The sequence below is a fragment of the Camelus dromedarius genome, chromosome 10 (assembly GCF_036321535.1).
Source record: "Camelus dromedarius isolate mCamDro1 chromosome 10, mCamDro1.pat, whole genome shotgun sequence".
Classification (NCBI taxonomy): domain Eukaryota; kingdom Metazoa; phylum Chordata; class Mammalia; order Artiodactyla; family Camelidae; genus Camelus; species Camelus dromedarius.
In genome coordinates, this window is record NC_087445.1 from 12722768 (window position 1) to 13786740 (window position 1063973).

The 1063973-nt window shown below is 35.7% G+C and overlaps 2 long non-coding RNA genes, 1 other non-coding gene and 2 pseudogenes across 7 annotated transcripts; 3 read left to right on the forward strand and 2 right to left on the reverse strand.

Annotated features, from left to right (window-relative positions):
* Window positions 1-283673: 283673 nt before the first annotated feature.
* LOC135322252 (uncharacterized) lies at window positions 283674-318812 on the reverse strand. 4 transcript variants are annotated; one of them, XR_010382616.1, is made up of 5 exons: window positions 318732-318812; window positions 288372-288511; window positions 287833-288023; window positions 287638-287753; window positions 283674-287072 (listed from the first exon to the last, which is right to left on the reverse strand). It is a non-coding gene; the product is annotated as an uncharacterized LOC135322252 (long non-coding RNA). The 4 variants fall into 4 exon arrangements; XR_010382617.1 differs by lacking the exon at window positions 318732-318812 and adding an exon at window positions 295329-295578; XR_010382615.1 differs by lacking the exon at window positions 318732-318812 and having other exon boundaries at window positions 287833-288188; window positions 288372-289337.
* On the reverse strand, window positions 301034-305744 carry LOC135322326 (tigger transposable element-derived protein 1-like; annotated as a pseudogene).
* A 13165-nt stretch (window positions 318813-331977) lies between the features above and the next one.
* On the forward strand, window positions 331978-332489 carry LOC105093618 (14-3-3 protein zeta/delta-like; annotated as a pseudogene).
* A 51073-nt stretch (window positions 332490-383562) lies between these two features.
* LOC116152585 (uncharacterized) lies at window positions 383563-974339 on the forward strand. 2 transcript variants are annotated; one of them, XR_010382861.1, is made up of 4 exons: window positions 383563-384433; window positions 599998-600094; window positions 835690-835770; window positions 974255-974339. It is a non-coding gene; the product is annotated as an uncharacterized LOC116152585 (long non-coding RNA). The 2 variants fall into 2 exon arrangements; XR_010382862.1 differs by lacking the exon at window positions 383563-384433 and adding an exon at window positions 385151-385287.
* On the forward strand, window positions 844573-844645 carry TRNAA-CGC (transfer RNA alanine (anticodon CGC)). Its single transcript has one exon. It is a non-coding gene; the product is annotated as a tRNA-Ala (tRNA).
* Window positions 974340-1063973: the final 89634 nt, after the last annotated feature.

Below are 1063973 nucleotides of genomic sequence, written 5' to 3' on the forward strand. Positions count from 1 at the left end.
GTTTTTTGTGTACAGATCTTTCCTCCCTCCTTCACTAAATTCATTCCTAATATTTTACTTTTTTGATGCAACTACATATGGGAGTATTATTTAATTTTGTGATAGTTCCTTGTTAGTGTATAAAAATGCAACTGATTTTTGTAGATTGATTTTTGTGTCTTGCAACATTGCTGATTTTATTTATTCATTCTAACAGTTTTGAGTGGAGTCTTTAGGGTTTTCTATATATATTATCATGCCATTTGCAAATAGAGCTTTGTATCTTCCTTTATGATTTGCATGCCTTTTTTCTTGCATAACTGTCAGCTAGCAATTCCAGTATTATGTTGAATAAAATTGGTGAGAATAGGCATCCTTGTCCTGTTCCTGATTTTAGATGAAATGTTTTCAGTTTATCACCTTTCAGTATAATTTTAGCTGTGGGCTTGTTATATCTGGTGTTTATTATGTTCCTTCTATACCTAATATTTTAGGAGTTATTATCATGAATGGATATTGAATTTTGTCAAGTGCTTGTTCTGCATCATTTGAGATAATCATACTGCTTTTTCATTCATTTTGTTGATGTGGTGTATCACATTGACTGACTTCAGAATGTTGATACATCCCTTTGTCACTGGTATTAATCGTACTTAATCATGGTATATGTTTCTTTTAATATATTGTTCAATTTGCTTTGCCAATACTTTGAGGACTTTTGCATCTGTATTCATCAAATATGTTGGGCTGTAATTTTCATGCAGTGACATTGTCTGATTTTGCAATCAGGTATGTTGGCCTTGTACAGTGAGTTTGGAATTATTCTTAACTAATTTTGGAAGAGCTTTGTGAAGTATTAGGATTAATTGTTCTTTAAATTTTTTCTAGAATTCATCATTGAAGCCATCTGTAGACTTTTCTTTGGTGGGGGGTTGATTACTTATTCAGTCTCCCTACTATTAGTATGTATGTTCACATTTTCTGTTTCATGATTTATTCTTTGTAGATTGTGAGTTTCTAGAAATTTATCCATTTCTACCAGATTGTACAATTTGTTGTTGTATAATTTTTTAATGTAGTATCTTAAGATCCTTTTTTTTGGTGTGGTATCTGTTGTAATGTCTTCTCTGTCAATTATAATTTTGAGAACCTTTTTTTAAAGTTATATTTTGTTTATCTTCTTAAAAAAATACCTCTAATTGATTTTTTCTATTGTCTTTTTAGTCTCTATTTCTCCTCTTTTTATTTCCTTTCTTCTCCTCATTTTGGGCTTAATCTGTTATTCTTTTTATAGTTCCTTGAAGTGTGAATTTAGGTTGCTTAGATCTTTCTATTTTTCCTGTAGGCATTTATCACTGTATGACAAACTACCTTTGCTGAATCCCATAAATTTTGGTATATTATATGTCCATTTTCAAAGCTTTCTATTTTGTTCCATTGGTAAATTTATCTGTTTTTACCAATAACATACTGTTTTAATTATTATGGCTTTTTAGTATACTGTTGACTGTTGAACAACATGAGTTTGAACTGTATAGGCCCACCTATATGTGGATTTTTTCCAATAAATATGTATTACAGTATTACATGATCCACAGTTGGTTGACTTTGCAGATGTAGAGCCATGGGTACAGAGGGCCAATTATATAGTTGTATGTGGTTTTTTGACTGCACGGTGGAGTTGTTGTCACTAACCCCCATGTTGTTCAAAGGTCAGCTGTAGTTCGAAATTAGGAAGTGTGATCTCTCTGGCTTTGTTCATCTTCCTCTAGATTGCTTTGGCTCTTCAGAGTCTTTTGTGGTCCTATACAAGTTTTAGATTGTTTTTCTATTTCTGTGAGAAATGCTGTTGGAATTTTTATAGAGGTATTAAATCTATAGATGGTTTTGGGTAGTTTGGACATTTTAACAATACTAATTCTTCAGAACCTTGAACAGGATTAACTTTCCATTTGTTGGTGTCTTCTTCAATTTCTTTCATTATAGTCTTGTAGTTTTCATTGTATGCATCTTTTACTTCCTTGGTTAAATTTATTCCTAAGTATTTTGTGCTTTGATGTTATTGTGAATGTGATAGTTCTATTTTCTTCCAGTGTTTCATTTTAGTGTATAGAAATGCCACTGATTTCTGATGTTGATTTTATATCCTGCAATATTATTGAATTCATTGATTAATTCCAGCAGGGTTTTTTTTGTTGAGTCTTCAGGATTTTCTATATATAAGATCATATCATTTGCAAATAATGGCAGTTTTACTTCTTTCTGATTTGGATCCTGTATTACAAACTTCAAAGTTGCTAAGAAACTATGTCTTAATTTTTCCTACCACAAAAAAGAAATGATGATTATGTGACAGAGGTGTTAGCTTAAAGTATAGTGGTAATTGTATTGCAGTATATAAATGTATAAATCAGCATGCTGTACACCTTAAGCTTACACATTGTTATTACACTTCATTTTAAAAAAACAGAAATCAATGGAACCAGTCCAGTATAGGTCTACACTTGCATAGTCAATTAATTTTTATTGTTTGAGGCTGTTTCTAAGAAATTCAGTAGGCAAAAACTTTTTTTAACAAATTATATTGGAATAGCTGGATAATTTATAGTGAACAAACATACCACAAACCATATCTCACAAGGTACATGAATACTAACTTATTTTAGACATTAATCATAATTTTAAATGTAAGATCTATAAAACTTCTGAAATAAAACATAGGAAAGTTATTTTTGACTAGATAGGAAACATACAACAATGATATGATGATAAATTGAAATCTTTTTTTAATTAAAATATATTGACATACATTACTAGTTTTAGATGTACAACATAATGAATTGATATATGCATTTACTGAGAAATGATCACCACAGTAAGTCTAGTTAAAACCCATCACCACGCATAGTTACAAATTTTTGTCCTGGTGGTAGAACTTTTAAGATCTACCCTCTTAGCAACATTCAAATGTACATAATGTTATTATTAACTACAGGCACCATTCTGTACATTATATCTCCAGGATTTAAGTTTATAACTGGAAATTTGTGCCTTGTGACCTTCATTCATTTTTCTCCCCCTTCTGTCTATTCTCTGTATCTGTAAGTTAATTGTGTGTGTGTTTTAGATTTCACTTATAAGTGAGATTATACAGTATTTGTATTTCTCTTGTTGTCTTATCTCATTTAGCATAATGCATTCCCCATCCATCTATGTTGTTGCAAAAGGCAGAATTTTCTTCTTTGAATAAAATTAAATGAATATAGAATGAAATAAATAATATTTCATTGTGTTTGTGTATGTAGGTGTATATATTATATATATTATATTATATATATATTACACATATATATTATATATATACAGATGTAAATAAATATATACATATATATACACACTATATTTTTTTTGTCCATTCATTTATCCATGGACACAGATTGTTTTCATGTGTTGGCTATTGCAAATAATGGTGCAGTGAACACTGGGGTGCAGATATCTCTTTGAGTTAGAGTTTCTGTTTCCTTTGGATAAAATCTCAGAAGTAGAATTGTTGTAACATATGGTAGTTCTATTTTTAATCTATTTTGTAAAGATCCTCCATGTGATTTTTCCTTAGTGTTTGCACCAATTTACATTCCCATTGGCAGTGTACAAGAATTCCCTTTTCATAAGAAACAACCAAAGAACCCAATTCAAAAATGGTCAAAAGACCTAAACAAGCAATTCTCCAAGGAAGACATACAAATGATCAATAGGCACATGAAAAAATGCTCGGTATCACTAATTATCAGAGAAGTGCAAATCAAAACTACAATGAGATATCATTTCACATCAGTCAGAATGGCCATCATTCAAAAATCCACAAATGACAAATGCTGGAGAGGCTGAGGAGAAAGGGAAACCCTCCTACACTGTTGGGGGGAATGCAATTTGGTGCAGCCACCGTGGAAAACAGTATGGAGATTCCTCAAAAGACTATGAATAGACTTACTGTATGACCTAGGAATCCCGCTCCTGGTCATATATCCAGAAGGAACCCTGCTTCAGGATGACACCTGCACCGCAATGTTCATAGCAGAAGTATTTACAAGAGCCAAGGCATGGAGACAGCCTGAATGTCCATCAACAGGTGACTGGATAAAGAAGAAGTGGTATATTTACACAATGGAATACTACTCAGCCATAAAAACCAACAACATAATGCCATTTGCAGCAACATGGATGCTCCTAGAGAATGTCATTCTAAGTGAAGTAAGCCAGAAAGAGAAAGAAAAATGCCATATGAGATCACTCATATGAGGAATCTAAAAAAAAAAAAAATGAATACAAAACAGAAACAGACTCATAGATATACAATACAAACTTGTGGTTGCCAAGGGGGTGGGAGGTGGGAAGGGACAGACTGGGATTTTAAAATGCACAATAGATAAACAAGATTATACTGTATAGCACAGGGAAATATATACAAATCTTGTGGTAGCTCATAGTGGAAAATAAATGTGACAATGAATATATATATATGTTCATGTATAGCTGAAAAATCGTGCTCTACACTGGAATTTGGCACAACATTGTAAAATGATTATAAATCAATAAAAAATGTTAAAAAAAGAAAAAAAAAGAATTCCCTTTCTCCACATCCTTACCAACACTTTCTGTTATCTTTTTGATAACAGCCATTAGATGGGAGGTGATAGTCCATTGTAGTTTTGGTTTGCATTTCCCTGATGGTTAGTAATGGTGAGAATCTTTTAATATACCTGTTGGCCATTATATGTCTTTTAAATTATAATCTCAAAAGAAACAATTAAGAAAATGCAATCTACAAAGTATTTGTATCATGTATTAATAATAACACTTCTAACTCCATAATAAATGACAAATAATCCATTAAAATAAGACAAATACTTAGAACAAAAATATACTAATTAAGTTATTTAAATGGCCAATAAGCATATGAAAAGTTGCATAACATCATTAATCATTAGGGTGGTCAAATTTAAGCCACAAGGTGTCACTTCACATACATTTAAAATACTGAACCATACCATGTATAAGGATGTGTAGCAACTGGATCTCTCATGAATTGCTAGTGGAATTGTGTAACATCAGGACCACTTAGGAAAGGCACTTGGCAACTTCTTAAAAACTGAAGCATATACTATATAAAATATGTGGAGAAATAGTAAAGTGAGAATAAAGAATGGTTTCTTTTCATCAGAAGTGAGGAAGTTCTCATAAAGTCAGTCATCTGAGAATTTTCTTTCTCTGAAGATTAAATTCTTCATTATAAAATGTTTTTTTAATACTGAGCAAAGATTTATTAAATGTGTACTGTAGGAGACACTACTCCACTCATAATCTCATTTAATTCTTGTACTCTTTCTAAGAATTAGTTATTATATCACTCTTTAAAGCAAATGGAAAGCTGATTTCAGGGTCAAATAAGAGGGTCAAAAAAATAGTCCAGATTTGGCAAGTGGTTGATTACAAGACCAGTCATGATTCTACCACCTCCTAGGCCATGTGCAATTCAATGTTGTAAAAGAATGTGGTCTTCCATTTTGACCCACAGAAGCTCTCTATGTTTCATGTCAGCTAGCTGGTTCTTGCTTATAAGAGGAAAGGAACCAGAATCAAACTTTTATGAAGTGACTTGGAGATGTGAATTTAAAGTCTGTTACACATTTTTTCAATGCTTTAACAATGAGGAAGGTTTATATCATATTATTTGTGAATCATAATACAGGATTTTTTCCACAATGAACCAACCTAGAGTTTCCTTCCAAATTCCAGCTCAAATATTACTGACTTCTCTTTAACCATTAGCATAAAAAGTAGAGGCTAAGTCATACTAAATTATTGAGTACCTACTGTGAATTCCTCACCAGAATATAGCCTAATCATCACTCTAGCTTTTATTCATTCTGTATAGCACTCTGCACTCTTGGGTATGCCTAATATATGTTAAAGAATAAAAATAATATACACGGAAGAAGAGCAATTCATGCTTTGTTGTATCTTCTCTCTGAAGTGCTTATTAATAAACCATTAAAAGCAAGGTACAGGGCACAGTTCATTTTAATGCTCTTATAAATACGGATTTTCTCTTTAATTTTTTAAAACAACATTTTAACTTTCAGATACCAGTGTCTTACCAATATGAAAAATAACCCAAATAGAAGAGCAGATGCATTAAATAAATGTAATGTTTTTAAAATTCTGAGTCTGTTTACATAGTGCTTTCCATTTTTTCTAAGTTCTGATGAAAATTTAAATTTTATAGGTTTTTAAGGTGTTTTTATTGTTTTTGTTATATTTATTATTATTATTATCATTATTGATTACCCCTACGTCAGAGTGTGGAGTCTTAAAAAGGGGAGATTCATCCTTATCTAAAATTTTTCTTACCAAAAGAAGCTCAGCAATAGTATAGAAAATTCAAAACAATACAGTTAAAAATGGAAAGCTTCATTTGTAGATCAACCATTTCCATAAATATGCATGTAGTATTAAACATAATGATGATCTCTTCTTTGACTATTTAGGCAAGGACCTGTAATGAAAGGTCTTGCTGTAGCCCACACAACCAAGCAGTACCATGAAGAAGCCTCTTGGAATGTAATACATTCCTCTAAGTTCCATTTAGTTTTCCTAGAATGTTTAGACGTGTGGTTGAAGAAATCCAAGTCAGACAAAATAATAGAAAACAAACAACCAAGAATAACAGAGTTACTGATGTTAAGTAAATGCTAGCATCCACTGAAATAAGTCAAAATATATGGGATTCAAATTCTGGCTTTGTCACTCACTAGCTGCTGGACGCTGGTTAGTTACGTTAACCTGTCTGAACTGTTCTTTCACCATCCAAAACAGACGAGCAATTTGCAACCCATGACAAGGGCTGTTTAGAGAATTAAATAAGGTGATATTTTAAAACATCTATGAAAGCATCAGAATATCATAAGGCAAAAGGCATTTAATGTGAAATTGAATTAAGTATTTAATTCAGTGTTTCTGTCATTCATTTTCTGTTTACTTATGTGAACTGCTCTGCTGTAACAGGATCTGGTTTTTCTTTGCATAAGAATTCTTTCATCTACGTGTCTACACATGTCCTGTTCACTACCCTTTGAGTAACTTCTCCTCCTTTCTTTACCTATTTCAATCTCAACCTGTTGGCAAAAGTGTACCTCAGTATATACTCCTGCACAAAGCCATCGAAGTCCATGGAAACCCATAGTGGTGTATCTGTTTTCTAAATTAATAGCACTTATTTGAGCCCCTTCATTTAACTCTTACAAGATATAGCCATGCCTTTTTCTTCTAAATAGTTAACCCTTACAGACATGACTCCAGTTAGACCTAAAATAGTAATTTATCATATGAAATGTGTTATTGGCCAACTCTAGTATATCATCTTCTCATATGATTTTGTCCCATGATCACTAATGAATAGGTAGTGGACCACATGGCACTAGGCTCTGACACAAGCAATGAGGAAGGACTGGGGTAGAAGATAGTTCCAAGTGAGCCAATCAGGAATCCTTACATTCAAGTGGACCACATAAAGTAATCTTGAGAGGAAAAGAATGAAATGACATACAAAAATAACAAAAGAAAAAATTAAAACTGCCATCAAGAGGAAGAATGGGGGAAAGGGAGGGATTACTGTTTTGGGGAAGTGTTCTGTGCAATCCTTATTCGTACATTCAATATACTCTCCCATATGCTTTCAACATACCCCTCCGATATTGCTCACTTAGTTTAATTGCCCAGAGCCAAATAACGCATATCTAAGACACTTATGAAATGCATTCTTTAAGTAAACTAAGTGTGTAAATGCGTATCTCAGACAGCGTTCATTATTTTGTCAAAGAGTATCAAGGAAGAAAAGTAGTATCTGAGGTATGGCTGTCAATCATAATTTGTTCATTTATTCTTCCTTAAAAAAATAGGTACATGCCCAAGTATGTTCCCAGCCTCCTTTGTCATCAGGTGTGACAAAAAGGTTAAGTGATAAAGTTTTGGGAGGTGGAATATGAACAGAAGCACTGAGTACCATTTCTCTGTCAGCACTTTAAACAGTGAACACCCTTTTCCTGCTCATCCCACTCCCAGAAGCTGATACATAGAGATGCCCAGGATACAGCTTCAGTCACACAGACAAGTATGATTCCTCAGGGGTTGACAGAGAAGTCAGATGGAAGGAACCCAAAGCCTAAATGATGTGAGGGACGGAGCCATCCAGACTCGGAAGGCTCACTTCGCTCTTTTAGATCTTACTGTCTTGTTCATAGGCAGCCAAGTTGTCCTCTACTAATACAAAAATCATGGTGTTACTGCCATGGAAATATGATGGTTTTCATAAATTCACAGCATTCCTTCTAAAAAGTCTATCATAGTAGGAGGCAACATGCAAGATGTAGAGGGATTGATGCTGGAGGCATGCGCCATGATGGAACAAAGCCCCAATAGTTGAGGGGCTGCCAAGGATCAGAACTTCCCCTCCCCCAGTTTCCTGCATATGTTACCAAGTTCTGTTACGCCAGCCTCACCCAGACGTTCTGATTGCTTCCTCTCCCCAGCTAAAGAGTTTATGAACAATTTCATAGACATTAACCCATTTGTTCCTCATATTAATCTCTTAAGTTGCTCTGAATACAGGATATGTTGGCTCTTCTCTATTCTTCCTTCCTCTGATCCATTCTTGACCTCTCTTTGTGTTCTGGAAGCCAAAGGGAAGCAATAGCAAGAGCTTGGTTCAGGGGAAAAAGGTAGCAGTCAGGATACTTTTTTTTTTTTCCAAGTCCATTCCTGCTTAGCCATTGTATCTCTTAGATGCATCGTTCCTTAAAACCAGCTTCTGCTTCATGACCCAAATTTATCGTTCCATTTTCACTGGTCTCTAACTATATCATTTGTCTCCCTTGTCCCTTCAGTCATAGTGATGGTAACAGCTTTGCTCTGTGGTTGTTTTTTTGTGCCTCACAATCTCATTTTTGTGTTTTTCTTTTAACCCTAAATATACCTCTGCAAATAGCCCCTTTGCTAATGTCACTTTAGCTGAATCTTCTGTTTCTAGCTGCTATAATATATTGCCCCCATTTTACAGATGAGAAAACATAAGGGCAGAAAGATCCACATCCCAAGTTTACTTAATAAATGATGTAATAAGGTTTAGAAACCAGGCAGTGTGAGGTAGTGTGTGTGTGTGAACCTGAATGCTAGGCTACAGTGTATGTATCAGTGCATGGAGATGGCATAAATTGCTCAGAAAGACCTTAGAAATGAAATAAATATATGACATTCTGAGAGTTAAACTTTAAATCATCACCAAGTGAGTCAGAAAAAGAGTTTGGAACATTTTAAATGACCAGATACAATGTTCTGATTTTAACTGGAAACTAATATAAACAATCTTTTAAAAATACCAAAGAAAAAAAAATCTAAAGTAGGATGTGTACTCTACCTAGGAGAAAAGAAAAGGAAGTTAAATAAAGGAAATGATGACAGTGTCCACTCCTGCTTGTTCAGAGTATTTTAAAATGTAGCCCCATTGTTAAGGTCATTCCAGATGTGCAGGTCAAAAGAGGCTACCCTTATTCTGGTGCCACTAAACATTTAATACACCGCATAAAACCTTTTATCCTTATTATATGCTCATCCAACAGCTTTATGGTTCTGATTTGTGTTTGTTATCCTGTGTATAGGAGAGGAATGTATTAGTTTGTGCATACTAAATGCATGTTATTCCTGTAGACATATTTGCATTTTAAAGTGCAAATAATATTCTGAATGATACGTCAGTCCTCTGAGTTGGTTAACGGTTATTTTGCCCTGCATGGTGGAGCTGCTTTCAAGGAACTAAGGGAATTTTATTTTTAAACCTGTAAGACAGAATGACAATTATTTCATTTGAGAGAACAAATCTGTTTTTCAGTTTGAAGGGAAGGAGTAATAGAAAGGCAGTTTTCTCAACAATTAGCTAAGAATCACGTAAAAATAAGAAATACTTCTTAGGAAATATCAGTTATCAGCACCATCTCAAAAAAGCACTTGCGGTGCAACTATCTGTTTACCAGTGTCTTCTAGTCACTTAAGTTAACAAACAGTTCTCAAAGGATTCAGAGTTTATAGCCTACCATAGAATTTGTCATAAAAAATATACACAAACAAACAAACATGAGTATTGAAACCAGCTTGACAGTAATATTTCTCAGGGTGAAATCGTAAATAGTCATTCTGTTCTATAACCAAGTCTCTTGTGAGTTTTATTTTATCAAATCATCCCTGAGGGAGCTGACTTGATCCACGTTTTTCCTAGTCCTAAAAAGCTGAAACCCAGATCTTCTTGGACCCAATAAGGCATAGATTCCCAGAGAGAATCAATGCAGCTTCTTCAGTTCACATGACTCTGATGCCAGGGACTTGCAAGTAGTTCTTAAGAGCCCAGACTTTGTAAATCAGACCAACCTGGGTTTGACTTTGAGTCTTGTCACTTTCCCCCTGTGTGATACTGGGGATGTCTTAGTATGTAAAAGGGGGATGCTAATGTCTGTACATAAGGGTTGTGTTAAAGGTGAGACAAAATGGTATGAACCTGAATTGTGAACCACACATAGGAGCTATTATTATTATGGCCACTAGAACTCTGATAAACACAATTTAAGCCTGTCTTTGATTCTCAGAAGTTACTTCAGAATCTTGTAGAGTCTTGAGTTAGCACTGCAGATACTAATCATTATTTTACTACAGATGAGTAAATGAACTGCATGGAGAGCTACATTCATAAATACTAGGAAAAGCAGCTTTTACAAGATAGATTTCCATGCCTTTATGAAACCTAGACTGGTGAGATAATTGTTACTAATATATTTTAATCACCAGATAATGGACAGATACTCAAATTAAATGCATAGTTAAAAAATATTTCAATTTGAAAGTAGGTCTAAGATCTGAGTCAGGAAAATTTCTTAAAACGATAGCAGACATATTTGAGCTATTTTGATTGCAAAGAGTTAGATTTTAGTAGGAGATTTGTAAGAAGACATTTTCTTATTGAAAGAATATGTTGTTGTTATTAGATACTAAATTACATCTAGATATGGGTGCAGAGATGAATATGAGAAAAAGTATCTATTTTTAAGGAGCTTACATTGAAGTACATTTAATCTGTAACATTGGTTATTTCCTTGAATTACTATGGATAATTTATGCATAATTACTCATATAAAATTAAATGGGGAAAGCCAATTTTAAACAAGTAGAGATTTAATTACAAGGGCAGTGATATATTTATTTATCAATGTACTTATGTTTCTATTCTAACCTATTATAATAATGCAAGAAAATCACATAAATAACTCTGCTAAAATGATTTACTAGAGGTGGATGTGAATTGCACAGGCAGTGTGCTCGTGATAAGTGAGGGAAGGAGGGCAAAAAAGATTGCATGTGAGGTAAAACGCTGGGCCTAGAGAACGCATGGCCTATTTGAAGGATTGAAAGATATATTGGACACAAAATAACAGTGTGTAACCTGAATCTGAGGACATGGGTGGGGTTGATCATAGGTACTATAATGAAGAATAGGCTCAATGAGACAAGACTTGCTGTGGGAAGGCAAGGTCATGGTCTAGGCAGGCTTCTGATGATGGCCTGATGCAATGTGTTAAAGAACTTATATGAATGAATTTGAGAATACAGAAAGGGGACAGATTTGAGGAATAAAATATTTTTCATTGGAAACCATGTTTATTAATGCTTCTGACTTACAGATGAGATTTTTTATAACATTTTTTATTGATTTATAATCATTTTACAATGTTGTGTCAAATTCCAGTGTTCAGCACAATTTTTTCAGTTATTCATGGACATATACACACTCATTGTCACATTTTTTTCTCTGTGATTTATCATAACATTTTGTGTATATTTCCCTGTGCTATACAGTGTAGTCTATTCTACAATTTTGAAATCCCAGTCTATCCCTTCCCACCCTCCACCCCCCTGGTAACCACAAGTCTGTATTCTGTCTGTGAGTCTATTTATGTCCTGTATTTATGCTTTGTTTTTGTTTGTTTGTTTTTGTTTTTGTTTTTTAGATTCCACATATGAGCGATCTCATATGGTATTTTTCTTTCTCTTTCTGGCTTACTTCACTTAGAATGACATTCTCCAGGAGCATCCATGTTGCTGCAAATGGCATTATGTTGTCGGTTTTTATGGCTGAGTAGTATTCCATTGTATAAATATACCACTTCTTCTTTATCCAGTCACCTGTTGATGGACATTTAGGCTGTTTCCATGTTTTGGCTATTGTAAGTAGTGCTGCTATGAACATTGGGGTGCAGGTGTCATCCTTAAGTAGATTTCCTTCTGGATACAAGCCCAGGAGTGGGATTCCTGGGTCATATGGTAAGTCTATTCCTAGTCTTTTGAGGAATCTCCACACTGTTTTCCATAGTGGCTGCACCAAAGTGCATTCCCCCCAGCAGTGTAGGAGGGTTCCCCTTTCTCCACAGCCTCTCCAGCATTTGTCATTTGTGGATTTTTGAATGACGGCCATTCTGACTGGTGTGAGGTGATACCTCATTGTAGTTTTGATTTGCATTTCTCTGATAATTAGTGATATTGAGCCCAGCTCTCACTCATGTAAATTGTAAAAACAAAAATCAAAGACATTTATTTATTGATCTCTTGGGAAACACCAAGTCTTTAGAGCACATGGTTGAGTTGGTATATTTGAAAATACTACAAAAAAAAAAAAAAAGGAAAAGAAAATCCTGAAAATGTAGGGAAGAGTGTCACCAAAAATCATCCTTTGCAGGAACCAGAGGAAGAGCACATAGAAGCATTTGGCATCTTTAGTAGAATTTAAGAAGACAGTGGCTCTATGTAACAGGTTAGGAACCATTCTAAGAGGGCAGTCATGGGAGAAACTGGAGGATGGATGAAGACATGTCAGTTGCATGTCCCTCTAAGACTAAAGTAAAGTTGACAGTAGGAAAAAATGAAAATGGGAATTGATGGTGCCAAACACTGAATTGGAAATATGTCTCAGTGACTTACAGATTTGATGAAAAATCTATATTTGTTTATTAAATTATAAGTATGAGTGGAAGTGCAATAAACCATAGTGCCCCTATATTCTTGCAAAGAGAGAAATCCCAGTATGACCTTCACAACCAGCCTCCAACTAAAGTAGAGCTTTATTCTGGTAATCAGCACCATCTTACTTTTCCTATTGTAAGAAAGACAAAAGTCTCTTCAGTTATCCAATATTTTAACAGTCCATATAAATGACTTGATTATATGTCTTATAAATGCTAACATATGTCTTGAATTGGACTTAATCTTCAAACCTACCAGACAGGCTATCACAGATTTTGAATGTTTGCAAATGCTAGTAATTGACATTTTATAGAACTTACAAAGTCTTTTACTACAAGGGAGGAAAACCGGTCCAGAGTAGTTCTCTAAAAATGAGTGCTCTGGTTCACTCACTCACAGTAAACCCTAAATGGCCACGGTCCAAACATCATCTGAGAAAAGTTAAGTTTGCCTGTAATGACACAGCTACATCAAACTATATGAATCTACCTTTAAAGTGATTGACCACTAAAGAGATCAATGAGTTTAGTCAATAATTAAGTGTTTAAATCACATACCCACAGATACAATATACATTGATTTGGGTATACACATGGTAACTAAATGTGTTTAGAGAAAATTCTCAGAAATGATCACAAGATTATCTGAAGTGAAAACCCCCAGCAGTCCCTGAATTATTAGAAATCACAAGAAAATGTGTTTAAGATCTTTTTAAAGTAATTCATAGTATCTTTGAAGTAAAAATCTGCTATTGAAATTCAGATGAATAATCATCTATGGCCTTGACTCACATCGTGTTCAGCAGAGTGCCATGACAGCCATAAAGTCTCCTAATTAGTTACATGTGAGACCAGTCTCTCCATTTTCTTACTTCAGGACCTGAATGCTCCAAACTGCTTGGAACATAGATGATCTGAAATAAAGAGAGAGAGACAAAGAGAGACAGACAGAGAATATAGCATCAAGAGTACATCTTCTAACATATGTAGTGAAGAAGAGCGTATGAAGGACATTTCAAATCCCCCATACCACCATTTCTCCACCACCATACCTTCTTCCTTTGAGCAACTAACTTTGATCAATTTGGACTTTCAGGTCCTATGATGCTTCCTTCCATGTTGCTAAATATTTTGAAATCTTAGACATTAACTGTTTTCTTCCTAATTCAAAAGAAGTTAACTTTTACTGCTTTGTTCTTCAGTCATCTCTCTTTCATCACGATTCTAATAGTTATTCTTTTGAGCCATTCTTTGGACTATAATTTTCATGTGAGATGATATTCTTAAAGTATCCACTTTTCACAGGGACAAGGCAGCATCCTTGAGCTGACTGTCTACTCCCTCACCTAAACCGTGGGAACAAAAACAAGTCCCCAGTGATTTATTCCATGAGTAAGATGGAGGCAGGGATTTCCAGAAAATTCCCAGTTAAGATGTAAGTGACCAGGAAGAGAGGGCCCTCCAAACCTCTGAGAATTCTGCCAGTAGCTGTGGTGGTGCGGCAGGTACCACGAGGGGCCTGGCAGGGCTCAAGTATTCCTAGAGAGCCCAGCACGGATAGGAATCCCACCCCCTCAGGGTGGGAGCCCCCCAACCTGTCCCCAGGAGAAGCTGATGTAATCATCTCTGAGGCCAGCAAGTAGCAAAGGAGTTCCTGAAAATGGCTAAAGGGAAGAAGTGTGATAAGTTGCAGAAAAACACGTGAGAACGTTGTGTTAAAGAAACTGCATGTCATGTGAGCAACTGAAGAAGTTCTTGCTCTGTTTAAACTTCTCCCCTTCTCCTCCAGAGGGTCCGGGAAAGTCCCAAACATGTCAATTGAATTATTTAAATATGAATACAGATTTAAAACACATCCATGATCACAGAAGGATATTTTTTAAAGATTAAAAATAAATTTGGAGAATTTCAGCAAGAAGAAAAAAAAAACCAACAGAAAAGAACCAAACCAAAGCAGAAAAAATAACATACCAAGTTTAATTTAAATATGTATGTGTTGAAACTGTGAAAGAATAACAGGAAACTAACACAAAGGAATTCAGAGAAGAACTCAGACACCCAGAATGTCCATTTTTTAACATACTCTTTGTTTATGTGACAAAGGTATTTTCAGTAAATAGTAATAAAAATAATGCTCAGAAAAGAAATTCAAGCAGAATTTTTGAAGTTCACATGATCATGCTAGTAAAAAATAAAAATATAAAATATTAAAAGTAATGAATTAGTTCTAAAATACAGTAATGAATTTATCTTGATTAAAAAGTAAAAAACATATTTTGATCTGTCACAGTATCGTGACATAATTCCTGTTTTCAGGTCTCAACTTCTGTAAATTTTTCAATGATCTTCACATATTCATGTTTATTAGAAAATATAGTTTACATGTTATTCCATCTTCACTCATAGTTTATCAAAGAACAATTTGAAATAATTTTTACTATTGAATTTTTGATGTAAAGCAACAGATAAGCAAGTAAATAGGAAAATAATATATAAATGAGTTTGGTAGAAATCGTTTAAATTTCCATTTCATAATAAGTTCTAGAAATTGCTAGCAATAGTCATGTCTTGGTCTCAGTTGCTGTCTTTGCTTCTTCTGGATTGATTCTCTTGGTTTTTATATATCCTCATAGTCCAACATATTCTATTGTAATATCTCAAAAATTTAAAAAAAATTTTTTGAAACTGTTCTTTCTCTGGGAAAAAAAAGGCCAGAGGGAATGACTAAATGATAGTAAATGTTGAGATCACTTGATTTGTTGCTTTAAAATGAATATCTAGTTCTGGAAGTTTACGACAAGCTTCTTTCCTAGATTCTCTGGTATCCTTATTGGAAATTTGACTCTTCCTTTGTATATGTAAATGTCACTTTCTCTGTGATGTGGTTATTGTTACTGAAAAATTAATGGTCTTCTACACAATTTCTGCTTTTCAGTCTTCAAGGAGCAACTTTAAAACTTGACATTTTACTTTAAAAGACTCATTTGACTCCTTGCAAATGTTATAAAACTCTACCCCAGGAGAAAATAGTAACTCAGAAAAGCAAAATGACATATAGCAAATAGAAAAATCGGAGCAGATTCTTTCATATCCATATATTCTTCTGGGTAACGCAGGACTTCAGAGGTTGAGATGAACTTCCCCAGACTTCTCTTTACTGCATTCACAGCTTGACAGTGAGCAACACATCAGCTTTTATGGGGAAGTCTTTTTCCTTTGACACCAGTCGTCCACAACACGCTCACACTGCAGAACAGAACTGGAGTATTTCATGTTGTGCATCTTTGGCTTCACGATCGCTGCACTCATTGCTCACCTTGGTTTGTTGTTTACAGAAAAGGATGTGTGGTACCACCGAGATTAGAGACACAGACTGAATCAGAGGACAGTGGAATGATTTTGAAATATTACAGGGTTACTCTCGAAAGGATCGCATGTAGCTGAGCCTGCACATTTCCAGGCTAGCTGTATAACAGAGTAACTTCCAAGTATAAAACATTTACTAAAGATGAGTAATATATTTGCTGCTGTGAAGCATGTTTATCTGTGTGCAGTGAAAACAATATGGTAATTGGTTAGAAAGTTAGAAAAAGAAAAGGTATGGGATAATTAAACTCTTGCTAGCAATATTGAAATTGCTGGCACCTCATGATAACAAAAGGTAGACTAAGTGTTAGTAAAGTAAATGTTGTTGTTGATTTAAAATCCTCAAAAGAGCATCCCTTTATTGCCTACACCCAGATTTGACTACTTCTACCACACTGCCCTTGGAATTTGAATGAGTGGAATAGATTCTAGGACATAAAAGAACATAGAGAAATTTTAAACTTCACTTGGTACATTTGTTGTTTGTAATGATGTAAGTATTTTTATTTTAAAAGTGTTTTTATGAGGGAGAATAAAGCAATTATTTTAATTATGTTATGAATAAGTCGATTCAATGTAAAAGAGATGCAATTATAAAATCAAGTAGATTAAGTGAAAATACCATAATGTTAAAATTAAACTGAAAACATTATGAAATATTGATCTCTGTGTACTAAACATATATACTCTTACAGGAATTTCTGCTCAGTGACAGTAAACACTGCTAGCCATACCATATTTAAGTCTTTATGAGAGTTGTCCTCTAAATGGAAGCTGGACTTCTTAGAAATGCCTGATTTGATTCCAGATCCTGATACAAGCCTGAATAGCAGAAAGAGGGAAGCATTAAAAAGTAATAAGATCATGAAAAAAAGTCACAGATATAAGCTTGAATTCATGCCTACTAACCAAAATTATGACAGTGTCAACAGTAGAAAAGAAATAATATTTCAATAATTCCAACCCATGTAATCAATGAAAATAAAGGAGTATGAAGTATATTTATCTAAGAAAGCAAGCCAGAAGAAAATTCTTTGTAAGCATTGGGGGGCTCAATTGAACCCATTACTTTTTGAAATTTGAAAGACAAACACATACCGAGCTTTTTCTGACAGAAGAAAGTGATCCAAGTTTACTCTAAAATAATCAATTCAAATAGAACGTTACTTTTTTTTGCCACCAGTTGGTTGGAATTATTTAGGCAAAGGTTACCAGGTGGTGTTAAGAGCATTAGACAGACGGTGAAAGGAAAGAGACGTTCACATGATACCAAAATAATGCTATATAAATTGTAGAAATTCTTTTCAGTCATAAATTACAAAATAAAACTAATGAAGGGATTAGAATCTCATAATTACAATACAATGACCTGTTTCAGCATCATTAACAAATGGTCAGCCAAACAATCGTGTCTCATGCCATGATGCAGTTTGAACTATAAAACAGCCCTAATTGCACACTAAGACTTATAAGACATTTGAGCCATATTTAATATATGGACACATCAAACTTTTACAACAATTTCTAGTATACATGAGAAGAAGGAAATACAGATAAAGCTGTATCCCACCATAATATTTTCTTCTGTAACATTCATCACACTTTAAAGTTATCTCTCTCCAGTTTTCTCCAGTAGATGACCCAATTCATAAAAAGCAGTTATGTGTTTGTTTTATTCAGTTTCTGACCCCCAGAAATCACAAGTCTAGCCTATAGTAAATTCTCAACACTTAGCGATGATGTGGATAAAATCCTTAACCTATATACATGCTTTTCATGTTTGAGAGAGAAATGTGCAAAACAAGTATTCTCATAAAGGAAATTCTTCATAGGAGTAATCCTTTACAAGGGATGGACGGATGATACCAAGTTCAAGTGCAAAAAGCATAATCTTAATTTGAATATTGTAACCTCTGCTTATTTTGTCTGCAAGCAAATCACTCATCATTACTCACTGGCAAACAGATAATAATGATACTTTATTTCACAAGATTTTGGGAACATCACAGGCCAAATACAATGTCTGGCTTATCTGTCAGGCACATTCTAACTCTTATTCACTCAACCATACCTGCAAAGCTCTAGAATTTTGAAGCAAGTTCTCTCAGAATTTACAACCATTCTAAACAAAAATGTGGATTATCCACAAGCTATCTCCATCTGTGGATGATCTCAATTTAATCTACTATTACAACCAGTGATAGATTTTATGTTTGGCCAACATTCTAGTTAAAATTATCATCAAGTTGTGATGATAAGAGTAAGTCACTTGGAAAAGTGCAGCCTGACCATAGTCAGAAAAATATGCACACAAATTTAAATATTTATAGTTAGAATTTAAAAGATACAAACTAAGCATTCATTTCAGCAAAATATAAAAATTAACAAATAAATGGAAAGAAAGATATGAGCAGATGAGAAAAAAATGCTGACAGTGTTAAAATAAAGAACTAACTTTTAGAAGCAAAAACATAAGTTCTGTGGTGAACAGGATCAACAAAACACAAGCACATCGCTTATTAGCCAATACAAAGGAAGAGTAGAGCTGGCAACATTTGCAAATCATATAATTCATCTATATAGAAAAATAGAATCAAGAAAAGCACTTTATAACTAATAATATAGTTTACACATGTTGAAAAATCACTAGGTATTTTGAATATCCGTAATAAACAGCTAGAAATTTGCATTTAACAGAACCTGAGGGATGTCTGCAAGTTGGTGGAATAAGATGTCTCCAGGCCTTAAACCCCTACAAAAGCAATGGCTTGGCAGTCATTCATGGACAAAGACTCCAGGGTACTTCACAAATGAGAGATAAAAACTTAACCAGACATAGAATTGAGGGATTTCCTGGCCACTAAACCCACCTTATAAGAAGTGCTAAAAGGAGTTCTTCAAATTGAAACAAAAAGACAGTATACAGAAGCACAGAATCTTATCAAAAGTATAAATCCACTGCTAATGTAAATACATTAAAGACAGAATATTATCATTCATAATAGTGGCATAAAGTCACTTTTAACACTAGCATATAAGTTAAAAGACAGAAGCAGTAAGAATAACTATAATCACAGAATTTGTTGATGGAAACACAATATAGAAGTAAAATCTGTCATCAGTTACATAAAATATGTACAGGGAGGTGCAAAGTATAGAGTCTGCATATTACCAAAGTTATCAGTTTAAAAGAGGTTGCAATAACTATGAAATGTTCAATGTAAATCCCTGGTAACTACAATAACAAATACATTAAATACACAAAAAAATAAAGAGAGAAATCAAAACTCATACCTACAAAATAAATGAAGCCACAAAGACAGCAGTTAGAGAACTACAAAACAAACACGTAACAGTGAACATATGGCAACAGTAAGTCCTTATCTATAAAAAAATAATTTAAATGTAAACGGACTTGAGAAGGGATAAATAGGAATATGGTGATACTACCAAGAGATTTTTTTTTTAATCATGAATTGGTGTTGAATTTTATCACATGCTTTTTCTGCATTGTTTTATGCAATCATGTGAGTTTTGTTCTTCAGCATGCTAAAGATATGTACATTGAATTACATTTTTTGATTTTAAAATATTGAATGAAACTTGCTTCCCTGGAATTCATCCCCACTTGGCCATGGTGTATAATTATTTTCATGTATTGCTGAATTCTATTTGATAATATTTTATTAAGAAATTTTGCTTCTGTACTCATTAGGGACATTGGTCTATAATTTTATTTTTTTGCAAGTGCTTGAGATTTTGTATCAGGGAAATATTAATTTTGGACGATTAATTGGGGGTCGTTCCTGTATCTCATATTTTTCAGAAGAGATTGTGTAGAATTGGTGTTAATTCTTCTGTATGTTTGGCAGAATTCTACAGCAAAACCATGTGGACCTTCAGATTTCTTCACTGGGCATTTTAAAAGCATGCATTCAATGCCCTTAATTGTTATAAGTTATAAAACAATTCAAATTATCTATTTTGTACTCCATGAGTTGTGGTAGTTGGTGTTTTTTGAGGAATAGGTCTATTTCATGTAAATTTTCAAATTTGATGCATTTAGAGTTGTTCATAATATTCTCTTTTTACTCTTCAGATGTCTACAAAATGCAGGGCAATAGCTAATCTTTCATTCCTAACAATCATATTTGTGTCATTTTTTTTCTTTTTGTTAGTCTTGCCAGAGCTTTGTCAATTGTATTGATATTTTTCAAACAGCATTTTGTTTCTGTTGTTGTTGCAATAGTTATCTCTGTTGCTTTTTTTTGTTTTTGATGTTGCTGACTTCTGCTCTTACCTCCATTATTTCCTTTCCTCTACTGTGTGGAAGTCCTTTTGTTCTTCATTTCCTAAATTCTCAATGTGGAAGCTATTCTGTTGAGTTCTTTCATATTTGTACTGATTCTCCGTCTACTTGGTCTGTCAGTTGCTGAGAGAGAAGTGTTATACAGTCTTTAGCTGTAATGGTGGGTTGGTTTATTTCTCAGTTATTCATTTATTTGTTGGCACTTCCAAGTTGTCAGCTTCCTCAGGTCCAAGTCTAAGTTATATGTGGCAAAAACAGAACCTAAGGAACTCATTATTATTTTATTTCCTGGAACCTGTTGACCCAAGTCAATCTTCTTTTCTCCACCTTTCAGAGACTTCTTATGTTTGTCTTATATATTATGGACAAAATAGGAAAAAATATGTCTATGTCATCTTCCTGGAAGTGGTAGTCCATCATTTAATTTTTACTTTAAAGCTCTGATGCACAACAATCCCATTAAAAAAAAAGAACAACAACAAAAAAACACTTCCCTGTCATTTTAAAGTAGCACTTCTCAACTTGGGGACAAGTTAGAATTATGTGAAAATCTTAAAGCTTTGGTAATATCTTGATAATACGTCTAAATATTCTGCTTTATAGTTCTGAGTCATTGCCTGAATATTGGGATGTATAAAAGTTCTCCCTATAACTCAAATGGGAAAGAAAGGTGGAGGGTCATTATTTTAAATAATTTGTGAAGCATAGAAATGTTAATAACCTAACATGATCCAACCAGCTGAATCTCTCTCTTCCATAAGATTCTAGGTCAGGAGCTTGAACCCCCAGAATATCACTACTCAGTGGCCTGAGCCACTGAGACATGGGTACATGTTGGTATTACTGTATATCATTTTCCCTCCTAATTAAAAAAATATATATATTTTTATAAAAATCCGTACTAGAAACATCAGTAAGATGGTAGAATGAGAAACTACTGACTTTCCCTGCTCCATGGACACACCAGATATACAGCTACTCGTAGATCACTACCTCTGTGAGAAAGCCAGAAACTAGTTTTGTGAATCCTAAACAGAGGGAAACTGAGAAAATACTCACATCAAAATGGGCAGGAAAAGCTTAGACACACTCAGGCCATAAATGCCACCCCAGGACAGTGCCTGACAGTCAGGAGGGCATCTCTAACCCTCAGCATCTCTGACACATCTAGCCCCTGACTTTGAAGACTGCCACCCAAGGGACTGGCTCCTGAATGCCTCATCATGAAGACCCAGTGGAGCTTGGCATTTATGAATCCCTAAGGACCACGGAAAACAAATAGGCTCTTTTTGAACAGTGATTTTTTTTCAAAGAATTCACAAAATTTCCAACAGTTTTATGAAAAGATGTTCAACATCATTAATCACCAGGGAAACATAAATCAAAAGCAAAATGGGGACTCTCCTCATACCTGTTAAGATGGCTATTATCAACAGGCAAGAGATAATAAATGTTGATAAGGGTATGGATCAAATGGAATCCTGATGTACTATTAACAGGAATGTAAGTTGGTGCAACCATTATGGAAAAGTGTATGGAGGTTTCTCAAGAAACTGAAAATAGAATTACCATACGATCCAGCAGTTTCATTTCTGGGTGTATATCCAAAGGAAGTGAAAATGCTGACTTGAAGATATATCTGTACCTCCACGTTCTTTGCAGCCTTATTCACAGTAGCCAAGATATAGTAACATCCTAATGTCCTTTGATGAATGAATGGGTAAACAAAATGGTATATATATTGGAATATTATTCAACTTTTAAAAAGATGCAAATCCTGCCATTTCCAGCAACGTGGATGAACGGGAGGATATTATGCTAAGTGAAATAAGCTAGACACAGATAAATTTGCATAATCATACAGATGTGTGGAATATTAAAAAATTAAGTACAGTAAAGTCAAAATCACAGTAACAGAGCAGAATAGTGATTACCAGAAGCTTGAGTATAGAATTAAGAAGAGATTTTAAAAAATAGTAAGAAAGAAAGAAAGAAAGCAGAATGGTGTTTGCCACGGCTGGGAGGAGGAAGCCATGGGAATTTATTTATTGTTTTGGAGTTACTGTTTTGCAAGATGAATATAGTTCTGAAGAAGGATGATGGTGATCCTGGTTAATAGTTGCACAACAATGCAGATATCCTCAATACCACTGAACTCTACACTTAAAAATGGTTCAGATAGTAAGTTGTATGTTTTACGTATTATATCACAATAGTACATATAAATACACACATATTTCTTTATTATTATTTGATACTTAGTTTGGTAACTATGATTCTCAACATGTATCATAATTGCATTTAATTGGGGGAGTTAAATCAATAAATTTCTGACAATATGGGCTATTTAAAAACGTAAAATATCAATCAAATGAAAACTTCTGTGTTTCAGTCATCTCTCTCTTTCACGTATCTGCTCAGTGGCTAAATATTCACTGCTCCTGACACTCCCATGCCTTTGGTTACCCAAAGGTCTTTTGAAGGTAAAATTTTAGCAGCGAGACTTTGATCCTATAATCAGGGGGGAAGTGTCACATAAATGTAATGCTCCTGGGTGCTGAGCTTTGGCATGTATAATGTAAATCAGCGGGTAATCTTTTCTCCTGAATTATGTTTTGCTGATATTTGTGCAGAAAGAGGCAACACAGTGAATACCTTCCTCTTTACAGTGAATGCCTAGTCTACCTTTGTATAAGCTGTCCATATGGCTAAACTAAGTTTTTTCTCTTCCTTTCTAACTGGAGAACAATCAGTAACATTTATTAATCAGATCCTTATCAGTTAAGCTAAAGCTAATAATGTAACAGATAAACTTTGAAAGCAGTGCTTTACAAAGAAATTGAAGTTTATTTCTCCCCCAGTAAAGTTTCCATTTTTGACTCTGATTAAGGCAATCATTCAGGCACCTAACCTGACAAGAGATTTGCCACTTTCAACAAGGTTTCACTGCACCAGTTGAAAGGAGAGGAAAAAGTAGAGAATTATGCCAGAAATTTTGTTTAATGAGCTGAATTTAGGAGAGTGTACATTTCCCAAGCACATCCCATTCCTTCAAAATCCTAATTACATGTCCACACCTAAGTAAAAGAAATGCATTAATTTGCAGCTAGCCAGTCTGTATCTTCCCTTGTCCTGTTACATATATTCTCTAATTTATATTTACAACAATCCGATAAAATTAAATTTTATAGATGAGAAAACTGAGGCTTTAAGAGATTTAGCAGATACTCTAAGGTCATCAAACAAGTAAATGGTAGTTAGAAATGGGAGCCCCGGATTTTCTAACTTTAAAACTCATACCATTGCGGATACAAAATGAAATTCCATTTACTAAGCACTTTACCCCTAGAAAAATGAGGAGAGCTGAAAGAAGCTGTGCTCCTTTGTGTGTGTGTGTGATAGGGGAGCAGGGGCGGGGGGCAAGAATTCATGTCATATTTTAAGGCCTTTTAGTTTAATCAGTCTGCTCAGGATTAAACATTGAGCTGAGGTGAAATGATATTGATAAGAGAGTGAAGGGAAGAAGAACAAATAAAATATATATCAGTAAAGAACTTCATTTCCATAGTACTCTCAGTGGAAAATGAGGCCAAGCCAAGATCTTACTGCTTTTCACAGGAAAGGAAAGAAGTTATGTAGTCTGAACCTTAGCCGTCTTTTTAGAATTCTCATTTGCAAGGAAGGTCCTTACATTGCACATACTCCGTAACTTGCACAATGTCTTGATTAATGTGCATATTGAAATTTTCAGAAGTGAAACATCATAACAATACCTTATAAAAGAATCCTTCTTCATGCATGGATAAATAGTTTGAGATCAGTGGTAGAAAGGAGGCTAGGTCACATTTTAGCAAAGACAACCATAACCTAATTCTCAACTAGTATTACAGCTAGCACAAATTCAAATGCCTCCTTGTGGCTCCTAGATTGAAGAAGACTAAAATTTTAAATATTTATTTAAAAGGGAAAAATGAATATGTGTCTGCCAGTTTATTTTCTTTGACTCTTGTTATTCTTGAAGATGCTTTTACTCTCATATGAAATAAGTTTTTAAGAAAGATATGGAAAGCATGCATGTTACCACAGAGACGAGCTTGGCCATTATTCTCACTGTTCTCTTATCACTAATCTATTCAGTAAATAATGTTTCAAGGCACACTTTGACCCAGTTGTCTTAAGTCAAAGCCATGTCAAAGTTTTTCAAACTGACTATATTAAAAATAATTAAGTGCTCCAAAGTTCTAAACTGGCTTTGAAAGTGCTAATGTTTCAATGATCTATTTTGGAACTGGGGCTCTAATATACTTACAGATTTGTTAACCAGATATTTACTTAACTTCCCTGATTCCCAGGATGTTTGATTATTTTTAATAGTCTAATTGATAAATACAATTGAAAGGTTGACCAATTGAGTTAATCAAACAATTAAACTGGCTGGGGTACATACATATAATTTTTCCAAAAATATCAAATGAGTATTATGTACTCTCATATATATGTTGCTAGGATTCATTTCAGACAGCAGTCATTTTAAACACAAGGAGCAGCACATTATTTCTCTATTATTTATTATGGTATTGTGAAATAATAGTAACTGTTAATTAAAATTATAATTGAATGCAAATATATGGAAATCTTAGGAGAATTTTAGAAAAAATATGTTTCCAAAATAAAAAATGCAATATATATAGAATATTAACAATGAAAAAACTTAAAATTATCTAAGATAATTTTGATATTAACAATGATAAACCTATTAAAATTAGCAGAGATTTTCCCAAAGAGAATAAATGGGTACCAGCATTTCATCACTGATAGAAATTTAATAGTCTGACCTCCAAATATCAAATCTCATGCCCTTTGCATCAAGAAAAAAGTGAACCTCTGGGACATGTTGAAAACAGAATATTGCTTCATAATTAGTACCAAAAACCCCAAGCAATTGTTTAGGGTAATATAGTTGCTATCTCAATTGTACCAATAAAGTATCACTCCATTAATTTTTTTCACCTTTTGCATAAATAATAAATTTAGAATCACTTTCCTTGGAATATTCATTTTCATATTTCTAAGTTGCTTAACTTTCTAGGATTATGTGGCTTTTAACTTCAATTTTAACTAATTTTGAATGACTCAGAACATTTCTTAGATACTATGAAAGTTGTCTAGCTATGGTCTTAAAACCAAGAGCAAAGTGAAAGTAGGATGAATTTTTTAAAGTTACATAAAACCAACAAAAACAAAGGAATACATGAAGGTGCCTACTATAGCAAAACATAATTGTTGTGAGTCGAATTTCTCTCCAGCTTCAAAAATAGGAGTTACATGCTGCAGTGGGTAATTGACACCATTTTAAGACTAAAGAAGATGAAGTACATTTGCAACCAATAAAGTAAATATTTTTTAAAAAACACAGTAATACTATATTTGAAAATAACTGAATCACCAATCATAACTGCAAGGAAACGACATGATTATTAATATGGCTTCGTGGTGAAAGTGGCAACTGCTGCATCAGGAAGAATGACAAACAGCACGTCAGCCGTTTAAGCAATTTGGCTAATTTATAGGAACACCGAGTAATAGCTGAGCCACCTGTAGATGGAGAAGTTTTTGTTTTTTTAAGTGCATTCTGACAACACTAACTGAATGTGAAGCAAAATGGCCACCCACCACTCTATCGTATCACCTCATCTATGCCGTGTATTCATCTGTCCTTGTTACTTCCTTGACTTTATCAATATGCAGTTTACAGTGAAAACAATAGTAAGGACCCCTTAAAGGTGGGAAAAAGAGTTATTTACATTTTATCCTTTACTCATTGTTACATTTTCTAAAAGATTCATATGTTCTCACTGTAATCAGAAAAATAAAAACTTCACATCTTATTTCTAAAACTGTAAGAGGAAAAAAGTCCCTTGAGTACTAAAAAAAACTTGTAGCAGAGTGGACTGTGATGTAGTTTCACCTTCCTGGGCCTTTTCCCAAGATGGGAATCTTAACCACGCATGACCACGCTGAAGTTGAAATAATAAAAAAAGTAATCTTTGCTTCCTATACTACTCTCTGTAGAGCAGTGATACATATGTGAAAAGCAAATAAAAGGGATAAACAAAGGTTCTGGTTTGAGCAGACATGTGTCAGAAAGATGTTAGAAGCTTTTGTTTCTACTCTAAGAAATCTCTCTGATTAATAAGATCAGTACAACAACAACTGAAACACATTTCAGTGTTTAGAAGATAAATAAGAGGTGAGACTCCACATTACCCTTTTCAGTTATAAGAACAAGTTTAGCCATGTTAGCTGTTAATATCAAATAGAATTAATTATCGAGGAGAGAGTTCTGGAAGCCCAGTTATTTCATGCTTTAAGTACCAATTTTGTGATCCCTAATCAGACCCTTTTAGTTGCTGAAAATAATTATTTCCCTCTAAGACTATTATTTAAATTTTTTCTCATTCCAATATGCAAAATTTCTCCCATAGAGCTTATAGAGATATAAAATATATGGAATTATATTGGAGTCCCGTTAACTAATTTTAGTCAGATAGTATCTACATGTATATAAGAGGTATTTGAAATGCAATCTGTTTCTTTTTAAAATTTATTTATGTCATAAAAATATATTGACAATATTTTAATATTAAGGAAACATCAACATAAAATTTTATTAGTTTTAGATGTGTCCTAATGACTTGATATGTGTAAACACTGCAAAATGATTACCAGAATAAGTTAACATCCATTACTACACAGTTATAATTCTTTTTTCTTGTGATGAGAACGTTTAGATCTACTCTCTGAGGGACTTTCATATTTGCAATATGTTATTAACTATAACCACTGTGCTGTCCATTACATCCCTAGGACTTATTTATCTTATGAGGAAGTTTATAACTTTTGGCCACCTTCCTCCATTCCTGGCCTCTGTTCTGGCAACCACAGTGTGTTATCTGCATCTATGAGTTTGGCGTTTTTAAAAGAGTTGATATATGAGTTAGATCATACAGTATTTGTGTTTATCTGTCTGCCTTATTTCATAAAGCATGATATCCTCAAGACTGACCCATGTCCTTGCTAATGACAGAATTTTCTTCTTTTTATAGCTGATTAATATCCCATTGTATATGTATGACACTTTTCTTCATTCTCTGCTGATGGACACTTAGATTTCTATGTCTTGACTTTTCTAAATAACGCCATAGTGAACAAAGAGATGCAAGACACTGCTTCAACATAGTGATTTTGTTTCCTTCAGATAAATACCTGGAAATGGAATTGCTGGATCATATGATAGTTATACTTTTAATTTTTTGAGGGCCCTCCATACTGCTTTCCATAGTAGGCACAACTAATTTGCATTCCCACCAACAGTGCGTGAGGGTTCTCTTTCCTTCATCTCCTGCCCAATACATGCTATTTCTTGTCTTCTGAATAATAGCCATTCTAACAGGTGTGAGGTTATATCTCATTGTGGTTTTGATTTGTTTCCCTGATCATTAGTGATGTTTAGCACCTTTTCATGACCAAATCAGATAAATGATTTGTAACTGTTGTCTCCTATTCTTTAGGTTTCATTTTCATTTTCTTGAGGTTTGCTTCACCGGACAGAAACTTTTTATTTGATATAGTTCCACTTGTTTATTTTTGTTTTTATTGTCTTTGATTTTGGTCAAATCCAAAAACAAACCAAAAAAAATGAGTGCCTGTATCTCCCTGATTGATTTGAGAATGTTGAACCACCCTGCATCCCTGAAATAAATCCCTCTTCATTATGGTGTATGATTTTTTAAATGCAGTTTTGAATTCAATTTGCTAATATTTTGTGAAAGATCTTTGCATCTATGTTCTTCAGGGATATTGGTCTGTAATTTCCTTTCTTGTGGCATCCTTGTCTGGTTTTGGTATCAGATAATGGTGACCTTCTAAAATGTGTCCTGAAGTGTTACCTCTCCTTTTATTTGTTGGAGGAATTTGAGAAGGATTGGTATTAGTTCTTCTTTAAATGTTTGGTAGAATTCACCGGTAAGGCCATCTGGTCCTGGAATTTCAGTCTCCTTACTAGTCATAGATCTTTTCACGTAGTTTGTATTTCTTTATGATTCAGTTTTGATAAGTTGTTTTTTTTCTGGCAAATGATCCACTTCTTCTAATTGTCCAATTTGGTGTATATTTTTTATAGTATTTTATGATGACTTGTATATCTGGGGTATTGGCTTTAATATCTTCTCTTTCATTTCTAATTTTATTTATTTGATTTCTCTGTCTTCTTGATGATCTAAAGTTTTGTTTATTTTGTTTATCTTGTCAAAACACCAGCTCTTATTTTCATTGGTGGTGGTGGTTTGTTTGTTTGTTTGTTTTACCATATTTCTATCCCTATTTTACTTATTTCTGCTCTGATCTTTATTTCCTTCCATCTACTGGCTTTGAGCTTAATTTTTTTTTCCAGTTCCTTAAGGTTTAAAATTAGGTTGCCTGAGATATTTCTTTTTCTTAATGTTGGCTTTTATGGCTGTGGACTTCCTTCTTAGAACTTCTTTGGCTGCATCCCATAAGTTTTGATACTGTGTGTTTCCATTTTCATTTATCTCTTGATAATTTTTTATTACTCTTTTGAGTTCTCATTCAACACATTGGTTGTTCAGTAGCATGTTGTATAATCTTCACATATTTGTGAATTTTCCACTTTTCTTCTTGTACTTGGTTTCTAGTTTCTCATCATTGTGGTTGGGAAAGAAGATTGATATGATTTCAGTTTAAGTTTATTAAGACTTCCTTTGTGGCTTAACATATCTATCCTAGAGAATGTTATGTTTGCTTGAGAAGAATGTGTAGTCTGCTGTTTTAGGATGGAATTTTCTATAAATAACTGTTAATTTCATCTGTTCTAACATGTAATTTAAGACAATGTTTCCTTATTGATTTCTGTCTGGATGATCTATCGATGAAACTATGGTATTGGATTCCCCCACCATTATCACATTGATGTCTATTTTTCCCCTTTGGTCTGTTAATATCACCTTTATATATTTAGGTGATCCTTTGTTGGGTGCATAAACGTGTGCAACGTATAGTCCCTTGTTGGATAGACTCCTTTATCCTTATTTACAGACATAATTTTGTTTCTTGTTGCAGTCTTGGGTTTAAACCCTACTTTTTTCCTGCATAGCTACCTGGATTCACTTTGTCTTCTATTTACATGCAATGTCTGTTTCTACCCCCTCTCTGTCAGTCTGTGTGCATCCTTAGAGCTGAAGTGAGTCTCTTGTAGGCAGCATATACTTAGATCTTGAATGTTTAAAAAATTTAGTGAGCCACTCTCTCTCTTTAGATTGGAGAACTTAGTTAATTTAAATTTGAAGTAATCATTGGTAGGTAGGGACTTTCTGCCATTTTAGAAACATTGTTTTCTGGCTATTTTTCTAATTCTTTTGTTTCCTTCTTATTCCTGTTCTCTTTCACTGTGATTTGGTAACTTTTAATGTAATATCTTTAGATTCCTTTCTCTTTATCTTTAATATATCTACTATATGTTTTTGCTTTGTGATTTCATTAGGCTTGCATAAAACAGAGCTATAACAGTCTGTTTTAAGCTGTTAAAAACTTAAGTGTGTATGCATTCTAAAGCTCTATAATTTTAGTCCCTCTTCATGTTTTATGTTTTTGATGTCACAATTTACATCTTTTTATTTTGTGTATTCATTAAAAAGTTTTTGTATTATACTCATTTTACTACTTTTGTCTTTTAACTTTTATACTAGATTTATAAATGAGTCATCCATCACCATTATAATAGTAGATCATTCTGAGTTTAACAGTACACTTGACTTTTGAACAACACAAGGGCTGGAGGCTTTACCCTCCTCACAGTCTAAAATCTGTATAAAATTTTATAGCTAGACCTCCATCTCTGCAGTTTGGTGTACATGGATTCGGCCAACCACAGATCATGCAGTACTGTAGCACGTATGTTTTTTAAAAAGAATGTATAAGTCAGTGTACAGAGTTCAAACCCATGTTCATAGGTCAACTGTATATTTATATTTTCTACTGATACTTATACTGTTTTGCTATTACTAATTAGCACCCTTTCTTTTCAATGTAAGGAAGTCCCTTTAACATTTTTTTTTGTATGGCTGATCTAATGATGAATTACTTGAGCTTTTAGTTGTCTGGAAAACTCTGATCTCTCCGTCAACGCTGAAGGACAGCTTTGCTGGGTAAAGTACTCTTAGCTGGCAGGGTTTGGGGTTGGTTCCCTTCTTCCTTCCTCCCTCCCTCCCTTCCTTCCTCCCCCCCACCTCAGGACTTTGAATATACTATGCCACTTCTTTCTGGCCTGCTAGAAAAACCTGCAGATAGCCATCTGGGGGTTTACAAGTATATAACAATTAGTTTTTGTCTTTCTGCTTTTAAGAGTCTCTCCTTGTCTTTAACTTCTGACACTTTAATGATCGTGTGTTTTGCTGTGAGTCTCATTGGTTTTACCTTCTTTGGAATCTAGGGGCTTCCTGGTTTTGGAATTCTGTTTCTCTTCCCAGGTTCAGAAAGTTTTCAGACAAAACTTTCTGAAACAAAATTAAAAGTATTTCTTTTAATAAGTTCTCTACCTCTTTCTCCCTCTCTTCATCTTCTAGAATTCCCATAATGGGAATATCTTCCATATGTCTATGTCCCGTAAGTCCCTTAAGCTGTCTTTGCCTTCCTTTAATCTTTTTTTTTTTTTTTTTTTTTTTTTTTTGCTCTTCTGTATGAATTCCAATGTCCTATCTTTGAACTTTGGATCCTTTCTTCTACTTCACCTCGTCTTTTGTTCAGCTCTTTTATTGAATTTTTCAGTTTTGTTACTCCATTTTTGATCTTTTTGATTTTTGTTTGGTACATTCTTATAATTTCTGTCCCTTTGTTGAAATTCTTTGTTCATACATTGTTCTCAGGAGAAAGTAAGAATTTGTGGACATTTTTATGACCATATTCTGAACATTTTTTCAGGTAAATCATTTATCCCCATTTCATTAAGGTCTTTTTCTGTGATTTTATTTTATTTTTTAGTTGGAAACATATTCCTCTCTTCCTTCATTTTCTTTGATCCTTGCTGTGTTTGTTTTCTATAGATAAAACCACCACTTCTAGGCTTGAAGGAGTGGTCTTGGATAGGAGATGAAACTTGCCATCCAGCCCTGCCCTAGCTCTTGCTCGTCTCTCAAACTTTTGTGAATGTCCAAGCAGCCTTCTCTGTCCTTAGTGGTACCCAGTAGTTGAGGATGTGCCAAGACCACTCAGTGTGCCACACGGGAGGATCTCTGTCAGCCCCTAGATGGAGGCTGATTGGAAGCTGGACCCTCAGGTAGCAGCTTTAAAGTGTGTAAATATACCTCTTTCTGGGTGTTCCTGTCTGATCCCTCTGTACTTAGCCAGTTAAGAACTATTTCTGGGTGAGGGATTAGCTCAGTGGCAGAGCACATGCTTAGCATGCAAGAGGTCTTGGGTTCAATCCCCAGTACCTCCATTAACAAAAAAATAAAGAAATAAAAGGAGGAGGGGAGAAGAACTGTTTTGTTGCCTCTGTCCTGTTAATCCTGTGAACACAAGCCCTTCTAGCAATGGAGCCAGGCTGTCAAGGGATGTGTCCTTGGTATGGGATGCGTGTACAAGCATCTTTCTTGTACCAGTGACCGGGTGCAGGGCAGAGAAAGAGCAGAAAGGCAGCACCCACTGGCCTGCCTGGTGTTTGGAGAGAATGCAGTTGGATCTTAGCTGTGTGTTAAATTGGAAGTCTGATCCTCAGTGTACAGTTTTTAAGTTAAGCAAATAGGTCTCTTTCATGGAACTACTGGGCAGGTTTGTCTGCTGCCTCTGTACTGGGCTTGTGGGGATAGCCCCAGTGAGTCCTCACATGCCCCTTGAGACTTTCTCAGTCTGCTATACCCTTGTGAGTCTCATGGAGGCAATTCCCACTGGCCTTCAGAGCTAGATGTTTTGGGGACCCATCTGTCAGGTGAAAGTCTTAAAAGTTGGGTTGTCAGATGTGGAGTCCAAACCTTCTGCTCCTCAGGGAGAATCTGGAGTTGTGAGTTCCCTCCTGATGGTGTGTTACCATGCCGGGGGTGTAGTGACGACAAGATTGTGTCTCACCCTCTACTACACTTTACGATGTGGCGATTTTCTTATCGTTCCATTGTGCAGGCATCACTGAGCTACTTTCTGAGTTCTTTTTCAGAGGGAATTGTTCCATGTGCAGCCATAGATTCATTGTGCCCATGGGAGCAGGGGAGCTTGGGAGACTTCTATGTCACCATCTTCTATTCCTTTTTATTTGATGACTTATGTCAAGAACTGCCTAAATTGTAGCACATGTGTAAGTTTTAGACTATCTTATGACAGAATTCAGAAATGCTGAGTAATCCCTCTTGTTTTTATCTGGTATCTCTTCCTGGAATGTTCCATAAACAAATAAAAATAGAAACATACATACACACAGTGGGAAGAGTTGGAACGGAAAGACTGATTCATACGTCTGTACTTGCGTATAGACGTAATTGCCTCTGACTTGATGGGAAGGAACATGGAGCCTTCATTGAGTTAATTGAACCCTAGCTTTTGGGCTCCCATCTCTCAGAAGATACTGTTTTCAAAGTCAATATGCTATTGTACTTTCGGGAAGTAATGACTTTTCTTCATACAAGTTTTTCTCTTTTTTCTTTTGGTTTTCAACTTTTGGGAAAAGTGAAGTGGTGAGTTGGATTTTAAAGATTTAGTATGTAAGGGAGCAGTGGTAGTTTAATCATTCTGTGTAGAAAATCAATCTCAATATTGGTAGGCTCCAACCTTGCTAATCCTATTGGTTTTGTGCTTACTCTGATTTCCTCCGACAATGTCATCATTATGTGATTGTATGGAAAACACCAAATGTTTAAAGTTATATGTGCTCCATAAAAGCACCTCAGTTTTTATTTCTAAGGTGAAATGTTCAAACCATCCAGCTTTTCATCCCAGCTATTATTCTGTCTGTTTCTGTAATGAGGCATTGAAAGAAATAAAACTGTGCCAACTGAATGAAGTGCAAACCCAGGGTACCTCAAGGACCCTGTGAGGCTGGAGCTGTGACTATTGGGAAAGGTGAGCGTGGGGTTCATCCAGAAGGTACTGCTGCCGTGTTGGGTGCTCCGTCCACATCTGGTGGTGACATCGATGCATGGCATTTCATTTAGGTTCAAATGTTATATTTACACTTGATTCCTTGTTTGGTCCTATGAAGAGGTGAAATTATAAAAAATAAAGTATGAAGAATTTTTTTTTCTAAAATGATTATTGAAATCAGTAATGATTCCCTCAGCCTCTATAGAAGGCACGTGAAATCAGTTTAAAATGTGCTGCTGAAAAAATTCCTCTTTTAAAAATCATCCTTCTCCTGAGGAAGATGTTAAATAATTTTCTTGACATGTCACATCTTCTCTTTTCATTCTGTCTGATATCGGATTCTTCATACTCATCCCCTCCGAGGTCTACTCAACTCTTCATATTTCTCACTCATTTTTTCCTTTTTTCATGAGTTTAGGAATTAGGTTCCTATTAAGAATTGACTCAAACTTATAAATCTTTTCTTTCATATCTTTGTATTCTTTACTCCTGCCCATTTTATTTGACATCTTTTTGATGACATTTCCACACTCAAGATAATTCCCCAGTTTGTCTATGTCACGGTGAACCACCATCTATTTTCTATGGTAGTTTTGCTTATTCTGAAGTGATCTCATTCTTATTGCCTTGACACTGCTTTATTTAAACTTGTTCAGAATCATAGGTTCTTGTTTTTACCCCCCTTTTCCGATTCTTTTTGACTGCTCCCTAATTGTTCTCTGGACTGCTATTTCCTGGGACTGTTTCTCTTTATTTTTCTCTTTCCCATTGAGATGATGTCTGTTTACAAGTAGGTGAAAGCATAAGCTTTAGTAAGAGTTGTAGTTTCAAATCTGGTACAATTGGATGTCAGCTTCCACCAAACTCTATTTTGGGAAACTAATATAATAGAATATAGGGTCAGTTCTAGAACATGGTCAGTTACTGGTCAAGTATTGTGACTAAGTTTGTTAGATCTTCAAAATCAGAGTAAAGTATCTGAAAAGAACAGTCAGTTACAGGATATTCCTGAATCTCTTGCTCCATTCTTTAAGTCATCAGTAATCCCTCATCACTTTTATTCCTCAATATGGAAATACCCACTGACAGAGAAAAACAGCTGTTAGATATGCAGCAGTTCAGTGTTGAAAGAAATCATGCTCGGTGTCATCTTCATACAGACTCCAGAATACTTGTGGTGGCTGCATGGATCATGTTAGGAGGGAGTCTGAAGTCAGAGTTAGTATCAGCCCAAAAGACTACTGAGATTAATCAGTGATACCAGTGGTACTTGCCTCAGTCCTGGGGACTGAGACTGATACTGAGACTGTCTTCATCATCCTTCATCCAAGAAGAAAACAACTGAGGTCTTTGTTAGGGGAAACTGTGAATAATGGCACATATGAATGAAATTGTCAGTGATGTGGAAAATTACTTGGAAAGAGAGTTTTGAAGGCAGATAGCAGGGAACTAGTAATGAGTCTGTTGCCATAGGGAAAACCTAAAAAGAAAGCATAAATTAAAATGATCAGTGGAGATGAAGAGGGAATGATGGTTCAGAGAGTTTACTCACTATTAGAATGGGTTTGAATTAATCCTAGATTAGATGTGGAGGATGAAGAAGAAAGGAGTTAAGGAAGACACTTAGATTTATTGCTAAAATGATAGTGTGGACTGTTATATCACTGGGAATATATATGAAAACAAAGGGCCTTTAGAGATAAGGCAGATACTCTGTTCTGAATATCCCTACTCCACATTTTGGTTGTTGTTCATTATACTTTATTATTTTTACTACTTTTTAATGACACCAATACACACAGACTCTTTGTTAAAAAAATAAAATTAAATAATGACTAAAGTCCCTTTAATCATTTGTTGTATATATATATATTTATTGAAGTATAGTCAGTTTGCAGTGTGTCAATTTCTGGTGTACAGCTTAATGCTTCAGTCATACATGAACATACATATATTCATTTTCATATTCTTTTTAACCATAAGTTACTAAAAGATATTGAATATAGTTTCCTGTGCTATACAGTATGAACTTGTTGTCAATTCTATATGTAGTAGTTAGTATCTGCAAATCTCAATCTCTCAGTTTATCCCTTCCCACTCCCTGGTAACCATAAATTTGTTTTCTATGTCTGTGACTCTATTTTGTAGATAAGTTTTTCTTTCCTTTTTTTTTTTCTTTTTGATTCCCCATAGAACTGATATCATATGGTATTTTTCTTTCTCTTTCTGGCTTACTTACCTTAGAATGACAATCTCCAGGTCCAACCACATTGCTGCAAATGGCATTATTCTGTTCTTTTTTATGGCTGAGTAGTATTCCATTGTATAAATATACCACAACTTCTTTATCCAGTCATTTGTTGATGGACATTTAGGTTGTTTCTATGTCTTGGCTATTGTATTATAGTGCTGCTATGAACATTGGAGTACATGTATCTTTTTGAATTAAGATTCCCTCCAGATATATGCCCAGGAGTGGGATTGCTGGATCATATGGTAAGTCTAATTTTAGTTTTTTGTGGAATCTCCATACTGTTTTCCATAATGGTTGCACCAAGCTACATTCCCACCAACAGTGTAGGAGGATTCTCTTTTCTCCATAGCCTCTCCAACATTTATTCTTTGTGGACTTTTGAATGATGGCCATTCTGAGTGGTGTGAGGTGATACCTCATTGTAGTTTTGATTTTCATTTCTTTGATAGTGATAATGAACATATTTACATGTGCCTATTGGCCATTAGTATGTCTTCATTGGAGAATTGTTGGTTTAGGTATTCTGCCCATTGTTGGATTGGGTTGGTTGTTTTTTTCTTTTTAAGTTATATGAGCTGTTTATATATTCTGGAGATTAAGCCCTTGTCAGTCTCATGTTTTGCAAATATTTTCTCCCATCCTGCAGGTTGTCTTTTTGTTTTGTTTATGGTTTCCTTTCCTGTGCAAATGCTTATAAGTTTAATTAGGTCTTATGTATATTTTTAATTTTTTTGCATTTTTATTGAGTTATTTTACAAAGTTGTGTCAAATTCCAGTGTAGAGCACAATTTTTCGGTTATAATGAACATACATATATTCATTGTCACATTTTTTTCACTGTGAGCTATATAAAAAATATACATATATATATATATATATTTCCCTGTGTTATACAGTATAATCTTGTTTATCTACTTGTTTATTTTTGCTTTTATTTCTATTGCCTGGGTAGATAGCCCTAAGACAACATTGCTGAGATTTATGTTGGGTAATGTTTTGCCTGTTTTCTTCTAAGAGGTTTATAGTGTCTTGTATTATGTTTCAGTCTTTAAGCCATTTTGAATTTATTTTTATGTATAGTGTGAGCATTCTAACTTCACTGATTTACATGCTGCTGTCCAGTTTTCCCAATGCCATTTGCTAAAGAGACTTGGACTTTACTCCATTTTATGTTCTTGCCTCCTTTGTCAAATATTAACTAACCAAAAGTCTGTGGGTTTATTTCTGGACTCTATTCTGCTCCATGGATCCACATGTCTGTTTTTGTACCAATAGCAAGCTGTTTTGATTACTGTAGCTCTGTAGTATTGTCTGAAGTCTGGGAGGGTTATTCCTCCAGCTTCATTCTTTTTCTTCAGTAATGCTTTGGCAATTCTCGGTCTTCTGTGATTCCATATAAACTTTAGGATTATTTGTTCTAATTCTGTGAAAAACATCCTGGTTAATTTGATAGAGATTACGTTAAATCTGTAGATTGCTTTGGGTAGTATGGTCATTTTAATAATATTAATTCTTCCAATCCAAGAACATGGGTTATCTTTCCATTTCTTTATGTCATCTTTAATTTCCTTAGTTAGTGCTTTGTAGTTCTCTGCATATAAGTCTTTCACTTCCTTGGTTAGATTTATTCCTAAGTATTTTATTTTTTTGGATGCAATTTTAAAAGGTATGTTTTTCTTTGCTTTTCTTTCCTGATATTTCATTGTTTGTGTAAAGAAATGCCACTGTCATTAATCATCATTCTTAAATCGAGTCCTTTTCTCTCATCCCCAGAGATAATTATAGTTATGAACTACTCATCTTTCATGTATTCACATAAACTAGGGTTTCTTAATTCCATCACTATTGATATCTGTTGTTGGAGGCTGTGCTGTGCATTGTAAGATATTTATCAGCATGCTTTGCCTCTGCTGCCTAGGTATCAGTTCTGAACCCCCAGAGATACAGTCAAAGATGATGTGTGTCCAAATGTCCCCAAGGGGCAAAAGTACCCCCAGTTGAGGAGAATTACACATATGAATATACACATTTGAATCCATAGAAAAGGGATCTTAAGGGAATTTCAGTTAAACACAAACATGAAAGATATTTTATAAAAGCTCACTCAACTCCAGCCCAATTCCCTTTTAATGTTCCTTACTGCATGTTAGTGCATGGAAACCTAAAACCCGTATTTCCAAGACTCATTACAGTTCAGATTCTGCAAGTTATCTACATTAAACCAAGCCAAGGCAGCAACATTTGATAGTAAAGGCAAAGAAAATATCAAGCAGATATGTAACTCCTCTGGCAAGCATGATTATAATGATATTTGGGGTGTGTGTGTGTGTGTTTATGAGTGTGAGCTGCATCAGAAATCCAAAGTCAGGAGCTTAGTCTCCTGGCTATGGAGAGACATGGGGCAAAGATCTTTTGACCCAGTTCATGGCAGACATAGCATGGCTCTGGAGTCAGCAATAATGATGGTCGTTTCTTAATTCTGTAGCATCCCAAACATCACAGAGTCAGTGGCTGCCTTAGTGGTCTAGTTCAGCAGTGTTGTTCAGGGAATTTTTCAAGAGATGCTTATCTGGCCTCTTCAGTGATTTTGTGAGAAGCATAATAATGAATGATAAATAACAAATCCTCCTCTTGTCACACTATCCAAGGGGCAACAGCTAAATCCAGACTCATTCTCTGCTGCCTTCTGAAACTTTAAGAAAAAACAAAAGACATTAGTTGTACACTATGATTACAAAGAGAACAGGAGTGGGGACTACAGTGAGTAAAAGATGTTAACAAATTTTTAATGAAGGGATGTGGATGAAGCATTAGCAGATTCAGAAGGTTGTTGTCAGTTCCTGGCAGAAGACATTGCCAATGGAAAGCCCAGTGATTCATCCTGCAGAGCCCTGAGTAGACCTGGGAATCAGAGGCACTGATGTTATTGGGTGAGATGACGAGTGGGAGTGAGGCCTGTGTATTACATGTATGGCTAAGATCAGGGAAATCGGTAAAAAGCACAATATGGAACAGTTACCTGCCCCAGGTAACTTTATTATTTCATGCATCCTAGTGACTGCTTGTCCCCAACACTGCAAAATGGTACTAGAGAAGCATCAGACTCAGGGACATGTGTCACTGTAGACTGACAGAGAGCTGCCTTCCAAAAACCAGAAGTGTTAAGGGAAATCCAGCACATGGAGTGGTGGGACTTCCTGTCCTCTGATAGATAATTAAACTTCTTAGAATGCTGATAGCCAGATCTACACACTCCAGGTATGAGCTGAGCAAATCCTCCTACAGAGACACTGAATAAACCAACAGAACAGATTTTTAGATACTGATACTTTGGAGTCTGACTGCTAAATGTATGGTTGCCCAGCCTGTCCATCTGGTATTTCTATTAGGAAAATCAGAAGTTGACAGTTTTCTCCCTCCACCCAACATAGAGCATCTATCAGTATTTGAGTGTCCCAAACTTAAACATGAATGATAACATAAAATATCAGATATGAGTGTGTGTGTGTGTGTATGAGTGTTGTAGTGAAGGAGGGCAGATTTGAGAGTATCCAACAACATGAAAGAGAGTAAAAAATAATTAGAGGAAAAAGGAACTCCAAGAGAAAATAGAGTGTGTGTATATACGTATGTCTGTCTGTCTATGGAGACAGAGGAATGTTATCAGTGTGTATAAACATATGATATTTAAATAAATAACACACACACACACACACACATGCACAGAAGCTCTCCAAATGAGCCAGCCCAAGTTCTCCCCTTTTAGAACTTGCCTGCCTGCTTTTATGACCCATGGGCTTGCTTTGCCCCTTTAACAACCTCACGTAACAGGATGTGTGACCCACAGCAAATCTTTGAAACTCCATGGACCTCAGTTGTTTCATTAGTAAAAAGGAAGAGCTTGAACTTGATCTCTGAAGATCTTTCAAGCACTAACATTAAATTTTTTTTTCTCTCTTTTGATCTCTTTTTCCTATTAATATATTTACTTGCAGGGGCATATAAACAGTAATTTTGCAAAACACTTCCTTTTTGTTTCCAAAAGACATTAATTAAACCCACATAAAGCAGCAGGTGTACAGTCATTTCTGTGCCTTTTAGTCTTCACTTGTTGAGAAAGCAAGCCTTTAGGTGAGCAATGATGCCCCCATTGGCGGGGCAGGGGTGGGGGTTTGCAGTGACTTGGCATCTTCTGGCACATTTTTGCCTTAGAATAAGTTAAGGTGCCAAGCCTAAAACAATATTCCTTTGCAAGATTTAGCATGGAAGGGATTATTGAAACCACAGGGTAGAAATTAATGATTAGCTTGAGGTGCTATTAGCATATCAGGAGAAAGGACTAAATGAGCTATGATCTGAATTAAAATATGTCATCCTGGAAATTGCAAGTGATAGGATGGAGAAACAGTACTGGGTAATAGGGGAGAAGGAATGAGCTATTAGACTGAGAAGCAAGGAGACAAGCATTTAAATTAAGAGGACAGGACAATGAGACAGCGTGCGTTAACGTGCACACTCCCAGACTGAAAGACACTGTGGTTAGTCTTTGTAGACAGGAAGCGATCCATCAGCTGGGCTAGAATGCAGCTCTAAGGGGACCAGGCAAGGAAAAGGATGCAAAGTACTTTTCTGCTTGGATAAAGCAAGCAGACATAAATTCATCCCAAGCACTTCTCCCTTAAGCGACATCATTAAGTGCTGCCATGAGCAAAAGGCTCACTAATCAGAAAGTTACTGAGGGGGAAAAAAAAAAACAGGGTGAGGAGCTATAAAAAGCCTGATGAGTCAATGTTTGAGAAAAAATACAATGAAAAGTGAGTCACTTTGCACTGTTTTGGCAAATGTGGGCATCAAAATACAATATTTATATTTGTAATTATATTTAAGAGGTAAGGGAGAGAGAGAGACAGGCTGAGAGAACAAGAGAGAGGAAACTAATAAAATCACTTCCCCATTGGAATGAGCCGTCTGTTATAAATCTCTCCACGCTTGTGCTTACTGACAGATCACCTCATCAAGAGCTGGTTTCTTTGTTTGGGAAAGTCAGGTGTGAGTTTGCCATGTAGCATTGTTACTTTCAGCATGGTGTGCAAGCTTTGCTTCTAGAGTGTCGGTCCACCCAGTGTGTCTGGCTCGAGGAAATCTGAGTAGGGCAGAGACAGAAATATCATGAGCCTGTAGCAGCTGCACTACAAACAGGCCAGCAGAAGTGATTATAAGGTTGTTTTTTTAATATTTTGTTTGATTGAGAATAATTAATGAAACTAGGTAAGACATTAGATTAGCCCCTTTGAACACCAGGAAGCATTTTTGCCCTGCTGTCAAACACAAAGCTATAGGCATGGATAAGGAACCATTATTTAAGAACCCATAAATTTCCAGGTTCAAAGTTCAGTGACTGATTTTGGCAAGCCCTATTTAATAAACACCAACCCTAAACCCAAAAAATCAGAATTGTAATCTCAGCATCTCTGTTTCCAGATAGTTGTTTTTTTAACTGAAGTTTATTTTTGCTGTGTGCTTAAAAGTTGAGAATAACAGTTTTATGTATAGCTTTTCATTGTAAGCAAAAAGGAATGAAAGCCTTCATAAAATTATCATGTTATGATTTTTTAAAGCAAGTTCTCATCTTGTCAATAGCATTTCCAAACCTTTTTTTTTTCTTTAATTTCCAGTTTCTTTTTTTTAAGTTTTATTTCTGGGGACTAGTGCTACATAGGTGAGGGGGATGCATTCTATTTCCTCACATGATAACAGTCTACTATGGAAGTCAGCATTTTACAGTGAATTAGCTGAGTGAGAAAATGCTGCAGTATCAATTCATATTACAAACCATGAGGAGGCTAAGGTGGCATTATCAGCTTTCTTACATGATAGAACAGTTCTTCACATAGAAGATGCTTGAGCTGGAATCAGAATGAGAAAGGTTTGCCAATTTGTTATCATCTGGGGCTGACATTAGCAGCTATATGGGCTTGTTAGTGGATAAGGGAACTGTTAATTTTTCTATATGGCTGGGGTTTAAGGAGTGAAGAAATGGGTCAGTGAGTGGTAGGTAAGGGTTTAAGCAATATTATAATAGTTGAACAACATCAAGATAAAATACTATTACCTGCCCTGCTGAATTCACCATCAGATTAATACTATGAGTTGGAGCTTTATTGTATCATAAGACTTTGTGACTTGCTTGTTCTGCCTGATTTGATCTTGGTGATCAATAACAATATACACTGCTGTCAAGCAAGTCAAATTTGTCATCACAGACTAGTTTCATCTATTGATTTGTTTTTTACCAATTCAGCTAGTTCCACTGAATGATGCAGAAAGGGCAACAGAAGTAGATACTATTTCGTATTCAACAGAGATGTCTAGAAATGGTTTCAGTTTATAATTGGGCAAATCATAGTTCTTTTCTCCTTCCTGTTTTTAGAATTAACAAGTTTCTCAGCCTTTCAAATGCCTTCTTCATTAATTGGTGAAAATAATGATTCAGACAGATGGCTTCTTTAAGGGAAGTAGTTACTATTATATCCCTTGGGGAAGAGCCATCTGCTCCTATGTGGGTGGGGGGCTTCCAGATGTTGCCATTTCCCTATCACCTGTGGGGTCTTTGTAACCCACTATTTCAACTATGATACAGGACTCTTTAAGGAGTAACAGTGTTTACATGATCATTTCCATTAACACATGTGAAATATCTAGGTATAGCCAAGTGTATTGGATTGAGGCCAGAGTCCTTTCTCACATCTCTTCTGTCCCTTCTCCAGCTTCATATTTTAATTCAAAGTTTAAATCTTCCATTATTAAAACTATTGTAAAGGGGGGAAATCCTAATTAGAATGGGCAAAGTATCTTGATTGGGCAGATACTTTTCCAAAGAAGATATGCAAGTGGCTGATAACCACATGAAAAGTTACTCAGCATCACTAATAATTAGGGGCATGCAAATCAAAACCACAGTGAGATACTGTCTCACACCCATAAAGATGGCTAGTGTTAAAACAAATGAACAGAAAATAACAATTGTGGGATATTGGCAAGAAACACGCAGAAAATAATGAGTGTTAGATATTGGCAAAATTATATATCCAAAAGAAATAAAAGCAGGGTCTGCGATATCTGTACACACATGTTCACAGCAGCATTATTCACATTAGCTAAAAGGTAGAAGCAACTCAAGTGTCCCTATATGGATGAACAGATAAGCAAAATGTGGTATACATTCAATGAAATATTTAGCCTTAAAAAGGAAGGAAGTTCTGACACATGCTGTAACATGAATGAATTTTGAAAACATGCTAAGGGAGATAAGCCAATAATCAAAAGAAAAATATTTTACTATTCTAGGCACCTAGAGTAATCAAATTAATAGAAAATAAATGATGGTTGCCAGAGGCTGCAATCGGAAGGCTGGGAGCAGGGAAGACTGGGAGGTATAGTTTAATGGATAGAATTACAATTTGGGAAAATCAACAGTCCTGGAGATAGATGGTGGCAACATTTGCATGATAATGAATGTATTTAGTGCCACTGAAGTGTACCCTTAAATATTTTAAATCGGAACTTTCATGTCATGTATATTTTGACATGATCACAATAACACTGTGGAATTAGTTTGGTTTTTTTCTGTTTCAAAACTAGCAGCATGTGTTCTAACTTAGAGGTTGTGCTTCACTCTTCCTTCCCAGCTTGGGGAAATTGCAGAGAAAGCCCATAGCATCTCCTCTAATTTCTTAACCTTTCATCTTTTCTCTTTCTAAGAAATTGATAACTATGTTATTCTCCAATACAAGCAACATATCTAATTCTTATACCCATAGACTAAATTTTCCCTCCTGGATCAAGGATGGCAACATGTTATAATAGCTGAACAAGAAAACAAGACATGAGAGCAGGCTACAAAGTAAGGACACTAATGGGGTCACAATGAACCTGAGATCACAAAAGTAAGCAAAGTTCAGGGAACATAAAATTGCAGTTTAGAGTATAGTGAGAGGTCTGTGTGGATACTCAAAAGCCAGAAACCTGCACAGCCTCAGGATCAAGATGAATGGCCCGGGCAAAGCAGTCACTGGTCAAATTCCAAAGAACTCATAGAAAATTTGCATTGTGCTAACCCTGGAAAATGATGGACAATGTGATAGGCTTTTCCACATAACGTAAAAGATCTCATCTGCTCTGTATTCTTACGCACCATCACCAGTGGCAACCTACACTAAAGGAGGCTAATAGAATGATAGTAAAATCTCTGGCAAAGTTACTTTTTCCCTATAGTATCATGCCAGAATGAATAACTAATAATGAAAAGTAACATTTACATAGCACTTGTCATGCTTCATATAACTAAACAGTGGTGGTTATACATGGTCTGCACCAGGTTTGTAATCCTGTACCGGAAGGAAGGATCATGCCAATAACCTTGCTTTGTCTCGCACTGACGAGAGAGTACTTCTGATAATAACATCAAGAAAATCAAGTGCTTTAAGATACATATATTCAGATATCTAAAAAGTAGCAGGTAAAAATAATAAAAATCTAGAAAGAGGGTCAATTTTTAACTATTGAGTTTACAAAAAAAAACTACAGACATTGATACAGAATTCTTTATAAAAGGAATAATCCAAGTTAAGGAAAAAAGCAATGCAAACAATGCAACACACATGGCTTACAATAGTTAAAAAAAAAGGGAATAAACTAAAATGCTCCAATGAGGAGAGGTAATTATCATTTTAAGTATATTGTACCAACATGAAAAAGCCATAAACAGTAATGTGCGAAAATGGAAAATAAAAATGATACACTAAGATCACAACCATGTTAAAATATATAACCATAAAACTTAAAATGATCACACATACCTTATGGTAAATTAAAATGGATGTGATTTTTCTCTTCTTTTAAACTTTATGTAGTGATACAATGATAAGAAATGTATGGCTTTCAAGAGACATGAGATTAATAGCTCTTATTTGTAGTGTTTACATGACTTCAGTAATATCTTGAGAAATCTACAAGGTAAGTATTATTGCCACTAAAAAAGGAGGAGGAGAATTAGCGGTAGTAGTGATAATGGTGGTGGTGGTGGTAGTTGTAGTAATGGTAGTAGTGGTAGTAGTAGTGGTAGAGGTAGTAATGGTAGTGATAGTGGTAGTGGAAGTAATGGTAGTAGTGATGGTAGTAGTACTGGTAGTGATAGTAGTGATGGTAGTAGTGATAGCAGTGGTAGTAATGGTAGTAATAGTAGTAGTGGTAGTGGTAGTATTAGTACTGGTAGTGGTGACAGTATTCATGGTAGCCATGGTAGTTGTGGTAGTAGTAGTACTGGCCATGGTGGTAGTCGTAACTTATGGTTAAACTGGTCACACAGTTACCAGGTAGAATATTCAGGACTTGACAGATGATTGCTCTGCCTCTGAAACTTACGGTCTTTAACATATGCTCTCTCTGTGTTTGACCCCATGCTGACTCCGTGTAATTGCTGTGGAAAAACGTGTTACAACTCAGTTGTGACAGCAACCTGGATCCGGGCGAGAGACCAAGTAGCACTTAGAGAGTTGGAGAACTCAGGTTTATTATGCCAGCGGGCCAGAGGAGTTAACACTTCAAGCTCTGGACCCCATCTGTAGGTTTACACAAGTCTTTTATAGGCTGCCAGTCTTACACTTTGCAACATCATATGCAAATAAAGTACAACAGAAGTTGACCAACCAGGAACAAGCTTTGTAGAAATAGACCAATCAGGAGTGAGCTCCATGCAAATGAAGTACTACAAATGGACCAATCAGAAGTTAGGGAGGTGGACCAATCAGAAGTGAGAAAAATAACCAATCAGAAGCGAGAGTAATAACCAATCAGGAGTGAAGGAAATAACCAATCAGAAGTGAGATCAGGGCACCAATAGAACTCTAGATGTAAGTTAGCCACTTTAGAGGCAAAAAGTGAGATAGAGCCTCTGGGCCAGGGAACCAGTCGTTGCTGGGAGGAGAGCAGCAGCCCTGCCTAGGAGGTCCTGCCGCTCTTTCTATGGGGCTTCCCACCTCATTCCCCTCTTTTAATGCTCTCTTTAACATCTGTAGGGAGCATCAACCTTAGAGTGGTGTCCCTTATTCATCATTGGTTCTTCCTGGTCCAGGGGCCTGTACTGAGTAATTACTAGCTGTAGTCTCAGTGACTCTATTCGTGAGGTAATGAAATGGGTAATGAGATTAAGGATGCAGGGACCAAACAACAGTGCTTGAAGGATCACAAGGAGGGGGCCTGCTAGGGGAAGGAGACAGGAGGCCCAACTCCAGAGGTTATTCCATTGTGCCCAGGAGTTTGCTAATTCCTGGTTTTTGCGTTCAGCTTGATCTCATAATTTTTGGACCATGTTTCTGACAATTCCTGATTGATTTACATAGAAACAGCATTCTTCATTTAGGAAGAGACAGAGTCCCCCCTTTTCGGCGGTGAGCAAGTCTAAATGCCTCCTGTTCTGTATGACTACTGCTGCTAGGAACCCCACCTTCCATTTCTGAGGAAGAATGATAAGTAGACATATCCTTGAATGAAAAACCCTCAAACCTTCCCATTTGTTTCCTCACCCACTCTCCTTGTAGGCCTCATTTTCTTTCTCATGGAAACATGTGTATTTCCTGATAGAATTAAAGAGCAGCCTCCAAATCTAGTCTTTTTCTGTCAGTGAAATTTTAAAAGTTCGATGGAGAAAGTGTATTCCCTCACACTCTGCCTTTTCTTCTCAAATGATTAAAAATTTTTTTTTTATTTTGAAATGTTAGACATACAAGTGGCAGAGATTCCTGTATCTATCCCATCAGCTTCTGCAAAGGTAAGTATCTGACATAGCATGGTAAAATTGTCAATACTAGCAAACCAACATTGTTATAATATTATTTATTAAACTGCAGACCATATTCAGATTTCACCAGTTTTTTCCACTAATGTCCTCTTTTTGTTTCAGGATCCAGTTCTGGATCTGACATTGCACTTTTTTTTCCCTAAGTCTCTTTCAATTTGCAACAGTTCTTTAGTCTTTCCTTATTTTTTTTTTTTTTTATGATCTTGACACTTCTGAATAGTATAATTGATTAATTATATTCCAGAATGTCCTTCAATTTGAATTTTTCTGATGTTTCCTCATGATTGGTCTAAGGTTAAGAATATGTCCTTCTTCAACACTTGGTATCAAAAACAATGTCAATATATTTTACCGCTGATGCTAACTGTGATTACTTGGTTAAATAGTGTTTGCTGTGTTACTATCTTTCCATTTATAGTTAATATATATCTTGGGGTAGATATTTTGAAAGTATGATAATATCTTGTTTCTTCTGAAAGTTTCACCTGCTACTCAGTAACCTCTTGTGGGCCTTGTCTAGAACAATAATGTCTGTGGTGTTTGCTTACTGCTGGTTTTCTACTGAAGTGTAATTGGAATCTGTAGCAAGTACAGAGCACATACATGGCACAAGAAACAAGTTTTTTCCTTCCTCAGGTCCTCAATATAACCTGGAGGATGTGAAAATATATCTCTTAATATTGTCTTTTCCCTTAATCAGTACTGGATTCCATGGAAAATTCTACTTACCTTCAGTTAATAATGGTGTGTCATTGTTCTCAGTCACCTAATTTACTTTGGAACTAGAGTAGAAAGAGTGAAAAATAAGATTCCACTGTACCGTATGATGATATGAGTCTACTTCCTGCATAAATTCCAATGATAGGGGAAAACGTTGGCAGTATTCCTTTCAATATGAAAGATGTCAACAACCAAAGAAACCTCATTGACTTTATTAGGTATCCCCTAGTTTGTGCCTTTAATGAAACAGATTTAATGACATGTAAGAAAATATCTCTTCAGGTTCCATTTGTTTCAGTATTGTCTAGCCCTTCTGAGCCTAAGTTGTTTTTCAAAGGAATCATATAATAGACTGACATATCATATTTCCATAACACTAAAGGAAAAGTTTCCCTCAAGGAAAACGTGGAAAATTAAGTGACTCGAAGATCTCCCATCTTCCCATTCCATTCAGACAAGGGACTCAGAGAAGTGACTTAAGAAGCAGGCTTGGTTGTGTCTGTATGTGTATATGTGTCCCAGGACAAGTCTTCCTTTGATTTCAGTTTCTCTGAAACTAAAGACAGACAAGTGCTAAGATCTCACATTTCATGGAAAATTTAAAATACTATTTAATCAAACTGAATAGGCAGAGCGTAAATTAGACAGTTAAGTAACAGCATGGTTTTCCTGAATATACTTTTATGCATTTTATTTATGAATAATGCTACTTGTTATTCCACTTGCCTCCTTGTTGCAAATTAACTCTGACAAGTAAGACATAGGTTAAAAACATTAATCCTTATAGTGTATATATGAATAGGTTTATTTCTATCATTTGTATATTACTTGAAATATGCAGTATTTTATAGATTATATCAAGACATGAAAAGAAACATGTTCATTATTTTCTCTTATATATAGAGTATTCATAATGAATGTTTTTCAACTTTAATCACTAGAAGTTGTGTTTTGTTTTTTTATTATTTTTTTACAGTTTTTAAAAATTGAATGAAAGAGTGTTTAAATTCTACAGTGCTTTACAATTTTCAAGAGTTTCACACACATGATTTCATATAATCCCTTAATAATCCCTATTTTTTTATCCTCTTACTCCTATGTTGCCCCTTCCCCATTCCCTCTCCCCACTGGTAACCACTAATTTGTTTTCTATATCTGTGAATCGGCTTCTTTTTTTGTTTTGTTTTGTTTTACTCACCAAAATAAAATTAAAACTTTTTCGATTCCACATGTAAGTGATATCATACAGTATTTGTCTTTCTCTGACTTGTTTCATTTAGCATAAGGCCCTCTAAACCTCTAATTTTGCAGATGGCAAAATTTCATTCTTTTTATGGCTGAGTAGTATTCCACTGTGTGTGTATCACACCTTCTTTAACCATTTATCTGTTGATGGACACTTAGGTTGCTTTCATACCTTGGCAATTGTAAATAACATGGCTGTGAACATTGGGGTGCATGTATCTTTTTGAATTTCTGTTTTTTTCAGATATATATCCAGGAGTGGGATTGCTGGATCATATGGTAAGTCTATTTTTAGTGTTTTGAGAAATCTCCATACTGTTTTCCACAGTGGCTGCACCACACTACATTCCCACCAACGGTGTACAAGGGTTCCCTTTTCTTCATGTCCTCGCCAACATTTGTTATTTGTGTTCTTTCTGATGATAGACATTCAGACAGTGTGAATTGGTATCTCATTGTGGTTTTGATTTGCATTTCCATGATCATTAGCAATGTTGAGCATCTTTTCGTGTGTCTGTTGGCCATCTGCCTTTCCTCTTTGGAAAAATGGCTATTCGGTTCTTCTGCTAATTTACATGTTTGTCAGTTTACCTATACCAGTACAATCTTAGGCAAAACGGAATGGCAAGTAAATTTAGTCTTTGCTTTCACTGATTTTCCTTCTTACTAAATTCGGCATACAAAAGTGTGAATCCGTTGAAAATAGGATCTTTGTCTTAGCCATTTCTGTATTTTCATTGCTTTAATAGTACTCTCACGTTATAGACATTCAGAGTACATTTTGCTGAATTCAATGGAATTGATTGAAATGGAAAGGAATTCAAGATTATCTCTGGTTAAGAATGAGAGATCTGAATATGGAGATAGAGAATCTGAAGGTTAAATTACAGCTCTGTCATTCAGAAACTATGACATAGAGACATTTAGTTTCTTGGCTGATTTTTTAAAATTTCCTTATAGAGTTGCTGTGCAGATTAACTGATGAATGGCATCCTGAATTTCCACTCCTATGATAGAACACATCTCCATAATATGAAGAGGTGCCACTAGTGAGCCAAAAAATTAAAGAATTCCTGGGATATAGAAGGCAAATGAGATTAGATCGAAAGCAGAGTAAAAGAATCAGAGCCCCCACACATACAACACAAGGTGGAGCACATGTCAGCAAGAGGAAAAGAAATTTTCAGACATACCAAGTTCTAAGTAAAAAATATCCTTTTTCCTAAAAGCTCCATCTAATTTACTATCCCATGAACATTGTCTTTCTAAAGCGAGCCTCAGTTCTGACCAGAAGAAGGGCCCATGTGTAGGTATTAGGATTTGAGGGAAAAGTAAGCATAGCTGGGCTTTCTAAATAATGAAAAAGAGAACAAAAAGGTTCTACACATGAAATGATTTTAACTTCTTATTTTGGAGATTGGTGGGTGCCTAGTTTTTCTGCTACATAACATGCTAGAGCAAAACCTGTCAGTCGGCATGTATGGCAAACTTAACACAAACCAGTTTAATAAAGTCTGCTGTTTATGCTCGTCCAGGGGAGGGAAATAATGGAGAAAAAGGCCTACATACCTGCAGAGAAAACACCTACCAGGTATCTATTAAGCAGCCTGATTTCCCACTTAAAAACATGACAAGCCATCCCAAACACCTGCAATTTAGGGAAAGAAAAAAAAAAACTATTTGGAAAAAAGAGCTAAATATGCAAATAGAGAAACAGACCCAGGGGACATAAAATAAAAATTTAAAAAAACTCTAGTCATATTCTTAGAAAGACGTGAATAGTCATTATCTCTAGGAAATAAGTAGTAAAGAAGCACAACAAAAATGTATTGAGAATGTAAAATAAAATTACAAAATACAACTTTATTAGAATAGGTAAACAATAGGATGGATGCAGGTATCTACCTATTTAGTAATCACAGATTTTTTTTGGAGGGGAGGAGGAAATCCTGAGTCCAAGATAAGAAGACAATGGAAAATAGGAAAACACTAAGAGACGTGGAGTATTAATCCACATACTGGGAGGGCTGAAAGGAGACAATGAAGCATTTATTAACAATGTGATGATGGGCGGGTATAACTCAAGTGGTAGAGCACAATTTAGTTTACAAAAGGTCCTGGGTTCAATCCCAGAACCTCCTCTAAAAATGAATAAACAAATCTAACTACGTCCCCCACCAGTAAAAATAAATCAATAAAAATATATAAAAGAAATTTTTTAAAAATTTAAAACATGCTAGAGGAGAATTTTTCTGATCTAAAACATCTTAGTAATTTTAGGCTTTCAAAATGAAAATGAGTTCGCTTCATTATAAACAGAAGGAATGTTAAATAATAGGTACCTATATATTTCACAACTCCATTGATGATGATATTACCTTCAGGAAGATGAAATTTGTTACCTACAAATGAATGCAAGCCATTGGCATAACTTCTATCAGTAATACATGACGATAGAAAATAGTGTTAAATTTCCATTAAAATTCTGAGAAAATTAATTCATTCTGAGAATTCTATATCTAGCCAAACCAACAATCAGAAATTGTATATATACAGGCACACATGTGTGCTCAGATAAGTGAATCCATACATATTGTCTGTATTTGAAAAAATTGCAGAAGATCATACGGTGAACAACTGGAAAAGCAAAAGAAAGAAAAAGGCTGACCTGAAATATTACAGGAAAAATTTAGAGTTGAGTCTGGCTCATGAGACAGCAATAAATCATGGAAGGGATTACAGGAAATTTCATTTCACCTTAAAGATTAGAAAATTATCCTTCAAACAGCGTATGTTTACTTACTTTTCTAAAGATAAAAGCACACTGCTTGTTCTGCATTTCTATTTACATGATGCGTTAAAACTGTCTTATAAACTCGATGTCTGTATGAAACATTGCCAGCAATCTGGATTATGTATAAATTCTGTAACTGTTTCAAATTTACTTGTTAATTCTGCCTGTTTAGTTACTTCAGAACAATTAAGTTTGCAACAGTGAAACCCTACCCTCCATAAGCATTCTCCCCAACACCCCCTAAAATGTGACATTGTTCTTTCTGGAGAACAGCTCTGTCAGCATTTTCACAGTGTAAGTGTTTTTCAGTCAAATCAGATGAGATCAAAGAAGTGGTTTCTTTTGAATTCAGTGAAAAGAAAAAAAATTTATAATTACAGTCAATAAAGTACCTGTTATTATGAAAAGTAAAAGCTAAAGCCATCCATGCTCCATATAAAAAGAAAAATATAAAATAATCAAAGTGAATACAAATTCCTTGTCGTACAAAGAAGCACCCCAAATTTCATGGGAATAATTTAGATCAAAAGTGAAAAGGAACATTTGTAACATATATATGTCAGGTTTCAATTTAGGATTATATATATATATAAACATTAATTTACAATTTCATAAATCTTGATTTTTTTTGGATTCCAACAACTATTATAGAGAAGATATTTCAAAGGAGACACCATATTGACTCCTAAATCTTCATTAGCACATTTCAATTGCCATACTTAAGCCTTTAATTCCTCTCATTGGTGTCCCAAATACTATACTGGGTGATAGTTATAAATGTTGTATTATCTTTCTTGTTGCTATAAAAATTATACAAAATTCATTGTTTAAAAGAATGCAAATTTATTATCCTACAGTTCTGTAGGTGAGAAGTTCTACACGGGTGTCAGTGGGCTAAAATCAGTGTGGGAGACAAAATTTAAAAAAAAATAAAAAATTAAAAAAAAATCAGTGTGGGAGGAAGGCTGTGTTTCTTCCTGGAGGCACTAGCAAAGAATCCATTTTCTTCTCTTTCTTAGCTTCCAGTGGCCACATACATTCCCTGGCTCTGTGCCCATTTCCTTCCTGGCCTTGCATCTCTCTACCATTCTTTTGACATCGACTCTCTCTCTGAGCCTGACCTCAGCCAGGAAAGTTTCTTTTATGGGCTGATATGATTAGATTGGACCTCTTTAGATAATCTAATCTAGGATAATCTCCCATCTCAAGATCCTTAACCTTAATTATATCTGCAGAATCCATTTATCCATGTGAGATAACATGATTACACATTCCAGTGATAAGGATGTGGACTTATGTAGGGGGTCATTATTCTGTCTACATTACATGTTTATATTCCCATATAAAAAGTATATTCAACTCATCACAACAGTATAAAAAGTCTCAAGACTTTAAGTCTCATCTAAATCTCATTAGCCCAAAAGCCTAAAATCTCATTGCCTAAATCATCTAAATGAGACATGGGAGCTTCCCTGGTAACAATCCCTGCTGGGCATCCTCTCCATCTATGGACTCATGGAACTTGAGAAGCAAGTTACCTGTTCCTAAAGCACTAAGGTGAGACAGGCACAGGATAACAGTTCCCAGAATTCGGGCTCAAGATAGTCAAAGATGGAAGGAGGACGAGTTACTGGTCCCAGGCAAATTCAAAGTCTAGGCAGGGAAGCTCTGTTTTAAGCGCTGGGAGTAACCCTAAGGGGCTCAGTTATCTGGGCTCGTAGCTCCGCCCTGGTCAGCAGCCTCCATTTTTAATAAATGGTGGTGCATGCTTTGCAGCTAGATAGTTGTAGCGGCCTGTTTCCTGCCTGTAGAAATGGGTGGTTCCGCCAGCCTTCGTTAATTTTTTACTCTCCCTACCCCTTTCATTCCCAGCTAGCAGTGTTTCTGTTGGCTGGAATTCTGGAGACTCTTGGGGCTCTCCCGTGTATTCATGGTGTCCCCTCCATTGGACAAGATCTTTCCTAGAGTACCCAGCTTCTGTGTTTGGTTTTTGTTGGGATGGCTGAGAGCTCATGCCGTATGGTTTCCCAAGATGCCAGTTAGATTAAAGTGATCTGTTAGAATTTAATCTCCTCCAAGAGCCATATGTGCAAAGGAACATTATGATCTTTTGATTCTTCTGAGGTATTAGCAAGAAGGAGTGTAGCCTCATACTTGACTTTTCCTCTAGATCATGATTTCCAGGTGGTGAACCTCTCCATTATAGTGATTTTTTCCCCCACAATCTGAATAGGCTGACAACTTGCAAAATCATGCAGTAATGGGGTGTTTTTTGCTTTTTTTTTTTTAACTCACTTTTGTGTTATTTTAACAGTTCTTCTGCAGTTAATCTCCTTCCTCTAACATTTTACTATAAGCAGCAAGAAGAAACCAGGCTGCACCTTCAACACTCTGCTTAGAAGTCTCCCCAGGAAATGTACAGCTTTGTCCTTCGCCAGTTCTGCTCTCCACGTAACTGAAGGACACGATTCTGCTGCGCATTCCACCGCTATGCAGCAACGATGTTATTTCCTCTCATTTCCAATAAAGTGTTCTTCATTTCCTTCTCAGCTTTTACCAGCTATTCTTTTAAGGTCCATATTTTCCTAACAAACAGTCTGCTCACAGTGATTTTGGATTCTGTGAGATGATTTATGTTTTCTCAGTCCTGCTTCACGCTTCTTTCTGAGTCCTTATGAAGAATAGTTCCCATCAATAGTTCAACTAACAGTTTCCCCAAGGACATCTAGTTGTTTCTTTTTTTTTAACAAACATGCTCTACAAAATTCTTCCAGTCTCTGCCTGTTGCCCAATTCCAAAGCCATTTATACATTTTTAGGTATTTGTTATAGCAGCACGTCACCCCTGATACCAAGTATAGATTAGTTTACTATTGGTGCTGTAACAAATAGTCCAAAGAAGTATTTTAAACAATGCAAATATATTATCTTATAGGTCTGTATGTTTGAATTGAAGAAAAAAAAAAAGCCTTATTGGGCTAAAATTAAGATACCAATAGTCTTTATATTTTGGGGGTTTTTTGTGTGTGTTTTGTTGTCGTTGTTTTGTGTGGAGTCTCTAGGGCAGAATGTTTCCTTGCCTTTCCCAGCTTTTAATGGTAGCCATATTTCTTGGCTTTTGCCCCTGTTCCTTTACCTTAAATCCAGTGACACTGCATCTCTTTGACCATTCTCACAACTCCTTTTCTGACGACAGTTAAGAAAGGCTTTCTGCATTTAAGGATGTCTATGATTAGACTGGGCTCCCTGGGTATCCAGCACTGTCTCCCCATTTCAAGATCCTTAACATTAATCACACTGGCAAAGTCCCTTTTGTGGTGTAAGATAACATACTCATTGGCTGTGGAAATTATGATGTGGACAACTTTGGGAGCCATTTTTCTTCCTACTTGGCCTCATCCGAACAGACTCAGCCACTGTCCAGGGTGTCCCCTTTCCTTTTTCCTTCTTTGAGTACTTTCTGTCCCACATCTGTGTGTTTTTAACCTTTTGAATGAGTGTGACCATTTGCCTCATCATTTGATCAGCATTGCTTCCTCAAGGAGCCCTTGGTGTCTGACAGTGGATATGGACTCAGGTTATTGTAGGCCTCCTCGAAGCTTGGGTTCCCCAGAAAACAGAGTGTGAGCTGGAGCATATATTTTAGGGACTTGGTAAGAGAGGATTTTGGAGATCATCACTGTAGAAGAGGAAGGACAAAGCAGCAGGGTTGGGCAGAGGGAAAGCTCTGGATGCAAGGTTGTCTCAAAGAACACTTCAGGTGACCAGACATTAAGGAAGGAATTTCTGAAGCCAGATGGACCCCTTAGATTATTCTGTGTTACAGTGAGAGAACCAGGTCTTTATGCTATGGAAGCTACCAACCATCGAACATAGGCTGCCCACAGAGAGAGAAGTAAGGCAGTCCCTCCAACCCAGGACAGCTTCCAGGGAGGGCTGGCAGTTGAGAGCCATCAGCCAGCAACAGCCACAGCAGATGGGAAAGCAGCTCTTCAGTCTTGAAGGGGCATCTGGAAAGCGCATCACAGCATCAGCTACTCCTGCAGATTCTGATTTCTTAACTTAGATCTGATCTTTGCTAAAATATGTGTGTTATCTGTTTCTCTGTTGATGGTGTCTGCCCAAGGCACACATACTGCCATCACCCAAAACTGGCATAAAAACTGAACATTTGCCTGTTTGTTTATATATACCTTTTCCAACTCCATTCAGTTCCTCCTGCTGCTAAATCATTCCTTTCTCATTTGAGGCCCCAGTGTAATAGAATGAATTGGGTGGAACTAAAGAATGTAATATCCCTTGTGCACGGCTGGTTGTTTTCCACAATAATTCAACTTCCAGTTTAGTCTATAGAATTGGATAGTGTGAAGGTGTAAAATACTGACTTCTCTTTTACCTAAGTTACCTGCAGATGAGAACTAGAATTGAGAATTCCTGCCCCCTCCTTCAGTATTCTGTGCAGTGTGACATGGGTGGACTTGGAGTCAGAGCTGTGATAAACTTCATGACCCACCACTTACTGGCTTTGTGACCTATGGCAAACAAAAACAAAAACCTTCACTACATTGATCCTTGGTTTCCTCATTTGCAAATTTTAAATAATATTATCCACATCAGAGTGTTGCCTATGTGCTGAACATACTGATATAAAACCTCTAGCATGGTAGGTGGTGTAAATTATTGTTCAGAATGCATTTGCTTCTTCTTTTAGCTCATTTTTAGATCTTTAATAAAATAACCTTTCATCTCTTCCCCTCACCTGCAACTTTCCACAGGCCACCATCCTCATTATGTACTTAGTATATTGTATGTCTATTATCACAAGCCTAGAAATATAGTATTTAGATAAATTGAATTCATGACATGCTGTTGTTTTATGAAGATGTAAACTATTTTAGGCAAACTGAAATGTAGAATAAGCTTTATTCACACCTTTATAAGTGTAAATATACTTTCATTTTTAGGAACATAAATTTTGTATGTAACCTGATTAGAACTTAAATTTAAGTTGGGAACACAGAAGCAATTATTTTTGGTATATCTATTTGTGGAATAGAGAGATATATAAACTTATATTTGTTAATTTCAAATTTCAAAGTGTACCTGTTCTAAAGCTATGCCTATAATAATTAAATTTGTTCTAGGATAAGTATGTCTCTGGAGCATTTTGAAAAATATACTTTCATAAAAAGATGAATACCAAAATACGTTTCCCCAGAAAATGTGCATACAGAGAGAATTTTGAAGACCATTTTTAGGGCACATGAAACAAGGGAAGTAGAATCATAAATTATCACACTGCAGCTATCAAAATTTTACATACCCGTGCATAGTATAAATACGGTTTAACAACTTTGCACATGCACGCTCTTGTGTGCCAAAGGGAATAAAACATTCATGAGACAACATCTTATACTATATATATACTTTCAGCTCTGCACTCCTCTGATTTTTTACTGTTTTGTTATATCCTATCCTATTTTATTTAAAAAATTGTTGCCTCACCCCTAACTTGATCTCATGACCCACTATTCCATCATAATCCATAAGTAGGTCAAGTCACAGTTTGAAAAATACTGCTGTAAGGCTCCTAGGATTCCATATTAATAAGTAATGCTTGGAGGTTTAGGTAAAAATACATCCAGAAGCTTCTGTGAAAGAAAGAATTAGATAGATCTTGGTTGTGTTCAGTTTATAATTCCTAAAAAACATGGGGGAAAAGTAGAAACCATCACCATTAAACAGAAGTCAATCAGATAGTCCATTGACATGTCTGTCTGTCTATCTATATGGAGAGAATTATATTTACCAAGTTTGAGAAAATTCTGAAAGCATTTTGGGATATGGTGTATTAAAAACACCCAAGGGATACATATTTTTGAAGTAGAAGGTCATCTGAGTTCAGTTGCTGAGCTATTCTGTTATCATATATTTATTTTGAGGGCTTAAATTATCTTCTCAGGCTTAAAAAGAATTAAAAAACATGTATGAATTAAAACCAATTTATTTGTACCCGTAGTTTCTTAATTTTATGTTTCAAAACACAGCAGTTTCATTCCCTTGCTTCATAACAGAAGGAATGAAAGGCGTGTAAGAGGCAGCGTCAGCATTCCTCTTGCTGCCGGGCATCAGGACATCTGTGTGTCACAGAACTGCTGATGGCATTTCTAGCTCACACCTGAAAGAGGTTGCAGATATGGGTCCTTGGGAAGTGACTTTATATAACCCAGTGCAGGGATACTGTTAGTGTCATAATTAAATCTCAAGCCATAAGATTCAAAACAAGGCTAATACCACTCACCTTTCACGTGTCTTCCTCTCCGTTAGACTCCAGGTGTAAGCAGCACGTTAACTAAGGCTCAACTGTGTTACTTCTGTGTTCTAACACCGTGTTCTATTTTAAGCAGAAATGTACAATGTATTTTTTTCTAAATTAATATGCACACTTAGAAAGGGCTAGCACATCAATGGATATATAATTCAGATCAATAATTACATAAATATTCCAAATGTAGAGAGTTTTATCATTTCTGGAATGACCATTTAAAAAGCTCAGTAATTAATGACTATTTGTAGGGGCAAGTTCCAAGCAGAGCCGTCACTCAGAGTTACCCATTTCTTTCAGAGCATCCACTTGTGTTTTGCCCCCTGTAAACTGTTACTAGAAAAGTTACTTAATAGATTATATTTATCTCAGTTGTGAGGGATTGATGCCATGTTAATGTTTGCTCCACCTTTTAGAGGTTTATAGATTTAAAAAAAAAGTATATCCGAATACAGCAACTTTAAATATGCATACTTTGTCTCTATTATTACTGTGGCATGTTCACTCACTATGAGTTTGCAATCCTACCTCTTGCAATATATCATGGTCCATTCTAAGTAGTAGTAGTTCTTCTTCCTCTCCTTCCTCCCCTTCCTCTCCCTTCTCTTCTTCTTATTCATCATCATCATCAAGCATATGCATAACAGCCCTAGAAGGTCAGCACTGTGATTATTAGTCACCTGTCCGATGTCATATGGCAATTAAACAGCCAAGCCTGATGCAGCGTGTGGCAGTTTTTGCCAGCAGGCAGTCTTAGACATAAATCGGCATCAGTTTTAGCAGCTGAACATTCCTAGCTCTGACGTGTCAGTCTGTGGAATTCTTCCTTTCTCAGAAACACAGACACCAACCAAAAAATAATTATAAATTTTTTTGTATGTTGTGGCTTAGACAATCAAAACCACTGTTGGTTAAGGATATCAGTGGCCCAGTTTTTATCAAAGGTGAGTCTTTCAGGGCTTGAGATAACTCTTTAGGAGTATCTGAGTCCATACAAGTAATGAAGATAAATATTTGTAGTGAGTGACCCATTTGCTGAATAACAAGATATGAGTGTGGACATATCCAGATTTGACCACATACAGGATGGGAATGTGGAGCATTTCATCATGCCCTGTCCTGGCCATAGCTGGTGGAATTATAGCAAGTTTTTTTTCCCCTCTTCACTATTCATCTACTACTCCAGACACTCCACTTTTCTAATTTTTCTAAGGAAAATGATGTGGCTGAAGTTACTCTGCAGGATCCTTGTGAAGCCGTTCACAACTCCATGAATTCTCTTCCAAGAGATAACAAAATTCCCAAGGAATGTGGTTTCTCTGGTTGCTAGGAACAGTCATTATTCTCACATTACATGCAACAAAACGTATGGCAGAAAATACTTTAAACCAGGAACTCCAAAAATAAGAGCCTGGTCAAATAAAAGCCTGAAACATGTTGCATGCTAAAACTCCTGAGTAATAATAATATTCCAAGATTCTAAAAACTCCTGCAATCAATATCACTAATTCAGCAATTCTGGAAACATTTGACTATAAAATCTCCCTCTAGTTTTGGTAATAGCTCAATTAATATCATATACATATTACTTAAAACTAGAAATGTAATCATTAATGTTTGAAGCGTCCGTGATTTTTAGTAAGTTTAACATCCTCGTTAAGTAAAAGTTTTCACACAGTTACTTGATAGTGATGATTAAACAGGAGCACCTCTGTAAAGTGCTCGGCAGGAAGTCCTTCATGCCAAAGCGGGTGGCCTACAGATACTATTTTGTACCTGAAGTCAGATGGCTTGATATCATCATCTTCCCTAATTACTAGGTGTACTAACTTAGGGTTTGGGATATAGCATCATTAAGGGTAAGTTTCCTTTTATGAAACTGTGGTTATTAACAGCACCTATCTCAGAGAATTATCGTGAATATCTAATGATATTATTCATGGAAAGCACTGAGAAGTTTGCCAGCACAAAGTACATGTTCAATTAATGTTAGCTATCCTAATTGTTCTTTCCTTGCCCCTACCTCTTTCCTCCTCCTTCCAAGGCGGTTCCAGAGGTGAAGTATGCAGATGTGTACCCCAAAGAATGACAGAATAACATTTAATCTTACCTGCTTTCTTTCACATTTTACATCCAATTCTGTCAGCTCCCCTTTCAGAATACGTCCAGAATCTGAGCATCCTGGTTCAGAAGGGTTATCGCGATGACCTTATGACTGTTGTCCACGCCCCCGCCCCTGTCCCACTGCCGTGGGTGCGCAAAGCCTGCAGCTAGGGGGTCCTCACACCCGTTCCTTGGGGGCCTCACTGACTCAGCTCTTACTTCCCTCCCCGCTGCCACTGAGGCTCATTATCCTTTGAGCACGACAAGAATATAATATTTGGCACAGGATTTACATTTGCTGTTACTTCTGCCTGCAAATTTCTTTACTCAGGGTTCACAAACTCTGTTTTCATGTCAATGCTAAATACGGTTTTATCAGAAGAGTCTTCCCCAAGAATACAATCAAAATATAGTATCATTCTCTCTTCTCATTACCTACCTTGTTTTTCTTCTTCAAACTTACCACATCTGATCATTTCAGTTTCATCTCCCTAAAATGTAAGTTCCATGAAGAAAGTCGGTTATCTCTTTTTTTCTCCCATGGATGCATTCTTAGAACCTGTAAAAGTATTTGACACACATTGCTGCTTCATCAATATTTGATGAATGGATTACTTTGTTGAATAATAAATGCTTAGGTCTCACCAGTTTTCATCAACGGAAGAAGTTAGTGTGATATTTCTTGAAGCTTTTAACTACCTTGCAACAAAAGAGCACAGATGGGGAGAAAAACTTAGTAAATACACTGTTACAGGCACAGAAGAAGTCACGAGATCTACTGAAGATAACACAGATGGAAAGGAAGAACGAATGTTCTTTTATTCAGAGTAGCCTATTTTTGTTTTATGAATGTGAACTTTTCTTGAATTTTTGACAATATAAGCTAGATACTTTTTTTCCATTTTCTATTTTCTTGAAAGTTGGTTTCTTTGTTTATTTGACTGTTTTCTCTAGTTTCCCTGTCTTCATTGTCCTCACATGTCTACTGAGAATTCATTGTCCATTCATATAAAGCATAGGGATCAGTAATAATGAGTGGTAATAAATGATCAGTATTCAAAACTAATGAGTTTCCTTATAGAGATCGCTGTTCTGTAGCAGGAAATGCAAGTGTGAATCGAAAAGCCCTCACTGTGATAAAAGGGTAAGGTTATCCTCAGTCTGTGAGCTGTATACACCATGTGGGAAAGACTAAAGTGACCCCAAATACTGTCTTGGGTATCTTGGTAGCCCTACCATACTTTCTAGGGAAGTACATACACTAATTCTACATTTTGCTTGGAGAGCTGGTCTTTCTAACTATATTGAACCTACGAACAAACCACAGATACTGCTGTTTTGGTATGGACGGGAGAGGACTGGCCAGTGACTTATCCTTTAGGACACGATACAGCAGATTCCAGCCAATGGCTTGTAGGAGTTGCCCAGGGCAACTGTTACACATTTCTTCCGTAGTTCTTCTCTGTCTGCATGCTAATTCCTCTGGCTGTATTTAGTTGTGTTGTCGATTTGAACAAAAGAGCTCCTTAATTTCCATAATCCTTCAATGTAACTGGTTGACTTTTCTAGTTATTTGAGAAGCTATATATTTATTTAAATTTCATCTTTGTAGTGTATCTTCTCATGACAATTCACGCATTGCATTGCACCCAATCCTTTCAATCACTTATGTCAAATACGTGTTGGGTGTTGAGTGGTTTCTTTGCATGTACATGAATACAAGTAAAGGGTTCATGGGCCAGGTTGGCCCAGCGGAGGAGACAGAAGAGATAACAGATAACGTAGTGGACTGAGTGCCATCGAAGCGGTAAACTTGAGATAACATATGTCACAAACACAAGGAGTTTGGGACTGTTTATAGAAGAGCTGATACTTACGCTGCGTACTGACGAATAGGACTTAAACAGGCAAAGCGGGCTAGGGGAACAAAGCCCAGAAACGGAAGCTTTGGAAAGAATATTCTAGGTGGAGAAGCTATAACTGGATATGATATAACATAATACAATGTAATAAAAAGTAACCTATAAATAATTTTCATCTTCAACACTTCATTGCTACAACTAGAATAAAATATTTATTGGCAGAAGGAAACGGAGGTTTATAAACTGGTCTCCAGACGTTCTTTCTTTCTTTCTCAATATTGTTTTTCATAATAAAATATCTTTTTTAAAGAAGCCAAGTTGTTAAGTCAGAGCGATGCTGTGATGTATCTAAAACATCGCAATGTCAGTGTCCAGATAAGCACAGAGCCCCTGTGCTTTTGAAAGTCATTCAGCCTTATGATGAAAACTCACAATTAATTTTTTGTACTTATGTTTTTCATTTTATGACACTCAAGATAATTCCTTTTCCTTTGTTGAAACACTATACACACTGCAAACCATAAACATACTGGTTTCCCAGTGTGCAATTAAAACTGCTCAAACTCTAGTAACCAGGAGCAATATTTGACCTTGTGTGGGCTATAGTTATAATATTAACCAACCAAATTACAATAAAACAAATAAGAGGTTAATGAAATTGCTTTGCTTCTTTTAAATTCACAACAAAACATAGTGCTAATTAAAATGTTTATTTCTACTTCTTTCTGTCTTTCCCATTCTGTTTCCATTTTGCCCTACATTTACATAGTCCTTTTAAAGCTTGATCCAAAAATTTTCAATTCCTTTGGATTATTTACTTCCGTGTGTGTGTGTGTGTGTGTGTGTGTGTGTGTGTGTGTGTGTGTTTATTCTGATAGAAAACTATCATGTTCTCTAGTTTTTCACCAATGTATATTTAACACTAATAACATTACTAGGACCTTGCATGCCAAGATTAGGTCTGAATAATCTTTCTTAAGTATCATTTTTAAATAGTTTTGACATAGGTTGCACACATTTAAAGCATATAATTTTATAGGTTTTGATACATGCATGTGCCCAAGATGCTGTTGCCAAAATCTTTATAAATGTATTTATCATTATTAAAAATGTGTACATGTTCCTTTGTAATCTCTCTCTCTCCCTCCCCTTTATGACCAATTAACTTCCTTCCCCCATCCCCAGAGAAACCATAGATGAGTTGTCTACAATCTTTCCATAGATTCATTTGCATTTTCTAACTCTACTACTTTATATAAATGAAATCATAAATTGTACACTTAATCCACTTAACCATAATTATTTTAAAATTCACCCATGTAGGGATAAGTACCAATAGTTTCTTCATTGTTGTTGTTAAATAGTATTCAACTATATACATATAACTTATTTGTTTACAAGTTTATTCATTGATTAATATTTGGGTTGCATCCAACATCCAGCCATTACAATGAAAGTTGTTATGAGCACTTATGTACAGGTCTTAATATATGAATGTGTGTGCTCCCATTTATCTTGAGTAAGTCTTAGGAGTGGGAAGTCTAGATCATGAAGAAGGTGTCCAGTTAACTTTAAAAGAAACGGCCACATCTTTTCCAAAGTGACTGTATAATTTTACATTCCTGCCATCAGTGTATGAGAAGTACAGTTCCACCTTATCCTTGCCAAAATTTTAATAGTCAATCTCTTTAATTCCTGCCATTCTAATAAATGTGAAATGGAATCTCATTGTGGTTACACTTTTCATTTTCTAATGATTATTCATGTTGAGTATCTTTTCATATGCTTAATGACTCATCATCTTTGGTAAAGGATTTTTTCATAAATTTTGCCCATTTGTTTTAAACTGGGTAATTTTGAGAGTTCTAGGTACAAGTCCTTTATAAGAAATATGGTTTATATATATTTTCTTCCAGTCTGTAACTGTTTTGTTGATTCTTTTTACATTGACTTTCAAAGGAAAGAAGCTTTTAATTTTAATGAAGTCCAATATATTGGTTTGTTCTTTTATGGGCTTTGTTTTTGGTATCAAATCGTAAAATGTGCTTGTATAAACACAAGGTCATATGCATTTTTCCTATGCATTTTAATTGAATTTTATCACTGTAAGTGTTACATTTGAGTTAATTGTTGTACATGGTATGAATCTAAGGGGTTTATTTTTGTTTGTTTTGCATAAGGTTATCAATTGTTCCACCTACTGAAGTGCTATTTTCCCCTTTTTGTTAAAAATGAGTTGCCCATGTTCTTTTTCATTATGCTGATCTATTGTTTTTGGTCTGCATGTCAATTATACACAGCCTTGATTACTGCACCATTATAATAATTATTGAAATCAGGTAGTTTTGTTCATCTTTGACAAAATGTTTTGGCTATTCTAGGTTCTTTACATCTCTAAGTATATGACTGGGAAAGAGAAGCAAGATGGTGGAGTAGAAGGACGCTTGTAGCTCACGGTCTCCCACATAGGCACCAAAACTCACATCTATGGACCCACTCAGCCACCCAGAGCACCTGCTGAACTCTGACAGAACATCGCCGCCTTCAAAAGACAAAGGTGCCAAAAATCTGGTAGGAGAAAAGGAAAAAAGAAAGAAGAAAAAGCAAAACAGTGCGGGACCAATCCCACAGGGAGGAGTGGCAAAGGAGGACTGGTGCTCATTTGCTGGGTCCCCCCCTCCAATGGAGAGGCCAGTGGGACAGAAGGGGAGCCTCCGAGGTTTAGATCTGCCCTGAGAACCCCTTGACCGACAGAACTGAGTTAAATGGGCACAAAGAGTCCCCGTGACACCCAGCCTGAGACGCAAGCCAGCAGCTGGGGCTGGGACAGGCCTCCTGAGTCGGGCGGAGGATGGGGGCGGCTGCACTGAGGCAGCCCCAGGGGACTGCAGGGGGTTGTGAGCCATGGCTGGGAAGGTGTACAGAGCAGAACCTCAGTCCCCTATAAATTGTGAAAAAAGCAAAGCAACACAGCTGGTGTGTCCTGGGGGAAGGGGCGCCATAGCCTTTGTCTCCTCAGACCTGCACTGCCATTACTGATGCTTCTCGCGAGAAGAGAGGCAGAGCGCAGCCACAGACGCCATCTCCTCCTGTGCGCAGCGCCCGGGTTGGGGAGGGGCCGAGACCTGACTCCACACCCCGGGGCTCCACAACCTCATAGGCAGGACTGAGACTTGTCTACAGCCCGAAGCAGATAGGATCTTTCTGCCCTGGCACCTCAGAGTACTCATGCCACCAAGACAAATAAGGAGCTGAGATTTGGCATGGAGCAGGGGAGCCATTTTGCGGTCTTCCCCAAGCCCACCTTCAGAGCGCCGACCCGAAGTGGAGCGGGCAGCTGCACAGAGCAGCGGAGCGACCGGTGCTGGGAGAGGGCAGGCGGCTACCACTGTTCCTGGCAGGAATGCAGCACCTGACCACAGAGCCGGGAGGGGGCACGATCCACCCACCTGCCTCACCCTACAGCAGCAGCTGAGTGCGGCTTCTGGAAGGGGAGTGATCCTCCTGCCCACTGAGTAAAAGCTCAGCACCTGACCCAGTGTTGGGAGGGGGCACATTCTGCTAGCTACAGTCGAGCGCTGCGTGCACAGATGAGGGCACCAACAGAGGGCCTGTGGAAACAACAAGCTGAGTTCACAAAACAGGGTGAAGACACAAAGACCTCTCGATAAAATCATTAAGAGCACACCATCTCCAGGAGAACTAGATAACTGATACTCCTTAAGCCACCGTGCCAGAGAGATATGAGCAATATGAAGAAGCAGAGGAACCACTCCCAATTAAAAGATCAAGAGAAATCCCCTGAAAGCACAATCAAGGAAATAATAGACACTGATGGCCTACTAGATCAAGATTTCAAAAAAAGAGTGAAAGTACTGAAGGAACTAAAAGAAATAGTGTTTAGAGATATAAAATATGTCAAAAATGAAATAGAAGGTATAAAGAAGAACCAAGTAGAATTAGTAAACTCATTTGCTGAGATGAGAGCTGACCTAAAGGCTGTACAAAGCAGGCTAGATAATGCAGAGGAACGAATAAGTGACCTAGAAGACAGGGCAACAGAAAGCACCCAATCAGAAGAGCTGAGAGAAAAACAAATAAAAAACAACAAAAACAATATTAGGGACCTATGGGATAATATAAAGCATACCAATCTACGCATATTATGGGTTCCAGAAGGGGAAGAAAGAACAAAGGGGATTGAAAATGTATTTGAAGAAATCATGACTGAAAACTTCCCAAACCTAAAGGAATCAGATATCCAAGTAAGGAGGCTCAGAGGGTCCCAAACAGGAAGAACCCAGACAGACCCACACTAAGACATATCATAGTCAAGATGGCCAGAGTCAAGGATAAAGAAATGATTCTAAAGGCAGCAAGAGAAAAGCAAAGAGTGAGTTACAAGGGAACCCCCATAAGGCTCTCAGCTGATTTCTCTACACAAACACTACAGGCCAGAAGGGAGTGGGCAAGATATATGCAAAGTCCTGAATGAAAAAAGGATGCAGCCAAGGATACGCTATCCAGCAAGGTTATCCTTTAGAATAGAGGGAGAGATAAAGAACTTGATAGACAAGCAAAATCTAAAAAAGAGTTTAGCAACACTAATCCATGCTAAAAGAAATATTCACAGGTCTACTCTAAATAGAAAAGAAGCAGGATGCTACAAAAATGAGAAACTCATAACTGGAAAGGAGATAACTGCCATGAATTACAAAAAGAATAAACACAAATTTGTAAAAGAAGACATCTAAATCATTAAGAGTGGGAGAGGGAAGCAAGGAAAGCCACTGTGGAAAACAGCATGGATAGTCCTCAAAAGACTAGGAATAGACTTACCATGTGACCCAGGAATCCTGCTTCTGGGCATCTATCCAGAAGGAACCCTACTTCAAAATGACACCTGCACCCCAATGTTCATAGCAGCACTATTTACAATAGACAAGACATGGAAGCAGACTAGATGTCCAACAGATGACTGACGAAAGAAGCTGTGGTATATTTATACAATGGAACACTATTCAGCCACAAAAACCAACAACATAACGCCATTTGCAGCAACATGGATGTCCCTGGAGAATGTCATTCTAAGTGAAGTAAGCCAGAAAGAGAAAGAAAAATACCTTATGAGATCACTTATCTAAATCTAAACAAACAAACAAACAAACATATATACAAAACAGAAACAAACTCATAGACATAGAATACAAACTTGTGGTTGCCAAGGGGGCAGGGGGAGGGAAGGGACAGACTGGGATTTTAAAATGCAGAATAGATAAGCAAGATTATATTGTATAGCACAGGGAAATATAAACAAGATCTTGTGGTAGCTCATAGCGAAAAAAAATGTGACAATGAACATATACATGTTCACGTATGAGTGAAAAATTGTTCTCTACAGTAGAATTTGACACATTGTAAAATAAAAATGTAAAAAATATTTAAAAAATATGATTAATTTTTAAATTAATAATGAGTGAAGATGAACTATGCATAATATTCATCTAATTACCCAGGAACATTCTAAGTAAATAATAAAATGTAAACATAGGGGATCATCTACCTTATGCCTTTTCTTTGACTTGATTAAAATATTTCAAATTAGTTACAGCTGGTAAGTTGATACAGTAAACATTAAATTGGCTCCTTGTATCTAAAATGTACATGTACTTTAATTAATCTAATCTAAAATGAAGATTTTTCCCTTCTAGAGAGTTGTAACATCTCAGACCTTGGAAGAATGATCTAGTTCAACTGTCTCCTGGGGCTCACAGAAGGCAAGAGTTTGTAGAAGATTAAAACACTACCATTTATAATAGGTGAAGTTAAGACTCATAGCAGGTGGGCCCTGGCCAGTATATTTTACATTATACTCATCTCTGTCTTCAAGCTTCACTTAGTAATATTGGCTGGACTCCTGGGAGCGGTCCTCTCAGAGCTACTGAGAGTCTGTTTGCTGGGCTATCATCGTCAGTAAACAAACTCACAAATAGGTAGGTAGACAGATCAATCTTCATTTCTAAGGAAATAAACAAGCTATCACTACTGGTATAGTTTACTTTACACAGTGTAAATATATCCATATCTTTGCTGTTACTATATAATGGAAAGCCAGTGTGCTTTATCTTCTTCGATAATGTGCATATTTCTTTATCATCCACATCATCTTAATGAACTTAATTTTACCTTAAAATTCTGATAGATTTTTCTCAATGTCCCTTGCTAGACTCTGTCCAAGTCTGTGAATGTGCCCAAATGATTTTAGTAAGGATATCTTAATTTCCCTATCATCTAAAAGTGACAGCTTTAGATATGAAGGTACATATGAGGACCCCCCCCAGCTGTTAAACTGTAGTATCTATTGGATATTTGAAAGCAATGGATGTGTAGGGTCAGTCAGCATGTTAACAAATAGATATACTGAAGACACAGAAACTCTGGCTCAGAAATAATTCAGGAATGGCTGTGCAAATGGAAGAGTGGCTGTTATCAAGGTGAGTGAGACTAGCACTTACCCCTGAAGTACCTGTAATTCCTGTTTCAAGTTCTACATGCCAGAGAATAATAGAGATATTGCTATTGAGACTTCTTCTGCATTAGAAACAAAATTCCCAACCTAGGATGCAAGCAATCAACCACAGAAAGGACTGATTAAAGTACACTTGCTCTGAGATTAAGACCTCATTCTCATTCACCAGTAGTTTGTTAACGAACTGTAGACTCCATTTTTCATTCATTTGTATTTATTAATCTTCATACAAGGCCATTGCTTCTTTAAAGAGTATTTCAAGTGTCCTATGAAAATGATACTTTAAAAAGTAAGCATCCACTTTATACTATCTGACTATGCTACTAACATTGGCAGGAGGTTAATGACATTCACTTCAACCTCCAAGAATCCTTAATCATTAACTCAGTAGTGATAGACATTGTCTCTGGTCCAAAGCTACTCTCCTGTTATCTATGAGCGTTCCTCCTAAAGCCCTTCAAATGACCTTCAGGAGTCCTGTTACAGCACTTCCCAATTTATTCTCTAATTTATGATATCTAGGGGGCATTTGTCACATTCCTGAGAAATTTGGTAGCAAGAAGTATATTGTTCTGAGTAGTAAGCTCAGTAAGACTAAAATGGTAACAGAATAGCAATGCTTCCATCTCTAGATGGTCATGTTTCTATTAACATGAGGAAGAGTTCACTGTTTGCGAAATATTGTGATAAAATTCTATGTTTTCATTGATGTCACATAAATTAATAAAAATAATATATATGATAGATTTAATTGCTGAACAATGGCTTTCCAACTTGTAAATGGATAATAGCTCAAAATGTAAAAAAAAAAAAAAATTATATTCCTGAGCAACTTTTTTTTTAACTGTCTTTATAATTAATTAGGCTATTTTAAAAAGTTCTCAATTCCTCAGACGAATAAGCCAGGGCAATAACATAGCTTTCTTCAAAATGTTAGAATTCTTTACATATTGAAGCACAAAATGGATTGCCCATATTGCAGCAATTCTTAAAATATGTTTTTCACCCTTAGGCTGTTACAACTTTGTGACTAGCATCAAGGAGCCTTTTAAAGACACAGGTAAACCTAAATCATCCAGAGACCTCAGACTCATGCGTCGCCCGCAAAACATACTCACACTTAGAATAAAGCCTTGCTATCTGAAGCAAATAAAGGTGCAATTGTGTTGTCTCTTGATTTTTCCCCAAAATTATATTGTAAAGAGAAAAATTCTGAAAATTTTCACTTCCCACAAGTATGCTAAATAGATTGGACTCTGTAACTATCTTTATATGAGTAAATATTTGAAGCACGTAATTAAATCTTTCATAAGAAAATGTATAGTCATTTTATTCTTAAAATTCCAGTATTTAAGAGTAAAATATTGTAGTGTTACTTTAAATTGACAAGGCCTTATTAGCTTTTTAAGTTTCTGGGAAGAAAAATAATTCCATTGAAACTTCAGGGAGGAAAGTAGGTGGGCAGAGATAATGAGAGCTGGAATGTCTCCAGAACACTGGGGCTAACACCCTGATTATTAAAGCAGCATCTTTCACAGCCACAAATTATTTCAGATGAACCTAATCTATCAGTTCCTACTTCCCTGAAAGGCCTCTTCTAATTCCTGCTGGAGCAATGGCCACCTGGAGAGAAAGGTGATACATTTTCTTTTCGGTACACTTCAGATTCGAAAATCTCCATGAAGCTGTTTCTCTGAATGCTTAGGCATTCTAAAATCGTTGCCAATATGAGAATATTCGATCCTGGTTTCCGAGGACTGCCCAGGACCGTTACCCACACCCAGAAGGTAACGGTCCTAGGCTGTGCATTCATTTAGCTTTTGTTTATTGAATTGTGCCTTTACTATGTCAAAGCTGCCATTAGTGTAGGCATTAAAATGTGTGAACCTGGAAGACAGAATGAAGGAACTATTGAAACAAGAGGCATAAAAGCATCTGTAGACCACTCCCCAGCATGTTATAAAGCGATCACTAAGAATTTAGGGGGATGAATCCTATGAATTGAACTGTGACATGGGAATCTTAGTTTTCAGGACGTTATGCTAGTATACAGTTCTTTCAGAGAGACAGAATACAGACATTAAGGATCACTGAAGTTGTTGGAATATTACTAAGTTTCATAGAGAAGTTTAGGTAAAAATATGAGAATACGTCATCAGGTTATTTGCCTAATTTGTAAACATTTAGAGCTGAGTGATCAGAATGATTACATGTAACAATTAGGAGGACTTGGTAAAAGGGGTCAACGACTTCACATTGACAACATGAATGAATGAGTGAATCATGTCTAGATATACCTGATCTACCTGTAAAGGAATAATGTCCCCCCAAATATCTACTCCTCTCAGATTCCTGCCTGGAAGATGACAGATTTAACAGAGTTTCCAAAAATCACTTCATCCTCAAAAGCAAGAAAGAAAGGGTGCGTTTTCCAATTTACACTTGTCTTACTAAATTGTTTTTTTCTTGTTAGTTCTGAATACATCAGATGGATTCTTTCCTCAGACAAGTCAGTCAGCCACAAGGGACACCACTTCACTTTTACCTATGTGTGAAGGAGAAATGTAAAGGAGCTGATATAAAATTATAACAAATATGTACATCCAAGCAACCATACAGTTGCAAATGATTATAGGACTTCACCAGGAAAGACTGATTGGCATTAGTATAGACTGTTCAAATTTCAAAGCATGTATCTTTATTTCATGAAACCAGAAATCTGCTGGTGCCATGTAGCTTACCAAGAACATTTGACATCAAACAGAACTCTTGTATTTAATCCCAGGTCTATCACTTGTGTAAAAAAAATCAAAAACAAAAACAAAAAAAAAACTTCCTATGCCAGAAAAGTTTTTATTAACTTTCTCTGGTATTTCATTTCATTTCATTTCATTATTTTATTTTATTTATTCTATTTTAACCTAAATAATACAGGATGAGTTTTGTAATGAGAAACAGGGAAAATATCAAAACTTGGGGTTGTTAGGAAAATTGTACAACATAATGAAATAATACAGCAGAATTAAATAGAATAGATAAATATTCAGACATGAATTCCTACATCATTATGACCTTTGCCTCACCAGTACCAGCTTTAGTAATATCAAGAATTCAAAAATATGTATTTCTAGAAATTAATGTAATAATATGCAATTAAAAACTGGAGGCTGGAGTCCCTCCCACCCAATAGCTTATCTGGGAAGTCAATCTAAGGAATACAATGAGGAAAAAGAATGTAGGATCTACTTTTTATTAAAGATTGCCAGGTTATAGATTAACCTTTTAGAATTAACTGACTATACCTCTTTGTGTCCTTGAGTTCCATTTTCAACAAAGATTAGAAAAGGAACCATCAAAAGCGACATATTAATCAAAAAAATTAAAGGGTTGTAGTGTTCCTTTTTTCTACTTTTCTCAAGCAGTATTTCACAAGAGATCATGTAGGTGATAACCGGGTTGTCTTTGAATTAACTGCCATAGTGTTTCAGTATACTATTATTTCCAAGTGATGAATTTAGTATCCAGGACTGGAATAAGACCAAAGAGTAATCATCATAAAAGCAAGAGGTTTCCTTTTCTTATAACATTTACCATACTTTAAGTACTTGTGCAGTGGTCTTTTTTTTCTGGGTAGTTTTAAAATATTTTTGAGGTTAGGAACCAGAGTTTTCTATTCACACTACTTATTTTTGTGCCTAGTACAATGACATGTAGAAAACACAAGAACAATACATTAAATTGAATTGAAAGGTTAAAAATGAACGTAAGAGGACATAGAGGAGGCTGACTGTCTCCCTCACAGCAAATTAGCTGAATTCAGATCCATTTGGCTTATGGTTGTAGAATTTGGAGGGCTTGTCTGAAGTACAAGCTAATAAATTACCCTAAAAGATGATACACGGTGACCATGCTACACAAGTAATACAGTATAGCCTCATGGCCTTGTTTAATAAAGAATCTTCTAGAGTTCTTACTGCTTGAAATGGGTGAAAATGAGAAAACTATTTCTCCATTTGACATGGCTTTGGAACAAAAACTAAAATGATGAAATATTGTAATAACAGCTATGCTTCAGCGTTTCCAACTTTGATAGAAACACAGAGTGAAGATACTTTGCAGTCTTTGTCTTGGATGTATTTGAGATACAACAGATTTTAGTGTTTGGTTAAAAAACCCAAGTTTTTATGATTATCAACATGGAATATCGTAATATTTTACGGGCACTCAACAGTATAAAGGAAAAAGGTGAGAAAACCACATGGCCACCTAATGATGACTAAGTACCTCATTCTATGAGTAGAATGCTTTTTTATTCCCTCCAGTTTTATTGAGATATAATGGACATTCAAAACTGTGTAATTTTGTGGTATAGAGCATAGTGGCATCACATATGTATTGTGAAAGGATTACCACAATAAGTGTAGTTGACATCCATCACCTCATATAGTTACAAAAAGGGCCTTTTTTCCCATAAAGAGAACTTTTAGGATCTACTTTCTTACCCACTTTTGAATGTACCACAGAGCAGTGTTAACCATCATCATGTCATACATTACATCCCCTAGTACTTAGTTCCCTTATAACAGGAAGTTTGTGCCTTTGACCACCTTCACCCAATTCCCTGACTCCTCATCCATTGATCAACTCAGGAAATGAAATCTGAACTTTTTTTCTATGAGTTAGATTTCTTTAGATTCCACATCTAAGTGAGATCATACCGTATTTGCCTTCCTTACATAATGCCCTCAAGGTCCACCCATGTTGTCACAAGTAACATGATTTCCCTGTTTTTTTATGGCTTAATGGTATTCAATTGTGTGTATATATAGATAGACACACACACACACACACACACACACAATTTTCTATATATACAATTTTCTTCTCCTTCCATCTGTCCGTGGACACTTAGGGTGCTTCCATGTCTTGGCTATTGTGATCAATGCTGCAATGAGCATGGAAATGCAGATGTCTCTATGACATACTGATTTCAATTTCTTTGGCCATATATCCAGAAGTGGAATTGCTGGATCATATGGTAGTTCCATTTTTAATTTCTTGAGGAACCTCCATACTGTTTTCCATAATGGTTGTACCAACTAACGTTCTCATCAACAGTGCCCAAGAATTCCCTTTTCTCTACATCCTCACCAGCATTTGTAATCTCTTGTGTCTTACTGACAGCCATTCTAACAGGCATGAACTAATGTCTCATTATGTTTTTCATTTGTATGTTACTAATGATCAGTGATGTTGAGTACCTTTTTCATGTTCCTGTTGGCCATTTTTATGTCTTCTTTGGAAAAATATCTATTTAGGTCCTTTGCTCATTTTTTGATTATTATTTTTTTGCCATTCATTTTTATGAGTCTTATAATATAGTTTGGATATCAATCCACTACCAGGTATGATTTGTACATATTTTCTCTGATTTCATAAGCTCCTTTTCCATTGTGTTGTTTCTTTTATTTTGCTGGGCAGAATCATTTTAGTTTGATACATCCCCATTTGTTGATTTTAGATTTTGCTGCTTGGGTTTTAGGTGTTATATTAAAAAATTGTTGCCAAGAACTCTGTCAAGGAACTTTTCCTCTATATTTTCTTCTAGGAGTCTTATGGTTTTGGTCTTACATTTAAATCTTTAATCCATTTTGAGTTAATTTTTGTGAGTGAGGAAAGATAGCAGTCTAGTTTCATTTTTTTACAAGTGAATATCCAGGTTTACCAGCACAGTTTATAGAAGACATTGTCATTTCTCATTGGGTATTCTTGGCTCCCTTGTCAAATGTTAGTTGACTGTATGTGCATGGGTTTATTTCTGGGCTCTTGATTCTGCTTCATTGAGGTAGGTGTCTTTATTTTTATGCAACACTATATTGTTTGGATTGTTACAGCATTGTAATATAATTTGAAATCAGGAAGTCTAATACTGCTTGATTCTTCTTTTTCAGGGTTACTTTGGCTATTTGAAGTGTTTTATGATTTCATGTGACTTTTAGGACTTTTTTTTCTACTTGTGTAAAAAAAATGCCACTGGAATTTTGATACAGATTATAGCAAATTTATGGTTGGCTTTAGGTGATACAGGCCCTTTAACAATATTAACTCTCCCAATCTATGACTACAAGATATCTTTCCATTTTTGTGTTCTTCAGTGTCTTTTATCAATGTCATAGTTTTCAGTGTAGAGGTCTTTCATTTCCTTGGTTGAATTTACTTCTAACTATTCTCTTGATGCTGTTGTAAATGAGGTACTTTTCTTTACTTCTTGTAGAGATCATTTGTGTTTGTGTATAGAAATGCTATTGATTTTTGTATGTTGCTTTTATGTGCTGCAACTGTACTAAATTTGTTTAATAGTTCCAGCAGTTTCTTTTTTTATTTTGTGGTGGAGCCTTTAGAAGTGTCCATATATAAAATCATGTCATCTGCAGATAGAGACATTTTTACTTCCTTCTCTCAAATTCTAAAGTCTTCTATTTCCTTTTTCTTGCCTGATTTTTCTGACATGACTTCCATACTGAATTGAATCAGAGTGGTAAGAGTAGACACTTTTAACACCAGAAATTGACACAACATTGTCATCTGACAATAACTCACTAAAAAAAAAAAAAAAAAAAAAAGAGTAGACACATTTATCTTGTTCTTGATCTTAAAGACTTTCAAACTTTTCCCACTGAGTAGGATGTTAGCTGTGGGCTTGAATTTTATGGCCATTTTTATGTTGAGGTACCTTTCTTCTGTATCTAATTGGTTGAGAGTTTTTATTATGAATGGGTATTGAATTTTATGAAATATTTTGTATACATTGAGATGAACATATGAATGTTATATTTCTTTCTGTCAGTATGTTGTATCACATTCATTGACTTGCTTCTGTTGAATCATCCTTGCATCCCAAGATTGAATCCCACTTGAATGATTCCTTTCCTGTGTATGATTCCTTTCATGTGCTGCTGAATTCAGTATGCTAATATTTTGTAGAAAAGTTTTGCATCTATCTTTATTAAGAATATTGGCCTTAGTTTTCTTTTCTTGTGATGTCTTATTTGGCATTTGTATCAGGGTATTTCACATTATTATTATAGTTTACATATTTTTACATTATGTATACAATAATACATTATTGCAGTTATAATTATTGCAATATGCTTGTTTTTTTCAACTTTTAACCCAGAGTTATGTGTATTATGCATCACCATTACTGTATTAGAAACCTTAATTTATTTCATTACCAGTGAGTTTTATTCTATCTACATAGGTTTTTATAATGTTAACTGACCTCCTCTTAGTTCCACTTGAATAACTCCCTTTAGCATTTTCTGCAAGACAGATCTAGTGTTGATAGCCTCACTCAGCTTTTGTTTGTTAGGGAAAGTCTTATCTTTCCTTCATTTCTGAAGAACAGCTTGGCTGGGTATAGTATTCCTGGTTGACATTTTTGTTTCTTTCAGTAATTTGAATATACCATTCATTTCTCTCCTGGACTAGTTCATTGCCCAAGCAAGGCTGCAGGCTAGCCTCCACAGTTGCCTGGATTCTCTGGTCAGCTTTCCTAAATGGTCAAGACTGGGTACTGTCCTCACCAGAAGAGGAAGCTATGAATTAGCTTCCCTGTCCTAGCAGGGCTACAGAATGTGCCCCAGGGTGGCCAGCATGGCTCATGGCTTAGGGTCCTGATTCACACAAGACTGTGCACTGAATCCTCTGGCCAGAAGGGGACCCCTGGTTTTGATGTGTCGTCTGGTCAAATGCCACTGTAAGTGGGGCTATAGGCTGGTCTGTGCACCTGCCAACATGCTCTGGTTAGGTTCATTGATTGGGTGGCTGAAGGCCACACTCAGGAGTGGGCAGGGGTACAGATGAGCTTCCCTACATGGCCAGAGTGGTTAGCACTCTGGGGACTTGCAGACACCTAAAAGTTCTCTTCACAGAAAAACAAAAGCCCTTTTTTGTAACTGTATGGGGTGATGGATCTACATCGGGCAGATTCCTTGATGCAGGAGGTGTTTCCCTTCACCCCCGTGTTTTTAGATTTTCACAATGGTGTCTTGCAGATGAATAGTTGTTAGTAGGCCTTCTTGTGAGGGGGAGCGCAGTCGGGAATGTCTTGCTACCATTTTAGTGATGTCACGCCACAGTGTTAAAGTTTATTTTAATAAGTGAATTTTTTTAAATGCATCTTACAGTTAACTGTTGAAGGATGGGATTCAGAATTTTTATTTATGTATATTTTGAATATGATATTGTAGGCAGATGCTGAAGTAAGGATACATAGGTACCTGTGTATGGGCAATTGTCTGTGTATGTTTGTGTACCTGTCTGTAACAGCCACATGGATGAAATCTTAATCTAAAATTTCCATTCCAGTCCTTCATTTTCCTTATGATGTTTATCTGTTTAAGATATTAGGCCATTTATTCTAGAATTTCTCAGAGTCTGGATTTTGCTCATTTTATAGTCATGGTGCATGGCAGCAATTTAGTCCCTCCTCTGTAATTACTGCAAATTGGCCTCTGGATGCCAAGGCACGATCGGAATCAGGCACAGTCCCTTTGGCAATGGTATAGATTCACGTGTGTTCCTGCCTTAGGAGGAGGCATATGTTTAGGTTTTCAGTCTCTTTTGATGTTAAAATACATAGGGGCTCAATGCCTAGACCCACTAACTCAGGGAGTTTTCAAGATGGCTCTAGTTTCATCCTGTTATTTTGTAATGATTCACTATAATGCTTTGAATACAGTGATATTCTTCCTCAATTATAATTTGAGTATCCACCAGATGGAAAAAAGCCACATAAAAATGTTTGATTTTTACATCCTGTGTACCTGCTGTATGTAAAAATTAATTTCTGCCATCCTCAAAAGATGACCAATTATGATTTTTAAGTACAGTTACAAAGAGATGTAAACACTTTATGGGGTGCCATCCATGGCCATTCTTATCATTCATGAAGTGTAACATGTCCCCTCTTTGGACAGTGGTAGGTTTCCCAAATCACTTCCTGTGTCCTTTTGGTTCTTTGGACATGGTGTTAATATTTGTTGATAGGTAACTTACAACTTGGTATGACAAGTTGATCTGGGCTCATCTTACACAAGGAATCAGCCCATTCTGTATGAGCCCTGGATTCCTTCAAAGAGGAATGGTAATTGAAGAAAACAATATGGATGCTCATTGCTACTAAGTTTAAAGATAGTTTATAGAATATATATCTATAGAGAATATATATGTATACACAGTCATCAGAAAATGTGATATGTATCGCCTATATGTGGAGGAGAGGAAAAGGCAGGGAGAAGCGGACCATAAAAAGGTGTATACATGTAGGTGAAAGGAACAGGAAACTTTATGAGCGCCTACTCAAACCATGTTATGGAGTCCAAATTCATCGTGCTTGCCATACAACAGGATGATAAATCAAGAAACGAGGTACTGGCATGAGGAACAGCATGGATATTCAGAGAGCCAGAAGACTGAGAAGATGGGGAACTAATGACCATCTTCCTCAAGCGAGAATTCAGGTTCTTTTATAGTAAGAAGGGGACAGGGTGCGGTTGGTTGTTGCAAACTTCTTGGTGTCAGAATCCTTTGTTCTCGCAACTGTTCGCTTAGGACAGAGCACGATGTTCCTGTAAACCCCCGACAAGACAAATGTTACTCTCTGTTCTGCAACGTTTATGTTTACATGAATGGGAAAGTGGTTACAACTGTAAAGGTCAGAGCCTTGAGAACGGGCTAACGTGCATTTCAGGCTGTGGGCAACATTCGTTTACAAAACATGCAGAACCAGCGTGACTGAGAACAGGAAACAGCACAGTGTTAGAGCTGCAGGCGCAGATCTAAGATGGACTGAGGTCTGTCCTTCCTTGTTAAAGCTGCTAATACTCCTGGTTCTAATGTGTAAGTAGTTCTAGGGGGCTTTCATTTAATCTAGTCTATATTATATTTGCATTGTCTCTGTAGATACCTTCTTTCTTCCTCATGAAGATCTTGGTTCTAAAGAACACAGAAGGTGGTACGATTACACTAGTCCATGGTTACTCAGTTTGCTATATAGCATAGCACACACGAACAGAACCAGAATAACACAATGGGAATAGTGTCCAAATCAATTATGGTGACTGAAAAGAGTTTAATTATTTTTTTTTTTTTGCATACAATTTCTCCACACCCTCTCCAAACTTTCATGTTTACACTAGTCTGCAATGGCAGATAACACAGCCGTTACATGCTATAAGTTTTAGATCTCAATTTAGTTTCATAGGTAAGTATGTGTATCACTGCTATCAGCAGTCCTTAAGTCACTATATTTCTAGTCTTTGATTGCCTGAACCATTTTCACAGGGAGACAACTGAGTAAAGTCTCATGGGAACAATCTTATTAATATTGATAAATTAATAACAATTGATAGTCTGTAGAAATAAAGCTCAATTTTGCTGAGCAGGAAATCCTTGGCTCACATTTTCTATTCTTGGGTACCTGAAATGTTACCTCATTTTACTGTAGCTGAAGGTGTAGCAGTTAAGCAGCTCCTGATAATCTATTTGCTTTCTTACATAAATCTCATACTCTTTGGCATGAATGGCTAAATTTTTTACTTAAGTTCAACCATTTTACTAGAACGTGTTGTCATTCTGGATTAAAAGTGTCAGGTATTTTGTTTTCTGTTTTTAAAAGGACATTGGGAAATTTCTTACTGTAGTTCTTTGAATTACGGTGTTCACATTATTATTAATGTATTCCATCTCCTGGATCAGATGTTCATCTTCAGGTATTAGTTTTATCCATACATTTTCTTTACTTGTGCCAGCCCTCAATAACTGCTACTTTCCCCAATGTTTTCTGTCTTTTTTAATGTATAAAATTTCCTCAGTTTGTATCATCAGCTGCTATTATGGTATTATTTGCATATTTATTTGTTGCTGTACAACTTCTAAAATATTAAGATTTTTTAAAAAGTGTATAATTCTTAACTTCTGTCATCCCATTTTTGCATTTTTATTTATGATGCTATTTCATGCCTTGCATAAGTATCTAATATACTGAGCTTACTTTGAAATGTGCCTTCTTGTTTTCTGGCATGCATACTATTTCTGAAAGAAAACTCTGCTTTTTAGTCCATTTTTTAAAATTTTCTTCTAACTTATATGGGTATCTGGCCTTAATAGTTTCTGTGTTGCCCATTTTTACATGAATGGAATTTCCTTTTACAAGAAAGTACATTTTATAGTAGCCTGTGCAACTTTAGAAGGCTCCCATTTCTGTTGTTTTTGTGCTTTGTGTAAAAATATGGCATCTACCTTGATTTTGGAGATTGACTGGCTTTCTTTTCCCTTCCACTTTCATCTAGAATTTTCCTCTGTATTGTCTCTGTCCTAGACAATTTGGGTTCCATTCCCCGAAATGCCGCCTCAGAGTGGAGCTCTCCCTGAAGAGACATCCTCGTGGGTAACTAGGGAAATTTCAAATGGACTTGGATTTTCCAGCCTGATGAAGACATCCAGTGCACTGAGAAACGCAGTCGGGAAAGCCGCCACCGCCTTGTTTTTCTATGTAGGAACCATAAGGAAAGCCGAAAGTGTTTTACACTGAGTATGATGTTTTCTGTTGATTTTTAGGGTGCTTTTTTTACATAGTGAACTAGATCAGAGTTGCACAGGATTTCAGGAGTTGTTCTAGACCATTGTTTTCATGGCCCTACACTTCTTTGGCATAAGTTTGTATGGAATCAATGTATCTTCTTTGCCCAGGTGACCATTCAGATGTTTCCGATTTGGAATCAGGAAAATGGAATTTATATTGTTTATATTTTTTGAGATTAATTTTTGAGACAGGTATTATCAACTCTTTCAATTCCAAATAGGCTTAAGTGTGAATGGACAGCTGGACAGGGAAGATACAGAGAAACCATACGAAATTATTCCAAGGACAGGGAAGGCCTGATTCCCCCATCTTTGACTGAGTTGAGCCATCTAGATACACTGTGGTTTGGTTCCACACAAAACCTAGGTCGACTGGCTCGTTATCTGTGAATAATGTATTGAGGTTCAGGTAGGGACTAAGTTACAGTGTTTGGGCAGAATGAATGTTTTAACCATTGTCATTCTTTGATGCCATGAGGACATGAAATTTGCATCTATGTTTTTGTCCTTTTAAATGGATTATCTAGATGTGCAAGATTTCAGTGTGCATGTGTTCCACTCTCCTGTGTATACAGATTCCTTCCTAATTTTTTACTTTGCCTGTAATTGTACATAGGATGGCTTTTTTTTCCTTCTGTATTTCTTGTTTATTTCTTTCCTTCTGTCTCTTTCTCGCTTTCTTCTTTCTGTCACTGTTGATTGTTGTTGATGTTCATCTGCAGTGTTAAAAATGCAATTGATGTTTGTGTATTTATTGTGCAACTATTCAGCATTCATTTGTAATGTTATCTACAGTTTTGTTGGAAAATTATGGAAAAGTGAATTTCTAAATATGGCACTATTGTTACCACACCAAGTCGTCATCTGCATCAAATAAAATGGCTCATGATTATAATCCTTCCAATGTGTCTCTCCAGTTTTTGTGGGGAGGAGTGGGAACTTGTTGGGGCTTGGGCATTACGTGCACTTGTTTATTAAATCATTCCACTTCTGACACAGTATTGACAAAGCATTTTAAAAAGGAATTTATTTTCTATTCAGTTGAGTCATACAATAAGCTTTACCTCCATAAAAATTATTGCATCTTGCTGTCATATGTTCCTGGGGAGTAATGTTGATGTTAGTGGAACTGCAATGGCTTTCATTAATTCATTGACAGAGATTTGATTATATATATATGTGTGAAAACAAAATGAATTTTCATGAAACATTGTTCTGTACCATAAATTTGCAGCATTTGCCGAGCAGAGCAAATAATATTATTTGATTAGTAATAGTTTCACATACAAGCAAACATACTTTGAATTCTGTCAATAGACACCATTTTCATGTCTCAGATGGAAAGTGGATTCCTCTTATTTCTTGCCTGAAGTCTGTGCAGGGAAATTCCTGTCTACTGTTGGGGCACAGAAGGGCAGACCAAGTTGCCTTCTTTTTATGTTTAGAGATTATTAGTAAATCTGAGATTGTTTTATGTCGAGAAGAATGTTTCATGACTTTGTGAGTGGAGTACAGTCTTTATTCAGTCTACAGGTGGCAAATTCTGTGTGTTTCTTTGAAAATGTCTCTATTTTGCCTTTATTCTAAAATTAATTTTCCAAAGAAGATAAAGGCAAACAACGCAATCCAGAAATGGGCAGAAGACCTAAGCAAGCTATTCTCCAACGATGACATACACATGGCCGATAGGGCCATGAAGAACTGCTCAATATAACTAATTGTCAGACAAATGAAAATCAAAACTACAATGAGATGTCACCTCATGCTCCTCAGAATGGCCGTCAATCAGATGTCCACAAAGGATCAGTGCTGGAGAGGGTGTGAAGGAAAGGGAACCCTCCTGCACTCTTGGTTGGAATGTATTTAGGTGCACCCGTTATGGAAAACAGCAGGGCATTTCCTCAGAAGTCTAATCGTGGACTTACTGACACTGTGATCCACCAGTCCCACTCCTGGTCATGTATCCAGATGGAACTTTAATTAAAAAAGACACATGCACCCCAGTGTTCACAGTGGCACTGTTTCCAGGAGACAAGACATGGAAATAACTTCACCCACGAATTGACAGAGGACTGTTTAAAGAAGCTACGGTACATTTAGAGAACAGAATACAATGCAGCCATAAAAAATAATGAAATAATGCCATTTGCTTGCAGCGACATGGATGGACCTGGAGAATGTCATTTAAGGCAAATAAGCCAGAACGGGAAGGAAAATACCATATGAAATCACTTATATGTGGAACAAAAAAAGAAAAACAAGACACCAAGTTGTTTCCAAACCAGAAAGAGACTCATAGACAGAGGAAACAAACTTATGGTTACTCGACCCAGGGTAGGGTGGGCAAAACAAACTTATGGTTACTCGACCCAGGGTAGGGTGGGCAGGGGTTAGGAAGGGATAGATTGGCAGTTTGAGATTTACAGATAGATACCAACTCATGTCATTGTAAAGGAGATAAACAGCAAGTTTATACTGTATACCACAGGTAAGTCTATATCCAATAGCTAGAATTAAATTATGATGAAAATATTATGAAAATGAATATGTATGCTTCAAGATGCCTGAAGCTGTGTGTTGCTGACCAGAAATTGTCACAAGTTTGTAAACTGAGTATATTTAATGAAAATATAGAAAATTAAATAAACGAATAAAGGAATTTATTTTCCTAAGTATATATAGAATATATATATCATATATACATATATCCTATATATATCACATATATAGCTATGATACGGTTCAAGGTATCTTAGCTAGTGGGTTTTTTTCTTTTTTTCTAATACATCTTATTTGTGGATTTGGGGCTTGTTCTTGCAGTCATTGTTAGATAGTTTAGCAGGACCCAAAAATTTGCAGTGTAAGTTGTTTCCTCAGGGCCTTGTGGCACTTAGTCCATTGTCTTCTATGTCTGTTTTTGCCAATCACAATATCTGCTCGGGTAAACAAGACATGGATGCAAAGACAGAATCTTAAAAGCCACTGGGGAGCATTTAGATGGAGAAGGGAAGTACAGGGGGCATGTGAAGAGGTTTTGTGCCAGACTTGAAATAATTAAACTTATGATAGGGACAACCCTTAATAGTCAAGAAGGAAGAAGTCAAGTCAGCATCAGTCATACCTCTGCTTCCATGTGCTGATGATAACAAGGGTCTGTTGACTCTGTGGCCTACCACTTCTGATAAATGGAACAAATCCAAAGGATGAGTGTATCCAGTTCAAAGAAACCTGTTGAGGAAATGAGAGTCCTAAATCAGACAGTTTGGGAAATTTCAGTAGTATAGGTAGCAAACGACACAGAAATGTATGCAGGCATCTAAGGATATTAGCACTAAATTTGATTATTTTTTTTTTGGAGGAACCTGGAAACCAGCATACTGGCTGAATTGAAGAGATAAAGGTGAGTATGGAGGTAAGTCAGGTAGCTAGAGAGAGGCTGTAGGGTAGTGGTAGAGCATAGAGCTAGCAGGCAGGAGGTTGTAGGTTCGATTCCAGTAGGAGAGAGTAGGAGAGAGTAGGAGAGAGTAGGAGAGAGTAGGAGAGAGTAGGAGAGAGTAGGAGAGAGTAGGAGAGAGTAGGAGAGAGTAGGAGAGAGTAGGAGAGAGTAGGAGAGAGTAGGAGAGAGTAGGAGAGAGTAGGAGAGAGTAGGAGAGAGTAGGAGAGAGTAGGAGAGAGTAGGAGAGAGTAGGAGAGAGTAGGAGAGAGTAGGAGAGAGTAGGAGAGAGTAGGAGAGAGTAGGAGAGAGTAGGAGAGAGTAGGAGAGAGTAGGAGAGAGTAGGAGAGAGTAGGAGAGAGTAGGAGAGAGTAGGAGAGAGTAGGAGAGAGTAGGAGAGAGTAGGAGAGAGTAGGAGAGAGTAGGAGAGAGTAGGAGAGAGTAGGAGAGAGTAGGAGAGAGTAGGAGAGAGTAGGAGAGAGTAGGAGAGAGTAGGAGAGAGTAGGAGAGAGTAGGAGAGAGTAGGAGAGAGTAGGAGAGAGTAGGAGAGAGTAGGAGAGAGTAGGAGAGAGTAGGAGAGAGTAGGAGAGAGTAGGAGAGAGTAGGAGAGAGTAGGAGAGAGTAGGAGAGAGTAGGAGAGAGTAGGAGAGAGTAGGAGAGAGTAGGAGAGAGTAGGAGAGAGTAGGAGAGAGTAGGAGAGAGTAGGAGAGAGTAGGAGAGAGTAGGAGAGAGTAGGAGAGAGTAGGAGAGAGTAGGAGAGAGTAGGAGAGAGTAGGAGAGAGTAGGAGAGAGTAGGAGAGAGTAGGAGAGAGTAGGAGAGAGTAGGAGAGAGTAGGAGAGAGTAGGAGAGAGTAGGAGAGAGTAGGAGAGAGTAGGAGAGAGTAGGAGAGAGTAGGAGAGAGTAGGAGAGAGTAGGAGAGAGTAGGAGAGAGTAGGAGAGAGTAGGAGAGAGTAGGAGAGAGTAGGAGAGAGTAGGAGAGAGTAGGAGAGAGTAGGAGAGAGTAGGAGAGAGTAGGAGAGAGTAGGAGAGAGTAGGAGAGAGTAGGAGAGAGTAGGAGAGAGTAGGAGAGAGTAGGAGAGAGTAGGAGAGAGTAGGAGAGAGTAGGAGAGAGTAGGAGAGAGTAGGAGAGAGTAGGAGAGAGTAGGAGAGAGTAGGAGAGAGTAGGAGAGAGTAGGAGAGAGTAGGAGAGAGTAGGAGAGAGTAGGAGAGAGTAGGAGAGAGTAGGAGAGAGTAGGAGAGAGTAGGAGAGAGTAGGAGAGAGTAGGAGAGAGTAGGAGAGAGTAGGAGAGAGTAGGAGAGAGTAGGAGAGAGTAGGAGAGAGTAGGAGAGAGTAGGAGAGAGTAGGAGAGAGTAGGAGAGAGTAGGAGAGAGTAGGAGAGAGTAGGAGAGAGTAGGAGAGAGTAGGAGAGAGTAGGAGAGAGTAGGAGAGAGTAGGAGAGAGTAGGAGAGAGTAGGAGAGAGTAGGAGAGAGTAGGAGAGAGTAGGAGAGAGTAGGAGAGAGTAGGAGAGAGTAGGAGAGAGTAGGAGAGAGTAGGAGAGAGTAGGAGAGAGTAGGAGAGAGTAGGAGAGAGTAGGAGAGAGTAGGAGAGAGTAGGAGAGAGTAGGAGAGAGTAGGAGAGAGTAGGAGAGAGTAGGAGAGAGTAGGAGAGAGTAGGAGAGAGTAGGAGAGAGTAGGAGAGAGTAGGAGAGAGTAGGAGAGAGTAGGAGAGAGTAGGAGAGAGTAGGAGAGAGTAGGAGAGAGTAGGAGAGAGTAGGAGAGAGTAGGAGAGAGTAGGAGAGAGTAGGAGAGAGTAGGAGAGAGTAGGAGAGAGTAGGAGAGAGTAGGAGAGAGTAGGAGAGAGTAGGAGAGAGTAGGAGAGAGTAGGAGAGAGTAGGAGAGAGTAGGAGAGAGTAGGAGAGAGTAGGAGAGAGTAGGAGAGAGTAGGAGAGAGTAGGAGAGAGTAGGAGAGAGTAGGAGAGAGTAGGAGAGAGTAGGAGAGAGTAGGAGAGAGTAGGAGAGAGTAGGAGAGAGTAGGAGAGAGTAGGAGAGAGTAGGAGAGAGTAGGAGAGAGTAGGAGAGAGTAGGAGAGAGTAGGAGAGAGTAGGAGAGAGTAGGAGAGAGTAGGAGAGAGTAGGAGAGAGTAGGAGAGAGTAGGAGAGAGTAGGAGAGAGTAGGAGAGAGTAGGAGAGAGTAGGAGAGAGTAGGAGAGAGTAGGAGAGAGTAGGAGAGAGTAGGAGAGAGTAGGAGAGAGTAGGAGAGAGTAGGAGAGAGTAGGAGAGAGTAGGAGAGAGTAGGAGAGAGTAGGAGAGAGTAGGAGAGAGTAGGAGAGAGTAGGAGAGAGTAGGAGAGAGTAGGAGAGAGTAGGAGAGAGTAGGAGAGAGTAGGAGAGAGTAGGAGAGAGTAGGAGAGAGTAGGAGAGAGTAGGAGAGAGTAGGAGAGAGTAGGAGAGAGTAGGAGAGAGTAGGAGAGAGTAGGAGAGAGTAGGAGAGAGTAGGAGAGAGTAGGAGAGAGTAGGAGAGAGTAGGAGAGAGTAGGAGAGAGTAGGAGAGAGTAGGAGAGAGTAGGAGAGAGTAGGAGAGAGTAGGAGAGAGTAGGAGAGAGTAGGAGAGAGTAGGAGAGAGTAGGAGAGAGTAGGAGAGAGTAGGAGAGAGTAGGAGAGAGTAGGAGAGAGTAGGAGAGAGTAGGAGAGAGTAGGAGAGAGTAGGAGAGAGTAGGAGAGAGTAGGAGAGAGTAGGAGAGAGTAGGAGAGAGTAGGAGAGAGTAGGAGAGAGTAGGAGAGAGTAGGAGAGAGTAGGAGAGAGTAGGAGAGAGTAGGAGAGAGTAGGAGAGAGTAGGAGAGAGTAGGAGAGAGTAGGAGAGAGTAGGAGAGAGTAGGAGAGAGTAGGAGAGAGTAGGAGAGAGTAGGAGAGAGTAGGAGAGAGTAGGAGAGAGTAGGAGAGAGTAGGAGAGAGTAGGAGAGAGTAGGAGAGAGTAGGAGAGAGTAGGAGAGAGTAGGAGAGAGTAGGAGAGAGTAGGAGAGAGTAGGAGAGAGTAGGAGAGAGTAGGAGAGAGTAGGAGAGAGTAGGAGAGAGTAGGAGAGAGTAGGAGAGAGTAGGAGAGAGTAGGAGAGAGTAGGAGAGAGTAGGAGAGAGTAGGAGAGAGTAGGAGAGAGTAGGAGAGAGTAGGAGAGAGTAGGAGAGAGTAGGAGAGAGTAGGAGAGAGTAGGAGAGAGTAGGAGAGAGTAGGAGAGAGTAGGAGAGAGTAGGAGAGAGTAGGAGAGAGTAGGAGAGAGTAGGAGAGAGTAGGAGAGAGTAGGAGAGAGTAGGAGAGAGTAGGAGAGAGTAGGAGAGAGTAGGAGAGAGTAGGAGAGAGTAGGAGAGAGTAGGAGAGAGTAGGAGAGAGTAGGAGAGAGTAGGAGAGAGTAGGAGAGAGTAGGAGAGAGTAGGAGAGAGTAGGAGAGAGTAGGAGAGAGTAGGAGAGAGTAGGAGAGAGTAGGAGAGAGTAGGAGAGAGTAGGAGAGAGTAGGAGAGAGTAGGAGAGAGTAGGAGAGAGTAGGAGAGAGTAGGAGAGAGTAGGAGAGAGTAGGAGAGAGTAGGAGAGAGTAGGAGAGAGTAGGAGAGAGTAGGAGAGAGTAGGAGAGAGTAGGAGAGAGTAGGAGAGAGTAGGAGAGAGTAGGAGAGAGTAGGAGAGAGTAGGAGAGAGTAGGAGAGAGTAGGAGAGAGTAGGAGAGAGTAGGGTTCTTTCTTTCTTTCTTTCTTCTTTTTTCTTTCTTTCTTTCTTTCTTTCTCTTTCTTTATTTCTTTTGTAGGAGATTAGGAGAGGTCTTTCTTTCTTTCTTTCTTTCTTTCTTTCGTTCTTTGTTTCTTTCGTTCTTTCTTTCTTTCTTTTGTAGGAGAGATCTTTCTTTCTGTCTTTTCTTTCTTTCTTTCTTTCTGTTTCTTTCTTTCTTTCTTTCTTTCTTTTTCTTTGTCTTTTTTTCTTTCTTTGTTTCTTTCTTTTTCTTTCTCTTTTTTTCTTTCTTTGTTTCTTTCTTTCTTTCCTTTCTCTCTCTCTTTCTCTCTTCTCTCCTCTCCTTCCTGTCCTTACTTTGTTACTTCTTTAGTGGATTCTTTTTTGCCCCATCCTTGGTCTAATATCTACCAGCCCAGCAGCCATGCCTGTTTTCATGCCTCTTATAAATTACTAGATGGTGTCTGAGCTGGAACTATAGTCATCAGTGTATGCCTTTTGCAATTGAGCGGCCTTAAAATCATTTCAAGGCACCTTGCAACCCTCATTTATGCCACTTTATGTGCTTCCTGGGAGGGACACATGTGACCACACTGGGAATCTCTCTAGCTCCTCGTTTCCACCTCTGTACAGAACCTTCTGACAACAGAAATAGGAAAGTGGTGTCGGGGAGTTATGTATTGTCTCATAGGGTAGTGGGTTTTCAGTGACTGCTCCTTATACTCTTGGGTAAAGTCTATATTTAAATACTAAACTGCCACTTAGGAAACTTGGTTCTATCTGATACACGGATGAACCATGTATTTCAGATATCAAATAGAATGTCTACGATTACGACTCACTTCAGAGATCAAACCTACAGCTCCCTTTGGTTACCAAGTTCAGAGAAATAAAGAAAAAGAAACAGTATCCACCTTGTATGGAGGTATCAGAATGTGATGTGTGATAGCAACCATGATATCTGAGCTGACTGGGACCGGTCATGAAAAGAACCAAATGGCAAATATGCCTGACGTCTTTTTACTTAAAATACAGGTAAAAATCATTTCCTGTTGGACAGACCACAGAGGTATAAAGAGATAGTGAGGTCACTAGCTAAGGCAAGGCTTGACCTACATATTTGATAGGTATTTATTTGTTTGTTTTCTCTTTAAGCGAGTCCTTTTTGGGAGATGGCGCAACATTTTCCTTCTCATGTAGTAATGACTTTCTTAATGCGAAAATCTACAAATTCTGTTACATTCCTTTCCCTTGGGTGAAAATTTGTCAGCAGAACGGTTGGCACGACTAATGTATTGATTCTGCCTTTTCTCACACAGTAGCAACAAGCATCACTGACACATGGAGGAGTTAGGAAGAAGGGGCCACCCACATATCTTACGTGAGGCAGTGGATTCACCAATGAACATGATGGCATTGTCCAGTGCAAAGAATATGAACTTGCAATCAGAAGGCGGAGTTTAAATTATACTTCTAACAATCACTAGTTTAGTAACATTTGTCCAGATACTTAAACCCTTCTCCACACCTGGTAAAGTGGTAGGGCTAAACATAATCAGGTGTTTTTCCCTTTTTTGTTTTCAACTCTTGAAGTAGAAATTACACAGCTTTTCCTAAAATTAGACATGAAAAGCCAAAATTCCTTCAAATGAGCTATAGCACTGAAATGTAACACATTATTCCACAACATCATCACACACCCTTATAAGAGTAAAAACCAACAAATGTTTAGTAAGTGCCTAATCTGTACCAAGAACTAGGTACACTCTTATTTTCATTTTTATCAACTTTATCTGACAATCAAGTTAGAGAATGATCAATATCCACGTCTCAAGTATAAGAAACCTAAAGAAAAGAGCATTTAAATAATTTTCTCAGTCATATAAATATTTAAGAAGAACATAGTAGTTTACACTTTTGAGTATTTCAGTGTACCAACCACTGAGTTTCCACAATCTATTGCAAAGAACCAGCCTAGCCTTGGTGAATTGTCAGTTTTACATTTCCATATTCCTCTGGTCTCTTCACCTCTCCTCTGCCTATACCTTTGTATAATTTGTGACTTGAATTCCTTTGATCTCCATGAGGAGATCAAATTCAAGTCATTCCCATCAAGATAACTACAATAGACAACAAAGTTCAGGATTAAGCATTTAGCCAATCAAGTTATTTTTGCTTCAGCAGAATACAGCATGTTGCTCAGCCTCCTGCATGTTACGGCCATTTCATAATGATTCTTGCCTGTTTGCAGACATAAGTACAGTAGGATGCAGTTAAAGTCCTCATTGATACACTTCATTATTCTTTGACTACACTGAAACCTAAAGTCAGTCCTAGTATGAACCATTTAAGTCTGTGTCTATAATACATAATTAAGAGTGCTTAGAAGACGGAACACTTCCAAAGTTACCCAGACTACTCATCAGAAATAAACCTAGTTCTTTAAAAAAGCAGCCAACCCTACATTTCTATAATTGGAAGATTTGTCTTTTTTATTTTTAATAAATTATCTAGATAACTGCTTCAACATTATTTTTTCTTTCTTCATAAAGATGCAAACTAAATGAAAGTCTGACTCACCACTCCCATTTGTGGTTATCCTGCATATTTCTAGACATTCTTCCTAATTGTCACCTTAAAAGACTACGCATATGTTACTATAATTTTGAAAGCTATATTGTGTAATTATGACATTGCATTGGACAGAAAATCTATCTAGTTGGATTCACATAATATTCTTTACATTGAGAAAAAATATATCTAGATTTTTTGAGGTTTTAAGGTTTTTCATCATTTCCTATAGTTTTCAATAGTGCTTTATTTTATTCTTCACTATATTTCTCCTTATTTTCCGTGATTCTGACCTCAGAGACCAAGAATGAGAGTATATTATATTATAAATACAAGACTATCACAAAAGACTTTGTTGGAACTTGGTTTGGATCAAGGCTAAGCAGCCCAAAACAGAATTCATGATGTTACAGATTTGTCCAATCACATTATTTCACATTTTCAATAATTACAATTTGAGGCTACAATAAAGGAAAATATCTCTGCAAATATAAATATGTTTAAATATTTATATTCATGTACTCAGTGATGAATTCTTGACCATTAACAGCCTGCCATCTCCATCAAAACAGGGACATAGGAGAACCCAGCCTCTATCCCCCTACAAAACTCAAGAATACCCAGCAAAGCTATCCATTATTGCCTAACAAACAACAGCCAAGGGAGTTCACCACCACTAAATGTACCTTATAAGAAATTCTGAAAGGAGTGTGTCAAGGGGAAATGACCGCAGAAGATAATAAGTACATGAAAACATATGAAAAGACCCCATACACTGGTAAAGGTAAGCATACAGTCAGATTCACAATACACTAATACTGTGATGCAGGCTTGTGTTAACTACCTCAGTACAAATGTTACAGAAATGTATAACATATAGCTATAGCTACAGTAATTTGTTAAGGGCTACACAATATTAAAAGATGTGAATTGTGACACCAAAAATATAAAAGGGAGGAAGTAAAAGAGGAGATTCACAAAAGATGAAGAGGAGGCAATCAAAGCAAATCATAACAAAAAAAAAATCAATCCACAAAGGAAGGCATCAAGAGAAAAAGGAAGGAACAAAGGAACTCTAAAGCCAGGACACAGGTCATAATATGGCAGTCATAAGTCCTTACCAACTAGTAATTACTCCAAGGGTATGCAGATTGAATTATCTAATCAAAAGATATACAGTGGTTAGATACGTTAAAAAAAAATGAACCAACTATATACTGTCTACAACAGATTCACTTAAGCTTTAAGGATACATGTTGGTGCAAAGTGAAGAGATGGAACAAAGATACACCGTGAAAGTAGGAACCAAACTTCTATCAAGAAAAAATTGGACTGTAAACCTAAAAAATATAACAGGAGACAAAGAAAGCTATTATAAAATGATGTGAAGGTCAATCTATCAAGAAGAACAATACTCATAAACATATATGCACCCAATATTGGAGCACCTAAGTATGTTAGGCAAATACTAACATCTAAAGGGAGAAGCAGACAATAAAACAGTAGTAGGAAACTTCAATACCCTACTTTCAACAGTGAAGAGATCATCCAAACAAGAAATCAACACACTTTAGATCAAACGGACCTAACACAAAAACAGAGCATTCCATTCGACAGCAACAGAATACACATTCTTTCAAGTGCACACAAAATATTCTCCAGGATAGATCATATGACAGGTCACAAAACAGGGCTTCACAAAATCATAAAACATATCATCTCCAATCGCGATGGTATGAAACTAGAAATCATTTACAGAAAGAAAGCTGGAAAACTCACAAATATGTGAAAATCAACCAACATGCTCTTGAATAAGCAGTGAATCAAAAGTGAGATAAAGATACGAAATAAAAATGGAAGCACAATGTATCCAAATCGATGGAGTGATGCAAAAATAGTTCTAAGGGAAAAGTTTGTAGTGATAATTACATGAGGAAAAAAAGAAAGATCTTAAAAACAACCTAACTTTATACCTCAAAGACCTAGGAAAAAATGAACAAACTAAACCCATAGCTAGTAGAAGGAAGGAAATAAAAAAGATTAGAACAGAAATAGAGACCAAAAAAATGGAAATAGTCAATAAAACTCAGAATTTTGAAAAGATTAAATTAACAACCCTTTAGAAATAGAGACCAAAAAAATGGAAATAGTCAATAAAACTCAGAATTTTGAAAAGATTAAATTAACAACCCTTTAGCTAAACCCTTTAGCTAAATAAAAGAGAAAACATTATAACTGATACCACAGAAATATACAGGCTACAATGAACTACTCTATGCCACTAAATTGGATAACTTAGAAAAATTGACAAATCCCTAGAAACATAGAACTTATTAAGACTGAACCATGAAAAAAAAAAAAAACAGAAAATCTGAATAGATCAATAGTGAATAAAGAGAATGAAACTGTCATCAAAAACCTCCCAACCAGAAAAGCTCAGGACCGGATGGTTTCACTGGTGAATTCTAAGAAAATTTAAGAGGAATTAATGCTAGCCCTTAAAAAATTGGGAGGTGGGAATATGGCAAAGCTCTTTGTATGAGGCCAGCATTACCCTAATACCAAAGCCAAATAAGGAACCTGCAAGAGAACTACCGATCAGTATCCGTGATGCCTGATAAACATAGATGGAAAAATCTCAACAAACTATTAGATATCAAATTTAACATCACATTAACAGTATAATATACCATAATCTAGTGATGATACTTATGGTTTTAGTTAGTGAGTAGTCACTGCTGTACAATTTTAAAAGTCAGAGGAGATGAATAAATCAAGCCACTTTTGAAATCTTTACAACACAAGGTGTATTTTACCTACATTTAAAATTAACTTAAAATACCTTGTGGGTCCTTTTGCTATGGTATTTGTGCTTAGACATTTTCAACCTATTCTGATCTCTTCATTCTGTATGTCTGACCCATTTTACTAGGAAAGCTAGCAAAAAAAAAAAAAAAAGGATAAATGAGTATTAAAATGTTTTCTACCTAGGTTATTTTTAAAGTCAAGCACTTTATGTGAGTGTGGGAAAATCTCATCTAGCTTGAATGTTCCAGGAAATGAATGTTCACTTTAATATGACTATCTGGAGAAGAACATGCATTTGTTAACGAAGTTATGCAAAAAAAAACACTTTAAAAATAAATGCAGAAAAACTTTCTAAAATATAAGAGTCACCAGTACTTGTCTGCATTTTGGAATGTATTCATATTTGAAATGTATTTTCATACTACCTGCATAACTCTGTGTGGTGACTGCCTTTAGAAGCATCATTCTCCCCGCTAGCTCTCATTCTAGAGAAAGTCAGTTTCAGGCAGTGTAATAGACAAGAGTGAAGGAGCGAAAATTCCCGGTTGTTCCCTAGGGGATGCCTAACATACCTTAAATTCCCTATAGTAGTGTGCTGTTGCATGACTTCCCTATTTTTTCCAAAGTGAAAGAATATTTTTATTGTATATAAATTTTATAATAAATCAAATACCATATAATGTTCACATATTTCTTTTATTTTAAATATTCTATATCAGATAAAAATTTATAACATTTGCATGAATTTTCCATAATTTCTTAGATCCTAATTGTACTTCTTTAGTTGATGATAACACATTAATTTTATCTAAATATTAAATCTAGAAATAATCCTAAATATTATTTCTATGATCTATTTTTAGATGAGGGCTAGGAATCAGGCAGTGTGTCTCCTGAGTATAAGATCAGTACACTTTTCATAAAGCTTTACTGCGTCTACTACCTTAACTGATTCAGAAATAATAACCTACTAAGAATATTTGAGGCAAGGAATAAAAGTGTCTTTGGTAAGTTTTGTTGTTTATGTACACAGCATGAAATTAGAAAAATAAAGAAGAGTATAAAGACACAACATACACAGAAATTTCTCAAGGGCCCACCCTCCAGAGATAACCACTCACAGCCTCTTGGGAGTATTTCTTTCCATTGTTTTTTTTTCTGCATGTATATATATATATCTATACCTTTATAATGAAGATCATGTTGCTGGTAAAACTGATTTTACTCATATTATATTCACTATAGATCAGAATTTCACTCAGTTTTGTATCATGTTTATTGCTTTATGATATGAGCATTTCTTGAAGATGACTGCATTCATAGCTATGTAATATTCTACATACAGATGTATCATAATTCACTTAAATAGTTCTATAATAAGAAACATTTATGTTTCAAATTTTTCTATTAAATTTAATGACAGAATAGAACAAAGTATAGTATAGCCTTTTTATTAGCTTTTATTTGTAATGATACATTTTAATAGAGATTTGAATTAAAATTTATTTTAGAAGCATTAAAAGCTTCCCATAGATTGTAAAGGAGTTGCCATTAAGAAGGTGTAATTGATTGTTTCATATCGAAAATTAAATATATATCTTGTCTCAGAAGATAAATTATATACATGATTATCTTTCGGGGAGTTTAGATAAAAGGAAGGAAAATTTAACAAGCTCATATATAATTGATTAGCCTGCCATAGTGAATTTATCTGTGTGACTCTATACAAGTTATTTAACCTGTCAACGCTTCCCTTTCTTCATCACTTAATGGAGCTAATAATAGCACACATTCATAGAGCTGTGTATGGCACAAAATGAGTGATAGCTAGAAAGACAGATAGATAGATAGACAGAGAAAAAGAAAGACATTTAGTTATTGCTATCAAAGTTGCTTGAGGTATTGTTGTACATTATGTTTTGATGAAAGAAAAATACCATGTCACATATTGTCTTCACCAATTGTAAGAATTATAGAGAACAAGTTAAACAAGAATAATATTTTTAAAGCCATGAAAAGTATTTTTAAAGGACAGTTCTTCCTAAGAACTTTTGCTTTGTTTGAGGCCTACGATCCCCAGGATTGTAAGAGAAGTGAATGGTTCCCTCTTAGCAAATACACAGCATTTATGGTTTCTACTCAAGGGCTTCCCCAGTTGTCTTCTTTCTGCCGATGTCTAATAAAATTGACGGAACAAATCTCTCTCTAATGCTGAGCCTGAGATAAATGCTTTATAGCTCTCAGTTTGAACAGCAGATAGAATACATGCTCTGGCATTTCCTTTATTAGCACAATAATAAGATATAAATGCCTTTTGCACTGAGGGCCTTCCTTGAGGGAACAAAAGAATGGTCAAGGAAATGGAATCTTCCTTCCTTTTCGGACTCTGTGATTTTTAACTATAGCAGTCCTCCCTTATCCGTGGTTTCACTTTCTGTGGTTTCAATTACCTGTGGCCAACCGCAGTCCAAAAACAGTACATGGAAAATTCTAGAATTCAACAATGCCTAAGTTTTACATTGGGCGCCATTCTGAGTAGCGTGGTGAAGTCTCACGCGGTACTGCTCTGCCCCTTTCAGAACACGAACCGTCCCTTTGCTCAGCATATCCCACTCATTATTCGCTTAGTGTAGCCCTCTCTGTCATCAGATCGACTGTGAAGTTATTAAAGTGCTTGTGTTCAAAGAACCCTCAGTTTACTTAACGATGGCCCCAAAGTGCAAGGGTAGTGGTGTTGGCAATTTAGATACTCTCTTACTGTATGATTTATAAATTAAACTTCATCACAGGTATGTATGTATAGGAGAAAACCTAGTACACGTACGGATCGATACTATCTACACTTTCAAGCATTCACGGGGATCCTGAGCATGCCCCCTGCAGATAAGGGGGAGCTACTACTTATATAATAAGCCTGACTACACGAAAGCACACATTGTTCCAAGATACTGTTACCTCAACACACCCAAAAGCCTGGTTCTTACAGTAATAAAATGTTGCAGCTGCCAGTATTTTCACTTGCCCAATTATTTGCTTAGAAAAAGCATCTTACTCTGTCCACCATCAAGATACACTACACTTACTGTGAAGACCTCCTAAGGCAAAACTGGGAAAACACAGAAGAAAAGAGTAAATGAGAATGATGCTTTGGGGTTCTAGATAGAAAGCTCTCTTAATTTGAAGGCCAAAGCATTGGATTCTGCCACCATACTGCTAGCTACAGAATCTGTGACAAGCTACTGGAGATTCATCTGGTATGTATGCAGGCATACCTCATTTACTGTGCTTTGCAGATACTGCATTTTGTACAAATCGAAGGTTTCTGGCAACCCTACATGAAGCAAGTCTAATGCCACCATTTTTCCAACAGCATTTGCTCACTTCATCTCTCTGTGTCACATTTTGCTAATTTGTGTGGCATTTCAAACTTCTCCAATATTATTATACTTGTTATGTTGCTCTGTAATCGGTGATTTTTTCCTGTTACTGTTGCAAAAATGTTACAACTTACCGAAGTCTCAGATTTTGCTTAGATTTTTTTTAGTAATAAAGCACTTTTTAATTAAGATATGCACATTACCTTTTAGACATAATGCTACAGCACACTTGGTAGACTACAGCATGATGTGCACGTAACTTTTACATGTACTAGGAAGCCAAAAATTCCATGTGACTCGCTTTAGTGTGATATTCACTTTATTGCAGTGGTCCTGAACTGAACTTGCAGCATCTCCAAAATATGCCTGTAATCCCAGTAATATGAAAGAGGCCACCGTGACAGAAGTGGAAGCAAAAGAGTTGTGAAAAGTGTATCTTTCAGAAATTATCCTGGGGGATTAACACTGAACATGGTAACCACAATCATGACACACACTGCGAAAGTTGACACTGGTGACCACCTGAACTTATCTCCCTCTCTTGACTTCTTTGATGGTCTTTCCCCATCTGTCTAATGTGCTTTGTGTACTTCTTTTGTTCATCTCCCCCCACGTTTTAGTAAGGGAACTTATAAGTTATCTCATTCAACCTCCTCCTCATCAGAGCTCGACCCATCAAGGTGATCACCAAGCGAAATGAACATAAAAGCTCTGAAGGAAACACCAAAAAGGCTATTTTAATATGCTAAGGCATGTGTCTAGAAGAGTAATGACAAGAAAATCAGAAACATAGATTTGAGTTCCAGACCACTTTTAGAAACAATTAAATTATATAAGGAGATTTGGAGTTAAGACATAGAGACACATGGCAAATTCTGACAATATTCTTCTGAGGACGAGCTACTGTCATGAGAGAAAAGTGATATTCAATAATTTAATCAACATGGAAATGATTACTTGCTTGGCAATTCAAATTATTAAATATAAGGATTTATTTGTTTTATTTATGTCAATTTTGTATATTGATCATAACCACAGATACGCTTGGTAATTACATTAAATCTTCCAAAGAAAGCTTGTGATTTATTTTGCAGTGTCAAAAATATATTCAATTTAGGGTTTTAAATATATGACCTAATTAGATTACTGAACAGTTGCCTAAGACTGTCAATAGCATACGCTTTCATAACCAGACTACCAAAACAACAAATCAGTTGTGGTTATCTCAATGAATACATTAGTAAAAAATTAATGGTTATACTTATGTAACAACTACCTATTAAAGAACCCACAGGGGGGAAAAATAATTCTCAGAGAACAAATAGTTGAATTATATTAAACTATAATATTTCAATTTCAATATGCCCCACTGATGAAATCAGAAGAAAAAAAAAAAGAAAGCATTTGTTCATAGAAAATTTACCTATAGTATTACCAAATTACTACCAGATAATGCCAAATTTCCATTTGGCTCTTTCTAATGCAGAGTCATTCATGACACACCTATGGGGCCCTTGGAATTTAAACAGAATATCAAAATTTCAGATAATTGGGTTTAACAGAAAACACTAAAATACAAAATCATTCACTATGTAAAAAAGGCCGTCTAAAAAGTGCCTGTAAATGTAGGACTCATTATTTGAGTGGAAATCAGTTTACTGCCATCTCCACTTCCATATTGGTTGCAAGATCAATAAATAATCCTGAATTTTGGAAAGATTTATTAATATATTTGGCTGAACATGACAAAGAACAGTTGGAGAAAGAGATTAAAGCGAGTGATTTACTATAATTCCAGATGTAAAATCTCTAGAATTTCAACAATGGGAACAACTAGATAACTTGTGACTAACAGTATTTTGTTGTCATTGTCTGATCATTATTCTGAGAGTTAAGTAAGTACAGTTGAACCCTGAACAACATGGGTTTGAACTGAGGGGGTCCACTTATACTTAAATTTTTTTCAGTAAATGTGATCTATAGTATTACAAGGCCTGTGGCTGGTTAAATCCATAGATGTAGAACCACAGATACCGAGGGCCAACAGGAAAGTTGTACACATATATGCAGAGTTTTGTTTGAGCAGAAGCTCAGTGTCTCAAACCACTAGCATTGTTCAAAGGTTGACTGTATATTCCAAACTGCTCTTTGCAGCACACTTACTGGAAACATTATTGTGTTGTTCCTTAAAAAAAAAAAGACCAAAAATATTTTGGAATTATCCATGCTATGCAAACTAGCAATGTATATTAACATACTGAAGACTGAGTTGTTCTACAGTGGGGAAATCTTCAAACTGGTAACTCAACCATTCTCTAATGTGATGATTGATTCCATGTTTCAGCTGACAGGGTGCCCAGGACTTGGGTCAAAGGTTAATCTGGATGTGTATGTACCGGTGTTCTGGATGACATGATGACATTAACATCTGAATAGGTAGACCGAGTAAAGCTGATTTCCCTCAGAACAGTGAGTGGCTCCCATGCAGCTGGTGGAAGGCCTGCGAGAAACAACAAAGCTGACCCGCCAGTAAGTGTGAGGAAACTCCTCCTGCCCGACTGCCTTGAGTAAAGGTGCCAGTGTTTCCTGCCTTCAGATTTGCCCTGAAACATCAGGTCCTCCTGGGTCTTGAGGCCACCAGGCTTCCAAATGGAGCAACACTATGACTCTCCTGGGTCTGCAGCCTGCCAACTGCAGCTCTGGGGACTTATAAAACTCCCTAATCACCAATTCCATATAATAAATCTTTCTCTCTAGAGTGAGAGACAAAGAGAGACAGAGATCCTATTGGTTTCATTTCTCTGGAAATCCTGACTAATAATCCTCGTAATAAAAAAATAATTTGACACACAGTTTTCCTTTTCCTTTGGGAGAACACTAATAACATCCTGCAGAGGAAAAACATTTAAAAATATAGTGATGGGAAAAACAAGTTAAACAACATTCAACAATTTGCTACAGATATTAAATTTTTAAAGTATGATTTTTTAAAATTTTTCTTTACTGACAAAGCTTTCTAAGGAGTTTGAAAACTACATTTCAGCCTTTTGTGATATGCTTACATGTATCCAAAATGCATAGAAAAAAATCAAACTGTATTTTAATAAATATCATCCTGTAATGTTCTTTTAAAATTCTGATACTTAGACTTGGAATAGAAAGGTTTTATAAATGATATTGATGAAAATTTTTTATCAATCTGATTAAGGAACAGAATTAAAACAAAAGCAAACATAAAAAAAACTAAGTATACATGAACTAACAAAGGTAGATTATGACACTGATGATCTTGCAAGTAATCATTTCATTTTATAAGAGAGGCAATGCACATGCACCAAATATATCTCAGATTTGTGTGAGTTTTTATTTATATTTTTAATTTAGCTTATACATTCTGTACAAGTGCTATGGGAAAGAAATAAAATTAAAAATTAAAACCTGAGGCACTAGTATAATGAAGTATACAGTATACTTGTTGACTGATCCTATTAATGTTGCATATATATAAACGTATTTGTCAATGAAGAGCTCGAATTTTAATTTTTTATTCTAAAATCCTAAATCATGCAGGAAAAATTTACAAAAATTGAAACATAAGGGAAAGAGCAAACATTGTTTGAAATATGTAAAATTGTCAGCCTATAAGCTCTAAAAGGACTAGTTCAATGAATACGATGGTGGACTAAACTGTCTGAATAGTGAGGAGAGATCAAGATGGCAGAGTAGGAGGATACAGAGCTCACCTCTACCTGTGAACACATTAAAAACACATCCATGTGTGGAGCATTCCTCACTAGAAACAAACTGGACCCTGTCAGAAAGACTCGTCTACAGCCAAGGCTGTAATAAATATACACACAAGATCAAGTAGGAAGGCAAGAGAAGTCAGGTCAGGACCTGTGCCTCTAGGAGGGGACACAGAAGAGGAGAGGGATTACATGGGTTTGGTGACCCTCCTTGGGGAGTGAGCAGTTTGAACCCCATATTGGGCACCCCAGCACTGTGGTTCGACACCAGGAGGATGGGTCCCCTTAGCTGGTTTGAAAATCAGTGGGACTGACAGTGGGGCTGTAAGAAACCTAGACTTCACTCATGAGGAGTGCAAACATGCTTGCTTACTCCTGAAAAAAGGTGGAGAAAGAAGATTGAAACTGCCTGGGATTCTGGCCAGTTTCCCATGAACACAGCAGCCTGAGCCAAGCACCCACTCCTACCCGTCTTGCTCAGCAGGGCAGCTCTACGCTAGGTCAAAGAATGCCATGACCAAGGAGAGTGCACAGTTGGGGATCAGAGCAGGATCAGATGTGGCAAAGTATCTGAAGAGAGCAAGAGCAGCCATCACTGGTGCTCACAGAGGTGGCAGAGCAGAAGCAGTCCAGAACTCTGACTGCTGTCCCAGGACCACCCCAGCCAGCACCCCAGCCCACACAGGAGGCCTGCTTCAGCTCCTCTTGCTCCAGCACTATTCCCATCTGGGGTGAACACACACTTAGAGGGAACTGAACCAGCTCAGACCCAAACTTCAGGGCTTCTGCTCCAGCAACTTGGGACACACTCCCACCTCTGATAGGGTGGTATCGGCCACCGAGCAGGGAAAAGGCACTGGCTCACACCTGACTCAGCCTCTAGCCAATCCATCTCCAGCCCCAACTCCAACCAAGTTGACAGCTGCCAGCACACCCTGAGAAAAGATGTGACTCATGCTCGTGTCAGATCCAGCTCTCTCACCAAGGCCACTGGGCACATGCACACTGTATAGGGATGTTTCCACACAAAGATAACTCTTCAAAACTAGGATACATAACTGTTTCAACTAATTTCACAGAGAGAGAAAGTTAAGCAAATGAGAAGACAAAGGATTTTTTTTCAAATGAAAGAAAAAGAAAAAAAACTCTGAAAAAATTCTAATGAAACAGAGATAATTTACCAAATAAAGAAGTTCAAAGCTTAGTAATAAGAATAATAAGAATGCTAAATTAACTAGGGAAAAGAATAATGAACAGAGTGAAATTTTTAACGAGAAACTAAAAAATATAAGAACCAAGCGGAACTGGTGAATGCAATAACTGAAATGAAAAACACACTAGAAAAAATTAATAACAAACTAGGTGATACAGAAGAATCCATAAGTGATCAGAAAGATAGAAAACTGGAAATCACCTAATCAGAAAAGAAAAAAGAAAAAAAAATTTAAATGAGAACAGTTTAAGAGACTCTAGGATAATACCAAGTGTGCTAACATTCACATTATAGGGGTTGCAGAAGGAGAAGAGAGAGAGAAAAGGGTTGAACATGTATTTGATAAAATTATAGCTGAAAAATTCTTGAACCTGAGGAAGGAAACAGATATCCAGGTACAGAAAGCACAAGAGAGTTCTAGAGAAGCCAATCAAAGAGACCCACACCAAGACATATCATAATGAAAAATGGCAAAAGTTACAAAGAGAATTCTAAATGCAGCAAGAGAAAAACAAAGAATCATATAAAAGCCAACCTCCATAATAGTATCAGCTAATTTTTCGGCCAAAACTTTGCAGGCCATAAGAAAGTGGCATGATATTTTGAAGTCCTGAAAGGGAACAACCTACAAACTCAGGAGGATTATCATTCAGAATTGAAGCAGAGAAAAAGAACTTCTCAGACAAGCAAAAAAAAAAAAAAAAATTAAAAAAAAAAAGAGTTCATCATTTCTAATCTGACCCTAAAAGAAAAATTGAAAGGTCTTTGCTAAATGGAAAACAAATACCTATAACAAGAAGAAAGAAGCTATTGGAAAGCAAAAAAACCCACTAGTAAAGGCAAATATATAGTAAAAGCTGTGGGTCAGCTACTTAAATGAGCTAGTATTATGCCTGAGAGACAAAAATTGTAAAATCTACTATAACTACAATAAACAGTTAAGGGATAGACAAAGATGTAAAATTAGACACTATAACTACATAACATAGATTAAGAAAATATCGATCTTTTAGAATGTGCTTTGAGCCTCAATGACTACCAGTTTAAAACAAGTAAATATAGTTATAAGTCAAATTATGAACATCATGCTAACTACAGATGAAAAATCTACACAAAAGCTAGGGACAGAAACACAAGATACCACTAAAGGAAATCATAAAATCATAAGAGAAGAAACTAAAAGGAGAAAAGAACAAAGAACTATAAAAACAAAAATAAAATAAAACAAAACAGAAGTAACAAAATTGCCAGTAAGCACATACCTATTTATAATTACTTTAAATGTTAATTGACTAAGTCTTCCAGTCAAAAGACATAGGGTGGCTGATTGGATTAAAAAAAATACCCACCTATGGGCTGTTTACAAGAGACTTACCTCAGAACTATAGACACACACACAGACTGAAAGTGAGGAGATGGAAAAAAGATATTTCATGCAAATAGAAACAACAAGAAAGTGAGGGTAGTGATAATCATATCAGACAAAATAGGCTTTAAAATAAAGTTCTATAACAAAAGACAAAGACAGGCATTATATAATAAAGTGATCAGTACAAGAATAGGATACAACATTAGTTAACATATTTGCAACTCATACACGAGTTTTATATATTTAGTTAAATATATAAAGCAAACATTAACAGACATAAAGGGAGAAATAGACAACAATATAAAATGATAGAAGGGGATTTTAACACCCCACTTACATCAAAGGACACATCATCCAGAAAGAAAATGAATATCTTTACTCTTAACAGTAATCTTAAATCACACATTAGACCAGTTCTCCTTAATAGATACCTACAGGACATTCCACTCTAAAGCAGCAGCATGTACATTCTTTTGAAGTGTACATGAAAAATTGTCCAGGATAGATCACATGCTAGGCCATACAACAAGTCTCAACAAATTTAAGAGGATAAAAATTATATCAAGCATTTTTATCTGATCACAACGGTATGAAACTAGAAATCAATTACATTTAGAAAAATGGGGGAAAAAAACACATGCTACTGAAAAAACACAGGGTCAATGGAGAAATCAAAAAGAAAACCAGAAAATACCTTGAGACAAATGAAAATTAAAACATAGCTCTTAAAAATCTGTAAGATATAGCAAAATAGTTCTAAGAGAGAAGTTTATAGTAATACAGAACTAAGTCAGAAAATCAGAGAAAGCTCAAACAATCTATTACCTAAAGGATTAAGGAAAGGAATAAACAAAGCCCAAAGTCAGCAGAAGGAAGGAAATAATAAAGATCAGAGAAGAAATAAATAAAATGCAGGCCAAAAAAAGAAAAAATAGAAAAGATCTGTAAAACCAAGAGCTGGTTTTTTAAAAGGATTAACCAAATTGACAAGCCTCTAGCTAGGCACATCATGAAAAAAGAGAGAGGACCCAAATAAAATAAGAAAAGAAGAGAAATTACAACCAATAACACAGACATATAAAAAACCATAAAAGAATACTATAAACAGGTACACTAACAATTTTGACCACCTAGAATAAATGGATAAATTCCTAGAAACCTACAATCTTGTGCTCGCTTTGGCAACACATATAGTAAAACAGAAACCTACAATCTTCTGTGAGTGACTCAGGAAGAAGGATAGAATCAGGACGGATATATAATTGGAATAGACTGATCACTAGTAGTGACACTGAATCTGTACTAAAACAATTTTTAAAAAATTCCCAGCAAACAAAAATCCAGGATCAGAAGGCATCACAGAGAAATTCTCTGAAACATAAAATAAATTATATCTATCTTTCTTAATCTATTCTAAAAAACTGAAGAGGACAGAATACTCCTAAATTCTTTCTACAAAGTCATCATTACCCTGACACCAAAACCAGACAAAGGTGCTACAAAAGAAAGAAAATACAGGCCAATATCCTTGATGAATATACATGCAAAAATCCTCAACAAAATATTGGTGAACTGAATCCAATAATGTATAAAAAGGATCATACACTATGATCACGTTTGATTTATTCTAGGGTCACAAAGATGATTCAACATATGCAAATCAGTCAATGAGATACAATCACTTAATGAAAAGAAAGACAAAAACCACACAATCATCTCAATAGATGCAATAAAAGCATCTGACACAATTCCATGTTTATTCACAATAAAAATTCTCATCAAAGTGTGCATAGAGGGAATATAGCTTAACATAATTAAGGGCATTTATGATAAACCAACAGCTATCATACTTAACAGTGAAAAGCTAACCGTTTTTTCTCTAAAATCAGGAACAAGACAAGGATGCCCACTCTTATCTCTGCTATTTAATATAGTACTGGAAGTTCCAGTCACAGCTATCAGACAAGGAAAACAAAAGGCAGACAAGGAAAACAAATAAAAGGCAACCAAGTTTGAAGTGAAGAGGTAAAGCTGTCACTGTTTATGGATGAGATGCTAACTATATATTAAAAAAAAAACCCTAAAGTTTCAATCAAAACTATTACAATTAATAAATTAATTCAGTAAAGTTGCAGGATAGAATATTAATATGTAGAATTCTGTTGCTTTTCTACACACTAATAATGAACTATCAGAAACAGAAAGCAAGAGAACAATTCTGTTTAAAGTTGCATCTAAAAGAATAAAATACCTAGGAACAAACTTAACCAAGGGGGTGAGAGACCTGTCCTCAGAAATCTATAAAACACTGATAAAGGAAATTGAAGATGATACAACAAATGGAAAGATACCCTGTGTTCATGGATTGGTAGAATTAATATTTTTAAATGACCCTACTACCCAAAGGAATGTATAGATTTAATTCAATCCTCATTATAAGAATATTCATGACATTTTTCACAAAACTAGAACAAATAATCCTAAATTTTATATGAACCCACACACAAAAAATATTGAATAGCTAAAGCAATCTGAAGGGGAAAAAAAAAATAAGCTGGAGGTGTCACACTCCCTGAATTCATACTATACTACAAATCTACAGTTACCAAAACAGTAAGGTATTGGCCTAAAAACAAAAACAGATCAATGAGCAAATGTAGCTCGACACATTCCATTTAAAAGGCATTTGAGAATATGAAAATAATTGAGAGTGATAAAAACAGAAAGGATTGTTTTTCTTGGTGGGGTTTGGGGATGGCTTTGAATCAACTGGAAGTGAACTAGTGTGATATTTCTGGGTAACAGATATATTCTATGTGTTTATTAGCATGGTGGTCGCAAGGGATCAATTGTTAGAACACGTCAAGTTGAATGCTTAAGTGTGCATTTTATCACATGTAAATAATTTCTCAATAAAAAATAAGGTTAATAGGTAAAAAGCTCTCCTAGGATATCATTCGTAACAATGCTTGGAAAAGATGGAGACTATCGGTAGATGACGCATCAAGGCAGCAGTGGCAGCCATGTGCTCCATCAAGAAGGAATGTTGTATCACTAATACTGTTTAGAATTATTGGTGTATGGTCATTTAAAAAAAGGCAAATTGACTACTAGTTAATTCTATTGTCGTTGTATCTATACAGACAATGCCCCCTTTTATTTCCTGTACCTGGGTTCAAGTACAATACAGATTGGAACTTGCTAACTATTTAGAGCATAAGACTCAAGCTTGAGTGAAAATGGTTACAGTAGAGCAGAAGCTAAGTCAAAATGTACAAGACCAGAAGAGAGATGCCCAAAAAACCAACAGAGTCTAAAAATCCAAACTGGTGTTTACTGAAAAAGTCTATCAAGTTCTATCATTGCTTGAGTGGCAGAAACACCGGCCAACCAGTGGTAGTAACTGAGTCAAGCAAGTAAGAAAACAGAAATGTTTGGAGCACCATTTACCATAAATACCAGATACACTCCAAGAAGATGGATTATCAAACATTTCCAGAAATTTTTCCTTTATACCCAAACCTGTTTTAAGGCCAATAGACTTTGGTGACATTTTATTCTCCCTAACAAAGGCACACCAACATTAATTACAGCTCCTAGGAGTGGTCTTGAATTCTGGCTGCTCTAAGTGGAAAGGGAAATTACTGAAGTACAGACTTGGTTCCGCTACTTAGAGAGCTTTCAGGATTTCCTTTCTTCTTATACGTACTTATTAAGTCCCTTTCATCTTTGGTTTTCTGACTGATTTCTCTTTCCTTGCAACTTGAAAGGGCCTAAGAAAAATCTAATTACTAGGCTTCGGAGGATGGGAATTGACATATAGCGTAGGAGAGCAGGAGACAGTTCAGGAATATGCTTTTCTTATTGTCGCAAGTTTACATCTATTTTGCCAAGTCTGAGAAAATACAGACCTGTCCAAAACACTTCTCCATAAGCCCCATTTTCTTTCAGGGAATTTCTCTTCCTAGCAGCTCTTCTTGTGCTCTTAGGTATTTTTAACCAGAACATAAGCTGCTTGTTGGAATGGGATCAATTTTACTTCTCTTTTGCTTATCCTTCCACAAGCTTCGCATCTCAATCAAAATTTGGAAAAAAACAAAAGGAAAAACAACTGTAAAAGACTGTGGAAAGAGAAGATAGGAGAATGGAGGCTAACAGATCCCAGATTCATTGTTCTCCTCAGGAGAAATAAAGCAGTTGAGTTTTCAAAAAGGGGAAATGAAACACCCCAGGAATTCTGAACCTAATCAATGCCTATTACTACATTTTTTCTAAAAACAGAATACAGTTTCCACAACAGGGGACAAAAAAAAAATTTACTCCAAATATTTATTATTTTCCTAAACACGCAAAAAATTACAGATTCATTCCACCATCTTATTCTAAACAAATCTTATTTTTTCCTGCTGTTAAAGACTGAATAATTATCAATAATGTTGTATCATTTTATGGAAGCTTTTGTAATAAATTACCACAAACATAAATTTATTCTCTCATGTTATGGAGGCCAGATGTCTAAATTCAATTTCACTGGACCAAAGTCAAGATGTTGACCAACTCATACTCCCTCTGGAAGCTCTAGGGGAGAATGCCTTTCTCACCTCTTCCAGCTTTCCTTTGTCACGATGACTTCTGTCTGTGTCAAATCACTGTGTCCCCTCTTATAAAGATACTTGTGATTGCAATTAGGGTCCATCTGGATAAATTAAAGTAATCTTCCCATCTCAAGATCCTTCACTCAATTGCATCTTTTACCATATAAGTTAAATATTCATGGGTTACAGAAATTAGGACATGAACATCCCTTGGGGAGTTATTATTCAGCCTAGCACAACCTCTTTTTTAATGTTCACATTGATAAAAACAAGTTGTAGTAAAGGAGACAAATGGATTCAAGTACAATGAATGATATTTTAGCCCCAAAATTGAACTACTCAAATACCTAAAAAGAAAATAGTACATCTTGTTTTCTCTTGAATGAATTATTTTAAGGAATAAAAGTGATTAAAACTTTCCCCCTCTTTGTTTAATGATAAATGTAGAATTTTAGCTAATTAATAACATCATATTCAAAATCTTCACTCTGAAAATAAGCGTTATTAATTTCAAATTGAGAATTAGAAGTTTATCAGGAAAATCTGTTAGATATAATTTTGTTTTAACAATTCAGCCCAACAATCTGTAAATAATTAAAATTACATCAATCCAGTCTTCAGCTAAAAATATAGCAACACTGCTTTTTTTTTTTTTTTTGGTAAAAGCTTTAGTATAAAAATTACTCAGTGTGGATTAGACTGAGAATATACTGCAACCTTGAATCTGGATGGAGCATCATACCTAAATACCGGCAATATCCCCAATCCATTTAAAAGAGATTTTCAAGTAGCCCGTAGGCTATAATGTTCACCTCAGGGGAAATACTTTCTTCCTATTTTTTAATTTTAGATTTTTGTAAAGTAAAATAGTCAGAAATATTATGTACCATTTTAGAATATAATGTGGGGTTTTACATCTTAAAACTCACTAAGGTTTCTTTGTATCATATTTTATAGGCCTGTTGGAGTCATCATTTTCCATTTCTAGTGAATACTAAGGGAAGGTAATGGATGAGGGTTATAGTCTGCCTATGTAATCACTATATTTTATAGTTAAATGGTAAAGGAAAAGCTGCTAGAAATTAGCTACTTTGGATAGGTTTTATTTAAAAGCTCACTTTGTTAGCAATTTTTTTCTGTATCATATATTTAGAATTGGATAAAATCCATACTCTTAGACCCTTATGAGGTTTAGAACCAGAAACTAGATTTTTTTTTCCTTTAAAAAACACATTTCTCAAAGGCAGTTTTATTTTAAAGTTAGGTATAAAGTTTCTAGTATCAGCTTTTTCACTGTTGAAAATGGCAACTAATTAGATTTAAATGTATATTATACGTTAAGAATTTTTAAAGAGACAAACATGGAAATCAACCAATTATCTTACTGGAAGTTATAGCATAGTTAACTTAAAAGAATGGATGTATATTCATAATATCCAAGTTTAAGAGATACCATTTCCTTTTAAACAGAAGATGAGCAACTTCTATATCCAAAAGCTAGACATTTTTCTTTACCTTTTTTTTTTTTAACACATACTGATTGGTTGCTGCTGGAAATACAAAACTCTGCATAACCACTGCCTTCAAAAAGTTGATGGAATACAGAGAAGGTAAACACAAAGCATCAGCAGGTAGCTACAATACAAAGTAACTGTGATGATTCTGAATGGAGATCATTCTTTCAGAGTTAGAAGAAGGTAGGAATTTTATTGGTCAAGGAAAAGCAAAGGTTTATTCTATTTTGGGCTCTTATATCTCCTTGTGATTATTTTTAGCATTTTTTACAACTCTTCCTTTCTGTAGCTCCCACCTTTCTGCTCCACAAATCCCAGCCTCTTCAGCCATTCTCTCTCTCTTCACTTCAGTGATACCATGATGCTTTGCTTGATTTGCTCTTCCCTTAACCAGGCAGAAAGGTGGGTGATCAGAAGGTCTCACTCCCAATTGTAAACTGTAGCCATTTAGGAGATAAACAGAGTAATTAATGAACCTTGTTGCTTTGACTAGTGAGATTTCACTTAGAGATTTTCAACTGTTAGCTGCCTATGATAGCGTATGGTACAAGAGAGATGAATTAAAGAAGAAATTGATTGGTCTTTAAGAAGACTAAAGCAAACATAAAGAAAAAGAATAGATCACAGTAAAAGGGATCAGAAAGGATAGCAATGAGGTGGTGAAACAGAGGTAGAGGGCATGGGTTACACAATTAATTAGAGGAGTTAAGGAAAATCTATCTGAGAAGGTGAGAACTGAGCAAAGCTTGAAGATAGTTAGAGATTCAGCCAAGAACATATCTGGGGAAAAGGGACTACAGACACAAGCCTGAAGCAACGTCACTGGGGCAAGTGTGTACTTGGAGTGTTAGAGAATCCTCTACCATCAGAGTTAAGTGAACATGGTAAAGGGTGGAAGATGATGCCTAGAGGTAATGAGAGAAGGCCATGCAATTCCTTCTTGATGATGTAAGGATTCTGGCTTTACTGTGAATGAAATGGAGAGCCGCTGAATATGGTGTTTTGATCAGATTTGAGTGGCATGGTCTAAATTATGTCTTAAAATATTTTCTCTAGCTGCTCCTATGTAACGATAGCAGAGAATAGAATTTCAAAGTAAATAGAGGGTGAAGGTTAAAAACAAGAAAACTACCTATGAGGTTTTTGCAATAGTTTAGAAGAAAGTTGATGGTAGCTCTGATCTGGCAGCAGTAAATAGTGAAAATTCAGGTTGGCAACATATTTTTAAAATAAAGTAACCATAATTTCCTGAAGGCATGGATGATGAGTGTGAGAGAGAGAAGAATGAAGGTCAAGTCCAGGTGATGCAGCCTTACAACCAGAAGGATGGAATTGTCTTTAACTGAGATGGAGAAGGTGGTGGATGGTGCATGTAGAGGTTAGCAGGGTAATGTCAATAGGAGGAGTGCAGATTTGAAAATATCAATTTTGAGATGACTATTAGAATTTCAAGTGAGTATTTTAATATATGACGATCCATAACAGTGATTGATTATCTACTGCAGCACCTAATCACTAGATTGTGTGTTGCTTATAAAGGGACCAGGGCATGTTCATTTTTAATTTTCCATGGCACCTAGCACAGGGAAGAATGTATTACCAAATCCAATGCCTCCTATTCTAATTATTCACTGCATTCCTAGGGTAGTCTAGCAAATGACTGTAGTTTTAAACAAGTCACAAGGATTTTTTTAAGTGCCTATAATATACATTGTTAAAAAAATAGAAAAAACATCCTGAAAGCACACAACACATAAGAAAATATACAGCAGGCGTGTCTATGAATAAGTGGCTATATTCACTGTATTTTACTGAATTAAGGCATCTTTGTAGCAATACAAAAACACACCTCTTTTGAAGCTTTCTGCTTTCTGAAGTTTCTTCTCTATCCTTTGTTGTTTTAAATATAGCTCTGTAACCATGTCACAGAATATTTTCTCTTGAATTTCTCAGAATCTATAGGCTATATATTACTGAAGCATATTCACATGGGGACTGAGGAAGGAGATAAAGCATATTTCTATGTAAATTACATTAGTAGTTTTGTTTCCCTTCATGTGGCTCATGGTGTGGACACTGTAATCCTGAATATGGAAATGGAGTGTTCAGACCATTCATGAACAAGGAATCAGTGGGAACTGCAGTGTGGAGTAAATGTTAACTTTTTTTAAATATGAGCCTTTATGTGTTTATCAAAATCCTCCCTAGTAATTTTTTCTCACTAGGATTCTTTCTCACTCACAGAGAAATTCTATCACAATATATATTATTCTCTTCTGATTACACTGTCTCTTGGCTTGAAATTTTAAAAGTCCTGAGGCAAAAATGACAACAATTTTTAAATCAATGTGATCAAGTGTTGATTAAAAATATTGTTTTGTCACAGTAATAAAACTATAATTTGCTCTTAATAATGCAGATTTAAAATCAATTATCTATAATGATGCCTATATCAAATAATAGTATATATGTTTTTGAAGGGAGATTTCATATATATATATATAGCTATCAGAATTTCACACTTAGACTTTTCTATTTAATAGCTCTTTTCTATACAACTCACATTATAGGAACCAACTTGAGTGACATCTTCTATGGTTCTACATTAGAAGATAAGTCTTGTCAATGCCTGTCTATGTTTTTTACTGAATAAGACTCAATAATTTCAGTCATTTATTCCTAATTTATAACAATACTTAGCCTAACTTATGGGATGACTTTAGTTTAACTATGAAATATTGATAAGATAATATTGGGGGAGAAAAGGGACCACATCAACAAAGAATTTTCCTAAGTTACATTACTTTTTTATATACAGTCAAAAATAGATATTTGTAAAAAAAAAAAATAAAAAGGAATTCACATTCATACTATGTAGTGATTAAAAACTTATGATTTGGGAATTTCAAAATAAGTGAAAAGAAAAGCAAGACAAAAGATCTGAAGTGACATCTCACCGAAGGAGATGTATAGATGATGATTAAGTATATGCAAAGGTGCTTGAAATCAGACGTCATTAAAGGATTTCAAATTAAATCGAGATACTACTACGCATCTGTTAGACTGGCTAAAATCCAAAATACTGACAACACCAAAACCAAATGAGATGAGGAGTAAGACTGAGTCTTATTCATGTTGACAGGAATACAAAATAGTGCATCCACTTTGGAAGACACCACGATTTGACCCAGCAGCAATCATGCTCATAGGCATTTGCCAAAAGGAGTTGAAAACTATGAACGTGTAAAATCCTGCATGTGGATATTTGGAGGAGCTTTATTTATAATTACCAAAACTTCGAAGCAACCAAAGATGTCCTGCAATAAGTTAACGGACATACAAACTGTGGCTCATCCAGAGAGTGTAATAATATTCAGCAATAAAAAGAAATGAGCTAGCAAGTCACAGAAGACAATGGAGGAATCTTACATGTTTATTAATAAGTGAAAGAAGCAAGTCTGAAAAGGCTGCATACCATATGATTCCAATTATATGACAGCTGAAAAAGGCAGGACTAGAGAGACAGGAAAAAGATCAGCAGTGGCCAGGGGTTGGAGCACAGAATTTTAAAGCAGTGAAACTATTCTGTATGATAATATAATTGTGGATACATTACACTATATATTTGTCAAACCCAAAGAAATGTAATACACCAAGAATGACCCCTGATAAAAACTGTGGACTTCAGTTAATAATAATCTATCAATATTGGTTTATTAATTTTAATAAATGTACTAAACCAGTGAAAGATGTTAATAATAGACAAAGACTTGGTGGATGAAATATGGGAGTGGGCTGAGGGGCAGGGATGAGGACCCGTACTTTGTGCAAACTTAATGCTGCTCTAAGAAGTGAGTCGATTAATTAAAAACTAAATAAAAACAAATTTTACAATACAATCATCCTGTTTTTATTGAGAAAAAAGTATACTTTGTACATAAGAAAATGAAAATTCTACAAGAAATGTCAGCAAATGTATTTTCTCTGAGCTGTAGGCTTTTGGGTGACATTAGTACTTATTTATTTGTACTTATTTATATTTTATTTTATACCATATTAATTTTATAATTGAAAATAAAAATGAGGAAATTACATGTAGCCAAATTAATTCATGTTTTCACGCATATCTACATACCTAATATTCTGAAACAAAACGAAAGTATATGCTAATTCCTAAAATAAATTGTTTTCTGTGTCACAATTAAGTGTCAGTCACTGCACCAACATATACATATAAACAGTAATAAGAGCTCACAAGACCAAACTCACACTCTCCCTGTGAAACAAGACCTCTGAACTCACTTAACACAATATCACAGAAGACTGTTGGGGGCAGGGTTAGATGCAGCGTAGCACTGATGAGACAGGGTTATTTAATTCTGGTCAGTGACACGGAGGAGTCTTTTGACATGTGATTTTGTGCAAGAGTGATTCACAGCATTCTAGCTGAAGGACCTACAGAGACCGTGGGAAATAAGTACTATCTATGGGAATGTTGAGATGTTTAATGTGATTAGACTTCAACATCAGAGTAATTTTTTAAATGCAGATTCCTGGGGCCATTCAAGAACAAATAAATCGAATTTCATAGATAGGTTTTGGGAATCTGCATTCTAATGAAATCTGCAGTAATTCACTCAGTATACAAGTATCATGGAACCATCAAAGTTTTAATCAAAAAGCACCAGAATCCTGTCCTTATACATGTTAAAGGTGGCTCTCCGACCTTGGTAGACTAGTAATCAAACCAAAACCTAAGCCAGAATTAATGTCTCCAATCCAAGAAAATGAGACTTAAGAACAGCCGATCACAAACAGCCAACTAAGCTTTCTCAAATAAGGCAAGTGCTTAAGTGATAGCTGATAAAATAACATCCTTGCTTTACTTCCAAGTCTTCTCTACAAAAAACCTTCTCCCCTAGCTCTTATTGGTGGAACATTTTTAATGTTCTCTTGAAAGTTTTAATGTGCCTCAGTTTATCTTTTAACTAAATATGTATGTATGTATGTGTGCATACGTATATGTGTAGTGTGTATGTATGACATTTAAATAAATGTCAGGTGAATTCAAAAACAATATGACAAGGAAAGATTGGAGTTTGGAATTCCAGTTAAGTATCTTCAAAATAGTCTGGGTAAGCATTAATGAGAATCAGCATTGGACTGGCAAACACACTCGCCACATCACAATTTCTGAGAGCTATGCTAAACCCTGTTCTGATGAGGTAACATTTGAGTCCAATAAAATACAAGCATATACTGTGTAATAAAATATCAGCATTTCTTTTTGATTTTTCTCAAATGTAAAACCAAGGATGCACTGCTTACATTAAGAACAGTGGGGGGAAAAGTGAGTTAATAAATAAAGAAGGATGGAAGGGAGCAAAGAAGAGAGGAAGGGAAGGAAAGACAGAAAAACAGAAAATGGAAGGAAGGAAGCAAAGAATAAGTAAATCAATAAAAAAGCAACATGATAGAGAAGAAAACAAGCTGGATTAAGCAGTATTCATTGAAAGTAAGGGTATTTCCCCAAAATATAGGACCTCAGTTGATAGTATTTGAGCTCAAAGCACTGTCTACATATCCAGGCCACTTAGAACTCGGCAAGTGGTATATTGTCTTTCCTTATATTTGCCTATTCTCTCTCTCTCTCTCACACACACACACACACACACACACATACACACATACCCCTAGCTCTCTTTCTCTCACTTCCTCTCTCCCCTGGTTCCCAAAAGCACACCAAGTCCCATCTTGGAGCAGGTCCAATATATTGACTCAAAACTCTTCCCCTTTTTCTCTCCTGTCTCCACCCCTCCCTGCACACACAATAGTGTTCCATCCAAACAGAAATAGGGAGGAAAAAGATTGATGTGGAAGCAATGGAGTCATAGTAGAGGTAAAAGGAAGCCATGAGTAATTTAACAGACTTTGGCAAGGAGATGGGGAAACACTGTTAATAAAATATGTATCAGCAGATGCAGTTGAGCACTGCATGTGTAATGAGCAGGGAGACACACTGAGCCTTTAAGTACTCTCTGAAGTGCTTTCAAGAGCTTGGGAAAACTTGTATTTTATGCAAATCAAAGCTGTCGATTTAAAATGCATCACCCTCTTAATTTTCACAAATATTAAAGCAAAAGTCATAGTGAAGAAAGTACATTGTCTCTAGGGGAAAAGGGGAGGAACAGTAATAATAGCGTCCTAGTTTATTTTAGGTACAAATGACTTTATAAGGTTCTTCATGTTGGTTTTTGAGAAAAGGGGTGGCCATAAGTATAATGCATATAAAGGTGAAAATCAGTCTGAAGGAACTGAATAGCTTGCCTATTTCTCTAAAGAGAATTAAGCTGCATTTATTTAGTGGGTAAACATGGATACTTTTTTGCAGGTGACTGCTTCTTTCCAAATGTACAAGGCTTCCCAGGGGCCTTTATGTGAGAACAGAGAAATCCGCTTTAAAATTCCCTTACAAAAGTTTGAAAAGGAGTATCTGACAACACATATAGCAAATAAATGTACATGTATATCTAGTGCTATTCATGCTAAAAAGCAACAGATTATTTAATGTCAAATCTGTACAGGTTCTCACTAGTTTAATGAGTCTAACTCACTGAGTCATGCATGCATGTACTCATCTATCCATTTATCCATTTATTCATCCATCCATCCATCCATCTATCCATCAATCTATTCAACATTTGTTAAATGCCTGTTATTTCCAGGTCCTACAGAAATGCATCTCAATGCCAAAGACAGAAATGATTAAACTATTTCAGCAGATACTATACAGCGCCATTTTGAAATGCAATATTATCCTCAATCAGTAATACATATATATTTATATATATTTTTATTAGCAAAATGTATATCAAGTCCATCCACTTATTTCCATTCCTACTATGACTACTCTAGGTAAAATTACCAACAGCTCTTTCGTATAATAGCCTGACAACTTGTCTATGAATCTTTTTCAGGCTTCTCCCTCCACATCCATCCAGTCACTACATTTTTAAACTAACTCTCTGCAAAGCAGCCAGAGCAATAAACATAAGATCTAATTCTGATCATGTCACTTCTCGATGTAAAGCCATTCACTTTCTTCCTATTGTATGTTTTTTGTACTTAAAACACCCATAATACAATCTTCTCTTGTCAAACTCTCATGATTAGGAACTTACAAACTTTATGAAGGTAACAACTTCTACTTGCTTGGTCATCTCATCTAGGTCCTTGATTAGTGTTATATTTATTTTAAATAATTAGTCCATATGTTTTGACTGAATGAATGGAATATGTAAGAGCAATATTATTATTTTCAATTCAAGATGCTAAAAACGTATGCCTGCAGAAAGATAATGGCAGAGTGAGGATTAAAAATCCAAAGTTTATGGGTTGACTAAGAGGGTGGGTTGAAAAGGAAAGAAGACATAAAGGATATGATAAGATGGTAGCACCATTCAGTCAATGTGGAAGATTAGAAGAAAAAAATGGGCGGAACTAAAATTAAAAGTTCAGGTTTATATGTTTGTAAGATATTTAAGTGAAGATGTCAAGTAGTTTCTTGAATGCACAAACAAAGCTGGTAAGAGAGATCTCCGCCATATATATATAAAACACAAAGATCCATACTAATGTTATTTGACATCATCAAAGTATAGGAGGGAGTTTGCCTAGGAATAAAATACAGAAAAAGAAGGAAGGAGACCTAAACCCAAAACTACACAACTACACCATATAGACGTTAGTGAGAAATGGAGGAGTTATAGTGAAGATTTAGTACAAGTGTTCAGAAAAATAAGAAGGAAATCTAACAGAAAGAAGTAGTAGGAGGAGAGTTTAGAGAATAGTCAATTATGTCCAGTGTTGATGAATATCATTCAGATAACACAACATGTCTCTTAATGATCTGACAAAATGAAGTTATCAATGGTCTTAACCTGAACAGCTTCATTAGTTAGAAGGAGGAAAACATCCTTGTTTAAATGAAAGATATAATGGCTTGTGATTTGGAGTGGTGTGAATGAAGCAGAGAGATTACTGATGCCATAGAGTTGAAGTAACCAAAGAATGAAGCCCTTTGGTAATAAAGATTAGATGTAAGTGCATTGGCTAGAATAAACCAGATGCTCAATGTATGATAGCTCTCAATCTTGTTATCAGAATGGATAAATATTATTGCAGTAAGTGTTAAATGTGTATTGTTGTTGGTAAAATGAAATACTCTTTTCATTATGTTTTTGCTTACCCAAATCATAAGAAAATACATGTGACCACTGAATCTCAGATCATGATAGTTGAAAAATAAAATACCATTTCACTGACACTCTCCCAACATTTCTAACCAGAGTCTGTTCTGCTACATGTTTCTCCTAAATTGTTCTAGAAATCACAGACAGATTCTTCATGAGAGGTCCAAGGACTAACTAATTGTCTTGGATATCAGATGGTGTCTATTTTTCTTCTCTGCTATTTCAGAGGTGTCTCTAATCAACACTACATCCAAAATAGTGAACCGTGTGGCCAAAGTTGCCACCTACTGAGAGCACCACTAACACCCCAGAAGCAATGACCAGAGAGTGTTAATCTCTGGTCCCAGTGCCTAACACTGAACACAATCAGGGGGGCACAGCTGGTATACCTAAAATTGCCAACTACCACTGTAATCACTGCATCCATCATTGCTCATCTCGATACCATACTTGCCAGTGCCTTTTCCAATAACCCCAGTAATATTCCCAATGTGCCTTGCACTCAGTGTCTGAGGATTGTTGTAGAGAAGCATTTATCCAGCTTCTATTTGTCCTTTCATTAACAACTTCTTGCTCTAGTATTCAATTTTGAGTTCAGTGACGCTGGTGCTAGTGATGCTGACAATGTCCCATTCTCACAAGTATCAATCTTTTCCAAGTGCTCACTTTCTATCACTTACTTTTACTCATTTTTTTTTTTTTTTTTTTTGGTTGGGGGCACTGGAGATGATCACTTTGTGATACAAATGAGTTTGTTTCTAGACTAAACCATTCTTATCAGGATTTTCCTAGCATGGGCACAAAATGGGGCCTTGACATACTAATTTATTTTGCAAAACCATCTGGTGGCAAGGCTAGACTTCTCACATATAATTTAAGGGAAAGGGGGAGGGATCACATATCCTTTCTGTATACAAATATAAAATATCACTACATTAAATTATACAAGCTACCCAGAGTCTAAGTCTATTTCTAAAATAACCCATGAAATCCTAATAAAGCTTCCCCCAAGTCCAAGGTCAGAAAAGCAGTATGAAATTCAGGTATGCCCTGACTCACATTTCCTAATTTACTCAATTTTTAAGGTGTTTCCTCTGTTTTGGTCCTTCTTTGAAGTCATGCTGGAGTGTTAGCACAGGCCTAGTAATCATAGATAGTCAAGTACTTACTTTCCAAAGAGATTGTTTTGACATTTCAGTTGGCAAAGATCCCACATAACGGTGATGACCAGGATAATGTTGCTGCACCTAGCACATATTAGGAGCTGCATGTTTAGGAATTGGTATGTGAATGAATGATAATCATTTACATTTGTGTGGAGTACTACAAAGGGTTCTATTATATATTAACTGGTTTGATTCATAAAACAATCCTGTGAAATGAGTAGGAATTATCAATCCCATTTAATGATGAAGCCTAGAGTGGTTAAAGAATTTTCTCAATGACCCACAACTAACAAAATGATTAAACTTGACACTTTCTGGCCCTTTCTCTTTGCCTTTCTATTATCTAATTCTTTCCTAAAGCAGTTTTTACCTTTTTATTATTTAAATGTATATTTTTTAAGATAACTTTTGTAGCTTTCCCATTAGACTTCGGTGACCCATCCCCGTCAATTCTGACTTAAAGCTCTCCTCGCTTGACTACCCAGACTCTTCTCAAGATGTACTTGCCCTTCAGAAACTGGTCAACTAAAGTGAATCTGGATTTCTTTCCCAAGAGGATTTTTTCAGTGTTTTGACTGACAAGTATCAACTTTGCTACTTTGACAAGTACCACTCTTGACAAACCAGTTCTTCTTAAACTGTTGTTTACTGTCAACAGGTTGTTTCAATAGGTAGTTTTTATTGCACTAAAAAAGAACAGAGGGGAAAAGCTCAGTGCATGTAAGACTATTAGGAAACAGTGGTTAAATCTATTTTTTCATGCACAGAAAACCAAAGATCCCTGGCGCATATAATATACTTGGTGAATATGTCACTTAGACATAAACTTCTAAAAAAATCTTCACCTCAATCACAGGAAGAAGCATGGTAGTTTTCTTAAAACACCAGTCAGTAAGAATGAAAATGTATTTGGTGCTTCAAGTCAAAGACAGGATATACCAAAAAATGCAAGGAATATATTATCCTCACTAAGGGACCTTGTTAAAATGCAGAATCTCAGGTATCACAATTAAATCTCTTCCATTAGAATCTGTATTTTAACAAGACTCCCCATGCAATTTTGCACAACAATGTGAGAAATAAGAATCTGGATTCCAGATTCTGGGAAGAAATCTCAGAAATCATCAGTAGGTAATCCATTCTTTGTAACACAAGGTTTTAAAATCAATTATTCATTTTATTAATTTATCCTTTCAAATATATTTCAGTTCTTATTTATGCTGATTACAAACGTTTATAGTCATACTCTTACTGAACTTTCAAAAAAATGGGGTACACAGAACTTGAAGAAAAAAATAAATAAATGTTTCAAAGAGAAAATACAGCAAGCTATGAAAGTTATAAAATTGCACTAGAGAAGTGATTCTGAAATTTGATCATATCTACTAGTCACCCAGAGAGCTTATTAAAGCACAGATTTACATGCTTCAGCCCCATCCCCCAACACTCACAGACCTTGTGATTCAGCACATCTAGGTTACTGTCTAAGAATTTGCATTTCTATCAAGCTTATCAGTAATGCAGCTGCTGCCAATCCAATGACAATGCTTTGCATATAAGGGATAAGGAGTATAACAGTCATTGTTACTAAAGTAAACCTTGAGTGGATGGGAAGCTAAGAAAGTAACTAGGTGAATAGTGTAGTAATGAGAAGCGGAGAGATTTAACAAACCTGAGGACTCTGAGGTAAAAGAGGCAAGGGAAAGAAAAAGTAAGAAGAAACTATTAAAGAGAGAAGTAGGGAGGAGTAAGAAAGCCTGATGTAAGAAAGTAAAATGAGGCAATTGCACGTGGAATATAGAGACCTAAAGAAAGAGATTTAACAAGTTGCAGCAGACAGGAACTCAATCAGGAAGGGTCTTGTAATCTATTGGGCTGAATTTGGTCTTTAGTATAAGGGCCTGTGTGAAACTCTAACGTGTTCTAAGCATAACAATTAAAGAATCAAGTTTGTAGGTTTTAGTCTTTAGACACTCCTGGTGGAGAATGCATTGACCGGAGCCAAATATGCATACGAGATGACCTATAAAGGGAACATGGCTGTCTCCCGGGAAGAGGTAAGAGTCCTCTAGTTTAAAGTGGTGGTGGCCCTGACGAGAAACCGCTGAAACTCAGTTGCAGAGCTTTGTGTAGTTTCAGTTTACCCTTATCACACACCCCTCCCAGGTACATGGCAGTCCTGAAGACAGTGGTCTGAATCTCTGGTGTGGGTTCTTGGTTCTGGGGGAAGCAAAGTAGACCTTATGCCACAGTAATTGTGTTTGTCTGCTCTGATCTGCCTGGGGACTCCCTGAAAGGTTGACGACAAGGAGCTTGGCTTTGTTTTGCCTAAAAGGGAACTCTTTTAGGGAGGAAAAGCAACTTTAGGGAGGAAGTACTTCAAAACAATTCAAAGGCAAGCCTCTGCCACCTGGGGAAAGAGATAAAAGTTGGAACAAATAATAGGAAGGCTGAAAACCTTGGAGGAAATACTGAGGAGTAAAATATTTTGCAGAATAAGAGCTCTGCAAAGTTCCTGGATATACCAGGAAATGTGGGGTGTCACACACATGCATAGAGTAGAATGTATGTTCACCAAAGACCTGAAAGATCATAATGTTTCAACTGAAATTTAGTTTTAGCACAAGCAGGAAGTAAAAAGGCTGAGGCAGAGTTACAAATGACCCAGCTTAGCATTGGAGCAGTGTCCCCAAATAGAGCCAGTTAGCAAAGACACATTTTTGTTTCTTGGGTCTAGAAGTTTAAGAAGACCTTTTAAACATGCACTAAAACTGTGACCACTAGCTAAGTTAACCAAAACTTCTGCAATCACACAACAAGTAATATAGTCTTTACAAAAGTAGTTTAGAAAACAAAAACAACCCAGGAAAAATAATAGCACCTGGGTGGAGAGAGAGTCTGATTTCCATAGATACCACATCATACTATCAAAGATATCCAATTTCAACAAAAAATTATGAAGTATTCAAGAAACAAGAAACTATGGGCCTTTTCAAAGGGAAAAAGAGGGATAAAGATGTAAAGGAGTAGATTTTTTCTCTGTTTTTTAAGTGAGGTTGGTATCAATACAAAATACATTATTGTAAGTTTATGAGGTGAATTGTAGCCTGCAAGATAATCAAGAAGAAAATAAATTTTTAATGTACAGAAAAGAAAATGATAAGGGTATTAAAACTGTACACTATCAAAAATCAATTAAAAACAGAGTAGTGAAAGCATTAAGGAACTAAAAAGATGTATGACATATAAAAACAGTAAAATGGCAGAAGTAAATTATTTCTTATTTGTAATTACTTTAAATATAAATGTACTAAAATCTCTCATTAAAATACACAGATTGGCAGAATAGAAAAATTATAGGATCCATATACACATGTTTGCCAAGAGACTCATGTTTTACTCAGAGACACAAAAATTCTGACATAGAAGGATGAAAAAGGTATTCCATGAAAATAGTAACCAAAAGAAAGCTTAGATGACTATATTAATATCAGGTCTATGAGAATTTAGGTTGATTATTGCTCAAAGTCAAAGAAGGACATTGTAATTGCAAAAAAGTCAGTCCATTCCAAATATATAACAACTATGAATGTATACCAGCCTAACACACAATCCATTTTGCCTAAGCAAAAATGGATAGAATTGAAGGAAGAAACAGACAGTTCAACAATAATGGTTGGTGACTTCAATAGCCCATTTTCAATAACTGACAGAACAACTAGAGGGAAGAATAACAAGGAAATGGAGATTTGCACACTATAAACCAATTAGAATTAACAAATAGATACAGAAAACTCCACCCAAACACAAAAGAATACATGTTCTTATCAAGTGCGTGTGGAACTTTCCCCAGGAAGGACCATACGTTAGGGCACATAAGTGTCAATAAAATTAAATAGATAGAAATCATACAAAGTATCTTTTCTGACTAGAGTGAAACGAAACTGGAAATTTCCAAAGTGTAGAAATTAAGCAACACTCTTAAATAATAAATGGGTCAAACAAGAAATTACAAGAGATATTAGAAAATATTTTGAAATGAATGAAAAGTAATAAATAATATACCAATATGCACAGGTTAGCATGAAAACCATTCTCAGGGGGAAATTTATAGTTGCATATGCCTACATGAAAAAAATAAGTCAAATCAATAACATACATTACATATTAATGAAGTAGAAAATGAAGAGCAAACTATACCCAAAGCTAGAGGAAGAAAGAACATTTGACCTCCAAACAACATGAAAGTTAGGACACTCACTCGGTGCAGTCCAAATTCTGCATATAATTGTACAGTCAGCCCTTCACATCTGCAGATTTAACCAACCATGGATCACGTAACACGGCAGTATGTATTTAGAGAAAGAAACCCACATATCAGTGGGTCGATGCAGTTCAAACTAGTGTTCAAGAATCCACTGTAAATTATCAAGATTAGAGTGGGACCAAATGAAACAGAGAATATAAATACAATAGAGAATGTCAATAAAACCAAAAGTTGATTCTTTGAAAGAGGTGAATGTACTGACAAATCATCATCTACATTGACTAAGAAAAAAGGAGAGAATAATCAAATTACTAAAATTATAAATAAATATATGTATATTGCTACCAAATATGCACACAAAAAAGAATTAAGGGAATATTTTGAACAATTATACAACAACAAAATTGATAACCTATAGAAATGAACAAATTCCTAGAAACATACAAAGTACCTAAGCTTTGAATCAAAAAGAATTAAAATATATAAAGAGACTTAAAACAAGTAAAGAGAATAGATCCATAATAAAAACACTTCCAACAAGAAAATTCCAGGATCAAATGGCTTAACTGGTAAATTCTATAAAACATTTAAAGAAAATTAAACCAGTTTTTCCCAAACCCTTTTTTAAAAGTAGAAATTGGCACCCTTTCTAATTCATTCTATAATGCTAGAAATACCCTGATACCATAGCCAGACAATATCACAGGAAAACTATAGATCCACTACCTTATGTGTATAGATGCAAAAATTCTCAACAAAATACTACTGAAACAAATCTAGCAACATATAACAATATTTATAAATCATAACTAAATGAGATTCATACAAAAATGCAAGAATGGTTCAACATATGAAAATCAAGGGCACATACCACATGTATAGAAAAATAGCTAATTATTAATATTAATTATTAATCAGCTAGTAATAGCTGATTATTTCAAGTGGTACAGAAAGTATTTGACAAAATTTAAAACTGTTTCCTCATTTAAAAATAAATCAATTAGTAATACAAGGGAATCATGTCATCTTGATTAAGGGCTTAAAAAAATGCATAGCTAACATCATCCTCAATGGTTAAAGACTGGAGGCTTTCAGCCTAAAATAACTAGTAAGACATGACGCCTTTTGCCACTGCTATTACATATTTTAAGTCTCAGCCAGAGGAGTTATACAAAATAAGATATAAAAGTCAATACAAATTGGTAGGGAAAAAGTAAAACTTTGTCTATTCATAGATGGTAGGTAGTACAATCTTATATAGATCTTATATAAATTATTTCTTGGCCTTTGGCTAAGATCAAGTGTAGAAAATCCTAAAGAATGCACACACATAAAAAGAATAGACCTAATAAATATTTCTTCAAATTTGCAAGATATAGTAAAAATACACAAAAAGCAGTTATGTTTCTCTACATTAACAATAAACAATTTGAAGAGGAAATTAACTGGACAGATCCAACAGATGGAAAATCAGTAAGAACACAGTAGAACTCAGTAACATCATCAATCTGCTAGATTTAATTGACACCTATGGACTGCTTCTTCGACAATAGCAGAATAAACAGTCTCCTCAAACTCATTTGGAACATTCACCAATATAGGCCACATTCTGAGCCATAAAATAGTACCTTAACAAATTACTCATTCTGTTGGGGGATGCTGATAATGGTAGAGGCTATGCATGTGTGTGGCAAGGACGTTTATAGGAAATCTCTGTACCTTTTCCTCAATTTTGTTGTGGACCTAAAACTGCTCTAAAAATTTAAGGCTTCATAAAGTAAAAATTGATTAAGGAAATTAAGAAATTATTCCATTTGCAATAGCATCAAAAATAAAAGCACTTAGAAATATGTTCAGCTAAGGAAGTGCAGGACTTTTATGCTGAAAACTACAAACCATTGCAGAAAGAAATTAAAGAAGCTCTAAGTAAATGGTAAGACATCACATGTTCATGCATTGGATGGCTTAAAATTGTTAAGACCTCAATACTCCCCCAAAGTAATGTAAAAATTCAATGCAACTCTTATCAAAACCCCAATGGCCTATTTTGGTATTTAACTATTCTAAAACTTACTGCAAAGTTATCATGATCAAAACTGTGTGGTGCTGTCCTAAGTATGAACAAAGAGACTAGCGGAATGAAATTGAGATTCCAGAAATAAACTATACATCTATGGTCTACTGATTTTCAACAAAGGTACCAAGGCTGTTTAATAGGGAAGGAATATCATCTTCAACAAATAATGCTTGGACAAATAGACATCCACATGCAAAAGAATAAATTTGGACCCTCAGCTCACACTATTTACAAAAATGAACTCAAAATAAATCAAAGATCTAAATATAAGAACTAAACCCATGAAACTCTTTGGTGAAAACAATGGACATTTTTGATAGTCTTTCATTTGATAGTGGTTTCCTAGATATGACACCAAACACATGAACAACAAATAAAAAACAAAATGGACTTTATCAAAATTAAAATTTTGTATCTCAAAGGACACTATAAAAAGAGTTAAGAAAAAAAAAAACTACCCAAAGAATGGAAGAACATATTTTCAAATCATGTTTCCTAGTGTGCTCTGATACATTTGGCTTCAAAAAAGCCTAATCTCTAAAATATATTAAAAACTCTTAGAACTCAATAAAATGTTACATTTGAAATTTTAAGATTGAGACATTTATAAAACAAAGTACACATGACAAGTAAGTATTTGGACATGAAGATTTGCAGCTGAGGTGGCAGATCATCTGAGGACCAGAAATGGTAAATGAAGACGTAAGAGTGGATGAGAGCATTGAGAAATTACAGAGCCCTAAGAACTTCATCATTTAAGTATTAGAGGAGAATACACGACAGAATTATTTGTGCAGACATACCTACTGCAAAGGAAAATGAGGAGCTTAATTTAAGCTTGACTTCAAGGAGAGACAGTAATTCGATGAAAGAGAATAGTCAAAAGTATTGACTGCTGATTAGATCTCAGATACGGCCTAAGAAGTGCATCGTGCCTTCTGGATTTAGAAATATGGAGTTACTGTTGATCTACTTTTGAAAGAGAGCAGGGATTAGAAATCTGACTAAAATGGCTTTAAATGATATGTTGAGTTTAGAGCAAAATATGGAGATAGCTGCAATGCACAACTCAACTGGGAACTTCCGTTAAGATAGATAGGTGAGATTACAACTGCAACTGTGGTATACAAATTTGAACTTTCTTAGGGTTTCTTTGTTTGTTTTTGAATGGAGATGATTAAATATATTAAAAAAAATTAATCAGCTGATCTTCATTGAAAAAAATTGTCATGAAGTTAATGCCTCTTAGATGTTGGCATGTGAAGACAGAGGGATTGTATGAAACACACTAAAAGGGCTATAGACCAATATCTCAATAGTCTTATGAACTTACTATTTCAGGAACACAAAGTTATTCTTCTGGGAATACAAAATGTACTATTTCATAATCATATAACAGCTAGCAGAGGTCTCATATTATATATTGAATTAGAATGACCTCATTTCACTGATGGAAAAATCATAAATCTGTTAACTCTCCACTTTCTTTTCCTCCCTAGAAAGAATCATTGGTATTAATAAATGTATCAGCATCTACTTACATTCACTTTTCAGAAAACAGTAACTATGTTCATTGCCTTTTTACTCAAATCACTCTGTGCTCAGAGACATCATCTAAAATCCTTTTTCTGAAACCTAAACTGTAGCAATGCTTATGAAGTATATTACTGCTGATGTGTTTCATGAATATTTTGATTTTATGGTGCTAAACTTGGAATTTTTATATTAAACATGATCATCTATGTGTTTCAGGTATTATGAATGAGAAGGAAAAATAACAAAGCATAACAAAAAGGAAGTAACTGCGCTGCTTAAGCTATAGTTTGGGTACATAATTAAAAATAAAAACACAACCATGAGGTTAATTTGACGCATAATGTGATGCCATCTGCGAGAAAGACAGCAAAGGATGATTAGCATGCATTCTTCACTGCCACGAGGGCTCTGTTTCCTAGTGCGCTCTGATACATTTGGCTTCATAAAATGTTTAAAACACTTTATAAATGCTTAAACATTAGATCCACTGAATTAAATTCTACATTAGATGTCATTTTTTTACTAGGTGAAGTTAAAGAATAACTAGTTTTCAAACCACCAAAATATATTAAATTAGTTTATATGTTTTTCAAGATTAAGTATTCTGAAGAAGAAATAAACTGTGTACTCCAAGACGATTTAACCTTCTTTAGGTGCCAGGACAGAGCTGTAAAATGCAGTGGTTCACAGCATAGTCACACAGACCCAAGCTCAGGCTCATGGCTCTACACACTAAATGGTTGACATTGGGGAAGTAATATCACCACTTAAATCCCTTTCCTCATCTATAAAATGGGTCAGTAATAATAGTACCTACTTTACTCGTTTCCTTGAGAATGATAGAGATAAATATTTAACATGGTGCATAGAAAATTAAAAGTTGTACTTTGTTATTTTTTATCAGAATACTCAGTGTTTGCCTATAATTAGATACTTCTGTTATTTTAAAGACAACAGCACATAAACTGGTAGGAAAAAATCGAGAAAGAAAATTATCGGTGGTAATCACCACAGAATAAGTCCCATATGCAGAAAGATGGAAAGTAAAAATGACCCATTCAGCTATTCCTTCTAACACACCCAACAGTAAGGATGATAATTACACTGGCTTTCTTCAGACCTCCTTGCCTTCATTTGCTGTCAGCCAAACTATAGATATTTATGTAACTAACCAGAAACTCAGAATGCAGTATGTTCCCTTCTCCCTTCTTTGCCTATTATTTGTATTATTTTAAATAAATACTTCAGAGTAATATACTTTTTCCTAAAAGTTAAATATCTCTACTGCAACTCTCTTGCCTAAAATTTGTCAAATTTTTCCCCGTTGTGTGTATGATGCATAAGAACCTAGCAGGGGTGGGTATAGCTCAGTGGTAGAGAGTGTGCATACCATGCACAGGGTTCTGGGTTCAATCCCCAGTACCTCAATCAAAAAAAAGAAACAAAAAGAAAAAACTTTGCAGGACAAGGTCAAGTTTGGGGACCTGTGTCTCTGTAAAACCTCCCACATCCCACTGCATCCCACTTATCCTTAAATCCAGCCAGGCTAAATTCTTATTTAACACAGTGTTTTACCCTTTCTCTCTCTCTGTTTTTACAAATGTCACAGGGATTGGTGTACAAATGTATTAAAAAAAAATTCTTTTAATGAATTTTGAAGTGACAGCAGAAGACTAATATAAAAAGGCAAATATAAACAACAGTGATAGAAATGGCACTGTAAAGGAAAGAATAAGTTTGAGATACTGCTAAATAATTATGTGAGATGTGAGGGAGAAAGGATAGTAATAACTCAAATATTCAAGCTTGAATTACTGAAATAACCAGGATAAAATATAATTATTTACTATGACATAGTGAGCTCATCATGACAGGCTTGTCTATAGATTCATTTCTGCTCACTGCCCAGCATGAACTTACTGGCTCAGTCACAGCGAACCATTTGCAGGTCAGAATACGCCATCATATCAGCTACATGTAGCTTAAAAGATTCCTCAAAACACTCCTAAAAGGCCCTTTCTCATTCTCATGCACGACTTTTACATCCAACAATGTTTATTACACATCCGATATGCTCTAGGTCCCTTGCTAGATATTGTGGGATAAAATACAACATGATAACAGACCAAATCTTTGCTTCAATTAACTATTCCAGATTGTATAATTACAAATATATGTGTTGAGGCAAAGGCTATGATAAAGCGACATGAAGCATTGGGAGCTTTGAAAAGAGAAACTACTTCCCTCAATGAGAAATGACTAAGAAAAGATCTGCAGGACGAACGTAAGTTCACTAAAAGATGTGGTGGCGCAACGGCAGGTATCTCCTGGCCAGAAGGAAAAACATATAAAATGACCCTACGGAGGTGAGTTAAAGGCAATCTTGGGCTATGGAAGGAGTGCCAACATGGCTAAAGAAGAGAGAATAATGAGGTGAGAGGAAGAACTTATGACAGGACAAGCCTGTGGAGACCAGATCAGGCAGAGCACTGAAGGCCAGCTAGAGAATTTTGTTCTTTACCCAAAAATAAGTTGGGAATAGCTGAAAATCAATTAGTGCAATACAAGAGAATAAAAGACAAAAACCACATGATCATCTCAAAAGACTCTATGAAAGCATTTGACAAATAACAACACTTATTCATGACAAAGACTACTGATAAACTAGAAATGAAAGAAACTTCTGCAACAATAACAAAAAACCTATGACCACCACCATATTTAATGTTGAAAGACAGAATGGTCCTCCTATCTCAAGATCAGGAACAAATCAAGGATGTCCACTCTCACCAATGCTCTTCAACTTTATCCTGGAGGTCCTGGCAATTTAATAAAGTAAGAAAATGAATTAAAATGCATTGTGTTTATAAAAGAAGAAGTAAACTTTTATTGACAGTATGATTTTGTATATAAAAATGTTTACAGAATTTACAAGGCCACAGTGTCTCAGAGCACAATATCAATTTTTAAAATGTGTTTCTGTATATGAACAATGAACAAAACACAACTGAAATGATTTCCATAACATTAGTATTAAAAGAATGAAGCATCTAGGAATAAATTTAACAAAGAATTTTAAGAGTTAAACATAAATGTCTATAAAGCATTGCTGAAAGAAATTATGAAATGCTAAATAAACAAAGAAATACGTTCCTGGATTGGAGGATTCAATATTCGAGGTGAGATACTGACTCCACAAATTTATCTATTGATTCAGCACAATTCCTACCAAAATCCCAAAGCTGCTCTGAAATTCATACAAAATTCCAAAGGATCCCAAATAGCAAACACAATCTAGAAAAAGAATAAATCTGGAAAATTATACTATCCAATTTCAAAAATGTATACATTGCAATAATCAAGTATAATGCTGGCACTAGTATAAATGCATATTAATGCTACAGAATTGGATTCCAGAAATAAACAAATCTATGGTCAATTTACTTTGCCAAAGGTGCCAAGGCAATTTATAGGGAAGGATTGTATCTTCAACAAATGTTTCTGAAACAGTTGGATATCCATATGCAACAAGATTAATTTAGAACCCTACCTCACACCATGCCCCAAAATGAACTCAAAATGGATACTGTACAGAAAAATATTAACACAGCCGGCCGGAGGCTGCTATCATTAGAAAGGCATGCATGCAAGATGGACCCTTGACTGGTGTCTGGGAAGGGATTTCAGGATGATTCTCACCATTCCCAAAATGATAAGGGTGTCTTAACATGCCTACATGATATACACAAATGTTATAGCTTATGCGGAATACTTGCACTCCTTCTGGCAGTCTGGAGTTTTGTACATGTTAAGCAGAAGTTGCCTACATGACTAGCCCCCAGTAAAAAATCATGGTCAATTAATCTCTAATGAGCTCCCCTAATAAACAATGTCTTGCATGTCTTGCAGCAATTAGGTACTGGAGGAATTGACTGTCTAGAGAAATGGACCAATTCCTTAGAAGACACAAGCTGCCAAAACACACAGGAGAAGAAATAAATGATCTGAATAGGGCTATATCTATTAAAGAAATACAACCAATAATTATCTCCTCTCTTTGTGTGTGTACTTGAAGATTTCATTTCATTTATAATATAACTAGCTTATCACAGTCACATTCAAGCCACTCCACATAGACCATAAGCACTTTAAAACATCACACTTAGATTTCTTTCCTCTTGAACTTTGTCCTGTATGGTCAATGATTTTAGGTTTACATATGTTAGTAATCACACACTACATTATTACTTTTATTGAAACTATTCTTTTAAAAATTTACTTAAGAATGTAGAGCTCAACTCTACCTGCTTTAGGATCTCTCGACTCTAATATCTTTACCCTCAATCTACTTCATTTCCTGGGTCCTGCATCCTTGTACCAGACCATGGCACCTCTCAGTAGGCACTCAGTGGGGTAACAGTAGGCTCAAATGATTTGTTTCCCTTTTCTCAGCGATCATTGTCCTCCACTGTCTGATGTACAATGTTTTCTGAACTATAGTTGTATATATTTTGTCCTGTTTATTTCTCCCCCACTCCTTGTCTTTTTCTTGACTTGGAAGGATAAATTTAGTCCCTGTTACTTTTTCATGTGTGCCAGAAACAGAAGTCCACCAAATGTCAAGCTTTTGAAATTTCCTTATTGAAAGACTTTAGTTGACAGTCTGTTAGTCTCTATTAGTCTCTTTTTCTTTCTTTTCCTATTTATTTTGTATTATTTGACTATAGTAATGGCTGAATTTTATGTCCACAATTACCTTATTCAGTCAAACACTGATTTTTTTTTTTTTAGTGTTGCTCTAATGAAGTTCTGTCCAATGGAAATAAAATGGATCCTGATAGACAATTTTTAATACTCTGATATTTACACTAAAAATAATAAAAAGAAAGATGTGAAATTAATTTTAATAATATATTTTATGTAACTCAGTCAAGATATCTTTTCAAATCATTTAAACACTTTTCAATCACTTCAATCCACATAAAATCATTAATAAGATTTTCATAATTTTCATTCTAAGTCATTGAAATGTGGTGTCAATTTTACCCCTATGGCACATCTCTATTTGAACGCTGAAATGTAATTGCAAATGCACTGTTCGTATTTCTATTTCATAACATTTTCAGTTGAAATGTAGCTGAACAGAACCAAGCTTTTCTAAATACATGTAAAGATTCTTGAATAACTGAACTGAATACAAAAAGTATTTTCCTTTAATACCCACATCCATATACATAAAACTAGTTTATCTAATTTTATAAGAATTGACTTGACTTTGTAGAAGAGCACAGGAGCTTGAAAATATGACTGTACAAGCTAAATAAATTCATTAATTTTCATGTCAACTCGGTATTGCTATCATATTTAAAGAAGTATTGGCATATATTAAAAAAGTCTGAATCTATCATAACCAAAAATTCTTCATTTTGTAGATTTTGCACCATATGCACATGTGTGGTTAACACTGTAAATTGCAACTAAAATCATCAGTATGTTGATTCATATTAGAAAATTATGATTCATTCTCATTTTGAAAAGTTTAAATACCAACATACATTCCATATCTGTCTACTTAGATAACAAATAAGCTTCTTTCTTTCCTTGAGCTTCAAATTGAGCTTATTTATATGCAGTGTGATATTCTGTGAGAAAACATAAATCACACTGCCATTTTTTTGTCTTTGATTATTAAATTTTTGGCAGACATTCCTCTGTTTAAAGAAAATCTGAAATTGGAATTAACAGTACAATAAATCTTTAAAAAAAAAAAAAAAGAAATACTCTTCCCTGTTGAACCAGAGTAAATTGGCACAAACACAAGATAATTCAACTCATTGTCTTCTATTTCTTCTGCAAACTCCATAAAGAGTTAATGATTCATAGCATATGTCATACAGACTGAACAATTTTCACAACAGTATCCATGACAATTTTAGTAGCCTGCTTCAGAAACCAAGCAGGACTATTTTCATTATGTATAAAACAGTGGAATAAATAAGAAAAACATATAATTCCCTTTTATTAACAGTCTAATAATTGTTTCTATTTTTTGACCTAATATGTCTGTAGCAACATTTGTCAAGATAAAACTAACCCTCTCATATCTAGCTCAAATTCTATTGAACAGAAGCGAAAGTGTAAAAGCTAATTTAATTCTTTAGACTGCAAAGTGACAACAATTCCTTCTGTGTTGGAAGTCCTTTGATGAAAAATTTCCTCATAAGGATGGTTCACAGTGTCTATTACATTACCTAGTTCATCGAAAGCTATAGAAAGTATCTACTTTTTCATTTTGAATCTTTTCACCTTTAGCTCTTTTTACAAAGGACTTGTATTCTATGCATAACAATTTGGTGGCAAAGATCAATCACTTATTTGTAAAGTTTCTCTTTAGTATTTCCTCATAATTTTCTAGCAAAATTTAAATAACTGAAATAATAACTTATTTTATTTTTCCTGTAAGAATATTAGACATTTTATGCCTCACTGGAAGGGGGATCTCAGCAGACATGGAATCTGCAGGCCCCTTGATCTTGCTTTCAGAAATGTGAGAAAAAAAGTTTGTTATTTAAGTCACCTGGTCTAAGGTATCCTGTCACAGTGGTCCAGACTTTGACAATTTCAATTTATTTCAATTCTAGGAACACCATAATCAACTAGCCAACATCATAGGTCTGCGTGAGTTAGACTGTTCCAATTGTTGCCTTGACTCTGTTGTCTGTTGTGGAAACCATACCCACCTTGCTCTTGGCAGTTGAGTATAGCCACTTGGCCCCTGCCACCCTGAGCTCTAATTACTCTCATTGTATTTAGATTTTCCAGTTCAGTGACTGTGGTTCCCACTGTAAGGTCTAGCCTACAGAAAAGAACAATCACAGAGTTCTTCAAGGATGCTGGAGCTCCATTCACAAATTTATTTTTCACAGTAGTGGTTAAAAGGATGTCTTCTGGACCCTTTCAATATGGAAAACCCACTGTGACTTTCCAGCCTCCAAAGCACTCAAACCATTGTTTCTACATCTAACCAAGGCAGATCCAGTATTTCCAGTTACCACACTGTGTGGGCCACCTTTTGCTCCGTGTTTCAGTTAACCAACTAATCAAACTGTTAAAGCCTTTCCAAAGTCCCCAAGCTATGACAGTGAATCCAGCATTTCTGCTAACTGAGCCCCTATCAACAAAATTGACCTAATCCAGCTTTATGTTCCTTCCATCATTAACCCATGCTCTTAAGAGCTATCTTCACACATATCCCCCTACATTTCTGTTTGGATAAATTAGAAAATTCAAGTAGTTCTTTTGGAATGTAACAGGCTTCCTCATGGATCACACTTTGTACCTCACCTTTAGGGACCTGCTGTGACTTGAACCTGGTTATAATTCTAGAAACAAAGAACGGTGGTATGTGTGGGTCCTGAGGAGAATCAGCATTGTGTTCATGGCAACTGTCTTGGGGGAGGCCATTACAGTGTTCTCAGGCAACGAGAGTTAAACCGCTTAGATGGAGGTGGAGAGGATGGAAGCGGGGAAGCCACGGCCCCCGGGAATGAGGAGTGTACACGTGCTTGGGGTGGGAAGACCTCTTCCACTGGCAAAGCTGTCTCATCAGACGTTGGCGGCTCAACATCTCCAGCCTCACCAGCATTTTCCCACGTGAACTTATTTCACTTACAAGATCCCATTCTTTCCCAATAGACGCCCTCACTTTAACAGTAGACGCCATGGGAGGCTTAGAGTTTCAACTTGCATTGTTATTCAGGTAGCCATGGAATAAGATTCTGCATATGGTTTTCAGCACTGTCAGCCCTGGGGCTACCAGAGATACAGGGCCCACTTCAGGATACAGTGGAAAACTCTGAGGTTATTCATGTCATTCCTGAGCTGGGAATTTGAATCACTGAGCACATCATGTACCACCATGTCCAGAGACATTAGGAGCAATGAGCCAATCTCATTATATTTGTTAGTTTTCCAAAAATGCATGAAAGACATATACACAGTCACCCAGCTCCATACTTCTCCAAATTGGTTGATGAGGAATATACAATTGTGATATTTTATGTATCTCTATTGCCAGATCACACCATGAACTATCACTGTTCTTGCCTCTGCTGGAAATAGAGTCATTATCATCTTTAATCAAATTAGAGATTCAATTCCAGAAACTCCAGAACCAATTCAGAAAGCTCATCATTATTCTGTTCCTCTACAAACCCTCTCAATACCAAAATCTCTGCTAGCCAGGGTATCTCTCTACCTATCTACTGAAGAAGGAATTGACTCATGTGATTATACAAGCTGCAAATTACAGAGATCTGCCACTTAAAGGACTGAGAAACAGAACAGCCTGCTTTTTCTTCCAGATTTTTTTCTCCCATCTGTTTTTGTTTCTGGAAAAATATTAATAGTCATATAAGTTCCCCCTGTGTGTAAGGTGTCTTTTTTTCCCTCTGGATGCTTTTAAGTTCTGCCCATTTCTATCTATTTGATTATAACTAGATTTTTTAAATTGTAAAATACTTTGTGCCTAGTGATCTGTTGGTTGATGCCATTCATCCACTGGAAACCTCTCTGCCACCATATTATCAAATATTTTATATACCCCATTTTCTTTCTCTATTCTCCTTGGAGTTTAATGATAAGTGTATTAAGTCACTTTGTATTCTCCAAAAGACTTCTGATGCTTTGTTCTTTTTAAAACCAATTTCCCTCCTTGTACTTCAATTTTATCATTTTCTATTGACCTGCATTTAGCCTTCTATTAAGCCCATTATTTTCACTATTGTATTATAATATTGAGCAATTTCTTTAGGATATTTGTCTTCATCTATATGTCTACTTGAATACACTCTCTTTAATCCACATTGCTGATGCAGTGCACTAGATTTCTTAACATTTCACCCTGGGTGTTTTTAAGTCTATGACTGATAACGCTGACATCTAGAATTGCTTTGTGTTTACTTCTACTGACTACTTCCTTTCTCAGAGGCTTCACAAGTTCTTGATTTTTCATGGGTTTTTATTTTGTGCCATGCATTTCTATAAAAGCCCAATAGAGTCTGAATTGAGTTATATTTATCTCCAGAAATAGGTACACTCCTATTCCTGTCACTGCCTCATTAGAGAGCCTGGAATCCCTGGAGAGTTTCTCTCACTTTTTCTTCCCTGTTTCTGATTTTATGGTACAACCCCCAGCACTCTGTAGAGGCTGGTGGGAAATAGCTTTAAAGTAGCGCAGTTTTGCTCTGTGTCAGGGGATCCTCTGACCCTAATCTGTCATGTCAGCTAACACATGAAAAATAAAAGCTTTTTTGAAAATTAGGCTGATTTTCCTTATCCTGATTTATTGCAAATATCCTATCTTCTCTGTTTCAGTCACAGACGAGAACATCCAGGGATCCTTTCGTTCTTCACGCTCTGGAGTTCATTTAGTTCAACTTATATTTACTTATATCCTCTATGATGGGGAGAAAATAATAACAATTTGAGTATGTGGTTGATCTGGCTTGCTTTTGTTGTTAGGATAAGAGCAACATTCTTGTACAAATTTCTACTTTGAACCAGAAGCATACACATTTCCTATTTAATTTCGATTCTCATTTCCAAACTTGCATTTTGAAAAGTTCCGTATTATTATGTTTAAAATATCCCTACTCATTTTTAGTCTTGTGTTGCTCATTCATTGTGCTATTCTGTTGATCCTAATATGTTGAAATCTTGAGAGTCGAAATTGTGGCTTGTTCCTACAGAGATAATTTAGTTTGCTCTCCAAAAGGGGCTGGAGGGCACTATTTACCCCTTTTAATATTTTGGCTAAATTTCAGAATTTTATGTTCCTTCTCCTACCTTACAGTTGATACAAAGCTCAGTCTTTTAATTCTCGACTGGACACTGGTGTTTCTACCTAGGACAACCCAAGTTTTCTTTCTGTTTATGCCTCACATGTTCGTTCTGAAGTAGCCATTTTCTCTTTATTATGCTTTTACTTTTTTGTCTCTTAGAAAAGTCCTCTAGCCACTTGAACGTCCATATATGTAATTCAAATAAATTTTGTGACAATTTAGTCAGAAGCTTGTTATTTTATAGCACCTGTAATAAAATGTTTAGTCATTGCTGATTCATAGAATTGGTCACTGAGTTTCTTGACACACAGAATCACATTCAGAACACATTCAAAAGTGCTAACTGAATTGAAGAGTTAACATACGCATTAAGTAGCATATGTGCCTAAGGGGAAAATATGAATGACTAGATCTATGATAATCACTTGCACAGAAATGTCATTAGATAAATTAGATTTCAATAAAACTTCATTTCTAGGTGTATTTTGATTCATGATATATAGCAGGGAAGCAAAAAGGAAATAATGAACAAGTCGTTTGAATAAATTGGATGGAACTTGGTAGAAAAAGCATGATTAATAGTAAAGATTCCTGGATCAATGAATGCATTATCAAATCTGTGAGAAGGGCTATGCTTTCCAAGATAGATTAGTGATTTCAGGTCCTTAATAAATGTTAAATACTGAGGCCAAAATACCAAAAGAGAGGGGTGCAAGGAAGGTCAGGCCAGGAGGGTGTCACAGAAGACAAAGAAAAAGGCATTTACTTACAGCCGCCGTGCTTGTAACTTTGAAACATCATGACACTTATTCGAGCTGTTCTTCCCTTTATAAGTTCAACTGTTCTTTTAAGTGAGTTCATTATCTTTAACAAACTATTTTGATATAATGATGCCATCTGCCCCATTTTAGCCTTCTCTCAAATCACAGCAAAGCAATCAGAGTTAATAGAACTTTAAATTATGAATGACCAAGTTCATCCACAATTTGGAAGAGCTATTCCATTCCATTTGGGATGGAAATGTAGATTGTTGATCAACAATGCCATTCTTAAAATGTTAAACTGAGCTGTTTAGTATTATTATTACATTCTATAGGGAAAATGATTTTAACATTTTGAACAAAAGTGTAGCTTCTTGCTTTATATCCATGAGTAAAACCTCAGAAATGGAAAGATTTGCATTATAAGCACAAGAAGAGCAAATATAAAAATCAATCCCCTTTGCAAAAAAGCTCTTTCTTTGGCTCTTAGGGAGAAACTGGCTTTATTTCTGGAGGCTTGAAAACATTCTTAAAACAGTATTCATCCCCAGTCATAGTAAACTTCCCTCCTTGCCCATTAGGACTTTCTCGGAGAATAATCTGAGATGAAAATATAGGGCGCAACTTGTTTTCATTATCTTCTCTCTTATCTGTGCCTCACTTCTGAAATGCTATGGAAGCCTTAACGTCTTCCCTCCTACCTATCAGGAACCTGCCACGGGGAACAGAATTTGAAAGACTGAGGAGGCAGCCCTTGTAGATGTGAATACACAACAAAAGGCTTGTCTCTTTCCAGAACGCAATAAGAGCTGACCCATTTGGGGTTTTCAGCTCGAATATATTGGCTCCCAAACTAATAGTTCAATTCAGTAGATCAGTCTTAATGCAGATATGGTAAAGGGTTCGGTCCTTTATAATAGGTGATTAACTGCCACGGCCGTTTGGATCTCAGACAGCAATAAGTACTCAGTGACTGAGCTGGAAACGTCTCATCTAAAAGAAAAATCAAGCCATTCATTAATTTATGCCCTTTTAAACCCACAAATGTTTTGTAATTTCTAGATTTTAGGGAAGTTTTAAAAGTCTGGTCTAAAATGCCACAGGCGCATTAGCAGCAACATTTAAAGCTGTTAGAGGCTTCCAGCAGATTGTATTATTTATCATGTGCGGGCTCTAGTGGCTAAGAGCAGCTGAAAGGATGGCAGTGCCAACAGCTGAGAATGAAGATTCTCTAAATAAAGGGCCAGTTGCCATTTAGCCTGATGTGTAAAGAACTGAAAATGTAGTGGGACTCCTGCGAAAACAGAAATGAGTCCTTCTATCCTTGTGTAACTGAAAGTAGAAATGTTTGTACATTATTTCATCAAAGGGTATAATTAAAAATAGATGCTTTCCTCTCCTCAGGAATAAAAAAAAAAAAACTGATGAACAAATAAGGAACTGAAGAAATATGAAAGCACATTTTAGATTACAGAGCATTCTGCAAAATGTAGGTTTTTATTATCATTATTAATAACATCATATAAAATAAATGACATTCATATTTATTGAGTGCCAATGAATTCCATAAATTTTTAGCAAGTATCTAGACTTATTTATTTTCAAAGATGGAAAACTGTTTTTAGTTTCTGTAAACCCTTACTTCACTCTGAGGTATGAAGCAGTGTGTTGAGTATTATGGCACAAAGGCGCATGAAAGAAATAACGAAAATATGGTTCCCAGTTAGCACAATGCTGTTTGTCTAGACACACATGTAAAAGTTGGGAAATATGAGTTGTTGACCTGCACTGACACTTTTCCACCAATATGATTACATTTGGTGAACCAGAGGAATAAAATGAATTAAAACCATGAAAAGGCTTATTTTCCATCTCTCCTTTTCCGTCTCTGGAGGATGGCCCTGACACACTTGTTCTCTGTGAATTTACATTTTCCAGTGTAACTTTAATAACAAATGTCTAGATTTACAATTAGGGTATAGATAAGACCCACATGTCTGAATGCCCCACCTTTTCAGGTGAACGGAAAGTGTAATCTAGCTCCACTGCCTTTGGGAATTCGTATGGTCTTGAAAGTGGGTGTGCAATTGGGTGTGTGCTGGTCGGTGGGTGTCTGGAGAGGAAAGGTGGGTATTCCAGCTGGGCAGGAAGACAGGGAAGGGGGTCAGGGTGGCTGGCAGGAGCAATCCTACTTATTCCAGAATATCTGTGAAAGTAGACCTCAGATGAATGCCACGTGAGCTTCGAACACGCCACAGCTGCTGTCTTCTGAGGGTGCCAGTGTGGCCACTCTGTGAAGCGAGTCTGGAAGGACAATTTTCTTCCTTCTCCTCCCCGGTTTTCAGGGGATTCTTTAAGGGAGAACCAACACACCACCCAGTGTAGCATCAAGTCAAGGGAGTTCCACGGCCACTAGGATCTGAGTTCTGTGTATGGTTATGGACTTTGATTCCCACTGCAGCGCTGGAATGATGAAGAACTGGGGAATTTTCCAACAAGATATTAGCACTTACGCTTCACTAACTTAACACAGGTTTCTGGGTTTGAGGATGCTTCTATTTTTTTTTTAATCTTTTTTTTAAATTTTAATTACTCTTGTCACTTTCTTGAAATATTTACTTATACATACTTGATATTCCATTCCTTACAGGGGATCACCAAAATGGGAGTAATATTATCTTTAAATAGAGGGAGTGATCAAAGGCAATAAAGACAAACTGCACTCTCTCAGAAGGATATGACTGCTCATGTGCCTGGGGCTAAATCCCTCATTCCTGTGCTTTGTCTCCTACCTAGTTGCTCCGCAGACTCCTGCCTCAGCCATAAATTTTCTTCAAGGAGCAGAAATTAATACTTTGTTTGCTCAGTAATAAGAACTCCATGAGACATTGGCCGAGGCCACATTCAGATTCAATCACACAACCTCTACTAGGATATTTGATCAAATTTCACCCATCTTTGTAAATCCTGGATTACTGGTCTCTTTTTAGTTTTAAGTTTGGGGGGGTTGTTTGTTTTTTTCTTTTGTTTGTTTGTTTGTTTCTGGCTGTGTCCTGGGGTTTCCTGGAAGGATGCCTTCAGAGATGAAAATGCACAGTACATTTCAAAGTACAGACTGAATGTCCAGGGAAACCAGGTCTGCCCCAGAGACCTGGTTTCCCCCAAATTACAAAAGTTTGTCTGATTATATGAATGTAACAACACTCCAAGCAGAGGCAAGGAAGTAATTCTGGAAACTATTACTTAACTGTTCATCAAAAGCACAGGGTTTCCTAAAGGAACACAGTCTAAATTTCTCAGATTAAACCCAGTCAGCCAAAAGACATAGGCTGGACCACCAAGCATTGGTCCCTGGTGGAACCGCAGTCATGTAACTGTGCTGTGGGGTGTGAGGAATAAGATAAGGAATATTGCCAATAGGATGGCTATTGTTGGGGATGTTGTTCATTGATTAAAGTTGGATATTCTTCCTGAGGACAACAGGGAAAAACTCTTCCTAGTCTTATTATGAGCCATAGTGTGACTCCTTAGAAATAAACTGTTAATTTCTATCACATGAATTAGTAAGTAACATGAAAGACCATTTTGCTCTGTTTGTAGTAACTCCCACTAGGAGGCAAATTCACTGCTCACTCTCACAGGATATACTTGGTATTTCATAACGGGAATTTGTGTACTGATTCTATTCTTGTATCCATTTGTTTTCACTTTGTGTCTTCATTCTTAATTTTTTAAAATGTTGTCTTATTTCTTGTAAGCCAGAGTAAAGACATTTTGAGAAAAAGGAAAGTTAGAAATAAATATATCCACTTACATTCCAAAATAAACAAGTAACAGTATAGTATGAAGAAAGCTATACAAAGTCCTAAGCAAGATAAAACAGGACAATGACCCACAGAGGACACGGCCAAATAGAGAGGAAATAAAATGTGTGCCTGGTCTAAAGGTTTATTTATGTAGCACTTTATAAGCAATAATCTTTTGGCTCTAATAAAGAATATAATAGCAGTGTAATCTAGATGGAAAAGTAAGACATATGCACATTAAGAGTACACCACCCAATGAAGGATTAAAGCCATAAGGTTTTAACTAGGCTAATATAAGTTACTCTGGAAAAGTAAATTTATATCATAGATTTTTCAAAAGAAATGAAAAGACAGTATCTGATTTCCTCTTTATTTGATAATGGTTTGTCCTATTTATTGGTCATACACAATATACCAAGTATTTTGGAGGTCACCCTGGGGCAGTGATGAGCCGAATACACACGACCCTTGTCCTCATGGAGTTTGAAGCACAGAGAGACAGAGAGTGAGACAGAAAGATCAGATAATCACACAGATTCATCAGTGTGCCTTAACTCTGCAAGGGGTGGCTTCTAAGTCCTGGTTACTAAGTGTAAATTCTGGGGATGCAGTAATGAACAAGAGACACGATATCCTGTTCTCAAGGGGCTCACATTGTAATGGGACAGGTAGGAAATACACACATTTGATAGGGAATAAATAAGTACAATAAAGAAACTGAATCAAAATTAGAGGAAAGAGAAGACAGGGGAGGACATTCTATCTTAGATATGATCATGAAAGAATATCTATTTCCTCTACTAGTTTAGAAATTTCTTGATCTTAGCCTATTTACTGACTTCCTTTAGCACACTGTATCATGAATGAATGAATCCTACTGCTGAACTGAGGCAAGATGGGTGTGAGAAATGGACTGGAATTGCTGATTTTCATTTAAATTTTTAGAAAGTATAATTTGAGTCATCTTCATAAAAATAGCATTTATAGATATGTCGGTAGAGATAATTATAAATATTTTAAGGATTTAAAACAAAATGCTGATAGAGATTATTCTTACAAAATTTTGAATCCAATATAGTTACAAACATGGAGTCTCGCACATAGAAGATAGAGAACAAAATGTATTGAATAAACTAAGAACTAAGAATTGGCACTTTCATAATACTGCAATTTTTAAATTGTTTTAATAGACCTCACCTCTGGAGAACTGGATTATTCATAATATTTGCCTTTACCATTATCATCATTGATCTGAGAACAGCCCTCTTTTAGTCAGTTTTATAATTTGCCTAGCTAGCTATAGTTAACAAAATCACATGTACAATTTCAAACTAACTTTTTGAGAAACACTTATTATTTCTAATAGCAGACATAATAATAGACTTCAATGCACCAACTGAATAAAGCTGCCCAGCTAGGAAATGCCACAGCCTGGTCCATTTCTAACACCTGTGTTCCTTCTACAACATTACAATGCCTTTCATAGTCCATTCCCAGGTTTTAGAGAGATGCTGGGAGGTGACTGATGTGTACTGAATATTGTGAGCAATGCAACTGTAATCCATGTTTAGATAGGTTGCCAGAAGAGATTATAAAACCAGAAAGTAAAAATGGTGACAGGCTGAAGAAAACAAAGTAAAATACAGACATGTAAGGGGAGAAAGTGTATAGAGCTGGAAAGAGAGATTTGGAGAGAATGGGCAGATGGGAGATGGGGACGCTGGTGGGTAACTAGAGGATGGCAGTGAAGCTCTCTCAGAAACAGCACCTGAAAGCCTGGAGCAGACAGCTTCCCCCAGCCCAGGGGGCAGAGGTGGCCTCTGGGAGAAGGTCAGGATTCAGCTAAGGTGAAGAGCTGGAAAGTACAGGAGAGCAAATGATGAGCATAGGCAAGAATGTCAACCACAGAATTTCTTTAAGACTTGTGAATCTGGCAAACATCTAAACTTCAGGAATTCCGTGGTACTTCAAAAGAAAGTTGGCTTTAAGTGGATGCTACCAAGCTGAATCGTTTTCATGCAAGATGAAATGAAGTCAATAAATTCAAGGAGATAGCTCTAAGGATAAAAAAACTTTGAAATAATCTTGGTACCCATAACATAGGTACCCAGCAGAAGAGCAAGTGAAATGGAACTGACCTGTTTCTTACCTGGAGAAAAATCACAGCTGGTTATGGACCTAAATGAAAGTAGGCATCAAATGAATCCAAAATATCCCTTTCTGGCTGTCCATACTGATCTTTTGAATGAAAATATTTCCTGAATAGGAATGCTAATATTGGAGTTCTATCTCTATTTCAACTTCATTGCTTTCCTAAGCTTTCCTGTGTGGTACAGAAACACTGTAGTCAGAGAATATGTTTTCTTTTTTCAAATCTTTATATCTCTTTTACATATAATGCCTTCAGGAAGAGAAAAAAATGGGAAATTTTCATTCACTGGACAATCTCTAGAAGTCCATGGCATAGACATTATTTCATTCATATATTAAAAAATTCAAACTTTAGTCTTCTCGATTATAAAACATAAACAATAAACTATATTGAATCCATAATGTTACTGTGGTGATCACATAAAATAACATGTGTAAAATAATTAAATAAATGTCTGATGCCAGAACTTAACCATGTACATTTTTAATGAAATTCATTTAATATTATGCCTTATAGCACAGACTCTGGAAACTGGTGGCCCAGGTTCAAATCCTTGCTCTGTCATTTACTGGCTGTGTGGTACCTGGCACATTACTAAGCCTCTGTGACTCAATTCTCTCATCCATAAAGTGGAAATAAAATTAGAGCCTATTTTCTAAGACTGTTGAGACTATTAAATCTGTTATCATACATAGAGAACTTAAACCAGTATTTAGTACAAATTAAGTGCCCAATAAATGTCAACTCTTATTATTAGCCGTCTGAAAGATAATGCTGATTGCAGACAGAAGCATTGATTTTTTCTTTTTTTTATTAACAGACTTTATTTTTTTAGAGAAGTTTCAGGTTCACAGCAGAACTGAGCAGAAAATACAGAGAGTTCACACATAGTCCTCCCCACTCACACATATATACTCCCCTACCCTCAACATCCCCCATCAGTGTGGCGTAATTGGTACAACTGATGAACCAACATGGAACATTGTTATCAACCAGTGTCCATAGTTTACATTAGGGTTCAGTCTTGATGTCGTATATTCTATGGGTTTTGACAAATGCATAATGACATGTAGTCACCACTGTTGTATCATACAGAACTATTTCATTGCCCTTAAAATCTCTTGAGAAGCACTGATTCTTAATTTCTTGTTTGCTATAAAATGTCCTCTGCTAAGCTGACAAACTCTAGGAATCCTTTCCCAGGAAACAGGAAAATAATAGAAATTATATTTATAAGTAGATTCACACAAAAACTGTCATGTAATTTAAGCAGTCATGAGCCCTTTGGAACCCATCTGTGGCCTGCAGGTTGGGAACCCCAGCATAAGACTTGGCATAAACTATTCCATAAATGCAGGAATAAAAAGAGCAAGTATGTTTTACTTATACTATATATCATAGAATATGGAAATATTTTACTTGCTTTTTAAGACATATATTTGGGGTGCAAAAATAAATATATGATCATCTGGAAAGGTTTGCAATTGATAATACTTACAAAAAAATCTCTCAGAAGTTCTCAGTTGCTATGTTTTTTGAACTTAGTTTTGCTGAGGAAAAGAACAGAATGGCTCAGCATGACTAAAATAATACACAAACTCTATTCCTCAAAACATTCAGTACCTGCCAAAGAAAGCAACATACATACTGGGAGTTTGCCAGCATTACATTGTTTATAATGGTGCACAATTCTCTATAAGGGTCCCCTAATATTTAGGGAGGAGAATTTAAACATCAATATTACATTGAAGAACACTTTTTATCTCCTTTCCAGAGAAATAAGGATTAAATTTATTTTCAATGTTATCATGTGAACAAGTAACTGTCATTTATTTCATTATTTAAAACCTCAATACATTATGATTTGGTTATAGTTCAAAATACACATTATAATTTGCACCTTAAATTGAACTCTGTTTTTGAAAACGGTGTGAATTCTGGAGAAGACAATGAAATTTCCAGTTAGTTTTTAATGCTGACACTTACTTACATAAGTTACACAGTAAATAGAAAACATAGTTCTCTTTTGACAAGTGAGAAACCAAAATATTTGCTCTATGAAAACCTTCCTAGCGAGTGAGAATCACCTCTGAAATCAAGGGGGATGCTGACTCTGGATCTGTTGAAGGTCACATCTTGACACATTCGGGCTTGAAATTAACTTGTAATTAAAACTAAATTGTGAGGGCAGTTGAAATGGTTCTAGACTCATGAAAAAGGGATGTTTGTTTTCCTGTGTTATCAATCTCTCATTTCTGGTTCCCTCATCCTCCATGTGGAAGCCCTTCTGTATCTGAGACATAATTCAATCCCCTGCTCCCAGCAGCACTGCTCCCAGTCCTCTGTTGGCCAGGAATTCCCATCTTCCCTGAGATTATTCTGTACTTGGCAAAATACTCAACTATCTTTGGTACTTAATCTAATTCTTATTAAATTACTAATAGGCGACAGCATTATTAATTACTACTCTCACAAACCTACTAAAAAGTAAATAATTTTGTGTATATATTGACGTATAGTTAAGATAGTACTAAATTACCTTGCAGAGTTATTTTTGTAAATTAGTTACTATACTTACAACACTTAGAACAAAGAAGAGATTCTCAGTAAGTATTAGCCATTATCATTATTGTATATAATGGATGCTATGGAAGAAAGTCATGGAGGCCATGGTTTAAAAGCTCCCTCTAATCAGGGTAGAATAAGTTATATTTCAAACTGATGATAGCCTCAGTATCTCATCCATTGATCCTTATTATATTCATTCGTACCACCTTGGTTATATATGACCATAAGCAATGAAACATAATCAAGTGCTAATCATCTAATATGCCCTATGTTTAGAAAAGTAATGATAGAGAGAAAATTTTTGATTGAAAAATACTTGGCATTTTAACAGTCTGTGTTGTGTGAAAGTAAAATGAACTGCTGATGATGCAGGAGGGCCCTATCTGTAAAGATAGGCAAGCAGAAGTTAGATAATAGGTTGTAAATGACAGTAGACTACCTCTAAACTTTTCTCCTGCTGTATGTCTAACATGCACTTATATCTGAAACATATATCATCAATTGGATCAATAGATACTTATCGGGGGTCTCCTGCATGCCAGGCACCGGGCAGGACAATGGGGGTTGAAATGATGAGCCAAACTGGTTGGTTCCATGTCTCATATGGCACTAAGTTATAAAATCATAACTTAATTTGTTAAGTGTATACATTTATTAAATTATTATAATTCTGCAATGCACTAAACCAGGTTTAGAAGATGGCATTCCAGGAAGGCAGTCTACAAGCTGGATAGCATTAGCCTTTGAAAGACAAAATTGGAATTGGAGACAGTCTTGTTTCACAGGAAACTGTGCAAAGCCCTGGAGTAAAAAGAAACCAGGGTTTCCTAAGAATTGTTAGTGAGGTGGGGGGTCTCTAGCAAAAGGTAGAACTGAGAAGGTTGGGGAAAAAAGAGACTGAAAGAGGCAGGCACTGTGATCTGATCATAGAGAACTGTACAGCCATGTGATCAACTTCATGTGTCAGAGAACTAAGCCATGGAAGACCATCACAAGAGAATAATGTAGTAAGATGTGCATTTTTGACATAGTCTTTATATAGGAAGATCTCATGGATTTAAATGTTTTAATGTATAGAAAACATCTATGATTCCTATCAACCTGCAGTATGTCAAAGTGGAAACAGGATTAAGTAAAAGTTAGATCACGTATCAAAAGGATTCAAGCTTTTCTGATTGGAGAATGCACCTTAGTTTTAGAATAGGTCTCTTAGCTAATAAAATATTAAATTATTCCTATTAGGCCAACTTAGATGTACAGAAACCAAAAGAATTGTATCGTAACTTGGAAGGCAACAAAACATTTGGAGGGGCTGAAAAGAGGGCCAAGTCAAAGAAAAAAGTATACATTGAAAATATAGTTCAAAAATTACAATGGTGGTGGGGATGCCTCATGTAAGTCTCTAATAAATTCTTCTGACACTTCAATAAAGAAAGACCACACCCTTTCTCCATAGCACCTCTCTGCTCCTTTCTCACACACACACACAAGCAGATACATTCTGATAAATTTATCCCAAGAAACTAAAGTCAAAGCCTGTAAGAGTCATTATCTTAAGGTGACTTCTTGCATAATGACCATAAGGAAAACCCACAGGATAACAATAAAAGAGCTTTAGAGCAAATGAGGTACATTAGCTGAATTCTCAAAATTGTTGATAAAACATGACATTTTCAAGTTAGAAACCAATTGGTGATACAAACCATGTTCTAAGACATGACCTTGCCTTTGTCTCCTTTTTTTGAAGTTTAATATATTTGTTTCCAATTACATGTGGATGAAAAATGTAACCAAGCTTCCAAAAATTGACTTTTGGCCTTTATCTATTTATTTTTGGTTTCTATACCCAAAATGCTCAATAAATTAGAAATAAAATAATCCAATTACCATTTCTTGGATTTTGCAATATTAAATTCCTTTTAATTCAAGATTTCAAAGGACATTTAAAACATTAATTAAGCTTCAGATCATTCAGTATCTCTACAACACACATTTCACAGACAGTTTAGCCATATTACTGAGATGTTAAAAGAGTTTTGGAAGGAGTCTGTAAATTGCAAAAGTAGAAAAAAATTCTAATTTGTGTATATACTAACTGCTCACACTCTGAAAAGTAGCCATACAAGTCAAAAACGATTTGCTTTTTTTTCATTTCTTTGTGGCATAACTTGAGGTATTATTTTATGCCTGGGAGAGAACTTGGGGAATAGGGTTAATATCACATCTACTGACCATAAACACAATAAAATAACTACTTTATAAATAAATATTAAAATCATTTCTACATATTGACTACTGAAGATATTACAGAAAAATCACAGTATTTTTTTTTTTTTTTTGGTTCTAATAGGAAGAGAATGATATTGGTTTCCCTTAGCATGTTCCAAATTGGTAAAATACAGTACACAGTGTTTGGTTTGTTGAACATTTGCCAAAGATAATTGTAAGAGAGGAATTTCATAGAATTCCACAATTTGAAAAAGCATATGTCCTACACCTGTATCAGTTAAAAATGATGTAGATCTCTTTTAAATCTGAAAATAGGGTATCATTGTAAACTGATTACAGTTGTTTAGAGACAATTTTAAATCTTCTAACAGAAAATAAGTAATTGAACTAATGGGCAAATCAGCAAAGGAAAATGCAAATGGCCAATAAGCACATGAAAAAATGATAATTCAAAGTAAGACAGTAGTGAGATTCATTTTGCCTATTAAGTTAATGAAATAAATATCTATGTATCATTGTGTATATATAGAATATAACTTTTATCAAAAAATATACATCTTAACACTCATAATGTCCAGTGTTTTTGAATATCTGAGTATGTATGTGCGACAATTTATATATTCCTGGTGGGACTATAAATAGGTACAAAGACTTGAGAGCAATTTTGCAAGGTACTTCCAAAAAACATTAGAAATATGCCCAAGTTTTTACCCAGAATTTCTATGTCTTGAAGTGTATCCTAGTAAATAATATGGGTTTATGTAAAGAAAATTCTGAATGCTTATTACACCTCTGCTTGTCATATTAAAAATAGAAACCTAATTAAATATCCAACAATAATTTATTTAGAAGTTATGAAGTTTCCACATATTTTCCTTTTACATAAACATTTTAAAGGACATTGTGGAAGTCTATTTAATGATATGGTAAAATGCTCACAATGTAATATTTTTAAAAGCATATTACAAAACAGTATTTATTACATTCAAGAAAAGAAAGAAAAATGTGTACTAGATATTAAGAGCAGCTAACCCTATGTGAGAATTTATCACACTTTTTGTATCTTTGGGGATTTTGTTTTCTTAATTCTCTACAATGTTCTTATGTGACTTTTTAAAAGTTTTTAATAAGCCATATTTATTATTTTTCTTTAATATTATTTTTCAGAATTGAAGCACATTCTCAGGAAACCCTGAACTTTGTTCATTTTCACATTTTTTCAACTTTATCTCTTGAAATTATTATATGTACTCATCTTTCTGTGTGTGTGTAGCTCTATACAATTTTATCACATTGGATTTTGCATAATTACAACCACTAATAAGATACGTAACTGTACCACCACCACAATTCACGCTACTCTTTTACAACCACACAACACCCCTGTCCCCATCACTTGGCAATTACTCATCAGTATCCATTTATACACTTACACTATTTGACAAATACAGTATATATACCTTTGAGACTAACATTTTTCACTCAATTTCTTCAATGTTCATCCAAGTCGTTGCATGTTATCAACAGTTCATACTGTTGTATTGCTGAGTAGTGTTTGTGGATACACCACAGTTTGTTTGGCCACTGAAGGACAGATGAATAACTACCAGTTTAAGGCTATTACAAATAAAACGGCTCTGAATATGTGTTTAAGTTTCTGGATGATACTAAGGTTTCACTTCTCTGGGGTAAATGTCTCACAATTGCTAGATTTTATGCCACACTATTAGCTCTGGTGCTTATATCGTTGAACATCCCTCCTCATCCCCTGGCAAAGTATGACCATTAAAGTTTCTCCAACTTTAAAAAAAAGAACAAAGTTGGAGGACTTAAAAATATCTGATTTCAAAACTCACTTTAAAATTACAGTAGTCAAGACATTATGGAATAGCATAAGGACAGGCATAAAGATCAATGGAAAAAAAAAACCTGATAGTTCAGAAATTAAACCTTACATTTTTGGTCATTTGGTTTTCAACAAAAATACCAAGGTATTTCATAGGTAAAGGATAGTCCTTTCGCTAAATAGTTCCAAGACAACCGAACAGCCAAATTAAAACAAGAATAACAGGCTCTTTATTCATACCACACACAAAATGTACCCAAAATAGATCATAAACATAAATGTAAGAACTAAAACTATAAAACTTCTGAACAACAACAACTAAAAGTGAAAGTCTTCATTACCTTGAGTTAGACAAAGAATTCTCTTACAGAACTACTAAAGCATTACTCATTTTAAAAATGGAAATTTGGACTTTCCTAGAATTATAAACATTTTATTTCAAAATACACCATTTAACCTAAAACTACAGTCCACAGGCTAGATGATCACGTTTGCAAATAATATATAAAAATATTTAAAGAATAAGACAAACAACTCAAAAAAGAAAATGGACAAAAGACATGAATAGGCATTTCACCAAAGAACACATATAAATAGCCGATAAGCATATGAAGAAAAGTGCTCTATATTATTTTTCAGTAGGGAAATACAAATTAAACCACAATGTGATAATAGAATGTTTGTAATCAAAAGACCATCCATACCAAGTACTGGCAAGAATGTGAAGAAATCGGAGCCTTTATACATTGCAGGGAGGAAAATAAGACTGTTTAGTTACTTTGGAAAACGTTTTGTCTGTTACTCAAAAAGTTAAACATAAAGCTACCATATGATCCAGCAATTCCACTCCTAGGATTCTATCCAAGAGAAGTGAAAACATCTGTCCACACAAGACTTGTATGTAAATATTCTCAGCAGCATCATTGATGATAGCCCAAATTTGGAAAAAATCCAAATGTCTATCAGTTGATGAATGCAAAAACCAACTGTTGTATGATATACGACAGGATACTCTTCAGCAATAAAAAGGATGAAGCACTGAGTAATATATGCTAAATATGTATGAGCATCAAAAATATGCTAGATGCAAAATATTTTATATTGTATGATTCCAATTATATAGAACATGAGAAAAGGCAGATTGTTTATATTATATTATTTACAAAGACTGGAAAGCAGATCAGAACAGCCTGAGGCTAGGGGAGAATTAGGAGCTAATTACAAATGTGCTCAAGAGAATTTTTTTCAAAGTGATGGACATACTCAAAAGCTGGATTGTGGTGATGATGGTACAATTTTACTAAAATTATCAAATTGGACAGATACACTGGTTGAATCTTATGCTATGTAAACTATACCTCTTTAGAGATATCATTTTTAATTTTTAAAAGTGTTTTGTGTTATTTCATGCCAGGAACTATCATCGGGAGGAAGAAAGCACTGAAATGGTCGAATATGAGGCTGGAGGGACAGGTCAGAGATAGATTTTTAATGCCGAGGTACTATCTTTTAAAAATTCTGAATGCTATAGGAGATACTTAAAAATTAAAGGGTAATAAATAGCATGATCAGGTTTGTGTTGTAGGAAGCTCTTTCAGTGATATGGAGAATGAACAAGGCTTGGCCTACGAAACGCAGTGAGGAAAGTGTAGCGACATCAAAGTTAGAAATAATGAGAATCTGACATAAGGGGGAAATGTGGGCACATTCGCAAGAAAGCATAAGCAACAGGCCTAGGTGAGTAACTCAATACCAAAGAATGGAGACCAGCATCGAGGAACATTACCACTCGCTTAGGAAACTAAGTGGGTGGTCGTAATATTAGGTAACACCGGGTATAGAGGTATCACTTGGATAGAGATATTTAAAGGAAAAGGAGCTACCTGAACACCCTCTAAATGGAAACTTTTTCTAGGTAGTTATATCAATGAGTTGGTACTCACCACATATTTGAAGAAAGAGGTTAATGTGTTATCAACTTATGCGTGGGAGCAGATTCTCTAAGGAGATCCAGGAAAATGAATAGAATAGGGACAGAAGGCCAAGGAAAGAGCCCTCAGCTACACAGAAGACCAAACAGAAATGGCTAGAAAGGAGGACAGCAGTGCCTGGAAATGAACCGCTTTGTGGGCTACAGGTTTTTAGTAACGTATCGGAGAAGGGCCTTCTGGATTTGGGCAAGTAGTCATTTCTGAAGCAGTTTGCTTTGAAGGAATTTTTGAGATCTTCAAAGGTCTTTATTGCTTACTTATCATCTTATTTATAAAATAAAATGAAATTTGAGGCCCGGAGATCTTAACAGGGACCCATAAGTCTAGTTTTGTAGCTACTTAGCTAAGGTCACTCTCTGCTTCATTTTTTTTCTCACAAAATCAAATGTATCTCCTATTTAAATAAAACGTCATTTATTTTTATTTACCCATGTTATACACTCCATGGGAAAAAAGAAAAACAATAAAAAGTTCAGATGAAACAAAGGATTTCTTGACACAACCCTATTCCCTCCCCTAGGATAAACACTACTGGAACACTATTATGCATCTGGTATGTTTATAAGCATGTATAGTATAAATATATAAATAACATGTGAGTTTTCTTCTGTAAAGATGGTATCACAAATTAAGTATCACTCTACAATTGGCTTTTTTGTTTTTTTGGCTGATGGGTAGTCATTAAAATTTTTCCCATGTCCATACACTGAGAACTTCCCTATTTTTTTCACTGCTACATATAATCACACTATTGAAAAAAATAACTGTGAATTAACTTAAAAAATGTTGTATGCCTCCCTCAACTCCATTCTAGCCTCCTATTTTGCAATTCTTGTTTCATTTGTTTTGAGAAGTAAAATTTATTTACTGCTGAGATCACTTGTGAATATCTCTGAGGTCCCAGTCTCTTCCACAGAGGTACCCACTCTCCAAATTTGCTATTCAATTGTCAATGCAGGTTTTTGTCCTTCTATTATATGTGTAAATATTTAAATAAATACACATCTATAAAATTATTCTTCCTGTTTACACACTTGATATGTCTCATACAGTAGGTTCATTCTGAAATGGTTTTTTGTTATTGTGAAAATTTTGCCTTTAGAATTTATTCATGTTACTGCTGAAGCTCCTGTTCCTGCATTTTAGCAAGAACATTTCAAAGTACAGATACGGCATCCTTTATTTTTCATTGGTACATATTTATGTTGATTTCAGGATTCCATGACCACAAAAATGCTGTTATAAATTTTGTAACATTTTCTTTAAGAATGTCTATGATTTTTATATGGTAAAAAAGTGGAATTTCTGAGTCAAACACTGCATTGTTTGTCATTTGCTTTGCAACAAACCATAATATTTGGGTTGTTTTGTTTTCTTAGTGTAGAGTTCATAAAGCCTGTGTCAGATATTTGCTTTGCAAACATTTTATCCCAGTCGGTGGCTTGTCTTTTCATTCTCTTACCAGTGTCTTTTGAAGATGCCAGTTTTTAATTTTAGTGATGTTCCACTTATTTTTCTTCTTCTTTCATGGATGATGTTTCTGAAATTATATATAAAAACTCATTACTAAATCCAAGATCATTGAGATTTTGTCCTAAGTAATCTAGAAGTTTAGTTTGACAGTTTTACACTTGACATTTAGGTCTATCAATGATTTTGAGTTAATTTTTTAAAAACTTGTCATGTATCTAGATTCACCTCCACACATGTGGAGGTCCAATTGTTTCAACACCACCTGTTGGAAAGACTCATCTTTTTCCCTGCTGCCTTTGCTCCTTTGTCAGGAAATAGTTGACTATCTGTGTTGGTCTGTTTCTGGACTCTCTGTGCTGTTCCATTTATTTGTCTGTTCTTTCACAAATACCACACTCTCTTGATAAATGTAGTTTTATAGTATGTCTTTCTGGAAAGATTTTTTTCCTTTTTTAGTTTTTTTTGGGGGGGTAGGGATTAGGTTTATTTATTTATTTTTAGGGGAGGGACTGGGGACTGAACCCAGGACCTCCTGTTTGCTAAGCATGCACTCTACCACTTGAGCTATACCCTCCCACCCTTACAGTATGTCTTGAAATCAGGTAGTTATCAGTCTTCTTTTTTCCCTTAAGTATTGTGTTAGCTATTGTGGGTCTTTTGCCTTTCCATGTGAACTTCAGAATTAGTGTTTCCATATCCCCCCAAATTTGGTTCAAACTGCACTGAATCTATAAATCAAGTTGGGAAGAACTGGCATCTTAACAACAGTGAATCTTCTGATTGTGAACATGGAATATTTCCCCAATTTATTTAGCTCTCCCCTCACCACAGCTGTGTAGTATTTCTCATATAGATCTTATACATATTTTGTTAGATTTATAGTTAAGTATTTCTTTTGTTCTCTTGGGTGCTAATGTAAATGATGTTGTGCTTTTAATTTACAGTCCTAATTGTTTATTGCTGGTACAGAGGAAAGCAAATGACTTTTTAAAATCACCCTGTATCCTGTAAATTTACTCTGATCACTTATTAGTTCCAGAAGACTTTTTGTTGTTCTAGATTCTTTGGGAAAATCATGTCACCTGCTAACAGTTTCTTTTTTTTCCCTTTCCCATGGTATACCTTTATTTCCTATTTTAGTCATTATATTAACTAGGATTTCCAGTATGCTGTTGTTGTAAAGGAGTGGTGAGAGGGTACATTTTTTTCCTTGTTTCCAATCTAGGATGAAAGCATTTCATTTCTCACCATTCAGTATTCTCTACAGGTTTTTCAAAGACAGTCTTAATCAAGTTGAGAAAGTTCCCCTGTATTCTTCGTTTGCAGGAAGTTTTACTGTAAATGGGTATTAGATTTTGGCAAATGCTCTTTATGTGTCTATTGGTATCATTTGACTTCTTCAGCCTACTGATGAAAAGGATGACATCAACTGATTCTTTTAGGGGGGGAGGCAATTAGGTTTACATATTTATTTATTTTCTTTAGAGGAGGTACTGGGGATTGAAGTCAGGACTTTGTGCATGCTAAATATGCACTCTATCAGTTGAGTTATACCCTCCCAACTACATCAATTGATTTTTGAATGTTGAACCAGACTGGGAATTTATATCCTACTGACGGTGATTATATAAATGCTTTTATACATTACTGGATTTGATTTTATAAATATTCTGTTGAGGATTTTCATCTATTATGATGAATATTAGACTATAGTTTCCCTTCTTGTAATGTCTTTGTTCAGATTTTGTATTAGCATAACACTGGCCTCACAGAATGAATTAGAAAATATTCTCTCTGCTTTTATTTTCTGGAAGAGTTTATAGTGAATTGGTGTCATATATTCCTTAAATGGTTCATGAGTGAAACCATCTTGGCCTGGTGCTTTCTGCTTCAGAAGGTTATTAGTTATTGAATCACTATGTTGTATGCCTGAAACTAATACAATATTGTAAATCAACTATACTTCAATTTTAAACGTTAAAAATTTTTCAATTAATTTCTGTAATAGATAATGACCTATTCAGACTGTTTTTTCATGTGTGAGATTGGGCAGATGTGTCTTTCAAGAAATTGGTCTATTTCATCTAAGTTATCAAATTCATGGGCAGAGATTTTATAATGTTATTTATTGTTATTTAATGTTTAAATAATCAGTAATGATGGGTTCTCATTTATTATTTTAGTAATTTATTCTGTTTTTTCCCTTAGTTGATTTTATTTTTAAAACAACTATTTACCATTGTGTATTTACTTCAAAGTTCTATATAGCTTTATCTGCAAATTTTCAATATAGAATATCAGCTCTAAATACACTGGTATTTGCATGTAACATTAACTCTAAGGGGTTTTCTTTCACTTTAAATTGTGAGGCAAAACATGTATGTACAATATATAAGTGTAAAGCCAAATTAATTATCAAAATGGGCAAGATATACAACACAACTTATAATTCATATAATTTATAGTCTGTGATTTATCTCATCAATAGTTGAAGGATTTGAGGGTTATTTCAAGTTTGGTCTATTCGGAATAATGCTATTCTAAACATCCTCATACATGCCTCTTGATGTACATGTAGACATTTTTCTGCCTTGTGTACACGTTTAGGAATCTTGATAATTTTTGTATATATTGTAATGTAGGAGTCAAATTTCTACTATTACTATATGGACATCCAATTAACCCAGTATCCACTGAAAATATTATTGTCCTATTTTCTGAAGTATCACCTTTGTCATAACTCAAATGCTTGTATATATTTGACCGGTGTTCTGGGCATTCTATTCCTTTTTGTTGTTGTTGTTCTCTTTGTCTATCATTACACCAATATCATATTTTCTTAATTACTGTATCTTTAAATACACAATTGTATTTGATAGTGTAGATATTTCCATCTTGTTCTTTTTTAATAGTGTCTGGGATATTTTTGTTCCTCTAGATTTACATGTAAAATGTGGGATTTGCTTTTTAAATTCCACTAAAAAAAATCCTGTTATTATTTTTATTGAAATTACTTTGAATCTCTAAAGCAATATGGGCAAACTGACCTTATAACAGTACTGCATCTTACATGAATGTGGCTTATCCCTTCAGTTTATTTAAGTCATCTCTAACTTCCTCCAATTGTGTCTTATATGGCACAGACTTCTGGAACATTGTTTTTTTACATCTATTCCTTTTTTTTTTTTTAATGTTTTAAAGCTTTTATAAATTGTAATTTTTTTAAATAAATTGTAACAGTTTGCTGTTGATATTTAAAAATACAGCCAGATTTGTCTGTTTCTTCCAAATGTTTAACTTACTGGTACTTTTTATATTTACTTCTGATTTTTCTTGCCTTCAAGTTCTGCAGTGATAGTCTTTTTTTTCTTCTTAAAAGTTTGCACAGAGGCTTATCAATTTTATTAGCCTTTTCAAGGCAAAACTTCTACCTCAGTAATCCTCTATGTTGTGTATGTTCTCTATTTTATTAACTTTTACAGTTAAGTCTTCATTATTTCATTCACTTTTTTGAGTTCTATTTTTTCCTTTTTAAATAACTTTTTGGGCTGGGTGTCTACATTATTAACTTTCAGGTCATTCTTTAAACACATATATGTGTATCATTTCTCCCAAGCAGAAAGTTAGCTTTACTTTACAAGCTGTGATATGTCACAATTTAGTAATAATTCAGTCCCAAATACTCTAAAATTTACAATGTGAACTCCTATTGACCCATAAGTTACTTAAAATTATGCTTTCTAACATTTAAACATACAGGCATTTTCTACTTATCTTCCTGGAATTTAGCCTCCAGCTTATTTTTACACTGTAGTTGGAGAACATACTCATATGATTCCAACCTCTGAAACATCTTCAGATTTACTTTATGCCCCAGCATATTGTTCATGTTTGGAAATGTTCTAGGTGCACTTGAAAATGTGAAAAGGAACTCAGAGATTTAGGCACAGTGTTCTTTATCTGCCATAAAGCTTAATTTAGGTAACCATAATGTTCCTTGTGTTTAAAAATATTCTATAGAAAAAAAAGCAAATTAAAGCAAAACCAAACACTGTGACTCTCCAACTATATTTAACCTCTAGCTAGCCTCTGCCTAGAATGCCTTATTCTACCCACATTTATTGACATTCTCCTAATTTTTACAGGCCTAACTCATACACCATCTTCTCTAGAAGGCTTTTTTGTTTGTTTAACCAAAGGATTTTTTTCATTTTCTAAAATCTGTAGTGTTTAATTGCTATCATTATCTAATATTGCAAACATCTCTGTATATTTTATCCACCTATCAGGTTATTGATTTCTGGAAATCTGGAGTGAGTGGAATTCATGTTTAAGTCCCAGAAATCTTTATCTTGAGTTTGCCTCAGAAAGCTTTCTATGGTTGAGGGAATGAATAAAATAACAAAGGCTCAAGGACTAAAATGAAGATCCGTGATACTACTTGTAAGTTTTAGCTTATTTTTATAGTCTATTCTTTTTCTTATTACTTCTTTTCTTTTTTTATTGAAGCATAGTCAGTTTACAATATTGTGTCAATTTCTGGTGTGCAGCATAATGTTTTAGTCATACATATACATACATTTATTTGTTTTCTTATTCTTTTTCATCACAGGTTACAAGATACTGAAAATAGTTCCCTGCACTATACAGCAGAAACTTACTGTTTTTCTATTTTATATACACTAGTTAGTACCTGTAAATCTCAAATTTCTGATTTATCCCCTCCCATGCCCTTCCACCCCTGGTAATGTTTGCAAGTCTGTTTCTGTTTTGTAAATAAGTTCCTTGGTCTTTTTTTTTTTTTTTTTTTTAGATTCCACATATAAATGATATCATATGGTATTTTTCTTTCTCTTTCTGGCTTACTTCACTTAGAATGACAATAGGTGAAGGACACACACAGACTGAAAGTGAGAGGATAGATAAAGATATTCCATGCAAATAGAAATGACAAGAAAGCAGGAGTAGCAATACTCAGACAAGATAGAATTTAAGACAAAGGCCATAAAGAAAGATAAAGAAGGACACTATATAACGATCAAAGGAGCAATACAAGATGAGGATATTACACTCTTTAACACATATGTACCCAATACAGGTGCATCTAAATATATAAAACAAATACTAACAGACATAAAGGGAGAAATTGATGGGAATACAATAATCATGAGACTTTAACACCCCACTAAGATCACTGGACAGGTCTTCCAGACAGAAAATAATTAAGGCAATGGAAATACTAAATGACACTATAAGAACAGTTGGACTTGACTGATATTTTTAGAACATTACATCCCCCAAAGAGAATATGCATTCTTTTCAAGTGCTCATGGAACATTCTCTAGGATAGACCATGTATTCAGGCACAGAAGAAGCCTCAACAAATTTAAGAGGATAGAAATTACTTCAAGCATCTTTCCTGACCACAATGGCATGAAGTAGAAACCAACCACAGAAAAACAAATGAGAAAAAAAAAAATGACTGCATGGAGACTAAACAACATACTACTTCTTATCTTGAACAATTTTTTATCTTTATCATTTAGGAACTAGACTTATTCTTTAAATTTCTCTCCTGCCTTAATAAAACCATGTGTGTATAACTCAAAACCTGAAGCTACAAGATTCTTTCAAAACCATTCTGTGTATAACAAAGAATTGCCACCAAAATGAACTGAAGAATACTGAAAAGGTCACTCAGCTTTAGCATATAAACATCATGAAGGAAAGCTCTCAATACTCTAGTATTTTATTACTTAATTTAAAGATCTAGTGAAAAATGAACAAAAGAATGTATTACCATGATGAAGTTTGTGAATGCAATAGAGATCTGTGGAGCAGAGGGAGATAGCTTAATAATGGGAATTCACACCTGAGATTTTGATTTAAGAAATATTTTAGATGAAAAGCCTCACTATCTACAATTAGATAAAACCAGTGCTTGAAAAATAGAACATATTAGTAAAAATGCTAACATTGAAATCTGCCCTTTTCAAGTTTTTTGAATCACTGAGAAATACTAAATGAAAATTGTTCTGCATGTAAGTAAAGTGCACATTAACTCAATAATTCATTTCATAATTAACTTACTGAAGTAGTTAGGAACAAAGTTCTTATTTCATTCCATTATTCTTTCACATCTCCTAGAATTTCAATAGGTACAGTAAAATGTTGAATTCCACACAACTTTCTGGCTAGAAGTGTTATAAACTGTGTTCAGGGCTCCAATTATGCATTGGAATTTTTATAGCACTACACACCATATTCTGTCATTAACTCTGTGTGGTATAAAAGTACAACCTACGGTGCTTTTTAACTGTGAAAAGTGTAGAAGAGCAAAGTTGTAGCCAACCCAGATTTAACCTTGCCTCACCAAAGCACAACTCCATTGGAGTTGAACAAAGGAAAACTTTAGTCAAGGTTGAGATGTTAACATTTCAGTGTCCCAAGTCTGAGAATTTAAATGAGAAAACCTGCAGAATAAAGTTGATCAAACAAAAGATAACAATGAGAAATGAATAGCTTAAGAAAGATAGCAGTAGATGGGGACAGACTGTTACTCCAGGACACAATGAATCAAATGCATATAAATAGGCACTGCTTCTCCAAAAACCCAAATTAACAAGTGGAGAAGAGGAAAATGTCATATAAGTTAACCAACTGCATCAATTGTTGAAAAGAGTAAAAGTAAAGCTCAGTATATGTGTGTGTGTTGTGCAAATCAAAAATGACCTGTTTTCCTTAAAGTAAGTAATAACATTAGTTATTACGTGTACTGACCAGTGATGAGCAAATGTTTCACTCATTTACTCAACCAGAAAATATTAAAATTTATTTAATACTTATTATGTATCTGATATTGCCCTTGTTTCTGTAACTGGATATTAAAAAAGTTTAAAATATAGGCTGTCTTTTAGTATTGTGAAAAACAGGTATTTTAACAGAGAACTATAATACTATAATGTGGACACTTTAAATTCTTTTTTAAAAAAAAATGGTTCTGGATCTACATGCTTATCTATGTGTAAATTATTTTTTGTTTGTTTAATTGCACAATGATGGTGTCTTCTGGGTTATCAAGTACAGAATCTACAAGAAAGAATTATATAAAAATAATCAGTATACTTTTTCAAAATATTTGCTTCCAGTCTATGACTGACATTCTCCTATCACTACCTTTGTGAACAATATCACATGAGAAATTTATTTTTTAACCACATGCTTCAAAAATATTTTCTCAATAATTATATTCACCTCATTGCTTTGTCTAAGGGAAAACTATGGGCTCAGTTAGAGTCTCGACCATCCAAATTACCGTCTCAGCTGGAGTTTTCTCCTTATCAGAGTTTTTTTCTTCATATTAATGACTTTCACCTTTGCTTTAGGATATCTTCAAATCTGTTAAAATTCATCTCATTTTGTGAAACAAGATAGGCAACTATTTAGAAAATTAAAAAGTAACTGAAAGGTGTGAAAGGGGTGGTGTGAGAGCCTGGAACCCCGTGATGCCCCTTCCCTCCCAGCTGACAAGGATCTGGAAATACTATAATGTATTTAGGTAAGTGAGTAATTGGGCAAGAGCTTTAAAAGGTAAGAGTAGAAATGGAAGATGTTCTCAGAATCACTGTTATGAATGCTAAGAAAATTATGTAAAAGCAATAGTCTGCCTTTAGATGAAAGGTAAAAGATGATGTGATACTAATTAATGCACATGTGGGGACATTTCAAATTGAACAGTGCAGCAGAGATACCCTACAGTTTCAGGGCCATATCCAAAAATGAAAAAAAAGTGGAATATTTGATGTTTTTCATAATTTATTTTAATAAATCAAGATTATGTTTAATTTATAAAAATGCATTCTATGATTTATAACATCATTACTAATAATAAAGTTTTAAAATTTTATTATTTCACCCCACACCAAATAAATATTCCATTTGTATTGTGTGTTGGATTATTAAATTATGGAAACCCTACTTATTTAAGTTTGTCATAAGTTTTTAGCTAATTAAAACAAGGCAGCTATAGTTGTCATCACTAGTCAACAGAGTGGCAATTGAATGCTTTAATAATGGTTAAATGACTTCTGTCATATCTGAACCAAGTTTGTGATAGTTAACAGCTAATTAAAACAATGCAGCTATAATTGTCATTACTAATCAACAAAGTAGAAACCAAATGCTTTAATGATGGTTAAGTGATTTCTGTCTTATATGAGAACCTAGCCAAAATCTGTTTGCTGCAAATTTGAATAAGATATAGTATTTATTATCCTTCCTCCCATAGTTGAATTTGTATATAATGAGCAATGTGAGTAAAAACTCCATCATTCAAAATTCATATAATCAGAAAACTCAAACCCTTTAAAAGATTGACAGATACAATTGATTCAGGTGTAGATCCATAAGATAATGTTAAGGCCATATTATTGATTTCTTAGAAAATTTGCACACTAATCTAAAGATAGGCATATGCTGACTCACACCAAAAGTGATGACCAATGTTCACATCAGTACACTTGCTCTCAAAGATCCTTCTGAATCATCACAGCAGTCTAGAATTATTTTAGGATGCTGCAGTGCAGAAGGATGAATATAAGTCTTCAGTTGATTGTTTGAGTTGAGACCACACCACTGGCTCTATATCTTGGTATAATTGTTCATCCTTCTAAATCTCAGTTTTACATTTATAAAACCAGAATAACAAATTAGAGAAAATTAACATAAAATATTTGGCACAGAACACTCTATTATTAATAAATTTTACTTTTATATTTAATATTGTATTGTATACTAATTTTAATGGATAAACAAAATTCAGTTAAACATATTCAAAATATGCTAAAACATGTTCAAATATATTAAAAAATGTATTATTTAATATAAGATAGCTAAAGGAACAGATAAACTATTTTCTTAAGTCATGAGCTTTGGAAATTTATTTCTTGCTCAGAAAAATTCAGAGTATTCATGACCGGTAGGTGACTCTCTTCCTCGGAAATACCCATGGACTCAGCATCCCTACATTTTATGGCTTTGCCAGTCTCTAAGATTGTTGGAAGTAAAAAAAGAGTGTGAAGGCCTGAAAGCAGACAACTTCATTTCACTTTCCATTGAGTAAAATATGGTTATATGACCCTACCTAACTGCAAGAAAATCTGAAAAAACTGGGAAAATTTACCTGGCCCAGGAAGAAGTAGAAAATGACTTAGCAAAAAGCTACCATATGCTACTAAATTACTGAATATCTAATAGATACATTTTAGGCATTTGCTAACAATGAAGTTGTGAAAATCAGTGAAATTGTCCTATGCTAAAGTTGGTTGGAAAAGAATGACATACAATGAGACAGGTACCTACTGGTGTATAAATTTAGTTATACAGCACACAGAAAGGACTCACTAAATCCAAGTAGAGATTTTTACACTATGAATGAAGCAATCATTATAACTGATTTTTAAAGCTTAAAAATGATTTACAAATAGCCAAATATAAAGAGAAGAAGAAGATATTTTGGGAATACATCAGGTTCAAAACCATTGGGTACTTTTGAGTACAACTTTTGGCATAAACTAATTTCCAAATTTGAAAGAAGTAAAGGACAAGGAATAGATCATGATGGCTCATTCTTGCTATGATAATGGGATTTTACTTTATACTATGAGTAATGCAGCTCAATGAATTTCAAGAAGAAAGGGACATGATCAAGAGTCTCAGAAACACATTTCAGCAGTCATCAGAGGAAATTTAGAGCAGTTGGACAAATTAAAAGTCACACAAGTGGTTGACTTGTCAGGGAATAGGGCCTAAATTATGTGACTGACAGTAGAAGTAAAATCAAAAGGAGGGTTCAAGATACAGTAAAGTGTTAAAATGAACAGTTTTAGTGTTAAAAGGGGGATTATTGAGGAAATTTCCCAGACAACTTTCAGTTGATCAAATTGGTTAACTTATGAAAAAAGCACCTTCCTTAACTAGTGTGGACAAAGGAAAATTACTATTTATCTTTTCAAATAACTCATACTTTATGTTATTGACTCTTCCTTTGATTCATTATGAAACTTATGTTGCTTTTACAAGCTATTTGTTAAGTCTTAGACTTAGAGTTAACATGTTTCCCTGAAAATATAAAGGTAATTTTTAGTTCTATCTTTTATTCTTTGCTAGAAGTACATTTTTCAGATAAGTCAGATTTAATACTGAAATAACTGTCTCTTTTGTAGTATCAAAACATAAACATAAAATTTTCTTTAAAAATATTACTTTTATTGTAGGATTTTAAGCATCTAGTTTTTTTTTATCACTACATAATTCCCTATTTTACTGAATTTGCTATATGGTAACAACATGAATAAATATATAGTTTGTTTTTAAGAGTTCAGTCTGGAATTGCATTTCCTTTTTTGAATTTTTTGTTGTTATGCTGATACTTTAAAATACTAGTTCACACTCTTCTTTTGTACCAAGAAATCAGAAGCCAAGGAACAAGCTTAAACAAGCTGAGGAATTGGTTTCAGATAAGACATTTTCTATAAACATCACATGTTTATATTTACCTAAACTACTAATGGTCTAATTTTATAACATGTGAGCAAAAACTTAATAAATAGACCTGAATGATAATATTTTAAAATCTAGAATATTGAGTCATACCCATCCACCAACACATCACCTCTGAATGAGAAGGAAACTGGATTTTCCCCAACAACAGCATGCCTCAGTCCTTGGGTGACTGCTGTAGGGTTTTTCAATTGATTCCTGGTTACATATGATTGAGAAATGCTAGCTACTATGATCGCTTCATATTAGCAATATAGCTCATTCTTCCAGAATCTCTAAGGAGTCACTTAGTTTTGTTTTACCATAAATTTCTAAACATAAATGACTATATACTTGGTTTAATGCAAAACACATAAAGAATACTCTGGGAAACACTGACATAGCAAGCTACAAATGTTTAGTTTAATTTATACAAGGAACTTGTTCTGACTCTTCTTTTGTAATCTCTAATTCTACTCTGACATTTCAATGTCTGAACTCACTACAACTTTATCCTTTTTTCTCACCTTTTCTATTCTTTTTCCAACACACATCTGATTTAATAGCTTACAGTTAGGGTAAAGTAGGAAACACTTTCCTGTGCATTAAGTTTTCTATATTTATTTATTCATTTAGTCAGAAAAAGGGAAAAGAAGGACAGAAGGAGGAGGAAGACAAGGAGGAGAAGGAAGAGGAGAAAAGGAAAGGGAGAGAAGTGGAGAGAGTAGGAAAGAGAAAAAAGAGGAGGAGGAGGAGGAAGAAAAGGAAGAATTTGAAAGTATTCAAAGAAACAGGCACTATCAAAAGTGAAGAAAAGCAAATCCCTAATTTTGAGAATAATGTGATCACAAGGAGACATAAAAATACGTGCTAGCTATAATAGATATGAAGAGAGACATCAGGTTATGGTAAAGCCAGGGGGAGGACCTGAAAGACTGATGGTTTCTCATGTGATAAAAGAAAAGTATTATGGAAGGATGTAAAATAATTGCAGATGCTATGTCAATAAACAAATGCTACAGGACTTAGCAGTTTGATTCTCAGAAGGTCACTAAATACTTTGGTAAGAACAGTTCCAGTAAAAAAATACCCACAATACAAATGCAGAAATATAATTATATAAAAAGAAGTATGTAACACAGTAAAGTAGGACTTATCCAAGGAATACAAGGTTGGTTTAACAGCCAGAAGTCAGTAAATGTAATGCATAATAGCAGTAGATTAAAGGATAAAAAACCATAATCATGTCAATAGATAAAGAAAAGATGTTTTAGATAATTCAAGACTACTTTATGATTTAAAACAAAAAAAATATCAAAAAATGAGAATAAAAGAGAATCTCTTCAACCTTATAAAGGGCATCTATGAAAACTCACTTTGCTGTAAAAGACTATATATTTAACCTTAAAGTAAGAGCAAGACAAGGATGTCTGCTACTGCTGGTTCTACACAACATTTTACTGGAGGTTCTAGTCAAAGCAGTTGGCAAGAAAATTAAAAGGCATCTAGATTGGAAATAAAGGGGTATAATTTTCTCTAATGGTAAATTACATGATCTTGCACATAGAAAATCCTAAGAAATGTGCACACACAAAGATTAGAATGAACAATTTCAACAAGTTAGCAGGACACAAAGTCAATATGTCAGATCCTTGTATCTAGAATGTATAAAGGGCTTTCAATGCTCAACAATTAAAAACAATCCAATTAGAAAATGGACAGAGACATGAAGAGAAAGTCCACTGAATTATGTATGTAGATGGCAAAAAGGCACCTGAAAAGATATTCTATATTATTAGCCTTCAGAGGATACTATTCAGCCATAAAGAAGGAAATACTCCCCTTTGCTCTAACATGGATGAACTTTGAGGGCATTATGCTAAGTTAAATAAGTCAGAGAAAGACAAATACTATATGTTGTCACATATGGAAAATCTAAAAAAAGAAACAAACTCATAGAACAAAAGATCCTATTTGTGGTTACCAAAGGCAGGGGATAGAGTGTGAGGGAATTGGATGAAGGTAGTCAAAAGGTAAAAACTTCTAATTATAAGATAAATAAATACTAGGGATACAATGTACAACATGATGACTATAGTTAACACTGCGCTCATTTTGTATTTGTATGTTGCCAAGAGACTAAATCCTAAAAGTTCTTATCACATGATGAAAAATTATAACCAACATATATATAAGTAAATAAATGCACCTTCCTCTATAGAACATCTTTCTGCCCATCAACAGAGTCAAATACAACTTGCCTTCGTAGCAGTACAGATTAACGAAGAGCAAGGACCTGTAGTGAGCCAGGCCTGGGTACCAGCCCTAGCTCCATCTCTGATTATTTGGATAAGACAATCACCCTGAGTTGCAAATTCTTCATCTATAATAATGGAGATAATGACTGCTTTTCATTCTTAGGGTTATTGAAAAGACTAAACTAAGGTAAATTATATAAATTGCTGAGAAAAATGCCTGACAAACAGCACTTATTGATCATAACTATTTTTTATCACAGATAAAGCTCTGGCAAATGCATACATTGAACCCTTGTAGACCCACATTTAGGTTTATGACAATAAAGCCGTATGTCATACTGGAGAGTACTGAAAATCTGGTTTCAGGTAAAAGGGCATACATCTAATTCACTCAAAAACATCACTGCATTTTTTTAAATAAAAGGTGCAGAATGCACACTTGCTTTTTGTTATCTGATGTCTAATAACTACTCTTTACAGACCTGACTGAAATCGTTTTTAGCATGCAGATTAGATGACACAATCTTTGCCTAGTGTTTCAAAATGCCATATACTCTTTACAACCTGTTATCTGATCAAAGCTACTATAGATGACTCCACTCCAGGTCTACAACTCCTCTCATTAAACGGTACTTTCCACTATTTCACACAGTGAAAAGCAGGATGACGGCAAAGACTAACAGCTTTCATATCATGGGCTTTTTGGCTTTGTTTTGGCAAATTTCTCTTCTTGCCTTCCAGATAGCCCAGTAACTGTTGGAACACATGCAGTTTTCACATGGTTTTTCCCCAACCAGTGCTAAAAAAGCTTTTACATCTCTTTTACCAAACAGAAGCAGTCAGGGTGCCTAACAAATAAATCCATTCTGTATAGATCTCTTCACCACCTTGATATGTCAACAGAATTGGAGTAGATCAAGTGAACCACAAAAAGTTGTGAATTCTTTGCCTGATCCAGCTATACCCCCAGATGTTCCCAGTGATCACCCCTAGGCTCAGTCCTCCTTGGCTGTGGAGTGGGTGATAGTCTGCAGACCTCCCTGCTATCAGGGACATCTGGTAATCTTCTAGTCAATAACTGCCTGGTAGAAGTTTCCGATAGATAATTTTAGGTAAACAAAGCCAAGGCATTATATTTTATTATCCAGTCTCAATATCAATCTTTCATATAATGCCATAGCCCCCACCTTTCAGACTGTATCAAGAGGGTTCCTAGATTTACTAATAGCCCCTGGCCTCAATACTCACCCACCCCTACCTGTCCACCAATAAGGAAAGAACTCGGAGCCCTCATTCTAACTCAGGTTTCTCTGCTTTATATTGTCAGAAATATTTTTAGATTTCAGATACATGTTTTAAGGATAAGACTTGTATTGCTGCTTGGTTATTGTACACATTTATTTATATCACTGATACCAATTCCCCCAGAAAGCTTCACTCCTAGTTTCATAGTAAATGACATTCAATTCCTTTTAGTACTTAATTAATTTTGTCAATATTAGATACAGAGTTTATTTTTACATTACTCATTTTCTTTTTCTTATTGATATGCTGCAACTATTCGGAATGCTGTTCAATATCTGAAAAAAAATAGTTCTTCTGTAAGAACTTACAACTCTGGAAGTTATTAATATTCAGAGACATGATGTTTCTTTCTCTTTGGTTTTTGGGATATTTTCAAGAGTGATAATTCTTCATAAGGGGACTATTATGCTTTTTCATATTGTGAAACTGCTAAGATTCTCAGCATCTTAAAAAGACACTGCAGTCTGGGAATAAATAGACATTTAAACAAAAGAATGTTTATTGCACTGTCATGTGGCCACTGGATACTCATTAAATATTAGTTCATGTTCAAAAAATTAAGTAGGATGTAATTACTCACTGCATAAGAAACTGCAGAGAAGTTCAGCCATGCTTGAAACTAAAAGAGGAAATTTCAAAAATGAAGAAAAAAGGCCTTCCTCATAACATTTAAACTGGTATCCTGTGATACCATAAAACACCATAGAGTGTAATTATGATTGTGGCACAATATCAAAATATTTTATATAGAAAATGGATGACAAATAGAGGACTTGTTCCAAACTAGAAATTATTTATAATATTCTTATGACTCAATTTTATAATAATTATTTGGGTTAGGGGTAAGATTACCAATAATTACTGATCTATATAGATTCTGCAAAATTATGTTAGCAAGTTTTTACTGTAGTTAATCTTAGTTCCAGAGAGACAGTTAAAGTGACTTGTTTCTGTCATGATTTATCTCAGAGACTGATCATTGAAACTTACTAATCATTGGGACGACGGTCATGCCCTCATTTTTTCCAAGAAATATGGTAACTACCATAATATACACTGATTACATATAAAGTACAATTATATCTATCTATATACTATTGATACTTACATAACTATTAGTCTAATGTAATGTATCCCCATGGAGTACTAGGAATTGTTTGACATCTGTTATTCCACTTGGTATTTACAAGGAAAGGAGTACCTGGAAATGACTCTAAGAATTAAGAGAGGCAGCCACAGATCTGCAAACATTGCACATTTTTGTGATGAATGGGTATTTTCTCCCTGTTGGTTATGATGTTCTATATTTGCTACTTACATCACACTTGTTAGCTGTGTTGTATGAACCGTCTATATCCTTCCTAATTTTAGTGGTGTGTGTTATAGTACTGTTGATGGTACTCTGGACACATCTTCTTGATCTACTATTGGTTTATGTTCACTTTTCAAGCCTTATTGTCCAGATAGCCTCCCAGTTTTCTCTACTGCTTGCAACTGAGATGATTTCTCATGATTTCCAATATGAACCTGTCTGTTTCAGCCTTTGGAATATTGTAGACAGGAGAGTTGGATTAAAATGAATTAAAATATGTGTTTGATTATCTGCTTCTACTGCTAACTGCAATGAAAATCCCATTATCATTAATGGATGGACATCTGGTTGGCCCACAATAGTTATGTATTAACAAATTAAATTGTTCCCTATGATAACCATGATTACAGAGCTGATTATAAGCAAGTCTGGGAGATCCTTGCTCTTCCAATCACATGATGGGCAAAAGTAATTCAAGAAATGCAGCACAGGGGAACTTTTTCTAAGGGCAGTAGATAATTTAAAGGAAAAGAATGATACAGTCAAATCCTTAAAATTGTTTTTATTTCATTTCTTGAAACAAGGGACACTACATTCCTTTAAAAAAAATCTCTTATTTTCAGCAACATCAGTGATAGGGCAGCTAATAATTAACACAAAAGTTTATTTTATAGGTTGCCAAACTGCAGTGACAATTTAATTCATTGACTCTCCAGGTCCCTTATGTGAAAGTCAGCAGGTGGATTGTATGAGTAAGGGCTCTGCAGAGTGAAACACAGGTATATGGGGAATTTCAAAACTCACAATTCCCTTCAAAACTCAGCCCTCCCTGAGCTTCCCCTGCCAACTGAAGTGGCCTCTTCTTCATCTATTTGCTGTTTCTTTTTTCCTTCTCTTTAATGCTTCACAGCACACTCAAGTGAAGTACTTACCTTTTAAGATAAAGCCAATTCTTTCATACTCAACTGCCCAATAACAGAATCATAATAAATGAATATTCTACCTTGTGCCACAGATAAATTATAAAGTAAAGCCTGGGAAGAGAGGCTTAAATTTTTTTTTTAAAAAACACAACTTTGAAAATCATATCAACATAACAAGCATAAACCCGTGGAAGGTATGTGGCTGTGGATTTGAGAGTGATTTTTTTAAAAACAAAAACCTAATATTAGGTAAGGCTGAATATGTCAATCGTCAACATATCAATGTTCATTCACATATTCTGGATATAATGTGGTACCTCGAGCAGCTAAGGTCAGTTTTAATCACATAGTTATTTAAAAAAAAAAAAACTATAATGGCTGGTGGGTCTTCTTTTTGAAACTAAGATGTCAAAATTTTCATACAAATGCTTTAAATATTTCAAGAGATGGAAATTCAGGCATGTCTCTGACTACAAACCACAAGACAGCTGAGATTATCTCTCCTTCAACAAGTCTTTGAAATACAGAGGGGAGAGGTACATTAGTATTTCTGGAAAGTTCCTCTGAGGCCGTTCACTTTAGGGCAAGTCATGCTGTGGTCAGGAGACACTGCAAGTGAAGTCAGGGTGGGCGTATAATAGGTGGACCTAAACAAGTAATGCTCCTTAAGTTACAGAAATAAGAGCAAGGCCGGCTTGGCTGACACAACAGGGTGCAGGGACAAGCACATTGCACAGTGTAATATGAGTCTTGAGAAATAACCTCTTTATTGAGTATTATTTATTCAAGGGACACCCAAGACTAACTATGTATGTATCTCATTGATGTTCTGTATTCCAATTCCCAGACCTGAGTCAATTCTATAGTGATTATATATACATACACATGTATATAAATCTATAGCCCCCTTGAACAAAGCAGAAGTTTGATATACTTAAGGAAAAACTCATAGCATCCATATTATGTGTATTTTTATCCTAGTCTTTACCAAAGATATTTGCAGCCATCTTTTAAGGTACTTACACATTAGATTATCAGATGCTTGCCAAAGTAAACATTATGAACTGGGCACCTACATTCCCTATTATTCACTGGTGCGTAATAGAATTTAAGTAGATCAGGTGATCAACAGAAACTTGACATGAATCTACTTCACCATGCCTGTAGTGGAACATCCAAAATATCAACCATTTATTGATATTTGCAGCATATACTAAAATAGCAATCATTAGCAGCTGAGAACATCATCACATTGGCTTCTAATACTTGGAACAGTGGTTTACTATGGTAGGAAAGGTCACGTAGTAATCTTTGGCTCTCCTCTTCCCTAACCCTTCCCTAGTACATCAAAAGCTAACCCATAACTAGGAGAGAATTTAAGAAATTAATGCCATGACCAAAGACTTGAAATGTACATGGAAAAGTGCTGTAATGTTATCTACCATTTCCCATTCTACCCACCATCTTATTGGAGACTGAAAACATATCATATGTAGCTATTGATCTGGGGAATATTTTTTCACCTATTCCAACAGAAAACACAGGGGCTGTTTCATTTAATTGAGCAGAAGATGTGAAAAGATATTTACCATCTTGCTTCTAGGCTATGTCTGTTCTCTATCTTTGTGCCATACTGTAGACTAAGGGGCCCTGACTGTCTTACTATCCAAGGAACATTATGCTAGTCTTCTAGATTGATGACCTCATGCTAAGAAGTCTGAAGGCTAAATACTCTAGATGTCTTGATCAGACATATGTCTACTGAAGATGGGGAGACACAGCTTTCAAAACCAATGAGGCATTTGGGTAACAAAAGACATAATGAGAAGAATATATTATAGGTCTTAGAACAAAACAAGAATTCATGAGTCCAAACAGATATAAGTGGTGGAGAAGGGAAACTTCTTTCTTACCACAGATTCCAAAGTAATGCAAAAAGGGAAATGATGGAATTAGAATACCACCATTTGGCACCCATCTTATTATTTCAGGGAAGAATAACCATAAACTAAAATTAGTAGGCAAAAATATGATGAGAAGCAAAATGTTTATAAAATATCTCCATCAGACACTTAAGGATTACCATGGGAAATACAGTAGAGAAACCTGGCCAACAACATTACAATCTAGTGATCAAAATATGATCACAATTAATGGGAAAAGTTGACATCAGGTGCCTCCTATAATGATTTCTACTAAAATGCACACCTAGATTCTAATCATGATAAAAATTGGGCAAACACAGATTAAGGAATAGTTTAGAAAATGAATAGCCAGAACTCTTCAAAAATGTTAGTATCATAGAAAACAAAGAATTTAAAGAACTAAGTTCATCATGTAACCCTGGATTGGATCCCGGAAAAGAATTTTTTATGTGTGTGAAAATAAACAATTAATGAGACAATAGGAAAATTTTGCATAAATTCTGAAGTTTTAATAATAATCATTAGCATTAATTCCCCAATTTTGATAATCTTACTTTGACTATGTAAGTAAATATCCTTATTTTTAGGCAATATACTCTGAAGTATGTAGGGGTAAATTTACTTCCAATTTACTGTTTTTACTGCTATATATAAGTAAACATAAATTTATGTCAAATTTGTATATCTGCAAATTTACTTCAAACTTTTGAAAGAAAAATCTATAGACAATATGTACTCCTATGGTTTCAGTATGTGTGTGTGTGTGTTTAAATATGTTTAGAGAGAGAAACAAAGAAAGGAAGGGAAGAATAAAAATTGTATGAAAAATATATTAACGTTCAGGGAATTTGGGTAAAAGTTTAAGAGAATTTATTGTACTATTGTGTGCAACTTTATAATTCTCAAATAATCTCATAATAAAAAGTAAAAAAAACCAAAAAACAAAAAACAACCAGGTGGACTGCAATCTCATGAAACATTAAGAAATCCAATGCTTCATTCTAAAGAGTTCACACTTAAAAGACAATTTACTGAACATTATCACTAACAAAGAAGCACGTTTGTTTCTGATTGCTTGAAATTAAGGATACCAACAGATACAGCAATCTAGAGAAAACAACTAAAGACCAGATGCGACTAGAAAAAGAAGCAACAAAGAAAACCAGTCAGCAAAATAGTGGTCTCCTGCAGATGCCTTTAGAGAACGTCTACAAATACCACCGGCTGTATACCAGTATAATCTCAAATTATTACCCTTCATGGAACTCTGAAATCTTATTCATTTGGATTTATTATACAACTAATATGTGCCAATCACTGTATTAAGTCTTAACATACCCATGAACAAAGGAGAATACTTCTTGCTATAAATACATAGTCTCATGGGGAACACTAACAATAAATAAATAATTATAGAAATGATTATTTAATATTGCTGTGATGAATACTATGAAGTAGATGAAAAGACACAGGATAGTGAGAGGGTTTAGTAGAGGAATATGTTATCTCAGGAGACAGAAGATTTTAGTGAGAAAGTGACTTCAATTTGAGACTTGATAAATAAAGCTAGTCTTTTTGCAGACTCTATTCTGATGCATTATTCTATTTGATTACCCTTTCACCAACACCACATTCACTTGATTACTAGAGCTTTAAAGTGTCTTGAAATCAAGTAATATAAATCCCTCAACTTTTGTTCTTTTAGAATGCCTTAGTGATTTTCAGATTTTGCATTTCTGCATAAATTTTAGAATCAGATTTTCAATTCTTACCACAACATCTTTGAAACAGACTAGCAGACATAGTAAACAATTTTATGGTTACTGGGGGAAAGGGGGTGGGAAGGGATAAATTTGGGAGTTTGAGATTTGCAAAGGTTAACCACTATATATAAAAATAGATAAAAAAACAAATTTCTTCTGTATAGCACAGAAAACTATATTTAATATCTTGTAATAACCTTTAATGAAAAAGAATATGAAAATGAATATATGTATTATATATATATGTAAGACTGCGACATTAGCTGTACACCAGAAGTTGACACATTGTAACTGACTATACTTCAATTAAAAATAAATCTCTAGAATTTGGTTTGGGATTGCATTTGGATCACATTGCAGAGTGGAAATTCTACAAATATTGAGCTTTCAAAAAAGAAAGATGGTGTATCTAGCAATCTGTTTGTGTATTCTTTAATTTCTCTCAGCAATATTTTGTTTTCATTGTAAAGCTAGTATATATTTTGTTAAATCTATCCCCCACAGATCATAATGTGAGACTACTATTGATGACTGTTTATTAATTTTCATTTTCCAGTGATCAGTTATTATTATTTAAAAACACAATTAATTAGACTTCCACTTCTGCTTAAGATGTAGAAAATTTCAGAAACATATCAATTCCACCATAATGATGAGATCAAGTCCTGGAGTGTACAAAATCATAATTTTTTAGGTTATCAAAGAATTGACATTGCAAAGTACCTGGCAAACTGAAATCCAAAGGGTTCAAATTCTCTCCAAAGAGAGACAGGAAGATAAATTATTTCACTTACTGCAAAACAGTAGGTAAACTAGGTCATCACCACAAAAGTAGGTAAGAAGAAAACAGCTGAAATTAAAATGAATTCTTCAAGGCCAAATGGGCTACTATGCCAATTTAGAATCCCAGGGAGCCCAGATACAGTGAGAGTTTGCACCATTTATCAAATCTCACATTTCTGGGCATAAATACTATTTACTTTAGTCTCTGGTGTTTTGTGAAAAATTTCTGACTTTCAACAAAAATTACAAAGTGCAGAAACAATCAGGTAAACATCATACATTACCAAAAGATAAACAAGTCATCAGAAAAAATTCAGATGTGGCAGAGATACTGGAATTATCAGATGAGGACTTTAAAATGATCAGATAGGGACGTTGCATGGTTATAATATTAAATATAGGTAACATGATGAACAGATGGACAATTTCAACAGAGAAATGAACTATAAAAAAGAGCCTAAAAGAAATAATAGGAAAAAAATGAGATAAGGCTTTTAAAAGACATCAGAACAAACTCAACTGGGGAAAGGATCAGATAAACAGAAGGCACTCCAATAGAAATTAACCAAATAATATTGGAAATAGTGAAAAAACTGAGTAAATATCTGACATCTATGGGACAATATGAAACAATATGCCTGCAAGCTGAATTTCTGATGAAGAGGAAAAAGAATGGATAAGAAGTATGCTTAAATTGGTAATGGCAATAATTTTTCTTAAAAATGACTGACCAACACAAATCCACATATCCTAGAAGTTCACAGAGAACCCCACACAAAACAAATAAAAAGAAAAACCCCAAGCAGAATAAAACAAAGTAAAACAAAACATAGGTACATGTTAGTCAATGTGCTAAAAATCAAAAATTAAACAAGAATCCTGGAGGCAACTAGTGAAACAAGAAACTTAACATACAGGTAAATACTAATAATAAGTACATCTTACTTTCTTTGAAAAAGAATGGGAGTCAGAGTCAACTGAATGGCATATTTTGAAGTGTTGAAAGACAAGGTACACTTGGTCAAAGCATCCTTTAAAAATAAAGGTGAGGTCCTTTCTGTCTTCTGTTTAGGATGTTAGAAAGCTGGAAAGAGCATTACTCCCACGTATCTAACAGCAACAACACAGAAACTTAATGCATTACCTGCAAAGTCACAGCTTTACTTGAGCCCATCAGAGTTGTGGTTGCAGTACAGCCAACTACCCCAAAATCTAAGGGAGACAAGTACAGCCAAGGAGAGGTGAGACCTACGTGGTTGTGTCTCTGGGGCAGATGACAGATTGCATACAAACTTCTAAGAATTCAAGTAAATGTTTACTAAATTGCTAAAGGCTGAGTATGAGCTAATAAGGAAAGAGAACCCCTAGGACCCACAGACACAAGGGATATTCTCAGTCATTTGCAGAATCTTCTTCACAGACCTCACCCAACACTCAAAAGGAAGATCAGAGCCAGGATGAGAGATCCGAGAAAGCCCCCCTTGTGGGGCAGGATTCTGGGCCAGGAACAGCAACCACAACTGGAAAGACACAACACCTCACCTGAATCTGTCTCTCCATCTCTCCAGAAAATAAAAGGCTTAAGGTCCTGGGGGGAATATATAAAGTAAAATGAAATAAAATAAAATTACCTCTATTTCCCCAGAGGTACAAATGAAGACCCATAAAAACTGGGAACAACCAGTATGTCCCTCAACTGGGTAATGGATAAACTGCAGTAAAGGCGTATAATGGCATATTCTTCTGCATTAAAGAGGAACCAAGAATTGATATGGTAACAATGTGAATAAATCTGAAATGCATTATGCTAAGTGACACAAGCCAGACTTAAAAAGCCACATACTGCATGATTCAATGTACTTGACATTCTTAAAAAGGCAAAGCAATAGAACAGAAAAAGTGGTTACCAGAGACTGTGGGGGGCAGGACAGGTGACCACAATTGGGCACAGGGTAATTTTGCAGGGTGATGAAATGGTTCTGTATCTTGAATGTGGTGGTGGTGGTTATAGAACTGTAAGCATTTGTCAAAAATACAGAACTACGTAATGAATAGGGTGAATTTTGTTTATACAAATTATGCTATATTGTAAGAGCAGAAAAAAGAAAGTATTAAATGGTAAAGGTAAAATGAATACTTTTTAGATAGGAGAAAAGTAAAATAATTCATCTTGTCAATCTGCACTAAAAGAAATGATAAAACAAATTCTGTAGGTTAAAGGGATATATAACTTTTTATTTGTCTATTTTGTTTTGTTTTTTTGTGTGTATTGATGAGGAATCCTTTAACTTGGCTAAATTCACTTAACTAATTCTAGCAATTTTATTTTTGTAGAATGCTGAAAATTTCTTATATGAACAAGCCCATCAAAAGTAAATATGAACAGAGCCTTTTAATTTTCTTAGGGATATTAAATTAACACCTAGAATGAGTGCTAGCATCCACTAGGCTTTAAAAATCATTTTGAGAATTAAGAGAAATAAAAATTATTATTCTGAAGTGAACAGCGTCACACTTCTCAAGTTGTAGTACCATTTTGTAAATCAAATTAGCATTATCTAAGTGAAGTAAGCCAAAAATAGAAAGAAAAATACCATATGATATCACCTATATGTGTAATCTAAAAAAGAAGACAAATGAACTTATTTACAAAAGAGAAACAGACTCACAGACATAGAAAACAAACTTATGGTTACCAGAGGGAGAAATGGGGTGGGAAGGGATAAACTGGGAGTTCGAGATTTGCAGATACTAATACATATAAAATAATAACAGCTTTCTCCTGTATAGCCCAGGGAACTATATTCAAAACCTTGTAAGAACTTATGGTGAAAAAGAATATGAAAACGAATATATGTATATTCATGTATGACTGAAGCACTGTGCTGTACACCAGAAACTGACACAACATTGTAAACTGACTATACTTCAATTTAAAAAAATACAGCTGCATTTAACTGAGCTCTGTTGCTGTGAATACAGCTCACACACAGGTGTGGATGAACAATTTATACATTTTAAGTATTCACTAAGTACTATCTTATATACACATATACACTAAACTTAAAAAAAATTTTCAAATTTAAAAAGATGATCCCCAGATATACTTCACTTTTGGTGATCTTTTGGAAGAGGTCATCTAAAGAGAAGAACGTATGGTTCTAACTCATGAATCATGTGATGAACCCAGCCTAGACTCTGTTGGACACCAAGACTCCTCTACTCCTCTTCAGACATCAGATAGGTCTTGGGTACTTGTTAGGAAAGTACTAAACATACTGACAGACACACTAACTGAACAAAGAAAGGATGTCACTGATTAGGCCTAGTGACTTTTTCATTTTGCTTTCTGTCTTTTAACCAAAGCCATGGTACTCCCCATTCAGTTAATATTTGTATATATTAGAAATTCTAAGGATCAACCTCAGCCCTTTTCCAAATCCCTGTCTCTCACATAAAGTCTATGGTTGTTACTTACACTTTAAAATAATATGTTGTGTAATTAAGGACAAATTCACAATTTTCATTCTCAACAGCTTGATTCCAAAGCTAGTTACCCACTTTCAATGGGTAACCTCAGCTTTTTACCTCTTGTTGCTCACAGGATAAAAATGTTAGATTCAGTTTATAATGGGATAGAATTATCTGAAAGGAAAAATGGTGATGTTAAAAGCGGGTCTGGGATGGGAAACTTGGGGGCCTCCCACCAACACACACAGAGTTCTCTCACCAAGGCCACCAAGAATCCCAAGCATGGTCCCAGGCAACTTCATCCTGCCCTCACTCTGCTCATGTTCTGGCTTTCACGACTGAGCACTGATAAAGACCCCACATGACACAAGGTACCTGGAACATGAAACTTTATAAATGAAACCTCCACTCTAATATCAGTAATTCATTAATAAACATGAGAAAAATGTAAGGGGGAGGGAGGGAGAGATGACAAAGTAGAATTAATTCTCTGGAGTCATTAGGATGAATCAATGGTAGTGTAGCTCCAATAACAGCCCCCTAGAACCCTCGGGTCCTAAATGTTCTTCCTGCCCCCATGCCTTCAGAGAAACACTCTTGAGAAGATATCTAAGCTCTGTTGCTGTTAATCTTGCTATAAATTTTCCGATACAATTTTCATCTGGTTGACAATGTCTGAATAGTTTCAATGTCTCCTTAGTGTCTTACTATTAATGCTCCCAGAAAACATGCAAAGATCTCATAGGATAAGTTTTCATGGTTTTTTTTTTTAAGAATAAGTTTGTTTTCAGTATTTCATTATCCACATACAAATTTAGGCTTAATTTTCCATAAAGTTGTTCATTATACTGGGGCATCTGTTGTCAGGTAAGAAATAGTCCATCTTGAGGAAATGTTCTAACTTATTAGGGCCCCTTATTATCTTTCTACTAAAGCATTATAATTAAAATAATAAAAAACAAAGCTAGCTTTTATGCAACTATTGCATCTCTCCTCAGAGGGCACTTAAAGTAACAGGCTGAGCTGCTTCCTCAGCCCTCTTCTCACACACTGGACTGGTCCGGAAACTCCAAGGCTCCCAGGGAACACAGTAACTTCATAAGGAGTCAAATGTGTTGTTACATTAGCAGTCCTATCCAACTTTCCATCTTTCTCTTCACCCTCTAATAGAAGATCTGAGAATTGGATCTGGAAAATTGTCCACTCCACATCTCCTCTGTCCACCATCTTTGCTCTAGAGCAGGGTGGCAAGTTCTGCAGTCTATAGGCCAAATCCAGCCATCACCTTGATTCACCGAAAAAAAAAAATCTGAACATGATCTCTCCCGTTCACATATGTACTGTCTGTGGCTGCTTTCTCAATAAAAGGAGAGAGTTGAATGGTTGTGACAGTGACCACGTGGTCTGCAAACCTGAAATACTTACTATCTGGCCCTTTAAAGAAAAGGTCTATGATCCCTGGCCTAGAGGCTTTCTGAAGAATTTTACATCTTTTTCCTCATCATATTGATTTCCAGACAACATGGTACTTCTCACTGTCCAGGCTGACAAAGCTTTCTCTGCTCACAGATTGCTCCAGAGATCCAGCCAACTTGTGTTTTTTGACCTCTGGAATCTAACCAGTTGCCATGAGCAGGAACTACTCACATTCTAATATGTCAGTCTTATTAAAGGAATCTCAAATAATAACATCAATCAGTCTACTATGTATCCTCAAATCCTTTAGATCTCTGGTTTTCTCGTATTTCATATCGCTTAGAAATACCAAGATATCATGTCCTCGTTCAGATTTCTCTGACATACTTTAAACATTATGCTTCTCAAAACAGGTTTATTGAGATAAAATTCACAGGCCAAAAAAATTTACTCATGTAAAGCTAACAATTCAATGATGTTTAGCACATTCCCAGATCTGTACATCATTGCAATCTAATTTAACAACATTCTCACCATCCCTGAAAAGAAATGCTACACCCATTAGCAGTTGCTCCCAAACACCTCACACCACCTTAAGCCCTAGGCAAACACCAATCTACTCTCTGTCTCTAATGATGGCCTATTCTGGAGCTTTCATATTATGGTAATCACACAATTGAGGTCTTTCATGACTACATTTGTTCACTTAACGTAATATTTTCATCATTCATCCATGTTGTTGCATGCACTGTACTTCTTTCCTTTTTATGGATGGCTGAGAAAATGTTTCACTGTAGGGATTTCTACATTTTTAAATCCATCCTTCAGTTAGTGGGCATTTGGGTTGTTTCCCCTTATAAATAATGATGCAATGAACATCCATGTACAAACTTTGATGTGCACATAAATTTTCAGTTTTCGTGTGACTATACCCAGAAGGAGAATTGCTAGGTCATCCAGTAATATTATAATTAACATTTGGAGGAACAGCCAAACTGGTTTCCAAGGCCACTAAACCGTTTTACATTCCCATTAGCAACGCAGGAAGGTTCCAGGTTCTCCACACCCTCGCCAACACTCACTGTCTTTCCCATTTCAGCCTTTTACTGATGTAAAGCGGCACTCCGTTGTGCTTTGGATTTTTATTTCTAATGATTAATGGTGCTGAGTATGTTCGTTCTGTGCTTACTGAGCATTTGTTTTTCTTCTCTAGAGAAATATCTATTGAGGTCATTTGCCTATTTTTAGTTGGGTTATCTTATTACGGGATTATAAGGGTTCTTTTCTTATGATACAAATCCATCAACAGATATATGATTTACAAATATTTTCTTTCATTTCGTTAATTGTCTTTCCACTTTCTTGATGGTATCGTCCTCTGAGGGTACAAAGCTTTAAATTTTTTTAACTTTTTTTTATTGATTTATAGTCATTTTACAATATTGTGTCAATTTCCAGTGCAGAGCACAATATTTCAGTTAGACATGAACATACATATATTCATTGTCACATTTTTTTGCTGTGAGCTACCACAAGATCTTGTAAATATTTCCCTGTGCTATACAGTATAGTCTTGTTTATCTGTTCTACATATGCCTGTCAGTATCTACAAATTTTGAACTCCCAGTCTGTGCCTTCCCACCCCTCTCTCCCTTGGCAACCACGTTTGCTTTCTATGTCTATGAGTCTGTTTCTGTTTTGTATTTATGTTCTTTTGTAGTTGTTGTTGTTAGATCCCACATATGTGCATTCTCATGTGATATTTTTTCTTTCTCTTTCTGGCTTACTTCACTTAGAATGACATTCTCCAGGGACATCCATGTTGCTGAAAATGGTGTTATGTTGTCATTTTTATGGCTGTATAGTATTATATTGTATAAATATACCACTTCTTCTTTATCCAGTCATCTGTTGATGGACATTTAGGCTGTTTCCATGCCTTGGCTATTGTAAATAGTGCTTCTATGAACAATGGAGTGCAGGTGTCTTTTTGAAGTAGGGTTCCTTCTGGATGTATGCCCAAGAGCAGGATTCCTGGGTCATATGGTAAGTCTATTCCTAGTCTTTTGAGGAATCTCCATATTATTTTCCACAGTGGCTGCACTGAACTGCATTCCCACCAGCAGTGTAGGAGGGTTCCCTTTTCTCCACAGCCCCTCCAGCATTTGTCACTTGTGGATTTCTGAATGATGGCCAATCTGACTGGTGTGAGGTGATACCTCATTGTAGTTTTGATTTGCACTTCTCTGATAATTAGTGATACTGAACATTTTTTCAAGTGCCTATTGATCATTTGTATTTCTTCCTTGGAGAAATGCTAGTTTAGGTCTTCTGACAATTTTTGGATTGGGTTGTTTGTTTTTTCCTTATTAAGTTGTATGAGCTGCTTATGTATTCTGGAGATCAAGCTTTTGTCAATTTCATCTTTTGCAAACATTTTCTCCCATTCCATAGGTTGTCTTTTTGTTTTGCTTATGGTTTCTTTTGCTGTGTAAAAGCTTATAAGATTCATTAGGTCCCATTTGTTTATTGTTTTATTTCTATTACTTGGGTAGACTGCACTAGGAGAACATTTTTGAGATGTATGTGAGATAATGTTTAGCCTATATTTTCTTCTAGGAGGTTTATTATATTTGTCTTATGTTTAAATCTTTAAATTTTGATAATGTCAATTTATCTATTTTTCTTTGGTTGTTTGTGTTTCGGTATCATGTCTAAGGAATCACTGCCTCACCCAAGGTGGTGAAGATTCACTTCTATATTCTCTTTTAAAAGTTTAATATTTTTTATTGAAGTATAGTCCATTTACAATGCTGTGTTAATTTCTGTTGTACAGCATAGTGATTCAGTTACTTTGATTCTTTTTCATGCTCTTTTTAGATTATTACAAGGTATCCAATATATTCCTGTGTTGAGTTTAATATTTTCAACTCATATTTAGGTATTCGATCTATTTTGAGGTAACTTTTGTGTATGGTGTGAGTTAAGGTTACAACTTGATTCTTTTATATATGGATATCTATTTGTGACAGCACCATTTGTGGAAAAGACTACTTCTCAATCAAATTATCTTGGTACTCTTTTTCATAATACATTGATCTGAAATGTAAAGGTTATTTCTGGACACTAAATTCTATTTCATTTGTCCATAGTATGTCTGGGGTATAAATCCTCCAACTTTATTCTTTTTCAAGATGGTTTGGCTATTCCACATTCTGTGTATTTCCATATGAATTTTTGAATCAGCTTATCAATTTCTGCAAAAGGACCAGCTTGGATTTGATAGCTGAACATTCCTTTATATGTTCTCTATGAAACTTGAGATAACCTGCTGACATCATAAATATCATAGACTGGATCACCGATGGGGATCAGCTCCAGTAAGCAGAAAATATTATTTGGAGAAAGAAATTTGGGAAGGGAAACTCAGAAGCTTCTGAGCACTGCAGAGACTTTATTGCCACCTAAACTGCCAGGGAATATAACTCTGGCATCACTCCATTATTCTAGGAAAATCTCATTTCAACCTGATCAATTTCTCATGAGGAGTTCCTCTATTCTCTCCCCAGCATCTCACATCGTTAATCCACTGCATTGCAGTACAACCAATGTCATCAGTTACCATGTGTAGTGACAATTGTTTCTCAAAATACGTCATTAACAAAACTTATTTAATGCTGACAACCAACTTAACAGGCAAATAATATTTGTTTTATTGTACAGATGAAGACTCAAAGGGTGAGTGGATAACCGCTTTGTATGTTTAGGTAGAAAATGCTAGAGATGGGATTTGGACTAAATCCATGTCATGTTTAAACTTTTATTAATCAGTATTTAAAATTCCTTCCTGTAAAGTATCCAATTAATAAATGTCCTTGGAATCAGTTAATTATTGAAAACCATATCAAACTTCAGCAGGGCCAACCATTTGTACCACCTTCCTAAGCATTTTGAGTGAGCATGAAACAGACTGTAAATCCTAGACTTTCATGTAGAGACTTAAAGAAGCCCACCTACCACTTTAGAGAAGGCTGCCTCTCATTTTACAAGAGCACCTGGCAGGCTTTGCTACAGTGAAATTACAGGATGTCTCAGTTGTGCTTCGAAATAATTTACAGAGAGTGAAATGGAGAAAGGATGTTGATAAAAAAAAAAGTATGTTGAAAATTGTGGAAGATAGTGATTGATATACCAGGTCTATTGTCCTATTCTACCTGCTTTTGAAAACCACGATCATGTCCACAATAAAAGTTTGTTTTTTTAAGGAGCAGTTTTGTAAGTTTTTATCCCAACTGTATTTGGTTCATAATGTCTCTTTAACAGAATCAGTAACCCTCAGGAAAAAATAAGATAAAACAGGATAAAATAATACATGAAGCAAGGTAAATACATAAATAAACAATAACTACATAACAGCAACAAAATTATTTCTTTGAGAACATTTTAAAATTGATGGTTCTAGCATTCCGGTCATGTGAAAGGCTCCAGTGTTCTCCGTTCTCCCTGTGTCTGGGTCACGACTGCCCCTGGGCTACCTGACCAGTACAAAACTGCCTCGGTCATGCCCAAGATTTGGATTTATTTGCCTCTGCTGTTCTCCCAAGATACTCAACAACCTCTGGATGATATAATTACTTTATTGGCCAGACACAACTTGTGTGGCTCAAGCTGCAGTTTTTTTCCCGACACTTCCTTCACCCATGTTCTGACAAACTCCTTTACTTCCTCTGAACTACAAAATTGACCTCAGAGTATTTCTTGTAGACTTTCAACTGCAGGGAACATATTGGATCCAGAATCCCAGGTCCTGTGCTCTGAAATCTATTCTTTTTTTTTTTTTGAAGCATAGTCAGTTTACAATGTTGTGTCAATTTCTTGTGTACAGCGTAATAGTTGTCATAAATATACATACATATATTCATTGTCATATTCTTTTTCAGTATAGGTTACTACAAGATATTGAATAGAGTTCCCTGTGCTATACAGTATAAACATGTTGTTTATCTATTTTATATACAGTAGTTAGTATCTGCAAATCTCTAACTCCCAATGTATATGGTATTTAATGTTTATCTCTTCCCTTCCCCCAGATGTCTGCCAGAGAAACTGGAAGAGTGAGGTGTTGGACCTCTATTCTTAGGATGCTTTTAGAGCCCCTTTTTAGTGTTGCCCTTTCTTTGACTAAATATTGACTATAGCTCAATGTTCTCTGTGTTACAAATGTGGATTAGGTACTGGTGGGCTCCTTGAAGGACTTCATCAGAGACACCCCCCACTCCTACCTGTGGTGGGAAGGGAGATCTAGTCCCAATTTAATTACTTTCCACTCTTTGCACAGCTTGAGCCTCTGTTAGCAGAACTATTCACACAGAAAGCAACCTTCTTGAGTGGGGTCCCTACAGGGCAGCTCAAGCCCACCTCCTTCCAAGTGTCTGAGAGACCCACAAACCCCCACACATCCCTGATACACCATGAGGGTGGGAGGCTGACTGCTACCTGGCTGCTCTCTTTCCTCCCCCAGCCCTTTCTCCACACTGTCCTCCTTTTCCAATTACCTTACTGATCTACTCAAAAAGGCACCAATATCGTATCAGCAAATCATTTCATAAGAACACTTCCAGAAGGGAAATGAAATCCCAGAATCTTCTTCTCTCCCAGACATCCCTCGTCTCACAAATTATTCTCTTTGAACCACATTCACTCAGATTGTGGCTTAGGGACACGCACCTGTTACTCGGCAGGAAAGGGCTGCATAAGCTGTGTCATTCTCTTCTAGGCTTTTGCATAGGACTTCAGAGTTCTTTGAAATATCTACCCTTCCTGTAGTGGTGTTACATAAATGGAACAGAGGAAAGGGGTGGACAGCTTGAGTAGTAGAACTCATTGAACCATGACTGACAAAGTCTTAGGAAGATGTTGGACCCCAATTATTCTGTACTTCCTTTAGGATATAAGGAGGTTGAAAGGTTTGAAATGTTTTTGTCATCAGTTTAAGGTTCCCCGAATCAATTCCAGTTCATAGGGAAGTTTCATGGAATATTCTGTGATAATAATTTTCTCTCAAATAAAACCCAGATTCAACCCTCTCAGATACTGCACTTCCTTGTGCTACTGTGGACACGTAGCCCTATTATCTCTAGCTTTTAATTCACCTAGGTGCAGTTCACTGGGGTCATCTTTAATCGTGTGTTTTCTGGACCTGCCACCTGTCTAGTTGAACCTAGTAAGTGGATGGAGAAAACTTAGATAATTGCCTGCATGAACATACCCCCCCTTTTTTAAAATGAGATTTGAGTGATTATTAGTTTATCATCTTCTAACCATCATCTTTGCCTTGTATTTCATCAAAGTTTGACAGCAGAAAGGTCACCAAATTCAGACATCTGTGCCTTTTGAAACTCTTAATATATCTTAAAACATCAGTTCCAGTAGCTTAACTAGTGGTTTTGTATTCTGAGTTATTCTGGGTGCCCCAAGTACTGCTTTGGGACTATTTTCTTGGTGGAGAAGCTATCTTCCAAGTTGCATGATTCTAGTATTAAAGGATGCTTCCCTCTCCTTTTCCTAAGCACCATGTCTCAATCATCAACATTTTCTGAAAGATTTCTGTGTCTGCTGTGTCTGGGGTGTTTGCTTCAAGGGCCCAACGTACACACAACAGATGAAGCAAAAGGCCTCGCTATGCCTCACTGTTTATCAAGACCCACTACACAGGGCTCCAGGGATTCCTGATTCCCTTTATATTCCATGTGGCCTCAAATATATCCTCCATATTGCTGGTCTTTCTCAAATGAGTCATTATTTTGCCTTTGTATGATTATTCAGAAATAGTAGAATCCAAGAACCTACAAATTTACTTTTACTCTTCCAAACCTGGATTCCTAACCTGTATATAAAATATTACAGGACAGCTGGAAGTCTTAAAGAGGAAATGGAGAGACAGACTTTCCAGTACAGTTAAAGAGCACCATTCTTGCCACTCATTGGTCATTCCATTTTTGTCATCATTCCCATTTCAAGATATTTTCTTCCGATTGAACTCACAAGCACCCCATATAAGCCCAACTTAGATATTAAGCCTCATAGAGAGTAATTTTCACAAGTAGAAAACTCTAAATAAAAGAGGAAGACATTTCATAGCTGCAGATTCAATAGTGATACTCGTGGTTTTATGAACATTTGAAAATAGAAATGTTAGTTCCTTAGTCCAAAATTCTATCTCAATAAAAACCTTAGGATAATTTTCAGTTACCAGATTTAGTCCCTGACTGATAATTTTCTTTCTTTCTAATGCAATCTTGACAGGTGGCATTTGGAGTCTCATTCATGGTTGATGCATGAAAATATTCACACCACAGGTTTATTCTTTTTACTGATTCTCTGACATGTCCTGCAAGACCATACTGGTGGCCCCACCTATTTGCCCCTGTGACACAGCTCATTCTAGATCAGCCTTTTTCCTTTCTGGCACATTCCATGTAAAGGACCCCACCTATTTGCCCCTATGACACAGCTCATTCAGAATCAGACTTTTTCCTTTCTGGCACATTCCACGTAAAGGACCAGAAGTTGACTTTAATGCTGTAGTATTCCTTAGTCACCAATATGTCTATTTCTCTCCACAGGCATTCTGGAGACTTTATTAAATTCTCCTTCATGTACCACCTGCCATTACTTAATTTTCATCATTAAAAGAATACAAGCTGGGGATGAATGAAAAACATAAACTTATTTTTAAAAACACACAGAAAAAGATTAATCAGAGAAAAAGAAAGTAGGAGGGGGAGAAAGAGAAAGAGCTAAGAGAAAGATAAAGGACATGTAGAGACATTCAGTTACAACGATGAAAAAAACTGCAGAGCTGGAGCAGTAAATAACCAGTCTGATCTAGGAAGAGACCCACTCTCCCTTTTGATGCTCTGGAGACAGTGGTGCCGGGACATCCATCACAGTATGTTCGGCCCAGGAGCCTCATGTTGGTGACAGTACACCTGCAACTTGACTTAAGTTTCATCCCTCTTTCTCTCAATAGCCACATTTCTGTGCACGCTGGGAGTGAAGGGGAAGGTTACCAGCTCAATATTCCCAGAATAAGCTACAATCCACTTACTATGAGAAAGTACTGCCCTTTCACACGGACTTGAAATATAATGACCGGTTTCTACTTGCCTAATTGGCTCAATGTCAACACAGTATTTATTGTATTTTTTTCTAGCACATCATTTTAGGAATCATGTGTACTAAATATGGCACAGCGCAATTTTCTTCATATTTCACTTCTGACAGGAGAACTTAATTTTCAATGGAAAGGATCTTATTCTCGGAAAGAGTTTATGAGTTTCATATTTCACTCACTCATGAGGAACTCCTCTGCATCTCCCCAGGATCTCTGCTCTCTTTATGGAGTAGAATAAAAAATGACTACAGCTACATCTATTGAGCCCATGCTGAGTCACAGGTACTCTAAGTAGTTTACAAGCATCATCTCTTTCAACCTGCAAAGTAACTTTATGAAGGAGATAGGTCATTACATTTCAGAGATTGCAAAACCAAAGCCCAGTTTAAAAAAAAGTTACAAAGCTATAACTTTTCAGTTTCCTACGTTTTTTCTTAATTCTCCATTTATTTTTTTAATTCATAAACTTACTCCTAAAAGCCATTTCCCTAAATTTGTCTTTCCTTTCTTTAGAAGATGTCAAAAAGTTCACCTAACCTTAAACATATTCCCCAAATATCTGGTCTAACTCATATTAGGCTACTTTTGTTCTTCTGTGAGCTAAGAAATTCTAAAGTGTAGTAAAGTGCCTATGCACATTTATCATGTCCACATCTTGAGGATTTCACTTGAAATCTTGTCCCCTAAATGGATGTCCCCATCTTCAAAACTCAAAATCACTAATGGCCACAGCACACAGCACCAAGTATTGGTACAGGCAACGGACAGGGTCATCTATTTCCATCAATGTGGAAATAAGAGCAGGTCAGAGGACAGAGGAGACCTCCATTCCAGTACAGGGTCATCTCTGGTCGCCCAACCCACAGACGGATTGGAATCTGGCTGTTTCCCAGTCCCTTTCTTTCTGTTCTCTCCCTATGTCAAATCCTGAAATTCCTGATTAATCCCAATAATAACTCTACCAAACACACTTTAATCATAATTATACAGTCATTTGGAGTTATCATGCAACTACCATAAATTGAACAAGGACAGTTATCACAAATATGGAAAAATGTAAGAGCAAGAGCGAAAAATATAAAGAATACACAAATGATTAATACTGAAAGCAGTTCTTGTCCTAAACAGAAAAAGAAAAACAGCAGAACCGTGATCTAATTTCTGAACTACATTCTTCCCTGTTCCTTTCAGGAAGAAACATGTCGGGGTGTAAAACACGGCTCAGTTGCATTGAGACAAGCACCTTCTGTTTACCACCAGAAAATATATTCCTGTGGACACCTCCTACCCACCCCCCAATAAGGCTTCTACGCATCTCAGATCTTTCTGCAACATCTTGCCATTTCTTACTAGGTATGTTTTCTCTTAGAGGATGCCTATAATGAAAATCCATTACTATAAGTCTATTAATATTTTATAACACAGTGGAAAAGTTTGTGCCCATCATTCAAAATAATATGACACAATAGAGTGGGATGGAAAAAATAGTCACACATCAACTCTCCTTTCTGTGCTCCCCTTTCTCTGGCCTGTATTATAAGTTAAAGTTTTCTGCCAGGGCCAAGACATACAGCTCTAGCAGGAGGCTAGGCTGCATTCCTCTGTCTCTTTAACAAATGAGTCTGCATATCTGTATGATGAGCTGTAGATGGGTTTCCCGGTTTCCATACTTAACAAGTATTTGTCTTCTTTCCACGATGTCCCTCAAATGTACAGAGTTCAAAATTGCTATTAATATTTGCTTAGAAAGACTGAAGTTTGAAATCTCAGAAATGTATTGTTCTCTCCAACAAAACTTAAACATCTTTTTTGCTCCGGAATAAGGCTTATTAATAAAATACCTCTTAATGCTCAAATTCACAATGCAGAGCTTAAGACCAGAAGAGGGGTCCAATACTCATATGTAGAAAACAATAGAACAAAACATCTACAGAGGATAGTGGAGAGATTATCTGTACATCAGAGAAAAATTCTTGCACACAGGTCTCTAGAGGATACTCCCAGCTGAGGCTGAAAAGCAGTTACTAAGCTTCCTTCCCACACTCCTAACCCACAGAGCATTCTTTCAGAATAATTCCTGGTGACTCTTAGACAATGGAAAATCTAAGCAGGAAGCCAGGATACTCAAACACACTATTTTCAAAATCAACATAATTAGAAAACAATGGAGAGATTAACAGAGACAAGTAAACAAGTTAGCGCTGCTGTTCTCAGGAGCTGTTGCCAACATAGCCTCGTCCAGGGATCTCTTGCTTTGCAGAATAGACTCCACTGATTATTGCTACTGGAATATACCCATTAATAGTTCATAAGGATTTTGTATCATTTTGAAAAGCCACTTCCTCTTTTCTGGCATTTCATGCCAGTTTACCAGATCTAATATTTCTGGGCCTCATATAGAATAGAGTCACTGCAGCTGACTAAAATCCATGAAGAAGGCAGGTCTCTGAACATCATGATGCTAAAGCACACTCAGGTTGACGTGAGGGTTTATGACTCCTAGCTGCCTTACCCACGAGGCTTCTCCAGAGAGAAAATATGTGTGGCTATGTGTGCTATGTTGGGGAAGCAGGGCGGTGGGGGTAGGGATAGTGGAGGGAGAAAGAGGGGGAGAGAGGGAGAGGGAGGGAGGGAGATTATGTTGGTTGAGTGTCAACTCAAGCCCTCTCTGCTCAGCCTACGCACACTTAAATAAGTATAGTGTCATCTTCTTCAACTATTTGCTAGCATCACAACATTTTGCTCTTTATTTTCTAGCTTCTTTGGATGGAAACATAGCATCGACTTTGAAAGCTGTCTTCTTTTCCAATATACAGATTTTAAGCCATGCATTTCTCTTGCTTAGCAGTATCCCACAAATGTCATGTTTTTAAAAATCATCATTAATTTGAAACACACTCTAAACCTCCTTGTCACTTCATTGACATAGTGGTTATTTCGGATATGTTGTCTCCTTTCCAAACATTTGGGGATTTTTCAGAATATCTGAATGTTACTAATTTTTAAATTCATTTCATTGTGGTCAGAAAGCATACTCCGGGATTTCAGTCCTTTGCCATTTTATGGCTCAGCATAGTGTCTATCTTAATTAATATTCTATTTGCATTTGAAAAGAATATGATTCTAACTTTGTTGGGCTTACATCCCCACAATGTCTAACAGATCATGTTGGTTGACAGTGTTACTCAAACCTTTCATGCTCTTACTACTATTTTTGCTATTCTTTCAATTACTGGGTAGGAATGTTAAAATCTCCAAATATAATTGTAGTTATATCTATTCCTTCTCTTATACCTTTTATGCACTTAGAATTTCTGTTATAAGGTGCGTAACATTTAGGATTCCTCTGTCTTAACAAAATATCCCTTTTACCACTATGGAGTATTGATTCCTCCAGCAATGTGCTATTACCTGAAGTACGCTGTCTCTGATGTTAATACAGCAAAATTATCATGAGTATTATGTTCATGGTTTATACATTTCATCTTTCTACTTTTAAGGTATTTGTCCTTTTAAAAAGCATTTTGCCCCAGTGGCATATAGCAGTATATTGCTTTGTATCCAGTCTGACAACCTCTGCCTTTTAATATGATTAATTAGGTCATTTTTGTTTAATGAAACTATTGGTACCAGTGGGTTTAAGTCAGCCACTTTCCTAATTGATTTCTATTTGTCCTATTCATTCTACTTTTAATTTCACTGCATGATATTCCTTATTTTTACTTAAATTTTTCCCTATAACATTTTAACATAGTTAAAATGTTTGTTTTAAAGGCCTTTGTATGTTGGATCCAATAATTGATTATACCTGGGGAGCCTTCTAATAACTGGATTTTCTGTTGATCTGGGGGGTCATACTTTTCTGTTTATCTACACTGTTTAGATTAGTGTAGACATTATTGTAAAATTCTAGAGATAGAAGTATAATAATATTTTGTTTTGCCATTTATTACAAGACAATCCATGTCCCACTGAGGTTCTTCCTTCCATCAAGTTGAGTGACATCTGGACCAGTTTTAAATTAGGCTGAATTCACCTGTGATTAGCTCAAGCCAAAATCTCCTCTAACTGTGCTTTTCATTGATCTTGTCATTATTTTAACTGGGAGGGGATGGGCTGACAATTCATATAATTTGAGATCATGCTTAGATTTAACTCAGGCACAGCCCCATAATCTAAGTACCATGAGAAATCTCAAGAACACATTATTTCTTTCCATTCTCCAGTCTCTTCACTGCTGCTCCCTGTACAAGTCAGAAGTGAAGGTGCCCTGAGAATGATTAAGCCCAGTCATTTTCTTTTACATTTGGGGATCTTCAGGATTTCAACATTATCCATCTAAATCACAAGTCATTCAATACTCAGCTTATACTGTCTTGTCCCTCTCAATTCTGTCCTTCTGTGGCAAGCCCATGTCTCCCTCTGCTCATTTCTAGAAACAGCACTGCAACTCTGCTGCCCTATGAAGGGTTCTGCTTTCCTCCAGAATTCAGTTCATCAAGGCTTCCTTGGAGTCACTGTTCTTCTTTAGCCCTATAGATAAATCATCATTTTTTTCCAGTTTTTTTTCTTGCTTTTACCAAGCGAATGAGAATATTGTGAATTTTTTAACACACTAAACTAAAACAGAAGTTCTCTGTCAACATCCTTTCAAAATTTATTTTAATCATTTCTCACTGTTTCATAGTCATTCCATCAATTTTAGCTTCCTCATTGATTTTAGCATCAGAGCTTTCTGATGCTCAAAAATACCTGCCATGGAACGAATATAGAATTATAATAAACAGATTTGATGACAATGTTTCAAGCTCTACAAAAAACTTCACATTTTTATCATCATTAATGTAAAACATTATTTGATATATTCTAATCAGTCTCGAGCATATCTCCAATTCCCTGGGTTTCCTTCAATTAATAAGGCCCTCAACCTCTATTCATATGAACTTAGAAATTCTAGAATTTAATAGACACTCTTAAATAAATCTTGATAGATTTCTTTTTTTGGATTTTCTTTCTGGATTGCAGTTATTCAGAAAATAGCCTCTCTTCTATGGTTCGAGTATTCCATACAAAGGACAAATATATTAGTCTGAATAAGGCTATCTGATGGTAAAAAATTTCCTGGTGTGAGAGTATTTGTGCAGTAAGGGTATTCATGGAGTTCCCTGTCCACTGAAGACAGCAATCCAGTCCCTCAGGTCATGTTTAACCTTTCTAAATCTTCCACAGATGCCATCTTGCTGCCCTCACCCTTACTCCATGAATATTCTCTCTGGTCAATTCTTACTGGTGGCATCCATGCTCAGGCTCAGCTTACATACACTAACGGTGGGATGAGCATGTGCCTGATATGCATGGCTGAATGGAAAACGCAAACAATGAGAAGAATGAGGTAGAAAAGTCGCAGATAGCCTCAAGTTAAATCTTAATAATGGTCATGTTAAGAGCCTTTCACCACTAAACAACCACTAAATGCCACAGGCACTCAGTGGGTATTTACACACCACAGGCTTTTTCTCCTGATTTGCATTTTTCCTGCTCTGAACATTTCATTTAATAACCTAAGACCATTCCTTGGGTTTTTTATTAGAAGAGTCTTTTTTTTTAAAATAATTTCAACTGGGATGTTGACTATCTCCAAATTTAAAGAGTGCCTTTAACTCACTCCCCATGCCCATGCCCCTTGCCTGAGTCCTGTGGCCTGGCATGAATCTCATCATGTTTAGCACCTGTTGGCAGTGACACCTCTACTCACACTATGCGCTTCTCCAAGATATCAATAGTCCTTCTTATAACTAGATTGCTAAGTACAAACTCATCATGGTTTGAGTTTGGAGATTTCCTGATCATCAGTGTTCCTCCAGAGTCCTGTTGAAGAGGAAATATTGTTCACTTATTACTAAGCACTCAGACAGATTGGGGATGACACCTGTGAGCTCCCTAGCTTCCTCGAACTCCCTGCATTCCTATTTCAGATGTGATCCTTCTTGAACAATCCCACGTGATACACAAAACACACGGGCAGCAAAATAAAGAGAAAAAGAACCAGTGGTCATGAGCAGAAAGAGAAGAAACAATGAGGGGCAGTGGGGAGTAACTAGAGACATGTCAGGACTAGGGGTAGCGGATTTCTAAGAGCGTCTCTATCCATATTCATGTATTCAAAGATCGACAGTCTGAAAACATGACTATCCGTTCTTGGCTACATTCTCTCACACCAACTGAGATATTCCACTGAGTAGTTCTAGACAGTTAGATTTAAAAAACACTCCAAACACACCAACAGCAACTTCCAGAGAATAAGCAAACAAGAAATAGTTTAATAGAAATAAACAGAGGTAGAATGAGACTGGAGAATAATTTCATAGCCTTAGAGTCAACAGTGTTATTTTTGACATTTTAAAAATTTTGCCACAGTAATTTCTGTTACCCCAAATCTTTTACTCTTATGAGATACATTAAGAACATTCACAACAGTGAGGTTTGTGACCTTGACCTGTGACGTCCCTATTCGCAGTCACCCTAGATGACACATGCCTTGTAACAGACTTCCAGTGTTGAAGAGCAGATTTTATTACTATTGACCTCTGCCTTGTTCTTTGTTGTTTTCATCTAAGTTGTTTAAAAAATGTGCAGCAAACGTGGCCCCTAGCAATACATAATCTTTTCTTTCAATACTGTGGCTAGTGGTCCTCCATAATTGAGGACTGGACGGCTAACCACATTCAAACCAAGCTGTGATGGGTAAGCTCTCCTCTAGTATGGCCCTAAAGGGAATTAAGTAGAGCTATGTTAGAAATCTAAATGCCAATTAAAGGCATTTTGGCAAGATTGCAGGACTCTGACTTCATGGGGTTTGCCTTTTTGTTTTGTTTTTAGGTGTGGGAATCAGCCTAATCTCTAATACCTTGAATTCCACCCATAAGTTATCCTTTTTTTTTTTTCAAATATTTATCCTTGACTCAATTAATATTCCAAAAATTCACCTGTCTGTAGAATCAGCCACCAAATCAGTAGTAATGAAAAAATAAAGAGGGAGACAGAGAGTGAGATCTAGAGACAGACAGGCAGACAGCCACAGAGAATGCACAGCCCAGAGCAGGAATGGCCACCTGGCACAAGAGAAACACACTTTTTGCTGATTCATAGTCTTGCTGTGGTGACCAGCTAACACGTGACTCCACGCGTGAATGATCCCTTCCTCGCCCTTCCCTGTGGTGACTTTCAAGAGAAAGGTTTCAGTTCATGCTATCCAATGTGACCACACAGCTTATCCAGCCAAGATTTCCCTTAACTGCACAGACTTCCAAAACACTCACTTTTTCTTCTCCATGTTGATTTAACTGCCACATGACATATTCACATAATCCTTTGTATTGAATATGTGTTCTTTTCACCTTGCATGGTTTAATAGTTCACATTCAACTTGAAGATTTAGGCTTAACTCTCACTGGACGCAATAGTCTTTGGAGATATTTTTGAGCCCCAACTATGGCTACTCCAAGAGTAGTCCTCTGGTCTCCCCCGAACATCCCTACTCTCTTAGTGGTGACAGAAAATACTGCTACATATTCTGAGCTCACTTTGTGCCAGAAACCTTTCTCAGCTGATATACAATGTGTCCCCTAAGCCCCTCAACATGATATGTGAGAGCTATGATTCACTCCTTTTTATGGATGTTGAAACTGAGATGCAGGAGTTAACTGGTCCGAGTTTTTTGAAGATGAACTAAGTGTAAGAGTCATGATTTGAAGCCAGCTTTGTCAGACTTCAAAATTGAGGATCTTAAGCATGACACACTCCTGATAGGCCCAGAGCAGGTTGCCAATTAATGTCTGTTCGTTGAATGAATGGCTCCATCAATCAATCAAACAATGAGTCTCCCAGAAAGAGTGACCTGAGCATCCTCTCCAGTCACATCAATGGCTCCACAACAAAGAAGTTTCTCTTTACCAGCTTGGCCATGTGAAAATTTCACAGCAGGAAGCTGTATGCAAATAGGTTTTCCCCCCTAGAAAGCAGGTTGCACAAATTACTCCAAATGGGCCATCACACACTGGTAAATACTTCCAATTTTGAAAAGCTCTTACTTCATTACTAATGGCCTGTCCTCATCACCTGGTATGTCCTGCAACTGCTCCCCTTGTCAATCAGTCCTGGAATACTTGCCACAGAGCTGGCTCTTTTGCTGAAGCAGCCTGGTTATCAATAAGCTTGTTAATATACATTCTGGGCTGTCAATCACAGATGTTTCAACTGGAGACTGGGTGTTTCCTACATACTATACCAAGCAGTGCATGATAAATGCATAAGTTTGTATATATTTTCATTTCAAGTGTCAATTCAAGCCAGGTGACCTACTGGCTAATACAAAAACCTCAATGATTCTCACCAAAGCTCTCCCTCACATTATCATCAATATGTCTCTTCATTTTGGAGTTTGCCTTTTCTGTTAGGCAGGTTCATATGTGCTAGATTGTTAGTTACTCCCTGCTCAGCCTAGGCAGTTCAAATTTCTCTGGATAATCTAGGATTCTCAGTGGCATCTCCCGGTTACCAAGCTCAGCCACATTCCCTGGCTATCCTGAATAAAAAGTCCACAACTCTCCCTGTATCCTTCCCATGTCTCTAACCTAGTCATTGTGCCTACTACTCTCCAGTGGCTCTCCAGAAGCCTTTCGGTGCTTTCTCCTCACCACAATGTAATTTTTCATTTATTCTACAAATGTTAAGCATTTACTTTGTGCCAAGTATTCTTTTTATTGAGGTATAGTCAATTTATAATTTTGTGTCAATTTGTGGTGTACAGCACAATTCTTCAGTCATACATGAATATACATATATTCATTTTCATATTCTTTTTCACCATGAGCTACTTCAAGATATTAAATATATTTCCATGTGCTATACAGTATAAACTTGTTTATCTGTTTTATATATACCAGTCAGTATCTGCAAATCTCAAACTCCCAGTTTATCTTTAGTTGTGGAGAAGGCAGCCTTGAACAAAAGAGAATCATATCACCATCCTCATAGGGGCTGATGTTTCAAGGAGTAAGAGGAGACTTGGGATAATAAGATAATAAAGTAAAATATCCATCCTAGTAGACAGTGATAAGTGATAGGGAAAAATAAAACAGACAAGGGGGACAGAAGTGCATGGGTGCAGGAATACATTGTAATTTTAAATAGTGTGGCTGGGGAAGACCTTATTATTAAAAAGCAAACATTTTAAGAAATTACTGATGGAGAAATGAGAGTGAGTCATGAGGGTACCTATGGAAAAGCAGATTCCAGGCAGAGAGGACGAGATTCTTTTGCCTCAGACCTTTAACTCGATACCTATGCTTTTTATAAGTTTAAGTAAATTTGTTTTTGAAGTACACGATGGAATATGTTAAATTTTTATAACATATAATGAGAGATAACTATTACTGGAATAACAATAACTTTACTTATCTGAGGATTTTATCTATTCCACTTTGAAAAATACGGTATAACAAAATGTATTCTACTCACATTTAAACAATGACTTTCACATTCTACACTGTTGACATTTGCGGGGCTTGGGGGGTGGAAGTGGGGCCCATTCACTAGTAAGAGGCTTAGCAGCATCCCTGACCTCCCCTCCTAGATGCCAGTAGCGTTCATGTCCACATTTATGACAAGAAAAATATCTCCAGATACTGACAAACGTTCCCAGGGGAGCGAGGACTGCCCTCCCCATAAGGAATAACTGGGTTAAATGGACAAGAATCAATAGCCCTACCACTGCTGTTGTTCAGAATTCAATATCAGTATTGCAATAAGATACAAACTTCACCCTTAGAGGGAAAAAAAAAAACATATATAAACAGGCACAATCAGTAAGCTGCATGGTTTAGAGTGGCTTGAAAAGTCATCAAAGGAGACTTCCCCCAAATCATTGCTTACACGTTATCCCCTCATCACTAAGAGGATTCTACCCCGCCCAGGCAGTGCAACAGTGTAAGCTCTGAGATAAGTGAGGTGGGGTGGGGGTGGCGCCTTTATGGTTAAATGTACAAAAAGGGCTGGTGTGAATGCAAGCAAGTTCTAAGGGAGTTTTATTAAAAAACAGTGTAATGATAGTGGAGAATTTGGAAAGGGATTCCCTCAGAACTGTCCATGTTGCAGATCCCACGTTTATCCTCTGATCTATTTTCTGATAGCTTTATTTTCCTTGACAGGTGCTTCTTCAGTCATTTCAAAACCCTTCTTCCTATCAGTGTCGTCCAGGCAAGCTAACCCTTGACTCAAACTGGACCATGAGAGCTTTTTATGGATTGGATTCATTACCTCCCACAGAGTTCTTCCACAGGTTCCTGGGACTCATTGTCTTCGATGGCATGCCAGCCTCAGACAGCCCTTGAACTAGGATTTCTCAAAAGTATTCCTTCTGAGCTTGGGAGTTCTTTTGAAACTATTGTCTCTGCTGACTGTGTCAAACATTTCTCAAATTTCTGATTTTTCTCAAATTCATAAAGACTCGCAGCTTTGTTTTCCTTCCATCAGATCTTAGAATTCAACTTTAGGCATCCGTTTCAATTCAGTATCCTCAGCTCCCTGGAACTTCACATAAAAGATACACATCAACTCCCCCACAAAAAAGGGCACCCAGCATACAGCAGAAGAAGAGACCCGTCAAACACCCCATGGGTAGAACATACTGGTGCTGGAGGATAGGTTGTGTGAGGCACCAAAGCCCAGGCACCAGAGGAGCTGTGTCCACAGCCACACTCCACACACTAATTTCCAGTCGCACAGGGTTTTGCTTCCTCACCAATAGGATCTAACCCAACTGTGACCAACCTTGGGAATTTCCTACTTCATTTGTACTCAACAGAGAAAAATGTTACACATATTAAGGCAAGAAAATCAGAAATAGGGCATAGAGGGGACAGGGTGAGAGAGGGAGGGAAGAGAGAAAAAGTGAACATCCTGAACCTCAGAGGACGAGCGGTCAAGCACGTGAACCAAAGGCCTCCATTTACAGTTCCATGTATTCTAGTCAGCGTTTCCACATGACACCCCACTGGGCGCTGTCTAAGCTGTAACTTGTTTCGGGAATTCCTGTCTCTGCTTCAAACCAACAGAAGCATCTATGAAAGAAGGGCTGAAGTCAGTTTGTTCACAGCCCATCCCCCTTGGCCAAGTCCCCCAAAGATCTCTCTGCTTCCAGCCTGAAAAGGTCCCACTGCAGCACCTTCCTCTCTCACTGGCTCCTTCTCCCCCTAGTTTTCTTCTAACATTTTTTCATTATCTATTTCTAAATGTCAAGTCTTCATAATCTTCAAATTACTCAATTCAAAGACTTCAGAGTCTTGGGAAAGTCCATTTTATCTTTCCAGTGCCCGTGTTTGTGACATTTGTATGGGAACATGCCTCATCCTTATGGGCCTCAGCCAGGACCCATATTCTGAGCCAGGTGTCACTGCTCATCTCACTCTCTGCTTCCTTTCATCCCGGATCAGAGGACTGTAGCCCTACATATTAGAGTCTGCTCTGGGAAATGGAACGGTTTTCTGTCTCTGGTACTGACTCGGAGCTCCTACCCTAGATCATGCTCATTTTGATGATATGCTTTCTGCCTGTCTCCGGAAAACCCAGTACCCTGTCAAAACTGCTGACCGAACAGACCATCCCTTTAACTAAATCCTCTTATTTAGCTCCACCCTCAGACACTAGAATGCAGATTTTTACATGCATCATCACTCAACATATTATTCTCTTAATTACTTCTTGGATCATCCCTTAAGCTACAGGACTTACCAGTTTCTCTCTCTACAGGCATGCACACTGCCTTGATAGTCGTGGCATTATTCAATCTTCAAAGCCTAAAAAGTTGGCCTAAATGGCTAAAACTCTGCCTCACCTTCATTTACACTCACTGGGCTTGTTCTGTGACTTGCAAATTACCTGTCATGAGTCTGTCTCCATCCCATACACATTGCACTTCATTTCTTTCCCTAAAGAACAAATTCTAAACATTCTGCGAGGAACCACGGTAGATTCAAAAATGTTTTCAACTCAGAAAATGGGCCTTTCTTACACTCAAAATCTGTCCTCTGTTCTTCGGTGAGGTCTTCGGGAACACCATGTATGTGACGCCTGGGACACGGACATCAAGGATAAACATCCTCCACCATCAGCAGATGGAGGTGCTTTGCAGTGTCCTGATTATCTGTGTACAAAACTGGCTCCTAACCCTCACCATACAGGCATGGGAATTCAAATAAGCAGCCTCTTTTTGTGACATTTGTATATGTTACCCAGGTGCTGTCTATGGATTTCTAGGTTTTCAGAATCTATTCACATTTTCCTACTTCTGAGGTCAAAGATGGTTGGTATTTGTAAACAATGGGTCTCTTCACCTTCACTGCCTTTCCTGCTAAATATATCCTTCCCACAGCAGTAGAAGTGAACTAAATAATGGATGGGGCCATATGACTGAGTGTAAAAGTCTGGTTTGGGGAAACAAATCTAGGAAGAGAAGGAAGCTCTAGAAAACCTGTCAGTCTGTTGTGAACCAGAGCCATGGAAAAACAGCACTCACTCTGGCCTCTCTTCAGATGTCTCCTCCCTGCTTGCTTTATGTCCTGGCCACACACAACGCCACTACTGATGGCTACTTTTACACTTGCAGCCAATAGTTAATTTCATCAAACACATTTACAGTGGCATTTACAAAACAAGTAAAGCAAAATACAGAGCTTGCAAAATTAAAAGAACAGAGATTTTAGAGCCTAGACAGAGAATGGTTGTTCCTGACATTGGAGAACCTCCCGTAATGCCCTAGACAGCAACCGTGGACCACATTACGGACCCTCAAGGACAGCTTTCCATTGACCCCTGAAAGGCAATGTCATTTATGAAAGTGCTTTTCTTCCGGCTCTCTCTGATACTGACATGGATTGGGGGGCAAGGGACGGACAGGAAACTAACCTCTGTCACTTTCTCCCTCCTTCCTGGAAACTTCAGACTTCCACTACTGCTTCTCTCTATACAAGCCCTGAGTATGCTCAGCATCCTTCCAGCATCCTGTTATACCTTCACTTTGCAAGCCTCTTTCAAGAATCCCACAGAGGGAAGATTCTGAATATTTCATAGCATAGGGGAGAATTTAGGCTGAACTCTACTCAGACATATCCATTACTTAAGGGTAATCTGGTATGTGCCCAAACCATAATCACTGGTGGAGAGCTTCTGTATGCTTTCCTTGTGTCCCTTATTGAACAATAAATATTCAGAATTGGTTATGTGTCCTAAGCAAGTGGCCTGTATTCATATGGCCTCTTGTTCACCAGATTATGCCAATATAAATGGAGAAGCTCCATTTTTTTTACATCTCTGTCTGGGAAAAACTTAGGCTGTAAGAGATGACCAGTTAAATAAATTATTGAACAATTGTAAAGTAGAATAACATGGAGTCATTTCTGGAATTTTATTTTTCCTATGTTTTTATTTTTATGAAGATACAATTGAGATAACATTGTCTAAGTTTAAGGTGTACAATGTGTTGATTTAACATATTTATGTATTACAAGATGATACTAATATAGAATCAGCTAACACCTCCATCATATATAATTATCATTTCCTTTTTGTGGTGGCAACATTTAATCTAATCTAATCTAATCTAGATATTAAATGTTGCCACCACAAAAAAAGAAATAATAATTACATGATGTGATGGAGGTGTTAGCTGATGCTACAGTAGTATCATCCTGTAATAAATATTAATTCAAATGTTAAATCAACACATTGTACACCTTAAACTTAGACAATGTTACGTCAATTGTATCTTCATAAAAACATAAGAAAAATAAAATTTAAAAATGACTCCATGTTTCCATGTCTTGGCTATTGTAAATAGTGCTGCTATGAACACAGGTGTCATCCTGAAGTAGGGTTCCTTCTGGATAGATGCCCAGGAGTGGGATTCCTGGGTCATATGGTAAGTCTATTCCTAGTCTTTTGAGGAATCTCCATACTGTTTTCCACAGTGGCTGCACCAATCTGCATCACCACCAGCAGTGTAGGAGGGTTCCCTTTTCTCCACAGCCTCTCCAGCATTTGTCACTTGTGGATTTTTGAAAGATGGCCATTCTGACTGGTGTGCGATGATACCTCATTGTAGTTTTGATTTGCATTTCTCTGATGATTAGTGATACTGAGCATTTTATGTCCATAAACAGATTACTGGATAAAGAAGATGTGGTATATTTATACAATTGAATACTACTCAGCCATAAAAACTGACAACATAACGCCATTTGCAGCCACATGGATGCTCCTGGAGAATGTCATTCTAAGTGAAGTAAGACAGAAAGAGAAAGAAAAATACCATATGAGATCACTCACATGTGGAATCTAAAAAAAAAAAAAATGTATAAATACAGAACAGAAATAGACTCATAGATATAGAATACAAACTTGTGGTTGCCAAGGGGGCAGAGGGTGGGAAGGGATAGATGGGATTTCAAAATTGTAGAATAGATAAAAAAGATTATACTGTATAGCAAAGGGAAATATACACAAGATCTTATTGTAGCTCACAGAGGAAAAAATGTGACAATGAATATATATATGTTCACGTATAACTAAAAAACTGTGGTCTACACTGGAATTTGACACAACATTGTAAAATGATTGTGAATCAATAACAAATGTTAAAAAAAAATGACTCCATGTTACTCTATTTTACAATAGAAAACCCTAAAGTCTCCACACAAAAACTACTAGACCTGATACAAGAATTCAGGAAGGTAGCAGGATACAAGATTAACACAAAGAAATCAATTGAATTTTTTATACTAACAATGAAATATAACAAAAGGAAAGTAAAGAAACAATCCCATTTAAAATTGCATCCAACTGATGAAAATATTTAGGAATAAATCTGATGAAGGAAGTGAAAGAATTATATGCAGAGAACTACAAAACATTGACTAAGGAAATTAAAGATGACATAAATAAATGGGAAGATACCCCATGTTTTGGATTGCAAGAAATAATATTGTTATAATGGCCATACTACCCAAAGCAATGTACAAATTTTATACAAACACTATCAAATTACCCAGGACATTTTTCACAGAACTAGAAAAAAAAATCCTAAAATTTATATGGAATCAAAACAGAACCAGAATTGCCAAAGCAATACTGAAGAAAAAGAATTAAGCTGGAGGAATAACCCTCCCAGATTTCAGACAATACTACAGAGCTACTGTAATCAAAACTGCATGATACTGGTACAAAAACAGACATATGATCAATGGAACATAAGAGAGAGCACAAATAAATCCACAAACTTTTGGTCAATTAATCTTTGACAAAGGAGACGAGTACATACAATGGAGCAAAGACAGTCTCTTCAGCAAATGGTGTTGGGATAACTGGACAGCTGCATGTAAATCACTGAAATTAGAATACTCCCTCACCCCATACACAAAAATAAACTCAAAATGCCTCAGAGACTTAAGCATAAGACAAGACACTGTAAACCTCTTAGAAGAAATATAGGCAAAACATTATCCAACATAAATCTCAGCAATGTTCTCCTAGGGCAGTCTACCCAGACAATAGAAATAAAAGCAAAAATAAACAAATGGGGCCTAACTAAACTTGTAAGCTTTTGCACAGCAAAGGAAAACATAAGCAAAAAGACAACTTATGGAATGGGAGAAAATATTTGCAAAAGATGAGACTGAAAAGGGCTTAATTTCCAGAATATATAAACAGCTCATACAACTTAATAATAAAAAAAACAAACAACCCAATTCAAAAATGGGCAGAAGTCCTAAACAAGCAATTCTCCAATGAAGACATACTAATAGCCAATAGGCATGTGAAAAAATGCTCAATATCGCTAATAATCAGAGAAATGCAAATCAAAACTACAATGAAGTATCACCTCTCACCAGTCTGAATGGCCATCACTCAAAAGTTCACAAACAATAAATGCTGGAGAAGGTGTGGAGAAAAGGGAACCCTCCTACACTGTTGGTGGGAATATAATTTGGTGCAGCCATTATGGAAAACAGTATGGATATTCTTCAAAAGACTAAAAATAGACTTGTCATATGATCCAGCAATCCCACTCTTGGGCATATATCCAAAGGGAAACTTAATTCAAAAAGATACATGCACCCCAATGTTCATAGTGGCCCTATTTACAATAGCCAAGACATGGAAGCAACCTAAATGTCCATTGACAGATGACTGGATAAAGAAGCTGTGGTGTATTTATACAATGGAATACTACTCAGCCATAAAAAAAGAATAGAATAATGCCATTTGCAGCAATGCAGTTGGATCTGGAGATTGTCATTCTAAGGTAAGTAAGCCAAAAAGAGAAAGAAAAATACTGTATCATATGACTTATATGTGGCATCTAACAAAGAGACAAATGAACATTATTGAAACAGAAAAACAGTCATAGACATAGAAAACAAACTTTTGATTACCAGGGGGAAAGGGAGTGGGAAGGGATAAATTGGGACTTTGAGATTTGCAGGTACTAATATATATAAAATAGATAAACAACAAGTTCATACTGTACGGCACAGGGAACTGTATTCAATATCTTGTAGTAACTTACAGTGAAAAAGAATATGGAAATGAATGTATGTATGTTCATGTATGGCTGAAGCATTATGCTGTACACCAGAAACTGACACAACATTGCAAACTGACTATACTTCAATTAAAAAAAAATACATATTTTAAAAATCTAGTCTATTAGCAACTTCAAAGTATGTAATACCGTATCATTGGTTGTAATCACAATGCCATGTATTAGGTCTCCAGAACTTATTCATCTTCTAGTTTGTATCCTTTAACCAACATCTCTCTTACTGTCCCACCATCCAGCCCCTTCATAATCACCATCCTACTCTCTATTTCTACAACTTTGGCTTTCTTAGATTCCACATATAATTGATACCATACAATGTTAGTCTTCCTCTATCTGACTCACATTGTTTAGTATAATGCCCTCAAGATCCATCCATGTTTTCCCAAATGGCAGTATTTCCTTCTTTCTCAATATACAATAATATTCCATTCTATATATCACATCTTTACCAATTCAACTGTTGAGAGTTTGTCATATCTTAACTACTGTGAATAATGCTGCAATGAACATAAAAGTGCAGGTATCTTTTTGAGATCCTCTTTTCATGTCCTTTGGATGTGTCCCCAGAAGTGGGATTGATAGATTATATGGTAGTTCTATTTTTAAATTTTTTGAGGAACCTCCATCTGTTTTCCACAGTGGCTGTACCAGTTTATATTTCCACCAGCAATGCACAAATGTTCCCTGTTCTCCACATCCTAACCAACATTGATCTTCTCTCGTCTTATTTATCAGAGTCATTCTAACAGGTGTGAGGTGATACTGTGATTTTGACTTGCATTTTCTTGATGATTAGTGATGCTGAGCATCCTTTTCATTTAACTATTAGCCATTTGTATGTCTTCTTTGGAAAAATGTCTGTTCAGTTCCTCTGTCCATTTTTAAACAGATTGATTAAAAATCAATAGATTGCCTTTTCAGTTTAATTGTTGTTTTTTCCTCTGTGTAAGCTTTTTAGTTTGATTTAGTCCCAACGGTTCATATTTGCTTTTGATGCATGTGCTTTTGGTGTCATATCCAAAAATATTGTTGCCAAGACTAATGTCAAAGGTGTTTTTCTACATTTTTTTTTTCTGGGAGTCTTATGAGTTCAGTTCCAATGTTTAAATTAAGTTTTAATCCACTTTGAGCTAATTTTAATGAGTACTGTAAGATAGGAATCTAATTTCATTTTTCTGTGTGTGGTCATTTAGTTATCCCATAATTTCTTAAAGAGACCATCCTTTCCCCACTGAATATTCTTGCTTCCCTTGTTAAATATTAGTTGACCATATATACAAGAGTTTATCTGGGCTCTCTATTTGGTTCCATTGTTCTGTGTATCTATGCTTATAACCCATTTTCTTTAAAAAAAAAGACTACATAATATCTATATGTACAATTATATCAAGTATTTTATCAAGTCAAAAAGCAAGGTGCAGGAAATGTCTGTTTAAATGTGTGTGTGTGTCTGTCTGCATGTTTGTATGTGTGTATATACACTTAAAGAGAAAACAGATTACAGATTAAAAGAGGATGAGCTGGGAAAGTTAGTAGACACAAGAATATAAAGACCCTTGTATGCTCCCATAAGGAGATTGTACTTGATTCTACAGGTATACTATAGGGGACCAGAACTGAACAGCAGTGGGAAGAAAACAATTTCATTGCTGTCTTCTCAGCATTCAATTATTTTTCAATGCATGTACACTTGTGCAAACAATAAAGAAATTAAGTTCAGAAGTACTATATGACAATTGGGTTAACATTCTGTTTTCTAAAAGTACTGATTTTTACAAACTCATCTGTAGTAACAGCTTTTAGAATTAACAGCCATCTATTATATATGTAAGTAATTAAACTGAGAATAGTACCTTTAATTTGGGCATAATATGCCCATTGTTTATTGATCTGGGTCATATGTACAAAATAATCTCTTTATAATTGACTACAAGAAAAAAATGTATATATTAACATATCCTTTAATTCTTATCTTCTGTATTATGTTTATTTTTAGAGTCAGGAATGGTTTCAAAGCCATCCAGACAACTACCTTAATTTTAGGTTTTTCATCTTACTTTAAAGTCAGACATAGATGAAACATTCTTATTATCCTTTTAACCACACATAGATAATGGTCACTTCTGAATGCCTACCCAAACTCTTACTATAATTTAAGGTTTTTCCTATCCTGTCTCCTCAAGAAGGAAAAAAAACTAATCATCACCTTTAGAAATAGCTGCAGAGGGTTAACACCATTCTCATCTCTAAACTGATCCATACAAACTCATTTTCTCTTTCCTCATAATAATCTAGCTATTAGCCCTTTAAGTACTTTGGCCATGCTTTCTGATGTATTCAAAACTTTCATAAAAATCAATTATCAAAATTGCAAACCTAGGTTGATCGTTGCACTCATATAAGACTCAAATCCAACTCTGTTGATGAAACAAATGTCAAGATGATTTTAAATTATTTCATGTTGGAGCCATATTATATAATCCCAACTCTGTGATGGGATCAATCAATATTTCTTTATCCAATCAACATGTACTCAATGTCTACTGTGTGCCAAACAACATAAATGTAAAGTTCTATTTAAGAGTTTAAGAGACACTGATGTAAAGAGTTATACACAGCATGAGAAGCACTTCCGTACAGGAGTACACGTGAGGCCATAAGCAGTAAAAGGACAAAACATCTCATTTTCTCAACAGGTGGAGAGAGAGAGGTGGAAGAGGGTCCCAGAGGAAACACCACTTTGGTTTGATAATTTGAAAGACAAAGAAAATGTCAGCTAGGTGATAAGAAAGAAAGGCATTCAAAAGTAAGGGCTTGTCAAATTTTAAAAGACAAATTTAAGTAGCCACAAATAAAGGCAGTATGTATGGGGCTACATCAATGCTGGAACATTATGGCTGGAAGGAAGCAAGAGACTAGACTGCAATGAATTGCTGAATGAAATCAGCAGGCATAGAGCTATGACGTCCAATAGATTTAAAAATTATGTGCGCAGCAGACTCAACAGGATTAGCTAATTGTTTTTGACTGAGGTGGAAAAAATACACATAAACACAGAGAAAAGTTAAATAATTGGTGTGGTTTTTAAACTACTTTATTAAGGTGTGATTGACATACAGAAAGCAGTACATATTTAATGTACACAACTTGATGAGTTTGGAGCTAAATATGAACCTGTGAAACCAACACCACAGTCTATGTCATAAACATATCGACCATCTCTGTTCATAACAGCACTATTTATGTAGCCAGGACATGGAAACAACCCAAATGTCCATCAACAGATGACGGGATAAAGAAGATGTGGTACATATATACAATGGAACACTACTCAGCCATAAAAAGAATAAAATAATGTCATTTGCAGCAATATGGATGGACCTGAACATTCTTATTCTAAATGAAATGGGCTGGAAAGAGAAAGAAAAATGCCATATGATATCATTTATATGAGGAATCTAAAAAACAATAACTTAAAGACACAAATGAACTAATTAATATTTTAATTTCTTGAATATATGTAAGCACATTTGACTGTCTTTATGGATTGGATTACCACATTCTGTTGATTCTTATTTTGTAGTTGGCTTTATTCCTTTGATAACTATGTAAGTTTAAAAAGCTAAAGATCTAATCTGTTCTTAGAAACAATTAGTACATATAAGTAATGTAAAATAAGTGTAGTATACTGTATATATTTATTTACATGCAATATAATGTGTATGTGCAGTCAAAGTATTAAAAAAAAAAAAAAAGGAAAGAAAAATCCCTTCCCCTCAACCCATTCATGATAGAGGATATTTTGCTGGAGGGCTAAAATGTTCTTTTGTGGGTGGAAAGTTTGAGGGTTACTCCTACTTTACTTTATCTTGAATCATTCATGCCAATAGCTATTATCACATAACTTGTAATAACCAGGGGACCATATGTAAAAAGGAAGAATGTTTGGGGGAAGGCATAAAGACTTGGGACAAATTTGATTCTGGAATCCAGCATTTAATGTTAGGACTCTTCTTATAGGAAAAAAAAAATATTTGTGGTCTGTGGACCCAACCTCCTATCATGTACCCAAGTGATCAAATAAACTTTGGAAAGAAAAAAAAAAAAGAATACAACATAAGACTTACCATCTTAGCAAAATTTTAATTGTACAATACAGTATTGTTAACTCTAGGCACTATGCCATACAGTAGACCTCTAGCATTTATTCTTCTGATGTAACTGAAACTTTACACATTTTGACTAATACTTTCCCATATCCTCCTCCCCAATTCCTGAAAGCCACAAATCTACTTTGTTTCCATGAGTTTGACTGTTTTATATTCCTCATGTATGTGACACCATTGGTGCAACTGCTGTGGAAATATCCAAGGCATGAATAAAGAAAATGTGGTATATACATAAAATGGAATACTGTTCAGCCATAAAAAGAGGGAAATCTTGTAATCTGTACCTGGATGGACCTGGATAACATTATGCTAAGTGAAATAAGCCAGACACTGAAGGGTTAAGTTTCTACAGTTTTAAAACTGGTAATATCAGAGCTGAAATCTGAATGTCTATCTAATTTAAAGTATGCTTTATGGCTTATAACAAGCTGCCACTGATCCTAACTGCATATGGATCCTCCCCACTTTATTATAATCTTACTTTAAGATTTCTATTTCCTTAAGACCATTTTAAACTCACCTTGTCTTTGCTGTACCATTTCCAATTATTTCTGTTACCTACAGAATAAAGTGCACCACAGAATGAATTCATAGCCTGCTATCCATGACTCTCCATAATCTATCCAAAAAGTCGTACTACTAATATTTTACTTCATTGTTGATATAATCAAATTTGTCTTTGTAGCTAACCTGCTCCAAAAGTTCCTTCCCATCTCCATGCCCTTTTATTAATGCTGTCCTTTCTACTCTGAATGTCCTGACTTTTATCAATGCCTATTAGAAATCCTTCCCAGTTACCAAGGACTTCAACTCTAAAGCACCCATTTTTATTAAATCTTTCTGATTAAATTTATTTAAAGTGACCTACTCCATGCCTTTGTGTGTGTGTACATACGCATTATATATTAATGAAAATACACTGTGTTTTTAAATGAATAAACTATATTTTTAATTACATCAAATTATTTTCTAATGTCCAGGACTTTCTAAATTCCATTGCTTTTTATTTATGTTTTTTTAATTTTAGGAAACTATACTACAATAAGCCCATCTTTTTTTTTTTGTTACATTGGTAATAGAACAGAAAATTTGTTCTGAAAGAACGCATTCCCTAAACAACCAGCTATAAGAAAGTGATTCAGAAATGACAGAGTAACGACTATTTTTGCATTTTTGGAAGATTCAAACAGAACTGTTTCTTAATGCTCCAAAAATGGATAATGGTAAATTTAAAAACTATGTATTTGCAGATATGTATTAGAAATTGACCACTAACACGTTAGTAGATAAATTGAAAATATCTTTAAAAATGCAGCCTTTTTGTTAATCATTTGACAACTACTAGTTGCTAAGGTTTATACCACCCATATGGAAAACTGTAATATAATATGAATGATGAATTATTGAGGAAGTTCCTTATATTCATTGATAAAGAGTAGCTTTCCACATGTGAGAATTTAACCATAGTAGATATAATTGGATGCTTATCCTCAAGGGTTTATGAAATCTTCTGTGCTGTCTAAATCTTAAAATTTTCTGTATCTCTCCAATGTGACTTGGATAAATACTGATTTGCCTAAGCCTGTGTTTCAGTTCCTTTCCCAGTGACTGAATCACAGAAAACCACGGGACCTTCCAGAGGGCTTCCAAGATAGGTTCCTTCATGCTATAAACACACTAAAAAACTGCTTTTCCATTCTTGTTTCTGCACTTTGGTGTAGAAGGATATGATATTTAAGGTGCCATTTCATGATGAGGAATATTCTCATGCAATAAACCAAGTATAGCTGAGGAAATACACTGATGACAGCAGAGGAAAATATGGAGGGACAACTCTGCAACTTGATGACTTGTTACAGCACTTAATTGCCTAATTTTTGATCCATCGATCTTTGAGACTTTTCATTTAAGTCATTTCCATTTGGGCTTTCTGTGTCTTATAGCAAAAGTTTCCCTCTTGACAACAGAATCTGCTTTTAACATGTGTGCAGTGCAGGACATTTGATTCTACACACTTCTGCTTCCTCCAAATGAAAAAGAAAAACAAAAGACAGGGAGAAAGATGGGGAGAGGAGAGAGAGTGAAATAACAGAGTGGGGAGTTCTGCCTGTTATTTCCCTGTTATGGCCTGGAATGAGTCTGAAATGAGAGATATGAATCCATTTTTCTTTCCATTAGGTCTCAGTGTTTTTGTGTCAGTTTTCCTGTTGGCAGCCAGCTCCTCTGAATGTGATTTTAATGTCTGGGGCTTATTTTTTCATACTGCAGGGCCCTTAAGTATAAGTCAACCACTTCATTTGGTGTTTCTGAAATAAAACAGTTTTCTCCAACACTGGAGAAAAACTTGGCTTCCCTGGACTTACTGAAATACACACTCTCCCCTTCCACCTAGGGAAGTGCTCTGACTGGTCTAAGTCTGATACAACTGTGTGTTGGCTTATCTACAAAGCTTCCCACTGTGTTCAGAGGATTGCTGACGGCAGAGAGTCATTGTTGTTACAAAATTCTTGCAGCACAAATATATGACCAGCACTGTGCTAACTGCTTTACTTAGATCATCCCATTTAAGTTTCACAGCCATCCTAGGGGGTGTAGTTAGTAACCCAGACTTATAAATGGAGTGACCAGCTAAACTGAAGAGTCTGAATTTCCGAGAGACTAGCCAATGTGTTGAGGTTTGCATAGTTACTAAGTAGTTAGCTATAAGCAAGGATACAACTTACATTTCTCAATAGTTAGGGATAAAAGTTGAAGAAAGCCAACCATTGACTGGCTTTCAGATAGGATTGTTTTCTGCAGTTCAACTTTGCTTTCATTCAGCTGATTTTATGTCATCCTAAAACCAGAGAGGCAAAAGGAGAAACATACTCTGATGTTGGGCTATTGTTATCATGGCCTTAAACCTAATATTTCACTGGCCGTTAGACAATAATACGCTTAACCTGTCATTATTATAAATATCAAATTATTAAGGCAAAAATGTAGATATGCAAAAATAGGCACTGGAAAGACAAATAGCAAATTTTGTGTGCCTGTGTAGGTATATATGTCCACTTATATATGTGCTGACTGTATTAATATTTACAATATTTTTAGATGATTACTACAGATCCCCAATATTTTCCACTACAAAACAAAATTTTACATGAAAAAGGACATTTTGCTTCCCTAGGCTGTACCTACAAAAAACCAACATATTGGCTGCTATTGCCAGATTTTTTTTGGGTATCTCAAATGGCACAATCAATCAAATTGACTATACAATGATCCATCCAGAACAGCCATTAAGAAACAACCTTGAGGTGAAATGCTTTGACCTTTATGAAACTTTAAAGATTGGCTTCCCTAAGGATCAATTTCTGACCCTACATTTTACCATTGAAAGTTGACCCCCCGAGGTGCTCTATCAATGTAAAATTTCATTGAGGAATTTCAGTGGAAAATCACCTCACTCCAAACATCCTTGAAATCTATGAGAATTAATTCCACTATAATTCAATTTACAAAAAAAAAAAAATTGGGTAAAAGATATGCATTTAGAGTTTTTAAAACAAAGAACAACATGGCAGCTCTCCCTTAGCTAATATCATTCATAAGCATAACTCTTATTTCAGGCAAAAACAAACTGCATTAGACTTGAAGAATAACATTAGAACACAAACAAATGCTTAATACCCATGCACAATTGGAGCAAACTGGTTACTCACTTTTCTTTGGAAACTGTAATAAACACATGATGTTGCTATATAAAAGAGATCATTCTCCATGGCCCTGTAAGAATATCACCAGAGGACTGAGGTTGCAAAGAGCAGACATTGATTCTGAATAGGCCCAAGAGAAATCAGTTGTAAAGGACTCTGGTAGATTACAGAATTCAGAGAAAATCTACAAAATCAACCTGTGTCAGGATCCAAAAAGTGCTAGTCTCCATCAGTCTGCTGCCCAGGAGCAATCTCAAGGTGCTGCCCCTGCCGACACCGTGTCCATCACTGGTCATATCTGGAACCAGTGTAGACACTATGTACTCTCAGTACTTTTAAAGGCACATGTAGACTCTCCACTCAGCTACAACCATAGACAAAATCACAATCTGAGTCTGAACTTTGTTTCACCCCCTCAAGAAGTAAAATACAGGACATATGAATCCCATTCACCATGTCTGGATCATGTACCAGGTGCTAGATCAAAGAGGGAGAGGAAAGGGAATATATAAGACATAAACCTGGATCCTACGGTGGAAGGGGCTACTAAGATTACTTGGGTTCATTAAAGCCAAAACTGAGGTAAAGATATACCCCATATGGTTATTTACAAACTAAGTTAAAGTAAATGGAATGGTACAAGTCAACAACAGACATTTTTCACAAGGGCCCAGAGTAAAGATTCCGTTTGAGCTGGGAGATGGATAAAAAGATATATTAGATGGTATTAGGTATTAACTTTGAAGAATTTTAATTCAAACATTAAATAAAAAATAATACCAGTCAAATATTTTCAGGAAATAGAGAACACCCTTCAATCTGTTCTGCGAGGCAAGTATAAGCCTCTCACCAAAACATTATGAATGTACTAAAAGCAAAAATTAGAGGCTAATATTCCTTGAGAGTATAATCACAAAAAAAATCATTAATAAAATATTAATAAATTTAACCTAACAATATAAAATTATGCTACATCATGACCAGTTGGATCTCCTCTCCAGAATACGAGGTTAGTTTAGCAGTTGAAAAGCAAGCAAAGGAATTCATGGCATTAACAGAGTAAAGGGATAAAAACCATATGCTCACCTCAACAGATACATAAAAAGCATTTGACAAATTCAATGCGCATTGATGGTTTTAAAGAAAATATTCTCAGAAAACTAAGATATAAGAGAATCTCCCCAGTCTGGTAAATATCAGTAACAAAACAGCAACAAGTAATATATACTTACTGGTGAAACACTGAACACTTTCCCAAAGATCAAAATCAAGCCAAGGATATCAGTTACTTACCCCTATTTAACACTGGACTACAAGATAATTAACTGAAAGGCATAGAGATTAAAAGGAAAAGTCAAACTATGCCTATGTGCAAATGACGTTGTGTAAAAGAAAAGGATATTCAAACTACAAAACATATGATAGAAATAATTAGGTCAATATGCAAAAACTCAATTGTTTTTCTATATATTAGATGAGACAAGTAGAAATGAAATAGAGCAATATCACTTATAAAATTATCAAATAACATCAAATATCTAAGAATAAATCTAACAAAAATTATTGCAAAATACCAAAATACAAACCTTGATATGAGACCTTAAAGAAGACTTAAGAAAAAGATAAGACATGTTAATGTGTTGGAAGACAAATATTAAGATATCCATTCTCCCCAGATTGACCTATACTAGATTCAATGTAGTTTTGCTCAAAATCACAGAATATAGTATGGAAATCAACACGCTGATTTTGTATTACAGGCATACAAAAATTAAAGTTGCCTAAGTCGTCTTGATAAACAGGAGCAATGTTAGAGAACTTGAACTGCCTGATTTTGAGACATACTGTAAAGCTACAGTCATCAAGACAGTGCCATATGGGTCTAAAAACTGAATAATTCAACAGATGAGTGGTCACATATAGATTCACACGTACATGTGTAATTTTCAACTAAGGTGGCAAGTTAATTCAGTGGGTAAAGTATTTTCGTATTACAAAATATTGAAATTTAAATGAGAAGGAAAAAGAACCTCAACCAGTCACTCCATATAAATGTTAAGGGCACATCACAGACCTAAACATTAAATCTTGAACCATAACATTCCTGGAAGATGACATAGGGCAATGAATTTACAATACTGAAGTCAAATCATCCTCAGAGAGTTAAGAATTTATGAGCATCATTAGAGACTTGAAAGATATGTACATGTGGGATATACAGAAAATGAATAATATTTACCTATTATGTCAACAAATATTGTTAAGAATCTAGTTATGTGCTAAGTGTCTAGAATGGAGCACTGAAGAATGCAGACGAGATCACTGCTCTCACTGCACTGGAAGAAAGGAAGAAAGAAGGGAGGGAGGAGGAATAGAATAAGAAAGAAATTGGCAAGTATTACAGATAAAGAGACATCAGTTATAAGTGTTTAATTTCTTAAAACTCTCCCTGGAAATAGTACAGGAGCTGGAATGAAAAAAAAAAAACTAGATAATGATAGGAGAGTGACATCACTCAAATGGCAGTGTACAACACCCTGTCTGTCCTCCCAAGAGAGCAACAATTAGGCAGCTATCCACAAACAAAAATAGCTCTGGGAGAGCTCTGGAATACTTGAGAAATTTCGGCAACACAGTGGAACTAAAAAACCTGAGAATAACTGCATAACACGCAAGACAGCTTCATTGAGCCTGCCTCGCTCCATCCCCCAAGCCGGCACTGCTGTGCGGAGGGAACGCCCCAGCGAGGATGAGCGCCCCTCACTAGGAAAGGAAGAGCGAGGTGAGCAAGCAGCCTCCTCCGCCTTCTGGGGCATCGTAAGAAAGTCCTGCTTCAGTTTCACTTCACCCGGAGAGGCAAAGCTGAGGGGGCTAGAAAAAAGGAAGAGAAGCAGGGGCTACCCATGGTGGCCCCATGGCAGGAGCAGCTACAGTTCACAGTGACCTGTTCTGCAGACAAACACAGCAGCTTTCACCACCGAATAAACCAAAGGCCAGCACAGTGTCTCTGGATCCTGCACATTTTACCAGCTTTCGCCCCGCAGATATTTGTGTTCACTGCCAGCGTGCCTGCGGTGTGCTCCAGCCCTTGCTGCCTGCCCTGCCCCTGCCACTACGTGTGTGTAAGTCTGTAACCAGCCCCTGCTACTACACAGGGCACGTGCACGGCGGTGGCTCCGGCCACCACCGTTCTGTGCCCTGGTCCCTAGCCACTGGACCTGGAAGTGCCATGGGGAAACCAACAGCCCTTGCAGTCAGTATGGATGCCCAGACGCTCTCCAAGACCCACACAGTTGTCAGTGCCATGGAGCCCAGTGACCTGAGCCAGAAGACGTAATGCTTCCCTGGACCTGATGTCACCACAGGCCTATACACTTGTACCCTACATGACTAGACAGGATGATGAAACATTAGGTCAATATTCCTTATGAATTGAGATGTAAAAATTCTCAAGAAAATATTAGCAAATCAAATTCAACAGCATATTAAAAGAATCATAATCATGGCCAAACTGGATTTATTCCTAGGAGGTAAGACTGGTTTAACATATGTAAATCAATAAATAAGATATGCCACATTAACATAATGAAAAATGAACTCACATGATAAACTCAAAACCAGAAAAAGCTTATGACAAAATTCAACACCTTTTCATGATGAAAATTCTCAAAAAATTAGGTATAAAAGGAATGAACATCAACATAATAGCAGCTGTGTATGAAAAGTGCATAGATAGGAAGGAAGAAAGGAAAGAAGGGAGGAAGCAGGTAGGGAGGGAGGGAAGGAAGAAAAAAGAAAAGCCATCCCCAATGGAAGGAAGAAGTAAAATCGCCATTTTTCAGACTATATGATCTTAATACGTAATAACTCTTAAGAGACTGCACCACAATTAATGTTAGAATTAATCAACAAGTTTAGTAAAGTTGCTGGATACAAAGTCAACATTCATATTAGTTGTGTTTCTGTACAATAACAATGAAATATCTGGAAAAAATTTGAAACAATCTCATTCACAATGGCAGTGAAAAGAATTAAATTCTTAGGAATAAATCTAACCAAGGAGATGAAAGATCTGTATGCTGAAAAGTACAAGACTCTGATAAAAACAAAATTGAAGAGGCCACAAACAAATTGAAAGTTTTCCATGTTCATGAGTCAGAAGCATTAATATTGTTAAAATGTCTGTACTAATCAAAGTGATCTATAAATTCAATACAATTCCTATGAAAATTCCAGTTACAGAAAAAGAAAAAGAACAATCCTAATATTGGCATTGAAATGCAAAGACCATGAACAATCAAAGTCATCCTGAGAGAAAAGAACAAGGCTGGAGGTATCATTTGAAATTAAACTACAAAGTTATAGTAATCAAAACAGGATGGCTAGCACAGGGAAATAGATACAAGATCTTGCCATAGCTCACAGAGAGAAGGTGACAGTGAATATATGTATGTTTATATATAACTGAATAATTGTGCGCTACACTGGAATTTGACACAACATTGTAAAATGACTATAACTCAATAAAAAAATAGGATGGCACTGGCATAAAAAGAGGCACAGGCACACAGAAGATAATAAAAATAAACTGGCATATGTGTTCAACTAATATTTGAACAGGGAGGCAAAATACTCAATGAAGAAAGGACAATCTCTTCGGTAAATGGTGCTCAGAAAACTGAATGGCTACATGCAGAAAAATGAAATTAGACCCCTATCACACAACACACAAAAATTAACTCAATGTGGATTAAAGACTTAAACACTGTAACTAAAACCTTAAAACTCCCAGAAGAAAACAGGACAACACTACCTGACACTGATCTTGGCAACAATTTTTCTGGATATGACACCAAAAGTACAGGCAACAAAAGCAAAAATCAACCAGTGGACCTACGTCAAACTAAAAGTCTTTTACTCCACAAAGGAAACAAACAACAAAGTGAAAAGCCAACCTCCAAGATGGGAGAAAATATCTGCAAAACATATCTAATAGAGGACTAATATTCAAAATATTTTTTAATTCAAACAACTCAATAATAAAAAATCCAATTAAAGAATTGGCAGAGGAACTGAATAGATATCTTTCCAAGAAAGACATATAAATGGCCAACAGCATATGAAAAAGTATTCAAAAAAAAAAAAAGAAAAAGTATTCAACCTCATTAATCATAAAAAAAAAAAGCACAATGAGATATCACCTATTAGACTAGCAAAGATCAAAAAGAGACAAGTGTTAGTAAGGACATGGAGAAAAAGGAATCCCTGGGCATTGTTGGTGGGAACGTAAGTCGGTACAGCAACTATGGAAAACAGTATGGAAATTCCTTAATAATTAAAACAGAACTACCATACGATGCAGCAAGCCCACTTCTTTGTATACAAAGGAAATGAAAATGGGATATTGAAAAGGTATCTGCAATCCCATGTTCACTGCAACATTATGCACAATAGCCAGGATATGGAATCAAACTATGTGATTATCAATGGGTATATGGACAAAGATGTGGTGTGTGTGTGTGTGTATTCCACATAATGGAATATTATTAATCTGTAAACAAGGAGGAAATTCTGCTATTATTTTTAAAAAATTTATAGTGTTAATGAGTTGAAACACCAAAAATTTTATTTCCTACATGTTAGCATATTTTGACACGATGATGTAGTACATTTGAATGACTACAGAATTTGGAATTCAACTCCTAGTTCCCTGACTAATTATACATTGTTGAGTAGCTCACTTAATCTCCCCAAATCTGTTTATAAGAAAGGATATAAAAAACATATTTCTTATTGCAAAGGATTATTTTGGAGATTAAGATAATGAACCAAAAAAATCGTATTATCTGCAATACAATTCAATAGAATTAACGGGCATGGAGGAGATATTTGGAAGCCCTGTGACAGGTATCAGATTCCACGGCATAAATGTGTTCCTCATCGCTTTGGTGTCTTTTACCTGAGCTTTCACAGCATTTGAAAAACTTCAGGAACATCAAGAGCTCTGTGTGCACTTTGGTACAAGCTATACTTTACAAAGGACACAATTTATGGGCTAATTTAAAAAAAAAAAAGGAAAGAGAAGACCGAACTATGAAAGGCCAAGATTATCCTAGCTTTGCTGTTCACACTCGTTCATACATTTTACCCATAGTTAGTCAATGTCCATTTTATGTCAGTCACTAATCTAGCTGCTCCTGTTTAAGAATTGAATTGTTAAAGGAAAGAATAAAATCAGTTTTCAGAGAGGAAAAAAAGATACATGTAGATACATAACACACATTAACACGTATATGTACAACGTGTATATAAAATAGGTGTATATAATGTGTGTATATAAACATGTGTATGTTCATATTTCTGAAAGTTTAGGAAATTCTGAGTTTTATAAAGAAAACATGGTAGAAAAGAGGATAGGGAATGATATGTGTTGAGGAGAAATCTGGCTCTTTTCAACAAGGGGGCCAGGAAAACAGTCTTTGTGAAAGCGAGACTTACGCTCACACGTAAGCGAGGCGAGAACCCTTGGGACAAACAGGTAGAAGAGCTTTCCAGTCGGAGGACCGGGAGAGTGAGGGAACTGTCCCTGGGATACAGTGGAACCCTTTGAGGAATGGTCAGAAAAGAGACTTAAAAAAGTCCAACAGGCAAGAAGGGTCCAGACTGTGAAGGCTTCACCTATGCCTGGAAGCTAACAGAAGATTTTAAGAAGTTTCATTGTTCAAAGACAGCTCTGCAAGATTTATGGAGAAACCAATTCCTATGAAATGTTTCAAGCTAACACCACACAAGCCTTGAAAGAGAAAGTTGGCTGTGGCATTGAGGCATCAAATGGAGTGGCAGAGGGAGAGATGAGGAGTGTTCACAGTCAGGATTCATTCTGAGTGTAGATACTACAAGCTTGGATGTGGGTGGTGAAAGAGAGAGATTAAGGGCAGCTTCCAGATTGTTGTATTTTAATTTTTTTTGAGCTGTCTTATAGATTTTGCACATTTTAAAAATTCCTTTTTTGTCTTTTTTTGGGGGGAGGAGGAGGTAATTAGGCTTATTGATTTCTGATGGCAGTGTTGGGGATTAAGCCCAGGACTTTGTGCATGCTGAGCAGGGTTCTGCCACTGAACTCCACCCTCCCCCTTTCAGTAGGTTGTATTTTAATGAGATAGGCAAAAGAGAGACAATGGAGTTAGAACCATCGTGTAACCCAAGAGTCAGAGGGTATGTGTCTTCTACCCTGTTTGTATTTTATCCTAAATTTTTTAGCTTATCCCAAAGCTTTCTTTTGGTTCTCACAGTGTATTTTATATTAATTTAATAAACCAAATGCCTAAAGCATTTTAAGTTGGCCTTTGAGCATTTCACTTCTATGACCTCTGGGAGAGCTTGCCTAGTGGTGTCCTTGGAAGCTACCATTGCCTCCAGGTAATTTCCCATATGATAGAGGAACAGAGAAATGAGCCAAGAGCTAGAGGGACTTGGGGATTTTAAAGAGGACGTTTGAGAAGAGAATATAGAAATATTATTTACTATTGGCAATGACTCATTAATAGGTGAAATTATGGTACAAGTTAGAGAGGAACTTATGTTCACATCAGAACCTTACAGAGATAATTATAGCAACTTTATTCATAATAGCCCCAAACTAGAACCAACCTAAATGTCTATTAAAGAGTGAATAGTTAAACTATGTTATATATATATATATATATATATATATATATATATATATATATATATATACCTTAGAATATTTATCAACCAAAAAAGGGAACAGGTTATTGATACATCCAACAACTTGTATCAAAAGAAATATGCTTAATGAGAAAAAGTCAATTCCAGAAGGTAACTTATTGTATGATTCCACTGATACAACATTCTGGAAATGACAAACTGGTAACAGGGAGGACAGATTAGTGGTTTTCAGGGGTTAAGGAAGAAGGAAAAGAGGCAGCTGTTTCCATAAAAGGGTAGCATGAGGGATGATGGAACCATTCTGTGCCTTCACTGTGGTTGTCTCCACATGCATCTACACATGTCATGTGAGTGCACAGAACTACATATATGTGACCCTTGAACAATGTGGGTTTAAACAGCGCAAGTCCGTTTATTCTTGAATTTTTTGTAATAGTAAGCACTACAGTACCATACCATCTGAGGTTGGTTGAAACTGTGAATGAGGAACTAAGGATTCTGAGGGCCAACTATAAGTTATACTTTGATTTTTGATGAAGCAGAGGGTTGCTTCCTCTAACCCCTATGCTGTTCAATGGTCAACTATACACATATACACACAATGAGTTCATGAAAGAATTTATAAAATCTGAATAAGATCAGTGATTGTAACAATCTCAATTTCTTGGTTGCAACATTATAATACAGTTTTACAAGGTATTGCCATTAAAGTGAATGAAGGATATACAGGATCTTTCTGCATTATCCCTTACAACCTCTTGTGAATGTACATTTATCTTAAAATTTTACTTTTTAAATATTTCATTTATAAGTTTATGTTTAAAGTCTTATAATTTAAATATAAATTTGTAATTATACATAAATCAAGAGCAAATGGAACAGGTAAGTATAGTCCAATGTCTATTTGAAAATATTTAATCAGTAAATGAAAACTTTCCCTCAAAGAAAGCTCAAAACTTGGATGACTTCAGAGAATTTTCCCAGCCACTTACGAAGGAAGAACAACAATCTGTAATCTTCTCCTCCAGAGAAAAAAAAGGAAACCTCTTATCACACATATGCTGAAGTACCTACGGTGAAGTATACTGATGATTGCAACTTAACTCAAAATGCCTCATATAAAAGACAAACAGAAAGATTAACTCAGAGACAAGATAGATATGGTAAAGAAAAGATAGTAAAAGACTAACTGAATAAACTAGATTATGTGTACACATTATTTCACTGTACAGTCCTTTCAAACTCTCTCTGTGCTTGAATATTTTCTTTAAAAAATGTTGATAAATGGAAAGGAAAAAAAATCAGAGGCCATGAATAGAGACACCATCTAGTCAGAATTTTGCCACAAAGGGGTCTTGAGCAGGCAAGGGAGGGTAGTTTCAGAAACTGGCTTTAGATGACAATATAGATAGTTTATATACGATGCTAGGTGTGAAAACAGGGCATCAAAAAGTAGTCAATACAATTCAGAACATTAGGAAACAATGAAAAGTTATAATTATCTGATTATTTTTAAAGTTTTTTTTTTTTTTTTTGCAAGGGAGGTAATTAGGTTTATTTGTTAATTTGCTTGTTTAATGGAGGTACTGGGGATTGAACCCAGGACCTCGTGCATGCTAAGCACACACTCTACCCCTGAGCCATACCCTCCCTCCAATTATCTTATTAAATGCAGAAAAATCATTTGATAAATATGAACAATCCTTCATTGTTAAAACACTTAGCAAAGTAGGAATAAGGGAACTACATCAACTACCTCAATTCTAACAAATAGATTTACAGAACATTGACTGCTAACAACTTACTTAATGATGAAATATTGAATATTCTTCCCTGAGGTTGGGAGTAAGATAAAGATGATCCAGTATCATTTTTTTTCTATTGATCATTGGACCAGAAGACTTAGCTAGTACATTAGGGTATATATATACTTTTTTCTTTAACAATGATTCAGGCACTTCTTATTCAATAAAAAAAAATACTTCTGTTTAGCTTACAATAAATGTTATTATACACAAATATATTAATTTAAGCTGTGTACTTTACAAAACTAAATAAAAATATACTTAATATATTATATATTAATTATGTTATTATTAATATTACTTGCATATTATTGATTATATATGATAATTTACATTAAGCCAGTGTAAAAGTATAAAAATGCAAATTATTTTTTCAATCTTTATCCACATTTACAATATGGTGAAGATCTGATGATCCTTTACTAGATACTCAGATCTGGATATATATCATTAAATTGGTAAGCAATTGAAATCACAGACAAGCCAGCACCAAGTAAATGCTATAAATAGCTAACAATTTTCCTCATCATTAGAAAGCTGACAGACATCCCCTGAATTCTTCTCTTTCCTGGCAAACCAAAAGTTAAAAGCAAATCAGAGAAGTCAGCTTGACTTCCATGAAGCCTCACAGATTAAGATCAAGTCAGCTCAGACTCCAGTCCTTATTCAGGATGATAATATCTAACCTTCCCATAAATACAAACTGTGGAAATTTGACATATTGCAACTATAAAAGAGTCTCCTGGAACCCGGCCAAGTATGCTACAGCCTGGAAGTGATGCTCATTATAAATGTCTGGACAATTTAAAGGACTCATTGTCAGTAGGAGATCCTAGCCGCTGCTGATTAGTGGTTCAGATCTCCGGCACTGCAAGTGAACATCATATAAGGACGTGCTAGAGACCAACAGAAAAGCTTTATGGAATTACTGACATTTAGGGCTAAAAAGGATCCTAGAAGTCAGTACATTTTTCTTTTTATTGAACAGATGAAGTCCAAGATGGGGCACATTTCTTGCAGAGTCAGAAATAAAGGGATAACTGAGGCAAAATCAGGTTTTCTCAAGCCCAGTTCAAATTTCTGCCCTCAAAAGCACAGTACCAACAACTATCTTGCAGAAATCCATGCAGAGGTGTCTATCAATATATCAGAAAGTATTCTGGCACGTGCAAGTGGTAGTTACTGTGTCTTCATTCATGAGTTTTCTGTTTCATAAAATATTGAAGAGGGACCAGGTGCTGCATTCAGATAAAGATTTGAGCAACATACTGTGGCAGAATCACATCATTACAGACCATCCAGTCTGGAAGGGTAAAGAGGAAAACTCGTGCTGTCTTGAATGAGTAACTGACTGATGACACAGGACCACACAGAATGGCAACTGTCACCAGAATGCAGCAAAGAACAGTGTTTGGCCTCCAATGGAAACATATGGGGCATAGTCACATCATAGCTGCCACTTCAGCTTGAAGGAAATTAGAACTCATTCAATGAATGATTGATAAATTGGCTGAAATTTATTTTTGGAATGTCCAGAATCTAAAAAGCCTCATATTAAACCATTGCAGACAATGTATTTTTTTCTCTCCCCACCTCTTTTATTATGTTTATAGACTGAAGTGAGCAGGGACATGTTAAGACTTTCACGGGCCCAATGTACTTCTGCCTTCATAGGACCTTTTCTCCATAAAAATATTAAAATTACATTTGTCAAGTGCATTGGTATAAAATACACTTTCATTACATACTAAAACATTTTATTTCACCTAAAATTTTTTCCTAATGAAATTTTTAAAAATTAGAACATTTTAGTGAGCCCCTAAAATGATTTTGAATGTGAGGCACTGCGTCTACTGTGTTTAACAGGTAACTTGGCCCTTAGATATCAGACACCTTTCCTCAGAAGTTACAGAAATCCCTTGCATTTCACAAGTCACCAAAGTCAGAAATGCCAGCACTTGCTTAAATGTCTTCAATTTGTCATCAGTAGGAACAGGTGACTCATTTTAAAGGCCATTTTTCATCCCAAAGTGGATTCTTAATCACTTTACTATATTCAGAGCTTAGAAATGACTGAAGAAAACAGAGGGGTTAGGTCTGTAGTTAGATGTCCTTCCACAGAAAGTCACACTCACGTTCATTAGCTCTTGGCATAATGGTTTCCCTCTTTTTCTCAGTAAAGTCCCACCTTATTTTGAGCATGAGAAAACAGTTGAAACCACCAAAGTTAGATTTAAGCAGTAACAAAATCCACAGTCCTCTGAAATAAACATGCTAATATATGTTTTAAACATTATCTTGCCTCTAATGGTGACATTTTATTTTATTCCATGGTACTCATGGAGGCAGGAAAGAAAAATACTCTTCACGTGAGGGTTTGGAAAGAGAGTTAAACTGGTTTTGTGTCCCTAGAGCATCCATTAGCCACGTACTTTGAGCAATTCTTTGGTCATGTCAAGATTAACTGCTATAGAAATTAGATCTTAGTAGACTAAAGGAGAAACATGGAAGATACAGAAGAGTGATGTGATGTCCTTGTTGTCTGTAATTGTTGGTGCTTGATATTAATAACTGAGGCTCACATTTGACTGTCCTTTATGATTGGATTATTGCATTCTGTTGATTCTTATTTTGTAGTTGGCTTTATTCCTTTGATAACTATGTAAGTTTAAAAAAACTAAAGGTCTAATCTGTTCTTAGAAACAATAATCAGTACATATATGTAAACTTTTTAAAAGTACAGTATACTGTATATATGGATTTACATGCAATATAATGTGTATGTGCAATCGAACTGTAATAATTCTACCTAATAAAACTGAAAAAGGAAAAAATATAAAGACAGGAAACATTAAAAATAATAACTGAGGGTCTTATTGTGTTCATTTATGTGAATTTTTCAGTTTCATTTATCTCTGAAAATAATAAATATCAAAAATCACTCCTTGAATATGTTCAGATACTAACAGGTATGCATGTGAAGTATAGAAAAATTTGCCTAAGTTGTTTTTCTTCTGTCATTAGATTTCCCTGTGTCTGAGGATGGTCACACAACTAAAATATAATATGGCAGTAACTGTTTGCTTTCATTTTTCTATTATTATTTTCTAGATTACAATATTTTTATAGTCCTTGATAGCATTTTCAGTTGTACAGGGTGACATGATGTTGCATAAAATAATCTCTGGAGGTGTTCTGGCTTTTACTCTTATGATAGTGGCTTCAAATTTCCCCAGTGGTGGGTCTCATAAAAAATTTAACTGGAATCAGGTGCAGTAATAAGTTGAACTTCTGGCTTAATGACACACAGTGATTCAATACAGAATCAAATCATACTCAATTCATTAAACCAGAGAATGCTTTTTCATCTCTCAAGTCCATAATATAAATCCAGAGGGCAGACACTCTAAACTCAGCTGTTTCTTTGACCTTATCTTGTTTGTCTGTTTTAAGACTCAGTCTGATTGGTTTATATGTGATAATGTCCCATTTTGGCAATAGACTAATGGAAAACAGGCCAGCAAGTGAAGAATAAAATTCAAGTAGGGAATTTTGGAATAAAGTAAGTAAAAATTCCATCTCTCTCTGATGAAACACCATTTAACACAATTCAAAAACTTCTAATTTGCTTTGTTTTCCCATCCCTTGGGTGTAATGTTTCCAATATCATTACAATATAGCTCTTATTAAGAAGACAGGCTTTGCTTCCCATTACTTCATCCATGACAAATATTTTTGTATACAATTTTGAAATTCCAATTCTGTGAAAAGTACAATTCCATGCCATGCTTGCAACATGAGGTAGCTTTTCACCATCATCACCATGTATCATGCAAGCAGAGTAATTGAATAGCTTTGGCCTTTAAGTTACAGTGTGTGTGTATAAAATGTATGCTATTAGGAGGAAAAGAGAAATGATAATTATTTAAAATAAAAGATGACAGAAAAATATTAGTCCTGCCACCATGTCAGGTTAAATTTGTATGTCCGATCTTCTTATGGAGAGGGAAAATGTGAATTCTTACTCAGTGCTAAATATTCCTCACTTGTTCTAGGGGTGCTTTCCCTCTGACTTAGTCCACAGTAAACTTGGTTTTCATCAACAGATACCTATTCTATCCCTAAAGTTTTTTTTTATTTTTCTTTGTTCTAATTTTCCAGTTTGTGCCCCTAAAAAGAAATGGGGAGGGGGTTCATCCTCAGAATCTGGACTCTGAAAGCAACAGGAAAGTACGTACAATCTCATGGGAACAGCAAAATGCCTACTGGATTTCTTTTCCATTGCTCATCTCCTCAGAGAATAGCTACAGTCATTTCTTAGATTGCCTTTCTCTGGGTTTGAAGTCAATTACCAGTGTTAAGCTGAGGAACTCCTTGAATATTATCCTCCAGAGTAATGGTGGGCTTGAATAGCTGACATTCCCCCCAAAAAGACTGTGTTTGCATTGTTTTTTGGAGCATATATCCTTACATTTCTATTTAGTTTTGATACTCTGCTTCTGATTAGAATTAGGATGGACTATTTCTGTGTCTCAAATTTTCACACTGGCCAAATTAGACCCAATTGGATAATCCTAGATATTGCAGCCATATGGTCCAGTTTACTGCCATGAGTCAACACTGCTGTCACTACCCAGTCAGTAAGTATACAGGCTCTGCTTGTGTATTCACCCTGACAATGAGCACAGTTCCATCTTAATGGTTGAACACGAACACCTCGGTGATAAGAGCTAGGTAGATGCCTAACTACCCACTCTTCTTCCATCACTGCCACTGCGGAATATCCAAAAGACTGAAGTTGAGGCTTTCAAATGATAGAGAAAGAGACAGGAAAAAACGAGAAAGAATTTTTTTTTTTTTAAAAAAGCTATACTGTCTTCTCTCTCTCTGGAAAGACAGGGAATATACTTTAGAAAGGGATACTGAAGGATATAAATATTCCTATATGAGGTGAGCATATGTATACATAAGGCCCAAACTAAGAGCAGGTCTCAGGAATGAAATGAGAATTTGATGTATTTTAAGTGCCTTAATACAAAAAAGTATTCATTACAGAAAATGGAGAAAAAAAGTAGTATTAAACAGTGGAAGAAGAGGACTATTAGACTGCACAGAACTGGGTAATTTCAAAAATTATAAAAAGAGGACACAGACAAATGATGTACCCCAAAGTCTAAGATGATTAACTTGAACATCAAAATTGGAATTTTTTTGTATATTATATATAAAATATATATATTATATGTAATATATGTATCATATATATTTTTATTGAAGTATAGTCAGTTTACAATGTTGTGCCAATTTCTGGTATACAGCATAATGTTTCAGTCATGACATAGAAGCAAACTAAATGTCCATCGACAGATGACTGGATAAAGAAGTTGTGGTATATTTATACAATGAAATACTACTCAGCCAGAAAAAAATAATAAAATAATGCCATTTGCAGCAACATAGATGGACCTGGAGAATGTCATTCTAACTGAAGTAAGCCAGAAAGAGAAAGAAAAGTACCATATGATACCACTTATATATGGAATAAAAAAAAAGATAAATGAACTTATTTACAAAACAGAAAGGCTCATAGACCAAACTGGAATTTAATATCAGCCTAAGTTTAGTATTTAGTAACTAATATTAGTATTTGTGTTCACATACTGTGTATGTACATGCATGATATGTTTGTATGTTTAAACTTAAAGAAACTCTAGAAATGTCACGTCTTATTCATTGAAATATTTTATTAAACAGTTTGTTGTATTTTTAGATTTCTGAGATAAATATCCAATTTTGGAGCTCTCTGATCTGGACAGTCCTCAACTGACACTTCGGTCAAAATTCTGGTACTCTGAGTCCATATCACTCAAAGAGCGCCCCTTCAAAACAATATGTCTTACTACAGCTATGTCCTTCCTTGAATTTTTAAAGGGATTAGGAAACTTATTGCCCCTGTGGTACCCCTCCCACGTTGGATAGACTCTCACTGATATCTACATTTCACTAAAATTCAAGGACTAGGCAAAACTATCAGAGAGCAACTTCTGAGAATAAGGGGCAAATTCAGGACATTCTCCCAGAACAACAACAACAACAAAATAGGACTCAATGTTTCCATCATTATTTTGAATTAGCTGCAAGCTACCAAAATACATCTAAAACTCAGAAGACTGGCAAAGATTCTTAAAGAATCTTTATATTGTGCAAAGAGGAGAAAGATATAGAAGATTAAGATGCTTAGGTGTATCCATTACAAAGGCCGGATCACCATAAAGCGTTGTATTTATAGCCTAGAGTGTATCTATGAGGTATTTGTGGGCATACAGAGAACATGCCATGAATAATTAGAGACTGTCTGGGGTTCTTGTTGACTTCAGCTGGATTTGTCTTGTGAATCCTGATCAGCTTCCCTCCTGGGGCATCAGGCTGTTACACACTTCACTGGGCAGCTGGATACCTTAGCATCTCCGCCTTTGTTACACTGAGTAATCACAGAAATATAAAGAGGAACAGAATCGTATTCCTCTAACCTATTCTTGTGCATAGTGCAAAAAAATTATTTTAAATAATATTGGAAAATGGTGATCCAGTTTTACCTTAATCACTTTTGTGGCGGGGAGCTCACATCTGAGGCAACATAGTCCATCACTGGGGATTCCTAATTTTCTTGATGTTAGATGGAATCATGTTTCCGTATTAATTCCATATATTAGAACTTCAGGAACTAGACATGATAATCATTCAGATGTCTAAAGGCGGCTATCGGTTTCCTTTCCACGTCATCTCTCTCTTTGCTTTCCAATTCTTTCAGCAATTGTACATGTAGTTTCTGGTGTCCCTTTACTATATTTCCTCCTCTAAATAAGCTCTCATTAGTAACTTGGTTACAAATCAAAAACTCCTGCAAGTTTAGAAACATCTCACAACCTAGTAGTGGGCAGATAATTTCTGCACTACCCAAAAATGAATATATATATTATTTTATATGTATATGTAAGTTTAGGTACATGCAAACAAGGAAGTGAGTTTTCATTTTGTCTCTGCTATTTACAATGCATTTGACTTTAGGAAAACTCCATATTATCCCAAGGATGCTAGGGAATTATTAAATTTATGATAAGGTATTATATTAAAGCTCTTTGACACTCAGGAATAAATCATGTCAAACAGTTACAAAGTAATGGTGTTAAGGTAACAATTTCTATTCAGCTTTTGAAAGAAGAATTTAAAACAGTGTCAGCAAGTTGATATCACTGCTCCTTTCAAGTACTGAGAAATTGTTGCCAAAATTTTAGGAGCTCTGCTTTATAAATTTTTTGTCTATGAGCCTAGCATATATGGAGATTCTGAATGATGCTTTCATTGATTGCCGTTTTAAATGTTAATTTCACTGGCTTTGCATTTCACATTTCTACCTCTTTTCACCAATGTGTGGCAAGTAATAACACTGAACTCATCTACAACTTATTGTTAACTTCATTAAAATTTCATGAAATGACAGTATAGTTAAGCCATGGAGACAACTTAGTTTGCTGGAGTTTCACATGTTCTTATCAGGTGAACTCCCTCTGTGGAAATTCGTTGCACTAGACATTTAACACAGTGAGTAAATATAATGCAGACTTCTGCTGCTTCAACTAATACCTGTGTTGTTGAGCAATATCTGAGGACAATCTCATATGAGCTCTAATCTCATTGAATTAAGATAAAATTAGGAAAAGCCAACTAAGATTAATACAAGCCACTCCTACTCCACCAATCACACATCCTTCACAGTGCAGTGATAGTGACATTTCTGAATTACACACTTAGTTATAGAAGTCCTTTGTGCAAACCTCTAAAGAACAATGTTAAAGTCGTATCTGGGTATTTCACCTTCAGAGATGAAAGAGGAGACCAGGTGACAGCCTGCGTGCTGACAATTTCAGCAAAATTACCGTTTCCCCCGACAAAAGACAAAAGATAAGTGAAAGTCGAACTGAAATTCTTTCTCTTTGAACGATTTAATTACAGTAAAATCTGTTCTGCACAAGAATGTTTGCAACTTTGATATTAACGGCTATCCCAGCAAGATAGAACAGATGAGTCCACTGGAACTGACACGTACTTTTCTGAATCTTCAGAAAAAAAAAACAAAAGCCAATGAGAATTTAACACCGGCATTTTCAATACAATGGTCTCAAAGGACACACACACAAAAAGAACTGAAGCATGGATCTGGCTTGTTTGAAGACGAGCAGAAAAATTAGACACTATTAAACATATGCTGTGCACATTTTGTATGTTTGGAATCTTTGAAATAATTCCCATTTTCAAGTGGCAACAAAAGTTGGGACACAAAAAATATAAGACAAGGGACATGGGAGTCACTAAAAGAATACCCAGGATCTTCCACATCAATCTAGGGCATAAATAGATCATTGTATTTTTCTACTTTTGAGTCCAGCTTTAGGCACAGGGTTGGAAGACTCAGGGGGACAGGCAAATTGTGCCACTACACACAACTGCAGAAGTTTTGCTTATGCACCTAACATTAAGCAAACTCAATTTCAACTTTGATTCTTTTAGATGTCTTCATAGGTATCCACAATAAATGTTTATGAATAGTTCCCTTGCAGCACATGTCCATATCCTAACTCCTAGAACCTGTAAATATGCTACCTTTCACAGCAAAAGGGTTTTCACCAGTGTAATTAAGTTAAGAAACTTGAGGGGATTATCCTGGTTCCTATAAGAGAAAGGGAGGAGGGTAAGATACACCTGAAGATGCTACAATCTTAGCTTTGAAAATGGAGGAAGGGATTAGCTGCTAAGGAATTCAGGCAGTCTCTTGAAGTTGGAAAAAGCAAAAGGAGAGGATCTTTCTATAGCCACCAGAAAAAAAAAAATACACATACAGCCCTGCAGACATTTTAATTGCAACTCAGTGAAACCCATTTCAGACTTCCGACCTACAGAATTGTAAGATAATAAATCTGTGTTATTTTAAGCCATTAAGCTTATGATAATTTGTTACCCTGGCAAAATAAAACATAATGCTGTAACATGACTAGCAAAATAAAATCCAAACTTTCTACCAAAAACTTCAAGTCTCTCCAGACCCCCAACAAACCAATTTCTTTATTCATATTTTCCAATACCCTCCTAGAAGCTCTTACTCTCTAATAATATTAACCTACTTGTACTTCCTAGGTTTTATTTTGTTAATTAAACTTTATATTTTCAATTGCGTCCTAACTGCTTCAAGTTATACCATTGCTTTAACCTACCTTTCTAGTGCAAATAAATACAAACATTATATTTTATAAAAACAATAAAGTTTAGAAATGCTTGTTAGTGACCCCAACTTATCTAAGAGAAGTGAGGTCACAAAGCAAATCATTGCCACCAAAATTGGAGAGACCAACAGATGAATACAAAAATGGTAACTTACCAGAGCAGAGATCCACAAGTTGAAATCTGTGCAGGAATCCGTGCCAGGCCGAAAAACCAGAGCTAAAACTGATTAACTACAGGAGGCTCAGTGTAGACAATTCTGAGAGTGAAAATCTCCAGAGAATCATTCATGGGGAGGACCACACTTTTGTGGGTTTTACTTTCTAAACTTGTATCAGTTTCTCACAAAGAACACTGGAGAAAAGTCCCCAGCTGCTTACCGCAAGAGGGGAAAAGCAACCAGTTTGAAATACACCAGATCATTCTATTCTTAACAAGGTCTGCCCTCAGGAAAAACCATTTAAACAGCGCCCAACCTGCAGGTGTTTCATCAGAGCATTTCATCAGAGCCTCATTGACTTAGGGGACTGGAAATACCCAACCACACCTGACTCTCATCTTCCACGTGGATAAAGGGAAATAGCCGACTCCAGACCCAGCTAGCCTTCCACTTGGGAGAAGGAAAATACTCAGTATCAATCCACTCTGGCCATCCTGTCCCACGTAAGGTGCTGGTGGGGGAACTGAGAAAAGCACTAGTGAAGTTTATAGTCCAAGGGAAAGTGTCCTGAAAGACTGAGACCTGCTCATAGGACTGTAGGATGCCTCACGTCCCCAAACATCTTACCACTGTTAGGCAGTTAGATAGAAATGAGCACCAGGGAAGGGGAGAGAAGGGGGAGGGAGCAACCAAAAAATTAACAGCACTCCTGCGCTCAGGACAAGGGGCCCCAAACTTACTTTCTCTAAATGAAGGCCAGCAAAGAAGCCGGCTAGATTGGAACGCTGCGGCTGCCCAGTAGAGAGAAGGACCCGGCTTAATTTGACCCAATGCTCACTATGGTGTAATTAATACCGCAGTTTGAGCCCCGGTCCGGCCCGTAGGTTTCTCCGTGTGCATCATGGGTAAGAACATGCGCAGAAGAGACGGGCGTGCCTGAGCACAAGGCACGTGAGCTGTCAATCAGCCTGAGCACTCAAAGAACCTGAGCAGTGACTCAACCAATCACGAAAACGCCCCCTAAGCCAGGATATAAAACAGGAAAAACAAAGCAGCGGCACCACTTTTCCTCTTGGAGCGGCCTGCCCCCAGGTCTCGGGGGTGGACTACGTTTTACTATCTTTTTACTTCACTAATAAAATCTTCTGTTTTATATCACAATTTCTGTCTCCTGTGAGAAATTCTTTTTTTTCAGGTGACTGAGAACCAAGGTAACTTTGATTCCCCCCCTGCAGGTAACACCACCACGTCACTACAGCCTTTTTACAACAATTCCCTTTCCTTGGTGTATCATGTTCCACTACCAGAAAAATGACAGGATATCAAGACACACTAAAAACACAGTTTGAGGAGACAAAACAAACCTCATAAAATTAAGTTAGGACAGGGCTGTTGAAATTATCTGACTGGGGATAATCACTGAGAATAATCACCTAGAGCTCTAAGGTCGGTAAAATAGACAGCATGCCAAAGCAGATGGGCAATGTAAGCAGACAAATGGAAATTCTAAGAAAGAAAAAGAAATGCTCGAGGTCAGACATACTGTTAAAGAAAGGAAGAATGCCTTAATTGGGCTTGTTATGTGGGACACAGCTGACGAAAGAATTGCTGAGTTTGACAGGATTTCAGTAGAAATCTGCAAAATTAAAAGTAAACAGAAAAAAGAATAAGTCTGAAATAAAAAACCGCAAGAACCGGGGGACAACTACAAAATATTTTAATATATGCATAATGGGAAGACCAGAAGGAGAAAAAGGAAAGAATAGAAGCAATATTTGAAACAATTATAACTGAGAATTTCCCCCAAATTAATGTCAGGCAGGAAACCAAAAATCCAGGAAACTCAGAGAACTCCAAGCAGGACAAATGCACCTACTCATGTTAATTTCATACCACAGAAAATCAAAGATGAAGGGGGAAAAAAAAAACGTGAAAGAAGGCCGAATTTAAAAAGTACATTACCTTGAAGAGGAACAAAGATAAAAAGGACATCAGTTTCTCAGAAAACACAAAAGCAGGAAAAAGGTGGAGTGAAATAGTTAGTGTTGAGAGAGAAAATCACCAGCATAGAATTCTGTACCCTGAAAAATTATCTTTCAAAACTGAAGGGGAAATAAAGAATTTCTCAGACTAACCAAAATTAAGGGAATTTGTTGCCAGTTTACCTGCTGGACAAACAATATTAAAAGAAGTTATTCAGAGACAAGGAAAACGGTATAGGTCAGAAATCCAGTTCAAATAAAGGAAGAGCATCAGAAAAGGTTAAGTGAAGGAAAAATAAAATTTTTATTTTTCTTGTTCTTAATTGCTCTAACAGGTAACAATTTGTTTAAAGTAATAATGGACAATTTTGTAATTTTAGGCACACAGATTATGTACATGTGTTATTCCATTTATACTTAAGTATTTCATTTTATTTTGAGCAAGTACAATTTTTTTTCTTTTTTGTTTCTACCTGTTTACTTTGATTTTTGCAAGATGATATTACAATCATACTCAACTCATTAATTAATTGTAGAATTTTTATAATTTCTTTGAGGTTTTCTATGTAGGCAGTCATTTCATCTACAAATAGGTCAGTTTTATTTATTCATTTCTGATCAGTGTTTCTGTTATTCCCTTTCCTTACCTTACTGTACTGACAAAAACTTGCAGCAATTGTTGGATAAGGGTAGTGAGAGTGGACGTTTTTGCTTTATTCTGGATCTTAGGTGAAAAGCATTCAGTCATTCACGATTGAGGGTTTTGTTAGTTGCTGGTTTTTGGTAGATGTTCTTCAAGTAGAGGAAGTCCCTTCCTCCACCCCATTCCTAATTGGCTGAGAGTGTTTATCATGAATAGTTGTTGTATGTTGTCAAATGTTATTTCTGAATTAGTTGATAAGATCATGTGACTTTTCTTCTTTATCCTGTTGGCATAGTGAATTGCATTCACTGATATTTGATTGTTGAACCAGACTTGCATACCTAGAACAAATTCCAGTTGATAAGAGTCAGTGATTATTTTTATTCATTGCCCGATTAGATTTGCTAATATTTAGTGGGGATTTTTTGCATCTAAGTTTACCACATGTAGGATTCATCGCTGACCTTTCTTTTCTCTCAGTGCTGGAAGAACGGTCTCCACAGTCAGATGAGAAATCTGAGTCAGTTAACTTGAATCATCATCCTACCTATACATCTATTTAGGCATTAAGGAGACGAGATGGAAACACCACCCGAAATTGAGATTTGGAGGCTGATAGTGCCACAATACACCAAGAAGGTAAGAAAAGGTTTATTCCTCTCATAATGACATTTTCTGGAAACACCATAGCAGGTTCCCAAGCAAATCCAAGTATCACTTGCGATAGCAAGAAAAGCAGACTGGCTTGGATTTTGTTGTGGTTAGGGACATCAACCTTGGTGCCAGGTCCTGCGTGTAGGGCTGGAATTGACAATTAGCCCCTTGTAGATAGCACCCCAACCCCCACACACATACATCACAGTTAAGGGAAAGCAGAATGCCAACTAGCCCCATCTTTCACTGCATCGTTTCTCCTTACTGACGGCAGCAAAAGACGCAGACTAAGCTCCTCACTGGACCTCACTCTCACGCTGGGAACTGGGAGGAGACGTGGGAGACAGAACACTAGCAATACCTCACACCCTAGATTGCCTTTTTTCAGGCAGTTTCCTCTGTCAGAAATCTCTCTCCTTTTATATTCACCTGCTCCACTTTACTTATTCCCACCAGTAAGTCTTTGTGGAATTTGCAAGTTGAGAAAATTATTGTCTCATAGCATTTGTCGCTTAGGATTTTTTTTTCTCTTTGTGTTTGTTCTTCCATAGACTATAAAGTCCTCAAGAGCAACTTCTCCAGCATAGCTCATACTAAGTCCTCATACTGAACTGAACTGAGTGGTTTTCTTAGGTTTTAAACATTATATAAAGTTTGCTATTTCCTTCTATGGTTTGTAGTAAAATAGTCATAGGTTTATGTAAATTAGAAAAACTAAGATGTGGGGTAAAAATAGGCAGTCGTAATATAACCATTTCTCATTAACGACTTTATCCCTGAAGGTGAACCAGTTATCAGCAGGTAAGAAGATTCTTGCTTGTCCCTTTTTCAGAAGAGCAAATGCAGGACGGTATAGCCTGCAGCAGATTATGAACATTATTTTAGTGCAGACTTGAGAGGAAATGAAGGAAGTGATGGGAATAAAAATCAAAGGAGGTGTATTTTTGGTAGTTGTCTCTAGGGATGGAGAATTAAGCATATTTTACTATAAATATTTTATAAAGCATCATTTTTCAGTTAAATTGTTCTTCCGTGACTCTTGAAATCCACTCCTCTGCAACTATTTTTATTCCTAACCCCAAAAAGTCTTACGTGACTAAAAGAATTTGGTGTCAACCTATCGACAGAGTCAGATCATTACAATTCTTTTACACTGTGGGATTCATGCTGCTGCCAGCTGCTTGGATCTGAGATTCAAAGGCAGAAATATAAAACTGCTGCATTTGACTGGATTACAAAATAAGCAGCACAATTAACCTGGATGTCAGAAAGAAACTTTCAATTGCTGGAGAGAAAAAAAGGCATTCCTTCAGGGGTTGCTCCGGGAACTTAGTCTGGGATCTGCTGAGCATCAGCAACAGAAAGCACTTGTGCTTGGCCGTTCCAGGGAAATTATAGGGAAAGTCTCAAATCCTGACTCCACTGCTTACTAATGTGGAGTCGATCATGATATTTAAATTCTCAGCCTCAATATCCTCCTTTATGAATAACAATAACATGAACTTACCAGGGTTATTCAGAAGCTAAAGTGAAACAATGTGAGCAAGATACTTTGTCCCAAAATTGGCACATAAGAAAATCCCAAGAACATTAGTTAGTATCCTTTTCATAAAACTTTCCCAAAGACCATACGGAAGGGAGCATTGAATTCCTCATCAGAACATAGAAGCAACACGAAAGATAAGAACAATGGGAAATCCCAAGTCTAGGTGGAAACCCATCTCTTTAAGAAATAAGCCAAATAATTTACAGAAGACTAAAAACCTTCAGTTTTGTGAATCTTATGCTGAGATCATAATGAGACAATGGCAAAGCAGAAACCCCTGATAGTGATCATTGGTATAATGAGGGTGATCACCAGCATGGCAAGGGATATTTTCAATGAGAATACTGGAGCTTGGAAAATGGAGACATGGGGAGTTGCATGATTACTTTATAGCATCCTTTGAACTTCCCAGAGGCACAGAGCTGAAATCACAGCCAACTAGAGCAGCAACAACCGCCCAGTGCTGTTGTGGGAAAGCCTGTTACATGCTCTCTCTTTGCTCCTATTACAACCACAGATGCTTCCACATCTGTGACATCAAAATACATCTCCGATGTGACTACTACCCTATTCTAAGCACCATGACCTCTCCTGGACCTGAATGATTGCCTTCTAACTGGTTTGCCAGCTCTGACGTTTGCCCAGTCCTTCACAAAGCAGCAAAAGTGATGCTTCATGAAAGTCAGCTCCTGACATCCCCCTGCTCAAAATTGGAAAGCTTCCCATCATGTAAAATAAAACACAACTCGTTCCCACAGCCTATGGAGACTCACATAAACCAGCAGCTTCCTGCATCTCTAAACCCTTATCCTCAGACCTGTCTGCTTCCCTCATCTGGTGCTAACCACACTGTCTTCCTGACATCCCCCAGACACAGCAGTCCAACCTCGTGGCTCTAGCGGCTTGGCTGCCCACAGCACTACTGGTCTGGGGCTTCTCTCCCTCCATTTGTGTCTCTGGTCGGACATCTGCTAGCCACCTCATGTAAAATGGCCACGTTTTACCCCTGCCACATCCATCCACTTTGACAGCTACAGTTTTCTTCAAAGCATCTATAGCTACATACTATTTATGTCGGACATCCATTCATATCTTTGCATTTCATTGTCTGTCTCTTCTGCTAGACTGTACTGGCTGTGCGGGTAAGACTTTGCTTCTCCTGTTGACCGCTACAAACACAGAGCCTACAAGTGTGACTGAAGTTTAGAATGATGAAGTTGTCAATGGCCACCTCTCCACCTCTTGGTTTGATGTAGTTTGGTTTCTTGGCTCCCCTTTCTGGAAACAGCCATGATATTAGCTTAGCTGCTGGGAAGAGCTTGATTTTAGACCCACATATATCTCTCTGACAGTTCTGAACAGGCCACTTTCAAACTGTGTGAACTTGGGCAAAAGTGTTAAATTTACTGAGCTCTGGATCTCTTACAAGTAAATTAAGGAAAATAATACTTACCTCAAAGACTTGTTGCAAACATTACAGTAACTTCCTTTTAAACTGTCCAGCCCAGTTTTTGGCTTATGGTATTTATTCAGTAAAACTGCACTGCCTTGCTCACCACCTTCCCCATCACCTTTATACTGAACTATATCTGCTCTGATCTCTTAGCTGGTCCCGCCCTTCCTGCCTCCCGAGATACTCTTCACCATGTGAGGACACCTGCCTCCTACCTCACACTCATATTATAAACTCCGTGTTTCATTCTTGAATCTTCTGGCCAGACCCAATGGGATATGTATATGCATGTAGTGAGTTTCAGGGGCTACCACACACACAGGACTGGGAGGGTACTTTGCTGCTTAGCAGAGCTCCTGTGCCTGCAGCTAATATCTACAGGACATGACTTAAATGTTCTTTAATCGAGTTATTTGTGTTCATTTATGCATTATGAATATATACTACTTAGCAATATACATTTTTATTTTGTGGTTTTGCTTTGTTTGTATGAGAATATATTTATGTATGTAATAAACATTTTTTTTATTATCTTACCTCTTTCTCTGAAATAGTGTATTTCTACATCTATTTGAGAACACAGTGGACACCCTGTCTACAAAGCATGATGGTTTTGTTTGGTTAATTAGAATATTTGTAGTTTCTTATCTTCTCTGTTGTTTGCTGCCTCAGATAAAGAAGGAAAAACTAAAAGATATTTCATTTCTTAAGCTCAGTAGCTTGCAGTGTCATTGGTAACAATTAAATACATCTAATAGTAAATTTGAAACTAGAGTTTCCAGAAACCATTCTTTTAAATTTAACATGCCAACTATTTAAATTTCACAAGTAAATCAAGTATACTTGATATAATTTTTATATTTTGAGTCTAACAAAATGACTAGATCTACAAAGGAATTAAGATATGTTACCCTTTTCATTTCCACACAGTTCTGTGAAAATGTAATTTCTCCACAAATTCAGAATTTCCACCTGTGCTGGAGATTAAACCCTGAAGTGAGCCCTGTGTTTGGAGAGACTCATCAGCAACTTGCTGTGTTGGTGGGTGTCGGCGCTGGATTTCAGGGGACACCACACCCCCAGGATTGGGAGGGAGCTTCGCCTTCTTGCCGCGTGCCTACACCTGCAGCTAGTATCTACAGGGCTTGACTTCAGCATCATTTAATCAAATTATTTGCATTCATTTATGCATTATGAACACATACTGCTTTGTAATGTACTTTTTGTTTTGCGTGTTTGCTTTACTTGTGTGAGAGGTCTAGTCTCGAAATTATGAAGGAATAGGTGCTAAATACACTTTATTGGTGCTTCTCTTAAGAGCAATTATATGGCAAGTTAAAGTTGTATCAATATAGATGAATATACTAAATGCATATTTGAAATTTGTCTTCACTGTACTACACACAGAGGGAGAAATATAATGTCATATGCATTAAACTTATATAATGTTAAAAACAAATGTTACACCAAAAAAAATAAATTTTAAAAACCTGAGGTACTTAAATGATGAGCAAAGGTAGAATAATATTTTTTTAAAAACAGAGTGACTGGACAACTTGGGAGAAGTCTTGTAAAGTTTAACCTGAGATACATACTGAGATATACTGCATAAAGATTTTTTCAGACAGGAAGCTATCAGCTAGGACACTGAGGTGACAAAGGAACTTACAAAGATGAAGAAACTAAAAGAAAGCCCAGGTGGCCAGAACACATATGGAAGAGAGAGTAGAAACAAATGTGAAAGGTGTGAACTGGCCAGATTATCTACACTCTGATAGACCACGGTAAGGAATTGGTATTTGTAATTGGGTGACAGCATCTCAAGCAAGTAGAACAAAGTTTTGTTTTCTTTTTTGTTTTTTAAGGCAAATAATACTATCCAATTCATAATCTAAAAAGATTCCTCTGATGCTATGTTTAAAACAAAGGGTTCAAGTGAGGGCAAGATTTAAAGATGAGACTGGCTGGGACCAAAGATACAATTTAAGTAGTTCGGATTCAAATAATCATAGCATAGATAGAGGAAAAGAGAATAAGCATGAATACATTTGAAAAACAGAAACACTAGGAGTTGCAGATGCATTGACTAGGGAGATGGAGGAAGACAGTAAGTTTCCAGCGTGAGCATCGTGGTGGGTGGTTTTAACAGTTACTGAAAGCAGGAAATCTCAGAAGAGTATTGGGTTTGTTGGATAAAATCAAGAGTTCCTTTCAAAAATACTGTTTGATGTATCTATGAAGCATCCATTTGGAAATGTCAAGTAGTCCAGTAACTATATGAGTCTAAAGGTCAAGAGAGAACTGTACAGCTACAAAGATATTATGAGTTATACCACGAACAGAAGTTGATGCAACCTCAGTTCTGCCCACTCCTGGCAGAGAAGCCTTCAAAAGTCAAATCTGAAATGTATGAATTTTCCATGTGTTGATTGAAGAAAAGTCAGAAGGCATTGTGAGCATCCCTGCCCAAGATAATCACAATAGATTTCCCTCAGGTGTTATGCCCTCAATATGTTCTCAAGTTAGGAGTCTGTTCTAATATCTTAATGCTTTCTAAACTAACAGTTGCATTCACAGAATGAAATAACTAATAGCAAATTCAAAGACGGTAACAACTCTGGTCAACATCTCTATTTATTAGCTACATTGACTTTAGAGTAATGTAAAGTCACATGCAATGCTAAATTTAATGTAAGCCTAATTCTTAGGTCAATATCTACCGTATTTAGTCACCAGCTAAGAGAGTGATATTATATATTTACAGGAAAGGCGTCCCTTACCTTTAGCCTGTCTTGCCAAATGACTAAGAGTGAGACCCTATTTCACATAAAATAGTTACAATACATTTGAAACATCTGAGTTAGTAGTATCACTGGTTTGATTATTCTCACATTAGCTATATTCTACCTTCAGAAACTTGTACAGTGACTGCCACATAGTAGCACATCATTGTTGAATGACTGCATCAGTGCCCTAAAATCATGCATAGAAAAAGTCAGGAGAACCTGAAATCAACAAGTTAACCAGCAACTTTGTATTGCTATACATTTGCTTCTACGTTTTCTTCTTTTTTTTTTCTTCTTGTTCTCTCTTGATTTGAATAAAAACTACTACCCTCATAGATCTTTGCTTGTGTTTTTGCAAAAGCACACTTACTGGTTTTTACAGAAATATAAAAATTAGCCTCCATGTGTTTGTGTTTTCTTTCCCAGTTTTCTTCTTGTAACTGATTTCTAATTTCATACTATTGTGGTTGGAAAAGATGCTTGATAATGATTTCAATTTTCTGAAATGTTTTGAGGTTTGTTTTGCTGCCTAACGTGTGATTTATCCTGGAGAATGTTCTCCGTGCACTTGAAAAGAATGTTTATTCTGCTGTTTTGGAGTAGAATGTTCTGTATGTATGCTAAGTGAAACAAGCCAGACAAAGACAAATACCAAATAATTTCACTTACATGTGGGATCTAAAAAAAATAAATGAACAAATAAAACAAAACAGAAACAGACTCACAGATATAGAGAATTGGTAGTTACCAGAGAGGAGGGAGGTAGGGGAATGGATAAAATAGCTGGAGGGGGGTTAAAATGTAAACTTTTCAGTCATAAAATAAATGTCATGGGTCATGGGGATATAATATATAGATAGCATAAAGAATATAGCCAACAGTATTGTCATAACTTTATATGGTAAAAGATGGTTACTATAGTTATAGTGGTGATAAAGTTGTAATGTATATAAATGTTGTATCACTGTGATGTACACCTGAAATGAATATAATGTATATAATACTGTATGTCAATGATACTTCAAAAAAAGGAAAAAGAAATAATAGAAAAATTACCATGTGTCAGACATTGCTCTGATGACTTTAATTGTACTGTATAATTTCTTCTACAGTCCTTGGAGGTAGTTGTCATGATTATCCACATCTTACCCAGCACAAGTCACATAGGTAACAAATCTGTAGACCTAGGATGACAATATCTCCTATTTCTTCTTTTCTTAGGTCTCTACAGGGTTTTTGTTCTTAACTTTTAAGCTTCGTTTCTTAGGGCTCACCCCAGCATCTCCATAGCTTAATGGTCAGCCAGTGAGTTTGGCAGACACTGTGCTCAAAAATCTTGAACTTCCTCTTTCTGATGATCAGTCTGCGTGTGGACTGGTGAGGGCATTCAAAGACCAGCCAATTCCCAAATCTCCCTTTATATTCACTAGCCACTTAGCTGACTCAAACGTATAGTTTCCAAGACAGTAAGGGAGGCAGAGATCGTTCATCTGACTAGTCCATGTCTCTTATTCCCAGAATCTTCCGATAAAGTTCCAGCTGCTCCATCGTTCACCCCAACCAGGATCACAACCTCAGGCTATCAGAAATGTTGTCCTCCGTGTTTCCTACTGCATTCACCACGTTCATCTGCAAAGTCTTGTGTTTTCACGTTATACACAAAACGGAGCCCACATCCTCTGGCAGCACAGCTGTGCGTTTATGCAGACAGCTTCCAGCTGATAAATGAACACTTCTCACCAGCCAACAGTGGGAGTAAGTGAGGAATGGAGCGACAAAAGGCAAAAAGACTAAAGATTTCCATTTTTCTTAACTGAAACTATAGCGGTTTTTCAAGAACTAATGATTCTCAGTTTCTCTTTTGCCTTTGATCATTTTCTCAGAGTCAAGATATTTTTTTCAGAATTCTGTATATTGGGGGTTTGTGTGTGTGTGTGTGTGTACAGAATCACCAACCTACTCTCTGCATAGTTGGAAGTCCTACTTTGGTACTTACTGTTTTTTAAATATTCCTGAAAGATCCACGCAGTATCTTTACATAAAGCACTCTGCATTTCCTCTCAAAGTAAAAGTACTGTACTAGCATAGTTTTTAAAAATTCTCATTTCAAATGAGTAAAAATTCTCCCAAGGGAAATACACTGCATGTTTTGATCAATTTAGCAAAAAACAAAACAGATTTGTCATATTTGGACCATATTTTTAGTCATCTTTCTAGTCAGTGCTATTAAACACAGCTACTAAATTATCATCTATCCTGATGGTTTTCCATAGTTGTACAATGTTATTCACTCTCTCAGACAATAAGATTTAAATACAATAAATTTATTCTTACAAAAAAGGTTATAATTTGACAATTTTGAATTACATTCAACATCATTCATTCTAATTCCACTAATTCTATATTTGTGACCAAGTTAAGGCTATCTAGCTATAAATATACATTATCAGCTTAATAAAGAGTATTTTTAATCAGAAGGGAAATGTTTTACTCCATAAAAGAACAAATTAGTTGAGTCTCATGAATACCTTAGAAGCAGTTAATGACATATACTTCATATGTTGATTATAATCTTTAGTGATCCATTAAAGCAGTTGGTTTTTAGGCATCTTAATGGGCCCCATTTTGTTACCCCAACATATTACTTTTTTGGAACTGAATACAATAAGCTATTTTATTATAGACTATACCTACACAAAAAAAGAATTACTAGATTTATTGTTAATATTTACAAAATGTATATAATAAAAGACAATCACTGAGTCATCAAAACACTATGTCAATTCTAAGCAGACTGGTGTTCAAAACGGACTATCTAGCCACTGAGGGCGGGTTTGGTGGGCAATCTCCATGTTCCCGGGATCTCTAGATATGCGTCTCATAATTCACCATATCTAATGTGTAACAGTGCCAGAACTAGAAAGCATTCAATAATTACTAAATGGATGAATACAACTCTCTAAACTTTTCTTATCCATCTTCAAAATGGATATAATGTCAACTTGAATACTTAGTGCAGTTACTCTTGAGTATTTTGGTATTGAAAGTAAGAAATTTAATGAGTCATATGCACACTGTCAGTTGGCCCTGGACTAGGTATAAATTCTCATTAAATCTTCATAATAATCTTATGAAACACCTATCATTTACCTCTTTTATACTGTAAGTTTAAATATTCACCTTTGACAAAGAGCTAACGTATCCCAAAGCCAAATATTTTAATCTGTTTGCTAGATTCCAATACCTGTCAACTTTGTGCGATGTTCATTTCTACTCCTGGAAAACAGCATGACAAATCACTTAGAAAAGTCAAATGCTTATTTATTTTTTATTTAATATAATTTACTATATCTTGACAAGAATCATGAAATCCTAAGAAATCCAAGATTTACCCATAATGGGTCTGCTGTACTATCATAATTTCCTACTTTGATAATTTTCACTAGCTTGACAAAGCACCTGGACTCGTGAATAAAGTATTTATATATGTTAAGATGTTTTTTGAAATATGAATTGGGTAATATTATTAGATAAATTCATAAATGCCTTTGTAACCATACATAGTGTTGAATAAGACATTGATTTCAACCTTGGGATAAATCTCCAGTGGACCATTATAAAATTGTGGCTTGTCCTCACCTATCATTTTGAAAAGGATACTTATCATATTTTCAGGAGACAACAATGTAGGTAGAAAGCAAACAATATAGGGACAAAACCAAGATTTGATATGACAGTGAGGAACTAAATTTCTAGATTAACATGAAGACAACAAAATGTACACTTATGCTTCTTAGCTCAAAATAACCAACATAAGTTTATGGAGGAAGGAAAAATACTTGACATGAGTTAATGTGAAAACTATCTGTGACTGCAAGTTTCCTAATGAGCTAGAAGTGAGAGATGGTTGCTTATAATAGCTAGCCAGTCTTAGTTTAAATAGAGGAATAATCTCCCTACTGTGGAACAAGGCAACCAACTTTACTCTGCACTACACAAACCAACCCTAATATTATGTCCAACTCAACATCATTTAAATACATTGATAAGCCAGAGTAAATTAAAAGAAAGAAGAAAAAATGAGACATGAAGTAGGTAAGAGACTTGAAAACATCTCAAATAGGCATTAAGTGTAGAAACTTCTGAACAGATTAGAAAAGAGTTAGATAAAAGAGGAGGTGTGCAAGTTATTTTTCAAATATCCAAAGGATTTTCTCATGAAAGATAGATTAGTCTTCCTCTATTCTGGCTCCAAAAAGCAGAACTATAAACAGAAGTGGAAATATGAGAAGCAGATTTTGAATTAAGCTTAGAAGAGTAAGAGGCAAGTCAGAGCTGGGAAAGAACAGAATATGTTGCCTGTAGAGACAGGGACCTATGTCACATCGCAGCAGAAAGAACGTGTGTGGAAGGTAAAGGGGAGCTGGAATTACTAAACATATTTTATTGAACTTTTTAAAATGGTAAATAGCAATAATGGCATTGATAATGAATTACCCCTTACTGTACTTAGGATTGCTCTGGCCTTCTGTTGTTTGAAATCCATGCACACAACTTCCATAAACATGCAATCAGAGGTAAGTGACTAGCATGCTCGAGTCTCTCCCATGTCACGGAAACCCTCTCTCCTAGATCTTGTATCTGCCTCTTGTTTTCACTCTGTCATTTTCCTCCTCTTCTGCGTCAAGCTTCTTGAAAATAGTTCACTCTCACTGACTCTAGACATCTTCCATTCACTCCTCACTCCCTGAACCCTGTTTCTGTCTCCATCAATATATTGAAGCTACTCAAACAAAAATCACCCTTGTTTCCACATGAATGCATTTCAGTTTTTGTCTCACTGAACCAATCTTTTGACTTGGGAACTGCTAAGTGCTCATTCCTAAAATCCCTTATTCTCTTGGATTCTCTGAGACGAGAGATAACCTTTGCCATCCAAACTCCCACTGGCTGAATTTAAGAACCAAGGAGATTCAGATGATGAAGAATACATTTTTCTTTTTCTGATTTTGTCTGTACTCCTCTGACTCATTCTTCATTTTTTCATGCTTTCATCCACCTCTCTTTCGATTTTCCAGGGTTTCCTCTTACTCTACTTTTATTTTCAAGACTTCAGCTATTTTTATGATGTCAAATATCACCTGCATAATAACAAACCCCCAAACTCTATTCCTAGTATTGGCCTTTCCACTGACTTTCTGTCTTATGTGTATGACTCACTACCACTTGTCCCATGGGACATCCCCAGAAGTTTCACACTTACCATGTCCAAAATTGAACACATTCACCTCTCTTCTCCAAATCTACTCCTGGGTTTTCTTCTTAGTCATGGGTCTCATCATCAATCTCGCCACCCAAACCATACAACTGATTGCCATTGCAGGCTCCTCGCTTTCCCTCACATCTAACAAATACTGAAATTTGCTCAATATAAGCAAGTTCTAGTTAAGCTTCACATTGTGATTAGAGGGAGCCTGTTTCTCACTCTCATTCTGAACTTGCTGTGAATCCAGCTGAATTTCCCACTCCACCCACCTGCTTAAATGTCATGCCACAGATTAAAATACTGTATTAGTTCTCTTAGATGTAGATAACCAATGTCAAATGTAAAGCTAGCAAAGTTAAATGTCTACTTGGGTCAGATGAAAATACAGCTAGACAGGTGAAATGCGTATGTAAGCTTTGTGTGAGCAGCGGCCACAATGGCACAACAGGGAATGCATCCCTTGAGTAGAAGCCTTCTCACCTCCAGGGATTACTGCCAAAAGAAAATGAAGAATTGGTTCTGCCATAAAAGCATTAGCAAGAAAAGTCAAATATCTGACTTTAATATAAAATCTCTCATGTTTAATATAGATTCAATGTGGCCCAAAAAAGACTATCTGTAGAATTTGTTTGACACTTCATCTGCAGAATCTGTTTCCTGTTCTGTTCAATCTTCTTATTTCTGCATACAAGGTCTTTTTCTGCATACAAGGTCTTTTATATCCTAACTTCTATCAATTCCATCCCCTATCTCCTAATTCAGACACTAGCAATAACCAATTTCTGTCATTTCTTTATACATACTATGCTGGTTTATGTCTTTGCAACTCTGCTCATGGTGCCTCCATTGCCTAGAAATCTTAACCAACTCCTGGTTAACTTCATACATCCTATCAAAACAAAATTTATTTTCACATCCACAGAAATTCATCCAAGGTCCTCAAACCAGAACAAGTCCTCTTCTCTGTTCCTGTGTTCCATCGTTCTCACTTCTAGTAGAGAACATAAATTGGGATTTTCAGTGTGTTGACCTGAGTATCTGTCTCACAGGGTGGTGATCTCCATCAAGACAACAATCAGTTCTTAGTCATGTTACATTCCTATCACCTGAAATAATAATAAGGTAAAGGATAGGAACATAATAAATATTTGTCAAACTCTTGAGCTGACTCTCAGATCTTTGATCTGTCCAAATTCCAAATGTTTTCACATTTTTTTAATAAAAATTAGGTTCTGGTCCTCATACTTGGCTTTTCTTTGCTTTGGTAAAACTTCATAAAGATTAGAAGGCTGTATGTGTGCTGAAGTTGGTTCAAAATTTCAATGCAAAGTCATTCCACTTGTCAGCTCTGAGGAAAGGGCAGAACTGACTCACCAATTGGCTCTCTTAATATATCTTTTTTCTCATCTCTTATCTCTTCCTTCCCTCTTCTCCACATTTTTTTTTTTAGTTTTTGATTTCTAATTATTTTTCACATGGAATAACTTTTCCCCTGTTTCTCTGAAGAATTACCTCCTTCGCCATCTTCAAATGACTCCCCAAGTTTCAGTTCCTACATCAAGCTCTCTTTGAATCATCGCTGCGCATCTTTAAAGGCTAATGTTTATGCTGCTGTCTGTTTAGACTTCCCGAGTTTCTGCTCTACATGCTTGTGCACAATACCAAGTTTGTCTTGTGTGATAATGGGAAGAGTAAGCCTAACTCATTTAATGATAGCACGTAGCACGTCACTGGCCCACAGTGAATGCTCAATATGACATTATTTACTTGAACTTCCCAGAAAGGAGAAACACATATACTGCAGATTTATGAAGCCCAATCATGCTTTGACTGTTATTGTATATTTTTTAGTTGTTTTAACTATGTGTTGAAAAGCTATTAGAATTGTTTTCTGACCTTCTCCTAGCCAGTTTTATTTTTACTATATTATTGCAATTATTATTATTCCTGAAGTAGTTGAACCAAATTGAAAAACAATGTGTGCTTTGAATATTGCATCTACTTGTCCCCATGTATGTTTCAAAGTTGTTTTGGTAAGTCAGTTGAGTAGGGGAGAAGGAAGATCAAAATAACTTATTTTGTTTTTACTATTCTCAAGGTAATGTTCTCTGCATTCTTACTTAATTGCATATTAAAGCTGAAAATTTGACATGAATTCATTTTACACCTGAATAAAAAGATGCTGAGAATGACTGAATAATTCACCGAAGGCTATACAACAAGCAAATGGTCGAATCAGGATTCTAAAACCAATTCTGCTCCACTATATTTATTAAAAAAAAACAAAAATTAAAACACCCAGCATCAGCGCGGAAGGACCTGCGAGGCATCCATGCAGCACACATCTGGGTGCAATATCAGAGACGAGGAAGGAGAAGAGTAACCACAAAGGAAAGCAAAGAAGAGATATCTTCCCTGGAAGTAACTTCGGAAGACATGACACTAAATATACCTTGAACGAACAATGCCTCTCTACTCTCAGTTTTGCATGGAAAATGTGTTTATTGGCAAGTGGTTGAGCCAGGCTTTTGGATAACTTGCTGTAGGAAGAAAGAGATACACAATGAATGAAACAGCCTAGAAACCCTGGAGAGTAGGCAGAACCTGTATCTGAGCAAACAAATTGTTCCCCAATTCCAATATCTTGAATTGACAGAGCGCTTCTGATGGGGGCAGTACCTCACCATCAGCAATGCCATAACTTTCTAGTGCCAAGCACACTGTATCCTCATTATGTGCTTACAAATTAGCTTTTCCCCTTTGTACTGTGAGAATATCAAGAGTAGAGCTATTCTACAAATATCTTCAAAGCTTAGTTGCGTGCTTATCACATAGCAAGAATAAATGAATATGTAAATAAATAAAAGAAGGAAGAATTTATTCATTTAATTTCATTATCTGTCTTCCCCACTTTGGAAGTCACTAAGAAATTCAAGTATCCTAATCAGGAGAACTCAGAATTCAGTAGCTGTTCATTGAAGTAAGATAAGCTTTAAAACAGAAGCACAAAACAGATAAAGATCAGTCTTGCCAGTGCCATGGAGAGAAGAGAACAGGTATCAGAGCACATCCAAGAATAAAACAATATTAAAGACTTTCAAAAATATAAACTCCCACTGTCTAAACACTATTTGCCTTTCAGTCAAAAAAGAGGACCAACTCTTCTTGTTACTCCTAATAGTTCTTGGTATTCCTGCTGCTAACTCTCGATTGATTCTGTATAGTTTACAAAAACTATCAGCTGTAGAATATTCAATTAAAATTAAAAGAAAATAAAACTTTCTATAGGCCAAAAGGATGGGACTACTGAGAGAGTCTCTGGAATTCATTGAGAGAAGATGGTTAGTGAGAGGAGCATTCAGCAAGAGAGTACTTAGCAGTAAGTAAGCATCATAGAATACTGAGAACCAGGCAACAGATGAGACACGGAAGCAGAAAGGACCCATCAGGAACGTATCCTGGTACATAGAAAGACAGACATTAGAAGAGGGATGCCTTTGACATTTTTGGAATGATGGAAAATAAATGAAAATGTTCAAGTTCCTTGAGAAACACGAGTGGAAGCAGGTAGAGTATCAAGATAAAATTGAGTGGGGGAGAGTATAGCTCAAGTGGTAGACCAGAATGCTGCTTAGCATGCACAAAGTCCCAGGTTCAATCCCCAGCACCTCCTCTAAAAATAAATAAACTTAATTACCTCATTCTGTTGTGGAAAAATGTGTTACAGCTCGGTGTTACAGCTCAGTTGTGACAGCAACCTGGATCCGGGCGAGAGACCAAACAGCACTCTGAGAGTTGGAGAACTCAGGTTTATTATGCCAGCGGGCCCAGAGGAGTTAATGCTTCAAGCTCTGGACCCCGTCTGTAGGTTTACACAGGCCTTTTATAGGCTGCCAGTCTTACACTTTGCAACATCATATGCAAATAAAGTACAACAGAAGTTGACCAACCAGGAACAAGCTTTGTAGAAATAGGCCAATCAGGAGTGAGCTCCATGCAAATGAAGTACTACAAATTGACCAATCAGAAATTAGGGAAGAGGACCAATCAGAAGTGAGAGTAATAACCAATCAGGAGTGAAGGAAATAACCAATCAGAAGTGAGCTCAGGGAACCAATAGAATTCTAGGTGTAAGTTAGCCGCTTTAGAGGCAAAAGGTGAGATAGAGCCTCTGGGCCAGGGAACCAGACGGTGCTGGGAGGAGAGCAGCAGCCCTGCCTAGGGGTCCTGCCGGTCTTTTAATGGGGCTTCCCACCTCATTTCCACCAAAAAAAAAAAAAACCAAATAAAATAAAATAAAATTGAGTAGAAAATACTAAGACTTACGTTCTGGACAGAAATACTAGATAATGTCCTCAGAAGCAGAAGGCCGGTTCCAACACATGAGTATAAAATCTGTGCAGGACAGCTGACAAGGTATCTGTCACAGGGAGTTTACCAATCTAATATAATCTTATCTCCTAACCAGATTTCCAACCCTTGGAGGTAAGTACCAGCTTTGCTCCCAGGCTGGAGACAGAGCTGAGATTTATATTTGAGGATTAAGTAACCTGAACATTAGGAGTTGGAAGAAAACTGGGACAGGAAACAGAACAAATTATTTTCCAGAGGCCTCCTCCCTCACAGACAATTCTTAAACAATATGGTGATACCTATGCATATATACAAATTTGACTACCTCAGGTGGATGAGCAATGACAAAGTCATTCAATTGAAGAAGCAATGTGAGTTTCTTTTTCTGAAACTTCATTTAGAAGTTAAACTTAATTATTGAAATAGTCAGATTTTATTTTGTGTGTAGATAGAGAGTACGGATGTCACTCAATACACTCAATACACTATTCATTGAATTTTTAAATTGTATTTTAAATCAGGATATTAAAACAATATAAAAATAAATACTTCCATAGTCTTTTCATTGTAAAATGTCATTTTGAATCAATATTATCAACTTTTTTTCATTACATTGTATTTGTTGATAGACCCCCATTTTTAAAGCGGCCTGAAAATGTTAATGTTATTTACAATGAGTTATTTCTTCAAAGAAATCTGCTCCCCCAAAGGATGTGGCCCATTACTTTTTGGCAATCATATAAGATGGCATCTGATAGATAAGAAGTTTGCACTTTGATGATTTCATTTACTTTTAGTGGGTCCTACTAGCCCAAGAAGTTTTGAAGGAAATGCTAAACAAAGCAAATATTTTTCATCCCTTCAGACACTTACACCTAGAAGAAATCATTCATTATTTAAAGAAAGATGAGACTAGTAACATCTTAAGCCACAGAAAAATATTTGCTACCAGCCAATAATTTTCTGAAATGATTACTACCATGTATTTATATTAACATTCATAATATAAACCTGTGTTTGAATTTTGAAATGCCAACAGTCTTGACTGTTGAAGCAGGGGGAAAAAAAAGGCCATGGAAAACAATATTAGGGAATAAGGCCTTTCCTCTTGATTTTTTAAAAAGTTTAACTTTCTTAATACAAAATTCAAAAACAAAATATTATTTGTTTACTCTTTATGCATGTGAATGATTCAGATGACTTACTCTTTTCATGTGTTAAAAATATGTATCTTAAATTATCAAAGAAATATATCCTCAGGGTGAGTAGTGGACCAACGCAAAAATATGTACATTAATAATATCTCCCCCAACCCCTTCCATGCCTAAACTCTACAGGTACAAGTCACAGAAGCTTGGTGTGCACCCACGTGCATGTAAATCTATGCATGCTTATTTTTGATAGACATTGGCTGGGGAGGAAAAACACTGTGTTGTTTGCTTTTACAAGTATCGGTTCAGGCCATATGCATTAATCTGCATTTTCTTCCCACTTAACACCTGAGGATTAACACTATGTCACAGAATTATTTCTTCCCAGATTTGCTCTTTATTTTAAATCCATCTATATTAAATGGTAAATAACCCCCCACATTTATTTACTTTTCTGAAAATCAACTGAAATCCAGTTGATCTTTTTATAACACAGGAGTTAGGGGTGCGGGCTCTCTTCCCAGTTGAAAATCTGCCTTTAACTTTACAGAGGAAAGAATTTACTGAGAAAAATTCGCATATGAATAGACCAGCACAGTTCCAATCTCTGTTGTTCAAGGGGTTAACTGTAGAAGAAAACATATCCCCCAAAACAGCCTCCTCACTGTCCCCACAAGTAGCCACAAGGAAAAAAAAAAGCATTTCAGAAAAATAATGCAGGATCAAAGCACTATATAGATGAGTAACCTTTATTACTACTATTTTTATTAATATTATTAATATTAAATTTTACTAAGTTATTTCAATAAACCTATCACTACCCTTACCCACTTACATGCATATTCTCATTTAATAGATCTCATAATGATTCTAATATTTAAGAAATATATAAGGTCTATTATAGAGACAGATTAGGAATTTGCCCACATGGTCTCAAAACTATAATGCAACAAAGACCTATATTGAAAGCAAAATAATGCCCTGCCCCCCAAAATTTCCCAGTAAGAAATGGCAAGAACTTAGAACCATGGAAGTAGGGAGGGCGAAAGAAGGGAAAGAGGAAAATTCTTAAGGAACCCTCATCTTTTATCACTCTTCTATGTCCTTATGTGCATTTGTTGATAAAAATTATTTATAGCATATTCATATTTTGGTGTATTTAGAAACTCTTTCACTCTAAAACAATTTACAGACTATTATATCATAACTGTACTAGATATTCCTTTTCAGAAGCCCATGGAATTCATCTGTGAAACAACAGAAGATCTTTTTCATTGACCTCTATTTAAGCAACTGGCCAGAAACTTGACAGTATCAGCCCACAATATACTAAAAGTGCATAAAGGGAGCAAGCTAATTTCAGGTAGTGGCATCTTAATTTATTAAGTTGGAGGCTATGCATACTGATAAAATATGAATGGAGCCATCCTCTAAAAATGGGTAATGACTCCTGAATATGTTAAAATTTGAGGGTGTATTTATTTATATTTAAGTTAAAATATGTAAAAAGTGCTTGTTTCTTATTTTACTGATTTCCTGCTTTGACAGACTTTTTGATTAACCAGTCATCTGTTGGTCCAGATCACATCAGATAAGAAGGCTTCTACAGAAATATATTTAGCCACTACAAGAGAGGTAGTGATGTGGTCAAGGTAGGTAGCTTTCTATATGGTATTCCAAATACCTGTTGAAACACAATTTTATTTCTGTTAACAGAAATCAGAAAAAAGGTGTTAATATAAGAAGAGTGACAATAGACCCAAAGATCCTGTGAGTTGATGCCTGCCATCAGCTACTACTTTTGTCTTTTTCTTGGCTATATGAGATGAAGGTCTCTCTCAATGGTCCACAGTATCTGTGGCTTGTTCACCATATTCTGAGTTGATGGTTGGATGACATGCATCACATTTTCTGCCTTTGGCTTACTGATGACACTAGATCCAAACCAACCAATTCCCAGGTCTTATAATCAGTATTATTTCAATAACATTAAAATACTAAAAAAAAAAAAAAAAAATGGCGTAAATTAGTGAATGCTCTTACACCTGCATCCCATTTCAATTCACTCCAGAGAAAATTCTTAATAATTGTGATGCAAAAACATTTCAGATATTATCATTACTGAGGGCCAGCAATCAAATTATCGTGGTCATTTGGTCAGCCAGTTGTCCGATTACAGAAAAATATCTTTAGGACCTGCTTACTAGGAAACATCTGTCTTTGTGGGAGTTTCCAAGTAAGCTGAACTTGAGAAATATATTCAAGTGCAATTAGGTTGTTTGGAAAGTAAGTCCAGGAGACACAGGTAGGAGATTGAGGAAATGAGACAGGGAAGGGGAGACAGTCAAGACAGCATGTGCATAAATCAAGTTACCACTTAGGGAAAGAATAGTTTAATCCTGCTCGTTGTGGTTTGCAAACTCGCCCCCAAACTGGCAAGGAGAGACCAAAGAAAGAGGCAGACCTCTCCAGATTGGTAGGTGACAGGTTTAAAAAGCAAGGAAACTTACATAGGAGACTTGTCTTGGGTGGCCACAAGAGAAGTAGATCTCTGCACTTGCCCACTAGAATCTCAAAAGTTTATATAGAGGTCTTAACAGGGTTCAGTCATTTACATTGTGCAGATGGTCTCAACCACACATGGCTCTCTCAAGGCTACGTCTTTGAAAACAGTTCCCACTGTGGGAATAGGGGGCAGAATGTACATTGTAAGGGGTGGGGTGAGGAACATACAGTTGCCTGGGTTCAACTCACGGGTCAGCCAGAAGTCACATGCTATGGGGGACCTCCTCCAACAAAAGGGGAGCTCTGGGGACCACTATGCTCCATTCACTTCAGAGTTAGCCCATCAGCGAGGAGAGAGAACTGGTATATCTATATACCAACAACCAACCATTAGCTGAGGACCCCAGGAAGAAGAGGAGGCATTAATTCCCTGACCCTGCCAGCCTTCTGGTGGGGTGAGAAGGCTCCAATGGCTAGACAAATCTGAAAAAAAAAAAAAACAAAACAAAACAGGTGCTAGCAGTTCGAAATTCAGCCTCTGTGCACTGATGTGGAAAGGGCAGCAGTAAAACCTGCTCTTGTGTGCTGTATCTTCCAGGTTATCCTCTGGCAGATGTTAACCAGGCAGTTCTTCCCTTCAGTAGCCTCAATTTACAGATTTTTCTTACTCAAAGTTACATAACCTAACCCTTCTAATAGTCATCTTAAATATTAGTGTTGCTTAATATTGTAATAGACAAGAACAAATCTGACTCTATATTAGATCTTTTCCTTTAGTTTTAACCATGGTGCCCTGTTTTCTAGGCTTAGTCTTGCTAGCTCTGCACCTTTTGCAAAACAATATCACCTTGAGCCTGAAATATACAGGAGAGCCTGTCCTCAGGGCTCTGATCTTTAAGGATGTTAGCACTTCTGCACTTATGTAGAGATGGCAAGTTGCAAAATAGAGAGTAACTTTTGTTTTGTTGGACGTTTACAAGGACACCATGGCCTGACCCACATGGACGGCTGTAAGAACAAATAATGCCTGCAGCAAGGAGTTTGCAACAACCACACACCCCCCTTTTTTTGTATAAAAGGAGCCTGTATTCTGACTGGAGTAGGATGGTTCTCCAAGACATTAGTCTGCCATCCTCTTGGCCTGCCGGCTTTCCAAATAAAGTCTTTATTCCTTGCCCCAACACCTCGTCTCCCAATTTATTGGCCTGTCATGAAGCGAGCAGAACAAGTTTGGACTCAGTAACACTATCATCAACCATAATTTCAGCAGCATCAGAATGAGGGCCCTACTCACTAATTTCACACGTTTTATAGGAAATGTGTTTTTATCTTTAATTATGCTATTCTATGAAGTGTTTCATGTAATCTAGTATGAATTTTGATTACATGGTATCTCAAGGGACAGACAAAATGAAATATATATGGAGAGGTATACATTACAATTAGAGCACTTCATTTGCAAGTTCAATGTGAAGAAATACAAAATGCAGGAACTTCATTACCAACCACAGCAACAAAAAAAAGAACATTGGACCTGCATACACAAGCCAAATATTGTCTCTGGACTCTAGCTCAAATTTGAAACAAGGACACCATGTATTGGAGCAGTGATAGATAAGTTGAATGTTTTAACCACAAAAATAATTGAAAAAGTAATTACAATCTTCCTGTAAACAAAATGTAAAACCAGATAATGTTCTCAGAACAGATAAATCTAAGCTTACACAAAATTTTCCAGAGCATAGAAAAGGAGGGAAAATACTCCGTTATATTTTATGATGCTGCTATCCTAGCCTTTAAAAAAGCAGAAACAGATGAAGAAAGGTAAGGGAGGGAAAAGTCCAATATATCTGCAAATTATACGCTTATGAGCGCAGATGAAAAAAGTCTGAGGTATTATTGTTACAGAAACCTGAATCCCATGGAGAGACCAAGCGACACTCGGAGGGGTGGAGAACTCAGGTTTATTGTGCCGGCGGCTCAGAGGAGTTAACACTCCAAGCTCCAGACTAGGATTGCAGGTTCACACAGGCTTTTATAGGGTTTTAGGAACAAAAAATCATGTGGTCTTAGGTTTACACACCGGGCAGGTTCCGCGCCTGCGGGGTGGGGAGGGGTTAGTTTCAGTCTCCTAGAAGCAAGCTGTTTCACAGAAGCGCAAAAGCGATAAGCCATGTCTGTGCCTGGGAGGCCTTGCTGGTCCTTGTGGGCCTTTTCTACTCCATTATCAGACAAAATATATCATAAAATTATCCCAGTGGATGCCAGATAATATCTATCTAAAACAAAGCCTATGGGCATCATTCCTAGCAGACTAGCAAGACTAGCAATGGAAGGGAATACCGAAGTGATGAAGCAGGATTTACTTCTAGGATGCAAGGATGGTTTCTAGGTTCATATTATTGTGGTTGGGAAAGATGCTTGATATAATTGTAGTCTTCTTAAATATCAAATGACTTGCTTTGTGACCTAACATATGAGATAGTCTGGAGAAGGTTCCATGTGCACTTGAGAAGAACATGTATTCTATTGCTAGAATATTTGTAACAGAAAAGAACAAATCTGGCTCCATATTGGATCTGTTTCTTTGGCTCTAACCCTGAGCCCTGTTGTCTAGGCTTAGTCTAGCTAGCACTGCACCTTTTGTAAAAGAATGTTGCCTTTAGTCTGAAATACAGGAGAGCCTATTCTCAAGGATCTGACCTTTAAGGATATTAACAATTTTGCACTTATATGAAGATAAAAAGGTGCAGAATAAAAAATAACATTTGTTTTATTAGGTTTTACAGGGGTACCATGACCTGACCCATGTGGACAGGTACAAGAACAAAGAATTCCTACACCAAGAAGTTTGCAACAACCAATCACACCCCTCCCCTTTTTAGTATAAAAGGAGTCTGAATTCTTACTTGATTAAGATGGTTCTTCTTCTCGGTCTGCCAGCTTTCCAAAAAAGTCGCTATTCCTTGCCCCAATACCTTGTCTCCTGATTATTGGCCTGTCATGTGGTGAGCAGAATGAGTTTGAACTCAGCAAAATATTCTGTATCTGTCTGTTGGTCAAATTAGCCCAATGCATAACTTAAGTCCAACGTTTCCATATTGATTTTCTTTCTGTATCATCTATTCATAGTTGAAAATGGGATATTGAAATCCCCTACTATTACTATAATGCTCTCTACTTCTACCTTCAGAGCTTTTAATATTTGCTTTATATATTTAGATGCTCTGATGTTGGGTGTATGAATATTTACAGTTGTTAAATGATGAATCAAACTCTTTATCACTTACTGTGTAATTTTATAATTATGTAGTAATCTTTATCTCAATAAAATTTTTGGTTTAAAGTTTACTTTATCCGATATAAGCATAGCTAACACTGATATCTTTGAGTTTCCATTTACATGAAATATTTTTCCGTTTCTTCATAACAAAGGAATTTTTAACTAAACACAAATAGTGCAAAATAAAAAGAAAAGATTCATAAAATAAATCATCTTTGAGAATTTCTCTTAGTAATCAGAACTGCAATGAATCACCTCATGTCAGTCAGAATGGCCTTCATTAAAAAGTCTATGAATAATAAATGCCAAAGAAGGTGTGAAGAAAACTACACTGTTGGTGGAAATGTAACTCAGCTCAGCCACTATGGAGGACAGTATGGAGGTTCCTTAAAAAAGTAAAAATAGACTTACTCCATGAGCCAGTAATCCCACTCCGGGGCATATATCCAGAGGAAACTATGATTTGAAAAGACACATGCACCCCAATGTTCACAGCAGTACTATTTACAACAGCAAAGACAAGGAAACAACCTAAATGTCCATACACAGATGAATGGATAAAGAAGCTGTGGTTTATATATATACAGTGTACACACCACATAAGAAAGAATGAAATATCATTTGCAGCAACATGGATGAACCTAGAGATTATCATATTAAGTGAAGTCAGTCAGACTAAGAAAGACAAATATCATATGATATCACTTATATGTGGAATATAAAAAAATGACACAAATTTATTTACAAACTAGAAATAAACTCACAGACATAGAAAACAAACTATGGTTACCAAAGGGGAAAAAGAGGGATATACTAGGAGTTTGCGATTAGCAGATACACGTTACTACATATTAAATAAACAACAAAGACCTACTGTATAGCACAGGGAACTACATTCAAATTCTTGTAATAAGCTATAATGCAGTTGTTCCTGCCTCCATGTCTGACCAGCGGATCCCAGGGTCTTCACTGTCAACATGACCCTACCCGCAGTACCACAGTTCCAGCAGTGCCCCTATTCTCAAGCCTTTCCTGCTTCCCCTCTCCCTTTCCCCAAGCTGAATTGAGAGTTGAGTTGCACATTTGTTGCGTTTTATTCACTTGCTTAGGTGCCAGTCTTCCCACTGGACTCTGATCACCTGGCGGGTCAAGATGGTGCCTTTTCCTGGGTATGTTCCCTGAGAAAGTGCCTGGCAACAAGGAGAGGCTCAGGCCATAGCTTGCATGGGTGCTTGTAGCTTTCTTCTACTGACATATAAAGAAAACTTCCAGAAATGGAAATAGGAGCCTGGCTTATGTCTCCAGTTCCTAGATCAGTAAGGTTATTATCTTCCACTTTATAAGCACTCACTAAATTTTGGATAAATGTATGTACTACCATACTCTGGGTTGGTTGAGCTCTGGAAATTCATCAGGGTGACTTTTCAGGAGCAGGTGCTGTTATAAGCATAGCATCTTTGGGCCGACTCCCCACTGTTTCATGGAACTATTCATGTTGGCTGCTTTTGTTAGAAAGTCACTAAACAGATTGCCAAGCATTTATGTTGCCCAAGCGTGAGCTAGCAAACAAGAAGATAGGAATATAACTGAATATATGAATGAAGGAACAGGGGAGAGAAGGAGGAAAGGGCTAATGACATTGCCTTCTTTCTGCCTCGGAAACACAGGATCCAGTGTTTCTTAGCTCCCTGTTGTATCAGTGGCCTAGGAAAGCCTGGAGGATGGATGGAGTATTAGACTGGAAGTAATAGAGTTTGCAAAAAAAAGAAAAAATATATATATATGTTTAAGCAAACCTTACACAAGGGCCTTCAAAGGAACTAGTAACACTCTATTTCTTAATTTTGTACACAGATGTTCCCTTCATTTATTTTACCTTACATGTATACAATAAATGCTATTTTTATTTTAATATTTATTAAATCATTTAAAAATAAAGCCAAAATTATTATAGTATTTCTTCTTTAATAAATATATAAAGAATAAGTATAATTTGTGTTTACTTTTTAAAACATACATTTTATAATTAAGTGCTGTGAAATCAATGATATCAACATACAGCCTTGAGGTCAAGGTTTTTTTTTTTCTTTAATATTATTACAAGTTTACCTTCCTACATAAAAAAACGAAAGTGACTGCCAATTAATATTACGAGTTCAGTAACTCCCTTACTAGTATCTGAAAATTAAAATCATCTGTGATTTTTGCCCTACTGAAAAAATATTTATCTCTAACTATTCAATGAAAGAAAGGTAGTATATTCAGTGACCTAAAAAGGGTAGTCTCAGATCTCCAGTTATCTCTAGTGCAGTGATGTATTGAAAACAAAGGCACACTTAAAACCACCATAATATATTGTTCCTTGGAACTAAAATCTTTAAAAGCATTGTAGAACCTTAGACTAGTATAACGTTACTTTCTAAAGAAATGAAGTACAGCCAAGAACAGAAAGAACCTTGAGAGGTCATACAAGCATACAGTCTAATGCCACCGAAACACTTAACTTCAATTTTCTTCAGAATTATTTGATATAAACAATACTCTAACTTCATGTTCTAGAATTTTATATTTTATAGCCAGAAGGTCATCTTTTTAAAATCTTTATTACAGAATATTTCAAACTTACACAGCAGTAAAGAAAACACTATTTTGAGTCTCCATGTACCCATTGCCCACTTTCAACAATTATCAAAGTATGACCAGTCCAATTTTCTTCATAACTTCACATGTTCACCCACCATCCAATGATTTTGAAATGAATCTCACACATTATTTCATCTATAAACATTTTGGTATATATGTATGTTGGACCGCACCCTGCAGGCTTGCAAGCCCTGTGGTTGCCCAGCTTTGAAACCAAAGAAGAAGCCCAGAAACAGAGACATCAATGGTTTATTGGATAGGGAATCCCACTAGACTGAAGCACAAGGTCCTGCAGTGACAGCCACTGTGCAGGGACAAGGGCAGCCAGGACGTGGTAACATCTTCCCTACTCCTGGGAAAAGTAGTCCCATCAGTTACCAGGGAAACCAGTGGCTGGGGCAGAGAGCAAGCCCATAGGCACTGACTGGCTAAGCCTTATAATAGAGGATTGGACAGTCCTGAGTGAAGCAGGGACTAGTGCAGCAGAGGATGTACAGAGAGCAAGAGAACAGCCATCTTGAGTGGCCTGAACACACAACGTATAAAACACAACAGCTAAATGTAAAAACAGGACAATGTTTTGTGAAGAAATATCTTCATCACACCCTCCTCCAATGAACAATTTTTCTGTCACCAAATATGTAGGCAATATACACATTTTATTGATCATCCTACAATTGCTCTCTTTCTTTTTACAGTATGTTTGATCAAATTGAGATCCAAACAACAGTTATACATTTTGACTGCTAATTTGTCTCTGAAGTCTTGTCATTTAGGTATCCTGATTTAGATACCTGTTTTATCTTCATATGGTTTACTTCAAAGAATTCAGGGTCTTGTGGTTTTCTGTTTCTTTGTTTTTGTCCGGTGGCTTTCCCATTACCTGGATATGCTGCTTGCATTGTCTTGGCATCATTTAACACGTTCAACTCGTTCCTACATTTATTACACATCCACCGTTAGATCTCACATATGTGGGACTGTTTCACAGGAAGCTCTTTGCACTTCCTTCAGGATGTAACTAATGCCACCGTTGCCTCTTTTGATAATGTCAGCAGCAATTAATGATCAGTGTTCAGATCTCTATTTCATTAGGTATTGTGAATGTTTATATTTTGATTAAATTATTTATTTTCTCATGTACAAGCTGGGATATTTTTACAAAGATGAACTCTCTTCTACTATTTTGTTGCCATGAGGTCCTGATTTTAAAAGAAAGGCAAAATTAATGTTTGTTGTTTTTTGACAAGTATTCAAAGTGAATTAATTACTTGTACTAGCCTCTAATAATGATCAATTATGTAGGGTTTTCTTTTTAGTATCATAATGAATTCATCTGTTTAAATTCATTTGATGTGCTTTGATTTACTACAGTTATTTCTACAAATTCTCAATTGTTCCATCTTTTACCAGTAGGATCCTCTTTAAGTTGGTGGCTTGAAATTGATTATGAGAATGTTTACATGACACAAATCAGCAAACACAGGACAGGGCTTTTTCCTCCCAGAAAACCAGGCAACAACACCTGCCACCTTACTTACTACTGGCATCACATCCTATTCTGTCTCTTTCGTCACCATCATATAATTTTGGTTCTGTGGGTAAATATACATTTAATGGCCACTTCTAATCCTCACATACATGATTTTTTAAAGTTGTTTTGATGGTCTTTAGGACATTTTCTATTAAATTGAGAAGTGCTAATAGAAAAAATACAAGCTTAGTTCTTGTGTGTTCATGATCGTTTGTCTGTGGTCCTTACATTTGAAAATTATAGACTTGCTGGATATGAAATTCTTGGATGACATTTTATTTATTTGAACATCTTAAGTAACATTCTTTTTTTTCCCCTTGCATTCCAGGCTTTCCAAGAGGTTTCCACTGTTACTGGAGGTGCAGGAGTGCTACTTCTTGCTGACGGGGATGAAATCCTGGCTCTTACTTGGCTCCCTCTGACACCAACTGGTCAGCTTGAGAGCTTCTGGTGCCCACTTCCAGCATGACGCTGGTGGAAGTCTGGGCTTCACACCTGGTCTTGGCTGGTGGGGGCAGGGCACGTGGGAGGAGGGTCACAGATTTTTCTGTGGTGCTTGGCTGGAGTTGAGTAGTTGTTGTTTAAAAGTGTTCTGTGTTGCAAGGTTGCCCCTGTCCTAACTCATTTCCTGGGGAGAGCAGGCATTTGTTGAGGCTTTTTTTGTAAGTATTTGTTGGCATTTCTGAGTTGCCACCTTCTTTAGCTCCACATCTGGGATATTTAAGGCAAAAAGAAAACCCTGAGAACTCACCACTAAGTCATCCTTTGGATCCTGAGGTCCCAGCCAGTCTACCTTGCTCTCTCCATCTTTCAAAGTCTACTTATGTTTGTTTTATACAATAACCAAGGGTTTTAGTTTTATTGAACAGAAGAAATATAGCTCTCTCTTCCTCAAAGTGGAACTATAAGTTCCATTTTAACTTAATTATTTTCCAAAAGAGCTTGTGGGCCACGTTTGAGAATGTCCACCTATGCCCTTCACCTTCAAATGAAAATTGTGTCATACTTTCAGAATTCTGTATATATTTGTTGAATGTTTTCATCAGGAAAACCATTTTTCCTATGTTCATTTCTACTTGTCATGTTTATCTCTTAATCTGTTTAACTATTTGTTCTTGACTCATATCTATGATTAAGGTTATCTCTTACTTTGCTTTCTTTTTAATAAACCAACTTGAAGCAGTGTCTATTTTCTTGAATTCTTTTTAAATTTAATGTTTACATGTCCTCTGTTTTTTTAAGGTGAGCAATATTTGTTTCCTATAATTTGCATTGGCTTTCTATTTCTGCTCTAGCAAATCACCACAAACTTATGGGCTTTAAAATACAAAAATTTACTTTCTTACAATTCTGTAAGAAGTTTAAGTGGGTCAGGAGACTGCATTCCTTTGGGAAGCAATAGTGAAAGATGTCTCCTTACATTTTCCAACTTCTAGAGGCCACCTGCATTCCTTCGTTTGTTGTTCCCTCCATCTTCAAAGATGGTTGCATAGCATCTTCCAGTCCCTCTCTCTAACTATGATTCTCCTAACACTCTCTTTCCCTTATAAAAACCTTTGTGATTATATCTGGCCCACCCAGATAACCCAGGATTTCTTTTACTCAAACTCCTTAATTTTAATCCTATCTATAAAATTTCTTTTGGCATATCAATTAACATATTCACAAATTCTAGAGATCAGGACACAGACATCATTCAGGGGCCATTATTCTTTCTCATACATCACAAAATTGTTTTATCTCCTTTCCTTAGTTTTGAGGTCACGTTTCACAGATTTTGTGTTTTTATTTAGTTGCACTGTATCAGTAAGTGATTGGGAAAGATTTATTTTCTGGATTGAGTTGTTTTCTTCTGTATAAAAACATTGGTCATTGAATAGCTTTATCTTTTTGTTTTTCTCTCTGAATTATGCTGTTTCTATATTTTTCATAATGCATAGCTGTCTCTCCCTATGAATCTTGTTGGATCTCTTCTTATATGAATTTTGTTTTTTTCTTCAGACATAAAGTTCGAGAACTCTAGATGATTTCTGCTCTTCAGCTATTCTATACCCTGGGGGAATTGTAGAGGAAGAAACAGCAGGAAACTGAGGTTGCAGTTTGAAAACCTAAAGTCCTACTATTCTGCTAAATGTCCTTATAAGAACTCAGTACCTTAGCCGGAGGAACCAAAGCCATCTTTTTTACTCCCCCTTCAGGAAAGGAAACAATAAAGGTGATCTACCCAGTTTTTCTCTCTCAGTGACAATGTGCAGAGTTTTGTCAATGTTTCATCACAGCTACTACTGGGAAAGGAGCAAGAATTAATCTGTGCAGCTCCTTCCTCTCTGTTTCAGATGCTTCTTAATTTTTCCTTTTATGCAAAAGCAACAGTTCTTTTTATAGTTTATTATATTAGTTTGTATGCTCCTTACATGGTGTTGTCACAAAGAGGGCAGGACCAGCTTGGGATTACTTATTGATGAATAAAAGCCATGAGATAGTGAGAGGTCAGTAACATATATTTCAACCTCTTGCAACTTTTTTCCCCCATTATCAGGGATTGTATGTTAATTTTAATTATCTCACTAGAGCAGAATGCAAATAGGGGCTAAATTATATTTTTAATAGTTTTCCCAATTGGATTCAAAGTATAATTGAGTATAAATCACTTCCTTTTTAAAGATGTTATTTGAATATAATTCAGGGATAATACTTGTCATTATTTGCAGGTGAGCTGAATCTTTCATAAAATTACAGGCATTCTAACTTAAAGAGATTCTAAAAGGCATATAAACCTAGTCATCTTTGAAATTGTAGAATATTCTATAAAATTTTTGCCAAGTGGTCCTCGAAATGTGGGTTAGATCCCCCAGCACCCCTGAGGCAGCCCTTACTGTCTGTTGCCTGGTTTTTATAAAAAGCCTCATATACTCATCTGAACTCTTTCTCATATTGACCCGCGCTTTGTGAATCCTCCACTGGGGAACTTAGGTAATTCTTCTACACAATAACCCTATCAATATGCGGGGGAAACACTCACAATATTCTTCTTCAAGCTACCAGCCGGGGTACTAACTCTTATTGAAAAGTTGTGAGCATCTCCACCATTCTAGTCTCTCTGACTAGAACACATCTGGCAGGAATAAAACCTTGTTAGAGTGAAGCACTAAGTACAAACAATACTTAAATTATGTCTTCACAGCAAAACAATATCACAGTCTCACTCTAGACTAAAGTGTGTGGGGCTTTTTCTCCTTAATTTCCCTGTAATCACTGCAGGCTCGGGTGTTTAGCACTTCAGTGGGCATTTCATATTGTTGACTGAAATTATAGTCACTACGGACTAAAACACTGCTGCTGAGAGCCTTTTACTCTCTTCCTATGTTTTCTGCAGTTAGCATCATGTTCTAGTTTGCCTTCTCACATCTGAAACTGTTGAATTTCATTTTTAAAAGATTTAGACCACCAGGATAGAATCGGAGCCCTATTTTGTGATTCGGTGCATTTATTATTTCCCCAAACTTTATGTTATACTAGATTCGAAGCATCAGTAATCATGTGTCAGTTAAGTCCTTCACAGCCAGAGGAGAGACAAGGAGGGAGAAAAAAAAGAAAGAAACATAGTAGGAAAGTGCAAAGGGAAGGAAGGGGAAGAGAAAGGAGAAAAAAGAAAAGAAAGGGAAGGAAATAGATTGTCAAGTATACAGGGGCTTTATACTTCATTCTCTTTTTCTGCAAGGATTCAGAATTCATGATTTAGCAAATCTGAAAGTAGTGAAAGATGCAACGTAATTAAAATGACTATAATCCAACCTCTTCACCTTTGTTTGGAAGAAGCTACAAAGTATAAATAAACAAATACATAAATATGTTGTTGCCTCTGTATTTTCTTTGCATGTTTCCTCAAATTGCTCAAGGTGCTTATCACACATCTTATTTATTATCCTCACACAAACACATGCACTAGAAGGAGGAAATGATTTTTATATGCATTATTTTTTTCTTAATCACATCAGGCTAGATCCTAGAATTCTATTTTATTAAAGATGACATGTGATTGAAAAATGATGGGAGATGACGGAATTAAAAGTAATTAAAATATGATGTAGAAACATATGGACAATAGGTCAGAGGTGAGCAAAAGAGACAGTGTGAAAAATCTAATTTAAATAAAAGTAGGATAGTGGGAGGATAGTTAGGGCATAAATGGGCAATTTGCATCTTTTGAAATTCTTTCAGAAACATAACTAAGGTGATAAGTTAACTTCAAGAATCTCAAGATACCTTGTTTAAGGATACAAACTTGGAACTAGTAGAAAAATAAGTCTGGAGAGCTGATGCACAGCAGAGTGATTATGGTCCATAACTCTGTATTAGGAACTGCAAAGTTGCTAAGAGTCTAGATCTTAATTATTCCCACCACCAAAAATAATAATAATAACAATAATTACATAATGTGATAGAGCTATAAGTTAATGCTATGACAGTAATCACACTGTAATATAAAAATGTAGCAAATCAACAAGTTGTACAACTTAGACTTACACAGTTACATGTATATTTTACTTCATTAAAAAAACAAAAGTGGGTGAAGACAAACTAACAACAACTAAACTACCTGCTTAACATCAGAAACTGTATAAGAGAAAGTAAAAGGAAAACAAAGGGCCTAGTGACAAACCTTAGATCCAGAAAACCCCAAATAATTATCAGGTACTCGCTGCAAAGCTTCTTAGTCCCTCTCAAAAAAAGGAAGCAAAAGCTGGAGGGTCACGTGGGAACCACCAAATTGGATGAGAGTCCACCGAACCATGTGAACATCTGAAAATGGTAAAGTTATCTGGGGGTCTGTACCCTGTGAAATCTAGAAACCAACCCACTGAAGCCCCCTTTTGATATTGAAGAGATAGTGCTGATATAGAATCCAAACTGATCAGGTCAGGGTACATAGGGGCAGAGGACAGAGAAGAGTCAGATAAGGGGAGGCAGGGCTGAAGCCGGTGGGGAACTGTGGAGGAGGTTCTCAGCAAGTAGAGGCCTTATTTTTGATTAGCTGGTGAAAACAACAGAAGAGGGGGCTCTAGCAGGGTGAAACTGCAGTAAATATCCTTGTTTGCCTCCAGTCCCTAAAACTGCAATATGATCATTTTTTAACAGAAAAGAACAAATCTGTGTCCATATTAGGTCTGTTTCTTTGGCTTTAACCCTGTGTCCTGTTTTCTAGGCTTAGTCTTGCTAGCTCTGCACCTTTTGTAAAAGAATGTTGCCTTTAACTTGAAATATACAGGACAGCCTATTCTCAAGGCTCTGACCTTTAAGGGTATTAACACTTTTGCACATATATAAAGATAACAAGATGCAGAACAGAAAATAACATTTGTTTTGTTAGAGGTTTTACAGGGGCACCATGACCTGACCCATGTGGACAGCAGCAAGAACATGGAATTCCTACACCTAGAAGTTTGCAACAAACAACCACACCTCCTCCCCTTTTCAGTATAAAAGGAGGCTTAATTCTGACTGGAGTAAGATGGTTCTCCAAGACATTAGTCTGCCATCTTCTCAGTCTGCCAGCTTTCTGAATAAAGTCACTGTTCCTTGCCCCAACATCTCGTCTCCCGATTTACTGGCCTGTCGTGCGGCAAGCAGAATGAGTCTGGACTCGGTAACAGTTTCTCCTACAGATGTGTCACAGAAAAGGTATGAAACAGAATCTCATGCAAAGCTGTTATAATTTAAAAAAAGAAAAGAAGGAGAGGAATTATATCCCTTTACATAAGGAAAGCATGCCATTAACATCTACCTATATAGCAGGTTAAAAATTACTAAGTTAATGTTTCAAAATAAGCTATGAGAAAATGAGAAAAATTATAGAAATTTCAAAGAATAAAACAAATCAGCAAGCTATAAAATGTTAAATGATAGAAATTTAAAATAATGAAAAATCTAAAAGAGAAAATTTAAAAAACAAAGTACTTAGTGAAAATATTTGAAAGTATAATAATTTTATAGTCCAAAGTATAAACTAAATATCCATGAGTCCATACTAAGTAAATGATTCAATAAATGAGGCAAACAGACAAATCTGTGCAGAAGTCCAAATAATTTATGTAAATGATCTGCCCTAAAGTTGGTGAAGCATAACTTCCCATTCCGTAAGTGGGAGTTGTTCACAGTAACTCCTTTCCAGATAGTCTAGTAAGGAAAGGGTGGAGGATGGGGGAAAGAGTAACTAACGTTACTTGAGAAAACTGGCAAACATTATCTCAGCCAGATGGTCAAGCTCAACATCTACAGCAAAGTCATGTTTAGTGTATGTACTTTTGATTTTTTATGAAGAAAATGACACATAACCTTGGTAGTCTGCTCCTTCCCCAAAACTTATAACCCTGTCTGAGAATAAGAATGTCCAAAAAAGGGGACATTCTACAAAAGACCTGACCAGTGCCCTTTAAAACTGTCAAGTTCATCCAAAAAAGGAAAGTCTGAGAAACTGTCATACCCAAGAAGAACCTAAGGAGACTTGATGATTAAATGTAATCTTGGAGGGGATCATGGAAAAGAAAAAGGACACTAGAACAAAATATGGACTTGACTTCATAATAATGTTACAACATCGGTCCATTCATTAAACAATTGCACCACATAATGTAAGATGCTAATAATAGGCAAAACTAAGTGTAGGCCATATGGAAACTGTGCTATCTTTTTAATTTTTCTAAAATTAAGTTCTAAAATTAGTAAGTCTAAAGGTCTTCTAGAAAAAAAATTCTTTTTCACAAAAGTAAAAATAATTTAAGTGTGAAATCTAAACTAAGATGAAAAGAACAAATATAGAAAATAAATAGACCTTAAAGGAATAAAAGATGCAGAGAAAAAAAATTTAAAGCAAAAAGCAATGAAGACAACAATGAGATAACACTACACATATATTAAAATGGACAAAATCCAGAATATTGACAACACCAAATGCTGACAAGGATGCAGAGCAAAAGGAAATTTTATTCATTAATAATGGGGATGCACACTTGGAAGACAGTTTAGGGGTTTCTTACAAAACCAAGCATACAGTTATCATATATTTCAGCAATAGTCCTCCTTGGTATTTAACCAAAGGAGTTGAAAATGTACATCCCCAGAAAAACCTAGCCGTGGGAGTGTGTAACAGCTTTACTCATAATTGCCAAAACCTGAGGTAACCAAGATGTCCTTTAGTAGGTGAGTGAATAAATAAAATGTAGTACATTTCAGACAATGGAATATTATTCAGTGCTAAAAAAGAAGTGAGCTATCAAGGCATGAAAAGACATGGAGGAACTTTAAATGTGTATTAGTAAATCAAAGAAGCTAATCTAAAAATGCTATATACTATATTATCAAAACTATATGATATTCTGGACAAGCAAAACTATGGAGTCAGTAACAAGATCAGTGGTTGCCAGCGGTTGGAGAGAAGGGATGAATAGGTGGAGCACAGAGGATTTGGGGGGATGATGAACCTGCTCTGTATAATAACATTAAGATCAATACAAGTCATTAAATAATGTTCAAGCACATAGAACGTAAAACACCAGGAGTGAACCCTAATGTAAATTATGGACTTTGGGAGATTATGACATGTCAATGTAGGTTCATCATCTGCAACAAATGTGCCACTCTTTTGGGGGTTGTTTATAACAGGGGAGGCTTTGCATTGTAGGAACAAGAAGTATATGGCAAATCTCTGGACTTTCCTTTCAAATTTACTGTGAACCTAAAACAATTTTTGTCTAAGAAAATTATCTTTAAAAACAAAAAGATATGAACGGATCCAAATGATACTAAAGAAAATGATAGAGAAGATAGACATACATGTATAAGAGTGGTACTCAGTAAGTATCAGTAGGAAAATAAAAAGCAATGAAACAGAATAAATACTTAAAAACCATAGCATTCCATCCACCCCCAAATCACCTCTAGAACTTACATATTGAAATTTCACATTAAGTACCAGAGAAAATTTCTCAGAAAGAGTGCCCCAGAGATTTGTTCTAGTAAAATTCTTAAGGTGGAAAAAAATATTTGAGGCATTAACACTTTATATTAGAAAACAGAAGGCAGTAACAGGGCACCCACTCCCATCGACATGGTGATAGTAACAGAGGTGGCCTGGTGGAAACTAAGGAATGTCACCACCACTCAGCACTAACCAAGACACTCTGGCCCCATTGTATCAGTCAGTTGAGACCATGTGAGGAGCAGTAACCAGGCACTCCTACCCTTCCCAGCCATAGAAGTATTATGGAAGCCCCTTGGGAAGCCAAAATTTCTTCCCACGCTGAGCAGCAACAAGGAATATCCTTGGGTGTCAAGGAAGGCCAAGTAGGAAGCCTGGATTTCTACCCACTTCTTGCAGTAAAAGCCCACTCTTTCCCTGTTAAAGCAATTTCACAGGAAGCCAGCTAAAATACAAAGTTGAAATAAGACCCAGAGTTTAACATAATACCCCAAATACCCATGATTCAATTTTTTTAAAGTTATAATACCAAGAACCAGAAAAATTTCAAACAAGATGAATAGAGAACAATGAGATGTCACCACTAATATGAAAGAGATGTTAAAATTATCTGACAAATGTTTTAAAGCAGCCATCATAAAATGCCTCAACATAGTGAGGAATATATTTCAAACATGTGAAAAACTAGAAAGTCTCAGCAAAGAAATAGAAAGTCTCAGAAAGGCAATACAAAGCATAAAGAAGAACCAAATGAAAATTTTAGACCTTAAAATACAATAGCTGAACTAAAAATGCAATAGATGCACTAAACATCAGAGTGGAGGGAACAAAAAACAAGCCAATTAAGCAGAATAGAGAACAATAAAATTACCCAATTGAATGACAGATGAAAGACTGATTAACAAGAAATAACAGAGCCTCAGGGAACGATGGAACAGTAACAGAATATTTAAAATTCTTGGTATCAGTCTCAGAGGGAGGAGAAAGAAAATGGGGCTTAAAAAGTATGCAAAGAAATAACTGCTGAAAACTTCCCAGATTTTCAAAAGACATACACCAACTTATTTTCAAAAGCTGAACAAGCCCCAGGTCTGAGGTAAAACTGTGTAGAACCTACAAGCAGACACACACATGAGTACAAGTAAAACTGGGGGAATCAAAATACCATTGATGGCATGTATCAATGTCAATATCCTAGTTGTGGTATTATATTACAGTCCCTAAAACAATTTTTTGTCACATTGGGGGAAACTGGACAAAGTATACAGGATCTCCCTGTATTATGTTGATAATTGCATGTACATCTACAAATATGTCCTTAAACCTTTCCATTAAAAATCTTTTTTGCCTCCCAGTCCCAGTTTAGCCCGCCTCTCTGCTCTCATCATCCTGTAATTTAAAGAGCCTACAAGGAAGTCGGGAGGAGGAGTAATTTGACATTTCTTATATTCTTGAAAGGACGTTATTATAGAAACAGAGAGAAGATTGTGGTTGCCACAGTTAAGTAGGGGTGGGGTCAGAGGAAAGTGGTTGTGGCTATAAAAGGGCAACGTGAGGCACTCTTGTGGTGATGGAAATTCTCTGTATCTTGAATGTATCATATCATCCTAGTGGTGATATTATACTACGTTCTATAAAACACTACTATTGGGGGACATTGGGGAAAGGGTACTTGAGATCATTCTGCATTATTTATTGAAAGTGCATGTGAACCTACAGTTACCTCAAAATTTAAAGTTTTATTAAAAAATAGAATTCAGCTGATTAAAATTCATGTTTAGGAACTCTATAAATGACCAGGGATGAATACTGAATCCGTTAAAAATAGAACTAATCTTATTACCAAATAAATAAGGAAATTATGATTTTCAGAATATTATAAATGTAAACCTGTAAGAAAACAAAAATTTGGAAGTTATAGGAAGGCCATGAGAGGGATTTTAAAAATCTAGGTCACCACCTTTTACAGAAAGGAGAAAATTTATGAGTTGTCACTGGTTAGTATCATATAACTTAAAAGTATGTCATTAATATCTTAATAGTTCTTATTATATTTTAATGTTACAGATATCTCTTAGACTATTTCTCCCAGAGAGAAAATATTTATTTGAATATCAGAAGTTTCACTTTAGATTATTTTTGTTGCATTACATTTAAACACAATTAAATGTAATACATCTAATAAGCCAGTATAGTGCCTAATATAGTAATAATGTTTCTGGAGTTAGAAAAGAAAGGAAAGGAGTTAATATGGTGTAGTGGAAGAGTTAATATATATTTTGGAACAGCAAAGAATTGAATTTGCATCTTTGATTTTGTATTTACTGGTCAGAGTCCTAGAGCAGGTAGTGACTTCATCTGAAACTCAGCTTCACTTTCTCTAAATTGGGCCAATACTGCTCATCTTACAAGATTTTTATCAGGACTGAATGAGGAAATGTAGGAACAACTTGGAACACAGAGCCTGGCATAGACTCTGCTCTCTGCCTTGAAGTTAAAAATGGATTAAATTTCTCAATAACTATTAATTCTTCTCTTCCCTTCAATATTATGTTCCATTATATTCAGAACATCTTGATTAAGTTCACAGGGAATTGTGGAGTGAATTTAGAATCACTTCTATTTAAAGTGGGTAAGTGTTAAGAAAAGAATCAGATTCCATTGTCATCTTCTACTATACAGAAACCTCTCAGAGACCTTCAAGCACACAGGCTTTACTAAACATAAATTACCATTTATTTCTTATTGGGCATTTTGGGAAACAGCTGAGGCTTACCAGGGACAATTTTCTTGTTGAAAAACATATTGAAAATCCCTGAGATGGGTGAACAAAAGATAAGGTTGGAAACAAAAATATCAGTTCTGACATGACGTACCGATTTGCTTTTCATGGGTGGACATTAGGTTGTTGGCAGGGATTAGCCAAACAATTTATATATTTCTCCCTTCCAGTCAGGCAGCATCTGGTTTGCAATGGAAGACTGAACATTTGCCTGCTCTTCTCTACCCCCAACTGTCCTCCCCATATGTACTCACAGAAGTAAAGAAAACTTCTAAATCAAATTAATAAAATGACAGACCATGAGGCAAAATATGGTACACTTTCTCTCATTAACCAGGGGTTCAAGTGGAAACAAATCTGCTTCCAGCTCGAGTTATGGTGTAGGTAAAAGAGCATCACACAGGTTTGCTGGCTGGCTCCACACCTTCACGTAACTTTGGTTCACTGTTCTGCTCTGACACTCACTGAGGGCAAACTGGTAAACTTGTTCTGCATCCAGGGACTTGTTTCCCAGCAGGGGATCCTCCTGACATTACCTGATGAGGTCATTGTGAAAATCATCTGGTCCGGAGAATTTTAAAGGATAAACAGATAGTCATACCATGATCAAGCGCTGTCAATGAATGAACCACCTGCTTTCTCAGAAAAAGTACCCTGGACAGAGGCAGGACACCCCTCTCAGCAAGTACATCTGTACAACAGCTATCAGCCAGCAACTAATCTATGCAACAGTTGACTGGCTGGCACCACGAGGGCACATCATCTACTAATCACAATTCAGGTATGTGTTTCCACGAGTCCGTGACCCTGACTCCTGAAACTGTACACAAAATTTGGTCAACCTATTATGTAAGATAGGACTTTCTAAAATTTAGACAATTTAAACACTACCAATTAACTTGACCTAATTGGTATTTATAGGACATTGTACACAACAAATGCACTAAACACATTTTTTCAAGGATTTTAACAAAGGACCATAATGAGGGGGCCAAAAAATAATTCTCAACAACCATCAAAATTGCTCATTCTAGCAAGTTATTTTGTCTGAACACAGTGGAATTAAATGAGAAATCCATAAAACAGAAATATGTTCTGTTATGAAGAAAGTCACATTCACAAGTGAAACAATTCTTTTCCAAATATCACATAGGTCAACAAACAAATCACAAGAAAAATAGAAAATAGTTTAAAGTAAATGATAACGAAAATACAACAGGCCAAAATTTGTGGGATGCAGCTTAAACACTGGTTAGAGGGAAATTTATAGCATTATATGCTTAGGGAAGATGAAAGTGTTAATACTAATTATCTACATTTCTACCTCAAGAAGATAATGCAGGAAGAGAAAAATAAACTCAAAGTGAGTATAAGGAAGAACACAATAAAGGTAATAAGTCAAGTAGCAAATAGAAAAATAGTAGAAAGGATCAACAAAGACAAAATGTGTTTCCTAGAGAATAGAAATTGACAAGGCCTTAATATGTCTGGGAAAGACACAAATTAACATTATCAGAAATAAAAGAGAGAATATTATTAAAGATCCTGCAGAATTTAAAAAGAATAGTGAGGTAAATTCAAACAATAAATTCAACAAATTAAATGAAATGGACAAATCCCTTAGAAATCATAACTTACCATAATGGATACAAGGAGAACTACAAAATCTTTTTAAGAAATTGAATACAGAATCAATAAATTTCTCACAAAGAAAATCCCAGTACAGAATTGTTTCACAGAGGAAATAATCCCAACCTTAAACAAATGCTTCAAAAAATATGAAAGGAGGGATCAAATAACTCATTTTAAGGGCCAACAGAGCACTGAAAACAAAACATCAAATCACATAATCAGTTTACAAGTGGCCATCCCTCATGACCATAAACAAAGATATCCTCCATAAAATATTAGCAATGGAATCTAACAATTTATACAGCAAATAATGTGTCATAATAAAGCTGTCCCAGGAGTCAAAGGATAATTTAATGTTTGAAAATCAGTCATTGCAATTCACCCTATTAACAAATTAAAAGAGAAAATGAAGGAGATCAATCATAGGAAAAAATTATGAGAACATTCATTCTTGGTAGTAAGAAAATTAAGAAAAGAAGGAAGCTACATATGATAAAGAGCATCTACAGAAAACCTAGAGGTAACATCACTCACTTCTTATGGTAAAAATTAAACTTTTCCCCAAAGATTGCAAAAAAAAGCAAGGATGTTTGCTCTCACTAATTCTATTCAATATCCTATTAGAGGGCCTAGACTTTGAACAAAGCTAGAAAACAAAATGCCTAAAGTTTGGAAGGTAGAGAAGTAAAAGTGTCAACTCATGCATAACGAGTTTGTTCATGTAGAGTGATACTCCTCTCTCCTCCCTCCTCTCTCCATGTAACCATGGGACAAAATAGAAGCTTAGTAGTTGACCCAAATATATACAATTAAGGTTTTCTTTACAAAGGTGCCAAGGTGCTTCAGTGGGGAAAGGAAAGTTTTTCACAAATGTTCCTGGCATTGCTACATATATGGAATGAAATGACTCATGACAGCTACTTCTCAAAAAATAAACAAATAAAAATAATTCAAGTTGGGATGTACAATTAAATGTGAAATCTAAAAGCCCCTAGAAAAAATCATTGGAGAATGGACTCTAAATTTAAATAGCAAAATATTTTTTAGACAGAGAAAGTTCATATGAATCACTAACCATAAAAAAAATTGATAACCTGGGCTACGTCAAAATAGTGACTTTCTCCTGTTCAAACAATATAATTGAGAAAATGATTAGGCAACCACAGAATAGAAGAGAATGTTCACAGTTGATAAACATACCAAAGGACTTCTGTTCAGAATATATCAATACCTGATATATCAGATTTTATCAATAGCTGATAAAAATCAATAAAAACCAAACAACCCCAATGGAAAAGATAAGCAGAAGACTTGAACACTTTATATATATTTAGATATTTACCTATTTATATATATATATTTATATATGTTATACTTTATATTATTATTTATTATATTTTATTTGTTGTATGTCTGATATATTTATGTTATATTAATTATTATGTATTACATTTATAAGTATATTTTTATACTTATATATTTATGTATTTATATATAAATAAATGTTATAAATATGTAAGTATACTTTTATAATTATATGTATATATCTTTATCTGTATATATATACACATATATGTATATATTTTATGTATATATTTTTATATATTCATATATGTATATATACTTACATGTATGTCCAATAAGCACATGAAAAGGCTCAGCATTAGTCAACGGGAAAATGATCATTAATGTCACAATGTGAGATACAACTTCACGTCCACAGAAATGGCTACAATTAAAATGACTGAGAACATAAAATGCTGAGCAGATGTGGAGCAACAGGAACTCTCACACTTTGCTGGTGAGAGTGTAAAGTGTACAATAATTTTGAAAAACTGCAAGTATCTTAGAAATTTAAACAGACACTTAATGCTATGACTGTGGCAGGAGGTCAACTAGAGGATGTGACTGTAGGTTGACCCCTGAGCTGGACCCAGGCAATGAATGGTCCCTTGAACTTAGAAAATACTTTCTGTCCACCATTTCCTGTTTTCAGGGACACCGCCTTAAGAGAGTAATGTGTTGCTGAGACCATCTGGAAGGTATATGTGTCTGAACCCAGTTAAAGCCTCTATACAAATTTTTGAGATGCTGGCAGGTGGGTGCAGAGATCTAACTCTCTAGTGCCACCCAAGACAAGCCTCGTATGTAAGTTCCCTTGCTTATAAAACTTGCTACCTTTCAATCTGGAGTGCTCTGGCTCTTTCTTTGGTTTGTCCCTGTCCTCTTTGTATGGGGCCAGTTTCAGATTTCCCCCAGGAAGCTCCCAAAGTTTCAAACCAACAAAGACATTCCTATGCATTTATCCAAGAGAATAAATATACGTGTCAACAAAAAGACTAGTATGAGATATTTAGAGCAGTTTTACTTAGAATGGGACAAAGCTAAAAAAAAAAAAATCCCCAAATCCTATTCCAGAAGAGTGAATAAACAAATTGTAACATATTTCTACAAAGGAATACAATTATTCCCATTAAGAAGAATAGGAACCAGCCAACAAAAACATGAGCTACTAATGCATGTGTCTACATAGATGAGATAAATAAGAGAAGCCAAAGAAAACCCCTCAAGAATCTTGGGGGCAACATGGAGCAATAATATGGAGGAACAAATAATAATACTTTGCATTCATTGTCCTAAACCCATTACATATATGATTTCATTTAATTCTAACTATATATAGTAGGTTTCATGGTTCTCATTTTATAAAGAATACATTATAGGACAATAAGTCATTAAGTATCATGCCCCGCATAACAGAGGATTAAGCCGCAGATTCAGTATATCAGCCCAGTTCTGTCTCAATTCTAATCCCTACACATTGAAGACTATTGCACTGACCTACAATTCATTTCTACTGTTGCACCAGTTTTCTAATCAAACATGCCACCTCATGTCTTTCTATTCTAAGAGAAGCCAACTTTCAGTTAATCTCTTCTTGACTGAAACAGTGAGAAGAGATTGTCACTCTTTCTTTGCCTATAAACATTAAGGACCATCTTTTTATTATACTGAGGTTTTTAATATATAATAGTATGTATAATAATATAAAAATACCCGTGAATACAAAACTGAGAGGTAGCAAATGTTGTTTGTGCTAATATACTTAAAACTGATTTTGTAATAAAGAAATAAAGCAATAAATGGTAGTAAACTAACATTTGCCCCAATTCCAGAAACTCCTTGGAGGCAATCACTATAATGAATTACATGTGTATATTATCAGTCTATGTTCATGCTTTTGTATTCTATATAAGTGACAATAAATATTATATGATATTTATATGAGTGTTTTGATGAATGGAAGTGCCCTGATAGAATTATTGTAACAGAAAAGAACAAATCTGACTCCATATTAGATCTGTTTCTTCGGCTTTAACCCTGTGCTCTGTTTTCTAGGCTTAGTCTTGCTAGCTCTGCACCTTTTGTAAAAGAATGTTGCCTTTAGCCTGAAATATATAGGAGAGCCTTTTCTTGGGGCTCTGACCTGTAAGGATATTAATACTTTCACACATATATAAAGATAACAAGGTCCAGAATAGAAAATAACATTTGTTTTGTTAGAGGTTTTACAGGGGCACCATGACCTGACCCAAGAGGACAGTTACAAGAACAAAGAATTCCTACATCAAGAAGTTTGCAACAACCAATCACACCCCTCCCCTTTTTTAGTATAAAAGGAGCCTGAATTCTGACTTGAGTAAGAAGGTTCTCCAAGACATTAGTCTGCCATCTTCTCAGTCTGCCACCTTTCTGAAAAAGTCACTATTCCTTGCCCAAGCACCTCATCTCCGATTCATTGGCCTGTTGTGTGGAGAGCAGAACGAGTTTGGACACGGTAACATTATGAGGGCAATATCTTGGCTTTTCCAGAATACAAGGGCATTTAGGATCCTGCTAACTGTACTCTTTATATAAACACATAAAAAGTTTGCATAAAAATCTAAATATTTATCAAGTATTAAATATTAATCTTTCTACAGTAAGTATAAGGCAAAACACAATTTTTTCAGACATAGAGACTTTTTTTGCAGACTCAAAAATGTTTACTATACTCTGTTACAACTTAAAAATCAAGAAACAGTGGAGTTTTAAAATTTAGAATTTAGAATTCTAATTAGAAATTAGAATTACTTAGAAGATAGAATTACTTATATAAAATGATTACATCTATTTCTAAATTATACATTTACAAACAATGAAAATTGCACTAAGGCACTGTAACCCAAATTTAAACTGCTATTAATCAATACTATTTGTAGTTCCACAATTCTAAAACACATTTTTCACATTTTAAGAATTTTTTTATTCTGGAGCTTCATAAAATTGATATGTATGTTAAATGTACTTACTTACTGTTTCTTTTCTTATCTTTTCCTCTGGAAAAAAGTGATGTTGTTAAATGCATGGGGTATTATACTCTTGATGGAATTTTGTACTTAGGGTATATAATCAATTTGTTTTAAGTTTTAATTTTTGTCATAAAACAAAGTATCATTAGCTACTTTCACCATATTCAGGGTGCTCAATGATGCCAAACTTTATGCTTACTTTGTTAAAAGGATCTGGATGCCTTTCTCCAATTAAATTTGCTCCAGAATTCCATTGGGAATGACTACCACTATTTGTTGTTTGCATTTATTTCACATAAAAAGATAAATCAGAGTAATCTAGGGACCTTATATACCCTTTGTAATTTTTTTCTACTTCAACATTGGGTTTTTTAATTTGTTTTTTAGAAATGTTTCCCTAAAGGAAAAATAACTTTTACATCCTCACACTTTTCACTTTTATGCTTTCTTAAAAATTCAGAAGTAAAAAAAAAATTTTTTAAGTGCCCCAAACTCAGGAATGGCACTGTGATTAAAAGCAGAAGCTCTCAATCCAGCTACCTTCATCCAAATCCCGAATGCGCCTGCCAAACTGGGCGGCCTCAGGTAAATTTTTTACCTTCTGAACTTTAGTTTTCTCACTTGTCATAGAGGGATTATACAACTTCCATTATATTCTGAGATATATAACATATTAATCATGCAAAGCATATAGCACGTAGGTTGACACTTCATCAACAATGAAAATTAGATGTTTTATTATGGTTAAGTCAAAAGAATTCTTTGAGGTACAAATTTTCATGACATTTTACACTTTTTCTTCGTACTTGAAGACATAATATTTACTAGAGAATTATTAATTAACCAGTTTAAGAAACATATATTTTTGAAATCTAATCTCTATAATCACTATGTAATTATGTTATTGAGATCAAATTTTAATAAAATCATTTTTTAAATGCACATATCTGCGCTCCTTCTACTTCTAATTTTTACTTATTTACACTTCCTCTCTTTTGTCCTTAATTTGATCTGCCAGGACTTTTCTATTATGTTTTTCTAAAATAAGTTCAAGGACATGTTGACAATATATTTCCTTTTCTATGTTCAAATGCATTCGTTTATACTTTTATCTTTATTATTTCCTATTTTTGCCTTTCCTTGAGTATATTTTATAGTTCTTTTTTGATTGTGTTGAGTTCACTTAATTGTATAATAGGGTAAGCACTTCAGAAATACACAGCTGTGTCATTTCTTTTTTCAGTTCTGATATTTTTTTAAATGACATTGATTTCCACTTCTCTTCCGAATGTTCTTATTCATTATTCAGAGCCACCTATAAATGTTGGAATGGGTTTGCATTATTTACACTCTGTATCAATTACCTTCAGTAGAATGAATTATGGGTCTTAGTCTTTCACTCTTCCTTATAGTCACACCCTTAACCATAACTTTATTGTTCTAGAGTGTATTTCTCTGCCCCTTGGCCTTTGGGCACATCCATGGGAATTTCTTAGACCAGAGGTGATTGGCAATGATACAACTAGAGACCTTCATGTGCTTGTGCAGCTGCACTTGCATTTTTATGTTTCTGCTATCCATCACAAGAAGATGTCTTGGAGAACCTACTGAACCAAGCCCAGCCTAGTCTAGTGGAAAAACTCAGCCAAAATCTGTCAATCTCTCAATCTTATCTCACTCATAGATTCTGCACCAAGAATATGTCAATGCTGTTTCAAGCTACTGAATTTCATGTAATTAGTCAGCATTTTTATGACAATAGTTGATAAACTCAGAGATTGGTAACTAGAAATGAGGTCTTGTGGTAATAAAATTCTCAAACGTGTGACAAAGGATTTGACACCAAGTGGTAGGCACTGAAGAAACAGTTAAAGCAACTATAAAAATGGTGACCTATATGAGTGGGAAAACACTTAGTAAAAACCACTGCCTGTGATAACATGGAAGGAATAAAATCTACCTAATGACCTTAAAAGGGTAGGAAGAGGTAATTTTAAGAAGATTCTGAAAATGTGTGCTGTTATTGGATGCATTTGATAAGGTACTAAAAAGAAAGAATTGAGCTCAGAAAGAAAGTGGCCAGTTGGGAACAGAATTTGAAGAGAATATAGTTGAGCTGGGAAGCCCCATGAAAAAGATCGGCAGGACCCTCAGGCAGGGCCACTACTCTCCTGCCAGCACCATCCAGTTCCCTGGCCCAGTGGCATTATCACGCTTTTTGCATCTAAAACTGCTTGCTTCTAGGAAAGCGGAACTTAACCCTAAGATTCCATTGGTTCCCTGAGCTAACTCCTGATTGGTCCATTTATAGCACTTCATTTGCATGGAGCTCACTCCTGATTGGTCCATTTCTGTCATTTCTGATTGGTCCATTTCTATCACTCCTGACTGGTCCAGTTCTACAAAGCTCATTCCTAATGAGTCAACTTTTGTTACATCTTATTTGCATATGATGTTGCAAAGTCTTGACCAGCAGCCTATAACAGCCTATGTAAACCTACAGACAGGGTCCAGAGCTTGGAGTATTAACTCCTTTGGGCCCACTGGCGTAATAAACCTGAGTTCTCCAACCCTCCAAGTACTGCTTGGTCTCACCCTGATCCAGGTTGCTGTCACAACTAAGCTGTAACACTGAACTGTAACACTCTTTGCTGCAACATAGTCAGGCCAGAAATTAAAGGGATGGAAAATAAAACTATTTCTCACAAAATCAACTTCAGGACAGAAACCAAATATGGAAGAGGGGGTAGGGATAGGGCCAGGAAAACATGGCCTCAGGCAAAAGACAAAAACAAGATTATAACTGGAAAGCCCATTTCTAAAAAACTCTGAAAGAATTAATATGAGCACCTCAGATACGCTCAGCCAAAGAAGGTTCTAGGATGGTTAAAGGTGTGGTTACACAGAAGTCTGATGCACCCTGCACCTCTAGAATTGATATAAAATAACAGCTACAGAGTTTTTGAAAATGTTGAATTGGCTAATGCCCTGGCAGCCTGGATGAAAGAAAACTGAAACCACTTCAAGAGAGAAAAACTCTCAGGGCTTCTAAATTCCTACAGGCAGACAGCACACTGGGAAAGCTGACCAGGCACCAAAATCTTCCCCCCTAGCTTTAGGGCAAAGGTGGCCCCTTTTTCCCTGTAAAGGAATGGATAGTAAATAGTTCAGGCTTGCTGGCCACCTGTGGTCTCTGCATATTTTTCTTTGCTTTCATTTTGTTTTTAACAACTCTTTTAAACTTAAAAGCCTTCCTCAGTTCCCAGATCATAAAAAAGACAATGAGTGGCAGGATCTAGCTTGATGGGCCAACCTGTGCAGATCCTGCTCTAGGCTACATGGACCTGACAACATTTGCCCAGGAGAAATTCAGAACTATACAGGACCAGTGACTGCTCTGTCAGACAGACATGTAAGACTTCATTCAAAGTTATTGCTGTGGGAGAGAGAAGCCTGAGTTCAGGCTGAACTCAACTCACCGAAGCAAAGGGTGGCAGAGGATTTCGTAGCTGTGATTAGAGGAATCCTGGCCCATCTGTGTTTGCTGAGTTTTTCCAAAGGAGAAGTAAGCGTTCTTCTATTTCTATGATGGACGGTAGTTTTGCAACTTGGACCAAGGTGCCCCTGAAGTTAGGGTCCACAGGGACTGGAAAATAGTGCCCTCTCTTCCTTGAAAATTCCTTTCCAAAGAGAGGGGCTCTCAGGTCTTTGAGAAACACATTCCTAGGCTGTTCAACTGGCAAGAGGATGTCTAAAAGAATGACATCTCAAGAGGCAAAGAAAGGATTTACAAGCATGCGTTTTCTTAAATAAATGCTGTAAGATAAGGGAGGGGAAGGACCACTGTGTTTGGGCCACCTGGCTGGGGTGAGGGGGTGAGAGAGAGGTCAGGGCCCGAGACACAGGAGGAAGTCTGCTAAAGTTTAATGAAGCTGAGAGAAACGTTAAGGCTATTCTGATTTGAAATAATTAGCATTATATTAAAAGTATATATATATATATATATATATACACACACACACACACACACACATATATAACATATATATATATAACATATACATATATACATATATAAAAAACATGTCAATAATTTATAACTCACCAAATCTGCTCCGAGTATACATCCTGGAGATATTCTCATATACGTGCAAGTGTAGCTTTCTTAATGCAGGGAGTAAAATTCTAAAGTAAATTTTTCAGAAAGCAAAATTATGCTTGTCTTCTTGTCCCTTTCATTTGGTCTTCTGGGCTGGCTCATTCCCTGCCCAACGATGAAGATAACCCCATAAATCTCTGATCACTTTTTGACAATATAAAATGTTCTCAAATCATGTTTAGTTGCACAATCCAGTCTTAATCTTGTCATTATAATGCCCTGACCTGTGTAATAGTCAAAACTTTAATACTGACTTAATATTAGAACTTCCCTCTTTCCCCTGGTTGGGAGAGGAGATTATCATTGGTCTTTCCTCTCTAGCTTCAGAAAAATATACAAAGGAAAAGAGGAATGAAGTCGAATGAGTTAAGAACTTTCTCACTGATTGGTAATGTGGAAATTTGGCTTCAGTTCTCTTTGCAACTGACATATGATTAAAGCTGTCTCTTCCTCTTACGGATACCTCCATTGGCTTTGGGGGATCGCCAGTATTCCTGCTCCTTTTCCCATTCCCACTGCCTTCTGGATGCACAGCCATTTGGCAGTAGCCCCTTGGCTGAAAATGAGGTCTCCTCTCTTCAAAAGGACTGACATGTTACTCTGGAGTTGAAATTTTTAAAAAAAATTCTCTATGTACCTCAGCCTTCTAGACCAATGGGGAAAAGAAACAATAATAAGGATACTTCATTTAGCTACATTATATGTGATTACATTTTAAGAGAAAACAGTGAAAGAGGAGAGCAGTATGGGGGATGCATACAGGAAGAGAAGACCAGAGACACAGAAACAGAGAGAGAAATAGAAGGAGACGGAGGTTCATCAGATCGTGGAGTACATGTTAATTAGTTTTTAAGTCTCCCTCTGCTAGTTCCTCAGCTGTCACAAAATATTTAGCACCTCAAAACACTCCTCTTTGAAGCTGCTAACCAATCAATTAACCACCATTCGCAACGCTTTAGCTCCTAGTTACATGCTAGAAAGTAATTTTTCTAGAAGAGCTTCTATCTTTCTTTCATTTTCACTGAATCCTTGTGCCCGCTACAATGTCTGGCATATGGTAGGCAGACATTTAATACAGACATTTAATACAACTATTTTGAATTGATAAATGGAGAAATGTACCCTTCAGCCTACAGGGAAGGGAGTTACACTCAAATCACCCTAGTGGGACTACAGTAATAACACCAGATGAATTAAGTCAGAGGTAATATCTTACCCACAGGCTAAAAGTATGTTCATTTTTCCTTTTAATCCCCTAAACTTGTATTGTGCACCCATTAAACAACCTTGAATTTCAAAATCCACCTTTGCCTTGAGGGGAAAATTTGTATCATGGTAGTATGCCCACGAAGTACTGGAATTCTAGTAGTTTAAAAAAAATACAAGTCTAAAAAGTACAGAGCCAAACTGCCTTGCTTCTAATCCCAGCTCTGTCAGGTATTAAGTGATCTTGCACAAGGTATGAAATAATCCAGTCATTCTTATTGGACAAATGGAAAAATTATTTCAGCACCTACTTCCTAGGATTATTGTAACGTTAAGTGTTAAGAACTTAGCCTAGTGTTGAGGACATGCTAGGTATTCCACATGCATTAGCTATAAACATTTTTTCACTATACTCTGCAGAGTCCCTAGGGATTGTTTCTTGTGTTTGCAAAAACACAATCCTCACAAGCACAAAATGAGCTCTATCCTTTACTTCCATTTCTTCTGTATGCCTGTATTAAATTTCAGTTTAGGTTTGTTTAGGTTTTCATTGCCCCAAACCCCCCTGATGTTGTCTACCAGAAATACCATCACTGCCGGCTAATGTGTACTCCAAGACTGCCAGTGTCCAATGTTTGCTTATGTCAATATTGGTACTAATGACCTTCATTTATAAAACTCAAACCTTATAATCATTGGGAAGAAGTCTAGCACAGTTCCCATTCAAAGAAGCCATAGGCATTGATGCTATTCATATATTACACAATTTTTTCTCCCAAGGAAATACAAACATAGGACATTCAAAGTTCATGTTCTCTTTTTATAGTCCTTTATCCTAGAGTTCAAAAATAAATACATGACTCATGATCAGAGGATATTTGAGAAAGTGGCATTTTTCTATGCCCAGTTACCCCATTGGTGGGATTTCATCCATTTACTTTGAATCAGACTTATGTTTCAGTTCTCTCTTCCATTAGGAAGTGTTCCACTATGCCCACATGTCCCAGAGTTCTGGTCAACAATGTATGCAGATGACTATTTTAAAGCCCCACAACCATCACCAGTCCTCCAGATACAGTAAAACGTGCCAAAACTCTAGGGTATGCACAGCTTAGTCTCAATAATGTCAGAACAGGATGAGAGACTAGCTGAGGGGAACTGTGGGCTGGTGATAGAGGTGAGAAAGGACGAAGGAACCTGGAAGAACTCACAAGTGCTATTAGAAGCTTTCAGAAGTCATGTCACTACTTACAAACATCAAGAGAAGTGAGGAAAAATAAAATAAGGATCTGTTCTTCATGGATGGCTGACACTACTTGCTGTTATGTCCTGAGAGTAGAACCAAGGTTTGTAACATATAAACCACTCACATTTCAGAGCAAAGAGTGGTTATCAACCAACTGGTGAGGTGGAGTTGAGCCTCAGAAATACTACATGTTTTAAGCTGCATCCTGGCTTATAAATTCCCCACAGAAACTGCTATCCCCAAAAATGTCTTGATTTTGAAGACAGACAGATGTAAATGACCTCAAAAAAGATGGCTTTGGGCCAGTGACCTAGACCATCCGTCTCGCTTAACTTTCCCAATAATAAAGGTCATACACAAGTAGCCAAGATTCCTACAAAGAAATAAAGTTTGACAAATCTTTTCATACTATACTCCTATACTCTCAAGGAAAAGATGCACTCCCTGGGAAAGTAACTAGAACACAAATGCAATTTTTAGGAAATTACTTTGGAGTAGATATGGACATGAATTTACACTTTTGAGTAATATTTATCTACTCTCATCTTTAAAACCGGTCATGATGCTGCCAGTCAACATTGTAAGCTATAAAGCTATTAAAAGGCATTAATATTTATTCCTCATGATGCTGCTCGGGGAATTTTAGAATAATCCTTTGGAGGCTGTTTTTATACCTAGGGTTTATTTGTTTGATTCATAAATGGGTACACTTATACAGCCTCAGGCTCTACAACACTCACATCATTGGATAAAAACCCACAGAAAAATACAGCATCAATGACAGCAGCATAAGGTACAATTTTAGGTTTTACAATGATCTGCCCATTAAGGGGCATTCATTTATAAGCAACAGAAAACCCGACTCAAAGTGGCTTAAAAAAATAAAGGGCATTAATTGGCTTTAATAAGTAGAAGCAAAGAGAGACCAGTCTTTGGAACTGATTTGATTCAGGTGTAACTGAATGTCAATCAAGACACAGATTTTCTCCTTCTTTCTTCTTTACTTTCAGCAGTGTTATCTTCATCCCCAAACTGCCACACTCATCCTAGTAACAATTTCAAGGGCTCTACACTTCTTTCTTCACAGCAGTGGAGGAAGAGAGACTCACTGATAGAAAATTTCTGGTAAGACAGAAACTTATTTCGCATTGAACCATAACACACACTTTACCCAGTCTTGTTTGACCTGAGTCAGAGATGACAATTTTCCCCATATTTTCAGATTATTGTCATACTGAAAATATTTTATAAACTATTATGGTTTATTTCCACTTTAACATCTTCATGTAAGAATTTCACAGTGCCAGAAAATAATGACCTCATAGTAGGAAGACAGTATTTTGATTATAAAGCAGAACATTTTTTTCTACCCCCTCCTTTAAAATATTGCCACATTCACTAACTTCTCAGATGATAAGAAGCACATAGAATCAATTTCCTCTCCTTAAATACATTTTTATATCCACAATGCATGAATCAGATACTGATCAATGTAGTAACTTGTGGAGTTTCTGAAATATTAAACTTTTCAGTTAGCACAGTGATTTAAATCAACTAGGAGAACGTGCCCTCAAAATATTGTTTTATGTAATTTTCTAGCTATTACCATAATAGCAAAGTAAAAACGGTTAAACTTTACAAAGAAACTAAAAGAAAATATTTTACTTTTGCTGCTCCTTTGAAAATGCCATTATTAGTGTTCAAATAAAGAGAGCGAACTTGTAATTTGGGTGAGGGTGAAATCCCTTAGACATAAAGTTATCAATTTTATCACAGTTTTACAATAACTTATTTAGGGAATAAAGAGGTTACTTTGTTTTAAAGCATTACAAAATATTTTATGTTGCAAGAAAAGTGAAATTTAAAGTTAAACATATTAGCAAATTGAACTAACATAAATCACTCACCAATGTAGTTTACTGTTTAACAAATCCATAATTATGGAACTTAGGAAAGATGTCCTTTTTTACCAAAATTGGTCAGATTAGCTTTGAATCACTAGGCAAACTCTACAAGTCTCTGAGTCTTATGGTCTTCATCTACAAAATTAGAGAACTACACTAAATGAACTTTAATATCCCTCCCAACCTAAACATTGATGTAGCATTGTTCTCTTAAGTAATCCATTGAGGAATGAGAGTTTCTAGATACATAAAGCTCCCCTTTAAGTTGTAAAGCTTTACTTTTACAATAAATGCATTATATCCTTCCATTCACCCTAAAATAACATGAGATAACTGATAATGCAACCTCCTAAATTCTGCCTCTCAAATTTGGGATCTGATTGACTGGATCAGCATGCAGGGATTTCTGTGCCGTGGCTCCAATTCTCTGCAATCCTGGAAAGAACTCTGAGTCTCAAAATGAGAATACCAGACACTTCCCTGTCTCTCTCTCAGTTTTGAAGACAAAAGAGATTCTATTTATCAAAGTATATTTAAACAACAAATCACCATTCCAATGCAAAGAATTATTATTATGGTGACCAGTTTTGACTTGTTCTTGATTAAAATAGCTGGATTTACTATAATTTGTAAGTTACATAAAATATATACATTTCTGAGGACTTGTACATTTATGATTCAAATCGTTCAATTAACTTGACTATTTTGTAGTCATTTTGCTTTGTTTTTAACTTGCTGCTTTATCTCCTAATTAGTAGGACCTGATCCTCAGTTTGCTTCTCCCAGAGTCTAGAATTTTGACCTCTGAATACACAAGAATGAACACCTAAAGATCTCTCTGTTACTCTGGCAAATTTGGTATCACCACCCGTTTTAAAACAATGGCTCCCTAAACTGGGAAGGGCTTTTGTTTGTTTCGTTTTGGGTTTTTTATGATTCTGAGGCCTTACAGTGTGTGATTTAATATGTCTGGGGCAGGACATAGGAAAGCTGTTTCTCAAAATCCCCCCCTGGCAATTCTAGAAACTGCTATTTTGGGAAAAACTACTTAGCTCTCAATTTTAATAGCTGTTGCTTATGTTTTATAACAAATAAAAATTTTTCCTCTGACATTGATCATAAGCACATTCAAAGAAAATGTATAAATATCCATAGAGAACTACCTATAAGAATCTTCTACAAGAAAGCCTTAAAACATTATGTTACTGGTAGAGCTAAGACACAGCAAGTAGATGGTGAAAAGTGAGTGGTGTTACCCTTAGGAGCCAATTGTTTCTGCTTTGTTTATAGTCATCCACTGATCAACAGAGACAATCTCATAACAGCTGTCATTACAAAATAAAACAGGGAAGATCTCTAAATGACAAAAACTTGGCTAAGTAGCTAATCAGCATATCTGAGAAAATGTTTCTCGCAGGCCTAAATGAAAAGTGTAAAATAAACTGCACAGTTTACTGTAGAAATGTAAAGATCTCCATGCCTCTGGAGTTTACCACAAATAGGACAAAAAAGTTAAACAAAATTACTATTGTTGACAAATAAATTAACTGCAAAAATATCAGTGTAAAATAGATGCAAATTCAACCTTTAGGAAGTTTAAAGCATGTATAGATTTTACATTCTATTCATTCTACACAGAAGACTTAATTATGACAATGAGACATACAATTTTGGAGGGGTGGGAGGGTATAGCTCAGTGGTAGAGCACTTGCTTGGCATGCATCAAGGTTCTGGGTTCAATCCCCAGCACCTCCACCATAAAGAAAGAAAGAAACAAACAAACAAACATAATTACCCCAAATAAAATAAAATAGAATAAAACATTTGGTTCCAAGAATCAACACCATTCCTTCAAAACTTAATACAAAACCACATGTGGTTTTTCCAGGAGTCCTGGAGTCTGTAGCCACTGCAGAATGTCTTCATGTGCTTTGGCTGTCTTCTTGGTATAAACCTAACATGAGCACAGTGTTGGTGCAGTCATGCTTCAAGGTAGCTGTGTTATACGCTGGGAAGTCTTATTTAGATAAATATAACTGTCCCATTACATTCTAGGGGATATAGCTTAAGTTCTCCTTGAAATGTTGGATGAGACATCGTATGGGCTGTCTGTAATCCAAATCTGGCAGGATGCGACTCCAAATATTGCCACAGGAGGCTGGAATATAAATACACGTAGTTGAAGAATCTATCACTTTTCCTCAGAGGAACAGCATATTCACAATCACTTTGTCTGTCAAGTCCTAATTACTTAATGTGACATGAACTTGAAAACAGGGGTCAGCTACCTTTGTCAGTATGGAGTTTCATGACTGGTCACATGCATTCCTGAAAAGTTCAAACCCCCCGGGAGAGGGATGGATGATACAGAAGGCACTTGTATTGGCTGTTCTGGTGATTTTATGTTTGGTCCCAGTTTCTTTCAGGAGAGGTAATATAATACAAATCACACAGATTCTACCAGTTTCACAGCCATCTTTAATAACTTGACCTATTTTGCAATGTGCATTAAAGCTTCCACTTTAAAGAGATGGGATGATTTCGCTTTTGCCACCCTCCAGTTAAGAGTAGCGAACTGAGTAGCGTTCAAATTAAAATGCAACTGATGCAAAAATATCCAAAAAATACTGGCTAGAGATGGGAACCTTCCTGAAGCTCTCCTTGTATTTGCTCACACTCTGAGCCATGCTTACTTCCTGCTCTCTCTTCTAGATCCTTCTCACCTTGCCTGTTAAACAGTGTTTGCCTCCAGCATTTTCATCCTTAAAAAGCAAGCAATTCCTGAAGACGCGACTACAGTAGTTCTGTAACTGTTGAGCTGACGGTGTCCTGAGATTATCTGAAAGAAGACATTTATGTCATTACATTCTCCAATCTCTCTGGCAGCCCTTGCCTCAGAAATGGGAATGTGATCTCACCTTTCACGAATCCAGAGGTCAGAGAAGAAGCAGGTGTACAAGTCCAATGGGCTGGATCGGATGTTGGGTGCAGGGCCAGAAGGACAAGTCCCAGGTACTGGGGCCATCGCTGGGGCAGCGGGACTTAGAAGCACCGCCAGGCGTTGCCTCCAAGATCTCTGCAGCTGCGCTGTCAGTGCTGAAACCTGCCCCTGGAGCCCAAGCCCCAGACGTTCGGTCACTGTCATTTTGAACTAATAATGTGTCCAGGACGTGAGCTTATGCTGAAGTCTCTTGGCCTGAGCCATAGGCATCATTTGTAGAGTCGGGGAAGGAGTTTATTTCCCCCAAAACATGAGTTCTTAGCAAAGAAAATCCTAAAATGACAACCAGAACTCTTAAAAGACAAGGGAATAGATGAGAGGATAAAACGATTTATGCCAAAATGAGGGACTGACTTATGACTGGGCTGGATATAGGTTAGGGTAGAAACAGAAAGCAGTTTTATTTTTCTCCCACCAGGGGCTGCAAACACACTTGGCAGTATCCAGCTTATCTACCTCTGGAGTGCATCCTGACCCGACCTCCGTCTACTGTTACTATATCCAGGGCTCTCCAAGGCCAAGATTCAACTTCAGTCTGACTTCCTGCTCTTCCCCTCCTGCTCTGCTCAGGCCTGATGGATGGCATGTAGACTTGCCTGTGGGAGAGAGAGGCATGATCTTGATTTTATTTTTTATCCAGTTAACTGTTTCTTCCACCGCCCCTCTTATGCTTTTGACTGTCTAGGATTGGGAGCATGGGAAGAAGGACTTGGAAAAAGAAATACAAATGCTTTATGTGTCAAGTTTTTGTTTACTCATTTTTTTGTTTGTTTGTTTTAATGTGGCTTTTGGGTGCCCTCTGTCATGGGCACCATCAAAAAGTTGACTTTCTATCTCAAGGTCCATTTTCACGTTCCTTAGAATATCCTCCTTCCTGGCTCCCCTGCAGGGTGTCCTCTTCCCTGATCTTTGACGTATTTCACTGTCTGGCTACTCACACCTCTTCCATCTCTTGTCGCTAGCAGAAAATTCCCAGCATCCTTCTGCTAAAGCCCCTCCCGTCACTGGCCAGCCCTTTTGGGTGAGTTGCTTTTAAGACTGCTAGGGCTCTGATAATATGTAGCCCTTGCTGACTTTTGCCTTACCTGGCCATAAGCGGGTAACTCCAGCCGATCTTCTACCTTCAAAATTATGCAGGCAAGAGACAGCCATCAACTTCTTGGTTGGCTTAAAACTAACATTGCTGGGGATTAAGAACTCTTTTGCATTCCTCTCCAGGAGCAGCCTGATAAGGACTAGGATTTGTAGCTCAACAAGCACCCAGTCCAGAAATAGGACGCCTGCTTCCCTTCTTGCAGGCAGCCCATGTTTTTGGAAACATTCTCTCTGGACCCCTTCACCCAGCAGTAGTTGATGGGAGGAGAGGAGCCTCTCCCACCAGCCGGAATGAAGGATGGAAAAAATCCTACCACTTCTTATTCCCATAAGTTTCTCCCAAAGAAGGCTTTCTCAGTGAATCTCCAGTCTACTCTAAACATTGTTCAAAGATGGGTGGTGATAGCGCCTGCAGTGGTTGTAGCAATCTTTAGAATGCAGAGGTTCATACCACACATCCTTAGTTTAAGAGTTTTGGGCTAAATTCTGAAACAATAGCAGTTTAAATAAGAAATAAAAGTAGAACTAGGGATACATTTTCTGATTTATTCTGCCACCCACCTAGTAGTACAGCAGCCAGGCTCGAGAGCTTAGTGTTCTTTTCCCCCACCATGCCCATGTTTCTATTGGCAGATTTAAAAAAAATTGTGGACAGAGAGGAGAGAAGGCTAAAAGGGATGGGAGCACTCAATATACTGCTCCTGTTATCCTGCCTTTGAGAGTCAAGACTCTTGGTTCATGAAAGGTTAACCACATTCTGTGATAGCACTATAGAATACATGTGATTCCTTTTTATCTAAAAATAGAGCTTTCTGAAAAATACAGAACTATATTATTATTTTAATATGTAAGCTTGTGCTCAGTGAGGTTCTAAAATCCTGAAAACTTTCTCGACACAGGAAACATAAATCAAGGGCCTGTATTTAATATCACACAAAGCTGAAATAATCCTACACATTAAGAAAAGAAAAGAACAGAAAAGAAAGAGGAGAGAAAGCACTCTTATAGCTGTAGTACATTAAGCAGATATACGTGGTATTTATCTTCAGTTGGAGCCGCTGAACAGGTGGGAACCATGATTTAATACGCTTTGTTTTAAATCAACATCAGATAGAAGGCACCAAAAGCAAATGTGTAATCTTATCAAGCACAGCAACTGAATTTGAGCTTATCCATTTGCCACTAGAGGCACTGAAACTCATAGAATAAAATTCAATTTTGATTATGTGCACAGATAAAACCAATGCAAAACTCTCTTCAATTTATACAGATAAAATAGATTTTCTTATACGTGGAGCTCATTACAATGTTGAAATAATGTTTAAAAAAGAGAGAGAGAAGGAAAGATTTAAATACTATTATATCTAAATAGAGGAACTAAATGTAATATAATAAATTGTTTATTAATAAGAAACTGGTAATTAAAATAAACATTCCAAACCAGATATGCTATTTAACTATTATCTGTTTTCAAAAATAATGTGTCTCCTGCGAATATGGCATTCAGATACTTTTAATATTCAGTTACACTTTAAAATCATTGACTATTATGACAAAAAACATGTTTCACACTACAGTGTTTATGAAAATTAAAAATATAGTGATTACTGGAAAACATCCTTTGTTTTTATGGAGAAATTCATTATCCCCTAATGGATCTGAAATGCAAAAAAAATTAACAAAGCTTTTTATTTTTAATTAATTAAATTGCAGGTTGGAATTATTTTACTTTGCTCAGTTTGTACAGGTGGAATAAGGCTCTTAAATTAAGTGTCCCCAGAAATAGAAGAAAAATTGAATTATCAGATAATCATAAAAACAAGCTCCAAAAAGAGATTGTACAGTTAATAGACTAATTATTTTGATGAACAGTGCACTTAATTCTTAACCACCTTTCCACAGTGATGACAGCTAGTAGAAAAGCAATTACAGTGTTAGAATTATTCTTACACCTGCTGAGTCTGACCCTTTATGTTTCTATAGGGAATCCAATAGGGTTTGTGATGAATTGAGATGAGATAATACACTTTCTTTGAAGCTGATTGTGTTGCCACATTTACCAGCATCTAGCATAATAATTATCTGACCAAGCATTCTTTGTTATAAGCAATATGTACAAAACGTGGGAAATCAATAATAACTAGAAAATTGAGCTGGCAAAAAGAAATCATTACACATGAGTTGGAGTTACACTCAATTGCATAATAAAATGTTCTTCTACAAGAAGACTTGTGTCAGCCCAAAATTCTCTACAAACATGGAGTTGTACACTAGTGATAACATTTCAGAAAATTAGAAGAAAATGTATCATTCTTGTTTAATGTTAAGTAATAAAGTAATCCTCCACATGTAACCATGTGAGCCTTCAAACACATGTGGAATCAATTTCTCCTTAACATTGCGTAGAATATTTCTTTAATAGTAACTTTTCCTAAAGATGTCCTCATAAGTCAGAAAGTCAAAAATCAACTGACCATCTAAATGGAAGAAAAAAGACTAACTTACATGCTTTCTCCTTTTTCTGCATTACTGGGGGATTTGAGTAAGGATGAGAGTATCTATGAAGCTTGAAAATGAAGAGGGGGTTTTCCATAAACCTGGCTGACTCCATGTTAGAATAGTAGATGCGGGCTTTTGTAATAAATTAAAAGTAGGAAGGATAAAGTGATACTTTGTTAGCATAAGAATATAAACAGTCAGCCCAATGTCATCAGGCAATGTGAAAGTCTCATTATTTGGGGGATAGTTGACCAAGACAGACCAACATGCAAGACCAAGGCAGCATGGGAAGAAAAAAGTGATTGGAAAGAGGGTAATTTGGGTGTGGTGCCAACAATGGTGACTATAAATCTGTCATGCCCACTGAGGAACCACTGGGATGAGAACTAGGATATGGTTCCCACATTCTTCATATTTTCTACCCAGAGTTGATTCTTTTTACACTGCACAAAGCAATGTGAAACTGAAATAATGAATAGTGAATGAATACTAAATGTAGAATAATGTATTTTTCTAGAATCCAATGGATATATTAAGAACTCTCACATTAAGGGATTACCTGTGATTGGAAACATAATTTATTCTTTCTCTTCTTTGTATCCTTACAAAAGTAGCTGAAAGTTGGTCTTGCTGGGATTCTTAGGACCAGGGTGTGTGTGTGTGTGTTTGTTGTGTATGTGTGTGTGCCTGTTGTGTGTGTGTGTGTGAAGAGAGACAGGATTCCATAAGCTATTGTCAATTCATTTCACATGAATTATTCTCAGGCCATTCTTTCTCTCTGAAATCCACTGACTAGAGACTGTGCACAGCCTTTATTTACACACCTAACGGTGTGAGGAAAATCACCCTCCAGGAGCTGAACTAAAACCTAGTGAAACATCTGGGGGCTGGGGTGTTGAATTAACTTCCTATTTTCTAGTTCAGAACGTTTCCTATAATTCCATGTGGCCAGCTCCAAATGGCACATCAAATACCATACTTTGTTCTTACTTTAGCTTAGAAACCATTTTTTGTCCATTACTAGTCCATCAGTTCTTTGTGCAATTGTTGGGTTAATATTCTGATGACTTAACACAAAATTCATTGACGTTTCGTGAATGGAGAAGGGAAAAAATAACCCTAGTCAACAAAGGTTACATCGGAGTTTTTTACTGATTAACTTCCACATTGCAGAAGTTAACTAGCATCCTTCGTGAGTTATACAAAAAAAAAAAAAAAAAGGGAGGGGGGGTTGTTTGTGTTGGAGTCTCATTCTTTTGTTAAAATGTTAAAAACTCTCAACATTAATTCATAATGCATATGAATCTATTATTGGTGAGTACTTAAACAGTCTCAGAGAGTAAGACACAGCTAGCTCTGTCTCTGAAGAGTCAGTTACCTGTGGTTAAGACAAGTACTCTGGGGTCAAGTGAACCTGGACTCAAGTGAAAGCTTCACCATTAACCTGAAGCACAATGTTGGGTGAACTCTAAACCTCATTTTTTTTCCCATTTATAAAATAACATCATCCTCATCACGATGTTATAAAGACAAAATGAAATCTTTTAATTAATTTCTCTGATAACATTTGCAAGGTCAACTGCTCTCATTCCTACTGACTCTGAGCTCAAAACATTGTAAATAGAAAATGTTCCCTGAAAAGAGTGCATGTGAAGGGAAGGAAATTCACTGTTTGAACTTGAGAAGCTGGTGCTGGAATTTTTTTATCTGTTTGCATCATCAGTTCTTTGGAGTATCTTTCTTCATTAAAAGTTTCATTTCCATTATGTCTTAGAGAATTGCCTTAGAATTTCTAACCTACCCTTGGCACCCTTTGCTAGCACCTAGCGCTTTTATAAATTTATTCATTTCTTCCTTTATTTTCCTAATTTTTGTGGAAATTTGAGAAAAGAAGAGAGGTATATGAGCGATATTACTCTGTCATGTTGAGCTACAAGTCTCAATGTATTTTTCTAATTTACATGACATATATATGGATTTTGAGGATAGTTGTACTTTCAACTGTTCCCTGTCCTTGAAAGCTCTCAGAGTTTGCAAACAAGATGACAAGACTTCACAGAGAAGACCCTCTGTGGTAGGCCCCCGAGTTTCATGAAACTTCTCCATCCTTCTGGAAATAACCTGTTGGAATGTAATCCATACATAAGGATATACTCTAGCAGTTATACTGTCAATTGATAAAATATGGATATTTGATCATTAAGAGTTTTTAATATGTGTATATATATTTATATATAGATAAAATACATACATATCTATATATGTATATATACATATTTGGGGGGAGAGGAAAGAGGGTCATGTAAACCTAAACAGTCATCACGTTACCCCACAGGAGCCTGACATTAACAAAGAAGATAATAAATAACTTCTGGGGGATAAGTGACAACATGGGTGCAGCAAGAAGGGACAAAACACACGTATAACTATTAAATACACTTCTATATTTGTTTGGCTGAGTTCAGGCTGGCCCCAGGCTTCTGCACTTGCCAGACAAGTAAGCTGATGATACTCAAAAAAAACGTGTTTTTTCTTAATTCAAGCAGAGCTCCATACCACTTACAACATGAAAATACAAAAAATTCATCAAAGAAAGAAAACTGTCAAACTCCACTTCCAGCAAAACTTAGGTAGCACTGCTTTCTCTGCATTCAATGCTTTACGTGATTCTAGTACATGTTCTAAAAACAACTGCTCACTTGACTGACAGGTGCATATGTTGATGGATAAACTCAACATGAATACAACAGGTCCATGCAACAGGTCAATGAGCAAGAAGTGAAGAAAATAAGGGTTTCAGATAAATTAGTTCAAAAGGGGGTTTTTAACAAGACTACAAATGCTCTTGGCTGGCCTTAGCTCTCCAAAAGTTTTAAAGTGGCTGGGAAACAATGCAATGTGGTTACCAGTTAACACTGTTATTCAATTCTGTATGAATCTTTTAAAATAATTATTACAACCTAAAGTCAACCAGGTAACAGCACAACACAGTACAGACCTGCCCTGAAAAACAATAATATGCTCAACTGACATCTGCCACTGTATCATTTTGTAATGGTAATTCACCCTACCTGTCCCATCCCACCTCCCCGTGCTACACCCTCCCCTCCCCCCAAAAATATAATTTGTGCAAGAAATGTCAGGCTTATTCTATCTGAGAGCTTCAAAGAAAAAGATACACAACATGTAACCAGGTTCAAATATTTTGGGCAAACCCCCCTCAAAAAACAAAGAAATAACCAAAATGACCAAAAAGTAAAGAAAGTGCCTAAAACATAATACAGACATGCACATCAAGAGAGGATCTACCAGGTCAAGAGAAAGTCTTTAATAATAATAACAACAATAATAATATCAGTAGCCTTAATAATCCTTTCTTTTAGTACTGGAATTCTATCCTTTCAGATTCTAATAAGTAATCAACATAACAACGGTCAAAATCAGTTCAAATTTATATTAAGTTATTTAATATCTCACATGTCTAAGCCATTGTGCTAGACAATATGAAGAATATAAAGAGGAAAGGGTGTGGTTCCTGTGTGGATGTGGAGTTAGCACAGTCACAGAGCTGGGTATACAGATACAATAGTTCTTAAAAGGAGGAATTAATAAATACTGAATGTATATTTAATCCCAAAGTCACTGATCTCTATTTCACTGAAGTGAATACAGGGGAAGAAGTGAGCCAAGGGTTCATGGAAAATGGGCCAAATGAAATAGGCAGAGACGCAAGACACAGAAGTGGGTAGAGAAATAAGCTATATAAATGCACCCAGGGAGGGAGGAATTCTTCAGAACATTATAGAATGAGAGGCACACCTGCCGACTGTAGGACAACCGGGCTTCTCTCCTGCTGTTTCTAACTTTTAACTTCCCTCTGCATGAAAGAGAACACACAGTCTTTAGAAGATCAATGTTACATCTTGAATATACATATACATAGCATTTGAGCTCTAGGAATAATAAAGTGTGCCATTTTCTGCTGGAAGAGCCGTAAAGGTTTTGAACTTGACTCAGAGGTGAAAAGTCTCTCCAGAGAAGCTTTCAAATGTTCAGAATACAGGACATAGTTTTCCTCTAAATATGAACAGAAATCCCAAAGGAGAAAAACCAAAATAAATTAATCAATAGGAGGGTGGGAAAAATAGTGGACCAGCTACTAAGATGGTGTTAGAAACTTGGTAGTTTGATAAATTCAACTTTCTGGGCATACACAGTACAGAGGAAGAACAAATGGGGCAGGCCAAGGAGAGCAAACTTGCTAAGCTATTATACAAAACATACATGCAGAGGAGTGTTTATTATAAAACTGTAAGATTAATTTTAAAGGTTCTTTATTTCTGCTGTTTCCTTCCAGGGTCCTGGGAGAGGCTCTAACAATGTGTTTATATGATTGTACATCTTGGAAAATTTGCAAAATAAGTTTGTTAACCGAACTTAGTTAAGATAACAAACTTACAGTTATGGAGGCAGGGGAAGGGGGTCGGGAGGGATAAATTGGGAGTTCGAGATCTGCAGATACTAACTACTATATATAAAATAGATAAACAACAAGTTTATACTGTATAGCACAGGGAACTGTATTCAATATCTTGTAGTAACTTATGGTTAAAAATAATATGAATACAAATAGCTATATGTTCCTATATGTCTGAAATATTGTGCTGTACACCAGAAGTTGACAGAACATTGTTTACTGACTTTAGTTCAATAAAAAATATACTTTAAAAATTTTTTTAATAAAATAAAAATTGAGAGATTTAAGGAAGAAAAAAAAAAACACTGTCTCTTTCCTCTCCAAGTTACCCTCTGTGACAAGTCTCTTCCTGTCAAATCAGGCAGCTTTTTGGTACGACCTCAGTCATTACTGGGATCTAGCCAGAAGGAGGCTGAGTTGCGGACCGGTTTTAGAAGGATGGTATCTGTGATTCCCAGTTACTTCTTCGTAACCAGTTAACTTATTTCTAGCTCTTTCAGGGTAGCAATTACATCTGGCATATTTATCTACTTACTCAGTTTTGCATCCAATTTTGTATTTATAATGTTATTTTATTTTGCTTGAAAAGGTCCCCAGTATTATATAAGCTTCATGACCCACAAAACCCTGGATGAAACATAATTTCTGGAATGGAGAAGTCGATCACAGACTTGAAGGCAAGGAACACAGATTCCAAATCAATATGGTATAAAAACTGAGACAACATGACAGTATTAATAACTCAGTGAGGAATGAGAAGACCTAATTTCTTACCCCAGAACTGTTTAATAGTCATAATAATTTCATCTCTTTTGCATTATCTGTAAAAATGGGAAGGTTAATCCAACTCATGATTCCCAAACACCAGTTCTGAATTGGTGTTCATTCATAACAAAGTTTGAAAGACAATTCATTCCTTCACACATGACTAGAATATTCATTCAACATCTACTATATGTCAGAAACTGCTAGGCACCAAGGTTACATGGACTCTGCCTTCCTGCAGCTGAGAGCCTAGTTTTTTGTTTCGTTCTGTTTTGTCAGTAGGGCTGGAGTGTAGAAACGTTAAGCAAATATCACAGAAACGCACACAGAATTGCATATTGCATCTAAGTACTACGAAGATAAAGGAAAAAGAGCCACTGGAGAACACAGTAATTAACTTCTGAAGGAGATAGATAAGGCTTCTCTAAGAAAGTGCCATGTAAGCTGAGATACGGATAAGCCCAAGGTAAGCAAAGACGATGAGGGATTAAAAGAGGAGGCTGAGAGCCTATCAGGCAAGTGGCAAAGTACAAACAACGTCCTGAAGTGGGGCAGAAACACAGCTCACAAGAGCAGTGGTCTCCACATTTTATTTTGATCATGTATAATTGGATAAAAAATTTTGACCACACTACAATGTTTGTTTGTTGTTTGTGTATTTATTCATAAATAGTATATATAAACTATTTTATTTATATTATGTGTATAATACAAAAATAACAAAAATATAAACGTTTAAATGTTAACGTGAATGGTACAGGAGCCTTTCCACTCTCTCAAAAAATTAGCACTATTAATTTGTAATTTAATTCAGCACTGTTAATCAACCAATGTGACCAGATTATGCACATTTACTTTTGAAAATCATGGTTTAATGCTTTTTAATACTGTGAATAAAAGCCTTTGTTTGAAATGATAACCTGTATATATAAAAATAGGAAAAAAAATTCTTCTGTGTAGCACAGGGAACTATATTCAATATTTTGTAATAATCTTTAAAGAAAAAGAATATTAAAACGAATATACATATGTATACACATGACTAGGACATTGTGCTGTACATCAGAAATTGAGACATTGTAACTGAATGTAGTTCAATTTAAAAAACACTCTTTGTTTGATGGCCAGCTGATTTTGATGACTAATTTTAACGGCTATTACAGTCTTAAAATGTAATAGTCCCCCAAAGGAGCAAATCTAAATAAGAAAATTACATGATTAGCTACACTTACCAAATTATGACTTGGGCTTTTCACTTACACGGTAAACCAAAGTTTTTATTAAAAATTGCCTAGCAAATTGCAATTTCTTGTCATCAGTTGTTGGGCATACTAATCAGAATGTGTCATATTTTTAAGTTTTTAAAAAATGAATCTAAAATCATTGAAATTCTTTATCAAAAAATTCTAAGAGATTATAGTACTCTGTTTCTGTAGACATCAAATGTGCACAGATAAGAACATTTATAGGTGATGTAGTCACAGAACTTTCAGCCTGCATCATGTAATGATGGAAATACTTCCACATACCCATCTTCCACAGAGCTCTATCCATAACAAGAGTTTCTTTAAAAGAAAGTATCATTATATTAACTACTATATATAAAATAGACAAACAACAAGTTTCTTCTGTAGAGCACAGGGAACTATATTCAATCTTGTAGTAACCTATAATGAAAAAGAATACATGTATGTACATGTACGTACATTTATGACTGAAACGTTATGCTGTACACCAGAAACTGACACATCATTGTAAACTGACTATACTTCAATAAAAAAAAAGGAAGTATCATCTTGTGGTAGCTCATAGTGAAAAAAAGTGACAATATAAACATGTTCATGTATAACTGAAAAATTGTGCTCTACACTAGAATTTGACACAACATTGTAAAAGGACTATTACTCAATTAAAAAAATGTTAAAAAAAAAAGTAAGTATCATTAGCTGTTTCACTCATTAAAATATCACACTTACCTCAAATAGATTAGGTGATTTTTGTTCTAAAAAATAACTAGTAAATTTGAAATTGAAGACAGTCATACGATAGAAAAGATAAGCACTTTTTTTGAAAAGGAAAACTTAGGAATTTATGTTTAAGTACAACAATTCTTCTAAGAATTTTGCCATGTGTTAACTAGCCAAACTTTCGATATCACAGAAGATTTTGAGAGTCATGGCCCAGTTTATTTCCAACAGATTATAAACACCCTATTAAATATTGTCTTTAAAAGAAAAATTCAGTTAACTCTTAGTAAAAGAGTAAACCCATTAAAAAAAAAAAAGAAGACAAATGAACTTAAATATAAAACAGAAACAGACTCACAGACATAGAATACAAACTTGTGGTTGCAGGGGGTAGGGGGGTGGGAAGGGACAGACTGGGAGTTTGAAATTTGTAGATACTGACAGGTATACGTAGAATAGATAAACAAGTTTATACTGTATAGTACAGGGAAGTATATACGAGATCTTGTGGTAGCTCATGGTGATAAAGAATGTGACAATGAATGGATGTATGTTCATGTATGAATGAAAAATTGTGCTCTACACTGAAAATTGACACAACATTGTAAACTGATTGTAACTCAATAAAATAAAAAAAGAATTTTTTTAAAGAGTAAATCCATTTTTAAAAGAAAGCCTGGGCTGCCTAAACTGTGGGGCTTTAAAATACTCTCTCTGAAAGTTGACAGACTAGTAAGGGTGAACCCATTTAGCAATCCAAGTTTTCAAGCACCCACTCGTCCCCAGCGAGCTCTCTCATTCCCTGTGATGGTTGCCTTTCTGACAAAGGTAGCAAGGAAGTCATTCTTATTGAAACTAGCAGTCAAGTCTACTTTTATAACTTTGTAGATGAATATTAAATCATAATATTTTCTCTAGTACCTCAATGTAAGATGATCTTCAGACCCCTTTTCATCTTTCTTTGCCTCACTTTGTAAACACCTGCTTTAGAGGAACCAAAACAAAGTCAGGGAGACTGGAGGGCAAAAAGTAAGGGAGTGAGAACGATGTAGGGACCCTGTGGGACCTTGCAGAGCTGTTAGAGGTCATTTCATGAACAACAGGAGCTGCAGTCAACCAAATGGTGCAATTTTTAGGAAGTTGAAATGTATTTACCAGATTGTCTTTTATTCTGTGGTTGTATTATTATTAGTATTAATGTTTGGTGTTAACTTTTCAAAGAAGTTATAATCATGGCATCATTTCTAAGTTTTTATTGTAATAACATGTAACAGTTAGTGAGATCTACTCTGTCAATTTTTTAAGTGTAGATGATTGTTGACAACAGGGTAAAGTTAAATAGCAGAACTCTACAGCTGATTCATCTCACTGACTGAAACGTTATGCCCGTTGGTTAATAACTCCCCACTTTCCACCATCCTACAGCCCCTGGCAACCACCATTCTACTCTTCGATTTTATGAATTTGACTGTTTTAGATGCCTCCTATAGGTGACATCATGCCATATTTGCTTTTCAGCAACTGGCTTTTTTCACTTTGCGTAACATCCTCAAGGTTCATCCATATCGTCACATGTCACAGAATTTCTTGGTCTTTTTTAAAAGCTGAGTAGTATCCCACTGTATGTATATGCCACATTTTCTCTATCCATTCACCTTTTTTTTTAAATGTGTTTGATTTCGTGAAAAGCTAACCCGTATTTTTTTCTTCCACCTCAATTGTTGTTGCTACTGTTTTAAAATTTTAATGGTCTGTGTAATCCAAATATCTGAGAACCACTGGTCTACATAGCATCTATGGTCCTTTTAGTCTCTAAAATTCTGAGATTATATGCTTGAAGAAAAAAATTGAAATCCATTGTGGAAATGAGCCAGTGCATTTTTGATATTGTTTAAGAGTCGGAAGAATAGAAATAAACTATCCTGTGTAAAATGGTTACCTATAATTAAAGATGCCACAGAGATGTGTCCCAAGGGTTGGGACTACCCACAGATTACATAGCTCTTTCTGGTCAGTTTCCTACCTCCTAGGGTATATTATTAAGTATTCTTTACCAAGTGTGCTGATAATTACTTGAAGATCTTAGAAAACCTTCAGTAGTGTAATATGCAGGCATACCTCAGAGATATTGCAGGTCATTTCTAGAACACCACAATAAAGCAAATACCACAATAGAGTCACACAATGTTTTTTGCTTCCCAATACATTTAACATTTAGGTTTTACACTATATTGTACTCTATGAAGTGTATAATTGAATTGTGTTTTTAAAATGTGCATACTTTAATTTAAAAATAATGTTATTGCTAAAAAATGCTAACCATCATCTGAGCTTTCAGCAAGTCATATTCTTTTTGCTGGTAGAGGGTCTTGCCTCAGTGTTGATGGCTGCTGACTGATCAGAGTGACGGTTGTTGAAGACTGAAGTGGCTGTGGGAATTTCTTAAAATAAGACAACAATGAAGTTTGCATCACTGATTTGACTCTTCCTTTCACGCATGGCTTCTGTGTAGCATACAATGATGTTTGATAGCATTTTACCCGTAGGAGAATTTCTTTCTAAAGTCCAGTCAATCCTCTCAAACCCTGCCACTGCTTTATCAACTAAGTTTATGTAATATTCTAAATCTTTTGTCTTTATCTCAACAATCTTCAGAGCATCCTCACCAGACGTAGTTACCATTTCAAGAAACCACTTTCTTTGCTTATTCCTAAGCAACACCTCATCTGTTCAAGTTCTATCATGAGGCTGCAGACATTCAGTCACATTGTCAGGCTCCACTTCTAACTCTGGTTCTCACTATTTCTACCACATCTGCAGTTACTTCCTCCACTAAAGTCTCATACTCTTCAAAGTCATCCATGATAGTAGGAATCTACTTCTAAACTCCTGTTAATGTTGTTATTTTGACTTCGTCCCATCAATTACAAATGTGTTTAATGGCATCTAGAATGGTGTGTCTTTTCCAGAAGGTTTTCAATTTACTTTGCCCAGATCCATCAGAGGAATCACTATCTATGGCAGCTACAGGCTTATGAGTGCATTTCTTCAATAATAAGACTTCAAAGTCAAAATAACTCCTTGATCTATGGGCTACAGAAAGCACATTGTATTAGCAGGCAGGAAAACAACATTAATTTCACTGTACATCTCCATCGGAGCTCTTGGGTGGCTGGGTACATTGGCAACAGACAATAGTGTTTTGAAAGGAATCTTTTTTTTTTTCCTGAGCAGTAGGTCTCAATAGTGGGCTTAAAATACTCAGTAAACCGTGTTGTAAACAGATGTGCTGTCATCCAGGCTTTGTGGTTCCATTTATAGAGCACAGGAAGAGCCAATTTAACATAATTCTTAAGGACCTCGGGAGTTTCAGAACAGTAAATAAGCACTGGTTTCAACTCCAAGTCACCAGGTGCATTAGCTCCTAAAAGAGTGTCAGCCTGTCCTTAAAGCTCTGAAGTCAAGCATTGACTTCTCTTCTTTAGCTATGAGAGTCACAGGTGACATCTTCTTCCAATATAAGGCTGTTTCATCTTACATAGAAAATCTGTTGTTTAGTGTAGCCTCCATCATGAATGATCTGAGCTAGAGCTTCTGGATGACTTGCTGCAGCTTCTACATCTGCACTTGCTGCTTCATCCTGCACTCTGATGTTCTGGAGACAGCTTCTTTCCTTAAAGCTCATGAACCAAACCTTCGCTAGCTTCAGACTTTTCTTCTGCAGCTTCCTCACCTCTCTCAGCCCTCATAGAACTGAAGAGAGTTAAGGGCCTTGCTCTGGATTAGGCGCTGGCTTCAGGAATGTTGTGGCTGGTTTGATCTTCTATCCAGACCACTCAAACTCTCTCCATATCACCAATAAGACTGTTTTGCTTTCTTATCATTCCTGTGTTCACTGGAGGAGCACTGTTAATTTTGCTCAAGAACTTTCCCTTTGCATTCATGCCTTGGCTGACAGGAGCAGGAGGCCCAGCTTTCAGCCTGTCTTGGCTTTTGACATGGCTTCCTCACTAAGCGTAATATTTCTAGCTTTTGATTTGAAGTGACAGAGGTGCGACTCTTCCCTTCCCTTGAACACTTAGAGGCTGTTGTAGGGTTATTAAGCAACCTAACTTCAATATTGTTGTATCTCAGAGAGTGGGAGGCCCCAGGAGAGAGAAAGATGGGGCAATGGCTGGTTGGTGAAGCAGTCAGCACATACAATATTTACTGATTAATTTCACAGTTTGTGGTGCCCCAAAGCAATTACAATAGTAACATCAAAGGTCACTGATCACAGATCATCATAACAAATATAATAATACTTTAAAAGTTTGAAATATTGCAAGGATTACCAAAATGTGACATGGAGACATGAAGTAAGCCAATGCTATTAGAAAAATGGTGCCAACAGACTTGCTAGACACAGATTTGGCACAAACGTTCAATTTGTATAAAACACAGTATCTGCAGAGCACAATAAAATAAAGCACAGTAAAACAAGGTATGCCTATAACATACTTCAGATAAACAATTGAGACATCACATACATTTTTCAAGTTTCCAAAAATTTATTATTCTATAAGTGAAAAATTCTTGAAATTGAATCAAAGCTAGATTAATTTTTTGCTTGACTATTGTCATATAGACATCACAAATGGCAATGATTCTGTAAAATATAAATATTTATATTTTATTCTCTGGCATTGTCCATGAAAATAAATCCCAAACTTACATGAAACTTGCTTTTATAGCAGCTGATACTTGTCAACTTGTCAAAAAAAGCAAAAAAATAAATTTAAAATAAATTAAAAGCTAAACTGGTTTTGTTTCAATAAATCCATAAATAAATACTTCTTAGAATAAACTTAGATGTTTTCCTCCATCTCTCCAGCAGAAGAGATTTCATTTACACATAGCTAGAATGAGGTCTCATGCTATTCAGACCTCATTATTTTTACCAAGTTATCTGTGACATCTGCAACACATACTTATCTAAAGATATCAGAGATAATTAAAAGTAAACTTCACTTGTCAGAAAAGATATTCAGGGTATAGTGTTTCCTGATGTCATTTTTATTTTATGGAAACAAATATAGGAACCAATATGAATTGTCTTATTTTTTTTACCAGTGCTATGTTTATATTAAACTGTGACTTTCACAGGGCTTTCCACAGTTCTCATCAAAGATTTTCCACAAACTGTATTGTGACTAAAATAATAAAACTCAAATTTTTACAAGGAGCACAAATCTGTGGTGTAAATAAATTTTAAAGGATAAAGGTGTGTATTATAGTCAGGTACAGCAATCAAAGATCTGATACATCATATCTGGACAAACAACTAAAAACCCAGAGTAAGCTAATGCATCCCATTCTAAATTTCATTTTTTTAATCTACAAAAGACTAAAAAGCCTCTTGTCTCCTATCTAATTATGGACTCAGAAAACAATGTTTATTAACTTGCAGTAATAAAATACTTTAAACATATTAAATAAAAATCCCTTAAAAATATTTAGTATTTCAGAGGTAGTATTACGTGTTTGATTGGCATTGTTCATTCCTTAAAGCATACAGTTGAAAAGCTTAAATTTTGTTATGAAAAAGCTCTTGAATACTCTATGTCTTCCAATGAAGGGGAAACACAACCAAATATAAGCAACAGTTTTTAGGAAAAATACATACATTTGTTTCTTAACATCATGAATGCAACTAAATTTGAATTACCCACCCCATGAGCTATTCTCAGTGTTCTGTGTTCCATTTCACAGGAAGATGAATTATCACTCTACCAATGATTAACTCAATGTTCTCTTTTACTTAAATTTCCCTTTTAAATAGAGTATTTCAAGATTTTATAAAAATATGGCTAGGTACATGGGTATGAATAAGTATATCTATGAAAAATTATCTAATAAGCAAATCTTAAATACAGCATTTGAGGTGCTACATTTAAAAAAATTGAAATCCCCAATGGCAATGCTTTACAGTTATATGAGGTTGGGACTGGCCCTCATTAGGAGCTGTGGAAATTAAGGAACAGAATTAAATTCTACCAAGGAAAATAGACATTTAAGTGACGAGTTTTTAAATAGTTTTTATAGTCTTAATTTAAAATTGATCTTTCCCTGGGATCATCGTATTTTTCCCAAATGTTTAAGGATACTCTCCATCTAGCTCTAAATAATAATAAAATTTCCCTTCCATTTGGTTATACCAATCTTTATCACGTCTCAGTACAGTATTTAAAGTACAATTGAGTGGGCAATGCTACTTGAGGACCAGAAAATTGCTTAGTGGTAAATTAAGTCTCATTCAAAGCCAAGGAAAGTTAAGCCATCAATAGATTAAATTTCCATTCTTGATAATGCAGACATTTGAACCAACAAATTTTGATGCCTATAAATATATTACTAGCAACTGTTAATTAAGTTGGACATGTAAACTATATAATTTATAATAATACAATTTTGGAATTCAATCCCCAAAGGATTGAAGGTATTTACCAACATTATATGATGCCCCCCTGGTTCTAAGAATATAAGAGCGTGTTAAGTTTGGCCCATGTTTTAAAAAATAAATCGCACTGCTCAAATGTTAACTGTCTCTTCAAAATCTAGAACATTATTTTAATTGCTAAATCTAGTGACTTCTTACCAATTTTCTTCTTTTCTAGTCTCTCTGAAGGCTCTGGCCCTGTTGATCACCTCCTCTTTCTGGAAACTCTCTTGGCTACCAGGAAGTTACTGTCTTCTATTCTTTTTTCCTCTTCGATCATTCTTTCTTACTTTCCTTTATTATCACCTTTTCTTCTTTATCCCTATTGAATTATGTTTTCCCTATTTTTCTGCCTTAAGCCTTCATTTGTGCTACTCTGTGCATTCTCTCTTGATGTGCACTAAATGCTGGCAACTTTAAGTTATAGGTAATATTTTGTAGAATATACTACCTGAAGATACTATAGGCACTTTCATTTCAATAGAACAAAATCTTGCCACATTATTTGTCCTCAACATGTCTTCTTTCTCAGAATTGGTTAAAGACATTATCAAACACCTAGCAGGTTTTTATTATCTGTCTTTTTTAGTTGATTAAAAAAAAAATGTCTATGCTGTTTCTGTCTCAAATCCTCCCAGACAATCTTAGTCTCTGCAACCAGAGTGATTTTTCTGGAATACAAAACTGACATTGTCACACATCTACTTAAAATATTTCAATTTGTCATCAACATGTAGAAGTAATTTCTGAAACTTTTAGCATGGAGTTCAAGACTTTTCATAATGAAGTTCTACTTCTCCTTCTCTCCATTTCATTCATTCATTCATTCGTAAATTTTGTTATGTCTGTTAATCTGCTAGACCCTAAGAATATGAGATCGTAAATAATATACAGTCCTATCCCTTCTAAGTCTTTTAGTCAGGGTCCCTTACTTCCAGTCTCCTCTGTACCCACACAGACTGTTCTACCTTTAAAAATGTCTTGTTTTTCCAAGTCATGCCTTTGCCAGTGAGATCTTCTCTTACTTGAGTGTCCTTGTATTTTTTTCCCATCTCAAAGTATTTAGCTCATCCTTAAAACTAACTGAAATTGAAGCATCTTTTTTTCAAGTTATAAATAATTTCTCGTACTTAATTTCCAATAGTTTTTTCTCTACACTAATTATTGTTTAATTATAATTATTTAGTATCATATGGAAGCTAACACATAATATTACTTTAATGTATAATACCTATGTGTTATAGGGATTAATAGGCCTTTGAAGTTAATAAAATTCAATCTCACATCTTGACTCTATCATTTATTATCCGTGTGTTCCACTCTTAAACTAATTACTTAGTCTGTGTGTCTCTTCCTTGGTATATGAAAAAGGCTTGATAGATCTAGTTACCTATCTTGATTTAAATGCCTACTCTATGCCTCCATCTCTACAAATTCGTTTACTTCTCTAATATGTCCTTGATCATTGAAGTCTATTTAAGCACAGGGATTCTGGTATGTAGATAATGTGTACACAATCGATTCAATGTATTTTATAAAATGCATACCAATACTCATATATGATTATAACCAGGTCCCTGTCTTCCACATTGTCCACTTTTCTTTATTAAGGTGCCAATATTAATAAGAATGGTTTTGTTAAATAATTGGAAGTGTTTATAATCCAATAAAACATGTGCTTATATAACATTTTAAGTAAAGGCTACCTGACAATAGGCAAGTCATTTAGCTATTCTGAACATCAGTGTCCTAATTTATAGAATGGGAAAGTAGTGGTATGGTCCTTTCCAATTCTGAACCCCCATTCTGATTTTTAATTCCACAATCTATAAAACTCTGTTTACAGAAGCAGTACTATAATAGTGATTACCAGAAACTGTGATAGTACTTCATAGATTTTTCAATTTGTATATGCTTTATCTATTTAACTTTAATAGTTTTATGAGATGAGCAAGTTGTCACTATTATCTTTTAAGATGAGAAAATTAATGATAATGATTAAATGACTCTGGCCTGTCAGATAGTTAAAATTCATTCTTCTGTTTTCCAGTCTAGTGTTCCCTCTGCTATGTTAGAAGTTTCCACCAGTAGGCTCAGGATCCCTTGAAGATCTCAGAGCCCTGAATTTTAGATTTCATAAAGCTTAGTAGAAGCATTCACTCAAATTGAAGTCATGCTTATACAAGGGCCTATGAATTTTTGTTTTAACACTTTGTTCTTTTCAATCATAAAAAAAATCTATCTATCCATCTATTTATCTACCATTGACATTTGCTTCATAATTTTATGACAAGTGACAAAATGCAATTTGATACGAAAGCAAAAGACCAAGCATCCAAGCCCTACACTCCCATCTCGCTGTTCTTCCTCCTCCTTAGATAGTCTGCCTTTTATCTACATCAAGTTCCCCATGTGTAGAATAGAAAATAACAGCCAGTCAATCAATTCTTCATGATAAAATACACATCTATAAAAAGGAAATAATTCCAATTGGGCCATTAATTTCGATCCTCTAATTTTTTTTCAAGCCTTATCTTACAGTGCTTAAAGCAGTAAAGATGCTACTTTATTATGCAAATCAAGGTTCTGACAGATTCTGAAAGTGCCAAAACCAGGGAAGGAATTGCAAAGAAAGAAGCCATGGCAGGAAATGGAGCAGCCATGTACTGTTAGTTAAAGTGCAAAACGAGGCTATGTCAGAAACATGCCTTGTGGAAATGTGGATATACTCATGAACAACAGGCTTCTGAGTGGTTGTTCCACTAGTCTGTAATTCCCTTGAGTGAGAATATGCTTTTAATTTATTTTGATGTGCATTATATTCCATCATAGGACTGAGAATAGGTACCTAATAAATATTTTGGAGAAGCAGGAAGAATGAGGAATTACTCTGCTGTTTACATGTGTGAACTTGAGCAAAACAGTTAATTGTATCCATTGTAACATGATACTGTGATAGAAAAGAACAAATCAGAGAACAAATCTGACTCCACCTTAGATCTGTTCCTTTGACTTTAACCCTGTGCTCTGTTTCCCATGTTGACTCACGCTGGTTCTGTACCTTTTGTAAAAGAATGTTGCCTATAGCCTGAAATACACAGGATAGCACATTCTCAAGGCTCTGACCTTTAAGGGTATAACACTTTCCCATTCATATAAAGATAAAAATTTGCAGAATAGAAAATAGCATTTGTCTTATTGGAGGTTTACAGGAACACCATGACCTGACCTACGTGGACAAATGCAAGAACAAAGGATTCCAACACCAAGAAGATTTTGCAACAACCAATCACCCCTCTTCCATTTTTAGTATAAAAGGAGCCTGAATTCTGACTTGGGGAAAGATGGTTCTCCAGGACGTTAGTCTGCCATCTTCTCAAACTGCTGGCTTTCCAAATAAAGTTGTTATTCCTTGCCCTGACACCTCATCTCCCGATTTACTGGCCTGTCGTGCAGCAAGTAGAACAAGTTTGGACTCGGTAATAATACTAGTAATAGTTATTTCAAAGAATTATTTTAACTTTTAAATGTGCTTGGTGTTTATTTAAAACTCAGTACATGTTAATTTCCCTTTCACTAATCTTGAATGAATGAATGAATAATTGCTATTTTAGGCAGGACTTTTTTTTTTTTTTTTTTGAGCAAATGCCCTAAAACATTTGTGTGCACAGAATATTCTGGAAATAGCAAAAATGTTTGTAATCATACAGCAAAATGGTTCAAAAGGATCACTGATGCAGGGAAATAGACTAAGGATGAGACTATGCAAATAGAGTGAGTTCATGTTTTTAAAGACCTCAGATTCCATACCCAATAATTTCAATTATTTCTTCTATGAAATGGGAAAGTATTGTAGTTGACCAGGACCATAATTACATTTATAATTTAGAAATAGTCCTTGGGCTGCAGGTAAAACTTGGACTTAGAGAGTGTCTATGCTCATAGAAATTGAGACAAGAGATGATGAGGGCTCTAGATGGGTACAGCAGCATCAGGGATGGTACAGACTGGGTGGATGTGAAGCACATTTAGGTGCTATCTGAATAGGACTTGACAATAGATTAGATGTAGGGATTGCTGGAGAAGAAGGGTCTGAGGATACCTTTAATAGTTCTAGTTTGAAAAACCAGATGAATGAAATGCTATTGACATTCACAAAGATGGGAGCAATTTATATGACATGATGAACTTTCATTGGAGAACAATTAGGTAGAAAAATATAACTACCATTTATTAGCAGCTAACCTGCCACAAGCATTTTCTTATTTAACCTTCATAACTGCTCCTATATGATAGATACTAGTATTTTCATTTTACATGTAAGATAAATGAGGCTCAGAGATACTGAGTGCCTTGTTAAAATTAACTGAGGTGATCTAGAATCTGGGTACATGTCTTATTCTGAAGATTATGTCCTTAAATTATACACTACATTATGTGTCATTAAAGATTTGGTAAGTTAGCCTAATGAGGAAAAAGCAAAGCATTTGGCACTATTAAGTCTAGGGAAATAGATATATGTTAATAACACAACCTTTTTTTTTTAAATAGCAGACAAAAGAGTCACTATTTCAGAGTTAGGTTGAGGTCAAAGTAATACAAGTAAAACAACTCACTAAGTCAAAGGATTGTAAAACAGAATTAGAATTAAAATTAAAGACGTTGAAAAATACATCTTTGGGGAATGGTGTACAAAAATGTAAAACATGTCCTCTGGATTCACAGTCGAAGAACAGTGCTCTGTAGGAAAATGTAGGGGGAAAAGTATGGCTACTTTTGTTTTAGAAATTGTTTCATGCTATGTACATTTTGCTTAAACACATGCAAAACTTTATTGTCCTACAAGACAGCAAAGAAGAAGCTCTCATACAGATCAGTAAATAAAGAAAAAATTGCAGCAGCAAAATAAGCCAAAAGTACTATGACCAAGCAAGGCACAGAGGAAAAAATACAAATGGCCAATAAATATATGATAAACATCATACCTATAATTAATCAAAGAAGGAAAAATTAAAACAGTAAGATAACACTATTCGGTTTGCAAATGTCTGTGATATACTGTAATCTAGGGTGAGGGAAAATAGTTACTGATGGAAAATAGTTCTGTTAATCGAAAATAATAATAACAACAACAACAGTAATAATAAAATCTCTGGGAATTTCCTCTCTGGCAGGTACTATCATGATTATTTCACTTTTTTTATCTGTCAAATCTTCAGAGAGATCATATGAAGTAGTTTTATGAAACCCATTGTATAGATAAGAAAAGTGAGCTGCAAAGAATCAGCCTCTGGTCCCACAGGCTGATTGCCTCCAGAGCCCACATTCTGCTGTTACAGGGAAGAACAAATCTGACTCTGTCTTAGATCTGTTCCTTTGGCTCTAACCTCATGCTCTGCTTCCAGTGCTTAGTCATGCTGGTTCTGCACCTTTTGTAAAAGCATGTTGCCTCTAGCCTGAAATACACAGGATAGCCCATTCTTAAGGCTCTAACCTTTAAAGGCGTAACACTTTCCCATTCATATAAAGATTAAATTAAAAAGTTGCAGCAGAATAGAAAATAACATTTGTCTCATTGGAGGTTTACAGGAACATCATGACCTGACCTACATGGACAGCTGCAAGCACAAAGGATTCTGACACCAAGAAGTTTGCAACAAGCAACCACACCCCTCTCCTTTTTAGGATAAAAGGAGCTTGAATTCTGACTTGGGGAAGATGGTTCCCTAGGACATTAGTCTCCAATCTTCTCGGTCTGCTGGCTTTCCAAATAAAGTCATTACTCCCTGCACCAACACCTCATCTCCTGATTAATAGCCTGCCGTGTGGTAAGCAGAAAGAGTTTGGACTCAGTAACACTACTACCTTTCTCCAGAAAGGCACCTTCTATCTGGTGGGTACTTAAATAATTAGTTTAACGTGCAAACCCTCTGATCGCGGCAATTCAAGGGTTTCTCTTAAAGTGACTAAAGCTATGACAAAAATTCTGTACAAGGTTAAACACTGTAGTCTATATAATTATATATAATAGTAAGAAATCAGAAACAACCTAGTGTCCAGCAACTAAGAATTAATGATTATATATCAATACTGTGGGTGTAATCTGTATTATTATACTTTAAAGATAATTTGATTACATGAGGGACAACTATAGTACGTTTAATTAGTAAGCAAGTTGCAGAAGAGTCTATACTGTATAATTATAATCTTCATAAACACAAACCTATATAAACATACACACATCTGTGAAATATTACAAAGTTTATTCATGGAAATGTTAACACGTTTATCCCTTAGTGGTTAAGATACGGGTGATACTTCATTGCATGTCTGTCTATTCTAACTTTCCATAGTGAGTATGCTAATTAGTCTCTGTCAAACTCACAAGCACAACACACACGACTCTTCAGGACACATGAGAAATAGTTGAGCAAGTCCAGCAGAAACTGGACTGGAGGACAAAAGCAGCATAGCTCAGTCAACTGGGTGAAATTTGCATCTTTTATCAAACATCTGAAATGTTACTCAAAGACACAGACAGCTTCCTATAAGTTGCACAGAAAGGAGTAAACAATAGGCTACTTTCCTCATTCCCTGCTGACGGATCTGCTCACACTTGCTTTTATGGCTTCTGAGTTTAATCCCTGTTGTGTCCTAAATGATGTCAGTTTCACAGCTTCCTGTGGTAGACAGATTGTTCTAAAAACCCACAGTCTTAATAGTCAAAGAAGCCTTTCCTGATTATCCATTCTAAATGTTCTCACTCAGTTTCCTCCTAGTCAGTCTTCCTTGCATCTTGGTGATTATCGATTGTTCCTAATGTCTGCAGACTGACTCATTCTTTGAGGTTTTTATGGCAGCAGCCTGTATTGAGATATTTTTTTCATAGTATAACTCATTGGTGTCCTCATCACCTTAGTTTGACTTCCTTATATTTTCTACAATTGGTTTGTATTTACGTGCTTTTCCAGAGGGCTTAAAGCTCTCATTCCTGGTTCAGATGATTAAAAACGTCTTTTCAGAAAATGTGACAGAGTATGATATACAGACTGATAACTTTCTGGTCCGGAGAAAATTTACCCAAAATATGAACACACTAAATGAGCCTTCACTTTGTTTAGTAAGTAGAAATATGGGCAATTTGTTTTCCATGGGTGATTAGGATGCTTTACTGTGAAGCTTACTGACCTTTTAAGCTGATGTTCTGCCAGCCAGTGTGACATTCTGCCCAAGTCTATGATCCGTGAGATTTTCCCCATAGATAGTTGTTAGGAATAGTGTGCTGATGGCACTCAGGGATTGTTTTTGACTGTTTTTCCAGACTGTTTTTGAAATCGGCCTTACTAGGGAATACAGCACAGACTCTGGAAGCAGGCGAGCCTGGGTGTAAGGCCAAATCAACTACTTACTGGCTCTGTGACCATAGGCACGGGTCTTATAGACTTCAAACCTTTGTTTCTTTATAAGAAGATACTCATATTTACCTTAGAGTGTTTCTGTGAAGATTAAACACAATAATAAAGTATTTTCACTCAGAAAATGCTCCATGAATTTTTTTAATGAATTAAGCCAGTAATTAATTTTTATTCTTCTCAAGGCTATAATGATAGCCCTTAAGCATGGACTGAGATCTTGCTGATAAATGGTCCAGTAATACTCAGTTTCTTTGTATGCTTTCCATGGATTGAAATGTTTATTTAAATCCAAATGAATCGTATTTCTCAACGAGAAGTGATATGAACACATCATTTGTTTTAGCATTGATCATGGCAATAATTGCTCTCCAAGAATCCTTACTGAGAAAATGAACCCTTATAAACAAAAATGGAAGTATAACCAAGGACTCAGTTATCCATCTAAATTAGTAAGCATATGTCACAAGTGTACAGACTTGTCACTTGGTACTCTAACCTGCCCCTTAACAAGATGCATCTGTTTGCTTTCTCAATGCTATTATTACTAATGTTAAGTTGTACAAAGTATTTATCTTAACAGTGTTCCTTCACCTTCCCTAGACTTGGTTGTTTTAGATCATAGTTGGCAACTTAGTGACTTTTATAATACGGTCTGCTGGTTACACTCACAGTCTTTATGTCAGGCCAACCTGGGATCTATTCTTAGAATTATCATGTATACTGTATCCTCGGGCAAGTACTTAACCTGTCTAGATATCTGTTCTTCACTCATGAGAAGGTCATAATGATATTTTCTACTTTAAAGGGTTATCTTAAGTATTTGTTAAGATAATGTTGATAAAGCATTTAGCACAAACCTTGTCACATTTTAAGTACTCAATTTAACTATGTTAATATCATTAAAATCAGCTTAAAAAGTCATAATGCATATAATTAGTTTTTGGATATGACACCAAAAGCTCAAGAAATTCTGCTATTTGCAGTAATGTGGATGCACATGGAGGACATTATGCTAAGCAAACCAAGCCAGACATATAAAGACAAAGACCATACGATCTCATATGTAGAATCTAAAAGAACCAAACACATAGGAACAGATTGTTAAACAGTGATTCCCAAGAGTTTGGGGGAAAGTGAAAGGAAAGATGGTGATCAAAGGGTACAAAGTTTCAGTAATGCAAGATAAATTCGTTCTAGAGATCTCCCCTATAGCATAGTGCCTATAGCATATGATACTGTACTGTACACTCAAAGGATGCTTTGCTCATAGGCCTCCCTTAACAAAGCCTCAGCAGGGCCAGTCTAGGCCGCTAGCCACACCAGTGTTTCTGCAGACCCTGTGGCATTCTCTGCATCCTCAAGAGCACCTTAGACTCCCACTCTACCGTATCTCTTTCTCTGTATCTCTAATGCCAATTCCCAGCCTGGTGGCATTCCCTCTTCCATTTTCTCTACATCTGCTCTGAGCTTACAAAGCTTCAACCACAGACTCAGTTTTTGTTTTTGTTTTTTTTAATTTAAAAACAAAACAAAAAGGAAAACAACAACAAAAAACTTTCTTCCCAATGCTCTATTCTAGATTTTCCACATGATTGGCAGCTGCTCCCCCAACTATGAGACAATCTCATTCCAAGTTCTCTTTTCCTCTCTTACCAGCTGTTTGTTACAAACATCAACACATTTCATTTTGTTGTTTTTAATTTTCTCTTCTCTTAGCAAGTAACCTGGATTCTTTGTAGAAAAAGTGACAGTAGGTAGCTGATCAAAGAAGCAAAATTTATTTTTTTACCTTTAGAACTCCAGATGGGTGTTGAGAGGACTGTGTGTGTCCACCTATTAAAAAATATTTTTCCCCACCCTGTATACATTCATTCTCTTGTGCACACTTTTCACTGCCCTATAATCATTCCATTAAGCTCTGGTGGCTTCCATGTCATTCCTCATGGAGGCTCTAGCTCAATTTCTCCTTTCTCCTCAAGCCTTAAATCTTCTCAAGTCATCTCCTGCTTACTAATTTACAGAGAATAAGGCTATTTAATGCAATATTGTAATTTAATTTATACCAATTTCAACACATAATTAAATGTATTTTCAGTGCTTTCTCTAGCCTCAGAGGTAATGTTTTCTTTAAATTTATATCCTCCCATCAATTAGCTCTCAGCCTCAGCCTGAACAAAAATGATTGAGAAGAGAAATAGAGAATGAAGAGGTTGTTTGATTTTTCTACCCGTGAAAGTGTTTTTAAGTCAAAAAAATATATACAATCGGATCTTTCTACCCCTGAAAATGTTTTTAAGTCAAATAATCACTTTTATTACAGGGTTTGTCTACCCACTTCTAATCTCTCCAAAATAAAGCGTATTATTTAATTAACTACACAATTATTTTATTCAAGATTGATATTGAATTGACCATACGACCACTTAGGTATGTCATTATTCAAGGTGGTTCCTAGGCACTGTAGGAAAAAGGATGATGTTGATATAAACACTGTTCTCAAGGAAGTTTGAGGAGAATTGGCAAAGATTATGGTGAAATAGCTGGCACTGAGGAGAAACACCAGAAAAAATGGAGAGAGGAGAGAAAGAAGGAGATGTTTTTTGGAAGTGATTGTACTTAAGAAGGGTCTTAAAAGATGAGCAAAAGTTAGCCAGGCTGTCTTAGTTTCAGAGCCCCCAAAAGCAGAGTCTGAGTCTGTGCAGGTAGTTTGTTTGGAAATTGATCCTAAGCAGCAGGAGTAAGGGATGGCAGGAGGGAAGCCGGGAAGGAGGGAAGCCAGTATCAGCATGTGTTATCGGGAAGGTATCCAAGATGAGGGACTGTGGCTCGACTATGTGGGACATTCTCAGGAAACTTCAACAGTAGTCTCAAAATTATCCACTCACAGGATGAAAGGGGGCAACATTTGTTTATGGCCCCTGTTAGTCAGGTGCGTCCTACTAGTCAGGAATTGTCCCACAGGCATTAACTCTTCCACGTTCACAAAGGACTTTCAGGCAAATTTCCACAAGCATCTCACCACAATAGCAGAGAAACCCATGGCAGGATATGAAATGTACACCTACTGGCCCACCCCTGTGTGAAACCCTTTGAAGTCAGTACAAAACTATCCACACACAGTGTCTGAAGTCAGAAGTGGGGCCAAGAGGATTTGAAGTGACCCATATGGAATATCTCATTCACAGGTCAAAAGAAGACAGGTAGCAGAGAGATAATAAAAAACAACAGTGCTGTGTGGCGGCTAAGAGTGACACAAATAATGACGTTGCAAGGGTACTTATCTGAAGCAAGGTACAGTGAGACAAGAGACTGGAAAAGGTGATGGAGCTTTAAATGACATGTTAAGGAATTTGGCATTAATTCTGTAATTAATGGGAAATAAATGATTTAAAGGAATGTACTCTGTAATAATGCTGCTGGCAAGAATGAGGAAAAAAGATAATGCTTGAAAGTAATAAATGAAATAGGAAGAAGAAAAGAATTATTTAAAAGGTGGGGTTTTTGCTCTGGGAAATGATATACTACGTTATCGGTTCTAAACAGGGGCAATTTTACCTCGCAAGGGACATCTGGCGATGACTAGACACATTTTGTTTGTCACAACTGGGAGGATGTTACCATATGCGTAGAGGATAAGGATGCTGCTATCCAGAACAGGCAGCACACAGAACACCCTCCAACAGTAAGGAATTATCCAGCCCTCAGCGTCAACAGTACCAAGGTGGAGAAACTACAGATTAGGTACAACTGGCCCTCGGTATCTACAGTTCCTAACCACAGTGGATTAAATGTTGCAGAACCCACAGAGACAGAAGCCTATTTACTACACCGTTTTATATTAGGGACTTGCCCATCCTCGGATGTTGGTATCTGCCAGGGGTCCTAGAATCAATCCCAGCTGGAGACCAAGGGATGACTGCTTTGGCTCAGCGAAAGACGTACATTATGTATAAATGTATACACAGCCTGAAGGCACTGAAGAAATAACAAAGCAATAAGAAAGTGTCAGAGCAAGATCCAGCAGCAGAAGAAAATCCAAAGGTAGGATTTTTATTTTGACATTGTTGAAATAAATTTGGTGAGAACGTACATCTTAATAATAATGAGTTTTTCACCCCATCAACATGACACAGCTCCGAATTTAGGCTTTTTAAAATCTGTTAGTAATTATTTGTGGTTTTCAGTACAGAAATCTTTCATGTCTTTTTAAAATGATCTTCCTAAGTATTTCAGGTTTTATGATGCTCTTTTAACTATTTTTATTTCATCTTCCAGTTGTTTGTTATTGGCATATAAATAAAATTGACTACAAAAACTGACCTTACTAAATTGACATATTAACTCTAGAATTTAAAAATCTCATAAATTTAATTTTCTCCACTGGGTTTTAAAAATAATCTTAGAAAAAGTAAAGAAAGAAAACAAATGTATTGCCCATGTAAAACCATATGGTGTTGGACAACTCTCATTATCTGCCTAATCAGTCCCTGGGAAAAGTTTGCTTACTATTTTAAAACTTGTATTTGGGTAGATTACCCCTGCATCTATAGGCCCCTTCAGCCATAATAAATAAAATTTATGTTTAAAATAATCATCATCATCATCATCATCATCATCATCATCATCATCATCTTACAGTTGCATAACTGAAAGCATCCTGCTGTATGCTGAAACGACTCACTGTGATTGTCCAGTTATTGTCAGACATTTTTAACGGCAAAAACATTTATTAAAATGAAATTTTAACTGGTGTCCCAAGAAACGTATCAGATAAATCAGAGTTTCTCTGGCTGAAGCTGGTGTGAGGAATTTGTGTGGGATGAGGGAACCAAAGCCTTGCCTGCTTAATTCAGACCCCCAGTGTGGATCGTGTGGGAATTTGAGGGCCCCGAGGGCTCCTGGGAACACAGCTAGCAAACTGATGCAGGTGCTGGGGCTTCACATTTATAATTAAAATTTAAACTTCAGGAAATTATCGAATTTCTATATTTCTTGAATAAAACATTTTATTGAAAAATAATACGATGTAAACAAAGAAAAAGAAGCTTAAGTCTGCTTATGGGACTGGCTATTTTGAAAACATGAAATTGAGCAGGACCCTGAGGGGCCTTCCTGGGGCCTGACCCCCAGGTCCCCTGCCTCCTATCTGTAGAAAAGCTTTAGCCTCCTAGCCCTTCCCCGAGTTCAGGAGGGCAAATTTAATCAGCAAAGTGAGAAAATGCCGAAACAAGGAAAATAGTCAAGCAGGACAAAATAATAATGATTTAATCATAAACAAAGTAAAGGACATTTAGTTCCTCCTCCAGAGCTTTAGATAATATCCTGAGCCCTATCCCTGAGTTGTTTTGCAGATACTAAAATACCTACCAGGTGGAAAAAGTTAACTGCATGCAGATCACAAGCAGGCAGACCCCAGATCAAACTGGAACCAGAAAGTTGATGACCTAAACCCCCAAAATACCACTGTGTTACCTCACCACCAACCAATCAGAAGAATGTCCACAAACTGATGAGTCATCCTACAAACCTAACCCCTAATGTTACCTTTAAAAACCTTTCCCTGAAAGCCACCGGGGAGCTCAACTCTTTTGAGCAATCTCCTTGCTTGGCCCCAAGTTGGAAACCTAGCAATAAACACTGGATTTTCCTTCACCACAACCTGGTGTCAGTAGATTGGCTTTGCTGCCTGTCGGGTGAGCAGACCCAAGTTTGGTTCAGTAACAAATATAAGAAAACACTTCTAAGGAAAATGGAGTAACTGAGTACAGGCAAAACTCAGAACGGGAATCAGAGATAGTTTATGATCCTAGGAAAATCCATATTTCAAATTAAAGACACAGAAAAGCAAAGGAAATAAGACGGAAACACACACAAACACATACACATATGCACATCTCTGTCCCAAGAAAGACAGAGTAGCAGAAGTGTCATCCATACTACGCAGCCCAGGCTCCAGGCACCGAAACTTAACCACTCAAGCTAGTAGCGTTTATCAACAAAATGCCACAGAGGCCTGTGGCAAAACCAGACTGAACAGGCTAGAGCCAAGATAGAGGCAAAGTAAGTTAAAGGTCACTGCTTTCCTGCCCTGATTTATGTCTGTGTTTGTTTCGAAAGTACCTGGTATTTGGCAGAGATGCTTCGCAGCTGTACTTGGAGAGACAGATAGTGGTCAACCATCCCGCACCAGCTCCAACGCGACGACAGGCAGGCGCCTGCGCTCATGGAACCTAGAGTCGTCCCAGAGTTACCTTCGCTTCGTTAAAATGCGGCGACCTCCGCCCAAAGGGGATGGTACTCTGCGAGGCTCAGTTTGCGGAGTGCAGGGAAGCCAGGGGGAAGGCATGCGCTGGCTGTTCCTGGAAGTCTCCGCCCTCTAATCCTGTTTCTGATGATGTACCCGCCTTTTACACCTTAAAAGTCCCCCACACGCCTCCCTTCAGGGAGAAGGTGCCATTAGTGCGTGAGCTCTCCTTCTCCACTCTCTGGGCCATTCAGTAAAATCCTGCCTTGCTTGCACCAAACTCAGTTTTGACGTTGGCAGCGGGACCTTCAGCAGGGAAACAACTCACTGACCCACCAGCGGGGCTTCGGTTCTGCTAGGGCCTCCATCTAATTTGTAACAGACTTTGGAGTTTAATGGTAAAAATTTGAATCCTTGCTCAAATTGATAATACTGTGTGACCTCGGCCAAGCTTCTCCAACTCTCTAACCCTGAATTGGTTTATCTATAAAATAAGCTTTTTTGAGGTTAAGTAAAACACTTCCCATTGTGTCTGACAACAATAAGTGCTCAATTACAGATTTTTTTTTTCCTCGAAAAGGCTTTTCCCCCTGATTCAGCATCATTCTACATCAGGCTATTTTCCCCCAAAACCGTAGATATAAAAACTAAATGGTAATGGTGACCTTGTATACATTCGATTTTTAGAAATTATAGCATAATAGCAAGAGCATTCATGCCATATGAAAAATCAATTCCAAGTAGATTAGAAAACCCAAATGTGAAAGGCAAAACCATAAAACTTTTAGAAGATAATATGGTAGAATATATAATATCCTTGGTAGAGAAGTATTTCTTAAGCAAAACACAAAAAGCAGTGACCATGAAGAATAAGAGTAATAAATTCAACTATGTTAAAATTAGTCATAATTTTGCCATCTTCAAAAGACACCGTTAAAAAAAAAGTGATGAGTATAGGATGGAAGGAGGTATTTGCAACACATTCAGCTGATAAAGGACTTTTATCCAGATTATCTAGATAATTCCAGTAAGGAAAAATAAAAAGTCAGGCAACCAATAGATAAATAGGTGAAAGACTTAAAAGAGTATTTCACAAAAAAGGAACCCAAATTACTAACAAACATATACAAAAGGACTGGACTTTAGAAGTCAGGAAACTGCAAAATCAAACATTTTTCTTAATTTTGAGATGTGTTAAACATATAAAAGCTACAAGAATTTTCATATATGGCTAGAGGGATTGTAAACAGGTACAAATTCTTTGGTAAACAATATACTGTAATCAAGAAATATTGAAGATGTATTTATTCCTTTTGATTCAGAAATTTCACCCTTGTTCATAGAGATAAAAATACTTATTTGCAATAGGTACAAGTATGTTTAGAGCACAATTGTTCATAATTGTCAAACATTGGAAACAATCCAAACACCCAACAATAGGAGAATGGGGAATACATTGTGGGTATACAAGTAGAGCAGATCTCAGATACAGCAACATTCGTGTATCTAAAAGACGTGATTTTGAACAAAAGAGAGCAAGTAACAAAAGATTATAGACTATATTTATGTGAAATTCTAAAAAAAAAGGCAAAATAAAACTGTTTAAAAATGCTGGAGAGGGTGTGGAGAAAAGGGAACTCTCCTACATTATTGGTGGGGATATAATTTGGTGCAGCCATTATGGGAAACAGTATAGAGGTTCCTTAAAAAATTAAAAATAGAGTTACCCTATGATCCAGCAATCCCACTCCTGGGCATATATCAGAGGAAACTCTAATTTGAAAAGATACATGCACCCCAATGTTCATAGCAGCACTATTTACAATAGCCAATACATGGAAGCAACCTAAATGTCTATCAACAGATAATTGGATAAAGAAGTTGTTTTATATATATATATATATATATATATATATATATACACACATACATACATACATACATATATATATATATCTCAGATACAGCAACATTATTGTGTCTAAAATACATCATTCTGAACAAAAGAGAGCATTGTATGTGTGTATATATATGTAAATATACACACAATGGAATATTACTCAGCCATTAAAAGTATGAAATAATGCCATTTGCAGCAACATGGACAGACCTGGAGATAGTCATACTAAGTGAAGTAAGACAGAAAGAGAAAGACAAATACCATGATCTCTTATATGTGGAATATAAAAACATGACACAAATGAACTTACAAAATAGAAACAAACTCATGGACAAAACAAACTTATGGTTACCAGATGGGAAAGAGGTGTGGGGCTGGGGAGGGAGAAACTGGGAGTTTGGGATTTGTAGGTACTAACTACCATATATGAAATTGATAAACAACAAGGTCCTACTGTATAGCACATGGAACTCTTTTCAATACCTTATAATAGCCTATAATGACAAAGAATATGTAAAGGAATAACCACATGCACTAGCAGGGGATCTTTCAAATTTGTTTAACATGAAAAATGTATATGTGGGTGGAAAAACTGTAAAGGAACTCAAGGTAAGAATTATAAATGAATTAGGATAGTACCTGTCTCTAAGGAGACATGAGAGATTTGTAATTTGTAAGGCATATTAGCCAGGGTCCAAAACAACTATAACAAAGGAATAATTACACACATGGTAACTAGAATTCCAAAGAATTCCATCAGGCTCAGTGAGGTACACAAGAAGGATGAACATGTCCCTCCCCAAGACTTGGGTTCCGACCTCATTAAGAAAGTTCACTGAGTTGTCCAGGACAAAGCTGGTTCAGAGTCACTGGGCAAGCAGGACTCATCCATCTGAGGGGCAGGAGGGCTGAGGTTGACTGAGGGGGTTGGGGCACCATCACACTGAGAACCCAGCATCAGCAAGGAAGCACTATGTACAGCCATAATAAATACCTCAGGAGAAAGTCACCAAAGGCAGCACCCTGGAATCAGGAGGAGCCCCTTTCTCCCACAAAGTCTCTCCAGCTCCCTCTACCAACAACACTTAATAATCACGTGGGCAGCAAAGGAAAAAAAAAATGCTTAAAGCCCCTTTCTTGCGGAGTACATCAAAAAAGGTGAATCTGAAAGTAAGGGGCGATCAATTGATATGGGGCATGGAAGGGATAGACAGAGCTGCCTGTGATATTGATAAAGTTCTAAGACTTCACTCATTTGGTAGTTACAAGTGCTTTCATCACTGCTATCTTTAAACTACACACATAATAATGCATGTTCCTGTACATTCACAGAAAGATGTTAATCTTAAAAAGCAAATGAGCATCATATGATTAGCATTCAGCTAACTTGAATAGTACTATTTCTTCTGCTGTTAACTAGCCACAAAATCTTTCCGAAGCCACTTAATTTCTCCTCATCTGGAATCCGTCATCCTTAAAATGCAGAAGGCAATGCCCATCCAGTTATTACAAGTGATTACCGGTTTTTATCAAAAGGAAAAGAAGAAGGGAAAAATAAGGTAATATATACAAAAGTGTTTTGAGGAACATGTGAAAATGTATAATCAAATAATGAGAATATCAAAAAAAATAATGAGAATATCAGTGTGTGAATACTTTTGAAAACTCTAGTTTTTGAAAAGTGTATTAGTCTGTTCTCTAGAGAAATAGAACCAATAAGAAATATGTAAAATAAGTAATTTGGCTCAAGTAATTGTAAAGACTGAGAAGTCCCACAATCTGCCTCTCTCAAGCTTGAGTCCCAGCAAAACAAGTGGTATAGTTTCAGTCCAAGTCTGAAGTCCTGAGAACCAGGAAACCAATGGTATAAAGTCCGGTTCCAGTGTGAAGTGTTGAGAATCAGGAGGGCCAATGGTGTAAATCCTAGTCCAAGGGCAAGAAAAGACCCAGGTCCCAGCTCAACAGTCAGGCAGAGAGAGCAAATTCTCCTTTCTTCAGCTTTTCGTTCTATTCAGGCGTCCAAGAGATTGGATGATGCCCACCTAAAATGGTGAGTACAGTCTACTTACTCGTTCACAAATTCAAATGCTACTCTCTTCCAGAAACATCCTCACCAACCCACCCAGAAATAATGTTTATCCAAATATCCGGGCACCCCAAGACCCAGCCAACTTGACGTGTTAACTCTCATGAAAAGCACATGTTTATTTTTAAAATGATATTACTACCAAAAGATACCAAGAGCTAGAAAGTCTGTTATCCTTCTGCAAATTGAGAATCACGAGCATGTACACAATTATTTACTCAAAAAAGTAAATGTTTCTTCTCTTATTGTCTGGTGTGTATTTTTCAAGATGAAAGTGACAGAAATTATCTGGTCTATCTTTATCTACCTTTCTATCTTTAATTTGTAAATATGGAAATAGTGATGCCAGAAGTGTCAACATTTTTTGTAGTGAATTCCAAGGTCAGAATTGGAATCCAAGTCTCCTGACATACAATTCAGTTCATCCCTGAATAGCAATCCCCTCAGGTTGCAGAAAATCTATGGATATGAATGAAAGCAGCAGCTGTGGTCTACTTCCTTTTTAACTCATTTGATTTCTCCTCTTTTGAGTGGGTTTGAAACAGATTTATTGCCAGCGGTAGCCTCTGGCAGTGTGAGGGGAAGATGAGCCTGCCATAGCGGAATAAAAAATGAAAAGTGTGATAAGACATAATGAAGTGAAATAAAATCTCTGCTCAACGCCCAGATAAAACTGTCAGTGTTTGGGTGCTGCAGACTGTCGGGCTTTGCCAAGACAGGAGCAAGTGCGATCAGTGCAGGTTTGAGGGAGCACACTGTCACTTAAGTTGCTGAAACCATTCATACTTAGAGTTTGATGTAAAGACTGAATGGCAACACAATGGCAGTCTTATTATGATGGTTCATCTCAGTTGCAATCTGGTTGAAAGCAAATATTTGAAGCAAAGTTTGGGTCTATTTTATAATTACTTACATATTTACATGCTAAGTTCTGAACTAATTCTACCATAGAGCTCATTAATAGGTTAATGAAATGCACTCACAGACAATAATTACTATGTTCTCATTGAAAATTGAATGTAGGTTCTTTGAAAGACTTGGGCAGAAAAAGTCTTTCTTACTAAAATCAGAGACTCTTGAGTCTTCGGTTAAGTTCTGACTTGTATGGGAGTTGAAACAGCTCTGACATCCTCCATTACCTGTGGAATGTAAAATGCAGCCATTCAGCGGTTGGCTGACGGTGACAAAGTGCCGGCTTATGGTGCTCACCCTCTGCACTAACCCTGATGTACCTGGCCTTTTCAAAACAAAGAGGTTAATGTCTAACAAGTCATGTAAAGTCAGAGTGAATGAACCTTAAAGTAAATGCAACATAGCATCCTTTGCATTTCAGTTTTCCTTGAAATATCATCACTTTAAGTTTAGTGTCAGAGCCAAAAAGGCAACAATTCTGGGTGAGGTTTGAAATTGGTGTTAACCTAATCAGAAAACAGTCCAGTAAAAAGAAGGTTGAATCACTTGCCGTCACCTGGTAGTTTTTGCTTTGGTAATCAAGGTGCTGGAATTGGATTCAAGATACTTCCCTTGAAATTAGACTTAAATCATTTTCAGTTGTGGACAAAAAATGCCACCTGCCATATCAATAAACAAAGGATGTTGCAGTCATCAAGCCAGCAGCCACTGCAGCCACCTGCCACGGTGCACCCTGAGGGGATTCAGGATGGAGAAAAACAGGTCACTGGCCCTAGAGAGTTAAGGTGCAGATCAAAGCAGTGACTTCAGTAAGCCCAGACTTTTGCATCTTCCCAAACATAGAAAAGCACTTGAGCTATCTGGTTTTCTTCAAGTAACAGTAATCGTTTGGTGTTCTTACCACTTGGTTTTTGTTAGAAAAACTCTGAATATCCTGGCTTGTCCCTTACCTCTTTGGAGAAGTCCCTCAGAGCTCTCTGAGAGGCTGTCTGTGGGGCTTACGTCCTCAGAAAGTTCACCAAAAAAAATATAACTGTCAACTTTTAGGTTGTGCATTTTTTTCAGCCGACACAGTCAAATGCCAAAACTGTGGGTTATGAAAATATAAATTAGTTTCATCATAGAAAATACTGGATATGGGAGACTTACTTTTTGAATACCTACTATGTTTAGATGTTTTTGCTTATATTATATGCAAAATGAGTATACACAACCTTACTAAGTAAATATATTTATATTTTTTCTCATTTTACCAACATGGCAATGGAAGTTCAGAAAATTAAAAGAATTTTTCAAAATTGTGAACTCAGTAGGTAGTAAATCATAAAACCTTGTATTTGTTGATGATTTTTTGTTCGTTTTAAATATATAACGCAACTCCTGGTGCAAAGTGAAATATTCTGTTCATCACTGTATTTACAGCAGCAAAAAATGCATAGCATATATGTTCAGTTGGCTAGTTTAACCTGTTTGTGTTTGTTTCCATAACAGAATACTGCGTCTGCATCACGCTTCTAAGACTGGGAGGGGGAGAGGTGGTAGGGGGCAGGGTAATCAGGAATATTGCACTGTACAAAAAGGGTGATCAAAAAAATGGCATATAAAATAGTAGACCAGAATTTAGTTGATCTGAAGTCCAAGGCACATCACCCTAAGAAAATAAAATTAGGACGGCAAGATTAGGACTTCAGCGAGGAAATAAAATGCTTCCTTAGCTCTGATCTAATCAGCCTGAGGGTTTTATAGTTGTGATTTGTGTCTCTCTCCTTCCTTCTTTTAGAGGCATCTTAAATATTTAAAGACCTCGTGATCCTCCTTTAAACAGAAACTTCAGTATAGAAAGGCTAAGGCTTGATCTTTCAATAATTTTAAGTTATGGTTTGTGGCCCATATTTTTTTTCCAGCTTTACTAAGATAGAATTGACAGATCAAAATTATATGTATTTAAACTACACAGTGTGAGTCATTGTGAAATGACTGCCACATATCCATCATCTTACCCGTTATCTCAGTGTGTGTGTGAACAGTTAAAATCTAATCTCTTAGCAAATTTCAAGCATATAACACAGTATTATTAACTATAATCACCAGGCTGTGCTTTAGATCCACAGAAGACCATCTTCTCCAGAAGCCCATCACTGAATTGCCTAGAGGGCAATTTGACTTAAGTAAAAATGGTAAACCTTGAAGCTCCTAGTCCTGACTGGCAATGAGATTCAACTAATTAAACAGATAAGCAAAAGTGAGAATAATAACTAAGAACGTAGCTGGTGTAATTTATAGCTCTGTAGCAGTGACCAACTAACTGTCAAATAGAGATCATAACATTCAGAAAATAATCTTCAAGTTAATATTAGGATGTCAGCTTCTTAGAAAGCTGCCTCCGTCTTGCTATTTCTCTGATAGGAATAAAGAGCAAAATTATTTTCTCTACAATTATTTTGCACAATAAACTAGGAGGTCTGAGTTGTATAAATATACCTTTTCCCCTTGGGATTCAACAAAGTAAAACAGAATTAATGTGTTTTTGTCACTGTTTCTGGGTGTTAGTATTTTATCATGTTATAGTTTGGATGTATATAGAGGTTTTTAAATGAACACTTATCAGTTTTAAAAGATACATTTAAAGACTATTTTTATTTTTAAATATCACTTTAAATAACCTTATTTTCCATAAATTGGTTCTCATGCAAAAAAAAAAAAAATGGTGATTAAGGGTATAAATAACTGAGTCATGCGGGAATCAGTATTTCTCTCCTAAGTAGACCGTTTAGGAGGGTAGGACACTCTAGATCTGGATAATAAACTTATCCACTTTAGTGATGGTAATAAATTAGCATCACCTGGAAACTCCCAACACTCTGTAACATTTCTTATGTTTTGTAACCCGTGGTCAGTGCTTCTTTTTTCTTTAGAATTACAGATACCGGTAAGTAAGAAAAGTTTCTAGTTGTATGATGATGTACAAGTACGTGTTCCAAGGTGTTTTTGTTTGGGAGGGAAATGTTTCTATTATTCTGTTTAGTTTAGTTTAGTTTTAATTTAGTTTAGTATTGTTTTCAACAGAAGAGAAGGAAAATATATCGATGCACAGGGAAAACAGTATAGAGAGATAATAAGAAGTGCCTGTCAAACAGAGACGTGAGTGATCTGAGTGAATCACCAGCCTCCGCCTAGCACATTCTCTTCTGCTTGACAGGAGTAGACAGAGTATTAGTGAGAAGGATCACGCAGTTACACTCAGGGTTGGTGATACTTCTTTAGGAAATAAAAACAAACAGGTTCTTTGTTTCTTTAGTTCATCATTTTCAGCTTGACGTATAGGTTTCCAAACACATACATGTCCACTGAGGATCTATTTCTACAGGTTATTTTTCTAAAGTGAGAAGGATCTTGAGTTCAGCCTCTCTTAAGTAGAAAAGTAAGCTTTCAGAGTTCAGGACAAACCCGTAGCACAAAATATCATTACACAAACATTTTCTTGGAACAAAAATATTTCTAAATGCATTGTTTATAACTGTCCTCTGTTGAGCTCTGACTCTAAGTGCCTGCGTACATTACTTCATTTAATACTATGATCATACAAAAACCTGTTCAAAAGTTACTGTTATTTCTATTATTCTCTTGATATTACCGATGAGGGAAACAGAGCATAGAGAAGCTAAGTTACTTTCTCAATGACAGACAGCTACCAGGTGAAGAGTTAGAATATAAACCCAGGTCACCCGAACTCCTGAACTTGCACCTTCAAGTGTCTGCCTGTGACTGCCTCTCAAGCAAGAGGCATGGCTGTGGACGTCAGTTCAAGAAAACAATCTGAATGATATCTGAGAGCTGATGAATGGGTCGGAGCCATAGTATAGTTGACAGAACATGCCAATATAGTTTTATTTAAACTTTCTAAAAGGCATTGAGAGTTAGCATAGGCAGAGAGGTTACTTGTTGAAATTTTAAAGGATCTCAAGCACCTAGGCTTGGATTGATCATAATCCAGCTGGTTTATTCATGACTTTCCATCATGAATTTCTAAGCTTATGTGATTAGATTGTTTTTTAGCTTACTTTAATGTAATAAGTATTTGTAAACATACTACTCAAAATAAGGGTGAGATTCTTTTTTGTCAGTTTTATTGGGGTGCAATTTATAGAAAATATAATGCACATACGTAGACTTGAGTAATCATCGTCACAATCTAGACATAGAAGACCACCGTCACCCCAGAGCTCCCTAGTGCTCCTTTGCAAGTCAATACGCCTCCCTCAGCTTTAGCCCTCGACAACTACTTATCTGCTCTCTCTCACTACGGTTTAGATGCTTTTTAAGAATTTCATCTAAATTGAATCATGTAGTATGTACTTTTTCTTCTGATTTATTTTTTTCATCCATTCTGAAATTCAGTTACGTTGTTGCAGGTATCAATGGTTGGTTTTTTTTTTTTAATTTATTTATTTTTATTTAGTATTCTGTTACATGGATGTTCTACAATTTATTTATCTGTTGGTGGACATTTGATTTACTTCTGCTTTTTTGGCTATTCTAAATAAAATTGCTGCAAATATTCATGGACAAATCTTTGTACATATTTTATTTTTCACTTCTCTTGGGTAAATACTTGGGAGTGAAATTGGTGGGCTGCAAAGTAAATACAATTTTTTAGATTGTACAATGTGATGATTTAATGTACACTTGCATTATGAAATAATTACCACAATTAAGTTAATTAACACGTCTATAACTTCATATTGTTATAATTTTGTGTGTGTGCAATGAGAACACTTTAGATTCACTCCCTTAGCAAATTTCAAGTATACAATAGGGTATAATTAACTATAATCACCATGCTGTACATTAGATCCCCAGAACTAATTCATTTTATAAGTGAAAGTTTTTACACTTTGGCCAATATCTCCCCATTTCCCTCAACCTCCAGCCTCTGGCAATCACATTTCTACTCTCTGGTTCTATAAATTTGACGTTTTTAAGACTCCATATAAAAGTTGTTTGCATTTTCCTGATGATTAGTGATTTTCAGGACCCTCTCATACACCTGTTGGATGTTTGTGTGTCTCTTTTGGATAAATGTATAAAGTCCTTTGCTCACTTTTTAACTGTTGTTTATTTTGCCATTGCATTGTAAGAGTTCCATATATATTGTGGATTGTAACAAATAGCAAATATATGACTTATAAATATTTTCTCCCATTCCATAGATTGCCTTTTCATTTTGCTGATCATTTCCTTTGCTGTATAGAAGGTTTTTATCTTGATGTATTCCCACATTTTTATTTTTGTTTTGCTTTTCTTGCCTGTTTTTGGTGTCATTTCCAAAAAATTGTTGCCAAGACCAATGTCAAGGAGTTTTCCTTTATGTTTTCTTTAAGGAATTCTATTGTTTCAGGTCTTACATTTATGTCTTTAATCCATTTCAAGTTAATTTTGATGTATGGTGTAATATAAGGGTCCAATTTCTTTCCCTTGTATATGGGAAGCCAGTTTTCCCAGCACCACATATTGAAGAGACTATCATTTCCCCGTTGGGTATTCTTGACCCCCTTATTAACGTTTGGTTGACTGTATATATGTGGGTTTATTTCTGGGCTCTCTATTCTGTTCCATTGGTCTATGTGACTGTTTCTATGACAGTTCCATACTACTTTGGTCACAACATCTTTGTTATATAGTTTGAAATCAGAAAGTGCAATACTTCCAAACTTGTCCTTCTTTCTGAAGAGATTTTTTGGCTATTCAGGGTGCTTTATGATTTCATATGAATTTTAGAAGTTTTTTTCTATTTCTGTGAGAAATGCCAAATAATTTTGATAGAGGTTGCTTTGAATCTGTAGATTGATTTGGGAAGTGTGGACATTTTAATAATATGACTTGTCCCGATTTATGAACATGGGATCGCCTTCCTTTCTTTGTGCCTTCTTCAATTTCTATTATCAATGTTTTATAGTTTTCACTGTACAGATTTTTCACTTCTTTGGTTAAATTTATTTATAAGGATTTTATTCTTTTTGATGCTATTGTGATTGGCATTGTGTTAATTTCTTTTTCAGATAGTTCATTGTTAGTGTATAGAAATGTAACTAATATTTGTATATTAATTTTTCCTGTAACTTTACTGAATTTATTTATTAGTTCCAATAGTTTTTGGAGTCTCTAGCTACAGCAAGTTAGCAATAAAAAGAAATAAAATATATCCAATTCAGAAAGGAATAAGTTAAGTTGTTTCTGCACAAAATATGCTCTTTTGCATAGGAAAATCCTAAAAGCCAGATTTTTCATGATAGCTTATTTCTGGTTCTATGTTCTTCCTTCTTTTTTTCTCTTATTTTCACCACTTTCCCACAAAGAAACTATCACTTGTGTTTTTATTTTCATAATTCTCTTGCTTCTATTTTATATAGTTCTTTTTAACTATTGTATGTTTCCATAAAGAGTATATGATTATAGTTGTTTTAACTTCAGTAAGAAGGATATTGTGCTATATATAAAAATAATTTAAGTTTTTTTACCAAATAACATACCATTAATATTCATATACATAGTTGCTATAATTTGTTTGATCTGATTGCTGCTTCATATACCATCATATAAATATACAGTTAATTCATCTACTGTCTTGTCCATGAGCACTTGAGCTTTTGTCTATGATTTTGCTATTGTGAACTGTTTTACTATGACCATTCTTGGTATATGTATGTCTTCTGGTATACACATATACTGGACATACACCCATGTTTCTCTTGACTTTAGATATAGGATAACATTACTGGTCTAAACTTACAAGGTAGTACTATGATTGTTTTAGCATTTAACCTCACTAGGAATGTATGAGAGATTTAAGGCGTATATCACTTCCAACACAGAGTACAGCCAAGGTTTTTAAATATTTGCCCATTTAATGAGAGTTACGATAGTATCTTGCAGCAGTCTTGATTGACATTGCCTCAACAATGGACAAAGCTCATTTACTAGTGACATGTATTTGCTTTGCTGTGAAATGCTTTTCATGTCCTTTGCCCCATTGTTGCCTTTGAGTTATTGGTGCTTTACATACCAATTTGTAGGGGTTCTTTAGCTAGCCTTGATAAAATTTATTTTTGGCTGTGTTTATTGCTGATAGCTTTTTCCCATTTGTAACTTATGTTTCACTATAGGAGTATTTTTTAATGAACCAAATTTTTAAATTTTAATATTGTCAAATATTGTTGTAATTTCTGTGCCTAAAATATGTTCACCAATATGTTCTACTTAGACATTCACAGTTTTGTTTTTAATATTCAAATCTTTAATCTATCTGGAGATGATTTGATTTTTCTGGATAGTTTCTTAGTTTCATCTCTGATGTACCTAAGCTTCTATGAATGCACAAGTCTAGTTCTCAGTTCTCTGTCCCATTGGCCAGTTTTCTATCCCTGTGCCAGTCGCAAACTATTTTTTTTTATTATTATAGTTAATAAAATCCTGATCATCAGTAGGAATAAACAAACAATAAATTGTTTACTTACACAATGAAATATGAAACAGTCAAAATGGATGAATGTGTTAATATGTATAAAACTTAACATTAGTAGGAGAGTCCTAAATGATTTTAAATAGCTTGATACAGTTTAAAACAAAGTTAGAAACAACTGAAAAATATACTTGTATGGACACATACAGCAATGAAAATAAATTATATAAAAAGAAATTGCATAAAATTACTCCTTCTCCAGGCTTATGATTCAACAACCCATGAATATAATTCATTACCTGAAGATGTTACAAGAAAAACAATATGGTTATTTCAATTTAGTGCAGGGAAAGCAGTTGATAAAGTTCAACCTAAATTCATGATTTAAAAAAGAAAACCTCTTTCAGGTTTAGGAATTCAGAAATAGATGAGAACATCTTTGATCTGATAAAAGTATCATTGAAAACAAAAAGTCAGGGACTGCTGAGCCCCTGTCCACCTTCCACCAACTACTCCGGTCATAAAACATCTACTCATGAAGAAATAGAAGCTGGATCAGAAGCCAAACTGGCCAAGCAGGCTAAGCTGTGTGATGCCACAGCCACTTGCATGAAGTCAGTAACTGGGCAAGAGCTGAATTATCCAAGGGGGAGACTAATCTTCTCTAAGTCATTTATAAAAAATGTTGTAAGAAGCTGTAGGCCATTTTAGAGGGTCATCTCAAGTATTCAGTAAAAGAAAGAAGATGCTGAACAGAAACAATAGATGACTTGTGACTCCAGAGAGAAAGTTGAGACCAAGCTTAGAGTACATCTGTAACAACATACTGTCTATCTCTTTTTGGAAAAGTTCTTGATCCCAGTGTTGCACAGGCAGAGAGCAAAGTCTTCAATTTGAAAATGAAAGGTGACTACTACTGTTACATGGCTGAGGTTGCCATGGGTGACAAGAAAGGGAACATGGATCAGTCACACAAGCAGACCAAGAAGCTTTTGAAACCAGCAAAAAGGAAGTGTAATGGACTCATTCTATCAGGTTGGGTCATTGGGTCAGGTCCTTACTTTCCCTGGGTTGTGTTGGGATCTGAACTCCTCTGAGAAAGTCTGCTCTCTTTCAAAGAGAACTTTTGATGAAACCATTGCTCAACTTGATACTTTAAGTGAGGAGTCATACAAAGACAGGAGGCTAATAATGCAATGACTGGAGACAACTTGACATTTTGTGCATCGGATCCTCAAGGAGACAAAGCCAAAGCTGGAGAAAGATGGGAAAACTAACCAGCCTTTCAACCTTTGTCTGCTTCATCCTAAAATTTACAGAAGACCATTTTTCATCCTCACTGTCCCACAGATAGGCTTTTTATGATTTGTGACAGGTTTATGTTACTTCTATTTGAATTTCTATCTTTCTCATGTGGCTTTTAAGTTTAACACTAGAAGAGTGGGGTCAATTAACATTTGGGGAGTTATCTGTTTTCATTTTGAGGTGTTTAATATGGAGATGTGGAATTTTTATGCAAGTTATTAATGTTTGGCGCAGTAGTTTTTGGTACATTGTGGCTTGACAAGGAAGGGCCAATGTTACAACTGCTTCCATGTCTAAGCAAAGGAAACTGCCTGATGGGGGATGAAAGGAGTAATTGGTTCTAGTCAGAGATGTAGTTGTTGTGGGCCCTTTAAGATTTAGAGCGTAAGGCTGTAGTAGAAATATACATACCAATGGATGTTTTATGTTGAACCAGGTGTATCTGTAGAACACACAATCACAATTTGCACACTTTTGACAGGAGCTACAGAAATGTTCCTTTAGAGAAAGTTGTGTCCCAGTTGGCTTTGCATAAGGACAGAAAATGTTCATATTCCATAATTTGTAAAGTTACCTACTTTTTATTTTCATTATTTTTGCTACACTTATTGGTATCTAACTGTTTTAGGCAACCTAAGAACAAATATACAATTAAAGATGCAGTAAAAATAAACTTCTTGATATCCATTACTTTATATATGTCAATCACAGTGGTAAAACAACCAAACTTGTGTGTAACTTTTTTCCGGTTTTCAAAAAAATTTTGTGCTATTTATGCATGACTGTAAAAGTAGTTAACAGAGAAATAACTTGAGATAATGTATAGGTTTACTTAATTTCTTACAAAATATCCAATATCATTTAAAGCATGATTGTTAAGAATGTATGTATTAGGTTAATGGAATAAAAGTTTTATAACTGGACTTTCTAAAAGAAAAGATTGCCCACTATTGTCCCTTTACCCATTTTTATTTGACATTATAGCCAGTTAATAAGATGAACAATTCGAGGTATGGGATCAGAGAGGAGGAAATAAAACTGTTTCTTTGCCAATGATGCTACCATTTATAGAAAACTCAAAATATTCTCCGAAGTATTAGAAGGCAGAAAAGTTTTGTCAATAGCTGGATAAGAGTTAATATACTAAAGTCAATTACATCTCCATACATCTTTAACAAATAAGTGGAAAATGCAATTTAAAAAAATTTGCAATATTATTAGAAAATGTCTACTACCTCAGAGATAATTTCAGTAAAGCCAGGAAGGCCTTTTACTGTAAAAAATTTACAACTTCATTAGGAAACACTGAAGAAGAGTCTACAAAAATGGAGAGATACATCATATTCATTGATAGGAAGACAAATTGATCTGTAGATTCAATGCAACTTCAAGAAAAATCTGAAAATTTTCCAGAGAACTTGATACATTTATTTCAAGATTTGGTTAGAAAAGTAATGTGCTGAGAATAGCAAGACAAATATTGCATGTTATCACTTATATGCAGAATCTCAAAAATAAAACAAATGAATAAATATAACAAAACTAAAGCAGACTCACAGACATAGAGAACAAACTAGTGGTTACCAGTGGGAAGAGGGGTGGGGAGGGGGCAAGATGGGGAGGGGGATTAAGAGGTATAAAATACTATGCACAAAATAAATAAGCTAGAAGGACTATATTCTAAAGCACAGGGAATATTGCCAATATTTTATATTAACCCTTAAATGGAGTATAATCTATAAAAATATTGAATCATTCTGTTGTACACCTGAAACTAGTGTAATATTATAAATCAATTATAGTTTACTAACTGAAAAAGAATAGCCTAAGCACTCATGTTCCCCTGGGGATGTTTACTACTTTGATCAGGCAAGGATGAAAAGATGATCTGGCTATAGACCAGATCCGAGTCTGTGTCAAGCCCTGTGAGTTCAAGGATGGTGGAGTTGGTTGTACCCTAGGGTGAAGAGCCTCACGCATCAGAAACCTCACCAAGAGTTTTCAGGTCAAAGCTTTCCCCTCAACAGTCAGAGAGAAGCAACCTTGGGAACAGTCATTTAAGTTGGAATTCACCAACCATAGAGATTCAGAAAGGAAGATGTAGGAAAGGGACTTCTAAGGCCAATTAATCTTTACCTGTTTTTCTCAGCATTTTGTCTCTGCAGGGCTGCTATATGTTGTTATTTTTAAGTCCTGAAGACATCTAAACCAACAGGTGTGTCACTAGATGAGGTAGCAGGCATTGATTAACTCAAGACCACTAATGAGGAGAAGCACTAGCAGACTTCCTTATTCTGTCTTGCCACCATTGCCTCATGCTTCCTTCCCTCCTCAAGTTTCAAAAGACAAATAGGTTAAGGCTGATGGGCATTTAAGAGATTCCTATGCAAGAAGAATCAACATTTTCCAGTATGTCTCTAGTGGCAAGTGCTATAGAGTACAATATACAAAACTATGGGGACCCTCCAGGTTAGGATCAATTCCTAATAAACTGCCTCTAATTCTACTACTTCCATTCAGTTGAGAAGGCTTATCAAAATAAAAGGGAAAGTGAAGATATTTAAGGTATAATTTAGACTGCACTGTATTTTTAAATAGTAAATTACACCCAAATGCAAGAACTTTATTTTTAGTGTATTAAGGTCAAATTTTACACTAGAAAACTGAGGTATGAGAAAAATTAATTTATTTTCAATAACTGGTTTCATCTTTGTTCCAGAGCTTCTATTCTCATTCTATAGTAAAAGAGAAAACATATTTCCATTCAAGGTAACAATCTCTTTCAGTTTAAAAAAATACATCATAGCTGTGTTTAAACATGTTTTAACTTCAGTCCATCCACAGTAAGAAATACTTTTTTCTCATTGTGATGTAGTACAGCAGAAGTCTGAATACGCATATGTGAGGCTATAGGTATATATAGATGTAAATATAGACATAGGTAGATTTAACGAGTGATGTATAACTGAACCTCAAATTTCACCAAACAACACTTAGCACTATGTGGAATACACTTGTATTTTCCTGCCTTATGCTATTTTTAACTCACAAATTGATTTTAAGATTCACCCATATGTTATGACCATCAGTTTATAGGACACTGGTAAAAATATTAATCAACAGGAGACATCTATCCATTTGGAAAAAATAAAGTTATATCCTTACCACAAAAAAACCCAAACAAAAACAAATAAACAAAAATTCACCACTAATCAACAGCAATTTAATTTCAATTAACTCTGGATTTTCTATCTCCCTTTGTCTTATCTTTTTTTCTCCTTGAATAAATTAAAATTATCAAGATGTAGGAACAGGGAGAGGTAAGTGTCAAGCCTCATTCCAATACTACCAGGCTATGCCTGAGAAGTGAGCTATGCTGCCGCCCCCAAACTTATGTTATTTCTATCCCTCCCTCTGCAAAATTTAACTTCAAGGAAGGGCAAAGGATCAATTAGCTAAGACACTGATTCTACCTACTTGGCTCTCTCTCATTCCCTCTCCTCAAATTTCTTCCCCCAGCACAAAAACAGCAGTCTTTGTCCCATGCTTTTCCAGTAGAAACTGTCCTTCAGTCTTACCCTTTCCCCTCTCTTGGTAGTATTTATTCTTCCCTTTGCTGAGGCAACAACTCTTAGCCTCAAGAACTAGTCATCCTAGCAGAAGAAAAATATCAATCAGTGAAAAATCTTACAATGTTTCAAAATATTTCCAGCCACTTAGAGAATAGATTACTTGCAATACGTTTCCTAACTAGTTATGATATGCACACAACAGTGCAGAAACCTTACAGTTGAAAAATCACTAAAGTCTAAAATCTTCTTTGTCCAATGAGAGAACTGGAACCCTCAGAGAGAGGGAGTGATTTTAGACTGCTCCACTGATTCTGTATTGCTTCTTCTCCACCCTACTGTGTTCCGATTTTCCAAGTATTATGTCCAGATGCATGTCTTTTGGACCAATTAAAGGCAAAATAATAAAAATAGATAAATAGTAAATACATTATATAATATAAATAAATAATATAAAATAATAAAAATAGATAAAAGAAAATGTAAAGATGACCAGTCTTCCCATTCCATACTCTCCCTTCCCTGTCCCTTCCCCTACTTTTCATCTATGAACCACCCGAGCCCTCAATTTCCAACAAACCCTTTGCTTCCCATCAGATAGCCTTCCAAACTTCACACTATGGTTAATTCAATCTTATAATATGATATATTCCTTTCTAGAATTTTTTTTGTCAACATCCTGTGTCCCAAAATTTCAAATTAAATATCCAGGCTCGGCTCAAAATTGAAGGCAGTACTATAAAAAATAAAATAAAATAAAGAAAGAAAAAAAAAACAAAAAAACTTACTAAAACACAGAGATTTCTGAATTAGTTTTCTAGTCATAGTCACATTTCTAACATGATATATTAGCACTGTGGAGTCAACATAGCCAATTCTAAATACAATAGGAAGCTTCATTGTATATTTAATTATAATATTAATTAAATTGATACTGTCCCAATTAAATTATTATTCTTGAAATATGAGAAAAGCTCATTTAGATAACAAAGTCTGATTTTAAGATAGTAGGAAGTACTCCAAATGCTTATAAATTATTTTAAAAATTAATATAATATCTATAATCAAGAAGTTAAGTGGATCTGATTTTACCATAATTACACTAATGAACAAAACAACCCTACCCTCTTAAACAGCCACATGCTTAGGAAATTGTTTGGAAAAGGGCTGTGTGTTAATTAGAGAATTGACCACATTAAACATGGTACCTTATTAACATGTGTTTCAATTTCTCCTTTTCTTATTTTATCATGCTAATATGATAATAAGCAGAAGTAGTCATATAAAAAGCTGAGTCTAATAGCCAAAGTCAAATTAGGCTAACTCAATCAAATATATTCCTAATTTTTAAAAAATATGATTTATGCTGCCTTGTATTGAAAAATATGACTTAAAAACACTTGCCCATTGCTTTTTCACCTACTGCCCTTTTCTTCCTTCCCACCATTAGAAATCAGGGCCAGTCGCTGTGATTTGGTGATTGCTCTTTTGAAAGTTGCAGAAAAAACATTCGACCTACATTTTCCCTTAGTCTCTTCCCTTCTGTTACCTGAAGGGGAAAAAAAAAATCAGAGTTCACAGTGAGAACAATAGTCTTTCCTGCACCACCTACACCTTTATTCTCGGGGTTCTGTAATCAACTGTGACAGCATCTGAAGACGCTAATCAGTCAGACTCTAAGATTATTGATCCCAGAAAAAAAGTGGGTGAATGATTTCCTTTCCACTTCTTCATATCTGTGGGTAGCTCCAAATAGAAAACTCAGTAACATCAATGATTTAAAACCTACAAATCAATGTGTTAAGTCATAATACATTCAAAAGTAAAAGACATAAGGAAATTAGTGAGATACTGTTGACATTTGTGTTTGGATTTGAGAGAGGTTCAGGTTCCAGGCATACTGTACGCAACTGCTCTTTCCCATGAAAGACTAAGGAGTTGAGGGTGGAGGGGGTTTGGCTACAAACACTCCATGAAGCTTTGCTATGTCATAACTTAAGCCCTAAGAGGGCCAGCCTTTAGCTCTACAGAGATCACGGGGATTCATGTTTGATCATGTATGCAAGGACAATGCACACAGATCAGTGTAAGATAAAGAGAATCCAGATAAGGATATTTTGTTGCTCTTTCCATATAAGTCTTCCAAGGACAGAGCCCCAGAGTGTGATATACACCTTCCCGCATGCTAAAAGCCCATTCTTATTTCAAACACTGCATTCCCCCTGAGCAGCTGATAATGTATTTTCCACATGTCATATTTACCTATGTATTCCCAACAACTACTATAATGCCTGCCACATAGAAATTACAGTAAAATTTGGGCTGAACTGAACAAAATAGAGGTGCTTTTATAGATCACTGAATCCTTAATAATTAAAAATCACAAATATACCTGTATTATAAAAATGCCATCCAATCAGTGAAATTATATTTATGAAACTCAGAGTAAAAATTTTTGACTTCCAGTATCCTTCCTAAGGGGAGGGTTAGTTATGATTTTGGAAATACTTAGAAGTAAATATCAAATAGGAAACAATCATATACAATATCTGAGACTAAAGCCTAAAACAGGAAGGTAGGAAACAACATGGAAATTCATAAAATCTATCATTTTAAGTATATTTGTTTTGGGGTTTTTGACATTTTCTCTGCACAAAATCTATGTTGCATTTGGTAGGGATATTACCTTTCCTTAAGGCAAGAACTGTGTGGTGTTCTTCAAAAAAAGATGATCTCTAGGCACACTTAGTGCTTGGCTTGCCAAGATGGTTGCTTTAACAATAAGAGTGATGAATTACATTGCAGTGTATTCAGCCATATAAACCGCCACATAATCAGGGAGGAAAAAATAAGTATTTCCAGAACAGCTTTCCAAAAAGTTGCTTTCTTTAACCTAGCATAGTTTCAGCCCGCAGAGTTTTGAAATAAAAGGTTATAAGGAGGTTTTATACTTTCCTTTACTAAGGTCCTTTAGAGTTAAGATAGTTTATTACCTGTCTGGCTTTACATAAAGATAAACAAGAAAGGTAATATTTCCTTTGGAGAATGTTTTTCCACTTCTGCGGTAGACATGAAGATACACCACCCAGATCTCTCTTCAAGGTAACTTTGCCCAGATACAGAGAGCAGCTGGCAAATGGCTTCCAGCTATCTGCTCTTCCACGGTCAACTTCAGCTGCAGTGAGCCACTTCAACCTGATGCAGAACAACTCAGACAGGCAGGCCTCACTCCAAAGCACCCCCCAGTGGGTTAGCCATGGCTTTTGTGCACACCCCACCTCCAATCACAATTCCTCCTCTGCCCGATACATTTCCTTCCTGCTTCCTTTCAGGTATTGATCAGCAATAAACTTACACTGTGTATTGTCTCAGCATCCACTTCAGAGGACTCCAAACTGAGGCAGTAGATACCACACTGGTTCAAGAATGTGGGCAACTGGCCCCAGATTGACTGGGAGAAGGACTGTAGGATACAAGAAATCTGCATAAATAGGAAACCCAGACCACAATGGCATCCATCACTTTGCACCACTGCCTACTCCTGAGCTTCCGGCTATGGTCATATCAGAGTCCCCATATGACCAGCTGAAGAAGGAGAACAAGGCCCAAACCTGGATTGTAAGTATGTTGGCTCACTGTATGGGTGCAAACCAGAAATGGATGCTAGCTGAACTCCAATCTCACTTAGAGGTGGCCTTGCAAGACTGCCACGAGGAAAAACCTTCCAGTGGGCAGAGCTTTGGGCAGTGCCACTGGTCATTCACTTTGTGTTGAAAAAAAATGACCTAAGGTTAGAATATATAAGGATGTTTGAGATAATACTGAATCAGCTGACCCTGGTCCAGAGAGGGAAAAATGCAAGATTAGGGACAGACAGACCTTGTGTAGAGGAATGTGATTGAACACGTGGAAGAGGTCATGAAGTGTGAAGATGTTTATATTACTTAGCAGCTGTGAGAAAGCATTCACCACAGAAGAACTAAACAAACACGTGACATCGTCAGTGACTTCTGTCAAAGCAGGTATGATGGGCATATAAATGAAGTGCTCATGGTGGCAGATATAGTAACCCCAATCTGGCTGCTGTCACAAAATGCCATCAGTGAAGTAGCTTAGAAACAATAGAAATTGATTTCTCACAGTTCTGTAGGCTGGAAGTCTGAGGTCAGGGTGCAAGCATGGTCAGGTGAGGGCCATATTCTGGGTTGCAGACTTAATGTATCCTCACAGAGCAAGCTAACTCTCTGGAGCTTCTTTTATAAGTATGCTAATCCCATTCATGAGGGTTCCACCCTCATGATCTAATCACATCCCTTAATACCATCAATTTGGTCATTCGTTTTTCAACATATAAATTTTGGGGAAACACAAACATGCAGACCATAGAAGCTGTGCATATCCTCAACAACATGGATTTCCAATTACCAAGGCTGATCTAGCTATTGCTATGACCTATTGCCCAACATTTGGGCAATTAAAAACAACTCTTAGCTTCCAATATGGCATCATTTTCAAGAAAACCAATTTTGCTCCTTCCATACTGGAAGGTCTAGACATTGGCTCTCATAAAACTAGACACCTATTCTGGATATGTGTTTTCCTCATTAACTCCTGGAAATTATCACAACTGTGTGAGGTCTTACAGAGTGTTTGTCCATTAGTATGGAATCCCACAGCATCTCATGAGACCAGGAGAACATTTTACAGCAAACAAGATGTGGGAGTGGGCTCATGACCACACTATCCACTTACTCCACTGCCCAGAAGCTGCTCTCCTGACAGAGCTTTGAAGTGGCTGTGAAGGTACAGATGAAGCCATAGCTCAGAGGCATTATTCTCTTAAGGGCAGAATATCTTCCTCCAGAATGCACTGAAAGAAAGAATTTTATATGGCACAGTGTCGCCAAATAGGAGGAATGCCTAAGTCCAGGAACTGAGTGGTAGAAGCAGGAATTCACTCCTGATGACCCACTGGGGGAACCTGTGCTTTCTGTACCTGCAATTTGTGCTCTGAAAGGTCCTGCTCTACAAAGGGAGTTCATGTTCACCAATAAATCCAGCAAGAGCCCTATTGAACTATGAACTATAGCTGCTTTGATTTGGCCAATGCATTTGTTTTTAGCCCAATCTGAAAAGGAGCACACATTTTGAGTTCTCTGTTTCCAAGAACCATCACTTTCTCCTCAGGAAGAGAAACTTACAGAATTCCTGTGGGAGCTTCTCTTAGGACGTATATGGAGAAGCGAACTCAGCACCAGTGAGGACTATGGTAGACAGACGTGCAGGTGCCCAGGTGTAGGGAGTGCAGTCAGTAGACAGCCACCAACTGTTGTCTCCTTCAGGTCTGCCTCAGCTACAGAGAGCCATCTGAGGTCACACCATTTTCCCTATAGCTGTCTGGTAACTGAGCAAGGTGGATATATAAAGGCCCAGCAGTGCTGACTCAATGTGGGACAATTCTGATGGCCCTGCTCAGAGTACTCCATCAGCTTGTCAGGGCTTTCAGATCCGGTTCACAATTCAGCTATATCCTTTGCGCATTCCTGCTTCCTCCCTCTTCTTTCAGAGACCTTGATGACCTGGAAAACACCTAGCACCACAAAGTGTCTCAGCTTCTGCTTACCAGATTTAGCCTTCAAAATTTTCTACCCAATTCCTCCATTTCTGATGATCAACATTTTTTATTTCTCTATTTCCTAACTCAGCATTTTCCTGAGTATCTTCCTAGGAAACAAGATCCCGTCAAGATATTAACTTTTCTTCTACTGTAGTAGAAATCAATAATCAAATACTTTGATAAATGCTGGATGAGACTAAGTTAAATAAGTTTTCTTACTGTACGACCAGAACGTTTGACCTGCAAAGGCATCTATCACACACAAAAATTTTCCATCTTGTGAATCCCTAAGACCTCAATTCTCCACCCATTGGCAGTGATAATCTCTCTGGAAAATAAATAGTCATGTGGTGATTTTTTTCTTATATTTTCCAGAAGCAGAAGTAAGACTTCATAAGTACTGTAAATCATGAAACTGAAAATTAAAAACACCATTTGTAACAAGAGTTATGAGGCTATTTTATGGCTGCTGTGATTTCTACCCTTTGGAAACTGGACAGAGAAAACTAATGAGCATAAAGTATACTTAAAGGAGATTTAAATATTTAGTTTTTCATAATTTTTATCTCATCTATCTTCATTAATATTATATAATTTCTTTTAAAAGCTGATTGGACATCCAATCAAATTTAACTCAATTAAAGCTTTTAAAATCACATTGTTTCAGAATATGAGTAACAATAAATTTTTAGTGAAAGATTATTGCTTTGCACACACCTTACAATTATGGAGGAAAAATTTACAGAGATTGGATAATTCATGTATATTACTTCTTGGCCAAATGAAAATTTTCCTTTCGCTTTGAAACAACTTATAGATGGAAATTTTTACACTTTTCTTCAAAAATGTCTATCCCTTTATACACATTTTGCAACCAAAATATTCTTTGGTTGACTAAATGATTATTCTAAGCCAATCACATTCCTCATGCCACTCTACAGTTAGAAAAGGACATGTAACCAAATGCAGGATGATGAGACATGAGAAAAGCTTTCTGTGAGACATATAGGAAGTAGGTCCTTGCTGCTTAGAAGAAGACATGAAAAAAGATGAACTTCTTTCCTTTGGACACTGCCAACTCTAGATACAGTGCCTGGAAATTCTACAGTTGTCTTTCTATTAGCCTGAGTATGAAGTCAAGGCATGGAGGGTAGAGCCAAGAGAAGCGGAGTAGCAAACTCCATCTTTCATACTTGGATTCCATCTCACACCTACACTTCCTCTTCTGTGAGATAGAACTTACTAAGGCTGTTTGCAATGAGGTGTCCAGTTACGTGACTGTAGAAACAAATCTTAAGAAAAAGAGAGCAGTTAACTTTCCATTATAAAAACTGATATATTCCATTACAAAGAACGGATACTGAATTGTGAGTAAGTTAATGATTAAGAAGTACAGCTTAAGAAGTAATTAAACTTGAATAAGTGACTCTTTTTTGTTGTTCTTTCCCCTACAGGAAAAAAGTACATATAGATATAGGTAGATACAGATATATGTCAAGAGAAGGGAGCAAATTTAGAATATTTATATTTTTAATAAGTCATTTTTCATTTACTTATTTTTAGATATTAAGGTGGGATTGACCCCATTTCTGAGCTAGTCTATTTACCAATTGTGAATGATTGGAAACTAGTGATTGTTAACTGAAGATGATGGTAGAATAAGGATTTTAGAGCAGTCAGCAACACTACCCCAACTTGAAGTTGGCTATCTAGCACAATTCTTCATCTCATTCCTGAACCTCAGCTCTTGATTCAAATTCAAGAATTTTTTCAAGATAAAAAAGGCATGAGAAAAGAGAGAGAGAGAAAGGCATATATAAAATGTGTTTCTTCAAATGGAAGAATGTGACTTACCATTGCCCTAGAATACATTTAACTTAACCTCTTTATAATGAATCTGCACAAGATGTATAGATGTTGACAACTTCAAATTAGTAGATGGCTGTACCTCTACTTTGAGTAGTGAAATGTCAAACTGACTGATGGAAGTTCTCAAGAGACTATATGGGTACCCAGAGGCATAGTAGGTAAGTTGCACTGCAGTAGAAATAGGTCAAGGTAATGTATTAAAATAAAGGTAATCCAAAATACTTAGGAAGGAATTTAGGCCTTGATTTATCTATTAAAAATGCAGAAAATAGATTCTACTGCTTTAACTTGGCAATGCTCCTTGAAGAGCAGCTGGCCTGCAGAACCACAGCAATCACTGAGGCGGACTTGAAACTATAAACTTACAGCCTCTGTGAAAAAGAAACTATTGGGATCAGTTCAGCAGTCAGACAACTGCAATTAGTTTTGTAAAAGAGCCAAGGAGAACTTCTAGAAAGACACCTCCAAAATCATCATTATGATCACAGATGCACTGGAGATAATTTTCACATTTAGCTGCTGTATAAAGACAAGAATGTTCCCTTTGAGTTTGTATGCTCAAATGGGCTCTGATGTAGACCTGTGGCATCTCTAGGATAATTAGAGCATGCTCTGTTACCATCAATACAGAAGACTTTGCAGCTGAATCAACAAAACTATTCCATCAGCAGTTTATTGAGAGGCTTTCGGTCTAAATATGTGATCGCCACTAAGTTCTTCCTTTTGACCCTTTTCCCTGGAAAGATGTGTGTGTGTGTGTGTGTGTGAGTGTGTGTGTGTGTGTGTGTGTGTGTGTGTGTGTGTGTGTTTGTAAGTAATCTCTGGATTAGCATATAGTATATCTGGCTAACGACTATGTTATAAATAGTAGCACTGAATCTCATTTCTTGATTTTTACATTAAGTTTTTGTCTTTTCTCACCTTCCCCTCTGAAACTGGGGAAAGAGTGGTGGCCACATGCAGAGTCAGGAAAGTGCCAGAAGAAAGTGTGCAGAGACATGATAGAGAAATTCTCTGTTCTTTCATTAAGCAACTCTTACTGGCTGCTGATGTGCAGAAGTACATTGTGCAAAAGGACAGGAAGGCATACTATAATATTTCTTTGCCTGTGTAGTCCATCTAAAATGTGACTCCCTTGAAAGTAAACACTGTCAACTTTGTATCTGTTGTCCCTAGCATACATGCACTCTACAGATGCATAAAATAATGAGTTTTCTTTGCTCTTTATGAGATATAGATCATCTGAGAAGGAAACGTGTGTTCTATAAGGTTATCACTTACATGTCCAGGTATACAGTTACTAATAAATATCTTTACTGTTCTTCTGTGTTGATGTAATTTCACATTATTTCCTCAGTCTTTACTTCTGAGGATGGTGGCAGGTACACAGAACAGGGTGCGATAGAATTTCAGAGAGAGTATGACCTAGAGAAAAAAAGAAATGATTGACGTAGGTCCCAAAGGAAATGTGGGATCTAGGCAGAAGAGATTAGGCAAAGGCCATGAGGTCTTTGAGAAGGTGTCAGCTGATGCTGGGTTTAAATATTATGGGAAAATCATGGAGATCCAGCTGGAGACTTCAGCAGAAATTATTAAATCTTGAGAAACATCTGCTGGGTGAGGATTTTCTTCAGTGGACATTTTGCAATGAGAAGTTCAACCCTTTCTTGCACTATTGAGTCATTCATTTTTGTGAGTAGCTTAATAAAATATAAATTAATATCCCAAACTCAAAGATTACAGGAAATACAAGTAATATATTCTAGTATTTCCCCAAATTAGGATTCACTTGCACTTAAAATATTATATTAAATTTAATGAATCCCTAAAATGAATACTGTGAGAATATTTTTCTTTGTATTGTAAAAATGTTAATAAACAGAAACCTCAATTAAATAGAGTCAGGAGGCCAGAAGGAAGAGCTCTTGCTCCTTACTACAACAGCAGAGCCTAACGGTAAGAAGATTCCTTGTCTTTCCTGGCAAGGACTCAGCCAGTTAAAAGCCATGGACTCTCTGTTTACTACAGACCCACCCCGACTTCCTCTTCTTCTCTTAAAAGTGTTCTTCTCTTGCCATGTAGGGATGTGCACATGGCTCGCCATGGTTGCAGACCTTGAATCGCAGCTCTCTGCTATCCCAAATAAGCCCATTTTTTGCTGGAGAAGAGACTGGATGTTTTTAATCAACAATACGGAGTGAAATTTTGTTTATTAACAACTGTCCTCCCAAACACTCACTCTTGGGAAGAAGAACTGGGCTAAAGTCAGGAAAACTAGGTTTTCCAAATAGATGAGATTAAAGAAACTGTTACTCTACTATTATTTTATCACCTGAATGCTTCCATAACATTTTTTGTGATTATGTATATATAAGATCATAAGTATACAGTTATGCTTGGGAAGACACTAAACTGTAAGAACAGTAAATCAAAGAATTTGCCTGATGTAGAAATTTATAATAAACTGCAAGTTGTTGAAATTAAGCGCCTTGCAAAGGGTGAAAATGTTGTGAGAAAATGAGTATATAATGCAATTTTTTTCATAAAATTAGAGAATAGCCTATTACATTTGGAAACCAAATTAAAGAAATTGCCACTTCAGGATAAAAGGGTTCTATGCAGCAACTCTTTTTTTTTTTTTTTTTTTGAATGTATGACGATGAGCTTATAAATAGCCAGCTGATGACAAGAAAAAGTACCTACTTATTTGCTTCTTACAGAAATGGTCTTGGAAAAAGAGTTCAGAAACTTTGTGCTCATAAATATGATAAATCAGAAGACAAAATAACCTTGACCAAAAAAATGAATATTAAACAAGCGACAGAATTCCTCTCTTGGCTACTTAGTGAATTGATAGTTACAGGGCTCACCTTTGTGACACTGAAGAGAAACTCTTATTTTTGTAACAATGGGTTAATTGAGTCTATGTCTGATGTGAGCTTTATAACTCATGTAGCTCACTGACAGAGAAAACCAAAGTCATAAGTCTCTTAAGAAAAGTTCTGTGGCGGTTCTATTTATTACGTCTTTTAAGGGGTTAGAAATATTTCTCCATGATAGCTTTACATTTTGCGATTTTCAAAAAAACAGGGAAAAAAGAATGGAAAGTTATGCTTCCAATTTTGTGATCCTAGTGATATAAATCATATAAAGGTTTTTTATTTTTTCCTTTCTCCCTTGAAAAGTTATTCAGTGTTACTTTACTTGTGACCTTATGCTAGAAGCCTGTCTTGCAAAAATCAAAGCAGACTAGCTCATTTACTGCATATATGTTATGGAAGCTGTTTTTAAGTCTATGAAAATTAATATAGTCTCTTCTTGTCCTACCAACACTGTTGAGAATGACCTAAATATCTGAATGAATCATTGTCATTAGGGATGGTGCCATCTAGTGCACGGAGTCTGGATGGAAGAAGGTACTATTTATTCAACAAATGATGATGGAGAAACTAGACACTGATGTGCAAAAGAAAATCTAGACACAGACTAGAATAACTCAAAATGGATCATAGATCTAAAGTTAAAATTCAAAACTATAAAACTCTTAGGAGATAACATATGAGAAAATCTAGATCACTTCGGGTATAAGGGTGTGCTTTTAGATACAAAACCAAAGACATGATTCATGAAAAAAAAAATGAACAAACCGGTCTTCATTAAAATTAAGGGAACTGTTCTGCAAAAGACAGTATGTAGAGGAATTGAAGACAAGCCATAGACTGGGAGAAATTACTTGCAGAAGACACATCTGATAAATAACTACTGTCCCAAATATACAAAGAACTCTTAACACTCAACAATAAGAAAAGAAAAGCCAATTTAGAAATGGGCCAAAGACCTAAACAGACACCTCACCAAAGAAGATATACAGATGGCAAATATGCACATGAAAACACACCACAATATATGTCATCTGGGAAATGGAAATGAAAACAATGTGCTACCACTACGCACCTATTAGAATGGCCCAAATCTGGAACACTGATAACATCGGATACTGGTAAGGACATGGAGCAATAGGAAATCTCATATATTGCTGGTTGGGATGCAAAATGATACAGTCACATTGGAAAACAGTTTGGCGGTTTCCTGCAAAACTAAAAGTACTCTTACCATATGACCTAGCAATCATGCTCCTTAGTATTTACCCAAAGGAGATGAAAACTTACATCCACATGAAAACCTGCATGAGGGTATTAACAGCAGCTTCATTTAAAATTGCCAAAACTTGGAAGCAACTAAGATGTCCTTCAGAAGCTGAATGGATAAACAAACTGGTGCATCCAGACAATGGAATATTAATCAGCACTAAAAAGAAACCAGCTATCAAGTCATGGAAAGAACCTTAAATGAATATTACTAAGAAGAAGCCAATCAAAAAGGCCACATATAGTATGATTTCAACTATATGACATTCTGGAAAAGGCAAAAATATAGAGACAATGAAAAATCCAGGAGTTGCCAAGGGAAAGAGGAAGGTGGGAGAAATGAATAAGCAAAACACAGAAGATTTTTAGGGCAATTAACATGCTCTGTGTAATATTATAATAATGGATATGTCATTAAATATACATAGCATGCACACCAACAAGAGTGATCCCTAAGGTAAACTGTGGACTTTGAGTGATTATGATGGGTCAGTGTAGATTCATCATTGGTTTAAAAAAACAAAACAAAACTCTAATGAATGATGTTAATACTAAGGGAGACTGTGCATGTGTGGGGACAGAGTATATGGAAAACCTCTGCACCTCCCTTTTGCTTTTGCTGTAAACCTAAAACATCCTCTAAAAAGGTAGTCTTTACAAATAGTAAAAATAAATTAGTGGATAATAAAATGTAAAGAAGGTACCACTAAAGCCTTAAAGCCCAATTCTCAAAGTTAACACAGTCTCCAATATCTAGCCCATTGTAGAAATGAATAGTGAAGATACAGACCTTTCACTGTTCAAATTTCCCTTCAAGTTCCAGAAAATTTTTTAGGGATAAGGTCAGAGATCATGTTGAGAAAACCACAAATAAATGTCCTCTAAAAGACACAATTAACAAAAGTGGACCTTGCGGCAAACTGATATGGCCCTCCTTTGTGAGCAAAATATATGCTCCTCATCTTCTTGCTCATTAATGGAAATTGAGCTTCACCAAATTCCTGGCTAGGAGAGAGGCAGGGAAATCAAGAATTATTATTTCCCCCATAATCAGGTTTGATTTCTCCAAAGAAAAGATTGGTTTCCCACAAAAGGAACCCTGTTTCTGAAGTGCTGGCTGTGGACTGCCTGGATTTGAGATTTTTGCTTGGAATATGTTACCTCACTGCTAGAAGTAAGGCAGTGAGGGGTGTGTGGGTGGGTTTGAAGTGGGATGAGAAGACCAATTATGTGCCAGGTCCTGTCTGGCACATGAATATTGAACATGATGCTTGGCTATTCTAGTTAATCAGAGCAATACAATAATTTGGCCACATAATTGGTAAAATAGATTTTATGCCCTACCCGTCCAACAATCTGAGATCTAACCAATAAGCTAAGGGGAGCTTTTGGAAAATTTACTTATTTGTAAAGTGAAGCCAACTTGTAATCTTACTGTAGCGAGACATAGTGCTGGTATTAAGATAGCTGTGGGGTCGACCTTGGCATCCAACAGAACTGCCTTCAAGTCTCAGTACAGTACTTTATGATTTGTAACCTAGCCAAGTTTATACAACTTCTCAACTTTAGTCTGGTCATCTGAAAATTGGTTATAAGAATAGTACACAACCCAATGAGTCACTGTGAGAACTAAATCAGATAAGAAGATACTAGTTATGTAAGTCCCTCTAAAAAAGTAGTTTTCCTTAAAGGAGAAGACAGTGTCTACTGTTATTATTATTTGTACTGTATAGATTTTCAATAAATATTTGTTTGCTCTCAGTTACTCTTTAATCCTTATAGACACAGATGTAGTCACAGTGGCCAAACCATCACCTGACTTTAAGAAATCTATTTTTGAGGAGTTGGTAGCATCAGCTTCTTCATAAAAATGAAAATACCTTGAGTGAAATTACCTGACAACAATAGAAAGCTCACTAACGATGAGTTAAATGTGGCCATAGTATCAATATGTGATCATAAGTTGAAGTATTTAATTTTGAGCTTGTTATCAAGTGGGGTGGTGATGTAAATATTGCATAGTTACATTTTATAACAATACTTCCCAGGTAGAAGATAGCCCGCATCAGATGCTTGTTGCTTGCCAAATTTTCAAAATAGTTCAGATGAAAAGAGAGTGTAAAATTAAGTGGCCTGGGATGAAGGTGCTATTATTTCAAGCTGAATGTTGGTCAGGTTGCTTCTGTCTGTGTGTATGCTGTGACTCTAAAGGCAACTTTGTGATCACAAATGGAAATGGAAGGGAGCATTTAAAAAGGTTTTTTCCAAGTACTTGCCACACTTTAAAAATGCGGTAAACCTGTTCACAGCATCTTCAAGCAATTTCCCATACATTGTTTTGCAATGCATTTAATATGAAAACAAAGTAAGACTTCTTTTAATAATACTTTTAAAAAAATTGAAAATGGGGTATGTTATATATATATTTTTCCTTGCATTCTTAGAGATGAGATGACCATATTTTTCTCTTACCTTTCTAGAGAACAAGACTTATGTCCCCATCAAGGGAAAGAATGAGAGTTTTCCTTCCATATCCCTGGCTGAAGTGCAAAGTATTTTATTAAAGTGATCCCAGGGATAAATCATAATCTTAAACTTTTTTTAAGGTAATCAATTTGTGTGTGTTACCGTAGAAAAAAGTATCTGTCAATGGGTAAAATCCATAGGCTACCAATCCTTGTATGACATGAGGATGAAATGCCTAGATGTATATCTTGGTAATAATGACACATTTATAGATCCACTTTAACTGTTTTAGCCTAGAGAAATTTCAATGCTGCTCTATCTTGAAAGAAAAGATATAATAAAACCTCATACTTTAGAATGCATTCTTCCCATAAGATTTGATAATATGCCACAAATATGACCTGGTTTTGCTTCACAGAGTCATTGAGCTCTAAGTATCAACTACTTTATTTCCATATTACATATGGAGAAAAACCATAAAGTTAATAAACTTTCCTAAGGGGACATGGTAAGCTGCTGGAGAAACTTAATACTGAACTCAGACAAGACCAGATATTTTGATTTCTCCTCTGTGTCATAAAAGTGACTTAATGTGCATTTCAGAGTTCAGCTTTAAATACTTGGCATTATTGATCCTTTTGCTTTCTTTTATAAACTAAAAGAAAAAGAACCACAGTGTTACAAGAAATTAAGTCCAGTTTTATAGAGAGGTATCACCATTCCACTTTGGAAGCTCTACTTAGATTTTCAATTATGAGAACTGAGTTACCTTAACTACAAATGCCTCTCACTCCATAGGGCTTTTAGTGTGGGGGTGTGTATGGAATGGAGGAGAAATACATTCAATTGAACATAATTGTTCAAGTTTTGTTTGAATTATAATAGCATCAATATCTCCTAATTATTGTAATAAACTTTTGAAATCTATGAAAATCACCCTATATAAGGGAATTTACATTGAATGAATTTATTTTTGTCAATGTATCAAACAATCACAATTCTGAGGTGAGAGATAAAATAATACATTTTTGGTGGGTTTAGCACTTAAAATATCATTTATTAGATGTTACTTTTTGTGTATATAGCAAATTAAATTTGTATTCTGTTTAAGTTGGTTTGTCTTCATGAGTTTGGTCAAATTCCTCGTGAACTGAATATTTCTGATTCTGGAAAGAAGGGTATAAGAAAAGTATCCCAACCTCTGTGACTCATAATGAGTCTTGTAATTATTTTTTTATGGAGGGACTATGATTGGTTTCTTCAATTCAATGGACAATGGATCATAAAATACCCAAAGCCTTTTGTGAGATTAAGGGTCCAGAGAAATTCAAGACTAAGGATTGCTAATGTATTTCTACTAGTTGTGATATTTTAAAAATATTTTCTTGTTTGTATAACAATGTAGAAAAATAGTCCCCGTATTGCATTTCTTTCTTAAGTTTTAATATCTATATTTTAAAATATTATTTTGAAAGCAAAGTTTCTGGAACAGAACAAATAATTATTTACTGACAGCAAATAGCTGCTCCAGTTTCCCATGTACCATTTTCTTCCTTCTAGAACAATACAGTGAGACCCAGATGAGCTGTCACTCTTTCTACACGGGAGTTTGTACTGTGGGCAAGGAATCTAGACATATTAATTTGGGTGGTTATACAAGAAAGAGCCGGGGAAAGCTGTTGCTTCTCCCTTCCTGTATTCAATATGCAACTTTCAAGGATTAGAGACGAAGTACAATTACTAAATTAAGGACGTTGAAACCAGTATTTCTCTGATTAATTCTAGATTCAATTTTTTTTTCTTTTCTTTTCTTTTCTTTTCTTTTCTTTTCTTTTCTTTTCTTTTCTTTCTTTCTTTCTTTCTTTCTTTCTTTCTTTCTTTCTTTCTTTCTTTCTTTCTTTCTTTTTCTTTCTTTCTTTCTTTTCTTTCTATCTTTCCTTCTCTCTCTCTCTTTAATTTTAGAAATTATTTTTTGGTAAAATACTCAAATATTTTTGATATGTATCTTTTACACAAGTAAACATGTGTTTACTGCAACTTATGTGTTCCAAGATGAAAATTCAAATTATATACCTAAAGATACGAATTAGAGCTCCTAAACATGAAGAAAATAAGTTTCAAAACCAATTTGAGCTGCTATAAAGTTTAGGAAACCCAGAGAAAAAATTCATGATATTATTCCTCCCTACTATCACCCCAAAGTATGCAGTCATAGATGAGCTACCAAACCTCATGCACTAATATTTGTATCCTGAGGAGAATTCGGCCTTCCTCTGTGATTTTGATTTCGATCGAAGTTTTCCTGTCTAAACATAACTCTGCCAGGTTTTAATTTCATTCACTAGAATGACCCCACTGCTTGTCCTGTAGGAATAATACTCTAAATCAATCTCAGAACTGTTCAAAGTACCCTCTCAATTCTTAGACTCCTAAAATAGCAACCAGTTCATTTGGGGGTGCAGCAGTCAAACAGGGCAACATAGTTACCTCTTCACTGTATCTTTCTAAAGTAGGATATTTTTAACCAACTAAACAGCATGGGGCTATGGGTTCTATGAAGCAGAAAACAGCAGGTGTGAAGGCATATGCTCTTTGCCAGACACATCCTGAATTTCTGAACTTACCAAGTCAGCAGTTGCTCTCTCAGTGAAGGCACAAAAGGCTGCCCCCTTACTTTTCTATGGTCTAGAGATGTTCACCGCAACAGCTCTATCAGCTGACTCGGCACTTTAAATGTGTACTTCTAAATATTAGAAATTGAGAAATTTCAGCAATTGGTCAACTCCCAGCATGATAGTACTACATGGAATAGACTAGCAATGACAATTGGGAAGTTTCTTTCTTAATTTTTATTAGAAGTTGTCTTTTGTAGATTGTTTCAGTTAGGAGTCTATCAAAGAAGCAGGACCACCATGAGGGATATGAAATAAAGGCGTTATTAGACCATAAACAGTTTATGAAAGTTGCCTGCCTCTATATGGTGATTGAAACTTGAAGTACCTACAGGTTAGAAGGTAGCACAATCAGGAAAAAAAAATGGATGATCATGAGATGGCAGAAAGTAATAACAAACTGGTACCCAAAGAACAAACTGAAACTACCTTCAATCTTGGTGACACATGTGACCTATAGAAAACCTGGAGACATCACCATGGAGCTTAACAGGTACATGGCCCAAAGTTAATGAGATCTGGTGGAAGTAAAGGAGTTGCATAGTTGGCAGCTGTCCCGCCTGAAAAAGGTGAGTTAGTGGCTCAATGACAATTTGCACAAGTTACAGTGGTGTCTGGTGTCCTACAGTAACCTTCAGTATGTAACAGTTGATGCTTCACTTCTACCTTTCAAACTCATCCAAATTTTTCTTTTGGTCAACACTAACCTAAGACCATAAAGAGAAGGGGATTTTAAGAAAAGTTTTGGCTTAACCAGGCTGACCCAGTGTAAAACAACCAGAGCCCAATCTTGTCAAACTGACATCTGTGGAAACGTTGAGGGAAAATGTGTTACAGCTCAGTTGTGACAGCAACCTGAATCTGGGCAAGAGACCAAGCAGCACTTGCAGAGTTGGAGAACTCAGGTTTATTACGCCAGCGGGACCAGACGAGTTAACACTTTAAGCTCTGGACCCCACTGTAGGTTTACACAGGCCTTTTATAGGCTGCCAGTTTTGCACTTTGTAACATCATATGCAAATAAAGTACAACAGAAGTTGACCAAGCATGAACAAGCTTTGTAGAAACAGACCAATCAGGAGTGAGCTCCATGCAAATGAAGCACTACAAATGGACCAATCAGAAGTTAGGGAAGTGGGCCAATCAGAAGTGAGAGTAATAACCAATCAGGAGTGAAGGAAATAACCAAACAGAAATGAGCTCAGGGAACCAATAGAATTTTAGATGTAAGTTAGCTGCTGTAAAGGCAAAAAGTGAGATAGAGCTTCTGGGCCAGGGAACCGGACGGTGCTAAGAGAGCAGTGGCCCTGCTTAGGGGTCTTGCTGGTCTTTTTATGGGACTTCCCGCCTCACAAGCATATTTTATCTATATTTAACTTACAAATAGAGACATCAGGAACACCTTGTTTCTGCCTAACTTTATGCAATCATCCTTATGCACCAAGAAATATAACTCTCCACAATGAGAAATTAATTCCTTAGGTCATTTTAACATACTCTGAGTGTTGTTCATTCCTTTTCTAGCTAAGAAGTCACACACACCCCCTTTCCAGGTGATGCTCCTTTCCAGTGGACACCTAATTCTAACATATGACATCCTGGGAAGCTGGGAATTCAGTTTGCTCAAATGAATCCATTTGCCCACAGATTTTGAAATTGGCATTCATTTAATTTCAACTGTTGGCCCTGGAGCTACAAGAGATGAGTGTTTGCATTTGTGGTTAACGTCACTGTTGCTGTTTTCATTGTTGTTGCTGTTGTTTTAAAAGCAGTCATAGGAGATTTCTGCTCCTTTATCTGGACCTTGTGCTGGGAATTGAAAGCCTTGAACTGACCATTTTCTCGTTTTCTTTCCCCAAGTGTTTCAGCAATTTAGAAGTGACCAACCAATATCATCATTTTTCCTTTTTTTTTTCTTTCTTTCTTTCTTTTTTTTTTTTTTTTAATTCTAAATGGTCTATGGCAGCAAATACTTGGTCATCCAAAGACTTTTCTTCTGTAGGCACTTAATTAATGGTATCTACAAGTTATAATGCAAGTAATTTCTTTTTGTCATGGATGCCATAAACCCTTGGTGTCCTCTGTATCAGTGGCAACAGGGTCCCTAATATGTTTAATCAAATTTAAAAAAAAAAACCACTTTCAGATAACCCAGAATTAATTCACATAATCCATCCATAAATTTTCTTTCCTCTGGAACCACTTTGTCTACCAATTTGTGTACCAGTTAAGATTTGATTGAGGGAGCACAACCATTCAAATGTTATGCAATACATGAGTTATTATAGGTCAAACTTTACAGAGTTGTGAGAATTGAAGAAGAATGGTGTTCTCTCTGTGTCTGGTTGTGGGCCTGAAATCACAAACAGTCCGTAGGGCCTGAGCCCAGTAAACAAACCTGGACAGAAAACGTGACGGGGAGTAAGAAACAGAACCCATGAAGACAACTAAAACTCATGCTTGTCTCACCAGCTCCAACCATGACAACACAGGTCATCTGCGTTGAAAGATGAAGCTTTTTGCCACAGAACTGCATTCAAGCCTGGTCTAGGACTCAGGGAAGCTGCAAGAAGCAATCCAGATAGGAGCTGAATTTGTTCCCCCTCTTTTTTTCCCCTTCTATCCCCGTTGTCATATCCAGAGAACCGTTCTTCAAGGATGACATAGACAGCAAAGAATTTAAGCCCTTAAACCACTTTATTTTCATGAAAGTTTTCTGTCTTTGTTTCAAATCCAAATTCAAATAGCCTGTCTGCCTTTTCGAGGCATTTGCTAAGAAAACAAAACCTTGAATTGGTTTGGATGGTTATGATTTTGACATTCTAGTATTTACACACTGAAATGCCAAAGGAATATAAACTAAAACATGCTTATGGAGAAATACTGCCTATTTCTTCCCAATGTGAAAAAAAATGTATCTTTTTCATTAAAGAGGACAGGTATTTCATTAAAGAGGAAAGAAGAAGAGGCTTCTAAGATGTTTTATAAACTAATAAACCTCATTTTCATGGGACTTGAAGTAATTTGATGATCTGCAAAGATCCTGAAAATATAATTGTTAAAACTTTGAAGCATAAAATTCATTACAAGGGGTCTGGGCACAAGCTGAATGTTAGAATTATCACTGAATGAAATTATAGGCATGATGTAAAATATAATAAATTACTATGACTTAAATCACATTTGAAGCATTCATCTACTTAAAGGGAAAAAAATTAAGAAATTAACAATCAAGTTCAATTTAATACAATCAGTTAATAAATTAAACTGAGGTTTTAATTTAACACCGAAATTATTAACTTATGGCATTGTTTGAGAATTTACTAAAGTCCTAGAGATAGTCCGTGCCTTCAAGCTGGCTCCAGTCCACATAGGAAGTAATAACTTGGTTGCAGCAATAAAATACACTTTGTAATATGTTTCTTTCTTGAACATCCCACTTTGCTTGCTAGCTGGATGATTCCCTGGTCTGCTTTTGAATTGATGCAATTTTCACTGAAGAGAAGATATCTCTTTTATGCTATGTCAGAACAAAGTCTTAGGTTTGTTTGCTCTTTGCAATATGAAGTGAGGAATCAACTGTGTGAAAACACCACAGACCTGAGTTTGTATTTAAAAACAAAGATTTTTCTTTTTTCTTAAAGAGATGGAAAGACCTCAAGATAAAAAGAAGTGGTTTCCATATAAATAGTCATGTCTCAGAGCAGCATATCAAGACTTGGCCTCTTCCATCTCAGTGCTAACAAAGTGACACCACTGGCCTTTGATGATTTGTGACAGTCATTGCATTTCAATTGTCTGAAACGAGCATTACCCTCCAGCATCCTCCTCTTAAACATGAAAAGCCGTTTATCAGCTCTGCCTGATGAGGCCTGAGATGACTCAAAGCTTCAGCTGGCTTATAGACTTCTTGGTGCCTGGACCTGTTGCCAGCACTCCTACGGAGCAAATATTCAGTCCAGTAGAGTGTTACAAACACACTCTCATTCTCTGGATGATTCAGATAATAATTTTTAGAGTGCTTATGTTTATGTATATCTGAACCAAACCAATATTGAGTGCAAACTGCTAGCTTAACAATTTATGTACAGCCCATGAATTTCTTAAGCATTGCAGGATATAGCAGCAGTAGGAAACTGAGAAAGAAAGAAAATTGCATTGTGTTAAAATATAAGGATGGTGTCAGAGATAAGAGGTCCAAAGACTCACAGAAGTGTAAAACATTGCTTTTGTGTGTGTTTGGGGAATAGCAGGTAGTATCCTTCAGATTTTTACTGTTTGTGCTGCTTAGAGTTGATTTATTTTTATATATGACTTCATTGTGTTTTTTTTTTAAAGCAGAGAAATGGAAAAACTGATAAAAATCAAAGAAATCAATTTAGCAAGTTTTTAAAAGAGTATATGCTATTTTTCCAACATGGTGATAAATGGTAAAGGGAATATAAACATAGCATACATGTAAGAAACCTCCTGGTCTTTAAAGAGCCCCTAAACTCAGTAGACAAGGGTAATCAACATCAAAGTGCAGAGTTAAAAATAATCCAGGACCAAAATATATGGTTCTGAGAAGATATATGTTTTGCTCAGGGGAGATTTCCATTAGGACATGGGCCCTGAAGCTTATGCTGTCCTAGTAGCTGTGAGGTCAGATCAAGGATGACTGAGACCTACATGTTAAACTCCCTTTTGGAGTTGTCATGCCAATAAACAGAGGATGAAGCAAGCACGACAGTGTCCCAGCAATAGGATGGAACACAGTGTCAGGGCGTGGGTCTGTTTCATTGCTGTGGCTTTCTGTGCCCTGTGCTGGGTCCACGTCCTCTTAGGCCACAGGTCTTCTCCCTTCCGTCATGGGACCAATTCCTGGAAGTTGTTCTCGTATCAATGTGATTCCTCAGAAGGCCTCCCGTAGATGGCAGGGAAGACTACTGTCCCTTTTCATTCCCTCTTCTCTGTCCTAATAGCTATAGATAGAGGATTGTTTCCCACTAGCTCTCCGGTGGCACTTAATAAATATTTATTGGATAAGGTATTTAAAGGCATGAGGATTTTCTATTCTTCTAGTTAGTTTTTATTTCATTTTCTTCCCTTGGGGGTCCAGGATGCTCTAGGATTGAAACTTTTACTTTAAATTGGGGATCAGAATGCTGGTTAGAAAAGAGGATAGAGTGGGGAAGTAACGGGCACCAAAGCTAGAGTCTTTGATGCCTGGAAGACTTCCTAGAACTCTGGATCTCAGATTGTGACAAAACCTCTCCAATCTACAAAACCTCATTTGGCAGAACATACAGTTGTGCTAGATGCTCTTTACCAGGCTGCTGTATCCATCTCCAGCTACTAAAAACATCAGCTGCCAAGAATTCACAGCTGTGTGCTTCCCTCGAGAACAGTCTCTGATAGCCACCTGGCTCAGAACCGCCTGAGAGGAGGAAATGCCCCAGGGGAGGTCTGCAACCATTAACTAACTCACAGAGAGTGCAAACATTACCCTTATTGCCTCAAAGAGAACAAATCTGCACCGCCATTCATGCTCCAGGTTTCTCATAAGATCAGGATAAAACTCGACTTCAGTAGTACCAGTGCTTCTCAAATTTTAGTGTGTACGAGAATCACCGAGAGGGCTTGTTAAAATACAGGTTACTAGGCCCCACACACAGAGTTTCTGATTCAGTAGATCTGGACTTGAGAATTTGCATTTTAATTGGCTCTCACCTAATGCTGATGCTGCTAATCTGGGGATCACATTTTGAAAACCGCTGAGCTGGACCCACATCTTTACTCACATCCTTCCCTTGCTCTCACCTGCTTCACTTTGAATTTGTTTTCTCCTGAGAGCACTCTCCCAATGATTCATTAGCATGGGTCCCCATCTCCGGCTCTACTTCTGAGAAACCTGACCTAAAATAATAGTCTGTGCTGAATTAGACCTACAGGACTATAAAAAGCACATCCTTTTGCATATGTATGTAGGCATACATGAACAGCAGGATCAGGACCTGGAAAAAATGTGCTGCCTAAATTTACTGAGGGCTACATGGGCTCTTGATACATGTGAAGTCACTTTAACAGTGATAACCAAGATTCCTCTAGCTTAATAGTTCTCCCCAGAGTTGCTTCTGTAACTCTCTCTCAGTGGGCATCCGCATCAGTGCACTGAAGCATCCACAGTTGCTAAGGGACATGAAGCTTAAAGAAAAGTATGGGCAGAAGAGATAGGAGTGAAAGCCTCTCTCCTATTTGTGTTAGCCCTGTTAGAAGAATCACGAAGCACCGTGATAAGTGATTTCACATTTCACAGAGTTTATTGAAACTGCTGTTGCAGAAATGAATGTCAGCCCCCCTTTCCCTCAAACCTGGAGATCAGTCAGTGCAAGAACATAGAAGAGTCATCAGAGCCTTCTCAAAATCCAAAATCCTTCCCTCTCACAACTCAGCCTTCCTTCCTGGGTCATGCTTATTTGACCCTCTCCTTTTAATCTCAAGTTGAGTTTTCACAGGAGTCCTTCATTGTTCATATAAATGTATTTCTTAAGGACATACCCTTATGATTTCTCTAAGTCTCCCTGAGACTCAGGCAGGAAACCACTACATAAACTTTGTTTGTTTGTACCAGAAATTGGGCTTCAGAACTTTATCTCTGCAAATTAGTGCTGATGCTCTGTATTTAAAAAAAAATTCTACGTATGAAATGAGAAAGTAAAATTTATTACCATATGTATATCATAAGCTTATTATTATAAGGCTCTGTATCCACGCCAAGACTGCAGTGGCTAAGACAGCAGATCTCCTCCTGCTCCTCACATGGCAATGACTTACAAATTACTGCCCTACAAGGAGAGGCACAAGGCAGCAGAAATGTGCCCTGGGTTCATATGGAGTAAGGAGGAATTATTGGGATCTTTAAAAAAGGGTAAAATCCCCATACATTGCTGGGTTTTCTTGTTTGTTATTGCTTACTTCACTTTTTGCAACTTACTATCAACATTCTTCAGGACAGTCCTTTGGGTACCAACAACATAGCATCTGCCAAGCTCCAAATTAATTCACATATGTTTGGTTGCAGAACTTTCAAAGTTGCAAACCGCTTTCCCGGGGAGGAAAACAGCAGTTTCTCATTCCACTCCAAGAAATCTACTAAAATAGCAAGGTGTGTTTGCTACCAGACAAAAGGAGCCTCCAGAATGAAGTAACGATGTAATTCAGACTTGATTACATATAATTTTGTTTCCATCATCCTTAAGCCTTAGCCAGGATTGGAAGAGCTGGGCATTCTGTGACATTTGAAGTCTCTAATCAGGTAACAAATAGACTAACCCGCCAGAACAACCTGCTACATAAATAAGAACAGTTTCACTACTTGTAACATTTATCAGTTTTAATGTCTTCACCACCAGTAGGATTCCTGCCCTTACTGTTTAAAAGTAATGTGTGATCACATACTCCATGTATGTAGTGAATACTATGTCTTATCATAGTTGAATGTGTCTGAACACAGATTAAAAGCCTTCATAATTTAGGATTTGGGGAAGTTAGAGTGTCATGAATTAGTTTATAACAATAAATATTTGGTAAATATTACATTGTCAAGTAAGTCTTTTTCCCAGTTTCACAAAGTTTGTGAAAACTTCAGGGTCTCCCAACAATGTGCACAAACACAACAGTGCAACTTTTAGTCCTCACGATATCAGACTACTTAGGTGTTTAGTACAATTCCAAACCATGCTGCCTTACCTTATTTTGTTTTTCAAAGGATGGCTTGAAGGAACCATGGTTTGTTAAACTGTACTAAATTCTAAATCGAATTTTGTATAACCTTCTGACAGATTATGATGTGCTACTCTGTGGACTTCACTTGAGAAGAAACAAGAATAAATTGTGAAAAGCATGAAAAGTAACTTTAAATGTTAACATAGTTCTAGTTGGTTTGGGAAATATTTTGATATTTCTGTTTATCGGTTCAATGAAAATATATTTGATGTTCATCGTGACTGTTCATAAGCACAAGTGTGGGAAAACATGAACCTTCCTTCTTAAGAATGAGGTCAGGAAATAAGATCTCTGGGCTGGGCAGGTTGTGGTGCGACATCATTACCTCATGGCAGTCTAGTTCCATTTCACCAAGGGTGGCAAAAAATAACCTCTAAACTACCTTAATTTGCTTACCTTTGTTTTGTACCTGTTGCTACATAAGCACATGGAACAAAGGCTCTTCTTACCTCTCTTCTCCAATGGATGTGTCCACAAGTGGACTTGGGACCCCTCACAAGTGCTTGAAAAGCCTTTCAAACACTTACTCCTTCTAGGATGTGCAAGTATATAATAAGCAAGAGTCTCACTACAAACTTGAAGACACATGCCATTTTAGATAGGGTTCTATAAAGATTACTGAAAAATTGTTTGTATCAAAGAAAGAGAGAGTCTGATGGAGTTCATGGAAGAGGAAAGTTCCATCTATTTACAATGCTTTCATAGGAACCAGAGCCATGGAGACTTCAGTCTGGGACTTCACAATCCCAGGATTCCTGTTTTTCTCCACCTTCTCTAGCCATCCATCTTATTGCAGGAAAAGAATGTTTGAAGGAGTGAAGAGCACTTGAATTTCCCTTTTTTTCCTACGGGTTGGGTACATTGTTATTCTTTCAACCAACTTGACTATGAAAATGATTCTTTGCACAGTGGATGCAGTTCATGTAGAGAAACTTCAATAGTATCATATTGAATGTGATTGATACAGTATCTATCAATACTATCAATAGTAGCTATCTGTTAAACTCATAGTTAATAAAATGGAACATAATGAGCTTGTTTGAAGAAAATATTTCCTTTATCTTAATTGTCTAAAACTCTGAACAAGTATTTAAAATGTTAATTTTCAAGCCATATGTAACACCAAAAATAACTAATTGTGAATCTGATGACTTTATAACACCACTCATAACTTTGTTATTTCAGGAGATGTTTGAATATTTTCAAGATAATAAATATGTCATCCTTCTGAAAAGACTATTATTTTATAAGTAGAAGAATAAATTTTGTTTAATTCTAAGGACAAGCTAAAGCTGACAGAAATATCATTAACATATATTATTCCTTCCCTGTCATTGCACTATTTATTTCCTTGGAGATTATAGTTAAATATAGTTTAGCTATATTTAAAATAGTTAAATAAAGATGATAAGTCATATAATAATTTCAAGGATCTTGATTTTAATTTTTCAAAGAAAAAACACAAAATATTTAAATATATCTACAAACTATTAAAATAATCTTATTTAACAGTTATGTGTTAAATATCGACCACGTCCTAATCACTGATTCAGGGATAAGTGGTGAAAAATTCATAGTCTCTACTTTTAAAGAGTTTGCAGAAAGGGCATAACTGTTGCTTCATAATGCTTCAAATGAAAATATTTAAAGGAAGGCATATTAGTCAGCCCAGGCAGCCATAAAAACAAGCATAGGCTGGGGGACTTAAACAACAGAAGTGTACCTGCTCACAGTTCTGGAGGCTGGAACGTTTAAGATCAAAGTTCTGGCTGATTTGGTTTCTGCTGAGAGCTCTCTTCCCAGCTTGCAGACTGCTGACTGCCTTCTCAGTGTCCTCACTTAGCAGAGAGAGAGAGAGCTCTTATGTTTCTTATGTACCTGGTGTAGCGCTGCACGTAGTCTGTCTCAGAGTGACAGTGAGGTCAGAATTCTGTCACTTAACCCAACATGTGTGTTAAATGAATAAAGGAGGAAAATTCCATCTATTTACAATGCCATGGAGGGTTAGCTCTGAGACTTAGCAAAAGACCCCAGGATTCCTGTCTTTCTCCGCCTTGTATAGCCATCCATCCTATTTTAGGAAAGAAATGATTGAAGGGAGTGAAGAGTGTATTAATTTCATCTTTTTTTTTTTCATTTAAACAGGAGCTTTTAAAGAAGATTCACAAGTCTTATTTATGACTATTACATCCATATTAAGAATGATACCCAGGATTTACAGGTATCTTTGTCCTCTAAAATAATTAACATAAACTTTTCCTGTTAATACTCAGAGCAGGCTTGTAAACCACTGTTTCCATTTTATATATGAATATACAGAGACATGCTTAAAATATATACATAACATCAAATTCAGGATTTCTATTGTCAATGTTCTTCTTTTCCAATATACCACAATTGCTGATTATATATGTTACGTGGAATTAAACTGTGTCATTCTGGGTATACAAAAAGATGAGTTAAAAACCTAACAGGCGGCACTATCTTTCTAGATCAACAATACTGTGCCAGAGTGAAACCAAACACATAAGATGAGCAGGCATTCCCCCAAAGCCCTCATGAGAGTAAAATCTGTTCCTTCTAAAATTTCATATAAAGTATTAGCATTGTCAAGGTAAACAGAACATAGCTGAAATGTGTGTGTGTGTGTGTGTGTGTGTGTGTGTGTGTGTGTAGGGAATGACATGTAGGCATTATTTGGACATGTTAGAAATAGGACTTATGGTTTATTTTTCATTTCTAAATTAATGAAGTATCTCAGATTTTTAAAAACTTTTTCTGACTGTATTTTATTGAAGTGTATTTGATTTACAATGTTGTGCAGTTTCAAGTGCACAGCAAAGTGATTCCATTATATATATACATGTATATATAAGATTTCAGATTTTTACAATGTAATGTTTTGAGACAAAATTTCAAAACCCAAAAGACCCTCTGTGTTCTATCATAAAGCACGATATAAAGGATGTATGCCTCTTAGACTTCTCCCTTATGTTATTTTATAGACTAATCTATGTCACTGAAGATTTGCATTCCTTGGGGTCATCCCCCCAAAAACGTCAATATTTCTACTTACACTGTCTTTGCTTTTAATCAAAGTCAAAGAAGAAAGTACTCATATCTAAACAAAAGGGGTAAAAAAGGTGAATCAATTAGGTTATCAAAATTTAAGAAAATATAAAAATTTCTCAAAACAAAAGTGTCATGGATCTATAGTCTCTGTAATAGAGGACAATTCTTGTTACTGTACAGTTATGCAAAACAACTTAAACCAGCTATTATGATCCTGGAAATTCTGAGACTATGAGAGGCAGTCTTTGGGAAATGAAAAACCTCCAGTGTCCAGAAAAAATTTTAGCATACTTGACACTGAAATACACTAAGATATAAAAAATGCACACTGATCCCAGATATCTACTGATGATTTACACCATAATTTAAAACTAGACTCTTAGTGACTTTGGAGATTCCTTGGCCCTACCTCTACATTTTACGGCTGAGAATACTGAGGTCCTGAGTGGCTAAGAGTTGCAGAAGTTGGTTACTGAAGTGCGGCTCCATTCTTCCTTAACCCAGTGCCCTTCCTCACTACGAATGTGACAGGACTGTCATATTCATGATGTATCTGATACAAGAAATATAGATAAATTGATTACTTGGTTGTCCCTTCCATCAGATAACTTCTCTAGCTAAGAAAAGACTCCTCAAGTGAATATATATTTTTTGGAACTACAGTGAAATTCTAGAGACATAGAGGCTTGCCAATCTGAAAATGTGAATTCTGTCTTGCCCTTTCCACCTACAAGCTAAGCTCTGTGTCTGTTTTCTCCTGAGTAAAAAAAAAATGTCAAGTAAAAAAAAAAATGAGGACTGTGAAAATTTAAAACAAAAGTTATTAAGTACTTTCTAGAAAAAGGATTATTGCTAGTATGACTGTTCAGAAATATTAGATATGGTGAAATGTTAACACCACCAAAAATGCTTGCTAGAGGGGGGCTCCAAAAACTTTTCACTAGGAATGGGAAGTCCTGTCCTTACTCTCATTTTATATTTTCAGACAAGAAATGAATTATGATTGGGAAATTAAATATCAGTCCAAATGAGCTGACAAGGGGGACGATAACCAATGATCACTTTCAAAATTTTGTCCCTAAATATAGATATCTAAATATCACATTTGTCCAAATCCTGCATTTAGTTACCATTTACAAGATGAATGCTCCTGCTACTGCTGGGAGGGAAATTGTAAGGGAAGATGGATAATCCAGGCCCCTAGATTGAGCTTCTCAGGTCATTGTCTCCAATCTCCTTGGGAACTGAATAACTCATGGACATCACTGGTGCTTCTGACTAGCTATCTGTCCGATGGGCAAAAGGCAAGGAGAGCCTGATCCCAGGCCATGAAAAATACTGTATTTTCCAATGGATGCTAGTGTCATAATGCACCCGTTGCCACACCATTCAAGTTCCTCCGATCTCTCCCATTCCTCTTTCATTCATACTTGTGTAATAGAGGAGAACAAGTCTGACTCTATATTGGATCTCTTCCTTTAGTTTTAACCACTGTGCCCTGTTTTCTAAGGTTAGTCTTGCTAGCTCTGCACCTTTTGTAAAACAGTATTGCCTTGAGCCTGAAATATATAGGAGCACCTATTCTCAAGGCACTGACCTTTAAGGATGTTAGCACTTCTGCACTTATGTAGAGATGGCAAGTTGCAAAATAGAGAATAACCTTTATTTTGTTGGAGGTTTACAGGGACACCATGGCCTGACCCACATGGACGGCTGCAAGAACAAAGAATGCCTGCAGCAACAAGTTTGCAACAACCAACCACACCCCCTCCCCTGTTTTGTTTTGTTTTGTTTTTTGTATAAAAGGAGCCTGTATTCTGACTGGAGTAGGATGGTTCCCCAAGACATTAGTCTGCCATCCTCTCGGCCTGCCGGCTTTCCAAATAAAGTCTTTATCCCTTGCCCCAACACCTCGTCTCCCTATTTACTGGCCTGTCATGCGGTGAGCAGAATGAGTTTGGACTTGGTAACACTTGCAATTACATCATCATATTGAGTATTACACTGAATATATAGCCTGCAAAATTCTGATACTCTAGCAACTAACATTCTAAGGAAAATGCAATTTGTATGCTGATTGTCTAATAAAGAAATTGCTTAGAGAGACATAGGATAGCATAGAGGTTAAGAGCACAGATCTGGGAGTAAGACCCCCCAAAACTTTGTTATTGTTTCTATTTTGGGGATCTCTGAGAAAAGTACTGATTTAACCTCTCTTTTCTTTGGTTTCCTCATGTGTAAAGTATAGTTCATAATAGTTCCTACCACATTAGGTTAAAATGCATGCAAAGCTCTTTTTTTTTTAAGTAAGAAAATCGAAACAATTCTCTCCAATGTCATTTTGAAGCCTTTTAGACTTGACATAATGTTATTAGGCAAAATCCTAGATCAAATCATTAATTAATACATTGTTTAATTTATGAAACTGAAGACAAGGTTTGGAAAATAACTTTGTACTATGAATGGCATATTTATTAATATTTAGGCATCTTTAGTCTTTCATCCTTATGAAGCAATGCCCTTGAATAGCACTTCCTGTAAATATGTGCAAGGAAGCTTGGTTTCTAGACTAAAGCAATTCACACAATGATACATCTTACTTAATATGTCTTGTGTACTGCTTACTGAAAATCTATACAATTATTAAAATGGTGAATTGCTTTAGCCATACTGTAGTTACCTTAGCAACTTGTTGCAATGTGGGTTGTAAGTAACTGCCTCTTTTATGTTTTGAACCGATTTTTCAAAAAATGATCATGCCATAGACTTAAAGAACCCATATTTTGATATTTTAGCTTCATAACAGCAATATTAATTTAGCTGTAACATGGTATGGCAATTTCATAGTTAACTAGAATCTGTTTCTAACTCAAATACTTTTTTAAAAAAATGAACTATACTTTTATATATTTATTTGCTGAAAAATATTAGCATTCTGCTCTGCAAAGGCACTATTCTAAGAGAAATGAATAAAGTAGTGACAAAACAATGCCCCTGCCTTTTTGAGCTTAGATTCTATTGGGGGATATAGACAAAAACTTGCCAAATACATATCTGAAATATAAAGCAAGATAAAAATCACAGAGAATGGCCTGGGCTTGGAAGAATGGGATGTAGGGAGGCTTATAAGGAGGCAAGTTTACTATCTAGAGAGTGGATCAGAAGCGCTCTTTGTAGAGGTGACAATTTAGCATAGATCTGAGCGAAGTGAATAAGCTATGAGAACACATTGGGGAAAATCCCTGCAGTCAGAGGAATAAGAACCCAACAAGATCAGAAACAGAATGAAGTCTAGGATAACTAGAGGTTCGTATAAGCTGAGCAGAGAGAGCATAATTTGGTTTAGAGTTTTCAAAATTTACTCTGATTGTTGTGTGCAGAAAGTGTAGAGTAGGGTGGAGTGGGAGCAGTGAGGGAAAGAGAGGCAAGAGTGGAAACTTGAGAGCATTTAGGAAGAAGCTGCTAGAATCTAAAGAGAAATGATAACAGAGTTCAGGCTCGTAATAAAAGTAATTAATGATAATTAGCTTTTGTCAAAGTATGTTTTGGAAGAAAAAGTCACAGTTCTTGAGGGTTTCCTTAAATCCAGGAAGACGGGATCTCTGGACGCCTCCTTTGCAAAATGGCAGCAGGTGGTGCTTCCTGGAGCAAATTTCATCAATTTGAAAGTGTTGCCATTGACTTCAAAGGTCATCTCACCCAAATTCTCAGCTGCCTATGAACTCTCCTTATATCCACCTGTGGGTGGTTTTTGAGTCTTTTTGAATACAGTTGTAAGGCTCTCTTTTATTTTTCTTATATTAAACCTAAAATTGGCTCTGTTTATCCCTTTGAAATAGAGAATTGGACAAATTCACTGTTTCTTTATCCAGTAATTTTTTTTTCCTGGCCAGGGTTTTTAAAAGGGTATTCTGTGGAACACTGTGGTCAAATAACCTGGGAAAATACTGCATTCCATAAACTCTTAAAAAGCTAGCAGTCACCTTACCAAACATTTGAGATGTCCTCCAGTAAAGAAACCTTTTCTATTTTGATTCATACTACTTTCTTAAAACATTTTTCTACCAGGGAATACTTATATTCTTTTTTTTAAACATGCAACTCATTCACATTTCAGAAAATTAGTGTGTAATATTCTTTATAATTGACCATATATATTCAAAAACATGGCAGATAATTTAGCAAAACAGTTCTGATGTGGTCTGAATAGCAGCGTATTTTCTGTAGCTATTACTTTATGTAAACCTGAATCCATGTTTCTTTCAAAGCAATTTAAGATTATGTTAAATGTATTATAACCATATCGCATCATCAGTCAGGGTAAACACAGATGTCACCTCCAGTGAAAGAGTTGTCAGAGCATTTTCTCCGTGTGTAGTTGATGTTCTTAGCATACAGGCTGGACCTAGAATTCCTGTTGGATTTCAACAGGAATGAAAAGATCACATCCTTCTCATTCTAGATTTTGTTCTTGATTTTACTGGCAATGTCTGTGCCATCCACATCCTTCATACATTTTCTTTCATCTACATCTCTTTATATGTTTTGATCCCAGGAAATTATGAAACTTTAATATAAAAAAGGCCAAGTCAGAAACTTAAGTCAATTTACTAGAGCCCTCTCAACAGTCTGATATTAGGTTATTAACAAAAGCAATTTGACTAGAGTTCCACCACCAGTTTTGAATCCAAACAGAATTTTACTATCTAATCCCAAAGGAGGTAATTGGGATTGCTTCACTCAATGTAAAATACACCTTTATTATGTTTTCTACTGATAGATCAGTCTCGCTCCTATTTAAAAAGTATGTGTTTACTGTTAGAAAATAAATGTAGATTCTTATTGCACCCTACACTTTTCTAAATTTTATTATAAACCATTAGATAAAAATCATCTGCTATTTTTCAATGATTGTACCTTTCTTATCCAGCTTGTATTTTCCAGGTTTCACCGTTGCTGCCTTTTGGCGAGGCAAAACGTGTGCTAACTTTCCTTTTTAATCTCTCTCAGGTCCTCTATGATGTCTCAGAGTTTTCCAAGGGTAGCCCTGAAGTCACATTTACAAGGGCTTTGATAATGTAATTCAATGAACTTACACATTTAAATCCCTTTACAGCTGTAGCTGGTATTCTTCATACAGGAGGTAGAGGGAAGCTAAAGAGAACTGGAAAAACAATTAGAAGTGGGTTATAATTAAATGATTACGAGACGAGAACAAATAGATGGATGCTTTAAAGGAAAGGAGAAACAGATTAATTTAATTGTCCAGATTTGGACAGGATTGATTTTAAGCAAAACAGGCATATCTCATACAAACTTGATTAAGGTTTCGAAAAATTTTGCCTACAAAATATTATTCTACCTCACCTAAGGTTTAAGATCATTAGCGATACACTTAAAGATGTTATTCTTAGTTCCTGCCATTTTTTTTTTGGTCTAGCATATGCACAATGAATAATGAATGCGAGGGTAAGAATTTATAAGTGTTGAAGTGAAATCTTCCCAGTCTGAACAGTATTGGAAACCGTCAGGTTTACCAATTCATAAATTGCTATATATAAATGCACATTAGTTACTCAAATCATGGCACATAAGAGTCTTTCAATGATGTGTGGCTCTGACCCTTCCTATCAATATAGGCTAGTGATGTGACTGGATGCAACTGAAGGAGCTGTGATTATGAGAAAGTATTTGTAATAATACCAACAAATACAAAATGTTAGTGTTTTATATATTATAATGCTGAAAACAAAATTTTAAAAATGTATTTGGTAATTTAGGGAGTTACTGAAATATTCATTAAGCACCTACTAAGAGCCAAGAATTTTTCTGGAAACTGGAGAAACAAATATAAATGTATTATTAGCCTTGTCTCAGCGAGTTCAAGAGACAATCTTGTCTTGGAGTCAGATGTCTAAGTGAGTAAATTATAATAGTGAGGATGGAAGCCCCATAAAAAAAGACCAGCAGGACCCCCAGGCAGGGCCACTACTCTCCTGCCAGCACCTTCCAGTTCCCTGGCCCAGAAGCTCAATCTCACTTTTTGCCTCTGAAACTGCTTACTTCTAGGAAAGTGGAACTTACCTCTAAAATTCTATTGGTTCCCTGAGCTCACTCCTGATTGGTTATTTCCTTCTCTCCTGATTGGTCCATTTCCCTCTCTCCTGATTGGTTATTTCTCTCCCTCCTGATTGGTCCATTTCTACAAAGCCTGTTCCTAATTAGTCAACTTTTGTTATACTTTATTTGCATATGATGTTGCAAAGTATGAACTGGTAGCCTATAAAAGACTGTGTAAACCTACAGACAGGGTCCAGAGCTTGGAATGTTAACTTCTCTGGGCCTGCTGGCATAATAAACCTGAGTTCTCCGCGTGTTGCTTGGTCTCTCACCCAGATCCGGGTTGCTGTCACAACTGAGCTGTAACATGTTTTTCTGCAACAATCGTAAATGGTAAGAACAATAATAGATGCACACTTGAGATAAAAATGTGGCATTGATGCACATGACCAATCCTATCAGGAAAGGCAGGAATACTGTGAGAAAGAATATGCTGTATTTGTATTCCTATGGGGAGCATATCATTTTCAAATAAAATGAAGCAAGGACTGACTTTTTCACTGAATAGTTTTTAAATTAGAAAATGGGTATTACAAATTATTATGGTTAACATAAACAAACAGGAACATTCTTTCCTTTAACCAGTTGGGAAGCAATACTTAAGATAAACGAGTCATAAATGTTAAAGCCAGAGAAATTAGTGTTTGATAATCTCCAATTTTCATTTACGATCACAGAACCCATGTGACAAATTCTCTTCCCCACTTAATGTTTCTCCAAAAAAAATTATTCTTGTTGATGTCTATTGTAAATAACTTCTTAGATTTGTATGATATCAAATAAAGTAAATTAATATAATTCCTAATATTGTCTGCATTAGGAAACCAGAAATTGTATGAGAAGTTGGGATTTCTGATTACCTAGGTAAGTATGAAACAAAAAGTTGACTTGAAGGTGGAGAAAGAAATCTTAGGCATGGAAGGAAGTGTAGATGTGAGTAACAGGTATGAGATTCTTCGAAATATAGGAAAGTTTTGAGAATAGGATTCTACTACACTGTTTTTCAAATGAGCTCTCAAAAGACCTAAAGATTTAGTGATTTAGGCAGAAATAACTTAAATAGTATAGGCTACATTTCTAAATCCAAACCTAAATCCAAAAGATGTCCTTTATCATGCTGTGGTTAAGGTAAACGGCACAAAATCATCAATGCTGTTTTCAAACATTGCTGAATGTGGTTGCTATACTTCAGGGGATGCAATTAGCCATCACAAGTAGTAGTGGAAGCAATGTTTTGTTATGTTATAAAAGCAGTAAATGTGTATCCTCTCCAAAGATGTTTTATTGGAGGCAAATTTGCCATGCTATGAGTTAGTGTAACACTGGCTATATTCTTACTGTGGATCCAGTCACACAAATTTTTAGCACTCATACACGTTTCCTGCTTGAGTTGGTAGCTGGCAAAGATTGATGTCTCTTTATTATGGCATGAATTGTCCTTTGATCATTTCCCAGATAAATAAAATATACAGTGCCACAATATTTGATGTGGCATTTTTTAAGACTAATGAAATAGATTAGGCGGTGTCCCACTCATAAAATGCAGGGTGGATTTAGTGGTTTGCTTCCTTTTTAGTAAAGCTTTCATTATTCTGTCAGGACCATTTCAGGGTAACAAAAGATTAAATAGGAAGAAGGGTAAAGTAACAGGCAAGACCAATCACAAATGAGTGGGTTTTATTTTTGTACCGACAAAACAAAAGAAATTAGGTCTAAGAATATATAGAGAAGTCCTACAAAACAATCCGAGTACAAGCAACCCACTGAAAAATGAGCAAAAGCCATATGTAGGCATTTCCCAAAAGTGGGAATATGATTTCTGACAAACATATAGAGATAGTAAGAATGGTAATTGATCACAGAAATGCAAATAGATACCACACTAAAGCACCATTATACATAATTTGATTGACAAAAATAGAAGTCTGGTAATACCTCATATTAGAGGTGCTGAATATATCCACATATCTTATTCATTGCTGCTAGAAATGTGTATTTGTGCAAACATTTCAGAAAGGAATTTGATATTGTCTTCTACTGTTAAACAAACATATCTTCTATGACTCAACAATTACACTTATACAAGTCAGCAGGGCATATATATAAGAATGTTCCTAGTGGAATGATTCATAATAGCAAAATGTAGAAATTACCTAAATGTCTATCATGGGAGACTAGAAAAATTACAGTATATTCATATAAAAGAGCAGTCAACAGAAATGAACTATAGCCAGACTGCAACATATATACACTATAACAATGTTCAGGAAATATAAGCTCCCAAAGATTAAATATAGCATGATACTTTCCCCATAAAATTACACAAATAGATTAAGTTATCTTTAGAATAGGTATTGATTCATGAAAACAATATAAAAAGGAAGATGAACGATAAACGTGAGATTTAAGATGATTATTGGGGGAAGGTAAAAGGATAGGTTAGTTATGGGATGAGAGGACATATGGTTAGATGTAAATTATTTTTAGTATCCCAACTTTTGTTGTGGGGAATGGATTTATGGTTGCCTATTACAGTCTTAGAGAAAAAAAATAAGTAATTACATTTTTAAAAAGTAGGCCATGCATAGAATCATGATGAGGGCGTGTCATGAACCAAAGATTAATATTAATAAAACTCAGTGAAATTGTGATCTTGTATATTTACAAATCGACAATAATGAAACTGTATGACACTGTGCTTAATATCCTAGAATAAGCAAGTAAATTAATAAGTTAAATTTCCACTATATGCCTGATTATCTGCTTCCCTGAAATTCCTGTGGGAGAAGGAGAGTGCAGCATAATCTTGGTTAAGAATTATGGTTAATACATTTCTGGATAATTTAAGTTGTTCTTTATTTCATATAGTAAACCATTTTCCTCTCTCTCACATCTCACAACCAATTCTTTATGGAAATTATCTGAGTACTGTTAGGCTAGTTTTATGATTTCATTACTAGTAGTAGTAGTAGTAGTAGTAGTAGTAGTAGTAGTAGTAGTAGTAGTAGTAGTAGTAGTATTTTGATGAAGGAAAGAAAGAGTAAATCATAATCTCTTTAATAATAAGGTCACCTTCCATTTAAGACTTTGTGGATCATGTAATTCAACAATTTAAAGTACAGTGAGAAACACAGGGATATAAATAGTCTCTACGATATTGTTGATCAACTTGGGCATGAGGCTAAAACAAGAACTACTCTCTCTCTATTGTTTATACAACGGAAACTATTCATCATCCATTTAAAGATATTTCCCCCAAATTTTTAACCCAGAAAAATAAGTGAAGTGCATGTACTAAAATTTTACCATGTGTTCTTTTTTCTTCCAAAAAAAATCACTATGTTGGGCAAGTGGGTCATTACTTTCCTAAAATTTGTCAACACAGTCAGCAACCGGGTCTATCGCTATGTTACTTTACCTCCCCACTAAGAACACTTGCGCATTGGCACTCTTTCACGGAGGCTCACATTCATCTTACTGTCAGTACACTTTTTGGAATAGAAGCTATACTTTGTCTTCCTGATGTTTGCAAAGCTTTAGAAAACCCAACTTCAACTGGTAGAAGGTTGAGGCATGTTATACAACATTCAGTTTAATAGTGAAGTTTTTCATTGATGCTTTATGCTACGTTACTAGCTTTGGAATAAAATTTCAGCCACAATTTCTTCAGAATTACATTCTATTAAGAGACATAATTCTTTGGATGTGGGACTATAAATAAATTGGTCAGAATGTTTGAGATGCTATACATTTTCAAGGTGACCAAAGCTTAATTTTGAGCTACTTTATAATAACACCTATTCTATATGGTGTTGTCACATGAAGATTTCATTATTTTAGATTGCAGATTAGTTATTCATAGAACCATCATTTATCAACGAAAACATTTCAAAACTTACTTTTTCTTCACTTATGTGTATGCCAAACCCAAACAGGCAAAAACCAAAATATTCAAATACATTTTTGAGACTACTTAGGCAAGATCAAATTTTAGTGAGAAAAAAAAAAAAGGTTTATAATTTGAGACAAGAGAACATAAAAAGTAAAAGACTATATCTAGAGAAACTTAAGGACAATAACAAGTAGATACCTCTTTAGTAATTCTGAGTAAATGAATTTCAGCCAAAAATAACCAGTGGCCGAGAATGGATAGCTTCTAATTCGAACATTCATTTTTATCTTTAGCTTTCAGTAAGTGAACTCCCATTATCCACTGGGCAGGTTGCCACATGGCTAAAAGAGAACATTTCCCCTTGTCTGCCTTATAGTTCTGGTGACCAAAGGACTGAAGTATGTGAGCCAAAATATTGTGTGAGACACTCCGAAACTTGCCTTTCCATCTTCCTCCATCCCACTCTATTTGATGACTGGGATTTCAGCTGACTTCTTGGAACCCAAAATGACCTTGGAAAAGGAAACTACATAGAGCAGAACAACAACAAAGGGCTTATGATTGTGACACAAAGAAGCCACCACATAAGCCCTGGAGTGCCTGCTCCCAGATTTCTTTCCTACTAGAGAAATAAAGTACCATATTGTATAAGCCAAGACATTATTCACAACCTCTTCCTTACTGATACGTGACCCACAGACAATAATTTATGTATCCTTAGTATAAGCAGGGTAAGTATCATTTCCATATTTACCCCAGAGCTCTAAACTCTGTACAATCTCATTAAAATTCAGTTTCAAAACCATTTCCAACTATATTCTCCCCCTAATTGTATTCTCCAACCTCTGTTTTACTTCCTGTGTGTGAATATCATTTTCACTGGCTCACCATATCTTGGTTCATTTTATCTTTACTCATTTTCTCTCTCTCCAATTTCACGTGCGCAAGCACTTCATCCTTGGGGAACCAGCTTCTTTAGGAATCCTTTTTTGATCTTCCAGTTAAGGAAATCGCCACATTCCTAACAACCAGTTTTTTAAAACAAACATTTGTCCTTAACTGCATACTGCCTTAAAACACATCTTCCATCGTTTTCATACCTTGGTATTTAATGTTCAGTTTTGAACTTTTGGTGTGTTCATTTATAGCTATCACCCTGACTATGCTTAAATCACCATCTGCAACTATCCACTATCAAAAATAAACAATTATAAAAGAATCTTTCCTTCCTAAGTTTACTACCTTGGAAAAGGTACAATCATTTAGTTGCAGCCTTCTCCCTCTCCACTGCCACTTATTAGATCAGTCCCAAAATACTGTTATTTCTACCTTCATTATCTCTCTGGAATCTCTACACATTTTTCCATGTCTTCACTTCCTTCATTCAGACCACATCTTTAATTACTAACTAGCCCAGTCTGCCCTCCTTCATTCTTCTTCCTCTAAGGTAATTTTCTGAGAGTAAGCTTATTAATGTTACCCCCAAGCTTTTAAAAATAATGTATGCAAGATTTTTGCAATATGTCGTTTTTACAACCTAGGTGTAGTTGGTAAGTCCCATCAAGAGGTGGCTCCAGTTCCATCTCTTAGATGATCTTCTCTTCTGTATTAGCCTACTAGGGCTTCCACGAGAAAATACCACAGAATGGGTGGCTTAACCAACAGAAATGTACTTTCTCATAGTTCCTGAGGCTAAAAGTCCAAAGTCAAGATTTCTTGAGACCGCTTTCCTTGGCTTGCTGATGGCTGCAATCTTGTGAACATCTCTTTTTACTTTTGAGCCTGCGATGTCACTCTGTGTGTCATAATCTCCTCTTCTTATAAGGACACCACTTAGATTAGATTAGGGTCCATCCTAATAGCTTCATTTTAATTTAATGAGTTCTATCTTCAGATTCAGTCACATTCTGAGTCACTGGGGAATAGTTCTTTCTTAAACTTTAAACATCCGTCTGCAGTTATCCCAGAAGGAACAAAATCTCTCTCTTTCTCTCTCTTTCTTCTTATCCCCTTTCACACTTCCTTCCAGCCTTTGAAAACTGCATAAGCTCTGCCTTCCTGTTTGTATTCATACTGCAGTCAATTAATCCTTTGTGATTCTGGTTGGAATGTATTCCTCTGGGTAGCATTCTTACAATTTCCCTTCCTGATCTTTTCCCCCTCTTCCTATTTTCCCCAAAACGAGTTACAAGGCCCTCCTAAGGAAATATTTTATTATTCTTGTAAGAGTTCAAAAGCAATTAGCAAGTCACAGAGCTGGAATTCAAATACAAGGAGTCTAACCCTGGAATCTGTAGATTAACCATTACGCAGAGACGCATGAATCTAGGGATAAGTTTATAAAGTCAGCATCAGCGTCAGGGTAATTTTCAGACTCCTTGGCCTGGTATGTGATCCCCATCAATGTGAGCTTGCCCCTAGGTGACAACTGTGGCTCACGTTTTAACTCCCATTCTAAGCATTGCTTTATTTTCAGGAAATTAAGGAACAAGGAAATTTGAATCAGGGTTGAAGTAAAAGCTTTCTATTGACTGTTTCCTTTTTCTAATGTGCCACAGAGAATGCCATTTTGGAATTTTATTTGATAGTTTTACAAACCCACTGACTGACAGATAGTTTAAGAAAATAAGCACCACTTTTGTATAAAGATAAATTGGGCCTAAGTTGTTGTAAAAAGAATGGAACATTTTTTTTTTGACCATATTACCTTGTCTGATGTCATCCCTTGTCAAAAAAAAAAAAAAAAGTCAAAAACTGTCACAAGGGTATCCACTTATCTTAAGAGAATGGCAAGTGGTAAATCACTGACTGTTAGGTCGTTTCTTACAGCAAAACACTCCAACTGCTCGCAGGGATATTTATTAAAGCTCTATGTTTAGTTTCTGTTTATATTGTTGTAGCGTGTGTTTTGAATTGGAAAAACTAGAATGGTTACTGAATTTTAAGCAAGTGCCTCTGTTTCAAACACAACATTGTAGTTTAAAATAATAGTTTAACTTAAAAGTAGTTAAAATGGTTCAAAGCAATAAGGGCTGGAATTAAATTCTGGTTCTGTCCTTAATGGCAGTGAGATTTCTAGGTAATGAGTAACCTAAATATTGGTCACTAGTAGAATGATGGTAATATTGCCTAATTCATGGAGTTGTTCTGAAAAATAATGTGTATTATGTAATTGGCACAGTGCATGGCACAGATAGGTACAATCATTCCATAGGGTTTTTTTTTTTTGTGCAGTCAGGAGTCATGTACTATTTATAGTCTGGGGAGTTTGTGACAAACAGTACAAATGGACCTTATAGCTAATATAGAACCTTGTAGTGCTGGTTAAGAAACTGAGCTCCAAATTTAGATAGTCAAAGTTTAAACCCTCCCTATACCAGTTAATCAGCTGTGTGACCATGGCAAGGTCACTGAACCTCTCTATGACTTTCTCATTTATAAAATGAAGATAATATTTAATAGGTTTGCTGTAGTCATAAATGAATCAGTAAATCTAATTCTCTTAGAACAGTGCCTGGTGCAAAACAGATGTTCAAAAAATTTCAATTAAACCAGCAACTTTTGAGCTATTCACAGGACTGGATCTTTCAAAGCAGACTGCTATGAATCAGAGATCATAAGCAGCATCAACCTAAACTAAACAATTTCAAAGTTACAAACAAGAGGTTCATCAGGAATGGTTCTCCAGGTCTTTCCTTCTTGTAACAGACATGTTACTCTAGCCCAGAATAAATAAACGAGGCGTGCATGGTATCTCATCCCTTGGGCAGCATTTATATTATGAAACATCTCCATTTATACTTGAGTTAGATGGCCTAAATGACATTCTCCAGGGAGCCATGTCTCATAGACCTCGGTTCTATTCATTGTAGGTAATCTTTAGCTAGTGACATCCTGCTGAAGACACAAGGATGGACCTCTTCTTCCTAGCAAGTACCATCAGTCTGCTTACCCAGAGGAAGTCCAATGGCCCAGAAGATTAAATCTGGTCATTTCCTGTTACAGACTGAAAGTTTGTGACCTCCCTGCCCCCAAACCCATATTGTTGAATCCCCAGCTCCCAGTGGGATGGTATTTGGAGATGGAACATTTAGAAGATAATCAGGGTTAGATTAGGTTATAAAGGTGGGGACCTCATGATGGGATTAGTGGGCTTAAGAAGAGGGACACCTCTCTCTCTCTGCATGCACAGTGGGGAAGCCACATGAGAACACACAGAGAAGGCAGTGTACAAGTCAGGAGGAGAGCTCTCCCCAGGAACTGAATCAGCTGGTACCTTGATCAAAGACTTCCCAGACTTCAGAAGCATGGGAAATAAATTTCTTTCCTTTAAGCCACCCATTCCATGGTATTTTGATATGGCAACCTGGGCTGACTAGAGACACTTCCCTTTGCTTTTTTCCCTCAAGGTCTCTCCCTGGTAAAGGGAATGAATAAGCAAATGTACCACAGGCCAGATTTCTTAACACCTTCTATTCACCTTATTTTACACTATTTTTTAAAAGTAATGGATGAAATGCATCTGTTATATTCTCCTTCTCATGCAATCCCTCAAGAATAGTTTTTTGTTTTTTTAAATTTTGACAGGTAAAAATTCCACACAGTTCCACAATCAAAAGAACATATCAAGTCTCATTTCAGTCTTTGATACCATCTGCCCATTTGTCTCTCATTCTAACAACTTTTATTAACTTCTGGTGTTTTCTCATTGCACCTTGCTATTTCACCTAAAAATACCCTGGAGACCTTTGCATGTCAGTATGAAGAGAACTTCCTCATTCTCTTCCACGGCAGTCTCCTACATCCTATAGATGTACTCTGTCTGTAATGCAATGATACAAGATTTAAAAATGTATTGTTCAAAACTACAACGAGGTATCATCTTACACTGGTCAGAATGTCCTTCATCAAAAGTCTACAAATAAGAAATGCTGGAGAGGGTGTGGAGAAAAGGAAACCCTCCTACACTGTTGGTAGGAATGTAAATTGGTGCAGCCACTGTGGAAAATAGTACGGAGTTTCCTTAAAAAACTAAAAATAGTTACCATATGATCTAGGAATCCCATTCCTAGGCATATATCTGGAGAAAATTCTTAATTTGAATGCATCCCAATATTTAGAGCAGCACAATTTACAATAGCCAAGACATGGAAGAAACCTAAATGTCCACCAACAGATGACTAGATAAAGAAGATGTAATATATATTATAAATAAATATATATATACTGGAATATATATATAATGAATATATTACTCAGCCATAAAAAAAGGATGAAATAATGCCATTTGCAGCAACATAGATGGACCTAGAGATTATCATACTCTAGTGAGTCAGACAGGGAAACAGAAATATCATATGGTATCACTTATATGTGGAATCTAAAAAAATGATATAAATGGGCTTATTTACAAAACAGAAACAGACTCACAGACATAGAAAACAAACACGATTACCAAAGGGGAGGGGGAGATAAATCAAGAGTTTGGGATTAGCAGATACACACAACTATATACAAAATAGGCAAAATAGCAAGGTCTTACTGTATAGCATAGGGAACTATATTCACCGTCTTGTAATAAACTACAATGGAAATGAATCTGAAAAAGAATATATATATACATTCAATTATATATATATAATTGAATCACTTTTCTGTACACAAGAAACTAACACTGTAAATCAACCACATTTCAATTTAAAAAAGTTTTGTAACGTGAGCCTCTGGAAATGACAACTACATCTTCGTAGCATATTCCTATGTCACCCTGTATTCAATGTTCTCTGTGTTCCCAGGCTCTATTAAAAATCTTTTAATTGGGGTAAGAACACTTAACATGGGACCTATTCTCTGAACACATTTATAAGTGTACAATACAGTACTGTTAAGTATAGGCAGAATGTTGTACCGATCTCTAGAACTTATCCATCCTGCATAAATGAAGCTTTATAATAGCATTCACTTCTTCTTTTAACCTAAGGATATTTACATGGAAATAAACAATGAAAAATTTTCTATAAGTTCATAGTGGCCTGACCTCTCTCCCTTCAAGGAAATGTACAGCTCAGTATTTGGCATTCTCATGGTAATAATGCCTAGAAGACAGCAACATATTTTAACACAAAAGAACGACAGTCTTCCAATGTTCCCACAATTAAATCAATATTGAATAGATTGCATAAAAGCTAAAGAATTTATCTTAAATTTGACATATTCCTGTATTCGGCATTAAACATATAAATTCCCTTAACCTTAATTGAAAATGTGGTGCCTGGCTATTTGAATGGAACAAAGCAGTTAATAATGTAGACTTCAGAGTCAGGCAGATATAGATTCTATTCCCAAATCAGCAGTGATAAAACTGCTTTGTGATCTTGGCTAAATTTGCATATGCATGAATTTCCCTATAATTGAGGATTTAGAATTTAGGTCAGTGGGTTGTGAAGATCAACTGAAAAAATGTACATTAATCACAGCACACAGTAGTTACTCAATAAACGGTAGCTTTCCTTATCATCGCCATCCTTATTATGTACATCCATTCTGTGATAGATTCTGTACTAGATATCAGGGTGCAACAATGCCGTATACAATACCGTTGTTGTATACAGTACCCCATTCTTGCTCTCAGAGCTCATAGTGCAGTGGGAAAGGCATACCAGTAAACAAAGAGTAAATTTAATCTGTAACAAAGCAATATACCAATAAAGTACTATTGCCAGGGAAGAAAAAAGCTTCTGAAAATACATTTCATACAGCAATTATCTTGAAGAGATAAAAGGTTCAAGAGAAAATCTCCATTGGAAGAGATTATATATACCGACTTCAATTTTCACTTGTCATAGAATTTTGGGAAATATACAACACTAAAACAATGCAGCAGTTATTTTAATATGGTAGGGGGTGGATTTGGAAATCTCTTGGATTTGACAGTACCTTTGAGTCTCAATAATTTCTTCTTGATAATGAAGACAGATGTGAGGGTGTAGGGAACTGGATGAATCCTCTGACCCTGAGATTTTCTTCTCTTGACAACTATTTTTCCCCATAAAAGCAAAATGTGAAGTAGGAGAGAAAACAATGATTCCTATACCCCTCTTTTTCTTTTGTATAAAAAAATAACAAATGTGAGTTTGGTTTGGCAACAATCAAAAATCATTGAGGAAACTGTATTTTTTTTTTCCCAAGAAGAGTGAGAAGTGAACCCTTCTTGAAGAAACTCATAAACCCAAAGGCTTTTTATTTTGCTGAAAGTGCATTTAAATATCAAGAATATTATACCAAGAATATTATCATTGCTGCCTACACACCTTGTGAGCCACACACTCAAGGTAAGTGAAACTCCTCTGCTGCTGGCACACAACTTTGTACAACATTCTACAGAACTGTAAGACGCCTTTTGAGTCTGAAATGTGCAAATGACCTATGTTTGTTTATTTTAAAGTGAGCCTTTAGTAGCAGAGAGTGGCTTGCACATCACCAGCAATCAAGGAAGGAATTTCAAGCCCCTATCTTTCTGGAGAGGAGTCAGCTCTGATTTCTTAACTTTCACCCATTGAGTCTCTTGATTACAGTTCTAGAATTCTTCTCTAATAGCCTGCCACGATATTTTGTTACTAATCCACAGGTTCATGTCATCAGAAATCATGTTAAATGGGAAGTTTTGTTGGAAATAGTTTATTGTAATTCTTACTGCTACTTCACTTCAGTAACCAGGAACAGCCACTTATTATTTATCAGTTAGGAATAAGAATCACAACTGGAAGAAGTATTAAACTTCATACCAAGCAGGTAATGTATAGATTTATACCAGGTCGAAAACACTGGGAACATTCTCCACTTGTAAATGAAAAAAAAACTCAGTATCCGAGATACATCTTGGAATATTAAACCCCTGGCAAATTAATACACATAGAAATGAAATGCCTCTTTATCCTTTAGCATCTCACCACCAAATTCATTATTCACGTCTCCTTCACGCAGGCTCCGAGGTTTCACTTTAAACTCTTTCTTAACTGCATCACAAGGAAAGTCGGAGCGTGGAACCCTGCACTCCGACTCCCTACTCGCAGGTCTGTAAGTAGCCTTGTGCACAGACGAAAACGAGCAGGAGGGTGTTGTCAGCGGTCCCCTGGCTCCAAGGGGCAGCCTTGATTGATCCAATCCTTCACCCTCTAAAACCGACCCTCACGGTTTATGCTTCCTGCAGAGTCTGCTCACACCGAATCCAAAGACGGTTTATCCCTGGAATACATACCTGCGCCCAATAGCTGTTGGTCTGCAGATCCTGGGCGCGGCAACGGTCACCTTCGAAGGCTACGGATCGATTACTGCTCTCTGAGTAGCGCTGCTACAGCGCCTATCAACACAAGTTTCACCTTTTGCACCGAATCATCCTTTTGTTCCACTTTCAGCCATGGCAGCTCCACGTCTGGCGTTTCTGTACTGTCTTCGTTTCAACTTGAAGCGGACTCCCAGAGCCACTCACGAGCCCCTGGTTCCGGAGAGCTTCCTGGATGAAGACTGGCGGAGCGACGCGTCTAGCGCTGGAGCAAAGGAAACTCGCGCAATCCCCACGCCACGCAACTTTGCTTTTTCTTCCCACAGGTCCCGAGGTTTAGAGATTCGCGAAGCCCAGAACTGAAAAGACCCACAGCAGTACTTAGGTTAGCCAGCACTTGGAAAGGCAGAGTAACGCTCTGCTGGTGTAGCGACCTCGAAGAGCACAAAGGTGAACCAGGGTTAAAAAAGAAAAGAAAATTAAAGGATAAAAAGAGCAAAAGTTTACTTTCGGCGAGCAATTCCAGAAGCCCATTCCGGGTAAGACAAACTCCCGCGAGGAAGCTCCTTCCTGGGGAGCTGTGAAGGAACCCCGGGCTCTTCTGACAGCAGAGTCTCTCCCCGCTGGGGCTCCCCAGCTGCGCGCACCCAGGGAGTCCTCCCGGCGGTCGACGGAAGAAACAGAAGTTGGGACCGGAGCTAGCCCGAAACCTGGAGAGCAACTCCTGGCGCAAAACCTTGGAAATGGCTGCTAAAGGGGCTGGGTCTCCAGACTCGTAATCCCTCCCCTTTCTCCAGCTGAGCCGTTCACCTGCTACCGTCTAGTGTACAATAGAAGCGTAGACCCTAAATAAGCCCAGATTCAAAAGCTAGGCGTCACCAATCGCTGTGCAGTTGCTTCTAAAAGATCTATGCGAACTTCAGGAGCTCCTGGGGGAAATGTTACGTGAGGGAGCGGGCAGGAAAAGGATTAGAAGGGATTGTGTCCAGGAAACGATGCTTAGGCTCCTCTATTCGGAAGACCTCGGGAAGCCTCATGGCTTTCTCACAGGCAGCTGCTACCACTTATCTGCTCTACGTTGGAAGGGACAGAGGTGGCCCTGGAGGGTGGAGATGGGGACATGGTTAATCTTCAGTCCAGCAACCTCTGGCAGGGTGCTGGGAGAGTAACTGGCCTGAAGGAAAGAACCAGGGAGCCGAGATGCCAGACAGGGCAGGGACCCAGGAGGTGGTCGAATGGACTTGAGGGCTTGCAGGAAGGAACTGCCGGTCTGAAGCAATCCGCTAACTAGCGCAGAGTGACTGAGTCTTCTGTATTCTGAATCCTTGTTACACCTGCCCCTCCTAACATCTCTCGTGTTCCCGCTCGCCCGTGGCCTGAGGCCGTGGACGCGGGGCCGGGCGTGCGTGTGTAGCTGCGCGCGCGCGCGGGTCCGTGCGTGTGTGCGTATGTGTGCGCGCAGCCCGCGCGGCGAGCCCAGCCTCCAGGACCCAGCCGCCCGCCGCCCGGACCCAGCCGCCCGCCGCCCGCAGCCCGTCTTGGGTCCCTCCTCCTCGCAGCCGCCTCCTTCAGGCTCCTCACCTGGCACTCGCCACCCGTCACCCGCCCAGCCCCTCAAGGCTGCGGTCTCCTCAGGCTCCCACCTGGCGCTCGCCACCCGTCGCCCGCCTAGCCCCTCAAGGCTGCGGTCTCCTCAGGCTCCCACCTGGCACTCGCCACCCGTCGCCCGCCCAGCCCCTCACGGCTACCGCCTCCTCAGACTCCTCTCCCAGAACTCGCCACCCGTCACCCGCCCTGCCCGTCAAGGCTGCGGTCTCCTCAGGCTCCTCACCGGGCACTCGCCACCCGTCGCCCGCCCAGCCCCTCACGGCCGCCGCTGTCTCCCCTCAAAGTTTCCTCAGAGCAGACACCTTCGCGAAGAGCTGCCCAGGGAGAGGGGTTTCTGAAGCTGTGTCTTGGAGTGGTTCTTCTTACAGCACCCTCCACGGAGTCCGCACCTAATCCGAGCAGAGACTAGATTTTCCAAATTAAGGGGAGAACAGGTGGCGGCGGCGGGGTTATTACCGAGAGAGAAAGAGAGAGAGGGAGAGGGGAATGGCCAGAACTGTGAATATGCGCTTCTTTCCTGCTTGAAGCCGGGGAATTGACTGACGGGCCTGTGGGGTTGAGGAGGAAAATTAAATAGCCAAGTTGACCAAGGAGGGACTGGAAGGCTTCCGGATGCCGGGGAGGTTGTCCCCGTCTCCGTTTCCACAGGCGTGAAGCTTTGGAGGCGCCGCCAGTGTGAGGGCTTTTGAGCCGCCACCCCTCTCTGGGTCCCTCTGGAAGGAAAAGCCGGCCGAGCTGAGGCGAGGGGGTCAAGGAAAAGCCACTGGACTTGTGTGCGTCGCATCGTTAGCTTTGGATTTTAAGGACAGGAAAGAGAATTGCCCGCGTCTCAAAGGTAAGAGGCAGAAAAACCGCTGTCTGAATTTCCAGGAAGGATAACTTAAAATAGATGTTGGGGAGGGGGTGGAGGGGGAGTCAAGCCAAGTTGGGATGATCGCTCCTTGCACAACCCGTGCGAATGGCTCGGGGCGGGCAAGATAGGGAGTCGCCCGCGCCGCCGGTGCCCAGGTGGGAGACAGCAAGGCGAAGGGAGTGTCCTGACCTTAGACTTTGTGGAATCCACTGGACATAGGTATCGTGCTGGGTCCTGTCCAGGCTGGTTTACAGCGTGTGCGTGTGTATGTGTGTGTGTGTGCGCGAGCGCGGCGTTTGTTTTTTTTTTCTCCATTGGCACCGCAGACCCACCCCCTCGTTGCCAGAGAGCGCTGTGGGCACCGAGTTAGGACTCGGTGGCAGGTGAACCCGGCGCAGGTGGGCAGGTGCGGGCGGCGGCGGCATCGGCGCGGCGAACTGGGGTGCGCGTGAAGCCCCCTCCCCTTCCCGGCTGACTCCCGGCAGCCGGCGTCGGAGCCCGGGCGCCGCGGGGCTGCTGCGGTTCCTTTCGCCTCCACTAGAGGCTCCCAGCGGGCGCCGCGGAGCGGGTGGGTGTGGGGGCGCCGGGAGGCGGAGGGGCGAGCGCGGGGAGCGAGCGTGCCCGCGGGGTGGCGGAGCGGGCGCGGCAGGGGGAGGCGAGCCGGGCTGGGGCGGGGGGCGGGAGCCGGAGTCCCGGCGCGCCTCCTGGCTGCGCGCACAACTGCGGGGACGCGTGTCCGAATCCGGGCTGAGCTCCGGAAAGCTGTGCCCGGAGCCGGAGCCGGAGTCACTTCGGGGATGCGATCCTGGCCCGCGCCCTGAGGGCAGTCCCGGGAGGTAAGGTCTTCTTTCTCCACTCTCCTGTCGCCCCCGGGTTCTCTGTCAGTTCTCAGCCAGATGCCCAGGGTGAGAGAGGGTGGAGGGTGCGGGTCGGTGGTGTCTGTATCTAAAGGTGCTTTACAGTCTTCCTCCGTGGAGCTCCGTGGAAGGTATATTAGAACTAATCCCTAATTTTGTCTGCCTCGCCTAAATATTTGACTGCTTTGAGTGAAGTTTTCTGCAGAGGTTGCCAGGTGGCTGGTTTTGGGGCCGGGCTGCTCCGAGGTGAGCAAGGGGACCTGCTGTGCTCCCCTGAGCCGCAGTGGACTGGAGTGCGCGACTCCAGGGGTGGAGTGTGGTGGAGAAAGGAGTACCACACCCTCTGCTTTTCCTCCCCTTCCCTTTCACCTGATGGTGAAGTCTCACCAGCCAGCATTTTACTGATTTCTTTCCCCAAGGGATTGGCTCTGAGAACAGAGCAAAGCTGCTGATAGAGAGGGAGAGGGAGAAGGGGGAGAGAGAGAGAGAGAGAGAGGGAGGGAGGGAGAGAGAGAGACTGAGGGAGAGATTGAGAGAGAGATTGAGAGAGAGAATGAGAATGAATTATGAGGAGGAAGTCAGGGCAAGAACAGCAGGGGAGGAAGGAGGGTGAAGTTAAGCTTGTGTGTATGAGGTGGGGGTGGGGTGGAGGTTGCTGGTAAATGGCCATGAAGTTCAGATTATTTGATTAAGTAGGATTCATTTCACATTTCACACTGACTCTGACCAAAAAAAAAATCCTTCCTCAAACCACTAACAAAAATCATTTCCACTAGCTACTGCCTTGGGCACGGTGGACACTGAATATGTTTGATGATTGTGTCTAAATCAAAAAAAAAAAAAAAGTGAGAGTATTGTGTGTGCTTGGCGTGATTACACCATGTCTGTCAGGCAGCTGGCAATGTATGTTATTTTTCAGTGTGCTGTTTCGTGTTTGTGTATATCATATGTGGTCATTTTACACTCAGCAATGCAATTTCAGAGTCCTCTAAAGGTGGCTCTTAACAAACCCGACTTGTGATGTTAAACCTCTTGCAGAATAATGCTGAAGGAAGATGAAAAACATGAGGGGGCATGGAATATTCTAGGAATACTGACTAAAAGTGGAGATCCAGCATTCATGAAATGCTGGGCCACATACTGAAAGTGAAAAATGTTTCTCAAAAATGAGAAGCAGTGGTTAACATTTTAAAAGAAGGAAATGTTCTTCGGTGTACTGTCATCATCCAGTAGTGTGCATTACTTCCAATACAGTTAGAGTATGAGGCAGGAAAAATGAAGTACTTTCTGCTGAAAATGTTTTGTGAGATACTGTCAGGTATTTTATTTTAGGAATTTAAATGTAATGAGTTACCTATTGATGATAACTGAAGTGATTTGGTTATCATTTGTGTAGACATCTATTATTTTTATTAAGGTAAATATGTAAGTTAATATTACATAATAAGTGTAGTTTATTGGAAGTGGAACAGGCCAATTTATTCATTTTTTTCCATCCAGAATAACATATAGCATGATATTAAGGAAGATTTATATAAAGTTTGTTATTCATGCATTACATGGGTAGAGCTTTGTGTAGAAGGCAAGAATAAATATCTTGCTGAAATCTCAAAAATCATGGTTTATGTTCTTAAAATATACAGTTTTAGAAATTTTATTATGTAACAAAATAATAGTTACTCATCTAAATATATTTATCTGCATGTTCAGACACATTATTTATTTGATGAATTGAATTAAGCAATACAAATACATAATAAGGGCTCAGTTTTATTTCTGAAAGATACCTCTGACCAGAGGAAGATCTGCTAGCATTAAGAATCGGTGTATATGATGCACAAGAGATACTGTTTTTCTTGACAATTAATTGAATCAAACTAGTGAGGCTGGTTTGTATCCTCAGATTCAGTTTTAGGTCTTCATCTCTAAAGATTTTTCTCTCTTTCATAAATGTGATTTTAAAGAAACCAAACATTGAAATGTTCCAGGAATGCTATGGACCTGAAAACTATTTGAGTCCTCTGAAACTTCATGTCAAGAATAAGAAGTGATAGGATATTGTCACAAATTAATTGGCTTGATGCTTCAATTAAAAACTGATTATTATCTGACTCTGGTTGTCATTATGGTTGATTTCATTTGGTCTCTAGATGTTCTGTTAAAGGACTCTAGGTGGAAATGTTTTCCTGTAGTACAAGGAGAGGAGGTCACTGTATGCAAAAAAGGCTTGTCAGTTAACTGATTCTACAGTTTGGTTGCATTTTATCCATAAGGCAGGATGCTAGATTGAAAAAGAAAATCAGTTTTCTGAATTTTCATGAGTATTTGACTGTTTGTCATAGCCCTCAATTTCTAGGTATTCCATTTATAATTTTGATGAGGAACTATGTCACCAAGCCCCTTCCCTATATGGTTTAGGGTCTTTTTGGTGTTAAGAATTATTAAACACTGTTTAATCACAAAAGATCGTATTTGCTGAAAGAAAATCAGTGGAGCTTAAAAAAGATGTTTGTTAAGGAAATGGATGAATAGGAGAGACAGGTTAACTATAGACAAAAGCTTTACTCATCGGACTGCATGTATCTCTATGATTTCATCTTTAAGCAGCCTTTTTTTTTTTTTTTTTTTTGGTTTAAAAAAATCTTTTTCTGTTATTCACTCCCTCCTTTCCTTTTTGCTCTCTCTCTGTTTTGGTTAAACTATTTCCTTCAGAAAGAAATCTGTACCAATGTATAGTTATTTTACAATTATCAGTCTGAACTTTATTTTTAAATGGGAAGTAGTCTTAAAATGTTGATTTTTCCATTTAGTTCACTTTTTTTAAAAATAGAAGAAACCCTAGAATGTGGGGCTGATTCTTTAGAGAGTACAGATCATCTGTTGACCATCGTCTCTTACGTCTGGTTGTGTCTTGTGTCTGGTTGCAACTCCACTGGCACTAGGAAGCATACAAGCATGGAGTGTGGTCACTGGAAATGGACGGACTGCCTTGAGACATGGTGCATTTGTGCTTTGAGTGTCTTATTTCCATGTAGGTAATACTCTCTCCATGTGCATAATGGCCAAAGTAATCAGGTCTGAAATGTTGATATTAAGCAAATAGTTGAGCCACAGTTGTCAGTGTATATCTGTCCAGAAATCAGTAATCCATGTTAGGAAAGCTTTAACTTCATCTCAGTTGTTAGTAAATGTAACATTTTTTGGGTGTCGCTCAACAAATACAGTTACTAAATGGTTCTTAAATGTCCTCAAAGAGAAAATCTAGTGTCCAAAAAATCTCCCAAGAGAAACCAATTCAGTGCCACCGGGAGGCAGCATGAATAAGTAGAAGAAGCACTTGAATTCAGTAGAAGTCTCCTTGAATTCTACTTCTGTCTCTTAGACCTATGGTGTCCCTTTTGAAAAGTTCTCTAATTTTTCTAAGGCTCAGTGTTGAATTCAGTAAAATGGGGAAATTTACTATTTACCCACTCTTTTCTTGTGTTTAAAATTTGACTCCACTTAGGTTTAAGCTTTAGGAAAAGAAAAACAGAACTTTCAGATGCCAAGTAAATGTCCGACATTGTAACTTTGCTATGGGTAAATGAAACAGTATATTTAAAGAATACCTGTAATACTTCCTTAATGAACCATGGATTTTCGTATGCCTTTGATGAGAAAAGTTTCTCTTCTGGAGATCCTATTAACAAGTAAAATTTAAATTAATATGTACATATGTGAGATTATTTTCTCCAGGGTATTATTGATATGGTAAAAATTGCACAATGCTTACTGTATGAGATAAAAAAGTCTACCTGGGCATTTGAGCAGTTCTAAAAGAATTATTGATGAAGAAGAGGAAAAAGGAAAGAAGAGCAAAATATTTTTGAATAGTAAATTTTAAGTGGAGTTCTTGTTTGTTTTGTTTTGTTTTTAGCATTCTATATTTCCATATTTTTCTTCTTCTTGTGTATACTTAATATGACATAAGTAGCAATTGCCACTGATTTCATTACATTGGTTATCCAATGTCTATGAACCCAACTGTCAGGTCAGTTACCCAATTTCTATGAACACTTTAAAAATATTTATCTTGTGAAATGTTGATTTGGTGGTTTAATATGTGAAGTTCGACACAAAACCAATACAATGTCTTTATTTTTACAATAGGATACGCCCAGGCATACTCGTATTCCATTTGTCCTATTTTATTTTAGTGATTTAAATGCTAATTATATTATTTATGGGTTATTTTCATCAGGTGAATTAGTAAGGCAGTAAATGGTAGATATTAAGTGACTCATTGATTTGAATAAAATTTTAAAAGCCCCATTGAAATAATTATGTACCCTTTTGGTAAAATATGAGGCCTGCTAGGATTGGAGACTAGAAGAGTTTTGTTGCTTTTCTAAAGGTATTCACTAGTTAATGTTAGGAACAGCCTATCTTTACTGGTGGCAAGGATAAGTCAAGTACCATTTCCTTCCTTTGAATTTTAGTGTCATTGTCAATATAAACTATGAATGCATTTCTCTAATAATATTGTAAGATTAACTGCAAACCTAGGAACCTAGACTTGGAAACAAGTTTTTTGCAGGGATAACAGAACATAATATTAAATTACCTATAAAGAGAGAGTTATTGTCTTTACAAAAGTCATAACCAAGTTTTAGTGGACTGCCTAAACAGAAATAGATGCAAAAAATCTAAGATTTCCAGCACATTCCAGTTTTAGGTGTAGCACTAGAGAGTTTTTGAAATGAATTCTAAATTGGACTGCATAAGAGGATTTTGTGTCTTTATACAGTCTCATTCTATTATAATGTAACTGTGGTTAGCTGCAAGATACCTATCTAGTAGCCAGCATGATGGGAAATAATTAGCATAAAAACTGTATTGCTCTTGGTGTACTAGGGGAGCCAAGAACAGTGCCTTGTGATAAATGCTGATTTTGAAATGTTGGGCTTCATTTGTCAAAGGGAAAGAACCTTTATCTTCTTAACTATTTTTTACTAGACTTTTCTATAATAATATATTTGTTTTATATATATGATTTTATCCTATAGTTTATATAAATAAATATTTTATTGTAGTATATTAAATAGATTATGTATTATAAGTACATACATATATACTTATATACTGTTTATACTCCACATATATTTTATATATATTATACTATATATTAAGAATAATAATATAATATATAAAGTATATATAGAATATACTATAAGTATATTCTATATTTTAATCTATATCTATATTTATATGTAAAGACTGCTAAAAGCAGTCCTTGGGAAGATATGCTCTAGATTGTCATGCCTTGGTTAACCATATGATTATGGATTACAAATGATTTCTTTTTATGATTTGCCTTCAATTTTACTCGTAGGTAAATGCTAAAACCTTAGCTCTGGTCTTGATCAGTTAAATTCATTTGAATTAACACTCAAATATTTACTGATGTTAAAGTGATTTTTGGTATGATAGTCAAGATATAATGATGTATGTGCATAAGTCCTTGTTCTTAGGGATCTTGTGATCTTGTTAAGGAGAGAAAGTAAAAGTGAGTGGTAAGCTAACAAAAAAAGAACAGTCTATCAACTCATTCAGAAATTCTTGTTGTTGTTCTATTGTTCATAAGAATATATAAAATAACAATGCAAGAGTTGTCTCACTTGGCAATTCAGAATAGGGCGAAAGATGAGTGAACTGGGAAGAATTCATAAAAGGGGAGTAAACTGGCCTGAGGTGAGTGGAATATAAATAAATAATAGATACATAACCTCACTAATAATCGAACCAGTGCAGATTAATACTGCAGTGAGATAGCTTTGCTGATGAGTTGGAACAAGGATGAAACACTGGTAGATTGCATTTGTTGGTAATGGAGTAGGGAAATAGATACTCATGTATGTACTTAGAGATGCTGTAAACTTGTTTATCTATCTGGAGTGAAATTAAAAGAATAATTATTATATATGATATATCTATTATATATTATGTATTATATATATTATATCTGTTATATTACAAATGTTCATAATAATTGGTTTTGAAGTTCCTCTTCTTGTGTTGTGTACATACAAGAAGAAATATATAACTTGAATGGCTTCAAATCTTTTAAGGAAATTGTATTTATAGTTAAAATATTTCTCTGCCAAATCAACTGGTGAATAAACAAAATGAAATGTATTCATACCATGGAATAATATTCAGCAATAAAAAGGAATGAAATACTGATACATGCTACAATAGGAATAAAACCTCAAAAACATTATACTGAATCAAAGAAGCCAGGCATAAAAGACCACATACATTCTTCCATTTATATAAAATGTCTATAGAGAAGCACATCTACGGAAGTCAAAAGTAGACTGATGTTTTCCTGACACTGGGAATGGAGATCGTGAGTGACTGGAAGTGGGTACAGTGAATTTTTTAGGGTGATGCATCTGTTCCATAACTGGATTGTGGTGTTGAGTGCACACATCTATATATGTACTAAAAGTCATTGAGTTGTTCACATGAGTACTGTTAATGGTATATGGTATCTCAATACAGCTGTTAAAAATACCCCAGATTCAAAACAAAACAATACCCCAGAGTCTTTCAACAGGGTAAACCTCAGCCACAGATAACCTCACTAATAAAATCTTCTGAACATTTAAGGAGAAGTAGTACCAATTCTACACAATTTTTCCAGAAAATTGTAAAAGACGGGACACTTCTCAACTTATCCTTTGAGACACTGATACCAATATCATGAAAAGACATTAAAAAAAAAAAAAAGAAAACTACAGACCCATATCTTTCATGAACTATAAATATAAACAACATTAGTAAACTTAAGTGAATATAAATCAGTTTATAAAAAGATAACATGTTATGACTAAGTGGGGTTCGTCCCAGAAATGCAATGTTGATTTAACATTAGAAAAATCAATCAGCATAGTACACCATATTAACAGAGTAAAAAAACAAGCACAGAATTATATGATCATTTCAGTAGGTGCCACACAAAGTTTTTGAGAAAATCTAATATTTACTCTTGATACAATCTCCAAGCAAATATTCTAGGAGTTTAAGGAAACTTCAACTTGATATAGAACATCTGCAATAAGCCTGTGGCTAATATAATACTTGATGGTAAAAGACCAAATGCTTTTCCACTCATCTTGGAAGCAAGGCAAGAATATCTGCTCTTATTTCTACTCAACGTTATAATGGAAATTGTAGCTAATTAAATAAGGCAGGAAAAAAGACTCTAAAAGAGGGACAGATTGTAAAGGAAGAAGCAAAAACTGTTTAAATGCATATTTATTGAAGAATTGAAGAAAATCCAAATATCCCCTAGGAATATAGTTAAATAAACTTGAAATACTCATACAATGAACTCTACATTTTTCGTTTAGTAAGAAAGTAGATGGAACATTGCAGTCCTTTAAATATTGTCATGATAAGATCGCCAAGAGACATTAAGGAGAAATGTGGGTATAGAGCAATACTTAGTCTAGGTTAGATTGATTGATTCATTCAATAGGTACTTGTTCTTTTAATTGTTTTTCAGTTTTATTAGGTAGAATTACTACAGTTCTACTGCACATACACATTATATTGCATGTAAATACTTATATATAGTATACTGCACTTTTTTTAGTTTACATTTATGTATTAATGTTTCTAAGAACAGATTAGAGTTTTAGCTTTTTAAACTTACATAGTAATCAATGGAATAAAGCCAACTACAAAATAAGAATCAACAGAATGCAGTAATCCAATCATAAAGGACAGTCAAATGTGCTTACACATATTCAAGAATTCATTCATCTTAGTTATAAATAATAAGTAGTTCATTTGTGTTCTTATTGTTCTTATTTTTTAGATTCCTCATATAAATGATGTCATATGGCATTTTTCTTTCTCCTTCTGGCCCACTTCACTTAGAATGACAGTCTTCAGGTCCATCCATATTGCTGCAACTGGCATTAGTTTTTTATATACCTTCATTAAGCACTGGTGTAGGCCCTGAGTAATATATTGTCTGTAGGAAATAGATAAAATTCTGCATTTGAGAGACTTGCACCCTAATCTGGGAGATAACTAATAAGCAGAGAAGGAAACTAAATGTATAATGAAAATTTGTGTTATATGCATGTAAGAATTTAAGTAGAAAATCACAGATTTATACATGAGGGTTGAAGGAGGAATAAGAAGATTTCTCCAATAGGTGTCTGGTACCAAGTAAGCACTCAGTAGAGAACTTTTTAAAAAAATATCTTAATATGTGCCATTATTCTTTCCTACTTCACCTTATTTTCCTTCATGTCTAATAACTCATATGTCCATTGTCTGAGGATCCATGGATATGAAGGAATTGCCCATAAGAAGGGCTGATTGTAAGTTACACAGAATTTTCAACTTCGTGCAGGATGGGTTCTCCTGACCCCATCTCTGTTCAAGGGTCAACTGTACTTTGTACAGTGGCACTGCTTCTGATGATCTCAAAATCTTCAGCAAAGTCACACAAGTCTTTGTAACATTAATGTGATTAGATTCTTGGTAGAGGCTGTTGACCAAGCTTATTTCTGTGTCAGAGATGGGGCAGCAATGCAAAACAGCCAGTTTGTGTGGATGAGAGGGTACTAGCTGATATATGCATCGCAGATGCTCCTCCCTTGGACTTTTCCATGAGTGGTCTTAACAATCTAGTCCATTTATTCATGTCTTGGATGCATGTCTTCCAACATATTCCTTCCATGTAGTTGTTAAACATATCCTTAGGTGGTGGCACCCGTAGCAGATTATTTTGTGTCTCTGTACGTGGCTTTAATTGATACTTTTCATTGTTTTTTTTATAAAAGCTGATTCTACCTAACTAAACTAGATTGATGGCACTCCATTGCCCTCTTTTTCTTAAAGAACTTTTCAGTTGAGATTACTGGAGAGCATTCTAGAACATATGCATATGTTAGTGATCTTATTTTTGTAGATGCCAAAATTAGGAAGGAAGCATTTGTGGTTGGTTCTGTATTTGTCTCACAGGATACTATATAAACTTTCAATAAAATGTAGGGTATCTTTGGCAGAGAAACTATATAAAATTACCCTGAAATGAAGTATTCTGTCAATCATTATACTTGAAAATACATATGAACAAGATTGATGAAGTTAATGTGAATTATGAAATGAAATGAATTTTCTGTAATTATTTGTAGGTGCTTATGTAGTCTAGAAAAGTTCTTCAGTCTGGGTGACTGTTGAGAAGAGGTAGATTGGACTGTCCAATTGGATATGGAACTTTTTTCCTGTTTGTCCATCTGTAGGAGCACCTCCTGTGAGTTTTATAGGGAGTAGGGGGAACGAAGATAAAAGCATTACTATCTGGCTCAGTAAAGAAGGTTCAGTGATGATGTTAATATGAAGTTCGAGGGAGGATATGCAGTTTGATTCAATAGAAATTAATAATGTAAAATTACAGCTTTAGAATATGGGCGATTATCAGATGTTATGTCACTAGCAATGGTAGAAAACCATGGAGAAGCTATTTGCATTTTGGGGGAGATCATCCATCTGCATTTAGCTCTCCTTGTGGGAGAAGAAAAAGTATCTAGATATCAAGTGTACTAATCACTTTATAAGAATAAAGTGCTCGTGAATTTAATTAATAATTCATACTAAGTTTTGAGATGTTGGAAACAATATTTAAAAGTAAAAAAATTTAGTACTTACTGATAAAATCATTCTTTAAAAAAAATACATCTGCATGCCTTTGCATATAGGAATTCCTCCGACTCAAATAGCCTTTTCCACATTATCTGGACAAATGCCTATTCATCCTTTGAAACTGTTCTATACATCTTATTCTCAATAAACCATTCCAGAAGCCCTGGACAAAATTTAATCTCTCAACTTTTATAAATTTGTGTTCTTATATTTTTAAAATATATGATTACTTTTGTTCATTGCCAAGTGCATTTTTCCAAGTCATGTGGTCCTTGAGGGTAAAAATTATATCATTTGTCACTGTTTTTTTTTTTAATAATCTAGAATACTCAGTTCTTATTAAATATTTTTGAAATGAATTGAAATGTGATTTTTAGAACTGTTAGAAAGTTTTAGTATATCCAAAACCATTGTAAAGGAGGTAGTATGCCATGATTAAGAGTAAAGATTTGGTTTCAAATCCTAACTCTGTCATTAACTACTAATTATTGGATCTTGAGTACTCTTTTAATCTTATGAAATGTTAGTTTCCTATGGTAAAATAGGTGTAAGGACACTTTTCTGTCTTGCACATGTTACATGGAGTTTATAATAGAGGAGATAGTGGGTGAAAATAAACTAATATACTCAGTACAATTGAAGTAATTCCTGTATTAAATATGTATTTAAAAGCCACTGATAAAATAATCTCAAATGCAATAATGTATATTACTTTTATTTAAAAGATGGAAGTTTTGTACAGAAAAGCAAAAACAGAACTAATCATTTTGAAATTGATTTCTATTGGATTTTTTATTGTCCTTTTATGACATAATTTCCTCAAATTTTCATGTCAAATGAATTTTATTTTATAGATTATGAAACAAGGGTAACAATACAGATAATTGCAATTTAAAAGTCTGGTTATACCTTTAATGAAAAAAATATGAAAACAAATGTATGTATGTATATGCATGACTGGGACATTTTGCTGTTTACCAGAAATTGATACGTTGTAAACAACTGTACTTCAATTAAAAAAAAAAATCTGATTATAGGTGGAGCAGTTGATAACTTGCATGTAGTCATTTAGACTTGGATTGAAGATTGTTAACTCATTTGACTCTGAATAAGCACCAATTTTGTACACTCTCTCAAATTACAATTTGCATAAAACAATTGATATTTTACTTTTTTATATTGAATATTTGACCTCTTCTAATACTCATATTCTATTTTCTCCTGTTTTCTGATTTGATGCTTTCTAGATCACTGCCAGGGAGAAATTCAAAGAGCAAATAGTTACTGATTTAATGGTAGTTTGCTTCTGGGAGATCCACTATTAACATGTTCTGATAGTATAAGAGGTTAGTGCTCTATGCCTAAATCTAGTTTGTTGGAAATAAATTATGTTTTTCATCTCTGCCCAGCATTCCTGTTTGGCCAGTGTTACAGAGTCTAATCAGATTTTCTGCCATTCATTTTGCTTTGATGGAACATTTTCCTAGGTGTTTTTGACTTAAGTCAGAGTCTCACAGCATTTTTATCTTTAATTTTGGTTTCATGTATCTGGGAAAAACTCCAGCGTACTTTAGCCTGATTTCTAAACTTTTTTTCCCATTTCTGTAATAGTTTTTTTAATCTAAATGCTTCTGAGATTCTCTTGATTATATACGATATTTTTTCATTGGATTTTCAATAAGTATTTTGATAGTTTTATTTTTTATTTGGATTCACTTTGCAGTTTTTTTCACTGTCTTTCTGACATTACCATTCACTGACACCGCATTCACCGGCACAAACTTTTTTTTTCCATATATGTGTTTCTTATTTAAGTAGGTGTTTATTCCCTTTGTCTCTACTCCATTCAGACCTGCTCAGTGGGACTAACCCGTTTCTTGCTCATAGATAAAATCTCAGATAGGCTTCATATCTAATTTACTTACTATTAGAAAATGTTCTGTGACTACTTCTAATCACATGACTAGTCTCATTTCTGTTATATTCCCCTCATTTAAAAAGGAAGTCCTAAATGCATGTAATAATAACGTTTTCTCCTACTTCAGTCTGGCCAGCTTTATTCAGGCTACTTGTCGTGGGGAATAAATGGGACTTCATTAGCTTCTCTTGTATTTCTCCAAATTAACTCCTTTGCTTTTTGCCCTCTTTGAGTAGGCTGCCTCTTGCTCCCTTAGGGTTGAATCTCGGAAAAGTAGAAGAGATAAAGGTGAGGTCTGATTTGATTGACGCGAGTATAACCTTGGATAAACTTCCTCTGGACTAGGTGGATGTTTGTTTTCCCTTAGAACGGTAGGGTAGACATTAATGTTAGTCATTGAAGATTACTGTGGCTCCTAAGCACTTAGTAGGATTGAACTTTCTAAGTTATTGTCATTGGGTGAGGCCATATGACCAGTTTTGACCAAGAAATCATGAGCAGAAGTGACACGTGTCACTGATAGGCTGAACTGGTGTGAGACTCCAGAGGTCTTTCTTTTTCCTTCTGACATTTCAGTTACCAGCTTTAGAATTGGCAGCTGTTCCGTAGCTTGAATCATTGGAACGTCAGTGAGAAGAACCAGCCTCTGCCCACCTGTGACACACAACAACCGTGTTGCATGAGCAAGAAATTAGTCTTTGTAGTTTTAAGTTACTAAAATTATGGATTTGTTTGTTACCACAGCATAACTTAACCTATCTGAACAGAAAGATATGCGGCTTTCTCAGAAGTGCCTACTGGGTCTATTTGGCTACATTTTCTATAATATAGTAAATGCATTTTCTTCTGGCTAGCTGCATAATATTTCTTTGCTACTTTCTGGAAATCTGGAAGACCTTTCCCTATATTGAGATTATATTGGCCCTTTCTACGTTCTTCTTGGACAGGACTTTAAATTAGTCTTTAAGCAAGCTCTGGTCTTCTAGAAACAGTTACACAGTCTTGCCTCTCCCAGAGAAGGTGTAGCCAGCACCTCCCTCTGCCCTGCCAGTTCAGGACCATAGTTTTTTTTTACCTTTATTTAAATGAATGGCTTAAAAATGCTAAATAACACAGACTATGCTCTGATAAGCTTCTACAACATACCCTACAACAATGGCTTCAGAATAGCATGTTCTAAGATTATATCAGACATTAACTATTTTGTCCCTCAAGCATCAATGTATACATTCAAGATTTTGAAATTGTTTCCTTAAAATTTCTTCAAGGTTTGAAGTGAGGAGATGGTATTGGGGTTTATAGAACATCAACAGCTCAAAAAGGTTTTTCCTCTACCTAGTTTCCAACCTTTTTGACCACTTAAACTTCAAGAGATGTTGGCTCACAAAACTGATTTTTGAGAGTTTCCTTTGCAAGTTCTATATAGACAGCCTAGCACTTCCATTAAAGATGTGAGGATACTTGTCAGCTATTATTTGGTCATTGGCTTTGGGGTCTTAACTAAAGCACACACAGAAAATGTCTCATTTACCATTCTGTTCTAAAGGTCATTGTCATAGGGTATATTCCAGAAGATTATTAGAGCACAGTGTATGTCATTCAGTATCTTTTAAACCCTTCATAAATTGAATTAAGAATATATTTGCCTACAACTACAGAATCGTAGACTCTGGAATTTCAAAATGATTTATGAGAAGCTATGGTGAATTACTGGTTTTTTTTGTTGTTGTTAAAATCAATATTATGCTATGCATAAATAATGTCAATTCACTCATTATCCTTAAAGCTATTCAATGTTTCTACAAGTGTTAAATGGAATTTACTGGAGAGAGTTAAGCAAAATGTATTTATGTTTGCCATTTTAGGAGGACTTATACTAAAACTGATGCTGTCAGTCAGTGCACATTTATTCCAAAAGATTGCTTGTCTAAAACAGTGAATCAGTCTTTCAGACTGATTACTTACATTATAAGTAATATGAAACACTCTGGGATTTGAGGAGGGAAAGACAGTGAAACTCTACAAAAGCATAATGCATATAATACATTAATAATATTATCCAGTATTCACTATAAAATTTTAAACTTAATGAAAACATGAGAGGAAATGCTGCATTTTGTTACCCTAAAATGGAACATTAAATCATTTTAGTTCACAAACAAACCTCAAATAAGCAACCATTCTAGTGTATAAGTACCATCATAACTTTGTAAGTATTGTTATTTTATCTTTTATTATTATTAGCATCATCTTTATTGTCTGATTCGCAGTCCTTCATATGACAAGTATGTTATCACATTTTAAAGATCTAAGCCAAATTGATGAACAGAAGTAGAAATGTTCATGCAAAATATTTTTGGACTGTTACCTGTTGTCTTTGAGAATGAAATGATTAACAGAAGAATTTGAATAGTTTAAGAAAGTAGCATTTTCATACTAGTTCAGACTGGGTTATCATATGGCTGATAATTATACAATTTTAAGTTACTGTTTTCCAAAGAATGCTAGCAGTTTAAGCTGTGTATTTCTGACCACCAGATGTTTCTTCGCAATGTTTGTAGAGTATGACATATTATTATGTACAGATGATTTAATGTTAGAACTGGACACTGCCACCATCTGGTGGCTTTGTAAAATTCCATCACTTTAGTCTAAACTTTTGGGGCATCCATCAAAACAGCTTAAAGTAAGGTTAAATGTGCTTGGAGGCAAAAAAAAAAGGAAAGAAAGGAAGAAGGGAAGGAAGGTAAGTAGGTGTTTGTATTGCCATTTGCACTTGAATGTGCCCCCACAGCTCCTGGTTGTGGGTAGAAAGGTGAGTTACCCTATCTGGAGTAATAATGAGCAAGTGTGAGAAAGGTTGCATTGTGATACTGTGATACTGGGTGAAGACATCTATTGGTCCTCAAGTGTTTTCTGCTACTTGTGACATCCTTCTAAGTCCTCTCTGCCACAGCCTAGAAAACTAGACATTTGTTTCCTGCCATGTAGAAATTGTGGCTGTACTATGATACGCATTAGTCCTCAGCTACCTGTATATGCTTTCAAAGCCTTTGGGTTGCTCTTTAATTAGTTAATTTGGGTTAATATTTTATCGCAGATTAGACTATGATCTTCTTGAGGGCAAGGACACTGTGTATTTATTTTGTATGCCTGAGCCCTGGCACATTTAAGAGTGTGTTCAATCTTTGTTTAACACTTCTGGAAGGTTTTTTAATCAACATAATGGTGGTATTTAGGAGACTGTTTCAACACAGCAACAGTTTGGGAAGGTGGTAAGAAGAAACCATGATTTTTTTGTTTGTTTGTTAGTTTTAGCATCTCCTTGTACCTTCAAAAATTCTTAAGCTGTGTAGGTTAAATATCAATAAATGCTTATATTAGATACAATGGATAAGATGGTAATATTGGGGAGAAATAATAAGAGTATTTCCTTAGTCTTTAATAAATTAAAATATTTCATGATATTGCAGACACCTCATTGTGCATGAGAAATATAAAAGGAAGTTGCTTTTCAGTCAAATAAGTATATTCTAGGAACAAGGGAAGGACAGTGGAAAATCAAGTCTTTTATGAAAATTGGAAGTTTTGTAAATAGAAAGCGTATGTAATTGAATGCCAGACAACATTTTCCTGATTGGAAGGAGTTTGTTACAAGATGCTCTTAAAGTCCCAAGGAGCTAATGTACTTTGATAACTCAAAGCAGTTTTTGGAAGGGAGTTGTGACCATTAAAGAAAAAATAAATTGAACCACAGTATATCCTGAAGATATAAAGTATCAACTATTTTCCTCCAGTCTTTTTAAACTGAGTTTTCTCATCTAAACTGGAGCACATAGAAATGATGTGTGTGATTTTATTTTCTAAATTCTTCCAAGGATGTTGGAGAACTAGTACCTTGCTAGATGCAGAGGAGTTAACTTATTACATACAGTGATTCCTATGGGCATTGGAGTTTACCTGAGTCCAAATTACTGTTGAAGTAAGCATATCTACAGTGTCAGAAGATGCTCAATTTATGTTTTTATGGTAGAGAGCTGCAAAGCAGTGGATATTCTCTTGAATATTTGCCATTGGTGACTGAATCTTGGTATACTTAGTGCCATACAGACTACCTAGAGTAGATTTAACTGTTTGGATAGTAATTGAAATTTAATAAGAACAAATTATATTTTTTATTTGAAACTTTATAAATCTTTGTCTTGCCATTAATTCAAATTTTCCTAAATAGTTACTAAGCAATGATTAGTAATTACTAATTATGTAAATAATTCTGCTATTATTTTTCAAGGTTGTTTTGTTTTAATAATGAAGATTTTGATTTGTGTGCTTCCTCTTAACTTTCTAAGTTATTTGAGCCTGGTGTGATTGCCACAGTTAGCACTGTTTTTGGTGGCAATCATGTTAACGTGGGCATAGACCTACAGATACATTCATTTCTCTTTGACTGAGTCAAATTGTGATTATTCAATAAATTACAAACTCTGAATAATGTGTTCAAAAATCATGTACATGATTTGGAACAGCTGGACATCTATAGCCTAAACCTAACACCTTATACAAAAATTAACTCAAAATAGACAATTGACATAAATGTAAAACATAAAACTATATACCTTTTTGAGAAAAACATAAAAACATCTTCAGATTTATGGCAGGGCAGAAAGTTCTTATACATCACACCAAAAGTATGATCCATAAAAAAGAAAAAATTGATAAATTGGACTTCATCCATATTAAAATCTTTTGCTCTGCAAAAGCCCACATGAAGAGAAAAAAATGAAAGTTACACTCAGAGAAAATATTTACAAGCCATATATCTGACAAAGGACTCGTATCTAGAATCTATAAAGAACTCTCAAAACTCAACAGTAAAAATACAGGAAATCCAAATAGAAAATGAGCAAAAGATATGAAGAGACATTCCACCAAGTATATACAGATGGCAGAAACCCCCATGAAAAGATGTTCAGCATCATTAGCCATTAGGGATATGGAAATTAAAAACTCAGTGAAATATCAGTACACTACTATCAGACTGTGTAAAATAATGTGAAATGCTGGCAAGGAGCTAGAGGAATTGAATCACTCAGACTTTGCTGGTGGGAATGTAAAATAGTTCAGGCACTTTAGCATTTTCTTATAAAACTAAACATGTCTTCAATATACCACCCAGAAATTGTGTTCTTAGGCATTTATCACAGAGAAATGAAAGCATGTATTCACACAAAACCAGTAGACAAAGTCATCACAGATTTATCCATAATAGCTCCAAACTGAAAATTATCAGATATTCTTCAGTAGGTGAGTAGTTAAACAGACAGTGTTAATCATACCATAGAATACAATTCAGTAATAAAAAGGGATGATCTATTGATATATGTAGCAATTTCTATGAATCTCCAGAGAATTATGCTGAATAAAAACCATCGATTTCAAAAGGTTACATACTGTATATGTTCATTTGTATAATATTTTTGAAATGAAAAAATACAGAATTGGAAAACATTATTGTGTGCCAGGTGTGGGAGTGGGGTGGAGGTGAATATGGTTATAAAAGGCAATGCAAGTATTCCCTGTGGTACTAGAGCTGTTCTGTATATGGATTGTAGTGGTGGACACATGAACTTACTTACAGCATAAAATTGTACAGAACAAAATACCCATACACTCACAAATAAGTGCAAGTAAAACTGGGGAAGTTTAAATATTGGCAGTGGGTTGTTTCAGTGTCAACATCCTTGTAACGATATTGTACTCGTCATTTTATAAGATGTTCCCATGGGGGATGTCTGGGTACCAGATATACAGAATTGCTCACGAGAGATTTGAAGTTTCAGAGGGAACAGTTACATTCCAGTCTTCTGGGTTGCAGAAGGGACCACGCAAGGACTGCTTGCTACCTTGTGATTAGAGCAGATTCGGTGTGTGGAGGATGGTGCTGGAATCATTCACATGAAGAGAGTAGGGACTGTCGCCCGATCTTTCTATGATAAAGTCAAAGACCCAAGTCTGGCTGAAGCTGTCCGGAATAGGAGAGCAAAGACAAAGCTGCACGGAAAGGGAAAGTAGGTTGCACTTCCTCCACTGTGGGTGAAGAGGAGGTCCTGGTTCTGGTGGACTACAGAGGGCACTGGATACCTGAGATGAGTCAGTGCAAGGGCAAGATCACCTCAGAATACGTCTACATGCAGCAGACCATGGTAGTTGGGGTGGGGTGGTGCATAAACAGAGCTCTGGGGTCATGGCCCATACTAGTGAGCATTGCAGGGGACGGTTTTCAACAAACTCTGGTGGGTTGTGGAGGAGAGAGGACCTCAGAGTCCCACAGAAGCTCACCTTGAAAGAAAGAGCCATCTTTGAGGCATGTGCTATGTCATTATTGAATGTGGCTTTGCACCCTTTCCTTTTTGCTCATTTGCCTGTCTCTCCAGCTTAGAAGAGATCAGAGACAACAGTGAGTGGCAAGGGAAGAGTGGAAGAATAAGGCAGAGAAAGTAGTAAAGATGTGACCCCTTCCCCTCAGCTCCCTCCCACTCCCCAGCCCTGGGCAGATTTCTAAGCCTGAGACATGTGAACAAGAGGATGGGAAGCAGCTTTAAACTGAATTACAAAATGATGTTTTATACATAAAAATTAGATGGGATACTCATACCTCAAAGGGATCAGAAAGCTTTAAGATTGGCCTGAACAGGAAAGAAATAAAATAGAGGGGGTTTAAAAGACAATGAAGACAGAACAGTGTTGTTTCCTTCTTTACACTCCTAGCCCATCCAATAAACTGGTTATAGACCTATATATATAGATGCACGATTTTTAATGTCATTGTCTTGATAGAAAAGAAGGACTAGAAGTTTACATAATAAAATATTAATGATAGTTATGTCTGGACAATGCTGTGTCAGCTATTTTGTGTTTAATTATTTAATTTTTTGTATATTTTCTAAATTCTCTTCCATAAGAACATTTTACCTTTGTAATAAGAAAAGTATAATTTTAAAATGATGTTGAAAGCATTTTGGACACCAGTTTCAGGGGCATGTAACTTTGACCCTACATACAGCGTTTTATAGATGTTCAGATTTTTTTACTGACCAGCCAGACTTCCTGGATTTGAGTAATCTATACCTGAGAATTGTAGCAAAGAGCAATTCTTTTCATCTATAATTGAAGGTTTACATAAATGATGGCTAATGTTTTTTTTTCAGCCCCATAATTCTTCTATGTTTCCCAAATTATAATTAATCATTGTCCTTAAGTGTTCAAGTGCCATTCGAAGAATTGGGTCCCTTTCCTCAGGTATCTCAACGCAAAGGTTGAGATGATAAGAGATTAGAGATCTGTGTGATCAGGGCTACCATAGGGGCACGTACACTGTGTTATAGAATTACAGAAGACAGTGGAATCTGTCTTCTGTAAAGACTACCATAAAAAAAAAATGTTTGAGCTGAGATTTGAAAATGGCAAGCTAGGCAGAAAAGAAGGAGCAGACGGTGCCAGGCAGTGGAGACACACAAGGAGGGTCGTTAAGACGGGAGAGGCTCTGGTACATCCTGATTCACCCTGAAAGTGATAACTGAGTGAGGAAGGCAGAGACAGGTGAGAGTAGAAGACTAGATTTGAGGCCAAGTGGAACTAAATTTTGAGAATTCTGAGGGCCTGGAGAAAAGACCAATTCAAAGGTAGCCAAAGCATTCCAGGTCAGAGAAGTCAAAGCCCTAACGCAGGCAGTGGTAGAGGGACAAGAGAGAGAGATTGGTGCAATGGGTTGTAAAGAATGAGGGGAAGGAAGGAATCAGGCAATTCCAATTTATATACTGTATAAAAAGGCAAGTCTGTGTTAGCACATGGAGTGCCTTGTGGGGAATGACTAAAAGATACTCCCTCTTGACAGATAAATGGCAAAAATGACCATCCTTGGGAAGAAAATTACAAAGAGATGTACCTTCCTCTAAGATGGTCCAGAACTTGTCAGCAGCTGGGCACATAGTTTGGCAAGCAGAGCGTGAACTGGATTTCAGTCCTCACTCATCCCTGCAGCCAGCATCCTTTGCAAAGTGAACAAACTGCAGAACTTGTGGCCAGGGTTCTGACTGCAGCCAGGGAGAAGGGGTTTCTTAACGCTCGTGACTTTTTCTGGGTTTCTATCAGAGGAGGCCTGTGAGGTGCAGAAAATCAAAGCAGCATCACATAGAAATGTTTTACCTCTCCTTAGCTGAATTGAGACAAACTAAGAATGTGTAGTATCTATAATATTCAGGGCAAAGAAGACATTTATAAGCTATTATATCACCAGCAAGTTGTTCTTCCTCTCAGCAATTTGAGAAAAATATATTAATAAATATTTCATTAGAAAATGTATATTTTTCTTTGTATAAAAAGATCAGTTGTTTTTCTATATTATTTCTACTACATTTTGGGACCAACGTTACTTCTGTAGAAGTGAATCTCGATTTTACTAATGGAGATTGTTGAAAAAAGATGAAGAATACAAATGCAGTATCTTTTCAGAATGCTTCTTCTCCCAGGATACTTTTAGAACAATACAAAAATTTATTTTACAAGCTATCTTCAAATTTCCCTTTATATTTATTCCCAAGTCAATAGGATTTTTAGAAACTATAGAACCAGCCCTAAAACCATGTGTAAATTAACTGAATGCAAATATGATAAGGTATCTAATTCAAGTCATTAAACTGAAGCCCCATAGCCGAATTTGTATTATAAATAAATTTGACAACGAGAATCAATGTATAACATTGATCTGATCCTACGGTTGGGAATTGGTTAGAGAGTACAGGTAACTTCATCACAGATAGCATATTGGTAATTCGGTCAAGAAAAGTGATCAATTCCTTCCCTAACAGACACCATAGAGTATTTTACATTAGTGTTGTTTCTGCTTTAGTGGGAGGATCAAAATAACTGGAAATAGTAACATAATCCTGAATTTAAAGATGAACTCAATAATAAGAAAGTTTGGAAAAGTCTGCAGAAAACAGATGTGATCTGGTTCATAAGAAAGATTGTTTATAACATATTTGTAAGTTAACCTTATTTACTTCTACTTTTTTCTCTTATTCATCTCTATCCCTGAAATCTAGGCACAGTGTCTGACACCTAGTAAGTACTTTAAAAGTATTACAGTACTCATTAGTGGAACATTCATTATAATTGTATCATCTTGCTGATTTCTGGGTTTTGCCATCTTGGCTATGGCATTAGCAATATAGAGAAATCAGGCAGTGAAGAATCTCCAGAATATTTTATTTGTGTTCTTCGCAGTTTAAGCAATTTTGAGACCCTGAAGATGATCTGCTGGATGGAAAACAGAGTACTAATAGGAATTTGCACTGGGGTCAGCAAAACTAAATTGAAAATGAGCAAAGACAGTTATTTAAAATCATTACTACCTAAGAATATGAAAACAAATATATGTATGTATATGCATGACTGGGACATTATGCTGTACACCAGAAATTGGCACACTGTAAATGACTATACTTCAATTAAAAAAAACAAAAACATTGCTACCAAAAGTAAGAAAACCAAACAATAAAATTCTGTCACGATAAAAACATCCATGTGCGTGTACATTGTGACTAAAATTGAATAAGAAACTTTGGAAATAGAGATCAGGCTCCTTTTTATTAAAAATCTGTTTGAAAATGAAATGTATAAATAACATATATTTGAATAACCTTATGAATAAGATTAGACATTCTTAAACTACACAGCTTGCTTTCTGATGTTTCTCACATATACCAAAGTCATAGCGATAACGCATTTAAATGCATCTAACATGCTTAATACACCTATTTTAAGAACTATATTAGTATTGTATATCTAGTTTCTACTTGTTTATTGAGGGTCTTGCTTAAACTATATCAAATGTTTTGACTCTTATTGACTCTTGAGTGTGAACCTGTGAGCCTGTGGGATTTGAATGTCTGGAATGGTGGCAAATGAGTGGTATCTCTCTACTTCTGACCATGGGATAATGAATTCTTATGCATTTGATGTTTACAATCATTTAGGGTCATTCTTTTTGATTACCAAATTGTTTCAGGGTGGCACTCAGTAAATATTTGCTACTCTCCATTGTGGAGACTGTATAAACTTCTTTTTGATGTTGACCTGCTCTTAATTTCTTTGCCCATCGAAGACCAATAAAACTCTATAATCAGCACTGTAAATAACTTTATTCCTATAAACGTTTAGAAAACTAAAAATTATTAAAATTAGAGACAATACCATGTCAATTATTTAGCACACGTTTTTGAATGCTTAAAGAGATATTTTTAATTTCAACATCATTGTCCTTTTTCATAGTAATTATGAAAATGTTGATCAAAAATTTGGATCCAAATGGAATATGATTCAATATGGAAATTTTGATCAAAGGCAAATATAATTTTCTTAAATACAACTTTTCAGGTATACTGTCTTTGTTGCTTGCCCTACAATAGTCCTGATTTTATTGTTATACTTGGATTGTATAAGATTGGCATAAATTTGCCTAGTTACCATGTTGGCATTTTAATGTTAATTTATCTAACAGTACTTCCTGCTTATTTTAATCATATCAGCTAAAAAAAAAGTCATTTTCAGAAAAGCATTGGGGATAAATCAATACAGAATATTACATTAAATTTTTTTACACTAGTTTAAAATTTATGTTAGCTTTTTTTGAACCTCAAGAATGTTTTGAAATCATTTTATTGCCAAACGATCAAGTATAAATAGGTACAAACAAGTCAGTTTACTCAAATTTTGTTATAATTAGCCATTTCCAGTAATTTACAGTAATTACTAGCAATTGAAATATGTTTAATTATTATAATCATATACTTTGTGCACTTTATTCTAGTTAGATTGGCCATCTGTCTGATAACTTTTTAATCTGTTGCTTGTGGTAACAATCACTAGATTATGATTCAACACTGCTCTTTAACGAGAAAGAAGATTTTTAAAGATTTAATTTTAATACATCCTTAAATTATGAAGTTCACAATTAAACTAATGAAGTTTAATGTTCTTCTAAAAAATTGGAATGTGTACTTCCTTCTTTCAAACTATGTTAGGTATACAGAGTATTGCATTTACACAGCAGATGAGATGGAATTGATCTATGTATATTTACCAGATTTTCTGTTTGCATAGAAAACAGACATGATCTGTTTTCCAGTTGTAGCACCCAGTATTAAGATGCACAGCTATAATTTGAACGTATTTTTTCAATTACATCACTGTTGATAGACATTAAAGAAGAGAATCTAAGTTTTATCTTATTTTTAATTTGGAGCTTTAGATATTTCTATAAACTGGGTGAAAATTGGATTCAACGAATTATTAACAGTGAACAATCCAGAGATTTGACTTTGTATAGTCCTGTTAGTGGTTAAAGCACTATGAAAATATAAGATTCAAGATTTTGATTTTACGTATTGATGTTAAGCTAAATTCTGTTCTGTTCTTATAATAAGATGCACTGGGAAAAGAAGATTCTCTTCAAAGGAATTTTATGTACAATTGTCTTTGCTCTGTTCTCTACCAAAGTGAGGCATGCTTATAAATTCATTTTTAAAGATGTAATTGAAGATTCAGTTGGCCTATTTGTAATGCTCTATGCGAGTGGGTTGATTGTGAAAGAATATTTTGTGGTGAGGACGTGGTACACTAGGAAAAGTTCCAGATCTGGATGAAGAAGACCTTAGTTCAAATTTCAGCTCTGCTTCGTTAGTTTTGTGAGTTTGTGCAAAGACCTTAACCTCACAGAAACTCCTGGGGAGATACAATGATTTGTCTGCCTATAATTGAAATTTGTATGTGTATGTAAAAATTAAAGGAGGGAGTCTATGTGGAAACCTTTTAAAATTGTAAAGTGCAATTTTATTATCATTGTCATGCATAATAATATGCAGTTTTATTGTTTTTCTTATGTGCTAAGTGTTATGCTGTGTGCCAACTTATCTTATTTAATTCTCAAAACAGCTATATTCAGTAGGCCTTGTTAGCAGCCTTGGATGATAAATGAGAGAATTGGCATTGCCCAGAAAGTGGTGGAGCCAGGATCACACTTAATCTTTCTAAAACCCATACCTTTAGCTGGTATACTTTGGCATGAGTTTACTTTTGTCTTGTTGCTTGTACTAAGATACCCTAGATATTAAATGTTAACCATACTAATCAGGAAATATTTTAGTGCCGATACAATTGTTTTCAGTCAGTCAGTCTGTTTGTTTGTTTAAATGCATTCATTCAAATAAGTATAAATACTGAGGATTGAACCCAAGACCTTGTGCATGCTAAGCATGTGCTTTTCACTGAGCTAGACCCACCCCCTCAGTCATTTTAGAAGTATTACTCTGATGGCTAGTTATCCATCAGAAGAGCAGCAATTCTTTGAATTTGCCTACTGTTTTAGGGGGGTATTTTAATTTTATTTTGTGTATTGTAAACTTTCAAGTTTGGCAAGGATGAAGGTATTATTAAATTTCAGTGTATTTATACCTCTGGTTCTGAATATATGACCCTTACTACCTCACTATACCTTTGTGGAATCCTTGAAATAAAAGGCAATTCTATATCCTTTGCATTTATTATTTTTGTGACACTATTTAAAGCACCATTATTTGATGAGTTGTAAAATTGGAGAAAAAACCCAATACAGCTTTATACAGTTCAGCAGTAATGTAAATTGAATTATTAAAAATATTAAGGATTGATTTCTCAATTTTCATAGGTTTTAGTTACCTGTAGTCTGACACTGGTCCGTATATAAAGGTTCTAAAATGCCATATAGTTCAAACTCCTTGTTTTATAGATGAGGAAAAAGGAGTGTGAGAAGTAAAGTAACTTTTCTGAAGTCAAATGGGAACTTGTTGGCAGAACTTGGTCATACATTGAGGAGTAAAAATTGACTGACCTGCTGAAAAAGTTTGGTTTGGGCTAATGAAAATGAACTTGCTTTATAAAAAACCCTCAGATGCCAGATGTCGTTTGGCATTAAGATTTCCACATCTCATGTACTTTTCGGTTACTTTCAGCAAAACTAGCTACTTTTGAGATGTGGCATTATGTGTAGCCCTTTGTGAATGCATTTTTGCAGGTCTGCTTTGATTTTGTGGTCTTTGGAAATGCGATGTCATTATTTACTTTGAGGTCACGGAGGCAACAGGATGATGTGGAATAGGTGTTGGTCTTGAGTGAGAATGCTGAAGTCTTACCTTTTCACCCTGCCTTTTAAGGCATAATTTGTAAAATGAGAACATGCTTTGCGTTACCCACCACCGTGTTCAAATTAAAATGAGAGTTTATATAAAAGCCCTCTGCAAAGTATAAATTGATTTTTCCTCTACATTTTTATGGAAGTTAGCTGTGTAACCTTGGCAGGTTATTATTTTACTTCTTTAAGCATTAATTTCCTCTCCCCCCTCTCATGGGGATATTTTGAGTATAATTGAAACCATGCGTTTAAACTGTGTAATGTACAAACAACAGTGTTTGGCATAGAACGGGCATAGGTGGTAGATTGAATGCAGAAGTTGCTCCAGTTTTTTGTTTTTCAATGTGACTTTGCAGTTCTTCCCATCAAGAGGTGAAATCTATTTCCCACCCCTTGAAACTTGTTTTATTCCATTCAGTGCTATTTTGAGGGGTACTGTTTCTGCCCAAAGTCTCTGAAGGCTTAGCATGCTCTATTCTTGTTCTTAAATTTCTTTTGCCACCACCAAAATATGTCTGGAGCTATCCTAGAGGAAAATGAGATATACTGTGGAGTAGAGCCCTAGTCACAATCCAGTCGGTTCCTTGCCTGTTCACCACATTTGTCAATGAGCCTTGCTGAGGTCGGATAGCTGGGCTCAGGTCAATGGGGTTTCCCAGCTGACCCAATAGAGGGTCATGATAGTTGTTAAAAAATTGGATTTTGTTTTAAACTACTGTGTCTTGGGCAGGTTTCTCACACAGCAGGAACTGATAACATATGCAAAAAATGGTATTATTATTGTTATTAGGATTTCTATGTATATAATAAACTCTATGACAAGAATACTTACCTTTGGGAACATTTATTTTGGCTTGCATGTAAGGTAACTTTTTCAAGCTTCTCAACCCCCCCAAACAAAACAAAACCAAAATGGGAGAAGTAACTAAGGAATTCATGTTATGTAAAAGTATTTAAAACATAGATGCCTGTGGTGTGAGGTAATGGGTAATTAAGTCAACCACCTAACTCCTCCCAGAGAGGCAGTTGTGTTCTGAGATTGTCTCATGCTTTAGTCATCAATGTGAATAATGATGCTTGGAAGCGGAATCACCCTTCCCTCCACTCACTTCCACCCTGCCCCCAGTAGAGCGTGATTTTAACGTTTTTTTAAAGTACATCTATTTGGCAACTTCAGTAAAGACATTAATGAAAACTTTTAGCATGACCTTGAGAACATATTAAGTGAAACTCTCTGAGAGTCCTTATAATTTTTTTTTAGTTTTTAGTACATAGATTTGTGTCTCCTTTATTTATTATGAGCATTTATCCAATTGCAAATGCAGTTGACCAACTTCTCTCAGTTTGAGGAGATCCTTCAGTTGCTGTAGCACAAAAGGTAAATGGAACATTGAGCCTGCTATGTTAAAATTTGGCATTTAGAAACTGTTTTTCACTGCAGAGCGTACTAAAGCATAGATATTTACATATGAAGGTATATACTTGTCCAATTACTTTCTCTGTCCTTGTTATTCACGTTGTGGTGCTTTAGATAAGAGCATGTTCTTTCACTGCAATCTTCTTATTAAATTAACTTTCTTTTCAAGCAGCTCTAAAGATGAAAAGCACTCCGGATGTTAAATATCATTTAAATATTATATGAAGTGCTTCTTAAGTGTTACATTTAGGTAGTAGGAAAAAGGGAACAGGTAGGCAATGAGAGTAGAAGACTTAAGGTGCAACTCAATGGCAGTCAAATTTTGGAAGGGCTGCCTTGTATAAGATTACAAATAGCTATTTTCTGTTGTCATCAGTGACTTTGTAAGAGCAGAACGTGAAGAAATACCTCAAATAGGAACAGAAAGGAAACGGGGTTATATAATTGATTCATCCAATGTAAATGAAACATTTACTGAGGGCTTACTGTGTAAAGCCCTGTTCTAAGTGCCTGGGATGGAAGAGTGAACAAACCAGAAAAAAAGTCCCTGCAGTCATTCTGGTAGATCTCCTTTCTTGCTCAGAGAGTGATTTGGAAACTTTCAGGTGTACTCTGGCACCTGGACCTTCCTCTTACTCATGTGGTTACAAAACAAAGATGGCCATGTTATGGATGCTGTGAAGGATGCTCCTGAACATTATTGGCTGCATCTGGCTGTTCATCTGAGTCTCCAGGTTGTCTCAACTCACAGCCTCTGTTCTTCTTCATGGGAAGAATGACTAGAGAGGTTTGTTTGTAGACATAGTTATTCCATCCTACATGGAAGATTTTCTGATTAACCTTTTCATTCAATGGAATATTTCTTTGGGTAAGTAATTTCTAGGCTTATGCAAATATGATTTCTTGTTCCTGGGCTGTGGCAATTCATCTCTTGATAATATTTTTCTTAGTTTGCTTCCATTGAAAATAGTTGATTGCCCCTGGCATGCTAGTTCCTGTTTTATCATTTGCAAATTCACATTCCTATTCCATTCATTTTCTTTTTTGCTAATATGGTCATATTTCACATTCTGGGTTTATTGTTTATCATTTCCTAGTTGCAGTTTGCATTTTCTTTTGCCCATATTCAGGTTTTGCTCACATTCCTCTCATGGATTCTTAATTTACATATCCTAAGTAGTAAACTAAGTGGTTGTCACTTTTTATTAATTGAGTTGTGAATAGCCCTAGTTTTATATCTCACTATGCTTGGAAGTCCCTCTAATTTTGGCGAGTTCTTCTTTCTTGTTTAATCCACCTTCTTGAAGGAATAATTTAAAAATGTAACATCTCTAATTTTCTTTTCTGGCAGATATGAAATACATAGATTTGTCTTCTGATAGCATTTACCCATGGTGTAGATGATAGATTCACAGACTGGACTTCTGAGAGAGAGAGAAAGAGAGGAAGAGAGAGAGAAATGAAGAAAAGAAAAGCAGGGAAGGGAAGGAAGGAAGGAAGAAGAAATGTATAGATTTATTTCTTTACTTGGCTAACAGGTAGAATGCTTAAACCAAAAGAGATTAATCTTTTTACCCAATTTGGATTCACACGCTGGCTTTGCCATACATAGAGGTCATTGGTCAGCATTTCTCCCTATTAAGAGAACTAGACCACTGCTGAGTTTATTCTTAGTCATGCCGGGAAGCACCAGTATTCACATCTGTAGGATTTACTTTTTCTATCTTGGCCTCTCCTTCAACTTTAATTTTTCTTTTTCTACCATTGGAAACTCCAGCTGGGTTCTGAGTTTGTATTTGATATTAATTTTGTGTGTTCCTCCTGCTTGACATCTGCTTCTCGACCATGACCTATCATACCTAGGACTTGGATCCTGCGTCCTGATCCCTGCCAGACAGCTTCGTATCCATGGGACCGTTTTTTCTAACTGGTGGTTAATGATAATCTCTGACAAAATAAGAGAGGTATTCCAAACAAATTATGCCCCCTATGATGTTTTCTAAATAGAATCATTTTAAATGGACCAGGGGTACTTGTTATTTAAAAGCTACTGGTGATGAGGTGTTTTATACAGTGAAAGACCTTTTCACAAGGCAAACTATAACCCTTACCCCAAATTCATCTGTTTTTCTTCTTGTATTTTGTACTGAAAAATCCTCAGGACTGAGCACATCCAGGGCCACCTCCTATGGCCACATGGGCATCCAGAGGCTGTTGTTCACAGAGATCATAGTGTCATAGCCATACTCAGAACTGCTTGGAGTTTGGAGTCTGGTATTTTTAAATTTCTTTTATCTTTCCTTCAACCTGACTTTAGTAAACTCACTACTTGTTAATTTTTTTGTCTGCTTTTTTTTTTTTTGAAGTCTTTGGCAATAGAAAGCTCAGCTTTTTTTTTTTTTCTTTTTCAGCTCAGAAGAATAAAACGTATGCAAACGTTGCTTTGCCAGGATTGTCACATGGCCAGCTTTAAAAGCCCATGGCACTGTCTGGCAGACGTTCACCATCTGATTTCTTTGTTCATTCCCTACTGTAGAAGTTTATATCAATTTCAGCTGAGTCTTTCCATCTATTCCTGTTTCTAGGATTGTTTTTTGTGTTCTCGCTGAACTCAAGGAACCCTCTCAAACTGTCTTCTGGTCCTCACAGTATTCTGGTATTTTAGAATGCCGCACTGTCTGACTGAGATTTATGTTTTTATGTGACTCTTTCAAGTAATAAATTATCAGGAGAGAAACCACTAGAAATACTGTTTTTATTATTCAAATTTAGGCACCTAAATTTTTGGATGTAAATGATGGAGTCAGTTTAAGCACATCACAGAAGATAACACTCTTAAGAATAAAGCCACCTTATATTGAATGTCCACTTTGTACTATAAATAAACTGTGATTGATTTACCAACTCTGTGAGATCAACATTTTGTGTTCCCATCTCATAGATGAGGAAACTAAACCTCTTGGAGGTTTTGTAAATTGTTCAGGGTCAAAACTAATTAGTGTCAGAGCTGGTATTTGAATCCAGATCTTATAATTCCAGAACTCATTCTTTCCATTACACCATGCTGTTACATTAATCCTAATTGTTTGTATATAACTACTAATACTTTATCACTATAAATGCAAAGTATTCCCTTGATAGATGTTGGGGAGTAAATTCTGCTCAAACATAGCATATCCAGAAAGTAATAAAATGTGTAAAGGTCCAGACGATTTTACAAAATATATTCTTTGAGACATATTCCTATACTATTTTGTTGTTATTGTTTGTGTTTGTCTTTTCCTTCTTTCATTTCTTCCCTTACTGCTATTTTGTTGCCTTGGATATTACATTCATAACATCATTAAACACTTGCACCAGTGGATCTACTCTTTGCCTATTTTCCCTTTCATTGTTTAAACAGAAATGGTAGATAGAAATAATAGAAATGGACCAGGTGTTTCGAGATACCCTCAGGGTATCCCACAGTCCTTTATATTTAAGGAATGATTCCTTCATAGGAGAAGATATGAGTGAGGGAAAGATGGTGTAGAAGCTTTGAAAAAGTGTGACCACATATAAAGAAAGTCTTGAGAAGCAGAATATTTTTATTTAAGTATAGTCAATTTAAATGTTGTATTAATTTCTGCTGTACAGTATAGTGATTCAGTTGTACATATGTATGTATAAATATATATTATTTTCATATTCCTTTTCATTATAGGCTATTACAAGTTACTGAATGGAAGTTCCCTGTGCTATACAGTAGGACCTTTTTGATTATTCTATATATAGTAGTTTGTATCTTCAAATCCCAAACTCCTAATTTATTCCCCACACCCCCTTCCTCTTGGTAACCGTGTTTGTTTTCTATGTCTGTGAATCTTTTCTGTTTTGTAAATAAGTTCCTTTGTGTCATTTTTTTTTTAGATTCCACATATAAATTGTATCATATGGTATTCTTCTTTATTTTTCTGACTTACTTCACTTAGTATGTCAGTCTCTAGGTTCATCCATGTTGCTGCAAATGGCATTATTTTATTCTTTTTATGGCTGAATAGTATTCATATATATAAATATCTCCAGTCATCTGTTGATGGATATTTTGGTTGCTTCCATGTCTTGGCTATTGTAAATAGTATTGCTATAAACATTGGAGTGCATGTGTCTTTTCAAATTAGAGGGTTTTTTGGATATATGCCCAGGAGTGAGATTGCTGGATCATATGGTAAGTCTGTTTTTAGTTTTTTAGGGAAGCTCCATATTGTTTTCCATAATGGCTGCACCAAACTACTTTTCCACTAACAGTGTAGGAGGGTTCCCCTTTCTCCACAGTCTCTCCAGCATTTATCATTTGTGGACTTTTTAATGTATTATTTGTGATTTTTGATGACATGGTACAATTGAGATAGAATACAGGAGAATGAAATTTATGAAATTTATATAGTTTTTGCATGTTACAATAATCTGGATTTTAGAATTACTGATTTCTGAGTTGTGTTAACTTGCTGCAGCCGGGGTGATATTTGTAGGGTATAAAGCTTGGGAGGATATACATTTCCTGAAACCTGAAATTATACATACATCTCCCATGTAATATGGGAAACTACCTCTTACTAATGGTGCCATAATCTAGTAGATGCATATTTGCAGTCTTGTTCATGAAGCATTCTAGTTTTATGGAGTCACAAGGTCAAGTAGTTTTTATTGAAAAGGGCAGGAAACATAAGTAAAAAGTGTGGGAGACATTCTTATTTACTCACTATCTTCCTCTGTGTGTGTGTGTATGAGGAAAGGATGGAGGGAGGAGGGGAGAGAGGGAGAGGGAGAGGGAGAGAGAGATTGAGTGTATTTGTGTTTCCAGGTGCTGAGATAAATGAATGAAAATTCAGTTGTGAAACTCCTTTCCCTCCCCATTTGGTATCCTCCTGTACTCTACTGCTGCCTTCCTCCTATCTACCTATCTATTGATCCTTCTGCATTTTTTATTAATTCAAGTTCATGGAATAAATGTGTTTTTCAATAAGGCTGTTTAACTGAGTTGCTCCCTTTTAACTGTTGTCTGATTGAACTTTAGGTTTTGATTTTGAAACTGAATCATTGGAGAATGTAAAAAAGTGATTGAATATTATGGCAAAGTTGACTCAAAAATATAATGTGAACTTTTGCCTAGGGTTCATTTTAGTATGTATTTTAATGTATTTTTTCTGTTGTTTATCATGGAAATATACAGCAAAATTATATATCCATCCATGTATGTTTTTTAGAATATAAATGGAGGAAGTAGTAGCTAGCATATATAAGTACTTGGAAATAAATGCTTACAGTGACCAGGAACTGAGCACTTTTATAGCCATTAGTATCTTAGACAGATTTCTAGGTTAATTGAGACTGTAACAATGTTTACTTGGAAAACAAGCATACCTGGGATCTAAACAACAGTGCTTGTCCAGAAGTTCACCTTGTTTTGTTAGAAGGCCATGAACAATAGAATTATGGAGCAAGGAGTCAATATGGTATACATATCATTCTGCCTTATCTTTAGAAGAATTTTAGGTTTAGAGTAAGAAAGGAGAATTCTTTACCAGGAGGGAAAGACCAGCATCTTTAATAAGGTCTGCTATCCTAAGTGATTTGGTCCTGACTTCTGTCAGCAGCCTCAAGTAACCCAGCCTATAGCACTCTGAGTCTCGCCATGTAAGCCTTCCTTCCTGGTTTCATAAGTGTCCTAATCCTTTGTTCTTCAGGGTTTTGCTGCTTCCCTTTCCTCTTCCTCCAGGACTCTACCTATCTTAATTAATCCCAACGTATCCTTCAGAACTTGGATCAAAAAATACTTCTTTGAGGGTGTTTTCCCTTCACTTCCACCAGAATAGGATTGCCTCTCTATACTTATCACTTCCAACAAGTATCTTTTATAGCTCATAGCACAGTGGAAGTTAAAAATACATTATATTGACAATTGTTTACTGTGTTTCTTTCTAGAATATAAAATAATAAGGACAGTGATCACTTTTTTTCTTGGCTCACCCTCCCTCCCCAACCCCATGCTTAGTATAATGATAGCATACAGTTAGTGCGTGGTGCATACTTATTGATTGATTGAATGAGTCAATGGATGGATAAATGTATGAATGTATAAATAAATTCAAGGCCAGAACAATGGAGAGGGAAAGAGTATAGAATAGGAAAAAAGGATCAGAGAAAAGAAGGAACATAATACAAATTCCAAAGGTGAAAGAGATTGTAGGAGGTAATGATTGAAGATGTTTAATGCTTGGAAACTATTTAGAAAAGGATATGAGTATTGAGGTGTGGAGGTTGGTAAGAATGAGAAAGGGGAGTAATGTTTGCCTTTGTAATTTTAACTTAGTCAAGTGCTGTTTCCTTGACATTTGGTATTTGAGGGTAATTTTCAGCACGATGACACTGACACTATATTCATCACCTTTCTTTATAGGGCCCTTAGGAGGTAAATTCCTCTTCTTCTCCACCTAAAAATTCGAAGAGATTAAGAATATGTAAAGTATTATATTAGTGGGAAAGAGTATAGAATCAGCATTACAGTTAGTAAAAGAAGAAACTAAGAAATGAAAAAAAAACCCTCTTGTAAGATTAAAAATATTCTTTGGATTTGGGATAAGATGTCAGTAGTAGTTTCTTCTCTGGGGACAAATCCAGGTTTTCTGAGTCCCGGTGGATTACACAATTGATTCTTGAACAATGAGGGTTTGAACTGTACTGATACACTTATACAAAGACTTTTTATAATAAATAGGTGTAGTATTACAACATCCGTGGTGGGTTGAATCTGCATATGGGGAACTGGGGATCCGAGGGCTGACTGTAGGACTATGGGATACGAAAATCCCTGGCAGATCTTGGAGCCAATACCATAAGGGCACCAAGGAGGGACAACTGTACATTTTGGGAGGCTCTCTCTCACTTTTTTTTTAACTTTACTTTTAATGGACACTTTTAATGAGATTATGGTAGATTCACGTGCAATAGTAAGAAATAATACAAAGTAATATTATATACACTTTACCTACATACACTTTGTAAAACAATTGTAAAATACCGCAACCAGGGTATTGTCATTTGTACAATCCACCCGTGTATTCTTATTTCCTCAGTTTTTTCATGTACTCATTTGTATGTGTGTGTTTAGTTCTACAAAGTTTTATTAAATGTGTGCATTGACGTATCTGCTGCTATGGTCAAGACAGTGGTCCTTTCATCATCATGAGTATCCTTCCTCTTGCACTTTCGTAATAACATCCATTTCTCTTCAGCCCTTTATATAATGTTCTGAAAACTAACCTAAACAGCTGTGTATGAGAAGTTTGTTCATTTTTATGGGTGAATAGTATTCCATGGTATGCATGTGCCACGGCATTTTTTTAAATTGAAGTAGAGTTGATTTACAATATTATGTTAGTTTCAGGTGTACAGCACAGTGATTCAGTATTTTTATAGATTATACACCATTTAAAGGTATTAAAAATAGTAGAGTCCATGAATTTTAATTATCTGCACTGTTGTTTTGTTTTGTTTTGGTTTTTGGTTTTTGGTTTTATTTTGCTGGGGTGTGGGGGCATTTCTTTCTTCAGCCATGTTCTAACTATCTGTACAATTTTAGGAAACTGCATCAACTTCTTTAAACTTCAGTTTCCTCTTAAATAAAATGGTACAAGCCATGATTTCTATTGAGAGGCAGGTGTGATTTTGTAAGTATATAATTTATTTTATAGGGAGAAATTGCTTTGTAACCTGAAAGTTGTATAGAATTAGTCATTGATGCCATTATGATACTTATTAATTATTTTATTTTTTCAACCACACTTATGTCACTTTGTTTTTTAAAGTGGAAGAAATGGACAGCTTAGTACCTTTTTGGTGTTTTTCCCAAAGAACTAAAACTTGCTGACCAACACTCTAATGGTCTTCTCACTGCCCCTCAATTATTCGTGGTGGATATGTTCATTAAAAATTGGCCATTTATAAGGCTGTGCTGAGTCAGGTGTGGACCCAGGCCAACTGACTGGCTATGGCTAAAAATATTTACCATCTTCTGTGTTGCTCAAAGTTTTTTCTCGATTCTAATTCCTACTTGTCAGTCAGATTCTAATTTTTGTCTTGAGGGAATGGAATTATTTGATACCTCCGTTTTCCTTATTGTTGCTGGTTCTTGTCAGTCTGTCAGAAAGCAAAAGAAAAAAATATATTTTATAATAATAAAAGTAAAAAGTCCTATTGGAGTTTATAGAAATTCCAGTTGTGGAGTTAGACAACATCTGCCCCTTTCGCTTGATAGCTGTCTCATATTTCTGCACTTCCTAGTAGCATTCCCTGGGGCTGCAATTCTTAGAAACAAATGATTATGTTTTCACTTCCTTCTTAGTTGCTAGGTTTCCTGCACAGAATGCAATTAGTTAAGCTCTTACCCATGAGTATAAACACAAGGACAGACACAGGGATTTATGCGCAGTTGACATAACACACCCTTGTACCTATTTTAGATGTTGAAGGGGAGCTCTGTGCTCTTAGTCCTGATCATAGCACAACTGTCCTGATGTGTGTTGGGGTGTGTGTGAGAAGGGATGACCAAGGCAGAGGCAAGGAGAGGGCGTGTCCTTGGAATGTGTCAGATTATTTCACCATTTTTCTAACTGTCCTTTAGTTGTTTAAAGATAGTCCCAGTCACAACAAGGGATATCTGACTCAGGCCACCAGAATAGCCCTAATAGCCATCTGAAGGAGAATCAGAGAAAGAGAAGATAACAGAAAAGTCAGTTTCTAGGCCAGATGGCCTTAAGCAAGTTGCCTGTCACCTGAGAGCCGTCTTTTTCTCATGTGTAAAATGAGAATAATCAGAATCACCCAGGAGGATAGCTCAGAAGATTAAATGTAATAATATATGTAAAATTCTTGGAGCTGCCTTGGTGCTCAGTAAATGTCTGCCCTTCCCACAGAGGTTTTTTGAGTCAAGGATGTACATATCAAGGGCTTGGTGCCAAGCTTGGCCCATAGGAAGTGCTCAGTAAAGATTCTAAACTGGAGAGCTAGGTGCAGGGGCTGTTGCGAGGGGCTTAATACCTTACCTCCATGAAGAAGAGGGCAGAAAAAGGAGTTGTGGAGAGAAGAGAAAGTAGAGTGCTGTGATGAAAGAATCTGAAGCTTAAAAAAATTTTAACATTCATTCATTTGAAAGCCTCAGATACATATATATTTTCTTATTCCCTCAGGACTCATAATGTCAGAAGTTGGTTATGAGTGGGCTAGGAGCACATTGGGAGATGCCCCTCCTTAATGTTGCATTTTAAAGCAGATGCTCAAAATCTTCACCAAATTCCTTCATCTCCTAGAAGTACTGAAACAGCTGTTTGCTCAAGGAAGCAGAGTCAGGACTCTATATAGTCATATTTTTGTATCAATAAAACCCAATATAAAAGTAGCACATAGATTTCAGTGAGTGATGAATACTGAGATAGGTGTTGCCATTGTGTTAATGAAGGCTGAAGAGAGCTAAAGGATCTTGTTCAAGTTCACATAGCTAGTAAATGACAGAGCTGGAATTCAGCCCTGGCCTGCCCATTCTGTAACCACCACACCCACCTGTTTTAGGTATCTTTGAATAATTTTTTAAAAGTCGTCCGACAAAATTTTCTTTGCCTTTTGGCGAATCTCATCTGCCACCTGCAAGTGTGGGAGTTTCTTCATATGCATGTAGAAGTTACAGGCATCTGAACCACATTCTGACTTATATTTATAACCCAGTCTCTCCAGGTCCTGAATCAGCCCTTCATGAACTTCCTTTGCACATAAGTGTTTTGATTCCATCCAGTTATGGTCAGCAAATAGGAAACTTTAATAGACTTTTAAATGTTATTCTTGATAAATAATTAATACTTTTGGTTGCCATGAAGCATGAAAGAGATTCTCTATGTAATTCCTTTTAAGATGATATATTTTCAAAAGTTCAGTCAAAAGACTTACACTGAAACTTCCGTTAAACAGTTTTCCAGAGGTCAGTCTAAATCTAGGAAGTAGTATGAAATACTATTCGTGTAGTTGATATGTTTTTATGTAGATACAACATGAAGGTTTGGAATCAGTCAGACTAAGTATATTTTACTCTGTTCTTCAGTTCAAGAAAATTTGATTTCACTTTTTCACAATATGGTACACATGAAGGATGCCAGCTGGTAAAACGTACTTTTTATTTATCATCCATGCCTTAGGGAGGATGAAGGATGAGTCCCAGGGAGAAAATGAAAACACATGGTGTACAGTTTTATTTGAAACAATGTGAAACTTCAAAAATGTAGTGTGAAATACATCATCTTATTTCATTTAGAATGCCTGCTCAAAACAAAAAGGAAAGCGAATACTTTTGCACATTAATATTTTTAATTTTTAGACAAAGCATACTTTCATTTTACACATTCTTCTAAATTGTTCATTTTCTTATACATGTAAAATTGTTCTATCTTATGTCTGACTAATTTTTTAATAAACTAATTGGTAAATCTTTGGTATATTTGTTATCAATTCTTATTCCTTGGCACATTATAATATGCATCAAAGGGAAAAAAAGATTCTTGAAAGAATGCAGAACACTATAAATTGTCTTGAGTATTATGTCAGTGTGGTAAAATAGGGTACAAATTTATTCTCATTTTCTGATATGTTAATTTCCTTCTTGCCTTAGACATATATTCTCATGGATTACATATTTATGATGCATTCTAATAATTGTTTCACATACATGTGTAGATACTTTCTGGCATGTATGCCAGTGATTTCCTTTGAGATTTTAACTAGACTTCATTCTTTCCTCATGACAACTGAATATCTCTTCAAAACAATGAAATTCAAATGGCCATTAAAGCTTAGTAGGATTAATCTCCCATATGGTTTTTAAATGGCAGATATTTCAGATTGGTTGGAAGAGACTTGGCAAAAGGCAACGTTTGAAGAAATGTGGACATTTTTATCCTTCATCATCTTTGATTTTCCTTCTCCTACCACATCAAGAAACCATAATCTCCCAGAGACCGAAGCAACTGAAGAGGCAGAGCTTGCTTCTGCATAGCAGTGACTTGCTGTTAGGGCTGTGTGTAAATTGGGAAATCCTCCATCATAGCTTATACTTTACAGTATCTCCAGTTTTCGAAATGCCATGTTTATAAAAGGGAGCTTGTGTATTGATGTTTTAAAACGATGAAGTGAAATATACAGGGATGGAGAACCCCACTTAATTATAACGGCATTAGAGGGGATACTTTCTTATTATTGGTATCTAGAGTAGTCAACTAAACTGAATCTTGGGGTAACAATCAATAGACCCAATTCCAATTCTGGCTAAGTCTTGTCCCCCCACCATACCACAGATGCTTCCATCTGTTGGGTGAAAGGAGATAATTGCATGAATTTTCTTAACCTTATTTATTTGCCTATAAATAGAATGATAATATCATAAAAATTTGAGATATAAGTATGGGGTAACATCTTCAGACCCCAAATTAGGATTTCCTTAATTCAGGTTTCAGACATGTTTAATATAGTAATGTTATCCTAAAAGTATTCACTAAATAAACCCAGAAACTGTGAGTTTGTGTTGTGTGTGTTTGGGTGTGTGTGAATGTGTAGGGTTTGTGCATACTAAGACTGTACATGTCAGCAGGAAAAAAAGTAAGATTTGTCATGTAAATAAGTCATGGATGAGCCATGTGCCCAGGTGTTCTGCTGTGTGTGTATTTTCTATTGTTTTTTTTTTTCTTGCTTTCAATAAAGACTTGTGAAGGAAGGGCTTAATTATAAGGAGTAATAATTGGAACACACTGGTATCAAAACTGTAGTTTCTCTGTCATGAAATTTATGTAGGATCCGCAGCTCAAAGGTGTTCCTTTTCTTCTGCAGCTTTGCATTGTTATCTTACTGCTTTGATTTTATTTCTGTTTAATTTCATTGACTGTTAAATATTTTAATAAGTGACCAAAATACGTTCTGTGAAATCAGAACTTTAATGTTGTATTTCTCTCATGTTAAAACAGTGCTTTCTTAATCCAGAGTTTTGTTTTTAACATATTTCTCTGAATAAATAATTCTGTTCAAAGTTTACATTAAATTAAATGAGTTTTAAGTTCACTGGAACCAACTCTGAGTTCTGATTTGTAAGTAAACTGAGATGGGTCATCTCTGTGAATAATTAAAAATCAATGAGACATGACTACTTGGGTAGATTTGTATTAAAATAAATAGATCAATTGAGATTATCTGTGATTGCTAGATTACAGTAAAATTTGCTATCATTCTTCACTACAGCTTTTGTAATAAAAATAAATAATGATACCAAATACTGTAGTCATAATTTTATAACTGTCAAATTATATTACTGTCAGGATTTAAAAATATGATTTATTCTTTGAAAGTACTTTGCATTGAGTTTAGCTGTAGTTCATAGAGACTTTCTCACCTGCATTTTGGTAAAACATGTACTGCTATATTAATTTTAAAGAAGCTAATAGATTTTCTCCTGTTAACCACCTATTTTCTTTGAAAGGTAATAAACTTTTATGCTTTAGCATTTTTATTACATATGTATATATATATATATGAAATAGAATTTTCAAAGTGTTTAAGATAAAATAGAAAATTGCCTGAATTTCTCCTTCCTAATGAAGAGGTAGGAACTGTAAACCATTCACCTTATATCTTTCTAGTACTTTTCTATGAAATATATAATGTAGAGTTATATCATTTTAAATAATATAAGTTCTGTTATATGGTACATTTGTATGACATTGCAACTCTGCTTTTTCTATGTATCAGTGTATGTGGGAGAATTCCTTGTAAGACATAATGGTCTACCTCATTATTTTTAGTACCTATTTAATATTATGTGAATGAACCATTGTTTATTAAACCAATCTCCTTCTTTTGATGGACATTTAGGTTGTTTCCAGATTTTTTCTATTAAAATTGTATGTGTATTGTTTAATATATAATATAAATATATATAATTTATTATAACAAAATATATACAATTTAGTTTGAAAATGTGAGTGTGTGAGTATGCCATTTTCAGAGGCAACTGACAGAAGTTCAAATAAAATTAACTGAGAAGCTTAAACAAAGAAAAAACTAACTATTGTCTGATACAAGAAAAGTTTCCAAGGTATACCTGTTTAAGGTATGGAAAGATCCAAGTTCCAGATTTTTGACTGTATCTGAATCTCTCATTTCTCTTCTGTGTGAAACATATTCTCAGATGTCTCTCTGTGTGTCAGAAAAGATGGCCACCAGTTGATTTAGGTTTATGAGGTCCTTGCATACATCATCTTAAAGTAAAAATGCTCTCTCTTCCAGGAACCATGTGAAAAATTTTCAATGGGATTTCATTCACTATTATTATGTGCCTACATTTTGAAACAGTCAAAGCAAGAAAGGGAATGAGGAATCCACAGAACTGCATGCCCAATAAATTATTGACCATCTGCACCATAACCATATAGGATGGAAGAAGTTATAAAGATCAAAAAGACAAAAGCAATAGCTACAAGAAGTATTAACATTTTAGATTTTGGTAGATGTAGCCAAAGTACACTTCTGAAGCAATTTATACTGTAAGCAAAGTATGTGAAATAGTTTCCTTTCATCATACCAGTACTGTACCACATCACTCATTTTATTTTGATGAGTTTTAGGAAGTCTCATATTTATTTTTTCTATTTCTTTTTAATATTAATGAGTTATGATATTGTTTTCATAAGTTCATTGAGCATTTTGATGTCCTCTTTGAGTTGTTTGTTTATTTTGTATTAAGTAATTTGTCTTTCTAACGTTAGTGTTCAGGAAATATGATATATTCTGAATAGTAATTCGGTGTTTCATAGGTAGCACATAAATTCTTTAGAGTACATTATATATTTCAGTATTTCTATGATGTCTCTCACTACACAGATTCTTTATGGCTTCTGATTTTTGCATATTCCTCAGGAAGACTTGCTCCTAACAAGGTTGTCTTAGCATTTCTTCTAACGTTTTTGAAGTTTCAAAAAACAGAGTTATTCTATTTTATAATTATATCTCTAATAATATTTAAAGACAAAACAACGATAACCTATTGTAGTATATGCTTCACTGGATAGGTAGGCAAACAAACATGCTTTGGCTGCTGCTGGAGAGGAAATCAGTGTTTCCTGTAGGAAGGCATCAAGGCTATTACTTCCCAATCATATACATTAGTAGTAAGTGCCTCTCTCATCAGTGCCATCTGGGACTCACTTCTGTCTTTCTGCTCCACCATCTTTAGCTTGTTTTCTCTTGTTCTCGACTTACCTCACTTAGTCAAAAGATGCCAGGCATCAGACCTTCACTTGCTAATGTCCAAATTTGAAAGGAAGGAAATGCAGATGGTGAAGGGGACTTTACATATGGAGGAAAATATTTCCCAGAATAATTTCCAGCACATACACTACATTTCTTTGGCCAAAAATGAGTCTCACTGCCACCTCCCCGGGCCAATCCTTGGCATAGGTGGGTGAGATCCCTATGATCAGCTGAAACCAATCATTATTCATCCCCTAGAGCGAGGGACATTGACACTTGAACAAATTTGTTAGCAAGAAAAATGTGAGCAAATGGCTGATGAATTGGTAAATAACAGAGTCTATCATCTATCACACCAGATATGCAAATATAGTTCTTCAACAATTTCTTTATCCAGGCATCTGTCAATGGACATTTAGGTTGCTTCCATGTCTTGGCTATTGTAAATAGTGCTGCTGTGAACATTGGGGTGCATATATCTTTTCGAATGAGAGTTTTCTCCAGATATATGCCCAGGAATGGGATTGCTGGATCATAGGTTAACTATTTTTAGTTTTTTAAAGAACCTCCATTCTGTTCTCCACAGTGGCTGTACCAATTTATGTTCCCACTAACAGTGTAGGAGGGTTCCCTTTTCTCCACATCCTCTCCAGCATTTATTATTTGGAGGCTTTTTGATGATGGCCATTCTGACTGGTGTGAGGTGATACCTCATTGCAGTTTATATTTGCATTTCTCTAATAATTAGCGATGTTGAACATCTTTTCCTGTGCTTGTTGGCCATCTGTATGTCCTTTTAAACAAATGTATTTTTAAAATAAGAAGAAGAATGCAGGAATAATTTTAGTTATGTGGGTGAAACTTCATCATCAAAATTCTCATTTCCTTTGTTTTCTCTTAGGTGCAAAAAATTGTCTTAGGAGAGAATACAGACTTGTGGTTACCAGGGGGGCGGAGGGTGGGGAGGGATAGACTGGGATTTCAAAATTGTAGAATAGACTACACTGTATAGCACAGGGAAATATACACAAAATGTTATGATAACTCAGAGAAAAAAATGTGACAATGAGTGTGTATATGTCCATGAATAACTGAAAAATTGTGCTGAACACTGGAATTTGACACATTGTAAAATGATTATAAATCAATAAAAAATGTTAAAAAAAAAAAAAAAGAAAAAAATTGTCTTAGGAGTAGCTAACCACTCAAGAGTGGCCTCTTGGTAGAAAGAAATGACAGCTACATATCAAGGAACATAAGTCATTTCTTACCAAAGGAAACTTGCAATTATCAAAATAGGTTGAAGGAACTATTTTTCAGGAATGTATTCATGGCAAGTTGAAAACATGAATTCGGTGGTTTCATCGATGGTTTCCACTTCTGTAGGAATGAAATACAAGGCAAAGATATTTTTGCATAATATTACATATTTCAAAAATATGTGACAAAGGTTTTGTCACTGTGAAGGCTGTAAAATGTTGTCAGATTTTTGTTTGTCTGTTTGTTTTGTTTTCTAAATAGTAGAAAGTAGCAGAACAGATTCCGTTTTGTTTATAGTCTCTCCCCCAAATCCTCCTGTCTTTTAGGGACTGTCATTCGGGTTTTTTTATTGTCTATTGTAGGAATTCATTCCAAAGCAATCTTGACGTGTCACATATAAGCTCTTAAGACTTTAGCTCTCTCTCGTTTCGAGTGATAATGCAGTACTAAGACCATTAATGTCTGAGGATCTCTTCTGCTGACAGCCAGTCTGACATCCTGGTTCAGATAAACTAAATTTAAGTGTGAAAACAGAAGTGCTACATTTGCTGCATTATGAATATTCTGAGCACCTGGGGTAATGAAAGATGCTCTGCACAGATCCTTAATATGTTGAAGTTGTTTGTTTTTATTTAAAGCATCTTTGTTCAGTAGACATACATGATTTGTGGAGATGCCAGTTTATAATTCCTTTGATGTTTTATGGTCTGTTCTTGAATGCCTAAAGAGTGAAGAGAAACATCCTTTTCCGGTTACTTGTTTATGTGATGTAAGATAAGTGATTTTTGCTGCAATGTAGACTTTAGATTGCTTGATTCTTTTCAAATAGAAATGAACAAATTGGCTTTTTAAATGAAGATTTTCCAAATTCAGTGAGGAATCTTTTCAAACCTTTTTATTAGAAAGACAACAATAAAAGAGAGCCTTCCATTTATCTGTCTGTCTGTCTATCTTATCTATCGATCCATCGATTCATCTTTTTGGAATTCTTTCTGCTTGCTTATATTTTTAAGCATTTCATCTGTTTTATAATGATAAGAAACAGAATCCATTTATATGAAGAGGTAATATAATTTTGAGGTGCCTGTAATAAATTGAATATACTTTGGAACTTGTAAACTACAGTATAAATGTCAAATATTGATTAAAACATCCGTTTATATATTGTTTACATTTTATAAAATGCCACTTATACAGTAATCATAACATTGTGTGTATGCTTTGAGCAATTAGCTATTTCTTTAGGCTTTAGTTTTTTCACTTGTCAAGTGATGGGCTTACTAGATCAAAGTCATGAACTCCAGTGCCTGTGGAGTCCTGAATGTATAAGGAGTGAGTGGCAGGGACTCTTTATAGCTGAACAGTGTTGTTGTATCTAAGCTGGTCTCTTTCTTTCCTTTTTTTTTAATCTAGACATTCTAGGTGAAAGAAAACATATATGAAAGCTGAATTTAGCCAGTGAGACTCCAGGTTACAACTTGTGAACTAAGAATAACTGAGATCACATCCAGCTTAAAAAAATGGTTTTCCCATACCAATTAGAGAAGCATTTTGTCATTGTAAACTTCTACTTGCTTAATCCTTTTTACCCTTAAAATCTGACAATGTGGTTGACCTTACCTTCTTGGTTCTATTTGAATGTCATCACAGAGCAATTATTCTGATGATGAAATACATTGGTTGTATGTATATATAATTTACACATATACATACACACTATATATGTATAACTGTCTATCTTTCTAGATCTTAAAAGTGGATATATACATTGTTTTTTCCTGGAGAGTAATACTATAATTGTTTTAGATGTTAGATAATGTAGAACTTTTTAAATAAAAAATAAACTCTGATCTATTGTTCTAAAGAAAATCAGATAAACCTTTCATTACATGAGGAATTGGCTTCTTTTTTGTATGATTCTTCACATCATCTTCCCTTTGCTGTGCTTGCTCAGATTCTTAAAATTTTAAGTATCAATAGCCATGATAATCATAGCTAACAGCCACTTAATTTTATTTTTGTAGATGCCTACATCTAATGGAAAAAAGAGTGTATCCATTTTATAAGTGATTTTCCCCTGTAATTCATATTCCTCCTCCTATTATCTTTTCATACTAGTTAAGAATCTTGAAAAGTTAAGTTTTAATGTTTAGGACTATTTAGAGAAAATCAATTACACCTTATTCTAGGTTCAGCAGACATTGTAAAATTCTGGTGATATTCCAGTTTAACATTGTGCTGGGATCAAGTAATGTTCAGTATCATGTCTGTGGGAAAGTGATCAATTCTGACTTATTCAGTCTACCACAGGGAGTCTTCGTAAGCGTTTGGTTCTCCCAGTGCAAAATGTCCCTGAGAACAGGAACTTTCCTGTTTTCACTGCTGTATCTCTACTGCTTAGAATCACTAGTCTCAATGTTTAGAACAGTGTCTGGACATAACAGGTGTGTTTAAATAACTATTGGATTAATTTTTGAAAATAGTTTGGATGCCAGACATAGATATTGAGAATAAATGGTATTCTCATAAATAATATTATAAATATTATTTAAATAAATAAATAGTATTCTCCCTCTATAATAGGGAGATTGAAAAATATTTTAATAGGTTTTTAAACTATAGGGTGAACATTTTGATTTTTATTGCTATAATAGCAATCATCAGGGGAGATTTTGAAGGTTAAAGAGAGTTTCATTTTCTTAAAATTCCCAAGGAAAAGCTAAGAGAAGACATGAACTACTTACCTCAGTGGTACTGCTGACTCGAATTTGTAAATAGACAATGTTGATAAATCCTTATGAAAACTGTGTTATATTTATTAAGCCAATAGCTAAATGAGTTATTTATGGTGACTGTATTCACTTGTTATTGTCTACAATAATATAATTATGGAATTATCTTACTTCGCTTCCTGTACTTGTTTTGCAGATTATACACACACACACACAGACACACACATGTATGTGTGTGTGTGTGTATATATATTAACTGACTAGATGAAGCAAGTTATCTACTTTTGTTATTTGCAGAAATTCTGCTTTAAAGTGTGCTCTGTTTAATTATATTTTCCTTATTATTACCCTCAACTGTCCACCCAACTGTAGATCATTTAAATCTAGATTTTTCTTCTTTATAACTTATGTATTGAAAATAACATTTCTTAATTAACTGCTAACACTGTGTCACTTTGAGTTATGAAATGCCTATTTCAAAACAAAAAGCAATCACCAACTCATATTTAGTGGTGTCCTCATTATTTTATTTCACAGTTATATAGTGCGGAACATTGGTGATTTGTATCAGTTATGTACTGCTGCATGAGAAACCCTCTCCAGTTTTTGGGATAAAAAAACAAATATTTGTGTTGCTCAGGAATGTTCAATTTGGGCAGGAATGGCTTGCCTCAGCTGGGGCGCCTCAGGTGGAAAGTGGATGACCCACTTTCAAGGTCATTCATTCACGAGGCTGGCACACTGGGGCAGATTGTCAGCTGGAAGCCCAGCTGGGGCTCTGGGTCAGGGTCCTTGTTTTGTTTCCATGTAAATCCTTTCATTGGCTGCTTAGATTTCTCACAGCCTGGTAGTTTCCTTATTTTCTAAGAAAACCAAGTTATCAGCCCTCAGCATTTGTATGCCTAGTCTGGGAAGTCACATAGCAGCACTTAATCTGTACTTTATTGGTCAAGGCAGTCACAAAGACCCACCCAGTTTCAAGGATAGGGGCCACAGTCACCATCACTTGACGGGGGATTAACAGGGTTCTAGAACAGCATATAGGACAGGAGATATTGTTGTGTCCATCTTGGAAACTACAATTCACCATATGATCACTGATTTATTATCATGCAAACTTACTCTTTTCGGGTTTCTAAAGCACGTTTTGAAATGAAGGTGTTGTCGCCCCTGTCATCCTGAATCCTTTCCTATATGTTTATATTTACATGGCTCACTTCTGAATTGGGGCTTTTGTAGCCTTAAGACTTAGCACCTCTTGTGTTTTGTAAGCCGCAGTAAATGTCTGCTGGATGCATTCATGCATGAATGTATGCTCTTCTAATGCCAAGGTTTTCTTTAAGCTTTCCTGATACCTAGAAAGGACTTTTTTAGGAGACAGCAAAAAAGCATGAGAATCAATCATGAACATGTTTCCTACGTGATCTTAGACTCCAAGTCCTGTTTCCTACTCATTGTTCCTCTACATCCACCACTACATATGCACAGAGAAGAGTAAAATTACTTAGGATTATAATCTAAAAGAAGACTTTGCATCAATGAAGATTTGTTATTGAAAGTTTGGTCTGAAAACTCTCAGTGAAATGGGAGTTAGACATTTTCCATAGCCTGTATTTTAGGACTGCTGGAAAATAAGGTATCAGAAACTTTTGATATCAATATTGATTTTGAAAAGAGTCAGTTTGTTTTAATCTGAGCACACCTCCAGCTCTTTTCTGCTAAAGGTGATATTTTTGTATGATGAGTATTTTACTTAGTGTTGAGATGTATTTTTAGTACTCATGACTTCAAAATATGTTAAACTTTAAGGCAAAGCTGAAAAAATGACGAATGCAGTCACAACCTCTTCTTTTTTATACTGAGTGGGAAATAAAATCTCGATAATGTGTACTATTTCATCTCCTTCTCTTTTATGTTTTTACTGTTCTTCCACCTCTTTGATGAAACATGTAAAATTCTTAAAGTTGTCAGACTGATGAAGCCAGACGTTTCTTTTCATAAGAAGACAGTTTACTAAGACAAAATGAAATGAAATGATTTTTGGGGAATATTCTTTGGAATATCTTGTTTTTTGCTGATTTTCAGTAGATTAATTTTTTCTTTAATGATGCTTAATAGTTTTCTATATTTTGATTTAATTTAATATTAAAATTGAACATAATTCTGACTGTATTTATCTTAATATATTATTTCCAATGATTGTTTATTCAAATTATGAAGAGTATCTAGTTTGATTCATATTATATAAAATAATCAGTTTTATTTCCTACAACATCCAATTTTTGAAGAATATTTGGTGACTCAGGAGTTCTGTTGAGTAGTGCCTTTCATACCCATTCATTCACTAAGTTATTCTTGTATTTATTCATTTATTACGCCTTTTATGACCATCAAGCATATATTGAGCTCTTTCCATACTTTTGACTCAGTGTTGTATATAAAGTTAAATAAGATACTCTACCTTCTCTGAAGCTTACAATCTATTAGAGGAACTTATCAATTTTTATTTTCAGATGGTAGCTGAAAACATCAGTCTTTGCAAAGATGCATTTATACGATGGCTTTCTTGGTAACTCTCTTTTGAAATAGTTTCATTTTTTAAAATAATAATCAAAAAGGATTTCTATATGAGTTTCCTTACATTGTGTGGTCTTCTTTTTACTCTATTAAAATTACTTCTCAGTAATAATAGAATGTTTTCAGCCTTCCTGAATGGGCTGTGGTGAGGTTGGTATTACGGTTCAAGACCACCTCGAGGCCATAGATTCATGAAAGTAAAATCCTTGTAGTTTTTATTGTTAAGATCTGGTGGCTTATTACCTTTTTAAAGACCCATTTCTTTGGGTCTTCCCTGTTTCTGTAATTAAGATCCTTCATCATAAGGCAATAGTTTCATAGTGTTATTCCTACATCAGCAGAATCATCTGGGATATTGTTAGAAATGCAAATCCTCAGGCTCCTCTTAAGAATTACTTAATCAGAAACTCTTGAGGTACAACCTCACAGTCTGTCAAACCCTCCAGGTGATTCTGATGCACACTAGATTTTGAGAATGACAGAATTCCAGCACATTTATATCTCTGAATTAAAATTTTGAGACATTCACAGTATGTCTAAAAACTCAGTGCTGAAGGTGGGGACCCAGCAATCTGTTTTAATAACCTCTTAGATAATTTGAATACACTGTAAAGCTTGAATCTAGGTTTAAACCAAGCCCTATTATTTACTTTCTCTAGAATTTTAGACAAATTATTGAACATTTTGAGTGGAATTCTTCATCCTTAAAAGGAGGCTAATAGGAATCTGTGTTAGGTAGTGGTGACAATTTGGAGGAAACCCATAGGAAAGAGTTTTGTAATTGGCAAAGTATTCTGAAGATGTTACTTGGTCTTAATTTATCACAGCAGCCTGTGAAGGTGACTGAAATTTAAGTAATGCCTTTAGGAGTATGATATTGTCTTCGGAAGCTTGTACAATTGTTTCTAAATCAATAGCTTTAATTGAACAAAATTGATTAGTGCATTATCTTAGCTAGCTGTCTGATACAGAAACAGGATTGAAGGCCATGAGGAGGTGGTGAGGATGAGTGTGAAAGATCTGCCCAGATCACTCTGGAAGCTCAGCTCAGTGATTGTGCATTGATGAGGAATTGTAAAGAGTTATTGGAAGAGACTAGAAGGAGAATTTGTGGAAATACACTATTACCAACTTACATTTTTTAGTTCTGACTATCCCTGGTGCCTATGGTCCCATTCCATCTTTTTGGGCATGGCTTTAATAACTTCATCTTCAGTGTGAAACAGTAGCTCTGTCGTGGGGCAGAGTGCAGGGGCACTTTGGGTTATTTAAGGAAGGTTCCCAAGAGAGGACTACAGCTCAGAGTGGGACAAGCCCATGCAGTTTGAACTCTGAGACACAACTAGGGAGGGAAAAATCAAGGATTGGGCACTGAGACTGTGAAAGCTTCTCTTTCATAACTCTTACTGAGGTTTCGGTCTAACTGCTGGGCTCTAAAGAGGCAGATAATGAAAAGGAAGCTCTGAGAAATTAGATGGATGAAATTTAGGTTAGTCTCTGTCCTTGTCACTCTGTCCCTGTTTCGCTTTCTCACTCTCTCTGTCTGTCTCTCTGTCTCTGTCTCTGTCTCTCTCATACACACACGTATACACACATGAACACCCATGGGTAACTAAAATGAAGACTGAGTGGGAAGAGATGGGTTGATGGTTCAGCAAGACCTTACAGTTGTAGTATAAACCACTGGCAGGCACTCCATTTCTTCCACGATAGAAACGAGTCCCATGATTCTGGGATGCTTTGGAGACAATAGACTTGAGAACAGATTGTTTTATATTGCATTCAGATCCTTCCTCCAGTTTACTAAAGCACCTGTGTCCTCCAAATTCTCTTTCATTTGTGGGTTCTCGTTTAATTATTAATAGAATGTACATCACTGATTAATAAAATGATTAAAGGATCTCCTAATCCTATAAGCAGTTTTCTTTATCAAAGAGGAAATTGTTAATCCAGATAAATCTAGAAAGTTGCATCTAAATAATATGAGGAACAGGGTATACGTACAGTTTTCCTACATATTCTAAATATTTTAGAGCCTAGGAAATATAATATATTTTTGTGGAGAAGCAAGTGTGCAGTAATGGTGCATGAGGTCAAAATTCTCTTTTAAAAACCCTTCATTTTCCACAATAATATAAATTAAGAAAACAAAACAACGTAAAATCAAAGATTGCCCATGTCCAGAATTTGAGCTTGTATGTGCATTTGCATTTGGAAAATGAGTGAAATCATGTTGCACATGCCAGATATTGTTGCCTTAATGAAACTAAGAGACTCTCCTATCCTTTATTTTAAAAGAGCAGAAAATGAGGGAGCATCAAGTTACTGTTGGGTTGAAATGAGTAATTTCTTACTACATAGATCTTTGAATGTAAGATTGAGCTTTGTTAGTGTGACATCATTTTATATTAAGGTCCCTTTGCACAGTATCTTGCTGTTTCAAGGTATAATGGCAGTTGTGGTGTGTGAGTTTCATATACCACAGTCTATTTCTATCTCCAGTTTACTCCTTGACTCTCTAAATACTAAAACAACTTGCAAGTGGGGGTTAAATTTTATTACTCATATATTCTCAGAATGATTTATTCTCATCTTTTGTTGGTCTTGGCATTCTCTATCCAGTTTCATGGTGTTGACAAGTGAGGTTGAAGGACAGTGTTCTGGTATGTACAAAACAGTACTTTTATAATTGTAGCTATCATATCTTATTGTGATTATTCATTTATGAGCCTGTCTCTTCAACAGCTATGCTCTAATTGTGAGCATTTCTTGAAAAGGGACTGTTTCTCACTTAGCTTCATGTAATGGTAAATTTCATGCACTCTTTGACATTTTGTTGAATTTTAAACTGAATATTTCTTGAGTGAATTTCTTTATTTTTTAGAAAAGTGGGTGGGGATGCTGGAGATTATATATAATTTAGTTCTTGACTTTTACCTGTGATTTTATGAAGTGTTAATAACTAGCTAGTGGAAATGCCTACATATATCGCTTTACTTATAAAACTTTTTGTTATTTTTATTTTGGCTTCTTTTGTCTTTGTTTTGTTCCAGAATAAGTCATATATTCTAGGAAACAATGATACTTTGGATATTGGGCTTAATATTTAGACCTAGGGTACATTAAGTGATACCCTAGCCTTCTGAAAGAGTGAGTATGCTCAGTTTATTCCTAGGTAATAATTTATGAGGTGTAATAAAAATATGGCTGAGTGAATTTCCTGTTACATTGTAGTGGAAGTATCATATGAAATTGATATTCAAAGACTTCTCCAAGAAGGTTAGCATTTTATGAAGTGTTCTATTAGTAATGAAATGTTACTTTCAAAGATGCAAATAACTTTTTCATGTACTTCAGTCTTGGAAGTTATCAGAAGAAATTTAATGGCATGCAAACTATGCTAGAGTTTTAGTTTTATTTATTGATACTCCGTCTATATGCATAAATGAGATGTAATCATGTACCCAAGAGCATTTATCTACTGTTTCATGTCTAGGAATAGGTAAGGATCCCAGCTTTAAATGAAAACCATTTGTTTTATCTTCCTTTCTTGCCTGAAGCCAACAATTGATTGACTACTGTAATATGAATTTAGAGGTAACTAAAATCCCAATATTGTTGAAACTATACTACTATATAACCTGTCAGTTCTTAGTGATGCGGATTAAAACCAAATATGTTTTCAGTTGCTCAGCATATTGTCAACAGTCTAATGGGACTTTTTTTTTCCTCTTGCAAATTCTCCATGGGCTTTATGTTACATCTGAAGGGCTGTGTTGTAGTTTTGCGATTAACCTGTCACAGTGAAGAGTGCATACTGATGCTTTGTTGTAGTTGCTTCCTTTTATACCATATTCTTTCAGTATGTACTTAGCAAAAACAATCTATAGGAGCGCTGGATGAAAGAGAACAAAGTTTTAATTGTGAGAGTATTTTAGAACTCTCTCTGTGTGATGTGATTTTTTTTGCTGTCATTTCTTCTGGAATGTTCTGGCAGGAAACCTTGTAGATCCTTAGTTTATAATCTTGGTTGCTTGTGTTTCTTTCATTCTGCCACGAAGGAATGTTCTTCCTCAATGAAGGAAGTTTTTCTTTTTTGTTTCGCTTCACATATATGTTTGGTGTTTGTTTTAAACTCACAGACATGATTTTTTCTGTGCTCTTAGCTTCCTTGAGATGGCAGTGTAAGCTATTTACTCTGGAATAAACTGCCCTTTTTTTTTTCAACAAAGAAGAGAACTACAGCTTTATATAAAACTAACTTATACATTGCATTGATTCAGAGTTTTAAATGTTCATAATTTTATGAAAGCTAATTTTACAGTAAATATTACTCTGGTTATTTATTTTTACAGTAGGTTATTGTAGTAAAATATAATCATTTATGTACATTTGGAGAGTATTAATTTTCATTTTGTGATTTTTTTTCTCATTCATTTCTAAGTTACTGTAAAAAACTGACAATCTTCTAGGAGATGATCATAAGAAATATCTAGGTCATGCATTTATTTCTACTAAGCTCTGATTCTTGGAGACTTGCAGAAGAGAGAAGAATTGTGATATATTCTTGACCATTAGCATAGGTATTATATACGAGAAAGTAACATTTTTAAAAAGTCTAGAAAAATAAAGATCTGTCTTTCATCTGTGCAAATGATGAATACAGCAAATTTTTAAAAAGTTACTTTCCACTGTTAAGTATGTTCTGGGATTTTAAATTTATAGAAGAAAAAAGTCTTCAGATTTCTAGCTCTAAAGAATAAAAACAGTAATTTGTGCCAGGTTTGTAGAAAGAGTGTTGTGAGAAGATTGAGTAATATTTCTTCTTTCTGTGGGAACAGAAAGTTGACAAATTGTATATTCTACTTCTTCATGGAGAAATAATAATAATCATAACAACAATAATAATAATAATAACAATAACATTAAGAGAAATACACTGTACACAAAGTCATTTTGATAAGGGCTTTATGTGTATTTTCTCACTAATCCTTCTTAAAGCCCACAACATCCTTACTATTGCTAGGAACTATGTTTAAAGAGATTGATGCCCCTGGAAAATCGGAAATGAAACAGGTTGCATGGTCCAGTCAGTGAGATTCCAGAGTCTGAGATGTTAACTCTGAAGAGATGGATCTTTGAATGAAAGGAGACAGTAACTTTGACACTTTTCTCTCCCTTCCTACATTAGCATTTCTGCTTTCCCCTCTTTTCCTCTTCCCTACAAATAAATCTTTTCTGTGAGTGGTACTATAACTGCAATAGTATAGTATCGGAATATGATACTTTTCTGTTCTTGTCTAAAAGTTGGGAGTGGATAAAGCTAAGGTACACAGATTCCACAGCACAAAATACATGTGCATTTGTTTTCCTTATAAAATCTGTAGTAATAAAGCTGGTTATATTATTCCGTAAGTTTCAATATTTACTAAAGTTTTAAAGGAATTGTCTATTGGCCAATACTAATCTGAATTTATTTCATGGCAGCCTATTTTTAATATACAGCTTCTTCCTTTATTACAGACATGCTGTTGCTTTAACAGATTGCTCTTCAATGTTTGAAACCCAAGTGAGAGCTTAAGAGCAGTCTCCTAAAAATGAATAATTTTTAGTTGTTCAGTTAATATCATTAGCCAAAACAATTTTAATCCAAGAGTACTATAAAATTCTTGGCATGCTTGATTCCAATCAGAGTGACTCTTGATTTTCATGGGTTTTGAATAACCCCATTCACATTAGTTGAAAAGAAGTATGGCCGAGTCCATTTTAGTGGAGAGGATAGCTATGTGGGTCCATGGGAAAAGGTAAAGGATGAGGTAGATGTTTTGTGTCTCGATCTCTTTGTCATTTGTTCAGGTTTATAAAGACTGAGGAGCTACACAACTTTGGTATGTAACATATCTTATTGCTAGTTAGAGTTTTCCATGATTCTTCACATGAATAAAAAACTTAAATATGTGGAATAAAGGCTGATTTCAACATTACCTATTTGACTGACTGCAGGGCTTATATTTCATCACCTTTAAGACTAGAAAACTATGTTTGACTTCTAGAAAAATAATTTCTTTGAATTTATTTAGCAAATTAAAAAAATAATCTATCCATTTTTAGATGATATTAGTAACCTTTATTTAAAATCATATATAGACAAAATAGTATCTCTTTTTAGTTCAAAAGTTACTGTCATTTGCAAGGGCATGAATTGCTAAAAATAAACACTAAAAAACTCATTTTCATAGATATTAAATTCTATAGCAGTCTTCTTGTCTACCCAGTAGATGCTGCTAAAATTATGGTTCTAGCAAAGAATGCAGATTGGATCATTAACATTGGAAATAAAAATGAAAAAATTGATTGGAATGGATTATGTTAGATTTAATGAAAGCTTGGCAAAAAGTGAATTCTGCTTACTAATACAAATGGCCTAGCTAAATGAGCAAGCTACTTTCTATTCTTAAAACAAGTAGGAAATACATAAGGAATAAAGAATATGGAAAAAGTTAGCAAGAGCATGTATAGGCGTGGATAACACTAGATTTTTTTATGCTTTTCTTAGTGCTATAGAACATAACTTACCTATTTAATGCTTAATATTTTTAACAGTGCATATTTATTAAGTAACTACTAGTGTCAAATTTTTTAGTCCTTTTTGCTGTGTATTTTCACATGCCTTTTTCCACTTAATCTTTACAATTTAAGTGGTTAGTATTTTTAATCCCCATTTCTCTGTATTATCAAATAGAGACTCAGAGAGGAAACCCTGAAACTGGATCTTTAATAAGTAACTCTAGCCAATAAGAGATGATTAATTTATTTCCCATTAGATTGATGAGGCTATTGATGATGCTTTATTGCCAGTCTCTTATCTTTCAGTCTCAGTGCTTTAATTTTAAGAGGTTTTGTTTTAAATTTTAAAGTGTTAGCAAAAATACAGTCTAACCTTAATGGCCAATCCCTGTTGTTCACTGACAATTACTTTGACTTTTTTTGCATTGTTATAAACATATATCACACTAGGTTATGTATTTTATTTTATTTATTGGATGAATGTAGAGTTGTAATATATATAGTACTTTATGCGTTTATTTTCATAAACCAACTCTGACATTAAAATAAACCCTTAAAATATGGGGGAAACGAGTTGGTATTCTTTGGATTTCAAATTCTAAGTGATTCTATTCTAAAGGATTTTTCTGTCCCACTTTCTGTGAGAACTTTGCTGCCACATCAGGAATTTGAGCTTGGATTTTGTCCTGTTTAGCTGGTAATTGATGATATGTCTGCATCAATTTATCTGGCCTTTGCATAGGTCACCACCTGAGTTAGTGTACAACTTAGGCCCATGAAAAAGGCTGACACTCAATAATATATATTGGTATTGAATACGAGTTCTGCCCATTAACTGCCATTTAACTAATCACAAATTATGATTAATTAATGAAAATGGTATGAATAGTACATAAAGTATCTAACCCATATAAAAATAAAGATTAAAAATTATCTATAAAATTTTAACTTAATTAACATTAGTTAATTGTATTAAAATATGCAATATGATGTTTAACCTACATAGACATTAAGATTTTTAAAAAGTGAAATAGTTTCATGAAGTGCATTCACATGCAAAAATGAGTATTTTAATGTAAGAGTTTTTCTGGTTAAGGAGAATAATATGAGGATGTATTATACAGAAGATCAAGTCAGCAGAGAGGCTGCTGGAAGAACATCAAGGAAAATAACTGGTTGAGGGACAAAGAGAGACACAGGAAAAATCATAGTGACTGCATTCAAAAGAAGCAGGAACCCTATTGGCCAGGGCTTCTGAAAATCTGTTGCTTTGCCAGCAGCCTCCAGTGGGGTTGGTTAGGAAGGGCCCCAGTCTGCCAGGTCACCAGAGGCCCCCTGGAGGTTAACAAGTGGAGGAGTGATGAGGCTGAAAGGAAATTCTTAGATACTTCATTGATTCAACCTTGCAGTGGTGTCTTGAGAATAGCAGCAAATGGTTCCCAATTTTTTTAAACATTTTTTATTGATTTATAATCATTTTAAAATGTGTCAAATTCCAGTGTTCAGCACAATTTTTCAGTTATACATGAGGTTCCCAAATTTTTAATTTCTGCTTAGGAAAAGCAATAAAATGATACTGTTTGGAGAAGAGGCAAATGGATGTTTCTGATGGAAACTATATAGGTAAAAGTGGCTGATATTTAATGTAGATTATACTGTATGGTATGCTCTGTTGATTTAACCTCCCAACATAACTTTTGGTAAGACTGACTGTCTTATGTTTCGAATAGTCCTGTCTCTGCTGGAGGTCAGCCTTTGAAGGGCATTGTTAGAGAGAATACCCTATAACTATTGTGAGAAGGGAATTTTTGAAAGATGATGTTGGTTATGATGTTCTATACATTTTTACCAAAATAGATTTAGTAAAATCCAAAACTGACAAATCCAAAATTGACATCTCTCTTTTTTTTCTCTCTCTTAACTCTCTGTCCTTCTCTCTCTCATTACTTTTGGCTTGAGGAATAAAAATAAAATGAGCTATTAAACCAAAATATAGTTATAAAATGTAAAAAAAAAAAGGATTAAATGTTTCTTATGGTTCAGATCTGTTGCTATGAATTTTTTTTTTTTTTTGCTCCAGTGTGTTTGTGTTGTGACGTTTAACTCTACTTAATGAACTAGGCAGCTTTAGTGACATCAATAATTCTCTGAGAATTTTATCTAGAGATGTTTAGGAATTAATATCTCTCACCTCAAGGATGTTCTTCTGTGACAATCAATAAAAACTCTTTATTTCCATAAATTCGTATTGTAGTAGCTGAGCTAAAAATAATTTCACATATAAAACTCTCTTTGCTATTCAGGTACAATATAATAAAGCTTTGAACATTTGAAAAACAACTGTCCCCACAGCTTTATTTATATTTTTATTTGGCAGCTGGATATTTTATTTCTGCTATTCTTGTAGAACAAAATCCCATAGTGATTGTCCACATTTGTAGAGAAAATTGTCTTCTTTCCCTTGAACATTGCAATTGCTATAAAAAAAAAAACAACAACAGGTTTTAACTGACAGGAATAACTAACAGAAGGAGTGTGTATGCACTTAGATTTTCTGATTATATACGCTTCCATTTTCTTTGTTTTACTAATTTTTCCTTGCCTGAATATTGAAGGCCAAATTAACAGGGGATGAGAATGTTTTATGTAAATTGATTGTTCATATCATGAGGTATGGCAGGAATAAACATTTGGAATTGTAGGAAGTGGCACTGGAAAATGACCAGATTATAGTGGGACCACTATAGTCATAGAAACCAAAGTTTTAATCCCAGCTCTGTCATTTATTAACTCTGTAAATGGGAAAAGTCACTAAGCCTGTCAGCTGTTTCCTCCTCTACCTCTGTGGAAGGATGAGATTGAACAAGGACACAGGTGAGAAGTTAGGGAAAAGTAGATGCTCAAAACATGGTGACTGCCTTGTTTTTAGTGAAATGGCTCATGTCCTATAGGAAGGATCAGCTGGCTGTATAGGATTTTAGGGAGCTGAGTGTCTGTCAGTAGTTAAAATGATACTAAAACAAATTTAGAAGTAAGGTAACATATGGTTTAAAAGTAAGGCATTGGAACATATAAAATAATTTTTATCATGATTATTATCATCATCAACAGCAGCATTGTTATTATTAGACATTGTTTTAGACCATCGCAGAGGCTGTTTCTATTAATTTGTAAAATAAGGCAATTAAAAAATCATTGTTATAAAATTGGCTACTACCCAGAAATAACATCAGGTTAAAGAAGTGTACTTTTTAATACTATTGTGAAATCACTATATAGAATACTTAGAAATGTTTATTGGAGATTGGCCAATGAATCACTAAGGAATTATAGAGATAATTAGCTTTATTAAATACTTTATTTTGTTTTCTGGAATCTGCTGTGTGCTCATTTAGTTTGCAGATGGTTTTAATTTGTGATGTTTTAAATAAAAAGAACTAGATGTTTAATTATGCAAATAAGTAAGAAGCAGTGTATCTGTAGAAAAGTTATGGGTTGTCCATATAAATAAATGTGGTCTGGAGATTTTAAACATCATATGTATCCACATGGTTACAGAATATCTAGGATATTTTTATGATACTTTAGCTATGTTTCGAAGATAATTACTGATTCCAATTAGGGTGTGCTTTTGCTATCAAAAGGTTGGGTTTTTTTTTTTAAAGGAATGTAGACATTGATTCTAGAGTATGTAAACATAAATAGGTCTGAAATTATCAAAGCTCATTGCTTTTGGTGATGGATCTTGCATATAGATTATTCAGAAATCTTGGTGAAAGTGAATCAAAATAAGGAACTCTATTTCCATTTTCATTAAATTGTCCTAAGTATGGACATGAAGAAATATATTACAATTTAAAGTAAAAGCAGGGCAGTTCTTAGCCTTATGAATTACCTTTAAAAAAAATAGCAAGACGAGTAAGTCCTGTGCTATAGTGATACAGATTCTGAATCACAAATATTTCTCGTATCTGGTGCCTCTCATAGTTGCTTTGATACTTGATGGCTGATATTCTGCTATCTTCCCTTTAAAGTATAGAATATATCATTTATTTTATTTTAAAATTTCCATCTTTCTGAAAAAAATACTCTGTACCAAATGCAATATGAAGAAAACATTCAATTTGGGAAATACAGTGAAATTTATATCTATATGTATTAAAAATATAATACATGCTTTATAATACTCATTATTAATTTATTTTCTTAAACTTTCTAGGTTGTAGTCATAACTGTAGCAAATGTTCAGATAAGTGTTGGAGATTCTGAAAATTATTCTGTTTTTTTTTTTAATGTAAGCAGTGTCTTCATGAAGATGAAAATTTGAAATGGCTGGTATCTTTTGAATGGATTTAATATTTGTAATCTCATGAGATACTCTTGAAAAAATACACTACTCTAGAGGGTTTTTGTGTGTATTTCTTCATTTAAAAAATGCAAGTATTTGAAGAGTTATCTTATTCCTGGACAGTCCAGGTTTTCTGCAACCTTTGTCTTTGGTTAAAAATTACCTCAATTTTGTAGTTCATTATAGAGACCCGGTATCTTTTAAAAAAATTGAAAAATCTATTATTGAGATAAAAGTTTTTCCTAATTCATGAAAATGATATTGTTTTTCTAATTTCAGCTACAAAATTTTTCTTTTAAAACAGTAGATTTTTAAAAATGGTGTAATACCTTGTACAGTGTCTTTAGACACTAAAAAGTTTCTAGCTGTAAAATCAGTTTGAATAGATTGAATGCCTTACACATTCTTGCTAAATTACTAAATGCTAATATGTGTGTTGATAGTTAATATGGCCACTGGAAGTCTTGACTATGGTCTAGCTTCACATTCAAGTTGTATTCTCATGCTGCTTTTATGTTAATTTTTTTCCACTCTACCAACTAAAATAAATAATTAGTGGCAGGACTTTTAGAAGCAGTAATATAAAATTTTTTCTGTGCCACTTTGCATACACACACATATCAATAATATTTATACACCCATCTGTATGTGTATGTATTTATGTATTTATATAAGGGATTTTTCTATAATGCACAGTCACTTTAAATATATCATTCTTTATGGTTTAACACCAAGAAGATTACTGTTCCATATGAAATGGAAAATAAACTAAACAAAACAAAATCTCAGTGTTATAAGACATTGTTACCATGCTTTCATATGTTTCCTCTTACTTAATATTATAACTAATCCCTTTATGGAAAAAAGAGCAAGTTTTGAAACACTTAAATTATTTAAACTTTACTGGGAAAATTGTTTCTATGTCACGGAAATAATATTTTTATTCATCGATTGGTTGGTTTTGGCTAAAATTTAATATTTCTACTATACAGAGACAGATAACTACCATGAATATAACATTTATGGGGCTCTTGGTAAACAGACTTCAAACAGGATAGTTTGAATTTTGTTTTCTTATTGTCCTGTATAGTTATTGATGAAAATAGTATGTTAGAAAGTGACCACCAAGGAAAATAACATCATTTCTTCTGCCTCCATTTGGAAAAATTATAGAGCTATCACAGCCTCTTGGATTTGGCTCAAGGTATGTCTTACTCAAATTTAGATGGGAGAGAAAACAAACCATCTCTGGTAACAGCAAAGATAAGTGGCCAGATGGACTTTCATCCTCACAGCTGGATCACAACAATGTATGCTGAGAACCATCAAAATGCATCACTGATGCCGTTCACACAATATGAAGTTATAATTACATGTAGGGGATTCTTGGGATGATTTATTTTACTCTGTGCAACAGCTGCTGGAACTTCAACTCAACTTCATGTAAATTATCTAGAAATACGCTTGAAATTAAAGAAATGAACTAAATGAACCATCCTAACAAAGGGAAAAAAATCTCAAAGGAAATATCAGGCATCTATTATCTTTCTTTTTTTTTGTTCTAAACACACTGGAAGTAATGCAGATAATGAAATATCAGGATCCAAATCTTGATAACTCCTGTTTAAAAAAAAAAGAAAAAAAAAACCATATGTGCATGCAGAAAAAAAAATACCACCAATAATCTTCAATACAGTTGATACCAATTTTTTTTTTTTTGCTTACCCAATTTTAATTTTCTCTGTTTCATATCTTGGTAAGAGGGTAATTCCTCGTCACTACCCCCTGGAAACCAGTCAGCCATATTATCACTCTGTACTATGCACATAAAGGGGCACATGAGATAAACTCAGCTAGCAGCTGCACTGTTACAGGACTTTGACTCATCATCTGGTGAAGTGAGGAAGAGGGGAATCATACACTGAGGTGATGGTGGAGGCAGTGAGTTTTCAGTGGAGCCCACCTGCTCTGAGATTGCTGCTTTGATTTCTCCTTCCCGTCTTGGCCCTGGCCTTTTTACTTATTCTTGAACTTCCAGCCAATTCTGTGTGCTGAGCTACATGTCTCTAACACACTTCAAACAATTTTTTTTTTTTCTAAAATGAGCTAGATTCCATTCCTACTTTTTGCAGCTGGTGACAGTAACTGATGAAGTTTTAAATATATTACTTAATTGACATGAAGTTTAATTTTCTTCTTTTATTTTCATGGGGTGATATATGTGAAGATCTGATTATCTAAAGAATCTCTAAAGCAGTTGAAAAATTATCTATTTCACTTTCTATCTGCCCATCTGAATGTGTATATCACTTTTTGATGTTAGTTTCTTTTCTTAAATCATGGTAAAGAAACACATAACATGAAACCCACCCTATTAACAAATTTCTAAGCATAGGCTACATTATTGTTAATATAGATGCATTGTTGTACAGTAGATCTTTAGAATGTTTTCATTTTGCATGACTGAAACTGTGTACCCATTGCACAGCAAGTCCCTGTCCTCACCCCCACCCCCAAACCCCTGATTCTAATTTCTGCTTCTGTGAGTTTGAGTACTTTAAAGACTTCATATGAGGAGAATCATGCAGTACTTGTTATTTGGTGACTAACTGATTTCATCTAGCATAATCCTCAAGGTCCGTCTATGTGGTAGCATATGACAGGCTTTCTTTCTTTCCCTAAGTCTCAGTCATATTCCATTGTATGTATATGCCACATTTTCTTTACTGTTCATCTATCAGTAGACATTTTGTTTTCCTCTTGGCTATTGTGAATAATGCTGTGATGAACATGGGAGTGCAGATATCTCTTCAAGATAGTTTTCAGTTCTATTGGATACATATCCAGAAGTGGGATTACTGGATCATGTGGAATTCTATTTTTGATTTTTGAGGGACCTCCATACTGTTTTCCATAGCTGCTACACCATTTACATTCCCGCCAATAATGCACAAGTGTTCTAATTTCTCCACATTTTAACATTTGTTATTTCCTGTTTATGTTTTTGTTGTTGTTGTTGTTGTTTTAATATATAATGACCATCCTGGCAAGTGTGAGGTGGCTTCAATTTGCATCTCCCTGTATATTAGTGAGGTTGAACATCTCTTTATATAGCTGTTGGCTTTTTGTATGTCTTTGGAGAAATGTCTAAGTCCTTTTGCCCATTTGTAATCAAGTTATTTATTTATTGCATTCCATATATATACATACAGAAAGAGAAGTACAGTTGATTTACAATGTTGTGTTAATTTGTCATGTACAGCATAGTTTATACATTTTGAATATTAACCCTTTATCAGATATGTGGTTTGCAAATATATTCTCCTATTCTATAGTTGATTTTCATTTTGTTGATCTTATTTTTGCTACACAGAAGCTTTTTTAGCTTGATTGTTGTATTTGTACTTAGTTGTACTTGTTCATTTTTGCTTTTGTTGCCTGACTTTTGGAATCACATCCAGGAAATTATTGTCAAGACCAATGTTGTAAAGCTTTTCTCCTATATTTTCTTCTAGGAATTTTATAGTTTCAGGTTTTATGTTTAAGTCTTTAAATTTTTTTTTTGCATTGATTTTTGTGTATGGTGTAAAATAAGGGTCCAGTTTCATTTTTTAGCATGTGGATATCCAGTTTTCCCAACAACAGTTACGGAAGAGACTATACCTTCCTCATTGTATAGTCTTAGCTACATCGTCCAGGATCATTTCACCGTATATGTGTGGGTATAGTTCTCTCTAATTTTTTTCAATTGGCCTATCTTTGTCTTTATGCCAGTACCACACTGTTTTCATTACTGTAGCTTTATAATATGTTTTGAGTTCAGAAAATGTGAGGCATTTAGCTTTGTTCCTCTTTTTCAAGACTTTTTTTGTTATCCAGAGTTCTTTTTGGTTCCAAACGAATGTTAGAATTGTTTTCTATTTTTGCAAAAATTGCCATGGGGATTTTGACAAGGATTTCCTTGAATTCATAATTCTTTTTGGGTAGTGTGGACATTTTCCAGTTGTCTTTCCATTTATTTCTGTCTTTATTTTTACGTATTTCTTTTTCTTGACTAACCGCTCTGGCTAGGTCTTCTAGTACTATGTTGAATAGAATTGGGGAGAGTGGATATCTTAGCCTCATTCTTGATCTTGGAGGTAAATATTTCAGTTTTCCACTATTGAGCATGTTAGTTGTGGGCTTGTCATATATAGCCTTTGTTATATTCAGGTATTGTCTTTCTATTCCTAGTTTGTTGAGTATTTTTGTTATAAAGAGATGTTGAATTTTGTTAAATGACTTTTTCTACATCTGTTGACATGATCATGTAATTTTTATTCTTTATTTTATTAAAGTGGTGTATCATCTATTGATTTTCCTATATTGAACCATCCATGCATACCACAGAAAAACCCACTTGTTCATTATGTGTGATCCCCACTTGGTGATGATATTCTGTTGAATTGCATTTGCTAGTATTTTGTTGAGGATTTTTGCATGTATAGTCATCAGGGATATTGGCCTGTAATTTTATTCTCTTTTAGTGTCTTTGTCTGGCTTTGGTAGCAGAGTAATACTGGCCTCATAAAATGGGTTTGGAAGTGTTCCTTCTTTAATTTTTTGGAAGAGTTTGAAAAGGACTGGCATTAATTCTTCTTTAAATGTTTGGTAAAATTTACCAATGAAGCCACCTGGTCCTGGACTTTTCTTTTGGAAAATGTTGGAAAGCTTTTGGTTAGTTATTTAATCTCTTTACTTGTTATAGGTCTGTTCAGATTTTCTATTTCTTCATGATTCTTGGTAGGTTATATGTTTCCTGTAATGTATCTGAAGCTGGAGCCTACTATACTGCTATCTTGCTAACTAGACTTCATTAATTTCCAAATGCAACAATGATAGGGAAAAAAAGTCTCTTATTGCATTGGCTGTAAACATGAAAGTTATAATAATACTTAAAAATTATATTAGTTATGTATTGCTGCATAATAAATCATGCCAAAACTGAATGACTTCAAACAGTGTTTATTATCGCATAGATCCTGTAGATTAGGAATATGGGCATGGCTTAATTGAATCCTTTAGCTCTAGCTTTCTCACAAAGCTATCATCAAGTTGTTGGCTGGGATGTGATCATCTCAAGGCTCATCTGGGGTAGGATCTGTTTTTAAACACACTCACGTGGTTGTTGGCTGGATTCAGTTCTTTGTAGGCTATTGGACTCTGGATCTAAGTTCCTCTTGGGCTGTTGGCTACAGGCTTCCCTCAGTTCGTCTTCTTGTGAACTTCTCCATAAGACGGCTCACACAGTGGCAGATGGCTTCTTCAGTGGAAGCAAGGAGAGAGCAAGAGGATATGCAGGTGTGACAGAAATTACAATATTTAGCAGTCTCATCTCATCATTTTTACCATATTCTTTTTGTTAGAAGCAAGTTGCCAAGTCCAGTCCATAGCTGGTAGGAGACTGTAAAATATGTGAGCAACAGGAGGTCAGGATCATTGATGCTGCCAACTACAGAACTTGTCTAGTTGTTCTGGGTGGTTGTCTAATCCATCTAAAAGAGAATTGTACGATACATCTGTTGTGCCATCACAAAGTTTGTATGAACCTGGATAAATTGTTTAAATACCTTGAGGCTTAGACTCATTTGTTCATTTACAAAACGGAGGTAGTAATCACTACCTCAGAAGGGTGTATAAAGTATGTAAGTAAGCTTTTAATGTGCAAAGCACTAAACAAATGACTGATGGATATGCCTAATGTGCTGTGTGCTCACTTGGGTTTCGTGGTTCCATAATTTGAATGACCATCTCATACACAGAATTTGAGAAATAGATACATGACAGATGCAGAAGAGTGAAATAAAAATTTTAACTAGATCATTTTTTTAAATTGGGGAAAATATACAATAGCTGTATAGGAAAATATGAGAAGGGTGTGTGGAACTTGCAGATAGTTTTGTTTAACTAGATTGCATGATGAGTAAAGGGCAATGGTGGGATGCAAGGTCAGAAATATAGTTTGGGCTCTGAATATCTAGCTAGGTGGTCTGGATTTTTTTTTTTTTTCAGTGAACATGGAGTAACTTTTGAAGATTTCTGAGCAAGGGAGTAGCTGTGTAATTTAGGCAGATTTATTACATTTGCTGTGTTAATCATAAATTAAACCTATAATATATGTTTCAGGTGTTGTCTATAGCTTTCATTTTTGCAAGAGTTTTATTTTCATTTGGTACTCTTTGATTGAGGCTACAGTAGAATAAGACTGTCTGGGCCTCATTATCAAATAATGTGTAATTAGGTTTGATAGGCAAACTGTGGAAACAGAGCTTGCAGCTAGATTGAGGAGAAAAAAGAGATACCTCACCTAGTGCTAAATCATATGACATCTACCAAGAATATACATAATTCATCAGGCACTGTTTGAAGAACTTTGCAATGATTACCTTACTTTATTTTTGTAATAGTTTTATAATGTCTGTATTATTATTATCTTCTCCATTTTATAGGTCAGAAACTTGAGGTTCAATACCTTACCTCACATCATAGAACTAATAAGTTGAGAAATCAGGATTTGAGCCTCCAGTGTTATTCTAGAGCCTTCTTACTTTAAGTACCGTCTGACACAAATGAACTTATTTACAAAACAGAAACAGATTCAGAGACATAGAAAACAAATGTGGTTACCAGGGGAAAGGGGGTGGGAAGGGATAAATTGGGAGTTTGAGATTTGCAGATACTAACTACTATATATAAAATAGATGAACAGCAAGTTTCTATGGTATAGCATAGGGAACTATATTCAGTATCTTTTAGTAACCTCTAGTGAAATGGAATATATGTGTATTTATGTACAATTGAGCTATTATGCTGTACACCAGAAATTGACACAACATTATAAACTGACTATACTTCAATAAAAACAAAACGAAAAACAAACAAACAAAAAAAACACCTAGTACCTTTGGTAGGCCAGCAGCATCTTTTCCCAGTATCACTTGGGAGATGGATGAAAACGTAGAATTTCAGGCTTTTTCCTTGATCAGAGATCCTTAGGAAACTTGTGGTCCACATGTTTGAAGAGCTTTTGAGCCCATGCCTGTAACTGTTTTACTCTACTGTAGAAGGATTGAAAAAACAAAAAGACAAAGTCACTTGTAGCAACTTGTTGTGGTGAATAAAGAATCCATAGATCATGTCATGAAGTCACAACAACACATATCCTCTCTCCTTGGCCCCTGCAATGCAAGCTCTCTAAATCAGTAGTTGTGTGATTTTACTGACGAATTCTTCACCTCCCCATACAGTCGCTCAATTCCTAACCTTTGATCTACTTAACTTGAAGGCTGATATGTGGGATAACTGATGCGTTGTGACCCAGCAAGATGTGTGTGAAAGTGCCTTGTGAACTGTTAAATATTCAACCTACTTTCATAAATTATGAGGACTGGAAGGAATATTAGGGCTCATTTAGCCCACCCTTCAAATTACTAATGAGGAAACTGAGGTGCCACGGGGAAAAGTCACTAGTTAAAATTCATGGTTAAGTGGTAGTATCCCGTGGGGGTACCTGAAATTGTAGTTTCTTCAGTCCCCTTCTGAAAATATACAGGCAAGTGTCAAAAAGTTATAAAACAATGTCCTGGGCAGGATTCAAACAGTTGGAATTGAGGAACAGTTTTCCTCCATGCTGGGCTTGGTATGTATTTTCTTGGATTGGGCAATAGCTGAACAACCAAATAGAGAAATTATTTTAGTGAGATGAAATAAAGTTGTTAGGACAGATATATCTATACATAAACGTATCATCCATTTATTCTCTTATTCATTTATTCATAAAAGAAGTTTTTTGTTGAGTTCCTACAAATGGGAGGCTGCATGGTACTTTTGAGTTTGAGATGTTTCTAGAACAGCTGAGATGATGTGAGTATCAACTAAGCTGCTGTATTTATGGAATAGAGATGTCTATTTGGAACTGGAACTGAACAACACTTGAAGCCCTGGTTGTGGAGGATATAATTTATGAATGTGTGAGCGTGTGCAAGGTGAGAGGGCAAGCAGGCTATGGCCTATGAACTGATGTCTGGGGAAGAGTAACATTTAAGAAGTGGAGGGTGAAATGTTCATGCAAATAAATAAGAGGAAGCATCCAGAAGGAAGAGAGAACAGCCAGCATAGAGAAGTGCTGCATGAGTTAATGATGAAGAGATATTTTAATATGAAAGGCAGAAGCAACCATATGAAGTTCTGAGATGTCAAATAATAACAGGCTATATATTAATTCATTTTCACACACAAAAAATTGGTTACCTTGGAGAGAGTAATTTCTGAGGTGTTGGGGAAACAGAAGGAATGCCTAGGAGATCAAGAAGTAGAGACGATATTTGTCACTAAATTTTGAAAATAATACTTGTTAAGGGATGAAGAAAGAGGGTAGTAACTAGAGCAGGACATTCCTGAATATAATTTTTTAAGTTTTTGATATTCAGGGCATTTGAACAAGTTTGTATGCTGAAGGGAAAAGTCCCATTGAGGAGTTGAAGATTCTTGTGATGACAAAATCCAAGCCATGCCTATCTTTCTTCTACCCAAGTTTCCTTCCTGGGCTAATAATTGATTTAGGTATGCCCTTTGGGATTGGGACAAGGAATACTTCCTTATGGAAGAAGGCATCAATGAGTAAGGGAATGGGAGAGTGGTCAGGACATGAAAGGAATCTCAAACTGTGGAAACTGGAAGAGAAGATTTGTTTTATCAGTGAGCTGGTCATGTCGGGTGACCCAGGAGACTTTTAAAAGCTAGATGTCTAAGCCTTAAAAGGAAGGAACTTCTGATACATGTTCCAGTATAAATAAACCTGGAAGACATTATGCTACGTGAAATAAGCCAGTCACAAAAAGACAAACATAGTATGATTTCACTCATAGGAGGTATCTAGAGTACTCAAATTCACAGAAACATGAAGTAGAATGGTGGTTGCTGGAGGCTAGGGAAAGGGGAAAATAGGGAGTTGCAATGAGTATGGAATTTCAGTTTTGCAAGATGGAAAAGTTTGGGAGATTGATTGCACAAACAGTGTAAATATACTTAACACTACTGTGTACTTAAAAATGCTTACGATGGTAAATTTTACATTATGTGTGTCTTAGCACCATTACAAAAAGGTTAAATGTCTGTATGCATGTCTGATTCCATTGGAACCTGTTAGAGGGCAGTATCTTCTTCTTCTTCTTTTTTTTTTTTTTTTTTTTTTTTTTTGAGTGAAAAGGAAGCTTTCCTTTCCCTATGTTGGGAAATTCTATGGGATTTACCTCCTTGTGTGTCAAAAGGGGCTAAATTAGTAACTGACACAACTAATATATGAAGATACTTTCCATTCCTGTACCCATTGTCAACTACAGACAGTTCTTATCGTAAGCAGACAATACAAGCAGCTCCAGTAAAACAGCGTGTTTATAAATATATTATTCACCCATATCTATAGTCAAAAAGGTTCAAACTAAAACAGTAACCAAAATTGGAACCTATAAACGGTTATTGGATTGAAGGATTAGAAAGGATTAGAAAAACAAATATTGCAAACTGGTAAACCGTAGTTAAAGTCTAACATAAACTATGATTGAAAAAGTGAGTTGACTCAGCTAATTTACCACTTCTGGAAGATGATCTGATACTTATAACTCTAAATCTCTTAAAGATTTATACATTTGACACTATAAGTTCACTTTCAAGATTATAGCTGATAGGGGAAATATATATTTATAAAGTTGCTTCTCAAAGTGTTATAAACAATATTTTAAAGATTGAACAACTTTATAAAACATATAACAAGAGAATGGCTAAATCATGATTAAATAATGATGAATTATCATACAAACATCAAGCATAACACTTTAAAACAGTTTAATTATTTTAAATTCTTACAATACATGTTGACTGAAAGAACTGTTCTCCTGCCTGTCCAGCCAGCCAGCCAGCATCCATGCAGTTAATTAATTTTATTAATCAATGACTATTATGTAGTTCCATATATACACAGAAAATACAACTGTGGTACACCAAAATATCATCATGTTATTATTTCACAGGTGGTAAGGCTATGTACATTTTCCAAATTGTAAACAATGAGAATGTATTTCCTTGATAAATAGAAAAAAGAGATCTTTAGTTTAAAAAGATTAAAGAAACAAAAAATTATATTGTATGAGGGAGTATTGATGACAGACAGCTTTGGTTAAGATTTTTCCGTATACATTTTTGATTGTCTTATATGAATATATCCTTTATGGTTGCTAACAAGTTGATTTCAAATAAGAATACTAATTGGAACACAAAGGATTTTACATGGCTTTATTTGGTAGAAAACTGGGTACATAAATGAAATAAGTAAGTCATAGTCATTAACAGTTATATTTTAAATAACTGACTCAAAATATATTGTTATCAGAGAAAACGATGGACTCCTCATTCATATTTTATGACCTGCATGGAAAACTGTAGAGATTAAAGCTGTTATTAAGTGGAGAGCCTTACATTATTAGCTTTAACAGCAATGAGTCTACTTCTTCTGATGTGTGTGCCTTTAGTGAGGAACAAAGTGAGCTCTTTTCAAACCATACTCTTTCAGCAGATGGACCATTGAATGGACCTCATTGCATATGAGGACCAAATAAAACTGTATGGTGTTAATAAACATGACCCTTAGGAAATTTTGTCTTTTGTTTGAGAAAAACAACCTACTCATGTTGCAGTGGCAATAAGATTGACAGTGATGGATTAGAAAGTTTTGTGGAGTGTTCTTTAGCAACTAGAAGTTAATGTAGAGCTATTTCTGACAAACGTTTCACTATTGTTGCCAAGAAATAAATGTGTCAGTTATATGAGCTAGTAAAGACGATATTATTTCTGTGAAAGTTTACGCTTTAAAAAAATGTCAGGCTTGGAGTCAGGGACAGATTCTTTAGTTCTAACCATAATTCCAAGTTCCCATGTGGCACTGAGCAATTCACTTAAGTTCTCTTGCCCTCAGTGTGCACATTTCTGTTAATTATTTTAAGGAATATAAAATCAATAGTTTTAAAGGTGCTTTAATATATTGAGGAAAATGTACAAGAATAGGGTTATTATTAGTAATAATCTACATTATGTTTGGGAAGATGAAACCATTGATCAGTATATGAACAAGTCAGAAAAAAATTAAAATAGTGCAAGAAGGAATGTAGTATAGAATCTCAACCTCCATCCCATTAAAAAAAATCTATTATGTACAAAAATGTATTCTTTTTCTATCCAAAGAACACTTTTTATAGAAAAATTGGGCAGGATTATGCCTTTATCAGTATAATGTTTAATGAGTATGCATTAATATTTTCAGATGGTAATCTGGCTGTGTCAAGATTGATAGACTGGGAGTTTTAAAAATTTGGAGGCATGGAAGCTCAGGCAGGAAGCTGTTGACAAAGTCTATTTGTGAAATAATGAAGTCCTGAATGTCCCTAGATAGCTTACCACTGTGTGCATGCTGGGTATTGGGCCAGTTCTGGTTCTTACCCATCTGGAGAAGGTCTTAAAGAGGAAAGAACAGTAAAATATTGGATTCCCAGGAGCTTTCAGCTGGAAAAAAGCACTTAGCTGTGGCTGTAACATGTGGCTGCCCCCGCTTTTGTGGCTGAAGTGAAATATTTGGAAATATCTCTTACTGTGATTGGTAGGGAGAGCCTGACCCTAGGAAAAGAGGCTTGCAGGTCAGAAGTGGATGAAGGCACCAGAGTCTGGGGGAGAATTTGAATGGTGGTTATTGAAGAAAATGAGCTTTAGTGAGAAGCTGTGCTGTGCATCAGGCGAAGATTTAAACATGAACTGAGTCAGATGGTAGGAACATGTAGCTGTAATTGAGAATGTGAAGTGTCAACAGGTGGAGGAGGGAGTCTGGCACTGAAGCTATGATGGAGCAAGGTGCCAGAGGCTCATGCCAGCTGCATCATGCGGGGCTCTAATGATTTAAAGAAGCCACCACCTGGACTGACAGCATTCTTTGTGCTCTCTTTTTTTCAGGTTCACTAGAAAATGATCTTGATGAGCTTTTGCGGCTTCATTCCCACTTTTTGCCTGGGTGAATCTGAAATAGGGAATCTGATTGGCTTCCTGTACATCTTTGATAGCACTCTCACTGCAGGGTTATTTTAATGAATGACTAAAGTGTGTTTCAAAACACTGAGCTGTAACTGACATACGAAGGTAGAGATTGCCTGTGCTAGCAGGAATGCCAGGTATGAATATGTGTCATCTCACTCAAGGTGGCCGGAGGCAGGAGGTGGGTTTTTCTTGTTTTTTGGGTTTTTTTTTTCTTCTTCACTGGCTTTCATATATGACACCTGCATTTACCCCCATGCCTCAGGCTTTCTGGAACTTACAGTTGAATCTAGCATCTCTGGAATCCAGAGGTGAGTGTTTAACTCCCTAGGTAACTTTAAAATATGTCACTCATAACTCCCTGTGAAAAAATGCAGACGACAATTTCCTGTCCTGTATGCTGTCAATTTCATCTTTTATATGGCTTTTTCCCTCCCGGTAAACAAGCATCCTGGTAAGACTTGGAAGCTCTTTCCTACTTGTTTTGCAAATATCCTTTAATTCTTGATATTTATTCTGCTTTTTCTCTTACCTCTGCCTAATTACAAACTTTCTGTATAGCAATTAATAATAATAGCTATATTATAAACATGGTGCACATGTATTTGTAACAGTAATTCTTAGCAAATGATAAATGCATTTGTAATCCTGACATCTTATCTTGTCTCATATTGGCTGTCTCCCTTTTCCACAGACCCCTTTAGCTGTTGTCTTAGTCAGCTTGGGTTATTATAACAAAACACAATAAACTGGGTGGCTTAAAAACCAGAAATTTACTTACTAATAGTTCTGGAGTCTAGAAGTCCAGGATCAAGGTTCTGGTTGATTTGGTTTCTTATGAGAGCTCTCTTCCTGGCTTGCAGAGGTACCTTCTCACTAAGTTCTCAGGTGACCTTTCTTCATCATGTGCATAGTGGGCCAGGGGAGAGAGGGAAGGAAGGAAAGGGAGGAGGAGGAAAGAGGAAAGGAAAAGAGAGGAAAGGAAAGGAAAGGAAAGGAAGGAAGGAGGGAGGGAGGGAGAGACAGGAAGAGAAAGAGAGAGAGAATGCCTTCTGGTGTGTTTTCTTGTAAGGATACTAAATCCCGTCAGATCAAGGCCTCACCTTTATGACCTCATTTATCCTAATTGCTTAAAATATAGACACATTGGCTTCAACATACGGATTTTAGGGGCGCACAATACAGTCTATAGCAGCTGGAAATATAAATAAACACCTTATTCCAGTAGTAGGCACAACCCTTTCTCTCCCCTGAGATTCTTTGTCATTTTTGTTCCTTTCTTCAACAGATGTATATATGATACATCTAATGTGATATACTTATATATATATATATTTATATGGTATATGTATATATACTCTGTGTTGAACTTTAGAAACAGTGTCAAAGTGCCTGTCCTCAAGATTTCATTCTAATGACATAGACATATTGGTAAATAATCAAGATAATTCCAGGTATCGATAATGCTATGAACAAACTAGGAGAAGTGATAGAAAGTAACTGAGGGAAAAGGAGTGATTTAAGGAAAAGGGCTATTTTATACTGTCCGGACAGGGAAGGTCATTCTGCAAAGGATACAAATAGGTTGATAATTGAAGGATGCATTGGAGCTAACTGTGTAGAGATCCCCAAGGGTTAAATAATCAAAAGAAATATGATAGCAAGTGCAGTTGTCCTATATTATCAAAGTATTTGGTATGTTGAAGGAACTGAAAGCATGTCAGGGTGCCTATAGTATACTGATCGTCAGGGACACAGATGATGGGGAGGTCGCCAAGAGTCACATCGTGCATGTCTTGTAGGTCATTAAAGGGTCTTCATATTTTATTCTAAATCAAATAACAAGACATTTAAGGACTTCAAGTGGAGCATTGCACTACATCGTCCGATGTATGTCTTAAAGACATATTTTAGAAGGAGGTTATGATAGAAGTAGGGGGACCAGTGAAGAGGCTATTGAGGAGTGGCAATGGAGAAAGGATAATAAGAATTTTCAGTACCTGTGTTTGAAGTAAAATAAGAACGTCAGATTGCCTAGTTCTACTATATGGTTGTGGTTTAGAATTAAGTCACCAAGAACCTAGAACAACTATATGCATAGGGGATTTATATCTCATTTGAATTCTCTTTGCTCCTACTTGGATTCCATTCCCTGTTCTCACAAACATGTCCTATCCTCTCTTGGCATTTTCTTCTGATTTTACCATAAGACATCGATTCTGCTTGTTCCCTTCTCGTTAGTTATGACCAGACACAACATCCACCATAGCAGGCTACCCATAAGGCAGAAGCTCAGCCATGTGCCCAGTTCAGTGGTGTTGACGTTGCTCATGGCAGTCCTCTTCCTCAGGACTAGAATGGTGCCTTCCCTGGGCAGCACCCATTCTGCCTACAGTAATTGGCCTTTTGAGACAACCTGGACTGCTTTGCTCCTCCATGGGCATCCTCTGTATTATAGGCCATTTCTGCTAACTTCTGTTCTGTCCTTACACATAGGGTTTCCTCCTTTCTCATATTGTTCAAGTTGCAGTAAGCTGACCAGTAAGACTATCCTGAGTCATCTGAAAACATAACAGGATTTTTAGAGCATAGAAATGCTTGTAAAAGTAGTAGCATGATGTAGGATTGTACTTGAACTTATTTAATACGGTGTTTAAGATCAGTCAATTTACAATTTATACATTTTTAAATGAAGGAAAAGATCTTAAAGATTTCTTTATTGAAGTAAATTTAATAAGCCTGAAAAAACTTACTTGGTATAACAATAGTTTACATTTATTTTTTCCATATGTCTTACACTGCTGTAATACAGCTTTATGTATAATATGCTACATGAACCACTGTAACAGGGACTGTTATCCTTGTTTTATTGATGAGAAAACTGAGATCTAGTAAAGTTAAGTGACATTTTCAAGATCACATTTAGTGGCAGAGCCATAATTTAAATTTGAGGGTTTGTTAACTATATTGTATTCCTGTTACTCAATTTTATGTTCTTTATACAAACACATATGAAACTATTTTTTCTTGCTCGTCTTATTTTTAAACCGTTTGCTCCTCAGTAATACTGAGCACAGTCATTGGGGGATGATTGACTGATAGAAAGAGCTCAAGGGGGACATAGCTTATTTCCGATAGATGTACGATTGCTACAAAAATAATGGTGCACATCAAATCATTTCATGTAAATAGGTTTATAATAATAATGTTATGTTTGGTTTTTTTATCATTTAGATCAGAAGTAATTGAGTCAGATAAATCATTGGTTCTTATTTTGTCTGGAGTCTGGTGAAATTCATTTTTCTATTTCTACTTGGTGAGTTGTAAGTAAATATGAATGAAACTCACCTCATTCCCACAATAAGGTTGAAAATCTCAAAATAAAGTTTGGCAGTCCATTCACTAGTTCTAAAACAAACCATGTGTTTATGAGGATGTAAGCATTAAATGTCCTAGAAATACTTCATTAATTTTACATTAATCTGCATTCATTTATAGTCATCTACACTTTAATTGCTTTAGTGATTTTTTCTCCTCTAGTAAGTGTAAGCGGTTTCACAGAATGTTAAAATGTCAATAAGTGTTATATTTATTGGTTGTTCCCACCAATAAACATCATTTCACCTATGATTATCAAAACCAATAAGGTTGAACAATAACAACATATTTAAATAAAATGTATAAATATTTGTATTAACACGTTAGCTCATGGGTTTATCAAAGTTTGTAGGGGAATGACTTACTCTAAACTACAATAACTCTTTAATTGGTTATTAGACCATAACTTTAATAAGCTAATAAGGTTTTTTTGTTAAATAGAAATTCAATCTTCAAAATATTTTATTTAAACCATGGATATTTTTGCTTTGGCAGGGACAATAGTTCAGCATGCATCTAAATCACGTTTCTTATTTGAAACAGAATACAAGATAATAGAATCCTATTATAATTCTACACAACATGGTTATGAATTGAAATACTATAGTGAAGGTTTAATGTATTAAACTGAGGTTTTCTGTTACTGCTTTGGAGAGAACTGCTATGAATACTTTACATTATCTTAATAAAGGTCAAAATAAAATATAATAAGATATAAAATTAATTTTTTATGTTCTTCTAATACCATAACTCAGAGATGTGCATTTAAAAAATGTATTGAATTTGTTATCATGAGAGTCTTGTTTACCTCTTCACTATTTAGGAAAAATTTACTTGCTAAGCAAATAGGATTGGGGATAGGAAAAGTTTATTTAAAGGTTTATTAAAGCCTTAGCGTAAGACATAATACTTAGCCTATTTTGAGCTGAAATTTACATTTGAAATGGTATTCCTAACTTCTCTGATTTGGATTTTTCACTGAATCGGGCTGACTACTCCCTCGTGTTGATGTGTGGTGTACTTTTATCTAGAAACAGCCCCATCCATACAGTTGGATGTTCACATGGTGTTCATCCAAGTGAGTGTGATTCGCATTGCAAGAAGGTAGCAGGAAATTCTCTTGCTGAAATGTCTCTGGGAAAATGTTCAATGTGAGTTCTTGGATTCACCCAAAATGTCTAGAATTGCCATTGACTATAATGATAAATTTAAAACCATATACTCTGGTGAGAAATGATGAATGTAGACTACTTTGTCTTCTCCTTCAAATGACCCTTGACTATGTGGGATCGAATGGCTATTTTGCACTCTGTAAGCCCTTGCTAATCAAATTGTGGTCCACAGACAGGCAGCTTGGGCATCACCTGGGAATATATTGTAAATACAAACTCTCAGGCACCACCCTAAATGAAAGTCTGCATTTTAACAAGATCACAAGGTGGTATATGGGCACCTTAATGTTTGAGACATGCTGAGATAAGACTTGGGCAGTAACAAATCCTGTCTTGATCATTATTCTTTCCCAGGACAAGGCTTAAATTTGCACTAACTATGTATTTTTTTAATTGACTGATCACAGTCAGATCATACATACAGTGCTAATGCTAGACCATTCTCTTTTGTTTGGTTGTGGAATATGGGACAGAGAAGAATGATAGCACTTTCTATCTCCCTTGTGTTTTCCTGTCATTGCAATTCTATTACTTTGTTCTAAGCAGACAATGTCACCTTTGAAATTTTCTCCAGGTGAATAAGAAAAAAATATATTTTAAAATGATCTGAGGCTGTTTGATCTTCAAGCACACTAAGTAAAAAGATTATCATCTTTTCTTCTTCCATCTGATTGCATCTTAGTAAATGCTTAGAAAAGCATGTTTGATAAAATGTTACACATTGAAGTGTGATACCATCTTACACATTTCACCTTCTGCCTTAGGAGACAATGGATTCCTTCATGAAGGGCCACTGGATCTAATTATTTAGTTTCATCAGTGCGTAAACCTCAGTGCAAGTCAGTGCATGTTTTTCTTGACTAAAGACTGCACAAGCAAACACAGAGCGATTTGTTTTATCCTTCATAGTAAAAAATACTGTATTTGCCATTTTCTTAGAGGTATTCATTTTATGAAGTACCTCAAAATGTATTGAACCAATGAGATTCTTTTTTTCTTTGAAGTGTTTAAATTACTAAATATATGCATTTGATTTCTGTGGCCATAGGAATAAAATAATTTTATTGCAACTGATAAAGATTTCTCTTTTCCTTAAATTCTTTTTTTTCATGGATTTTATATTTTGTTAGTTTTGCCTTCTAAGGGAAACATTTTACCTCTCTGAAAAATAGGAATACAGAAATATTGGCTTCCTTACTATCAACCTCTAAACTGAAGTCCCCACTTTAAGCTTTGTTACTTCAGGTATTTACTCCATATTTCCAAATAATATGCATAAACATTGCTACCATTATCTTCCCAATAAATTAAATAAGATTTTTTGATTAAACCAATATTAAGACTATCAAATTTCAGAGCATCAGAGGTTAAGAGAAGATCCCAAATGAAAGGAAAAAATAAAATTGAGGATCAGAATGTGATTTGACTTCTTAATATTTAGCAAGAAGGGAGATGGAGTGAAATGGCAACCCTGATGCTTTTCTGAAATATGATGACAGTGAGCCTTCGTGTAGGTCACCTTTATCTTTTGTTCATGATCATATAGCCCCTTCAGTCTGGAGATTCATTCTCTTTATTTCCGGTAAATTTTATTATATCATTTCTTTATTGTTACTACTTCCTTTTTCTATATTTTTAAACTCTTACTAGTTAAGTTTTGAGTTTTCTGTTTTTATTGTCTAATTTATTTAAATTGGGGGTAAGTTTGAAAATGGAAAAAGTGACCCCCAATTTTTCCACTTTCAAATTTACCCCCAATTTAAATGTTTGCATTGGAATAAGTTTTTATGTTTAGATAATAAGATGAGTAAGTGTTTGAGAGTTTTTGCTTAACTCACTTTTCAGTTTGTATTGCTGAAAAAATAATCACTTTGGTAGGTTTGTATAATTCCCCTGGAAATTGGTAAGTTCTTATATCATTTCGTCAACACACCTGAAACTTTTGATTATCAACCTTTGTGTGCCCTCCTAAGAGCAAAGTACACTTTTGACTTAATGGATGTTCAACTTTATACCTCCAACATCTGAGCCTCTGCTTGTCTGTAGGTCAATGAATCTAATTCCTAAATCCTTCAAACTTCTCTGTATTTTTAAAAATTTAGTTGCAAACCTCTGGGTTTCTGTCAGCAAGGAATGTGGAAATAACTTATATTCTTTAAAGTTATTACCAAATCTAAGTGGATAAGGGTATATATTAACTATTTGATGCATTTGTTTAGGTCTTAGATTTCAGGGAAAGATTATGACATCTCTGCATGGCTTTTGTAGCCAAACTCTAGATATAATTGGAATTGGTAACATTTACTGAGCACGTACAATGTTCCAGGTATGGTGTTTAACGATTTTAAATACATTAGATCACATTGTTCTTACAACAATTCTGTCATACAGTTCTACTGTCTTCATTTTATGAAGGAAAAACTGAAGTTTAGAGAAATTAACTCGTCTAGTGTTGCACACATAATATGTTTAAAAGCCTGGTTCAAGTTCAGTTTGAGTGACTCTTTTTAATGATCAAGCTGTTTTGGCACTACTCTATTCTTAGAGGAGCACGTTGGGACTAACATCTTGCAATGTATTTTCACTGTTAAGGTACAGAATTTTTTTCAGGAGTTTAGCACATAAAAGGATTATTACCTGAAATCCCTTTACTTAAGAGCGTTGGTTGTTTTGAGGAATTTATTATCTTATGGAAAGAAAATAGTGGAGCCACACATTTGCTGGTAGTCCTCTCCTGCATAAGTCATTCCTTTAAAACATTTTCTAGAATAAAACAATAAGACAATGCAATAAACAAAGGGGAACACTGATCACATAATTTAAATGTGTATTAATTGGTAGCATGAAATTAATCTTTCTTTTAGGTTCATTTTAGGTTCTACATCCCCACAGTTTCAACAAAATGTACTTTCCTGTTCAAATTAGTATGGTTACTAAGAGCTTTGTATGTATGGGAGTGTGTGTTGTTTTTCTAAACTACCATCTGGATATTTAATGCCACTTTTATTTTATGTTTTGGATTTATGTTTGAGAGTTAATGACTGCTATCTTCAGGGTCCCCTAATATTCTGGAAACAAAGACTGATAACCTTGGATGGCTCTGTGGGCAAAGCCTTGGGTGTTGGTATTTCTCAGGTTTCCTTCAAAATGTATAAGAGTATAACAACTTTTCTACCTGTGATGTATTCATGGCAGCACTAAACTGAGCAAAGCAGAATACTCTGACCTGGTTCAGTCAGTCTCACTTTTACACTTTGTATTCACTCTCCCTCTTGCCCTATGATCCCCCTCATGTATTTCTAAGATTTAAGTTTACCCATTTGCAAACTGTAGCTCTTAAAAATATGCATCAAAACATGTAATTCTTGTAACTGAAAACAAAGTGTAAAGAATTTTATGCATGCAAACTAGAATTTAATGTAATGTCATCTTGTGATGGAAAGGAACTTTTGAGTTACAACTTAACTCAAAGCTGATCATTGCAGTATCCTTCAATTAAAACACTATAATTCTAATATTTCTTACACTAACAGGCTTATTTTTTTTCATATGGGCTGCTATGCCTGCTTTCACTATCTGCTATGTTTAGTTTCCACTCTATACAGAATTTTTTCAAAGATTTCTCAGCAAAATATTTGTGAAGCCAAATAGCAATGTGCAAATAAAATGGGTAAATTTTTAACCAATCAAAACATGTAAATTCAGATACTTTGGCATGTGAGTAAGAGGTGTTGTTAAAACATTGCTTCAGAACATTGTAATTTCTTATTTACACCTCACTGTAATAATTAGTTCTTCATCAGATTCCTGGTGCTGTCCATTTAAGAGTGTTCTAAGAGCTTCAATGAACATTTGAAGACTATGAGTTAAGGATAAGATATTACAGTAGTTAAAATTACATGCAGTTTTATTGGTTTAAACTTTTAGTTCCTATAGTCTATAAAAGCCATGTAAGTTTCTTCCATTCTTACCATCCCTGCCTTTTAAAGATTTTAAATATAGATAGATGATGGATAGGTTGATTGATTGATAGATACATGGACAGATAGATATAAAATTATCCATCCTTTTAGGCGTCTCTCAATTTAGCCCTAATATTTTTATATTATTTCTAATATTTATTATATTCTGTCATATTTTTCCTTTACTTTGTGGCCATATTCTTGATTTAGAAAATATCTATTTGTCACCTCATTTGCTTTATTTTTTTTTTTTTACAGATGTCATTTTAATAACCGTCAAATCTTGAAATCCTAATTGCCCATTAAATTTCCATAGTTCGTTGCCGTCATCTGCTTGGGATCTGGCACCATCAGATGAAAGGATCAGAGAGGTATAGGGTGTAATTAGTCAGTGATGAATGAATGCAAAACAGCCTACAGGGTAAATCAACCTTCTTGGAACCAAATATCAGCAAAAATCAGAGAATTCCAACACCTTGCCTCTGTATCTGTACTGCCATTTGGAGTTTCATCTTTCTAATGCTAGCTTTCTGGTCATCTCCACGGAGATCTTGGTCAGCTCTTTTCACGTTAGAGTCTACGGTGAAATAGAGCAGCTGCTGCTTCTTGTCTTATGCAAGAATCTGGAGTCCTGATTTTTAGAAATATAATGAAGAGAGAGGAAGAAATAGTTCACTATAGCACAGCATCCATTCGTGGAGAAGATGCTATGCTGCTAAATATTGGTACTGCCTTTTATTTTGAAGCAAGCTCAACTGTCATTTGTTTATCTAAATTGTTAGGACAAACTCTTAATAAAGTGCATCAGGGCTGCAGGAATCACTTAGAGGTGTGAGTAGCATAATAATTTAGCATCATTCATTGAACACTGCATTAGCTGACGTTGCTGCCCCACCAGAATCACCTTTAACAGGCAAAAATGCTCATTTCTCCAGCTGCTGTAGACTATGGGCTGATAACAATTCATAGCTGAGCTCTTTTTCTGAGAATTGTCTTTGGCTGATGGGAGCCTGTGGAGGTTATATCCTTTCCCCCAGGGCACCCCACAGTTAATGACTGACTGATTCTGGTGTACTAAAGGCCAGCTCCCTGGCCTCTAGGTGGGCTAACTCTGTGGTGCCTTTCACATTCCAGAAATCTCCGAAGGATCAGTCTGACCCAGTGTTATGCTGGAGCCAGCCTGCCCTGAAGCTGACTGTTAAGTTTTCCTTTAAACTCTGTATTCGGTGACATCATATGTATAACTTAAAACTGACTATGGAGAGAGTATTTATACCACAGAAATAGAAACATATTAAAAACCACAGGTTTTTTTTCTTTTTTCTTATTCTCTCCCAAAGCCATTTACCAGCAAACAGCTGAACTGAACCCATATCTTTGTTTTTTTCCTGCCTTGTCCTGCTTACTTCACTTTCAATAGGTTTCACCTGAGAGGATACCGTCAACACTCATTTATATAAGAATAATTTCAGATTGTTTCTAGGGAAACTGACCAAAGAGAAATACCTTCTGTGTGCCAGATCCCATACCAAGTATTTTACATAGATTGTGTGACATGATTCTTAGAGTCCTCCTTGGAAACAGATATTACTGATTTTCTAGATGAGAATAGTTGAGTCTTATGTAGCTTGTTAAATGTCTCTGAAGCACATATTCTTTCTAATATGTCATATTATGTCCAAAAGATGAAAAGAACATTAAAAGATCACTTAGTCCCTTCCTCTGTCTTTGGCATAGTTTTACGTAAAATATTCAGGAGAATTGATTATCCTTCCTACTTTAGATGGGTGGAGCTTTTCAATAATGAAAGTAAGTCAATTTTAGCAAAGGTGACAGCCATTTAAAGATGTGCTGTGGGTGAAATATTATACTTTATTCTGAAAAACATGATTTTGGTTTTTCAGTCCTTTGTCAAGACTGTCATTGATGTTTCTGCTTTTTTTTCCCCCTTGAATATTACCATCAAGTTTAAATACTGTGATTCACCTCATGGTTAAGTAGGAAAAAAATGATTAAAAAAATGATTGCACATCTTCTGGAGAATGATTGTCCTAAAATTGTCCCAAAATATTTAAGCTGATCAGCATTTTAGAATAAAAACAAGCCTTTTCCTAGCCTTTTAAATTAGTAAAAAGAAATAAAGACATTCTTTGCAGGTATTATTTAAATTTAATTTTTAAAACAGAAGAGAATATCAAAGAAGAAAGGATGATATAGATTTTATGTCATCGTTATGGAGGGATTTATATTAAAAATGACAAATACATGCACTGACTTACAAATTTGTTGAACAAAAAACGCTGGCTTTATGACAATATTTATGATATGATATAATAGCATTGATGATAAATCTTAGCATTTTTGTCAATATTCTTTTTCTTGGCTAGTCAGCCCTTGGTTGTTTTATGATTCTTAGATGTTATGAATATATCAAATATCTTAATTTAAAACAATTTTTAAATTGTTATGGAAACAAAACTATATGTAGTTATATATGTAATTAAACATAGTTATAGAAATGAAATTATAGATATGTATTTTATGTTCATTTTATGTCTCATTAGGAAAGCTATTGATTAAAATCATTTTTCTATTCCTATTAAGTGACTATTAATGAGTCCCATTAATGAGTGAATCAGATATTGTCTTAAGTCCCTAATCATAGCTCAACTTACCCTTTTATTTTTTCTCAAATATTTTTAAGTTTTTCTAGTACCCCCTAATCATTGAAAACCTAAGTGGTTAGAAAGGGTCAATTTTAGCCACAGACAAATTTAGCATGTCTAGTTTCCTTTTTTAGTGTTCTACAACAAATGATACATAGTTAAAACTCAATTGACCAGAATAATTTTTTACAGAATGTTACAATCTTTGGACTTTTCTAGAGTTTATTTGTCCTATAGTTGGCATGGGAAAAGTGACTGTATTCTGAAAGTACAAAAATGCACAAATGTTTCTGAGAAAATGGACTTTACTGCTTGTATTACTTGCCTTTGCACATCAAGATTTTGTATGCTTCAACTGCGTATCATAAGAAAAAAACATTGAAAATAATCTTAGTTGTAGTTCTTAATAATAAATAATTATTAAAAATGTTAGTAATGTTGATTGACTTTAAATAAAATATTACATTTCTTTAAAAAATCATTTGTATAAAGTCAGATTTTTAGCTCATAATGATGAGTTTGTTATCTCTATTGATTTTTTTTTTTTTACAACGTTTTAAAAATGGAGTCATCACATTCTGTTTCTAACTCCAAAATAAAATTCAGAGGCTTGATGGTTTACTGAAGGTCATACCTGTTGTGATAAAGTCAAGATTGGTTTTCAGCATTTTACCTGCCCTGAACAATGAGGAAAAGCCAATAAGGAAACAATTCTATTATTTATTTTTTCTCGGTGGATTTTATTATTGAATCTAAAAATTAAAAATCATTTGAATGCAGGTTAGCTGTTCTTTTTCTATACTTTTCCTGTGGTTTCTTATTTTCTTATCTCTTCATATTTGGTATTTATTACCAAATCATCTTCCAAGTGGGTTAACAATGTAAATTCCAGTGTCATTTTCTTGTCATGGTCACCCTCAGCTTGATTATTGGCTTAAATTTTATTAATTAAATGACCAAAAAAAAAATCTGATTATTAGTGATGTATATTTGCAAGTTATATTTCCTCCTTTGGGAATTATCATATTTCACCACTGATAATCTATCTTTGAGAGTTCTTAGTGCTTGACTTTGAATTCTAGCTCCCCTACTTACTAGATGTGAGGCTTGGGCAAGTCGCTTAATGGGCCTAGAATTTGGGAGGTTATTAGTATCTACCTTACAGCGTTTCTATGACTGTTAAGTAGGTCGGTACATGGAAACGGCATGTAACAATTCCTGGTACAGAGTAAGGGCTATATGAGTGTGTTTTCTTCACCAGCTTCTAATGTTAAGTACCCTTTAATACAAGGTCTATTTACTACATACTTGTCACAGAGAAGACGTTCCGGAGAAGAGAAAATAAAATAATCTCATGGGGATAGAAGCTGTGGAAGTGAAATTATTAATTGGGAAAAGAGTGTCATCTTTCAACATGTTTTTGCTAATTGGCACATGGATATTTTGTGATTTCTGGTAAATTTTGAATGTCCCAAAAGTTCTCATAACTTTGTGTGCTCTATTGTCATGTAATCAACCAGTAAAATAACAGATGGTACAGCTTTTAAGGTAGATTGATTAGGGTTGCTGACTTCGATAGGGTCTGGCTAGATCAGAAGAGCTGAAGACAGTAGTTAAGTGGCCACATTCTTCTCCAGTTATTCTTCTGTTCTTCACTTACTGTGAAGAGCAGTAGTTCTCAAACTTCAGTGTGCATTGGAATCCCCGGGAAGTCTCCTCAAACACAGATTGCTGGTGACCTGCCTGGAGAGTTTCTGAGTCAGTAGGACCTAGGTGGGGAGTAGGGATTTGCATTTCTAAGGAGTTCAGAAGTGATGCTACTGCTGCTGGTCCCAGGATCATACTTAGGGAACCACTAGAGTAGAATGTTTCAAGCTTTTCTAATTTTTCTGAGGAATAAGTAAAAGTAACTGAGTAATATTTCTTCTCAAAACTAAGGAGGCTATTAGACAAATTCCACTTTGCAAGAGGGGACATATTTTAAATTTGGTTTTCTATGATATTTTAGAAGATTAAAAATTCTGATATGTTTTTAACATGTTATTCATAATCTATATATAGACACACATATGAATTAGAAAGATCTAAAGGTACAAAAAGATACAAAAACAATCATCATTGTTACATTAAATACATTGCCTTTATTTTAAAAGGTCTAAAACATTTTTTATAAATGCATATGTATATAGACGTACCTTTGAGATATTTCAGGTTTGGTTCCAGATCTCTGAAGTAAAGCAAATATCACAATATAGTGAGTCGCATGAATTTTTTGATTTCCCAGTGCGTATAGAATTTATGTTTACACTATACTGTAGACTATTAAGTGTGCAATAGTGATATATTAAAAAAAAGTACACATGTTAATTTAATTTCAAAACCTTTTAATTTAGCAGTGAGTCAAAAATTATTTTTTCCAAATGAATATGCTTTTTTAATGTAAATTTAGCTTCTGCCTGGATTTTAATGGACAGGAAGTTAGTAGTGGTGAATGGAGAAGGGGATTGTCAAGAGAATACAGATATGCTAAGAACTGAAGGTGAAAGAGGGCCCATATAAGCATTCTCTGCCATATTAGAACAACCTGTCATTCAGCGAAGGAGCAACCCAGCTGAACTTAGAATACACCAAGGGGGATGGTAAATCAAGGTGTGGTACAGTGATTGAAATCCGTGCTGCTAATGACTCTGCATGGACAAAACACCAAACAGGGTGCATTGGCTTAAACACACTGTGTTTTGGAAGGCAACTGTATTTTAAAAATTCATAGGCATTGATTTTTAAAAGGATTATTTTAAAAATAACTTTTGAATATCTGTGAAGTTCATTTATGTAGGATTTCTTATTTATCTATGACATTGTAGAAAAGAATCAGCGCGCAGACACTTGTTTGACATTCGTGTGATTTATTGCTAGTAACTCACTTAAAGCTTTGAGGGGCCACTAATTGTGGTCACATTTCTACTATTAAAACTGTAGTTGTATAAACATCTAAGAAGGAATTAATTATGGCAGGGATAATACCTGGCATTTCCAGAATTATCAAGATGGTATTTTGAATATTTATAGTCATCTATGTGTAAGGATTTCTTAGAAGGGCCAGTTACATGAGAGGATAATTACACATTTAATTATTTCTAAAGTACCCACTTTACTCAGATAATTTCAAATGTGCAAATTTTGCAGATGTAAGTTCTTTAAGCCATGCCTAATTCTTCCACGAGAACTAAGTTTTTGTTGTTCTTCGGTTTTGTTTGAAGTCACTGCTGCATTTGTTTTCCTGGGTAGGGTGTCTAATGGTCCTAAATTGCTTTACATTCTCCTTACTCATTGCTTGGAAATATCTTCACATCCAGAATGGGGAACAGGGCTCCTTATAGACCTATATGTAGAAGAGACTGCTATGCAGTGCTGAGAGGTTGGGGTCTGTTAGCAGCTCCTTTTCTAACACCAGGAGATTACTGCCATTGGTGCCTTGGATGTCCAAGCTCCTTTATGAATGATCAGCTTTACTAATACTACTCTGAAGTATAAATGTCTGCATTAACTCTAGGTATTGCTAATAATAGAGAAAAGCAAATTTGTTGTGAAATGAAGATGTGTGCCTGCCTAGGCTTACTCACCAAGCTTGGTGACTGGCTTCCCTCTATATCCATCTCTAATACTTTGTACAGTATGAAATTCAAACTAATTATTCATGTATTTGTAGACTTTCAAATGGCTAAGGGCTTTCAGGCATTGCAAATATTCAATAGCAATACCTGTAATCTTCTATACAAGTGACCCATATATACACCAATAATCTGCCTCCCAAAGTTGCAAGATTCAAATGTTATGCATTTTGGGTGAGGTTTTAGAAAAGAATAAGAGACTTTATAAATATATTTTGCATTTATCTTGCAAATTATTTTCTCTTCGCATATAAAGTGGAGAGAATTGGAATGCATAGAAAGCCTTAAGTGTAACATAAAGAATTTTCACTAAAATGGCCAGTTATTGACACTGTCTCCCTTCTAAAGTAGCAAAGACTACTGTGGGCACCTCAACAGATGAAGTACGTAATTGAGCTTCTAAAATTATGCAGGTGAAAATAAATTGATTTAGTTAGGCACTTTATGCAATAGCTTTTTATTCACCGGACTTTAAAAAAATCACTCACAAGGAAAAGAAGTGGAAAAAGCTTATCTATAAACCCAGTCTGCACTAATGGCTGATAGGTAAATATGTAGATTTCCATTCAATTTTATACCCAAAATGAAATTGAAATAGAAAAATGCTATATTTTTTAGTAAAATGGTTCTACCTATTATGTGAATAAATTTCATCTAAGTCAAGGATAGAAAAGGAGTTAGACTAAGTGCACAGTACAGCTTTGCAAATAATTAGACTCACAAAAATTCTATTTCATAAACAGACTTCACAGTAACACATTTTGCAGGTTTGCATTTATTCATGTCACCTGCTTCATTTCCTGGCTAACCCCCAAAACACAGTGTTGCTGCCCACTTCAGTAAATTAACAGGAATTCAAGCATCTTCCTGTAGCCAAACTCGTGTAATTAACTCTTCATTATCCATGTGTTCATTAATTCTGAATGGGTTTCCCATTGCCTCTGTGCATTCCTCTAAAAGCCCGCTCCTCCCATCAGGTGATGTCTGCCTAAGGAATGTCGAATTTTAATATTGGCCTAAGTAATGTGTAATTAGCATAGCTACTAATCTATAATGCAGAGTGCATTTGTGGCCAAATAGAAAAATGCTTTTAATTGATAGCATCTTTGTTCCTTGCTGTTACATCATTGAGAATTATTGAACCTTTGTGAATTCTATAACCTTTAGAGGCAAGTTGCTGTATTTCCTTCAGGCCCAGTGACCAGTACTTTCTGATTCCATAGCTTGATTTTTTAAACCCACCCTAATTTATTTTAATCTCTTGAACATGTTTACTTACATAACCAAGCAAGTGGAAAGTTTCTATATTCTAGTTGCCTAATCTTCCAATTACTAATTGCTTGATTCAACATTTTGTTCCCGTCTGAGATGCATCGTGTGTTTATGTTATAGCAGGATCATCGTTGCAGGTGTGTTTTCTCCCAATTAAGCAGTGAAATAATGCACTTGATAAATGAATGGCTGACTGCTGCCTGGCTGTTGCAGCAAGACTATTGGAATAGGAGTAAGGATTCCTTGTCTAATGATGTGGAAACAGACATACTTAGTTTTGCAGTGCCTTCCCTGAGCCTTTATAGTTCTCAGGTGTTATGTGTTATCTGCAGACACTTCACTGATTCTGCTTGCAGCTGCCTAAGCATGTTTTCCTTTTTAAAAGGATTTAATTTATCTTTTTAATTATAGAACACTCCCTCAGTACTTTTTCCTTAATTTTCAACTGGCTAGAGGAGCAAGACTTAAGAAAGACGACGAAACGGAGAGCAAAAGGTTATTGGACTTAATCCAAGTGTCACAGTGGATTGATGCCACATCACGAGAAACACTGCAATGGTTTACATTTATGTTATAAAGTACTATACAGCTGGCTGCTTGAGAGTGACTGTTGGCCAATGACTATTGCCAAAGGAACAAAAGAAAGGTGCAGTCATCCTTGGATAACTGTCCTTCTGGTTGAGATTTTATTCAGTTTGAGAATTAACATTTTCCTAAATTTAAAGAAATAGCTGTATTTGTAAGACTTTAAAAGCTTGAATTGTTTTATTTTAAAAAATTAAAAAGGTAATCCTTTGGGTCCTTTAAGTGCCTGAGAAGCTTTGATAGCCTTTTATATTCTGAAGGAAACAGGTAGACAAGACCTTTTTGAAGAGATGTCTTCCAGGATGACGTATGTAAATCCTTGACTAAAACTCTGAAGCAAATTGCTTGATAAGAGATTTCTTAAATTTATACAATTCATTGTACAGAATAGAGAACGCATGTTGAATTCAGAGTACAAAAATATTATTATTTAAAGTATGCTGGGAGAGCCATAATTTTTGACTGTTAATTCTCCCATGTTGAGATTATATAGAAAACCTCACCTTTTTTTTGGTGACATGAGAATGCCTATGAAAACCTCTAAGCAGTTCTGTAATGGCATTGAGCTCGCTCTGCTTAGTTAACTCCTGATTAGCCTAAAATGACATGATGTTAATTTAAATTATGTCTCACTGATTGCTAATATAGATAAAGATTTTTTTGTAACATTTTACCATTTGTCTTGTGATTCTATGGGCACAAGCTGCTCAGACACCTCTTACTCTGTCCTCTTGCTGCTCAAATATGTCTGTAATAAATAAAATCATAATATGATGAATTAAATTCCTATTCAGTCTGAAGATTTTAGTTTCCAAAAAATACAAACTAATATGATCTTCGGGTTTAGGATTTAAAAGGTGTGATTAGTATTCCCTGATCTGTTGCTCTCTTACCCTGTACTTAAAGAGAAGCCATTGCCTTTCTGTGGCCCCAATTTATCATACATTAAGTGAGGCATCCCCTCTGACAGCAACATTTTATATTCTTATTGGTTTTATTTATATAAATTTGAGATTTTCTTTTAAGGAAATGTGCTTTCCATATTTTTGTGTAGAAAGTTATCCTTCATAAGATTATTAGCACTTGAAAACAAGGTTGTATAAGTGATTATGGATTAACATGACAAAATTTAAAGATGTAGAGTACTCGTGAACAATATCATAACAGAAGAAAATAGGCTGAATACATTTCCAAATAAAGAACATAACTGTAGGATAAATACATTTAAAAGTCTGATAAAAATTTTGACTTTAGGAGGCTTTCATTTTTTGGTTATTTCTTCTCCCAAGAAAGAAATCATTATTCACTATTTACAGTTCAGGTCTTTGCTTTTATTCACCCAAATGAGTGTTGTTTCAGATGCTATATCTTAAGTAATTCTTCTGGTCCTTCTTTTCTCTCTTGCTTGGTGTTACAATTGAAAACCAATACTCAATTTTATTGCGCACTGACTATATTCAGGCACTAATGTTAAGCACCTTACCTGCAGAAGCTTGTTTTAATCATGTAAAATGAGAGAGTAGATGCTCTTGTCCAAATTTAAATTGGGGAAATGAAGATCATACAAGTTACAGACATCTCCATGAAATGCAACTATTAGAAGTCATAGTTGGAATTTTAATCCAATTTTTGTTCCATCATTATCTTTCCTCTGCCTCTGTTTTTTAGTGTTGATGTACACTGTCTCTATTATGACTATTTGACAATTTAACAATTGACATGAAATATGGGTCTGACTGTGGCATATTCTACCACTACTTCTGGGTATTTGTATTGAATAGGAATAGCAGACTTCAAGGTTCTTGAGGTCAAGAACCTACATCTCAATTACAAGCTTCCCAACTAATGATTTTAACACCAGGAAGAAAGACAGTACTGATATTTGGTATTTATTCCATGTATTAGTGCTGTAACTTCATCAAAATGTGTTTTGAAAACATAAAATTAAAAAATAATTGAATAGTCAATACGTTTCAACCAAAGATTATAAACATATTACCAAATATCAAATAAAATGTAAGATTATGAAAGATAAATGTGGAACATACATTATTATTTTTAGATTAGTAGCAGGTAAAATAAATGATCACACATTAAGTTGAAAACTATTAAAATGAAGAAATTTTGAACATGCGTGGAAAACCTGAAATAAATATCATCATTTCTTCAAAAATTTCATCTAAATATAAAGCTCATCATGATGTGATAATTGGATCACAAGGGCATTTTTGTGTAGTTTTCGAGTTGCTGTAAGAACTCTAACTCTATACACATTCAGAGACTGCAAAAGATAGATAAGCTAACTTCTGTGATTCTTTGAAAAATCATTTCAGCTCTTGTTTGAGGTTATCTTTAGAATAATTTTCTGGGGAGCAGGAGGTTTCTGTGGATAAACTACAGTAGCTGTTATAACAAGCTGAGATTACAGCAAGATAGTTTTCTATTTAAAAAGTGCATCTCTGGTCACCTTAATATTCTTTTATTTCCTAGAGTATTTTTGGAGATTCTGTTGTATTTTATTTCAGCTTCTTATCATGTTCATATTCAGCCTGTGTGGCAAAGTATTAAATCAAAGAAAAAGCTATCCATAATATATAACATTGCTGTTTTGAATTGGCATTTTCTTCTTCTGTCCGGAGGTTATGGAAGTAGAAGGGATGCTTTCTAAACATTGTTTGATTCAAAATTGTAAAGTAGCATGTAAAGGTTCTAATGTGTTTCTAGATATAACGTTTCATATTTCATATATTTTAATGTCCCAAACCAAAATTATTATACTAACAAAAATAGTGTTATTTCACTGTGTAAAAATAGATACAATAACAAATACTGTAAAGTAGTATTGTAATCACTGTCTCCCTCAGACCGTAGAATGGTCTTATGCAGTAAGTGTGCACACACACACACACACACACACATACATATATAGTATATAATATATACATATATACATAATGTCTCCCTTCAGTTTAAAATAAAGAACTAACTTGAACCAGGATATGCACTAGGTTAGGGAGATATAAAAAGGAAGAAAATCAAATCCTTTGATTTGAGGTACTTCCAATCTAATGAAACTCAGACTTCATTCTTCTTATGTTTTTTTGTGAAGGAATTAAAAATCTTTGACAAGTGAAAAAAAAGAAATTTAGTACTATCTTCTCCTATATATGCCAGTACCCATTGTTCTGTTACTGGAGAGAACTAGAATTACACAAACAGATTTTCTTTCTTTTAAAGCTGCAGATGTTATTAATAAATATAAACATACTTTACTCTGATAGATTAATCTCTGAAAAGTCACTTATAATTTAATAACTTTGATAAGGCACCTGTGAAGCTGATTTAACCAAAGAAAGTTTTTAAAAGCAAGGAGTCAGCTCATAATATATATATAGTTAAATTATTGGTCTCTCTTTCTCTCTCTCTCTCTCTCGAGGTGTATATATATGTATATATACACAATGTTGTCTCAAAGTATACCTTTATCACATTCCCACAAGGCTTGTTCTGGCTTATCTCCTAACAATTTTGTTGTATAGCTCTCTAAATGTGGAAATTAAATTTGCATGTCTGTGTTTCAGTTATGAGCCCTTTTTCATAGATTTATCCTACACTGAATCTTCACTTATGTCTCCAACTAGTCCTCATATATTTTTAGAAATCTGGGTTATAGTTCCTTCACAGCTTTGTTGCTGTCAGACATACTAGTGCTGTTGATTAATTGCACGAAATGTGATATAAAGACTCTCTTACTCCTTTCCAAGTGTCAACACTCTCACCCCATAAAATACATGTTTTTCTTGTCCCTAAGAAATTAAATGACCTTGCCAAAGTTATGACATCCTTTAGCCATAAAAAGAGTATTAGATGAAATAAATGATATGACCACTATCTTCCAATAAGAATGGTGAGAGCTCAGGGGGAATAACCCTATTTATGAACCTGAGCCTTGTCATTTTCACTTTCCCATCCCCATCGCCACCATTTTCGGACAACTCATCATTGTCTTCTTGCTGGACTGAAGCAGTTACTTCTTAATTGGTCTCTTCTTAACTGCTCTTGTCCCCTGTAATCACTTCCGCACTCATACATTGTTTTTAATGCAAATATGACCACAGTGATAGTATTATCCTGCTAAAAATTATCCATGATGCCAAAGATAAAGTTTATTTTCAGCAGTACCATGTATTTTAAATCCCTGCCTGATTTAGCTTTGACTATCTCACTGGCTCAACTAGTACAACTTTCTCCCCATCTCCTCAGACTCCATCCACAATGGCCTTTAAAATCTATTCTATTTTTTTGTGCTTTAGGAATTTCATAGACTGTTGCATCTGCCGAGATGTTGTTCACTTCTCAACCTCACTCCACAGCCTCACTGTATTTATGTATATTCTTCATCCTTCAGAGCTCAACTTGGATTTTACTACTTCAACCTTCTCAAGACTAGATCACAGCTCTGTTACATGACTTTTCAGTCTCCTATAATTCTACTTCCTATGACTTCTCCTAATTTTGGTAAATCATTAATAGAGTAAGTAGGAGTTTGTTGCTGTCTCCTTGATGAGAACACAGGGACGATGGTTGTCTTGATTGCTGCTGTCTCCCTAGTGCCCAGTCAAGTGCTGTCACTAGTTGATGGATGAATGAGTGAATGAGTGTTTGAAAAATAATACATCAATATCCAACCAGCCTTTTGTACTATGGGATTTCATGCCCAGGATCTACTGTAGATAATTTAGATACAGCCTAGAGTTTTTTTTTCCCCCATTATTCATCAGACAATGATAATTCATCTATTATGTTCTAGCATTGTATTAGGACTAGAATTCAAAGATAAACAAAACAAATCCTTGTATTTGATTCAGGAGCTACTTTCCTCTTGGGGATTTGAGAAGGATTTCATGGACTTACTGTAGTCATTCTGGTATATTAGTTATGATAGTTCTCATGCTACAGGTGAAAGCATTGAGGATTAGCATCACCTTGAGCTATACTCAAAGCTGTTAGGAATACCTGTATTAGGAATATTTCCTAAATCAGATTAGCTCTCATAGTATTCTTGTTAAAATTATGAAGTCCTGGTCCCATCTCATTAAATCATAATCTCCAGGGAATGGGCATTTTTAAAAAATTGAAGTATAATTGATTTTCAGTGTTGTATTAGTTTCTGGTCTACAGCAAAGTGATTCAGTTTTATATATATATTCTTTTTCAGATTCTTTTCATTATAGTTTATTATAAGATATTGAATATAGTTCCTTGTGCTATACAGTAAGACCTTGCTATTTATCTATTTATATATAGTAGTTAGTATCTGCTAATCCCAAACTCCTAATTTATCCCTCCCTCACCCAGAAGGGACATATGTTGATGTAGTTTCTTAACAAGTACCACTGGGTGACTCTTAGCAACCACTTAAAACCACTTCTAAAAGAATATTAAAAAATATTTAAATTGGCATAATTTTTAAAACTATGCCATAAAATTTATTTTACTACATTTTAGTAATACTCATAGCATAAAGAAAATGTTACTTTTTTCTTACACCATCATTTATTTTAAATGACTTCTGTGAGAGAGGGCATGAAAAGGGAAAAAATCAAAGATGGCATATGGAGTTTGGTTTAGGAGCTAAAATATATTAAATTATAGATTAAATTTTAATAGATTTTGTAACATCAAAAACAGATGAAAAGTACTTTTAACTAGTCTTCCACTTTCCACTGAAATAACATTCTGTTTACTGTTTATGTGTCCTGTTTTTCTTATCAATGATGAGATAAGGGAGAAGGCTTCATGAAGTGTTTATAAAATCTCTCTGAAGAATGATACATTTAGAATGTGTGTAGACTTTATAGACTTTTTCATGATACATGAAAAGAAGAACAGATATAATTCTTATTAAATTATATTTTTAAATGTTGGTGTTTGTGCTAGAGAAACCTTGGGATGCTGCTCTCTAGGGAATTTGTAGAATTCCTCTATAATATTTCTCAACAACTTATAAAAATTTCATAACAGTTTTTCTTATGTTTCCTGCCTTTAAGTAGGAGTCTTTTATGGGAGAAGTTTTACAAACTAATTAAAATTTAAAATATATGACTACAACTTAATAACAAAAAAAAACAACCCAATCCAAAAATGGGCAGAAGACCTAAACAAGCAATTCTCCAATGAAAACACGCAGATGACCAATAAGCACATGAAAAAATGCTCAATATTGCTAATCATCAGAGAAATGCAAATCAAAACTATAATGAGGTATCACCTCACACCAGTCAGAATGGCCATCATTCAAAAGTCCATGAATGATAAATGCTGGAGAGGGTATGGAGAAAAGGCAACCATCCTACATTTCTGGTGGGAATGTAGTTTGATGCAGCCATTATGGAAAACAGTATGGAGATTCCTCAAAAAAACTGAAAATCAACTTACCATATGATCCAGCAATCCCACTTCTGGGTATATATCTGGAGGGAACTCTAATTAGAAAATATACACGCACCCCAGTGTTTAGCCAAGACATGGAAGCAACCTAAATGACCATTGACAGATGACTGGATAAAGAAGTTCTGGTATATTTATACAATGGAATACTACTCAGCTATAAAAAGAATAAAATGATGCCATTTGCAGCAACATGGATGGACCTGGAGAATGCCAATCTAAGTGAAGTAATTCAGAAAGAGAAAAAAAAATACCATATGATATCACTCATATGTGGAATCTTAAAAAAAAAAAAAAAGAAAAAAGAAAAAGGGCACTATGAACTCTTCTACAAAACAGAAACAAACTCGCAGACACAGTAAACAATCTTATGGTTGCCAGGGAAAGAGGGTAGGTAGAGATAGATTTGGGGGTTTGAGATTTGCAAATGTTAGCCACTATATATAAAAATAGATTTTAAAAAGTTTCTGCCATATAGCACAGGGAGCTATCTTCAATATCTTGTAATAACCTTTAATAAAAAAATATGAAAACCAATATATGTATGTATATGTGTTACTGGGACCTTGTGCTGTATCCCAGAAATCGACACATTATAACTGACGGTACTTCAATTAAAAATAATAAAAATAAAATAAAAGATATGACTAATATAAATAATTAAAATCAGTATGATCATCAAAATACTCATGGCATCCAGGAATCCTGTGTTCAGGAATAGGAAGAAGGAAGCCATGAACCTATTCTTCCAGTCTCCATTATTTCTTGCACATAATCACCCGAGATGCACTTAATGTTCCGCCTAAAGGGGAAAATAAAATGTTAAGTGACATTTAATTTTCTATTAAAAATAGCGACATAAATAGACTTTATTAAGTCTTCATAGAAAGGACCCTATGAAACAGCCTCATAATCTCCTGAAGGTTCACAGATCTCCATTTAGGAAATGTGGGTTTAAAAGAATGTAGACACCTTCTAGTTCTACCTTTGAAGTACTTCCGTTCTAGTTCAGGGAAGAGGTTGGCTCAAAGTCCTTCTATGGCAGAGCAGACTCCCGTTTTTCTAACTCCTTTCTTTTTTGAAAAAACACAGTCATGCTGTCTTCCTTGTCTTCAGACATGCATGACACCAATAAAACCCAGCCTCACCACGATGTCAACAGTAACATCATCTGGCTTTTGAAATGAGCTCCTGGAATGGAAATTGCTATGACTAGTTGGTGACTGATGAAACAGGAAATCCAGAATGATTCTATTTCTGGGGACTAACCATTGCCTGCTACTTCTCAACATCTGCTCCTTGATATCACCTTAGGATGTCCCTCAGCCTCACAAGCTCTCAGTGATCTTAAGACACTAGGAAATTGAAAAGTAAATCCTATTATATGGAATGGTCGGGGTCTCTTCTTCTACAGGATCAGTATTTCTTAGGAGTATCTGTGTCTGGAAACTACTTCTGAGTGGGGAAAAGTAAGAGATTTCTATAAAGGCATTTCAAACCCGAGCCTTTATAATAAGTAGTACCTGCCAATCCTTAAAGAGTACATAGCCCTCAAAAGTTCATTTATTGAAGAAGCCTCAACTGTACTAGGAATTTTGGCCAAAATGTAAGGGGACCATTTATTGCTTGCCCTTATGACATAGGTAGTTCTTGCTTTCAAAGTATTGGTTCAGTGAGGACATGTTTAGATACCCTGTTGGCCATCAGGTAAAATGGCCCTAAGTTAATGCTAACCTGTTGTGCTTTGGATGTTTCGTTGTTGTTGCTTTCATTTTTAGTATTCAGGAGAGCTTCAAATTAATTTTCACCTTTCAGGCAGAACATGCTTTAACTTTAACTTTGACTTGTATTATAAACATCATTGTTTTTTCCTTTTGAGAAATTGTTAGCTCCTGCCATAGTTCAATCAAAAATCTATTCTTACTGGAATTATCTTCGATTATTCTCTTGTGACAATGAAAATTCAATTCTCTGTTTTCCTTTTAACCCCTTTGCCTTGCAAGCATTTATCAAAGAGTAGAATGGATTTTGGATGACTGTGGAGTTTAGGGAATAACATCTTAGAATAGTGAAATTAATGCATTTGAAACAAAGTGAAGCACTGCTTGTAAAGGGCAGAACGGTAATGAAGCTATAAACATTTCTGAAACTTATCTGGCCTATGTTGATTGGTCTGTATTTAGATTATGTAAATATAGACTCTTAAATGACAAGGGAGAATTTCTCCTTTGTTTGACTAATGAAAAGCTATGAATTTTATATAATAAATTACTGGGTGTATTTGGAATCTCAAAAAGAGGTATCCCTAAATAACATAAAAGGTAATGGTCTAGAACAGCACTATCAAATAGAAATATAATGTGAGCTACATGTGTAATTTTAAAATTTCTAGTAGACACATTAAAAAAGAGTAAAACAGAACAGGTGAAAATGATTTTAGTAATTTATTTTTGAGATAGTATATCTAAAACATTTGAACATAGAATTAATATAAACATATAAGTGAGGTATTTTAAGTTACTTTTTCATAGTAAGTTGCCAAAATCTGATATGTATGTTTGAAAGGAAAAACTCTGCTTCTCCTTGACTGTCAATACTTTTGACACCAAGAGTGTGGGGGCTTTCCCCACACCAAGCAGTTCTCCAATTTTCAACACATCAACTGGGTGTCCTAAAATTTAAGTGAATTCTGACACTAGATACCTGGAAATTGCCCAGACCTCACAGGTGAAGGGCTCCGTCTCACAATAGTGCCCTCACTTCAGATGCCACTTACAAGCACAGACTGCACCTCTGCTTCTGACCAGCCACCTATAAATTGGGGGTTCCCATGATCCCCTCCTCAGGTTTGCTAATTTGCTAAAAAGGTTCACAGAACTTAGGAAATTCTACTTACATTTACTGATTTCTTATAGAAGTATACTACTCAGGAAGAGCCACATGGAAGAGGTGCACAGGGCAGGCTGTGAGGGAAGAGGTGTGAGGCTCCCCTGTCCTCTCTGGCCCCACCATCCTCCAGCACCATCATGTGTACTAACCTGAAGGCTCATCAGATCTTACTGTTCAAGAGTTCTCATTGTATAGAGCTTAATCCATCTATCCCCCTCCTTCCCCTTCCCAGAGATCAGTAGATGGTGCTAAAAGTTCTAACCCTCTGAGCACTTGCTTTTCCTGGTGATGGTCTCCATCCTGGGGCTGTAGTAGGGGCCCCACCCTGAGTCACCTCATTAGCATAAATTCAGCCCTGCTCCAAAGGGGATCCTTTTGAATAACAAAAGAGACTATGTCACTCAGGAAATTCTAAGGGCTTTGGGATCTCTGTTCCAAGAACTGGGGGGAAAAAACCCAAATAGACTTGTGATTATACACAATTTTACATTCTCAGCACATCTCAATTTCAGTCAGCATATTTCAAGTGGTTAACGGTTCACATCTCCAGTGACTGTTGTGTTGGGCAGGGCAGTATAGAAAGAGTACTGAATGTGCTAGCTGCGAGGTTTAGGCAACCCACCTAATGGTTCATTGCCTCAGTTTCTTCCTTTGTGAGATAAATAGGTTGGATGAATTGTTCATGCTATTATTTCCAATATTCAATTCTGTTATTCTAGAAAGTTATACAGTTTAAGAAAAGAGCATATGATATACTGTTGAAAAGGTTTGTATAATGAAAAGTAATGTAATAGAATGTGCCCTTTTCAGTAAGGTACCTTGTGTCAAGTTAGAATAAAATACCACTGTGCTCTGTGCATCATTGTAAAATGCCTTTAATGTATAAGGAGGATAAAATTACTTGTATACCTTCAAGTCAGAATGAAGTATAATTCTGACTCTCAGCAATTTAGTATACATATTTACTTTTCTAGGCTTTTTGTTTTTTAGGACACTGTTTAATGACCACATGCTTTATCTGATGCTATATCAGTTTGCTCAAATCACGAAATAGTCAGGGACCAGGTAACACACATTCATCAGAAATTAGAGAATCCACGGATGACCTGACACGGCAGAATTTTTTTCTGACTACAAAAATATGTTTCCAGTTAAAATGTAGAATTTGTTCTTAATGAAGCCTGTTGAACAAAGTGATCTGAAGAGTCAGTCAAGTTGGTCAAATTTGGATGAAACTTGCAAAACTGTTGCTTATTAAATAAATAGTTTAGCATACTCCAATTTTTCCTTAAGGCAGGGAAAAACCTTTTGGTCTTTGACTATTCCTAGAAATGAAGTTTAATTTTCACTGTTTTCTGGCATTTCTCATTTATATATTAATGTTCTTTTTAAAATTCCAAAGACCTTTATAACTACCTAATGATTCAAATTGCACAGGTGACCTTTTAAATCTGTGCCTGCTGCTGGCTTCCCTCACTACACCCTCTATTCTAAAGGCTTTTGAAGGTAGGGTAGAAATAGTATTTTCTAGTTTTTAATATAAGCAATATTGTTTAGATGTTTCATTTTGTTTATATTAATGTTGTGGGGAAATGATCGATTAATTGATTTTTAACTACCTATTTTGGGGGTAAAATTTTGTATGAAAATTAAGATAATAAATTATAAAATAAGGTAGTTAAAAAAGAGGTTCATGTGTGTGGAAGTGTTTTATAAATGGTAAAATGTTCTGCACATATTTTGTATTTCTTATTGATAGGAATAATAATGATAAAACCATTAGTATAGGATGTCAGATATGTTTCTCTTGATACTTATTTCTGATTCAGGTGGAAAATAGGGCTTTTGAGTTGTCTTGGTCTGGAGAAAACTCTTGTCATGATGACTCAAATTATTTTACTATTACTGCAAACTGCATGAATTATTTCTATAAGGCACAGATACAGATGTTAAAATGTAAGTCATTACTACAGGATTTTGATTTTGTTTGTAAAATATAACAAATTTATGATTTTCTCTAAATAATCTTTCTGTAGAACAGACTATTATATATTCACCATAATATAAAAACCAACATATTTTTCCAAGTTTGTTTTTAAATATATGAGTTATGTTCTCCTTAGTTTTAATTCTCTATCCCTGTCATATAAAACACAGTAACCTTCATCATGTCCACATTGATTATTGTATTTCTGTCACTATATGAGGTTAAGCTAGGTGATCCTGATAAGTAAAAATAATATTGGGTTTTATAGTTATCTGTTAACTAGTCTTGATTTTGTACTTGTCTTTCCCTATTTTAGAACCAATAATTGATTTACATCCACAACTTTTTCTTAAGTTCCTGGGGATCTTTTTTGATCCTAGGCACTTGCCTTAGAATACTAGTGGGTAAGATGGCTTGGCTTTAGATCTTATTACCTGATTGTGTTGTGTCTGGGACACAACAGTGGTAAGGAAAAGAATCTAGGCTTTAGAGCTCAACAGACTTTGATCTGTAACCTGGCTCCACCTCTTACAGTCGTGAGGATTTGGATATGTTGCTTAGTCTCTCTAAGCCTCAGTTTCCTCCTCTTTATAATGGAAATATTATTAGTACCTATTTTATAGGAATATTGTGTTATATGATACAATTTAGGCACAGATACTAACAAAGTACCTGGCACGTAGTAACCACTCGATATATGTTTATGATCATCATTCTTCTTTTTAATGGTTATTATTACTATTTTTGTGGGCATCAAGGATTGTATCACCACATAAATAACTGGGATATTTGAGGGGACCATATATAATTACTTACACTTAAGTACTTTTTGTAGATTTCTGTATGAAGTATGGGAGGCTGAGTGCCAAACTAATTATTAGACAAGAAAACATTAACTATACCTTTTAATAATGGAAAATAGAACCCAAAACAATAAAAAGTGCATTTCACCCACTTGTCTGTGGGGCCTTTTGGAACTTTAGGAACCTATAGAAATTAAGATATTAACCCAAGTAGTTACTTATGTCCAGGGCAAGGTGAATGGATCAGATGTGGAATTTCAAGTCAAAATTTTTTAGTTACAGGTACCCTCTTGTGACTTGGAGAAATCAGCATTTGTTGGGATTGTCTTATGGCCAAGGTAGACATTATCTGTAAATTAGCAGGTGATTAAGACCAGAGACTGCACTGCTGTGCTGCAGAGGATGCTTCATTTTCAGTGGCCCAGAATTGTGGATCTAGGGTAGTACCTTACAAGGCTCCCTGGGGCATTTTGGTAACTGGTGCTAAAGCTATGCCACTTTCATGTGTCCTTTAAGTTTAAATAAAATAGATTGTCTTTTTCTTCATTGTGTATGTTTAGCCAAAATAGCCATTTTGGAAACATTACTATTTGCATGGAAGTGTTCCTCTTCCTACTATTTAAAATATTTAATTAATTTTGAAAATAATGTCTGTAAATCTGAACTATAGAAGAGCCTGTGTTTCCTTGGGGGGTCCACTGGCATAACTAAGAAACATAAAATAAGGAAAATGAGTAACTCTGTCAGCTGTCCAAATAGAGTTTTCATTTGTAGCTCCTACTTTTCCCTTACAATAATCCTTTGATAATTTCCCAAGAGACTTCATATGTGGAATTGCAATCTTCTGTTCTCAAGAAGAATCTAAATTTCAGTCGATGTCTTGGCTGTCAACGGAAAGTCTGGACAAATAGAAAAGATGAAAATCTTATTTCATTTTCTTGATCATTTTAAGTGGGACCAAAAGAATTTGTGTTTCATATACCTTTCTTTTTGTGTGAGAGGGAAAAATAATAATCATGTATGTAGAAATTACAATCAGTTGATGTTACTTGTGGAAGATAATTTTAAGATCATGATTTCTGAAAAATATGCTTCAGATGTACAATAAATGACTACTGAATATACATATATATATATATATATACTATATGTACATATGTAAAATTCTGTAATAGAAAATGTTAATATTGTTCCTACTTAGTGAATTTATTATCTAAACATCTGAGGTAATCACATCAGGGACAAATACCTAACAAGTTTACTAAAATCCTGACTTTAGATATTTAGATTGCATGTCTGATCATTGCTTATGGCTTTCTGCCCCTGAAATGTCTTGGCTGTCATTTTGAGTTGACTAATAAATCATAATCAGAATTGATTTCCTTTATTACAAGCAAAATTAGTAAGATATCTGTGCAATGTGATACTTCTAAAAGCTCTCAGATTATGTGAAAATAGGTAGCTAAATTGTCATTCTTTTAGTTTGCAGCAATTTAGGACTTGATCTGTGCTAAGAACTGTGTTAGGCACTTGAAATAAAAAAATGATTAAGAAGTCTCTTAAGAAACAAGAGATGGCAGGGACAGACGTGGACATAGCACCATGAGACATTTGGTTAGGATATTTGGAAAGGAAGCCCTGTGTGACTGAGGAAGGAATCTTTGAGAAGGCATATTTGGGCAGGACTTTGTCCTACATGAAGTTGGACATTGGAATAATCAATCTGAAGGACAGATTGCACGTCACAGATTGCACAAGATATAGCAGAGGAAAGAGCATGATACATAAGGGGAACGACAAAACTCTTACAGTACATTGTGACAGATGCTAGGTTGGGGGTACATTAGACAAATATGGGAGCAGAATCCCTGGGTGTATCAATCACAGTGCCTGACACATTAAAGGCATATATGTGTGTAATAAGCACAGAAGACTCCCCTATATTTACATATTCTTTATATCTAACTTAATGTGTAATTAAGTCATAACAGTTACTCTTGGAGAATAAGAATTAACAATAATGGATTTTGTTACTTTGTTTTAGTGTGAACAACATTACAATTAGATGAATTTGGTTCAACATTTATTCAACATATATCTATTGAGCACATAATATATGCCAGTAACTGACCTAGGCATGGGGAGACAACAGTCAACAAAAAGAAAACATCCTGCTTTCTCATAGAGCTTACATATCATTCCATGCACTGTAGGAATCATCAGGTAGTGGACTGGCCTTCATAAAACTGGATTGTATATGAAACACCATATAAAATGAAACAAATGAGAAAAACCTGTCATTTATTCAAAAACTCATGAGAATATTTACTGACTTCAAATTATGTTCCAGATATTACACCTAAGGCCTAGAAAACTAGAATTAGAAATAAAGGGTAGAGAGAATGAGCGTATATAGGCTTTGGAGTTTGGTTGAGGTAATTTTTAAAAAATATCCTATTATGTTAAAAGTGATCTTTGAAGGCAGTGTTTCATTCCTCTGGCTCTTGGTTTTCATCATTATGTATGTGTAGATCTGTAAGCAGTTTGGAAGAGGGTTAAAAATAATACTGTTACTGCTTTACAGCTGTTGAAATTACTGTGAAACATTGGAAAGGATATGCTCATTTACTTGACAAAAGAGTATATATTCTTGTTCAACCAAAACTACTGTGCTGTGTCCTAAGAGAAATATTAGTATGATAAATATAAATAGAGAAAACTATAGTGTCTAAGTCATGTGAGTTTAATGCTGTTTTATGCCTATGGCCATAATCCTACTGATTTTAATTGATTTATGAAAACTTTGTATTTTAATCTACTCCAAAAATGAAGAGAGTGAAGGTTTTGGGGACATGTCAGTGCATCTTCTGTAAGGATGTCTAAGCCCTGGACCTATTTCTTTAGGATGTGATAATTAGCACACACACAGCAGAAAGCATTTTAGGAAAATTAGTTGCTATCATATTAGGAGCACATATTTCGGCTGAGTCAGCTGAGTTTAGCTGAAAGATATATGTTAATAGAGATGATGAAAATATTTGAGTTGCATTTTAGCTCTATGAAAAACTGTTTCAGAATTCCATGAGTCTTTTTTTTATATTGTCAGCATTGCAGATTCTGGTGTAACTCTGCAAATAAACACATCTACATCCATTAAAATTAAAGGAATGTGAATTCATAAAGAGTCTCTTTGAGTCAGATTTGGATTTATGTCTTTAGTGTATTTGCCAAAGTAAAATAATGATCCTTGTAGGTGCTGGCTATTGTTGTTGTTCTCATTTTAACTGACAAGATGCTAGATTGTATTCCTTACCACCTTTTCAGTTAGAAGGTATTGTAAAATGGCAGTGGGATCAAAGTGATCATTGGACACTTGTAGTTAGAAGTTGAGACCTATGTGTCATTTGAATAAGAGGCTGCAATGAGGTGGTGTCTAGGGTGTGAAAAAAAGTCCTCTGTCTCATAAATGCCTTTGATAGTCATGCCTTTATAGTATACTCAGAGTTGCCTATTCAGATTAAGACTGTGGTCACAATTTGCATATATTCCTTGTTGGAGGAAGTGAGCAAGACTGGTGTCGCCAGGAGAAGAGGATTGTATATTGGCTTGTAGACGGGAACCTTAGAGAACCCGGCCTGGATGATATAGAACATAGGAAAATGAAGGACCACTCACTGCTTGGTGTGGTCAATGGTTTGTGATCTTGAAAGCAATATTACACTTATTATCACACAAATAAAGGTAATACACTATTTGACCTTCCTATGAGATAACTTCTAAGGACTGTACATACATTTCCTCATTGAATCCCTACAGCAATCCTTTGAGATAGGCCACCTATTTAATGGATTAGGAAAGGAAAGTACAAGGAGTAAAAATAAAGGGAAGTATTAATGATATTTAGAAGGGCTTTCATTCACTGAGCACTTAATATGTGCAAACACATAGCTTATCTCATTTAACCTATATATGTAATCTTTAGGAGATGGATATTATTGTTATGCCCATTTACAAATGAAAAAATTGATTTATTGTGAAGCTAAAGAACATGCCCAAGATTCCATAGTTAGTAAATGACAGAACAGGGATATAAACCCAATTTTTTTTTCCCTTTAGTGAAATAAAGCCTAATTTTCCTATTTCTTTAGCACCTTTTTTGCTTAAACCTTATACTGGGCATTGTGGAAATATGGATTAAAAACAGAAGACGCAAGCAACTTATTGTCTAATTAGAGACAAGACCAAAATGTTAAAGATGAAGAGATAAGATATCTTCAAAAGGATCTGAATGAGTGAACTCCAGCCTGGGGAGACAGTGTGGTCTGATTCGGGGAAAGTGCACATGAACTTTAAAACCTGATGGAGTTAAGTTTACTTTCCACTTTCATTACTTCCTAATTATGCATTCATGGGAAAGTTATTTAGTCTCTTTGAACTTCTGTTCCCCCAAATATGTAATGGGGTTCCCAATTAAATGAAGGTAAATCAATATCAATAGCTTCCATTTATTAAGGGATTAATGCATACCAACCATTGATTTTGAGAATTGCACATAATGTTTCTCACTTAATACTTTAAACAGCCTTCCAAAGTAAGTGTCATCACTGCCATTTCACGGATGAGAAACTGGGTCTTGAAGTTTACTTAACCACATCTCTGCGGAAGCAATCGACTAGGATTTAAATCTATGTGACATGGTATAGATCACTGCTCTTAATCATTAAACTAACAACTTCTCTAGAGTAAGCATTGAATGTAACAGGTAGTTAACAGTGCTATGTAAAATTTCTGAGACCAGATCTAACTTGTAGCTCTTACAATGGACCCACCTATCTTATCTGTGTCTTTGATTAGATGCTTTTGTTTAGAAATGCATTAATACATGCAATGAAGAGAAAATAGTGTATAAAAATTAAATCTCTTTACTCTTTTTATAGTTTCAATTATTTATTTAACCTTCTGCTCTTACTTTTCCAGAAGAGCATTGAATAATCATAGATTTTGTCCAGAAACATTCTTACAGACAATTTTAACTTGCGCAACTCTCTCATATTATTGCAAAGGTAATTGAGGGCCAGAGAGGTGAAGTCTTACCCAGGTCCAATTCATAATGCCCAAACTAGGATGAATACTTAGGTTTCCAGTGTTTTTTTGCCAATACCACACAATCTGTATTAATTAAAACCTTGGGTGGGTGGAGGGCGGGGTAGGGAGGGGAGTCCTTTGTAAAGAATCATATGTTTCCTAAAATAGTTCAGTCCTATTAAAAATGTAGGACTCTATCTGATAGAAGTTTCTAAGATAAGCAGTTGGGGAGAAATATATATTATACTTAATTAAATCATTATATTCAAGCAGTTAACTTCTGTGTTCCTTCACAGAGTTCCTCACAGCTGCTCTATAAAAGGCAAATTAACAAATATGTTCTCTGATACATAGAAGTTCAAAGCCAGATATGTCCTAAATTGTCCTGTTTTTGACTACGTTAATGTTTTGCCTTACACACTCTTTTGTTATTCTTCTGTTGGTCTAATCAGACAGCAGAGAGGTGAGATGAAATGGGGCTACCATCCTTTCTCACCTCTTTCTCTGCACTCTGTTTATATCCTCCAAAAAAACAAACAAGTGCCCACTACTTATTCAGGAGCGCATATGCACTTGGTTGTAGTGAGGCCAAAGTTGGAGCTACCTACAAAAACATGTAGTGTGGAAGCTCAGAGCTCAAATCATGAACTTAGAACTGGATCTGAATTGTGGCTCAGCCAATTTAACATATGTGTGTTGCTTGGCAAGTTACTCAACCTCTGAGTCTCAATTTCTTTGTTGATAAATTGAGGATAAACGTTTATGGACTAGTACATATACCATATTTATCTCATAATCTTACGTAGAAGATCATGTTTATAAAGTGCTTGGAACATAGTAAATGCTAGATTGATGTTAGCTCTTATTATTAGTGTCACAGTACTACTTAGCTTCACAAAACTTCCAAGAATAAAATCATATCCTTTAGCTGTTCCTTGATGTTACCCTTTATTCAGGTGCAAACTGTTAAGAGGTTCTACTTCATTCATTCATTCATGTGGACCTCCAAATTTAGATATTGTACCTCTCTGGCCTTTGATTTCTTCTTTTAAGAAATGTTAAAGGAGGGTGATACCCATTTTATACGATCATTGTGAAGAATGAATGAGCTTGGGTCTTAGCTTAGACACATACCTAGTAAGCAATCAATTGATGCTATTTTTTTTTTATCATTAGTTCTATGTTTCTCAAGAGAACAGACATCTGGATATATCCAATGGTTTAATTTATGCTTTCCTACCTGTCATAGGACATTTAGTTGCTTCCTGTTGAGTTATTTAATAAGATAGTGACTTTCTACAATTGAGAGACTACAGTATAAGATGAATTTTTTGAAAATCAGTGAACCAAGGTGCCAAATATTAATTTTGGCTCCTGCAGGTATGATGATGATGAAATAGATTAAGAACCAATTCCCACATTCAGTTGGAATGTTACCATAATATATTTTATGTGGAAAAGAGTGTTTGTGACCTGGGTTTTAAAATAATTTGATGAGTGAATTGCTAATTGAACAGTAAAAAAGAAAACAAATTACAACAGTAAAACCTACATTGCACTTTCCCTCCAGTTCTTTCTATTGAGTTATTGCATTCCCTCATTCACTTATTCATTCATTTAACAGCCTGCATTGAATGCCTCCTGTGTAGCAGGTGCTCTGAAGTTCTAGGCATCTGGTAGTCCTCAAGGAGCCTGTAGTTAGTGGGAGAATCAGATGTTAATCAAATAATCACACGGGTAAAAGCTAAATTTTTATTTTGCAAATGTTACAGAAGAGAGATGTGCTCTTAGCAGCATTTGATGTAGTCAAGGAGGTCAGAGAAGGACTTTCCAAGAAGATGTGCTTTATCTGAGATCTGAAGGACTTTGTATGGGGCTGAGGGTCAGATTCTGTTTCAATTCATTAGATGTCACACATCTTTGTTTACTGAAGTCTTATTCTTCTAAGTAATTGGTTTGAGCAGACAGCAAAGGGACAGCCTATTCTAATGATCTGATCGTATTTTATGCTACTCCTAACCTGTAAGATGGAAAACTGCACAGGTAGGAGGTTAGAATAGTGTAAAATCATTAAAATAAGGTTTCCCTTCACTCTGCTCAAAACAATCACTTAGGACAGTCAAATATCTTTCTGGGAAGACAGAGCTAAAGTATTCTTGCTCTTCTTTGATTAAATGATGGTCACAGCACTTCTTTGTCTAATATTTTTCCAATGAAAATACATAAGGATTAGAATGCTAATCACTTTTTGCATTTTCTTTTAAAATTCCAGCCGCTCTATAACTGAATAATCTGGATCTTATTTTTTGAAAGATACTTTTAATGTGAGTTGAGTCACGTAAGTTTTTTCTTTCGAGAAATATATTTCAAAAAGTAAGAGTTCATCATTAATTATAATTAGTCATTTAGTTATACAGTCATATTATAGTGGAGGGTTTAATTCAGATTTCTGAATTTTCTTTCCTACTTGAATTTTACCAAAGAATAAGGAAAATATTCCCAGAGAAAAGAATGTGCCCCAGATAGCTGACGCAGTTCCTAGAAAATAAAATGAAACACCAAGATACCAGGTAAAGGGCTTATCATAATACCTGCTATGGGGCTTCTTAAGATGAGTTAATATAAGTAAGAAATATCCTAGAGCTGGTAGCCTATAGGTGTCTGAAGGCAGCTGACCGTGTTGGGTGAGAAAGGTAGGATCTTGCTAATCCTCTGATTGCAGCCCTGGAAGGTGATGAAAATGACATTTACAGGTTGCTTTCACCAGTGTGTCATTTGTATTTGGATGCTTATGTAAAATCTGGTGCAGCCACATTCATACTAATCCAAAACACAATCCCTGGTACACATAAGGCATTTTTTACTTTGCAGTATAAACTTTTTAGTCCATAAAGCTGCATTCCCATCCCAGCTATGGCAGTTTGGAGTTATGTGGCTTTGGGCAGGTTACTTAACCTACCAGAATTTCTTAGATATTCTTCTGTAAATTGTGACTCCTAATGCATATGTCACAAAATCTTTGTGAGAAGAAAATGTCTTGATGTTCGTAAGATGTTTACTATAATGCCTGGTACATAAAAGAACTTAATAAACTCTAGCTGTCTTTGTTTCTCTTGTTATGAAATAGGTAAGCACACAATAGAGTTATTACTCATAATGTAACATAACTGAGTAATTTACTCAGCACGTACTTGTTGTTTTCCCCTCATCTTCTGTTACTCTGAATTATCTCTTTCATATTTATTAGGTTAAAGGGAATCTTTGATAATGGGTCCACACATTCTTACAATTGTTTAGGCATCCTTTCGTATCTACCAAAGCTTGTACATTCCAAATAAGAGCTGTAGGTAGTGGAGCTCTTTAGGAGAGAAACAAAGCCAAGGATTTCTATCTGAACAAGTTAATGTGTGATTGTTATTTTGGTAACATTTTCCAGAGGCTTCTCTGTCTCAGAACACATACCTTTTTGCCAACTTTAGGTAAACTAGTATATATTGATAGAGAATCTATCAAAGTTTCACAATACCTATAATATCTGAAATTGTGGATATTTTAAATATAAACATTGTAGTCTGTGCAATTATCTATGTTTAATAGGAATTACTAAGATAACTATTTTTACAGGGAAGCTCTATTTCTCTTGGCAGGTATTTTCCTCTTTGATCTGCGAGTTCTCATTTCTTCTCTTTTGTTTACACGCGTTACATGATTGATTCATGGTGGAACGAGCTAAAGGTATTCTTTCTACCTTTCATCATTTGTCCTCAATTCCATTTTCAGCATACCAAGAATAGGAAGGAGAGATAAAAGGCAAAAAATAATTTCTGTGATGCTTGACTTTCAACTCATACACAGAACACATCTGTCATAGCATATTTATCTTGTCAGAACAAATGGTCCTTTGTCTCTACCCAAATTAGGAAGGAGGTGGAATAACACAGTAGTTTAGTGGTTGGACTCTGGAGTCAGATCTGGATTGAACCCTGGCTCTATCACTGTGTAGCTGTTTCATAAGGTCATCTGTAAAATGGGGATTTTCATGTAGTGTTTCTTATTTCATAGGTGTGACATAATGATTCAATGACATAATAACACAAAGCACTTAATACAGCTTCCTACGCCCTCTAATAATAATTCAGAAAGTCTAGCCTGGAACCTAGGAATATGATCATCTTTATAGCTGTCACAGGAAATTGTGACTTACATGGTCAGTGGAGCATTCTTCAAGATAATGTGACAAATTGTTCTTTGTCAGTCTGGATCACAGAAGCCATATGTCTAATTTTATCTGACTTGATAAATCTCAAAGTAGAAGATTCCTATAAATTTAATGAAAGGTTAATTGCAATATTGACTTGACAAGCAACCTAATTGGCACATATTTTTACATATATCCAAATGTATGGGGATAAATGAAATTATGAAAACTGATACTTAGGGTATTGTGAAAAATTCTGTGTTTTTGTTTAGTGAACAAATTTGAAGCTGACTAACATCAATGTCAACTACAGTTACACAAATTTATCCACGTTAATAGGTAGAGAAATTTCTTGAAAATAAATTTGTATTTCTAGACTTTTTCAGGCTTAATCAAGACATTTCATTTTCTAATTTACAAACATGAATTTAATATTTTTATTACCAGTGTGATTAGTCATGCTACTCCAGATGCTAATCTTCACTTCCTGAACAAGTTATTAAAGTGAGAAACCAGTTCTTCAGATTTTCATTTGGTGGCTTTCATTTTCAGTCCTTTCCAACTAAATGAAAACTACTCTGACTATGAAATACTCTTTCCATTCCTCCTCCCTCATGGTTTTCTCTCCATTTTCCCTCCAATTGCTATTCCTTTTTCAATCTTTATCTTTTCTTCCTTGCTTCCGAAGTGTTGTTAAGGGAAAGTCTAAACTGCCCATGCAAACTCAGTCCTCTGCTATTGTGATCCTGTGAAAAAATGATGATTTGGATTTGCCGATTTTAGATGCCTTTCCCACATGGTGTTTGCCTTAATACTTAGTTCCCATTCTTAAGAGCTGATAACTGTTGCTTCTCTTCAGTTGTATACTTTTCCTTCCAGGCTAACTTATATCTCAGTTAGCACTGGTTTTTAGAAAGTCAGTGTCCATGGCAGTTTCATCTGTTTCCCTATATTGTTTGTTTTCGATGGTGTGTCAGACAAGAGTTTTCATTCCCTTTTGTAAGCCCTGCTCATGAAGGACCATGAAACATTTTTTTTTTACAATCTTTCCTATTGATGTATATTCATTTTCATTTTTTACTTAAATATTTTGTTTTTGCTAAGGTGTAACTAAAATTGTAATATCTTTTGATTTCGATTTATTTTATAGTTAAGTTCAATTCAAAAGATATTTATTGGTTTTTTATTTCATTGAACAGGCATTAAATATTTATTATATGTTTTATGAATTAGCTATCATGGATAATATTTTTCCACAGATAACTTCCTTGATCTATTATAGTGTATTTTAGTTTGTATCAGATCTCATTTTTCTATGTTGTATTGACAAGATTAACTGTAAACTCAGGGTATGTTATGATCAAATAGTGCCTTGCAAGGCACAGCACATTTTAAAAAAAATCTCTTGTGCATAGATTTAAAGAAGGGTATATTTGTTTCTTTCCATTAGTTTGCAGCTTTATGATTTCTATATTTCTCTTTAAAATTAGAAATGAAAACATGTACTGTAATCATGTAGAGTCAGTGAAACTCAAATACTGTCTCCTTTTACCCCTTTTATAATTACTTAACCCAAGTAATATCAGCTTATATGTACTGCACACTTGATATTTATTAAAAATCAATTAAGTAAAACTATTTGAAACCCTTTTCTTGGTCTGTTTGCTATATTTTTATGTTTAAAAATACTTTGAATGTTTGGTAGCACTAGACATTAACAGCATGAATAAGGATCTAAAATAAAGCGGGGTGAGAGTGGCAGTGTAGTCTACTGTAGTAGATAAGAATGCCGGCTATTTAGTCTCATATTTGCTTCCTTTCCTATCTTTTAAAAAAGATTTTAATCAAATACTTACATAGAACTGACTAAGTACCAGGCATTATTCTGAACACTTTACAAATATTACCTACTATTGTTTTCATTCTATTCGTTAGGAAACTAAGGCACAGCAAGGTTAAATAACTTGTCCAGGTTCACACGGAACTGGCTGAGTCAAGACTGAAAACAACTCAGGATACATACTCATAACTACTCTACCAGGCTGCTAGAATTAGAATCCTAGCTCTGCTCATTACATGGTGTGACCACCAGGGCGAATTTCTGAATATTTCAGGGCCTCTGTCTTATCATTTGTCTAGTGGGGACAATAATAATAACCTCATTATAACGTGTTTTTTTTTTTTATTAAAATCTATTTGGCCCAGTGCCTCCAAGGTCCTCTTTTAAGGAATATTGTTTAAGTTTTATGTGACAGTGAGGACAGCTATTACTACCACTGCGGCATTTAGACTTTCATACGAGAGATTGTCTTCTTGGTCGACACTGTAGAGCCTTCTTGTTCCCTTTCTTGTTTCTGTAAACCCTCCTCTAACTCATTGTTCTTTATGGCCCTTGTCTCTTATAAGGCTACAGCTCAAGCGCCCCTTCTCCACTTGAAACATCAGAGTTTTAAATTTACTGCTTTGCTAATTCTTAATTAAGAGGTCATTTTACTAGTGTGGTTGATATTTAATTGAAATTGAAATAAAGCAGTAGAAACAAAGGTGTGAATATGAGGAATCTTTTTGTGGATTAAGCCTTTGAAGAGAAATAATTCCAAACAAAAGGAGGGGCATTGGGGTAAATTTGAGTAGGGGATCTTAAGAAATTTCTAAAGTAGTTACATTATTCCACAGGGGCACTCCTCTCACCCCAGGATATCCATCAGTGTTTTAATTATATTTTGGCAAATCAAAACCTTCTTTATGAAAGAATGGAAAAGGAGTGTTTATAAAATTGAATATTGTGGCAGTTAAATCTGAGATATCATTTATTATTCTATCTAGGAGGACAGTTACAATTGTTTGCCAAATCACTTTGAGCAGTCCAATTCAGAATTTTTCTATATGCTTTTGACGTTATTCTGTTTTTACTAATACCATTAAAATTGAATATAACGAATGAACAGCCTGAATCCTGCAATTGCCTTTTCAGGAGTAAGTAACCATAAGTCACAATTATGAATACTGCTTTAAATTAAGAACACATTTTCCAAAAATGAAGATTCATTTTTGGTATCTTGGGCTAATCAGAAGAAGCATTCCAAATCATGAATTTTTATGAGTATTATAATATAGTTTGAAGGTAATAAAAAAAAATCAAGAGCATGTTTAATTGCATATGTGTTTAATGGAAAACAAATACACAAAGTGACGAAATCTGAGACATGTTACCCTCACTTTTGTTTCTAATTATAAATCTATGGAAATGCCTTCCATGCTACTCCTTCTCAGGCTTTCCGTGCAGTTTTCTGGGATATTGATGATGGGATGCATTCTGTATTATAACAAAATGAAGTTTTGGTATTAAATGAATACGTGAATTGAAAAAAAGGAACCAGAGGGAAGGTGTCTGGAAATTAATGTCACTAAGGTGCTTTTTAAAAGTTAGTTTGAATTTGGTGCATTTTAAGTAAAATAAATTTTTATTGAAAAGTGCATATATTTTAAGTATGAGCTTCCACCTTATTTCAGTGGGTAAGAATATCAATTAGTGGTTATAATATTTAATCTGTTGCCCTTTTGTTGATTACATTCAAGTTATGTATTGGTTAATTCATGTAGATTTACAAAATAGAATTCTTTTTTAAGACTGCCATTTATTTTTCCCCAGATTTATTTTACATCTTTGATTCTATAAAGTGAGACTACTTGCATCAGAAGATGTGCTTTATCTTTCCTGGAACAGCTGATTAATAGTAACTTGAATGGCTGTCTCCTAGGTTTTTTTTAAACAAAAAAGATCAGGGATTTAATTTTAAAGATGAATTGTTGCGACAATCCAAGATATAAATCACTGTAGTATTTGGGTATTTTTCTGAACAGTTTTCATAGTTACCAGCCATTTCAGTACCAAGAACAGGCTATTCAGATTTAAAATACTGAAACCTCAAATAGTCACAGTGGTTGAGGCACTGAGATATTCAACTTGTAACACAGTTGTATTTGGTGTACTGGGAAAAAAGTACTCAGACTAATATATTTCAAAGTTTCTCAATAGCAAAAATTTAAGACCTTAAGGTTAACTGCAAGTTATTTATCTCTGTACTCTCATTTTAGACTAGGGGTTGGCAGACATTTTCTTTAGGGTATATTGGGTGTATAATCAATGTTGCAACTACCGAACTCTACTATTGTAGCTTGAAAGCAGCCATAGACAAAAAGCATAAATGAAGAGTGTGTCTGTGTTCCAATATAACTTCATTTATTGACAATTACATTTAAATTTCATTTAATTTTCATGGGTCACTAGTATTACTCTTTTAATTGTTTTTCAATTTAAAATTATAAAGATATTTTAGCTCATAGACAGAACAAAAACATCAGGTTGAATTATTCTTATGATCTTAGTTTACCTTTCCCTGCTTGAGACTAAGAGCTCCTCAAAGGCAGTGAAAGGTATCTTATTTATCTCGATATCCCCCAGTACTGAACACGTAATAGTACTCAGCAAAGGTATGGCAAATAACTACTCTGAATAATGTCTTTAATTATAAATTTAATATTGATTTGTTATAATGTTGATTTTAGCTTAGCAAAAAAACATTTTTCTATATTTTAATATATATAACATTTCCTTAATTTCATATATACACACGTACTTGTATTTAGTTTTATTAAGGTATAATTTTTATATAATAGAAAGAACTGACCTGTCTTAAATGTATAATCCAATACTTTTAGTAAATTTACTGAGTTGGGCAGTCCTTACCATAATCTGCTTTTTGAACATTTCGATCATCCCCCAAAGATCTGTTAATTTCTCTTTATATATCCATTACAAAAATCAGTGCATTAAGGTAGAATTCTATTCTATGAATCAAAAATTCAAAAGACAAATTTAGCCTTATGTAGATACATCAAGGCTTATGCTTTTGACACTATTGTTGTTAACTCATGTAGTCCTCATCCAACCTACTATGGTTATTTCTATGTTATCTACACCTTATTGAGAAGGAACTGAAGTAATTTTCCCAAGTTTGCTCCTCTATAGAGTGACATCAGCTCAGCTATCTAGTGGAGGCACAGAGCTTTAAACTGATGCAATACGGCTCCAGGGTCCATGATCTTAATCACTTCAAGAGTATTGGATTTTAGAAGCCATTGATAATACTCACAAGAATAATAAAAGATCTTTTCTAAGAGGCAATTAGGAATTAACTTTTGACTTACCATTTTAGGAAAGCAATAATTTTCATCAAAATCATAATTTCCAACCTCTTTAATCATACCTAAATCACAATCATTAGAGAGCATAAATCAAGTGACATTTTAGGTGTATAGTTTCAAGTAATAAATAGGAGGCAAATATTCTGCTACTCTGGATATGTATGCCTTTAATATTTCTAGTGTTATGAGAAGCACTCAATGTTATCCATCTCTCCAAAATATATCATTTGAAAAGAATTGTTAGAAAAACTGTAAAGAGAAATCAATCAAGGTGGCAGAGTAAGAAAACATGGAGCTCCTCCCCTCCCATGAACACACACAAATTATATCTACATGTGGCACAGTTCTCATGGAAAACTGACTGGAAATTGGCAGAAGGACTTCTGTACAACCAAGGCTGTAAGAAAGATGTACACATAATCAGTTGGGAAGGAAGGAAAAGTGATCAGGTTGGCACCTGTGCCCCTGGGAAGAGAAAGGGAGGAAAAAGGAGAATTCACAGGCAGACACATGCCCTGGGGAGAGAGCAGTGAGAGCCACAGATTGGGTGCCCCTGTCCTGGGGTCCTACACAGGGGAGGACCTGGCTGATTGGAGGACTGCTGGGACTATCAGAAGGGCTGTGCGAGCTCCTGAGAACCAGTACAGGCTGAGTTGCCCCAAGGGCAGGGCAGAGAGAGATCTGCTCTAGCAGCTGCTGGTTTCATGTGACCACCTCTCTTTGTGCCTCAGCCTGAGCTGAATGAATGCTTCAGCCCCACTCAGTCCACATCACAGAATGGCACTGGGTCTGGGGTGGACACGACCAGGGAGACAATTTGACTGTGGGACACAGAGGCAACCTAGTCCTGAGGCGTAGCCTGGGTAGGGTGGCAGCAGTCATTGTTGGGCCTTATTCACGCAGCACATCAGATTTCTGATGGTGGCCACTCCACCACAGCTCACCCCTACCCCCATATATGCTGAGAGTCCACTTGGATTCTGCCTGTCCCTGTGGATGTGGTTCTACAACAGGGCAGGGGTGGCAGAGACTAGGGCGGTGATCAGCTGTGAGGATCAAAGGAGATTTGAACTCAAGGCTGTGTTTGAGTGGAACAAGGGAAACAATTGTGGGCGCCTCCATAGGCAGCACATCAGAGACAGCTCAGACGTCTGTCTGCAGCCCTCCTGAGCCAAGAGCCCTCACAAGCCCCACTCACTTCAGCACTCCCCAACTCTGTGGCAAGAGTCCCAGTACAAGGGGAGGGGAAAATATACACTTAAAGGGAACATAACCAGCCTGAGCCCTGCCTTCAGGGCTTCTGCTCTGGCAACTTGGAATCAGATCTTGTTCATGATATGGTCATGATGACTGCTGAGCAGAGGGCAAGCCCTACCTCACACCCAGCTCTAGCCTTAGGCCCTTTATCTTCAGCCTCACCACTACCAAGGTGATAGTTGCCAGTCCACCCTGAGGAAAGACATGACTTGCAACCATGTCTTCCAGCTCTCCCACCAAAGGCACTGGGCACATGCAGTCTGTACAGGCATGCTTCCACATAAGAACATCCCTTCAAGAATGCAACAGGTAACTGTTTCACCTATATTTATAGAGGCAGAGAAAGTTAAGTAAAATAAGACAGAGGAACTATTCTCAATTGAAAGAGCAAGGAAAAGCTCTGAAAAAACAAATAATGAAACAGAAATAAACAGTTTACCAGATAAAATATTTAAAGTACTGATAATAAAAATATTAACTGAATTAGGGAAAAGTATAGTAGTCCACAGTGAAAATTTTAACAAGGAATTAGAAAATATAAAAATGAGTCAGAAATGAAGAATTCAGTAGCTGAAATGAAAAACACAGTAGAAGAAATGAATATCAGACTAAGTGACACAGAAGAAAGCATAAATGCTCTGGATGATAGAATAATGAAAATCATCCAATCAGAACAGAAAAAAGAAAAATAAATTTGAAAAATGAAAACAGTTTAAGCGATCACTAAGACAACATTCAGCATACCAACATTTCCACTATGGGGGTCCCAGAAGAAGAGAGGGAGAGCAGGGGACTGAAAATGTCCTTTAAGAAGTTATGGCTGAAAACTTCCCAAGCCTGAAAAAGGAGACACATATCCAGGTACAGAAGGCACAGAGAGTCCCAAACATGATAAACTCAAAGAGACCTACACCAAGACATATCATAATTAAAGTGGCAAATGTTAAAAGATAAAGAGAGAATTCTAAAGACACCAGGAGAAAAACAGAGTCACTAATAAGGGAACCCCCCATAAGTCTATCAGCTGATTTCTCTGCAGAAACTTTGCAGGTCAGAAGGGAGGAACCTGGTATACTCAAAGTGCTAAAAGGGAAAAAACCTACAACCTATTGTACTCCTACCCAGCAAAATTATCATTTACAATAGAAGAAGAGATAAAGAACTTCTGAGACAAGGGAAAACTAAAAATCCATCAATACTAAACCTACCCTCAAAGAAATATTGAAGGGCCTCCTTTTTCTGGAAAAGAGAAGGTGTAGGAACAGGAAAATCCCACTAGGAAAAGCAAATGTGTAGGAAGATCAACCACTTAAATAAGCCAGTACAAGAGTAGAAAACAAAACATTATAAAAGCAACCATAAGTACACTAAACTAAACAATTAAAGATTGAACTTGGAGATGTAAAATATGACATCGAGAACACAAAACTTGGAGGAGGAGATTAAAACATGTAGATCTTTTAAAATGTGTTTGAACTTAAATGACTTCCAATTTAAAACAAGTAGATGTGTAGATCAACACATATGAACTCCGTGGTAACCACAAATCAAAAATTTATGATACATTAAAAACTAAAAAGAAAGGAACACAAGCATACTATTAAAGAAAAAAAATCAAACCACTAGGGAAGAAACAAAAATAAGAAATGAACAGAGAACTACAAAAAGAATCAGGAAATAAGTAAGAAAATGGCAGTAAGTACATGCCTATAATTACTTTAAATGTCAATGGACTAAGTGCTCCAATCAAAAGGTGGCTGATTGGATTAAAAATAATCTTCTTCAATAAAAAATGTTTAAAAAAAATCTTCTTTATGCTGCCTATAGGAGACTCACTTCGGCTAAAGATATATAGACTTTAAGTAGGGGAATGGAAAAAGATATTTCATGCAAATGGAAACCACAAGAAAGCAAGTGTACCAAAACAGACCTTAAAGGAGGCTATGACAAAAGGCAAAGAAGGACATTATATAAAGCGATCAGTACAAGAAGAGGATATTGTACTCATTAACATCTACATACACAATACAGGAGCACCTAAATATATAAAGCTAATATTAACAGACATAAAGAGAGAATTGACAATCATACCATAATGGTAGGAGAATTTAACACCTCACTTACATCAGTGACAGATCATCTGGGCATAAAATCAGTAAGGCAACATTAGTCTTAAATGGTACAATAGAGCAGTTGGACTTAATATATATCTACAGGACATTACATCCAAAGACAGCAGCAGAATACACATTCTTTTCAAGTGCACATGAAATATTCTCTAAGATAGATCACGTGCTAGGCAACAAAATAAGTCCCAACAAATTTAAAAGGGTAAAAATTTTATCAAACATTTTTTTCCAACCACAGTGATAATGAAACTAGGAATCAGTTATAGGGAGAAAAATTAAGAAGAGAACCAAGTACATGCATATTATAACAGCAAGCTACTAGAAAACCAGCAGCTCAATGAAGAAATCAAAGAGAAAATCAGAAAATACCTTGACTACAAAGAAATAAAAATACAACACTACAAAATCTATGGGATGCAGCAAAAGTAATTCTAAGAGGGAAGTTTATAGTGAAGCAGGCCTTCCTCAGGAAACAAGAAAAAACTCAAAGCATTCTAACCTGTCAACTAAAGGAGTGAGAAAAAGAAGAACAAACAAACCCCCAAATCATCAGAGGGAAGGAAATAGTATAGATAGGAGAATAAATGAATGAAATAGACATTAAAAAAATAGAAGAAAATCAATGAAACAAAAAGTTGGTTTTTTGAAAAAATAAACAATATTGATAAGCCTTTTGCCAGACTCAGTAAGAAAAAAATAGAAGACCCCCCCCAAAAAAAACAAACAAAAAAACAAAAATAAGAAATGAAATAGGAGAAATAAAAACTGATACCATGAAGATACAAAAAAATCATGAGATAATACTGCAAGCAGTAATATGCCAACAAATCAGACAATAGAAGAAATGGACAAATTTCTAGAAACATGCAACCTGCCAATACCGAGTCAAGAAGGAACAATTTGAAAGGACTAATCAATAGTAGTGAAATTGAATTTGTAGTAAAAAAAAAAAAAAAAATCTCTTAGCAAACAAATTCGAGTGCCTGATGGCTTCACAGGGGAATTCTACCAAACATAAAGAAGAGCTATCGTTTTCAAACTATTCCAAAACACTGAAGAGGGCAGGACACTCCCAGATTCATTCTATGAGACCTCCATTACACTGATCCCAAAATCACACAAAGACACTACCTAAAAAAAAAGAAAAAAGAAAAAAAAAAAGAAAAGAAAGAGAAAAGAAAAAGAAAAAGAAAATTACAGACCAATATCTCTGATGAATATAGATACAAAAATCCCCAACAAAGTATCAGCAAACTGAATCCAACAATATATTAAAAAAGGATCACATATCATTATCAAGTTGGAAGAGGCAAGAATTTACAGTGGAGAAAAGACAGTCTCTTCAACATATTGTGCTGGGAAAACTGGACAGCTATATGCAAAAGAATGAGATTAGAACATTTCCTCACACATTGTACAAAAAAGAAACTCAAAATGAACCTAAATGAATGACGTGAAATCATCGAATCCCTAGAAGAGAACATAGATAGAACGCTCTTTGACGTAAGTCATAGCAATATTTTTTGGCTCTGTCTACTAAGGCAAAAGAAAGAGAAGCAAAAAGAAATGAGACCTAATTAAATGTACAAGCTTTGCACAGCAAAGGAAACTGTCAGCAATTGAAAAACAACCTGCAGAATGGGAGAAAACTTTTGCAAATGATGTGAGTGACAAATGGTTAATATCCAAAATATAAAAACAGGTCATACAACTCAATATCAAAAAAACAAAGAACCCAATCAAAATATGGGCAGAAGATATGAGTAGACATTTTTCCAAAGAAGACATACAGATGTCTAACAGGCACATGAAAAGATGCTTAGCATCCATAATTAGTAGGGAAATGCAAATCAAAACAATGAGATACTACCTCACCTGTCAGAATGACTATCATCAAAAAGTCTACAGATAAAAATTTTGGTGAGGAGGTGGAGAAAAGGGAATCCTTGTACATTGCTGATGGGAATGTATATTGGTGCAGCCACTATGAGACATAGTATGGAGGTTCCTCAGAGTACTAAAAATAGAACTACCATATAATCCAGCAATCCGCTCCTGAGTATATATCCAAAAAAAATTGAAAACACTAATTTGAAAAGATACATGCACTTCATTGTTTATTGCTGCACTATTTACAATAGCCAAGACATAGAAGCAACCCAAGTGTTCATGAACAGACCAACGGATAAAAGAATTGGTATACATATATATGTATATACACACACAGTAGATTACTACTCAGCCGTAAGAATGGAATGTTGCCATTTGCGGCAGTGTGAATGGATTTAGGAAATAGTGTGTTTAGTGAAATGTCAGAAACAAACACTATATCACTTATATGTGGAACCTAAAAAATAAGACAGATACATGTGTATAGCAAAACAGAAACAGACTCAGAGATTTAGAGAACAAACTTAGTGGTTACCAGTGGGGAGAAGGAAGATAACAGGAGGCAAGTTATGGGTAGGGGATTAGGAGATTTAAACTACTATGTATAAAATAGATAAGCAAGGATATATTGTATAGCACCTGAAACTGAAGCCATTATCTGGTAATAACTTTAATGGCATATAATCTGTAAAAATACTGAATCACTATGCTATACACCTGAAACTAGTATAATATTGTAAATCAACTCTACTTAAAAAAATAAGAAAAACTCTAAATAAAACTGATTTTGCATAGCATGAAACTTTCACCTCAGTACTTTGCTTACATAGTAACAACCTACTTATTTTTGGCAATGCCTAAAGTGTTTTGTTAAAATTATTTTATACTTCCAGTTGTATTCTGCTCATTTTATAAATTTGTCAAAAATATTACAGAGAGCAGTTAATAAGCCATCAGCAATAGCTGGGTATTCCATTTTCTTTAAGCATAGAAAATCCCAAAAAAGTCTTTGTAGAAAATGTTTAATGAGATTATTATATATTTAAAATCATTTTGATATTATGTAATTATAAAGCTTGTATACTGTGAATAGCTTCTTTTTCTTTGTGCTTCTAAGTATAAATAATAAAATTTTATATAAAGAAACTTGGCCTCATTTTATTTTGATGCAAGTTGTTATTGGCATGAAAATTTAGGAGATTGCCTATTTTCTGGCTCTTTCTTTAGGAAAAAAATATTATCTTGTCAGATGAGGTTAATGGTCTGCATGTTGAGAAAGAATTCACAGAACAAGATACTGTCATCTGCTTTAACAGTTTTGTATATGTTGTCTCCTGGAGCCTCATCTCATTCACAGATACCTGATTCCCAGTGGAAGTCCCCTAGCACTTTCTACTACATCCTTTCTCTCAGACATCAACCTATGCTGTGATTGCAGCCCCTTCTTGAGGCATTTCTCCTCATTGATTAGCTGCACTATTCCTTCCCCTCCCCCTTCATCCTCATTACCATGGCCACAGTGAGAATGGTGGAGGAAGGCTGGAGGCCATCACGTTGCTTCTGTCTCCAAATTGGAGTTGTTGAGGCACCATAGTTTTTCTGAAGGGATGCTCCACTCAATTCTCTCTTGATATTCTTCCCTGATGAAGAAACTGGAAACCTGAGGATCTAATAAGTAGTAGTGCAATGGTTAGAGCTACATTTTCAATTGTTTCTACTACTTGTTGGCTGTAATCTTCAGCAGACTATCCGATTTTTTTAAAGCTTCAGTTTCCTCATCTGTTTAACGGGGCTGATAGGAGTTACTCTGAATAGGAAGTGAGATTGTAATAGTTAGTGAAGTGCTTGGTACAGAGTGAGCAATCATTGAATGTAAACTATGACTGATTTTTGTGTTTTATCTCATATATTTAGCACTAACTATCCTGTCTGGCTATTTTTGAGTTCTTAAACACTTTGCTACCTATACTATAAAACCTGTTATGCAAATTTGAGTATCTTGACGCCTACTGATTATGGTCTTGGCTACCAATTAAAATTATGAATAATAAAAAGGATTACATTTGGTAATAACTTCAGAATCCATTACAAACTCTTTCTCAAGGTATCTCTTCTGTAAAACCCCTTGCTGTGTTGCCCAAATTATATTCACAACTTAATAGTCCTGAAAAAAGTGGCCTTAAAAAAAGTTTCATAGTGTGGGGAACTCTTCTGTTCTTGAAGGGGAGAGCAGTATCTTCACAATAAATATTCTCAAATTCTCTAAGAAAATGTTTTATAAAATTTATCAGACTAGGATACTTTGTATAACACTGATTGATGTCTGGAGACATTATGTCTTAGTTAAAGGAAATTCAGTGTTAGAAAGGCTACTCCATCATGAGATGGTTCTTATTAGGATATTATTCTTTATTTTAAAACAAAATATACCTTATATTAGTTCTAACTCTCTACCTGTGTTGTGTCTTCTGGAGCAATAGAAGAAAACTGCTTCACTTAACAGGACAACTTCCTTGTGTCATACAGTGTATATGTGCCTTACCATTCCTGGTTAAGCTTAAGTAAATTCTACTTAGAATATCTACTTACCACTGAATGCTATTTTCTATACATAGTGTGACAATAATTAAGAATAGTAGACAGTGGAGATTTTTGGTTCTTGAAATGTTTATAATTCTGCTGCTCTCACTTAACAAAATGTATTAGCCTTTTGGTTTACATTTAATTTATGGTTAAAAGGGGAAAAAAAAAACCCTTCCATGTCTTTGTTTTATATGTAAGTTATAAGAAGGCCAGATTTTGCTCATAATGTAATCGTGCTTCCATTCTCGAAACCAGATATAGAACTTAATATCTATTCATATGCAGTTTACTTTTTCTTGGTTTCTACTTACTATTGTAAGTTGTCAGTATGAATTTAAATTCTGATTTTGAAATGGAGTAGGTGAGCTGTCTTTCATAGCTTTCCATTGATCAGATAAGGGCCATTCATTAGGTTGAAATGAAAACATTTAACAGCATTATTTGCATACAGTTGCTAAAATATCATTGAAATGTGATGTTATTCAGCCTGTATTCATCCTTAATGAACATAGGAAGGAAATACATCCAATGCTTTGTTGCAGTTAAGACATACTTATGTCAACATCATAAGCCTGCTCAATCAATCTAAAAACGATATAAGGTAAGAAGGTTTGTGATTCTTGTTTTTAGTGATTGAGTCCAGAGTGGTTTTTAGTCTTTGTGATTTTAAAAAGTAATTACCTGCAAAATACATTGTTAATTATCTTTAAAAGCGACTGGTCATCTTATCCCAAATTTAGCAGTTTGTAAGTACTCTTTGTCTATTAATATATCTCTGTGCCTCTTATATTTTCCATGACTTGTTGGATGTTACTAATATTCCTTCCTTCCACCCCTCCCTCCTTCCTTCCTCCCTCCCTCTCTTCTTTCCTTGATTTCTTATTTGCCAGATGTGACAGAACTCTTGGAGTTTGGAATTTATTTGCAATGGTTAGTTAGATATTTTTTAATGGTTTTTTCCATCAGTATTATAAGGGAGAATGCAGTGCTTAAAAATTTTGCAATCTTACGCTCTTTCACTTTGATGGAGAAATTAAAAAAGGAAAATAGAATTTTTAAAATTCATACTTTTATCTGTCTTATATTAATAATATGCCATCTTGCCTTAAGCAATATTCTTATGCTAGAAATAGCTTTTAAAGCCTCCCACTTGCTCTCCGTAGTAATTTTCAGAAAGCTCAGTTCATTCTGGCCTTATATTTTTTAGGGCTATCACTAAATATTTGCATCACTCTGTATTTCCTTGAGTATGTGTCCCTTTCATATTTCTTTAAAAATATACTCAATTAGCCCTTACATGTTTTCACTTAAATGCACCTTGTTTTTACTTTTATGTCACCTTGTATAATAGAAATTGTACCTCCTGTCTTTCATGAATCCTTCAGTTATGGAGTCACTTTAACCCTCTATTCTTTTTTTGTTGTTGTTGTTAAATAAGGTTTTCTAACATGTATGGGACCTGTCTTTTTCTAATTAAATATTTTAATATATATTAATATTATTAATATAATAAATATATTAATATAATAAACAATAATTATATTAATAAATAATATATTTAATATATATTAATATAATAAATATTATATATATATATATATACTTGTTCTTAAAATTCTAATAACATTTGTGTCAGAAATTGCTCCTTTCTTATTGATCCAGATTATGTTTAGATTAGTAGTCATCTTCATTTATCCTTTCTCTAATACGGGTTAAAATTTCAGTGAGGGAAATAAAGAAATTCCAGGTTTTTCATAGTTTAATAGAATATTTCTAGGAACATGTTTCATAGTTTATGTCCTCTTTGGTTTATTTCTTGTCTGTTCAATATCAGGAATAGAATTCTCCATGTTCTTTACTTGGAGACTGTCACTACTATTTCACTTTTAGTCTTATTTTTCCTTCACTGAGATATAATTGAAATACTGTGTAAGTTTAGGGTGTACAATATGATAATTTGATGTAAGTATATAATGTGAGATGCTTACCACCAGAATGTTAGTTAGCACATCTGTCACCTCACACCTTTGTATATGTGTGTTTGTGGTGAGAAATTTCAAGATCTACTTTTTTAAGCAACTTTCCAGTATATAATACAGTATTATTGACCATAGTCACCATGCTGTACCTTAGATCCCTACAACTTATTTAAATTATAACTGAAGTTTGTGCTCTTTGAATACCTTTCTCCTATCCTTACCCTTCCTCACCCTGGCAACCACCATTCTAGTCTCTGTTTCTGTGAATTCTACTTTTTTAAATTCCACATATAAGTGAGATTATATGGTGTTTGTCTTTCTCTGTTGACTTATTTCCCTTAGCATAATGTCCACAAGATTGATCCATGTTGTTGTTAATGGCTGGGTTTCCTTCTTTTTTTTATAGCTGAATAATATTCCAATGTAAATATGAAAAAATACCATGTTTTCTTTATCCATTCATCCATTGATGGACCCTTAGGTTGCTTCCATGTCTTGACTATTATGAATAATGCCACAATGAATAGATGTCTCTTTGAGACAGTGATTTCATTTCCTTCAGATACGTATCCAGAACCAGGATTGCTGGATTATATGGTAGTTCTATTTTTAATGTTTTTGAGGAACCTCCATACTGTTTTCCATAGTTGTTGTGCCACATTACATTCCCACCCACAGTGCACAAGTGTTCTCTTTTTTCTACATCCTTGCCAATACTGATCTCTTGTTGTTTAGACCATAGACGTCCTAATAGGTTTGATTGAATATTACCTTGCGGTTTTGGTTTGTATCTCCCTGATGATTAGGGACATTGAGCACCTTTTCATGTACCTGTTTGGCTATTTGTATGTCTTCTTTGGAAAAATGTCTATTCACGTCCTTTGCCCATTTAAAAAAAAACAGATGATGATGATGATTTGGGCTATTGAGTTGTATGAGTTCTGTATTTATTCTGGATATTAACCCTTTATCAGATATATGGTTTGCAAATATTTTCTCCCATTCAGTAGGTTGCCTTTTCATTTTATTGATTTTGCTTCCTGTACTGATGCTGTTTAGTTTAAGGTAGTCCCAATTATTTAATTTTGCTTTTGTTGCCTGTGCTTTTCAGTGTCATGTCCAAAAATCATTGTCAAGACTAATGGCCAGTAGCTCTCCCCTATGTTTTCTTGTAGAGGTTTATGGTTTCTGGTCTTAAATTTGTCTTTAATCAATTTCAGGTTAATTTTTGTCCATGGTGTAAGATTGGGGTCTAGTTTTATTCTTTTGCATGTGCATATCCAGTTTTCCCACCACCCCAATTATTAAAGAAACTATCTTTTCCCCGTTCTTAGCAAATATTAGTTGATCGCTTTTATTTAGTCTTATCTGAATACTTTATAGTGTGTTCTCAGCTTCAGTTTGTGCTTTTTCCTTCCCTGATCCTTTATTTCTCAGGATAAAATGTACTATGGCTAATAAGTAACTTGTGAGATTCTGTCTCTTTAATGGTATTTTCTTGACTCTTTAGAAAAGGTATGACCTCTTGCACGAAGCTCAGTTCAATGACTCCTGATTCTTGCTATGTTAAAGTCTACTAACCTTCTCCCAGTGCACTGTTAGACAATTAAGTTGCCCTTCCCAGCCTGACTGCAGTTAGTCCTAATAATTGCTATGTGGATATTTGCAGTTGGTAACTTAAAAGTATGTGAAGAATAACATTGGGGGATCTGATTAAGAAAACCATCATGAATCAATTTTTTTCATTTCCAAAAGCAAAAGAGTAAAGATTGCATGTTAAGACTATGAACCTGCTATAACTTATGTCCTAAGTTAGAAATAGTGGTTAGTATACAATTAACTCCCACTTCCAGATCCTTTGCTAACAAGAAATTTTGGCTCTTCTACTGCCCTCCGTCCCCATACCACTACCCTTGCTTCAGTTTCATCTAGTTTCTTGTGAATTCATTTTGCTTTGTTGCATACCAAGAAGCATTTTAACACTGTGATTTTTCCCTCCATTCAAATATTTGATGTCTTTCTGGTTTTATGACTCAGGAATATTAACTCTTGCCTCTAGGGTGCCACTGTGATCCCAAATACACTGAGTAACTTGGAAGCTTGTAATGCAAAATACTTTGAGTAACCTTTATATAACCTTGTTGGCAGCTGAATATGTATACTTCAAATTCCCTCCTCAGTACCCAGGATTATTTAGACTTAGTTATGCCACAGTAACTTTATGCCAAAGCCCCTGCCATAAGCCCTTCTAAAATGTGACTCCCCTCTCTCCCACCTATGCATTTTAGAGGAAAAATCTCAGGTCCCATTTATCATTACTACAGCTTAGTTTTTCCCTGTACTGACTTTAACTCAACTAAATCTTGTATTCTCCTTTTCCTAGATGTTTCTAACAAAAGGGACTACAACTTGAAAAATAATAAAAAGCACACAGAGCTGAAAATACATACAGAAGGAAATCTTTAATATCTTCATTTTTATAGAAGAGGAATTCTGAGAATGAATTTTTTTTAATCTAGCTTTTCTTTCAAGGGAATTTCCAGTTATATTGGGAAACAGGTATTTTTTTGGAAAGGGAGGACATTCATATGTGCTGTTAAATTTAAGTTTCAGTGGTTGAATAAAACTGAAGACAACTTCAGAGAGAGGCTAAGAACGCTGGGTTTGTAACCAGGTGAACTTCATTTTCAGTACTGGCATTGCATTGACTAGCTGTGTAACTTATGGCAAGTTAACTAATGCTTAATTTTCCTTACACTGAAAGCAGAGGTAATTATTCCTATCAGGGCTGATGGCTGATAGGATTGAATTATATCATATATGTGTAGTGTAGAGCAAAAGTTCTGCATATAAGAAGTGTTCCATAAATTATAACCCTTCTGCTTTTAGCCCCCAGTCACTGTTACAACTGGGGTGTGCATTTCATGCATGTAAAAATCAAGTGTGAACATATTTGAGCATTAGAGTATCATCAATTAATTTTTGATGGAGAAAGAAATCTTAAATTTATTTTTATTTCTGTCCAAATTTTTTTGTAATGCCCTTTAGCTTTTCAAGTTGTTAACCGTACGTATGCCTAGCTCCCTTAGGGCATGAATTTTAGGTTTTATGGTATATGACATAATAATATACCAACACACACACACACAACACACACACACAATTTGGGACTTTGATAGAGCAATACTGACTAGACTTTATCTATGATAGGAAGAGCCACCTTACCCATTCAATTAAAAAAAAAAAAGGATCATGGAGTTGCTATGATGATGAGATGGAAAACAATCTGAAAATGTGGCCCAGATCCCTAAATTTGTGCCCTTGCTCTACCACCTGTGAAATGCATGGCGTTGGACAGACTCCTTTCCTTTGAAGTGAAAGTAGTATTTATCCTCGAAAGTTGTTGGGAGGATTAAGTGTGATCATGAATGCAAAAGTGCTGTGTAAGCTGTAAACTTGTTATTGACTTGTTATTGCAGTTGGGCAGAGTGTTAGAAAAGGTTTCCATTTTCACTTCTACACTTGGATTCGGGAACTTCCAACTTAGTTCGTGTTTGTATTAGGCCAAATAGAGGTTCCCTCCCTCCATTTCTTCTTCTCTGCCTCTCTCTCTTCTTCCTTTCTTTCTCTTCAAAGAAGCTGAGTGTATTAAATCATTCCATCATGTAAAATAACACATGCTATAAGCATGTTTTGTAAACCCTTTAAACATTAGCAAGCTGTATGAGGTACTTTTATCACATTTAATTTCCTCAAAACTATCTGAAAGTTTCTGGTAATTCATAAATAGATTATATGACACAAGGAATAACTTCTCTGTAAGAAACTCACACCAGCTGGATTTGCTTCTGGGAAAATATATAGATTTGCAATTTAAAATGAGAAAATCTTTCCTGCCTTGTCTAATACCTAGGATTTTTTTGAGATAAGCTGAGATGAGAGAAAGAAAAATATGTTTGCAACTGGAAAGTTAATGAAAATTTATTATTTTCTAACTTATTTGCCTATACTACAATTACAGTATCCTTTCCCTCCTTAGAATCCCAGCATTCTGGGACTCTTGCCCTAAAACTTAAGGAAGAAGACATATTCCTCATATAACATCTGAAAAAAATCTCTCCCAATACTTTGATATGGAGTCTTAATTGATTTTGTGCCTTCTCCTTTTTTAAGTTTATCTGAAGACTTGCACAATGAGCAATTACATTCTGACAGTTCTATTTATGCTCTTGTTGTATACTTGTTATTCAACTGATTATTGAAATGAAAATTCCACTGGTGATTAAACTAAATGTATTCAGTTCCCAAAACAATGCCTTACTCAGGATTTCTTAGTCCTTTGGATAAAGGTGTTCATGGAAAGGGAGAGGTTTTCTTAAGTATTTTCTGGTGCTTTTTGAAAATAATATTCTCCATTCTTTTAACCAAAGAGAGCACTTACATTACTTTCCCCTTAGAAAGTAATTTGTTTTAATCATCTTTTTAATAGTAACTGTCACAGAAGATTAGCTTCAACAGAGGATCATGACTATAATATATAACTTACAAATATATTCTGAAATAGTTTAGTGATGATAAAAATAATATACATGGTTTCCTTTTAATAAGGGACAACTCTCAGACATTTGGTTTCTACAAAATGTTAATTAAAAGGAATCATAAGAAAGGAAAATGTAAACCATGAGCTGCCATTTGATCTTTTATACTCTTAAAGCATAAGTTTTTCCAGTAAATTACCAGTAGGAAGGACCAAGTTAACAGAAATATTTCCACTGTGATGATGATGATGATGATGATGAAGAAGATGGTGATGAGAGCTGATATTTATTGAGTGCTGTCTTACCTCATTTAACACCCTCAGTTCTTCATATTTAAAATAAAATGAAATAATTAGTAGAGAGGTTAACTTGACTAACATTACACAGTTTGGGGGTTTGTAGAGCCATGATATGAAGTCAGCCGATGTGACTTTAGGCCAATATCAAATTGTCCTTTATGAGATCTTTCTTAATATTTGTTTACAGGCCAATTTTTAGATAATGATGCATCGATATCCCATAATGACACTTTACATATACTTCTTTAAACACCTTTGTTTCTAAGTAAAGTAAAATCTGTAACCTTTCATCTTATTTGTTAACACTCCTTCCTGAAATTTCCACTATCTGGAATCTCTTATGAGACACTCTAATATAGTATCCCATGTGGAAACCAGTTTTAATAAACATTAGTTCTGCAAGAAATATCCCTAATGATTACATATGCTCATACCTGGAAGTGTCACATGATGTAAAAGGAAATGAAGCATTTACGTTTAGCTTATACCATACTTCCTGTTTAAATGTATGATCTGCTGCCTTAGCATTAAAAAATGATTCTGTGTTTGGTGCATACTAGTGTATTTGGGATCCATCTCTGGGCTTTATCTCTGATAATAATAGTTGCTTATCAATGTCACAGTAACTTTCCTAAATCACTTGTTTCCTACTCTTATTTTCCTATGTCTGCTATGTCTACACACCTTTCATGGTGCGGCTTCACAAGCTGACTGGTGGCACTTCCCCACCTGGCCTTCAGAAGGAGCTGGCAATTCCAGTTGGTCCCCTTGTCTTCATGGTCTCCTCACCTGTAATAACCATGCTTTTCTCCATATTTTATTTATGCTCTTCTTATGTGATGATTCTTCTTTATACTCTTTCCTCTTCAAAATCCTATCCATTGTTTTTTGGAGAAATTTGCCACATTAACCCAAATCACAATTATCTCCCATTTCTCTCAGTTCCTGTAGTGTTTTTATTACAGTATCCAGTTCTTGGATGTACATTGTATTGTATTATCTCTTGAGTTTTTGGTTCAACATTCTTACCTATTTATCACGTTATACATTTACTAAATTGGAGATGATAAGTTTGCCAGATTCTATACAGAATCTTCTCCACTACGAACTTTCAGTTAATGCACTTTATTGACAAGTAGAAAGGTATGAGTCCAGGAGACATACTTCAGCTTTGCCGGCCACCTTCAGGTGGTTTTATAAGTTGTATGAAGTCATTTTAATTTTGTTCATCTTGAACAAGAGTCTTTGATATATTCAGAATAATGTCTTGTTTTTAGCTTACTTGTAACAGAAAGAAGAAGGTAAAAATCCACTCTTTCCAGAGTTAAAGAGCAACAGGAATTGTGCACATATTTGTACTTTTAAAGTGTTACTTTGGACTTAAGAACACATGAATTTAGGAACAAATTTTTAGGATCTAACCTGTTTCTAAACACTAGTCTATGTCCCACAAAGTGGGGACCCAAAAAGTAGTCAGTGTTTTTGCTGCTTGTTTTCCTTTGCAGATGAAGCTTCTTGATAATAAAAGCTAATGTGTCATCTATGAACAAATATTTTTCCCAAGAAACTGGTTAATCTGACAAATTCAGTAGAATACTGTGCATTCCAGATATAGACACACAAGTTCACAATAGAGTATATGTTATACTGAAAATTACAGATAGATAATATCTCTACTGTATTCTATCTGAATTATAGTGAGAGATACATTGTGTATGACTTTCTGCATCTCTATCAGTTTGTTTTCCCGCTGGTGTTCATCCTCTTACTCACCAAAAGTGTGTGCTTTTTGTGGGTGCTGCCATTGGAAGATCTGTTTGTATCAGGGCATGACCCAAATTATGGCCTAGGAAAATATATTACAGTGTAAGATTTCTGCACTTTATGCTTCCACCTTTTTATTTTTAGACCCCATTCTATTGCATCTTTTAGATGGCTATTATTAGGAATGTTACTTGTGTTTGGTTGTTACTGAAAACTAGGTATAACGGTGTATGATGTCAATAGACATATAGAGAGAAAAATTCAGGGCTGAATCCCATAGGGAGCAAATGTGTTCTAGATGTTTTGGGACAATGAGGCTGAGTGAAAATGTTATGCACCTCATGTGCATATGGTCCTTTCCCTTGAAGTGACTTGTTCACTCCCTTAGGACTCCACATGATTTAAAGTAATCTAGGGATATTCAACAGATAGACTCGTGGGTGAATAATTTCTTCAAATCTAACACATTTCATTCATTCATTAAATAAACATAGAGACAAATATGTAAGTACAAATTAGAACAGTGAAACAAAGGAATAAGAACATGGGGTTATAATATAAATCCAGAGATCAGTCCCCTGGCTTTAACAGCCATCAAATATCACTCATACTGTCTATTGTAGGTTATTTAGTATTATTCTCATTTTTGTCAGCTTATTTATTTAGAAGTTTCTATAAATTGTTAATAAGTAAATAGTAATATCATAATTATATGTATTATTTATATAAAGTTTTTCAGATTATTATTACATGCTTTTCTTTCTGCTTCAATGTTTTCTAGTTGCTGACTCAGAAACATAAGTGAAAGAACTCAGAGGAGTATTTTTTTAAACATTTGAGTAGCAGACTTTTACAGAAATTATCTAATCAGAATATAAATTTTGTAGTTGAAAATTTAATTGAATAATTTTATTACATAGCTGGTGGTGCTGTCATATATGATCTTCATTACATATTTATTACAACCATTACTCATAGTGAAGTAATTGTTTAGTGTAACATTGAAGTTGAGTGATAACAAATGGTATTAATATTTGAGTCATGGATCTAGGAAGGCATTTAAAACTACAAATAGAGTATCTTCTATGTCGAATGTTTTGGTTGTGGGCTTGCAACTAGATTTTTATATTCATTACAGCCTGGATTTTGTGACCATTTCTTGGTTTCCAAATCATTATTTTAGGGCTGTACATATTTAAATCTGGTCCATTAAAGAATAGCTTGAATTTTTCTGTAAGTGCCATAAAAATTCTGTCATGATTATTGATCTTGTTTAACCATTAGTAGATAAAAATATAGATCTTCAACAATACAATTGGAAATTTATTGATATTTGCCTTTCATACAAGTAAACTAAATTTCTAATTAAGTCATAAAACATTGGAGCTGAAGGATGGTCATAACAATAAAGCCTGTTCACTGAGAACCATATGTCAAGCCAATCATCGTGCCAGGTGTTTAGCTGATATTATCACCAGTCTTTATAGCATTCTTGCAATGTAGTTATTGTTTTCTGCATTTTATTAAAAAGTGTAATTAAAATCACACAATATATGAGTACTGACTTGTTGCAAAACATACTGAAATTATAGCAGTAAATACTATGAAGTGAAAGCTTGGTTCACTTACCTTGTTATGAAGAAAGCTTACCACCACCAAGTTCAACAAGTAATATGTGGATAGATTGCTGTGAGTAATTAAAAGTCTTTCACCGAAGAACTATCATTTGAAGGGAGTTTGAAGCACTCGTTATGGAGGAATACGAATTCATACCCACACTGTCTGATAGGAAGCCCAGACTCTTCAAGTCCACGCTATCCTGCCTGTGCATCTGCTACCCTCTTTTGTTTTCCATCTTTGGGATGCATTCAGGGCATTCAGAAAGTACAGTTACACCTTCACAGATTCTTACCATAACACTCACTGTTGACCACATGTCCGCTACACTAAATTGTTTTGTCTAGGACAAGGAAATAACTTTATCTGTCAGTTGTTTCCCCATATAGATCTGTTGGTCTAAGTGAATCATATTGCAAAAAAAAAAAAAAAATTGTCAGCTTCTGGATGTAGATGTGAATCCACTAAGGCTGGGGGCCAGCCGAGCTCAGAACCTAATCTGGACTCTGATTAGCTTCTGGCCAGGGAGTGGGGTGGTACCAAAGAAACAAACGATGGTGCAGAGAAGCTGGAAAAAGCATTGCCATTCAGGAATGGGAAGAATGTTATCAGAAAGGGCCAAGAAAGGGCATGACCAGAAGGATGACGCTTCTTTTCTTTATAACCTGGATAAGGTAAGGGAAAATGGAGCCAGTTTGTTTCACCAATTCTGAGAATTGAGAATATTAGGTAGTCATCAAGATATTTATTTTACCTTTAGGTGATAATTTAGAAATTAGAAAGAAATATAAAATGTGTTATATATAAAAAAGATAATGGATATATTGTGTATGCACAATAAAAATTATGTAGTAAATTTACATAGCACCACAAATCAGCTTATGAGAACAATACCATTTTTGAGGTCCCCTGACATTCCTCTCTCTGCCCACGTTTCTTTAGTATCTCAGTTATAACTACTGTTTTGAGATTGTTACATATTATCCTAAATAATGTATTACTTAGTCATGAGTGTTCTTAATATACATAATTGGAATTTGTTCTACTTGTTCTTGGCTTTTGCTTACTATCATAATCCTGAAAGACGTCTTTGCTGATGCATGCATATGTAGTTCATTTATTTCCACTGCATACAGTATGTCTCTATATGACTACACAACACATTATTTACCATTCTCCTGTTGATAGACATTTGATTTGTTTCTAGTTTTTGCTTTTACAAACAATGCCATGAACACTTTTTACTTCTTTTTCTTGGTGGACATTTGCATGAGCTTCTCTAGTATATATAACTAGGAATAGAATTGCTGAATTTTAAGGTATGGGCATATACAGCTTTAAAATATGATGTTCATTGACTTTTAATGTACGAAAAAAGGATATGCCAGTCAGTGTAAAAGACTTGTTTCTTATCCCATTTACTCCTCGCAAATTAGAATTGTCTGATTTTAGTGTGTGTAAATTGGGTGGATGTGTATTTCTATTATTTTAATTGGATTTGATCATTTTTAATGAAGTTGAACATGTTTATTGGTTTCTTGACCACTCAGATTTCCTTCTTTGTGAAATTCCTGTTTAGTCTTATGCCTATTTTTATATTGTTTTGTCTCTTTTTAATTAAGATTTTTAGAAGTTCTTAATATATTTTATATTCTAACCCTCTGTTAACAACATATACAAATATCTTCAGCCACTTTTCAACACTTGTTTTTCATTTTTAAATGTTTGTTAAATGTATTCAGTCTATTGAACGATTATTTACATACAGTAAAATTTACCATGTTAGGAGTATAGTTTGATGAGTTTTAACAAACATACACTGTCAGGTGTATACCACTAAAACCTAAATATAGAATACAGGTATACCTCATTCTACTGTGCTTCATTTTATTGAGCTTCATAGATACTGCATTTTTACAAATTGAAGGTTTCTGGCAACCTGCATTGAGAAAATCTATTGACACCATTTTTCCAACAGCATCTGGTTACTTTGCATTTGTGTTACATTTTGGTAATTCTCGCCATGTGTCAAACTTTTTCATCAGAGTTATATTTGATATGGTGATCTGTGGTCAAACTCGTACAAACAGAGAGTAGAATGATGGTTGCAGGGTCAAGGGGGTTGGGGGATGCAGAGATAGTGATTAAAGGGTGCAAACTTTCAGTTATCAGGTGAATAAGTTCTGGAGATTTAATGCACAGCATGATAACTAGAGTTAACAATACTGTATTGTATACTTGAATTTGGCTAAGAGAGTAAATCTTCAGTGTCCCAGCAGGAAAAACAAAAACAAAAAAAGAAAAGAAAGAAAACGTTAACTATGTGAGGTGATAGAAATGTAAATTAGCTTATTATGGTGATCATTTCACGGGGTATACATATATCAAGACATCAAGCTGTACAACTTAAGTGTATATATTCCCTATTTGTCAATTATATCTTAGTAAATCTGGAAAAAAAAATAGACTCAGTGGAGCTCCATATAGATTTCTTGGGCTTCTCCTCTGGACAGCTTCTTTCTCTTTGGACCCCATCTCATACATACCAGCCACTCTGTAGCCCCAAACTTGATCTCTGTCTTTTCAGCTCAGCAAGATCCCTATGAACTATCTGGGACAATGTTTGATAGTAATGTCTGAAAGTTTCCAAATTCTGAAAGAAATCCTTTTATAACTGTTTGCCCGTTTTATATTTATTGATGGTGGTAGAGACAATTCAGTTATTCTTTCATGACTGGGAACCACATTCTGATAGTCTTCACTTATTTTAAAATGGCATAGTCAAAATTACAAATTTTTTAAAAACAAAATTTTGGTTTGTTCTCTGTTTTTGTTACCGTTTGCCATTTTTCAGCCCACTTAGCTCTAACCTTCTTTCTTTTCCAATGTCCAGAATTTCTAGCTCTGTGCTGTGCTCAGAGATTAATGGTGCCAGATGAAGTATCCAACTGCAAAGCTCTAAAATGTGTTGTATCAGAGATGGCATCTGGATATTCAGCTGGCCCATCTGGCAGGACTTTTCTTGGGCCTTTTTATCTGGTAGCACACTTGGCTAGGGAGAAAGCTACTAAGCTTTTTCTAGAGTTGAGCTGGGGTCTGACCTTTCCCGACTGCCTCGAAGTCTTGTATGATGTGCCTTTGGCTGACTGCCTGCTGTACTTGGAGAAATTGCTTGATATTTAATCTGATAATTGGGGTGCATTTTAAATTTTCTTCTGAAAGCAAGGGTTCATGTCAGTCACCTTTGGGTTGAAGTTTAATTATTTGGAAGTTAGATGATGCATCTGGTGGCTGAAGAGATGGGATGGAAGGCATAGTGATTAGCTCTGCCAGAAGTCCTGCATTGTAGTTTTTAGTGTGACATGTAAATAAAAAACCACTAAGAAAGCTTGGAAGAAAGAAGAAAAGAAAAGCACAATAACCCATATTCACTAAAAGTTTTAGACTCTTCTTATGGTTATATATCCAGTAATATGGGAGTATGTGGGGGTTTTTAGGTGTTAATTTTTGCCGAAATTCGACTTGGGTCTTAATTCTGGGCCATTTGTGTTCCAGAGTTACTAAGATGAAGCTGGAGGGAGGACTTTGTAGTAATAAAGCAAGCTGTCTGTCATGTAAAGATACTCTGTCAGGAAATTATTAATTTCAATGAAAATGTAGGTGTTTTCATTACTATGTATAAAATAGATGAACAGCAAGGACCTACTTTAGCACAGGGAACTATATTCAATTTCTTGTAATAAGCTATAATGGAAAAGAATCTAAATATATAAATATATATTCTTGTAAGAAAATGTAGGTGTTTTGCCTGTCATAATTTTGCCAGATGGGAATAACTTAGTTATAAATAAGTATTTTGAAAGCATTTTATTAATTTTCTTTTACTGGTAGCTTTCTGGAAGTTTTCAATCTGAGCCAGCTGTCCTTACATACCTTCCACAATAAACAATATGTAACCTATCCTTCAAAAATGTTACAACTCCATGTTTATGTTAAATTTGTATTTTAAAAATTATTACATTTCTAGTAGTATCAGGAATCAAAGAATTTCATTCTAAGTGCTTAAAAGAGGCATCAGAAAACCCTGCACTACAAGCACATTTAGTCTGGTACCCTTAAAAAGAGGGTAACTTTTCACGAAGAAGGTGCCTAAAGTGAAGAAGGAAGCCCCTGCCCCTCCCAAAGCCAAAGCCAAAGCAAAGGCTTTGAAGGCCAAGAAAGCAGGGCTGAAGTGCATCCACAGCCACAAAAATAGAAGATCCAGACGTCACCCACCTTCCCATGGCCCCAAAGACTGAGGCTCAGGAGGCCGCCCAGATACCCTCTGAAGACCACCCCTTGGAGAAACAAACTTGACCACTATGCCAGCATCATGTTCCCCTGACCACCTAGTCAGCCAAGAAGATAGATGACAGCACACTTGTGTTCATTGTGGATGTCAAGACCAGCAAGCTCCAGATCAAACAGGCTGTGAAAGCATCTCTGTGACATTGACATGGCTGAAGTCAACACCCTGATCAGGCCTGATGGAGAGAAGAAGGCATATGTTAGTTAGCTCCTGACTATGATGCTTTGGATGTTGCCAACAAAATTGGGATCATCTAAACTGAGACCAGCTGGCTAATTCTAAATACAGAAAATTTAGTATCAAAAAAAAAGGAGGGCAAAACCCAAAACCTAAACCACAAACACATACACATAGTTTCTATATACATACCAAATGTTGAATTTTAAAGAGCTCTTAAATTGATACATGTATGCCAATACATGCCACAAATTGTTGAAAAACCTCATAGATTTAATTCTTCATTCATAGAAATTGCCAAGAGATATCTCAGTTGAGAATGGTTTTATATACATGGCACCTTTTCATAGCTACTAGGAAGAAAAAAGATAGAGTTTAAAAAATATAGTCATTATTATGTAACAGTTGCAGGTATCGAGCAATATTCAGATTAAAAGATTAATTTCCAGGCCTTTCAAAATTTAACCAAATTTAATACACTGTAATCTTGTTTTGTTATAAATTCATTGTGTGCTGATGTTACTATAGAAAATTAGATATATTCTTGAGGGACAGAATTAAATGATGAACTTTATTTTGATATAAGCAATATAATTGAAGTATGGCTAAAAAATACCGTTGGAGTTTAAAGGATGGAGAGGTTAATTCTGATTGGAGGAGTAAGTGAGGGATAGGTCAAAAAATTATTCAAAAGTAAGATGTCAGCTTTGAAGGATGGACATGAATTGCAAGGTTGAGATGGCAGGTCTGAGAATGCTGGGATGATGGAACTAGCATGACTATAAACCTAAGTATTTGAAATTCCATAATATAGCTACTAAGTGTTGATTCTGGCAAGGTAAAAAGAAATGCTATGTGTTTGAGTGATATCTACTTAATTTTTCAACATAAAGCTCAAACTATATAAGATTATTTTGCATCTCCTTTTCTTCTCTTTATAAGTATTACTCCTCTTTTTAAAGATATACTGACACCTCCAACTAAGTTTTCTTTTCTTAATTATTCTAAGAACCCTTACCTTGAAATCTACCTTCTTACAAAATGGTGTAGCCAGTAGGGAAGGCAGTATGGAAGTTCCTCAAAAAGTTAAAAGTAGAACTGTCAATGATCCAGTAGTCCCACTTCTGGATATTTACCCTAAAGAATTGAAATCAGCACCTTGAAGAGATTTCCTACCCCCATGTTCACTGCAGCATTGTTGACAATAGCTTAGGTGTGGAAATAGCCTACACATACACATAGACACACATGCACACACAGTGGAATATTATTTAGCCTTTAAAAAAGAAGGAAATCCTGCATATGCAACAACATAGATGAACCTTGAGGACAAATTAAACCATTTTTCTAGTTCTCTTTTATATTCTCTACTAGATATAAGCTACACAAAACATTTTCTCTTATATTCCAGAATCTTCTCTGCGCTAATACAGTTTACTTTTTCATATTCAAAGTCTAGCTTAAATCGTGGTTTAATACTCAACTTCTCCAAGGAAACTTTCTTGGCTCATCTCATGTTATCTGCTTCACATCATCTCAACTTGATTTATTTTATTTCTTCAAACATTTTTAACATAGTATCTCTATATTGCACGCTTTCTTATGTTTTCATGGACAGGCCTTCTCTAATTTATGGGTGCCTTTGTTACATTTAAATTACAAAGTCCTCAAGAACAAGAATTGTTTTTGTTTTTGTATTTTTGACTCCTTGCACCACATCCTGTGTTTCACAGCTGTGAACATGGAAAAGAAGTTTATGAAAAGCACAGGATTGTAGTTGAGGCCCATGTTCTCTTGATGCTGTGGCAAACTGCTTTTTTGAAGCTTTTATACTTTTGCTGCAGGTATTAAATGAAAGCAGGAAAACAATTCCTTGAAAACACATTTTGGTGCTTTGAAATAGATTTGAAAAATATCATAAACATCTCAAATTATGTACAAAATCACATAAATTTGTAGGCAATGCCTTCTTTCACTTAGAAGGGACTCTAAAAAAGCAGTTAACCATTGTAATTCAGTTTTGTTCATTTTTTTAATTTGTGACACAATGTAAATGTTGACGTTTGAGACCTTTTTAAAAACAGTAATATTTAATACGTTGTAGAAAGCTAGTCATGTTTAGTTTTGTTATATATTTGGTGGTGCTGATTTTTTTCTAGAAATGCATAAACTATAAAACATTTAAATGACCACATATGTTGATAAATTTGGAAATTAAATTTTAACTGTGCATTTTCAGAACTAATATGTCTAGATATTCTTTCCAGAAATTTCATTGATACACCTCTAGTAAGCATAAGATGAAGATTCATATTTATTGAATTGCTAGTTAATATTGATAAACTATTTCAAGATTATTAATATGAAATATCAGCATTTTCTTTTTTATCTCCTCTCTTAATTTAACCTTAGGATATAATATGTCTTTTTAGTAGTATCCTATATAGACTGCTATAAAATATATTCTCTTCATAGATTTTATAGAACTTTTAGTAGAAGGTATTTTCTACAGAATAGAAATTTATTACATAGAAATAACTTAGGTGGGTTTTTTTCCCCCTGAAATAACGATGGTAACTTATTGACAAAAATGAAAACAAAAAAGTTTCACCATAACATTTTTTCATGCAAGAATTAGAACTCCAGAATAACTGGAGGTAATTGATTCTGAGGTAAAGATATTAATGTTGTGTATGAAAGTCATGATCTGTATTTCCTTTAAAACTTAGAATATTTTCTTAAGCTGAGTTTGTAGTCTAATGATACCATAAAATCTCCAATTATTACTTTAACCCATTTTCGTTTATCTTTTTAATGACTTATAACAATGCTTAGTTCTTTAGTGTTATAGGTTGCTTTTGCTGATGAGTTTTTCAGTCAGATTCAAGCACAATAACATGCTTCATAATTTTAATTTTGAGTAATAACTCCAGATGCAAAAGCAACAAGCCTACCAGAAACAGCCAGTATATACCATTAAAATATTTCTTTCTTTGAAAACTGAACTGAACTTTCAACACTAGGTCTTGTAAGGCTGAAGGTGCTTAAAACAACTATATTAAGATTATCATTTTTTGGTCCACATTTAGGGGTGTAATTAAAACCATCAGAAATAGCAGGTCCCTTTGTGTTCTTTATTTTACCTTTTCTCAAAGGGTAACACATGGTATTAGACAAATTGCTTCCAACAGCTGGAACACTGAAAATAGAAGGGGGAAGCCATATTTTGCAATTAAGATTGACAGAGAAGTCAAAATTCATATATATGAACTAAGACCTGTGTAATGATGGCATTTACCATAAGAGACGAACTGATACATCCACTTCAGTACTGGTTTGAATTTCTTAGCAAGAATGCTTTGTCTTTCTTTCGAGAGTTTCCCCAGTGATGGGTCATCTTAATACTAATCATTCCATGTCTGTTATTTTTCACACTTAATGCTTGATAAGTTGCCAAGTAACATACATGGTAGATGGTGACAGCCTCAAGATCCAGGCTGATGGTCTAGAGCAGAAAATGTGTTAATTCCACACGAGGTTTGTCTCTGTTCCAGAGAAAAGGAGTTTGTTCTAATGAGAGGTGCCAACCCTTCCTTTAATGTATGTTGTCCAGGTGAGGAGAACTGCTGAAAGGGAAATGGAATGGAATGGAATCCCGTGTCTGACTTGAACAGGAATAAAAGACCCAGCACATTTTTAATTTTGAAAAAGTTAATGATTTTTTTAAACACATGAGATTTCTTCAGAGTTAGAGTTCTGAAAATAAATCACTTGCTATGTAGAGTAAAGAGTACTGGAATTTTGCCAATAGATAGTACAGTGCTCTCCTGTCCTGGGAGATACTTACCATAATGCGACAGGGCTTTTATTGTACATGTAAAAATGACATGATTGCTCTCTGTATTTCCAGAGTAGCAATGATCTTGTTACCAGAAATTGTTTATGCCGGTGTTGAAGTGCTTTAATATCATTTCCAGTGAGCAACAGTCTTAGCTGCTGGATAAATAAAAGAGCAGTACTGAAAGGAGAAAACAGTACAAGTCTGAACCATAGTTGAGATCAGTGTGAACTCCAGCTCTTCATCCATAGAATGAGGTTTAATATTCCATAGTTGGGGTATTATAAGTAGATTCTACAGTTATTTTATTAATGTAATACCAAAATGTCCGTTCTACAGCTTTATATAAGTTGAACCATATGAAAGTGCCATTTTTGTGGGTTGAAGATTTTCAAATATGAACAATTTCATAAAAGTTAATGAGATTCTTGGTATGCTGTAAATAACATTATCTTTAAAATTTTCAAAGTCTGCATGTATCTCGTGGACATTTCAAAGTCCACAATCACACATATTTGCTTATTATGTGCCAGATGCTGCACTAAAAGCACCTTCCAAAAGTTTTCACATTTAATCATGATAGCAATCCAATTAGTAATTTTATTATTCCTGTTTTAAAGATGAAGAAATTGAAACAGAAAAATAACTGGTAATTCAAGGTCATAGTCAATGAAGGGTGGAGCCAGAATCAAACCCAGGTTGTCTGAGTCCAAAATACTCTTAGTGCTTTGCAGTAGGGCTTCTTATATATTGTGTATTATAAATAGTCTTAAGGTAAGACACTGTCTACTGAAAAGTGATAAGTTGGGAGTTCAGGATTTGCAGATACTAACCACTATGTATAAAATAGGTATATAAGGTCCTACTGTATAGCACAGGGAAATATATTCAGTATCTTATAATAGCCTATAATGAAAAAGAATATGAAAAGGAACATATATATAAGTATAACTGAATCACTAAACTGTACACCAGAAATTAACACAACACTGTAAACCAACTATACTTCAATTAAAAAACCCACAAATTTGTGGAAAAGACTTTTTGAACTCCTAATGTAGAAGTCCTAAAAACAAAATACCTCTTAGGAAGTTAATGAAGGATGTCCATAGAAAATACGGACATGGGGGAATAGAAGAGGAAGTCAGTTACTGTAACACTGCTGACAACTTTGAGGGGAAAATATACCCACCGCCTAATGTCTGTTTAAAAAAGATAGAAGTAATTAGTGTTATAAAAAATAACATTCCTTCTATCTTATGTTGTTTTAAATACATACACACTCACATCCACAGTGACTCATATATAGATAAATATATGCATGCATTTTTCTGTTTAGACCTCCCTCATTCCCACTCACCCCCTATATGTAAACAATCTCAGAGTTTCTGGTTTATCCTTTCCATGTTTCTTTTTGCATGAAATGAGCATGTACATAATTATTTTCTTATTTCACTTTATATCTTACAGAAATGGGAAGGATACTATAGAAAATCTTTTATGCTTTTCCACAACATATCCTGAAAAATACTCTATCTCAACTCATAGAGATCTTCCTTATTCCATTTTTTCAACTCTGTAGTACCCCAGTGTGTGAATATATTATAGTTTATTTAATCAATCGCCTGTGTTTGAGGATTTAGGTTGCTTAAATATTTTGCAGTTACAGTGTTGCTATGAATGATCTCCTAGATACGCAGTTTTAGAGATATACCTGTAGGATAAATTCCTGGAAGTAAAATTTCAGAGACAAAAGGAAAGTACATATATTACTTTGTTAGATATTGCCAAATTCTCCTACAAAATGGTTGTACCAATTTACATTTCCACTAGTAGTGTATGAGAGTCATATGCCTTATTTTGATCAGAATTCTTAAATCATACCATCTTCTTCATTGATGGTGTTTGAGTGTTTTTACAGTGATCAATGGATATTGTTATAGTAAGCAGTGGGTGTTGTTTTAGACTAATGAATAAACCAAGTATGAGGAATTGTACAACAATTAATTGAAAGAACAAGTGAGGAGTCTTTTTTTTTTTTTTTTGAGTATACACCTCCCCTGCTTGCTTGTCTTTCTAACTTCCTTGTCCTTGATTCATTACTTTTAATTCGTAAACAATGATATAATACATTTTGTCGTCCATGCTATTAGTACTTTAGCAGTATTAACTCATTCAACTCTAAGGAAAATTACATAAGCTAAGTAATGTGAACCCAATTTTACAGAAGGAGAAAAAGGAATAAACCTTGAAGTCACATGTCCAAGTCCCCACTTCTAGTAAGTAGAAATGCAGGATTTGAACCCAGGCAGTCTGCATCTCAAAACTATTCTCTCTCTCTCTCCTTTTTTTTATTTGTTTTTTTCAGGGGGAGGGTAATTAGGTTTGCTTATTTATTTTTAATGGAGGTAGTGAGGATTGAACCCAGGACCTTATGCATACCAGGCATGCACTCTGCCATTGAGCTGTACCCTCCCCCTGGAAACCATTCCCTTTACCATAGCTGTTTCATCACAGTCAAAGGATATACAGTGGCGACAGCTGGTAAATTAATTGGACGGAACTCAGGTTTCCTGTGTTGTTCCGAGTAGCAGTGCATTCATTATTCATAGTGCTTTGCAAAACTGCCGTGAATGTGGTACCTTAATACATCATTTCCAGTCAATCTTTGCATATACATCTTGTGATGTAATGTGCTGGTTCAGATGATTTGTTTCTGATTTTCATTGAATAAACCTGTGTTTTAGCCTACCGCAGATAAAATAATTAAAGAGTTCAATAAAAATATCAAATAGCATTATCTGTTTCCAGTTTTATGACTACCATATAGTTTACATAACCTGGAAATCCCTCACATGAATCAGATTTCACTACTTCCTAAGAATGAAATGCTTGTTCATAACCAAAAATAAGCAACACATAAAAAAGAAGAAACGTCGAGACCTACATGTTAGAACTGAATTCGGAGTTCAAATATTGCGTGGAACCTGATGGTTCTCAGCATTCAGAGGCCTAATGTAAAACAGTTTTAGGAACTGACTCAATAGTCTTAAAGTATGGTCAACTAGTCTAATCAAAGATCCTGTTTGTAGTCCTCTATAACAGGAAATTGAGGCCCGGATAGCCTCAGTTACTTTTCCAGGACCTCACAGCTAACAATAAATCGGGATACAGCCTAAGTTTCTTAATTCCTGTGTTGGCACTTTTGCTATAACATTCACTTAAATTTCCAGCCAACAGCTTCGTTACTAGCAGCATTTGTGTTTGACAGAGTTTAGAGATATAATATGAATTGTACTCTTCTTCCATCATTTCTACTTATCATTTTGTTCAGTCTACTTTTTGCTATTGATTTTTTAAACTGAACTTTTTGTTTTGAGATCATTGTAAATTCACATGCAATTGAAAAACAAATACAGAGAGATGTATTTATTTTTCACTCAGTTTTCCCCAATATTAACCTTCTGCAAAACTGTAATGAAATGTCACATCCAGGGTGTTGACATTGATACAGTCAAGAAACAGAATGTTTACATCATACAGATCCTTCATATTGCCTGTTTATAGCCAAATCCACCACCCTCCCTCACCTAGCCCCCTGATTGCAACCCCTGGCAACAACCAATCCATTCTCAACTTCTGTAATTTTGTCATTTAAAAAAATGTTGTGTTAGTGGGATAATGTACTATATAACCTTTTAGGATTCACTTTTTCACTCAGCACAATTCTCTAATTCCGTAACTATCCAAATTGTATATCAGTATTTCATTTGTTTTCATTACTGAGTACTATTCCACTGTATGGATATAGTAAAATGTGTTTACCCATTCACCAGTTGAAGGACAGATTAGGTATTTCCATTTTGAGACTATTAAGAATAAAGCTGGTATAAACATTAATGTATAGATTTTTCTATGAATGTAGTTACCACTCTGTTTTAGGTGGCAAATAGTGCAATTGCTGGGTTGTATGGTGATTGCATGTTTAGTTTTATAAACTGTTTTCCCTCTGGCTGCATAGTTTTGTATTTCTATCAACAATGTATAAGTGATTCAATTTCTCCATATCCTTGCCAGAATTTGGTATTGTCACAATTTTTTTTTTTTTTAATTTTTGCCATTCTGTTAGATCTATAGTGACATTTCACTATGATTTTATTTACATGACTCTAATGGCTAATGAAGTTAAATACATTTAAATGTGTTTATTTTTCATTTTAATATTGTCTTTGATGAAATGTCTGTTTATATCTTTTACCCATTTTATTTTTATTTTTATTTTTATTCTTTGAGAATGCACTTGGGAATCTGACAAGCATGGGGTTTTTTGTGTGTGTGTGTGACCTTTTGACTATTTTAAACTGTTGGATATCAAGAGTTCTTCCTATATTCTAAATACTTGTCCTTTGTCATGTATGTGGTATGTGAATAGTTTCTCCTGGTTCGTAGTTTCACTTTTCATCCTTTCCACATGAGCTTTTGCAGAGCAAAAGTTTTAAATTTTGTTGAGATCCAGTTTATCAATGCATCCATTTATGGATTGTGCTTTTAGTCAAGACTAAGAACTCCTTAGTGATTCCTACATTCTGAAGATATTTTCTTCTATGTTTTTGTTAAAAGTTGTATAGCTTTTAGTTTTCCATTTAAGTCCATAATACATTTTGGATTAATTTCTATATAAAGTATGAGATTTAGGTCAAGTTCCATTTTTTGGACTATGGTTGTCCAGTTGCTCCTATACCATTTATTGAAAAGGATTTCTTTCCTCCATTTAATTACTTCTAGATCTTTGTCAAAATTTTGTTGGGTACATTTGTGTAGGTTTTTTTCTGGATTTTCTGTTTTATTCCCCTGGCCTACATGTGTATTCCCTCCACCAGTACCACACAGCCTTGATTTTTGTAGCTATAAAATCAGTCTTAATACTGGGTAGAGTGATTTCTCACACTTTTTCTTCTTTTGAAGAATACTTTAGCTAGTTTAGCTAGCCTGCACATTTTCATATTAACTTTATAATAAATTTTGTGTGTACAGAAAAGCCTTTATGGGATTTTGATAGGAATTAATTCAATCTATAAGTCAGTTTGGAGAGAATGGTATATTTACTGTGTTGAGTGGTCCAATCCATGAACGTGATGTCTCTCTATTTATACCTTCTTTGATTTCCATTGACTTTTGAAGTATATGCATTTTTCACTGCAAGCATGATGGAACACAGTGAGTGTGTCTAAGTTCTGATTTTGCTTAAAATGAGTTCCCTAATTATTGGATCACTTCAAGTTCTTTTACTATTTTAAAAATAACAAGACACAATAAAAATAGATTTAAATTAATTTCTGTTCTGAAGAAAGATGAAACTGATCTTAGAGTGAATCAAAAGATATTTCAGATATCTGTCTCAGGGAACGAAATTGTTAATGGATTCCGTACCTATATTAATGGACTCATTGCCTAGCAGTTCTGTGTCAGGTTTAATTCTGTACAACTTGAGTTATAATCTGTTATAATATAAATCCATGGTTATCCATATTTTTCTATTATTTTAAACTAATTAAAGAGTAAACTCTGCTTTTTGGACAATATTCTTTTAGGACTTGTGATTTTACTTGTAGCAGTTTTGGAAATGAAATCCTAAATAGTTTAAATATGCACACTGCTGATTTTTATGACATTGTAGTAAACCAGCCAAAACAATATTGATTTATCTTTTTTATTTTTTGAAACAAACTTCCCAGTGACTTACATGTCAGATGTTTAGAAACCATATGAGGCTGATTGATGTCTAATTTTTTTTCTCAAAGAGGTATCTAGAGGATTTAGAAACCATCACACCTCTAAGAGAACCTATGTTCTGATATGAGCATAGGGAGTGCATAACCATTATTGACATATGAAAAGAATATACTGTTATGCTGTAAATGGATTTTCTGGAATGCACTCAGTTTTATAAGGGGTATGGCTTTTGGAAACCTATGAAATTTCTCTGGTTTTATAATACTCATATCTACAGGATAACTTTAACTCAGAATTTAATGACTGTAAGTATAATAATAATTCCAAATATATAGCTTATCTTTATGCTCGAAAGCTCACAGTAATTTTTATCAATTTAGAAAGTTTTCCAACCACTACAAAAATTCAGCAGTCTCGAGATGCAATTGCATGATAATATAATAGATAACCAAGAAAATTATGTAACAACTTAGGAAGGGAACTGAAGAAGAATATCATACACAGTTGAAGCCATGGCCAGAATTATGTAAGCAATCATGTAATTTTTAAAATTAACATTTTACCTGGATATGAATTTCAGAAATATTTCCATAAAAATAGTTTCAAATTAAAACTTTAAAATGAACTGTTGACCCTTTCTGCTTTAAAGTTGAAAAGAAGGAAGGAAAAAAATAAAAATTTGACCCTAAAAAGCAGCCTAGCTGTCAGTTAAAATACTATTATTTGAGAAGCTAAAATATTTGCACTACATATTTCCTTCAGTGCCTGTCCACCTATTTCCTGCAGCTCCACTCACCTGCTAGTCTTCATCTTGAACCAGTGGTGGGCACCTTAGTCAACTGCAGCCCGTCCCTCACTGGTCAGCCGTGCTGACATAACCAGCGCTTTTTCTGGAATTGGGATAAGGCTTGGCCAACCTGAACCTGAGAATCCGTGGAGTAGACTTAGAGTTGGAAAGGCCAGGGCAGCCATGGGCAAGGCAGAGTCATGAGGAAACAGAGCATATAGGTAATCAGAGAAAATGCAAGTTAGAAAGACAGGGAATGATTGAGTCCAGTAAGGGAAGAAAAGGTTCTACAAGAGGGTGAGAGATGGTGCTGTCTGTGTGCACTTCCTCAGTTCCTAGTGAACTTAGGGTTCTGCTAGACTCAGTGTAAACCTTTTCTTTACATCAGTGATTTATTACTGAAATGACAGCACCCAGTTTATCCAAGGGGACAATACAACAAGCACCCTGCCGACTTTTTTTTTTCCTCCCAGAAACATTACCTCACTCAGATCAGCAGGCTTATGCATATACATAAAGACTGTAATTTTCCATTTCTCTTTATTGTAGATCCAAGAGAAACTGAATCAAAAGAAATAGTATAGGTCTATACTCAAATGTAGGAATCTCTAGGAATGTATTCTCAGCAACAGTGGACTTTGGGTATGCATTCTCGTTCTGATTGTGCTAATATTGTTGCACAGGGCCTCCTTAAGATATTTCAAGCTCAGAGAACCTGCCTTAAGAACTGGCATGAACGTATACAAATTGTACAGCCTGTGGGCCTGCTTATTTAAATCAACCTGCAAAGACAGTCTATAATACAGTCAATTAGCACTACCTAATGATTATTTAAATAGTCACTGATGGATACCTGACTAATGTATACTCAGTTAAAACCTAATAAGCAAGGACAAGAGAGTCCCTGAATGAGTTGGTAGATACCACTTACACTCACTACTGAGCATTCGGGAAGTTAAAATCTTCATTTCCTCTTCCTTTAAAATAGAAATATTTTACTTCATCTAACTATTGTTCTGTGTGTTTTTAAAGTAATAAAATAATTTGAAATTATAAATGAGAATGCATATGAAAAAGATCTTACCCACCCTCAAACATAGACTATATCTTTTTTCATGTGTTGCTTCTGATTAGCCAGCTCTGTTTAATTCTCTTAAGCAGTTATCCTTAAATTGCTGTAGACCACTTCTAGATATGCTGCTAAATTCCAATCACTGTATAAATATATGTATCAGCAAATTCTGTTAGCTTTCATGTGGCAAGAAGTCCACTGTGTTGGAAGGAAGAGGTGATAAACACAGAATGATGGCATTCATGAACCTAAAGAAGATTGCATTTATTAAAGCATATGTGAATATTCCCTTCAGTGTTAGTAAACACTCCCATTCAGTCACGCTGCTGAAGCCAACCATAGGAAATAGGTGGGTAAGTATGAAAACTGCAAAGACATGGTGAGATGGTTATACTCTAATAGTGGTCATATTATTATCACTGCAGAATTGTTTATAGTTCTTTGGTGTCTAAAGCTTTCAATTGAACCATCAAAAATTATAGAATTCAAAACTGTGCCACAAACATAAACAGTTTTAAGAATTCTGACTTAGGATATTCCTTTTAATTGATGAGTGCTATACTTCATTCCATGAGGTTAATGAGAACCTGCAAAGATGCAGGAATCTGAAAACCATATTGATTTTTTGTAAATTACTCCACCTATGAAATCTTATAACACTAAACTTATAGCTCTTATTTCTATATATTTCTCCTGAATTACAGACTCTTAAATGATAGCAAGGCCAGTGACTAAACACAATGTTATCAATAACCAACAGCCAGTTTGTTTTCCCTGCTGAGGATTTATATTTTATTCCTTATTTTGTTTATAAATTGTGTAGGAGTGAATCAGATGGTTTTTGGCCAGTGACAGATGGAGTTAAATTGAACAGCTAACACTTTTAAACTATATGACTTTGCATATTATTTCTCTTCTCTAGGATTCAGATTTTTATCAACAAAACAGAATAGCATACTTAACTTGTCAAATATTTTCAAGGCTATATTAAAAAAAAATTAAAGTGCTTGGCATAGTGCCTGGTGCATGCTGTACATGAAGGGAAAGATAGCTATTAATGTAAAGAGGAGAATTAACCTCAGGGTCTTCAGAATGGCTCAGGTGAGGTTTGTTTCTTTGTTAGAGTCACTCTTGAAAAGTCAATTAGGGGAAAACAGAAGTAAGACAAAAGGGAAAATTGGTGAAAGGAATGCTTCTGACTTCTCATGTTGATTGTAATGTATTTATACTAACTGCTAAACTGATGCAGGCTTTTTCTCTACTTAATATGAAAAAGAATCATGTGTACCATTATCTAGCAGTTCCCTCTTAGAAATATACCTAAGAGAAACTCTCACACACGTGCACAAGGAGACATGTACAAGAATATAGCAGCATGATTTGTAATAGTCACAATGTGAAACAAAATGTCATCAACAGTAGAACAGATAAATACGTTATGGAATATTCATACAAGGGCATCCTATACACTGACAAATCACGAATCTGTGAGATGATACTCTTTCTATTAATATTTTCAAGAGCCAATACTAATATGATACTTTCTATATGCTATGTACTCTTCTATATATTGTATATTTATTAAATTGTTTAGGTTTTCACAATAGCCTATTAAGTAAGTACTTATAAAATACCTAATTTACATGTGGGAAACTGAGGCATAGAGTGCCCTAGATTTGTCATAAACTTGTCCTAGATTATAGAGTTTCTTAATATAAACAAGAATATATAAAATGAACAGATTCCTATTTCAGTTACCAATACATAATCTACAAAACAGTAAGTGAAACAATTTAGTTCTTGGCTGAGGTAGGCTGAAATGTATTCCAGTTGGATAATATTTCAAACACTATGTAATGCAGAAGCATATATAAAATAAAAATACACAATACTACTCAGCTTATGAACTGTGGTGTCTTTGATCAATGTTGGCTTTTCTTTGATAATACCCAATTGTCTGGAAGAATTATTGATCATATCCTTTGTTCTAGAAAACTCGAATCTATTTTGTGAATATTCATTTTACATATAATATGAACTATAATTAGATCCTACCCAAACTACAATTATTATGTAGCAGTACACACAATGTAAATTTATATAAGAAACCACTTATTCATAACAAATTTAAAATTCCAAATTAATAATATTGCTGAATATTTGGCATTGAGAAATTCAGTTGACTCTTACAAATGAAGCCTTTTGATACAATACCACTGACATAAAACTAAATTGATAGGAGGGGGAGGATATAGCTCAAGCTGTAGAGCAGATGCTTAGCATGCACGAGGTCCTGGGTTCAATTTCCAGTACCTCCTCCAAAATAAATAAATAAACCCAATTACCTCCCCCTCATTAAAAAAAAATCATTAAAAACATTAAAAAAACTAAATTTATAAAAGCCCTAATCATTAAGGCCTTAATATGTTGATTAGTATGTTAAGAAAATAACTCTGAAAGAAACTGATATGAGTAGATACTAACCCACATATTTAAGGATAGCAACTTTTAAAATAATGAAAATAGACTACTTATACAGGGACAGAGGAAGCAATAGAGTAGGCTGAGAAAAAATATAGAAGGAGGGTCATTAGAAGGTATCAGTAAGGGAGAATTACTTGGCATAAGTAATTAAAAACAAAACAGACTCATTTTGAGTCTAACATACATTATTACAGCAAACCTTTTTTGTTACTAATAAAATCCTTAATAATTGGTTTTTGAATTCATATATTTTATAGTATATACAATTTATCAGTTTTATCCTTCTCAGATAAATCTTTATTGCATTTAAAGTTCAAATATGAGAAGAGTAATATAGATTTTTTTCCCTGACAAAATGATGGATTGGAAGGTAAAAACAGTCTGTCAAAAGTCTCTCTCTGAAACTTTCCATAGTAACACTGAACGAGAGAAACCATCTTTCTTTTCAAAAGAAATTGGTTTTTTTTTGTGTGTGTGTGGTCAGATGGAATGAGTGGACAGTGCTTAGAGATGGAGTGATGCTGAAGCCCATTGTCTTGCCCCCTGTTCTGCCGATATTTCTCTTATGCTCTTCTCTGTTGATTTCAGTTGTATTACATGCAGTTGTCCTTCCAGCTGGTATTACAGCATTTCACTTTTCTAATTTCCAGTCTCTTTAAAAAAATGTCATCTAGAAGTCTTCATTGTAAACTCAAGTACCTCTCTGGTAGTCCAGGTCTACCTTTCTATTTCATTAGTATTTCTTCTCTGCTTTCTCTGAATCTTAAGATGCTCAACTAGTTTTATATTACTAAAATATTTTGAACCTTGCATGAAATAAATGTGTCCCAAATCTCATAGGAGTCTTTGACTTAAAAAAGGCTGAAAAACCCATCAAATTCTTACTGCAACTTTTGTGCACTGTTTTTAAGGTTAGACATTTAACACTAAGCTCAATATAAATCTGCAAATGTCTTGAACCAGTATAATATCTGCTTTTCGCCTCTAAGTGTCAATATTTATAAATAAACACTGTGCTTTTCAGTTGGTCACTGAATCTTTCCACTTTTATAATCTGGAGTAATTATGTGGAGACCGTATATAACAAATATTACTCAGCCTTCTAAAAGAGGTAAAACTCCCCCACCATTCTGTTGATTTAAATACTAATGTAAGCCAGAAAGAGAAAGAAAAATACCATATGATATCACTTATATGTCAATCTAAAAATGACACAGATTAACTTATTTACAGAACAGAAAGATACTTAAGACATGGAAAACAAACTTGTGGTTACTGGTGGGGAAGAAGGGAAGAGGTGGAGGGATAAATTCAGAATTTGCAGTTCAGGATTTGCAGATACGAACTACTATATAAAAAATAGATAAACAACAAGGTCCTACTGTATAGCCCAGGGAACTATATTCAATACCCTGTAATAACCTATAATGAAAAAGAATACGAGAAGGAATACTCATGTATAACTGAATCACTATGCTGTATACCAGAAATTAACAAAACATTGTAAACTGACTATACTTCAATAAAAAAGGAAAAAAAAGATCCTGCTTTATTCCAAAAGAGTATTTGAGATACCCTGATGCCACATCTTTTTCAAAGTTGGCTTACCAAATTGTCTCACCCAAAGCTTCTATGTTTGCTTTGCCTCGCTTCTATATAGGTTTCTCAGTTATTTTAACATTTTCCCCTTTTTATGCATCCCCTCTTGTATGATGCCTTGCCTGCCTGTATGTTTTCATTTCCTCAGAGGACAAATGGGAGGTAAAATGCTGATGGTTGTTTGCTAATGGCCCTGTATAGGTTACTAGAACTTGTGTGCTTTTGTCTTCTTCCTATCCAGCCTCATTTACTAACCTTTCCTCTTTCCCCTTTTCCCAACAGCCATCCTGCATTTTGTTCTCCTCTTCCAATGTACCTTGCTTGGTTTTGACTCTACGCTTTAGTATCTGCAAAACTCTTTACCTTCAGCCCTCTTCCTTCTCTGATCTTACATCTTTGCTGCCAGAATACCACCTTAGATGCTGCTGTAGCCAGTAAAACAAATTCAGCCAAGGGAGGTTTAAAGAAATTAATTTTTCTTAGTGGGACAATGTATCCTCTAGAAATTTCAAATGAGAAAGAATATTGTTAAACCAAATGAAAAGATAGTGGTAACTTAAGAGCTGAGTCATCTGTACTGTACTTCTATCTTAAATAAGATACATGACCACAGTCTGTGTGACCTTCATCCCTTAGACCACCATTTCTTCATCATAAAATCAGAGGTTTAGATTAGGGGGCTCCTGGGCTCTTTTTAGTTCTGACATGTGATGATATAGTAATTTTTAAAATATATCAAGCTATACTTCTTCTATACTTTTCTTCATATTTGATATGTATTCCATATAGCTTTCATGGTTGTATTATTTAATAATGTAAAGGGGCTTTAACAATGCAGTGAACTTGAATATGTGGTTTCTCCATTTAAAAATGAAGATAGTAATGATAGTTAATGTTTATTGAGGCCTGTGGTTCCGAACACTTTATATCTGTTATTTCAAATTGACTTTTGTTCACCTTTTCTAAACTAGAGACAATGAAATGAAGCTCTCGTTAACTTTTTTTGATATTTTAGAACAAGACCTAGGCAAGTTCATTAACGCACTGTCAATATATCAATAGTGCTGAAGGCAGCAGTCATGAAGGGTGAAGGACTTATCACAGGGTCACTATAAACAGAGACTGGATATTAGTGGAAGGATAATATCCCTTCTGAACTTCCTCATCTCAGTAATGCTTGATAAAGTTCTATTTTAATGATTAATGATCAAATGGATATCTTAAAATAGCCACTGATACATGCACTTATATTTAGAGCTAAGTATCGATCAGAGAAGTGGTGAAAGTCATAGTCATGAGCTCTTTATTTATTTTTTTAATGGATTGAGGAAAGTCCCTCTCTCCAAAAAAAGGAACAAAATAACAAAATTGTAGCAGAGATTAATTTACAGTTGGTATCTTTAAGCTGTGGTTTGCAAACTCAAATGCTTTCTAGTGGGCTAGGTTACCCGCCCAAGGTCATACAATTTATTAGTGACAAAGAATGGTCTGGCTTAGAGTGTTCAAATATAGAGTTTTTACAGTTAAATATATCATGATATTTATACCACATCATAAGATGAGTATCATGCTTTATTAAACACTCTTTTGGAATAAGGTAGGATTTAAATCAATGAAATATGTATGTTTTATATGTATATGTATGTATTATGTGTGTTTATGTATATTTCTTAATTTAAGAATACTTTTAAAACCTTTAACAACTTAGTCAATATATGCATTCATTTATCCATCCATTCATCCATCTTTCCATTTATTTAACAAATATAGAATGATTACTATTTCTCTGAAACTGTGCAGATGGTGACTGTTGGCATATACAATGAACTCAAGAAACTAGAATATTAGAGGAATAATATTCCTATTTTATAATACTTCTGAATAAACAGATATTTCTTTATACCCTCACTTCAGCCTCACAGCAAGTCCACTAAGGGAGCTGGTGTTATCAAGTCCAAATTCATTTTGCTTGCCACATGACAGGCCAATAAATCGGGAGATGAGGTTTTGGGGCAAAGAATAACAACTTTATTTGGAAAGCTGGCAGACTGAGAAGATGATAGAGAACCATGTTCCCCAAGTCAGAATTCAGGATCCTTTTATACTAAGAAGGGGAGGGGGTGTGGTGGTTGGTTATTGTAAACTTCTTGGTGTCGGAATCCTTTGTTCTTTCAGCTGTCCATGTAGGTTAGATCACAGTGATCCTGTAAACCTCCAAGAAGATATATTTTCTATTCCAAAACCTTGTAATATTGATATGAATGGAAAAGTGTTATAACCTTAAAGTTCAGAGCCTTGAGAGTAGGCTATCCTGTATATTTCAGGTTATAGGCAGCATTGTTTTACAAAAGGTGCGAAACCAACATAACTAAGCACAGGAAACAGAGCACAGTGTTAGAGTCAAAGGAACAGATCTAATATGGAGACAGATTTGTTCTTCTCTATTACAGTAGTACAGGTAGAATTATTTTTATTTTGTGAAGGAGAAAAGAAATCATGGAATGGATTTGTAGACTTAGTTCAAGTTACAAAGCAAGTTAGCACCAGGAATTAAACCTTTATCTCTTGACTTCAATCTTAGTGATTCTTCTGAACAACCATGTAATAAAATGATGCTTACAACTATTAAAAAAAAATCACCCTCATCAATTTGTCACATAGCAGTCATCAAAAATAATGGTCTTATAGTAAAGCAGGTTTAGATACAAGGAGAAATTGCACATTTACAAAACAACCCAAACCAAAACCTTTTTCTCATGCCTTTCTGTTTCACATGCACCAGGTAGAAATAATAATGAATGAAACTCAGAGATCAGGGAGGAAAAGGTTTCTTTCAGCATGATCTCATATGAACTTTGGAAATAGTTGAACCCAGAATAACACATTAGAGTAAGTTGTTCACCCACATAAAAATGTAATTTTAAATAAAAGCCAGAAAAGAATGTAACAGAAGGATAAGAAAAACTGTGCCAGTGTAATGGCAAGGCAAGGAAATGGCCTGAAATGGCGAGATGAATGATGTGTGAATAAAGTGTTAAAGTGTGAATTATGAGTTAAGATAGAGTTTTTTCCTCATCTGTATGACATAAACTTAATGACATCCATTTTGCTCGTCTCAAGATTGGGTTAATTAGGCTAGGTTTGACACACTGGCAAATGCCTGGGATGGTTCTAGAGGAGGGCTCCCTAACAGAACTTTTTTGGAGTGATGGAAATGTTCTACATTTGCACTCTTCAACGTAGTCACCACTATCTACACGTGGTTATGAAGTACTTGAAAGCTGTCTGATGTAATGAAGGAACTGAATATTTAATTTCATTTTAATTTTCATTGATTTAATGCGCATAGTCACATGTGGCTAATTAATGGCTACTGTATTAGTCAGTGCAGTTCCAGACCCTTCAGCATCTGTTTCTAAATGGAGTGGTTCAAATGCTCATTTGACATAATTTGGTTTATACCACAGGATCTAAGGTTAGAAAAGATTTTAGAGATGATCTAATACAGTGGCTTTCAGAGACTTTTAAAATCATTAGCCTTTATTCCATTTCTGTAGCAAAATACTGAACAGACGGTAACCCATATTTTAGGTGGCACTTAGGATCTCCTTTGCAAAAAACTCAGATTTCAGATGTGCTGAGGGTTTTTACTCCTAGAATAGTCTCCTGTTCGTAGGGTTCTAATACAGAATAGCAGACTCTATTGACTCCCAGTGAGAAATTAAGTTAAACTGAGAAATCATGCACATAGACATGAATGCACATGGAGTGAAATTCTACTAAAATTTCATAAGGAGACTATTCCAGGAGTGAAAACCCTCAGCACATCTGAAATCTGAGTTTTTTGCAAAGGAGATCCTAAGTGCCACCTAAAATGTGGGTTACTGTCTATTCAGTATTTTGCTACAGAAATGGAATAAAGGCTAATGATTTTAAAAGTCTCATTTTTAAAATTTATCTAGAAGATGTTGAAGAAAGAATAAACACTATCATACAGTGGTTTATTATTTAGAGTTTCATACTGACTGGAAGGAGTATTTTAGATTACTTTTTGCAGTTTTAAAAATTACATATTATTTTGGTGCCAATATTTAAAAAGGAAAATATAAAGGAAATAGTTAAAGCATTCCCACACAGCCACTATGGAGAACAGTATGGAGTTTCCTTAAAAAAACAAAAAAAATAGAGTTACTGTATGATCCAGCAATCCCACTCCTGGGCATATATCTGAAGAAAACTCTAATTCGAAAAGATACATGCACCCCAGTGTTCATAGCAGCACTATGTACAATAGTCAAGACATGGAAGCAAACTAAATATCCACTGACAGATGATTGGGTAAAGAAGTTGTGGTTTATCTATACAATGGAATACCTCTCAGCCATAAAAAAATAAAATAATACCATTTGCAGCAACATGGATGAACCTAGAGATGATCATATTAAGTGAAGTAAGTCAGATAAAGACAAATACCATATGATATCACTTGTATGTGGAATCTAAAAAATAATAGAAATGAACTTATTTACAAAATAGAAGCAGACTCACAGACACAGAAAACAAATTTATAGTTACTAAAGGGGAAAGATGGGGAGGGATAAATTAGGAGTTTGGGATTAGCAAATACTAACTACTATATATAAAATAGATAAACAACAAGATCCTACTGTATAGCACAGGGAATTAGATTCAATATCTTGTAATAAACTATAATGAAAAATAATATAAAAATAAAATATATGTATAACTGAATCACTTCGCTGTACACCAGAAACTAACACAACATCATAAAGCAGCTATACTTCAATTAAAAAAAAGAAAAAAGTTATCACTGTTTTCCTCACCCTCCTTATCTTCAACCCAACAAGTAGTCATTCTAAGCATGACTAGTCAAATAGTACTGAGTTTCCTGAGGGGTATATATTGAATTCTAGAACTATAGGGCCACAGATGATAAAGACCTTAGAGTTCTCTTCTTGACAATTTTAAAGGTTGATTTTAACAATTTTTTTTAGCATCTAATAGTAATTAGCATAACTGTGCTTCCTGTGCATCAGCACCAGTCATTATGATGGTTGCATTATTTAATTTAATTCCTATTAGGTAGATAGCATTATCATCCCAAAGTTAGAGATTATGATTTTTGGGCTTACAAACATAAAGCAGTTTTCCTAAGGTCACTGAGGCAGGTTTCAAACCTGGGAAACCCAATCTCAAAAGTCCATATTCTTAACTTCTGCATCCCACTATAAACGGGAGCTGAGCATTCAAAGATAGAGAAAACAATCACCTAAATTTTAAAGACTTCAGAGATGAAAGGTTAAATCTTCCTGTTTCAGGACACGGCTCAAGGAAGTAATGAGGGCTGAAAGTTTTCAGTTAACCATGAAATAAATTAACTAGAACAATTAATTTTTCCCAGGTCATGCTATATACCTCGCACAGTGTATCTGCTCGTGTAGCAAATGACCCACAATTCATCTTCAAATAATAAGCGTTTATTATACTCCAAGAATCTTTGGTTTGCTGGGTAGTTCTTGTGTTATGAACAATTCTTGACTAATCTTGGCTGGCTCACCTATAGTTCTAACTTCCACCATTCAGGGTGGCTTCACTCATATGTCTGGCTATCGACCAGCTGACTGCTGGGGCAAAGGAAGAGATTGGGCTTCATGTCACATGGTGAACAGGACTCAAACCAAGAACGCAAGGCTTGTGGAGACCTAGGTTCAGGACAGGTACATCATCATTCTACCACACTTTGCTGGACAGCATTTCACAAGGCTAGTCTAGATTCAAAGAAAGGATAAATACACTCCAAACTGTTGACGGTAGGAGCAGTAAAGTCACATTTCAAAGGAGCGATGAAGAACTGACGGTATATTTGCAGTCGGTTTCAGACACACACGCACTTGCATGACGTATCTGTTTTCTACATGGATAGTTCTTCGCTTCATCACCTGGAACACTCCCTCAACTGCACACATTTCCATTTCACATTTGTCCACACCTATCCTAGATGTCGCTTACTTCTGAGAAGCCACTAATACTGGTCTGAGTTCTTGACACAGATGAAAGGATTCAGTTTGCAGTTGTAACTTTCATGTGAGTACCTAGAAGATAGATTCTGAAAGATTGATTGGTCTCCACCTAGTCTCAGATGTTTTGTGTAGCAAGTTTGTGAGTTTGCTGAGAGTGAGAAAGCCTTTCTGGATAGCCATATTTAAGATACACTGCACTCCATAGTTCAGGTCACTTTAGCTTGTTTGCAGAAAGTGTCAGGAAAGTTTGGTATCACCTCCTCTCTACAAGTTTAACCTCTTGGAAGTGGGGAGGGGAGGTCTGCCCCTACTCCACCTTCTGAGTTACTAAGTGCAGTGTCTTAGTTAACTCTACATACAGTGCTTCATATATTCCTCCCAGAATCACCATGAGTTAGGTCATATTTCCCCTTTATTGATGGAAAAGTGAAGTTTAGAGCAGTTAAGTAAACTGGCTAGGACACAGTTAAGTTTTTAAGCAGAGTTTGAATCCAAATCTATTTAACAAAAAAGTTTATTTCCTAAAAATGAAATTGAACTGTGGACATCTTAGAACAATCAAGCATTTCAAATAATTTACAATTCTGCCAAAGAAAAACAATACATAAAGTCATCTCTGCCTTACAGATTCAGAGGTTATAATTTCTGTTTGAAAGCAGTTCTTCATTTGATGATGGAACAGTATTATTTTAAGACTCTGAGTAGGATCTAGACCTCAGCTCTTTAAGGCAACAAGTTGACCTATTGTTTTATCTATTTTTTCTAGTCTCCTTTTATTTCTCTTTGTGCTGTTTACTGCATGTCATATATGGTGTTATCTTAACTATTTTTTTAATCCTCTTTCTAGATTGTTCATTTTCTCCTTACAAAGTATCACTGATTTATAACACTGGTTGAAATATGACATATTTTCACCTTAATTTAAAGAAACTCACTACTTGTAAATTAATATTCTTTTTTTGGTTTTATCGCACCGCCCAGATATTGTACTTTTTACAAATTTTAAAAAATTGAAGTACAGTCAGTTACAATGTATATAAATGCATATATTGTTTTTTCTACCTATAATATAGTGTGTAATATAGCCTAATGTTTTTAGCATAAACAGATTAAAGGATAAGAAAATCAAGTAACAAAAGAAGATGAGTTTTCTTTTTAAGATCATTATTAAAATGAAAATTTTCTAAACTTAATTTAATTAATCATTTACCAAAGGATCATTTATAGAAAGCTTAGTTTTTAGGCATTGGTACAGACATGGAAATCTAGTCTCTGTCCTTACAAAACTCAGACTAGTAAAATTACAATTTCATGATAGAATAGCAGTAATATAAGTATCAGTAGTGTTCTGTGGATATCACAGAGGACAGAATATTGCTGGGGAATCAATAATTATTACCATACAAATGATGAGACAATTCTTTTGTGATTTTATGTGTACATTTTATTTTGCTTGATGTTTAAGCATACATACATTCTAAATATGAGTTCTTACTATAATACATAAAAAATAGCCTTGTATTTTACTAAAGACCAGAGGTTTTAATATTTTAGTATCTGCAAAGGGAAACTGTAACATGCATTGATCTGGATTTGATTCCTCGCAGTGTTTATAAGATTCACATCATTCTTTATTTTGCTTCCATTCTCAGTAATCAGGGGTTTTCAGTTTATTCTTTTTTTTTTTTCTCCCCTGTGTTTTTCTCTTTTATTAAGCTGAGAACCTGCAAATGTTTGAAGAAAAAAAAAGATGCAATTTGTGAAGGGAACATTTTTCTCATCTGTTAGTGGAGATACTGTGAATGGGCCATAAGGGATCTGTAATTGGTGTTCTTTTAATAAAAGGATTCTCTTTCTTGGTGAACAGTATGAGTCATTGTATGTCATCAGTAAGGGAGGAGGTCATTTATTTTACCACTAGGCAGGTTTAATACAACTAAAGGCAACAACAAAGGGGTTAGAAATGAAATTGGTAGCAAAGTTGGATTGAAATCTTCCAGATTGAAACACACATTTTATCAAAGTGGATTCCTGTTAAGCATGCATCTCAGCAAATTCACACAACTATAGTAGGAAAATGATCACACTGTGTATCTCAGTGGGGTAGGGGCTATGGTATTGTGTAGGACACACATTTCAATAATACTCCCTCTTTGCTTTCTTTCTCTGTGTCTTTTTCTCCCACTCTAATTGAGCACTAGATCATTAAAGCAGATCATTTTCTAAAGTTGAGCTTGTTACTATGGGTAATATGTTTACTAAAATGATAATCTGTTAGTATCTTTAATGAAGTGTATTTAAAAGGTACATAGAGAAGATTGTTGGCCTAACTATAGTCAGATTAGCAATAATTTGAATGGGAAATAATGTCATTAGATCTACATTTAACCATGATTAATATTTATACATTCAGCATTTATTTTGACAAGTATTTATTGATTACATACCATGTACTCAAGTCTAGAAATGATGAATGAGACACAATCCCTTTCTGGAAAGTTTTATCTGCCCAAGGTTCTGTGAACATAGTTAACTATTGTGCTATGTTAATCTTATAACAGCTGTATTACAGAATTCTAAGAAATCACGTATGGCATTCAAAGATGCTACATGGTTCGGTTACCTGTAGACAGTGATACAACACTGAAAACTAATATGATCAGATTTGTGCTTTAGCTAGAAAATTCTAACAGAGTGTGCAGGGCGGTTTAAAGGGGTTTATTGATATTGGAATTATGGAGACAGATTAGATTCTTTTGTTCCATTAGCAGCAGGGAAACTGACAGTTGTATTGTTAGTGGGTGGAAGGAGGGCCTAAGTGTATAACAGAAGGAGAAAGAAGAAAGCATTTTTGTTTCTTTGGACACACAAAGGTGTTAACATGTAGCAAAAGAAAAGTGAATGCTTCACTGGAAAATATTAAACTTTGTTATACATACTATTTTATACTAAGGATGTAGGTAGCTCTTTTAACATATGGTTTCACATCTAAAAGTCTAATAAAATTTTTTAATCTGTAGCCTTAGATCACAAAGATTTCAGGTATTCTGAAACAACTTGTCTTCAGATTGAATATTTGTCAGATTTTTAGTCTTATGTGTGCTAGTGAAATTTAGACTAAAGCTACATAATTATTTTTATTGTATGAAATGAATGTAGATATTTATTGATTTGAATTTCTAGAGGAAGACTTAACATTGAGATTAGCATAAAAGTACTTTAAGTACAATTTTACATTTTATAAACATTATCTTATAACTATTAGATCTGCATTTTAGGCACTTAAAAGGTTAATTTTTAAAAATTCTTTAAATAAAAGTGGTAATCAAAAGCAAATGACTATATATAATATTCATTTATATTTATTATGTATTTTATCAAATGGAAGGTAATTTTAAGCAGGTAGCCATTATTACAGTTGCTGAAAAATAAATTTTTTAAAATATTAAAAGAATATATATATCCTGCTGTCTTCAGGTTATTAGACATTTGTATTGTACACTACCATAAATATCTCTTTTCCTTCATTTTTCAAAACAAGTTCCATATTAATTTTCAAAATAATTTATTTTGAAAAACGAAGTACGGATACTTTTTTATGTTTTAGCTAACCCACGTTCAAATTTTTAGATTACATACTTTGATTAGCCAGAACCTTTTCTTTCACCTTGGCCATATAGTTATGTCCATATCTGTTCTTATCATGAGGCCACTCAGGCTGTTGGATACTTAATTACTGAGCCAAAAAGCATTTAAATGCTATGTAGACTGCATGGTGTTAGTTAATAAGATAAGAGGCATTTTATAATTGTGTATTTTATCCTTGGTCGGTTCACTGATTGTGTGCGTTCACTTATTCAGAAATGTACATTGTTTGTCTATCAAGTGCCATGTATCATGCTAGATAGACACTGGGAGGCTGTCTTCAGAACTCACTGGTAGTTTAAGTAACAAGGTCTTTTGATAAGTGCTATTATATCACAATGAAGAGAGTACTGTTTGACCCATGTAGAAGAGAGTGATTAGTTTTACTTACGAGAACATGTCTAATTGCTTGGTTAGTTCGATGGGGGTAAAAAATCCACTACAGTACATATAAAAGGCCAGTGTATAAGGGAGCAAGTTCTAGTTATGAGCATTGCTGCAAGAAATGATATCTGAAAACTCAAAGTTCAGCATTTAAAAAAAAACTTGTTTTTTTACAGGTGTTTTGAATTCTGAGACCAAATGTAAAAACGCCCCACTTAGAATAAGTTCTGTATTGATTAAACTAATTGAATTTCAATTCTGATCTTAAAAGAAAAATGCCTGACCAAAAGAATATAATCAAAACTTAGACAGTTTTCATAAATGGTTCAAGGAAGAGACATTAATTGGGAAATTATATTATGAGCACTAACTATTCAGGAACAGGCCACTATTCTGGATGAGTATGAAAGGATGCCTAGCTGTCATCCTGTGGTAGGCAGAGAAAAGAAACATTTTGCTAAGGTCTAGCTGATTTAATTAATAATGTTAAGCAAGACACATGTCCACTTGGTGCCTGGGTTTCTTCCCACATAAAATTGAAAGTATTTTCAAGATACTTCCATATCCAAAATTGTGGGTTTTTTTCCTTCTACAAAGGAGAAACACAATAGGTTTTTAGAAACTTTGTAGGGTGAGAAAAATGTGAAAGAAAATGAAATATTCAGTAGCAGGATCACTAATAATTTAAGAAAGCAGGATGATATCCCAAGATTTGGAAAAAAACAAACAAATGAAGAGAAACATAAATATTTTTTCCTTAGCTGTTCCAACTTCACTGCCATTTGCAACACCGACTTAACCCTGATATTTGTGCTACTTCATGATAAACATTCTTTTGGCAGAGTTATACATTGTGTTAATCCATTTAAAACTCCTATTTGAAATGTGCTTTATATCGAGATAAGAGAAATAGTTCAGGAAATACTATTTTTTTTAAAAAAAGAAGCCAAATAAAATATAAACATTCATTTTCTCAATCTGTATTAAAGGTTGTAGAATCACTATTCAAAATCAGTCATACTAACCTGTCTGATAGACAAATCATAGTAATCTGTCCAATAGTTAGTCTGATGTTCCTCCCATTTTACAGAAGAGGAAACTGAGGCACAGAGGCACTCAAATAGTTGCAGTGATTTTTTCATTGCTTTACTAATTGTCTGGATTTTCCGTGTGGATTTCTGTAATTGTGGATCTCTGGGTATCAGTTTCATCATTAATAATTGTGAGTGAATTGGATTAAATAATATTTTAAGCCCTTAGGGTTTTTTTCCTGCTGGGATTTGCATAAACTACACTTGCATATACAGCCTTGATGTAGTGTGGATCATTGAAAATATATGGTAAGGCAGCAAATTTGGCTTATACCCTTGGAGTTCTGTTCACACTGCCACATGTTGGCCAAGCTTCCGTCATATCACACCTAAGTTATAACTATACCTTTTTTTTTTCCTTTCTTCCCTCCATTCCTTCTCCCTTCTGTAATAATTCATCTGGAGTTTTATTTGAACAAAAAAAAGCATTGTGTTGTTGTTGGATTAGAAAAGTTTCCACAATATTCTCTGTTCTTGCACGCTATACATTCAAGTAGAAGCCATAGCAAATAACCTCACATAAGTAGTGTTTGAACACCAGCCTCTGAGATAACTTGATTGACTCTCACTTCTTCTCCTTCAATTCACATAGCTAGGCTAGTTTTCTTTAAGAAAAAAAAAAAATCACTTCCTTGCTGTCATGCCTCTGTGTAAAATCCTCATCGCCTCCTTGATTTTTCTTAAACTAAATTTCACTTCCTCTGCCTTACCTGAAAGGTTATATATTGCCTGTTGCAACTATCTTTCGCATTTCTCCACAATATACCTTTTGCTCAAATTAGCTGAGTCTCCTAACTACTCTGTGACTTCCTCAGTTCCCGTTGTCATGTTCACTTCTGTGCCATTACTCCTAAATATACAGTTGTCCCTCCATATCAGGAAGGGATTAGTTCCTGATTCCAAAATCATCTGCTACCAAAATCCTTGGATGCTCAAGTCCCTTTTATAATAAGGCATATTATAGATAACTAAGGGTCCCCTGTATGCCATTTTTTTTTTTACAAGTCTAGCTCTATTCTTACCTCCATGACCAGTCTCCTTTCTGGCTTTCTGCAATCAAGTAATGGTCTTATCACTGACTTCTAATGATGAAATTGTTTCCATGTGAAGCTTAAGTTCTTGGCTTTCTCCCTTTCCAAGGCCTTTACAAACTTAAGAATAGGGTTCACCTATTAAAATCACAGCCTAGAGTGTTTTTTTTTTCAGCCAAGCCTCTACTGTACTTACTGTAAACTGACAAAGCCAGAAACCCTTTCTTTTGAAGTTGACCCATCTGCTAATGCAGTCACTATTTCTGGGAATGGATTATGCAGTAAAAAGGTTTGAAATTTTTGCATAGGTTGTTTGTTTAAAAAGTAGCCCAACTACTTATATTTACCTGTATCAGTACTGTCTGGCATTTGTGTTTGACTTTTGCCCCCATGGTTCAGTCCATTGGTTCCAGTGTCCTTGATTCCATATTGCATTTCTTTGCCAGAGAGAGAGAGATGCCCAAGGAGATGGGTGTCTAAATCATTCTGAGCATATGTTAGCCATTTTAGTGTTTTACCTTAAGCACTCAGGTGTAAGTGGAATTTTTACATTGGCGCTCCCATTAAACTTGTGAATGAGAGCACTCAGCAAAACATATGGCTGTTAAACATATGCCTTCAGCCATCATGTGCTATCTCTTACTTAAGTTCATTCTTCCCTTTATATAATAAGTTGCTGAATTTGCAAGTTCTGTTTCGGGGATTTTTATCATCCCCATAAATCCACTGAAAATATTTCTGCTGAGCATTGTTGCTTAATTCAGTAGTTTCTTTGATCAAATATGATTTAACCTGTTTAGCAAGAATTAACCTCTTCTGATTCTTAGGAAAGGAATAGGACACCTAGTAATCAATTCTTAGAAGCATTACTGTATCCACAAAGTTTTTTTTTTTATTTTGGAATGACCGTTATTTCCTTGTGTTCTAGAAATAATTGTGACTTTTAATCCAGTGCAACTAACATTTCCCAAGTACCTATTATGGTTAAAGTATTGTGCCAATTGCCATGAAGTAATAGAGATGATAATGACATAGTGTCTGCTCCTCAATGAATAGAGTAAGTGACACACTAGAGGTGAACTTTTCAGTTTCCCTAGATTAAATATGATCAGTATCAGAGTAAGATGATCAGTAGGAGACAAGAGCAGAAGAGAAAGTAATTGGTTCTGTTAAAGCATCCCTTGGTCACCTTTTCCATCATGCCACCATGCACTAATGGTGGATGTTAATAACAGGAGTGTACCATAAGGTTAGCCAATAAACTTAAAAATAGAATGCCTGCTCTCTCCTAAGAAATATAAAACTCATGTATTTGCAGATGTAACACATATCACATGTGTGGCTGCATCCCCTGAAGAACTGGTGTACTTCTCCCTTTGCCACAAACACTGAAAAATAGTTTAAAATCTAAACCTTAAGTCATTACTATGTAATCATTTCAGTGGTAGAAAACATGTGCCCTGTATTACATGGTAAGTTCTTTCCTTCTTTAGCCTCTAGGCTTTATTTATGTTGCTACAATGGACCAGACTATCAGCGTTTTAATTTTTTTGGGAGTCTGAATTAGTGTGTGGAAAGACAGTACAGTAGTTGAGATTTAGCAAACTCCATGGAATTTTTTTATGTACTTAAAAATACCTCTCAGGTCACTTTCTGATTTGGTCTAGATATAGTTAGTTATCTGATTTAAGATTACCAGTGAAATCACATATTTTAGGGAATAACAGTTGGAAGAGCTTCTTCAAGTCTTTTTGCTCCTACTACCTGCACTTAAACCTCTACATGGTTGCTGTGAAATTTATTGCTGAGTTTTCCCTTGACTAGAGAGATGCTTTAAGAAACCATTGATTACCTTTGCTTTTATGGAGTTGTTGCTGGATTTATGTTTTAGTACATTCCTCAATCCTCTGCATAAAACCTCAAGTATTCCTTTCAGATCTAAGTGATAAGAGGTGCTGTATAACATCTTTAGATGTTGACTGCATTTACTCATAATTCAGCTCAACCTCTTACAAGCTGTGAGAGCCTGAATAAGTTACTAAGCCTCTCTTGTGACTGGCCCTCAGTTTCCTCACTTGTCAAATTCAAGTAATAATGACTACTTTCTGGAGTTACTGTGAGGATGAAATGAGTTAATTCCTGGAAGGTATGCAAAACAGTGATTGGCACATAGTAATAGCCCATAATAATAATTAGTATTATTATTGCTCCTGTGACCACTGTCACTATGAAATGGCACAGACTTTCTTTGCATACCTTGATAAATAGTGCATTTACCTGAAGAGCACTGAAAATCATGTTTCTGTTTTTGCTTTGGCTCCAAAAAACCCAGAGTCAAATTCTGAGACAACTTGAGTAACTTGTATGGGACAAGAGCCTTACAGATCTGTGCTTGAATTTCCATCTCATTTCAGTCTTCAATGTTCATGTGGATTTTCTCTAGCTGTTTTCATATATTAATTTATATTTTTAAATTTCATCGTATGTAAAGACAACTCAGATTCTTCCTTAAACTAGGTAGCACAATTAACAAGCAACATACAAAGAAATAAGTAAGCAAGTTATTCATATTGGTCCTAGTTATTTTTTAAAACAACATACTTTAAAGTGAAAATAAAATGTACATGTTTTGAATGCCCAACATTCTATTCAGAAATCATCTTACGCCACAAAATAAATAGACAGTGAGGGCATAAGGAATGTTTAGAGGTGGAGTGAAGAATAGTGTCTATCTATCTGATTTAGTTTTGAGTTCCTAGAAGAGTCAGGTTACAAAAGCCATATAAATAAGCCAGAGAAGAAAACACATAAACAGTAGTAAGTTTCAGCCACTAAAGAGTGATTTCATGCATAGAAGGGATAGATAATTGGAATTTCTAGCTATTTAAGTTTTATTGGTCAATTATTACATTCATTCATTTTAACATGAAGCATCCCGTTAACATTTTATGCCACTTTGAAAAATTAGAGTCATGAAAAAAATCCCTCAAAAACCAGATTGGGAAGTATTTATGAGGTGGTTAAAGATGCTTTTTTTTGGTCTGAGAATTTGGCTAAATGGAAGAATTTTATTTTTTTAAGCATGTTCCAAATCATAGGATTCATTACTATTTGGTAAAAATCACTAGACTTGTTTATTTTCTCTCTTGTTGATAGTTTTACTTGAGTTAAAGTATAACATGTTTTGTTGGCTTATATTTTCATTTCCATAGTGATCTAAGGTAGAGGGATGGAAAAAAGCTTCTATAATTTCAAATATTTAGGCTCTCTGCTTTAATGCTTTAGTCAGCATATATGTGGTAAGGGATGAAGCACCCAGGAATCATTTGACTGAAGATCTCAGTATTGGCAGTGTTATGGTTTACTTAGCAGAAAACCCCTGAACTGAGTGGTTTTGTGCATCACTGGCCATTTTGCTTCCTTCTTCTCTGGGAACCCTGAGAAATCCAGTAGTTTCTGGTGTAGTAGCAACGCCAGTTGAGGGAAGTGAACAAGTGCTCTGTGCCAAGCCTGGAGCAATAGACACTTTACCTATGTCATAGGTTTGAAAATTCAAAAAATGAAGAATTTCTTGAAACAGCCTAGTTACTTGACCAAGGAATGTATCTGCCAGAATTAGAAACTCTAAAGAGTAATATTTTGAAAAGAATCACCAATACACATAGTTTAGGTATGGCACAATATTAAGGTTGGGGGGGTATGTATAGGAAAAGAATACAGAGTCAGAAGTTAGGAAAGTTGAATTGACCATTATGTGTTATGAAGGTCATATGGTGGCCATGGTTGAGGACGTGAAGGAGCTTGAACTCTTTGTGTTCACTGGTAAATCAGGAAGAATAAAAATTATAGACTGCATCGAGAAAATGCTTCATAGAATATTTCAAGATACGGAGATTCTAATAAAGTAAAGAGCCACTTCCAATTACGCAAATGGTGGGCACAGGCTAGCAACTCCCCTCTGAAGCCAGAAATCAACATGATACTCTTCAGAGAGGGAATCCACACCTTCTGCAAGCAATAAGGAGGATGTACAAGCGTTAACCTATCTTTCCAAGACCAATAGGTTGTCCTGGTGGAGAAAAATGAACTGTGGTTTGGCATTGACTTTATAAATGCCAGGAGTCTCCAAATTTTATCTATCAGCCAAATCCTGCCTGCCATCTATTTCATAATTAACGTTCTATTGAAACACAGCCACACTCCTTCTTTACATATTTTCTCTAGTGGCTTTTATACTAAAATGACAGAGTTGTGTGGTTGCAACAAAGACTTTATGATCTGCAAAGCTTAAAATATTTACTATCTGGCCTTTTATAAAGAAAAATGTGCTGTCCCCTGGTATAGACAGCTGTGCAGGAGGCATGTGTTAAATGTTCAAACACACATGCAAAATTTAATATTTTGGAGACCTTTCAAGAATTATTAAGTCCAGTGAATCCAAATTCTTCTGCTGATTAATGTGAGGTTAGTGATATTGCTGAAGCAAACACAGACCATCCTTAGAAAAGCTATTAAAGCAGCTGAGAAGTGTAGCCTTAAGGGTGAGCAGCGATGGGTTAATGGAGCACATTCTTTTATATGTATATGTATAGTAGATCTTCAGAGCTTATTTTGCATAATTGAAACTTTGTACCATTTGACCAATACCTCCCCATTCCCTCTTCCTCCCAGGCCCTGGCAACCACCACTGTACTCTCTGCTTATGTGTTTGACTAGTTTAGAGTCTACATATAAGAGAGATCATGCAATATTTGCTTTCTCTGTCTGACTTATTTCACTTAGCATGTTCTCCAGTTCTACCCATGTTATCACAAATGGCAAATTCCCTCTTTTAAGGCTAATACTCTATTTCATATATTTAATTTATCTTTTCAGTCATCAATGGACACTGTGGTTGTTTCCATACCTTTACTACTGTGAATAATGCTGCAGTGGACATGGGAGTGGAACTCTTCTTAAGAAGGTTGTCCTTTGGTTTCTTTCTGATAATGTAGGTCAGATTGATTGAGCCAACTCTAACAAGATGTTAGAGAAACAAGGTGAAATCAGGAAGTTAATCAAAGGGTCATTACTTTTTTACATGCTTACTATCCGCCTATGGTGCTGGTCCTGCTCCCTCCTTGCCTCTGAGAACCAGGTACAACTACAGTACCAGATCTCTTCTCCACCCCCTCCTCAGCTCCCCAAATGGGGGAACTTGGCTGTCTTAATTTCTGTTCTGTTCTATTTTAGTGTGCTTGTGTAAATCAGATGCACAGTAGCATTTTATTAGGAACGTTTGACCAGAAATTGGGTTTAGGCCATCACAGTTATTAATTGGGTTTTGAGCAAGTCACTTATTCTTTCCTGGCTTTTGTTTCCTTCTATACAAGATGGCTATAATATTTTTAGAATTTTTTTTCTTTAAATCACTTATACTTCTTAGAATTATGAGCAAGAGGTTATATATATATATATATATATATATATATATATATATATATATATATATATATTTTAAAGAACAAAAAACTCCATTCAAATATAAGCTGCTCTTTTTTTTTAATATTTATTGTTATTTTACAGCAGTGACACCTAGGACTAAAGTAGTCCTGAGGTCCTAAACCAGAAGAGCCTAAGGCAGTGATGTCATCTGATCTAGTCTAACCCAATGACAGGAAGTCTTTCAGACAAGAAATTTCAATTATTTATGTCCATTTAAATGTGGCTTAGACATCTAATGTGAATTGCTGGCCAGATATGGTGGTGGGAAAGACTCATTCACAGGGATTTAGCTGTACTGCATTTTCCTATCATCTTCTCTAAGGATGTGGAGGAAATTAGAAACATTGCCCCCATAACATACATATGAGCTGCAATAGCTCATAGTAAGTAACCCATTTTAGTGAAGGAACGACTGGGGCAAAATGAATAAATTGGTACTTACATGTGGTTAAAGAGAGAGAAGGAACTTGAGAGAAAGGAAATTGAGAGAAAGGAAAAGAAGTGCCAATAAGAGAGTGTGAAATGTCAAAAAGTCAAGTAAACAGTAAAGATTCTTAGGAACATAGAATTAGTAAGAGAATAAAATGTCTGATAGGGAATTAATATTAAGATGTCCAGACAGTTGAGAACACATTAGGCACTACATACAAAATTTGCCTGTTACATAGTATTTTCCTGTTAGTGAAAATATATCATGGATATCCATATAAGATGTTGAAATTTCAGTGCTCTCGCTGCAAATATGATGAGATTTTTTTCTTAAACACAAGGCAATATACTTCTACATTTCAGTAAGGGTAGAATATGTTCATTGAATCTGGGGCTGCAGCCCTTTTCATTTTGTCAGCTACTAGACTACATGTTAATTATGAGTCCTTTGTTCTTTTCCTACAATAAAAGCAAAGTTCTTATAACCTTGTAGTTGAAAGGCATCCAGTACTCAAGTGACTATATTTCCATGTTTCGTAGTCTAAGGGAATTACACCATTGCTGAAAACATTTTAGAGTGCTTTACATTATTGTCTTGGGATACTCTATGCTAATCTAGATAATTTTAGAGCTTTAGCATCTTAAGAGCTATAAAGTGAGCCACCAAGAGAAACTCATAATAAAATATAAATTCGATGTTCCCCTGAAGTATAAGCTGCATCTGAAAAGTGAGTGGGGTACTTTGTTAGGTACATGCATTTTCAGAGCTCACGTTGAAGCGGTTCTTGCAGACTTCCCAAGAGGTCTGGAAAAAGTGAATGAGTTTCTCAAAGTGCCTATTTTTTACTCTGGGGAACAATTGAAGTTAGAAGAACCTGGATGAATAAATGGCTTCTCCCTCTCCGTGTATTAACAGAACAATTGTAGTTAATATAAGATTTCCCCCTTTCACCAACTAGGGTGGGAAGAAGTAATCTAAAACGTGTGTCTAAAGTTTCCTTTGCCAAAAGCTCTTTTAACTGTAGTCACCTTGGGATGACTGAAATTAAGAATTTGAGGGAAGCCAGAAGATGAACTGGCTGGATGAACTGTATTTTATCCAGAATAGATACCATTCACTAATAGGAAAGAGCTTTTCCAGAAATCCTAAAATTGTGTATGGTTTCCAGAGGATCAAGGTATAGTGTGGATAGATTTAGTCATTGTTCCAAGCCAAACCTGTGAAAGATACCTTCAGGTGACTAAAAATAAAAGTAGAGATTTTATTCCAGTTACTTCAAATTAAAGAATTTCCAGTTACTAGGAATAGTAATGATAGTTAATGATAGTACTATAAATATCTAATATTATATATCGTTTTGCTAATTACCAATGTTGGAATGATAATATTCTCTAATACATGAAAAGGGACAATAGACCTCAACTGGAGGCAGCAAGCTGGAATGGTCAAGAGTGAATATTCTGGGGTTGGTTCACCTGGGATGAAAATCAGGTTGCTCCATTTACTATCTAGGTGAACTTAGGTAATTGTTAAGTTTTAAAATTCTGTTTCTCTATGCGTGATTAAATAATATTTCTTAAGTTGTTTTGACTATTACATGGAATGATGCAGCCAAAATATTTATCCCAGTGTCTAACACATAGCAATCATAAGGGTAAACTAATATTGTCATTATTACCATTATTTATTTTTGTTTCTTTTTCCCATAGATTTTCAGCATTGTTTATAAGTTGTGTCATTGGTATTTAAGTTGGTTGATCCATTAAAAATAATTTACTGTTTCTTAGCTAATGAACAGAGGCTAATTAATACCTTTATATGAAGAATTACTTCATAAGGTGTGATGTTTCTTACTTTAAATTATTGTGGCAAATGAATGGTAAAGTGCTAAAGGAAGTCAGCCTAATTTGTTCACAAAGCATGGACCTGTAGTATATCTATGTAGATGATGGTGGCTAATATAAAGATGGCCAAGGAATCATGGCCAATTATTAAATTTATTTATGTTTTTAAAGTTTTATGAAATTAGCAGTGCCTTGATGATATTTCTAATGTTTCTGGAGACCCATTGGCTAGAATATGGAAGGTGACCATTACTTCTTTTTTTTCTCATTTTTCAGTTTAATTAAGTAGAATTGTTATAGTTTGACTGCACATATACAATGTATTGCATGTAAATACATATACACAATATACTGCATATAGTTTTAAAATTTACATATAGGTACTGTTCATTGTTTCTAAGAACATTAGAGCTTTAGCTTTTTAAACTTACATAGTTATCAAAGGAATAAAGCCAATCACAAAATAAGAATTAATTTAAAAACCTACATACTCCCCGCTATTAACAGCAAGATTATTTATAATTGCCAAGATACGGAAGTATCATAAATACACATCAACAAATGAATGAATAAGGAAGATGCAGCATATATATGTAATGGAATACAACTCACCCATAAGAAAGAAGGATATTTTGCCATTTACAGCCCCTCATTCACTTTTCTCTCCCACTTCAAAAACTAGAATTTTAACTGGCATAAACATTTCCATTGTATCAAAAACAACAAAATACCTAGAAATAAACTTAACCAAGGAGGTTACTTATACTCTGAAAACTGTAAAACACTGATGAAGGAAATTGAAGATGATACAAAGAAATGGAAAGATATCTTGTGCTCTTGGATGGGAAGAATCAACATTATCAAAATGGCTGTACTATTTCTTGAATGATTTCGTTCTGTTACCTTTCACAGTGGTACATATCTTGGGACAGGCTTTCAGAAGACAAGAAGAACTTTCTCACAGGCCAGATTGAGTGAAGCTAGTCTCTTCTAATGATTAAGAGGGAGAAAGTAAGGATGCCCGATCTTATCTGGAGATAGTAGTGAATGTGTCCCTGGAGGTGCCAGCCAAGGCAGGGAGACGACACATGACTGGGACTGCTAAAGAAGAAATTCACCCATCTCCAAAGGGTGCTTACATTCAGCTGCACTGAGTAGAAGGTACTATTTGGTTTGCATCCATTTATTGGGAAGCATTTAATTTTGCTTCTAATAGTGTTTATATATGTGCAGTAATGTGATGACTTTGCACTTCAGAACTACAGCACATTCTCAATTAAGAAATCAATGTTTGAGTTGAGTTTTGAAACCATTGTGAGCACTGTGTGGATAGATGTTTCCATTTTACAAATGGAGAGATTGAGTCTTAGGTAGGTCAAGGAAATTGCTTATTGCCACACAGTGGTAGAGTTAAGTGGTAGAGTTTGGGTGCAAAATCACAGGCCTTTTGTCCTTTTCCATTTTACTGCTATGCATTATAAAGGGAGCACTGTTGTATGACTGCTGATCATGTATGTAGATCATGCCATTCTTATTTTAAATAATTCAGCCTTTTCTAAAAGAATTATGTGTTCCTTTAATGCCTAATTATGTAGTTTGCTTCTGTTGTCTGCATTCAGAAACTAATTTCACTGCTTATTAGCTGAGAGAACTTTCATAACTTAATCCTTCTAAGATTCTGTTTTGTTTTATCCTTATCTGTAAAATGAAAATTGTCACGATTCTTATGTAAAATACAGATTCCTTCCTGGACCTCTTAAATTTGAAAAAAAAGTAGATATATGAGTGAGCTTATAAGATGATTCTTACGTACAGTTTCAAGTTAACTACATCTCTCTCAACTTTAGCTTCTTCATATATTCCCTAGTGATATCCATTTTAGACAAATCTTAATATATATGGCATGGGGAGGGTATAGCTAAGTGGCAAAGTGCATGCTTAGCATGCGTGAGGTCCTGTGTTCAATCCCCAGTACTTACTCAAAGAATAAATAAGTAAGTAAACCTAATTACCTCCCCCCCACCAAAAAAAAGTGGTAACAATAAATATATATGGCTTATAACCTATTCACAGAAGAAAATTCTTTTAATTTTATATTGAATAGTAATACAAGATTATATAATAAGTAAGGAAATTTTTGTGGATTTTAGTAAAATGTTCTATTATATTTTAGCTATTTTTGGAGCACAAAAATTTACCTGTTCCTTTTTTTAAATAATAGGAACATATGTTTATTTTAGAAAGTTTTTAATTTATAGAAAAGTAGACAAAAATACAGATGGTTCTATTTTGATCATCTTCCTGCTTTGTTTCCTGCTTCTTCTTAGTGTCCTTTTCTATTTCTTCCTCATCATCCAGAACCTGTAAATGTTCGCATGCACAGGGCTCAGTCCTCAGAATTCTACTGTCCTCTGTCTGCATTCTCTCTCCAGATGATTTCATTAAATCTTAGGGCTTTTAAGTTGCCTCTGCATGTTTACAACCCTTAAATGTGTATCTCCAGCCCTTAACTCTTAAGAAATTCTAGATTCTATGTCTGCCTGCATACTCAACTTGTTCACTTGGATTTCAAACAGAACTTAGACTGAACATGTACATCCATAATCAAATTCCTGATCCTTTGTAGTTTTCCCTTATCTCCTGCCATCCCGCTGCTGAGATTAAAAACCTTAGGATTATCCCTGAATCCTCTCTGTCTTACCCATCTCATTTTCAACCATTTACCAAATTCTGTTGGTTCTGCCATTAAATGTGCCCAGAATTCCCCAGGTTGTTCTCAGTACTGCCAGAGTGATGGCATTTACTCAAGTCAGATCACTTTACTTCTCTTATCAGAGCTTTCTGTAGCTTCTCTTTTTGTTCAGTTTATAAGCAGTGTCCTTATGCTGCCCCTACAAAATATTCCCTAATTTCCTGTAATTACTCTCCTTATATACTTCATTCCAGACATGTTGGCCTCCTTGCTTTTCATCTAAAACGTCTGTGTATTTCTTACTTAGGACATTCTTACCACTGTTTTCTAAGCCAGGAGCATTTTCTCTACCAACTTTCACATGAGTAGCCTGTTCAATTCCTTCAGTCTCTGTTCCAATGTCATTTTATCACTGAGGTCTTCCCTGGTCATTGTAATCCCATTCCTCATCCTCTGCACTCCCTTGATTTCCTGTCCGCCCCTTCCTTCCTTCCTTCTTTCTGTCCTCCCTTTCTCTTTCTCTCCCATTCTCTCTCTCTCTGTCTCACACACACACACACAATTTGTGTTTCCTACTTTTTTCCTCTTTCCCTCCTTTCACCCTTTCTTGCTCCCTCTCTCACTCCCTCCCTTTCTATTTTTATGTCTTCCTATTTTGATCCACCAGAATGGGAACTTCCATTAAAGCAATGACTTTTTGCCCATACTGTTGACTGCTGTATTTCTAGTAACTAGAACATATGAGATGCTTAGCAAATGTTTATTTAAAGAATTTCAGGGCACATTGTCTAAGTTTTGGTTCTTTTGGAAGCAGAATTAGAGTGCAAGTAGTTTATGTGGAAAGTGCACAGAGAGGGTCTATAATGGAGGGATGACTGCTGGCTTCCACAATGATGACTGACACTCCTCAGTCCCCCTGGGAAATGCTGCAAAGCACGTGCCTTGATTTATCTACTCATGGCAAGGGCATGCTGGTGTATCTACCCACCAATTTCTGAGAGTATTAGTTGAAGGCTTCTCCCAGGGACTTGCTAATTGCCTTGTCTGGCCTATCCTAACCTTGCAAGATTCCAGCAAAAGATTTTTTAAGTATACAAATGTAGAGAACCTGAAACTGATGTTCAGGGAGCACACACACGCCGATATGGGTGTGAGCACTGCCAACAACTGCTGCATATTTAAAACTCTCTTATATTATAGGTATATTTGCCATGCTATCTGAGGATCCTGTACATATTCAGGCCTGTATTTTGGGAAATAACATATATAATGGAGTGCAAAGGACTCCAAAATGAAAATTCCCATTGTCCAAAAGTTTACAACTGGGTGTGCTGAGTGAGGCACCTTTTCAAAAGAATTCAGCGGATGGCCCCAATATTTCACTGGCAACTAGTGAAATTCTTTACATATGACAGGACCTGTAAAAAAGTGTTCAGTATCAAGTACATAGTTTTACTACAACTCTGAAAATTGTTTCTGCCATTACCTTTCAAAAATTCTCTTTAAATTATAAGTCTGTTGAAGATTTTATCATAGCTGATATCACAATAATTGCACTTGTGATATTGCAAACAAAATTAATTCTCCCCAGCTCAACATTGAGAAATCACATGCTTAGTAAGATCACTCGTGGAGATTTTAACCTACTCTGCTGTAGAGTCGCTGACTGAAGTGACATGAGCAGTGGAGTTCAGTGTTAGTCTGTGGTGCCTGATTTCCATCAGTACTACAATCCTTTTACAAAGCTAATATCGCTAATGCTGCATCAATTCTTCAAGGGACCTGGGAAAGTATCTGGTCTGCAGATGGGGACTTTCATTAATTTATCTTGGTCTTTCTTGTGTTTGATTTTGAGTCTCTGGCTCATTTGACCAAGTAAGGTGACACTCTACTCTGCTTATTGTTGAATATTTAATCAGTAAAGACAGTTAAGAAAACCCACCTTTACTCAGTTAAGGTGTAATATTCTGTACTTCTGCTGCAAGAGATGAGGGGGAAAAAGGAAAGGAAAGTAACTGAAATGAACCAATGATTACTTGTTCATTAATGGTCCAGAGGACATTCCCAAACCATATGCCCAAAGACCTTATTTGCCTTTTACTAATATTTTTTATGCTTTACCTGTGAAGCATATTTGATAAGATGCAGGTACCAGACTAACCCTCAAAGTTTTTCTTATAGATCTGGATGCCAGACTCTTAGGGACATTATGGACTAAATCAAGTGATGTATAACTTATATAGCTTTTCAGATGGTAAGTGAGTCTGTGTTTAAACTGAGAATAAAAACAAGAATTGATGTATTAGTATTAGTTGCCATAGTAATTGGGGCCCTAAATTGGAAATTTCCTTTTTTTCTGAAGAAAAAGAATATTGGGCAAGAAACTGGCAAAAGTGTTATCAAATAGTTCCCCATTTGTTTGGATGCTAAATAATGAAGATTTTGTCATTCTTGTTGATATATATGTTATAATTTCCTTGAGAAGAGTCAATAAATCCACTAAATATGTACTGAGTGTTGACTATGTGCTGGACACCGCACTAGGGATCAAAAAGTGTAAGACATTAAAATAATTGCCCCTTTTAAATGTAACAATCACTTGCTAGTTGATTGTTAGTCTGGACTAAAACACAGAGGAACAGAGATTAGGTTAAATTCAAATCTAAAATTCAAATTCAAGTTTTCTATCAATCTGTATAGCTTCTCTAGTTTTTCCATGGTTTATTTATAACCATGGAAAATATATTATATATATGGAAGATGTGTTATATATATGCAGATATATATGTACATATAATATACATAATATATAAACAAATACTCTATAGTAGATATAGTAGATAACATTTGAAAGATAATCCTGACTTCTTGTTCAGTTTTTATAACTGAAACTTTATAATGTATTTGTGCTAAGAAATTCTGTTGAGTAAATTTTTTCTGCCATATTCATGTACAGTGGCTTTAATTCATGAAATCTTGTGAAAACAATACATTTTATGTTGACAATAAAATTGGACAGTTTATATTTTATTTTGTATGGTTTATATAATCACCTTTGTGATGACTCTATACACACAAACATACAAGTATTTGTTTGTATGAATAAACTAATACAGTTTATAATACTGATTTTTGCACTTAGCATGTGGCAGATACTTTCTAAATACTATAGAAATATTAACCTATTTAATGTTTAAGGCAGTCCTACAAAGAATGTACTATTATTATACTCATTTTATAGCGTAGGAAGGTGAGCCACAAAAAGATTAATTAAACTCCTTACCCTAAGGAGGTGTAGATAATACAGGGAGCTGTGATTTGAATCCAGGGAAACTAACTCTTGAACTGGTGTTCTTAATCACTGTCTTGTATACACACGCGCACGCACACACACACACCTATCTAGATACTGATATATATGTGAGTGTGGTTGTGGTATATGTGTGTAAATGTTTACTGTGCATCTGATAGGAAGATGGAAAGGGAATAGAACATAGACTTGCTGCAATACAGACCTAACTTCATATTCCAGCTTTTCCTCTTGCTAGTTCTATAGCCCAGGAAAGTATTTGCTTTCTGTGTGTCTCAGTAGATATAGATACATCTGTCTGACAAGTAGATAGAATTAGATAATATTGTGTTTAGGGTGGAATGTGCACAGCATGGTGTTATACCACATAATGGCTAATAACCGTGCTTCCTTTAATTTGTGCATTTCTCAATATTCTCGGTAAATATTTATTTACCAGAATTTTCTCAGTGAGGGTGTTTGTGGCAGGATTAGTGAAGTTGTTAATTCTGGATTGGTTTTTCAATCTATCTTTTAAATATATATGTTACATAAATTTATACTATGTGTATTATAAATATTATCACATTAAAAGGGTAAAATGAGCATAAACTCATGAATTGAAATTTTAAATGAAAGATAATAGATCTAAAATATATACATGAGATAATTTCTCTCTTCTGTATACCTTATTTAATGAAATCTTTATGGGAAATATTTATTTTAGTGCTTCAGGGGCTATAAATCAGTGAGCTTTTCTTAGCTAATAAAATGAGGTGTAAGAAGTTTGAGATGGAAGAGGAAGGGGAGAGAGTGTCATTTTAAATAGGAATGGAGCCAATTTCGATTTTGTAGATCATGAAATAGATAACTGGAAGCTATTAGGGAGATTGTTCCAAGGGGAACTTTTCTAGGCAAATAATAAAAAATACAATAAAATAAAACCTAGCAAGAGCAATTTTCTCCTTCAAATGTGGGCTTTCTTTTCTATATGACCTGGCATTGACCTACACAATCCATAACCAAGATTAACTTTGTGATCAGAGAAAAGACAAAAGCTGGTAGAGGATATGGAGCTGCTCATAACCTCTCCTGCTGGACCCTAGATTAGATCCTGGTTAAGACCGTAAAGTGTCTCAGATAAAAATCACTATACTTTTTTAAGCTTCTAAGTCTCAGAAAAGAGAAAGGACAGCCACTTTCCCAACTGTCGCTTCCAGAAGGGAGGAAACCCAACTTCACTGCTCACAGTTATGCCATTTCTTCTCTTTCTTTATTGTATATGTGTGTGTGTTTCTCTTGCTCTTCCTCATTCAGTCCTCTAGTGGCCATTTTAGTACCTGGTCTCTTTTTCAGCTCCATAGCATCTCCCAGCTTTTGTCTTTTCTCTGATCACAAAGAAAAAAATTGGTCAAAATTCTGAGTTTCCTGTAGAATAACAGCTTAATCCTAACCTCACACATGCTGCAGAACCACACAGATCAGTGAGAAAGGCAAATAAAACTAGGATATTGTATACATGCACACCTGCATTAGTTTCCCAGGCTACTATAACAAATTACCATAAGCTGGGTGACTCAAACCACAGTAGTTTATTATTTTATGATCCTGAAGGCTGAAAGTTTGAAATCAAGGTGTCAACAAGCTCATACTCTCCCTGAAGGCTCTAGGGACAAATCTGTTCCGTGTCTTTTTCTTAGCTTCTGGTGTTGCTGGCAGTCTTTGGTATCCTTGGCTTGGAGATGCGTCATTCCAACCTCTGCCTCCATTGTTGCGTGCTGTTCTTCCTGTGTGTCTGTGTCTCCTCCTTTTTTTTGTAAGGACACCAGTTATATTGGACTTAGGGTCTACCTACTCCACTATGACCTCACTTGATTATATCCACAAAAACCCTATATCCAAGTAAGGTCACTCTTAAAGGTCCCAGGGCTTCAGACTTGAATGTATCCTTTGGGGGAAGACAGCTGCATCTATAAAAACAAATGGAGTTAAAGTAGGAGTTAAAAGATACTACATGTTAATTTAAAGTAAATAGGGCAAATCTGAAGCCTGCAGAGTCAGCTTTGGAGCTCTCACCTGAGCAGCTACTGGGAGCCTTCATAGAAAAAAAGAGAGAGTGCAAGCAAGAGTCTTTATGGTGACAGTGCACAGGTAAATTCCCTTCCAGGAAGACAGACTCCCACACTGGCTGGAAGATTACTGACATCAGATTTGAGACGAGCTTGTTTACCAAATATTCTGACAAAGTGCTGCCTTTGTGTGAACTCAGTCCTCAAAACTTGGGCTGTTCTGTGCAGTGGTGCTGGTGCTGTCCTGAGTATTCCTTCCCGATGCTAAAGCAGCCACATCCAGTACATGAGCAACAGGGCTGCATGTTCTGCTGACAATTGCATGATCTAGAGTAAATTCTTAATATTTGCTCAGATCTGTGTATGTGCTATTCATCGGTCAAGTTAACTCTAGATGCCCCCTGACACGAGTTCTAATTCTTGTCTATACAAAATATTATTTTTCAATACATATTTAAATAATCATCACTGTCATCTCTTGGGACCCACATAGAAAATCAATATTTGTCATGTTGTTTGAAGTTGAAGTGAGTCACTTCGCTGAATATTTTAAAGCATAGTTTCAGAAAAAAAGTTATAACCTTAAAATTTTTAAGACACTTGAAAATGAACAGGAAGCATGTAGTTTCCACAAACAGCCCAGATTACTGAATACCAATGATGATAATCAGGAATAGCCATAAGTTTATTATTTTACTTTTAAAAAGATAATCATATTGTTGTGTTCACACACATATACACAGAAACATAATATCAAGGACTACAATAGAATAACTTAAAAGAAGATAGGGATGTAAGGATTGGACAGGCAATGAAATTACTAGAGGGTTCTATGGGGTAAGAATGCCTCTCTTTGAGACAAAAAACAATGGAGACTTTAGTGACAGTGCTTCGTATCTTCTCAAAAAAGGGGAAAGAGAAGGGAACATCACTGTAGCAATCAAAAAGGTGAAACCAAGTACTGCAGAAAAAAGAGGCAAGAATTATGCCAAGACAAACTTCGAAGGAATTCCAGTCCGATTTCATACCTGCCTGGCAACCCAGGGCTAAATAGCGAAGCAAATGGATGCTGATTCTCATAGCCAATGCAGAAAATAGACGAAATCCCTCTTCTACATGATGGAGGAAATGGATTTGCTATTTGAAGTTGCCAAAGAAGTCTTACTATTTATTTGCAGTCAGTTTATGTGCACTTAGTACTTGATATATATGCAGTAAGTTGTTTTTAAATACACTTCTTGGAAGAAAATGTATGATAAATATCCTTATTCTTAGGTCAGATTCATGAATCATTGTGCGGATTGAGGCATTATAAATACAAATATATATATATTTGTATAAAATTAATATAAATTAATATAAAATTAAAATCTACTTCATTTGAAATTTGCATTTGATTATCTTTACTCTTGACCCAACAGCCTAAGTAGCAAGGTAATGAAGTTGCTGATCATGTGAGATCTTAAATCTGTTATTGAAGTCAGCTCCTTCTGTAGTTCAAAAAATGATGCCCATTTTTATGCTCTGCTTGTGAATGAAGTAAGCTGCTTGACACTGCATTTGTTTAAACTTCATTAACAGTAGCAAGTGATTAAAAATAACAGTATAAAGATAGCTGAGTAAACAAACTAGTCACGTGAAGTCTCACAAACTACTATATATAAAATAGATAAACAACAAGGTCCTACTGTACAGCACAGGGAACTATATTCAACACCTTGTAATAGCCTATAATGAAAAAGACTATGAAAAGAAATATATATATATAGTTATAAATATATACATAGTTATATAAAATATATAACTGAATCACTATGCTGTACAACCAAAACTAACATAGCATTGTAAAGTGACTATACTTAAATAAAAAAGAAAATATATATATTATGGAATGTTTAGTCATAGGAAGGAAAAATCTAGTAGTCACTATGTTGGATTATAAAGAGGGAACTATTTGGATATGATAATGAAGCAGACTTCACCAGTAGGAAGACTGCAACTAGGCCCTATTTCCTTAAAGTGCCTTTCAAAACTCTTTGACTATGATCTAGAGTGTCATATTTCACATCGCAACCTGCTACTGCTACTACTACCTCTACTAACACACACACACACACACACACACACACACACACACACACACAGAGTGACTCGAAAGTTCTTCTGAACAGTAGTTACCCTTTACCCTTCTACCTGAAATGCCTTCTTGTGCGTGTGCATGTGTGTTCTGCTGCATCTCCTTGAGTTTAGTCCATGTTTTAAGAAATTCTCTAATCTTTCTTTAAATTGCTTTCATACATATTAATGAGTCAAGCTGCAATATACAGTTTTCATTGTGCTGCTCTACACATGCCCAAGAGACGTGGAACATGACTTGTACCTGTACCCTCTTGTTAATATCACTCAACCTCAGTGCAGGCTCAGCAGAGCAGGCACACAGAAGACAGTCAATTAAACATTTGAAAAAGGTGAAGGAAAATCTAACTAAGGGAATAAGTAAAAGGAACAAAGTATCTGTGGAGATTAGTTTCTTAAAATCCGTGGGAATGAAGCTCTCTGTGTGGACTGCTTCCTCCAGCTGAGCAAGTACCTCTTTCAGTGAGAGTCTGCATAGATGTATTGAAAAGGTAAGAATGCACACCAGCTTCGTGACTAGAGTTCTAAAGCATTAATCTTTTCTAATTTCTAAGTAATTCTGTTTTCAGGAGAGGTAAACTGTGCAAAGGAATTAAATTTATTTGCTGAGGATAACTGGTATGCTCACATTTCATAAGGGTAATTTAAAAATATATATTGTACATAGTGTGTGATGTGTGTGTGTATGTGTTCTCCAGAAAATTCAGTCCTGAAAGAAGTTAAATTGGAACTATATGTGTATACTCTGGGTATTTTTAATACAGTACATAGTGAATTTATATTTAATATTGAGTTAGTCTCTTTTAAAAATATTTTCACAAAATTAATGGAAAACATAAGCATATGGGTTAGTTGAAAACTAGGACCACAGTAACTTATAGTAGCAGGAAGTGCATCATGTTCATAGAGCTGCCTCTAAGAATACTTATCATGATGCCCTAAATTTTGTGATTACACAATACGTAGGTGAGTAAGAACTATTGTGAAAGAGAACAAATTCGCCTTGGAAAATTACCTTATTATTTATGCTCACATTAATGGATATTAACAAAGTCATATTGTTTTCTCTTAACACGTAGTTCAAATCAGCTGCACCTAAGAAAATGGAATTTGGGTAAGAAGTTTGAGGGAGGGTTGAGGTACACAGAATGTGGGGTTCTTTGGTGCCTGAATGTAAGCCAGAGAGAAAATGCGGACAATTATTTAGAGATGTGTCAGATGATTAGAATGTGGCAGAGGGATAAGAGGAAAGCTTCAAATTTGCAAGCTGTCGTGAAGTATTTTCTATTGAGAACCCTTCTCTTTTGGAATTTTTTTTAAAGATTGCATGAAATTATATATAACGTACACCAGGATACACTTATCAACAAAAATTGCCCCGTTTTTTCCAAAGCATGCACACTCTAACTTCTTCAACTTTATTTGTAACGTATTCTATCAAGTATCTAGAAGTAGATTTTGGAGGATTTAACAGGAATGTAGACTCTTTACTGGATTACCAATCCCAGAAATCAGAGAAGTTGAAGGAAGTAGGAGAGAAACTCCTTTTATATATTGTGCAGTTATTACAAGAATTCTTAAATAGTTATGGAATTAATAGTTTATGACTCAAAAATAATGATTGAACTCCTTCTATATCAAGTCTCTACACTAGATAAATACATATACAGTGATAAATAAGACATTACTTTTATTATCTAAAAGAATCTCAACCAGATGAGAAATTTCTGAGATATACCACTGTTTCCCTATTGGCTCCTTTGACAATGTGCAAGCAACCACATCACCCCTGGAGAAGTGGCACTTACATGTCTGACAGAGCTTGACAAATAGAATCACTCATCTGTTTGGCTCTGATCAGATAGAGTTATCATTGTGCTGACAGCGAACTTGGGCTTTGTATTTATTTCCTGAGTAATGTGATTAAAAGCTTGTGTACACTGACAACACAGTATATCATAATTAAGAATCTTGTTCAAATGCATAATCCCATCTATGGTACCCTCAGGAATAAATGATCACTGAAATTCATTTAGCCACTGGAAACATAACTTTGTTAAGGACCATGGGAGCCTGTGTATATCCTAGCAATTGACTCTTTGACTCCTGGTAGGATTTGACTAGTCTCTGTTTCATTTTATTTAAATCTGCCCTATAACAAAGTTTAAAGAATCCACAGACATACTAAAATTGTAGAAGTGGGAGAAAAGTGTCATCTTCATTGAGTTTGGAGCTTCTCGTATTTTGTCCCTTGACCTTTGTGTCCCTTGTGCACAGTATAGGAATAAAGTGGTAACCTGAGTGTGAATTAGTGGAGCTTAGGAATTCCCACTGGAAGACAAAAGCAGATGATTCTGACACATCGGTTCATGCCTCCGAGCCCTCTAACTGCACTGAAGAGTTACCTGCCCTCATGATACAGATCCGTGTTGAATAAATCATACCCAGTATGTACTGAATCCATGGTAAGCTAGGGAATTAACAGCTTAAACTAATTGCAAATTTAAATATTTCTGTGGATTTTTTTTATAAAGAAATTGTTTTATTTCAAGAAGGATATTTTCATTTCCCTTCTTCATGTTCTATGAGAGAAAAAAAAGTTTGCATTCAGATTAGACCCAAGAGATTAGACCTGTATATAGTGACAGGGCAGAATCGCTGTGACATCAACCATCTCAGTGAAGTTTGTGGTTAGCCCTGTAACTAGCAAACTAATCAAGAATAAACTTCTGGTGTTCAAAAAGGGAAAAAAATATTAAAGTAAACATAGAATTTGAGCCAGATCTCAACTGCACTTTCCTCATGCCACCTATTTTAAGCATAATATATATATTTCACCATTCTCCCTCCTCAGTCTCATTTTGTTTGCATGGTATGGCCATGAGAGGTAGCATGTTTCAAATGTAATGTCACTAATGATATTTGTGCTGTCTCTCCTTTATTCCACACCCATAACAGACATTAGAAATAAATCACACCACTCTTTCCTCAAAGTAATATATGAGACTGCCTCTACTGGTTTGCCATCTCTGCCTCTTAAGTATGGATTTTGGGTTTAAGAAGCCTGTGTTCAAATCTCAGTTCTGCCAGCTACTAGCTTCATGGTCTTGGGAAATCTATGTAGTCTCTTCTGATCTTTATTTTACTTTCCTATAAAGTATGGTAATAACAGCCATTTCATAGGGTTGTTGGGACAGGCTAAGATTTGTGAAGAGTACAGTGCATAATGCATGATAAGTGACAAATAAATGACAATATTTATTATTTCGGAGACTCATATATTACAGGGCATTCAGTACAAATCAGTTCATAGTATTTAGCAAACTGTTTTATTTGTCATTGTCAATATCCCAATAGCATTTAATATCCATGAGAGTAGGGACCATATACTTCCATCCTAGTGTTTAGCACAGTGCCTGGTTAATGTTTGATACAAAGTAATATTGGCAGAATAACTTTCATGAGCATACCACCCATCATTCTTTCCTTGTTTTAATTCTCATTTAATTCTTTACTTCTAAACAAAATTTCACAGTCATTTCAATGCTTTGGTTGCAGTAATAATCCAAAGTACTTTCCGATGATAAGTTAGGCACATTGAAGATCACTGTCACCTAATTTGTAGTTCTTGCCCGACTAAGGTCAGGGAATGCACGTTAGCAGAAAGAAACTTTTAAAAGAACACATATATTCTCCTTAACTTTTGATGGCTCAGTAAATTTAGATTTTAAAATTGTCCTCTCTCTATTCCTAAGGTTCTTCATTTTCATGAATTTTCTTGCTTCATTGTAAAGTAAATTTCCTTCCATGCCTAAAATTTACAATTTATTCTAAGATACCATGAGAAAGTATCATTGAATTGTAGGAGATACATGAAAGTAAAACAGTGGTTACAAATCCCAGCCCTCCTCCCCCAGTACACCTTAGACACCTGGATCAAGTTGGAATTCAGAATCAATGCCTTAATAAATATCAAGAGACAACAAAAAGGGAATGAACGCAAGAAATATTTTATATATAGTTTAACTTAGAGAGTGTAGGTGTTCCACTTCTACTGTGGCTGCCTTACTCTGATCCTGACCCAGAATATATATTCCTAAACTCTAGGCTACAAAAGGCAGTGCAATGTCAAATGTGGTTACCTGCCTCGAGGCTTTTTGCCATAAGGTGAGGTTTGTCTTATCAACCAGAAAATGGTGTGTTTCCTGGTCTGTAGCAAACTTGGTGTTCCTCCTCACATTTCTGAGATCCAGTTCCAGAGTTCAGCATTCTCCACCGTGGACGCAGTGAATGACATCCTCAGTGACACAAGATGCCCCACATTCAGTGTAACTATTAGTTGCTATAGTCTGAAAGTCTGTGTCCCTGCCCCCTCCAAATTCTCATGTTGCAATTTTAACCCCTAAAAGTGACAGTATTAGTGGGTGGGCCCTTGGGAAACGGATAAGTCAGGAGGGTGGAGCCCTCATGAATAGAATTTGTGCTTTTATAGAAGAGGTTTTTGAGAACTCCCTAGCCTTTTTCTGCTTAGTGAGGACACCTCGAGAAAGCCCAGGCTATGAACCAGGCCTTCCCCAAAATGCGGACAGGCTGGGGCCTTGGTTGTGGACTTCCAGCCTCTGGAACTGTGAGAGGTGAGTTTCTGTTGTCTGTGAGCTCCCCGGTCTGGTCTGTGGTGTTTTGTTGTGGCAGCCTGAGGGGACTAGGATACTGGTTAAGGTAGTGCTTCCTATTATAACAAAAATACCGAGAATTCAGTGAGTTAACACAGCAGAAACTATTTCTCACTTCAGGTCATGACCTTGGGTGGATGAACAGTTTCTCAAGGGAGCCCTTCTCCATACAGTCTTTAACTGGGGACTTTGCAGGTTGCCGTTGTCATCTCCATGGCTGGTAGAAAGAGGAGGATTCTATGGGCGTACGTCATATTCACTCATAGTCCATTGTCTAAATCTCAGTCTTATGGTCACACATAATTGCTAGGGAAATAGGATGTACGGTCTTCTTCGTGCCTAGGAAGAAGAGGCTGTGTGTTTTGACGAACATTTTGTAGTCTTTGCCACAATAATTCCACCTTGGTGCAAAGGGCTAGAATCCCAACTTATGATCTGTGTAATAGGAATTACACACAGAGGTTAACAGTGGGTGAGTCTATACCACAGGCTTTAAAGATTAAGTGGCTGCCTAAAATCATAATGCTAATTAGTAGACAATCCTAAATGATCAAGGCTGTCATCAGCAGTTTAATTTTTTTTTTTTTTACTATGTCATCTGGTAATAGGAGTTTAATTTGTAACATTCAGTCACTCCAAGAAGCATTTCTGCAGTTAATGCAAATAGTCAATATATACAGTTTTATTTAGAATGTTTTATACACAGTCTTTTCTTGACTCACTGCTAATACGGACACAGCTGAAACCTATTTGTTTAATTAGAAGTCATTTGAACATTTTTCTTTCACTTGTTGCTAGTAATTAAGATTGTAAACATACTGGATAAGAAATGAAGGTCATTTAACACATTTTCTAGCCTCTTTTGAAAGTACTGGTGGTAAATACAGATAATCTAGTTATAATGTCCATTATAGTGTTATTTAAATGCCATTTATGTTTGACTGAACTGCATAAATATGGTAAATACACTTGAAAATTTTTTCATAAGATGACCTTGTATTGGGAATCCCTCTTTGTCACTTCTATTTCTTAACTGTATTTAAAATTTTAGGTGATTTTTTTCTGTTTTAATGATTAAAAAGTTAGTGTCACTTCCTTCTTTCCCCATATCCTGGAAAGCATCCAAGTGATACAAGAGTAATTTATGGCTTTTCAAGTTCTGTGTGATCCAATTAAATCCCTGTGCCTTCTGATTCTAATAATTGTTATTTTGTATTGTGTTTAAAAGCTGTTCAAGTATCACAAAAGAAAGTGGTAAGAAAAAAGGTGATAGGATTAAGCAGTGAAATATATTTTAAGTGTGGGAGGAATCAGTTTTAGCTTTAAATCATTGTATATCTTGTATCATTTTGAGCAGTTTATGCCACCATGGGAAGTCTCCTATGTTCTTTGTTTTTTCTTAAACATCCTAGGATCTTATGAAAACTTCAAAAATCCCTAACTATTGCCCAACTAGTACATATTCTTCCCTGTTGCTGAGCCAGGGACTGGAGAGGGGATTTTGTATCATCTATTAAAACATATTGACATTAAATAGTATAAGGTTACTACAGACATAACTGTGAGAAATTCTTTGGGTAGACATTATGAGAAGAGACAGAAGAAGGGATAATACTGTGTATGTGTGTATGTTGTTTGCTTTGTTAAACTTTCTTCTCAAAAGTTGTACAAAGACAGAAGTGAGTGTCCCAATTGGAGAACACTGGAAGGCTTTGGGTGGCTGACATTATAAACCCTCCCAAAACATATAAGGGACAGTGGACTGAGGAGCAAGATGTGAGTATTCATATTCAGCACTGTCTTATATATCAGCATGACTAAGTAGTTGATGCCACCATATTGGAAGTCACCTTTTGAACACTGATTTCTTTATTAAAGTGAAAAGGTGAAGCTCTCTTATTTCATTTGCTCAGCAGATATTACTGAACTCTGTGAGCCAAGTGTTGGATCAGGTCCTATACAGATATAATTCCTACCCTCATGGAGTTCATGATAGACTTAAACACATTCTTTAATAAGCCATAATCATAATTTTATAGTCACAGGTTTATCGTTATTTATTATTATTAGAAGGATCAGTTATTATCATTTTAGGAATATACTGGTACTTTCAACTTGTTGAAAATTTATAGAGATATTTATCTGTTCACTAAATGGCCCCCCAACTTTCTATTATACTTATTTAGAATTTTCCCTTCTTATTACTATATCTTATATTCCTTCTGATTTGCTACTTCACTTTGTGTTAATTTTAGTCCATTACATCACTCTTCTGAGTCCTACAATGAGCAGCCTTGTTATTGGAAGGTAAAGTACTTATGCACTTAATCACTAGAATTTTGTGGGATTCCTCATGTAATATAATAAAGGGGTCATTAAACATTTTATGCAAAGGGGTAGATAGTAGATATTTTTGGATTTGGGAGAAATATAAGGTCTCTTTCATAGTCTTTGTTTTTCTTTGCAACCTTTTATAAACTTAAAAAAAAACATTCTTAGAATGCCAGCAATAAAAAACAGGCCATGGCCCAAACTTGGCATGCAGGTTATATTTTGTAACCTCTACTTATAACCTGTTAAATCAGCAACATTTGAAGTTCAACTGACTGCTAATAAGTTCATGTGATTTCTCCTTTGTGTACCTCCAGTTATAAAAGAATAGAGAAAAGTAGGAGAGAAAAAACATGGAAAAACAACCAAATGGATTGTCGGTCTCTAGCAAACAGAAGACTCAATTATGAACAAACCAAATGAGGACACATTTTAGCTAAACTGAAATTTACATCATAGATTTTTAGTAGTAAATGTGTATATGAGCTGCATATCATAAACACTAAAGTTTTCACTTTGAGAATTATTTTATTCCTAGACATTACAATACTCAGGATTCTATTGGATAAAACAACTCTCCCTTCCAGTGTAATGTTTCATAAAGTGACTGCTACATGCAATCCTTCAAAATTACCCTGTATTTTAGTATAAGAAATCATATTATATTTATTGTGAAGGCTTTATGGATAATCTCGAAGGGGTAGTAACTAAAATTTAGTTTTGTTGCAGCATTACATATTATCACAGAGATGAATGTGATGCCTCATTTTAAAAATACAGCTCTTCAAAATTGGCTGAGTCTTTCACCTTGGGAAACAGTTTAAATGGATTAAACCACTTGGGTTCTTAGCTGGTTTTCATAACCAGCTCAACTCTCCATAGTACTTAGAATGCTAAATCTAGCTGTCAACTTGTGGTCTTGACCTGCATTGTAAAAGTTGTCAGAGTACATGTAACACAAAGCTTTTACTGAGAACAGAATGTCCAAGCCCTCTTTCTGAGAACCTCCCTTCATTTCCTACCTGCAAAGAAATTTTTCGGTTATTACTGAATGATTTAAAGGATAGTTTGTTTTCTTTTAAGCATCACATTTTCCCTTAGCTCTGCAGTTGTTAAACTTTACAATGGGTGTGAATTACCTGGAGGGCTTTATTGATACGTACATTTCTAGGTCCTTCCCCTATTCCCTAGACACTAATTCAGTAGTTATGGGATGATGCCCAGGAACATGCACTTTTTAAAGTGTTTGTATTTACGGCATTTTTCAGGTAGAGAATGCACAGCAGCACATTTTGAGAAACACGGTTGTGATCTAGATAATGCCTATATTCCTGTTTACTGAAATAAAATTAACTGCATTTTTTTCTGTACTTCCATAGCAACTTCTGTTTCTCTGCTGTGACACTTGTGCCTGCCATTGAATGAAAGTGTGATTTTAAGAAGTGGAAAATCACATCTGGGTTTTCCAATTTCATTCCAGCGCTCTTTGCAGTATATCATGCTGTGTTTCCTGGCATGTGCCGTCCTCAGACCCTTGTAAGCTCCTTGTAGCCGGGGAGCCTGCCTTATTCATCTGTGTATCTATTTCTGAAGTTCTGTAGTTAGCATTTAGTAGGAACTCAATAAATACTGTGAGGCTCTGGAAAACACCTTTCAATGAAATACTATTTGGAGGAATCAGCACCTTTCAGATATGTCTGGATTTAATGTTATTTGAATTTTGCTGTCACCACCACATGTCTACCATTCCAAGTAGTTAGTACTTTTTTGAGTGGAATCACACAATAGCTTTGTTAAGATAGGAACAGAATGAGACTTGCTTAAATACTTTCATTGGAAGGCAGTGTATAGGGGAATACACCGTTCTTCATAGCAGCAGAGAATTAAATAGGATAGTATGGTTTTAAATGAAAGTTCATGAAATTTCATGAGTACCTCAAAAAAAATCTGTCATCAAGCTAATAAACACTGTATTCTTTTGAAAATGATTTTAGAATCTCTCCTAGGATCCTAAAGAGAAGAAAAATGAACTTTATTTTGTTTTAAATGATATAGGCATTCCTGATGTAAGATAGAAATACAGTCCCGAATTCTGTCACTAGATATGTGACCCTTGGTAAGTTATTTAGCCTTACTGAACCACAGTTCTTCTTATTGCCAGAGATTGCCCTGTATTGCTCTCAGGGATCTTTGGAGGGTGAACTGAGCAATGCATATAAGAGCATCACACATTTGTGCACTGGTAATTGGGAAGCTAGCCATTTTATCCCTGAATTATACCTATTTTGGTTTGGTCATTCACTTGATGAGAAGAAATGTATTGATTACGGCAGTAAGAGAAATATGGTTCATAATGCCAACACCTCTGTGTTATTAATAATGCCCATACCAACACACCCTGTCTTGTCAAATTACAGATTCTCCAGCTTTACCCCTCCTTTCTGTGTAATCACTTTATTCATGCAAACATATTTACTGAGCATCTATTAGGTGTCAGGGCAATCCTAGGTACTAATGATACAACAGTGAGCAAAAGAGTCAAAAATATTCCTTCTCATGGAGTTTGCATTCTGTTAGGGGAAAGGGAAACAGATAAATGCATAAAATATGTAGTATGTCAGATGGTAATAAATATGATATAGAAAAGTAAAACAGAGAATAGAGATAAGGAGCTGGAGGTCTAGAAGTTTAAATAGGATGGACTTGGAGGAGTTTGCTGAGGGGGTAACCTTTGAGCAAAGAATGAAAGAAAGAAGGGGCTGGACCATATGGAGATAGAAGGGGAGCATTCCAGGTAGAGGGCAGCAAGTACTAATGCCCTTGGGTGCTTGTGTGCCGGGTGTTTTGCTAAACGGCAAAGTAACTAGTGTGGTTAGAATGGAGTGATTGAAGAAGACAATAGTAGGAGATTAACATAATCACCAGAGAAGTGGAGGAAGGTGGAGTTGACAGAGGGAATTTGGGTATGAATGATAGGAGAAGCCCTGGGAGATTATGAGGAAAAGACGGACATCGTTTGATTTTAATTAAAAAAAAAAAGGGACTATGGCTACTAGTGAGAACAAGTTATAGAGATGTACAGACAGAAGCAAGGAGATCAGTTAGAACGTTCCTGCAATATTCCAGGTGTAGATTATGGTACTTGGACCTAAGTGTTTAGGATGGAGGTCAAGAGAAGTATTGAGATTCTGGATGTGTTTTGAAGGTACATGTCGTTTGGTGATGGATTGGATGTAGAGTGTATAAGAAAATATGTCTTTGTTTTTTGCTTAAGGACTCAAAAAAAAAAAGTTGGCTTTTTAAACTGGAAACACTGTTGGAAGAGTAGGTTGGGTTGGGAGGAGCAAAGATCAAGAGATTGCTTGTGATTCTAATAGGGTTATGATAAATATTGTATTTCCATGTGAAAATGGTATTGGCTGTACAGCATAAAGCATTTAAAAATGAATAGGCTGATACTCAAGGTACTAGTGTTTTTCCTCTTCTTATTTGGATCCCAAAGTCATGTGTTTTCACTGACTTGACATTAAGAAGCTGGCTTTATATATGAACAGTCTTCATATACCCTCAAATGTGACAGTGTCATGAAGGAATATATTCCTTAAGTTAGGGTGGGAATATTACATCACTTCATCCAGCACATATTTGTAGCCATGGACAAATCCATAATGTGACCAAAATTATTATAATGTGTGTTGTTGTATTTGGTAGATTTTCTGTATTTTTAAAATTATTTTATAGAATCAATGTATATTTTTTGTACTAATAGGCCAGTCCCATCTGTGTTCTAGAATCAATATATATTATTAGCCTGCTAGATATTAGAATGGAAATATATTGAAAAATTCTAAGGCTCTTATCTATTTATCAGCTATCAACTATCAGTCAATCTAACTAATCATGATATGATACATATACCAATGCCTACATCTATCCCTGATTATATGTGATATATTTGGATATGGATGTATATTGAAGTGGACACTTTTGTTAACCCAGTACCAGCTTTCTTTTGGGAAATAATCCCTTCTCACCTTTTCCACCATCTACATGGCTCCTTTGGAAGTGACAATATGGTATACTATAAAGATCCAAGGGGTGGACGTCTGCCTTTCACTATCCAGTCAGCTGTTACCTAACCATTTTGGTACTGAAGTTAATAAGTAAAGGATGGTGTTTCCTTGTATGTTAGGTAAAAACTGGAGAACTATAGACAGCTGAAAGAAGCAGGGAAAAACAAGGAGACAGACACTAAGACAACCAGAACAGAAGGAAGGGTGAGATGCAATTGAAAACCAAAAAAGTAGACATAACAGAGCAGAAGAAAAAAAAATAATAGATATTCCTGATAGTGTTGGAGTTTTTGACTCTTAGTGCCCAGCCTCACTCCTGCCTTTGGATTCCAGACATTCCCATATCCTTGTAGAAAATAAATTGTTTTGGTTAAACCAGTTTGTATGATTCTTGGAGCCCAAAAAGTCTTAACCAGTGCATGACTGCATATTTGTATAGATTAAAATGGAATAGCACTTCTTTTTTTTTTTTTTTTAAAGGAAGTACCCAATTAATTGAACGCTTTCTCTTCAGAACGTCTATGCTGGGAAGTATTTTTCCCTAGGGTAAAATAGAAGAATAACTTCATTTCATTCGTTATCTTGCTTATGTTCTTTGTGTTCTAAGATTCAGTTGAAATCCTTGGCATTGATCAAAGAAGAAAAGCTTTGGGGAAAGAAACATTGGTGGTAATAAATTCCACCGTGGTAACCAACATTACCATTTTATTCCTTCCAAGTTAAAAAGGAAATAAAATACTCTCTACATTTATTGAGCACTTAATGGGTGTTAGACATTGTGCAAAGTACTTATTCTACTTTAATCCCGTTTCCTGTCAACAATCTTCAAGGTGTTATTCCTGTTTTATAAAAAGAGGAAACTGAGAACTAGTTGGATTTCTTCCCGGAAGGTCTCACAATTGTTGGCCAAAAAGAAGATGCAGGACTCCAGTAACCACTACAGTACAGCTTGTCAGAGGCACAGAAATTTTCAGGAAATTTTGTTGCATGAATATACTGTTGGTTGACTGTTAATATAGCCCCAGAGTACTAATTTCAGTTACCATTTTACCCTCTTTCACCCTGGGAAGTTGAAAATTCATGTAGACTATTGAAACAGTTGATTTTACATTCATCTTAATAATCCATTCCAATATTTGACAATGCAATACCGCCAATAATTTAATGACTTTGGGCTTCAGGGAGTTTTGATATTATTCTTAATTCCCTGAAGAGTATTTGTTCCTGTTATATATATATATAGTGGAAATGGAAGCAATTTGGTTACCATAGTGTAACTAAACTTTTCACATCAATGTAACATAAAAGAAAATTGTACTTTCTGCTATCCCTTACTGAATAAAATCAGTTTCTTTGTTCATTCTTCCAGCAGTTCTGGTGATCATAGAAATGGCTCTCCCTGAATCCTCTTCAGGTCTCCATAGATCCTGTCAGTCTTGGAATCCAGAAGGCTTCAGTTTTAAGACAGCCACATCAATATACTACTCAGTCAGAAACTCAGCTCCTAGTGAACCTGGTGTCACATTTCAGTTCAGCTCAATATGTCACAAGCAAATTTTTGACACTAAGATATAAAATCTTTGGAGTAGAATTGTAGTTAGCCCAATTGTATTCTGTCTGGGACTAAACTCACAAACGTCCATCCATTGGGAAAAAAGAATAGTGTCTTATGAAGCCATTTCATATAGAGAGAGATAGATACATATATACAAATTTATTTTAGTTTAAGCCTTGATTTAGCCATCTCTTAATGTTTAGAAACTGTACATCAGGACAGTATAGTAAAACTGTGCAGGGCACTATTATTGTAAAAGTAAAGAAAATCACTATTTTTCAATCAGTCTGTGCTTTCAAAAAGCATAAATTAAATATAATGGACTTGTATATACATAATCAGTATAAACTATATACTGAACTGAGAAAGTCCCCAGTGATCATGAAGTAACCACTTCTGAAACCCATTTCTTCCCCATGAAAGATAAGGACTTTTGTCCTGTGTTGACTGAGAAGGGGGCTGATGCAGGCAGGAGCCAATCTCCGGCTGCATTATAGTATCATCAAACTCCCTTTTCAGGTTGTGTATTACATGGGTCGAGTTATTGCTGGCCATGGTCTTGCTGGATGAGTTATTGTAGGATTTTATGCATGTTTATAAATCCTTTTCTGTTCATTGTCTCTGAGTTTTAGAAAGGTTGGTAATTTTATCTAATAAACAGCTGATACAAATTAAAGAACTCCTAATCAGCAAAAGAGGGCAAATTGACCTATGTCAAGTTTTCAATGTTAGCATCTTTTTATATATTTATAAACACTGAGTGACATGACACCATATCACTATGGTTATTTCTTCCTAACCAAGTGTAAATTGCTACTAAGTCCTAACCCACATTTTCTGACTAATTCAAGCCATCTGTCAGTGAGTCGGACAGATATTTTTACATTGTGGTTTAATGAGATTTGATGGACCGTTTCATTCCTTTCTTCCTCAGAACTTGAGAGTAAATATCAGCTTGAGAAAGGATTGATTGATTGATTTATCTACTGGATGATGCAGCCTTCTTTAAACTGCAACTTAGAAAATACCAATAGCTTTCTGTTTTGGCTTTTTAAGAGCTCAGCACTTCTATGACTTAACACCTATGTCTTATTATATAACTGATCTATCTAGTGTTTTGAAATGGTTTCACTGTAGATAACATAGTAGAGAAATTCAACATGGTGCAACCATTTTGTCACAAAATGTACTTTAAATTTCAGTCTGGTAAGAAGTGTCTAAAAACAGTTGCAGTTCTCATTGCTTAATACGTGAGAATTGGTCCTTGTGCACTTTTGAGTGTGTTTAGGTGGTGGGTTGATCTGCTTATTTGTATCAATTGGTATGAACTTTCCACCAAAGTACAGATTTTAGATCCAATTTTCTCCAGATCACAGTATGAAATTGAATAAGCTAAATCTTTATTGCCTCTGATATGGTTTGGGAATAACATTTACTTTAGGCATAAAAAGTTTAGCTGAGGTCAGCCATCTAGGGTTCTAAATTGTGACTCTATATTTAAAGAAAAACTATAGCTCAAGTATTCTGAAAGATATTAGACAGGACCACTTGCTTATGTGATACTGAGAAAGCAGTCTGTTGACCTTTAATAATGTGTCAGTCCTGCTGTTTATCCTCTGATAAATGCATTTGGACTTGTCAAAGGAGAATCATTGACTACAAGTAGATGCTGGGAGAACAATGGAATTTATTTCTTTGTTTGACAACAATTCTAATAAGATCCTGGAAGAAAGGCATTTGAAAAATTGAGTTAACTCACGCTGAGCCCAGAAAAAAGCAGCCACCTAAGATGTTCCATAACTGATGTGGTGCGTGTTGAAGACTTGGTTACTTAAGTAACTTATATATGATCAGTCACCTGTAATTTCATATTCCCGCTGCTTATATTAAATTGCTAACAAACGCAGGGTGGATACTTTTCAAACTTCTAGGAAGCTTGCTGGCTTAGATTATCAATTTGTGTAATTCCAGAGGACAATAGAGAACCTCGGGTGACAGTTTGAGCCAGTCTAAGCAAAGGCCTAATCCTGAGGTCCTTAAATGGATGAAAAAGTATTACAGCAAATGAATGATAGAATATTATGTCCATCATAATTCTTCATAATGAAAAGGTTGGTTGTCTATGAGTCCCGTTGGATTGGATGTTGCAGATTATCTTGAATACCAGACCTGTCTCTACTTTTGCAAGTAGGAAGGAGGGCCATTTCATAACCATATGGCAAACAGCAAATGGCACTGGGCCTTGGCAAAGTGCCAGACATCGAGGCACAGTTGTTAAGGCCAGTAGTCTCCTCTTCTAAAATTGAACGTTTAATTATGCCACAGTCATCCTGGCAATTCCCTATCATCCCTGCATTTATTTTGCATTGATTGAGTCATCAACTGAGGTTCAGAGGTCAGTATACATTTCAGTCTTAAAATACGAATTAAGTTAGAGTCTAACATAGTAAATGAGGGCATTGTTTTTCCATTCGTCTGGAGGCTATAGACTGCTTTTTTCTCTACTGCTCATAAGGATTCTCTTTCTCTTTTTTTGTTATAAACCACATCCGTGTTGGAGGAGCCAGCATTTTAGACTCTTTTCTTCAGTCCTTTCCCAGGAGTGAAGCCTCACTCTGCATCTTATTGCCCGATTCACCCTCGCCATCATCCTTCAAGTTGACAGCATCCGTATGTTTACACTCGAGGAACCTAAAACCCAGATATTCCAAGTGACTTACTGAGGTTACCAGGTCATTTGCAGCAACCCAAGGAATGCAGCCCAAGAAATTCTGACTCCTAATCCATTGAAAAGGGATTCCAGTCCTTACTCTGTTACTACCTGTGTGGCAGTGGAAATATACAGTCTCTGAGTCAAGGTTTTCTCATCTTTAAAATAGGGACAATAATATGTAAGAAACTTTGAAGGTAAATGGCTGAATATGAGTTAATACAAATACATATAACAGGTCCGCAGTAAAAAGGAATTACTTTTGTTCCAATTGTTTAGTGTTATGACCATATTATATTATGTCTTCCTTATAGACCAAAAATTATATGTTCTTTTTTTCCCTGAATTCCTCCAAGATTTTTAGTGCATTTATTTTAACCATTTAAAAAAAAAAGTCCTAGGGCCAAGATGCTATTGCTTTCAAACTGGGTCTACAAATATTTTTTTTTCTAACATAGTAGGTTTATTTTTGACAGTTAAGTTATATAAATATGATTGCTCTTGCATTTCTAGTATATTATGAGACAACTATGTTTTTAATGATGGAACCTAAGCACTTTGGTTTTGATTTGAATGAAATCTACTCAGTCTACATGTTTAAAAAAACTGACAAGTTTCCACTTTGCTTCATGAGCAAAGTACTTCATGAGCTAGATATTGCCATTGGCAATACCCCCATGTTCTCCTTTGAAATTCTGCAGTCTGTGTGAGCTTGAAATGCTTAGAATACTTTAAAGTTCTCAAATGAAAGTTAAGGTTCAAAATTGTCAGCAAAGTTGCTTCCTTATCCTAGAAGCACATTCTTCAGTTGGCTTCCAGGACTCCAGGCTCTCTAGTGGCCAGTCTCATCAGCCAGAAGTCTCTTTTCCTCACCCTTTCCTTTCTCTGGACCTTCTAACATTGGCATGCTCTCAGCCTTCATACTAGGACCTCTTCTGTTCCCTTCTCCTTCCTTTTCTTCCCATCTTTCCCCCCTCCTACCCTCCCTTCCTTTCTCTTCCCTTCTCTTCCCTTTTTTTCTTACCTACACTGATTTCCTCAGTGAGCACATCACATCTCATTTTAAGGTATCCCAAGTACAAGATGATGACTCATAAATGTATATCAAAGTGTCCCTTCATTTCCAGATTTCTAAATTCAGCTGCCAACTTAAATGTCCAGTAGACATCCCAGGCTCATCATATACAAAGATGAACTTCTAAGCTTCTAAAAATGAAGAAAAAACAAAAGAAAAAAGGAAAAAAAGAAAAGAAAAAATGCTGCTTTATATACTGTCCACTTTATCTCATTCAATGTCAGCTCCACTCTTGGTTGCTCCAGAAAAAATCAAAGTCCTTAAAATCATTCTTGAATCTTCTTTTTCCTTCATACCTACATCCATTCAATAGCAAGTCCTTCTAACTCTTAATTGAAAACGTATCCCAAAGCCAGCCATTTCTCATTCTCCCTACTGCTCCTCCCCGGTTCCTCCATGGATTATTACAGCAGCCTCTGACTGGTCTCCCTGCTTCCACCTTTGCCTCTTTATATTCTTTTCTCAACAGAAAAGGCAGAGTAATTTTGTTAAATTTCAGACCAGCTCAAAACCATCATCTAATGGCTCTTCATTTCTCTTGGGTCGAAAGCTAACGACCTATGATAGTCTATTTCCTTTGGGACTTTATCTCCTACTTTTATTCCTCTTGCTGACTCTACTTCAACTCCAGTTGCCTGCCCTGGGCACACTGCCTATCTCAGGTCTGTGGATTTGCTGTGACTTTTACTTGGAACATTTCTTCAGGTACCTCTCCTTCCTTTGAGGACTTTACTCAGAGGTTACCTTTGCAATGAGGCATCCACTGGCCACTTTGTATAAAACTGACTCTTCTTGTAAGATTTCCAATACACCTCATTCTGCTTTTTTTAAACTTTTATCTTGGTTGATCATCTCATGTGCAAATAATTTCCCTGTATGTTATGTTTATTATTTTTTATTTATATTCCCCCATGAAAATGTGATCTCCACAAGGGCAGGTATTTTTGTCTTTGTTCATAGATGAGTAAGATCTGTACATAACTCTTGATTAAATGAATGAATGCATATGTTACATCCCTGTGCTGCCACATTCTCTTCCTTTTCTGACTTCTGACAAGGCTCACTTGTGTTCTCTTGGGACAACATGTCTATAGAAAAATGTTGTTACCCACTGGCACACCCCTTAATTGCACTGTGTTCTGGTTTGATCATAACAGAGAGCTGATTGCCATGTCCATTTTTTTTTTCAAGTTATCAGCTTTAAAGTTGTGCTTAACAATTCAAAATTTATTCAAGTACCAATAACACATAAATTCTCTATTTTGAAAATAAAACTAGTTGTAGAATCATAAAAGGACATGAAATTTTATACTTAAAAGGGACTTGTGAGATCTGACCCATTCCCTGCCTGTTGTATGCGAGGCCTTTTCATGGGCTTAGGAAGTACAAAAGTGAGTGTGACATTATTTTTTACCTTCAAGAAACTTCTAGTCTTGTAGGTAAGACAAGCAAATGAACATTAACTCCATTGCAGTGTGATTTCCACTTTAACAAGGAACACTTGAAGAAGCCCTACTTGAGATTTAGTCCTGAGAAAGTCACTTGGGATCAACTGTGCTGCTTCAGCTCCCAGTTCCTTGTAATGGGATGAAAGAGGAACTAGGCTTTGTAACAAAGGAAAAGGAGAGGCTGTCCATTCACTCTAGTATTTGAAAGGGAGTATCTTTATAGTCAACTTCTAGAGCAAAACTTCAGCGTCTGTTTTCTTTAAGTCTAAAAGATTATTTTACTCAATTAACCATTTAGCAATTGCACATTGACAGCTTCTTTGTGATACATGATGTATGTGTTAAATGCTGCAAATTGGTTTCTGCTCTTAGAATATTCTTACTGACTTTATTAGTCCATTGCAATACTGAGATAAAAGTATGACTGAAAATGCTATTTGGGCTGTCAAAGTAGTACAAACTTGAGAGTGTAATCCTATGTTCAATTTGGGGAATGTGACTCCATTAATACCTTTATATTACTTGCTCAAAGCAGAGCAGGTATACCTAAAATAATATTAGGGCTTTGATGAAACTTACTAGAACTTATTGAAAAATGTTGTGTAAGTTGCATAAGTCTTCTTTAATTCTCTCTCTTTTAGATGAAGAGTTTTAAAAGTTCAAGATTTGCAGATACTGACTACTATATATAAAATAGATAAGCAACAAGGTCCTACTGTATAGCACAGGGAACTATGTTCAATACCTTGTAATAGCCTATAATGAAAAAGACTATGAAAAGGAATATATTTATATATAATTGAATCACTGTGCTGTACCCCAGAAATTAACACAACATTGTAAATTGACTATACTTCAATTAAAAAAACAAAAGTAAAAATGAAATGAAATAAAATAAAGTCCAAGATTCCTCAAAACAAAGGGAGGGTTAAAAAACAAGAAACAGATTGTATGCCACACATCTTACATTTTAAGTGATATGAAAACCCCTGTTGCCTCTATGTCTATCAGAAATCAATCCTAACCCTGTCTGACAAGACTATGCACATGGGTTATAAGCTTTTTCTCTTAGGTCTCCGCGGTCACCTCAGACTAATAGTCGATCTTGTTGCCGAGGGGAGTAGAAGGGATGATGTGGGCAACAAGAAGTCAGGCATTAAATAGTAGTCATGTGACCCACCATGCACCTGGCTTCTCTCTTGGAAAGCAAAGGTGACTGAAACATGAAGGGATGCCCCAGGTAACATTCGATTTTATTGTTTTCACATTCACTTCCAGATATGAAACAAGGATTCTTTCCTTTGGCTTCAGTTTTCTCATTTTCTTCAGTCCCCTAGGAATTGGTTCTGAGCCTAGTGGTAGAATAGTTGCTGTCCTCCAACACTGATTTTCCTTCCAATATTCCTTTAGTTAATTTCTTTAGGCTCTAATTCATGCCATTTTCCTAAGTCAGGAAAGAATAATTATTTGTCAACTGTGTTAGGTGTAAGAACTAGGCTAAGCCCTCAATTTGGAATGTGGAGTTAGGACCATGAGTCCTCAGTGCAGATTCACAGAAGGCAAGTGGGAACAGGACCTGACTCTGGGGGACTCATGTGATAGAAGATTTTTGCTGTGAGGTGGTGGGCATCTGAAATAAGGTCCAGTCCCACTGTGTGGCTATGGGCAAAGTTCTCCCTATGCCTCATTTTTTTCTTTGTAATATGGGTAAAATCTTGAGGATAAATGCTAAAAATAAGCACTGGGCACATACTCAACTCTTATTATATGTTTGTTCCTGTATTCCCAAGATTGAGGGAGGACTCAATGTAATGAATCAGTAAGTGGGTAGAATTAAAAGTGTGCCCCCTCTAGATAAAGGGAAAGACAATATAATGTATTTATTGTTCTTTTCATATAGTGCTGCTTTTGACTCTTATTTAAGAATTCTTCTTAAGATTGAAAACAATTCATCCTAAGGATTCCTCGTTACCTTTATGAAATACATTCAACTCTTTCAATGTGGTATACTGAAAATACACACATACACATAAACACACACACACTCAGGGCTACAAGTCATGAGGCTTAGATTTTTTTTAACCCTAAATCTGTATATACTAAGTGATTTAAGTTACCAAGTCACTTGTTATCTCCATGCAGTTCATTTATTAAATAGGAATGACACTGTGCACTTCACACAGTGATTGTGGGGATTAATGTATCATCAACACATGGTGGCTCCTTATTTAAATGCTAGTTTTGACTCCAGTCTTGCTTTATCTGGGGGCGGGGGAACTCCTCCACCTACCTGATGAAGTTGATGTTTAGATCATGTTAGATACTGGATGGAAGCATTTGGAAAAGAGTCTGCATCTAAGGAATCAGAACAGCCCTACTCAACATCATCACGTGATCCTCTAACCATTTGTTCTCCGTCGTTCAAAAGCAAAGGGGCCTTAGGCTGCTTTTCAACCTTCCTTATACTATTTTTCTTAAACCTTGCTTTCCACACTCTAGTCATTTTATTTGAGCTCTCAATTTCACAGGGTAAGAACATGCAGCAGAAGCTTGAGAGAAAATAACTTTTCCTTCTCAACTTTTATGTCAAGAAGGGTTTAGGGCTTTACCCATCAACTTCCTCTAGCCAGACTCTGGAGAAGATGCTGAAAGAGGGTTTCCATCTATGCAGAGATTACCTAAATCAATAGGTCTGTGGCGTTGAGCTCCTGTAAACATACAGTGGGATAAAGCTGGGAGTCAATCAAACTGGCTTTGGAAGCGTTCAAGTTTTGCTTCCCACCAACAACCTGTCTAGAGAAATTCATACTTAAATTTCCCGCATCTAACCCTTATGAAGACAGATTCAGGCCTGAGAATTTCTTTTCCAAGTAGATATATTTATTTTTATTTATATTTATATTTATATTTATATTTATATTTATATTTATTTACCTGTATTTTTTTCTTGTACATTATTCTTGTTTGATCAGGGGAGAGTGATCATTACTTCCAATTGGTAAGGACACTGCATAAAGATTAAAGGTATTTTGAGGTAGTACAAATGAAACAAAGAAGCCCAAGTGACTAAAACAAAAAATAGTGGCTGAACTGTTCTCATTAATTCAACTCACTCTAAGTTAAGCAGAGAAGACTGCTGCTTTGACTCTCATTAAGTTAATTTTTTTCTAGTGTGCATTTATAAATGTCCTTTCCTTAGGAAGCATGATGTAGTAGTAATAATTAAATAATCTCTTTACAAAACTTGCAGTGACACAGAATCATGATTCTAATCACTAATGCTCACTGTCCAGTGATTGAAATATGTAGGAGATTGGAATGAATGTTTCCTTATGCTTGAGTATACTTTGGAATTTGCTTTTCTTTGGATATTCTCTTGAAATAAAATCTTGATATCAGTTTGTTTACTTTAAAAGGAAGAGGGCACAGATATTTGTATTCTCATTAATTGATTTGTATGTTCTGATTTGAACAAAAATATTCAGATCACTTTTTATGTGAAGATTTTATTAATCACTTTTCACTTATGGGCCAAGAAATACTAAGTTAACGCTGAAATTCTTATGTTAAATAATGATGTAATTAAATAAAATCTGAAATCTACTTTATTAGATTGAAATTCATGGCAATTTTACCCTTTAATGTTTTTGATGCTCAAAATGGCAGTTTATCTCCAAAAGAGAGATGATTTAGCTGTCTTATACTCTATTTTAAAAATTTATATTCTTTATTGCCTTTGTCTGTTTAGGCTAATGTAACAAAATGCTACAAACTGAGTGGCTTACAAACAATAGAAATGTATTTCTCACAATCCTGAAGGTTGTGATGTCCAAGGTCATGGTGCCAACAGATTTGGTATTTGGTGAGATGCATTTCCTCATTAATGGTCACCTTCTTACTATAACCTTACCTGGTTGAAGGGACTAGGGATCTCTGTTTTACAAAGGTGCTAATCCGATTCATGAGGGCTCTGCTCTCAGGAGCTAATCACCTTCCAAAGGCCCCACCTCCTGATGTCATCATCTTTGGGGTTTGGGTTTCAACACATGAATTTTGAAGGGACACAGACATTCAGCCCACAGCAGTGATCATAAGTGGGATGCTCCGTTGAGACATTGTCAAGAAATAATAAGTGAAGTAAGTCAGAAAAAGAAAGAAAAATATATGAAATCACTTATATGTGGAATCTGAAAAAAAAAGGACACAAATGATCTTATCTACAAAACAGAAACAGACTCACAGACATAGAAAACAAACTTATGGTTACCAGGGGACAAAGAAGGTGGGAAGGGATAAATTGGGAATTCAAAAATAGCACCTCTTGGAGAGTGATGGAAATGTTAGGTATCTTGATTCTGGTGGTGGTTTCACTGGTGTGTACATCTATCAAAATTCATCAAATTGTACATCTGAAATATGTGTAGTTTACTGTACAGGAATCATACCATAATAAAGGTGTTGGAAAAAAATGCTAACTAAAACAAAACAAAACAAAACAAAATAAAAAACTTCACTACAAAGATTTTTTTCTTTCCAGTTGCTTCCTGCCCCTATCCCAGATCACTCCCCATGAGGGATATTCATAACATCTCTAATCAATTTACCTGAAATTTAACTTCTTATCTTTTTCTCTAAACTGCTAAACCTAGGGATTAGACCAAAAATGAATCTCACCTGTTTCTCTATTCTGTTTCCTCCCATCCATTCCTATTGATCCTATCTTGGTTCAGGCCCCCAAGATGTCTCTTTTGGTCTGTTGCAAGTTTTCCTAACTAGTCATGTTGTCTCTACAATGATCTATTTAAAGCAAGAGTCTGACCATGTCACTCCTTGCTTGAAACTCCTCAGTGGTTTCTCATGCCTAGAGAATAAAGTCCAGGTTTCTCAGTGGAGTATATCAGGTTCTCAATGATCTTACCCTGCCCATATATCTTTCACATCTTTCTTATCTCAAACTAGCCGAGAAAAACAGACCTGCTTAGAGGTTTCCATGTTGAATCATGATGCATCTTGCCTCAATATTTCGCTAGAATTCTTGCTCTGGGAAAGTCTCCCTATACCTTTTTCCTTGGTCAGCTCTGACTTAGATTTTAAGGTAGGGCTCACACACCACTGTGGAAAGCTTTCCTTGGCATATTTCCTCTGCTAGTCGCAAATGCTGGGGGCTGGGTTAGGTGCCCCTTTCTGTTCTCCAACAATGACACGGTGCACTTCCATATCATTTCCAAACTGGATGTTATGTTATATCTCACTAATTGTCCTTCGTGGTGTGAGCTCTTTGAAAGGATTTATATATCTTTGCATTTCCAGCACCTGTAGAGTATCTGTACAGAGTGGATGTTGAATAAATTTGTTGACTGAAAGAAGATAATAATGTGAATGTCACTAGGAAATCTTTAAATGTGTTTGGATCACATTTCATCATCAGTTACATACATGTGCCTCGGAAAGGATTTCTGTGTGGGTTAGAACATTGGATTAGTTGCACCCACTTTTCCTTTCTAATTTCAGATACTTTGATGTTACCCAGACTAGAGATACAGAAACAGGTAAGGGGTGAGAATACTGGCCTTTCCCCATATAGGCTTAAGTAAAGTTTTAATTATCTAAAATGTTACTTAGGGATATTATAATAAGTGTAAATCTTTTACATTTATAGCAAATCATAAATAATTATGATTTTGATATTTAGGTAGTGTCTGGTATAATCTCGACTCATTATTGAAAAGATTGTAATAACATCATAACAATAATAATCCATTATAGTCTCCCTCTATCCCTGTCATCCAGGTCAATGCCATGATCAATCTGTAGGTGTTTATGGGTCATTTTTATGTGCCTAGAACAGTGCTGGGGTTCAAGTGAGTACAATTCCAGGATTAGTCCTGAACATGACCTCATGAGTGGGTAGGTAGATCATTTTAAGGGAAGTAATGAGAGTGTGTTTAGGATTAATGTAAAATAAGATGGAAAGTAAGATAAGGAGAATGGGTCACACTAATGAATGTTTAGAAGACTTGGCGAACAGTTAAAATGATGTGACACAACAACAATTGTTATAATGAAATATAAAAGAAAAAACGGGAGGAATACAAAAGTGTTTGTAATGGATGGATAGATATGTGGTAAACAAAATATAGTAAAATCTTATTGGCAAAATGTAGTTTTGGGTATATGGGTACTAACTATAAAATTCTTTAACTTTTCTCTCTGTTCGAAACTTTTCATAGTAAAATATTTGAAAATTTGCATGCACATGATAATTTCAGCTGTATACTAGTAAGCACATGTGAAAGAAAAACTGGAAGGAAATAGCACAAATGGGTATTTGTGCTAAGTAAGATGTTAGAATACATATTTTTTTCTTGGTTTTTATAATTTAAGAACATTCAAAAGTAAAGGCAAAAGGTTTTACTATGTTTGGTCTAGAAATGAGAAATTATTATTTTTTTTAGTATATGTATATTTTTATTGAAGTATAGTCAGTTTACAATGTTGTGTCAATTTCTGGTGTACAGTATAATGCTTCAGTCATTAGTGAACATACATATATTCATTTCATATTTTTTTCACCATAAGTTACTACAAGATACTGAATATAGTTCCCTGTACTATACAGTATGAACTTGTTGTTTATTGGACTTTATGAGAATCCTCCTGTATTTCAAAGCGAGAGACACTCTGCCAGAGTTCAGTAGGTGTTCTGTGCGAATCAGTGGGTTTGTAGATGTAATTCTTGGTGTATTTGTGGGCAAGAGCAAGCTGTGACTCTTTCTACTCTGCTACCTTGGCACTTCTATCAGAAATGAAAAATTTTTGATCAAAATGTAGGAGAGTGAAAACTTGGACATTTACTCCCTTCATGACCTTGAAGAAATTGTTTAGTCTTAAATTTCTCTAAACCCCAGTTTCCTTTCGTAAACTGTGACTAACTATGCTACGAACTCCCTGAGGCTGTCATGAGGATTGACTGTTTTCACAGATCCAGTGCATAAGATAGGGCTTCCTACCTGGTAAATATTGGCTAATGTTTTTCAGAAACTGACATTTTAGGAAATGATTATTATAAACATAGCTCCCCTCCACCCCCAGTATTGTGCTTGTTTGGTAGATGGGGCATTCTTTAATCCTTGGCACCGGATGTTGGTTTGTTTGCTTGTTTTTAATGAACTGCATTTTTTTTCCTTAAAGTTTGTTAAGTATTTTGAAGAATTTGAGAAAGAGACTCCTAAGTGGCATCAGAAGTAATGGTAGAGGGATAGCAACACTCGGAGGAAGTCAGAATAGCGTTCTGCCGAGCACCCTTTGATCCTGCTGGTTTAGAGAACAAAGCAGACATTCACCTATTAGCGCTCCCTGGGGAAGGAACTTGATCAGGAGTGAGACACTCTACAGGAAAGCAAAGCACAGAAAACGAGGCATCTCTTGAGGTTCAGTGGCAGATTTCTGTACTGTCATTGATTTCCTCACCCTGAGCGATGGCTTGAGTCTGTGTAAATTCGGCACAGAGCTCTCCATGAAGTTGTTTATAGCTCCAGTGTACAGACTTCTCATTACAGAAGGCTCATTTTCACTTTCTGGGCGACATTTACACTGAGATGATAAATAGCTCCACTGGGGTTGGAGGAGGTTCTAAGATTATAAATTGTGATTTAAGTGCATATCCTATCTTTTCCTCAGCCCAAAGGAGAGGCTGTGGATGATTCCTTTGACTCAGTTACTCCTTTTTAATAAACATGCAAAATACAGTCTTGGGCTATCTTTTGTGGATTACTTTCTGAGGATTCCCTGGCTATGAAATCCTGAACCAGATATATCCCAAATGGAGAAAACCCCAGACTCTGCTGGGGCCAGGGGTTTGCCTCAGGTCCTCATTGGCTTGCTGGGAGCTAGAAAGCCAAGAGCTACCTGCCAGGATGTGAAAATGAGGAAGGGAAGACAGACCTACATGCATTGTAGTGCTCAGTCCATTCTTGCCACAAACCAGACCTGCTGGGGATCGTATGGTTGTTAGATTGGACAGCCATCTAAAGAATTATGCCTTCCACTGTTATTCCTAACCTGCCAGTATAAAGTCAGGTTTGTACTGTTGGCAATATCAAAATACTTCCTAGCCAATGGATATGAGTATAATCTTTCTCCATCATCTTCTGATTTCATGGCTTTCCTTAAAGGCAGACATGCTTCCTCCTCCATATCTGTATACCTGGAGGTAAGTGATTGACATGTGGTGAATATTACATAAAGGTGTGTTGTGTGAATGAATAAATGAATGAATGAGGGGATTAATAAATCTGTTTCGATTATTACATCAACATATTCTAGAAATATGAGTTGTTCTGGTAATTCAGCCTTCATCACTTTATATAAAAACAGTTTTGGAATACTAAATATGAAAGTAGTCTTCTTGTAATCTACTTATAAGTTAGATTTACGTATATACTTTTTCCAATTATAAATGTAATATATGCTTATAACCAAAAAATAGATCATATAGAGTTTTTTTTTAATTAAGTTACATGTTTTTCCTATACCCACAGACGACTACAGTTAACATTTTGGGATACTTCTATACTTTATTCTGTACTTTTATACACACGCACTCATTTAAAATAACAACTTCTAAGCGATGAATTTGCCATGATTCATTTTAACCAATCCTCTATTGGTAAATACAAATCATTTCTTTTTTTTGCTGTCTCTTTTAGTCACTGCTGAATACATGAAAGATATGGTCATTAAAGTAGAATTTATATGTACTGTTTTCTTCTAAAAAGTATACTTCTGTTACTTTTAAGCCTGATTATTTTGAAAAATCTAATTCACTTATGCTGAATATCTTAATACCAGCATTAAAGATTTAAAATTCAATTGTTGCAAACATAAAATTTAGCACTGAAAGTACCCTAGGAGAAACATTTCTATTACTATCTTTGAGATGTACACTATATTTACGCACATGGTTATTGCCAACCCCTAATTGCGGTTTTTAGTGTTTGGTATATATTAAAAGTTGGAGCTCTAACATCCAAAATGTCTTTTATGTTTCATTACACTAGATGACATCTATTCTCTCTCCCAAGGTTAGAATATTGTTGTAAAGCAGTAGCTGTTTGTAAACAGTCATAGAACTCTGTTGCTGTTGAAAATTTGACAGAGGTGGACTGGTAGATGAATTGCTCATATGTATATGTGTGTATATATGTGTGTGTGTGAAAGCATAGAAAATGGTGAGATAAATATAATAGACTGAACCTTGGGATTCATTGTTCAATGTGTGTGTGACAGAGAAACAGAGGACAGGAGGGAGGGCAGGAGAAGGGAGATAATATGAATATGAATAAGGAGGAGACCTAATTCTTGTCTCTTGAGGCATTTTTGCCCTCCTTGGTTCTCCTACCAGCTGTCTCTTCTTCCCTTTATTTTGTTCACATCTTTTACTCTTTAATTTACTCCTAGCCTTTGATTCCCATTTAGCCACAGTATTTGGATTATTCTCACTGTATCCAGAACTAATGGCATGGTAAAGGAGTTGGCAATTCCTGAAGGCCTCAATATCCGGTCAGATCTACCTAATATTTTTTAAAACATTCTCCTCTCACAGGAGAGGCTGTAGGCATTCTACAAAGCATCTGCACCTCTCTCTCTCCAGTGCCTCAGGAGATCTTTCTAGGTCCCACTGCCACTACTTCAAACCTACTTTGCTATCATTGTAATTTCTTTGCTCTCTGAACTCATTTGCTACCTTCTTGTCTAGATCTTTTGAGTAGATGCTTTGTTTCTCATTATAGTTTGGTTCTTTATTGCAGGGTCACCATTAAACATTATCTTTAGATTTTCCTCAGCTTTGCATCCTACCCACTGAGGTCAATCCCATCGCAATGCTTAGACACAACTGTGGACCCAGTTGTGGGTCCCAGAACCCAGCCCATATTAAATGTAGAGAGTTCAGGCAGATTACATGACATGAGCCTTAATGGTTGGTCTTTTTTTTTTTTTTTTTTTTTTTGCTACTATGATTGCATTGTATCAAAAATAATTAACAACGGAGTGGCATCATTAAGAATTTAGACTTTGGAATCAGACAAACTTAGATTTGATTGTAAGATCTGCCACTTAAAAGCTGTCTGGCTTTGAGAATGTTTATGTAAGTCTGAATTTGAGTTTTTCCATTGATAAAATGGATATGATAATAGGACCAGCCTCTTAGACTTATTATAAGTATTAAAGGACCATAAGTAAAGAACCGAGTTCATTGCTTAGAATGTAACAGGTGCTTAATAAATGAATAGTAGCATCTTTATTTCTATTCAGGTTGGTGGAATTTGGACTGCAGTGGGAAGTGGTGGGAATTCTAGGGCAAAGAGAGCTAAGAACGCATTCTCCACTAAATGGTGTAACTAAATGTTAAAATCTTCAGGTAAATTTATTTTCTCAGATTCACCTCTTTTATGGTGATTTTTTTTTCATATAAAGTGATATAACCAATCAAAACACAAAAAACCGTGAAGAAATATTACACCACCTGAAAGTGGAAGCTGCTATACTTGTATAAACTCAGAGTTTATATTCCACAGATGAGAGATATTGGGAGATATCTAAGCATGTACTTTAGTACTGCCACCTGGAATTGTGAAGCCTCACTTGTGAAAGGCAGATGATATACAAACAAGAGTCATAAAGTTTAGGAGAATCTAAGGGATGCTGCGCTACAAGAATGGACATACCCATCAAATAAAACGTTAATGTTTACTTCAGGTACAGCATCTTCATTCTGGTTCTCCTCCAAGGTAATGCTTCCTAATTCTGGCAGATTTTACTTGCGTCAGTGTGTATATTGCAGTTTGGCATTGCACTGTTCGAGGGCAGGTCGCTAATTCCCGCGTTCCTCCTTTTCTTCCCTGATCTTTCCAAAAGAAAATTTCCCCTTGTGCTCGTTGACCTAAAAATGAAATGGTGGTAAGTAGAGTGTACCTCCCAGGGAATGCTTCACACACACACATTGTTTCAATATGATGCTTACTACATCCTGAATCTGAGTCATAGGCCATTCTCCACGGCCTTCAGCCACTGGGCTCCTGAATATGCTGACAATAACGCCTGAAATACAGAGGCAGCTAAGAGCTGTTTTAGGGCACAGTCGCATTTGGTCCTCCAATTTTAAACTGCAACTCTACTTGAAATTACAGAATATCCTGGAGTCCTAAGGGGTTTTAGGGAGCACCAAGTTCAGCATTTCCCAAACTGTTCCAAAGTAACACTATCATCTCAAGCAATGGCGTTGTGAAAAAACAGAGGGAGCGGACTCCTTGCTCAAACAAGTTAAACATCTTAAAATTTTTTTATTGTTGGATCCTCATAACCTTTGTTATGTTAAGGGGACTGCGAATCTCAGATAAAGAGATGCATAGACTATGTAGCATTTCCCAGTTTCACTACATGACTTGTTTTGGCATCTTCTGGTTCACAATTGTTATGCAGAGGAGTCTGGGAAACACCACTGTGGTCCCACCACTTTATTTTGCAGGTAAAAAGCAGGGCCGCTGTTAAGACAAAAACCTATCACTTTATTTTAATAAAAATCAGAGTCCAATTTGAAAATGTTAAAAACTCACCAGAGGGGGGAGGGTATAGCTCAGAGGTAGAGTAGGGAACAGTGTGCATCTCTCTGAACACTTAATTACAAAGAGTTCTGAGCCCCGGAGGCCCATAGTGGATGCAGCCCCGCCCAAGTCTCCCTTCAGGGCCCAGGCACTTCCTCTGCAGCTGCAGGGAGGCTTGCCTGCTGGCTGCTCACAGCTGAATCCTTCCCCAGGAATTGTACTCAGAGGAAGAGAGCCCCCAGGTTCAAGGCTGTGCCCCCTCCCTGAGGACAGCCTGGGGGAAAATAAATAAATAAAAGCCTAGCACTGGGTTCAATCCCTAGTAACTCCATTAAAAACAAACAAACAAACAAACAAACAAACAAACAAACAAACCTAACCCTCCCCCCCCCCAAAAAAACTCACCAGAATTGGCAGGAGCACATAGACAGCTCATCTTCCTGTTTAGCATTGTAACGTTGATACTGGTAGCCATTTCATGCTCCCAGTGCATTTTCTCCCATCTCCACCCAAAGTTACATAAGGCCTCCTATAGCCTGAGGTGTCCCCGGAGATACCCATGACAAATCACCTTTTGTTTCTGTAATTGTATTGTCTGATTTAAGACCTATTGTATTCACCACTCCCCATGTGCTCACATCATTCAGTGTGACACTAACAGTGACACACTGACCATGACACATTGATAGTGACATAGGATCATTTCATCTTTTAACCACTGGCTTGAGTTAATTCACTTATAAGGACTATACCATTGTGTCTTTCCATATATTTCATAATAATCGTGTGAAGATTTTGAAATTAGTTCTTTTTGATTTTGTATTTAAATGCTGAGTGGGTCTTTACCATGTGTTTAAGAAACTGGGCATGAAAAATGCATGGTAGAGAAGACCGGTGATGGCTCAGTTTAGGAAGAATTAACGCTTTCCTAATCTCAAACACAAGAAGTCATGGTTAGCGGAGAAAATGATATGTTGAAGTCTCTGTTTATATAAGCTGAGTTTCTCCAGGCCTTATCCGATTGAGTGTATAAGTGGCAAAGTAAAAGCACTGGCAGTATATCTCAAGCAGCAGGACCCTCTCCTCCATACTCCAGATGCAAAGATCTGTCTTTATCCAATGCATGGCATCCCTCATTACCTCCATCAGCAGTCTGGGTGGTTTCCAGGTGCAGAAGGGAAGGGAAACCTTCTGTACTACACACATCAACACACACCCACATATATTGCAATTCTGGGGCTCACTAGATGTCTAAAATGTGACATATAATTTAATCTCAGCTTCAGTTCTCTTCCATTAAAACGAATCTAATATATTCCCTTTTCAGGAATTTTATGAATATTAAATAATATAATATATGCAAAGATAATAATACTGTAGGAACTCAGTAATTGTTATCACTCTTTTTAATAATACAAATACTTGTGCTAACCATACCTGTTTCGTAGGATTTTTTGGAGGTTAAATAATAAATAAAAAATATCTCAAGGAATGTTAGATTCTTTAATCCTCCCCACCTCCAGCCTAAAAATAAAATATATGTTCTATAACAGAATCTGGTCAGGAAAGCAGAAGCTACACCTGTTGTTTTAACACAGAGATGTTATATAAAAGTTATGTTAAACAGCTGCTGGAGAACTCAGAGAAGAAGAAGGGACCCCTGGTGTTGTGCAGAGATAGTGACCACAGGAAGCAGCTCCACCCTTAGGGTTTGGGGAATAAAAGGAAGATCTGAGGTTACTAGGAACTTGGAAGAGGGCCCCTGTATTTCCGAGGTCCAAACTTCTTGGAGATGGTGCTATGCAACCAGCGATGGTATCTGAGGAGCTCCGTGGAGAGATCTTACGGCCCACAAACTCAAGACCTTTCAGGAAGGGATGCCAGCAATCCGTGTGGCACCCCTGAGAGGACAGAATGAGCTGGTTCTGGAAGAGCTTGAAAAATCTGTGGACAGAATCTGCTTTCTGCGAACAGAGTAAAGGATGGTTACTAAGGCATTGCTGGCAGTGAATGAACATGAAGTAGGGAGTCCCCTTTTCCCTTTCCCCTGCCCCCCAAGCTCTCTCCAGCGCCTGATATTCAGAACCTAACAGGAAGCCAGCTGACAAAAGAGAAATGTGGTGTGCAGAGACCCAGCCCTGAAATCTCAATATAGACTATGGATGCTGTTTTGGGAGCTATGAAACTATAGCTTAAAACCTGACAGAAGTCTCTTACCTGACCTCTGTTGAGAGGGAAATTAGAGCAGCCTTCTTTATTCAAAGTCTGTACCTGAAGTGAACCCATCAAGAGGACTCGAGATGTCAGTACTGTTTGATGTACCCGGTAGACTCATTTTCATCTAGTTTTTAGGAAGAGAGACTCACTTGTTCCATCCAATACCTTTCTAAATACTATTTTTGCAGAAGTAGAAATCCAGGAAGCCACAAGGAGAGTGAAGCAATAGAAGTTGTTCAAAAGTGACTAACTTAAAACTGATCACTGTGACATGCCTCCTTAAGCTTGAGATGTTTCACACAATCAGGTTTTCAGTATTTTCATTAGTGTGATTTGCATAACCAAGATTTTATTTAATTTTTTGGTAGAGGAGTCTATTGTAATGAAACCGATATAACTGTTAAAAAGATAGACCTGGGCTGATGAATAAATGTGATTTTATTGTATTTTATATGATTGCACTGTAATTTCTTGCAATAAATTTGACTTGTAAGGAGCATGTGTGTATGTCTGTGTGTGTGTGTGAAAGAGAGACATATAAGACTAGGAACCATTAAATTTGCCACATTTTTTCAACAGAGCACAATACCTCATAAAGTTATGAATGAGGTTTCAGTTTGCAAAATTTCAAGGCTAGAATAAATATATATATACATATGTTCTACACACACATATAAAGTTATATGTTTTTCATAATAATTAAATATTATTAAATATAATTAAATAACTAGGGACGATGACTAAGTGTGTTTCAATATGATATGATGGTTTTATTTTATGCTTACATCTTTTAGAAGGACATCCACAAGCATCTTAAAAAGAAAAGGTATAATATTCAAATTATTTTTTTCTCTGATACACCTGCTATGACACCTGATTGCTGTCATAATTTCATCATTTATATTGCTGCTGGTATTTAGATGATTTATTTCGAAACAGATTGAGTAAAAATAGTTTAATGTGAAAGTTGTTTTATATCCTAATTACGATTTTCTAATATTTATTTAAGAATACCCATTGACTTACAAAAATAAATAGAAGGAATTCCATTATCCAAAAATGCAAGCAGTAGTGTCATCAGGGATGGGTATATCAGATGGGATTGTGAATCTGCAGTCTAGAAATACATATGTGATTTATTTTTTCAGAATTCGAAGAAAAGCAGCCAGATGGAAAATGACATGAACAATTTGAGATGAGCATTATTGGAAGGCACTAAGTTTTATTTTTTTCCCATGTTCTCAAGAGTTTTTGTTTCATTTCATTTAGAGAATCCGTTGGAGAATGTTTCAAGATGTAGAAGCCTTACATGTGAAGTACCCCAAATGAAGTTGGAACATCCGTGTTGACATTGCTTTGTGTTGTGGTAAGATGAAATGATTCTTATTATATCAGATTGACCTTTGGAGAATGTGATGAGAAATAGATGTGTGTGTAAATAAAAATTATGAAGGTTTGTAACCCAGTACATAAGTTTGGGTTTCAAAAACAACTCTTTTTTTATTATTTTGCAATGATCATTTTTTTGGCTCTTTAAGAGGAGTGGGGCACACAATAGAGCACTCAGATTTGTTATTGTTCATTTCCTACTATGTGTTTCTATTATTTCTATTAGTCTGTATGTCAATACAACAGCCATAGGAGGTGAGTATTATTATTCTCACTGTACAAATATGGAAAATGAGAGTTCAGAGAAATGAAAACCTCATCTAAGATCATGCAGGTAGTAAATGACACAAGAGTGATTTGACTCTGTGCTTTACTGCTTCTGCTATCCTGCTGCCTCCAGCATTTGTGATGAGTGAGGAGCCAAAGGATTAACATAGGCTGAGGGCACCACCCTCAAGTTTTCAACTGTTGATTAGAAAAGAATCATAATTACCTTCCTTCAAATAGAAAGCCAAAGTGAAGGAATTTCTTTTGTATTTTCACTGCTCTTGAAAAGAGAAAGATTTCTGTAGGTTATTGACTACTCACATAGATGATGATATTTCAAAGAAATTGAACGTTATAGAAATACTGACATAGGAAATGTGTGCTATAATTCTCCCATTCACCTTTGGTATAAAATGAAAATTTGTGGTAGGCTTTCTCTGTACAAATACCCTGGCGTGGCTGAGAGCATAGTTTAATGGAACTGGTACCAATTCTTCCTTTATGGATAACTGGTATATGACTCAACTTGAGTTTCTTCCCTTTTCTGTTACTTGCATCATGAGGTTGTTGCAAGATTCCATTTAAATAAGAAATAACACATGGGAGGCACCTATAATTCTGCCTGGCACAGTAAATAGAAGCCGTATCAAAGACGTATCACATGTAGCTGTGATATAACCACTATCCAAATACAAAGCTGTTATTTTGTCTTAGGTCTGTCCATGAAGATCTGTAATTAAAGGAGTGTTTAATGTGTGAAAGATTCTCTCCGTTCAACATTACTTAAAGTTAGGCTCAAATGTATTTTATTTATGTTGAAGACATTTGTTTGGGGCAGTTGCGGATGGCTGACTGAAACCTTTAGAATACCAGCATACTTCAGGTGCATTAATTTATAAATGGCAGTACACAGGCCCTTTTATCCTAAGGATTCAGCAGTACCATTGGATTTAGTTGATCTAGCTTTCTTACCTGAAAGTTTTCAAACAAATTATCCCTACTGATTGCAAACTCGATGCCCACTGTGTCCCTGTGAGTCAGGTTTGCTTGGGCTATTCAACAGTGACACCCTTGGGAACCTATAAAGCGTTCTCTCATGGACTTCATGCTTTCAGCCTTGCTTCTGTGTTGGTAATAATCGGCGACATTTTTGTGGGAGCAGATAGCACGCCTGCAGTTGAAGATTATATTTTCACTTTGTATGTTGTGAAATGGAAAAATAAAGACAGACAGCTTTCGAGATTCTGAGAGGAAACTTCCTATCATCCTTTAGTTCTAATGTGTGTTTTCACTTTTTTATGGTAGAGTAAGAACCTATAAAATTAATGAGTGCAATGAAGTTATTAGACTAGAATCTCCAACGTAAATAATTAGAGGCTCCCCCATAGCACCGTGAGAAGGGAATCTAGGCCATTCTTTACTGAAGCTATTTTCAATTAGTTTACATTCTGAAAACACCTGCAAAATTGTCTGTGACTTCTCCTGTGCTGTATTACTTCTCAATTCAAGGGTTTTGCATTTGAACAGAAACTCTTAAACAAACAATCCCAAATTCCCACTTTACATCTAGCTTTGCATGAGTTCAACATTTATTGTTTTTTGTTAGGGATAGAGTGTTCTTTGCTTAGGCCCTCATTTCTTTTTGCTTTTTCTTTGTAATAACTGCATACTTGCTTCATATCTTGCTGACTTTTAAGATCGGGTTCAAGTTACTTAACCTCTTTTAATCTCGGTATTATTAATCATAATATGAGGATCATAACAGTTATATTGCAGACGTTTTAAGGTTTACAAAAAAAATGTGTAAATCACCTACTGCTTAGAACATTGCTGATGATTTTAAACAGTAGCTTTATCTCTAGATTTGCTTGTAGGTTTGATAACATGTGACCCCCAAATATTCATCAGTAATTCCTTGGAATCTTCCAGAATAAAGAAAATTGGTTTAGAAGATTGGGTTGACTCATGAAGGGATTGGAGGATATTAGAGGAAGCCTCAACTTGTATGTACATGCCAGGAAAATAAACATTTTATTCACGAATTATCAAGCCAAGGAAAACAAACATTTATCTTAGGTTTGTTCATATTACCTGTAAGATAATGTGCCTTTTCATGAGCTTTTTCATATTTGTATCTCTAGACCAATAGTTCTCATGCTTTAAAATGTTTACAAGAACATAGAAGTTGATAGAACAAATAAGTTAAAAAAAAAAAACACTGTCTCAGCTAATAACAATAGGAAACCTGAGTTGGCTAACGTTTATTGAAAACCTTCTAATAACCAGTTGCTTTCATATGTATTAGTTTATCAAATCTTGATTGTAGTCCTTCTCAATAGTTAATATGCCCATTCTGCAGATTAATAAAAATAGATTTACAGGAGTTACTGGCTTACAAAGGTACAAAATGAGGAAATGACAGGGACAGAACTCAATCTTGGCACCACGTCGCTGTGCAACTGCTACAGCAGCTTTCTAATCCTAGGATAATTCAATTTTCTAGTCATGAAAAGTTTTGTTTTATGGCCGCCAGCAGCATAAGCACTTATGGAAACAATCAGCCTGTATTTGTTTTGTTTAAGCTCCTGAACACTTAATTTGCCATCACCTGCTGAGTTGGACTTTGAAAGGCATCAGTAGAGCAGGCCTATTTCATCTGCTTTGCAAAACTGCTCAGAAAGAAATTTTCTGGGGAAAAAAAAGTCTCAAGTATTTTCCATAGATTCTTGTTGTTTTTCACCAGTTGCTTGTTGATTCTCATCAATTCTGCCAGTCTCCTTTTTATATAGGTTTGGTGAAGTGTCTAAGTTCTAGCCAATGGGAGATGAGCTACAGTGATCTGTGCCATGTCCAGGTCATGTCCTCCGAGGGTGCATGTGCATGCTTCTCCTTCTTCCTCTAGTAACTTGGAAAATGAATGTGGTGTGGGATTTCCTGCTGAGAGATCTTGTATGATGCAATCAAGGACAGTTGTCTGAAGGTAGAACAACATAGAAGCCTTGTTTCCTGGCTTAATATATACAGCAAAACAGTCCAGGATGGCTTCTCTGCTAAATGTTGTGTGAAAGATAAATAAGCTTCACTTGTTCATCCATTGCCATTAAGCCATTATACATGGCGGAAGATATACCCTAATGAATGAATGCATTCTTGGATAAATGTGTTAGCCATGAATTCCTGGCATACTGTGACTCCTGTGGGAAGTCAGTCTTAGCTGAAAAGAAGCACAGGTGTCCTATAAAGAACACTGTGGTGGTTACCTGAATAGTGTGTATCTAGACTTGAAGCATCTTACCTTGCCCCTCTTACTCCTTATACTATTCTTCTGACCAACTTCCTCTAGCTCTGTTTTCCTTTCAGTCCATGTCCTTCCAGAGAAATTATAAATGTGTTACTTTTATCAAATCTCTTTTCTACTAAATTTATCTTTTATGGAGTTATAGTATGAAGGAGGCATATATGATATTAATAGGATTAATGAACCCTAAGATGAACTTCATAGTCCTCTCCCTGCTTAAGGATATTCAAAGTAAACTTATAACACACACACACACACACACACACGCACGCACATATGCACACACACAGCAGGCTATCCAAATAAAACTGTCTACAGACTATGTTAAGTGGACTTCTTAAACTTGTGATAACTAGATAACAATGTTCAAATCTACACAGTCTATGAGATTTTCTTCATTGTTCCTTGCGTTTCACCCAACCTCTCACCTGGTCTGTCTTCATTTTGCCTGCAGGACAAAACTATAATTTATTTTTTCACATTTAGTATGTCTTGCTGGATCTTTATTTTAAAGGATTTTAAATCTATAGTTGTTTTCATCTAGCCAAAGAATGCTTTGGTGTCTATGGACACAGTGTTATCCTAGCTTTACAGTTGAGTCTTGAGTTACTGTTTAACTGCAGTTCTGCTGCAGAGAATGCTCTCTACCAAATGACTTGTTTGACGATTTTATCGGCACTCAGTCCTAGACTCAGATTCTTTGGATTTTTATCTTGCTTCTTAATACTACAGTTTGTGGACCTTCTGACTAGCAGAGTGCATGCTTAGTGTGTGCCTTACAGTAGCTCATGGTTGGTTGGCTGCTACGAGGGCACTATTTAGTCATTCTTTCTGTCCCTCCCTTGATACTTTCCTCTACCTCTGAGCATCCTTGCTGGCACTTTCAACTCACTAGGCTACACACAGTATCTCATTTAATTCCTTATACCACTGAAATAAGTATAATGACCACACTTTAGTCACTGATCCAGCAACCATTTAGTTAGCATACATTTACTTAGCATTTATTTGTGCCAGCCATTGTTTTAAGCAATGGGGAGGAAGGCTCAGTCTTCCAGTTTCTCAGTCTCTAGTATGCAAGATAAATAAGTTTTAAAAAGCCCCAACTTTTGAGTATAATAGTATAAAGCTGAAGTCTTAGGGGCAAGGAGCAGAGGAGAAAATGTCTCAGTGTTACTGGAGGGGGAAGAAGGGCAAAGATCAGGAAATGCTTCATGGAGATTCTACTTCAGTTGTGTGTGAGAACTGGATGAGAGAAACTTGGCAGATTAAATGAATTTTTCATCATGTCACAGCTAGTTAATGGCAGAGGATGGACAGGAATTCATACCCAGGTGGTTCTGATACCATAGCCTCTGCAAATAGCAATTTTTGCTGCACGGTTCTTTGGGTCTTGGTCATTTCCATAATGGAATGCAAGTTGGTGCCTCTCGCTGCGACCCCCATTACTTATTCCAGTTGCTTCTCAGTTATTGTTATATTATAGCCTAGCAGTGAAGATGGTGTACAAAATCAGGTGTTTTTCAAGGAAATAACTCCCAAATCTTCAGTTTCCATATGTACTCTTTCCTAAACGTGGTCCAGTTGAGATTCCTCTTCTGTTCTGCCAGTTCTCCTTTCCCACCTCCCCTTTCACAGTTGTTCCTCTTTCACTTTACAATACAAAGACATGACTCTTACTATTGTCTTTATTTTAATAGTATACTTAAGGAAGAAATGAAGGGGGAGCACCTTATTTCTTACAGATGGCAAACTTAAGGCGACGCTACTGTCTTAATCCACCTGTTGTTGCCTATCACTTGACCAGTCTTCTATTCATCCACCCCTACCTTCTTTCAGATTCTCTCTTATAAGATGGAATCTTGAAATACCTATATCTCACAGGTTTTACGAAACGTATTATTTAAAACATATATCAATTATTTAATAAGCCAGAAATTATGTGCTTTGGAACTATACAAACATATTCTAAATTTGTGTTGGATGTCAACTTTGAAAAGGTGCAGGAGTATATAGTGTGTTTGTGTGTTTCAAAAAATATTTCAAATAAAAATAGATTTAAAGCCCTCCTCCCAAGTGTTGTTTCTCCAGGAAGCTGCTGAGGGTGGGTGGGAGGACACATATTCCCAGATCTCCATCATTCCCTAGGCTCCCTACCTTCAAGCATTTTCAGGCTTATTTTTGAGGTTGTTGGATATTTGCCTTTTGGATTATGCAGACATTAATGGTCAATCCTTTGAAGATAAATATCACCCAGGTATTTTGCAATGCTATTATTCTCTAGTTGATTTTACTGTCATTTTTTTCATTGAAGAAATTAATAGATAATATATAGGCTGTTAATTTTATCTGAGTTAAAAATTTTTGATGCGTGTAATAGGTTTCAGGACTTATGTATCAAATGAATGAATAAATGAGTGAAGGGTGTATCCTAATGTAGAAATGAAATGATAAGAGTTTGAGATACTTCTTGAGAACGTGAGAACAATCATACTATATGTATGAGTATTTGTGTAGTTTTGAAGATTTATTCTCTAACTTAGGGAGCATAATTTCTCTTGCCTGGGCCTATCACACAGTATTAGATAATTTAATTACACAGTATCATCATCCTGTAAGTGCCAAGGAGGCACTTGTGGTGGTGTCATTATCTATTGTTCCAAATTATATCACACAATCATGGAGAATAGGAGAAAAATGTGTTTCTTCTCAGTTTTGAAGAATGACAGTAAAATTGTGATTGCAGCATAATTAAATCTATATATCTGGATACTAATAAATGCCCTGCTGTCCTAGAATTTAGAAGTATCAGGCCTTGTCTGGCACTAGTCACAATCTCTAAACTTTTTTTTTTATTGCTTTTGCAGCTAATGACTAACTTGAGAACTTTCAAGAGAATTTTGCCACTTTATATCCACACTGAACTCTATTACTGCATCAGCTTATTTTCCTTCAACTTTACTTTCTTCTTTCTTTTTTCATTTCCTTTTCTCCTTCCTTCTCTCTCTTTGTGTGTGTGTGTGTGTGTGTTTGTGTGTGAGAAGGAGGAAAGGAGGAAGGAATGGTGGTAATTTGGGGTGAAGAGGTAAATATGAGTGTTCCTTTTAAGATGCATTAGTCAATTTCTTCTTTTCAGGGGCATTTAAAGCAGAAAGTGCATAAATAAAATTAATTGCATAACTGTGTAGATACCTATCAAAATCTCTATGTGTTCAGTCCCCATAATTGGCATTGTATATTCAAAGTAAGTTTTGCAAACAGCAGGAGCACAGGCTGCCAGAGAGCTGTCCGTTATGTCGGGGCAGTCGGCAGTAATGGAAGGTCTGTCAGCAGTCCTTCATGGTTATAGCAGCCACTAGCCAGGGTCTCACCAAATCACCTTCCCTATTCCAATTTCTTACACATAGGCACATACAAAGTTTTAGGGCTTATTTCATGATGTCATTAGCTGCTGCAGCCCTGCTGAATGTGTTGACATATAACCAAAGTCAAACAGCTGTGTTAGTTAAGATGATACTAGCTTTGATAACAAACAAACAACAAATCAAAAATATATATATAATAGCTTAAGCAGAATAGAATTTTATTTTAGTCATTTAAAGTCAAAAATAAGGGGGCTGGTTCATGGTCAACTCTCATTCGAGTGAAGATTCAAAATCTGGGCTCCTCCCATTTTGCAGCTTGTTATTTTCAAAATGTGATTTCCAGAACACGCTGTTAAGTTTCATTTAGCTGGCAGAATAGGAAAAGACGTAAGGAAAACATGCGGGAGCTTGTGAGCCAGGCTCAGAAGTGGTGTTTCATACTTTGCCTTAAGTTCCATTGGCTAGAGGCTGCAATATACAGCCTACCTCTGTGTTCAGGAAGGAGAAAACACAGTTTTGCGCAGTAGCTAACTAGCAACATGTAGGATTTTGAAACTACAATCATCAGTAGTTGTATAAAGGGAAGGAAGATGACTAAAAGCAGAGGCAGCAGAGTAATTAGAACATGTAACACAGTACTTCAGAAATGATTTTTGTAATTATATTGATTTTCTCATGTAGAGTGAAAAATACTGATTGGTTTCACAACTATTGGCAGGTTCAACAGCCGCAAACAATGCGGAGTCGCACTGATATAGGAAGCTTAATTCTTATAAAGGTTGAAAGAGAAGTTGATCTGTTTATTCTGCTTCTTATTCTAGACTGGGCTGTAGAGGACTACAAGTCTTAGTAAAGACCAGCTTTTATCTCAGAAGAAATCAGGAGGGTGGGGACAAAAACACACCACAGTCCTTCATTCATTTGTCCCGCACACATTTATTAAGTACCTTCTATACTCTTAGCCTTGAAGATAGAGAAGTTAGTAAGATAGAACCTCTGCTTTCAAGACATCACATGTGAGTGGGAGAAACAGACCTGTAGACTAATAGCCAATTATATTATCATAGTTTAAAATTCTCTGAAGGCATAGTTGGGGGAGTGATTACCTCTGCTTAGAGGTACCAGGGAAGATGGTGTAGAGGAGATACCATTTAATCTGCAGCTGGAAATATGAGTCTTTACACACAGGAGAGAGACTTTTAGGGAGCATTCAATGCATGAATAATGTATGAAAAAGCATGGCAGCCCAAGGATATGAAAGAATGTGGCATGAGCAGAAGTAGGAGATTCTTTTGCATTTTTGGAAAATAGAGGATTTATAATAGGATGTAGCAATTTGGGAAAGTCAGTTTGTGAAGGATGACTTCATCCTCCAGGTGAATGGAACTGTAGGTCTTTGAGTGCGGTCCTAGTGGAGGAAGGAGTGAATGATCTCCTTGTGTGCTGCATTTTCACTGTCAGCCCTCTGAGAGTCTTCGAGCTGCCTTCTAACTACATACCATAAGGCACTCCTCCTCACTCACCCCCGTGGTCACTCTTTTCGCACCATATGTGTTGCCAGGGAATTATAAAAGGAATACAGCTACAAAGATAAGATTTGCTGAAATAAGTGCAGAAAAATAATGAAAAAAGCAAGTGTCTTGTCTCTAAATATAAGTTGTCTTTACATAAATATGATGAAGCACAGTGTCCTTGCTGTTCAACAGTCCCTAATTGGTGGTTCAATTTCTGCCTGAGATGTCTTATTTATTAGCTTTATATGTTCCGAGGAAAATGGGTTGGGCAAAGTCATGGAGATGTGAATAGTATAAGGCGTGTTATACTGTACAGTATATACTACTTATCATAAATTTAAGAGGAGAGTGATGAATTGAAGAAAGAATAATTAAGCATAAGGAACCAGAATTTAAAGATTTGGAAAATATGTCTGCCTATCCATATTGCAGAAAAGGAGAAAGCCTTTTGGGGAGAACATGAAGGTCGTGGCTGGATAGTTACTTCATGAAGAGATTATCCATGAAGTTAATCAGCCGTCTCAGCAGAAATTGGGAATAGAGATGGATTATGTTAGTATAGACACTGACTGCTAGTTTGGACTAAAGGGGACAGAGACCCTATGAAATAAAGGAAGGTTTTTGAACTTCTAAGATTCTGCAGGACAAGACAATAGAGCTGTCCACTATCCAGCTGTGAACATGCCCCATCCTTCAAGAAAAGTGAAGAATGAACCTGAGGGTGGTTCAGATATTAGCCTAGACTTCAGGGACAAGGCTGTCACCCATGGCCAAAAGGGTAGGGGCTGCACCAAGGGCCCAAGGGCAGAAGGGGTAAGGCCTCTGCCCCAGTGGGCCTGGAAGGCAGGACTCTACCCAGATGGCCCTGGAGGGCAGAGCATAGAGCTAAAGCAGATTATTCTGCAGCCTTAGAAACTAATGAAACTTGCCTTGCTAAGTTTTGGACTTAGTTGGGACTCTTTACCCCTTTCTTCTTTCTGATGTCTCCCTTTTGGAATGGTATTCTCTATCTCCAGTCTGTTCCACTGCTGTATTCGGAAGCACATAACTTACCCGGTTTCACAAGTTCTCATCTGGAGGGAAGTTTTGTCTCACAATGAATCATACCTAGAGTCTCACCCATACCTGTTTTAGATGATATTTAGATAAAGACTTTGGACTTGGAATTGATGCTGGGTTGGGTTAAAACTTGTGGTACTGTTGCATTGGGATGAATGTATTTTGCAAGGCAGAGGACGTGAATTTGGGGGCTGCAGAGGGCAGAATATTGTGAATTGACAACATCCCCTCAAGATCCATAAATTGTAGTCCTAGCCAGTGTGACTGTATTTACAAATACATCCTTTACGGAGGTAATTAAGGTTAATTGAGGTCGTAAGGATAGAGTCCTAATCCAATAGGACTGGTGCTCTTGAAAGAAGAGGAAAAGACACAGGAGTGTGTACCCAGGAAGGAAAGGCTGAATGAGGACATAGTGAGAAGGCGCTGGTCTTCAAGGCAGGGAGAAGGCCCTCAACTGAAATGGGTCTGCCAGAACCTAGATCTCAGACTTCTAGCCTCCAGAACTGTGAGAAAATACATTTTTGTTGTTTAAGCTACCCCATCAGTGGGATTTGTTTTGATAGTCCTAGTTGACTAATGCAGTGTGTTCATATATGACTGCCCAATTATATGATGAAAATAATAATGACGATAATAATAATAATAGTTGATCATACATCAGATAATATATCAAGCCCCTTACATATGTTATCTCATTAATACCCTCTTAAAAAAAAAAAGAAAACCTTTGGTGATTGTTGTTATTATCACTATTTCACAGATTAAGGAATTCAGGTCAAACAGGAAAATCACTGTCTCCAAGGAGTGGAGAACTCATTGTTATTCCATTGTAGTGTGGTTCCATGTGACCATCTGCAAAAAAGCTTAACATCTCTGACCTTTAGTTTCCTTGTCCATTAAGTGATGATGACTGTGTGCTGCCATAAATGATGTGTGTGATGGCTTAAATAAAATGACTTAAACCAAATCCATTATTTGCACTCTGGTTATGAATATCAGCATCACTGTGAGATTTTGGTGACTCTCTATTCTCACTCAAATCACTGACTTTTCACAAGACTTTTCTCAGTACATCCCAACACTACTGTCAAATTTCTTCCTTTAGAACTTTCATGTGTAGGTTTTTGTTCTGACTACTGATTTGTCATTGGAAAAAGGATTTGAACGTAGGCTGTTTTTAATGACATTCTTTTCAGATGCTAGAAGAAGATTGGTTGCCTAATGATTTCATTGATTTACACCTGAAGGATATTAATAGAAATACTGTGAGAGCCTACCTGTATTGAATATTTAAGGGGACTGAAACATGAAAGAAAATTTAGGTCTTATTATTAGCCTCATTCATGTTGGGCACCATGCCTTTTCCCCCCTTGCTCTCTGTTGTTTTCCTAACAAAGTCTAGCTGTCCCCCTTTTCCCATGTAACAGTAGCTTTTTGTCGTTGTTGTTAATACTTCAGGTTGAACTTTATTGCAGCCCATTTCCTAACGAAAGTCAAAGATATCAATTTCTGGCAAACAACTGAATTGTAAAGTAATCGGAAAGCTTAATAACAAATAACTTTCAAAGATGTTAAAATGATAATGCACGTTAAAAAAACACAGACAGATTATAATTAACCCCTTTTTGCCTTCACAACATACAGTCTTTAACCGTCTTGATTTAGATACAGCTGCTGATTGCTTTTTACCAAATAAATGTGAATAGACTTCTCAGTATGCATTTTTGATCCCCATCATTATACATATGAAATTATTAAGAATTTAAGTATTCTCAGTTTTTATACAAATATATAAAAGGAGTTCAGGTGTTTGTATCCATCAAGGTTTATCATATTGCATTATTTAACTTTTATATTGCTTCTTTTCTACTGTCCCAATCTAAATCTTTTTCTATTTTCTAACTATAGGAGAGCCACAAAATAGAAAAAGGAAAAAAAAAAAAAAGATCATAGAGTACTGCATCAAGAGCCTTTTTTAGCACAGAATGTTTTGACAGTTCCATGTTTGAGATTACCAGTAAGGATAAAACATGAGGGGGGAGGTTTTATCACATTTGAATGTCCTCATAATTGTACAGCTATTGGGGTACTTGAAAAATGAAAATCCCTGATCGTGCTTAACACGTTAATCCCTTTCTTAATGTCAGTTGCTGAAAGCATCTCCCAGGAGTGTATAGGTCACAAATACATCCTCTTTTGTATTTTTTTCTTTATTTAGTCTTGGAAAAAAGAGTATTTCTAAAACAAAAACTAAAGCCCAGTGTTGCGGAGGGGGGCATTTCCCACCTACCCATCTTGAGTTCTTGTGGCTGGACTAGTAATGATAACGGACACAAGACGCATTAACAGGAGAAAAAATGAAACAAATTTTGATACATGTACATAGGGGTCTCATAGAACTGGGACCTAAGAAGTGGCCAAAGCAGGCAGCTTTTATATTCTTTAGACAGAGAAACAGTAAATTTGTGAGGAATTGATGGGACAAAAAAACTTAGGATTCAAATGCTTAATTAGTGGAGAATCTAAACAGAGTTGAGTTTGGGGTAGTAAATTAAAGACCTAGTAAGGTTTGTTATAGAATTTTCTCAGCCTGAATTCTCTGTCTCTAGTGCTGAGTGTCCTTCTACCTCCAGATGCAAGGAGTGTCCCTTTCTGTAGAAGACTTATTTCCTGCTTTTAGGGGGCCAGAAAGGAGAGTCAGAGTGGCCCTCTTGCATTAACCATTTCTTAAGTAACTTTAATTCAAAATAATCAATATGCTACTGAGGCACATTTTGGGGTGGCCAGCCCTGGGCCCCAACACTAGCATTGATGAGTATCATCCTCTTGGATTTTTGACACAGTTTCTCTTAAAGAAAGATACATTTAAAGCAATGGTACAGTTCTTTAGTACAATCAAAACCAGTGTCAAACCTCTGATCTCAGAATATTCCACTTTAAATGGACATCATTGTTACCATGATGAATTTATTCAGCAGACAATAGCACCATTACCAAGGCAATCTGAACTAATCTGAAATTGAATCACCCCTTCCATGTCACAAACATTGGGGAAACTGAAGCAATTTTAGATTAAGACAAGTAAGTATCATGCTGTAAACTTTAAGTTGAATTCAAAATAAATTGAACTCTATTGTCTTACTTTTGTTGTTTTACCTTTTTATTTCTTTGTTGCAAAGAGCAAAGTTACAGAAGGGTTTTTTTTTAAACACATGAAATTGTGTACTAGAATATCAAATACAAATATCTGTAATAAAAGGTTATCTAGATTTGTTAGCAATTAAAATTATTTCCTTCTTTAAATACAGAAAGTTTCATTTTCATCATTCTCAGGATGAAATTGTTCATAGCTTGTGACAGAAGGGAAGAGACGTAAACCCTTGACATCAAAGTTATTAGTCAGTGTGTCGGTCAAAGTCAATTAAAGAAGATGCACAAAAGTAGGCATTTATCTGATGGACCCTCCTAGTTCACGCTAGTCATTTAGAAGCTCTTTCTAAGAGACTCATTAGCTTGTCTGTTTTAAATGACTGCCACTCTCTGGGCAGACTGCCTTTAGGTTCTGTTTCGCTGAAGGGTAGAATTCCCTTGAAAGACAGCCATGTTTATCAGCATAAAGCAATGTAATAGGCGTTGAAAGTCATGTGTGGGCCAAAAATGATTCAGAGGGAAATAAAACACGTTGCAGTAACTGAGTTCAGCTACTTATTAAAAGAGTTGGCTTCTTCAAATAGCCAAACTCATTTTTCTCCCTCAGCCTTCACACTGGCGGGGAGGAACTGTTATACTCCTGTCAGTCCTCCTCTCCTCTTCCCCCACAAAATATTTCTCCATCCTCGTAAACTCTTCGGTGCCTGCCTGTAGACCTACTCTGTACTGCCATCAGATTTCTGTCCATGGAGCAGACACTATACTCTTTGCCTGCTGCTATCTCACTAATGTCTGAAAGCAGGAGAAATACATTCAACACCAAGAAATAGGTTTAGAGATGGCTACTGATGGGTAAATAAAGAGTTCTCTTCTATTGGTGGATGAGGAAGCTAGAGACTCAGTTTAAAGAGAGTCTTTTAAACCTTGCAGAGGAGTTTGGGCTTAAACTGAGGACTTTGGGGAAACCCTGTGAAGTAGGAGAGTAGCATGTTGAGAATTATTTTTTAGGAAGAGCCCTCTGGCGGTGGGGTAGGGGGGTAGATTGGTTTAGAGGTAACTAAAAGCAAATAAACTATGTAACCGAAGGTTGTAATTATACGTGAGAGAAGTAATTAGGGGCTAGCAGTAGCAATGAAAATGGGAGTAAGTGATAGAGTTGAGAAGTATCTGGGGGTGGGTTTATAAAGCTTTGTAAGAAGATGTTGGGCGGGAGGGTGAAATGGAAGACCAGAGTGGGTCCTTGGTTCTTGACTTGGTTTAGGACGCTGTAGGAGGAAACACAGGCTTAGTCAGAGAAAGGTTACATTTGAGGGGCTTGTAGAACAACTAGAGAAACTCAGAAAGTGCTGAATAGAGGTAAAGATTTGAAAGTACCTCTGCCATTGGATTTCTCTGAATATTAAATGAGGTAATGTCTGTAACATGCTCAGTGCAGTGTCTTAAATACAGTAAGTGCTCAATCAATGGTAGCTGTTGTTCCTGGTGATGGAATGGAGAATGAATATTCTGACTGATCTAGGGTGGAAGTTTGTCTCTAGTACTGAGTCAGAGGGACAGGGGCCATAGAGAGAAAGAGCTGGGGCTCTAAGAAAGGATATTTAAGGTGATGGATCCTGGAAACTCTGCTCCATCAGAAATTAAAGGGAAAAAAAAGGCTACCAGATGTCCAGAAAAAGGAGTGGCTGTTCATGAACAGATCTTGAATATGATACATTTTTGCTTCATGAAAATCCATCCTATTGCCAGATCCTCCTCTAGCCTTTTATTTTCTGAGGTACCTGTTAGGTTTATTTTGACCCCCTAAGTCAGTATTGCTGCAACATAAAAACTTTTTGCATTTGATATCACTGACCGATAGTGTCTTTGCTAATCAGTTATATTCCGGCCCTGTGTTTCCTCAACCTAACCTTGTAGCCAAAAAATTTAAAAAGCAATTTTATACTGTGCCATGCCTCTGACAAGGGTCCTTATGTTTCTTCACTTTACTGGGTGAACTCTGTGGCCATGGACGAAACATGAGCTGTTTCAGTGCAGTCACGGAAAGTGTGGCCTCAGATGATGGCAGGACACCTTGATTAGAAGGAAGTCTGGTCAACTGGCCTCTCTTTGCATTGCAAATGTGTTTGATGGCCATGAGTAACTCAGTAGCAGACAGAATGGATGGTACTTGCCCAGATGGAGGCAGAAATGCTCGTGGAGGTGCTGTAAAACAAGCTCCTAAACAGCCAAGAGACACTGAGCTGTCTGCAGGGAAATGAAAGAACTGCAAATTAAGCATGGCACAGATATTCACTGTTTTATATTAGTGTCTCTAACTCCTATAAATGCCGTTTAGGGTTTTCACATGCTCCAAGCTGTCATTTAATCTGGAATGATGTCATTACGTATTTGAGAGTCGTTTTGAAAACTTACTGAAAACACTCTGACATCCATACCATAGTGTATACATCTGGGGACGTGGTGGCAGTTTATTTGCTGCTGCAAGTTTAATCTAAATCACCACATATCTAATTTATTGTGAAAAATGAAATTCAGGAGTTTTTCTTTCCCCTCTCTGTGTTATTAAACAATCTTGAGTTCTGCCAGAAGTGGAAATGGCTCATGTGGAAAATATTTAATTGCTTGAATTCATATGACAGGAGTGTTCTGAATCTAAAACAACATATAATGAAAAGCAATGGGGTATTATTGCCAAGACACCTTGTCTCACAGGTGATTTTCTAATCCCCAAAGACTCTCCGGAAGCACACTGGGCTCTTGGTCAGAGGGAGTGAAGCCTGGACTTAAATCTGCTATTAATTAACCACAGGAAATTAAAAACTCTCCCTCCACTCCAGTCTTCTCTCTCTTCTTCCCCCTTCCCCTCTTTTCTTCCCCCTCCTCCCATCTTCACTCCTTCCTCCTTTTTCTTCCTTCCTCAATCATTTCCAAAGTGTCTACTATGCACTAACATCATGTTAGCTACTGAGATACAGAAATAAAAGATACTTCTGCCTTGAAAGACGGTTGGAGGAGATCTGGTAGGGGTCAGATCCTGTGATTCATGTCCCTTGCAGTTCTAACAGTCCGTGATGTTCTTCTGTTCAAAATCTTATCACATAATCAATGTCATTCTTTTATTTGATTATTTGGAGAAAATGAATCTTGAATGCAGTTCACATAGCTAGCTTTATGCCAGAGGCATTAGTATATTCCATAAATATTCACTGAGCACTCCTCTGTGCCAAGAAACATTGTGCTGGGAGGACCATCACAGAAATAAGCACTGAGTGAATTACAAGCACAGAGGAGGACCAGCCATTCTCCTAGGAATTCGAGTGAAGGTTTCAGGAGAGTTGAGGTATCAGGCAGTTTCTGAAAGGTGAGAAGGATTTGGACAGACTCAAGAGCTGACAGACAGGAAAAGGAGTAGCTGTGGTGTGTAAGAGGTAAGTGAAGGACGTTCAAGCCAGAGAATGGCTCTCTGGAATGCAAATTGTGTTTGTCAACATGCCAGTCTTCTGGCCTGCCTCCAGCTCACAGTGACGCAGGCAGAGCAGGGACGGATCACCTTGAAGTTGATGTAGAGAAGAAGTCATTAGGCACCATTCAAAGGAGTTTAGGCTTTATCTTGAGTTTGTGGAAGGGTTTTAAGCAGATCTTGCATGATCAGATTTGCATAGAAGAATAATAAATAAAAAACAACTATCTTATGAGAAAGGCATTAAGGGAATTGGGGTGGGGATCAGACATTTATAAATGCGTTCCTTCCAAGCAGGACAACCTGTGTTTTAGGTATGGATCTTAGTCTCAGGGGTGCTAGAAATTGACTTTTTAGAGCTTACAGAATTTGTATTCTGAATTTGTCTTTCCACAGGCTAGAAAAGGATTAACTTCAGTCATTGGTAGAGTGAGAATCCTTCCTCACCTCTGTAGGTTCTGCCACGACCCCCCGATTTCCAGTGTACCATGCTGTTTCAGGGGAAAGAAATGTGGAAAATGGCCATTTGTTTATGCAGATACTGAAATACCCATAGTTTTCTCTGCATCATTCCTGCAGTTTTCAGCAGTCAGACTTGGGGACTGGGGCTGTTTGCTGGGGCCCTGTGTCGAGGGCCTCAGGTCCCTTGGCCATTCTTCTGGGTAGCTGCCACACTCTCTGGGTACCTGGAATCTGCTCAGGACCTGGAATCTTCTTTCCACATCTGTTCTCTCTCCAGCCGGCCTAGCTGAAACACTGAAGCCTGAGGTTAACTTTTTCTTCCTTAATGTTTCTTCTGCTTGGCTTTTTCTGATACTCTTTTAGCCTTGCTGTCATCGGCAAATGCTTTCAGTTCTAAGCGTTCAGACCTTTGAAAAATGAAAACCAGAAAAACTGAACTCTGCTTGGGCTTTTGTATGTGGCCTGTACATCCCCTGAGACAGTGAAGTGCAGAACAGACAACACCCCTGAACTGGGCAAAAAGTAAGGGAAACAGGCAGAAAAACACAAACAAAGCAAACCAAATATCTCAAAAAACCATCTAGCTTCCTCTGCTTTGCAAACTGTCTTCTCTCGCTTTCTATTTCTAAACTGCTTGCATTGAACTTCTCAGTTTACAAACAGTGTTTGATTTCAGTGCTCTTATTTAGTGACTTTTTCCTTTGTGCAGTCCTCTGCACTAGCCTGTTCACTTGCTGTCTCGGTTTTGTGATCTTCTCGCTCCACCACGAGCTACCTCCTAGAACCTCCTCCCCTGTATTACAGAAACTCACTGGAGCACAGCACACATGCAAGGCTAGAACATGCACTGCCTAGAACTTACTGCCCACCAAAGCAGTTCTTAGTTTCTTCATCATTAAGTGAGGGGATTACAGTATGTCATATCAAAAGTGCTGTCTGGTTTGAAAAATATTAGGATTTTAGGACTCTTTTTAATGATTTCCCCACTGCCATGGAAACCCTTTTCCCTTACCCACTCGGTTTTTCATGTCCTGGCCAATGCAGAAATCTAGAGAATGTCAGTTTCCACTTTCACACCTTCATCTGACAGGAAGATGTACTCAGTGTCTGAGTGAAGGCCTGCATGGGAGCCTCTAAATCTGTGTGGTGGGAAGTTCTATGACATTTTTGCTGCTATAGTTCAGCTACTTAATGAACCAAATAGGCCTCTGCAACTGACCTAAAACTTATCTATGACATGTTTTTTCTATGGAGAAATGAGTCTGTGTTGTGAATAATCACACTATGCATTCCTTACTCAACTCCAGAACTGCTTGTACTTAAGATTCTCTGGACAGCTCTGTAGATTTTATGATGATCCTACCTGTGTTCCCTGCCATGAATGAGAAGTAGATTATTTTTCCCATTGCTGTTTTCTTCTTTTTCCTTTTTCAGTAGAATGGCCAAGAAGTCAATCTGCTTTGCAGTTTAAAGTGGAGAGTTACTTTTTGAGAGCAAGATTGCAAGATTCACAAAAAGGTTTTCATACCTTTTGATTTAGTAATCTCATTTCTTTAAAAAAAGAATCTATCCTAAGAAAATAATCTCAATGTAGAAAACAATATATTTATCAAGATGTTTATTAAAACAACTAATAAAGGATTATAATTTAGCTAACTGTTGCCCAAAATAGGTAATAGGGTGATGGTCAAGTAAAATATGGCCCTTCACTTGATGAAATTTTAAAAATGATACTGTGGAAGACAGTGATACATACCATGCAGGGTCTGAAGTCATTTTCATGGTATGATACAGCTGAATTTTAATTTTAAAAAGACTGAAAGGACATACTTCAAAAAAAGCTGATGAGTTACTTTAAGATAATGAAATTATTAGTGTTTTCCCTCTATTTTCTAAACATTTCAGTATTTCATTTATAAAGAAATATAAATAAATGTTAAACATATTATAATATTCATAAGATAAAAATAACTGAGGTGAATTCACTAATTAGGGAGCCCTAGAAGCAATTTGGAGATTACCACATATAAAGAAGTATCACAAAAATGTTCAATTGTATTGTGAGTGTTTCTGTCATTACTAAAGTATTGAATAAACAAACAAAAAAATTGATAAATCACTAAGGCTGTGGTCTTATAAATTTTGTCATTGGTTAGAAAAAGTAGATGACTATAACAAATGCATTAGTTGTACTAAAACTTCAGTACTAATTATTATTATTGTTATTATTAATTATAATACTATTATCACGATTATTATTTAGAAATAATTGTAACGATTGAATAAATGTAGGGATAGGTATATTTTTATTGTAGACAAATAAAAATAACAGTTTAAAATTAGCAGAAACAGTTTTGCTGTTGAATCGAGAAACTCATTTATTCAGTGAGTGTATTACCTTTTCTTGTATATTTGAGGGTGTCTATGGGTGTGTGTACCCTTGGAGATGTAAGAATTAGTCATATGTATGGGCTTTGATATAATAAGGCTTCAATGAAGTCTGGCAAGATAGCAAATACTTTTTTAAGTCAGAAATTTTGCATGCATTTACTCAAATTACACTTCTGTGGCTTATGAGCAGAGAAATATTGAATAAGTCACTGAATCTGCGTGAGCCTCAAGTTCCTGCAAAATTGGAGGGAGGATACCTTACTCTGTGTTGCAGGGCTAAGTGGGATAATGACTGATTTCTGGCACAGAGTAGGTATTTAATGAATAGTTGTTACCATATTTGTTGAAAAGACAGTGGGGCATGTGTGTGCGGAGCACAGATACTGGAACTGGACTTCTTGTCTCTGAAACCCAACTCTGTCGCTTATGAGCCACGTGGCCTGAGGCCAATGATTAGGTCTGTGCACCTCAGTTTCCTCATCTGTGAAATGGGGAGGATGATAGTAAGAGCACTGGCCTGACAGAGCTGTCAAAGTGAAATGAATAAATATATACAAAGCACCAATGACAGTTTCCAGCACAAAGCAGGTCCTCGACAGGTGTGAGATCTTTTAACATTTCACAGATGAGTCAGGGGGTCAAGGGAGCTGATATTTATCAGGTATGAACTATTGTCTTAAACCTATTTATATTATCTCTTATAACCCTCACAGCAATCCTGGGAGAGAAGGATTTTTTCTCTATTTTTCAGACCAGGAAACAGATTCAGAGAACCAGAATCTCTCCAGTATGCACCTGTCTCCATCGATTAACTGCTTCTCTCTTCTTTTTCCCCTTATTATTAGATTGATTCTCCTGAAGAGTAGATACTGTATGGGTTAATTGATTTACTTTACCATGTTTTCTCAGTCTGTTTTCATGAAAAGTGCTGGAGTTAGTCAGAAAACTCTTTGGTCTTGTGCCCTTGTCTGATCTGAGTTTGCAATGCTCAAATGCCTAAAAGCTCACAGAGAAGGTGTGGAAAGAACGGGTAATTTATTTATGGTAAATCATATCTGTCTAGAGCACTCCACTTGCTCAAAATGCTAAATTAAATCATGTAAAGAATGTGTTCCTTTATCTTTTGGGGTAATATGTGCCAGGCAGAGTATTTGTGATGAAGATTTTATAAGGCAAGAAAAAAGGAAACAATCCCTCTTTGGAGAAAAGATGTTTAAAAAAACTAAACAGAATTTAATTGTAGAAGTACAAGTTGTGATATTTGCTATAGGAAGAAAAACAGGTACAATAGGAAAAACATCTGTGGGGATGGAGGGTAGTACAATTTGGATTAATAGGCAGTGAGGAATGCTTCTCAGTAGAGGTGACATTTTATTTGAAACCCAGTGGATTTCAGTAAAAGGAGAGGGTCATCCTAAGAAAGTGGGCAGAGAGTATACATGAAGGAGGTATCTCTGTTGCCTGGGCAACTAGAATAACAGAAATACTGTTCACTGGAGCTATACTTTGGCTGAGCTTAGAGCAGGTGGAAATTGCATGTGGTCTAAATTGTAGAAATCGGTTAAATAGCCCATGATGTAAAATACCATGTATATTGTTATGCACAGTAATTCTGATGCCTATTAAGAGTAGATTTAAATGAAGTTGTTTCATCATTTAAACCATTGTGCCTTTAAGACAAGTTACAAACCTCTGTATCCCCGTGGCACGGGTGAGAAATTCTAAACGTTCCCATTCTGCTCACAGGGCTGTCTCCACTTTGTTTTAAGGTTGTCTTAGCACAACAGCTATTAAATGCTAATGTGATAAACACTTCACTGTAGTCCTTCTGACCTATGAATCGAATGGTTTCTTCTGGGAAAATTCAGATAGAAGGTTGTAACAGTGCAAAGCCTTCCTCACTTCGTCACAGCAGTGGCTTTTTGGCAATGATGAGTGACAGTGTGCAGGGAGCACTGCCAGACAGGGAGGCTCCCTGGAGCCTGGGTGTCCAGAGTTTGTATGGGGGATTGGTCACATAGACATGGTAGGCTGCCTTCATGGCTGACCATTAGTCTCTACCCCCTCCATATGTCAAGCTGATACCCTGTGGCGCAAGGCTTCCATCATAAAACACACCTTTAAACTCTCCCCTCTGACCCACGGCCCCCAAGTAAACAAAGAACACTCTTCTCAGGAAGGACATTCCAATGATTACAAGAGATCATCTCCCAAGAGCCAAGGGCAAAGCAAGACTTCTCTTTGGATAAGGTTAATTCTTTATTGTAAGGTACTGCACCACTCTTTCAGACACTTAAAAACATTTTGATACGCAAATTTATAACAAACTTCTCACCATAACCTTGATAAAAGAAAGGGAGGTGTAACATGTGTTTACATTACATAACATTTCCCCTCCAAGCATCTATAGTTAGGACATTTCCTAATGATAGAACTGCCTGTCATGGGGGCAGAGTATGGCTTAGTGGCTTAGCATGCACAGGGTCCTGCGTTCAATCCTTAGCACCTCCACTAAAAAAATAATAACAATAAATAAATAAAATAAAATTTAGAAAAAAGAATTGCCTGTCATTCTGCACTGGAAATCACTTGTTTTTCTTTTCTGAGGGGAAGAATAATCATCTGGGCAGAGCAGTTAGCTTGTACAAAGGGCAGAGTTGGAAAAAATTTGAGAAACTCTAAGAAGGCTAGGATAGCAAGGGTCTAGAATACAGAATGAGAGTGTCCCAAGTCAGCAGGGATCAGATCGTAAATGGATGCGCTAAGGAGCTTAAATTATATTCACAGTACAAGGCGACCCCTTTGAAGGGTTTTGAGAAGTGCTGTGATCCAGTTTACATTTGAAAATAATTTTTTTCCCTCTTTTCTTTTCTTTCTTTACTTATTTATTTATTTTACTGACGTGTAGTCATTTTACAGTGTTGTGTCAGTTTCTGGTGTACAGCATAATAGTGCAGTCATGCATATACACAAACATACTCATTTTCATACTCCTTTTCACTGTGGGTTACTACAAGATATTGAATATAGTTCCCTGTGCTCTACACCATAAACTTGTTGTTTATCTATTTGTATATAGTAGTTATCTGCAGATCTCGAACTGACTGCTTTGTACTTCTTTAACTTTTCTAGGCTAAGTCTGGTCATTTGAATCTGCGACAGTGCCTACCTCTGTTTCCCCAACACTTTCACTTCTTATGTCCTGGACAGAACGAGGCTTGCCAGGTTTAACAGTTATTTATATCTCTTTACTTTCACATACTGTTTGGCCACTCACTAGATAATAATTGGCTTATTTTAGAAATTAGCTCTGAGGCCTTTTTCGGTTCTGCCCAGAAGTTATCTGGTTGCTTTTGTAACTGGACCAGGTTTTTCCCTCTGGTACATCCTTCATTAGTAATTGTTAGTTAATAGCTCCTGAGTGGGAAGCTTCTTTCTTATGCTGTCTGTATCCCGTTGTCCCCTGAGTGGCCTATTCCTGTCCTCTTGTATGCCAAGCAATTCATTTCCTTTTTCCTTCCAGGATTCACTCTTGTAATATGCCAAACCAATTCCCAAACAGATGTCTCTCTTTTTCAAATGCGAGGCAAAGTATTTTTGGCTGATCAGTGTTTAGTGGTCCATGGGGGCTAAAAGATTTTTTTCTCTTCTTTATTTTTAAAACTTCTAAACATAATTTTGTTCTGTGAGAGAATTCAGATTAGTAATCAAGAAACTAATGGTAATCCCAAAACAAACCAGCCATCAAAAAGGCCACTGAGTTTAAGTGCCATTCCTGAGATTCTGAGAAGTTAGGTCTTTCTGTGAATGAGCTGGAGTGAGGACTCATTATGAGCCAGGGTCCCCAAGGAGCTCTGCTGGTAGCTTCACAAAACTAGTTAAGAGAATGTGATCACCACCATGTAAGAATTTATGAGATGAAGGATACAGTGATAGATACACCCTTACAATGCCTAAATCAACATGAAGATGCTCTTGTTGTTTCCATATGTAAAGATGTGGAATGAAAGCATCACGCCTTATGTACCTGTGTCTTAGTTTCCTAAGGTTGCTTTAGCAAATTACCACAGACTTTTTTGGCTTAAACAACACACATTTATACCCTTAAAGTGCTGAAAGTCAGAAATCCAAAGTCAGTTTTACTGGGCTGAAATCAAGGTGCCAGCAGGACTTGGCTTCCTCAAGAGGCATCATGAAGAATCCATATCCTTCCCTTTCCCATTCTCTAGAGCCCCATTCCACACATTACTTAGCTCCTGGCCCCCTCCTCCCTCTTCAAATCCAGGTACTTCAGTCTTTACATTGCCTTCTTTCAGAGTCAAATCTCCCTCTGTCTCCCTCTCATAAGGACTTTTGTGATTACACTCAGGGTCCACCTGCATAGTCCCAAATAATCTCTCCAGCTCAAAATCCTTAATTTAATCACATCTGCAAAATCCCATTTGCCATATGAGGTAACATCTTCACAGATTCCAAGGATTAAGACCTGTGTATCTTTGAGAGCCATTATTTTGCCAACTATAAACAGCCCAGAGTCCTTCCCTTACCTTCCCTTACTTTCCATTACCCAGGGCAATGACAATTAAGAGAAATTGTGTGAAGGATTTTATAAACTTTAAGTACATATACCAGTAAATACTCACTTGTTCATTCATTCATTTTTTTAAATTCATTTTGATCCTATTTGTTGTTTTAACCTCTGGAGTCACCTTGGAAATAAACAGCAGTGATGATTTTAATATAGCCATGATTTACAGTAAGATTATTAAGCAGCTTAATTCTTTCCTGTGGTTAACTGCTCTTTCTTACTTTCATTGGTCATTCATTGAACCAGAAAATGTTTTTGTTTTCTTAAAGAACCTCATTGAATCTTGTCATCTGAAAGCCTGACTGTCCCTCTGCCTCATTCATAAAATAAATTTAACCCTTGGTAGAAAAGCCAGACTTTTGAATTTATCAATGAGTACAGAAACAGGGGCAATTTCATCTATCAGGATTCTTTCTGTTGCAAGGGACAGAAAACAGTTTGCACTAGTATGAACAAAACAAACGAGGATGTACCTGCTCAGATAATTGAAATGTCCATTGTAGGACCAGTTTATCAGTGCAGATCAAAACTGGAAACAGATGGAACACTCAAATTGGGTAACTTGAGAAATGGTTATTAAAGAGAATATGTAGAACGGTGTGGACAGGGTAGAAGAAAACCACAAGAGGGAGCGAAGACAGGAGCTCAGGGAATATAAACAGAGGGCTCTTACTTAGCCTAGGGCCTGGGGGAGACGGAGTAGGGAACAGTTACAGGAACCTGAATGCAGGTTTACATGGAGAACATCACCTGACAGGAGCTGAGACTTTAGTCAAAGTACACAACAAACCTGCTTCACCACTTCAGGAGCATTAAATAGACTGACTTTTATTATTCCTCCTTCTTTCCCATCTCCTGCTCCTATTTGTAATGGTTGAAACTGACCTGTAGCCAAAGGCAAGGAAGCTCCTTGATACAGTCCTTAGGGATGCACTCTCCAGGCCATGCATTAAGGAAGCTGATTTTGAGATCTCAAGGTTAGCTTCTTTCTCTTCCTTCTCTCTTCCTCCTCTGTCTTGGCTTGAATATCTTCTTCTGCTTGTCTGTCTGAGTCAGACAGACTCTCCCCCTCATCCTGCCAATGTATTTACAGCAGGCCCAGTCTCATAGATTCAACTGCCTGAAAAGAAATGCCTCTCTCTTTCTAATCAAGTAGATTCAGCTAAATCTGCAATTACCTTACTGGTGTGATGGGATGGCCTGCTTGTCTTTCAGTCGGTCACTGTGGCTGAGGGACTTGGAAGCTTAGGATGGCCCTGCCAGACCCCGTGCAGCCTCTGTTTAGCAGCAGTGGAACCAGCTACTAGGGACAGTGCACCACGGGAGAGGGATGGAGGGATTCGCAAATGACCGCCTCACATGTACAGGGGGAATGCAGACAGATAGTGCATGTGTCTTACTTTTTTCCAGTGATTAGATATTTTTATGCCAGAAACTGCTTATTAAAGATTAACATTTTTATCTTATTATGATCAAGATTAGCTGCCATTTTTAGGTACACCTCAAGTTAAAGTTGTCTCTCGATGTTTATCTTTCCTCACATGTGCCCTTGTTGGGGAGCAAAATTTTTCCTTTATCCTTCTAGGTTCTTCTGACTGGTCTAATAGTTAAATTGAAATGAGACATTAACAGGAGAAAAAACAATTTAATTTTATATGTTTGGAGGCCTCAAAGATATGAGACCATCAGAGAAGTGGCCAAAGCAGGCAGCTTTGAAACAATCAATTTGAAAGAACTGACAAGATGAGAAGTTTGGGGTAGGAATAGTAAACTAGTAAAGAAGTAACAAGGTTTGTTCAGACAGCTTTCCTGGCCTTGAATTCCCTACCTCTGGCGATAAGAATGTCTTTCTACTTCCTGGTGCAGGGAGGGTACCTTTCACAGAGATTTATCTCCTGCTTTCAGGGGGCACAAAGAGGATGGTCAAAGTGTTTTTCTTGAACCAGCTGTTCCTTAAATAACTTTAATTCAGAATAAACCATATGCCACTTCCACATGTTTTTTCACAGCCTGCCCTGAGCCTCCTCACAATAAAAGTGATTTTGCTATCATATTATAATTCCATTTTCTATTATTGCTTTTGCACTATTTTCTATTACTGATTTTACACTAAAACATTTTGTGTGCAGTTTTACATTTTCTGTAAGAGTATTCACATGTAATCTCATGATTGTCTTATAATGTATGTGGTTTATTTACACTTTACAGATTTGGACATGTTACCTAAAAAGAGATTAAGTGACTTAATAAGAGCTTTTAAGAATGTGAACAGGAATTTAAATTAAGGCTTCTCTGATCCTGGACAAATATGTGTGTGGAAACAATTCAAGATATGGTTATGTAGAGGGGTGTGTGTGTGTGTGTGTGTGTAGATGACATAGCAAAGATTAGTGATTTGAACATTTTATGATTTCATAAGGACTAGCTTTCTTGTTTGCAGAATATCTTCCCTACTGACCCATTACTACATATGAAATTTCGAAAGTATTCTTTAGTAGGAGTCTCTTTGAGGATGTTCTGTGGATATGTACATTTTAATAAAGTAAAAAAACATTAACTAGGAAAGGGTAATGATATTTTCCAGCCATCATAGCCTTATTGATCAGTTTAGTGAACAGATTATTCTGTAGTAAAAAATGAAATCCTGAGGGAAGGTGACATAGACACAGACATTTTATGAAAGAAAGATTTAAAGTGAAGTGAGAACAAAGACATTTCCCTGTTTAAGAGAGTAGATCATGTGTTAATAGCAAATCTGAACTTCTGAACTTAAAGACTATAATAGATTATACTAGCCCTCTATAAATATGCAACTGTATTATTAAATCAAATTCTTTATTGATGCTAGGCTTTATCAGGTAATTTAAGAAAAGATATTTTGATCTGTAAGGGCAGTTTCCTGCAACTCAGCCTGTGTAGATCTGCTTTAAAATGCCTGTGCCTTTGAGTAATTCTACTTCTGTGAATCTGTTTTAAAGGAATCATATTAAATGGGGAAAAGAATATATATACATAAATATATAAACAGTGAAATTGTTAGAATACATTTTATAATAGGAAAAATTGGAAATAAATGGTCAAAATGAAGGAGGACTTGTTAATATACTACATTGCAACAATTTGTTGTCATAGTATTTTTACTTATCTCATGCAAAGCACGGAAATATGCATCAATTTAAATTAAATGAGAAAAGCATAATAAAACTACATTAAAGTCCTATTAAAACTTTATAAAATATATGTTTAGCAAAAGTCTAAAAGGACATAATATGCAGTGTTAGCCTTGGTTGTGTTGGGGTCCTGGAGCTATGAATTTTTTCCCCTTCTTTTTATTTTCAGAATTGTCTGTAATATACCATTTTTATAAAAATTATATTATTGTAACACACTACAAAAATAACCTTCTTTGTCCTTGTATATTCATATACTAATCTCTTGCAGAATACTACTGACTGAAAGAATTTCCATTCCCCTCCAACTTTGTGTCCATCATCTAGAAATGATTTCTGACTGTGGTAGGTTTGTATACATGACACATGGGTCTGGCTGCTGTCGGATTGACTGTGGACCCTTGTGTGCTGCTGCCCAGGACTTTGTCATGAGTTGATGTTACTCATTCACAATGATTCACAGTAGATTGTTTGCTGTGTTACATATCGTGCTTCTTGGGGCAAAGTGTCAATGGAAAGGGATTCTGTAATGATGGTCCCTGGGATTGGCCTGTAGGCTTACCAACTGCTGAGGCAGAAAATGTACTAAATGAAAAGAAATGTGCCCCATGATTGTCATCATCATCGTCACACAGATTGATGGCTGTACATCACGCATGACTGTAGGATAGGTTAAGTGGGTGGAAACTCATTAGGCGCATCAGCTTCACTTCATTAGTAACGGGAAGTAGTTTAACCAGTGCACGTGCGTGTCTCGCCGTTTTCTGTGGCTCATATATTTTGAGTTGTAGGGAGATAAATATCCTCCAGATGCCTGAGGGGAGTGTAAGCTGAGAAGTGTAGGAATGTCTGTCTTCAACTGTTAGTTAGGTGATTCTGAACTATTCTTCATAGACTGAGGCTGGAGCTTTTATAGTCGAGCATATTAGAATGCAGTACATCTGTGGGGTTACTCTGCTTAGATCTTTGAGCATATTTTCTCCTTGGCTTGGTCTCTTAGTGCATTCCCTTGAATTCATGTAGCTGGCTCATTGGATTTTGCTTTGTGATTAAAAAATATTTTGTTCTTGTTTTGTTGTTGTTGCTTACGTTCTCATTTTGCTTTTGTTTTTTCCCTTACTTGTTACAAAATATACCCAGAGGTGGGGAAATGGAGAAAGTGTGCAGGGGCAAGGGCCAAAAGAGGGTTGGAGTGTTGCTCTATGTGAGTTGAAATACAGGTTTTCAGGTTTATTGACTCTGATGTCTCTACTTTATATGCATTTTAATCTAAATAATACTTCAATGATTCTATAATAATACTTTAAAAATAATATCTGAAAATGAATGTAGCTTTTATTCATAAGTGGACATATACATACATATTATATACATTCATGTGTATATCATATATACTTTTCCCATATGATTTGATTTTAATCATATTTAAGTCCTCACTAAGTCCTTAAATCATTTAAGCCCTCACAAAGACTGCCCTTTTATTATTTGCTTTCTGTACATTTTCTTTTAATGACTGGAGAGTTTTTAAAGACTCTAAATATCAGGGCGAGTCCTAGAGATCACAAGGAGAAATCTTATGTGAACTGTAGGAACATCTCCTGTGATGTTCTTGAGAGGTGCTGATTAAGCACCTGCTCTCACATTCCAGGTAGCAAGAAACTCACTACACTGGAGGGTGATCCAGTCCATTGTGGAATAATCTCCTGAAAGGATAATGTCATCTCATATATACATGGGTTATAGCTTTATTCTGTAAAGCTACATTAAATAGTAACTTCTTTATTTTTAATGACATCCTTTCAAATAACTGACGGATATTGTTCCTGTCCAAATACTATCTCTTGAGTTAACAGGTTCTCTTCTACCTCCTCCCCACAAAATGTGACATGGGTTTCTGGTCCTTCAGGACTATTTAATGAATAGGTTCATTGTGACTGGTCAACATATTCCTTAAAATATTGCATGTAGACATTAACACAGTTTTCTAGAAGGAATATCTCAGGCATAGAGTTTAAAGGAATGATTATTTGATTTTTTTTGTGAGTACAATACCTTCTTACCACAGCCAAATTTTGTATATATTTTTTTGTAACTAGATCATACCATTAACTGATAAAGGTTGTAATCAGATTTAAAAAAAAAACAAAAAACAGAACTTGCTGAGAGGGCAAGAGCCTCAATTTGAAATTGCATTCAACCTCTGTGGATGAGATCTGAAAATAACAGTGTGTAAAATACAACAGAAATGTATTTTTCTCCCAAGTCATAGCAGACTGAAATTAGGCAGCCCTGGATTAATATGTCATGCAGACTCTATGATGTCATCAGGGATGTGGACGCCTTCTGACTTTGTGTTCTGCAGTCGCTGACACAGGTCTTCCATGCTGTCATCACAAGATAGCTTCTTGACCCTAGATGTTATGACAATCTGGTTAAGCTAATCTAAATTATCTAATCTACCTCCTTTAGACAGATTTGTTTTATTTTATCCTATGTATATATACAGTTTATTTGTATACACAGATATGTTTAAACCATAAAAATTAGTTTTCAAGGATTAAAAACATTGGATTATTGTTTAAGGTTTTCTGCTTTTTTATCCATCCATGTGCTAATGAGCTATTTTCTTGCTGCAAGCTTTCTCACAAGACAGTCATCTTTCTCTTAAGAAGTAAGAGTAGCACAGATTGTGACTTCTAATATTTTTCTATCAGAATAAATTGAAACAATGAAGCTGACATGACAGTAGTCAAAACTACAGTTCAAAGGCAGTGACTATCGTATGTCTTTGTACCATTGTAAATAAAAACATCATGTTTTGTCCGAAGCATTTGTTTTTATTTGGAGAATCTTCTCTATAAAGAAAATGTGCTTGCTATAGTACTTTATTTGATTATCAAAACTTTCAGTCTTCTTATGATTTTATTATGTTTGTGAAAGTAATGATATCTATCTTATTTATTTTCTCTTTTGCCAACTATCAAACTAACTATAATTTAGTTCTCTATTTTGCTTCATTCATCTAAATCTTGATCTTGCCTACTGTCACTAGATTGAAAATATTTGAGGGTAGATATAAGTTCTTGGCGTGTTTAACTGAATAGTTATTTCAGGCCTCTGATATTATTGGACTGTGTTTATTGGTTGATCAATTTTCAAGCAATAGCAAACTTGAATAGACTTTTGTTCTTCAGCTAAATTGCTCAACTGTATGCTTTTGCAAAGACTCAGGCAGCCTACGGCCAACAGTATGATGATCATTTTAGAGGTCTCAGAGGAAAAAATCTAATTTCACATGGTTATGAGAGAAGGCAGAAGAGGTGAAGATAGCATCATGTTTGGCATGAGCCCTTTTGCCCAACTGCCTGATGCCATCTATTCCAGGGAAAGGTGCAATTAAAAGATGGATAGTAAAATTTACCGAGCTCTTATAAAGCATATGGACTGCACAGCAACTCTATGTGGGGAGTTCTGTTAGCTCTGATTCAGCTCAAAGAGTTTAAGTAAATTTAGTGCATTTACACATATATAAGACAGTATGCACCTATATAAAGCATGTGGAAAATAGATGAATTACTATAGATAGATGCATAGACATAAATAGATACACAGATGCACAGATAGATAATCAGTGTTAGTATATTTTGGAGCCTCTCAGGGTTAGCTGCTAAAGACATCAAAGAATACCCTTCTGTTAATAATTGTTTAGTTAGAGGATATCTCAGATAAGACCTCCCAAATTGTATTTCATGAGACATCTGTGTCCCTCAAGATAACAATAGGTATTCCATGAAATTAAGAAGAAAATTCACAAATTCAAGAAAACACTACATTATTATGTCTGTTCTTAATTCAGAGTATATGTCTAGTACTATGACCCTTTGAGTAACAAAAACAGATCTCAATGGAATATTGTAGATTTTTTTGCCCTCATGTTGCCAAGTTGAACATTGTGAAATCTAAAGTACAAACATCGCCAACCTAGCTCTAAAAGTACATTCTGAATAATGCACAGATTAGAAAGTTATGTTCTCTTACTGTGATATTTAATGATTTGTTCCCAGTTTTTTTTTAATCATTTCCAACAACATAACATTTTGTATTTTATATTGCATGAAGAACACGGGGGGGAAGCATTAGTTGAAATGCTTGTTCCTAGAGATCCTCTTTTAACTTTTCCTTGTGAGCTCCTGAAATGTAATTTACTATGCACCTATTGATGCTGAGTGTCTTGTTTACCGTTGTTGCATGAAGGTTATTATGGTTTGGATTGTCCCTTGAGCCCAGGGTAAATAAATCAGGCAAATAGCAAAATTACATGCATCCCATTTCTTTAATGGTGAATATGTAATAAGTATTTTAAAACAATAAGTAACTTTAAATTATTGCTAGCGATGAATGAGTTTAATATTGGAGGAAATATAGCATGGAAGAAACGGACATATCTACAACTCATATTAGATCTACTACATAGGGTACCCAGTAAACTTTCCCAATTCTAATTAAAGTTATTTTTATACTGTCTATCCATTGGAGATTTAAAATGCACATCAGCACACTTATGGGTCTGATCCTTCAATAAAGATGAATCCTTCAATACAGAAGCCTATATAATACTGTATTATGTAAAATAATCTAAACTTACTTGAACCAAAGTATTTTATCCCAGAAAATATAATTAACACCTTGTAGGATACTTCTTTCATTGAATGTGGTTTGAGTAACACTGACGTGGAATATGTAATTACTCCGTTGGTTAATTATATGCTTGCCCACTTAAAGATACTCTTTTGGGTTCAAATCCACCTATGTGAAAAAAAGGAAAAATTATTCATTTTATGCTATAAGAATTTAACTCATCAGATGACAGTGGAACAGTAACCCACTAAGTGAAAATATTTTGTCTGACAATAGAAGGGAAGGAAGAGAGTTTGATAAAGGAAGAGTGGAAATTCACTGCATCTTCTTTAGACAACACCCCAGGCTGGGTTACATACCTTAGCAGTCACTCAGAGCTATCATTTGGTTTTTCTGTCAAGATCCTTAAGTACAAGCTATATGTGAGAAATCTTATCTCAAGGGAGAAGGAAAAGAGGTCATTATGCTCTGGAAAACACAGGAGACAAAAGTCTTCAGTGATTGACATCTGCAAATATGCATAGCTTTCAAAATCCTCCAGTATAACCCTTTTCATAGATTCATAATTTAAGGGTTCCCAATCCAAACTGTGTGGACACAGGCATGCACACACAGAGAGAAGTGTTAATTCTATTTGAAAGAGTTCTAAATTCTCGCCTTGAGATGACCTTCCTGAGTCAATGCTGCCTAAAACAGTGATCTTCTATTATAAACGGGGTAAAGACCACTTAACTTCTTTCAGGTTTTTTTCAAAGTGAACCCAAAGGTAGCAACTGAGGCTTTTAGTACGCAGTGAACAATTTGCTATTATTTTTTTGTCTTTTCTCTGTATAGCTTTTAAAACTTAGAAAAGTATTTCTTGCTGCCTCTTTCTCATTGAAATATTGTCTAAGAAGCCACTGTAAACAGCCCTGTTTCTCTGTGGAGTGCAGTGTTGTTTGTTTCTTTAATTTGAATGTAAACTAAGAAACACTTCTGTATTCTGTAGTTGTGTGCATAAGTGTGTGTGTCTGTGTGTGTTTGTATATATCTATCTGGTAGGGGGAAATCTCCCCCTAAGCCCTTTGGAGTTCTTAAGGCTAGACTGATAATAAAATTGACACAGGACGCATTAACAGGAGAAAAAGAAACAAATTTTAATTTATGCTCATGGAGGTCTCATAGAAATAGTATCTAAGAAGTGGCCCAGAGCAGGCAGCTTTTGTACTTTTTAGACAAAGACACAGTTGGGGAATTGTCATGATGAAGAAACTTAGATGCTTAATGAGTGAAGAATATAAACAGTTTGGGCTGGGGTAGTAAATTAAAGAAGTGGCAAGGCTTGTTTACACCAAATTCTAGGCTCAAATTCCCTGTCTCTGGTGATAAGAGTGTCCTTCTACTTCCAGATGCAGGGAGTGTACCTTTTACATGAGAGATTTATTTCCTGCTTTCAGGGAGACAGAGAGGAGGGTCAAAGTGTCCCTCTTGCAGTGGCTCTTTCTTAAGTAACTTTAATTCCAAATAATCAATATGCCATTGAGGCATATTTTCGGGCAGCCTGCCCTGGGCTCCAACAGTGTGTGTGTGTATCTGTCATGAGGAAATAGGTACTGAATCAAGCCGAATTTCTACACCAACTGTAAGTGGTTTAGCTTGATTTGTATTATAAATGAATTTCTGTCCTAATGAGATACTTGTAAGGGAGTTTGCTTGGTTTGTATTTATACCAACCCTGAGTTTTAAGATGTTGGCTTTTTTGCTAAAAAAAAAAAAAAAGTGGCCGGTGTGGGAATGGGATATGCACCTGGCAGGTGTCATAAACTTATGCTTAATTGTAATCATCAAGCTTTTTAAAGTTAAAATTTCAAGAAATGAAACTTAATGGGAAATATATTCTCAGCCTTTCAAGCAGGTGAGGCTCAGGTTCACAGTCTAAGTCAATTGTTCAAACTGAGCATAAGCATGTTACACATGTCCTGTTTCACATCACTTTGGTTAATGGCCCTGTTTTGTATTCACTCAAAATTCTGCTCCAAAGGTGAATACTCTGCCTGGTGTTTGAACAAAATATTGACCTGTTTAAGCTTAACAGTGATAGAAAAATTATTTATAAGCTGTGATGATTACCTGCTCTGCCACTTTGACTAAATAATCATCTCATTTTGTTTTAATTCATTTTTTTAGGTTTTGGATATTGTCATCTATATGTTACTATCCATTAGATGTTAAAGGCCATGTTTTTCATGTGAACTGTTGTATTCCCAGGACTTCATATTTATTACAAGCATCTTTGTGCATTGCACATAATTAGTGCTCAATGAATAATTGTTGAATAAATTTATTTCTTTATTTACATATCTATCATTTATCTATCTGTTGTATGTACTCTGCCATCTCTTATTGTAAATCTACAGTTACGTATTTTAGAATGCACAAGGAATATTTCAAACTCTCTTGCTACTCTCCAAAATAATGAAAGTTGCCAAATTTGGAGAACTAAATCAAAATAGGAGTGGTAATGAAGTTTAAAATTTCAGTAAACCTATTGGAAACCTTACTTTTGCCATAGTCTTTCTTCGCAGACCAGATAATCCATGGTTTGGCTAGAGTTAATTCTGTTTCCTCGCATTTTCCCTTATACAAATAGACATCTGGATAAATAAAATACTTTCTAATGATTGTCATGGCATATGTTATTAAAATAATAACATCATTATAATGAAAATGGAGTGATTACCACCAAATTAGGAAAATCCATTTGAAACTGTCTGACTTAAAATATGGGATATATTATGAACACATAATCTCAGGGAGGCATTTCAAAGAGAAAGATACTTATTATTTAGGTCAACTGAAATTGCGAATTTTTCCGAACTATAGAAGAGATGTGTATTGGTCAGGATAGACTAGATTATGTTGCAAAATAAGCATCCTCAAAATTAAAGAGACTGAAACAACAAGAGTGACCTAAATCTAATGTTGGCATGCCAGCTAATGGGGCTGTATCCTAGGGTGGCTGGCTCAGATACTTTGGACCTGATGTTGGCCTGCTGGTAGGTGGGGCCAGGTCCAAGGGTCCTGGGCTGGAGCATTCATTCTGGCAGTGGACTGGGTCCTGGTACAGCTGGCTGTGGGGCCATGGTAGCCCTAGGGCTAGTGTCTGCCTGCTGATGAGTGGTGCTGGGCCTTGTGCCCACCCATTGGTGAGTGAGATTGCATCCTGGGGCTAATGCCATCCCCCTAATGGCTGGAGCTGGGTCCCAGATTTCTGGCTGCCAGGCCCTGGTGGTCCTGGGGCTATTGCCAGCTCACTGGTATGCAGAGCTGTGTCAGGAGCATCTGACTCTTAAGTCTTCGGCTAAGATGAAACCATACATGTCTTGGTGTATATAGTATGTCATTAACATGAGGGAATCACTTGGTTATTGTTAGGAAAATACTGTTGGACCATATGGTTGGATAGACTATACATCTTTCCCTATATGATATTAATTATTTTTGTTTAGTGAGTTTGTGTTTTTACACTGTACCTTTCAATATTATGAATGGCTCTAACTTTTTAATAAATTTGAGAAGAACAATATCCTATGGAGCTGAATATTTAGGAATTTGGAATACCATCTGAAATCACTTGTCATATACTTGCTCTATATTAAATTTGAGAAGATTGAGGCTCTTTTATATTACTGCTGTTTGATGTAAGAAATGATGAATAATGGATCAAGGAGACTTTCATAGTTACATTTTTGTGTTATTTTCATACTAGAGCAACCATACTTGTATTCATAATCCCTTTATACTTGTTAGCGTAAAAAATGAATATTGATCAAAGATATGAATATGATTCAGATTATGGAAACAGTTTCCATATGTACCTGTAGTGAAAATATCTAGGTATCTATCAATTAATGTCAAATGTATTCCTTTAAAGAAAGAAAAGAAAATATGTTTACCAAACTGGGTCAGAAGGTTGAGTCAATTTGGTTTCATTTATTGTATTCATTTATGGGAAAAATATCTAAAATGCAATTACATAGTAGATTTATATACATATATGATGACTATACAGAATTTAAAATTTATATAAACAAATATAATGTGAAATTTGTAATAATTGTTACCATGTATGCTTTACCTCTTCATATTCTACCCCTTAATTGTTTTTACTTTATTTGCATGATCTACACAAACTATATTTTTCCTCCTTGCTCTGTTAAATCTCTTCTCCCAATAATTTTCAGTTCCCTCTAGCTAAGTGGTTAGGAGCGGGAAAAGTAAAAGAAGGTATTTTCTTTCATGTGATTGGATGCTGGAGACACTGGCTCTTCTTTTTGTTTTATGTTTTACTCCTGTTCTTTTTCTCCTTTGCTGTGATTTTCTTTCTACATTTACTTTCCCATGTACATGACCAATATCTTTAATGTATGAAAATTACTCCTTTTCTGGAGTATTTTATTTCTTGTTACTGATTTCCTTCAGCTTACCTAAAGAAATATATATGTAGGTCACATGATCTATATGTGCTTATTCATTAATGTACTTCTTTAAATATAGTTATTTTATTGGTGAGTTGTAATTGGTTTATTGGTGAATTCAAAAAATATTTGCTGAGCATTTATATGTGAGAATTGTTGATACTGTGCTAAGTGTGGTGGGTAACATAAATATAATCAAAATCTATTTTGACCCCCAAGAGATCACCATTTAATGAAAGAGGTAAACACATATTATTTACTTTATTTTATAAGTGTTGCAATTTGCAATGTTTATAATACTGTATCAACATTGGTTGTAGCCATTCAAAATAAAGGTACAAAATACCATTGTAGTTCAAGGGAGAGAAACAGTATCATTTTTTCTTTTAATAAACTTAGCATTACAGAGGAGGTAGTTCAGTGAGTGGCATGGCTTTGTTTAAATTAATATTTAACTTTGCTCAAAAATATTTGTGCCATGTATGTGGAACTGACTTGCTCTTTCTGGTTTTTGTTATTTTTTTCTTTTAATTGTTTCCATGTCATTTCATTGCCTTTCTGTTGATTACTGCTTTCACTTAATAATTTGACACAGAGCATGCTTTCTGAGTTTTAAAACAAAATGAAGCAACTAAATACATTTTCCCCTCCTGAATAGTATGTTTCATCTTTCTGACTCAGAGTTTCAAATTCAGTTGAAGTTGTAGTTCTTTAGCAAATTCTAATTCCTTGCCATTGATTATGATCTCTTCAGGTGATGCAGTTACTCATAATAGGAAGAAAAATTTGACAGGAAATGAGAGTAAATTAACTATATGAGACTGAATTCAGCAGATGCCAGTCCATTCATGAGCCTTGATATTGAAGGCCAAGACATTGACATACAGTTATGGTTATTCTTAATTTTGTTCTGAAATCAAGAGTAAGTGGAGCATGAGAGTTAAAGTACTTCATTTGTTCTTTGCAAATGTAGGCAATAGGCAATCACACACTTAACACTCAGTAATCACTATATCTTACATTAAAAAGAAATCACCAGTGTGCTAAGTAGAAATCAGAGAAAACTGATGATGTGCATTATACAATTACTTTACATTAATTTCATCATTGTAATGATAGAATAGTAACTTCAGAGACAACTCTGTTGATTTATTTGAACTAAAATAAGCATTACTACATAAAATGCTAGACAAGTCCTGAGTGTGCTATGGTATAAATAATATGTTCAAGTGACACTTGTCTTCATTAAAATAAGTGACATATTTGCATGCCTTGCTGTGAAAAGATTACTGTATACAACACATCTATCAGACAAAATAAGCAAGAATAGTCAGGTATATTGTTTTTGCAAAGTCAAAGTAAAATCATGCATACATACATGATTTCAGAAGCAGAATCACCTGGGAAGATGAGTATAAATGTAAGCGTTATTCATTTGCTTGTTTATTGGTTGTTCTTGCCCTAATTGCTTTTCCAAAGGACCAAAGTTAGACTATCACCTAAAATATCTATGAATCATAAGACAATTGAAGAAAATATACAGAATGAGAAGAGAGGAAGAAATATTCAAAAACATAGGTGGTAACATCTGTGAAAAGAAATTTAGTTTGAATCCTTTGTTGCCAAGGCTAAAAAGGAATCTTGACAAGTGAAATTTTTCTTTCTATGATAAAAATAATTAACATGCCACTTTTTATAGAACAAACTTCATTTGAAAATAAGTTCTCTTGTGGCTCCTGATACTATAGAATCTGAATATTAACTTTTAAATTATTGTTTTCCTTTTAGTTTTCTCTGTGTTTCAAATACATGTATAGCCTTCTATGAATTTGCACCATAGTATTTTTTTTTATAACTTTTCTAAGCAAACTTTAGATGAATTCTTTAGATGAGCGTTCTTCAGATAAGCATCTTTAGATGAATTCTTGAATTTTGACTCATTTGACCATAAGTGACTTCCTAGATTTTTATTATGGGAATGGAAAGAGGGTTGATAGTCAACCAGCACGGTATTTCTGCTTTCTCCCAGACCACATTTTACTTGAGAGAACAAAATTGAGGAAATAATCAGCCTTATAAAATTTGATGTTCTTTTCCCAACAACTCATTTCCACTACAATAAAATGAAATGAAATTGAGTTTCAGGAGAATGTGAAAGAGGCCACCAGATATCTGCTCCCCACTGTCTACAGACCTTCCTTAGCACACTTAGTTATAAGCCATTCTGCACACAGGATAACCGTGCCTTTGATAATTCAGCAGTCCCACCAGCTTGAGAAGTGTTCTGAGTGTATGTGTGCGTGCATGCACGTGTGTGTGTATAGTCCCCCATTATTGGGAATTTAATGGTTTCTGTAAAATGCTACTGTTGAATAGATTAATAAATTGAGAGGCATCCCTTAAGCCAGAACCATACATAAATGTATTCTGGTGCCAAGTAATGCTAGGGAGACCTGTTTCCCTCAGCCCTCTTACAGCTTTTTCCTCTTGTCCCTTAATAAAACCATCCTATATTTAGGTATTCATTTATCTCTTACCTGTAGATGCCTCCTGAGTAACTTAACTTTCCTCCCAAATATGTAAGTTCACATTAATTTAGAAGCTCTACAGTCATCTCAGATGCAATTTCTTCCAGAAGTAGTTCCCTTTCCATTAGTTCCTATCACCGTATCCTCATTTTCCTGGTCACCCTAGTGGGAAAGTTCTCATGCATCTTTGCTTCTTCATTCTCTGTGCATTCATGTACAACTGGTCAGTCTGGCCACTTATCATTTCAGAATGCCTTTCATACTATCCTTGCCACCATACTCAGTTGGTCTAATGTTACCTAATGCCAGTAGAATGACCATAGCTTCCAAACTCACCTCTTCTCCTGTGCCCCTGCTTTCACATATCCTGTTGTTTTGTTTCTGGGGGACAGCAAATTATGCTCAGAGACTTAGACGATCTTTGTCAATAGTTTATTTAACACACGTTCACTGTGGGAATTTCACAATCCAATAGCATACGTAGTAATGTAAGCCAATAAAGAAATCACATATTCCAAACAAATGATAGATTAATTACGCTATTGTTCCAGGCAAGGGGAGATGACGGAAATAAAATCCCAAATCAGTCGAGGTGTACCATTTCTATGAGGTTGACGCTCCAATGAGATAGCTTTGCCAACCAAGAGCTGATGTCCAGCTGCCAGCGCAAAAATAAAAGCCCCTTGTTGCCAGAGCATGTTGCTAGGTAATGAGAACGTGGTGTTGATGGGTGAGATGGTCTCTTTTGCAGGCTGCTGCATTGTCACCCCACTGCTGACAAAGAGGTCCCTTTCTCAGGGCAGGAGCTAATGCCCCAAGGTCTTCAGAGAGATAAATCAGCAAAGGGCAACTTTTTCCCAGACCAAAACTCTCGGCTATTCCTCACAAACCCTTGGTATTTATAGCCTGAACATCCCCTTGCCATAGTTGCTTCTCCATCTGTTCTTATCAATAAGCCCCAGTATCCGAGCTCCTAAGTGCTTAATGATGACAACTGATGAGATGATGACATTCTGACACAGTTTACTTGCCTTATATCAAAACAACTTTCCTTCTAAGCACACCCCTGTTTTGTCTTTGTCATTAGCATGTGGATTAAAGCAACTTCGCTTAAGTCGTAAACAAGTAGATTTGAAATCTTATCAAACTGATACACACCTGTGTACTTCTTTCAGAGTGATCATATTAAATACTATTTTTATCATCTCACACCAACATTCAGAAATTTCCCACTTTCTCCCCATCGCCTGCCAGGCCATTGTTGATAACAACAGGTTATCTAGACTTACCTTCCTCTGCTTCTCAGTAGCGAGCTACTCCTCTTCTGAATAAGTTTCCTTACCACCTGTGCAAGAAAAAACAAAGAAGAAAAGACTTCTATTCTTCTCTCCTTTCTACTCTACCCTACTTCCTACTTTCTGAACGGCTTTGGCTGCTCACACATAATATCTTTAATAGATCTGGTTACTGTCATCCAGAGATCACAGAAGATCAAGAGCTCCATGAGGCTAGCAATTTCACCAGAAGTAGAAATCATGAAAAACAGTGTCTGCTGGTGATTGTGATAAAACAGCTCCTCATCAGGCTTTCTTAGCTTGTGTGCATACTGTGTCCTCACGTACAAGGTTTGCTTTTAGATGGGTGTTGGTCAGGCATGTATTCGTTCCCAGAGGCGGGTTAAGTACAAATAAATAAAAATAAACCAACAAAACATAAGGCTTTCTACCGATGAGGCCTGTGCACCTACCTGGCATGAATCTGAAAGTCAAAAATTGTGATTTCAGAGAGTGTCTTACATTGTTTTGTCTTTCATGTGTGTCTTAGTCCCCAGTGGGAAAACTTCTTTAGGACTGAGAATCTCTTTTATACCTCTTTTGCATCCTGCACATTTTTGATGCTCATAGAATGAAAGAATACAATTAATAGAATCACCAGAGCTAGAAGTTAAAGGATTTCATTGTAAATGTGTTTCTAAATTCTCAGGTAGATACTGTATAAAGCTGGTGACCTTCTTATATGGATTGCACTGATTATGTACTCTCTGCATTCGCCATTATTTGACCATGTATAATGCAGTACACATGCAGACTTACTTTGTGCCTAAGCCTATTTCACTTAATACTTCTTGCCAGTTTAGCTACTTCCAGGGAGAGTTTGGAAGTGAGAATTTCTACTAGAGCTACAATAACAAAAGATTTCAGCAATGGAATTTAAACATCAGAATTTGCATATTAATTTTGGAATATTGTAGTGTTTCAGGAGGTTAAAAAATAAAAAAAGGTTGAAAAAAAAGCAACCCTTATTCCTATAAATGTTGTTCTTATCAGATTTAGCTTTTCCTGACACATATTTAAGCAAAGAAAAGAGTCTATTAATGATGATTTAGTCAGTATTCACATTTTCAACCAGTAGGTAGAGAAAATAAAGTCTGGTTGAAGAGTAGCCTTAATATTAACCATGAACGTCTACTATGGGTAGAAAGTGCTGTGATATTTTATAGGTTTCCTCATTCTTTGACATTTTCATGAACTGTCAAATTTAAATTCTGAGTGTCAGTGCATTAGTCAGTAAAACACCTTGTGTCATTCTTCATTGTTTGTGTGTGTGTGTGTGCTTATTCATGTTACTGAATATCTTATCTAGAAACCACATTATATTCCCAATTATTTTGGATAATAACTGCTATGGGACATTTTAAAAACTATCTTTTTCATACATAGGGTTTTTTTTTCTATTGTTTCATCAATCAAATTCGATGAATTATTTAAGAATTTTTCAAAGCAATTTCTCAGTCATTACAGGATAAATTTGTTTCTGTGAAAAATGATTTTAAAAGCCAGACACCTTTAGGGCAGTGCAAAGATATATAAACTCTTAGAAATGTAGATTTCAAAGGTTTCTTAGAGGTCATTTGTTTTACCCTCCTACCTATGGAAACATAAATTCTTTACTGTTACTGTAGAGTCATTTTCCCTCTTCTAACTATTTCTAATGATAAGGAACTAACTTCCTAAAAAGATGATCCTTTCTAATTTCAGACTTAATTATTGGAAAAGTTTGTTTTTTAGTGAAATAAAACCTAAATCTAATTCCAAAAAAGTTCCATCCTTTATGGTAAATATTAAAACAAAATTATAGAAGAATCATAGGAGAAAGTATAGAAAAATACATGAGCGGAAAATATGAATGAAAATAAACATTTTGAGTGTTTATTATTTGCTGACATTATTCTGAAAGCTTTATACATATTATCTAAGTTAATCCGCTTAACGCTTGTGATATAGAAAGACTCATTATTTCAAATTTACTTAAGAGGAATTTAGGTATAGATGGTTATTATAGCCAGTAGAAGGTGCTAGAGAGAACTCAAAGCCAAGTAGCCTCGCTTCTGAACACTCTAATCCAGCTCTTTAAAGGGTAAAAAAACATAGAAAAAAAACATAGAGCTGAGCAGGTAAAGAGTGAGTGCTGAGAAGTAGGAAAGAGCTTTTTGTTGCCTCAGTCTGCAAATGGGGCATACCACTTCCACCCAACTTTCATTGGCCAGAACACATCACATGGTCCCAGGGGGACTAGAATGTATAGATTTCCTTATAAACAGGAAGGAATATATCAAACACAAGGTATGATTTATGCCTGGCACTGTCTTTGTCATGTCATCTGTGGAAAGTTTTCTCAAATACCCAAACCCACCTTTCTGTCTGCTCTCTCCAGTCTTCTTTAGCCTCTGTGTTCTAATCTAGATTATGTCCAGTTATTAATGGAGATGAGTTTCAGTGCACATTGATAGCTCAGTGTGCATAAGTCTATGTGAGAGTTTGGTACTAGTTATAGACCAAACTACATTAATGTGCTGATCTTTGCAATAAAACGACTGAACACCCTTCTCTCTCTATGTCTTCCTCTTTCCCATGGAAACACTATTTTGGGACCTCCTCGCCACCCACTAATACATTAAAAAATTAATTGGATTGTAAGCTGCTAATGAATTCAAAAGACATGTCAGGGACATTTGTATTAGTGATTTGAAGTTTTTAGGCACTTCTCATTTTATAAAGCCATTTTAGCTTTCTGAAATCCTTACATATGCAATCTCAGGTATATAACAGAAAAAAGAAGAGAATTTGTTTCTGCAGATTATATGTACTTGTATTTGTAAAGAGTAAGAGGGCAAAATAATGGCATTGCTTAAATCCCTAAGTTATTTTATATAATTATCATACTAATAAGATAGGAGTATCATCATTGTAAATATGAACAAACTCAGTCTCAGAAAAAATTCAGCTGGGATTCAGATCTGAGTGATTCTGACTGCAGAACCAGTTTATTTTTTACTAAACCATGTGGCTTTCTAGCTAGTTTCTATAGTTCATTTTTTAAAATCTCATTCTTATTTTTTGTAACACTTGAGTACAAAAAGGTAAATTTTCCCTGTTATACAGAAACAATGCAGGTTTATAGACAACTTGTTACACGGTTGTATGCCAGCATTCTCATTATGATACTTCTTGCTCATATTCTAGCTGACATCTCATGCATAAATACTCACATCTGTCTTGGCTCTAAAATTGTGATACATACGATAAAATTCATAATAGATCTTGGAAGATATTCTCACTTTAATACAGTGACAGCAAAACATGAACTAAAATAAAGCCACACATAACATGAGGGTACAAATTACCAAGTAATTCCAATTTACTTTCATTTTTGAAACTGAATGTAGGAAAAATATTCTAAATTGTACTGATTTTATAAATGGCTAGAGCATGAATATCAACAAAGTTATCTGAAGTGCTTGCTTCCTTTGGCTTTCAGATCACACTCTTCTGCATTTTCTCTACTCTGCTCTGAGTCCACTTTTCCTTTGTTTCTTAAATATGAGTGCCTATTAATATTCATTCCTGGACTATCTTCTTTTTTATATTCTGAGCACTTAATGTCTTTAAGTACTAAGCATTTCTTCCACACTTTATGCTGATAGTTTCCAAATCTTTATCTCTAGCTTAGATCTTCCCTAAATGGGAATGACTTTACTTGGCACCTCTGTAATGTTTAAATGTAGGTGACCAACAGTCATCTCAAATTCTTCATGCCACCAACTGAAGTCAGTATTTTTATTCTCAGATCAGTTTAACTTTTTTTTTGTCTCAGATATAATTAAGTAGCATCAAAATTCACCCCATTATAAAGTAAGAGATCTGACATCACCCTTGGTATTCTCTCCTACGACATAATGCTCAGGTTTTGTCAATTCAGACTGCCTAATAATGTCTATCAAATCTCCACCTCTCTTTCAAACCATTTTAAACCATCAGAAATTTTTCTTGAATTACTTCAATTGCTTCCTGACTGATACTTGCCTTACGAAACTAAATAATTGTATACAGTTACGATCAGGAAAGACTTCTTACAGATGCAGCAATATAAATGTAGATGAATTCAGCAAAGTAGGAGATAAAGGAAGAGATTCATATATACACAGACATATGGAAATTATAAACTATATGTCATATCAATAAGCAAATTATGTACTTCTAAATAAAATGCTGTAAAAGGCTGACACAACTAGTGATTCATTGGCAAAAGGAAAATACACATCACCTCTCATCACTTATAAAAAAGTAAATTTAAATTAAATATCTAATTGTAAAAAATAAAGTGAAAGAATAGAAGAAGAGATGGCAATCTATCTTGATATTAGAGTGAGAAAGTTCCTACTAAGCAAAGAAGTGAAACTTGAAGTCGTAAAAGAACTGACTGACTGATAGATTTAATTATATAAATGTTAAAAAATGTTTGTAGTGAAAAGCACCACAAATGAAGTTAAATTTCAGCATAAAGCTAAAAGCAAATATTTGTAACATCTTATATTGTTCTTAACCATAATAAAGATAAATAGCTCCTAAAAATCAGTATAAGAACAACCAAATAGAATAAAAGAATTGTCAAAAAACACACAAATAACTAGAGGAAATACGAAACATGCTAATGTATGTCCAGTTTTATTCTTTATCAGAAAAGTAACTGAAAGTAATAAGGTATGATTTTCTCCCCCAAATTTTTAAAAAGTAAAAGATGGATAATATCTAGTGTTCCTAAGGGCGTGAGGAAATGGTCACTGATGTTCTATGTTGTTGGAAGTAGAAATTGCCTTCCTGGTGGACATTTTGTTGGTTTTTAGAAATTTAGGAAAAATTGCATACAGTTTCTCCAAAAAATAATCAGACAATACACAAAAGTAAACATACTTAGAGAGATGTTTATTGTAGGCTTATGATAGGGAAAAACAAAACAAAACCTAAAACTAGACATGGATGGGGGAATGGTTAACAGTCACAAGTATCCATATCATGGAATATTACCCAGCTATTAAGAACAGATAGATGTAGTGACATGAAATGAAGACTGTCATATTAAGAGAAGTGTCAAAAGTAATTTGGAGGACTGGATGGATAGTATGAACCTGGTTCATGTAGAAAAAAACAGAAACTCATACTAGTAGGAAATATTCTGGAAGAGTAATGTTAAACTATTAACAGTATTTACTTCAAAGAAGGTTGTTGGATTGGGAAGACAAGGGAGAATGTAAGGAGAGACTTTCACATTTAACTGTGTATATATCACATTTAATGGTGTATACTTCTTTGCTATTTGATCTTTATAGAACAAGCATGTATAAGTTTGTTAAAATTAAAAGACAGGTATTAAGTGTGTAAAATATTTTGAAACCTTCCTTGCAATCATTATCATTCCAATCACTGATTGAATATAATCAAAGCTGAAAACATTTAAGTTCTATGAAAAAAATAACTAGAATTTTTTCATGAGATACTTGAATAAGAAAGATTTTTTTTTCTGAAAGCGTAATAATTAAGTTTTAACTATTCCTCTCATTGTAGCACTAGCATAACATTCTTTCTCTAAAATAAAACTAAAGGCTGTTTAAGGAACACTTGGATAATAATATTTAATGTTTTTAGTATGACTCAGCATAGAAACTTAAGTAGCTGACAAAATAAAATTAAAAAAAAGTTTTGTTATTTTTTCTTATGCGAAGTAGTAAAGACTTCTGAGTTTGTTTAACCATTTTAAATAAGTATATGTCAAGAGGAAATGTCTTTTTAATTATATCATTGTTTTTCTTTAAATTTAAGTTGCTTTGGTTTTGAAGATATATATATATAGGTTTTGTTCATTTATAAGAAATAAATTTTGAATTAAATATATGGATATAGTTGGTCGAAAATGCTCTTACTAAAATTCATTTTCAGAAGTAAGCAAGAAAAATAAGTACAATTGCAATGGACAGCATGTTTACCTATTCTGAACTTAGTGTCAAACTAAGTATCTTTCGAGCATGAATGAATAAATAAATAAATGCATATTTTATTATGACTTTCACAAACTTTAAAGTCTAGGAATACAATCCCAATCACTATGGAAAATAAGGGGAAAAAACACTAGAACTTGACCTTTTAGAGCTTAGTAAACTCTCTATAACCATTTTCATATTTTCCACAATTCCAATCCAAAGCCTTGATGGTGTGCTATTAGATTTTATCATGGAAGATATGTTTTGAAATTCAGATTTATCTCACCCTATCTCAGCTACTCAGTATATTTTTCTTTGAACATGGTAATTTGAAGAGGTAAAACATTCTATAAACAAAGAACAAGTTTGTCATTCCTTGAACTTTGTTCAAAAATTGGGCCCTGGGATAAGGATAGAAAATACTTTTCAACAAAAGGGCAGTGACACGATTAAGGTGGTAGTAGTAGAAAAGAATAAAAATTCCCTTCCCAATGAAAAACTTAAAAATGACAACTTCAAAATTTCTGAGTATCATACAGCTTTTATTTAGTCTAAATTCTAATTCTAGAAGATATAGCTTTGTGCTTAAGAAATCTTTATATTTCTTACTCTATCTTTTTTTGACCATTTTCCTCATTGTGACCTCATTATCTGCATGAATATTCCCTGGATAATTTCTTTCAATATTGATGATAAGTAGCAAAAAGTTTAATTGTCAAAGAGCTATGATAATGAATGATTTCTTTTAATAGAACATATATGGAATGTGTATAATCTTTCATCATCTTAAATAACTTTTCAAGTAATTGGGAAGCAATTCTCTAGAAATAGAAATCATACTTAACCCAAAGGTACAAGAGTTCATTGTAATAATAGTGTTATTAGTAGATTTTCATGACTCTGATGAATCAGGCATTAATTTGACTGATACTCTTGAGATTTTTCTTCTCTATCAGTTCCTTTCTAGTTTCAAGATGTTAGCATTAACGTCTAAATGGTAACAAGAATGACAGAAACACTATGAGATAGGTAATATTGGTATCCCCACTTGAGATGAGCAGATTGAGGCTCAGAGATATTAAATGTCATCCCCACACAAACATGTAGTACATGATGGTGCAAGGACTCAGACATGGGTCTCTAACTGTAGAACCCTAAACCCTTATGTAGGATGATGTACTGCCACACAATTACTCTAACATTTCCTCCTGTTTCTTGGTTTATACCATTTACCCCTATTTAATGTTTCTCCTTGTCCATCACAACATATATGAATCTGTGACATGCATTTGCCACAAAGAACCTACATTTTATTGTTAATTAAACTTTCATGCAAACATTATAAGGGAAAGAATCGTACCATATTTGTTTGGCTACCTAAGTCTAAAACTTTGAAACAATTCAATAAATGTTCTCTGACTCAGTGATTTATTATTTATTTAAAATAAAAATTTGATATACTATTCAATATTACAGTTGACTTTGCTACTGAAGAGTTTGCAGGTGTGGAAACTAAAGGAAAACATAAGACGATGCCTTTACCTAGTAGATGCTTATTCCTTAGATAATGCAGTCTACTCTTATTTGCATAAACTATTTCAAGTACTTTTGAATTTTAAGTTGGAATTTTAATGGGAGACTTTAATTAAACCCCTCCCATAAAGCACTTAACAGACTGGCTGTTATAAGGGCATAGAGGTAGCAAAATAAAGGAAATCTGTTTACTGTGCTGAACCCAGCATGAGTTTTTACCATCAATTCACTTTTTTAGTTTGAAGGATCATTGGAGACTGTGTGTGTGTGTGTGTGTGTGTGTGCGCGCGCGCGCGCGCGCGCATGCACGCGCTCAGACACATTTGCTTATACACTTTTTTTTTAGTGGGGAGAGGGGTGCTAGAATACTTATTTTCACATTCCAAACCAGTTAACTGAGGCTGAATATTCTTCAGCTTGAAGTTCGGGAAAAAACTTCAAAGATTGAAACCTGGTTTTGAGTAAGTGTTCACCTTGATGATCTGCCCTACCTTTCTGATCAAGAACTGAGCCTGTCTTGTAATATTGGAGCTAGAATCCACGATCTAATGAGGAAATTAAAGCCTAGGGAAAATCTTTTTTCAATGTTAGAAGCCAGTGAAAAAGCAAATCAATGATTTGTTTTCGTATTAGAAAAATTATTTGTGTTAGTTGTTAGAAAATACCAGTAATCAATTATATGTTTAAACTTTATAGTGATTGCTGAATCCAAGATGTTTTTTTTTTTCTTTCCTGGAAAAACAAAACTTCAGTAGCATTGAATTTTATATATAAATACTTTCATTCTGTTTCCAGTTATCTTATAATTAGACATTTATATCCAGATTGGAAGCATTATTGAAATAGCCCAAATAATCACTTAACAAATAAGAAAACCAGAGCCAAAAAGGATTAAGTGGTTGGACCATGGAAATATTGCTAGGTTTTAGCTGCATTAGGACTAGAATGCAGATCTCTTAGTCTCCACTCTTAGTTTCTTCCCATTGTACCATGAACGCAAAATTCAACAGTTATTATTACAAAGGAAATTTTAAATACATTGCTTCTCATTTGGTATTGGAGACCAAAGCTTTGACTCAAATGTGATGGAAAACGAACTGGACTATATTCAATAGAATTGCTATAATGGCAAGAAATTATTCACTACTATGTCCCCAGAGAGAAGAGTGGTGCTTAGCATAGGAGATACTCAATTAATATTTGTTGAATCCTTGAATAAAAGTGACCAGTGGACTTTGCTGCCCATCACACCACACTCTTTGGACAAAATCACAAGCACCAGCCAAGATGCTGAGGAGACTCCTGGGGGAAGAGAATCTGTGTTCACTTGAAGTGGAGGAAATCTCAGCATCTGCTTATCTGCCAAGAGTTCCTGCTTAAAATAAGTTTGTGTGCATTTGCAGGAACTTGTGAGTCTCCTATTGAAAATGAACAGGAGACTGATGAGTTCCCGGGAACACCCACAAATCTTCCTGCTCATTTCTTCTGCTTTGCAATGGACGCGTTCTCTGACTGGTGCTTTCTGTTGTTCTCAGTGCCTCAAAGTTCTGAGTATAAATTTAAGTTCTAAACAAAAAAGTAATCTTGGGAATGTAAAGTAGTTCATCTAGGCAAGGGTCGGTTCATCAGTTCATCATGGATGAAGGTAGGTTTCCTCGATCAGCTCCTCTGGTGAGGTATCTGGCCAAGGGAATGTGTCTCTTCTAGGCTGTCTTGGTAATATCTTCGTAAACTGAGCAGACAGTTCATAAGATCCATTTTAAGTGATATCCTCTTTGGTTTTATAAGACTTACGTTATTCAGTGAAATGAATGCCAGTGCTTATATGAATGAGAATTTATAGACCTTGTAGGAAAAGAAAAAAGTGAAAAAATATATTCTTTCATATTATATTAGTATACCCCTAGATGTTTTTCTTGTTTATATTTGATCAGGACTTTGTTTACTCTATAAATGTTGAGGTTGTTTTCAGATTCTTCCTGAGAAAGTATTTCTTCTATTCATGTTTATTTGTAACATCAAATTATGTAATTACTTGTTTATATTTCAGTATTGTTTAATGGAATTATATTTGGCATCAACATTTATAGCATGAATCTGTTCTTAAAATTCTTGAAGCAGCTTTTCATGAAACAACATAAAATTAATCCTTCCCTTACAGTCTATTTATGGTAATTTTTTAAGAAGATTGACAAACTCAAGTGTTTTAGAGGGCAGTATAAACAAAGTTGACCATATTGTATGCTATGTTAGGGACTAGTAGAGACTGTAACTAATACGGTTATACTAAAGACTTTCAACTTCAATTAGAAAAAAAATATGTATATATATACATATATAACTGTTAGACTGCAGTTAAATATTCTATGGTAATGAGTGGTAAAATTCCTCTCAGAGGCTTTCTTTATTCCTCAAATTTTTATCTTCAAAAGATTCAACAAAATTCCTTACATTTAAGCTCAGACTACAAACTTCTTCCTTCATTTCCACCTATTTTCTTTCTAAAACTGCAGCTGCTGTTATTTTTTTTTCTAGTTAAAAGTCCAGATTTGGATCTTATTTCTGTAGGATTTCTTCAGTGGGTTTCAATTATCCTGGTATAAATACAGACAGATATTTAATCAATTGAAACCATGTTTTTCAGACCAGTATTGTCAATCACTGGATAGTAAACCTCCTTTTTTCACCATCACCATCAGGTATTACGGTTCTCAGCCTTTTCCCCCCTACATCTATACCCATAAGGTGATTGTCTCTGTGAGATAATACTGCTGACTGTGGCTTAGATAAAATAATTCCTGATCCATGTTCTCTTCCTAGTAGCTTGGCTGTAAGGTGTACTCTGAAAAGCTTATCTTATCAGAATGTAGCAAAGTGGTGTCAGTATTACCGTGAATGTGCTGTTTTTTCTAAAAGCAAATCATGCCCTAACACTGTTCTTTAATATTAGTCATAAATTTACTGGCCTCTCCAACATAATACCAGGTACAATCAGGACATAGTGGTTGAGGAACACTTTTCTGGGACATATAGTTCCTCCTAATACCAACAGTTTTCTTAGACCAGTGACAAGTTATGACAGACTATTGCCTTAATCGAAGGAGCTCGTCTGACCCTTGCCCTACATAACTAGAGAGAACACATTTTCACACCTCTTTTCCCAGACACAGATCAATACTGTGAAACTTAATGTCAGTTGACTTCAACTCCACAGACGTCTGTTGAGCATCTACTTTCAGCTGCTCTGCCAGATTCTGGGATAGAAATTGACAAGGAGAGTGTCTGTAAAACTCTGTGCGTTGTTGTTATGACATTATATGTACGCGGATCTACCTCATCTCTGATAGATCATACATGAGGCTTTGTTGTTGTCCATACCCTGCCCTCCCTACGTTACTTTAATGCAATGTGGCTGACCTATTGGTGAACAAATCGTAAGTGTCTGAAATATTATAGGTCCTCTTCAGTTTAACAGTTTACATTACTCTCCATCCTTACTGTGAAGGAGCTCTGACTTCTATTTCTATATTATTTTTCTCCTCCCTCTTTTAGTGTTCTCTTTAAAGCTATTATATTCAGTTTATTTCACGTGACTAAGTGTCAACCCTTGAATGTATCTTACATGTTATCTCATAAAAACAAAGCAAGTTTTTTTCTCTTGCTTTTTTTTCCCCTAGATACTATTTAAATATGTGCTCACTGCCTGTCTCCCTATCCCCCTACTCTGAACCTTCAGCTTAAGGACAGCCCCTTCCTTAACTCTGCTTGTTTTTGTCACTACCTTTAGGTAAGACTTTTAAAACCATCTGTTTTAAAGGCCCCAGTGATTGTAGGCGTTTCAGCCATCTCAACATACAAATGACGATTTACTAGTGGTATGTATGGCATGTCCTGATTCTTCTTCACTTTTCCATTAAGACCTACTTTGCTTGAGGAAATCACCTTTAAGCAATACCGTCATTTCAAAAATAATTGTAATGCTAAAAAGCCTGAGAAAGGTGATAATAATAATGAAAATGATTTTTACTTAGGTAAGAAAATCATCTGATGTGAGGATATCAGGAAGTGTCAGGAGCAGAGGACTCTGTTCGGATAAGATTTCAGCTGCTGAAGTAAATATTAGGATTGAGAGAAGACACCTCTCCCTGAAAGTACAAACTATTTGTGAAAAGTTTTGCTCTGGCCAATCATATCTGAGAAAACCAAAGCATTCATAAGGAGGAGCAGGGGGTGCAAAATAAAATTCTAGGAACTTAGATTTTCTGATATCAACCACTACTGATCTTTGAAGATAATCTTAGCCTCATTAGAATAAATTTGGGACATTATGTAGACAGAAAAATAAACAAAGACCTTCTGTAAAACCAGCAAATCGAAAACAAAATCAAACAGTCCATATCTTCCTTAAAATTGGAGGAAAGGAAATAGCAATAAAAGGAATTATGCAAATAAATATGCTGATATACCCTATGCAAAAACCCAGTGGCAGATACTTGTTCCTGGAAGCTAAGAATCTAATTAAGGCTTCATTTGTCATTGTCTTCAAATCTGAAGAAGCTCTGTCTTTTTAATTAAACTCCATTAACTCAAGCACTCCTGCCTACTATCAATTAATTGTCTCTTCCAATTATTCTTTCTAGGAGGACTACACCATTTTAGACCTGCCACAAAAACTTATTTTTTTCTTATAGTGCAGTTTTAGCTTGTATTCAATTCTTTCAGCCTCCATTTTTCATCCTAAACTGAATAAAATGTTTCAAATATTTCTAGAAATGCTGTTGTTTATATTAATACTTGATCTTCTTGGCAATAAATGTGATCCTTCTTCCCACTCTGTATTTTCTTTCTGAGTTTGGCTAAGGCTGTGTCAGTAAGTTGAAAGCATGTTAATCTAGCAGAATAATCCACTTTGAAGTTTACTTATACTTCAAACGTAACTCATTGATTTGGTAAATCTATGAAAAAATTAGCAAATTTAAGGGACTTCTAGGATATTTTCTTGATTTGGGTAACTACAGAAAATAAACTTTTAATTTTTCATTTACTCACTATAGACCAAAAAACAAACAAAAAAAGGGCAAATCTAATCACTAAATAATCACTCTCACGTGTTGCTCCAAAATGAATTATCAAGATGAAAAAAAGTATGCTAAGCTGGTTGAATGGTGCTTCCAGGATCCTTAGTGGAATAGGATCTGGTTTATGCAGAACTGGAAATTCTTTGAGGTGTTAAATTGTTCGTACTGACCAAATATAGTGATTGCAGTGCCAGCATAGCATCCCAGATGCCTGACCTACATGCATCCTATTCAGAATTTCCACTTCCATAATGGAGCTTGCTGCCAAAAAAAAGAAAAGGAAAGAAAAAAAAAAATTCCACTTCCTAGGCAGGAAAGGTAGCTATTCTAGTCCTCAGAAGGAACAAAATCTTATACAACTAGAAAGTCCCATTTTAATATTTGTTGTAATTAGTTCCGTAATACCTCAATCCTATAACAGTCTCCCCTAATGCAGCTACAGTTTAGAGTACATAGTTCTCATAGATTAAATTTTGTATTTGATTGCTAGCAATAAAAATCAGCTATACAATTAAATAGTGCCATGTGGGCCTAAGTAGTAATATGTATATTGTTTGGTACATTTTTCCTAGGAAAACACATTCTGAGATTTGAACTATTGACTTATTTATGTCTGAACTCCTAAACACAGTTAACATATAATTTGGGAATTGTCCACATATAGATAATTCAACATCTGTTCTGGTCCTTTGAGGTACTCTAAATATTTGCTCCTTTTAGATCACTATTTTTACCAATTCAATAATCCTAACAGAAATTATATACTTTTCTATAATAAAGCTCTTTATATTAACAAAACCCAAAATTATGTCTGCTCACTCTGATAGTGATTATTTCATGCTGATCAGAAGGACTGCTGATCAAACTCTAGAAACAGCTGTGATGTGGTTGGTTACTCAGACACAATTATTGAGGATACATAATAGGTGAGCATAGTGCTTGAATTGTATGTGTTGGACATAATCCATATTGGGAAGAAAAGAAGCATACTGAGAGTTTGTAAGAAGAAAAATATGTTCAAAACAAGAGCCCTAGGGAAAAATAACAATGACAAAATAGTCCTTGACTTCTTTTTGTATTTTGTTCAACTAATTTTCATTAAGTGTCAGCTTTGGGTAGTTACTGACGTTGCTATTCACTAAGAATATACAAATGAGAAAAATTGGTATGGTGTTTATCTTCTTGGAATTTTTAATAAATTATAAATGTGTTCATTCAAAACCACACAATAAAGTATGTATTAATTACTAAGGTATATTACCAGTATTTATGATGAAGGACATAATCAGATGCCATGAGAGCACAGGAGACATAGGGCTAACCTAGTCTGAGTTGGGTGAGGGCATGAGCGCTTCCCTTAGGAAGATATGTTTTATCTGGATCGGATCATTAAGTAGAGATTAACAAAGTGAAGGAGGTTAGAAGGATGAGAGGAATGTTCTAAGGCAGAAGGAGCAGTATATGCAAATACTCTGAGAGTAAAGACAATAAGGATATTTACAGCAATTAAAGAAGACTAATGTGAATTCAATCATAGAGAGTAAAGGACAGTGTAGCTTAGGCTGAGTTTAACAGGTAGATAATGGCTCCAGAAAATGTAGAGTCTTGTGGGCTGTGTTATTATGCTAAGAGTTGGAATCTGTTGATGTATTTGAAGACAAGGGAAAGACATAGAACATACTTGTGTTTTAAAGAAAAATATATTACTACTATATATATAACAAATCAGAGGGAGGTATTTGTGGACACAGGGGACCAATTTTAGGACTACTACAGTAGTTTAGAAGAGGGCCATGGCAGCAGAGATATTAAAAAAAGGATTCATGGGAGAGATATTAAAAATAAAAATGAATTTTCTTGGTGATGAAGACTGTCAGTGGTAAAAGACAGAGGGTGAGATGTCACTGAAGCTGCTAGTTTTCTGAATATGTCTTGGTGTGTTTTGTGAGATGAAGGATAATGAAAGAAGACCAGAAATGAAGAGATAATCATGTGGGTAGGTGGTTATGATGAAAAGGTTGCGAACTATTATTTTAGAGGAGCAGAACTGGTTTCTCAAAGCTTTCTAGTGTACTGATACTGTATACCTGCTAACCCAGTTCCGCAGAAGGTTTATTATCCCCTCAGTGTTAGAATTTTAATGCTGAAGTGTTGCTAGGATTTAAAAATAATTACTATTTGTTAAATATATACAGTGCTCTAGGAACTGCACCAGACAGTTCAGAACCATCATTTCTTCAACCTTCCCAATAATCCTGATTTAACATTATCCCTGCTTTGCAGATAAGCAAATGGCATAGCTGGGGTTCAAACCCAAGACTGTCCACTCCAATTGTATACTTAGGACAGGTTATTCTACATCTCTTCATCCTCTGTGAATACACTGTTAGACAAATATGCCTTTCTAGTGGCTAAGTGAATTTAAGTTATCTCTTGCCATTTGAAAGCTTTTCCCAAGAATATGAAAAGTTTAATTTCATTTGTGATGGAGGAAAATTAGAAGCAACAGGCAGTTTGTGGAATTGAATATACTGTGCATAAAGTGGTTACAGGTTTTTAATATTGTTATTATCATGATCATCCATGTGAAAGTTATTAATCTAGTGGTGCACTGCTTCAGATGTGATGTGCTGTACAGATAGATTAATCCAGAATACAATTGCTAATACTGAAGTCTCAAAATCCACTGAAGATGGAAAGATGATAGTTAACATGAAAAAAGGTTTTCAGTATTTTTAGTATTTTGTACTTAAAATGCTGTGAAATTAGTAAATATAAAAATCTCATTAAAACAACTGTCAAATAAGTATTGTTCTGTATTTCTGAAAATTAAAATGCTTTCTTAGAAAAAAGTATTGGGACCCTTTTGTCGACCACTGACAAGTTTAAAATAGAATATTCTCCCGAGAGTGGAGTCTAATTTTATTTGAAGTTTATTTACATTATGCCTAGTGCTTACCCAATAAAATCATTGGAGTTTGTAGCTGGCAGAAATCCTAGAGATAATTAAGTTCAATGGCCTTATTTTATTTGGATAAATAAGTATTAGGAAGATTAGGAAACTGTAGCTCGAAGAAGTTAAAAGACTTATCAGAGTTACACACATAGTTAGGTTTTCTGATTCTCAGTCCATTTCTTTCTGCTACCCTCCTCTTTTTGATTTCTTAGTCAATTGCCACAACAGCAACTCCAGAATTGATTTTTCCTCAGGAATTTCGAACTCTTGCCTAGACCTGCCCACGGTAGTGATACTGAAGTCAGCCATCCCTACACTCGCTCAGCATGTTAGCTCTAGGGGATGGGAGGTCCACAGGGATGGCTGTGGGTCAGGGTGGTCACTTACAAGAGTGCCCATATGAGCCAGTTAAAAACTAATGAGGCAGAAATGCCTTCAATCAATTGGAGCCCACAGATGAGGTGAAAATGACCAAACAGGCACAAATTGCTGTGATAATTGAAAGAAACTTAGCGTGAAAGCTGGCTATATTTGAAATTCCCTGGAAAATATTTTTTAATACACCTGAGTTTCTAATGACATGTTTTGTGGAGTTGTTTGGGAAAGGTTCTAACTGATATTATTCAAGGGAAATGTGATGTTGTAGAAGAATAATGACAAAACTGACATTGCATTCTCAGTCCTAATACTTCTGATTAAGTTCAGTGTTGCTACGTATTATCCATATGACTTTGGACAAGTCATTTTTTCCATTAAAAAAAAACTTCATTGGCATGTACTTGATTTGCAATGTTAGTTTCAGGTGTACACAAAGTGATTCAGTTATATATATACATACATACATATGTACATATATTTTCTTATCAGATTTTTTTCATTACAGGTTATTATAAGAAATTGAATATAGTTCTTTGTGCTATACAGTAGGTCCTTGTTATCTATTTTTTATATAGTAACATGTGTCTGCTTATTTCTATGTATTACTGCTTTATTTGGAGTGGAATCCCAGGGTAGCAAGGGGAGGGAAGAAGGGAGGGAAAGCAGAAAAGGATAGTAAACAAATACAAGGTGTTATATTATCAAACTGGCCACCACTTCACAGAGGACATAGTCACTTGCTCATCTCATGGCTCATCTGAGAGGTAGTATAGATCTGCTGTGCCTCAGAGCAGACTGCTAGGTTTGAGAAGGAAAACGAGTAAAGAATGTTTTCATCAGTGGCTTCTTATTTCCTGCTTCTTATTGGCCAAAATTCATGCCATTGTTTTAAATTTCCCTGACTTCCAAGTTGTGTTCCCCAGCCCCTTTGGACAGCCGTTGGGGAAGCTTAAGCCATGGGGAATCGGGTCGGGTAGAACTTGGGTGATGGGGCTGCTGTGGTTCCTGCTGGGGCAGAGGTGATGGAGAGGAGATGGAGCGGTGATGGAGGTGGTATGTAAACCCAGCCCTCCACCCCTCAAGGAGGTAGAGCCAGCTGGTGGTGTGAGGAGAGGTATCAGCCACAGTATCTGGCTGGATCTTACTTGAGAAAGCACCTTCAAAGAAGGCAGGGTGGGACCAGATTGGGTCCAGCAAATTCAATACAGCACATCAACTGGGTCAGGTTCATCTGTGATGTTAGCAAAATCCCATTTTCCTCGTATTGCTGATAAGGAAACTGAGATTAGAGAAACAAAGTAAACAGGACAAGTCATTTTAGAACAGGCATGGTTCAATCTCCTATACAAGAATACTGTATTTCAGTCTTAACTCTCACAGCTATCTTAAAGGACAAATGACATAATTTATATGAAACATTTTGAAAACCTTGAATTACTTTGAAGATACTATTGTTAAGTGGGAAATATGGCAGTGCTATGGATCACTGCTGTATTAGTCCATGGAGTCATCAGAGGTATGTTAATATGACATACAGAATAGGAAGGGTAAAAGGGTTGAGTATATCTGCACTTTCTTTTTAGTTGATTTTTTTTGGTGAGGGGTGAAATATGAACATAAAAGTTAGCTAGGTAGTTACGAAGTGATTGTTTGTGGGTTGATCGATTATTTCCATGCAATTTGGACACTTTTCCCAAGAATACATGAAATAAACTGAAAAATATAAATATATAAGGTGTCAAGACCAAGAAATGAAGATTGCTTAGAGATACCAGGGGTGTTTTTAAAATATATATGTAAGGGAGAGAATCTTAATTATTAAGTTAATAGTACCTTTCTAAGATTTTGTTTTTATCAAAATATTTAACCTTACTCTAATAGTGAGGACTCAATCAGACAAATACAAATTGTTGGACATTTTAAGAAACAACTGGCCTCAACTCTTTAAACGTGTCAATGCCATTAAAGTCAAAAGCAGCAAAAGGGGGGACCATTCTAGAATAAAGGTACTAAAGGACATGCCAGGTAAATGCATGCATGTCTCTTTGAATCTTGGATCAAAAAAAGAAAGAAAAGAAAAATAGCTGTAATGAACACCAATGAGACAACTGGTAATTTGGATATGCACTATATATTAGGCAGGTATTATTGTAGTGGTGGTTTTATTTTTCTCAAGATACTGGTGTTGTTACGTTTATTGAGATGGTGGTGCTTTAAACATCTAAGTGAATGTCCTTTTGTCTTAAGAGATCCATGCCAAAGTGTTTGGGAAGACATATCATGCTATCTACATCTTACTTTCAGATGGTTCTAGGATATGAATGTGCCTATGTTTTATACACAGACTCTTACATGTGCACCCAGACAGGCATCAAATATCTAGAAAGAGAGAAAAAGAGATGAAGTAGTTGTGTTAACATGTTAGTGTTGAAAATAGGTACGCATAGAGGGATGTCTGTTATACAGTCGTCTCACCTTCTCTGCAGACTTGAAGTTCCTCAAAATACAAATATAGCAGAAAATTTAATTGAGTCAAAACAGAATCTGTTTTTGAGATCCTCACTGTCAGAGGAAAATAAAATCCTAATCTCCATGTACATGGTTGAGCTTAAACTGTGTCAAATCAGTAGTTCAGCCCTTTCTGAGAGGTGAGAACATAGTGGGTGTTTCCTTGGTGATATCGACTAGGCTTGCCATCACAGTTTAAGTTAAGCCTTAGAGTGATATGTCCAACCAGAGCAAACTTTCTCAGCATCAAGGGCACACCATAAATGTTTGTCACATAATTAAATAAGTAAATTATGCATAAACAAAAGTTGCATAAAGTCATACGTCATTTAACTACCAAACTCTAAATTTGGGAATTGGTGATAAAGTCTTCATGAAAATAAAGCATTGAAGGTCTGGAAAGGGTGATGGAATTATCTAGAATGACAAGTCTACAGAGTAGGACACAGTTTTTTTATTTAAAAGCATGGGCCCTAAAGGCAAATTCTAGATCCAAAGACTGATTTGAAGATTTTAAGGATTTTTGGCTAATGTATTTAATCTCACTCTGCCTCAGTTTGGTAGCGTATAAAATAAAAACAAAATATATAAGGTTTTGTTATGTAAATATAAATTACCCCTTAATAACATTCACCTTATTCTCTCACCGTGCAAATTAATAAAATGGTCCATGTAAAACACTTAGCGCAATGGCTTATAATTAACAAATGTTCAGTAAGTTTTAGTTTTTTATTTTTTAAAATTAAATAGTGGCAATTTCTTGATTTGAAGATGAAAGTAAAAATCCAATAATGGCTAGAATATTCTCAATTTTAAGCCCTTTCCCCCAAAATGTCCCCTAAATCTTCATGATACAGGCTCATCAGATGACAAAATTAATGTTTTTAATTGTCTAAATTAAGCATTTTTGCTTAACTTGTCACCCTCAGCTGTCACATTAGATTTAGTTAGTTGGTTTATGGTGTTTATTTATAGATTCCTAAAATGTTATTATTTTTAATTAGTATTGGATATTATTTGTTGTGCAGAGATACTCATTTTGACTCCACTTTCTTTTGTTTTAGTTTTTATGGTGGAATTTTAATGAAGCATTTATATTATTTTGTTCTTCAAAGAGTACCTGTCTTCTAGGTGTTCAGGTAAATAAACAAATTTAATAATTATTGAATTAAAGCTGCTACTCTTTGTAGAACAATCAAAAGAGAAGGAAGACAATTCTTTACTCAGTAAATTTAAATCAAAGTAACCCCAAAGTAGAATTTACAGAAAAGTTTGACCAACTGTAGTTCCTGCCTCCTCATTTTGGGATTGTAGATCTTAGCCATCTAAAGCATAGGTGGGGTAGGTGTTTAGTCAAACCTTTCTTAGACGTTAGCTTTGTAACTGAAATGAATTTGGAGAAATAATTTGCTTACTAGTAGAAAATATTTATCTGCAATTTTTTACAGTTTGACAAACAAAAGATTATCTAATTTAACCACTGAATTTGGGGAGAAGTCAAGTATGGATTGTGCTCAATTATTAATTTCTTTTGTCTTTGCTAATGGAATCCTAATCTTCAAGTAGAAGGATCTCTTGATTTTCAATTGAAATGTTTTTATTGTTCAGCAATTTTCCAGTTAATCTAATTGCCCTAGTTCTACCTTTTGGTAACTATCTGCCTGGTTTTGCATAGATGTTTCCAGTGGAAAACTAAGTCTAAGCTGCCCTAGCAGTAAGACTGTAGATGCGTAGCTTCATGCTACATAGCGTCAGTCATTTCTCTCCATTTATCTAAGAATGTTGATAATATCAAACACAAAGAATCTGTTTCTGATCACTGATCAGAATATATTTGTTGTTTGTTTACAGTAGGACAGTTTTTATACAAAGTCGCTTGAAACTGTGTATCAAACTGTGCTGGAATCTTTTTGCCGTCAATGGTTAGTCAAACAATTGATTCAGGAATTCTAACCCGGTGAAGGCAGTCATGAATTTGCCTTCATATCTCGAATTGTAGCGTATTTTCACTTGTTTCTCAAAAGATAGCATCATTTAATTTTGCCCTCCCATCACAGTTTCGTTGTTTCCTGCTTGTATATCTTATCTCTGCTACTAAATGTCATCTCTTCCACTATTTTTGATATAATAAGCAAGGGCAAATAGTTTAGTTCCAAAGAAAAGGAATTTGTTTATCCTCTGTATGTCTGTTTCTTTTAAGATATTACGTGAAAAGACTTATTAAGAATTTGATGGGTCAGTCATTCAAGCAAGTGCTAGAATCTCTTTTTGAGGGAAATGATTAAAACACAATAGATATTTTATGATGCCCATCATTTTGCCTGCAGGTGTGAAAGCAGAGCTAAATGATTTTTTAACATTTCTTTTCCAGCTGTATGGTTCTATGATTTTATGAGTAAAAGCATAAAATTATGATGATTTTTGAAGTTAGAGGTTAAAGGCAATATTTCACTATAAATTGAGAGGAAATCACATCGTTGACTACAGTGTGGCACTCCCCTCCAGTAAAAGACATCTTGGTGCAAACTTAATCATTTATCCCCAAATAGGGCAAGGTTTCATACAGTAGCACATAAAAGGAAGTAGAAACTATTAGGTGCTTACTATGAGCCAAACATTTTCAAAAATCTCAGAAAGTAAGTACTATAATAAACATTTTATATGCAAAAAAGTAAGGCTCATAGAAATAACATCCACCCAGTTCAATGTATGTCAGGACTGGATTTTGAACCTGGATCTTCTAGTCTCTCATGCTCATTTCACTCGGCATGAAGTGTTTTCAGGAAGTTTGTCCTTCTACTTTATCATTTTATGGACTGCAAATATAAAAGCCTCAGGAATTTGAGGATGTAAATATGGGCATCACTTGGTTACAATCTAGTTTAGTTGACAATGTTTCTCAGATTAATATTTTTATATTATATTAATATAACATAAAATTGTTATTATTACAAAAAATTTACTTTGCTTTCTTTTTTTGGCATTTTTAATGCTGACTGTATTACTCTATGCCTAAAGTAATAACACAAGTATATAAAGTGTTGAAGTCTCCTTTCTACTGCCGTCTCTACTTTCCCTTCCCACTTCCATTCCTGTTTCCCAGATAGAAATATTTTAAACAATTTGGTATATGTATTCTAGAGTGTTTTCTATTGCATATATATTTTCAGTGAGTTTTTATTATGCATATTTTTCTGTAACTTGATTTGGCTTTAAATCTGTGGATCATTATGGTCATATTTTATATGCTATATTTTAACGTATGTACATATTATTTGAGTAGCACATTTACCTTATTGTTATCTTGCTTATTTTAGAATCTATATAATACTACAATTACAATTAATTTAATTATTTTTACTGATGAATATTCAAGTTGTTTCCAGTTTGAAACATTTAATTCACTAATAACTGCTGCAATCAATGTCTTTTTAAATATATTTTTACTAATATAAACATTTTTGTTGATGTCTATAAGGAGAACTATTAGATTAAAATTGTATGCACGTTAAAAATTTTTCACATTGCCTACTATGTACTGAAAAAAACATGACAGCTTACACAGCTGGCAATTGAGAAGGAATTCCAATTTCCTGACCCCCTTGCCTGATAAAAGTTTTAATTATTGCCAACCTGATGGATGAAATATCTTGTCATACTATTGATTTGCTTATTGTTTAATATAAATGAAGTGAAGCAATTTTTAGTCATTTCTTTTCCTTCTTTTTGATTTACAACTCCAAATCATTTGTCCACTTTTCTCATTTTGTTTATGGCTTTCTTACTGCTTTTTTTGATATGTTTTTACTTATTATGGCTAAAGACCCTAGTTCATCATATAAGCTATAAATATTTTCTCCTCATCAGTTGTTTATTTGTCCCAGATGACTCAAGCATGATCCCTTACCACTAGAAGGTCAAATAATTTGGAGAGCAGTAAACACATAAATGATTACACATGAATAGAATCTGCTATGAAAACAATGAGAACATTGATCTGTGGGGCTCCTGGAGGAGCAGTTACAACCTCTGGGGAATCAGGGAATGCTTCACAGGGGACATGCCATTAGAGCTATGCATTTGAGAATGAAAAAGAGTTCTCTAAAAATAGGAAGAAGGCATTTGAGATAGAGACGTTATGTGTTCAAAGTGTGAGGCTATGTGTTTAGATGAGAGTGTGAAATGAAATGGGGCTGGAACATGGCCCACATGGAATGGTAAGCAGTCATGTTGGACAGTTTGTGGCTAGACTGTAATAAGCTTTCTGTACTAGGATTTTACGTGAAAACGATGCCTAGAAAAATGAAGCATTTAAGCACAGGATTAAAAAGATCAGATATGATTTAGAGAACATTAATCTGGTATTATAATTTTGAAGAAGTGTTTATGTGATGTGGTGAGGAGGAGAGAATAAAGAGGGCAGGGTAGGGAGGGAAAAAGATTCCCTCTGCCTGGTAATGGGGCAGAGGGTGCGACAGTTAATGACAGTGGTTGCAATGTTAGGAGTGAAAGTGTTGATGAAGTGTTGTCCAAAATCACCCATCACCACTCTGGCTCCTTGAGTTCAGGGACAGGCCAGATCTCTAGTCACCTTCATTAAGATCTGCTTAGCACACAGTTCAAGCCATAGGACTTTAACCTAATTTTAACAGTTCTTTCTTGCTGCTTGCTATTTCTCAATCATACAGAATTAATGTGTATTTTCTTAAATACCCCATAGACACTTTGCTTCCTGAATTTTGCAAATAAGATTACCTTCGCCTGGAATACTCTGCTCTTTACCACTCCCGCTCCTCATTCAGTCCACCTGGTCAATGACTTTTTCAACCAATATGACAGAACTTGGGCTTTATCTCTTCTGAAAAGGTCCTTCCTGATTGTCCGTCTTTGATGAGATGCCTCTTCTCCTGTAGGATCCTGTGCTCGTCCATTGCAACAGTTTTCACTGTAGTAGAAACATTTGTGGATTTGTCAGTCTGCCCATTGGCTCTGAGCTCTTTGAAGGCTAGGACTTGAAGTACTTCCTTTTTTATCCTTCAGTGTCTAGCATACTTTCTCCCACACAGTAGAGGCTCAAAATACCTTTAATGAATGGATAACTAGATGTTTGTCAAATCTAAACTAAATTTGAATCCACTCTTTTAACTTTGCCTAATCCTCAGTAGTTATAAACACGTATTTAAGAAGTATATCAGTTGTACTTATCTCATATTCAGCAAATGGCCCTAAGTTAAATACAGCCATGGTTTGTTATATCATCAAATCAGCAAGGGCTAGATTCCATAAAAATAGTATAAAATATTATTATGTAATATAGTCACTCAAACACTGCAAAGATTGAGTAGAGGGCTTAAATAATATATTCCACTGAAATCTTTTTGTCTTCATCTGCAAAATCAGAGTGCCAAACTGAATTTTTAATTGCAAAAATATAATCTAAGGTTTGAAAAAAAGTTAACCTACAGGAACCCAATTAGGTTTGCAGTTATTCACCTGAACTGCTCTTCCAAATATGATTTTTACTAATGCGGGAGTAATAAGCACTGAGAATTTACATGTTTTTAAATGTGTATTTGTTTTCTATCCTCTCATACCCTTTCCAAAGAGGTACTTATTTCTGCTCTTCAAATAAATGGACAATTGGATTGAACTTGAAAGCAGTGGAGAGTTGAGTAGGGGCAAAAACTTTAAGTAGAGTGAGTTATTCCCCAAGTTGACGCATTGACATTATTACCCAAAATGCCACTTTCTAAGGGTATTAGTCTTGAAGTAGAGGGAAAAAAAGTAAGAACACACACACACACACACACACATTATTCTAAGGAGCCCCTAAGTAAATGTCAATGCTCACTTCATAAACTTGATCTCTAGATATTATTCCTTAAACTAATGATCTTTCACAGTGAGTTAAACTCACCTAATACTGAAAAAGAGTTCACAGAGTATTACATAAAATATCATTAATGTGGGCTTATTCATACCCAAATAATTCTTCAACTCAGCCTAAGTCGTAGTATACATTTAAAGATAAGTGACTTTATTAAATGTAAATGAATTTAGTAACATAAACTTTTTAAAAAATATTATTTCAGTCTTCTGGGATGATCTATAATGAGTAGGAAAAATGCTCAATAACTGGGATATTATCTATTCATATGTAAATAGGTATCATATAAAATACTGAGCTTTGTCTTAAGTAAACTAGATATTCCCCTTGCAGAATTTTTAATTTGAATATTGTAAATTAACTTTTATTATTTTTGGTCAAAGGAATTGTTTCATTGTAGATTTCATGCATATATTTCTTTATTTGATTCTACATAGTATTTAGTATGACTAATTACTCAGACTTTATTCTTTTACCTAAATTTCTATTTTTAACAGATTTCCCAAGTGCCGCAGGTAGTACTGTGTACTTAGAATTATGGGACAAAGGCAAAACATAAGTGTTTAGACAGATCTGACTCTGTCATTTAAGTACTTTTTAATCTTGGATGAATTAGTTTTCCTGAGCCTCAGTTTCCACATCTTTAAGGTGAGGATTCTGTTTTCTCTGCTGTCAGAAATGAATGAATTAATGTGAAGTGCTTTGTGGGAGCTTGTTAAATAAAAACCCTGTTTTTTCCACAAAATAATGAAAATTCCAGTCATTTTCTGAGTCTTCTAAATTTATTTCATACTCTTACATTGATACAGTATAGATAGGTTTTTATAAGTTTGTTTTTTTTTAATTGAAAGACATAGATTATGTAAGATATTTAGCTTAGCTATTTTTAGCAATCCCACTAATTGATTATATAAATTAATAAATTATAACTTTAATGTTGAGATGTCACTAAAATATGTGTTCTTTCATTGCCTTCACCCATGTGCAATATTATTCTTTAGCGACTTTCCTGTGAATAGTTTATTATCCTCCAGTCAGCAGTCACTTTTTTCCAATCCCTCATTTTTACTGTGATTTTCAATATTTACGGGCAAAAGAAAGAGTTTTTGAGAGAAAAAGGGAAAACCCAACCAGCAGGAGGATTATATTTACTGTGCATGCATTTTTCATTTCCTGTTCTATTTTTGTTTTGTATTATTTCACTAGCTATATTATTTCCATCCTTTTTATCTTTCATCACCAGGAAAGGATGCAGGCTTCCTTTGGAGCAATGCTTCCCACTCAGTGTACCAGCGGGGAATGTCATATTAGTGGTGTGACACAGTCCTTAACTGCAGATGCCTCTGTCAGTTCTGCAGCCACTTTGCTTCCTATCAGCAGCAGTAGTTATTTTAAATAGAGTTGATATTATGGTCTGCATTGTGGTATTAGCCCTACCCTCCCTGAGGTTTCTTTTATTTCAGTTTTCTTGCTTGTGTGGGTTGAAAAATGTGAAATATAAGATTCTAAAAATAAGGGTGAATCTAGCAAATAAACTATAGTACAGACCAACTTTCTTTTGAGAATTCTGAATTGGAACGAAAGGACTCACTTTAAGACACTTGGATAGCATTTGTCCTCTGATAAACCTGTCAACTAGTTGGAGCCCAATTAAAAAGAATCCTCAGTTAGCGAGAATTTGCCTCCAGGTGTGAGAGAGAATAAAGTTAATCGTATGAACTCATGCTAACATTAGTGTCTTATATCACAAACAACTGTCAGGATTTTTACTATTGTCAGAACACAGAAATATCAGTCCACTTCACTGCGTACTCCACGCGGTGTTGAGTAACGCCTCAGCCAAATTCACACACTCTGCCCTCTCTGTCCTAGACGACTTGAATGTTTGCTTCACTCCCCTCTGCAGCCCTAGGACCTTGGATGTGTTCCTTTCAAAGCATTTTTCAAATCTTTTATGATATATTTCCTAACTGCAGATGCAGAGTTCCTCTGTGTACTCCACGGTACTCTGAGTTCCTTGCCTTCGGAAATTTATTTCTCCTCAACACTTAAGCACTGGATGAATAACTGTGCATTGTGAGGACTAAAGAAATGTTACTGCAAACAGAAAGTGTCACAGGGGTTCTGAATGACCTTAGAAAAACACAATAAAGCACTGCAATATGATCACTCATCGAGAAACTATGAACTTCACCTATTTTTGAAGTCAACTAGTGCAAGAGTTGGAAAAAATGATGTCTTCTAATTAATCAGTGTGCCAGAAAATTAGTTCAAGCAGAACATTTCATTCTCAGAGCATATCAGTTATCCTCTTATATAAAATTGAGAGCATATTTGACAGAAAATGTGGGAGGATTTTTTTTTAAGTAGCTGAATACAGTCTAAAGAGGGGCATGCTTAAAGTTTTCTTGCATTCAAATTCTGAAGTAAAGCAAAGCAAAGTGCCCAGCTAGCATGTACTACCAGGTAAGGAGAACATACTAGTCTTATTTAGAGAAAAAAGGACCCAAGAGGCATGATATATTGTTAAAATCTGCCTTGAATTGTTTCTCAAACGTTATTTGATCAGCTTAATTCCACACTGGGAATGGGATGGTTATTCACAGTTATTGAGGTCTCTTCTTTTTTTTTTAATTGAAGTATAGTCAATTACAACATGTCAGTTATAATGTGTCAATTTCTGGTGTAGAGCATAATGTTTCAGTCATAGAGATCTCTTCTTAAGATTAAGTTTTCCAAACAGTGCCAGCCTCTGAATGTATCTCCTCACCCCAACTCATAAGCCTGAACCGTGAAGGGAAAACTGGCCTAATTCTTCAAGGCATTGCTGGACCAGTTTGGGGCTGAGTGTGATGCTCTTCATTAAACCTGAAGAACTCTTCCACAACTGCTCCTTTACCCTGCCCATATTTCATATTTTATTGAGGCCGTCCTGTTCTGCTACAGTTCTCATACTTCAAATTTGTCCATGCTGGTCCCCACCTAGTGATGTTCACTTTTGTTCACTCACTTTCTAAATGTAGTGGAGGCTTTCCATTTCAGCTATTGCGTTACAAAAAAAATCACATTCCATCTCTCAACAGGCCAGGGGTACGTTTTCTCTTCTACCTGCAGTAGGCTTAACCTACCCTTCTCATTGCTAACCCCTGCTTTTCCTCCAGTTCCCTTTCACATGGCACTTCCTCAGAGAAGCTGTCTAGAGCCTTCTTCCAGCTAGATTAAGTGGCCAATCCATGTGGTCTCTTAGCCCTATGTGGAATTTTTCACAGCACCTATCAACCCTTTTAATTGTTTTCTTTTTTGTGTTCCTAGAATGCTAGGACTACATTGAGTTTGCTTTTATAGCCCTGGCCTCTAACCAGAACTATGTCTGGCACAGCATAGGCATACAATAAATATTTTTGAGTATATAATGATTTTTATAATTTTTTAATTTCAGTATTTTTTTATTATTCAATACTTAGCAAGTTTGACATAGTTGTTGCATGTGTGATTTGGGGAAGATGAGTAGGGGAGTAATAAGCAGTGACCAGTGGTGACAGTGGTAAACTGCTTGGGACTGTATATTCATAAGTTTCTGCGTAACATGAACTTTTAATTAATATTACCATTTGATGGTGCACTTTGAAAAATGTTGAATTTTCACAGCTATGGATTACCTGACTGATACTATGTTTCTTAGGCCAATAAGATTTATAGATGGATTTCTTTTCATTAATTATGAATTAAACCTTTAGGTTTCTTCCTCCTCTTTAGATAAATGTTATCATCAGGACAAACATAGATAAAGGGTGATCAATTTTAGTGATTTTACTGAAGATAATAACTTTACTGAATATCTTCTCCATTTTTTATTGATGTAGTTTTCTTTCAGAGTTGAATCTAATGTGTGTAACATAGCATTTGGTTTTATAAGCATTCTTGATTTTCAGCAAGTCACATGAAAAAGTGAACAAATATAATAGAAAAGCACTAGACTTAATTCACTTAATGACTTTTATAAAATATAAAATTATATGATTATAAAATGTGGAGCCAAGTAACTAAGGATATTTTAAGAGCAAATTATCCCAGCAACAGCACTTATATACTGTGATGTATAAGTGAGAATCACATATACTTTTATTATTTATTTTACTCCTCACTTCTGCAAGTGTATTAATATCTATACCTTTTATTTCTGAGTAGAATTGTGTTTTTTCATCTTACAGAGTGTCATGCTAGTTGTTACATTAGAAATTCTTTTAAATGAAACCTGGTTGTTATATGATACAGAAAGCATACATTTTGTTTTCAAGTCATTTAGTTAAAATAGGCAGTCAGTGTTTCTTGTATTTTTCCAATTAGAAGAGGATGATGCAAAATTGGGCATACACGTCAACTGATTGTGAATCTTACTCTATATACTTCATCTGCTGTAATTCTATTTTAATGTCTTAAGAAAGGGTGTAAAAGTAGTTGAAAATTCTCCCTCAATTGTTGATGGTATAAGGGTACTGTTTTTATTGGTTCATAGGTACCAGGCTTTACCCAAACTGTGAAGTGCTGTGGATTTCTTTGTGAATCACCATATCTAAGCTAATGTGGTGGTGGTTTACAAAGTAATTCATAGTGCTTCACAGGTGCTTCTGCAGTTGATCAACACCTCGAAGCCTAGGATCCCTTTACTGAGCCATTGAGAACAAGCTACTTTGTATTACAGGACATACAAGGTCAAGAGATCCCTGGTAAATATACCCTAGAATCCTTCCAGTTGGTACTTAGAGTTAATTATTATCAAAGCTGTGTCAAATGCACCAGAAATTATGGTTTCTTTACCTAAATGTACATGTTTTACATAATTGCTATCTCTGTCTCTCTTGTTCTTTTCCTGAAAAGTAATTTGTAATAATTCCTGGTTAAAAAAGATGATAACATCAGAAACAGATCCGTTGAATGAGTACTCCCACCCAAAATTGTTAATATGCTCTTTTGAAATGTAAAGATTTTAATTTTAATTGAATTATTACACATGTTCATACAGAATTACTATACATAAAGTCCATACCCAATTACTTACTTAATTAATTATTTTGACGGCTAAATGACCAGGAGCCTATAAACATCATTGTTATGCAGTAGACTGCTGTAATTAACCAAGACTTCATCTTATTCAAACCAGAAAACATTGTTGGTGTAGACGAAAAAATAACCTTAATGTGCAAAAATTATACATTATGACAGAGTATGTTAAAGTAGGTATGCTTTGGACACTCATTTCTACTTACTTTCTTGTGGAATCAGTTTTCTTTGCTCCCATTTTATGATTCAAAAGATTGGGTAACCTTCCCAAGGTCACAAAAGCCTAATTACGTACTGACATGTTTATTATTAAAACAATGAACTTTGTGGTCATTTCAGTTATTAAAATTTCTTAGTTTGATTGATTCATGAACCATTAATCAAACATTTGATGATTAACTTTTGACTAATTGATTTAGATTCCAAATAGTTATGTTGGCCTTACCTCACAGGACTAGAACTTACGTTTTATCTAAGTTCAATGGTATGACCATCAGACTTTCACAAATATGAATATTTTTGATCTTTTCTTTCTTAAGTGATACTTCTGCCCACCAAAATGGCAGTGGTACAGGTTTCTGAAATTACTTCTGAATCATCATTGAATAAATCATTTGTATTCGTTATGACTTCATTTTTATCTTATGTTTGATTCTTTAGAAATGGGTTGTACATGTGCTCTATAAAGTTGGGTGACTTGAAATAAATTATCACACTGAATCACTAAGCCCTTTTTACTATTAGATAACAGAAAATCAATATATTATTTTAAACATATATATAACCAAAATGATGAGTATCATATGTGAGTGTCATATGATGATTTTAACATTGAAATTTATTTTATACAAATATGATTAGAAATGCTTTACACGAGAAACACCTTGCTACTCTAATTTAATTTTAAAATATGATACAAATGTATTATTCTAATTGCCTAGCCTTTACTTTGTCAATATTTATAATTATCATGCCTTCTCTGAAAAATATGTATTCTTGTTCATCTTAGGCCTCTAAATTCATAATCAAGCTCCCCAGAGCTCTAGGATTCCCTGTGCTTTCTTTGGGAGCTCCATTGCTGGTGGGTGTGGATGGGTTTGGAAAGAGACAAGTTTCTGAGATTCAGTTGTCCTAGAATTCTCTGATTTTTCTGTTTAATATAAGGTGACTATTTGAAAAGTTTTCTTTCAGATAAAGGTGACATTTTTAATGAGAATATTTACAGTGCTAGTACATAAATTTAGAAGGAAGTTACAATATTTTTTTCTCTTGAGAGAACTTTTAGTTTACCAGAGATAAAATGGAGTTCATTAGCACATCTCATAATTATGCACCTATACCTGTATCATCATTCTAGTCCCAAGTTGTCTATATTTACTTAAGCCTAGCAATGCTAGACTTTTTCTATTTCTGTTTTTAAGATAGATACATACAGATTTGCAAAAAATATATTAATTTTGGGTGCAGTTTTAGTTAGAACACATGTTCAAATTGGATTTATACTTTTAATATCAAAGGGAAAAGGCAGCATTAAGCCCTCCTAACTTTTGTGAAACCTATATGAGAATAAACATTAGAAAGTGAGTGTATAAGTCAAGGCTTTCCAGAGAAACAGAGCTAACAAGATATGTGCACATATATAGAGATTGATCCTAAGGAATTGGCTCACATGATTGTGGAGCTGTGGCAAGTCCAAAATATGATGGGATCGGGCAACAGGCTGGAGACTCAGGAGAGAGTTGCAGTTTGAGTCCAAGGCAGTCTTCTGTCAGAATTCCTTCTTGCTCTGAGGAGGTCAGTCTTGGTTCTACTAGGGCCTTCAACTGATTAGATGAGTCCCACCTGTATTATGGAGGATAATCTGCTTTACTCATAGTCCACTGATTTAAGTGTTATTCTCATCCAAAAACACCTTCACAGAAATATCCAGAATAATGTCTGACCACATAACAAGTCACCAAGATACAACCAACTTGACACATAAAATGAAAAACCATAGTGAGAATATTAGTTTTTTTCCCTGCCCACAGATGAAAATTTTAATTTTGAAATAATAAATTCATGTTCATTCTTAGGCTTTCTTAATTATTTACTATATTTAACTCTGGGTATGTGAACTTTAATATTTTTAGATTTTAGTTAGTTTATTGGAAGTTCAGTTAGTAGTGGACATTTCTTTGGGTCATATTGCCAGCAAAAACATTTTTCATCTGGAAGAATAACAGAAATCATTGCAACTTAGGTATCTCTAATTAAACATTTAGTTTCATTTTTATGGGAGTTAAATTCTTAAATCACGAGTTTTTAAAAATTTTACTTTTATACCTTTCTCTTTCATTTTTATAGAATTCTTATTTTATATATTATTTTGTGAATTTATGGTACCTGATGTACTATGGCACCAAATAAATATTTACAGGATGAAAGAATGAAGTTTGAATATTATAATCTTTAAAAGTGGGTTTGAGCAATGGCAAAATTCTTTATAATTTCTAGCTTGGCTTCTGATCCTAGCTTTGATCTCTTAATGCATCTGTCAAATTCATGGCAAAATTCCAGTAGAAGTAAGCAATCATTTCATCTAAAAATTAACGACATGGAGAAAACAAGAGGAAATCGCAATAGAATAAATGAATCTTATACTAATTGTGAGTAAAATTCTTGGAATAGAAGAAGGATTTAGCCTATTAGGAATCTATGAGTTTTAAAAAGTTTCAGTTCATTTGAATGCTTACTTTGGAAAGTACTTCAGCTGAATTACTCAAATTCTGAAGATATTAGCTGTGTACTAATTAGCGGTTAGTGGAATATCAACCTTTTATTTTCATGTGGGTATACTTAAGTGGTGTAACTGAGCACCACTGTAATCAGTGTCCTAATTTTGTCTCCTTGAGAAACTCTACTTTTACAGCCTGTTCCCCAAATAATAATTAGAGGAGTAAATTAAATCTTTGCAATTCTGCTTTAGAAAATAATGTGGTGACTATAAGCAGAGGAGAAACTGGGAAAAGTAAACAACCTTAAACTCTTTAAAATGGCTTTGCTGAAGAAAAGTAACTAAGATTTATAGAGATCTTATTTAATCATTAAATTAAGTATTATTGCCCCATTTTACAGATTAAGGAATGAGAGTGCCCTCACTCGTAAGTCCCTGTTCTTTCTATCATATGACACATGATCTGCTTGCAAAACACTCACTAGTTACTTCCATGAGGCCTTACAACATACAAAGAGGATTTCAGAATAAATGAAAAGAATCACAAAAGCTGCATTTGGAAACTACTTACCTGTTTTCCCTAGCAGCTAAATTATAATCATTCTATTGGATTCCTTTTTGAATGATTTTTGCCTAGTAAGAAACTTCTTCATTTTACCTTCAATGGGGTGTTACAAAATGCTTGTATGTTGATGTCAGAAAAGTCTTCTCTAAGTAGACACCTATGTCTACCAGAGGTCGTCTACATAGGCAGATGGGTACTTTCATGTGAACTAGATGTGTGAACCTGAAGTAACCATTATTCCTGATGAGATCCGATGCCAGCTTTCTGTAGCCAGATGAATCAAATCAGCACTTCAGAGTGTGTGACATAGGACCTAAATGGAGCCCTCTGGTTAGTGGCAGGTAAACAAAGCAGGTGTGATACTGGAGCGCTGAAGAGCTGACTGAGTAGACAGAGAGGAAGGGAACACGTGAGAAGCTGGTAGTTATAGTGCACCAAGTTTTTTTATCGGTCAGTGGAGGCTTTAGAGCAGTAGCCCTTCTTGGAGGAGGGGAGCTCAAATAAAATTTTCCAGGGTGATGGCTTTGTGTAATTTGAGAAAACTTCCCAAGTGATTCTTAGATGTTCATTTGCCTAAGAAGCACTGAACTAAAATTTCATGAAGTCAAAAATCATACAAACTCTTAGAGAAGAACAGAGGAGATAACCATAAAATCAGTATGAAGTGCGTAAAGCCAGAGGAGGGAAATCTTTGCTACTCAGATTCAAAAGCATCTTCTCTTCTAAGGCAAGGTTACCATGGAAACAGCCCAGCGGGCAGGGCCTGAGAGCCAGGGGCACAAGCTTGGCGCTCTAGTCTGTATGGAAACAGTGTGTCAAAGAGAGCATATTAACTATTTGACAGCGCATGTCTAGAACTAAGAAATCAGGAGGCAAATAGGAGAAATAGCTAGAACAGTGCTGTCCAACAGAAATATAATATGAGCCACATAGAGATGTTTACCTTTTTTAGTTTAAAATTAAATTGATTTGAAATATGAAAAAAGAAGAGGGTAAAATTCATTTTAGTAATATACTTCGTTTAACCACTATATCCAGAATACTATAATTTCAACAAATAATCGTGTAAGAATTACTGAGATACTTTACATTTTTTTAGTATCAAGTCTTCAGAATTTGATGTATATTTTATGCTTACAGCACATCTCAATTTGGAATAGCCATATTTCGGGTGCTCAGAAAGTGACCATTAACTAGTAACTATGGCATTAACTAACCTAGACCTAGAGGACAATACAGATGTGAGTTGAAACTCTTACATGCCCTGCTCAGGCTCTTTTGTCAATTTTCCTAAGGAACCTGGCAGAGTAGAGTGGTTCCAAGGATGTATCCTCAAATCAAACCACCTGGATTCGAGGCCTGTTTCTACCACTTAAGAGCTGTGTGACCTTTGCCTAGTCACATATCCTCCTTGTACCCAGTTTTCTCATCTGTAAAACAGAAAAATAACATTTTCTTCATAAGGTTGTTATGAATATTACATAAGTTAGTATGCAGCAAGGGCTTCAGTAGCACATAATAAGAGCTCAAAAATCACTGGTCATGATTTTTTTTGGTTGTTGTAGCCTGGCTTTTGAATGTTGGAATTTCTCAAGACTCTGTTTTAGGCTTCTTTGATGTTTCCATATTTTCTCTGGGAAACTCGGTCTTCACCAAGGGCTGCAATTCCCTTCTCCATGACAGTAATTCACAGATTTTTAATCTTGGGCTCAGACTTATTTTTTCCCAAACCCAAATAGCAAATAGAATCTTAGAAAGATCAAATTAGATTACTCAAATGTATCTCAAAGTCAACATATTGATAGAAAAACTCAGCATCACCTTCCCTGAATTCTGCCCCTTGTTCAGATTAACAAACCGGTTTCTTAAATCCGTCTTCACCTTCTCTGTATTTCTGCCGTCACCAGTTTATCAAGGATCATGTCATCTCCTTCTGAATTATTGCATTAGCCTCCCAAGTTCTCTGACTTCATCTATTTTATTTAAGGTGTCAATCTGATTATTTTATTTCCCTCCTTATAAAGCTTCAGTAAATCCCCATGTATTCCAAACTTAATGACCAAAATCTTTGATGTGGTTAAAAATTTAGCGCCACCTGCGTCCAGCCTTTCCCTGGGCTCTGGTTACAGTGATTTACTTTCAGCTCTTGTATCAGTCTAAGGACATTTACAGAAATTAATCCATCTATTCCAAATTCTCTATTCTCCCCTGGCCCTCTAGTTAATTCCTACTCATCCTTTTGTCATCAGATCAAATATCACTTCTTTGGGAGCCGTCTAGGTAAGCTGTCTCTGATATTTAGGCTCACAGCACACACAGCCCCGCTGTTGTTTGTAATGTATTTTTACAAGGTTATTGGTAAATATTAGCCTCCCCTACTAGACTGTAAGTTTCATGATGGAAGGGACCATTATTTAGTTATATCATCATTATTTTCAGTGAGAAATAAAGTACCTGCCACATAGAAGATGCTCCATATACATTATGGAAAAGAGATCAAGGACCAGAAAATATTAGAGTAGAGGCAAAGCACAAAATCTCCATAGAAATGAAACCATTTTTCCTATTGCAGCAAAATTGTTCTCATCAAGAGCACAGGTCTATCACTATTACTGTTACAACTCTTGTTCATTGAAATTGTTGTGATTGGTTCATTGGAACATTGCTAGGCTGCTTCACAACAATTGTTCTATCTCTAAATAACTATCTTATAGATTTGCTGTCTCCCAGTTCTCTTGTTTTTGTCCTGATCAAAGTCCAAAAGAGAAGGCTTCATTTATTTATTTATTTTTAATTGACATGTAGTTGATTTGCAATATTATATTCATTTCAGGTGTACAGCAGTGATTTGATATTTTTATACATTATGCACCATACAAAGTTATTACAATATTATTGACTATATTTCCTGTGCTGTACATTACATCCCTATGACTTCTCTGTTTTATAACTGGTATTTTGTACCTCTAAATCCCCTCCCCCTATTTCATCCATCCTCTCAAGTCCCTCCCCTCTGGCAACCACTAGTTTGTTCTCTGATCTGTGGGTTTGTTTCTGTTTTATTTGCTGCTTGTTTTCTTTTTTAGATTCCACATATAACTGAAAATATACAGTATTTTTCTTTCTCTCTCTGACTTATTTCACTGAGCATAATACCCTCTATGTCCATTATTATTGTTGCATATGGAGGCATTTCTTTTTTTATGGCTGAATAATATTCTTGTGTGTGTGTGTGTGTGTGTGTGTGTGTGTGTGTGTGTGTGTGTGTATGTACATCTTCTTTATCCATTCATCTGTTAATGAACACTTAGGTTGCTTTCATATCTTGACTATTGTAAATAGTTTCAGTGAACATAAGGGTGTATATATCTTTTTGAATTAGCGTTTTCATTTTCTTTAGATAAATACCCAGAAGTGGAATTTCTGGACTGAATCATATAGTAGTTCTATTTTGAATTTTCTGAGAGACCGTCATACTGATTTCCACAGTGGCTATACCAATTTACACTTCCACCATTGGTGCAGGATGGTTCCCTTTTCTCCCCATCCTCACGAGCACTTGTTGTTTCTTGTCTTTTTGATGATAGCCATTCTGAAAGGTGTGAGGTGATACCTCCTTTTGGTTTTGATTTACATTTCTTTGACAATTAGTGATGCTGGGCATCTTTTCATGTACCTGTTAGCCATCAGTATGTCTTTGAAAAAAGAGCCTATTCTGGTCCTCTGCCCATTTTTTAAATCAAATTGTGTTTTTTTTTTTATATTGAGTTGCATGAGTTCTATATACTTTGGATATTGAAAGAGAATGCTTTAACTCTGCTTCTGCCCAGGAATCTTCTGTATAGTCCAGCTAGAAAGCCAGACTGTTGTCCTAGGCAAACATAGTCAGAGACTGGGGGAAGAAACCAAAGAGGTTGATCCTTAAGTCTGAGAGCAAACTAGCATTACCTTAACCAGACTGGGACTTGGTGAGCCAATAAATGACATCAGGGACAGATGGGACCAACACAGCTGCAAGCATCTAGGATAAAGTAAACCTTTGAATGTTTTCCTCTCATGAAAGAATGAAAAGTTAAAGGAATTACTTTTATGTGTATGTCTGGGGCACTTATCTTGTTACATTTTCTGTGGCATATGTATGAATTGTAAACTTTGCAGCAGTGAGAGGAAAGATTTAAACAGCTAAAATACATGAAAATGAATAGCATGCAGACAATTTATGTGTATTATATGACCTACCTGATTATCAAATGTTCATGTAAGGATGAATGTGGGATATCTGCATTTTATAATGATCAAGACTTAATATTGGTGATAAAAGCAAAATATACATAAACAGATGGCTTCTAGTTAAGGGTGCATTTCTGTGCTACCACTTTTCATTACAGCAGGTTTCCTAGGCTGGATTAAGGATAGCTGTTTTCAAATATCCATTTGCCTGTATTCTAAATCCTTTACTGAGGAGTGCTTTCCACTGTCCCTTTGCATTGCTGCAGTTCGCAATTTTCTGCTTCCTATTCACTTCCTTGGAGGATTTCAAATAGGCTACATTGGGTCAATCAGACAATTTTTAAAAACCACCTTGGAAAATATGCAGTGATAAGGAAGAGTATCCACTGAAGAACCACTGCTTATCAATCTCTGAAGGAAATCAAGGCTATACAGTTGATCCCAGGATCTGGTCAGGAGCATGGGTAGAATTATGTTTTAATATCATTCACAATTCCATTGGTAGTTATACTTTGAAACAGAGAATTACCTAAATTACACTAATTTTGGTCCTGTATTCATTTGAAATAATTTAATTTTTTACAATTTAATAACGGAAAATTTTTTTAATAAGTTCCAGAAGCAGTTTTCTATTGCAGGCTCCAATATGTGGCCCTGTTAATTCTTTGTGCCAAAAACATAAGGTTGAATTTGCAAGTGTTGGCAACAAACAGTTCTTTTCGGTACTTGACGGTACTGAAGTTCTGGGATTGACTATATCGTTATTTATCTTGTTTTAACTTAGAGAAATCATCAACTGGATTTTGCCAAAAACTTGAAGCATCCTTTGATATACAAAAAATTTTGAAAACCTAGATTCTTAGTGAGGAACTTATAGTTAAATAAACTTATTTATATGTGTAAAAACTGTGATCAGTGAATACTAACTACGTATTTCCATCAAAGGTCAGGAAATTATATTGCAGCTCTTATGAAATTCCTTTCATCAACCAATGATTTTCTATTTTCAACCTATAAGCTCATCTACATATAACCTCAGTACAAAGACACTGATGCAGGCATAATTTCTTTCAAAATATCAGTTATGATATTTCACGTTCTTTCAGACCATCTCTTATTTGTCTACTGATGTCTCCAACATGGCTGTCCAGAACAGGGCTACCATGGTCTAGTGTTTAATGCAGCTGTGACCTTTTGCAGCTTTCAAATGATAGCTAGGTCCTGCTGATTCTACCTCTGAGCTTTCTCTTAATCCTTTCTCTGTTCCTTTATCAGCTCTTCCCTCCACTACTCCCTATGCTAGTTTAGACTTACCTCTGGATTCCCACCTCTTCTTTCTGTTTCCAGCCTGTCTTCACAGCCCCAAATCTACTGTAGCACCAGAATCACACCCACATCCTAATACATTCTTTACTTACATGAAGGTAGCCATCATATCTTGAATATGACAAACTCTGAAGTCGTGTTTTAGCCTTTGCAAATGCTATGCCTTTTATTTCTGGAATATTTTAATACCCCAACATCTTTCCCCTACTCAGACACATGACCTTCACACCAGCAACCCTTCTCTACGTTTTCTAAGCATCAAATTCCTATTATATTTAAAGGCCCAAGGGAAATATTTTATTCTCTGTGGAGCCTTCCCTAGTTTCCCAAAATAGAACTCATATATACTCTGTCTCTGTTGCTTTGCAAATAATGACACTATGAGTGCAAGATATTGCATAGTAATTATTTACACTTAAAAGTTACAGCAAATGGGCCCCTCAAGGACAGAGCCATACTTTAGGCAATGTTGAGTCCCTGATTCATAGCATGATTATTGGTACTAGGCTGTCTAATAATATTAATGATAGGTAACAGTTTTGAACACTTGTGAAGCATGAGTTTAGATTGGCGTTTCTTAATCTCAACACTATTAACATTTTGGACCTGATCATTATTGTGGTGTGCTGTCCTCTAGGACATCATAGGGTTTTTAGCAGCATTCTTGTCCTCTCCTCACTAGATGCCAGTAACACCTCCTCACGTGTTGTGATGTCCCAAAATGTCTTCCATCATTACCACATGTCACTTAGATGGGAAGAACTGTCCCCAGTTGAGAACAGTTGGCTTATATAGATGATCTTATTTAATCCTCATAATAACCCCATGAGGGGCCATCAGTTTTTTTTCCCTCTTTTCTAAGGGAGGAAATTGTAGCTTAGGTGATACAGGTGGGCGATGGTAAGACTTGATTTAAACCCCAGAGGTCTCAGGAGCACGTGTTCCTGATCACTATGCTGCATTGCATTCTAATCCATAGCTGCTGAATACTTTATCTTTAATATTTGACAACTAGTTTCATTTCTTCATAACATAGTATTAACTGAAATTTTAATTCACTTTAAGATTCAAAGAGTAATGAGTCCATGAAATATTTTCACATGTGTTTGAGTGCAGACAAGACACAATTGTGCATATGTGCATGACTAATAGAAACCTGGAGTTTCCAAGAGTCTTATAGCCCAACCTCTCATTCTCCAAAGGAATGTCCTCTGTATCATCCAGCGTGCAAAGATGTGGAAGCCACCATAATGATACTTTAATTTGAACATCATTTGTAAACAAGTTGCCCTCTTGGAGACAAGATCATTTTTCTGAAATGAGCGCAGGACTGAGCTGGGAGACATATGGTTCCAGGTCTGCCACACACCTGCTCCACAGCCCTCATCCTCTGTTAGACCCAGCTTCCTCCTCTGAGAAACAGAGACAATAATTGCTGCCCTGGTCACCACACACCTAATTATTCACATGCTTTCTCAAGAAGACAGTGCTGGATAAATGAAGAATGTTACTATTGTTTTGTGGAATTATGGAAATTTTACTTGTTGGGCTGAGAAGCACTGTATCCTCTTGAGATTATTCTTACAGGAAAAGTTGGGCAACCAACTGGTAGAAGAGTGATATGTGGAAATAATCTCTTCTGCTCTGTCTGGAGGGTTCTTATTCTGCAAGTCAGCCTCACATTAGAAACATCAGTACATTTCCTTTGGGTCTTAATATCTAACGTGTCATCTTGAATTTTTTTTTTCAGGAAGATATTATCATGGTGCTACCAATGATTTTACTTATTAGCCTAGTGCCTTCCGCATGACAGAAGCTCCATACCCATGGAACTGTATTTTTAGGCATATATATGTATTTATATATATAATTATCATTAATTTTATACATTAATTACATAAAATTAATCTCTTCTAAACTTACCTGAACTGTGATACTTCTTACCTTTTGAAAACTATGTTTCAGTGCCAGCTCAGAACTTTTACTTTGACACCTGTTAGCAAGTATTTGTTTAATACAAACTTGAGGGAAAATGCACACTCAAGACTTTCTCTTCTGAAATATCAAGATGTAATGAAAATTGACCAGCAAAGAGGCTACAGGCTGACCCAACCTTATATTAGTTAATGTATACATCCATACCACCTTGATCCTATAGCTTGTAGTCTATAATAAACAAATAATCTCAGCATGTAGACACGGTCTATTCATTTCTAACACCTTCATTCTCTGTCCATTAAAGATAAGATAAAAATAATACAGCTCCAGCATATGCTTTTTATCTCTTTTTGTGCTTTTGGGGAATCGTGTTGTACAGGTATTTTTTATCAATCTTTTGTCAGTTTCCTGACAGCAATTGGAAGTCAGGTTTGTGGGGAGGAACCTTCATGTTTTGGGTTATTTAGTCTTCCTGCAGCATCTAGTATAAGAGGACCATTATTGTCTCTTCTCAAGTTTATAAACTTTTGATAGTGTCTTCAAATGTGATTAGATATACCTTCATGCATTTGTTTAAAAGTATTAGTTAATTTAATGTAAATAATTAAAGTCCTATAATTTTCCGTGGTTTGCTGTTGTAAGGGCCTCAAAAACTAGAAATGGTTTGGGCTTCTTTCAATGTGTTTCTCATCCTGTAGATAAGAATCAGAATAACCTATGTCCTAGAGGGTATTTTTGGACTATGCTAAATAAGGTAAATAATGGCCACTGTGCTACTTCAGTATATGAAGCTGAGAAGCTGCACGTGCCCTTCAGTGAATTTGCAGGTTAAATTCAGGGTGGTAAGCAGAATAATGATCCCCCCAAAGATGTTCACATCCTAATCACTGGAATCTGTGAATTTGTTAGTTTACATGTCATAGAGGAGTTAATGTTGCAGGTGAGTGTAAGGCTGTTAATCAGCTGACTTTAAAACAGAGAGATTATCCTGGGTTATCTGGGGAGGCCCAGTGTAATCTCAAGGACCCTTTTAAGTAGAAGAAGGGGACAGAAGAGATAGAACCAGAGAGATGGTGATATGAGAAGGACTTGGCCCATCTGACTTTGAAGATGTAGAGGCGGGTCATGATCCATGGAATATGGAGGCCTCTAGAAGCTGGAATGGAAGCAAAAAAAACCAGATATTTTTCCTTGAGCCTCCAGAAGGAATACAGCCCTGACCACAGCTTGATTTTAGACCAATGAGATTAATTTCAAATATCTGACATTCAGAACTGTAAAATAATAAATTTATATTCTATAAGTCACTAAATTTATGATAACTCGTTACAGAAGCAATGCAAACCTAATATACCAAGTAAGCATTCGGTTGACATTTTGTTAATTATTTCAGATCTTTGTTAATATTACTTCTTCAAGAGATAAGTCATTATTCTTGGGACTTCTGAGTTTGTGGGGGTTTTTTTTTTTTTTTGGACACCCTTAATGGAGCTCCTCTGGGGGTTATTCAAAGAGACTTCTGTCCTTCAGGGAGCTCATGCCTTAGCTGGTGGGACAGATAAGTAAGTAAATACAAACATGTCATTTATTACAGTAGGTGCTTGTGGAGAGGTGTACCTAGTGACTGTCTTTAAAGACATAATCAAACCTGTCTCTGCTGTGTGTACAAAATGGGCACATCAGTAAGAATCTCCTATCTGATCAAATTTCCTCTCTTCCCAGAACCAGAGTCACATTGGGTGCCCTTATTCTAACAAGAGCACAAAGAGGAATTCAATCAGTCAGTGTGGACTAGATGATGGTGCAGTAACAATAATCCTGTAACTGATTTATTTCTAACTGATGCTTTATGCTGCCCATTCATGGACACTTGGCAGGAAGTTTGTTCCATTTGACTTTGCTCCAAGACTCTGGTTAATATGCACTCCTTCCTCTGGAAAGTCACTGGTGGAGGTGGCAGGACAAAGATAACAGCTGGAGGTTCTCAGACTAGCAGTGAACAGCTCTAGGTCTGGAGTCAGTGCATGTCACTTTTGTCTCCAGTTCAGTGGCTGGAAACAGTTATGTGGCCCAGTCAAACTGTGGGACAGCAGGTGGTGGGGGCGGGGACGTCAGGCAGGGGTTTCCATGTAAGGGATGCATGTACCCAGACCAAGAGCAGCACTGTCACAGGGATCAAGTTCTTTACTGAACCAGGATATGCATTTTTCCCTCCCCACTCAGCTGTGTCTCTCCACCTGAATGTAATTAGTAATAGATTTATAATTGCCCAAGCAAAATTTCTAGGTTATTACTATTGGAATACAGTTTTTCCAATATTACAGTTTTTCTATACCAGGCCTACTACTATTTTGAAACTGCCAAAAGAATGGCTCATTTAATGTGCATCATAATTATCATAAGAAACCAGATATAAAAAATCAAATTTCTGTTTAACCAAGTATCACTATTCCTTTAAGGCAGGAGCATTTTGAAAAGGAAACCATAAAATTAAAATAGGTCTTAGAAGCACCCGTTCATTCATTCATTAAGCATCCACTAAACCCTTACCATGTACCCAGCAATGTGCTAGGTGGTGGATATTAGCACAGACAAAATTGACAGAGGCCTCACACTTATAACCTAGTGGATGATTCAAAAAAAAAAAAAACACAATAGACTAGCAAATTGCAGAACACTGTGATAAATACTAGAACAAGAAAGTACAGGGTGCTCTGGGCATGTGTAAGAAGCTGGCCTAAGCCAAACATGATAACAGATTTCCTGGGAGATCTAAACTAAGGGCTAGGTAGGAGGTAGTTAAGCAAAGAGAAAGGGAGGGTTAGCATTGGATACCGAATGAGGAGGGGAGGAGTATTTCAAAGCTGGGGAACTAGTGTTAAGTGTGAAGGCCTGGGGGCTTGAGATATTGGGGCTTGGCAAATGTATAACATGTACCCTCACAGAAAAACTAGCAGCCAGTATTTAGCATTCTAAGAGTCTCAGCTCCCTCTGTTAATTATGGGCATAGATGTAAAGGCAATGTGATGCTATTGGATCAGTTTTCAGTGTCTCTGGTTAACTCTACAGACTAGAAGGGTTTCTTCATCCAATTTGCAGTGATAACCTGGAATGGATTGCATTTTAGTTAACAGAGGTGATGTTTTTCTGGACTCATGTGGTACACACATAGCATTGCAGACTGATTTTTAGTGTTTTCACATGCCAGATTCAGTGTTGCCCAGAGACTGATTTACTTTCAGCGGGGAGGAAAAGAGGTGCCTTAGGTATTTGCAATTTACTACCCCCAAATATTTTTTTTAAGATTAAGCCCAAATTTATGCATTTCTGAAATGAAAGTTATGAATCATCAAGTAGAAGTGTTTTGCTAGGTGTGTTTTAAACAAGAAGAGATTTAAAAATGTAGAGACTACAAGATATTGTTGACCAAGTTTACCTATTGGTGGTAGTGGAAAATCTAAGCATAAAAACCCTTGTGTGGATGTCGAGCTTTTTTTTTCCCCTCATATTCTCTAAATATGTTTTCTGTCTTATGCTCAGAATGAGGGGAGGAATCCTGCAAAACGACTTTCTGTAAAGAATGACTTGGGTGACCTGAATATAATAATTTCGATTTTCAACTTTACAGGAAATTACTGTAGAAATTCCTGGTAAGTCATTCTCTTATTACCTCAGTTTCCTGATCTTTCCTTACTATTTGAAAGGATTGCAGTGCAGACAAGTGGAGTCAGTTTGTATCAACTTAACAAGAAAAATGAGGGCTGTGTAAATTTACAGTGGCATTTTCGTTCATTCATTTGTAGTGTGCAGAATCTGGGGAGGTGTGAGTATAGAATAATTTGTTTGTGGGGTGAGGGCTGAACGTGGAAGTATCACTGAGATAAATGGTTGAAAGGAAAAGGGTATCCAAGTGCCTGGCAAAAAGGGCCAGGTGAGAGATTAAAGACATAGGGGATGACATGAGCTGGGATTTTGCAACCAGGAGTCTGGCAGTTGGAAGTTTATTCGGCAAGTTTGTATGAAGCAGCATCTATGAGTTAGCACTGGACGAGGCACAGGAGAAACACCTGAATATGGCATGATTTCTGCCACGAAGGGCTTCATTTTTTAATGAGAGAGAAACAGTAACGATTTAAGGTGAACATAGCTGAAATGGAGACACTTCTAAACTGGTCTCCAAGCCCAGGGAATTGAGAAACCCTATGGAAAAATTCACCTGACAGATCCCTACTGGGAATAGCCCTGAGGTTTTCTAACTTCATTTTCAGAAATTTATGTACTTCCTAGAACTACTTCACTATTTGATGATCAGAACAATCATGGTCTTTGGAGATGAGAAGACAGCAGGGAATTGTCTGTAGAGCTGGGAGATAGGGTTACCGAGGAAGGTAGAATTCAGAGAAGGAAGAAAGGACCGTGACAGTGAGATAGGGCTTTCTTCCCCAGGACTTTCCCTTGTCCCCTCTGCCTTCTTTCTGAACTCTTCCTAGTGCTCAGGACCTCACACAACCTGGACTTTAGCTTAAGAATGACCAGCGATGTTGGCTTCAGCAGATAAGGGATTGTATTAGCCAGAGTTCTTCAGAGAAACAGAATCAATAGGATGGATATACATGTAGCTATATAGATATATAGACTTATTGTTAAGAATTGCCTCACACAATTAATGAGGCTGGGAAGTCCCATGATCTGCTATTTGTAAACTGGAGAAGCAGGAAAGGTGGTTGTGTAATTCAGGCAGAATCTGAAGGCCCCAGAACCAGGAGCATGATGTCTGAGAACACAAGAAGATGGATACCGCACCTCAGCCAGAGAGATGGTATTCATCCTTCTCCACCTTCTTGTTCTTTTATGGCTGTCAGTGGATTGGTTGATGCCCACCCCCTCCATGATGGTGAGGCCAGATCTCTCCTCAGTCTACTGATTCAAGTGCTAATCTCTTCTGGAAATTCACAGCCACACCCAGAACTAATGTTCTACCAGCCATCTAGGCTTCCTTAGCCCAGTTGAGTTGACACGTAAAATTAATCATCACAGAGATGTACAGTCTTGACCTGAATGGAAGGACGGGGTGATGGTAGGGTTTCAGGCCAAGGTAAGGACTCCTTTTCCTTTTCCTTTTCCTTTTCCTTTTCCTTTTCCTTTTCCTTTTCCTTTTCCTTTTCCTTTTCCTTCCCTCCCATTTTCTCATCACCACTCTCCCATGAAAGTTACCAGTACTAAGCCGGCACCATGGGAGGAACAGTGGGTCCAAGTCATGATAAGGTGCAGCCAGAAAGGGGCAGAGGATGGCTTCCGTTAGAGCAGAAGAGGTGGGTTGAGTATGCAGTGGTTAAGGACGTTAAGTTGTAGCCATAGGACTGCCTTGAAAGGGAGAGCAGTCTTTTTACATTACGGGGAGGGAGAAAGAGAGGACTAAGGATAGGGGAGGAAATGGGCATTTTAACAGCCATCTTTAAATAAAACTGAGCAGGAGGTGACCACTGGTGTGAGAGAGATTTTTATAGCATGATATCTCTCTATGGTAGATACAGATAATCTTGGTTGGAAGCAGCAGTATTGAGAATAAACACATACATGTTTATTTTAACAGCTTTATCAGATATAATTCACATTACATACAGTTCACTCATTTTAAGTATGTAATGAAATGGTTTTTGGTTTATTTGGTTTGGTAAATTAATTTTAGATATTAACATGGGTAGTTTTCTATAAATCCACCTCATTTTACCTTGCGCAAATAATGTCTTTCTGTGACCTTTCACTCTCATTGTGTTGTCTTAAGGTGCAAGGATTAAAGAAAAGCCTTGTAATCCTTTACTTGATATAACCTAGGATTTTTAAAAGCACCAGAAAGCAAAGGGCCTTCTGGAGGTGAACTGTTCTGTTTAGAAGCAGACCAAGCAGAAATGTTGAAATGTATTATGATAAGTACAATATTGCCCATTTCAACTGAATGACATGTATTTCACAATTATAATTACAGTGTCTGAAAACTATCCTTACAACCTACACGAAACAAAAAATATACATAAGTTTAGGCCAATAACTATATATGGATATGTAAGTTACTAGATTTTGAAGCTGAAAGGATGAACAATAATACATAAGGGACTCGTTTTAATTTAATTTAGTTTAATTTTTTCTGGTCTTGACATATGACTCTTGGGAGTTTCTTCCAGAGCAGAAAATCACTTCAAACAGGGCTGTGGGCTTGGCTGGGCTCCACGGGGATGAGAAGCGCAGGAAGGAAAAAAAAGACATGATCGTAACAGATAGATGGAAACTGACATAACTGCCCGTGAGTCTCCCATGTAGCTCAGATGAAATGATGCACCATAAATTAAACACTGTGATTCCTGCAAAAACTCTGACATGTAAGATTGACTGAATTGAAAAAAGAAGTGGGTCAAGTCAAAGCAAATTTCTGTGGAAGTCAGGGCTGCCTTCAGCTTCATGTTTTCCTTCTCGCACTGTGCTGGTTTCATCTTGACAATGATGGAATCTGTTTCCTCATTAGCCTATGGAGGCCTGTACTCCTGGGACTGGGGTCCTGGGGGCCAGAGGCAGGTCAGTAGTGAGCACAGTGGCCACATCTGCAATGAAGAGCATTGTTGTTCACATCTCCACCCCTTCATGAGAAAGGATTCTACTTCCTCACCCCACTGACATTCAGCTTAGCCATGGAGCTTGTTCTGGCTACTGAAATACATGGGGCCTGGCATTGCCGCTGCTAGGAAGAAGCTTTAAAAGTGGTGACAAGGGTTGGACATTGCTTTTTTCTCTCCACCATGGGAACAGCTGTGCATAAGATAGAGGTTTTCTTGTTTTGGCTTTTTCTTCAGCCTAGACTTCAGATTATACGAGGAACATAATGCTGCTAACCAGTAGTCAACATGTGATACGAGAGTGAAATGACCTTGTTTTTGTAAGCCATTGAGAACGACTTTCATTGTTCCTGCCGCATAATCTAACAAAAACTGACTATATACCTCACATTCATAGTATAGAAACAGAAGAGTCAAATGCAGTATGAGAGCGTACTGGGCCCAGAGATGGTAACCGAAACTGTTGGGTTAGGAGCTGGACAAACTGGAAAAGAACAGGGAATCAGAACAAAGGTGGAAGCAAAGCCCAGGGTCCCTTGATAGTTTTAGTGATCATGGATGAAATTACCAAGGCTTACTTATTTGTCTGTTTGTTTATCTCTTCAGCTACAGTGTTATGTAGTAGTTGAGTTGATCATTTTCAAGCCCCACTTCCACCTAATATTTTACATTCTTTCAGAAGAGAGAAATTCCCAGAAACTGCAATAAATTCAATACTCTCAGGAGCAGTTGCTCCAGAGCAGAGATAGGTTTATGGCAAAACCATTCTAGATAAATTAACCTCTACTTAGCCTTTTCTGTCTCATTTTGGGAGTGATTGGCTCCAACAGGGCAGACGTATATTGCTGCAGCTTAGTTTCAGAGGTTCTTGAGTGGACAAGAATCAGGCATATTGACTACAGGGGAAAGATAAGTGAGACCTGGGCTGTATCCTTGAATTCACTTACACCAGCATGGAAACTGTCACTCATTACCTATAGACATCCATCCCTGGGGGCTTCTTCACTGGGATGAGAAAGGTAAACGCACAGTGAGCCTTCAGCCTATGTCTTGTGATATGTAGAACTAGACTGATGACCACTGTTTGTCATTATATCTGATGGGGTGTGTGTGTCTGATACAACATTAGTTTCTGGAGTTTTGTCATTATAACTCTAAAAGTCATTAGAAGGATGCTATTACCTGTAGCATGCTAATTTAATTAGAGAACGTTGAAGGACATTGTCTCTGACTTTAATAAGATCTTACACATAGACAAAACTTAGCAGACAGCCACATTCAAGCTTATTGTTTTCTGTTTAAAGAAATTACTTATCTAAAATATTTCATTTTGTCTTATACAAATTGAAAGATTTTTTAAATATAAGAGCAATTACCTATTAAACAATTATTTCTCAGACTGTGACATTCAAAATCAGATTTAATATAAATATTGAATACTCATGTATGTATATAAACTATTAAGTTTTAACAGAAATTAAACTCTAAGAAAGGACAGTTAATTTTTAAATGCATCGGTTAATTTTGAAATAACATCATTATCTCTTCACTCCCCCACATTGCTTTTAATTATTCCCCTTTGAATTGGAACTATTGGCTATAATTAATTTTTTGAAAAGATGCTATGCAGGAAATAGGAAACATACAATGTATAACTGTTTTACATCGGGTCTGCTCAAGGGATAATTAATTTTCATAAGACATAATAAGAAAATTTAATGAAAGGCAATTCTTACTTTATTCCCAAAGGAAATCTGGATGTAAGACTTACTGTTTCATTGCTTTCACAGGGTACTCAGAGATTTTATTAGGGGAAAAAAAATGAACCTTTCATGCTAAAGGATGTTCAGTAGTGTATTACAGCAGTTAACTAGCCCCAGACCCCCAATTTAGAGAAATTCGGAGAGCATCTGAACACATCACACTCCCAAGTATATCTTTTTCATCCTTTTTCATGAGGCTTACATTTTTCCCTACCATAAATGATTACACTCTGTGGTTAAAGAGTACATTAAAGAAGTGAAATATGTTGCTCTGACCTGTTTGAGGCAAACAATTTAAAAGATTCCTGACTTTTTGATGCAAAGTGAAGCCTCCCCATTTGTGAGTGATCCCTCCAGGGTACTTGTCAATCCTCAGATCCGTGAATACCTAGTTAGCATATGATTTCCTTTATAAAATGAGTAGATGGCAATGAAGAGAGAATGTAAAGCTGTGTTGAATGTGCCTTCTAGTGCCTCTGCTGGGCTCTCTCACTAACTTAGCGATTCGCTCTTCACACCAGCCTTGAAGTACTTGTAATAATAGTGCATGTGTCTCAGCAAAATGACAGACTACATATCCTGGAACTTTGGGGTCACTCTTGAAAGTTATGAATGTGAAATCTGTGATGCCAGGAATCTACTTTCTTTCTAAAAAAAAGCATATAACTGCATGGTAGATGTTTTGTGTCGAAATAGAAATTTTGGCACTGGAAAGTGTAGGTTAAGAGCTTTACATTCATAGAATGTAATAGAATATTTCCATCAGCCCAGTAGGGGTGGGCTGTCACTAAAAAAGATCAGTTTGGGGCCAGGTGGGTATAGCTCAGTGGTAGAGTGTGTTCTTAGCATGCACAGGGTCTTGGGTTCAATCCCCAGTACTTCCATTTTAAAAAAATATCAATCAACCAATTAATCAATCAATAAACCTATTGCCTACCCACTAATTGCCATCAAAACAAACAAACAAAATCAGTTCAGGATGGAACATGAACAATGTTCTCTGATTTTGCCCTTTAAAAATGACAAATAATATGCATCACTGAATATTTAGATGAAACATTTAAAAAATGCATATGGTTCCATTATACAACTAGTATAAACTTATTACCCAAAACTTAAAAAATTCCCCAAGTCAATACCCTAACACTACCACTGTTCTCATTTAGGATTATTTCCTTCTATCTCTTTCTTTAGGCAGAAATAATTTATTTTAAATCTAAGGTGTTTATATTAATATAGCGGCATGTACATAATATTTACTGATATTTTGTCACAAAGGTAGATTATATAATTAACTCTATCTTAAAGATGAAAAGACTAAGATACAAACTACTATGTATAAAATAGATAAGCATGGGGAATTATAGCCATTATCTTGTAATAACTTTGAATGGAGAATAATCTGTAAAAATACTGAATCACTATTTTGCACATCTGAAACTAATATAATATTGCGAATCAGCTATACTTCAATAAAAAAGAGAAGTAACATTATTTGCTGTAATGAACGTAGCCAGTAAAAAGTAGGGCCAATAATTTAAACCCAGATCTTTCTAATTCCACTGTCCTTTGCTTCCCTTTAAAACTAAGCTTAAACAGTAGGAAACAGAACATGCAAAAATACGTATTTTTCTTAATAGGTTAAACCCAACAACAAGAACAAGCAATGGCATCACTAACAATACCAACAACAAAGCTTATTAAGAGCTTATAGTTGCTTACAGTTCAGCATATTTTCAGAAAGAGATGCTTCCTGAACAAAGATAGATCCATTCTCTCTCTCCTCTGCATGTTTCTTCTCCTTCCTCCTTCTCCACTCTCCATCCCTTTTGTGGTCTCTCTCTTCATTCCCTGGATTCTCTCTATATTCTTTCTCTTTGTTTTCTCCCTTGCGTATTTTTTTTAGTGTGTGTTTCTCTTTCTTTCTCACTTCCTCTCTTCTGTTACCTCTTTTTGCTCTTTCCCTTTCTCTTTCTTTACCATTATTTTAAGCTTGATGCTAAACAAAGAAACAAAATCCCTGTGGCCTGGGGGTTATGTGATCATGAAAGTTTCTGGACAGGTACAGGACAGGCTATCTATTGAATGATTTTTTTAAAACTATATAGAAACCCATGCCTATGAGATCAGAATAATTGGAAATAGTATGACTTAAAAATGTAAGCTTTATTTTCAGCTTGAATTGTATGAAGGACATTTTTATAGATCATAAAGGTCAAATACTGACTGCTATCATTTAACATAGTGTTTTTTCTTGAACTTTGAGTGTTTGTGAAGAATTTACTGAATGCTTTCTTACTTTAAGATGCAGCATATATTTTAATTTCTAAAGATATTCATAGGATTTGGAGGAGCTACAATACAATAGTCTTAATCAGAATTTGTCTCCCTGCTGTCATTCGTTGTCGTAGTTCAGTTTCATACTAGCATTTATCATGTTTCTTTTTAAAAAATCAGCCATTATATCTCACTAGGAACATAGTAAAATATTAATTTCTGTCTTCTAATTGTCACATTTCTGAGAAAAATAACTCCCCAAACAGCCATGAATCAATAACAGACTTTTTTTCTGTAATTATTTCTTATTTCATCCCGGAGTAACTTCATAGACACAAATCATATATCTTCAGATAGAGAAGATGGGTGTTCCAGAAGAGCTTCAGGATTTCAGAAGCTCAAAGATGACAGTTTCCAACTAAGGAGACACTTTCTATTCCCCTCCCCCCATACCACACATACATATCTTTCATTCCTAATTTCTGCCCTATGATAACTTAAATTTCATTGGAGGATATAGACAATAATCAAGCAAACTATAGGCAAATAAGATAATTTAAAAATTGTGAAAAAGTAGTTCTGTAAAAGTAAACACTTGGAGTGGAAGAGTAACTTAGGGAAGGCATTTTGTTTTAATAGAATGGCAAGAATAGCCTTTCTGAAAAACAGAAACAATTTTTGAGACCTCAAAGGTGAGAAATAATGCACTATGAGAAGAATTTGGAGAGCATTTCAGACTCAAGGAACAAACTGCTTGTTCCCAAACTTAAGAGTTGAGAAGGAGGTTGCCACGTTCTAAGTGCAATAACCCCATCAGTATTGTTAGAGCTCAGTGAGGGGGAAATGTATGAGATGAAGGTGGAGAGATATGCAGGAACTGAATACTTCTCCTTCTAGAGAAAGTCTCATCAAGTCTCATCATGCGTATTCAACTGCACCCCAGATCCCTAATTAAATGTACCTTATCCATAACCAATTGACAGGGCAATCTTTCAGTTTTAAAATAAACATGAATTAATTTTTATTTTGTATATTTAAAAAGATTTTGTTTTGAATCAGTGATTATTTTTCTTAAGTCTCAAACACGGTGTGACATCCTTGAAAGGTTCCCAGGATCTGGACACTGTGGCTATAGCATCTGTTGGGTAAAACTGCCTTGATTTAAACAATGGATTGAAGAGAGGCAAGAGTAGGAACAAGTATGTCTGCAAAGGTGCAGTTGCCACCTCAGAAAAAGTTGGGCTCAATTTATGGTGATAGGAAGAAGTGAGCATGTCAGATACACATTTTGGTGGTTGAACAGGCTTTGGTAAAAGTTGACATATAAGGAAGTGAGTGAAAGAAAAGAATGAAAGAATAAAAGATTCCTCTGAGATTCCTATCTTGAGCAACTGAGAGATAATGAAGTCATTTACTGAGACAGGGAAGATTATATAAACCAGTAGGTCTTAAACCTTTGGTCTGGAGACCTCTTGGAATGTTAGAGGATACCTCAGATCTTTTGTTCGTATGGATAATAATATATCAATATTTACCATGGTCAGAATTAAAATGGAGAAAATTTAGAAATATATATCAATTCATTTAAAACATAACTAGTTAATAATCACATGTTAAAACATTTTATAAAACAGCTCTACTTATTTTCTAGAGCAAGAAAAAATCATGAAAAGAATAGTAGTGTTTTTTTTAATTTTTATTTTTGATGATCTCTTTAATGTCTGACCTAATGGAAGAGTTAGATTGACATATCTGTTTCTGTATCTTGTCTACTATGATATCACGTGTCATGTAACTTTTGGAAAACATCACTGTATATTTATGACAGAGTTATGGTGAAAAGGCAAATGATGTCTTAGCATAATTGTAAACTAGTTTGGACCTGGGGAATCCCTAGGGTCCCTAGACCACACATGCCTCTGACTTAAGGTAATTGATGACTCTCAAACTTTTTTTTTTTCCTATTCTCACTTTACATCTTTTCTTTAAAGATCAGTAGGTTTATAGAACTTTGTCTCTTCTTCTTCCAACCTGAGCTACCTTTATAGGAAATTCTAGTACATTTAAATGTAAATCTGGATAGCTTTTCTGGGAGTCCTACCCTCTTAATTTTTATGTCCCTCCCCACCATTTACTGGGCTTATATAAATTCTTAACCTTAGAGTTGGTTTTCTTAACTCCTTCTTCTCTGCTATTTTATAACTAAAGGAAAATGTTTTATGGAATCAAAGGGGGCAGCCTCTACAGTCTGTCTCCAAATTCTTAGTATGGAAGCCCGTTGGGCACCACACCCCTGGACATCCCCCTTTATCTCAGCTACATTTCTTATAGTTACTTTTCTCTGCTTACAGAACCAGTTCTGTTCAGGAGGGCTAGGCTGGCAACTATGGAATGTTATTAACCAAGAAATCAAACTGTGTTTTCAGATGTTTGATTCTGTTCTTGGCAGGCTGAATGTTCTGTGCACTTAGATGCATGACTTTCTAATATTCAGTCTCTTGAGAAAGCATCCTTTTATAGTATAGCTCTTGGCTTGAACAAACAGAATAAACACAGCACAGGGTAGAACAGGGAGCTATGTTTATGAAACCTGGTCTTATAGTTCAAAAACATCTACTAACACACACAACTGTGGAAAGTACACTTTTCTTTCAAAGGATAATTTTGGCCTTTAATGGATATGTGGTCTTCTGGGACTAAACTATAGAACTGTACAAACTTCTGCAATGTTTAAGTGCTATTCAGTTAAGTTGCTTTTTCCTGCAAGTTAAAGGGGACTGCTGTGTGTTAGGAGAGTCCATTCCATTAAAGGATGACATTTTTATCCTAATTGTATCTGATAGGAATAGATCATAAAATAATGGTATGAGTGAGAAAATCCTTGTTAAAATTGTTACTAAATATGAAGCTAAAATGAGAAGGTTGAGATTATCCTAGAATTGACACGTACAGATCTCTAACCACTTGCCAGGACTTGGTGCTCAAGAATCCTTGTTTATCAATTTGTAGATTTCTCATTCACTTTGTAGTTTTGCTTATTCCTGCTGTGGTCCAGTGTGTTTCTTCATTCATGGTACCAGTTCACTCACTCAACCATTTATCATTCAGTATTTATTGAGCATCTACTCTATTCAGATTATAGAAAGACAAAAATGGAGAGTTGGTCTCTGCCATCAAAGGGATCATAAGCTGAAAGGGGCAAGAGGTGCAGGGGATGTAAAGCAAAGAGCGTGAAAGTGAAGACTGCAGATGGCAGGAAATCTGATTCTTCTAAGCATAGAGGGAGATAACATTTTAGTTCAGCCTTCGGGTATTAGCAGGATTTCAGCAGGTGAGAAAGGAGAAGGGAGGGAGTGATGAGAACGACTAAGAAAAGAGAATGTTCTATGCAGAAAATATAGTGTTAGCAAGCTGAACAGGTAAAATAGTTCTTGTGTGTTCAACAGCCAGCTCTGAACCCCTTTTCCAGAGAAATTATAACAGTACAAAATACACAGTGTGTGTCTGTTAAAACCAATGAGATACAAAGTTATCACTCCTATGTCCCTTCTCAGTCATGCAAAAAAGGCTCTAAAGTACTTCTTGGTAGGAATATTTAATTTGACTAACTTGCTGTCTCTGGAAAATAAAGATGGCTGGATTAAGTAAGCCTGTGGAGGCCTCATCGATATTTCTATATTTGATAAAATTAAGCAATAAGCTATACATCAGGAAAGACGATGTGTTAACATTCTGCATTGTATGTATCAGCGATTTCCACTCAATATCTCTTGCTAGAATAAACTTTGCAAAAGAGCCCATCTACCAAGTTTTAGTAAGATTTCTGTAAATTCTTCTTGCTTTAAGGTAATATATATTCCAAGAATTGTTTGTTTCCTGAATCTAGCTCTCTGTCCAAATGTCCAATGCCTTTCTGAGTTTATGACTCCAGAAATAACAACCCTTACCTGGCCAGTCCTGCCTTCTGCTTGTTTTCACCATCTCCTCCTTTCAGAAAGCAAGTCTGAGACCTATATTGGCTTTCACTTCTCTTTCTTAAGTCTTCACTGTAAAATTTCTTTTCCTGCTCTATTGTACCTAACTTCATTCATTCATTCATTCATTCAAGAATATTTACTGAGCATATATTCACTTATTAGATATTATATGAGATACTGGAGAAAAAAGAGTGAACAAGGTCAGACATGATTTATTCTTTTTCTAATTCAATATGAGACAACAGTTAAGTAATACACCTATACTGGACCCCAATTCTCCAACTTGTCAAAAAGTGAAATAGATGTAAAGTGCAATGTTCTTGAATTTTCTGTTAGATCACTAGCAGGTTGGGAAGATTCATACATAAAAATATAAAGACCTACAAGACCATTTATTGTCTAGAAAAGGAGGAGCGAAGTCAGTGTAGAAGGCAGGAGAATACTGAAAAACCATCAGTCTTTAAAAGCACTTTGATCTGCTTAGATTAAGTAGCTTCTTTGCTTCTAGGTGCTGTTTATGACTGAGGTTGTTGGGGAACTTCTCAAAATTCTTAAAGTAATCTGTATTAGGATTAAGTTTGCAAACATCAGGTCAGTTTAACACATTTAAATTTGGAAATATAGTTGGATTTCAATATAAGAAGCTCTGTATGTTGTTCTAAAATAGGTACATAATAACATTTAAACCTTCTTGGCATCTCTTCTTGAAAATTCACATTAACAATTACCATAGTAACAGACTCTCTAAGCTTTCACATCAAGTGTATGCACTTAAATATCTTAAGTATTATGAATACAAAATGATGATTTTTGAAAGATTCCTTGTTTCTGAGCTCAGTTTCTCTTGTTGTAATTCCAATCATTTATTAAAAATAGCATATATGATACAGTCTTTAATTCCAAGTATTTCGCCAAATTCCTTCTAAATTTAAAGTGATCTCTGTTAGGAGCTCAATCTTGTTAGTGTTGAAGTCTTTTTCTTAATCTACGTAATCAACTAATCAGCCGTCATCTACCATACACCCATTACTGGAGGAAGCACACTGAGGGATAGAGAAAAAATCGGAAAAAAGAAAGTTCTACCTCAAAGAGCTTATAACTGTGCAGGCTAACCCAGTAGAAAATGGACCATATATTATGAAATACAGTTTGTGAGTGCAGTAGAAGGAAGGGGCCCCAGTGAACATTGGATCCAGCAGGCCTTGAAGTGGCCTGGAAGTATAGAGCAGGTGCTTGAGGATGGCCATCTCTCATTGGTGCTTCCTACTTGAAAATGAAAAGGCGCTTTCCCTCTATTCTTCCTTTATCCTGTCGCTGAGCCTTGATTTTGTACATTCATTTCCAGAGCTCCACATTTTAATTATTTTCTTCCAGGCTCTGGGACACAATGGAAAAATAATATCGCCTGTGATACTCAGTGTTTCCCAGGTGTTCTATAACTTTACACGTTTACACTTGTACATTGACTGTGGCAAAGAATTTGAAGCCTTTTCTTTGAAAGTGGAGAATTCAGCAATACTTGGCTAGACATACTACTTTAACATCTCAGTTTTATTCTCTGACTCTCAGATTTAGGTTTCTTTACATGTTATTTTTTTTTAACTGGTACAGATGATTGGCAAGTGACAGACCTAACCCTGAGTGGGTATCAAGCTAAATCAGAGCCTGTGGTCTTCTGTGCAGGATTGTGAAGGATTCTTTGCAAGCTGTCCAAAGGAATCTGAGATTAGGCAGTGGATCACAGGGGTACTATTTATGCGGGAGCTTCTTTAAAAGGAACTGTAAAGGGACGTTTTGGAATCATAGTCAAGTTCCTGATTCTGGAATAAGAACCCTTATGCAAAGGAGGGTGATGTATGGTAGAAAATAAGGGGTTCATGATATTAAAGTATACCCTAAGTCATATGCCTGCTTTAGCACATTAGATTGGGTAGAACAGGTCTCCAGAGGAGAGAGGTACTATAGCATTCCGTCTCTGCTTTGGGGGAAGAGGTTTGGGTTTCCAACAGATTTAGTTATAAATGTGAAAAATACTAAGTTGTCTGTGCTTATGGATGTGAAAAAGCTGTTCATACTTAAAGACCAGACCAGCCAGAGGTGGTGCATTTTCTTTGTCATCAAAGATGGGCTCCTTCAGTGACCAGGAGTATAAATAGATTGGGCAAACTGCAAACATAATTAGAATAAAATGTAGCAGATTCTCTAATCAAAACAGATCAGTGCTAATGGAAAGAGCAATTACTCTGTGAGTAGGAAGTGGTGAAATCTTAACACAGGCAGTGCCATTTGAACAAGTTCTCTGGGTAGAAAGGGGAGGAAGAATGTGGAGGAATATTAGGAGGGCATGATTGGATCGGTATTCCCACATGGAAACTTTTATTTTTGTCTTTTTAATAATTATGAGGGGTGTAACTAAAATTACCTGTTTTGTGGAGCAGTGTGAGCCAACGGTTTATTTTCTGGAAAATTCCTGTGTGTGTGTGTGTGTGTGTGTGTGTGTGTATGTTGCGGGTGGGGTGGGATGTTCCTGTCCCAAGATACCCTGCAAAGGAATATCAGTAAAGTTCTGTGGTTTTGTTGAGTCAATAAGACAAAATAGATGCTTCATAAAATAACATGCACTCTCTATTAGCTCTAGAATTATTGAACTAAGTTGGACCATTGGTCTCAGTTCCATATGACATTTAAAAAAATTTTAATTTCAATAAGAAATATATTTTGAACAAGGGGGTGTGAGATTTTTACAACATTTATAAAAGCCTACATAGGGAAAGAAAATTTCATCAGCAGTGAAGTATTAAGTGTGGGAAATAAGGGATTTGTTTTCATTATATCAGATAAATATGAAAGGAAATGCTACTAAGAATGGGTTTCCTTTTAACACCTTGACAACTCCAACTGCTTTTCTTTATTGATAATAATTTACCACTACATTGAAAATAATTTCTGAAAAATCAAATTTCAATTAGCTAAAAGCTTTTCAGTTAGCATGAGCCAGTCAGAGAGTTCTGAAATTAAACTTGAGAAAAAATAAAAAGCATATACATGGAATAAGCAAAATTAGACAGAAAATGTCATAAGACCTCCCTTTTCTTTGATAGACTCTTTTGAAGTCTGGTGCTCCAAAATTTGTCTACACATTTTTCCCCCACTTATGTAGAACAGAAAAGTGAAATAATAAATATAGAATTAAAGTTTACATTAAGGCTGAAGTTACTCTCACGATTAGATTAAACTGTAGAAGAAGCTGAAATGCCCCCAGAGTGTGCACAGGTTCTGTAATGAGGAGTCACTGGGTAAAAGGTAACCATGGCTCCCACTTCTAGTATTGATAGTTTTCTTTTTCCTTCTCATTTAGTCATCTGTGCATTCTCTTTCATTCATCTGGCTCTGTCATCTATTATTACTTTACTGATTTCTGCTGTTTCTCTTATCATTCTTGATGTAATCCCACCCCCTGTACCTTAGCCCTCATTGATCTCTTCCTTCTAAGTTTTGATTTAGATTCCTGATGAACATTTCTGACTGACCTGTGCTTAAATTTGATCTCTACTATTTACTGCTCGGGCATATTACCCACCTTCTTTATACTACTGATTTTACTCTTAAAAAAAAAAAGAGAAATGAAAAAGAAAGAAAATGGAGATGGCAAAAGGTTGTTGGGAATATTTGATTACTATGTCCTTGCATGAGTGTGCTTAGAAATTTTTGTCTGAAAAATTCTGTAAGTTTGTTATTGTACAACCTCTCTTTTCCTATATGAGATGAATCTTTGCACATTTATTTTTCTGAGGAAAATTAAAATTTCCTGAAAGCTTGCTTCTTATGTCAGGAAGTAGAAACTTGGTAATGAACACAAGTAAGTGACTATATCATGGGCATATTCTTATGATTGGGTTAAATCACTAAACAGAATCAGTTCAGTGTTTATTTTTTTCTAGAAGGTTTCTGATTTCTGTAGTTTTCATAATCCTCTATTGATACTAATTTATTAGTAATGTTTTCCCTTTCCTGGGAGAGAAGGAGCTCTGCTTCCTGCCCTACTTAAAGCTCCACTGTGGCCCTAGCCTCCTGCCCTTCTCATATTACGCCAGTGCGTGGGGAATGGTCCTGTTCGTCATGTTGCATTACTGTGTGTGCACACATGAGCAGGCACATATATGCACATATGCATATGTAGAGGGGCAAGAGGAGGTTCTGTGGTAACAGTGGTTTTGGTGGAGGATAAAAAAGAGGATTTAAACCTCAAGATCATATAGAATTAAAATTATACATCTAACCAGAGCTACTACTAAACTCTAATTCATCTTCTCTTTTTGAGGAGTTAAGTCCTCTTACCTGGACTGCCTTACTAGCTTCTTGACAGATTTCTCTGCTTCTGATCTTTATATCTGTCTACTTTGTGTTTCATTAAGTGGCCAGAGTTTTCTTCATAAAACGAAGTCTGTTGATTTCAATTTTTGTATTCAAAGTCTTCTGTGACTCCCATTTGCTCTAAGATAAACCCCAGACTTCTTAGCAGGTGATTACAAGTCATCCACAATCTGGTGACAATAAATTTTTACAGTTGTCTCCTATGTTAACCCCCCTGCTCTGCTCCTGGCCTACTCATCTGGTACCACTGCTCTGTTGGACTATTCTCATTCCCAGAATGAACTTCTAGGTTCCCTGCCCAGTCCTTCATCAGCCCCAAAGGCAAACATTCCCTTCATGTTCATTTGCTCAAATCTTGCTCATCCTTCAAGGTCTAAAGAAATGTCCCCTCTTCTCATCTGTTCCAGGCCACATCTGTCATTCCTCCATCTCTGGCTTTGCAGCACTCTGTTTTTATCTCTGTTATAGCAATGTGGATTTTTAACCTAGATTTTATGGAAGAGTTCTGATTTCTAATAATCTATCCTGTTGTCAGACAGTGTTCCACAAGATTTGGTTCTGAAATTATGGTCCTGATGATCGTGGCATTTATATTATGCCTGATATAGCGAGAGTATATATAAGCCTGCTTTTCTACCTCCTTCATTTTTATCTTTCTGGAAAAAGGCAGTGTATAAATAAATCATTAATGATAAACCAGATACTCTGCTTTTCCCTTCCCACCCCACACATGCAGTCTCTGGAATGGTAAGGAAGAGCCAAATGTCTGTCTTTCATGTTGTCTCTCTCTATCTCTCTGTGTCTGTCTGTCTCTGTCTCTTGTTATTTCTCCTGTCTTTTATTGTCCTTGAAAGCCCTTTGGCCCTTTCATATGCAGGGTATGAATTTAATAACTAGGTGTTGAGTTGAAATGAATTGACCAAATAAGAAAAAAACCAGCTGGTTAACTACTCCAGGGGTGCTGCCCTGAGGTCCCTCCTTCTGGGAACAAGCTGGATGACCACAGAAGGGTTGGGGAGAAGTCCTCAACTGCAAAATGAAAGTAATTGCACGAGCACCGAGAACAGCACTTGGTCCAGGGTGCAAGTTCTCGGTTATTATTTGAAGGTGATTATTAGGCTGTCTTCTTCTGTAGGTTAAGCATCCTCATTTGACATGATTTCCAGACCCCTTGCTCTGCTCTGTGTCTTCCTGTAGATTATTTCTGAATCACTGTGTTCTCAGTAAGAATAAGATCACCTGATTCAGTAACAGATTTTTGGTCTATGTGCCTAATCAATCCAGAGTCTGGTGAGAACTTCAATGGGGTGAAAAGGTACCATCTTCTCTTCCTCCCATCAAAATCTAATCTCTAAGAAAAATTTAACACTTTCTTCAATTGCAAATGTGGGCAGTAAAAGCAGTAGGATTAGCAATACTTGTGACTTTGTAACCAATAGAAACCACATGGAATTTCATATCACATTATTGTTGTTAGAGATATTTGAAATTTTTATAAGTTCATCTCTTTTTAAAATGTTTTGATATCAATGTATCCACTGCTAGATTATATATGAATATGTCACAATAGTTTCAACATTTTGATAATGAATTTGAATATAATTCCCTTTATGATTCTCTTCATTTTATTTTATGCATTTAAAACCATTTTTCTTAGAAAAAGTGCACTTAACCAGACTGCCAAATGGCACAGAAAAGTGTAAGAACACATAGTCTAGTAGAATTTAGAGCATATAGATAAGAATATAGCTTCCATCAATGCAGCCTTAGACTACATTTCCTTTATGTTTTTAATCACTGTAAAAATTAAATATATTCATAGCTTCATATTGTTGAGGAGTTTATAAAATGCAATGTCCAAGTCTTTCTCCCCTAACTACTCCCCAGAGATAACCATTATGATGGATTGTGCCTGTTTTTTCCAGATATTGGCTATCTATACTCATATACTCTAAAAACATATCTCTATCTGTATCTCTATGTCTATATTTTTATCTGTCTATATCTAAATAGATAGATACAGTTATTGTAAGAGTGGAAAAAATTTTCATTCTTCCCTTCTAGTTTATTTGGCTAGTCTAATAATTAAATTAACACAAGACAGATTAATGGGAGAAAAACAAATTTAATTTTGTATGTATGGGAGCCCCACAGAAATATAAGACCCCAAGGCAGTAAGGCGATTGATGTATGTCATCCTGAGCTAAGGAATAGGAGATGGGCCCGAGGCTTCAGGGGGAGGAGGACAGTTCGCAGGATGATAAGAAGAGTGTGTGGTTGATAATCAGATATTTGCCTTGCCATAAAGGTAAGTTATCTCTGGTCATAGCTCTTTTGAGCCATGCCTCTTGTCTAAATCCTTAACAATTCAAGAAAGTTTAAACAAGATTAAGAGAGAAGTAAAAGTTTTCCCTGAGTCTGCTGGGTTTTGAGTGCCTTCAACTCAAAATAACTCATGTACTCATGTGCCAAATGGTACATTTTAGGGTGACATATTCTGCTCCCCTTAATTATATATATTTATAAATACATTTGTTATATATATGTAAATATATACATGTACACTTACATATATTAGTACAAAGCCCATATTATCTTATACATACTGCTTCTGCTCCATATTGACTTCTAGATGGCTAAGCCATACTCTTGGTTCACACTAGTTTTGTGGTCAAGAAACTTTCCAAATCTTTTCTTTCTTTTTTTTTTTTTTCCCTATTTTTCCCCAAGTCTTTTCATTTCTATTTGATTAAACCCTATTTTCTCCCATTATAACTGAACCCAGTGTTTGAAACTAAACATTCTTTTGGTACAGAAATTTATTTTATTTATCACCACTAATTTTCATATTGAATTTTGTTTGATTGTCTTAACCTAATTGAATCTTTTCGAATTCTGAATATGCTTCCCAACGTATTAGTTACCACTCTCATCTTTGTGTAATTGTCAAATGTCCTTAAATCATTCAACAAACATATATTGAGTGCCTGTCATTTGTCAGGTATTATTCTAAGCACTTTACATGTATTTATTCATTTAATACTTCCAACAACCTTATGTAATGGGTACTATAATTATCACCATTTTAAAGATGAGGAAACTGAGGGACAGAGAATTTAAGTAACATGCCCAGGGTTTACAGTTCTAAGAACTATGAACATAAATAAATGTATCTCAGGCCAAAGAGTAGATTAAATTGTTGGGTGCAACTAGAGACCATGAATAGGGGTCAAGGAAGCTGACTTAAACTCAGTATGTGGAGGAGTAATTAGATAGAACTGTATCAAAAATGAATGAGCTCATTATCCCTAGTTACAGTTAAGACAACCCCAGATAAACACCTATCATGAACACTTTGAAGAGATTTCTGCTTAACAGAGATATTGGATAGATGACCCTTAAGTCTGTTTATACTCTAGGATTCTGTGGAATTAATTCAGATAAATATCTTGACTTTATCCCAGCATTATTTCTATATATTGTCCCTAATTCTTACTGTTTTAATGAATTGTTTTTTTAAAAGTGTTCAATTTCTGTCACTAGAATTGACTATTCATACAAACATGGTTTATGCCAATTTTAATCATAAAGAGATGTTAGGACATTGTTTACATGCATTTCCTCACACAAGTAATCATGGCATCTGTGCCTCTTTGAAACTGGATTTCAAAAATACTTTAATGGAGAAAAACTGTAGGAGCAGTCAAATTTGCATCACTCTCCCAGTCGACTCCTGTCATTGTCCTATTTTTTATTTTATTGCACCTCCAAGTCTCACAGCTCTGTTGGTCATATATTAGGCATCTGCTTATGACCTTGTCCTGGGTCTTTCCCCTGCTCATTTTAATCCTAATGAAAAGAAAATAAAAGAGAGTATCATTCAAAGTAAAAGACTGTGTTGCCTTACTTTCAGACTGACTTCCTGATAGTCCTTTGGCCTGCCACCTTTTTTCTGGGTCCTTAGACGTGAAGGCCAACATTTATTACCAACCATGAGTTGGTCATCTGGCCAATTTTATTATCACTGAAGCAGCCAGCAGTAATCCAAATCAGATTTTCTTTGTGTTGGAGCATAATCAGCAAAACCAAGGCTTTTGGCAGTTCTGAGGTGCTTGTTGCAGTGTGCCTCCCAAGTTCTACAGATTGCCCAAATCCACAGAACTCCCAGCAAGGGCACGGGAAAATCCTGGCTTCGTGGAGTAGAGATGCTGATTGTGGAAGAGGATGCATCCTACAGTTTTTCAATTCTGACTAAAGTTTTCTTTTCTATGGAGTAAGAGGTATAATACTCTAGTTTTCAAAAGGCTATTGGTTATTATACAGAGACCTCACTGTGACAGCTAATATGATGCTGATGTTGATGACAGTGGAGATGATGAAAAAATTTAAAAACCTCACTCCTGAGTGACCAGTAAGCAGAGCTAATACACACTGGTCTGGCCAGGCAGGTTATTCACACCCAGAGTTTGTTCTGATTGATGTATTATTCTGATAATTCAGTACCCATTTTACTTTTAATCTTCTAGGTATCACTACCATCTGCCTAAAGTTAGTTTCTTTTAAGGTAACCACATCCCCATTCAGCCCTGCAGGTTTATGCCGTAGCATAACGCAAAATAATATTGAGACTCTTGGGCTAGAGGAATCATGGGGATGTGTGGGTTACCCCTGCCATGAAAGTCCATCAATGCCATGTTTCAAGTGTTACACAGAGAAAGAACCATTTACAGCAATTCTGTTCATTCCAAAATAACTTGCCCAAGCTCTTCTTAGGTCTTGCCCTGCCCAAATGAACAGTTTCAGGAGAGGCGGTATGTGACCACAACCTTTCACTTATGTTCGAGGGATTTTTCTCCCACCTTCTCACTGAATCTTCCTAGTCTTCTGTGTTATCTTCATTATTTCTTAAATATTGATCTACACACCTTGTACTAGACACCTCTTGGTACTTATATCTATCTCTCCTTCGTGTTCATTACTAGTAGATTGGTAGGCAAATACGTGAAGTTGCATAGAATGGATACGTTTCCTTGGCAAACATGTGAAGTGAAAAGATTATCACTAACTCGACAAAGACAAATAGGCTAGAGAGGCAATGCTAAACTAATTCTAGATCAGTTATAGTTTCAGATGGTGGTGTACAAGTTGAGAGACAAGAATATTCCACCAGTTCCACTGAAGCCATACAAATTTTTCACCACTAACGAGTTTTCTTTCTCTTCCGTCTTCCTTAGACATCTACAGTATTTCTGTTCTTTTTCCGTCACTAAGGAGCTGAGTCTTCCACAATATGTATTCAAATTAAATAATTGGGGAAGAACTGATTTCTCTATGTTATCTTTTATTAATTTGAATTTTCATGTTAAATTAACTAAAACTTTCACACAAGCTGAATGAAACAATAGGTCTTCAGTTGAAGTTAGAAAAGGAGAACATGTCTTTGAAAATTCTCTGGTATTGTGAAATCAAAAAAGATTAACTTTGTCTAAGAGGTAGAATAAGTGATAGAATTTTTCTGTGCATGGGAAAATTGCTGCTTTTAAATTTGTAGTTTGAAATCATCCAAGTAGTGAAAAAATATTTTTTAAACCCAACACACAGCATTATAGAAATACCCTTTGAGGTCTGGTGCTTGCTGTGTGATTAAAGAAATATGCATCTGACTGTTTTTTTGTGCATGATAAGGGGGTTAATGTGCCTTTTTTCAACTATTAATTCTAAATCAGTCCATTTATAGCAAAAAATAGTTTTCAATCAATTTGTATTTATTTAAAACTACTAAGAGGCCTGATACTGTAGATGAAACACAGTAAGAGAAATAAAAAGCATGCAAACTATTCTTGATACTGTTGAGAGTGAACTTGTGATCCAGTGTGAAGAAATCAGGTATCTGCATTTGTCAAAGATACCTGGCAATGATGTGTGATAATTGCTAAATAGATAATATTAAAAACACTGAATGGAGAGAGGCAGAAGTTCCTCTGGGTGTTAACTCAGAATAGGAGCTATACGAGCTAAGTCTTAAACAACGAAGGAAATGTCAGTAGGGCAGACTGGAAGAGAGTTAGGACATGAGTCTGAAACTGGCACAGAGAGCGTGTTTTAAGTAGAGATAAAAAGGGTCATGAATATTTGGGAAATAGCAAGCAGACCTATTTTCCAATGCATGGAGACTAATGCAGAATGGTGGCTTTCAAAGTTTTTAACATCAAATCACTCTTTCTTAAAAGAATTTGTATATGGAAACCCCAATATTAAGGAAAAAAAAACATAAAAATAAGCTGCTCTGAAACAAAGACACTTAGAATGGCAACTTTTGTGGAAACAGACAGAAGTTCCTGATATCAGTTGGATTTATTGCAGATGTCCTGTATCTCTTGTTTGTTTATCACTCTGCAATTTGACTCCTGCTGGCCAGATTCTTATCTGGATTCCTGACTCATAGACTTCTGATTCCCACTCTATTTCTAGATGTCTATTAATATTAATAGATTTCTGTTTCTGGATTTTTATCACCTGGACCCTTGATTCTGTTCTTCTTCAGCCAATACCTGTTTCCTAGTTCTGTCTGCCTGGTCCCTCAGTCTCTCTACCTGCTTCTCCTCCATCATTTGCTCTGATTTTGCTTTTTCCTACCTATAGCTTCATCTAATTGTAGATAACCATTTGAGCAGAGAAAGCCTTTTCATTTTAAGAATAGTGTTATAAGTAGTAAGTAGTAAGAAAGGAATTGAAGAGTCATTAGTGGGAACAGAAAGGAAAGAACTCTTGCCTTATTTTCAAGGATCAAATAGCAGTTGTGATGGATTAGGTATGGAGAGTGAAAGAGTTGGAACAAAAGGCTTACAGGCTTGGCCAAAATAAGAAAAGAATGCGCCATAATCAACTAAGTCTTCATAACCACTAGTATGCACGTAGCTTTCATATTCTACAAAGCATATTCTTTTATGTTCTCTCATTCGCTCTCCTAATAGCCCTATTAAGAAGATTTTATTTTCTTATACGACAGAAAAAAGAGTTTGAGTCCTTTGCTCAAGGTCATACTTCAGGTTAGTTCAGACTACCAATTTAACACTAATCTTGCCTGTAGACCTGTTCCTTAATTTGTGGTAAACATACCTGATACTGTACAGAGCAGTAAAGGTATTTTTCATTTTGTTTTCCTACTGGGTCCTGTGATGAGGGCCACATTTATAATGTGGCAATTAGTCACACTTAACACCGGGTGAGGACATGCATGGGATGCATGTCACGTAGCTTTTCCGCACTGAGGAAAGACATCATTAATCAGTCTTCCCAGTCTTTCCTGCTGAGCCCCGATGCTGCCTCACAGTCTTTCTCAATATATTACTCTAGGCAGGCGCTACTAATAAATCAGACTTGTCTGGAATTTTGAACTCCTTTGCCATTCTGGCACTAAAATCCTGAAGTGACGGGTATGGTCTGGTACAGAACTCAATAAAATGACATGCTTAGTTTCTAGTCTCTCACGATAGCGTCTGCCTGTTCCCACATCTGAGCCAGTTAACTCCTTGAACATCAAGTCAGACCTGTTAAGCGTGTCCTAACCAAGTGCCCACTGACTGGGCTTAAACCTTGGTTCCTGGAACTAAGCCCCTACTTTTCACCCAAGGTCTAAAAATGGTTGATCTATCTTGTTCCTCACTTCTGAAGTTCTGTTTCATAAAGCCAGGCCCTCCAAGCTAGGGTCTTTTCATGAGTTCTCCCCCATAGACCAAGAGGCCAGAGTCTGGTTCCTCTTGTCCAGTTTCTGTGGCTGGATCTCTGTATCACTTCTCTACTACTGTGAAACAAACTATTCCCAAAATTTATGGTTTTGAGAGAATAGCACATATTAACCTTTTGTTTAAATCTACAGTTTTGGTAAGATTTTTCAGGAATGGTTCCTTCATGTTCCCTGTGGTGTCAGCTGTTTTTGTTTTGTTTTGTTTTGTTTTGTGTCATTTTGTTTTGTTTTCCTGACTGCCAGTTAAATACAGAGTTTTAATTTCATAGCTTAACAAAGAATAGTCATACACTGAAGTCAAGTGAAGTCATCACTTCAGTCTAAGCTTGCACATGTACACAGTTGAAAACAATGACAAGGTTGGCCTAACAAATGCTAGAAAGCCTTTAAAAATAACAAATACATATTCATAGGTATTGGAGGGAACAGAATTTGCCACCCCAGAATATGCCTCTTTATCATAGAATTATTTTAGCTGGATTATTTTAAAAAACAGCACAATCAGAAGAAACTCTGAAAGCTGAAGTTGCTATTTTTGTAAGAGACTTTTCCATTGATAAGACAAATATCCATTTGTAAGGGTGTCTCCCTCTCTGTACCAAGAAGAGAAGGAGGACTTGCATTATCTAGAAACGCTGATCAGTGAAGAAGGCTATGACGTGGATCTGCATAAACCATACGCTTGTTCACTGTGCTTTTCCTGGTAACCTCGCATAACTAGCCTCTCCCATCCCCAGAGTCTCATTCATCTTTAGCTGGAGATGCCGTTTGAGCTGATGGCTTGGGCCACTTCGGGGGGTTCCTCAGTTTTCCTGGATATCCTCGTGAATACAGGAAGTATACATGTTATTAACCGTCTGTTTGTTTTTCTCCTGTTAATCTTCTTTATATTAGGGGGCAGGGGGAGCATCTCGGCCAAGAACTTAGAAGAGTGGAGGGAAAATTATTTTTTCTCCCTCACAGTATTCAGCTTTGTCTTGCACACTGAGGACTCACTTTCAAGTTGGGTCATTCACACGGCTGGCAGACTTCTGCTGTCTTTGGGAGCTAACCTGGGGCTGTGGACCTGGGCCAGGGTCTTTAGTTTCTCTCCACATGATTCTCTCTAAGGCTGCTGAGGCTTACTTACAGCAGGGTGGGAAGTTTCCAAAAGCAAGTGTGCCGAGAGTATGTGATACTCTTTTGATCCAATCTCAGAGTCACTTCAGCCATAGTCTGTTGGTCACTGCAGTGACAAAGGCCTACCAGGTTCTGGAGATGGAACACAGACTCTACGTCTTGATGGGAGAGTTGCAAAGTTCTCACAGAACTTGGCATCTGCGGACACTGCTGTGCTAATCTTTGGAAAATGCAGTCTGTCACACTCCGCTGCCTTTGCACATTTAGTCCCCGCCACATTACTTTGCCCACCTTTTAAGATATTGATCTCCTGCATGCAGCCAGGTCTCCCTGTCACCTTATTCCTGAATCTCCATTTAGTGGCCCACTGTTACTGCTTATAATGTTACTGCCATAATATATCCTTTTATATATAATTTCTTCTACTGCCAACATTTTGCGTACACTCAGAAGTCTTTCTGAACTTGAAAATAAGCTATCCCATCACCAAGGAAGCCTGGGAAAATAAGACTGAGAGAGAAAAAGCATGGATGTTAAAGCTGGTTTTGAACCTCAGCTTAATAACTGAACTCTACGAAGCTTACCTCTCTTAGCCTCAATTTAAATTTCTATCAAGTGAGTGTAATACAATTTTCATCTCATAATTGTGGTGAGAATTAAATATGTAAATGTTAATTAAATATGCTACCCAGGTAATGGATTTATTGAGTAGTCTAAAAGCTGTGGGGCATTAATATAAAAAAGTATTTTTTATTCAGTTACTACTTTGAACCATATTCTGTTTTTACCTGTTCTTTCTTGTAGTCAATGTCATCGTTGGCACTTTTTTTCTGTTTCTTGTTTTTCTGGTTACTTTAAATTATTACAATTTAGTTACAGCTAAAACTCCCATCTTGTGTTCAATCTAACATCTCCTCCTCCCAACAGTACATGTCAGGTGTTTACCTTGGGTGATGTGGAGTGGCGAGAAGGTCTGTTCTGTCTGCTCTTTGACTCTGCCTTCCACTCATCACCATGGAGTAGAGGTAGAGGATGCTGAGCTCAGTGGAGTAGGATTTGACTGTGAGAGTCTTCTCCTTCCCTCTTTTCTGGGTCTGGCTTCAGTGGGGTCATTGGACATAAAGACCTTGGGAGGTAAGAAGAGGAAAGGTCTAGTCACCTGTGAGTCATTTGGAAGCATTTCTGGCTTTGGTCTTACCAGGCTGTTTTTGTCTGATGCTTGTGTTCCGTATTGATGGTGGACTCGACTGTGGAGGAGACAGTGCCCAGCTACACCCTGGCTCCCCGTCAGTGAAGAATCTCCGAGAGAGGGCAGCATTGCCTCCAGCCCTCCAACAGCGTGTACTCAGCCCTCTACTATCTGTTACCTTGAATGGCCGTTGGTCACCTGGATAGTCCCAAACTACTGCCTTTTCCTCTGCCTTCTGTGCTTGTTCATGTAGAACCAGAAGGACCACTAAGGGGGTCATGGAGTAGAGTGGACATGTCCTCCCATCCTTTGCTTTCCAAGCACTTTACCCCATGCTCTCTCTTTATCCCGTGTCTTACCCCATGTATCTCTTCCCTCTGTTGTATGGATTGCTAAAGCCACGTCAGTAATGTGTAGTCAGTAATATGTGGTCGATACAAATTAGGCTTCCCCAAGCACTCTTTCCCAGTGTTCTGCTTTGATGGCAACACTGAGGCAGGCCTGTAGCAGCTAGCCCCAAGGCTCAGATTTTCAATTGCTTTTCTTTTTTTGCAAGCTGCCCTGATCTGTGTGAGTGAATCCTGATGAACCGTCTCCATCACTGGCCCTTGTTGGGGTGGACATCCCATCGGGAATAATGCTCTTATACTTCCTCCTGCTTATTTGTTTTACTCGTCTTTCAGCTTAGCTTCTGACTTTATTCCCTGCTCCTCACAGGCAGAAAGTCCTAGGAAACAGAGACACACGGTTTCAGCAGACTTTCATAGGAGCAACAGCATTTAGTCTGAGTCTAGTATGAATTGAATATGATTGGCAGCCTCTCCAAGGGTGTGCTGCTAGTCAGGGAACCCCGTGTGATTACTCACTCAACGCCAGGGCGAGCTATCCCTGTGCAACCAACATGCTGTTTGGGGGCTTTATTTATTTTTCCCAACAATGCATGTAAATCATTGCCTGCTCCTATTTAGGTTAGATACTAACAGCTTCCTTCGAGATTCTGGGTGTATTAAAATACTAGCTGTGGAAGCAGCAGAGAAGGAAACTGTGCACTGTTAATCCTTCCTGTGACAGAACCATCACAGAGCAAGCCTTGAAGGCTCGCTTATGAGAATGGCATTTCGTCTGTCTCTTACTGTGTGTGCATGGGTACGGGGTGCCCTTCCTGGCGAGCCTATAAGCTGTCAGAGCTGTGATGGCTGCTATTTTAGTGGTAAACTAATTATTGGCCTCCGCTGAATATTCACAGCTCTGTTAGCCAAGACACCCACTGTTTCTCAGGGAATGAAAACTGGGTAGACTTCCAACTTTCAGTGCCCACTCTGTGCCTAAACAATGGCCCCGGGACTGCTATTTTCAACTGAATCTGGAATGAGAGATCAATTATATTCTCCTGTTTATATTTTCCAGTTCTATTTGCCAGGTTTTTTGCAAATCATTTTTGAAGTGGTCTGCTCTCAGTGTTTAAATCATTAATGCTGTGGATCGATATAAATGGACCCCATCATTCCAAGTGGAACTGAAATCTGTTTCTTCTGACCTTGACTGGTGCACGATACAGGTCAACATGTGGGATTGGATGACATCGTGCTTTTTAAGCCATTCTGTTGGTGGCAGCTTCTTCAACATCTGTAATGGAAGTTTAGGATGTTGTGTTCAGATGGCCTAAGATTTCTAATGTCATTTTCATCCTCTTTTCTTTCCTGTTGAAAGTTCTGTAAAGGATCCTTAATTGCCTTGCTGAGTGTGACAAAGGACTTCCATAGTCTAGCCTGCAGGCCTTTTTTCCCCATTTATTCTACAGCACATATTCCTTCCTAAGCTAGGAGCTTCTTATTCAAAAATCCTAGAATGCCCAGGCAGTCTGCATTTTGATTCTATATTACTTGCTGGTTTGACTCTTTTTGAATGTTTCATGAGTTTTAGTCTTGCCTCCCATTTTTATCCCTAGCTAGACTGAGTGATAAGTCAGTATTAGCGTGATCTCTATGTATGAATAACCCCCAAAGAATTAATTTATTGAATGTGGGAGATGACCATGGCCACCACAAAATGTGTCAACCCTCTTTACTTAGTTTCTCTCTTCTCCACCACTCGTGTTTTTATTTTGCTTTCTCCCTCCAAGGTTTACCATTTCATTTAAAATTTACTCACTCCATTCATTCCTCAAACGTCTCAAAATTCTCACTATATGCAGGAAACTTTCTGAACTTTGATGGTGAGGTGGTGAAAAAGACATAGCTCTATTCTCATGCAGTTTGCAGTTCCTGTGCTGTCCAGTATGGGAGCCACTGGACTCATTGGCTATTTAAATGAAAATTAATTAAAATAAAATTGAATGTCTCAGTCACATGAGTCACAGTTTAATTGCTCAGTGGCCACATGTGGCTTACATCTCCTGTAAAGAACAGCGTAGCAACAGAACATTCCCATCCTCCCAGAAAGGTCTGTTGGGCAGTGGTGGGAAAAAAAATTCTGTTAACCTGTTGTCTTTTATTGAGCACATATTACGTGTCAGGTACTAAGTATGATATGCATAATGTATCATTTTATCTAGTCAATATCCTGATGAGGTGGGGAGGGGGTCAGTATCTCCATTCTGCAGAAGAGAAAGGTGAAGCATAAAAGATTTAAGGACTGTCTGAAGCAATATATTGTACAAAGTGTTTAATATCCATTGAATGCATGGATTTTTTCACTTATGTATCATAGCTGAAGCAGTGGATAAACCTCATAATCAGAGCTAGATTAAAGGATGTCTAGAATATTGATCTATAAGTAGATTGAACGTCTCAGATAACCCCCCAGTTTATTCTGGCCTCCACATATAACTCCTCACTTAATGGCCAATTAGTCCCACTCCTATGGAAGAAAGTAGTAGCTTCAAGAGAAACAAAAGAAAACAAAAACAAAATTCTCACAGGTACAGTCCCTGTACCCACTGAATGAATCTTGAACAGGTGTTTAAAGAATATGGCTTTGGAGGAGTATCAAATTATTAACGTGCTCAGAGTAACCATATGTCTTGGTCTGGGGGAAAATGGCTTTTGGGCTCTGGTATATTTGATAATCCAGTAGCCCAGTGATGTCGTTAAGCAATTCCATCCTCATATTGATTCCCTCATTCAGGAGATGCTCTCTCGTGACCTATTCTGTCACAGGACTGTGGCTGAGTAATAGAAATACAAATTAAAGAACATATCCTTCTCCCAAGGAGCTTGCAGAACAGTGAAGAATACAAGGCATTGCAATACAATAAGTGTTCAACCATTGTACCCTCTGTGATAGACACTGTCGGATACAGAACATGCAGACATGATCTCAAGGAAACTTCTCACAACTAGGAGAGGGGAAATTCACAGAAATAAATATAACACAATTTAGAATTTGGAACATGCGATAGTGGTAGAAAATACAAATGTGCCATATTGAACGTTATATAATGAAAAGCTTTTTATACATGTTGTAGATACATAAAAGAAGAGACAGAGCTGCCAACTTGGGAGGGAAGGGAGTGGAGGGGTGGACAGGCATTAGGGAAGGCTTTACAAAAGGAGTGGGATCTGAGCGGACCTTCAACACTGCGAAGAGTCCGATGAAAGGATATCTCCAACAGAGGAGCAGCAGCAGCCAGAGCAGAGAAGTTGGGAAGTGCAGGGCCTCTTCTCAGAACTGTGAAGATTCTGCTGTGGTCACACCCTGGTTACAGGAGGGAAGTGTTGTTGGATTAGGCCGGGGACAGTTTGCCGAGGACATCAAATTTGGTTATGCTGAGGGATTTGGGGTTCTTCAAAAGAGGATGAGGTTGTCCATGCTGTAGAAAGAAGTCAGAATGAAGCGCTCTGGTCTGAAAACCTTCATCAGGTAGCAAAAAATGAACATTTGTGTATTTATTTGTTTAAACAGTTAACTGTTTTAGTTTTCTCATTTGACTGCTTAAAGATTGAACATGGCTCATTTTTAGGAAAACAAACAAAAAACACTTTGGAATTGACACGAGTGTTTTTCAGCTTTGACATGCTTGAGTTTGTTAATAGATCACACCCTGTGAATAATGCAGGAGCGGCATCCTTTCTCTGTTGCCACTCAAAGTGCAAATTAGGAAGTTCATCTCCTTAAGGCTTGAGCTTGATAACTGACAGGTACAGATTCCCAGGGGCAGCAGTTAACTTCCTGTAAACTGATATAAGAATGAATTTGATGCCTCTAGAAGAGAAACTTAATATGGTAGGTGAATTAAATTCCTTTTGCTACAAAGAAGGCATTTTACTCTGCTATTTACTACCCTCCAGGACCTGTGCTTTAGAAATGTCTGGTGCAGACCATGTCACCTCTGCTTCCAAACCAGCCACCTAACACTCTGCATATTGACTCAGCCCCCACTGATAACCTGCGTGTATGAATGGCAGATGGAGACAGTGTGATTCACACCCACCACGACTCCCTTTTAACCTGAGAGTTCAGTCATTAAGTTTTAGGTTTATGAGGTTTACCTCCTAGAAAGTCCTTCTGTGGTCTCAAGGGTCTTACAGCTCACCTTCGGCTCTGGGTGCATATACTTCCTTCTTCATCCTACTGTTTTTCCAGTCCTTATAAGAAAGGGGTGACTAGATGAGTGAAACATATTAAAAGAAGAACAGAGCTAGGCATCTAAATTTAGTGATTGCGAGTCAACTTTTGAGTGTGTTACATAAAATGGCAAATGAAGAAACAGAAATCCAAAGGCCAAACATATTCAATTCCTTACTCATGATTCCTGGCCTGAAGCTTTCCCATCTTCTTCCTAATATACTGTCCTCCTTTTAGAAAACTGTTCCTCCTCCTTTTCAATTCTTATGTTCAAATGGAAGCAACCAGTACTAGAACCCAGCTTCCTGAGCACAGTTAATGATTCTGTAAGGAACTCCTGATCCAAGCCTGACCAATCCAAGTCCTTCCTTGAGATGTTTCAAGCCAAATATAAGAAGGCAAGAGTTACAGTTGCTTTCTAGTATTGAAACTTTGAAAAGTGAGCTTTGGGCTCAGCTAGTGGTCATATTTCTTACATATGGAGAAACTTGGAGAAGGAAGTGCTATGCAGCAAGAAACATAAATGAAGAATGGAAAGAGAAAGTTCTGGGGGCATTCAGATGTCTATGTCATAGTCCCTGACAAGCTGAATCTCTGTGCCTGCCAAGATCACATGAAATAGCCCAGTATCCAACCAATAATTTTTTAAATTTCTGCCTAACTTAGTTAAGATAACCCTTCTATTACTTGTAACCAAAACATTCTCTATTAATACAAAAAAATGAATATACCTGACCTCATTTCTTTTTTTTTTAATCTTAAATCAAATCCTTGCATGAATCAGAAATGATTGGTTTTTTATATTGAAGTCTTCTTTTTTAAACACCTTTTACTGATGGTAACTTTCCATTTCTTTAGTATTTAGTATTCTTTAATGCTTCAGCAAAACTTGTAAACTTGTTAAATTCTCAAATCTGTACAATTCCCATGCTAGATAAGGTATGATTTTCTTTCTTATTTCCTCACATTCACAGACAAATTTCTAAAGAATGTTGCCTGTGAGTACAATGAATTCATAAGCCCTGGGATCTAATAGCTGAACAAACCCACACTGTGGGATAGAAAAAAAAATCTTAAATGCTTCATTGGTTACTTTTCATCAGTTTCCGTGTCTTGCTCTCTGATTAATTATATTCTAGCTGATTCACAATAAGTTATTAATTTTTGTATTTAAAATCAGCTCAAGGAATAGTATTTATTTTTTCTGAGTAAAGCAGGTATCTAATTCATCTTTACAAGGTTTTGATTGTGTCTGAATTCTTTATTAAATCACCTCTTTGCATTTGTTCTTAGCTGTTGCCAGGCAACTTACATGATACTTGGCAAAAATATTCTGAGATTTTTTTTTTTAGAATAAAATTAGTAAAGGCACAGACCCCTTGTAATGATGGGTATTACAATAGTTCAGATGTAAAATTAGCCACCATGAATGAGAATTATTATTTAATGTTATACTAAATGGGACTTTCTGTCCAGTTGTAACCGGGTCTCCCACCTACAGTTTGCCTAAATTGCAAAGAATAGCTTAATTCCTGATTTAAAAAGAAAATGAGGTTGATAAAAAGAAATAGTAATGACTCTTGTATTGAGTTGAAAAAGGTGAGTGATGATAAATGAATTTGCCCAAGCAGTTTCTCCCTGATTCATACTGCTGCCCCTGGCAGAATGGCTCAGGGAAAAGCAATCTTTTCATTTCAGATTTCCTATTGAGAAAGAATCAGGAAGACCAAGGTGAGAATTCAGTTTTCTTTGGTTTCTGTAGTGGCAACTTCATGTAAGATCCATTCCGATAATGTAGTTAATACTCAATTGAACCTTTTTCAACTAGTATTGTAGAAGAATGCAGGGAATGTTAATGAGGAGGCCAAATGAGATAAGGTAGGTGAATGTGCTTTTGACCCTGTAGTCCAGCTTTAGATTTTTGTTGTATTGGTGCCAGCGATGGTGGTAGTTGTTACTTTAAAGGAACCCAGTATGAAATCTTTCTGAGAATAACTTCTATTACCTCCATCTTATCATAGATTTGATGGTTAGGTTTGGCCAGTGAAAAAAATGTATGTGGATTGGGAGAGACAACTTGAATTTTTGAGTTAATGGATATCCTCATTTGGAAGCCAGATGGCTTTAGGGAAAACAATACGCTTCTAGTAATAATGTCAGCCTCTCTGTCTCTGCTCTAAATCCCATTTCCTCTGCCTTAATTTTCAACTATGTTCAATCTCTTGCCTTTTTTCCGTGTAATAAATTTCTCTCTGTTAGCCAGAACTTTTCCTTGAGTGTATAAAGCTGCCCAAATCTACTCTATCTTAAAAATAAAATTGTAAATTTGCAATTGTTTTTAATTATTTGTCCCTTAACAGGGATTTGTCCCCATGGCTCACCTTCCTCTTATAATTGAATTTCTTGCTGTGTGATGGGCCTCTGCTTATTCCTCCATTAATTGTTATTGGGTTTCTCTTCCTCCCTGAAAGGGCTTTCTCTACTGAAGTTGCAGATTCAGTTGATTTGGCTTCTCTACAAGAATTTGAAATTATTGACAATTAGGTCTTTTCAAAATTCCTCTTTAGTTTTCAATTTCATCATTTGAGCCTACCTTTCCTCCAACTTCTTTGAATGATTTTTAAGGGTACTTTCTAATCAAGTTGTTTAAATATTCGCATTGTTCAGGCATCTGAGCTAGGCCCCCTAATCACCTCCCTCTATAAATTACCCCTGAGAATCTATCTATGAAAAAGATGGAGTCTTCCCCCCACATTTCTTCCATTAGCTCCAGAGCTACTCAGTCCAACGCCTTTGAACTTCTCGTATGTATGACCTGAAAACACCTAGAATTTAACCTGATCCAAATGAACTCATTCCCCCCATTTCCACATGCTCCTTAATTCTGCTTTTCACTGAATAGTGTGGTTGTTCCCAAGCCAATATTCTGACCTTATTCTTGATTCCTGTCTCACTTCCCATCCCTAAAACAATTGTCCATCAAACTAGAGCATCTAATTCATAACTATTTAAAAAAAAAATCTGTCTTCTCCTCTTCAACCCTATTGTCTCTACCGTAACACATTTATAATCTCTTTCCTGATCAGTTGATCACATATTCCTCCAAAGGCCAATCCTATGCTATCATGACTTTTCCTCCTTACATGTGTTTGAAAAAGGACATAATAAGACTAAGGGGAAAATTGAGCATTTAAAAATTTTTCATAGGAGCATGTAGATAATTTTTAGAAATCATACAAAAACAAATAAACATAGCTGAGAGTTTGAGAAGGAATGCATGTGGTTTTCCTAGTGAAATATCAGCAAGTGAATGTATCTGAGTAGGGATGCTAAAAAACATTCTTTTTCAGTGATGTGGAGAGAAGGAATATTTCTATATCCATCTGGTTCTTCTGAACTTAGTTATGGTTCATATAGTCACCAAATCCAAGGAATTTAAAAAATCCTACTAAAGCCGGGCCTGACTTTTAAATGTGATCATCTAACTGTTCTAGTTTACAGAAGTGGAACGAACTTCCATCTGTTGCCTCCTTGAATGGTTTTGCATTTCTTACTCCTGCCAGAATTAATTAGGAATGATGCTTGAGATTCTCGGTACCTGGCCTAGAAGACAAAAGCAGTGGCATTCAACCCTACCTTCTCCCTGACACGGACTGCTTTAGCCATTATAGGTGCATTTAGAATTGGAGACTTCTGAATATTTTCTGGTTAATTCAAAACATTTGAGAGCAACAATATCTTGCTAATAATTGGTGTAAACTCTGCCCATCTAGGATTTTTAGCTTGTTGATTAACCATGATATGGTAGTGATTCCTGTATTAGCAGAACACATGTGCTTGCACATAAACAATTACTGTCATGACAAATGTGTTGTAAAAACGGTCAGGTCAATACCAGGAAAAAAGTGAGGCCAATATACTAGGCATAATGGCATGCTTTATGTTTCCCCTCGATGTATTGAAAAAGAGGAGGAAAAAGGGTTGTTCTTGATTAAGTCAGAGGTTTATTCAGTATACACTAACTCTTTGGAAGCATTGTTAGTGAAATACTATGGTCTGAAAACAAAATGCACTAAATTGAACAATGAACAGCGGGACAAACAAAGTAGAAACAGTGAGCGCAAACTTTCAAGAAACCTGGCAGTTAAAAAAAAAAGAGAGAGAGAGAGGGAGAAAGAAATAAGAAAGTAGCCAAGGGAAACAGAAGACTAGGAGATTTTATAGATTGAAAATAAAATATATTCTTGGACCAAAAAATGGAAACACCTTTTAAAGACAAGATGATAAACTTTTCACTATTAAAATAAAGAGTTAACTTTTGAAATGTTTTTCTTGTCTCTAAATGACTATCTTGCTGAAACAACATTGTTGTATATATGTGAAGTTCCTGTATATCCACACCAAGAGCTTCCTGCCTTGAGAACTAGGGTGTAAGATATGACGTTGTGTAGAAAATCTCAATCCTGCTGTATCTCAAATAGGAAAAAAAATTTTAAGGCTCTAATATCCTCATGAAATAACAAGTATGCCTTGAACATTTCCAGTAGATTGTCATTTCCTAAAGACAGAGCTCAAATCCAAAATTGTTTTGCACTGTCTTTGGTATCTGAGCGAAAGGGTATGCATATAGAGTGTGGAGTGAGGGTGGGGAGTTTAAAGACAGAGACTGGGGGAAAGATGTGTCCAGTGTCCCTTTCTGGCTGTGTTTCCATGCTCTTTACACATGACGATATTTTTAGTCTCCCAAACCAAGAGGACTTAGAATTTCTGAGGATTTCTCATTTGCTGTTCTCCTTTAATGTGTTAAAATTGGTAGTAAGATTCTATAATTATGGTAACACATTTTGATTACACGTATTTTTCTTATTATCTCACATGAGCAAACAGATTGTGAATTAAGTGACTAGACTAAAATTACATATTAATAATTAGTGAATTCAGAAGGGGGTCTTTCTGCAGAAGCCCAGTCATACGTTTTCTTCTATTACAACATGGCTTGACCGTTGAATATACACCTTGGAAGGTAACTGTGATGTTATCCAGCTGGCTTAGGTGGTTTTCTGTGTTACAATCTCATGGTGAGCAGACCAGGTAGACAGCAAAGGAGGAAAGAGGAAAACAAGCGAAAGAGATCCACTGGACATGCTGTCCAAGTGTGGTTGAGGAGAGTTGGCAGGTAGGAATGACACTTTACTGATGACAGTTATCTGCTGACCCAACTTGGCTTCATCCAGAACCCCAAACTATCTGATGATGTCCTGTGGCTTTACAGCAGCCAGTTCGTGAGTTAGTACCAGTTCTTCTTATGATCCCCAACTTCCTGAGCTGCAGGAACAAACACTTTTGCCTGAACTCTGGTTTTTCATTCTCCTCGTAGTTTGCTTAAAGCATTATCTGATGGTGCTAACTTTGCCTATATTTTTGCTTCCTCACCTTCGTCTGAAATTCTGGTAGAAATCTCTAATTTTGATTTGAGATCACTGCCCCAGTATTTCACTCTAGTTCCCTGATTTTATTCCTGTTGCTCAGTTCTAGTATATGATGTAGACCCAATTCAATAGTAAGAACTCTTGAGTGTTTTTAGCAGACAGGCTTCTTTCCTGTTGTAGTGCTTTACTACTTTCCCAATATAGTTTTATTTTTATATTGTTTGTTTGGCTTTTTACCCTGAAATCTATATTTGGCCTACAAGGAATGTAAAGATAGAACCATGGGGTCTTAAAGCTGAAAGAATATTTGGGATCATCACAGACTTTGATCATTAACGCCTTAAGGGTTAAGGCAATAAGTTCAAGACTTACCCTCGGGGCCCTTGACCCTCTATCTGTCCTAATGCATCTCTTCTGTTTTACTCTGTTCTTCGTCTGATTTATTTAAAATAAATCCAAAATGTTCTGCTGCCTTATGGAAGCAAACAAAAATTTTGAAAATGACTAATTAAGTCCAACATTCTAATTTATAGGTTATACAGCTATTGCTGTGAGGGTTTAAACAGCTTTCCTAAACTTGTGTTTTGACTTAGAAACAGCTACAAATTCCTGACCTGGTGGGCTTCCTTTTTTCCTTTATACAACTTTCTTTTTAATATATCCATCAACCCTAAGGACCTATATCCATGTTCATGTTGCCCCACCATGTTTTTGATGGGCTTTTGTGACAGAATCACAGACAACTGTGACAGTGTGCCATGATCATTAGAGACAGTGTAGATGATGGACTCTCGTTCAAGCTTTCAGACGTACCGTGTGTGTGAATTGGGCCTAGTCAAGTACGCTTACTTGTGTGCCTTGTGGGCTTGTGGGGAGTGCTTGTAGGCTGAAATACCCTCTATAATCATGATAGACTTGTTATTAGTAGGTATTGTGTATATACTTGCTAGCCTTTAAGTATGGCCCCAACCTCTCTTTACATCTTCTATCGTATCAGTCTTCCCGTGTTGACTTTGCTACAAACATGCTGACTTTTCAACTTCTCATACACAATAAAACAGTTTCTGCTTCTAGGCCTTTGTGTTCCTTTTGACTGCTGTCTTTTCTTATTACTCTTTTGCATGACTGGATCCTTTTCATTTTTTATGTCTCAGTTTGAAGGCGCTCTTTGATTCTCTCTCTTAAATGGCCTCTTCCAATGATTATCCCATATCTTCACCCTGATTCTTATATTTATAGCATTTATTACAAAATGTAATTCTTTTTTTTATTAGCTCAATTTGTTTATTCTCTGTCCCCAGAATTGTTATGAGAGAGGGGCCTTTTTTGTCTTGCTTAATGCTTTATCTCCTGTGCTTGACAACATGGTAGATACTCATGGTTGTTAAGTATTTACTGAATAGTGAAAGGAAAGAAGGAAGGAAGGATGGAGATAGGGAAGGATGGGTTCATTGAGGCTCATATCCCATTTCCCTCACTGCTACATGGGAAGTAACACTTCAACATCTGGAGAACTCTTTAGATAATCTGGCAAATAATGATGTCCACTCTAATTGTTATTATTATTATTATTTTTTTGATAGAGCTGACTGCAAGATTCCAAAGCCTGCCTCAGCATAATTATTCATTACTCTGTTGACACCAGTTTGCTTTACTGTATTGTCTATTACCTAGAAGTGTTGGAAATATCATTATAAACTTCATGGTGGAATTGGAAGGAGCCTTTGCTTAGTACAGGAGCCAAGGTTGTCAGTGACACTCATGTACTGCAAATTCTTCCTCCCTTGGAATCAACTGTCCTAGCTTCCTCCTTTCTGTGTCATTTAGGATTTATTTTTTCCTCCAAACTTAACATAGTTGGGGGTCTCAGCTCAAAAGAGTCTGTCTCTCTACTGCCTTTATCTCAATAGAATAAAGTACAATTACTTTGATTCCTGAATCTGAACTCTTAAAAATCCATTCTCTGAGAAAAACAGCCATCCACAATGAAATTTACCACTTAATTTAGTGTTATAGGCTAATTCTTAATATATTTTGTAAGAGAAAGATGCCTGTATTAATTTGCTCCTGGTGCATGTGGCTAGGGCATTTGGTGACACCTCAGGGTTGTTATTAGGTGTATAACCAGGCCATTAACACAGGGATTTGCACAAACATCTTCCTACACAGCTAGAAACCTGAATTTCTTATGTAAATAGGGCATAGCTTAAATATGACACACCCAGAACAATAGCAAATGATTGCACATCATGAAAAGGATGTTTTTAAAGAAATATATTTACATTTTATTTTTCTGAATTCAGGCACTTTATTAATGGGAAAAAGCCACATTTATTTGATTTCATATAAAAACATTTATTTATTAAATGCCCTTATTTGAAGGTAAGCACTACCAGATAATCACACCAACAAAATAATAAATATGTATTTTAATTTGTCACGTAGCCCTGCTTCTTTCTCTACTACCTGTCTGAGGTTTACTTTTCTAGTAGAGGTGTATTTACATAAATGTTTGCAAATGCTAACTATATGCCAACTGATTGTAGGAAGAAAGATCTAAAATTTTCTAAATTACCACATAAATGTAGCCTAAGGTTAGAAATCTGCTTCAGGATCTCAAGAAGGGAACAGTTTTATGTCAAAAGCAGAAAACTATACAGAAAATATAGTTTATTGATTCAGTGAACTCATATCACATGGCAATAGTGTGCCCAGTATGTTCTAGGAATAATAAGTAAGACGGGTTCCTTTTTTTTTTAAATTTTTTATTGATTTATAATCATTTTACAATGTTGTGTCAAATTCCAGTGTTCAGCACAATTTTTCAGTCATTCATGGACATATACACACTCATTGTAAGACAGGTTCCTTGATCTCATAGGTTTTACTTTTGAGTTAAGAGATACAGGTAAAACTGAATGAATGACAAGTTAATAAATAGACAACAAAAGTGTCAGGAAGAATGAGTGCTGCATGGCAAAGTAAGACGGTAATAAAGGAAGGAGGTGAAAGAGAGTGTAAGGTTGTTGTACTGCAGGCTGATGGTGAAAGAAGGCCATTTCATCAAATATAAGACAAACTGAATGATAAGAACACTGGGTAAAGTATTCCAAGTAGTGCTAAGACACTAAGGTAAAAATGAGTATAGGATGTTTGAGGAACCAAAGAAGGCTCATGAGGCTGAAACGAAGTGGGTGACAGTAAAGTGTTATAAAATGAAGAATTATAAGTGGGTGGGAATGTATCATTATGTAAGGTTTTAGAACCCAAGGTTAGGAGTTTGGGTTTACTTCCAAGTTTAATAAGAAGCTATTAGAAAATTTTAAGCAAAGCCAATACAAGATTTCATTCCTGTTTTGACAAAAGTCACTGTAACTACCATACAGAAAGGGATAGAAGCTGGATGCAAAAAGAGACTCAGAGAGGAGACTGGTTACGTGGCTTTTGAAATCTAGACAGAGATTATGATGACTGGGGCTAGGGTGGCAGCCATGGAATAGAAAATAGTGGATAATTTCAGGTATGACTTGGAGGTAGAGTCAATAGAACTTGTTGACTGATTGAATGTGAGGGAGAAGGGAAAGAGAAGGACCAAGGAAAACTGCTGGATTATTTGGCTGAGCTAATTGTAGATTGCCGTCCCATTTACAAAAATGATGAGGAGTGGCATCAAAGTAGGTTTTGACATTGAATCAAGAGTTCTGTGTTGTCTGTATTGAAATTAAATTTGAGATGCATACAAGATATCCATCTGGAGACATGGAGTAGTCAGTTGGATATAGGGAGTTGTGGTTCTCAGCATTAAAATATTCAAAGTCCAGGGGTGGAATGAAGTCATGTAAGGAGAAAATTAAGAACAAAGACATTTCTTGAGGAACCTAAGATTTGGAGATTGAGCACAGGAGTAAACACACCTGAAGGAGACTTAAGAATGACCAGTACAGTAGGAGAATACCAGAGGATAGGATACCGTAGTAGCCAGAACGAAAAAAAAAAAAAGTGTTTCAACTATTTTGCATACCACTGAGAGATCAGTAAATATTTGTAACATAGTGACAGATGTCCTAGAGAAATATTCAATAGTCCTGAATTCTGGGCTTCATTTTTTCTCTTCTGTGCTGAGGTGAGGTCACTTCACCTCTTTTATCTTTTCCTCTTTAAATGTAAAGTGATTCACCATTTCTCAGCTTTTCTGCCCAGGAAAGACATCACAGCGCTCTTTCCTGATGAATCTTAACACTGCGCAGAGTCTTTTTCAATACAGTTCTCATGGCCATCCAAGCCAATCTGTCAAAGCTGCTGTCAAAGTGTGAAATGACATAATTTTATAATCCCTGCTGTAACTGTTCTTTGGATCATCTACAACATTAATTCTATTTTATGGTTGAAACAAAATGCTATCTGATATTTATTATTTTAGAAATTAACTCAAATAATAGTTTAGTTTTAGTTTTAGTTTTTGTCCTTTGTGCTATGATCTTGCAAATTCTGGTCTGACTTTGCAAATATATTTTATTATTTTGGAATTTGTAGATTTACCATGTGAATAAAATATATTTCAGATCAGCTGATCCATTATCAAAATATCTGACTAGTTGTATATAGTTGATGAATGACTTAAGGGGCTTAACTTTCCATTTTCCTAATTTTTCTTTCATGGAGGCGATGGTGAACCTTAATATGGATAAAAATCTAGAAGCCAAAAGAAACAAGAGTAGATGTGATATTTTAACAGGAGGATCTATATACAATGTTGGAACTGGGAGGGGTTGTCAAAGAGTTTTTAGGCAGATGATGAATGAGAGAAAGCAGGAGCACAAAAACGGAGGGTAGAGGAAAGTTTCCCCAAACAGAAGGAAGAATAGTGTGAGAACTATGGGATGAAGAAGAGTTTATTGACTTACAAAATGAAAGAAGACCAAAATAGTAAGAGTACGGAGAGCCACAGAGAAGATTGGCTTCCAGGAGTGGGAAAACAGTGATTAATATGGGACTTTTTAAACCATGTTAGGAATTTTGGATTGAATCCTTGTTTCAGTTGGAAGCCATGAAATTAATGGGCAAGTGACAAAAAAGCATTTTTAAAAGATCACTGTGGCGAGACTGTGCAGAACAGATTGGACAGAGTAATGAATGTAGGGAAATTTGTGGGGAGCAGCTATTAGAGTAGTCTGGAAAGAGATGTTACCTTGGTGTGAAGAGTAGTTCGTAAGGACAGACAGCTGAGTAGGTGCCAAGATTGTATCAGTCCTCTAATGGACCGTCCATCCCCTCAGTGGCACAAATACTTTAATTTCTGTTAAGAAATTTGGTATATGTAAAGGTTACTATATTTCAGCAATTACGGTTCTCTAAGTAAATTTTATATGACATTTCAGAGACCAGCATCTTTATCTCATGTTATAAATGATTAACTGTTTTTATCAAAGAAACACAGATTTGTTTATACCATAGGCCTCCAATATCTGTCAGTAATGTATAATGTATAAGATTCAATAATAAAAATATTCATAAGTACATAAAATATTGCTAAGACAGAAAGGGGAGTTTGAAGCCAACTCTGCTTCAGGCACTGGATGACCAGAGTTTTAGTTTTAATTTTTTAAAACTGTTGTCATTTCCTAAGAAAACTTTACTTTCTGGACGCATGTGTACTCCACACGAATGTTGTAAAAATCAAAGAATAAAATGATGGGGAGACTGATAGACCTTTCTTTAAATGTTTATCATAAAAATATCATTCTACCAATATTATTGAAATGAATAGAACCAAGTAGGATTGTAAATTCCCTTTCTTCTGTGCGTGGCTTTCTGTCAGATTTCCATTGCTAAGACAATGGAATGCTTTCTTGGTTGCTCAGTCCACCATTAAATTACACAGCCTTCACTTCATCCCAGAGAGACTGCCACGTGAAACGAACAGTCCAAACCCACCCTTACAGTGCTAGGATTTCACAAAAGTGTAACTTCAGTAAAAAAATCAAATCAAGTTGGTTGTCATTGGATATTTAAATTTGGGACTTGCCTCAGATAATTCTTTGTTTCACTTTCTGAATCCACAGAAAGGAATACATGCAAAAAGGATCCACCCAAAAGGTCAGAATGATTAGATCATATCTTTGTAGAAACTAACATTGAAGAGCCAATAATGTCATTGAAAACAGAAGAACATTTTTTCCAAACAAAAATATGCTTTAAAGTAGCATCATTCTGGGGAATGAAATAAGTTTAAGGCTTCTTCCCCCCTCCCTTTTTCTCTCTCTCTGTAACAAGGTAGACTCAAAATAAGCAGATGGCAGTCTGTGGGCTGAGGATGAATGAGTAAGGATTCGTGGCAGGATCGTATCACAAGATTATGTGTAATTGATGCATTTAGCTCTAAAAGCTTTTGGTTCTGCAGAATGTTTAAAGCATTGCTGAAACTGCATTGAGAGGAAAGAAAACTGGAATGATTCAAAATTATAGTATGATGAAAAATGACGTGCTTTCCTATCACTGTTGTTTTGGTCATGATGATGATTCTGTTATTTGGTAATGTTGAAACCTGTACAGTGTATCATGATCTTATTATAAATAATAAGGTCAGTAAGACCATTGCATTGTTACATTTCTACATTTGTCAGTCTCCTACCCTTAATTTATACAGCATTTGCTGAGGTCCTACTGTGGGTCAGACACTATCTAAAAACTGGGGTTGCTAAGATATATACTTTCCCTGCCATCAAAGGGTTTATAGTCTTGTGGATGAAATAAATAGATCAATTCATAATTACAAATACTATGGCTATGCAAAAACTGTCATGTTATATAATTGCTATAATAATAAAATAAACATAGTTTATATACTTTCTATTTCCGAATGCCTTTTCAGTAATTTTATTTGAAAGCCTAGATTGGGCAGATCCTATTCTCAATTAATTTTTTTTTAATCATTTATAAACCTATTTAGGTTACCTAGAGCTTCTATTTCACTTCTATTTCAAGTGTATGCTATTTAGGCTTAATGTACATACTGTGCAAATAGGTCAAATAAATGCTAAATAGAAATTGGTGTAGCCAAACAAGACTAAATGCTATTCATGAGGTTTAAGAGCGTTACTAAGCTTGAGCTTAGTTTTGGCAATCTGAAAGTAAAGAAGAAAGGAAGGCGTGTAGAATCACACAATTCTTATCAAGAAGAAGGAAGCAGATCGTTCTCTCTCGTTTTCTTTTCTCTCAGTTTTAAAAGCCCTTCTTGCATGGGACCTCATCGAGAAAACAGTAAGCCAGAGACGCAACATCATGATGGTTTTATATCTAAACATGGAAGCACTCTTAATATGACTGTTTCTTAAAGTGGCTCCCTATAAAACCTTAGAATGAAATGACAGTAGTCAAGTACCTGAAGGAAGATGATTTTACAGGAGGCTAGCCAAGTGTGGTTGAGAAATGCAGGGTCCTGCTCATCCTGTAGAATGTATAAAAATTGAACTATTTTAAGTAGTCAGAAGAAAGCATAATCCTTCTGTTAACTTCACTAAAGATCATTTCTGTCAACTTGGTTTTTGATGAGATTTGTATAGAAGATGACTCAGGTATGTTTTCTGATGTGGACATGGTATCCCTGTTCTTACAGCCCTGGGTAAGCCTAGCTGTATTTGCTTTTGAAACCAGTTGAGAAGATGGTGGGGTCAGCATGTGCTCTATTAGAGGAGCAGTCTGTAGTCATCTGGAACTGTGTCCCCTATTTTATAGATAAGAACTGAGTCAGACACTTCTCCAAGTTATTATTAGTCTAGGAGTGATAATAGAACTCAGCTTTTCTAATTCCAATACAGTACAGTTATGAGTACTTTTTTTGGACCTTAACATTGAAATACACCTGAAATACCAGCAGGGGACCCTGAAGGCATCAGCTCTTCTCATATAGGTGGCAATACCTCTTTGATTTATGTTTATAGGTTTGTTTTTTTTAATGCTGACAGGCCATTTTACTAATTAGGTAGAAAGTTCTAGGAAATCACTTAATCAGAAATGAAGGCAATGTCTGTAGTTGGATATTGTGTCTTTATTAGGGTATTCTGTAATATGCACCTGTCAATGGTGAATTATTGCAATCTGGTCATACCTACACCTTAATCACATGGAAGTTTGACTAAGAGAGAGCACGGAAAATTCCATCATTCCAATAGAATTTGAAGAAGATGTATTTCATATACATACTACAAAGAACATTGTCAGTTATAATGTTAAGGGGTACCTTATCAGTTTGTATCTACACACATGAGAAAATATAATAGGACTGGAAAAATGAAGTCTATATTGTAATCATCTGTGTGTGTGTTTAAGACTGTTTTTAAGAGCAATTTTAGGTTCATAGCAAAATTGAGGGGAAAGTATAGAGATTTTCTGTATATCCCCTGCCCACACATGCATAGCTTCCCTCATTATTGACTTTCCTCACCAGAGTGGTACATTTGTTACAAATGATGAACCTACATTTATACATCATAATCACTCCAAGTCCATAGTTTACATTATGGGTCCATCTCCGTGTTATATATTTTATGGGTTTGGACAAATGTATATGACAGGTATCTATCATTATAGTACAACAGAGAACTTTCACTGTCCTAAAAATTGTCTAGGTTCCACCTATTCATCCCCCACCCCACTGGTCACCCTCTGGCAACCACTGAACTTTTTACTGTCGCCATAGTTTTGCCTTTTCCAGTATGTCATAAACTTGGATTCATACAGCACATAGTCTTTTCAAACTGGCTTTTTTCACTTAGTATTGTGCATTTAGGGTTCCTCCATTTTTCATGGCTTGGTAACTCATTTCTTTTAAACACTGAATAATGTGCAATTGTCTGGATGTACCACAGTTTGTTTATCCATTCACCTACTGAAGGACATCTTGGTTGCTCTCAAGTTTTGGCAATTATGAATAAAACTGCTATAAACATCCATGTGCAGGTTTTTGTGTGGACAATCTGGTGTGTTTTTACTAGAAAAAAATCTCAGAGTTTTATTCAAAGCCCATGCATACTGATCTTGTTCATAGTCGTACTGTCCCTAAACTCCCCCAATCATTACCGAAAAGATTCCATATAGAACAGACACTGTAGAGGAGCTATTTAGGGGTAGCAGTTCCTTGAAGACTGAGCCAGTCAGAGGTACGTAGTTTCTAGCAAGCTTCAAAGATATCCCTTCACCTTAACCTAATCCTGTTAGGAGATATCTAAAAATTAAATCAGTGTTTTTATCATAATGCCCTTTAAAGCATAGCAGTAGCAAAAGATGGGTGAATTTTCATGTAAAGGGATGTTATATATATTGATCAGTCCGAATATACTACATTTGTGATCACCCATATCTTAGGGCCTAAGCTTTCACTGTTATGTTAATGGAATTAAATAGAGAGAAGCCACATGGCAGATATATTTTTATCAACCCATTAAAATTACACAGAGCAGCCAACTTGTGTCCAAGAGTAAAGCAGAATCTCTGAGATCACAGAGCCTCTCAGCGACAAAGGAAGACCTAGAACTCAGGTCTCTGATACTCAGTTTACTGTGGTGTCCACTAGGGTACAAGTTGTGTGATACTGAAGTGAACACCTGTGGAGAAAATATATGTAACAACTGATGATACTTAAAAATATAAACGTATCTAGCATGTAGGGAAAATAAGGTAATGGTGAATTTCTGAATTTTATGTCCATATTAGTAGGACCTGAGTATCACACCTCTAGACTTACTCAAGTGCTAAAGAAATCTCTCAATTATTATTAACAATTTATAGGATTGGGACAAGTGATGACAGATCAGCATTTAAAGGACAAACAATGCTGCATGTTAAGACATGCCCTGTATAGGGCCCAAATGTTAATAGAATCCCCATGAAATCTTAGTCTTTTCCTAAAGTGCTTTCACACGTTTGGTTGCCATCATTTTAAAATCGAAGACCATCTAGCACTGGAGCCTGACAAGAATATTAAATATCTCATTTATCTGGAAGGAAGCACTAGAAATAATGTTACTGCATTTTCTACAGTGAGAATTATAAAGATGGTCTCTGATTGGCTGGAAAAGGTACCAGCTGTGCTGTGATTTGATTTAACTGCCCAGACACTGACCTGATTAATGATTTACTTTTAAGCTTGGGTATCTTTGAAAAGAATTGGATTTTAGGACACTATATTTTACCTTATATACAGATATATTATTTTAAGGGGGAAAAATAAATTTCTTTGTAATTAAGGCATTTATTAAATCATATTGTGCACTGCTTTGCTTCAGCTTCTTCCTTGACCCAGAGAACTCTTAAGTACCCTTGGCAACTATTGAAATTTAATTTAAAATATGGAGATAATATAAAGAACTGTGCTCCTATTTCCAGATTTTTTTTTCACCTTGAACTCAGTGAAGATTTTACCAGATTGAGAATTCAGAAATCACATAAACAAGCCTTTCTTGAACCCCTAGATACTCAACTAGCCCAATTTGTTCAGGCTTCTGGTCTACTCTTTGTATTTCTCAACTGCTCTTTCAACAATGTCTATTGAAGATGTAAATGTCACTTGCATGAGTTTCCAGATTCCTTACAGTATCATTCATCTGTGTTCTTGTCGATGGCCCCCTTAGTGGACATTGATTTAGGACCCTGAGGGAGGGAGAAGATGTGGCCCAAAGAACTGCTTATAAAAATCCAAAAATTCACAGCCTTGTTTATTATCCTCCACGTTCCTCAGATTCCCACCTTGTAACTTAGTGTCAGAAATACAGAAGGCTGAGGGAATAACAGGGATAGAGGAGAAGAGAAAATAAGAGAAACAAGAGGATTGAACACACGGGGCCTGTTCTCTACACTGTAAGTATAGTCCTAGGTTTTTAATGGATATTCTCCGGTGCCTAGTTGGGTTTTAGAGACAAGTAAGTCGCTATGATATATTGCAATGAGAGAAGGCATGAGTTCAAAAGTCCCTTTATAATTCCTTGAAGAAAAGTGGAGAACAGAAATTATTTTACAAAAATAATGTAAATATTTAAAGGGGCATCATGAGACTTTACTATTTTGTTGATGTTGATTATACCCATCATGTTCACACAGTTTACATTTATCATCTGGAGAAAATTTTTTACTATGTAGTTAAGTGAAGTTCCCTTTTATGGTCTGTAGACAGAATATGTATACTTTTGACATGGCCATCACAGGGGAAATGTCATCATGTGACCTAGTAGGAAAATAATGGACAGGCTATCAGAACACCTGTGTTATGTCATGCCTAACATCCAGCTGTATCACTTTGGGAAAGTCAATCAACCCTCCCTAAGTGAAGGAAATTAAATAATCATGATTTAACATGGAGTGACTTGACCATATGCTTTTCTTATTTCCAATGAACATAGTGCTGTATAGGCATTAAAACTGTTTAATGTCAACACCTCATTCAGAATTATGGCCCTCAATTATAGATTTTTTATAGCTGACTTCAACTGTGGTTTTCAAACATTTGTTTACCATGACTCAGAATAAATAAAAATAGGTATTACCTTAAAATTTAATAAACACACAATCATACACACATGTGCATATACAAACGAGCATCTGAAAACATATTTCTACTTATGATGCACTCTTATTTTTTATTACTATCTATTCCATTTTTTAAAATGCTGTTTGTGATCTACTTAACTCATTTAGAAGGTAAGTGAAATAGAGCATTTACATTGTGCTACCAACGGATAAATCGTTAGTAATATGGCCTGTATAGCACCATGTAAGCTCTAAATGCATTGAACTTTTTCAGCATATTCTCTAACTGACCAATGCAGATCTTAGCTTAACTGGTGATACTCATTGCTGGTTTTCATTTTTCCCAGAGTCCTGGTTTTTAGGCTCTTTCAGGTTCTAACATATTATTCTAAGGGAAGGGTATTTGAATTTGGAAGCTTAGAAGACATCATTGACTTCCAGGACATGAGGACAAGGAGGCAATTATTTTTCTTTTGCAGCTTTCTGGTTTGGAGGGTTTGTGTTTCCTAGTAGGGGGAGCATTATAGCCCAAAGAGTTGGCAATAGGTAGAAAGAAGCTATAAGCCTTCTCCCAGAACCTCAACTTTTGCTGTGCAGATACACTTTGGACTTTGGGAACTCTGTGAATAGACTTTGAAGTATATTTTTAAGTGTCTTAATTTTTAGTTATTCTGTTTTGTTACTCCAAATAAGTTGGCTACTGGCTAACAATCCATGCCATGCAACATGATTTTATAATTGTCACTAGTTTCTTCTATATTAGAGACAAAGTTGTGCTTATTACTGAAAATATCATCACTCTGACAAACATTTTTAAAAATACCACTTACGTTCTTATTCCCATAGGTTAATCAGAAATAAAAAGTGAAAGGGGGGAGGGTATAGCTCAAGTGGTAGAGTACATGCTTAGCATACATAGGGTCCTGGGTTCAATCCCTAGTACCTCCTCCAAAAATTAATAAACCTGTTGAAAAAAAAAAAAGAAATAAAAAGTGAAAAATGCAAGCTGGTAGGATATCTTTATTAGTAATAATATAAAGCAGAGGTCTAATCAAATCGTTTCTATTTTTTAAAATGATAGGTTATCTCTACTTTATAGAATCCAGACCTTTCCTCTAGACATTTATAGCTCTCAAAAATCTGCCTCTGGCTTTTTTAGACAACTTGTGTGAGTACAGAAAAACTAACTGTAGAAGAATATTTTGGTTTGATTTAGTGCCTACTATATACAAGGCACTATTAACAGTTGCTGGAAATACACTATTGAAAGAGAGACAAAACTTTGAAGTTTATATTTCAGAGGGAAATCAGAAAAGTTATTCTGAACCAATGAATAGGTAAGAAAAGTTATTTTCAAATATGGTATCTGATATCCTGTATTAAAATATAAATGTCTTATATATTTACAGAAAAAGTGAAAAATTATATGTGAAAATTTAATTTGATAATTTTAAAATCAGAATTGTGGAATTGCAAATAATTTTAATTTTTTTGGTATCCTGTATTTTCAGTTTTCTCACAGTAAACATACAATATTTTATTTAATTATAAAAATAAATGCATACTATATGTATGTATATATTCATTTTATTTATGCCTACTTTTGGCTTTTCCATTAGGTATGCAGCTTTCTAAAATTTGGGACCCATTTTTTTGTTGTTGTTGTTCTTATATAACTTGCTCCTCCAGAGTTTCATTTGATTAATTAAGCAAACTATTTGTAAAAAATGATTAACATAGTTTCTGCCTGAAGGGGTTTACAAACAGAGGGTGAAAGGGATCTGCTAACTGGAGAGATTACACAATGAGGCTCTAGTGTGGGCAAGGGGGACAGGCATGTGACCTGCAGAGTCACTCTAAGTGAAGATGGCTGACATGAAATTACCATGAACAGGATTTGCATGTCTCTAGTCACCCTTAGTTTTGAGACTGTATTTTTGCATTCCTAAATCAGATCACATCATAGGACAGAAGTGAATAGAGATAAAGAGGCAAAATCTTTAAAATCAGAGTAATCTTGAAACCTATATACCAGTTTGAAGCATGGTTAGACTCTACCTAATGTATTTCTTGGTGTCAGAGTTTATAAGTTCCTCATCAGTACCCGCTTTCTGGAGATCATCCAGTTTCCAGTGAAAAGCCCCACTTTAAGTCTTAGCAGCTTGTCCCCACCATCCTGAGCAGCTTTGTGCTACTGTTGGCTTGGAAGCCTCTAAGCTTTGCCATTGGCAAAATACTATGGCAGGAACCAAAAACCCCAGCTTCTCACATGGCTGTTAGCTCCATTTGAGGGCTAATGCTTCAAAATGAGATCCTTTCTCATCTGGCAGCCTGATTAGGAAATGAGCTGGGCTACTGTAATTAGGATTCAGATTTACTGCCTGTTTCTGAGAGAGCTTCACTGGGATTGTAACATCTCTAGCCAATCATGCCATATTGGTCCACCTTACTGCACAGCTTATTAGCTGTCCATCTGCTTTTACATGTGGCTTCCTATCTCATCAAGCAGTATGAAGGCATACTTCATGCACTGGAACTCACTGAAAAATAACTATATATCCGTTGTAACATAACCCCATTGTTATTTACAGTTAATTAGAAAAGACGAGTCAGAGTATTCTAGTCTCTGTGTTTAGAGCAAGATGATCATTTTAAGGCGGGCATGTTATTTTCCTTCACTTGATGAATGTTTACTGTCATGGCTCAATAAGAGATGAGCTACAGTCTGCTAGTTTTGGCAGCGTCTGCTTAGTGGGGATGTTTAGCTTGTCCTCCCGAATTACAGCTCCATTTATTTTATCCAGTTTCATTAATCTTCCAAGTACGTTCATGGCCAATGATGTGGCCACTGCTCGTGCTGAGTGGAGAATTAATTACAAGGAGACTGGAGCAATAGATCTATGGGAGCCAGACCCCCAAATGATTTGGATGTCATTTTAATTAACACAGAACAGACTTATAACAGACTGCAGAGTCCTTTGCAAAAGGACGGTCTCTAGAGAGGGAGCCAAGGGAGGGATGGATGGGGAATAAATAGGAATCTTCGGGAAGAGAGATTGGAAATGTAAATTTAAACTTGAAAAACTTCCTGGTAGACCATATCAAACAATGGGGATATTTCTCCAGTTTTGCTAAACAAAACAGATTTTAGCTTAGAAGACACTTCCACATGGGAATGCTAACTGCCAATTTGGGGTGGAAAGAGTTACTTCAGCTGAAAAGAAATTAGGAACCTATGTTGATGTAGAAAATGCAAGGAATCTGAAGTCTGTCTTGTATTTCTCACTGCTGACATGTAAAATGTCATTTTGATTCTGTTCATCTTTTCATCAAACGCATCAATATGTCAAAAACCATAGGATCAGTGAAACAAAGTCAATAAACATAAGTTCTAAAGTCAGAAAGAAAATAACTGTCGTTGCTCTTTAAAAAAGTTGTTTGCTAAATGAGTTTCTTCCCTTTGCCATAGTTCATATTTCCTCATCAGTTTACATAATAAATTCAGAGACCCATTTCTAGAAGGAAATTTTTATTTTCTAGAAAATTATGTGGTGGCTTGTACATAGTGGACTCCGTGTCCTTGTCAGACTGATTGGTGAGGATGATGAGGATGATGCTAATGTTCATGGTGCACTTCAGTTGCACCACGTGCTGGGCTAAGTGCTTCATATCTTTATCGTATTTACCCTCACAACCTTGTGACATAGCGAGTATCAATACTTCCACTTCACAGGTGAGATATTCTTTATCCATTTCCACAAGAAACTCAAGATTCCTAGACACTGCCATTTTTGGAATTCTAATCCCCGTACATCTTCCTATCAGATTCCTCTTCTTACATCTCAGTCTGAAACCCTGATACTTTTTCTTCACAGTCACTAGGAAAATGCTAAATAATTTATCCTTTCCAAAAGATTTCCTTAATCACTTTGATTTTCTTGGCTTATTTGCAACCTGCCTCTCCCTTGATAATGCAAGTTCCCGTGCCTCCTCCTCAAGACATAATGGTCTCACTCTCATACTCCTCAGATCACTGGACTTAGATGGCGTATGGACATTTCCTTGCTCCTTACTGCTGTTGCCAGACCACTTCCCCTCTCTTTCCTAAAAGCTTTGAATCTTACGCCACTGGGCTATACCAACCATTAACTCTCGTTACATTCATCCCTGCACCCTGATCATTCCTTCTAACTTTTTGAAGGTTTAAGTCACTGACACTTTCTAATTCTATTCCCATCATGAGTTTTAGTGATTTCCTAAATATGTGGACCATCCTTTCAGTAACCTGGTCTCTCAGCTCCTTGACCTTCTTTCCACCAAAGACTTTGCCCTCCGTAATATTCCACTTCTCATGGTCATACCATAAACTTTGTTATTACCAAAAAATGTAACCTTTCCATGATCTCAGTTTCATGCATTCCTCTCTCTGACTCCCCATTCTTCTCTTTGCACCTACCTTCAGCAATCGTTTGATTGCTGATTGACCTACAACCCACTGATTATATCAACATTTCTTGTACCTCTCATACCTTGTGTCTTTATTTTTCTTCTTATCCAGCTTAAAATTAATAGTTAGTCATAATGATTACTTATCTTACATGCCCTCACTTGCTCGCTTAATTTGGGAAAAAAAGAACCTTGATTAAAGCCATCTTTCAGTCTGTTCTGTGTCTGCAACCCTACAGCCGAATATGGCTGGAAGAACACAGAGCTGTTTAAATTGACTAGTTTCAGGTTAGATTTATATTCATCAATCTTAAGTGAATCCATTCACTCTTAACACTGTCTTTGATGAAGACTATTTCTTAGTCTCCTCCTCTCTCTCCTCAGACCAACAGTACCTCCTTTTTTCAAAAGATGGCTTAATTCCAATTTTAATGAGACAATAGATGCAGTCACAAGGAGCTCTCCATCCATCCCACAGCCATGTCATCATCCCAACAGTAAGCAGCAGTGATCTATACTCTGCCTTCTCTTCTGTTTCAATGGGTGAAATCCCAATGTTAAGAGCTAAGCTAAAATCTTGAGTATCCCAGGTTTCAGTCCTTGTACAGTTTCTCTTCTCTCACCGCACTTCCCTCTTTAATGATGTCATCCTATCTTTCATTCTTAAATGTCATCTGCTTTCTGATCCCAGCTTCATATCGCTAGCCAGGATCTCTCCCCTAAATTCAAGATATACATATTCAGGGATTTATTTGGATGTCTAACAGGTATATCAAACCACACATATCCAAAGTTGAACTCCTAATACCACCCCCCACCTTTAAATCCTCTCTTCACATAATCTTGCCCATGCTAGTTAATGAAAACTCCATCCTTTTAGGTGCTCAGAACAAAATCTTTGAGTCATTGTTGATTTTTCTCTATCTCAAGTATGCTGCACATCTAATCTATTAGAAAAATATGTCAGTTCATCCTCAAGAATATATCCAATATCTAACAGTGAAACCAAAACACACCAGTTATTTCATTGCCATCTTGGCCTAAAGACATCATTTCTCATCTTATTTAAGTACCCTCTTAATAACTCTTTCTCTTCTGCCTTTTTCTTATAGTACATATGTATTTTGAGGTTAAAGAATATTTTCTGCTCATATGCTACTAATCAATGTCCACAACTGTGCCTAGAACATTGGAATTTAATCAGTATTTGTTGAGTGAATGACCTGAAGCTTAGAGCAGTTCAGTAATTACCCAAGCTCTGTGAATTCAAAATTCTCTCCCTAGAAAGGAACCCTCCTACACTGTTGATGGGAGTATAAATTGGTCCAGCCACTATGAAAAACAGTAAGGAGTTTCCTTAGATAAGTAAAAATAGAGTTACCACATGATCAAGCAATCCCACCCCTGGGCATATATCCAGAAAAGATGAAAACTCTAATTCAAAAAGATACATGCACCCCAGTGTTCATAGCAGCACTATTTATAATAACCAGGACATAGAAGCAACCTAAAGGTTCATCAACAGATGAATGGATAAAGAAGATGTGTGTGAATGTATATAACACACACACTCACTCACACACACACACACACACACACACACACACACACACACACACACACAATGGACTATTACTCAGCTGTAAAAAAAAAGAATGAAGTAATGCCATTTGTAGCAATGTGGATGGACATGGACATTATCATACTAAGTGAAGTCAGACAGAGAAAGACAGATATCATATAATATCACTTATATGTGGATAAAAAAATGATACAAATGAACTCATTTACAAAATAGACATAGAAAAAAAAACTTACAGTTACCAAATGGAAAGGAGGGGAGGGATAAGTTAGGAATTTGGGGTTAACAGGTACACATTACTATATATAAAACAGATAAACAACAAAGACCTACTGTATGGCACAGGGAATTATATTCAGTATCTTATAATAACCTATAATGGAAAAGAATCTGACAAAGAATATTTATCTATATATATATATATGTATCTATATCTATATAGATATAGATACATATATCTGAATTACTTTTTTGTACACCTGAAACATTGTAAATCAACTGTACTTCAATTTAAAAAATTGCAGGGTGAAATAGAAAAAAAAGTTTCTCCCTATACTCAATGACCTTCACTGCCATGTTATATTGCATATTTCTTGAATAGTTTACTCAAATATTTTCTATAAATCAAATCTTTAAAAATTTGCATTCTTTATTTCTAAGAAGCCAATTAACTTATATATAAGGTAAACAGTCTAAAACATACATTTATACACATATACACACAACCACCATTTTAGAATAGTGTAGGCCACCCTCCAATCCCAAAACCTATCTCAAACATCCTGGAAAAGAAACATTTCATGCATAACAGGATATAAATTCTACATTGTATCTGATGCTTCCCAGTGTTTGACAACAAATTTGGAGGTTCAGTCAGATATCATGGGAATATTCCATACATTTAACAATTCATAGATCTTTCACTTCAGTACTTCACACATCTGTAAACCTTAGAGACCTTCACCATTAAGGAAATACATGTCTTCCCCATTTTCAATCTGTGCATAAATATCATCATTATATGGATCCTGCCTTATTTAATGAGATAAGCTAATTGCAGATACCTTCCTATTTTCATATAAACAATGAAAAATGAGAGCTTTTCAATAGATTTAGTGCATCATTTAACTACTTTTCATCATAAAATATATTCATTAAGCACCCATTTGTGTGTAATGTGCTTGTCATATGTTATGTTACCAGAGTGATTTTAGTATAAATATCAAATTGCGCCATATAAAAAAATAATTCTGGGATGTAACTTTACGAGCTTTTGAGACTAAGCCTATCTTTTGAAGATTTTATGATCCGTAGAGTCAAGGTTATAGCACCAGCAAATGATTATGGCTATCAAAGTGATAAGGCTCTGTTTGCAGAACTGTCAGTTACCAAATGCATGGGATATTATAACTAATTCCTAATGAGTATTTCAGTTGGAACAACTGGAAGTCCTACCACCTCTTTGGTGTTTAACTTGTCCATAAGTAAATTTGAGGGAAATCTTTTACCCTCAAATATAGTGACCAGTTCAGTTGTTTTAAGGATTTCTGTACCTTATTTAGTCATTTTCTTTTTTTATTTTTCTTTATTTTTTAAATGACTCTTTTTTTGCTTTGTTTTGGGGGTAATTAGATTTATTTATTTACTACCTTTTTTTATTTAACAGAGGTACTGGGGATCAAACCCATAACCTCATTCACGCTAAGCATGCACTCAACCACTGAGGTATATCTTACTCCCCTATTTAGTTATTTTCTGATCACCTTACAGAATTATTTTTCCACACATTTCTTGTCCCAATAAAGAGTTTTTAATTTTTAAAAATTTTAATTAAAAATTTTTTGTATTACTAAAAAAAGTACTAAAGAAGGGACAATAGCAAAAATAATTTGGAAGTGGCGAAACAGATGGATTCTTGTAATTGACTTTATTGTCCAGAAGGAATGAATTTAAGTTGTGAAGAAGGAAACCCAGGAATAGGCTGACTTATGCTACAGAACATCCTTAAGGTACAACGAATATATTTGCTAAACACTGCTGAAAGGTAGGGGCGGTACAAATGGGCTTTCAAGATTAGCTGAGAGTTTTTTTGTTTTTTTAAGAAGTAGATTTTCAGAAGCAGGATCATGATTTTCCACTTTACATAGCCTGAAAATATCTTATATCCTATTATAAACTGGAAGTGTATCCTGGAGACAGCTTAGTTTAGATGCTCTGTTCTCCGGGATCAGGCATGACCAAGGGCCAGTGTATTCACCTGAAATCAGAATCTCTTTTGGGGGTAATGGAAATGTTCTGGAATTAGATAGATAGTAGTCATAGTTGCACAACTTTTTGAATATACTAAATGCCGTTGAATTAATCATTTTAAAGGGGTGAATGTTGTGGATATGAACTGTATCTCAATAAAATAATAACATTAGTGTTATAACAATACTTGAAGCTGATAGGATAGTGCTTTCAAAATACTAGAAAATGATATCATTCTAGAATTTAAATAGTTAATCCAAATTATTAATCAAGTAAAAAGGTAGAAAACATTTTTTTCAGATATAGCAAACCCTAAAAAACTTACTTCCTTTACTCTCTTTTTCAAATATATATTGAAGAGAGTGTTTAACCAAAACCACAGAATAACTTTTTTAAAAAGAGGAAGGCATAGAAACTAGGACACAGAGAATTGGGCACAGATTGAAAGAAAAAAAAAAAAAAAAGGAGAATTTCCAGGAGATTGATGACATGAATCTCAATTCAATGACTGAGTGTCAAGTGTAGAGGAATTTAGTGCAGATCAGGGTAGGAGAATGGAGTACTTTAAGGTGCTATGTTCAAGAAAAAAAGGAGTGCAAAAGATTGCCTGATTTTTCCATATGTGTTGAATGGAAATTTAAAGATTGTGGCAGAGAATTTGTGAATGAATTGTTATAGTTACATAGAAAACTAAACAAACATAAAATACACCAATTATTAATTCTGAGGAAGAAAGGAAATAAATGGCAATGCTACATAGTTCATCCATGAATTGTTTGTGGTTTCATAGTCATAATAATGTAAACATTCAATATGGGAATGGAGGAGGCCACTGTATGTATGTATCAGTGATCTAAATCCTAATCTATCATACTGTGCCACATACAGATTTAAACTGAAAAATCCAAGAATAGGCATGCATGCTTAATGTTTACAAATATGGAACTAAAACCATTTACAGAGTTTAAAGGGGTCCCTAGGAGGAATGGAACTTAAGGACGAAAGGATAGGATGGGGTAGTGGGTTACTGTCTTTCTGAGTCTTGCAATTTGACTAGTACTCGTGTTAATTGGTAAAAGTAAATTTTGAATTACTATTAAAAAGATAGAAAACACCTACCTAGGCGTTAGAGAACAAGATTCAAAGCCGGACTATTTGCTGTGAGACCTGAAGCAGAATATTTATTTTTGAGGCAAGAAACTTAGCTCTACACAGTCATACTGAGTTCTAGATTCCTTCCGTTCTCTGCCATTACTAGCACTTTATCACCATCCATAGGTCTTAAACTGTGATTTGTAGGTACCTTTGTGTCTGGAATATGAGAAAGAGAGGAGAGTGTGGGGAAATACATGGGTCATGTCTTACAGCTCACACAGAACCACATACCACACTTCCACTCACACTCAGTCTGTGAGAACATCGATACGAGGCTGTAGTCAGCTGCCAGTAAGGCAGAGAATTGTGGTTTCCAGTTGGAAAGCCAAATGACCAGCTGTGATTCTCTTCCCATGGAAGAAGGGAAGGACAGAATTTGAAGAACAAGTAACAGTCTCCACTGAAATTCTAGAGAAGGCTGCTGATTATTTGGCCAAGTATTGGCCTGTCATTCATAGTCTTTCTTTTTTACATTGATAGTATTGTACACTATTCATAATGTATCAAAAGAAATAGATACGACGTTTTATACTTTATATAACAGATATCACGACATTTCTGACAATTTCTAATAGTTACAGTTTGCCCCTACATGTATGTCTTGACTATTATTTTTGCCATGGAGGTAGGACTAGAACTCAAGGCTCTCATTTTCTAGGCTCTTTCTAGTGTTATATATACATTTTTTCTTTGCACTCCAAGAGGGTTAATCTGCATATGAAGACCTTACTCTCTCATTAAACTGAAGGAATTCATTGTAATTCAACTCAATTCAATTCCAAAACTTATCAACTGAGTACATACCACATGCTAGGAGTACCTGGAAATGCAGCAATAACAAATTAGCCACATAGCCCTTGCTTGGCTTTATGAGCCAGTTGTCTAAGAATAGAGCTAGACTCCTTTCTCTTTAGAAACTTACCATTCCTGAATTTAACTGATAAAACTTTAAGCCTTTGCCTTACATGTTACACCATTCACAGACATTAAAAAAAAATCCCTCTATCTTTCTGGAAGACATTTAGACAGTACAAGTTCTTTCAAGTTACATTCTCAGAATAAATATTAATGGAAGTCAGCGCAGAGGCATTGAGCACATAGCTATTATTCACAGAAGAATGAGAGGTACTGCTCTAATGACTGCAAAGAACAGAATGCTCAGACTACCATAGGAAGAAAAGAAGCCAGTGCAATGCAGCCTAGTGAGACCACACTAAAAGTAAAGTCATTTACTGTGTGCTTCCCACTTAGGAGAGCTTGGCCCTGCATGTATTGATCTGCCCATGAACAAACTAACCTCCTGTAGCTAACTCAGTGTTTCCCCTGAGATGTAGCATAAACTTAGTGTAGGTCAAAATCTCCCAATCAGAGCAAGAAGTTTGGTTATGTTGTTTGTTTTTGTTTTTTGGAAGAGTAGTAGTGGGGTTTTGAGGACTCTGGAGAGTGGAGACTGTTCAAGACTTTTTTATTCTCTTCTGGTTGATTAACTGCCAAATATTTGGGAGTTCTGTGTTCCTTAAAAGGTATAGAGCAGTGCATCTCAAACTTTTACATGCAAATGAATCTCCTGGGGATCTGGTTGAAATGCAGATTCCAATGACCAGGTCTGGAAGCTGGAGATGCTGCTTTTCTAACAAGCTCCCAAGTGATACCTATGCTACTGATCCCAGAAATATACTTTGAGTAGAAAAGGTATAAAATATTTTTAAGATGATTTGTAATGTCTGCTGTTACGATATGTCGTATTTTTTCCCCCTCTCTCTCTACAACTTTGACTAATGAATGGGTGAAAAGATTCTGCTTTGTGGATGTTTCTGGAGGCTTTCCACTTATATGTGTGTGGATGGGAATCTGCAAACATAGGACATCTATCATTAAAATAATATGCAACTGGGTTGTAATATAAGAAGGCATCATAGTACAATTTAGGGGTTAGACTGATCGGGGAGAAGTCCCAGCTTTGCTTGGAATGAAATAGTAACTCTTCACCAACGGCAGAGGGGAGTGAGTGAAAGAAAGCGAGTGAGAGAGAGGTTAGGCAGGTGATGAAAAACCCTGATAGAGTTTAAGTTATATTAGAGGGTAAGATTTTCTAAGTGGGTGATAGACTTTGGTCTACTAGAAAATCTTTAATGATACTGCTTCTTTTTGTTTCAGTATCCAAATAAGTGACTAAAATAGAGACAAACCAAATGGCTCAAAAACTAAACAGAAATTATTGCTCCTGTGAAGTTTGTCATCTTAATTGTCCTCAGTGACACTCATATGTTTTGTTTCGTGTTTCTCTGTCATTTGCCTTTTTATTCTTTTGTCTGAAGGTGGTATTACTATTATTATTGAAGTAAAGGTATTGCATTTCTACTTTGGGGAAGATAATTGATATTCACAGAGTCCCAATATACAGTAGGTGGATATTCGCCTGGCGTGCACTGGGGAAAGAAGTTATTATCAGAGGTTTATGGTCTTGTAAGAATGCATAACATGAGGGCAGTGACAAAACAAAACAAAACATTACCTTTTCCTGCTACTCTGAAACTTAATAAGCTTCAGTTGTGCACCCACCATGGAAATAATTCCTCATAAGGCATTTGAGGTACTTTCCAACATTTTGGATAGGGGTAGTTGTTTCTTTTATTAAGGTAGTATTCAACTGAGGGATTAGTCACCACATATAAAGTTTTCATGCTAGGACAATTAACTGTAGAATTCAATAAGTAGCAGCACCATAACAAAAAGCTCATTTGGATAATCACTACCTAAAACAACACTGGCGCAATGCACTTCTTTTCTTTATGCATCTTGGTTCTCTCCTGCACGTATATCACTAGAGACTGTAGCTGAAAGGAAATAGTATGTTTATGATCATATTTCATTGTGTTTGGAGATGTTACAGTGATTCGTCATTAACTTTCAACTGGTTTAATGCAATCTTCAAATCCTTTGATGATTAGCTTGCCTTATAATTTTATATTTTGGCTCAGGGATTTATGGTGATAAGACAAATAAAAATAAAATTACCAATGTGGATCCCCCATCTTTTTACTTACAGAGATGGCTTGAGTAAGAGCTCTCACCACTTTTCTTCCTCTCCCCTTATTCTGGCTCATGAGCCTGCTCATTGCAGCATGAAGCTGTACCTTAAATGCACCTGTGTTTACACTATGGCTTAGGAAGTAAAACGTATTTGTTGATTAATTGATTTTATTTTGTGTTTTTAATTATGTTTTTTGTTCTCTCTATATATACATAGTTTTTAATTATTTAATCCTTGTTGAACTTGCTTAATCTGTATAATAGCTGGTGTTTAAGTTCATTTGTTTGGAATATTTCAAGGAACAAGTTTACTTTCTCACCTCTCTTAATTCTTAAGAGGCTGCATACTTTCTTCTTTGTGTTCTTTCTAGTTTTTCTATTCTTTTGTGGACTACCTTCTTTCTTTTCCTCCGTAAATTTACCTTATCCTTTCTGGCATCAGTTCGACACCCAGCTCTACACGATGTTTTCGTACATCTATGCAACCTGACTAGCAACAGATGGCCTCCTCTTTCCAGTCAGCCGTGGACTGGGAGAGTGGAGCATTTGGGAGCTTTGGGCTTTTTTCCTAGAGGTGGAGATAAGGCCAGCCATGAAAATAGAGGCTCTAAGTTGGGCAAACAGTGAGCTTTCTTAAGTAAGAAGTTGGATTGTTTAGCATACTTCAGGTAAAATATCCTGTTAGTTATTTGGCTTGCTTTTTTTACAACATCGTTCAGTTGATAATTGTCATTGGGCAGCTAGAAATCCAATATGAATCAGGGGTTCCTGACAATAAGAGACTGTTGGGGTAAGAGTTCCCACTTATCTAGGTAATAACAGAAATATGTAGTATTCTTCTTCTCTTAACTCAAAACAGTGTGGTTCTATTTATCACAGTATTCCAGTAAGGGACCCATAGGAACTTCCTTCCTTCCTAACCAAATGTAATGTCTTAAACACCAAGAAAAACATTAGAAATGCTGAAGATGGTGATATATTAAAGCTGTGAAAAATATATATATATATATATACACACATACATATATTTAAGTTCACCCAAAGTCTAAATTAAATTTTTTATTAATGCTACTTCAAAATCGTGAATACATTTGTGTAGGGCTAGATATATGCTATGAGATTTATGTTTTTATTTTGTTATCTGTTACTAAGAACTACTGGGTTTATAATATTACCTATTAAAGGATTTAAATTAGGAAAAAATACTTTACTTCACTTTTAAAAGCATTTCTATCAAGGAATGCAATTCTGCATTGCATATTATAACCCAGCAATATTTTACTCTTGTGGTTCACCCTCAAATACCAAATGCTCCAATGCCTGTTAGTTTTCCTACTTCTGCAAGGCTTTAAAACAGAAGAAATTAAAAAACTATTGATCTTTGGTATTTTTATCAAATTTGTCACCAGGTTCTTAGTAATATCAGAGCAATGTTCTGGCCAATAAATACCATTTATTTGAAAAAAATATGATAAAGCTTATGGGCATAAACTGAAATCTCACTGACACTCTTCACTGTAGAGTAATAATGGATTTTACTGTTGAACCCCACACAAGGAGGTTTAATTACTGACTTTGTAATGAAATTTATAAGGTAGTTTCAACTGAATGGGGCTTACATTATGCCTAGATTCAGTCTTAAAGACATCTCAATCTTTGGTAGCTTGATATCTTTTAGTTTTTATCTTAATTTCCTTCTGGTTCTTATTTCTGCTAGATTGCTCAGATGACTTCAGATACAGCCCATCAGGTCCAGGACTGCAAAATATGTCTTAGTTCATATAATTTATTGAAATAGCAATACCTGTGGTTCGTGAATTTAGATACTGTTTAAAACATCTGTCAAGCCAGGGAGAACATGACTTTGGTGCTGAGGCAAAAGGAGAATATTTTCAAGAATCAAGTATGAATATGCTACCATAGTGCAATTTAAAGTAAAAAAATATGACAATCCTTAAAACTGATATTTTTATTGAGTTCTATCTATACTGTCAATGATAGAAACATTTATGGAAATAATTACAGAGTAAATAAGAGATGTTACAAGTTTAATCAACATTATTTAAATGTGTAGTTGCCTTATTAATAGCTTCCATAGGTGTTAGGAATAATAATAGCAGGAAAGGATCCTAAGTGTGGAGCAGATTACTGAGGAACTAGCAGATAAAAGGCACTTTTTTTCCTTCTCACAGCTGGAATGCAAGCATTTTGCAGAGTCATTTATTGCTCCAGATTTTTTTTTGACATAAATATTTGTGATAGGGAAGTCAAGAACAATCTTTCTGTTTGAGGAAATAGGCTTTCCTCTGAATTCTTCTCTCTTCATTTAGCAAATACATGAAAGATTTATTCCACAAGAGGCCACAGAATTTCCTCTGTACAGAACCTCTCAAAAACTATATAAGATCTGGTACAAGTATCTGATCAGCATGCGTAATTCGTAATATGACAACGTATACATTTTCTGAGTGCATGTTTCTGTAGTGTACTAGATCACTTCTTTTTACGTATTGCATTAAGCTCCGGTGTTTTCCTGGAGGAAAACACGGTGCTGGACTTATTCTTTCCTCTTCTTCTGACCCCATTCCTTTCCTGAGCAAATGAATGTCAGCTTCTGTATCTACCGAGGTCCAATACTTCATTAGCACAACTGTTCAAAAGAGCATCTCCGTGTGGTGATTAAGCAAGGGTAAACTTTAGTAGCACACAAAAAATGTTACCCGTAGAACATCCTCTTTTTTCCAAGCCTTATTGCTTACTACTTTTTATAAGTGTCATCCATTCATTGCTAATCCTATCAAGCCTGCTGTAAAATGAGGAAGGGAAATATAAAATATCCTGATTTCTTAAATTCCGAAAGAGGAGATGTTTTTCTCTGAGTATTGCTCCAGGCTCCCTATCAAGGTTCTACTTTCTCAGCCTCATTTTCTTCTTTTTCCGTCAAATGTAGAAGTCGTTCCACACTTCCCTGTGCTTCTTCACCTGTTCTTACAGATTTAGCTGTGATTCTTCAGAGATCCAAGCTGAAACCTCCTGGTTTTTCTCAGGCTCCAGAACCTGAAAGTGAGGACAGACAGTGAGTAATTTGGATGTGGGGATGTGTAGGCATCACTGAGACCAAACAAAGGGAGGGCGACACCCAAGTCTGTGTTCACTGCCTCCAGCTCAGGCTCCCTGTTTGGCGTAGCGAAGAGAATATTAGATTACCTACACCCTGAGCAAGTGACTGGTTTCTCTGTTCTTCAGTTTCTTAATCTTTACAATGGCAATACGATAGCTATTCAGTGGAAAATTTACTCAACTAATATTTGTGTTATAGGAAAACTGTGGGATTCTGGGGATATAACAATAAATAATCTAGATACAGAATGGTCCCTCGTTCCTTGAACTTCTACCTGGTAAATTCCTTCTTCCTTTTTCTCTTTGCCTCTTATCTGCCCCCTGAAGGTCTTATGTTAAATTAAAATGGACTAAAGTGCAGTTATTTTGTTCTTGTAGGAGAGGAATTTTTATTAATAGTATTAGGAGGAAAAAAAGATTCAGTTACACAGTAACTTCCCTGATAGAAAAGGTAATGTGACAACTCCACCCTATAATGCCAAGTAGAAGAATGGATTGCCATTACATATTAGCTAGTGTATATTTATTTTCACAGCAGGCCTTGAAAGGTGTGATTATCTAGAGGAAGATATCTTACAGCAATGTGACATATGAGTGACTGGAGAGCTGGCATCTGTGAACTCTTGTGAGACAGAGAAGGTAGCCTATTTTAGTGCATATAAATGAATTTGTGACAGAGGTCATGATTTGGCAAATTTAGATACTCATTGAATTGTATAAACTTAGTGTATATCTGTCATGAGAAATTCTTTTTGACAAACTCTAGGTCTATGGAGAAAGCATGAACATAAATCTTATTTCTTCCTTTCTTACCGCACCCATTGCCAACACCACTGTAAACCTTCCCAGCTCGTAACTGTGCTATTGCAAGAGATTCTAATTTTTCTCCTTCTAGGAAAATATGTGTGTGTGTAGAGAGAGGACACAAGAGGAGAGGGAAGAGGAAACAAGATCCTGCTATGTGTAAGATACTGTTCCCGGGTCTAAGGGTTGGAAATATTGCAGGAAATTCAAGGTGACAGTGTCTCTATTCTCATGGAGCGTGAAGTCTAATGTGAATAGGAAACAGCTGAAAATTAATGAATAAGCAGGGTGATTCTACACGGGATGATGTTGTAGAGAGGGAGAAGCTATTTCAGTTGGAGAGGTAGGGGTGACCATTCTGGGTCGATGTGAATTCTCGGGTCAAAAAGGATTCAGTCATGCATTCTACTCCCTTATGTGGTCCTCATCCTGCCTCCAGGAGAGGTTTATGTCTTCAGACCTTCAGTAATGCCCTCATGTCCTTGGATTAGTCTCCAAGATCTTTACCCTGGTTTTCAAGGTTCTTCATAATATGATGTGTTTTATCCAGTGTATCTCATGCCTCCATTAATAAAAAAACTATTTTCCCCTGGCTCTCTGAGCCACAAGACATAAGCCTTTTCTAGACACTTTAGACTATCCTTCTAAAATGAACCTGGAAAAATGGGTTTTCTCCTAAAAGGAATTTTCTTTATTTTTTTATTATACCTCTTCAAATATCATTTATATAAGGCAATCCACATTATGCCCCTTCAGTGAACTCTTCACTGATTGCCCCAACCTACAGGAGCCAGGCTTTGTCAACTGAAAAAAAAAAAAAAAATCCTGTAAGTTGAGAGTTATGTTTTATTTGGCAGACATTCTGAAGACTTTAAGCTGGGAGACAGCCTCTCAGATAGGTCTAAGGGTTCTGAAGAGGTGAGGGAGGAGCCAGGATATATAGGAGTTTTTGCAATAAAAACCAGGTAGTAGGAATATCAACAGATTACTGTTGGGGGAGGGTATAGCTCAGAGGTAGAGCACATGTTTAGCATGCGTGAGGTCCTGGGTTCAATCTCCAGTACTTCCTCTAAAAGTAAATAAACCTAATTACCTCCTTTCCCTAAAAAAAAAAAAAAAAAAAAAGATTACTGTTAATTAAAGAAAACCAGATATCTAAAGTTAAGGAATTTAGCACTTTTCTGACTTTTTTTTTTTTTTTTAAATAAAGGTACTGGGGATTGAACCCAGGACCTCATGGATGCTAGGCATGCACTTTGTCACTGAGTTATACCCTTACCCCCCTAGTGCTTTTCTGAGTATGGGAAGATGCAAGATTCTGAACTCATTGAAATCCTTCCTTTGATATGCACCTTAGCCATTTAGGGCCAGTATCCTGTGCTTCCCATGCTGAGCCTCCTCAGGATGCACCCTTGGGCATGGCTGCAGTGGCTGATGGCTTAATGGTGGGCATCCTGTTTCCATCTCCCTTAGGGCACACCGTTGGGGCAGCTGCAATGTAATGGCTTGATGGCTACAACATCTTTGTTTACTGATATGGGAAGCAGTACTTTTTGTTCACAGTTCTTACACAGTTACCATTCATTTTGGCTCTAAATTATATACCATCTTATGCTAATATTCAATTTATTCTTAAGAACAGTTAGAATAAATAGGGGGCAGTTTTTGCTGTTGCTTTGTTTTTATTTGTTTGGTTTTTGAGTTTAAACTATGTGTCAAACATTCTAAACCATTTTACTCTTATCTCCACAACAACCCTGAAATGTTAAGCATTGGGATGTCTATTGTATTGATGAGGAAGTTAAGTCATCTAGTTGAAGTTACTAATTAGGGCCCCACAACCAGGAAATAGCTGAACTGGGACTAAAACTGACTTCTCTCTAACTCCAAAGCCTACCTTTTTTTCCATTGCACCAGAATTTCTCTACATTTAAGTGGCCTGCTTCTTAATGGAAAATGTGTGTGCAGCATTTCTTTTGTCTTTTCTTCAAGGTCTATCATATTACTTGGTACATGATGGGTCCTTGATAGATTTGTACAAATTTGTAGTTGATTAATTAAGCAAAATATGAGGAAACACAAATCTCTCCTTACAAGAAACTGAGAGTTGGAGTTGCCTCTGCAAAGTAACAGTGTGAAAGAGAATGCATTTTTCAAATAATCCTTTTGACTTCCCATTGATTCCCATTGATAGAAGGAACCTGCGGTTCCTTCTATCTGGAATTCCCTTTGTTCTCTCTTCTGCCTTATGAAATCCCACTTACCCCTCACACCCAGTTCAGATGTCACTATGCCCTCTAGGAAGAGTGTCTGCCCTTGGGTTTGTGTTCCCATAGTGCTTTATATATACCATATTTTAGCAATTGCCTGGTTAGAGGTAAAAAATATACATGTATGTTTATTTCCATATGCACTGTCACTGCCTGCCAACAAATCTTAAGTTGAGCACTGCAAGTTGAATTGGCCTTGTATTGTACTTTTTGAGGTTCTAGGTAGAAGAATGGACCCTTGCTATTCATTGGTGTAAGTTAACTCCCCTGCTGCTAGGATGGCTTTCATGTAAGGAACAAATTCTTTGTGGTGGGAAAGATAAAAAGAAGAGAGGTTTACATCACACATTTTACTTTTGTGTACCAGAATTTAAGGTACCTACCCACTTCTCTACCTCTAATTCTTTGTCACATTTATTGGTACAAATAATAAACAGTAATGTGAGACCTACTATCACATTAAATAGTTAACTTTTCACATACTGATGCACAGTCCCTCTCATATTCTTGTTACCGTTCCCTTTAGTCCTTCTGGTTCTTCCTCTAGGTCTAGACTCTAAACACTATCATTATCTTTCGGTCATAGGCCAACCCCTTGTATCCTTAGCACCTAAGACCGTGCCTGGTGCATGGTTAATGATGAAATAATGTGTATTGAATAGAGGAGGAAGGACATTAAAGACATCTTGGTTTCTGGATTTGCATCCCACATTCAGTCTCATATTGGGCTTCTAATACAAGTTTCTGTTTCTTCATCTTTTTCCACAATTGAATCAGGGACACCTGGATTTTGTGGTCCTTCTAACACCCATTGAATTGTCACTTCAAAATAATAAGATCCTACTGTATAGCACAGGGAATGATATTCAATATCTTATAATAACCTATAGTGGAAAAGAATCTGAAAAATATATATATATAAATCACTTTGCTGTACACCAGAAACTAATACAACATTGTAAATCAACTATACTGCAATTTTTAAAAAATCATAACATAAGTTGCTCTATTACAACTACCAATTTGATGTAGAGTAATAGAACATTTTCAAATTTAACAACAATAAAAAAGAGTCACTTCAGGGTTCACAACTAAAGTATTTCATCATTAGTGCCATTGTATAAAGTTTGTAAGATCTAGATTGCAAACTGGACTTTTAAGAATTAGTAGCGTATTAGGTAGCTAGGGAAATCAGGGAATCAAGTAGGAAATTATCTATTTTTCCTCACTCTGACATTCAAAAATCTATAATATGCCTATAAGTTACTGTAAAAATACTCAAATTCTCTCTGAGGTAATTCAACCTTGGTATTTAAAAATGTTTGGCAATCGCATTTGAGTTTAAACATAGTTGAAAAATGTTTGTAATGTTGCCAAAAAGAAGTGGTATTGAGGTTTTCATTTATAGTGTAAATACTTTTAAACTTCTTTTTATATAGCAGGAGATTAAGTGGGTATTTTTTTTTCTCTCTTTTTTGTCGGTAATTTCCCTGAATGCCTGCCAGTTGGTAACTACTTTTGTATGCACACCCCTTGTTCCTTTGCTTCATCAACTGAATGGTGATTTTGGGGAAACCTGTATTCTTGCGGCCATGTGATGCTAGTGAAGTGGAGTCCACTTCATACCTCTTGCCTTACCAGTTGTTTAATAGCATGTGTCACTTTAAGAGATAACCAAGTATAGGGAGGGCTGTTGGTTTATTTTTCTCAAGTAGGAAATATTGCCAAATGTAGAGCTGGAAAATTAATGATTTTGTTTTGCTACTATTTGAATAAAGAGCTTCAAAGATTTCAGCGTGCTCCCTTTCTGGAACTTCTTCATGTCTTTCTTCCTCTTCATCACAATTTATTTCCAAATGTGGATGAATAAAATCTTGGAATCAGAATGCACACCTTGGAGATTATATAGGAGTCTGGCCCTCCAACCTGCACTGGAATCCCTTGAACAGTCCTCCAGGAGCCCAGCATCTGGTTGTCCAGCCCCTGTCAGAGCACCTTCAATTTATGTTTTTCCAACACAGACCACATGGGATGGGGATTAAGAGAAACAAATCAGCTCTAGTCTCAGCTTCGTTTCTAACTCTGCCTATTTCATAAAGTCAGACCGCTCTATGGGTCTCCATATCCTCATGTATAAAAAGATAGGGCTGAAATAAAAGCCTTCCAAGGCCATTTCTACATTAGCCATCCCTTGATACTCGCTGTATAAACACATACACATATTCACATGTAATTACTATTACCTCACAAATTAGATTTTTGAAAATATATGTATCACTGTTAATTTCCTACTGACTTCCTTCAGATTTTCAAGGATGCAGCAACCAATCCAACACCCACTATAGCCTCAAATATACGTATAATAATAATAATAATAATAGTAATAATAATAATAATAATAATAATAATAATAATAATGTCATATTTGAAAATATCGACAGCTACTTCAAGGAGCCCTTGTCTCTGTTCATTCGCAGTGTCATTGGTTAAATGACACATCACACTGGAGTGAGGAAGAATAAAATTAGAAAGAAATATACACAGTTTATATATTACACATAATAATTACAAAAAATAAAAATAACCTGAAGCTAATCACTGGTAACGTCGCAAGAGCAACACAGGAGAGCAGATGACCTGGGATAGAGCTCTGAAGAAAAAAGAGCTGGTAAAACCAAGAGAAGAGGAAGAAAATTGAGCTCATGTGCTAATGAGAAATACAAATACTTAAGAGCTGAGAAGGACCTTAGGAGATGCATTTGATTCCCTCTTTCATGTTGCTGACATCTTTTAGCTTTGTTTTAATCACTTTAGTGATTTGGTTGTGGGGAGTGGGCACATAATGCTAAACAATTCCAGTTGCTAGATATTTATTCCTAATACAGACTCAAAATCTACCTTCTTGTCAGCTTTACTTCTTGGCCTCTAAGCTATCCATTGGAACCACACAAAAATATTCACTCCCAAAACGACCTTCTATTTTAAATTTCAATTAAAATGTGTGAAATATTGAACTTAACATGTAATACCTTAACTGGCATTGCACCATATTCTGGATTTGAACAAGGCAGAGAACAGAGGGGGCTACCAAGTCCCTTGGTTTCCATGGCAACATTAGCTTTAAAAAAAAAGCCGCACGTTTAGTTTATCTGAGCACCTTTATCAAAATACCCATTTATTTTTTTCATTAAAAAAAATAATGAATCATTTAAGACCATTTCCCATAATAGTCCACCTGAATTGAACTATGCGTATGGAACAAAATAATGAGTTGGAAGTTACGAGTATGAGATTAGCTGACTTAGAAGGTTTTATTTTAGTGGTTTTTGAGAAAAGAATTAAAAAAAGATGTTTTGCCTTGAATTTTCTATGACTAATGCACTGGAGAGAAGGAGGTAAAGGTAAAATAATACAATGTCTCTATACTGTGAATCAGCATTAGGTTAAAGTGTCGCTGCATCCAGGTGCCAGGTAGATATGCGGTGTCAAAAGCATTTTTGGGAGTGAAAACAATGCATATGTTAGAAACATCTTCCTATGAAATTTAAGAAAAAGCAATCAGGAAAAATTGTGGCCTGCATTCAGTAGTTGTGAAATGTGTTCCAAGATCCGCACAGTTAACTTTGACAGGTGTGTTGTGCACTCTTACTTTGACCATAGATGTGGCAACGGAATGGAAGGTTCTCTGGTTTATGTACTCATTCGGTGTCTTGAAGTTAAATAACTGGTGAGCCATCCTTCCAGAGTAAGTGATTCATATTTTAAAAATATTGAAATAAACCTCGTCAAGGGAAAAACCATTGCTTTACAGCATATGAGCTCATCAATAGCCCCAGATGTTTTGCTTTCTGAACTATGTCAAGAGAGCCAAGCTATGAGCAAAAATTGATTGTTGACCTGCCATATGAGACCAGGTGGGAGAAGGAATTGGGAAGAGCCAGAATCCAACTATACAAATTATAGAAAAAGCTACCCCAAATAAAAATGCTCATCCATCATGGAAATGTATGTTAGTTAATGCCATGTTTTGCATTTTTCAGTGGTGACTACATATTTTTAATAATAATAATAATAATAATAATAATAATAATAATAATAATAATAAAAATAATAATAAAAACAGATTTTTTCCTACACTGCTGCAAGGTAGCTAGATATTCCCTTGCCTGAATCCTGGGAAAACTGATAGATTTTTATAGCTTTGTGAACTAAGTAACACTATACAACAGATTCTTTGCAGCCGTTTGTAAGTTTTAAAGTATATGTGTATTTTTAAGATAGTACAAACTATCTTAAAAACTATCTTGTATTTAGTGTTGGGAAAACTGGGTTCTGTTGTTCCTGTTTTGTCTATTCTTTTATGCGAACTTAGTAAAACTTTTATTTCTGTTTTATGTACATCTATACATTGTCCAGATGCAGAATATTTATTATCTTCTGAATCTTTATTGTATTCGCTCTTTTTAAATGCAATACTCCTGTGTTCTCAACAGATGCTTCTTCTAGCTCAAAGCCACTTCATATGAAAATGGTAAATTAAAAATTGTTTTTCTAGCTACCAAACAATTATTTCAGGAGAACACAAAGACATTTTGTTTTGTTTTGTTTTTGTAAAGCAAGTAGGAAAATTCTAACCTTGGCCCTAGGGTATTTCATCAAGAGGGATCTTAAGTAAAAGCTTGCTTTTCACTTTTCAAAAGTAAGATTGTCCCTGTGCACACGCTCTGGCCTTTCTAAATGAGCTGAGAATAATTTGTATGCAGTTCTCTAGTTTCTCTTAAGTTCTTGCATTTCATCAGGACCTAGCCCAACTCAATGGCACTTTTTAGAGAATTAAATTTGGAAACTAACCTTACAGTGTTGACTCACTCGCAGTAGTTATGTGGTGCCTACATTAGAGGAGAGAGCTGACAGCAAGCCCTACATTTCCCTGGTTTCCTTGATCACATTGATTCATTGCTTTGCCATAAGAATTTTTTCTGAGTTATGATGAGAGAAAATTCATATAAATTCTTTAGTCCATCCATCCTGTTCTTTATGACTTAGGAAGGCCATACTCAAATCTCACCTAGATTGGCAAGAGGAGGCATTTCCCCGAAATGTAAAAGATAAAAGTAAAATAAATACATACTAGATAAAAAGGGGGGGTGATAAATTAATCTAACACAGGAACTGCTGTCTGAAGTAGGAGTCACAGTCAACCATTCAGTAATAGATAATTGCTGAAGCAGTTAGTCTTTCTATGGAGAATGGTTCTGTGCCACAATCAATCATATCAGGAAGGCCTACATGGACTGTGGACTATAGAGAAGGGGCCTCACGGTGCCCATCAAAATTTGACATTCATGATTGCTCTCTAATGTCGCAAGAAGCCAGAAGGAGCTGTGGGCTGTGCTGTCAGAAAGAGATAAATCAGGGTTTTAAAGTAAAATAAAAATGGATTCAATAACTTGAATGTATGAACTATCCTACATGTGGAAGTTTCTTGTTTTGTCAGCTTATCAGAGCGAGCATAGTTATGGACAAGACTTAATGAAAGCAACTCAGCCCCTGATGGGTGCAAATTTCCAACAAACCCCCATACCATTTCATGAGATCTCCCCTGTCCTATTTTCCGTCTTAGGCCAAAAAACAAAAATCTTTGTGCAAGATTATACTCTGCATGTGCCTACACACCTGTTCTTCCCAAAGTAGGGCACTCTTTGCCTGTGACTTATTATACTGAAGTACTGAATAAAACTATATATTTTTGGAGAACTTATGGGCAAAAGCTTCCCCACCACCTGCACTGTTTGGGCTGATGTAAATTTTGTTTTTTCTGTACCTGATCTTCTCATCTCTTTTGAGTTCTTGCTGCATCTTTCAGCAATTCATAAAATAGAGATTTTAGTTCCTGTGAGCACAGACTCGTGGTTGAGTATCTTGCAGTAGGTCCCTACCTGTTCTTCAGTTTCTCACCAAGGTGCTTGCCTATCTGTGAAGCTATCAGCATTTTAAAAAGTACTTAAACTCTTTGTAGCTCCCTTTCTTCTCCAAGGATGAGTATTTTCATTCAGTTCCAATTGTTTAACATGTACAATTTAAGACATATTTATTGAGTAACTTCTGTATAGCGAATTGACAGAAAAAGGAAGGGGCATCTATGTTACTGGGTTTACTAGGGTCTCTATACTTCTCTCTTCTGGCATGAATCACATTTCATCACTGCTGCTTACTTACTTGATTGGCAGTCTTCTCTCATTTTCAGTAACCTCTGTAAGGCAGGACAGTGCCTCTGTATCTCATCGTTGCATTTCCTGCACCTAACATGGCACCTGGTACATGATGGGCCCTTAACAATTTTTGTGGAGTGACTAGAGGAAGGGAGAGTGTATGGAAGGGAAGAGTTTCAGCAGGCTCACCTGCTTAAAGTATCATTTTACCTTCTGAGAAGATGTATGCTCTAGGGAAAGATTATAACTACTGCTTAATTTAGTAACATTTGAATATTGAATTTGAATAACTATCCTCTTGGCCTTTTTGAAATTTCCACCCATTATTTAGTTTTCTCAATAGTTCTGTAGGAAAGGCAGGACTATTAAGTGACTATTTATCAATGTTAACATTTTAGGTCAATTACCTCAACTCAAAAATGTCCATAAAATAAACTTCTTTTCTTAATTTGATTTGTGGGCCTAGCACATAAAATGTAAGAGGTAGAAAGAAAAAGAGAGAGGAGAAACCATGACAGACTCCTTTTCACTACCTTCTCCCCTTTTCTCCACATGGTGGGCACTTTCCTAAGATAAAGACTGCTAAGGCTTCCCCACAAAAGCCAGGGGCTCACTCATGGGTAGATTTTGACTTATAACAAAAAGATTTCATAAACTGGCTTTTTCAGAATCCCCAAACTATAGTCCCTGTTATACATAACTCCCTAGACTTTTTCTGTGGCACAGTTAAGATTTGCTGGGTGTCTTTAACTTACAGGTCGCATGAACATTTTCTTTCTTTGGTTAGGTTAGTGAATAGATGTTAAATATTTTCTACTCTCATCAGAGCATACCTTTATTTCATAAAATTGTTAAAAAGGAACCTAAGCACATTTGTCCCCTTAAAAAAAACACCAAACACAAAATCCCTTCTTTCTAAAACTTTTCTCATTGTGATAATAAGCATATACATGTGAATAAATATATTAAAAATCATTTTAACCAGCCAAAAAATAATCCCTACTTACACATTTTTCCTTTTGAGATGATGTAAAGGCTCTGTGGCAAGACTGTAGCTACTGCCTAATTTAGTAACATTTGAATATTGAATTTGAATAACGACCCTCTTGGCCTTTTTGAAAGGTCATTAATAACCAAGCTGATTCTCTATTTGGTGGCTCCATCAAACACATACTGTCTGAGTGCTTACTGTAAGCCAGGTCCTGCTGACAGTATGATGACTAGTTCTTGTTCTCAAGCATCTCAAGTATTCTGGATTTTGAAGCAGAACTGGGGATAAATGATGTTTCAGTCTTTTCCCTTTTGCTCTTTGAAGAAATCACTGATAGGCTCTAATGGCATAACTAATCAGATTTTTAAAAAAAGGTCTTTCCCAAATATACGGAATATTAGAATATATCATAACATTTTAAAATGGCCACTATCTTTGCATGGAGAATAAGCTGGCAAGTCCCAATTATTATCAGTCATGAAAATTCCACAGAATTGTTTCTTTAATAGTTGTTAGCAGAACTCAGTTGTGCAATTCTTCTTCTAAGGCAGGACTCATATTGACTCATGGAACATTAGACTTATAATATTTGAGACCACATCGTACAGTTAGCTCATTTAAGGCTTGAGGTATGCGATGCCCTTCCCCATGGCACCTAGAACATAAATGACCAAAGACGTATCTCTCTTGACTTCTACTTGGTATTTAAAGAGGCTAGTGGGCCTTTTAGGAAATGATGAGGCAAGCCATGAATCCTAAAGACCCAGAAACTAAGAGCAGATGTTTTCACTATTGCTGGGGCTGTGAAACCTGGCCCATGTAGCAGTGATATTCACAAATGGAAATGGTATCTACTTGAGGGGAGTAAGCCACTGCTTCCTCACAATTAAGTGATGGTACAGCTGTGTGATGCCAGGGAGCAGCAACCCAATTAACATGTTTATCCCCAGGTGTACAGAGAAGGGGTTCAGAAATACTTTGCTTATTTAACATGTGGCTCCTATGTGGTCTTGAAATGCAAAACACAGAAACAGCAAAGGTTAAGATCCTGTGACTTCATTTTGAATGAATATTCACAGTTATACATAGGGGAAACATTAATTTCCCTTTTTGATTAATTTGATTTGAAAACCCCACAGTTTTGTTGATTCTTTCCCTATTTTAAGTTTGAATTTTGCAATGCTTTGTGTTTTAATTTGGATATTCTTGAAAATAGAGTTCACTTAGACTCCTTATCACTGCATCTTGGATTGCAGATTAACTCTGCTCCCTCTGTGGATTTAGCAGAAATGCAGCCATTCAATCTGGAATCTGGTTTTAGTGACCTCTAGTGCTAGGAAAGTTTAATTGTTCTATTTTAGTTTGGAGTTACTCAACTCTGAACCGATTGTCTTTTTAAACATGCACGTCAGTGGTATTCCTTTATAAATCAAGGAAATATACCAATCTCATTTTTCTATATTATATGTAGAAACATATAAAGAATCCTAATTTTTGCTCTAGAACCAAGCATAGTATTTTTGTGGAGTACATCTTGTCATTTGGCCAAATTCAACTAACAAAAAATACAAAATGTATATTTCATTTCAGGAGGAATCCACTTTTTTTTCTATTCAGAGAATTGTTTTAGGAACAGTTAACCAAACTTATTCCAGCATAGTTTGGATATTTATGGATATAGAAAACCTTTATGAGAAAAGGCAGTTTTTCTTGTTATATAGCTAGTAGTCTATTATCAAAATAAAAATAGAAAGATAAAGATCACAGCTACTTATAATGTTTAAAGTTTTGGTTTTACAAAAAGTAAGATTATATGCATTAGGTTTTATTATATATACATATATATATATCTTAATAAACTGAAGTGACATTTGGTTCATAGAGGTAAAATTTCTCTTAACCTATCAAAAAATTTAAACTCACTTATATTTACAAAAATATCTATTACTTGGTTACTGTATCATTTTATACTTTCCAAGATAATCTGAGTTTTCTTTTAAATAAATAAATATCTATAGATTTGCACCCAGATGTAGTCTGACTTCCACAGGATTCCTGATGACTGAAAAACATCTACATTTAACAGAAGGGGCTTTTTAATTCTTCATATTTGACCCTTCCCCAGTTAAATTTCCTTCTATAGACTCCCTTCCACAATCCAGTTTTGATGCCTCACACATTTGCCATGAGTTTTCATTGAGAACAAAATATCATCTTACTATTTAGCCAGTATACAATCAATAATATTGTGCAAACAAGCCACATGAATAATAGATAAACCTAAAAGCTTGGGGATGCTAACTTCTGGCAGTGGGATTTGGAAGGAATTATTCAGTGTGCAGCCCACCATTAAATTAAAAAAATGTTGAAATTTTACCACATTAGTAGCAAAATCATCATCATCATCAGACTGATCCTTCTTTTCCTATAATAAACAGTGCACAATATCCCCTCACCCTATCTAAATAGCTATTCTTCAAACACTGCATGTTTGTACATAGGTCAGTTTTCTTGCCTTGTACTTAGGTCTAACATAGCTGAGCATTCCACTTCTATTTGATGATGCTGATGATGACGATGGTGGTGATGATGATTTTGACGGCATTTGCTCACTCCTCTCTGAAGGCAATGTACTATTGTGGAAGGAGTTTAGAAACAAGTGGTTTGAATCTCAGCCCAATTTTAGTGACATGCCATTGTGGATGAATTGGATTAAAAAGGTCTGAGTTTACCTTGTAGGTTGATAGTAGCACCATCTTAAGCATATTACTTAACTATCTGAGCCTCAGAACTCCTCTTTGAGTATTTGTATTTATCTCCATGACACAGTTTTTAACTTTCTTTAGAGTATCATCTGGAAAGGTGTATCCAGTATGCTTCTGCCTTGCTTACAAAGCCTATCACTCCTAAGCAAGAAAGCGTTCAGAATAAATGCTCAGAATAAACACAATGTATGTCATCATATATTCCTACATGGACTCAAACCATGACCAATGACATGAAAAACATCGTTGTAGTTCAACTATAAGAACCCTAATGACCAACATCCGAAAATCAAACCCACTATTAAAAATTATCAATAAGGACTGAAGTCTGAAAAAGAGAGTTAAAGAAAATACAAGGCCTAGAAGAAATAGGGTATGCTTTCAGCTCCAGTGGGCAATTTTCAAGGGCCATTTAGTAATATCAATAACTGCCTGGAGCATGGTTTCCCATTCATTTCCTGAAGAATTGCTAAGCTGGGGTTTCATTTTGCTGCTTATTCATGTGTGCTCAGAAGTAGCCGAAAGTGATGCAGATGTTACATACATGCAACTAGTCTTCAGTGATAGCTACAAAGTCTCTTGCCTGAGAGGGCTGATTTTCAAAAAGGGTGCAACTAATAGTAAAGATGTCAGGGAGAAGAAAGCCAGAGAACTGCTCAGGCAGTGCTTGCAGGGGCAGGTTTCTATGCGTGCATTACTTGAGACAGGGTTCTGACTGGATCTTATAGGATGTGGAGCTGGATTTTATCAGTTACTCAAAGAAGACCAAAGCAAGGTTGCTTCCTCATAATGACCAACATCGCAAGGCAAGATGTAAACTAGCTGCCAGTTAATTACTATTGGTCAAAAAAAAAAAAAATGATGGGCTCAAAATGAGGTCACTTGTGCTAAGCCCCACATCAATAAACCAAGACTTAATACCTAGCCTAATTACACTTCCAGCCTCTCCCAGACATATGACCTTTAACTAGTCAATCTGGAATTACCTGGTCTGCACTAGTGAGATAATCTGTCTGTTAGATCCCAACTTTTCCCCAAAGGAGGGTGGCCTTGCCTGAAACAATCAACTCTTTGCTAAAATAACTTCCTTGTCCCACCTCCTTTTGCCTATAAATGCCTTCTGTTTTGTACAGCTCCTGGGAGCTCCTTTCTATTTCCTAGATAGGATGCTACCCCATTCACAAATTGTCAAATAAAGGCAGTTAGATCTTCAAATGTACTCAGTTGAATTCTTGTGTTTTAACAATTTTCAAGTGAGCTATAGAGATTCTCTGTTATTCAAGGCATTTCCTTTCTTATATTTAGGTATTTGAGAAAATAAATTGTTAATTCATTTTCCCATTTATGCAACACATATTCATCGAGTGTCTGCAGGGTACTGTGCTCAGTATAAGCTGTAATAATTAACAAGGTAGATAAAATCCCTGCCTTCCTAGAGTATTCAGTTCTTTCATAAGTATAGGTAAGTAAAAATATTATGCCAATAAAATGTGATAAATGCTCTGGTATGTATCAGTGAAAGGTTTTGCCAAACAATTCATGGGTACTGAAAAGAGCTATACCTAGATATATCTTAGAGAAATTTCTGATTTAGAAAGATTAAGACTAATAGTAATGACAATAGAAAAAGCATTGATAATTGGTGATCTTTTCTAAATGCTTGCTACTAACCACTTTAAACATGTAAGCATAAACAAGCACTGAACTTCACAACCTTCTGAATGTTAGGTACTGTTATTATTCCCATTGTACTGATGAGACAATTAAGGGTTAGATTAATTAGATTAGATTAAGTAAATTGCTTTGAATCCCACAACTTCTAGGTGGCTTTTTATTTAGTAGGGCACTAAATAATGTCTGGTTGATTCCACACCTCATACTTTTGATCTACGTGTTTTTAACCTGCCCTGCTGAAAAACAAGAAAAACACAAAAAGTGGGTAGGGGGAGGATCTCAGTCACAGAAAGAGATAGCCAGACCAGCGTCAGATAGCCTGACTGTACTATTAAATGCTAGAAGATAATGGATCAATGTTGGAAGAGTTTTTAGCAGCATTTCTTTTAATGCAGGTTTTTCCCACCAAATTGTGTGGTTTTTTTTTTTTTCATTTGACATTTATTCTCACTGAGTTTAATTCATGAGGCTGATCTTTTAATGAACTGGTACTCGTTAGTGGGACCTTTCTACAAACCTATATAAGCTGACCTCAGGAAAAGAGGGGGTACTTTCAATGTGCAAATCAAAGGAGAAGTCAGTTTCAGAGTGTTTCCTTTTATGGTGAGACTAGTAGGTAGTTAGGCAATTTATAAGACTTGATGATAAGATCAGGTTGATAGTAAATGGCCTTGAACACTGGCTAATGAGAACACTTATAGTTAGTTGTCTATTTCTAAATCAATGTCTTTTAGTTTTTCCATTAAGCCAGGATGATTTTGAATGTACAAAATCAGAGTAAAGGAAGGTGAAGCTAAGGGCAATGATTCCAGGCTTTGATCTGACCAACAGTGACTTCCATGAACATTTACCAATTTTTCCTTGTAAAATTCATGCAAAGAAATGACAATCATATTTTTATCCCTTCCCCATATGTCCTATTTACTCCTATGGCATACTATACATCAACATGTGTGTATTTGCATAAATGTATAATTTCTGCCAGTATAAACTGATAAAGATTTATGGTTTACAGAGAATTTTCCTAGCTTACTTTTTGTTATTCAAATAAACCTAACTCAACACATAATGAAAGTCTACAGTGTACTAAGGATCACAGTGTGGGATTCTAGGAAAACAGGGTAACAGTGGAAGCATACTTTTGTATCTTTTCAAATTCCCATGTAAAATGACAGAGCCACTAGATGGCAAAAGCAAAAATCTATGGATATTATTTACAGTGGAGTACAAGCAGGTGTGGATAAGACACCAGTAATCACAAGATGTGCATGGTATCAGTATCTGTGTAGCAAGAAGTAGAGAGAACCAGCGGGAAGGCTGAAGACCTGCAATAGGAGAACCCCAGAGGCAGAGGTATTACCGGGAAGGGACAGTGGATCAATTTAAGAATAACTGCTTAAAAAAAGAGATGGGGTTTTACCCACTTCAATCACAAATGAGTGCAAGTGGCACACAGTAAGATGATCTGGAGGGACTGGAATGATCTAGTTCTAATGAACTCTCAAAATTAAACAGCCAGACCACTCTTCTCCAGCAGTGCCCCACACTGCAGAGAAAATGGTGGACATGGAATCAACACAGAACTGGACAGAAACAATGGCATCAAAGGAAAAAAAGTCTAGATAAAAATCAGGGAGGAAAAGGGAACTAAGAAATTTCAGAAACAAGCCACCATATGTGTTAACACTACCCAAAAACAACAGAAGAGGGAGCTCTGTGAAGTTAGAAGGTTGTTCTGGACTAAGTTTTTCCTAAAAGTTTTAAGGAAACTAACATACAAATGAGCAACAGAAAAATAATGAGGGCAAAGCCTGTAAAAAATTATTACATTAAAAAAAATTAGAATAAGGTGCAGAAGAACAACCTTTCAAAAAATTACAGCATGTCAAAAAAGATTAAAGTTAGGAAAACTCCTATGCTGTAGGTGATAGGAATGCCTGAAGAAATAGACCAAACCAGAGGAAGAGGGTAAAAAAATAAAACTTGTAATTCAAGAAAATGTCCTGAAAAAAATTTGAAGATACATATTTAAATAACATACTGTCTACCTGAAAATTATGATCTGGGATACCCAAAATCAGAATTTCTAATAAAATTATGGAGTTTAAAAGTAAAGATTTCTTTGGGCATTAGTTTAAAAACAAAAAGTGTATTTGACTTAAAGGAAAAATTAATTTAGATTGTTATCAGACTCTGAGCAAAAGTTTCTTGCCAAAAAACAGAGAGTAACATTTAAAGTATTCAGGGAAATAAAGATGTGAGCCAAATATATTTTATCCAGTAAAACTTATATTCAAGTACAAAAGACATAAAAATACTTACCAAAATGGAAGAACTAAGGGGATATTTTTATTGAGTTCTTTCTGAAGAATCTACTAGAGAAAAGCTTCATAGACGTAAATTTCCCAGAGAAACACTAACATCAAGAAGTAGTGGTGAACATTAAATATATAATTACCTATAAAACTAAGATTAAGTTTGAGCTGACAGGGAGTGAATATATATTTATGGCTGCATATTTTGACGACACAGATGTAGAACAACTGTTAGAAAATTAGGAGGGAGAATAAGGATCTCATGTACCAAAAATAATAAATCTATTTAGAATTATAATTAGTGATAGTGTTGTGACACACTACTATTTATTTAATATAGGATACAAGTGAAAAATTATAGAATACTCTAATGCCATCCCCATGTCTTTGAAAGCATTCTCATTGTAGAAAAACAAAAAGCTACATTTGTACTGTTACTGAAACTATTATTATGCATGTATTCTGCATATATGTATTGGAAAAAGCAAGTGAGAAATTATGGGCTGTGCCAGTCATATCATGTGCTTATGGGAATCAAGATTCTCACTGTAGAAAAAGATACAGATGTAATACAGAAAAAGTTCAGTAAAACCGTACATTTGAATTGGAACTACCAGAATAAACTCACGAGGTGACTTATATTTAGAAGTTAAATGTGTGTATGTGTGTATGAATACATATATATGTAGTGTGTGTGTGTGTGTGTGTGTGCACGTGCATGCGTATTTCTCAGTCTGTCTACTAAACAGGTCTAGAAATAGTGACAACCCCTAGTAAGGAGCATCCTTAGTGCTCAGTTTTGTAGTCTTGAAATACCTTTTCCTACTAAAAGAAACCAGTGCTTCCTGGGGAACAGTTGGCCCTGGATCTGGGGCAGAAAATGTAGAATAAGAAGTCTGGAATATCCTTCCACATCAGATAGCAAAGAATCTACTAACACTCTAAAAATAATGTCAGAAGGACCCAGGAACCAACGTAGAGATGAAACAACTTGAGCTTCAATTAAGATACCAATTTCAGTGTATTGAAATCTATACAATATGTTGAAATTCATGAGTTGAGAGTTCTAAAAAGCCCATCAGTTAACTTTCCAGGATGAGAGAGCACCAGTTCATTACCCTGTAAACTAGAAAATAACAAGAAAATGTCAAGCACTTTTCCTCTTCCCATATTCCTATAACTCTGGGTAACCAAATAAAGGATAGTTTCTCTTCATAAAGAAAATTTCTCATTACAAAATTATTTCACTTAGTAAATTAAAACAAAATGATAGAAAGCAAATACCACTGTTGTGCACGGTGAGTAAATCAATCTGTGATGAGCATCAATGTCTGTTAACATCACAAAAGGAGAGAAAACTATGTATTATCTGCTTCCTGATGAAAGAACATGACCCCATCTACAGTCTTGTCAAGGGAATTAAACTTAAGTCTGATCAAGCAGGAAATATAGTGGCCACAGACCCTGTTAAAGAGTTTTTAATATTAAAAAAAATCCAGACTGTGGGAAAATCTTCAGTTTAAATGGCCTTTACTTTTTAACAGTAGCTTGTAAGGAAAAGAGAGATAGAAGGGGAAACTATAGATTAAAAGAAATCTAAAAGACATTCATTTTTTTAAATGGGCAAGATGAAACTGTAGTGTCTAAGGATGCATACTTGAGTGATAAATACTAGAAAGGATATCAAGGAAGTAATTACTATAAAAGTTAACACACTGGTTATTTATGAAAGAGAATGTTGTTGGGGTGAGGTATCCTGAAGGGGCTTCTGGAGAAACTGTAAAGTAGATAACATTATCTTCTCTTTAAAGATGAAAACATCATGATCTATTGGTGGTTACCAACCAAGTGAAATTTGGAATTAGCATTTAGCTCTTTACTTTCCCAAAACCAACCTTCCTTCTTTCCCTCCTTCCTTCTGTCCTTTTCTTTTCTTCCTTACTTTTCTTTTTGGTGGTTTAGCTGTCTGTACAAATGCATCCCCATGACACTAAAATCATCATAGCTTTCTGTATCAGGGTATAGTTAAAAATAGGACAATTAAAACATACATAGATATTAAAGGCTATTTTAAAATTATTTTGGTTTTTGTTTATCCCAGTTTAGGAAAGTTAACTTTGTTTGGTGTTCTAAGTTCTCAGGCTAAACTTCAGAAAGCAGAAATGCCAGTAACTGACATGCTGGGGAAATAGAATTTTAAAAATCTCCCAACTCAGAAATTCTCTCCACAAAGCTAGAGAGTAGAGAAAGAAAACAGCTTTATTACTGAATAAGCATTAAACTAGACTATGATGCACACCGTAGGCAATCCTCTAAGAGATTGCAAAGACAAAGAAATCTCACCCTTTTAGATAGCTAAGCAGATAATCCATTATGTGCATGTTTTCAAGTTAAACAGTAACTAGTCCTTAAGTAAAAGGACTTGACAGGACTATGTGTCATCCTAACTTTACCTGGTAATTGGGGTGACTATCTGTGTTAGCTTAGTTGGGCTTATCCAGAGGGAGGAATATGTCTCATACCTAACAGTATTCACTGTAAGAGGTTATTTTTCTTAAGGGTATCACAAAAAGATGTCATTTTTTTCTTATTTTCCTTTTGACCAGATTAAACCCCATGATAATACCTTCTTCAAACCATCAGAAGTGGAATTTATATAATTCTGAAGAGATGGTTATTTTCTTATATACCTTTAATATATCTCTGTGTGTGTGTTTCACCCCCTCCTCACCCCTACAAACCTGCCCTTTTCCCTTTTAAACTTTAAACTCCTCAAGGGCAGGGATCCTGTGGACTTTCCCTCTGTGTCCTCAGGGTATCTATGACAGTCCTTTCATGCTCAGTGGGCTCTCAAAAGCTGTTATTTGGCCAACTGGGGAAATGGTTGTTATCTGTATTGGGCACTGGACTGCTGCTATAAATAGGGACACTTTTGCTTGAGAAATGTCTAAAGTCTATTTTCCATGTGTTTTTCCTCTGTTGAAACCAAATATATCCTAGGATTTATTTATCTTTTTTTCAGAGTATTTCTGTATGACGTTTTGCTACATTAAATAGAAAATTTAATAAGGCTTTTAGGGGAGAGATAAATCACCTAAAGATTTTTTTTTTTTTTGATATGGAGTCTCTAAATTGAAAATCTCATGTCCCTGTATCAGACTGAGAAAAGATGCCTGTGAATCACCCTCAGTGATTGTTGATGGCTGGGATGGCTTGGTTAGACCAACCATTTTCAATAATGTGTTGAACGGATTCAGGATAGAGTAGCTGTGTAGGAGGCTTCACTTTACTCATGGATAGGAGGAGTATTATACTTATTAATTATTACTTTTAAAGGTAATTATTTTAAGTAATTATTATCTAGATGCTTGCTTTGCTAAAAGAAATGGTCTGTTTTGTCCTTACTTATGCCCAGGATTCATATCATAAGTTGGATTCTTTCTTCCAGAAACAAAAATATTTCCATTAGGATTTTATTACTGATGGAGAATACTTGTACCGTTGTACTAAAATTATCTCTCCAGTAAGCTCCTTGAGGGCAGCTTATCCTACTTAATTCGTTTGTACAACCTAGCACCAGACAAACTCTAAAGAAATGTTTTGAATTGATCAGTAAAAGTGGCAGATGATGTTTATTAAATGGAGTAGTAGTTCTTAAAGTAGGATCTGACTCCATGTTTTTTCCCCCTCCAGTTTTTCTCCTGAATCTTTGGATAACGCAGATTATTAGAAGAAGCAATGTTGTTCCCCACTGTGCAACCCGGGGTGGGGGCACGAGATAACCAGCAGGATTCTTAACTCAGTGTCACTCACTGAGTGACTGTTCTGTGGGCTGTTCTCCCTTGGCTCACCTTGCCTGGCTGTCCTGAAAGCCACAGATATTTTATAGACAGTGTTCCCCTCAGTGATCTACCCAGGAGCCCTGTTTGTCCTCCACCTCCTGCTTTTCTCTGCTTTCTATAAAGTAAAGTTACAGAGGACAGCTTTTACTTCCTTGATACAACATCCAAGGAGCAGCTGGGAGCAGAAAGATTCAAGTAAGTAATCAATCACAATAATACTCATAGAGTCTCTCCCCTAGTATTTGACATTTCGTTGACATGCTATCGGAGCACTTCACGCTTGACTGGTAAGCCATGAAAACAATTACTGGGTCACTAACAGGAACTGAAAAAAAAAGAATCCTTCTAAAATAGCACCCCAAAAATTGTTTAAGCCTTAGCATTCTGAAATAAATGCAAGATTATTCCATGGTACTCAGGGAAGTTACACAGTGCTCTGTAAAGGCAGTAACTAGGAGGTAAGGAAAAGAAAATAGTTCTTAGATTTGGGGGCAGTCTTGATTTGGGGTGATCAGTACATCCGTAAATCACCTAAGATTTCCTTAGAACCTCACTATATTAGCAGTTAGTAAATGGATCTGATAAGGAAGCATTATTGTATGAATAAAAGTTAATGAAACCGCCTATCCTTGGTGACCATATTTTCTGGGTGGCACATAAATACAGCATTAAATTATAGGAAAATAGGAGCTTATGGGAAGTGTGATTTGCCATTTGAAGATGCACTCTGTAATTTCCTGAAACTGTTCAGATGGTGAAGAGTGAATAGCAGAGGAGAAATGCAGAGAGACAGGATATTAACAAGAAAATGTATATTGCTTAAAACATTTCCCATAATGTTGCTCAGAAGGTGGATGACAGTTGCAGACCAAGGTGGATAAGGGCAAATTCCACACCAGCACATTGTATTGGTTAAATAAGGGCTTTACAAGGGAATTTACAAACCAGGGCACATGTACCCACATCCTCTTATCCTTTTGTGGAGATCATGGAGAATCATGGGGACTGAGGTGAAGTTGCTGGAGCCATAGTTGGTTTACTCTCTGTAGGAAGCACCCTACCTTTTGTGGCCCGTCTGCATTTCAGGGCAAGCATGTGAGCATTGTTATATAGCGCTTCAGGCCAAAAATAATCTGGGTGCCAGAGAGCTTGGGCTTGGATACCAGATGATATAGGAGTCGCCTGAGAAAGCCCATATACATGGAGAGTTTGGAGTTCTCCAGAGATTGCAGCCTCTTCTTCTTTGGGAAGGTTGCTGCTGTTGTGTGGGAAGCTGAGTTCATTTGCAACTCCTCTCAGACTAGAGAGGAAGTTAGGGGTCCTAGCTAGTTGCTTTTGTGAGCAAACCAGAACACTACCAGAATTATCTATCTGGATAATAGCATCAGAATGGGCTAATTGGAGAGCAGCTTCATGGAGAACAGAGGATTTCAATGAACAGATTAGCAAATATTTCAAGAATACTACCTGTATATTGAGCTTTATATTCCTTCATTTAGTTTTTATAAGACTGTGTTTTACAGATGGGGAAACCGAAGTTTCAGAGAGGTCAAGTTACCAGACCTGGGTAAGAGGCATGACCACAATTTGAATACAAAACTAATGTGCCCTATATTATATGATCCAGGCTCCCAAACTAGTGAGCTTTCTGACACAAAGTCTCCTTCCATATCTGTGAAATTGTAGGAGTTCAAAGAGATGGAGCAGATCAAGGGCAAGCTATCAAAATGGAAATTTGAGCCATAAGTACTATGCTAAGTTTGGTTTAAATTAGAGAAAGAATGGGACTGTAAGTGTTTTAAGTCTGTGTTGGCTAGAGATTCTCAAAGTCTTCACAAGGACATGCTTGACATTGATAGGATTTATAGAGGTTTTAAATAAAGTGGTTACAGCTAAATAAAGTCACATTAGGAATTATTATCACCATCATTGGACTTAAACTCAATACATAATCATCATTATGACAATAATTATTAAATCACTTTATAATTTGTATATACCTTGTCTCATCTCTTAACTTTTTTTTTTTTAAGAGATGAGAACACTAAAGTTTAAAGCATTTAGGCAATTTTACCAATTTACTGAGAGCTAGAATTTAAACCAAGATTGTCTGTGCCTCCAAGTGTAGCTCATTTTCAGAAATCACAAACAGCTCTGACAATGTTTCATATATATATATATTCTGGTTATATGATGGGTAAACTGATTTCAGGGTCACATCCTGTGTCCGAATGAGTTACATCCTTGAAATGTTATACGTATTACACACAATATTATAATTATTCTCATTATAGTTCTTACTTCCATTCTTATTAAGGACATACCAGAATTAAATTTGCCTTTTATACTCCTGATAATCAAGATGTTTCAAAGCCATTTTTAAAGTACTGACTTAGAAGATGATTGTCAAGGTCTATGAGGTTGCTATTATCGCCACCAGTGTAAATGATCAGAAATAGCTATGAGCAATAGACTGTCAGTACAGACATGTAGGAGAGATATGTAGGAAAATTAGGATGATGTCCTTCTCCATTTTCCTCTGTTGAAGAGGATTTGTCGACCTTAAAACTCTAAGTGGCCGATAATAGAAAGGGAGAGATTTTAGTTTAGCATCACCCAGAGGTCATGTTAACATCTTCAGTGAAATGGCACCATTTCTGCCTTCCTGTAAAATGTCTCTCTCTTAGGCTTGGCAGAGAACCAGAAAACATTCATGGATTTAGACTTGGCAGGGAAGGACCAGTAACTTCTACTGACAATCATGACTGTAGAAGCCAGTCAATTTTATAACTTTGTATTAAAGATTATTTATAAACCATTTGTCATACTTTGTTTCTTTTAATCCACACATTTGCCCTGCAAGGAAAGTGTTATTCCATGTGTTATTTAGGTGGAACATCTAAGACCCAGACATGTTAAGTGATTTGCTCAAGGCCACAGAGCTAGTAAGTGAAAAAACTTGAGATCAATTTGTGTCTTGTGATTCCACAGGCTTTGTATTATTTCATTCTGTTTCCTAATTAATAATTTACTTTATTTGTACTTAAAAAAACTTAAACAAATTTAAAATATCAGCATAAAGTTTAACAGTCTATGATTTATCGTACTGAGAGCATAAAAGTCAATTTGACTTGACTAAATGATTTGTCTTCAGTATTTCAGAGTATTTGTCCTGTTATTGAAATTTTGGGAACATTTCTAATGACATATCTCCACTTTTCTTAAAACCCAGAGTTAATGTTTATACTTGTCACTAATACAGATTTAATGTTATAGAATGTATCAAAGCAATTCTGTTTGTACTAGAACAACTGCCTATTAGACCACTTATCTCTGTTCTACAATGATGTTCTCAAACTCTGCAGATGATAGCTGTCACCTGAAGTGCTTATTAAACACAGAGCTTCCCTAGGACCTTGTCCTGTAGATTTGAATTTGAGTGGGGCCCCAGAATTTATGTTTCCATTCAGTACCTTCAGGGTTTCTTCTAATCATGAAAGTTTGGGAAACATTACGTCATATCAACTTTGGAATGATTTCCATCCACAGAAAACCTACAATTTTAGCACATCTGTATTTCAGTCTGAGCCCTAACACCAGTTGAGTGACTTTTGGCAAGATGCTATATATTTTCAATTTCTTCATTTGTAAAATGTGAATAATAATATCCTCTTGGAATAATGTGAGAATTAAATGAAAGAAGCACCTAGTGTAATGTTCAATAAAGTAATACACAGTAGATATTTAGTCAATACTTGTTCCCTTTCCTTCCTTGTAGTGTATTAGAATAATTAAGAAAGACTCTGAAGGGAAATATAGGTCCCTTGCTTTAGTAGAGGGCATTTTATTAAAATATAGTGTGTATGTGTGTGTGTGTGTGTGTGTGTGTGCATGTTGTATATTCTTATTTCCCATTTTGACTTTTATTATATATCAAAATTTGTGCAAAATCTATTTGTACATATAAATTACTGGAATGCAAGTAACTTTTACTCTTGAATTTTACTCTCTAATAGTACTGATTTCCCTTGTACTGAATATTTATTAAGTGCTAGGTGTTAAACACTCATTATCTTTTTAACTCATTCTTTTCCTTACTTGCCTTTGTGTATGCCAGGGCACAAAGAGGCAAGGTTAATTGCTGAGTTTATTCACTTAAGTGACACAGGCAAGATTTGGACTTCGCTCTCTTTGATTCAAAAGCAAGTGCTCTTAACCTGTTAGATGTTCTCTTTCCATTGTCCCTTATCCCCTTTCCATCCCTGACCCTAAATTCACTTTCTTATTTAGGGTTAATTAAATGCAAAGAGCAACTCAGAAATTGAAAGCTTCTCCATGACTTCTCAGTCCTCAGGCAACTGTAGAATCTTCTTGGAGTAGTAAGCAGCTCAGGCGTAATTGCCATGAGCGTTATTAACAACTGCCCTGACTTAGGGCACAATCTTTCTTTGAGGTCTGGCTCTGAAGAGAGTAGCTCATTTGCCTCTTTGATTATGCCTTCACGTTTGGCAAACATATCCCTGTCCTTTTCTCAGTGAGGAGGTAAGAACTGGATGAATGGACTACCTTTCTCTGAAGATTAAATAAAAAGATACTGTCCTATTTTAAGTCCAAGGAAGATTTTAGAGAAGGCCTCAGGTGAAAAGCTACCCTACAGGTCCAGATCAAGGGCACCTTGCTCCCCAGAGTTACTTCTCTGGGGGTCACTCTTGCAGTACAAGAGAGGCATGTAAGGACTTCCCCAAATCCCTCCCAAATTGTTCACCTGGGGTTCTGTGTGAGTCACCTTCTTTTGAGCCAAAGGACAAGAAAGCATTCCAGCTGATTATACTGTGAAATATCAAGAGTTCCCAGATCAGAGTCTCTCTTTTGCACTGCTATGCTGTGCGACCTGGAAGCGTTAATGATGTGTCCCATTCACTGAGTGCCTACTGCATACCAGATGCAGTGACCTTTCCCAGGGAGAATTATCATCTCCATTGCATACACAAGTAAAATGAGGCCAATAGAGGTTAAATAACTTCCCCCACACACAGAGGCAGAAAATGGGAGAGCCAGATGCAGAATTAGGCTGTCACACTCCCAAGTCATCACTCTCTTCACTACAAAGTCCAAACAAGCCCTGGTACCTCACATATAAGATGAGGAGGGATGGGAACCTCTGCAGTGTTAGGGACCAAACTTCCTCTCAGCTTCATGAATCCATTATGCTCAATTTGGTAATTATGTCGAATTGCTTACTTCTGAATATATCCTAGGGATTTTGAAAAACAACCTATTCTTTGCAGAGTATTTTGCAGAGAAGTGTTTTACTGAATTTCTTCTGTGGAAAACACATGCCCATCAGTTATAAACAGGCAAACTACAGCATGAACAGTGTGCGTGTGTGGGTGGCGAGGATGATCATGGGGAGTATCAAATGTTCTGTTTGCCCACATTGTCCGTCATCCACCTCCAGGTTTCTGAATGAATTACTACAGAGTTATCTCCACTTGAACGAAAATTAATTGTGCATGGTCTCTAGAAGAAGGGTCACAGCTGGCTTTGGCAGATTATCGAAAAAAGTTGTGTAAAGGGCCATTCTACCTGCATTTGTTACTTTTGTCAGTCTCCCACCTTGATACCACCAAGAGCCCAATACTTACAAAGTATTTCAGACTGTTCAAAGCTGAATCTTGATGTTATTATTTTTAAATGGATTTATCAATGTCTATTGTATGACTTATTGTGCGATTATATGAAGTATGTCTGCCCAGTTTACTAAGTGCTCCAGTGTGTGCTATTTAGCTCAGATGAATAAACTCAAGACTTTAATGATTACCCTTTCTTGAATATAAATTATAACATGGGTCTTACACTATTTAAATGAGTTTCATTGTGTGGAGGAGAGCTTATGTTCCGTGGATATTGACAAAAGAAAAGACACTCCTGAGTCAGAAACAAAGGACTTTATTATTCATGGCAAAATCATAACAAGAGTATTATCATGGGTATACTAGTTCCTCAAGCCCCAATCTTACAGTGTGATCTGAAGGCCAGGTGGAACATGCACATACAATGGAGTCTTTTCTAGAAGAAAAGAATTCTGAGTGTTGGTAATCTACCACTTTTTTTTTCTTTACTACTAATATTATGTAGCCAGTGAGACACCATTATGTCTGACTCCAGATCTGTTGTTTTTCCCACTATAAATCATTGCTTTTCCAATTTGGAAAGTGACTCAGTAGGGACAGTCACCAGCCTGCCAACTGGTGAAGCAGTTCTGATGATCTTCAGACTGCTACACCCAGCCAGGACTTCAAAGCCCGCTGCCCAGGGAACTGGAACAGGAGGACAGTGCATTCCCAGAGCAGCTCCTCTTCCATCTTCTAGGCTGGAGTCTCCCTTCCCAGGGAAACTAAACTCTAGCCTGGAGTTTAGAACTGCTGAAGAGAAAGTAGAATCTTGGCCTGCTGTACCTGATTTCTTCATTTACAGAAGATGGCACTGTTTTTGGAGGTCAGATGAAAAAACAAAGTATTAGTCTCAGCTCCCATGAATGCCAGTTCCTCTCTTGATAAGACAGGAAAGTCTGAGTTCTACAGATTGCAGAGCCAAAAAGTCAATGCCAAAAATGGAAAAAAAAAAAAAAAAAAGTACTTTGAAGTCAGGTGACCTAAATAGTTAACTCCATTCCCTAATCTTCAGTTTGACCTTTAATATAAAGAAAGAGTTAAGCTAGATGAGCTCTATGTTTCTTCTAAGTTTTGGTTCCCATGAGAATAGCTTCCCATTTCTTAGTTACTTTTCCTTTCCTTTCCTTTCTCATCACATAATCCTAGAAATATTTGGTTTGACTGTGTAAGGACAATACTAATTATAGTAATTTATGTGAACCCTTTAGCAATTATGACTAATCACCGTGCAACACAATAATGATTATGCATATCATTAAATATGCATCAGACTAATTTGGTTGTGAGTTTTATTTGATTACACTAAACTCTTCACATATTCGTTTTTCAGAGTCTGTTGCTCATTGTGATATGGTCATAAATGCTCACAAATTTTAAACTATTGTGGGTACTTCTCATAGGGGCATTTCTTCCTGTATAATCAGTGGCCTTGAACCAATCAGTTACCTCCTCTGAAGTGGTTTCTTTTTTTTTTTAAATAAACATGTCTATGACATAATTTTCTTAAAATGTCTGCCTTGTCATAGTAATTGTTACGTTCTCTAGCCCATCTTCATTTATCCTGTTGTATTTTTTTCCATTTATTTATTTGTTTTTTATTAAAGTATAGTCAGTTACAATGTGTCAATTTCTGGTGTACAGCACAATGTTTCAGTCATACATATACATACGTATATTCATTTTCATATTATTTTTCATTATAGGTTACTGCAAGATATTGAATATAGTTCCCTGTGCTATACAGAAGAAAGTTATTGTTTATTTTACATATATATAGTTGTTAGTATTTGCAAATCTCAAACTCCCAATTTATCCCTTCTGAATCTTTTGATTAGGGGAAAGAATTTTATTTATAAAGACAAACTCAAAAATTAAAACACGTTTATGTTTCTAAAAAGGAAAATGCAGCAATTAATACTCCTTAGGTAGTTTTTTAAAAAATAAATTTTGGTTAAACTCTGATTAACTGTTTAAAATTTGGTAAAGTAAATCCAATAAGTCATAACTAGACAAATGAAATGGGACTCATTCAGACAATTTAACTCATAAATAAAAAATGGAGTTTTCTGTGAGCACCTATAAAAGTAGGCATGTAAAATGAGTTTTCTAAAATAAAATCCCTAAAATCCCAAACTCATTACTTTATATATAGTTCCAGTATTGATTTCCGAGTCAGTAAACATTCATAAAATAAACTCATGAGAAGGCATATGGGACTAGAGTATTGGAGATGGTTTTATAGAATATAAAGTTTCTGGCCTCAAAAGGATAAAGGGAAACATTTTCCAGAAGACAATTTCCTTATCAGATATTTAGACACAGCGATATGTCTGATGCCTGCAGGAAGCATTGATATTAGAAACCTGACAGTAACAGGAGATCATGTTGAGAAGTAGTAAATAAAGGCCTTAGGATGAAGTAAGAGAGGGACCATATGATGGGAAGCTTTGAAAGTCAAGTTGGATTTGTGATCTAAAGGCCAGAAATTAGTCATTACATTTACATTATTTTTTGAGTGTAACTTTCAGTCCATAAGCTTGAAATAGGCAAAGATGAGCCATTTCATATTTATAACAAAGTTATGATTTGAGAATGATTACATATCAAAATGCTTGAATTTGCTTAAAAATGAACTATTCCTATATGCTAGATAATTACTTACACCTAGTTCTTAATTAATCTCTGTTTTGATTTATTGTTAATCTTCTAGCATTTTACGTCTTTATTTTTGGTAATTTTGTCTATACTTCTGCTAAATGTTTAGAGGAGGCTTTTTTAAAGAATATAATTAGACATATGTTGTCCTAATGAGTCCATAAAATTACCCAATTTTCTTCAGCATTCAGTCTAAGAACAACAACAACAAACCCTTTAGGAACCTCTTAAGCAAATTTGATACTATTCATAGAAAAGAGAATCTGATTAGTCTGTGAAAATCCCAGGTTATTAAGAACAATGCATTCAGGATAGCAGTGTAGTGAACTAACAGAAAACATCTGGATGTGCTTCCCCACCTCAACAAAAACAGTATTTTAGTAATGAATCATTTTATAACAATGGTTAGTTGTTTTGATATGTCTTTTTTTCTTGCAGTATCTTATTTAACAACATGGATTCTTTCTTAATAAGGAGAGGTTGTTGGTTGAAAAATTCTAATTTACAGAAATTATCATGATAAAGTGAATCTCTGTGGATGATCATTCTTTAATCATTGTAATTTATTCATTTTTCATACAATGCACAGTGCAAATCAACTGTAGGCTATGGTAAATACACACACAAGTGCCATCTGCAGGGAAGCTGAAATTTAACCAGAGTATATAATTTATTAGTGTCCTTAAACACCTATATCCTTTGGGTTTTTTTCCCCTTGGAGTAGCTTTGGAGATATTATCAAGATGTTTAGAATTAAACGTCAAAAATGAGTGGAGAGAATTCTATTTGAAAGAGATACTACCCTTGTCCTCAATAAGAACCCTGGCATCACCATCAAGACAAACTGAGTATTTAATTACTCTGTTAGAATTGCAGAGAATGACTGTTCTTTCCTTCCATGATATAGCTGCCTACCGGTGACTGTTAAGTTATGGATATTTATAACTTCTTACCTTTCAAAATAAAAGCAGCTACATTACCGACAGAAGATTTTCTTTCGTGTTTATATCTTCAGGTTAAATCCCATATGAAATTGTTCTTCTTATGGATACTTACAAAAAGTTATCTGCAATTCTATTATTAAGACATAGAATCAACCTTCATCCAATAAAAATATAATAATAGGTATGTTTCTAGGGGTTAGTATATGTCAAAGACTTTGCTTGACTGTAGAAGCTCAGTTTAATTCTCACCATGACCCTGAGGTAGATAGGATTTTCTTCATTTTATAACGGGGAAAAGTGAGGCGCAGAAAAAGTTAAAGATGTTTCCCAGGTTACAGAGCTAGCAAGTGTGTAGGCCAAGAGTCAAACACAAGCTGTTGGACCTCAGAGCCCACTTTCGTACTGATCTCATTATTGCTACTGTTTATCTCTGATGAATGCGTACATGTCAGGGACTGTGCTGAGTACTTTATTTATGTTAATTCATTGATCTTACATCAAAGAAATAGGGTAGGTAATATTACTGTCCTTATAGTATAGACATAAAAGCTGAGGCTCATAGAGGTTCAGTAATTGGCTTTGGGTCACATACATAACACTTGAAAAAGCTGAGATTTGAATTGAGGTTTTCTTTTTCCAGAAGCTGAGTTCTTAATGTCTACATTATTATTCTATCACATGGCACCTTTACTTTTTTAAAAAAAATCAACCACTTTAAAAAATCTTTTATCAATTCAATATAAATTCTCAAACTCATCTGAAAAACAGAGTTGTCTTCCTTGAAATTAAATCCAAAGAAACTTCCTTATGTTCCTTTCAGGGATAGCATTTCTTAAATGTTATATATAGCATGTCAGGTCAAAAGATCATTTGAAACTAAGTAGATTAACAGATAGATTTTAGCTTTTAAAGAATGGCTTTACCTAAGGAAGTAATAAAATGAAAATGAAAAATCCTAAGATGTATTGCTTATTTCATTTAGCATGTTTATGAAATAGCAGGAAAATGTGCATGTTTAATGTTTATAGGTGGATGTAATTGTCAAATTTTTCTTCAAAGTAGTTATCAATTAGCTGAATTCAATATATTCACCTATCATATACTTTCAGCAAAATCTTAGAGCAAGATTCTGGTGTCAGTCATCAATAATGTTGTCCAAAATGGCATTCTGGTTAGGTTTCTTTGATAGTTGTAACTTCTTGATCTTATGTTTAACAGACAATGCATGAGGCAATTTAGATAACATGTTTTTTAGTGTCTTAATAATGAATGGTATTTTAGAAATTATTTAATCCAAGTCCATTGAGGAAACTGAGCTATGGAAGTTTGATCAAGGTAGTAAACTGTAGAACTGGTACTAGTGTTTCTCATTTCCTGTTCAGTGTTTCCGTGTCATGTAAATAGTCAGAATTGTACTTTTGTTGATTACAATTCCTTATTCTCACCATATCTTCATGCACATCATCATCATTATTTCTCTGGTGTGGTGAGGAGAAGATGGAGACAAGCAGAGAGTGGAAAGGGCTATGCCTTTTGACCAAATCAAAATTACCTGAAGTTTTTTGATTTTTTTACTTTTACTGGAAGCTTTGATAGAAGTAAATCTGTGTTTGCCTTAAACTGTCTTTCCTTGAAAGCTCCAAAATGCTGTGTTATTAAAATGTCTGAAATGAGAACTAACCCAATTACGGAAGCAATTCTTGAGCACTGCCCAGTAGGTAAACACTGTCCAGAAAAAGAAAACAAACTTGAAAACTACATCTAAAATTCCCTTTGATTGGTTAATTCTATGAAAGTAAAATGCTGATTGTACAATAATGTCTATTAAAAAGAAAAAAGAGACATTTCAAGTGAAATTCATAAAAGAAAAATCTAGGGATTAATACAGAAAAAAATTAGAAGAGAGAGGAATCTTTGGAAATCAGTGATAATCACAGAATACTTATGCCCACTAAAATCTAAGGCCAAAATGAGCAGCAAAAGATATTTTAGCAGTGCAAATGAAAGAGAATTCAGTAGGGATGAACAATGTCCCTTAATGGGGGGCAGAGATAAGATAGTAACTAACTTCACTGTTAAACAGACCCTCAGGGAGAGAAAGTGCATCCATTGCATCCATGAAGTCTCTCAAATCTGAAACACATCATAATAACTAATTTGTACTGTTATTTATTTGTTAGCAGCTAACATTTATTGACTACTCTATTGGGTCTAGATATTTCATACGTTTTATCTCTGAAAACAACCACCTTCTAATGCATTTACTACTGTCTCCATTGTGTGGAACAGAAATGTCAGGTTCAATATCAAATAATTAAGGAGTGGCAGAGCCAGGATGTGAATCCAGAACTGTCTGCTCCAAAGCCCTGCTTTCATAGCTACTCTGCCATTTTCATATCTCCCACCACCTCACCCTTTCTGTTTACCTAGGTAACTCTTACTGGGTAGTATCTTATAATTCATTGGTTTTTTTTTTCTTTCAAGGATATGTTTGCAAATTGACCTTTCAATTCTGGATTTGGATTCATGAATAGACAAAACAATTTTCAAAAATATCATTGTTGGGATCTCTCTCTTTCAAAACTCATTACTAAATTATAGGAATCAACACAGCATGGCACTGTTATAATGTCCAAGACAATTCAATGTGGGGGGGGAGGGTACAGTCTTTTCTACAAATGGTGCCAGAATAACTGGATATCCACAGGCAAAAGGATGAATTGGACCTCCACCTCACACAATAGACAAAAATGAATTCAAAGTGAATTACAAGCCTAAATGTAAGAGATAAAAACTATTAAAAACTCTTAGAAGAAAACAAAGGCAAAATATTCATGACCTTGAGTTAAGTGTTAAATGTAACGCCAAATGCATGAGTAACAAAAGAAAAAAAAAAATGGATTACATCAAAATTAAAAACTTTTGTCCTGCTCATGGTACCATTAAGAGTGAAAAAAGAGAATTTACAGATGGGAGAAAATATTTGTAAATCATATATCAGATAAGGTAGTCTGTCCAGAATTTACAACCCTATTATAATTTAATAATAATAACTCAACTAAAAACTAGGCAAAGGATTTGAATAAACATTTCTCTGAAGAAAAAATATGATGGCAAATAAGCATGTGAAAAGATGCTCAATATGATTAACTATTAGGGAAATACAAATAAAAACCATAAAGTAATATCATTGGCTCAGGCTAAAAAGTCTGTAATCAAAAAGACAATAGCAAGTACTGGCAGTGATGTGAAGAGATTGGAACTGTCATACATTGCTTGTGGAAATGTCCAATGGTGTAGCCACTCTGGAAAACAATTTGACAGTTCCTCACCATCTTAAATATAGAATTACCATATGACCCAGAAAATCCACTCCTCCACATATAGCCAAGAGAAATGAAAATGTTATGTCCATACAAAAACATGTACATGAGTATTTATAGCAAAATGATTCATAATAGACAAAAAACAAAGGTGGCCCAAATGTGTATTAACTGAATGGATAAGTAAAATAAGTATATACATAAAAGAAAGATGAAAAATATGAAAATATTTAATATGAAAAATGTGAGAAAACAGATCAAGTAATAATATAGGCTTCAACATTGATGAGCCATTTACACATTACACTGAAATGAAAGTCAGTCTCACATACACAAAAACACATATTGTCTGATTCAGTTATATCAGATGCAAATTTAGGCAAATTTATAGACACAGAATGAAGATTAGTGGTTTCTTAGGGCTGAATGTAGAGGGCATGAGGGGAGTGGAATGGAAATTGACCGCTAATAGGCAAGTGGTTTCTTTTAGGGTGAACAAACATGTCATCAAAACAGATTTTGCTGATGGTTGCAAAATTATGTAAATACTCTAAAAGAAATAGATTATGCATTTTAATTGGTGAATTGGATGAAATATGAATTATGAAACATTAAAACTATTTCTTATGAACTATTCTTACATACATATCTTTGAATATATAATGATACTAGCCTTAAGATACATTCCTGGAAGTAGGAATTGTTGGATTAAATAAAAAGTATACTTTTTAGGGTTATTTTTGCAAATTGACAAATTTGCCTCTTGGAAATTATGTCAATTTGTCTCTTGCTAGAAATTATTCCACTTTTTACAGTATATCTGTACTTTAATATTGTATATCATCATTATTTCTATATTTCCTCAACTTCTTGAGAGAGTAGAGTTTATTTCCATCTGTTCTCAGTATTCTACTGAGGTTGAGTCTTCTAAAATATTTTATTGGTAATTTTAATGTCTGCATGTTTTTGTGTGTGTGTCATGTGTCTGTGCACACAGGTGTATGTATGGATACATTATCTATATTCTTTGCCAATGTTTGTTAGAGTTTACCTTTCCCTTATTGATTTATGAAACTATTTTATTATAAAGATACTACCCTTTTCTTATATTTTTACCATACACTTTCTACTTTAATGGATTCTAAACCAGAGTTCTTTTGATTAAAAAAAAATTTCATCTATGCTTAGAAAGACAAACCCAACTCCAAAAATAAATAGTTAACTATATTTCTCTAGTTCTTTTATTTGCTCTATCTTTTTGATCTTGAATTCCTTTGAAATTTATCTAAGTGTAGGGTATAATGCAGAGCTCTTAAATTGTTCTACCCAATTTATTGAATAAGTTATCCTTTTAGTTTTTTATTTGAAGTGCCATTTTATCATATATTTAATTATTTAACATTCTGAATCTGTATGGGCATTCTATTCTGTCTTTTAACTTTCCGTCATATACTGACAAAACTGTATTATTATAGTTTCATAACATTTTAAAATCTACACAATAGTGTTCTCATAACTTAAATAAATTATCTGGGTAAATGTATCCCCTTTTTTTCCTGCTGAGTTTTTTTCAGTTTCCCTCAGAATTTACATTTTTGATGTTGTATCAAGTGGATAGATTTTTATAGTATCCAGCCTTTCCATTCATAACATCCATTTGTTACAAAACTTACATTTTATTCCAAATAGATTTTTGATTGATTTTCTTGTGTTTCCATTAGAGAACAGTTTCATGAAAAATTTGGGATAAGTATTATATGTCCTTTACAATACCTTTATTTCCTAATTTTTCTTTTCTAATTAAATCAGCCAAAATTGAAATAATTGTATCAGTGGACATTATTTTCTTTTCCTGAATTTAATAGAAATACCTTTACTATGGAATTTGTTTCAGTGTATTTTTTGGAACAATAGTGGTTCAGTGATGAAAGGATATAGTCATCAAGTAAGAAACAATAAATTTCAGACACAGTTAATTCTGAATGCCCTTTAGGCATTCAACAAACATATTTAATGTTAAATAATACAAAAAGAACTGCTATAAAACATCATTTGTTAACACCACTATTTCCATATCTATTTAAACAAATTTTTGGTGGCCAGGGTGTATTACAATGGATGGAACACAATTTGCTTGAGTATAATGTTGCCTTTTGATTTCAGATACTTACTGCTTCTCATGTTAAGAAATTAAATTTTACTTTTAGTTAACTGAATTTTTTAAAATAAATGTTATGTTTTATTATAAAAGATAACTTACTTTACTGAAAATATCTCTATTTTCTCTTGAACACTACTAAAACATCAGGTTTTTGTCTTTTAGTTGACCTTTTGATATGTGATATTATATTTATGAGTTTCCTAACTTTAAATATTCTCTGCATTCTGTGATTAAGCCAACTTTTGTCATAGTCTATTACTTTTTGTAACATTTACATAATATTTTATGTAGGATCTTGTGTGTTCGTAAGTGAGATTAATATGCAGTAGGTTTTGCTTTTGTTGTAGTGATTTTCTCTTGTCAAATTTTGTTAGGATCATGCATCTTATGATTTGTAATACAGTTTCACTTTTAATCAGACAGCTCTGAATACTTTAGCGCATCGTAGGGTTTCATGACTAGCATGTTCTATGGAAAGTTTTTATATACTAAATTGTTTACTTACCTGGATGTCTAGGTTCAGATACGAGTTGTTGATGTCTAGGATTATCAGAGTTTTAAAAAGCATACTCAGATGAATGTGTTAATTTGGTTTCTTTGGTTGCTGGCTAAGAAAGAGAGGGAGAGAGTGTTAATCTGAGACAGTCACGTGGGGCAGAGATAGATCTCAGAATTGCTGACGAAGCTGATACAGTTGACATAAAGCTAGACATCGTGATGAGTGTGATTCCTTCAGTTTCGCTCGTACGGTATCAGTAGGATTAATTAGTGCTTATATTATTGTTTTTACTCTGAACCACAACTCAGATTCTAGGAAGTTTATGTTTGTCTCAGCATGAGTTAATGTGTCTTCCTTGGATAGAGGAGGCAGAAGAACTGATTATCAGCTTTCGCTTAACACATTTTCCCTTTGCTGATAGGAATTCCCCAAAAGGAAACTGAGGAAACTGCAAAAAGAAAGTGAAGTGGAGGCTGGGTAGTCAAAATCTAGTATAATAGCCCTTAAAAAGTGTATTCATATAAACTTCCTCTCTAGGGTAGGTCTTTTCTTTCTCATTACCAAGTTTCACATTTATAGTGTATCCATCCATTTCTAACACTTTATCTATAAGAATCTTCTCTATGGCCCTTTGCATTGTTAAGCATATTTCATTGGAGGCATGGCCAATGGTAACCCCAGGAGAAGAAAGAATTTGGATTAGATCCCATAAAGATATCTGAAAAGACTGAATTACCCCAAGGCTTGTGATCTAAACTTGTTATTTCAGGGGGTGGGAGGGAAGGCTGGCATCAAACCAGAGATGCTATTTACCGGGCTGATGGAGGGAGTGGGCTATGAAGCCAAGCTGCCTTGGTAGAACCCCTGCTCTGCCGTGTATTAACTGTGTGATTTCTGAAAATGTGTCTAAATGATCTGTCCCTAGACTGTAAAATGGGGATCATAAAAATGTATGTGTAAAGTTAACTGTGTCAGTAAACTATGCCAGTTAACTATTGCTGTGTAACAAGTCACACAAAACTCAGTGGCAGCTTAAAACAACGGCCACTGCTTTGGTCATGTTTCTGCAGTCTGGGCTGGGCTGGTTGACTTGTCTTTGCTTCATACAGCGCTGACTGGGCTCATCCATGTGTTTTCTGCCGACTGCCAACTTGATTGTGGCCAGAGTAGCACATGTCTGGTACTGGATGGTTGGAGTGACTGGGGGTAGCCTGGGCTGTCTCCTTCCTTGTGTGAATCATTCTTCAGTGTTTCCCTCTCTGTAAATAGGGCCTTCCTTCCCTGGGGAGACCAGTGCATGCTTCACTGCATGGCATCTTGAGATGGCAAGAAATCAAAAGCAGAAGCTGTAAGCCTCCTAAGGCCTAAACCCAGAACTTTCTCACTGTCACTTCTGCTGTGTTCTGTTGGCCAAAACAAGTTTTAAAGCCAGTCCAGATTCACTATGTAAGGCCTGATTTTAGGGAGGCAAAAGTCCTCAGGGATCATTTGGTAGCAACTTACCACAAGCACCTAGAATAAAACCTGGCACATAAGCACAGAATCCATGTCATTAACTATATTCACTGAGCATCCACTGAGAAGATAACGTATGTTTTAATCATCACAAGATCCCTTTGAAGAAAGTGTTTACAGATGAAGAAATGGAGGCTCAGAGAGGTTATATAATGTGTTTAGACTGCATGGCTACTTAAGAATAAGATTATGATTCAACCTTGTTCTGACTGCTAAGCAGCTACCATTGTGCTGGCTTCTGTCTTTATCCTCTAACAGCCTGATGCAGGCGAGAGGCCAGGACAATCTTGGGATAACTCTGGAAATTATGAGCCACATTTCAGGCAGAACGACTTGATTGACCTTCTCCTCATTGTCTCCTTTCTCAGCTTTGAGCTATAACACGTATTTGCACAGTGTGTCCATGACGAATGTACTAGGCAGATCCTGACAGGACCAAGAATCTGTTGAGTCCTGTGTAATTGCTGTAGCAAGAATCACCTATTTATCCTGAGAGAAGCCCAGAGATTTCTGCCTTAGTGTTTCTGATGCTATGCAATCCTGAACTAGTGATATGTCTATTATGTCTTTTAATGACATTTTAATTTTTCACATGACATTCTATTCTACACAGCTCAGTGAGGATGGCAAAATATCAGAGTTTTTTGTGACTGTAGACAGGAAGTCTTACACTCCTTAAGTATTATCTGAAGCCCTGTACCATTATGATGGATACTTGATTATATTTCTCCTTAAAATACGTGATTGTTCCTGTAAATATTATCTAGAAGCTCTTTGACAAGTTTTTCTTTTTCAAGTAATGAGATTTTTTTTCACCTGTGGTGGAAAAGGAGCTGTGATAATTAAAAGAATGTAGTTGCAGATCATAGATTTTCAAAAAAATGTGTTAAAATTATTATTCTTTTTAAGGAATTTTCAAGATATTTAAATATAGGGGTTTTATTATTAGAGAAGCAATTGCTGTCAGAAAGGAAAGTGGAAGTTTCCTAATTGTCATATGACTTTAGAATAATTTATATTAATTTAATAACCTTTATTTAAGATACAATAGAAACCTATATGATATCATCTAGTGAATGTATTCATAATTTGAAATATTTACTAAGTACACTAAAAAAGAGAAAAAGATTTCTAATTGATAAAGCATCATCCAATATAAAAATATTTTAGATTGTTACATCTATGGTAATAAAGCCAAAAGACATAATGAATAAAAAAGTATTGATTCTAAAATATTATTATAATTATAAAAAATGTATAATTAAAGAACTTACCAAGTTCTAGACTTGACTTTAAACTTTGTTCAGAGGGTATACCAGTGAGATGTTATGTAGAGCAGAGACAGGGTAATTCCTTCTCTCCATCCAGCTTCCCTCCCATCTCTTCCATCAGTTCTTATACCTCCTTTAAGTTCTGGTAAAGAATAGTGCAGAACATATGACCTAGAAAGGGTATAATGCCTTAGCAAGGTACGATAAAGATTTTGAGAAGGCAAAACAATCAGAAAGACCCAAAACTGGAACCAGCTCAAATATCCTTGAACAGCAGAATGGGCAAACTGGTATATTCATAAAATGAGTTATTACTCAGAATCATGAAACAATGTGGAATACATCAAAAATTAGGCTAAGTGAAATAAATCTTATACAAAATCGCTCATACTGTATTATTCAATGTATATGGGTCTATAACAGGTAAAATAAATCAGTGCTGTAAACATACTAGAGCAGTGGTTGCCTCGGGGGTGGTGAGTGGGATTTACTGGGAAACGACAAAAGGAAACATTTTTCAAGTGATGGTAGTTTTATATATCTTGAGAGTGGTTTGGGTCACACATGTATATAATTTTTGTCACAATTTTTTTGTCTAAAAATTTAGTGAGGGTACATTTTATGTTTATTGACCTTATTGTAAGTTGTATATGAAGAAAATTTAAATTAAAAAAAAGTATATGGGCTTCAGACTTTTGTCTGAGTTCTGATTCCACGACCTAGCAGCTACATGACCCTGGGGAAACTATGCACGTTAACACGCTGTACTTCAGTTCTCTCCTCTGAAAGACTGAGATGGCATACTTAGCTTCTCTCTCTTTTTTTTTTTTTTTAATGTTTAATTTTATTTCATTTTGTTTCTTCCCTTAATGGAGGCACTGGGGATTGGATCCAGGACCTCATGCACACTGAGCTATACTCCCACCCCTGCATACTTAACTTGTTAAACTTGCCGTAAGACAGATGATGTGCCTAAGGTTTCTACTACTTTACTTAGTGATGGTGTTTATGACACGATTGCCACTGCATAGAGGCTCCTCTGCCTTTCTCTCCGTGGTCAGTGAAAAATAAGGGATGTGAATGGAGTTGGTAGATTACTGTAGTGTTTACCACACTGCAACAAAAAGCCATCCACTTGGAGGCTGTGTTCTGTGCAAATCTGACTTTTCTGGGAAGAGCAGATGTTAACTTAGTAATGATACAGGAGAAGGTGAGCTGGTTATGGCAACTACAGTGACACTCACAATTTTCAAGGGAGGAAAGAGGAGTCGGGCTCACAAGGTGACCTACCATAGTGTGTTAGGTGAGAAGGGGGAGAGCACAGGGACATGAGTGCTAGTGTTTACCTCTCACCTGCAAATTACAGAAGGCTGACTAGAGGCTGGCGAAGAAACGCTCATCAAATGTCCATAAAGTGCACTTAATGTCACCATCAATTTTCTACAGCATTTTTTGATGTGGGATTTTCCAGTAAGCGATATAACCTTCCTTCAGGTGAAAATATACAGTCAGTGCAGTGTTATCTTCTTAGAGCCAAAGATGGCTTGTGTCTCTTTACATATGACCTCTTTTTTTCCCAGGTAAACTGGAATATAAAGGGAAGAAAATAATACTGAGAATAGTAAATTGATTTCTTAAACTCTTTTCTCCAGACACTGGTTTATGCAGAGGGTGAACAGTGGAAAGAGTGCTTTTAGGCTTTTAAGGCTGGACCCAACCTCTGGAGGTACTATGTGAATAATAAACAAATCATCGTGTTTCAAGAAAACAGGAATAAGTGTAGTATTTTTTCTTTATCTGGAGGCAAACCTAAATCATTAGAGGGTTACACATCCCTTGACCAGCGCGCCTGTGGGTCTGGCAGGCTTTCTTTGGGAAAGCCCGTGCTAGGTTCCAGGACTGGTCTCTCCAAAGCAGCCACTGCACCCATCAGGCCAGGGTCTCCCAGAAAGGGGAGCTGGTAGACTGTTTCATTTTATGGCATCAGAGATGGACAGCTAATTGTTATCCTTGGAGGCGTGGGACCAATGATACTCAGTGCAAGGACAGCAATACTGGTTAGACTGTTACTACCCCGGGCTAGACAGGGGAAAAAGCGTCTGCATCAGAAACCTCCCGAAGGCCTGCCATTTAACGAGGATTTTCTCAGAAGCAGACCCTTAGCCTAAAATTGGAATGTGTGAAATTTGTTGAGAGATACAAGGAACAAAGATAGTTGTAGGGAAAAGAGCAAGGCAGCCAGGAAGGTTTAGTTACCCTTTGTGTTCAAATTCCCACCACTAAATGCTTTTCTTGATTGGGCTCTGGCAAAAAATAATGCAATAAAAGCAATTTATACCATCAAGAGACTTTTCGTATTCAGTTCACCTTCACATGTGTTATCCTGTTATCATCATAAAGGATTAGCGTCACAGGAGAGAGAAACTCAGGGGAGTCAGGGCTTGGCTATGGCCCCACGGTTGAAGAAATCACTCCGCACCTCATTAAAGAACATCCTGGCATCTCTAAATCAGCCCATTTTTTTTAAAAGCGTATTTCAAAACAAAATTTTAATGTTCTTTGTTATACAAATGATATTAACTATACAAATAAAATCTGCTTATTATATCAAAAATCCAGATTAACAATACAAAAAAAAAGCACCTTATTTGTAGTGAGCTGTCTGCTTCTCTGCTGTGGACCTATCAATATTCTTTTTCTGGAGGTCACTTAAAATCTCAATCCACAAATTAAAAGATGGTTGCAGATAATTGATACTACACCTTGTCTTTTACAGAGATTATCCAATAGACTGTTTCCAGCGTATCGTGACTACCCTTGAATACTACTCATTTCCTTCACATTTTGTATACACAGTTGATGTGCTTAAGTGCAAGGAGCTCTCTGCTGAGGTTTTATTATTAAATTTAGATGTATCCTACTGTGGTCAGAAAATGCAAATTGCATTCTTTCTACATTTTGTAATTTGTTATTTTCTCTGTAGCCTCACTTCAGCAAGCCATCTTGGTTTTGATTATATGAAAACTGATGTTAACATTTTCTTTTTGCCATTTTCTACTCATTTTTATAAAGCAATAAGGGCAAAATAATGAAATACTTAAATTAACTCACAAACACTGCTGTGAAATTAAAAAAAAAAAAAAAAAAAAACAGGGACACTGTGATGACAACATTTTGTCTGAAAAGCAGCACCACTTCATGAGGAGCAAGATGATTGCTCATTGTCTGGTAAAGTCAAGACTCAGTTTAGAAAAGACTAATGCCCCGTGAAGCAATGAAACTAGAACCAGGAAACGATGCCCCTTCCTGTATATAAATACGTTGGCACATGTATTGTTTGAAGTCAACAGGTTGTGACACTCCTAAATCAAATTATACCTTTCTGAAACAACAAATGCACAAGCAAAAATCCAACTCTGTTATTTCAGTGCTTACGATCTTGGATTTTATTCTGATGAAATATCTCAACACACACACAATTTTTTAATTGTGTAATATCATTTTAAAGTTTTTTTTCGATTTTAATTTTCAAGTTTACTTTATTTAAATGTGTGCTTCTTTTCACTTGCTTGAACCTAAGAGGCTTTTTTTCTTTTTAATATGTGATTTTTATCACTTTCATATAACAGTGTTTGATCTTTATGTCTTCTCTTATTTGTGTTTCCTTTCCTTATCTTTGCAATCCAGTGTTTATTACGCCCATGTTGTCGAAGGCTATTTTTTTTCCTGGTTCACAGTAAACTCTTTTACTCAATGGATTAAGATTGTCTTTTGGTTTAAGATAAGCTATCATCTTTGTGGATATTTTTCCTGTTATATAATGGATAATTCTCTTTCATTTAAGAATTTTAAAAAATGCAATATAGTGTATATTCATTGCCTTTTTATTATGTTGAACATCTTCTCTCCTATCTGTTTTTAATCTTTGTAAATATTTCCTTTGTGTTTCTGCGTGGTTTGCTCAGTCTGTTCCACTGCTGTATTTTAATTTTTCCAAGGTTGATCCTATACTTTATTATTATTTCTAATTATTTTTAATTACAAGTTTGTTTATTTTTTAACTCTAGCAAACTTTTTTCTTCTTTGTTTTTTTCATATTATTTGTAGATGAGACAGAAGTACATAAATATGTGTACTATGTATATTTTTTGGTTTTGTGTTCACTGAGCCCATGTTATTTCTTATTTTCTGGAGCAAGTGAAACTGTTGCCTTCAAAAACATTCTTCTGCTTCATGGAGTATTTATCTAAAAAATATGCTTTTGATTTTTCTTTTCAGGTGTAGGTTTATTTTCTTCTCTTGTTTTCATTTCATAAATTTTCTCCGTCCTTTCTGATTATTTATATTGAATTGATGATAGATCTGTCCAAGCTACTATTTGCTCCCGAGTATTGTAAGGTGTGTGCTCTTTAGAATCTTTTCTTTTTACCCGAGAACCTTTTGAGTCTTTACCATTGAGCTAATCTGTCTCTTTTTTGTAGTTTTCGAGCCCTGGGCTGGAAACGATTTGTTTCTTAAAAGGTTATCTTTCTGGATCTGGATGACTCCCAAACTTAAGATGACCTGATTACCTTTGTAAAAAGTTAGGTTTAAGGAAAATTCCACAACATGTGTTCTGTTTGTAAGCTTTTACTTCTTAAGTATCTCTTGTCCTTAATCCTCCCAGCCCACAGCATCTGTATTTGCTAATATTGATCCAAAGAGGGGAACATTTTTCCAAATTGATTGGTTCCTGCCTCTCTCATGTGCTCTTACCTGTTTGAGTGGGTCCTCCCCTGTGATGGAGTGATCAGAAAGTTTCATCCAGGTCAGTTTTGGTTTCATTCCCAAGGGTTGAAAGGTCTGTGTTAAGTGCACCAGCTCTGGAATCCACAGGCTTGTCTTGCAATCTTAATTTCAAGTATGTGAGTGCAGACTCAGTACAGGTTGCTGAATGAATGACCTATGGAAAGCTTATCTAGGGCAGGGAATAATTCTAATTTATCATTTTTACCCTTGGACAATAAACATCACTCTCGATGCCATCTCTTCCCTCATCTGCAAAAGCAGGTTCAACATACTGTGTCTTGTAGGGGCGTAAAGAGGATTAATGATGTGCTCAGGATTTAAACCAGTAGTTGGCATAATAAGTACTCCAGAAGGAGTTGCTGATATTACTATGCAGCCCAACTCCTCAGTCTTTCAGATAAGAGAGCTGAGGCCCAGGGTCCGCAGAGCTCGAATTAGATCTTATCTCTGACCCTGAGGTCAACAATTACTTGAAGGAATGAAGTTAGTCTTAATTTATCTTCTTTCTCTGTGTATTTGTTTGTGCATATATTTACATGCATGTGCATAATACACACCTAAAATACAAATAGAGCATACTGCATTTTATTGCCACTGTCATTAGGGGAAAAGAAAAGCTTATTGGTTTTGTTTCAACATGGGCTTCATGGTTATTCTTGCTTTAGGATGGCTCTTGACCTTTTCCTTTTTTTCTATATGAAGCTCTCTCTTAAGCTAAATCTTCTGTCTTATTTAATAATTTCTCTAAGAAGGGTGTATAATTATTCATCAGACTAAAAACTAGTTTTTAAGAGAATTCTTTTTTTTGTGTGTGGCCAATTCCAACTCAAGTGTAATACCTTCTCTCTATTAGAGAGGAAATGGATATATGTTAAGATTGGCTTACCTCTGGAAGATTACCTGTAGGAGTCTCCTATGAGTGGCAGTAGTTTCTGTCTAATTCACTGAACCATCAGGGCTGCTTTGATGATATGGTTGATGTTTGAAATATTCTGGGAGAAACCAGCCTTGATGGAGTTCAATAATTCTGTTCTTACACTGGCCCAGCTTACCATTAGTCTTTCATGATGCCTAGCAAAGAACAAACCCTCCACTGTGAGAAAGCACCCTCACCAAGGGGTAGTTTTCAAGGCAGGTGACACTTCCCTTGCTCACCTTGAGGCAGGAGTTTCTTGTGTAAACCAGGGTTGCAGGATAGTGTCAACATCATCTGAGTATTTTTTTTATTCCAGATTTATATAGAAAACACTTCATGGAGAAAAATCAGAATCTCTTAAAGGAGGACTTTTAAAATAACTCTGCCATAATTTTGTTGATTTTTTTAAAAGGGAGTGTAAAAAGATTTGCAGACCACAATGATCTCAGCTCAGTAGCCGTCAGCATCACTGGGGAGCTTATTAAAAATGCATAATATCAGGTTTTACCCCAGACTTACTGGGTCAGAAGCTGCATTATAACAACATTATATATATAACATTATATGTTATAACATTATAACAGGTCATTCACATGTACATTAAAGTTTAAGAAGCACTGGTCTAATACAGTGTTTAATAACCCTAGTGCATGGTAGAATCACCTAGGTAGCTTTTAAAAGAGTCCATCACCAGAGATTATGATTTACTTGTTTCAAGTGGGGCCAACACATCAGTATTTTTTAAAAGCTCTCAGCTGATTCTAATGCCTACCCATGGCTAAGAACTACAGGCTTAATGATGTGATAAGCAGCCAGAAGATGACATCAGAGCTCCCTGGCTGTGCTGGCTTCAGCTCAAAGCCGTAAGAGCACTGCCTCTGCCTCCAGGGCAGAGAATAGGTGAAAGTGCTTATCTCAAAGCTGGCAAAGGCAGAGTCCTGTTGGGCCCCACAGTGACAGGATTATCCTTGGCCAGAGAAGATAGCAGTCAGCAGAAAAGGCTTATCACATCCTCAGTGCTCTCCTGATGGTCGGGATCTAGTGCCCTTCAAATTGCAGAGGAAAAAGGGATTTTCCCATTCTGAGCATTCTCTATTTCAGAATCATTTGTAATTCTCTGTTTTAACTTTGATATGTCATTTTTTTCCCTTTGGTATTGACACTGTCAGGAAAGCCTACTCTCTCTCTTTAAGACTGTCTTCAGTTGCACAGAAAAAAAGTACAACTGACTGAACTTTTTAACTGCTTTACTTCTGATTCATGGTGGGAGTGATTACCCAAAGAGCTGTACAATTTTGAAATTTGTAAGAAAACAGTGTAAACTGAGCTCTTTGTAATTATACAGATTTGGTCTTGGATACAGCTCAGGGTCTTCCTTGAGGTCAAAGAAAAATACCTTTATATTTCCAAATGCATAGTCTAAAAAAACCTTCTCTCAATATCCCAAAGGAAGGTATCTTTTTTCCTTCCATGAATTCCTGCAGCATTTATTTTTTCCACACATTTACTTCATCATTAACAATGAGCTGATCTGCAATATTTCTTTTGGTCTATGTTTAAGCTATGTTATTTCACTTTTCACACCTTTATGGCTTATTTTTCTAATTAGGTCATCAACTCAATGAAGGCAAGAAATATATCCCATATTTATGGGTACCTTTGCATTGCACAGAAACTCATTTTTTCAACACATGAGAATATAAAATTGAAGATATTTGAGCTATTTGGCTTTTATTGTTTTCCCTCATGAAGATTTTCCCATTTTTTAAATCTATTCATCTATTTATCTATCTATTTATCTGCCACTTATCTATAGTATAATGCTGTCTTTAATATGTTGTGTAATAGTAAAAAAGTTCTACACATAATGAACAAACTCTAACTTTTAAAATAAGCTCTCAGGTTAGACATTGGTGAAAAAAATGAAATATATATGTATCTGTCCATCTTAACAGGCAATAGTCTACCTCCTCAGGGCTCAGGTGTGAGGACATAGCAGTGGACAGGCCCTCTTCCTAAGAGATGATGCTGCAGTGGTCCCTCCGGACAGATCTAAGCTGCATTCCACATAAAATGAAGACAGACAGTGCTGTGAGGGCCTATGCTTGTTTTAATGCATTTTGTGTGGAAAGGCACACAAGATAAGGCATACCATCTTCTATTGAAGAGACCACACAGATTCCAGTCTTCCTGATAACACTGATGCCATTATGTTTAGAATGATAAAAAAGAAAAATGAATTTATTCTTGAAGAGTTAGGTTTCTCTAGAATATGTTCATATCTCAATAAGGCCAAGGAAGGTCCCTTCTACATTTTTTCCCTTGAATTGTAATTATGTGACTGCATGTATTTAGTACTCAAGGGACAGGAAATTTTTACGTGCTGGGGTCCCAAGGCATTCTCAGTGGGAGAATTGGTGAAGAGAGACATGATAAAGATATATAAATATGAACTGCACTCAGGGATTCACAGACTAGTGACCATTGTGAAAAACAAACCATTCTAATGTGTAAAGGGATTTAGGAAGTCTTTACCAAAAGACCTTTGACATAAGCCTTGAATGTAGAGAGGAAGAGCATGATAAATAATGTGTACAAAGGCATGGATTCCAGAAAAAGCTTTAAGTGTCTGTGCTGCTCAAGATGAGACATGATTGTGCCTCTAAAGCAGAGAGTGAGTCTGTGACAAACAGTGAGAATGACTATGGGAAAAGATGAAGTGCTTGGTCGTTGCAGCCAGGCCTCCATAGGTCCAATTAAGTTTGGACTTAATTGGGCAGCCGTTTGTTTGTTAGTCGTAGTACGGCAATAGGAGAGTGACCTGAATGTGCTTTGCATTTTTGAAGAAAATAACTTCAGTGACAATGTGGAAAATGGTTTGGAATGGGAAAAAATAACCCATATTGATACCGCAGTGATTCAGACAGGAGATTATCTGTCCTGATGAGGTAGACTCACTAAGATTTGTTACTGATGAGGTATGGAAGGATGAGGAAGTAGGAAACTTTGAAAATTACTTTGAGTTTATGCAATTAATCAATATTTTGTTGGGCTGGAGAAAGAGATCAATGAGAGAAAGTGCCAGTTCAGGCTTGGGACATATCTAGATTCCTGGGGCTGATTCCTGCTGTTTAATGAGCAGTAAAAGCTGTGGACTGAATCTTGGAGGCGTGGTCTCTTTTGAATTTTTGCACAGAGTTTTTTTAAAGCAGAGGAGATTTCCCAGGAAGTGAAATATGAGAAGAGGAATGATCAATAAGGAAAAAAGTAAAAAAAAAAAAAAAAAGGGAAGGAAACGAAAATGTCAGTAAGGTAGGGTAAACTGAAAAGGGGTAGGAGTACTTGAACAAAGAGGGACTATCCAGATGCCACAGACAGTCAAATAGAAGGACTGAGAATGCTCAGCTGACTTGGCCACTGAGGAGTTTGGTAAGAGTGACTGCCCTTACCAGGGCAGAATGTGAATTAGGGTGAGGTGTGAAATGGGGAGGAAGTGGTTCCTGCTGGTAAGAAACGTTTAAAGTAGGTCACCCAGGAGAGAGAAGACATTTGTTTCCTTCAGGGAAGGAAGTTAATTTAGGGAAGGTTTAGGAAATGTTGAACATGTTGCTTGTGGAAAAGAAGATGCTAAGAGAGAAGAGCTTGAAGATACAAACGGGTAGGAATTGAGGTGCGTGCGCGTAAATGAGAAGAGAAAGAGTGAAATTAACCTTGAGATTCTGAGACTCCTACTCCTTCATGACAGCAGGGAGAGAATTAATTGTATATTTAAAAGTGGGAGGGATGAAAGTTTAGGAGTTCCCACCTGATGGTCTCTGTTGTTTTCTGTAAAGCAGATGATGAGATTAGCTGTTGAGGGTGGAAGCCTCTGAGTCTGCCTAGAAAGAAGCCTGTTGAGGGCTCTGATGCAAAACAGTGCTGAAGACTCAGCAGAGGGTGGAGATCATAAATTTATAATGATAACAATTAGCAGAGTATTCTGTTTTTTTCAGCAGCACCAGTTAGCTCATCAGGGAGAGTAGAGAAAGAAGGCAGACTGATTTGTTTGCAGATTGTCAGCAAAGCTGAAGCAAAGGACAAAGGCTAGTGAGTTAAATATGCTGGTAATAGTGTCCTGAGATAGCTGAGTAGCCTAAATAGAAAAAGAAATAAAATTAAGACACATTTAGCCTAGGAACACGTGGAGGTTCTGAGAAAAGTCAGAGTATTTAGTGGAAGTTAGCGGATGTGGAATGTTGCAAGAGGTTAAAATCAAAGGTAGGGTTTCAGAGATGTGGCTAAATCAGGATGTAATAAAGGAGAGAAGGAAGGAAATAAATTATGGAGTGAGTATTCAGAATAGGATGGGTTCAGGAGTGCAATATAAGTTGCCTGATATGATAGCAGAGTCAGGCTGGAGAGGAAAATAAAAGCCAGAAGTGTATATAGCATATATTTGACACATACATGTCATATGATTAGAGGTCTGCCTAGGAGACTCAGGCTGTTTTCCCTATTGTCTTAGGACTGCGAGGTGTCCAGCCTTGAACTGGGTCATTTGATATTTGAGCTCTGTTTCAAACAAATGGAAAAAACATTGGGCATATTGTTCAGGTAATTTATGACCTTAACTAGATTCATCTAAAACTTTAATGTCCCACAGTTTTCCTTTCTTTGTGCTTAAATAATAAAAGCATCTTCTTGACTGTCACCTCCTCCATGAAGATTTCCGTAGTGTTCTTTGTCAAAATCTGTCTAGCTTTCTGTCTTTCATATCTCTGTTACAATGTTGGTCATCGTCTTCCTTGTATTCTCTTTATTTAAAAAAATTATGTTTCTCAAGGACAGTGCTTCATCTTTTAATCCCCACAGCCTTGGCATATTGTCCTGTGAAAACTGGGTACCCAGTAAGTACTCTTTGAACTTGTATGGTCATTATCCTCTCATTTTGAATCAGCTCATAATATGTATCGGCTATCACATAGGAAATTGGAAGATAACTGAGTAGTAGGTTTTCATGACAGAAGTTGACAGGTCCAGCACCTGAAAAAATAAATGTAAAAAGTAGTAAAACAAACAAAAACAAAACAAAACAAACAACAACAACAAAACACTGAGCACTGTGTAAGTGGGGTAAGTGAAAGAGGCAGAAAGGATGGATTCCCAAGATCCTTGCCTACATCACAATCTTTAGTGGGAAAAAATTCTGTCTACAATCAATTTTCTATGTGTATCTATGAATTTACTGGAATTGTTTATAAGGATGAAATTATGACTCTGTGTACATTTATGTGTGAGAGAAAGACAGGGTTGAATCTCCCTAAGGCTTTTGTCTTCACTGTTTCCCTGTAGATTGTGTTCCAAAATTTCGTAAGAGTTATTGTAATTTTCTTTTCATCTCTCCACCCACTTCAACCCTACCTAATGCAAGCCATTGATTTCAATCCTTTCCCTGGACCTTAATAACACTTAAGAAGCTCCCCCTATCTTTTTTCACATTTCAGATGAGAGTCACTTTAATCAAGTTGTGTTCATAGGAAATAAATCCTGTAATTCTCCTCTAGCTTGAGCTGAGCTGAGTGCCCCGGGCCTCTTTAAACTGCTGATGAGCCAGCTTCTCCAAGTTAAATGGCTCCTTTGATACCGGACAACAGGGTCAAAGCAGCATTTAGTCTACAACCCTCTGAGAGCTTCTGTCTAGAATTTAATTCTTCAGATAATTTTGTGAACTTGATGGAGTCTTCATCTACTTGGGGGTCTCATGTTAGCAATTTTAAAAAAAGCAGTTTTTTTTGTCTCATGGTGACTCCTTGGTCATTTTTCATAGCCTTTAACTTTCAGTACTATTGTGTGTAATTTGACACCAGATTTTATTCTACAAAATATATTTATATTATGATACCTCATTTAGATAAGCTTTATTATTTTAAAATCCATCAGGAATTTCTAGATATAGTCTTTAACTAAGTAAATGGATAGTTAATTTACAACAGCAAACCTCGAATGATGCCCTAAGTTTAATAACATGAGTCTGTCTGATTCCTTTGACATAATTTGATGGCAAACACTTAGAGAGTTAAGAATTTTAGTTTGATAGACCGTCCTGAAAATGACTATGATAATCATATATATACACACACATAAACTATATATATATATGAATATATATATATAATATATAAAGCTATCTACTAGATAATGACTTTATCCTAAGTGCTTTGGACAGTGATAAACACAACAGTTTCCATCCTCAAAGAACATAATATTAAGAACCAAATCAGAGTGTACAAAATACATGGTAAAATCTGTTTCTCTTTTGTTTCTACTTTAACTTTGTTTTAATGGAAACTCTTTGTGACAGATAATCTGATCCCGTGTTGGCTTCTTTTCAATGTGTTTCTCAGGGCCTGGCACACACAGATCTGGGTCTGAGATATGTCTTTTGTCAGGATAGGCCTCTTAACAACATTAGTTTCCTTGTCCCCTTGCCAGAAAGTTTACTCAGTGTGAAGATTTGAGACTCTTTACCATCTATATTCCCCAGTGCTATTGCTTTTAAACACATAACACCATTTCTTTCCTTCAAATTCTCCACTTCTTTGTTTCTATCTTTCTTTTCTCTTTACAAAAAATAGGACTATTTTGAGAATTGATTCTTAAAGTAATGTAACACGAAAGAAGTCATAAGGATTGTCAAGAGGATTTGTTGTTGCTATAATGTTGTTGTTGTTGTTGTTGTTTTTATTACTGGAAAAATTTTGAAGGCAAATTAAGTGTTCAACAGTAGTAGAATGGTATATCCACTTCAGGTAAAAGACTTATTCATTGCCCTCAGACTCATAGTGTAGTCTAGAGTCATGCACAAAATTCATCTTACAAAATGCTAGCATGAAGACATGGTAACCCATTTTATTATCACTGTTATTTTTGTTGTTAGACTCTCAATTGGAACACCTCAAATTCAGCTTGGCCCAAACATTTATTTATTGGAAAAATCTTCAGGATTCACTTAATTTCCTTTCCCTTCCTACTGACAACAAGCCTAGTACAGGCAGGTTTCTTTTGTGTAAATTAAAACCACAGTTGCCTGTAGTTTTTGCTTTCTGTCATCTAATTCATTCTTCAACTGCTGCCAAACAAATCTGCAAGAATCCTTTCCAGACAAATGGCATGTCTGTTTAATGTAAGTATTAATAATCATAGGGGAAATCTCAAATTATAAAACAGCATAACATCTTGTCATACAGACAAACATATAAAATGGGAAATCTAGAAGAATGGCCTTCTGGTTTTACTTAAAACCTATTTGTTCACTCTGACAGCTCCACCATCAACTTTTTTCCTGACTCACAGCTCAGAAATATTTTCCTCATTTTTCCATTGGCTCCTGGTTCCTTTGCCTCCTCCAATTCCTTTACAAACATTATAGGTGTATGTTGCAGAATAAATTGATCTTAGCTACATTACCAGAAAAATAATGGTTATAATTCAGTACTTTTCTGATAATATATATATGCTCATATATATATGACATTTTCCAGGAAAAGATAATGCTTTATTTTCTAAGAATTTGTGATATGGATTTTTAATTCCAGCACAAAATAGATAAAGGTATTGCATTTTACAGTCTACACAGGAACAGGAATTTAATGTGTGGGAACAGCCTGCTCATTTACTAGAATAATATATCCTAAACAGCTTCAATGTGTTCATAGACAGCAAACACTGAAAGCAGTAATTGGAAAAATACATCACCAGTCCAAATGTTCTTGCAGTCTTGAGTTGGAGTCCTCTTAAATTCTTTCTTTAGTCAGGATAGAGGATTCTAGAATTATTGACTGAGACCCACATTCTAAGCAGTTTAAGTTATAAAAATATAAAGGATATAGATAGATCCATAGTTTGATTAAACTGAATGCCCCCCCTCCCAAATTTGAGAAGTCCTTAAATTCATTCTTTTATTTGTATGTATTATTCTTTTAAAAACATTTTCTGGATGCCTAATGCTATAGAACCATAAGGTTAGAATTTGAATTTCTACCATAAAGTAGAATGCATACATAGTAACCATGAAATATTTGAGCATCTCTAAAAAAGTGTTTTGTTTTAAAACTAATAGAGTATTTTCTAGTGATTCTAACTTATTGAAACCATAAACACCATGAAAAAATAATTGTATCAGCTAGATAATGCTAGCTGTTACACTAGAGAAGAATCTGAAACTCATGCTTCATTTAGTGGAAGATTATATTTTGCTCAAAAAAAGACAAAAACAGCTGTTCCTTATTGATGGTAGAAGGAATTTTGCTCTATTCAGCAATATATGGAATCAGGCTGAAGAGGCTCTTCCAACTTCATTGTGCGACTCTCAGGGCCCCTCTGAGGTTTATAAAAACATTGTGACCCTCAGGCTGTCTGTGAGGCAATGTGAAAATGCTGCTTGTTACAGAGCAACTGGCAGATCTAGTGCAATGTCTCTGGCTGCATCCTTAACCTGAGATGTGCTTGGCAAGTAACCCAAGCACCAATGATGATGGTGGTGATGGTGATGGTGATGATGATGATGATGATGATGATGATGATGATGATGATGATGATGGAATCCTGCTGGGATCAGTGCCACTGTTGGCATGAAATGATAAAGTTTGTGGAGGATGGTGAGATATAGAAGATGTGAATGGCTATAACTGAAGATGTATTTTTATTATTAAAGATTTGGCTATTTCAGTTGCCACAGCATAGTAAAATAATAAAATTGTGGAACAGTTTTGTGACTCAATGAGTCCAATCAAAGCCAGGTTGAATGTGGTAAGCTTTCTTTATTGTCTTAGTTACTACTCTCACTGTCTTCTGAGTAGTGTTCTCCTTTGCTGTCCCTGACACCACCACTCCCTGCCCCCCCAAAAAGAGAAGCCCTTATGGAACACTACCACCCTATCCAAAACCCAAACCTTCCAATGGAGAATACCATGTATAATACAGAAGAGCAAAGGAAATAACCCTGTTGGAAATAACAGAAAGCAAATACAGAAATACTGACTTGTCAGTCAGGTGGAAAGAGCATGGAAGAATTTAGGATCCAAGTTTTCAAGTGGTACATGTCACTTTTGCTTTCATTCTATCGGCTAGAATAGTCACATGATCATAACTAATTACAAATAAGGAGGAAAAATTAGAGGTCTAGTTGCTTGACAGTGAGGAAGAAGCAGTTTAGTGATTAGACAGTAGTCTCTGCCATATGAGCTATCAATAGAAAGTCAGTATGTGGCAAAATTGTATTTATAACTTTTAGTTATATTTACATGCAGATATGTGTATGTGTATAGAAATGCCATAATTGAGATGTTTATAATCAAATAAACAAAATTAAAAATAAAATTGTCTAAAAATAATTATCGAGGTAGTAAGAGTAGGGATTGTGGGTGTAATACTATTTCTCTTTAATTTCTGTAGTATTTCTTATCCATGTTTAAGCCAAACACATGCAATAAAAAATGTTTGCTGCTTATTTAAAACCCTTAGATTTTTACTTTTTAAAGAATCTTTCATTGTACTTAAGCAAGAAAAAAAATTGGAATTAAAAATAGCATCTAATATTAATTCAGCTCTTACCATGTGCAAAGCCCTATTCTAAGTGCTTTACTCTATATAGGTCTTTTAATCTTTATTTCATTCATCTGAAGTAGGTACTGTTTATTATATGAATTTTATAAATGGAATAAATGAAGTTCAGAGAATTTAGGTAACTTGTCTGGTAAGACGTTGGATCTGAGATTGAATCTCAGATATTCCGGATTCAGATTCTGAGCTTCTTGTCAATGTTGAGGAGAAACAACAAAATGCAAAGAACCTTAGGGTTGGTTCCCAAAATGCTTTGTAAAATGATGTCCTAGTTAATAGAATATCTATGTATTTGGTATGATTACACTTCAACTCAGGTTTTTTATATTTACACACATATTTTCAAATTCATTATACTCCAAATGGAATGGGTGGTAATGCTGAATTTAAGATAAATTTCTTAAAATATCAAATCATTTATCTCCCACTTAAAATCATCATGTTATTAGGATATAAATTTATCACTAATGATTTACTAGGTTAGTTTTTAAATTATTAGATGTCACAACCATTCATCGTTTCTGTTTCCAACCTCTCACACCAGTTTCACTCCTCTTCACTTCATTAGCTTGCTGATATTTACTTGGCTCTCTCTGTGGAAAGTGAAATAGTGCATTTCTTAAATCTTTTTTGTTATAAATGCTAGACTTCCTGGATGCTATGCTGCTATAATTCAATGGAAAGGCAGCTTTTATTGTCCTTGGCATCTTTGTTTCCCAACAAGGAAGAGAACACAGTCTCTAGCCCAGACCCATTATAGGTACGGGTGTTCTTTAGTGGACTCATTCCCTCCTGCATATATGAGTTAGTTTTTGTCACTTCTACTGGGGCAGTCATTGTACTAAGTGCTTTTGAGTCATAGACTCATTTAGTCTTTATAAAATCTCCATGTAATAGTTTTTTATCCCCAGGAAAGGAAATTAAGGCTTAGAGTAGTTAAAAAAAACAAAACAAAACAAAAACAAGATCAGTTACTGCAGGAGCCTGTATTTGAACCTAGAAATTTTGACTCTAGAGGCAATCCTTCACTACTCTTTTAACTCCGAGCTGTTACTCCACACTTAAGTCATGCCCTGTCCCATGTTCTTTTCACCTTTTTATATTAATTCCTCTAGGATGCATGTTTAAACACCTACCAGTTCTCTTTGAAACCATTGCTCCCTTTACTGTTCAGTGAGCATGTAGGGTTTAGGTGGTTCAGAGGATAGTAATGTGGCTCATGAGAGGAAGTACTGAACATTTACCACGTGTCAGACTCAGAGCTAAGCACTCTATTTAAAATACAGTATGTTCAAAAATCAGTTGCATTTCTTTACACTAACAATGAATCGACAGAAAAAGAAAGTAAAGAAACAATCCCCTTTAAAATAGCACCCAAAGTAATAAAATACCTAGGAATAAATCTAACCAAGGAGATGAAAGAATTATACACACAAAACTATAAACCAATGATGAAGGAAATTAAAGACTTAAAAAAATGGAAAGATATCCCATGCTCTTGAATTGGAAGAATCAATATTGTTAAAATGGTCACACTGCCCAAGGCAATCTACAGATGTAATGCAATCCCTATCAAATTACCCAGGACATATTTCACAGAACTAGAACAAGTCATAGTAAAATTTATATGGAACTATTAAAGACCTAGAATTGCCAAAGCATTACTGAAGATAAAGAAAAAGGCTGGAGGAATAACTCACCCAGACTTCAGACAATACTATAGAGCTACAGTCATCAAGACAGCATGGTATTGGTACAAAAACAGACATATAGACCAATGGAACAGAATAAAGAGCCCAGAAATGAACCCACAAACTTTTGGTCAACTCATCTTCGACAAAGGAGGCAAGAATATACAATGGAATAGAGACAGTCTCTTCAGCAAATGGTGTTGGGAAAACTGGACAGCAGCATGTAAAGCAATGAAGCTAGAACACTCCCTTACACCATACACAAAAATCAACTCAAAATGGATCAAAGACTTAAAGATAAGACAAGATACAACAAACCTCCTAGAAGAAAATATAGGCAAAACATTATCTGACATACATCTCAAAAATGTTCTCCTAGAACAGTCTACTCAAGCAATAGAAATAAAAGCAAGAATAAACAAATGGGACCTAATGAAACTTACAGGCTTCTGCACAGCAAAGGAAACCAGTAAAATAAGAAGACAACCTATGGAATGGGAGAAAATTTTTGCAAATGAAACCAACAAAGGCTTGATCTCCAGAATATATAAGCAACTCATATGACTTAATAAGATAAAAACAAACAACCCAATCCAAAAATGTGCAGAAGACCTAAACAAGCAATTCTCCAAGGAAGACATACAAATGATCAATAGGCACATGAAAAAATGCTCAATATCACTAATTATCAGAGAAATGCAAATCAAAACTACAATGAGGTATCACCTTACACCAGTCAGAATGGCCATCACAAAAATCCACAAATGACAAACGCTGGGGAGGCTGTGGAGAAAAGGGAGCCCTGCTACACTGCTGGTGGGAATGCAGTTTGGTGCAGCCACTGTGGAAAACAGTATGGAGATTCCTCAAAAGACAAGAATGAACTTACCATATGACCCAGGAATCCCGCTCCTAGGCATATATCCAGAAGGAACCCTACTTCAAAATGACACCAGCACCCCAATGTTCATAGCAGCATTATTCACAATAGCCAAGACATGGAAACAGCCTAAATGTCGAGCAACAGATGACTAGATAAAGAAGAGGTGGTATATTTATACAGTGGAATACTATTCAGCCATAAAAGCCAACAACATAACGCCATTTGCAGCAACATGGATGCTCCTGGAGAATGTCATTCTAAGTGAAGTAAGCCAGAAAGAGAAAGAAAAATACCATATGAGATCACTCATATGTGGAATCTAAAAAAACAAACAAACAAACAAAGCATAAATACAAAACAAATGTAGACTCATAGACATAGAATACAAACTTGTGGTTGCCAAGGGGGCAGGGGGTCAGAAGGGATAGACTGGGATTTCAAAATTGTAGAATAGATAAACAAGATTATATTGTATAGCACAGGGAAATATATAAAAGATCTTATGGTAGCTCACAGAGAAAAAAATGTGACAATGAATATATATATGTTTATGTATAACTGAAAAATTGTGCTCTACGCTGGAATTTGACACAACATTGTAAAATGATTATAAATCAATAAAAAATGTTTAAAAATAAATAAATAAATATTAACCTTAGGTTTATAGTTTAAAAAAATACAGTATGTAAATCCTCAAAATTCTTGCGTAGATAGTATTATCACCATTTTACAGATAAGGAAACAATCTCAATGATAATTAATAATTAATTATTAATAGCTTCTCCTAAGAAGAGCTAGACTCAGCTCTTAAGTGCAGGGCTATGTGATCCAAGCTCAGAGTTGACCCTAAAGCAGAGATTTTTAGCCATTAAACTAAGAATCTTCCCTAAGCACTTAATAAATACTGGATTCTTTCACAAAAATTACTTAATTTGTTATCACTACAGGGATACAGAGAAAGAGAAGCACTAACGCAGACAGGTGAAAATGGTTACAGTGAAGCAGCATCTGCAGGGGGCAACCCCATGATACAAAGTTCATCAGATGACAAAGGAGCTTTCCTTGTGACTCCCTCAACTATACATGATGCGTGCCTAACAGGCACGCTTATTTTTATTTTCCAAACATTCATATTTTAGCCATTTTCTGAGCTTTTCAGTGTATTAAAAATATATTTTTGTATTTCTAGATACTCATGCCTGTGTCATAAGCCTTCAAATTATATGCCACCTTTAATACTTGTTCAGGGGAGTAGTTATTCTTAGTGTCATATAGCTTCTGTCAATCTTTGTTTTAGTTACAGTTCCCTTTAGTTGACTTAAAAATGTGAATTTTGTTTATCTCCATAAAGGAAGTTAAAAATATATTGAGAACATTTCATTAGGTTTTTATTCCTACCTTCTTATTTTCATTCATTTTATTCTACTTAGTAGTGAATAAGTTCAGTATGATTTCAGTTGCAGCATTTTCTCATTGAGGCATATTCTGCCAAGATGCTGTTTTCTGAATGCGTGTCTTTTAATTGGGCTTGCATGTGGTAATAGATGTAGGACTCCCTGCTAGTCCCTTTCTGGCTTTTATAATTCTCAGCACAGATGGTTTTTACGACATTACTTCTTCCTCCCACCTTTTGCCATCCTGACAATAAATACTGATACAGCCCCCTAAGGTATTCATTCATTTCTCAGGCCTCCAAACAAACCAGACAGTACCTCACGACTGGGAAGAGTGACAGTGGGAGGACAGGGTCATTACAAGACACTTGAGCAGACCAAGTCACCACCCTTGGGAATTTGAAACAGACAAGACAAAAATGGAGCAGCTCTCACTCCAGTCAGTATTCTAGCCTAGTTCTCCTTAAGGTTTATTTCAGTGTTTTGTTTTGTTTTGTTTTGTTTTAATTCCCCAGAGTAGGAAGTGAGATGGAATAAGAATACATAAATTAACTTTGATAGAATCTCAGGAGGGTTGATGGAGAATATGGAAGAAACTGTGGACTGTTTGGGGTATTGGTGCCCTTATCTACTGGCCTTTGAGGAAACATTGACCTTGGGAAAAATTGTGAAGCCTGACTTTAGGTGCTTATCATTCCCCTGCTGTGCCTCTCTTTATTCCCATCGATGTGTTCCATTCCTAGGGCCCCACTAGGTTAACTGGCTGGCAGATGTAACAATTTTATAAGACATATTGATGTTTATTTTGTTCATTCAACAAATATTGATTTATAATTCATTCTTTGCCAAGTGCTGAGGATTTAGGAATACAAGGTGGGCTAAAGCAGTCACCATACCTGTGAACTTTTCATAGCAATTTATCACGCTGTATAAATTCATCATTGCAAGTCAAATTGATAGTATGAAAGAAGGAGGCATGTTTCTATGAGAATATGTGGTCAAGTACCCTAACCTAGAGTGGAGTGGGGTCATTACATAGGGCTATCTTTCCTGAAACTTCTGAGATACAGAAGTGTGGGGCTGCATGGGTGACAAACCTAGTATCCTCAAATACATTGTGGAACATCAAGGAATCAGGTTGCCCCCTTCAAGAGACTTCAGTGTGAAAGATATTTGTTTATTTGGGGGAAAAATATGGGATACTGTGTATATCATGAAGATAAGAAGAATCATCCCCATTTTAAAGGTCCAAAAGTTTGACTTAAACTTTTACTTGATAAAAATCTACCTGGGAATTTTGAAACAAGTCCACTAGTTTTGCCAGGACAACTATATTTGTTCTTTGAGAAGATAATCTTTTAAAGGCTAATTTTTAGTAACATTCACTATTTTTGAATGTTGTGTTCCATGCCTTCATTCTTGGGTATGAAGACCATTATCATCAGAATAAGCTGAGTTTAAAACCAGCTTATGCATCTTTATGCTTGATAATGTCCCTGGGTGCTTGTCTTATCTGAGTGATCATTTCAGTGTCTTTGTTGTTTATAGGGTCCCTAAACCTCCTCTGTTTTTCAACTCATAGACCATTTAATGTTTTCAGAAGCACTGTTTGAAACCAACCTTGAGAAAGGTAGATGAGACAATAGAAAAAAGCAGTAGACTGACATTGAGACAGTGTAAGAAGAACTATTATATCTTCAAAGCCAAAATATATGGATGCTTCCTAACATGGGGTTATAGATACAAACATTAATGAGATAGGGAATATTTATGCCCTCAGATTGTAAATGAGTTTTATTTATTGAGAAAAGCAGAGTTTGGATTTTCAGTGCAGCTTATAAGAGCTTAGAAATTATAATTGTGTCTGAGCAACAAGTAGAAACCTGAAGGAACTGAAATATCAACAACTCTGCTTAGATCTACCAGAGAAATGAGGTCACAGGGCAAACCACTGCCTCTAAAATTGGAGAGACATACAGGCTAGATACAGAGAATCACAACTTACTAAAGCAGGAACCTGTGAGTAGAAGGCTCTGGGAGCCAGTACTGCAGTAGGAGAACCCCAGTAACTGTAATTGGTGAATTGCTGGAGACTCAGTGGGGACAAGTCTGAGAGTTAAAAGCTCCAGGAGGACCCCATCAGAGAGGGGCTCCCAAACTTTTATGAGTTTTACCTCCAGGGGCTCTACCAGATTCCCACAGTGAAGACTGGAGAAAAATCCCTTTGTGCTTCAGGCAGGAGGAGGGGAAAAAATAGTGATCTTGAAATAGACCTGCCCTCAAGAAACACTGTTTTACCAAAGCCTAATCTATTGGGGTTTTATTAGAACTCAGCTGACCCAGGGGAGGGCAAATAACCAACTCCAGCCCACTCTAGCTATTCTGTCCCACCTAAAAGAGAATGGGTGAGACTGAGAAGCACTGTGAAGTTCACAGTCTGAGAGCATAAGCTCACTGGAAGACTGAGACCTAACCACAGTCCTATAGAATGCATCCCCTCCTTCTGCACCTTAAACCACTTTACATAAGGCCTATTTATTGCACTTCTTTTCACTTTGTACATCATGTCTGACTATCAAGAAAAAAAGAACACTATAAGCCATACTGAAAGGCAAAAACCCAGTTTGAAGAAACTGAGCAAACATTAGAACCAGAGTCATGTATGGCAAGAGTGTGTGAATTATCAGACCAGGAGTTTTTTTAAAGCTATGATTAATATGCTAAGGGCTTTAGTGAACCACATAGACAATGTACAAGAACAGATGGGCAATGTAAGCAGAGAGAGGGGAAGTGAAGATAAAATGTAAACTTCTACTTTTCTTCTTAATTGAGCTAACAGATAAGTTTTTTTTTTTCAAAATATGGCAGAATGTATTTGATGACTGTAGTTTGTATATAAGTGAGCTGAATGACAGAAATGATACAAGGAAGGAATTAGGAATATTTGTTGTTATAAGGTATTTATACTACCTGTGAAGTGTCATAGTTTTACTTGAAAGTAGATTTAAATTAGTTGTAAATGTGTATTTCAAATTCTAGGGCAACCACTAGGGATTAAAAACAAAGACATAAAATTGATGTACTAAATAAGAAAAGAAAATTGAATCATATAAAATGCTTAATACTTTTCAATCAGAAATGGACCGCTCCATCAGGCAGAAAATAGTAAGGACATAGTTGAGCTCAAAAGCATCATCATTCAATTGGGTATAATTGATATCTATAGACGGGTTCACTCAACAACAGTAGAATACACCTTCTTCTCAAGTTCATATAGAACACCACTAAGAAGGGTCACGTCTGGGTCATAGAACATACCTTAACAAAATTAAAAGAATAGAAATCATAAAGTGTATCCTCCCAGACCACAATGGAATTAAGCTAGAAATGAATAACAGAAAAACACCTGGTAAATCTCAATATTCATGGAGAATAAACAACATATGTCTAGATATTATTTGGGTCAAAAAGAAATCTCAAGAGGAATTTAAAGATATTTTGAACTAAATGAAAATGATAGTACAGCTGATCAAAATTTACAAGGTGCAGCAAAAATGGTGCATTGAAAGAAGTTTATGGCATTGAATGAGTATGTCACAAAAGAAGAAAGATTTAAAATAGTGGTCTAAGCTTCCTCCTTGGGAAACTACAAAAGCAAGAACAAATTAAATGTGAAGTAAGCAGAAGGAAATAAATAATAAAAATTAGAGAATAAATCAATGGGATTGAGAACAGGAAATCAACAGAAGGAATCAAAAAAATCAAAAGCTAATTTTTCTTTTAAGATCAATAAAGCTGATAAGATTTTAATCAGGCAGACAACAAGAAACAGTAACAACAAACAACAAAGCAAAAAGAGAACGAGAGAGAGACAGTACAAATTACTAATACCAGAAATGAAAGAAGGGACATCACTATAGATTCTATGAATGTTTGGTTAACAAATTTGATAACTGAGATGAAATGGATCTATTAAAAGATCCAATCTCCCAAAAGTCTTACAAGAATAAATAGACAATCTGAATAGGCCTATATCTATTAAAGAAATTAAATCAGTAGTTAATAACCTTCCAAAAGGAAGGGGCAGACCCAAGTGGATTCACTAGTAAGTTCTACCAGACACGTGTGGAAGGAATTATACCAATTTTCAGTAATCTCTTCCAGAAGATAGAAGCAGAAAGATTACTAACTCATTTCATGAGGCCAGCATTAACCTAGTACCAAAACCAGACTAAGGGTTTACAAGAAAGTAAGATTACAGAATGGTGTCTGTAATGAACATAGATATAAAATTCTTAACAAATTCACAGTAAATTGAATACAATGATGTATAAAAAGAATTATATACTATGACCAGTTGGGATTTATCCCAGAAATCCAAGAAAGGTTCACCATTCAAAAAATCAATTAATGTAATTTATTATAGCAACAGGTTGAGAGAGAAGAATCACATTTTATATCAACAAATACAGAAAAAAACATTAAACAAAACCCAACACCCATTTATGATAAAAACTCTCAGCAAACTCGGAATAGAGGGGGACTTTTCAATTTAATGAAGAACATCTACAGAAAACCTACAACCATTGTCCTACTCAATCGTGAGAAAATTGAATCTTTCCCACTAATACCAGGGAAAGGACACATTTCCTCTCTTACCACTCTTTTTCAATGTCATACTTGAAGTCCTAGTAATGCAATAATAAATGAAAAGGAAATGAAAGGTATACAGACTGAGAAGGAAAAAAAAAACTGTCTTTTTTTTTTTTGCTGAAAATCTGATCATCTATGTAGAAAATCTAAAAGAATTGACAATAAAAATGATTACAGCAATATTGCAGGATATAAGGCTATTATATAAAAATAAATGACTTTATTATATACCAGCAAAGAACAAGTAGACTTTGAATCAAATACTTAGGGCCGTTTACACTAACAAAAGTTGCAAAAAATGCTTAGGTGTGTATTTAACAACATATGTGCAGGATCTATATGACGAAAACTACAAAATTCTGATGCATGAAATCAAGCAGCTAAATAGAGAGATATTCCATGTTTACAGACATGAAGATTCAATATTGTCAGTTCTTTCTAACCTGATCTATAGATTCAATAAAATCTCAATCAAAATATCAAGTTATTTTGATGGATATTGACAAACTGATTCTAAAGTATATATGAAGGTAAAAAACCCAAAATAGCCAAGCATAATATGGAAGCAGAAGAACAAAGTTGGAAGACTGGCAGTACCTTACTTCAAGACTTACCGTTTACCTACAATAATCAAGACTGTGTGATATTGATGAAAGAATACACAAATAGATGAATGCAGCAGAATAGGGAGCCCAGAAAGAGACCTATATAAATATAGTCAACTGATCTTCAATGAAGGCACAAAAACATACAATGGAGAAAAGATAGTCTCTTCAAAAGTGTACATCCACATACAAAAATAAATCTAGACACAAATCTTGTATCTTTCACAAAGATGAATTCAAAATGGATCAGAGATCTAAATGTAAAATGTAAAACTATAAAATTCCTAGAATTACCATAGGAGAAAATGTAGATGACCTGAGTATGAGGATGACATTTTAGATACACATCAAAGGCATGAGTCATGAAAGAAAGAAATGATAAAGTAAATTTCATTAGAATTGAAAAATACTGTCAAGAGAATGAGAAGTTTTTGAAAAACAGTTTGATACTTTCTTACAAAACAAAAACACATCTTAATCATATGACAGCAATTGTGGTCCTTGGTATTTACTTAAATGAGTTGAAAACTAAAGCCCATAGAAAACCCTGCATACAGAGGTCTATAGCAGCTCTATTCATAATTACCAAAAATTGGAAGCTACCAAGATGTCCTTCAGAAGGTGAATGGATAAATAAACTGTGGTAACATCCAGACAATGGAATATTACATTCAGTGTTAAAAATAAGTAAACTATCAATCCACGACAGGACAGAGGAACCTTAAATACATATTAATAAGTGAAAGATGCTAATCTGAAGAGACTACATACTTTATGGTTACAACTATATGACACTCTGGAGAAGTCAAAACTATGGAGACAATAAAAAGATCAGTGGTTGTCAGGTGCTAACAGGGAGGAAGGGATAATAATAGAGCACACTTCTGGGGGCTGTGAAACTACTGTATGATACCATATTGTTAAATTCATATCATTATACATTTGTCAAAACCCATAGAATGAACAGCATCAAGAAGAAACTTAAAAGTTTGGGCATTAGGTGAGAACCTGTCTATGTAAGTTCACTGATTGTAACAATGACACCACTCTGGTGCAAGATGTTGATAGCGAGGGAGAATGTAGGGTAAGTCAAGGAGTATATGGGAATTTTGTATTTTTAACTCAGTTTTTTGTTAACCAAAAATTTCTCTTAAAAAGTTAAGTCTATTGAAAACAAAACCAAAAAAACTATAGTGCCTTGGGGTGTTGGTCAAAGAGCTTGATCTGGAGTATATCAATGTGTTACTTAATACTCAGACCTAAAATCTCACAGAACACAATTCCTAAGGACTTGAAATTACAGAGGTTTGGAGAAGATGTTACTGAATTAAGAACAGAGTGAATAGCATTAAACATTGAATACTGCATTAATATTTGGGGGTCTCCAGTTCCATTGATAAGGTGTGATAATGTTTGGAATTAAAGAATCCTAATTTAGAGATGTACAAGGGATGTGTGCCAGTGGTTTATTATAATACATGTGGCTCACTATAAATGTATTTGTAATGAAAATAAAATAGCCACAATGCAAATATCATTGGACAAATTTTAATCATAGGAAAAAATGTGAAGAGACAGAAATCATGTCATCAACACCTTAAATTTCCATGAAGTTTAACTCTCATGAATGTATATACATTGGTCATGTATGTATTGTCTTTTTGGCAGTACAGATACGTTAGCTTATAAGGTACCTTTCTGAATCTGAGTTGTTCATAAACAGGGACACTTTTATATACAGATTCCACCAGTTTTTATTAGTGATTCAATCAATAAAGCCTTAACTGATTTTGACAGGATTTTGCATCCAAATTTCATGTGTGTTTTTTAAGCTTAAGTTATTAAAGCCAAGCTTTGAAGTGGTCAAGAGAAAAAGTTGTATGCTTCTTTATAAGAAATAATACTGTATCTTATCTAAAGTCAGGGAAATCTTATAAAGTATTGCAGTAATTAGAAGTGCCCTGACTTTTGTTTAATCGTTTGCTTGAACTGATTAGCTTTTCCAGTTTATTTGATGATGTGGATTCCACTTAATAAAAAGTATATCAGGAGTTGCGGTGAGGATGAAATGTGACTCCTTCCCGTGTATTAGATGTGCTACCTTGATTTTCCTTAGTGGTATTTCTACTTCAGTTAAATATGAGCAAATGTATTTCACAGCACTTTTCCAAGACAGCAACTTCAATTTTTTTTCTTTTGTAAACAAAAACCTGTACGTTTGGTAATAAAATGAACTATGGGTTGGAAAAGGTAGTACCAATTTTAAAAAACTTAAAACCCTAGAATTCTTCATAACACATTTTGAAAAAAAAATCTTAGGCAGTAGGTAAAAGATCTTTTTCAAAGTAGCTTTTATTGTGTAAAGTAAAATTCCATTTTCAGAAGTTATACTCAGTACCCTAACTGTGAAAAATACCTAACCCATTCCAAGAAGATATGCTGACCAGAAATGCTGGGGTACTGTGACAAAGTGAGTGCAGGTCTAGAGAGAACACCAGGAAGAAGAGGAAATAAGGTCAGAACTGGGGATCATTATCTTATATCAAGGTCTCTGGTTTTAAATTGAATTTCCACTCTAGTTGCCTTGTGAGTTCACGTGGAGTTCTAATCAGTCTAGGAATAAAAGGTGACTTGAATAGAAAGAAAAAAAGATAGTTTTCATACAATTTTGAAAGAATATGACATCTCACTTCTGAATCCCATAAGCTTAAGTATACATTATGTGGATTACTTTTTATATTCCCTTGAGAAAAAAGTAAAAATAATAATAATAAAAACTCAGGGATACTCCAAGAGAATAATAGAAGCAAAATCACCATCACAAGGGATAAAAATTTGTATCATGTCACTTTTATATTTCAAAGCTTATATTGTTTCTGACAGAACAAAATCCAGTTTCCATAGCTCATCTCAATTTCTTTTCAATGAAACTAGACATTTAATTAATTAAACAGCTTTTGGGCTTGGCTTTTATGATGTCTAGCTTCCTACTACCTATCTAGTGTGTATGAGTCCCTCTTGCATGCCATAATCATTCCTTAATCTGAGCTTCCAGTTACACGTTATCTCTGCCCAAATATGAACTCTTAATGCTCCTATCACAGTATTGTAAGTCTTTATTAATTTTACTTATTTTCTATTAAACGGTAAGCTCACTGAAAACAGGCTCCATTCATGGTATTATTACCCATTATTTCCTGATTCCTATTAGATGCTCAGAAATGAATTCATTCATTCATTGGTGAGTGAGCAAAACAGTAAATCAATCTGAGTCTGTTTTGGAGACTTGTAATTTGAGAAGTGACTCTCAGTCTTGGAATGAATGGAAAAGGCTCTTCTACATTTAGTAAATTTCTTTTCCTTTTGTAAATCTTATTCACGTGTGACTTTAGATAAGCTCTTTTTTTGCGTAATGGAAATACAGCTTAATTACCTGTTGTTCCCATGCTCCCAGTACCTGCAAGCTATGTAAAGAAGGCTTCCTCCAAACTGTGGACTCACTCATGGAAAATGAGTAGTGGAGAATCTTGGTATGCATATTTGTTACAAAAGATTTGGTGGCTAAGTACTGTTTTAATAGCCAGCTGAGAACAGAAAGATTCTGGTAGTTTAGAATAGCTTTCAAAAAAAGTAACAAATAAAGATAAAAACACTGATATTTAAAGGAAATGGATGATTTCTGTTATGCAAAAGAAAAGAGATTGATATGTTTACAATCAAGGATGAAAAATGAGAAAAAGTTTCTATTATGTTTTGTATCAAGTTGTTTTTAAGAAGTCACAATAGGCATCACATTAAAAAAAAATAGCGGAAAGAAAATAGATCCTAACATCACTTCAGTAATATGCCTTTTAACAGAATTCTTTTTATGCACCACTTATTATTCTGCAGTTTGCTGTGTTTGTCCAACATTATTGAAGACTCAATAGTATTTTATTATATGGAAGTACTACAATCTATTTATCTACCCTTTTGTTGATATACACACAGGCTGTTTCCCCAAAATCACTATTATCAAACTATTGAAAATGTATTTATGTCCATTATTTGATTGTTTGTCTGCTATTTATCCATCTAACTACTTATTAATGCAGTTATGTTCATGTTTTCCTAAAATACATTCCTTGAAGTGGAATTGCTTGGTATACCCTTTAAAAAATGTTAATAGTTATTGACAAAGTATCTTGTATAAAGATACAGATTTTTATCTATGTGGATGTAGATATAGATACCAATTTTTATTTAAAAGAGATGTATGAATCTGTAAGTAGATATAAATTTTCATCAAGTGTACTTGAGTACTTATATTCCCAAGCCTTTGCACAAATTGTGTATCATCATTATCTAAAACATTATGCCCATATGATGTATATGTCAATTAAAAGTTCCATTTATTTGACATTTAGTAAATTTGAACATTTTAAAAATGTTTATCCTTTAAAGAAGTAACATTGAAATGGATGTAATAATTATTTTTTGAGAACTCAGTGACAGCTATTTCAATAGTGTTTGCCTTAAGTTAAGCCTGCCAATTACAGATAGTTCTGTTCACTAGCAAGGCAGTCATGACCACTTTGAAATGTCTTCTTGTTCCATCCTTTCATAGGAATGCTTGATTTTTTTGGCATCAGGATTTGGAGCACAGAAAGTGTGCAATGGGTACACTTTCTGAAGTGTTCAATGAGTAAATTTCATAAGCTGCACAAACAACAGGCAGGATAAAGTCATGAAAACACATTTAAAGGATGTATCTCATGTAACAGGAAATTGTGGTTTAAAAAGTGTCTGTGAAAGTGACTCATTTACTTAGTCTCTGGTAGTTAAGAATCCATCACATCATGACTCACGTGAGGCCTTGGCTACACATATCCTTTCATCCCTCATCTCTAGAGCCCCCAACAGCATCGGTATAGTGAGAAGATGGTTTAAAACGTGGTCTCTAGAGCTGAACTGCCTAGGTCTGAATTCTGGTTCTCTCTGCCCTTACTAGCTGTGTCACTGTGGGCAAGTTATTTAACTTCTCATGCTTGGATTCCTACAATACATTTTAATGGGATAATAGTATCTACCTCATAGGGTTGCTGTGAGGACTTCAGGAGTTGGTATATATATGTAAAGGTTTGAGGTAGTATAAATAAGCCTTGTGTGATTGTTACATGCATTATTTTAATCAGTATGTCATTTAGGAGACAGGAAAGGACATTTGAGGTATAGCAATGAGTTTGCTGAAAATGGACAGATACAGAAATGAAATATGAGATGCTAAAAGAATAAATTGTATCTTCAAAGATTTGCCCCTAGATAAACCTACATACAAGGAATTAAAAAGAATATTCTTGCTTATCCTTCTTCCTCCTGAGTCATATGGGACGCAGGAGACAGAATGGAGACTTTACTGTTAATACTCATCTACTATATTTAGGTTAATATACTGGATTAGAAAACTGGCCTAGGACCAGAATCCCTACTTCTAGTATTTAATGGAAAAAACTTGGGTTCCATTTACAAATGATTGACTTACAAAAGATATTTGGGAAAACCACATAATCAATTAAAAATTACCTAGTATAAGAGTTTTTAACTAGGCCATGGAGGTTACAGCTGGAAACTATAATAATCAATTTTTTTTTTACTAATTATCATCTTATACTCAAAATATCAGTAGGCTTATGAATGCTGATATGGTTAGTGTATAATACTTGTTGGTAAAATTAAGTTGGGTAAGTACCTCCTTCTAATAGGAGATATATATATATATATATATATATATATATATATATATATGCACACACACACAGTATTTTTCCAGGTAGAAGTGCTGTTCCCAACATAATGAGGAAGAGGCTTATCAAAACATTGATTCTGAGAAATAAAAAGCATATTACAAATTTTAAGAAATAAATTTGTAAAGAAGAAATCCATAAATATATTCTGTCCACAATCCATCCCACCAGCCTTTTCAAGCCACAGTATTTATTTTCCCAAGTTCTAAAAGGGCTATTGATATTAGACTGGCCTGAAGTTTTAGAGCCATGCTTTAAATAAGAGATGACTTAACTCCAAGACAGAACTCAAAGTAAGCCTGATGAGGAATATCAGTCTCATCAGGATCTGAGGTCAACGCTGGAATGAGACAAGACCATACCAGGCTGACTTAGGGATGCCTTTCTTTGTGCCTCCATTTACCTTGAAAACCTCTCTGGTAGAATTAAGTATTATATTTTCACAACCTGTTGCTAAATCTGGATCACTACAGTGGTGGTCTTTTAAACTCCCTCTATCTCAGGTACCTAGTAAAGTACCTGATCAATGGTAGGAATGCAATAAATATGTAATGAATAAATTATTAAATGAATAAACTATCAGTTACAGAGGCAAAAGTGAGAAATGGTACCAAATTCTGGATGTCTGAACATATTGGCTTTAAACATTTAATGTCCTTGGGATATAGATAAGGGTGGGATTATCTTAGCTGCAAGAGAGAGCTCTATAATAATTTTGAAAATTGTCTTCCTGCTAACATTAATAGTGTTGTTAAGACTATTGGTGCTGATACCTAGGAGTGGATATGAGGATATCATAATGCAATTATCAATTACTGTAAGTCATCACTCATTTAACATTTTTGCACATTATCCCATTCCATCTCAGAATTAAGCCAGTGACGCGGAAAATAGGCTTTGAAGGTAATGAGAGCTGAGATCAGACTCTGTCTCTAGGACTTACTTGATTCCTCTGCTTTGAAGTTTCCTCATGCATTTTAGTCTCAGTTTCCAAATTTGTTAGATGGAGTTAATAACAACTTTCTTGATAAATTGCATTATATATCATCTTCAGCTATGGTCTGGCATATAGTAAGAATTCAGTAAATTCTAGCTGTTGGTGCTACTAGTGTTATTTTTTAAACAATAATCTGTTACACTGGTGGTCACCAAATGCATCCCTATTATTATGCAAGCTTTTAAAATCCTTTTTGCTAAAACTCCAACTGGTGATGTGGATCACTTTCATGAAATAATTTGCACATTCATTTTATAAATGTCAGATACAATTTAGATTTCCAAGATTACTAAGATATAAGATAGATAGTCTTAAATTTTTTAGTATATAGATGTGCTGCTTCTTTTTAAGAAGTACTTTTTTTTTCCTTCAGTTCCTTAAGGGTATAGTAAAGAAGTTAAGCAAAACATTCTATCAGTGATTAAGACATAAGGTTTTGCTTGTACATGGAGCAGAGAGGCTATGGGGAGGAAAAAAAAGTGAATTTTTGATCCCATGCAGTAAAGGCCAGTGATCGTCTCAAGTGCATTTACTGTGATATGGGAAAGAATGAAAAAGCCTACATTCTATGGATACTTCTGTTTCCATAAATCAACATTACTCAAGGGTCAGGTATCATGAAAATAACTAGAGTTGGTGAAATTAGTCCAGTAGTTTTATTGGTGATTTGAGAATGTGAAGAATTTGAGGGTTAACTTGCATCTTGTGTCTTAAATTTTGGCAAAATGACTTGATTTCATCAGGAATGTCCAGCAGTCTCTCTTAACAATCATTGAAATATATTTTATCAGAGAATAAGTCTTCTGGCTTAAAGCAGTGGTTTTCGAACATTCTTACTTAGAACCCTGCGGTTCCTCAGAGGCACTGCTGGGCTGATATTGTGTGTATTACAGGAATGTTGAGCCAGCATTGCACTGGGTTTTCTACACCTCCCCTACCGCCCATGTCCCTCCACAACACCATCTACAACCAATATATGCCTTTATCTTTTCAATATATTTAACTTTCTTTTCTTTTTGTTTTGAATTAACAAAAATTAAATTACTTTTAATTTTCTTTCTTTTTACCTTTATTTACAATAATGGTTCCACTTGTAAGATATATTTGCAAAACATCATGTGGTGGCAGTGTGTCTGTAGGAGTCTGTAGTCAAATGCAAATAGAATTAAGCTATTATGATCTTTTAAGCCTCAAGAGTGAGTTGACAAGGTAGAATGCAAAGGGTTGTGAGGTTACCTAAAGGTTTACTGTCAGGAGAAGAGGAGGAAGGATAGATCGGAGGACTGAGGAATTTGCCAGAGTAAGTGGCAACAGTATGGTATCCAATGGGGAGCGCAAGTAGAAGAGACGGAAATTCCAAAGACAAGCATTAATTATCTTCCCTATTTATAGTTTTGGTGTGATCTCCTCTGGAAACAATTTTGAAAAATACTTGGAAAACTATCCATGAAGGGAAAATAAAGTGTTCTAGAAAAGACTCCAGTAATTTTTCCTGGTGGGAAATAATGAAAGCCTGTCCCAGGGAATGGCAATGGCAGTGGGTAGAGATGAAGGGCTAAAAATAATCAAGTGACATGTCAGAGAATTGAGTTCGATGGCTGAAGGAGGAGAATTGGAAGAAAAAAAAAATCCTGCTTGAACAATGGGTGGATGATACTAGCCATGAGTGATATTATCTTATCTTGATACACGTTTTGATAATACGTTGTGTTTTAGTTTTCTGTTGCTACATTTAAAAGTACCATAAATTTAGTAGTTTAAAATGACACAATGTATTTTTATCTCACAGTTTCTGTGAGTCAGGGGACTGGGCTCAGCTTAGGTGGGCCTTCTGTTCAGGGTCACCTAAAGCTGCAGCAGAAGTGTTAGCTGGCCTGTGTTCTTGTCTGGAGGCTCAGCTGGGGTGGATTTATGTCCATGCTTACTCAGCTGGTTGGCAGATTCATCTTATGGTTGGAGGACCGAGGGCCCTGGCTTTTTGCTGGCTATAACTTGAGAGCATCCTTAGCCTCTGTTACTGCCTTCAGCTCCTAAAGTTGGCTCATGTTTCCTAAACGTACCCACAGTTCCTTGTCATGTGGGCTTCCCTAATGGGACTGCTTACTTGTCAAGGCAACAAGAACTAGAACAGATGTGAGACAGTCTGCTGCAAAGACCTAGTCTTATATAATCAGGGAAGAGACATGACATCTCATCACCTTGGCCATATTCTGTTAATTAGACTCAAATCCAAGTTTCCTCCATGACCAGGAGAAAGGGACTTTTCAAGGGGATAAAACACTGACCAGCTGGTGAGGATCATGGTGGGACAGGGAGCCTGGAGGCTGTCCCCATATACTTGGAGAAATCAAAATGAGCTAAGGGGTTAAAGAAGGGCAGATATTGCATTATGGGAATGTGCAGGCACAGATTTTTGTCCATCAGTATTAACAGAACCTAAAGTATGGCTTTAGTGAATACCTGCGCAGTGTCATGAAGGCGACTCACAGCGGTTTCCTTTTTATTCTGCTTGCTTGGTAGTTTACACATACGTTATTTTAGCTACCTGCCTGTACTTAGTTGTGTTGACAATACATTAATGTGGTAATTAGTTCTCATTGTTTCAATGAGTTTATTTTTAAATGAGGAACATAGCTTTTGGGCTTTTGAATGGCAGGTACACCTGCATCCTTCCTCGGGCAATTTCCTTTAGTGGAACCATGTCACCTGAAGCAGTGACGCTTTTCCATTTAAAGGAGTGTGGTTCCAGATAATGTTGACAGCATGAGATTTTAGGTTGAGAAAAAGCCTGAGGCAGATAGATTATGTTTAGGCACTGAAAAAAACACAGGCGCATTATTCAGTTTGTGCCCAAGCCAGCTAATTTATGCCAAACTTGTGAAGCTTTGTTTTGATAACTCCTGGGCTTGTTCTTGGCTCAGTACATGTTTGACTGAGAAGTCCTTGCTTCGAAGTGCTCCCTTTTTTCACGACAAATGCTATTCAGGGGACTAATGAGCTGAGATCATAAAGTGAATTCTTAAGGGAGTTTGATAGGGTCAGCGTGATACATTCTTCCAGAGGTAACGCATTTCTGCCTCACGGTGTTTACTGTAGCCTGCAGAAACTGTGTATGTGAAGGTTCTGTTTTTACCACATGTGTAATTATAGGAATGAGCATTCAACTGTTTTAAGGGAAGACAGTTTGGTTCAAAATTTTAGGAGCATCTTCAAAGTTAACTGAATTTTTTTTCTGTAGAGTTTCAAACCAGTTACTTTTTTCCATGCTTTATGCAGTTGACACTTCTTTTCCCTTTCCCCCATTCACTTATGGAATACGTGCTTATAACTTGAGTGCTTATAACTTGCTTATAACTGAGTCTGTGCTTATAACTGTAAGTTGGCCAGCTTTTCCGTTTGTGATTTTTGACATAATCGTTATATCGTATTCCAGTAAAACTGTCATTGTATAACCCTGTTTCAGGGAATAAGAAAATAGAATTGGCATCAAAATATTGAATGATAGCCAGACTTTGTGCATTTCCACCAAAACAAGCAAACCAAAATAAACAAACATAATTGTTAGATCATTGGCATATGTAGTAATTTAGTTTGAGCCTGCATTGATTTACTGAGCGTCCACGTGCAAAGAGCACGTGGAGATCAACGTGATAGATTGAACAAGAAGCATATTGTGGAGTAAGATCTGAGGGAGAGAGAGAGAGAGAAAAAGAGAGGATGAATTTACTCAAACGAGTAGTGAGGAGGGCTGATTCTGATGAACAAGTCTTTCTCTTTGTTTTTTTTTTTTTTTCAGAAGACATATTACAGAAGAGCCTCTGGCATAGTATTCACAAGAGCCTCTGTTTCTTATCATTTCTGCCCTTGGCATTTTAAAAATGACCAAGGAATTTCACTTGCCATGGCTATTTAAGTGTATTATTTGAAAATTCAAACATAACACTGAAAATTGACTTGCGGGCAATCTTAGTTATCATGCAAATAAAACCCTACCCTATGAAAGGGAGGATATAAAGAAAGGATATAAAAATTGCCTTCCTCTCTAGTACAATATCATTCATACTTCTTCCCTATGTAAAGGTTGTGCAACCACAAATTCGAGTTGACATATTATCTAAGGTATGAATAAATCAGTGCTTCCTAACCTCTGTAGTGTACCCACCATCCACAGTTTGTTTGTGGGTTATAATGTTTCCTTTTAAACAAATTGTACCTTTTATCATTGTCCAGGTATATTTTTGTCATCTCCCCTGCTTTTCCTTTCCTGAATATGATCAATAATGTGAAGACTTTGAAAAGAAGTGTAATGACTTACCTGTGTTAGACTGAATATTTATTAAAAGTGTAGCACAGAATTTGAAATGGTAGATCTTTTAGAGATATTCTTATATTCAACATGAATTCCACTGTCTAAAATTAGATCCTCAATGGACAGTGGATGTTTAGACATTTAGATCACTGGAGGTGATTAGTAAAATCTGTCCTGGTATAATCTAAGCTAAGGAAAACAAAAGGGCTGAAATGAATATTCCAGAAAGCTTAATTTATCAGACAAAAATATTCAATGGGTGTGAAACTGAATTTAGAGGTTTGTTACTCTCCCTAGAGAGTAGAAAAGTATAGGATTAGGTCTAGAAGGTAACTCTTCATTATAAATTAAACACAATTCAAGATTAACAGGCAGGTGTTTTGCTTGCTGCTTATGTATCTATGTAGTTTGAAAACAGTCCCAAGATTGTGCTCTATGAAATGAAATTTTACATGAGGACCTATGAATATTGATACAAATTTTTTACCTGCTGCTTTAACCAAACATTTGCAGGACATTTTGAGCTATTGAAAGCCAAAAAGATTTTAGTTTTCTGTTTTAATGAGCTCTTTTGCACTATGGTAATTTTAAAATGTCGGTGTAATCAATAATATGTACAGTACCAGCGCCTCTGGGCATTTAAAATGTCAGTTGTTTAATTTTGAAAAATGGATATTGGCCTTACAGAATCATCTGGTCAAGTATTTGCATTATATTGTGCTTAGCATGGAGACTTAACATTGTACTTGAAATGTCTTCATCAATTATATCAAGACGATGTAAGACTTGGGGATCTTTACGTGTGATATCCAATTACCAGATCTTAGGGCCTGATTAATTTCCACAATTTATTTTCCGCACAGTGGAGCAAAATGGCAGAAGGAAAGGAAATTAAACTGCTGTGAAACTGTCCAATTTATACTGTTAGAACTTTTGGTTATTGATTCTCTCTCTTGTTCCACATACCCCCCTCCCCACAGATACATCCCACACATGTACATACAGATAAAACATTATCATGCAGTCCCACAACATGTGAGTTAATATATTCTAGAATGCAGGCATGGCTTTCAGTGCTGACCCTACAGGTTATGATGCAAATGAGTGGTCATAATAAAATATGAGAAATGGTAAGGAAATCGATATGTGTAGACACACACACTTAAACACACACACACACTCACACACACTCATGTAACATATAAAAATAAATAGCTAGATGATTTGTTCCCAAATCTATCAGGAACCTTTGGGATCTCTGACTTAAAATATAAGCAAAGATTAAAATACAAAATTTACTTAGGGAGTTCTGGGGAGTACCTCAAAGGTAAGAGGGTCATTCTCTGAAATGACTAAAATTTAGAAATAATGAAAAGTCTGTGTGAAGATGAACTATGAGAGAGACATGATACAATATGATTCCGAAAATAGAGAAATAGATTTCAAATAAAAGCCTTAAATGGAAAGTCAAAATCACAGATTTTTCTCATGAGTAACTCTGTTGTATAATTCTTATAAAAGCAGAAATTTATTAAATGACAACTAAAGGTTCTCCAGGGAGGAACATCATTTTTTATGTTATTGTAATGGTCATTATAAATAAAGCTGTCATTTGAGCCTTTGCTATTTACCAACCACTGTGCTCTGACTTTGCATAAATTAACACCTATTTTATAGTATAATTCCTCATTTGAAGATGAAGACTTTATGACTCATAGAGGTTAAGTACCTTGACAAAATTACACAGCCTTTAAATGGGAAAGCTGAGATTCAAACTCAGATTTGTCTAAGTCAAACAGTCATTCTCTTAACCACTGTAAGCACTGTACCCACTACCTCTCCTCCACCAGACACCATAGGCCCTCAAATTTTACGTCAGGGATTCATGTCCTTTGCATAGTAATAGCTGTTACCCTGTTTTAAAAAATGCATCAGAAAGGAGCTACACACTATATCATTTGCATGTTCCTGTGATTACTTCATGAGAGTCATATATGGTTTAGACTGGAGAACTTGAGGGAACCAGAGGGGAAACTATAATATCTGAAAAGAATGGCCAGATTAAAAATAATCATGCAAGAATGAAAAAGATAGATTTTTGAGAACCTGGTATAGACTGAAACTAGCTATATTAAAATTTTTTCTATGCATAAAAGAGGAAACACAATTTAAGGGGTACATACAAAAATTGGTTTAAAAATGTAAAGGCAAAAAAGTGGAAGAAGAGAAACAAAAGTTTAATAATTCTTTATATGTATTTAAAGAGTAAGGGTACACAATGATAAATGTGCTGTTTGACCTTATGTGAGAAATGGCAGTAGAGCAAGGGAAAAGGAAGGAGAAAAGGAAATACAGTAATATTTAATGAAAAAAAAGTTTCTGCTGTATAGCACAGGGAACTATGTTCAATATCTTGTAATAACCTTTAATGAAAATAAATATATGTATGTATATGCATGACTGGGACATTGTGCTGTACACCAGAAATTGACACATTATGACTGATGGTACTTCAATAAATTAAAAAAAGAAAAAAAATATATATATATATATATTTAATGAGCATCTACTGTGTGCTAAGCACTTAGATTTTCTAGTGCTGTCTCTATAGAAAGCAGAGTGGAGTTAGACATGCTTGCCCCATAGCAGTGCTGAATGAGTGAATAATAAAACTTCCCTGATAAAGCTTGATTGCATTTTACAACAGACTTTTTGTTATGGTTTAAATACATTATAAACCATATTAGTTCACCGGCACACAAGTATTGTATTCCGGTTTTATGGTGGGCACTGGGACAGGAGCACAGTAAGTTACAGTTTGTGATTAGCATTTCAATAGTATATAAACAATTACAATGTGATGATTTAAGTGTAATAAGAGAGGCGTGCACCAAACTTCTTGGGGGAGTAGAGGAGGGAATGGTCAATATTTTAATTGCTTGGGGTAGGGGAGCTTAGAAGCTTGACTTAAGGATGGTACTTAGAGCAATCTGTAAAAAGAAATGGAAATGACCTTTCCATGAGAAAAGAGTGGAAGGGCATTTTCAATAGAAGGAGCACAGAGCACAACCAGACAGATGTCAAAGATGTGCCCATCCAGGGTTCAGTACACAGTTCGCAGGGACACGGCTGGCACAAAAACTGGTGAAGTATTTGGGTAGGCTGATTTGTCATGCTAGTGGTGATTGCCTGGGACCTGGAAAGGGGTTATATGACTTCAGAAATTCCTTTCTGCCCTGAGGTTAAATTGATAACAATAAGACAAGGTAGGTAGTAACACAATGATTTAAAGTATTGCTAAGGCAGTGAGCAAAGTTTCGGATACATTAGGAAATATATAAATAATTGCTATAAATCTGAGGCAAACCAAAGAGACTTTTTCAGAAGACCTATTTTAAAACTAAAGCAGGTATTTGGAACCTTTGAAATTAATCCCGTCTATATACTTTGGTTTGAATAACTACTGTATCAAGGTCATTTCCAATTTCATTATTTGAAAAAGCCAAAATGTAATCATAGTTTACAAAAGAAAAATACCAGAAATGGATCGTGGTGATGGGTTCTTTCTATTATTATTTGAGACTAGAAGGATGTACTTAAAATCATTTGGTAGCCAAAACCATTCTTTTTAGCTGTTCTCCATTTTTATCACTCAACCAATCAACTGCATAATTTATATCAGAGAATATGTGTTTTATCTACCCTTCATTCAAAGACATCTTACTGTAGCTTTGGTTAAAATTTGAGTACTTTTTCATTCCCTGTGTTTTTAAAATACTAAACACTGATCTGCTATAGAAATAGAACCAGCTCTCTATAATTAATATAAAATTCTTCTTATTTAATTCTGAATGATTCCTATTATTAAATATGTTCAAACCAATCTAAAACTTACCAATATTTATAATTAATATAGTTCCATAAATCCTTAAAAATTATTTTAAATATATGGCAGTGTATTTAGAATGGCCAAAATTTCCCTAATATTTTATTGACTTCGAATCGTATTGCTGAGAACACAAAGTATAGACTCATGACTATAGAATTATGTCTGCAACTGTGAAACTGTCTTATTCAGGTGTCTGGCAAAATGAATAATGATATAAAGAAAAGTTTCAGGAAAGTAAATTAAAACCTCCTCAAGATCCCTAAGCAATATCCTCTATTAATAAGAACTATGTAAAAACCCTAAAAGATGACCTATAAAAAATTGAATCTAGACTTCAGTTATGACTCTTTTACTAATAGATTACTTTGCAAGAAGTGAAAATTTACAGCAAAGATTTGAGAGGACCACAGACGTGCAAGTAAGATCCAGTCCAGCCAATATGGAACAGGTTTAGGAAAGGCCAGCTTAGTTGGGTTCCATGGGTCCCTTTCCACCTACCTTCACGTCATTTCCAGCCTGTAATGTTGTCCCAGTGTTCCAGTGACTGAGCAGCATCAGTCATGAGTTCATCATGAGTTCCCAGGCGCATTTCTTGTAAGGGTTACACCTGTCCTTTCCTGGACAGTCCATGGGCTCAGGGATCATCCATTCAGGAAAGGGTGGCATAAACTCAAAACACTATACCCACGTGTTGGCAATGGTGTCCTCTGAGGGTGAAACAAGTCAGAGAGTACTCACTGTCAGACCTGAAAACTAGATTCTGCTTCCAGGTCAGCTTGCCATCAGCAGGGCATTCAGTCCCTCTGGATCTCTCCTTCCTGATCTGCTTTGAGGTCAAATTATTTTATGGGTCCTTCTAGACTAAAATTATTTGGGGGTGATTGAATCATAAACTTTCTCTGAGAAGGGGCTATTTCTCTCTAGTCTACACTCTGCTTCCCAATCTCCACTAGAATTTTCTTTCAAAATTCTTCAGATATTACTTAGGATAAACTAGGTGTAGTTTAAAGGAACACATTTGGGGAAGATACTTTGAATCTGATATGGTGCTTCTGCTTCTGCAGAGATAAGACTCTTGCCCAGGGTGGATTCATCCAGTGTGGGTTTGACTCTCTGTGTGAATCATCAGCTCCATCAGCCAGATGTGCCTTTCCCTCTGCAGACAGTCCACTCATCTCCGTATCCCTCTCTCCTTCCAGCTTTCTTTCTTTCTTTTTTTTCCCCCTCCATTTCCTACTTCCCTTCTTCTCTTCTGCCTCCTGTAAAAGGGCTGAGGTGATGGTGATAAGATAAAGAGACTTGCACAGCTGGTTGAAGTGCCTATGGTGAGATGACCACTGGATAGGGTTGCATTCTGCTATCTTGCTCCTTTCCCAGAGGAAGAAATTAAAAGGAACTGTCCCTTACAGCCTTATGGTTACCGACCTGTCATCACCTTTGTCAAAAAAAGTGGTGACTGTAGAGAAAGGAAGACTGAGTACAAAAAGCTTGGGTTTGGAATGAGAAAGCACAAGGTTCAAACCTTGACTTTATTATGTAAGTGAAGTAGAAGATTTGCTCTTGCATTCTGATCCCAGCTGTCTGCTTTTTTGGTAATATGAGAACCATGACACCTACCTTACAGGTTCATGAATAGAGAAGATACAGGATATCTGGCACAAGCCTCATATTAGAATGAGATTGAAATTCTCCTATATGCAACTTAAGTATGTCATGTAAGTTAAATAAGACCTTCTGGTGTATCTGAAACAGCAGATTTGGTGATCTATGAATTTTTCCAGGGCAGCAGCAAGCCCTGTTTTTTCCTTTTAGTCTCAGTCCCTTCCCAAGGCATTTGTTCAATAAATGTGTAGTGAGTAAATGAATTGGTGAACAGTATTGTTCAATGTATTTTTTAATATCTTATGAAAGGGATAGTATTTGTATTGGAAAAAACTAGGATTGATCCATGACTCAAATTGACACCAGGGTCCCAATTCTTAAATATCACACAATAATAATCAATAATAATAATAATAATACCTCTGCTCTGGTAATAAAGAAGGAAACTGGTGGCTAAACACAAGCATGTTTACCAAGATGAGCTGTTAGCTGTAAGACATTAACAGACCAAATGAATATGTCTAAGAAAGCAAAAAAAAAAAAAAAAAAAAGAAAGAAAAAGAAACTCAACAGGACTTGATAAACACACTTTCCTTTTACACTTTTATCCATCTGCAAATCTATATTTAAATGGAGGTTATAAGTGTTGTGAGCACTGGTATCTAATGCCATTTTTTGTTGTAAGTCTTACATCTGTTTTAGGAAGGAGGGTAGCAGTATTTTTCTGAAAAGCATCAACAAGTCACCCTTGTTGATTATGCTTTGGAAGATTGAAAATAATTCAAGATCAGAACCAAAGTTAGGAGATGAATTATGTGAGAAACTGGGTTTTGAGATTTTTCTTAGAGTAAATTCTAGTCCTAAAGAACTGTATTGTAGCTTTGATAATGGTGAAGAGATGTTTTTTGATTCAGAAATATGGTATCAGAACTTTTCTCTGGAGAGTCATCAAAATTTTTATATCCGCTAGTAACCAAACATGACAGAAATGAAAGGAGATGAAACACCTTCCAGTATTTTCTCCAGGTGTTTTAGTCATTCCTCAAATACCTTTGAATTGAGGAAGAGTTGAATGGAGGTAACACTAAGGTTTCTATAGATTCAGTCAACTTTCTACACAAGTGAAATGGACTGTCACATATTATCCTGAAGTCTATTATATGATTTTTTGGACAGGAAATATTCCTCTGCCCAAAAATGTTTGACCAATATTCTTTTCTTTTTAAAATTCTTTCTTTTACACATTTCTAGATTCATGCATTTATTCAAGTGATTCACTCAGTAACTATTTGTTGAGATCTTTTCAACTAAGCACTGCTAGAGGCACCGAGTTTATGGTGGTAAGAGTATAACCATGGTTGCTGATCACCTTGAGTTTGCATGTTTATGAGAAAGGCAGAATATAGTCAACTAAGTGCAATTTCACTGAATAATCATAGCTCACATTTATTGGGTGCTTAATGTACCAGGTACTGTTCTGAGCATTTACTCAATTCTCACAACTATCCCTTTAGAGAGATATTATTGTATCTCATTTTTTAAAAAAGAAAACTGGAGCATAGCAAAAATAAACAGCTTCTCCAGTGTCATGCAGTCTAGCGAGTGTGTGTTCAGGATTCAGTCAGTAAGTGCAGTCTAAATGTTGTACTCACCACCACTGCATTATCCCAAGAAATGACAGGGAGGAAGACTTGAGGAAACCACAATAGAATATCAGAGGGGACTCCCCTTAGCATGCCATATATATTTGGAAGTGACATTTAAGCTGAAACCCAAAACGGAAATGACTAGGCAGGGTAGGGAGAGGGCTGTTCTAAAAGCGGAATTGTCTTTGAAATGGGGCTAAGCTTTCAGTACAGATGAAGCCTGGAGAGTGAGGAGGTTAGACTGGAGAGGTCAACTGTGGCCAAAAAGAGGCAGGAGAGAGAGAGAGAGAATGAAAGAGAGAATGAATAAGACTGAAAGGAAAAGAAAAAATATAAAATCTGCAAAGTAGGGGAAGGAAAGTTATTTATGTAGAGACATGATCCAGTTGATATGTTAAGATAATTCTGGCTGGAGTGTAGAGAATGAATTGGAAGAGTTAGAGGATAAGCAGAAAGACTAGTTAGGAGGCCTAGTCCAGGAGACAGGCAGTCAAGGTGACAGCATGCAGATGGATTCAGGATGCGCATGAGATGGGGAGAGAGGAGCAACCCAGGACAGCTATAGAGTATTGTCTTCTGGGTTTGCATTTCTGATCTATGGCATTTCTGCCTGCTGTTCTCACCATTAGGATTACTATCCTAAATTACAATGTTTTCTTTCAAAAGCCTCAGTTAAAATGTACCATTAGAAACTGGAATCACATTGATTTTTTTCCCATTAGTTTATTAAAAAACTGCAACATAGAACAAGAATTTCATAGATATGAATTTAGGCAGTTGTAAGTGGAACAGAGATGATTAGGGCTCAAGAGACTATGCTGAGAGTATTGGATGGTGGAGAAGAAGGTGAGGAATGGTAAGTGTGAACCAGTGAAGATGTGTCCTAAATCTAGGCTAGTCCACTTGGTTAGTATGTTTGGAGTTGGCACTTCCAGCTAGGATTTGCAGAAATGCCAATGCTCACACAAGTTTCTTAAGATATTTGTTAATTCACTTATAAAACAAATATTTATTGGATACTGGTTTACCCCTAAGTGTCTGGTACCTTACCAGACATTGTGAGTGTTTGGTCAACTGAGCAGGGCTGGACCATGCCTTCAGAGGGATTTAGCTCTGTTGTTCACTAAACTGCTTTGCCACCTTATATTACTACTATGGCTTGATATTTTTGATGAAGTGTGGTTAAGATGGTTAAGGAATGTTTTTGTGCATGCTGTTATTAGAATGCCATTTTTAATATGTTTTAATCACTGATAGTGTTGCATTATTGTTAATAGCTCAAGCTCTGGAGACATGTTGCCTTGGTTTAAATTCCAGCTCTGTTAGTTGCTTGGTTCGTTAGTCTCTTTGTGCCTCAATTTTCCATCTTTCAATTGGGATAAAAATAATATTATTTGATTGTTACGAGAATTAAGTGAGCAAATAGATCTAAAATACTTTGTGCTTGGCATATGGTAAGCTTTAAGTGTTTATTAATTATCATTATTATATTATATTCAAGACATAGAAATTGTCCTTTATGTGTATGTGTGAGTGTATTTTAAAGAAACAGATTTTATAAAAATATATTTTAAGACTAAATGAAATATATGGTTCACTTGCAAAAATTTGTAGCTGTAGTACAATTTCAACTTTTTGAAAGTTTAAGCACAATGAAACTTTTAAATTGATTGACCTAATAAAAAGATAAGAGTGTATTTATTTCGCTCTTGGGCTTTGAAAGATTAAAGCAAATAAAAATGCCGGTATCTCTACCATGTACATCTCTGAGGAAGCCAAGAACAAAAGGAAATGTCAGTCACCAAAGCAGTCCAGAGTGAAGTCCTTGTCATTCTGCTGGGAGCACCAAACAAAGCAGTTTTAAACTAGCCAACTTAAAATAGAGAGGAATCAAAATTTCTTTTATTACTGCTTTTCTCTGTGAAGAACCGGCAATGTGCACTTCATACTAAAACAGGATTTAGTGTGCTCTAAGAGAAAAATTCTCTTTTGGTATGGTCTAGGGCAACATATTATAAGTGAAATCTCTATGGAGTGATTTAATCAAGTAATACTGTCACTATACTTTTTTAAAAAACTTGAACAAAATGTTACTTTTAGTATTAAAAAGTTCTAGTGAATGCCAGAGTCAAAATTGCTCAGTAAATGTTATTTCTCCTTTCCCCTTCTATATTCCCTCCAGTGCTCTGGTAAACAGTATAGCATACTTACTATGTGAGAAGTATGAATTAGTTCTTAGTTTTAGCATAGCTGTTTTCTGATATTAAATTTAAGACTTACACAGCTACTTTGCTATATTGGAATTAGGAGTGAATGAATGATACGTTTTTTCTTTCCTAATGGAAAAGTAATGTTGAATAAATTTATGTTCCCAGGAAATGTCGTTTATATTAGGTCAATTTTTTAGGAACATCATATTATTAATTAAGCGAGTTAGTTTTTTTATGCAAAAACACCTTGTTTAAAATATTGGATAGTGTACTTTTATAAATCTTAATAAAATTTTCAAGTAAGCCCAAATTTAAGATTAATTAGTTAAACAGACTTACTGCATTTTAATAACCATCTTTTCAAACAGAGGCCAAAACAATAAACAAAAGAAAGTGAAAGCTTTTATCCAGACCTTCGCTTTTATTTAACAACCCTGAAATGTTGAAGATAAAATACGTAAATCATCCAATTTTGGTCAACTGCTCTCATTATAGGTATCAAGTTTTATTAAGCACTGTTGCATTAAATTTAACATTTGTTCTAACCAGTCCCTTAACCAGAGCTATGCATAGTTGATGCTTTGGAGGCAAGGTTATATAATGAAAATGACTGTGATCTTGAAAAAACTATTGTGCCACTTTCTAAGCCTCAGTTTGATATTCTTAAAGGGGCAGTACTACCTACCTCACAGATTGATCTTATGAGGAATAAATTAAATAATGTTTTTAAAACATCATACCTAAGCACATAGTAGACAGGTTATTTCACTTGTTTCTCCTACGACAAAATAGAAAAAACAATAATATGAAGGGATGCAGATGCCACATAACTATTCGAAACATTTGGCCTTCTTAGTGTATGAGAGGGTCTCTCTCTCTCCCCAGTGTGTGGAGGACCAGTTCTCTAAGCCAAATTCTGAGCTCTCCAGTACATTGATGGAATTCCAAATCAGAGGCTCTAGACTACTTGGATGCTCCTGAGGTGGTGCTGTGTTCTTTGCCTTAAGGGATCATTCAAGAAATTCATTGCTCAGAACTTTTCACCGTGATAAGCTCTGCAGCCTCATTTTCTCTGTGTTAATGCCCCAGAAATGGTCTTGTGTGGAAGCTACAACAGTAACAAATAAGCCATTTTGGTATATATTTAAATATGGGTTTTTAAATACATCAATTGAGAGTTAGGCTGCACAGAGCCCACAGATTATTGTATGCTAAGTATTAATAATAGCAGATAAAAATTATGTGAGAGAATGACTTTCCTTTTAGAAGGTGCCATATACCTGCTGTATATTTTCTCTGAAAAAGTCTCCCTTTTCCCTCACCTTGAAACAAAGTATGCGAGTCACTAGAAAATGTTGTGGAAGATGAGAGAAGCATGGTAAAACTGCTACCCTTTCGCTTAAAGCAGGGATTTCAAACTTTTCCTCCTAACCACTTGTAAGGATACAGATATGAATTTCTAAATAGATGATATTTATACCTAGAAATAGTCAAAATGTAGGTATGTATTTTTCCCTCTAAAATAGCATTGGAGATCCAGGAAGACTATTATTTTTTTCCCCTTGTTTTCAAATACTTCTTGGCACACTACTATAAACCTAAAGCATATTCTTACGCAGTTTGAATCAATTTAAAATATTGCTTATCCTTGGTGATTATTATACTCGTTGTCTAAAGAAGTAAATAAAACACTTACTCTTTTATAAATTACATCTGCACATCTCTAACCTTGAAGTTAAAGTCACTTTTGTTTGAATAGCAATTAAATCAGCCCTGATTGTATTTAAAAAATATTAATCCATCTCAAATTACTGGCATAGAGTATTCATTGATCTCTTTAATATTTTTTCTCCCTTCCTCACTATATCCTCCTCTTACTAATACTTTCTCTCATTTTGTAGGTAATAATAACAATAACAGCTGTCATTTAATTACTCACTAAGTGCTGGGACTGTGGTCAGTGCATTGTGCTTTAATCCACACATCAATCCAGTGCTGCACTTAGAGTCATTATCTGCATAGTATTGCCTGCACATTTGGGATTCAACTGTAACATATACTCAGCTTATTATAGCAAGAGACTGGAAATAAGGCAGGCAATAGCATGTAGTGAAAAGGGAACTGACGTGGAAGCCAGAAAGCCTGGAATGTTGTTTTATTTCTGCCAGTAACTACTCATGTGATCTTGGGGGAAGAAAACACATAATTTTTGTACACCTAAGGTAAAAAAATTCTGTGTATGTTTTATGCACCTTTTCGAGGTCAGCACTCAGGATTTTAGTAGGTACCTTGCCTGCTATATGTGTGAATTTTGTTGAACATTCTAAGCATGTGGTCAAATTTTTTTTATACATGGCTTGGGCTCCCTTCTGTCTACTCAATACACATTCGTCAAGTCCCCATTTCTGGTGTTCTACTCATTATCACTTATCTAAAATTGTGTGCCTCAGTCAAAATGTTGAAGGCATATTTCCTCAAATTCTTTTTCTGAGTCTTGTTCCAGGCTCAGTTGAGCCCACATGCACCAATTCTTATGAAACTGATTTTTCATACTTTTCTCTTGTGAACATTATTAACTCTATGGCTGAGTTTCCCAAATTATTTTGGTGTAAAGGACGTCCTCAGGTTAAGACGAATGAGTCATGTGATCCAGGACCACATCCAGGACTGTCTTCTTACCTTATTTGTTACCATTTGATCCAGAATGTGATTTGTATCACAGATCAGATTATTGTATCAGAGAACAGATTATCGACCCCTTTATTACAACTGTTGATTTACTCTTTAGGAATCAAAGCTTTACATTTTTTTCTTCAATATTCTGTTAATAACCCAACAAACTCTGAAGGACTTTCTATTTTGACAGTTGTACTCCTTCAACTTCCACCAAAAGAAACACCCACAGACACATACTTTTATGGATTTTGTCAACACATTTCTCCCACCTTCTTTTTCTACTACCTTATCTGTCAAACTTTGTTTTCATTTCATTGTTTGTTCTTTTTTTCATTTAGCAAAATAGTCTCCCTCTAATCCTTTACAGCTGCTTGCTTCTTTTGCATGCATGCCATTTATTTTGCCATTATGGCTTACTTTTTCAATCTTTCTTGAACAATATTTGGTCTTAATTAAAATTGTCTTCTCCCAGCAACAATGGGACATTCTGATGTGTGGTTTGGAAACATACACACATTCCTATTTCATTAAAGATAGCATGTATCTATCTAATCTTTAAATGTGATCATAAATGAAAGGACTTGTAAGTGAGATCTAAAAAAAAAAAAATCAGACAAACGAACTTATTTGCAAAACAGAAACAGACTCACAGACATAGAAAACAAACTTGTGGCTACTGGGAGGAAAGGGAGTGGGAAGGGATAAATTGGGAGTTTGAGATTTGCAGATGCTAACTAGTATATAGAAAAATAGATAAACAGCAAGGTCCTACTGTATAGCACAGGAAACTATATTCAATATCTTATAATAGCCTATAATGAAAAAGAATATGAAAGAGACTATATATATATACACACACATATATATATAACTGAATCACTATGCTGTACATCAGAAATTAGCACAATGTTGTAAACTGACCATACTTCAATTTTAAAAAAGAAAACAAATAAACAAAAGGACTTGTGATATTCCAGGATCATCCCCCCACCATACTAGAATCTTAAAATATAAGTTTCAAGTAACTAGATAACAGATTTTATTTGGTAATTTTCACCTTCCACATACATTTTAATTACTCAGTAAACACTTTAGACATTAAAAAACATTTTAAGTGAATTAATGATATAGAACTGAAAACTTGCAATTAGTTGGAAAGAGCACTTCATTTTATGGGACACGCGACTTCCAATTTAGGATTTTTATGCTGAGGCATATAATATATGACAATGGCAACTGTCTGCAAAGTGTGACGCTGTATGTATCTTGTTGATTACATGAGACGGGCATATGCAAGCACCTCTCACAGCTCTGGGCACAGTGAGCCTTCAGCAGAACTTCAGGGTTGTTTACTGTAGAATTATGAGTAATAAATGAGAACAAGGCAGACAGTTGTGCATGCACAGTTAGAAGATGATGCGGCATTGGATTAGTTGATATACTTTCAGGGAAGCAGGATAGTTCTGCAATACATCCAGAAATTTGTAAAATGTTATACAGCCGTTCTTGGCATTTCAGTATTTTTGGCCTAGTGTCCCATTATCCTGAACTTTAGAATATTCTCTTTCTTGCCAAAAATGGTTAACATTTTCTTTCAAAGTTTGTTTCTCCCTAATGTAAATATAGCTTCTGATGTCTTTCTGGAATCTAATGGGACATGTTATTTGCTGTACAGAATTTATTTGGCTGGAAAGCATCTTTTCTTCAAAGTGATTTTTAATACTCAAGAATAGGCAAAAGAAACAAGCACATAGTGAGGGAACTAGTAAAAAAATATGTATTATATATATAAATATACACTATATGTTATACATAAGTACATTTATATTTATATAAACATATAAGTATTTAAGATATGTATTTAGTATTTATATATGCTAAATAGATACATTTAGTTCCTGATCGCAGCTTTTAGAAGCATTGAGTTGGTGATGTAATTTGTATGAGTCTAGCCCTTAAAGCATGACCTGATACCATCCCTCTTGCAATGGGATAAAAAGATGCTCATTTATTTCTGTTCCAACCTGCCACACGGGCCTTGGCAAAGTTATACGTCTCAGGAGCACCATTTCCCCCTACCTCTGTTCCTAACATGATCTTTGCCACTTAATGGATTAGAGATTTTCAGAAAAGGGTGGGAGTTAAGGCCCGGGTGTCCCTGATGCTGCTTCACTGAGATTCATGCCCGAATTTAGTATCACACGCATGAGGCTGGGAGTGAGGGAGTGTTGGAGAGGAATGCAATACTGTCCCATTCTACCTAATGGTATGCGTTTGTGTTTGAAGAACATGGAGAAGTAATGTTGGGATCTGCAAAGTAACAGTATATCTTGCCTGTCACTTTATTTCTCTCTTAGCAGCTATATGGGAGAAAATACTGTTTAAAAAAAAGTTTATTCCACAGATAATTGAAAATGTTTGTGAAAGTTTAACTTATTAATTTTTTTATCCTGTATAGTGTAAATTGTCTAGAAGTAGAAGCCACCTATATACCTACATACTGCATATCAGTTATCAAATGGATGACTATTATTTTCCACATTTTATTAATCTTCCCCAGGAAAATTATAGGACATAAAGTAAGAATACTTGCTTGAATCTATTAAAGAGGTCAATAGTAAAAGAAATAAGGAGCCAACACCCCCTATTACTTATAACTCAGTGTTATGACTACAAAAAACATTTATGTTGGTAACGTGTATAATAAGAAAACATTTCAATTACAAATGCTTTAGTTTAGTACAACAGCCATTCCCAGTAAAAATAACATGTGATTGAATGATTTTTTTTGTTGTATTTCATAATCTGGAGCCTAATTGATGCCTTGGAAGTCCCAGAAAGACAATTTTTGTTTCTGTTTTGTACATTTAACAAAATCTATGATAACAGTAATGTATAGGGAGTTACTTTCAAAATGGCAATGAGGAGTGATAATAAACATTTCATAGCTAATCAGCATCACTCTACAAAGACATGTATTGCTCTAAATGTTCTCTTTCAACTTCCTTTTATTTATAGGACTTGAAGACTGCCACTGCAAAGCTGCATCATGAGCTGCTTGGGCTTCTAAAGTGTCTGATGGATTTTTAATCATATAAGGTAAATACTGAATTTATTTTAATTGTATCATCAGGATGCAATGAAATACCATTCTTTGCCTTAAGACTTATTTTCTTTATGCCAAGAAGGAAGTTAATTTTCTTTTATTTGGTCATATATTGAATTAAGTAGTTCCTCTGCTTTGTTAGCTCCAAAGTGACTGGGGGAAGTTATTGGCATATGGACAGTCCTCTGGTGGGCTTATACCTTTTTTATCTGTAGAACTATTGAATATATTATATGCTTCAGCCTGTACACAGTTTTTGTTTGCTTAAAGTCATTTTGTCCCTTTAAACACCATGTTAGCATGTTCAAATATTACACATAAAGTTTAATGGCTAAAGATATTTTTATTGTACTTATGACTTAGGTAGCCATATTGGAGGTATATTATTAATTTGAAGTGGAAGCTGAGTTATGGCTGGACTTTTTTCTTTTCATTAGTCCTGGAGGGCAACACATTTGCTCACTCCATATTTAAAAATATAGCTACAAGAATAGAAACGGCCTCATACTCTTTTCAGTGGCTTGTGTGCGTATGATGTGGATGGCTTTCTTTTCGTTAGAAGGTATGATTAGTTTTTCTACTTTCTCTTTCTTTGCCTGTGGTCCTTTATCAAGCATCACAATGGGGTTTTTATTTTTTATTTTTTGTTTATTTTTTGTTTTCAGTTGTTGGACAGTAAATTGAGACATTAGTGATCACTGCTTTCTTTCAGCACCTATAATTACAGAGGAAAGAATTAAGATAGGAAGGATGCCCAGGAAGGCAAGGCTTGGCTAGTAACTGTTGAGAAAACCTCCTTTAATGCAACTAAAGGGAGACATAGGGGACTGCATCACTTGTGTCCTCATGAAGAACAATAAATGAAGCAAAGAACATTTTCTTCTGAAAAGCGGGTTTCCTAGAAAGGGAATATGCCAGCTTGCAGTACTGTTTCCCATGTCTGTCAGACAAACAATAATAGCAAGGAAGGAATAACTTGTCTGTAAGTTGTCTGCCCAGGTACAGTTGGTGGATACATGCACACACAAACACACACACACATCAGATTGGATGGTGTTTAGGGGTCCAAAGGAAACTCACACTCTGTATGCACAGAAATATAGATATAAATGAAAAGAAAAAGAAGTATATTTCAAGGAGTAATTGGAGAGAAGTTAAATATACACCAAATTTACTAAATCAGTCAAATTAAAAAAAAATAAAGGCCTTGATAAAATTTATGTCATGAACTGCATGATGAGGCATATGATCATCATTGTACAAGTTCTCCATTATAACTTGGATGAGATAATAGGGAAAGGATGGGCAGTCATGTGGAGAGAATTAGGGGAAACTACTATTCATTTGCACAGCACAAAACTGTCTGTCATTCACAGGGCTCTTCCAATCAAAAAGAACATCAAATGGCACTTAAAATATCAATTTGATGTGATTTGGAGACACTCTGAAATATAATTACATCTTTGAATATTTCAGTGTAGTCTTTCATAGTTCCTTTTGCCAGTTTAAGTAATCCTGGTCAATTAACCTCTTTTCCCTCCTTGAATTTATATGAAATTCTGCAGTCTGTCCCTGCTTGTGAACCCACGGAACACTGGCTGTCTTCAGATGTACTTTGATAGTAGATAGGAGGTAGTTTTATTTTTATTAGCAAAAAAGAAACACTATTAATTTATTAAATGACTAGAGGTTATATTGAAAATTAATATTTCATTTGATTTTGATGGGATTTTTAAATAACATTAAAGCCACATGGAAATTTGTCTGCACTGAGAACTTTCATTTTAACAAAAGTTTCAGGCAAGTAACATGAGCAGAATGAAAGGACAGCCTGTCTCTTCTAGATTCTTGTTCTAACAATGAAGCTCACTTTCTCTCCCATTTGCAGCCTCTTCTTCCCAACCCTGGCTCTTTCTCCTTTGGCCACACGGTCAGGTCTTCACCTAAAGTGACAAAGGGGGATTCTAACATCGTTCCCCTCACCTCTGCAGGGACTGAATATGCCTATTTTTTATTGCTAAGAATTATTTCCTCAAAACTTTAGGTGAGGTTTTTAGAATTTATATTCTCCAGTCTAAATACCAGAATATATTTTTAAAATTGGCATTAGTTAAGAGTGAGATAAATTGTGAATATAACAGAGACATTTTATGTTGTACGAAGAAACACATATTCAAGTTTAGAAGGTAAATGTCTCCAATGTGATGGCCAATATGCAATTAGAATGTGGATGATATTAACAGGCAGACTGAACAGAGAAGGGGCTCTAAAATAGGTTAGCACTCAGAATAGAGAATGCTTCCCAAACTGAGAGCTGAATCCAACAGGTTGAAGATGGACAATGATAAACTCAAAGATGACCTCCTAGAGCAAACAATACTGAGGGGATTCAGAGGCTTAAAAAAATTAGATATGACTTGTTTTGAGAAGACAAGACTTGCAAGTGCAAGTGCTAATTCTCTAAATATCTGAACTGATACCAAATGAAAGGGAAGTTAGACTTTATAGCTGTGATTCTGAGGGAGGTCTTGGGACATTTGGGTGTAACATGACCTGATATGGGAAAGATTTTAAAAATAATATTATATGGATTTGGTTTAAGCAAACAAAAGACAAAGAAAAGATGTCAAAATTAAAATTTCTCTGAAAACAGAATGGGCTGCTGCATAAAGGGCTGAGGGTTCTGACCCCAGAGTCAGCATCACCTGGTGTGGTTGGCTAGCCAGCCACTTCTTGCCAGGGATTCATGACTCAGTCAGCACTGGAGGAGATGACAGTTTGCATCTCTTTCATTATTCTAGCTATCATTTTTCAATGGTCTTTCATTTGGAGAAATATCCTTTACATATGCCATTAGACCATGTGTTTAATACTAAGTAGTACTATTTTATGCTCTGTGTTTTCATTTTTTAAAATTGAAGTATAGCTGACTTACAATGTTGTGTTAGTTTCAGGTGTACAGCATAGTGATTCAGTATTTTTGCAGATTACATTCCATTATAGCTTATTAAAAGACAATGGGTATAATTCCCTGTGCTATTCAGTAAATAGCTGATATATTGTGTTGATATATTGTTGCTGATATATTGTGTATATAGTAGTTTGTATCTGTTAACCCCAAACTCCTAATTTGTCCCTCCTTCATTTCCTCTCCCCTTTAGTAACCACAGGTTTGTTTTCTATGTCTATGAGTCTGTTTCTGTTTTGTATATGCAATCATTTGTAGTATTTTTTAGATTGCATGCATGAGTGATATATAGTATTTATCTTTCTCTAGCTGACTTATTTCACTAAACCTAATATTCTATAGGTCCATCCATGCTGTTGCTAATGGCAGTATTTTATTATTTTTATGGCTGAGTAATATTCATATGTGTGTGTGTGTGTGTGTGTATACCATTTCTTTTTAATACAATCAGCTGTTGATGGGCACTTCGTTTGCATCTATGTCTTGGCTATTGTAAATAGTGCTGCTATGAACATTGGGGTACATGTATATTTTTGAGTTAATGTTTTTATTACTTTCCAGCTGTGTACCCAGGAGTGGAATTGTTGGATCATATGGTAGTTCTGTTTTTAGTTTTTTAAGGAACCTATAGTGTTTTCTATAGTAGTTTCACCAATATACATTTCTAACAGTTTTCTCCGCATCTTCTCCAAAATTTGTTATTTGTATACTTTTTGCTGATAGCCGTTCTGACAGGTGTGAGATGATACCTCACTGTGATTTTGATTTGCATTTTTGTAATAATTAGCATAGTTGAGTATCTTTTCTTGTGCCTATTAGCCATCTATATGTCTTCTTTGGAAAAATGTCTATTCAGGTCTGACCGTTTTTTGATTTTTTTTTTTTTTTTTTTGGTTTTGATTTGTATGAGCTGTTTGTATATTTTCAATATTAACCCCTTGTTGGTCATATTATTTGCAAATATTTTCTTTCATGCCGTAGGTTGTCTTTTTGTCTTATTGATGGTTTCCTTTGCTGTGCAAAAGCCTTTAAGTTTAATTAGGTCCCATTTGTTTATTTTTTGTTTTTATTTCTTTTGCCTTTGGAGACTGATTCAAGAAAATATTGCTATGATTTATGTCAAAGAATGTTCTGCCTATATAGTCTTCTAAGAGTTTTATGGTATCATGTCTTACATTTAGGTCTTTAAACCATTTTGATTGTATTTTTGTATATAGTGTGAGGAAATGTCCTAATTTCATTGTTTTACATGTGACTGTTTAGCTTTCCTGACACCACTTGTTGAAGAGATTGCCTTTCTCTGCTGCATATTCTTGCCTCCTCTGTCATAGATTAATTAACTGTAAGTAGGTGGGTTTATTTCTGGACTCTCAATTCTGTTTTATTGATCTATGTGTCTGTTTTTTTTTTTTTCCCCCTCAGTCCCACACTGTTTTGATTCTTGTAGCTTTGTAGCACTGTCTGAAGTATGGAAGGGTCATGCCTCCAGCTTTGTTCTTCTTTCCTCAGGATTGCTTTACTTTGTCAATTCTGGGTCTTTTGTCTTTCCCTACAAATTTTAGAATTATTTGTTCTAGTTCTGTGAAAAATGTCATGAGCATTTTGATAGGGATTGCAGTAAATCTGTAGATTGCTTTGGTTAGTATGGCCATATTAATAATATTGATTCTTTTAATTCAAGAATATGTTATAGCTTTCTATTTCTTTGAATCATTTTTAGTTTCCTTTATCAATTTTTTATAGTTTTCAGTGTATAGATCTTTCATCTCCTTGGTTAAATTTAATCTTAGGTATACTTTTTTGATGCAATTTTAAATGGAATTATTTTGTACTTTCTCTTTCTGTTAGTTCATTATCAGTGTATAGAAACACAACAGATTATTTTTGGATTATTAGTCTTATGTTCTGCAACCTTGCTGAATTAATTTATTAGTTCTGGAGCAGACTTTTGGAGTAGAGGCTTTAGGGTTCTCTGTACAAAGTATCATGCCATCTGCAGATAGTAACAGTTTCACCTCTTCCCTCCCAATTTGTATACCTTCTATTTCTTTTCCTTTACCGATTGCTGTGGCTAGGACTTTAAGTACTATATTAAATATAAATGGTGAGAGTAGGCATCCTTGTGTTGTCCCTGAATTTATTGGAAGGCTTTCAGCTTTTCTGCATTGGGTACTGTGTTGGCTGTGGGTTTGGCATAAATGGTCTTTATTATGTTGAGATATGTTCCCTTTATACCCACTTTGATGAAAGTTTTTATCATGAATGGATGTTGAATTTTGTCAAATGCTTTTTCTGCATCTATTGAGATGATCATCTAGTTTTATCTTTCCTTTTGCTAATGTGATATATCACACTGATTGATTTTCAACTGTTGAACCATCCTTGTGACCCTGGAAAAATTCCAACTTGATTATGGTGTATGATCTTTTTGTGCATTGTTGGATTTAGTTTGCTAAGGTTTTCTTAATTTAAGATGATTTTTATATAAAGAAATTTTATTTAGAAAAAAATGTAGGATTTCTTCAGGGATTTTTGGTTTAGGCTTGTCTCCCAGTTGCATTAGTCCAGCTTGGAGTACATAGTCTTGATCGGGAGTGCTTTAATGTCTACTTTTTCTAATAAGGAGGATGGTGGAAGAGGTGACTGCATCACCTTGAAATAAAATGAAGTGGGCAGGCTGTCTTGGATGCAATCAGAGCTAAATTTTGAGAGAGGAATTCAGGAGTATATGGATTGAAATACCCAAGCCCTCATTTCCTTTATGAGCATGTTGGGGTTTAATCTTCTGGAAATAATTCTATTTTAATTCCATTTCTAACTAGGATATGGACTTTAAGTCAGCTGTTTACTGTGTTTTAGTTCATCTGTATAATAAGAAGACTAAGCAAATGACCCTCAAGATTATTTATAGCTCCAAAAATCTACAAATTTCAGCTATCCGGTGGAAGTTGCCCATAGTGAGGCACAATGATTTAGTGATTACAATCTCAGTCCCAGTGCAGCATTTCTGGGTTCCCACTTACTGCATCTGTCACTTTGGTTTTTTATGTGAGGTCTCCGGGGCTTCGTTTACTAGTCTGTGAAAAGAGGATGATGAAACTGCTGCTTACGATACGACGTTGTTATTGAGGTTCATGTACTAATGATGGTAAGAAAGAATGATTTAGCATCAACCATTGCAAACTATGTGCTTTGCCATTTCACTGGTCTTGAATTAGAGCCCAGTAGTTATTTTCGTTACCTAGGAGTGCATTTTATAGTATAGATTAGAATTGAATATTTTATGGGTCCTTAACTTATTATTTTTCAATGATTTAGGATTATGACTAGGTTAAGATGTTGGCCTTTCAGTAAGACTTCTGTTCATGCACTAGATAAAACCAGAGATTTTCCTGAGGAATGTCTGGATGTCAGCTGTAGATATTCTCTTTTGTGCTTCTCTGCATAGGTAAAATGGTAGCCTGTTCAGGTAAGGGTTCTCATTAGGCATCTGAGAAGATGCCAAAATCATGCATGCTTTAAAACCTGTGGATATGCCCTTAATTAGTAACACCAGAAATTAGGGTCTATCACTCATCGTACAGTATATGCATCACAATTTCTGCCAGCCAGTGTTAGTCAACAAAGTAGTGGCAAGAAATAATATTGAGGGAAGATTGCTCACATGATACAAATTTTTTTTCATTCATCAATATAGCTTATTACATTTATCAATGGATTAAATAGGACTATTAAAATCTTCGTATTTCCCCTGTAGAAGTACTTCCACAGCTTGAATCAATGCATTTAACTTACACTGATTTCTGTTATAGATGTTAGGAACCCACGCTTACATTTACTGTAGTAATGTTATTTATAGTGTGGGTTTACTTCATTCTTTATTAAGCTTCTCTATTAAGGAGACAATGGGACATACTCTCCTCTAGTCTCAACACTCCAAATAAGATTTGGAGTAAGATTTCTCCTGGCAACTTGTTTATCTTTTACTCATCATTCCAGAAGATCATGTGATAGATTTATTTGCAGGCACGTGTACAGTACTAGGAAGCTCAGAGCCAATACTGTTGAACATGTCAGCAAGTAAACAGAATTGAATGGCGTCTACAGTAACAAAGCATCACTGCTCTGGGGTCAGTTTATGTGTGGACCCCATCTCGTTTATATGGCTCTAAGGCAGATTCAGTCAGGATGGTACCTCATTTTTTTCCCCAGTGTTTATATTATGATGGTGTTGCGAAGATTATACAAGATAATCACTTAATATACTAATATACATTGTTGGTAAATATTACCTGTTGTCAATATTAAAATAAGAAGTTCCCCAAGAAGCAGCTCTTTTTCTGCCCCCTTTCTTGGCTTACAAAACACACACACACACACACACACACACACACACACACACACACACACACACACATCCTTCCATGTGTTCATTCAGTAAACATTATGGAGTGCCTGTTATGTGGACTTATTACTCATCTGTATGTGAGTCAACAATACAGATATGATCCGTACTGTCACAGACCTTATGTTCTAGATGGGTGTGATGGGGTGTGGAGTTCATGAACAATAAAAGTAGGTGAAAGAAAATATTTAGTAGTAATAAGAGCTAAATTGGAAGTAAAACAAGTTGAGAGCCCAAGGAGCTACTTTGAATTGTGTTTTCAGAAAAGGCCTCACTGTAGAGGTGACGTTTTAAGTAGGAATCTAAATAATAATAATGAGGCAATATCTGCAGGATGAGCTCTCAGAGGGAACAAAGTCCTAAGTCCCAAGAAAGATGAGGATCTGATTGGAGAGAGTCCAAGGTGCTGCGGGAGAGCCGTCAATGAACAACTGTGCATGTAGGCAGGGGTCTGTCTTATCTTTCTTTCACTCTGAAGGGCCAAGGCCCTCCTGCTTGGAGAAGCTCAGTCATCTTTCTTGCTAACACACTCTTCTCCTTTCTGTCTTATCCTACCTGGTAAACTGACCCAGGGCTTACTCCTTAGGCAGCTCATTTCCTTGAAGGCATCTGATCTGATCAGTGTCAGTTACACAATTTGAGCTTGAATTTGGAGTGGGGTGGCAGAAATCTCTCAGGATTCTAACCCAAGTCCTGGTTCCAGCCCAATTTATCACAGTTCTCTATATTAACATTTAAGTCCCAAACACTTTTAATAAGAAAGTGAAACTTTGCCCAATTGCCAGTGCCCCTTGCAGACAGCTCCCTTAAGAATGACACAAAGAGTAGTCCTGTGGTCTGAGAAAGGAGCCCAGTAGTCCTGGGTTCCCCTAACCATGCGCTGCTTGTTTTCAAGTTGGTAATAACTTTATCCCTAGTGTTATTAAATTTGTTCAGTTTTACAAGTTATCGTCACTTATTTTTTTCCCTTCTTCCTATTTTATTTTGTATCAAACATTCTTTTATAAATCATCACTTATTTTTATTTTACACCAAAAACAATTTAGCCACCTCAAATCCTTTTAGGAATAAGCAGGCTGCAACATACTCACTCAATAATAGTACTTAATTTCTTACTTCTGTTTACCAAATATCTCATATTACCTATCAATAGCATTTTTGCTCCTTATGAATATCACAGTCTCATCAAGCTTAAAAAGGGACTTAAATCCCTCAGACTTCTTTATGCTTACCAGCTCAGGTACAATCACAAATTGTTTCTTCCAGGAATGTTGGTCCATCTTTTGTGTCCATCTCAACCCTACACTGGTCCTCATGCATCCTGTGGGCACAAGAGTTGATTCCTTCATGACTCAACAGTTATCTTCAGTGCTTAGCAGATAGGGGAAGAGGAAGGAACTAATTAAGAGTAACCTTCTAGGGGGAGGGTATAGCACAGTGGTAGAGTGCATGCTTCGCATGCACAAGGTCCTGGGTTCAAACCCCAGTACCTCCATTAAAATAAATAAACCTAATTACCCCCAAAATAAGTACATAAATTAAAAAAAAATAACCTTCTAAAAGGTCTTTTACGTGTTCTTTCCATAACCATGTGTATTTTTAGTGATCAGTGTTTTGTTGGACAAGGTTAAAGTATTAATAGCTGTTCTGGAGATTTAAAGTGGGGGACATATTTCAATGTTGATTTGCATCCTCTTCAGGGTTCTTCCCAGTGTTTTGCTCAAAGAGTTGAGTTGCATTGAATTGGCTTTGCATTTGCTGCATGCTTTTCCATGCAGCATGGGGGATACTAATCAAAATACAGATGTATCACAATATGCTTGCAGCTTGATCCGTTTGTCATCAGGAAAGAGGCTTGAAATGAATTTAAGTAACTCTTTTGTTTTTTGTCTGACAGATATAATTTCTGCCCTATATTTATCACCTTATCCAACCCATTACAGAAGATAATAGGAAAAATAGTAAATGTCCTGTGAACTCTCACATTCCTATCCTCAATACGGTATACTCTATTAGTATTTGTATTTTTGGAGGAAAAACCCATTTTCATTTATAATGTTGAAATCAAAATCTTTATCCATTGAGTGAACTAAAATTTAAATGATAATGTATCTCAGTGGAAACAGAACATCATTTTTATACAATATTCATGCAACAACTTCTGTAGCAGTGCCCTATGTCAGGCACTATTTTAAGTATGTTTCAATATTTACTTTATTAATCCCCATAACAGCCTTATGAAATGAATATTATCATTATCCCCATTCTGCAGACAAAGAAACTGAAGGCTAAGGAGATTAAATAACTTGCCCAAGATAGCACAACTGATAAATAGTATGTTACATAACAAGTTGTCCTTAGTAACAAAAGACGATTTCTTGAGAAACAGTAGGCCACAGTGACAATAACATGGTTATTGCAGAATGGAAAATGGTCCTCTTGGTGCTCTTTCAAAGTTCCTGTCACATGATAGGTTACATGAGGAGGTTGACTTTAGAGATGGGGAAAAAATAGTTTAGAATGTGACATTAAGTCTGTATCAAGACAACTTTAGAAAAAGTAATAAAAAGGCATCAATTTCTTTCACTTGGAGACTAAATAATTTTTTCACCCAAGTCTAAATTTTCCCCTCGGAAAGAAAAATAAGATGAATCTCAGCAGGTCTCTGGTAAACCTGTTAGCATTGGTCCTCCCCCTGGATTCTGATTGCACTTTGCCCTACTGTTGTGTAACACCTAGCGTCCTTGGGGTCATTTTTTGACTCTGAATGTGTGCTCCACATGTAATTTACAGTAGCATGAAAAAGAAAATGGAACACCTAATTAATTCACCAATCAGCTGTCAGAGCCTGTGATCTTTTCCTAGTACACCATCGAGTTCCCTGTGGGAGAATCAGTATTCTGAAAGTGCCGTTTCCATTATGCCGCATGTGGTGTTAGAGCAGACTACTACATTATGCTGCTTGTTCATGGAAAATATGCCGTCCTCATGAGTGCCTTGATGACTTTGTTTAAAATACCTTCTGCCACCCCTGTTCTCTTGTTCTTATGAATACGGTGGCTCTGCAGAACAGCGGGTTTTCACAGTGTCATATATTAAGAGACGGGAGATCAGAATATCTCAGCTTCGTACCAGTGCATTTCCTCTCAAGTCATTCCATTTTGTCCTCAAGAAACTTTACCCTGTTTGCTTTAAAAAAAGAGAGAGAGAGTAATTTAAAATCCATCTTCGCAGAGTTGATCATTTTTGAAGACGTTCTTGTCTCAAATATTCCAAAATGGAGATATTTTACACACAGTAGAAATATTCATGGCTACTGTCTCATGGGCTTACAAAATTACAACCAGGTAAATGCATTTTATGAGTATTTTCAGAAAAAAAGGGCACATAGCAAGGAAATAAATAATGCTTGTAGAACTATAGAATCAGTTTATTCATGATTACTATCTGCTTTCATGATTGCATGATCGCATGATTGAGTTTTTCTTTTTTGCTAAGTAACAGACTGCCTCAAAATTTACTAGGTTGACACAATGATCATTCAGTTATTTCTCACAGGTCTTTGGGTCAGTGGGCAGCCATGATGATTCTGGGATTCACTGGTTTTAGCCGAGCTTGTTCGTGCACATGAGGTCAGCTGTGGCTATGCCAGGGCTGGCTAGTCTAGGAGGGCTTCATTCAGTTATTTTCACAATTTTCTGGCTGAGGCACTAGGGTGACTGGGCCACTTATCTCTGATCACACAGTTGATTAGCTTGGACAGATTCACATAGCGGATGGCAGGGTTTCAAGACAAAGAATAGAAGCATTCAAGATTTCTCAGGCCAGCCCAGATATAGGGGCTGGGCAATTGAACTCCACCCCTTGATGAGATTAGCTATAGAGTAACAATACAAAGGGAGTGGATACAGGGAAGAGAAGAGTGAAAAAAATTGAGGCATTTTTGCAGTCTGCCACTCTTAACTATCTGGCAGAGCTTCATGGTCATCTAGACCTGACTCAGGTTTATTTTTTGCATTGTTTCTAATCAGACTGATTCCCCAAGTGATGAGAGCTCTCCTATCTTTGACAGCACAACCTAGCATCAGAGCAGTAATACAAAATATCTATATCCATCCAGAATCTTTTATTTCTGATGTTGCCTCTTTGTTTTTGGCTTTATTGAACATTTAGAGATATGAAAAAATGTGGTGGTCATGGCAGCACAAGAATGTGAATGTATCACTGAACTATACACTTAAAATGGTTTAAGTGGTAAATTTTATGTGTATCTTACCACAATTAAATAAATTAAAAGCAATCAAACAGAACAAAACAAAAATCTCCATTACTAATTATCTCACAGTTTCTGTGGGTCAGGAATCAGGAGTGACTGAGTTGGGCAGTTTTGGAGTATCTATGTGGTTGTTGTCAAGCAGTGGTCATTTAAAGGATTGCCTGGGCTTCATGATCCATTTCCAAGAAGACTCACTCGCATAGTTGTTGGCTGGAGGCCTCAGTTCCTCACTGTGTGGACCTATCCATGGTGTTGCTTGGTATCTTCATGATATAGTGTCTACTATCGCTCCTCATAGTAAGTGATCTAAAAGCGAGTACAAGGATGAAGCCATGATGCCTTTTAGCCTTAGAAGTGACATCCTTTTATTTCTACTGCATTCTGCGTATTAGAATTGAGTCTCTAAGTGTAGCCAACGCTCAAGGAGAGAGGAATTAGGCTAGGAGGAGCATCAAAGATTTGTGAATGTATCTTAAAATTATCACAGACATTATTCAAGTTTTGCTCACTCTCCCAATAAGGTCCTTTATAGCAATAGAAAATACAGGTTCATCTGTCTTTTTTGTGGGTTTTAATCTTAATCTTCATCTTTAATGACATTGGCATTTCAGAAGAGTGGCCAGTTTTTAATGTAGATTATCTCTCAAACTGAATGTCTGATGTTTCCTCAGGATTAGACTCAGTTATGCATTTTGATAGGATTATTTCAAAGGTAATATTCTCAGTGCATCATGCAAGAAGGACCCTGATGTCAACTTTTCTCATTACTGGTGGTATTAATTTTAGTCTTTTGATTAAATTGGTGACTGCTGATTTCTCTGTCTTAGAATTACTTTTTCTTTGTGATTAATAAGATGCATTTTAAAAAAACATGTTTAATTTTGTTTTTTCATGTGTTGTCTAACATTTTAGGTTGTCTTCATCATGAGGGTCAGTTAGGATATCTTTTTCACCAACTGCTATAAACCAAAACAGCGTTTCCTGTTTTAATATCTATTTGTACTGCCTGTATTAAAATATTTTACTGCCAGTTAAAGCTTTGGCTATTGTCACTGGGCATTGTGGTTATAACTTACTTGTTAAAATTGGTATGTGCTGCTCTCTAAGTATTCATATCATATGGTTCCCCAAATTATCATAGATAACTTATGGAAAGAGTTCATAGCTCATTCCAAACTTTATCTTAATAGTAAGTCAGTAAGTTAGATCAACATTAAATGATAGCATTTTTACATAGCAATAAATGCCTATTGATAATAATAACTAATAATCATTAAATGCTTGCTATATTTCAACATTCTAGATGCATTTGCAAGTATTAACTCATTTAATCTTTTTGACATCTTATGAATTGGATGCCATTATTATTCTTGTCTTACTGACTAGAGAGTGAATAATGGTAAAGCTGTGAGTCAAATTCAGGCAGTCTATCTCCAGAGGTTGTACCCTTAATTGTACATTACTGTCATGAAGAGGATTGTGCAAACTTCTATATGAATGTAAAATTTCCAAGGCAAGGGTGCTGGAGTTAGAAGGGAACTTAAAAAGCATTCCTTTCTTCCCTAGCTGAAGAAACTGAAGCTAAGAAAAGGTCAGCTTATTTACTACCTAGGGGTAAAGTTGAAGCAAAATTTAGGTCTCCTCATGCCCAGTCAATCTTGTTCACTTTTCATCATATCATACTGTAAATGTCTAGCAAAATGAAAAGAAATATTCTACACTCAATTATTTCACCAGGGGCAGTGATATAACTCTACGATATCAGTTTCAAAACTGAATATGCAATGTACACAATACATAAATTAAGCATGAACGGCTTTTGCTTGCTTTCTTAGAACATAAATGGGCTTTGGGGAAATGGTTTGGATGACCCATGCATTTTTGCTCAGATAATCTGGTTAGTTCAAACTTTCTTTTGTCCTAAGCAAATATATTTAATATAATTTCTCTGCTCATTTGTTTAAAAGTAATCTTTGTAAATGCAGTTTGTGAACATACTCTGGAAAAAGTCTTTTGTGGTTATCAAGTAGATAAAATATGCAATTCTAAAGATGAACCATTGTGTGCGTACCCATTTAGCAAAACACACGATAGACTCTTTTGTACTGGCATGATCAACTTACAGAATGTAATTCACAGTATTTATCGACATAACCCTTTTGATTTCCATGGATCGATTGCTTTTTTTTTGTTACATTATTTTATATTACATTGATTGTTTTTAAGTGGTACTCAAGGCACCTTTATATTTGGTGGCTTCCCTATGATAGTTAGCAAAGAGTGGTGTTCAGAATGGTTATGTCATATGCTCTGATGAATCAAAAGGGGAAACAGCAATTCAGAACACAGATCAACCAGCAACAATGCCAGGCAGTGCATATTGGATGAATTTGAGAGCCACTGTAGACTGCAGCTATGGCGATAAAGATACTCTTGTATTTTACCCTCTTATTTGTATTGTGTTGAAATTCTTGTATTGATTTTTCTCCTCATTATTACATCTCCTCCTAGTAGCACATGCTTACTTCAAAGGGTAATAGAGATAAAAACACTGAGTGTAGAAGCAGAGTGGTGGTGGTGATTTATGGGTGGTGGAATTTTGTGTCCTGTGGTGGAGATGTCTAGTGCTCTCACTTGGTCAGTTTCCCTCTCCTTCTGGTTGCACTAGAGGAATGTACTTTTCTATCCCTTTACTGTTGTGTTGGGCAGTGTGGTTGGATCAATGGGATCTGAGGAGATGTGGTTGAGCAAGTCATACCTGAGCCTAAGGATGTAATTGCAAGAATTCCTTTCCTTGCCAATGTGACTGAAAAGATCTCTTGCTCTTGGATTGTTGAGCCTCCGTCAGTTTGGAAACCCGAGTGATGAGTGAAGCAGTCCCACGTGGGATTTTCACATAGGTTATATAGCATTAGTGAGAAAAAAAACTCCTGTTTAGGTGGGCCACTGAGTTTGGGCAATACTGAGTTTGTAACAATACTCTGACTAATATATGTCCAACTGAATACTTACTAAATACTTTTGAATTAATTAAACTCTATCTTAAAAACATTTAAATAATTTTGAGGTTTATTATAAATTGTAGCTAATATAATATTTTGTTGAAATTTTATCTTTAGTTTCACTGTATCTTTATTATCAATTCAGTTAACATATTTCCCCCCAAAATTTAATATATATCCTAACCCTGATGCTTCAGTCTTCAGATTTGGTGTTTTCACTTTGAAGCTTTTGCCTCTAATTCTAATGTTTCATGGCTGTTGTCTCACAAGGATTTTGTAAGTAGAGAATTGTCAACTGAAATAAAACCACACAATATGAGAATCGTAGGTTAAGTTTTATTTAGGGCAAAAGGGGGACTATAGCCCAGAAAACAGCACCTCAGCTCTGAGGAACTGCTCCGAAGAGGCTGGGGGTGGGGGGGATCATCAGTATTATATATGATTTTAGTGATGGGGGTACTTGAAGTCAAGCACACATTTAGGCAGAGGCTCGCTGCTAGTCACGAGGAGCAGAATTCACCATGAGTGATTTTAGTGCTTTTCTAGATAAGAGGAGGTGGAAGAATTTGGACTCATAAAATTATCTCCTGAAAATATCCATCTGAAGGCCTGCTCTGCCGGTTTTCCCAGAACACAGAGTGCCTCATTCCAGATCTCCACCCTGAACTCTTTTCAAGGAATCAGCTGGAGGTCAGTGGCTGCAGCGCTCGTGATTTAATCCAAGCAGAGTTAGATGGCAAGTGCCACCGTGGTTCATTCCTTGTAGAGACAGATAACAAGTGCCAATTTTTAGTTGGCAGGATCAAATATTCCCTCCTCTCTCTCCTTTCTTCCTTTCCTCATAAATGGCTGCCTTTAATCTGCCTGAAGAGCTGTTTCTTTCCTTTTTTTTCCTGAAATTTTGGGAACATGCCTTATTAGATAAAAAGGAAGTGCCAAACTCATTGTCTAAAAAAGCAGACACACTTGTGTTCTGTAATTCTGTTAGGTCTGTAAAAAGCGACAAGGCAAGGTTTTGGAGGAATTCTCCCCTCATCATCTAAGAATAATAGTCCATTGTCAAGGAAACAGCATCAGCCTATATGGATTGCAAATTCAGGGATCTGCTGCTTTCTCTGTAGCAGCCCGTTTCTTTATGAGTCCCAGAAACACTGTGAGCCTTAAGGTAGACTTGTGGAAATTGTCACAAAGAAACCAACCAACAAACAAAACCTTAGATAATAAAGATTTCAGCAGTGTCCACCTCCATTTGGGTAAGATTTTTGAACTTTAAGAAAATGCCAAATCAATAATTGGTGTTTTATAAGTGAAAAAAGAATCATAAATAATTGTCTATGAAAGACATTGACCTAACACATTTTAGTAAATTACTGTTAAACATCTGTGTCCTAAATAATATGCTATCCTGGGAGAAGGACTGTGGGAGGAAAATGGTAAAATATTCAAAGATAAAGCATGTCACTATGCTTATACATTAGTAGAAAAAAAGGGCATATGCAGAAATTATTGTCGTATTAGAGGGGATATAATATCTTTGGAATGAAGATACTATATGATAATAAAGTATAAAGAGAGTTTAATCAAAATTTTTAAAATGAGGGCTAGGTAACTGTGCATGGATCAAGTAGCCTTGGAAGATTGGATTTTAATATAAATAAATAAGGAAGTTAAAAAATATAGACCAGAAAGCACCAGATGTGGTACAGGGTTGGTGAATTGTTAGAGGTTGGAGAAGTTGGAGAATTGAATGAATGTGTCTGTGTGGAAATGGATAAACCCAGAAATATAGTTTGGAAGCTTATCAGAAGCTAGTAATACATGGATTTGCTTTGAAGGCAATGGGAGAGGGGTCCATTATAAACATTAGAAAAGGAAAATGAAATAATGTTAAAAGCCTTTTAGTATTTGAAAAATTAAGTTTTAATAAATTATAATACTTAGCGTGGTCTCACTGGCCTCAAATCTCTCAAGTACAAATTTGCTTCAGGAAGTGTTGAGTAGGGCCTGATAAGTAGGCTCAAATGTTTAGAGAGCTCTGGTGAATGTAGTGGGTGACTTCCACAAAACACATTTACCAGCATCTTCTTTTCTTGATTTCATTGATGGTGAGCATGATGGAGCAGAGTAGAATCCGTAGAGTTTATCAGACTAGTTGTTTTGGGATTTGGAAGCAGGTGATCTAATGGCTACTCTTGTCCTGCTGTTTACTAATCACATAACCCTGGAGTCAGTCTCTAAATCTGTTAAACTCCCTGCCCTGCTCAGAAAGCACTTTGACAATGTACCTTATGTGAGCAAGTTAGGTCCACAGGTGACTAATCAAGATATTACGGTGAAGCTGTTAAAGAACAAATCAGAGTGGTTTTCTCTTGTACTAACCCATGATTTTCAAATACATCCCATTATTAGTGGAGCCTTTAAGATGGACTGGTAAGCCCCTTCCCTTCTTCCCTCCCAAAGCCATTTTTTGCTTTCCCCGTAAGATTAGTATTAAAAGAAAAATATAGGAACAGTGACTACCATGGGTAGGGAAAAATGTAACTCCTGTCTCCTATTTAGATATTCATAAAATATGAATGTGTGCGAGTTAGTGTGGTGTTTTTTTCTTTCTTTCTTTCTTTTTTTTTTTTTTTTTTTTGAGGTTATGCAATAGGAGTTCATTGAGTAGAACAACCAGAGAAGCAGAAATCTCAATGGAATAGAAATTTCACCAGAAAGCAGGACCTCAGAGTTGCAACAGAATTGCCTTAAGAATTTGCAAAATTATTAGAGAAAGCATTGATCTTCCTGCAGGGCTTTGGATAAGTGGCATGGAGACAACTTCATTTAAATCTCAAAGGACAGGGTGACATCATCCAGCTTGGTGATCTCAGTTAGCCTTGGGGAATATTCACAGTTACTGGAGGATGAAAGAGGAAGAAGTCAAATCCCAGTGCCATGCAACCAGAACTACATTTGAGAATTTGGAGGATTAAATCTTGGCATGGGTCCGCAAATACTGTAACTGAGCTCCCTGAATGACAGGCGGACAAGCAACCCAATTTACCCCTTTAGATTAAGAAACAAAAAACAGCCTGTGGGCTACAGAGTCTTTGAGAGAAGCTAGTCGTGTCAATTTAGAATGATTTCTGTATGTTTTTGTTTTGAGAGGTACAATACTACTATTCCCAGGTAACTGAGAGTCTCCAGTTTTCTTTCTTTTCTTTTCTTTTTTCTTTTCTTTTTTTTTTGTTTCCTTATACTTTTTTTCTTATTTACCTGTTAAATTGCTCCATCAGACTTTTAAATACAACTGGCTACTTATTGGGAGCTTTTCCAATAAATTCACTTCCATCTTTTACCACTTCACCATAGCTGTTCCACTGGGCAAGGCTCAGGCTTGCTATGCACGTTGCCCAGTTGACCCAGGACCATTCTCAGAGACCCTGGTCTGTCTTCTGCCAGTTGATACAGGAGATGCTCTGCCCTTCTGCACTCTTCTTTGGTCTTCCTTGGTTTAAATTTTCTCTTTCTGTTTGTTTTACATTTTGCAGTACATCCTTCTCGTGGTTTCATTGTTTTTTCCCCCACCCTTAGTTTTCTCCTCTTTCCCATTCCCATACCAGTGATTAGTTTATGATTCCTTAGCTACTTCTTATTCTGTAGGAATTGAGGCAGAATGGGAAAAAAACTTAAAAAAAAATTTCAATCTGTTTTTATGGATTTTAGTAGTGCCATATGATTTCAGGGTTTTTGTTTGTTTGTTTGTTTTTCACCTATGTGTGTGATTTGTTTTCTTTTGTTTGGATAAAAATGTTTTTCATTATTGTTAGGAGGCAGCATAATACCATAATGGTTGGATTGGGGCAACCTGGTTTCAGGTTCTGCCACATCTTCGATGAGTTACTTATGATAAGTTAGTTAACATGTATAACCTCAGTTTTAACTCTGTAACTAGTATCTGCATCTTAGAATTGTTGTGAGGATGTAATAATATAAGAAAATTTGAAGTGGAAGCAATGTTATTGAGACATGCTAGCCATTACCGTGACTACTTCTATTGCTACTAATATTGCTGTTAACACTATTTGGAAGCTATGTTACTGCTCCTTCTCAAAGGATTCCCATTTGCTGTGTGTGTGCTTTATAGTGTAAAAATTGTATTTTCCATGCCTTAAATCTGCTACAAAAAGTGTGTGTTCTTTGCTTTGATTAATGAGACAGGCATACAAGTTGAAAAAGGCTAGAAGCATAACTTGTCCTATATCTGACAGTTTTTTTACGTTGATGTGCTATGGAGTAAGACACAAACCTGCCAATATATTGATTGCCTCAACCTTCAGAGTTGAAACTTGCAGTGGCCAAAGCTCCGAGGCTGGTTGTCTCTGGCGACAAACAGCCGTATCTCTCTAACCTTCAGTTTCTGTGTGTGCTGTGATATGACCGTTGGAGGGCATTAACCTGGTGAAATTCTGCCAACAGAAGGTGGGATTTGGTAAATTCTCTGTCTATAACCAGGGTGTATACATACACATGCACACACATATTTGCTTGTATTTTTGTTCTGTATTTTTAAATTGAGGAACGATTTAAGGAGTAGATAATATTGGACTAATGGTACAAAAGATCTGGGAGATGCACTTTGTACTTCTACTGTACTTTGAGAAAGAGGGCAATTGCTTTTTTTTTAATCTGTTAAAGCATGATTGCATATGAAAATGAAAATCAAACAAATAACATTTCAGAAAATAGTTATACACTACCTGTCAGAAGAATTTAGTTGCCTGGTCCATGGGATAGTTAAGTGACTATTATTAAACTTAATGTATAAATAATAGTATGTTGTCAGGTTCTTATTAAGCTCATTGGATTTCTGGACCATATGAGGTGATTAATAAATGCTCCTTAAAGGAAATCTACCTTAGGAAATACATTGACCATTTTGTAGAGAATTGAAACAAGTGGGCAATGTGTAGGGTGTGGTTTTAAATTTTACTCATTTAAATTTTGTGTCAAACTATTAGGGAAAGAGGCCATGCTCTCTCATAAAAGATCTGGAACAACTGTAGAGGCAGAATTATAAGGGAATTTAAGGGTGAATGGATAATATATTGTGTTTTTTTTAAAGCATCATCTAGACTGAACTTATGGGATATTTCTTTGTCTTCTCATAGAAACCAGTTTTCTCATCTTTCTGTTTGAGAATTACAAACTACTGTCATCCTACAGTGACCTTCTGCAGGTATAATTTTGTGCTTTACATACGTATAATCCTGGTTACTGTACACTCCATCTTGGCTTATATTCAGGCATTTTACATCTGCATTTCCACTATTGTGAAGCATTCTGTTTAGAGTACATGTTTCTACATCTTGGTCTCATTTTATTTAAATACTCTGCTGTGGTTGATTAACCACAAGCTATAAAAGCAGTAAAAAGAAAGAGAAAGAAATAACTTCATACAGAATTACTGTCAATAGAAGGTGACACAGGCTGAAGTAATAATAAAAGTTAAATGGAGAATATATCAAGTTAATGTATGGCATAGTTCCAAACTCCATGGAAGGTTTGGTTTATTGTGATGTTGGGGAAGTAAGCATAGCCTTGAAAGGCTAGTTATTTTGGAATTCCTGAAGGGCAAAGTAACCTTTATATAAATGCAACCTACTAAGAGACTAAGATGAAATTTTAGCATGTCTGTGTAATTTTCTTTGTAATGATGTTATAACATTCCACATTCTTTACAATAAATAAGTACAAGTATAGATTCAGGAGTAAAATATGCCATTTTCTGCTATAGGAAGCTGGTAGGAAATAAAGTATGTTATAAAACAATATCCAAAGACAGGAAACAATTCTGGATTATTGACACTGATTACTTCCATCACTCATACACACACACAAAATCACCAAACATTAGAACTGTCAAATGCACCTGTTAAAACTCAAGACAGGTAGTTACAGGTAAATAAAAGAATATATGATTTTACTCTGTGGGGAATAAACATAAGAAAACTACTATCCTAATAGAGCAGCCACACCAGGTTATTATGGAAAGTGATAGGTGTTAGGACCCATCCTCTGAGATTCTGGGTGTGATAGATTGCAGGGCAACCAGCCGTTCCCACCTGTCTACGTATTACTTTTGAGTGGGATTAAAACACTGAATGTGTATGTTGTTTGCATGTTCAAGGCATCAGTAGTGCCAGCAGCAGTAGCAGCAGCACTCCACAGGCTGTCTCAGAGACGGACTTACACCTGTGCCATCTTTTCTGTTTTGGATGTTATAGTGAAGGGATGCTGGAGACAATCTAGGGAGGACCTCTCTCAGCTGAGTCACCGCATTTTGGAATTAGGACCCTTACGTTCTCAGAACCTGAAATTGTGTGTTGTCAATACATTTGGTGATGCACTCATATTTATTAAACTTGCAAAGGCCTGGTACATAAACCAGAAATACTAATTTATGAATAACAATTCTTTTCGGTGATTAAAAGGTTTAAAAACCCTGTCAAGAGCAAACTACTCTCTCCCAATAACAAGCTATATAGGAAACTAAATCCCATAGAAAGCTACTTTGATGGTGTTTAAAAACAGAATGGTTTAAATGTAACATGTCATGAGGAATGATTTCTAGTTCACAAAGGAGAACTGGACTCATCCAGCCCTCTAAATCCTCTGTATTCTCCCTTTAACAGTGCTAAATGCTTGACAAAACAGGGCTTCTCTGAATTTCTTAAATCACTTTTTATTATATCTGATCCTCTCTGTTGGCATATATGGCATTTGGATTGATTAGTATCAAAGTTTGCTAAAGACTGCTTTGCTGGTCTAGGATTCACTGTTTTCTTACACTTTCTGAATTAGCCCAGCTTTCTGAGTGCTAGAAATTTTTAATTGTGTGAATTTCAACTTGCAAAGTATTGAAGACTCCAGACTTACCAACCTCACTCACCTCAATGACAGTGCTGTATGTGTGGACCACAAGATCTTTGCTTCATTTCTCTAATCTCAAAAGCAGTTCCAGCCAATAAATATCAGAAAAAAAAAACCAGAGTTCTGGATGATATGGATGGAAGAACAGACCTTTCCATGGAGGCCTCACTTTGAGGAAAATATGTCAGTGTGGGGTCCTAGAGTGCTTCCCTGGGAGTTCATGGAGATTTTCCTGGCAAAAATTAAAGTGCTAATAGCTACCATTTATGAAGGACCTGCTATGATCCAGTCAGTATCACTAGGGAGTTTATCTACGGTTTCTAATTTGATTTTGACAACAATTGAATATGATAGATATTACTAAATTCATTTTAAAATTAATAAACTAAAGTTCAGATAAATAAAGATAAATAGTTAAAGTTATTAAAGTCCCTAAGTGAGAGATCCAATATTAAACTCAGGTCTGTCTAGCTCTAAAGCTTGACACTCTAACCCGTTTGCGGACCACCTCCAAGGGTGTTACTAATGAGGCTGGGGCTGTGGCTTCATTTGAGACTCCTGAAGTTACCTTGAGTCTGCCTTGTTTTATCCACCCCATGCCACGTTTTTACCTGAGAACTTGGTTATGGTCTGATATTAGGCACTATTTTCACTAGAGGAGGCTGCCTAGGTCTTATAAAATACTTACCATGTTTTCCTACACACCAATTATCATTTCTTATTTCGTCCTCATAGCCAATCTTCTCACATAATCTGCCTAGAGGTTTGCCATCTAATGAAGTCCTTGGTCTCTAGGATGGACTGATTGTTTATTCCTACTGACCTTGAACTATTTGATAACAATGATGTCAGAAACAGTGAAATAACTGAGGCCCTTCCCTCCTATCTGTTAGTAAGTCCAGATATTTTACTGGCAGAAAGAAACAGTTGCACAATTGGACTTTGTTTTGGTTTGGAGCTTGATTATTTTTATGTTTTGTGGGCTTGTCTATGGGATAAAGGCACCTCACATCCTTTGTCTATTCTAATTTAAATGATGAATTATGTTTACATGAGTGAGCTACTCATAATCCATAAAGGTTGATTACTTTGGGCTCACATAGATAGGAGAGGCATTGGGTTATGTCCAGTTCTCACTGCAGTGACTGTAACTCAGTCCTTTTCTCTCCTATCAACTAACCATAGCTGAAAAACACTGAATTAACACTGAATTAAAGCATAGGGTATAAACCTAGAAGCTAAATTTTGAAACTATCCCATAAGGGAATATAGGTATGTTAACTGTTGACAAGATTGGTATCCAGGGTTTTTATTAACCTAACAGATACTCACTAAACTTAGTTTAACATGTGTTATAAATGTATGCTGCTTTCATATTGGTCTCTAATTTAAAATCTTCTTAGGTTTAAACAAATGCCCATTTTTTGTAGCACACAAAAATAATTCTTACTTTTTAAAGATCAGGAAACCTTTTGAAATGCTGAATATTCCTTCTAAAGATCAATGATCTTTCATCAATTAATTCATTGAAATGTATTATTAGTAGGTATAACTTTCAGCAACTTCTGTTTGGGAAAGTACATCAGGAAAATAAAATCTTCCATGAATTCAACAATACTTCAGATGGTTTTATATTCTGCTGGTCATGCCAGCTATTTTATATACAGATGAAAGATGATAGACCATATATATACCAGATACACTTTTTCCTATACCACTATAATAAAAATTTAGAGTCACAGACCTCTTCTTATATTTCTTTGCCCCACCGCTATCTTCATTAATCATGTGTAGAGTTCTTTTATGCAGTGGGTTTTGTGATCACAGAATTATACTAGTAGATTTTGACTATGTTGTGAGAATAAAGGAGAAATCACTCCAGACCAATCCCAATTCATACGTACATTAAAAGTGTGGGAGAGGGTATAGCTCAAGTGGTAGAGCACATGCCTAGCATGTACAAGGTCCTGGGTTCAGGTTCATACATACAATAAAAGTTATCTTCTTTATTCACTATGGATAACTCTGGCACAAAGGACCTTAAAAGTCATTGGAATACTTATTTCAAACTTAATTTTGTTTGTTTTTGTAGTTCTTATCTATAACAGTATTGCTATCCTTGATCCTAGAAACATGTGATCAAATCCCTCAGGGCTGAATTTAGATGACATTAAAGGCAATGGTGAACATGGCCAATAGTTGGAAAAAAAAAACATGCCCAACACAATTCTAAAAATCCAGCTCTCCCTAGAACTTTAAGAAAATATATCTAACAGGATATATGTTACTGAAATTTGGGGTTTCCTAAGGGTTCATTTTTCACTTGTTCTGAAAGGAAAACCTATTTTTCTCATTTTTCATAATGAACTTTACAGCATATTGAAGACATTCACTATGTGTTCACATGTCTGAGTAAATGTGTTTATATATTAAAATTTGTTTCAATGTAAGGAAAAAAGATCTACTCTACTTGGCTCAAGAAAACAGGAGTTATTGCAAAAACGTGAGTGGAACATATGGGAGAAAGGATTTCCTGCCAGGAATGGAGACCCCAGGGTTATCCTGGAATTGAGGGCAGCTCTCAAGATCTCTACAGCCCAGCCAGAAATCATTGATCTTTACTCTTGTGTTTTGCCATTAATATAATCCTGCTAAACATCACATTTGCTTTCTTTGGCTCCACTCCCAACTACCTTTGACTCCTTATGCAAAGTTTGCTTTCCCACATGACTTGGTCTATCCCATAATCATGGTTTTTGACTCTCCATGAAATTTCTTGCCCCAGCTCAATCTGATGGTATCTTTTATTTTCATCTCCACTAATAACCAAAAAAAATTCCATTATGTTGCCCACTTTAAATACTTGTGAAACCTGATCAGATTGTCTTTTGTGCAAGAAGCAAAGGTCAGCCACTCATTCATGTATTGAGTTATCTTGAGTTAGAGGCCCTCTGTACAATCAGCTGTGGCAATGGGAAATTGGGGCATGTGGGGATTTCTTCCCATGGTGACTATCTTGGGGCCAGTTTTCTTTAGGAGGTTTTGTGAGTGATACATACTCCATAATACCTCTAATTTAATATAATTTAAGTGCAGAGAAGGTTTCAGAACATACTTCTATAAAGCCTTTGAAATCTCTTTGAAAAATAATCATCTGAATAGGATTGCATTAAAGACAATATTTTGGTGCTTTTCTTTGCAGCTTTGTTAATTTTACCCCTGTATAGTAGCTTTCTATTCTTGTCAGAATATTTTATGCTTTAACTTATATCATTTTGAAACCAAACTAAGCCTCATTCTAGCCAAGGTATATGCATTTCATGAGTCCCAGATCTTGAGAGATTCTTCCTTGCTTCAATTTCCACATTCCTACTCCTTATCTTCTGCACTTCCTTTCAAAATACCGTATTTAAAAATGTTATTTTCCCTCTACACCTGCTTATACTCTGCACTTTCCCACTCTATTTCTTTAATTTCACTGTATCCTCTAAGTTAAGTTAGCTTCCCCTACACCCATCGTGATGGTACTTTCATCATCCAAAAAAAAAAAAATCAAATGCCAGTTTTTTCCTGGACAACTTCCCAAACTCACAATGAGACTAGAATTCTACTTCCTTTGTGTTTCTTTACCAGTGCACTGTCCCAGTTTTGATCACTACATTTTAAATTTTATTTCGGTTGCTCTAACAGAAAAAGAAATGGTTACAGATGACAGACAATCCAACAGGTGTAGAATAACACCAGCAAAATTTTTCACTGGCTTTACATCTGAAAAGTTCAGGGGTGGATTAATCCAGGTTTTCAAAGATGGCATCCAGAAACTATTTTTTAGCATCTATCTTATTTCGGTTTTCCAGTGCTGGCTTCCTTCTGAGGCACACTCTTCCCTCTGGCTGACCCCTTAGCACCTCCAGGCTTATAGCCTCACATTTTAATTTCTCTCCTCTAATAGTTTCAACCCAAATCGCAGAACTAATCTCTCTCCTTAGCTTGTCTTGTTTCACATATCAAAAATCTATTACTGGGGCAAAAAGATAGAATGCAGTGATTTACTATACACAGGGTACCAGTTTGTCCCCTTAGTGAAGAAGAAGAAGGGATCAATTGCACCAATACTGCTTTGACTGAGAGTGTGTAAGGGGTGGTTCCAAAGGGAAAATCAAGATTTTGTTACTAGAAGAAGAGAGTGAGGTAGAAAAAAGCATATTTGTCAATAAATATAGCAGGGATTATGCTGTATGTTTCAAGCTCTTCGTTGCATCTATCACGCAACCTTGAATAAATTTAAATGCTCATGATATAGATATAAAATATGGTCAGTTAAACAAAGTAATTTCATAGTAGACTTAGATTTTGGTGGTGTTATTTGTGCATTTGTTTTTATTAAGAGAAGGAGCCCTACAGTCGCCACTGCCCCTGTGGCTTAATTGTACCTCCCTCTTGCTCTTGTCCAGAGTCCTTGGTCTCTCATCAAACCATGCTCTCAGAAAGGGTAGGAAAATTAATCACACAGAAGCGTGATAGAACAATAACAGCTTAAAATACTTCCTCTGTTTGGAGGGTGTGACTTTTACAAAAATAAATCAATCAAAATTTTGAGGTTAAAAAAATTCAACCATTTACTTATTCCAGAAGTAGTCACTGAGCACCCAATGTGTTCCTGGCTTGGGGGTATCTGTTTACCCGGCACTGAACTCAAGAGAAATTACATTCCAAGGTGATATAGTAGGCTAAGCCAAGAAGAGAAAAGCGTATACTCAGCTTATTGTTGGAAGGAGTCTTACTGTGTTCCAAGTCTCAGTCCAGTTTGTGCAGAAGAGGGAATGAGGTGGGGCCGTTATTCACATCCAAGTCTTTTCAGATGGATAGCTTTCTTTTTTAGAAATGCGCATGGTACAGGAGAGACATATAGATTCTGTAACTGCAATTTGAAATCTGCTGCCTAAAATCACCTCATATTTCAAATCATTCGTGTCTTTTTTATGCAAAATTTCTTCTAGAACATGGGGATTTATCAATTTTTGTGTGTGTATATAGAGATTTATGCAGCAAACCATGTCTGTCTGGGGCTCCACTACACTTGCATCTCAGCTTCACCTTTCTTGCCTAGAAATAGTATTCTCTTGAATAAAGGCAGCTCCTTTTGTCCTTTGTGAAGCCCCTTTTTTCCGGCTCATGCCATAAGCATCTTTTACTCATCTTCAGGTTTGGAGGGAGATTGAGCAGGTAGAATCCAGGAACCCTGTCTCCCACACCACACACCAATAGTTACAGTTTCGCTGCACACAAGATGTGTGCGTCTGTGTGGTGACTGAGTCACAGCCTTTCCTTTCCACCCTTATATTTCACTGCTGTCTCCCACCCAACGTATCCCATTCTCTCCCTGCTGTAAATTCTTAACACTTCCTTGAATTTGCTACGTGATTAAATAAGTCAGTGCATTTGATGTGCTTTGCTCCTGAGTCCTCTTGTCTGCTTGATTAGTTCTCATTCATCCTTTAAGGCACCACTCACAGATCGCTCTTTCTGTGACACCTTCTTCCTGTCTCTAAATTTAGCCACTTCCTTTAGTCTCTCCTCTCTCACTGCATGTCAACCAACGTTTGCCGCTCTGTGCTCTGATTGCCCTCCATGCCTGTTTAATGAACTTGGGATTCCTAGGAGTTCATGGATTCTGTCTTATGATCTCATCATCTCATCATCTTCAACAATTAGAAAAATAACTGACATAGGAGTTGTTCAACACTTTTTTGGAATGGATAAACTCCTGGGACCAAAAGGTTTTATTTCATGAGGGTCTTTCAGTTTATGTTAGTAGCTGCCTAGAGAAATGTCTCAAAGAGGATCCTGAAACTGAGTCTGAATGAAGCCCCACATCCTGTTGTCACCGACTGGTAAGATCTGCTCTGACTGCAAGGTGGGGTTTGGGGAGATGGCAACATATATACTTCTCTTTGCCATCCTTACCTAAAGACTACTAAAAAAAAATAAATGTATCTGTTTTATTCCTTCATATTCAAGTTTCAAGCACTTCCTCCAAGAATATTTTCATTATTTTTCAAGAAAAAGATAGATTTCCTTCCCATGTATTTGCTTATCACCCTTTATTTCCCATAAATATATAGCAGTTGTCAGTGTCTTGTGATTTTATATACTTACATAAAATTGTATATAAACATATATACACATATATATATATACACATACACACACACACACACACATACATACAAACACGTATTTTCTTCTAGCTATGATGTTATGGTGTTCTGGAAGGCTGTATTTAGCACACCAATGTATCTCTATGTCCTAGAACAATTCCAGGCATATTGTGGTGGGTGGTAGTTACTCAATAAGTGTTTACTCAGTTTAGAATCAGCTTAAATTAAGGGAAAGAAAGGCATTAAAACCTTGTGATGGAAAGAGGAGTCCTAGAGGGGCTAGTATGTTTATAGCTGTAAGGGGAACAGTAGATGCAGAAATCATGAATTAGGAATAAGTAAAAAAAATTGCATTGAGTGTATAAAGATTCTTTCTGTAGTTTTACTTGGATCTCAGTTTTCTTGCTAGTAAAATGACAATGCTGATTTTATAATTTCTGAGATAATTCCTGGTGTCTCTGTTACTACCCCAATACAAAAAAAGAAAAAAAACTTTATATCTCAATAGTTCTGTATTTTTAGTCTTATTGTTTAATCCATCAAAATAAATATGTGTACTCCATAGCAAAAGCAAAAGGAAAAAAAAGGCACACAGTAGGTGTTGAATAAATTGTAATTGTTGGTGTCTTCATCTCCCATTTGTTGTTCAATAGCATTACTCTGACAGCCTGCTTCAACTGGTAATGAATTGAAATAGTCAGAAAATGAGAATGCTGAAAGAATTTCTTTCTAAGCTCTTTCTTAAGGATCCTGTTTCTCGTATAAAGGAACTTCCTTTACAGCAGATTGAAAGAGTTTTAAACTGATTTTGTTATAGCCATTATGTAAAATGTAAGTACATCTGTTCTGAATGTAAAATGACTACGTCTTTTTTGTGTTTTTCTAAATGTTTTCCACAATTTAAAATGTTGTGATTAGTATTAATTGATTAAAGTAGTATTAATTAAGATAAAATTAAAGTATTCTTTATATATGTGTGTGTGTGTGTGTGTGTGTTTCTATACAATCAACTGAGGTTGAATAAGTTTTCTTGGAGTTTAAGATGCACTGCCAAGGCAGTAACTAAGAAATACGCCTAGTGTTGGCAGGACAAACTGAAAGTGATCACCAGCAAGAAAGCAAGGAATAAAATAGTTATGTGATGATAAGATAACAAACACTCTTGAATGTGCATCCACACACACACACACACACACATACATACACATTTGCATGATTGAAGAACAGAAATGTGGTAATGCCATTTGTTTGGAGGAGTGCCAGTATCCATGTCTCGGTCTTTACCAGATATTTGTTTAAATTTCTTAATTGCATCAATAGAAATCATGATTTAATGGCTTCAAGTGGCTTACAAACTATGTCACTGAGAGATTATGAGGTCTTTGGTGTACCATTTGCAACCTGGGGCTGTGAATTCCTGTTTATTGTGCTTCTTTCTTTCTACCTTCTTATCTAGATTTTCCAGACACCAGGGGTGAATTGTGCCCTGTCTGTTACTCAGAAAGTGTACAAAAATTGTGGAATAGTGGCTATTAATATATTCTATCATACAAGCATGCATTATTCATTCGTCCATGCATCTCTTTATTAAGTGCAACAGTGTTCTGAACTAATGGCAGACACTGACAAGAAATTAGAGGGCAGAAGAAAGGGAGAGGCTAGAGGATTTGCCCCTCAACCTTTCCCTCTCCTGAGGTGGCATCTCAGAATGACTGTATTTCTTGGTCACAAAGAAAATGAAGTAAAGGAGTGAGTAAATCCTGTGCCATTTTTGAAAACACAATTTGGTATAATTTCATATTTTTCTCTCTTACCAAAACATCCTATAAAATGGTGATACACTTTTAAGAATGGTGATGTGCATTGATAATTAGCTCTTCACCACCTGAATCTTGATATAACTCCCAGAAATACTCAAGAGAAAGAAGGAGGAAAAGCCAGCTTGACAGACCATTGCCACAAAACTGCCAAATTTGATAAGGCTCCAAAGTGCTTGCCAATTCCAGTGTCTCCCTCTTTCCTGACAACAGAGTTGGATCAGAAGCTAAGGCCCAGAATGCAATACGTGCATAATTGCATCTTTGAGACGTGAGTGAGATTTGAGCCAGTACACTCCAGGAGGTGCTTTGGCAGTTTCACGGAGCAGGATGGACCCTGGAATTTTGAAGCTAACAGTGAAGAGCTCTAAGGTCATGGAAGTGCCCTACCCGTTTTTAGGAAGTTACATTGCTTTTCCTTTCCAGCTCCGCAGTCTGGCCGTGAGCCTAGCCTTTGTGAATCACTTTGCCCTTGCCACTCTTGAGAGAGTAGTCAGAGCACTCTCGAGAAGGAGAAAAGTAAGCAGTGTTCTTAAGATGCTGCCAAAGGAATAAAGCTAGCAAAAAAGAACTCTCCCTGGGATATGCAGTAAGCAGTTCAAATAATATACTTGACCACAGGGAATGAAAAGAATCAGTATTCTGTCCCCTGTCACAACCGAATCCTGCTTTCAAAACCTACTATTTCTTATAGACCGAAAGGTGAGGGAGGAAGAACATTATGGGTTTTGATTTCTTTCTTTCAGCACAGTCTCTTTCCTTCAGTTAAATTTAACATTGATTCTTGAAGGATCGGTAATGCATATTTTTAACTTTTTATTTTAAAATAATTATAGATTGACAGATTGTCACAAAATAATAGAGTGTTCCCTAGTACACTTCACCCAATTTTTCCTCAATGGCAACATCTTTTCTAACTGTAATGTAATATCAAAACCAATAATGCATTCTAAAGTGGTGGATATTTTATATATTTTATATGTCATGTATACTTTACATAGTACATATTATATATATTTTTTCCTTTTATGTGCTTCAGAATCTTATAAGTAGAGGCTGTTTGGTTCTGAAAATTACTAAAGGTGGTCTGTACACTCTCTGTCTTTGTAGCTCTACACATGATATTTTAAGGTGCATTTTTGGTGATCACAGCCATTTGATTAACTAATGTCTTTCAAATATCTTTGCAAGCTTCATTGGCATAACTTGCCATTGTTTACTGGTTCAGGGTTAGTTTTGAATGCATTAGAAGCCTCCCCATATATATGAGACTAGAACAGAAAAATGTGGGTGGACAGTTTGATAGGTATTGTGTTTAGTGGGCTTTTTCTGGTTCAGGAGCTTTTGTTGTACCACGTCTGTCATTTCCACGATATAGCAAATGTAGGGCGTTGCATACAGAATGCTCCAAAAAGTCGACAGTGACAAACAATTGAAATTATTCTCAGTTTGATCAATTTGTTGAGTGTATCTACCAAGTTAGGACTGATCACTAGGACTAATTAGAAGGATTAATAATAAAAAAAAATGAGATGAACCAATCAAAATAGAGTTAATTCTTAAAGAAAAATTTTCCACTACTCTAACTTAATAATTTTTATTTTGTTTTGTTCTGTTTATTAAAGTATAGTTGGTTTACAATGTTGTGTTACTACTTATACTATTTTATTGCAATCAGACAATGTAGCTAATAGAGCTTCTTCTTGGAATTTATTTAGGTTTTTTCACTGTGGTCTATTTGGCAAAAGATTTTCAGACATTTCAGGTGGTGTAACATAGAGCTGAAAAGTAAGCCATCTGGGTTGAAGCCCAGTCAGTCCCCCACTAACCAGTGAACTTGGGACAGTTGTTTATGTTCTTGTATGTAATGTAAGCATACGAATAGTATTGTTGTGGGTTTTAAATCACTAATACACGTGAAGCACTAAGAACAGTGTCTGGCACATAATACATATTCAATAGATTAGGAAAGAATAGAGTTAAAACATACAGTATAAATCTGAAAAACCTGTGGTCACTAGTGCGTTCATTTGAATACCAAACTCTTAGAAAGCTTTCTAAGCTAGTAGACAATGTCTTGCAGCATCCTGTCTCTGAACATTTGTTCACACCGTTCTCTCCACCTGATCTAATTTCTCTCACGTTCTCCATTTACTACGTTCACTGTGAGTCTCATTTCAGATGCAATTCTGAAGAGCATCCAAATTCACCAACAGGAAGCTTCTTATATTTTTATTTCTTTTTTTGAGCCTATAGGTATAGTTTTCTCACATTAAAAAAAAGCTATATGTATATATATATGTAGTTAGCTTTATATTGCACCCTACTGTTCCCATCTGCCAAACTGGAAACATCCTGGAGACACAACCTTTACTGTATTTACTTTGATGTTCGAAATCAACCAACTGCATTTTTTAGATTTGGGTTCTGTGCTGGATGAATGTCATTGGATTTAACTTCTCATTTTTTATTAGCTTATTTGGCTATCAATAAGTGACATAAAAAGGACTAAATGCAAACTCTAACATGGAGCAAACCGTGTGTACCACCGAGAGAACTTACCTTCCTTCTCTTGAAAGTAGGAGAATCTTTATGCAAAGATTACATTTTTGGTGAAAAGAAGAGGGAACAGGAAAGGAATCTGTTTGCCTGTTCTTCTCCAGTGACGTAAGCAAACTTATCAAAGAATATAGTCAGGTACCTTGGCACCGTTTATCATTCACTCTCTGCAGTCAAGAAACTGTCAAGCAGATCCCATCGATTTTCAAGGTGGCTGCAGAATTGATTGGGGTTTGAGCAACTGCTGAAACCACCCTCCTGCTCCCATGTTAGCTTGGCTGTCAGTTCTCTGATATCATCAGGCAATCCATACTCTCACCCTGAATGAGCACACACTGGCCCCTTATGGTCTCATAGTACTTTAGTTTGTAAGTTTAGCTTAAAGGTTTTTTGGTGACAGTAAGATAGAGTGGATGTAAACCATTTGTATAATGCTTGCCACATAGTAAATGTTCGATAGATACTACTCGTTGTCTAAAATAAGGTAATGGATCTATTTCTCTATGAGTGGTAAGTCTTTTGGGGCTCTGGAGATCTGCAGAGATTGATCCAAAAACCTGATGAGCCAGTTAAGGATCTACACACACTAGCACCTTTTCAAGAGGCATTAGCTGATGCCACGCTTTCAGCTATTAGTGTAAAATCACCACATTACTGCTGCTTCATCATTGCTGAGAAAGCTAATTGCAGGCACTAATTTTATTGAGACAAACTTCATTGTGCAGAAATAAAATACTGAGCTGAGTTTATAAGGCAGAAATCAGAAGACAGGGTGCCAAGGGGATAAGGTAGATAACATTAAGCCCTGGTGCATTCATTTGTCTTCCCTCTGCCATTAAACGCCAGTCATGCTTCAAATGAATGTGTGTTTTGCACCCCTATCCCCAAAAAAACTCACCCTCGGAGGATCAGCTACACTACAGGACAGGAAATAAGAATTTGCGAAGTATAAGGTAGTGAGAAACCATCTCTTTAAATCAGCACACTTTAGTGCAGTGCACTGAAATACACAGTGCCAATGTTTTTTTCTCTACAAATAGCCTTTTTTTTTTTTACCATTACGTGAATTTATTGCTTGTAAACTATGCCACAGCCTCAGAAACTGAACTCTCATATTTATCCATAGAAGAACATGGTGATAATCTCAACCCTGTCTTCAAAGATATATTATATGCAGCTTCCCACAAAAGGAAGGGAATGTATTACTTTTTCTATGCTAGTTAAGCTTGGATCTTCCTGGCCTATAAAACGTCAGTATCTATGAATTGTACCGAAACCTGCTGCATGGTTTTGAGACGATTCCTCTCTACACTGGGGATTTGGTTTCGAGCACAACATTCTTTTTCTGCTTGGGTGCCCAGCTTGCATTTTTCATAGCTCCACAAATATAAACTAGCATCACAGCCATAAAGAAAGGCATTATTGAGATAGGAACAGAAAGCAGACAGTAGTGATTTTAACCACACTAGTAAGTATGTCTAAAAAAACTTTTTAACTTATCATAGTTGTATTAAATTGAAAAACGTATCTCTCCAAAGTCAAAAATTTTAATGCCTAACAACAATAGGAGAAATAAAATGTGTGGTATTTTACTTCTGAATTAGTTTATAGTAGCATCTTTACCTTCGGTTAAGATGTGGTATGACCAATAGTTTTTTTGTGTATATTTTTTCAATTATAAAATTATTTCATATACCTGGTAGACAGTTTTGAAAAATGAGATATATATAAAAACATAATTAGGCAATAATTTTTTAAAAACACCCAAAAAAGATACAGAAGATATAATTAGGGACTCCCAATTCTGGTCAGGTTACTGTAACTGGGACTAGACTTGCATTCCCTACATTAACAGACAGAAAACTGGGCAAAATATCTGAAACATTTGATCGCAGCCATTAGACATTAGGTAACAGCATACTGGTTCAGAATAGAATGGTAACAAACAAGATGAGACCTAAAGTCACCTTGGATTTCTGCTTGGAGATATTTTCCAGATTATAATGCAGGGACAGGTAACAAAAGGGATGCAATGATCAAAATAGACATTCATCAGGCAGGTGGAATTTTCAGGGCAAGAGGTAAATAGAGAAAGTTCCAAAATTTATATTGGATCCCATTGAACCTGTTGTTCAAAACTAAACTATGCATGTGTATGATGAAACTCTACAAGGCTAAGCGAGTATCTGTTGGAGAGATGTTAGGAGAACAATTCCTGAATTTGCTCAGGACTAGAAGATACTGGGGAACTGTCCAGTCAGAGTACAGAGACCATCATAAATATGAGGGACACTCCATAGACTACAGAAAAGTCTCACTTTAGTAGAAGTGCTAAACTATAATGAAAGAAAGACTACTCTATACCAGTCCTGAAGGGATAAAATTAACACAGAAATTACTTGTCTATCAAAACAAAGTTCAGTGTTTTTAAAGACAGAAAAACCTAGAATTCAGAAGCATTCAATCAAAATTTACTAGAGATGAAAAGAATCAGGAAAATGTGAGCTATAATTGGAAGAAAAATCATCAGTCACTAAAAACAGATTCATAAATGACAGATATAATGGGGCTAGGAGACAAGGACTTGAAAACAACTACTATATATCTATGCTCAAGAATTAAAAAACACAAAAATGTGAAAATAATGAGTTGAGGAAAGACATAAAAAAGAACCAAATAGAACTTCTAGAACTGAAAAGTACAATATATCAAATTGAAAAATATATGTATACTAGGTGGGATTAAAACCAGAGAAGATACTACAAACAAAGAAAAGAGTGAACTTGTGTACATACCATTAGTAGCTATCTAAATTGGATCACAGAAAGGAGAACAAAATACTGAAAAAACAATGTGATAATGACATGAGACCACTGATCAATAAATGATCATTGATTACTGACAAATTGCCAAAATAATTCAATAGGAAAGGGAAATTTTTCAACAAATGAACTGATAAGTAGATATCCACATAAAAGAATGAGCCTCAAACATTAACTTTTACTATTTACAGAAGTTAAAATGGATTTTAAGAGAAAATTATCATGACGATGCAATAGGCAAAGTGTTTTTAGAATAAGCACTGAAAGCATAAATCATGAAGGAAACAAATTAATACATTGGACTTCATCCAAATGGAAAATGTCTGCTCTTCAAAATATTTCATTAAGCCAATGAAAATGCAAGCCACAAATTGGAAAAAATTACAATACTTATATCTTGTATCCAGAATATATAACGGGTGCTTACAACTTAACAGTAAGACAAATAGCACAATTTGTAAGAAATTATGCAAAATATTTGAACAGCCACTTCATACAAAAAGAGATAATAATGGCTAATAAGCATATGAAAAGCTACTCAATGTCACTAGTCATCAGGGAAATGAAGAATGAAAACCCAATGAGATACCACTTCACAACAACTAAAATGGTTAATATTAAAAAGCCAGGCAACACCACATTGTTGGCATTTGTGGAACAAGTGGAATTCTCAAATGTTACTACCACTTTGAAGACAGTTGGCTTTTTTTTTTTTTTTGCAAAGTCAAACATCCACATATAGAATTTTCATCCTTGATATTTACCCAAGAAAAATGAAAGCATGTGTCCACACAGAGATTTCTATGTAAATGTTCTTAATTAGCCTTCTTTATGATTTAAAAAACGCAGAAACAACACAAATGTTAATCAACAGATACATAGATAAATTGTAGCATAACCACACAATAGAATATTATTCAACAATGAAAAGGAACAAACTACTAATATATACAACTTTGATAAATCTCAGAGACGATCTTAGTGAAAAGAAGCTATGCAAAAATAACTAATAACCTTGATTCATTTCTTGATCTCAGAAATGTTCTGAGTGAAAGAATCCATGTATGAAATTGTCTATGCCACTTAGATACTAATTATAATTATTTTAGTAGTAAGTATATTACCTATAAATAATAATTATATGTTTATATATAATTCTATAATGATACAGAATTGTGTACTTGAAAGTTGCTGAGAGCAGATCTTAAGTATTTTCACTACACACAAAAATGTGAGGTGATGGTTGTGTTAATTGTCTTGATCTTGGTAATCATCCCACAGTGTGCATGTATATTAAATTTTCATGTTACACACTTAAAATGTGTACAATTATATTTGTCCATTATTCCTCAATAAATCTGGGGGAGAAAAAAGGGGAAAAAGATAAAGAAAACTTTGGTTCCAACCTTAAAAGTTGATTGATGCTACATTACAAACTGCAACTGCTTCCTTAGGTCCTCTCTAGGGACTAAGTGTTGTTGTGCACATCATTTTCAACATCAATTCCTGTATCTTATGCATTAGATATGAGTGATGAGATGCTGAAGAAGATCTGAAGCATAAAAACACTTCAATTTGAAAGAAGGGAAGAAGATAATGGAGCCAGTTGCTGAACAGGAGTAGCTGGGAAAACTGAGTGCTTTTTCAAAGTATTATTTGGACTATTATTTTAACTATGCTTCTGATGAACACATTTTGACTAAAACTTCGAGAAATGACATAGTTTACTTTCCTCTATTTTCCAGCATTTGAGTCCTAGCCATTCTACCTTGCAACTTGAATCACCTGGGAAGAAAACAATGCAAAGAGAGCATTTACCTCTCTTAGGAGAAGGCTGCACTTAGGGCTATTGAAAACTCTACAGACTTTCTCAGTGGAAAGACTGCTGCTGCAGCTAAGTCAAGCAATTCGCTCTTTGGGCATTGTAATAGTGTGGCTATATGCCTGTACGTGGACGGTCCTCTGAAGCAGAAACATATTAAAGTTTTTACAGTGAGTTTGATGGACCATAGAATAATTCGCGTACATATTCCTTAGGATTCTAGTAGGCATTATTCTGTTTTCCAGCTTTGCAAGTTTGTGGGAACAAGTGCCTTTTTTACCCAAGAAACTAAACTACCAACAAGACCATTTTTTTCTTTTTTTTTTCATCATTAGCTTGCCCCTTTAAGCCATCATTATTTATTTTATTATTCATTTTGGCTTTGTGTTTTCAAACTAAGTGCTGCCACGTATGAGACTGTATATTTGCAAATAGCGCCAATAAAATGGATCTATGAGAAAAAAACTTAGTAGATAGCTGCATTGGCATACCCTGGGACAGGGTAAAGAAATAAAAGAAAGCCTAAACAACAGTAAACTTAGCATAAGCTCACACATTAACTCAAAGATGGAAATCCAAATGCTGTTCCAAGAGCTATTTCGCAGTGATAGATATGAGAGAAAAGTATTATTAATTGGACATCAGTCACATACCAAACCATTGTGCTAGGTGAATTATGTGCAGTGTCTTATTTATTCTTACTAATAAGTCTGTGAGGAAGCTGGGGTTCAGTGTATGTACGTGGCTGTCAGAGGCTCAGCAGCAAATGGTAGAGAACAAGTCTAGTAGATCAAGTATCCGATTTGCCTCCTCATGCAAATTCTCCTGACTTAGAAGCTCCTAGAGTTAGGAGAGATAGTATTGCTGAGCTGGAAATCCTCTCTAAGCCCCTATTATAATCCTTATTTTAACAAAAACAACAGTAATATCTGTCATTTATGAAGTCTTACTTTGCCGCCAAGCATTGTGCTAAATACTACATCTGTCTTATCCCTTTCCAGTGTGTTTTAACCCTGAAAGGCAGGTAGGCTTATACACACTTTACAGTAAGAAAGTCATTATTCTTAAGTTCATTCGTTTATTCAACAGATATTTAAGGAACACATTTTATGTGCCAGGTAGAGAAGTATAGAAGTGAATAAAAACAGAAAAAAATAATATAGGGTGATATTTTGAGTAACTCAGTGTCTCCTTCGAGTGGTTGAGGAGGAGGTTACATTTTAGCTGAGATCTGAAGGACAAAAAGGAGCATTACAGATAGAACTAAAGAGGCTGGCTCCTAATAGGTAAGGAGGAGAACATTACAGGAAGAAACTAAAGATGTAAGTAGGCTGAGTTCCTGTAGACATTTGTTAAGCCGAGGTAAGGGATTTGGATATTCAACTTGTGACAGAGAGTCATTACAGGGTTATAAGTAGGGGAGTAAATGAATTGATTTAAGTTTTAAAAGGAACACTCTGGTTGTGGTATGCAGAATGAATTGTACGGGGGAAGGTAGGAAGTTCTTGCAGTGATCCAAAGAATATATGATTGTGGTTTCAGTGTGGATGGTAATGGTAAAAAGGGGAGAGAAGAAGACATATTTGGGGATGCTAATGATTGAATGTGTGATGAGGGATAGAAAATAATCAAGGATAACTCTTAGATTTTTGACTTGATTGTCGTATGGATGGCAGTGCCTGCCCACTCCACTGCCAACACACATACCTAATCGCCATGGGGAAGGCTAGAGAAGGACCAGATTGGGAATGAGGGAAGAAAGTTACGTTTTAGCCTTGTCAATTTGAAAATGACCAACCAAAGTCACTCAGCTGACTTCTCTAGGATTTAAAGCCTGTTTTATCTGATACCAAAATCTAAGTTCTTATGCTATTACATTGGATTGCTGCTAACATCCATCTCCTGAAGGTTCCCAGTTCTGGAAGCTCTATTATCTCAGTGTTGTTACCCCGTTTTACTTGGGAAAGACTTCAAGTTCCATGATATCTTTATTTCATTGTTAGAGAAATCTTTATAAATAAGTATATTACAGCTTTTTTCACTTGTGAAGAACACAATCCAAGAAGCAATTACAAGAGTGTAAGGAGGAAAAAGGGTCAGTAGATTTTTCATCTTACCCAACCTTAGTTCATATGAAATACAATTGTCCTTTAAATTACCATCCTTGTTCTAATCAGCATTTTATGTAAGACTGTAATTACGGAAATGAAAAAAAAATGTAAAGATGAAAACAAAGATAGATTTGTCCTTTTAGGGTCGAAATAGAGGGAGGAACTTTACTGGTGAGAAATATATATGTGAGCTTCTGGATTCTGAATGACTTCAGGAATAATTAGTTAGGAATATGCTTTAAAATAAACTAGTGGAAAAGGAGAAAAGTAGAAAGCTTGGTAGGCAGTGCTTTTGGATGCTATTATTTTGTAGTTTGTGTAAGGTTAATATGCTATTATTTGAAACTAGCCACTTATTTCTGTCTTTAACAGAGTCGTAAAAAGACACTTAATATGTTATCAGTGAAATTCTGTAATTCCATCTTTCATAATTACAAGTACTTTCTTTTCACTTAATATTCATGCCATGGCCAATTTAATTCTAAAACAGGAAATAGGCTCATAGATATCAAGTTCCCATACTATAATTAATGGAAAGTGTCTCTTAGGTGGAAAATTGTCACAATTTTAGGAAAAAAAAATTCAATATATGCCAAGACTAGTTTGTATTCCTAGTTAAATGATGAAAGCAGCTGTTAGATTTGATTCTACAAAAAGAAACTAAAAATATAAGTTCAAGACATATACAGTTAATAAAACTCCAGAAATTCCACTGAATTGGAAAAAAATCTTATAAGCAGAAGTGATTTGATCTCTAGTTTTATTCTTTGTTTCTGGACTAGATGTCAGACTGTCAGACTGCCCAGTCCAGATGATTGACAACGTGCACGCAGCTAGAAGCAATGCATTTGTTTCCAGTTCTGTTTGTTTTTATTTAGGACCAATAATCAGGGCAGAGAGGTACATTCCTATGTATGTAAAGGATGTTTATGACCAGAGGGACTTCATTTCTGTGTGCCTTCATGCACATGGCTCTGACTTGCAGGGGTACTTTGCAATTTTAGTAATGCATTGTGGCAGGTCTGGTGGCTGGTTACTGAAGGGCCTCTGTAAAGTGATGACCTCAGCCATCTTCTGTCACCTTGAGACGCATCACCTCAATCTGTCTTGATAATGGCTGATGTGGGTCAGATATAGCTCAAGGCCAAAGGGACTGACACTGAGTGGGAATCTACTGAGAAAATGTTGCGTGTGCCTGTGTTTATACATCTGTATGCACACATGCACAAGTCCACAACCCTTGCTTATTATCATCTTATTAGAAACTGCATACTATTTCAGTGATCAAAGACTATAATTTTATGTGCACTGTCTGTTGTAGCCAGTTGGGGAGAAGTCTTTATAGGCATCTGTTTTTGAATAAACTTTTTTAAGTTACAACATACATATAGAAAAGTGCAAAGATCATTAAGTGTAGGGCTTGGTGAACTTTCACAAATTGAGCACACCCTGTAAGCACAACCTGATCAAGAAACAGAACATTACTGGCACCCCAGCAGCCCATTTCATGCCCCCTCTCAATTATTAATCCCGTCTCCCCAAATAGAACTTCTAGCTTGACTCCTAACACCTTACATTAGTTTTACCTGTTTTTGAACTTGGTATGAATAGGGTCACACAACAGGTGTTTTGTTCTGCTTGCCATTCTTCTGTTCATCATGTTTCCAAGATCCACCCATGTTTTTTAGTAAAGTAGTTGTTTTTTCATTTTCATTTACATCTTGGTGCCTTGATAAAAATCCCCACTAGGACGATTTTAACAATTTATGTTCTGAAAAGTTGCCCAAAGAATGTGTTTTCTTATAGCTTCACCAACACTGGACAGTTGTCAGTGCTTTAAAAATATCAATCTGATAGGCAAAACACAATGAATTGAGCTAATTTATTTTTATTTTTTTAAATTTTTATCAGACATTTGTATGCCTTTTATGAATGACCTGTTAATATACTTTGCCTTTTTAATATAATATTTTGTTAATAATTTATAAATTTTGTATATTATGGATTCAGTGATTTATACTTTATTCAGAAAATATTTATTGATTACCTACTTTGTGTCAGGCAATGCACAGGCCACTGGGGGTATAATAATTATGGAGAAAATCAGGATTGTTGCCCTCATGGAGCTTACTTGTAGCCCTTTTTCTGCTATGTTATAATAACAGATGCTTTGAATTATGAACCTGAGATCTGTTTATTGCATTTGTATAGACAGAAGGGGTCTTGATTTAGTTCTTTAGATCCTGGTTTCTCATGAGGCTGAGACACATCATTTAAGTCATCTTTAATGTACTAAGTGAATGCACACAGTGTACCTACCATTAAATATCCATGGCAATTCTAAAATATAGCCAAATCAGATTACTGTGATGTTCTAGGATGCGCATCCCTGAATTCCTCTCAGCACTTCCATCTTTCCTCCTTTCTGCCTTCCATCAGCTGGCAGATTGGTTCCCCCATGCAGGGTACATAAAGAATTAAAATATGCTTCCTTGGTTTCTTCCTTCTTGCACAAAGATGAAAGGCAACGTTCTGACTAGTATCACATAAAGTCATGTTTGTTCAGTGTTGAATGGACTGTGTGAGGGGCCTATAGGGTTGGAGGCTGCTAGAAGCTTCTGTAACCCTTAACACAGGAAGCAAATTAGTTCAGTCCTTTTGTGTCTACTGTTCCTGCAGGTGAAGGTAGGGTTGACCCCAACTGAGTTAAAGCCCTGACTTCACTATTAAAATCTATGTCCAGCAAATAAACTAGGTTAACATCATAATATGAAAAGTAAATCATTCCCATTGGCCAAGGCCTTATTATGTTCTGTACATTTCTATCTTATTCTGATTCCCACCAGCCTAACAGACTTGAGATAAAACTTAGTTTGCATCAACAGCAGTAGCCCCAGTTCCCTGACACATGCCTCTGTCCTCATGCCAAATGGAACCTGGCTGCTTCTTCAAAAGCTCACATATTTTGTTCTATAAGTTACCTTTCAGCAGTACATCAGAATTCATAGATATTCATCAGATTTTCATTCGCTTATGACCTCCTCTTTGGCAAGTACTGGAGGAGGGGGTGTTACTGGAATAAGGTGAAAAGTACCGTCTTACTTCCCTTGTACAGAAGCACCATGGGCAGATTTTTTTGTTTATGTTCTTCTGTAATAAGGACATTTTCTAAAAATTCAAGAAATTTATAACTTTTGACCTTTGATGTTAACCGTAATTTTCACTAAAGAAAGACTTCTTGATTTAGATGTAGATAGTCTATATTTATTTTGCCAAGGAAACATAGATATTGCCTTTAATTTCCATAATCTGTGATAAAAACTGATTTCATTATTGATTATTGAACTAATTAGAGAAATATGGAATGTTATATAAGATTATATTTAGCCATAGTTAGCTATAAATATTGATAGATGTCAATATGGATATGGATAGAGATGTGGATATCTCAGCAAATTGTATTTTAATGGAAATTTAGTGTTGCATCTACCGTAAATATTTATGTGCAGTGCTTTAGCTCTAATTTAAAAATAAATAGTCTAGTCCCTTTTATAGATACTTTGACCTTCATCTGGTAATTTATCTGAGGGCAAAAGGAATAGAATTTTTCGTCAAAGAATCCTTGATCACCCCTTATGGTGTTAGAATTTATTCCTGTTATGTCAGGCAGCTCTGCAGTAGACATCATAGAAGATGCCTAGAATGATTTTGCTAGTACATTTTTTCTCACATATTTACTCCATGTCTGACTTTTGATGTTTGATTGGGTTCATGTGTATTTATCTTAATAGTATTTTACAATAAAGAACATGGTTGAAAAAGAAATGTCAGAGATCTAAATCTATGAAAAAGGTTAAAGGTTATTCAAGAATGGGGAAATGACGAGGGGGGAGGGTGTAGCTCAACTGGTAGAGCACATGCTTAGCATGCATGCGGTCCTAGGTTCAATCCCCAGTATCTCCATTAAGTAAATAAATAAATAAACAAACCTAATTACCTCCCCCCTCAAAAAAAAAAAAAAAAAAAGAATGGGGGAATGATGAATTGATCAACCCATTTTAGAGTTCATCCAAGCAGCTTTATCAATCTCTATGTATTTTATGCAATTTTGTATGTGACCATGATTATTAGAGAAAAGTGAAATAATTTGCTGTTAGTGTTTCAAAACTAAAGGAACTAGTTCTGCATTGAGAATTCTCACTTAGGAAAGCAGTATTTCTACCTTCATTAATGGCTTCATTTATTCTTGACTTCATATTTTAAAAGCACATGTGACAATAATTAGCAATGAATTGTACCATTATTTTATAAAATTTTTGCAAATACTTTCATTTTGAAAGTAAAATGTATTTATTGTTTAAAATTCAAGCTATTGGAGAATCATGTAACATATATCTAAGTTTCTTCTCTACCTCAGTCTCTCCCTCGCCAGAAGGAGCCACCGTTAACACTTTGGCGAATATCCTTTCAGACCTTTTAAAGAATCTTAACAACAGTTATAGGAATGGTTGTTGTTTTATTTGGTTAATTTAAAGAGCATTATTTTAGAGGCTCTCCCTACTGAGATGGACCACATTCTGTCTAAGGAATGTGTGTCTCTCTAAATAAACTTACTTTCACTAAAAATAAATAAATAAATAAAGAGCATTGTTTTATAATACATTGCTCTATATTTTGCTATTTTCATGTAACCATATGTCAAAATACATCTTATATGTTGACTTAGACAATATTAATCATTTCATAGGTGCTACATGTTCTCCAGTGTAGACAAACCATACTTTATCTAGTTACTCTACACAAAGTATAGGAAGATTTGTAAATGACTTTAAAATGACTTATAGCACTTTCCCAGTTTTTTGGGGGGGGTTGCTAGTTTAAACCATGTCATAAGAAACACATGTGCAAGTGTTTCTTAAGATAAATCTCTTCAAGAAAAAAAATAATTGGTTGAAAGCATGTATGTCTGATATTTTGACAGATCACATTGCTCTTCAAAGGCTGTACCAAGATAAGCTTAAATAGTTAGTTTGAGATTGTTCATTATTTTATATCCTCTCTAGCACTGTGTACCATCTGTCTTATCATTTCAATCTAATGTGAAAGTGGTATTTCATTGTTTTTTTTTAAATGGTTTTGACCTAAAGGATGAGGCAATAACTTTTCAAATGTTTATTGCCCATTTGTACTTCTGCTTTCATGAATTACCTACCTATATACTTTTTTCAACTGAGAATTCTTAAAGACGTTTACTTTTTTATTATTGATTCATATGAACTTTTTATATATTATTTGACTCATTTGTTGAACTGAAAAATTTCTCCAGTTATCATACATCTTGGAACATGGTTTAAGGTGGTATTTTTCCCAAATTATATTATTATCAAATATGTCAGGCTTTTATAATTCTGTGTTTTTTGCATTCTCCCTAGAGAGGACATCCCAACCAAAGATCCTAAAATAAGCATTATCTTTTATTTTTACCTAATTTTTTTATAACTTTGTAAAAAAAATAGGTCTTCAATCCATCTGGATTTTCAGATTTATCTTTGGGTAGCTATTTTACATGTTTTACATTTCATAAAAGTGAAAAATAATGTTTTGGGTTTGAAGAGATATGTGATCATATTGAATTTTGAAATAGTGGCAAAGCAAAGTATAGCTATTTTAATAACATTTTCCTGCCCAAATGCTTTAATAAAGTCCACTACAAAAACAGAAAATACGGGGAAAAAAACAATTCTCACTTTTTAAAAGAAAGGAATGTGTATGTGAATTAAATGAATTGGCATACTTTATAAACTGAATGTGCCTAATACCCTAAGGTTTCATAGCTTCTTCCATTTTGAAGAGCAAGTAATGATTCAAATGATATCTTGACTGCATTCTTGGTTTGAAAGAAAAGCTATCTGTGAAATGTACCTCTCATCAGTTAAAATGATACAATTTGTTGTAGCTTAGAGCATGTTGACCAAACTTGATAGTTGTTTCATTTTGAGGAAGGCCTACCCCACATTAATGCTTTATCTTTCTTTTCCGGTTTTATTGAATTGTAATTGACATACATCACTGCATAAGCTTAAGCTGTGCAGCACAGTTGTTTGACTTACCTATATTATAAAAAGACTTCCACTACAAGTTTAGTTAGCATCCATCATCTCATACAATAAAAAGAAAGCCAAAGGATAGAAAAAAATTTTTCCTTGTGATAAGAACTGATAGTATGTACTTTCCTAACACTTTTCACATATAGGAAGCTTAGTATTAGACATTCACAGGGACTGATAGGAGCTATTAAACTTCAACAGATCTGGTTAATTCATAAATTTTAAAAGGTGGAATCTTCTACTATTTACTCTTACTATACACATGCAATGAAGGCCCTCCAGGGGATTTATATAATAAAACACTTAAAAAGTCAATTTTAGAAAGAGAGAATGTGACTTGTATTTATTGGTTGAAAATTTTAACCTGAGAAGTATTTTCTTACTGTACATTAGAAGAATGATCTTAGAAATGCAGCTAGTCTGAAACACTCAATTGTTAAAGCATCACCAGGATTATGGGAGGCAGGAGAGGGATAATTATAGAGCCATGGAATGGAATGTTAAGAATTGGAAGGAACTATAGAGAGTTTCTAAAATATATTTATTTTAAATTCCAACTCTTCGTTTTTTTGGAAAACAATATTCCAGAAAGAAAAATTATTTTTAATAAAAGACTCATAATTAGAAAGAACCTCATGTAAAACCAATGTCAGTGTATTCTAAATAAATGACTTAAAAATTAATTTCATGAAACCATTCCTGTGTTGGAATATCCCCAATCTATAGAACTCGTGAGACTATCTGAAATACAATGTTTTTATTTCCTTCTTTCTACAGAATGCTATTAAAGAGTATAATTAGTGAAAACAATGTTACTTCAGCAGTTTGCACATGTAAATCCCCACTCCCAAGTTCCTAATTTTGTGTGGGTATAGCTTAGATTATTTACTGGATAAATATATGCAAAACTTTTTTATTTGGATTTTTTTCTCTTTTTACATCATGATTTTTTGATACATATGTTGAAATGCTATTTGGGTGTTTTATTTTCTTGTATCCTGAGATTCGTAGGCAGCACCAGTTATTTTAACCAAATTAAGGTCATGGAGTTCTTTCCGTTAGATTTGGCACATGCAAGGTGGGAAGGTACAGGGTTGATTGCCCAGTGGGCATCTTTCTGATTGTGCAAGAAAGTTTGTCTATAGCGTGAGAGAATATGGCAATTTATAGAGACTAACAGTGACAAACAGCATGACAGAGAGTGAGAGCCTTGTGGCATTCATTGGAGTCAAGCCAGTTCTATCCGTAAACTTCCCAGTTACAGAGTAAATGAAATCAACCATTTTACTCGAGGTAGTTTGAGTTTTATTTTTACCATTTGCAACTGAGAGATACACTGTCGTCCCTGTAAATACTCAGACTAAAAAGACGCATGAATTTATGAACTACATATAAACTCCAATCCATTGCAATATGAAAAGGTAAACGTATGAATGAGGCTACAGCTATTACCATCTCCACATGGTGCAGCTCTCACTTTTTCTTCGTGATAACCTCTTCTGGTAAGTGACCTGGAAGAATGGAGGAACGTGTTGGTATCAATTAATGCTTCAATATTAGTAAAGTTTAATCATGTTCTTGTTTTTAAAATAGAAGTCTCATGTTTTTCTTTTTGCACACAAATGGATCATTTTGTGCTTAGGCAATTCTGAAAGCCATTGTTTAGTAATACACTTCCTTAGGATCTCAAAATAAAAAAACATATTTTCATTTTTCAGGTCAGGCATTTTCACTCAACATTTTCTTCAACTATTTCAAAGCCTTTACTGGATTTTAAAATGATTTCCCCTACATGTGTTCCACTTCTCCATTGGAGCAAGTCAGGAGGTCCTAATAATGGAGTGTTTAGAAAAGACCCCAAATCACATTTTGTTCTTTTGTAAAAACCCTTCTCAGAACCAAACAGTTCATTGTACAATTTAATAAAAATCTTTGAAAATTTCTGTAATCCTCCTATCCTGTTTCCTTGTTTGATGATTTGGTTTCACATAAGTGTATGCATAGTACTCATCACAGTGGTGTTCACTATAAAGGTGCTATTTGAAACACTGATGATAGCTAGTTGTAGAAGCATCCGTAAGGAGTGAAGTTTCTTTATCCTTTCATGCTCACAGTGGTGCAAAGTATGCCTTATTCAAGAATAACTTTAATTTTACCTGATCTTGCACATCCAGGAAAATCGAGATCAATTGATTCTATCAATACAAACAAATGGGCTTAAATGAAATGAGAATTCCCCTCATTAACTATGACCTTCAAATGACCCACTTGATGCAAAATAAAATTAAAAAATTCAAAATAGCCTTGTATTGGCAAGTCACATTAATAATGGTATCATAGCTCTATTGATATCCTCACCCTTTATTCTATAGTAAAGTGGCTTTAAAGAGCTCACTCCCCAGAAAGCATCCTTCATTTTCTTCACAGTGACTTTTGTGTCCCTGGAAGTGTTATAGCAGCTATATTGGACATTGTAAGTTTTGAAATCCTGAACTCTCCAGGCTTCAGCTGGTGTCAGGATAGAGGAAATAGCAAATTTTTCTACTCAGGCTCAATATCTTAACAGAAAGATAATCACAAATCCTTGTAAAGATTCCAAGGTTCTTATTCTCGAAGTGATTATTAAAATGTAAGCATCCTTGAAACACAATGTGAAACAAATTGGAGTTGTTAATGGCTTTAAAGGGGTTTGTTATTTGATCAGAGTCTAATATAATTCTCGGATATTTGTTCCCTGAGATGTAAGTTGCCGAAGGAAGGGATCAACTCTAAATGGTGGCGTCAGCTACTTCAGACTGGCAATATGTTTTCTCTACAGGGCAGAGTAGTAAATATTTTAGGATTTGAGGGCCATAGGTCTCTGGAACAACTACTCAGCAGTACAGAAATGAATGTATGTGACTGTGTTTTTAAAAAAATTAATTTACAAAAAGAGACGGTGGGTTGGATCTGGCCACATGCTGAAATTTGTCCACCCCTGAGCAATCCTCATGGAGCTTTCCTGGTTCCATTCTGGGTGATGAGAGGACAGCCTATGGGGAGGGAGAGGCTAACAGGACTACAAAGCCTAAGAGATTGTTACTCACCTTAAAGCTGCCTTCCCTTGTTACTTGGTATTGCAGGATAATAACTCAGAGCCTGACTTCCGGGACCTTCTATTTTAGTAGGAGATATACAATAGAGTATATATGTAATTATTTACATAAATTTCATTTGAGACAAACATCTCTGAAAACCTCAAATGCATCTAGGTAGATAATAGTGTATTTATATACATATCTGTCATTCGTAATTCTAATGGACCAACGTGTGTATGTATATACAAAGATGCAATTATTTACATAAATAACATTTTAATGTGTTTTGTAAATTATGTAAATTAAATTTATGTAAATTATGCTGTGCAAGAGATTAAAAAATGAATAAGACGTAAAGACCCACTAAGCAGGAAAGTAACAATTCTGAGTCTCTCCCTAATTTGTCAAAAAAAGAAAAAAATGGAGCCTATAGAGTTTAGTGCAGCATGATCCAGTAGAAACATAGCAAAGCCACAGATGAGAACCTCATATGTAATTTACAATTGCTAGTAACTCCACTGGAAAGGAAAAGAAGCAGGTGAAAGTAATTTAGTAATATATTTTCTTTAAACCGATATAGCAAAAATACTATTATTTCAACATGTAATCAATATAAAAATTATTTATTAGATATTTCTTTTTTCCACATAGTAATTCTTGAAATCCAGTGTTCATTTAACACCTACACCTCATCTCATTTTAAACTAGCCACATTTCAATTCCTCAACAGCCTTCTGTGGCAGGTAGCTATCGTATTGTACAGTGCAAGTTTAGTGGCTGAAAATATGCCTTTGGATTCAGATATCCTTCATTTTGAATCCCTAATTCCATTACTTATTTAGCATATCCACATCAGTTCCCTCATATATAAGACAGGGAAAAAAGTAGTGGTTACCTACATGTTTGTAAAAGCATTTAGCACAGTGTCTGGCACATTTAAAGTGTCCAAGTCATATCTAACATTACTTCCATCTGACAAATAATACTTTTTCTCTCAGTCTTGCATATTAGGTCTCTTTGTCTATACAAACACATGTCAGTCCATTAGAATTATGAATGACAGATATGTATATAAATACACTATTATCTACCTAGATGCATTTGAGGTTTTCAAAGATGCTTGTCTCAAAGGAATATTTCTCTGTGGATGCTCACTACAGATTACTTTTATAGCAAAAAGTACAACAGTCAATGATACTAGATTTCAGATAAAATCCTTTGCCTCTCAGTGCTACCATTGTTAAATAAAAATGCTGCCTACCCTTTTTAGTCTTTTGAAAATAAGTTAAATGTTAAAACCATGGTGCCCTTTATAATTATCTATTGAAAAATGCACGATTAGGAATATAAAATGTCATTGTTTCTACTCTTAATTTAAAATAAAGTGTCATTTTGACCTTCTTCAGGAGATTCATCTCCCTGAAAGATAATCCAAATTGAACTGGAGCACCTATGAAGAACAAAGATTAGGTTTCCTTTACTCATAAGAAACACAGTTGTTGGGGCACAGTTAATTTAGAAGGTGCTTTTGAATTTGAGGATTATGTGGGCACTTTATATCTTTCAATAGCTCCCTTATGGGTATTTGATTTCTTATTCTCGCCTAATACTGTGGTGCCCAGACATACATTTGGAATAGCTGAGCTTTGCAGTGACCAGAATGAGTTTGAGTGTCTATTTGTTAAGCAGTCTGTCCTGCCACTTGGAATTTAGTTGTGTATGGAAAATCATATTGGAAGAGACCATCCTGAACTTACATGGTTTAATATTCAGAAATGGAAATCTTCAGGATAAAAATTCAAAGGATGAAATTCAAGGGGGGAAGAAAAGGATAAAAAGAGTAGAAGGAAGAGGTGGAGAAAAACAGAAGGAAGAAAGAATTCAAATTCAAAGCCCTAGTAGGTGCAGGTGATTCTAACCAAACGGTCTCTATTGTATTCAGTATTTCAGTAAAATTACAGATAGCAGGACTTTGCAGCTTTGCTATTGGAGAGACATTGCTAGGGTACATCAAAAATACCAGGAGCTGTGCCAACCAAAATATTCAAATAACACTGCCCTGTGTTGTCTGAGCCTGATCCAGAAATCCCTAGCATATTTGCAGTAAGTCAGAAAATATCTGGGTTAGTGAAGCCAATCCTCTGACACCAGAATTATATCCTTAGTGTGTTTTGCTTTTTCATTTTTCCCAAAGGAGACAGTTGTGGAAGAGAATGCAAGATTTATAAGCAGGCATATATGACAATATGAATTGTATCTTTAAAAAATAATTGGCACTCTAAAATATATTTCCTGCTTGGTCCAGTGGATTATTTATATTAATGTGGTTTCAGCTTCTAGTATTCTTTACGTATCACTGCAGAAATCACTGTGATTCCTAGGTTTTTTGACAGTTGTTTCATGTTTGTGTATTTATTTATCTATTCAAACAACATTCCTTCATTCAACTAAAAAGACTGAATGTGAGTTGTGGGCCAGAGACTAGGGCTGGGTATTATGGAGACAAAGACACTATTTCTTTCTGGAGAATAACTATATGCAGGCAGATATCTTTTATTATTATTATTAAAATACTAGTCACCATTTTCTCTAATTTCATGTAGACTTTCATTATGAACTTGATGTAGATGATAATGGTGTTTAAAATCATTTTACAGGTTATGTAAAACAATGCATGGTGTGTTTTCATTTTGAGCACTTATTTATAAAATTAGAAACTTTGACTTAATGGTGTGAGCCTGAAAACTTGTGTCTTTGTGTGCTACCAGCCTTTTTTTTCAACCAGAATTATGCTGGGCCTAAATTGTGTAAAAACAACTGCTTTCTTTGGTCTATGTTCCAGTCTTTATTTGCATTTATGAAGCAAAAAACTGGATCATACCTTGCCATATTTGGCTCTCAGCTGTCAAGCTCTGATCAGCAAACCTTTTAACCATGCCAGATTATGTGATTGTTTTGTGACACAGATGTGCAGTCACTAAGGATTAGGGTTTGTTGTTTTAAAATTGTCATTTCAGTCATCTGTATGCAGATACAGGGTTGCCTTCAAAAATCTAAATATGGGTCTCTGAAAATACAGACATACATTAATTAGAAAAGGAAGTTTTTTTTCTACTTAATTCCCCAGAATCCCCCAAAAAATTTTAATGAAAAAAAAAACCCAAAAGCAAACCTAAAACGTTTATAAAGTATGCCTTAACTGGATGTATTTACTCTTCTCTGGAAAATTATAACCTCTAAGTACTGACACATTTTAAATATACAGGCAATTGGAAGAATGGTCACTCACTTTAATACACATAGTATATTATATACTATATATTTTATATATACTATATATCATAGTATATAATCAACATAGTTAACTATTAGAAAAAAAGTGACTACATTATAAGCCTGCAACTGGATATATTTATGGATAGTCTCAGAAGTTTAAGGAAAACATGTCACATCGTGTCTGAAAATACATTAGGCTCCTGATCAGTGGCTTTTTACCACATCAGGATCTTCCTCATTAACAGCCAGATGTAATATTGGCTGAATCTGTTTATGTTTTTGTTTTTCATTAACATTTATTTAGTATTTTCTGCTTGTCAGACTCTGGGTTTTTCTGGTACTGTTTCTTTTTTGACACTCGATTGTGGGTTTTTTTGAAGGGCTGTGTGGGGTTTATTATACTGGGTTACCAAGAAGCCATTCAGAGCAACAAAGTAAACTAAGGACAGACACCAAGATCATATAGGTATCCAGTGGCAGTAGAGACAGGACTCAAACCTTTAATTCCTGAATCCTATGGTCTTTCTAGTGCACCCACTTTGTGATTTTTGACCCCAAAAGAAGGCATGGGCATTTATTAAGTTAAATTAACTCAGGCTCCTCATTATGAAATTAAATGACTTTATTGCATGTAAACCTCTGTTTCTGATATTGAATACGGAGCAATTCTTGACCTCAGTGATGGGCAGAGACTTTAAATGCCTCAGCCATGTGAAGATGGATGTAACTGATGGCTTAACCAGATCCCTTAGATTCCTTTTACTGGTGCTGTGAGCCCATACTGCTGCTTCTGAGTGCAGTCTGCAAATAGTTTGCATATGTGACGTTCTTCCTTGGACTCCTGCAACATAGGATATTTCCTCCTTAAGCCTCCCACCCCTCCTAGCCCTATGCCAATAAACAACTGACTAGGGAACACAAAAGCCGGGGTTTATGGCCTTGAGATAGGACAGACTCTGAGGTGCAATATACTTTACATAGCTCCACACAGGATAAGGCTAAGGCTCGAACTTCACATGCAATTACACCTTTGGTTGGCTTCTTCCACTTTCTGTTTTGCTTCCCCTTTTCCTTGCTCTTTTCTTGATACGTTACTTGCATTTGAATCTTTACTTTAGCATTGGTTTCTTAAGAATGACCCCTAAGAAAAATGTTTGCCTGTGAAGTTCTTCTACTTGAGTTGTATAGCTTTTTTGCCTTTTCCTACCCCGTTAGCTGTTATTTGCTACTCTCAGTATGCCTTTTCCCACTCGCCTTATCTAACACATTTTAGGTTCTTCCATTTTGCAACTTCTAACCTGGTTCAGGCAGACAAAGCAGACTTGATAGATTTGTGTGTAAAGTTAGAATGTAGGTATGAGTGAAGATGGGTTCTTCATAGATATGACCTCTTTCTCAACTAGAGTTTTCTCTTGCAAAGTTTTTCTGAGAAGTGACTCCAAATAAATGAATGCTACATGAAACAGCTAAAGAACATGAGGTGGTCTACTAAAGTACCAAATTATGCAGTACAAAAAGAGAAGAAAGCAAACACTATAATAAGATGCTAATTGTTCTGCACATCTGATTGAGTGACACTGATTGGAGAGCAAAATCATCAAGCCCTATTCACCCCGATGCTCTTCCCCGCTCCAGACCCCCACCGTCACACCATGAATGTGAATCAACATGCTTTTCAACAGGAGACCGCAGAAGTAAATCACTTTGGCCAAAATTGCTAGGATCTCTGGGTTCATGGGCACCTGGCTACTTACTGTGCTGAGAAATCTTTCTCTTCTGGAAGGAAGCTTAAATTTGAAGAGTTTGATCATGTAGCACACACTTGGCAGTGTCTCTTGGGATATCTTTTCTTACTGTGTTGCTGTCACAAAAAGGATTCTGCAACAAACCTTGGCTTTCCACGCAGCCAGCTCTCTGAGGTCTGCTACAAAGCATATAGTCCAATATGGTAGGAGAAAATATGAAAATAGAAGCCCCCATGAGGTGCCGCCATGCCCGAGTAAATAAAATGTACTCAGAAATGCCCTGCTGGGTGTGCCAGGAAGAATACTGTATGCAATTTCCTTTTCCACGGGATCTGTTTGCAGAGAACAACCATGTTCTCCTTTGGAGCCAAAATTATTCAGCTTTATTTTTCATTCCTTTAAATTTTCCTATTTCCATTTTCATAATCCATGGACTTTCGATCCGCTCTGTGAAATGTGTGGCCTAAGATCATGTGGTCTTTATATCAGAAAATCTTCCTTTTCCATACAGAGTATAAATGAGTGGTACCAGAAAGACTTGGGAAGGGAGTTTTTAAACTAGTTAAGTGAACAGGCTGCTCTGGTGCCCTGAAGCACATCAGAAGCATGTATTTATCCATGAATGGCTAGAATGCTAATTACTGCTTGTTATTTCTGTGGTCATTAAACCGGCTTCCCTGGAGAACCACACCAGACAGCTCCTTGTTTTGTAGCCTACTTTGACCTACTGTATATTCTTAAATGGAATCATGTTTTATTTCTCAGTAAACACTCTAATAGAAATGACTCTGTTTAGTAATTCCAACTGGCTTTCCTCCTAAATGATTTTTATCATGCTTTAGTGACATCCATGTGACTGAAGAGATGGTGGCTGCTGGCTGACATTCTCGGTATCATAAACACATTGCTTTCTGTAGTGTCCAAGGAAAGCAGTATTGCATCTTCACTAATGTTGTGGATTCAGGGATAGAAATATATAACAAGGAAACAATGTCAGTGGTAACTTGTCTTGAATGCATACTACCATGTCAAAATGGTGAAATCAAATATAACCTCATTTCTTGTGGTCTCTGCCCTCATTACTTGGAAAAAGCACAAGCAAACACAGAAAAAGCCCCTTAAGCCACTACTTCTGTTAGTATGTATTTTGAAGAAATCTGCTTTACTTAATCTCCTTCTAAGTATCAGCTGATTCTTCCTTCCATAGAGTTTCCTTGGCAAACCAAACGCCAGTGTCATTCTTGTCATTGAATGATCATCTTTTTTTTTTAGCAGCAATGATATAGTGGAATTGGAGTCTCTATAAAATAATTGAATGATACTTCATAGTTGTAAACATTTTGCCGTTTCAAAACATTTTATGTTAATTTAATTTATTGTATTTGTATAGAATCCTCTACATCATGAAATAAATTTGCTCCAACTAAGTACCAGTATGCTTCAGTTCACCAGACTGTGAAAATTATGTTATACATATTGCTTCCCTCATTACTTTGGTTAACAGGAACCTCAGAGCTTATCTTGTGCTTAATTCCTGAAATTATCTTTGTTTAATGTAGAAAGAATTATTTCTGTAAATCACTTGGTCTTGTTTTAATGGTCAGGTTAAATATGTCTTTTAAAAAATTATTGAAGTATAGTTGATTTACAATGTTGTGTTAGTTTTTAGTATACAACATATTGATTCAGTTATATATATATTCCTTTTCATTGTAGGTTATCACAGCTATTGAATATAGTTTTCTGTGCTCTACAGTAGGACCTTGTTGTTTATCTACTTTATATATAAGGGTTTTTATCTGCTAATCCCAAACTCTCAATTTATCCCTCCGCCCTTTCCCCTTTGGTAACCGTAAGTTTGTTTTCCATGTCTGTGAGTCTGTTTCTGTTTTGTAACTGAATTCATTTGTGTCATTTTTTTAGATTTCATGTATAAGTGATGTCATATGATGTTTGTCTTTGTCTGACTTACTTCTCTTGGCATAATAATCTCTAGCAGCAATCATCCATATTGTTGCAAATGGCACTACTTCATTCTTTGTTATGGCTGAGTAGTATTCTACTGTGTATATATATGTATATCACAGCTTCTTTATCCATTCTTCTGTCAATGGACATTTGGATTGCTTCTATGTCTTGGCTATTATAAATAGTGCTGCTATGAACATTGGTGTGCATTTATCTTTTCAAATTAGAGTTTTCTCTAATTATAAAATATGCCTTTTATAATTAATCAAAGCAAATGCTTTGGGGACTAATCATAGAATAAACAATAAACATATCCATCTAATTATGCCTGTCAGGTAAAGAGGGAGAGATTACTACAGTTCTTTAGAGGTGAGAAAACTGCTTAAACAATAGATTTTCCTTTATTACCCCTTTCTAATTTACTTTGAAAATATGTCAGATATTTCATTATTGAAAATAGTGTAAAATAACAAACAAAAAACTCCATTCATACAAAAACACCAACCAATTTTTTTTCCCAATCTGATTAAAACATGTTCAAACACCCATTTAACAAGTCACCAAGGATTTGTACACAATATAAAGCATTTAAAACACCAGTAACCTAATTATTTAATACTAATGAACTCATTGATAGGTATGTTTTCATGCAGTTTGCAAAAATACTATTCATTATTAGATACATATTATACTTCAACAGTGTAAGAAATGTGATTTATAATGTAAATGGACAGTGCAGGAATCACTTAGGTAAGATACACCACAGGCTTTGTGATGGAGCAGCTCATTGCCTGAGAGCGATGAGGAAATGGAGGAGCTGTTGGTGGAAGCCAAGGTCCAGGGCCTTAAGGACAAGTGCAAAACAAAGGTAGTTATGAGCCTTGCTGCAAAGATTCTGTTATTACCCCTTCCAAAGAAGAAGGAAAACTTACAGCAATTTCAGATAAACTAGTTGTGCAATTTCTGTTTAACAGAAATAGCAATGACTGTTCACATACTAACATAGCTGACAACAGTTCTTTAAAAATATTAACTGTTTGACAAGCTGTCCCTGAGCTTTAATGGAAGTTCTTATTCATAAAGGATGTTAGTGGGGACACATTTTGCTCTTGATCTTTTAGGATTAGGGCTACAAGACTGCTGGTTTTGTTATAAATTCATCATCTACACCACTGTGAAGACACAGACCAAAGCAGAATTCCCAAAAGCCTGGACTTACTAAGAGATACTGACTACTTGGCCCAATGAAGTCTAGAATGGCCAGGAATTTAACTGTGCACTCCTAGAGTCCACAGGTGGGGCAGCCAAAGGCCCCACCATCTGGAAGAGTATAAGAACACAATGGCTTGTATCTATATCACACACCTGGCCACCAGGCTCATCTCCACCACTGAACTGGCAAGCACACCTGAGCTGTCCTCCCCACTGCCCAGCCACCCGGCTACATCCCTGCCAGGCTTCTGGGTACCTTTTATTTTCCACTGAGTCTAGACATCATCTTTTCAAATAAGCCAGATTATATTTTGCTTGTTTTTTTTCTTTTGATAAAACTTTCGTTTTAGTTCTATCTTTAACCAAGATGAATGTGTTACCTTATTGATGTATAAGTGCATCTGAGTTCTCTGTTTTCAAGTAAGAATATTTGGAGACAGGAAATTTTATTTTTCAGAGGAAAAATTATGAATGGATGTAAGCTATATATAAGAACTTTTCTTTGCACTTTTTTTTTTTGGTGATGTTTACTGCCTTTTAGAGACTTCTCTTTGGAGTTAAGTGTGGTAGCTCCCAGAGGGGTTCTGAAGTTGGTTATCATAGTTGTCTAAAAGCCACCGACCTGGACATTCTTAACTAAGAAGCTGTTGAAAAATCCAAAGGAGTTTTATAATTATTAAGCTCCAGCAAACTAATTTTTGGAACCTATGCTTCTATGACTGTGCAGTATCTCATTGTTTTGGTAAAAGTCTTTCCACTGTGTGGTTTTGAATTTGGGCTTAATAAATAGCTGCACCTCATATCAGCCATATATAATCAGAGGACCTCTGTACTCCTAAAATGCTGTTCCTAGTGTTGCTTTGGATCCATAGCTTTTCTGAGGTGAAAGCCATTTATGGCATTGATTAATTCTTGGTCTGAGTTTTCCAGAGACTCCCACATGTCCAGTTAGGAGTTTTGTTTTTATGATGGCATTAAAGTCACTAAGATGTAAAGTTTGGTTGACTGTTCAGCTCTGCTAATGTCTCCTTTCCTGACTCTTGCGTTTTCTGATTGTTCTCCCAGTTAACGGAATTCATTCCAGGAATTCAGTCTGAATTTGGGGCCCTCAGACTGCTGTATTGGATTTATATTCTTCTTTTTCTGCCTTCCCCCCATTAAGCTGTACTTACCAAAACCAGTAGATCCTCTGCCCTTTGCTTACAAATTTAATTTGTCCCCAAGTATGGCTTTCTACACCTCCAGGGGGCGCTGTTCACAACAATACCAGGGACTCTTTCCTACCTTATGTCAGCCTCCCTACTGTCAATTCAATCCTTATGTGTATCAAACATCTTTGTCTCATATTTTTATACATCCAAGAGTTGCCATCAGTTACTGATTATAAAGGATTTACTGATACCTTTGCATTACAATGGTGTAGATGGTCATTTTTGTCACTTGAAGGAATAGAAAAGGGATATGTGTGATTGTGGGGCATAAATGACCCGCACTAAAGCCCGGCTGGTTGACCTGGTGACATAGCACAGACATGCTCAGTTCCCTACTTCTTGATCTTATTTGTCCTGGAAAGAACAAAGTTTAATTGTTTTGTTTGGAAATTTTAATTAATCAGTGGTTGAGACAATACATATGTATATAAGAGATAGTGGAGGTATTTTTTGTGTTCATCAAGGAAAATAATACAGTTTTATACCAAAGACATCAATGCCATGCATTCCTAAGAATAAATGATTTTTTTCTAGTGTTTTTACAACCTTGTTATACTACAAAAATACAGTTGGATTTCTTTAGTAATTACCTAGCACTAAAGCCTACAATGAAACTATACAATTGTCTATATAACAATTAGATCAAAGGCATTGTTGGCTGGTTCATGCTTCTATTATAGAATATATTCTAATTTGAATTGATTTTTTTCTTACATATCACTAGGGAAACATCAACATTTATATTTCTTAAGAAGCATATAAGCTTATGATTTGGCAAAAAGTAAAGCTTTATTGAATCTCATAGTTGAAAAATGAAACAGCTTTCATAATCAGGTCAAATATGTTTAGTTATTTTTATTGACTAGACTAAGCCACTTACTTGTGCTCCCTGGGACCCTGGGACCAAGACAATGACTTGGGTATATTCTTTTTCTGTGCAGAAACTCCAGCCTAGTATAGTGATATAAACCTCTGCACATTGACCAGGAACTATGTATATAATGCAGCATTTTAGTTTTAGTTTTATAAGTAATCACAATATGCAATGCAAAAGCATACATAATGTTATGCAAACAAAAGTTGTATAAAATCCTTCTCTCTCTCTCTTTTTTTTTTAAAGCATTCTGCTGCCCCTTTATGTGGAAATATCCCCCTTTAGCTAATATCTTTATGTGTAGGAGCACAAATACCTGCAAGTTATCAGTTTACCTTTAGCTATTAGCTGGTTACAGGAAATTGTACAAATGCACAAACACAGGTCCAGGTAGGAATGACACTACAATTCTATCCAAGATCGTCCTACTGTGATCCTACTTCCCTAGTCTCTGCTTCAACCTCCAGATCTTTGAAAGAAAGCTTATAGATGGAGTTATTGTAGTAAACTAGATACCATCTCTTTTCATACTACATGAAGTACTACTCGTTTCCCTGAAGAGAAATCTTGCTGCTTTTATTTATCATAACCAATAAGCAATTACTGAATTCCCACTGTTGGTATTACAGTGTGACCAGTGCTGCAAACACTATCAAGTGTATGATTGTAGAGCAAAGACTACATGCTGAAACTGATTCCTTAAGCCCTGAGACCTTAACTACATTCTATGTATTAACAGAAGGGCCAGGCTAGAAAAAGCTTTCTTTGTGTCCAGACAGAAACATTTGCAATAATGGAGGAGGAAAACACCATCTTAGGAAAACAATTTATTTAGTAAAGCTATCCAGAAAAAGACCCATGGTTGGAGATGGGGTGAATGAAAGATTGAAAGGGCTGAGTTTAACATATACTCCAGGAAAACAGCAAAGAGTGATAGTCTGTACTTCTTTCTCAAAATTGGTTCATCTCTTTAATATTGAGTGGCATTCACTTAATTTCCCATAATTATTCTCTGTCTTTCTGTAACACTGAAAGAGGGTTTTCCTCACCTGTTTTAACTGATAAATGTGAAGCCTGAGGCCAAGTGAATGCTGGCCAATAGCAGCGGTGTGATTGATTTATTAGAACCAATGTTGACTAGATGCTTATGAATATTCATTCTGATCATGATAGGGTTAAGCAGGTTTCCAGGCAATGACTTTGAATTTATTCACAGAATTTCTTAATAGGGGCTCTTCACATGATACCATACACTTTAGAGAAAATAACTGGTTCAATGTCATTTCAGATTTGTAAACCACATCTCCAGTGCTATTTCACACATGAAAAATCAGTAATAGAATCATTTGGGGGATTATTATTTCATATAGATTTTAACTTGGAATCTTTTTCTTGGATAGTTTTTGAAAATGGGATATAAAACGATCTTTCTGGAATAGTTGAGATGGAGCTCTGATGAACTAGATAATGTCTATCCCTTCCAAATCATGCTCTTCATACTGTGATCGTTCTTCCAAAGCCATTTAAGAACTCATTAATGTAAGCCTTGGTTGGTGTAATTACACAGTTGTGAAATAGTGCACCGTATACAATGTTCTTCTGAGCTTTGTAAACAAGTCCTCACTTTATCAAATAGCTGAGAGCATATAGCCGTTACTTTACAATAGCAGTTCCAGAACAAGGCAAGCTTAAGCACAAATAAAAAGTCCAAATAGTCACTCCCTTCATACAGGTTTGCCATAAAATTTATTTGCAAGCAGTTTGACTTAGTGGAGGATTAAAGAAAGAAAGAAGCTCTGAACCAGATGTGAAGATTTGAAGGCAATGAACTACGACTGGCAATAATTTTGGCAAAATAAAGTCTAAGCTACATACTTTTACTTAGATTAAATATGAATTGGTTAATTATAAGTAGTTACTTAGCAAGAGAACAGAAAAAAACGTGCTCTTATTAGAGAGCACTTTAAATGTCTTTTCAATATGTTTCTTTTAAATAATCTCTAATTTAGACTATGACATTGATTTTACTTTCTTTACATACACTCACCAACACCATGTCACTTCTAACTATAGGTATCATCAATGTAATACTGTACCATTGGTATTTTTGTGCTTTCTAATTTGACATATTTACCATGCTGTTTGTACTACCTTTTTTTTTTAACATCAAAATTTTAGAGGTCATTGTTGACATCAGCCATGCTAATTGATATTTAAACAGGTATCTGTAGTGACTCGTATCCTCCTAAAATTTAAACTTCTTTCTAGAAATTTGAAAGTTATGCTAACAAGGTCGCTAACTTTTTATTAAAAAAAAAAACCAAAAAAACATGTAGGGAAAGGATATAGCTCAGTGATAGAGTATGCGCTTAGTATGCACGAGGTCCTGGGTTCAATCCCCAGTACCTTATCATTAAAAATAAATGAATAAATAAAGCTAATTACCTCCCCCCCAACCAATACATAAGTAAATAATTAATTAAAAAGAAACACGTAGTGTTCACTGGGATTAAATATGGCAATTTTAAAAATTTGAGTTGCAGCACATTGCAATGCTACAACACTGGTTTTGGAATGAGAGAAAACTGGGTTTAAATCCTGAACATACTACTTTCTTTTCATATGATCTTGAGCACATTCATTTTAATTTCTGAGTAAAAGATATACATTCCTTTTAAGGCACAGCTTATAGGAGAAGTTTTCAAGATTCAGAATATTTTATGGAACCCAATAACGGTAGTTAGACCTCCTTCCAGAAAATGAAAAGACACTAGAAATTTAGAAATTCAGATGAGTACTGTGGTACATCTGTTTTATTCTATCCCTCAGGACCAATTTGTTCTATTTTGTAAAACATGGGGAGGACAGAAGAGGATCACCCAAAGGGAGTGAGAGGGCATTTACAATGCCATCATGACCTGGGTCTCTATGCACGTAACCAGAGCATCCTCACTTACCAAACAGGGATGATGGTATCTTCTCTGTCAGGCTGTCGTGGGGACGAGTCGTGATATTTATGAAGTAATTCTGAGCCAATCACATGGCAGGTGCTTAATGAATAATTGCTTTACTATTACTCTTATTCTTAACTAGGGAATAAATATCTAATTATTGCACAATCTGGTCTCAGAATTAACTGAATTCTTGATTTGCTGAAGAAACATGAAGTCAAATATGAAAAATAGAGATTGTGCCTGAAGCAGGGACTATAATTAGTAGTTGTTAAGGACTGTGGCTACCCATCCCTCCAAGCAAGTCAAACTCTACAAAAGTTAGAAAAGATGCTAATGTAAGTGGAAGATCCAGTTTTCACCTTAATGGAGCACTGTTCTGTTGGATCATCTGGTGTGTTATGAGCAGATGAATGGCACAAGTCCAACAGATGGGATGAAATGGTTGTTTCTGGGAGGGAGAGCATGTGGGAGAAGGATGTACAGATAAGAGACTGCCCTTTTTTTCTTGTAAGATTGATAGAACTTACCTGACTCCTTAAACATGACTCATAAAAGAATGTGTCTTACTATGAAAAATATGAAAATTAATTTTAAAACTACGAGAAATCCCCAGAAGTGCTTCACAGGTGTTGTATTTTAAAATTTACAAAGAAGCTCAATTCTAAGTCCATTTTTAAAAATTGGCTTGTTGAAATGTCCATGGCTGCAGTGTAGCAAGACCAGATTTTCTCAAATGGAAACCCTCTCCCACCTCAAAACACCTATATACAGGGTAAATTAAGAGCCAACACACTTTGAAAAACATTACTGAGCTCACAAGAATGTAAAAGAAGTCTTCCATGAATTGCATGGAAACAATAACAATGACAAAACCCCTCATGAAACACGAAAACAAAATAAAGAATATAATAAAAGTGGAAGATCCACTCAGAAGCTAAGGCTGCCCTGGAAGGGTGTCCAACCCAGAAACTTCAATCTTCACTGGTTATTAGTCCCACCATGGAATATGATTTGAACTTGACAAGTGAGTGATCTGAAGCTGAGACCCTCCCCTCCTCTCACGCACATGTTAAGTCAGGTCCTCAAAACTGACAACCTTTAACTGATAGATGGAGTGCTTGCCAAATGAACCAACCAAAAAATACAGTCTATCTATATTGAAGTTTGGTGGAAAATTTAATATTTTTAAAATGAGTAATTTTCCCTAATAATTAGTATCCGTAGCTCTTCTCTCATGGAGTCCTGGAATTTGAATTATAGCATGCCCTCAATCTATGAAACCCAATCCAAGAAACATTAAAATGTTTCCTAGTAGATCATGCTGCCAAGCTAGGGTTGCCAGATTTATCAAATAGAATACAGGATACCCAGTTAAATTTAGAATTACTTCTAATTTGCCTATGAATATATACATAGAGATTAAAAAATGTTGTGTGGGACATACTTAATATTAAAAATACTGTTTGTTGTTTTTCTGTTTATCTAAATTGCATACCATTTTGTAGTTCTATTTCCCTGAGTTTTGGCTCTTCTTAACAGTTCTATGTTTTGCAGAATGTGCTTTAAAAATGTCTTGTAGTACAATCAACATTCTATTTGCATTGTAACATATCTTTACCATGGTCACATGTGACTTATTTAGTTATTTTGTCCACTGAACATTTATTTATGAGAAAACATGCTCAACATCAGTATTACGAGCCAGTAGACTGAACATATATTGGCATAAAGTTAACAATTCTGGGATTTGTTCTTCAGATTTGATATTCTGAAGCATGTAATACCATTTTCATGATCTAACTTGCTTTTTCAGTGTTCCTCTGTACCTAGTGATCAATGGCTTTTAAAAATGTGCTCTAGTAACAAAAAACCAGCATTGTCATGAGTTTTCATTTTTTTCCTCTTCATTTCATTTTTGTGATTCCACATGTTCTCAACTGGTGATTATTTAATCACATGCATGCAAAAATTAAATTCTTCAGAGGATGAAATCTATCTCAAACAAAAATCATGGCAAGGGCCACAATAATTATTTATTACAAGTTGAATTTTTTTTCCTGTTCATAAGTAATAGTGTCCATTTTAATAATGTCCTTGACACTTTAAAGAATAAATTTTTATTAAGTCTTCATTAACACATTCAACAAGTTCTTTTAAGCAACAGAATAAATTAATACTACTGATTTTCTTTCAGTTTGCTAAAGAGATATGGAGAACTATGAACAAGACATAAGTAGGTTTCACTCAATGGATTCTTAAAAATGTTAACAAGAATTTGGGAGGTCCTTTTCTTCCAAATTAAATTATGATTTTGGTGCTTCAGATAAATTGAGATGTTCTTAACTGCATTTGTTAAAGAGAGCCAACAGGTTTCTGAATATGAGAATTAACAAATACTGAACATAAACAAAATCACAGAAGTCCTTTAATTGTTCAGTGTGAACAACTGAACAGTATAAATGATGAAGAGAAAAATTTCATCACAGTTAATTTAGTGTCAATAGGAAGATCATCAGATACTATTTCAGCAGTACAATGCAGAACGTGGGAAGAACAGCCAATATCTTCCATAAAATCATTCATATTTTGTTTCAACTTTAGATAACAACATCCACACCTTTACATCAGTACCCAGCAAACTTGTATTGGATTATTTCCACCATAAGCAGTACATTTTTTCTTATTAACTTTTCATTCAATAAAATAGTCTCTGCAAAAAATTTACTATTATTTCTGAAGTTTTATCTGGAAGGGATTTCCTTGCAGTAGCCTTATAAGCAAGGCTTTTTAAGGAGAAGAATATTGCACAAAGAGGAATTTTGTGATAGCTTGTATTCATGGCTGTAACATAAAAAGGTGAGGCATTTAGATTTGATAATTTCTGTAAAAGTAAATAGAACTGTTGCATTTTTTAAATTTTTATAGATTTCATTTTGACACTTGAAAATTTGCTTGCAATTTTAGAATCAGAAAATGCTTCTGGTAGCAACATATGCAGTCATCTGAGCTGTAAAACTGATGATATGTAGTGGATGGCCATTACAACTTTTGCTGTTACTAGTTTATCTTCTGAGTTGTGTTATTAATAGCTTTTCTTCAGTGCTAGTTGAGGAAATCTTCTCTCATGCTTAGCTGTATTAGATGTTGGCTTATATCTCACTTCCCATCTTTTTCTATATTGACTAAACAACTACATCCTGCACAAATTTAAAAGCTCTTTTTCTTCATTTATGTAATTGTCCAGTGTTCAAAAAAATTCATCACAAAATCCATGCTTGCATTTTGACAAGATTTGTGTTGCATTTATATATACACAAATAAATTCAGTGATATCAACCACTCAAGAATTGAAGGATTGAATACGATAATCTAATCTCAGAGTGTCATTCATTGTGCTTGTCACAAGTCCAATTCAAAACTAACCATAAACACAGGTGAATCACTGAAAGTGCTGTGAACTAATAATAATTGAACTTGATAGTTGATGCAAACTTCTCATTGACTGCAAAGAACTGTATTCATAAGGCATAGTCTCCTATAACGATGCCAAATTGATTCTGAATAAATATTTTGGAAACCTGGTGCTCAGGGGTTGGAGGTATTTCAGAATTAGAGATCAGTGGGATTTAGCTGTGTTGCTGTGGTCCCTGGAATCAACTCCTATTGATGGCTGACTTTCAGAAGTATGACCACTGAAATGAGGCTGTCCTGCTTGGCTGAGTTTCACAACATGTAAGAGCTGACCCGAAGTTATCTCTGACTAGAGACTTTGGGCAAACAATTGTCTTTTTATTCTTCGATATAAAAAATACATGCTTTTAGTTTGCAAGCTTCTTTTTTGATTTTCTCTCAAACTCCAGGAATTGTCCAGATCTTTACTTGCGGAGGTATACTTCTAAGGTAGAATTGTCAGTTGTCATTTAAACTCTAAAGATATTTTGAAATATCTTTTATATTTTAAAATTATTTAATGAAAAAGCTGAATATAGGATAGTTTGGGTATCCTGAAGCACTCCCTAAAGAGCACAGGACAAAATTATTAAATACAGAATATATTTTTAATGTGTACACACACATACACACACACACACACTCACACACACATGATATCTGACAACCCAAGTAGTAAGGCCAATATGAGGATAATGTTCTGTGTACTTACAATTATGTAACTGAAAGATTATAAAGTAAAATTTTTAAAAAGTAGTGAAAAGAAGCACAGTGAAGACACACTTATAATGAGTGCTTGTTAAAAGAAAAAAATTTAAATACAGATGGATTAGGAAAACTTAACTTTCAGAAGTAACATTAAATAAATAAATACTTGTAAAGTGTTCCAACCAGAAGGAAAACTTCCATTTAAGTTATAGGAAACTTCTGCATCTTAGTTGGCAGAAAAGATGTTCATATTCTTAATTGTGTATATGTATTTACATTATAATTAGCATCTATTGACAGGAATCCCTCTAACATACAATGCAATGGCATGAGAACTGGCATAACTGATTATTCACATATATTAAAATGGTCGTAGATAAATTTTCATTTGCAGTCGGTCTGTTTGTTGCTTTCAGTGTATATGATTTCACTTACTATGTTATTTGCATGAATCTTGGGTTTAGGCTTTTGGATTTTCCTTTTAACATTGTGAGTAATTGGTCTTTAAAATTTTTAAAAGAAAAAAGGTGAAAGCAGTGCAGTCAGACATGGTATCCCCACAGGTATTCTGTAAAATTTTCACCTTTAAGAGGCGTGCTTGACTCCCATATGAAATTCAATGGTGAGAGATGCAGTCCTTGATGAACACACACACACACACACGCGCGCGCGCGCGCGCACACACACACACACACACACACAGAATGTCTTCACTCTAAGGAACGTCAGGAATATATCTGTTGGGCGGGAGGTTCCAAGTGGCAAAACAACTTACATTCATTACAAGAATTTATCAGTAAATTCATACTGCCCAAGTTCCCTCCTCCTTACCGCCTTACCATTTACATGGCCTCACCTTCAATACCACCTTCTTCCAATTTTTAAGAACAGAGGAGCTCTGTTGCTGCCCTTTCTCTCTCCCTATCCAGCAGCTGAATTGATTTATTCATCTATTTAGAGTGTCTAAGGGGCAGCAGGAATTTATTTTGTTTAAGGGGAAAAGGATGTTTACTTTATAAAAGGTTAAAGTGTCACTCCAGGACCATCCTTACACACTGCCGCTGAGTAAAAAAATACCAGTATTTGGAGTATCAGAGTGAGTCATGGCTCAGTTTGCTTCTTGAAATCCCAAATTGTTTTCCATTCTTGCTGAATTTTGATCATCAAAAGATAATAAAGATATATTTTCCTGTATCCTCTCATAAAGGACTGTTTGAATGCTAAAGTGCTGAGCATCCTTGGCTTTAAACATGCTGTGCACCTCGGTGGATTTAGCTGACATTATAATCACACAGCATTCTCTTTCTTCAGTTAATGTATCACTGTTTTCCCCATGGAAGCAAAATTTTTATGCCCTAAACAGCAAGTGGTCAAGAGCTAACATTGACTTACCAGCATGGTCCTTCTATAGTGATCTCTGATGTGTGGGATATCTACTCTGTGTACGTGTGTGTGTGGCAGCAGGGAGGTTGTGGTGGTCAACTGGTGTAAGAGGATTGCAGACATTTAAAAAATGGGCACATTATGGAAGTAGCTTTTCAGGCTTTCCTAATGATGTAGTAAGGCCTCATTTCATGGCTTCTTGTTTATTTGTTATTTGGATGATAATTATAAAGAGACTGGCTATTCCTCACAGATGGTAGCACTAAAGTAATGAAGAGAAGTTTTGGATTTAACGCTTCACTATCCTAATATATTCTGAAGAACTTAATTCACTGCTAGTATGCAGTGTTCCACCCACACCCTCAAAACCCTTCTTCCCAATTACTAGGTTCATGAGAGCAAAGAAACAAGGTTTGATGAATGATTCTGTCCCTTGTGGTTCAAAGACATACCCATGTTCTGTACTCCTTCTTTTGTGTTGACAGTTAGGGCATGGGTTTTTATGTTTGTCTATCTTATCAAAGCCAAGACCAGCTCTACAAACCCCACATGAGTTCAAGTTGTGTTGACTGTCTGCCTAGCTTCACAGAAGTGACTTTTGGGTGATACATGATCATATTTGTAATGTACTCTGGCTTTGAAGGCTGAGTAATATCCAGATAGGAGTATGCTTGGTATTTCTTGACTCTTTCTCTCCTGCCATACCATTTTCCTTTTCCCCCCTAAACCAGTTTGCCATTATTTATGGAAAAAAGCATATTAGGGAATCTAATAAAGTTCAGCAAAATGCGAACATTGAAATGAGCCTAGCGGATAGTCAACAGTGAAGAACTAGATCTGCTGATATCCTTGAAATATTGCCCTGCACTTTGGTAGCCTTTGTGTTTTTTTGTGATTACCTGATTCATTAAAATATATGAAAGCAGTGATTTGGAGAAGATTATATAATATCTTGTGCAAAATAACACAATTGTTAAAAATCTCCAGATTCTTTCCAAACTTTGTTTCCAGTTGCATCTCCCAAACATGACGTGTAGATGTCAGTTATTTCTTCTTCTCACAAATTCCCTTTCAGGGGTTCACAGTTTAGTCCAGTAGGCAACCAGCACCTAAGTATTGTTCTGTCAGTGATGAATGGCCAATACAGTTTCATTAACACAAATGGAAAATGGGTTTTGCCTAACATTATTCCTCTTCACTCAGAAATACATCTTCTTAAAGTACTCCAGTGAAATCTGTATTTTTCTTGGGGGCTAAGGGGGTAGGGCCAATGGTGAAGGCATCACACGGAGGCCAGGACTCAGGAAAAAGAAGTTTCACAATAGATGGTGCTAATTGTCAGGATTCTCACCTTGTCCAGCCTCTTGACTTAATGTTTAATGTGGCGCATCCATAACGGATGCATAGTCCTGTTGAAGCCTTTAAATACTGTGGGAGCCGTTGAGAGACGCTGTTATTATTTAAACATTGATTTACCAGTAATGCATCTTAATAAAATAAATCCTCCTGGCTCTGTTCCACCTTATCTTAAATCTGTCCTTTCTATTGTACGTTTATATGCGGTCATTCTCAGATGGTATTATTTAGAACTGATAGCATAGCTGGGAAACAAACAATCCCTTAATCTCCAAGCTACACTGGAGATCTCAGTTTAACCTATTAAACTCACTTTAAAAAAAAATAGGTTATATCTGCATTTAAGCAAACTATGGATTTACACGTATTTTTCCTAAATAGCTTGTTGACCTTCAGGGAGGACCAGCAAGTCACAGTTATACTGTGAATTATGTGAAGGTTATACTGAGGAATGTTAATTAGCATTCACCAAGAAACCTAAAGAAGACAAGGATTGATCTTTGTACTTAGAGTGGAGTAGTTGGTTTTAAAAGAATTTATAACTCTAATGTCTGATAACAAAAGGACATTCTTCTAATTTAAGTTAAAATGGTTTCCTTTTCAGTAGGAGCGTACACTCATTTAAAAGTGAGGAAATTGTTTTTCCTGGTCACCAATGCTGTTTATAAATTGGGCTTTGGGAGGAAAGTCTGGTTTCTGATCAATGATTATACAGTCCAAAATAAACAGAAACAGAAAGTATAAAAGAAAATTTTCTATACTACTATTGAGTGATGTTTAACCTCTAAGTGTAAAGCCATGTACATATACATTGTATACATGGGCAGTACTCATACTCTGAAATTAAAGAATCATCTACAGGCAAAGATTAATTAGATAAATTTTATCCAATTCCTAAACCAGACTGTGGAATGGATAAGTTGCTGAGATACACAAGCAAGCAGAATCTGAATTTGCTACCCTTACACCACACCCTCCCTGGCCCCAGCACTGTGCAACAACCTGGAGCCACTTGAAAATTAGTCTAAATACTTTTGATACATTTCTTTTAGGATGTTGTTCAAAACCCTTAGCCTGGAAGCAAAGTGCTTCTCAGTTGTGTTAGATTACCTTTATAAGCCCTATCTTGCACCATTACTTTCCATCAATGTCCCATTCCAGCTACATCAAAGTTTTTACCATTTCCTGCATGTAAAACAGACCCTAAGGTACCTTTCTGCCCCTTTGTCTACTGTTTCCAATGCCAGGAATTCCCTTCCCTTCTCTTCACCAGAAGAAAGCCCTTGCTGCTTTCATAGGCTATCACCTTCTTCGTAAGCCTTAATCAGGTTCTCTATTCAAAATTAGCTGCCATTTTCTTTGTGTTGCCATAGCAGCTGGGTGAAAATCTGTTCACAAGTTTGTCTGTCCAACTAGTTAATGAGTTCCTCAAAAGAAAAACTTGATAATCATTGTCTCCATATAGCCCTGTGTTACTTGGCATTTATTGGTTCTATTGTATTTTGAGGAATAAATGAATGCTGCATCTAGTTTATCTTGGTTTTTAAATGATGTTCTTTATCTATGTGCAAAATTTAATCATGAAAACATTTTCAACAGTCCAAAAATATTGGAAAAAGTCATGGAACCCAACTTCTTAACTTTGTTCTATTGGGTGCTCTTGAAATGTCATTTAAAAAGGCTTCAAGCCTCATTTTTATTGTACTTTTCTCTAGCTCATTAAGATACAATTGACATATCATTGTGTAAGTTTAAGTTATACAGTGTGATGAGTTAATACATGTATATAGTGTGGAAAGATTAGTTAACACCTCCATCACTTCTTATAGGTACCATTGTGTGTGTGTGTGTGTGTGTGTGTGTTTGCGTGTGTGTGTGTGTGTGTGTGGTGAGGATGGGAAGCCCAGGACGTTAAGCAGGTTGCCCTACATCCCTCAAGTACATAGAGATGGAGCTGGGATTTGAATTCAGGTGTTATGACTTCTAGTCCAGAGATATTCCAGACCTTTCTTAGGGAATGTTTTAAAAATTCATGTTACCATCTCTTAAAATCTCAATATCTGCCCATGTAGGGTTATATCAAATAGCTCTGGAATGTTCACCTGAGTAGATAAAAAATCATGGATAAAAGGTTGGGTTCTCTTCATGTGGATCTCTCAAGAACATGTGCTTTCATCCACTGTTTCACTGTACCATCAGCTTTGATGAAAAGTGGACCTTCATTGGTTTAATATCTAGGAATCAAAAACCACAGGCAGCAGCTACTGTTGAACACAAAACAACATCAGTGCCATAGTCAACATTAGGTCTGAGCCTGCGGAGAGCAGTGGTTCTGCAAGATGTAGTGACACACTGTAAGTATAACTTTCAGTGCACAGAAACAAAAAGCTGAGATTTAAAGTGGTTTCTAGCAATCTGGGTCAGTCACAAGTTCCATTTAAAATTTGATGAAAACTATGTACCTCTTCTCAGACCTAAAGTTGCACAAGTTAAATTTAGCACATAATTGCTGGGTGTAGGTCTATCCCTTAAAGCACATCCATAGTGAGTCTCAGTCTCTCTCTCCCTCCCTCCCTTTCTCTCTCTCTCTCTCTCTCTCTCTCACACACACACACACACACAAACACACACACTCACTCATTCACAAGTACCTAATCATTTTGCGGCCATAATTTAGGCTTTAGAAGTCTATAGTGAAAGCTATATTACATTCTATCTGCCTGTGATATTTATATAAAGATCAGATTTTCATTAACTATCTGTCAATCAAAGGGGCTTTTAGTCTGTGAAGACAATCATTTTAATTTTTATATCAATAGTGATTTTAAGAAATTCACAATTTTGGGGGAAATAGCTGACTATTTCTCTTCTAAATTGAACCTTCATTTTCTTAAATTCTTCTGTAATGTGCATTTCTTATTTTGTTCTATTCATGAAAAGTTGTTGACTGTTGATGCAACATTTTAACATCAAAAAGTGGTTATTTATAAAGGTTTGCCATTATTCTTTATTTTCATATTTTATTTGTCAAGTAAATGGTTCATGTATTTTCTGACCCTCAGAAAATATAGGCAGGAATTGCCTGTTACTCTTGAGAAAAACAAATAGTAAAATTTCTAAAAGTATACCTCTGCCACAGTTATTTCTGGCTATAAAACTAGTTTACATATCATGTTAGCTCCTAGCAGAAAACAGCAATGTGACAAAAAGTTTCAAATGCTTAAGATCTATGACATTTTATGCTATAGTGTTCAGGGAACTAGACATGCTTCTGTAGTACATTTTGCAGTGAATGTTGGCAAATTCTTGTGAAAATTCAGGAAATCTTATTCAATTAGAAACTTAAATGCAGGAGTATGGAAGGTGTTTGAATCAAATTTTGAAGTAGCACAGCTCTATTATAAAGTTCCCTTAGTGGACTTCTAGCATCTTGTGAAGGTCCTCTTTGTGAATTTTAATTGAAAGTTTCCATGATGGTGTAGAATTGGTGTTAACATGTGAAGAATTTCATTAGATCAGTAACAAATAGCAAATCTGAAGGAAATACCATTTATATATCAATAATCTGGATTTTTTTTGAGTTGCCTTGATCTTATTAAGGTTAATTAAGATTGTTCAGCTTTTACTGTGTCATCATTCTTTTACTTGCAATAGAATCTATTTAGTTAGTTCTTAGTAACAAGGAAATACATTTTTGCAACTATTTTACTAGCAAATTTTTTTTAAACTTGATAGAATACTACTTTTAGGATATGACAGCTGTAGAATATGCATAATAAGATTAAATATGATGATTCTGTCTTGAATCATGGCCAAGGAGGTTGAGTTACTTAGGCAGTAAAATGGCATCTTTATCAAGTAATCTTACTTTCAAGGACATCTCAAATCATAAACTCCAAAGGGCAGTGTTTTTACTGAGTGTCTGATATTCCTTGAATAAAAGTACTGTATTTTTTTTTAAAGTTATTGGAATTCAATTATCACACTAAGAACGAGGGTATTAGTCTAAGTTATGCATGTCAGTTCTCAGGAAGCTGTTGGACTCAAGTTATTATCAGAGAGCCCTCCACAGAGAAGGATGAATCAATCACAGGACATTTTGCTATTCAAGAACACTGGTGAAAGCTATCCTCATCCTCCCTAAAAGCTTTCAATTTTGAATTTGCTCAGAGGTCAGCTGATTTATTGTTATAACTGATTGAGGTGATCACACCTGTTGTTTTGTGCCTTAAGATACTAGGCTAAAAACAAACAACCAACATAATGGCAGGTTGCAAGATCCTGCTTTTGATTACTTTTGACAAAGCTATATACTATATATGTGTGTGTATATGTATATGTGTGTGTATGTATATATATATATATATATATATATATATATATATATATATACACACACATATGCATGTGTATGTGCATATATAAAAATATTGCAAAGCTATAGCAATTAAAGCAGTGTGATATGGGCATAAAAACAGACTTATAGTTAATGGAACAAAAGACACATCATCTGCAAATAAACCCAAGCATATATGGTCAATGAATTTGCAACAAAGAAGCCAAGAATATACAAGGGGGAGAAGAAAGGACAGTCTTTTCAGTAAATGGTGTTGGGAAAACTGGACAACTACATACAAAAGAATGAAACTATACTACTATGTAATGGTATACATAAAAATTAGCTCAAAATGGATTAAAGACTTGAATGTGAGACCTGAAACTGTAAAACTCCTAGAAGAAAACATAGGTAATAAGCTCCTTGACACTGGTTTTGGTGATAATTTTTTGGATCTGACTCCAAAAGCAAAATCAACAGAAACAAAAATAAATAAGTGGGGCTATGTCTAACTACAAAGCTTCTGCACAGCAAAGGAAAGCATGAACAGAATGAAAAGACAATCTATGGAATGGTAGAAAATATTTGCAAGTTATGTATATGATAAGGAGTTAATATTCAAAATATATAAAGAACTCATACAACTAAATAGCAAAAAAACAAACAATCTGATATAAAAATGGGCAGAAGGTCTAAATAGATGTTATTCCAAAGAAGATGTACACAGAGCCAACAGATATATGGGAAGATGCTCAACGTCACTAATCATCAGGGAAATGCAAATCAAAACCACAAAGAGATATCACCTTACACCTGTCAGAATGGCTTTTATTGAAAAGGCAAGAAATAAGTTTTGGTGAGGATGTTGGGGAAAGCAAACACTTGTGCACTGCTGGTGGGAATGTAAATCAGTACAGCCACTATGGAAAACAGTATGGAGATTCCTCAAAAAACTAAAACTAGAGCTGCCATATGACCCATTGATTCTACTTCTATTTGTCCCAAGAAAATGAAAACACTTACTTGGAAAGATACACGCACCCCAATGTGCATTGCAGCGTTCTTTATAATAGCCAAGACATGGAAACAACCTAAGTGTCCATCAGTGGACAACTGAGTAAAGAAAATGCACAACAGTGGAAGAAAACCTGGTTTGATGACATGAAAAACAATGGAGAAATATTTTAAAATGTTTGTTCTAATGTTTAGCCAAATCCAGTGATAATTGGATTACTGATTGTTAATGCTAAACCATTAAAAAAAAAAAAAAACACCTTGACTAGTAGATGCAGTTTTGTTTTTGTGATAGATATGCTGAGGCAGAGGGCATTCCCACAACAAAATCTGCCATTGCCAATTTCCAATATAAATTCAATCTCTTATCCCAGGAATTTCATGTGAACTGAATCAGTGACCTTGACTTATTTAAAGAAGGCTGCTACAGCCTGAATGTTTGTGTTCCTATCAAATTCATACTGAAACGTAATCCCCGGTGTGACAGTATAGGGTAGGCAGGGCCTTTAGGAGACCTTTGAAATGGGATAGGAGCCCTCGTAAAATAGACCTCAGAGAGCTCCCTCACCCCTTCCACCATGTGAGGACACACTGGGAAGACCACAGTCTCTGAAACAGGAAGGGGATTCTTACCAGACATCAGTCTGACCGTGACATGATCTTGGACTTCCCAGTCTCCAGAACTGTGAGACATAACGCTTGTTGTTCAAATCATCCAATCTATAGTGATTTTGTAATAGCAGCCCAAATGAATGAAAACATAAGCTTCTGATAAAACTTGAAACACTAGTAATATGAACATTTAGAAGGAAAATTGAAAATATCAAAATATCAAAATAAATGCATTCCCTACCTGCATAGACAGTAATACAAGGAGATTCTTCTGTATTTTTTTTTAATCTTTGTACCCAATCACTTTCCTCCTTCTTTACCACATAATTCTAGAAATGTTAAAGATGTCTCAGACCATAGGTCTCTTTAATGCTAATATTCGGGTTGCAATGCCAATGTCTTTAAAAACATATTTGAGGAAGAAGAACATTACCATCTCAAACAAAGTTCCATAGTAGCTGTGATGTGGTAGAAATTATCTAAGCCATATCCTGTTTTCCTAGTTATGAGAAATGGTACGTGATTGTAAAGTCAATTATTAAGATTTTGTGTCTATCATTATGGTATACTATAAGTCAGTGATGCCCACAGGAGCTATGAAAATGTTTACGACTCTTTGTTCCTACACTAAACGGCCTTGGATGTCAGTTTTTTAAGTTTTTATTTTCTCTGCTTGCTGTGGTCTCCCTTTGCTCAAATTTCCCCATCACCATGGGTTTGTTAACTCTTCCTGCTACCCGTTATCACTGGCAGGTCTATAGGAGTCCCCCACTCTCTTTGTGATTTTCTGAATCATTTATTTTGTGAGGTGAGAAATCAGATTTACTTGTTAAAGTTCACTATAAAATAGAAGTAAGTAGATTCAGAGTAAAAACTAGATGAATAGGGGACAGTAAAGCCCAGATGCCTCCCGTTTCTAATCTACAAATACTTAATGGCTCTTTTTAAATGGAAAAGAATACTGAACATGAAATGTCCACTGGATAGAGACAACTTTACAGATTACTTACATTTATTGTCTTCTGTGTGACATTACATCATATCATTCATAAAGAAGAATCAATAAGAGAGTAAGGCATTTACTTACAAAATGAACATTATTTAAAACTGGAGAATTAGAGCCAAAAATGATACCATCAGCTGTTGGGTTTTGTGCAACTACCGTTGGCCACTTTAAAAAAAGTCAGTAACTTTTTAAGTGCTGGCAGTAACAAGCTATCAAAAAATTTTTATATGGAAGCATGCCATTTCTGTACAAACATCAGGCATTTTATTTTAGGTGCAAGATGTTTTTATTGAAAGAAATGAAGTGATTTCACCCATTTATGTTAAAAGCTGCACAGAGCATGCCATATCCTTTCCTTGTTTATTTGTTATAAACTACTTTCATTTTATTAGCCAATCAGCCAGGTTGGAACGTAATTTTTTAGAATTGCACTCCTTGCAGGCACTTCTGAAACTAAAAGTGTCAGCTTATTAAGATTTTTAGGCCTAAAGCATCAATTACCCCAAATACAACATCTGAGAGAGCAGTTTTCTAGAATGCTATAATCTGCACACAAATGCATGTGACATTATACCAATGGTATAAAGATCACATGCCCATTTAGCAGTTGAAAGGCTTTTGCTTCAATGTCCCAGAAGGTGGGTGTCTCATGCGACACGATAGATATGTTCCTGAAAAGATGTATTAAAATTGATTTATGGCAAATTCTACCAACTGTATGACCCTGGGACAATTACATCACCAGAGCTGTTCGGTAAGCACGCGTATATATATGTAGTAGCCACCATCACTGATGAAACGCTGAAAACGGCTGTCCTGGGAGAAAGAGTGGTTATAGCCTTAAGCCTCTAAAAACTCCTCCCCCAATATTTTCCTGACTATCTCAGATCTTTGAGGAACCTCTTGGATCCTCTCAAGATTTGGAAATAAGGATCAGGGGACCTCAAGAGTTAGGAAGTAGGACTTAGTTCTGCTGCTCAGGCCAGTTCCATTCTGGTAGGTTGATGCCACACTACTTGTTACGTAGTTTGATAATCACCTCAGCATGCACCCTCTCTGGTGCTCAGTTTTCTCCTTATAGATGAAAAAGCTGTACAAGATGGTGTTTTCTCTCATTTTGAAAAAAATAAGGGTGAAGTATATTTTGTTGTTTAAATGTATCGAGTGCCTATAATGCACAGGCTCCCTGAGAAGAGAACAGAGCTGTATGTTGCCCTGCCATCCTCCTCCTCCTCCCTCTCCTCCTCTTCCTCCCTCTCCTCCTCCACTTTTCTCTTTCTCCTTCTCCCTCCTTCCAAATTAGTAAGAAAAATGTTCCTTTTACCTAGATTTCTTTCAAGCAGCAGTGTCAGAATTAGCATGTGGATATTATAAACAAAATTCAAAGGAGTTCAAAAGAGATGAAGCTCATTTCTAACTGGAATATATAAGGGAGGTGGGTAGGAAATGTGAAATGTAATCTGAACCTTGAAGATGTATGAGATTTGGAAATGTAAATTCAGAAGGGCCGACAAAAAGCCAGAGCTTTTCCACTTGGCAGGAATGATGTGCAGCGGAACTTGCAGGCAGGTTTGCACAGTGGAATTTAGGGGCAGGCACACCGCGGTGCTCTGCGATGTAACTGCATTGATGGATGATCAGCTGTGTCCAGTACAATAGCCCCTAGTCACAAGTGACGGTTGAGGACCTGAAATCTGGCTAGTATAACACAGGAACTGGATTTTTAATTCTATTTTATTTAAATTTAATTTTAGATAGGCACACATGGCTAGTGGCAACTGTATTAGATAGTGCAGGTTTATTAGTGGGAGCTTGTGTTAGGAAGAGATGGAAGCAAATACCCAGAAAAAGCACATCAGAGCAATAATATTTGGGTTAAAGAATCTAGACATACATTTTATGTGATAGCAGTGATGAAAGTAGGAGAGCGGGAGGGACATAAATATTTTAAAGCAAATAGTGCTTTTGAGGCAATTCCTCTGGTTGTGGCAGGAATGGGAAAATGAAGGCAGGTGAGAAGATAGGAACCCAGTTAGGAATTGGTAACTATGGTCTAGGATAGAAGTAGAGGGGACAGTGCCAGTAAACCTGGAGAGGTGTCCAGTGTGAAGTGGACCATTACTTTAAGAAAACTTAGTGAGATTATCAAGGATTATCTCCTCCCTGGTTTATTTATTTTGCAGACCTGGATTTCCCTGTATTTTCTGTGTGTAGTAGCTCTAATCTTGGGAGACTGCCTCTAGTGATTGATTGATTGATTGATTTTAGTTGAAGTATAGTCAGTTTATAATGTTGTGTCAATTTCTGGTGTACAGTGTAATAGTTCAGTCATATATATACACATATATATTCCTTTTTATATTCTTTTTCATGATATGTTTCTACAAAATATTGAATATAGTTCTCCATGCTATACAATAGAAACTTGCTGTTTATCTATTTTATATATAATAGTTAGCATCTGCTGATCTCAAATTCCCAATCTATCCCTTCCCACCCACTTTCCCCCAGTTAACTGTAAGTTTGTCTTCTATGTCTGTGAGTCTGTTTCTGTTTTGTAAATAAGTTCATTTGTGTCTTTTTTTTTTTTAAGATTCCATATGTAAGTGATATCATATGGTATTTTTCTTTCTCTTTCTGGCTTACTTCACTTAGACGATCTCCAGTTCCAGCCATGTTGCTGCAAATGGCATTAGTTTATTATTTTTTGTGGCTGAGTAGTATTCTATTGTATAAATATACCACAACTTCTTTATCCAGTCATCTGTTAATGGACATTTAGGTTGTTTCCATGTCTTGGCTATGAACATTGGGGTGCATGTATCTTTTCAAATTAGAGTTCTCTCTGGATATATGCCCAGGAGTGGGATTGCTGGATCATAGCGTAAGTCTATCTTTAGTCTTTTGAGGAATGTCCATACTGTTTTCCATGGTGGCTGCACCAAACTACATTCCCACCAACAATGTAGGAGGGTTCCCTTTTCTCTACACCTCTCCAGCATTTATCATTTGTTTAAATTTTTTTCATGGTACAGAATGCTCCAATAATGTAATGTATTTTCCCTACATGTGCAAGACTATTGCTCTATAAGCCAACAGAAGAGAATGATTTTATTATTTTATTCCTCCCAATTCTTCTTTATTGTTCCTATGATGATTACCATGTGTTAAGTGCCTAAGATAAAGTTTCTGAATCATCATGGCCTTGCATAAAACAGCTGCATATCACTGTAATTGATTTAAACATTCACATGCAGACATTGGTTCTGATCCTCAGTATCTCTATTTGTCTGTAATGTGGGTGACTATGTTCATAAACGCTCGGGCCTTTGAGCACATTCTGGGCTTACGGTCATGCTCAGGGTAGAGGGATTCTAGCCATCTAGCAAACTTGTTGGTAGAGATACCACAAACTGGGCAGGGAACAACTCAGGGGGTGGCTTGCTTGGCTCAGCACCAGCTGTTCTGGGCACTGAATGTCAGATCAGCAGCCTAATATGCTAGCCAGACTGTCTGAGCGTCATGGTCTCCACGAAGATATCATTTAGATTGGATTTCATGAGAACTAATGCCAGTGAATCTGAGCAGTCTGAAGAGTTCCAGCAGGGAAAGCGCTCATCAATTATGAGAAACATGAGGACAGCCTGTTGCCAACATGTACATTTTTTTCTCTTTCAAGGATTTGTTCTTTTGCATATTTGCATTTGCATAGAACTGCAGAAAACAAAGACAGTTAATTTGAGATTACATGTGTTTCTATTTCTGTAGTGCAAGCAAATTGGACTGCATTTCTCCTTGCCAAAATTTGTCTTTAGAGGGGATTATTCTTTTATTGTCCAGAATAGCTTTTGAATTTAAGCATAAATAGAAAGCTTTGTAAGTTCTGGTCACTAAGTATAGAAACTCTCATATTCTAGATTTGTTTTTCCAATTGAGAATGCTTCAAGCACCCTGTTTTATATTACTGATATTCCCAGAGAGGAGATAGTATAGAAAAGTAAATGATAATAGATCAGGGTTTAATTCCCAGCTTTCTCCTTTACTAGTGATGCAAACTTGATCAAACTATTTAGCCTTTAGAATAGTTCCCTCATCTCTAAAATGAGGGTAAGAAGTTTTACACATGCAGCCACTGTTTTGTGATGATTAAATGTGGTAACTATATGTAAAATATAGTAAAAACTAGTTTGTTTCTGTCATACCTTAAGAATCCACAATCCACTCTTAAAATGGCTGATCTTTTAGCAAGATGGGAGGCTGAGGAATGAAAAAGCACCTTTACAACATCAAAAGAGGCTCATCTCATTATAAAGACATATTCCTTTGCAACTCTAACATTGTAAACCTTTATAACCTCAGTGATAACCCTTTTAGCATGACACAGAAAAAGCTTAGAGGAAATTCATCTTCCCATACCTCTGAGAAAGAAAGATACATTTTCTTGGTAAAATTTGATTAATGGGAACCAATTTCCTTCTTTTTTGAAAGTAAATTCATATTGCTCATTTCCTCTTGAAAAATATTGAATTCTTGGAGAAAGCATTCTTTTTGACTTTATATGTTATGAGGGTTTAGAGATGCTTGGGTGGGAGTGCTGTGAAACTTTGGGGGTCAGGAAACCTTTAGATGAATGAGAATAATTCATTTAAAGAAATAAGAACTATGTCTTCTGATCTTTAATTACTTTAATTACTACTGTTTCACTACTTATATAAGAAATATTTCTTCCTGAAAGAATACTTTCTATCACCTAAAAAACTGAAAATCTATATGAGCAAGAAGGCCAATCAGCTTCTCTTGCTTCCTTATCGGAACATCCTAGCTGACTGTTTAACACACCATTTGATGTGTACACTTCTTGTATTTCCCTTGCAATCTGGATGGACTGCCCACTCTATGGGGTCATTTGCTAATGTACCAGAGAAGTTCAAAGTAGCTATTGCAGATACCTTAAGGAAAAAGGATGAGGGTGTCTTAATTAGTTTGCAATTAAAAAAAAAAAGGCACTCTAGATAGATTCAGTGAGTGCGAATTGAAAAGGAGACAGCTGGAAGTCTCATTAAGTGCGTATTAGCTTGTATTAGCACACTGCAAATCTGTCTCCAGCGCTTCATTCTCACTGTGTGAAGATCTGTCTGCAGGAGTAGAAAGCCTAAATCCTTCAGCCTTCTCCTCTGTTTACTTTTAGAGTTCTATCAGCTATACATACATTATTCTTAATTTATAAAACCAGTTACTGATGTACACCATGTACATGGACAGATCTCCTTGGGTAAATTAAGAAAGTGATTATCAGAGACTCCCCCACACTTTATTTTGTTTGCTTCTATAAATGTGTATTCCACAGACTCCCTGTGTTATGTAGGTCCACGTCTTGTAGTAGATGGAGCTATTTCTTTTAAAATGACTCTAACACTGAGGGATTTTCTAAAAATGATAATTTTTTAAAAACAGTAATTCTCTACCCAACTTTTAGACCAGGATGATGTCTTCAGAATTTTGTAATTATTTTCTGCAGGTTGGCTGGGAACTTTAAAGCGTGGTTGGGAGGTAAGGAGAGCAACAGAGTCCACATGGTGAGAGACAGTGACATAGAAGGAGTTGGGAAATACGAGTGTATTTCTGTGTAGCACATCATGTATTCCTCTTTCTTTCTTTCCTCACTCTTTATTTTAGTTTTAACGAAAGAGCTTGCAATTTCTTTGGGAAATACACTATACTGCGAACTCTCTGAGGAAGGGTTAGAACTTCTTATTGTCCTCATCCATTGTAGACTTCTATACAGAACTGATGTATCGAGGAAGAAGGCTGCCACACACAGTGTTTAAATGACTTCAACTTAAATTCTTTATTATCACACTCAAAAGATCCCTGGGGTATACCCTTTATTAGTCAGGGTTCTAATACATACACACACACACACACACACACACACACACACACACATGAGAACCTATATATACTATATATTTTATTTATATGTATGTATCTCAGTTTCTCTCTCTCTCTCTCTCTCTCTCTCTCTCTATATATATATATATATATATATATACCTACCTAAAGGAATGATGCAATAAGACTTATTATAGAATTATACCAACTGATACAGAAGGTATTCATGCGTGGATAGTCCAAATATATATATATAGAGAGAGAGAGAGAGATTGATTTCTTTTAAGGAACTGGCTTTCACGATTATGGAATATGGCAAGTCCAAACTTTGCAGTGTGGGCCAGCAGGCTGGAGACCCAAGAAAGAGTCCATGCTCAAGTCTACAGGCTATCAGGCTGGAGAACTTCCTCATGCTCAGGGGAGGTCAGTCTTTAGTTCTGTTCAGGCTTATGACTGATTGGATGAGACTCACCCATATAATGGGGCACTGATCTCCTTTACCCAAAGTGCACCAATTTAAGTGTAAATCTCATCCAAAAACATCCTCACAGAAACATTCAGTATATTTGACCAAATATCTGGGCACCATGGCCTAGCCAAGTTGACTCATAAAATTAAGCATAATAGGCCTCAAAAGTCCAGGAAAAGAGAGAAAAGGTAACTTCATCAGTAGCTGTGATTTTTTTTTTTTAACTCCCGCTACACCCAGATCATCCTTTTTTTTTCTCCCCCGTAAATATGGCTGGTCAACTTGGGGGATACAGGCAGGAAGACCAAAGGCAGCTTTGAGTAGGATGGTACATGAGGCTGGATAGTTCCTAGTTCTCACTGCTATTCTTACTGTATGTACAGGTATTGGAGAGTAGAAGGAATGAATGATTTAATACTTTTTTTTTAACTGGTGAAAATAATTCCCTGGGTTATACACAGTTTCTCCCAGATTCCAGCCTTGGAGTCAATTGAGATGCCTTAATCTTTTTTTGAAATGAAAGAACATCATGGAGATATAAATATCCCCCTCCCCAATTTAGAAATACAAACAGAAAAGGACAATGTTGTATACAACAAAAATTATTTAACAGAAAAATGGAGAAAAGGTACAGTATTGACATAAAAAATTTATAATTAACAAAAGAAGGAGAATTTTTTTTTAATTCTTGTGTAAGTTACTTGCATGGAAAGGAGATAGTAAAAGTTATTACAGACTGTTTAATCAAGAAAATAAGTTCCATTATTACACAGTATATACCAAAAATCATTAGGTATCATACTCAGTGTCTATCACCAACTGGTTTTTATCATGCAATATCATACTTTTGAGAAAAAGTCATGTAAATACATGTAGTTATAGTTCATTCATTTTAAATGCTAAACAGAATTCCATTGTATGACTCTTAACATCTGTATTGACAGATATTGAGGCTGTTTACTTCCCTACTGCCTGCCTGCCTGCCTACCTAAAGAAATGATGCAGTAAGACTTATTATAGAATTATACCAACTGATACAGAAGGTATTCATGCGTGGATAGCCCAAATAGAATACAAGAAAAGGGAGCCTAGAAATAAACCCGTGCATATATGGAAACAAATTACAGAAAATTCTTAGGAATATGATGGACTATTCAATGATTCTAAAACTGTATGAGGAAAATAATGTAAAATTTAATTCACATCTGGCTCATACACAAAAATTAGTAAAGATTACAGTAACACAGAAAACTATGTAGTTTCAGATTATGAGTATGATAACATATGTAAATTTTAAACACATAACAATGATATATGTTATTTATGGATACTTGAGTATGGGTGAAACATTCAAAATAATGCACGTGAATAGTAAACATCAACTTCAGGAAAATTGTTACCTTTGGAGACGAGGGAGAAAGGAATGTTTAATTATATCTGAAACTTTTTTAGTTCTTTCAAAATAAAATTGGTAAGAAGTATAGCAAAGGGTTAATATTTTACAATATAAAATATGGGTTATATCTGGACAGTAAAAACAGGTGTTTGTTATCTTCTGAATTTTTCTAGACTTTTGGAATATTACCTAATTTATACAAAATAAATATGTAGACTGAATAAATGTATTTTAAATTGGAGTCAGTATTCCTTGGGTTAAAAGAAGTAACAACTCCATGTCTACATTTTTACAGTGATTTCCTCAAGCCAGTAGTTTGCAATAATAATACCTGATCAGACTTTTTTCTCTATTTATTTAACATTGCAAATAATTAGGTTATTCTTGAATCAGAAATCCAATGTAATGTCCAGACCCCCCCCCCCTTTTTTTTAAATAATAACTACACTTCCTGTAGGAATTACCAGCTCAAAATCTAGTCTTAGGAATTTCTCCTCAAACAGTAACAGAGTCTAACCAGCTGCCTCGTCTGTCCCATGTGACAGTCCCCTGGCCAAAGCTGGCTGATCAAAAAACATGGGCACCTAATTCAAATGTAAAATTCAGATATGAGGGCTAAAGAGAGTTGGAATTTTTGAAACTCGAACAAGTTTATCATGATTCTTTCAAGGAAAGTTTCCGTTAACATCTCTAGTGAGAACCCATGAGGTCTCCATGAACTGGATTTTCCTATGGCTTGCTTGGGGGCCTTTTTGTTGTGTTCTGCAGTATAGCCTACCTTCTAATAAATTTCCTCTTTGGCTTGAATTGGCTGGAGTCTGACTTTGTACTGGTAACCAAAAGAGCTGTAACACACTAATCTATAGCATTTTAACTTAAATTTATTTATCTACTTAGAAATTTACTGGCTCTTTCCCCCCAATTTTCTCCAAAGTTAATGTAGATAAATCCATTGATTTTGGCTTCTTTTACACATTATTCACTCTATCTCTCCATGTCAGCATTTTGTTCTTATCAGGTTTTTTTTAACCTTCTTTTCTGCACTCTAAGCCCAGTTTCCACCCTCTCCCTGTTTATTACAAGTCTTCTTCCATATTCTAGTCTTGAAACGGATCTGTGTAAATTCTTGCCAGTATTATATTTCATTTCTTGCAATCATTTGTCTATTTAATGGTAGGCTCTTCTTAATTTCCACGTGTCATTTAAGACAAATGAAAATGACATATATTCCTTTTAAACATAAAAGGCTCCTTATCCTTTCTTAAAGAAACTGAAGTTGCTTATGTGGTTTAGTTTTGAAAGCAGTAATTTAGTGTTTCCATTAAGAGCAAAGTTGCTGTCTCTAGTTAATGGCATTTTTTCCTCCTTTGATGGAACTCCGATTTTGAAATTTATATCAGTGTAATGTAACATATAGGCTCTCTTCCGAAATTAAGTGTTTTCATTAAATGAATCACTAAACATCTTCACATATAAATGTTTCTGTAACTTTACCAAAACTTGGGAAAAAGGAAGAAAGAAAATGAAGGTTATAGAATAGATATATGCCTCATTTGTACCTTATTCATGTAGTGATAGATAAGAAATACACTTGGTTTTGTACATAAACTAATTGGAAACCAGTTTACCACTTCACTCCAGATCCTGGCGACAAGCAGTGGAATGTGTAGAGAAAATAGAGGCATGTTTAGTATCAAAGGATCACACTGTTCAGCTTTCTTTTTCTAGCAAGGCTTCACTTGGAGTTATTTGATGAATTCAGTTTGCTCCACCAACTTTTCTCAATCAATTTCCCTGCAGTTTTGAGATATTTGATGGAGACTGGAAGGTAAGACTCCAAATACAATTTAGGGTGAAGACAGAACTCCTTAAGAGTTTGATTGTGGAGATTTGACCTCATTATCACTCTGCTCACCTAAATTGAACTGATCTACTGAAGCCATATTTATGTTAAATGAAAATTAATGGGTCCGAAGGTCTTTTCCCTTTTCATATTTCCCTTAATGTATCAACGTATTTTACTCTTGGTTAAGAGCAATTTGGCTTAATTGGGTGGATTAAAATTCCATATTTCACCATTTCTATCTACTTAATCTTAAACAAGTTATATAGACTTCAGGTGCCTCAGTTTTCTTATCTGTAAAATGGGGATGATACTCCTTATAGTACTCATCACATAGGTTCTTATGAGAATAAAATCAGCAAATATGTGAATAGTACTTACAATAATGGTGATTTCTAATAAATGCACAGCAGTAAATATGTTGGTTATTGTAATTAGTATTATTTTAATCAAATACACCATCTGTTTTGGTCTCATAATCATGACCTTAACTGAGAATTTTTCCACTCAATCCTTGACCAATTGCTTGACCCCATACTGAAGTCTGGATCTCGTATTTCCTATAAAAAGCCACTAGGTATAGTGTTATGTGGATTCTTTTTCAAATCATACAGACACAACTGAATGTTGGCTCCCTCATTTTCTACCCAGTGACACTGGGAAAGTTATTTATCTTCAGTAAATCCCAGTTAACCAATCTGTAAAGTGTAAGAGTTGTTACCAAGACTTAATATACAATAAACGCACCTACACAGAGTAGGGGAATCCTTGGCAAATCTCTGAGTGTGTTTTCTTTCTACTCTGATAAAATTTATATACCCAGGCTGGCCTTTAAGGATTACTACCAAAACTTTTCTTTCTTTTCCACTCTCCTTTTACTTTCTCTGCCCACTCTGCTCTCCCTACATGCAATAAATAAATAGTTCTTTGATATGGTTTAATTAGCCAACCCCTTGATTTTTTTAAACTCATTGTTTCTTTTCACTGTGCCTTCCCCAATACTATACTGCCTCCACCCCAAGCCCAGAATGTTTTCCAGGCTTACTTTTGCAGATCTGCTGCCTTTGCTGCCTTTCAGAAGTTGCAAATTGGTAACCCTCTGGCAGATCAGTTTTATTGGGGCAGTCCAATGTTTTTTAATTGAATGGGAATGCCTTTAGGTAAGGTAAGGGATCCACAGTGCACTGCGATAATCATTATTCCTTCACATGTTTAGGTCTCCTGCCTGGGCCCTGAAGTCACTGGGTTTATCACTGGAACTCCCTTTCTTAATTAAAGCTAACATAAATGAATCAGTACCTTGTCTGCCTCCCCTCAATTCAATTAAAATCTTTATTGGCCCCTTTATACAATCTGACATAAGGCAGAAAAAAGTGAGTTTGGGGGAAAGAATTGCTTTTAATCTCTGCAGCTAATAATTGAATAACTTTTAGCAAGACTTCTTTGCTCAGCTATAAAATGAAGAAAGTAATTCTCATATGCAAATCATAATTCTCTTAGGGTTATTTTAAGAATGATATAAAGGACATATATAAGATAACCAACACAGTGCCTGGTCCAAAATAAGTAATCTATATATATTAATAACCTCTCTGAATCTGTTTTCTAATCTGGCAAATGTGGGCATTGAGATTAGATACTCATCTATGCGATCTTTCCAGCTCAAAAACAGTAGGAGACCTAGGAAGTTCCCAGTGTTACATTTTAAGTATTCAATCTCTTGTGTTTTCTTATTATTATAATAGAATGCATGTGATATAATACTCTTTGTTCCTGTATATTATTATTATTCTATATTCAAACACAGTTGCAAACACAATTGACTCTTGTTGATAGAGGGACTCACTGATGGAGAAGTGCATGAAATAGACAAGTTGGTGGTCTAGTCCAGAGAGGGTTTAGTGTACCTGGAACATCAGTTTACGGAGACCAGTGCAGAGATACTGTTCACCCAACACCAAATGAGTGGAAGTCACTCAACAGAGTGGTCACTGCTTAGGAGCTAAGATTTCCAGATACCAGCCATTTTTAATTTGCAGAGTCACTCAATAGCAGAGCAGACAACTGTATTTCATAACAATGAGCTCATCAGACTCATGCCATTATCACTAATTATTAAAGTTTCTTTTTTGCTAGAATCATAATTGTTTGTTTTTATGACTTAACAAAGGACTCAAGATCATATCAAAATTAAGCATATCACTAGGTGCCTTCTAACCCCCTCCTCCCACATTCTAACATATGAATGCTCAGTTTGGAGTTAGAGAAGCAACACCTATTTTTACATGATTGATTAAAAGCAAGAAAATCTATTTTATTTAAAATGACTGTTCTGCATTCTCTTAAGCAATTTTAATGCTTTGTATGCAGTGTTATATAAAAAGGATATAGATTTATGCTAAATATGGAAAAATTCAGTAGGAGATTTTATATATTCATACATCTACATTTTTTGTAGTTAATACACTTTTGTCACCATTTCTGGGTTTAAACTAAAAAATCCATAACAATTCTGAAGTGTTCCAAATATGAGTGTTGCTCAGTCCCAAGCGGCCTCAGTTCACTAAATTATTCAGTGCTCTACATAAATGTGTCAAATTTATTCACGGGGCATAAATGAAGAGATCTAGTGGTTGATAATCCAGAACTGTCTTTTTAATAATGAATAAAATCATTTAAAGACATTGAAAGAAGGGTAACAAGTAGCCTTTAAAACTTTCCTTTGTTTCCAGAGCTGGAATATTCTACATTTAAAAATAAAGGAGATTTATAAGAATTTGGTTATAAGCTAAGTATAGTTTTAAATAGACATTTATGGGGCTGATCAAGTTGTAAGTGGAGAATTTAGAGGCTTATTAAATCTATTAAAGACACTTGGGTAACTTTGACACTTTGAAGACTCATGAACCCCTTCTGTCTTTATATGCAATTGTCATGTCCTGATGTAATGAATGTATCACTTAACATGTTATTTGCATTTTCGAAGTGCCTGCTCTCTTCTCCCCAAAATCACCTACCTGGGAACATTTGGCATAAGACATTTTCTCATATTTATCCCTGAAGCCGGCTTCTCCACTGGCACGTGCCTCCTGGCAGCTGTTTCTTACGCTCTGCCTTTAACTGCTTGTGCTCCTCTCTGTGCTTTCCTAGAATACCCTCTTCTTTCAGACCCCAAAGCCCAGGACTTTTCAGCAGAATTTACTGAAGCTTTAGGGACGTGTTTTTCCAAGGGGGTGGTACCAGCACCACATCACCCACACCAGTAGTGCTGAAACGCAAAACTATGAGCCCCTGAACTGAGCACTGCTCCCGTGAATTAATCCATGGGGATCAGAGCTAATAATCTGTATTTTCAACAAGCACCTTAAATGATTCTTAATCACACTAAAGAGAACTCTTTGGGGTTAATCAGAGGTGATGGGGGAAAGGATCACCAATATAAATGAGCATAAAATGTAAAATATTTAAATTTGAGTCTCAGCGTCCTGGTCCTGATGTTTTCGGGGTGTCCAGGGCACAGAGATGTCTCAGGGGGCCATTTCCCCTTTGGCCTCTTTGGTAGACATGGGGACATGAGGCCTACGTTCTGCTTCAAGGAGCCCTTGCTGTGAGGAGAGCTATCAGCAGACAGCTTGCAGCTGTGGGTCCTTCAGGATCTCCCTCAGCTGGAGAGGACGCCTTGTTTGACCTCTCACCCTTTGCGCACCTGATGACTGAGCAAGACGAAGGACCGTTTGTTGCAGGTCAGCTTTCTTTCACAGGCAGCTTCCACTCAAGAGTGCCCTGCCTGAGGCTTTGCCGCCAGCATAACAGTTTGACCTCTTCCTGTGCCTCATCCTACCTCTCACCCTTGTCTTCACAGGGTGATCCCTAGTAAACATCTTGCACTGCAAACTCTGTCCTAGCGTCTGCTGGAGAACCCAACTTGCAACAGCCTCTGTCTGCAGTGATACTGCAGAAGCTTTCTCCTTCCTCTGAAAACAGCTGATCTCAGGTGCCCAGGCTTTTCTCAGACCCCGAAGATATGTTTCCAGTATGTCTCTTACTTTAGAACACACAGTTTTTAAAAATTTTAACTCAGAAATTTAGCACTGGGACAGATTTTCCATATTCAAGAACCCAATAGATGGATTCTATTTTTCTAATCTCAACTTGGCCATCTACTCCCTGTAATTATTTATCTGTACATCAAAGAGAGGTAGTCAGTTTGGGTTTTAATGAGCATATCTGGACATTTTTGTTTCAAAAAAGTGAGAACATGTCGTTTCACCAACTCTGTTACTTTGTTTTTTGCATAATTTCTAGACCTCTTAATAATTCTGAAAACTAGATCACCAAACATACGAAATTTTCTTCCCTATCTGGAAAGTTGACTCAATTATAAGAAACTGTCTTTGTTTTTCTATCAATGATGTTGTCTTGAGAATCAATTCTTCTGCCAGTGGGTGTTATTCTGAAAATGGAGCTTCTGATTAGTTAAGCCATCCTCATAAGGGCCAGTTAATTTCACCCAGGCACATAAACGTGTGATGGAAAACGTGCCCCTCTTTCTTCGGAGACACACTTGTTTTTAATTTCACTGCTGAGACAATGGTATTCTCTGTCTTGAAAAGATCACAGAGTTCATTTCAGTATTCTGGACTTTATATTAGGCAATGGGATGGTTTTCTGTTGGGAAATATTGCATAGTTTGGGTTGATTTTATCTTTCTATCGCATGACATCAATATTAGCAACTACGCCTTGATTATTCATTCTTTCTTATTTTGGCATTATCTGATGGTCCTTTCTGTTTAACCTGTTTGAATGCTATCAGAAATATGTGCAAATAACTGACTCTAACAAGTGTATTGGTGTGGACTTGGCCCTTAGGTAGGAAAATAAAGCCATTAAGGAAAGAAAGACTGTTTTTAACTGAAACATGCAAGAAATGAAAGTTAATGAGGTTTCAAAGCTCAATCCAATAGATAAAGTAGGTATGCACTTGGGGAAGACTCCAGCCTATGACATGACAGTGACAAGGTGCAGAGTGGACCACTCTGTGATGGCAAAACAGGTCTCATCTTGCCCAGATGTAGGTTTAACCTAATTTTTTAAGCTGTAAACTTGGTGAGGTGATGATGGCACCCACACTTTTTTATTACCTAAGTCCTGGTGACTGAGATCATTCCTGGATTAAACAAACAGAAATGAAATTATTACTGAGAATGATCATAGCATTGGTATTGTTTTTTCTATCTTACATGGAAGATAAAGGCAAATAGGACTGAAAAATGGTATAAAAGCTGAGTTCATCATGGGTGTCGCCAAATCTGATAGTTACTGAGAAGGAATTAAGCTGAGGGGTCTGTGTTTCCAGTCTTATCAAACTAGTTTTTTGTCATGTGTTATTTCTTTTGGATTTGGAATCACTCCCCACCCACACACTATAACCTGAGCTTTCTGTCCAGAAACCCTTGTCAAATTTTGCAGCATCACTGGATAAGAGAAAAGGATGAGGGGGAAAAAATGAGTCAGGCATCCTGTTGAAGTATACTCAGCTAGCGAAGCCTGTGGGAAATCTCATGTTGTTTACCAGCTGCTCCTACACTCTCTGCTGAACCTGGACTAATTTTACAGCTAGAGTTGAATTAACAATTCATGTTGCATGCTCACCAGATGTTATTGAAGAATGTGGAGGAGACAGCAACACAGTCACACTGAAAACAGAATTTGAAGATCACCTTGTCCTTTTGGCATCAGGGACTCAGCGAAACAAGACGACTGATTTATCTACGCACCTCATGCCTTTATTAAATAAGCGAAGACGAGGACACAAGCATATTATGCAGCAGTGTTATTGGTATAATACACAGTGCCTGTACTTTAGCAGTCACATTGTCTCACTCAAACAGGTGGCACAGTCTGGCAGATGGTAGTGAGGATTTCTTTACAGGGTTCACTGTTTCTTGCAAACTTCTTGCCTTGTTTTTCCTTTTCCTAAAATGTCACATGTGTGTGTTTGCACATACCCAATTGCACCGTTTAATGTAAGGAGTCCTCATTTATATTTTGAGGCTAAGTTGTAAACTCCCTTTGGATTCAGAATTGTACTAACTCCCTGATAATATTTTCCTGTTAGTATTCATTCAGCATTCACTCGGCAAATATTTCTTAACACCTGCATGCCAAGCTATTTATCCAGACACTTAGGATATATTGATTAATATAACAGGAAAAAAAATCCCACCATGATGTAGCTGACATATTAATATGAAACCACTCTATAAATAGATTTTAGTTAAAATCAATATTGTCTCATTTTCATATTGCTATATGACCTTTTTTAGATTGGTGTTACCTGATGTGTTTTCTTTTTCTATCTTTGTATCAATCTTACCAAAAGAAACCTTATGTTGAGGTGTGTCTCTTGTAAGCATATTATAGCTTAAAAATACAATTGGAAAATCTCTTACTTTAAATAGAGAAGTTTCATCTACCACCTTTCTTGAGAATAACAATATATGTGGATATATTCCCTTATTTTGTGTGTATTTTTCTTCTGCTGTGTACTTTCTTTGATTTTTTTAAATTAGTTTCCCACTCTTTTTTATTAATCGAATTTTCTTTGTACTCCTATATTCCTTCTATTAATTTGAAGCTATGTGTTGTTTTATTCTTTTAGTGAGAGTCTTATTTAATGGTTTAATACTCACCTTCACCATGTCTAATGTTATTGGATATCTCTATCGTCCTCCTCCAAATACAGAGGTCTTAGAATCTTTTTAATCCAGTCACCCCCTCCTATCTTTCATGTCTGTATTTTGAATGTAAAGCCCTCAGACTTGGTCATTATTATCAATGCTTTTTAGCCAATACAGTCATTAATTTATGTGCTTGCTATTATATTTTATACTCAGTATTTTCTTTTGAGTTAAATTTCATTCTATTGAAGTACTTCTATTAGCACTTCCTTCAGCGAGACCTGTGAGTGCCGAATTTTTTCTGCCTTTGACTGAAAAATGTCTATTTTGACCTCACTCTTGATTGAAAGCCTAACTGGATATACAATCCCAGAGTGACAGGTATTTTCCCTAAACGCACTACACGTGAACCTCCACCATCTTCTCTTCTCTGTTGTGGTTGATTGTAGGCTGTTGTCTATAGAGTAGTCGTTATTTCTTAGGGGTTTTGTCTTTCATATTTAGGAAGTTTTTTATAAATGAAATGTCAAATTATGGATTTATCCTTTGTCACATTTGATACTCACTGCATGGCTCTGGGACTTATGTCTCTCTTCAGTTAATGATTTTCGTTTATTTGCATGTTGAATATTCCTCTCCCTCCCGTATTCTCTGTTCTCTTCTTATAGACTTGCTATTGAACATACATTATTACTTCTATCATATCCTTTATGTATTAACTTCTGTTATCTTTAAATCATTCTCTGAGCTGAATTCTAGGTCATACCCTCAGCTCTGTTTTTAGTTAACTAAATTTCTCTTCAGCTGTAATAGTTATGTATTTTTTTAATTTAGCTGTCCACTGTAAAACATTTTCGGATTTACTTTATCTAGCATTCCTCTATATGTTTGCAGAAGGAAGCTGTTCTCAGCAACCTAGTCTACCATAGTGCTGGAAGTTCATGGCCATTTTTTGAATAAGTTATATTAGTTTTTGGAAGGTCTCAACAATAATCAAAATTACTTGACACTGACATTCTAAATATTAGCAAGAATCAGTATGCAGATAATACTAACGGAGGGAGAGAGAAAAGAGGAGATCTACGTATTTTGAAGGAAACTGTGGTAGTTTACTAGGGCTGATATAAGAAAGCACCACAAACTGGGTGGCTTAAACTTTAGAAATGTACTGTCTCACCGTCTGCAGGCTAGAAGCTCAAAATCAAGGCATCAGCTGGGTTGGTTCCTTCTGAGGTCTGTGAGGGACAGTCTGTCCCATGCGTCTCTCCTAGCTACTCGCGCTTTGCGGGCGACCTTTCACATTCCTTGGCTTCTGCTGCATCACCCTGATTTCTGCCTTCACCTTCACGTGACAGTCTTCCTGTGTGCAGGTCTTTTTCTGTGAGGGTATTATTCATGTTGGACTAGAAGACCATACTTATCCTGTATGATCTCATCTTAATGAATTATGTCTGCAATAACCTTGTTTCCAGGTAAGTTCACGTACTTGGGGCTAGGCCTTTAACATAGGAATCTAGGGGAACACAAGTCAACCCGTAATAAAAGCATTCTTGGAAGTAGATATCTTGACTTTAGAGTCTGACAGATCTCCCTTTGAAGTCTGGCTCTGTTGGTTACTAGTGTCAATGATTTTTTTCTTTTTCATCATCTGTGAAAAAGGGGAAAACAATGTTTATATTGTGAGAATTAATTTCTAATGCATGTGAAGCACAGTATTGTCTTCAGTCAATTACTTCCTCAACGAACAGTAGACATCACTGTCCTTCGTCAGTGAAGGACGTGTGCTTCAGTAGCCTAGTTATCTCTTGAAGTTCTGCCTACTCACATCAGACATCCCGGAAAAGTATGTAGTTACACGTGAAAGGAATAAAGAACACTTTGGCAGTGACTGGGAGCAGGTTGACGTGGTACAATAAGGGAAGTTTAGAGAACTCACTTGAAGAGAGCTCACATCATTAAGTAATTACTGACTCCAGCCCTGCACTAAGCCCTTTGTGTGCATCGTCTTTTTGGGTCATCAACACCCCCTAAAAGACAAGGAGGATGGTGACTTCCATTTTACAGAAGTGGAAACTGAGACACCAAGAAGTTAAGTAGCTTGTCTAAAGTTCCACTGCCACTAAGAACTGGAGAATGGATTTAAGCTTTAGTCAGCTTGATTCCGGAACCCACGATGTTTTAATGCCAGTCAAGTGAGGAGACTGAACCTAAACCACATACAAGAATCAGCACTGTTACCTAGGAAGGTATTTCTATAGCTTCCTAAGGTTTCTAAATCACAATGGTTAGCATGTCTGTAACAGTCGTTCATCACTTTGCCCTGAAAGTTATATAATACCAAGAGCCATGTTTTATAACTCGGCCTAGTGACTGTGGTGCACGATTTATTCAAATTCTGTCAAGTTGACTGCTTATTGGTGGCATCTTGACTAGATTTTTGACTTGGAGTTAGATGTATGACAGCTTTTCATGGAATTAGAGCACACTGAATAAATTCAGTATTTAAGGCAATTTGAATGAGCTCCACGGTGACCTGTGTGACCACCCTCTGTCTACCTCTGTGGCTTGTGCATGACTGATTTATTCAACGTTCTCCCACACGACTGGCTTTGGCAAAGGGAGATATTCACTTGTGTGTTATTGCTCAGCTGTGCTAAATGTACAGTGGCAGCTATATTTTTGCAGTGACCTTACTTTGGTTTTAACTTAACTGGAAAATATTAAAAATTGCTTGTCAATTTTGTTTCCTCTTTCAAAAATACAGCTCTTGGTTTGATTGATTTTTTTCCTTTTTTAAAAATCTCTGTTTTATTTATTTTCTTCCTGATCTTTTTATTTCCTTCCTTCTGCTGACTTTAGATTTTGTTTGCTCTTCTTTTTCTAATTCTTTTAGGTGATAGGTTAGGTTGTTTACTTGAGATTGTTCTTGTTTTTTGAAGAAGGCCTATGAACTTCCCTCTTAGGACTGCTTTTGCTCCATCCCATAGATTTTGTGTGGTTGTGTTTTCATTGTTGTTTGTCTCAAAGTGTTTTTTAATTTGTTCTTTGATTTCATCATTGACCCATTGCTTTTTAGTAGCTTGGTGTTTAATCTCCATGCTGTCGGGGTTTTTTTCTCCTTTATTTTTCTGTGGTTGATTTCTAGTTTCATGGCATTGTGATCATCTACAAAACAGAAACAGACATAGTAAATAATTTTATGGTTACCAGAGGAAAGGGAGTGGGAAGGAATAAATATGGGAGTTTGAGATTTGCAAAGGTTAACCACTATATATAAAAATAGATTTAAAAAAGCAATTTTTCTGTATAGCACAGGAAACTATAATAAATATTTTGTAGTAACCTTTAATGAAAATGAATATATGTATGTATATGCATAACAGGGACATTGTGCTGAACACCAGAAGTTGACGCATTGTAATTGAGTATACTTCAGTTGCAAAAAAATTGCTTGGATAAAACTGTGGCTATACTTAAAGTAGTTCCTTGAGGAAACACAGTGTTTGTTTTTGTAAGGGTTAAGAATCCCTAACCAGTGAATGTCTGTGGGCTTTTGAGTTATTTGAAGGAAGGAAGACATGAAAGGAATTCCAGTAAAAAATAATTATTATGTAAAATTGTATATCGTATCTGTAAAGTCTCCCCACCATACTTAGGCACAAGAAGTTAAAAATCTATTATTGGCAATGTATATCTTCAACCTCTAATGTCTGTTCTTCCAGAACAGAGTCCATGCCCTGACCTAAGTTTTTCTCTAGCTAAGAATACTTGAAACCTCTGAATCCTGAGTGACCACTCCCCCCCCAAATAAAAACTGTCTTATTATTAAAAACAAAAATAATATAAGAAGTAAAACACCATCCTGTTCTTGGCCAAGGAAGACCTCCTTTATGCAGGAGTCTCAAGTCCAGCTCTCTTGCTTACCTGAGGCTAGAGGTTACTCTTCTATCCCCAAGAGCATTAAAAGCCCAGGACTAGAGTTCAGATGCTTCTCGGAAGGTTCAGCCAACTATCATGATATTAGTGATCTTTCCTCTTCTGGAGGTGACTTTTCCCTTTGTATCCACACCTGCAGGTGTGTATGTGCAGCTCTCAGGTTTAGCTCGGTGTGTGGATGTATGCATGTGTGCACCTGGACTTGCTATGACTCAACATTTCTCTGTGTTTGAAAGGAAAGTCTGCAGAACCTTTGACCACCTTGCTGCTGACATTCCTGAATATTTTCTATGTATGTGTACATTTTTTAAATAAATAGTTTTTTTTTTTAAACCATGACAATATACATCAAACTTTCTTTACCCAACATCTCGAAAATGGCTGCCAGAAGTTCCCTGTGGCTGCAGTACTCCCACCCCACCCCCAATTGCATGCCACTCTGTTATTTGTGAATGTGAGTGCATTTTTCTAGGTAGGTTTATAGCTTTAATCAGAATATCAGTATAATCTGTGACCCCTGCACATAAGTCTAACAACTATTAAATATAGTTTTGAAAATGTGTTATCTATCCCCCTGCAAGTTAGATTATGCCCATTGCCTGCTTAACTCAACATTCTCATAAGGCATGCTTTTCAAAGGGGCCTAGTGTTCCACAGTAAAAATATGATGAAATTTACAGTAAATTCCTGAGTTGTTAGATTTTAGACTTTTTTCTGTATAGACTACCATAATGGAAAAATGCAGTGAACATTTCTGAAAGCAAATGCATGAGTTCATATCGAGCCATTTCCCTGTGGAGGTGGAATTTCCCTTTGGAGTGGAGTTTTGGGGTCAAATAGAAAATATTTTTAAAGTTATAGATATATATACCACCATTTTCTGTTACATTTATGCTTTAAAAAGCAAGTATGTATATAGATTTTTAATTTTACTTAAACCATATAAAATAATGGAACAGCTTTTTAATTCTTTGGACAAAACACAAGAGCAGTGTGCCATGAATAATAAGTAACGCTTTAAATTCAGCTGCATTGATGCTGCCGTACATGCGAGATTTAAGTCTACAGATATTTTTCTGTGATTGTACAACGTTAATTTCTATTCCTTTGCTCTAAGTTTCTATATTTAATTCAGTAGAATAATTTAATGGCTTTTCTTAGTTTGCTAATTTTGCAGTATGTAAGGGCTTTTTAAAAGGAAGCAAACATTATAATAAGTAACCAGTGTTGTATAAAAAATAAGACAGGAAATTAAACCAATTTTCTTAGAAAGAACATAAAATAAGAATGACAAGATTATGGAGTGTTAGTGAGAAATGGGAAAATTGCTCTAGTACAGGGCATTGTTTAGTTGTCAAATAGAATTCCATAGGGTCCAGAAAATATGCCTGGGCAAGACTTTAACATGGTTTTGATAAAAGCAGTGAACGCTAGTATCCAGTATCAAAACAAGGAACTTTGGTAGATTGAATACCTGGATCCAAACCTTCTTTCCTCCCTGCGTCCACACCCTTGTCATGACCTATCATGGAAAGAATGAATTCTCCACCCATTGACTTTGGGCTTAGCCATGTGATGTGTTTGGCCAATGGTATGTAGACAGAAACAGTATTTTACCAGAGACTCCAATCTAGCCTTTAAGAAACCTTGCATGTTTCCGCTTTTCCTCTTGGGCCTCTGCTATCACATGAAACAAACATGCCCCAGTGAGGCTACTGATTCTTGGGGAATGATGATAGACACATGGAGGAGAGGCAAGCAGACAACAGACCACATGAATCAGAGCTTCCTCAAATAGTATAACCTAAAAGTAGGTGCCCCAGCTGATCCACAAACTCATGAGCAGGAAATACATGATTATTTGTTGTGTGGCATTGGTATTTTGTAGTTGTTTGTTTAGCAGTATTGTAACAATATTGTATGAATACAGAGACTCATTTTCTTTAGGGAGCTAGTATTGCAAGTACCAAATTCCTGTGCTTTCATCTAAGTCAGTGGAAAGTAAAGAGTTAGCAGAAGAAGTAAATCATTGGGGAAAGTAAGCAAAAGATTCAGCCAAGTATTCTGAAAAGCAGAACAGTGTAAGCTGGAATGCTGTGAACTGGATAGATACCTTCAGCTACATTGGCCTCAACTATTCAATGTTGTTGATGAATTTTTTGTTCAATAGAATTAGTTGACAACATTGGAAAGTTTGGAATTTGTCAAAATTCCAATTTTGGATTTTCCTTGAAAGGTCAAAAATGATCGCAAAACTAGAAATGTTGCCCTCAATACAACACTTGGCTGGGGTTGAGTAGAAGCCACCTTCTCAAGACGGCCTGAGCTCTCCTGTTTACCCAGCACCCACATCTTCCTCAGTTAGTCTGCTCTTTAGAGGAGTGCATATGATAATGTCTACTTCTGTGGTTCTGTGAGAGTGAAAATAGAATTCTGCTCAAAGATGTCTAGAGCACAATAGGTGCTCATTAATAGCATATTTTATTTTTAGATATTCAGTAAATGGTAAGTCACTTAATAGTAGCAATTTATGTAGTGTATTTCTTGTGACATAAAGTTTTAATCAATGAAAATGTATCCTGTAAACCCTCTCAGGATCTCTGAATTGTATGTAGATATTATCCATCCAAGAGTTAAAAACAATGGAATGAGATTTCATGAAAACTAGGTGAGATTGGATTGTGTATCCACCTACAGTGTCTTCTTAACTAATTTGATAAGAAGGAAAATATTACTAATCGTATTTCTGATTATATTAATTGGCCCAGATCCCTCCACTAAGGTGAAAGACCCTAATAATTACAATGATATATTCGATTTTTAGCTATTATAGGTCCTAGAGGAGCTTCATATTTATTATGTAACTTCAGCTTTAACGTGGCATTCCAGCATAGATATTTAAACTTGAAAGAAATAATACAACTACCAACATATAAAAATAATTACCGCCATGTTTAAGCTAGTTTACTTTTATTCATTTATCATATATTTCATGAATATCTCCTAATTCAGGTACTGTTCTAGGTACTAAAAACATTGAAGTAAATCTTACCTACCGTTTATTAATTATTTTATATTACAGCCTTCTTTTATTTGAAAGGAATAAACAAACTCTATTCTCAACACAATGTTTTTCAAAGGCACAATCTAGTAACAAGGATATATACAGTCTGCAATCACTTCCAAATCTCAGCATTTTCAGAGAATGCAGTAACATTTTTATTGTAACTCATCGACACAAGTTTGAGAATCTCAACTCAATCGAGACTTCAGTGTCATAATTATGTCCTAAGTCCTCCTTTGTATGACCGTTACGTGCCATGCACAGGCTCCAAGGTATTGCCTTGCCAAGACTGACAAAGGGCAGGATGGATTTCAGTCCATTAGAGGAACGATGCATTATTAGGAACGTATGATGGAGGAGAACATTACATTTACGAGAATTCTCAAGGAGACAGTATCTGTAGTTGGAAAGAGTTTTTAATGCCCATCCTCCACCCTCTACCATGAGCCTTCCAGTGTGGGCTGGTCTGGTTAATTTTCCCTTCTTTAGCTGAGTTCAGAGCTGAATTGTTTGAAGGTCTGGATGAGGGGAGGGGGCATGAGAGGATCGAACATTGTCATGGAGATCCTACTTTTTCATTCTCCATAGCTTTACCTCTCCACCAAATGTTGAGTAAATATACAACAAGAAAAGTGTAAAAGTGTAAGGAACATCAGTTTGAAGAAGTATCCTCAATACCAGTGCAGGTTCAAAGCCTTTCTTTTGTTTGTTTCCTAATGTAGCAAATGAAAGCGGCCAAGTCCTCCTTTTTCCTGGGGGAAAAGAATGTATGTAGGAAGAAAAATCTGAGGAGAAATCTTGAGAATCAAAAAAAGAAAAACAAAACTCCATCAACAACCAAAAAGGTGGTTTGGCACTTTCAAGTCTCATGGACTCCTTTAGGTGAATCTAAGAAAATAAGTAAAGCAGAACCTTGTTCTTGTTTGCTGAAATCAAACCTCTCTTTTCCCCTCTTTTTCCTTTCTCTGATTTCCCTTGCCTTTCCCCTCAGCCTGCATTCACTCCTTCAACCTCATTTCTTGGAAACCTGGTCGTGTGAAATCCTCTGCTATGGGTGAAATTTGGACAGGGAGCAAAAGAGAGAGGTTAACTAGGGAAAATCTATTCCACTTTCTTTTCCTCAGCCCAAGCTCTCAGAAAACATATTAGCCCTAGTTTTCAGGTGAGAAAACAGAGGTAGAAAGCCTCTGTTACAAATCACATGGCCTCTGCTTTTATAAGAAATGAGAATCAGAGTTTCTGCTCTCTGTTCAGTATCCTACCACTTAAACTTGCCCCATTTTCCCATTTTTGTAGATCTGAATGACTCTTATTGAAATATTACCAGTTTGTAAAATAAGGTAAAAAGCTCTCATAACAGTTTAAAAACCATTTTTATGCCCTTAGATACCAATAACTAAAATTTCAACATTCTATTTTATTTGTTCAGCTGTTAGCCCATAATATTTTCTAAATAAAAATGAATAATTCAGAGCTTCTTAAAATTTTGTGTTGGAAATACTCCAGAATTTTCACACACAAAAGCTGGTTATTTTTTTGTTTTTTTGGTTTTTTTTCACTTTTGAAGAGTTGAACTAAATTTCCTTTATACCACTTGACAAATTTCAAGAGCAGCACTTAGTATGTGGCATAATTATACTTGTTTATTCAGAAATATTAATGTATTTGGAAATTAAGTATATATCCTAATAGTAATTGACTGGTAATAATTTTATATAAATATTTTTGATTTTATCTTTCATCTTTGTATTTTTGAATTAGTCAAAGGAAATTATAGATGCCTAAGATAACTCTTTCAAAATGTATGCAAAAAACTAGGAGAGTATATGCAAATATTATTCTGTCTCTGTTTTAGCAAGAATATCAAATTAGACAATGCAAATTGTTAGACATAATTAGAAAAAGAGGACACTGGTGTTTGGAAAAGGGGAAGACAGTAGATAAAGCATAATGGGGCAGTATAATCTTAAAACTCAGGCCAAAAAATGAACAGTGTAGCAAAGATAACCGATGCCTTAGAACTTCTAGGATTGTGTGGGATGCAAGGGGCAAAGCTTGCTATAAAAGAGGCTGGGGCTATACACTTTGAAAAGGAATTACTGTGGGGGGAGCTAATATAAAATTTTGGGTTTTGTGGAAAAGCCTTAAGAAATATTTGCTCAGAAATGATCTTTTTTCTCAGACATTTCAGTTACTGTTGTCAGATAAAATGCATGATGTTGAGTTATATCCATTTCAGATAAATAGTATATATATCCTAAATATTATATGGGGCATACTTATCCAAAAATACTTTTATTATTTATCTGATATTTAACTTGGCATTCTGTGTTTTTATTGGCTATATCTGACAAGCCTAGTCACTGCATCTCTGAGAACATGGCAGGAGTTGGCATATGAGGATTATGACGAATGGTATGAGACATTAAGAAAAAGGACCGAGTACAGAAAAAGGTGCCTTTTAATATGCACTCAATATGCTATAAAGTACATATATATGTATATACAAATTTTAGAGAAGGGAAGTCCTGAGAAGTTTATCATGATGGGAAGATGACGGAGGAAAATCAGTAGTCAAAGTTTCAATACTACTGATTTAAAATGTGCAACATGTCATTGATGTCTTTATGTGATGTGTTACTGATTTTTATTTTAGTGATTGAAAAGGCTGTTAAGCTTAGGTCTGTTCTCTTAATCCTTTTTCCCCATGAAATCTCAAATCCCTCCAGATTTCTTTTTTTTCTTCCTTCACACAGTAGTTTTGGCAAAGATACTCTTTAACGTTCGAAAGAAACAACTGTATAGTGTTAATTGGGTCAGAGCCTTTATGTTTATTCTGACAGAAAATGGGCAGATTAACATATTAATGAAGACATCACACTCCTCTTTGGTTGTTTTTGGGGCAAAGGCATTCCAGTTTTAGATGGTTTTTATTTGAGCAAAACGGTATTGTACATTTTGTGTAAAATCTGGCAAGTGCAGTTATTGCCTGGGGGGTGATTTACTCAAAATGGAATGGCAGATGGTACATCGTGATGTATTGCTATAATCTAAAATATTTTGCATTATCCTCCTCATCATCCTCATCACCATCATCATGCTTTTAAACTTGTCTAGAACCGTTTGATCAAGAGCTATTGCTCACGGTAGTTTCTCATCTGGGATGCCATCTTCACTCACTTTTATCAGCCTGAATTCAACGCATCTTTAAATGGTCATTTCAAAGGCTTTGTGTACCCCTTTTCACTCCCCAAAGATCCAGGATCATTTCCTACTGATTCCTCTAGCCCTAATCACAGAGTATTAGAGCTGCAAAATACCATGTCAAGTTTAATCCCCTTATTTTAAAGAGGAAGACATTGATGCTCAGAGAGGTTAACCAACAGTAAAGATGGAATAACCTGTTAGAGGAAGAAGGAAAAGAGGATTAAAAAAATTTATATATATATATGTATTTTTTAAAGTTTAGAGACCTTTTCACTCTCTGATCCTCTTTCACTTTATCATAGAAACGACTTCTTTGGATTTATATTTACAGACTTAGAAACCTGGAAAGGAACTTGTATTCAACTTTACACTGTTCATTATTTTATATTTATGTTATTTATCTAACCAACCAGATGCAAGATTTTTACAAGAGGCACTGTATTTCAAACTCTTTGAAATCTTCCAGAGCAGTAAACTGAGTAGCTAGAACACGGATGGCAAATAAACTTTCTTTTTTGCGATTGATCTTAATGGTTGCCTGAAAGGATAGTTAAATAGGACTCTGAAGCCTCAGGGAAGCCTGCCATTTTGAATCCGAGATGGCTAACTTGACTGTACACTGTGGCATTGTACATTGTCGGTCACAAAGAATGAATTAAGGGCTAAGATACATAATCCATTGAACCACTAATGTGTGAAAGACAGTGTCTTAGACTCTTGACATGTATCATATTTAATATGCAAAAATATTTAAATATGTGTAAACTGAGCCTTAAATCAGGAGTAAAACTAACATGTGGGAGAATAAGGATTTAACCCTAGTCTCTCTAATGCTAAATTCCATGCTAGATAAATGAATGTTTATCAGTAATCAAAATAGACTTAGATTACTTACACCTTGTATTTACACTCCTTCCCACAATTCGACTTGTGGTAGTGAAAGGAGAATGGTCATTACAATGTTTAGGGTTTCCTTAATGGCCAGTTGGGAGCCAGATGGATTCAACCTGGAGTTCCTAAAGGAAAGGAGGAAATAAGAAAGTCTTTCGAAAGCTGTTTCTTTGATTTGGAATTTCTCTGAATGACACTCAGGCTAACCCCAGAGTGAATACCACAGGACTAGTCCTGCTAATAATTGGAACCACATCTAATCCTTAACGACTTGAGAAAAATTAAGAAAGTATGTTGTGTTTTAAATCAGGCATTGATTTGTTTGAGAAAATAATGGTAATTTTTTTTTCATGGCAAGACCAAATGATATCATTGCCTCAATTAATAGAAGGAACGTTGTATTTTTCTTAGTATTTAGTATATAGTAGGCCAATTTTATTGTCTCCTGTGGAGTTATTTGTAATACAATTCAAAGACAATTATGTAGTTCAACCCCTGTAGCTTCCTTTAATGCAAAGGCATCCTGGAGTGTTTTCCCATTCCTGGTACAAAGTGTTTAAGCAGTGTTCAATTAGAGAACATGCCTCAGTGAAAAGATAAAAGTTAGATCTGAATGAATCTATTGACTGCCATATTAGATTCCAGCTGAGAAAGAGTTATAAATTGGCCTGTGTAATAACTAAATTGGGATGTGTGGATTTTTATTTTGGTACTAAGGATTTTGTTGTTATTGTTTTCTGTCTCTGAAAGTAGACCATAGGCTTTTGTCAACAGATCATAGACAAGAACTCAACTCTGAAGATAGCTTCTGACCAACACCCAAATTTTAAATACTGGATCTCTTTAGCTGCCAGTCATTATGTGGCAATTTTTGAATCAACTTTACATTTCACAGAAAACCAAAGTAATTTTCTCAGAAGTCAAATGGAGCCTATCTCTCATATGTTAAAATCCTAGCATCCGCACCCATCGTATCCTAGATTGAACAGAGGAGAAGGTTGTGTTTCCCTATGGATATGAGCTGGCCATTGCTGAGAGACTGTGTGAAGAATACATGACATCAGTGTGAAGAAGAAGTGCGTGCACTTGACCGTTGAACAACACGGGGTTTGCGCGCACTCACCTTCTGAGCAGCAGTAGGTCCTAGTATAACTTATAATCAGCCCTCCGCATATAGATGGTTCCTCTCTGTCCACAGTTCCTCCCTATTTGCGGTTCAGCATCTGCAGATTCAACCAACTGCCCATAGTGTAGTAACTGGATGTTTACTAATGGAAAAAAAAAAAAAACAACCTTTTAAATGGACTCACCACATTTCAACCTGTGTTGTTCAAGGTTCAACTGTAGTCCAAGAAGTGTTATCAGATATTTTTGACACTATGATTAGTTTAGAGCTATTACTGTGCAAATAATCCTTACAGGAAAATTTAATTTATTTAAACTCATTTACAGTGAGATCTAAATGGTTTGTATAAGACCTCATGTTTATGCAGACGTTCTCACTCATTATTTAGTAAACAACAGACATTTAGTGAGCACTCATTCTGTTCCAGGGAGACACTGGAACAAACAGGACCCAAGTCCTCGCCCTCTAGAAGGTCAGTAGTAGACAAATACCTTTCCAAGTAATGGTGCTCTGATTGAGGTAAGCATGCGGTGCTAAGCAGGCAGAAAGCAAGGGCATGTAGCCCAGACTGGGGCAGTGAGATTCCTGGAGAATCTGCCTCAGTGTCGTAGCCCAGTGACACTTAGAATAGGAATGCCCTGGGTAGCCAAAGAAAGTGGAGCTTGGGAAGAAAATGGTGAAGTGAAGAGAAGTGGGAGGCTGTTTCAATGAATCTTTGCAGAAGCTGTGTGTAATCAAAAAAGAGTGGCTCCCTGAGGACATGAGCCTTGTCTGTCTTCTGTGCCGCTGCATTTCCTGCATGTCAGAGAATAGCGAGCATGGAGTGGACAGTGAGTACATATCTGTGCAATGAAAACAATAAAGAAAGCTTTACCAGGTCAGATCTAAACAGAGGGAAAAAAGAGGTTATGGGAAAGTATAAGGAGTATTAATTAGACAACATGGTCCTAGAGTCTAGTCCAAGCCCTACAATGATTTAACTGTCATCAATTTTCCAGGGGCCAAATTTGCTCATCTCTAATGTCCTTTGGTATCCGGGACATATAAAATGATTCTACTTCTGTGATTTAAAAACCATGGATTATTACTATGCATCTAGAAAATGATTTCTAAGTGAGTTTACAGAATGATTTAGATTTGATTTTTCACCAATACATGATTTCAATATAATAATATAAAATGTAATATAATAAAAAAGGAAAGTGGTTTGTTCTTCAAACTGCATTGTAGTAGATACATATTTTGATTGCTCCCAGGAGACATTCATTTTAATATTTAGGAAAGCTGCTATAATCTTTTAGAGAAATAAATAATTGATTTAGAAGATACAATAACAAGCTCAGAGGTATTTATTACATGTAAAACAAGCAACAAGCCTAGTTGGAAAGGTTGGTAGGACACCCCAGATGCTGTCAGATGTGGTGTTCAGCAAATGAAGAATCCGGGGAGTACCTCTCCAGGGTGGTGAGATGCCCTTTGGCCACTGGGTCTGCTCTTACAGACACAAGTATCCTCTGCCTCTGTAACCTTAATATTAGAGGAGACCCTAGAATTCACTGAGGTTTATCTAGAATGTTAGTTTTGATAGAAGTAGATTCAGAAAGGCTAATAAATATTCTAAGATTTGGCAGAAAGATGGATGCTACCTGCGTGAGTTCCTTGCAGACTCTGCTTTGTTCTTTCATGACACTGGATGTTACTGTTAAGAAATATGATGCCAGCCTGATATTTTATCCATTGTAAACCAGTTCTTTTTTCTAGCTGTGTGCTCAAAGAATTATTTCTTTATTTTTAAAGTCTAATAATTTTATTAGTGTACGTCTTGATGTTCTGAGTAGCTTTTCTCCATAATATGGTGTGCCTTCCCATTATCAATATTTTAAATTTCATTATTGTATTATTCATGTTGCTACTTAACAGCTTTATTGAGATGTAATGTACATACTATGAAGTTCACCAGTTTAAAGTGGACAATTCAATGGCTTTTTAAAAAATATTGTAACCATTACCAAAATCTGATTTTAGAAAATTTTATTAGCCTCCAAAATAAACCTTGAATCGTTAGCAGTCACTCTCACTTTCCATCACATGTACCACTAATCTAGTCTCTGTTGCTATAAGTGTGCTATTTTGGACATTTCCTATAAATAGAATTAAGTAATATATGGTCTTTTGTGGTTATGTAGCAAGAGGAAATTTCTGATATCTGTCTCTGCTGATTTCCCCTTGCCTTTCTTATGATTTCTTTCTTTGGCAACCTGCAATAATAGCTTTCCATTTAATCTCAGTCCTTTACAAGGGGTTCCACTTATGGAAGGTCATCTCTTTCTGAAACTGAACATTTGCTATTTATTTCTGAGAATTGTCACTACTAGATCCCCCTACATACACTCCTAATTTGTCTTTGTCTATTGTCATAGAGGTTTGGTTTGTCCTAGTTACTGTGTTTTTTTCCTGGGGCTACTATAACAAATTACCACAAGCTGGTTAGCTTAGAAAGCAGAAATTTATTATCTCGTGGTTTTGGAGGCTAGAAGTTCAAACCAAGGTGTTGGTCTGGCCATGCTCCCTTTAAGGAATCTCGAGAAATATCCTTCCTTGCTATTTCTAGCTTCTGCTGGTTGCCAGCAGTCCTTGCCATTCCTTGGCTTGTGGTTGCGTAGGTTTAAACTCTGCCTCTATCTCTATATGTCTATCTTCCCTCTCTATGTGTATGTCCAAACATCCCTTTTCTTATTGGGACATCAGTCCTTAGACTAGAACCCACCCTACTCCAGTATGCCTTCATCTTAACTTGATTACATCTACAAATATCTTATTTCCCATAAGGTCACATTCATGGGTTCTGACTAGGCATGAATTTTTCAGGGACACTATTTAACCCAGTAAGGTTGCATTTGTCCTTGCTTGCATGAAATTTGAGGATTCTAGTCTCTTTTTACAATCTCAATGTTTGTAATTTTCAGGGATCTCCCCCATTTTATTAGTCAGGCTATAATTTTCAGAAGGATAAATGGTAAAATCCATAAATGGTAACTGGCTGCCAGAGACCTACCATATTCCTTCCTCAGATTTTGGCACACACTGCTCAATATTGTTGAGCAGCTGTCACAGTACATCTATAGGGCCTTGTGGATCTGTAGAGGTCTGGCATTCCAAATAGGAACCCTCTCTACACACAGTGAAGTAGCCCTCTGGAGCATTCAAGCTAAAAGAGAATCCTTCACGCCCTCACTACAATTTTGAGCAGTATGGAAGGAAAGCTAGTCTTCTTAGACTGTCTGCTGGATTTCAAAGCTGATGTTTCTAATGCTTTGTTAGTTGTCAGAATTACAGTATTTATTTGTGTCTTGCTTTGAACATCCCAAGTTGTTTTTAATTTAGATAACATTAATTTAGAATACATGTCAGAAGAGCCTACAATGGAATGATACTACTAGCACAACAGAAAATTCAGAGGATTAATCTTCCCTCAGATTTTAGGCTTCACTAGGGATAATTCTCAAAGGAAAAGCCAAGATCATTATTTAGAAGAAATTTAAATGTAAGAGTATAAACATTTTACACACATTTAGCCATTGAGAATAGGGAAAGTGGAAATCCAAAATGCACAGGTGAAAAGGAATCAAAGGGTGATGCAGGTACTATGGTGTGAAACGCCTTCAAAGCTAACATTTTCTATATTATTGTTTGTTGTACTAATGAAAAAGTTGAAAAAATGATTTTTCCTCCTGCTTCTGGTTATTAGATGTAAAAATACACTATACACTTTTTCCTTAGTATAGGAACTGTGTTAGCTGATCAGTCTAATTAGGTTCCTGATCATTGCTACAATGCTGTAATTTATTAATTCCACAAATATTTATTGAGTGCCTCTTGGGCACCAGGCACTCTTCTAGATGCTAGGGGAACAGTGGTGTAAGAGAAATCAAATGCCTGCTCTCAGGGAATTTGTATTCTAGTGGGTAAGATAGATAAGTGACAAGTCAACAGTAAATATTAAAATAATGATTGAGGCTTTAAAAAGAATAGCAAAATGAGTAAAGCCTAAAGATCTAATGTATAATGTGATGTATGACATGACTATAGTTGATAACACTGTATTATATAATTGAATTTTTCTAAGAGAGTAAAACTATGTTAACAAACACACATACACACATATATAATTAAATCTGTATTTATATTTACTACAGCTCCCATATATATGTGTGTGTGTGTGTATATGTATAAAATATGTGTGTGTGCCGATTAACTAGATGAGAGGAAGCCTTTCATAATGTATATGTAATCAAATCATCATGATGTACACTTAAAATATCTTACAGCTTTGTCATTTATATTTCAACAAAGCTGAAAAAAGGAATTTCAAAGAAGCTGAAAAAGAAAAGAAAATTAAGGCCATCAAGAATGACAGGAGATTGTTTTAACTAGAGTAATTATAGGCCTTTTTGAATGGGTAACAAGTAAATGGCAACTGAATGATATGAAGAAATGAACTAGGCAAAGATTTGAGAGAAGAGCATTCTGAGTCCAAAATAATATTTCAAAGGATGATAAGAATGCAAATGCTGCTGGAATGAATTGAGAAAAGGAGACAATAGTGTTTGATGATAGTTGTGAGATATGTTAGGGCTTCTAAGGCCATGATAAATTTGGATTTATTTTAAACGTGGTGGAAAGCTATTGGATGATTTTGAGCAGCAGTATGATATAATCTGATTTCTTTGGCTACGGGACAAAAGACAGAGTGTAGGGGTCAATGGTGGAATCAGGGAGGCCAGTTAAGAGCCTGTTGTAGGAACCTAGACAAGAGAAGACACTGGTGTGGACTAGAATGTTAGGTCATAAGTAAGTTTAACCATATTAGGTTTAGATGCCTATTAGATATATATATATTTTTTTACTTAACTAAAGTTGATTTACAATACTATGTTAATTTTGGGTGTACAGCTTCAGATTCTTTTCTCTACCTGCAGAGGGGTGATCTCTTCCACCTCCCACCTCCCACCACCTGAAGGTTTATTTACAACATGCACACACATGCACAGATAGACACATTCACACACACACACTCACACACACACAAATCTGAACACCTGGAAGGAAGAAGAGAAAGGGAGAAAAGGGCTGAGCTAGTATACAGACTATAGAATGAGCTCCTGCACCATCAATAATATTGAATGAATTTTCCAAATGCCTTGTAGCTTTCTTTTTTTAATTGAATTATAGTTGATTTACAATGTTGTGTTAGTTTCTGGTGTGCAACATAGTGATTCAGTTATATATGTATATATATATGTATTCCTTTTCTTATTCTTTTTCATTATAGGTTATTACAAGACATTGAATATATTTCCCTGTGCTGTAAAGTAAATCCTTGTTGTTTAACTATTTTATATATAGTGGTCTGTATCTGTTAGTCCCATACCTAACTTATCCTTCCCCATCCCCTTTCCCATTTTGTAACCATAGTTTATTTTCTATGTCTGTGTCTGTTTCTATTTTGTAAATAAGTAGATTTGTATTTTTTTAGATTATTATAATTGATATAATATAATATTTGCCTTTATTTGTCTGACTTACTTTAGTTAGTATGGTCATCTCTAGGTCCATCCATGTTGCAGTGGCAATATTTCATTCTTTTTATGGCTGAATAATATTCCATTGTATATATGAAAGGAAAATAATTTTTATTTAAAATAGGCACGTGGCTAGCTCAGTCAGTAGAGAATGAGACTCTTAAAATATAATAGGAAAATATTAAACAATCAGTTCCAAAAATAAAATGGACAGATGAATGTAGAAAAAGACCAATAAGAAATTTTTGAGATAGAATCTTTATAACTGTCAGAAAGAAAAGACTACCTTCAGGGTAATGGTAGTAGACTTACTATGACTATAGATATTTTACCAGTAGCATTAGATAAAGAAGACAAAGGATCGATATTTTCAATGGCCTTAGGGAAGGAAAAAAACAGATAAAATTATATACCCAGCTAAAAACACTTTTATGAGATTAGACCAAAAAAGATATTTTCAAACATATGATATTTAAGATTTTGCCACTCAGAATTTCATTTAAAAAGATTTAACAGTAGCCTAAGAAATATAATTTAACAGGGAAGTAAAAAATAAAAAATAACAGTGACATTTGTCCTCAAGTGGCAAAGATGAATCAACATAGAAAATCTCTTAACAGACTGAAGGAATAGAATAATTTCTTTTCTATATATATATAGACACAGAATACAAGAAAATCCAACAAATATTCAAAGCAAATTTTTAATAAAAATAGTAAAAAAAAGAATTTATTTTATCTTTAAAAACCTACTTTATTATGATTAATAATAAAAGTTGAGAACTTGTTTTAAAGTCAGTACCCAAACAGACTGCCATTTCTGCCTCTATTTAATATCATGCAGAAGATTCTAGCAAATGCAGTAGGAAAACAGAAGAGGTATAAGAATTAAGAGGTTGAGGGGAAGCTACCTTTTTTTTCATATGATGTGATACGTGTATTGAAAATCCAAAAGAGTTTTCATGCAAAGTCTTTGGTCTAATAATAATTAAAAAACAAAATATTGTGGCTACAAAAGAAAATATTAAAATTAATAGCATTCTTATATGTAGTTTAAAAAACAACTGGAAAATGAACCTTGACCTAACCTCACACTTTAAGCAAAAATAAATTTATCAACATACATCCATAGGTCGTCACACACACACACACACACACACAGGGAGAACATCTTAAGGATGTAGTGCTAGACAAAAAGTTGTCTGACTTGACTCCAAAAGCATGTTCCATCAAACTTGATGAATCTGACCCTATCAAAATTAAAAATTACTGCACTGCAAAAAAAAACAAAAATAAAAACAAAAAATCCCAGGTGAAGAGAGTGAGAGACCATCTACAGACTTGGCTTATAAATTCTTTTTTCTTTGTGAAAATCTTAGGCGTAGGGAAGCATGTATAGTGTGAGTCACATTTCTGATCTGGCAGTTCTGTCATTCTCCCACTTCATTTATGGGTCTGTAACTTTTTGTAGCATCCTGAGTTTCCATAAACATGATTCAAAAGTTTGATGGTAGCAACCACAGTACATGAGAAAGGAATCATTTGTTAAGTAGAGCACAGAATGTTCTATAAATGCTTTAACACCTTAGAAGCTACTCACAGCTGAGCATTTACCAAAGAGAGAGTCCTAACTGAATAACAATACGTCAGCAACACTAGCTCTTTATTTACTATAACAACTTATTGAAGAGATGAGGAAAATAAAAGAGAAAAATGAAAGATCTGGTGACAGTATTCTTTAAAAAGGGAAAATGTTTACAGGATTCAATAGTACAAGAGAAGTAGACAACACAAATTAAGCCAATGCATGCAAGTGATTCATTAATTAGTGGTGAGAAAAAGTGTACATATGCAAAATGATCTTTTTTTGACTGATGGGGAGGAATGGGAATCAGGAAACCTGAGTTTTCTTCTTGACTTGTTTTAACTGTTGGAAAGCCAGAATTAATTAACTTCATCTCTTAAATTCATTTTCCCTTTTTTACAATGGGGTGGCAGTCCTGGGGCCACCCCTGAGATCCTTGCCGAGTCAGATTCTCTCAAAGGCCCTCCTACTGGCTGTCGAGGTGAAATGATTCTGCCCTATTGGTTATGCCAGTGACTCACTGCCAAGGGTAATGCAGAGTGACACACAAATAAGATCCCGGAATCCAATTGGCTTTGCTTTTCTCATTTCCAGAGTGCTATGTTCTAACAAATTTAAAAGTTCTTCAATTTATAAATTCCACCCCTGAAGCAAAGTGAATCAAAGCACTTGTGGCATTTGAATCTCTGTACCTTGGGAATGATTTATTGTGTTTGAATTTTCGTTGTGTTTTCCATTGGGGGAGAGGCTGCTGGGTAGAGTAAACATTTCCTCAGTGTGAAAATCTGCTCCAAGCAGCCCTGAGTTTGTGCCAGGAAGTTCTAATGTTGCTTGGCAATTATTATTGCTTCATTAAGAATCTCTGAATTTCTGAATATTCAGTGTAACCACGTGATTAATTTATACCTCCTCAAATCTAGATGACTGCTTTCCAAATGCTCTTTAATTTTGGTACATTTACAAAATAATTAAAATGCGATTTACCAGGTTTTAAGAGTGTTTGCAATAGATGTTCATAACTGTTTCACGTAGCACTATTTTCTGGGTTTTTTCCTGATAGGGTCTTCCTCCCCTCCAATCCTTTTAATTTAACACTTAACAGGTAGAGCAATTCCCATAAACAAACATGTGGATTGATTGAAAGATGTGATTAAATGGCATTCAGAGGTTAGTGTTCTAGCATTTATTTCCTAGAAAGTCTGTTAAATCTTTTCAATTAAAAAGAAAGGAGGGAAACCTCACAACTCTGAAATGAAGCTCTTTGAATTAGTGTTTTTTTAAGGTCTGGCTCTTTTAGAAAGGGTCCTGGCTGTGGGGAGCTGGGGGTGGAGGTAAAAAAAAAATGAATAGAAGGATTAAGTCACAACACTTAACATTCCTTTGTCTGTGAAAAAGACCTTTCCATCTGATTAAGTGAAGATAAATGAATGAAAAATCACAGCGTTCTTTAATCAGCTAATCACCTTGAAAAACTGAGGTAGTTATTCTGCCTACCAGGCATGAAGGGTGATATTTGCCAAGTTATTTCAACACCTTGATAATCAAGTTGTACGTTATCTCCAAAGATTGGGGCTGACAACGCATGCCCCTAACGTACTTATGTTACTTTGAAATTACTCTGAATTGGCATCTTTACTAAAACTAAACTGAGAAGACTTTTAAACCTGAGATCTTACTATTTGGGATAGAAGGTTTTTTAACAGTAACAACAGCATTGGTGGCGATAACAAGTTAATGGCGAGGGTGTCAGATATTCCTCAGTAGTTTTTAGTCTTGCTTTTTTTCTCTTGAAATTCTTATTCATCTCTATGTAGTAGATACTATGTAGTAGTTATTATACCACATTAGATCTGAGGATGCAGTCTGAAGAATTCAAGTATCTTCTCCGGGGTCCCCAGTTAGAAAGAAGTGGAGTCATGAGACATACACATCCAGGACGTGTGCCTTTTGAAGCAGCTATGACTCCATGACTACTCAAGACTGGCTTGGTCAATAGGACGTTGTATCCCTTCTCTGTTATTCAAAAATTATTGCAGGAAAATAGGGTGTAAGAGGATGGTCATGCCTCAGGTCTCAGGCAGGCTCTTGGGACACACTCTGCCAAGTGAGGGTCCCTGGCTTCTCAAAAGAATTCAAAAGCAAGCCATAGTAAAGTGAAAGCAGATTTATTCAGGGAGATACACACTCCATGGACAGAGTGCAGGCCCTCTCAGGGGGCTAGAGGTGGCCCTGGGGTGTGGGGGTGGTTAGTTTTTATGGGCTGGGTAATTTCATACGCTAACAAGTAGGAGGATTATTACAACCATGTTGGGGAAGGGGTGGAGATTTCCAGGAATTGGGCCCCACCCACTTTTTGGCCTTTTATGGCCAGCCTCAGAACTGTCATGGCACCTGTGGTGTGTCATTTAGCATGCTAATGTGTTGCAGTGGGCATAAAATGAGGCTGAAGTTCTACTGGAAGTCGAATCTTCTGCCATCTTGGGCTTAGTTTAGTAGGTTTTAACCAGTTTTTGTCGTATCCTCAATAGCTATTTCGTTCTTTTAATGGTTGTGCCATGCCTGCTTCCCTCCTCTCAAAACTATCAGTTGCAACTTAAGTCTAGTTTCTGTTCTCTTCTCTGTGAAGGCAGTAAAGTATCCCAAAATCACTTTGACGTTATCCTACCAATACAGGAAGCTTCCCCTTCTATGGGGGTGAGTAAGTAAACATTTGAATTTTACTATACCTATGTTCCCAAAGTTAGCATGTCTTTTTATAAATATTATATATTTTATTAACCTCTTGTTTTTCTCAAAAATACTTAATTGGTTATCCCCTCCAAAATAGTTGAAACATGAGAATAATATACACATAAAGAAGAAAAACAGATTATTTCTATGTAAACTTTGTAGGAAGATTTTCAGTCTATAAAACAATATTGGCAAAAGTAGAATCATCCAGCATTTTTGTTTAATAGTGTCCAGATAGTATAAGAAAAAAAATCAACAAAATATCTCATTGTAGAACTTGAGACAATGAAACAGAAATGAAAATATTTAGTCGTGTTTATCTTGAATAAAAAACACAAATTATCTGTAGTGAAAAGGCATTTTCTGTAATCGTGTCTTTCGCATATACTTAGATACAAGCAGGAAGGTAACAGACATATCCAGAAACTAAGAATATATGGGGGCACTCTGAAAAATCATGTGCTTTGCCATTCTTATAGGTAACACTGTGAATTTGAAGCACTGTACTAAGTACCTTTTGATTTTAAAAATAATTGTTTTGAGACATTGTAAAAATTTAAGCCTGGTGTTAACCCACATTAGTTATTACATAAACACATTTTGATGATTGATTGGCAGACAAGATGGGAAGACCTACGTAAAACAACTTTTATTTGCCTATCTGCAACAACAGCAAAAAAGTTTGAGTATGGGGATTAAAGCTAGACAATTTCACAAGAGTTGTTATATATTAAAAACTGTGTTTCAGAAATTCTTTTAGTGAATTCTATCAATAACATGTCTCTATTTCCACAAATATATTTAACTTTTTTACATTTCCAAGCCATAATAAATAGTTGAACACTTTAAAGCACAGGGCTCTCAGCCGCCTGAGGACAAGTCTTCTCTCTATCACAGTGCAAGCTGAGTAAATGTCATAATGTTAATATCAGATTTTGAAATACTGCAATTGTTTTGAACTGACTGTAGTGCTACTTGTTTTATTTCTCTGCAAAAAGATTTAGGTTTTGTTAAAATATCAGAGTAACCAAAATCTAGACTACGTATATATTAGTCTGTGGAGGCTGTCATAACAAAGTACCACAGACTGGGTGGCTTAAACCACAGACATGTATTTCTCTCAGTTCCAGAGGCTAGAAGTCCAAGATGAAGGTGCTGTCTGGATCGGCTTCTGGTGAGATCTCTCTTCCTGGCGTGTAGTCCTCACTGTGTCCTTGGATGGCCTCTCCTCTGTGCTCATGAGGACAAAGAGAGATGTCTGGTGTCTCTTCCTCTTCTTTGTAAGGACATTAGTCCTATCAGACTGAAGCTCACCATTATGACCTCATTTAATTATTACCACCTTATAGCCTCTATCTCCAAATACAATCACGTTAGGGGTGACGCTTTCAACAAATGAATTTTTTTGGGAGGGGGACACAATTCAGTTCATAACAATGCATGTGAAGCCACATTTTCTCTTAAGCATCTTCAGAGGAGACAATGGTTATAAAACACTAACTTGAATGTCTAGCCAGGAAAGCATTCCAGGCAGAGGTTCCAAATGTGGTCAATAGTCAGATCTTCAATCAAAAAGCAACAGACCGACAGGAAATACAGTAGTCGGGAGTAGTTTTAAGCTGTTAAGATTGTAGTAGAATGACTGCATTTCATTGCCGAAAATGCTTTGTGTAGAAGAGGGAATGAAAACCCTCAATTCCAGAGATAGTAGCTTACTCAGAGTACAACCAGGGGAAAGTGTTAGAAGGAAGTTAGACTCAGTTTTGAGGATTGGTGTGCAAAGTGGAATCTCACTTACAGGAGCAAGCAAGAGCCTAAGGTAAAAACAGAACCAGAGTGAGGCTGATTTAGAGCTGAGCAGATGACTTCTAGGTTGGGAGAAGTGCAAGTACAACATCACAGCCTCTCTGTTAGATTCTTGGCACAGTATTTCATGTGGTCACACAACAGCTCCATCGAGTTATCATTTACATACTACAGACGATGATACCTATGCTCAGGAAAGGGGAGAAACTAATCCAAAGGGCATATATGTAGTAAGTCAGCAAAGATAGGGAGCAAATCGTGTTTTCTACCTGTTACATTTCATGATCTTTCTACTCTACTATAGGGTTTTCTATATTTAATACAAGAAGAAAGACAGCATGTTTTACAAATATTGCCCCCTACTCCCCAAGAAAAGTATTCAAATAACCAATCTTCTACATACTAGTCAAGTAAAGGAGAGGACATATTCTGGAACCCAAGACAAAATTTAGGAGTTAATAAAAATCCGACTCCAGTAGTTAGATAAATCTAAGCGCAAAAAGGCAGAAAAATCATTCCATATAAAAGCTAAACTTAAAAAAAAAATCTGTTAACAAAGAAAGAGAGTACAAAGGGAGAGAAAGATGGAGGATGGATAAAACAAAGAAGTTAGGAAGATAGAGCTTCCATTCTCCAGTTTCCTTTAGTACTTCATATGTGCCTGAAGGTGACTTCACAAAGTGCGGCTACAAGTCATCTGAGTAAAAGATCACTCTGCTGCTGAGCCCTAGAGAATAACACATGCAGATGAGCACTTAATACGTATTCCTTTCTGATGTTGATAATGATGTATTAAAGCTATATTCTACTGGCATAGAAATGGATGTAATAGAATTCTTGGAATTTTAGCAAACGGACGAAACAGTAAGTAAACTAACACGAAGGGAAATACATGTATTGATAGTGTTCTGTCAATACTATTTAGATTTATAAATGACTGCTTTAAGAAAGCCAAGTGTATTTCTGCAAATTCTAAATCATTTACAAGAATTGGAGTGAGCTCAGAATACCCCACATTTAAAATGCCAGTTAAGAAAAACTGATTTTGAATAGCTATCATTTTTCTTTTCAAATATGACAAAATATATTACTAGAAAGGCTGGCTTTACCATGAACCTTCACTGTCATTCTAGCTTCGCTCTAAGTCACAAAGTAAAATACTTGGATAAATTATTTAGAAAAAAATCAAAATCTGCTTGTGCTACAGTTTTTCCATTAGTTTTCTTCTGGATAATGACTGTAATAGAGGCTTATTATAAACATTTTAAATAATTCATCCTATATAGTACATGAAAGCCTTTTTGAATTTGCTCACTCTGAATATTGCCACTGCTACTACGTGAATGCATATTCTTTCAGATGTTTTCCAAACAGGTATCAATATATTTTCATGTCTGTGAATACATGCATACATTGTTTAAACAGAGCTTGAATCATAACTTACACATGGTCCTGAAATTTGACCTTTTCTTTACTAAGATATATTGACCATGTTTTGCTGTCAATACATAGAGTTTAACTTCATTATTGGAGTGGAGAAGATTAGGAATTCAGTTTTGCCCAAGAAAGTCCGAGATGTCTTTTAGACATCCAAGTGGGATGCTGAGGAGGATACTATAATTCTGAAGCTGGAGAGGGAACCACTGAGTATGAATGCTTTGGGGATGGAAAGGTTGATTTCTTCACAGCTCCAGTTCCCCTTACTGTGGGGTAACTGGATGTGTGATAGAAGAAACCTCTTACATCAGACCAGAAAATACATCCTGCCCTCCTAAAGGATTTGGCACACGTAAGGAAGACTCTTGGGTAGAAAAGGAAATTCCTTATTTGCAAAGAGAGTCAAACTTTTGTTTTTTTAAATAAGTACTCACTGTCCTCAAAAAGTGCAATAAGATTTATTCCTCATTGTTACTGAGCTATCCAGGACAAAAGGCTTCAGTCAGCCAGAGGTGCCATCCATGGGGCACCTCTGCCCCACGGATAAGTCTTTGCTGCCTTCCTAGACCATGATATTCAAGATTCCTCAACTACTAAATATAGAAATAAAATTCAGATCAAGTTTGCATGTTTTTAAAATTCTAAATCCTATGAACATTACACAGAGCTTTCTCCTTTCTTTGTAGCCCTTTTAAATATTACAGTGGTATGGGAAGATAAACAAAATGGAATAAAAGAAATTACCTAATGACTCTAGAGAAAATGATTTAATGAATCTGCTAGAGTTGGTTATTTCTAAGAGGAAGACCTTTGCAACTGATCAACATGGCAATTCTTCTTATACTATGAACTTTCCAAATGGCATAAACACTCAGACAGCAATTATGGTGCCTGGGAATTAATCTTTTTAGAGCTAATAGTGTAAGTAAAGACTTTCTTTTTGCATGACATAAATGAGTTAATAGCTGTTTAAAATTAGTGAATAAAGACATCCAGAATACGTATTATTTTTGGTCTAAAAGTCCTCATTTAAAACTGGAGGAAGCTCATTTTTGCAATTTTGGGATGTTGCTCTATTAATAATACATTAAAACTTAACCTTACAATTTAACATGTTGAATATAGAGTAATATTCACATCTAACAATTGAAGAAACTGTGTCCAAGTTATGGCTTTCTTAAAGTAGCTTTGTTAGTAAAGTGTGGAACAGTTCAAGCTGAGCCTCAGTTTTCTTGAATGGAAAGTGGAAAATTATACTTACTTGGGATGGAATATTGCTATTATGATCCCATATAACCGTACCGTACAGATAAAGCATCTTGAAGCCTGTATATTGTTACTCATTTTATTGGTAGTATTAATGGAGGGAGGAATTCATCTACTGTTCAGCACAACTGCTGAAGTCATGCTGTTACACCTAGAGGTACAACAGAAAAATAAATATCCTTGCATAAGAGTAATTCCTTTCCAGTTAGAAAATAGGAAGAATACCTTTAAGTTGATGTCATCAGTGATTTTGGATGGTGGTTTGTTGCAAAAAATGACTATAGTTTCCTCCAAGAAATTATGCTTTTTCCCTGTTGCTAACACGAAGAGATAAGACTGGAAAATATATAGATTGTTAACAAGTATGTACTACCTGATGCTAGAGTAAATTAAATAGAAATCATAATGCATAAATATATAAATAATCTGAAAATTATGTTAGGCTGATTTTCCCTAATATTAGGTTCAGAATTATGGTTTACTAAAGCAGAGTATATATTAGTTGCTAAATGTAGCAATTGTTAGCCTAAGGTCAAAAAAGGAAACATAAATGTCCCCTGGGGAACAGAAAGTCCTTCATTTCAATTGAATATTCACTTATAATTTATAGTTATAACTTGACCTATTTCTTAAAAAAATGAATTGGCTTATAATAAAAGTGTGAGATCTTCTGATTCAGTGTGTCATTGGTCATTAAGACCTTAACTAAGCAGTTATTTGGCTTGCCCAAACCTAGAAAAATGTTGTAATGTTCTAAATTATACCTAGCAAATTTGCCCACAGCTTTCCTAACTTTTGCTTGTCTAAACCCTTAAATGTTGTCCATGGAGATTAAACCAAAGATGCAGAGGAACATTTTGTTTACTTTTTGCCCTCGGCCCTACCTGAAAGTCACTTCTGAGTTTTGAGAATCTCCTTTGTTCCATGAAAAATACCTCATATTTCCCCTTCAGCTTACCCTTTCTAGACTGTTTCTAGGCAGATTGTTTTTTTTTAAAACATCAGATAATTTTCTCAATACGTATGGCCAAATTATTACAGCTGCTTAACTTTTTAACCAATACAGTGACTCTCTTTTGCTTCTTTTATCACTAGGCAAGTTTTTATTTTTGGAATTTGTTTATGGTATTCTAAGTCCTTCTTAAATTGGCTCACACCTACTTAAAACATTTGGTTTCCCATCTTTCCTTAACTTGAATCCTTCGCTTCTGTCATTTCGGCCTTCTTAGTGTCCACCGATGCTCATGACCTCTGCTTATATGGGCTCCCGCATCTTCTTTCAAGCCGTACTTCCTGTCTGCACTCCTCTATGATGCCTTCCTAATTTCCCTCGAGCTATACCACTGCATTTGTCCGTCAAGGACATCCTACCTCTTTACTTTTTTCGTATTTCTCAATCTTATTTCTCAGCTAAGGGATCAGCTAATTTAAGATACTGACAATGGCATATTTTTTCCCTACAGTGACTATTTTTAGTATCTGGAACTCAGTAGGTGCAAAAAATATGTGACAAGTTATATTTTATCCAATTTTATAATGGAACTAAATGCACTTTTTTTAAGGAAAAATAGAGTGAAAAAAAAAAAATCCAGCAGTGAAAGAACAGTGAGACTGGAAATGGATGAAAGAACCCTTTCCAAACAACCACATTAGAAGTGGATGTTTACACTGGCACAGGAGGGGCTTACTTTTTCTCTCCCAAATGAAAAGACTTATGTGTACACTGGTTACTTCTACACTTTTTTTTTTTTTTAAATCGGCCTCTCATGAAGCATTATGCCACACTGTGTCTCATGCACCACGACAAGTTGTTTTTCTACTTATGTTACTGTATTTTTGGACATAGCAGTATAAGTACATCTAAATTAAAAATGCTAGTGGAAATGAGAAAGCCAAATTGAAACCCAGCACAATGTTTTAAATGTTAAAAAAAAAAATTCCATGGTCTAAATATATAAGTATATGGGAAAATATAAATAAGAGTTGGAGGAAAGATTTTTTTTTAACTATTCTATTCAGAACATTTTCTTAGCCTTTTGAAGTTGAGTAAGAAAATAAACTTTTTCCTAAAAATATGTTTTGAAGTATAATTGTTAAAATCAGAATAAATTACTGAACTGTATATACAACAGTGTATACACTGTTGATCCGACCTTTGCTGATGGTTTTTCTATTGCTTGGAGTCTTATTCTATTCTTCACTTGCAGATTTTGGTATCTAGAGAGCCAGTAATAGAACTCTCCAGTAAATTTCAGAAGAACCCCAAAAGTTATTTTCACAGCCAAACCTCTTCTCTTTTTCTGCCTTTCCTATTGTCTTACTTATTGGTCAGTCTGATTTTCATTTTTATTTTGTCCCTTTTTTTTTCCCTTTTCCCTTCTGCCAGTTCAAAGTATAACATCTAACATTCAGTTGTCTTATATAAAAAGGCAAATATTAATTCATTTTATATGATATTTAAGTTTTATTCTCCTTATGGAAAAGTGATTTTTTTTTAAAATTACAAATTTATTTACCAAAAATTATCTCCCATAAAGTCTGTTCCCATAAATATGACAGTAATAATGAAGTAAGCCTTTTGACTTTAAATAGACATATATCATATTTTAATATACTGTCACCCCAGAGGTGATACTAGATGGATCATTCTACATAATACCTGAAGGTGTGTTCTAGGTGGAAACACCATCAATAGACTTTTTAAAACCTATATACCCTGCAATATGTTGATTTCAGGATTGCCTTCATCAATTATAGTGACATCTTCTAAATTAGGTACTTTATAGAACTCTTAATTTTTTTATGTACACTTAATGTGTTTTTATAATGTATTCATGAACTTTCATATCGATTGGCTCATTTTGGAGACATAATATATTTATCATCAGAGCTGCTTACAAGTGACTTTAATGGACCCGAAGGTACTATAAAAGGTGTTTCTTTCCATATTGGCTAACAATAACAGCCTGTTGTTCAAGTCAGATTTGTAAAAATTACACCTTAATATGCAAATCCATTTTTTCATTACTGATGCAGAGCAAAGAAAGCCAACAGAATAGCAAACACTAACATTTTGCCTCTAAGTGCTCATGGACATAAAATAAATGAGGCATGGCTATTGATTGTCTTTGGCCTGCATTATCTGCACAGGAACTATTAAGGAGGCTTTTCCATCTTCCTTTCATGCCTCATTTTCTCATACTATCTAATGAAGAGCTTCACTTAAACTATAATGTGCTACTCTCCCGAAAGTACATTTTTATGGCACTAAAAAGCAATACTTGTGTATTGAGGACTGTTTTTACTGCTACATTTATTGGCTTGTTGCACTGTATAAAATTATAAAATATTCTCAAGCTGGGTGGCAGTATTAGTTCTTTTAATTAATTTCTGATTTTAAAGTTTATTTTGTCAATTTAAAACTGCTGAACAACAAGTATCACTGTAATATTCACATAATTGTGAGACACTCTTTTAAGCCCTCTAAAAATACATATTTTATAATGTATCACTAAATATACCTTCAAGAAGGGTTTGTTGTGAGGTTCAAGTTATAAATATGTATAAAATACATTTTCATTTTTGGAATTTCTAAGTTTAGTTAGGGTCCCTCTCAAATATTAATGAGTGAGAATTTGGATGGAAAAAGTGGAATTTCATTAGGAAGATCTGGGCTGAAAATAATAGTGTGTGAGTCTTCAGTTGTTGAAGCCAGAGGAGTGAAGGAGACCATTTGGGAAGATGGTGTGGCAAGAGAGAAGACGAAGTCATAGGTGGAATGTTGAAAATATTGATATTTAAGGAGTAAAGAATAAATCAGTACCTGTGAGATCACGTATGTAGAGGACACACAGAGACCAGTAGAGGGTGGTGTCATGGACATCCAAGGAGGAAAATCCATCCGAAGGGAGTGTCAGATAACAGAGGAAAATGACTTTTTGTTGTTGTTACTTCTCTCATCTTGAAACCTGGAGACCAAAGATAGAGGGATATATTATTAACCCCTTCCTTCCTTCCTTCCTTCCTTCCTTCCTTCCTTCCTTCCTTCTATCCTTCTTTCTTCCCTCCCTCCCCTCCTCTCTTTCCTTCATTCTTTCTCTCTCTCTTTCTTTCTGTTTTATTCAATTGATGAAACAAATGTATCTCACTTTAACTTGGATTTCCATTCTCACTCACATGATTGTATATTTATTGGCAATTTGCTTTTGTTTGAATTTTCATGCATTCTTAAATCCATTGCATTCTAAATCTATAGGAAAATGGACAAAAGATAAGGATTATAAAACAAATGTTTGCTATAAATTTCTGGTAAATAAATTTATCAAGTAACATCTTGTAAGTGTAACAACTGTTTGTAGGGTGTAGGTGTGTGTGTTTTTTAGGTATATCTTTTATAAACAGGTTATAAGTAGACAGTTGGATTTTCTTTTCTCTGCCTTTCGTTCCCCAAATTGATAGTCTCTGGCTTTTAATATGGAAACTTAATAAATGGACAATGATATTACAGTGGCCACTGATATTTTTAAACTAACTTTTGTTACCTTAGTTTAGTTTTTTTCTTTTTTTTAAATTTTACTTGCTATGCTTCTTTTTAATTTTTCTTTTTGCCCTTGGCTTCATTGGACCAATGGACTGTTCTTCACTCTGCATCCTTGTTTTTACTGGCTCACAATTTATTCATCCTCTTTCCACTTTTCAGTGGTGATGATTCTTAAGATTTTGCTAAACTTTGAAAAGCTTTATTTTTCTAGCAACCTCTGGAATTAATTAGTATCTATATCCACGTGCAAACAAATCAAGAAACAGCGTGCTTTCTCTTTCACCTGCCTTTGTCTTATCCTTAGTTAAAATAAACAGTTCCTAATTGCTAACAAGTTGTGTGTGATGCTTCAAGATTGTTTTCATACAGGTAGAATGATGAAAAATGTGCTCACCAGTGTTGCTTGGATCTTATGTATTTCTGCATTTTGGAGTATATTCTTTTCTCATTTTGTTAGAATATATCATTTAGAAAATTGTTTTCAGTTGGTAGACAGAATATTATAAAATATCTTCAATTTGCTCTGCTACTTACAGCTATTTTGCTGGATATGATATCAAGGATTTTTTTACGATATTGCCCTATCTTCAATCCTCCACTGTGACTTCTGAAATATTATAGAGTAATCTGATTCTCATTCCTTCAAATATAATCTGGTTATTTTTGTAGCTTTTTATAATTTGATTTCTGAAATATGGCCACATTTCTACTTTTCTTATCTTTCTACACAGTGCTCAGTGATTTCGTTTCTATTTTCAGTCATTTTATTTTGTTCTGTTTGGGAATCTTTTCTTTTTTCTATTTTGTTTAAAATGTTTTATCTCCTCATGATCTCTATAATATTCCTCTGAAAATTCTATTAAATAAATGTTGGAATATTCTGCGTCTTAACTCTAATGTTTTACTTTTTATTTCATTATATTTTTACAGTACATTCTGAGAAAACATCTTGCCTCAATCTTTCAAGCAATTTGGCTTCAGTTTATATCTAGTCTTCTATTTGTTTATTTGAAAAAAATTGGCAATTATTTTTTAATTTTCTTCAGAAATTAAAAAGGATTTTTATGACTATAATAGTATATTTAATCTTTGGGGATCCTAATAGAAGCTAGTGGTGTTGGTTTTCATCAAATGTCTGGGGACTCACTTTTCTATCTATAGAGGAATGAAGGTTGTGATTATGGTGCCATCTGCTCAGCAGTTGGGAAGGCAGACAGGATGTTTAGTAAGATGGGATATGTTAGTAGTAGATTTTGTTGGTGTAGAGGCACCAATCTTCACTTAAATCCATGAGTTGTCTGGGGCACAACTCTGCTTAGCTGCAACTCTAGTGGTCTTCTGAGTCAAAACACCCCCATAATGGCTTAACTCATGGTTTCGTCCTAGGACTAAAAGAGTGAAGATGTGTAAGAACCAAACAGGAACAGAAGCAATGGCTCCTGTGTGGTTAGAATTAGAGAAAGAAGATGTCTTGTATGGGGTAAAGCAATACCAAGAAGTTTTTGGTATTACAGTTTACCTTCAAACTTGGGATCATTTCCATTTACCATCAACAGAGAGAAATTTCTAGAAGGTGACATACTTATGTCACCCCTCTGGTTGTGTAACTAGAGCATCCTGTAGGGACATTCAGAAAGTTTTATGCTAATCTCTGATCAATCTACAAAGGCTGCATGAAAGAGACAGGATTGTAGGAGAGATCTTTTACAAACATCTATGGAAATGCCCTGTCTGTAAAGTGATGGCTCTTCAGGGAGAATTAGGTGAAAGAATGACATTTTTAACTTCTAGTATGGTCACATACTGCCCTAGATGTTTGTATGTGTGCCATACCACTTAATTTTCAGCAATGTTTCCTCATCACTTTACATTTGAAGAAAATCAGGATTAGTAAATTTAAGTAACTTACCCAAAGTCATTCAGCTAGTTAAATGGTAAGTCTAGATTTGAACTCATTAATTGTTACCAGGCAGTTGAATTGAGCTCATTGAAATAGAATAAGAAATTTGCCTCTCATATTTTGTGAGCAAAAGTAAGGGAAGGAAGCATACTGATCACTGACAGGCTGGCCTTCCCAAGAACCGTGATCACCCAGGACTTTATCAGGTACATCCATATATATGTATTTAATAAGATGAAATGATATTCAGAATCCCCAGGAAGGCTGATTGAGATCTTCTTTCTACTTCTTGATTCTGCATGTTCTATGCTGAGTGCTTTAGAAAACAGGCAAGCCACCTGTCTTTCACACCAAGGATTGAGAATGGCATTCTCAGTTCCGCCTCTGCATTTCCAACTGACCTCTCACTTTTTTACCTATGGCTTAGGGAAAAAAAGTGACAATTATAGCAGCTATAAAATGTTGGAGGTGAGCAGCTTCTTTTCAGGATGTGGATAAATGAACCAAAGGCTACTTTCTTGTGAAAGAAACATACAAATGTTATAGATACATGTTAAGCCCACGTAGGGTAGTCTTCTTTCTGAGATTTAAAGACCAAAAAAATGTCCAAAAGTCTTTGAGTAAAAAAAAAAATGAGTCCTGGGGTCCTTGAGTATTTCACAATGTTTCCTTTAATCTCTGACCCACAGATTAGTCTTCTCTTTATTATGTCATTATCATATTCCTGAACACTCTTATATCTCCTGTATACAAGCCACCTGCTGATCAGGTTAACCTAAAATATTTATTCTAAATCAAATACCCCACAAATCCATACTTTTCAGACTTAATAGTGTTTTGTTATATTTTTGTTGATTGAATAGTTTTTTCCAATAAGTCACATATAAATTATGTATTTACATTACTAACTTTACTTTGAAACAGCCAGGGAACTCTTGGAGAGGAGGTAGAGCATATACTGCATTTACCAAATAACTCCAAAAGTCTGTTATCATGTCTTCATTAGATGTGTGTGGTATGTTTAGCTGGATGCTTACTGAATGTCTGCCGTCACTTGGCCCCAATATTGATTTTGGGGGCAATGGATCAGCTATAAATTCTTTCTCTGGATCCTTTAGCTTAGAAAGGTGACCATGTGTTGCATTCTGCTGTAAGAAATGTAGGCGGGAATACTAAGAAAGGGATTCTCTTCAAGAACAAAAAAGCAAAGCCTCATAAACAGAAGCCCTTTGACAGTTCCCTTTCTGGCTATCTAGAAATGCAAATCATTGCCTGGAAACATAGTAGGGCACAGACCACAAGCTAAGAACTGTGGATATGGATCAGGAAAAATGGGAATGCTTGTATCCTTAAAGAGCTACATCTTTAGGCATCTCAACCATCCCAGGAATTTGAGACAAGCCCCTCTCTGTTAGAGTTGTTTGGGTTTTCTATTGTTTGTAACTAGACCAGTACAATGGGTTAATACTTAAGTAAATTTATAAAACCAGGTAAGCTACAAATATTTTTAGGGTAATTACTCAATGTTGAGGTAGTTTCTTTTATGAGTTCTTTACAGTTTAGCATTTATTTTCTTCTCCTCTCCAGGACAGGAGGAGGGCCTTTCCAGGCATTCTGTGTGGCAGCCATGTTTAAGGGTCCCTCTAGGTGCTGGCTGGAATTCAGAGACTGATTGATGATTAGGGTTCCCTTTAGTGGAAGCCATTCCATGCATCTTTTCCAATGGAGGGGATAATCAACAGATGTCAGTATTTCAGGAATTAGTAGAACTTTGGAGAGACCCCAAATTATTTTTAAAGCTATACTTTTAAAGAAAACAACATAATTGACAGGAGTGTATGGTGTTTTATTGTAACCTGAAGCTACGTTATACAGCTCCAGATAGGCTATTGCATATACTTCCCACAACTGTGGCAGCAGTTATTTTGGATTCTTTCTAAAACTGTGCTCCAGGGTAGCTCAGAGTTTTCAAGTTCTCAGCATATGAGTTAATGCTGTATGCTGTTGTTAATTTGTTAGTTTGGCATAGTGAATTTTCCTGCAAGACACTGGAACTAAGAGACTGGATGGTTCCGACAGCTTGATCAGACATTGTTCCATTATCCCACTTAATCTCACTGGCACGGACAAGATACACAGCACCTAATGGAATTCAGCTCTGTGTAGAAAGTTCCTGTCCACATCTGTTTCCACTGAGGGTCATAGCAGAGAGAGCTGAAACTAAAATTTGGAAATCTCATCTAAAATTGTTTTCAAAGACATTATTTGCAACAACACTAAATGTCCCCTATGCCATGATGCACATGAGAAATTTTCCATAGAGCCCACAACCAGAAAAATCTGTCTCTTACTGATGATTGATATATTTGTTTATTTGCCAACAACAGAAATAATGTGACCTTTTTTCTCCAGTTTCCTTTTTTTGCTTTAGCTGTCAGGAGGAGCCACACAGCCAAGATTTATGCCTAATCAAAGCAAGTGATTTTAACTTATAATATGACAGTATTCTCTTTCTCTTGTTATTGTAATTCCAATCTCTCCTTAGATTTTTATTTTACTTATTTTACTACAGGTGCCTTTTTCCCAACTGTCTAAATCTGCTTTGGATCTAAATGGAGTATAAATACATCATACTTAAAAAATGAATTATTGTTCTTCTGGCTCGTTTAGATGTATCACAGTTGTCTAAGGGTGCCATAAGTTTCTTTTTTAAAAAGTGTTTCCCCAACTTTGGTTTTATTTTAAGGCTAGCAAATAAACATGATTTAAAAAATGTCAAATAATTTAAAATGGTGCACAAGAAAAAGTACTCTCACTTCCTTCCTCTGGTAGATAGAATATTACCCTCCCCACTCCACCCCCCAAATAGTCATCTCCTAATCACTACAACCTATAAAAATGACCTTATTTGGTAAAAGAGACTGGAGGTCTAAGTCAAGAATTTTGTCATAGGGAGTTTATCTTGTAGTATAGAAGTGGGCCCAATATAATGACAAGAATCCTTATGAGAGGAATGAAGGAAGGTTAGACAGAAAAGGCAGTATGGCCATGGGAGCAGAGATTGGAGTAATCTGACTAAAACCGAAGAATTCCAGTAGCTTCTAGAAGCTTGAGGAAAAAGGAATAGATTCTCCCCTGAAGCCTCCAGAGGAACCAGTTCTGTCTAATTTTAGCCTATAAGACTAATTTCAGACTCCTGCCTCCAGAACTGCAGAGAATAAATTTATGTTATTTTCAGCCACCAAGTGTGTGGTAATTTGTTCCACTGGCAACAGGAAACCAGCACATACCCCAGTACCCCATCTTACTCCCCCCAGCTTAACCACTTTTAAGAATTTCTCATGTATTATTCTTCAAGGGATTTTCTATGCATATGTCACTATATTCATATCATAAACAAATGAAATCATCTTGTGTACATTATTTTCTGTTTAGATGGATTTGTATTTTTTAATATTTGTAGTTACAAAAATTTTTACTTTTTTTCCATATATGTGAGAGTCATAGCTGTAGAATGATTTTCTTAAAGTAGAATTATTAGAATTCTGTATGTGAGAGTCATATATGTGAATGTGAGAGTCATCTTTGTAAAACGATTTTCTTAAAGTAGGATGATTAGACCGTAGGGAGTGAGCAATAGCCTAGTAGCTTTGGCAGATCCTGAAAAATTGTCCTTCAGAAAGATTGAACTAATTTCTACCACACCAGGATTGTATGAGAATGCCCCTTCTCCCCATCCTTACCAACACCATCAAGGTATTGATCTTTACAATGTAGGTTTTCTATTGGCCATAGATTGAGATTCTTCACTTAGTCTAAGAGTATCCCTTTGTGTCTAGTGCCTTATATATAAATAGACCAAATTAATTCCAGGTTACCTTGAGGGCGTCTGCTATGATAGAAGGAGTGCTGGGAAAAGTGGTTTCTCATTCTGACATTTTCACTACTGGATGTATGACTGGGCAAATTGCTTAACCCAGCTGCTCACAGAGCCAACTTCCTATAGGATTTACCTGGGGAGCTCTTAAAATGCACATTTCTAGTTCACTCACCTTTACTTAATCAGAATTTCTTGGAGTGGAGAATGGAAAATTTGCTTTATAACAAGCTCTTGAGCTGATTCTTCTACCACCAATAAGAAGGAGCCTATGGATTGCATGTAGGAACTACTGCCTCAGTATTTTTAAGCCTGAGTACTGTTGTCTTTTCTTAAATTCCTACAATATAAGCTCATCTTACACCCATGTTATAATGGGTAGAGGAAAGTTTTATTCTAGTAAATTTACTAGCATTTGATTTGATGGGAAAGAGTATGTGCATATACAAAATAGATGTCTACAGGGCCATACTTAACAGTATACTTTGGAGCCTTTAAGGAGGAGTAATTGTGGGTTTTTTCCTCTGTTTTATGTTTTTAATCTGTGCACTATGGGTCATATTAACAGCTGAGAAGCCTTGTCAAATAGCTAACCTTTATTGACTGAGAACATCTTGGTAAATTAAGCTGAAAAAATATTCCATCCTTCCCCTACCTAATTAATGAGTTTGGGTTAATGGCTGCAGCAGCAGTATTTAGCATTTATGCCACATCAGCAATAAATTAGGATCAAGTCTGAACGCAGCTCACTGCTTCCTGGACCTGAACTGTCTCAGTACAGAAAAGATGAAGATTTATGCTGCTGCTTGTAGTAGTGTTTCTTGTGGGTATATTACGGGTATTTGTATAGACTTTACTCAGTCTTCCACTGGACAATTTGATATTTCCCACACATTTTATGTGGTTTGAGAAGTAGTGGGTGTTTCATGGAAGAATTGATTATATTGACTTAGCTCTCATAAGTTTGGCTTTCAAATGTAGACAAATTTCCTTTAAAATTTCAGTATAAGAATTAACATGTGTCTGATCTAAATCCTATTTTGTGGCTTCTAAAATAATCTAAGGCTTGTTCAAATAGAATCAACTTATGCTGAACCATGTTACCTGCATTCCAGAAATACCTGATGAGTAACAGCTGAAAATATCAACTTGCTCTGTAATGTATTCTCCAAATTGCAGAGGTGGGAGAAGCATGCTGAAAGGATATTCATCAAAAAGAATCCAATGGGCTCTTATAAAACAGCCTGCTACTGGAAAGGCACAGAGGATGAAATAAAATTAATTCCCTGCAACAAAGGGACCCATGTCTGTCTCTACAATATTATCTGTTGGATTAGTGAGCAACTCTAATGTTGTCTGGGATTTCTTCATCTAAAGCAGAACTCCACTCTTTCTTTCTGTAACTTACTATAGACATACCGTTGACATTTTCCACCCTATACCTTCCTATGACACTGACTTGATGCGACCTCCCTGTGGAACTGCTCCTGCCTTCTCTGCTTGGCACTGGACATGTTGAATGGTTTCTCTATGTGTCTCAACAAGTCAGTGCCCTCAGTACAGAGAATACTAGCACCTTCCAAAAGAGAGTGTGACTCTGTGTTTCAAGTCCTTAGGGAATGACCAAATAAAGAATGGCAGATAAACTCTGTCTCCTGCCCACAGATTATGGTTTTATATTACTCTTTTATTATTTTGAAAATTCCTCTTAGTGTTTTGTTCCTTGGAACTTGTGGTTGGTTTCATGAGTTACAAGGGTGTTCCACAAGATATTTTTATGACACTAAAGGAGTATTTGGTAGGAGGCCTAATATCACCAGCAAACTGTTCAGTATAGAAGGAGAAAAATCTTCCCATGCATGAGGGAATGAAAACAGAAGTCTAGCAACAGGAAACAGTACAACACCCACAACACCCACACGTATGCACACATGAGGGGACACACACATGCCTATGTATCTACATATATTTTCTTCTGGGGAGAAAAGGGGTTGGAGGAAATTTCCCGGGATAATTTCTTGATTGTAATAAATGTATCTTTACTCCAAGTGACACAAAGCAGTTCTGTTCTTTATCAAATGCAATTACTCAGTAAATATTTCCTGAGCACCTATTACTTTGCACTGGCCATTTGTTACACACAAATTGCCAGACACTTTCATCCTGATAATGGGTCTACATTTGCTTCACTTGAATGTAAGAAATTGGTGCACAGAACCTTTTCCTTGTTCCCACTGTGCCTATTTTCATCAAGAAAATGATTGGGCTGAAGAACAACTAGTTCCACCTTCAAGGAGGCTGTTGGGAGAGGTTAGTAACAAGACCCAACGGTTTGATTCTGTGGGATCCCTCACCAGGCATCAGAGGGCTATCCCCAGCTCCCCTCCATCCATATGAAACGCATGTCTTTCCAGACACACTGGAACTGATTCTGAAGGCTCGTGCCTTTGCTGCTATCACAGAGTTGGCCATTAAGAGCTTTGTCACTTGACTCCGTAATTAGTCATGAAATGTCTGCTGTACCAGTTGGAGAGGGTGCTGAGAACGACTAACCCCCTCCAAAGCCAGTAGATAACAGGTTTATTTATTTTTTAATGTAGATTTCCTGTATGTATATGTGTATATATATATATATGTATATGCGTGTGTGTGTATGTGTGTGTGTGTGTATATATATATATATTATATATATTTATCAAACCCCCAAAGTAGATATCAGGTCCCTTCCTGTTCTCAGGTCTCCTGATGTTTCCTTATAATGCTGCACAGGCCCCATAGCAGTTGTAAAACCTGGTGGTTGATTGTTGTGTCTTGTTAACTAAGCAGGATGGGATGTTGTATGTACAAGGGGCTGCTGAAATCCTGTGTTTATTTGTGGATTCTTACCCAGTGATTCTGTGTTTCAGAGTTATTGCATGCAATTGCTGCATAGTTTCTAGAACAATAGAAAGCTCTTTAAAAGCTTGATCACTCTGAGGAGTATGTAAATACTCCTTTCTCCCAGTTCATCCACTGCCCTGTCTCCTTCCATCTCCTTCATGAAGTCCTTTCCATCTTATTAAGCCACGTTGATCTTTCCCTCCTCTGAATTCCATTATCATTTATTGTCCTCAACATTTGGCACTCGTATTTTTATTGGTTTAAATGCAGTATCTTGTCTACCTACTTAGACTGTAAGTTCTTCAAGGGTAAGAGCTACAGTTATATTCCTTTGCATCATCCATCTTGCCAAGCTCTGTGATACGCTCACAATTTGCACAAAATTAAGATGCTAGGTGAACCAAAAAATGAATACATGGATAGGAATACTGTGGGAACTGGTGAATCATTTTCTCATATTTTGTGTAAGATGAAACTATTAAATTTAAATTATAAGCAAAGCAGGACTCCTGACCAACAAAAAGTTTTGAAACACTGAAATCTCTTGCCTGAGCAAGTCATAGTTTACATAGAATCTTAGAGATAATCTAGTTCATTTGGTGACTGTATCATTTGGGGTTCTCTAGGGAAACAGAATCCATAGGAGATAGATAGATAGATAGATAGATAGATAGATATTTCTTTCTTTATTACAAGGAATCAGCTCACACAATTATGGAGGCCAGAAGTCTCATGATCTGCTTTCTTCAAGCTGGGAGACCAAGGAAAATCACTGATGTAATTCAGTCTGGGTCTGAAGGCCTGGAAACCAGGAGTGTCAAGGTCAGGAAAAGATCTATGTCCCATCTCAAGTAATTCGGCAAAAGGGGCTGAATTCTTCCTTCCTCCAACTTTTTCTTCCTTTCAGGCCCTCAGCAGATTGGATGATGTCCACTCACATTGAAGAGGGCAAACCACTTTACTAGATCCACCACTTCAAATGCTAATTGCACCTGAAATACCCTCACAGACACTCCACAAAATAATGGCTAGCCAAATATCTGGGAACCTCACGATCAGATCAAATGGGACAAACAAAATCACCATTACAGTATTGAATACACTGAAAACCATGTGTGTTAGTGACTTGTCCAAGCTTACTTAGCTGGCTAAGGGGAGTCATGACCGAGGTCCTTTCTCTGACAAAGATTTAACACAATGCAGACAACTGAGTGAGGCTGCCTGTGGGTTGCAGACAACACATTATGGGCAATACTCTCTCAGATACCTCTCTGTGACACCACTCAGCTTAGAGTTGAATTTTTGATCCATTAATATTCTAACAGTAAGTTCTTTCTCTGTCTACTTTTGAGAAGTGGAAATTTTATTTAAGTTTAGGCCTTATCACTCTTCACAGACTAGAGAAGTTTACTGTTATTCTCAGGGTGTTCCATTTCTGCTTGACGCTTCAGAAATGTCATAGGATGTTCAAGATATTTTAAAAGGAGACATTGACAAATGGAAGTTCATCCAAAAGAAGGTGACCAGACTCGTGAAATGTCTGGAAACATGTCATGTGAGGAATGTGTCTGTCATTTTATGTGCAAGAAAGTGGTGATGTTGAGTCTGAAAGATGTCCCACATCCTTGCAGGCCAATGATAACTTCCTTCAATTATTTGAAGAGCTGCCATGTGAAACTAAGGTTCTATATTTTCTGAATATCTCTAGAGGGCAAAACTTGGACCAATGTGTGTGACAGGTACAAGGAGGCTGGTTTCCACTACATATAAATATGCTTATCCAATAGTTGAAGTTGTTTTTTCAGCTCCCTTGTTGATGCCATTGGAGCTGCTTTGGAGCCAATATCCATCCCCAGACTGAGTGGGAGATAACCTAGATGCCCTGCGTCACTTATGACCTGAAGATTGTGTGATTATCTCTCACTAAGCTATATCCAAATAGGTGACTACCAAACCTCATTCAGCAGTTCTCACTCAGCACACTCAGGTGAAGAGCTTTTTAGGAAAGGTAATGCTGTTAGAAGCCACTGCTGACACTGGAACCCCTGATTCATTGCCCTGTAGAGAGCGTGTAGCCTGTTGTCTTGAGGTGTCCTCTTCACCCCTACCTAACTCACCGGTGTGTGAAGCTTTTCCTACAACAGTGAAATAATAGACATCCTCAGGAGGCTGTCTGTATTGATCTACATGAGGGAAGTAGGATGTATTTAAAATAAACTCTTGTCCCCTCCATTCTTTGTAGGTCAACAGTAGATATTTAGAGTGGCTTATATAAAACAAATGTAATTTAATGAACTACAGCTTTGAAAGTGTTAGAAAATGATTCAGACTGTAAAATGTGCCAGAGGTTTTAAAATAAATAAAGTCAGTCATGTTCCAGGGTAGTTGAAATAATGTTCACTGCGAGGCAGCATATATAATAGGAATAGTATTTCACTTCTCACCTTGGTTAGAATAGAAAGTACATATGTAACAGTTATTTTGAAGTTTAAATATGACTCAAACTATCATTCTCATTATGGTTTGTCTTTTATCTTTTTTTTTCAATTTCACCAAAGCAGCAATCAAAGCTCATATTTAGGTTTAATTCAGATTTCATTGAACACACAAGTTCCATGATGGAATTCATTTTATTAGACCCTACACTCAATACAAAACTTCAATTGCAGAGGGGTCACGCTGCATCTTCGTAGCTGTCACACCAATATCTTGCTAAGTGCCATCTGCAATGTCTCAGGTTCTTTATTTATACTGAAACTCATTTAGTTTGATCTGAGAACTATTTCCAAAATGCCTTCAGTACACAGAAAAGCACTTTAGCAACAGTCAGTCCATTGCTTTGGCGATAGGGATAGCAGTATTGTTCTCTACGATAGTGGATAGTTAGATAACTGGTGATAATAGATTTAAAGAGAAACAATCTTAATTCTAAGAAAAGTTGTTTTATATTAAATGAATCTACGTGTCCTAAACTTGTGTAGCTCAAAGGAGATTTGGATGCTTGGCAATTCTTAGGTTTTGAAATGCAAAGCCAGTATTTGAAGCTGGTTAATCTTTCTTACATAATGTATCTGCAATTTAGGAAGCCACCACAGGATAAGAGAATTAATTATCTTGGAAGAGAGCAGAGTGGGCTAGGTAAAAATCTTTCTTAAACTATGTCTAACTCATCTTTAGAACCTCTGATGGGCCTGCAGTCTCTGTCCAACCCTTCACTATCTCGTAGATTAAAAAAAAAAGAAAAAAGAAAAAAGAAAAAGAAGGGAGAGGGAGCTCCTTTTCTCCTTTATTTGACACCTACCATGCACAAGGCATTGAGCCAGACTGAGTGACTATGCAGATAAACCAAACTATGGCTCTAGCCCAAGAAGACCTTATACAAGAACAAGAGAAATGTTTGAAACATGAGTAACTTAAAAATGGTAGTAAATAGAAAATGCTGTAAGAAAAATAAAATAATAACTTATACAGAGAAAGGAGAGGGCATTACCAAATGAAAGTAACAGAAAAATTTAGCATTTGTTTTGGGCCTTGGAAGATAATAAATACATGGAAATAAAAACACTATGACGAACACTCTTCTGAACAGAAATAAAGACACAAGTCTGTATTTAGAGAAAGAAGGTATTCAAAAAAATGACTAATCATATAGTTCAGAGGACAAAGAAGTTGTTGGCAAGTATAAACTCTGGCGGTAGAAGATTCAAACCTGGTTTCCACTATATATTAGCTTAATAAAGCCTCAGGGTAGTTATAACATCTCTGTGTTTCAACAGCCTCATTTCACAGACTGACTTTTAAGAATGAAATTACTCATGGATGTGAAGCTCTTTGCAGTTTTCAGTGCACGCCTGCATTATGCATTTGTAGAAATGAGTCTGAAAAGGTGAATTAAAGACCGCTGAAGTCTTTGAACCCAGACTAAGGGTTTAGAAATTCAGCTCCATTCTCCCCCTATATTCTAGAGGGAAAAAGGAGCCTTAGAAACATTTTGAAAAAGAATTGACAGGATTCTAGCTTTGAGTTACAGAACTTAATCTGGTAAAATTGATGAAGGACTTGGTGTAGGGAAAGGAGCAAGACCATTGCTGATGCAATAATAGGGGCAAGGAGATGGGAGTCATAGCTATCAAGACCTTTGTTTCTTCGGAAAGTCCATCTCCCCTCTTTCACATTGTGGATTATAGAAGAACTTCAAGGCCTGACATAAGAGTTTGGATATTAAAAAAATTTTTAATTAAAATGATGTAAGACCTTTGGCTAGAAAGTATGGAAACATTTCAGGAATAGGTTGAAGAGGAAAGAGGCTGGAATCTAAGATGCCAGTTAGGAGGTGGTCAGATATTCTAGTATTAACCCAAGGGTATTAAAATTCTTGGATTCTTCCTGCCAGCAATACTTTCCCTTTCAGTATTGAACACTGCTTCACCCCAAATATGTACTTTTATATACAATTTATTTTTCTCTTTTCTTTGATCTGAAGTTTAAACTATTGTCATTTTTACCCTTGTACTTGCATCTTGTGCCTCATTGTACAAGCTGACTTCAGTGCCAGTGCTGTTTGAAAGTTACTAGTTTCCCTTTTGGCTTGTTACTGACCAGAATTACAGATCAGACATGAGTAAAAGTTTCTAAATATTTAACCCTGGCCTGTGCATACTCACGAAAGTCCATGCTCACATCCAAAATTAATAGTGTATATATATCAGTATTGCCCACTGAATGCCACACTGAGAGTGTTATGGCTGGGACCCTTTCAGAAAATAACGTAAACTAATGGATACAGTTGTGGTCTTCACTATGTTTCTTGTTAGGAAAAAAATTAATAAATCTATTTTAGTTTTTATAATGGAAATTGTTTTAATATCTCAAAAGAGCAAGTATACATACATGAATGAGTACAAAAAAATTATTTTTTCTATCGTTTTCTATTTACCAGTTCTTTAAATGCAAGATTTCTTCCTTTGGGGAATGAGTAAGTATAAGGAAAAATAATTAGTTTGAATATACTTTAACATCTGTTCATTCATCCATACATTCATTAAGGAGAAATTTTTGAGAGCTACATATTAGTAGCTGGATTTCTGTCCACATGGATCCCACATTCCAGTAAAGAAATGTAGTAACCAAACAAATACAGTCAAAATATGATTATAGATTGTGATGGGAAGGACAACACTTTGGGGCATCAGGATAAAGCTCCTTGAGAAAGTGGCTTTTGGACCTGAGGCATGAAAAGGATCTAGTCATAGAGCATTCTAGGCTTGATTTCCTAAAAAGCAATCTCCTTAGAGGCTGAAGACCATGGCTTATTAGGGGACGAGTATGCGAGACCCCAATAAAAAATGAGGAACTGTTTAAGGTAATATTTGAGAGGTATGCTGTAGCCAGTTCATGTTAGAGCTTGTAGGTCTTGGTAAGATAATCGGATTTCTTTCCAAGTGCAGTAGACAGCCAGTGAAGAGTTTTAAGCAGAGTAGTAAAATGATGAATTATGCTATAAAAAGTCTACCCATGCTAGAGTGTGAGCAATGGATTATAGAATGGGGCAAGAGTGAGTTCAGTGAAAACTGTAGACAGCTTTTGCTATACTCTAGGTCATAGATGATGGCGGCTTCAACTAATGAAGGAAGAGCGCTGTATGGATTTTAGCTATATTTAGGGTGCACAATTATCATGGAAAAGGAAATTATTAGGGAGATCCCCATGTTCCTGTCTTGAGTACAGAGCAAATATGTCAATTTCCTAAGCAATAGAAAGACCTAGAAAGGTACGTCAGGAAATTAAGAGTTCCAGTTTGGATTAGGTTTGGAATGTAGTAGATACCTTGGTGATTTAGAGAATGGATTTTAGGAAAGGTTCAAATTCTACTCTATTGGTTACTAGTAGTGGATCTTTAATAATTTACTAAAACTGAGCCTCAGCTTTCTCATCTTTAAACATAAGGAGGTTAAGAATACCTACCTTATAGGGCAATTGTAAATATTAAATTAGATAATTCCTATAAAATGATAAGAACAGTTCCAGGTACATTATTAGCAACAAAATATAATCATCACTATTATGATTGTGACATGATATGATTTGTATTATTGGACACACAGATCCAATAATGTCAAGGAGGCAATCTAGTGAAAAAAAGTATGAGGTATGAAGGAAAGTGATTGACATTGATCATTTTAAGAAAGTATTTCACCTCATTACACTTATTTTGAGTTAATTCAGACTATTCTAGAATAGAATTTACTCTTTTTTGTCAACTGACCTTTCTCTCCTTTATCCTTCTCTTTTTCTGTGGATTGTGAAGGAGAGTTGAGTAGAGTCAGGAAGCAGCATAAGAAGGAAGAGTCATTAGGACAATGGAAAAGATATTCTAATTACCAAAGAAATGCATATCAAAATTACAATAAAATATCACCTCACACCAGTCAGAATGGCCATGATTCAAAAGTCCACAAACAATAAATGCTGGACAGGATGTGGAGAAAAGGGAACCCTCCTACACTGTTAGGAATGTAGTTTGGTGCAGCCATCATGGAAAACAGTATGGAGATTCCTCAAAAGACATTCTAATTCTGAAAAGAACATTTTATTTTCCGTTTTCAACTTTATAGTTACTCCAAAAGTAAATTCAAGCTTTGAACTGATTGTGTAAATAGATATTCCTGTGTAAATAGATCATAACCATTTTTGATAATATATTTTCAGGTTCATCTAATAATTATTAAATACTGAAACCACAAGGAATAATCTGTGATTTGCATGTTGATTTCACTGTCAAATTTTTAACCTTTGAAATGTCAGGCTTATATAGGCACAGCAAAAACTTTGTCCTTCAGGTCTGTTTTCTTCTTCTCTGCAAGCAACTATATTATAACAAAATGCCATTTTGCCTCCTGGAGTGGAAGGTTGAAAATCATCAGATATATGAATGTATTGGAACATGAGTTTCATTCTTTCATCTATTTAATAAAAAAAGAAAAGTAATTTAATGACAGCCTGGGTGATAGATACTTTGTCATGTTCTGAGAATTCCAAGATAAAACATACTTGCTTTCAAGTGCAAAACCCCAGACATGAAGTGGGTCAGTTCCTATTGTGTTTCTTTAAAAGCTATGTAAAACATGCTATGTAAATTTGAATTATTATTGTTCTGGTCATTAATATATGGAAATCTTTCCAGAAGCAAGCATCATTTTTTTCTTTTTACATTTTTTGACAGCCTTGAAACTGCGTAATGAAAAGAGGCTTGGAGCAGAACACTGAAAGTGGCCACCACCAGCATGAGGACACCAACGAGTCAAACTGGTAAGTGAAAAAGATGATTCATGAGTATTTCTTCTGTGTGTTATTAAATCTGTTGATACTATTTCTCATGCAAAAAGTCCTCATAGTTCACAAACAAAAATGAACATACTTCTAAAATGAAGTCTATGAAATGTATTCTCATTACTTAGAATTCTTTAGGGAGGTGGTATTAGATGGGAAAAGTCACCGATTCTGTTGTGGACAGACATGGATAAAATCAAGTAGCCATATGGCTTTGTGAAAGTTGCTTAATTCTTTCAGTTTCAGTTTCCTAATTTTAAAATGGAGATTTTGGTAGTTGCCTTGTTATGTTTGCTTAATAATTAAGTAAGAAATTGCATATGAACTGTCAAACCGTTTCTGTAGCATAGAAAAAGAACTGAAAGACATGACTAATATTTATCGAATATGTTGCATGTACTGAGTACTAAATACTAAATACTTTACTGTGTTATTTTATTGAATATTCACAACCCTTCAAGCTAGAAGCTATTACTCTCATTTTACAGATGGAGAAACTGTGTTATTAAAAGGTTACGTGACTACTTAAAATCACACACTGCTCCCTGAGACAGCTGTTTCCGTGCAGTTCTGTCTGATGCCAGAGTTTCTGTTCTTGTACTTACTCATAAAGTCAACAAACATTTATCGGGTATCTTATAAACGCCAAGCTTCTTTTAGTCGAGGTGCCATACTAATTCCCAATTGATTATTACCTAGAATATAACCACCATATGCTTATATGAAGTCTTATAGTTTACAAATAATTTATGAATAAGTAATTTTGTTTGGTAGTCACATAATCTCCATGGAAAACAAAATAGGGATTGTTTCTGTATTTTTACAAATGGAGAAATTGAGGTCCCAACAGGTTAACTGACTCTCTAGACACAGCTCAGTGCTTCTCACACTCTGTGGTTAAGGGTCAGTTTACTGTTAATTCATTTTAATCCATTAAAGACTGAACGTTTTTTATAAAATTGGTAAAAATTAAATACTAGAGAAATGGAAAGATTAAAAGACAGACATAAAATACACAAACCCACATATTTATTACTACTTGTCATTATTTTAAAGACGTACAATTACTCTACCAAATGGCTATAAAAGTTTCTAATGCTTTCTGTCCATTTCCATACTCCTCATGGTGCAGACCAGTCAGCATGTGCAGACTAACACTAGCCAGTAAACTAGACAGTAAACCATAGCATCAAGGAGCTACTATGAGGCAGATCTAATACTCAGTCCTAGACCTTCCATTTTCCAGTCCAGGTCTTTTCACATTGCTCCATACTGCCTGAACATACAGTAAGAAGCCAGTTTTATAATCTAAGCAACAAGAAGATCGAATTTCAAATTGTTCACATGCAACCACTGCAACACAACTGAAAATGATAAAACATCTTAAAAGAGTTATATGTAGCAATTGACACAAAAAAAGGTACCAACTTTTTTTAAAAAGTTGAATCATTTATAAGAATGATTTCTTTTAAACTTGTTTATAAAAAAAGAATTAAAAAATTTGACATGTGGTATATTGTTGAGAGATATTCTTAAGATTTTTTTTTTCTTCCACTTCTTTTTTCATTTTGTTTATTCTTTGAAAAGATAATTTAAGTTGTGTTTAGAAGGCTGGGCCTTGTCATTTCCCAAGCAGTGTATAGACTGTGTATAATCCTAAGAGATAAAAGTGGATCTTGGCCAGTTATGAAATGAGAATGAATTCATCTCCCCACTACACTGAAAAAGCCTGAAAATAAATGTTACTCCTTTGTTTTAAAAACTACCAAAAAATTGCAGCACTTTTGATGCAAAGTAAAATGCACACTGAGTCAGCAATGAAATTTTACTTTGTAGGATAGTTTTGTGGCTTTCTCAGTTCTACTGAAATGGATCCAATATTTACATTTGCAATGTTATTAATAACTATTTTTCCATCTGTGCCAAAGTAATACCGCACAGATGTTCAGGAATAACTTTTGGTTGTGAGTAAATATTAGAGGAAGATTGAATTTTCCTCTAAATGATGCTGATGGGATGGTTTTTTAATCATAGTTTAAGATGTCAGACAGAGTTGTTGTTTTGAAGTTCTACAGCTTAACAGTGCTTGATGCAGTTTTAAATGGCTATAAGGGCATGGAGAAAGATGAAAATTTATGACAAAATTCAAAACTGAGACTTTCAGCCAAACTATTATTAGCTTCTGGGAAGGCTCCACATTGCTAAACTGAAATTCAGTCTGAAGTAGAGCAAACCCGTGGCCTTAAGTGATATAAAGAGACCGTGCTCCTCACTTACTTGCTGCCTCCTAACTTGGAGATCTAAGATTTGTATCACTCAGAAAGTTAAGCAGCCATACCATGGCACCTGTCTTCCATCAATGCCTTTATATCTGTATACATTTGAGGATTACCTTTCTTGCCCACTCTGAGAAGGGTAGAAAGGAGGAAAGACTTAGGGAAATATACTGTAACCAAGGGGAGAGAGAGAGTCCCAATGGGTATCGCAGGTGTGGTAATAATGGAAACAGTGACAGTAGTACTCTGTGTGTGTGTGTGTGTGTGTGTGTGTGTGTGTGTGTGTGTGTGTCTGTGTGTCTGTGTGTGTGTGTCTGTGTCTGTGTGTGTGTCTCTGTGTGTGTCTGTGTGTGTGTGTGTGTTAAACTCTATGAGACCATCAGAGAACCAGTGTGGAGAGACGATGGTCCACCAACATTCTAGCAGAGGTGCTTTATTTGAATGCCTGATATTCATTGGAATTTAGGTCTGAGGTTGTCCACAATTTAATCTTCAACTGTGAAACTTAGAGGCTTTCTACTAAAACCCATGTTATCATTAGGACCAAAGGCTAAGGGTCAGTCTTCTGACTTGTCTGTTAAAAAATACTACCCTTCAATAGATTTTATCATACTCTCAGATCTAGAAACAAACAATGGCAACAACACAATCAAAGCCAAACACGATCAGGATAAAGGTTACTCTGACATGGGAAATGAAAGCCTCGGAGGTAAAGCAGGTATAGAACAATGAGTTCATACAAAACCCAGAAAAATATTTTAGAGAATTGTTCTTTATCCTTATATTTATGTTGATAAAGTTAGAAGTAAAAGCCATTTAGATTGATAAAGTTGGAATGCAAAGGATTGAAAGGAAACAGAAAATCTAACAGAAGTATTAAATCTGCTTTTGGAGGCAACAACTAATATAATCAGACTTGTGGAAAGCAAACTGAAGAAGCACTCCTAGAATGCAGAAGATAAGGACAAATGAAAATTATAAGAGAAAAAAAAATAACCAGTTTGGAAAACAAATCAAACATGTAGGTAATTATTCATGAAAAAAGAGAAAAATAATAAATTAAACAAGAAGCCCTAATCGAAGAATCACAAGGGAAAAAAAGTCTTGCTCAAGAAAGAAATGAAAAATACTTTTTTTTAATCACTGAAGAATTTACTTGCTAAGATAGGAAATCTCTTTAAAACTCAGGAAAATATAGTAGTAAATCAATACAAAAGATTATTTTGAATCTGGTGGGGTTTTTTCTTTTTCTTTTTTTTAACATTTCATGCTTCTAGACTATAGAAGCTTGATCTGTTCAGGTTTTCTTATTTTCCTTTAACAATTTTAATAATTTCTGTTAACTTAGAAAAACTATCAATCCTGAGTCATCGTCCATGTATGAACATACATGTAAGGGAAAAAAAAATACTTGGTTAGTGCACCAGTGGAATTATTAAGTGATTTTTATTTTTCTATTTTAATTTCATCTATACTGTCTGACATATAAAATAATCAGATATCACTGATTAATTAAAGATTTTTATTGAAATGTAATTAAGAGCAGTGCACAAGTAATAAGTGGACAGCTCAATAAATTATCACAAAATCCACAAGCAAGTGTAATAACAATTCAGATTAAGAAATAGAACATAACCAATATAACTGAAGGTGCTGTTTTTTTTCCTAAGTCATAAATCCCAAACCTCCATAAGGTAATAACTTTCCTAAATTAAAATACTGTGAACTATTTCACCTTTCTTTGTGTTTTATGTAAATGGAATAATAGCATTTGTACTTGTTTTGTTGTGTGGCCCCTTGTTCTCAATATTACTCACAAGAGACTTCTATGTGTAGTAGTAATTTATCTTTCAATGCTATATACTATTTTATCAAGACCAATTTGTAGCTCTTACGTTTTTACATGTCTTTTGGGGCATGTATGTGTACATTTCTGTTGGATGTACAGTTACTTTTATGTGGCTTATATTTTCATTTGTGGTAGATCCTGTCACTTCCCCAAACTAGCTGTGCTAATTCACATTCCCACTGGCACAGTCTAAGAGTTACAGTTGTTTCACATCTTTACCAACATGTGGTAATGATCAGGGATTTTTATTTTATCAGTCTGATAGGTGTGTTGTAGTATCTCATTGTGATTTTTATTAACATCTCCATGATGACTGATAAGAGGGATGTTGCTATGCAGATCAACAATTCCTTAGGTACCCCCAAATTAAAAGACAAATGGAAATGTAGGGAAATCACTTAGAAAAGTGGTAACCTTATTACCATCTCCATGAAATGAACATTCAGTCTAAAGGGATCTAAAATTCACTTTTAAATTAGATAATGAAAAATTATATGAAACATATAACTAAGTAAGTGCAAGCCTGGCAATCTCATTCATTAAAAATTCGACTTATTGAGAGATGGGCCAAGTTGGTGGAGTAGAAGGACCCTGAGCTCAGCTCCTCTCACAAGCACACCAAAGTCACACCTATTTGCAGAATCATTGATGAAAAGACTGGAACTTACCAGCAAAAATCTACAACTAAAGACATAAGGAACCACAAGTTGGCTCGGAGAGGTAAGCTCCCAATATTGTCAAGTCCCATACCCCTGGGTGAGTGACCCACAAACGGAAGAATGAACATATTGCAGAGGTTCACCCACAGGAGTAAGAGTTCTGAGCCTCACGTCAGGCTCCCCAGCCTGGGGGTCCTGCACCAGGAAGACAAATCCCTAGAGCATTTGACTTTGAAGGCCAGTGGGGCTTAATTTCAGGAGAAATAGAGACTTCACTCTCAAAGGATGCACACAAAATCTCACATGTCCCAGGACCCAGGGCAAAAGCAGTAATTTGATAGGAGCCTGAGCCACACCTACCTGCTGGACTTGGAGAGTCTCCTGGAGAGGAAGGGGGTGGCTGCAGCTTACCCTGGTGACATAGTCACTGGTTGTAGCCATTCTAGGGAGCTCCTTCTACCAAATGAACACTGGTACTGTGGTAGGCACCATTGTGAAACCTTCCCACTAGCTCCTTAGCACCAAGACATGTGCCCATCCAATAGCTGTGAGCACCAGTGCTGGGATGCCTCAGGCCAAGCGACTCACTGGCAGGGACACAGCCCCACCCATCAGTAGTCAGGCTGCCTAAAGACTTCCTGAGCCCAAAGCTGCCTCTGTGCATGGCCCTGCCTGCCAGAGGCCTGAAGACCAAGCTCCATCCACCAGTGAGCAGACATGAGCCCCATAATCCCCTGGGCCCTGGTCCTACCCTCAGGAAGCCTTCTTTAAATTCTGAACCTGCCTCACCCACCAGGAGGCAAACATCAGAGGTGAAAAAAGCACAATCCTGCAGGCTGTGAACCCAGCCTGTCCACAGCAGGCCAGACCTATCCTGCCCACTAGCAGGCAAACACAAGCTTCAGGACATCCCAGACAGTGTACCCAACTGCCTTCTCCCACCAGTGATCTAACACCAGCTCTGGAGTCCCTGGGCCCTGCAAACAGACTCCAGGACATGGCTTTGCCTGCCAGTAGTCTGACACTAACCCCAGGACCTGGCGTCACCCACTAGTGGGTGGACAACAGTCTTCTGGACCTTGCCTCTACCCAGCAGAGAGCCAGAACTAGCCCCAGAGCCGCCCCTTAGGATGGACTTGTGGGACTTGGAAGGTATATGCTAGGTGAAATAAGTCAGAAATAGAAAGACATATATGATATCACTTATACGTGGAACCTAAAAAATACAACAAACTAGTGAATGTAACAAAAAAGAAAGACTCACAGATATTGAGAGCAAAGTAGTGGTTACCAGTAGGGACAGGGAAGGGGCAAGGGGCAAAGTAAAGGTAAAGGATTACGAGGTGCAAATTATTATGTATAAAATATGCTACAAGGATGTATTGTACAACACAGGGAATATAGCCAATATTTTATAATAACTGTAAGTGTATTATAACCTTTAAAAATTGTATACCTGTAACTTATATAATATTGTACATCAACTATACTCAATAAAAATGGAGAACTTCTAGCCTTGCTTCTCAACTAAAGAGAGCATTAGCCAGGCAAATGAGAAGTTATTGTTGAATGGGTATAGGGTTTGAGATTTCCAAGATGAAAAGAGTCCTGCAGGTGAATGGTGGTGGTGGTTGCACAACAATGTGACTGTAGTTAATGCCACTGAACTTAAAAATGATTGAAGTGATAATTTTTGTGTTACGTGTGTTTTATGACTATTAAGAATAATAGTTTAAAAACCAGCACTAACATACTTTTATGTTGTAATTTTTCATTGTTGGTTGCATATGTTATTTCTCCTTTCCTGCTCCCTCCATTTTTTAATAAACCTGTTTTAAGATATAAGATTAAAATTTTAACATCCAGGATATTCTTTCTACTAAAAATGATCTGCTGGTAAAACATATTTCAACTTATCAATTTTGCTCAATTTTTACTTTCCCATTACCTAGTTAATGCATTACAATCTATCCATTTTGTCTTGTTTCATTGGGTACAAACAAATCTTATGACAGAATCACAGGTAAACGGTGATGATTAGAGTTTATTGCATGAGAGTGATTGCACACTCCATTTCTACACTGGGAAAACTGTTTGTCCAGCCATTTGGAACTAGGGATGGCACATGGGCAGGAGGCATGAAAATGATCCAGGAGAGCAGCATGGTTTTGACAGAGGGCCTGGGGCTTTCACCCGTGCAGCGTGTGTGACAGCTCCATCTCTCTCCCAGGCATTTCCTCCAGTGCTGTGTAATGGCTCATTTGCCTCCAGCACTATTAGTTTCTAAACAGTGTGAGAGCTTGCCTGATACGTTATTGAGACAACTTGGAAGTGCATAATCTGATACTGTGTTGTCAAGTGGCATGCTTTTGCAAAATGAAACCAGATTATCAGAAATTAACTAGATCAGATTTGTGGCTACCAGAGGAGGGAGGCAAGGGAATAGAATGGAGCTGATCAAAACTACAAACATCCAATTACAAGACAAATAAGTCCTCAGAATACAACGTACAGCAGGATGACTGTGGTTAACACCGCTTTGTGGTATATTTGAAAGCTATTAAGAAAGTAGATCATAAGAGTTTTCATCACAAGGAAAAAATATTTTTTGTATCTATATGGGATGATGGATATCAACTAAACTTATTATGGTAATCATTTCACAATATGTGTAAGTCAAGTCATTATGCTGTACACAAACTTATTCAGTAATGTATGTCATATCCCGATAAAACTAAGAGAAAAGGAACCTACCTAGATCTAACTGTATTTTCACTGTAGTAAAAAATATATTATATAAAATTTACCATTTAAACCATTTTTAAGTGTACAGTTTTGTGGTATCCAGTGCATTCACATTGTTATGCAACTGTGACCACCATCCGTCTCCGTAACTTTTCCATATACCAATGTCAATCTACACACGAGCATTCTATTCTTTTATAGCTTCACCCTTCCCCCTTTATGTTATTGATGTCACAAACTACACAGAGATGTAGTTTGTGACATAGGCTTATATTTATTTTTGTGAATTTGTCCTTTAAATCCTGTAGAAAATAAAAGGTAAAGTTATAAATCAAAATTACAATAATAATGTTACTTATATTTGTCCATGTATTTACTTTCTCTAAAGAATTTTCTATTTTCAGATGACTTTGAATTACTGTCTAGCATGTTTTTGATTCAATTGAAAGAACTCCTTTTAACATTTCTTGTAGGGAAGATCTAGTAGTGATGAACTCTATCAGCATTTGTTTGTCTGGTAATGCCTTAATTTCCCCCTCATTTTTAAGGGTACTTTTGCCAAATATCATATTTGGGTTGACAGCTTTTTTTTAAATTTGTTTTTATTTCAGAACTTTAAATACTTCCTCTTACCGCCTTCTGTCTGACAAGGCTACTGCTGATAAATATGCTGATAGTTTAATGAAATTCAGCATATGTAATAAGTTGATTTTCTTTGCTGCATTCAAGATTCTTTCTTTGTTTTCGGCTTTCAGCAGTTTGATTATAATTTTTCTCAGTGTGGTTAAATTAACCTACTTGGAGTTTGTTGAGCTTCTTAGATTTGCAGATCCATGTCTTTTCTCAAATTTGGGAATTTTTCAGTCATTATTTCTTCAAATACTCTCTTTACCCCATTCTCTCTTCTCCTTTTGAGACTTCCATTATGTGCATTTTGGTCTAAACACACAAATATTTGTCCCTTAAGTCCCTTCACCTTTCTTCATTCTTGTTTTTCTTTTGGCTTGTTAGACTCAGGAATTTTGAATAACCTGTCTTCCAGTTCACTGATTTTTTTTTTTTCCTGCCTGTTCGAAGCTGTTGTTGAATCCCATAGTAAATATTTCAATTCATATATTACATTTGTCAGCTCTAGAATTTCTACTTTGGTCTTTTAAAATCATTTCTATCTCTTTTTAAAAATATTCTCATCTGTTCATATGTCACTTTTTTTCCTTTTGTTCTTTGTCCGTGTTTTCCTTAGCTTCATCATATTTAAGATAGCTGTTTTAAGGTCTTTTCTAGTAAGTCTGGTGCATGTGTTCCTTCAGGAACAATTTCCAGAGATTCACTTTGTTCCTTTTAATGGGCCATATTTCTGTTTCTTTCAGTGCCTGTGATCTTTTGTTAAAAAGTGGGCATTTGAAAAGGAAGCCATTTTCCCAGTCTTTACAGACTGGCTATGTGCAGGAGAAGACCATCACTAACAAGCCCAGTACAAAGGTGCAGGCTTCTCAGACCTTTTCTGGGCATATGCCCTGTCTGGGCATTTGTGTATACTTTCTTTCCTACAATAGCCCGTGCACACTGTAGGTCTTTTATTTGTCTCCAGAGCTCCCCCAAAGCTATCTAGTCAATCTATAGTTGTTCCCTTAATATTTCTGGAACAGAATAAGAGCCTGGAGCTTCCTAGTTCAACAGCTCACTGATGTCACTTTAAAGTCTTAATTTGCTGTAGAGACTTACTCCAGCTTCTTCTCAGTGTCTTCAGTGTCTTAGATATTCTATCGCATTTTCTTTGTACCTGTTACCTGTTATCCCTGGTACCTGTTATACATTACCCCCAGGCCTCTGCGGATCTGTATTTTTCCTGTTTTACACGCCTGCCACTCTTTACATGGCTTCCAGCCTGAAATCTAAACTATGCTGCTCTTTCCAATTTAAGCTTTGAGTCAGGTGATACAGAAACCAGTTCCTTGTCAGAGCTCAAGGTTAAAACTCTGCAAATATATCCTAGTCTGCTCATTCTGACCCAAGGAAGGGAACTAGGAATTGGGCCACTTCCTCCTGACTGTGCAACGCTGTGCAGGTGAGGGAATGGGGCGAGGGTGAGTAAAATCATCACAAAATTTCCTACCATTTTGAATGTGCCTTTTCTTGATTAGGCATTTGCTTGGTTGCTGTGGCTCATTGACTGGTTTCCAGAGTTTTCATAAAGTTATTCACAAAGTTTATTTTCATAAACTAATGTATACTTGTGTTTTTCACCTCCCCCCTACCCACCCCCTGCCATGGAAGAATAGGGCTTAAGGCTTCTTAGTAGACCATCTTCTTGAATATTATTTTTATGCTTTGACTCAAATGCTTTTTGAATATAACACAGTATTGCCATTTCAAAGGAAAAGACTAATGTGCTATATAACTTTTATTTATATTATATGATGCCAGTAAGGACCCTGTTAAATTAGTCTTAAAAAAATTTAGTAAATCAGCCAATCTCTACTCATTAAAAGTAATGATATAAAACAACAGTATTGCTTACTTTATTTTATTCTAATTTTCTGATTTTAATCATTTCTTTGTTTAAACATAGAATAGCGATATAATCTCACCTTTGAAGGAGTGAGTGCACATTATGGTATTTAAGGAATTATGGTTTGTTTTGGATGTGATTTCAGCATTGATACAGTAGAATTCCAATGCCTGAAAAATATGTTTTAAAACTGTCATCATAGGGAAGGCAGAATCGTAAGGTCTTCATGTCAACATGGTTCCTTCTACATTGTTTGCTACTCTAATATATGATTGAAGGGAGAAAATGCTGAGATTAAGAGTCTAAGTTATTTGTTTAATTGAAGTATAGTTGATTTCCAGTGTTGTGTTAGTTTCTGGTGCACAGCACAGTGATTCAGTTATATATATATTATATATATATATTCAGTTATATATATATAATATATATATAATAATATAGCAGTATAATATATATAATATATTCATTTTCATTTTTTTCATTCTGCGTTATTATAAGATATTGAATATAGTCCCCTTTGCTAAATTATTTTTATTAGTAAATCAATTCTACCTATTTTGTCTCTGTGTCTTAGCAACAGAGTTAGTTTGGAGTTAATTCTGTATAAGCAATCATTTTAGTAATGTTTAATCAATTTGTAGCACTATTCCAACAGTTAAGTAATACCCACATGTTGTAGAGGTATTTACAAAAATTTATTTATACCTTCTGCTAGATTTAATAAAAAAAGAAAATTTGAAATTTAAGTGACAATTATAGTGAAATCAATACTCTGCTGAAAGTCTTAAGGAAGTGAGCTATTAATTTTCTATAGCCACATCTCTCACCCTAAAAATAAAAAGCTCATGATGACCTTCACCAAGAATTTTTAAAAGCATTTATTTAACAAAAGAGTACAGAAAATTGAGAGGAAATATGGAGATTGTGATCTGTTCATTTAGGCATGTTTATTTTCCCCAAGATTATAACCCAGATGTCATTTATGGATTTCTCCTACACACATGGCATTCAAAACAGGAACACTTGTAATTAGTTTTACATAAAGTGAACTGTATGTTTAATGTATGCTTCAGAAACAAAAATCACTCGAGGTACTAGCAAATAAAAGCATCTGTTAGTGGGAGTTATTTAAAAAAACATATGAATGCCCATTTATCAAACAACTGTAACATAATGTTAAGTTATTTTATATTAATGCATGTTTATTTTTCAAGAAATGTAAACATAGAAAAGACCTTCTGATTATATTATTATTATTTGTCTGGTAGAAGAAAAGAAAGATAAAGAGGTAATTATATTATAACATTGGAATAGAATTTGTGCCAATTACTCTAAAGCTTAGGTTCCGTGGTATATAGAATTCCTTTACTTATTTAATTACAAGAAAAAAATCTAAACATTGTATTATGAAATCAGGGTTCATGTCATGGACTACTAGGATTATGAAGTGAAACAGGTTTCCCTGGACAGAAAGACACCTTCTCCCTGACCCTAAGTGTTAGGGAAATGTTTAGTCTTGAAGAATTCAGAAAATCCTAGCAAGTTTTATTGATCTGGAAAATTCACAGCAACATTCTTTATACTATATCACTGATGGATTCTCTTTTTATGGAGGCATAATGTGAAGTACACAGAAAAAAACAAGTTCATTTCCTGTAACTTCAAATAAACAAAAAGCAATGATCTTTATGATGAAAGGAAGGAGTGAATTCGAGGTGCTTTAAATTTACAAGTTCCATTGAGATTTTTTCCTGCCAAGTACATGCAGTTAAAACAGCTAACATAGACTTACCCTAATTTCATTAAATCACTATATATTTCCTTTCTTTCACTTTTATAAATAAATTATAAAACTCTTTGATAGCTCGTCTTGGCTTCCTCCCCTTCACTGAAGCCATATCAAGTGCGTTTTTTCACAAAACTGCACATAAGCAAAGTACACACACACACGTATTTGTCTTTGTAACTTCAAGTAAAAAGTCTGTGATTTTTCATTTATGGCAGCTCAAATGATCTTTCTACAGACCATTCTCTCCTAACTGCCGAGGCTAAATCCCATCTATTTACTTCCTGTAACTTTATTATTTTCTCAGTAGAAACAAAGTATTTATATACTTATAACCTAGATTATCCATAGGCAAAATTGGAAGACAAGTGAATGGTTTCCTCATTTTCACTTTTCATCCTTTTTTTTTTAATTTTTTCTTTTAATGTTCTTTTTGCCTTGTATTCCAGTATTCTTTTGCTCTGCCATCTTACCCTCTTAATAAATGAATTATATTTTAGATTTCAGAGAAAAAGAATTTGATAATTTCCTTCACATTAAATTCAAAGTAACAATTAAGCTCTACTCTGTAATGGCATTTGCCTTTAAATAAGGACTATTGTGTATTTAAGCAAGACTTATAATCTCTTATGACAAAGACTAGAGGTAATATTTCCTTATCCTAAAATTTGTGGATCATAAAATTTGTTGTCCAAATCAAGAAATCCTTGATACTGTTATTAATTATTGCATGGAGGTAGCAATATAAAGTAGGATGGTCCTAGCAAACTGAAACATTATGGTTCCCCAACCTAAAATGTGATCTTCTAGCTCTAGGCTTCTCTACCCAGAGTATCCAGCTCTACATGTGGTTTCCACAACTTGCAGACATGTGCTGTCTTACAGAATTTCAGGTCAAAACAAATGGATTGTATTGCTCATTAAGATGTTTCTGAGATGGCATAGAAATCCTAGGAGAGGCAACTTTCCAAATTTTAGACCAAAAAAATGTGGTCAGTATTAGTACAGTATATGGTTAGTACAGCACGTGGTCCTTTGAAAAAATACACAGAAGTTCATTTCTACTCATTTCTGCTCCTTAAGTTAGTCTGTGAATCTATGTTACTTCCTCAAGTCTCTACTTATTTGTCTATAGAGCAGTGGGGAGACATAATTAGAACAAAGGATGCCTAAAGATATTTCCAGCATTAGTATTCTGAGTCTGAGCAGGAGTTCTAATAAACTTTCACGCTTCCGATAAATAAGAGCACAAACTTAGAAAGTCATTTATATATAAATGATTGAATTTTAGATCTCTCTAATAATGGTTGAGGAGAAAGGTGACAAAAACTTGAACTCATTTTTTCGCCTATATATAGTCTTCATTCACATACCAAGTGCGCTTGATCTCTGTTCAAAGTGAGAGGCCATTGAAAACTCAGGTATAAGATTTGTTGGTTAGAGCATAATGAATGTTAGTGCCCTTTTATTGATCGTGAAATGAAAATAAGGATGCTAGTTTTTTTTTAAGTTAATTCCTAAAACACTGTTTGAACCAATGTATCTGTAACTATTTACACTGAAAGAAGAATATCACCCTGGGGACCCTGGCGTGGCTTCTGACAATAACAGTGGGAGCTAGGGAATTGTTCTCTCTTTGTCTGTGCAGTCATGGGTCAGGTCAGGTTCTCTGGGAAGTCCACTCAGTTTCTCTGGTCTATGATAAGAAGGTAACGTGGTTAAGACTAAGGTTAAGCAAAGATAAATATAAAGATTAGTAATAAGATTAAGGATAACTTTGTAAGAAAAAATACATTTATAAGTTTATAAACATGTAATGTACAAATTTATAAGCAAAGATACATTCATTTATTAGAAGCAGACAGATCACACTTCAATTCCTGGCTCCACTGGTTTTGACTTTGTTACCTTAGACTAAGTTACTTATTCTCTTTGGGGATTAGTTCCCTCATAAATAAAATGGACCACTGAGATCTAACTTAAAAAAGAGTTGAAAAAATTAGGTAAGATAAATAAGTACAATCATTGCAGTCTCTGTGATGTCACGGATCTCATACCATTTACTGTTTCTTGCCTGAAAATCTTGAACAGATACAATCAGGAACTGCTACTTCAACCACTTTTCTTTGGATCTTGGTGTTTTTTCTAAACTCTGTCTATATTAGACTCTCATAAACTATCCCTGTGCCATCTCTACCTCTCTACCCCAACCCCAAAGGAAAACTAATAACACTAATTCACAAATAGGGAACTATTTCTCAGGACACCAGTGCCAAATATTTTATATTCATTAAAGCAATTGCTTTGCATATTTTAAAAATATAACATTTCTTTTTTAAATTTTATTTTAGTTTTTCTTTATTTTATTGTCATTTTTAATCAAGAGAAAAAGCCATGCTCTCAACTTAGTTGGGAGTACTTTGACACTAAATGTGTTACTATCTTTGAAAAAATAAATTTAAAATGTAAGATGCCCCACAAGGCTGGAAGGCACCATTTTGCAGAAATCCCCCAGATAACTGGCAGTGAGATACGGATGGTTGGGGGAGAACACTGAGGTCGTGGAAAGACTGCATGGCACTTTCGGCTCCAACTAAGGTGGATCAAGAATCGTCTTACCATCTCGATATTGTGTAATACATTTCAAAATGCCCATCTGGAACATTATTTTGACTTGTATTCCTTTAGAGTCAACTTCAATTTCCACTACTATCTTCTATCATTTTATGTTGTTATAAAGTGAATCAAATATTTCTGTCCAGCTGTAGATTTCTCTTGAAAGAGAGAAGCGATTGATGATGATGACGAGGAAGGAGAAGCAGGAGTGGATTTGTGACCAGGTGTTTAGGACCGTGTTGCCGTTGCAGTGATATTTAGGCACTTTTAACCTTTGGACATTAATATTTTTAATTCATTAATTTAAAAAATTAATTCTTAATAAAATTGAACTTAAGAGGAAAAGAGACATGGGGTTCTAGACATTTTTAACCCTGTTTGTATTGTGAAGTTGAGTTCTTGATCACTTATCTTTTCTTAACTTACCCTCACCTGTCCTCCAGGCTGGGAGAAATATATGCGCATGGAACACAACCCAGCTTGAAACCCTTTCTCAAATACCCATATAGAAAAGGAACTAATTCCCAAGGGGAGAAGTGAAATTTCCTGTTAGAAATGTTCTATATTTAACATGGTTTCTTCTTATTGAAAGAACATTTTTCTAACTACATGGCATGGAGTTTTTCAGTTTCCCGTCTTTTCTCTACTGCACTCTATTCTGATGTGTAATCTTAGTAGCATCCTTTACTTTTAGCAAGCAGCCTATAATCCAGACTTTTTAAAGCCTTTCTATACTTCAAGACTAAGTTTTTGGTATTGGGAAATATATTTAAGTTAGCATAGGCTGTATTTTTCTAATAGTCCTCACATAGTTTTGTAAACACACTGATCTTTTATTTATCCTTAGGTCACTGATTTTGCTACCTTGACCACTAAGAATCTAAGATCCTAAAAGGATTGTGAAATTTAAGAACAGACATCACATCTCATGTGGGTCTTTGCACATTATACATTTGCTCGTATAATGAGCATAAATACTACTGGTTCTATTATCTGATTTTCCAGACTACAGAAAATTAGAAAGAGGCAGAGACTCTTTTAAAATCAGATGTACTGGCAGTGTCCGAAAGGGACAGCTGACAGAATAAAAATGGTCAAAGTAAAAGACACACTCAAATATACAGATCAGAAATTTTACAAAAATGAAATGATTGTGATATTGAAGTAAACTCCTTAGACACATAAAGATATGTTTATGCCATTTATTATTTTTAAGGAAGACAGAAATGTGTGACCAATTTTAAAAAAGAACTTTGGCAAGTCAGCTCTGGTTTCTATTGTTTATAAGTTCTCTCATGTAACTTGAGAAGATGTTCTCTTTGGTAGCAACAACATGCAAATATATTGCCTTCACTGAAAGTTACAAAGAACATAAAATCATATTATGATAATAGTACAGACATTTTAAGTCCTCCAAATATTTCCAGGTAACCTTTTAAAAACACCAGATGATAATGTTTCCTTTGGTAAATACACTACTCCTGAGCATCTTGCATGGACCAGGAACATTATCTGATACTAAGAGTGCAACTGAACAAGACATTAATCCTAACCTGGAGGAACAAAAATCAGTGTAAGGCTTGGATCCATACTAATACTCATACTGAATGCCCCTTTACCCACTTTTAAACACATTGAATGAGATAACACAGATAGCCTTTTGCAGCACATGGGAGAGATTCAGTCAGTGTCTGCTGATACTGATTCAACTCACAGTTCTGTTTATTCTTCTCAACAACCCAGTGAGGTGAAAATTACCACCATCCCTGTTGAACTTCAGCAGTCTGCTGAATCTCTTGGGTTCAGATTCATTAACTGTAAGATAGGTATATAAACATCTAACTTACAAGGTTATTGTGAAGATGCAATGAAAAAATTATATGTGAAATACATGGTACATAGTTTGTGTTGAGTATTCTCCTTTCTATCCTTTTGAAAAACTTTTAAAAGCATATTTTCAGAGCAACAGATGAAAGAATCAGAACATGATGGTAGAGTATGTCTTGTTTGCTTTGTAGAGTTCAGTTATGCCATTCTCATAATTTAAGTATCATTTACTTTTTTTTTGCAAATTAATGCAAAATCACTTAGTAGTGTCCTGTTGGGAGTATTGGAATAGAACATGTAGTTAGTGGTGCTAGGATTTTATTTTACGGGTGATTATTAACCAAATCCATGTTGTCACATTGGACTATTGTAGTGCAGAATCAGCATTCAGATTTGGGCTCCATATCTTGCCCCTGTATCCAAAGGCCCTTAAGACAGGAGTGTACCACTTTAGATACTTCACAGCTTCTTTTGGCTTTTGCTCTTGTCCAGTTTTTAGAGTATGTAACCTTGGGACAGCATTCAAGATAAACAATGCAGTTAGAATGTGTAGCTAGGGCTGGCTTTGAAGAGTGGGTAGTTGATCTAGGAAGGCTCAAGAGTAAGATGGGGAAGAATGTGAGGGTTTGTCTGTGAAGAGTTAGGTGAGCCTGGCAGTGGTCATCAAACAGGTACCAGGAGCAACAGATTGGAAAGCAAGTAATAAGGACCCACTTACTAGCTAAAGGATTTTGGAGAGGGAACTTCAGGTCCCGAGAGGATCAGTGGGAGGAGGATAGGGTTTCAGTGACAAAGCCTCTCCAATTCTTGGTGGTACTTCTAGGTATGAAAATAAGATTCAGTTATATTAACAGTGATTCAGTGCAGGGCATTCCTCTTGTTGAGTAACAAATGATAAGGCTGAAATGAAAACAATGGGAAATTTAATCAGCAAGTATGTTTTGAGTTCTAAACACGTGTCTCTCACTATACATTAGGCCCAGGGAGGTACGAAAATGTAGAAGACTGTTGGTTGAACCTTCAAGATATATATAATATAGTTGCAGAATTAGCATTCTTCATTATAAGAGGAAAAATGTTAAAAAAAAAAAACTTCTGAGAACTATTTGTGACACATTGTATTTTTGCTTCTGAGATTATGACATCTGGTACATTATGTGAATTAAAGCGAAAAGAGCAATTTGTTGTTCATCTCTTAAAAGTAATCTTGCCAATTCATAAATTCAAATCAAGTCCATTTTCCCAGTAGTTTTCTCCTTACATGCTATAGACCTGAACGGCATTGAGAGAAATTGATAATAACAGACTGTGTCATTTGTCTTGTAAAATATTCTTGTTAAGATTCACTTTGTGGTACCCTGCCTGGGTGGCTAATTCTTTTCAGTGAGAATGCTTTGGCTGAGTTGTTTTATTAATCAAAATTTATGCCTCCCAGTCACATTTTCTGTGAGAGCAAAGAAAGTAGTGATGACTGAAGAGAGAAAAAAAAGAAACATTAGTAAGAAATCTGTATACAATGTTGCTATTTTTGTTTTTTGTTTTTCCAAGTAGGAAAGGTAGTTTTATGATCCTAGAACTAGTGTTTACCCTAAAATTTTCTTTGTGACTTGGTGACAATATTGAGGATTTAAGATTGTGGTTTTGTAATTTAGTCTCTTCATATATCTTAAGGCTTCACTGTGCCCTTTACCAGCATTCCAGTCCTCTCTGAAAAACCTTTCTTTTATTTTATGGTGTGTTGAGATTTGTCACTGGTTCTGGTGGAGATAAAAGTTTCTGTGTTCATGCCAGAGTACTGTCATACAGAGAGACTGTGAGCACTTTTTTTAACCATTGTGACAGGTCAAGGTTTCTCTGTCATCTCCCTAGCTTTATGCATTTCCATGATGCACTCCTTGACTTGTGTATCTGGAATTAGCTCTGTGATAGATCACAGTCACTTTTAATTTAAGCGGCTACTTAATAGCACTTCAGCAATTTCAAGGGAAGTGCTCTCTCCTTACAGATTGTAGAAAACGGTTTTTAACTTCCATAGCTCTGGGAGCTCCTAAACTAAGGAAGTAGTGAGGAAAAGCCTTTTAGAGTAGAAAGAGTTAAACATTATTAGAATAAATACCCTTGAGGAATGGACACTAGATGATTCAGGGTAGGTGTGCGGGGTAAGACTGGTAATCCTTCATAATGGAAGAAGTAGTTTTCGTCAGAAGAGTTCTTGTTCTGCATCATTTCTTATATTTTACTCAGGCATTCCTAAAATTAGAAGCTTTAGATGAACAAAATTCCATATGTCTATATGTCCAATTTGTGCCATGCATATCAGAAGAAAGAACGTTCATGGGTCTCCAAGGTGATAATATAGGATAGGGAGAGAAAGATAACCCCTGTTCCAGTGTGTGTATCACTGGACAGTTTCTCACAGAGCTTCTAAAACAGTGGCTTATCCGTACTCTGGAAAGTGAGCAGTCAGAATTGAGCAAACTTCTGACATGAAAGGAGACTTCAGAAAGCCCTCATTTCTCTTTGTGTACTCTGCAAATATTTGATTATTTCTCTTCCTCCTCATAAATATCTTTGTGCATTTGGAAAAAATCTACTACCATGCCTCTGAGGTAAAGACGTAGAGTGGATGAAGAATTCCAGGAAAGCCTGGTGAGTCTGTAAGTGAGGCAACCTACTATAGAAGTAACTCTTGGGCTAGAGGTAGAAGTAAATAAATGGGCTGAGGGGTGGGGCCAACCTGTGTCACCACATGTGGGTTAAACCTTGGTCTTAGCACAAACCAGTATGTGACTTCAATAGGTTATTTTTATTTGCTCATCTGTAAAATGGAAATAATAATAGTACTTACTTTCATAAAGTTGATGTGGTGACTGAAAAGCATAATGCTTGTAAAGTGCTTAACACAGTACCCAGCATAAAAGAAACACTCAAAAATTACTAGTCATTATCATATGAATGAAATGTACTAACAAATGCTTGTTATTATTTGGGAAACAAAGGATCTGAGAAAAAAAATGAAAGGGAAGAAAAAAACATAGGGAATGTGGAATGTGGAAGTACCAGTATGCTGAGCTGAGTCTTTAAGGATGAATGTGTCCATCTGGCACATAAGGATACAGGGTCTTCCAGATACAGGGGTCAGCATGAGCAGAGAGAGTAGCACATGGGTAAAGGATTCCATGGTGTAGGTAGGGAACTACAGAATGGTCCGTACTGCAAAAGTGTACTGCACAAGGCAGGGCGAGGAGGAAGATAGGATTTCAGACTAGGTAAAGATTGTCTCATGAACACTGTCATATTTTATGTAAGTAGTTTGTACCTATCCCTATGGACATTAGAATGCCATTGATGGATTGTTATCAAGAGAGTAACATAGTTATTCTCCCAGACTGTTAAGAGAGCAAAGATTTAAACAATAAATATGTTACTCTTGGTGTAGTCCTTTCTTAAAAACCTATCAGTGTGCTATTACTTTTTTTATTTTTTTCAACTTTGGTGTTTACATCCATCTTCTTTCCTCAGGCTCCTGACTTTAATTTCATCCTGCACTAGTGCATTGCTTTTGGTTGTGTGTCTTTGTTGTTCATCATTTAACAACAAACCTGTTTGGGTTGCTTATTATATGATTATAATTTTCCTGTAAGCACTAGAGAAAGAGTATATTTGTCCTCATTGTTGTCACATAAGCATTTAGCTAGGAAATCATGCTTATGTTCAGATTACCTTGTAAATCAAATTTTTCCTCTGAAAGATATTGGATTTATATTAAAAAATGTTTTCACTTTTATTAATAGTGTTTATCAGTTAGGACAGAGATAGAACTACTTTAATAGTTCGATACACAACAGCAGACATGGAATCCTCATATTCTGGAAAAATTGTGAACTTAGAACCATTTGAAATGATAATTAATGTCTTTTGTCCCTAAACCAGGACCCCCCACCATGACTCTCCTGTAACTCATATTCTTTCTGTGTGGCAAGCATGATGATTTTCTACAAGTCAAACAACGAGAAATTTAATTTTAAACTTCAGGAAATGAAAAAGCTGTTGAGAAGGGTAGTGAAGGAGTGAAGGGACTGGAAGATATACTAGAAACCTCAAGGGTAATAACAAAATGATTTCAGGAAATTCTTAGTGCTTGTTCTTAATACTAATGGTTGCCTTCTGAAATTCAGCTAAGGAAGCTGAGAGGCATCGAAAATTTCACATTATGTTCTAGCAGGTGGTTAAGTAGGGTTGTTGTTGTTGTTAACTCATTCATCTAAAGCGTTTTTATCTGTATTAAAATTGTCCCAAAGGGAAAAAAGTAGTTTCAGAAATGTTTGTGATCCTTTATTTGGGGGAGAAAATCCATTTTCTGTGATTTCTTTCAAGTGCAAAAACCTATTTAAAAGAATTAGCTATGATAATTCACTGCTTTGAATTCATTCCTTTTGCAGTATTGCTTCCCACACATTCATTTTATCTCATTGAATTCAAGTATCTTTATCTTGAAGTTTCATGATCAAAAATGTATACAAAGTATGTGTGTGTATATCTATATCTATATGTCTATATGTCATATGTGTCCTAAATAACAAAAATCTGTTCAAAATGCAACATTTGAGCACCTACCTTTGTTACAGGTGTCCTCATCTCTGCTCTGCCAGCTAATGCCCATTGTTTTCCTGCTCACTGAATTTTAAATACATTATTCTGCAGGGATTTTATCAGTCCTTGCCAAAATTTTGTTTGAGTTCACTGTTTGAAGATGACCTTTGTGCGTGTGTGTGTGTGTGTGTGTGTGTGTTTTCTGGGAGAGGGGTAACAAACACTGCTTAAAATTAAATATAAGGGTTGAGAAACAATTTTAGTGAAGTACCACAAAAGGAAACTGACAAATGGAAGGAAAAGAAAATTGGTTTCTTTTTATGTGCTGAGATGTATTGTTTGTGAATCTGAGAATTAATAAAGTGAAGAAATAAGATTGATACCTTAACTGGAAATTGTGTATCCGACCATGTTTACTCTTCTCAGTAACCTCTTTAAAAGGTTATTCTTTATTTCCATTCTTCTTACTTAAGAATGATTTTGCCCTGTGTTGTTAAGAACCTAGTTCCAAGCCCATAGTCCTTCTGAGTCTTTTTAGTCCTCTAATTTTACCCATCCTACCATATATTCAGACAGACTGCAGGACGGCTGGAGAAAAATTGAAAGTATGGGTCAATATTCAATAACTCTGTGGTTCAGAAGAGCCATCTGAAGAATAAAAACATGGCATTAATCAGAAAAACAACCCTAAAAGCGCTGACACTCAACGCAGAATTAGGAAGCTATTTAAATAATGTGCCATGGTCTCTAAAGGTAGTTGCCAAAGAGGAGTTCCAAAAATATCTTGAGTGACAGGAGCATCAGTAAGATAGAGGGCTCACCATACATTTGGATGAGCATGTTCTAGTGTTAGCAAGAAATCTAGTATGATTTTATAGAAATGTAGATTGGGCCTTTTTACTTTTTTGAAAACAAAATTTCAGAGCTTCTCCTACTGTCTGTGTAGTTACTTTAAACTATTTAAAAGTAAATATTTCTAAAATCAAAGAAGAAACAGAAGTGGAATTTCTTTGTCTTGGAGCTAAAAATGCATCTGATTATTTCATTTCCTTTGCAATTTAAAAAACTGTATTCAAAATTTTACTTTCAAGCAGAAGAGGTAAACCAAACATTTGCATCATATTTCTCTGCTGTTTTAATAGCACGTGGATATTACCTCTAACATGCATCTGTTCATCTGTTTCACACATCCAGAAAGTATTCATTGAATACCTGCTATATAGTACCGAGTACAAAATGATGAAACTGTATGTACCTCACTATATTTTACCCTCTTGTATGAATATCTCTCCCAATAAGATTAGTTTCTTGAGAGCAAGGACTCTTTATTATTCTCTCTCATATCTTTAATGACTAGCATAGTGCTCAGAACATAGAGGATGCTGAGAAAATGTTGAATAGATAAAAATGTTGTTTAATAACCATTTCCAAAAGTTGACGGTACATTACATATTGCCTTTTGAGTTCTTATTCCAGTATCATCTTCCTCAAATCAACTATGCATATTTTTCTAAGAGCCATTGATCTTAAATGCAAATCCAAAACTCTCCCCAGTTTTCTATATTTAGTGTATATGTGGCTTTCCACATTTTGTACAATAACGTGAGTGTCTTAAGGGAGAAACACAAGCCCTCTGATTGTCTTATGTGTTTCCTTTCAGTGTGAACCCCTACTGTGCCCCCTCACCCCATTACATTCCATTTTGTTTCACAACTCTGGAAATTTATGCATGCTCATATATTTTACCCAGACTTTTCTCTTCTCTCAGGGATAGCAAATTTATACTCCTTCAAGAGCCACTCTAGGCATTTCCACATTAATGAAATCGTCCTTGATTCCCAGGTGTAACCACTTCACCTTGCATGCAGTCTCTTTGCCTTGTCTATACTTCAATTGAAATGCTCCCCAAGTCATGTTGCAAGGAAACTGTTTCTGTAGGGTACAATAACAAGTGTTATTACAGGGATAAAGGGAGTAAGGACTATCCTGTGGTCCAAAAAATTTGAGAAATTGTGTATTAAATAAAGTAAAACAGGTGTTTTTATTCCACGAATAGCCAGAGCCTTTTCAGTTCTCATGTTCATTGTGAGCCTTTAATAGTAGACTGAATAATACATAGTGTTTCCCATATATATTTCTCTATGAAACTCATTTTTCACAAAATTACTGAGCATCCCATGGGACTCAAGTATCCTGATTGTTGTTTGTGAAAACTCTGTCCTATTATTTTGCTTATTATAATTATTTCCTTAGAGCCTGGGGCTCCTTGAGGTCAGGGTCTGTGTACTGGGTATTATTATTTACTCCTTACTTAATAAAATATGGATGATTGAATATAAACATAGTTTATAAATGAAATATTCTAAATCACATATCAATATAAAGATAAGAAACATGATTTTTTCATCTATCTTATTTTCTGTGATTGTGTTTGACATAGTACATATAAAAACTGGATCAATTAGTAATTAAGTGAATCATGTAAATAAGATGAAAATACAGATGAGATAGGGGGCTCAACACACATGCAGATGACTATATTCCAATGTTAGCAAAAAATCTGGTGTGATCTTCCAGAAATGTGAATTGGACCATTTTACTAATTTGAAAAAAACATTTCAGAGCTTCCCCTATAATCTATGTAGTGCTTTTAAACTTTTTTTTTTCTTGTACTCTACCATTTTAGGAGTTAGGGTTTTTCATCTGTTAAATTTTCATCCCTGCAGTATATTTTTATCATTGCAAAAATGTATATGTAATATATACTGAAATTGTATGTTTTTTTAAATATCTGAAGTAATTAATGTTGGTAATTACCTAATATTGTTCATTATTTTGGACATTTTCAGTTGGAATTTTATAGAAAAGGGCCAAATTATTTAAACTATATTTAAACCTATAGTTTAAATATTCAAAAGGCATGGATGTCTCAGAATTTTCACTCTAAAGGAAATCTCTTCATAGTATAAAATACAACAACAAAATATTTGTACAGATAAATAGCAAAATACTGCCCAGGTGCAAACATAGACATATATGTTTATATTTAGTTCTCTTTTATCCTGAGACATTGTCCATATTGCTGATGAAGTTTTGCTCTCATATGTATTTAGTGAGAAATTGGTTTAAAAGACACTGAGACCACTGCTACTCAATATCAAGACAGCCATGTTTATAAGGAAAATTGTTGAGTGGATCACTGAAACATCATTCCAAAGTAGAGTTCCTATAAAACATAGAGGAGCATTCAAGGCTTGGAACTAATAACTGACCCTTATTGGTTAGGTATATGGATCTATATTTTTTTAAACAATTTGACACAATTTCACACTTTCATTGAAAAAATGTATCTCTTTTCACTTTGAAGTTTTAGTTGTTCTCTCCTAAACTACTCTCCAGATGCCTTATTCAACACATGAAAATTTCATGACTATTTCTATTCAGAACAAAAGAGAGGTTTATTCATACTCTTCACCTCAATAAAGAGATAAAACCAGTGGGAACAATTGGCCATTTAAATCCAGGTATTAATCATCCATTTTTTATATGACAACTTTTTTCATGACAAAAAAAAGAGTATAAAATAAAAATACCCAGGTGTCTTCTAGCTGAGTTAACATATACATTTAAACACTCATAAAAACTTAAAAGTTGTGTTTTTTCATAGTGACACTTCAACTGACAGTCACCACTATGCTATCCACATAACACATGGATTTATGATAGCAGAAAAATAATGTTCTTGAAAGGAGAGTCGGATAGCCAACAGGTACATGAAAAGTGCCCACCATCACTAATCATCACAAATTAAAACCACAATGAGATATCACCTGTTAGAACAGCTGTTATAAAAAAAGAGAAGAGATAACAAGTACTGACAAGGATGTGGAGAAAAGGGAACCCTTAGGCACTGTTGGTGGAAGTGTCAGTTAGTACAGCCTCTATAGAAAATAGTACACAGATGACGGTGTAATGCATGAGTAATGTGGAATGGTGGTCGCTGTGTGTCTAATGGTCCCAAAACGGTCCCACTCTCCATCCTTCAACCCAGGGATCAGAGGGGTAAGGAAAAGAGATTCAGCCGCAGTCAATTTTCTAAGACAGACAGAAACTGTTAGACACTTGGTCCTGGCTTTATAACTTAAAGTCCCACTGGATGATGTAACCAAGGCTACTTCTCTGCAGTCGACCTCAGAATTGAGACATTGCCTATTCAAGTATGTAGCTCTTATGTAGAGCAAGACTTTGACTCTTCAAACATATGTACATTTATATATATGATTGCCATCACCCACAGTATAAGCTCTGTCCCCTTGACATGCCACTGCTGGTCTTTACTCCTAGTCGTGTTGCACTTCTCTTTTCCCTTGCCACTACATTTGTCCTACATTTCAGTCAGACTGAATAATTCACCATCCTCAGACACCACTCACTGTGGCCATACTGTTCTCACTCTTCCTTCTGTCTGACATTCTGTTCCCTACATGTCTAATCCTACCAGTCATTCAAAGCCTGGCTTAAATGCCACCTCCACCTGGAAGTCGTCTCTTCTTCATGATCAGAAGGAAGTAAAACTTCTCCTTTTCCATTTCAGCATGCTTAGCTTTCCCTTCTTTTCTGATTATTTTCTCATTTCTGTTATGATTATTTATCTTCATTTGGATATTTTCCTTTTTGAAACTGTAAATTCCTTGGAATCAAGAACTGTGTTTTTCCCCTCATGAAATTCCCCTTAGCACATAAGTTTATATGGACAGTAAGTATACAGTACATTTTTTTAATTGAAGTATAGTCATTTTACAATGTTGTGTTAATTTCTGATGTACAGCATAAAGTTTCAGTCATATATATACATGCATGTATTTGTTTTCATATTCTTTTTCATTATAGGTTACTACAAGATATTGAGTATGGTTCCCGTGCTATACAGTAGGACCTTGTTGTTTGCATTTTTAGTGGATGTCTTTTCTCTTGCATGCATTTTAGCTTCAAATTTAATAGGCAAAATGCTTTCTGACTCTGTATATGCTTCTGTGTCTATTAATGAAATCCAAGATTGCGTTACAGTAGTTTTTAAATGGATTTTTCTTTGTGGCTGCTATTGTTACAGTTTTACTACCAATCACATCATTAACCACTAAAAGCTGTAGGGTTTTTTAATACCAGCTTCTATTTACCCAGGCAAGTCTTCCCTATTTGGTACTTGCACAGTTTTCAAACCCACGCAGCATTTTAATGCTGTTTTTAATTGGTGTCCTTTATTCTATCCTTTCAAGTTATTTTTGAATTTTAATCAATTTTGCTAGTAAATAAACTACCTATCTCCCTCCTGGCTCCCACCCCTCATTTTCAGCTCCAAGTAATATCCTCACAGGAGAAGCTTAGCTTCTCTGTCTTAAAGGAATTCATTAATAATTATGAACAGGACAGGAACTAGAATAGAAGGCTCTCTTCTGATTGGCATCAGTTGAAATCAGCACATTATAAATCCTCCAATCTGATCATAATCCTCTGTCTTATCCACAAAAATGTCATGAGACACATTTCACTGTCTTACTGTAGTCAGTGTGTATTCTTTTTCCCAATATTATATCACAATAAAAAGTCCAGCATTAGATATGCATTTATATCTTAATCAATAGAAGACCCCATTAATCCTTGCAAAATAGTAAAAAGTAATAGTTTTGATCTAATATGCTAGGTTTATACCAAATAAACAACTTGCTTCTGAAGTATTTAAAGTGATTAGTTTGGTCTTTTTTGTCCATACTTTTGATTATTATTACCCAAAATGTAAAAATAAATAAATAATTGCCAGGTTAATGTAAATTGTATCTTCACAGGAACTGACCAATATTTAAACCTGTATTAAGTAAAAAAGCAACCCATTTAGCGTGTTTACTGTGTGAAAGGCACTGTGCTCTGTGCCTTAGGTGTGATATCTCATCAATCTTCATTACCATGTTATGAAATAAACATTATTATGATCCCATTCCACAGAATGGAACCTGAGGTCCAGAGTTCCATTCATTTACTCAACAGTTATGGAACAACTGCCTCTTACATGTCTCACAAAGTCAGCCCCCTTTGTACAGCCTTTTAATCCCACTGAATTTGCATTTTGATGGGGCATAGAATTTCTGTTAATTCCCTAGAGCATCTATGCAACTAATTAGAGAACAAATCAGTTGGTTGCAATTATGAAAAGTGCTACAGAGAAACCCAGAGGAGTATGAGAGTATATAACAGACCAACATGATCTAGTTTGGGAGTCAGGGAGGGTTCCTGAGTCCTGAAGAATAGGGGTGAGACAGCCAAGGAGAGGATGACAGTGAGGTGGGGAGGGTGAGGGCAGATTATTTAATAGTCAGAAGGAGGAACGTCTGCGAAGGTCCTGAGTTGAAAAAGGAGTTTGGCACTTTCAGAAAAACAAAAAGCAGCTACTGTGATTGCAGCGCAAGCAATGAGAAGGAACATGGAAAGGAAACTCCTGGTTATTTCCTTATTTGAACTTTATTTGTTTGTTTTAATCAAGAGTGAACTAGAATCAGATTTGTATTGTCAAAAGATCATTCTGGTTGCTCTTTAGGGAATGGACTGGGAAACAGCACAAGAGGATGAAGAGACATCAGTTAGGAGGCTTTTGCAAGGGTAAAGGAGAAAGATAACTGTGCCTTGGAGCAGGTAAAGACAAAAAGAAGAGAGACAAGTAAATGGAGTCAGGAAGTTTACGAAATAGAACTGGCGAGAGTTAGTAATTGATTGAGTAAGAGAATGAGAAAAAAGCAAAAAGGCAAGGCTTGTCCAACTGGGTGGATGTTAATTAAATACTTGCCTAAGGACAAACAGCTGGTAAGGGTTAAGGATTTGGACCTTGTTCAAAATTTGTGTTCTTAACATTATGCTCCTCTGCAATATGACTTAAATATGAACCCACATCCCAGTATTTGAAGTTGTACAGTATACATTCTCCAATATAAATACTTGGACATGTGTGACAACATACTGGAAAGACATACATTACTTTACAAAACAGACTATAGAGTAGATTCAGGTTCTGTCGTTCAGAATTTGCTGTCCTCATTCTTCAGAGTAGCTGCAGAGTATGGAGTTCTCTCACTTATGTTTTATTCTATAACCAGTAGTAGCAATAATAATCATAATGAGTTTATTCAAGATAAAGTGAAAAGTAAACATTCCCTAGGATCCTTGGATGAAAGAAATTTTTTTCTCCCAAATCACAAAATCATGCATTTTCTATATAATTTTATATCTTCTGTCTTATTGACTAACATTAAAATTTTGATGTTTTCTCAAGTACTATGTATTTGTGCAGATCAGGACAATTAATTACATTTGAAATCAAGTCAATTCTCTCCTTTAGAAATGGGAAGTAGAAAATCATGACCCTTAATTATGGTCTTTTCCCTTCTGGGTTAAAAGATAATCACAAAAAAATATATATAGCCATAGAATTTCATCTTGAAATATGTTGCCACTAAGAGGTAACTTGGTCATTAGGCAGAAGATGGTATATTTTTTCCTTTACATTCTTAAATTTTTGTTTAAGATTTGCCTCCAAAATGTGAATTTCAAGTTTCCTCAACATCTTGGAATGCCTTTTCCTATGCAGTAGTGTGTTACATTTTTAGACATAATTGCACATAGACACTCCACACTTTGAGATGAAACAAATGAGTAGCAAAATATGTGTAATTATTTTAAATGCTACTAGGGCACCACAGATGGTGACATAGTTCTGTCTCCTCCACAAGCCTAGTACGGTGTTCACAGTTACTTCCCCAGTTTATTTCTTTTCCAACAGAGGCAAATCAAAACTATGCCAGATTATGCTGGATCTGTGGAGACTGAGCTAGACCTGTGGGTTTAATTGTAGTCTTCTGTGGTCACAATGAAGTGCAGGGGCCGTGAATCTCTTTGTCCTTGGGGGACATTGGGAGGAACAGAGCAAATATCAGATGAGAAGTAGTAAGCTGATCTACGAAACAGAAACTTCATCATCCCAATGGACAAGGGGCTTAGGATTGAGTGGATCAAGAACTAATGATAGTTTCTGAAAATGAATATATGTATGTATATGTATGACTGAAACATTATGCTGTGCACCAGAAATTGACACAACTTTGTAAACTGACTACACAATTAAAAGAAAAGAACTAATGATAGTTTCTGAAAGTAGAGGCTAAGAAGCAGAACTTTAAGAACATGTATTATTATTATTGATAACATTATCACAGTGGGTTGGTTAAGAGCACAGCCTCTGGACCCTGACTTCCAGGGCCATCACTTCCTGCCTCTAACTTTGGCTAAGTTACTTAACTTAAATGAGGTAGTCACAGGGTTGTTGGGATGCTTAGTGACGTGACCCGTAACGTTCACAGTACAGCGCCTGACACAGGGTTAGCACTGGAGAAATGTGAGCTGTTATTATTATTGTTGGTGCTCTAATGCACCTCCCCAGCCAGACCCTTTCATAAGTACAGTATAGGTGCCTGGTAGGAGAAGAAGGGCAGTTGGTACTGGAGCATAACTTCTTTTTCACGTTTTTCCATTTTGTCCCTTTTCTCTCATATACACATCTGTTGTTTATTTGACTTACTAACATACTGTTCTTTCCTTTTCTACATGTGCACATGCCAGGGTCCCTGTAACAGTATAGCTGAGATAGTCGTTACCATAAAGCTCATCAGTGCATGCATCTTGGGACCTCCCCTTTAGAAATCCTCAGTTTGTTAAAAACATTTTTCAGGTTAATAATTTTAATATCAAGTTATGTCAAAAGTATATACCACATAACGTTTCACCAAAGGAAACAAATTCTCTACCAAAAGATTCATGTGCCTTTGTATCTATAGGATTATGGTCTCAACTAATGGAAGACCATGAATTCTAATGAGAATGTATGTAACTGACCCAAAAATGTACCTAACAGGGACAGTGCTCAAGGCTCTGAAGAAATGTGGATGGGCCTCGTTACTCAGCAGAGGACCCTGGCTCTCCTGAACAAAATCTCTTGGATGCCTTTGCAAGAGTCTATGTTTAAAGAAAGAAAAGAATGTGAATGCATCTAACAGAAATATTTGCTGTTTTGTTTTGGCTCTAAAAGCAAAAGAGCTGGCAAGGCTGTGGAGAAGGGGAACCCTAGTGCACGGTTAGTAGGAACGTAAATTCCTGCAGCTACTATGACAAACTATGGGTGGAGGTTCCTTAAGAACTTTAAAGTAGTACTTTCGTATGATGCAGCACTCCTATTTCTGGGCTTATATCAAAAGAAAGTGAAATCACTCTCTCAAAAAGATACCTGCACTTCCATGTTCATTGCAGCATTATTTACAATTACATTAAGCTCCAGACATGCAAACAACCTATGTATCCATCAACAGATAAATAAATGAAGAAAATACATTCAGACATAAAAAAGAAGGAAATCTTGCCCTTTATACAGTATAGATGGACCTGAGGGTGTTATGCTAAGGGAAACAAGTCAGACAGAGAAAAACAAGCATTGTATGATCTCACTTATATGTGGAATTGAAAAACATTAGGCTCATAAAAACAGTAGGTTACCAGAGGCTGAAGGGTGGAGGAAATGAGGACACGTTGATCAGTGGGTACAAATGTACAGTTACAGGAAGAATAAGTTGCAGAGATCTAATGTTGACCATAGCATAATTACTAGGGCTAACAATGCCATATTATATACTCGAAAGCTTCTGTGAGAGTAGATGCTAACTATTCTCACCATAACACCACCAAAAAACAAAACAAAACAAGGTAATTATTTGAGGGATATATTAATGAACCTTGTTGTGGTAAACATTTTGTAATATATACATGCATCAAATCATCACAGATGTACACCGTAAACTTACACAGTGTTGTATGTCAGTTGTGGCTCAATAAACCTGAAAGCAGCAGCAACCAAAGAGGAGAATAACACGGAGAAACAGGTGAAAAGCACTGAAGAAGGAAGCAGGTAAACAGGAAAAAAGCAGGTTACAAAACAGATGTAGAGCATTGATCTGTTGGTTGATCTCTTTTTTTTCCTCCAGTTTTATCGAGATGTAATTGACATACAGCACAATGTTAAGTTTAAGGTGAACAGCATAATGATCTGACTATACATACAGCATGAAATGATACCATAGTAAGTTTAGTGGACATCCATAATTTCATATAGATATCATATAAAAGAGATAAAAATTGTTATCCTTGTGATGAGAACTCATAGGGTTTACTCTCTTAACAAGTTTCATATATAACAGAGTAGTGTTAATTAAATTTATCATGCAGGTTTTTATTTTTTAAAAAGTATATGTACATAGGATAAAAAAATTCCAAAAATACAACCCCAAATTTAACAATGGTTATGTCTTAAAGGTAGGATTTAGGAATGGTCATTCACTTATGTAAGTATTTTTTGCTATTTTTCAATCACTATACTTGGTATTTCTTATGTTCTTAAAGAAGAAATAAACAGAAATGCAAAGCAAGCTGACCAAATGGTAATTAGTAAGGTCTATAAAACTGAACAATGTTTTTATTATGTCTCAAAGGTCCCAGGGAAAATAAGAGAGTTTATAGAATTCACACAAGTCAAATGGAAAGAGATACACTTAGAAAGACATTGCCAGTAGCAGGAAAGTGTTTACAAAACAATAAAGCAATAATAAAATGGTCTAATCAATGTAAAGTTTGAAGATTACTCTCAATAGGGAACAATGGATGAAGTTAGAGGTGTCTGAGTTCAGAGAAGTCAGAGACAATTAACATAATCTTAAACACAGTAAATTATAACAGTTTAATGTTCACAACCACAGAATTTCTAAGGAGTTATTTGCTTGCAGTAAAAGTCAAATAACATGTGACTTGAATAATAAATGGTTTGCTTATTTAATAAAAAATGAATGGTTTACTCTTCATCAAGGAAAATAAATCGATAGGATAATATGTTCCTTTCTCCTCTGTGCTTAAGAGAAGAGGATTTTATAAAAAGCATGGTAACTAAAAATGCATGATAAAAATGGAGAAAATCAATGTCCAATACCTTTGTAAGTTTCCTGTCTTGGGTAGTGTTTCTCCATGGGTAATAAACTAGACTTGCATCAGAAATAACCAGAGAATTTGACCTCAGACCACCAAATCAAGCTCTTTGGAGCCACAGAGTAGTCTGCGTGTTCAATAAATGCCCAAGGTAAATTTGATGTTCACTGAAGTCTGAGAACATTTATTATCAACTGTGGGCTAAAATCCATCAAAGATTAGCAAAGATTTCATACTTCTCTATAAAAGCAAAGGGATTCTTTACTTAACTGAAAATCGTTTTAATGGCAAACTTTCTGATGAAAAGGATGGGCTAATATAGCACAAAAGGGCTAATGAGCTTATAATGTTGTGCTTGTATACAGACTTTCTGAGAACTGCCTGTAGGTCATTTTCATTCAAATTGTTTCATATATTCTGAATTAATATGTGAACTGGGAAAACCTTAAAATACCTTGTTCTCATTTGCATAACTGATAGAAATAAAATATTCTTGTTAATCACTGAGGCATATGTAGTATGTTTCAGCTGATTAGTTTTGTTTTAAAGTGATCCCTGTTTGTATCTTCACTCCATAAATCAGTCATGGCTGGAACAGAAAAGCATTCTCTGAGATATTTATGCCCCTTTTGTTATTATATACAAAACTAAATTACTTTTATTTTCAGACTTTTTGTTTTCTTATTTCCCTCCAATGGTGTTTCTAAAAGACATAACTTCAACTTTAAAAAGCTCTAGAAGGCTTAAGAAGCAAAAAATGAAAAAAAATAGGAAGAATTCTTGAGACCAATAACATGGGAATATCAGAGGTAAACTTTCAGCCTCATAATTTAGGGATATGATTTTCCAGAGTGAGAATATTTTCAAGTTCCTCTGAGGAGCTGTAAAACAGTTTTCTAGAAGCACACTTTTAGAAATGTCCTTGTGTGTTCTGTTGATAGCTTGTCTGTTACTTTATATAATTATACTATTCACATCATTTTTTGTATCATTGACTCATGAAATATAAAATAATCATTAAGTATGTGTATTTAATATTCCAGAAATTTCTTGAGGCTTTTGTTATCACACATACTTCAGTTCACAAAATGGATATACTCCTGAATATATTTTTGCTCTTTAAAAAACAAAATAATAAAAATCAGCCTTTGGAGGAAAACAAAGTGTCATTGTGTAAAAACAAGATATTAGTGATGGAAGGTAATCCCCAGAGGATTCTATCAATCTTCATGGAGTATGTTATGCTGTGGTAACAAATAACAGCTAATTTCAGAGTCTTGAAAATAACTGAGATGTATTGCTTGCTGATGGCATATATCCATCAAGTAATTCTAGGTTCAGGATCCTGGCAATCAGAATTCATGATCTGGAGCATTGCTTGGCCTCTTGACAGGGAGAAGGAGATCACAATATGAATCATGCATTGGATTTTAAAGTTTCCTCCCAGAATTGACACACATCATTGGACAAAGCAAGACACGTGGCCATACCTAACCACAGTGAGCACAGAAGTGCTTTGACAACATATGTCTAGGAGAACCACAAATATTTGATAAACAGCACTATGACTACCCCAAGGATCTTGGCTTGCTGGGCATTTGCATGAGAATTTCCTTTCTTCTTACTTTCCCAGACATCAAAATTATCTTCCATACCTGGGTTTCTGAAATATAAGGCAGGGGTATTGGCCTTTGATAAACTTCAGAAGCATCAGTGAAGGTTTATAAGCTTAAATCATCATCACTATTTGCCGATAGCTGATTTGGGAGAGAAAAAGACTCAGCTAGACGATACCATTTTTCAATAGCCCTAGAGGTCAATATGTTGGGAGAGGGGGCCACCACGAAAGCCCTAAGCCTTTGGTGAACAAGGAAAGGAGAAAAGTAGATTAATGGAACCAAAACCAATGTTTCCAGCTTTATAATTGTGCCCATATTCCTAAATCAATTCTTGCAATTCTTGTACAACAAAAAAAACTTTTTTTTTTTTTTTTGTATTCAGTATATTTGGGAGAAGGGGACATAGCTAGCTCTACAGTGTTAGCAATGAAATTTTAAACTGTTAAAACGGAATCTACATTGCCCGCCAGGGTTTCCTATGGTGAACTGACAGATTATGAAAGGATCTTCTGTGCCAAGTAGGTTATGTTTGTCCTCCAGAACCCTCTTCATCCTTCCCTACCTTTCATCAAGACATGAGAAGTGGGGAGAAGAAGAACTGGAATTTTCAATCCCCAGTTCACTTGCTGCCAGCTCTTCACAGGGTGACTTCATCTTTACTTAAGGCTTCAGCTCCTATCAAGTGGCTGTGTTCATAGAGGCACCTATACTTTCAAGGTCTCGACAACCATTCCTTAACCTTTTGCTCGTGGGAAACCATTGTGGTAGTAAGGACTTCCTGTTCTTGCTACACCTGAAATACTTCAGTATCCCTTGTTTGTTTATGACACCTTGTCACACCTTTATAAATATTTTTTTCCTATTCATTCATCTCTCCCATCAGATCATCATGCCTGTTTCCTGCCAGGGTCCTGACTAATTCAGTAACTGTCCAGGTGTTGTGACATATGTTTAGATCCAAAACCAATAATCAAAACTATTAGGTCACAAAGCTCTTGGCAGAAATTAATCTCTGTTAAGATTTCATGTTCTTAGACTCCCAAAATCAGCTATAGACATCAAGATTATAAGAGAGGGGGTCGTCGTGAATAGGGATCATCACTGTTACTTGAAGAATGAATTTAAGTCCTGAACTTATCAAATAGAAAATGTTTAAAATCCTTGCAATTGCATGTTGTTGCTATGGATAATTCATTCTAAGATTTCTGAGATACTGTAAAGTAGACTATTTATTATGTTAAGAATGGAAAGAGAGGTTAAGCATTAATAAAACTCCAAGTTGAAAATCTTGGTAACTGCTTTCTGCTGTAGATTACTGTGGACAGATGCAGAGAGAAGCCCTAAGAATAAAATAAGTAAAAATAATGTTAACCAACTTGTCAACCAATCACTAAGTATTTTTTCCTCTAAAACCTCATATGTTCCCAGTCCACTATTTCTATGAATTTATCCAAGACTTTACCATGTTTTGTTCCTTCTATTCTTTTCTATGTTGGTTTTTATTCCTCTCTATTGACCCCATTGCACATAATAAGTGCAGTATTACTGGTCTTTTGTTGTATTACTTCCCTCCTTAGTCTGATGTGCCATTCTCCAAGGAGAGAGCAGTTCCATGCACTAAAGTAGAAAGTACATTCTCATTATAATCCTAGAAATTGAGAATAAAGATCAAGGGAAAGATACATAAACCTGCCTTCTACCAACAAGTCTACATCATTTGTCTTCCATTACATTCTCATTCTATGTTAAGTTCATTAGTCTTTTGCAGAAATCTTGAAATGAGATGGAATATTTGGGCATCAGACTTCATGGTTGAACTCATCGAACTTTAGTGGACAACTCTTCTTTTATCTGTTATCTCATTTAGCATTTATTTAGATTTGGAAGATGAGGCATCACTGCTTTTGCTAATACAGGAGTTTTCTTGGCAGCAAACTCTTCTTCTTAAGCACAGTCATATCTCTGTCATAGATGTGCTAGATGTGATTCTTAAGTTATGTAGATCTAAAATGTCTAGATCACCAAATTATGAGACATGGTTAAAGTAACTGATGATGAGCAATCATTGAGTTATTTTACAATAAACTTAAAAGAGTTTTTCTTTTAATTCATAGCTTTTAGTTCTTGTACTCGGTAGAATTTGGTCTCTAGAGCCAAACTCTTTTCTTTAGTGATTTTGTTTTAGTACTTATCTATTTAATGCTCACTCTGTGTTTTTTACTATTAAAAAAATCTGCATATGATATGCTTCTTTTTCCCAAAAGTTTAATCTGCTGAAGGAAAATAATGGACATGTGTAATGGGAAATAACTTCTTTAAAGTGAATGGAAGTATGAGAAGAGAAAAATGTGGAGGTTATATTGGCTGAGGAGAAAATATGGAGTAGTCTAAACTATCCATAGGATAGTAAAATATATTCTTGGTAGGTTAGCTCAGTGGTTTTTTTTTCTTTTAGTTTTCTTTTTTTTTGTTCTTTTATATAAATGTTCTATTCTTGATAGAACTTTTGCATAGAAAAAAGGCCAATAAAGGTGGATATAGAAGAATGGATACCCAAGCTATGAATGAGAGCAGAGAATACAATAAAGGTGGATTCAGGAAAAAAAAAAAAAAACTAAAAATAGACTTACCATATGACCCAGCAGTCCCACTCCTGGGCATGTAACTGTAGAAAACTATAATTCAAAAAGACACGAGCACCCCAGTGTTCATAGCCACACTATTTTCAATAGCCAAGATGTGGAAACAACCTAAATTTTCATCAACAGATGACTGGATAAAGAAGATTGGAGATATATATAGAGATATATACACACACACACATGCACACACAACTGAATATTACTCAGCCATAGAAAGAAAGAAAGAATGTCATTTGCAGCAACATGGACGGACCTAGAGATTATCATATTAAGTGAAACAAGTCAGACAGAGAAAGAAAAATATCAAATGATGTCCCTTATATGTGGAATCTTAAAAAAAATGATACAAAGGTGGGTTCAAATGACAAGTTAGAGAAAGAAGAGAAGAGAAACATTCACATCTGTTTCTTTTAGCCTTCTTATCTGGAGAAATTATGATGATTATTTTGGACTAAAGAGCAGAAGAGAATAAGCTGTTTATGGAGAATGTTGAAACAGAAGAATTCTAGCTTGATAGAAACCAGATGCAGAGGAAAAAGTGGCATTTCTCAAGTCTCTAACCAGATTGCCCTATTCCCCTTTAGAAATATGTCTCAAATCTGCTTCCTCCTTTTCATCAGCACAATTCTCAGCTTAATGAGATATGTCTACTCTTATTGGGTCATAAGACCTTAGGTGATAGGGCCATTTTTTACTTACTTGCTTTTTGACATATAGAAGCTTTGTAAATGATATCTGTGGAATGAACAAGAAAGGAAAGAGTTTTAGAGACTAGTCTCTATCCAGTGGTCTAGATCTTCTCATTTATGAGAAAGGATGAAGGATGATAGCTGGGAGGGGAGGAGAGCGATTACAAGCTTGGATTTTTTAATTTCGGAAGTTTGTCTGCTAGATCGTATATTGTATACTTTCTCGACTCTAAATTGTATGCAGTGATGTCTTTTCACCAAACTATCCCTCCTCTTACCTAAGCCACCTCTCTGTAACCCACCTCTGTTCAGAGACATGATAGCCACTTTAAATGCTAAATTATGTCTAGTCTTTCTGGCACCAGATTTTTTCAAAAGAACCCAAGATTAGGATAAAAAATGCTTTTTTTTATTGAATTACATAATGCCATTTCATACCCATTCCAGTTCTCTCTAGACATTAAAACAAGACTTCATACATTTGTTTTCTATGAATGGAACCGTGGTTAATTTTCAGTGTATTTGGTTGATAATAAATTGAAACTATAGTGAAGCTGAAGTTAATGTTTCTTTTATCTGTAGTATTCTATTATAGAAATTACAGAATTAAATGAAAACATCAGAATCCTTTATCTTAAAAGTGTAATTAATATAGTCAAAGTGTATCTCATAACAGCATTTTTTTCTATTTTAATTTCATGATTAATGTGACCATAAATGCAAAGAAAATGGAGACAGAATTCAGCATCTGAAAGCAGTCAAACTGTCCTTTATTAGTTCTGAAGCTGCAATCAAATTAACTCATGTGAATAAATTTATTGTTTATACATTTAAATTGCCACAAAATCAATCACAGTTAAGCTGAACTGGAAACGATTATAGTTGCCTCTCTGAGCAGTGACAGGGAAAGTTTTACTTTGTGATTCTTCTATCATCGGTTCCTTTTCTTTTTCTTGAAATTGCAGGTGAAATGCTACTATTTTATGTAGAATAGTAAACATTTTGTTATTTTGAAAAATTAAATATTCATTAGGACAATAATTTACTGAAACCCAATGCAACTTCAGCTCAAATAATATCTTTTAATGTCACAGCTGGCTTTTAGTAGAATTAAATAAATAAGTTTCAAGAGGTTTGACCCATAACTAAATTGTCTTCCTCCTATGACTTGTTTCTTTTAAAGAATACAGTATACCATTGTATATTTTCTATTTCATCATTGAAGGTCTGTATCATATCCCATCTATGTTACCCTTTGACCTCTTCCAGTCAAAGCTAATTACTCTTTCCTATGACCCTACAATATTCTGTATATTCCATTAACATTCTAGTATGTTCATATTCTATAATAGTTATCCCACATTATATTATGGTTATTTGATTGCATGCCTACCTGGATGTACATACACTAGATTCTGAGAGCAGGGACCAGATTTTTATCATTTGTATTTTCCATCACGTACATGTTTAAAGAGAGAGGTTGGGGGAGTGGGTGGGAGGGACTGAGAGCTACATTTCAAAGGGAAAAAAAGTCATATCAAGTATTTTAAAGCAAGAGACCAGACACTTCTCCATTTTGCATTCTAGGAGAAATCAGCCTAAATTAGAGTTCACTTTGTTTACAACATTTATGATAGCCCATTTAAGATAATTGAACTTCTGTTTATTACATAAAACTGCATCCATAAATGTCAGTGTTTCAGCCACCAGGCCTTTTGGTCACCAAATATACTGCAAGGAGCCTCCATGAACTAGGAGAATTCATATAATTGGTCTTTTTATTTATAATTTCAGAGATTCTCTTCCAGACCTATGTAACGGTTGTTAAGCGACAAATTCTTTTTTTGTTAAATGTTGTAATCAAAGGCCATGTTGCTAGAAATTCCATATAATTTCAATATTGGCTAAGATATTAAAATTGTGTTCATTTTTTCCAGTAGTTTTATAGATTGGCCATTTCAGGTTGTTTAAGGGATCTAATTTATAATTTGACTTTAATGGTTCTTACCTTCTCTTTCTGCTCCCTCTCTCCTTCCTTTCTTCAGTATTTCCTGTGCCAGATACTACGCAGAGGATAGAGAAACACAGAGGAATTAATTATGTTTTCCACCCAGTTAGGGAAGATGCTGAATGTGGTAGGCTGACTCTTAAATGATTTGTAACGATTCCTGACTCTCAGTATTTATGCCCTTGTATAATCTCTTCCCCGTAAGTGTGGGCTGAACTTATTGATTTGCTTCTAATAAATATACTGTGACAGACATGATGTCACTTCTGAGACTGGGTTATTAAACAGACTGTAACATCTGCCTTGGGGTTCCTCTCTTTCTCTTTTATCACTTATAATGAAGGAAGCAAATTGCCAGTTGTGAGAAGCCTAATGGAGAGGTCTATGGTGAAGAACTAGGGACCTCGGTCCAGTTACCTTAAGAAACTAGGGTCAGACAAGAACTATATGAGTGTGCTTGAGACTGGACCTTTCAGCTCCCATCAAGTCTTGACATGACTACAACCCCAATTGACACCTTGACCACAACCTAATGATACACCTTGAGCCAGAACCTTCACCTGAGCCAGTCCTAGGTTCCCGACGTTAAAAAAAAAAAAAATACTGTTTTAAACTATTAAGTTTTAGGACAATTTGTTGCCCAGAAATAGATCACTAATATGATACTGAATGTAAAGCAGCCCCTTTATTATAACAGTGTGCTGAAGTCCTCCATAGGATAATATGAGGAAACAAGAAGTCAGATCTATTTAGGATGTAGTGATGTCAGAAGTCTTTGAGTTCAAACTTGAAAGATACAGAGATTTTTGTCCAGGAGAAAGATCTTGGGATGAAAGGTAAATTATTCCAGGAGAAGGGGGTTGTGTGAATAGAGGCTCTGAGATGTGAAACAGTATGGCACAAAGAGTGAACTGTAATAAGTACTTTGTCATCTTTGTGTACTTTGCATCTTGTATGCCATGCTAGGAAGCTTAAATTTTATCCTGTGGGATCTGGGGGGATGCCTTGAAAACATATGGTTGACAATGACCAGGGCCCTCTTATGTCAAGCCTGCAAGCAACCTCAAGGGCTTAGTCTACACTACGCTCCCGGCAGTTATCATCAGTCAGTCAGCATTGGAATGAAACATATGCATATGAGCCTTTGAGAGTTACAACAAACCACCTAAAATCTCTCTCCCTCTCTCTCTCTCTGTCACACACACACACACACACACACACACAGAGAGAGAGAGAGAGAGAGAGAGAGAGAGAGAGACATTGTAGGAAACCCACCTTGGAGATAACTCACTCAGGGTCCTTCCTGATGATTTTTGGAAATCAGACATGTATCTATAACTCATTTTGGACAGTTTGAAGATATATCTACACCATCTTTGTAGGTGCCTCAGGGGGCTGAAAAAGCATGATTCCATGCGTATTTGTTGAACTGAACTACAAATCTTGCTCCGCACTATCTAGGCTGCCCTCACTTTATTGCTTCTCTCCCTCTTTTCTTCACTTCTCAACTTAAATGCATGAACTCAAGTGCAGTTGAACACCATGGGCAGCATCTTGGGAAAAAAAAGGGGGACATTGGCCTATTGAATATCCCCAAATAATGTTATCAGTTCTGCAGAGTTCCATGTTATTAGTTCGCCACTATGTATTATAGAATGGTTAAGGGGAGGTGGACCTCGTCATCTACCAAAGTGAGAATGATCTTTCTTGATGCAACTTTTTCACATTTTGGGTCGAACATTTAAATATCCTGTGAGGTTTTGGGAAGCAAGAAGTCCCAAGTATGCAATGGATTCTTAATGCACAGTGCCTTTACAGTATGTTCTGCAATCTTGCAGAGGCAAGATAATAGCAGAGTATTCTTCATTTCTCTCTCACTTTTCTTTAAACAGATAAAAGTGCTAAGCCAACATTAAAAACTTACTGAGCTGCTAAGATGATTTATTAGAATAGTGCTGTTTCCACTTTCCACTGCAGTGATACAAATGTCAGAAAGGTATGTAAGTAAACAGTATGTTTTATTTCAACCGAAGTTATTTAGCAAGTTAGAGAGTTAAGGCAAGAGAGAGTCATATTCTCTCTAGCTACCTGTTCATATTGGATTTCCTTTTGATTACCGGGACAACAGAATAGAACTAGGATGTACTAATAGTTTACCACTTAATACTACTTCACATTCTCCCTATATGTAGTACATATTAATTTCATTATTATGAGGGAACATATCCTGGAAAAATTCAAGTAAGCTATCAAAAGTCATGCATAAATGACAGAGGTAGTTTCAAACCACATCTGATTCCAAAGATTGTGTTCCTTCTTCTATAACCAATAGTGAATACGTTTGAGTCCACTGTGACCCCAATGAAAAGCAGAGCCAAGCTTTATAATAGCCTCACTGCTCTGATTAAAACCGAATAAATCACCCTTTTTTGAGTCCATTGAAGTTGATAACTGAAAACCCCACTGTGTTGCCAAGTAGTTGATAAGGTCTAGTTATTTGGATCAGATGACTTTCTCAGCAATTAACCATTCTGATGAACCAGAGAATTGATTAGACATGAACATAACCTACTTTTGGAAAATGAAAACACAGTCTAAATCTTATAGTTTCCCTTCTTCTACAGAGAAGCACCTGTTCTGCTTTATCAACCAGAGGGGGAGGGCAGACAAGATCCCCATTTCTCCCTTGCTTATTATTCACATTGTGATTTTCTTAAACATTTTTCTCAAAGATTGCCCAAAGAATCCTTTCACATATCAGAAACCCTTGTTCCTGATCATGAGATGGAATATAAAAACCAAATAGATGGCTGTTTTGTTTATTGTTCTGTGAAATTACATTATTAGGAGAGGCATCATTTTAAATTAGGAAGTGATGCATGGCTATAACTGGTTTCAACTCGTTACCTTTTTATGATTAAGGAATATTTTGCCGTGTTAAAAAATCCTGGGGAAGTGATCATGTATGCTTCATTCCGCTCCCGTCCTGGATGTACCTTATAATATTGCACAGAGTCAGTGCAAAAAAAAAGCTCAACTATAATATTGTTTGGGGGAATGCAGAATAAGATTTGGAATGTACTATTATGATACTTACTTTGGATTGATTTTATATTCACTTAAAAAAAACTATAGAATATGATCATGATATGCTTGGCAAGAAGGCAATTTTAGGATTGAAGTTCACAGCTGAGGCTTTGAGAATGAGACACACTGTTGCAAAACCCATCTCTGTCACTTAGTAGTGATGTGAATTTCAGCAAATGACTTAATGTTTATAAATAAGCAGTCTCAGTGTCCTAATATGTAAAATAAAGATTATTACCTCACAAGGTTATGGTCAGGATTAAGAAGAGAATATATATCAAGGGCCAAGTACATAATGGATGTTCTGTAAATAATAGTAGCTCTATGCTTGAGTGGTGACGCGATCTTACTCATTCACATCAGCCTACGTATCTCCTGAGAAGGACCATGCATGATAGCAGGTGGCTAGCTGACTTGCAAGAAACCCCCAGGTTTCCTGCTATTCACCTAGAATAGAGGCCTGAGAAGAAAGGCATTCTTAGTGAGTTTATCTTCTCCTCTGGGCTACATCTCTTGGTACTTAACATCTTTGTATCCCTGGAGTATCTAGCATAGTGTCTGGCATATAGGACGGATTCTTGGGTAGTTTTTAAATGAAAGAGGAATAAACAGGAAAGGAGGAGAAGATTCTTTTGAAATCCAAAGCATCTGAGAGGTGAGGAATCACAGAGCAGGTTTTCTACAATGCCTTTGTGTGCTGTGTCCCAGGCTTTGGTTACTTGTCACGATGTGTGATCACTAAAATGACTGCCTATAGACAAGGCTATTCGTGACCCCACTCCACTCCAGAGAGAGCCTACTGTGACCTGTCACTGAAAACCTTTGCTGGTTAACATTATTGGGTGGAGTGATGGCAAGAAGCAGACTTCAAACTCCCTCTTTGTCTCCAAATCTAGGATCTAGGATCACGTAAACTAATGCTCCATTTCATAGATCTGTCAGACACGCAGTGTGGTCCTCAGAGCTTCCCTCAGTCTTTATTCAGCATTTATGGAGACCCTACTACATGAAAGGCTCTGTGTTAAAGCAATAGGCATGGCATTCATTCAGCACTTCAGCAGTGTTGATGTTTTTTCCTGTTTTCTGATTATGCTATATCTCACCAACAAGCCTTTAAATACTCTTTTGCCCTCTCATTTGAACTATAAGTCTCACATTAAGTGTCCTTTCTTCCAAGAAACCTTTCTTGAGCCTTCTAAGTCCATATTAAGGGTTCTCCTTATATGACCGCAGAGCATTTTGCTCTTCATAGCATATGTGAGGTAATACAGTAATCATAGAAATAATTGTCAGTGTTCCCAGCTCTGGGTGGCAGAAGTTGTGTTTTTTAAAATGTTTGTATCATTAGTCACTGGTATAGGATCTGGCTTATAGTAGGTGCTCAACAAATATTTGTTGAATAAAGGATGAATCAATGAGATGAAGCTTTAATGTCCTTGCCCTCTGAAAGGATACTAATATCGCAGGGAGAATGAGAGCAAGAGAGAGAGAGACAGCAAGAATGAGAGAGAAGATAACCTTTGAAAAGAAAATTGTAGTGAAACATAATAAAAGTTCCAATAAAAATCTGACCTCGCTCTATTAGGTCATGAGGGAGAGGGGGGAGAAATAACAGCTGAGCTGGCTCTTGATCATTAAAGAGGAGTTTGGCAGGCAGGTGATGGTCTGCCTGCTTCTTGCTGCTAGTAACAGACACAGTCCAGGAATGAAAGCAGGAAAAGATGCGTGGCACATTTTCCCTTTATTCCAGCACCTTCAGACTATACCTGTGGAGCCTCATCCTTCTGGGTGGACCTTCAGCATCTGTTTAAGCGCTGGGCCTCTCAGGAGCTTCTCTGCTCTGCTCTCATCTTTTACAAATATGGCAAAGGATATAAAAGTCATCATCACAATATACTAAATTTTTAAAACTTCTATTGACGTTGCTCCTTTGAAAGTAACACACAACAAAACCAAACCAAACAGTATTTGAAATTGTTTTTCTAATGATAGTGGTAGAATTATGCCATTCCATGCAAAATATTTGCCATCTTTCCCACCTTCCAAATGAATATGGTAGCCTTTGACTTACTGAACTTAATGTTTTATTGAAAAGCATTAATTAAAGTTACTTATTTTTCAAATGTAAGAGTCCTGATATTATAGGTCCCATCTATATTTCAAATGACAGTATTTTTTTAATAAAGTAAGCAGTTACTTATCCTCCAGATACAGAGTAAGTAGACTTAATTCTTGGATTTCAAAGCTGTCACCTCATGCACCACTATTAATTGGCCATCTGAATTTAATGAACAACTGTGGTCATTTTCCAAAGTTCAGTTTTAAAAATTAGGAGGAGATACTTTGAATTCCTGAGTTGATGCCAGCTTTTCAGGTATATTTTCTATCTGTCTAGCTAGTTACCTATCCATTATTTTATAATAAGTATTCACATGAATCACATATTTTGAGCTGCATTAAATATGCTTCATACATAGTCATATAAATGTAGATACTTTGGGGTGATGTTTTATTTAGCTTTTTAAAAAAGACATCTTTATTGACAGGGTAAATTTTTGTCATTGTATGATAATGTGTGTATATTTCTCTTCCATTTGACCTTCATAATGACAAAAAGGAGAATTTAAAGTCATTGATATCAATGATACAGTTCAAAGTATCTTAAATGTGTTCAGATTCAAAACAGATGACTCTATCTCCTCTAAAGTAAAACAAATTATAGTTATGGATGCATTTAATCTTGAAATGAAAATACGACTATCATGGATCTCAAAAAGAAGCAGGCTGAATAAGCATTTCTAAAAACAGTAATTTATCTGCATTTAATAATAGTAGAGAACCATAGTCAGGCTCTAAAGAAATGATTATTTGAAGGGGTTCCTGTTTTGACTTCTTTGTCCAGCCCTCATGTTGTGAAAATATATTTGATTAGCACAGGTTGTAGGCAGTTGGTGCACTGTGTATTAAGACATTACTCCTTGGAGAAGATGTCTTAATGGATAATATCTCTGAGCTTATTGTTCTGACTCATTAAACACAGTTTTCCTTTTGATTTGATTTTGACTAGAATAATGACTACCCCATTCCAGAAAATAAAAATAAATAAATAAAAAGGCTATAGTGTTGGATAGCACTGTATCAGTGTGATCACTTGATGGGAATGTTCCATATCACACAATGTTGCACAATGTTGAGAGCAGATGCGATAGTTTCTTTCACATAGTGAGCCCTGTGAGTTTTTGTTCGTTATGAAGATGCAGAATGTAGAGGCATTTTAAAAAAGAAGCTTTGGGAATTAAAAGAATTGAAATAATGTATTAATTATAAATCAAAAACATCAAGACCACTGCAGTGTGCTAGAAAATTTAAAAATAAATATCCACTGACTACCTACTACACATGAAACATTAAACATATGCTAGTTTTTCCTCATTACAGCTTTATAAGGTAGGTATTATTATCCTTATTTTATAAGGAAAAATGGAGAAATGCATTTATTCAGCTAAGATCAAAGAATCAGTATGTGGTGGGAAGGGCTCAAAAGAAGGTCTGTGTAGTTTTAAGACCTGACCACTTAACTCCTGTGTTATGCTGCCTCTTGTGTTATCCGTCTTTACAGGTGGAACCCCAGTATTGATGGGAGTACAGGTATATTTAGTGCCTGATTTTACAAAGAGTGTAAAAGAGAAATCTAGCCTGGTTGTAATAACTGGGATACTAGGTGAAATTATGGTAGAGAAATATAGTAATCAGTTTGCTACCACCTAGATGTACTAAAACGACGTGGAGTTATTTTTTGCTCTGTAAAATACTACCCCAAAATTTTATGGCTTAAAAGCAACTATGATTAATGTGGTTCACAGTTCTTCTGGGCAGTTCTTTTGATCTTGGCTGGGCTCTGCTGATCTTAGTGGAACTGACCATACGTGTACAGTCAGTTGGTATGTTAAATGGGGGCTGACTAGTCTCAGATGGTGTTCTTACGCCTGATGATTAGCTGGCTGTTGGCTGGGGAACCTTAGTTCTCTTACACGTTGTCTCTTTCCCAGCAGGCTAGCCTGGGGTTGTTCACATGGGGGCAGCAATCCAGGAAAGGGCTCTTGAGGTCTAGGGTCAGGATTTGTACAACTTCACTTCCTTCGCATACTTTTAGACAAAGTAAGTTACAAAGCCAGTCCAGTTTCAATGATGGGGCAAAACATTTCCTCTTCTTGATGCGAGGAGCTGTATAAAATATTATAATTCTTTTTTCCGTCTAACCGTGGCTTATATGGAGGTGATACTGCCAACTGGTTTAATTTCCTTAGAAGTTAGCATGGCAGACAATGTGAAAAGAAGGAAAGCAATCAATGAAGATTAGTGCTGTGAGTTCGTTGATACCAGCCTTAACACTACTTCCAGAGATGCAGAAAAGAGAGCCCCTCTCTGGCCAAGGTACTTTATGATGTTTCCACCAAAACTTTACCTGGGAAGTAGGGTAGTTGATGCACCTGGTTTTGAAATTACAGCTTGAAAGACAGGAGAAAAAAATACATTATTCTATTTCTTGGAATTATATGCTGAAAAGGAGCAAATATTCTACACTTTCTTTGCCCAACCTAAGAAGAACTACTATTAAGCACTTAAATTTTGGTCAAGTGAGATTAATCCTCTAAAACACATACTCTATGTTTGTGAAAACCATAATAGAAGAAAATGAAGTATTGCTTAATTCAACTTTCTTCTCATGTATTTCTTTTTAAATATGTATAATTATCATAAGATTTATCTCCTCTCAGAATTATCTTGTGAATTTTAAACCATGCCACTAGTCATCCTAGAAATTTTATTCTAAACAGTGTGTCAGCTAATTTAGTGGCAGGTAGCATCATTAATTGATTTACTTGTCAAAGATGTATATGTATTAAACATAGTGAAAAAACAAAAAACGGTATTCACTGATAGTTCAGTTTCATGGATTCATTTCCTTTTTTAAAGTTATTAGATTGTCTGTGGTTAACTTGAATATTATATTTCTTTTCCACTGTCTTGGGATAATTTGAAAAATATGGAGTCTGTTCTGAGATGCAGAATCTTAGAATATATTAATATTGCAGGGTACACTCCGTTTCAGGCTGTACTCAGAAATGTAAACTTTTAACAACGATTTTATAGATTGCTGTAACATCTCCAGATTTTCTCTAATTTCTGCACTTTTCTATAACCATAATTACCTTTAGTCCATAGTGGTCAGGAAAATTGGAGTAGAAGAAAAGATATTTGATATTTGCCCTGAGAAATTTAAAATTTTAATTTGTTGATTTGTACCACAACCAACTATATTATTTTCAACCATTCTATAATCTTTGAAATATGTTTAGTGTTTTTAGTCTTTTTCTAGCATTCATACCTCAAAATCTTAAGTCACAAAAATTTTATATACCAAATAGGAATATCTAGTCGCTCTAATTATGACCACAAAATAATGATGAATAGAGAAAAAGATATTCCAAATCAATTGTCCATAAATATCACACTATACGGCTATTTTACTTTGTGCCAACCTATGAATTTGACACAAGAAAGAGAGGAAAGCAGTGAGAATGAAGTTTCCAGAGCTGCAGTAGAACTTACACCTACCCACTTAAATATTGATAGCCAACTTTTTTATTACTTTTTATGATCCATTTCTTTCTTCATCCCATATTTTGACAAATTTTGAATAGAATTATATACATACATAAAAGTTTGTGTGTGTATATATATATATAATTTGTGTGTGTGTGTGTGTGTGTGTATATATAGTTTGGTTTCTTATAATATTGCTATGATTGGCAATGTTGCAAATTTGGTTACCTTAGAATATAAATTTTAAAATGGATAAAATTATTTTCTGAGTACCATTTTTTAAATTATTGAATTTTACTCTTTTTGTTGCTAAATTTCATTTATTTCAGCATTGTAAAAATACAAAGTGATATTTCCTTCCCATCTATTCCACATTTTAATTTTTGTTCTTAAAGGACATTGCAATATATTAGTCAGGCTCATTCTATTTTAGATTCTATGATTAGGTACAGGATGTCCCAGTGGAGTCAGACTGGCCTATATACAAATCTTACCTTTGCAAATAATGTTTCCACATCTAAGAAATGGGAATAGTGACACTAACTATAGATGAGTATTGCAAATATGAAATAATGTATATGAAGAGCCTGTAACTCAGTAAATATTTACTAAGTATGCATTTCTTTGTGCTCCTAGAAGATAAATTTGGAAGAAAACAATAAGTCAAGAGTAAAATTTTAAAAATAAAGCAAAACACAAAGATCAAATAGATTCTATACTGTTGACTAATCAAAGACAAAAATGGAATCCCCTCTGTTCATTTTGGTAACCTTGATACTGAAACAATCAAACCTATAAAAATGACACAAAAGAAGACAGTAAAATAATAGTGCAAAAATATTAATTCAGCAATTTAGTAAAAGAATAATATCCTTTAATCATGAGGGATTTACTCTGTAAATGTTAGGATTGATTAAATTCAGGAAATGGCGTATATAATTTATCACATTTGTAGATCAAAGGAGAAAAATACATATGAATATTTTGATTGGTACTAAGAATGCATTTGTTAAAATAAACAGTAGTCATTCCATATTTTAAAAAAAGATAATTTAAAACTTACATGATGAAAAAAAAACTGAATGCTGAAACAATACAGACATCTCCTTTTACAATCAGATTCCTTTGTAATCAAGAAATTTCCTTTGTAACCAAGAGGTTGTAAATTGTTTACATTTATTAAATGTTTTTTATGTGCTAAGCATCTAAGTGCTCTCTTTTAAGCCTCTCACATATTTGGGAAGGGTAAGTACTGTTTTTCCCCATTTTACAGATGAGAAAATGAAGCAAGTATGTCTTAGAAAGGTATAATAAATTTCCTAACATTACATAGTTAATAAATGGCAAAGTTAGGACTTAAGCAAGGACATTCTAATTTTAAGACCCATTCTCTTAAATACTCACTGCTTTCACACCCAGAAAGAACACCAAACACATACTCAGGGCACCAAAAAATTGGGAGCATCAAATACATTGTTGAAAGAATTTGATAGTTGCTAGTTTAAAACAGTAACCATAACGGGAGGAAAAAGTGGGAACTCTCTTAAGGTGTTCTTAGAATTGTAGTTCAGTGTAGTTTTCAGTGCTTCAAGTCTAGAGGTTATAATTCAGTCCCCTTCTTGTTCAAAGAATTAACCAGGAGAATTATCTAAGAAGATGACTGTAAATTCACACGTGTTCATTCACAAATATCCTTTCAGAATCTACCTTGTGCTGTGTATTTTCTCCAGGATGAGAGATACAGATGAATATAAGTGAGACGCTCATAGGTTTGAGGGCTAAATGGGAATGTAAAAAACACGCAGTATGATAAATGCAACAGTGGGAAATCATACAAGATACACAGTATCACAAAGAATGCTAAGCCATCTGGAAGTGAGGGTGCGGTCTGATTGTTTTTAAGGAAGTCTTGAAGTAGGTGACATTTGAGTAGGATTTTTAGAGGTCAATTAGCATTTACCATGAAGAATGAAATAACATTTTTTCAGGGAATTGTAAACCACTGGTTGCATAATTAAGGGAGTTTTTCCTTCCTTACAGAATCATCATCATAATGTTGCAATATATACATTTCTGTGTTATCAGATTACCATTTTTCGGGTCACTACCACATTTCAGATATAATTAATTATCACTGACATAAAGTGCAAATAAAATGTTTTGAAGTGACCTGCTTTTATTTTATTCATTGGAACATTTAACTATGGCACTACATTTAAAATAAAACATGTTCTGCAATATTACATATAAGTGATTAGATAACTAATATGTCTTCAATTGCCTTCGAATATAATTATTGAATTTAAGACTTGTAAGGGATTTAGAAAGATGTCATTGATTTCCTTGATTATAGGTAGACAAGACTTTGCTAAAAGTCATTCAATCAACAAATAGGCAGAGGAACTTGAAGTCAAATTTTTTTCTTTTCTTCTCATCTCTTCTTTATCTTCTTCCACAGTACCTTACCCTAACTCTTATATTTAATAAAATTTAGGATTATAATATACAGCGGTATTATAAAAACATAATCCAACAAGAACATAATGGAGAATGCTTTTAAATATATATATATATATATATATATATATATATATATATATATATATATATATATATATATGTATAATTAATGCTTTAGCAGTTTATCATTTTATATTAATGAGGGAAGATTTAACAAGCCACAAATGCAGTAGATACAGTCTGTAATAGTAGAAATGACTTTCCCCTTACAAATGTTTGCCATTAAACTGCTGTACTTAGAAAGGCTGATTGAGAGAAGAAAGTAGTGCTTCTTCTGAGGACCACTACATCAGAATCAACTGAGTAGATGCCTGTCCTATCCAGGATTCACTTAATAATAACTTCTGAAAATGGAATCTGAAGATTTTAATCTCTACAGAACCATTGGCATGGCTCTTTCCTTTGAACTCTTTATTTACTTCTATTTGCTTTCTGTCAACTGTGTGTAACTGCGTCCAGTTTCTGGGAATGTACTGTGTCACTTGGTGATGTCTCTGTAACTCCATAAATGCATAAGGTTCTCATGCAGGGAGACTTTAGCAAAACTATGTCTATGTTTTTCTTTTTCAAGTGTATTCATCCTTTTTTCAAGTGTCTTGGTACTTTTCTCTTCTCTTTATATCAAATCCCTTATTGTACATTTGCATTTGAAGACACTGAACCATTTACTATCCATAAAAATAGTCATTAAAAGGATGGTGATGAGGACGATGGTTCTCTAAAGCCTCCCATTTTTTTTCTTTTTCTTTTGTTTTTCTTTTTGTCTAGTCCACAAATGAACTGATCTTCTATCAAATCATTACCCGTGCTTTCTTCTGTGTGGAACTAGAAAGAAGTACTAGTTTCTTTTTCTACTTTTCTTGTGGCTCATCTTCAAATTAATCTGAATATTGACTCTCCCCCATTTACTTTGATATCTCTTTTGATCAGTTTCCTCTTGTACTTGGGAAAGAAAAGAGACATTGGAGAGGGGAAAGACAATGCGTGAAAAATATGAATGCCAGAAATCTCTGCATGTTGGTGATCTAGCAACCTGTTACATCAGTCTGGGAGTTTTAGATTTGAAATCTGTACTTTAGAGTCAGAGCCTTAGGATACCAGCTATCTTCTGTTTTTTGTCTTATATGGCATCAAACCCAGAAATAGCTGAGTCAGACACTGGCTCACTGATTTTAGTAAAGCAATACCCAGTCTTGAATATGGCAGTGAGGGTGGTGTGACAACTCTGTGAGCTCCATGACCCCAAGATTTAGCTATTTTAAAAATTCAAAATTTCTTTACTAATGGTGAAATCCATTTGCGATGAATACTGAGAAAATGGAAGTGCTTCCTCACCGAGCACAGAATTGCATGGATACGTCTTTGCTGATCGCCTTTTCTTCACCCACTGTATAAATTTTTGGCTACATCTTTGCTCTCGCCTAAACCAATATCATTTGTCCCCTTAAGGACCTTGCATAAGTGACTTTATGCAGAGCAACTTTATGGGAACCATCAACTATTTTCTCCTCCATTGTTGATAACTTACTTCTTAGTTCTGAGTTTATACCTGAATCTGTAATTCGTCTTTCCAGACCAATTCCAGATTTCAGTTCTCTATCTCATTATATGGTACATTGCACTATAATTTTTTTTTATGTTTACATCCCCCTTTGACTGGAAACTCCAATAGACCAGAGCTGGAGACTTACTTGTCTCTAGCTAACCAAAGCCTAGGATTGTGTTGGCTTTCATGGTTTGTCTTTTTTATGAAGTGGGACCAAACTCCAGTGACATACAGCCATTCCTAATAGGGCTTACTTTAACCTACCACATTGACCTGAAATTTCCCTCATAACCATCCCATGCCCTAGAAAATCAGGGGCAATTTGGCCTTGCCAGAGTCCTTCACAGGCTGATCACTTCCCCAACTGACTTTTTTCTATAAACCTTACATCAGTATGTAATTGAAACAGTCTATTTATCTGACTATATTTTACTATATTGCAAGAAAAAAAGAAAACCTTCCTTTCAGTAATGATTCCCTCTCTGCTAGGTCAGAGTTACAGCTGTAACCTACACACTTGTGTATTTGATACTTGCAATAAATTGTGTGCTTGTGAAGGGCTATTGGAGTATATAAATACGTATCTGAATGTCCATGTATTTCTTTCATTAGTACAACTAATTGAATTCATGCATGTAATCCTAATCTCTGAAGATATAATAGGAAAATCTATGCATTAAATTTAAACTTTATGCTATACTACATGCCTTTATCTTAATATTCACAGCTTAAATCCAGTCTAATAAAAACATCTTCTTAGACTTTGCCACTCTCTGAGCAAGAACCACACTGTTCATTGATTTCCAGACAGGTTCTGACCTTTTCTAAGATACTTAATAGTGAAGAGGTAACGTGTCAAAATTTTTTTCTTGATGGGCATTTTGAGGGTTTCTCGTATGGGATTTGGAGCTGCATGTGCTGGGAGAGGAGGCAACCACTCATTATAATTCATCTGGAGCACTTGTAATCTTGAGTTTCCCTATCTCTCTTTAAAAATAATTAATACTTCACAGAAGGTAATATCTCTTGAAGCAAATTTAATTTAAAAATCTGTTCTAAGTGATAGTGAGGTGATGACACAGTTTAGTCAATGGTGAGTTTTCAGAATCTTCTGAGAAATGGGGGGTGTGTGTGTGTGTGTGTGTGAATGTTTTAAATTCAAGAACAACCACAAAGGAGAGAAACCATAGCAATTTTGTTCTCTTTCAGGAATGCTCTTGATTATAATGATAACTCCTGTCCAAGCTTATTAATCTAGCATCTTTAATTAAAGTGGATAATGATGGAGTATATTTATTTAACAAAAAATGTTTAATTTTACTAAAAACAATATAACTTTACGGCTTTACTTTTGTGAACAGAGAAGCCAGATTGTTTATGTATCTGCCATAGCTCCCCCGTCACATGAGAGTGTGGCAATAAACATTTTGCCTAAGATTTTGATAAACTCATTGAATAAGATGAAAATCCTCAATATTTAAAGTCAATTGTTTGATGAAGTAAAGGCTATACAGATAAATGGAGCTGATTTTGTTCAAGCCTTTGATTTAATAGAGTGTACTGTATTCTACACAAATTAAGATCTGAATAGTGTCTTAAACTATTGTTGATCTCTCTGATTGTAAGAGGTCACAACCATAGTTCATGTGACTGTATTAAAAATGAAAAGGTTTTTGTTCATACCTTCGTGCAACAAATGTGTCTAGCACCTACAGTGTGCCAGCCAATGTATAGTAATGAGTAAAACAAACATGATCCCTACTCTTCACGGAATCTATTTTCCAATGCTTTTTCTATAAAGGGCCAGACATACAAATAAAGTTAAAACTGATTCAGGTATTGCTATGGAAAATGATACAGGCTATAGCATGGCCTCCTTTAGCTAAGATTGTAAGTGTATTTGAGGAAAATACACTGGGACTTGAAGAATGAGCAACCAGAGAATATTTCAGGGAAAGGGGCAGCATATTCAGAGACCACGAATTGGGGGAAAGCTTGGAAGAGTGTTAGTGTGGCATGAGCTGAGTGAGCTCCAGGGAGAGCGTCATGAGATGAGAGAGCACACAGGTGCAGAAGCGGCTCCTGCAGGGCCCTGCAGGCCACAGTAGAGATGGGAGTTCACCGTCAGTGTAATGGGGTGTCATTGAAGGCTTTGGAAAGTGTTAACATCCAAATTTCACTTTAAATTCATCATCCTCAAAAAATACTGTCCCCAGAAAAGTTTCTAGCATGTCAAAGTGGAAACAGGCTGGAGGCTAAAAACAGAAATAGCTAGCATATGAATCAATTTATATTCTAAATGCACTTTAAGTAATTTACTATTATGAGGGATTTGGGGGCATATCGGTTTTCTTTTCAGTTCTACGTGGATCACTCTTTCCTGTTACACATAGTGTGATGTTGACCCTTGACAGTATAATTAATGACTAACCTGCCATGTCATTGGCTTTCTACAGTGTCATTTTTAAACACACAGTTTTACTCTTTAGACATACTATACATTTATTTAAATAGGTCCTTCTTTTTGGACTCTGAAGTTGTTTCCGAAGCTGTACTATAGTAAATAACTTTTCAATACTTTTCTACTCCCAAAATCTTAATGCTGATTTTTAATGATTTTCTGAGGATGTATTATTGGTATAAACCCATCACTTTCTCAGAGATATGCATTCATCATTTATGTGGCAAAACCTGCAAAACAGTGACGGGTGGAAATGAGTCTGTGGTACAGCAGGCTTGGTTCACTCGTTAATAAATGACTCACTGCCGCGCATCAGGGATGCCTCCACCCCCTCTCCCTCCACCTCCATCAGAAGATGATTCAAATTCAGCAGTCTAATAGGTTACTACATGTCAGGGACTTTCAGGGTTGTTAGCAAACACTTAGAACTGCAAACATTAAATCCACAATTGTTAAGGTGCACTTTCTCTAATCTCATTATTCTAAACCCGCTCAGGGTTTGGAAAACCATTATCAAACACCAGTCTCTTCATTGCTGCAATGTACTGAATGTTTGTGTCCCCCTGAAATTCATATGTTGAAATCCTAATCCTAATGTGATGCTATTTGGAGGTGGGATCCTTGGGGGAAGTAATTAATTAGACCATGAGAGTGGAGCCCTCATGAATAGGATTGGTGCCTTTATAACAAGAGGCCAGGTTAAAGACTTAAACATAAAATGACACTATAAAGCTCTTAAGAGAAAACATAGGCAAAACTTTATCTGACTTAAATCTCAGCAATGTTCTCCTAGGGCAGTCTATTCAAGCAATAAAAATTAAAGCAAAAATAAACAAATGGGACCTAATTAAACTTACAAGCTTGTGCACAACAAAAGAAACCATAAGCAAAACAAAAAGACAACATACAGAATGGGAGAAAATATTTGCATAAGATGAGACTGACAAGGGCTTAATTTCCAGAATATATAAACAGCTCATACAACTTAATTATAAGAAAACAAACAACCTAATCCCAAAATGGGCAGAAGACCAAACAAGCAAGTCTCCAATAAAGACATACAAATGGCCAATAGGCACATGAAAAAAATGCTCAATATCACTAATTATCAGAGAAATTCAAGTCAAAACTACAGTGAGGTATCACCTCACACCAGTTAGAATGGCCATCATTCAAAAGTCCACAAACGATAAATGCTGGAGAGGGTGTGGAGAGAAGGGAACCCTCCTACACTTCTGGTGGGAATGTAGTTTGGTGCATTATGGTCCGTTATGGAAGACAGTGTGGAGAATCCTCAAAAGACTAAAGATAAACTTACCATATGATACAGAAATTCCACATCTGGGCATATATCCAGAGGGAACCTTAATTCAAAAAGATATATGCACCCCAATATTTATAGCAGCACTATTTACGATAGCCATGACATGGAAACAACCTGAATGTCCATCAACAGATGACGGGATAAAGAAGTTGTGGTATATTTATACAATGAAATACTACTCAGGCATAAAAAATAATAGAATAATGTCATTTGCAGCAACGTGGATGGACCTGGAGATGATCATTCTAAAGGAAGTAAGCCAGAAAGAAAAAGAAATACACCATATGATATCACTTATATGTGGAATCCAAAAAACAAACAAACTTATTTGCAAAACAGAAACAGACTCACAGACATAGAAGGCAAACTTACAGTTACCAGCAGGGGAAGGGAGTGTCAAGGGATAAATAGGGAGTTCGAGATTTGCAGATACTAATATATATAAAATAGATAACAACAAGTTCATACTGAATAGCACAGGGAACTGTATTTAATATCTTGTAGTAACTTATGGTGAAAAATAATATGAAAATGAATATATGCATGTTCATGTTCATGGACTGAAGCATTATGGTGTACACCAGAAATTGACACATTGTAAACTGACTATACTTCAATTAAAAAAAATATATATATATATACATATATATGTATATATATATGTATATATAAACAAAAGAAGAAGCAGGAGTGCTAGCTAGCTCTCTTTCCATGACACAGCAAGAAGACAGCCCTCTATAAAGCAGGAACAGGCCATTCAGCCAGAATATGACCAAGCTAGCACCCTGATCTTAGACTTCTACCTTCCAGAACTTTGAGAAATAAATATTTATTTTTAAACCACACAGTCTCTAGTAAATTGTTGTAGAAGCCCAAACTGACTAAGACAGTTGCAGCAGATTTTAAGAGCTAGAAAGCACATGGCAAGGTCAACTATTTTGTAACATTTCTATATAGTTATCTATATATGTGTGTGTAAACACACACACACACACACACACACACATATATATATATGTGTGTGTGTCATGTTCCAGCTCATCAGTTTTACGAGTTTCTATCTGTTTCAAGGGCTAGATTAGAATATGGACCTTAGAAATAAATAATCTTCTAAAAAAATCAGGGACTCTCTCTCTCCAAAAACGCTAACAAAGCATAGTTTTAAAAGTCATTATTTTTAATTTTGATAGCTGGAAGTCTAGAATGGGAAACCCTGGGGTAAAAGTTGATGAAGTCTCTTTCCCTCACTTGTCAGAATTTTTTTTTTTTTAAAGGCAAGATGCTGCTTTGCTTATGTGCAAGTCTGATTCAGTGCGAATACATATCTTGGAGGAGGAAGCTTTGTGATTCACTTTATTAAGAAACGTTTTTAATATTGGAATCAAATCATTACTATTAAGGTAATGCTGATTAAATTATAATATTAATGCCTCTCACATTTTTAAAGCCTCTTTTCAAAGTACTAGTCCTTTTGATCATCATAATAATCAACAGTAGCAGAATCATGACTTCAAATGAATCTTATAATTGGCTATCAATTTATAACACACACAGAAGCTCAGCCTCTGCAGTGAAGTAGATGGGAATAGGAAGGGGCAGTCCACGACCCACCTGCATAGCAACCGCCACCCCAAACCCATTCCCATCTGAGTCCCCAGTCCTCAGCTCTTGTCTCTGCAGTGATCTCCTGAACCATTCAGCATAGTGAAGCACAGCTAGAAAACCGCTGTGGCAACCTGTGCAGGCCAGATGACATGAATAGATTCCCCTCTATGTTCCTTTTCTCCAGATGAGGAAAATCAAGGCCAGTGAGAGCAAGGATTTGTCCATTACCACAGAACTACTGAGAAGGAGACCTAATGGGAAAAAGGTTTATGACAAACCTCTTTTCACCCTTCCTCAATTACATTTATATGCAGTTGTGTATATGAATTTATGAGGAGATAAGCAGATAGTATAGAATATGAATAAAGATCTAGCTGTGAAGACTTGGGTAAGTCACTTTCTAACTATAAATTGGAGGCTTAAATTGTAGATAAACTCCAACATACCTAAAATTAAATTATTCTATTTATCATTTTAAGAAAAGGACAAAATGAATTAAAAGGTTATTATGAAAGTTATATTTTAAATGACAATTAAAATTTCTAATGCATATTTTGATGTATTTCCTCTTTTTTTGCCTCCAAGTATGTTTTTGATATAAATTCTTAAAAAGCCAAGAAGCTGTTTTCTTAATTGCCTTTTCATATGGCTCATTATTAGAATATAGAAATGTAACTGGTTTTTTTGTGTGTGCTGACTTTGCTGAATTCACTTACTAGTTCTAAGATGTTTTGTGTGTGTGTGTGTGTGTAATCTTTAGGATTTTCTGTATGTAAAATACCATTATAAAATCATGAGCAGAAAGTTTTACTTCTTAATTTCTAGTTTGGATATTTATTTTTCCTTTCTTTTTTTTTTTTTTTTTTTTTTTTTGTCTAATTGCTCTGGCTAAAACTTCAGTACTATGTTGAGAAGTGACAAAATTGAGCATCCTTGCCTTACTCCTGATCTTAGAGGAAATGCTTTCAGTATGTCATCATTGAGTGTGATATTTGTAGTGGTTTTTCATATACAGCCTTTATTATATTGAGATAGTTTCTTCTATTTCTACTGTGTTAAATGCTTTTATCATGAAAATATATTAAATTTGTTAAATGCTTTTTCTGCATCAACTAAGATTATCGTAAATCTGTTTTTCCTTCATTCTGTCCATGTGGTTTATTACACTGATCAATTTTCACATGTTCAGCCATCCTTGAATTTCAGGAATAAATCCTACTTGGTTATGATGTGGTAATCCTTTTAATATTGCTGCTGAATTCAGTTTTCTTGAGGATTTGGCATTGATGTTCATAAAGGATATTAGTCTATAGTTTTATTTTCTCAGTGTCTTTGTCTGGCTCTGGTATCAGAGGAGATCCTGGATTTGTGGAATGTTAGGAAGTGTTCCCTTCTTTTTATGTTTTAAAAAAAGTGTGAGAAAGATTAATGTTAGCTATTTTTTAAGTGTTTGAAAAACTCACCAGTTAAGCCACAGATCCAGGGCTTTCATTTTTTGGGATATTTCTGATTACTAATTAAGAAAATAGTTTCATTTACAAGAGCATCAAAAATAATAACATACTTAGGAAGTAACCAAATAGGAAGAAAGTCTTTTACAATAAAAGCACAAAGCATTCCTGAAAGAAATTAAAGAAGACATAAATAAATGTAAATACATCCCATGTTCATAGATTGGAAGAATTTAAATTGTTAAAATGCCAGTACTAACCAAAGTGATCAATAGAGTCAATACAATTCCTATCAAAATTTCAATGGCACATTTTGCAGAAATTTAGAAATTCATCCTGAAATTAATATCTCAAGGGGCTTCAAATAGCCAAAATATTCTTGAAAAACAAGAACAAAGTTGGAGGACTCACACTTCCTGATTTCAATACTTACTGCAAACTATGGTATTCAAAACGGTGTGGTACTGGCATAAAAATACATGTATAATAATGGAATGGAACAGAGATCTTAGAAATAGCCTCTTGAATATATGGTCAAATGATTTTTGACAAGGATGCCAAAACCATTCAATAAGGAAAGGACAGTCTTTTCAATAAATAGTGCTGGGAAAACTAGATTATCCATATATAGAAAAATGAAGTTGGATCCTTACCAAACACCATATATAAAAATTAACTCAAGTTGGATCAAGGACCTAAGCATATGATCTAAAACAAAATTCTTCAAAGAAAATATAGAACAAAAGCCTCACAACATTAGATTTGGCAGTAATTTCTTGGATGTGACAGAAAAAGCACAGGTAACAAAAGAAAAAAAATACAAATTGGACTTCCTGAGAATTAAAGAAATCTGTGCATCAAAGGCTACTATCAGTAGAGTAAAAGGCAACCCACAGAATGGGAGAAATGTTTGCAAATTGTATATCTGATGAAGGATTGGTATCCAGAATATATAGAGTACTCCTAGAACACAACAACTAAAAATAAGCCTAATTCAAAAATATGTGAAGGATTTGATAGACATCTCCAAAGAAGACATACAAATGGCCAATAAGCACATGGAAACATGCTCAGCATCACTAATCATTAGGGAAATGCAAATCAAACCCGCAATGAGATACCATCTCACATCCGTTAGGATGGCTACTATCAAAGAAATAAAGTAAGTGTTTGTGAAGACATGGAGACATTAGAACCCTTGTGCACTATTGTTGGCAATGTAAAATGGTACAGCCACTGTGGAAAACTGTATGGCAGTTTCTCAAAAAATTGAAAACAGATTTACCATATAATCTAACAATTCCACTTCTAGGTATATACCCCAAAGTATTGAAAATAAGGTCTCAAATAGATATTGCTACATTCGTGTTCATAGCACTCTTCACAATAGCTAAAAGATGGAAGTAATCCATGTGTCCATGGACAGATGACTAGATAAGCAAAATTGTGGTTTGTACATACAATGGAATATTATTCAGCTTTAAAAAGGAGGTAAATTCTGACAAATGTTAGAATATGGACAAACTTTTAGGACATTATCCCCAGTGAAATAATTCAGTCATAAAATGATTCCATTTATATGAAGTACTTAGAGGAATCACAATTATAAAATAAAAAGTAGTATAGTGGTTGTGGGACTATGGCATAGGGAGAATGGGGAGTTACTGTTCAATGGGTAGAGTTTCACTTTTGCAGGATAGAAAAAATTCTGGAGATGGTAGTTGAGAATGGTTGCACAACAATATGAATTACTTGTTATCACTGAACTGTACACTTAAAATAGTATTGTGTAATTAACATTTGCTAAGAGAGTAGATCTCATATTGAATCTTCTTAACACACATACACACCCACACATGAATGGTAGAACAGGGAGTGGGAGGAAACTTTGGGAGGTGATGAGTATGTTACGACTTTGGTGGTGGTGATAGTTTCAGATATATACTTATCCCCAAACTCACTGAGTTTTTGTGTACATTAAATATGTACAGATTTTTACATATCAATCAGATTTCAATAAAGTGGTTTAAAAAATAGCCAAGAGGGTCAATTTTATGTTACGTTATTTTACCACAATAAAAAATTGGGGGTGAAAAATCAAGGGAAACATTATTTTTCCCTTTCGGAGCCTTGTTAGATTCTGAAATAAAGCCTAAAAAAAAGGAGCATGTAGTTCATCAGATCTAATTTTTCTCAGATATGCTTGTTGCTTAAATAACTGATGTTAGCATGTTTTTGTATACCCAGTTATAAAATTCATACATTTGGGTTTTTTTTTTAAGAATGTTCTCCCCAAACACCTGATTTGTAATGATGTGTTGTCATATTTAAAGGAATAAAGAAAATTCCTGGGGATAAGCAGCTTGCATTGAGAATTTGTTTTTGCAGCCAACAGCCTTCAGAGGTGCATGTCTGAACTCTTAGCAACTTCTTGAATCTCAGCTAGTTTTGGTTGTCTATGTGTGACTCGGAGGGGAAAGCTATTTGTAAGAGAATGAGACCTTTTTCATCAATTAATTGCTATGAAGCAGGGCCCATTTACCTTGTCTTCAAAAGTATTCTATAAAAAAAAATTGAAATTGTTGCCCAGCAATTGACTGTTCAGGTGTGTATCAGAAGAAAAAATGGTGAGAATTTCAAGATAGAGTAAATTGTCAGAGCTTATATTGCAGAAGAAAGCAAGTAAAATATACACCGTACATTTTCCACATCTTGCGTTTGTTGTTCAGAATTCTCAAATATAGATTCTAATTAAGAGCAAACTTTACTAGGTTTTGTTGGTCTTCATCTTGGAAATAAGCTACCGGCAGTCACGAAGCAGCAGCCGCTCGCTCTCATTAACCCCAGGGCTTAAGTCATAGGAAACCTCTTGGGACTCTTGGCTCTGACATTCATTTTTCTTTTGTTTTACTGTGGGCTTGTTTTCTTAGTTGAGTAAATATCTAAGTGGCCTTTCAGCTGGTTTGGGGGAACATTCTTATCTTTAGGCTTGTGCCATCCTGCTAATGCATCTCGGCATTTTATTTTAATGTGAGGTGTGTCTTGTTATTTTTATCAGAAACCCCCATAAACTAAACAACTGTTCAACTCTGAGTGATCTTGTGGCTCCCGCCTCGTCTGGTTAGTGGTTTAGTTGCATATATATTATACAATAAGATGGAGAATACATTTTTAAGAAGGCTGAATCAAAATTGAACCCCTTTTCTGTTCTGTATTCTTCCTTCCTTCCTCCCTCCTCTCCCTCCTCCTTCTTTTTCTTCTCTTCTCTAGTCTCTCTGACTCTGTCTCTGTCTCTGTCTCTGTGTCTGTCTCTCTCTCAAAAGCAAAATGTATGATTTTCATTTCCCTGGGCCTCATTTTCATCATTAATGGAATAAAATTAATGGACCAGATGCAGTCTGACATCCCTTCCACTATGGCATGCAGGGACTCTGATTCCAGTTAAGAGGAGGGTAACAACTGTACCAGCATGCACTATTGTTCATGGTGTCCTGGGCACCCTTTGTGATCTTCAGTGCTGTTTCCCTTTACAAAGACTTTAAAATATAGTGAGCGCACGCGCGCACACACACACACGCATATCTATTGAGTCAACTTTGAAATAAGAAATCTGAATTTTAAGCCTTCTTAAAAATCTGAATTCTATGTATCAGAATAACAACTGGGAAATATATTTAACCACTTAACACTACTTGAGAAAGCCACATCAGACTCAGTACACGTGACTCGGGAACAGCACCATCAACAGCAAAGTTCAGTGTGAACTGGAACCTTGCGCACATGTGCTTGCTATCGTAAGAGATGAGTGGATGGGTCTGATTTCTTCTTTCAGAAAGGAAAGCTGATGTGGGTATTAAAATCATGTTGGCTTGCCTTTCTGAAAGATGGAATGGCTGAACTCTATGTAAAAGTGTCATTTGAGAGAGAACTTGGACAAGGAAATTATCTCCCAGCAGAAGCACAGAAAATAAATCCCATCAGTAACTGGGCACAGGACATGAACCTTTCCTATCTGTTCTCAGAAAGTTTTAATTTGAACACATGAACCATGATTTCTAGAAAAATGCCTACATGCAAAGAATTTTGTTGACAGATGCCCTGTGGAAGTTAAGGTCATATGAGGGAGGGGCTGATGATTGGAAATCTGTCCTGTGTTACTCATGTCATTCAGTAATATAGTTAATATGACATTAAAGAAAATTAGATTAATTTGTGGTCATGTTTATAGAATATTTTAGTGGAGATGTTAGATGTTCAGGCACCACCCGTGGGGCAAATGCTCTAAATTCTTTATTCTCTATGAACTTCAAAGCATGCTGTTCTCTTCTGTCATATACAAGAACTATGGACTGTGGAACAAAAGACTATCTTCCAATCTGGGTGACTTTCAGAAAGCTGGAAAACTTCTCTAAGCCCAAGTTCCCTCTTCTATAATGAAGGCTTTCCCAAATCTACCAGCCATGTTCCAACTAATAATAATGATAACACTCAGGTTCTTATGAGTATTTCTTATTTGCCATGCACTGTACTAAGTGTTCCATAATGTGATCTCGGCTAAGCAACCATATAGAGATAGATACTTATAATAAATTTCCTTGCTTTATGTATGAAGAAGCTAAAAATTAAAGGGGATAAATGATGTATCCAAGGTCCCCCTGTGAGTTACTGATCAGATCTGAACCTAGGCTGTCTACTTTCAAGGACAAATGCTGGTCTTACCTAGCAGTCACTCAGCACTGCCTCCCTTTATAGACCATAGACCACAGAACTGTGGAAAGAATTTTCAGCAAGGTAGTGTAATAATCAGATTGCTTCTCTTCTCTGTCTGTCTCCCCCCCCGCCGCCTACTTCCGTGTCTTGCACTACTCCATCATTATTGTTCAACCCAGTCAAGGACTTGGCTGCGTGCACACGATTTCAGATGCACATTGTTTTACAAGTTGTTGTTCTGCTCTGGTGTCTTGGCCAACTAAGAAGGCTTCATTAGAGTGACTCTTACAGTCTTCTTGCTTCCACGGCGGTTTGTGGGTGAAATTCAGACACACACTTATTTGGAAAATTACAGTGTTTACTAAGCAATAATGTAAGGAAAAGGCTAACAGTGAATTATAAAGAAATTAAGCATTCTCTTAAAATAGAACCATTTTCCACTTCCTCTTTCGCAGCTTCCACCCTTCCCTCTAGCATGTGTCATTATTTCACACTTTCACACTTGTTTTGCTATCTACTGCAAATTAGCAGGAAACCTTAAGAAAATTTCCAAGTGTTGGCACCAAATCCAAGTTTCATTTCTCAAATTGTTTGCTGTGCTGTGGCCTTAGAAACCTCTTCTCTGTGATGAGCACATCTTGGCACAGGGAACTGAATGAGCTGCAAAACCAGAGTCCTTGCCTTTAATCCTGTTTAATCATTTGTCCCCAATAGAATTATTCATTAAGAGGTAATAATAACCTTTGAATAGCACCGTTATGCATGGGTGATTCCCCTTTGTGTCACAACTTGCTGAGTTACAAAGAAATTGATTTTCTATATCATAAGTGATTTGTTCTGTAACCTTATTTTGGCTGTGACTCTATCTTACTTTTCTATCATTTTTTTTCCTCTTTCCCTCAATTTTTCTTCCTTATACCCCTCCTTCTTTTCTTCTTTTTTTGTCTTTCTCTTATGTTCCTATTTTTCCTTCTTTCTTTACCACTTATTTTGATAGTGTATAAATCATTACAAGCCATCATAAATATGTTCTGAATAAAATATGTATATATGTGTATATATATGTATATATACACGTGTTTTTACATATACATACACATATATTCACACACATATACATGTCCCTAGAGACAAAAAATGTAGTAAGTACCATATCCTCTTACTTAGCCCCTGCAACTTGAGATTAATTGAGCAGCCTGCACCCAGTCCAGAAGCGAAGAGATGAACTGAGGTTGTTGCTAGTGGTAATCCTGGTTGTCTGGACTCCACAGCCATCATGAGCTCTACAAACCAAGTTTTGATAGAATAATGCAGGTGGAAATTCATTATTTACCAGAGTTCTGGCCAGTCTGGTTTCTTTCAGCTAGACTGATATTGTTGGGAAGAAAGTATTACAATAGCTCCTTCCCAATGCCTTTTATCTGAAAGGATGTTTTTTCTTGTTGTATATTTAGTTTCAACCTTAAAGAATACATAGGACATAAGAAGAAGAACAATTTGCTTGGGAAATGCTGCAGATAGCCCCGTGTTTGGTGAGAAATACCAAAGCAAATCTGAAGTATAGAAGAGTAAGAATCTGGGTGAAGATAGAATAGGGAATGTTGTTCTCCCTTGTTGCTTTGAATGATTTGAAAATATGGCTTTGTTGTTTAGAGGTGAGAAAATAGACGATACATACAGAGAACAGCAAGCTAATATATCTGGCTGGCAAAGATCATAGGTTAAGTACATTTGACAATTATGGGAGGAAAAGTTGGACAGGTAGGTCATAGTCATATAGCAGAAATCTTGAATGTAGATCAAAACCGATGGACAATGGTATATCACTCAAATTTTGGAAACAGAGGAATAAAAAAGATAAGAATTTTAATGCGTTGCTAGTGCAGGAGGAGCCAGAACCATGGAGAAGACTTAGAAAGCTATTGACATAATTAGAAATCAAAGTACCATGATGCCCTGCCAGTAGCAGCCATTTAATAAATGCTTTTTAAGTTGAATGAATAAAAGAATGAGCTAACCTTTCATCTCCACGTGGTTGGTGAAATTTAAAAAATGAAAATGAAAGATGAAAGAGATACCAGATGATAAAATGAGGGAGACAAATATTGATAAGGATGTGGGAAGTGAGGGGAGGAAGGTGTCTAAAATATTCTGAAGCCAATGGCTGAAAACTTGATCGAAAGAGAAGTATCTTGTATTTTAAAAGCAATTTTCTCTAAAACTGCTTCCAGTGGATAATTAAAACAAGCATAATGATACAGTAATTGTATTTTATTTCCACTCTTTTATTTCTCAAATGGGAGAGAGAGTTTGTGTTCCTCCTACATGGTGAATGCCGCAAAACTAATAGTGATAGAGAGAAATCTCATAGATTTTCAATTTAAGAGGAAAAGCTAGTTAAATGAAGGGGTTGATCAGATTGGTATAAGAAATAATGAGTTAAATTGAGTTAGAGGTGACGTGAGGCCTGCAGGTGGAGGTGATAGCCCTGAATTCCCCAGAGAAAACAAGAGTGGTGACACAGCTTTAGAGTTAAGTACCATAGACGTTTCAGAAAGATCATTCTTTTTGAAGGATTCAATTGTATTTCAATTAAGAAGGCACATATTAATATTACCACCTTGGATAAGAATGCACTGTTTCCAAAGCCCAAGGGACAATAAAAAATAAAGTATCTTAAATGAAGCATGCAGGTTACTTTAATAACGTTGATGTTCTGAGAAAGTCTTAAGCTTGCAGAATATTAAAATACCAGCAAACCTAATCAAGAGCTTCTGCATAAGGTTCCTAGGCAGGGATTTGTTTTGTAGAAGACTCTTTCTATGCCTCCTGAAGAGAAAGGCACATTCCTCCTCATTGAGCTAGATCTCTTCTAATCTAATTGAGAATTAAGTTTCCCCTGACCTGCTCCACACACAATTCCTCAGTTCAAAGGTTCCTATGCCAAGTTGAAAGTTACGTTCCTCCTGGAATCCTGCACTGAAAACAAGGGCAGCTCAGTTTCTTGGATTAACCGTTATGTTCCTCCATAGATTTCAGCAGCTGTAACTTGCTACTTCAGAAGTCACTGTAAGCCACTCTGGATGAAATGATTCAGCCTTGTCATATTTACCTTGGCAAAGTGCCAATACACAAAGTGAGATTACGATAAAGAGCTGATGGTCCAAGTGTAGCCGGAATGCAGGCCCCCAAATGTAACAAATGCCCTGGAGTATTTCAGAAGAATCAGATCCCTTCTAATTATGCATTCCAAGATGGCCACATTTAGCCTCTCAAGCCAAGGGTAAAATAACTCAGCATAGTAGTGGTGTTGGTTCTCATACTTAATATCCTTTTTTTTTCTTTTAAATACAGGTACATTCATTTTACTGTGACAGACAAACATAAAACAATCCATCTTGGGAATTTGTTCTTGATATTTAGAATAGTCTTTTTCAGTAACACAATCTAGAGGAAATATAAATCTATAAAACTTCTAGTTTTGAAATGTTCAAACTAGAGTACCTGTTAGGCTTAATCATTCTAAAGGAGGGAAAAATTGAGTTATTAAAGAGTGAGTGGATTTTTTTCCTTTAAATTCCTACCACAAGTTATTTGGAGAATATATGTGTTCCTTTGTGATACAAAAGAGCAACATATTGTTTTCTTAATACAAAAAAAAAGGATGAATAATCAAGCAACAAAAGAAAGTTCAGTTATTACCATGGGCTGAAAGGAAAAAGAAAGATACTATGGGAAAAAATACATTGAGTAGAATGGGCACCTTTTAAGAAATATGTTGGGCAAAAATTATGAATGTTTATCAGCGATAAAAAGGTTATTCCTACATGACTGTCACCCACATTCACTTGTTCTTTAAGGAGGAAAGATGTTGGCTCACTGGGTCAACTTCTGGCCTCTCCTTTATCTGTCTATCCATCTATCTATGAACAAGTCTAGGTAAAAAGATAACCAGAGAGATAACTAGAGAAGGCAAGGGAAGTAAATTAATCTCTACCATAAAGAGCTAGGGGAGGAAAAGAGTTCATGCCCCAAAAGTATTCAACTTAATTTAAAAAGTCTCACCTCCATATTTTATGTGTGAATCACTGTGCCAAGTGCTTAGAGAGTGTAAAATTAAGTAAGACCCAGTCACTGATCTCCAACAAGCTGACAGTTTTATAGACAGAAACCAGATCACTATTATACAAACTCTGCTACTTGTCAAAATAGATTAAAATTCAAGCATATTGCTTTAGGAGTCCAGGAGACTTAAGTTCATTATTTTTTTTTCCCTTTTTTTTAAAGGAGGTGCAGTTTTGGAATAATTTTTCAAAACAATGGCATTTTAGTTATTCTTTAAAGACAAGGTAGCATCTCAGTTTGTTTAGAAGAGGTTAAATAATGGCATTTTAGACCAAAACAACACCATCCTCATTACTGCATCATTCTGAATTCTGGTAGAACAGGAGGCACTCAAATGGTATAAGTTCCTACTCCTAGCCAGAAGGAAATAACAGAGGGGGATGTCAGGTGTTGGAGAGTTACTGTAGCCGTGAGCAGGAACTGTCTTATAGCTTTATGAACTATAGCTTATAAGCTGTAGCTTTTGATGGAGTCATGCAACTGGTTACCCTGCAGGGTAGCAGGGAGGGCGCACTGGAAATAAATACTCCCAGGTCTCTCTCCTCCCTCTATTTCACCTCCTGCAAGAACTTTCCTTTGGCCTGATCCAACAAAAAGCCAGAGGGAAAGGAGACCATTGATTACATCCATGAATGTCAGCCTCCTGAGATATAGATCCAAATGAAGGAGCAGATCTGCAGAGGCAAAGAGAGTGAACATCATCACTAAAGTCAACAAAATCCCAAAGGTATCTTTTTAGACAGGTCACGTGATGCCATCTGATTGATTTCTCACAGTAATCCTAGGTGGAATAATGTCTCTATTTTATACATTAAGAATCTGAGACACTAAAAAATAAAAAAAAAAAAACCTTGCCCTTCATCCTGCAACTGCTAAGTGATAGAGACCAGATATGAATTTTTGCCAAAGCCCTGCTTTTTCTACTGCACGTTCTGCCTACTTTTCGGTGGAGGTGGGAAAGGGAAGACATTTGAAAACTGTGTTGCCCATTTGTTGCTGAAGCTTAGTGCACACTGAGAAAGAAGAGGAAAGGAAATGTGGTGGGAAAGATAGCACAGGATACAGTTGGGAGAGTGTTGGCTCTTCTTGAGTATGTAATAGAACACTTTCAACCCAGTGTGTTATAATCACATCTATGCCTTAGAACCTTTCTAAAGGCAGTTCTGAACTAAACAGAGATGACGGGTTGGAGGGGAGAGTGGACGGAAGCAATAACCTAAGGGGAAAAAAGGACAGAGGGAAGGAAGGGACAGGGCAGGAGGAAGAGGGAGGGGGAGGGGGAGAGGGAGGAAGCTGAGGGATCTACTGCTAAGATTGTCCGTGACAAAAATGTGTAAAATCAGCAATGGTGATAATTTTTGTTGCACTTACCATTTACTATTTTTGATACCTTGATGATTTCATTATTCTCTAATTTACTTTGTAAAACTGTTTTATGTTCTACATTGCATAATATTTATATACTACGTAAAGTTTTCTTGTGACTACCCTTCCTTTCACATACTTTCTAACTTTTTTCTTCAATGAATGAGGGAGAAAGAATTATAATAATAGAGTTTGGTCGTGGCTTTTATAATGCCGATACCAAGTTTTAATTTTTTCTCTCGTATGGTTATAAGTGCTCATAAAATGAGAAAATAGACAAGGTAGGGGTCCCAGGCTGCATTATGACACTAACTACCTCCACATGGTTGGGGTTTTAGAATAACTTAGGCTGCCCTAATGAAGCCTTTGGTCCCTTAAGTGCCAAAAAATTATCTTTCCCTTCAAACCTCACCATGTGTTTTCAGTCTAAAGAACACTTTACAGTCTTAACTTGTCACTACATGCCCTTTAAATGCAGAATTGTTTATAAAATACTCCAATATTGTATTTTATATTTTCATATATAAACATTGCGTATATGACTGTTAACAATGCAAACACATTTCTGTGTATTTATTTTATTGGTAAGAACAGTCACCTTGATTTAATGTCAGTGAAAGAAACAGACAGGGAAAAATGATTTCAAAAGATCTCATCAGACTTTCCTAGAGCATTAAATAAATAAAATATACCTTTAATATTATTTGCAGTTTTGCCTAAAATTTAATTGCTGGCGTATGTTGTCCTAATTTATTTTTCAGAATGCTTTATGTGTTCCCTTTACCTAATTCAGGTTGTTCTTTTACCTTCCATCCTTTGTTCATGTTTTCCTGCATCTGCATGTAGTTTTAAGTTCTAGAAAGCCTACTTCAATGTCATTAATTACCCTCTTTCCTCAACTATATTTTCCCATTAGAAATAAAGGATGCCATTGATAACTATTTGCTCTGGGTTTGAGCTGTCAGAACACTATGCAATAGAAGGATATTATTAACAAAACCTCACAACATGTGCTGTGTTTTACAAGGCACTTTTAAATCCCTTAGTCATATTTGCAATTTTTTTTAAATTTATTTTTCATTGAGGTAACATTGGTTTACAGCATTATATAAGTTGCATGCGTACAATACTATATTTCTACATCTGTATTCACTATGACGTGCTCAACCACCAAAAACTTAGTTTCTGTCCATCCCCTTATAGCTGACCCCTTTACCCATTTTGCCCTCCCTCGGCCCCTTTCTCTCTGGTCACCACTACTCTTGACATTTGCAGCAACATGAGGATATTATGGTAAGTGAAATAAATCAGACTGATCAGCGTTTGTGAACAATCACGACACTTAACTCATCTTTTCCATCAGCCCTCAACCTGCATTTACGGCAGCATTCTTTCAACACACAGATGTAACTCCAACAATAATTCTCTATCTTTCTCAGCTTATGACTTTTGTCACTCAGTTTACATGGCATTTATTAAAGCCTGTTGGAGTGAGTACATGTGTAATAGCCCTCCATGCTATAAAGGAGTACAAAGGTTACAGAGTTTGATGAGATGACAGTTTTTACGGGAACCATGAAGAAAACAGACTTGAAATAGACATAGATGAGAATAATAATAATAATAGCATCCAGTTATTGAGTAGCCTGCTAGGGGTCAAATAAAATTTCAAGTAATTTACATGTCTTTTTTCTATTTTTCAGAATAATCTAACAAGTCAAATATTCTATTTCCATTTTATAATAAGGTCAGAGAAGTTAAGTGATGCCTTCAAGTTCATCCAGGGAGCAAGTGGCAGAGTCACATAAAGCTGCTTTAAGATGTAAAAGATCTTAGCACACTTCATTTTGAAGGACCTGTCCATGTTATAAACATGCCAATTAAAATGCATTTACATCTCACATTAAATATAATTTTTCTTATAAAAATTTTAAATTTTTTTTCAAATTTATTTTTTAAATTATTTAGTTACAAGTATTCTACTCAATGTATGATGGGTTCTGATTGCTCACAGATATTGAATATACTTAGGAATTATTGCCAAATTTATTTTCAGTTACGAAAATTTTGATGTGTCAAATTTAACAATTACATAAGTCAGCATAATACATTTTGGAAACACTACATTAAATACTATTTTAATTTTTTATATTGGAGCCATTTTTTTTTCTTGTCCTAAAATACCTTTTGACCTTGGCACTTTGACATTTGTGTCTATCTGAAGAAATGACCCTGAGGTTAGAACTAGAATCCAGTTTTGTCACAAGTCAGAATCTGTGCATTTTGTCTGTTTATTTATTAGGGGAAAAAAAGAATAAAGACAACATGAGCTAGCTCATACAGTATACTATAGAGCATATCTGTAGGTGTTGAAGCTAAGTAGTAAAGTTTATTAGGTTCCTGTGGTTTAGGTTAGGTAATGTGGTAATGTCTTCTGTATTATAGTCTGTGTCACACAGATCTCAGATTTTGTCTTTATATATTTTTCCCTCTAGGAAGGTCTGGAAGGTGAGGGTTTCTCCTTTTGCTGCCTCTTCTGTAGGAGTTAGTATGAATTCTGCACATTATAAAGACTTGCTAGATGCTAAATGGTAGAACTCTTCTTAGAAAATTAAATCTAGGCTTGTGAAGAAGGATGTACTGATAAGGTTGCTGGAGAGACACATTCTTGAGAAAAATATGTAAACAAAGATAATGGGCTCAGGGCATTGTTAAAAATGCAGGGAGAGATACATGTGCATATATATTCTTATTATGATGAGGTAAAGGAGTAAGCTAGTTTAGAAAAAAAATACTTGCAAAATCAGCTTGGAAGGATGACAAATCAGTTTTGGTTCCACCAATGACATACTCAACGCAAACTTTTCCTTTCTGATCTTACATCCTACTCCTCTGGTCTCTGCTAGGTAGTCTGTTCTGGCTCCTCTCTGGAAAGCTGGCCAGCTTGCTAGTTCTGTATATCTCAGGCATATTTTCGTCTCAGGGCCTCTGCACTTGCTGGTCTGTCTGCCTGAAACACTGTTCTCCCAGACAGTTACTTGGATGACCCTTTCATTCAGGCAGGACTACTCAAATGTCACTTTTTCTCTAGTCAGCTCCAAAAACAGCACCTAAAATATTAAGTAAAATAATAATACATCCTGACCAGACTTCCTAGGGTAGTCAAGCCCCAACTATCTCTATTTCCTTATTTGGATTTACTTTGCACATTCTTCATGGCGCTTGTAACTCAGACCTTTGCCATAAGATTAAATGAGTCAATACATGCAACGTGCTTAGAGCAGCACTTGCCAAACAGTAATTTCTGTATAAGTGTCTGTGAATAAATAGTCCATCTACCACATTTTGCAGAGAGGAAGTGGAGTCTCGGAAGTAAGGGGCCATATACTGGTTGGAATGGATCCAGTTACCTGTTATGTTACCCACGTCTCAGTGTGGATTATGAAACTGACACTTTCCTCAGTCTCCTGCTGCCCAATGGACATTCCCGTTTTTAATATATTTTTTAACTGAGACAAACCAATAGGAGTCTGATGCAGGGCATATTTCTGGCTTTACCAAGTGAATATAAATACAGAGGCCAAAGAGCAAAATGCTAGGTCTAATATTAACTTTCGACATGCAAAGAGGAAAGGTTTGCTGAAATTCCTACAACCACTAATAATATGTTCTGTTCAGGATTTTCAAAAAAAAGTATCCTTAATGCCAGTGCAGTGACCTTGCCCTACAGAGGTCTGGACAGCAGCCAAAGTGAACCACCTGGAATTAGAAAACTTATCCGAATGCTAATCTTTTATCGCAAGAAGTTATGAAATTTTTGCATTCAACTTTACACTGTATCCATGTGATGAATTTTTTGCATGAGAAAAATGTTATTGCATTGAGTTCATTACACCTTTGAGTTTTTTATTTTTCCTTTACTGCAGCCTAGTTTACCATAACAATCAAGACATTAGAATCAGAAGTGTAGTGTGTCATGATATTTGTCATTTTGTGTTTTTTAAAAACATATAAATCGTCCTCTAAATTACTTACCACTGAATAAAGTTGATGTCCTAAAGCATGTGCCAGTTTTGTCCATTGACTTGGTATGACTCCTGCCATACTGACATACATCTAGGGAGTCAGGCTTCCCACTCTGAGCAGCAAGAATTTAAATTTCGTTTCACTTCTCATATTGTAGAGATGTATTTACTTCCATATCTTTGGCTTCTACTTCAATATCACAGTTGAAATGCTTTTGAAATACACTTTACATAACAATATGTACATTCTTGGCAATGAGTACATATTCTTTCTTGTAAACTTCTAATACTTTGGCATTGAAAAAGAGAGAGAATGCCAATTTGGAGTCATATCACAATTAATAAAGTCACATTAGCCAACACACCTCACATTGAATTTATTGAAGAAAGTTTGTCATTAACAAATTATTCACATACTTTTGTTTTCTCCTTTATTTCTTATGAGTGTAGAATTGACCTGTTTTAATTTGTGATGATAGAGCTCACTTTAGAGAACAGAATGAAAAGGCTTTCATGTGTTTGTTGCAAGTGTGGACAGTTAGCAGTTGTGATGTTGGGCAGGGATTGACTTGCCAACAGAACCTTTATGAAGTATGTGTTAATATTGTTTCCAGTGTCAGTGATTATCTGTGTTATAATAAAATAAGAAAGTGTGTTCTGTTCCCAAGTGCCCAGATAGGTGGTGGTTTGAGCTCTGATAATTTAATGAATGAGATAGCAATAGAATCGTGCCAAATGGGAGTTAAATACAAAAAGATGGGGTGAGTTTAGTTCTTCTACCTTGTAATGAAATTAATGCATTCTCAGCTTGTGCTCATTTGACTAAAGAAGGCAATGAAATAACAAGGGGTTTGGACTGAGAATTCCATTGTTAATTCTGTTCTTTCTTTTAGCTACACTGTGCTCATTTGGAAAATGAAATGGATTATTTCCTTCACAGAGGATTTTCTTTCTTAATAAGAATCTATGTGTATTGTATTGGGTAATAAAAAAGAGCTCTAGGTACAGCTCAATACTAATAATTTTTTTCTTACTTGGTACCTCTGCCTCCTTCCATAAATCTTCTGAGAGGTTTAGAAAACAAAAGATATCAAGAGAGGAAAGATGATATTAATCAGTTCTCAAGTAAAGAAAACCTCCTTTCAAAAAAGCTATGATTTAGGTAAGGTGATATAAATATACTGTAAGAAGGAAGGAAGGAAGGGAGGAAGGAAGGGAGGGAGGGAGGAAGGAAGAGGTGGAGGAGAGAGAAAAAACGTTGGTGAGGGCAGTGGGGAAAGGAGAAGGATCAGGCACTCTTTACTGTGGTCTGATTCTGTTTTGGTGATGGAGGAATCAATAGCTATTTGATTTGTAAGCAACAACTACATTTTATATCCCTGACAGCGTTCAGAATTAGAGAATACTGCAGTGAAGTTCTCAAAGGGAAAAATTCATACCTTCTGTGCAGAGTGAAATACTCCAAGAAATGTTTGGATTTATCAGATGGCTTTGATCCTCACCCATTATTCTAAGGCTACCAGCTGGGCACCCTGACTTTGGTGAATCAGTTTGTATCCTAGTCTTGGTTTCCCCAGATGGAGACTCTGGCACAGAGATTCTAGTGCAGGCATAGAGAGATTCTGGTAAAGGGAATATATTTGGGAGTTTATCATTGATGGGGAGTGAGACAAGGAATATAAAGGAGGCAGTAAAGAATGTGATCTCAACCAACTTAACCGTCCTGGAGCTGATTCTGGTGGGTGATTCTGGAAGCCAGCATGGGAACCATTTTCTCAGAGTTATTCCAACTAAGGGGCAAAAGGTATGTGTATGTTAATTCCCGTTAGACATTTTTTGATGGTGACTTGGGAGGAGGAATCAGTGCTAATCCTCTGGCACCTCTGGCCTGCCTGCTACAATGGGGCACAGCAGTCTTCAAATAAAGCCATTGAGCAGAGGGATGGAAGTTGCTGGAAGATGGAAATCAGGCTGATGTGTTCCACATTGGAGGCTCCCTGTCAGCACTTGACAATTGATCTTGCTTTGCATTTGAGTCTATAACGACTTCTCTGCCTTTTAATACCAACCACCAGCCCCTCTCATCTTAAAGATAAATGGTTGGTCTTGCCTTGTACGTCACTCTGCTGCTGTCAATATGATCACCTCTTCTACCTTATGGGTAAAATTGGAAGTTTTCATTGATTTGATCATCAGCAAAGCATCAGATTTGAGCCAGAAGATGTAGGCTCCAGTCCTGGCTGCTCAGGTTACGAGTTTGGTAACAGATTCAGTTTCTTTGTCTGTAACAGGGCATAATGTCACGTGCTCTGCTGAACTCCCAGGGTACTGTGAGGACTTAGTGAAGTAACAGAAACAGTGTACTCTACCGAGTATCTGTCCTCTGAGCCTGTGTTCTAGGATGTGCGCTCCGTGAGGGTAATGCTCATGCGGTGTTCATTGCTGCGCCCCCACGGCTTACAAGCATACCTCCCCTCTAGTAGGTGTGGCGTGGACATTAGAAATACTCATTAAAAGAAGGTAAACATTGGTGAAGAGTGTCTTAAGTTCAAGTATTAACTCAGCTATTGGCTGGCTGCTTGATTTCAGGTAAGTTTTTAACTCTAAGAGACTTTTTCTGAGAGACTCACAAGGTTGTCTTAAGAATTAAGATTGGCCCTAATGGTATATCTTCTCCCTCAACACCATTCACAGTTTCACCCTTAGGGTGAGGATTCTCTCCATCTAGAGTTGAAAAAAACTTGTTAAACTACTCATTCAAATTCAAATAGGGAAATCAACATTTCATCGCTGAAAACAGTTGCAGTCATTCTATTGTATTGATATGCTGCTCTGAATTAATAGAAAGTAACTCCCTATAGAATTTTGTATTGGAGTGCCAAATTTACCTTTTTGGAACAAAGCTTTGAATAATTACAATGTATTTAATTAGGCTTACTTTTGAAATATTCTCAAGTTAATATGCGTCAAGCACTTCACCTAGTACCGTGCATATAGTGGGGACTTAGTGATAGTGACTAAAGATGGTAAAAGCAGGGGTGTTGTTTCATAGACTCATAATTCTGGATTCAACTTAAGTAAGGTCTGCTTATTAAAATCCTTTTTCACGCTTTGATCTCCAGTACAATGCAGGCCACCTGTGTACAATAGGTTCTTAATAAAGATTGCATAATTGAATCAGCTGTTTATTAGTATATCCAAAAATAATTATTGTGCCAGAAAAGTGTCAGGCATCAATTAAGAACGTATCAGCAATCAAAAAAAAAAGTAATTCCTAATTTTGGAAATTTTCAAGTCGAGTGAGTGGTATAGACATTAAACAAACACAGACGTACTGACAGATCTGACTTCTAATGAGTTGAAATTGGATCTATGCAAAAAAAGCATGAGAAAAATTTCTGATGAGTTGAAAACATCCTCTATGTTGATCAGTGTGGTGGTTACTATTTGAATTTATAAATTTGTCACAGTTCATTGATTTTTACAGTTAAACTATATGAATTGTATTATACATAAATTATACCAATATAAAATTGATTGTAAAATCAAACTAGATTTAAGTGAATAGGTCAATAAGCAAGGAAATGAAAGATGAATTGGAATTATTCTCATTATTGCCGGTATTTATATTTGGCATGTCTGAGGGTCATATGTTGTTGGACCAGTCCTTGCATATAGATTACTTTTCCATCCACACCAATGGTTCTTTCTGACTTGTCAAGTAATTCGGACATCCTTGAAACTAATGCTGCTAAGACAGAAGAGAAAAGGAAAAAAAGCTTTTCGAGTGATATGCTAGGTTGGATTTTTTAAACACTTTGCCTGCTTTGGGGAGGTTTTTATAGCACAAGTGAATAACAGCACGAACATCAATTATAATGCCTTTTGTTTATAAAGTTCTTAGCTCTGAAGAAACTAAATTGCTTTGCATTCGCATCTTCATGAAATCGTTTCTGCCTGAGAGAAGTTAAACGCCCTATTTTACAGGAAACTGGAGCACAGGAAGTTTTGGAAGATGGCAGTCTTATGTATATATCAAGGTCTACCAGGGCTGTGATCATAAACTCCTTCATGAAGGCTTTGTTTGTTTGTTTTTTAACTTATGTGGCATACAAAGGAAACCTTTTTCTATTCTATTATGTACATGTCTACATTTTAATAGCAGGAGAGCAATGGAAGCTGTTCATGAACGCCAAAGCTGGAAATATCTGCTATGCCTTTTTTTTTTTATTCCATTCTTGATAGATTAATACATAAAGTGATTGAACTAGATAATGATTAAATAGTAAAAGGCTCCAGGGTAAACACCTATTATACATGGACGTGAATTAAGATTTCACAGTAAAAGATTCTTCCATTGTTATTTGCCAAACAATTTAAAACCTGTTAGCATTGAAAGCAGGAGTTTAATTTTGTAATCACCTGCTGGATTGGAACAATAGGGAGGCTATTTCCTCACAGTGTGTGGCAGGTTACAGAGCCTGTGGGGTCAGTGACCTGAGTGAGAATACAGCTCGACCATTTAGTAGCCAGGCGATCTGGGACCATCGTGAAGAGTTGTAAGGATTAAATAAATGTGTGAAATGTGTGCAAAACAACATATTGTCCAGCAGATAGTAAACACTCAAAAAGTTTGATAACTAATATTAGTAAATTGGCTCATTAAGCTATAAAAACTGAGCTTAATTCTAATTTAAAAATAGCAAACAGATTGTTCAGTTACAGGAGACAAATTTCTCCAGACCCCCAAATTATTTTTTGATTGATTTATCAAATGAACTCATGGCCTTTTAGCAGTGTTCCAAACCTGACACCAGGAGAGAGAAAGCAGAATATGGAATGTGAAACACAGTGCCAGGGATAAATTAAGACTTGATTTTGTCCAAACTCAGAAATGCAAAATAAAAAGTAGAATTGATTGCACAATACAATTTTGGATTTCTGTTGCATTTTAAAATAGTTTCTAGATTCTTCCAGTTGCAAAGTTCTGGATCCACTGATCACAGTGGGGTTTTGCTGAGATGAGTGGTTTGCTTGTTCTCTGGGAAGACGACTAGGCTCCCGGGGATGCATCACTGAATGGGGTTGACTACGGAATCTTCCAGGAGAGGGGGAAGAAGTTGGGGGTGCTCATGTCTAGAGGTGCCGAGGAAGTGGGAATGATGCCTCTGTGCCATGGTTGCCATGCCCAGGAATCTGGGAACATAAAAGTCTGCGCCTTTGCTTGAAGGTAAATTACCAATAGGTCATCTGCACTCCAGAGAAAAGCAGAAATAGTGGTCTTCCTTGAACCTTGACATTGGGTGGAGGAAAGGAAAATCCCCAAGAAATTTAGTGACCACAAGCAGGTCCTCAGATACTGTACGCAGCCTGACCTCATTCTACTTGGGGAATCGAAACAAGCTCTCAAGCCTAAGGTGTAAAGTTGCTGATCTTGATAAAGCTTCTAAGTGAAAGGTAGGAAAAAAAGAATGCAAATTGTATTTGGGTGAAGCCACATTTGGCTGCATCCTCAAAGAATTACTGCCTCAAAGAATTACTCAAGGAATGTGAGTATAGAGTCAAAAATCACAAAACACGTGAGAAAATTACCTTGAATAGGCATGTCACAGATGAACAGTCATGTATCATCAACCTCATTAATAGCCAAAAGGTATATATTAAAATCAAGAGTGAGAGACATGATGGGCAAAAATTAAAAGCCTTGTAATATCAAAGTTTGGCAAGCTGTGGAACAAATGGAGTATTTACAAGTCCATGGTTCAAATGAACAGATCTGGAAAACAGTTTGGCGTATCATAGTAAATTTGAACATAAGCATCCCAATTCTCAACAATTCTACTGTGAGCTCCAAACCTAAGGGAAACTATTATTTACATGCCCAGGACACCTGAACCTGAATACATAAGCTTGGATATTAACAGCGGCAGTGTTTATAACAGCAAAATGCTGGGGAAATCCCAAATGCCCATCAGCAGTGAGATAGAGGGAAAAAGGTAGTACATCCCCATGATACAGTACTGTGCAGCAATGAGGATGAATAAACTACAGCTGCACGGAACAACACAGATCTGCCTTAGGGACGGTAACTCTGAGAAACTCTGAGAAAAAAAGCAAGTCTAGTTACATAAACTTTAAAAACATGCAAAGTAGGGTATTATGTCTGGGGATATTAACCAGTGTGGTAAACTGTAGAAAATAATGAGGAAATGATAGCATATAAATTTGGTGTGTGCAGTTACCTCTGGGCTCAGGAGGAACCGTAGCTGCTATCAGTGAGGGACCTGTGACAGCCTTAAAAGTAATGGATGTGTCCTGTTGCTAACCTACTAACCCAGGTAGTAGGTACACAGTACTTATTTTGTAGTAATTCTTTATCCCTAACACAATGTTTATAAACATTCTTACTGTGTTTTCAATACTTAATTTTAAAACCATTAATTTTAAAACCATTTTTAACTCTGTAGATTCAAAACTCTCTTGATATCCTTCTTATTCCCATTAAAATATAAGAGGTTTCTGTTTCCATTTATCTTTGTTGAAATAAAAAATCATGATTTTTGTTGATGATTTTTTTCACATATTCATATTCATGAATTAGTCTAAGAAACCCCTGCCTGACAAAGAGACGCTCCAAAATAGTTTGTTTTTAATATCGAAGGCCTCATATTGCAGAATCTGGGACAGAAGTTTTCATCTACCACACAGGGTATTGCTCTATTAATTGAGGTGACAAGCTGTGAGTATTCCCAAATCAAAAGTGTTCACTTTGTATTAGTTGAAGACGTTGTAGGCATTTTTATTGAAGACATTGTCATCTCTTAATTGAAATGACATTGACCCATACAAACTTTCCTTCGGCTTCAGAATTATTCATTGGGTTATAGATGTATCTGATCTTCTGTCAACATTATTTACAATATAGTTTTTCAGTTGCTGTGATTGTCAAGAAGCTATGTACATATTTCTAGGGAAATGTGAAGAAGAAAAGGAGGCAAACACACCAATACATGCAAGTCCCTCTTTCTCAGGCTGTTACTGTCTTTTCGTGGCAAATGAAAGTGCTAACTAGAAAACTGGCCTCTGTCATCTGCGCATCACTGTCAAAGGGCACAGCCAGCTACAGCTGGATACACATGGGTAATCTGTGATGTCTGTGATAACATTGTGTGTCTTTCCTTATAAGTGAGAGCTACAATGTAGCTGGTAAAATCCTTGCAAACCGGTGATCCTCAGTCAAGCCAGGGATATAAGTCAGCAATATATTATGTTCAAGGTTTCCAATACTGAAGTTGGAAGAAAAGACGCTTCATACTTGTTGATATTCCTCTCAAAGGCAATTATCTGTTGCCATCATGTTTGAGTTCCCAGAAGGCCTAGCACTATAGTATTTTATTAGCAATATTCTGTAAGAAGATATATATTCAATTGTATTATTTCATTAAAAATAAAGTCCGCACAGTTGCCAAGGAAATGCAGGTTTCCTTAATAAATCCAATTGTCATCCCTTTTTTCTCTCTGGTCCATTTTCTTTTGGCTTCTCGGAATCTGCGGCTAAGCATTGCTGCAGTTATCCAGAGAGGTATGTTAATGAAACACATGTGTATATATTTGTCTGTGATCATATCCTGTTTTTTTATGGAAAGAAACACAATTCATAGAGGATTTAGTACCTTTGAGATTTCCAAGGCAAGATTGTATTCTGAATATTTATCTTCCGTTCACTTCATTTCCTTCTGCTTCATAATTTTCCCTAAGCTGCACTTAGCTTCTTCCCAGCTACAAAGCCTTATTTTATTTGTCTAGAAAGAGGAAAACAGCACTGTGATGCATAGCAGTATTTGTGCCTTCCCTCCATTTCTCAATCATAGAAGAAGCATGAAGTTGAATGCGGCAACCCCTGCCCCTCAACTCTCAACTGTGAGCTTCCCTCATATAAAATTATCCTCTGCTTGAATTAACTCCTGTATATCTTTTTAACAGCTAGGAGAAAACTGAATCTAATCTAGGCAAGTCAAGTGAATTTTGAATCTAAAGTGAGGATAATTATGATCTAGCAGGAGCTTGGACCTAAGGGTAGCAAATCAAGTAAAGCAAATGCTATAGGCGTGAAGATTCTGAATATTGAGTCTTCAAGAGAATGGAAGATAATGCTTCCTTTAAAACTGGCCTTAAAAACATGCTCTTGGACATGTGAAGTGTATTCCATCAGCATACAACCTCCAAGAAAAATTGTAAATGTGCCTCTTGGTTCACTCCCTTACCACTTAGGGCATCACATAGTAGCCACTTAGTAAATGTTAATTGAATAAAATAATGAATAGAAGAAAATAGATCCTATCAAGGAAACAAAAATCTGACCAACATCAGATTTTTTCTTTTCCTTTCTTTCTTTTTTCTTTTTTTGTTAATGGAGGTACTGGGGATTGAACCCAGGACCTCATGCATGCTGAGCTGAGCACACATTCTACCACTGAGCTATACCTGCCCCCAACACCAGATTTTTCATATGCAACATGGGATGCAAGAAAACAGTGAAATGCTTTTAATACTCTAAGATACCTAAAGTATTAAAAGCATGGAAAACCTACAATTTGATAGTGAACTGTTATTTAAATGCGAGGGTGTAGTATTCTTTATCATACAAAGCCCCTGAAACTTTGCCAAAAACCCAAACTGGGAACAGTTTGGATAAATATTGAAATAAGAAAATAGATAAATCTTAGGAGATGTTTTAAGAAATATACAGTGTTTTAAAAGTTATTTTATTCTTTGTTAAAAACTGTAATTTTAAAAATTGCAAAGAGAAAAGAAAAAAGTAAACATATCTAAGGTGATATAAAAATTAAAAGTCTAGTATAATAAATACCATGATACACCAAAATTAAAATTCTGGAATGATAATACCAGATATGTCTGGGGAATAGAGGTTGATGAATGTGCTATGTGCTGAAGTGTTTGCTTCAAAAATAATTGAAAAAGTAACTGAAGAGGATTATTATTTTTTTAAAGTATGGAAAAGAAGATCAAATTGAAATGAATTAAAATGTGGAAGCAGGTTCAAATATATCAATAACTGCCATAAAATGTTAACTGAAAAAAAAGCCCAAATAATTAAATACAACTTTTTAAAGTTAAAAACATCATGGACATGCATGCGTGTATGTGTGTGTATATATATATACACCTTTTTACATGAATGCTTACAGATACAAGGAGACCGTAAAATAGGAAGGAAAGGATATATGCCCAGGAGTGGGATTCCTGGGTCATATGGGAAGTCTATTCCTAGTCTTTTGAGGAATCGCCATACTGTTTTCCACAGTGGCTGCACCAATCTGCATTCCCACCAGCAGCGTAGGAGGGTTCCCTTTTCTCCACAGCCTCTCCAGTATTTGTCACTTGTGGATTTTTGAATGATGGCCATTGTGACTGGTGTGAGGTGATACCTCATTGTAGTTTTGATTTGCATTTCTCTGATCATTAGTGATACTGAGCGTTTTTTCATGTGCCTATTGATCATTTGTATGTCTTCCTTGGAGAATTGCTTGTTTAGGTCTTCTGCCCATTTTTTGATTGGGTTGTTTGTTTCTTATTAAGTCGTATGAGCTGCTTATATATTCTGGAGATCAAGCTTTTGTCAGTTTCATTTCCCAGAAGGAACTCTACTTCAAAATGACACCTGCACCCCAATGTTCATAGCAGCATTATTTACAATAGCCAAGACATGGAAACAGCCTAAATGTCCATCAACAGATGACTGGATAAAGAGGATGTGGTATATTTATACAATGGAATACTACTCAGCCACAAAAACTGACAGCATAACACCATTTGCAGCAACATGGATGCTCCTGGAGAATGTCATTCTAAGTGAAGTAAGCCAGAAAGAGAAAGAAAAACACCATATGAGTACACCCATATGTGGAATCTAAAAAGAAACAAAAAGAAAAAACAAAAAATAAAACAAAACAAAAACAAAAAAAACCCACAAACAAACAAAGCATAAATACAAAACAGAAATTGACTCAGACATAGAATACGAACTTGTGGTTGCCAAGGTGGCAGAGGGTGGGAAGGGATAGATGGGATTTCAAAGCTGTAGAATAGATAAACAAGATTATACTGTATAGCACAGGGAAATATACACAAGATCTTATGGTAGCTCACAGAGAAAAACATGTGACAATGGGTATATGTATGTCCATGAATAACTGAAAAACTGTGCTTTACACTGGAATTTGACACAACATTGTAAAATGATTATAAATCAATAAAAAATGTTAAAAAAAAAAAGAATATTTCAGCTGAAAAAAAAGAAAGAAAAGAAAAGAAAGGAAAGGAAATGACAAACATGAACTTCAGAATGCTGGTTGCCTGAGAAGATGGGTTTGGATGTTTGGAGTTGAGGAAGAGCATCCTGTTAGTTTCCTAGCTTTTGCTTTGTCAGAGGGGTTGCTTATTATATTATTAAAAATTACTGATTATCTAAATATAGCTTTTAAATTATCTAACTACAGTTTCCAATAGAAATCAGTAGTACAGTACTCTTTACCACTCATTTAATATTTGTGAATGTCCACGTTATATTGTATAATGTTTTATTTCAGTGAGTATGAAAGTATATAAATACAATAAACACTTTCATAGGTATAATCCTCTTGAGACTTACAAACTTATTTTCTGCATTGTTGAAATATCATAGAATTTTCAACCCTGAATTCTTTTAGCACAAGAATTCTAGGTAAACCTAAATATCGTGGGTGAGGCACAAGAAAATGCTTATACAAAACAGATGCAATGAGGTATCACCTCACACCAGTCAGAATGGCCATCATTCAAAAATCCACAAGTGACAAATGCTGGAGAGGATGTGGAGAAAAGGGAACCCTCCTTCACTGCTGGTGGGAATGCAGTTTGGTGCAGCCACTGTGGAAAACAGTATGGCGATTCCTCAAAAGACTAGGAATAGACTTCCCATATGACCCAGGAATCCCGCTCCTGGGCATATATCCAGCAGGAACCCTACTTCAGGATGACACCTGCACCCCAGTGTTCATAGCAGCATTATTTACAATAGCCAAGACATGGAAACAGCCTAAATGCCCATCAACAGATGACTGGATAAAGAAGAAGTGGTATATTTATACAATAGAATACTACTCAGCCATAAAAACTGACAGCATAACGCCATTTGCAGCAACATAGATGCTCCTGGAGAATGTCATTCTAAGTGAAGCAAACCAGAAAGAGAAAGAAAAATACCATATGAGATCACTCATATGTAGAATCTGAAAACAAACATAAACAAACAAACTTAAATACAAAACAGAAATAGACTCACAGACATAGAATATAAACTTGTGGTTGCCAAGGGAGCAGGGGGTGGGAAGAGATAGACTGGGATTTCAAAATTGTAGAATAGATAAACAAGATTATACTGTATAGTACAGGGAAATATATACAAGATCTTATGGTAGCTCACAGAGAAAAAAATGTGACAATGAATATATACATGTTCATGTATAACTGAAAAATTGTCTCTACACTGGAATTTGACACAACATTGTAAAATGATTATAAAGCAATAAAAAATGTTAACAACAACAACAACAACAAAACAGATACATTTTCCAAGTCAGAGCTTTCTTATATTAAAGCCCCTGTTTAATTAAATTTCACACAGTATTATCTGGTTGACTTACTCCCTCTCTCTCAACGCCTCTGGAAATATCTGAAATATTGTACAGATGATCTTAACAGAGAATTAAACGACTAAGTGTCATTAGCATAAGTCAAGATTCAACATTAATTTAGTGGTTGGGGCTTGGATGTGACAAACTTCTCTTTTTTTCACTCACCTCCAAATTTCTGTCTATGTTAATGGCTTCATGTGCTGGGAGAGTCTGTAGGGACTGCCTCCTTCCCAAGTGAGGGGCTTGACTTCCCATCTCTGAAATACACAGGCCTCCCATGAGTCTCTACTGCTTTTAACACGTTGGCCTTTTTGGAAGATCTTCTTCCAAGGAGTCCACATACTTTCTTCTCCAAGCCTTTCTCACACTGAACGGTCATTCCTGGGAGATTAAGGAAGGGGAGAGAAAGCATTCCGGGTAGAGAAGGGGCATTATATAAAGACGAGAGGAAGAGCAGAAAGCTGGGATCTTACATAGAAAAAAGATTGAGGTCCTATAGTACTTGAGCTTTAGAATTTAGGGTGAGTGCTGTGTGTAAGGTGGGTGGAGTCCAACCCACAAGGGAGTGTGTCCTCTTCATCCTACAGGTGATGAAGGTGATGAGGTGCAAGTTAGGATTTTAACGAGGAGACTTGGTTCGAGACTGGGCTTGGAGCAGATCAGCCTGAAGGCAGGGTAGAAAACCCCTCCTTTACAACTGTCACCTTTTACCATAGGGTTCCTTTTTTTCTGTCCTTTTTGTTCTCATTGTCATGTATCTCATAAATCTCCACAAATCCTGTTTGGGAAAACATGTGAAAAAAAATCACGGTCGTGTTTATTTGGTGATTCTAAGGCATCAAGCACTTTATTTTTTCCCTATTTTCATTTTTTTATTAAAGTGTAGTTGAGGTACCATGTTACATTAGTATATACATGTATATTATTTTACACATTCTATTTCTTTATAGGTTATTGCAAGCTATTGTGTATAGTTCCAACCTGTGCTCTACAGCAGGACCTTGTTGTTTATCTATCCTGTGTATAGTAGTTTGTATCAAGCACTTTTATTGCAGTTTCTCATTTACAATATGCCCAGTGAAGTCGATGCTATTTTATTACCATCCCCATTTTACAGACCAAGAACATGAAGCACAAGTTCAAGTAACTTGTCAGAGATCACATAGCACGTTGAGGAGTCGTGTCGAAGCTGTCTCAGATGGAGCAAGTGTTATTAACACTATGCCTGAGCGCTCTCCACTGAAATATGTAGTGTGGCTTGTAGAACTTAATTATGATATCTCTGTATGAGGATTTCAGGAACTGAGGAGCTGCGGACTGCACATGAACGAGTCCTTTGAGATTCAGGGCTTTCCTCTGAATATTGCTGATGTATAACACAGGAAATATAAAGTGTGTTTATGTGGTTTTCAGCTGACTCTCCCTGTAGATGTTATTTCTGTCATTAATTTAAATGAACACCTATTAACAGTCTACAGCATGCTTTGGTAATTAGCTAAAGTCATTTAATACATAATTTATTGACATGGTTGTTTTACAAAGACATATCTGGTAAGTTTTTTCATGTGAATCTTTCCATATGAATCATTCCATGTGGGAATCTCTATCTGAATTCTAGACATTTGAGATGTTCTAATAATGCTTTTATATTTTGAATGTCATAGATGGTAAATACAATTAGTTGAAAGATAGCTTAATACCCAGTAGTATTATTAAAGAAGAAAATGACCCGATATGTATTTTGTGTCTAATAAATGCTAGGCCTATCTGTCACTATTTCTCAAAAAAAAAAAAAATCTTGAGGTAGGTATAATTATCCCCACTTTATAGATAAGGAGACAGGTTCAGAGAAGTTAAGGTACTTGCCCAATATTTCCCTGTAAATGTGTAGTAATGCTGGGATCCAACCTACATACATCTGAGTCCAAAGACTGCTTTTTCCACTGTAATGTGCTCACTGTAATATGCTCACTATGTGCATTAAAAGTATGCAGACATCTGTGGTTGTATAAACAGAAAAAGAAAACATTTTGCTTCTGGTTCATATTTATGATTCCAGTTTTCTTCCTTTCTCTTTCTATTTAAGTATTATCTCTCTGAAAATTCCTTTTGGTTCCTCTTCAGGGATGTTGGCTTGGATTCACCCTATCAGCAGTCCTTGATTTGGATAACCTCAAGTTCTACACCCTTCCAGTCCTATCTTGCCTCTTGAGACATAACTTGTAACTCAAGTCAAGAAAAAATGTTGTCCACAAACAGAAACCTAGTTGGAAACAGGGTAGAGACTAAACTCAGGCTCCTGATTCCTCATCCAGTGCTTTTTTGACCACAGGGCTCTGCTTTCCCAAAGTGCTAGATAAGCATGATTTCAAATTAGTTAACCTAGGCTTCATCCGCCAGCCCTGTCAATGGGACCAAGCCAAACATAAAACACTTCTGCCTTCACTTTCTTGAAGGGACCACTGCAGCAATTGTCATAAAGAGACTTTTCATCTTCAAAGCACTTCTCTGGCTCCATGTTGACACTGGTTTCTTCAAACTTTACAAATTATGACATTGCCCCAACCCTTCTGTGTTATTTAACTTAAAGTTAAATCATTTAAAATACATTTTTAAAAGTCATACAAATCTAAAATTCTTATAGTGCCATCTTCCACCTTGATGAGCTCTGTCCTAGAGAGATCTTTGTGTTGCAAAGCTAAGCCCATGTCTTTAGATGTAAGTCTTTATCTGTTTGTCAGTCTGCTTTTGGGATGTATAACTGTAATGTTAAATTTAGTATTTCATCTCAGTATCTGTACTGACACTCACTTGGCTACACCAGTTCTGGGTGTCATAGGAAAATACTGCCTCTCTTCCCTGAACCCAAAAATATACTCACTAGAAACTGAGATGCAATTTGCTGATGCCAGATGTACTGGCATTATAAGTCAAGGTAAGCTTCTTGTGAATAGGTCCTGGACATTTTGGTCTCTTTCACAACCCCAGATAAAGTTATGAATGAACCGATGTAAATCTATGTTGCTGTTTCTGAAACTTATAGAATTACATGCCTTTGCCTTTGCTGCAGAATACATTTAGAATGTCTGACTGTACAGTTCTACAGCCTTATCAATCATTAGGTGAACAATGGTCCAGTAAAGGTGTTTCTGGAAGTCTGAAAGAATCTTTAACTTAAAGCTTACTGAGGCAAGTGGACTATACAAAACTTAGGCTATATTGGTGAAAAGTCTCATCCATTAACTTCATGCTTGATTTGAAGTGTTTCCTATTCTCCGTGCTTTGCTTTATGCATCCACCAGTCCATATGGGATAGAGTGTATGATATGGTGCTCCTAAAATACAGCTGAAGACCTAATATATAGAGGAAATCCCAGGGGTGGTGCTGGAAGACAGACGTCTGTGGGATGATTCACACCCTCTTTTAAGTCATGAGGATGGAGACATGCTTCATTAAGAAGCTGGGGATGGGGTGGGGGTGGGGAGAACATTTAACAACATGGGACCAGTCAAGGGAATCCCCTTATTTCTGTGTTGCATCTGAGGAACCTTAGAGCAGCTGGTTGAGGCACTCTAGTTTAATAAAAATCCTGGGGAGAATCATAAGAAGACTCTTTATAAGTGTTAATAGAGATTTCATCAGCTTATTTTGGTTGCATTTTCCAGTTTTTAAAAACGTTAGATAATCTTCCCCACCGTCCCCAAATCCTAATTTTGTAGACTTCATTGGTGTTGAACCAGTGCTTTCTGACATCCCAATACTTTGTATATGCATTCTTTTCAGATGTATTAGACACTCCCCCCACCCCCCAAAAAAACCTTCATACACACACACAAATTGCTGCTTCTGTGGGGAGGTTCCAATCCCAGTTATCACAAGAGGAAATCTTTCACATCCCTCTGATGTTTGAAAGCTTCTCAAAAAAACTTCCCCTCCTCCCCACAAAAAAGGAAATAAAAAGTGTAAATAACTTTTGTCCACTAACTGAAGACAATATAGAATTAAAGCTGCTTGACTCTTCCCCAATGTGGCCAGGTTAGGTATGTTTCTTGGAATGCTTTTGTCAGTTTTCTGTCAGAGGAGTTCTCTCTGATTTTATCTTGTATTTATTTATCGTGTTAAGCCCTTAGTGCAGTGTAGCTGTGGAATAACAAGAGAAAACCAGGAATACCAGTATGTTTATATAGAAGAGAATGATGATTTCCCCAATAATGAAGAGTTGGTAGATGAAATAAAGGAATTAGTGATATGGAATTTCTTCAGGGACAGTGTGAAGAGATACAGTGATTTCCAGACAAGAGATGACAGACAGTTGGTGACTACGGAGTGCACCATTCACTGGTTATAAAATCCTAACTGCTTTCTCTCAAAATTACATAGAATTAGGTAACTTCTGGATTCTGATTGTAAAGCCTGCCTGAAGCAGTATTTCACTGGACTGTAAATTGTTTTGACTATACTTCATGCCTGATAAAATCCTTACATTTATGTTAGTAAGCGTAAGCCTTTGTTCTGTAACTAATCTTTTAAGTTTTCTGAAACAGAGAAACCTTGAATTTTTTTCCTAGAAAATGGCATGATTAAAGGTGTACTGTTCTTTGAAAATAGGCTAGCATAATTAAGGATTTTGGTCAAACTAACTTTGAAACTACTCTTGAGTTCTACTGTATAGGATATATATATATATTCATACATACATATATGCACATATATGTACACATATATTTAATATATAAATTAGTATATATATATATAAGCATATCTATATAAACATATCTATATGTACTAATTTATTTCAGTCTGGAATTCAAGAGGAATAAATATAATAGTTTAACATTCCAGTAACAGTATAATTGTAGATATTGGGTAACACTGAGGAATGCTTTCTGACTTAAATACAGGCTTAAATATATCATTATTGACTGTGTTTACTGCCTAGACAAAAATATGTTGACAGTTAGATTAAAGTGTTCTTTATGGGAGATGGAGAGGTACAATGAATAGGCTATGGACTTTAGAGCCAGCTATATCCATTCAGTTTTCAGCTCCATGTCTTCTGAATTTTGTATTCTTGCTTTAGGTCAGTTTTCTTGAGGAACATACTCTGAGATGGAGGTTTTTATGCAGGAAGTTTGTTGAGGAGTGTGTTTGGGATCAATATCATTATAAGTGTGTTGGATGGAGAAAAGGGGGCTCTGGTCTTT